An 877,011-nucleotide genomic window follows, 5' to 3' on the forward strand; every position below is an offset into this window, starting at 1 on the left:
TACTTCTTGCGCTCACCTCCGCAAGGAGAGTGAGTGAGCTGACAGTACTTTCAATTCAGGATCCCTTTATGCAATTTAAAAATGACAGAGGGATCCTTAAAACTAATCCGAAGTTCATCCCAAAGGTTCCGTCGGATTTCCACCTTAATGAGCCTGTGGTTTTGCGTTCCTTCTTCCCAAATCCTAGTACAGCAGCGGAGAGGGCATTACATTCTCTGGACCTCAAGCGGTGCTTAAAATTTTACATCGACAAGACAAGGGAGTTTAGGAAATCGAATCAGCTTTTTGTGGCCTACAGCAGACCTAGGAAGGGTCTCCCACTTACAAAACAGAGCATCTCACGCTGGATTTCGGCAGCCATCCCCTTCTGTCATGAACAGGCAGGACTGCCTCTACGATCTAAGGTGCAAGCCCACTCCAAGAGGCTATATCCACTTCTATGGCACTCTTTGCAGGTGTGCCAGTGATTGACATCTGCAGGGCGGCAACATGGAGGTCGCCTCATACCTTCACTAGGCATTATTGCCTGGACACAGAGCTGATGAAGGATGCAGCAGTGGGACAAGCAGTACTACGCCATCTGTTTCATTGAGGTGAGCCTTCTTTCATCCCTCCATCCTTCTGTTATATGCACATATCTTTGCTGATGGTGTTGTTTGCATCTATGGGCTGTTACTAGTTGCCGGATATGTTATTATCTAATAACTTGCATATACTGTACTATACGAAATGTGCTTTCTGTATTGCTTGCTACTCTGATTCAGGCATGTGAATCTATGAAAGACACCTATAATACTGGATAAGAAATGCGTTACTTACCTGTAACTGCAGTTATCCAGTATTGGTGTCTTTCATAGATTCACATGCAACCCTCCCGCCTCCCCTGGAAGGACTCACCTAATTCTCTCAGTAACACGCCTACTTAGCTTAGTGCGTACAAAAATCTGAGGGACTGAGGCTCCTGCCAGGAAGGTTCTAGAGGGAGGTGATAGCTGATTGGCTCTTTTCTAGAGTTTGGTCCTTTTTACAAAAGGACCTAGATATCTTACACAAGTGAGGCCTTATGGCCTACTATTCTCTATATGTCTATGGGACATTACTCATTTATGTACCAGGGACTCCCATCTCGAAAACAGGGAATGATTCAGGCATGTGAATCTATGAAAGACACCAATACTGGATAACTGCTGTTACAGGTAAGTAACGCATTTCTTAGTACCTAGAGACCAGACAGGGTTGTAAAAGTGTGCATTATAAATGTATTTTTAACTTTATTATTAGACAGCAGTCATGGCCACTAAAGGGTAATTGTGCAGTTTCTGAGCAAGTTACGACATTCCACTTATGGGAAACTGGGTTTCACATGAGATGTAACTCGTAAGGTTATTAAACTTCTACCACTGTTCACTGGTTGTGTGGTCACACTATGCAAACATGTCAGATGTCTTTGCTTCTAGCAGGGTCAAAACCTGCATCCGCTTTTAGGTTTTTGCTTCACAAGATACTACAACTTTTTTTCCTTGAATGACAAAACCTTCAATGTAATAACACACCTGGACGTTCTTTTTCAGATATAAAAAAAAAGATAGTTGAGAGTCAAAGGTTCTTATTTTATCATTCCACCATTCATATGAGCTCTGACAGTGTGATTTATTATCAAATAAACATCATGGAAGAGTGAACAACCAGTTGTATGAAAAGATTTTACAACCTCTGATTGAATTTTCGGAAGGATACTATTACTTGCAGATTTCTCACCCCATATTCACGACTCCATCTAAAAGCTTTTTCCACAGCAATAGCTCTTGGACATCGAAAGGGGGCGCTAAGCCACATCATGTGTGACTCTGTCTGCCCAGCAAAACACACAAGATGATGGACGGAATGTTGCACAATGGCAAAACATTCACCCCCAGTCACAGATCTGGGTTTAATCCATCGTTATTTTGCTCACCAAGCCACCCCAGTTCAGACATGGCCATATGCAAATCAGTCTTGACCCTGTGCCTCATGGGAACAGTCCAGCCCGAACTGCCAAGCCATGTCTTCCCTGGACCGGAATCAAGCATCCCAGGACCGGTTTCTGGCTATCAGCCGTCTTCAGCCATGATAGCTTGACTCCAGTGTATGCCCCCCCAGGATGTGATGGCACAGGTCATATAAGGCTTCTACCGTCATCAATTACTGTTTTTTCCAGATCCTACAGAAGCAGACATATGGCTTTTCTTAGTGTTTCACAGAACAAAATTTCCTCCACTTTCAATAGTCACTAGATCAAATGCCTGCTCTTAAAATTTTAGGGTTTAAAACCTGTCCCAATTACAGTAAGACGATGCCCTTGTCGGACCCACAGAACATCTGCATGTCGTATCTTGGCTCTGAACTCAAACCCTCAGCCAGCTACTTCTGGCCCTCGTGGCACCCGAAGGCCCCCGGAGCTCTCACGTTCTTTTCGACCAAGTTCCGCAGGCCATAGTGGATCTTCTCCACTCAAGGTAAGTCTCCCAACAGGGAATGACCTCTCAAAGGGTCTTCGAACAAAAACAATATAACAAAGAGAAATGCTCTTCTTCTGTGAGGAAACTATTCCCCTCCCAGGACCTTTCATTCCGTCTCATCGTTGTTCCTTGATGCCGGTCTTTTCTGCATTGGGCAAAATGCAATCTAATATTGAAAAAGAATAAGCAGGAATTTCTGACTCCATCAGCCTATCCTGGGCAGGTCAATACCTTATGGCGGGTCATGTTGAATATTTTCAGGATGGCCATGTCAGTCTTGAAGGGTGGTCTCGGTCCTGCAGGATGGCAATTCAGTTAGCACTGACCTCCCAATACAGCCTACCTCCACTCCTCTATAGACTCCAGCCTTGGCCACCCTTTTTTATAAAGACAGTGCCCATCCAAGGTGCCAATTCCCATTTGCACAATGCCGCCTACGTGCGGATACTACTTGAGTGGCAAAATAACTGGTCCATGCATGCTTTGATGCCGAACTTCTGGCACAGCACTTCCATAGAGCCCGAATATTCACCTGCAGTGAGGCACTTTTCAAATGCTCTGGTGATGCTCGATAAACATTATATCTGCAGAAAGCGTGACTGAGATCCTTTTCACTTCTTACAATACCAATGCTGGCCTTTACTTGGACTTACAAAACAATCTCCTAAATGAGACATTCCTTACTCCCTGGGGATCCTTGAGAGGATGTTTTTTCGTTTACTTCAATATAATACACCAGTGACTACACATGACAAAGATAAGATTCACCACTTACTGGTGCAGTGGCTATTATTCCTGAGTAGCAGAGTTCAATAAGGTCAAAGCTTCTGAACTGAAGCCTTCTGTTTTTACAAGAATCAGATGGGCAATATAAGAGATGCTAGATCAATGGTGCAATGCAAGTGTGTTACTGCCTATGATGGACAGGCAAGACCGCCACTGAATGGTTTTGCACTGAGCCAAGTACAGCAGCAAGGGTCAACTTGATTGCCTTTAGATCCAGCAGATTGATGTAGCATTTGTACTTCTGTGCACAGCAAAAGCCACTAATATTTTCCTAGGTGGTTGCTCAAAGTAAGAAGGGGGAACCTATCACAAACATCGCTGTTAATTGCCTGATAGCACAACTCTGATTCCTCCGGCTTGGTTCCCTACATTTCATGTACTTATAGTTGAGCATATATGCCAACAAATTTAGTTACAATGATCTTACAACTACTCTGCTGGAACTTTTCTTAAGTTCTCATCAGCTTTGTGACCAACAGATGCTAATGTTGAAGGGCATGTCAGGGAGCAGAGCTCATGTATAACCTTGATATTATCTTAGCAAGGAAGTGAAGACCAGCATAGACCTTGACATCACATGAATGGTGTTAAGGTCAACATTTGCTCAATGGTTCCTGCATTGTTTTAGTAACTTGTTAAATTGAAAACTTGCCATATACTGTGGACATGACCTTACAAAGCATATGCCTTGCTTGGGTGGTCCATTACAACAACGTGCCCTTTGTTCTGAAGCAGCGGCTGGAGTACACAAGCAGCGTGTGTGAATTTATATATACACATACTCTCTCTCACACGCAGACACACTTACTCACTTTCTCTACTGGCTACCGCCAGTAAGTAGTTATAGTTAGGACCATGGTTCCATAGGAAAAGTGTTTTTTTTACTTGCCTATATCATTGGCGCCGTTTGAAATCTTCAGGAAATAAAAACAATTTTTAAAGTGCCCTGCCGATTCTAGTTGTGCGTGGAAAGTTTTGGGACAATCCGGCAAGCAGGGGCTGAGAAAAAGGGGGGTAAAAAAAGTGAGTGTCCCATGTTAATTCCTATAGGAGCTTGGAACACGACTAAAGCCCGAACCACTGGAAGGAATTGCAGAGAATTTGGCAGAAAGTAGATTTGGTTACACAGATCACGCTTTCACTTATTTGATGTAAATATGTTCAGTAGTTGTTGAGAAATTTAAGAAAAAAACAATTAAGGATATCTGTGGCTCAAGGCTAATTTGCAAATATTAACTAGCTTCAAAGCTCCGATTGGCTGCCAACACTTCAGCCAGGAAGTGTTGGCAGACATCTTCAGACTCTGCATTAGCCGAGTCCTACCCAAAAAAACAGGAAAAAAAGAAAAGGGGGCAGGGTAGGAATACCCTGATTTCCACAGAAGGCGTTGGTCTTGGGGGTTTTCCTGAAACCCCGTCTTGGCATAAAAGCATGTGTTTTTTTTTTTTTTAATTCACATCTATTTTCATAAAATATTCGTGAATACTGTTGTGAATAAAATAAAATGTGCAGGCTCCTGTGCTTGTTTTATTGTGGCCTCTGGGTGGGCCAGGTCCCGGGGGCATGCAGGACTTATAATAAAAAAATGGAGGGTGGTGCACGGGCCCCCATCCAAGGGCTTAAAAATTCCCCAGGGACAACAACCTCTCTGGGACTAATTGTAATAAGAAGTGGTGGAGGTGGCTGGACCCGCCCAGAGATCAACACCTCCCAGAGGCTTAAAACAAAATGCTTAAGGGGGCGCATGAACCCCCGGGACCACTACCTCCCCAGGGCTTAAAATAAAATGCTTGGGTGGGGGCTGCAAGGACCCCCCCGAGCGTGGGTACCACCACCTCCCCAGGGCTATCTTGATAATTGAGTGGGGGCCACGAGGAACCCTCCATGCTCCAGGGACCACCACCTCCCCAGGAACTTATTTTTTTTTTAAAGGAGGGGAGGCATGCAGCGTTTTCCTGGGCTGTTCTCGGCCCTGGAGACCACCACCTCCCCAGGCCAGGCCTGTGAAAGGAAGGGGGGGCAACGTGTCTCCCTCCACCGAGCCAGTAATGGTGTTGGGGAACGCCACCCCCTAGGGCCGGCTCCCGCTACGTTCGGGGCTGTTTGCCGTGACTTTTCAGGAGCTATGACAGCTCCCACTAAGTCAGAGCAAACACTTCTCTTCCAGGCAGAAGAAGCTGATAAAATGCTCTCACTTGCTGGAAGCTGAGGTTTCATCTGTTTCCCTGCACGCAGTCAAGTGGCCAGGGAAACAGACAAAACAATTGATCTAACGGACAGGGAGCTGCATGTTTAGCAGCTCCCTGTCTGTTAGAACAATGCCGGCTCCCGCAGGAAGGTGGGAAGCTGGCACGGACTGTGGGGGCTTTGAGTCTCACCCCACGGTTCCAGGGGAAAAGAGCAAAGAGAGGCAAAATAAAAGTTAGAAATATGCAAAATAAAGGTCAGCAGCGTGCAGAAACAGGCAAGCTAAAGGTGAGAAACGAGCAGAAACAGGCAAGATGAAGGTGAGAAACAAGCACATAGAGGCAAAATAACAGTCATTAACAAGCAGAAAGGCAGAATAAAGGTCAGCAACAAGCAGAAAAGAGTAGAATAAATGTGTGCAATGAGCAGAAAGAGGCAAAAAAAGTGAGTGACTAGCAGCAAGATGGAGAATAAAAGTTAGAAACAAGCAGGAAGACAGAAAAAAGATCAGCAAAGAGCAGAAAGAGGCAAAATAAAGGTCAGAAACTAATAGAAAGAGGCAAATTAAAAGTTCAGCAACAAGAAGAAGGGCAAATCAAAGGTGAGAAACGAGCAGAAAGAGGCAAAATAAAGGTAAGTAACGAGCAGAAAGAGGCAAACTTAAGGTCAGCAATGAGCAGAAAGGCAAAATAAGGATCAGAAACTAGCAGGAATAAGCAAAATAAAGGTCAGCATTCAGCTGAAAGAGGCAAAATAGAGATCAGCAATGAGCAGACAGAGACACTCATGCACCCACTCACAGACCCACACAGAGACTCATGCACTCGCTCACAGACCCATTCAGAGACACACACCCCTACTCTGAGATCCAAACAGGCACTCGTGCACCGACCCACTCAGACACTCACACATCCAGTCACCGACCCACTCAGACACTCACGCACCCACTCATAGACCTACTCAGACACTCACACCCCCACTCACAGACCCACACAGGCACTCCTACACCCACTTACATATTCACTCAGAGACCCATACTGCCACTCACACACCCACTCTCAAAGGTTACAGTTAGAAAATACAGTTTAAAAACCGTTGAAATTCATTGAAAAAAAAAGACTACAGCAAAGAGGTTATAGTTAGGAAATAGAATTTTAAAAAAACCTTAGAAATTGACTGAAAACCCCAAAGGTTACAGGGACGTTATAGTTAGGCTCAAATTTCACTTGCATAAAACCATTGAAACGCAGCAGTTCTAGTTACCTAAGCAAACTACAACTTACACCTCCGCAATGCACTGCTTGTCTGCTTGTGACTTCCTCACTCATGACATGGTCACTGACATCAGTGATGAGATCATTGATGACATCCATAGAACCACCCACTCACCCCATACAACCTCTCATACATCCACTGACGTACACATCACAGACCCATACAACTGAGACACACTCATACAGCCACTCAAACAGCCATTCACAGACCCATACAGATGGACCAAACCAGATGCATACTGCTGTTTACAGACTCACATACCCATATGACCACTCGCACACCCATATGACCACTCACATACCCATACAACCACTCGCATACCCATACAACCACTCGCATACCCATACAACCACTCACATACCAATTCACACAGCCACTCACAACTACTCACTCACCCATATAGGCACTCACAATCACTCACTCTCCCATGCAGCTATCAGAGCTACACACTCACCCATACAGCCACTTACACATCCATTCACTCATCCACAAAACCACTTATATACCCATTCACACATCAATACAATCACTCACACACCCACTCACTCATCTATACAGCCACTGACAAATACTGTGCAAAATAGCCACTCACAACCTGACTAATTCAGTCAAACAGCCATTCACTTACCCATACATCTACTTGCACACCCACTCACTTACCTATGGAGCCATTCACAGACGCTCATCCCCCATAGAGACACTCACACAGACACCACAGTCGCTCATACAACAACACGCACACTCAACCACCCACACACCCACCCACCCATAAAGCTACACAGTCAGTCACTCACCCACGCACCTACTCACACACCCACACAGCCACTCACACACCCACTCCAATACAGGCACAGTGTCACTGATGACATATGTTAGAAACAGTATCACTTATTAGTAGTACAAAAATATTAGTAATTTCACTTATGCAGTACCTTAGTATATGTCTTTAACTCTCAGAAACATTTACAAGACATTTACTGGATAATGTCATCAGTATTGTCATTTGAGAATTCATCAGTGATGTCACGGACCAGGTCATGAGTGATGTAATATGTGAGGACAAGCAATGCATTGCAGGGGTGTAAGTTATAGTTAGCTTATGTAATTTCAATATTTCTTTAGGAGTAAAATCTGAGCCTAACTCTAACATACCTATAACCTTTGGGTTTTTTCAGATATATATATATGTGTATAGATCTATAATATGTATGTGTGTATCTATATCTGCATATATAAATACATATATATTACTTTATCACCCCAACCCTTATCCACCCTAAATCCCCTTGCCCCAAATACCACTACCCTCTTTTATTAAACAGTTCATTAACACCGTAACATGCTAGCGACATGTTGATACTCAGTAAAATGTTAAAAATAGGTAAAGTTAGTAAAAGTTATGTACACATTTATAGATATGGAAATGCAGATGCATTTGAAGTCCAAGGGCAGCATGACAAGTGGGCATTTGATCAAGAGAAGGTGTATAATATGAAAAGAAAACAAAGGGTGTCACAATACTTATTACTGAAAGTTTAGCTTCCATCGACATTAATTTATGCAATGAGAGTGGAGCTTGTCCGTTTCTTAAGACTGGGCGTTGTGCAGTGCAGTTAAAATATTAACAAACTTCCCAGCTCTTGCTAGAACTTGGGCTGAGTTGTTACAGAAGCACAGATCCGATGCTTCCCTGCAATGTCTCAGTGACTTTTCCCGAAAAACTGGAACCAGTAGGCATCGGCGATCAATGGCAAGATGGGGGCAACAACATAACAAATGTAGCCAGGATTCATGTGGATAACTGCAGAGCCTACATGTTAGTTGGCCATTCCTCCGAGCCCACAGCGGGTTAAAGTACTACTACCCACCCTATACCGTAAAATACTCTTGCCACCAAAAAAAACCTCACCCACCCTGAACCCACCCAAATACCCTCACCGACCCTAAAAATACCCGTCACCCAATACTATCACCCACACTAAACCCACCCAAATACCCCTACTGACCCTAAACCCTAAAAGACCATTGCCACCCAAATACCCCTACCCACCCTAAACCCTAAAAATACCCTTGCACCCAAACACCAATACCTACCCTAAAAATACTCTAGCCACTCAATACCCTCACCAAACCCTAAAAACGTCTTTCACTCGTATTGCTGTATTTCTCTGGTTTTGTACCAGTAAAATGTGCGCCTAACTATAACATCCTTGTAACCATTGGATTTTTCAGTGAATTTCAATGGTTTTTAAATTTGTATTTCCTAACTGTAACCTGCTGAGATTTAATTTCTTTGAAATGAGCCTCTTGCCAGAATGAATCCTGCCCTGCGTATTGATTCAAGAGGCCACTGTTTTATGCACCACCGTTATCCACCTGGATTACTTTATGCTGGCTAATTAGTAAGTGCTACCCCGTTGAGTAAATGTATAGTGCATCTCTTACACTACAGCTGTGTAAAGAACGCCAAGGAAATGTCTCCAATGAGCTTCTGTGTCTATAACTTTGCCAATGTGAATGTTGCACAAGCATCTCCAACAGGCAAATTCACAAGGTGGAACAGCAGAGAAAACTCACTTGGATGATTTGTACTTCACAGAAGTAAATACCTCTCTGTTTAATGGAGATGCAATTATATTCCTAGGCATCAAAACTTGGAAGGAAACTCGCTCGGGAGGCCTTTTAGTAAGCTGTCGATCATCCTGGGAAAAGAGTTGGAAGACGTTGCATCCTGCTAATGTATATGGGGCAGGACCAAACGGGCAGGGCTTCTAGGAAAGTTTGCATCCTTCTAGTTTCCAAAAGTTAACACGATTTCTGGTCTCAGCAGCGGAAGACAAGAAAGACCCCCCTTGTCACAGACACTACATGAGATATTGTGCTCGAGAAAAGCAAGGATGCAAACACCTCCATCATGGATTACAGATAACTTTTCAGTGGCAATGCAGAGAAATCACACTTGCTTACCCTTGGCCATGAGTACGAGTTAGGATGATTAGTACTTTACATAAGTGGAGCTTCAACGTGGGCACCAGCTTTGTTTATATCTGTAAGTGCTTCCCATTGAGGTTTCATTTTTATGAAATGAGCATTGTGCCAGAATGAATCCTGCCCTGCGTATTTATTCAAGAAGACGCCACCATTTTTTGTAACACCTCTTCCAAACTGGAATATTTTCTACTGGCCTTGTTTGCAAAATTTATAGTGCATCTCCTACACTACAGCTGCGTAAAGGACACTGAGGAAATGTCTCCAGTGACCTTGTGTGCCTGTAACTTTGCCAATGTGATTTTTTTTGAGCTTCTTCGCCAGATTACTTTACAAGGTGGAACTACAGAGAAAACACACTTGGATGATTTGTACTTTACATAAGTAAGTGCTTCCTTGTTTGCTGGAGATGTGGGCCTATTTCTTTTTTTTACAGGGAAGGGGGGCTGTGCCCCCCAACCCCCCGGGCCGATTTGATCCAGGGGATCCCATCCCCCGGAGCACGGTCTTTTTACTATTTATTTTTTCATAAGGAAAGGGGCCGCATGTCCCTCTTCCCCAGCCTATTTCGGCCACAGGGCCCCATTTCTTGGGGCTCGGCCATTTAGAAATGGAGGAAGGGATGCCACGCAGCCCCCCCTCCCTGGGCAGATTTCAGCCCAGAGGATCCCGGGCCTGGCCATGGTTCTCCGGGTGTCCTTAACCGTGTGGGGGCCTGTAGACTCCTGCGGTCCCTGCTGGCTCCCCACCCCCTGCAAGAGCCGAAATTGCTTTCACACATATGGAGCTGCTAAACATGCAGCTCCCTGTGTGTGAAAGCAATGTGGCTGTTTCCATTCTAGCTTAACACTGGGCAGGGAAACGGACAAAAGCTTAGCTTCCAGCAAGCAAGAGCATTTCTCCTCTCTCACTTTCTGGAAGTGGAGTGCTTGCTGTAGCTTGGTGGGAGTGGTTAAACCTCCCGCCAAGCCACAGAAAACAGGTATGTCCCGGGGGTGGGCACCCCAGGACATAACAGGAGCCGGCCCTGGGGGTGGCGGTCCCCATGGTGTCTATGGCTCCAGGAGGGGTGCCACGCGGTCCCCTCTTTTTCTCAGAACAGGCAGCTACGGAGAGGTGGTGGTACCCGGGGCTAAGAACGACCCAGTAGGGGGGCCCTATATGGCCCCCCCTCCATTTTAAAATACAGAAAGCTTTGGGGAAGTGGTGGTCCCTGGGGCATTGGGGGTCCATGCTGCCCTGCTAAAAGTAACCAATATCCCCAAGGAGGTGGCAGTCCTCGGGACACGGGGGGTCCGTGTGGCTCAGCCACCTCATTTTTAAAATAGCCCCGGGCAGGTGGTGGTCTCCAGGGATTATTCAAGCTCCTGGAGGGGTTCACCGTGCGTCCCCTACTTTTACTTCCCGCATGCCCCCGGCCCACCTGGGGGCTAAACCTTACAGAATCGTGGAGACCACACTTTTTTTTTTCTTTTGCTTGGAGCCGGGGAGCCAGCGCAGCTCCAGACAAAAATGTAATGTGTCCTACCCTGCCCCTTCTTTTTTTTTTTTAATGTTTTTTGTGGGACTCAGGTTCCTGGTTGAAGTACTGGCAGCCAATCGGATTTCAGCAAGGGAACTATTGGATCCTCTGAGGATCCGCATCCCTATATATACAAATTTGAATGACTTTTAATAACTTCTCAACTACTGAACGGGTTTAAACCAAATTAGAAAAAAGGCACTGCTTTGGACCAATATCTACCTTTCTGCCAAATTTGGTGTCATTTTGTGTCTGAAATACCTATGAGAATAAACATGGGAAATGCATGGATTTTAGATTCCCCCCCTTGTTTCTCAGCCGTCCCGCTAAATGGATTGTCTTGAAACTTTCCATGCACAACAACGTTTTCCAAGGCACTTTTTTGGGGAAATTTCCTTAAGATTTGTCTACCGGGCCAAAGATACAGGCAAGTCAAAAAATGATTTTCGTATGGAAACATTATCCTAACTAGAACTACCTACTGGATACATGGTGAAGGTATTCCGTGGTAACGGCTGAGTTTTAAAGGCTGTTTCCTGGTCATACTACACACTGAGGTAAGATACATTAGAATCCTCAAGGCATCAAAGCATTATGCAAACACGATTGCCCCCAAAACATCCATTGCATACTTCTGGCCAAGTCACGCAGTGCAGCGTAGCAAGTCACCCTGCTGTGCTGCACTCCGTGACAGGGAAAGGGCAGGAATATGCTGTATTTTAGCCAATTTGGCACATTTCTGTCTTTTCCACTTAGCTGCAGGGGCGGTGCGTCCATAAGGCCCTGGGGCATTGCCCTACAAGCCGCCTGCACCTCCCTCAGCGTCTCTGAACTTAAGTAAACTCTCAGTTTACTTAAGTTCAGAGATGCCGAGGGAGAACTGACAATCATGTCAGCATGACGTCGGACCACCCACCCCCTTCAGAGTCTGAAGGGGGTGGGCGATCCAGCGTCATGTTGACTGACATGATTGTCAGACCAGCCAGGGGCAGGCAGCACCACAAATGCGCATGAGTGGGGAAGGTCAGCGTATTTTTCCGCCGTGTCCAGTCATGCGCATTAGTGTCTGCACAGGCTGGCGCATGCCCATTAGGAAAGTGAGGGTTGAGCAAAGGCGCAAACCTCGGTCTCCTAATGGGCAGGTGAGCCGAGAGTAACTGTGCCCTAAGTCAATCCTGGCGCTGCTGGCAGCACCGGGATTGGCTGAGAGGGGTTGCCACCCACTTGCCAGCAGTGATGTGGCTGTTCCGTTCCTGCAGGCACCAACGGACCAGAGGCGGCGCGGACCTGCTCAGGTAGGATTTTTTAAAATGTATTTTAAAACTCCCCCCCTCCCCAGCCCTCCACCCACACCCCCCCACCATCCCCCAGGGGTGTGACTGGGTGTCGGCAGACATTACACGTATTACATGAGCACCCTGGCTACATACACAAGATCAGACGATAGGTGCCCAGGAGTTTAAGCAATTTGCCTCGGAAGCAGGGGATTTATAGAGCTGGCAAAGTGACTCAAACAGCGTTTTGTGCTTTCTTTCTGAGAGCAGACATCAAGGTCGAGGTGATTTTACCACATTGTTTCATTTTTTTCAACTACAAAAAGTGCATGCAGCTGTACAGATATCCCAATCCTCCGTTGTGGCAGTCTGCATGTAACTTGTTCTAGGCCTCGTGTTCATTTCTGAGTGAAATGCTGCATACGATCTCATGACGGATGACTACACAGTCAGGCAGTCGCGTGCCAAGTGTGAATGAATGAAGAAATGAACAGTGCCTGGATGGCAAGCCTTGTCTATGGGGCTAAGAATAAGTCTAAGACCAGGGTGCACAGAGAAGCAAATTAAGGACCACTTCGAGGTGCTTAAATTCAGGGTGCTACTTTTAATATGTGTGGGTAACGTACCCAGTTTCTTCACGCTAATTTAGCATCACTACCTGCACCATGTTGCGTGGTGCAAAAGTGATGAAAAAGGGCTCTTAAATATACCAGAGTTGCTGTCTGGGGTTGGTAAAGCTGACATATTTTGATCCGACTATGACACAGCACTTCAGGATGGAATGAGCCATGAGAAAGCAGGATCTTTGTAAACTTGACAATGTTTTCAGCCTCCTTGTTTAGCACACAAGCAAAGGATTGACTTCATGAGGGTGTCATTAAAGAGAAACACTTCAGGACATTTGCTCTGCAGGACCAAGAATCCTGGTCACATTCTGCAGCACAGAGGAAAACGCCTCGCAGGATTGTTTTTGTGCAAGAAGGTGCCCCTTCCTGCACTAAAACAATCCTGCATGCAAAGCATGGGGAGAGGATGTGGTCCGTAGGCTAGACTGCCGACTTTGGTGCTGGAAACCAGGGTTCGAGCCTCGGGGTCACGTCCACATCCTGTGATTCTGGGCAAATCACTTAATCTCCCTGTCCCTGAATGTGTTATGTAAAAACTATGCTCATGTAAAGCGCAGAACAGCAAGAAGACTTGCTGCGCTGCTCTAGACCAATGCCCCATTAATGAGGGCCTTCGTCTTTAGGTGTAAAAAAAAGCCTCCCACGGTCGAATGTCCACTAAAGTTTTGCTTAAAAGGATTATATTTTCAGGTGAGGTGACTTAAGTAGCATTACCTATCATCCACAAAGAGATGATATGATATGTTTGACTTTTTCAGATATGAGGTGAGAAAATTTATATATGAGTTTAAGGGGGCTGGAGAGAGAATTGAGCCTTGAGGTATGCCTGGGCTTGGGGAGGTATAGGGTCTGAGAGATTCATCATCGTCTAGCTTTATTCCTTAATAGCAGATTCACAGGAAAGAGATAAACCAATTATGGATCGCATCTTTCCTCATTTTGTCGTTTAGCGTGATCAGTAGAGTGCTATAGTTGAAAATGTTAGAGGCTTCTGACAAGTCTGGAAGGATAAAAAGACATGAGACCCCATTGTCCGTAATGCATATCGAGTTCTCTATAGTTTAGAAAACAGCTGGTTCCGCTTTAGACAAGTGGCAGTCAGTGATGAATTGACTGAATGCTTTGCTACCCAGCTTTCCAGGATTTTCAATAGCAAAAGGAAGCTTAGTTACTTGTTTAGATCCTCCAGGTCAGCTTTTGTTTTTTGAGAGGCAGGGTGCCCTGTCCTATTTTAAGTCTGAAGCTTTGCCTTGAACCCAAAGGCGAGTTCATCTTGTTAGCCCAGGAAGAACTGATGTGTGTTCATTCTCTGTTTTTAGGTCTCGGGCCTAGCGTACACTGCGCATGCAGGGTCGCGCAGCGCGAGCCTATTCTGGGGGAATTGAAAATGGACCTTGCATTCCACAACGCTCGTGCCGTTGTGGAATCCAAGGTCCAATTTAATTGACCTTCGGGTGCGTGCTGTTTTGAAACAGAACACGCAAAGGCCATAGGCGGTCGCGGAACTCTGCCTAAGGCCTATTGGTGTCTGTTACGCGCACCAGAGGCCGTATGTTTTGAATTATCGTGGCTTGACAGCCGCGATAATTCAAAACATATGCTGGCAGTGGCACGCTCGCGCGCACCACTCGCCGTTTTTTTTTTTTACAATTGCAACTGCGAAAGCGTTCGCTTCCACTGTTGCTTGTTTTCTTTTACCACCTAGTGTCTGGGGCAGTTTGGGGCCAGGACTTGGTCTCAGGTAAGGCCTGGTTACAAGTGGACTGGTAATACTATTTAGACGAAAGAATAGCCTTTACAGGTGAAATGGTACTATATGTGTTGCGGTACTCCCAGGTGCATGTTCCCCTGCAGAAAGCAAATGAAGACATTTCTACAAAACAGTTCCAGAATCGAGGAAAAGCATGAATACATTGCTGTTTTCCTGGTGTTATTCCTCATTCCCGATGTGAACACTCGGAATCCCTCGGCGCAGGTGCAATGATACCACTGGGCATCGTTAACTGCACCAGGACACTCATGACGGGGCCCCTTTCCCGGGGCTTGTATCGGATTAGGCACCTGCCACTGGTGGAAAAAACGTGTGAAGACACCTGCCTAGTTTTAATGTAGAGGCCGGAACTGAATCATTGAAGTGAGATGAAGCAGTTGAAATCACGAGTTTGTTTTATGAGATTTCTTTGAAGGTGTACGAGCTAACACTTTTTGATTCCTGGATATACGGCGTGTGTTGAATTGCTTGTGGTCATGAGGAAAACTCAATCTTGTAAATCTGTGAATAATTACAAGTATTCCTCAGTTGTTTCTATGGAGTTATTCATATATTGCAGTATGAGAGGTATTGAATGTTATTTTACCCGACAAAATAGCAATATTGGGCCATTCCTGCTAGGTTCAATTTATCTCTAAAGAATGACATATTTGTTTTAAAGATTTGGATTTTGTTTTTTTCTTGCTCGATAGAAAGAGAATTCCGTTTTTTTTTTAATACAAGGGTTTTGACACCAAGGGGCATATTTACAAGAGAATGGCTCAGAGCAGCATTAAGCTTGCGCGCTCTACCATTCTGAAAACGCCGGGGTGTGCCGTATTTACAAAAATGAGATGCACCCTTGTCTTTCCCCTAGTGCTGGCACTAAATGCAGCTGCCTAGTGCCCATGCAGGCACCCTTGCACCATAGTTCAAGGCTGCCTCGGTTGCAAGGAATGATTGTTCATGTGGAAGAAGGTGTCCCTTCCTTCAAATAAACAATCGGTAATGGCGATTTGTAACTTATATGTGTGCTGCTTTATGCAGCACACATAGAAGTTGCAACTCGTCCTCTTTTAATGATTGTTTATGTGCAGGAAGGGACATCTTCCTGCACATGAACAATTACTAGTAGTGGGGGCGTAGCTAACGAGCCGATGGCCGCGTGAGCTCGAAGCTCCGTTACGGCCCTGTTCATTATCCTGTTTCGATCGTTGCTGCCTCGGATCCGGGGGCATGTCCTTGGCCCCACCAAGACTGGGGAAGCTAGGTCCTGCTTTCAGTCCGACTTGAGCTCCTGGGGAGCCGTGCTGTCTGAGTGGAGCGGGCGTAGAGGTGCCGGCCCGGAGTCCTCAAGATAGCGCTGATCGTCACTCTGGAGTGATTGCCGCACTGGCTACGCTGTGGGCCTAGTGGATCTCGACGCCTGTGGGCCTGCCCTCAGGTGTGCCGAGGTGGACCACCGCTGGGCTGCAGCTGCCTACGAGGGGCGATTACGAGGAGAGATACTTGATTGACCAGAACTGGGGCTAAATCGCAAGATCATTAGGGATTGTATGTCATTGGATAGGGCCAGTAGGATTCCACGGCTTAATTACGTGAAAAACATTATAAGGGAGCTAGGTCGCCCGATGTTTTTAATAACCCTGAAAATCTATGTTACAAGGATGTGGCTTGGGGAAAGATGGCATTCTTGCGCCTTGCAACGACAGAAAGAGAGGTTGCTGAACTATCAAAACCCACAGTATGAGCCCATCAGATTTGAAAAACGTCCACCATGATGCAGACCTACCTGGACGTAGTCACTAAACCTAGACATCGTTTTTTATTGACCAGGCTGAGGTTTAACCTTTTACATTATTTGTTGGCTGAGCCCCTGGGTTGGAGCAGGCTAGAGGACTTGGGCCCCTGTTCTTGTGACAGTTTTTCAAGACAAGACACCATGCATTTTGTAATGTTTTGCGATCATTACTTGCAGTTACGGAAGCGTTTTATTTTTCCAATTTTAAAAAATAAGGGCTTCCTGCAGGTTCGACCAGCTTTAGTGTACCTGCAGATGCTGAACATCCCTTGGGAAATTTGTTAAATTGCCAGTTTTTTAGTTGCAGCAGTCCGAGCAAGAAGCAAAAGAAAATAATCCCATGTGTGGCTGTTCTAATATGTGTCATACTCTTGTCTCTTTAATGACTGTTACTTTTAAACTTTTTATTCATTTGTGTAGTGGATTCTTCTGTTACGCTGTACACTTTTAAAAATAAATATTTAGCCCTGAATTTTATTACTCATGGCTTATGGAATGTTATAGATTTTATCTTTTTGGAACACTGCGTATCTTTTTATGCTTTTATGATTTTAATTGATCGAATAAAGCAATTTTGACTGACTGACTATTCCCGGTGTGGAGATCTGCGTGCCACCGGTGTCTCACATCGTCTCTGGAGGCTGAATCGAAGCGGGTGCCCGCTCCGACACCAGGACCTTGATGCTTGAGGGATATCGGAGGGGGCCCTACCCTGGACTAACAGCCCACAAGTTATTTGTTGCCTTTTGGATGATGTGCTTTCAGATCGCTGCCATTTTCTGGCTACTTCGGCGGGCAGGGATCGGCCGGAGGGGTGCTGCTGGAGTTCCTGGCCCCGAACCTGGGGGTTGCATGGGAGCTTCCGCTAATGGGCATGACCTGGAGGCGTGGTGCGGCTGTGTGTGCTGGTTTGAGCGAGTGCTGATACGCTAGCTGGGGGGAGAGCCCTACATCTGGTATTGCTTTCCCTTTGATCCCTGCACCCTGTCCTGTGGCCGAAATCCTTGACTTTGGGGACCTCTGCTCTGTGACCCCACAGTCTGAAGTGGGGAGTGAAAGGACTTTGAGTGCCACTACTGAGCCACTGGGCTGTTTGGGGAAGAACTGTGCTGGACGTGGAAAACACCCGGGCCCCAGTCTTCCTGGTGCTGGTGCACTTTGCTGCTCGTTGGGAGGAGCTGGGACATGAGCCCTCGTGGTGAGTTGTGACTCTGCTCTTGGCTTTGCGGGTGGCGGCGGGACACATGATCCGGGGCCCGCTGCACCATATAGACAATCAACAGGGGCGAGGGCTGGGTGTTGTTCTCACCCTGGTATGGGACACGGCCTCTTGTATTTAGTTCACGGGCCACAGGGGTAGGCGCTGCTGCTCTGCAGTGTCTGGCTGGTGATGCTGCACTCCTGGAGTTATGGGTAAACCACGGGGCAAGCAGATGGGGTTCCCCAGGACCCTGACGACTCAGCATCGGACCGCAGGCGGCAAGATTCCTCTGAGCCCCCGGCAGACACTTCAGTTCAGCAACAGTTGGCCCAGATTTTGCAGGCGATAGCAAACACTAAAGACACCCTATACTAGGACATTGCAAATTTGGGGGTAGGTCTGGGGCTCCTCGGCGCGGAGCATACTAAACTGGCTGACTGGGTAAAGCAAACAGAGGCGACCTTGGAGGGAATGGCGCCAGTGCAGCAGTCCCTCACTGCTCAAATGGGGGATATCACCCACAGGGTTCAGACACTGGAGAAGAGAGCTGAGGATGCCGAAGTGTGCAATTGTAGCAATAACCTAAGTGTGCTAGGTCTGCCAGAGGGAGTGGAAGGTACTAGCATGATTGACTAGCTGGAGGGCTGGCTTCGTGACTTAGTGGCACCTGCTGGATTGACTCAGTTCTATACTCTGGGGAGGGCCACAGGGTCCCTGCCCGTCCTCTGGCGCTGGGGAGGCCTCCTGTGCCGGTGGTCGCCTGACTGCTTCACTATAAAGAAAGGGATTTCCTACTGCAAAAAGCACGCACCTCAGGGCCCTATATAGTGGACAATTGCAAAGTTTCACTTTTCCATGACTATATGCTGGATGTCCAGAGCCGCTGCTAGTCTTTCCTGGTGGTCAAGAGGGCTTTGCGCGACGAAGGGCTGCAGTACTCCTTGATGTTTCCAGCACGACTACGAATGGCTTTAGATGGCAAGACTCACCTTTGTGATGATTCCAAGGAGGCGTGGGACTGGAGTTAATCCTACAAAACTGGCCGTGAACCGGCGGAGCGATGCAATGAACCTTCCACGGAGGAACAGGGCCTGCGACGAAGACGGCGCAAAAGGCGACAACGTACTGTCCTGCAGGTGCCTAGTGCTTCCCAGATGAAGAAGGAGAGATTGGCTGTACTGCAGGCGGTGTCGGAACTCTTTCAGGATCGTCAACTGTCGTCTGGAGCGGACACTGGGTCGGCGAAGGTGTCTGATGGTTCCGCTTCTGATGAGTCCAATGCTGACAGTATTACATTGCCGCATGTTACTCCGAGAACAGCTGATGAGATTATTTGACTGCTCCATTTCCTTGTTCTAATTCTGCTTCTCTCCTTTTCTTCCTCTTTCTCTGTTGTTTGCCAACTACTTTGCTCTACTGATGCTGCATTGTCATCTTTGACACTACTGGCTGGCTGGAGGGGTGGGGAGGATCTGTCTCAGTTGTGGTTCGCCCTCGGATGCAGGGCATTGTATTGTATTCATTTTGGGGCACGGCGCTGTTCTGTTAGTGGTACCTTAGCGTGATAACGCTGGTTCACAGCCGCCTCCCCCCTTGATCCTCTGTAGTTACTAGAGGGTACTGTGTGTTTAGCTAGTTTGGATGGGGACTAGTGTTTTAGTGCCAGTTCTGGGGTGGGGAGTGCAGGGTTTTCTTTTTCTTTGTATTGGGTAGTCCAGGGGCCTCGGCATGTCACTTTTGGGAGCCCATTCAGGTGGTGTACAATGTTGAATCATGGGGTCACTACTTGAATTGAAATGTTTATCATGGAATGTCAGGGGCATACATACAATGGTGCAGCGACTCAGAGTGCATGCTTACTGCGCTGAGGAGTTCAAATTGCTTTCCTCCAGGAAACACACATCACACGCCATGAGGGTCTCACCCTGCAGTGTAAATGGAGGGGTCAGATTTTACACACAAAGTATTCTACATTTCGCGCGCGGAGTGTTGATTTGGGTCAGAGCAGGGGTGCCTTTCCAACCAGTGCAACAGATAACAGACCCGGAGGGGAGATATATAGCGGTTGCGGGCCGCCTTAATGGTAGGGATATGGTACTGTGTAGTATTTATGCGCCCAACACGGAACAGCCACCTTTTTTTACATAGCTGTCTGAGAAGCTGGAGTCTTAAGTGACTGGCTCAGTGATTATGGGTGGGGATTTTAACTCTATATCTGATATTTCCTTGGGTAGGTCGCATCCGCCTCGCCCTGATGCACCTGTTCATAAAGTCTCAAAGGCCAGAAGGGATTGGCAGCTTCGGTGGGGTTTTTTTGACACCTGGCGGGCACTTCATCCGGGGGAGAGCGGTTATTCTTTCTTCTCTGCGCTACACGAGCTCCATGTTAGGTTAGATGCAATACTGTGTTCTCCAGACATACATGCGGTAGTTAAATATAGTGACTATCTCACTAGAACATTGTCAGATCATAATCCCCTACTTCTAAGGTTTCATTGGTCCCCAGTGCGCCCCACAATCACAACTTGGCGCTTACACCCAGAGCTCCTAGAAGATCTGGTCTTTTGGGAGGTGGTGGGGGCAGTGTTACTAAATATTTCCTCGAGAATGCGGGCACAGCGTCCTCAACCGCAGTGGAGTGAGATACCTTTAAGGTCATGCTGAGGGGTCACTGTATTGCTAATATGATGGGGGTGCGTAAGACACTCCTGCAAGATATAGAGACTGCGGATCAGCACTTGCGCGTGGCGGAACTGACCGGTCCGAACAACCTAGTGGGCAACAAGACTTGCTGGAGGCAAGGGAGGCGGTCGCCGTACAGGTTGAAAGGCTGCGCTGGTTTGACTATAAAAGATATATAGCGTATGCAGAACGTGATAAATCCGGTGCGTTGTGGCCTGGTTAGCTAACCCTGCCCGGAGGGGGATGGTTCTTTTGGAATTGTATAGCTCGACGGGGGAACTTTCTTATACCCAGCAGGGGATTAATGATCAGTTTCTTGCCTACTATATGGATCTGTATCACAGTAAGGTGACGCTGAATGACAACGCCCTTGGGGTGTTTTTAACAATGGCCGATATTCCACACCTTGATGAAACGCAGGCCGAACTACTGGGTCAGGATATAATGTTAGGAGAGGTTAGGGGAGCGATAAAGCATATGGCACGGAAAAAGACGCCTGGGGTTGATGGACTGCTGATCGAGTTTTATCTGACCTTTATTGACCTCATGGCTCCTAAGCTAGTGTCTTTATAATGAGGTGAAGGGTGCGGGTGTACTGCCTGTCTCTACCCGTGAGGCCATCATTATCCTGTTGCTGAAGCCAGGGAAGTCGCTTTCTGATAGGACTGCTTATCCCCCTCTATCCATGCTCACCACTGATTATAAGATTCTGAGTTGGATCCTAGCGACTCGATTGCCTCCCCACATAGTACAATTAGTGCACAGGGATCAGGCGGGGTTCAATCCATCACGGAACACAGCCATCAATGTGAGGCGCCTACTTCACATCTTGGAAGCTGATTCCTACCCAACGGCATCTGCTGCCATTTTATCGGTTGATATAGAAAAAGCGTTTGACAGTCTAGAATGGCCATACTTATTTCACGTCATGTGCAGTTTTGCCTTGGGCGATACTTTTGTGACTTGAACGGAGTTGTTATACAACTCTTCCACTGCTCGGAATAAGGCGGGTGGCCTGATCTCGGCTGCTTGTGCTGTGAGCCGCGGGACGCGGCAGGTATGTCCGCTCTTCCCTCTGCTGTTTGCCTTGGCCATAGAGCCTCTATCTGCCCAGGCCAGGCTGGGGCGGCGCTACTCGGGATCAGTGTGCGTGGCTGTATTCAGTACATTGCACTTTATGCTGATGATTTGCTCATGTTTCTTTCAAATACGACTGATGCCCTTGTCGGAGCGAAGGGTCTACTCCAGGATCTTGAGGCTGTTTCAGGACTCAAGGTGAATTGGGCGAAGTCTTGCCTGTTCCCTACTGCCCCGTTAAAGGGGGGGCCTTTATTTACTGACTGTGTGAAATGGGAGTATCGATGCTTGACGTACCTTGGGGCCCGTATTTATCATATGCCGGCTAACCTGCTGGAAGGCAATGTGGGTAGTGCCATTCAGAGTCTTAAAGGTAACCTGGAATTTTGGGGGACCTTACCTCTCTCGGTAGCAGGCCGAGTGGCCCTACTTAAAATGGTGCTTCTTCCTCGGTTATTAGATTATTTTCGAACCTTACCAATCTGGATACCTGCGTCGATTTTTAAACAACTCCAATTGATGATCACGGGTTTTCCCTGGGCGGCTGGCAGGTGACTGGTGGAACTGAAGACTCCAATGAGGCCGAGGGCTGAAGGTGGGCAGGCGGTGGCTGACTTTGAGACATACTATTTGGCGGCCCAATTACAGTGGCTTACTCAAGCAGTGACGCTGGAATTTTGGGGTCCGGCTGAGCGGGATTAAGGGCAGGTTTCAGGGCAGGTGCTGTCTTGTATTATTTTACAGCTGCCGTTACGGCTCCAGACGCTTACTAATGAGTTGCGGACGTTTCGGTTTTGCTGGAAGAGAAGGGTGCAGATTGCGCGTCTCTATGCCCCGGAGGTCCCTTTAGCCATGTGTGCTGTTATCCTGCATGGGGAAAGAAGGGTCTGCATATGTTAGGGGATTTATATGAGGATAGTACCCTCCTCCCCTTTGATGCACTGTAGGACAGATATGACCTCCCGCTCGGGGACTTTCTGCTTCACTCGGATCTGGTCTCGGCCATCCAAAAGCACAGGAGGGAGGGGATGTCGGAGCAACGGACCTCCATGGCTTGCCAGTACGTTGTAATGGCAGCAGGGACCTTTAAAGCAGTTACTTGCCTTTATAGGCGTATGACGTGTGAGGCGCTGACTCCGCTGCGGGAACTGCAGCAGAAATGGGAGGAGGACTTAGGCAAAGAAATCCCAGAGAAGGTGTGGGCCGAATTGGTTGAGAGGGTGTGGAAAAGTACTAGAAATGCCCGCTTCTAACAAGAGCACTTTTTCGTACTGCGTAGGACCTACTTCACCGCAGCTAAAATGAACACATACTTCAACATAGACACAGCGCTGTGCCCACGATGCAACAAGGAGGGTGCAGACTTCCGCCATATGATGTGGGACTGTCCCCAACTTATTGGGAGGAAGTGGTTTCGCTATTGTGTGACATTATTGAAAGGGAGATAGAACCCACTATAGGCCCTTGCTTGCTGCACTGGTTTCCCTACACATCCAAGACCAAGATCACTAGTACATTTTTGGACTTGGGTCTTCTTCTGGCCAAAAGAGACATTACAGAGCATTGGAAGTCTAGGCGGGGCCCCAGTGTTCAGAGGTGGAGAGCCGACCTCCTTAGATGGGCGGAATACGAGGGCACAGTTAGATTGCAGCAGGCTAGCCAAGGGAACAGTGACAAAGCTTAGTTGGTCGCGAGGGCCTGGGAGGCCATGGTGATCTTACTGAAAGCCCCGGACGCTGAGTTAGATGCGGGCTCTACAGCAGATACCCCAGCTATTTTGCCCTGATCAAAATATATTCAATAACTGGTTGTCTATACTACCATACCTCTAACTAAATCTCTCACTGTTGTTGTGGTGTTCTATGATACACATCCAATGCTATCTGTTCTGCAACCTTTTGTGCCTTATCCTGATGATCTTATAATGACTGCTCTGTGTGACACACCCGGGAGGGGGAGGGATAGGAGGGTGGGGGGGCTTAGTTTCCTTCTGATTTATGGCTACGATATTGCTCTTCTGTCTCTCATTTATCATTGATTATTGCTGCAATGCTGCTTTCTCATTTATCTGATTATCGCATGGTGCTCTTATATTGGGGACTGGCACATGAACCTGCTTCCTGTGTATATGTTATTTGCATTTGGTTGTGATCAAAGACAGTTGTCGCATAATAGGCTCCTGTTAGCCTTTGTATCCTGTTTACGTTCGGATGCGTTTGTTTGGAAATCAATAAAAAAAAAAAAAAAATTAACCATTACTAGTGGCGATTTGCTGTTTCTCAGTGTGCTGCAGAATTCAGCACACATAGAAACAACAAAAACGAGGAGAAATTATTAGTTTCTCCCCGTTTTGCCAGGTTAAGAGCAGGTTTTCCCTGGTCTTATTTTTGCCATTGCCTCCTATTTATGCCACTCATGTATATAGGGGACTGCGTCAAAAAGCAATGGGTGTTGTGGTGGAACGCCCACCGCAACACCTATTGCCCTGCTCTTTCATGCTAAGTGCTGCTTGAAAGGGGGCCTTACTAACAAGGTGGCGTTAAGCCACGTTAAGTGGCTTAATGTCACCTTGTAAATAAGGCGAAAGGATTATCGCCGCCAGAACATCACAAAAAGTGACGTTCTAGTGGTGTAAGCTCTTGTAAATATGCCCCCCAGAGCTTTTCAACTACTCCAAGTTTCTCTCTGTATTCATTTAGATCTTTAGAGTACAATTGTGCTGAATTGCCAAGTATCTAATCTTTTTCTTTCGATGGCGATGTCACATATATTGTTTCAAATGGTTTTGTTGTAGTTATCACTTAAAGGTTGTCATCTGGGTGTGTTGTTTGGAAGAGATATTTGCTCCTATTGCAGATACATCAGGATGCTTAGGGGCATATTCACAAGGAAATATCGCCGATTTAGCTGCACTTTTCTGTCGATAAAGCAGCGATATTTTTATCGCAAAATTCACAAGCTGTCGCTAACAGCAGTTAGCGACAGCTTTTAGGCGAAAACTACACTTTTAAACATCTCCACTTCTTTCAGTGTTAAATAAAACTAAAGATATGCAAGGGAGGCGTTCCCTTGCAAAATCGGACTTTAACCCAACATTACCCTATTCACAAGGGGACTCCTTATATTTAGATGACTCAAAAAAGTGGCTATAACTGCAACTAGAGGCCGTTTTTTAAGTCCAGAAAAATTCATGTCTTAAAATGAGAACAACCATCTGCAGGTTTTGTTGCTGGACCATGCTGCAAGCAATGTTTCTGCGCTGCCCTGCCACAAAATTACAGGGCAGGACTGCGCACTATCAGTAAGATAGTGCGCATTCCTGTGCCCCAGTCATGAAAATTGTTGCAGCACTGCGACAAGACTGAGTTGCAACTCTTCTCAGTACGCCCTTCTTGTGACAGCATGGATGCGCTCCACTGACTGAACAGCACTCCATGACGTAAGTAATGACAGTTACGTCCGCAATCCCGATGCATCTGTCTGTTCTAAAGTCACGCATTGCTGCAGTTGTGTCACAACCATGACGCAACTCCAGCAATGCATGGGGCCAGCCTATCCCCGTGTCACTACGTCACCCTCATGCCTGCCATCAGGCAGGCGAAAGGTACTGACGCAGTGCAGTTCATGAAGGGTGCCCGAATGTCAACGCTGTTGGAGATCCATCGGTGTTGGTTGTGCGCTGCAGTGTCATAGTTTGTAAGCATGGTGGAGTTTTGGCGCTGAGAGGGTTGACGAGACGTCCAACGGTGGCCATGATCCAGAGGCAAGGGGTTGTGATGATGGTGTTTGCGTCCGGTGGGCAAGATGAAGACATGATCTATCCAATGATTGTTGGACCAGAAGAGTCCGGTGTTGTTGCTGAAGTTGAAGCTCCCGCTTGCAGAGGGTGCTGCAGTGAATCTGCTTGAGCTTTTTCCAGATCAGGGAGTTGGGGTGGTCCATGGTCACCCATGGGTCATTAGAGTGCGTGGTCAGTTGGAGTGTGCTCCTGTAGATGATGGCAATGCCTCCTCCTTGACGGTCGGGGTGCTCCTTACGGGTGAAACTGCAGCTGTCAGTGATGGCAATTTTGATGTTCGGTCTGGAGCAGAGGTTGGTCCTGGCAGGCAAGGTTGCGTCCAGGGTTGATTGCGAGGAGGGTGCTGGCGTCGTAGCGGTGGAGTGTCCAAGAGGAAGGCTCCTTGGTGCTGAGCGTGGTCCAGGGGCAGACGGACACAGACGGACTCAGCTATCGTTTACCTTTGGCATGGGAGACGGCCAGTACAATGCAGGTAGTACATCATTAACTACGCAACTCAAACAACACATTGTAAGGTCAGTAATGGGGCAATTTAAATTATTTTGTGTGTGTATGGGTATCCGATGTCGGATTTGAACTTTTGTGTGTGCAATTGGTGTAAAATATGATAGGGTGTGATTTGGGGTAAAATATGATTTTTGGGATGTGAAATTGGGTCAATTCTGAGTTTTGGGTGTGCGTTGGGGGCTCAAAAAGGAATTTCTCGGTTCATGTTTGGGATTGGGGTGCAACTGTTAGTTTAGGGTTGCACTCGCTGGAGTGGGAATAGTGATGTTCATGTCTCCGGAATGCACCACCTAATCGACTGTTGCAATGTGCCTAGTATTAGTATGCATTGAAATGGAATGCAATGTCATGTTATACGTTGTAACTACGTATGTGCCTTTGGCACACAAGTGTTAATCCCGCTGTACATGTGTGCACAGCGGCCACCATTGAGAAGTTCTGGGGGGTGTGCTGGACAGCTGTGAGGTGCTAAATGCCGCAAAGATTACTGGATGGTGTGTGGACGCGGGGATGTGTGTGAGCGGGTGTCGTAAATGTTGTAATGAGGGAAGTCTTACCTCGAAACCGTGTCTTCGTAGCTCATGCTCCCCTGCGTCTGCTTCCAGGAACAGGAATTCGGCTGCCAGGCTCCCTCCTTGAGTCAATCCCAAAGCTGCAATGCGGCAGTATGATTGCTAATTTGCAACAGGACAAGTCATGCAGCCAGTGGCCGGAGGGGCGGGCATATTCTCCATGCAGGCTGTAATGCAGCCTGCATTGCGAACAGGGAAGTATGCATGACAGCTTTGGGCGGCCTGAGTGGGCCAACCAAATAGTCATTGCGCACTTGAGTTGGCATGCAAATACGCACATGCCCTGCTCAGTGTTTGGAGTAGTCCCACCCACACTCCCAACACCTGAGGATACATGACATGATTACATCAGTTATTTATCATCATGTGATGATTGTTCCTCTTCTGCACTGCTTGAGGCAGTGGGGTAATGCTCTTCCGCCATTGCGGAAGAGCCACCTCTGGGTGTGCGTCATCTACGTGCGATAGGCCTGAGCAACTCGCCCACCGTCCCTCCTGAGCTACGGGTCCCAGGTCCTCCTTACCTGGACATTGACACCTTGGCGCAATCCACTGCAATCTCTCCTAATCTGTGACTCAGCCAGCAGGAGCAACAGCCAGGTGTGATTTCAATAGGTTAGGTACAGCAGTCGCCGTCTAGTCTGCTGTAGGACCTCCAGATGCAGTTGATGCAGCAGGGCCCCCTTAGGCATGACGTGGCAGCGTTCATGCAACACATGTTCGGCGTAGCACAGGGGCCTCACCCTCCACAGCGTACGGCCAGCCCAACATCATCCGGACCTATGATGCAGGGAGACGGCACACACCGTTGGTAATACCCTCCGCGCAACCCGGTGTAGTCTTGGATCGTAGTATGCGATGCGTACCTCACTTTGTTGGTGTGCATGAGCGCCTCTACCATTAACAACAACAAGGGTCGCAAAGTGGTCTTCTCACACAGGTCAGCAACATGTCTCCATGCGTCCTGCCAGACTTAACCACCAGGTACGGACGATTGTCGCACATCAATGTTTGCCGCCACGGATCATCGACTTCACAGCTCCTTCACATCCAATTCCAGGCTCCAGACGCAGGGTCAGCGAGGTATCAAGGATCCAGACAAATGTCCAGCGAGGCATCATGGCTCTCATCCTGGGCATCCTGGATGTTGGATGGCTTGCAGGGGTTGTTGATGTGTGCTGCACTTGTTCCTGTATGCTACATTCTGCATTTTGTTGTATTTGATGGCTATTTACTATTGACGGTTGACTGATTGGCAATTTATTGCATTAGAGGCATGGAAATTTGTAGTTGGGCTGACTTAACAAGAGTTTTCTTCCCGCATTTGGGCTTATCGCTAGTTATAGCCCGCTAACGCAGGTATTCCTATCGTCATCGCTCTGATGTTAGCATGAGTTTTCACACCCTTTCCCTTTTACTATCGCCATATAGCGTGGGCTTGATCATACCCCGCTAACATGCCAATAATAATCAGGGTTAGGCAGCGTTAACTTTTCTGATGATGACTGACAATGGCGATAGTTATACCCGTCATTGAGAACATCCCCCTGAAGAGATGAAAAGTGCGCTGTGGGTAGCTGTCTAGCTCACTACTTTAACTTCACATACACCTAGTTGGCTGCACCTCCCTCAGCTTGGGTGAGTCAGTGCGCCTCTCTCAAGTACCACACTGCCCCCACAGGGTGAATGAGGCAACAAGGAAACCCTGCCTGGCATTAGAACATGTAATGGAGACTTCAGTGCAGCGAGGTTAAAAGACACTAGTACAGTGACAGACTGCGCTAGAGCCTCCTATATGCTCAGCACTGATTCGTCTAGTAAATCCAAATTCCGACCTGACAGAATATTACATGATGGGGCGTTTTGAAGTATATATTGTTGTTAGACCTGGCCTCTTTAGCGAGGTTCCCCTGACTTTTTGGCCTCTACCCCCTGTATTTTTGACGCTGTGCTGGATTTTGTTTTTGCTGGTGATTGGTTATCCATAATTGGCATATTTATATTACCAGGAAGTCCCTAGTAAAGTGCACTAAGTGTGCCAGGGCAGGTGATTCAAATGCTACTAGTGGGCCTAGACCACTGATTGTGCCACCCACATGAGTAGCCCTAAAATGGTGTCTCGGGCCTGCCACTGCGGTGCCTGTGTGCAGTTGCTAACTGCCATGCTGCCCTGGCCAGTGTCCTTACTGGCCAGGCCTAACCCTTCCCTTTCTGTACAAATTGGACACCCCTATAGAAGGCCCTAGGTGCCCCCCTGGGCAGGGTGCAGTGTATATGAAAGGTAGAGCATGTACTGGTGTGTGTGTGACATGCTCCGGTGGTGAATTACAGCTAAGCATGGGCGAATTTTGCGAATCTGGCGTTCGCGAATTTTGCGAATTTGCGAACTCGCAATCCGCAAAATCCGCGAATTCTCGCGAATTTGTGGATTTTTTTTTGTGTTCGCAAGGATTTCTGCCAGTTCGCAAGGATTTCTGACAGTTCGCGAGGGTTTTGTAACAGTTCGCAATCGCGAACTTACATGTCGGCTCGCAACGGTCACGATTATGTTGTTTCTACGTCGGGTTCATCATCATAGGTTCCCAGCACCCTCTGTTTCACCCCTGCCACCCTATGTTTTACCCATGCCACCCTCTGGTACATCAATGCCTTATGCCACCCTCTGGTTCATCATCACTGTAGATTATGGGGGGAAAAAGCAAGCACACCTGCCTGCTTCAACTGACATGAATTCATTTGGGGTTGATTTATTAATGTGCCACTGTTTTAAAATTCCAGTCTGGCACCTGCATCCTTATCTGTAATTTTCTTTCTGTTGCAGTGCAATTTTTTTTTCCAGGACCTTTGTGGCCTACTTGTAGCTATTCTATGAGCCTGCTGTGAGGGTCAGAGCAGGGTCATACAATTGTTGCAACTAGCAACTGAACTCTGGAGGGGCCCTTGTCAGGAAGCACTACAGGGAACGGTTACTAATGATGAGTTTGAACTTTTGAACCTGCTTTCACTTTTGCAAAACTCGTTTTTCTGCAGAGCAGCATTACAGCAACTTTAATGCCCCACCAAGCTTATATGAGAAAGTTGATTTCTAATCCAAAAGTTATCCAAAGAAAATCAAAAGGCCTCAAATCTAAAAAAGTGCAGGCAAATGTCAACCTGAGGAGTTATTCTGATAAAAATAATCATTTTCAGAAGGTCTATGCTGCTTGCTAGTAGATTTCTTGTGCGGAATTGCAATTTTTGTAATTTCGCGAGTGCGAGATTGTTGCTGCCCGCCGCACGTACATGTTCGCAATAGCGAACTTACACCGCAAAGAAAAAAAATCCGCTGCGTGCAAATTTGCGGATTTTGCGGGAAATTCGCGAATTTCGCGGATTGCAAATTTACCGAAAATCCGCGAGCGTAACGGATTTTCCGCCCATGCTTAATTACAGCCATTTTCGTTTTTCACTATTGAGAGGGCTATCTTGCCCGTAGACTATAATGGGGAATGCTGAGTATAATGTTTACCTGCATATCTTCCCATAGTAGCAAGATGGGAAATTAAAGTCTGGTATCCCTGAACTCAGAATTTAATAGCACATATTTTAGGAAGGATGGTTTTTAAATCCTGTGTTTGAGAACAGCACTTTTAGAAAGTGTCTGTTCTCTTGTCTAACCTTTCTGTGTGCCTTGGCCTGTTTGTGAATTGACTGTCTGGTTTATGAGTGACAGGGGCTGGGGAGCTCCCAGGAGGGTGGATGAGTCAGCCCTAGGCTGAATGACTGCATCTACATCTTGAGTGGTGGGAGGGGATAGCACCTGGGCCTGAATAGGGCTGTGCCTGCCTTCCACAATGCTGGCTCCACCTCCTGCTGGGCAGCTGACAACCCTGCTCCTCTCTCTGAAAGGAGAGGAGAAGACAGAAAAACAAAGTGTTCAGGAACTGACCTGAACTGGTTCTGACCAAGCCAAGGCCTCTCTGCCTCTAGAGAACAAAGGAAAGACTTGTATAAAAAGAAAATTAGATCATCATCGTGGAATAAGGAAGGAACCTCTGCCAAGGAGAAAGCTGGAAGATTGAAGAGGAAGGACTGTCCTGCTGTGTACTTGTGGGCTGACCTGCAGTTGCTTTGTTGCCAAGGAGAGGGGGGAGGTCTTTGCTGTGTGCTGTGTCCCCTTGCTTGAAGAGACCTCCAAGGGCCTGAGAAGAGCTGCCTCCCTGTTAAGAAGTACCAGGAACAAAAGGACTTCACTCCCAGCTTCTCCCTGAACTCTGCTGTATGAGTTCTGCCCTTCCTAGAGTGCTTGATCCAATTGTGGGGCCTCTGGAAGTTGTGCCTGCTGTTTGGGGAGCTGGACAAGGAGAAACAAAGACAATCTGCAATTTTCACGTATCGCTCGCTTGCGGAGCGCATCCCCGACAGTGTGAGGAAATTCCGCCGCCCCGAAGATAGGGATCGTCGCAGCGCCTGTTGCCGCTGCAAGAGCCGACGCATCCTTCACTTGCGGAATGCATCGGCCCGGTGGGGGAAGATTTCTGTCGCTGCGAGTATAGTCGCAGAGCCTGTCGTCGCTGGGGGAGGTCGCCGCACCGCTTGCTTGCGGACCGCATCACGTCGCTGCGAACATCATCGCATTGAGGGACCGCGATAGGAGAACATCGCTGCGCATCGCCACCGCACCTGAGATCGTCGCCGTCTCGAAGTTTGTCGTATTGTGCCTGTACGAGACGCTTCCTACAAAACTTGCGCACCGGAATCCATACAAGGTATCGCATTCCTCCCCATACAGACCGGACTTGTCGCAACACGTCCGCTGCTTGCAGTGGGGCTGTCGCATCGCCTCCCCAGGGTCTCAGGAGTGACGCATCACTTGTTTTTCAACGCTGCAGCTTACATTTAAAACTTTTGTTGCTTCTACAGGTACTTTGGGCTAAACGTGACGCAACTGTGGATTATTTTGACGCAAACACTAGAACTCTCTTAAAATCACATCTTTGAACTGTGTATGTTGGATTTTTGTCGTTTTGGTCTTGTGTAGTTTAGATAAAGATACTTTATTTTTCTAAACTGGTGTGGAGTCCATTTGTGGTGTTTTCACTGTGTTACTGCGAGTGTTGGTACAAATACTTTACACATTGCATTTGACAAACCTGTCTGCTCGTGCCAAGCTACCAAGGGGGTGAGCAGGGGTTATCTAAAGAGTGTATCCCCCTTACCCTGACTAGAAGCAAGGGTCCCTATTTGGAAATTGGTACCTAACTCTGCCAACTAAGAGAACCCCAGATCTAACAATTGTATATTTGCTTCCATATTTATTTATTTTTGAAAGAGGTAAAATTAGAATAGAATTATTTTTTTTAATTAAAATGTCAAATCATTTACAACAGTTGGGAAACTAGACTGAAAGCTGCCTTCAGCAGAAACATTTGCTTTCCATTAACTTCAATGAACATGCTTTAAATGGCACACACCTTGTCTTTGGTGGTTTTCTTTCTACAGTACCTGATGCATCCAGGGAGCGACATGCTTCTCCACCCCATTCTCGAGAGGGAACAACCTTGATGCAAGCTCCCGTGTTTGCAGTACCAGTTCTGGCGCTCTGCACGTTAAAGCCGCTTTGAGTGTTTTCACTCGCAGCGGCTTAAACGTGATGTGCGCACGTTATCTCCTGGGTGCGGTCAGCTATTTAAACCGCACCCAGGATTCCAGAAATTGCTTTGCCTTCCGCTCAGCAAGAAGAAAGGTCGCATCTGAAGGCTGCTCGGCTGACTTACCTGTTAGAAGAAATCCGGCTCCTAGAAACTTCTTTTGGGCACATCCTGCAATCAGGAAGACTATTACATTTAATTCCATTCATTGCTCCAATCAATGTTTTCTTTTGGAAAAGACTAAGGATGTAATTCAGGGTTTTGACTTTTGTGCTGACTCTACCAGCGTTTTGGCTTTAGAGGGAGTCCCTTCCATTTACTCAGATCTTTTTGACGTGTTTGATAAAAAGAAAGCTAATACTCTTCCACCACACAGGGATTTCGACTGTCGAATTGATTTAGTTCCCGGTGCAACTCTACCCTGTAGCAGAATATACGCCCTTACCGAAAATGAAAATGTACATCTTAGAGAATATCTTGACGAGTATTTGCAAATGGTTTCATTAGACATTCCAGATCACCTGTGTCATCTTCTCTTTTTTTTATTAAAAAAAAAAAGAGGTGAATTGGGCACGTGTATAGATTATAGAGCCTTGAATAATGTAACCATTAAAAACAGGTACCCATTGCCTTTGATCCCTACATCATTAGATCAGGTCAAAAAGGCAATCATTTATACAAAATTGAACCTACACGGAGCTTATCATCTTGTGAGAGTCCGAAAAGGCGATGAATGGAAGACATCATTCCGCACTAAATTCGACCTCTTTGAATATCAAGTCATGCCTTTCGGACTCTGCAATGCTCCAGCTGCATTCCAATTTTTTATAACTGAAGTATTGCACACATTTATCGATGTTTGCTGTGTAGTTTATATCGATGACATTTTGATTTTTTCCAAATCTGAAGAGGAACATGTACAGCAAGTTCATGCCATTCTTAAAAAATTACTGTCAAATTCACTTTTTGTAAAATTGGAAAAAAGTTTATTTCATGTCTCAAAAGTTGGATTCCTAGGATATGTCATCAGCCCTAAGGGAATAGAGATGGATCCAAAAAAGATAGAGGCAGTTGATTCCTGCCCAGTCCCACTACAGTAAAGCAGGTACAAAGCATTTTAGGCTTTGCGAATTTTTATCGCCGCTTTATTCAAAACTTTTCCCAAATTATCAATCCCATCACTAAATTACTGCGAAAAGGAGTAACATTTGTCTGGTCAGATCAGGCAGAAGCAGCTTTCCAGGATTTAAAGAAAAGATTTACTTCTGCTCCGATTTTGAGTCACCCTGATACCAATCAGCCTTTTATTGTGGAAGCTGATGCTTCTCAATTCGCTCTTGGAGGAATTTTATCCCAAAGAAATAAAGACACTGGCCAAATACATCCTATTGCTTTTTATTCCAGGAAATTGTCAGAAGTAGAATTGAATTATGCAATAGCAGACAAAGAGCTTTTGGCTATAAAAGCAGTTTTTGAAGAATGGCGTCATTACTTGCTAGGTGCTCGTCATCCAGTAACAATTTATACTGATCATAGAAATCTTCAAGCTCTAAAATCTGTGAAGGCGTTATCTGCTAGACAATTGAGATGGTCAATGTTTTTTAATGACTACAATTTTGTAAACACATATCGTCCTGGAAAAGAAAATCTAAAAGCTGATGCTTTATCCAGAATTGGCGACAATATTCTTCAGTCTTCAGTAGAAACTCAGCTCATTTTACCAACGTCTCGATTTCAAGCCAGTTTATCCACTTGTGATATAGTAGCTGAGATCAAGAAAGAATTTGACAAGAAAGGTTTGGACCATTGGAAAAAAGAACTTCCTTATTTGCAGGAAAGGGAAAATTAGATTTTTATGCATGATCTAATTTTTGTACCTACTGACTCTATTACAAAGGATATACTTCATTTCCATCATGACACATCTCTTTCAGCTCATCCCAGCATAGTGAAAACGTTTTGGTGGCCATCCATGTTTAAAGATGTACAGATTTTTGTAGAAACCTGTAGTGTTTGCATTCAAAATAAACCTCATCAGGCACCAAACGGTTTACCAACTCCTCTTCCTATTCCACCTCATCCGTGGCACACAATCTCCTTAGATTTTATAGTTGAACTTCCTGAAACCAAGAAAGGCTATTATACTATTTTAACAATAGTGGATCAGTTCTCTCGTATGGCTCATTTCATTCCTCTAAGGAAGTTACCAACTGCTATGGAATTAGCACATCTTTTAATGATTAATATCATTTGTTTTCACGGAATTCCATCTGTGGTCATTTCTGATAGAGGGTCTCAATTTATTTCTCGTGTTTGGCAAAATTTGAGTTCTCTGTTGAATATGGAAGTGCGATTATCATCAAGCTATCATCCTCAAACGGATGGTTTAACTGAACGTACCAATCAGACAATTGAACAGTTTATCCGTTGTATGTGTATGTGTGGAGAAGTGGGGCTCAATGATTAGAGTGGCAGACCCTGATGCAGAGGTCTAGCCCTGGACCAGGGTTCAATTCCCCGCCTCGGCGGGTCTTGGGCTCAAAATTCCACGGACCTGATAATTCTCGCCTCGGTGCCTATTCCAATCATGGAGTTGTGGTACTGAAAATTCTGAACCTGTGTTTTAAATATCATGATTCTGTTATGAATTTGGTAACAGCAGACCATAAACAGTGAGTTCAGCAAGTGCAAGTGTTTTCGTCATGTTACACCAATGGATTCACTGTGTATTTGAAGGTTTTGTTCTGAACCCTCGGGTTCCATCTTGTGCATAGCAGCCATTTTGTGGATTGCCCTTACAGTAGGCCCTCACCGTGGCAGAACAAGTATTTAAGGACATAACCTTAGCATGGGTTTGTGCTGACTCCTGCATGACCTGACGAAAGCTGACCCTGTTGCTTGAGGCTAACCTTGCCAAGCCAGTTCCTGCCCTATAGCTGATCAATATTATAGATTAGAGCACAGGACATTGTAAAGATTTACAACACACAAACCATGCCTAATCTTACACACACCTGTCCCTGTTTCTTTCTTTATGACTTGCTTTACGAGGAGGAGGTGCCCGTTTTTATTGGGGGTCCGTCGATATCTCATGGAAAAACTAGGCCTTGCCGGATAGTTGATTATGTGTTGGACAAACTGAAATATGGGCTTGTCATCATGACTGCTTTTTCTTTGTAGTGAAAATATGTGAATGGTCAACTGTAAAATAAGGAATGTTTGCCTAGGGCATAATAAATGGTATAAAAGGTCTGTGCTGAGACCATTCACCAGGCTGCCTCATTCAATTGCTTTAGGTGTGACTGGGCGACGTAGCCTCACAATTAATTGTAATAAAGATGTCTTTTCATATTTCAGATTCTCTGTTGATTTCTTTGCTGCTTTTGAATAGACTACTTATTGGTAAGACCCCTGAGAAGGAGTTTGAGGATTTTTAGGTACATCAGATGGCGCGACCAATGATGGGCCTCATCAAGAAGTGACTATCTGGAGGAGTAATCTTGTCAGAGGACAGAAATCTACTCGGGAATGTTAAAGATTAGACTGCAAAACGTCAACATTATCGGCGCCATCTTGCCCCTTTCCAAGCCCATTCGTGCGCGTAAGCGGCAGCCATTTTGAGCACCATGGCCTCCCTGCCCCTCGCTGATAGCCAGCGCGTCTCTCTCTCTCTCTTAACCTCGCAAGCATTCCCCCGCACGCTGACAACCCCCGCTCTCTCATGCCTTGGGTCATAAACCCCTCTTCAGCGCAGCTTCACCACGGAATCCCATCCTGTTCCCAGCGCGACACCTCCCCTCATTCCTTTCATGGCCTCAAACCCTTCTGATGCAAACCCCCTTTTCCTGTGTCCCCGTTTGTCTTCCCTGTTCCCAGGCCGCCACCTGGCTCTGCGGATACTGTTTATTACCCCGTACAGTAGGAAGTTTCCCCTCCCCATCAAAAGACCCCCGAACCGATCAAAGCCCCCACCCCATGAGATCCGATCAACCCCATGCATTCCGTGAATCGGCGGAATGCCCTGCTGTGCGACAACCATCACCTGTTGTGACCGGGGTGGGGAATCCAACTGTAAATGTATGTGGGAACGGGTCTGAAGGGGAGATTCCGAGGATGTTCTTTCAAGTACTAAAGTATTGCGAGAATGTGTTATGTGCAATAAAGGTCATAAACCCTAGTATAAGAGGCCAGGCCTCAGAGATGTGGTTAGAGCACCTCGTGACGATACTTGCTGTCTGAATTGAAGTGTTCTCCTCCGGAGAGAATAAAATCCTCGTTTCCTGCCTTCCAGTCTCCAGCGCCTGCTTCTTCATTGATTAATATTGGTGGGTCATAGAGGCGATACCGCCGGGCAACATAAAAGGGTCTTTGGTTACCGGTTGTCTTTGGAACCCTTTTTAACAATTGGCGTCCCAAACGTGGGGCCCATCAGCGACTCGTGGATCCAGTGGGAGAGGTCCCGACGACAGAGTGAACGACTGCAACGATCGGAAGGTACCCTGTCCGATAGACCCTCGTCTGACAGCCGATCATCCGAACTTCACTGGTTCCGAAGAGACCTCTCTCGAGTGATCTGCGGTCCTGACTGGGAACCATCAGGAGTGCCACGAGAAGTACGAAGAGAAGAGGACGATCGGGCGCTGGATTCGGAAGACGAGAAACTGTCCATGCGGTCCGGGTAAGGTCGTGTAAACACGACGAATTGCGAAAGTGATAGATAGTTGAAGGTGATTGATAATTGTTGAGAAAATACTAGTATTACTTTGTGTTAATTTATTGGAGATTCACTGTCTACAAACGGAGAAACAACAGGCTCTCCCTTTATAAACAGCGAAGGATAGGTACGCACCCGTCGGACCTATCTTTCTCCCCCACTAAACAATTGCCCCTTCTCCCCATTGATTAACTGTTATAGATTGAATTCTGGAGATTCTCTGTCTGCAAACAGGGAAAAATAGGTCCCCTCTTTGCAGATAGTGAAAGGGTAGGTGACGCGAACTTTTGCGAGCCTACTTATTCTCCCCATTGACCATATTGATTTTTTATTTTTGACCTAACATTGATTGCTCAGAATTGGTTCATGAGGTATTCACTACGTGCAAACAACGTAGAATAGAAATATTCTGTCTAGTCTTTGCGCGCAGTGATAAGATAGGTAGTGCTGACCATTATCCCATTGTGATCCGTCATGCCTGTCTTCTCCCCACTGGTTAGTAGCCTGTTTAGCCCGGACCGCTTATTAGAGATGAACCATCCGGCTCCGCTGGAAGGCACCCCTAATAAGGACATGTTCACAAAGCATGGATTAGTCGCTATAGCCTATAGCCAGCTGTGGCATAAATATACGAAAAAGGATCGAGAAAGTCAGTGGCCACTGATAGGATCCTTCGAAAATGATAGAATAATCGCACTAGAAACAGCCCTTGGTAAAAACAAGACGACGTCCACTATGCTTGACAGCTTCGGCATGTGGCGAAAAGAAGCCGAACAACGCAAAAAGAGAACTGAGAGTAGGTTGGGAAAAGAGCTGCGGAAAGCAGCCCACCTAGCAGCCCAGAAACTAGAGAAAGAGATAAAAGAAAGAGAGGATACCAAACAGAAGCTAGAAACAGAAACATCAAGCCAGTGCCTGGTTAGAACTCCCTCCACGCTCTACCCTGATTTACACTCAAAACAGCGAACCAACGATGATCTGCTGCTAGGTCCTCCGATCATCCACATGCCCCCTCCATATGCCCCTTCCCAACCCTTAGCCCAGCACCCACTATCCCCAGGTACCAGCGGGAGTAGCACCACGGCTTCAGCCCCCATGACCTCCGTGCCGGCTGAACTCCTCGTATTAGATGTTACGCAAACGACAACGCCGGGCGACCCAGAAGCCCGAAGGGTTGGTCCTGTTAGAGCATATAGACTAAGCAAACATGAACGAGCAGGGGTCGACAAGATAGCAAAGATACTGGTAGAGAAGAGGGAGGATGAAGAGTCCGTCACGGATGTGTTTAATTCTTATACTGGGAGTCACAGACGACACTTTACTGTACAACTGTGTTACCACGTCTTAAATGCATACGAGGACCGATATCAAGAAAAAGGTCCACAGAGCCTAACGACTCTGTACCGGAAGGTTGATATCGGGTATGAGAGTGAGAGTGATGTGACGGACCTCCTTACGCGTACGCTTGAGGTTTTCCGCCACCTCACTGAACAAAAGCCGAAAACCGAATCCACTACCTCCGTAGCAACCGACCCACAAACCGAACGACCTAACACTATGATGCCGATACGAGAGGCTGCCCCTTACTGGGTTCCTCCACGAGGTGAAGGGACTCACGATGACGCAAACAACAAAGATGCAAAGGGAAGGGTAGTATACAATTGGGTCTACCAACCATGGGACCGGCAAGAGATTCTGACCTTCCGGAAATCTCTGCCTGACCTACGTAAAAACCCCACTGCCTTCTATACTGAGTTGGGTACGGCCCTAGGTTCGACGATTATGACTCTAGCTGACATCGACTTGTTTTTCGGGTTGTGTCTACCAGCTGATGTGTGGAAGCAAATCCGGAAAGTCGACCACTCTGAGCTGTTTGGACATAACTGGTCACAACTTGATGGCATAGACAGACAACGAGAACCCGGACAAAAGCCTTTAAAAGCCATTTTAGACCTCCCGGATAAAATCGTGCAGAAATTAAAAACCCTGATCCCAGAAAAGAAAGTGGACTGGTCGATAGTAACGGCTTGTCGCCAGAAACCTCAGGAGGATGTATCGGAATACTTCTCCCGGTTTGAAACGGTGTTCTCCGATTACAGCGGCCAGGACCTGACCACTGCAACCGGACACCATCTGTTTGTCCAGAATTACGTTAAGGGCTTATCACCGGAGGTCTCGCATAAACTGCAGGCCAGTGAAAGTAGTTGGGCAGCCTCCAAACCTACGGCTATCCTCCAGATGGCCCAATATTATGAACATCAGAAAAACGAAAACGATAGAACAACAGAGAGGAAGAAGAAAGAATTAAAGGAGAGGGTGATGATAGCACAACTGCAAGGGGTGACTCTGGAACGAGACCAATACCGGGGAAACCATCAGATGAACGTCCCTAAAACGGCACCTCCCAAAGACCGTGCTTCAACTCCCCACATTGGACGTACAGACATTAGGGAGGACCAGTGTGCCTTCTGTAAAGGATCGGGCCACTGGAAATCTCAGTGCCCGGTTCTTTTGGAACTCACCAGAAATAGAGATCCTAGAGATTCAGCAAACGAACCAAGAAATAGGGGACCACAGCGAGGGCCCCCAAACAACGCAACTAATGATAGATCCAGTAGACCAAACACATTTGATCGACCCCGACAGAACCAATGCCAGCAATCTGACTACGATGACGTTCATGACTATGCATAGGACTGCCTAGGGCAAGGGAGGGATCCAGTCGAGCTCCATGTTGACCAGCAAGGCCCTTATGTCACTGCTAAGGTCTTGGGTACAAAGTCACCATTCCTGGTAGACACTGGCGCAACACGTAGTGCATTATCTAAACGACTGATTCCAAGGGCACCCTTGTCTGGCTTACTAATAACATCGACAGGTTTCGATGGGACGCCCTCCACTAACCCTTTGTCCGCCCCAATCCTCTTTGACTTAGAAAACAACACCACTGACACCACGTTTTTGCTCTCCTCCAATAGCCCTGACGCAATTATGGGACTCGACTTATTGAAACACTTCCGAGCAACAATTAGATGTTCTCAAGATGGAGTCCGAGTTTTCCTTTACGACAATCCTGTTCTGCTTAGACATTGCCCCCCCAGACACATGTTTTCCATCACCGACGCTGACACTTCCCTGCTTGACACTCTGCCTCCGTATCTGTGGGCCAAAACGGATTCGGATGTAGGGCGCATGATGATTGACCCAGTGCACATCACTGTTCGACCAGATGCAACACTCCCAAAACTTCCACAATACCGGATATCGCCCGAGGGCGAGAAGGCATTGGTAGAAATCATCCAATCACTGATAGACGCAGGAGTGGTAGAGGAAGTAGTTAGCAACGTTTGCAACAGCCCAATCTTGCCCATCATTAAGAAACAGGGAGAAGGAGATGAGAAAGCATACCGCTTCATCATTGACCTTCGAGAGATCAACAAAGTGGTGGTACCCCAGTACCCTGTGGTCTCGGACATTACCACCATCCTGACTTTGATTCCCTCCACTGCCACCACCTTCACTGTCATTGACCTCAAAAACGCATTCTTTTCCATCCCCATCCACCCAGACAGCCGATATCTCTTCGGTTTCACCCTAAAAGCCCGCTCATATAGGTTCTGCCGAGCACCCCAGGGCTACACAGAAAGCCCTAGCATCTACAGCCAGGCCCTCATGAGACAACTGGATCAAGTCCAGTTACCCGATGGAGTGGTATTAGTACAATATGTCGATGACATCCTCTTGGCAGCCGACACCACTCCACTAGCTGTCACAGCCACCATTCAACTCCTGCATTTCCTTGCAGAAAATGGCCACAAGGTCTCTAAGAAGAAGTTGCAATTCTGCCAACCCCAGGTCACTTACCTAGGCCACCTTTTGTCCAAAGACGGAAGGAAACTGACTCCTGACCGGATCCAAACCATTCTCGACACCCCCGTCCCTAAGACCCAGAAACAGGTCCGCTCCCTACTAGGCCTCACCTCCTTCTGCCGACAGTGGTTGCCCAACTTTAGCCTTGTAGTAAAACCACTGCTTTCATTGTTAGCAAAGGACATCCCTCTCCCACTCCCTTGGACCCCTGAGTGTCAGGCTTCTTTCATGCAACTACGAGATGCCCTCTGCTCGGCCCCTGTGTTGGGTACCCCCGATTACACAAAGCCCTTCTCCCTTTACACCCATGAAAGGGAGGGGTGCGCTTTATCTGTCCTGACCCAGTCCATCGGCCCAAAGCAACGACCATGCGCTTACTTCTCAGCCACTCTTGACCCCGTAGCCAGAGCCCTGCCTGCTTGCCTTCGAGCCGTAGCTGCTGCTGCGATCTCTATCCGACAGAGTGAGGGGATCGTGCTCTCGAATTCCCTCACAGTACTGGTACCCCATGCAGTTGACACCCTCCTAAACCAAACCAAAACGCAACACCTGACGAGTGCACGACTGACAGGATACGAACTGACTCTGCTCGCACCCCACATCACTCTGAAGAGATGCACCACACTGAACCCAGCAACCCTGCTGCCCTTACCAGAAAACGATCCCAATGCACACCCTGTACACGACTGTGTGACCCTCACAGACGAACAGACCAGAAGTAGGGTTGACCTCAGAGACACGGCTTTCCCCGACCCCGACGGAGAGCTGTGGGTGGACGGTTCTTGCATCAAACTCCCCGATGGCACCACTTCAGCTGCCTATGCAGTCACCACGGCTCGAACTGTAGTCGAGACAGCCCGCATAACGCAACGATCTGCCCAGGCAGCGGAACTGATTGCCCTGACACGAGCCTGTATTCTAGCAGCAGGAACCACAGCAAACATTTACACCGACAGCCAGTATGCCTTCGGGGTGGTTCACCATTTTGGGCTCCTTTGGAGGGAGAGGGGATTCTTGACCTCACACGGCACCCCCATTTTGCACGGGGATCTAGTCTCCGCCTTGATCGAAGCCGTCCTTCTCCCCAAAAAGCTTGCAGTCATCAAATGTCAGGCACACAAAAAGGTGACAGACATTATTGGACAGGGGAATGCACTAGCCGACATCACTGCCCGAACGACAGCTGAAAATAGGACGACAACACGCATGTACGTGACCAGGTCACAAGCAGAAAAATGGTCTGACGCTAGGGACACTATCAGAGACATTCAAATGGCTAGCACACAACACGAACTGACTGAATGGACACGGGTGGGAGTGAAAGATGACGAAGGCTGCTGGCGGACAAAAGACACAAACAAATGGTTGTTACCTGACTCATATCTGATTCCCATACTGACTATGGCACATTCCCCTGCCCACATAGGATCAGCCCCCATGATTGAACTTGTCTCCAGAGTTTGGCAGAATGATAAGATCACAGAGTCCGCCAAACGCCTGGTCCAACAATGTTTGATATGCCTGCAACACAATCCCGGGAAAGGAACTGTAGTACCCCGGGGAGGGTTCGGGGTCCCGAATCACCCATTTGAAGTCCTGCAGATGGACTACATCCAACTAGACAGATGTCAAGGCCTGAAATATGTACTTGTGGTGGTATGCGCATTTAGCAAATGGGTGGAAGCATATCCAACCCGTGACAACACCGCTATGGCCACAGCAAAAGTACTGTTAAAGGAGTTTTTCCCCCGTTACGGCCTTTGTCGAATTTTGTGGAGCGACAATGGCCCCCACTTCATAGCCGAAGTTATCCAACTCATTTTGAAGGGGTTGGGTGTAAAACAAAAGTTCCACGCAGTCTTCCACCCCCAATCTGCTGGACTAGTTGAACGACATAACGCCACACTGAAACTAAAATTGGCCAAAATAGTAGCTACCACAGGACTGAAATGGCCAGACGCACTCCCCCTGGCGTTGCTTTCAATGCGTTCCACCCCCACCAAACACCACTTGACGCCATACGAGGTTGTTTTCGGCCGGCCTATGAATGTCTGGTCTGCACCGAAACCAACTTCCATTCATGACGTCCCGGACGTCCTAATGTCTGATTACTTATGTCAGTTGACTAAAACGCTGTCTGTTATCCATCAACAGGTGCTGCATGCCATCCCTGACACTTCCAGGGGTCCCGGACACACCATTCAGCCTGGGGATTTTGTCCTGATCCGGAATTTCCAGCGTGCCAAGAGTCTGGAACCCCGGTGGACGGGCCCCTGGCAAGTCCTCATCACCACCCGAACAGCACTACGGGTGGAGGGAAAACGCAACTGGCTGCATGCACACCACTGTAAGAAGATCTCCTCGACCCTGACCTCGACTGAAAACATCGGCAGCCAAGAAGAGCTCCTGAACAAGGACCGACCGTCACTAACCTGCTATCCTGATACCGACACACTTGAACTTTCAAAATTCTCTGATCCCACAGTGCCATCAAAAGAAGGGTATTTCCTGCGTCGAAAGGGGGGAGTCTCGGCTAAGTAGACCACGGACCGAGTTAAATCTCAGAACGGTGACCTAAACACTACCAAGGGTTACCTGGAGAGAAGCAAAACAAAGTCTGTGGTTCTGCCCGCTACCGAGCCCCTTGAAGATGATGGAAGCGCCAGATAAGAAGATGATGGAAGCGCCAAATAAGAAGATGATGAAGGTAACAGGAAATACCCACCGCAGAAACCCAACAGCAGACAGACTCCATAGCCCAAAGACTATTGCGCTCTTCATCACAATCCTCTTCTGCTTTCTCCTCATGACCACACTCTGGATTGTGGAAGAAAATGCACCTGCTCACGAAACCTTCTTGACCACTGTCCAGCCTACCACCATGAAGGAACATTATCTGATTTCGCTCTCTCCCCAACTCAGAGAGAGGCGAAAGGAATTTTGGAATAACTCCTTCGTACAACTACTTCACCAGCACAACCTTGCCACCAATGCCACCAACTGTTGGATCTGTGGGTTGCTACCCCACGCCACTGGACACTCGATACCATTCATCCCTTCACCTTTCTCAGTTCACGGCTCCTGTCTTGCCTGGCTGATGCTTCTGCAAGAAAGCTTTAAAGACAATGCCACCTCCAGCAAAACCGTAACGCATTTCTACCACGGGGTCTGGCGGAACAGAACAAAGACACACTTCTGCCCGCAGACCAACAACAACACAGTCCACTTGGACATCCCTGCTAAAGAACAAGTTGAAATGCAAGTGTTCAATAATCCAACCAGAACCACCTTCTCCTACCTGCGAAAACGAACGGCTGCCACTCTGACTGTGGCCCTGTCAGTCATCAACGTCACCGGCCACATGTGCATGGAAGGGCTTGGGACTCAGCTGGTAGGCCACAGTGCCTGCCGGTTTTCCAGAACTCTGGACTCCATCGACCCACCTTCCTTTGTGGCATCTCCAAACACATATTTCGTCTGCGGCACGAAGGCTTACACCTGGCTCCCCAAAGGCTGGGGGGGCACTTGTTTCATTTCCTTCATCCTTCCTCCGACTTATGTGGCACCAGCAAATCATCACAGACAAAAACGAGCCAAGGACATCGAACAAGCCGATTCAACAGGAGCGCAATTCATCGATGCTATGAAAGGACTTGTCCCCCTCTGGGGCCCGATGGCAAACAGCCGTGCCATCCGACATCTGACTCAAGCAGTTGAGACAACAATGAACATCACGGCGGGTATCCTTGCTAACAACACCGCTGAACTTCAAGCGGTCCGCTTGGTGGCCCTCCAGAACCGCCTTGTCCTGGATGTGGTTCTTGCGGATCGTGGTGGGGCATGCCGCATTATTGGGTCCAGCTGCTGTACGTACATACCGGACAATTCACCCTCAGTGTACAAGGCCATCGAACATCTTCACAGACTCTCTTCAGAAGTCCACCAAGAACAAGAAGAATGGTCGCTGGGTGGGTGGTTCTGGAGCACCGTTAAAAACTGGGGCTGGAGACTATTCACCATTATCCTGATTCCTGTGGTTGTACTATGCGGTTTATGTTTAGGAATTCAATGTCTACCACCCCTGTGTACATTATGTGTAAATTGCATTTGCCCTAAGACTGTGGACTTTGAAAACGAACGTATGAGAGCAATATATGATGCCGAGGTTAGGAATTTGATGAAGATTGACATTGAGTAAAGCAAGTTGGCTAAGATATGTTGAAAAGGGAGGACTGTTAAAGATTAGACTGCAAAACGTCAACATTATCGGCGCCATCTTGCCCCTTTCCAAGCCCATTCGTGCGCGTAAGCGGCAGCCATTTTGAGCACCATGGCCTCCCTGCCCCTCGCTGATAGCCAGCGCGTCTCTCTCTCTCTCTTAACCTCGCAAGCATTCCCCCGCACGCTGACAACCCCCGCTCTCTCATGCCTTGGGTCATAAACCCCTCTTCAGCGCAGCTTCACCACGGAATCCCATCCTGTTCCCAGCGCGACACCTCCCCTCATTCCTTTCATGGCCTCAAACCCTTCTGATGCAAACCCCCTTTTCCTGTGTCCCCGTTTGTCTTCCCTGTTCCCAGGCCGCCACCTGGCTCTGCGGATACTGTTTATTACCCCGTACAGTAGGAAGTTTCCCCTCCCCATCAAAAGACCCCCGAACCGATCAAAGCCCCCACCCCATGAGATCCGATCAACCCCATGCATTCCGTGAATCGGCGGAATGCCCTGCTGTGCGACAACCATCACCTGTTGTGACCGGGGTGGGGAATCCAACTGTAAATGTATGTGGGAACGGGTCTGAAGGGGAGATTCCGAGGATGTTCTTTCAAGTACTAAAGTATTGCGAGAATGTGTTATGTGCAATAAAGGTCATAAACCCTAGTATAAGAGGCCAGGCCTCAGAGATGTGGTTAGAGCACCTCGTGACGATACTTGCTGTCTGAATTGAAGTGTTCTCCTCCGGAGAGAATAAAATCCTCGTTTCCTGCCTTCCAGTCTCCAGCGCCTGCTTCTTCATTGATTAATATTGGTGGGTCATAGAGGCGATACCGCCGGGCAACATAAAAGGGTCTTTGGTTACCGGTTGTCTTTGGAACCCTTTTTAACAGGAAGGCAAGACAGAAATCTACTAAAAGAGGTACTCAGTGCACAGAGGTTCTGGGGGATTCTTTGTCTTTGCGGCCCAGTATATTTTTGATTTTTCTGACTTAAACTCTCCAAAAGATGTCACTCCTGACTGAGCAACCTTTTTTTTTTGGCGTAAGTTTTTTTTTTTTTTTTAAAGAGACTGTTAGTGCAGTTAGAACTTGGCAGTTAGAATTTGGACAACTATTTGTTTAGTATAGCTTTGATAGGTTTGTATAGGTTTGTATATGCGAATTGCAATTTGTGTAGGCAGGTAATGAAGGGATTTTTCTCCATCTGCTTTAGTTGAGGTATAAGTGGGTTGCTCCCAGTCCTTTGTTCTTTGGTTCTGTGGTTCTTTGCTTAGTTTGTTTGGTCCTTAGTTCTATTTGAAGATTGCAATTTTCAATAACCGAGGGTCTTGTATATTTACGAGTGTATCGATAGAGATAGCCCCTTGAAGTTTGAAGCTAGATTAGTGAGCTATAAGATGCCTGATCTTAGCAAATTTGAAGATTTGTGTTGGCCAACTTTGTATACGTTTGGATTAGCCGGTTTCCCCTAAAGGGAATATCTAAATAGGTTAGATTTACAAACATATTTCTTCCTTGGTGATTTTGTATCCCCAGGGAATTAAAATATGACATAATACAAAACAAGGATCCTTTGCTCTGTGCAATTTTATGAATGGAGATATGCAGAACGATTTTTGGTGTTCTGCCAGCTAAAGCTAGTGAATTGAGTGTATTTTTGGTTTCCTGCACATACGGCGGTCTGTTGGGCAGTTTATGCAGTGTTTTGGAACACTATTGAGAAGTGTTTCTTGTAAGTATGACTTACAGCTACTATTTACAAATGGTTTGGTTTAAGTACAGTCTGGGCTGTCCTGTTTTCGTCCTGAGTGTTGATTTGTGGGTTTAATTTATGTTTAAATGTTTATGTGGCTTTTTCTCATTAGTGTAACTTCGGTATGTGAATATCGTTAGCGCAATTTATGAAACAAATGCCTAAAAGCGCTGTATTGTGTGTCCTGAATGTTTCAACACTTTCTGTTTATGTCTGAAATGAGCTCAATGTGTGTGTGTGGGTCACATTCAATAGATATAAATAAGGCCCTGTGAGGAAGACCCCGCACTTACCCGGAACATGCAGGGGCGACCATGGTGTCAGTTAAGCTCCAGAGGACTACAACGCCCACATACCTCTCACGTATTTCCACAGGAACATGCTGATCGCTCGCGTGACCCGGAACTCCAACCCCCATACCCCGGAAGGGAGAGACGCGAGCCAATAAACAGCACGCAGGGGCAGGTCATAGGGAGGGGAGCAGACTTGGAAGTGGCGAGGAAGAGTGAAGAAGCAGGACTGGAGGAGGAAGACGCGGGACCCGGTAGAGAAAACGCAGGACCCGGTGGAGAAGACACAGGACCCGGTGGAGAAGACGCAGGACCCGGTGCAGAAGACGCGGGACCCGGTGGAGAAGACGCGGGACCCGGTGGCAAAGACGCTGTACCCGACGATCCAGAAGAGGAAAGCTGGTCGGAGGACTGGTGGTGTCCGGAGGAGGCTGGAAGGCGGCCGTAACTCGGAGTAGAGTTACGGCGGGGCCGGTGAGTGAAACTGGCTCGGGGACACAGAGGGAGGGGGCGGGAACGGGCATAGTGGGAGGGGAGAGCACAACGGGGCATTAGGTGAAGCTTGCAAAGCCCTACGTGTACTAAACTGTTTTGAGAAGTATATTAGTGATGGTACACGATTCTTCCCTACTCTAGGCACTTAAGTTCGTTACCCCAATTGCTTGAGACTGTACACGACTCTCCTTACCCTAGGCACTTAAGTTCACGACCCCACGTCCTTTGTTTTCTAAATAAGACAATACAGTACCCTCTCCATCTTGAATATCCTTGATAAACACACTGGTGTGGTGAAGGAAAGTCAAAATCGTAATAAAGAACACCATTCTGGCGGCTCCCCTTGTTTGTTTCTATCTTTCTATGAGCCTCCAGAGAAACCAACCCGGTCCAGAAGACCTAGAGGGCAAGGAAACAACTTTGCAGACCTCCGGTTCCTCCGGCTCCTCCCAGGAAACGTCGGAAGAAGAAGAAACTTTAACTTCCCAACCCATTTCACTTCCCCCTACTATCAATAAACCTATTTCCAAACCTATATTGCAGCCTCCACGCCTGTATATCAAGCCCTCGCTCTCCCAAGTGGTGTCAGAAGTGGGATTGAAAGGCGAGATGGAGGCTGCCCTTGCAAGAATGGCTGAGAATCAGGAACACCTAAGCAAAGTTATGGAACGTTTCTTGACCGTTGTAGAGGAAGATCGGGGCAAGTTCCAACAAGCCATAGCCGGGCAGGGACAGACTCATGAAGCTGCAATGGGCAAACTTACAGAAGCCTTGGGCCACCAACGAGGCCCTACTACCCTGCCATCTGTGGTATTACAGCATTATGTGGCAGGAGAGGACCCCGATTTCTTCTTTAGTAACTTTGAAAGAATGGCGACTGCAGCCTCATGGCCCGCCGAGAAATGGGGCCAGTATTTAGGTCCATTATTATCTGGTGACTTACAAGCGGCCTACCAGGCAGCTACCCTGCAAGGGACAGTTCCTTATGCGGACATAAAGAAATGTATCCTGGAAAGACTAGGAGTTGACGATGAAACTTATAGACTTAAATTGAGACAAATGAAGGAAGGCCCACAAGAAACCCCTTGTGCCTTATATTTCAGAGTAAAGGGCATGGCAGATCGTTGGCTAAAACCAGCTACCACCGACAAGGATGGAATCATGGCTAAAATATATTTAGAACAGTACTTAACCTCACTCCATCCTCCTATTCAACGGTGGGTTAGACAGCAAGCCAACCTTACCCTGGAAACAACTGTGGAGATAGCCAGTGCATATAATAGGGCACAAGACTTCCAGAAAAATAGGGACGAAGCCATGGGGAAAACCGGTGGACATATGCCAAATCGACCTCCTAGAACCCCAATTACAAAAAAAACGGAACCTCTGGCACTTGTTCCCAGCAACCCATTGCCCAGTGTCCCGTTCGTATGACCCCCTATGACAGGTCCCCAATGTTTTCAGTGTGGGGGGATGGGACACATAGCAAGGTTTTGTCCACAAAAAGAAGAGCCCATGGAGATAGGAATGGCCCATAATTAGTTCTGTTCACCCCAAGAAGACCAAAGACTACCCCCATATAAGTGCACTGTTTCCATGAATGGACGACCTGTTACTGCCCTGGCGGATACCGGATGCTTACACAGCGTGGTTAGACCCCAGGATCTTGGTGATCGCATTGGTCCTATAGAAGGTATGGTGGCCATCAAATGTGTCCACGGTGATGTTAAACCCTATCCCACGGCTCGGGTGTTAGTACAGCATCCCAAAGATTCAGGGACTTCTTTAACGGTGGGACTCATACCTCGGTTACCTGAACAAGCAATCTTAGGAAACAATTATGCCAAATTACCCCAGTTGTTGCAGGAGTCTTCTCTGGCTGCAGAGGAATGGTTAGCTTCCGCACCTTTTTCTACAGAGACCGAAAAAGAATGGCCAACCCCTAAGTACCGGAAAAGCCGCAGACAAAGAAGGGCCGAAAAGGAAAAGAGCCCCTAGTGGTACCTGTGATCCCGGTAGAGAATCCTTGGGAAACGGATCGTAACATTCATGCGGCCCAGCGGGAAGACCTTGTCCTTTAGGAAGCCTGGAACAAGGCCCTTGATGAAGAAGACCCACAACATGTAGGTCCATTTTTTTTGTCAAAAACGGCATGTTATATAGAAAGAACCACCCAAATCAGAACGCCCAGTTGTTAGTCCCAAATCCATTCCGAGAGAAAGTATTGTATCTAGCTCACAGCCATCTGTTAGGCGGAAATTTTGGTACAGACAAGACAGAAAAAACTATCCTGGAAAATTTCTATTGGCCAGGCATATATCAACAGGTAAAAAGGTATTGTAGGGAGTGTCCGGTTTGTCGAAAACACAGTCGCTATCAACCTCCAAAAGTCCCGTTACTTCCCCTTCCCATCATAGATGAACCCTTCTCCCGGGTTGGCATGGATATCATTGGTCCCTTATTGCCATCTAGAAGTGGGTGCAGGTATGTATTGGTTCTGGTGGATTATGCTACTCGATTCCCAGAAGCCATACCCCTACGCAGACCCGACACCACCAATATCGCCAAGGCTATGGTTAGTGGTTTTTCCAGGGTGGGTTTCCCAAAAGAGATTCTAACTGACCAGGGAACCCCCTTTACCTCCAAAATGATGAAAGACATTTGTACTCAACTAGGTGTGAAGCAAATCCGAACTTCAGCATATCACCCTCAAACGGATGGGTTGGTTGAAAGATGTAATGCTACCTTTAAAACCACCCTAAAAAGTTGTTAGATCTGGAAGCCCGTAAGTGGGAGGACATTCTTTCCCTAGCTCTTTTTGCCATCAGATGTAAAGAACAACAAAGCACAGGTTATTCCCCCTTCGAATTGCTGTACGGACACAAACCACGTACCTTATTGGATATTGCTAAGGAACAGTGCGAAACAGAACAAAACGATACCAGACCACTTCCCGAGTATGTTTCGAATCTTCAAACTCACTTGAAACAAATTCGGAGTATTGTTAGGAATAATCTAGAGAATGCCCAGATTGCCCAGAAGAAACAAAATGACCGAGGGTCGAAACCTAGGTCCTTTCAGGTAGGCGATCTCGTGTTGCTTATGATGGCTACATCCAACCAGAAGTTATTGGGTCAATGGCAGGGTCCCTACAAAGTCACTCAACAGGTGACTCCAGTAACCTATAGGATAGAGACAGATTCCCAGAAGAAGATATCACAAATATATCATGTGAACTTACTAAAGAAATGGGAGGGACCTGTACCAGTGGCAGTGAATAGCGCAGAACCTCAAACACCCCTGTTTCAAACATGTCTCGATCAAGAATTACCTGATGTGTTAGCACATGACCTAACAAAGGTTTTACAACCTTTGTCTCCGGTTTTTTCCACTACCCCTGGAAAGACCAATCTCATCGAACATGCCATCAAAACCCCACCAGGTAAACGAGTGAGATTAAGACCCTACCGTATACCCGAGTCTCGCTGGCAGGTTATACGTGAAGAGGTAGAGAAAATGTTACAGTTGGATGTCATAGAACCATCTAAAAGCGAATGGAACTCGCACATAGTGTTAGTTCCAAAACCAGATGGGTCAGTGAGATTTTGTATTGACTTCAGAGAGGTGAACAAAATATCAGAATTTGACACCTATCCTCTCCCAAGAGTGGATGAGATGGTAGAAAGGATAGGAAAAGCCAAGTATATCAGCACACTAGACTTGTGTAAAGGATATTGGCAAATTCCTTTAAAAACTGAAGACAGAGAAAAGACGGCATTCTCTACCCCGGATGGGTTATACCATTTCAAAATGCTACCCTTTGGTTTACATGGAGCGCCTGCAACATTTCAGCGAGCCATGAATATGATACTCAAACCTCATGAGGCCTATGCTGGAGCCTACATAGACGATATCATAATATATAGTGACTCTTGGGAGCAACATTTGGCCCACCTCTTTCAAGTAATAAAAACCCTAGGAGTTCATGGGTTAAGAATTAATCCAGCCAAAAGCCATTTGGCAGCCCAAACAGTTAAGTACCTAGGGTACCTCTTAGGTGAAGGAGTCATAAGACCTCAAACCTCCAAAGTGTCAGCCATTTCCCAAATACCGTTACCCAAGACAAAGAAAGATTTCAGAGCCTTCCTGGGATTGTTGGGTTATTACCGGCGGTTTATCCCTGGTTTTTCACAAACAGCAGCTCCCTTAACCGATCTTTTACAGAAAAACATACGAACAGAAGAGATATTACAATCTCCTCCTGCTGAGATAGTGCGCTCCTTCGAGGCCTTAAAAACCTCCCTAACCTCTGACTCAGTTTTAATCAGTCCAGATTATTCCCGTCCTTTTATTTTACAGACAGATGCCTCTAACCTGGGTTTAGGAGCTGTTTTGTCCCAAGAAACACCCCAAGGAGAAAAGCCCATCCTGTTTATAAGCCGCAAACTCTTTCCTAGGGAGAAGAATTATGCTACTATCGAAAAAGAGGCTCTTGCTATTAAATGGGCGATAGAAACCCTACGGTACTACTTGGAAGGTAGAGAGTTAATTCTTTTCACTGATCATGCCCCTCTAGAGTGGCTAGCGAGGAATAAGGGTCACAATGAGAGAGTTCTGAGGTGGTTTCTTTCCCTGCAGCCATACCGATTTCTTACTAGACATAGGAAAGGGAAAGATCAAGGGAATGCCGACTACTTGTCTAGATATCCTCAGAATAGTTCCCCTAGAAGAAGGACAGCAAGGGAAAGGGGATGTGAGGAAGACCCCGCACTTACCCGGAACATGCAGGGGTGACCATGGTGTCAGTTAAGCTCCAGAGGACCACAACGCCCACATACCTCTCACGAATTTCCACAGGAACATGCTGATCGCTCGCGTGACCCGGAACTCCAACCCCCATACCCCGGAAGGGAGAGACGCGAGCCAATAAACAGCACGCAGGGGCAGGTCATAGGGAGGAGAGCAGACGCGGAAGTGGCGAGGAAGAGTGAAGAAGCGGGACTGGAGGAGGAAGACGCGGGACCCGGTAGAGAAGATGCGGGACCCGGTGGAGAAGACGCGGGACCCGGTGGAGAAGACGCGGGACCTGGTGGAGAAGACGCGGGACCCGGGAGAGAAGACGCGGGACCCGGTGGCAAAGACGCTGTACCCGACGATCCAGAAGAGGAAAGCTGGTCGGAAGACTGGTGGTGTTCGGAGGAGGCTGGAAGGCGGCCGTAACTCGGAGAAGAGTTACGGCGGGGCCAGTAAGTGAAACTGGCTCGGGACACAGAGGGAGGGGGCGGGAATGGGCATAGTGGGAGGGTAGAGCACAACAGGGCATTAGGTGAAGCTTGCAAAGCACTACGTGTACTAAACTGTTTTGAGAAGTATATTAGTGATGGTACAAAATTCTTCCCTACTCTAGGCACTTAAGTTCGTTACCCCAATTGCTTGAGACTGTACACGACTCTCCTTACCCTTGGCACTTAAGTTCACGACCCCATGTCCTTTGTTTTCTAAATAAGACAATACAGTACCCTCTCCATCTTGAATATCCTTGATAAACACACTGGTGTGGTGAAGGAAAGTCAAAATTGTTATAAAGAACACCAATCTGACGGCTCCCCTTGTTTGTTTCTATCTTTCTATGAGCCTCCGGAGAAACCAACCCGGTCCAGAAGACCTAGAGGGCAAGGAAACAACTTTGCAGACCTCCGGTTCCTCCGGCTCATCCCAGGAAACGTCGGAAGAAGAAGAAACTTTAACTTCCCAACCCATTTCACTTCCCCCTACTATCAATAAACCTATTTCCAAACCTATATTGCAGCCTCCACGCCTGTATATCAAGCCCTCGCTACAACGAAATTATCTATTTTTGTAAAAATAAATAAATTTACAGCATTTTCCTTAGATGCACTGTATTAGATGTTCACAGGCAAACATTTCAGCTGCAGTATATTTGATAGGAATGTTCATTCAGCCAGCACTGTTTCCAGTTAAACACGGGTGGAATTTTGCATGACCGTCCTTTTAAATAAATGTGGCGCAAAAATGTGACGCAGGAATGTGACGCGTTTTAAGTTAAGCATATGCGCTTAGGTTTGTGAGTTAATGCATCTAAATGATAGGCAAGGGATGCAGCGGGCTCTTATATGTAGAACAATCACAAAAAGGAATAATTGGTTTTAATAGAAGAAAAACATTATTAATTATGAAAAATAATTATTAAAAATAAGTGCTACAAAAATCGTTTTTTAATATTTATAAAGCTTAACACTCATACTATGACCTCCTAGCATTAAAATTTGATTTAAGTAATGTTGCATCACTAAAATGAAAAGCATTCGTGTTTATAATTTCCCCTTGGCATAGGCGCAAGCAAGCTAATTTTTATAAGGTATAAGTTATTATTTTCAAATGCCTGACTCATGGGTTATGTAATAGACATTCAAGTAATGCATATTATGCAAGAAAATTGTAGGATATTCATTTTTTAATGCCCAAAATATGAAAGTCGATTTTGAGTAAAAGCACTGTTTAAACTGCATTTTGCTTTCATTCAGTGTACTTTTTAAAGTGTCTCAGTCTTAAGCAAATGCATACATTTAGGTTTTGATATATATTTGCAGGTTGTGCCTTCTTATGATTCAGTGGGTTAATGTGCCAGTACAAAGGCTTGTTTTAATATCAGGGTTGAAGGTTCTAGCTTCAGCTAGGCCTACGGAAAAGTTTGTTCATTTAAGACTGATGAAGTGTGTACCATAGGATTGCAACAAGCATTTACTCTAAAAAAAAAAAATGGTCTGTGTGTCATTAGGTTTTGAGAATTATTGACAGTAAATGTAGTTTAATGATCTGGGAATAGAGATAATTTTAGCGCCTAAAAAAGAGAAATAATTTTTCAAAATAGAGTGAATTATTGCAGCCTTCTGGGTTTGACAGTTTCAGTGTGGCAGAAGCTGAGGGCTGAGAGAATTGCAGAGGCTGGCTCGAGTCGCGCTGCTGAGATGTTATCTTTTAGTTTCCCTGTAAACAATGGAGAAGGCTGTCATGTAGACATTTGTGACCTTTAATTAGGACTTTGCCTCCGAGGAATGCAGAATGACCTTGCTGAACGGGCCTCTAAAGGTGGGGTGTCTGGTTTCTCCGTGAGAACATCAATAAAATGAAAGAACTTAATTTAAAAGGGAAAATAAAAAGGGGTTTCTTTGAAAGTCCCAAACGTCGTTTTAAATGCTCTGCAGAACTGATAAATGTTTGTCTCCACGTTAAGTAAAATAATTTTTGCTAGTTGCATTTATTTGACAGAAAAAGAAGTGTTGCATTAAGTCTTAGATAAAAAATAAGATGCAGCCCTTTTGCAAAATTTTGAAGGCTACAGGCTTAAGTGAAAAAGATTTGCTAATTAGGAATTATTTTTCACAGTGGAAATTATAGGTGCCAAATTAATATGGAGTGCCAGTGTAACCATTTATTTTAGAACGGTAAAAATAAGGTGGCTTGATGTTGCGAGGTGAATTGACAAGAGAGTAACAGTTAAGTAATGAAAATGTATTTTTGTGTATGTTAAAATGTGTCTTTTTGTGTTGTGTATTTTTCTGCTTCTGCCTACAGATTATTCATGGATTGTTCTAAGGCTGACAAGACACGTGAGTTTGGTTAATTGAAAGGAGATGTGTTTTTGCGTAATTTCTTTGGAAAGAAATGTTCATGTTTTCGTTTGTGTATTTGGCCCTATCGTGAAATATTTTAGTTGGTCCTGTATGTTAGAAGTGAGACAGCAAAGTTATTTCTGACAGCAGACTCCCACTGCCTGGTGCTCTACTGTCAAAAGGAGGGTAGGGATTTTAGACCTGACAAATTTAGACAGGCCCAAATATTGGGTTTTGGGCTGCAGGTTTACAGTGCATAAAGTACATGTGCCATGGTGCTGTGTGTCACCGCTTATTCACATATGCTATTGCTTTGTCTGTGCTGCTTTTTTGTGCTTGATATACAGCAAGTATATCTGATGGCTTGACATGTGCATTTTTTTGTGTATGTTTTGTTTTATGTTGTTACTATTACAAGTTCCCCTGTGTTGTGAAGGGATCCGTATGGTGATACGTATCGCTGCACAACAGTTGGAAGGATTTGGTATAATGATAAATTTCACAGATATGATTTTCATACTGTGAGGAAGACAGGCAGCACTTTTACCAGTGCATGCCTAAATTTGGCTATAATGATATTGAAGAAAACTAAAAAGATATACAGGTTCAAAGTGTGTCACCTGATGTTAGTCACTTACTGCACATTCCCTTAAAGGAATAGGCAGCCCTACATTTATGTATCTTTGATTGGACCTAAGGATGGAATTATAGATCTGTGACTCAAGGTGGCCTAATTTCTATATTGCATTACTTAATCATGTTCTGTTTCCCAAATAGCATATGGCTTTGCCCCTTGAAAGGACACCAGGTTTCATTTTTCTCTCCCTGAAGAGAGAACTGGAACATTAGTTAGGATTACCGTATATGGTGTAGTTGCCAGCGGTAGAGTTAAAATTTGTGTAACTTTGGTCTTTTTTGTATTCCCCGTACTCTTGGTGGTGTGTCACATGCCTGAGGCACCCAAGCAAACTCTTGTTCTTCCTATAGATTTTTCTTTTGTTGCTTCTCCCCTGACAGATGTCGCATTATGCTTAGTTATTGGGGATTTTAGTTGTGTCCTAGTTCCATTTCCCTTTTCCATATTCCTTTCACCAGTCAGCCCATTTATTATTATGGGTGTATTGTATATGTTCACACTTCTAGACTGCAGTGATGTATCAGGGACCCCCCATGTTATGTATAATTCCCTTTTGTATGACCAGACTGGTTTTCAAGAATTTTTCTTAGGCCTACTTCAATGTTTTTTTCAGACTGACTGTCGGGGTAGTGATAGACTGGTTAACTGACCCAATATTATAGTAAGACAAGTTTTCCATCTCAATAGGAGATATCTTAAGTTTACCTTTTAAACATGACGAATTTTCAATGTCTATTTTAATTTTTCAGTTCTCTTCTGTTCCTGCTGCTTTAATTTTTGGTGGGATCAGATGTGTTCTAATCATGCAAATACCAGGTCTGCACATTTGATCATTAGCCTTTGTATTGCATAGTGCACTTGATGCACATTTTTTAAAGGGACTTTTCTTCATGTCCTTGATAATCTGTATTATGTCATTTCTCTATTTGAGATGTTCTAGATAAGGAATTTAGGAACACCTAGGCTTAATCATTGAGGAACATATGTATTTACCCCATTAGACAATGCCACTGTGTGAGGACATCCATTTAGATTCCTATGGCGTATTGCCACTCCCTTGCAGATTGCAGGCCACCTGCTTGCAGTCCCCTTGTTAAAACCCATGAACCGTTTTTTGTGCTTGATTTGAAGGAAACTAACAATTGTGTTACATTTCCTATATCACTAGGTTCTGCGGGATGTTCCAGAGTCAAAGGAAGAGTGACACCCTGCAGACCTGTGATCGAGACTAAGCCCACTCCCCATCAGTGACCGCTACAGATGAATGACAGACTTCTTGGCTCTACAATTCCTGCAACCAGAAAGTCGCAAAGCTGGACAGCGATCATCAGCGTGCCGTCAATGGTACCTCCCAAGCAAGGCATTTGCTTCATCGGAAGGCGTTGCAAAAAAAAGAGGAGCTGGTTCCTTGTTTGCCACAGAATGAGAGCTTCTGTTTGTTTGAGCTTTCTACCTGTTATGTGCTGGAAACCTCTGACAGTGTACAGTCCCTTGAGCCCTTGGCCCGAGTTTTGGCCACACACACACCTCTTTTCCCTTTGCTCCGACAGAAAGGCACTACATTCTGGTTCCCATGAGAGAGCAGCTTGAGCGTCCTCTGACACTAAATAATGAGTGTTGGAGTCTGAAAGTGCTACTGATCTTGAGAGTTTGTTTCTCAGTAGTGCTTGGATCTGCACAAGATGTTTTGTGCCCATGATCAATGAAGAGCACATCATTTGTAGTGTCTGCCACAAAGAAGAGACACTGGTGCATTGTTTTGAGACATTGAGACTTTCAAGTGAGCTGTGGGTGTTTGCCAGGAGGGCACTTCAACTAAGCAGTACTTTTTCTCATGAAAAGGCCTGAATCGAAGAGGCCCAACGCGGAAGAAGACAATGGAAGCGGATTTGATGGACAATAGAAGCCTTTCAAAGAGGCTTATAACGGACTTTGGGCACAGTTGCAAATATAGACTGAGTGATTGCCTATGTAAGGGCAAAAGGATGGCCTGTGGTACTGAAAATTCTGAACCTGTGTTTTAAATATCATGATTCTGTTATGAATTTGGTAACAGCAGACCGTAAACAGTGAGTTCAGCAAGTGCGAGTGTTTTCGTCATGTTACACCAATGGATTCACTGTGTATTTGAAGGTTTTGTTCTGAACCCTCGGGTTCCATCTTGTGATTGGCAGCCATTTTATGGATTGCCCTTACAGTAGGCAGAACAAGTATTTAAGGACATAACCTTAGCATGGGTTTGTGCTGACTCCTGCATGACCTGACGAAAGCTGACCCTGTTGCTTGAGGCTAACCTTGCCAAGCCAGTTCCTGCCCTTTAGCTGATCAAGATTATAGATCAGAGCACAGGACATTGTAAAGATTTACTACACACAAACCATGCCTAATCTTACACACACCTGTCCCTGTTTCTTTCTTTATGACTTGCTTTACGAGGAGGAGGTGCCCGTTTTTATTGGGGGTCCGTCGATATCTGATGGAAAAACTAGGCCTTGCCGGATAGTTGATTATGGGTTGGACAAACTGAAATATGGGCTTGTCTTCATGACTCTGCTTTTTCTTTGTAGTGAAAATATGTGAATGGTCAACTGTAAAATAAGGAATGTTTGCCTAGGGCATAATAAATGGTATAAAAGGTCTGTGCTGAGACCATTCACCAGGCTGCCTCATTCAGTTGTTTTAGGTGTGACTGGGCGACGTAGCCTCACAATTAATTGTAATAAAGATGTCTTTTCATATTTCAGATTCTCTGTTGATTTCTTTGCTGCTTTTGAATGGACTACTTATTGGTAAGACCCCTGAGAAGGAGTTTGAGGATTTTTAGGTACAACAACAAGTATCATTTCATTTCATTTCATTTCATTACATCAGAGTCCCACTCTGCAACTCTGGGCAATAGCTTGCTTAATCTCCACAACGGCCCCCACAACGCTAAGGATGCCTGGCCTCCACCTTGGGGGTGCCCAAGAGTGGACGCCTCACAGGGAAAGCCAGGATGGGTTCCACAGCGGTATTCGTACAAGCGCCTTGAGACCCTTGCGGGTGAGTAGTGCGCTATACAAGTATCAATTTACATTTACATGTTAACAACTGAAGAGGGGGATTGGTCTGAGTTGTTGAGTCAATTGGAATTTGCTTACAACTATGTGGATCATACTTCCTTAGGAATGTCTCCATTCTTTTGTAACTTTGGTTTTCCTCCTAAAAGTTTTCTTAGCGAAATAAAGAAAGTTTGTTCTGTACCAACAATTTCAGATTATGTTTCCAAATTATCTTCCGTTCAAGAACAAGCCACTTTCAATTTGGCACAAGCTAAAGAAAATCAAAAAAAATCTGCAGACAAGCATAGATCTAAACAACCTGACTATGCTCCTGGAGACAAGGTATGGTTTAGTACAAAGAATTTAAGGATAAAAGGCCATCGTAAATTCAACCCAAGATTTATTGGTCCTTTTTCTATTGAAAAGATTATTAATCCTGTCTGCGTTAAATTGACTCTTCCCCAAAAATACCAATTTCATCCTGTGTTCCATGTATCTTTAGTCAAACCCTTTCACCCTCAAACTCGTTTCATCCAACCTCCTTCATCTATTATTGTAGATGGAAACCCTGAATACGAGGTAAAAACAATCCTGGATTCAAAAAGAGTTTGAGGAAGACTTTTCTATCTAGTAGATTGGAAGGGTTTTGGTCCAGAAGAAAGATCATGGGAAGCTTTGGAACACTTAAAGAATGCTCCTAGACTAGTAAGATCCTTTCATGTAAGACATCCGGACAAACCCAAACCTATTTTACCGGTTTTAGGGGGGATCTTGAGGAGGGAGTACTGTCATGATTCCCTCATCTGTGGTTTATTAGGCCGTGACCTAAAATCTAAGTTCTTGAAAAACCCACCCCTTTCCCGTGCACCAGCACTGCCTGTGAGTAATGCGTTAAAATGTGTTTAGAGATAATACTTAGAAAGGCGTTTCAAGAATTAGTTTCGATGCATGATGCAGACTTGGTATGCTGAATGATATTGATATAAGCGTCCAAGTCCGAACTCTGAGATTGTGTCAACTCATATTTTCTTTTGTAAATGTGACTTTTGCTTTTGTAACAGTTTTGGAAAGTCTGAGCGAGTTCTGCACTAGGAAAGGCCAGTACCAGTTCTGGCGTTCTGCACGTTAAAGCCGCTTTGAGTGTTTTCAATCGCAGCGGCTTAAACGTGACGTGCACACGTTATCTCCTGGGTGCGGTCGGCTATTTAAACCGCACCCAGGCTTCCAGAAATTGCTTTGCCTTCCGCTTCAGCAAGAAGAAAGGTCGCGTCTGAAGGCTGCTCGGCTGACTTACCTGTTAGAAGAAATCCGGCTCCTAGAAACTTCTTTTGGGCACATCCTGCAATCCGGAACTCAGTTAAGACAAAGAATAAACCTGAGACAAGTACATTTAATCTTTAAGGACAGGCGCCCTACGCAAGAAAGCCTAGAATAATTTCTGGAACATTTTCGTTTTCTACAAGAAAGGGAAAACGACTGGAACCAGAGAAGCTTTGGTTAAAAGAACCTTTTGGACATTTTTAATAGAAGAGAACTTTGTGCAAGTGTTGTATTTCAAAGATAAGATCATTGCAAGAATACATTGTAATGAAAATATTTAATTTTAGATTTTATTTCCTTAATTAGTCAAAGTCAAAAGATTACTGGAAAGGTGTTTGTATGGGAAGTGACTTCTTTCTCTTCGTGTTTTACAACAGGTTTTGGGACACAAGAGAATTCACTGAATCCACATAATATCACCCTTTTGAAAACATTTGCAAGTAAGTCTTGATGTCGATGGGGAATAAAACTATTGTTTATAAGAATATTTTCTAAAGGAATATTTCTTTGTTTTTAGAATTTAATGGAAAGACCATAATCCTAAATCCAATCCAAGAAAGCCTGACAAGTTCATCAGACGATTTCACAACTGTATAAGACAAAGAAATACTGGACATAGGACTGAACAGCTCTGATCGCAGGTAGGAGTCATTTTAGTGATTTAACTGCTCATATTTTTGAGAAGAGAGACCACACTAGATTTGAGAGTAGATAAGAAAGGACGACGTAAGGAACAGGTTTAATAAATCCTTCCCACTTGTTGTTTCGCAGGTCGACAGCAAGATAAATCCTACACATCAACGTCCAGTACCGGCCCTCCTCCCAAATTCCTAGTTTTATTCTTAGCTGTAAATTTGAGTCAGCCAAGTTTATAGTTAGTTACTTGGGAAGTTGGTCTCTTGCGTCTCTGCGAAATCTACTACGTCATCCTCAAGATTCCAGTACAAATAAGGTAAGGTAGTGTGAACTTGACACAGAGTCCATTGGTAGGGTTGAACCTCATTTTCAAAAATACACGTCTAATCTTGGCTGGGCAGTGTAATCTACCACTAGTATTTGTAAGTCAGAATGGGAGATGCGATTTACTCTGTCACTGAGGAGAAAAAACACGTCAGACATGTGGGTTTACCATGGAACACCAATGCGTGCACACAGTATAGGCGCTGACACTGGAGGCCATAATCTCCAGGCAATATCGCCGAGAGTGAGGATGGGACCTTTTCTGGCACTGATGTGGCAATTTCCAGTTATCGCCAGCTAACGCCAGATTAACTATCGCCAGATTAACTATCGCCAGCTGTTTTCTCCGCCTCACCCTATTATCTCCTGGGCTTGATAATACCACTCTAACATGGCGATAATATTTAGGGTTAGGTGCAGTTAACTTTTCTGACGGAAACAGGTGTTGGCGATAGTTATCGCACGTCATTGTGAATATCCCCTTTAGTGTCTCTGATACATTTTTTTTTTTATTGGTAATTCGTTGCGTCTTGTTGAAATGAAGAAGAATGGAATAAGGTGATGGTCTGACTCGTCAACTGGTAATAGTTTTAACTTTTAAGCACTCTCCCTTTGCCTTTGAACAGTCTACAATGGACCTTAGTATGTGTGTGTGGAGACCAACGAAAGCTGGGTTGGATCATCATTCTTGAAGAAGGCAATGGACTTATCAATCCTCTAGGTCATGTGGGTGGAGGTAGAAATCTGCTACGGAGATAATGTTCAATGATGAAAGGTTCTTGGTTATAAATTCTGGATTTTGTTCCAAGAAGGAATAGTCATTCAGTGGATGGTAGAAAATACTTAGGGGCAAATTTACAACAAAGTGGAGGAGCGCAGCGTTAGACTCGTTGGCTTAATGCTGCGCTCCGCCTCTTTAGAAACGCAGGGCTACACCATATTTACAACAATATGATGCAGCCCTTATTTCCTCCTGTGCTGGTGCTAAACTTAGCAGCCTAGCGCCAACACAGGCACCCTTGCACCAAAGTGCAAGAGCGTCTGCATCGAGGGAAAGATTGTTTATGTTCAAGAAGGTCTCCCTTCCTGCACATAAACAATCTTTAAATGGCGTTTTGTAACTTTTATGTGTGCTGCCTAATGCAGCACACATAGATGTTGCAAAAAGTCATTTTATTTATTGTTTATATGCAGGAAGGGAAAACTTACTGCATATAAACAATCAATGGCAATTTGCTGTTTGTATGTGTGTTGCACAACGCAGCACACATGGAAACAGCAAAAACGAGGAGAAATAAAGCATTTCTCCTAGTCTTGCCTGTATAAGACCAGGTTTTCATTTGTCTTAATTTTGGCGCTGCCTTCTATTTATGCCACCCTTTTAAATATGGAGCAGGGTCAAAATACTGCAACACCCATAGCCCTCCCCTTCCACACTAAGTAAAGCATGAAATGGTGCCTTATTTACAAGGCAGCGTTAAGCCATGTTAAGTGGCTTAACGCTGCCTTGTAAATAAGGTGAAGCCTCTATCACCACGTCAACGTCACTAAAATCGGCGTTGTGGTGGCTATATGTCTTGTAAATATGCCCTTTAATTTGGCAGGGTCTGCATGGTCTGTACTAAATTCTACTCCAACGCATTGGTAAGTGTCGACACAGAGCAACGGGTACCGACGGATAGAGCAGGGCCTCATTCTCCCGAGCGGTTGCCGGGCGAGGTGGAGCTTTCACCCACACAAAGCTGGGAAGAAGATTTCCTTTCTGTCTCCTGTGGACATTGAGGTTCCAAGTTTTGGGGAGATATATGACTTCCTTCAGCACAATGCACGTATTCTACAATTTCTTTTGCATTTGTACACCTAACACACCCTGTTGCAGTAGCTTATCACCTATAAGGTTCTGATGAAAGCTGGAGTAACACTCCGTCAAGCTGAAACTAGTTGACCACTCTGCACAGCGCCATAATGTAGTCTCACTCATCTACTACTAGGCGTGTTTTTAATCTTGACACCTACGCCAACCTTTATAGGTACTCCCCTTAGTTTAGGTAGTCAATTTTAGTAAGCACTTTTCCTAGAGCACTGCACTCATCTTACAATTTCCTTTTCCTTGAGCATGACTGTGGCTCAGCGTGCCGCTCTCCACTGTCGCACCGTCACGTAAAGATATGGGCGGTGCATGGAGCGACCACCTATCCCCATATGATGAAATGCCGCCATAAGGGTGGTCTGATGGGAATTTTCTAGCCCAGTGTGACTCAACACACCCTTTGACACATGCACCTGTGACCCTCGTTCACCATTCAGGGCAGCACACCACCTTAGACCTGGTCTACTCTTTCTGTGTATTGATTCTGACTATAGGGGCATGAGTTGACAGGTCGTTAAATTATTTCCCCTTTGACCCTCCTCACATTTGGTTTTTCAGGCTTTCTTTCCGCCCCAGATGAAATCCACTAAGAGGTGTTGCAGTTTGGCGAGTATCTGAGGAGGGGGCTGTAGTGGGACAGTTTGCATGACGTACAATATACGGGCATGTATAGTCATCTTGACTGCAGCTAGCCAAGACAGTGTGAGATGTCTCCATCATTGAAGAGCAACCCAGGTGTCATTTAGTAGTGTTTTGTAGTTCTCACTTAACGTACGCTCCAGTGTGGAGAATATTTGAACTCCCAGATAGGGGACACATGAGTCCGCCCATCCAAAGGGGTAGTCCGCCTCTAATCACTCCAGGTCAGCACAAGGAATAGTGAGGCTAAGGTCTTGAGTATATCCATCTTAAAGCCTGAGACCTGACCAAAGACCTCAAATTCTCGCATGAGTGGTGGTATGGAGATATCTGGTTGAGTAAGGAAGAGCACCACATCGTCCGCGTAAAGGGAGATCTTGTGTTCCCTATCTCCCATGTAAATCCCAGTGATTGCGGTATGATGACGAATACGTTCCGCAAAGGGCTCCATATACAGAGCAAATAGAAGAGGTGATAAAGGGGAACCCCTGTTGGGTGCCTCTCCCGATTTTAAAGAGTTGAGATATAATCCCATGGACGTTAATTAGTGCCTCAGAGGCCTTATATGTGCTATGGACCCTTTGCAAGAAACACGGTCAAGACCAGGCACAGATAGGGCCACTGGACCCGGTCGAAAGCCTTTTCGGCATAGACCGACAAGAGCAAGGCTGGTTTCTGTGAACGTTGAGTCTTGTCAATAAGGTGGTGTAGTCTGCGGGAACTATCGCTGCAATTCCTTTCGGGGATAAAGCCGGACTGGTCCGGATCCACTAACCCCTGCATGTGTGGAGCTAAGCGGGCCGCCAGTTTGCTGGTGAAGATTTTGAAATCAACATTCAGCAGCGAAATAGGAAGGTATGATGTGCACTTCTTTGGGTCTTTTACGGCTTTGGCAAGACCACCATTGTATCCATATGCATGAAGGTGGGGATCGTTCCTTCAGTACTGAAGGAATTAAAAAGGTGCATGAGTTTTGGGAGTAAGCTCAAGGCCAAGATTTTATAAAAATCCAACGAAAATCCATCTTCCACCGGGAACCTTGCCCGACGCCAAACCTTGAATCGCCTTCAGTACCTCGTCCGCCTCTAATTTATCTGTGTCCATGGCCGGAAGTGAGGCGACCTGTGCTTGAGCGACATATGCGGCTGCTGCTGTTTTGTCCGAGGGATCTGCCGTATACAAAGTCATGTAGAATTTTTCAAATTCAAGGGCAATCAATTTGTCGCCTTATATTGTGTCACCCTGTCCGGGTTCTATCTCTGCTATATGGCACTGCAGTATTTGTGAGCGTACCGGGCATGCTAGCAACTTCCCCGCCTTATTCCCCCCGCATAGAAGCGCTGTTTGATGCAGAGCAGGGAGTACTCCGCTCTGTCGGGATCCAACGCTTTCAGCTGCTTGCGAGAATTGGTGAGCTGGTGACAAACCTGCATTGCCCCGGTTTCCCTATGTACAATTTCCAGTTCTCTAACCTGTGCCTCTGTCCCTGAATGACAGCCTTCAATGTTTCCCATAGTAGGTGTATGTGCATTTGACCATCATCATTATGGTCCATAACGGTTTGTATGGCCTCCTGGATCTTGTTAATATTTGCGTCGTACGTAAGCAATTTGTGGTTAAGATGCCATATTCTGTGCCTCTGGTTTTCCCCTTCAAGGCACCAGGAGAAGCTAATGGTTGCGTGGTCTGAGAGTGACGCGATGCTTATGGCTGTGTTCAGAATCCCTACAGTGATCCGTGGTGTAGTTAAAAAGAAGTCAAGTAGGGCATAGGACTGATGGGCCGCCGGAAAGAAGGTGTAATCTCGGGCTTCGGGGTTACTTTGCCTCCAGTCGTCCACGAGTCCCACTTCCCCCAGCCACTGCTGCATGGATGTGGATAACGCCCCCGCATGACCCTTCCGGTGTGTGATTCTGTCAAGGGCAGGGTCTTGTACAAATTTGAAAGTCTCCCCCTATTATAAGGTTTTCAGCCGCGGATTCTAGTATTGTGCTTATGGCGTCCTTAAGAAACACCTCTTGTCCCTCGTTGGGCCCATAGATCAATGCTAATGTATAGGAATGACCTTCCATTACCACCCGCAATGACAACAGCCTACAAGGTATTTCCATTTGTACCCCATTGGTGATGAAACCAACGGGACCGGAGATGCGTCCAATCTACGCGTTTCAAATAAATTTCCTGCACAAGGCAAATATCGCATTTGATTTCTTTGAGGTAGGATAAGAGTGCCTTGCGCTTCGCCGGAGAATTAAGGCCCCGCACATTAAGGCTTACTATCAAAATGCTGAGGGGTGCCATGGAAGTAGTGTGGCCGTATGTGCATCGAACTAGGGGTCCCTTCCCTCTCAGTTGTCCGTGGCCCCCACTCTTGTCACCCGTTGGATGTTGTGTGTAGCCTAGGACCCCCAACCCGGCAAAATCCCATTTGTGTAGCAAGGGGGCAGTTGTCCCTCCCATCTCGGCGTAAGGGGTACAAGAAGGCCAGATCCACAATTGTGTTAGCCCAGGCCTAGCGAGGTGGCCCTCACTCCTGGCCCTCCACCCAAGTCTGCACCCTGTCGGATGTATCGGGCAGCTCCGTGTACGATGTGACCTGATGACCTTACTTAACTACGGATTCCTTCTCCCCGAGCCCTTGCGGCAGATCTCGCTCGTGAAGTACCCACTCAATGTAAGTCCTGACCGGTGGAAGGGTGCGCCATAGAGACGCGAAAGGAAAAAAGGAGATAAGAAATATGTAGAAGAGAAAAATGTGTAACATGGCATCAACAAAAGAACTGCCCAGCTTTGGGCACAAAGGGTGCCTTGGCGCGTGGGTCCATCTGGCCAGTACCATGCAGCTCCATCTGGTCCTACAGTGGGTGGAATACGGGCTCCGCCCGATACAGCCGCTTTCAGAACTTGTCCCGGTTCCACCGGTAACCAAACTGCTTTCAAAATCTGGTAACAATTCCCAATGCCTTCATCATTCCATCGTGTGGTCTCCGCCTCCGTCTCTGGCTTGCAACTGCTGAATAAGTGCCTCTCGTTCCTTTGGACTTTCTTTTTCGGTGAGTCGTGCATGTGTGTCTTTCCCAATGTGGCGTCCTCGTCTCTCAATGTGGCACATTGTTATTATTATTATTATTATTGTTGTTATTATTATTATTATTAAGCTTGTAGAGCGCCTGGTTACTCCAACGGAGTGTCCCGGTGCTAGGACACCGTAGACCAGGGCAGCTAGCCAAGACCCTCCCAGGTCAATAGGCCCTAAGATGCGAGAGCCCTGCTACCAGCCCCCAGGGGGAGATTAAAAGAGCCGGGTTTGGGGGCGTGGCCAAGATGGCGACGGAGTAAGACGTGCCTGCGAGCTCCTCCGGCACCCCGAGCCCTTCATAGCTTTGTTTAGCGGCATTGGGGCGATTTCAGCCCCGGCTTTTGACTCTCCTGGGTTCGCTGAGGCGTCCTGCATTGGTTTGTCCCCTCTCCCGTCGAACTACGACACGGGACGGTGGACTTAGGCGAGGTGTTACTTTGGTGACGCATGAGCACCGGAGCGGCCTACGGGGCTTTGTCTGGGCGGCATCGACTCTTCGCAAGAGGGGACTCGGGACTCTGGCAAGTGATCGAGTGAAGCGCTTCTGTGCGAGTCCCCCCCACTGGGATTGTGACGAGCCTGCCTGTGATTCCGGCGTCCTAGCTGGCGGTTGTCGCCGAGCAGAGGTGACGAGGAGGTGCCGGCCTGTCTGGAGCTTTGCTGGACAGCGCAGACGACGAACGGGCGGAGAGGAGGTGCCATCTTGCCTCTCACCATCTGAGCTGAGGCGTCGCATCATGTCGACGAGGAATCGCCTGAATAAACCAGGGAAGGATGGTCCCGGTAAGGGGGCATCTGGATCGCCCCCCGGTCCTAGCAAGTCGCCGACCAAAGACGACGCTGATGGCCCGGTCATGAAGGCCTTCCTGATTGAGCTTTTTTCCTCCATCAAGGAGGATATCACGGAGCTGAAAGCACAACTAGCCTCCGACCTCCGTGAGGTCCGCCGTGATGTGGACGGCATCGGCGAGCGTGTAGCGACCTTGGAGGACCACGACTTGGGCCTCAGTGGGGATGTCCATCAGCTACAGCAAGACTTGCTCCTGCTTCGCGAGCAGAATCTGGACCTCCAGACCCACTGCGAGGACTTGGAAAACCGGTCCCGTCGTAATAACATCCGAATACGAGCGGTGCCGTGGGATGGAGACGGTGGAAACCTGCGGGAATATGTGGAGGCTCTCTTTTTGCACATTTTGGCGGAGGACAATCGCAATGAAGTCAAGATGGACAGAGTACATGGGGTGGGCCTGCCGCGTGGCGCGCGCTCGCCGCCTCCCGACATCTTGGTTTGTGTCCACGACTTTCAGCTGAAGGAGACGATCTTGCGGAAGGCGAGAGACACTAACAATTTGCTTTTTCGTGGGCACAGCCCTCAACTTTTCCAAGACCTGGCAGCCTCCACCCTGCAAAAGCAACGGGACTTTAGCCCGATCACGGCCTTCCTGAGGGAGCACGGGGTGTCCTACTCCTGGGGTCACCCCTTTCGGCTTATCTTCCGGTGGCAAAATAGGCTGGTGCAAGTGCGAACAGTAGCAGCCGCCAGGGACTTGCTCGGAATGGAGGAAACATCTGCGTCGGCGGACGCCAGCGCCTCACCAAGAAGACCTCGCCGTTCCCGATCCCCAGCTTGGCAGAGAGTGGGCCGACATGGCGCAGCAGAGGGGCCATCCCCATCGGCGAGCCAGAGTGAAAGGGGAGATGCTTTGGCCTCGGTGGCCCAGGTGACTGAATCAAGCCGAGTGGACACCTCCTCGGCGGCTTAGGCCCCCTCAACAGCGGCCCGTGGGAGCCGGGGGGCTCTACCACCTCAGGTACTCTGTGGGACAGTTCTCCGATGGAGGGTTACCCCGACCCTGGATTCGGGGGGGGCATTACCAGGGTCTTCTACCCCCGACCCTTACGGTCATGTCCGGCTTTCATTGTTCTCTTTCTACTTTTTGCTTTCCCTTTTTTATGGTTTGTTTCTGAGGCTCCTGTGGGTTTAGGTAGGCTTGTTGGGGATGGATCCCGGTGGTGGTGGATGGGGACCTGGTATAGCTGTGGTGTGTCTGGTTTGTGTTTAGCGGTGGGCTGCATTGTTTGAAGCGCTGGGGGGGGAAGTTGGTCTCGATGTTGCCTGTTACGATAGGCTCCTGGAACGTTAAAGGCCTTAATTCTCCTCAAAAGCGCCAGAAAGTTTGGAAGTATATTTTAGATCATCAGCTAGATGTGGTGGGCCTGCAGGAGACTCATTTGGCCCGCAAAGATGAATCCAGGCTTAAGCACAGGCAGTATCCCCTGATCTATAAATCCTCAGCCACAACTAAGCACCGTGGGGTTGCGCTTTTGTTCCGATCTGCCCTTCAATTTCAGCCTGTGGGGGTGCGGGGGGACAAGGAGGGGCGGTGGTTGATGGGGAAGGGAATGCTCATGGGTAAGCTTTGCACCTGGGTGGTGGTTTATGCTCCAAATACAGGGCAACATGGGTTCCTTGAGACTCTTCTGAGTGTGATTGGGGACTTTGGGGAGGGAGCGTTGATTGTGATGGGGGATTTCAATTTGGTTTGGGATAAAAGTCTTGACTGTTCACATCAACAGAGGACGGAGACGGTCTCTTTTCCCCGGAGCTGCGCGATACTTTGTTAAGTCTGGGCCTTATTGATAGCTGGCGCTCCCTCCACCCCCGCACTAAGGACAACACGTTCTATTCACATGTTCACCACACATATTCCCGTCTCGACCATATTTTTGTGCATCAATCTTTACAGGGCGACCTACGCGATGGCAACATTTTTCCACTTTCAGTTTCGGATCATAGCCTTTTGGCGACGTGCTTGAACTGGGCCCCAGAGTCGTCCTCTCATCGCAAATGGTATTTCCCGGCATCCCTTACGCGAGATGAGGAATCCTGCAAGAAGCTTAGGGCGGCCATTGGTGAGTTCTTTGAGCTGAATAAGATTGGTGACACCTCGATCTTTACCCAATGGGACGCCTTCAAGGCGACGACACGGGGCACGTGCATTGCATTGAACTCCGCCCTGAACAGGCTTCGTCGTGAGGAGAGGGAGGCGCTGGAGGCGGAACTGACGACGTTGGAAACTGCGCATAAGCAGAATCCTTCTAGAAAGACCCTTCGCCCTCTTGCTGCGGTGCGAGGGAAGCTCAGGGCGCACTATAATAATCGAGCTGAATATACCCTCCTGCGCCTACGGCGCCTCTCCTACGCTCAGGGCAACAAAGTGGGGAAGCACTTAGCACGGCAGCTCCGTGATAAACGTGAGAGGGAATATATGGGTGGCATTCGGACCCCCTCTGGGGTAGTGGAACACAGGGATGCGGTTAAGGAAGAGCTCTTCGGCGACTTCTATGCCGCACTATACTCGGCAGACCGCCTGGTGCCGGCCGCTCAACAAGCATACTTGGAGGGCCTGTCGCTACCGCAGGTCTCCAAGGAATGGAACGAGCTCTTGGAGGCCCCGTTTACTAGGGAGGAAGTGCTTTCAGCCATTCGGTCCCTCAAACCGCAAAAGGCCCCGGGCCCGGACGGCTATACGGCCTCCTTTCATCAGACGTTTGTGTCCGAGTTTGGAGACCACTTGGTGCTCCTTTTCAACAACATGAGGGAGGCGGGCCACACTTCGGGCACTATGGCGGAGGCTATGATTTCGATTATTCCCAAGGCGGGGAAAGACCCCTCCAAATGTGAATCGTACCGGCCCATAGCCCTCCTGAATGTTGATGCCAAATTGTATTCTTCTATCTTAGCCACCCGGCTCAAGGACCTTATGCCTGCTCTCATCCATCCGGATCAATCTGGCTTTATAAAGGGTCGTCAGACCCATGATAACACCAGACGGCTGATTCACCTGATTGAGAAAGCCGAGCGCTTTAGGATTCCAGCTGTTCTGTTAGGCCTTGACGCTGAAAAGGCGTTTGATTGGGTGGACTGGAACTTTCTCTTTGGTACTCTTCATGCTTTTGGCTTTTCTCCCAAATTTATAGATATGCTTCGGGCCAACTATCATGGCCCGCGTTCGAGAGTTATGGTGAATGGTCATGTCTCACCATTTTTTGCTCATTCCCGAGGCACAAGGCAGGGCTGCCCCCTATCTCCCTAACTTTTTGCGCTTAGCATTGAGCCTCTTGCCATTAGGGTGCGAGAGGACCCAGATATTGTGGGCCTCCCCTTTTCGGGGGAACAGCACAAAATATCTTTGTTTGCTGATGATGTCCTCTTGTCGCTAGCTGACCCCGGGACTTCCCTTCCGCGGGTGCAGGACGTGCTGTCCCAGTTCGAAGCAGTGGCGGGATTCCGGGTGAACCCCGGCAAATCGTACATACTCAATCTCACGCTTCCGCCCTCTGAGGTAGAACGCATTCGACCGCTCACGCCCCTGGCCTGGTCTGGCTCCTCCATTCAATATCTCGGGGTCAAGCTGACCTCCTCCATCTCCACCTTGTATGCAGCTAACTTCCCTCCTCTTCTGACTCAGATACAGGCTGAGCTGAACCGCTGGAAGCCTATGTTTATCTCTTGGCTTGGAGCGTGCATGCTGTCAAGATGACGCTGCTCCCCAAGCTTCTATATCTGTTCCAAGCCCTCCCCATTCCCTTGGACGGGTTTTTTTTTCGACGTCTGAAGACTATGGTTCTGCGTTACATCTGGCAAGGGGGCCATGCTAGACTCTCCTTTCTTACGCTTCGCCGGCCTTTGAGGAAGGGCGGGGCTGGCCTTCCAGACATGCTTCTTTACTACAAGGCGGCACAACTCCGGGTGTTGGCTGAATGGACCCAAATGGAGTCAGAGAAGCATTGGCTGCATATGGACAGGAGTGTGGTGGGGCGCTCTGTTTGGGACCTGGTTTGGAAGGCGAAGGGGGATCGGCCTCGCAACGCATACATTAGCACCCCTACGAGCACCACTCTGAAGGTCTGGGACTCGGTCTCTAATGATGAAAGATGGACCTCCTTTCCTTCCCCCTTCACACCTATTCACTTTAATCCAGCGTTTCCGCAGGCTCTTGTTGAGGGGCCCTTTGATGGGTGGAAGGCGGGGGGCTGCCACGCACTTACACATTTGTTTCATGGCTATGAGCCGCTCACCTTCCAAAATTGCATGCGTGACTATGGTGTGCCACCTACTGAGCGCTACCGGCACGCCCAGCTGCTACATTGGGCATTGTCTCCTGAGGTGCGGGACGCTGCGACGAGGCCTCCCACGGATTTCGAATCTTACATTACTCGCACATCATCTATGAAGGGGGTGATTTCCTTCCTCTATGATTTACTGTTAACCACGGCTATCTCACCTCGCCCTAGATACATGGGTTTGTGGGAGGAGCACCTGGGGCGGGACATCTCCGACGAAGAGTGGTCCCATCTTTGGCGAGATCTACACACATTCAATCATTCGATCGATCTGAGAGAAGCACATTTGAAGACCATGCTAGATTGGTATCTGTATCCGACCCGGTTGAAAAAGATTTTTCCCTCAGCGTCTGACAGATGTTGGCGGGGCTGTGGTCTCCTGGGGGACTTTCGCCATATCTGGTGGGATTGCCCCATCATACGCCCTTATTGGGAGGAGATTCTGTCTCATATTAGGGAGATCCTGGGCTACCCGATTCCAGATTCCATTGGCTTCGTGCTCCTGGGCCTTCGGGACCCGCTTCTGGAGCACCAAACCAGGGCTGACAAGCACATCCTTTGGCTCTGTTTGGGAGCGGCCAAACTGACTCTGGCTGCTGCATGGAAAAAGAGGGAGGCCCCAGCTCTTTCCCTTTGGTTTGCTAGGTTGTGGAGGCTGCTGAGTGTGGAGCGTATGGCGGACATTTTCAGAAATAACTTTAAGTACTTTACTTTCAGATGGGGCCCACTGGTCCGCTTTCTTTCTCGGGGGTTGCCGTCAGCGGTTTGCCCGCCCACTATACGTGCCTTACATCTGTTTCAGGTGTGAACCTTGCTTGTGTGAATGGTTGTTGTCAGGCTGCCACCATCGGGGGGGATGGGTGCACTGGGGAGGTTGGAGCCTCTGGGGGGGGGGGGTTTGGTTTGTTTTTCTTTTCTGAAGGGGGATGTGGACGATTTGATTTTTAGGATCTTCCTTGCCGTGTTGTTTTTCTTATGGCCGAACTGCTGGAAGCGTACATGGACTTGGTCGACTAAGTCTCTGACTTGGATAGACTTGCCCGATAACAAGGCGGGCTTTCCCCTCCGGATTTCACGGGGGGCTTGACATTGTTCCGGGCAGATTTTTGAACTTTTTTTTTTTGGAACTCTTATGTCCTGCCCTGAGTGATGACGCTGCTCAGCCCTTCATAACTGTTACTGCTGCTCGGCCTTTTGCATAGGCCCCTGCGTGGGCACTTCTTTGATTTGCAATTCATGTGCTTTCATCCCCTTTCTCTTCTGTTGTTTCTCCAACTGTCCCGCATCTGCTCGGAGAGGAACTCCTTTAATACGTATATTCGAACGTCGCAACTTATTTTACAAGTCCTTGAGTCGCATGCACAGTTCTTCATTGCAGCCTCGCAGGTCCATCAACTCCCAAGCATGTGAATGAAGCTCTTCCTCCCTACTATCACCTGTGGAGACATCCTGTTGCTGCAGTGATTCTGCATATATACAGAACTATGCACAGGAACCCAGGCCTTCAGTGTACCAAAAACACGCCTGAGTGCCCTGAACCCCTATCCGACTAGCTATAGTATCCCATTTATTCTCCGTACTACAGCGGAGCTACCAATGATTGGATATCCTAGAACTATCGACTCAGGGCCTGTCAGATTTCATGGAACAAGACACTCTTTCGCTTAGATCCCCTCGCCTCTGTTTCTGGCAAACATTGGTGATAGTTTACCTACCTCAAGCTTGAAATTTATAAAAAAGCTTTTTGTTCGTATTTTGAATTACACCCAACTTTGTCTTGCCGCCCTTTTTAATTTCATTTTCTTATCGCGTTTCTATATGGCTGACGTTGACATTGCGGCGCACAGTCGCGCGGCAGTCCGCCACCATTTGAAAGGATTTGGAGTGCCGGATGCTAGAGTCAATCTGATCTTTGTGGTCTAGTCCGACCCAGTATACACTTATGAGGTGTTTTACTCTTGGGTGACGTTTCCTGCAGTTGAAGGAGCGGATAATTTGTGGCTTAAATACACCCCTACCGCCCTTCCTGCTGTGTATCAGCCATATAGAACTCTGGAAGTTCTGTTGACGGCTTGGCAGCATCGCATTTGGTTTGATGGCGCCCTTCCCATACCCCTGACACCTGTCATGTTGGGTCCTTTACCGATTGATGGGGCCACTTGGCCGGTGTTGGCAGATTATGTGCTGCATCCGCGATATGGGACGTGCGAGCCAATCACTCTACAGAAACAGCACTCCTGTCAACGACAGAAACCATTAGAGCGGCTCTTGACCAGGGGAAGAAGGCAGTCCTGATTCTCCTGGATTTATCTGCAGCATTCGACACGGTGTCCCACACCATATTACTACATCGCCTAGCTGAGGCAGGCATTGGGGGCACCGTGTTGAAATGGTTCACAAATTTTCTGCTCCACCGAAAACAAATAACCAAATTGGGACACTTCTACTCAGAGGAGAAGGAGGTTAGGTCAGGGGTGCCCCAGGGCTCTAGCTTGAGCCCAACCTTGTTCAATCTGTACATGGCACCCCTGATCAACCTAATTGCCACGCATAATGTAACCACGGTTGCATATGCAGACGATACCCAATTGGTCCTGGTCTTAGATGAAGATACAGGAAAGGCTGAACAGATACTGAAAGACTGCCTAACTGCTACTTTTGGATGGATGCACAATAACCATCTAAAGTGCAACTCTGCGAAAACAGAGATCCTGCCCTTCGGGAAAAATAACATCTTTTCCCCTCTTACATGCTGGCCATCAGACGCAGAAGCCCCTCCCAATACCATCAGTGCCACACGCAACTTAGGTATAAAATTTGACGATATGCTGTCCTTTAAACAGCAATCCAAAGAAGTGGCCGGTATCTGTTTCAACATAATCAAGGGCCTCAGAACATTTTTTGACTACCTCCCACTGGCCGCCCGCCGTACGGTTGCAATCGCTCTCATAACATCGAGAATCGATTACTGCAACAGTTTGTACGCAGGAGCAGCTAAATCTACCCTGCACAAACTGCAAATGATTCAAAATGCGGCGGCCCGGCTTGTCTTAAGATGGCCTAGGAGATCATCCGCATCAGCTGCTCTGAATGCGTTGCACTGGCTCCCCATCCAAAAACGGATACTATTCAAAGTCCTTCTGATCACATACAGAGGCTTTCATAAATGCGGACCCAAATATCTGTCAACCAAATTTCACAGATACCTCCCAAATAGGGAACTTAGATCAGCCACTGCTAATCTAATGACCATACCCAAGTTTCGACTGACCACCAAGGGTGGCAAATCCCTAGCAGTCCTAGGCGCCAAGGCCTGGAATGCCCTTCCAGCTAAACTTAGAGCATCACCATCAGAAAAAATCTATAAAAAACTTCTAAAAACATGGATTTACGGATTATCTGATGCAAAATGTAAGACTCTAATCTAAGGACATCTACAGCTCAGCTACCATCCCCAAATATTTCATCTTTGCAGTGAAATCAGCAGCGCCAAGATGCTCCATGGAGTGTATGTGCGCTATACAAAAACCAACAAACATCAAACATCAAACATGTGGCAGCACTCCGTCTCATGCACACTACACTGATACGTGTGTATAGAGCAATGGTTCAATATGTAAACCTCAAGATCCAGGCGGGAGTACCTGGAGTTGCACAGCAATCAGCTGGAGCTGGCGGGGTTACCATTAGCCCCGTAATGGTTAATTCCGTTATTCGCAAACCTCCCCAGATAAGGAAGATTTACCTTATTGGCTTGCAGAGAAATTTGACCAGCTGGAAGCAGTGTTTCCACATACCACGCCGGTGGAGAGGCACCGAATTTTGATAATTAGTCTGTAGAAAGACTTAATACCCGAAGTCACTGATTGTGAGAGTTGGGGTAAAATATTTCTTCCCTCTGTGATTAAGCGTGTTCAGGATGAGCACGGACAAGAGGCGGCAGTTGGATTGGGGATGAGGTTAGTTGGAGCTTATGTCGTGGTTGCTGATCTAATCCTTGCTAATGTTAAGGGTGATGCAGTCAACTTTCAAGTGTCTAATGCTTTGGTGCTTGTCCCAGCTATAGACAAGCCCAGCAAATTACCTAAGATTATAGCCCAAGCTTATAAAACGGTTGGGCATAATAGTTTGGGTGTTAAGCCTTTCGCTAAAGTGCAGGCACAGCCGCAAGCACAACGGACGTCTCAAAATGAGCAAGGCCGCCATCCACAATTCCCTAAAAAGAAATGGAAAAATAATAAACAGGGGAAAGCTCAACAACAGCAAGGAGGACATGCATCATTCCCTGCACCTTCGATCCCACAACGCACTTATGATCGGCGTGACCATACGAGAATTAATCGCCAGGATCGCGGAAGAGGTCGAAGTGCCCCGCAGAGTCATGAGCAGCCACGGACGAGTGACGGGAAGGGTAAACAAGAGGACTTTCCTCGTCAGCACCCTCCGTTCCAGAAGAAGAAGGTGGCCACTGCAACAGCGAGGTATGCCACGGACGGTGAGGACCGAGCTCCGGAATCAAACATGGGCTGTAACGCTGCTAGACAGCGCAGCGGAGGTTACAGTAGTGCGGCAAGCACTGCGTCCATTTCTAGAGGCGACCGCAACTGATACTTTCATCACAGTTGAAACTGCTGACACAAGAGTAGCTCCACTGACAGAGTATATGACATTAGTATTCTCATAGAAGGTGACATAAAACGCATAATCAAATGGGTTTTTGGGGAAAATTTGACGTCTTCCTATGACATCCTCTTAGTGGAGGCAAACTGGTCCCCAAATTTTGTTCTAGCGGCTCCGAGAGGGGAGGCGGTAATCCTCCCTAGTTTTTCACGTATTGTCCAAAAGGAGCATGCGTGAGTAAGTAGAGACACTGTATAGTTTAAAATGTTTATTTCAACTAACATGCTCTGTGATGCAGTACACATGCTAACATTAGCAAAGAAATGCATAAAAACAATATAATCAGCATAGTTACAATTCCATATAATAAGAATGGGGACAGCATATTATAATGACAGTGGATGAAGCCTTATAGCCCTTTACCACCCTCCCCGTGCTACAACCTATGTTTATTATATAAGTGGAAGACCTCTGGGCTTGGATGGCGGAACCCCCTACCTCAAGTCTTAGATGATAGGATTTACATCCCCAGACAAGCACAGCTATTCCTCTGTGTCTAACTTGCATCCCGTGCAATATTAAAAGCACCTGAAAAGTCAGTAGTGCAGCTGTGCTCCTTGTTATGTCTATTATGTGTGTTGGACGGACCAATGCAGATAAACCAGTGAAGTTGTTTTTCTGGCCTTGAACACGATGTGCAGACAAGAACTCCGAGCACAGCAGAAATAGTGAAAGGCAGACAGTTCCCATGCGAAGCAGCAATAGCAAGAGTGTTTACGGGAACTAAAGCATGTAGTGTAGTGTGCATAAGCGGCCAGATGGAGTTGATGCAAAGCACGAACTAAAGGTAACTTAGCAACATCTGCTGGCACCCCTGAACTCTCACGACAATGTCTCAATGTCGCAAAGTTGTCCTGCAGCTTAGTGAATAGTTGCTCCATGAAGCTCCTTGTGAGCGGTTCCGAGGTCATCGTGTCCCGGGTCCTCTTCCCGGGACTGTGACGGTGGCACCTCTGTAGCCCGACCGTCCATTCGTTTGCCCCGGGGTTCTGCAGGAGATCTTTGGAGTTAGTCTACATTTTGGCGCAATTGGACGACATGTTGCTAGCACCAACTGGTGTACATTAGGCAGAGCCGAGACCGATCCCAGCACTCCAGGCAGTCTCAGTTCTCGAGTGTGCGCAGACCGACAACCACCAAGGGGCTTTGTGATCTGCGGGTCCTACTACAGTCCCGTCTCCGCCAGCCCGGCTTCCGGTCAGATCCCCAAACAAGGTAGGCCCCAGCCGGGTGAGGCCTCTGTGAATCTCAGGCCCAACTATATGCGCCAATTGATAGAATCTGAAATGGCGGCTCTTTCCGTGCCAGCGATATCTATCCGGCCTGCTGCACTGTCCAGTGACTGCCCAGTCAAACACCCTCCCTTCCTTGGGCCTCTAGATGAGTTGCCTGAGGGAGAACTTATCCTTTTCCGGCCAGGTGCCTTGTAAAGCCCAGTGGTTGGCCCAAATGTGCTTCACAGAGGGGGGACTACGACAAACCACTGTGCTCCGCCGTGGTGCAAATCCTGAAGTGCTGGGCTCAACTATCCTGCACCCGGAACTAGGGGCCCATATTCTACTTTCCACCGCCGCCAACACCTTACTTATCCGCTTTTGTGTCAGGCCGGTCCCTCCTTTGGTGCTGTACAGCCTGATGTGGCTTGTCTGGGCTCCGGCTTGGCCCCTTACTCCCTCCTGATGCTCGGGCCTCCCAGAGCCCCGTAGATCACCGCCGGCAGCAATGGCAGCCCGTTCTCTTCTCTTGCGACGGCATCCAGATGTCAAGGGCCCACGCGAGTGGGACCTGCAGGACGGATGCAGGCTGCACCTAGAACTAACCAGGCCGCCTCCGAGTCTGCATACGGCGCACGCTCCACGCCCGCTGTTTGACGGCAGCTGCACTCCCGGGGCCTGCTGCACTCCGCCACCAGTTAGGAGCTCCGACCTCGAGATGGCACGGACTGGAGGGCACCAGGGCTGAAATCAATAGAAGACCGTGGCTGGGGGCCGAGTGGGCACAGTGACCAGCTCCGCCAAATCCTCTCCTGCAGCTGGGCACCACCTCGTGAACATCAACAAGGCCTCGCGGCTGCTACGTGTTGGCCTCCGCACCTTCTCTCCAACGATCGGGCGGGCGCTTCCCTCCTCATGACCTCTTTGTTCCCTGGAGAGAGGTATGGGACTTCTGTAGAGCGGTTTGGGGGTCCCGGGATGCCTAATTCCAAGCTTAATATGGCCATGGTGAGCGGAGCTCCGAGAAGTCACTGCAGTGCTGCACCGAAGCTATCTTGGCCACGCCCCCCCCATGATGATTTTAAAGAACGATAAATAGCAGGCAACTGTATTATTGTAATTGCCATCGTATTATTGTCATGATTAAAATAATGGGGATTGATTGGATTGCCATGTTCTCTGGATACTGTTCAGTAAAAAATGTCCTAGCAGTGCCAAAAAAGTCTTTATATTGATTATATATGATTTAAGATTTTCACCTACCACGAAATGCAATTACAAATGTAGAATTTGTCAAAAGATGATAACATAAAACCACAAAAGCAACTAAAGTAAAATTGTGTTTATTAAGTATAAAGTATAAAAAAAATTGCAAAAAAGAAAAGCAGTATTAAAAGTACATTGTGATGCATGGTGCAACAGGTTGTTTTTATACCCAGCCCTTAAAGCGGAAGAAGTTCTGCAGCTCCTTGTCATCCACTGATTTATTATGGATTCCAGCATAAACTGTTTTCAGGACATTTGTTTTGAGCTTATCTTCAAGAATATTCATATATTTCTCCAACACGCCTACAAAAAAACAGATATAACTGGATTATTTATCAACATTTTGCACATACAGTCCCAGTGACATGGATGTATGTTGCTCACTCCAAAATCAAGTTTGCTTTTGTAAAGTGGTGATGCTGTTCTCTTTATACAAAATACGTGTTAGCAGCCTGCTCCATATTTTTACACTGAATCTCACACCGTCCTCTGGGCCCCATGACTCAGAGGCATTCAGCACCAGAAGAACCACAGACATGCAACTCAGTGGCGGCTGCCTCGGAATGGGGTGATGGGGAACGGGAGGAAATTGAAAAAAATAATAAAAAATAAATGAACCTATCGTTGCTGCCTCTCTTCCGTTTGCAAAACCGAAAGCACCCAGGTTCCCTGCCTCTCCCAGCCAATCATGACGCTGCGTTAGCAGCGTCGTGATTGGCCTGAGGGGCCAAAAAGGCCGCTCAGGCAGTGCCTGGGAGCCTGGGCATGTTCTCCATTGGGCTGAGCAACACAGCCCGGTGAAGAACATGCTAAGTGTGCATGACAGTTTGGCCAGTCCGAAAGGACCAGCTAAACTGTCATGCGCATATAGGGAGTGCAAACCACTCCTTACTCTGCTCTGACAGCAGCGAGCCCAGTCCCGCCCCACCGACCTGGCTCCGAGTGCTGCAAAGAAAAATAAAATGATAATAACTCTTGCTATTTATTATCATTTTATTTAGATTTTTTTGCACTAGAGGGGGAACGCTACCCCACCTTAGCGGAGGAGCCGCCACTGGTAAAAGGGCAGCTCTTGGAGCAATGAAGGTATTTTGAATTAAGAAAGCCACAAAAAATCTAGGTATGCGGCTGCTTCTCATTTCAGTGAAATAATAAGTACATGTGACAGCTACTTTAGTCTCTCCCCTTCTGAAAGCTGCTGTACCAAATGATGCCATCTCTCCCCAGTCTTCAGTAGCATCAGTGGCGGCTCCTCCGCAATGGCGGAGGAGCGTTGCCTCACTGCCTGTTTCAGAGCCAGCAAATGTAAAATAAAATTATGTTTTTGCATTATTTTATTTTGCATTTGCCGGTTCTAGCCACCAGTGTTGGAATACCATATTGCCAGACTTCTTGGAGTATAAAATGTGTTGACTTTATTATTCACTGCCTTCTTCACGACAATCATATCAAGTCCGACTGGCTTCATTTAATTGGGTTTTAGTTCTTCATCACATTGAAGGCAGCCAGTACTGTTCACAGCACCATTTATGGTATGGGCCCAGGTGTTGGCACAGTCGAACAGTCCCTGAACCTGCTCACGGGTAAGTAAATTAAGGCCGGGGGAGGTTCTCTTCAATTAGCTTTCATGGACCTCTCCAGTGCCTTCGACTTGGTGGACAGGGCAAGGTTTTGGGACATGATGAGGGAGGCAGTGGTCTAGGCCTCATTGGTAAAACTCCTAAAATGCCTCCATTGGGACACTACTGCCCAAGTGCGGTATGACCAGGAAGGACCCTCACCCCCTTTGGGACCAAAAGCTGAACAGACAAGGCTGCAGACTTGCTCTATTTTTATTGTTACTCTATAATGATTCCCTCGATCAAGTTTTGAGGGCCAGAGGGAAGGAATCTCCTTGGTGGGTGACCGATCTGTGCCCGTCCTTCTCTATGAGGATGATGTGGTGCTTATCTCTCACACACAAATGGCCTACCGAAGTTACTTGATTGTTTTAATGAATTCATAGGCGGACTGAAACTAAATTTCAACCATCAAAATGTACACATCATGACCTCTGGGCTAAAGAATACAAGTTCACATAGTTTTACTATTAGTGAGACCCCTATTACCATGGTCCCAAAATTACTTCTGATATATGATGGACTCATCTTTTAAGTGTGACAGGCTTTTATCACAGAGAGTTTTTAAAACTGCAGGGGCTATGAAGGCCATTTATAAATTTACCAGAAAACTAGGACAAAAAACTATTAATTAACTAATATCCCTTTACAATGCCAAATGTCTATCGCTGGGAATGTATGGTGTGGGTACCTCGGGCTACACCGATCCAGAGTGCTTGCAGGTCATTGAAAACAAATTTATTTGAAGATTGTTAGCAGTCCCAAAGAGTATTGTCGGCTTTATAACTCATAAAGAAGTTGGTCTTCTTTACATAGCTGTTAAAAAAAGGCACACCTCCTACTGTGGTTGAAGATATGGCGTTTGGCTCACACCAATTTTTCACACTAAATTCTAGCTGACTGTATCAAATTGGAACACATGCATTCTATCCCATGACTTATATATATAATTTTTTTTACATAACTTGGTGTACAAAATGTGCTCCATTTCTCAAAAGAAATTGACAATAAATCAAGGGTCAGGGTAAAATCTCTTTTCAATGTTTACAGAGCAACCATAAAAATGATTTATAGCCAGGGTATGGATACGGTTTGCCGTTACATAGAGAACACGTCCACTGATGGGATTGCACCTTATGTACAATGGATTTCTAATACTGAATATTGGTTTTATTTAACACGTTTTAGATTGTGCACAATTCATTTTCTGTTAGCCTTTCCACAGCAGGGTACTTGGTTATTCTACCTTGCACTACTGTCCCTGCGATAATATTAGCCAGTAATCCGTTATCCCCTTTGTTTTTCTGTGGTTTTTATACTATTCCTAAAGTCCAGATGTTGAGGCCCTTTTAACGTATAAACAATTTCAGATTTTGCAGGCCCAGCCTTTGCTTTTTACAGCAGCTGGATTCTTTATTTCTACCATGTACCCCTTAGTTATGTTCAGCAAATATTGAGAATTAGGAGATAACTGAATGTTTTAACTTCACCTGTTGCATAATGCTAGTTTCATGAATTTTGAAGTTGATATGTCTTTCCTTGATTGAGTGGGTTTCTATCTAAAACTTTTAACGTATTATGGGGCCTATTAGGATGGCAGACGGACCAGCGTCCGTCCGCCACCCCGAGGTGGAGGGACCATCCGCAGGGACAGCGGCGTTCCCTCCGTGCGAATTAGGATGTGACCGCCACCCTGGCGGTCACATCCCGTATACAATGTAAAATATGCATGTGTAGCCTTGGCATGCACAACTTGGCAGGCCCCGCATGGTGCCTGCCACCCTGTGCATACAAAAGCAGGGGGGTACCATAGGTACCCCCCATGTGCACCCCCACCCCCCTGGGGGCTCGCAACGGGCCCTCAAACAAGAAGGACCACATGCTTTTCCACGGCAGAAAAACTGCAGCGGAAAAGCATGTTTTCTACCCCATCCTAATATGGCTGGCGGTGTCTGATAGACACTGCCACCATATAAGAGCTTTTTCGCCACGGTCAGAAGGCGACCGTGGCGGAAAAGCGGCGGACGGTCTTCCTGTCCACCGCTGACACCCCAGCCATCCTAATGTGGCGGGGGGTCTTTGAAGGCACAGCAGCGGTGAATCTGCATCCTCCGGGCCGGCGGTGGCTTCCGCCGGCCCGGAGGATGCGGATTCACCGCAATCCTAATCGGCCCCTATATTAGGAAAAATATTTCTCTGTATACGTTAACCTTATTTTGGCAACATATTTAGTACTTTAATCACCATAAGTACTTTATGATCATTCCCTTTTATAATTTTAACCTGTTTTTTACACAATGTGTCTGTCTTTTTACGGCTAATCTAGCCGAATAACATTTTGATAGACTGCCTGACTAGTATGGGCCCTATGGAGCCACTCATCTGTTTGGCGGAAGCCTCTCTTCTCATGACTATCAGACCGAAACCCCACTAGGATGTTACTCACTGCTGGGGAATGTTGGAGAATCACAAAGGAATGGAGAAAATTGCCACCGTAACTGATAGGCAACATGGGCTGCTGCATTTGGAAACTTGGACCCAGATTTACTAACATTTTGCACCCGGATTTACTAACATTTTGCGTTGGGTTGCATCACCTTTTGACGCAGCCGCAATGCTAAATGTATGTCAGGATTTACTAAGCCACGCAAAACCCGATTTGCATAGCGCTGCCTTGCATTACCTTGTGTGAAGGAGGTGTTCCAGTCCATCCACCAATGGATTTTGATGCAAACCCATATTTACTAAAGTTTGTAAGCCTGGGTTTGCACCAAAATGGACCACCAGAGGCAAGTGTAACAAGAAGAAATATCCTTCTTTTTTCTGCAGTGCACTTACAAAGAGGAATAAGCCTCTATGAATAGTTTTTGTGCAGGATGAAAACTATTCTGACCACAACACAGGCACCCTTGCATTGTAGCTCAAGGGTGCCTGCAATGGTGCTATGCTTCAACAAGTGCACCCGTGCAAACAGAGAGCAGAAGCGTGCAGTGTCTTTGTAAACATGGCACATTTCTGTTCTTTCCCTTTCATGCAACTGGGTACAGCCAGTTTAGAAAATCAGGGCCGTGGTGTGCTATCTGTATCTTTCGCTTAGAGGGACCAGGGCAGGAGTACTTGTTGGCTTCTGCAGGCAGATGGCATGTGACATCAGTAGCGGGAGCCAACACCCTGGCCCTAATTTGTCAGAGGCAATTCTGGCCACTGCCATCAGAACCTTTATACAACATGTGATTTCCCCATGTATCAAGGACAACAATACAGCTCTCGTTGGCTCCCATAGGCATGGCTGCAGCTTACAAAAGAGGTGTAGGGAGCCAAACCTAAGGCTCTGACAAGCTGGTAGAAGATTTTTTCTTCCCATGAAGATCAGGGGACAATGATTACCTCTTTCATCTACACACCAGCCTTACATAGGCAGAAGAGGCTAGGATGTAGGGGAGAGCGACGTATATAAAGGACCAGGGGCTAAGGTGGTATCCCAAGGTAGACCCCACCCAACAGAAGTATAAGCACCAATAGGGGTAGGAAGACTTTACAATGTCCAATACATTGCTGCAGGAAGAACTTAACAGAGCCTCACCCCTCTAGCCCATAGAAGACCCTGACCTGTGCCGTATCTCTTCTAAGCAAGGAGACTTTCCATGGATGTGGAGTGAGAGATTAGAAAGGGTCAACCTGAAGGCCCAGTTTAACATCTAACCTGTTATTATGTAATAACTGCAAGCATAACAAACACTGTGTGGACAATTCCAATAAATCCCATTCTTCTATATTATTGGCATGTCTCGAGATCCATTTAACTTTCACAGGCCCACAATACTTTGCAGCACCATTTTGGCTATATACCAGATCAGAAATCTTGCCTGGAAACACAGTACATTGAGAGAGTGAGAACAAAGGGAATAGACTTCTCGGGGGCAGTAGTGGTGCATTACAGTTCCTTGCAAGTGTCTATAAGTGCCACCAAGACAAGGGGCTTAACTTAGTGAGGAGTGCTAAATCACAAAGCAAAAAAGCCAGTTTTGCACTGACAAAATGAGGCATAACAAGTAGCAACAGTTACCATCCACTTTCGCAGTACAATTACGCATAGCATTTTGCTCATGGTGACTGCACAGGCCTTAGCATGTTAGACACCACTGCCACGTTATTAATGTGTTAAAAATCATCCCCCCCGAAAACAACTTTATTGCTATACAGAACATTTCCAGAAATTGCAATTGGGGTGCATCATAAATTTGCCGTTTGCAATATGTGCTCAATGAGCACCAGATTGTTCTGAAAATCTCATTGGGTTAATCCAATTAAAACAAAGAATAATGGGATCAGCACGTTGATCTCAATCAGGGTGAGGTGGCTAGTTGCCCTCTCGTCTTAAATTCATATAATTGTCCGTTTGACCTGCCTCTGGTGTCTGAAATCTTACTTGATTGTTCATTGATTGCTGGTATATGCAAGGTTCAACCGAAAATGCTGTGTATGCACACACATTGTGTGTTTGGGAGAGGCACAGAATGCATGAAAAAAACGGTAATGTTATTATATGCCTGCAATTAAAAACAGTTATTCTACATTCCAGAAGCCTATGTCACTACCAAGTAAAACATATAGGTTACTATCTTCAAGGGCATATGGTAGGAAATAAAATACATTCAGAAATGGTTGATGATCTAATCTTTATTTACAGATTATGATATATTGTGAACTACACAAATAGGTCTGATATCAAAGAACTCCAGAACTCAGCAAGACACATGAACATACAAAATGGTATTAACCTACCAGCATATTATTCACGATTCTGAATATGACTTTTTGGAGCCAATTGTCACCTCTCAATACAAAGACCCCCTGAAGACGTTGACCAAATTAATTGCTTTAGCTAAATGATGGTACCTTGTGTCAGATTTACTAGGACATCTAACGGCAGACACTCTAGACTATGGCAATCCTTAGATCACAAAGGCAGACCTACAACACAGTAGGTGCTCATCACCTTTTAAGCTCAAACATGGACCTTATCAAAGTACTTCAGAACTCAGTAAGACAGATGAACATACAAAATAGTATTGAAATACAATCATCACAAATCTAAATATCACCTTTTTGAGCCCGTTGTCGCCTCTTAATCCAGAGACCCCCTTGAACATATGTAATGCTTTACCTAAATTGTTATACCTTCTACCAGAGTTATTCTGACATCTGATGGCAGACACTCTAGACTATCACAATTTTCAGCTCATAGAGGTAGAATTACAACATGGTAGGTGTCAATCACAACATTACTGGGTCATCACTAAGGCACATATTCGTACCAATGCAGTTGTACATTGTGCTTGTTTCTTCAAACAGGTGACTGGAAAGACAAAGAGACTCTCTCCCTGTTCCTCTGCTGTTGTGAGTGGAGAGGCTGAGCAGGAACAATGGGAAGACATCCACATGATCACCAGGGAGGACGAAGAGTCGAACAATTGTAGGTGAGAGATCAAAACCCAAACTATTTTATCGAAATCACGATTGCGTAGACATGCTGTGTTCACTCTGACGGGCTTACAGTCCGCCCATAGCTATTACTGGGGAACTTTAACAGCCTTTGCAAAGGCTTGCTTCTGTGTCGGTATTTTACCTTATGTTTCCCTCGTTTTCACATGTTTTCCTGCCCACGGAGAACGCCCTTATTACTTGTCTCATTTCACTTGTGTGCATTTACGTTTGTTTGTGCGTACTATTTTCTGTGTGTTTCTCTCTGTGTTTTGGGTAGGTCTTCTTTTCGTCTTTTTTTGTGTTGGTGAAGCTGTTAGTCCTTTTATGTGTATATTTTCGGCAGTATGCAAACTTATGTTTAGGCATGGGCAGATAAAGTGATTTGCCTAGAATCACAGGATGTTGTGCCAACGCTGAGACTTGAACCTGGTTGCCCCATCCCAAAATCGGCAGCTCTGGCCGTTACGCCCCATCATTGCTTCACTTGATCTCCTGTGCCTATAAAAGCGTGGTCCTGTGTAATATAACTGGTGCTCATGTAAAGCACTCTGTTACCTTGGGTCGAGTTAGTGCTATATAAAGATAAAAAATGAATTTAAGTGTATGAGTGGTACATGCAATTCTGTCCTAAACAAAACAGTGGTTGTTTAGATGGCCGTGGCGACATTAGACCTGTTCAGCCCCCTTGGTAACTCTTCCCCCATTCCATCAATACTATTATTTCAGAACTATTGTTTAGGAAACCTCTGTTTTGGCAAGAGTTATTATACTCGTGAGTTTACTAATTATTTCTAAAAAATGATAACATGTTAATCCGGCCATTCAGAATTTTTACCAATACTGTCCATTACATGCCATACTACAAGTTATCCAATCCCAAACATATTTCTGATTTGTTTCTTATAGAAATACTTTAGTCTGACCTTTCAAAAGCTTTCACAGAAATAGTAGCAAACACAATTATGAAATGGAGGATGCTTATAGCTCCTACTGCAAGTCTGAAAGATGTTTGTTGTGTTCAAACAGCCTGCAGGTCCCAACCCCTCAACTCTCCCATCAGAAGCCGTAAACAAAGGAGACCGTTCTGATAGATGCGGAGAACACCAAAATGCGTTTTGTCTCAGTATGGATAGAGCACATCCCTTGACTCGAGACAGGAACCATGTTTCCTCTGAAAAAGGAGGAGGGGGTTGTACAGTCCCCTTTGCTGTCCCACGTTTGCCAAACCAATCAGCTCCCATTCCCTGTCCAGCCAGACCTCTCCAGCACTGCTACACTGCCTCCCTGCAACATTATCCAGATCACCCCCACCTTCACTGCCCCTTTCAAAGCCCTCTTCCACTGTCTGCCCACACTTTCTCTCTGAGAACTCCCTCTTGCACTGCCGTCTGAACCTCTAGCCCCTCTCTGAAGGACTCAGCTATGGCGGATCGAAGGGTCCAGATTAAGGACCTGTACTAGTCGAGGGTCTGAAGGCATGAATTTGGATGCAAGCGCTCAGGTCTATCATTCTTTAGTCATGAAGGTATTCTCTGTAATTAACCATTTCCATAAAAAGCGCTTCAACACTGCAACAGTGTATGTAGGCACCATATGTAATATCATATGAACAATGATTTTCTCTTACGTTATCGAAACCATGATCTTACTCAAGACACCATGAGGTGCTCGCAATAAGCTCTCTAACTGCCACCAATATATTTGGATTGTCTCATTTTGCGGGTTTATGCAAATTTTCGTTAAACAAAGGATGCAACGCAGGGAATCCCAGTTAACTTTAATTGTTTGTGCGTAACACGTAAAGCACATACCTGTATTTTCTCTTTCTGCTTAGTAATTATTTACAACACACATTTTAGGGGTACTCCTTTTCATCAAAACTGGAGTGAAATGCTGCAGATATTAGCAAACGTCTAACTTCTGACCTGTACGCCCAGTGCCCTAGGAATGCAGCCCCCTGAGCTGTAGCAGCGGGGAGCGCAAATGTATTTTGCAAATGGAAGGACAGAGGGGGTTGACAGTTATGATATTTAACACTCCTAGAGATTCGTGAATGCCATATTTGGTAAATTGCCCTATCAGTTTTTGAAAATGATATCTCTGGTATTCTGTAGGGGATTCCTAGACTTCTTTATGGTTCATCTGTCCAGTGTAAGGTGGAATACTTCTGTTTTGTTTTCTGCAAAAAGAACAATAGATGGATAGAATGCTGAACAATGTCAAACATTCACCTCAGTACAGAGATCTGGGCTTAAATCCATCAACGTTGTGCTCCCCATGCCATTCCAGTTGAAACCCAGCCATATGGAAATCAGTCTTGACCCTGCTCTCCATGGGCACAGTCCAGCCCGAAGTGCAAGGCCAGGTCCTCCCTGGACCGGAAACAAGTATCCTGGGACTGGTTGCAGGATAATTGATTTTTGGCTGTTCGATTCCACTTTGGTCCTGATACGGTGCTTCATGAATCCCAAAAATATAAGACTATTGACAGATTTCAGTGAATCATACAGAGCTGATTTTTGGGAGTTTGTCAAAGAGTGTCGGAAAAGAGTATGGTGTAATTGAGGCTCTTAATAAACCAAAGAGGATTGGGACTTGGATTTCATTTAAAATTGGGGTGCCATTCTGGATAGATTGTACAAAGTTCATTCTGCTTTGCTCTTCAAAGAGTAAACCTGAGTTTGGTTTAGTACTTTGTGTGATTGGCTAGATGTGAGCTGATCAGGCAAAGTTCTCGTTTTGGCTGTTATTTCTTTACCAGATGTGAAGATTAGGATTTGGGTAGATTAGTGGTCCGACTTCAAAGTTTTTTCTTTTAGAACGACTAAGCGCAATGCACTGTGGGTAATTATCTGTATGTTTGGCTCGCATCTACACCTTATTCTACAACTTCAAATCAGGACTCCTACCATCCATCTTCCCTCTGGCATGTTGGGTTCTACCAGTGCTATACTGTTTCAGCTCATCTACACTTTCTAGACTGTTCCCTCTTTGATCCCTCCATTATCCTTTTCGATCCAACTAACAGACTCACATGTCCACCACTCAAATTAACTCATACTCCCCCTATACTAATTTACTACTAATCCTTTTTGGGGTTTGGAGTAGCGTGCTACTCGCTGAAAAGCACTTTGATGCCTTATCAAGGGTAGTAAGCACTACATAAATACAATTACAATTATGTTCTTGTTTTTTTTTTATTAATTATGGATGCCTAGCAACATCTGTCTGAGGCAATGATGATACTAAGGGAAGGCAAGGTACAAGATGGTTTTTTTATTTAAACAAGCTATAGATATTAATGGGGACTTGTCTTTATAGGGTCTTTTTCCTTCCCCGGCACAATTCGTCTTGCATCATCATCATCTTGCAACAAACTCTTGTAATACATGGGATACATGTCACTCTTGGCGCCTTTTCTCCCCAATTATACAGTGCTCAGTGTTGGCCTACGGAAGTGTGTGCCAGTCTGCGATTGGCCATACCATGTATGTATGTGCTGCTTGGCTAAAAATGATAAGGTCCCAAAGCCTATTGGCTATGCCAGTGCTTGTTACCATGTGGAGTCCCCTCGTAGGCGAGCAGATTTGGTGAAATGTGTCAAGGTGATTACGTTTGGTGTTTTTTTTTTTTTTGGTTTATATTTTTTTATTGAATAGAGCAAAAGGTGAGCCAAAGGTACAAAACATGACAAACTTTAGAATTCAATAATCACAAATTTCCAATAAATTTCTCAAATAACAAACAAGAGATAAAAAAGTTAAAGAGTTAGAAGTGATATGCGAAGATAAAAGGAGGGTTCATCGAGATAGAAAAAGTCAGCCTACTACAGAGTTAAAACATTTCCCCCCCCCAGGACATTAAGTGCAAAATATGCAATTTATAAAGTGCATCAGCGAAAACGTGCAAAGCTGCAATAGAGTGCAAATGCAAAAGTGCCAAAAGTACAAAAGAGTACTATCTTTAAAAGTGCAAAGTGCAATCTAATATGGAAAAAGGTGCAAGTAAATGTAAATGTCCTGGAAATCAGATAGAAGGCTGTAAATGAGGAAACATCTCCTCACAATTCTCTTCACGAATCATCCTCCCTTTATTGCTTCTAGAGCCTCAAAATATTTCCAGTTCCTCTCAAATCTCCCAACAGCTCCCACTCTACCCGCATAAGCCTTTTCAAAATAACATGTTCTCCTCATTTTGTTGAACCATTTTAAGTGTAACGGAATCTCGCTGGACTTCCAGTTTTGAAGAATTAAGGAACGAGCAACTGCGCAAGAAATACATATAAATACCTCTTCTGCTTTATTAAACCTACTCCTATCTTTGCATATACCTAACAAGGCTACCTCTGCTGTTGGTAGAAGAGATTTCCCAATAGCCTGTTCGATATCAGCAAATATTCCCTTCCAGAAAGTTTCTAACTGGTGGCAAGAAAAAAAAATGTGATGCCATCCTCCCTGGCTACTAGCCATACATCTGAAGCATTTATTCTCAGCTCCGGGAAACATCCTTTCCAAAGCCTCCGGTGTATAATATGCTAACCAACGAGACAGAAAGCACATCCTTTTATAGTTGGCAGCTCGCAATGATCTATTCCCCAACTCACAAATGACCTCCCAATCCTTTATGGAAAAGTTACATTGTGTAGCTAGATTTATTTTCTCAAGATGACTGTCTACTAAAACATTTAGATTTGAGCAATGAAGCATCTTATACCAGTATCCGATACCTACAATCATTCTATCATACGAGGCTGTTAGTATGCTATTAGGGGGATTAAACAGGCCACTTATCTCTTTTCTAATAAAATTAACAATCTGCATATATTCAAAAAAAGTCGGATGTAATGAACCATTCATTCTAGCGGTTACCTCCTGCCAACTAATTACCCTGTTTTGGATTACAAAATGTCTTAGCTCTCGGAAGCCACAAAGTTCCCAAGATTTAATACGATTCAGTCTTAGTGGGAGGCCTATTTGAATACATTCTTAGATAATGAGAGCTATCAGTGCCATGTTTTCTGAAAAGGAGCGACATTCTTGAGGCATATTCTCTTAAAGTTTTATATCTGGACCTCTTTGGGAGCCTTGCGATTTTTAAAAAAACTGGAATTTGAGAGTCTACCTCTTGTAGCATTCTTGTAAGAAAAAAATTATCTCTTGTTTGATTATTCCTCAATAATCCTGCCAATATATCAAAAAATGCGGCTTCATAGTAGGTCCTTAAATGGGGTAGAGCTAAGCCTCCTTGTTCAGCTGGAAGTTGTAATACTGGAAGTTTAACTCTTGAAGTTTTGTTTCCCCATATAAAGCCTCTCAGCATTGTTTCGAGTTCTTTAAAAAATGTTAAATTAATTTTAATGGGCACGTTACTGAACAAAAAGATAAGTAAAGGCAACACCGACATCTTGATCAATGAGACCCTACCTATAATTGATAGTGGGAGAAGAAGCCAGTGATCTAAAAGGCTCTGAATTTTGTTCTTCATCCTGATATAATTCATAGAATAGAGCATATCATATTCGGTGGTGACATATATGCCCAGATATCTAATTGGGTCATTTCTTACAGCTTGGGCCTGCAGATCATCAGGGAGAAAATGAGGATCAGTGTTTAATGCAGGAACCTCAATTTTTTTTGGATTTACTTTATACCCCCCTATCTTTTCATAAATATTGAACTCTCTCATCAAATTTTCAATATTTTCTTTTATGGGTGATAGATATAAAATAATATCGTCAGCAAACAACTTTAATTTGGACATGCCAACTAATGGGGGCTGAATAGCCACGTTGTCCCTAATCATAATTACTAAAGGTTCGATAAAGAAAGTAAAAAGCAACGGGGACAACGGGCAGCCCTGCCTTGTGCCCCTGTTTACCTTGATCTTGCCAGCCTGTTTCATATTGATTATTACTTGGGCCGATACTCCCTTGTAGATGTTATAAAGCATCTTAATAATTGAGGCTGGAAAACCAAATTGACCGAGGGAGTAGAATAATGCAGCCCAATTCACTAAGTCAAACGCTTTTTCCGCGTCCATCATCAATATACAGGCTGGGGTCAAATTAATATTAAAGTAGTCCAATGCCTGGATTAGGAACTCGGTGTTTGCTGCCATATAGCGACCTGCAATAAACCCAGACTGGTCCTGATGAATGACCTCCTGAGCAGCAAAGACAAATCTCTCAGCCCATATTTTCATAAGGATTTTGTAATCCGAATTTAGTAGGCTAATCGGTCTGTATAAATTGACATCATACTGATTTTTATCTTTTTTAAGAAAACATATAATTGTAGATTTCTTAAACTCAGCAGGGACGTACCCGCCTAGCCTAACATAATTATATAACTTTTTCAAGGGAGTTGCTAATTCTCTAAAAAAGACCTTATAAAATTCTATTGGAAATCCGTCCTGGCCGGAAGCTTTTCCCCCTGAGATTGCCTTTATACAATTTTGTATTTCAGTGGTATTTATTTCCAGACTAATTTGATTAATCCGACTTTCGGAGATTTTGGGGATTTGTATATCTGCAAAATAGTCCTGGATCATTACATCCTCTACCTGGTACTCCGTAGAGTAGATTTTTTCAAAATGATTCAGGAAGATTTTTGAGATCTTGTCTCTATCCTCCTCCTCCAGCCCACTCTGGGGATCGCGAATTTTCACTATCAGTGAAGACTCCTGCTTTTTTCTGGTAGAGTTAGCTAATAGTTTCCCTACCAACTGGCTGTCTTCATAGACCTTTTGTTGAAAGGCTTTCGAGCTGTTAATCTCTTCCGCGACAAAATAATCCCGAAGAAGAGTTTTAGCCTGCTCTAGCTTGCTTGAATGATGTTGAAGCTGCAATGCATATTCCCTCTCTACGTCTGATTGAAGCATAGCTATTTTTAACTTTCTTTCGTTTGCCTTAGCGCTAGTATATGCAATAATCTGGGCGCGTACTGAAGCTTTGAATACGCCCCAAACAGAAAAGGGTTCAGCTGTATTATCATTTATTACAAAGTATTGTGTAATCCAATCTCTGAATTGTGAAACCCAGTCCTGGTTCTGTAAGAGGGTGCGATCCAGCTGCCACCTGGGGCGCATCTCATCCACTCCTCCCAATTCTAATTCTAATTCAATTCTAGCGTGGTCTGAAAATGGATTGCATCCAATCACAGCTCTTAAGATCAAAAACGATCCAGATATTAAAAAAAATCTATTCTGGATGCAGTCCGGAACCGGTTGGAATAGCATGTGAAAGATTCAATTTCAGCATTTCTATAACGCCACGGATCCCTTAATTGATATTCATGTAAGAGTGCTTCAAAAAACATTTTGTTTTGGGTTTTAGCTGTTTCTTTTTCTTGTTAGAAGTATCTCTTGACAGGTCTTGAATAAAATTAAAATCTCCTCCTAGAATTATCTGTCCTGGAACGCCCCTCAAAGATTCATAAATTTCTGACAGACCGGTAATATCGTCGTGGATGGGGCCATAATAGTTGACGAAATTTATAATTTTATTTTGCAGTTTGGCAACCACCCAGATCCACCTGCCCTTAACGTCTCTATGAACCTGGAGAATTTCCCAGGCAAGATCCCTTGAGAAGTAGATAGCAACCCCTCTCTGGGCCACCCCTGCTGATGAGAAAAATACTTTAGAAAAGTAATTAGGAATAAACAACTTCGGACTATTAGACTTCAAATGAGTCTCCTGAAAGAAGACCACCTGAGGTCTAATAAAAATTATCCATTTCAGCAACGCCCCATACTTCTGTTTGTTTAACATTCCGTTTACATTGATTGACAGGATATTACAAGTGTTACTTTTCATCTAAAAGAACATTTTATCACAGCTGCGTACCTATTAGAAAAACTAAGACTAGAGAAGTAACCATTGCTCATATTCTTTTTTACTGCATTTACCCCCACCCTCCCCAGGAATGTGGAAGTCCCCCTCCCTTCCACGCTGGCCACATTCCTCCCACTCCTTCTGATCTGGGTGTCCTTGTGTTACACCCTGAGTAACCCATGGATCTGTTACCGCCCCATGCAGATATTGTACATTATTCATGCAAGGGAAGAAAAGAAAAAAAAAAATAAGCAAGATCAGGCCCAAGTTAGATTTTCCCCTTTTCCGACCTAGCTCCTGAAGAAATCTCTTCCAGAAAAGAGTGAGCTTCTTCTATGTCCGTAAACAAATAGAATTTTCCTTTAACCAGGACCTTCAATTTTGACTGCTGCGCGATTGAGGCTTGAGCGCCATTTGCCTTGAATAAGTGTAAGATTTTTACAAATTCTTTTCTTCCTTTTGCCGCTGCTGCAGTCATGTCAGAGAAGATCCTACATTTTACCGTTTCTGATACTGCAAATTGACGATGTTGGAAAGCTTTTGATAGGATCTTCTCCTTGATCCTATAATCAGCAAAGTTCAAAAGAATAGTTCTTGGAAACGGAGAATTAGGGAAGCGCTGAGCCAGGACCCGATGGGCTCTTGTTATTGTCAGATCTCCCTCGAATTCAGGTAGGACTGTCTGGTGAATAAAAGAATCAACCCACTGAATGGGATCGGAGCCCTCTGATCCTTCTGGAACCCCTATGATCCTTAGATTAGACCTTCTAGAATGATTTTCGAGCTCCTCTAGCTTGTTTTCAAGGGCATTCTTCTTCTTCGCTGCCTCCTTTGCCTCTCCGGCAACCAGGTTAATTTGATCTTCGAGTGTAGAGATCCTCGTCTCTGCCTCCTGAAGTCTTTTTGGGATTCCCAGCATGGATTGCTCAAATTTATCCATTCTTAGTTGAAGGGCAGCTATCTCCACTTGCTGGTTATGTTTGATTTCTCGAATTTCATCTAGAATCAAGTTCAACATTTTGCGGATGCCCAGCTGATATCTTGCCTCTGAACTCTCTTCCAGACCCACAAAATTATCTTCCCCTACTGAAGGATTTATTGTAGCACCTGAATTGTTTTCGCCAGAGCACAACTGCACTTCATTCCCCTTTGTATTTGGGGCTCCCAATACCTCGCTTTGTTTAGCTGAAGACGAGGAACAGATTTGCGTGCAACCCGCCCCATTCAGAGTCTCTAGTGTGTTTCTAGAAGGTTGTAAAGCACTTAAAAGAAGAGGCACGGACATCTTGTCATGACAAATTGCTTTGGACGAGTCATTAGATAGTTCATTAGATCGTGCTATGTTGGCTGATGAGGCTGATAAAGGTATTGTGGTTGGTGAGGTGGCTGGAGCTAAGGCAACGGGGGATTGCGCAGAAAGAGACTTTGGAGTGTTTTTTTTTTCAAAAAGCGGATAGTCTTTAACCTCCTTTCCTCCTTTACCATTTTTATTTTTTACCTCTCTTACTTGAGGCGACATTTCCGGAACTGATTCTACAGTGCCGGCCAGTAATTCTACTTCCAGCTCTGGCTCTGGCTCTAGCTCAAGTTCTGGGTCTGACTGTACCACTAAGTCATTGCTCTCTTGAGAGTCTATCCCAGCCTTTTTTATCTCTTTGGGGTTAGGAGGAGTAGGCGATTCATCCTCCGAAGATTCCGGTAGCGTATCCCCGGCTGAGCTTTCCCCTCCTGCTTTACCTTTGCCTCTATCATTCTCCTTAGCTGCCTTGCGAGAGGACTTTTTAGCTTGGGCTAAGCGCGTTCTCGCTTTCTGACGGGCAGCCAGTTCGACTTTGCTGGTCTTCACAGCCTCCTCACCTTCCCTTTGAGGTTTGCCCATTTTCACTTATATATATATATATTTTTTTTTCTGTCAGTTTTTGTCCAAAAAAGCAAAAAAACTCCTTGTGCAGTCTTCTTTCCCCCCCACACCCGTTGTTACTCCCGGTGCTGTGGGTTCGATCCTCTTAACCAGCCACTTAGCAAGCCAGTTCTACAGGAAAAGATTTTCTTTAGAATCCTTTTTTTTTCCCCAGGGGGTATTTTTTTTAGAAGGCTCAGAAGGCTCACAATGTTAGATTCAGGGATACTGACAGCATTGACCCAGTAGCTGTAGCTGCAGACCCGGCTTTCAACCAGCAGGGCAGTACAGAGCAGTGATACAGTACATTACTCGGCAGGCATCAGTCTGTAGAAAACCCCCCGATGAAAATTAAAGAATTCTGCCCCGGATTCTAGAGGCTTGAAACTAGAAATACCTGGAGCCGTGAGCCGTCAGCCTCGAGCAAGCAACCTCGAGCAGGTGAGCAAAGAGAGGAAGGAGGCAGTGTCCAAGGCAGGCAGGCAGGCTGGAGCAAGCTGAGGGAGGCTGCAATGCCGGGACCCAGGAGAGCATCGAGCATCGAGCGGCAACTTGCATAAAAAAAAAATATATATATACTGCGACTCTCCCAGCGGTTTGCAGCAGACGTCCCACACCGCAAAACGATATGCTGTGATCTTTCTCAGCTAAAGCGATAGACGCCAGAGCAACAGCATCTCCCCGTCGTTGGCGCGGCGTTTCAAACAGCGATCTTGCATTCCGCCATTCAAAGGGGCGGGGTCACAGTCCACGTGTCACAGGAGGCTATGCGGAGGCGTGGAACTCTGCAGCCATCCCCAAAAGCCCTCTTTTTCTCTGGCGTGTGCACTCCAGGTGTTCTACAGTTGATGAGTTTGGTGTTGTACCATACAAGTTTACTCATTCACTTTTACTAAAAACTTGTGACCCTTTCTAAATACAAATCACTCATTTATGTTCTGTGCAAACCATTAAATTTGTCCGTGTACTTACCTAGGCCCAGGACTTTCCCATTTGCAATCATATTGGCGGGCAACCGAGGATCATCATACTTTTCATGTTTCATAAGTAGACGCACAATTTCTCCAGTGATAAAGGCATCATCAAATGTTTGTTCTTGGACCGGCTTGAGTGGAAATTTGCAGTACACATCCACAGCTGCCAAGGGGTCTGTTTTTAGAAGTATATCAGCCAGTTCAATGTAAGAATCATGTACCTAGGAAGAAATACAACATTAATAATGCAAACATTAACTAAATCAGTCTGTTCACATAATAAACACACTTTCTGAAAGCATGCAACAGAAGAAGGCACCAAATGAGAGAAGCACTAGTATCAAAACCATCAAGCTTTACATTCTTGTTAGTGTGCTATATTCTCAAAGACTTTGGGGGTCTATTTTGCTTTGCTTGAAGTGTTATCATGGATGTGATGATGCATCTCTTATGAATTACTTTTCTGAAACTTCTCTTGTGGACTCAGAAGGGTACAAGTTTATGCCTGATATATTAGTTTAATTGGTACTAGATATTCAATTAAATGTATGGAAATCGACTGGCATCTTCTCTCTCACCAGAAAGACTTCTAGAACTGGACATGTAAGAAATTGTCTATAAATTGGAAACCCCTTGGCCCAGATTTACTATGAGTTAGTGTCAGGGATGAACCACTTTGTGCAAAATCCTTTTTGGTGTTTACAAAGCCATTTTGCATGGCTTAGTAAATACAAAGTCATGCACAGCAATGCAAAGTGCTGCTTTGCGTTTGGTAGGATTTACATCAATGGAGTAAGGGCATTCTCATGCATCCACCTTATATTTTGGTGCAAACCAATATTTACAAAGACTTGTAAACCTGGGTTTGCGCCAAAATGGCACACCTACCCGACAGAAGTGTAAGAAGGAGAAATATTTTTTTATTTCGCCTTGTTACTACCTCTTTCTGGTGTGCTGCTTTCTGTTGCAAGGATAGACTGAGGAACATGCCTATAAAGACTGTTTTTGTGCAGGAAAGTATGCCATCCTGCAAAAATCAATCCTGCTTGTAGCGCAGGCACCCTTGCACTATTTTGCATGGGTGCTTGTGGTGGCGCTAGTCAGTGCACCGAGCAGGAGTGATCTAAATCTTTGTGAATATGAAGCATTTCTTCTCTCTTACTTTCATGCAACGCAGCACAGCAAGTTCCCTTGCTGTGCTCTGTGAAATAATAGTAAAAGGTGCCCTCAACTTACTATTCCTTGCATGCATCCTTAAAGTTACCTGCTATATATAGAGTTGCACAAATGAGCACCTATCAGCTCTGTGTAAAAAAGCATGTGTCTTCTAATCAGAATAAAACCTTTAATTGGGTAAAGAAAGACATCGTTGATGGCAATCTGTTAATATAGCAAGGAATCCACTCTGAGCACCACTCTAAATGCAGTAAACATGCTATTTCTCAATGACCATCTTCGACACTCCAGTGATGTCTTTTTCGAGGAAAGACGGGAGATTTAGGCGTTGTCTAGAAGCACTGAAGATCTTGGTTAAGCAGATTACTTGGTTCAGCAAGAGTACGTGTTGCACTTCAACTTTGCTTGCAGCATAACTTTTTAAGATGCTCTTATAAGGTTGCTGTGACTGGCCGGGGTGCAAATTTCTCATATTAATTGTGCCATGGAGATCTCCATACCCTCCATGGTATCTAACACAAGGTTAGTTAATATTGCACACCCCTTTTAACAAAACGAATTTAAATTCCTGCAAAGGGACTATGTTATCTTTAAGGTAATATATAACGTGATACCAAGCTAGTAATAGGCCAAACGACCTATATCATAGTCTCATGCAAAGGAATTTCTTTATGCTTCTACAAATTGAGGTTTGGAGGGCAAGGTTCTTTTCTTTATAAAGTAATTTTATTGTTTTGCACTTTCTCAATAGTAAGTGTTACAATTACATCCCTTCTCAATCATCCGCCCCGTTCCATTCTTTCTTATGACTTCCAGGAGTACCAGCTGCAAGTGGATGGGCAATGTACCCCATCAGTCATTGCAAAAATATTGTAATAATAGCTTCGATAATATAGATGGTGCTGGGGTGGTTCCAGTCCCTGGGGCACGTGAACATTAGCTAGTACAAATAATGTCTCAATCAGGGACAAAACATAAAACACTTAAAACACACCAAACCCAGTTGAGTCCAGCTGGAGGGCTGCCCAAAGAGCCAGTGGTCGTTACATCAAGGAGGTGTAAATGGCTTTGGAGATATCAGTCTATGGACGGGTGTGGCATAACAGGTATCAGGGTAAAATGTAAATATAAATATCCAGTATTTGTAAAGCGCGAACAATTACCCGAAGGTGTCAAGGCGCTGGGGGCCCTCGGTAAGATTAAGCGAGCTATTGCCCAGAGTCACATGGTTCTGGGCTGATCTGCAACCGGCACCAAGGATCGAACCGTGAGCCCCCGGGTTCCGGAGTCAGTTGCCTTGGCCGCTGCACCACACAGTACTATGGAGGATGGGTAGGGATCTAGCTTTACCCAACAGGGATCCTAATTCGTTCTCACTATCCTCCTCACTCTCTGAGGAGGCGGGTATCCTACCCATTCTATCTATTTTGGGGGAAATCTTGCACTATGGTGTGCTAGGCTTGAGCATGTTCCGCTGCTCTAAGGCGACGTTGCGCCTCTCTTTGGAGAGCTGCCTCCACGCGGTCTCCCCATTTGGAGGACAAGGTTCTTGAATGAGATTTATTCATTTCTATTTTAGACCCAGGTTTTATGTACAGATTGAAGGGTCAAAAGGGTTGCTGTGCAATCCTCATCTAAGACTCATACATTCACTTTAGCTCGTATGGAAGGTCACCATGGCTGCCCATCCATTATCTTATTGGTCAATAGTAATGCAGCAGGGATCCTACTCAGGTTCTCACTGGTTCTTTCACAGAGGAAGGTGAGCCAGGTGTTGACAATCTCGCCAACCTCGGATTCAAACAGCTCGTGACAACTCCCACCCACGCCGCCGGACACACGCTGGACCCCATCTTCTCCGCAAGCCTTTACGTCTCCTTCAACCACACCACGAACCCCATTGGACGGACCACAGATGCGTCCACTTCACTTTCAAGAAACCTACCACACACCACCGCGCCCAACAGTTGCCACGCCGCTGCTGGGGCAAGGTCACCAATGACCATCTGACAACCACCCTTGCCCTGAAACCACCCGCCGACCCCATCGACCCCGACACCGCTGAGACCAACCTCAAACAGTGGATCAACGACTGCGCCAACGCCCTCACCCCTCTCAAGATCTCCACCACCAACCACACCAACAAGAAAGCCGCCTGGTTCACCGAAGACCTCCGGACATCCAAGCGCACCTGCCGGAAGCTGGAGAAGAAATGGCTCCACGACCGAACCCTAGACAGCCACACAGTCCACAAGAACGCCACCCGCAGACACCACCAACTCATCAGGACCACCAAGAGGACCGCCTTCAAGGACCGCCTAGACAACAACACACACAACACCAAAGAGCTCTTCAGCATCGTGAGAGAACTCTCCAACCCCAGCTCCAACACCAACGACATTCCTCCATCACAGGTCCTGTGCGACTCCCTGGCCACCTTCTTTCACCGCAAGATCACAGACATCCACAACAGCTTCAACTCCGACACCCCCAAACCCACCACCGAGACTATCACCCCCGCGACCCCCACCCGCTCCAGCCAACTGACTGCCTGGTCCTCCGTCAGCGACGAAGACACCATCAAAACCATGAACTCCATCCACTCCGGATCCCCATCCGACCCCTGCCCTCACCACGTGTTCAACAAAGCCAGCACAAACATTGCGCCCCACCTCCGGAAAGCAATCAACATTTCCTTAGAGACAGCAACCTTCCCGGAAAGCTGGAAGCACGCCGAGATCAACGCCTTACTGAAGAAACCCAAGGCGGACCCCAAGGACCTCAAGAACCTCCGGCCCATCTCCCTGCTCCCATTCCCGGCAAAAGTGACAGAGAAGATCGTCAACAAACAACTCACCCGCTACCTCGAAGACAACAACATCCTGGACCCTTCCCAATCCGGTTTTCGCAGCAACCACAGCACAGAGACCGCCCTCATCGCTGCCACCGACGACATCAGGATCCTGATGGACAAGGGAGAAACAGCCGCCCTCATCCTCCTAGACCTATCAGCAGCCTTCAACACGGTCTGCCACCGCACCATATCAGCACGCCTCCATGACGCCGGAATCCAATAGAAGGCCCTGGCCTGAACCACATCCTTCCTCTCCGGCAGAACCCAGAGCGTCCGCCTCCCACCCTTCCGCTCAAAAACCACCGAGATCATCTGCGGCGTCCTTCAGGGATTCTCCCCCAGTCCGACGCTGTTCTATGTCTACATGGCACCACTCGCCCACGTCGCATGACAACATAGCCTAATCTTCATCTCCTACGCCGACGACACCCAGCTGATCATCTCCCTCACCGAAGACCCCCACACCGCCAAAGCCAACCTCCACAGAGGAATGAAGGCCGTTGCCGACTGGATGAAGGACCGCAGACTGAAGCTGAATTCAGACAAGACGGAGGTCCTCATCCTCGGACCCTTCCCATCAGCCTGGGACGACTCCTGGTGGCCCACATCACTAGGCACTGCCTTGAAACCCACCGACCACGCACGCAACCTGGGGGTCATCCTCGACTCCGCCCTCTCCATGACCAAGCAAGTCAGCGCCGTCTCTGCGTCCTGCTTCAACACCCTCTGAATGCTCCACAGCATCTTCAAATGGACCCCCCCCCGACACGAGAAAAACCGGCACCCAGGCCCTCGTCACCAGCAGACTCGTCTACGGGAACGCTCTCTCCTCAGGAACAAGAACCAAGCTCCTGAGATGACTACAACGTATCCAGACGCCTCGGCACGACTGATCCTTGACATCCCCCGACGCAGCCACATCACAGCCCACTTGGGAGGCCTACACTGGCTCCCCGTCAACAAGAGGATCACCTTCAAACTCCTCATCCACGCACACAAAGCGCTACACAACACCGGACCCACATACCTCAACGACCGACTCAGCTTCCACCCCCCCACCCACAGCCTCCACTCGGCCAGCCTCGCCCTCGCCTCAGTTCCTTGTACCTGAAAGACCACCGCCGGTGGCAGATCCTTCTCCTACCTCGCTGCCAAGACTTGGAACGCTCTCCCTACCAGCCTACGACAGACCCAGGACCTGCTGGCCTTCAGAAGACTTCTCAAGACCTGGCTCTTCTATCAGTAGAAGCGCCCCCCCCCCAGCGCCTGGAGACCCTCACGGGTATGTAGCGCGCTTTAGAAATGCAGTGATTGATTGATTGATTGGTCGATATGCCGCCAAGTAAGTTGATTGCTGATGAAACACACCTAAACAGTCACTCTTCTATAAGTGCATAAGACAGAAGACCACCTCACAGTCATTAAAATGTTTTTGTTTCTGATGTTTCCAACTTTATAAAAGTTGTGGACCCGTTAAAAATGTAAAAAGCCTTCTAACATCTGGCCCTTTTTTCAAATATTAATGGCAAACATTGTAGGGTCATTCTTGATAAGGTATATGTGGATATCCATAGGTGCCGTCTGTAAGTATGAAAATATCATAGCGATGAGATCAAGTTCTGAGGTCTTCCACCACTTAGATTTGGTGCCATCCTTGTCTGGCTTGGAATCTCTTACAAACAGGAATTTGGGCAAAGATGGGAATTCTGACTAGTGCAGTAAATATCACACTTTGCATTTTTCCTGACTGATTTCAGTACCAAAAAACTTGCTACATTTATCAGTGCAAACGTATTGAAATGGGCAGAAAACAGTATGTCTCTCCTCAATCTGCTTAATATGTACTTTGCCACCTTCCCTCAAGAAGATGTGTGTAGTGTGTTTCCATTTAAGGAGAATACCCTTTTTACTGCAGCTACCGCTGTGATGTACCATTTCTAGAGTAGCGTTCACATCTTTCTCTTGATCTGTGAACTGATCAGTATATAACAATTTGTACTGAAACATTGATTTTACTTTCATCTTATTTTCATTAAACATGCATATCGAGGACCAGACTCTTCAAATCCTTGATAGGAGCACAATGCGTTCAGCAACAAGTTTGTGCCTCTCCAATTTTTTCAACATTAATTCAGGGTAAACCTCTGTGCAATGTTCGAGATATAGGCAGGCACGATGAAGTATATTTTACAAGTAAAGCACAAAATGTATGCACGTGGGTTTTCTGTTCTAAGATTTGCCAATGTCTAACCATCTGTCCTTCATAAGAAAAATGTCAAGATCTGATTCTAAGTGTATTTCCTTAACATGTGAAAATAGGTTTCTTTCCCTAGCTGCATAGAGAACTGTGAGACTTTTTCTAACCATTTGAAACCCATTACACAACCCAACTAAAATGCTAACAAGGTTAAAAATGAGTGAAGAAACGTGTGAGTGTTTTAAAGAATATAATGAAAGAAGGATGGAAATTTTGGGAAATTGGAAAGATGCAAGAGAGATTAAATTGCAAATAAAGGCTGAAGAGAAATGTAGAATTTCGAAAGAGTACTTTAGGTTAAGGACTGAACAAATAAGAAAAGGAGCGTTTTGAATAGTACAACAGAGATCTCTATCTCAGAGTAGTACTTCAGTTGAACTATTACAAGAGAGTGAGTACGAAAAAAAGTTATGTGTTTGATGATAGGTAAAGACAATATATTGAGAAGAATTTATTATGTCTGTGGTAAGACTGCCTATTTTAACCTACCACATAATTGATTAGGAAGCTGCTATCTTACTTTGGTTGTCCCTCGGGTTTTATCAAGTAAATGAAATGAGACATGACTGCTGCCGTTGGTTTGAAAAGTGCAAAACATAGTTTCAGACAATTTGTGTTAGATGTACTTGTTTCTATGATTACGTCTGTTGGTGTGCTTTCAATTATGTAAAAATTAGGGAGTTGTCTGTTTGTAGATTGTCTCGTTTTTAACACTGCTGGAGCTTTAAGTCTTATTAATGATGAGTTAATGGTTATGCATACTATGACCATGCAGAATCGTCAAACATTAGACATTTTGCTCACAAAAGAGGGCCGAGTCTGCCTAGTATTGAAGGTTTACCAGTGCTGCACCTTCATCCCCAAGAATACTAAGCAAATTAATTAATATATAGGTAATACCACTAATGTTTCACGTGAGGTGAAGGCTCTCTAAGAGAGTTTAAGTGAATCTGTCAGGTCCATGCCAGTTTCAGGTTCAAAATCCACTTCAGCACCAGTTTACAAGGTCCGCAGTAACCCTTTGCCTAAGCTTTCAATTTGGAGTTGGAGTCAGAGGCAGGCCCAAGCTAGTAACCGGAATGATTGGTTGGATACGCTTCCTGATTGTTCCGTCTAGATTCCAGGTTAGCGCTCTAGTTTTTCTTTATGGTCCGCCATTTCGTGCGTTAGCACCTATTATGCAGCGCACTTCAACTGACATAATCCTGGCGGTTAGACGTTCTGAAGTTAGCTCCAGTCACAAGTGTATTTTCCCAGCAGTATTCTTGGCAGTTCCGCCTTCTGGGAGTTTCCAGCGTTGAACTTCAGCTACGTGGTCAGGTATTTTGGACTGCCACGGCTCTCCGCCCGAAGCTCCGCATCTCTGAGGTGTTCCGTGGAGTTCGGTCGGGAGCTAGCAGGTGGTTGTCATTCCTCAAAGCGCAATTTTGGAAAGCATTCCTCACCGCTCAGAGTCAGTGTGAAAGAGCGGTAAGGAGTTTAGCATTTTTTAGTCTCGAGAGGCATAAGGTTCCATTGGCATAAATGCTGTCTTGTAAAACGCATTGAGGCAGAAGTCAGCTAAGCAGCAGTATCTTGGACAACCAATTTTCTGAATAAACAAGAGTAGCGCTCAGTACTGAACTTTATTGTAAGGAAGCCTTAATCCTATTTAGTCAAGTACAGACAGCTACATGGTAACTTCGTAACCAGAAGCATTAAGCGTTTTTTCTGTGAAGTTAACAGTCTACGCCCTGTGAATAGAGAGCAGTTTGAAACATCATTATTAAAGCACTTCTTCAGCACGGAATGAGCAAAATCAATCAGCTGCAAGTATATAGGAGTATCTCATATATGCATATAGTGAATACTTTTATTTACCACCGCAACAAGACTCTATATTCAGCATAGACTCATTCACTGAATAGCATTCTACAATCTGCAGATAAGACTTTAAAAATACAGTTTGCAGATAATCATTCTAAAGAGAGAGGCTCAACTCCCCACAGTCACAGGTATTTAGAGTAAAGGTTTGCAGAGAGTCACATTCCAAACTGAGTTGCTTGAACTGTTGTAATCGTTTGTTAAATGTTTACAGGTGTACTCCAGCTTCCCGAATTCGAGAGGTAGCAGTAGAAGACACCAGTGTGGCAGTCTCTCTTGTTATCCACTTCCCCTTTCCCTTCCATTCCTGGGCTTGGAGTATTCCGGGTGCAGGGGTGTTTGGGAATCTGGAAATATTCAGCTTTGAAGCCTTGGTCATCCGCTCCCACGGAATCAGGAAATTCAGGTACTGCCTCTGACAGATTGAAGTGCCAGAACTTACCTTCCGTCCGAGCGAGATGGCTGAAGGTTTAGACGTCAAGGCTTTGGCTTCAATTTTAGAGGGGTTACAGAAACAGTTGAGTGAAACTAGGGAGGAGGTAAGGAAGTCCAATCAGGAAGCAAGTTATTTGCGTCGGAGGATAGATGAACTTTCTGTGAGTTCAAGTCCAAATTTTGGGAGTATCAAGCCACAAACCTATACTCCTTCTCCCTCTTCCTCTTCTGAGTTAACTACTCAGGTAGTGCATGCCATGTCCCCCACTATTCCGTTGGCCCCCCCGAGAGATTTCAGGGAGATCCCCATAAGGCACAGATCTTTCTTACTCAGTGCTCCTTGCATTTCCTTTATAAGCCCATTCTATTCAAGGAGGATCAGTCTAAAGTGGCGTTTGTGCTGTCCTTCCCGAGTGGGGATGCTGCAGCGTGGTCCTTGCCTCTGGTTTCTTCTAATGATCCGGAGTTGTACAAGTTTGAAGACTTCAAGGCTGAATTTTTGCGTATCTTCGATCGAAGAACTATTTCTCAGACCACGGATAACGAGTTATTGGATTTGAAGCAAAGAAATAGGGATCTGGTGGCGTACCTGGCGCAATTCAACAAGTTGATCGTAGAAACCAGTTGGCCAGAGGCTAAGAGGGTGGCAATTTTTTACAGAGGTTTGAATGATGAGTTGAAGGATGGATTGGCTCAGATTCCAAAAAGGCCAACAGATGTATCAGAACTTTTAGATCTAGTACTTCAAATTGACCAGCGGCAAGCAGAAAGACGTAACGAACGTCGGAAGGAAGTCAGAATCCTCCCACCGCGATTTGATCATGTTAGGTCAGAATCAGTCAAGAACCAAGAAGGTCATTCCAGTGAAGAGCCAATGCAAGTTGGAACAATCCGCAATCCTCTTACTAAGGAGGAAAGAGAAAAGAGGCGTCTGGGTAAGCTATGCATGTATTGTGGACAGTCGGGCCATTTTGTAAAGGAATGCCCAAAGAAACCAAAGACCAGTTCGTGGGTAAAAGACAAGCTCCACCAGTAGACGGAGTTGCACTGGTGGGAGCAAGTGGAGAGACAACTCCTAAACCACAATTTTTGGCAAATACCTTACAATCTGCAGCCCTCCATTTGATTTTATCCAGTAAAATTTCTTTTGGAGAAGCTTGAATGGAAGAAGTTTCCGTCATGATAGATTCGGGGGCAACGAGGAACTTTTGTGACATTCAGTTTGCCAAGTCTTTAGGAATTCAGTTTGAAAAGAAGCTAAGACCTAAACCAGTTTGGGCCGTGGACGGCACCAATTTATCCTCGGGACCCATAGTCTTTGATACTGAAGTGATAAGTGTTGGGTCCGGGAGAACATCCGAGTTATATCAGTTTTAATCTAATTGATGCTCCTCAGTTCCAGCTCATTCTAGGACTGCCCTGGCTCATGGAGCATAATCCACAGATTGATTGGTCAAGACGCACTGTGGAAATTAATTCGGACTTTTGCCATGAGCATTGTTTCCAGTCTTTATCTGAGGCCCCGAGATCCACCATGTCATCTAATTTGGCTAATCAAACCCAGATGATATGCGCTTTGGAAGTTCCAGAAATCCCTGATGAATATCAAGATTTGAAGGAAGTTTTCAATGAGAAAGAAGCTCGAAAATTACCGCCTCATCGGGAGTATTACTGTCGGATTGAATTAGAGCCGGGAGCCTCTTTGCGGTGCAGTCGAATTTACGCATTATCTGAACCAGAGAATGTCCACCTGAAACAGTATATTGAACAAAATTTAGCTAATGGTTTCATTCGGCCGTCCCAATCCCCAGTGTCGTCACCTCTGTTCTTTATTCCTAAAAAGGATGGAAACTTGAGGACCTGCCTTGACTATCGGGCATTAAATCTAGTCACCAAAAAGAATCGCTACCCGTTACCATTCATTTCTGAACTCCTCGATCAGGTCAAGGATGCTTGTGTATATACCAAATTGGATTTACGAGGGGCCTACCATTTGGTTCGCATGGCTGAGGGTGAAGAATGGAAGACCGCATTTCGAACCCGGCTGGGGTTGTTTGAATACCAAGTGATGCCCTTTGGGCTATGTAACGCCCCAGCAGCTTTTCAGCATTTTGTTAATGATGTGCTTCGAGAGTTCCTTGACCGATTTGCCGTTGTGTACATCGATGATATCCTCATTTTTTCTAACAGTCTAGAGGAGCATGCGTTTCACGTACGTGCCATTTTGGAGCGGCTGTTGGAGAATCAATTGTTTGTGAAATTGGAAAAGTGTGTTTTTCATTCGTCAAGAGTGGAGTTCTTGGGCTTCATACTTTCTCCGGAGGGAGTCTCCATGGATAATTCTAAGCTTCAGGCAATCAAAGCGTGGCCAGCTCCCACGTCTGTGAAGGAGATACAAAGCTTTTTGGGATTTGCACATTTTTACCGGCGCTTCATTCTGAATTTTTCGGAAAAAGTGAGTCCAATCACTCGGCTACTTAAGAAAGATGTGCGGTTGAATCTGAGGAGGCCGTTCAGCTATTAAAGGAGGCTTTCATTTCTGCTCCAGTTCTGCAACATCCCGATTTGAAGGAACCTCTTTTTCATAGAAGCAGACGCGTCCAATCTGGCGATTGGAGGAATTCTGTCTCAACGTCAGAAAAACACGGGTCAGCTCCATCCAGTGGCCTATCATTCCCGAAAACTGTCACCTGCAGAGGTCAATTATTCAATTGCGGATAAAGAACTTTTGGCTGTGAAGGAGGCCTTCAAAGTTTGGAGACATTATTTGTTTGGAGCGAAACACGTGATTACCGTTTTCACGGATTATCGGAATCTGCAATTTTTAAAATCTGCCCGAACACTCACTCCTCGACAACTTAGGTGGTCTCTCTTTTTTGAGGACTATGATTTTGTTTTGACCTATAAGCCTGGATCTGCAAATGGAAAGGCGGATGCTCTTTCTCGTTTGAGTTTGGGTGAAGAATCTGTTGCCAAAGTGGAGGGTTTTATCATTCCTGAGGAAAAAATTGTGGCCATCACGGTCAAGGATGAGTTGGGAAATCGGATCAGTGAAGAATTTTCAAAGAAGGAGTTTTCAAATTGGGAAATGGAAGGTCCTGATCGACAAGTGAAAGATGGGAAACCATTCTTACAAGGAAAAATGTTCGTCCCAAGTGAAGGTCTTAGAAAAGAAGTCATTCAGCAGTTTCATGATCATCAGTTGGCAGGACATAAAGGAGCCATAAAGACTTTGGAATTGATTAAGAGAACATTTATTTGGTCAGGCATGGACGCTCAGGTGAGACAGTACATCGCCACTTGTGAACAGTGTGTTAAGAGCAAAAGTTTGAGACAATACCCGCAGGGTCTCCTTATGCCCCTGCCTGTAGCCCCTTCCCCTTGGCACACCATATCTATGGATTTCATAGTGGACTTACCATCCAGTCAGGGATACTCTGTGATTTGAGTGGTGGTAGATCAGTTTTCCAAAATGAGTCACTTCATTCCTCTTAAGACACTACCTACTGCATCTCAGTTGGCCACTCTGTTTATCGAACACATAGTAAAATTGCATGGAATTCCCAAAGTGGTCATTTCTGATCGTGGAACGCAATTTTTTTCCCGATTCTGGAAATCTTTCTTAAAGGGGTTGGTGGTTGACTCTCGTCTGTCCACTAGTTATCATCCAGAAACTGATGGACAGACAGAAAGTGTAAATCAGGACCTGGAACAATAGCTCTGCATGTACTTAATGGATCAGGAAGGGGATTGGCCTTCTTTGTTGAGCACTTCAGAGTTTGCTTATAAAAATTCAGTCCATTCTGACACTGGGTTTTCCCCGTTCTTTCTGAATTCTGGTCGCCATCCCAATATGTTGGTTGGAAGGGTGGATGTAGAAGTCCTAGCAGCGGAAGTAGTGATTCGAAATTTGCAAAGATCCTATCAGATTGCCTCCTCTAATCTCTGTAAGGCCAAGGGGGCTTATAAGGTTCAGGCAGACAAGAAGCGAAGAGAGAGCCCAATCTATGAGCCAGGGGATAAGGTTTGGATTTCCACTCGACACATGCGGTTGAGTGGGAATCGAAAGTTCCAACCGAGATTTGTGGGTCCAAATTCAGTGATTCGAATGGTAACTCCAGTGAGTGTAAGAATAGCACTGCCAAAGTCTTTGAAATTCCACCCTACTTTTCATGTCGCTTTGATTAAACGAAACCCACCCAATTTCCGACAAGTTCTTCCACCAGCTCCCATTCAAGTTCAATCCACTGAAGAATTTGAGGTCAAGAGGATTCTAGATTCTAAATGGAGAAGAGGGAGATTATTTTACTTAGTGGACTGGAAGGGTTATGGTCCTGAGGAACGGTCATGGGAACCCAGTAGCTATCTGCATGCTCCAAGATTGGTCTCAGAATTCCACAAGACTCATCCGCAGAAGCCCAGGGAGGGGGCTTTGGTGTGGGGTACTGTCAGGTCCATGCCAGTTTCAGGTTCAAAATCCACTTCAGCACCAGTTTACAAGGTCCGCAGTAACCCTTTGCCTCAGCTTTCAATTTGGAGTTGGAGTCAGAGGCAGGCCCAAGCTAGTAACCGGAATGATTGGTTATATACGCTTCCTGATTGTTCCGTCTAGGTTCCAGGTTAGCGCTCTAGTTTTTCTTTATGGTCCGCCATTTCGTGCATTAGCACGTATTATGCAGCGCACTTCAACTGACCTAATCCTGGCGGTTAGACGTTCTGAAGTTAGCTCCAGTCACAAGTGTATTTTCCCGAGTTAGTTTTTCCTAGCCAGCAGTATTCTCGACAGTTCCGCCTTCTGGGAGTTTCCAGCGTTGAACTTCAGCTACGTGGTCAGGTATTTTGGACTGCCGCGGCTTTCCACCCGAAGCTCTGCATCTCTGAGGTGTTCCACGGAGTTCGGTCGGGAGCTAGCAGGTGGTTGTCATTTCTCAAAGTGCAATTTTGGAAAGCATTCCCCACCGCTCAGAGTCAGTGTGAAAGAGCGGTAAGGAGTTTATGATTTTTTAGTCTCGAGAGGCATAAGGTTGCATTGGCATAAATGCTGTCTTGTAAAACGCATTGAGACAGAAGTCAGATAAGCAGCAGTATCTTGGACAAACAATTTTCTGAATAAACAAGAGTAGCGCTCAGTACTGAACTGTATTGTAAGGAAGCCTTAATCCTATTTATTCAAGTACAGACAGCTACATGGTAACTACGTAACCAGAGGCATCAGGCGTTTTTTCTGTGAAGTTAACAGTCTACGCCCTGTGAATAGAGAGCAGTTTGAAACATCATTATTAAAGCACTTCTTCAGCACGGAATGAGCAAAATCAATCAGCTGCAAGTATATAGGAGTATCTCATATATGCATATAGTGAATACTTTTATTTACCACCGCAACAAGACTCTATATTCAGCATAGACTCATTCACTGAATAGCATTCTACAATCTGCAGATAAGACTTTAAAAATACAGTTTGCCGATAATCATTCTAAAGAGAGAGGCTCAACTCCACATAGTCACAGGTATTTAGAGTAAAGGTTAGCAGAGAGTCACATTCAAAACTGAGTTTCTTGAACTGTTGTAATCGTTTGTTAAATGTTTACAGGTGTACTCCAGCTTCCCGAATTCGAGAGGTAGCAGTAGAAGACACCGGTGTGGCAGTCTCTCTTGTTATCTACTTCCTCTTTCCTTTCCATTCCTGGGCTTGGAGTATTCCGGGTGCAGGGGTGTTTGGGAATCTGGAAATATTCAGCTTTGAAGCCTTGGTCATCCGCTCCCAAGGAATCAGGAAATTCAGGTACTGCTTCTGACAGAATCACTTGGATCTTGATTTAGTGGGATTAGACACGGATTTGCAATGTCTGATAAGTGGTTTGACAATGCAGGTGGGAGTGTGTTTTGCATGGTAATAGAACCAATAATTATTGTGGTCTTATTTAAAATTCCTTAAGCGATGTTTTGAAAAAGGGGACTCAATTTTGGGAGTAAAAAGAAGATGCCTGCGAAATCTGCAAATAGGTAGAAACACGCCAAAAATATGAACTGAAAGATATTGACGCACGAGCCGATGATGATATCATGGCGCTTGATGAAACAAGATACCATAAACAGGAAGTGATCGAGACCGTATTATGAATTTACTAGTGCTATGTTGGTGAAGATTATAATCATCAGAAGGGGGATTTGTTAGTGTTTTGTTTTGTTTAAATAATATGTGCTTAGTAACATGACCATTTAGCAATTTTATCAACAATGCTGTGATGTATAGAACTGTGTTTTCTTGGACTAAGCCTCAACTCCATTTTAGAACAACTTTGTTTTTATTTTTCATTGACAAAAAACGCAGTATAATATGCGCAAATGCTTTGTGATGACATGACTTTAGTTAGATGGTTGCTATTCAAAGCCTCTTCCTGTTCACTCATTTTTCTTAGTTTCTCATAAGGCTGCTTTGTTTATGTAACTAGATTTTTGCTAACATATCCAATTTCATTAGATCAGAGGAAGACTCATTATACAGTTTGGAGGATAGTGCTAGGATGGGGGCATTACATGATATGACGTTTTCATAATGTTGTATTATGATTCAATGTTGTGTTGTTACATTCGATCACCCTATGCTGACTGAGATTTCCATTGCTTTCTATGGAGAATTTTACAACAAAAATCCATGATTTAAAGGCTCTGTTTGCCCTTTCTCTAAGCCTCTAGGGATGGTGTCCGATTTTTGATTGAATTGCAGCATATGCTGGACTATGTCCCAGATTTTGCCCATTAGTATCTATTTTGAATGATTTTTGACCAATTTCTTACGACTCAATTATAAATTATAATGCATCGTGATTGACATATTTCTGGCTTCTGTATTATGCTTTAACATTTTTAATGGACATAATGTTTTCTAAATTATTGATCTCGAGTCTTTTTGAGTTATGGCAAATTCTTATTGATCACCACTTGAAATGCTGTTTTGAATGTTCTCTTTAGGGATACATTCTCTCATCTATCCCTGGGGATAACACTGTCTCCGCTCCCTCATTAGGCGCTTTATTTCTAACATGACAGTTATCAGAAATAGCACCAACAAGTGCACCCCCCTGAGGTTATCCCTTCGGAAGGAGGTATTTAAGTTGATGCTGCAGACATCAACCTTCAGGAGGGTTCAGTCACTCACTACAGAAGCCTACAGGTGAGTTTCTACCTCCAGTTCAGATGCAGGATAGGTTGCTGTCTGCACAGTGAGAGGCGGTTTTAAACAACATGTCCACCTCTCACTAATGCACTGTCCTCCGGGTGGCATGACTTCCCGCTGCGCTGGGAAAAGGACGCTTATTGTAGTAGGACTACTGCCCCGGTCTGAGCCTTTGCAACCAGTTAAACGTAATACAGGCCCAGGTGTGCAATGGGATTAACTCGGGAATACAGAATATGACATTTCTCTTGTGTATGTACTAATGTGGATACACTTGTCCTTCTGTTGCATTTAGCATGGCCCTTAATTAATTCATGACCTGAACTGCAGTCAGTGTGAATTAGTGGAAGCTTCTCTGCACATCCAGAAAATAATTTGCGTCCAATAATCATGTCAGTGGTGAAGCTAGACCTTTTGGGGCCCATGGTGGTCCCTGCGTTGGCCGGTTTGACGCCCAGCAACAGCCGCAGGTAAAACCATGGGGTGGGGGGAATCCTTGCGTTTCCCGTTCCTTGATGGCCGCAGGTAAAAGCAGGGGAGGGTGTGCTGGCCATTCCTACATTTGTTGCCCCGCGACGGCCTCTGGTAAAAGTGGGGTTGGGGAGGCCGCCGTACCCAAACTTGTCGCCCAGGGCAGACAGCCCCCCGCTCTCTCTTGCTATGCCACTGAATTATGTTATGCTTTCTGCTAGAGATGCTTTTTTAATTAAGGGTAAAAAAATATCCTTTTTCTTCTGAAATGTTCCAACATATTTGTAAAGGATTTTGTGAAATTGTGTGATGCTTATGTGAAGCCAAAATTCAGAACTTTGTATTGACGGCGTTCATTTCAGACTATAAAGTGAAGAGATTTGCATTGTTTTCCTGCACCGAAAACCAAACCTGCCATCATACCAACAGAGGCCCCACATGAACACCCAGAATCCACACAAAAATCAGTCTCCAGTAGCATTACTCAAAATGATTGGGTCCCCCTGCAGAATGTGAAGAGGGGGGACCTTAGTCTCCCATATCTGACTGATATTCATTGGCTGTTAACTAAATGGGGGCCATCAAACTTGTGGATGCCCCAGAAGATTTGTCAACCACTGCACTACAGGGGCCTGTGTTACACCCTGATCAGTCTCCCACCATCCACACACACAATCCCAGGCAACCCCCACAGATTTATTCCCCATAAACTCCAACATACAGACCCCTGCTTTCACCAACAGTTCTCCCCATAAACAATTTCCCACACATCAATGCTTTCACACAGATTTGGCAAACACAGACCACTTACACAATGACCCCCCACATACCGCACAAAAAAGTGTTGATTACTGGCTTATTTGAGCAAGAATTATGAAAAGATGTAGGAAAGGCATATTTGACAGCCTTTAGCTCCCAGAGCAAGGATAATAAGCTAACTAGCGGATTGGTCAAGACAGCTCCAACAAAATCTAAAACAAGAAATCTACAAGAAGAGGAGGAACACAACAAGTTTTGAAATGGTGAGGCCCCAATTTAAGAGCTTGGAGTTTAAGTGAACAACTAGAGAATGCCAATAACTGGCTAATGAAAATGGCGAAAGTGGAATCTGCTTTGCTTGCCTTGGTTAGCATTGAATACGGGGAAATAAAAATGACCAAACTGAGAAAAAAGGCTGATAACTTCTAGCCCAAGTCATACAAGATGGATGAACTTTTTGAAAAAAAATCGTTTGCATATAAAAAAAAACACTGGAAGGTGAAATACAGAGGGGCATATTTACAAGCCCCTATCGCCACCAAAACGTCACTTTTTTGGATGCTGTGGTGGCGATAGGGGCTTTGCCTTATTTACAACGCATCATTGAGCCATGTAACGTGGCTTAATGCTGGCTTGCAAATAAGGCACCTTTCCAAGCTATACTTAGAGTGAAAAGGGAGGGCGATGGGTGTTCCACGGCAACACCTATTGATTTTGACGCTCCCCCTATTTACAAGGGTGGCGTAAATATGGGACGGTGCCAAAATTAAGACCAGGAAAAATCTGATCCTACCCTGGCGAAACAAGGAGAAATGTTTAATTTCTCCTCGTTTTTGCTGATACCATGTGTTCTGTGTTGTGCAGCACACATGGAAACAGCAAAACGCCATTGATTGTTTATGTGCAGTAAGGTGTACCTTCCTGCACATAAACAGTCATTAAAAATAAATGGCGTTTTGCAACTTCTATGTATGCTGCATTAAGCAGCACACAGAAGTTACAAAACACCATTTAAAGATTGTTTATGAGCAGAAAGGCACATAAACAATCTTCCCCTGCAACGCAGACACCCTTGCACTATGGTGCAAAGGTGCCTGCGTTGGCTCTAGGCAGCTAAATTTAGATCCAGCGCAGGAGGAAACTCAGGGCTGCACCATATTGTAAATGTGGTGCAAACCAGCATTTCATAAGTGGCGGAGCGTGGCGTTAAGCCAAGGAGGCTAATGCCACGATCCATCACTTCCATTGTAAATATCCCTCAAAGTGTTTTTGTATGTAACGTCAATGGCAGAAGAATGAACCAATCAGGAGCAGATAGAGAGGTCCCTAAGTTCACAATAAAAAACACAAATACAGTTGCCAATTAGATTCCCATCACCAGGTCATGAGACAACAAATAATCTTGGAGAACAAGTTTTACTAGAAAGACAAGAAAGTATGTCAAGTATGAACACAAGAGCTGAGAGAGCATCAGCTATTATTAATAAAAGCCCACAAAATACAAACCCACAAGTAAAATAAGGTAGCCGTAAGTGCCAAGCTATTGAAATCTTTAACAGGAAAGATAATGCCCCCTGCCTATATGTTGGGTGACCTAGCAGAGGATGGGCAAATCTTAGCATACAGTGATATCAGGAATAAATACAAACTATCCCCGCGTGATTTTCTAAAATACCTGCAAATACAAAGCTTTGTGTATAAACAATTGAAGACTTCACCAGGCATACTGGATAAGATACCAATCATTGAGATGATTAGGAAAAGAAGTAGAATAGGGGTACTTTATCAATATATAGTATCAACTTTCCCGGATGATATGTCAGCTCAAAGTGCTAAGTGGGAATCTAAATTAGGAAGGACAGGTATTGACCTAGCCCCGGTAATGGACTTTGCCAGCAAGGTCATTGTTTCAGGTTTGTTGAAGACTCAAAGCTATATGGCAATGTTAGATCTTTATTATACGCCAATGAAAATTGCAAAATGGGGTGCTAGGAAGGGCAATACTTGTGCTCGCTGTGATTCACTGACGGCGGATATAATACATATGCTTTATGCTTGTCCAGTACTAGTAGGGTTTTTTGATGACATTGAGCGCTTTATCAATTCTACACTCAAGATAAGCTGTTTATTGACTCCAGCACTAGTGATATTTGGCGTTGACGTGGGTAATAGTCTAGCCGGTACTTACTCCTTTTACAACTCAGCTTTTTTATTTATCGCTATGTCTCAGGCATGTCTGTGCATTACATCTCAGTGGCTATCTGCGGAAGCCCCAACTTTCGCACAATGGCGAGCAAGACTGTTAGCTCGCCATAGGTTAGAATTTTCAGTTTTTTCTTGTAAAGGGGGGGAGGAGCCGACAATTGGCAACCAGGATCTGGGCGCCGGTGTCCGAATGGGTTGGTTAAAGACTTACTGTGTTACGGGGCACCGATTGATCTGTTTTTTTCTTTCTTTTTTTTTTCTCTGATTGTTGCCTATTCTGTCTTTGCCGCTATTGTTTATTTTTTTGTCAACTGCTCCACAAGTGTCTATCATTAGTTTATTTACATTGATGTGCAATGTTACTTTGTTTCAATGTTTTTTTGGGTCTAAAAACCAATTTTGCAGTGTGTATCGTAATGTGTTTTTGCAAATCAAAAAGAAAAAAAAAGAAAAAAAAAAAGGAAAGATAATGCCACACAGACAGCCTTAAATAGTGAAATGGGGAAGATTAATGTGCAAGTTGTGAACTCAGAACAGAAGATAGATGGTCATTTAGTCACTGAGCCAAAAATGGAGGACCACGAAGGAAGAGGAAAGAAAGATACAACCCAAGCATGGTGAACAGTCAGATAATTCGAAAACACCAGAGCACAGGCTGAATAGGGAAGACAAATACAACCAAACTAGCTGAACTCATAATAGCCTGGCCCCAATAAAGAAAGTATTAGGACTAGAGAATTTTATTAAAGCTTCGCAAGTGATAACTATATAGAGAGATGGTGGAGACAACAAATGATAGCCATACAGATGGGGAAAAAATGACAACTGAATGGAGTTATGGAAAGTTCAGCATAAGGCTCAGAAAAAATATTGAAATTCACACGATTATGTTTGGAAGCAAATAATGATATATTAAACAGAGGCTCTACATTGAGTTACACTGCAGTGAATCCAAACTTGACACATACAATAGTGTCAGACGGCATAGCCTACTGTGGAATTCATAACTAGTGGAAACGTTTCAGTAGAAGCAACAAAAAATATATGGCAAGATAAATAGACTATGGAGGTGGTATAGGCAAGCAAACAGGTAATCGCGGAATGGGGGCTGCACCTACAAACCAAAATATGTAGGGTAGCGTGCTATACTGTGACATAAGAATTTAAAAAATAAGGAGTGTCATCCTCAAAAATAGGTGGCTCATGTTTCCTGCAAAATCCCAAAGGAAGAGAGGGAAGCATGCAGCAAAATCAGGGACACACCAGTGTCTAAAAAATAAGGAAGAAGCAGACACTGCCTAATGGGGACAAATGGAAGTAGTATAGATACGCACATAGTGGGGGGCTGGTCTTGGGTGCCACTTCTCCTTTAACAGTTTCTTCGAAGGATTCAATCAGGCTCCACACTTGAACCTTGCTCTCGCAAACTGATGAAGTTGAGAGGGGATATCATTATTCCTCATCTTACAGTAACTCTCAATCAGGCCATTTCTTTTGGATGCTACCCACAAAGCTGGAAAACTGGGATTGCTAAGCCTCTGCTTAAGAAATCCAACTTGGACCCCTCTGAATTGAAAAACTATCAGCCTATTTCTTTACTACCCGTTCCCACCAATATCCTGGAGAAACACCTAAGTGCCCAGTTAATGACTTATTTAGAATAACAGCATCTGCTGGACATTTCTCAGTATGGATTTAGGAGTAACCATGGGATCGAGACAGCACTGCAATCTGCAGTCAACAACATCAGTACCATGGCTGATGCTGGGCCGGCAAAGGTGTTGGTTCTGTTGGACCTATCCATGGCCTTTGATACCATCCCTCCCATCAGGATGATTGAACGCCTACAGGAAATTGGGGTCACAGACTTACCTTTGAAGCTTCTGTCAGATAGGTCACAGACGATGGTGGACCAATTCTACTTTGACTCCATAGCCACCTTGTGTGGGGTTCGACAGGTCTCATCTCTGATCCCTAGCTTGGTTAATATGTATGTCTACCCACTGGCCAAGGTGATTAGATCTATTGGGCTGCAGGCGTTATCCTATGCTGATGCGACACAGAACACAACTGCCTGCAGGCTGTGGCCATCTGGATAGTAACTAATTACCTCTGACTGAATGGGGACAAAACCGAGGTTTTGATCTTTGGCAGCCAACAATCTATATGGACCCACTCCTTGTGGCCTAAAATTTTAGGGCAATGTCCCAGCCCTGCTGACTCAGCACATAATTTTGGTGTCTTAGTTGACAACAAGATGTCACTTAATCTTCAGGTCAATAAGATAGTATCATCTTGTTTTTTTGTTATTAAGACCCTTAGGAAGGTATTTCTCCCTGCAAGTAAATAAGAGGCTGTGGCACTGAATATGGCACTGAATATGTCCAGAATGGATTGTAACACGCTCTACCTAGACATTATTAAGACCGCAATTGACAAGTTGTAGCTTGTCCAGAATGCTGCATCAAGACTCGTTTTGGATCTTCCGGTATATCATTCAGTCTCTGCTGCTATTCGGAAGCTGCACTGGCTCCCGGCTGCCAAACGAATTGTATTTAAGGCCTTATGCGTTGTTCATAAGGCACTTCACAACTCGGGCCCTGAGGGAGTTAAGCATCTCTTTCAACTGTATGTTCCTACTAGACAGTTGTGTTCTGCTGGTAAAAACCTGTTGGTTATGCCCAAGTTTTGGAGGGCAAGATGGGGAGGGAGACCCTTTGCTGCATCTTCCATTGCTCCTGCTCCTTTGGTGTTCAAGTTCCCGCTTGAACACCAAAGGAGCAGGAGCCATGGAAAAGGGAGCGCATGACACAGCACATAAGAGTAACAAAAAAAAGGATGGTTCGAGGTTAATATACCGGATTAGCATAACACTTTGAAGAATTGAAATTATGGTGCTTCAGTTAGGATTATGAGCCCTGATGATGTCCACATTAGACTTCAATGCGTTGGCTGGATAGATTTGACAGCTTCAATACATTTGAAACTGAAAATTCAACTAAATGCGACTCCCAAGAGACCTTTTTGTGACTGAATGGTAATGAATATACGGATCAAGATTAAACTTTTGTGAACTATTGTACAAAGGAAGGACTGACACTTACACGCTCCTTTAACATAGATTTGAACTTTGCTTTGACGTGGCCCAGTGGCAGTGGGGACCACATTATGTTGAGCGTGACAGGAACATTATTGAATTTCCTAGATTATACACCTGTGCGCCCTGGGTTGTAGCTTCACTGCCAACGAATTGAGTTTATACAAAAGAAGGGTAATCTACTAGATTATGTGAGTGTCAGCTTCACTGTTTGAAAAGGTTGCTTCTTTTGCTATTATTGAGAGAAGAGGTACCACAGCGCCCAAAGCATGAACTTAGTAAGTGCGGTGAAGAGGTGCCTGGATGAAAATCACTGGGGGCCTTATAAGGAGTGTCTGCTTTAAGGTGAATACAATGGGGCAAAAAATCGCAAAGTAGATTACTAGTATGGAATATAGAGATGTGTAATATTGTAAGCATAATTCAAAGAAATTTTAGGATTTAGTAAATAAACTTGCTGTGAGTACAAACAGTGGACACAATCCTTCTCTATTTTTTACTCAGGCTGCACCTGACTGGAATCCAAAAGGGGCGGCTCCTCTGGCCACACAAATAAAAAATGGGGTAGGTGCTAAAAAACATAGGTGTTCCCGCAAAACTGATGTCCTAAGGCCAAACCAACTCCTGATCAATGTAATTAAAGCAGATTGTGATGTCTAATTTAAACCCTTAGTGGTATTGTTCACAGCTACGCTGGAACGACAGATTTTCCTGATGCTAGTAGAGAATGAATACTACAACCCATTTTTAACAAGCTACTGGCTTTGGCAATGTGTTTTAGCCATAATAAACACCAGAGTGGCTGATGTTCAGCTTGTTAGTTGTGATGTGGTGGCGTAAGGTGAGGTGGGGGAAGAGGGCAAGACTTAAGTAGATTGTAGTGGGGAAGAGTTGGGTAGATTGTAGTGGAGTAGAGTGGGGTAGAATGGAGTGACGTGGGATATAGTGGAGTGGAGTGGACAAGATTGGAGTGGGCTGGGGCAGACTGAATGGGGTAGGTTGGGTAGATTAGTGTGGATTGGTGTAGATTGTGGTGGACAGGAGTGGAGTGAGGTAGATTGGGGTGGAGTGGAATGGGGTAGAGTGCAGAGGTGTATATTGGGGTAGAGTGGAATGAAGAAGACTGGGGTACATTGGAGTGGAGTGGGATAGACTGGAGTGAGGTGGGCTAGTTTGGAGTGTGGTAGACTGGGGTGGAGGGGGCTAGGGTAGATTGGGGTAGAGTGGGCTGGGGTAGATTGGAGTGGCGTTGATTGGGGCAGATTTGGGAAGAATGGATTGGAGTGGGGCAGATTGGAGTAGACTAGGCTAGTACACACCAAGCTGAATTGGAAGACAGAGTCTGGCATTTGACCTCTGTCTTTGAATGCACAGCAAATGTGATGAGATAAGAAGAGTTAAAGGATTGCTTACAGAAAACGAGCACACGGAAGGATACAGTAAACAAGCAATGCTCCACTGGACGCACGAACTAATGCTGGATAGCCTAAAATAAATAAAGCCAGAAAATCGAATGACAGCAGATGTGAGTTACAAACCACAAAGCCAATGACCAGCAATGGGCGGAATGATTTCCCAGGGAAGCTTTTGGAATTCCCACAAGATGTTGTTAGCAAACCAGACAACTGTGCTGTCTGATAGGCTTCGACTTAAAAAGGGACGCTCGAAAAATACCCAGAACTATCGGACTCTTGCACTATTAGACAGTGAAGCAAAGATATATGCAAAAATGTCACTACAGGAAATAGAGAAATGGGTGGAAGAGGAGAAGCTGTTACTGAAGTTGCAAGCAGGTTTTTTGCAGGGGAAGTGAGACCCTAGATGGTATATGAGTGTTAAATACTAAAATAAAAAAGATGAAGCATCAGAAGGTAGGGTTTACACCTATTTACTTGATTACTCTTCAGCACTTGATGGGGTAAACTGATCGATACTTTAGAATAACCTGAAAAATTGACGGATTTCGTTTTCTTTGTTTAGAACAATACAGCTTTTACACTAGAAAATTGATATTATTGTTGATAGGTGATGGTGCCATGGTGCCAAGGTAATTAAAAAGGTCCCGACGAATCAAGGCCTTTAGCAGGGTTGTGTGCTGGCACCTTGCCATATAATTTAAACACTTCAGATAAGGGTCAGTATTTGGAAGGCAAGACATTTTCCACCTAAATTGAGAGGCAATCATTTACCTCTCCTCCAATATGCTGGCGATACTGTTATTAAGGGTACCACTCCTATTGATTCAAAAAGGGCTTCAGACACGATTAACGCTGATAAGGCAAATTATCTAACGGTTACTGTGGCTAAAACTAAAATGATACCATGTGTGAAAGGGAATGTCCCACACAACTTGATATTGGCGTGTTGCAAACTAGACGAGCAAGTTCAAAAACTTACTTGCACGCAGTAAAAATAAAAAGTATAACCATGCCATGCACTATATACAGAAAATGATATTCAAATCTGCACAGCCCTCTCTATGTCCTGTTATCTATCCATGGTGGAAGTGATAAAGGTAACGTTGGTACCCACATATTTATATGGTGTGCTGAGCAATGGGGCTGGTATAAGTGATGACTTAGATGAGTTTTGTAACAATACTCGCAAATACATTATTGAGTTTTCCAATGCATAACCCCAAAGTCAATCTGAGGTTGGAATTAGGTTTAACGAGTGTGGCCCGTATGTTAGATGTTGCATTTGTTAAATACTGTGTTTGTCTACACAATGCCAACCATAATACACTTAAACACTTTGGGGCTCATTAGGATGGCGGGCGGACAAATGCGAAGAGAAAGCCAGGCGCATCCTAATTAGCAATGCAATGCATCCGCAATGTAAAAAATGCATGTCGCGCATTCCAATGCACAACGTGACAGGCACCGTATGGTGCCTGTCACGTTATCTATTGAAATGCAGGGGGTACCATAGGTACCCCCCCATGTGCACCCCTCACCATCTCTGGGGGCCCACAACGGGCCCCCGCAAGCAATTCCCGCATGCCTTTCGGAAAGGCATGTTTCTGCCCCATAGTAATATGGCTGGCGGTGTCTAACAGACACCGCCACCATAGTAAACTCTTTTCCGCCCAGTCGACTTGTTGACCGGGCGGAAAAGCGGCAGACGGTCTTTTTGTCCGCCACGGTCCCCCCGCCATAGTAATATGGCGGGGGGGAAATAGGTGGGGGCGGGGACGGATCTCAGGCGCCACGCCCGCATGGCGGTGGCGATCCACCCGAGATCCTAATGACCCCCTTATTTTGTAAGGATATATTGTCAATTAGTGCATATGCAGAGAGATGGTCTGAGTATCATAATTGCATTGTGGACAATAGGCCTTTGGTTTAGAGTGAATGGTACAGAAATCCTACAAGCAAAGGCTTGGGCAAAGCAGACAACGTAAGAGTGTTTATTTCTGGCAAATCTAGACAAAGTTAGAACTTATAAGCAAGTAACATGGATATAGAAGTAAAGGTAAAGAGACTGGCTTATATTTTTCCTATTGTCAGATTAATAAACAGGGCTCAGTCTAGGAATGTTGATTGAGGAAAGTATAATTGGTTTTAGACTTTTGTATACTGGAGCAGCCCCTGTTAACGGGACAGGAAATTAACTGGGGCCTAACTAACTCTGTTTTTCTACATTCTGTATATTTAGACAGCCCTAGGAATGATTTTATGTATTTTAGTAAGTAGTTCATTAAAGGTGATTGATAAGAAATGAGTTTCTTATCTGTAGCTCAAGTTCTCCAGTGTTGGTATCTTTTATAAATTCACATGCTTGAATTATTACCAGTCTTCAGGCTGGTAATCCCTGGTAAACTTAAATAGCAATCAACAGTATTAAAATAGCCATGGGCCTCAACAACAGTATTTTTTAGTAGCACCTACACCTCATTTGAAGCAACCTGAACTTCAACCAATGAGGTGAAAATGCCAGCTAATTCCGAGCCTCCCGAGATGCCACAATAGTTCAGGTTTCATAGCACAAATTGTGAGAAGAGAATATAATAAATGTGCCTTTGACAGGGTAAGAGAGAGGGTTGCATGTGAATTTATGAAAGATACCAAGGCAGGAGAACTGGATTTACAGGTAACTAATTTCTTATTCAGAATTGGATCCTCAATTTATTCTAATGCTTGGATCAAAACAGAAATCAGTACATTACAATGACAATAACTATAAGGAAGAAAGAAGCAGCCGCACATTTACTGAAACAGGTTTCGGAGGACTGCCTATCCCACTGCTGAGTCGACTATTACGTTCATGTCAAGGGAGTAATGTTTTGTGAACTTGTGACTGCTCTTCCAGGCTGCACCACAGATGTCTTCAAGAGGACACCAGCGTAGCGTGCACCAGCCATAGTTATGCTCCTGGTGGCACGTGCCTTCATTCTTCCCTGGAGCAGAGGCTTGGCCTTGGCGTGGCACAAGGTGATGAGGTTGACAGCCAATGTGCTATGCCCTGTTTGGACAGGGGTGGATCCCTACCTGACTGGCTGAAGGACACAAACAGATTGTCTGATGAACGTATGTCCTTTGTCTTGTCGATATAGAACCTAATGCATCTGCGTACATCAAAAGACTGCATTGATCTTTCTGCTGACATTGTAGGAACATTAGGTATGAATTTAGGGTTGATTTGCAAGATATCTTTGTCGAATCAGGGAAAGGGTTCTTTGACAGTGAGTGCCTGCATCTCTGTCACCCTCCTTGCAGATGTAAGCACAAGTAGCTCTGTCTTCCAAGAGATGAACTTTAATTGTGCCTTGTGAATCAGCTCAAAGTGAGGCAGCATCTGCTGACTCAAGAGAATGTTAAGTTCCCATTAAACTGGAGGGAGCACTACTGGTGGACATGATGTTAAGAGCCTTTTCATAAACTGATGTATGATTCTTTCAGAGAACAGAGTGGATGAGGTGTCTTCTGTTATTATTAACCATGATACTGCTGCTAGATGGACTCATACTGGTGAGTATTTCAGACTATTCTTGGCTAGGTCCAACAAGTATAGAAGTGTTTGCTGAGGCTGTATATAGAGAGGATGAAAACCTTTGCTTTTGCACTAAACACAATAACTTTCAACTTGCCATTGCTTGTGCTTGTGCCTGTGCCACGATGTTCCAACATTCTGTTGAGAAATCTGAACTCTAAGTGGTCAAGTACTATGCTGTAAGCTAAAGCAATTTGGGATTGTGAAGGAGTATCTCTCATGGTGCCTTGAGTGTGGTTTCAGTGATATCGACGGACATGTCGATAGTTGCAGGAGATCACTGCACCAGTACTGGTGTAGCCACACTGGAGAGATGAGGATCAGGGTACAGTGATCCGCCTTTGCCTTTCTCAGTATCCTTGGGATATGGGGAAATGGAGCAAAGGCGTATGCATATGTTGGGCCATTTGATGGAAAGGGCATTGCCCATAGGGCCTACTGTTCAAAATCTGCTGGCGTAGCAATAACATTTCCTGTTTCTCCAAGTGATGAACAAATCCAGTGTGGAATGACCCCATTTCTGGAAGATGTTGTTAAATTGTTCCTGGTTGACTTCCCACTTGTGGCAGTATGACAGTTGGTGACTGAGCGAGATTGCAGATCATTTTGGCGTCTTGGTAAATATTGAACGGCGATATTGACTTTGTGAGCAATGGCCCAGTCCCATACTAGTTGCGCCTCTTCTGAGAGATGTAGGGACTGCATTCCCCCTTGCTTAGATATGTAAAACACTGATGCTGGTCTTCTTTTAGGTACCAGCCAGTTCCTGACATACATCACATGTTCACTGCCGTTCTTATTTAAAAACGATTTTGGCGCCAATTCTTTACAGCTAAATTACTTGAATGTAAACTTTGATTTGGTCTTCTTTTAGACGCTGCATAGAAGCATTTTGTTTTGTTCTTTGTTTTTTCTCATTAACTCGCCAATTTTCTATGTACAATTGTTAGTTGTACTCTTATTCTACTCTTCTGGCTCTTAGACCTGTGCCAAGTTCGTGCCATTTTGGCTTATCCCCAGATGACTTGGCTACTATTCACTGTTGTAAGAGGACTTTACGTTCTATGCGCCCTCGCTATTCTCTCATAAAAATCCTGCCACAATCGGAAATCAGCTGCCCGCTCTTACCTCTCTAAATGAGGCAGGCCTGCTGTTAAATGCTAGATCTCTGGTGCGAAATAATGTTGCCTTTATTGATTTTGTTTCCCAAAACAAACCACCCTGGGTTTTTATCACCGAAACCTGGGGCTCTGAAATCCCTGGCCCAGATCTCGTGGACGCAGTTCCTGAGGGCTATTCCCTGTCCAGACTTGATAGGACAAGGTGTAGGGGTGGTGGGCTGGGAATCTTGTTTAGAGACATCTTTACTTGTTGTACCAAGCCTCTCTCTTTACCATCAGACACCTTTGAGGCAATGTATTTCTCCATTACCTTTCTCCCTTCTGAGTCTTTCTCTGGAATTCTCTGTTATAGACCCCCAGGCCCTAAAACGACTTTTCCCTACGAAATTCTTAAATTCATTGAGCCCTATGTTGACAGGCCCCACTTTACCATTCTGGGTGATTTTAACTTCCATCTAGAGGCCACAGATTCGAGGACACGCTAGGACTTATAGATGGTCTAGCTGCATGTGGACTGCACCAATTGGTCAATGGCCCCACACATCTGGCCTCTCATACGCTTGACTCCATTTTTTCTAATGATGCCAGACTTAGGACTGGCACCCCTGTTCCCCTCTCTTGGTCCGACCATCTGGCAGTTCCCTTTCTTCTTAAAGTAAACTCCAACTCAGGCAACAAACCAAAGACTGACGTTTGGTCCACTAGAAGGAACTATAAAACTATAAATGATAATACTCTTTCACCTTTTATGAACGATCTTAGGTGTCCTTCTCTGGAGGATCCAAATAGGGCTGCCTCTGATCTTTTTAATGCCCTAGCTATTGCTATGGACTCTCTTGCCCCGGCCAAACGACATTACTCAGGCCGAAAGAGCCCCTCTCAACCTTGGTTTTCTGACCGCCTAAAAACCATGCGTCAGAAATGCCGGCAACAAGAAAGGTCCTGGATTGCTCATCCTGATCCACGGGGGATAGCCCTGCATAAATCCCTTCTTAGAGATTATAAGAAAGCGATAATGGAAGAAAAAAGGCACTATTTCACTAACCTGACTACATCCCTAAAATCCCCTGGAGACCTTTTTAACATTATCAACACTCTCTCGGCACCCAGACCGGCTGACCCTACCATCAAAACTCAGGAACTTTGTAACAGCTTAGAGAGTTTTTGCCATGATAAGATTGCTGACATCTATAGTGTGCTCGAAATTAGAAACCAAGAGCTTAACGCTAAGGCACCAGAATCCTCCCTCTCAATCCCTGATAGAAATGGAAAGACTGATGTTTTGCTGAAACCTTCACTTACATGTTTTCCCTCTTTATCTATAGAAGATCTCAATCTTTTACTTGATGCCACAAAGTCCTGCTCGCCTCTTGACCCCTGCCCGTTAAAAATCTTAAAAACTTGCAGAGGGTCGGTGCTTCCTCCGCTACTGGAAGTTATGAACTTGGCGATCCAAGAGGGTATCTTTCCCTCTTCCTGGAAAACCGCTATTGTTAGGCCTCTGCTTAAAAAACCCTCCTTAGACCCAGGGATCTTGAAGAATTACCGTCCTATTTCCCTACTCCCGGCCCCAGACAAGATTCTGGAATCTCACATAAATCAACATCTGTCCACTTATATTGAAAATTCCAACATGCTTGATAGCTCCCAGCACGGCTTTTGATCAGCTCACAGCACTGAGTCTGCCCTCACTGTTGTGACAAACAAAATTCGATCTGAGGTTGACAAGGGACATCCTTCGCTGCTTGTGTTATAAGATCTCACAGCAGCTTTTGACACCCTGTCCCCATCAATACTGATCTCCAGGCTCATGGATATCGGATTAGGAGGCTCTGCCCTCAGTTTGCTCTCCTCCTTTCTCCATCACAGGGAGCAGAGAGTAAAAATGGGCAACTTCCTCTACGATCCCCAAAAGGTGCAATGTGGGGTTCCTCAGGGCTCTTCATTGAGCCCTTTACTGTTTAACATCTATGTTACCCCACTTGCACAGGTGGTAAGATCCTTTGGCCTGGACGTGCTGTCATATGCTGACGACACACAGATCTTGGTATCCATCACCCAGCCAGTCTGTGAGATCGCCTCCAAGTTTAGAGCTTGTATGGAGGCAGTCTCCAATTGGATGACATGTAATTTCTTGAAATTGAACGGTGAAAAAAACGAAGTTATGGTCTTCGGAGGGAGCCAAGATCTCTGGTCAAAGGACTGGTGGCCTCCATCCCTGGGAGATTGCCCGACTCCCACTCCTATTGCTAAGAACCTTGGAGTACAAATTGATCCCGCCCTTTCCTTCGACCACCAGGCAAATAGGACAGTGTCTACTTGCTGTGGCACCATCAGAATCTTAAAGAAAATTGCCCCTTACCTGTCCTTGGCAGCCCGGAAACAAGCAACAGCTACCCTAGTACTATCGAGGCTAGATTATTGTAATGCCCTTTATGGTGGCATCAATAAAGGCTCTATCCATCGCCTCCAAATGGTGCAAAATGCTGCAGCCAGATTGGTTCTAAGCCTTCCTAGGAGGACGTCTGCAACAATGGCCAGAAGGGACCTTCATTTGCTTCCGATTCCATCTAGGATCTCCTTCAAAATTCTCTGTCTGGCCCATGGTCCTATCCATGGCTCAGGATCTGAAAGCATTAGATCTCTTCTGTGTGCCTACACCCCCACTAGAATGCTTCGTTCATCTTCAAAGAATAGGCTGGTAGTCCCTAGGTTTGCTAAGGTTAGATGGGGAGGTAGAGCCTTTTCGCCCTTGGCTCCCAAACTGTGGAATGCCCTTCCCCTTGAGCTTACCAGTCAATCCTCCTTGGCAAGTTTCAAAAAACTTCTCAAAACCTGGCTTTTTTCTCAAGCTTATTAGATTCTTGCTCTCCCAATGGCCTTTGGTCTAGTTATCTGGAGTCTGGACTTTCCATGTCTGTTTGTATTGCGCCTTGATGCCCCTTGGGGCTAAGTTTTGCGCGTATAAAAACGCCTTTCATTCATTCATTCATTTGTATATATAATTTTTGTTTAATCCCGTCACATCACTATGTCACAATTTATTTGGGTTATGAACCACTCTGACTGTTCTCTAAGTCACTTCCGTTTTTGTTTTTACACTGACATAGGGTTTCCACTTAATTCTCACTTCCACACACCTAGCCTACTGTTATAATTCTACATTTTTAATACATACACATTCTTCTGTCCTTCCCAGCCCTGATGAGTCACAGCCGCTACACTGTGTGACGAAACACGTGTCTGCAATTTACTTTATTACTAAAAAATCATGTCTTGGATGTACTGATCAGCACCCCGCTATTATAACATCCATACCTATATACAATGGACTCTCGAATCTTTTTTGAACTATTTTGGTGACATTGAGGTTTTCACTAGGGAACCATTCAGTTTATCGTGTGCACTGGACTCTATTCATATTTGCGGAACAGGAGACACATCTCCTTACCTTAGCAGGGGCTAGTTTTCCTTTGGGTTTGTTCCCCTGACCCGTATGCACCGAACTTAACTCATCAGCCACAACCAACACTAAAGGAACACACTGAGCGCCACATCTTCCTAAAACCTATCCAAACCCATTCTCCCCCTTTGCAAAACGTTCTTAAGGAAGGGCAGCTACAATCCTTGATAGACACTATATTGTATGAATACGAGTATACACTACTCCTCCACCGAACCGACGTCTCTTCCAACCAAAACTTTGAGTGACATGGATAGAGATCAGATTGCATTGGAACTATTTGACAATTTATCCAAAGGCACTTCGCTGATCAGCACACCTAGCAGTAACAACACTCAACGGAAGGAAGGACTAAGAGAAAAATTTATAAGATTGGAAAGATGAAAGAAGACAGAGAACTCACGCTGGTGGGACTGCGCGACTTCGAAACAATACTTAAGATTGAAGAGAGTCCCAAGGGGACTTAGATCACAGATATTCCCCACATTCGACGACTTGGACGACGATCTCCTGGGAAAGTGGGAAGAAACACTAACCACCAACTCTAACGCACTGATACTAATTTTAATAGAAAACGCGGAAAGGAAAGTTACTAAATTGCAAGCAGAAATCACGAATCTGGAAAAAGAAATACAGGAACTAGACCAAAAAGAAGCAACAGAGAAGAACTATGCTATCTTGAAAGAAGTACTGAATAAACACCAAAACGAAATTAAAGAAAGAAAGACCAGGCAACTGAAAAGGGACGAAGCGGGTTACAACGAAGGCAGAGTATTTACTTTTGCTCGCAAATACGACCGGGTTTTACAGAAAACACCAAAATCGACAACTACCACCACTAAAGGAACCATTTCCAGCTCCTCAAGCACATCTTCACTCAATACAATACAGACCAGTGATAGTGAACCAGACAACCAAGACCCAACAAAACAAAGAACAAAGACATACCATTTTTTACAAGAGGTACGGACAATCAGACAAGAAAACAGAACGCAACAGAGGAGGGATATAGGAGACAAAAAACCTGCCGCGGCAAAAGGGGCGGAACCAGAAAAAGAAGCCTACAAGAAGAAATTGAGATTGGGAGACGAGAAGAAGGTCTGACCAATACAGAGGACGTACAAGTGATCAACTTCTCATCTACACAACTCAACGACAATATGATCACTCTCTTGAATAAAGGACTCAACTTCAACCCGCACGAATCAGGGAACATGTGCAGGTCCAAAATCGATCTTTTCAAGTTCATTAGAGGGTTGAAACTCAAGAGACACTCCGCCATGACTCCTGATGACACCACTAAACAAGTCAAAATATACGATACTCGTTGGTCATGCACCGAGACCATCAATGACATAAGAGCAACCCATGTCCTATTGTCTATAACTGATACAGACGACCCACCCTAAAACATTGACCTTCTCCTACAAGAACTAGATATTGATCCCACTAACACCGTCCCGAGTGGCTTGAAGACTAAGTCAAAGTGGACTCCTAATCTGACAAGCGGCAACTAAATCGATAATTTCCATAATCTCATCCTGGAGGATCTGGATAAATATGAAATAAGAACTCGCACCAAATCCAAACATACCAAAGGCAACCTGACAAAAGGAGAAAGGTATTGAACACCCTAAGCAAAATGGATGAAATCATCATCAAAGAGGCAGACAAGGGGGGGGAACGTCATTGTCATGGATAAAATTGACTACAACAGAGAGATCATGAGACAACTCCAGGACAAGTCCTGTTACATCACTCTGGATGGTAACCCCACTAGCCAACTCACCATTCTCATCAACAGAAACCTACAAGCCTGGAATACTCAAGGTCTACTAGACGACGACGAGACCCTATACCTGAAAGTTGTAAGACCAACTTATCCATGCCTTTACATACTCCCTAAGGTGCACAACCAGGCGCCATTCCCACCCGGAAGACCAATCATCTCCGGGATTGGCGGACCAACGGAGAGACTAGCGGAATACGTGGATATGTTTTTAAACCCTATGGTCAAAAACTTAGCCTCACACATACAAGATACCAAACACATATTGGGAATTCTGAGTGATATACAATGGCAACCAAATATGATCATGGCCACCCTGGATGTGGTCTCCCTATATACTTCGATCAACCCCATTTTAGGATTAAAAACAATAACTAAAGCTCTACATGACAGACCAGCGACACTGTGGGCCCACACAAACATGATCGTCTCTATGATGGACATAATTTCGAACAACAATTGCTTCACTTATGAACAAAGATGGTACAAACAGACAAAAGGAGTAGCCATGGGCTCTAAATTTTCACCTTCCTTTGCCAACCTATTCATGGGAGAACTTGAGAAGGAATGGATCTGGGGTACCAGAGGGGCACCCTGGACGGAGTACATAATCTACTGGGGGAGATACATAGATGACTGTCTCCTCCTCTGGTCTGGCTCACAAGAACAACTTAACTCCTTCTGCAACCACCTTAACTCTAACAACATGGAAATACAATTCACCTGTCAGTCAAGTACCACCAACATTGCTTTTCTGGACATTGAACTATACATAAGGAACAACATCTTACACAGCAGACTTTTCAGAAAGGAGACTTCCTGCAATGCCATTCTGCACGCTTCAAGTTCCCATCCAATACACCAGATACAATCAATCCCATTTGGTGAGTTCACGAGGACGAGGCGTAACTGCAGTGAACAAACAGAATTCGACAAAGAATTATCCGACATGAGACAAAGATTCAAAAGACGTGGTTACAAACCCGACACTATCGAAAGAGCTACCGCAAGGGTAAGGAGCCTGGAGAAAAATACCACCTTGAGCAACACTAGAAAACCTACCCCTACCAAACCTATTGCCAGACTCATAACCGAGTACAATGAAATCAGTACTGTAATGAGACAAAGTCTAAACAGACATTGGAAGGACAACGTACTGAGGGACCTCTTGCCGGCCAGACCACAAATCACATTCAGAAAAGGTCTCACACTCAGGAACAGACTGAGCCCCACTGTTCCTACCAAGAGTCCACCTTCTAACTGGATGACCAACCTATCCTGCGGCTTCCACTGCTGTGGAGCCTGTAAATGGGCACGCAATGGCACTAAGGAATTCAGAGATTGGAGAAACCAGACTTACAAAATCAAAAGGAACATAAACTGTAACACTAAGTATACTGTCTACATTCTTGAGTGCACTTGCAAAAAAGTCTATGTGGGAAGCATCATACGGGCCCTAAAAGAGCGCATCATGGAGCACATCAGAGCCATGATAAACAATGACGCAAGATCTCCTGTTGGTTGCCACATTCATGCATGCCCCTCACAAGGACCTAAGAAGAGTCTTGCTTTCTTTGGAATTGACATAACTGACCCCAGCCCAAGAGGGGGTAACCGAGAACTGAGGCTGCGAATGCTTGAAGCAACATGGATCATGAGCTTACATTCTGTGAAAGAGGGACTCAACATTGACCATGAGTTTCACTACTTCTTGGGAATATAATACAATATTATCAACCTGCATGCTCAACAGTATATGTTGTACCAGCAACCTGCACGCTCGATAGAATATATTGTATTCTTGTTTTTTCTTTTCCTGACATAACAGGTGTTTCCTCACACCGCAATAACACACACTTGTGATAATATTTGTTCTTTTGATACCTTTTAAGATCTACGCGATTTCTATTCCTCTCTCGTATGATTATGTACTGTGATTATTACAATTATACTACATGAACCGTTTATAATTCAAGTAGTTAGGAAGTCACTTTTCCGCCATGACATTGGTACATTTATCTGTTTGTCTATTATGCACTGTAAATATCATTACCGTACAACCAAGTTTTGTCATTGTTTGAGGAAGTATAGGAGGTCGCTTACAAACGCCAGCGCTTTTGCCAATTTTGTACTTATAGCTGAGGGCATCGTGTAACACACACAGTATTTCAACTCCTTTGCCCATCACCTCTATTATATTCCCGCTCTGTACACTTTTTATGACATCACCTTCAATTCTGGGCCTTATACCAGTCACACCCCTTTCTTTCTCCCATACGTTTCACTCCAACCTCTCGTCCGGCATCAAATAGCGCATGCGCGCATTTGTGCCCAGTCATGACATAATCAGAGTTTCCATTTTGCGGTCTAGTGGTTTTCCCTCACGTCACACATGGGTGACGATCTGCCCCCTACGGACCTATCCCCTCTCACCTACCTTGTTATAATCCACCCACACTCCCTTCACCATCATCCATTACCAGGATGAGGAGAATCACTCCAGCACAGATCCATACTAGCCTTCGATTCTGAAAGAGGTAAGCGTCTACCGTGCACGCCCCAGGTGCTGTCATTTTCCTTCCCACCGATCGCAGAATTTTATTCTAGATCGGATAGCCCTATTTACTGTCCTTTTCCTTTGACCCAATTTCTAGTCATTTACGGGACATATCCGTCCTGCCACGAGCCTTATACAACAAGCAGCATCCCTGCTTATCCTCCATACCCTGATCTCCTTTCAGGCGTATTTCCACCGCATCACGCTAATCAAGCGTTCCAGGTAATCTTCCGCCACCCAATGCCCTAGACATGCTCGTTGTCGATACCGACCGCTCTCTCTGTTCCTGTCTTTTATGCTAGATTACGCCCCCACTGTCTTTTCGTTTGACCTCCACCTTCGCCGTCGCACTGCCTTCCAACATGGATCTTCCTACTCTCGTTCCTTTTGATCGATAGGGGTTGTTTTATATCCACCCTGTAGCTAATCTACCCCAATTTGAGTTTTATTCACTGTTTACATGCCAAATGTTATGTTTTACTTACGGGTGAGATACTTTCTTCCATACCTAAGCACCATATGCTAGCGTACCATGTCATTCCCAGTACATTGCGATAACACTGCTTCTTTAAGGAGAGTTAATCATTTGTTTTGCACACCGCGGAACACAGGTTTTTGAATTTGTCTTCTTTTAGAAACGGTGCAGCAACCCGGAACATGCACAATTCTACATTAATATAACCATCCTTGCATTTTATTCCATCTGGATTCTTTCAACTGCCCTACCTCTGTTTAATTTGGTCTTCTTTTAGGTACCTGCCAGTTCCTGACATACATCACATGTTCACTGCCGTTCTTATTTAAAAACGATTTTGGCGCCAATTCTTTACAGCTAAATTACTTGAATGTAAACTTTGATTTGGTCTTCTTTTAGACGCTGCATACAAGCATTTTGTTTTGTTCTTTGTTTTTTTTTCTCTTCTCATTAACTAGCCAATTTTCTATGTACATTTGTATATATCATTTTCGTTTAATCCCGTCACATCACTGTGTCACAATTTATTTGGGTTATGAACCACTCTGAATGTTCTCCAAGTCACTTCCGATTTTGCTTTTACACTGACATAGGGTTTCCACTTAATTCTCACTTCCACACACCTAGCCTACTGTTATAATTCTACGTTTTTAATACATACACATTCTTTTGTCCTTCACAGCCGCTACACGGTGTGACGAAACACGTGTCGGCAATTTACTTTATTACTAAAAAATCATGTCTTGGATGTACTGATCAGCACCCCGCTATTAAAACATCCATACCTATATACAACGGACTCTCCAATCTTTTTTGAACTATTCTGGTGACATTGAGGTTTTCACTAGGAAACCATTCAGTTTATCGTGTGCACGGGACTCTCTTCAACTGCGGCACTGCTCTCCGGGATTTTCTGAGCCTGTCTGTTTCCATCCCTGCCAGTGAGGTGCCCCCTCTGGCTCGGACTCTGCGGCGTCCCGTTCTCTCGACTGCTGCCCTGGAGCCTGTGTCGATCTTCCTCCAACCTGGGAGAATGGATTGGACACTGTTGCCACCGATGCCCGGGACCTGTGCACATGGACGGCACAGCAGTGCTTCGGAGACCGCCTGCCCCCCCTTTTGTCTGTCTTGCTCTGTTCCCCTTCTTGTTCTTCCTCCGTTGGTTTGGCTCCCTGGTTTTCTTTGGACTTGGCCCCTGTTGGACAGGCCTCGTGAAAGGCCCGCTCCCTCCCCGCATGAGAAGGCCCGAACGCCGGCTCTCCCGGTGTCCCCCGAAGAACCACCCCTGCAACCCACCGAAGCAACCCGCAACCCTTCCCCAACGGGACGCCTGCTCCCGAACATCCCAGCATCGGCTGTCCCGGGCCCCGTCAGCACCATTGCCCCGGCCCAGCCGCCATCTTGGACACTGCACCACGAGGCTGCATGGCCTCAGCTCGACCCTAACCCTGGGCCTGGCCGGGCCCCCGACATTGAGGCACCACCATCCACCCAGGAGGTGAAGAGACCACTTGGCAGGTCAATGGGAGAGAGGAGTGTCGATGGCTCTCCCCCGCCAGGTGCCGATCGCCCCCGGCCTCCCCGGGCACTGGCTCCACCCCCCTGCTGGGTGTCTGGACTCCCTCATCCCGGACCTCCCGACCTCCAAGCGCGAGGGTCCGGACATCAAAGGGGGCCAGACCTATAACTGGGGCAGCTCCAGAGCAGGAAGGCAGTTGTATCCTGGAGTCGAGAGACACCTTGAAGAACTCATCCTTGACGGACTGCTGGCGCTGCCGCAGCACTACCTTGTGAATCATCGATCCTGCCTGCTGGCGCTGCCGCGGCCCTCTGCAACCTATACCTTCGTCGGGACCTGTTGGCGCTGCCGCGGCCCATCCTTGTGAACCATTGTTCCTGCCTGCTGGCGCTGCCGCGGCCCTCTGCAACCTACACCTTCGTCGGGACCTGCTGGCGCATGCCGCGGCCCATCCTTGTGACCCATCGTTCCTGCCTGCTGGCGCTGCCGTGGCCCTGCTCAAACAAGACTTATCATCCTAGCCTGCTGGCGCTGCCATGGCCCGACCTTCCAGAACTCCGAGCTCGAGGATTGTGAGCTACCCATCTTGCCACCCCCGTACCGGACCGGTACCAAGACTGTCCCGCTACCCCTCTCCCTGCCAGAGACTAGAATTGAAAGGACCCTCGTGTCCCGACCTCACTGTATCGCTGATAAACTTGCTTCAAGAATCATATATAAAGAGTGTTGATCTCATCCTTGTGTGGTGTCCATCTGTGGGGGGGAAGTTACTCGTCTGTACGATCGCTGCAGACGGCCCTCACTGGAGGCCTCTCCCCCTGTCCTCGGCCGACCCTCCGGGTCCCCGTCTAACATTGGTGGCCAGCGGCGCGATCCGAACCAACGCGTAATCGTACAGAGAGTAACTCACCCCACGACACAACCACAATGACCACAAAAGAGAGCGGAACCACAGAGCACAGAGAAAATCCAGATGGAGAAATTAGAAGAGTATAACCACAGAGAACTAAAGCAGTTCTGCATAGAACTAGGCATTGCTACCACAGGACTGAGCACGAAAGAAGACTTCAAAAAGGCCCTGGAATCTTGGGCAGAGACGGGTACGGCCGTACCCCAAAACCAAAGCCTCGAGGCACCGGAAACGAACCCCACTCCGACAGAAGAAAGAAGATCGGGTCTCTCCCCGGAGGAGATCCGGGAACGAGAAAAAAGCAGGCTCCATGAACTGGAGCTGGCTCGACTTCGGTTGGATGGAGAACTGAAGTTGGCGGAACAAAAAATAACATTGGAACACTTGAGGCTCCGAGAGGAGCGGGAAGAAAAACAAAGACAAAGAGAGTTAGAAGAGAAAAAGCTAGCCTACGAACATGAGCGCAACCTAAAAGAAATAGAGCTTCGGAAACAGAATAAAGATCTCGGGGTGCCCGAGCGCCCGAACACTCCTGCCACTACTGACCCGAAAGTCCACATCCCCAAGGATGTCGTCTGAGAGTATTACCGGAACGACGACATCCAGCAATGGTTCAAAGCCTATGAGGTAGCCATGACCTCCCACCGGATTCCCCGAAGCGACTGGGGAGCCGGGTTATGGGGGAGGTTCGTCAACGAAGGGCGAGACGCCCTGCTGCAACTCCCGGACCATCAGATGACCGCCTACGACCACATGAAAGCCACCCTTCTCACTCGATACGGACTCACGCCCGAGATGTACCGCCAGCGGTTCCGCGACTGCAAACGGATCCCGGGTACAACTTGGGTGGAGTACGTGAACTTTTTCAGCAGAGCGTTGGAAGGGTGGATCAAGGGCAGCAAGGTGACCACGTACGAGCAACTCTTTGACCTTATTGTGTGGGAGCACCTCTCTAACAACTGCTTCGTCGAGCTCAGGCAGCACCTCCTCGACAGTAAACTAACTGAACCTCGGCAACTCGCCGCCGAAGCTGACCGATGGGAAAGCACCCGAGTGGCCCGAAACGGCCCCAGCGAACCAAACAGAACCAACCAAGGACCCCATCGCCCCCGAGGAGGAGGAGGCCAGGGTCGGGGCAGAGACGCCGTCCCGGTGGCTCCCGCCAGCAGCGCCCCGCCCCCGGCCGGCAGGGGAAACCCCCCGATGCGTCCAGGGTTCCGAGCCAACGTTACTTGCCACCGATGCCAGCGACCCGGCCACTACGCCAACGACCCTAATTGCCCAAAGAACCAGAACCCTATGCCACGCCAGGTCACTGTCGCCGCCCTGGGAGAAGAGCAAACCCCAGAAGACGCTGAGGAGTACGAGGCCGACCAGCCCGAGTGGGAACCAGCCGCCATGTCCCTGGTCTGCCTAGGGGAAAGAGACATGATTCCGCGGGCTCCCCTACCCGCCAATACGCGGAAATACAGCCAGTGGGTCAACATTAACGGGCGCCCGGCTGAAGCCCTACGTGACACCGGGGCCAGTGTGACGGCAGTCCGCTGTCATCTGGTGACCCCGAAGCAGATCTTGCCGAACGTCCTGTGCCCCGTCCGGTCAGCCGACAACTCCGAAAGCCTGTGTCGGATGGCCTGCGTCCCCTTCGAGTGGGGAGGAGTATCCGGAATGCTGAAGGTGACTGTCCGCGATGATGCCCCCGTGGACTGCCTCCTGGGGAACGACCTCGAAAGTTCCCCCTGGGCAGCCGTCGAAAGAAGAGAGCACATGGGGATGTTGGGCCTCCCGGAATGGGCCTGCATAACGACCCGGTCCATGGCCGCCCGCGCCATCTCCAGTCCCGAAGAACCCGAATGGCCAGAACCTCCTCCCCCGATCGTCCCGGAGGGAGCCGCCCTAAGCGCCAATCCCCCAGAGCAGACCGAAGAAGGGCCCGTTCAACTCCAGGACCTTCCCGAACTGGCCCAGTGGCGGCAAGAGGGTGGTCCCACCCAGGAGCAGTTCCGACAAGAGCAGAGGACCTGTCCCTCCCTCGAGGGACTCCGGCAGCAAGCCCTCGCCCAGAGCGCAGGAGACAACGCAGGGGCCCACTGGATTTATTGGGACAATGACCTGCTCTACAGTGAGTGAAGAATTGCTGAGCTGGGGGCCAGTCGGGTGTTGGTGGTCCCCCTCCTCTTCAGAGACTTCCTTTTGAACTTGGCACACGATGTCCCCCTGGCTGGGCACCTGGGGCAAGACAAAACCTACAACCGCCTGGTGACTCACTTCTACTGGCCCAAAATGCGTAATGATGTCTCCAACCACTGCCGGGCCTGCCCTACCTGCCAGGCCAGCGGGAAGAGCGGCCGAAAGATCAAAGCACCCTTGCAACCCTTTCCCGTCGTCACCACCCCATTCGAGCGGGTCGGAATAGACATTGTGGGGCCCCTCGACCCCCGAACGGCCCAGGGGCACCGGTTCATCCTAGTCCTGGTGGACCACGCCACCCGCTATCCCGAGGCCATACCTCTTCGGACAGTGACAGCACCTGTGGTAGGCCGAGCCCTGATGGGGATCTTCTCTCGAGTGGGTTTCCCCCGGGAAGTCGTCAGCGACAAAGGAAACGAACTTTATCTCAAAGTACATGAGGTGTCTCTGGCAACAGTGCGGGGTCACCTACCGGTTCACGACCCCTTATCACCCGCAAGGAAATGGACTGGTCGAGCGGTTTAACCGCACTCTCAAGGGAATGATCATGGGCCTGGACGAACCCCTATGTCGCCAATGGGACGTGCTGCTCCCGTGCCTCCTCTTCGCCTATCGAGAAGTTCCCCAGAAATCCCTCGGCTTCAGTCCCTTTGAGCTCCTGTATGGACATCCCGTCCGGGGCCCCCTCAGCCTGGTCAAGGAAGGATGGGAGATGGCCCCCCAGAAGACCCCTCCAGACGTCTATAAGTACCTCCTGACCCTCCGCAACCAGACCCGGCGATTCAGGGAACTCGCCAAAGCCAATCTTGAGGCCAGTCAGGAAGACATGAAGAAATGGTACGATCAGCATGCCTCCTCCATTGAGTTCGAACCAGGCCAGCAAGTCTGGGTGATGTCTCCAGTTGAACCCTGTGCCCTGCAGGACAAATGGACAGGACCCTTCAAGGTGATAGAGCGCAAGGGCCCTGTCACCTACCTAATAGACATGGAGTCCTCCCGGAACCCCCTGCGCGTTCTCCACGCCAACAGACTCAAACCCCACTTCGTACGTTCGGAGCTCAGCCTACTGATGGCCACAGATAGTGGGACAGAAGAAGACTCCGAGCCCCTCCCTGACCTACTGAGGACCCGTGAAAAAGTTGGCTCAGTAGAAGGGGTCAGACTCTCCGATGCCTTGTCCCCAGAACAACGCCAAGACTGTCGGGCTCTCCTGCTACAATTTGCGAACCTGTTCTCCCTCACCCCCGGGGTCACCCCCTGGTGCCTTCACGATGTGGACACTGGGGATAGTCCACCTATTCGACACAGGGCGTACCGAGTGCCAGATCGGGTGCGCACCTGCATCCAGAACGAAGTCACTAAGATGCTGGCCCTAGGAGTGATCGAACCATCCGACAGCCCCTGGGCCAGCCCAGTCGTACTGGTCCCCAAGGCTGCCGCCCCGGGCGTTGCCCCCGAGCTCCGGTTCTGCGTAGACTATCGGGGCCTGAACGCTGTTACCAGAACCGACGCTCACCCCATCCCCAGGGCAGATGAGCTGGTTGACTGCATGGGGGCTGCCCGCTACCTGAGCATCTTCGATCTGACAGCGGGCTACTGGCAAATCGGCCTCGCCCCCAGGGCCCAAGAACGATCCGCCTTCTCTACCCCGGATGGCCACTACCACTTCAAAGTGATGCCATTCGGCATGAAAAACGCTCCAGCTACCTTCCAACGACTCGTGAACCAGGTACTGGCGGGTCTCGAAGAATTCAGCGCCGCCTACCTGGACGATATCGCTGTGTACAGTCGTCACTGGGCAGACCACCTTCACCACCTCCGAGAAGTCATGCACGCCCTCCAGCAGGCTGGCCTCACCATCAAAGCCAGCAAATGTCAGATTGGCCAGGGGTCTGTGACCTACCTCGGACACCAAGTGGGGAGCGGTCTGGTGGCCCCCCTTCAGCTCAAGATCGCTGCCATCCAGTCCTGGCAACCACCTGTCACCCAAACCGAGGTCCGGGCCTTCCTAGGGCTCACCGGATACTATCGGCGGTTTGTAAAGGACTATGGCAGCATTGTGGGGCCCCTCACAGAACTAACATCCAAGAAACACCCCAAAACCGTCAACTGGACTCCGGACTGTCAAACGGCCTTCGAGAAGTTGAAGGCCGCCATGTGCACCGCCCCCGTGCTCCAGGCCCCCGACTACAGCCTTGGAGTTCATAGTCCAGACGGACGCCTCAGATCATGGCGTTGGGGCAGTCCTCTCTCAACTCAACGCCGAGGGAGTCGATCAGCCAGTGGCCTTCATCAGCCGACGCCTACTGGCTCGAGAACAGCGCTGGAGCACCATCGAGCAGGAGGCCTTCGCAGTGGTATGGGCTCTCAAGAAACTCCGGCCCTACCTCTTCGGTACCCATTTCAGGGTACAGACAGACCACCGACCCCTGCAATGGCTGATGCAGATGGGGGGGGAGAACCCAAAACTGTTGCGATGGTCCATCTCCTTGCAGGGGATGGACTTCACTGTGGAGCATCGTCCGGGCCAGGACCACGCCAACGCGGACGGCCTGTCACGCTTTTTCCGCCTCGGCGAGGAGAGTACCCAAGAGGATGGGTGACTCTCCCTGCCTTCAGCTGGGGGGGACGCATGTTGGACAGGCCTCGTGAAAGGCCCGCTCCCTCCCCGCATGAGAAGGCCCGAACGCCGGCTCTCCCGGTGTCCCCCGAAGAACCACCCCTGCAACCCACCGAAGCAACCCGCAACCCGTCCCCAACGGGACGCCTGCTCCCGAACATCCCAGCATCGGCTGTCCCGGGCCCCGTCAGCACCATTGCCCCGGCCCAGCCGCCATCTTGGACACTGCACCACGAGGCTGCATGGCCTCAGCTCGACCCCAACCCTGGGCCTGGCCGGGCCCCCGACATTGAGGCACCACCATCCACCCAGGAGGTGAAGAGACCACTTGGCAGGTCAATGGGAGAGAGGAGTGTTGATGGCTCTCCCCCGCCAGGTGCCGATCGCCCCCGGCCTCCCCGGGCGCTGGCTCCACCCCCCTGCTGGGTGTCTGGACTCCCTCATCCCGGACCTCCCGACCTCCAAGCGCGAGGGTCCGGACATCAAAGGGGGCCAGACCTATAACTGGGGCAGCTCCAGAGCAGGAAGGCAGTTGTATCCTGGAGTCGAGAGACACCTTGAAGAACTCATCCTTGACGGACTGCTGGCGCTGCCGCAGCCCTACCTTGTGAATCATCGATCCTGCCTGCTGGCGCTGCCGCGGCCCTCTGCAACCTACACCTTCGTCGGGACCTACTGGCGCTGCCGCGGCCCATCCTTGTGAACCATCGTTCCTGCCTGCTGGCGCTGCCGCGGCCCTCTGCAACCTACACCTTCGTCGGGACCTGCTGGCGCTGCCGCGGCCCATCCTTGTGACCCATCGTTCCTGCCTGCTGGCGCTGCCGCGGCCCTCTGCAACCTACACCTTCGTCGGGACCTGCTGGCGCTGCCGCGGCCCATCCTTGTGACCAATCGTTCCTGCCTGCTGGCGCTGCCGCGGCCCTGCTCAAACGAGACTTATCATCCAAGCCTGCTGGCGCTGCCGCGGCCCGACCTTCCAGAACTCCGAACTCGAGGATTGTGAGCTACCCATCTTGCCACCCCCGTACCGGACCGGTACCAAGACTGTCCCGCTACCCCTCTCCCTGCCAGAGACTAGAATTGAAAGGACCCTCGTGTCCCGACCTCACTGTATCGCTGATAACCTTGCTTCAAGAATCATATATAAAGAGTGTTGATCTCATCCTTGTGTGGTGTCCATCTGTGGGGGGGAAGTTACTCGTCTGTACGATCGCTGGAGACGGCCCTCACTGGAGGCCTCTGCCCCTGTCCTCGGCCGACCCTCCGGGTCCCCGTCTAACAGCCCCCATAACTTCTGGACTGGAAACGTGTGTGCCCCGCAATTTTGGGATTGTCTCCTGTTGTCGCTCTTGTCCTTGGTCCACCATCTTGCGAAACAGCAGACATTCTATTGCACTCCCTTGGTGCTGTGATTGCGTCCCCCTCCGACCCCACTTAATGGAACTCTGCTCTCCTGGTTTTTTGGGTCTTGACCTGAGAAAATCTACTATTTGTATATCCATACTAATATAATAAAGAGAGAGCCCAAACCTTTGAGGTGGGTAATCTCAAGAACCACAGCACCAACTACAACACCCAATACAGCGTTGGAAAGGGCAGTTGCAGCAGAAGGACATAGGCTATGCAGGCGCCCACCATATACATTTAAAAGGTGAAAGAACCATGACAGCAAAGTAGTCCCTTGTGGGCGTGTCTGCGTTGTGCTGTGGGCGTGTGCTGGGGGGCGTGACAATCGCTGGGGGCGTGGTATGTTCCGCCCTTAATGCCATGTCTCATATCGTGTGCTAATCCCACCCTGCTCCCTTTAAATACCCCTGCACCCCATAATCATAACCCACCCTTACTCCTTAAAATACCCCAACACCCTTAAACACTAACCCATCTTAACCCTATAAATATACTCTGTACCCCAAAACCCAAACCTATCCCTAAACCCTATAAAAAAACCCTGTTCCTCAAAACCCAAACCTACCCCTGAACCCTAAAAATACCCCTGTACCCCAAAACCCAAACCTAGCCCTGAACCTTAAAAATACCACTGTACCCCAAAACCCAAACCTACCCCTGAGCCCTAAAATACCCCTGTACCCCAAAACCCAAACCTAGCCCTGAACCCTTAAAATACCCATGTACTCCAAAACCAAAACCTACCCCTGAACCTTTAAAATACCCCTGAACCCCAAAACACAAACCTAGCCCTGAACCCTAAAAATAACCCTGTACCCCAAAACCCAAACCTACCCCTGAACCCTAAAATACCCCTGTACCCCAAAACCCAAATCTAGCCCTGAACCCTAAAAATACCCCTGTAGCCCAAAACCCAAACCTAGCCCTGAACCCTTAAAATACCCCTGTTCCCCAAAACCCAAACCTACCCCTGAACTCTAAAAATACCCCTATACCCCAAAACCCAAACCTAGCCCTGAACCCTAAAAATACCCCTGTACCCCAAAACCCATACCTATCCCTAAACCCTAAAACTACCCCTGTGCCCCATAACCCAAAACTATATCTGAACCCTTAAAATACCAAAACACCCCAAACAGATACCTCAGTACCCCAAAACATATACCCCTATACCCATACTTACCTTATCCAAATATTTAAAAAAAAAACGTGCTTTTACCATTCATGCATTTACAACGAATTTTGTTGTAAATGTATGCGTAGTAAAAGCATATAAAATGTAATGCCATGCGTTATAATGGCATTGCGGAGTCATGGTACTTTCGTAATGAAAGTATGCGGAGTGATGGTATGCGGAAAGAAAGTTGCGGAATAATGGGTGTTTACCCTCCCCCGGTAAGTACATTGGTGGCACGGCGGCCCACATCTCCAGCAACATACTCATATTTTTTCACCACCCATTTGAAAAATGCACAGGTCTCTCTCATTGATGGCCAGCACCGACATACACTTTTAGACACACCTCCCGCCACAAGTTTTAGAATTGCGAACCTTAGAGCTGGGGAGCTACGTTCGAATCTCGGCATCAGCTCAACATCCTGTGATTCCAGGCAAATTGCTTTGTCTCCCCGTGCCTACCACAAATGAATGTGTTCTTCTGTAATGTAAATTGTGCTCATGCCATGTTGTCGAGTTTGCGCTATATAATATTGCAAGGAAAAAGAAAGTAGGGAAACTCGAGTTCACACACTACTGAACGCGCACTCTTAAGTGCATCAGCAGTGCACTGTGAATCGGAGCGTTTCACAGGCCTGTCACAGATAAGAAATGCTATCTAAACGAAATCCTACAAAACAATATACTACTGGCCGGCAGCAATTCATACCCGGACAACGTTGGGATGGGCTGCTAGTATATGTATATAGAGATAACTCTAACCACTAGTATATGTAGTAGACTTTTGTACTCTCTACCATTCCTATGTGACTCTTAGAGTGTATCCATTTGTATCTCTTCCTTGAGTGACTTTACAACTTGTACATTTGCAATTTTTTCTGTTTGTCTCTTTTATGTAACTCATGTAATCCTAAATCCTTCTGTATCGCAACTGGTTCTTATGTAAAGCGCTCTGACACCTTCGGGTAAGGTTTGCGCTATATAAAATCGCATTAAATAAATAAATAAAAATTCCAAAATTATCAGGAGCATCATAAGGACTTCCTGGAGCGTTAGCATGCTGAAGATCTGTTTGTGGAAGTACTTGTTCGGTACCCTGAGATCCATGATGCTGGTCTCCATTGACCTGTTTACTTCTTTATCAGAAAGAATGCGGAATAAATCCCTGATTCCTCTGGTCCTTCAGCACTGCTTCTATTGCTCCCTAGAGAAGGAGAAAGAGAATTTCTATTGCAGCTCTCTCAAATTATGGTTCTTCCGATGTGGGCAGAAGGGTGGTTTCAGAAGAAACTCTAAGAAGTGACAAGAGCGTACAATCTGTCTCACCCATCGGTCCCTTGTTATAGGCTTCCATGCGGGGCGCATAAAATACATTTCCCCCTATCTGCGGAAGTAGATTGGACGGGGGGCACCTGCGAGAAGTCAAACTTGTTTTTGGTTGCCCTGGGAGGGTGCTTTCGAGGAGCCCCCTTTTCACCTTGAAAATCTGCTACAATAATGGCTGTGGTTTCTGTTGGGCATATAACCTTGGTTGTATCTGGGTTTTCTTGGAGGGTAATATGGGCAACCTTGATGCCCGTATTGATTGAAACCTCCTCTGTATGTATGAAATCTTTGTGAGCCATGAGAAGACAGGAAACCAAAACAATGATACTGGAGACCTCCCAGAGATTGAGCCATAACTGCACCTGTTAAATATTCTGCAAGGCGACATCAACATGCTTACCAAATAGGATGATTCCATCAAATTGCATGTCCAGGATTTTTGGTTGGTCTTCCGGGCAGAAAATTGCAGATTGCAGTAGAACTTGCATTCTTAAAATAGAAGCTCCTACTTCTTGGTGAAAACCTTCTTTAGAAACATCCATTGCCTCATCAATGATGACCGCTGAATTTGCTGCGCCCTCTCTGATAACTTTAGCCATGACACTCTTATCCTCCAGTATGATGTCGATTAGTGGCGCAATGTCATGCCAATTCTGTGATCATAACGGCCTAGAATTGTGAAGGCGTTTTCAGGCTTGACTAATGTAGTTACCATGGAACCAACTCCACAGCCCAGATTATCTATGTGGTTTCTGTCCCTGTAAAGGGGTGCAGTGGAAGGCGTGCTTTGGGTCTTCGACCTGCACTTAGCCGCAAATGCTATTACAGAGTCTGGGTTTCGATGGTCCATAAGGCAGGCCGGGGCTGTGTCTGGAGCCCTCTATTGCTTCTCCAAATGGAAAATCGTCCAGTTGGGCGGGCAACTTGTCACCTTCCTTAGATATGACATAGTCATCCCACTCCTCTATATCTTCTTCATTAGGTAGTTCACCCTCATGCTCAACATCTAAATAGAGTCCTTATCTCCCATATATTTAGGAGTCCTCAAGACCAGCTTTGTTGTGACTATATTTGGATGGTGGTCAATCGGGGGAAAAAGGGGTAGAGGTGGCGAGGGAGATGCTGGTGGTGGAGGTGGTAGCAGAAGTGGTGGCAGAGGTGGGGCGGGCATGGGCCGCCCGGCAGGCTGCTGTGTAAGTAGTCTTTGAAAGGTGTCTATCATCTGTTGTAAAGTCAGAAATGTAATAACCACCTGCAACATCTCCAATTCAGGGCAGCCACAACAAGGGGTATAGGGTTGATGAGGATAATCAACTACAAAAGTCTGTGGTTGATAGTCATACTCTTGAAAGTAAGTAAACTCAACATCCACAGTGTCTCCCTCCAATTCCAGGATGTGGAAGGCATCTAATTACGTAAAGTTATAAGCAGTCCCTGAAATATCCTGGTCACTGAGTTCACTCTCCAACTTGAGTCCAGAATTTGTGCGGGACGTTTTGCTGTCACTTGCATAAGTGAAAAAATAACTGCTATGGAAAAAACTGTCATCAACAGGGCAGGCATCAACGTCGGGAGCAAGGACATTCATGGAGTCATTGACAATGGTCTCAACATCAATGGTGACGCCGTCAACGACATGGGTCTGGTTGTCGACAGGATCGATGCTGATGAGGATATGGTCCTGTGCCCCAAGTGACAACTGATGTGTTGTGTACGGTAATGGAAGAGAAGTGGAAGAGATGGATTATATTCATGCCCAGCTTGAAAGACTTTATGAGACATTATAACCAAGCCTGAAAACAACTCAAAGTGAAAATAACATGTTAACTATCTTTTACTCACGCGCCTCTATTCGCTGCACAAGCAATTTTCTGTTTCACTGTGCACAGAACATCTGTCTGGAATCGCATTGTTGATTAAATATTATTAATATTGTAAAACAATATATAATTTGCAAATGGAATATCTTTCAGATTTTGTTTGTTTGTGATGTAAATAATCTTCTTGATAGAACTAATAGGCTCTTAAGGGGATTAACATAACATGTATTTGTAAAGCGCACGTTCACCCGAGTATCTTGCTGCTAAATAACAGATGTTTATGGTTTCGCAGTTCAATGGTACTCATTTGATCGACCTTTGAAGGATGAAAGGCTGAGTGGACCTGCCGGAATTTGAACCTGTAACCATGAGGAGGAACACAGGCCCATACAGTGGACACATTAGTCCAATAAGCCCACAGACCGGGCTAATATATTACATAATTTCTTATAAAATCGGTATTGTTGTACTTGGCCCTCTCTACAAGGTAACCCCCAAACTTATTTCCTTCACCCCTCCTGTTTTCTGAATCAGTTGCTGTTGGCATTTAGAACTCTGTGCACTTTACCACTGCTACCCACAGCTAAAGTGCTTGTGCTCTCTCCTTAAAACATGGTAAAACTGTCCCACACCTATTTGGCACATTTAATATACTTATAAGCACCTAGTAAAATGGTATAACATGTAGTCTGCAAATTAAATGTTATTAGTGGGCCTGCAGCACTTCGTGTTGCCACCCTCTTAAGTAGCCTTTTAAAATGTGTCTCAAGCCTGTAATTGCAGCCTGTGTGCAGTTTTGAACTGCCAATTGGACCTGGCAAAAGAAACCTTTTGTTATTGCAGGGAGTCTGCCCAAAAACAGAACTATGCACAGGTTTATAGGAACTTGGTGTATAGGAACTGAGTCATCCTACCACCTTAGTACCCATGAGCCCAGGACCGACTAGCTATAGTGCCACGCTTACACTCCTACTCACTCACAGAGAAACAAATGATTAGACACCCCAGAGCACAACACTCCTAGATCTCTCAGGAATTGCGGTAACAAGACACACCCTTTTGCTCGCTCGCACTCTTGTACTTGTCCACAATAAGATCTGACAGAGACACGAAACAGTTTTAAATATTTATTTTAACTAACATAACCATGTGGTATATGTGCCGCAACAAGCTGGAAAATGCATACTACAAATGCAGTCAGCATAGCAGCTAGTCTATAAATCATGAAGGGAGATGTCATCATGAAAACAGTCAGACAACAGAGCCTAACTTCACTCCCCTTGCTACGAAGCAGTACTATTATTATTAGAAGATCTCAGGGCTTTGTCAGCAGACCCCATACCTTAGCCTATAGGTGGCAAATCTACATCATAGGTGCTGTTTCGCTCTTCTCCCTGTAAAAGCCTCTCTCCAAGTTTGTGCTACTTATTCGTGTATCCTAATAAAAAACAAAGTACGCTGTCCAAACAACAGCTGCATCAGTATGTTTTGTCTAAGGGCTAAGGCCTGGCCAGAACAAAATAACAAGGGGCATTGTTGTTTGACCTTGCTCACAATGTTCAGTCAAAATCCCAGGAACCAGCAAAGAGTGAACACAGCGATGAGTTCTCATGTGAAAACTGCCATGGAAGTTATTGCAAAATAAAGTCTTGTAGTAATGTGCACAAAGCAGCAGGCAAGCTGCAGCGTGCTCATGGTAATTCAGAGAAAAACGACAATGTCCCTATGGGCCATGGAACACTGTCAGGCCTAAACCTTCCTTTTAAATACATATAGGCATCCCTAAGGAAGGCTCTAGACAGCCTTTAGGGCAGAGCGCAGTATTTTTAAAACCTTGTACATGTACTTTTAAGTTTTACATGTCCTGGTAGTGAAAATCTCATACATTCGCTTTTCACTACTGTAAGGTCTACCTCTCCCATAGAGTTTTTTTTAAAAATATCTTTTTATTGGCATTTATATTTATTGTTAACACACAATCATTGCAATTACTGAAGCACTAACATAACAAACTATATGGATTACAATTTGTACAATCATCCAGGTGCTGCCTGCAAGGCAAAAGTTAGTCTTAAGCTCAGTATTGCATACAAACACAATCAAACGGAAAACAGTTATTTCTGTTGGAAACAGTCAGCATTATAATATTTCCTTGTTATTAAACTCTGGTTCAGTGGGGAATCGATGAGCATCTATTCTGTGTAGTTGACTGTTAGTGTACTTGTCAATATTGTCTACATTTCCATCTCTGCAATATACACTATATTTTTTTTTTTAGCTAACGATATATGCCATTGAAAAAGATAAACCGTACAAAATAAACCTTCAACCATAACTAAGTCTAATCCACCTGAGGGCTGCCCGTAGAGTGTGCTATTTTAATGTAAAGAGTGTCCAAAAATCTTCGAGGTGGGGGGCAGTCCCGACATGCTCAGGGAAAAGTGAGGGGTCACAACACCTAGGCGTAAACCTCTCTCTATCCTTCAGATTCAGTTGAGTTTGAAGTCGGAGTCTGATCCGGTGCATGACGTGCTTCCCATAGTTTCACCATATCTGCTCAAGGGTCTGCCAATGGTTTACGTTGTTTCGTGATCCTATCGTCTCGAAGCAAAGCCGGTTCCTCTGCTCTAGCCCAGAGTGTAACATCTTCCTCCCAAGCCACTACTAATGGTGTATGCTCTGATGTCCAACCCAAAGCTATCAGTCTCCTGGCCAGAATAAGAGCCAGGTCAATAAACCTATGTCCCAGTTTTAGTGTCCGGGGTCTTGGTAATAAGCCCAACAAGCAAACCTCAGGAGAACATGTCATGGATCTAGAGAAGACATTGTTAAGTAAATCAACAACTCTGCTCCAGAAGTCCACCAGCAGTCCACATGCCCAGATCATATGGTCAAAGTCTGCATCTAAATGCGAGCACCTATCACAATACCTCTCCCATAGTGTAACATTGGGTTACCTTCTCACATTCAATAAGTGATAACTTTTGTTTTGGAACAAGTAGAAATATCATGTTTGGTCTCTAAAAAATTGTAATTTAAAATCTTTGAAGTCACAATTCACAAAATGCCATAATTAGAACGTTGGAAATATCTTGTCCTAACTATTTGGTCCCTACAGCCTGTGTCCTGGGTCACATAACTAGGTGTAGTTAGCCTTTGTGTATTCTTCCCAGACAGTAAGACAAAGAGGGACTAAGTGTTGGCAGGATGGGAGGGGCGGAGCTGTTCCCTACCAAATTACATTTCAAAGGGGCTGCCTCCAGCAAAGAACTTGACCCCAGAATATTGTCACCCCAGACCCCTTGGAGCCTGGGAAGGAGAAGATATGAAATTCCAAAAACAGATGCGGGGGAAATCCAGAAGTTTCTCCTACTTCAATGCTGGCACCAGCTATAATTATTGGATCATCAGAGCAAGTTGGCAGTCCACTCCTGGACCTGTGGACATTACAGAAGCAGGACTGCCATGCTGCTTGAGGCCTGCCCTGCTCTCTGAGAAGGAAGACTGGACCTGCTCTCTTCCTCCCAGTGACTCCAAGGGTCAGTTGGCTAACCTCCTGTTTTGAGCTACAGTGTCAAAAAAGCTTCAGAGGCCTCCCTACAACTGCCCAGCTGCTGACCTGCTGCAACTGGACCTGTGATTGGACCGGCCTAAGCAGTACTGGTCTTTGCTAGAGTCCCTGATCTGCAAGAGGTGTCTCCACTAGTCCAGGACACTTGGCTGGCATCAGGGTGCACTACTCTGAAGAAAAGGGAGAAATCCTGAAGGTTTGGGCTCTTTATGAAGCGGTCTCTCAATGAAGCGGTAACTATCTCCATCAATCATGTTGTTCCTTTTAAAACATACAAACCCCGACCTGCCCCAAGACAAGAAGTCTGGTACACAGACAATCTCAGGCAATTAAAAATCATCGCACGTAAATCGGAAAAACGATGGAGATGCACACATAAGGCTGAGGATAAAGACATTTATAGGACCTCCCAGAAGAATTACCATAAAGCCATTCGATCTGCCCGGAAACATCATATAGCAGACCAAATAACATCTGCGGGTAAAAATGCGAAAGTCCTTTACCAGATCTTACAGACCTTTGTTAAACCTGTAGCCTGTGAAACAGAGGGGATTGAGTCTCAAGAACTCTGTAACAACATCTCGCAGTTCTTTGTACGGAAAATAGAAGGCATTTATGCAAAGATCTTAGCCGCGAACTCCTCTTCTAACATCTTGAGAACGGTCGATAGTATGGCTCCTCCTTACCTCTGTACAACAGAAAATAATGCTAACAAGCTTGTTGAATTCCCCCCTATATCAATTGAGGACATTGGCACTCTAATTAATCAAACCAAGAGTGGTTGTCCGTCAGATACTGTTCCAGCACGTATCATGTCTCTTTTGAGGGACGAACTTGGAGCAGGGATCCAACGGGTGCTTAATCTATCCTTAGGATCAGGTGAAGTTCCCCCTGATTGGAAGCGTGCTTTAGTGAGGCCTCTCCGGAAGAACAACTCCATTCCATGGACTGACCTCACTAACTTGAGACCCATCTCTCTTCTCCCTTTCCTAGGGAAGCTTGCCGAGAAGTTTGTCAACCAGCACTTATCTAATTACATCGAGAGTGCAGGGGGACTAGATCCCTCCCAATCGGGTTTCAGACCTAGGCATAGCACCGAGACCGCCTTGCTGTCCGTCACTGACAATCTTCACATGCTTCAGGATAAGGGGTACTCCGTTATCCTGGTGCTATTAGATTTGTCAGCGGCGTTTGACACGGTGTCACATGAGATCATGACCTCCAGACTAGTTAACATCGGTCTGGGTGGCAAGGCGTTGGCATGGCTAAGGAGCTTCTTCAGCAAACGCACTCAGAGAGTAATACTGGGTCCCTACCAGTCTGAGGAGGTGGAGATCTCAAAGGGGGTGCCACAGGGCTCCTGCTTGAGCCCAACGTTATTTAACATCTATGTGGCACCCCTAGCTAACATCATGAGATCCCACGGGTTTATCCCTGTATCGTATGCAGACGATACACAACTCCTCTTTCCGTTTAAAATCATGACTCCTGAAGTGCGTCACTCCTTTGCCCAAGGGATGAAAGAAGTAGCACATTGGATGGCAGCAAACCTCCTTCAGTGCAACGTCTCCAAGACGGAGGTAATGCTCTTTGGGGAAGCCAAACGACTGTGGACTCCGGACTGGTGGCCTTGTGATCTTGGCCCAGTCCCTGAGCCAAAAATGGTAGTAAAAGATCTGGGAGTCAAACTGGATCAGGAGCTCACCCTAAAACATCATGCTACTCAGGTAGTAAGCTCCTGTTTCCATGTTATTGGACTTCTCCGAAGGGTGTTCCCCTTGCTACCTGATTCCACCAGGAAAACTTTAGTTCAGTCGCTCGTGCTGAGCAGACTGGACTACTGTAATGGTTTGCTGCTGGCCACCAATGAAGGGGTCATTGCTAGACTTCAAGTCGTGCAGAACACGGCTGCCCACCTTGTTCTCAATGCCCCGGCCAGGACTTCTTCAAAGCCGCTCCTCAAAAAACTTCACTGGCTTACCATAAAACAAAGAGTGCTGTTTAAGACTTGCTGCACTATTCACAAGTGCCTGTCTGGTAGAGGCCCGGAGGACCTAAATAAGAAATTCATCCCATATACTCCCGCAAGAACCCTGAGATCCGGAGACCATGAACTATTATGTGTTCCCAGATTTCGGAAGACACGACAAGGTGGAAGAGCTCTGTCAGTGGCAGGTCCGAAACTTTGGAATGAACTTCCATTGGAAATCAGAACATGCAGGGAACATTTTCCCTTCAGGAAAAAGCTTAAAACTTTCCTGTTTAACTACTAATACTGCCGAATATTAATAACATATGATAGGGCTTCTGCTTTCTGATGTTGCCAAGGGCGCGGAGATACTCCCAAGGGAGTCGATTCTTAGCGCGGTACAAGTCTGAAAATAAAATAAATAAAATAAATTTATGACAGCGAACACTCACATTCGCACTGAGATCATGCCGCCGGTGATGAACACCAGCGCGATGCTCCGGTGCACCAGACTCTTCGTGCTACAGTGACAGCAAGCGACGACTGGCAAAGCAAGATCTGCACTTTGCACTACAGCGATGATAGCCTGCAGTGACCGCCAATGTGAAACTCCAGCAACAACCGTCCACGACACCCAACAGGTTGTTCATGCTACAGTGATGACTGTCCATGACATCGGGCCTGCTCTTCGTGTTACGGGGACAACACAAACTGGACTCTTCGCGCTGGACTTTGAGAAGGTAACTTTTTCATTGTGGTCGGCCTGAAATAGTGACTTTTCCTAAGCAGATTATGACCAGATGACCGCGAGTGGTGCTTTGTGCTTTTAGGTGCTATACTTACTTAAATCTTTGAAATTGCATATCTCTGGTTCTACTGAAGGGATTTTTGTTGTTTTGGTCTGGATTTATTTATTACATGTTATTCTATTTTTCTAAATTGGTAAGGGATTTTTCTTGTGTTGTATTTTAATTTTTTTGCATTTATGTGCTGCATAAATACTTTACACATTGCCTCTAAGTTAAGCCTGACTGCATTTGCGCCAAGATACCAGACGGTAAAACATAGGTTAATTTAGTGACTTTTGTGGTTCACCACACAGGGATTGTGGCTGTTGCTTGAGAAGGGTTTCCACCCCTCCCCCCAATCAAAAACCTAACTGTCTACATGTATGAATATCAATCTGATAGAACCACTTATGCCTCAGGATGTAAGTCCTGGTCAGGTAAATCAATGTTTCCATTTTTTTGCACCACCTTCATGAAAATGCTCGGAGGAGCACTTTTCACTGAATCATCCTCAGAGGAGGGGGCATCACCCTTAGAAGTAGGGTATTTTTTTCTATACCAATACATGGAGGGCCAACTTCCTCTCTCTGTTTTTTGGGGTTTTTTAAGGAAAGGTTCCACAAATGTCACAGCATGAAGGATTGTCGCTGGATAAAGCAATACATAAGTTGCTCATGTAGGTCATCAGTGTAGAATTTCTTCTGACCACAGGTACAGTCAGACTTGAAGGGAGATTCTCTTTCTCTGTCAGTTATGATGACAGGCCTGCCTGGTCCAGAATAAAGGAAAATACCCGAAAATTACCACAAAATCACTTACACTACACTGAGGAGCTGAAGATGAGGCAGGCTAAGCTTCAGGGTAGGCTAGACACTATCAGAAAAAGGCCAGTAAAAGGTTAAAGCAGAGTTCTTCTCAGGGAAACTCTCACAAACAATGCATTGTAGAAATCTGAGCTATGGTGGCCTCTAGCGGAAGTAAGAGAGCTAGCACTTCCACTGCATTGGCTGAAGCTTGAGTTGCTTCAAATGAGGTGATGTGCTACTAAACATGCCGTTTTCTTTCTGCGCTGCTATGCTGTCGGTCGCCATTGATTTAACTGGAGAATTACAGAATTGATTTGATCTACCTGTCAAGCACTCAATTTTAATAATAATATTTTGGAGTGCAGTCTTGAATTCCTTATCTGATGTCCCCCGTAAAGTGCTGGTCGCTCTAAATAAAACTGTTAAAATAACTGGGGCATCCACGATTGCAATATGTGATACCTTGTGCTGGCTCAAAGTTGCAACTAACACGCCATAAAGTTTGAAATCGCGTGCTCCGATGTAATTAAGATTGATAAGTCCATCTCTAGTTCTACATTCGTATGAATCCCGAGATTTCCCTCCAGTCTGAGGACGTTTTCATTGACACGCAATAAAATCTGAACACACTGTCGTAAGGGCCACTAAGAGTTGCACATCTCCAGCGCCACGATTTTGAAGAAATTGAGTCAAGTTGGTCTGATTGTCTCTAGGGGTCTACAACCTCAATACTATACAGTCCTAAAGATGGTCTCACTAATGAAAAACTAGAGACCGAAACGTCGACTTATACACTTTTTTCTTTGATATTGATTTGTGGTTTATTTTAAGAAAAAGTGTTGCAATTGTTACAGTGAAGATTTTCAAGTGCATGATAATTACCTTCTTGTTTCATTGTATGTATTGTATACAAGTACCCTGAAAGATTCTAATATATAAAATGTAATACTTTCATATATACACCGGTTTTTGTCTGTTCTATACACCTCTTTGAGATTTACTCCATATGATTGTTCGCTCTTGGATTGTTCGCTCTTGAACAGAGTTGTACCCGCTTACAAGAAATTGCCTAAAAGAATTGACGAGTTGAAAGAAATCAATTAGCAAGCATATCTTCCATCTTGCTCCCCCATTTTTAGTGAAAAATAAACTAATCATTCAATTGATAAACTCCCTTGAAGGCACATTTACCCATCCCCCGTGCTACTAAAATTGTTATTGATGCCTATGGCCAGTTTAACATTGTTCAAAGCCATTTAAGATTAACAGGGATTCCTAGCCTTATGACAGGGAATGAGTCACACATGGGAATATATGAAAGAACCAAAGCTGGAGAATTGAGTGTGATACTGAGAGCAAATCATAGAGGGACAATATGTAGATATTTTAGCTGTGTCTTTATATTGAAATGATTTTTGATCTAGCTGCCTGTCTGTATATCTCTCTGTCTGTCTATCTGGTCTCTCTGCTCTGTCTATCTAAATTAGCAACACTACATGGTGCAGTTAAGATCTAATCCTTGACTGAGACCCAATCACTGTGAGTCTTGTCCGCTGGGATGGAAGGTGGGGGGGGGTCGGGGAAGCAGGCCATGCATGATGGCTCACCCAGTTAATAGGCTCACCCAATCTACCAGTGGCACAATCAAGCAACCTTTCTTATTTTTTTTATTTAACACTAAGTAACTTCCATAGATGAAAATATTGAAACACAATGTTTACATTTACCACTTGTCATAATATTATGAACAAGAAAGAAATATTTGAAAAATGTATACAGATATCAAATATTTATGTAATCCATCTTACAGAACATATTGATCACGTTAGACAATGTAGTAATTTTTCTCTCTCGATTATCAGCTATAATAATATTCACTAGCAAAAACCTGGCCTGGACATATATATTAAACATCCATCATGTCTTGTAATGGACAGCCACACACTATACACGCATTATTCTGAGTTTATTTATACCAAGCATGATCTCCTATTAAGAGACCACTCAATCTAATACCTCATATAACCCATCATCACAGTATGACAAGAGAGAGAGACAAATGGCAAATATTTTGACAAATAATCAAGGCAATAGCTACACAGCAACCATTGTACTAAAATTAGACGTGTATTTCAAAACAACGTCATTTAGGCCCATGCCTAGTTTTGATGCAGAGATGTTTTCCAATTGAGAAAAGAAATAACAATTATTTGAATCAACAGCCAGCTCTTTTGAGCTCAGTCTATTAGGGTTTGCATGATGAAGTGCACATTAGTAGCATAGCATTTGAGCAACACCCCTAAGATTAGCCCCACCATCCCCCAAACCCCCAAAACATAAACTGCTCTATAGACAACATTTTCCTTAGTGTAAAAAATCAGCCTTCAAGTCTTTCTGAATGGTTAGGGTGTCAAAAGGATGTACATACCGGGTAATGGCAGTAATTTTATTAGTACATGCTAGTATCAAAGCTGTCACGTTCTATCTACCAATACTTGAAAGAAATATAACAAACTAATTACCACAGAATTTGCTTTACAAATCTGATTTCAATATTTTGTACAAAGTTAAGCAGATTCTGGAAGGTAATACTAAAGTAAAAATATGTTATGGCTGCTTCTAAGTCAAAAATTGCAATGCGTCAATTCCTGAGTGGTTTTAATTGCCATTTACTAAAGAACAAAATCTTGATTTCCTGAGAATTTATATCTAACTTATGGGTTTGCTTCAAGGTATCTGTTACAGTTAGCAGTTGCTGTAGCCCTATAGGATTATTGTCAATAAATAAAATAACTGAAACTGGTATAGCATCCAAAGTTGGAGAATGACATTGGCTATCAGCTACATAATTCGCAAAGTCTGTCATGTATAGTGACAACTATAGCAGGTAGATGAGACACCCTTTCTTCAATCCATTTGGTGTACAAATGTTTACAGAATATTCATTCTTTGTTCCCAACAGGACTCACACCCAAGTGTCGGAATGTAATTCCAAAATTAATCTTAAAATAAATAAAGGAATTTTCAAAAGTGAAAGTTTAGTACATAGTATACAATAATCTACGTTATCAAGGCACTTGAAAGGTTGATGAAGTTCGTACAAATTTTCTGCTTTTGCCTTACATTCTGTTACACAATCAGATTCAATGCTAGGGCATTACTGATCATGTTAGAGCCACTTTATGCAACATAATCAATTGCTTTTTATTTACCCAATCCTATAAGTGTTAAGGATTTGTTTTGCATGAATATTCCTTGAGGCATCTAAAATTGTAATAGAGTGAAAACTACCTTCCTGGTTACCTGGTCCCTTTTTATAAATTACCCTTCCATGATGAATGTTTTATTAGAGTAGACAGCAGACATCAAATGGTCTAGAGAAAATCTTTGCCCATTAACACAATATTATATGGTATATAGTAATGGATACACCCTCGACACATTGGACCCATTGTTAATTCAATATCTTCTAATGGTCTAATTAGGTCATAATTGAGACAGCCACACAGTTTTTAATACCAAATTCCTAAAAGGAATAAAATTCTGTTGGTGGAAAAATGCATGTCATTGGCCTTCATTTGCAGAGCTGATTTCTTCATTTGACCTTTAAGAATGTACGCAGGCAACTATCTACCTGAATGACTACATATTAACTGGAGATTATGCCTTATGAACTTTTTTTCAGTTTCACATTGCAAATAACTCATCTACACCTTTTTGGAAGAATTTGCTAAACAACCTAGATTCAAAAACAGCCCTTTTTATCGCCTGATCCACTGAAAGTCAATCTTCTTAATATTATTCAAGAGTTAAGTTTATGACACACTAGTTCGCCATGATGGAATGACATGGCTTAAAGTACATAGTTTAGAAAATCTAATTTCCCTTAAGTGCCATATGATTACTTAGAGTGGTCTTCCATAGTTCATCATATATATTCCCATAATTGATAGGGTACACTGCTTCTCTCGACCCATGGCAGTAGATCAGAATATTAGTTTTGAGGCCTACCATTTAGAATAGCAAAATTAATGCTTAATGCACAGCCAATGGTTTTTAACAACTGCACTTAGTTTATTACATATCTGAAGACTTTCAACTAACCATGCTTTCTGAAGAGCTTCCTTTCTTAATGTGCTATGATGCAGCGTACAGAGTGTGCCCTATTGGCTGGTGCTCTAGTCACTTGATTAGAACTGTCTTATTGTGGTATGGACCCTGATGAAACATGGTAAATTATGGTTTTATAAAAAAAAAATACCCATTGCTTTCTTTCAAATTATCAACGTGTCATGCGCTATTCTTTAAAAGCTTTAACTTTGTGACAAATCACATGGTATACCCAAATTACCTTTTAAGACCACGCATTTCATAACAACGCATGCCTGTACAACGAAGCCTTTAGAACTAATGCGTCTTTACCAGGCATACATTTACCATGTAATTATTTATAACAGCATGCCTTAGGGAAAGTGTTGGGCTTCAGGGAGGTATAATTTACTATTTCAACTTCAGTCTGTGCAACAGTAGTGAAAGCATTGGACTTCGGAGGAGTTAAATTTAGTATGTCCTTGTAAAGACTTTCATGGTAAAGATATGTGTGGTAAAGACACATTTGTTGTAAAGCCTGCGTTGTAAAAGCAAGTATGGGTCCAAATTTGTGGTAAAGGCTGTTTTTCGTTATGTCATATGCACTTTAGCTGTTCCAAATGCCTTCATTGCTTATTGAACAATCAGAATGAAATCCCAGTAGAAGCTTAGATTAAGTAATTAGGGATAATTTACACTTGTTTCAGGTTGGCTATAACCTTACAAAATACCATCATGATCACAATAGATTATAAAATGGGCCATGGATTGGATGGGGACCCACAGAGTGATGCTACCTCTCAAAATAAAAAGTGCATTTGATGCAACTGTGTTTAGTATAGTGGATATATTTTCGACAATTTACTCTATGTGCTGTTGATTATTTTTGCAGAAAGAACTGGACATTTTTGTGCTACCATCCGTGCCTCAACTCTTTTGGCTTTTGGCTTTGGATTTAACCTTGGCTACAGATGCTATATTACTATTGCCAGTGTCCTCTATCTAGTCTCAATATAAGACACTCAGTTTTTGAGCTGTAGCTTTTTCATGAATTAAGTCAGACTTGATAAGAGCCAACTTTTCTTAACAAAGAATCTTATTTTGCTATAAAGGAAGCATTGCATTCTTATCTCTCACCTCTTAAATAATATAGCACATCAGCTGTCCCAGATTTCATAAATGATAGTTTGACCCCACAAACCGGTTATATTTTTGCATTTGGTATAATTGCTTAGTTTTTGGTTACATCCCTCTTTGTTATTAAAAAGGTGTCAGAAATTCAACAAGTACCTTAAAGTTTCCATCACATTAAAAACTAATCTTTAATTCACATCAGCCGAGTCACGGAAGACCCATCACATTTATACTAAATATCATTTTAAGGCTTTTGATTTTCCCTACAGTTTTCATGTATAATAATAGATTAGTAAATTTCTAGAGGAATACACCAATTTAAAAAAGGTCACACAAAATATATGATATATGTATGTATATTACCTACTGGCGGTCGCCAGTAGGTAGTTATAGTTAGGACCTAGTTTCCATAGGAAATCCTCAACATTCTATTTGAATTAACTTTGGCCCTGGTGGATGAATCTTTGCGAATTTCTCAAAGAAGATGGCTCGGTCCGCTGCGCTCCTTCCCTGAAAGTTTGGGGTGGATTCGTCAAGTGGGGGCTGAGATAAAAGGGGGGTCCCAAAACGTGTTTTCTCCATGTTATTTTCAATAGGACGTTTAGACACGGCTACAGCTCGAACGGCTGAATGGATTTATAAGAAATTTGGCAAAACGGTAGAGTCCGGCTCGCCGATTACGCTTTTTTTGGAATGGTGTAAATCCGTTCAGTAGTTGCTGAGAAAATTAAAGTTAAAGTCAATTATATATCTATACGCGCGCACGGGTGCGCGCACTCAAGCGGCTGCGCGTGAGCGGAATTTTTTTTTGCTGCGTGACGTCTGTTAACGTTCGATTCGAAGGAAATCAGGAAGTGTTGACCGCCATTTTGTCACTGCGAGTAAATATATTGTTCATTTCAAAGCGTTGGAACATGGAAAGGGGAGAAGGTAGAGATTGTATTGCCGCGTAGGTTTTCTCAGGGTGTGCAGTAAGGCCCTTAATCGCGAAAATATATATATATATTTTTTTTAAAGTTGCGGGGTGCGCGCACCGGGTCGCGCACACCTATTTACAAGAGTGTGAAAATGGAGATAAATCAGAAGTTTGAGTGCTTAGATATAAGGTGGCTCTGAAAAGAGCCTTTGTGTTAATTTAGTTTTTTCTGCATTTATAAGTAAGTACCGATGCAGAGCCTGATGTTGCAGAGGAAGATTCTGTTTCCCTCATCCGTGAAATGAACACCATCTCTCCTATAGATGTCTTGCATGTGGTAACGCAAGTTATTGTGGTAAATAGAACCCATGCTATAATCTCTGAGGAAAGCAGAAACAGATTTATTTACATGTCTCCTTTCTTTCTCAATTTGTGCACAATGTTGATTGGACCAATTCCATTTCTGTCTTTGGCATATATTGGAATATACCAAGACAGTTCGAGGAATAAGTGTCATCAATTGTCGAAAGGTGTCTTTTAGAAGCATTTCCAGACCTACCCCAGTCAATGTGCCTAGATCGTTCCCACCACAGTGCACAATTATAAGGTCTGGTTCTGGGAGATGCATAAAAGTTTTCACCAATGGTATCAATTGGTGACATCTCAATTCTCTTTGGCCAATCCACGTTATCTGCACATTTGGTAAATCAAGGTTGGAAATTCGTCTGTTTGCTGCATATTTTCCACTCCAGTGAATATAACTGTGTCCTAAAAGCCAAACCTTCATTTTCAAGGGACATGCACTCGCACTCCGATGGGTTCAGGAAGTGGAATGGTAGTTAGAAGCTGAAAGTCAGGATAAAAAAATGGATGAGGCTTGGTGTGGTTGAAAAAATAAAAATGATTGGTTGATTGTAATACCTCAAGATTGAAGACTACGTTGCATGTTAATGTTTATGTAAAACGAAAAGTACTATTGGGTGTGAAAAAAATGACATGTAACAGAGCTGTGGATAGGCAGGTGTTTCTGGAGGGAAAACAGTCTTCTTAGTTTGCTGTAGAACGTTGAGATATGAACTTTTGACCCTTGCCTTCAGCCAGGTGCAGAATGAGGTGTTACCATGGAAACAGCCAGAGATGGCAGTGGGTGATGGGTGACTTTTATGTGACATTAAAAATATTGTGAGGGACAACCAACTGAAATGTAAATTTGATTTCAAAATTTTGCGGGAAGAAATATGATTGGTTGAAGAGACATATATGAGTATGTATTGACAGGATATCTGTGCCATTGAATTTTGGTTGCAGTGATAGAAGCATAATTGAGAGTTCCGTCAAACGAATATCTGTTTTTTGACTGTCACTGTTGTACATCGTACAAAGCATTGGTAAAGGTAAGTCTGTAACTGTTTGTTTTGTCATGTACCGTAAAATGTAGTTTAGTCACAAACATTGATTGATTTTCCTCATAGTCTGAAACTAAACTCATTTTTGGCTGTCATAATGTGTTGTATTTCTAAAACTATTTTTCCATTTCATTTCATCACACTTTATCGACATTATTTGTTTAAAAATTATTAGTTTTACATTTAGGATAATACATTTCAATAGGGTAAATGGTGTTCAGTCATATTGTTATGTAATGTTTTACTGTTAGTCTTTTAAAATCACTGTGAGTCAGACGAAACTGGAACGAAATTTTTTGGAGGGAGGACAAATTAAAAAAATTTTGATAGGCGAACTTGAAGGTTTAATTAGTTGGCAGAGTAAAGGTGCAGGGGCTTTTAGGAGGGGTAAAATAATTGCAAGGCCTACTTAACATTCAAATGGATGTTTATAGAGATGTGAAACGTTGAGGTGCGTCGGTGTGTGTAGCTAGAATATATATGTTATCTTGGGCTGGTACAGCAGACGGGAGGGGCGTGTGGGCCTAAAGTCCTGTGAATTTATTGGGGGTTGAGCGCCTTTTCTTCAAATTTTTTCAAGTGTAAATTATAGTTTTGTATATATTTTTGGTGAACAGTGAAATATGGAGTATAAAATATGTTGAATATAGAGAGTAATTATTTGTGTGATTTTGAAGCCTTTATATATAATGAGAGAAGTTGTTTATGAAGTGAAAAAATGGTATTAGCAGAGAGACAGATAATGGAGATAGAGAGAGAAATGGTAAATTACATGTGGTACCGTCGTTCAAAAATGCTAATGGTTAATGAATTCCTAAAGTTTCTGTCAGACGACAAAATTACAGTGTGGTTTGTGGCCGTGGTGTACACTGGTGGGGGTGGGGTGAGGGGGGGGAGGGGGCCAAAGTGGTAATGATTAAGGTATTCATAAACTTTCTGTCAGAAGACAAAATTACAGTGCTGTTTCTGGACGCGGTCTGCATTGGTGGGCGTAGGGTGAGAGGGGCAGGTGGTTGAGTGAAATAAAATGAAAAGTTGGTATATTACATGTGATACCGTCTTGAGGGGCGTGTGGGCCTAAAGTCCTGTGAATTTATTGGGGGTTGCGCCCCTTTTCTTCAAATTTTTTCAAGTGTAAATTATAGTTTTGTATATATTTTTGGTGAACAGTGAAATATGGAGTATAAAATATGTTGAATATAGAGAGTAATTATTTGTGTGATTTTGAAGCCTTTATACATAATGAAAGAAGTTGTTTATGAAGTGAAAAAATGGTATTAGCAGAGAGACAGATAATGGAGATAGAGAGAGAAATGGTAAATTACATGTGGTACCGTCGTTCAAAAATGCTAATGGTTAATGAATTCCTAAAGTTTCTGTCAGACGACAAAATTACAGTGTGGTTTGTGGCCGTGGTGTACACTGGTGGGGGTGGGGTGAGAGGGGGGGGAGGGGGCCAAAGTGGTAATGATTAAGGTATTCATAAACTTTCTGTCAGACGACAAAATTACAGTGCGGTTTCTGGCCGCGGCCTGCATTGGTGGGCGTAGGGTGAGAGGGGCAGGTGGTTGAGTGAAATAAAATGAAAAGTTGGTATATTACATGTGATACCGTCTTGAAAAAGTGGTAATGCTTAATGAATTCCTAAAGTTTCTGTCAGACGACAAAATTACAGTGTGGTTTGTGGCCGTGGTGTACACTGGTGGGGGTGGGGTGAGAGGGGGCCAAAGTGGTAATGATTAAGGTATTCATAAACTTTCTGTCAGACGACAAAATTACAGTGCGGTTTCTGGCCGCGGCCTGCATTGGTGGGCCTAGGGTGAGAGGGGCAGGTGGTCGAGTAAAATAAAATGAAAAGTTGGTATATTACATGTGATACCGTCTTGAAAAAGTGGTAATGCTTAATGAATTCTTAAACTTTCTGACAGACGACAAAATTACACTGTGGTTTGTGGCCGCGGCTTGCACTGGTGGGGTGAGAGGGGGAGGTGGCCGAGTAAAATAAAATGAAAAGTTCTGACCATGAGGTTGTACACAGATTTGTGCAGTAAATGTCTTCGTAAATTGGGGTAGCAAACTGAGTATAAAAATATCTCTCTCACTCCTGCTGTTTGACTGCATCTTAATCTCCCTTCTGTTTTCCGTCTCCGTTGCCCTGTGTTATCTTATTGTGTATGTGTCTGTCTGTGTCTGCCTTCAGTCCGGGCTGAGGAACTTTGCTGTGGAGGCACACACAGATAGTCCCATCAAAGTAGTTGGAACGTTTTCAAAAAAATATTTATATAATTGAGATGCTTTTTTGAAGCGCTAGTGAATGTCTTCTTTCACAATTACCGCTCGGTTGCTTCCATAGAGCAGAGGGTATGTCGTATTTCACTACTTAGTGCCTCTGCATCTGCAGTCTGTTCTCTGGTGGCTGGCGGAGAAGTGTTTGTTATTGTGGAGATGAAAGGGTGATAAGGAGTGAAATACGACATAGCGTCTGGTCTGTAGAAGCGTGGGAGGAGTGATTAACTCTGAGTCAAGCTGAACTGCGGCGGTGCTTGGTAACAGTAATAAATTATTTTTTTACAGAGGTACAACTGTCTGCATGGTGCACGACCTACTAAGAAAGGGTTCACGGGCCGTTATAGGCCTGCGGGTTCTAGTATGAGTAAGTCAGGTCGACAAAAGAAAACATTAAGTTAGTACAGCTGAAGTTACGTGGAACACATGAATACTCTTTCAGTAAACAATCATTTCAGTTGAGATTATGGATTAAAAGAGAGAACGTGTATATTTGAAATGTTTATTCAGAAATGCACTGTTTTCAAGGCAAGTCCCTTATCTAATACACGTACAGACATTGCAAGAAACAAAGTAATCGGTATAGTCACTAGTACATAGAATACAAACGGTATAGTTGATGTAAAATGAATATGGTTTAGCAAAATTAAATGTACACTGTTATGAGGAAGTACATTATATTTTAATAAATGTAAGAAGGTCTCTGGCCTTTCAGTTTAAGAACGATACATGAAAATGCTAGTGGTTAGACATCATCTCATTAACAATCAGCTCTCTGCATGCGAAGCACTATCAAGTTTGTGTTATTCTGTTGTGTAAGGAAAAAAAAAGGCGCCAAAAGCGATAAGTTGGCGAGAGGTGCATGTATGTAATCTGTTGGATCGTTCGCAAATCAGTGTTGAGAAGAACTACTGTATTGAGATATCTTTTGAAGGTTGCAGTTTTGCATTTGAAATACAGCACGAAAAACAATGGAAATATTATTGAAAGAACATATTTTTCTCTTATGTATTAAAAAATATTTTAGTTTATGTAAAATTAAAGGAGCAGAGGTGTGTGAGGCGGAAATAAGCAGTTCAAAGGCGAAATGGCGTTTACAGTTATAAAAAACTCATGCTATATTTACACATTAATCAGGGCACATGTAGCATATATTAGCGAGTACGTTTGAAATAACATAAGATAAGATATGCAATAGAATTGTTGAGATTAGAGTTTAATAAAAAATAAAGTTCAAAATCGAGTAGCTGAAGAAAAAAAATTTAGTCCACATAAAAGACAAAAATTTAACCAGCAGGAAATCATAATGTCCACTGTTAGTAAAGCCAATAGGTCTGTTCATGTTAAAAAAATATCCAAGAAAATGTGAAAAAGATAGGGAGGCAAAACGAAATGTGGACGTCAATGGCTTGTATAAGAGTCATCCTACAATTGTGTAGGCGAAGTAGGCAGCAACTGCTTCTAAAAGGAAGTCACTGTTATCATCCGAAAACATGTCAGCCATCCAATTGAAAAGAGGAAAGCAGCATTCATGGTCTTCTATTACCGGAGCCTCTATTACCATCAGAGGACAGCTCGGTGGGTTTTCAATGTAGCTGTCTGTCAGGAAATCTTGCGCCGCTGCGAATATATTCCAATGACCCAGAACTCCTTGTATCGCTGCAAAGGCCATAATCCCTCTGTTGCAACAAAGCTGTTCATGATCCATTAACGGATTCATGAGATGATTGTAATTCACTTCAGGAGGTACCAAGTTGCAGAGACATAAGTCCAGGGCCCACATGAAATCACAGCCCAGGCAATGAAATACAGGCTGCACACAGGTGAAATAGGAATATTGAAATGATAATCGATATAATGTATTCAAAGTCGAGAGTGCTAAGATGCCGTGGTAGTCAAGCATCCTCTGGCGAAATAGTTCTAAGTGTTCCGGCTCGTTTGCGAAGACAGGAGGGACATCCATTTTGAAATAAACAAGATGGGAACACAAACGTCGCAGCACTGGCAGTTCAACAGGAAGTCCAGAGAAATAGGTCGCCGACTATGGAGTGAAGAGTAGCAGAATGACTTGATATAATTTCTGGCAGAGTAGTCATTAAACCATTGCTTAGTAGTTATAAAAAAAATAGCCTGTCCTGAAGTGGAGGATGCGTTAAAAATTAAGGGAGTCACCTCAGCAAATTGTAAAGGAAGGTCACTATTTTATAACGAATGCTCTTCTCTGTGAATATTAGCTAAGTGAAAGATATGTGTGCGAACAGATGCTACGGTAACTTGTTTTTGTGACAATAAGGCTGTTGTTCATGTCTTGTAATTCAAGGCCGGAATTTGCTGCCAGATGGAAACATCAAGGTTCACATGCGGGGGGTAGATAAACTACATTCTTAAAGGGAAGCAAATGCAGAGTGATTTTTACCGCGTAAGCTTTGTCGTTTAACCTCATAGATGCTAGTAAACATCCCTCCCCAGTGCTGCGCTGTCCATTGGAACCAGTGCTGAATGGACGTCCAATGGTCGTGCGCAGCACTGGGGAGGTAGTGCTGCCGTCGGCCAACGCACCGACGCAGCACTTAAGGGGTTAAAAAGTCATAGTGATTTTCATTATATGTAAAAAAAAATATCACTGATGAAGAATGATAAAAAATCGTCATAATAGCAGGCACTGGTGTATTTTTGAAAAGATTTGCAACATTACAGGGACTCTACTTAAATAAGTCATGTAATTGAAAGTGCCTGCACGTGGACGACTAATTACATGTTTGAGTACAGTCATTTGTATAAACATTTAGGGGCAGATTAACATGCTCCGTGCGGCAGTTTTGCTTCACTTGTCACATGTTAAAAGTGATGCTAAAGTGGCGTAAAGGGATTGTAAATCTGCCCGACATGTTTTTGCCGTCTCAAAGGCATTTGTAAGTGAAAGGGAGCAACTTAGTTTTATGACTGTAGGAGGTACTGAGCCGCTGGTATCCATTTATGTGAAGAAATTTATAGAATTTAAAGAGTAAAAAAACGGAAAAGGTACACTAATTAATTTGTGCATTAGTCATGTTGCAGTTGTGGCTTCGGATTCTAAAAAGGGAAAAGTGTTTAGGCGTTTAATATGCAGCTTTGAAAAAAAACGTGTGTATGGTTTGAAAATGAAATGTAAAGGTTTAAAGCAGGAGTTTCCAAAGCGGTCCTGGAGGGCCAGATGCATGGCAGATTAAAAAAATTACTACATGTTTTTCAATGGGGTTATCTAAAAAATATGTTTCTTTATCTACTGTGCAGTTTTCCTGCATGTTGCCTATTCTTTGATTTTTACTGTTGCTGTGTCTTATATATTTTCCAGGGGCGGCTCTAGGCTCATGGCGGCCCTGGGCAGGGAGCGTAGGTAGGGGGCCCCGTAAGAGGGGGTCCGGGCGGGGCGGAGCGCGGAGCCCAGTGAAGTGGGGGGGGAGGGTAAGGGTGTTTGGAAGTGGAACAGAGGCAGAGGATGCCAAATTCCTGGCATGGGCCGCCACGCAAATATGTATCCATCCTCAGAGAATTATTATATTAAGGATATATATTGGCATGGTGGCCCCTGGGGTTTAGTGGCCCTGTGCAGGTGTACAGCTTGCATATGCCTAAGGCCGGCCCTGCATTTTCTGTCTATGCACTTGTTCTCCGTCACATGGGCTTTTAGTTATGAAGGCCTTGTGTCGCTGGTGCATCACTTTTAACATGGGAAAAAGTGACGTATCTGTGGCACAACGCTTTCATAAATGAGACGTTTTGTATCTTATTCTAATGATAGAGAATCTTGGGGAATTTATCTGTTATGCTTGTTCTTTGCTACAATGGCTCTATGTTGTGTAAGAAATAAGTCTGTAATATGTTAATTAAATTTTATTATTTTCTTTTTTATAGTGTTTGGTGCCGAAAAGCAACAACCTGCCTTCTGAATTACACAATTTGAGGAATTATATTCTTTTTTTCAGGTGAGTTGGTATTTTTGCATAGGCAATTTTTTTGGGTGCACATTAAAATAATAAAGAAGATTTTTTAAAATGTTAGTAAAATTTCATTTTGGAACATGATTTTATCTTGAATTTTTCCCATGGGTTGTATCTGCTTATACTAGATATGTATTTTGAGATATTTCTCCACTGACAGTTGAAATTATCTTTTAATGGGCTTGGTGCATGTGTTTTTTTTGATGGAGTTCAGATTTACGGATCATTTGAGTATAATTCTTTCAGGTTTCCATTAATTAATTCTTGTGAAGTGCTCATTATTTTTGAAATCTTGTTCTATTATGTTTGGCAGTCTTTCTCCTTTATTTACAGAGAGGTATTATGATATGGTTCTTGGTGTGATGGGCTTTATTATGATGTGGTTCTTCATGGTTAGCATGACATTTTGTATATGCTATGACATTTACATGGTGAGTATGCTGTTGAAACATAAAAGCAACTGTCTCTGTGGGAAGTAGTAATCTGTTAAGTGAATGTTATGGTTTGTATAGTGTGAGCCTTCTCTTTAGAGTGTATATAGTTTGCATAGTACTTTGTACTGGTGAACTCAGAAAATGGGTCTCTAAAAATTAATTCTAAAGTTAATCAATATTTCTGATATCTAGAAAATCTAAAAAGACATTTTACAGTAAAATGTCTTTTAACAACAGTAATTATTTAATGCAAAAAAAAGGATCAGTGTTAATGTTTAGGGTTATACTGCCAATTTCTTTTCAAAACAAGAGGAACGTGCTATCTTAAAATATATAGAGTTAATAAGTTAGAAATTATAAAAATATATGTAGTTTAAAAATTAGTAAAGGTACTTTTAAGTTATATATTTATGAAAAAAAGATATAATTTAGTCTCTATATTTTTTTTAAAGGATACAGAAGAATAAACTGAATCTAGTTATGGAGAATTGCTCAGAAGAGAAACAAATTCATTTCGAAATTATTAAAGAAGTGATGGAGGAAATTTTAGAAGTGGTCTTTGAAGAGGAAATAGACAATCAAAATGATGATTTTATGGACATTTCTTTAGACTCTGCTTACTTAGAGATGGTAGAAGGGGATGAGGACTTTGCACTTGAAGAAGTCCCTGATGATGTAATGCTGGAACTTCTACTAAATTATGAACTTTTGAATAAATAAAAATGTTTTGATAGTAAAGCATTCTTGACGACAGTTTTCTTGTCCTATTCGTCGTTGATCTGCTTTATGAGAGTGATAAGACATGTTCTCATGAAGTGTAAAAGAGATTGTAGTAAAAAAGATTAAAACATCTACGATGACCGATAGTTCTTGAAAAAAGTGTACTGTTTGTATGCTTTAAAAATTAGAATTAAAAAATACGTCTATAATGTTAAAACAGCTATGGAGTGTGATAAATTTAGAACCAACATTCACTACAGGATTTCCTACTCTGTTCAGAGACTTTCTGTTATTCTCTTTATTCTACTTAGAAAATGAATCTGTGGTTTTAATTTGTACGTTATATGCTAGTAGTCAACTATAATATTTGTTACGTTTGTGTTTTACAGATTGACATTTTCATCAAAATCTTAAATTAAGTTGCCGACCAGAAGTGAAAAAAGAAAGCTCTATAAACGGACTTACAATTTGAAGAAGAAAGGAATTCAAGAATTATCAAAAGAACAAAGGACGGATAAAAAGAAGAGTGCTCCTGGTAAGAAAACCAAAACGTTTTTGAAAGCAATATGTGAAAGGAAAATTTTTAGTATTAAAGTCCAAAAGGAAAAAAATTTACCAGTATCGAGAAGGAGACATGGAACCAAAGATAAAAATGTTTCTGGAATCAGCAGAGAGGAAAATCTATACAGTAAAACTCGGACGAATCAATTTACCCAAATCAGGAAGCGTATGTTTTACAACAGAGTAGTTTCGAATTTATTAAAAAAGGAGAAAGTTTGTAAAAGAAGATCTACTTTTTTTAAGAAGAAACAACATATAGAGGGTATTGTTGAGCACGCGTTTGAGACAAAAAGAAAATTATTTATTTTAGTACTTAATAGAATAAATACACTAAATAAGGCAATACGAGTTTTAAAAGCTAAAAGTAAATGGAAGAGACACATAAATAGGAGTAATTTTTGTAAAGTGTTTTCTGGGAAGTGGATGCATACTTCAACTTCTGAACCATTTTTTAATGAAGAGAGTTACTTTCAAAGTAATGATTTGTTGCATGCAGTTGACACCAGTGGTCGAGCATATGAGGTGAAGGATGGTTGTGTAATTGAGAAAGAGAAAATTGCGGTTAGAAATGCAGAAGAGGTGATGGCTGGAGAAGCTTTAGAGGGACGTCCTAATGTTCCTGTTTACAGTTGGAATTGTAATAGCATTTGTAGTGTACGACAGGATTAAATTGATTTCTTTCGCAATTTCTTACCTAAGTACACTAAAGAAAGTCTTAAAAAAAATTGTAATGTTGCAAGAATTAGATAATTGCAGAGTGCGAGAAAAAATAGGTCTGCAAGGTCATTCTCTGGATTGTCTTTCTAAAAAAATATGCCAGAGTGTGTTTCATCACTTCAGGATGTTAGCAGTGCATCTAAAATGAGAAAATTAGTGAGAAAGTTGTATTATGCAAAAAGTCCAGCACTTAAACCTAAACAGTTAAATAGTGCTCTTTTGCATGGATGTGAATTAGATGTTAACAAGATTTGTGCAGAAATTGAGGTAAGTTATTTTGGTCCAGAGGAAGATAATGCAGAAACTGATATAATTATAGAAGGAAATGTGTTAGAAAATGTTGGAAATGTTAATATTGAAAATTTTGAACAGGAAATAATAAAGTTTAAGGTAATTGCAGGTGAGAAACCAAATTTTTCTTGTGTCTGTTGTCGACGCATTCATTACAAAAGTCAAACTAGGCTAGTTGATTTATATTTAAAAAGTGAAGATGAAAGTAATAGTCAATGGAAAGATTTTGCTACTTATTTGTTGGTGGAAAACTATTTTGATTTGGGTTTTGGGCAACGTATTTGTAAATATTGTTATAATAAATTAAATGAAAATAAAATGCCTGCTAGAGGTGTTCATAATAATCTAGAGTTGATATATATTCCATCAGAATTGATGGATTTAAATACTTATGAGACTATTCTGATTCAATGTGTACATCCTGTTCAGGCTATTGTTCGTATGGAGCCTAAGACTGGCAAATTAAATCCTCCAGATTTACAAAGAGGATTAAAGGGTAGAGTTGTATATTTGCCACTTGATTAAAAAAAAATATGGAAACAATTGGTGTTGAAAATGTAGAAGAGGAACCTCTAGTTATTCTAGTTAATGGTGTACCTACAAAGAGTAAGAAAATCTGGCAAGATTTAGTGGATGTTAGAAAAGTCAAAAAGGCAACGTTGTATTTAGTCCAAAACAATAAGTACTATAAAGATGTATACGTAGAAGAAGAAGATGTAAGTGAAGAAGAGGACAATGATTTGTCTATTGGACAAATTGAAAAAGTTGACGTATCCAGAAGTGAAGAAATTTATGAACATTACAGTGTTCATCCACTGCATTCCAAAGAAGCAATAGGGAATGCTATTGAATTATTTCAGATGAAAAAGGCGAAAGGAAATCCTATTAGTGTGTGGGAAGAAAGTTTGGAAGGTCGTTGTTTTCCACAGTTATTCCCTACAGGTGAAGGTACACGATATGATGATCGACCTATGCAGATTCCTGCATCTGAATACCGGACAACAAGATTATATGCAGAAGATCCAAGGTTTCGCCAATGCATTCCATATTTGTTTCATCTTCTGTTTGAGAGGGACTTATCTGGTCTGTCTTATGCAGTAAACCATATCTTAAAAAGTGGAGTTCATCTGCAAAATATTTCAGCAAAGGAATTTATGGATAAAGTGCAACAGAAAGATAGTGTTTTGGATTCAAACCTAATTAATTTAATGGCTTGTCAGCGTGGTACTAATGAGTATTGGTACCGTCGTCATGGAGATTTGAAGTGCATGCTTAGAAACTTAGGAGCACCAACATGGTTTTTAACTCAAAGCTGTGCAGAGTATGCTTGGGAAGATTTACTTGAATTTCTTCAGGAGGCGAATGCAAACATAGAAAATATAAACTACAAGACACCTGGAGAACTGTGTTCGTTAGATCCAGTTAATGTTTGCAGATATTTTAATCATAGATTTGAAGCTATGATGTCTTTTATTATAAACAAGAAAAATCTGCCTCTTGGTGAAGTACTGGATTTCTTTTGGAGAAAAGAATATCAAGCAAGAGGTGCTCCTCATATTCATATGCTGTTATGGATCAAGGATGCTCCTAAATTTGGAACAGACTCGGATGAGACTGTACTGTCTTTTATTGAACAGTATGCCACTTGTGACATACCTAATAGTACAACTGATAAGGACTTAAGAGGAAAAGTGTTATGTTTTCAAAGTCATCGTTGTGGAAAATATTGTCGGCGAAAATTCAAATCAAAGAGTAAATTCTACACCAAATGTCGTTTTGGATTTGCACGACCGGTACTTTCAAAAGGAAGAGTCAACAATTTGATGTCATGTTTGCGACATAATATCAGAAGAAGGTCACCTAAAAATACGTACAATTTAAGAAGAGGTGAAGAATCCAAATATATAAATGACTATAACCCAGTCATTTTGTCCATGTGGAATGCTAACATGGACATACAATATGTTGCAGACAACTATATTGCTGTGGCTCGATATGTAACGTCTTACATCACGAAATCTGAAAAGACAGAACTGAAGGAGATGTGGGAAGACATTTCTCATGAAAAGAGCCTAAGCAAGAAATTGTATACATACAGTTTGAAGATGTTGTCTCATCGAGAAATTGGAGCATATGAATGTTGTGGCTGGTTATCATCAGCAAGTCTTTATGCAAAATCAAGGACTATTCTCTGGGTGAGTTTGGGTCTTGCAGAAACACGAAACCGTGTTCTGAAACCTGTGCAAGAAATTGAATATTTAGCCCAGAAAGAACCAAACAGTACAGACATTCTGAAAACAAATATGTTGGATACATACTATCCAAATAGAAGTACTCTGCTTGAAAACATTTGTCTGTATGAAGTACTTCAAAACTACACTTTTAAAAGGAATGTTACAGAGAATATTGATAAAGGTGTACACGCTGTAATTGGACATGAAGGATGTCTGGTGAAACAAAGAAAAGGACACTTGATTAATCATCGGAAACTGAGTTGTGATACACCTGACAAAAGAGAATTTTACTATTTTGCTCTTTTGCAACTCTTTAAACCATGGCGTAGAGAAGAGGAACTACTTGGGGACTTTGATAGTTATGAAGATTCATTCAACGCATCTAAAAGTAGTATCGAATGTCCTGTTTTTAGTAATTATCTCCAAATGTTGAATGATGAAATAGAGCAAGAAGCGACAATTGCAGCGGAGATTGCTAGAGATAGTTCAAGTAGTCAAAGTTCGGCTTCATTAAGTCAAGATCCACTGGGACAACCAATTATCCAAAATGAAGCAGCCACCGCCATGGATGAGGTGGAAAGAGCAATGCAGCAAGGTCAAGAGGAAGTAATCAACTTAGAAGAATTAAAGAAGCAATTTAATCTTGAGCAAAGACAGATATATGATGAAGTGACAGAGCACATTGAGCATGGCTTTCGTCATGAGAGAAAAGATTGCTCATGTATGTCATTTGAACCTATTCGACTATATGTAAGTGGAGAAGCTGGAACTGGTAAAAGTTTCCTAATTAAAGGAATTACTACATATTTACAGCAAAGAACTCAGTCAACACTGTCGTGTGTTGTTACTGCTCCAACTGGATTGGCAGCACATAATATTAAAGGTATTACTTTACATCGTTTACTGATGCTGCCAGTTGAACATGAAAATAAATTACAATATCACAAGCTATCTGGAGAAGCTTGTTTTGAAGTTTCTAGAGTCCTTAAAAAAATGAAACTTATTATTATTGATGAAGTAAGCATGGTATCCAATTTAATGCTTGCTTTTGTGCATTTAAGAATGCAACAGATACTTAAGACAGAGTATGATGTGTTATTTGGAGGTAAACATGTCATAGTTTTTGGAGATCTACTGCAGCTAACTCCTGTGAAAGGACAACCTGTATTTGGAACTGTTACGCATGAGGAGACCAGAAAGTGCCTGGGCAGTATTGGAAATGTTAATATATGGTCACATTTCAAATATACTGAACTGATTCAAAATATGCGACAGGCAAAGGATACTAAATATGGAAATATTCTTCAAGATATAAGGATTGGAAAACTAACTGAAGATGCGAAAGACACTCTACGAACACGATTACTTTCCAAGCTGTTTCCTAATGAAGATAATGTACCTGAGAAAATATATAGTAAAGAGGTAGCAGATAAGTCAGTGATATGCTTGATGCCAACTCTCAAAGAATGTTCAGTTTTTAATGAGAAAATGTTGAATTTAGAAAATCAAGAAATTAAGAAACTGGAAGCTAAAGATAGAATAGAGCATGAAGGTAGTACTATTGTTTTGTCTGAAAAGTTGAAGTTAAAATTGGATTCTCTTCAAAAAACTATATCTAAAACTGCTGGTTTAGAGAAAAATCTGTATGTATGTTTAAATTGTCGGATAATTTTAAGGAGAAATTTACATGTAGAAAGAGGATTGGTAAATGGAGCATTGGGTAATGTTGTTGGTTTTGTCAACTACACAAATGGAGATGAGATTGAATTTTTAAGAATAAAATTTGATGGAATTGAGGAAGTTCAACAAATTAGTCGCTGTTCAACTCGTTTTTTGCTTGTGAAAGACTTATATGTCCGTCGGAAGCAATTTCCAATTTGTTTGGCATATGCAGTGACTATTCACAAATCTCAAGGTTTAAGTGTAGATTGTGCTTTGGTAAATATTGGAAGCACTGTATTCAAAGAGGGTATGGCGTATGTTGCTTTATCGCGAGTTAGAACTTTATGTGGACTTTATCTAATTGATTATGATGAGACAAAGATTAGTGCAGATTTAAATTGTGTGAAGGAGTATAATAGGTTAAGAAGAGAATATGCTCCAAGTTTACCTCAATATCCTTTAATTGAAAGGCGTATGGTTGGTCAGAAAAGGAGAAATGAGGAGAAATGTGCTGAAGTAGTCGAGAAATGACGAAAAAAAGATGTAGCTGTTGTTGGTAGGCGTAAGAAAACAGTTAGTATTGAAGAGATTGTTGGATTTAAGTTTGAAAACAGGTCTGGTGTCAACTGCTATGCAAATGTAGTAGTTAATGTTTTTTTTCTAAAAAATGTTAAGGAACAGATTGTAGAAAATCAGGAGCAAACATTTTGCTATTCATTAAATTCTATATTTGAAAAATGTAGTAGTGGTGATAGTGAAGTAGCAAGTGTTTCAGAACTAAGGAATGTTTTAGACATATGTGCAGGAGTAAATCAATTTTCTCAGAATATTCAGCAAGATTGTCAGGAATTTATTATGTATATGTTTACAGTTTTGGAAGATGAAAGTGTAGATATTGATAGTCTTTTTGGCCTTTCTTATAAATGGGAACATAAGTGTGATAATTGCTCATTTTCAAGTATTACTGATATACACAGTGAAAGATTTATATATTTAACATTACCAGACTGTAAAGAAGTGTCTTTTAATAAACTAGTTAAAGATGCGCATCAGAACATGGTCTGTTCTCAATGTAAGTCTGAAATGTTATCAACTTTATTTATCCATAGATATGGACAATATGTAATTTTAATGTTGCAACGATGCAGAGCTGATGGGAGTAAATTGTCAACTTTAATTAACAATTTTGTGGCTTCTCAAGTATCTATTTCTAGAAGAACATTTGTAACTGTAGCCATTATTTTTCATGAAGGGCCTTCAACATCATCAGGACATTATACAGCTTATTTGAAGTGTGCAAGCGGCTGGACGCTTTGCAATGGTAGTCAATTGACTTTTAAGAAACGTTTGCCTTTTGCCTTAACTAACTCCTATCTGCTATTTTTGGAACCCAAATTTCAGTAGAATGACTTGCTGTAGGAAGATTAATACTGTAAAGATATGAAACTTTCTTGTTTACAAATATCATGTGACTGAGGGTGTACAAATCTATAAATGAAATTTGTGTTTGGCATAGTGATAACATCAGGTACAAGTTTACTTAATGTTTGATGGTATAAAACATGTTACAAATTTTAACTGTAAAGGTTCAGAAAAGAATAGATAAGACTAAGATTAAGAAATTTCAGAAAAAAACTACTTAACTCATAGTATTTGGCCACGTGGAAAAATATGAGAGAAGAAAATGAGTACTTTAGATAATTATTTTAGAACATATATGGACGCAAGTTTTTGGGAGAGGTATTTAAAAGATAATGAGTTAACTTATACAATTTGGCCACGCGGAAAGGCATGAGAGAAGAAAATGTGTACTTAAGATAGATTTTTATAGAAGATACTTGCACGGGGCTTTGTTGAGATATATTTAAAAATAGGTCGTATAGTTTAATTAGTTTGTAACTGTGGAAGATTAAGTGTGCTTACTCAAGAAATTGCGAATTTGAGAAAAACATTTAAGACATGTTTTTTTCAGGTATTTATATTATGTATGGAGATTTTGTATGGGTTTTTTAAACACAATCATTTTGATTGTGTTTTTTTTCCCCGCTGTTATATGATGATAAATATTGAAATCACTGTTTATAGTGAAAATCAATGTATTCTGAGGACAGCAAAAATAAACCATTTAATATGTTGTTTAAGTTATTTTGTTACATTGAATTTAGAAATATGTATTATAACAGATTTTTTTACTGTCTTCCACAGATATTATATTTATAAGGTAAGTACAACTAATAACATCCGAGAGTTTTCTCTGCCTCTCTCTTATTGACTCCTACTTTTTTTTCTTTTATGAAATGTACATTATAATCTTATTTTTACTTTTCTTCCACAGGTACTACGTTTTTAAAAGAAATTTACTTTACTTTTTTACTATTTTTTAGGTAAGTATAAAAAATAAAGAAACTTTTACATCACTGTGTCATTTCTTTGTCTATCCTGGTTATAGCAATGTCATGTTTAATATAAGCACTTCCACATAGGATTGGGTGCATTGTTATAAGGCATGCTTTAAAAGTGATTTAATGAAATGAGCGACATTTCACTGAGTGAGTTCAGCAACACTGATATATGAAAACATTGGTGGGAAATGATATTAAATGTTACATGGTGTTCTTTCCAGGACTTTAAGTCCTTTGCTGCAGTGGCAATTCTGCCTCAGCATTAGGGGGGCGGGGGGCTGAGTGGTACTTGTATGCTCATGATAGAGCCACTCCTTCACGAGCCACGGTTGAGATGTGTTCATGATAGAGTGGTTCTGTCATGGCTCCGCTTAGTCAATAGAACGTGTCATGGAGGCGCAATATCAGTGCTGCGCAAGCACAGCGGCAAGGCCATGACAAAACTGGTCCGTCATGAGGACAGCTCAGGCGATGCTCGTGACGGAGCGGCTCTGTCATGAGCATGGAAGGACTTAACAGGTGTTAAAAAAAACTGAGGGGTCTCTTCAAAGAGAGTGTTGGTTGTAATTTAAGGGCACTTTAAAACACATTGTGGCAGCTTTATGTTGACCTTGCGTCTCTTTGCGCCACAATTTCGTCACTTTATTTAATACAATGACAGTGCAAATAATGTACCATATTTACAACGTTATGGATCTAGGAGATATGTCACATCCTAAAGCCCTGCACCATAAGGAAGTGTTCTTCTGAAGGAATGCGTCTTGAAAGTGGATGACTGTAATCCATGAGATTTCACTCAGTGACTTTCAGGCCCATGCTGTTTCAAAACTGTGCATTTGCTTGAAGCAGGCGTAAGTATTGACGCAGCATTGTGAATATAGTGCACTGGTGAGCCTTGCTGGAGCTGCATCACACTTGCGATGCAACTCTAGCAATGTATTACTTTTTCGGCACAGATGTGTTACGCATGTATGCTGTTTTTGTACCACGGTGTGCCACATTATAAATGTTTCAGAAAAGGGGGTGGTGATGAACAGAGTGTCTGAATTAAGCAGACCACTCTTACCCAGTCCAAAGATCAGGGCTTGATCCATCACCGTTATTTATCTCACTGCACCATCCCAGCTCAGAACCTGGCTATATGCAAATCAGTCTGTCCCTGGCCCAGTGCATCATGGGAACAGGGCAGACTAAACTACCAAGCCAATTCTTCACCAGAAAGGAGACAAGCTACCGGGGACCGGTTTCTGGCATTTCAGCCGTCTTCGGCCCGGCTTGCTTGAATCCTGTAATGCCAGAAACCGGTCCCCGGTAGCTTGTTTCCTTCCCAGTGTAAGAATTGGCTTTTGTAGTTTGGTTTGCCCTGTTCCCATCATGCACTGGGACAGGAACAGACTAATTTGCATACAGCCAGGTTCTGAAACTGGGATGGTGCAGTGAGCTAAAAAACGGTGTTGGATCTAGCCCTGATCTCTTGACTGGGTGAGAGTATTCTGTTTAATTCAGAGACTCTGTCCCTCACCACCCCTTGTTGTAAATATTTTTGTCCACCCTTAGCGTGGAAGGGTATACTCAGATGTGAGTCCCTTGCTCATTGCACCATCAGGATTCAAGCAAGCCGGGCCGAAGACGGCTGAAATGCCAGAAACCGGTCCCCGGTAGCTTGTTTCCTTCCCAGTGTAAGAATTGGCTTTTGTAGTTTGGTTTGCCCTGTTCCCATCATGCACTGGGACAGGAACAGACTAATTTGCATACAGCCAGGTTCTGAAACTGGGATGGTGCAGTGAGCTAAAAAACGGTGTTGGATCTAGCCCTGATCTCTTGACTGGGTGAGAGTATTCTGTTTAATTCAGAGACTCTGTCCCTCACCACCCCTTGTTGTAAATATTTTTGTCCACCCTTAGCGTGGAAGGGTATACTCAGATGTGAGTCCCTTGCTCATTGCACCATCAGGATTCAAGCAAGCCGGGCCGAAGACGGCTGAAATGCCAGAAACCGGTCCCCGGTAGCTTGTTTCCTTCCCAGTGTAAGAATTGGCTTTTGTAGTTTGGTTTGCCCTGTTCCCATCATGCACTGGGACAGGAACAGACTAATTTGCATACAGCCAGGTTCTGAAACTGGGATGGTGCAGTGAGCTAAAAAACGGTGTTGGATCTAGCCCTGATCTCTTGACTGGGTGAGAGTATTCTGTTTAATTCAGAGACTCTGTCCCTCACCACCCCTTGTTGTAAATATTTTTGTCCACCCTTAGCGTGGAAGGGTATACTCAGATGTGAGTCCCTTGCTCATTGCACCATCAGGATTCAAGCAAGCCGGGCCGAAGACGGCTGAAATGCCAGAAACCGGTCCCCGGTAGCTTGTTTCCTTCCCAGTGTAAGAATTGGCTTTTGTAGTTTGGTTTGCCCTGTTCCCATCATGCACTGGGACAGGAACAGACTAATTTGCATACAGCCAGGTTCTGAAACTGGGATGGTGCAGTGAGCTAAAAAATGGTGTTGGATCTAGCCCTGATCTCTTGACTGGGTGAGAGTATTCTGTTTAATTCAGAGACTCTGTCCCTCACCACCCCTTGTTGTAAATATTTTTGTCCACCCTTAGCGTGGAAGGGTATACTCAGATGTGAGTCCCTTGCTCATTGCACCATCAGGATTCAAGCAAGCCGGGCCGAAGACGACTGAAATGCCAGAAACCGGTCCCCGGTAGCTTGTTTCCTTCCCAGTGTAAGAATTGGCTTTTGTAGTTTGGTTTGCCCTGTTCCCATCATGCACTGGGACAGGAACAGACTAATTTGCATACAGCCAGGTTCTGAAACTGGGATGGTGCAGTGAGCTAAAAAACGGTGTTGGATCTAGCCCTGATCTCTTGACTGGGTGAGAGTATTCTGTTTAATTCAGAGACTCTGTCCCTCACCACCCCTTGTTGTAAATACATTATAAATGTGGCACACCATGGGTGACGGAGCAGTAGCATACTGTGGTGCACATTAACTGGTGCATATCTGGGTATGAAGTAGTTAACATAAATCTGCCCCATAGGTTACAAATCTGCGTTTAGTAGAGTGTTCGGCCTATGTAGTGTTATGTTTTTTCTGTTATTCTATGTAGATATGTAATATTGCAAGATTTTTGTCACGAAAAAGAAGCCATGAGTATTGGCTTTGTGAATGATTGCAAGATTCTTAAAATTAAAAAGCAATAACCATGGCATTGTTTAATATAGTATTGTAAATACTTATCTTTAAGAATGATGAGAGAGTAAAAAAAGGTTAACCTGATGTTTTAAAGTTATTCACAGGCTTCTTTAGAGGAAGTGTTCTATATGATTGTAGCGTGGGTGTTTCACTTTTTTATACCTAACAGAATGCATTCTGTATGCTGTAGCAGGAGGAGTACTACATGCTTGAATATTCTTCAGTGCTTATTTTCATTTAGTAAGTGGTAATGAGACCGACACAGAACTTCAATGGATGGGAGGGGCTGTTCCTGTGCTCCTGGAGGACTGCGAGGCCGCTGCAGCAGTGGGAGTGAGGCCTCTCAGAGGGGAGCAGCGCAGCTCCTTTTGATGCCCACAATTGCAGATAACAGGGTAGAGATGTCCGTGGAATTTATGGATGGTTAGTCACTCTAGAGTGTGCGCGGCGCCCCTGGCACCTCATTACGGCACACAGGGGAGCCGCGTTGCACAGTTTGAGAATCAGAGACTTAGGAGATAAACCTTCATAATAGCAAGGCCTCTAAGCGATAAAAATCGCCGGTGCTCAGCATTAAAAACATCGCCGCTATCGGTGGTATTTTCCACGGTGTTAGTGCTTTAACATCAATGGGAACACATATGTGATAGTAAATCCTGTAACAGCCTCAGTATTTCACATTATCGCGTGAAAACAAAAGTTGTTTTCACACAGTAATGTGTGCCTTGTAATTAGGGGACGGGGTGGATTTAGTTTTATTTACCACACTGTTATGTTAACGATGTCGAATGTTTGATTAGAGGAGGCTTTAACAGTTTTGCGATAAACTTTTCTCGCAACGCCTCTTTTTGTGATAGGGTGTTTTGCCCTCCAACCACATTTTGAATGTGCTTTGACCTACGCCCACTTTGCATGTTACTTTCTTAGTATACGTAACATATGCAAAGTGGTCTTACGGCAGGCGATGTAATGCCGTTTTCAAGAAGGTGCAGCAGAATATTTTCAGGGATAGGTAAAACATTAACGCCGCTTTTATCGGCAGAAAACTGCAGATATAGTGGCGATAACAGCGTTGATAATATGCTTTATGAATTGCAATCGAATCTAATGTTAGATGTAAAGACAAGTAACGTAGGTTTCGGTTGCAATCATACATCATATTATGAAGGCTATTATCATCGTTTTATCGGCAGTGTCCTGTGGATGAAATCGACGATAATGTATTACGTCTCCTTCATAATATTCCGAAGTATCATCGCTTTTTTGCATAATTGTCCTGAAAAAAAGCGTCGATACTTCAGCTTGTGAATAGAGCTCTTTTTGGTACAATGAGTTAGTTCTGAAAAGAACTTTTTTTAAATTTTTTTTAAACAAGTGTTATGTTGTTTTTGATTTTTTAAACTTGCACCGACATTTTCAACTGTGACACAGGATCAAAATGAAATGAAAAAATGTATCTTTTCTCGAAGCATTTATGACTCTCAATTTTTAGTTTAATAAGATTGAGGCTCTGCTCTCCGTACAGAAGAATTTCTCCACAGTCGTTGGCTTTCATGTGCACCTTCGCTAAATATGGTCTCAAGTCCATCTCTGCACTCGATGGAGATACAGGTCATCGATCAGAAGATGTGCTGGCCACCTCTGATGGTAATAGCGTGGCCAGGGCTCTTGTCGATGCCTTTGCAAAATGCACAGGGTGCACTTGTTTGACATGCCGCACCATGGTATGTATGGAAAAGGAATTTTTTTTGTCGGATTTCCTCTTGAGAGAACCGAGTTACATATCGTGCAGGTTACTTTTGGCGCATTCACTTTCTTTTGATCTTCAGGATAAGTGAAAAATTGCCAGATAAAAGATTCTTTTTATCTTTTTAAAGGTAGTCGATCAGTTTCTTCAGATTCGGAAGATAAATGCGGAACGGCAGCCATTTCAGCAAAGTCTTCCGAAAGATGTTGGACGTTGTTCTCTCTTGAGAGTAGAAAAGATAGTGAGGGAAGTGGGTGGAGTGCTCCGTGTAAATTCCAGAATAGAAACTACTAAGAACCAATTGGAAGTGTTGTTTTCAAGTCACATGACTTCACATGCGCGTCTCAGGACGTGTACGCGGTGACAGTATCTAGTCACTTACGTTATTTTGAAGTAGCGGTCTAATTCAGCGACGTTTCAAAACGTGAAAAGGAGTAAATCCAAACACATCCGGATTTTTGTATTCTGAGCTCGATTCAACCATACAATTGTTAAACTATAAAACCTTTTATATTTCTAAAAAAAATACCAAGGTGTGTACATCCGGTCACGCACGAAAGTTTAAAAAGACATTCGGCTCCATTTAATGAAAAGTTTCATAACAATAAAAAAGAAGCCTAGGTTCAGTCTCTTTGACGTACTATAAGTTCTTTGATGGGTCTATGAAGAAATTCAATGAGTTCAAATTGCAAAGTTTTCATGAAATATATAGGCGGGTGCGCACACTCGGTCGCGCACGAAAGCCTGGAAAGGCGATGTCCATTTTATTGACAACTGGTGCCGAGAGTGCGCGCACCGGGTCGCGCACGAAAGTTTAGAAAGGCTATTTTTATTTACAGACAAATTTCAATACGTTCAAAATAAGGCAAGGTACAGACTTTCTAATTCAGTACCGCTTTACAAGGAGTCTCTATGCAACCTGAACAGTGAAGAAAACGGCTTGTTTCCGAAAAAAATATTCCCAGAACTTTATTGACAAAAGTATAGGTAGCATTCACGATATAGTTCTGAATTAGCATTTTAAAAACCTATGAAATTCACTGAAAAAACCATAGGTTTTACACACGTTATAGTTAGGAAGTAGCATTTAAAAAACCTATGAAATTCACTGAAAAAACCATAGGTTTTACACACGTTATAGTTAGGAAGTAGCATTTAAAAAACCTATGAAATTCACTGAAAAAACCATAGGTTTTACACACGTTATAGTTAGGAAGTAGCATTTACAAAACCTATGAAATTCACTAAAAAAACCATAGGTTTTACACACGTTATAGTTAGGAAGTAGCATTTACAAAACCTATGAAATTCACTGAAAAAAACATAGGTTTGACACATGTTATAGTTAGCTGGACATTTCACTCATATAAAACCAATGAAATTCCCCTGTTATAGTTACTTCAGCTAACTATAACTTGCGCGCCCGTAATGCACTGCTGATGATGTCACATATTACATCACTCATCACATGGTCAGTGACATCACTCTTGACATCACTGATAACATCTAATATGTCACATATGTTGTCTTCAACATATAGGAATAGTATGTCACTGATTCAGGCATGTATGCAATATGTAAAAACTCTTAATGTACCATATTAACACTAAGACACTCTTGGTAATAATAAAGAAACAATAACCTATATAGATATAATGTTTCAATGATATAGCTACTCATCAACACATTCAGCCACTAAAATAGAAACTGATAGACAGACACAGATATGTACATATTTAAATATTACTCAGTAACCCATGTACTCATTAAGATATATTTAATCAGTCAGTTATAGAATCTATTTTTCACCCAAAAAACAACCGGTTATACATTTATATACTACATTTTTGTTCAACCAACTTTCAGAACTACATATATAAAATATATGTAATTTTTAAAACTAACCTATTTAATAGATGATGTCATGAGTGATGTGATGTGTGATATCATCAGCAGTGCATTGCGGGCGCGCGAGTTATAGTTAGCTGAAGTAACTATAACGGGGGAATTTCATTGGTTTTATATGAGTGAAATGTCCAGCTAACTATAACATGTGTCAAACCTATGGTTTTTTCAGTGAATATATATATATATGTATATATATATATATATTTTTTTAATTAGATCAATGTGATTGTATAGCCCATCTCAAAATTAATCTTTGAAAGAAAATGCTATCTACTCTTATTTTTTGCTGTCCACAGATTTTCCAGTTGGCATTGAGACCATTTATGTTCAATTAAAACACACAAAAAACAAAGACACAAACAAATTTGGCGAAAAAAAATAGCCTTCTTATCTTCAATTAGCAAATACAACAACTAAAAATGAAGGAATGGTAATTCTGAACAGATATATCAAAAGATTCTCTACCTCTGATGGTATAGGAATGGAGATGAATTTGGGAACTGGTAACAATTTAGTTTTTTTATAGATAAAGATAGAAAACAAACTCATCAAACATATATACATAAGATTTTTAAGTTCAATACAAATTATTTTTGTGATTGAAACAATTCTGATAGTTATTGATCCAACATTTTATTTTAGCATATACTAGTTGGTTACTGTATTCCTGTATTATTCAGGAGTGGGAGCTGTATGCCAAGCTGCGAATGGACCTTACATCTTGAGGTACAGAAAGTGGGTAGAACAACCAATAAAGCTATTGAAGAACATGTCTTCCTGGGGGACTGTTTTATTGATATCTTTATCTCCATCAAAACCTCTGTCCACTCTTTTGATATATTCCTTGTAATGCATCAGCTCTATGGAGAATTAGATATGATTTGCAGACCTTCAGTTTCTCTTCAGAAGGCAAAGGACAAACAACTTAAGAAAGTAGCCTAGCAAGTGGCCAATAAGTGTCCTCTGTCCTGTTCCCAATTTGTAATTTCCAATGAATAACAAGTGTTTTATCTGTAAATGTTCCCTAATTTGTGTCATATAAAATACATGGGCACATGCAATTCCTTTATAAAAGCCTGTATCTAATCTTCTTATTACCCATGACTAGTAACATCTTCAGTCAACTGTAATAAAGAAATTACAAAGCTGCTCAACTATAATAATAAATTACAATTGTATCATCACAATACCTCCTACCAGAGTTCGCAGCCAGGGTGAAAAGCAGGTCATAAAGCATAATTATAGCTGCAATTTAAACAAGGAAAATATGAACTAGCCTCCCTTCTTCTGGTATCCTTTTCTGAAAAGAAAAAGTGATCAGCAGTAGGTGATATTTATTGCAACACGTTTTTTCCACGCTTTAGGTCATTGCAGAAAATATATAATTTCTGCATATTTCTACACGTTCTGAGCCATAGCACTTTGAGCCCAAATTATATTAAGCAAAATCTAATTTCTTTTTTGCAAAAATTACTAACTGCTTTTTGGAGTGTTTAATGTCACAGTACAGGTTCTGCTTATACTTGTCAGCAATGAACATGAAAGAGAAAGAAGCTAAGGATTTAAGAAGTTAGTGGGAAGGGTGATGGTATGACGATGAATGATAAGGATTAAAGTATCCCCGGCCTAAATTATTCGGATATTGCAAGTCATCTTGGAGCTCCATCACCTTATAAAGGAACACAGTCTTTGGCCTTGTTCCTCTAAATGGTCATGAAACATCTTGGTGACTTGCAATACCCTTAAAATGTACAGCAGATGGAACTTTATCACATACATAAACCAACAAGCGCACGCCTTGCGCTGACGAGGAGAGGAGGAGGCAGCAGGGGGAGGGGAAGAGAGGAGGGGGCCTGCGCCGGATTCCCTTGCGGATGCGAGTAGGAACCAGTATCCCCTGCCTAAATCATAAGGATATTGCAAGTCATCTTGGAGCACCATCTCCTTATAAAGGAACACGGTCTTTGGCCTCTTTCCTCTAAATGGTCATGAAACATCTTGGTGACTTGCAATACCCTTAAAATGTACAGCAGGTGGAACGTTATCCCATACATAAGCCAGCGCCTCGCGCTGAGGAGTGGAGGAGGCAGCAGGGGAAGGGGAAGAGAGGAGGGGGCCTGCGCCGGATTCCCTTGCGGGAGCTAGCAGGAGCCATATGTCAAAGCTCGCTCCCGCAAGGGAATCGCCAAAAATGCACGCGTTGCTATTGAAGGCAATGCAATGCGTGCACGTTTTTGGCAGCCACACTGAATCGACGGCTAAAGGTCTTTTTCCTAAGCAGCGCATGCGCCCTGCGTAGGCGAGACCTAAAAACAAATCAGTATAACAGCAATGATACAAATGTTGCTTTTGCAGTGAATTCTCTACTACCTGATTACAGCAGGCATAATATGAAGAACTTCAGCTGAATACGCACTCAGAATACACATAGCAACAGAGAGCAGTGAAAACCAATGTGTACCTCTGGAGCCATAACTATAACTTCTTCATAAAGGCGGCATGCCTCAGTTAATGTTTCCGGTGTTCGAGACAGGGCCCGTGCTAGGCCGAGGCGAGGCACATAGGAGACTCGGTTGATTTGCACAGGGCCAGTCACAGAATCTGTAAAAAAATATATATACAATATAGAGTGAGAACATTTTGCCAGAATGCTCGTACACTAGCAAATTTGAATAAACAAACACATATTGTCAAATAATTGTTTATGACTGAAATCCTGTAAATTCACAATAGTGTTCCAGTAAAACAATATCGTGGTTTGTGGCTTACTAAACTGAGAAAGACTGAGGCAAGTGTGCATATATTCTGAAGTGAAAAGGCACCAATATTGGGCATTTTCTCATAAATGTACACTTTTTGTGTTGAGAACACACAGCAATAGCATTTTATAAAAAAATTCTCTTTTATACCTTGACTTCAAATTGCATTGCTTAACTACGTGTCAATGGAAAGACCTCTAACCATAAAATTAAAACTGCAAACAATAGACAAAGGATTTCAGTGCCATTTCCCATACATGAACCAGTGCCCTTAGCCCTTCATTAATCAGACCCAGCTTCTAAGCCCGTCACTAACAATATAAATGTGAAAATTGTACCAGCGGGTGTGTATTTAAAAAGTGGCAATTTCTCATTAGCATGGGAACACGTCCATGAAAATTAGAGAATTACTGTGTTACTGTGACAGCTTCCATAAGGCTGCAAAGTTCATGCTGAATGGCAACCGTTCACGATGTACAAACGAGTATATGGGGTGCACATATGTATATGCCCTTCAATGGGAAACATACTATGTTTGCACATGCACAGCCTTTACCCCAGTGTTTGTGATGCACTGCATGTCCCTACATAATTGAGTGCAGTTTGGTACTGCATCAATCCTCAAGAGGATCCTTGGCATTTGAAGGAGGCTAACGATCCTCTTGAGGATTGATGCAGTACCAAGCTCTTGGGCACATAGTTTATGACATTTTTTGCCACAATGCGCTGTCTATCAAGGCACATGCCCAAAGTAGGGTGAATACCTAGAAAATTGATAAATCCTGGACAGCAAATGTAAAAAATCAGGACAAGGTCAAAATTCAGGACAACGGTCAATTTTACAAATACATCTGAGGAAGTCGCGTAATCTTAAAATAGAAGGGCGACACAAGTACAAGTCAAAGTAGGTTCATATTCTTTGGTTTGTATATTATATAGAAGTATTGATCACATATTCACATAAAGCTGGATTTATTGAAGGATTTTGAAAATTAACAAACATACACACTTAGCAGAATTTGACAGCCGACATCAGGGACAGTTAGAAATTCCTGTTTCATGAATGAAACTGACAGATTCAGCTCCCTGTTGCTGAACATGCACTTAAGAGTTCATAATCAGCTCTCTATTACTGAACAATTATTTAAGAGTTCATTGGCAGTAGCGCAACTCATTTAGATTTTCTTTTTGAATGTGTACTATTTAATCAGAGCTAGAAGATTTAAGAGGAAGTTTGTTCCATAGAGAAAATGAATATAAGTCTGAGCAGCAATATTTGAAACTAACCTGGATCTGAAATTCTACTTTAGCAAGTTTGATATAGCACCTCTTCCGTGTATCAATGTAGGTGAATTTAATATAGGAAACAAATAATTTCTACAGGTAGTTATAAATGCCTGTAATGGCATATCCCACTTTTGTGTTATCAGGGATTTCCTGAACCTCGTCTTCTCTACAGTGTGTCTGGCCCTCCTCCTCTGACCACTGCGCTATTGCATTTTTTCATTTTGTAATTGGTGGAGACACACAGAACCTCCATATCATGGCTATTGTCATTTTATCTGTCAATAACATGAGATCCAGAAACTTGTTTTTCGCTTTTCTTCCCTTAGGTCATCGGAAGAAACCCAACAAACAACATTCTGCCTTGCCTCTATGTAGTACACGGCAATGACTAAATAACAAAAGGCATATGGTTTCCATTTAATATCAGCATATTACGGTCCAACGCAATTAGGGTCCAGTCCTCTTCTTAGTGTAAAAAGATGAGATTTAATCAATTTAATTTTAATCTGGTAACAGACTCAAACTCACACAGAGAGGCCACAATTGCTGCTATACCGATCTTCACATCTCTGATGAATAGCAAAATATCAACATATCATCTGCGTAAAGTGATACCGAGTGGATTCCCTCACTTAGTGGGATGTACCATAGACAGCGTTCCACAAGTAATTTAGCTGGGACCAGTGACAGCCCTGCAGCACTCATATTGCTCCGGGAGTCAGATATTTGTATACTTCAACGCTAGCCATTGGTCATGCATATAACATTGATATTTTTCATGGCCCTCCGATGCCAAACTTCCTAAAGGGATGGAACACAAACAGTTAATGTATCACATTAGAGGCCTTCTCAATATCAAGGGCAGGAGTGCAGAATGGGGCCATACCAATGTTGCCTCCTCCAGGATTACAAATAGCCTTCTAGCATTTAAACAAAGTGGTTTGAGTCAGGAAAAATATTTCTGGTCAGGGTCGACCAATTTAGGCATTTCATTCCTTCAATATTTGGCAATACATCTGTCATGGAGAAGAGGAGATGAATCCACATGTCTATGCTGTGTGATGACCTATCCATGACCAGGACACAGATGATTCTGGTTACAGTTTACTTATCCTTTTGGACCATTACACCCAGGTGTCTGACAAAGCCCACACACCATCAGATCAGGAACTCCAATTCTGACCCAGTGGTAATAAAGGTGCATATTGTTGGCACAAAACAAATAACTATACATTGTTGAGTGTAATTTAGTCTCCTTTGAAGCTTGAGGAAGCTAAAATAAAATCCTTCCCTGTTGGTGAGAGGAACTATAAAAGCTCAGGAGGACCTCTGCATTGAGAAAGAGACCTTTGCCCTCACATTTGCTTTCCTGACTGAAGTCTTTTGCAGGAGCCCTTAGAACAACATTTCATGCAAAAACAGACCCCTGAAGGTTGGGTCTTACAAATCTTCAGACTTAGATTCTGAATATAAAAAAGAAATGAAAGTGGACATTTTACCACATAACTTGACTTGATTGCCGCATCTCTTGACTTTATTCTGGATAGTAATCTCTTCTTCAAAACCCAAATTGCCAGAAGATCTAAACAGCAAGAAAATTAAACTCCAAATCTACCTGTTGGTAGAGGAATTTTCTTAGATGATTTGAAGGATACATGGGAGGTAGATCTGTGTGGAGTCCTCAGCGACTCAAAATGGACTTGTATATTGGCTTACCTCCACATAGAATTGCAAAATGCCAGTAAGAAGATTCAATTTAACTTCTTACACAAAGTATACATGACACCAAAGAAAATCTATTACCTTCCCTACATTGCATTAAGATTCACTTAGCCTTATGGTGGGTGCACAGCGGCACACTTTGACCTATGGTGTAGGAATGCTCAATAACCATGGAATATTGTGAGGAGCTTCAGGTCTATAATTAACGCTCTGGCGCTCTCTCGCCTGGCTGGTGGCAACACCGTTCTTGCCGGTGTTCCTGACTCCATCCTGGTCTCACCGAAGAACACCTACATGCCACAGCAAGACTCCAAGGGTACCACATCACCCAACAGTAAATGAACTACACTGACCCCCACATCAAAGACTCCATAATTCTCTCGACCTACTGCACCACATGCAAGGTGGTAACAACCAGTGTCTATCTGACCGGAATGGTCCAATAGAAAACAGGATTCAACAACATTACTAAGAAAAGAACTTGTGTCATTTTGATCTGCACTCCCAAAATCTGGAGTAGCATCCCTTTGCAAAGAAGCTTAAGACCGATCCCTTCTAGGAGCACGTCATTAAGCACCAACAAAATGCCTTGCACCTCCTCCTTGGTCCTAGATCACTCCTGCTGTACCACCAGTGCTTAATTTATGTGTGTGGGGGGGGGAGCACTGGGGTCCTCGCCAGAAGGGTACTGCAGCTTGCACCACCCATTGTCCCTGCGAGCGCTGCCAATGACAGTACCAACACAACTACTTACCATTACACTCCTACAAATACTACAATTAAGTCTATTACAGACCCCCAAAGCAATACAAATAGCTTGAGAGGCAGGCATTAGTCATTTTTTATGTATACTGAATTAGTAAACAACTGCTATTGTGTTTATCTCTAAATTAGACAAACAGGTTCACCGTGTGGCAGACTGTCATAAGTGCTGATGTTAACAATTAAGTGTCGGTCCCACCACAGGAGACTACCAGCTCAAATTAAGCACTGCGCCTCCCTGTATATGCAGTCTCAGTCTAGAAAACACACACATGTGCACTATAGAACTCATCTGTTTTACCTGGAGCAGGGACAGGCTTCACTTCAGGCTGCGCAGCAACAGATTTTTCTGCCAAGCCCGCAGCTGGAGGAACGGGTGCTACCTTCACCGGTTTTCCAGATGTAGTATTTGCAAGTTTAGGTTTGGCAGACACCGTCTCTGTGGTTTTACCAGGTGTAGAGCCAATGGTGCCCCGCCCCCTGGTAGAATTGTAAGAGAATGAACAAATGAGTTACTGATAAACTATTACACTAAAAAGCAAACAATAAATATCAACATTTCAAACATGATTGCAAAAGTTACTATGATAATCTAAAAAATGTAAACCCTGAAATGCATAAATAATAAAGAAAAACAAATGTAAAGACCCACCACTAAACATATGCCTAAACATGACCCTCAAAGCAACCTATGCTTAATTGTAAATTAAAGTCGAAAACTAAATTTAAGCCTGAGCCTGGCCTAATGCTAATGTTATCCCTAACCTAATCTCTAACATGGCTAACCCCACCTAAGCCATGCCCCCTCACCCATAAGACTAATGCTAACCTTAAGAAACCAAATTTAATTCTAAACTTTGATGTAAATATCAGTAAAATATGTTTACTAACTGTTTTCCACATAAGTCATTTGAGAAATAAAACTATTTATTCCTTACATTTTCAGTATTTGTGTTTAAGTAGTATGTATGAAGCCGGTCAAATGGCTGTATTAAGTGCTCACTGCTGCCATCTGCTGTGAGATACATATCACAAGTTAGAGTCACTAAACGACCAGTTGAGCCCTCCATTTTACCAAGGTCTGTAAAGTCGGTACACTACAATGAATTATATACTGCGCTTAGAAGCAGCAGAAGTATAGTACGAAGCACTGTGTAAAAACCGACGATTACAGTTACTATGCCAACTCACGCGGGAAAATAATTATCTTAAATGTACATTAAAAAAAAATTAGAGTGAGACCCGAGCAATACTTCATCTTTGATACCATTTAAAAGCAGCGGCTACATCAAGCAGTTTAACATCCAAAGCAGACTTGTTTCATGTTCGGCGAGGTGAATTATCCGCCGTGTACAGCAGCCACGCCCGAAGCAGGTGTTTAAAGCAAAAGAACATGACTGGTATTCTGTTCATTGTGTCTTCAAAACATCTGCAGGTTCAACATTTGACTAATATCTATTAGTGCAAAAACGAGGATAATTTAAAAAAAGGTTTCTCTGTACTTAAAAAAAATGCAATATATTAATTATTGGTGTTTAGCCCTCCCATTGCCCTTGTTCAGCCGCTCCTATTTGTGAAGACTGCCCCTCCTCTGTAATAGGTATGCGGAGGTAGATTGTGTGGAAAGAGGCTCACAATAGGTAAGAGCACCTTAAAAGTGAGCACAATTGAATGGATGACTGGATATAATAGATGTTTTTTCCCTACAATCTAGGAGCAGAAATTTAATAAATCGTAGTATACAATCTGGCCTTTTTCAATACTGTTGGTTCTTTCTGAATCCTAGTCCACATGGCTGGCTAAACACAAACACACATCAGAGTTGGTGGTGTGGAGTTTCAAACAAAAGCCACAACACACGTTAGTTTATGATTTGTTTGTTCCATAGCATTTGAATGCTCAAAGTTTGAAATGCAGCTCAAATCTTATATTTACACGTCCTCGTGAGACACTGAAGTTAATTACTTTGGACGTTACACACAAGTAAGCACTGGCAAAGCCAACTGATCTCCCTTTGCCAATCCTTTTTTTGATTGCTGGTATGGGCTACTCCACTATGGCGCAAACACTAGCTCTCAAACACAAAATGATGAGCTCTTGAGGTACATAAACTTTGTTCCTGGATGGCTTTTTATGGTTTCCTCCGATGCTCTACTTGCTTAATAATCCATGGGACCTTTCTCGTTGAATTTACAGCCGCTGTTTACAGGCCTTTAATTGACTTCAGCTACGTCCGACACACACTTTCCTTTACATGTCATACCAAGTCACAGTGAACCTCGTGATTTTTTGGAAACGTCGGACTGCAGTCAGATCTCTTAACAATCAGTTACCTATGACTAAGACATTCACTGGATACTTATTTTCCCAGTTGTTCTCTCGATAACAATCAAAAGGACGAAACATGTATACAACAATATTATTGGACTCAACTTTAAACCCATGACAGGTCTCGAGATTACTTTCTAACTGTCTGAAAGTGTGCTCCAACCACTTTGTTTTCACAGCAAATAGTGGTGGTCAGCCATCTTAGACTGCCATTTCTTATAGTATCCAGATGGCCGTCACTTTACCTCTAGGCGCAACCTAGCAATCATCTAGGAAGTATAGAAAATAATATCCCAGTATGGTAGAATGTTATTTTGTGTACTTCCAAGATGACAGCCACGTTGCTTCTAGAGACAGCATTATTGGAAGTATATAAAATGATGCTCGAGTAGCGGGTGCATCCTAGATTGTTATGTTTTGGCGCAGCCGATAGGTGGGTGGTTGGTACTGAATACTGTTGGCTTTCCCAGGCCTTGTTTACGTACTGGGAAGCAAGTGCAGACAAAATTATCTGAAATTGTATGCTACTGAAAGCAAACACTGGCAAAGCCAACAGGTCTAGCTTTACTGCAGTAAAACCTCCTGCAGACAACATTTGAAAGCCTGTGTTTGCATGCATTACACATATTAATTATGCAAGCAAATTCAGCCTTTCTTTGCTAGCACTGCCCTGATTCTTGGATACACTTTGACAAGGAAAGGAAAGGATAGGGACATTTTTCTCGAAGCTCAGTCGAACTATTATAAACAAATTAAACTGGCCAGAAAAAACTATCTCTCCCTTCAACTTGCCGAGGCTGGTAACAATCCAAGGGAATTATTTAAAATTTTGCAAAGTTTTGTGAAACCCATAGCCAGTGAAAGCCCGGACGATGCCTCACAAACTCTTTGTGATGAGATCTCCAGGTTTTTCGAAGATAAAATTAATCTTATCTACAACAAAATTGTGGCCTCACAAAATGCAGGAGGAACTTCGTCACCTTCACCTGATCCACCAATGCCAAACAAAAATTCCTTCCTTACAATCCCACCAGTTAGTGATTCAGACCTCCCACTCCTCATTAACCATATGAAAACCGGCTCTCCCAATGATCTCCTCCCTGCAAAAATGGTGCCCCCTCTGATCTCCATCTTGGGACCCTCTATTCAGTCTGTAATGAATACTTCACTGGCAAAGGGACAAGTCCCTAGGGAGTGTAAGATTGCGGTGGTAAACCCCATCAGGAAGAAGGCTGCTTCCCCCTGGACGGATCTTTCCAACCTCCGCCCCATCTCCCTCCTACCATACATCGGTAAGATGACAGAGAAGCACGTAAACACCCACTTATCTAACTATATCGAGGCAGCGGATGGCCTGGACCCGTCACAATCTGAGTTCAGGCCAAATCACAGCACCGAATCGGCCCTACTTGCAGTGTCCAATAACATCAGGATGACACTGGATGACGGCGGGTCCATGATTCTGGTGTTGTTGGATTTATCCGCTGCCTTCGACACGGTGTCTCATGAAGTGCTTCTCGACCGTCTGAGGGATGTAGGGTTGGGAGGAGTGGCGCTGTCCTGGATGGAAAGCTTTCTCTCCTCCCGATCCCAAGAAGTCAGGCTGGGCTCTCATAAATCCATCTCCAGGGAGCTCACCAGGGGTGTGCCACAGGGCTCATGCCTAAGCCCCACATTATTTAATGTGTATGTGGCCCCCCTGGCCGACTTGGTGAGGTCTTATGGGTTTACCCCGGTGTCCTACGCCGATGACACCCAACTTCTGTTCCCTTTTAAAACCTTCACCCCTGCACTGCAAAAGTCTTTTTCAGAAGGAATGAAGGCAGTATCAAGATGGATGGCGGAGAACTGCTTACAGTGCAATGTGGGCAAAACAGAGGTCCTACTGTTTGGGGAGGCGGTGACATTGTGGTCTGATGAATGGTGGCCCGCAGAACTAGGACCAGTACCTATCCCAAAGCAGACTGTTAAAAATCTAGGAGTACTGTTTGATCAAGACCTGACCTTCAAACATCATGTCGATCAAGTCGCGGGCACATGTTTTAGGATCATTGGTCTACTGAAAAGGGTGTTCCCTTACTTACCTGATAATCACAGGAAGACTCTAGTCCAGGCATTAGTTACCAGTAGATTGGACTACTGCAATGGCCTTCTTTTTTCAACTAATGAAGGCCAAATGAACAAAATGCAAGTAGTCCAAAATATGGCGGCGAGGTTAGTCCTCAATGCTCCACCCAGGACCCCCTCCCAACCTCTACTGGCGAAACTTCACTGGTTGCCTGTGCGGCAACGCACTAAATTTAAAATTCTGTGTACGATTCACAAATGCTTGATAGGGAAGGGCCCCAAATATCTCTCTAAAGCATTTCAACCCTACATCCCTGGCCGCTCCTTACGATCCAGCAGCCTTCACCTATTACAGGTCCCTAAAATAAGAAAGTCTCGTCAGGGAGGCCGGGCCCTGGCACACACTGGACCAGTGCTCTGGAATTCCGTTTCCCCTACATTAAAAACCATTACCAATCACCTTCTTTTCCGTAAAGTCCTCAAAACAAATATTTTCAGTAACAGTTAATCTTTTCACTTTTTTTAATCACTGAAACGATCATGCACAGGACAGTTTCTCCCACTGGCAAAAGCGCAGAGATACCCCTTCGGGGGTTTATTCAGGCGCTATAAAAGCACATAAATAAATAAAATAAATATACCCCACCTCAGTCTAGGTATGAGAGCTTTGATGAACTAGACCATAAATAGTATTTAAAACAGGTTAAAACAATTTGCCATACATGACTAGAAATATGGTCTTGCAGTCAGTTTAAGATTACCTAGCTGCAACGGAAGCAGCTCCTCGACCAACATTTCCACCTCTCGGGGCTCCTCGCGTGCTCGGTGGGGTGGGTTTTGCAATTGTTGGTGCAGGTGCTCCTTTTATGGAAGAGGCGGTGCCTTTCCCTCTGCTGCTTGCCATAGGAGGAGCTGGCAATTTCCCTGCTGGCTCTTGCACCTTCTTTGGTGCTTTTGCTTCCTCAGCAGCCTTCCATGCTTGCCACCAAGCTTGATCTAGGGGTATTTTAAAATATAACTGTTTAAAGTGCATGCCAACAATCAATACGCTCACCTTTAGCTACATAGACTGAGTTGCTAAAATAAGAACTTGTTTTAGGAATTCTCAAATTGTATCAGAATGAAGTAGCAGGGCAGACCCGTGGCTTAACCGTTGCGCTACCTGACTTCTAAGCAAAGAAATATTCACGTTGGAATTCATGTTCTGATAAATGATTGGCAAACGCTAGCGCTGAAAACTTGTTTCACATAAAATTCTTCCATCCCCCTACTACAAAAATGAATATATTAAAATGAAAGGTTCAATGAAAATTAAAAAACTAAGACATAACTTTTAAAAAAATTGTTGCATACAAAAATGACGATCTGCAGGTACATAAACATTAGTTCAACATTTTACTTAACTGTAATAAGTTATCATTTTGTTGTATGAATATTGTAAATAAGGTGGTGAGCTCGCCGCCAAACTCTTTCGATCCTCACATTCTCAATCATGTACATACACGAACTTGTCCATAACAATTCCCCCCCACTTTTAAAGTACCTACGACAACATACCTCAAACCTACTTCATATGCCCCACTATTTCCTATTCATCAATACATGAATAGCTTTCAACCTCCTTTAACCCCTTGGACGCTCATGACGAGCTGAGCTCGTCATGACCCACGGTGCTCCGGTGCTCATGACGAGCTCAGCTCGTCATGGCCCGTGGAACGCTCAGGTGCGGGGAGAATTCCCCCGCTGTGTTGAGCTTCCGCGGGAGGCAATACACCTGTGACGAGCTGAGCTCGTCATGAGCACAGGAGCGCCGAAGCTCATGACGAGCTCAGCTCGTCATGAGCATGGGGGCGCTGTGCGCGCCCCTCTTTCCCCCCCCAGCACAGCGGGGGATTAACCCCCACAGCGAAGGGGTTCACAAGCATACCATCACATTTATTTACATCACCAACCACTTAACCTCCATTTATGAGAGCCTTGTGAAAAGTTTTTTTGGTAACTTTTACCACTATCCAAGCAGGGGCGTAGCTAGAGCTTCTGGCGCCCGGGGCTATCCCTCAGATTGCCGCCCATGGCCGATAGAGGGAGGCAGAGGGGGGATGCGGAAAAAAGGACGTATTTGCTCCGGATCTCCCAATGAAGACAACCGTGTAGCTTAACTCTTTCGCGCCAAAAACCTCCAGCTTGTTATTGATATATAGACGTTCTTTTCACACAAGACCTAGTGACTTAGAGAAATCGCACACTGCTTTTGTGTTCTGACATTCTTGGCATGCTTTACATCATAACGTTAGACATACTCCATTATTGCATCCTGTTACCATGTATTTTTAAAATTATTCCTCATCACCACATTCAGTAACTTCCAGCCTGGGTTGTGACCCCTAGCTATGTATGTGCCCATCCATTTCTGGTGCTTTCCAGCAGTTTTAAGATCTTCTTGTAGTTTCTCGTTGCTCAAATGGGTGTAATTTATAATATTGATATGTTTCCCTCATTTTCATTGCTTGATTTTGCTCACGCGGAAGTGTCACTCATAGTTGTTGAAATGTCACTCATAATTACACTGAAATTCAAAAAATGTCACACATAGCAATCTGAAACCTTGCTATGCATTATGATGCTATTTATTTCAAAAAGTCATATTGAGCAGCTTAATAAAAATCAATTTGTAGATTACAGCACTGCACGCAGCGCCACCAGATATTATTAACCTGAGGCTGAAAGTAAGTTGCATGGCTAGTCTAAGTAATTACATTACAATACAATGAGGCATGATGGGGGGGGGCAAGCCTCAGGAGAAGAGGCTGACTGGGGTACACATAGCCTAGATATCTATGCTGTATTATTTCAAAAAGACACTTCGAGACACTGAGCAGTAATAATCCTAAAACTAAACGCAGGATCCATCCCCAGCCAGACTCCCTCTTTGCATCTGGCTGTATCCCTAGCTGGGAATAACCCCCACAATCATGCTCTACGCTGCCTCCAGTCTTGACTGTTCACCAGTGAATGCAGCCGGTACCTGTGCAGGGGAGCCCGACCACTGCTGTCCTCAATGTTCGGCCTCATGGGAGCCCTAATGAATGCACTGATTGCTGCAGCAGTACTAGAATAGAAACTTAATAGGAGTTTACTGCAAAAGAAAGCAGAATGGTAAACTGCAGAGCACTTAGTGGTTCTGGTGCGGCACCCTGTAATTTGTAATGCCTTAAGCAGCCGCCGAGAATTGCATACATGGGGTGTACGATCAACATAGGCCTCCTCAAACCCAGACTTAAGGATATAAAACAAATTGTAGTATTTGAACATCTGTATGACAATCCTTGGTCTGATATTCAATAGAAAAGGGATATTGGGAATTTCCCTAGGTATCAGAGGTGTCAATAATTATATTCTCTGAGCAAAGGCATGTTTGTTGCATGCTTACGTACCCTAGAGCAGAAGAATTCCATAAAAGGTGAAGTGATTATTCCAGTGAGCAGTTGGAGATTAACGGGGGCACATTGAGTAAATTTCGTAGGACAAAGGTTACTAGATGAGCCACATACACATAACTTATGGTTGGTCACAGCCAAAAGGCTCACTGTATTGAGAAAATGCTTGAAAGTAACCAAACCAAGAAGTGGGCAGTTCTAGCAGTAGCAGTAAAATCTGGTAATGGGGAGAGATTTCTCAGGAATAACAACAATTTGAGGTTGAGAAGCGCCTGTCATATTTGGTGGTTCTGAGTAGACAAGTACTGCTGTCTGACTGATACCATCTGCAGGAGACTGACACGCAACTCCAGGGTCACCACTAATACAAGGGAGAAGCCCATGCTGACTCACCCACTGGGAACCACAAGTTCCACAATCCCCACTGACTTTGCACCTGTGCTTGACCTCAATAGGAATATAGGGAGTGTTGACTGTCATATCTGCTGTTCTGCGGGTGCAAGTACTGATGTCTGGTTGATACCGTCTGGAGGAGCATGTCACACATCCCCAGGGTCACCGCCAATACACGGGGGAACCCGGGGAAGGCCTTCCGGACAAGACCCACTATCCCCTCTCCGTGCTCTCCCTGCACACTTGTGCGCAACCACACTGTGGATATCAAGAGCGTTGCAGTACCACAGTGCAGGACGCGCCCGGGCCCAGAGTGGGCCCATCCTGCGTGCGTCAGGAAGAGGCGGGGCGGGGTCACCCCCCTTGACTTCTCTCCTCTGCATTCCTGGCCGGGGTAGCAGGCCTTGGCGCAAGTAAAAAAAAAATCCGTAGGGAAATGAAGACGCCATATATCAAATAACTTAGTAGTTTTAAGAAACGTTTTAAAAGCAAAATGAACCTTAGAGGGATGACATTTTATCTGAGATAATCTATCTAGTAAAGGATCAGAGATAACATTAAACTCACCAGCAACAATCAAAGGGGCATTCCCAATTTTTAGCACCTCTGTTGCAAAATTGGACCACAAAGCAGGATCATCCGCAGTGGGTCCATAAACATTTAATAAAAATATAATAGAGTCATGAACTTTAACTTTAACAATTAAGTATCTTCCCTCTGTATCTGTAAATTTACTCAAAATTTGGCAATGAGATTTCTTTGCAAATAGTATAGCCACACCATTTTTCTTGCCATTAGCAGGAGAAGAAACAATACTGTCAACCCATTTTCTTTTCATATAATCTAGGATTTTATCATCAACATAAGTTTCCTGTAAAAAACAAAAATCAGCTTTGGAACTGCCTAAATAATCTAAAATCTTAGTACGCTTAACTGGATGGCGCAAACCTTTAACATTTAACAAAATTACTTTAATGTTAGCCATAGTGGAAGAGGAAGAAAGAAAAAGAGAAGAAGAGGATAGTGAGGAAAAGCACATATAAGAAGATGTGAGTAGCTCTAGAAAATATAAAAGGTATAGGAGAAGGTAAAACATAGAAAAAAAGACAAACAAAATACATAAATGTGAACAGTGAAACGCACACATGCTCTACAAGCATGGTCGAAACCGTTGGAGCCCAGAAATTGAAAGATTACGTATAAAGTTGTCAGCAAAAATCATATTCAAGTAGTAGGGTCATGAGTGTCCATTGAATGCTGCAATTGGAGATCAAGAAAATGTCTTAGTTCCTCTGGTCGGTGAAAGGATATTGAGAAATTGTCTTTCCATATGCGCATTATAGAAGGATCAAAAAGGCCATATTTGAATCCAAGACTTCTCAACTGTGGGCGAAGGTCAAAAAATTCCTTACGTATTGCAACAGTTTCTTTAGTCTTGATGAATAAAGATTTTATTGCCATTGACCATCAATGAGGGAATTTCTCTTGCTGCTTTCCTGATCAGAACCAAATGATGACGAAAAACTTTAAATATCATTTGTCTTGGTTTGGTATGTTGAGGATTGCGTTGAGAAGGGATTCTGTGGGCTTTGTCAACTTCAAATTTTTCTGGAAATTTTATATTTAACCCCTCCCACGCTTGTGACGGAACCGTCACGCCCCTCGGGTGGGCTGTGCTGGTGACGGAACGGTTCCGTCACGGCCCGCTCGCCGTGCCTGCGGGGCGCTGATTTTACGCCTGCGCTGCGCGTTCTATTGAGCGGGCGGGGCCATGACGGAACCGTTACGTCACAAGCACAGCTCACCTGAGGGGCGTGATGGAGCGGTTCCGTCACCAGCGCGGGAGCACCGCGCGCCCCCCCACCCCTTAGCACTGCGGCGGAATAGCCGCAGCAGTGAAAGAGTTAAAAGATCAGGAATCAGGTTTTACAAATATAATCGACAATTAGATCCCCCAACTTCTTCTGGTAAATTAAATATGCGAAGGTTGTATTGTCTATTACGATTTTCCATATCCAAAAGATGTGAGCACATAGGAGATATTTTTGTCACCAGTGGGGTAAAAGCATCTATTTTGGCTTTATTATCTTATATCTTGATTGAATTATCAGAGATTTTCATAGACAAACTGGCCATTTCTTTTCGCACATTTTTAACTTCTGTTGCAATAGTCTCAGTATTAGCACGAAGTGCTTGAATTTCTTCTAAAATTAAAGACAATAAAGCTTCAGATGACTCTACCACTTTCGATTTTATTGGAGGAGGTGAAACCTGCTGTCTCCTTTTATTGTTACCAGGATTTTTAGTTTCCATTTTTGAGAAGAAAATTAACTGGCTTTGAATTAAAATAAACAAATAAGTAATGTCAGAGTAAATAAAGAAAAAGATAATAAGCACTCCTCAAAAAAGACTGGTGCAGCAGCTAAAAAGGACTGTGGGTGTGGCTAGGCCCAAACCAGGCCCTTTCCTGAAGTATACTCCGCCCCCCTGACAGACAATCCAGGCAGTACCTCTCTGGAGAGATGGGAGCAGGGACCACAAAGCTCAAAACACCACCTCCGTCGACCAAAAAAGCATGAAACCTCCTCAGCTAGTAAGTGGTACTATAACTAGCACAGCAACCACATTTGCGCCGCTTTTCTGACAGAGAAACGTAGTTTTTGATGTAAAACGGGTGAAAAAACAAAGGAGCTCAGTCCGCAGCGGCCATCTTGAATTGGCGCGCTCGCGCGAGTCATTTTTCACATTTTTCTAAAAGATTGCAGTTGCAGACACAAGTCTGATTGGAATAGGTAGGTACCTAAAGGCCCCACAAGGCATGAAAAAAAGCAGTTAGTGACCTTCTGTCTTTTGCTAAGGAGATTTCGTGATAGGGTAAGCCAGAGATTGATTAAAAAGAGAATTTTGCTTCACCATTTCTGGCCAAATATTGAATATTAGGAAGTGAGTGGCAATCCACCAAGATGTTTTTATTTAACGGTCTAATGGCAGCACATACTTGTGCCAGGATTATGCTTCGCCCCAATGGGAAGGACCCGTTCAGAAGAGTTTTCTCCTTCACTAACTTATTCAGCAAGCAATTGATCAATATACTTGCTCAAGATCACCCGCCATGCTAAATGGAACATACATAAGTTTGTGAACTATTGGTATAGCTTCCTTTTTAAACATCATTTTATGCTTGAAAACTTGACCATTCCCAGTTCATTCTCAAATACGCCTTTATATTTCTTGAGAAGAGCTTGAACATTTTTTGTGTCCAGTTTCATTAACAATATAAGAGTATCTGTGCTTGGCCTCCACACCATCCCAGTTGACCCAGGTCACTTCAACCCAAACACGGTGACAATTGAAAGCAACATAAAAATTGGCATTAATTTTACAATCTGAAATAGTTATTGTGTTTATAAAGTATCCCATCATTTCAATTGTTGTTTCCCAAATGCTAATGAATGTACACCAGAATGAAATAAAATATCTCACCAATGTTACCTGAAATTCTCATCCAAAATAAGGGTAATGGGAGAACCAGAGTTTATTACTGTAATTTTTCAACATCACCAATTGATATTATTCAAATTGGCTCTCCATCTTTGCGAGAAACCAGAACCTCAATAGACAAATCTACATTGTGACGAGAAACCTGCAATGGACCTGAGACTTTCACAACCTTGAAGATTTGCACTTTTCTCTTGCTACTAAGACACATCTGTGCGAAATGCCCTAACTTTTTGTACTTTAAAATGTTGCATCCCCAAAGCAAGACCACACTTACAATTCATCAAGCTGTTCTAGAAACACACTTAAGGCAAAAATAATCTTACTTGATTCTTTTTTTTAATTTTTATTTTTTAATATTTTTGTCCTCATACGCCATTAAACCATTCCAGAGATATTCGATGTCCACTGTGGCCCCTGACTGGTTCGCACCACCGTAAACCCTCTGGTCAAAAATGGAAAGCACTTTACACAGAGCTACTCGATTTCAGTCTGTCCCGCACTACTAACTAGGTGACCATCGGGACTAACCCAAGTAGTAAAGTATTCCATGTAGAGGCTTAATCATTGGACATGATTCTCCATTTATTATAAATTATCCAACCAGGAATTACATGGTATCCAAAACTGCTTTTTCTTTTCACTCTTATTTATCATCCTAGCTATATCTAATTTAACTACGTATTTAATAGAATTTACCCAGTCTAAGAAAGTAGGAGGTGCTGATTTAATCCAACACTTACAAATTTTTCTCCGAGCTAATATTATAAGGTAAAAACACAACTTATTTTTATCCAATGCTAATATCTCATAGTTTGGAAGTAAACCAAAAAATACCAATAAGATGCTCACCTCTATTTCGAAACCAAATATTTCTGTCATACCACTAATGACTGAACTCCAAAATAAATTCAACGCTGGGCAACTTAACAACATGTGCTCATGCTCTGCTTTATCCAACTGGCCCTTTGGACAGCAGGGAACTGTACCCTTTGCAAACTTAGACAACTTGGCGGGTGACCAATACACTCTGTGGAGACAGAAAATGTGATTTCTTCTTAAATTGGCAGCATATACAGTAAAATATAGTAGGCCATAAGATACTTGCCATAGAGTCTCTGTGCAGGAACCCATCAAGCATTCTCGCCACAGTTGTGTTGGAAGGATAAAATCTTCATCTGCCAATTCAGTCAAAAGCCAATATAAATTTGCCACTTCTTTCTTGTTCCGATGATTCTTTCTTAAAGTTGACTCCATCTCATTTATGTTACCGACTGCAAAGCCGCTTGACTGTGACCAGCTTTTTATTTGTATATAATTGAATTTAGAAAGTTGGTTATTTGTTTTGTCCTTCAGAGCTTCCCATGGTAACACACTAGCTTCTGGAATAAGTTGGGCCCATGAATTAAGCCCTGCTGCTTTAAGTGGTGCCACTAATAGATTTTTAGTCCGTTCCGGAGACCCTGGTGTGTCCCAAATAGGGACCATTGCGCTAAAAATAACTCATCTTGAGAAGTTTCCTAACTTTATACCAGATACTGGCCAAGTCTTTCAAAATCTTTAAACGGACCTTCTTAAAAAAACGTGGATCTCCAAATTTATATAAAAAGGCTTGGTCTCCACCCTTTACATCTTGCAACATTGCCTTTAACATGTTGCCTATATCTGAACTATTTGGTTCCCACATAAGCATTTTCCCTGTTTTTAATAGACATACCCATGCATAGTATATCAGATCCGGCGCACATAGGCCACCCTTATTCTTTCTTCGTCGTAGCTTTTTATACGAAATTCTAATTCCTTTCAAAGCCCAGATAAAGGAATTGATTTTTCCCTGAATTTTCTTCAATCCAGTTTCTTTAAATGCTAAGGGTATGTTTTGAAAAAGAAAAATACATTTTGGCAGAAGCATCATTTTGACCAGGTTAACCCTACCAATTAATGTCAAAGGTAAGTACGCCCAGTTTTTTAAGGATTCTGACAATTCTTTATCTGCTCTGTGTAAATTTGTATCAGTTAAATCATTGATATTTTGAGTGATCCTGATGCCCAGATATCTTATTTCTTTAGTTAAAGAGTAGTTAATAGACTGCACATCCACATTCCACGCCATGCATTTAGTTTTAGACTGATTTATCTTGTATCCCGAGAACTTCCTGAACTGCTCGGCTATATCATATATACAGGGAATGGCCATTTCTAAATCAGATGTATAGATCAACATATCATCTGCATGAAGTTAGACATTTTTTTCCCAATCTTTACACTTAAAAGGAAGTATGTGGTCATTGCTTCTGATCTCAGTGAATGGTTCAATATACAAATTAAAAAGCAGAGGTGAAAGGGGACAACCCTGCCTGGTCCCTCTTTGGATTGGTATTGGGGAGGAGAGGTTGCTATTTATTAGTATTCTAGCTGTTGGAGTATGATAAATTGGAGAAATTGCCCTACAAAAGTTTTTACCCAGGTTATGTTTATTTAAAATAATATTTAAATATGACCAATTAACCCGGTCGAACGCCTTTGTGGCAACGAGCGTAATAATAGCCATCGGAGTTTTATGTACAGTCGCCATGTCTATGGCCCCAATTAAATTGTATGTTAAATCTTGAATACATCTCCCTCCCTCTCACAAAGCCCTTTTGATCTTCCTGAATTAGGTCAGCTATGATCCCGTTCAATTTCTCAGCTAAAATCTTAGTGAAGATTTTATAGTCCAAATTCAGCAGAGAGATCGGCCTATATGAATCACACTGTCGGGGCGGCTTAGATGGTTTCAATATTAATGCTACCGATGCCTCATCCCAAGAGGGTGGCAAACTACCACCTTTTTAAAATATATGAGAAAATAAACAAACCGTTATCGGAGCCAGAACCTCTCTTAAGTTTCTGTACAATTCTGCTGGGAGACCATCAGGTCCTGCCGCCTTCCCTTTTTTCCCTGAATCTATTGCCATTTTAATTTCAGTTTGACTTATTGGTCTATTGAGATCATCAGACTTTACCTCAGAATTTTTTTTAAGGGGAATATTCTCCAACCATGCATCTATACTATAAGCCTGTAATGTTAAATCCTCCTTATATACTTTATTAAAATGGTCATAAAAGGCTTCTTCAATTTCTTGCTGAGTTTTACGTAGTTTCCCACTATTCCCACAAACTATTTCTTTTATGTTAGCTTTGAGAGTGCAAGCCACGGTAGGACACAACCTAAAAATCTGTTTAAAAAACAGGAGGTCCATGCAATATTGTGGACACGGGCAGCTCTGGGAATCCGACAGGGGAGAAGGGCCACGGCAAGGCTTCCCCTGCATAATTGGAAGGCTAGAGTGTGCTGTAACAAGAAACTTGCTCTCCCACAATGCACTAAGTCTGCAGTAGGAAACACAAAGTTGTGGATTAGATCTAAGCTTTTAGGCACCAGTGTGACTTTCCCCACAAGGCTGGATTGCATGGAATCAGCACACTCAACCAATTCAATTCAATCTGTCGTGGTTGATAGGATTTCTAAAAAGAAAAGTAAAGAACCTTCAGAGCCTAACTTGAAATATCGGTATACTTTAAGGAGTACTTGTACGGCCCCACCGGATCTTCCTAAAGCTACTGAGTTAGACTTACCGACATACCAGAAGATTACAGCGAGTGAGGTTGTGAACTCTAAAAGTCAGACTACAGTTGTTAAATTAAAAAATAAGAGGAAGTTAAAAACAGAGTCACAAAGGCATTTAAACGCGAAATTTACACCCTCACTCAAAGATTACTTTAAAACAACCCCCAGTACTCTGGTATTAAAACTGGTAAAGTCTAGCCTTACTGAAATGGAAAAGGGTAGCACCAGTATGTGAATGGCCTCTCAGTTTCCAGAGGGTATATTAACCCCTAATAAATATCAAGCTCTAGCTGCAGAAGAGGGCTTGGAAGAGGTCTTGGAAGAGGGTTCGGTAGAGAGTGTAACTATAAATCATGATGATGGATCAAAATCTACCGCGGATGCCACTCAATCTGAGGATAGACAGGATGTTGAACATGTTGAGAGGGAAGCTGGCAAGGATCTGGTAGAAGACACACTAAGTTCCTCAGTTGTAGGTCTCTTACAATCCGTAATGGATCAAATGAGTAGTAGATTTAAGGTGTCAGAGCAAAATCAAGCAGACATTAAAGAATTCTGGGAGAAGATGGAAGAGAAGTTAGATTCCCTGACACAAAGAACGGCGGAGATGGAAAGCAAAGTGGAGGAGCTTACCATTAAAGTCAGCGAGAATACTAGAGACCTCTTCAAGTTAAAACAACAAGAAAGAGGCATGCAGGACAAGCTTGAATCTATTGAAAACTCCCAACGAAGGAATAATTTGCGATTACTTAAAGTCCCAGAAGGAGCAGAAGGAGCTGCTATAAAAGACTTTGTAGTTAAATCGATTAAAGACACAATTAAAATTGACTGTACAGAACAGGCTTTAGCTGCGGACATTCAGAGGGTGCACAGAGGCCCGTTTAAACTTAGCCCAAATAAAACCAGGCCCAGGAAAATCGGATTCATTTTTTGACCTACAATTTAAAGGATGACATTTTGAATAAAGCGCTAAATGTAAACACACTGAGCGTAGAAGGATTTTCGCTCCAAATTCGATCTGATGTCTCCTCTATTACAGCGTCAAAACAGTGGGAGCTGGGGAAGCTAATAGATCTTTTTAAACAATCTGGTGCAACAGCTCAGTTGAAATTTCCCGCAACTTTAAAAGTGATGTTTAATAACAAAATTAATGTTTTTAGAAGAGTTGAGGACACAGAGGCATTTCTACAGTCTATTTCCAACCAAGGAGCAGGATCGGCTCCTCAGCAACTCATAGGCTCAAAAAGGAACGATCAATGAATAATAACGATTATGACTAATATGCAGACGCAGAGAAATTTATATATTTGAGTTTTCATTATCCCGACCACGAGGGAGCTCTCATAGGCCAGAGTCGAGCCACAAGAGGTGGGGGAGTTCTCCAGGGGAGCACTTGGGGGAGGGGTATAGAACTATTGCACTGGGTGGGGAGCATAGGGAAAAAATCCCCAATTTTATTTTTCCAAATCACCATATTAATTTTCAGATGATGCCACATAGATATTTGAGGTATATGAGGAATAATAATGAAGGCCATAACTGATGCAGTAAGATATTTAAGAGTGATGCCCTGGAATTTAAATGGTCTTAGAGTGAAACCTAGAATGGAAAGAATACTTCAATATATAAAAACTGCGGCAGAGCAAATTTTAACCCTGCAAGAAACTCATCTTACTGAGTTGGAAATGAAGGATTTATGTAAAAAGAGGAAGTGGATTTATGAAGTAATATGTACCTCACAAAACACTGCAACTAAGGGAGTGGCTATAATTATTAAATATTCAGCATTATTAGTGGAAAATTCTAAGGTATATAAAGGGGGTAGATGGGTCATAGCCAGAATAAAATTTCATTCATATAAATTCACGATTGCGGGGTACTACGGTCCTAACTTGGATGATTCATCTCCTCCAAAAGAATTATTATCTGAATTATTACCTTTTCAGGACTCTTTAATTCTGGCGGGCAATTTTGTTTTAGATCCTGTCCTGGATAGGTCGGTAAATAGTAGATCAGCTCAGAATCGTGGGATGAGATCGTTGCTAAAACACACAATGAAACATCAAGGCTGGGTGGATATATGGAGGGCAAGGATGGGCATCAGGAGGGGTTATACTTTTCATAACAAAAAGTATAATCATAAATCTAGATTGGATTTCTTTTTAATTGACACCGAGTTGAAAGAATGGGTAAAAGAGATAAGACATTTAGGGGCTCACCTTTCAGATCATGTACCGGTTATATTATCTCTAAAACTCCCAAGTACCCCGATTAATAGGAGATGGACTTTAGATCGTGTGATCTTGTTAGATCAGGATGTAATCAGTAGTTTAACAACTGACACAGTAAGTTACTTCCAGACTAACTTGGGAACTGCATCTATTGAAATAGTTTGGGATGCTTATAAAGCTTTCTTGAGAGGTAGGATAACTGCCATCCAAATCATTAGGCTAAAGAAATATAAGGCAGAAATAGGAAATATTGAACGTAAAATATTGGATCTAGAGAACGAAGACTCCTCTCAGGAAGATGCCTTACAAACATATAGATTAGAGCTGATAGAGCTGCTAGATGGTAGGCTCAGAAAAAGGTGGGAAGCAAGTAAGCCGGCTAATTTTGAATACGGAGAAGGGTGTGGTCTCCTCCTAGCTTGGAAGACTAAAAACGATCGGGTCAAAGCTAATATGACTTGATTCTTGTTGTAAAACTCTTGAATATAGCGTCACTTATGTGTGCAGGTTCAATAGTAGCATTACGTGCCTTGGATGTCTAAATCAATTCTATACCTATTCCAAATGTAATGTGTCATCCAAAGTGGGGTCTTTCAACACATAAACTGTCCTGAATCATCTTTCAATAACAAAAGCTCAATACTTTGCCACAGGTATATTGATCTACTAACCCCTCAAATTAGCAAGCATCAGCAAGACCTCCTAAAGCCGATATGTAGCTATCTAGATACTCATGCGCCATTTGTTTCCTCGTAAAAAACATCCATGATGCTATATTACAATACTTCCTCTGAAAATTGCTGTTCAAGGCTTCTGTGAATTAATCCAGCCTTCCAAAACTGCTATAATTTCAGGGACCTGGTCAAAATTCTTTAATCCTTCTGTGCCTAAACATTTACATAGTAAAGCAAACTTCACTTTTGCCGAATAATTCTCCCCATCCCCAGCAATCAAAAATGTGTCATAATGACAATGCTACCTTTTCCATCCTAAAGGTGGTTGCATGGAATTAACAGAAAGGTGCTGGTAAACTTACACCTTGAATTTCTTTCTATATTTTAATGTAATTTATTAAAAACAGTAACATGCTTAATTATTTAATGGATTTCTTTAATTTGTTTTACATTTCAAAGTAGTTTATTCAGACATTTTTAACACATACAATTGTTGTCGCTTTACCATCGCGGGGTAACAACACAAACTGGCTGATACTGCCCATTATACAAGGTCTACATGTTTGGCTGCCCCCCTTTCCACTGTCCTACTATACGAATGAAAGTGATTGAGAGGAGATAAACCGAAAGAAAGAAGGAGAAACGAGAAGAGGAGGAGAAGGGTATTGCACCAGAATAAGTGACCGTTCGCATGTCCAATCTGGCCTGCGGGAGATTGGTTTGTGGGAGGTCGCCCTTCTACAGTTGTGTTCACAGGGGTTTGTAGGGGTCTAAGTATTCATCCAGCGATGCCCACATTCCCCTGGTTGCTGGTCTCCAGGGAGAAGTCCGTAGTGTGATACTGTCTGCGCCCCTGAGATATGTTATCCAGTTGAGCCACCCCTTGAATGACGCCTTAGCTGTTTCCTTCCATTTGGATACAACCATTTTAACTGCCACGGACAGGAGGAGGTCTAGCAAGTCCCTGTCTTGTTGTGAGTCTAGATCAGTGGTTATAAACGCTGTGGCAAGGGTGTGGAATTCTGGTCTAAGTGTACATGCTAGCATTTTCTCTATAAAGGTTAATACTTCCTCCCAGAACCTTTTAACTTTAGGGCAGTAGAAGATGAGGTGAGCCAGGTCCCCCTTTACACTCTCGCAGTTCCAGCATAGATTGTTTTCTCTGAGGCCTAGTGCTGCTAGACGTGCCGGGGTCCAGTACGTTTTGTGCAATAGCCAGAACTTTGTCGTGGCCAGTGCTGGGGTGATTTTGTTCCTTGAGGGGGAGGCCCAGAGACGTTCCATGCTCGTTTAGTGTGGTATCGTGCTGTTTCGACAAGTACTCTTCTGGTTTGTCATTGATTTTGGTGGTGCTAGGGCGTAATAGCTTGTAGAGGTGAGATACTTGGTGCCCTACTCTGTTTAGCCTTGTCATGTATTGTATGATTGACGGGTTGTGGTGTGCTAGGTTTGCCTTCGTCAGAGCTGTTCTGATTTTTAGGTAGCTGTAGAGCTCGATGTCTGGTAGTTTATGTTTCTCTTTTAGCGTGCTGAATGTAGTGGGGTTGCCTCCTTCTTCCAGCTGCACTGGGAAGGAGATTCCCATCCTTTTCCAATTCTCTATGGATAGGGGTTTCCACCTATATTTAATCTTGGTGCTTGTCCACAGGGACTCCCACTTCGAGTTTTTATACTGTGTTCCATTTTTTTGTCTATTTTAAGCAGGGCCATTTCGTGTACTTAAATATTGGGTTGGAGGTGTATGTGTGTTTGTTGTCTGTTAGGAGTGTCATTGGCTCTAGGTTGTCTAGGATGGCTCTTTCAATTAGTAGCCATACCGACGTGTACTCCTGAGGGGGTGACACCCAGTACGGGCCCCGTTTTGCTATGAATGCGATTTGGAAGGTTCTGTAGTCTGCTAGGTTCAGACCACCTAGTTTGTTGTCAAGCCTTAGCTTTTTTAAGCTTATTCTAGCTCTTTTGTCCCTCCACAGGATTTGTTGATCATCTTGTCCAGTTTGCAGTGGAAGTCGTCTTTGAGTATGAGTGGGAGCATGCTCAGTAAGTAGTTAATCATCGGTGTGATCATCATCTTAACTGTTTCTATTCTGCCCCACCATGTTATAAATTTGGGGGACCAGGATTCTAAGAGGGTCTTTATCTTCCGTAACAGTCGTGTTTTGTTTTGGTCCAGTGTGGTTTTAAGGTCATTGCCAAAGAGGATTCCTAAGTATTTGATGGGGCCCATTTGCCAGGCCAATCCCGATCCCCCCAGGGACTCTTTATTTGTATGGAGGTTGAGGGGTTTTCACTCAATTTGTCTTTGTTCAGCTTATATCCTGAGTGCCTTGAGTATGTTTCAATCGTTCCTATCAGTGCCGCGATGGAGCTCTTCGGTTGTTTTGTCACGATGAGTATGTCATCCGCATATGCGGCTAGTTTGACCTCCACCTCTAAGAAGTCCCACGATACCCTGTCAAACGCTTTCTCGGCGTCTAGTGTAATGGCTACTGCTGGTTCGTCTGACTGAGGTGCGTTCAAGTATGTGGCATAAGAGCCTGGTGTTATCGTGCGACATTCGGGTATTTAGGAATCCTACTTGTGAGTTAGAAATCAGTTTTGGTAGGATATTGTTTAGTCTCATGGCCAAGATCTTAGCATAAATGTTGCAGTCTACATTGATTAAAGATATGAGCCTGTAATTTTTGGGTAGGAGTGTGTCTTTGTCCTCCTTCGGTATCACAATTATGTTTGCCTCCGACATGGATTGGGACACTAGTCCCTTCTCCGCGCAGTGGTTGAACACCTTATTCATTGTTGGCAGGAAGTGTGGTAGAAGTGCCTTGTAGAAGGCTGCTGTGTACCCATCTGGGCCCACCGCTTTGTTCTCTTTTAGGCATTTGACCACCATCTCTATTTCTGCTGAGTTTAACTCCCGCCCTAGTGTTTGAGCTTCGGCGTTGGTGGCTTTGGGGAGGCCCAATCTGTCTAGATATTTTGCACCTCCCTCTTGGTCTAGGGCAGAGGTCTTCAATCTGTGGGGCGCGACCCCCAGGGGGGTCGTGGAGTCCTGGGAATGGGGTCGCGCATTCCCTGGGCTCACTTCCGCCTGGCCTCTTGGAAAAGTAAACCGTCCCTGGGCAGTTCATTTTGAAATTAAAATACTTCGAGTTTCATTGCAATTCAGGAAGTGTTCTCCTGTGCTGTGAAACCGGAGCTGATCAGACAGCTAGGCAAGGTTTGCCTGCTTGCCTGAAAGGACTGATAATGTGCGCACTACGGGTTAATTTGAAAGTGTAAAGGGCAATTTGTAGAAGCAAAGAATGCTTGGTACTGACTTTCATTGATTGAATCCCTCCCTGGAAGCTTAGTGACGAGCTGTGAAGTGCGTGCTTCTAATTGCAAATATATTTGCATAGCGCCTACTATCGGGAAGGAGGTGTTGAATTTCAGTAAGTAGCAAGAACAAGCATTTACAATACAATATGTCGCACACTTATAAAAGTAAAAGCTATAGGTATTATAAATTATGTTTTTATTTATATTTTGGAGTAATTATGTAAGGAAAAAGTGCCCGCAATAGCACATTATGAGCTTTTATATCTCATTCTGCTTAGCAGTTGGCATTTAACCTTACTCACATTTCTGTGTGATCCTGTCACAAGTCCTCAACTGCTCCAAAGTTGTAACGGTGGCAAGCAAAATATAGTATTTCTGTGTGTATGGAATTGCTTAGCTTGTCTTTGCTCCCATAGTGCAGTTGTTTAGACATCACCAGGAATTCGGAGTTTAGAGAGGACTGACCCTAAACATGCACACTAAGCCAGTCTGGCTCAACTGCTAACAGCCCAGTACCTCCGACAGTATGAGGCTGCAATGACCTCACAGGTGTTATTATGGATGCAGCCCATGGGAGAGACTCCTACTAACCAAGCTGATGTCCAATGGGCCCTCAACAGACACTTTCTCTTCTCTCTACTTCACTAAACATTCCTTTTGTCAGGGGCAGGAGTAGGCTGATCTCTCACAAGGTGCAGTGGCCATATTAGAAATACTAACAGCCACTTGAGCTACTTCCAGCGAAATACCAACAGAGACTGCAATACAGGCATGTGCTATTAATGGGCAGTTCCGTTGGGCCTGTAATTATCCCATTGCTAGTTTTAGCTATGTATTTCACATATTCTCATGAAAAACCCATATTTTAAAAATGTCAAAATTCGATTTTGATGCATTGCAGAACGTGCGTGCAAGCATTGGAAAAATTAACTACCAGAATGCAATGCAGCTGCTATTGCCATATCACTACAGTTAATGAGTAAAGAGAACAATGCATCATATTAAAGAAGCTGTTTCCGCACAGTGACTTGATGGGAACCAGCATGCACTGCTCTTTAACATGTGTTGCTGTAGAAGAGTGCTAAGTTTGCTTACTGTTTACTTAAGTACTGAGTCCAACTCTCATTTTTGTCAACCAGTGGAACTTTACCTGCAGAAAACTGCCTCCTGTCTGTTGATCCTCGGGACATCCTCCAGCATCCTGAGGCAGAGCATTTCACTTTCACCCTGCTCTCTCGGCAACTGGCTGCAGCTCCGAAGCTGGGCAGCGTGCCATAGGCGCCGTGTTGCAACAGGAAGTGCGGAGTCTATACGTATTTAATTAAGCGGGTGCCATGTTTAAATGAGGCACTAAGAAGGCCAGGTTGCATGTTTTAAATAAATAAATAAATAATGATGAAAGTGGGCGCCGACTACATCATCAAGCGTGGTATACCTGCATATTAAATTAACCGGGCACTGTGCTACTACTACATTAAGTGCAGCACCTGTGCATGTTACATTTATGCGCATGGCGGCCCGTACAGTTTAATATTGTTTCACAACCATAAAAATGATTTGCCGTGGGAATTGGGGACGTTTATGGTTGTCGAGGATGAGGAGTACCAGGTTCCAGAAATTTGTTTCAGGAGGGGTCCTTAAGCCTAAAATCTTTTGAAAGGGGGTCTCAGCATCAAAAAGTTTGAAGACCTCTGGTCTAGGGCATGATCTTCCCTATAGAAATATTGGTAGAACTCTTGGAATTTTTGTAGGATTTGTTTGTGTTTTGTATGTGTGTTATGTGTGTCTGTGACTGATGAGTTGTATTCGTATTTCCTCCTAGTGAGCTCTTGTAGTGTTCCTGTGTTCTGTATGTCTGCGGCGTGGGCCCTCTCTAATCCTTTGATGTCTAGATCAAGCTGGGTGAGTTGTTGGTTAGCGCTTTTATTGAGTTTGGCCTTGATGTTTATTATTGTTCCCCTTACTGTCGCCTTCAATGCGTCTCATACAATCCTGAGGTCAGTGTCCGGTGTGTCGTTATGCAACAGGTAGTCCTTTATGGCCTCTTCTATATTGGTTATATTCACTTGGTCTGCCAGGACATCACTATTTAACCTCCATCTACGTGGGACGTCTACATTATGGCATCCACTCAGCTTCAGGCTAATACACAAGTGGTCTGAGATTAGTCTAGGAGCAATGTCTGTGTGTTCTATAACATGTGTATGTGGTCCCGTGATAAGTTTGTAATCTATCCTGCTATATGAGTTGTGTGGGTTAGAATAAAAGGTATAGTCTCTCGTGTCTGGATGCTGGAGTCTCCATTGGTCTTTGAGACTGAATCTGGAGCACATGTTATTTAGCGTGTGATGAGCATTTGAGGGCCCGAGAGCGGCTGTGTGATTGTCTGTCAAGTATATGATCGAGTGCGATGTTGAAGTCGCCGGCAACCATCATGAGTTCATTCTGTGGAATGTCTTCCAACTTGCGAGACACCTCCTCCCAAAACCCAGGGTCGTCTGTGTTCAGCCCGTATATGTTTGCCACATGAATGTTTTCCTCCCCTCTCTTTAGCTGAGTTATTAGGATTCTCACCTCCTTATCGTGTTGGTGTGTTTCTATTGGTAGATTGGATTTCCTGGTTACTAGAGTGATCACCCCGTGCTTTTTCCCTACTGACGGCGAGCAGGCTACTTGGGCTATCCAGTTGGCTTTCATTCGCTTTGAGTCTTCGAGAGATAGTTTTGACTCCTGCAGCAGGATAATATCTCCCTTGGTCTTAGCTAGGTAGTCAAGTATTTTTCTCCTCTTGACTGGGTGGTTGAGCCCTTTGACGTTAAGGGAGACTATCTTTAGGTTGGCCATCATGGTGTGTTTGTTGGATTGTGTCATTGGTGTCGGTGTATGAGCGCTGTAGCTCTCAGCTCTTTGCCCTCCCCTGCGTACCACTTGTGTATTCTCCTCCCGCCTGGGACGTCTAGGTGATTTTTTGGTGTTGGCCGTTGACTGTAGGGCCTCGGGCTTATGGTAGATTTACTCCTCCCTGCTCTGGTCTCAGTGCTTATCCTTGTGGACAGGTGTAGAGGTAGATGGGTATAGATAGTGTAGAAAAAAGTAGAAAAGTGTAGGACAGATGAATAAAACAGACACTTCCTCCCCCCTCTCCCCTCCCTCCCTCCCCTACCCCTCCCTTACATATCCTCGGATGCTGGACATGCGACGACATGATCACCGACCCGTCTCCCCGGGAGATATACTGTAGTGTGATGGCGCGTCGTTCCTCCCACGAGTGTTCATTTACAGACTCGGGATACCATTGTATACATTTATGCCTCTGGTTTCTGTACCCTGGTACCCCCTCCCTCATGTTCCCCCCATCAATTATCACATAAAAAGATATATAGCCTGACTTTAGTTGATGCTGATTCGCTTGGTTTTCGTTCCCGGATCATAACTCTGGTTGCTTGGTGGTAGGTCTGATGTTTTCCCCTGTTTTCCCTTAATTCTCTTAATTGAGTCCTAAGCTAGAGTGTCGTCACTTCCATCGTGATTTGTCCCTGAGGTAGTATTTGCCGCTTGCTTTTTAGTTGTACGTCTATTTTACTCCGTGCCTGAGGCAGATTAGGTCATTAGTCCTGGGTGGTCCTTCATGTTTCTTCCTTGGGTTCTCAAGGGTCTACTATGTGATTATTCCCCTGCCCATTCCGGTGAAGCTCTTCTCTTGCTTGCTAAAGACTGAGACGTTTCCATTTCTTGTTGCGTTGGGCCCTCCAGATATCTTAGGTCATTCGATTCTTTGAAGACACACGAGCCTCCTCTGTCGCTTATCCGGAATCTTGTGGGGCCAATGAATGAGAAGAGAATGCTCCTTTTCCTCATTTTATCTCTGTGAGTCAGAAAACCCTTTCTGATTTCTACTGTTATTTTGGAATAGTCTTGTGTCAGGATTACTTTCTGCCCATTCCATGCAATGTTTAGATTTTTCCTTGCTACTGCGAATATGGCTTCAGTGTGATATGATCTTAATGGCTTGCATATTATTGGGCAGGGCCCCGACTTTGTGGTTGACTTGAATGCTGGGACTCCATAGGCTCTGACCAACTCAAAGGGGTGGTCAAATTTGAGGTTAGTGATTTTGGGGATCATCTCCTCAATAAGGGCCCGGAAGGAGCCCCCTTATCCTCTTCTCCTTCCGGTATTCCTAAAATTCTTATGTTTCCCTGGCTGTTACGGTCTTCCAGCTCCATCGCCTGCGACTGGATTGCTGCTGTGGTCGAAGTTATAGATTTTAGTTCCTTGTAGATTTGTTGGTCTGCGACTTCTATTCGCTGATTCTCTGTTCGACCACTGAGAGTCTATTGTTTGCCGCATGTATGTCTGCTCTCACTGCTGCTAGTTCCAGCTGGATCACCTCGGTGGTCTGTTTAGTGGTTTTGGCTAGGTCGTGGACCTCAGCTAGCTTTTTAAGGATCGTCTGCAGTGTGCTGCTCACAACCGATTTTTTTGCTTGACCGGAGAGTCCGTTCCGATGTCCCCCTTATTTCTTTTTTGTTACTGTTGATTCTTCCCTTCGTTTCCCGTCATATCTGCTAGGCCTCTCCTTGTCTGGTGTATTTCAAATCTATTCCCTCCTCTTTGTGTTGCAGTTTGTGTCTTGTTTTCCAGCACGGGCCTTTGCTGTTGCTGTAAGCTCCTCTTAGGTAGCACCTTTGAGCCTGCTAGGGCAGGCCCCTCCCATGGGTAGTGGAGGCTGCATTTTGTGTGGACGCTGTGTTGGGTCTGTACAGGGTCCGGTCGTTCTGTCTCCAGATTAGCGCAGTTTTCGTTGATTGTATGCTCTAAGCACTCTATTGGACCTCCACGACCTCCGCTGTTGCCAGCTTTCTATGGCTTGCCCTTCTTGTTTATTGCGGCCTGGTTAAGCTTCCACGTACTTGCGGTGCCCCACTTCGCTGGGGGTTGCGCCCCCCACATTTAGCGTAGGCCGTTTTCCGCTGCCCTGCGTGTTGGGTTGAGGCGGTGTGGGGATGTGGGTGATGACGGTTTTGAAAGTATTTCCGGGATCACTTTTGTGCCTTGGACCTACCGGTCCTTATCGTTGCTGCAGGGCTGCCCCCCCCCCCACACGTTTGGTGGGGCGTGTGGTTTTGTTCCGCTTTCCTTCTTTGTAGTGCACTCTGGCAGCGTCCCAGCACTCTGGTTGCTGCCCTTTCGCTCTACTATGTGCCCCCTTTTTGCCCACTGCTGTGTTAGATACTATTTGTCCCTTTGGCGTTGGGTTTTTGAGGGGCTATACCGTCTGCCTGCTGTCTCCAGTGCGCACTCCCTGCTTCTGTGTGCGTGTGCAGCTGATTGTGTTCTAAAATGGCAGCGCTCTTCTGATTAGGTTTCCGTTTTGTTTCCACTCCTCCGGGCACTGGGCTTTCCGTCTTCCCCCACCACGTCCCCTCCTTCCCCTCGGTGCCTATGTGTTTGCACTTGGGAGTGCCGAGTCTGGACTGGTGGTTGGGGGTGCTTTAGGTTCTGTGCAGGCTGCTTTGCGGCGGCAGCCTCTGGCTGTTTGTGGTTTGCAGCTGAGCGCAGCGCTTCTCGCTGTTCGGCTGTACTAAAATGGTGGCGCGCCTTTGTTTTGTATACGAGCCCGGTTTCGGGTACGGGTACCGGTTGCAGCGCCCATGTGAGACTCCCGTGGTGGATCTCTTCCTCTATTCGCGGCCCCCGTTATAACCCCTGTTGCTCCCTTGACCTCTCGGCAGTTCTTTTCGGGCGCGCGGTGGTTTGGATTCCGGGCACAGGGGTCAGGTGGCTCCAAGCCCTGTGCGGTCCGCTAGCTGGAGCGGTGGCCTTTCACCGTGTTTCTGGAGTTGTTGGGCCTGGTCTCTCTCGTTAGAGGGGTTACCACTGCACCACCATTTTCCTCCTCCTTCTGTGGTTCCGGACTGCGGGAGGGAGCCTCCCAGATTCTCCTTTGTTGGTTCGGAGATCCTCATGAAATTGCTCTTGCTGTCTCATGGCGCCCTTCCGATGTCTTTAACTGTTCATCTATCCCAAAACTGTTCGGTGCATGTCGCGGGATACAGTGTTTTCTCTCCTGGGTTGTCGGAGCGGCCAATTCAGGCAGCCATTCCCTTTGTTGTCCAAGCCACGCCCCTCAATGGATTTCCATGTTGTTTGAACGATGAATAGGCTTTGCTGATATCCTCGCATATTCTCTACAGTGAAACTCCAGTGAATAGCTGGAATTTGATAAATAAGAACTATCTCTTTAATGCAGAACTTCACCGATATTCTGAATCAAGGACTCGCTTCAGAATCACTTTGAAATGTTTTGAAGTATCTTCTGCGCTAAAAACCCATCGCTTTTTACTCTTTCAGAAGGTACTATGGGCCAGATGTAGGACGTCTATTACCGGTTGGTAACGGCCGAAATTAATGAATTTCTGCCGTTACCGACTGGTAATATGCTTCTGTTATGTAGGGGGCCAATATATAGATTTGGTAAATACCGAATCGGTATTTACCGATTCGATATTTACCGAATCGTCATTTACCGAATCGGTAAATAACATGTAGGAAGCACTTTAAACAGTGCTCATGTGCTTTAAGGATTCATTATTTACCACCAACTATTAGTTGGTGGTAAATAACGAATACCTTTGAAAATGCAAATCAGTGCATTTTCAACTGTGCCATGTGGCACGCCAAAGGCAAGCCCGTCTGCGCCCGTCCGCGCCTGGCCCGTGCCGAGTGCCAGGACTCCTGCCAATTTCGTCTCAGGTAATCAACCTATACTTGCCTACTCAAGAAATAGGCTGGTCCAATAATCAATTCAGGCAGGAGCCTAGAATGCCCATGCCTTTCCCTATATGGACTAACTGAAAATCTGGTATTCTGTCCTCGCTGTAATATTAACCTCCCTGTGCCCCTATTTAGTAAAGTCATTAAAAGGCCATTGGATGAGGCAGGTGCTTTGAGGAATAATACACAGAGCCTAAAAGGACTCCTCCTTAACGCTCGGTCACAAGTTAAGCATAGTACCGAATGCGCCACCCTGATAGAAGATCTGGGAGTCAAAGTGGCTTTTATTACCGAAGCATGGACGGATGGTGCCTCCGGACCTGACATAGTAGAGGCATCACCGCCTGGCTTCCTATGTCACACTGTGAAGTGGCAGGGCAAGAAAGGAGCGGGGCTGGCAGTCATCTATCATGATTCCATTAAAGCTATTTTTAAAACTATTACAAATGGGGGGTGTGAAGCCTTGAGCTTCTCCCTCTTTCCCCCACATAAGGAGAATTTTAGAGGGGTCCTCCTATATAGACCCTGGAGGGAGGAGATCGTTTATTGAACTAGATAGCAACCTAATGGAGGATGGTATAAGTGATAGATCTTTTACCATAATGGGTGATTTTAACTTCCATTTGGAAGACACTGCAGATTTAGACACTTTGCAATTATTAGACTTTATGAATGGATTAGATCTAATACAATTGGTTAAAGGGGCTACCCGCACGGCTGGACACACCCTGGATGGGATTTTCTCAAACTATGTACAGCTATCCGTCCTAGAGGTGTGGCCTGTAGTATGGCCCGATCATGCGGCCATTCTATTTGAGATTGTCTGTCTAGACAAACAGAAGCAGAACAAAGCCTCAATCAAGCCCAGATATATACGAGCTTGGAAAGGGATTGAAGGCAAAGATCTGTCTGACCTCCTGGAATCTTCCCTGCCCTCTTTAGCTGGAGAGGTGGATGATGCCATTACCAGATTTAATGACTGGGTCAATGATGCATGCGATAAACTTGTTCCCAAAAAACCAAGAAGGATCCATCCCTCTGCCCCCTGGTACACTCCTAATTTAAAAGCCCAGAAATGTATTTGTAAGTATTTCGAACGAGAATGGAGGATGGGATATAGAGCTGAGGATAAAATCAAACATAAAGAAAGCATTCGGGTCTATAAGCAACTATTGTTTACGACCAAGCAAGAATACTTTGCTAATCAAATTGAACTAGCGGAAAACTCGGCAAAATAATTATTTAAGATCGTTTGTAAACTGGTCAACCCACAAACACCACAAGTGGCAGAGAGCCAGGAATTATGTGATAAAATTGCCAGTTACTTTCTAGACAAAGTGGAAGATATTTTTGCAACCTTCAATAGTGCCAATAATGGACTCTCATGTGATCCTGGTATTGATAGAAATACTGTCCCTCAAACTCAGAATTCATTGACTGAATTCGCCCTTTTAGCTGATATAGACACTGCCAAACTTCTGCAAAATATGAAATCAGGATCTCCTTACGACCCGTGTCCTATTAAAATAGCCAAATTGATCCCTCAAACCTTTGTTACAGCTCTTACCACTATTTTTAATGTGGCATTGGGAGTAGGCAGGTTCCCTGCCCACTGGAAAATTGCCTCCTTGATTCCTTTGCTAAAAAAATCCAATTTGGACTCAAAAGATGTTCGCAATTTCAGACCTATCTCTCGCCTCCCTTTTCCGGCCAAAATGTTGGAAAAATGGATTAACAGTCACTTGAGCAGTTATCTTCAAGATGCTGAGGTACTGGACTGCACCCAATATGGCTTTCGGGAGGGCCATAGCACAGAAACCGCCCTTTTAAAATCTACCGACGAGATTAGAAAAACTTTGGATCAGGGTGGTAAAGCAGCAATGATTATGCTGGATCTCTCCGCAGCGTTTGACACGGTCCATCATGATCTTTTGAAGGACCGTTTGTCAGCCTGCGGAGTATGGAATACTGCCTGGAAGATTTTAAAATCTTTCCTTACTGATCGTCGGCAGATAGTTGTCCTAGGTGAGTTCTGCTCTGCCCCTTTCCAACTTCCTTGTGGGGTCCCTCAGGGCTCATCTTTAAGTCCCACTTTATTTAATGTATACGTATCGTCCTTGGCCCCATTGATTAGATCTTTTGGTTTCCATCTTACCTCTTATGCGGACGATACTCAGATAGTGGTATCACTTCTTCCAGGATCTGAAGGGACAGTGAGCCACATGCTACCTGATTGTATGGAAGCGGTTGGATCCTGGATGTCCAGTAATTGCCTTAAATTGAACTCAGGCAAGACTGAGGTCATTTTATTTCGGAATTATGTTAATCTGTGGACACCTGAATGTTGGCCTAACACCCTGGGATCCCTGCCCTCACCCTCTACACAAGTGAAAAATCTGGGAGTGTACCTGGATGATAGATTGGATATGAAAAGGCAGGTTAATGCCATTGTGTCATCAACTATGTTTACCCTTAGGACCACTAAGAAAATCCTTCCTTTTCTGCCTAAGGAGAGTCGGCAGACGGTGGTTACGGCATTGATTATGTCACGACTGGACTATCTAAACATTCAAGAGAGACTTTTGCATAGACTCCAGATGCTGCAGAACACTGCTGCCAGACTGATACCTAGCATACCAAAATTTTCTGCCATCTCCAGTGAAATCGGCAGACTTCACTGGCTGCCAGTGAGGCAGCGAGTACATTTTAAGTCTCTGTGTCTCGTCTTTAAGTCACTCCAGAATCAGGGACCACGTTACTTACAGGATCAACTACAATGGTACCAACCAGCTCGGCCCTTACGCTCATCAGCTCAGAAATTAGTGAGAGTCCCACCAGTGAAAAAAGCTCGCTGGGGTGGGAAAAGCTTTGTGGTAGGCGCTGCAAAGTTATGGAATCAGCTTCCTTTTTACCTGAGGAACTGCACGGATCTCTTACCATTCAGGATAATGCTGAAAACTTGGCTGTTTTAGATCTATAGTTTTAATCTTTCCCCTTCTCAGGATAGCAGATAGCGCCAGGACACCCAAGGGTAACAGACGCGCTTAATAAAACAAATAACATAACATACATGCCCTTAGGGCATGTATGTGTGCCACATGTGCACACAAGCACTATTCAGGGGTGCACCAGGGTGTCAATGTGACACCCTGCCACCCTTGACTCTTTCCCTATTTTACCGAATCGGTATTTACCGATTCAGTAATTGACATTCATTCCTATGGGCCTCCAGGCCCATAGGAATGAATGTCAATTACTGAATCGGTAAATACCGACTCAGTAAATACCGAATCTTAACGATTCGGTAATTTTTACCGAATTTTTAGCTACATAGCATTTACCGATTCCAAAATACCGAATCGGTAAAATTCGGTATTTTCGAATCGGTAAATACTATTCACCTACATCTAGCCCTATATCTTTTGGTTGAAGTGCCCATCTTTAATTGTTCTAAGCCGTCGTGCACCTGTGTCAGCTCATAGGAATCCAGTGATTAAATGTGATGCAATCGGCACCGCGAAGCTGCAGGCACGCATGAGGTGAGTTTCTAGCAGCAACAGTTTTAGGAACTGCACATGAGCAGCAACCACTGGCAATTAGCAGCTCGCTGCCACACTGCCACCATCAATAGAGTTGCCGTTTAGCAAAACAAAGCGTTTGAACAGTGCCCACTGATTTTCACTCGTAACTGAGCAGTCTCACTTCAAATTTGCAGTTGATGTTAAGATCACTGGCCCACATGCATCATTGTGACATTTTGCACTTCCTAATTTGCGAAAAATAAGGAATCGCAAATTAAGAAGTGCAAAATGCTATGCATCATTTTTTTCGGTATTTCCTTGTGATTCGGTAAAAATCGCAATTTTTACCGAATCCCAAAGAAATACCGAATTCTTAAGTTAATTTTCGCAATTCCCATTGATTCCTATGGGCCAAAAGGCCCATAGGAGTCAATGCAAATTGCGAGTGGCACTTAGAAAATTTCATGGGTGCAGGGGGGGGTCCAAAGGACCCCCCCATGCACCCCTGAAATGTATTTTTCGCATCATGTTGCACACACACATGTCCTAAGGACATGTGTGTCCGTAACATGAATGTTGAAAAAAAAGCATTTTCAACATTTTAAACACTTTTTCCAAATTTACCGAGTGGTTCAACCACTCGGTAAATTTGGCACCCTATTTGCGAATTTTCACTTTTTAAAATAATGATGCATTGCTTTTAAGAAATCGCACATCTGCGACTTCTTAAAAGCACCCGCAATTTTAGAACTCGCAAACATGTTACGAATTCTAAAATTGCTTCATGCATCCCAAAAAGCACTTTTGCATTCGCAAACGGCCGATTTTAAGAAATCGCACCGTTTGCGACTACAAAAATGCTTGATGCATGTGGGCCAAAGTAACTTGGCTTGTATACTGTGCACTGAGAAATCTATGTTTGAAAGAAAAACTCTCATCTTCAACTTTGACAATATGAGTGAAATTTTTAACTCCCTACTTTTTCTTTGAATACTTCACTGTACATTTGCAACCGGCCATCCTTGGAAGTAACCATTGAAGCCTGGTAATTTTCATCCAGTGTCACACAAGACATTTATTTCCAGGCCAGATCACAATGCCAAAATCTGCCTGATGATACCACTCTAGTACATTGATCGCTTTATGTGCCATGAAAATCTTTCTATTAATCTTTCTGAACTGAAAACCAATGTCAGGCCAAAGTAACCAAGTAGATCGATTTTACTAGCTTCAAATGGAGCAGTGATGACATTAGGTGGTAACAATACTTATTTATGGCAATCATGCTAATCCTTGCTCCAGTATCTAAGACTGGGCAGAGTTCAAAGAGTTCTGCTATGCGAAACTCCACGAAGTGACAAAAAACTACACTCACCACACGGACTTCCACAAGCGGCGGAGTGCGTTAGGATCATGATGTTTGCAGTGATTTTGATCGCTGGGTCTTTGTCCCGTGCTGTAAAATAATTGCAAATGGCACCATGCGCAGCGCAAGAGGGTGCAGCTTCCTTTCGGCTGCTCGAGTGGATTTTCTACTCAAGCGGCAGCTTTCTCAATCCGAACGGAAGGTTTCTCAATGGGATTGGTCGCAACCTGCTGCGACCACTCGCCTTGAGAAATCGACCACCCTCTTTGAGAAATCTTGCCAGGAGGTTGATTTTCCTCGCTCACCAACTAGACCTTTAAGAGTACGAGTGAGGAAAAATCACACGGGGATCTGGATTTTCCTCGCTCATCAACTTGGCGTTGAAGAGCGCGAGTGAGGAAAAAACTGAGTTTTGGGAAACTTTGCATGCTCCGCAGCGCATGGAGTGTGGAAAACTCCACAAACATAGCGGAGTTCACCGCCCAGGGTTATATCTAACAACAATGGCATAAATAGTTACACATATTTGAGGGAGACTATAATGTTGTCATTCTCAATACTTCCAATCAGCATGACCACTATCAGCTCTTCCAGGTTTCCCAGGTCCATGCGTGATGAGCTGCTCCAGTCCAGATTTTTCTATTAACTTTGGAACTTGTGGGTTTGATTATTCCATTATAAAACCAGGATAGGAAATCCCAAAATTCAAAGGAAAAACCTGTTTTAGAAATGATCCCACTTTCCAATTGTAAAATGTTGCATGGTTAAGATCAGCCATTGCGGGTCCGGTAGACCTGACATTACTACTCCCTCCGTTTCATACGGTCGGCTTCTGTGTTGCATCATGTGCTGTTACATGTGAATGAAGTCAGACAGATAAACTATGGGAACATGGGAACAGCGTCATCTTCTTGTCGTAATAAACGGCAGTTATTTCAGAGTGCAATTTCACCTGTCATGAAAATTAACACTAATGTTCCTTTTATTGAAATAAGACAGGGTCTGGATATTTTATCGTTTTTTTGGTACTTTTTTCTCAAAGTTAAGTTTTTACTAAAACAAGACTGCTTAGGCCTCGCATTTATTTTTTCTCAAATTTTTCTGACTGGTTTTAAAGTATTTCAGTTGACAGAAACCAGATTTTTTTTTACCACATACCTTCAAGTCTCTTCATTGATGTTCGCTCTTCATGAGGTTGTTAGCAAACCATGCTGCTGATTTTTAGTTATTTTCTTTGTTGAGAGCTACTAATGCTATGTCATCTATGTCTGATACCGCACTGTGGTGGTAATTTGTAGGCAAATGATTGATATCATTGTCACTTAATTTTGAAAGGTATTCATGGCTATGTTCTCGCCCAAAGTTTTCAGATCAACGATTTTCAGCTTTCTGCATTTGATCATTAGACGTTAGGTTTTTCTTTCGTAGTGAGTTGGGGAACAGGATCCCGAATGGGATTTGTAGACAGTCTGCCCAATCAACCAGAGTAAGGTTGTTTGTATCTTTAATGGGCCATCTTTGGAAATGATCAAACCCAAATTGGATCCTTTAGCATGTGGGGGTTTGTCTAATTATTGAATGAGATTATTTTATTTCAAGAAGTAGCACCCCCAGTCACAGATCTGGGTTGAATCCATCATCGTTACTTACCTCACTTCGCCACCTCAGCTCAGACCCAGCTAAATGCAAATCAGTCTTGACCCTGTGCCTCATGGTAACAGTCCTGCCGAAATGTCAAGCCAGATCTTCCCTAAACCGGAAACACGCATCCTGGGACCAGTTTCAGGGTAACACCCCTCATCAGCCAGGCTAGCTTGAATCCAGTGTCAAAGTGAGCAAGGGACCCACTTCTGGGCATACCCTGACAAATTAGGGCGAACAAAGCAAGCACAAGGAAATGATGGAAGGAGAGCTTAACATTTTCAGACACTCACCCCAGTCACAGATCTGGGTTAAATCCATCATCACTCTTTAGCTCACTTCGCCACCTTTAGTTCAGACCCAGGATCCTTCCTGTGCTGCTGCTACTTGACCATGACGCTCAACCACCGTGTTGTTGCTGGAATCTAAGGTAAGCTTTAGTGGTGAGTGTTGGTGTTCAATCAACAGTGTGTGTATGTTGTTGGTGTGCAATTCTGTATGCAAAATAAATGGGCAGTACATATTACCTGCATATGCATTTTGCCAGATTCACAACATATATGTGTATTGAGATGAAAATAAGTAGTACTTACCTGTCTCCATATCACTGAGGCCTCACTCCGTCAGGACAGCACTGCCAGGCACCGCCAGCACAACATGAACATTTAAATTGGCTTGGCGCAATCACACCGGCATGACGGCAACGGAGTACTCTTAACCAGCAGGTAAGAGCGCCGCCACAGGGGTCTCCTGTCTATTGCAGCAACATATAAAAATGGCAGGTGGACCGCCTTCAGCAGACGGAATACTTGGGACCGCCGCCGCCGCCGTGGGACGGCAGTTGTGCCGCCAAGATCTAATTCAGGCCTTAGTTTCTTTCCAAGTTTTGTATAATTCCTTTCAGCAATTTTCAGTGAAGCGATGAGCAATAATTCCTATGGGAACTTGGATGGGAAACACAACATTTATTCCTGTAACTCTCTCCCCCGTGCCAGAAAGATCTGCATGACACTTGACTGGCCAATATTTAGTTAGATGAACCACATGTGCCAAATTTAGTTGAGATTTTTCAAGCAGTACAAATGTTATAAGCAAACCTAAAACCCAGTTTGCAATGGAAGTCAAGACTTAGCCATAACTACATGGTAGCTATTTGAGCACAATTGTTTGGGCGCGGCCATGGGGGTAAATGATTACCTTATGCAAGATTAAGTAAACCATGTCTGGCTGTAAGACTTGAACAATGAACCAGCCAGGTTTACTACTATACCCTGTCAAATGAAAAGTTATGCTAAACGCAAATCATGGTATGTAGACACAGTGGCATAGAATAGAATAGAAGCCATTTATAAAGCGCCTGGTTACTCAAAACAGAGTGTCCCCGCGCTGAAAACTGCAAAGGAGCCTGGAGGAATGAATACAGGGGAAAAAGGACAGGGCCAAGGGGAAAAAAGGGGGATCAGATGCGGGGGAAGAGGAGAGTTTTCAATTTTCCTCGAAATCTTGTTTCAGAGGGTTCCATCCGCATCTCGATGGGGAGTTCGTTCCAGCCTTTGGCAGCCAGGTATCTGAACGAGGAGCCGCCCATCTTGGCTCTGGTTATTTTAGGAATTTTAAACATCATCGTACCAGAAGATCTAAGATTCCGGGTAGGGCGATGTATTGTAAGTAGACTGTGCAGATAGTCTGGGCCAGTTCCATGGGCTACGCGGTGGGCGAAGCAAAGGGCCTTGAATTTAATTCGCTCCCTGATAGGGAGCCAATGGAGTCTAGTCAAGGCCATTCTCCCTGAGGCTCTTCGAGGTAACTTGAGCACAAGGCGCGCAGCGGCGTTTTGTGCACATTGGAGCTGATTAGGTTTAACCTAATAATATCATATAAAATGTAAATGATGATGAAAAGATTTCTAAGAGCATTTCAATGTCCTACTGGGACCCTCCCAACCACACACCCTACATGGTGTAGCTTGCTATCTGTGCTGGTAAGCGTGTCAGTGTCCCACATAGGGGTAGTAAGTTTTATACAAATGCTACAGTTCAATACAATACTGAATAACGAATAGCTGCAAAATATAGAATCTGCACTAATTAGGAGGCTCAAATGTCACTTTTGCATTTGCCAAGCTCGGTAAACTTCTGTGCAACACTATTACAATCATGGCAACTTACTTGTTATTTCTTGCTTAGGTGGCCCCTTGACGGGCATGTTCTCCAGACTAATGCTAGCACTGAATGAAAGCTTAGCATCCATCAGAGACTGCTGTGCATTTTCAGAGTTATTGTCATACTGAGCGAGCTGGGCCAGTCCCAGCAGGTAGAGCGCATTACTACTGCAGGGAGATGCGATAACTCCTAGTTGACACACCTGTAAGAAAAGAGGGAAATCCGAACATACATTAAGATATTTAAAAAAAAAAAAAAGTATTACGTAGAAAACATCACTAAAATGTATAGCTTTGTGCTGAAGAGGATCATTAAAACAAGTCGTTTGTTTTAATGAAAACACAATACGCGTGATTTCAAAAGGCCCTTGAAAAACCACATATTGAAAGACATTTTTCCAAATTTTTTCTTAAACAATGGAAGTGTCTGAAGTACTTGGCCATTTTTTAGGGCTCGCCCCTTTCCTATTCCACAGGAATAGGAAACAAGCCCTAATGCAGCCAAACCATACTTTCTGGCAAGGGGCTCTCCAGCGGATTTTGAGAAGTGCACGTCTCGTGCACGAGCTTGCCGCCTGCCTCCACGTCAAAACCATCTGTTGCTTTGCACTCGGCCTCAGGCCGGCATTTCTCCTCGCCCTAATTATTCACTGCATGGCCGGCCGGCACATCAAAGGCTGCTTCTCCCCATGCGTCTCGTCACCCTTCCTCCATTGTTTTCACTTCTTTCACGGCCGCTTGGGGCTTTGCTTACTACCAAGTTCTGTTGCTTTTAGAAGCATTAAGTGTTACCTAAATAAATAAATACGTACAGACTGATACAATAAACAATAATTTGAGATACATTAAAAAGAACCTGCACTTCTAAAAGCACCTTAGAAATGGAAAACACTCTTATTATTACTGTTAAGAGCATCTTGCCCCAATTTAAACTTGCTTCTGTTGTGCTTGCATGCCTATCAGTATACAATAAACAATAATTCGTGATACATTAAAAACAACCTGCACTTCTAAAAGCACCTTAGAAACGGAAAACACTTTTTTATTTTCACCGTATGCTGCCATAGCAAGAATTAGCTGCTGTCTGCTCCAACTGAGAACGTACTTCAACCCACTTGAACAAACGTTATCTACTAAATTACCGAGTACCGTGCGCCCTGTGAATTGAACGGCCCCCTGTTTCACTGCTGCCTCGAACACCTCGCAGCAAACCCTACGCGCTGCTGGAGCCGTGCTCATCGCGTTCTGGTTACAACAATAAAAGCTTAGCTACAATTCTCTTGTGGCACTATGTAACATGCTACATCGCCCTTACGAGACAAGGGGTTCCCGCCTCCTATGGGGGCCGTTTTATTGGGGGAGGGGGGAACTTTCAGCTGTTTTTGACTCAACTCCACTCTTACCCCCGCGGTGTTGTGAAAATTAACATAGCAGCGTGGCCTAAATGCTCAACTATCCACAAATAGACTTTCGCAATGAAGACACTTCCAGACGTGGTACACCGATTGATCCCGTTGCAAATGGGGGTGCCTGTAATTAAATCCCCTTCCATGTAAAGGCATATTTGATTAAGCTACATTGCACCCCCACCCTCTGTCCGCCTATGCTACCAGCAACCTTCTGGATCCAGACCCGAGGTCAGCTCTATTCTCACACATTCCACCGTATCGGGGGCACCGCCACCCACACCTATACCCGCCTTGCGATGCATGACTGGATCGCTGGTCCTCGTAACTCCAGGCTGGGCCTCCTGCCTCAACCCAAGGCACTGCTGTATTGACTTCAAGTGCCCCGTAAGTCCTGAAAACTCTTCAGCTTGTCCCCCATGGTCTTTGTGAATCACTGCCCTCGCACCTCCGGTCCTTGCGAATCGCACTTGCTCTGCTCCAACTCGCTGCTCACGGTCAGGTTTCAGGTCTTGTCCTCAGGTCAGTTGTTCCTCTTCCCTGCGATTCCTCATTCCTTCTTCTCATTGCAAGGGGGGGGTTGTGGTAACTCAAGGCTTTGTGCCCTTATTTAAACCCTCCCCAGCTGCTTGCCAACTCGCCCCCCCCCCGATTGGAGGGGGGTGCCCAGACTTGCACGCAGAAGACAGCATTATACTGGCCTGGGTTCTCATCAAGTATTATTCCAGAAAAGCCCCAGCAATGGCTCAGTTTTGCACCCTACTCGTCTGCACAACCCTCACCCACCCTCAAACACCCTCACTCACCCACACACCCTCACTCACCCTCACACCCTCACCCACCCTCACACATCCCACTCTCACATCCTCACACTCCCTCAACCTCACACCCCCTCAACCTCACACCCACTCACCCTCTCACCCTCACTCACCCTCACACACCCTCTCACCCTCACACACCCTCTCACCCTCAAACCCCCTCACCCTCACACCCCCTCACCTCACACTATCACCCTCACACATCCTCACTCACCCTCACACCTCACCCCCTCACCCTCACACACCATCACTCACCATCACACCCTCACACCCACATTCTCACACACCTTCACTCACCCTCACACCCTTACCCCTCTCACAACACTCACACCCTCAATCACCTCACACCCTCACCCTCAGTCACCCTCACACACCCTCACACCCCCTCACCCACACATCCCCACACCCTCACACACCGTCACACCCTCATCCTTACACGCCCTCACTCACCCTCACCCTCACAATACTCAAACTCCACTCTACAACATCCAAATACACCCTCCAACTACAACATCCAAATCCACCCTCCAACTACAACTCCAGCCTCCAAATCCACCCTCCAAATCCACACGCAAGACAACTACAGAACCCAAGTCCACCCTCAAAATCAAACTCCACCCTCCAACTCCACCCTCCAACTCCACCCTCAAACTCCACCCTCAAACTCCACCCTCAAACTCCAGCCTCCAACTCCATGCTCCAACTCCACGCTCCAACTCCACGCTCCAACTCCACGCTCCAACTCCACGCTCCAACTCCACATTCCAACTCCACATTCCAACTCCACATTCCAACTCCACATTCCAACTCCACATTCCAAAGCCACATTCCAACGACACCCTCCAACGCCACCGTCCAACTCCACCCTCCAACTCCACCCTCCAACTCCACCCTCCAACTCCACCCTCCAACTTTAAACTCCACCCTCCAACTCCAACATCCAACTCCAACCTCCAACTCCAACCTCCAAAACCACCACTCAACACCACAGCACCACTCAACTCCACAGCACCACTCAACGCCGCAGCACCACTCAACGCCACAGCACCACTCAACGCCACAGCAACACTCAACACCACAGCACCACTCAACACCACCGCATCACTCAACGCCACCGCATCACTCAACGCCACAGCAACACTCAACGCCACAGCACCACTCAACGCAACAGCACCACTTAATGCCACAGCACCACTCAGCACCACTGAAGGCCACAGCATCACTCAGCACCACTGAAGGCCACAGCATCACTCAGCACCACTAAAGGCCACAGCATCACTCAGCACCACTAAAGGCCACAGCATCACTCAGCACCACTGAAGGCCACAGCATCACTGAAGGCCACAGCATCACTCTTTGCAACCAATCAACAACAACTGGTTCTAATATGTTCTCTCAATGTTTTAAGCTTTATTAGAAATGTTACAAAATAATGTTAATTTTTCACTTCTGTTCTTGGATTTTCATCACAGTAAAATACACTGAACATAATCTTCCCATAAGTTATTTACAAAAGTTTAAGCTATTGCCATTATACATTACAATAACTTTTATTTAAGTATTAATTATTAAAACAAATAAAAGCCATTGTTATTTGTAATATTAATACTTCAAAGTCATGTAAATACAACACATATTGCATTAGAATGCTATAGGTGTCACGTTTGTAAAAGTTAAAAATATTGGCATTGTAAATTATTATTATTATATATGAGTTTATTAAGCGCGCAACTACCCGTGGGTTTCCCGGCGCTAGGAGGACAGAAGTAAAAGAAGGCAAACAGAAGTGCAAGGAACAGGTTACAAAGAAAACAGCCAGGTTTTCACTCCTTTGCGGAACTTAAGATAACATGTTTCAGACTGCAGAGGGATGGGAAGCGAGTTCCAGAGCGAGGGCGCCAAGTAGGAAAAAGAGCGCCCACCAACTCTAGCACGCTTGAAACAGGGGACAGAGAATCTGCATTGAGTGGAGGATCTAAGAGTGCGGGAGGGACAATATTGATGGACTAAGGTGGATAGATAGTGAGGGGATTTTCCAACTTTGATACGGTGCATAAAGCATAGAGCTTTGAATTTGGACCTAGATTCTATGCGCAGCCAATGCAGGCTGCGCAGGGAAGAGGAGACTGAAGTGGTTCTAGGCAGATTGCAGAGTAAACGGGCAGCCATGTTCTGGACCACTTGAAGCTTACGGGTGACCTCCTTGCAGGCACCCAGAAGAAGTACATTACCGTAGTCCAGCCGCGATGTCACTAACGCCTGGACCACTGACTTCTGGGTGTCTGGGGGAAGCATCCATGTGATCTTCCTCAGCCACCTGATGATGGTAGTACAGGTGGCTGAGACTTTAACCACATGTTGCCTCATGGATAGCTGATTGTCAAAGAGGACCCCGAGATTGCGTGCTATTGTTGCTGGGACCAGCAATGGTCCCATTTGTTGAGGCCAATGTTGCGGGCCCCAGAGAGCGGAGTCCGGCCCGAACAGGAGCAGCTCCGTTTTGTCACCATTCAGCTTCAGTTTGTTAGTCAGCATCCAATTGCGATGTCAGTAAGCCCAGAACGAAGAGAAGAAGAAGGGGAGTGCTGATTAGAAGAAAGAGAGAAAATGATTTGAGTGTCATCAGCATACGAAAAAATAGATAGTCCAGACTGTTCGGCAAGAAAAGCAAGGGGTCTAACATAAAGGTTGAAGAACAAAGGACTGAGAATAGAACCTTGGGGGACACCATAGGGGGAATTATGAACAGTGGACACCGAAGAGGGGGAGAAGACCTGGAAAGTGCGATCAGAAAGAAAATTGGAGATCCAAGCAAGTGCGGAGCCACAGATCCCAACAGACTTCAAGGCAGAAAGAAGGATGGTGTGGGAGACGGTGTCAAAAGCGGCACTCAAATCCAAAAGGATGAGTGCCACCGTCTCCCCTCTATCTACCTGGCGTCTGACTGTCTCCGTGACTCCCAGAAGGGTGGACTCCGTAGAGAAGCCCGCCCGAAAACCTGACTGGGAAGGATGAAGGGCGTTCGCTGATTCAATGTGGGTGGTTAGGTGACGGTTGACATGCTTCTCCAGCACCTCCGAGAGGCAGGGAAGCAAGGAGATGGGTCGGAAATTGGCTGGGTTGCTGGGATCAGCATTAGCTTTCTTCAGGAGCGGGACCACCATCGCATGCTTCCAGACGTTAGGGACAGTTGCCTCAATGAGAGAAGCATTCAAGAGAGCCAAGATACAGTCAAGTGAGACGGAGGCTAGGGTACAAAGAATCTGGGGGGGCATGGGATCCAAGGGAGAGCCGGATTTGATCTCTGCCAGCAGTTTCTGGAAGGCAGACATAGAAATGAGCTCCCACTTATCTAATAGAGGAGATAAGGACCGTGCAGGGTCGTCCTGAATGGATAGTTGGTCATGGTTCTGTATGAATGAACTGGATGAAACAGATGGTAAAGCTCCAAAACCCGCGTAGATGCTGTCAATTTTCTCCGTAAAGAAGTCCGCCAAGGAATTGCATTGAGTGCTATCCAGACAGGGGGCTTTGGGAGCACATGACATACCGGATAGTTCCTGAACTGCCTTAAAAAGAGCTTTGGGACAATTCTGGGCTTTCAGTATCGTGTTGTTACCGTGATTGGCCCTGGCAGTATTACATAGAGCGTGATATTTATGTAATGCGAGTTTGTAGTTTTCTTTATCTGCAGGAGAGTAGTTTGACCTCCAAATACGCTCCAGTCTTTTGCAGCGGGACTTCTCCATTTTTAGTTGTTCATTCAACCAAGGAGCAGGGGGGTGCAGAAAATGTTGCTTACATTTACGTGCCGGGAGGCAAAAATCAATTGCAGAGGTAAGCCAGGTACTAATCGTCCCCACATCATCCGTAGAGATATTAGAAAGAGGAGGCAAGGTCTTTTCTAGGGAATTATTAAGTTGCTCCAGGTTTAGTCTTTGCCAATTTCTACTGGTTCTAAGGAAGTGTGGGTTGCCAGGAGGGCAAGGCGCACCCGCTGTCTTAATGTGGAACTCTACAATAAAATGGTCAGACCAAATAATAGGTCTGGAAGGTAGACAGGTTACAGTGTCCAGATTAGCAAAGATTGGGTCTAGTAGGTTGCCGCCTTTATAAGTTAGACCGGAGTTGAGAAGACTTAAATTGAGGGCGGCAAAGTCCTGTATAAGATGAGTGCTAGTAGAGCATAAGGTGTCGTTAAAATGGATGTTCAAGTCACCTAATAACAGGAAATTATTAGATTCCAGCAAAAGGGGAGCAATAAGCTCAGGAAGGGCAGCTGCCAATGCGCCAGCCGCCCCAGGCGGACGATACAAAAGAGCACCGGACAATGTAAAATTCGGGGATAATAGCAATTTAAAACTACCTGCCTCACAATTAGGGATGTCAAGGTCTTCCCACTTGCAGGAATAGCTCCTCTTGTAAATAATGGCAATGCCACCTCCATCCCTGAGAGTTCTGTTTCGCCCCACGAAGGTGTATTCATCAGGGAGGGCAGTGGCAATGCCCGGCCCAGAACAGTCATTAAGCCAGGTTTCAGTTAGAAACAAGGCCGACGGACTAGACGATGTGAGGAGGTCAAATATGTCCCTCTTGTGTTTAGGCAGAGATCTGCAATTTAAACTAATAAAACTAAGGTCAGGAGGGGAGTCAGAGGGATATGCAGTCACTGGGAAAGGGGTGGCAATCCAGAAAGAGGAAGAGGGAATACACAGCTCTGAGGGAAAGGATGTGAGAGCCAGAGCACATGCAGCGCAGGACAAAGGGGCGTCGTGACAGCGCAAGAGAGAACAATAAATACCAGGTGACGGTCGAAGGCTATACAAAGAAGAGCGGGAGTATGTAAGTCTGGGGATCGTAAAACCAGAAGTAGGGGGGGTGGCCCCAGGTCCCGTCTGGTCACGGACGGGCGCAGACGGGCTTAACTCAGGCGCAACTCCGGCGCGCCTGCGTCGCGCCCGCTGCGCTTCCTGTGGATGGGGGCCATTTTATAGGGCTGAGTGCGGGAGGGGCCGAGCGCTAGTCCGCTCGCCTCCGCTCCACTCCAGGCTCCTCACCCAAAATGGCGGCCAAAGTCGGGTCCCGGGCAGCGCTTCGATCGCCTGCCAGGGGACAAGTCAGGGGCAAATGCACAGATGTAAGCAAATGTGATCAAGTGAGTAGCCTGTATAACAAAAAGGGGGTTAACAGACAAAGTGCAAAGTGCAACATGAAATACACAGTTCCGATTTTAAAAATCCCTCGTAGCCTCTAAAAATAATCACGGAGCCCGGTAGTGCCTCGGGCAGCCGTGAGCAAAGCTAGTAATTTCCCTACTTTCAATACCAACACATAAATAAAATATTTGTCATTTGCAATACCAATACCTCAAACTTTCCTAATGCGAGACCTATTGCATTGCAAATGCTTGTTTCACTACTTGTACTCGTAAACCTGCGATTATGCTATGGCAATATTCGATCTTGTGTGCGTTTAAGCGCTGGACTTCTAATTACTGCCAAACTCTTGCTAAAAGAAATCTACATTTTTTCTTCGACTTGTAGTGTTTTTCCAGCACATGACAGACTCTCGCTTTCCTACATACAAAATATATGTTTTTATTGAACTTTACAAAAATGTTCTTGTAACTTAATAGCTATAATATACATACTTATTTTCAGAGGCTTTCAGTCAGCTCACTTCATCCATTGGTCCCGTTCCTGTTTTGCTTCCACCCCCCACAACGTGTAGGCTACGGTCAAGCCCATTTCAACCATTGGCTTACCTGACTTTAAGTAAAGACATTTATCCACACAACAAGTAGCCCCCTTTAGTGCTAGGTGTGCTGGCCTGGTTAATTAACTGTTTGGGGCCTCAGGAAATAACGGGACACTCACACTGTATTGCTGGGTATGGGAGATGACCCCGCATACGGGATCACCCCTTTTATTCTAACCCTGCAGGCCACGCCTGGCCTGCAGATGACGTGTGTACACTTCTGGCTGGCGGACTAGATCGCCAACACATTACATCCCTCTCCAACTTGGTTCTTGAAACAAAACTTCTAAATGTCCAGTTAGCATACACAGTTCAGCTGCATCAGTCTTTTGAGCCTTAACGTGCAAAATCCTGAAGGTGTCGTTTAGGGCGAGGGTTGGGTCGTATGCTGTACCGATGAGGTTGACTTCGTAGGGTTGATTCACTGGCCAAAGACCCATTGAGAGGCGTACCAGGAGGTAGCAGGCTTGGGGAAGGGGTAGCTTCCAGCACGTTGTCTCTGTCTTCATCGGGGCTCTGCCTATTTCTGCCTGGGCTCCACAGGACTTGAAGGCTGGGTTCTGAAGACTCTGTTGGGACCTCCTTGAATCAGGAAATGTTATGCGAGATTTACTCACTACCCTTCTAAGCCATCACCATAGTTCCACTGTTGGCAACAACTGTCCAGGTGCCTGGTTCATGGGTGGTCCAGAATTTTCCTCCAGGCTGGCGGTCTTTGAGTATGACTGTGGCACCGGGTCGGAGTGACCTGGGTGCAGTGTGGCACCGAATGCTTGCTTGACGGTTCTGTCACTCTTGCCTTGCTTGGGTTTCCTGGACGTCCAGCGGGGGGTGTCCACCCTGGACACGTGGGGATCAGGTCCCTCTGTGGGCCGTTAAACATAAGGGACCATGGGCTCCTTAACGTTGTGCAGTGTGGGGTTCTCCGGTATTCCCTGAGGAACTTGTGAAGACGCTGTTCCGGATCCGCTTGTTCCACACTTGTTATGCGCAGCATTTTGTTCAGGGTCCTCATGAAATGCTCTACATCCCCGTTAGCATGGGGCCATTGAGGTGTGACACGGCGGCAATGGATCCCTCGCTGACGGAGGAAAACGGCAAACTCTGCTCCGTGGAACGGGGGCCCATTATCGCTCCTGAATTCCAGGGGAAATCCGAATGTGGCAAACACCTTCTCTAGGACCAGGGCCACATGTGCAAAAGCGGTCGAGCCGACTGGTTCCACTATGGGATATTTGGAGAATGCGTCTCCAAGGACTAGCGTGTGTTTCCCGCCAGGAAAACTCCCCAAATCAATGCTTATTTTCGACCATGGGTTGGTGCAGGCCTCTTCAGTGATTATGGGGGTCGGCCTCTCCGGAGCGCTGGTTATCTGGCAGGCTGGACATCGGCGTACTAGGTCTTCCACCATCACCTCGAGTTTTGGGAACCAGACCGTCTCCCTCATCCTTGCCTTCATCTTTGTCACGCCCTGGTGGCCTCCATGGGCCAGCTGGGTTGCTTTGTGCCTCAGAGATTTCAGTATCACCAGCCTCGAGCCTCTTAGGAGTACTCCATCTGCCGTGGCGCTCAGCTCACTCCTCACCCTCCAGATCTTCGTCAGCTCTTCTTGGTCTTCAGGTGCCCCTGTGTTAGTCTGTTCAGGGAGTCTGTGTTTATATCGTATCTTGCTTGGCGGCTTCCTTGATTTCCTCAAGTGTCATTCCTGGGGGCACGCAGCTACTGAGATCATGTTGATATATTGCTCTGATCCTTCCGGGTCGTTCCCTTCTTTCGGTGCTGGGCGTAGGGACAGAAAATCTGTAGGGTTCTTCGCCCCTGGCTGATACACCACATCCATTTGGTATGGGTGAAGTTGTACCGCCCATCCCTCAATCCGTGGAGGTGGGTGAGGGGCTGTCCCCTTAAAAAGGGGGACCAGGGGCTGATGGAGAGGCCGTTTTTGAAGCTAGAGGAAGAGTTGGAAGGACCTTCTGAAAGAGCGATGGCCAGCTGTGTGTCGTCGGCGTACGACACTAATGTCAGGCCCCACTCTTTGGCCACTGCCGCCAGAGGCAGTGGCCAAAGAGTGGGGCCTGACATTAGTGTCGTACGCCGACGACACACAGCTGGCCATCGCTCTTTCAGAAGGTCCTTCCAACTCTTCCTCTAGCTTCAAAAACGGCCTCTCCGCGGTTGCCCAATGGATGACAATGAACTGTCTACAACTCAATGCTGGTAAAACAGAGGTGCTGCTCCTTGGCAAAAACACCAGCCTCTGGAATGAGCACTGGTGGCCGTCCTCCCTAGGCACCATCCCCTCTCCCAAATCCCTAGTGAAAAATCTAGGCATTTGGATGGATGCCTCACTCAACTTTCAGGCCCACACTAAAAAAGTGGCTGGCACCTGTATTGGTCTGCTGAGGAGCCTTAGCCACATACTTGGCTTTTTCGACGCCAAAACTCGCCAACTAATTATTCAAGCCACCATCCTCTCGCGTCTTGACTACGCCAATGTACTCCTTCTTGGTGCCAACAAAAGTGAGGTTGCACGACTCCAACGTGTACAAAACTCTGCGGCCAGAACTCTGGTCGGCCTCCCCCGTAGGTGCTCAGCCAGAGCGACCATCAAAAAACTACACTGGCTACCCGTTGATTCCAGAATCAAATTCAAGACTCTCATCATGACCTTCAAAATCCTCAAACTCGATACCCCCCCTCTGCTTCGACCACTTCTTACCCCCTATGCGCCGTCACGAAACCTAAGATCTTCTAATCAAAACCTTCTATGCGTCCCGCGCATAAAACTTTGCCGCATGGGCGGCCGCTCCTTCAGGTTTCTTGGAGCCAAACTTTGGAATGATCTGCCGCAACACATCCGCTCCATAGAAAGCCTACCGGCGTTCAGGAAAGCAGTAAAAACCTATCTATTCCCTCTCCCGTAATGTCCCTTTTTATCCTTCTTCCGATTAGGCCAGGTTCTTGGTTCTTAGCGCCGGGACGCCTCATTGCTGGGGCAGCTGTTCGCGCTCTACCAAAACTATAGAATAGAATAGAATAGAATAGAATGGTCGGTGACCACAGTGAATGGCTGGCCCGTCAGGTACAGGTGGAAATGGTTGCATACCCACTTTATCGCGCGCGCCTCCCACTCAATCTGGGTATACTTTTCTTCCGTGGGAGTCAGCGACTTGCTGGCAAACGACAAAGCTGCCCACCTACCTGGTTCCTGATCCTGGGCAAGCACCGCCCCAGTCCTATGGCTCGGCACGGGTGACAAGATCGGGGTTAAACCTCCTGCAGTACGTGGCCATGCCAAGGAAGCTCCTCACTTCCATAAGCGTGGTTTGGGCTGGAGCACTCCGGATGGCTTGTGATTTTTTGGGATCTACTTGAATGCCCTCCTGGTTGAATACGTATCCAATGATCTCCAATGACGGTTGGAAGAATTGACACTTCAATCGGTGGAGGGTCACGCCATGTTCACTGAGGCGACGTAACATATTCTTCAGATGTCGGTGATGGTCAGCGGCCGTGGCAGAGTGCATTAAAATGTCATCGCTGACGTTTATCACTCCGGGCAGCCCGGACAGCATTTCGCGGATAGTGTTCTGGAATACCTCTGGTGTTGAGAATATCCCGAAGTTCAGTTGTTTGTAACGACGCAAACTTAGGTGGGTACTAAACGTTGTAATATAGCGGCTTTACTCCGCTAATCGCAGGTGGTGATACCCTGCGTTCAGGTCGATTTTAGAAAACCACCTTAACTCGTTAACATCCGCAATGATATCATCCACTGTAGGCGTAATTTGAGGCTCCCTTTTAATGGCTTGGTTGGGCAACCTCATATCGATACAGAGGCTGCTTTGGCGTCCTTGCGATTGCCATCGGGGACACCCACGGCATCGGCCCCGAAACCTTCTCGATCACTCTTTGCCTCTCAAGATTTTCTAATTCCTTTTCCACCAAGGGCCTCAGGTGATATGGGACTCGCTGGTGTCGCAGCGCGACTGGTGTAATGGACTTGTCGATGTGTAGCTTGATAGGATCACATTTGATGTGCCCTAGCCCTTGGAAAATTTCCAGGAACTGGTCAAGGACTTTGTCGACCTGGTGTGCTTGGACGCTCCTGGCGAAAGACATTAGGCCTAGGTCTTCCGCTGTGTGGCTGCTTATCAGGGTGTCCGCTTCACGATCTATCACATGTATAACAGTGGTGAACTCCTGGTCGTTAGACCTGATCAGGACGGATATCCTACCCCTTAGTGGCAAAGTGGTGTGGCTCCCGTAGGAAAATATCTTGGACCGGGATGGGGTGATCAGTGGCCAGGGTTGGAGGTGTTTATATTGCTGGAGGCCATTCACGTTTACCGACGCCCCAGTGTCGATAATCGCATTCAACTCTGATCCTGCGATTTGCACCATGGGTTGAGGTCTTCTGCGGCGTTTGAGCTCTCGTGTGAATGAGATCAGGTGTGTTTCTACCTCCTCCTTTGTGGATCAGTCCTCCGGCCCTTGATATCTTCGGCTCGCCCTTGGTGGCTTTTCCTTCTGTCTGTAGTCAGTTAGAGACAGTTTATGTACTACCCGGGATGGTGGTTACTGCCCTCGGGTTTCTCGGCCACAATTTCTCCTCCTGCACACCGCTGCAAAGTGGTTAGGGATTCTACAATTCGCACAGGTCTTTACTTGCACAGGGCAGTCTTTCTCTGCATTTGGTTCATGCCCACAATACCCACACCGCGCCTTAGACGCCTCTGGCTTTGTATTCCTGGGTGTGTCACTCCGTTCGGATGGCATCAACCCGCTCTGTTTTAATGGTCTCTGTCTTCCTTGAGACTTTTTCAGTGCTTGGTCCATCTCATTGGGCCTGGCTGCCGATAGGTCATGGGTCCTTGCTAGTATGAGTATGTATTCCAAGGCAATTTTTGGCTGGGGCAGGATGAGGCCTCATAGCGTCATGTCCTGGCACCCTTGGATGAGCTGGGCTCTGATCTCCTTTGGTTGATCGTCCTCCGTGCAAGTGCTGGCCAGTTTGCGCAGTAGAGTGTAGAACCCATCAATCAACTCTCCTTCCCTCTGGCAGACCTGGCGCAACTTGAATTGTTCAAAATCGGGGTTAATTTGGGGGTCGAAGTGTCCGTCTGATGCTGTCACTGCGGTGTAGTAATCCGTGCCCGGACCTGTGTTCAGCAAGTGTTTAAACAGCTTGAATATTTCGTCCTCAGCATAGTGGAGAAGTAGCTACCTCTTCACTGCCCCGTCTGTTGTCTCCCTGGTGGCTATGAAATAGTTATTCAGGCGCTCTATCCATATCTTTCACCTCAGGACGCTGTGGCTGGATCTTCTAGTTCGCTGAAGGGTGGCAATACCCTGGTAAGTGCCTGTTGGACTGGAAGTCTATGTGGTGCCTGGGCTGGGTCTTCATCACCCATATTTCCTGTGGGTGGGTGTCTTCACTCCCCTCTTCTGTCCTTGTCCCCTTTGTATGTGTGGCGATTCGTGTCCTGACACTTTTCCTGGTGTCTCCTCTCTGGACGTGCATCCTCTTGCCTCCCGCCTCAGTGTGCTATATGTCTGGTGCGCTGCCTGTGCTCCCACTGCTTTGATTCCTTTGTCAGCTCCACTGGTGGGCTGAGCCTCTTCCTTGTCCACGTGTGTTTGTGGGCACTTGGCTTCCTGTCTTGCCACTGAGGCTTCTCACTGCATGACAGTCTGTTTTTTTTCTTGATATTTTCCCTTGGGGTTGCAGTCCCTTTTGGTGGTGAGAGTCTTCCCCTTTAATGTCTTTATTTTCTCCTCTCTGCTGGGCCCAGTCCTGCAGGCGGCTAGCTGCTAGGGCACACGTTGCCCACGCCTTCTCAGCAAAAGCGCTCCACACGAGCTGGGGGCTTACGCTCTCACTCCGCTCCTTCCAGCCTGGCGGCAGGCGCTGAATCTGGACCGGTCTTTGGCTCCCGGGGAGTGGTAGCCGTCCGGCCGTAACGCACCACCCCCGCGGAGACAGCGCTCAACCAGTGAGCGGCGCGGCAGCAGAGCAGTTCGTCGGGAAGCAGGGCGGACGTTGGAGGTCGTCAGGGAGCATCCCCAATGCAGTGGGACACCTCAGCAGGCAGCACTCACCCGTGGAGGTCACGACACCGCCTCAGCGCCGATCAAGGTACTGCAGCAGTCGCCGCTATTCGGTGTGGCAGCGAGTGTGCACAGCGGCAGGTGAGGCAAAGTGGGGCAGCTAATCGAGGCAAGGGTCACGACCTCCCTCGTCGCCAATGTGCAGGCCAGGTTAATTGACTGTTTGGGGGCCTCTGGAAATAACGGGCCGCTCACACTTTATTGCTGGGTATGGGAGATGACCCCATGTGCGGGATCACCCCTTTTATTTTAACCCCGCAGGCCACGCCTGGCATGCGGATGACCTCCTGCTGGCGGACTAGACTGCCAGCACTCTAAACATTACACTAGGAACTACTAGTGCAATGTATACTTTCCCATTAAAAAAAAATATATATACTGGCTTTTAGACAATGCTTGTTTTACTCAAGTACGGGTTTGGCAGCTCCCCCAACACTGCTATCAGTCCGCTTGTGAGTTGTTTGTATTCATAATAAAAAAAATCATAAACAAAATAATCATTGGCAAAGTCAAAAGGTGAGCAGCCAGCACCAGACCTATTGGCTTTACATATTGTTTGTTTACAGGATGATAACCTCTTTGTGGACAGAGCCTGAGAGTAGCTCAGATATACCAACAAGCTCTTATCTAGCCCAATGACTTCTACAAATAAAATTGACTGGGGCGGTGCAACCAACTCTCCAACATGGCTGTCATTCCTGGATGCTCTGGATGCTCTGGCACAGATCTTTATTTCTGGGCTGCACTTAGGCATTAATGCTTTGGGGGGAAGGGATGTTGGTCATCTAAGAGCAAAATAGGTGGATTACCTAGGACCTACTTCCTAGACTCAGGGGCCTCCGCAATGCCCTGTCAGACCGGGATAGCTCGCCTTCCCTATGTGCCATGAGAGACGGCAAGACAGCAACGGCACACGGTGACAGCTGCACTGCAACCAGTAGTGAGCTAGAAGGGGGAGAACAGCAGCATTGAGCTGTCCAGTCTGCTGGTGCCTCGAGGGAATCCCACTGACAAGCACAGCTGTGGCAGCAAAAATATCCAAGTGAAGTAATTCACTCTGAACAGTGGGCGGAGTGCTTCAATACACAGGAGTGATTGGAGACTCTGCTGCATGACAAGAGTTTTAACCCTCAGGAATTACCAGATGTGAGTACAATGGGACTGCGGTCCTGAGCCAAGCATGCTTCCCAATAATGTGTGTGCAGCTCAATTACCACTTTATCATGATTCCAAACGAGAATAAGAATTGAAGATAGAAGGAAAAGAGAGATTTCTTTACAAGAAGGATTTCATCCTTCTGAGGGATTCCAGGCAAAGAGCCTGCCGTCACTGGTTTGGGCTTGCCTCAAGGACAGACTTTGATAATGTCAAAGTTAAAATATCTGCAACAGTCCAACCAAAGTATAGAGAATAAAATAACTTCACTGAAAGGGGTCATGGGAGAATATAAAGGGCGGGTTGTGAATAATGAGAAACTGGTGGGCTTCTTAGACCTTCCCTATCCTGGAGTTGACAGTTGAAAACTACAGTGGATGGAGCCTAGAGGGATCACTTACCACATTAACTAATAGTTCTCTGACCCAAATGGTGTTGAACATAAAATATCTGGAAACGAGGTGAGAGCTTGCACCTTGGACTATTTGCCCAGGCCAATTGATGGCTTTGGTAATTAGAAAATGACTGTACAGATTGTCCTGGTCGCCACTTTTCTCGCATGCTTGGTAAATGGCACAGCCTCTTTTGACAAGGTCGTCTGGAGCACACGCCGGGAGTAGCAGAACCGATTAGATGCTGCTGGAGTGTCTGGAGGATTTTTAATCTTTAACACCCCTGGCCTTTTCTCTAAAGTGCTCCCTGGAATGCGGTTGAGCCCGCCCTGGCATTTAGGAGCCAGGGCGAACCCGATGATGCAGCATGACACTACTAGAGTGTGTGGGGGTTACAATACAAAAAGGATTTGCTCCCAGTCATGTTAGTAACATCTGATTCGACTTCCTGACTAGAGAACTGTGCCTATATGTGATAATTGTTTCCACTGGGTGGGATTATTTTTTGATTCGTTGAAACTTAGGGGGTCATTAGGATGACGGGCAGACTTTGTTCGCCCGCCATCCTATCGGGAAATGAGACCGCCCGCCATGAGGGCGGGGGTCCCGTGGGGGCAATTAGGATGCACCCGCCACAGTGGCGGGTGCATCCTGCATTCCTGTCATTGTGGCAGGCGGTGCGCTCAGCACCGGCCGCCACAATGCCAGGAAGGCATGTTGTGCACTTCCATGCACAACATGGCAGGCACTGCGCGGTGCCTGCCATGTTGTGCATGGAACTGCTGGGGGGTACCATAGGTGCAACCCCACTGCCCTGAGTACCTGGGGGCCCGCAACGGGCCCCCGCAGTCCATTCCCGCATGCCTTTCCGTGGCGGCATTGATGGCGGTGTCTAACAGACACCGCCACCATATTAAATCCTTTTCTGCACGGTCAACTCGTTGATCGGGCGGAAAAGCGGCGGACGGTCTTCCTGTCCGCCGCGGTCCCCCCGCCATACTAATATGGTGGAGGGAAATGGGTGGCGGGCCGGCTAGGATGTAGGGCGGATCGCCACCGCCATGCGGGCGGTGGCGATACGCCCTACATCCTAATGGGCCCCTTAATTGGGAGGATGTATCCCCTCTGTTCCTCTTCCATTAGTGTAGAAGATCCTCTCCAGGCCTCAGGCCATTATTTTGTATTAGGATAAGGAACTCCTTCTTTCATCAACTATATGTCCTGCTTCAGTGGGCTTTAAGGTGAAGAGAAAGCAGAAAGGGGCCTGTACCCTCATGAGTTCTGGCCGTGAGCCTGGGGTCCTGTGGAAAGCTTCTCCCTAATGGGTGGCCTCAGTGAGCCAGAAATTACCCTAGTGTATTGGGGAAATCAGCCACTACCACACAAGCAGCAAGCCACTCCTTTGCCTATAGAGCCCTTGATAGAATGAAGGGAACAGATTTTCAAACATAGAGTGACTTTCACATCCGACTGAAAAGCCGGCCAGACCCTGAGGTTTATGGGAGACCCTTTGAGGACAACTTCATCCAGTGGCTAAAAATCCAGGGTCTGTAAAGCAGGTTGGATAGGATCACCATTTCCAAGGAGGCATCTTCCAAGAACAGATTTCCATTCAGTGTTCCCATTGCCAGTGTCTAATTGCCTGCCCTCCGTCCATTTGCTGTGGTTAACAGATCCTCCCCTTCAAAGTCAAGGCAGCTTTTTCTCCACTCTGGGATGTCGCATCATCAATGTGTGTGCTGAGAAGATAGGTCGGGACTCAGTTTCTGACACGTGGTAATCCATAGACGCTGAGGGTGTTGTAGCCATGTGTGACTAGTAGGCTTAAAGGTAAGGCGCCTCTCTGTGGATCTCAGTGAAGCCGTTGTAGAATAAATAATACAGTTGCTTGAATAGCAAACAGTTTGAAAATTCTGACCACGAAGGAAACTGCCTTTACACTGTGCCTCAATAAATTGGAGCTATTCACCATTTATTCATGTTACCCGACTCATTTCACAATGCTCTCTAGATTCTGCCATACCGCCAAACCTTCTGCCTATGCCCTGAGTCCTTTCCTTCTTTAGCGACAAGGCCTCACAATACAGGGCACCACTTATTATTGACCGCAAAGTCTCTTTATGCTACAGCACCTTTCCAAAGTTGTAGAGTTGGTTATGCCAAGTTTCAGTACTCGATGACATTGAACAACTCATGCATTCAAGATTCTTAGTCTTCAATGACTCCTAGGAGAGTACTGGTGTCTTAGCTCATTAGAGCTAGCCCGATCAGCCCTTGGCAAAGGATGCATCTGAATCCATTGTGACTGACTACCAATTAACTGTCTTTTTGTTTAGAGTGTATTGCCAAGCTGAATTCGAATTTTATTGTTGTCACCAGTTTGAGACACAGAAACCCTGGAGCTAGCTACAAGTCACTCCTTTGTCAACATCCCTTACAGCACATGCTCAACAAAAGGCGTCATATAAAGGTTTGGTGATTTTAACTGACTTACCACATGAACAATAATTCAGCAATACTTTTTCAAGATTCAAGACAAAACAAACATTGGCAACGGCAACAGTCTGGATTTATTATATGAAAATATACAAATAGAATTTGTGCATGGCTAAGTTGGCATGTATAAGTCAGACCTGTTGGCTTTGCTAATACTTGATAATGGATGTAAATGGAATGCTCCAGAAGGCAAAATGTAAGTCATGACTACAACACTAAAAAAACGGTTGCAGCAAAAACACAAATATGTCTTTCCTTATACACTGTATCTATGACATAAAGAATGTAACGTGTGGTGATTCTGTATACTTCATAGATGTAAAATAGCTACTCATTCATTACAAAGCAAGTGCTCCATGAAACAGCCAATAGAGAATGAGAGCCTGCTCTATGCATATTTTCAATAGTTGGCAATAATAAGTATCAAAGACAGTTGTGCTCTCAAGGTGTGCCAATTACAAGAGGTACAGCAGCCCAGAACATGTGTGGCGGGTTCAGCGTGAAACAATGAGGACCCTGCAGAAGCTCTTAACCTACAGCATCCAAGTTAATGCAGTGCAAACCTGCAGAGACCCCGGCAGAAGCTCTTAACTGCCAGCATCCAAGCTGATGCAGTGCAAACCTCCAGAGACCCCAGCAGAAATTCTTCACCTGCAGCATCCAAACTGATGCAGTGCAAACCTGCAGGGATCCAGGCAGAAGCTCTTAACCTGCAGCATCCAAGCTGATGCAGTGCAAACCTCCAGAGACCTCAGCAGAAATTCTTCACCTGCAGCATCCAAACTGATGCAGTGTAAACCTGCAGAGATCCAGGCAGAAGCTCTTAACCTGCAGCATCCAAGCTGAGGCAGTGCAAAACTCCAGAGACCCAAGCAGAAATTCTTAACCTGCAACATCCAAGCTGATGCAGTGCAAACCTGCAGAGACCCCAGCAGAAGCTCTTAACCAGCAGCATTCAAGCGGATGCAGTGCAAACCCATAGAGACCCCAGCAGAAGCTCTTCACCCGCAGCATCCAAGCTGATGCTGTGCAAACCCGCAGCGACCCCGGCAGAAGCTCTTAACCAGCAGCATTCAAGCTGATGCAGTGCAAACCCATAGAGACCCCAGCAGAAGCTCTTCACCTGCAGCATCCAAGCTGATGCTGTGCAAACCCGCAGAGACCCCGGCAGAAACTCTTAACCTGCAGGATCCAAGCTGATGCTGTGCAAACCCGCAGAGACCCCGGCAGAAGCTCTTAACCTGCAGCATCCAAGCTGATGCTGTGCAAACCCGAAGAGACCCCGGAAGAAGCTCTTCACCTGTAGCATCCAAGCTGATGCTGTGCAAACCTGCAGAGACCCCGGCAGAGGCTCTTCAACTGCAGCATCCAAGCTGATGCAGTGCAAACCTGCAGAAACCCCAGTAGAAGCTCTTAACCTGCCGCATCCAAGCTGATGCTGTGCAAACCTGCAGAGACCCCGGCAGAAGCTCTTAACCTGCCGCATCCAAGCTGATGCTGTGCAAACCCGCAGAGACCCCGACAGAAGCTCCAGAGACCCCAGCAGAAGCTCTTCACATGCAGCCTCCAAGCTGATGCAGTGCAAACCCACAGAGACCCCAGCAGAATTTCTTAACCTGCAGCAATCAAGCTGATGCTGTGCAAACCCTCAGAGAACCCGGCAGAAGCTCTGAACCTCCATAATCCAAGTTGATGCAGTTCAAACCTGCAATGAAAGCCTATTGTTCGAATGTGGCCTGAAACATGAAGTGCCAACCACATAACAATGCCAGCTTTTAGCGTTATGATGTTATTGTGAAGACAAATGTGTCTTTACACGTAATGGATGTAAAATACTTAAATAAGAAATAATTCCAGGGGGTCAGAATGAAACAATGACTCCAGCTAAACAATGGTTCCTTCACTACCCCGGTCACTATCGCTCAATAAATATAAACGTGTGCATTTCACAACAAGGATTTAAATCTAACAATTTTTTAAACATGGCTTTATAATTAATATTACGAATCATATTCCCCGACATACAAGAATACATTTTCATACATTGTGCACAAACCTTTTCCTGCATGTTCAAAAGTTCCTTGCCTGCAGGGATAGACGTAAGCCGAATGAGTGCAGACAAGGCCTGGCATCTCCGTTCAGTCCATTCCTGTCTGCCACTGGATTTTTCAACCAGGAACTCGAGGAGACCATAGCTCGCCTTCAGGAGCACCCATTCTATCTGTTGAACCACAGCTCCTCTATGGGGACACAGGCAGAGAGCTCTCGATGCAAAATCTGCAACACTAAACCATACGTTCGGATTAAAACGCAGACAAAGTATGAAAAGCAAAAAGAAAAGGGTTTAAATATTTTCAGTAGATTACCCACAATGGGTAAGGTTCTAAAAGCCTTTTACAGTTTTAAATGTGCAGATTCTGCAAATAGCCTTTTTTAAATCATTGAAATTACAGCGATGTGTTATTTACCTTAGTTAATGTATTTTCTGTCTTTCAAAAGATGTCTCATTTTAAAAATATCTCTTCAGAACAAGAGTTGGCCAGAAACCTTTGAGAGCCTCCGCTTTCGTAAGGGCATTTTCTTCAGAGGGCTACATTTGATAAAATCACTGGCAGACCAGGAGAGGGAAGTTACCAGAGGTATAACAAACGCCATTTAGAATGACTTAAAAATGTCAGTAGCCACGGAAATCCAAGCTACATTTGGTAGTCAGTGCGTTTAGACAGGAAAGACCAAAACACAATGTAAACTGAATAAAAAGTGTGCCATTTATATACAGCATTTATAGAAATGAATATTAAAAAAGGTCCAATCAATACCTCTCCTATATCATACCCATTTCAACTCATGTTTAAAAATGGTGCTCGAGGAACAACTAACTTTACATTTTATTCTTACAAAATGGGGATGCAACAGTCCAGCTTTACGCCCGAGTTAGGATTAATATAACTTGTTGTCTGTAGATCTCCAGTGCCAGGGAGAATTACCAAAGTGAATGTTCTCATTCTGTAAATTAACAATAATTTGGGAATATATCACTTTAAATATGAACCTCGCCACAGACATCTTTAACTGTCTGATAACAGCTACTCTCATCACACAACACATTACACAACATACACAAACACATATATAGAAAGGGGCTTTAGGGCAGCCCCTTTAAGCAATTGGCAACTGTTTCAGCCAGCTTTTATGCATTGGCTACTAGGCTGTCAATCAGCTTCGGTATCAGCCCACAGCATTTCTCTGATGTGAACGTTCTAAAAATAGTTTTACACACACACATTAACCCCTTCAATGCTTGTGACGGAACGGTTCCGTCACGAGCGCCGGCTGGGCTGTGCTTATGACGGAACCATTCCGTCATGGCCACACCAATTATTGAACATCTTCAGCACAGCGCAAAAATTCGCGCCGCGCTGAAGGTGTTAAATCCTTTCTCTCCCCACTCCTATGCTCCCTCTATCTGCCCACCCCATTCCTCCGCCCTCCGCGTTTTCGTTGTTCACTGGTGATCCCCTGTCCATCCTCGTTTTTTTTTATGCTTCACTATTTATTTTTTATATTTATGTATTTTTTAGAGTAAGTAAGTGATATTTATTGTACAGTTAATAAAAACCATTACAAAAAACCAGCAGCGATAAAAACAGTTAAAAAAAGAAGATATCTGTAGCCGCCTAGGTGATAGTTCTTATGATGAGTAAAAAAAACTGTTAAAAAGATAAGAACTTTGCTTAAACAGTGCTGAGAATTAGAGTGTAAAGACAAAGAGAAAGTTTTTTTAGGGATGTATGATTGTCCGTCGCTAAGGCGTTGCTGCGATCCCTCGGGGAAGGTTCTTTGTGGTTAAACTGGCCCCCTTTCCTTTTCCAAATGCGTTGCAGTCCACATTCCATTTCAGGAGGCATGCCGTTCTTTCTCCCCATATGCACGTGCCTTTTGGAGCTCTGTCCATATTTATACCAGTAAGTAAACTGTGCATCTGTGTGGACCGTGTGTTCTTAGCTACAAGATTGTGGAAAATACAGTTTCTTTGTCCATTTGATCTTTCTTTATGATGATTCCGGCTTCTACGGCTTTGATATATTTTACCAGTCGAGAAGCCATTTGGACTTCGTCGCCTGAAAACCTAGCCAGGACTGCTTATCTGATCCCTTTTTTGTTGAATAGTGGTCTCAGCAGGTTCCTGCGCTCTATTTGCAGCTCCTTGCAGATAGTAATGAGGTTTATGATGTTTTACTCGTCATTCTCGCACAGGCGGCATTTTGCTGGTTTTGGAGGATGCAGCCAAGGGGCCATATGGTCTGCGGAGGGCAATACTCCTAGCCGGTATTTTAGGAATAACTCTTTTGTTTTTTTGGTGAAGCTGGTGAAAAGATACGTTTGTGGTACAAGTTTGTTGTAGGTGTGTACAGTTAGCCAGCCGTGTGCTTGCTCCGTCAGTGAGGCTTTGTACTGTAGGAGAGATTCTTTCCTGACAACGTTGTTCACTGCTTTTTTAAAGCCTGCCAAGTTCCCTTGTAGATCCCACAGTTGTCGCGCCCCCAGTTGCTTTTATTGCGTCCTCCAGAAAAAGCCTTGCTGGGCTATTATCTTTACTTTGTATTTTTTAGAGGGCTTGCCAGGTTCAAAGGGCTACTGGCGCAATCGCTCTACACATTTTATTTAATAGCTGTCATCCATATAGGAACAGTAAAATAAAAAGTCCAAACTAGTTCAGGGGCATCACAACGGATGCGTTTGCATGGGTCGCAACATACAGCGGCCATTTTGGAATGGTTCAACATTCCAAGATGGCCATCAAGGATAAACATGCAATGCAACACATGAGCTTGCATGTGTCATGACGCACCGGTGGGTATTTTGGTTTGTTAATATTGCTGCTCCAATATGGCCAATGTCTATTTCAGAACGGTAAAGTAAGAACAAAACAACAAACACTGGCAAAGCCGGTAGGCTTGCACTCAAACCTTTAGAGGTGATAAAAATTGGCTTTACCAACGCTTGTTAGTGCCAGCTCACATCATGACTGATGGCAGCGAAAATAAACAGGTTTCACATCACCTTTTTGGAATGCAGTGGCAAATTACTTTAAAAAGAAAAATGTTGGCCGCCAATACTTGCACTACAAACCTTTTTTAAAACTGGTAAAGCAACATATGAGGGCTTACGCTTGGCTTTCCCACTTTATAAAACAATGTGCATAATCGATCATGAATCCGACTTACAGTCTGGCATAAAGATTCTTCACACTTCTTGACAGAAACAGTCCAGAAAGCAGTTTCTGGACTTTTTCTGAGCCTTAAAATTCATTCTTTATGCCATCATTACAAGTTGCATGGTACAGGTGAGGCGCAAATGTTGCGTAACATGTATTTATGCTATGTTGAGTTATGCATTTACTGATACTGTACGGTAACACCCCAATAGTACCATGCAATTATGAACCACTGTGAATTCTCCGTTCCATGGGGTTTAATGTTCCCATTTACGACCTGCTAAGAGGTTCAAAGGGGGTGGTGGGGAGGATCGCGGAAAAGGACTTCCGGGTCTCAATCCATACAAAACAGCTAGGAGGCTTCCCAGTATGTCTACAGGGCCGGACTGGGAACCAAAATAGGCCCTGGCAAAGTGCTCAGCCGGCCCCCGGTGGGAGGTCTGACCTCTTTGCCGGGGCCGGTTTTCGGCCGATTTTGTTGCAGGGCCTATTTTGCAGCTATGCTGCATAAACGGCCCTGTAACAAAAACAGCCCCCAGGGGCCCAACACCGGCCCCCACCCTTGCGGCACACCGGGGTATTGCTCGGTGCCCGCAACGGCCAGTCCGAGGTTTGTTTTTGCTTCAAACTCACAAAAAGTGTTCACTGTGATACATTGGTATACGAAACTTACATATGAAGAACTTCCTGAGGTGTTGGAGTGAAGTTAGAAGGCTTCTTGGGGAGTTTCCGAAGTAAATGTCCCAACTTCAAGAATCCCTTCAGCAACTGAACATTGAAGAGAGAAAACTGGTTTGCTGCCTGAAGGGTCTGTGAGCTAGAGAAAAAGACAACCGCAGTAAACACCTTGATTGAGGAAATGTTTAAAAAAAAAAAAATACATTTCTACATTTCAGTTACTGATAGCTTTAGCTGTCTGGGAGACTTTAAGTTACCAATATTATTACAGAGAAATTGATCTTTCAGTCAGGTCTCTTCAGACATGGGTTCTTAGGTATCTATCAAGGCACGCCACTGGTTGGATGGGCTCTGTTGCAAGCCCTTCACCGCTTCAAGTAGTTATCTCTTCTTGATTTTCCCACGCCGCTTGATTACCGTTACCTCACTCCACACCCCACCATCACTTTCCCCATTTATTCCTCCATTTCTCCTCACTACCCGTTCACTGAGGTCATCAACTCTCTTCCTCATTGCGTATCATTCTTCTATTCATGCCTCCCTTGCTCACCACCTGTCCTTCTGGCTGTCATCGCCCCTCGCTCATCCTCTCCTCCTCGCCTCATGCTCCCCATCATCACCACTTCACCTCCATCGAACCCTTCATGATCATCCATGCCCGAGTCCTCCTCACTGACGACTGCTGCCTTGCTCAATCAACAAAAGAGCCAGATATCCTTCCATGGCATTAAACTAGTTTGTATATACAAGTGAATACTACCTATAAATGGGGTGACTTCTTTCACCATATTGCACCAGTGCATATATGTAGCACTAGTGCAATCCTAGGTGGGCAGTCCCTCATTAGCATGGGAGGCTGCCCACAAGCTAATGAGGGAAACACATTGCCTCTGCACCCGTGGCAGTATGGGCACAGGTGTAGAGGGAAAGAGACTGTCGGGAGATGCACTGACTAAGAGCCACAAAAAGGTATCCCAGAGTCAGTCAGGTAATGCATTCTCGAGGGCCATCCCTGCAAGGGGGGAAGAGATTACCATGAACCCCCCGTCCCAGGCTCCCCCCTGCAGGTGAATGCAGTCACTCACTGCTCCCACCAGCAGGGGTATCACTGCCCCCTGTGAATAGCAGACCGGATGCCACCTGAACTGTGAAACAGCCTTTCACAAATGTGCTTTCCCTAGGGCAGGTGCGAGTTTGGGCTGTGCTCGGGGAAGCACATTGTCTATAAGAGGGGACACTGACCACGTCTGCGCTTGACACACCCATTCAAAAGTGTTCCAGGGCAATGCAGCCAACATATAATATGGCCGCTGGTCAGTTCATATCCTCAGATGGAGGGGCCCGTCATGGATGTCTGTGGGAACACTAGTATTATCCTAAGCTACAGAAGAACTAGTTACTTACATTCAGTAATGACATCTGTTAGAGACTTTATAAAGCAGCAGATTCCTTACTTTGGATTATTCCCAAGGCATCTGGAAGTTTTAGAGCAGTACCCCTATGCCAGTAGGTGGGGTCGTTCAGCTCCAAGTCGGAATCGTCTGGGCCTGAAGGGACGTGCGCAGTGGCTATTCAGGCACCACCCCAGTGTGCTAACATCAGTATCTTTTTGCAGCCTTCCACAAGAGAAACATGGAGCCACGAAGAATGCTGACATACTGGTGCAGATTGCTAAGGCCCAGAGAAGGGTGACCCTAATGAATCAGTTTGCAGAGCAGAGGGGATGGGAGGGTCGGTAAGGAATCTGAAACTAAATAGTGTCTCTACCAGATAAGGTGTTACCAAAGGTAAGTAACTTGTTGATTTGCTAGAGACTTCTATCCACAGATTCCTTACCTTGGAATAGATACTCAAGCAATAACTCTCCGGAAGTGGGTCAATGCAATGAATCAAATCAGAAAGTCCGGCAGGACCGAACAGGCGAAGTATCCATCATGACAGACCTGACCATCTAGACAGTAATGGTTTGTGAAAGTGTGTAACAAGGCTCACATTGCTACCTGACAGATGAGCAGGAGAGGGACTCTGCGAGCTAATGTAGTGGTCGCTGCCATGACTCTGGTAGAATGAGCACGCAAGCCCTCAGGGAGTTGCTTTTCGGCCAATGCGTAGCAGATCTTTACGCAGAGCACTATCCATCTTAGCTCCAATATACCCTACACAGAGTTGATCGTTCACCCGGAACTGTCTTGTGCAATCGGGGTTTGAGGACAATGTTCTTTTTGGGTCCAGACGGTGGAGCCTCTCCTCTTCTTTAGAAGGGTAAGGCAGAGCAAAAAAAGATAGGCAGGGTGATCTTCTCTGATTCTCTTTCCTTCATTTAGAAAGTGACAACCAGCACTCTATGTTTAGAACTTGAACCAGATTGATCTAGTTAGGTAAGATTTATCCATCTACTTTCTGGCATCATCCTATTCATTAGTGTCGCCTTCTGAGTCCAGACTGACTATCTATGCATCTAACTCTGCAGGTTACTACCAGTTCTTTGTCCTGAGGAAGACCCCAGATGATTTTTCTTTATAGGGGTCGAAATGTCGACATTCAATGGGCCTAAAGATATCTTTCATTGATGGACATGCAGAGCCAAATGCACATATCACTGGGTTGTGATTGACTTAGTCTTAAACTACATAAGTACTGGCCCTTGTACATATTGTAAATTTTTACTGTTTTAGTTCTTTGTTTATTATTTTGCATTGGCTCACTGATTTTCAGGGCAAAAGTCGGGCTGAAGTTTTAATAGTTCATGACTATGTTTATTCAAGGCTACGGTTTCAGTAAACCTTGAACATGCACTTTATGATCTAATGGCGGTATATGTAAAACAGTGATCTTGTATTTGCACCAAAAAGTATTTGTAGCATTTTGGAGTTTATATATGCACTTTATGATTTAATGGTGGTACATGGAAACTGTGATCTTGTATTTGCTCCAAAAAGTATTTGTAGCATTTTAAAGTTCTTATATGAACCCCACAGGAAAGCACAAGTAACAGATGAAGAGGTTAAGGACTCGATACAAATGATTTTATAACTTATCAAAATCATAGTTTTAATGTATTTGTTATATTGCATATGTTTTAATAGTGATAGTGGGGATAGGTCATACCACTGCCATCTTTCTACTAATGCCTTTACAGTGCTGAATGGTAATGAATATATCTACATCAACTGTACTTAAATAACTGAAAAGTGATTTTATATGCATCTTTTATGGTTTTAATTGAACCGAAATAAAGAATGTTTGACTTATTTTCACTTTCACTGCACTGTCACTTGGAGCACCTTTTGTTGGCTGCAGTATGATGATCAGTCTTCTTAGTTCATTGTTGCAAATACAATACTGAACATCCTCATGTTTGTGGATTTTCTGTTCTTTAGTTCTCAAGAATACATAATTTCTTTTTTGTTTATTTATTATGTTGGACCCATCACATGTCAAATCATATAAAAAAATTCCAGGCAGAACATTGTTTTATTCGTACATGAAAGGGTGTCACAGCCTTTGGGAGGAAGGAGGCACGAGTCCTCAGAACCAACTTGTCTGGGTAAAAGGCAGTATAAGGAGGAATTACAGAGAGGGCCTGCAGTTTGCTTACCCTTCTGGCCGATGTTATGGCCACTAGAAGGACCGTTTGGATAGTCAGCAAGCGAAATGGACAGTTGTTTAGCTGCTCAAAGCACACACATCTGTGGAAGGTAAGGTCAAGATTAAGATCTCACTGAGGCATGATGAGTGGGCCTGGGGGCACATATGTTGTAATCCTTTCAGGAACCTAGTCACAGCAGGTGACTTGAACAGAGAAGGTTGGTCCGGCAACCATAAGAAAGCCGAAATGGCAGACAGACAACCTTTAACTGTGCCCAAAGCAGAGAAATGCTTATCTAGAGAAATAACTAATAGGAGAACATGGGAAAAGGGTGCAAAAAAGGGTCAATATTTCTGGAAGCACAAAATGCCACAAATTTGCCCCAACTGCAGGTATATATCGTCTTGGTGGAGGGATGCCTGATTGCCAAAATAACTGGAGACTTCAGGGGGGAGGTCAAAAGCTGTCACTGTCACTGCTTAATCTCCACGCATGAAAACGGAGGGTAGACAGGTTCAGGTGCAGAGCCCTCTCCTGTTGCTGCAATAGAAGATCCTCCCGAAGGGGGGAGTCTGCTCAGAAGCTCAGGATCCCATACTTTGTGACGAGTCTGGAGACACAAGAATGACTTGGGCCCGATTGTCCTACTCGAGATGAAAAGCGTCTCCAAGCTTTTTAAACCCCAGTACGTACAACTGATAATATTGTGTGTTCTCAGGAGTGGCCACCCGATCTAACCACGGCTCTCACCACTCTAGTAATAGAACTTGCACCACCTCTGGGTACCATTCTTAATCTGCTAGACATTGGCATTCAGAAAGTCTGCCAGGTGTTGAACCGCCAGGGAAATGCCTTGATGTTCCAACCATGTCCAGAGACGCAGGGCCTCCTGACAAATGGTCCACAGCCCACCCTGCTTGTTGCAATACCATATGGCAGTGGTGTTATCCGTGAACACCATAACTAGCCTTCTCTTGATCGAAGGAACAAAGGCTTTCAGTGCCAACTGGATTGCCCGGAGCTCCAGTAGGTTGAAGTGAAGCCCAGACTCTACCGGAGATCAGAATCTCAGATGGGTGCCTCAGCCCAGGAGTGATTCATCTGTCACTACAGTGAACTGTGGTTGGGGGAGGGAGAGTGGAATTCTGCTGGCCCAATCACTGTTTGTTAACCACTACTGCAGATCTTTTGCAGTTACCTCTGAGAGCTGGACCAGGTCGGAGAGATTCCCCTGATGATCATTGGAAGTTCGGGTCCCACTGCAGAACCCTAATATGCCAATGGGCATGTGTCACAAGGAGGAGATGCAGATGGCCTTGAGGCCCCATAGCCTCAGAATCAGTCTCATCAAAATCCAGGCTAGAGGCTGAAACATCAGAATCATAGCCTTAATATCCTGGACTTGCTGTTTGAGAGAATAGATCCGAAACTGCACTGTGTCCAGAACAGCCCCCACGAAAGAGAGCGACTGAGAGGGAGTTGGGCGTGACTCAGCATGATGATAGTGAGCCCTACCAATTGTAGAGATGGCTGCCTGGGGCGAGCCTGCTGTCAACATCCAATCATCAAGTTAGGGGAAGACTGGAACCCCTGAACTTTGCAGATGTTCTACAACCACCACCGTCACTTTCGTGAAAACCAGAGGGGCGCTGGTGAGGCCAAAGGGGAGCACAGCAAACTGAAAATGCTCTTGGCCTACCGTGAATCACCGGTAGCGCCTGTGGACCGGCAGGACTGGGATGTGGAAACATGCAACCTGCACCAAAATCCAGTCTCCTAGAGGGTCCAGGGAAGATAGGACCTGAGCTAAGGTGAGCATTTTGAACTTCTCCTTTTTCAGCAAGAACGTGAAAGGGTAAAAGTGTAGGATAGGACAAAGGCTTCTGACCTTTTGAACACCAGAGAGTAGCTGGAATAGCAACTGTGACCTAATTCTAAAGCCAGGACCCTCTTGATTGCTTCTTTGGCCACAAGAGCCAACACTTCCTGACAGAGCAAGGAGAGTTGGTCTTCTTTTGGCTGGTCATACGTGGGTGGCATGGATGGTGGAAGTTCCAGAAAGGAGATGAAGTAGCCCTTCTGGACTATTTACAAAACACACTTGTCGGATGTTACAGTGAGACAGGAGATGGTGAATCCAGCCCCCTCACCCCACTGGGTGCCTGTGGTGGTAGGGGGGCAAACTAAAGGGATTTAGAGGCTTGGTTGCCAGGGGTGGTGCATAAATGCGACCTCTGGTTGGTGGTCCCACTTGATCTGTGGGAGCCGCATCCACTGGCACAAAAGAGCTGTGAACCCTGTTGGCCTCGATGGCTGGGCGGGAAAGAACGTGGTTGGTAGCCCCTGCAGTAACAAAGGAAGGGGCTAAAGGCAGACTGAAGTTGGCAAGGGGGCCATGGATAGGCCCAAGGACCTGCATGCAGCTCTGCTAGCCTTATAGTGAGCCTTATAGTGCTCTAGTACTGAGTCTGCCTATTTACCAAAGAGGTCAGAGCCTTCAAAGGACATGTCCACTAATGAAGCTTGGACATTCCCAGAGAAGCCAGTGGTTCTCAGCCAGGCGTGGCCTTTCAATTATTTTTTTTATTTTTTTATTTATTTATACAGAAACACATGAGTCGGTTGATACAGAAAAGAAAACAGCAAAAGGAGAAAACAATTTTTTTCGATCCTGTACATCTCCAACACTTGACATTTTGAAGCAAAGCAAAAGACAAAATTATGAATGAACAGAATTATGTACGGGGCAGTCTTAATTAAATCCAACAAGAGATTATACAAAATCTAGATAAGTCCCCCCATTTACCTCTCGAGATAGTTTGTAACTAACCCCCAAATCTGTTCCCCGATCTTCTTTCTGCGGGGGCTCTTGAAGGCATAGAGACTATATTCCATATTGTGTATTGAAAAAAAGCGAGCCCACCAGGCTTCAAAAGCGGGGGGTTCTTGTTGCAACCATGCAGATGCAATACATAGCCTGTACACTGCAGTTACTAGAAAAATAAGTTTAGCATATTTCTTCGAGATGCTAGTATTCCCTGTACCCATTTCAACACCCAATAGTATCTGCGTTGCTGATAATTATATCTGACTACCCACAATTGCCGAGACACATTTTTCTATCTGAGACAACAAGGGAGCTAACATAGTACATGTACAGAAAATGTGAACATCATCCGCTGAGGTAAACCCACACCGAAAGCATTTACCTATTGCATCTCCCGACCATTTAGACACCTTATCTGGGGTATAGTATAGGTTATAGATTGTTTTGAAATGTTGAGCCACTAACTTTGCCGACAAGAATAAATCTTTAGCCATAACTAATGAAGTTTCTATCTGAATGTCCTGTCTGCCTAGTTTAGCACACCATTTACTGTTTTGCTGCTCTAGATCATTTTCTTTAGTGTCTAACAAATGTTTATATAATGCACCAATTCTTACCCCATTCATAATGTCTTCAATTAAAGAATTCGGTTTGAAATTACCTCCCAGACCCATTAAATAATTACGAATCTGTAGATATTTTGCGAAATGGTCTCTAGGGAGAGAATATTGTTCTCGTAATTGTTCAAAAGATTTACAATAACTAGCATCATACAAATCCCCCACCACTCTAATGCCTTTCTGCCTCCAATTAAATACAGTTCTGTCCCAGACATCTAAAGGTAGGAAAAACGACGATGAAAATGGGGTATACCACGTTATTTTCCCAAGGCCCAGTAGCCTCCTAACTGTATGCCAGACCTTATATGCAGGTGTCATTGTCTTAAAACGTGTACGGTTGTAGTAGCTTTGTTCGAAATACTTAAATAGACAGTTTTTTACTTTTACCCCCAGCAACATTTGATAGATCGATGGAGAATCTGCAGGTCTTGCTGGATCTTCGCCAGTTAATAAAATTCCCATTCCTTGCAACATACACGCATAATAATAAAGTGTGAAATCCGGAACCGACCAACCTCCCACATTTCTTGGGAGAATCATGAAACGCCTAGCCCTTCTAGCCTTCCCTCCAGACCACATAAAGCGCATACATACTGTCTGCAGTTGTTCCAGACAGGTCTTCAGGACTTCTAAGGGTACACATCGGAAAAAATATAAAATTTGAGGCAGAATCAGCATTTTTAATAGGTTACACCGACCTACTAATGAAAGATGTAAACATTCTGCATGATCTAGTTTTTTCCGAGCACTGACTAAGAGCTGATCCCAATTACCTTTAACTAAGGCAGTTGTACTAGCATGCAACGTGCCTCCTAGATAAACCACCTCCTGACATAGTCTAACATCGGTGTAATTTGGTATATTTATACTAAGTAGCTGGGTTTTTGCTGAGTTTAATTTGTATCCCGATGATTTACCAAATTCTAGGGCCAGATACTCTATCGCCTGCATTGCCATGATGGGTTTAGACGTGACCACTGCCACGTCATCGGCATATGCTAGCACCTTAACATGATATATATGTACCTTTAGTGGAACAATATTAGCATTGGAGTCCAGCATTCTTAAGAAAGGCTCAATGTATAAAGCAAATAGTAAGAGGGAACAGGGACACCCCTGTCTAGTCCCCCTACCTATTTGTACTGCCGCCGATTCCAGGCCCATGGTGCTGATCCGGGCTACCGGTTGCTGATACAAAACCTGTACTGATTTGATAAATTCAGGACCAAAACCGCGATTCTTCAAGTTATCCCACAGAAAAGACCAAGCCACACGGTCGAAGGCCTTTTCTGCGTCCAATAAAATTAAACAAAAGGGTTCCCTGGTTACCTTAACATAATCAAGCAATGTTATTACTCTTCTAACATGATTAGTTGTACCACGTTGAGGAATAAACCCATGCTGTATTTTTGAAACAAGACCCGAAATAACCCCAGAGAGCCTATTTGCTAAAATCTTCGAGTACATTTTACCGTCTACATTTAGTAACGATATAGGGCGATATGATCCCGGTAAATTGCGTGGCTTGCCCTTTTTGTGAAATACCACTATAGTCGCTTCTTGCCAAGTTTTGGGGGCGGAGCCTTTCTGTGCTGCAAGCATCGTTGCCAATAGGTTGTTTTTTAGGAGCGCGAAAAACGTTTTATATATTTCTAAGGGTAATTTATCTGGGCCAGCAGCCTTGCCCAGTGCCAGTCCGTTTACCGCTGATTCTAATTCCTCCAGAGTAATAGGCGCATCTAACATTACCCTATCATCTTCCGAAAGATCTTTCATACAATATTGACTAATCAGGGATGCAGAATTGCCACTAATATACACATCCCCCTGATAAAGCAGCTCATAAAACTGTCTAAATATCTCCAAGATGCCCTGTTCATCCTTAACAGGGTCGCCTTTGTGATCTAGTATCTCATCGACCCGCTGGGCTGCCGCTTTTGCTCTTAATCTTTGGGCGAGGCATCTTCCACTTGCCTCGCCATATTCATAATGACTTTGTTTTTTAGAAAGAAATTTTTTAGCTGCTTCCTGTGACCACCTCAGATTTATTCTTGCCTTCAGACGCGCTACTTCATTAATCTCTGCATCAATGTTACTCCCTGCCTGTATCCCTACCATAAGCGCCTCTTCGGCCGTGATCAGCTCTTGATACAATGCCTTTATTTCTGCCGCTTGTTTTTTTTTATTGTACAGACCCCAACTCAATACCTCCCCATGAAAAGCAGCCTTAAAACAATCCCACACACACCCTACATTACTACTCCCCCGATTAATGTTGAAAAACGATGCAATCCACTCCTTCATATATTCAATAAAGAGTTGTTCAAACAATAATTTGCAATCAAAGGAAAACTGTTGTGGGCGTTCACCGGAAATGATACTGGAGAGCGTCAATACAACTGGCCCATGATCTGATGTCACTCTAGGATATACTTGGATTATAGCCTGATTCAACATCAAAATAGAGACAAAAAAATAGTCTAATCGGACCAATGTGCGATGTGGAAAAGAAAAGAAAGTATACCCAGGCAGCCCGCTTCTTACAACTGACCAGGCATCCACCAATCCATGTGCTCCCAGAAGTGACTGTAATGCTTTGAACACTTTCGGTTTCCTGCCTATATATTTCGCCTTCTCATTATTTAGCACATTAGGCGCTAAGTTTATATTGAAATCACCGCACATAATCAGTGGTGTGGGCCAAGCTGCCAGTTCCACATTAAAAAAACTAAGGGTTTCTGCTTCGTCTAAATTTGCTCCATGTACAACACACACAGTAACTTTAATATTACCCACCACGCATTCTGCTATCGCCCAGCGTCCCAGCCTATCAGATTGCACCCTCCCTGTGGTAACTATATGAGCCTTAGCAAGGATTGCGACCCCTCTGGCCGCTCCTGAATATTTAGTGCAAGCTATTAAATTGAACCCAAATTCTGTTAACAGGTGTCTCTTTGACCAAGTCACATGGGTCTCTTGTAAGCATATGATGTCACATTGCAGAGCCCGTATCTCTTGTGTAACTCTCCGTCTTTTCTCCAGTGCATTCAACCCCCTGACATTCAACATGCCAACCCTTAGACCCCTACCTGCCATTTAGCCACTTCATATATTGCATCTTTACTCCAAATAAATTTCACCAATTGCTCCCCATCATCACCAAAATACAAGTTTCTTCTCAACCCTAACTCATGTGTTATTTTCTTTTTCTTCCCCAATTCCCCACTCCCCGACTTAACCCCTCCCCACCCAAACCCACCCTCCCACCCTCGCCACCACCCTTCATGAGGCTTAAGGACCATGTCCTCTGTGATGCAAAAGTGCCCTCACTGCGTGTCATGACCCCCCCCCTTTTTTTTTCCCCTTCTTCCTTCCCCTTTTTTCCCCTCCCAAACTCATGATCAGCAGCCTTACTTCAGGCTGATTGTAACCACATTAGGATGTCCTCTGTAAATAGCCATTCTAGAACCAGCAAGAATCTGTGACCCATTATAAATTAGTGCATTTCTCTCATACATGTATAATCAAAAGTCCTCGACCTATGCCTAGTCATTCAATTATCTTTAAACTATTCTTTGTAGTATTCAGTAATATCAAGGCCCTTAAACCCAGGGCACCGATTATCTACTTAATACTCCAATTTCGAATTTCCAATTCTAACTCCTAAAAAAAAATAAAAAAAAAATAAAAAAAAAGGAATTTTTTTATGTGTGGACACAACTCCTAATGTGCTATAACCTATAGTTTAGGAGCAGAACAACACTATGTTATATCTCCTACACCCCTTAACCACCCATTTTCACCCTCCTGAATTTTGGCTCAAATTGAGTTCCCTCTCGAAGTTACGATATGTCCTTTATATCCTTCATAGTCTATTTCAGAAAGTTCTCTATTGAGGTTAAGTTTTCGCTTGTTTATCCATTTGGTTCAAGTATACCTGAGCCTCAGACCCAGAAGTAAAGTATCTCGTTTGATCTCTAAAGATAGTCTTCCATTTGGCTGGGTTGAGTAAAAAGCATTGAGCGCCTTTTTCCTGGAACGATGCGATTAACTTCCGCATCTGCCATCTCTCATTAACGGTTCTTGGGCAGAAGTCTGGACGAACAAAAAACTCACATCCAGCCACCTTCCTCCTTTTCACTGGACGTGCAAGATCATATAAAGCCTCTCTCAGAAGAAAGTTATTTAGGCAGATCAAGATGGCCCTTAGATATGCTTTCTGTACATTGTCCCGCCGACGATTCACAAAAGGAAACCTATGTGCGCGAATGATTTCAATTTCAAAATTCCAGGATTTTAATTCCGGAAAGGCCTCACTGAACAGCTGTATAATGAACCTACGGGGATCCGATCCCTCTTTACCTTCCGGAATGCCCAGGACGCGTAGATTATTGCGCCTAGCGCAATTCTCAAGGTCAATAGGTTTCCAGTCTATGTCCGAATTTGATTTTTGTAATATTTCAATAGCCGACTGATGTTTTCCCAGGCTATCTTCAGTTGAGGAGACTAGCTGTTCCACCTCCGTCACCCTGGTAGTTACCTCAGTACAAGTTTTCACTAGGCGCCTTACAGTATTCTGCAGCTTTTTCACCGCTCCTTGTATCCGCAGCCCTTCAGCCCTAGTCTCATTTCGATGAGCCATTACGCTTTTATATATTAGACCCAAGGTGACTGCATCTTCATTTATCTCCTCTTCCTCCAAATTGAGCTGGGCACATGGGTAGCCTTGATTCTGGCTTTCAGTTCCTGCCTCTTCTGGCATCTTCCTGACTGTCTCACATGTAGCTCCATGTTCATAGCCATCCTGCTCTTCTTCATCTGGCGTTGTCCCCCAGTCTCCTAGATTGCTTAGGCTGTCCTCATCATTTCCTTCATTTTCCTTGTCTGATGGAGAGGTCAAATCCGACATTGAATAAAATTTTCCGTCCGAGCCAGCATATTCTGAACCATTACCACCCTCGACCTCCAAATTAATATTTGGCCCTGTAATGTTAACAACGTCATCTTCACTGTTAACTATTTCTATTTCGATTTCCTCTGTTGTTTCGAGCTGGGAAATTACAAGTAGATCATTATCAGGCAGTGGTGTTTGTTGCGGGTCATTCTGAAGTCCAGCCATCATTTGCACATTATGAGATTCCACATTAGATGCGTCTACCTTGGATTTGTTGTTTTTTTTATTAAAAATTGCCGGGACAACTCGCTGTCTCACTGCCCGTCTTGTGGGCCTTTACTTGAAAGTGTTGCAGCGTTTTTTTGGGACGGTTGAGCGCTGGGGGTTGTCACTATAGGCGAAGCATCCTGACGTATGTCAATTATCCCCTTCGATTGTCCACCATTAGATGCTGAGCCCAAGGTTTCATCTCCGATGGAGCACTGCAATGGATCATCCGCAATATTCCCTGTGATATTTCCTGCAGCATTCCCTACTATTGGATTATTCATAGAGGCTTAAACAGCGGCTGCTCCTCGGTTCCTCGTGCCACCTCTACCCCTCGCCATTATATTTAAGTCTGCCAGAGATGGAGAAATGCGAATTTTACTGCAGGAGTACTTTCCTCAAACCTCGGTGCAGTCGGGCGTTTTCCACTACTTGTAGTTTTCAAAAAAAGTCTTATGCTTTAAAGATATTTAACAGATGTACAACCACAGCAGCAACAAGTCACTTTTACCCCCCCAGCGTAGCTCACCGTGCTCTGTAAGTCCGTTAACCACCGCACACGTAATACCTAGCAGCTAGCAGGTACCGCCGGCAATATTCAAAATGGAAACACTCTCCTTCAAACAATGTCCCGTCTTTTGCGTGAGCCGAGTTTTCCACTCTGTTCGACTCTTGATTCTCGCAGCTGCAGCGTGTTTACAGTTACTGGGCGAGCCCTCCCAGCTTACTCCGATGACCGCCTCCTCAGGAACTCCAGCCGCCGGCTGCCTCTCCACCTTGCTGACAGCTCCAGGTGCCCCGTACTCCGCACTCTATGCCAAGAAACCACTCGTTTAGAACACAGGACTCTGCGCAAGGGAGAAAAGCAGCAATATCGGCGTCTTCAATGCGCTTCCACCAACGCCGCCGTCCAGCAGGTAAGAGGTGCGGAAAAGACTAGAGGGGGGGATTACTGGAGAGTCATGTAGAGCGCAGCGTTCAGAGCACTTCACCGGCCACAGCAGCGGCCGCCATCTTGCCCCTCTCAATGATACTGACAATGAGATTGTTCTGCCCAGAGATTCGGCAGTGCCAAGCACAGATCTGAGGGTAAACTTTGCTGCATCTCGCCCATCGGGCAATTGCTTGTGAGAGTATGGTTTGAGCCAGCTCTGAGACCATAGCACTTGCTCAACAGAATCCCACACACTGTGTTGGTATTGGCATAAAAGTCACTCAGTGTTCAAAGACCGCAGTGCTAGGCTGGCAGAAGAGAAAATCCTCTTACAGATGGTATTCAGCCTTTTGGATTCTCTATCCAGTTAAGTGGGGGGAACACGCCGGGGTTGATCCTGGAAGTGGAGGCTTGGATCACCAAGCTCTCCGAGATGGGGTGCTGGGTGAGGAAACTCGGGTCCCAGGAGTGGGATGAGGGTGGTGGGCACTTGTCCTATGCAGGGCATGGACCAGGACCCAAGGAGGACATCTTTGTGGGCTTCATCACATGGAAGTAAAGTTTCAGAAGGGGAGACTCCAAACTAAAGCTCCTCCATCAAGACGTTTATCTTGACTGCCATTGTGGGCAACTGAAGTTCCAAGACCTCAGCAGCCCTCCGCACCACCCTTGCGAATGAGGGACTTTCCTCCGAGGTCAAGGTAGAGGTAGAGACCAGGTCAGTGTCTGGGGAGGTGTCCAAACCACTGGCATCAGACAGTTCCTCATACCACTTGTTCTCTATGTCATCAAGGACATGATAGTAACCTTAAAAGTCCTCAGACCCCTCCCAATCGTCACACTCTCCAGGGCTGTCAAATGAAAAGGGCACTGGCTCTGACTTGGAAGGCATGGTACCAGTCGGCGCTGGAGTCAGTGCCAGAATTAGGTACAATGATGGGGCTGGTGCCGCTTCAGAACGTCTGTGGCACAGGGTGTGATGGCACTGGAGCGGATGATTAGATTGGAATATTCCTCCACAAACCTTATCTAAACCCTCTCTTGTGTCTTGAACTCATACTTCGTAGGGTTGTGGCCATAAGCTGCTTGGAAGATTTTTAATGACAGCATATTGAAAGCAGGGATCTGTAAAGAAATTAGGTATTTTTTTCAGCATAACGTGTGATCTGAAGCGACTTCTGCCACAGCCTAAGAGATATTCAAAATGTACACTATAGAAGGCTGAATTTCTAAGGAGACTGGGAAATCTGGATCAGTTAGAATTCAGAAATAAGATGTGTGTGCATGAAAGACTAAATTTAAGTGGAGAGCAAAGAGGAGTTAGATAGACAAAGGTTGAGCTAAGTGAAATCAGTTGTTAGAAAAACCAAGATTTATGATCAAACTATAGAGTAGAGAAATAACCCTGTAGAATTGTGAAATGGACTGCTTAAGGGAGAGGCTGAGGCCAAATTTAAATATTTTACCAGCTGCAATATCACAGGTTCATGTGGCCTCTCGGCTGTATTCTATATTCAATATTAAGACCTCTGGGACCTCCCACTTGTTCTCAATGTACAAGGAAGTGATTTAGGGCTAGATGTAGGTGGCTAAATACCGGTCGGTAAAGCCGAAATTCGGTAAATTTCAGCGTTACCGGCCGGCATTTAGCCCTGTGCGATGTAGGTATTACCGAATGCCATCGGTAATACAGAATCGGTAAATTAAAGGAAAAGAGTTAACAATTCCTTATTTACCGATCAGTAAAAACAGAAACCTCAAAATACAGAATCGGTAAATAACGAATCGGTAAAAATTCAGTAATGCGATGTAGCAAAATTCGATAATACCAAATTTGTCCAAATTAGGTATTAAAGAATCAGTAATTACCACTGACCCAGAGCAGGTGGTAATCAGGTGCAGTGCATAAAAACAGCCCCAAAATGCAAAAGTGTGAACAGAATTGCGGCCCTCTACGTCATAGCAAGGCGGCTAAGTTTGCGAGCAGCAGGACAGAGGATATGGAGACGGGAAGAGCGTGTGTACAGACTGCGTGTCACACTGTTCCAAATGACTGAGACAGAAATCCATGACAGGTAGAGGCTACACCCACGCACCATCCTTGACCAGATACGGGACCTGCAACTATACCTGGAGCATCAGACACCAAGGGCGCACGCAATACCCACCCATGTACAGGTACTCTGTTGCATGCATCTCCTGGCATCAGGACGTTACCAGAGTGTGATAGCCGCAGCAGGTGGTGTGTCACAGAACTGCCTGTTACGTTTCCTCAACTCTTTTCTGGATGCCCTGATGCAGAGAATGCATCACTACATACGCTTCCCCAGCACACAGGCGGAGCTGCAGCAGACCAAGCTGGCTTTCCACCAAAAGGCACAGTTCCCACATGTAATAGGCTGCATCAATGGGACCCACATATCAATCTGCCCACCTGCAGCTACAGAATACATATACATAAAAATCAACTCACTCCATCAACGTGCAGGTGATATACTTCATCATTACTGACATTGTGGACAAATTCCCAGGGAGTACCCATAACTCCTACATATTCAGGAACAGTGGGATCTATACACGTCTGGCTGCTGGTGAATTCAGAGAAGGACACCTACTAGGTAAATCAATGTGACACACCCTGATGTATATCTTGGACTAACGTATTGGTGACCCAAAATAATGGCACTTTCTTTCCCATTTAGGTGACAGCGCATATGCCCTCCGGTCATTCATACTAACACCATAAATCAACCCATCCACCCCAAGGGAGAGGAGATACAATGTGGCACATGAAAGCACACGCAACGTTGTGGAGCGCACCTTTGGACTGCTAAAAAGCAGGTTCCGTTGCCTCCACAAAAGTGGAGGTGCATGTCAGTACCGCCCCATCATCTGCTGCAAAATAATAGCAACATGTGCAATGCTGCATAACCTTGCCACAAAGAAAGGAACAGCAGTGGAACTAACTAACTCTGAGGACGAGGGTGAGGACAATCCACTGCCAGAGCCCTGCGCAGCTGGTGTGGCAGCAGCACTGGATGGGAGACACAGACGGGCTGAGATAAAATGCAACTATTTCTGAGTGAGTAAGGAGATATAGCCAGTTACTGTATTTGCATGATGGTGTTTAATGTCCAGTGCACACCACCAAGACCTGAATCAGTTTCCATACACCCATGGGTTACATCACCCATTAATGTGCAACCATGGCTGGCTCTATTTTTTGGGCCCAGGCGCTGCACTTGCACGTTCCTTGACCCCACTGTCTGCACTGCCAGTATGTTCCTGGGAAGCGCTGTGGCGTTCGCTGCGCCTCCTGGTCTCGGTGGGAGAGGGTGTAATGCTACTACGGCTAGTAGCCTCCTCACTGCCCCCCCCCCCTCTGCTGTAGTGGCCACCTTCTCAGTTTGCAGCAGTTCAAGTGCTGAGGTTATTGTGACGATTCCCCTAGCCACATCCCTACTACAGTGTGCCATCTCCTCCTGCATGGCAATAGAGCACCTGCACATGAGAGAGGTGGCAGTAGACAGGCGGTTCACCACCTTGGTGTATGCATCAAGTCTCTGCCTCTTCCTGCGCTTAGACATGCGGTCCTCATCAAACTTGGTGAGAGCTGCCTCACATCACTCATGCCCTCAGACATGGTGTTATTATACGCACTGATCCCCTTTTCGATGCGATGCATGTGCGCATTCATGTGTGATATCTCCTGCTGCACTGACCGCATTGCTCTCCATTGCAGGCGCTGGACCTTCAGCATGTTGCCTTCCAGCCCAGCGAACACACAGTCACTTTGACCCGGAATTGGAGGACTGGCTGCCCTTGACCTGCGGCGCCTTGAGGATGTGTGGGCGGGCTCTGATGGGAACTCGGATCTTTCCCTATTGCCATCCTCAGCCACTGTGGACTGTTGGCCCCCTGTGCTCTCTTCCTCCGACACCTCCATCTGCTGGAAGGTGGCCACTGCATGCCTCCTCCTGCCTGACTGTGGTGGTGGTGTTGATTGTGGCAGTGGTGATGGTGTTGTTGGTGATGGCGGCGTTGTCTGGAGCTGTGGTGATGGTGGGGAGGGAGACGTTGGTGGTGCTGGTGGTGGTGGGGTTGTGTGCCCTGCAGGCGACTGCTCCTCCTCCTGTTGTCTCCCCTCTGGCCTGGGTGCCTTCCCTCTGCTCCCCTCTGCTGCACTGCGAGATGTCTCGCCTGTAAAGATAGAATGTAGATATACTCACTTATCTGGCAGCATTTGCATTGCATTAAACATTATGCCTGCCAATCACACTGACTGTCTTCTGCTTTCTAATTGCTGTCACATACCTTTGGGTTTGCTAGACTGACCGTTCTGAACATGTGTTACTTATGGCTACATCTCCCATAATGCATTGCAGGTTATGAGTGAAACATGGACTGGAGTGGGAGTACCTATGCCTCTCTGGGGATTGGGGTTGGGAAGGGAGGTGCACAGCATGCTGTGCATGGAACTTACCTTGTTTGCTGGCAGCTCTGACAGAGCTGTCTGCGTCACCGATCACACTCACACTCTTTGGCTGGAGGGTGGACTCCACCATGAGCTCCAGGGCTGTTGGTGCAGGTGCTCTGCTCCTCCCTCCACCAGTTTTGGTAGCCTGCCTCTGCCTCTCCGCCATCCTTGCCTTCGCACTCTTCCTCAGGTCATACCACCTTTTCTTTATGTCCTCAATGGAGCGCTGGGTGACCCCAATGGCATTTATCTTGCTCTGAATCGCAAGGCAGATTTGTCTCTTCTGCGATTTTGGTACATGGAGGGACAGCTTCTCATGGTCCTTGGTGACTTCTTCTATGAGGACCTCCAGCTCCTTTTCACCAAACTTCTGTTTTCATTTTCTTTCACCTCCATCCTTCTCTCTTTCCTGGTTTGCCATTTTGCAAAAAGAAATTCTTGGCAAAGAAAGGCTGTGTTGCTCCTGGCTCATCTGCTCAGGTACCTGCCTCACAGTCAGCTCCAGGTTCAGTGCAGCTGCCTGGGTGTGGCCACTTCCTGTTTGGGAGGTAATTGGGATACACAGGATTGGCGGATTCAACAAATTCAGAATTTTTTAATTACCGAATCGGTATTTACCGATTTGGTATTGGATTCAGTATTTACGAATCGGTATTGGGGTTTCAGTATTTTTTTTTTTACCGAAACCTTCCGATTCGCTATTTTTTACTGATTATTACTGATTCGGTAATTTTTACCAAATCTTTATGTAAATCGGAGATACCGATTCCTTAAAACCGAATCGGTAAAATTCGGTATTTCACGTTTACCTACATCTAGCCCTTAGAGAGGTGTTGTTGGCAAACAATTCTGAAGCACGTATGCACCTATTTTCACCACCACCTCTCTCGCTCTGTAGAATTGAAATGATGTTATGTTTTGCAGTTTTTCCCTCTTTAGTCATTATTTATGTGTTATGAATTTGATTGCTGTAGTGAGGAAACAAAATAATAAATATAATTTATAAAAAAAAGAGGAACGAGGCACAATTATTCAATTCTCTATTTTGCGATTCTGAGAATCTGCCCGTTTACAAACGGGAAAAAGGCTTGATACATATGGCCCCAAGTGCATTAATGGGTTGAGTTCTTCGCTACAGTCATAGACATTTAGGCCTGCTAGATGCTAGGGAATAAGGGTGCATGAGTGAGAAAGAGACAGAAAGAAAAAGAGAGAGAAAGAGACAAATAATTATGGCAGAGTTGGTATGTGCAGATTTTTAGGTGCTTGTTTGGTTTATGATCAACTGAGTTAGTCTGAGCTCTTTTTATTGAGCTTCCCCTTGATTAGTACCGCAAATTATCCTTTGTCACGTAGATGCCAGAATCAGTTAGGTATCTGGGTGTTGATATTTGGCAAAATTTGGGGGTGCTGTTCCTTGTGAACGATGCAAAGTTTCTGGACGTGCTCTCACTTATAGTAAACTATTGAATCTGGATTACACTTTTGATAATAGGGTGAGTTTTTACTTAAAAAATATTGTGCTACTTATGTTTAGATACATATTAGTTGAAATTGCAATTATATTTCCTTCCATATTCCATAAGGGACATATGAAAGTTGTGGCTGAGCTGAAATGAGAAGATTCTCCCTGGGATGTATCAGGAAATTATGATGCGATTGTATGAGTGGGGGACGGTCTGGTGTGGGGTGATATTTCCTGATTAAAATTGTACTTGCTATTATCCAAGACACAATTTGAGACACGTTGGAATACAGACATTACTAGCCCACACCAACATATCTTAAAGAGGTAATCCAGCAAAGACCGTGACGATAGATCTGAAAACCCCAGTTGAGATCAAACAAAGGAACATTCTAGAAGGCCTATTGTTGGAAATGGTTAGCAAAGCAGGACTGGGAAAACTGGATGTCCCTGTTGAGACAGAGAAAATCCATGGGGCTTCCTCTGTAGTGTTCCACCCTTATAGGGGGAGTTGTCTCTAAAATAGCAATTACCTTAATGGAGCACATCAATCACAAACATATACAGACATAAGGGGGTCACCATCTTAGTCTCCTCAACCCATTTGCTTGACGCAATGGAAAGGAACCATACAAATCAATTTTGGGATTTCTGTAGGTTCCAGGTCTTGAAGGAACAACCAAAATAATCTTGAAGTGTCTCTGGCATGTCTGTGGAGTGTTTGGACTGACCGTTTCTGCGCAATAGCCAACCAGTGCATCAATGAGACCTCTGTCCATTCTCTCTGCTCCGATGATTTAGAGGTTAGATACACATGTCTGGGGATAAAATTAGAGATCAAATGAGAGGGTCCTTTCAGCAGCCACATAATAAACCCCTGCTCCTCTGGGCCCAGGACTTCCCAAGGCCTGAGACTCAATGGGTTCGATTTTAGAAGACCATTCCTGACATGTATACATTGCCCATGTGTCTTCCCGGTTACAGCACCACCTTATTCCATGTAGCGTTCCAGCCAGAGTGTTGTATGCTGTGGTACAATGAGGCATGCTGATCTAGGGTCTGGTATTTCATGGTGACGCATGGTGATATAGTGAAGATGTGATGTGCGGTCTGGAATTGAGTTATGCTTCTAATGTATTTCTCAAGCATTACAAATGGGTTATGGGTGCACACAAATCACAATAGCCAGTAGACAGAGGTTGACAGCTTCCAGAAAGAAGGAATTGGAGGTTATGGCAACCAGGATAAAGTTGGAGACTGGGGACTCAGGATCAGCATGATTCCCATTCCAAGATGGGGAGGCTTAATTAAAGAGTTAGTGACTGTTTCCACACTAGTACCCAAACCAAGATGGAACCCACCACTAGAGGCCATGACATCAATTCTTCTTCCATGTCATTCTAGTCAGAGGTACTACATTAAACAGTAAGACGGTAAGATTCAAATACTCATTGCCTGGTAAGCTTGCGTCTTATTGCCAGTAGTTAGATTTATTGCAAGCATTGGTCCCATCAACTTTTGTGTGTTTGATGTACCTCCAAGTGGCAAGGGTATGCCCAGATGTGGAGGTGTGTAAATACGAAATATACACATAGACTAATCCCAGAAGATTTACTGGGAACATATATTTTTTATGAGCGAATCCTCTTGTTGATCTGTAGGTATTTATTTTTATTTTAGCAATTTTAAGAAGGGCTGTTGCCCACTGAAAGGGCGACAGAGAACTTTACAATACTGGTTCAGCAGACTCAATATAGGTGCACAGTTGACAACGTGTATATAAATATGTAGACATCAATCATACACCATTAATTATGTACAAGGAAAATACAATAGTAGATGGTAATACATTGCAAATAGGATGAGGAAACCTACATTAAAATGATATACTAGTGTCTGCTTGAGATTCAATACTGATGCCATTTACAATAATCATACACATTTAGACACTGGCATACAGTGCTAAGGCAATTATATATGAAATAAAGTTTATTAGTCAATAAAAACCATAAACATGAAAACATATAATGAACCGAATTATCATAACTGTTGGTGGACGTGGCCCTTTTTGCAGGGTCATCCCTGAACTTTTTGCCTTCCTCATGTATTTTGTCTGACCTGTTTTTGTTGGTTTTATGACTCTGGGCACTTGACCACTGCTGACCAGTGCTAAAGTGCATATGCTCTCCCTATGGTAAATTGAAGTATGGATTAGTGACTCCATGATTTGCTGATTTGGTTTACTTGTCAGACCCTAGTACAGTGCACTGAGTGTGCCTGGGGCTTGTAAATCCAAATGCTGCTGGTGGGCTTGCAGCACTGGTTGTGCCACCCACAGAAGTAGCCTGTAAAAGTTTGTCTCAGGTATGCCATTGCAGAGCCTAAGTGCAGTCTGGTACTGCCATGTGACTGGGCAAGTGCACCCACTTGCCAGTCCCTAAACCTTCCCTTTTCTTCATGTCAGACACCCCTATGGTAGGCCCAAGAGCAGGGTGCATTGTAAGTATAAGGTAGGACAAGCCCTGATGTGTGTGGCATGTCCTAATAGTGAATTTGTGTACTTTATTGTAACTTGTGAAGGATCTCCAAGGGCTTGAGAAAAGAGCTTGCCTCCTGCTGAAGTCTCAGGGACAACAGACTTCACCCACCAGCTCCCCAAGAGTTCTTTGGAAGTGCCTGCTGTTGTGCTGGACTTTCTGAGGAACTGCGTGTCGCAAGGAGCTGGAAGAGCGACTCAAGAACAGGAAGCGTGTCGCCAAACAGCTGCTGCCGCTTCACAACACGAATTGTCTCATATCGCCGGAGAAGAGGATCGCCGTCGCATCAGACGACGCTGCATCACCGGGAAGCGTGTCGCAGAAGAATCGTTGAGTCAACGCAGGGCCACCGAAGCGCCTTGCATCACCCGGGGAGAGGATCAACGCCGCAGCAGATGCTGCCGCATCACTGGGAATCATGTTGCAGGGCCTGTTACGGCTCATCACCGGAGACAAGGATCGACGTCGCATTAGACACCGCCGCATCTCCTGGAAGCGTGTCGCAGGGCCAGTCGCGGCTCATCACCGGAGAAGAGGATCGACGTCGCAGCAGATGCAGCTGCATCACTGGGAAGAGTGTCGCAGGGCCTGTCGCGGCTCGCATCGTTATGGAAGCAACTCACATTGCCAGGGGAGAGGATCGACATTGCAGCAGACACCGCCGCATCACTGGAAAGTGTTTTGCAGGGCCTGTCGCGGCTCGCATCGTGTGAAGCATCTCGCATAGCCGGAGAAGAGGATCGACGTCGCAGCAGACGCCGCCGCATCACCGGGAAGCATGTCGCATCAAGAAGAAAGCGCCATCTTTGTTTCTTTGCACCAGATCGTCAACGCATCGCCGTCCTTGCAACACTTTCGTTAGATTGCGTTACGCATTTTAAGGTACATTGACTCAAAGTGTCGCATTTTAAGATCTAAAGAGAACTAAGCTAATTCTACCATTTTAAGTACAGTATTATGGATTTTTATTGTTTGTGTCTTGTGATAAGTCTATATAAAGAATATTTATTTTTGATATAAAACCTGTGTGGTGTCCATCTGTAGTGTTGTCACTAGATTACTGTTTGTGTTCACAAATGCTTTACATACTGCCTCTGAGATAAGCCTGTCTGCTCGTGCCAAGCTACCAAGGGGGTAAGCAGGGGTTATTTTAGGAGTGTACCCCCTTACCCTGACTAGACGCAAGGGTCCCTATTTGTCACAAGTACCTACCTATGCCAACTAGAGACCCCCAAATCTAACAATAACCATTTCTATAAGAGTAGATTTAGAAACCTGGAATAAAGCCACAGAGGTATCGTACTATATTAAGTGTGTAGTGGAAAGCAAAGTGCTAAGTGCAACCAGTTCTCCTCCTGGCCCTGACCTTCTTGCATCTGTCCTGGGCCCATAACAGTGTTTGACCAAAATAAATGACTGATTTACAAAGATATAAACATGATGAAAAAGAACACAGGCTTGGGCACATCTGGCTATTCGTAGCAGCCGGAGTCTTATCATGTTAAAACACCAAAGGGATCCCTATCACCCGTCATAATATGACTACGCGATAATTAAACTATAGTGACAACTGACTAGATATAAAATGCGACCAGCATAAAGGGTATAAGGACATCCCGTGGATCCTTGGGATACTTCAGACATGTTAGAGAGCAGAATTCCTCTCACTCACCAGCCTTGCATGCCCCCTAACAGCCCATCGTTCAACAGCCCACTATGCCCAACTGTCCCATGCTAATGACACACTTCGAGGATTAAGGCAGACTGGGGACCTGTTTGGAAGGCCCTTTACCCTGGTCAAGAATCTTCACCAGCAGAACGTTCTACTTAAGGTTTCGGGGGTTTAAAGACTCAACGACCGCTGTCCTGCAGGTTCTTATTTCTAAGGCTAAAAATTCTTCAAGTAGCAGTGCCCTCCGATGACCCAGTAGGCTACGGCGAAGGCAAAGAATACGCAAGTGCTAAGGAAATTAGAGATTACATACCCATTTGGTGAGCTACATTTGTAATCATTTCAGTATGTGATGATTAACTGTTTCATATATGGTCTTTTCGCCTGCATTTGAAGATATGAAGTGAAGCAACATTTTTATCTCACGGTGACTAGCATTTTGTATCCTGACAGTATACCATGAGAAGATGGATTTGAGGGCACAAGTCTTTTTAAAACACAGTTCTTGAGATGAAATGCAGGTTTTCTTCTTAGGAACCCTTTGGCCTGGTAATTTCAGATTTTGAATGAGGTAAGGGTGAAATTTAGGTATATACCCTAGTAGGCGATGCATGCAGTCATATAGGTAAGGAGAGCTCCAAGAATTATCAATTTTATAGTGGAAAGAGGGTATTATTCTGTTAAAGCTTCTTGGCTGAGTGATCAAACTGAAAGCAGAGTTTAGGATGGCTTGTTGGGGAAGTAAAAGGTGTGATTTTAGGTAGTCCGTTTAAAAGTGTGTTCCCAAATTTAATGGGGGATATCACTGATTCTTTTATAGCAGAATTAAAATCTTTTTTGTGAATGGTGGGTCTAATGTTTCGGAGTACATTCAGTTAAGAACTGATATTTATAGTGAAGGTCAAGACTGATATACCTCTCTAGTGTGAACTCTAGTGATTTAGCCGATTTGACAATATTAGGGAACATGGAGAGCACCAGTTGTTTATCAATCCAATTTGGCAGAAGGTCTTTGGAGCTGTTAGGTGGTGATAAGAGCAACTCAGTTATTTGTTTGTTATTTTCACCTGGGAGTGTCGGAGGAGTGCTGAGCTAGTGTATCAATTCCAAGGCAATGACAGGGTATTCAGATGTGACTAATAATCTCAACATCTCACCTGATTTTGTTTGTCCGCTGCGTAAGACTATCTCACAGAGTTGAGTCTTCTTAGAACTAACAACAGTACCAGTTTAACTCAGCAAAGAATATCACATTAGTATCATATTTTTATGTAGACGAGCTAGTTTGAAGAAATGTATATAAAGACAAGGACTTAAAGCTGATATCTATAATACAACCTTTTCTTAATAGAAACTGATGCAACAAATCAGAAAATGTGAAAAACTAATTCAGGAACAATTAACAGTGTGCTGATGAAGGCTTCTTTGAAATACAGTGACTTGAAACAACATTGACGACACTGAATCTTCACTTCATGAGATCTGTAAGCAAATCACATACACAGACTAGATAACATAGAACATCTTTACATAAGAAGTAATTGAAAATTGTGTTTTATTAGAGTATTTAATCTAGCTGCTTCCTCTGTAGCAAAAAATGTACTTTTGTGAAGAGTCTCTTCACAAATTTTGTTTTAATAAAATAATCTTTTTTGCATTACTGCTTTCCCTGATTGAATATTAGTTGTGCATCAAGGTGGATTAATATTTCTGTGATTATATGGTTGACTTGATGAAAACAAAATACTAAAAAACAAATGAAAAGAGAAAATGTTTCCACTGTACCCCAAACGAAAATTGCCAAAAGCGGAATGAAATGATTGAAATCAAGTGAAAAACCCAACAAAATATGGTGTTGTGAGATATTACATAACCTAACATCTCTATGTCTACTCTGTTTCTAAAAAATCGATAACAATTCTATTAAGATAAAATGGAAAAGTACAGGTTGAAATACTATGTACAATTGGCAACTGACAATCTCATGTTTAAGCGATATTTGGTTTCAGGAAAATTAACCACCCACTTTTTTGAGTAGAGGCCAAGGAGGGCTGGTTAGATGAATGGAGGGTACTGAAAAGACAGAATAGGATGCATACTGCTAAGGTGTTCATTACAACCATTAAAAGTTGGTACTTACCTTTCAGGTGGCAGGAAAAGCTGAATGAGTAGGTTCTCCAAACCCTGCTGGAGGAACATCAAGCATTCATTTGTTCTTGTGTCAGGTTCTTTCTCTTGCTCCATTACTGCTATGCCAGTGTAGAACCTAGGTATAAGCAACTTTAGGTTTGTTTTGTACAACAAAGTTCATTGCCAGTACTCACAGAGCTTCACAGCACAATAAACTGAAGAACTTGTGTATGATAACATATCAGAACTTTGACTAAAAGCAGTGCACAGCCCCATCAACATGACTCTACGTATGATGAATTAGTTTTGTAAAGGTTAAACATCTGTATGTGAAGGTTTTCTCATTCATTTCTTTAGGATGTTTGTAAAGCACTGCAAACTACCAACATAGTCTCAGAGTGCTTTGGTTTAGGCCTAAAGATCGGAGGTGGGGGACAATAATCCTAAACCAATTGATGTCATAATAAATGGTAAGAAGACGGAAAAGCCTTAGAAAGGGGGAGGAAGTCAGAGGGTTAACCTAGAAATTGATAAGGGTTGGTTTTAGGCATCTAACCAGTCGGGTCAGGCTCAAAAGGAGGCAGCAAAGGAAGTTAGCTGAATGAGTGTTAGAAAAGATGAGTTTGTAGAACTCTTCTGTATCTGATGAAGTTGGTTTCAAGCCTTTGAACTTTGGGGAGGGGGTAGGGGGTGGAGGAGTTCCATACGGATGATCCTATCACACGAAGAGTCCTACTTCTAAACTTCTTCTATTGGTATGATCTAACGGAAAGTTGCGGTTGGCAGACAGGGCCAAAGCCACAAGGAAGTGAAGGTAATATGGCGGGGCATTGGTATAAGGTCTAAGGTCCTGTTAGCTGAGTATTTATATGTATATCAGGTTTGATGGTCTGGGCCAATTAACAAACAAGATGGGGCTGCACAGCACCAGCCATAATCACCACTGCCCTTATTCCCTATCTGCCACTACCCGCTCCAGCCACTGCATCTTCACTTATTCATAACTCACTGCATCATTCCTTCCTCACTGACAGACCTTTCCCGCACAGCTACTGAACCTCTGTCTTAGATTGCTTCGCTGATTTAGATCCCGCCGTATCCCTCACCCCCATATACCCCTCTACCCCAGTTTGTATATCTCACCTTTTGTTACACAGATTCGACAAATACCTGTACATATGCACAAGCGCATGTTGTATATGACATTGCCCCGACTGTACTCGCTTGCTGGCCTTCCATGTTAAGTTTCTATTTGCATATGTCACCTTGATCCGGTAGGGCAAACTGTGCTTCCATCGTATTATATTGTCAACTATACCTTTTTCTCCATGTTTTAAAACACAATGAAGATTTTAAAAAAATATATAATAATAATAATTAAAATGAAGGGATGCCATGTCGTTGCCTTACAAATTTCGAACACAGGTGCTCCCCTTGATAAAGCCACCGTTGATGATTTTGCCCATGTGAAACAGGTTCTTATGTCCTCTGATGCTGCCCTCTATGTGATGGCATAGCACATCTTAACACACAAGGTGATCCACCCTGATAATGTGTTTTTTGTACCGTTTTACCCTTTTTGTCTGTGTTGGAAAATGGCCCTCTCTGAAGAGTCACGCCAAACATTTGCCTTCCTCCTCCTCTTTTTGCTGAATTCTTTTTATTGGCCTTCGGACTATAAGCACCTTACCACTGCAAACCAGAGCTAACGTGCATGTGCTGCTCCACTAAACACGATGACGTTAGTTTATACTTGATTAGCTTATTTGAGGCACAGGCCAGTCCCTTGTAAAGTGGTATACCATATACCCAGGCCCTGTATTTCAAATGCTACTAGTGGACCTGCAGCACGAATTGTGCCACCCACAGAAGCAGCATTTAAAACAACTTGCCAACTCTTTAACTCCCCTTTTATTACATATAAGTCACCCATAAGGTAGACCCTAAGTAGACCTAAGGGCAGGGTGCTATGTAAGTAAAAGGTAGGACATGTACTTTTATGTTTTGCATGTCCTGATAGTGACAAACTGCCTATTTCGTTTTTCACTACTGTGAGGCCTACCCCTCTCATAGGACAGCATTGGCAATTCCTTAATACACTTTTAAGCTGTATTTCCCGATCAGAAAGGAGCAGCTGTTTCACATTTCATATCTTTGGAATGGTAATGATACATCCTCCCTATTGGTTAAGATGAATTTAACATTACTGCTTTAGAAATGCCACTTTTAGAGAGTGGAAATGTCTCTGCACTTACTGATCTATGTGCCAGATAGTCTGTCTCCAATAAACTTCTGGGGTGGGTGACAGCTACACTTTGTGCATTCCTTCTAGACAGCTACAAACACATGAAGGTGTGGCTCATCAGCATTCTGAGCACACATCTGCATTCTGATGGGTCTTCCAGGGCACGGATGAATGTGAGGGGCTGACACTTCAAAGGTAGTGTCCTGTCCACAAACAAAGCACTGATGTACCCGCTGGCAGATAGAAATGGGTTGAAAGGTATCCTTGTGCAATTCAGAGAACTGCTTTGAAGTCACCCCTACATCAAAGGCACTTTTGGGTATAAGTACTGGGTCTCTGACTCCAAAAAATCAGACACTTGTGGATCTTGAACTGCGCCTCTATTAGAAAGACTGCTGTGCTGCATAAAGGACTCAATTGGACTGCTTTTCTGCTTGTTGCTCTGCCTCCGCTGCTCCCTGACTCTACTTACGGAGAGCTAGACTCGGCCTTCCCTTCAAGTGATCTCCAAGGGCTTGCTGGCTTGCCTCCTGTTTTCTGAATTCTCAGGAACACAAAAGACTTCCTGCAATTCTGCAGGTACTGCTGGACACTGCCTTGTGTTAGTCCTACCCTTGCTTGGGGTGCCCTCTCCAAGTAAGTTCTGGGACTCAGAACTGGGTTCGCCAGCTGTTTTCTACCAAACCGATGCATCATCACATTTGTGCTGATTGGAAACAATGCATCACCCTTCTACGCAGATGAAGAGGCTGTTCGGCGACAATGGTTCTGCAGCCTGCGAGGCCCGACAACGATGCTCTGTGCTGCTCGATGACGATGCATTGTCTTCACCACACGGAACGTCGATGATGAAGCAGTGACCCGACTGCGTGGAAAAGATCAACGCATCAGACCCTCAAAGTTGTTGCTTTATTCCATCCAAGGTACTTTCGCAGCCGGCCCAGCGTGGGTCCTGAAGCCATCCTGCCCTCCATCGGTCAGCTTGAATTTTGTATTTGCACTGGTCCTTCACAACCTCAAGCAACCTTTTGACCTCTAGTGACTTTTAAGCACTATTTTTGCATGTAATATTTAAAAAATTCATATATTGACTTCTAATGATTGGAATGTTGTTGTGTTGGTCTTATTTTACTTAGATAAATATTCACTATTTTTCTAAACCTCTGTGGATTCTTTGTGTGGTGTATTGTTTGTGTTACTGTGTGCTGCACAAATACTTTACACTTTGCCTCTTTAGATAAGCCTGACTGCTCTGTGCCACGCTACCAGAGGGTGAGCACAGGTTATCTTTTAGTGTGTTTCTCGCTTACCCTGACTAGAGTAGTAATTCTTGCCTGGGTGCATAGCTCAGCCAAGCAGGAATCTCATTTCTAACTGCATATTCTATAAAGAGCTTGTCATCAACACGAATGTCAGTATAAAAACTAACCACTGTCCAAGGATCCAGCTTGTGTGATCTCCCCTTGGCCATGGCAGGATGTGGCAGGGGATAAAAACAGTGAAGAGGAATGGATTGACCCAGATGGAAAGAAAAAGCAGCTCCGGTTCAGAGAACCAACTTGTTCGGGAAATAACAAGTTAAAGGGGAAAGAAGGTTTAAAGGCTTCCAACTCACTAATGCACCTCACCAGGGCCAGTGAGAGTCAAGAAAATCATCTTAACTACATCCCTGCTAGAGATTTTCCCCTGCTGTGCTGGACAGCAATAAAAACGGGTGTGGTCATGACGAGCTCAGATGCAAGAAGCTATCAGCCATAAGATCATTAAGACTGGAATCTGAACTCTATCCTAGAACATTAGAATCATTACTTGAATATGCCTGATCCTCTGAGAAGGAGGGATAGCTAGGAGTGATTGTATCTGCCCATGTAAACAAGGGTTGGTGGGAGAGCTCTAGATGAGATTTGCAAAACGTTGACAGAAAAACACAGAATAAACATAAGAGATGCTCTCGACTGCAAGTGGCACAACATCATCGCAGGCGACCTGCTTTTAGCAACCAGTAGTACAGGTAAGAGAATACTGCGATTCATCTGTTAGGGGTGGTCAGATTTGACCACATAAACGAGTGTTCAACGTAGCTTCCCCAGGGCTAAATCTGAGTTCTCCTTTCCACATTTCCTATTGAACTCCATGAGGCCTTTTGTGACATTCCCTAAACAGCATGCTGGATTGTGTTGGCAAACTACGAGACGCTCCCTAACTAAGAGAAAAGGGAGTCTCACCCGCAAATCATTGCTTGGCTTACTGCTTGGTTAGTGACCTGCCCCTTTACTCAGCGTCCTGCTTTGTGAGGTTCCTGTAGCGTTCTTGGTTCCTGTCTGCCTTCGTGTTCCAGTTTGTTCCTCTGATTCCTGAGCCCGTGGTATTTGTCCTTGGTTCCCCGTTGGATTCCTGGTATCTCTTCCCTTCCCTTTCCCTGACTTTTCACGGCCTATTCTGTTCCCGATACTTAGTCTCCCTAGCTCCCTTTCCGCTTCTCCTTTCTCCCCGGTGCCTTGCACAATTTTCCGCCTTAGCGACTGGTTTGTCCCCCACTCCCCGTTTTCGTTATTTGGTTCGTCTTCGAGCCATTCTTTCCGCTCCGTTCCACTCGGGCTTTTGTTATTGAGTGGACGGAGGCTTTCTCTGGGCATTAGCGTTGTTGTGTTTGTATTTGTCTACGCGCTCCACTCTGTCTTCAGTTTACGAGTTGGACACATTGTGCGTAATCAGTGTATTGTCTCGTTGAGTGTACACCCGCTCCGCTCCGTCATAAGTTCCAAGAGTCGGACGTGGTGTGTGTATTCGTGCTTGTTGTGTGTTCTATGTTTACCCACTCCGCTCTGTCTTTAGTTTATGAGTCGGAAGTGGGAGTTATTGCCGTGTCACTTTGTCCTTAGCTCCATAAGTGATACGAGTCTGTCATCTGTTGCTCTGGTGGCCCAGTCTTGCTCTGTTTTCAGTTTAGGAGCAGGACTGGAATTGTTTACCTTCTTGCTTGGAGGTATCCCTTGCTGAGTAGTCATCCAGGTTCCCTTCATTACCTCCTGGTTCATGACTTTGACTACTTGCTTATGCTCTGACGCTCACCTGGTGAGGTAAGTGGAATTCTATGTTGAACACTTGTGTACTAGTCCTGCAAACTACTAGTGAGTTTAGTACTGTTGTATGTTTGATTACAGCCATCTCCTGCCATCGAGACTGCAGCTACATCGTCCCTGCTGGGGGAGAGTGGTATACTCCCTGGGAAATTCCCCCCACACTTTTTGGGAGCAACTGACTTTGAGTGAGTTATCCCTTCTCACTTGGGTCGTTGCTGTTTGGAAGTGTGTGGGACATGCATCTTTGCTCCTGTGGACATCCATCCTCCTCTACAGGGGAGGACCCTTGACATCATGAGAGTCTGAGATGAGTCACTACCACTGCCATCAACTGTGTGAAGACTCAAGGAGCTGATGTCAACCTAAAGGGGAGGGTTGCAAATTGTAGTGAGTGGATCTTACCGAAAAAGACAGGTACCTCAGGTGCAAATGCATGATGGGTACATGAAATATGTGTCCTGGAAGTTGAGGGACACAAGCCAGTCTCCTTCCAGTGCCAAAAAGACCAGAACTGGGGACAGCCATCTTGAATTTTTACTTGCGGTGGAAGTGATTGAAGATCCGGAGGCCTGGGATTGAGGGAAGAATGCCATCCTTCTTGGGATAGTGTTCTAAAACAAATCTTTTCCTACTGGCTCTAAAACTGTGGCCATCCACTGTACTGAAATATAAATTAAATGCATGCTACCATTCCTTCCTTTCAGGGTCTTGGAGGTTCACCTATAAATTACAAAAATAGAGGGTTTGGTGACATAGTATCCATAGTGTTGCTGCTTGGCGTGCTAGCAGATTGTAGTAAGGTCATAGGATCCCTAGGACCATGGTTATGGCTATGGTAATGCTCTCAATTGTTACATCCTCTTTTTTTTTTTCATCTCTCATCTCCTTTTTGTTCGCGGTAGCCAGCTTAATATTTATAATATTTATATTATTAATATTAAATATTTGAGGTCCTAAAAGAACCATTCAATTAGACACCAAGCTATGTAATCTGACAACCGATCTGTATATTTCCTTCCTATTGTCAATTTAGGTGGATTGTTTATATTGTATCTCGCCTTTCTCATTCAAATCATGTATATTGTTTTCTTATTATGCTTAATGGATTCTCAATAAAAAAATAAAAAAAAATAAAGTATCCATAGTGTAAGTCAATATATATATAGGATAAATAGGCAACAATGCCCACCTGTTATCCAGTGTTAGGTCTTTTCCGTGTAACCTTAACAGTTCATGTCTGGAATGCACAGATTATTATCTGTAAATAGCCAAATCATTACACAGTCTTGGGTAGGCAGTTAGCATAGATAAGATATTTCTTTAACTTGTCAAAGATGCAGGTTTGGAAATGCAGGAAACTAAGACCTCGCCACAAAAAAGTCACCAAAAAAAGAGTATGCATACGTGCACAAAAAAGAGGTTTACTTTCAATTCGGTTCCATGTACAGATTCTTCTCAGCCAGCCTGTGCTGAGAACTACACTTCAAATGGGCACTTTGGCTTTCCATTCATTTCCCTGAATATATCTCTCTCAGTCAATTTGTTGTGCAACTACATACCCCATGAGTACTCTGTCTTTCCTACTGATTCTTCCATCAACTGGACTGTCATTACAGACAATTTGGCTGAATATCTCACAATATTAGAGGAACAGCAGAACACAGCCTTCTTTCTCTTGCAATCGTTAGAGAAACAAGAATTTTCAGTGTGGTCTGGGCAAGTCGAGACACTCATTGTCAGTGATAAAATGACCACTATCACTAAGGGTGAAGACCTAAAAACCTTGCATTAGCACTACTTATTTCGAACCGCTCTAATACAGAGTCAGCTTTGTTACCTAACAGCTGAGTTCGATCAAAAGGCCAATCCATTAATGTAGACTGGACGAATGTGGAAAAATTGAAGTGCGAAGCCAGGCATGTCGGCAGAGAGCTACAATAGAGCCCTCTCCACAAATCAGCAGTGTCCGAACGCAGACTGCATGATCTGCTGCAATACTGATTTTCTTTCTCTCAGGGGCTCTGAAAGGTGCCTGTGAAGGTGGTCAGGTGAATTTGGGAAACCTACTGTGCTATATCTAAATGCCTATGTATGTAAGTTCCATAAGGCATGTGACATGAAGGCATTACAAGACTTAGCTGCCCGCAGAGAATATTCTTTTTCCCACTGCCTTCAGTGTTTTTCGATTTCCCCTCTGCTGGAGTGGGGGAGACGCCCGGAGAACATTTTGATGAGCAAGAAGCATGGACAAGAGCATGGCCTTGACGCCATGGCTGGCTGATGCACAGAGCTGGCGCTCCGGCCGGGAATCCTCAGCACAGCCAGCTATCTGCGCTCTTCCCGTGCCAGAATGGAAATTTGCAGTGGAGGAAGGTGAGGAGGTCACCCCGAGCGAACGGTGGCCACGGGGGAGTGTAGCAGCATGGAGGTACAGCCCGATCCTGAGTGCCTAGCAGCTGCATTTCAAGATGGCATCTGTTGCGGCCAGCTGCAGTAGCCGTGGCGAAAGCCTAAATAGGCCGCAGCGAACACTGCGAGGGCATCTACGGTCCCCCTCGGAGAACTGCCTGAGTCAATGCGCCGATACACCTAAGGGTATTTGGGCACTTAACAAATTGCATAAATAAATAAATAAACGGGCCACCCACCACTGAGGCACAGAACCCCCTCCCCCATCCTGAGAGGATGCCTGGGTGGATTTGCTGCAGGGCCCATTCTGAGGCTCTTTTCTGCCCCCAAGCCCACTCTCCCGCAGGCACGCTTGGAGAGACTTGGTACGGGGCCTGCCTCAGGGTATGAGGCAGTTAAGGGGAAGCCCTAAGGCACAGGCCACCATCGCGAGGGCAGGGCTGTGACTGGTGCGGTGTAGGGCCCCTACCACCATACAGCTTAGAACCATCCTCTGGGGCCCACCGGGGAAGACAGCTTGTGGACGCTGGCTGCCGCAGGGTGACAAGGAAGCACTGGGGCATGCAAGGGCCACATCTGATGATGGTGAGTGGCTAACCAGTGGACCTAGCTGGAGCACATTAGGGCCCTGTGAGAGATCCTCCGGCCCTCCCACATACCAGAAAGATGTTGCATCAGAAAGCCGTATAGCCCCCGCATGCAAACAAGCTTGACAATTATGCCCTCCGAAGTAGGGGACCAGCAGAGTTATGGGGTGCACAGCAGGTCCAGGGCACGAGCGGGGGGAGGAGAGAGATCCCTCCTTGAGAGAACTGCTCCTGGCATTCCAGGATACCCGTTCAGCACTAGAAAATAAAATTAACGCACTGGCCATGGATGTCACACTGATCCGTGCGGATATGGGGAAGATCTATGAAAGAGTATGCACAGCTGAGGCAACATTCACTGATCACATGGAGGCCATTCGTACCTTACAAGCATAGGTGAACTAACTGAAGGAGAAAATTGCCTGACTTCACACGTAGACAGAGAACGCCGAGGGCCATTCCAGGCAAAACAACATAAGCTGGGAGAGGCACCTGAAAAGGAAGAGGACGTTGGCGTAGAACAGTTTGTGGAAGGCCTGGTACATCACTGGCTGAAACTTGAGGACTTACCTGCCTAATTTGTGGTTGAAAAAGTGCACCAGGTCCCTGGGAACCCTCCTAAACCAGGGGCCAGACTGAGTCCTCTCCCATCCTGTATCCTGAAGTTCAGAGACTGGTACGCAATCCTCAGGGTGACTTGCATGTGGAATCCAGATCTTTCCACACTAAACCCAATCAATCAAACAGCAGTTTTAAAGCACAACACTGTCACCCCTAGTTGTATCTTGGTGCTGTGAATCCATTGAAAAGCCAGGTCTTGAGTCTCTTTCTGAAGTCTGCCAGTGAGGAGGCTATATGGAGCTGAGTGGAAGGTCATTTCAGGTCTTGGCAGCGATGTAAGAGAAGGAGTGGAGGTTGCTAGGGATTGGGGGTTGAGAGTGAGTCAAGAGGAGCACAGGAGTCTAGCAGGTTGGAAGAAGTTCAGTCGAGGGTTGATGTAGGCAGGCCCTAGGTCGTAGAGGGCTTTGTAGGCATGCATGAGGATCTTGAACTGGCATCTCTTCTGGATGGAGAGTGTTAGACCTGTCTTCCTAGGCACCAGTGAACTTTGCTTCAATCACATCAACTGAAGTGTTCTCCACTGGTGTCCTCAGGCCTCAGTACTAGTGGATCCAAATCTGGATAATCAACTACTCCTCTCTAGCACTTAATTCTCTCAGGGTATTTGAATTTAAAAACACTTATAAAGCGCGCTTTTACCTAGCGGTTTCTTGGCGCTGGGTAGTGAGACAGATCAGTCCCAGGCTTACTCAAAGAGATGAGGTGGGGGTCAGACATTCAAAATACAGTGCACACCGTACTGATGGAGCAAGGATTCGCACGTGAAGCGACTTGCTTGAACTCATGAACCTCGAATTAATATTAATCAAGTAATCAACCTGTTTTGTCTTACTAATCTGCCCCTCGTCCGACATTTTTGGGTGTCCGAGAGACGCTTGGTTATGTGTCTATTAATATTAATACGCTAGCAACCTAAAATGGCCGCTGCTACGCGGGAATTTAGACGGCGCATGCGTCGGTCATACCCATGTGACGTGACGTATTCGATGTCTTGGTGGAAAACTGTTTGCACTTGCGCAATAGAGCTAAGATGGCTGCTCTGTGTTCTCACATGCTTGAAGCTTCCATTACTGTTTTTGCTAAGCTGTTCGTTCTGCTTAATCCTAATGCTATAGTTTATTATAAAGTAATGGGTATAGTATAGTGATTCATGGTATACAGTGAAATCATTTATTCTGGGTTCTAAAACTGTTTCTTTTCCATTTCATGTTACACTTTGAAACTTGGCCTTTCATATTACGCTGTACTCCATCTTAAATGAAACTGCGTCTGCGCGAGATCCGCGAGTCTCCAGAGCAGTGACCTTTGAATCCCCGCCAAGGAGCTGACTGACTGAGATGCTCCTGGGAACTTCACCTAATGAACTCTAGACGAATACAATGTATTTGTAAATAGAACATGCATTGTTATGTGAACTGAAGACATCATGAGGACCCAAATTCAATGGGCGGGAATCTTAATTTGAATAAGAGACGGCAAATTCTGAAATATTAGGTGGTGTGATGACCTGTCCTCCTCCTTTGTCCGATCAAAATTGGGGATCCTTACACTTGCAACATTGGGGGGTGGTACACTGCCCCGAAAAACAGTATAACTAGCGTAGGTTTAGCTAGAGAAATTGTCTGACTTGTCCGAATAGCTGACCTGTCACTGACCCAACACACTCAATAGGTGACTCATACAGAGAGCTGCGGAGCACTCTGTCGGGAGGTTCGAGAACCCAATCGGGGTTTTGGGAAGTGAAAGTGCTGGCGAAGCACTTTGCTGATAAATGTTATAACCCAATCAGGGTTTTGGCAGATTCCTTGCAGAGAGGGAGTAGCGCAAGCGTTGCAACCGAAGCTGCAGGTGTTGGTCTTAACCTTTGGTGAACCGGTCCTGATCTAAAATTCTGGGGTTATCCTGTCCTGACTGTCCATGAGCTGCACCTGCTCGCCTACTGGCACTTAAGTCCTTGGGGTTCTTCCCGTCTTTTCCAAATGACCCGTGGCCAGGGTTGGTCTTCACTCTATGGTTTTCACTCTATCCTAGGTAAATATAAGTCTGTGTGGGTGTTGATTTATTATCTTGCATTCCTATCTCTTACCCTACCCGAATTTGCAAAGTTTGCCTTGTTCCTTTTCTTTCCCCGTCCCTTGGTAAATGAGACTTTCACGTGTTTCATTGACTGTTAGTGTGTTCCACTTTTCTACCCACCTTTAGACAAATGCTAAATCGTTTCTATATAGTATATGTTCCTTTTCTCACCCTCCCTTTTAGGAGATAAACTGAATTTAATAGTATGTTCCACATCTTACCTTCCCTAATTTAAATCTCGAATTGCAATACGCTCCTCTTAAAACTGCCATCTGAATTGCGAAAGTCTTTGGGTTTAGTATGTTCCTTTTCTTTACCCTCCTTTTAATCAAATTGCAAAAGTCTGTGTTCTAAAATTAGCATGTTCCTTGTTTCTACCTTCCCTTTATTTCAAGTTTCTAAATGATTAGCATGCTCTATCTTATTCATAGCTATACGCTGTTTATGATTTTGATTATAGATAGTCTCATTGCTTTCAATATTCTGCTTATGACATATGATGATGATTAGATAAAAGTTTGAACCTACCCAGAGTCTGTGGTTATTTCATTTTACAAATGTTTTTGAGTACCTGACTTAAAAACTCAACTCCCTGATCCAATGTGCTTAGGTTTCTAGTATCTACATTGCTAGGTAATAGATATAGGAATTAGAGATAGAATCACAAAATATACTGATAGTAGAGCGTGAGTTACCTAAATAATGTTAAGGTAAAGGATTAGAAATTATGGGCCCAGGTGAGTATTAGTAAAAATAATCCTAGCTGGGTGACTTGCGCGCTCTATCAGTATACTTTTCTGGTAGCAGAGGTATGGTTAGGGATTAGTTAAAGTTAGCTAGTTAGTTAGTTAGTTAGTAGGTTAAAATTCATATTTTATTGATCAATCAAAATGTGCTATTATTGAAATGTTTATTTGATGCTGCTATATTGAAGTTTATGTATTAACCAAACTTGTTCGTTCCTGTTATATGTTTTGTCTGGAATCCCCGGGGGCAGAATAGCGGGTGGTAAAGTAGAAGCCACATTGCAGTGAGGTCACTTACTCGAGGAAAATTAGTGCATGGTTGGGCAGAACTGGAAGCACTAATTAGGGTTTTTTTCTGTGTGAATGATTGAATAAGTGATAGCAAAGAGTTCGCTGGCAAAACTTCTAATGTGATATTACCTAGTATGGGTCACACGGAAGGAGTAGCAGGTTCGTCGGAGCTTGATTGATAGCGAAAGGGTTCGCTGGTGAAACTTTAGACTTAGTATATATCCCTGAGTGGATGAGTCGAGGGATTAGCATGTTCTCTAATGCTTGTGTGAAGGGTAGGCAGAAGGGATCTATCCGCAGTTTATGAAAAGTAAACAGAAGAGGTTTACTTGCAGTGAAATAAATCTTTCCTTTCTAGACACTCGAGTACAGTGGCGAATGTTTTACGTTGTAAATTAAATAAAGCACTTGCACTTTAAAGAAAGAAATTGAATTTCCGTTACCTTATGAAGGAGGGAGTCAGTTGCGGAGCTGCGCTGACGTCACTCAGTGCAGCACAGGTATTGGTCGAAACAGCGGGTGTGTAGCTGAGATAGCATTGTAAAAGGAGGGGTGAGCGCAGGAGCGTGAGAACTTGATTCACGGGAAAGGCCGCGCACCCATTGGTTGAAAATTACTTGCAACCACAGTATTGATTGGTTGTCGAGAAAAATAAGACGCGCTAGTATTGGAAGTGGTTTTGTAAACAAAAGAAATTTGCGGAAAGTATATGTGGTATCCAACTTTTCCAGAGATTAGACCTGATCCCACATACCAGGGGTTTGCTAGAGAACAAGCAATACGAGGTAGACCTTGCAAAATGTACGGAAACAAGAGAAAAATGACTTTCGTAGACAAAGTTAAAAATGATTTCAAGAAAGACAAGCCCATTAAGACTAGAAAAGGAGTTATTATTCCCCCACCAAACACTCCTGCATCCTTTATGATGTTTGACAAAGGTTACCATTCTTGTGTATGGTTAGAGAATTGGGTGGAATGTACTAAAGATGATGGAATTTTAGCATTTCCGTTAGAAGGTACCTTTAATGGAAGAATTTTGTTCAACCTAAGGACCCGAATGAATGATTTACATCCCAGACCTAGATTGACACAATATGAGGTGTTAGAGGAATGGGAAATAGAAGCTTTTGAGCGGGACAGACCAAGGATTGATAAAGGGTTAAGTAAGTTTTACCCAAAAGTCAAAAGAGATATCAAAGAAAAAAGAATGAAAGAATGGAGACAAAATATGTTGGTGGAAGGACTTTACCCAGTACTAACTGTTGAGGAGCCTGTGGGAGGTAAAAGGACTGAACAAACTAGACATTTAATGACTAGTGGTGATTCCGATGATGATTACATGGAGGATTTATTAATGAAAAATCCACTAACCTATAATGAAAAAACGAGAATAGTAAATCCAAATAACCCGTTCTTTAGGCCTCCTTGTAATGAAGGGTCAATCACATCAAACCAGACTGCCCAGTTTCTTAAGCCACCTTTAATTCCGCAAGTGATACATGAGACCTCCATCGAAAGGGTATTACAAGAAAGAGAAAAAGAAGCTTTAAATAAACAGAGAAGTGAATTCATTCAAAAGATTTCCCAATTAAATACAAGTCCTGAGGCTTTAACAATTCTAGTAACTATTGGCCCAGTTGTTCTGTTGTACGGAGATAAACCAGTTAGTCCAAAAGCTCCAGTTATAACTACATCAGTAGTACAGCCAAGAAAAGAACCCCTGATAATAGATGATCAGGCAAGTGAATGTGAATCAGTGATTTCCTTAATGGATTTACCAATACGAGAACCTGAAAGTGGTTCCAAGAGGAAAACCACTCCTGTACCCGCAAAGGAAGTACAGATAGAAACTTCATCAGGTACGAGAAATGCCACTGTAGTAACTCCTGAAGAAATAGACAGATGGACCCGAGAAGTAGAGACCAAAAATACAGCCCAAGCCATTAGACATATATAAATTAAGAATTGAAATAGAAGAAATGATGGCTGGGAATGTGGGATTGGAGAGGTTAAACACCCTTAGTGAAGACAAATTGCTGTTTGTTTGCAAAAGCATCACTAGAAATACAAAGGTGTTTCACGAAAAATTAATGGATACTGCAGCTAGCATGGGAATCGACATTGGTAAATCTAAAGTATTGCAGAAACCCTATTGAGTAGAATTTTCTGACAAAGATTTAGAAAACATGAATGTGTCAGGGAAAAAGGTCCAGATCAGAGAGCTGATGAATTTGATGCAAAAATGGGGTGAACTAGAGAAATGGAAAGCAAGATGGGCAAAGAAAAAGGAGGAAGTGTGATCAAGGCAATTGGCTTCAGAATATGTCTTAAAAGAGACAGAAAAAGTAGAAAAATGATGTCCCATGCGAGAAGTACCAGGTGGAGGATATGTACATGTGCCATGGTCCCGACAGGATATTGTATCATTTACAAATGACTTCCCAAAATTGCGAGAAAAACCTATAGAGTGGTACAGACAGGTTGAAAGATTTGTGAAAGTTTCAAAATGCCTCCTGAAAGATCTAGATGGTTTCTTTGACATTGTAGTTCCCATAGATCTGTGGACAGAATGTAAAATTGTTGTTGATTGGCCAAGTGAGGAATACCCTAGAGATCCAAAGCCAGGGGCTCCTTCCGAAGAGGTCATGAGGAAGTACAATCAGGTGATGTTGTACCTAAAAGGAAAGGTGCCTGCAAAAGAGACAGACTGGACCCGAATAGATAGAACTACTCAGAATTGAGATGAAACTGTACATTCATATTATGAGCATCTGTTACAAGTGTTCAAGATGTATAGTGGCCTGGACAATATCAAAATGAAAGATATGACCCACTTCATTTATCGATTTGTGTTAGGGTTAAGGCCTGAGATCTCACAGTGGATCAAAGACAATAAAATCTGCTGGCAGGCTAAACCATTTGATGACGTCCTTAAATATGCTAAATACTGTGCAGATGAGCTGGAAAATAAGCGGAAAGAATTAAAAGAAAAAGTCATGTGGGCACAGTTAAAATTAGCAGAGCAGCAGTTAAGCAAAATGACAAATACTCAGAATCAGAGCCCTGGGAGTGGGGGAAAGCCGAGGGTAGAAATGAGCAGAGAAGAGGCCAGAAAAAGGTTTCCCAGCCATGGGTGCGGAAAGATGGAGCACTGGAGGGATGAGTGTAAGGCTGTACAGAATGATAATGTGCAAATTAATGATTTAAATCCACAGACGCTGAATGAGGTACCACGGAAGACCCAGCAACAGGTAAAACTGAATCAGTTGGCTCGTGCACCTAGGCCAAATTATAGGAGCAAAGCACAACAGGGTGAAGACACCGAAATTTGGGAAGGAAGGGAGGATAGAAATACAGCAACTTCGCAATTCCTGTTAAATGATACATTCCTCTGTGACGAACCTTACTGGCGGTGCCTGAGAGGGGAGGACGAGGAGTGCGTGCTTGGCTCCTCCTTGCCAGTCAGGGCCATACATTGAAGGAAAGGTTGAAGTAAATGATGTCACCTTTCTGTTGGACACTGGTGCTACCCGTTCTACTGTGAGAACAGAAGACGTTCCAAACCTACCCCTCTCGGGAGAAGCGATCCAAGTAGTGGGCGTTTCTAATAAATTAATTAGTACCCCAGTTACAGAACCTATGGAAATTAAAATAGGGAATTTTAAAGAAATGCATAGATTTGTTGTCTGTGATTCAAGTCCCGTGAACTTACTAGGACGAGATTTGCTGTGCAAAATGAATTGTACCATCTTTTGCACTCCAAATGGCGTAGAAATTCAGACCCAAGATGAAGACGGAATATACAAATTAATGTTAATAAGACCCGACTCAGAAATCAAAAGCCTGACAATACAAGACTTACCTGAAGAGCTCCAACATACAGTGAAACCAGAGGTATGGGATTTTACTGGAAAAGATGTAGGATTAATGGCAAATGTTGACCCAATTAAAATAACCATAAAAGAAGATGCAGTGTACCCGAATACTCAACAGTATAAAATGAGTGCAGGGGTTGCTATTGAAATAAAAAAGTTAATGGAAGCAGGCATTTTGCAAGAGGTGTTGAGTAGTCCTTGTAATTCACCCATAATTGGAATAAAGAAATCAAGTGGTAAGTACAGGGTCGTACAGGACCTGCGCAAGGTTAATAAAATTGTTGTTCCTTGTTGTCCTGTTGTGCCAAACCCGGCAGTGATCTTGTACCAAATACCATGGAATGCTGGATGGTTTACTTTCATTGATTTATGCCATGCATTCTTTTCAATTCCATTGCATCCAGACAGCAAATTTCTTTTCTCATTTGAATTTGACAGTCATGTTTACGTCTGGAATCGTGTTTCTCAGGGGTACACAGATAGTCCTTCGATTTTTAATCAAATTCTGAAAAAATGCCTTGAATCTCTGATATTGAGTCTAAAAGTAGGAGAGACTGTGTTGTTGAAACCATTGTCTTACTGAACCATTTAGGTGAAGGAGGACAAAGTGTTGCCAGACAAATTACAGTTCTGTACCACCTCGGTGAAATATCTGGGGCACCAGATAGAGAGAGGTGTCAGGAAGGTTACCACAGAAAGGATTAGAATAATTCGAAATATGGAACTGCCCAATACCCAGAAGGAAATAAGAATGTGTCTTGGGGTTGTAGGATACTGTAGGCAATGGATTGTGGGTTTTGCAGTCCTAGCAAGACCACTGATAAAAATGACAAAGAAAGGAGCTAAGGACCCAGTGGAGTGGGATGACGAAAGCATGTCAGCTTTTGTGAAATTACGAGAATGTCTGTGTACAGCTCCTGCATTAGGAATGCCTGACTACTCGAAGGAGTTTGCACTGTTTTATGACACACGAGACAATTGTGCACTTTCAGTCCTGACCCAAACTCATGGTTTAACCAGACGTCCAGTAGCATATCTTTCCTCTACTTTGGATCCAGTGGCTGCTGGATTACCTGGATGCCTGAAAGCAGTAGCTGCAACGTGCATGAGTCTTGAACAGAGTGAATACATTATTATGGGACACCCTGTAACTGTGTATGTTCCACATGTAGTTGTAATTTTGCTGACCAGAACAAAAACCCAGTTTCTCACACCTAGTCGGCTGACTAAGTATGAGAGAATCCTTGTAGGTGCAGGAAATGTAACCATTGCCCGATGTAATATTTTGAATCCAGCTACCCTACTACAAAATTCACTCACAGCAGAAGTGAAGGGAGAAGTTAAACATGACTGTATTGATCTGACTGAGTACAGCACCAAACCACGCCCTGATATTAAAGAAGAACCCTTAACTGACAAAGATTATGAGCTGTTTGTAGATGGCTCATGCATGAGACATGAGGAAGGAGGTCTAAGCGCTGCTTATTCAGTATGTACTTTGGGAGGTCCAGTGGAAGCATCCTATTTGCATGGCGTTAAGTCTGCACAAATAGCTGAATTGGTTGCATTGGCAAAAGCCTGTAAATTTGGAAAGAACATGAAAATAACCATATACACTGATAGCCAATATGGTTATGGCGTGGTGCATGACTTCGGTCAATTATGTATGCAAAGGGAGTTTCTGACTTCTTCAGGTACTCCTATCAGAAATGGAAATTATGTGCAAGATTTACTGGAAGCAATCCAGTTACCAAAAGAATTGGCTGTGGTCAAGTGTGCTGCTCACAAATCTGGCAATGACAAAGTGACAGCAGGTAATCGATATGCTGACCAATTGGACCAACATTGTGCAAAATACAAAATGGCTATTAATAAAAAGATAAGGGGAAACGGAAACAGCTGCCAACTTATGATGCTAGAAGGAATAAACACATGGGAAGAAGTGAGAGATCTACAGGACGCAGCAGAGCCAAAAGAAAGGGAAAATTGGAGAAAATGTGGTTGACAGAGAAGGGATGAAGATGGTGTCATTGTTCACCTTGATGGTATGCCTGTGTTGCCAGACTGTCTGCTTGCTCCTATGGCTAGATTGATACACGGAGACACACATTTGGGAAGAGATGCTATGATTCGCATCTTTAGGCAGACATGGTTCAACTCGAGATTCAGAAACATAGCAGAAGCACTCTGCCAGAGGTGCCTGGTTTGTCAGAAATTCAATCCTGGAAAGAAAACTGTAGTTTTGCCAGGAAAGATTGGAAAGGCAGAACGCCCTTTCATACAATTACAACTCGACTTTATTCAGTTACCCCCTTGTCGAGGAATGAAGTACATCCTTGTCATTGTCTGTCTGTTTTCAAAATGGGTGGAAGCTTACCCTGATCGCAGAAATGATAGCATCACTGTAGCCAAACTGTTACTTAGAGAACTTATACCTCGGTACGGTTTTTCAGTCACAATTGAATCAGACAGAGGAGGGCATTTCCATAGCGAAGTAATAAGACAAATTTGTGAAGCATTCAAAATTACGCAAAAACTGCACTGTGCATATCGTCCAGAGGCTTCTGATGTGGTAGAACAACTGAATGGCACTATCAAATCAAGTAAGCAACCTGTGCAAAGTTACAAAGAGGGGTTGAAGCTTCTTTTGAGTCAAAATGTCTGATTCCTCTGTGAATGGAAGACCGAGATGAAGTTGTTTTAAAACATGCTATAAAGTATGTTTATGTAGTGTAGCATTAGTACTTATACTATGGATAGGACTAACAATAACTATTCCTTACATGATGAGTAGAGATACTAATTTATACCCTACCAAGCCAGTGACAACGGACACAGAAAAGCTGCAAACGAAAGATACACCACAAAGAGTAGATACACAGGAGAAAGCACTTAGCCTTAGCCAAACTAGAATGGACTTAGATGCACCAGATGAGGAAGGACTGCACTATAATAGAATCAAGAACAGAACTCATTTAAATGTATTTGCAAACCTTTTAGTACATTACGTAGAAGCAATGGAGATAGAAGACTGTTACGTCTGCATGAAGCTGCCTACTTCAGTAGCTGAGGGTGTGACATACCATCACTTGCCACTAACATATGGAATTTCCTGTAGTATTTTAGCTAGTTTATTCTATAAGAGAGGACCTTTACAGTATTATTACTCTAACTCAGATGTGATATTTTCTGAACTTCCTCTACGTAGTAACCTAAATCCTGTACATACTAAGAGTGATGTAACACGTTATATGGGTGAATACTTTCTAACTATAGGTACAATAGATTTAGGTGAGGCACACAGAGATAATTTGACATGTTCATTACACGAAGAAGAGGAAATGTTTCTAAATATGGCAGAGAAAAGAAGAGAAAGTTTCCAAAAGAAAGCAATGGATAAGAATCAGAAAATCCCTAAATGGGCTGAAAGAATAGAAAGCACATCAAATGGTGGAGCTAATGCTGCTATGTTGCTGGATTTCGAAAAGAAGGTGAAACTTTGTCTTCACAGAGAGAAGACTAGTTATTATAATAACATATTCATAGGGTCAAGTGAACGTGAACACAATTACAAGGTAATTGGGGGTTGTGGTTTCAAAAATGGGTCAGAACCTGTGTTTCCCGGAATCTATTATATAGGTGGGAACAAGGCTTATTTCAAATTACCAGACCATTGGTATGGAAGCTGTTATTTTGGTATTGTCTTCCCAAAGATATACCATGTAAATGAAGTCACTGGAAGCAATGAAGGAACTAACGGATTAATACGTAGTAATAGAGAAAGTGTTGGGAGAAATAATAGGTGATATATTTAGTGCATTGATACCTACAGGGGGAGTGGCTCTGAAAACACACAGAATCTTCAAATTTTCAACAGAAGTAGATTGGTTATCAACTCACACTGCTGGAGGTTTCCTGATGGTCAATACCGAATTGGTTGCGATCAGATCTATGGCTTTACAAAATCGACTTGCTCTTGACACTCTATTGGCAAAAGAGGGCGGAGTCTGTAGAATGTTGAAAGCGCAACATTGTTGTACTTACATTCCAGACAAAAGTGTTAAAATCAAGAAGTACGTGAAAAACATTACTAATTTGGAGAGAGAGCTCAAACCACTGGAGGTTGATAGTGCCTGGAAGAGATTAACTGATGGTCTCTCCTCTGTAGGTAGTTGGTTTTCTAATCTAGGTAAGAGTCTTGTGAGTAAAATACTGATGCCAATAGCGGGAATAGGTTTATTAGTGTTCATCATAATATTTTGCTGCAAATGTCGAAAGCACAAAAAGAAATATGCTGCGAATAAGCGAGGAGTAAAAAGAAATGTCGATGAGCTCGAATTAGAAGAAATTAATAATCAGATTTATAAGAAAATGAAAAATTCTCATTCCCAATAAAGGTGCTGAGAAAAAGCTAAATAGAAAGTTTGAAGAGATTGAAATGGGTGAAATGTGAAAGTTGGCATCTGGTGCCATTAATTGTGATGATTGTAAATATCATCAAAGAGGGGATTGATGGAGCAAGTATTCGCACGTGAAGCGACTTGCTTGAACTCATGAACCTCGAATTAATATTTATCAAGTAATCAACCTGTTTTGTTTTACTAATCTGCCCCTCGTCCTGTAGTGTAGTTCCTAGTTTCCCACTAGGCCCCGCGCATTGGAATAACATAAACAGTAGTATCGACGTGGAACTGCGGATATTCCAGGCCTCCACTGACTATGCTAAACTTAATTGGGTTGTGTTACCAACTAGCTCAGAGGTCACTGGAAACTTTCTTCTCTGCATAGGAAGTGATCAGCTTCCTTGGCACAGACAAGAAGGGATTCAGCTTTCCAACAACCGTTCAACATGACAACTTTGCTCCTCAGATCAAGAGTCGATCTCTAGGGTCGTGTGAAACAATAGACATAGATTTCACTCAGTCAGTCTAGTGCAGTTTACTTTCACAGTATGTAGAGAATAGAGAGACGGGCGTGTATCAATAAAGGGTTTAACATTTATTGAACAGTCTTTCTTCTCGTACAAGAGAAATGTATTGCCACAATTGCAATAACTGTTATTATAAAAAGTACGTACAGTAAGATAAGTATTGCGAAATAGAACTGTAAAAGCATTGATATGGTTTCTTAGCCATACAATGGTTTAAAAGTAATAAAACATATATACAGTCATATATACATTAGGCTAACATACTCAACTGGTGCTTCTAACTAAGCCTACCCCAGTGTGCCTGACCTAAGCCTAACACGTGGAAGGGGGAGTAAGTAAGTAGCTTAAGTTAAGTTGGTTTTGCCAAGGTTTGTCTCAAGAATTCTCGTCTAAGGGTTTAGTCAACACCATACCTCTGAATAGAATGATGGAGGATTGGTATCTCCTTCAGGGGTCTCTCTCGATATCCCAGTCACCCGCGAGGGTAAACTGGAAGCGCCGGGACTGGATTTCTCTGCACGAGAAAGGCAGCGGCTTCTCTCAGCGCGTCGAGGAAGGAGGGGTGACAGCGTCCGCGGGCAGCTGGGCTGGATGTCTTCGCAGAGGACGGCTGCACGGCTCCTCGAGCGTACTGAACCATAGTTCGCGCTGTAGCGGCGATAATGGTAATCAGCAGCTTCACCACCACAGGATAGCAGGCTGCAGCGACAGAGTGCTAGTTTTTACCAACACGGGGTCATGCAGGCAGCTGGCATCAGCAACAGGTTCGCTCCTTGCTTAAGGCAACGTTGGTAATATTTATACCTGACAGGTGCCGGGTTTGACGCAAGTTTGCTGGACATAAGACGTCAATTAAAGATGTCACTAGGAAGTGACAGTTATCAGTTGCTCATTAGAGTTCCATTACTAATCAAAACATAGCAAGCGGGGATTTCCAGGTTTGCTAAGTTTTTATCTTGTTGAAGAACTCGGAGTGTTATCTAGGAATATCAGATAGTGACTGCTGCTCTGTCATTGCACTAATTGGTCGCAAAGGAAGTAGCAGAGAGTCATGCTGGAATGTGGCTCTGTTCGTGTGAGGCCAGAGATTACTTTTCAGAAAATCGTACTTGAACGGTTATGCCAATATAGGGAATAAAGGGCTTTATAGCCGAATAGGGGCATAAGGTCACAGTATCGATCAGGAACCTAGATAAGCACGCAACACCCACTCCACGTCTACATGTCCATCAAAATTACTAAAACTAAGCAATAAGATGCATGTGTAACATTACCCACCCCAAAATACATAAATGCATTTGAAATAGGCGTACTTGTAATACATGGAATTTAGGTACTGTACGTTTTTTTTTAAAGCATAGTAATCATTCAAAAGGTATTGCATATGAAATCAATGAACGATTGCATAAAGAATTACACATGAAGTATCTCTGACAGAAGAAATGCGAGATAAATCATCACATAAAAATGCATTGTAATAACATGTGTGCTAGAGGCTGGTGTTATGTTGTTATGTCTCTAGATGTGTTTAGAAATAGAAGTGTGAAGCTTCTGTTCTCTAAGAATAGTTTTTACGTTAAGCAAAGAATTGTTCGTGCCAAAAAAGGTCAATTTTAGAAAAATTGTCCAATTCAAAGAAAATAGATTTTCCAAAGCTCCTGGCAGTTTTTGTTGATCAAAACTGAAGGCCGAATTCAGAGTTCATGGGAACGCTGTGTGTCGGAAAGCTTCTCAAAAGTTATTGTTTCTCTATGGGTGAGAACATCGTATCAGACAGGCTCGCAAAGAATTGGTCTACAAAATCAGGTGATAGTTCAACCAAATTAGATAGCGCTGTAACTTGGCAGGTGTGAGAATGATTGCTGTCATCGAAGGCAGGACCAGCAATGCTCACAGAACGTTGTACCTGGATGATGTTGCTTTTGTCACTCGCTCCACTGTTACCACTTGGCTGTAGTACAGGAGTCTCCACGAATGCCGTCATCAGGATTGGTAGCCGCTGGGGACAACACAATGCGTGAGCCGTTATTGGACTTAGCAAAGTATCGACGTCCATTGGTACTGCTGATGGAAGTGAAAGACAGATGTCCAACACGCATTCCTCGCCACAAAGCATACACCGTAGCACAGGTAAAATGCAATTTTGCCATATCGGTCTGAATGAAAGGAACCAGGTCATATTTAGATCTCTTAGCCTGGCCAATCCGAGGACGTTAGTTATCCTGTCCCTGTAGCGCATTGCTAGGATTGTCTCTTCCATTCCCATGGGAGCTATGTCTGAGCCGAGGCTTGCCATAACGTAGCAGGATGGTCAAAAATAGAATCCCTGCGATGAGTCCCAAAAATAGTGGAATACCACCAAAAATGGAGTGCACGAAATTAGGAAAGATTCCCAAAATTGCCTGGAAGGGTGTTAGCAGTCCCGTAAAGACTGTCTTAAATATGCCTGGGATGCTTGTTGCACTAGACATGTTAAGGAGTTGGCTGAACATTTCTACGAAATGCACGGGGCAATTTGTTGATAAAAGGTCATGGACTTCAGTAGCCGTCCTTGCGACTAGAAGATCATACGTCTCTTTAGATGACGTTATAGGCACTGTTGTCTGTAAAAGTACAGATTTCATTTTGCTTAATGTATCAATTCGTATAGAATAGAGATTCAGACGAGGCCAGAGGGGAGTCACTATGTCTGGAGGCCCGCTCGGGAACAATGCTTGCATGCAACATTTGACCATGGACGTTACTTGTACTAGATAACTTTTCCCTGGCGCGAGGCCACAGCACCTGTGATCCGTTCTAAGAATGTAACTCCCGTTCGCGAGTTGCATAAAGAAGGGCTCTATCTGAGTTGCAGGTGTGACTAGCTGGTGGCATGAAAGGTTGTTTGAATTTCCATCACATGCTCCGTGTAAATTAATACCCTGACACAAAAGTATACCGCTTAGTGAGTGTTTACAGTTGTCACCACTAAGAAATACATTTTTGTCGCTGTCACTATAGCAAGAATGAGTGTATGGTAATTTCCATTCGGATTTTACATATCCCTTACCCAATTGTTCATATTGGCCAGCAGGTATGTACTCAAGGCATTTATGAAATCGGAAAGTTGTTATTGGAATTGTGATAATTCCGTGTATTATCCATTCAATGACAGGGCTCTCTGACATTGTCAATGATAATCTCTCGAGTTTCTCGATGCTCAAGATTGTATAGTCTGCTCCTTTCTGTGCCAAACTGATCTGTTTATCAGTAAGGTTAAAACTGGAAAATAATGACGTTGTGTTGATTAAACGCCAAGGCACATAGCCTGAACGAAGATTTTGCAGCGTCCAGCCTAGTTCTATAATAGAGCGTAATTGAGACTGGCCATGTTGTAACATTAGCAAATCTCTGTCTATCACATCAAAGGCAGAGGATACAATATTGTCCAAAGAATATATTCTGGAAGACAGAGTCATTAACCCATTGTCTACTACAGAAAGTGATTTCTCCAAATTAATACGATCAATTTCTCGTATTTTTTCAGCAGTTTCAATTTGCGTTACTTTCCAAGCCTCGTTGTAAGCAGCATAGATACTGGTCGCTATGAAACGCTTTTGACGCTGTTTGCGTGGTCCAAGAATGAAATCGCGCAAATCAGCACCATCTTTTAATAAAGACAAGTGTTGCTTAATTTCAGCCAGTGTGGATGAAGTTAGCCATTCTAGGCAGAGTTTCCCTACACTGTATGTTGTTATAATCCCTGGATGTTGTCTCTGGGAATATCTAGGGTCTAATCTGGTCATTTTTAAACCCTGTGTTTTATTCAGGAACCTATCTTGACAGCTATTTGTGTCTGTAGGCCAGATTAACCACTTTTTCCAATCAGGATGTGTTCTGTTGAAATGTAAAATTTGTGACACGTCTAACTCAATATCAGCTGTTGCATTTTCAGGTATTGGCTTTGGTATAGACGGTGTTTTAAGGTCTTTGATCTTAGCTAGGCCAAGACAAGATGTTTGGTGTACAATGTCATTTAAAAATAACATTTGTTCTGGTATCATGCAGGTTCTAAATAGTGCTTCTATGCCTTGCACCTGCCAATCTTTTGTACCCCAAATTGTTTTCGTTTCAATATTATTTTTCCAATAATCAAAACCAAATGTCATCATTTTGTCATAAAATGCTTCTGAATATATCAATTTAGAATTTGTCAGCATTGTTTTCATTCCTGTTTTATCTAACAGTTTGTAATAAAACGTTTCTGCATCACTGGTGTTAAACCCTGAGAAGTATTTGAATTTCTCAAAAAATGTTTTAGAACTGCTTTTAGGTGGTGTAGAACAATGTTCCCATTGATTATACATAAAAACATTTCTAGGCTGTGCAGATTTATGCAAGTAATGATCCCCATAATGGGTGTAACAGAATAACTGCTCATAACTAGATGAACCTTGTAAATAATCATGATCTGTGAATCTAGCTGACATTACTAAATCAGACATCGTGTCATTAATACTGTTAAAGTCCCAATCATCAGAGAATGTACTTGGTGTCACAAAGTCACTTAAGGAAACCTTTAGTTGATGAGGATACTTCAGGATTTCGACCGGACCATAGATCTCATAGTCTGTTTTCTCCCATACTACCCCACCAGGTATTGGAATTGCTGTGACATTTACAGTTGACAGTTCTCTTTTCTTCACGTGGGATGATCTGTGTGGTTTCAGGACTAGGTTGATGTTCTGATTTGCTGTGTCCATTGTAATATATTTTCCTTCAATGAATTTTCCCAAACACAGTACCATGATGAGCCAAAGCAGGAGGAAAAATACACCTAGACCGAACCAGAACTCTAGCCAAGGGGAAATTAGGTAGATTTCCTTCAATTGATGAAAGAGTTCCGTTGCTTTTTCTTTAAAAGACTTTTTTGTTTCTGGCATCACTTCGGGGTCATTTAAATCTTCAGAGAAGTTGTCGAAGTTGATGAAATAACCAGAGGCAGTTCTGTCAATTGATGGGATTGTTCTTTCAATCTGTCTCTCCGTAGCACTTTCTGATGCCACATTAGTGTAGACTGGTGTTGTTTCTTGACAAACTGTTTCAATCTGTGTTTCAAGAGGCACGAGTTCCATGGCATTATTGCATAGTCCTTCATTGTGCACTGCAGGCTGATCGAATGTGATTAGTCTTTCAGTTTGAACCTCTTGGATTGTTGCAAGTTTGGGTATTCTGTTGTTTCTTGGGAGTCCACTGGGCCTACTGTTGATTATAGGCCACATGCTTGTGGTTTTACCAGATCGATGGACACGACTCTGTTCTCCTTTTTACCAGCAAGGGGCGGTAGCACAACTGATCTTGTTCCGGTGACTGCTAAGACAGGTACTGCTTTTCTGTAAGAAGGCCCAAATTCCTTCTTAACCGCGATCTTTTCTCTGACTAGATCCCCAATCTTTGGAATCCAGACAGGCCTTGCTGGGGCTGTTGCGGGTGGTGCCTCGTCAGTGGTATTTGGCTGTTGCTTTAACTTTATGTTGCTTAATGATTTTCTTGTTTCATTCAGTTCCTGTAAAACAGCCAAACGGTCTTTTACTTCAAACTGCTTTGTTTCTGCTTGTACCACTGACATCTGACTATCGAGGTCCTGAACGTTCATTCTAATTCCGAACAATAGTTCGTATGGGCTGAAACCTTTTAGAGAATTTCTTGGCATGTTGTTAAGACTAGTCTGGACACTTATTAAATGTTTGACCCACCCAGCGCCTGAACCTAATACCTTCGCTGTTATAGATTGCTTTATGTCCCGGTTTTTTCTTTCTATCACACTTGTGCGACGGACAAGAATACCACAACCCAATTCCCATGCTGGCCCTGGCCTCCTCATAAGCTCGAGAGCTGAAAGCAGGACCCTGGTCAGAATGGAACGTGGTAATTGCGTATGTGCCGATATGGACTCGCTAATCTTTTATAACCGTTCTAGCGTCAGCCGAGCGCTGGGGACCTCATTTTTTTTAAGTGCTTTTCGTCTTAACTATTAATAGGACGCAGGATGGGGTGTAGGCAGCGTTACGCTCTTTCTGACTGGTAGCCGGTAGCAGGGTTCGCTACTGCGATCCCTATTGCAGTTTTCACAGTTGTTTGCATATATTTGGTGTTCTACACTCATTCCCGGCCACCAGAATACTGATTGTAATTCAGTCAGTGATTCCTTGATCTCTCTGTGCCGTAGACCCAAACCCATGTGTGCGTCTGCTATTAAAAATATTCTCCTGTTCATGTTTGGAATTACTCTATCCCCCACTCCAGGGATTCGAGCAAAAGGAACGGAGTTTGCATCGACTATGTATGCATAATTGAGTGGATAGTTTACGGGTAGTGCTGCACAGTCGCCTTTTACGGTCGTTTTTACTGCCAGCATTGTTTCCCCGTCTATGTACTTATCTGTACGCTTTTTTGTGGCTACGGGAGCCGGGTTAGTTGCTTCCGCGGTGGCTTTATTAGCCAATGAATTCCCTGCAACGTGAACGCCATCACGTTGAAGACTCTGTGCGTGAATCACGTGAGTCTTTTGTAGTTCTTTACTTAAAAGAGCTACCTCGTTCCAGAGCAATTTATGCTTTATTGTGGCACCTGTGTCATCTTTGTAGTCGTTTTCAATCCAACTCTGTAGCTTATTGTTGTAAGAGTTGACGCAAAAATGAGAATCGCACACGATAAGTGTGGGGAATTCGCGTTCTGCATTTTCGAGCGCCATCTTTAAAGATCTGATTTCAGTTCTCTGAACCGAACAGTTTCTTACAGATTCAGTTTTTGTTACTTTCGGTCTGAATTTACCGCACAGCCAACGACCTTTAATGATCGCACATGCTGCATCGTAGGATTTTCTCTCTACGTTGAAATGCTGTACAAAGCTATCTGTATAGATTATACAGGCGTATTGTGGGAGAGGCAGGATTTCGATTGGCAGAGGATATTCTTCTTCATATTCTAAATCATTCAGTTCTTTGTATTGCGGGGCGAAATAGTATTTCACGTCTTCCGCTCCAAGAGAATCTATGCACTGTATCCATTTCGGGTCCAGTGACACTGTAGGCAGGTTTACTGGGCTGAATAGCGCCTCGAAGGCGGATTCCGCTGTAAGGATATTAATCCGTTTGCCGTGTGCTAGTTCTCGTTCATTTGCTAATGCGATTTGCACAGCGTTCACAGTTCTTTCTGTGTGACTGAATGTTTTTTCTGCTTGTGTGTACAAGTGAGATTTAATTGAAATAGGTACCTTTTCTCCCTCATTAGAGGTTAGGTACGTGAATCCGCATCTTCCTGGGATGACTCGGATTACAAGATCGATCGTGTTGTCACGTGTATCTAATTTTGTTTTTGCTAACATGTCTGTTTGCAGTGATCTCAAAATTTCTGTGTGTTTTTGAGTCCAATTGATTTGTTTTAAATCAGGTTTTATTAGTTCGTAGAGAGGTTTAACCCTCTCTGCGTAATTTAGTATGTAAGTTCTTCCGAAATTCAGAAAACCTAGTATGGATTGTAAATTCTTCAGCGTTTTTGGAGCTTGGAGTACAGCGCACTTCTCTAAGAAGTTGTCCGCTAGGCTTTTCCCTTCACTTGATAATTCGTACCCTAAGAACAGTACTGTCAGATGGGCAATTCGGGACTTTTTAAAGTTGAATTTGTAACCCTCTGCTGCGAACCCAAGTATAATGGTGTTCACTCTTTTCAAGTGAGTATCCAAGTCGTCGTCTGTGAGATAAATATCATCTACGTAAGACAATGCTTCATCATCATAGATTTGTAGTAACTCTGTTACCCTAGCTGAGAATAGTCCTGGGCTGTTCTTGAACCCCTGTGGGAGTCGACAGAATTTTTTCTGTGACCCAAATGCGGAGAAAGCGGTCAAGTACCTGCTTTCTGGTGCAATATTTTGACAAAAGAAACCATTAGAAATGTCTAATGTCGTTTTGTACTTTTTCCTAACTATGTTATTCATTAGGGCTGCACTATGCGAGTTTTGTACTGCAAAAGTTTTGCAACATGTATTAAGGTGTCTGTAGTCCAAAACTAGACGATATGAATTGTCTGGCTTGGAGACAGGAAACAAAGGATTGTTCATTTGAGAGGTGCATGTTTCAATCACCCCCTGGTACTCAAGTTGATCTAAGATCTCCCTGACTTGTTTTTTAGCTTCTTGCTTTATGGGATACTGCCGTTGGGCAGTTGGTTCACTTTTTAGTTGGATTTTGTGAGGCGGTGAATCCTCATCCCATCCTACATGATTTTTATATAATGCAGGTGCCTGGGCCACTGCCCATTTCCTTGCATATGTGTATTTTTTATGAATCGGAATGTGATTCGAGAAGGCAGGCATAATCACTTCTTCGCCACGAGGGCACTCCCTGACAAACTCTGGTGGCCAATCTTTTTCAGCTAACAGAATATCATAGCCTTTTGAGAGCTTATCCCAAAATAGACCCTTAATTTTCCTAGTCTTATCACCCTCTATACGCAATGTTATTTCGTATATTTTATGGGGCTCGCTAAGTCTGGCGTCGGCAGTTTCAACCTGAATGAATTCATTCGTGTCCACTGTCTCCAGATGACTCATCAAGATCTTGCGCGCTATACTGATTTCTGCTGCACTGTCCAACATTGTCAATGCCCACTCCCCGTTTTTCAACTGTGTCCTCAGTATTCTCGGCATGGTTGATTACTCTAATACTGGCTACCTTCTTTTTCTGAAATTGAGATTTCTTATTTTGAGCAGGTTCCTTGTCTTTGGACTTGGTGTGCTCTCCTGGGTCTGACCGTCCTCTTCTTTCCGAATTCTGTGGAAAAGATCGAGAGGGACGTGTATCAATACTTTGATATCTATCAGGTTTTTTTATATTATCCCTATTTCTAAGGTTATATCTTTTCTCAGAGGGCTCCCTCTGGGGAGACTGGCGTTCTCGAGTCGGAGTTCTTTCCCTCCGTCGAGGAGACCTTCCTCTGGACTGGAAAACTTTTTCCTTGGGAGTGGATTGTTTATTTCCATCCCAGCTCTTTTTAGGAGTGTTTAAATTATTTTTAATAAATAATTTTTCAGGATTTTCGAGCAGTTGGGGCTTAACTGGTTTCCCACCCAAGCTGTCTCTACCTAATTCTTCATAGCATTTTTCTATGATTTTTGCAAGCTCAACAGGATCTTTTATATCTGTTTCCCTCAACTTCTGGCGAATCGCCACAGATGCTGCTTCTCCCTTTATGTTGGCTAATAATATAGCCGTGACCTGCTTGAAATCTTTCAGTAATTTCATACCTAGATTTAAAGCGGGTTCTGGACCGAATTCATTTTGAATCTGTTTTAGCACTTCTGGTATTACCGCCATAGACGGAACACCGTGTGTTTTTGTGTAAATGGAAGCAAAGACTGTACCCCAAGTGTCACAGTCCTCCACGTGTGGTGCGATTCCCATAGGAAGGCAGATGGTCAAGATTCTGTGTTTCTCAATAGGGGTAGTATCAGGAAATACTGCCTCTATTTGAGTGATTTTCTGGGCTAACCAGAAAGGAATTTGTTCCCGTTTTACGGGTGTTTTACCAAGACATGACTGTATGTTCTGTGGTGTAATTTTATTTGTGTTCCCCTGATGAGGGGTCAGCTGTGGTACATTAACAGCTGGCTGGACTGTTGCAGTCCGCATTACATATTGGACTAATTGCCTATATATTTTTATTAATGTGTTTAGCTGTGCTAACAGCTCTTCTCTAGACATTCTTGCAATGTCAGGATGTGGTGTGTAGCTGGCTAGAACCGGCCACGTGGCTCCTGGTCTACCTAGTGGACCGAGCCTAGTTATTTGATCATTGTGTTTTAGGGCGCCATTAAACCAGAGCAGGTGCTCTTGAAATTTAAGTGGAATTTCAACCTCCTCGAAAGGGGCGTACTCATCCGGAGGTTCATCTATTTTGTAATAGTGAAACTCTTGTGTTATAGCGTTTACCGCTGGAAAGTTTATCCATGAATAGAATACCTCTGTCTGCCGATAATCGTGAGCCTCTATCACGAAAATTACTGTACCACCTTGAGGTGGCAGTCCGTTTTCTATAAGTTTTAAAGTTATAGATCTTCTTAACTGGACCGGGATGATAATAGCACCCGGGTCTGTGTATTCGGGACCTTGCTGAGTCGCATCTGCTGCGGCCCCAGAGGTTCCGTTTTCTGGCATTGTAAAAATGCGAGGTTTGCAGAGTAGGTCTCCAAGGAGACAAAGATTAGATGCACAATATTTTGGAACACTGTATCCTTCAACGTTGAATAAACCAGAGCTTTACATAGGAATCTCTTCCTACTAAGGTCGGGCGGATTTTAACCTTTCACCCACTCCAGACGTCTATTGGAGTATTTTACGGGAGAAAGGGGTGTGAAATATGCACGACTGAGTTACTCTATAAGTCTTGCGTTAGTTTATCGCCTTACCAAACGTTAGGGCGCCATGTAGTGTAGTTCCTAGTTTCCCACTAGGCCCTGCGCATTGGAATAACATAAACAGTAGTATCGACGTGGAACTGCGGATATTCCAGGCCTCCACTGACTATGCTAAACTTAATTGGGTTGTGTTACCAACTAGCTCAGAGGTCACTGGAAACTTTCTTCTCTGCATAGGAAGTGATCAGCTTCCTTGGCACAGACAAGAAGGGATTCAGCTTTCCAACAACCGTTCAACATGACAACTTTGCTCCTCAGATCAAGAGTCGATCTCTAGGGTCGTGTGAAACAATAGACATAGATTTCACTCAGTCAGTCTAGTGCAGTTTACTTTCACAGTATGTAGAGAATAGAGAGACGGGCGTGTATCAATAAAGGGTTTAACATTTATTGAACAGTCTTTCTTCTCGTACAAGAGAAATGTATTGCCACAATTGCAATAACTGTTATTATAAAAAGTACGTACAGTAAGATAAGTATTGCGAAATAGAACTGTAAAAGCATTGATATGGTTTCTTAGCCATACAATGGTTTAAAAGTAATAAAACATATATACAGTCATATATACATTAGGCTAACATACTCAACTGGTGCTTCTAACTAAGCCTACCCCAGTGTGCCTGACCTAAGCCTAACACGTGGAAGGGGGAGTAAGTAAGTAGCTTAAGTTAAGTTGGTTTTGCCAAGGTTTGTTTCAAGAATTCTCGTCTAAGGGTTTAGTCAACACCATACCTCTGAATAGAATGATGGAGGATTGGTATCTCCTTCAGGGGTCTCTCTCGATATCCCAGTCACCCGCGAGGGTAAACTGGAAGCGCCGGGACTGGATTTCTCTGCACGAGAAAGGCAGCGGCTTCTCTCAGCGCGTCGAGGAAGGAGGGGTGACAGCGTCCGCGGGCAGCTGGGCTGGATGTCTTCGCAGAGGACGGCTGCACGGCTCCTCAAGCGTACTGAACCATAGTTCGCGCTGTAGCGGCGATAATGGTAATCAGCAGCTTCACCACCACAGGATAGCAGGCTGCAGCGACAGAGTGCTAGTTTTTACCAACACGGGGTCATGCAGGCAGCTGGCATCAGCAACAGGTTCGCTCCTTGCTTAAGGCAACGTTGGTAATATTTATACCTGACAGGTGCCGGGTTTGACGCAAGTTTGCTGGACATAAGACGTCAATTAAAGATGTCACTAGGAAGTGACAGTTATCAGTTGCTCATTAGAGTTCCATTACTAATCAAAACATAGCAAGCGGGGATTTCCAGGTTTGCTAAGTTTTTATCTTGTTGAAGAACTCGGAGTGTTATCTAGGAATATCAGATAGTGACTGCTGCTCTGTCATTGCACTAATTGGTCGCAAAGGAAGTAGCAGAGAGTCATGCTGGAATGTGGCTCTGTTCGTGTGAGGCCAGAGATGACTTTTCAGAAAATCGTACTTGAACGGTTATGCCAATATAGGGAATAAAGGGCTTTATAGCCGAATAGGGGCATAAGGTCACAGTATCGATCAGGAACCTAGATAAGCACGCAACAGTCCGACATTTTTGGGTGTCCGAGAGACGCTTGCTTATGTGTCTATTAATATTAATACGCTTGCAACCTAAAATGGCCGCTGCTACGCAGGAATTTAGACTGCGCATGCGGCGGTCATACCCATGTGACGTGACGTATTCGATGTCTTGGTGGAAAACTGTTTGCACTTGCGCAATAGAGCTAAGATGGCTACTCTGTGTTCTCATATGCTTGAAGCTTGCATTACTGCTTTCGCTAAGCTGTTCGTTCTGCTTAATCCTAATGCTATAGTTTATTATAAAGTAATGGGTATAGTATAGTGATTCATGGTATACAGTGAAAATATTTATTCTGTGTTCTAAAACTGTTTCTTTTCCATTTTATGTTACACTTTGAAACTTGGCCTGTCATATTACGCTGTACTCCATCTTAAATGAAACTGCGTCTGCGCGAGATCCGCGAGTCTCCAGGACAGTGACCTTTGAATCCCCGCCAAGGAGCTGACTGACTGAGAAGATGCTGCTGGGAACTTCACCTAATGAACTCTAGACGAATACAATGTATTTGTAAATAGAACATGCATTGTTATGTGAACTGAAGACATCATGAGGACCCAAATTTAATGGGCGGGAACCTTAATTTGAATAAGAGACGGCAAATTCTGAAATATTAGGCGGTGTGATGACTTGTCCTCCTCCTTTGTCCAATCAAAATTGGGGATCCTTACACTTGCAACATTGGGGGGTGGTACACTGCCCTGAAAAACAGTATAACTAGCGTAGTTTTAGCTAGAGAAATTGTCCGACTTGTCCGAATAGCTGACCTGTCACTGACCCAACGCACTCAATAGGTGACTGATACAGAGAGCTGCGGAGCACTCTGTCGGGGGTTCGAGAACCCAATCGGGGTTTTGGGAAGTGAAAGGGCTGGCGAAGCACTTTGCTGATAAAAGTTATAACCCAATCAGGGTTTTGGCGTATTCCTTGCAAAGAGGGAGTAGCGCAGGCGTTGCAACCGAAGCTGCAGGTGTTGGTCTTAACCTTTGGTGAACCGGTCCTGATCCAAATTCTGGGGTTATCCTGTCCTGACTGCCCATGAGCTGCACCTGCTCGCCTACTGGCACGTAAGTCCTTTGGGTTCTTCCCGTCTTTTCCAACTGACCCGTGGCCAGGGTTGGTCTTCACTCTATCCTAGGTAAATATAAGTCTGTATGGGTGTTGATTTATTATCTTGCATTCCTATCTCTTACCCTACCCGAATTTGCAAAGTTTGCTTACTTGCAAATGTTCCGTTTCTTTCCCCGTCCCTTGGTAAATGAGACTTTCACGTGTTTCATTGACTGTTAGTGTGTTCCACTTTTCTACCCACCTTTAGACAAATGCAAAATTGTTTCTATATAGTATATGTTCCTTTTCTCACCCTCCCTTTTAGGAGATAAACTGAATTTAATAGTATGCTCCACATCTTACCTTCCCTATAGTATTGAGCTAATTTAAATCTCAAATTGCAATAAGTTCCTCTTTAAACTGCCATCTGAATTGCGAAAGTCTTTGGGTTTAGTATGTTCCTTTTCTTTACCCTCCTTTTAATCAAGTTGCGAAAGTCTGTGTTCTAAAATTAGCATGTTCCTTGTTTCTACCTTCCCTTTATTTCAAGTTTCTAAATGATTAGCATACTCTATCTTATTCATAGCTATACGCTGTTTATGATTTTGATTATAGATAGTCTCATTGCTTTCAATATTCTGCTTATGACATATGATGATGATGATGATTAGATAAAAGTTTGAACCTACCCAGAGTCTGTGGTTATTTCATTTTACAAATGTTATAAATGTTCTTGAGTACCTGACTTAAAAACTCAACTCCCTGATCCAATGTGCTTAGGTTTCTAGTATCTACATTGCTAGGTTATAGATATAGGAATTAAGAGATAGAATCACAAAATATACTGATAGTAGAGCGTGAGTTACCTAAATAATGTTAAGGTAAAGGATTAGAAATTATGGGCCCAAGTGAGTATTAGTAAAAAAAATCCTAGCTGGGTGACTTGCGCGCTCTATCAGTATACCCAGCCGATAAAATCAATGTCCAGTTGGAGCTTTACTTTTTTATAAAAGAAAAGTACTTCAATACACGCAAGAGAATTATATTACACATAAAACTAGGATAAACAGGGAAAACCAGATGTCTCTACAACCCTCTGGGCTAGAGTTCTGACCCCAAACAGTATTATAGCGCCTAGACGTTAAACACTATAAAAACACAGGTAACATGTGGACACATAATTAGCATTGCATCTGACAGATTATGTTGCACAGGGTTACTCTCATTCGCTAGACCCATGATACCAATCATTGTAATGAAAGGATATTGTTTCAGCATATGATGGGAAGTAAAAGGTTCTTGATCAGCCCCATAACCCCCACCCAAAGCAATAGATGTGCCCTCCTGTCCTGAGTGAGGACACTGCTCTAGTGGCACCAGGCATCTGATCACAGGTGCCTGATGTCTTTGCACAGTTTACTGGATTCCCACTGCTGGTTCTCTGACTGATGCTGCTGATTCCCTTGCTCCTCATCAAAGTAGCACATTCCTTTGCAGCATAATCCATCAGTCATAGAGAAAACATTCTCAAGTTCCAAACGTGGTGAGCAAGTTTCTTACCTCACACAGTAGGTTGCGGCTGGCTTCCTTGGATGGACTGAGTGCAAGCCGCTTCTTCAGAATCATAGACCAGTCTTGAACAACAACTGACTGCTAAGGTCAGACTTTTATCATCTCTGATTGATAGGCTGATCCAATCAGAGGGTCTACTACTATTGAATCCTGGGTGCCTCTCCAATCACAAGGTACATTTAAAGGTGTTCACTGCGTGAGCAAAGCACGCAAAGGATGACCCAATGTCTTCCCTTGTACCCTATTCCCAAAAGAAAAATAATTGGCCCCGTGGATACCTTATCCAGGAACCGAAATGAAACTGTCACCTGCAAGAATGAAATGCTGACTTTACTATGCAAAAAAACATAAAAATCCAGCCCACCAAAAGGCCCGAAACATAGGAAGGGCACAGAGGAAAAGAACTAGCTTGCAGCTAGAGCCTGTCAGCAAAACATATTTTGCCTACTGAGGCAAATTCACTTTAGGTGGTTTAGAGGTAATTAAATACCAAAGTCTAAAGTTTAAAGACTATGAAGATCGCTAAAAGTTTCCTAATGATGGCTAGAAAGCTGCACTCTGGAAGGACGATATCTACAAGAGTAGGCACGAAAACAAAGTTCAATCCACTCAGAAATTAATCTCTTCACTTAAATGCCCTGAAGGGCTGCAATTCAATCCCTGCTTTATTATACTCTGTACTCTGAATCATTACAATGTTTGGAAATAATGTTATCCTCTATCCTATTGTTACAGAAAAGTCTGTAAGCAACTCTTTTGGATTCCCTATCAGCAATTTCTAATAGCTGGTTCGTAATGAAGGTGAGGACTGTGCCAGGAATTCAAATCCACAAGTTAAATCTAAAGAGGTGGGCAAAAGTGTCTCTTCAATTGTACTTTATCAGAAAAATAATTTAAATCCAAAGTCATCCTGCAGGGGCTCTGGGTCCCACGCAGGCCAAACACAGTGTGAAAAAAGGAAGGAGAGTTGCAATAAGAGGCATAATAGAGAGAGGATGGAGACCTACTGTCTAAAAAACCCTACTTGATTGCCCTTTGGGCTTCATGGCTTGGCAGTTCGGGCAGGACTTGTCCCCTGAGGCACAGGGCCAAGACTGATTTGCATATAGCTGTGTCTGAACTAGGGTGGCGAAGTGAGCTAAAGAACGATGATGGATTCAACACAGATCTGTGATTGGGGGTGAGTCTAAAAAGTTTCAGCACTCCGTCCATCATCTCCTTGTGTTTGCATTCTTCAGAGTCAAGTGACTTAATGTCTGACTCCTCCGACACAGGCCATAAGGGCACTTTATACCCAGTCTTTCAGGGCAAAGTGGCCAATAAAGCTTTGAAAGCCAGGTCTGAAAGCCCCCCTGAAAAATGGTGGAAACAAATTGAAAACGAAATAAAACAATGAAGGATATACAAAAACCGTCTCACAAATTAGGCTTTGCTCCAATATAGATGCCAATAAAGGAAAAGGAAACAGATAAAAATGTTTCAGTCGTGATTTCTGGCAATGACTCGGTCACTGTATTGGTAGAATGTGCTTCACATGCTGATTTGGTCCGAATAATTGATGGTCCGCCAAATGGTGAAACTACTTCTGTTCACTTGATTGACCCCCTTAATCTGCAAGCCAAGGCCTTTTCATTGTATGACCAGTAATATTGGTAAAAGTATGAAAAATCCATCTGTACAAACCATTCCTTATGCCCGAAGTGTACCATTTATTTAGGATTGTATTGTACATTTTAACGATCAGGAAGCACCAATAAATAGATCTTTTTGTTGAGTTGTTTCTCCAATGTAAAAGGTACTGAGGATGGTGCAAAGTAGTAATATACACTTAGTTCAAATACTGAATTCGCTTTCAGGCTATAGTGAGAGTCACTTTTAACTCAAAGGTAGTAGTGAATCTAATTTTGCTAAATTGAAATTACTTTCTCAGCAGTGGTATCAATGGCATCCCTTTCCTGCTTAGAAATGATAAATGCAATTGCCTTCAAAATAAGGATGATGATGGTTGTTAAGTGAATGCTATGTCCTCTATCCCTAATAAAGAGGTGATGTTGGAGAAAGCAAAATCTATGGTAGTGTCTGTATGATAGGTGGGTATCCCTCTTAGATACGGAAGTTGAGCTGATTCTCATTGATGCTAGGGGATGAGGTCAGAAGGGGAAACTGGCTAGATGGCGCTCTCAATTTCAATAGCCCTTTTGGAAACATGAGTCATCAGAGTAAATAATAATGATTTAAAAGTGGCTTCCTGGAATATGGCAGGTCTCTTTTGATCAAAACAAATTAGCTTTCTTAAATAGCTTTGATGCTGGCATTATTTATATCCAGGAAACCTGTCAAACCACATACTGTGACATGAACAACTATTATATATTTAGCTGTCGAGCTTATCCCTATAGGAGGGGACATGCTAGTGGGGAGTAGCAATACTATTAAAGAATAGGCATAGTTTGTCTCATAATAGCATTATTCACACATCAAATCTAGGCCAAGGTGTTAAAATTAGCAGGAATTGTCGGCAATGCTTGGGTGAATCATTGATCATTGTAAATGTATATATCCCCCAATGCCTCTCGCACCCCTTTGATTAAAGCACTATTTTCATTAATAACTGAGATTATGGAACTGGAGGAATGTGAACAAGTAATATTAAAAGGAGATCCTAACTCTAAACCGTACAACCAGGCACCAAGGGTATTTGCAGACTTAGATAGGGAAAAGGCTATAACAATTACCCCCGCTGCACTACCAGAAAAAATAAAAACAGACAGAGGAGCTTATCCTCTGGGACTCGTTGAGAAAACAAGAATGTTTGGCCGTGAATGGTAGAATTGATGATGATATTCCTCATACATATATATATACATTCCTAAAAAAGGGCTATCTATCATCGATGTTTTAACTGTCCTTTATCCTGTTTTTAGCTAAATCTCTGAAGTGAATGTAACTGACAACTCTTTTAGTGACCACTAAGTCCTCTCATTTTGGTTAGATTTCCCACTGGCAGGAGTGAGCTCATGGAACTACAACGAGGAGACAGTGAGGTTTAATAAGGCCAACAGTAAAACTCACTGAAGGCCTAAAAAAATTATTAGGTAGAAAGAGTCATTAATTGCAATCTCTATGGATAGGCAAGCAAAGTATTTTGATGTTAGATACGCTACAAAAATACGATTCGTATAGGGCACAAGTCCTAAAACAAGAAGGGGGGGGGACTAACCTAGATAGGCAGTATGGAAGTGACATCACGGCGTACGACAGCACATCAATGGCATCACAAGCCACGACTTTACAGGAAGTGGCATCACAAGAAGTGACATAAGATCTAAAGCCCTTACATATATATTTACAATCCTTACCAATAATGGACTGAAAACAGGGGTGTCTTGTGGCCTCAGTATAGTTCTCTATATATCTCTGACTCGCCTCAGTATTTCTATAGCATCAAGGTAGATCCCTCAAGAACAGGGGGGTCATCCCCTGCCGAGGTTGTTATATGCAGATTACATCATTAGATTTAACGTCCAAGGGCCTCAATAGTTGCGTGTGATCTTTCCACCGGTTTGCTGATTCCCATTTCATGAAAATTAATGTTTATAAAAGAAATTAAAATTCAAGCATGGACTAAAAATTTCAACTGCCTCGTGTATTGAGAAGAAACTACCAAAAAATGTGACTTGGAACCTTGATAATGTAATCCATTGCTTCTTGATGTTATTACGATTGAATATCCTCCCCTTAAAATCCTTAACCACTAAGTGGCCAAGGACACCGGTTAAGGGTACAATATGTGATTATTGTAACAAGGGTATACAGGAGGTCAATACTGTATGATTTGCATGTGCTGCACTGCACTATCAGAGTCGTCAACTATTGAGGCCTTTATTTTAAAACATAATGTATGCACTGTGGATGAAGCCTGCCAATTGTTATTTTTTCCAGTTAATGAAATCATCTGTCAAAATAACTTAGATTTTTTCTAATGGTTTTTAAAGTTGTACTTAAGTGTATTATATTTATGAAATGCTGTTAAAATATCTTGTGGACATTTTGGTAGATCTAAATCTTGAACAAAGAACATTGATTGACTGACTGACAAACATTTTGATTCCAAACCTTGTGAGTGCCTGGTCAGGTTTCTGAGACAGTGACATCTGCAGAAACGTCAGTGCTTCTTTGTGCTTTTCTTGTAGCAACAGCAGCCGTCCCACATGCAGGTTGTAAACCCAGCTGCTGGGATTCAGAGAAAGCGCGTCTTGGTACTTGAGGAAGGCCTGCATCAAAGGACTTGTCTCATCTAAGGAGAGTCCTCCGGCTTTCACGTCCTTCGCCATGTCATTGCAAAAGGAAACAAAAGAAATACACATTTTGAACAAAAATGCAAAAGAAATTGACACTATCACTTTTTATAAAAACGAGTACCAATATCAGTATTTAAGGAAAATGGTGTGGGGTTTTCTGACTTTCCAAAACACACTTTGTTCTCAATAAATGTTGCAGTGGCGGTGCCTCCATTAGGGCTGAGGAGCGACGCCCAGAGCAGCAGACACAAAAAAAGAACTGAAAATTTAATTATTGTATTACCATTTCATTTTTCAGGGCAGCCGGCCAGCCCGAGCCAAGTATTGGGGTAGGGACATTACTGTTGACTGGCTGAAGGGGAGGAGTGGTGCCCGAGTTTCAAATGCATATGTTACTGTGGCCGGCTGTCTTGCGACGGCCAGCCTGACATGCGCACTGTAGACCTGTCCAACCTGAGCTGTCTTAGACAGTTGGGTGGAGAGCAGGCACAGGCCTCCAGAGCCTGTAGGAGTGCTGAGCCAACCCACTCCCACCAATCCAGGAACTTCTCTAGTTAACAGCATGAGAGCAGCATCTGTATTGCTTAGAAGAGTTGGCTCAGAGACCTCTTGATGCCTTATTGCCACAGATTGTACGACCGGAGGGAGAGGAGTAGGTGAGTACAATAAAAAAATGTAACATAGTGTTTGATTATTTTTACACACTGCCAGGCAGTGTGAGAAACTCGCACGGCCTTCAGATGCAAATTCAGAGCTCTTAATCTTGCCCCTTATAAACACTGTTTATAATGGACCTCGATTAAGAGCTTTGGGGTTGTGCCTAAGGGCATTCCTGGAGTCGACATATCCAGCTGATCGCCACACCACTTTCAAAAGCAACCAACCGCCACTAGTTTCATCTGGTACTTTCCCTCCTTCCATTACCCTCATGTGTAGATTTTTTAAGCACTGCTGCACTTAGTGAGTTTTTCCAAACAGAAAAAAAGACTAACATCATGACATCATTTTAGTGAGTACAATGCTTAGTAGGCACAAGACTGACGTTCCGACCTAGAAACTGAACAGTACAACTTCACCGTTAAGTGCAATGGAGGCATACCATACACTAAATGTTCACCACCACAATGAACCCTGGCAAATGAATACCACTCCTGACTTATCATTGGATCAGATTACCTGTTCTCCGGTGTTTTTCTATCTTATCTCATACTAAGAAATGGCATAGCTTCGTGTTTTAGTGTTCTCATCTTTGATGGCATGCGGCTAATTAGCACATAATCCTGCCGCTCGCAATGGCCGGTTTGTTACGTTTTGCTCGTTATTTTGGAATCAACATTTCCATGTTTGGAAATGAACATGTTAAACATTTGATAAATCTCCACTCTTGAGTTGTTTGTTTAACGCCTCTTTTAGTAACACAATATTGGGAGTGATGTGTGGCAGGCACTTGTCAAGGATGGAGTGATTAACCGGGTCATCCATACAAATCACCGAAATTAAAAGGCAACTAATTTAATGTTTAATTGTTTAAATGATGGCTTCCTTTTTCCTAGTGACACCAATTTTCATAAGCCATTGGAATCTAGTACTTGAATCGATTCCATTGGGGTGAATCAAAGCTACAACTTCCAGTACACATGGCATATTTGAATAAAATCACAGCACTGGAAAAAATATCTTTCAATGGCATGGAGTCATTGTGTGTCTTTTAGCGTGTTGTGCCTGGAGGCTATGAACCATTAGCCTAGTTGTCTTAATTTGAAGGAGCCTGGTGGTGGTTTCTTGAAAACAAACTGGTTTTCAACTAAACTCATTTCTGAAGGCTGGAGTCAAGACCATGGAGCACACCACCAACAAGCAGAACATTTGAGAATGTTGCCAATTACATATGGCTAGATGTTGACGTACCTTCACAACCTAACTGAATAGTAGGACGGAAACGATCTGGCAATGGCATTGACCTGTAGAGCCAAATAAATGGTAGAGGTGAAGCCAGAATGAAGAGTTCCAGAGGTCAGTATTGCTGCGGACCACCATCCGGCCTGCTTTATCAATGTTTCCCAGTGCATGTTCATCTATCAAGCTTTTGCTACCAGGAAGTTTTAAGAATAATTGCAAGAAGACCTTACATTTCGTCTATTTGACACAGGATCAGGAACTAAAGGTCGAAATGAATGGATATAAAGTGGAAGGGGTGCATATAAAGATTAAAAAATAATTAAACAGTAAGTAGCTCAGTTGCTCACATGAGAGTGAAAATGGACAGCAGAAGAGAGGAAGGGAAACTGAATACACTAAGGGGCTGATTATGAGTCTGATGGTCAGTGGACGGCCAGACTCACAGGGGCGCGGCGGTGGCGGTCTCCTCACCCCCCTATTATGAGATGGACGGTAGGACTGCCACACTCCCTCCACAGCTGCCAAGGAACCGCCATTCCCTGGCAGTGTTGGGGCAGTCAGGAAGCATCCATATGCTTGGCGGGACCGCAGCATATTAGTAGTTTCCCCTCTGCTAGGGTTTACATGTGCCCCCGTGTGTGCAGGAATTCCAGTTCCTGCACGACATGGGCTTTTCAGCCCATGCTGTGCAGGAACTGTTTTTGACGTTCCCATAGCAGTGCCTGCTTTTAAAGACACAGCCATGGGAACGCCCCAAAAAATCCCATCAGACAAGAGGAAACGTCAAATTTGGTGGGCGGTCTCAGCACAGGTTTGGCGGTGCAGAGGCGGGTTACCCAGCGCTGCACTGCTAAACTGGTAATCAGGTCCTTAGTGTTGTTCTACAGGAATGAACTGGTCCACGCTATGGCCTTGAAGTCCTGCCTCTGCCAAAAGAGTCACTAAAGTTGCCTAATTGATATTTCCGAACAGTTCCGATAGACAGTACAAGAGCAGGATGATGACATAGGGATCAAAAGCTCTTTGCCATAGAATGTCAAGCACAGACACCATCAATGACTCTCTCTTCTATGCTACCTAGAATCAAATCTTTACCGTATGAAGAAATCCTGATAACTTGGAATGGTCATGATTTACCCCAAGGACCACATGTTCAAAGAGTTACTCTATGAAGTTCGGAAATAGGTTTCATCTAGTTGGATTGACATAATCAAGTGTAGACTATTTTATGGACTGGGTGACCTCTGTTTACTTCAGTGTCAGTGGAACAACACTGGATTGCATGGAGTCACTCAGAACAGATGCCATTGCCGGAAGCATCTATCATATGGCCAAGATTAACAGGGCAGGGCATCGAGCAGTGATTCACTTTTTAAGGTATGCATAAGAAGAAAGTCTTGTGGGGAAGAAAGCGCTTAAAAGCGGTCTGATGTAGAACCATATCAATTCTGCTATTCCCATTGAGTCAGAAAAGCAGGAAGCAGAATGGAGAATACAACAACATCTAATAGTCTGAACCCTGTCTAAGGAATCATGAGCGAGCAATTGGCAAAAGGTTTGAGATGGATTGTCGAACGTTTTTGGGATTGTTAATGATCTGACTATGGTAAATAATTCCTTTAGGAAATTAAGAGAAATTGGGTAAAGATGGGGCGGGCAACTAACTCTGATTGTCTGAGGGGCTGTGGCTAGGAGGGGGACCTATTTCTACATTCTCTGGGCGTGTCCCAAAATACAAGATTATTGAAGGGCAATTGTGGGGACAATGTCCCAGGTACTATCAGTGACCGTCCCATTGTGCCCCACATGGCTGCTAATGGCAGTAACGGGAGGCAAAGACTGGTGAAGACACCAGAAGCTCTGGATAATGCTGGCGGCAGGAGTGGCAAAACGCAACATAGCCATGCATGGGGAAAGGCTGAGCCCCCTGGACTAAGTGAGTGGAAATTAGATTTAGACCGGTGGTAGGGGGCAGAAAGAATGATCTGTGAGAGTAGGGGGTGCCCCAAGAAGTGGGAGCGAGGGTGGGGGGCATGGCAAGCATACAGAGGCGTTTGAGGAGGGTGTATGGAGCATGCAAGGACTGTCCCCGCAGTGCGGTCGGGGGCACTCAACGGACTGCAATACATGTTTGAGTCGGGCCGTAAAAGCATCCCGAATATTGTACTACAGGTTAGTCATCTATTGAGGGGAGCTATATACACTTGTAAGGTATGGACTATGTGAACAGAAGCGTTTTGTTCAACTATCCTGTGAACAACGTTCAATAAAAAGAGTTTAAAAAAAAGAAATTAACAGAAATTAGAATATATGGTAAATAAGTCTTTTTGATTATCTGAAGCTGTATTTATTGTGATTTTTTGTAGTCATGTGTGTTACCTTCCGGTAACATAATTGTTTTTGCCTACAATGCTCTTTGCAAACACTTGTCTAACCTAACAGATGTCAGGGGTTACCACGGGATTCTCAAGGAGATGGTCAACCTATCTCTCATAATTTGGGCCAGATTCAAGGAATATGGTGTCAAGTAAAAAACAGAATTACAAACAGACCAATAAAGTAAAACCGGTACCCAACGTTATCAGAGTAAATGCATTTATTATATCCTAAAGCACCACCACAGAGGTGCATGGCATGTGCTCTACTTATGCTCATCACGTTGTGCTCCTCTGGTGCACAACTCCCTGTGCGGCAGAGCTGCACTTAAATATGTACCTCTTGCTGCACATAATCATGTGCTTCATTGAAGCACATTCCCATGTCCACTGCTGCACATGATTATGTAGGACTGTTAATCTGAATCAATTGATGTCTGTATGTGTTTTGGACTCTGCATGGTTGAATGTATGTATGTGAAACTTGGCGTCTCAATATCTGTGTGCATGTTTTAGGTGTGCACGTGTACCCCTATGTTGTGTGCAGCCATGTGCCTGCACTATACAAAAGCCAAACCAATTGTTATTACAAATTCATTTATTTATTTAAAAAAAATAAACGCTATCCATATATTCCACTTTGGGTCACTATTGGCATGTAAGTGGAGAGGTTTTTCAAGAGGAGCTTGCTAGTAGGGAGCATTGAATTATATGCAAACACCTCCGTAACCATGTTATGAAGTGGCTTTCTGTTTGTAGCAGTAAAAACTGGTTTATGATCTCAGTTAATTCTGCGCCACAGCTAGGTAACGTATTAGGTGGTACTGCGTAGATGGCTGTTGAGTAAATTCGCCTAATTTCTAGAACTATCTTGCGTTCATGCATTTAAGCACTCTCATTTTAGATCCCACCATGGTATTTTCGTTCTTAATTGCTCAAGGAAACAGGAACAGATCTTTTTCAATTACTCATGAAATAAAAAATGCAACGCAAGATGACTAGTCACTTTCTAACTATAAAGAATGTAAACTTGCCACAACTAATGTCTAGAAAGTGTCTGGTCATTTTAGTGACCAGATGACACAATACCATCGCCTTGCCTCAAGTGCATGCTCCCTAGGGTCCGCAGCTTATTGTAGATGTTCAAACAGAACCCTATGACATCAATGTACCTTGCCAGCCTGCTTGGATTTCCACGCGAAGAGTGTCTGGATATAGTCAGCTTTGCCCGACTGACCCTGGTCCTTCAGCTGATGAAATTCCAGATCCAGAGCTTTCAGTTGTTGTTCCAAGGTGGGTCGTCCGTGGAAGCCGTGAAGTTTACTTATAGCGAGAATTTCTTCATCTTTTCCAGTAGCCTTTGCGCCAGTGAGTTCTGACTCATCCTCATCACTCTAGGGAAAAAAATAATCCACTTATACAGTGTATTAATGAGAGAAATGAACCAATTCACCAGGGTTTTAAGACTATCACTGCTTAACAGGTTGAGTTTGACAACCCAAAATCAAAAGGATGCATCATACCTACTCGAGATGTACAATAGTGCTTATGGTGATCCTGTGCTTTGAGGAGGCGCTGTGATATGTGGACGAACAGAGGGGCATATTATCAAGGGGGTTTATCTCCGCTTTTTTGGCTTTAAAAGCCAAGAAAGCGGAGATAAAATTATCTCCCTATTACCAAGCTGTCGCTAACACCAGTTAGCGACAGCTAGTAGGAGATAGCGACCATCTTGGGCCCCACTTTGCATGTCAGTGATATTTATCACTAATGAGATGCAAAGTGGGCGTGCCAAGATGTTAGAGACTGAAAACAGTCGCTAACATCGCTATCTCCTATTACCAACTTTTGGAGATATTCGCGCTAAGCGGGAATATCTCCAAAAGCTAACACCTGCCCTGAGCAGTTCTTAGCCATGTTATCCAATGGGAGGTGGATAACATGGCTAAGAGCATTTGCTCGATAATGCATGAATATCGCTGACTTTTCAGCGATATTCATGCATTTCGGCCGTTTTTTATCGCATTTGCGATAAACCTTGTTAATAGCAAGGTTTATCTGCGATAAAAATCGCCGATGTGCGGCGATAATTTTTGTCTCTAAACAAGTTAGAGACAAAAATTATCGCTAGTTGTTGGTAATATGCCCCAAAGTGTCCATAAGAACTTAATATTACCAATGGCATCAAGAGTTCAAGAATTGGACACCAGGCTAAGCAAATAGGAGTACTACTAGGAATAAAGAACAGAAAAGGGAGAGGAAGGCCAAGGAAAAAAGAGCTATTAAAAACAACCAGAATTGCCTACTCCACCACTTTTATGTCGATATAACTCATAAACGTAAACACAATGAAATATTCTTGAGCGAGGACATCATAGTGACCATTCACTGCAAAAATAACTCTTGATGTATTCATTTTTTGTCTCATGTGATATAGCTTAATATACTTCACCATAGCACATTCATTTTAGCAAAACATAATATACATACACAGAAAAACAAAACAACAGAACAGAAGTGCTTATCACCTCGCTATATAGACTTGGACTAGAGGTTGAAGTATTTGAGAAAGCAGTAATTCTTAATTTGAAACATGTTGCAGTTTGTACCTAAGCCGTCCTACAGTACCTCAGCACAGGAACATAGAGCACTAAAAATGCTGCAGGCAACTCAAGAGCTGCCAATTAAACCATGTGATAAAGGGGGATGAACTGTCCTCCTCAATACTGAAGCATTTAAAGATCAAATTAAACAAATGCTCAACATTCCAGGGCACTACTCTAGGATTAGAGTAGACCAAGAAAGGAGAATAAAAAACGGATATTGGCCATTACTGAAGAAGCTCTCAAGAAGGAAGTTATTTGCAACCAGGTGTTTGGGGCCAGATGTAGGAGCCGAAATACCGGTCGGTAACGGCCGATTTCGGCCGTTACCGACCGGTATTTAGTAATTGGCATGTAGGGGCCCTATTTTACCGAATCGGTAAATTTACTGAATCGGTAAAATACCGAATTAGTATTTTTACCGATTCGGTAACTTCCTGATGTAGGTGGGATTCTTCTGAGTCCCAATGGCCTTACAGATTCGGTATTTTACCACTCAATCCAATTGGGTGGTAAAATACCGAACCCAGGTGTGCTTGCACATGTCTGCATGCACACCTATGCAATGTGACAGACAGACATGCCCTTAGGGCATGTCTGTGTGCCACATGGCTCACATGCCAGTATTTGGGGTGCTAGACGGTGTCAACGTGACACCCCCTGCACCCTTGCTGGAATCAGTATTTACCGAATCGGTAAATACCGATTCGGTAATGCCCATTGATTCCTATGAGCTTCAATGCCCATAGGAATCAATGGGTATTACCGAATCGGTATTTACCGATTCGGTAAATACCGATTGTTACAGAATCGGTAATTCAATTACCGATTTCACCTACATCTCCCCCCTTCTATTTTACCGATTCATAAATACCGAATCGGTAAAATTCGGTATTTATGAGTCGGTAAAACATACTTACCTACATCTGGCCCTTGATTTCTTGAATTGCTCCAATACCAGACTACCTCTTATCTATGGGGTCCCAAAGACCCATAAGAATATCAGTGATCCACCATTGCGACCAATTGTATCTACCATTGGAGAGGCCACTGAACCTCTATCTAAATACTTTGACACCTTCCTCAAAGCTTTAGTCAATGCCCTTCCTGCATAAAGATATGGCCCACATGATCAAGAAATTGGAAGGGATTGCCTTTGACTCCCAGAAAGAAATTCTCATCACTATGGATATTGAGGCGTTATATACCAACATACCTCAACAACAAGCATAGGAAGCAGTGAGAGCGACCCTTAAAAGATTCAGAGAAAATGACCATCATGAATTTATCCTGCAATATCTTTTATCATACTCAATGAAAATGTTTTTGAGTTTAATGGGGTATTTTACCAACAGACCAAAGGAGTGAGCATGGGAGCTGCCTCCACCCCCAGGGTGGCAAACTTATATATGGGGATTTTTTTAAAGGGAAATTCATATTTAATGAAATAACCCTATTTTATGATAATGTACACCAATGGTGTACGTACATTAATTTAAAAAAAAATCCTTTGGAAACGTGAGGAGGAACAACTTCAAGAGTTTCTACCATGGATCAACCTCTGTGATCCCCATATCAAATTCACTTCAAATACCAGCAGGGAAAAAGTGGAATTCTTGGATATATGGATACAACATCAAAACCATCAGCTCCAGGTATCACGTGTCGGCTGGCTCAGAGTCCTATCTCCTCCTAACTGTCCGCACTCCAGTCCTGCTTTTTGCACGAACCAGAACCCGACGAGCCTCAGCGGTAGCAGTAGCAGAGCAGAGCAGGGGCGGGAGCGGGGGACGCTGAAGAAATCGCTCCTCTACGAGCCGCCTGGACTGCCCCAGCTGCTTACACATTCCTCCGCTGCTGGTTCCCTAACATCTGCAAGATGTGCCCCGAAGCTGTGAGGGGCACACCAACGTGAGCTGCAAAACCCGCTGAGCTGCAAAAACCGCTCCACGCTCCACGGCACACCGGCAAAGGCACCGGCAAAGGCAGTAGCGTGACCCCTCCCTCTCCGCCCTGCATCGGACTGCATCGGACTGCTTCTGCACCCGTGGATGGCCGGCGGAGTGCATGAGAACGGGAGAGACCGGCGGCATCGGGAACAGTTTCCAAACCACGACAAAGAGGTGGTGCAGTGGGAGGAACGACCTGAGACAGCGAAATGAGGGAGACGCTGCAAGTGGAGTAAGAGGAGCCCGGCACTCACCAGGTACCGCATTGGGCATTGGGCATTGGGCACTGGGTTAGACATAACTCCCAGCGGAAGGAAGCAGCGAAAAGCAGAAGCGCAAAGCCCAGATAAAGCAACAGCAGCGACAGCAACAGGCACTGCCCTTTCCGCCTGGTATCAGGGAGCAGTACTGTCGCGAGGACTCCTTTGGGGGTGCATAGAGTCGTATTGGCAGTCTGCCTGTGTGAGGGCCTGGTGACAGCGAAGCCCAGGCTGCTGCGGTTGGCTCGGCTGGGAAGGCCTAAGCGCAGAGGACACAAGGAGTAAACATTGGGACTAAAATCGCCCAAGGTAACAGGGCGAACCTACAAGCTTGAGCGCGGCTGCTGGCAGAGCCGGTAGAGGCGGTCGCAAAGAAAGAGCCCAGGGGGTCTGACAGGCAGACTAGGTCGGACTGATCTGCGGCCCCTTTGCGCGCTCCGTTCCGCTCAACCCTAAACGCAGCCAGCTCACATCCAGCCTAACCACGGACAGAAGACTAGCGAGTCTTCCAACATCGCCACTAACGACATGAGGTCAGGCAAGGCCAGGGGGTCTCTGGTAGTCAAACCAAAGCCTACAGCAAAAACGAACGAAAAACAGGGAAACGGGAAGGGGCATAAGAAAAAGAAAAGGAAAATGAGCGCTAACTCGACTACCAGCACGGTGCTGAATCTCTCCGCATCAGATCAGGCACTGGAACTGAGCTATAATACAACAGAGCAAGGATCGGCCTTGATACCAGAGACCGCAGCAAGCACATCTCAAACCGCCAAAAAACTCCATCAACCCAAAATATTCACAAAGTTTGAATTCCTAAAGGACGCGGGTGCAGCAATATTCTCGAGCAACAGGCACCTGTCCGGTCTGCAATCACCACTGCTTCCGGCTGTCTTGGGACCAGCATGCCCTTCGCCACCACTGCTTGCACCCGAAGGCTCACTGACACAAGGTGGCCCTTCATCGGATCCTGCACAGGGCAGCACCGCGGGGCACGGGAGCGCTAGCACTCCTCTGGAGACCTTAAGCGAAAGGAGGAAGTCTTCTAACTTCGCCGCCTACAACCAGAAGACTCCGTGCGTATACCCAGCTGGTTTGGTCTTTTGCAGCCAGGAAAACATATTACCATCCCCACTAGATGACTCCAAAGCCAACCAGAATGAGAAACTCATTTCAACCCAAATACCCGCTGACGAACTAGACAGCTGTCCCACTGAAAAGGCTCCTGGGGTAGGCCTACAGACATCAGCATCGGTTCTAGCAAAAGAAACCGCACCATGTTCGGAGCTGGACTTGCAACTGAAGAGCCTTACCCATAGCACACCCATCAAGTCTTATCTAACAGCTGAGCGCGCTCTATCAATCACAGACCAGGAAACCCAAAATCCAGCAAAAAGAGCCTATGGTGGGGAGGCTGTAAGTTCTCACGACGAAACCAATAGCAAAGCCGAAGCAAGAGCACTAGCGTCCAATCTCAACACACAAGAACGGGAAGATAGGCTAGCCACTTGTACACCTGATCCCAAAGGGACTCATGCCCCTGATCTACCTTCGGCAGCTAAAAACCCAAACATGCCTGGCAATGACTTTAAAGAGAGTGAGCGGAGAAAGGAACAAAACATCGGAACGTGGAATTCACTGCTAAATACAATCCAACTAGCAGTAGATACCCTACAATACCAATCAGAGAAAATGGAGCTCCAACTCAATCTTCTCAATACACTGGCAGTTTTTACAGCTGGCATCGACGACAAGCTAGGCAAACTAAACAACCTGATTCTGAGAGCACAAACAAACACCTACCTGAGCTGCAATTGCAATTGCAGCCAGGCATTAGACAAAGTAGCCTCACTGCCCTCAATGCTAACTGACCTACTAGGAGATATAAAGTCCCTACACAGAGGAAACGCAATTAAAGAAATGGGCACCTCTAACCCTGAAGCAGGAGACATCAGAAGTGAAGCATCCAGGATCACAGCAGAGCCAGCCACCCACTCCGTACCCTCAAACGAAGAGACAACCCCAACGGGACAGGAGCCCTTGCAAAAACTTAACGCCAAACAGCGTCGTCAACAAAAAAGAAAAGGGCGCAAGCAAAAAACTGAAACATCTACGTCTAAATATTTTCCCATCTTCTACGACAACAAGGAGAGATCTTGGGATAACGCAAACAATGCCAACCCAACAGACAGCGAATACCACTCGCCCATAGGCACAAATCAGCAGCAGCACCAAACAAACAGTAGCCAGCCGAAACAAGAAGGGCAAGGGTCCCAAGGACCACGGGCAAGAGACCAGTCGGAACAAACAGCCGGAGGAAGAGAGGCGGCAGTAAAGATCAACCACCTCACTCCACCAAACTGTGCCAAGAACAAGACAGCAAGGGTCTCTGAGGAGCAAGCGGGAGTCTCAACACAGCAAAGCAAGGAGTCTCCTCACCAAATGGAAAGGGGAACATCAAAATTAACTACCAATCAAGATTTGTCATCAACAAACGTTAACAACCACCCTCACAGGCTAAATGTTGAGGTGGGGGATAGGAACGGAAAACTTGGACCATCGCCAAGCCAAATTCACGGAGCTCACGCCACAGATACATCGGACTTTATCAATCACTCTGCTTCTAAACAAATTGAGCGGTCCCAAGCAAAACGGCCATCTGAAACACGAATTATAACAAAGCAAACAACTTCACTCAAAGTATCAACCATCACTGCCGACATGCCAGGGGAAGGTTCAACCTCCGCACCTCGCGAAATTCACACAGGCCACGCATCATTAGCTCAAGCTCATCATACACAATACAAGGAGGGAGGAAGTACCAAACAAACAACAGAGATGTTGATCTTCTTTCCAGAATACAAGTCACAAGGGCAACATGACACGCTCAACCGTGGTAACATCCTGAAACTAATGGGACATATTCCCAGCCTGGAGGGGATAAGTACCAAGGACTTAATCTCGGTTGAATTCTTGCCTGCCGCCAATCCAAATAGCCCGGAGGGGACCAAGACCACTTGGTCCTCCAATAATGTTGCAGATTCCATTGCAGCGGAAGCAGAGCAATTTAAGACCTGGGGCATCAAGCTAGAACCCATACTAAAACCAGCCTACCCGTCACCCTTCCAGAAGAGGACAAGCTCAAAACTGGAGGCAAGACAGGCAAACACCCTTAGCGTCCTTAAAGGCGCCTTGGGAAGCTCGCCCAAGAAAAGAGAGATGATACACTGGCAGCGTCCGGAAGACAGGCCGAGGGCGTTAATGGGCTCTGAACTAGCACTCACATCAAGCGGGAGAAGCCCAGTTCAAAGGCACCATCAGATCCGCACTCCTATCATGACTAAGCCCCTGAGAGGAAGTCCGCCAATAAAAAATACACGTAGCCCTCGGGGATGGACAGAAGCGAGCACAGGGGGGGCGCTACATCAAAACCAAGCACTAACTAGAGAAACTCTCTCTCGAACGATCTTCATACGCCCCGAGGAGGCCTGATGCCATCAACAAATGAGAGATGGAATAAAGGGCAGTGCACCATCCATAGGCATCTGCTCTTGGAATATAAACGGCCTAACCTCAAAAATGGATGACCCAGATTTCCAAAAGTACATCTCTCTATTTGATATAGTAATGCTGCAGGAAACCTGGCTCACATCCACCCAACACATCACAGGCTTCACTGGCTTTTCAACAGCAGCAGTTAGAACCAATAGATTTGGCCATCAGTCAGGAGGCCTGGCTACATACATATCAAACACAACAATATCGTCGGCAGTCCTCATGAACTCGTCCACATCCTCAACCTTAACAGTAAAAATAAAACTGAAGCTCGGTAACACAGAAGAAGAGATATGCCTTGTCAATGCATACGTCCACCCCAAACACAGGGGTAAAGACTCCAACACAATTTCCAATCAACTCACGGAGTACACCTCCCAGATGGCAAAGCCACTCATTCTCCTGTCAGGGGACTTCAACCAAAATCTCCTTGGTTCATCAGTAGAGGAAGAGGTTCTGGCTCTGAATAAAATTTACACCATACCATCACAAAGCTCCCCGCAAAACAGGAGAAAGCACCAACATAATCCCTTTCTCAAAGACTTAGAACACTTAAATCTCCGGGCACTAAATGGCAGGTTCGTGACAGATCGTCCTCCAATAGAAACATTCTACTCACATACAGCCAGCTCCATCTTGGACTATACATTTGCCAGTCTAGCACTCTTCCCCTACATCTTGGAATTTAGAATGGGGGACAAGGGAGAAAGTGACCATCGTCCCCAGGAATGCCACCTGACAATAAAGCTGCCTATTACAATTACGCCAGACAAAATGCTAGGGGCGATCTACACCATCAACCGAAAAAGGATCAAATGCACACCATCCAACCTAACAACTCTGTCCGACACTGCCCTCCAACGATACAATATACACAAACCAATTGCGGCTGGGCATATCCCACACTGGGAGCAATATACAAGATCTTTGCTAAACAAACTGGCAACCAAGACCCCGGCTAAAACTAACTTGCACAATGTGAGCAGTAAAAGGAACTCAAAAAAAGGACCAAGAATGGAATTAAGGCAACATAAAAGGCTAGTAAATTCGACCTTACGAATGCTCAGATCAGCCCCTGACAACACTCAGCTTCGGGCAGTGTTGAAGAAACAAAGAACTGAGCTCAAAAGCATTAAATGGAACATAAAGAAAGATGTTGAAAATGAGACCTGGGCAAAATTACTACACGACAGCAAAAGTAGCAACAGCGCACGCTTCTGGCAATCAGCAAACATGATCCTACGACCACAGCATAAAGAACTAGGCTCGCATATTCTGGAAGAGTCATGGATTACTTACCTCTCTAGCCACTTTAATGACCAGCCGGAATACGCAGGAGCGCAAATAACGAACACCACAGAGCCTAACTCCTCAACGTTCGTACTGAAGGCTTTGACCAAGAGAGAGCAAAGCCCACCCAAAAACATCTTGGATACAACAGCCGACCAGCAAATAGCAATCATAAAAAAACTGATTCGCAAGGGCAGGAAGGAAGGCGCTCCGGGTCCAAACGGCATTCCGCCAGCCCTATTCAAGGAAAAAATCACAGAATGGGCTACCAATATGCAACCGCTATTTGCGGAAGTAAGACTCTTAAACAAAATCCCAGAATCTTGGAGAGGGTCGACGATTGTCCCCATATTCAAAAAAGGCGACAAAACGGACCCTAATAACTACCGACTAGTAGCCCTCCTCGATAACGAGGCAAAATACTTTGCGGGAACTCTCTTAGAGGAAATTGCGCAATGGGCAGATACAAATCAGATAATACCATTGAACCAGACCGGTTTCCGGAAAAACACTGGAACAGCTACCAACATTCTGGCCATCTCTCTAATGATCGATGCAGCAAAAACAAAAAAACTGCCGCTGCACATGTGCTACATCGACTTCAGTGCAGCGTTTGATAACATCGAGAGAGGCAGACTTTGGGGGAAACTGACACAATGGGGAATACCGCAGCCGATTCTAAGCATGCTGAAGCTCCTACACTCTGACACCTGGGTGCAGGTGAAGCTAGGAGGCGGCACACACCGGTCATCCAAAGTTCGTACCACCAAAGGCCTGAAGCAAGGGTGCGTGCTTGCCCCAATATTATTCAATCTGTTTATGGCAGATCTATCAGACACACTCAACATTTGCAACTCCGACTCCCCGAGGCTGGGGGGGAAAACTTTGAGTAACCTGCTGTATGCAGACGACGTTGTGCTACTTAGCCACACCTACACCGGCCTCCAGCAGCTTCTGATCCAAATGCACAGCTATGCCACGGAAAACAAGCTTAAAATAAATCTGAGCAAGACACGCACCATGTCGATCAACACCAAGAAGAAGTCTCATAAGACATGGGCATTAGGCGGTCAAAAAATAGAGTCGGCATTTGTTTATAAATACCTGGGAGTTCTCTTCGACAGAGATGGCACCTTTGCACAACAAAAGCAGGAAGCAAAAAGGAGAGGGGCGTGCATCGCTGTCACACTAAAAAACATAGCCAATCAGCTGATGGGGCCAATTCTAACCCCCTATCTGAGAGTTATCCAGGCCAAGCTACTCCCCTCTATCTGCTATGGCAGCGAGGCGCTGCGTGGGAGAGACTCCAAGAACCTGGACACAATCCAGACAAAAGCCTACAGAACAATGTTTTCCCTTCCGTCCTACACATCGCCGGCCCAACTTAGGCTGGAATCTGGATTGCAAAAACAAGCCCTTGCCAGACAGGGAGCATACATCAACTGCTGCCACAAACTCCGTTCGGCCCCCACCAACACTCTAAGCTCGCTGTTATGGCAAGACATCCAAAATAGGGATAAATCTCAGGCAAGATCCTACCTGAAGACTGCTCTGGTGGCCACTAATCTAACTGCGATTTGGGACATGCAACTCGGGCACAACTCATTTAAAAAACTAGTCTGGAAAACCGTTAAAACACTATCCTTACTAGAGGACAAGGCCACATTCGCTAAAAGAAACCATGCCTGGATGTCATTAAACTCTTATAAAACGCTGATACCACAACCCTACTTCAGCCAGGGTTATCCTAAGACAATAAAACTGAAGTTCTTGAAACACAGACTAGGGGTTCTGCCCAGCGGAGAGTATCTTCCACCATGGCTCAGGAGAAACGGCCACGAAGGCTGTCCTTTTTGCAAAACAGACAAGGGCGATATACTTCATCTGACCTGCCTTTGCGAAGAGCTACGGCCAGCCCGTCAACAGCTCTTAAAGGCCCAGCTTAAGCAGCTAGGAACTTGCACAAGAAGGCAAGCGGTTCTCGCCTGCCTGAACCCTTCGAACACGCAACTGAATTGCAGATACGTTAAGTTCCTTGCAATGATCGAGCAAAAATTGTCATAGATAACATGTAGGCGGCCTACAGGACTCACAGGAATACGCTGCCCCGCCTTAAAGACAACTGCTCCTTGCTAATCAGACTGGGTTTTTCTGTGTACGCTTTTTAACGACGAGAATAATGCACAAATCTTAATGATTTTTTTATGTATATATTATTTTACTTTTTTCTTATGTTTACTGATTGTAATACTCTTTGCACTGGTTTTAATTAACTATGCATAATAAACTTACTTACTTACTTACAGCTCCAGGTATCCGATTTTACCAAACCTACATCACAAAATACACTATTGCACTTTGATAGCTTCCATTCATGCTGTCATAAGCAGGGTATTCCATTCAGTCAGGTTTTACAGCTGCACAGTAACTGTACTAATGTGTTTGACTTTCTCACAAATGCAGAGCTCTTAAAAGAACAAACTCCTAAGTAGGGGTTTTCCTAAATGTTTAGTACGTAACTCCTTTAAGAGAGCAAAGTATTATAACAGAGAAACTATGTTTCAGAACAGAGACAGAACCAACAAAGAGAAATTGGTGTGCGTAGTTTGGTATTTGAATCTGGACCATAAGATCAGACAGATAGTAAACTCCCAATGGCATATCCTCAATATGGAAACATCGGCAGGAAAGGTACCTAAGCCCATGTTTGCTTTCAAGTGCAAGCGCAACCTCAGAAACTATTTGATTAAAGCCTGTGTCAATGAAAAGAATGATTTCTGCAGGACAACAGCCTATTAGTGGTTATCATAAATGTGGTTCATGCCACACCTGTGCCTTATTCATTAAGTGTTAAGGATTTTGTGTCATCGCTGTGTGTCAGAGACCTTATTTTTCAGATTGCATTAATAGCATCTTTAACCTACATGTGCTCTACCCGACAGAACCATTCTTGTTTAACTCTATAAGAAATGTCATCACATGTCTGGTTTCTACCCCTTGTGTAAAGGTCAATAAAGGACATAAAGGAAAATAAGTCCATCAATACACCCACATATGTGGATCCTGCCTGTGAGTGGAATGGCCCAGATATATCTAGGGCAACTTCATTCCACGGACAATAGGGCAACTTCTGCACCACCATGCGTTGTACTCTGGGCTTTACGACTTTATCACTTGTTATACACTGTATGCACTCCCTAACTAACTTTGCTGTCTCCATGTCCAACCTTGGCACCCAATAAGCTGTTCTTAACCACTCCTTAGTCTATAAAATTTCATGGTGCCCTTCATGTGGCAACTTTAATAAAGAATTTCTTAAAGTCACCAGCGGAACAAATCTTGTTCCTCTAAATAAAAGTCCCTGCTTCTCTGACAAATCCTCCCTTATGTTCCAAAAAGTTTGACATTCCATGCCCTCACATTCCATCTTGAGCAATGAGATTTCAACAGTTTAAACACTGCCTGCAACACTCCATCGTCAAAGGTGGCTTTCTTTCCCGCTTCTTTAGAAATTACATTACCCTTTAGAACACATACATCCTCTTTTTCTTCTTCTTCAAGCTCATCATCTCCGCTCTCCATTCCTTCAATGTTATTCACCAAATGAGACAGAGCATTAGCCACTACATTCCTGACTCCTGGGATGTATTCCATCAAGAAATCATATTCTTGCAATGCTACTACCCACTTGGTCATTCTTCCTGACACTGCATCAAAATCCATTCTGTGCAAAATCTCTTTTAATAGTTTATGGTCAGTTTTAATATTAAACTCCCCCCCCCCCCACACACAAAGAGATCTGCATTTTCCTCAAAGCCCAATAAATCACCTGGGGTTCCCTCTCCATAATGGAGTATCTCGTTTCTTGTCACTTCAAACTTCACAGAGCAAACATTATGGTCTTGGTACTGCTCCTTTCACCTTCCAATAAAACTGCTCCTATCCCTTTGTTACTCATGTTTATAATTAGGGTGGATTTCATGGTAGGATCAAAACTATGCAAATTAGGAGCAGCATCTAATTCCTGTTTTATTAACTTGAATTCTTATTCACATTCAAAGTCCCAAACAAAGTCCACAACCTTTTACAAGAAACCCCTAATCTTATACTTTTCATGGCAAAATTACGAATGAATTTGCAATAATATTCAGCCATCCCTAAAAATCTAAGTAACTCCTAGTTGTTTTAGGGCGAGGCCAAACTGTTGATCGCTCCAACCAGACTTAGTTTCGATTTTACGCCTTTGTCAGTAATTTCATGCCCTAGATTTTCTATGTGTGTCCGCCTGAATTTGCACTTCTCCCATTTTATTAAGTTCACCGCTTGTAACCCCTTTAGTACTGCCCTTACCCTTACCCTCTCATCATGTTTAACCATATTGGAACCACTAATGTCCTCATACATTTTGATGCCTTCTAGTCCTTTCAATACATTCTCCATTGCTCTCTTGAAAACAGAGGCTGCCGAAACCAACCCAAAAAGCATCCTCTTGTACCTAAACGTACCAAACGGTTTCATGAATGCAGTCAAACCTGTGGACTTCTCATCCAGCTCAATCTGGTGATACGCTGATTTTCAGTCAATTTAGGAGAACACTTTGGCACCCCTCGACAACGTTAACATGTCTGCTATATTAGGAATGGGATATTTATCAACCACTACCCCTTTATTCAACTCCTTCAGATCCACACATAATCTCACCTCCTGGGTGCTCTTTCTCGCCACGACTACTGGAACAAGCCAATCTGTCCTTTCCACTTCTTCAATCTCGCTGTTGTTTACTAATTACTCCAACTCCACCCTCATGTCTGATCTTACAGCAAATGGCACATTCCGTACTTTAATACATACCGGTTGCACTCCTTACCTTAAATTGATTATGTGTGTATATCCCTTCAAACAACACAACTCTGCTCTAAACACTGAAGGAAATTATTCCATTAAGTCTACAGAAAAATCCTCATTCTTCACATCATCCTCTTGGGGTTCAACTACTTGAACAAATTATTTAATAATAATTGTCAGATCACTGTTAGGATCCAACATGACCCCCAGATCCTTTCGGTGAAACCTGCTCAGTGTGCTATTCCCTTTTGCCAAAACATACACCTTAACAGTCGCATACCTTCTACCATACTCGATCACACCTATGAAATAACCTTTCAGTTTGATTGGTTCCCCACCATATGCATACTGCTTGATATTTGGTTTAATTAATTCCACTCTTCCCCCTAGAAACTTGTAAAAAAAAATGTATTCAACACTAATGTTATCTTAGCCCCAGAGTCAAACCATAAGCTTGCCTTCTGCCCTTCAACAATGATCTTGTCAATAAGACATTTTTTATCTTGGCTCCCAATTTGCAACATAATTTGCCTACACTCAAAATCCGAATCATCTTCTTCAATATCTACTTCTTTAATTTTTACTTTGCCATTTTCTCTTTTTATTCCTGCAATCACTCTGGAAGTGGTCTTCACAAAGCTTTTAATGTAGGGCATTCTTTGTGAAAGGCTAAATGATTCTTACTCCCACATCTGAATCACTTCTTCTGTTCTTTGTTTCTCTCTTTTTTCATTTTCATATCTGCAAACCCCTGTTTATGTTTTACCACACTAACATCCTGAGGTGACTCTTTCTACATTATGTCAATTTATTTCATAGATGTTACATTTTCTTCGCTATATTCAGAACTTTATCTAAGGTAGGTTCATCTTTCTGCCAAAGCTCTTCTCTAACGTTCTCTATGCTGTACTCCAGCATGATCTGTTCTCTTATTCGCTCTTTTACGGAACCCATGAACTTACTCGATGATGCAAGTTTTCTCAAAATCGGTGACATAATTCTCTACAGACTCACCCCCTTTTTGTGTCCTCCTGCCAAAGTGATATATCTCAAGAATGGTACTGACGCAAGTAGTGGTTGTCTAATTTTTGTTATACATATATCATATTTATTTAATCCTTCTGCATCACTTTCAGCAAAGGCAGGAAAAGGGTCAAATACATTCCACCATTCTGGGCCCAAACAAGGCAACAGCTGAGCAGTTTTCCGTTCGGAACTCAATGATGCTCCACAAACCTTGTCATATTTTCAAAGACCTTCTTCCAATTGTTCCATTTTATGTTTGGCTAACCTGGTGCTGACAGGAAGAAATGTGGTGCTGTTATATCCTGAATGGTCTACAATTCTTTTCTTGCCCTCAGTCAGAATCTTTTACTGTGACTTTGTTACACTTGTTCCCAATCTCCGCTTTCTTTCACAACCAAACACATTTGCAAGAAGGCATAATATTATAAATGTAACAAAAATTACTAATACATAAAAGAAGGCACATAATAAATACCAGCACACAAAATACACCATTTATTTGTTGAACCAATTGGCCTTGTGGCACCGATTCCTGAGGCGTCTGACACACGAGGAACCTAAGCGCTTTCATACATTACACAAAATGTACCTTATGATGCTTAGTTTAAAGGTGTACCTATCGTCGCTTATGAGTAGGCTGACAGTCCATTCTGCGCGTGCCAGTCGCCGAGTGCGGCACGCACTGGTAAAGCACTTCAGCACAGGCAAACAATCACTTCAACAGTGTGCTTATCGCCTTGTGAGGCATTCAAATACTCCGATGCCCCAGAAGCATGATATGTGCTGATCAACAAGCTTGAAGTGTGGTGTGCTTGTCACCGAATACTTCCTGTAAGAGCCACCGTAAGCAGAGGCGCAGGCTGTGGCTCACCTATCGCTGTGAACAACAAGGTGAATACAATGAATGACAATGGGGTAGAAACCAACCCTACAAAATGGACGATGCAATGTCTGTTTGTGTGTCTTTCTATGAGATGTCAGGCTTGTTTCTCTCACGCAGGCGAGCGTGCCTTCCACCAATCTCTTGACTCCGACATGCAGCCCCCTCGAGCTTGGTTGACTCAGTGCAGGAAACCCCCTCAAGATGCCTCTCGCTCTAAACACCTCCCTTGCGCTTGACTGCCTCTGTACAAGGAATCTCCACGAGATGCTGCTCGCTCTACATGCCGGGAACACAGTGATGCTCGCTTGTGCTTGCCTCCCTGTAATGCATGCAGTTTATTTTTTTACAGATGCCGCTAACTCGCAGCAACTGCTAAAATGCACAGTGGGGTAACTTTAACTGCTCTTACCCGTATGACTAAATATGCATGTTGTTGACCGCTCACCACCGAACTGCATTTTCTTCGAGATGTCCGTTGATTCCTGGAATGTTGAGAGGACGTATCCTTCTTTTAATCTTGTGCTTCCTTCATCCCTCTATGATGTCCTGTCATTTTTCCATCTTCTTCCTTCTTCCTTGTTGTCCAGTATCAAAAAGTAAACTGTTTCTTCCAGTTATGAGGCACAGGATATAGTTTAAATTGATTTATTGTGATGCAAGTCACAGGAAAATCATCCCAGCCATCCTCTCCACTTCTGGTCACAGTTCCAAGTTGAAGCATAACATTCAAATCAGAATTCTCTTATCCTGAATTTCCAGTGGGATGTGACACAGTCACATCCCGCTTCATCTCAGCACAGAATCAAGTTATCACAATAAAGTTGCACTGAATGAGGCAGAATCCTGCATCACTCATAGCATTTTGTATCAGCCCTAGTGCCTTCATTCAATCCTTGCCTGTGAGATAGTGCTGCCGTCCGCTTCATCATGGGTTTTAATTTATCCTGTGGGATTGTTAGACAGAGCCATGTGATTGCCCCTCTTTGGCTGTCTTTTCATAGGAATATCAAAACACACAAGATGATGGATCTTGTGTGTTTTGCTGTTCACCCTATGTGGGAAGGGTATGCCCAGACGTGGGTCACTTGCTCACTAAGCCACTGAAGTCAAGCTATCCTGGCTGAAGACGGCTGATAGTCAGAAACCGGTCCTTGGATGCTTGATTCCAGTCCATGAAAGACATGGCTTGGCAGTTCAGGCTGGACTGTTCCTATGAGGCACAGGGTCAAGATTGATTTGCATATGGCCATGTCTGAACTGGGCTGGCTTGGTGAGCAAAATAACAGTGGATTAAACCCAGATCTGTGACTGGGGGTGAATGTTTTGCCATTGTGCAACATTGCGTCCATCATTTTGTGTGTTTTGAAGTTCACCCTATGTGGGAAGGGTATGCCCAGACATGGGTCCCTTGCTCACTAAGTTACTGGAGTCAAGCTAACCTGGCTGAAGACGGCTGATAGCAGGAAACCAGTCCTAGTAAGCTTAATTCCGGTCCAGGAAAGATGTGGCTTGGCAGTTCGGGCTGGACTGTTCCCATGAGGTACAGGGTCAAGACTGATTTGCATATAGCCATGTCTGAACTGGAGTGTCTTGGTGAGCAAAATAACGATGAATTAAAGCCAGATCTGTGACCGGGGGTGAATGTTTTGCCATTGTGCAACATTCCGTCCATCATCTTGTGTGTTTTGTTCTTCACCCTATGTGGGAAGGGTATGCCCAGAACTGGGCCCCTTGCTCACTAAGCCACTGGAGTCAAGCTATCCTGGCTGAAGACAGCTGATAGCCAGAAACCGGTCCTAGGATGCTTGATTTCGGTCCAGGAACGACGTGGCTTGGCAGTTCGGGATGGACTGTTCCCATGAGGCACAAGGTCAAGACTGATTTGCATATGGCCATGTCTGAACTAGGGTGGCTTGGTGAGCAAAATAACGATGGATTAAACCCAGATCTGTAACTGGGGGTGAATGTTTTGCCATTGTGCAACATTCCGTCCATCATCTTATGTGTTTTGCTGTTCACCCTAAGTGGGAAGGGTATGCCCAGACGTGGGTCCCTTGCTCACTAAGCCACTGGAGTTAAGCTATCCTGGCTGAAGACGGCTGATAGCCAGAAACCGGTCCTAGGATGCTTGATTCCGGTCCAGGAGAGACGTGGCTTGGCAGTTCGGGCTGGACTGTTGCCATGAGGCACAGGGTCATGACTGTTTTCTATATGGCCATGTCTGAACTGGGGTGGCTTGGTGAGCAGAATAACAATGGATTAAACCCAGATCTGTGACTGGGGGTGAATGTTTTGCCATTGTGCAACATTCCGTCCATCATCTTGTGTGTTTTGCTGTTCACCCTATGTGGGAAGGGTATGACCAGACGTGGGTCCCTCGCTCACTAAGCCACTGGAGTCAAGCTATCCTGGCTGAAGACGGCTGATAGCCAGAAACCGGTCCGAGGATGCTTGATTCCGGTCCAGGAAAGACGTGGCTTGGCAGTTCGGGCTGGACTGTTCCCATGAGGCACAGGGTCAAGACTGATTTGCATATGGCCATGTCTGAACTAGGGTAGCTTGGTGAGCAAAATAAAGATGGATTAAACCCAGATCTGTGACTGGGGGTGAATATTTTTCCATTGTGCAACATTCCGTCCATTATCTTGTGTGTTTTGCTGTTCACCCTATGTGGAAAGGGTATGCCCAGACGTGGGTCCCTTGCTCATTAAGCCACTGAAGTCAAGCTATCCTGGCTGAAGACGGCTGATAGCCAGAAACCGGTCCTAGGATTCTTGATTCCGGTCCAGGAAAGACTTGGCTTGGCAGTTCGGGCTGAACTGTTCCCAAGAGGCACAGGGTCGAGACTGATTTGCATATGGCCATGTCTGAACTGGGGTGGCTTGGTGAGGAAAATAACAATGGATTAAACCCAGATCTGTGACTGGGGGTGAATGTTTTGCCATTGTGCAACATTCCGTCCATCATCTTGTGTGTTTTGCTTTTCATAGGATTATGTCTAGTGTGTTGGGAATGGGTGGGCATGCTCATGTTACCCTCGCCACTCTCTCCCCCCCCATGTTTTCCCGGTGAATTTCCACATAGCAAAATAGTGTAGGAACTGTCCCGGGTCTAGGTAAAATGTTGTCTTATCATCCTCCCAAGGTAGGATTGACACTGGGTTGTACAGGTCATCAGCCTGTAGGCACCCTCCCCTTCCAACTAGACATATTGAGTTCCCGATCTATACCCTGGAAGTCATTGATTTCACAAATGTGGCAGTTTTTGGTTTAAATTTGTTTTATTCAGTACTGGAGAGGCAACACAATACAGAAAAAGAAACATAATTACCAATGTTACACCTGAGCCCTAAGAAGATGAGAAACAGGGTGGATGCAAGCAGTAGAAAAGACATAATCAGCAAGGTAATATCAGAAAAGTTAAATATCATTAAGCACAAACATCTGAACAACTGGCGAGATCAAAGATCAAAATCATGCTGCTCATGAAGTAGAGAGCACAAAAGTACCTAGGTCAAGTAGCAAGGACTTATCCCCTGCATCTTGATCACCATGCTCATTCACTGCGTGAACACTTACACTTTATCAATTTCTATTCCTGTGAGTTTAGCTGGGTACTACAAGGGGACTCGAGATCCCAATCCAAGCTGTCCAGTTTTTTAATAGAGTGAAGCTACTGCCATCTTCTCTGAGCTGTGTGAATTAGTTTGAGAAACATTTGGATGTTCCTGCCTCTGAAGGTCAGATCTTCCACATTAAGCATTAGGACAGATGACCATATCAACAATAACTGTATCAGTGCCAGGAACACCCTTGCTAGGCCCTCTTATAGGTATGCGACATGTCTTGCAGAACACCAGAAGGGCAGCTGGGTTTTCATACAGCACGTCAGTCTTCAAAAAGGACAACAGGGGAACTTCATGATCATCTCCCTCTCATTTGGGAAGGGATTGTGGTATTCTAGATTATAGAATTGTTAGTGGTAGAACTGTTTTATGTCATGGGGAATGTTGGGAGGTGGATTCGCTGGAACGGTTGAAGAGGCGATCGGTTGTGCCTATACGGTTGTCCTCCTGTGGTTGTCAAGCTGTTCTTCATCTGGAATATTTGACCTACGTTTCCTGATCTCTTTCACCACAGGGATCCTCAATACTTGAGTAGAGGGTGCTCTAGTTGGATTCTCCAAATTCTTCAGAGTTTCAACCTCCCTTCCTAGTTGTACAATAACTGCCTTGGTAAACTCCTTAAAGACCTCATCCGGCCTCATATCTTCCTTATGTTTTTGTCCTCAGACCTGGCTATCTTTGAGGCCATTTCCTCTAGAAGTTCTCCATTGTGGAAATCATAATCATGCAGTTAATATTACTCCCTTTTGGTACTTAAATATCAAAAGAGAGTAACTAACAAAGTTTAATTCTGTGTTATATTCCAAATACAAGGATCACCCTTCACTGCAGGGGCCTCAGAACATTGCTTGGTACCATGCTGCCAGAGATGGAAACGTTCCTCCTTATCATTGAGCCCTAATAATCTTTTGGCAGTATGTTGATTGATGAGGTCCCATCATCACAGTGAATTATCTGCAGAAAGTGCTGTCATTGGGAATCACAGCGCAGAGTCTCTCATCTAATCGTGGTCATGAATCAGAGGTGGGTCTATAGAGGGACTACCAGGCATTTCCATACCCAGGCCTTGCACTGGTTTCCTTCAACCAATGCTTCTCACTGCCACACCGTGGGCCTCCAGAAGCAAATCCTTTAGCTTTAGGATACTTTGGTTCAGGCCTTCAAGCCTCCCTCTTGGTGACAGATGTGCGGACCCACCACGCTTCTGCTGAAGCCTCAGAAGTGCTACTCTGCTGATTTCAGCATTCTGAGAAACATCTTAGATTTCCTTCAACGGCCCTTCAAGAGACTGTTTTTGTGGTGCATGGGAATGAGATTTCTCCTATGAAACTGCCCTTAGTATGTTCCTCACAGGTCTCTGCAACTGAATTTTTGACCTCCAAGTCTTCTTAAGGCCCCTGAAACTGCATAGAGTCACGAAAAGGGAACAGCACCCGTACCCAGAAGAGAAGATCCTCTCGTGGCTTGGCTCAATACTGCCTCCCTGGATGAATAGAAACTTAAAATGAATAGACCCTGCGTTTTTACATTTATGGACACATCATGATTGTTCATGCTTTACATGTGGGCTGGAAACAATGACTTTAATTTAACCTTCTTTTGATTGCACAAGGGCACAAACAAAGGAAGCATTGCTCTGGGGGGTCGAGGGATATGATGGTGTGGATGCTGGAACCACTTTTAAACAACAGTCACATTACCCTTTATCCCTATTGACCAGGATACATTTGTTCCCTGTCAGCTCTGTGGTTAATGACATGCGAAGCACGTTTCTTCATAGAACTTTGCATAATCTAAAGGGAGAACTTCCCATTGCTGCTTACCTTTTTCTTGAGTCCATATATCTCCGCTGCATAATAATGCTCTTCCATGACGAGGCCCAGCTGGAAATGGAGATTGGGGTCTTTTGGCTTTACTTTAATAGCTGAGGCATAAGCAATAGCTGCCTGGTGCAAAGCATCTAGAGGGGATGATCCATCTTCATAAAGAAGCGCGTCACCTGCAATTGTAGGACATACGTGTTACTTAAAGATCTCCTTCACTATGCTAAACTTTGGCTGCCTGAACTTTGTAAAGTTACCTGAATAGCTGCAACAGGTCTTTTCGAAGGTTGAAGAACAGAATATACAGTGAGAACTGTGGTTGGTTGAATGAAGTGAGCACAATTACACCATAATGTAATACATCAGCACCAAAAAACACAAATAATTGCGAGGCCCAGTACAAAAGAATCACAGCCAAAAACACCATAATATAACAACGCAATTACAAAAGAGTAGCTTCACAACATAACAGAGCAGTCAAACACAAAAATACCAGAACATCCAAAAGAATCACACTTGCAACACATTAACAAAAGAAAAATACAACACAAATATCCAGCACAACGTATCACAATGAAACAACACCGAAACACACCAATGCAAACCAAAAAACACCAAAATCAACACAGTATAATGAGAACACAAAACAAAAACGTACATTAAAAAGACAAAATATAGAAAACCAGTAACAACAAAGCACAAAACAGCAGCACAATAATAAAACCCTATTACAATAAAGCTATGGGACAACAGAACTACACAACTAAACATCATAATGTAAAAATACAGCAACACAGCACTTCCAACATTAACACGTCAATGCAAGGCACAACGAAAACACGATCCTAAAACAACTAAATATATCGATATCAACCAGCAACATACACACAAACAAAATATTTAACAAAACACGTGTTGGGGTGTTGTTTGGTGTATATTATTCTAATCGGTTTGAATGCTACTGTGTTGCCTTTATGCAAGTGATTTGTTGTATTGTGAGGTAATTTGTGTATTTTCATGCTGGTGTTATATGTGTGCAGTAAAGTTGTGTTGGTGTATTTTATTTCATTCTTCTGTTGTGTTGTTACGGTATTGCACCGTATTTGGTGTGTCGTGCATCTGGTGCGTTTCGCTTTTGTTCTACTGGTGTGTTAATGAAACGTAGATTTGTTTTCAAATTATGCTGTTGTTGTTAATTTGCCCTCCATCCCTTCGCAGCAGCAGCAGCAGGATCAGAGCTCCGTAAATGGAACATTTATGACATCACAGGCCCTGCATTGCCTGTCCCGAGACCTAAGTGACACTGAGCCTCCGAAAGGGAATTCTGTCACAATATGAGAGAGGAAAATAGAGACCATATTAGGGGTAGTATGCCAGGGAGCACAGGGCCGGTGTCAGGTAATCGGCGGCAAGCGTTTTTAAGTTACCTCATCAAGACATTGTGATGCGTCAATGCCTTGATCTGCTCTCTCTCTAGTCTGGAAACACATGGAATTACCCACAAAATGGTGATGTAATAATGACATGTGAAAGAGTCTCCTTTGTGACACACCCCGAGTATAAAAGGCTGGTAACCAGGGAGCTGCAGCACTGGACACCGGGACACTAGTTGGGAGGGCCACTGGCTGGAGCTGGAGCTGGGGACAGAGGGCAGAAGCCACATGGGCTGATTAGACCCCACAAAAGACGACGTCATGAGGTGGGGGCAACTGGACAAAGGTGAGTAATTAAACAAAATGAAAATGCACCTGAAAATCAATTGGAAACTGATCGGAAAACCAAACCGGCAACTGACTTGCCCTACATGCTCAAATATATACCCTACCTACCACGGCGGAACTGGAGTGGGGGTGGCTGTAGTACCCCCAGAAATAATTATACTGGAGTTCAGAAGGTGAAGGAGCAATAACATTTTATCTTTATCTTGCTACATGTTCTGTGCGTTCAAAAACAAAGGTCACATTTCAGGCTTTGTCTCCTAATAAATTGCTGCTTATTTGTTCTCATGGAGATTGAGGTTTGCTTTTTATTCCCTGAATACAAAGTGAGTGACTTTGCAAAGTGAACTATGTGACAATCTTGCTATATTATTACAGGAGCGTGAACTGGGAAGGTTGCTGGATGTCACTTTATTTCTGAAACAACTACATATAAATACCTGCAAACGACTGTTCAACTATTTCAAAATATATCAGCAGTTAATCACAAATGGAGCCCTGTTTTGTAATTGTGAAGTGTGATGGAAACAAACCTTTTTAAAGTGAATAAAACAAATCAAGACTCTTTACTTAGTGACATGCAAATGATAATTATTCCAAGGGGCGCCCCCCGGGAGGACTAATGGTTTGGGTAAAACAGCAGGTGGGCCTCCAGGTTGAAGAACTTGGGATTGACAACGTAAACATCCAGGTCCTAAAAATAAGTTTTGAATATAGTCCTGGTTTTACACTGGTCAATGTCTATGCTAGAGGCTTGGCCGGAGGGAAAGCCTCTCCGACCATCTCTAGCCTAGATCATTTTATTAAGTCATATGAAGGGACAAGAAATTGGGTTATCGCTGGGGATTATTTTAATTGTACGTTTGAGCCTCTGGGTTTAGAAGACGCTAGTCTTACCAGTGATGAGGATGCGAGCTGGGGTGTCCCTTCTTTAACGCTCCCCCCAATCAATAAATGGACGGAGTCAGTATTACAACTAAAAAACTTGACGATGGAGGGTGAATGTATATGTAAATGTATAGGCATTTATATAGCGCACTACTTACCCGGAGGGTCCCAAGGCGCTTCGACCGCTGCGAAACCCTTCCTGGCTTCCCTGAGAGATGGTCCCTTAATGGGTATCTCCAGGGTGAGACCAGGCATCCCCGGCGGTCTGGTGGGGCCGTTAGTGAAGATGAGGCAAGCTAATGCCCAGAGTTGCCGAGTGTGAACGCTGATCAGAGTGGGCACCGAGGCGAGAGAATTATCGAGTCTGCTGACCCTGGTCCAGAAACCTGCCGCGCCGGGAATCGAACCCTGGTCCCGGGCCGTCCTCTGCTCTCGGGTCTGCCGCCTCTAACCAGTGAGCCACACTACTTCACTTCCGGGTGGGCTCCGGGCTGCCAATGGGAGAACAAAATCGGATGGTAAAGGCAATCCTACCTTTAATAATGGGAGAAGAAGTAGCAGCATTGACTACTTTCTTATTAACTTAGAACTGTGGTCTAGATTAAAGGAGATATGTAGGTTGTAAATAGACCAGAGAGTGATCACAACCCATTGTCATTGACTCTAGAGGTTGAGGGACGCCCACTGGGGAGGGGCGGCAGGGAGTTTGTTACGGCAGATGTTGTTATGTCTCTTGACAGCCGAAGACAAAAATGGGCACGGGTATCTGAGAATGAGGGCATTATGACACAGATAAGGGCCACTCTCGAAGAGTCTCTTGTAGCCCTATCTCATCTTGAATCCAGTGAGGTTAGTTTGACAACCCTTACAGAAGTACATGAGTCCCTGTTTATTAAGCTGAAAAGCTACCTCGTTAAGAATACAAAAAGATCTAATGTGCACCCCACCCACAAAGCCGCTAAATGGTACGATGGGGCATGCAGGCTTGCTTTTAGACAGTTGTCACAAGCAATAAGGGCGGGTTCTACACTGGAGATAAGGGAACTCGGGGCAGCTTACAAGGCCACTCAATTGAGGGAAAAGAAGGTGTCTGACGAAAATAGATGGCGGGACCTCCTAGAGGCAATTAATGGGAAAAATTGGTGTAGGTTCTGGCATTTAATAAAACGGGGCAATGGTAGTGCTGGCCCGGCCCCTATCAATAACGTTACCCAAGAAGAATGGGTCGCACTCTATCAGGCCCAATTTTCATCGCCCAAAGATAGTTCTGGCCATCAGCCCTGTGTAGAGACAGCTCTGTCCTATCCTTTACTCTAGGGGAAATTCAGAGAGCTCTTGATGGAGTGGCTGCAGGCAGAGCACCTGGACCGGATTGTATTCCGGCGGATATCTATAGATCAGATCGGGAGAACTGGCTAAAATATATCCATATTCTTGTAAATGGTCTGGCTAAAGGCACCCCCATTCCAGAATCCTGGCATGGGGACGAAATAATCCCCATTTATAAAAAAAGGGGATCGCGCCTGTCCATCTAATTATAGGCCCATTAGCCTTATCGATACTCTTCAAAAAATTGTGGCGAGATTAGTGCTAAGTAGGGTAAACAGGTGGATAGATAAGAAAGAAATACTATCCACCTATCAAGCAGGATTTCTTTTCCATGTTAGCACAATGGATCACCTTTTTAGATTCATAATGATTTACTGGAACACAGTGGTCTTAGCAGGGGGGGGACTCTATGCAGCATTCATAAATCTTAAAACTGCTTTTGTCTTAGTACCCCGCTCTAAGATGTGAAATACCCTGAGGGAAGCAGGGATACCTTCTGAGATTTTATCTTTTATTGTAAAATTACATGAATCAACATACTCCCAAGTACGTTGGGGTCAGCAAGGCGAGCTAACAGATCGCTTCCCTGTGAACAAAGGAGTAAGGCAGGTGTGTGTGCTGGCCCCATCCTCTTATCATTGCTCATAAACAATGTTATCTCATATTACACTGAAAATCCCATGGTCGCACCTACTCTTGCTGAATCCAGGATCCGCTATAAATGTTTGCAGACGACACTTTAATTTTGTCCAAGACGCAATCTGGTCTGCAACGTGCCCTCGTTCGATTTACTTTGTTCTGCAATGACCATGGATTGGTAGTTAACGTCGATAAGACGAAGTTCATGGTCTTGTACAAACATAAAGTTGTGAAAACTAGAGTGGAAATGAATATTGTGCCCCTGGAACAAACTGACTCCTTTGCTTATTTGGGCGTTACTTTGAGTAAACGTTTGAATTGAAAGCCACAGTTAGATCTATTAGTATTAAGGCATAAACAATTAGCAGGGGCCCTTTTAAAAGAATTTCGGCTGTCTCAAACCAAACCAGTGGGACCGGCTCTATCCATTTACCAAGGGAAGGTTAGAGCTTCAATAATTTATGGGGTGGAACTCTGGGGGTTCGAAAATTTAGCTCCATTAGTCCTAGTCCACAATACGTTACTGAGGGCACTGACCGCCTTCCTCAATCTTCGCCTCTTAGGCCCCTACTTTTAGACTTAGGATGTACTCCCTTTGAGGAGGCAGCGGGTTTTAGACCACTTGCCTATTGGCGAAGACTTTGGACTACCCCGGAGCTTGCACCCTATGCAAGAGCTTTTAAGTCTATTAAAGAAGCGGACAAGTCAAATAAAATATCTTGCTTAATAATGATTAAGGCACTGCTATTAGATCTGGGCCTTTTTCACCTGTGGGAGGACCCGTAAGGGAATTCATTCCCGTCGAAAAAAGACCTAAAAGCCATTTACAGGGACAAGGTGTATGTAAAGTCCCTGTCATCAGATGTTAGTGGTTCCCTAACATGCCTCCTTTTAGATTTTAAGTGTGAGTACAGGTTTGAGGTCTATTGGGACATCATCAAATCACTAGTGATAGAAAACTCTTCCACCAATTTAGAGTGGGAACACGCCCCATAAAATCGATCACTAATAAGTGGGGGGATGACCGGGATATAAAATGTGATACTTGTTTAACTGTAGATGAGACCTTAATGCATGTCCTGTTTGTGTGCCCTGCTTATAGGGGCCCCCGACAGAAATGGCTCAATCCGGTTTGTAGATTGCTTGGCGCAAGATCTCGCCAAATAGCCCTGCGAATTCTAAAAACCGGAACTACTGAAGTCATAGTTATTGCCATGGCTAAGTTCCTGAGCTGGACTTGGGTCCTTAGAAGAAAGAACCTGCGAGGCGGCACGTAACCTGTTTTCCCTATAAGTGGGTGCTCCCGAGCCGCCACTAAAAACACTTAGCTAAACATCGGTGCCTATAATTATGCCCTCTGTAACCTTGCCCTAATATCCCTTAACTATGAACTCTCCTCTTTTATATAATCCTTGTTTTAAATAGTTTGGGATTTTAAAATAATGTGTTCTTTTAAAAATACTCTTGTATGAGATTTTATGTCTTTTATATCAGATTGTATTGTTTATATGTGTCTTTTATGATTGATTATGATCGAATAAAGACACATTGAAATTGAAAATGTAAATTGATAATTATTCGCTTAAATCCGTTTTCCACACATTGTCATTTGTGCGCTATATAGTTTTACCAGCAAATTTAGTGGCCATTTCAATGAAAAACGACACTCCTTTCTCCCCATCTATAAATATGTGAAATATTTGATAGAGTGAGACATCAAACATGGAACATTTAGACCATGTCTAATCATTCAGTATTACGAAATTTGTGTTGTCAGGTGCTAATCAAAGTGTGTGTCCGCGTGCTTTACACACCGACTAGCTCCTTCCCTACACACAATTATCTTAAAAAATTATCCCATCCCAAAATAATAATAATAATAATAATAATAATGATTGTTATGTGACTAAACAATATGGCAAGGCTGTCATGTGGGCAGTCCACCACAGAAACTCTAGTTTTATGATAAGGTTACATTGGTTAGAGCAAACACTTCCCAACTGCTGCCCCAGACATTCATAAGAGCTAATGAAAAATATTTTGTGATGAGACCCCTTAAGTCCAGCTCATAAGTGGTTAGGTTATGATAACTTGCACCGAGTTGTTATGTAGCACCATATTACAGATTCTAAAGTTGTACGTTTTGCTTCATTTCTTTTTGTGGAGTTCTCTGAGCTTCTTTGTTGCATCAGAAAACTTTGTACACTATATACACAGTCAAAATATAAACAAGGATTTTGGTGCTAAACAGCAGTGACTGGGGCAAGACCAAACAGGATAAAATAGCACGCCAGTGAAGATTGGCATCACCTGTCAGTTTCTGTTATTCAGACTCTGGTCCTAAACCTCTTTGAATGAAATATAGATGGAATAGTCACCACAACATTAAAACTTGGGCGTTTTGTGCCCCCCAAAATCCTTTGATTTCCATGAATCAAGAAATGACTGACGTGCTAGTGTTTGTTCCAAATATTCACCTGCTTTGGGAAGGCGTTGCTTGTAAACGCGAACCTGGTCTTCAGCCTCTCGTGAAAGTTTGTCAGCATTGCTCTCTCCGAACGCTTGCTGAAGCCGTTTCTCCCAGCCACGTTCCTAAAAGAAAATGTATACATGGGTTGGATTGGTGGTGTGGAGTTATGGTGGTTGTGTATCTGTCACTGTGGTCGGCTGCACCAGGGGGCTCTCCTCAGAAAAAGAAAAAGTTACCTGGTGTTCTTCCTCTGGAGCGAGGGAAGTACATTTCAGCTCGGGTTGCAGACTTGGCTTTGAGCAAGGAGTCAAGGCCGCAGAGTATAAGCCTCCCTCCAACCACCACTGCTGTTCATACTGACATAGTTCACTGAAAATGGTCCACATTAGCTCAAAGTGTAAATATTGGTCAACATGTTTCTTGCAGATAACGTCGTGAAGAATCTAGGTAATTTGTCAGGACCGTGAACATTAAAAAAACGAAACTATTCCTGGGGAAGCAGTCAAAAGCACATGGCTCATGTAGTGCCATGCTATCCCAAACGCAAAAGGGTATAGAATCTACCTTATTGCGATCAATAAGTGTGCCAACCTAGGAGAAATGGGAACAGAGGGAAGGCCCTTGCTCCTGAAGGATCAGATCCCCTGGACTCGATCCTTAAGAAACGTCCTGACCTACCTTCCAATAGGAACTGAAACACCTTCTTGTATTCCGGTTCCCTGGGGGCGTGAGTGCTGAACCTTTATTATCCTTGTGAATTTTCCATCTTTTATTCACATAGTCACATCGCATCAGTGAGGAATTGATAACCATTGTTAAGCATACATTATTGTTATGAGGTTACAGCAAGATCAGCCAAAGACATTGTTATGAGAATACAAGCATGCTGGCTGATGCACGGTGGAGAGAAAAAGTAGCCGATCCCTCGCCTCGTGATATGGTGTCCAGGCAGCCCCAGATGACGTCACTGGTGGCCTTCTCCTCTTCCTGGTGAAACAGACGAGGGACTCAAGCTTTGGCTCCTACCTGTGGAGCGACTAAAGGGCGCCCCACCGCTATTTGCCGGGGGTGCCTGGTGAGGAACATACAGCTGCTCATCAGATGTTTGAAGGGTGCAGAGTAGAAATATTGCTGCAAAAATATCGTGGGGAAGAGATATCGAAAATAAAAATTTAGTTGACAAGAATATCGACTGATCGACTGACAGGTAAGTAATATTGATTACATAAATATTTTTGAAATAAATATTGTTTTCAAAAATATCGATTTATTAATAATTGTATGTATTTTAGTGTTTTTAATGAGAATGGTTTGTCATTTTATCATGTTTTAGAGTTTTTCTAGGTATTAATTTATTTTAAGTTTAATTCTGCCTTTGTAGTTCCATAGCGGGTCGTGGGTTTATAGGGTAATAGGGTGGGAAGTAATTTAATTTTATAAAATGTATTGAATAATTAATGTGTTAATTGATTGATTAATAATATTTTAATAATTCGTTGTTAATTCATTTCAATTAGTTAATTAATACAAAATTATGATAATTGCTTAACTAATTTTAGGTGTGTGTTGTGATGTTTATATGTGTAAATTGTGTGAAAGGTGGTAAGTAATTACATTTTTATTGATTAATTATGAAATACTTTAAAATTAATTACCATTAATTAATTCAGAATTAATAATTGTAATGGTGTAATTAATTTTAGGTGTGTGTTTTGGTGTTGATATGTGTAAATGGTGTGAAAGGTGCTAAGTAATTACTTTTGTATTGATTAATTAATACATATTATTAAATTAATTTTCATTAATTAATTAGTAATTATTGAACTTAATTGTGTAATTAATTGTAGGTATGTGTTGTCGATTTTATAGTGTTAAATAATGGGTAAATATGTCTTTTAATTGTCTTTGTTAATAATTATATATTTAAAAATATATATTAATCATGTTAATTTTGGAAATTAAATTAATAAAAATGTTGATTGTTTTGTTTTTTATTGTTTTGGAATCCAGCGCTTTCCCTACTGTTGCATTCACTGGAGTGGGAATAGTAATTTTTGCCCCTCCGCTATCCTGCGCTTTCCCTACTGTTGCACTCATTGGAGTGGGAATAGTAATGTTCACCCCTCCGCTATCCGCCGCTTTCCCTACTGTTGCACTCATTGGAGTGGGAATAATAATTTTTACCCCTAGGCTATCCAGCGCTTTCCCTACTGTTGCACTCACTGGAGTGCCAATAGTAATTTTTACCCCTCCGTTATCCAGCGCTTTCCCTACTGTTGCACTCATTGGAATGGGAATAGTAATTTTTCCCCTACGCTATCTAGCGCTTTTCCTACTGTTGCACTCATTGGAGTGGGAATAGTAATTTTTACCCCTCTGCTATCCAGCACTTTCCCTTCTATTGCACTCACTGGAGTGGGAATAGTAATTTTTACCCCTCCGCTATCCAGCGTTTTCCCTCCTTTTGCACTCACTGGAGTCGGAATAGTAAATTTTACCCCTATGCTATCCAGCGTTTTCCCTACTGTTGCACTCACTGGCATGGGAATAGTAATTTTTACCCCTTCGCTGTCCAAAGTTTTAACTACTAATGTTTTTATTTTGTTATTAAATGTTTGTATTATTTCTTATAAATAGTTTAATGTGTTAATTAAATACAGAATATTTTATTTTAAATTATTTATATATGTGTATATTTCATTTTGATATAATTAAAAAAGTTTATAAATTCAATAAAGATAATAGTTAATACAATGTATTTATGTAAATATATATATATGTATACTTTTTTGTGTTTATATTTAATAAATTAAGTGTATTTGTTATAATTATTATACATATATATTATTACATTTGATTTATTTTGTTAATAATATTAATGTTATTCAATTATTTTATTTTAATCTATGTTATTTTTAAAGTATATTTTTTACATCGATATTTTTGAGTCGATATTACTGTACCTACCTGTTTAAGTATAGGGATTTGATATTTTTGTAATCAATATTTTTACATCAATATTTTTTTCATCGATATTTATGTAATCGATATTTTAACATGGAACCGTTTGAAGGGCACTTGTTATCCTTATTTCAGCACACAAGGGGCTCGATTCCGATCCGGTAAAAAAAATCCCCCGTACGAATCGTATTCGTGGCCATTTCCGTACGACTCGTAAACACACCGTACGACCCGGCGAGTACGATCCGGACCGGGTGATCAGGACGCTAGTCGTACGGTCCGCGTCAGGTAAGGGCGATTCGTACGGAAAAGCGCTCAACCACATACACACCGTACGCCGCGTACCCCCCATGATCGCCGGGGTACGCGCCGTACCCCTGCGATCATGTGGGGTACGTGCCGTACACCCAGCGTACATGGGGTGCGCATCGTACACCCACCGTACATGGGGTACGGTGCGTACCCCATGTACGCTGGGTGTACGGCACGTACCCCACATGATTGCATGGTGATCATGGTGGGTACGCGGCGTCCCCGGGGGGGGGGGGGGGCGTTCTGTACTTGTTTCAGCGCGAACTATGCGTTTACGGCTGTTTCCAACTCCCGTAAAAAAAAGGGTCATACGTGGCGTACCCGACACGAATCGTACTTGCTGGGTCGTAAAAACCAGCCGCGAACCGTAGCGATTTCACGTACAGCGGGTTCCGAGTGAGACTCGTATGGAAATTTTAGTCGTACGGAGTCCTGTACGACTCGTACGGTCTTTGGCTCCTGGTACTTCGTCGTACGTACGGGGACGTGTACGGGTACGATTCGTACGGGGAAAACTGCTCCGTACGACGATTCGGAGCGCATTTTACTGGATCAGAATCGACGCCAAGGTATATTTTAGCTCTGCCTGCTCGGAGTGCTTAGGGATTAGGTCCCCAAAACTCCAATGTTATTGGTGCCTGTTTGCAGTGGACAGAGACAAAATATTGTGGACTAAATGTAGCCCTCAGTGACTACCAATGACAGATATAAGTTCAAGTTCTTTCATTTTCTCACTGAGATGCCATAATTGAGAGGTATGCCCAGACATTTGCTCCCATGCTCCCATGCTCCGCTGCCCTTAGGCCTCCAACTGCTCCTCACTGATAGGGCCCTAGAAGGCCCTAATAATCTGGAGTTGCCTTTGCATAAACTAGGAGGGTGCAGGTCCTGCCTGATCTGCCTGGATTGTTCCTTCTCCAGCAGTACCAAAAGGATTTGCATAAGGTTGATTCATGTCTTTAGCAGCACGGTAAGCAAAAACAGAAGGACTGGCATGCGACCAGAGTCATTTCCAGTAGCTGAGATTATTCCAAGAGTCCCACCAGCATCTTTTAGTTTTCCTAATCCTCTATGACCCAAACTGTCAAGCACAGGAGTGGGTATCAACCAGGGCTGACCGACCCACCGGCAGGCAGCTCATCATCATTCTGCCTAGTATAGGAAATAAGGAGATGAACCAGCTACCAGTCCTTATAACGTGCAATATAACTATAGAAAGTGCTGTGAGAGAGACAGCTACATACAAATGAGCAAGGTGAATACAGGATACACGAATGGAGCTCTTCAGGGCTTTATGGCAATAAGTTCTGCGACAAACCCCGGTAGGATAAACTTTGCAACATGATGCACAGCATTAATTTTCTGTAAATGTAGCAAGATATGTCCATCACCGTCTCATCAATGGTATGTAGACATGAAATGGGACATGAGCAGTTTAAATGCTCTTTCAAAAAGTATTGCCTCTGGGTTGATTATCAAATTAGAAGATGCAATGCTTTACTTGCCCACTCAAATTATACATTCATGTTAAAACATTTGTGAAAGCTACCGTGTCATCTTGGAACGGTTTCTGGCAGTATTTTATGAGCTTTCAAGTTAAGAGCGCATAGTACAGCTCTGAATGTTTTGTGTTACATTTCCCTTATTGCCACAATTGCAGTCATTTATGAAGCTACTATTTAAAACAGTTAGGGCCTGAGTCACAAAGTTATTTGCACACCCACCTTCAATTGGGGAGCACACACAGCAGGATTTACAAGAGAAAATACACTTTCGCAATTCACAAAAAGTAAATTTGCTCTTGTAAACCGAATTAAATTATGTGGGAGTAAATCTGCCCCAAAGAACAGAGTAAGCATTCAATGGTGGGGATGCCAAGGAAATTTGGCAAAACCCCACCCACTATAGAGTTTGTGGGTATTCCTAAACCTTTCCCAGCCACATTCCCACCTAGATAGGGTCAGATATTTACTCCTGCCAAAGGCAGCAATTCATTTCTAATATGGGGTAGGAATGGGAAATTAGCATTCCTGAAATTAGCCAGCGCCCAGAGAAGGAAAAACCAAAAAAAAGTATTCTACATTTACTAAATATTTCCAATCTAAGATGGCAGCCATGATGTAGTGATGGTTGGGCTTCACAGTGGGAATTAAAGGGGTGGCCGGGTCCTTCTGGCATGTTGAGCATAGAAGTACTCCTCCTTCTTGATAATGCCCATGTGGGACTAGACCGCCGACCGTGACTGTGGTGAGCCTAGAGTCTGCTTGTGACCTTCTGGCCTACAGGCATTTACATCTGCTGGGGGAGGTAGGGGACTCCTTGTGGGTACTTTGATGTGCATACCACACAGGCCTGAACTACGTGGAGCCACGAGTGGTGACCACCGGCCAACGGAGGTTCATAGGTGTGGTTGTCATCAGTGCTGCAATGCTGGAACTATTGTGTGCTCTTGTGATTCTGACGCCCGCTGTGGGCCCATCGGCCCACGCCCTGCCTTCACCGCCAGAGCTCTGCTCACATCTCTACTCCCTCCCTGCAACCAGGGCAATCCTGCTGAAGATGGACGGACATGAGCTGAAACTCCATTTTGAGCACTGGCACAGCCAGTGCAGTACAGAGGTAAATAGTGATGGACCTGGGTTGGAATCGGACCCTAGCGTACCTGATAACGATTTGAGGTCTCTGTTGCAAGCCATGTAGATTGATAGCCTGCTATCGATAGACAGCAAGATGTATACTCTAAACTCAAGGATATATACTATATCCTGGAAGCTGGAAAAGCACAACTGCAGGATCAAAGTGGCGAAACAGAGCATTTCATCCGTGGAAGTTAATGCACGCACGAGAGTCAAAACACTCGCTACCATGGAGAAGGCTCTACACAAGCCAGATCGTGACAAAATAATATTTGCATTTCTGATATTCTGGAATCGACCAATACTGGGCAGTTGGAAGACCATGGGGAAAATCTACTCCTGTCACTCTTTTCATTACAGAGACCTTCTCCAAATTGCTGGTGGTGGAGTGGGCACACAAACTTCTAAGTGCCTCACCACCTCAGGCTCCCACCTCGCCCTATCATCGCACGTCTCCTCAATTTCAGGGATCGCGAAACGGTGCTGTGATTGGCGAGAGAAAAGCTGAATGTATCATATGAAGGCGATTACATTTCTCTATTCCCTGACTTCACGATGGCTGTGCAGGAGGCTAGGCATGAGTTTCTCCTGGTGAAGCAACTACTTCACTGGAAGGCTGAAATCCAAAACACAATACTGTATGCTGCCTGCCTCAAGATCATCCACTGAGGGAAATTGCAGATATTCCACTCTCCATACCAGGCCCAGGAGTTCTTGAAAAAGCTGCAACACGAGGAAGCAGAGAAGCAGACACAGTCAGCTACACCAAACACAGATTCTGATTGAAGCGCAATGCACTACCTTGTAACATGCCTGTGTGGCGGCTGAGTCATGAAAGGGTTCACCTCAGCGATGGACATTCCTGTATGGGAATAACATACATGCCCCTCTCCCCATCTGGTTTTCAACACAAACCTAAAATGTACACCCCAAAAGCCAGCCTCCCATTCCCTCCACCGGAAGGAGCTTCCGCTGGCTCACTATGTGGCCACCATGGGTAGCATCCTGTTATGTTGTTTTCTGTTTTCTAGGCCGTCCCTGTAGCCCTCAATGAGCTTTGGGTGGGGAGGAAGGCTGGTCAGTGTTGTTGTTGTTGAGGGATATGCCCTGGCAGAATTGGGCTGCCAGTGTGAGAGGAACAGAGGAAATGGTTACTGCTTTCTATTTACACTTTCTATGATTCCAATGGCAAAGTGAGCAACTGGATTCAAGCTAGCCTGGCTGATGACGGCTGATTAGCCAGAAACCGGTCCCAGTATGCTTGTTTCCGGTCCAGGGAAGACATGGCTTGGCAGTTTGGGTTGGACTGTTCCCATGAGGCGCTGGGTCAGACTGATTTGCATCTGGCCATGTCTGAACTGGGTTGGTTGAGTGAGCTAAAGAATGATGATGGATTAAACCCAGATCAATTGACTGGGGGTGAGTGCTTGCAATGTTCAACACTCCGTCCATCATCCCCTTTGGTTTTGCTTTGTTTGCCCTAAGTTGGCAGGGTATGCCCAGACTTGGGTCCCTTGCTCACTTTGCCACTGGATTCAAGCTAGCCTGGCTGATTAGCCAGAAACCGGTCCCAGGATGCTTGTTTCCAGTCCAGGGACATGGCTTGGCAGTTTGGGTTGGACTGTTCCCATGAGGCTCAGGGTCAGACTGATTTGCACTGGCCATGTCTGAACTGGGGTGGCGGAGTGAGCTAAAGAATGATGATGGATTAAACCCAGATCAGTTGACAGGGGGTGAGTTCTTGCAATGTTCAACACTCCGTCCATCATCCCCTTTGGTTTTGCTTTGTTCGCCCTAAGTTGGCAGGGTATGCCCAGACGTCGGTCCGTTGCTCACTTTGCCACTGGATTCAAGCTAGCCTGGCTGATGATGGCTGATTAGCCAGAAACCGGTCCAGGACGCTTGTTTCCAGTCCAGGGAAGACATGGGTTGGCAGTTGCTTTGGACTGTTCCCATAAGGCGCAGGGTCAGACTGATTTGCATATGGCCATGTCTGAACTGGGGTGGCGGAGGGAGCTAAAGAATGATAATGGCATCATGGCAGACCATGCCCTTATTGATATTTGATGACACGCAGACCCATCTGACAGGGTGGGTACTTTCTATTCAGCTGTCCATGGCTTGTGGCCAGGCTCGATTTCTAGTTGTGACACAGGACTTGGTGACATGGGTGGGTGAGGTACACCATTTGGCTCACACAATATCGGACCACTCGCTTGTGATGGTGCTCTGACCTCCACTTGTCCTCACCTCTGGGGTCGGCCCCAAATGTGGTTGGTTGGAGACTGGGAGCCAAGTGCTTGGTGGATAAATTCTTCTGCGAGAAACTCCATAATAAATAATAGACTTCTTCCGGAGCAATTCTGGGACCGATGGACAGTATAGGCACAGCCTAGGAGACTTTTAAAGTGGCAGTGAAGGAATTTTGCACATTCAAACATCGGGTCCTTAAAACCCTCCGAATGCATCTGAGCTCTCCACAGAGAGTTGTTAAGACTCTTGAGTGCACATTGATGCACAGTGGGCCTAATACTACCTTAGTGCAAATTAGAAATAAACGTACAGAATATGCAGAGGTAGTGGAAACAGGAGTAAAGATCCTGGGTAAATACACCTGTGTGAGGACATTCGGTTAAGGTGAGAGGCCAGGGAGGTCTCTGGCTTCACAAATCAAGCAGCCTTGGGCCACCAATGATATCCTCAGTATAAAGGATCAACAAGGCATTTGACAACACACCAGTGACTGGACTATGTTGACGTTCGTGTAATACTTTGCTGATTTCTATTCCTCCAAGACAACTACCAGTCCTGTTCTGTCTTGGAACACCTGGAAATCAGTGCCCAAATCTGGCTAGACGATGCACACCATCTCTTTCGCTCTCATCCATTCAGAGTGGACAAAATGAAAGAGTTGATATGTAAACACCCTAAAGGTAAAGCTCTGGAGTCTGACAGCTTGCCATCATAATTTTATAAACGATGTGAAGACATACTCGCCCCACATTTAATAAAGGTATATGAGAAGGACAGAACATGTCAAATCACCCTCCCTCAATGAGTGAGGCTCTTTTGATAGCACTTCTGAAAAAGAGAAAGCTGGCACATGAGTGTGGGTCCTATCAACCCCTGTCACTCATTAACTGTGATGCGAAGATCTTAGCAAAGCTGCTCGCCAATTGTCTGACCATGCTGTTGCCATATATGGTGAGGCCTGATCAAGCTGGTTGTTCTCAGGCAGACCCAAGGCACACAACCTACACATGCTTTTTGCACTGCTGCATGACATTTCTCTTGCCCTGGATGCCTCGCCTCAGAGGTCTTTCTAGAAGCCACAAAGGTGTTTCACTCTATAGAATGGGTCTATCTGTTTGGTATCTTGCAACACATGGGACTGTCTCTAGCGTTCCACAATTAGATAAAACACCTTCTTCCCCGGGCTAGGGTATAGATTAATGGTGTTAGATCACCTGGAACACCTATATCTTGGGGCACACGGCAGGGTTGCCTCATACCTACTGTCTTATTTGCTTTGGCCTTGGAACCTTTGGCTGGAAATCTTCAGCAGCACTATTCTCAATACATGCTCAGCTATACCCAATAGACCCATACTGAAATCACTGTACACAGGTGATATGATGCTCTACATTAAGCAGGCAAGCAAATGTCTAAAGGTCATAATGCAAGAGTACATATTATTCGGTGAACTCTCAGGTGTGACCAATAATTGGAAAAAACCTTATACCATAAGAATTCTCTGAAATACTTAGGAGTGTGGATCAAGAAAGACATGGCTGTGGTCCTCAAAAAGATTTATGGGACTGCCTAAGGAGGAAAGGTTCTCGCTGGAACTCCCATTATCTTTAGCGGGAAGTATCTCACTAATAAAGTTGATAGTGCTACCTGGATTTTTATATTTGTTTGTGAACATACCTATGCCATTCTCCAGGTCCTTTCTTAGTGTGCTCTGCATCTAGCTGCTCCGATTAATATGGAGCGATGGCAGGCTACAATACGGTGGGAAACACTGGTGCTTCTGTTTAGTAAAGGGGGATTTGAAGCCTCAGACCTAGATCTACATTATTGGTGTGTACAAGCCCACTTTGCATACGTCTGGACCCATCCCACATGCCCATGTTGCGCATGTAGAAATAGAGGTAGATGTGGTTGCCCCCACACCCCTCGTGTCTCTACTGGACAGGGCCCCCCATGGTCCCAAGCTGATACCGACACAAATTCTAGCACCACTAGGGCTTGGTATCGTCTCAAAGACAAAGTTGGGTTGAAGATCCTTTACCGCGCCTACTCTTGCACTATCATCAACAGCTTCCAATACCTTATGAACCCAAAGCTATAATGCAATTGACTAACCCAGGGAAGAGAAAGTGAGCTGATATTCAAGTAAATGGTATCTTCCTCACGCTCACAGACAGTGGTGGAGAGGGAACTCTCACTCCCTTGGATGTCTTATTTGTGTACTACGGAGAAGCATGTAGGGAGGCTTGTCCCGGTCATCTCCTGAAACCGCCAACCTTTGAGACATTGGAGTGGCTTCTCACTGCTACATACACCAAACAGTCAATTTCATGTCTTTCCCATACATTACAAGCGAATTCAAAGAAACCCTGCTTCGGCTTGTGCCAATTGGGGGAAGGTCTTGGGGAGGAGATTCCCATAGCCATATAGCACTTTTGCTTCACCCAGACAGGTTTGATCTTTGCAAGCAGCCAAGTGAGCATTATACATTATAAGTTTCAGCAGAGGTCATACTACACTCCTTTGTTACTGTGAAAACATGGGATTAGCAAGGACTCTAAATGCATCAGCTGTGGGGCCTTTGACGCTGACTTTTTGGATTTAGCCTAGTCCTGTGGAAGTGTTCTCCCCCACTGGCAGAAGGTACTACTTGCGCTCTCAAACATGATTGATGGGGAGGTACAACTGCATCCCAAAATCGCTTTTTTAGGGTATGCTAAGGATATCCCCGACACATAAAGCAGATTTACTGTGCTGGCTGTCATGCTGGCAAAGACGGAGCTGGCATGTTATTGGAGCATGGGACACAGCCTCAAACAGAAAGATTGGCTGACCTCCCTGATATATTGTAACTAACAATTGGACATTTATTCAGACTGTTACCACCAAGTTCATAGTTGAGGGATATCCAGAGCCTATTAAGCCACTACTTGCTTACGACTTCACCGGGAACTCTAAGGAGACTCACTACATAGCATATAAATATACCTCCGAAGTCCACTGCCATGGACTGCTGGATATATATTGGGCTGACATCATCGCCAAAGCTGCCCTTTCAGAGCGTGGCTGGATGAGGATGAGTCACACAAGAGGGCCAGGGAACATGACCCTTTCTGGGGCCACTCGCATATATTACGCATTGTCATTGGTGTGAATTTTGGATTCCATTTGATGTTACACCTTAGACCTGTATTGCTAAGCTCTTCACAGTGTGAAGACGTGGTTGATGTTTGAGACATAACGTTACTATTTAAAATTCTGGGATAGGTTTTAAATGGTTTACTTTTTTCTTTCACTTTCTTCTGGACCTTCCATGCTTGAACATGAAGGAAAATTTCAATAAATAAATTACAAAAAAAAAAAAATAGATTTTCAAAGTGAACAAAGTAAAATTTAGAACTACAACCTTGGAGGAAAGATCTCTCAATCCCTGACTTGTATGTAAATTATGGTTCTATTGGGCACTGCAGTTGACTCTGACAAAAATACATGCTCATTTATAACACTGTTCCCATGAATTGTTATGCACGAGAAGTTTTAAGTAACATTTTGAAAAGTACATACAAATATATTTTATATTCTATAGGTTAAAAAAGAAACAGGTGTATTAAAATAGCATGCAGGAGAATAGGGCAGAAGAACAAGCAGAGAGAGAAGAAACACGCACTCACATGGAGAAGTCACTGAATGAAAAACAAGAGTTCCCTCAAGTCAGCAATGCAAGGATACAACTCATCCATACAGCATCAAATGACACCAAAATGCTGTTGGGCAGGACCAGCACTCGGGCGGGAAATACACTACAATAGGGAGGAAAACCATTGAATCAAGAGTGAGGTAGAAATATGGGTTTTTGTTGCAGTAATGCCCCCTCCCACCCCCCCCTCACCTTTTTTCAGTTTTTTTTATTTTACTTTGACTGAAGTGAACTGAGACTCTGCTAACCCAGTACCAGTGTTCTTTCCCGAAAAGCTGTACAATTGTTCCACCAGTTGGCAAAACCTTTAGCACCCTCTGCAAGTCCCTAGTAAATAGTACCCTGGTACCTAGAGCCTGAGGGTACTGATGAGGGTCACAAAGGGCTGCAGCATGAATTGCGTCACCCCAAGGGACCTCTCACCAAGCACATGTAAGACTGCCATAACAGGCTGCGTGTGTTGGTGTAGACAAAAGTGAAACATGACATGTCACACATCCCTGCGTGCCATGTCCCTAACATTGCATGTAATATTTGTAAGGCACCCCTACGGCTGGCCTAACAGCCCTAAGGCACGGTGCTGAATATTACATGCAAGAGCATACCTGCATGAGCAGATATGCCCCTGTGCTGGTCAGTCCTTTTACTGCCAGTTCAAGTGACCAGGGAAGCCATTTTAAAGCATGTACTGAACACTGATGAAAATGAGTTCCCCAGCTACATGAAGGCTTCACTGAAAATAGGGATGTTTGGTATCAAACATCTCCTATTGGTAAGCCCACACTGAGTATTGAATTTACCAATACATGCACCCAGAGGGCACCTTAGAGGTGCCCTTTGAAAACCTACCAGCCTCTGGTGGGCTTGCTGACTGGTTTCTGCCAGCCTGCCACCTGAGATGCTGTTCTGACCGCCTAGGGTGGAAGCCTTTGCTCTCAGGAGACCCGGAACAAAAGCCTGCCTGAGAAGATTGTGTAACAAACCCTCCCAAAGGATGACCTTCTTGGGCCGGTGAGCTTCAGAGAAACTGCTGCCTTTGGAATGCAAATCTGGTTCCCCTCAAAGGAGAGGAAGCCACCCCCCCCCGTCCAGAGTCCCCTTGGCACCTGGACAGGTGGAATAATTAGCTAGTTAAGTAGGCGTGCCATCTCCAGGCTAGTACCACCCCTAAGGTGGGCTCCTGTGAGGTGGACACAAATTTTCAGCTGTAGCAACTTCGTGATGGCATAGTTAGTAATTCTGGGACAGGGTCATGCCCATTTCCCACAGGAAGTGGTCATATATAAGGGGTGTAGGGACCCCAAGAGTCAGTAGCCCATTGGCTAATTCCCTACACTCCCCTAACACTGTAACATTCAATATTTAGCGGAGTCCCTGGTACCACAGAAGCAGATCCTGAGGACCTAAGAAGAGAGAGAACACCAAAGAGCTGCAAAAGCAGAGAAGACGGAAGAGACCATCTGACTATATTGCCCCAGGCCCCCGGCCTGTCTGCAGCCCTCTTCGAAAACTGCGCCAAAGTTTACTCTTCCTGCAGCTATGATTCTAGAAACTTGGGAGGATTGCCTACCTTTGAAAAAGACTCAATACCTCCTGTGAATAATGGACCTATTCATGCAGAAACTCCAAAAAGAAGACTCTAAGGCCTCTTGAACTGCCAAAACCTGACACCTGAAGCAACCACTGCACCCGTCGCCTCCGGCTCGATTTGAAGTGGGACAACAGTGCCAACAAGGTTCCCCAGCCCTCCGGAGCTCGAGACCATCTTGGGTTCACCCCTCCTTGACTCCCCGAGGTTGCCTGCAGTCTCTGCATGAAGCCCCCTCTATGACTGTTCCAGTAAGGGAAAACCCATGCCCAAAGACACATTTGTACCCGTCAGCCCTGGGTCTTGAAGGAGAGGCCCAAAGTTGTCCCCCCGTCCCTGAGCATCACAAGGCCTGAGCCCACTTGCTGGTTCAGCTCAACTGGCTTCCTAGCCAGAGCCGGCAGCCTCTTTTTACCGTGACCAATCCCCACTGAAATGCATTGAGCTCCCGATACGGATTTGCGCCCTGCACCCGGCCGCCCTTGTGCCACTCGTGGTGTACTGTTGATGCGGCCTTTGACCTTGCCCACCACTCACCTCAACTCTGGGAGATTGGTTCTGTAAGACGATGTAGAACTCAGATTCAGATTCAGATTCTTTATTTCCTGCATAGTTACTTAAAACCATTGTAATATTATTACATAAAATACAAAAATAAATTAGCAAGTTCATCATTGTCTGTATCTAGTTAAAACAAAATTTAAAACCCCTTATTGGTAACATCTTTACCAGTATAAAGTCTGCGTTAATTGTAGGCATTGTGTGGGACTTTGAGTGTCTTACTACTATGAGTTACGGATACGTGGTATTTTAGTCCAGCCCTGGGATCCTTCGCAGGTCATCATGATTGTTTTGGTCCAATTATTTCCGCTTGTGTGAGGGTTAGCCCTTTACTTCTAGCAGTGTGTTCTTGTTATGGGCTGGTTAGGAACATATGTTTTTAGGCATTGTACAGCCCGGGCCTTGTTCAGTTTCCACTAACTTGGGCATTTTTTGTTTGGCCAGCGTACGGAATTTGACCAATTATTTGCAGAACTCAGAAATTGTAGCGTCCACTTTTTAAAGTGAAAATAATTTATATTTAAAAACTTACTTACCGTAACAATTTGTCTCCGATGCCAAATCATATATAAAGGTACCTGGTATTGTAGTATAGCCTAAGGCCTCCTTTGAATGCATGTTATGGTAGCATGGCTTTTTAGAAGTTTGAACGCCATTTTGCATTTTTGCCGCTTTTGCAGACAACACTGCACATAATTGTTTTTGTAAGTTAGGCCTCGTGAAGGTCTATACATGAGAAAATATTTGTTTTCAACATCTCTAGACTTACATTGTGCCCATAGTCTGCATAGTGAGTGCTGAAGCAGCCAAGGTTATCATAACAGGGTAGATGTTGTTAGACATGATCGAGTAACACTTTAGACACAACAATTTGGCAGCTCTGAGCCAACTGAGATTCTGGCGCCTTTATTATTACACTGCAGCCATGACTTAAACACACTTGGAAGATTTTCCGTTTCCAGGAATGCAGAGAGCTACATGCTGATCCTGATGTGATTTACTCTTACTGAGCGGAAAGATAATGGGGTCCCCCACACAAGCCTAAGAGACCTTCTTTAGTTTATAAATATAGTTCCTATATTGGGAGGGTGTAATAACTAGGTGCTATACTACCTGTTTTCACCAGCATTATAACATGCTTTCTCCTTTTGTGTTTTATGGAATTGTAACAATCCTGACCATATTATTTTTAATCATATGTCTGCTTATGTTGGCTAAGATACGCCACCTGAGATCACGTCGTTAAAATAAATATTTTAACCTTACTGTGTCTCTTCTTTACTCCTGTTGTAGACTGGTATGAGAGTATAACGAAAGAGTGTTCTCACTTCCCACCATTCCTGAATTTGTACTAAGTCGCATGTTCTAGGTTGTCTAATCATTGGTTGCTTTGCTATAGGACGAAGAGCTAATGAGACACTGATACTAGCTGGTTGGGTTTTTTCTAGGTACTGAGGTGAGTTTCTGGTACACCACAATTCACCAATGTCCTAGGTCTCTGTGCACAGTTCTGTGTATGAGCAGGATCTTTGAAACTGTATTCTTATAAATTGGAGTGGATATCCTTTTTGAGTGTATATTGCAAATGTCTTGCACTCCTCTGTTTTAAACCTAAGGCTGCTCGACCACACTACCCCCTAATAGTGCACTTTGGGATTACATAGCAAGCCCCTGTTAAATCATAAGGGAATCCCAGGACTCTTTACACTGTATATCAACTTCACATAAAAAGCCAGCTTCCTACAAGAGACATCTGAGTTAGACTACCAAACCCTCCAACCATGAGCAAAGGGTTGACCTAAAATCCACTGTAAATTTATGTGATGTCTTGGAAACCGCGGTCTGCCAAGAGTTACAATGTATAACACTCACCATGAGATACCCTTACATCACAGAAAACTGGCACCCACACTTGAACAAGGAATGAAACAAAAAAGCATGGATGCAGCTATGCCAATGAGATATAACTTCTCAAAAGTTGTTAAGACTTAATTCCTGAGCCAGATGCAATTTTTAAACTATTCACTGGATGTCATAATTTGGATTAAAAAAACATTTGGAGTAGACCATGTTCATTGACATTGACTAGCTTTCTTACCAAACTGGATTGGTACAATCTACTACACTTGGAGGTGTGCTACTTGGTTACAGTTATATGTCGCCTGGAGAGATGGGCTGAGCTCCTCTGAAGCTCCCACTAGAGCATCCCCACGTGCAAGCTGCCACACACTTGTCACTTTTGCGCACAATAACCAGCTTCTTCCAGGCAATTGCATTTTCTTCAACACGTTATGCTAAGAAGTACATGCCCAGTCTGATGGAGTCAACAGTGAAAGATCAGGCTGTCGTGACTAAAGGGTGAAACTCTAGTGGGATTTGCTTGAGCGGTCCTAAGTCAGATGACACATTTTATTGTGTTAGGTCACTAACCCAGACTTCCCCTTGGATTGTGGGATCTACTGACATATTATCAGTCAGCCTGAACTGTGTCCATCTAGCCATGCAACTTTCCAAGCATTGGTTCAAGTTCCAGGCCCTGTGCTTTTCCCTGGCATGAGGAGACCACTTGGCCGTCAACCCTCCAAAACATGGAGTAGGATTCGAAGTGTCCTAAGGGGAAGCGCTGAAGACTACATGAGGCCTCCCTCACAGTTGCAGAAAATTATTGCAGATTGAGTGCAGCTTGTAAAAGGAGGCCTAACACTTCGCTGAAAAGTGCGACTGCCAAAATGTCTCCGTCCAGTCTCCATGCACTGACACTGAGCAAGCCAGATGTCTCCTAATCAGTCAGCGTGCACAGGAAAACAGACTCGACCCTGCCTGCTTATTGTTCATGTGCATCCCAGCCGACTGGCTCTGTGGTCTCTATCAACTACGAAACAGTCTGCCTTATCCTGCACACAACCATGGGGCAAACTTGTTGTAAGCCTTATCCTGTTTGATGCAAACACAAGGAGATGATGGATGGAGCGCTAAAACGTTTCAGACACTCGCCCCCAGTGACAGATCTGGGTGGAATCCATCATCATTCTTTAGCTCAGTTCGCCACCCCAGTTCAGACCCAACCATATACAAATCAGTTTTGACCCTGTTCCTCATGGTAACAGTCCAGCCCGAACTGCCAAGCCAGGTCTTCCCTGGACCTAAAACAAGCGTCCCGGGACCGGTTTCGAGGAAACACCCCTCATCAGCCAGGCTAGCTTGAATCCAGTGGCAAAGTGAGCAAGGGACCCACATCTGGGCATACCCTGCCAACTTAGGGCCAAAAAAGCAAACACAAGGAGATGATGGACAGAGCGCTGAACAATGCAAACATTCACTCCCAGTCAAACTGGGGTGGTAAAGTGAGCTAAAGAACAATGATGGATTCAACCCAGATCTGTGACTGGGGGTGAGTGTCTGAAAAGTTTCCGCACTCCGTCCATCGTCTACCAAACATGGCACATTTCGATGGTACCATAATGGAGCTTCCAACCTTGACAATGCTTTGGTGGCAGCGCATGTTATGCTATGGACTGCTGGCACTTATAGTAGTTTCCAATAGCACTATAGGGGCATATAGGCTTGCACTACATGTGTTCACCTTTAATATCAGCACCCTGTATCCTGGGGTCAGGAGGCCTTCCTTGGGGGTGCCTGAAATATATTTAAAAAAGTGTATTGACTGTGCCACACATGGTGAGAGCACAGTTGGGTTCAAGCAGCTTGCTCTGCTCCTGCGGTCTGCAATGGTTGGCCTACTGTCAGTAGTTTACTTGGGTCACTGGGGTAAAGACTTTGTCAATTGGTATTGACAATTCACACAGAACCGTTGTAGGGAGAGAGCACTGACACTGAAGCCTGATGGGTAGGCTTTAGTGCACTGCCAGAGTCAAAAACCAGCATGTAGAAATCCAAATGGGACAACAAAGTGAGGGGCATCTGTAAACGGGAGATAGCCATTACAACACAACTTTTACAACGTAATGCTATTACAACAAAACTTTTACATCGTATACTCCATTACAACGCATGTTATTACTACGCATGCCATTACAACGCATATTCAATTACAACGCATGCCATTACAATTTTTTTTTTATTTTAATGAAAATAAGTACTGGCTTTAAAAAATAATACAAAGTTATAATTTTATAATATACAATTTAGTTTATTAACATATTAGTGGAATTAATTAAAAAAATACTCGGGTTTGAATTAAAATACTTGATAATTAAATGAGAGTATCTCTAGCACGGGATGCAGGGAAAATAGGGGTTTTAGGTGGGGTAGTGTATTAAAATCAAGGCAAGAACTATAAAGAAATATTATAAATATTAGATAAATAAATGGATTAATTGAATTAAATAAATTAATACTCGGGTATGAATTAGATTAGTTGAAGATTAATAGAGAGTATCTCTGGCACGGGATGCAGGGAAAATAGGGGTTTTGGGTGGGGTAGTGTATTAAAATCAAGGCAAGAACTATAAAGAAAGATTATAAATATTAGATAAATAAATGTAAGATAACATAGATTAATTGAATTATACAAATCAATACTCATGTATGAATTAAAATACTCGAAGAATAAAAGAGAGTATCTTTGGCATGGGATGCAGGGAAAATAGGGGTTTGGGAGGGGTAGTGTATTACAATGTAGGCAGGAACTATAAAGAAAGATTATATATATTAGATAAATAAATGGATTAATTGAATTAAATAAATTAATACTCGGGTATGAATTAGATTAGTCGAAGATTAATAGAGAGTATCTCTGCCACGGGATGCAGGGAAAATAAGGGGTTTAGGGTGGTGAAGAGTATTAAAAAAAAGTTAGAAAAAAAAGGCAGTTACTAGAATAATAAGTCGGAAAAAAAATGGGAATGAATGTTAATACTCGTATTAAAAAAAGAGAGTAGCCTATAGAAATGCTTTAATAAGAAAAACGAGTTTAAATAAAGCATTTTGGAAATTATTCGAAAGTTTCAAAGTATGGAAAGAGGCACGTTTACATAAACATGTGACGTACTAAAACAGTGGAAATGAGAGCACCTGTCTACTGAAAAACGTGAATTAAAAGTGGGAGGAGCAATAAATTGATCTCATAGAGTGTTAAGTAACCAAAAAGTATATAAACCACACCCGTGGGATGATTAGTTTTGTTTCAGAGAATCAATACGGGTGAAGAAACTACGAGCAAGGTAATGATTTGGGGCTGCGGAAGCATCTTGAGAATATCTTTCATTTCCTAAGAGGGAACATATTGTTAATGTATATTTAAAAATACATAAAACATTATGTCCCCTCCAGAGATGTTGGATGAATTTTGACGGAGTAAGGAAAGAATATCGAAGAGAGGTAATTTATTTGAAAGGGTATATGTTGGATATTTTTAAAATGAAAGCAGAAATATTTAAACGATTATAGATTGTGCTATGTTTAAGTATGAATGGAATATAATAACGAGTTGACGAAAGAATCATTAAAAAAAATATCGGTCCAAGCCTGCAACCATGATGTCCGCTTAGGCTCTCGGCTCCCCCGACCTTCTTGCTCTGCACGAACATCCTGTACCTCATCCTGAACTCGAGTCGTGTTTGTATGAGGGAGAAATGACGCTGCTTTCGTTGGCGTGTCCCCGGGATTTCTACCAGCTGTAACACCGGCGAAACATCCTTGCCTAATCTGCGGCCCCTACTACCCACGAAACCGGGGCTTTGAGTGCTGATGCCGGCCAGCCCCTGATGCAATAACAACGGCCACCTGAGACGGGGAGGAGTCGGCCGGCCGGAGTGAGTCTGCCGAACTGCCCTTCCCTTGCTGTGGCCATCCAGACCACCCAGCGGTGTTGTTTGCCTGCGGGACATCGCGGACCCGGGAGACTACAATGTATCTGTTTCTCCGCTTGTGAACCGCCCGGGCACTTTCTTCATCTTCCCTCGAGTCATTGTGGGCGACATCTTGAGCATCACGTACTTGGCGCCTGGCACTGAGCGCTCTGGATTGTGATTGCGGGACCAGGCGACCACTGGGGACGCATCCAGGCCACCGACCGCAACGCTATGGAGTCCGCTACTCCCGTGCACCTGACCCGATTGCACTCCGGTGGGTGGCAGTGTGACGACCGGTTGGACGCAGGGAAGTGCGACGGAAGGGCTCAGGAGTTGCGATTTGCCGGGGAGCCTCGAGTGCGGAGGAATGCTGGAGCCTATGCTTTTGGGGCAACACCAGGGATTCTTGATGTACTGGTTGCCCTAGGTACTTTGCGCACTGCCCTGGACTGTAGTGCCCGTGACCTGGGGAGTCGGCTAGACGCCATTGCTCCCATTATGCGCTTCGCTGCACGTGGTGACTCTCAATTGTGGGCCACTGCGCCACACCCTACACCCGAACGCAATGAACTGCCTACACTGGTGGATGTGGGGATGTCAGGGGACCAGGATTTAGAATCGGCCATGGAGCTGATCGCTGCCGGTGGGAGTGGGTCCAGTGGTGGTGGACCTGCACCGTGGTTCGAGGATCGGCTCCGGACATCGTGCCCGACTACTCAACTGTGGACTGAGGGGGCGACTCTCCCTCTTCTCCTTGAACTAATACTGCCGGGCTGGTCAGTAGGCTCTGGGGGATTATTGCGGCACATGGATCTCCCACACATCATCTCTGTCCACCCACTATTGTTCTTGGCTGGCTTTGGTGGGCAGCCTGACGTACTATCATGGCCACTCCGTTCACCCACTCCATCTAAAATAGCGGCTGGCCGGCTGTATTCCTTTGATACAATTGACCGTAAGGGACAAGGCTGAGAATGTCTTCTTGAGTACTGGTACACGGACGGCTGGTGACTACGTGGGACAGGCGGTATAATGACTGATTCGAATCTCTGCTCTGTATTGGTTTGAGGGTCTGGGCTCGGAGAGTGGGCGGCCGGGAGCCCATACATTAATTCTCTTCTCCTCCTCCGCTTTCCTTATTCTTTTCTTACTACATTTCGGGTTTCCTATTTAGGGCGACAGGCACACTGCTGGGGGGGGTAGGCCGTAGCCTTCTGCAGGGGTGCGGGGTGGGGGCTTTCTCTTTTTACTTTCCTGTTTCTTTATTTCTATGGCCCTTTTTTCCTTTCTCTTTTATGGTATCACTGTCTCCTGTGGTTCCTGCAGAATTACCAGTTCGGAGGGGTGGGGCGGCGGTTTGTTATGAAACATGTTTGCACTGATGTCTATCCTGATTAGCGTACTTCGCCTCCACCACTCCTACTGTAATTGTGTTGCTTGTTGACTTTTGCTACATGTTTTCAACTGCGGGACCTGGTACGATTGTGTGGCTTTGACTTCGGTACTTATACATGATAAAATGAACCTCTTTAATCCTGACTGCCTACGCTGACGCATGTTATATCCAGAACCTTAGTTGGAATCCCTGACCTTGGTCTGCTGCGTTTGTTTTTCTTAAAGTTTGCCATGTGATACTCATGTCGTGTTTAGTGGCCGGCCGAGACGGTTGTAGGCCTCTGCTTGTACCTGCTTGTCAGATCAATAAAGGTTCCCCAAAAATAAAAAAATAAAAAATATCGGTGAATTAAGGAAAAACTACGTGGAAGGTAATGATTCGGAGCGATGGTATCATCTTGAGTTTATCTTTCATTTCCACAGAGGGATAATTTGGTTAATGTATAATTTAATTTACATTCAACTTTATTATTCCTCAAGTAGAGTTGGATGACTTTCAACAGAGGATTGAATAAATAATAAATAATATTTTTTTAAGAGTGCAAGTATATTTTAATGATTGAAAAATGTACTATAAATAAACTATTGACGAAAAAAGGAAATATTTTGGAATAAAGGAGAATACTCTTTCTCTTCTAGAATGAACATGGGTTAAAAATATTTATATTGAGTTGTGCTTTTACCAATTTTCACTCGTGAAGAACAGGAGGATTATCTTCGCAAGCACTTTTTTTGAAAAAGGAATGTGTTAATTAATAATTCTTCCTACTTTTAAAAATGATTGATAAATGTAATAATGAAATGAAATGTACATAAAAAAAGAAAGATGAAGTAGTGAGGGAGTGTTTTTCATAGCACTTCTATTCTACTTTATCTGAAAGCAAAAAAAGCCCAATCATTTAAATAAAGATGATGGGACAACACTTATATAATGTAAACAGAAGGCATGAGTGATTATGATAAAATAAAAAAAATGTGGCCCAACGTGTAATACCAATGAATGAAAAAAAGATTTTGCATCTTACCCATGTGATGATTTAAAAGACTCAATAAAAAATATTTGGAAAACTTGTGCTTTTTTATTTCAAGGTCGTTTTGAAGAATTATATATTTAATGAAAGGACACAGTATTCTACGCTAAAGGAGAAAAGTGAGCACAATTGTGATAGAATAGAAATTAGAATAATATTTTTAAATACCTTCACAGTCAACAAACTCGTAAGCAGAGTAGACAGTTTAAGTTAAAAACACCCTACCACAACTTGTTTTTGACACGCATTGTAAAATAAAGTGCGTCACAAAATGGCTACGTACATGGTGAGGGTATTATAACGCCACATATAAAAAACAAGCCAATCAACATTAGGCTCAGGAAGGTACACTTAAGCACACAACAGCCAATCAAATGTTTTTGAAAATCTGCGCAAGGGAAGGGATTGGCCGGTAATACGTGTTCTTACAATGCTTCACAACAAATGAAATAGACGTATAGAAAGTTTTTGTTTTTAACATACGAGCCAAGCAGATGACCTTGCAAGTACGCGCAGGGGAAGGCGATTGTTGCTTATAATAAATAATAATAAGAAAAAAAAGGGGTAGTTTAAAAGAACACTTTGGAATAAAACACACGCGTGTTTGATTAAATAAAGTTTCCGAGGTGAAGTATAATCAACAATCTTTTTAAAAATTATCGGGGATATTATCAGGCACAGCATTAACATTATCGCTGCATTAGTGATCAATCACGTGACTTACCTTTCACCACTGTCTGGTGCTCCTTACTTCATTCGCAAAGTTAAAAAGAACATGTGTGACATTTGCATAACAAGTGTAGTGCGATGCGAATTATTGAGGATGACGTGCTTTTGCAAGACCTCGAAAGGCTTCTTGCAGAATAAGAGCGCACTTATCTGCCAGACCCCATTTAATGATTATCAAGGATCTCAAGGCTAAACACGTCGGAAATCGTCTCTCGCCACTTTTTGTTCATCCAGCTTGACCGTGAAAGTGCGTGTCTGCTTCTCCTTTAACTCCTTTCTTTTTCATAGTAATTGTTACTCATACACTATCCAGCAAATACCCCACAGATGCAAACCCCTGGTTTTGGAATAGTAATTTTTAGTCATACAGTATCCAGCACTTACACAAAAGATGCACCTCCTCTGGAGTTGAAATAGTAATTTTAACTCATACACTATCCAGCACATACCCTACAGATGCACCACCTTGGAGTTGGAATATATTTTTTTAATCATACACTATCCAGCACATACCCTTCAGATGTACCACCCTGGAGTGGGAACAGCAATTTTTCATTTAACACTATCTAGCACATACACTACAGATGCACTCCCCCCTGGATTTGGGATAGTAATTTGTAAGCATACGCTATCCAGTACTTTCCTTACAGATGCAACCACCTGGATTTGGAATAGTAATTTCTACTCATACACTATTCAGCACTTACCCTACAGATGCACCACCCCTGGAGTTGTAATAGGAATTTTAACTCATACACTATCCAGCACTTACCCTAGAGATGCACCACCCCTGGAGTTGGAATAGTAATTTTTACTCATACAATATCCTGCAACACACTATCATGCACTTACCCTTCAGATGCACCTCCAAGGAGGTAGAATAGAAATTGTTACCCCTACACTATCCTGCACTTACCCTACAGATGCACCCCACTGGAGTTAGAATAGTAATTGTTACCCCTACGCTATCCTGCACTTACCCTACAGATGCACCCCACTGGAGTTAGATTACTAATTGTTACCCCTACAGTATCCTGCACTCACCTTACAGTTGCACCTCCTGGAGTTAGAATAGTAATTGTTACTGCTACGATATCCTGCACTTACCCTACAGATGCACCCCCCTGGAGTTAGAATTGTAATTGTTACCCCTACACTAACCTGCACTTACCCTACAGATGCACCCCACTGGAGTTAGATTACTAATTGTTACCCCTACAGTATCCTGCACTCACCTTACAGTTGCACCTCCTGGAGTTAGAATAGTAATTGTTACTGCTACGCTATCCTGCACTTACCCTACAGATGCACCCACCTGGAGTTAGAATTGTAATTGTTACCCCTACACTAACCTGCACTTACCCTACAGATGCACCCCGCTGGAGTTAGAATAGTAATTGTAACCCTTACAGTATCCTGCAGTTACCCTACAGATGCACCCCCTGGAGTTAGAATAGTAATTGTCACCAACACACTATCCAGCGCTTACCCTACAGATGCACCCCCTGGAGTTAGAATAGTAATTGTAACCCCTACACTATCTTGAACTTACCCTACAGATGCACCCCCCTGGAGTTAGAATAGTCATTGTTACCGCTACACTATCCTGCACTTACCCTACAGATGCACCCCCTTAAAGTTAGAATAGTTACTGTTACCGCAACACTATCCTGCACTTACCCTATAGATGCACCCCCTTGGAGTTAGAATAGCAATTGTTACCCCTACACTAACCTGCACTTAACCTACAGATGCAACACCCTGGAGTTAGAATAGTAATTGTTATTCCTACACTCTCCAGTACTTATAATAAAAATACACCACTTTTGACCTTAAAATAGAAATTGGTACTCCTGCAATATCAAGCACATATGCAAAAATACGCACACCCTCATCAAATTTGAAAATGCGAAACTATTTTTAGATTAAAAATACTTTAATAATGAATGTAAATCAAAATAAATATTTCTTTTAAAAAACATATTTTATAGAAATAATGATTAAATTCATATCATTTTAAACAAATATCATTTTTAATGAAAGCAAATATAAAGTTAATGATAAAAAAAAATATTTGGTCTGTTTTCTTTTTTTGATTTACGGTATGATGTTTACGTAGTGACGTTCAACATGAAGGCAGTCATTTTGAGGTGCGAGGAAGGACAAAGCAGAAGCAGGGTAGACGCGCTCAAAGGTTTAAAACTTGTTAATATTATTATATGTTCTGTAAGAGTGACAATTATTGCAAGGAGAGAAGAGGGAGGTTTATTTGTAAATAGTTTATTGCAAAAATAAAAATGTAACATGTCCAAAGTCATATTGTCAGTGTATGCACAAGTCGGGTCACGTGTTTATATAGAAGGAAGATGCAAAGAATGCATTTGCAAAATATATTTATAGTGGATTTGAAAGAAAAAGACTAGAGTAAAGTATAGATGCAGAGAAAGGTGACCCGACCTAAAATTTAGATTTACTGTTAATATAAAAAGCAAATTAATAGAGTTGTTGAATTTGGGGCAGAACAGGAAAGTAAAAGTGTAGATAGTATTAGTAATGTAAAATGTGAGCAACATTTTCCAGGTAGTCGCCAAGTTGCATATAGTCTTTCAGACATCTCCTTTGAGTTTTTGATAATTCGTGGGTTCAGACTACCTGTTAATGCTTGACTCATTCTTATTTCTTGAAAACTTTGCTCCTTCCTCAAAGTTTCCAAGAAATGATAGAAGTTAGGTTGAGCTTTTCCAATTGTGTGGTTGAAGGAGTTGTGAAATCCCTCTATGGCATTGTTTGTCTTTGCTTTTCCTTCTAAACAGCTCGAGTAGCAGTTCCACCACTGCACATGAAAACGTGGTTTCCTTCTGCGACCCGATCTGATTAGATGCCCAATCCATGTGTCTTCAAAATACTTTAGTAAGGGAGCCAATTTTTCTTCGTTTGATGTATAACAGTCAGATTCAGTAATTGAAGTGTAGTACTCATCTACACTCTCTGGAGGAACAAAGCAAAGTGCTGTTAGTTTTTTTAGTTTGAATTGCAGTTTGCTATCTGATACATGATCTACAACTAAGGATGTTTTTTGTATCTTACGCCAAAATGACTGGGAAAAGTGGAAAAAACATCCTTGAATTTGGGTATCCACGTACGTTTTGGAAATACCATTAATCCTTCCGAATTCAAAATCAATAATAATTTTCCTAGGACTTTCGTTGGATGTTTTAGATTTTAATACTGTTAAATGTTCAGTGTAAGTTGAGGATTGCTTATCAGGTAGCAAACTGTATACTAAGGGGACTACGGTATTAGAAATTTTGGCATGAATAGTATATACTTGGGTGAAAGGATGGGGCGTGCTTTTAAACGTCCCATCTATCAACTAAATATCACTATTTTCCAATTTAAATAGGTTATGTGGAGTAATAAAGATGAGAATTTGTTTATGAGGGTTTTGGTTGTCATGTAGTAAGAAAGGTTCGTTAGAAATAGATACAGAGAGCCCAGGAGGAATAAGAATGTCAGAAAAGGTTTGAGGAGCAACTCTTTGTGGGTTACTTGCATTTTTTTTTCGTTGTATAATTCGTCTCAGATTGGGAATAATGGGCATACTGCTGGCAACATGACCTGGAACATGTTGTGCAACCTCCCTCAAAATAGAACTACAGCTGTCATTGGAGGAACATGCAATATCTTTCATTTCATTTATAGTTTCTCTGACCTCAATCTCCATTGAGTGGTTATGGTCTGTGGTTCTTAGAATAGAGTCACCCAGAGTAACCGATCTGCCTGTGCAATGGGATGAGTAGTATTGCACACACCTCCAATGACACCTGGGTTCTGTCATTCTCTCACTGCAATAAATATACCCTTCATGTTTTAATAAACGGTTTCCTTTTCTGGAAGACATGTATTGTGCCCTCTTGTCAATTTCTTGAATTGAAGACATATTCTGAAAAGATAAGAATAAGCATATCGTATGTTATTATTTTTTACAAAGGACATTTTTTAAATGAAAAAATAAATGAAAATAAATTTAGACAAGTTGGAACATTACATGATTTCATTGATTTATGCCTGCTTATGATGGTGCAAACTGATTTTTTACAAAAAAAATGTTTAGTTTTGGATTATGAAAAATATACCTTTTTGTTTGGTGGTTTTGGTTCCTACTTGTTATCTGTTGTTGTTTAATTACGTAGTAATTCTCTTGTTTTAAAAAAAAAATCTAGAACAGAAAAGAATATATGTTTCGTACATCAATAAGGCATATTTGTTGTAGGTTGGTTGTTAAGGAGAAAACGGGCTTATCTTATATTTAAATGTACATTATAAACAAGAATTTACCTAAATTATTTCTTTAAGAGGTTATGAAGAAGACGGAAATTTTGAAATGAACGATTATAGAGGTAGTGGATTTTTTGGCTTGCGATAGAGCTCTTTTGTTTATGCTTGAAATCTGAGGAAAATTAAAAAACATAACATTTATAAGATTTGGAATTCGTATTATTTTTTTATTTTTAAAAATGCATTAATAATGCAAAAGAAGGATAAAATGGTTAAGAATACTGCATTATTGTAACAAACATAATTCATCAAAATTTTGACATGTACAATACATTTTTTTCTTTTTTTAGAAATATAGCAGTAATGTTCATTGTTTTCTTCTTTACAAGTTTCATTAATTTTCTTCACATCATATGTTGATATTTTTTTAAAAAGAGATATCTTCCAAAAATGAATAACATCACAAAAAATACCTTTTGTAATTTGCTCATGATATTGAAAAAAATGCTATTCAGAAGGGAATATTTAAAAAACAAAACAGTTTACAATATGTGGTAAATGAAACGTCTTATAAAATTCAAATTGAAACCCATTAGCATATTCAAACATATGCATTTCAATTAACAAAAGATGAAAAAATATGTTTTCCTTCGTGTTAAATGGAAAAGTTTCTTTATTCTTCAGTTCTGTTTGATTAATTAAAAATAATTATGTGTTCTATGTTCATTTTATTCTTGTTATTTGAAGGAAATCTTTTTTTTTTAATTTTATCTCACCTAGGAAGAGTAGTGTGTATATATGCTGAATTATTTTGTTGGCTTCTTTTGATTGAAGACTTATCTTGGCTTTATACATTTTTCCTTAGTATTTAACTGAAAAGTTAAACAAATATTTAAAATTACTGTTTTATTTCTTTAAATTGGTTCACTATATATTAATTTTCATTTTATTATACTTACTTTTTGATTTTCTGAGGCTGTTTAGAGCTTTCGATTCAAGTTTGTCAGTCGCAGTAACAGAGTCGGCATTCACAGCGTCTGCTCCCGTGGATCGTCAGTTGACCATTTTTTTCAAAATGGTGGTCGCTTCTATTGATACATTTTTTTGGGTATCACCATAATTTAAAATAAAATAATTATGGTGTTTGTAATTTTTTATTTGATAAAATTATGTGGAAATATATATTTTAATTTTCGTATTACAAAATGCTTGTTTCAATGGTTTGTGTTTCTTTTGGCCTCCATTTTGTTTCGTAGTTGACGTATTTCATGTCATTGAAACAATAGTAGGACTTGCTTTTTGACCCAAGGTCAACCTATTGTCATCCGCTGAAATTAGATTATGATGTCCTTGATTTAGAATTAAATTTCATAAAGGTATGTTATTTCAAATTGTTTTTATATTTTAAGAATATTTATTATTGTTTTACATTTCATAAGTCATCTAATTAATGGGGTTATTTAAACGATATGTTAATACTCGGTAAATACTCACGTAATATAATGAATACCCAAGTATTCGTTTTAAAAAGGGGTACCGTTTAATTATTTTGTGTGGTCAATTACTCTACACATTTTAATACACTTACTCACCCAAAACCCCTATTTTCCCTGCATCCCGTGCCAGGAGTTATTTTACTAAAAATTGTTTTTAAATAATGAATGCGTTGTAATGGTATGCGTAGTATTGTATTGCGTTGTAATGGTAATTTTAATGCTTCATATATATTTGGCGTAGTAATGATTTTCATTGTAAAATATTGCGTTTTAACAGTATATTCTTTGTTAAAAATGTGTTGTAATGGCATGCATTGTAATAGTATGCGTTGTATCGTCATGAATCCCTGTAAACAGCCCTGTTCCTTACAGGCAGGTATACTAAAATCTCTGCATGGCCAACTAGCTATGGAAAAGAAGAAGATAGCAGATGTGGTGTGAGAGACTACAACGCATCACACTGGGAATGCATTAGCAGATCTGAATACTGCGGTAGTGAAGTTTAGGGACCTCTCTGAAAGAGAGGCCACTTTTTTTTAGGCAAACATTCTCTAGCAAGGTATGGGAAGAGGGAGAGACCGGGCGCACCCTAACCTGGCTAATGAGAGAACCTGCCAAGCAAAATACGATAGTTGATATTTACACTAATGCCAGGGTTATAGTGACAAATTCCAAGGACATTCTAAAAGTGTTTACTGCAGATTAAGAGACAATACACTCTATACAAATTGAGGCTCACCATTCACAATCTGTATATTACTTAGATAAGCTCACTATGGCTTGCATAGACAACGACAAATGCAGGCACTAATTGCTCCCTCAGTCTGGACAAAATAAAGAACGCTATGGATGATAAGGCCACCAGCAAAGCCCTGGGTAGGACAGGCTTACTGCTAAATTCTACAAGGCTTTGAAAGATCTGCTCAGTCCAGACTTATTTTCAATGTACTCAGAAGTGATGGGCAGGGGCTTACTCATCACAACATGTCATAATATCATCATAATAACTTTACTTAAGCTTAATAAAGACCATTGGGAATGCCAGTATTATTGCCCACTGTCCCTCCTGAACCTGGACAGCACAATTGTGGCATAGATTATTGCTAAATGGTTTATACCGCTGATGGGCAGACTGGTACTCCTCGGCCTGGCAGCGTTTGTTCCAGGCAGGATGACATCACACAACAATCATACCCTCTTCGCGATACAGCATAAGATTAAGCTAGACTTGCTGGTGACACCAGCTGTTTTATAGATGCTGAAAACGAGTCTGAGTCTCACGAACAGCCATTTATTACAATGATCCCTGGCTGGGCATGGGGTGCTAATTGACAGGGCTCACTGACTTGTGTACCTCATCGATGGTTAAAGTCAAGGTTACTGGTTGATTTTCACTGCCCTTTTTGTCTAGGTAGGGGTGCTAGGGTGCTACTTGCAATAGCCTTGTGTTCCATATTAGGGAGTTTTACTCCCACAGGGGGCTGTATGAATGTATGTATGTATGTATGTATGCATACATGTGATATTTCTATAGCACCAACCTGGCCAAAAGGCATACAGCCAGTAAGGAAAAACAAAGGTGGCTGGTTTGTGGACTGATAATGCATTGTGATGTAGTGTTCTTTAAAGGGGTGAGTCTTAAATTCTTTCCTAAATCGGAGCAGCATTGGGGCAGTCTTGATGGATATGGTGATGTTGTTCCAGATCCTGAATGCATAGATAAAAAAGGCCCACTGCCGTGTGTTTTATTGTTTTTCTAACACATGTTAGTCTGCAGTTTGATGGTGCCTTGACTGTGGATGTGTCTGTGAACCACCAGAGATAGTGACTTTCTCTGAAAGATAAGAAGGGGTGCTGGCCGTGACAGCTTTGCAAATGATGTAGCAGGGTTTGGAGATGGTGCAGGCTGGCAAGGGGAGCCAATGGAGTTCCACCAGGATGAGGGTGATGTGATCTTGTTGCTGCAGGCCATGGATGAGACATGCTGCAGTGTTTTGGATGCACTTAAGAGGTGCTAGTGTGGAGTCCAGGAGACCATGGAGTAGGACGGTACCACCACTGTGATGCAAGACTGCAAGGATTTGAACAGTGTTCTGAAATCGCTTTCTAGAAGATATGAATTCACTTTTTTGAGACAAGAGAGCTGGTACCAGGCCCCTTTTTGTATTTTTTGGCAATGAGTTCCCTAACAGTGAGGTTGGTGTCCAAGGTGAATCCAAGTCCCTTGGCATTCAGTAAAAGTTGAGGTTCCAAGCCACCAATGTTCATGTCATTAAGCCAGGTATGTACCATTTTGTCATAGAAAAAAACAGGAATTCTGTCTTGCTTCGGGTAGGCTCTGGACATCCAGGTCCAGATGATGTGCAGGCAGTGTTGGGGGCATTAGATATCCGAATCAGAGGAAACTTTCAAGTTCAGTTGTGCACCATCAGCATTCTGGTGAATCTTGATGCTGTTATTTATGAGAAGCGGTACAAAAGGGGGTGGTGATGGACGGAGCATCTGAATCAATCAAACACTCACACCCAGTCAAAAGATCTGGGTTTAATCCATCACCGTTCTTTAGCCCACTCTGCCACCCCAGCTCAGACATGGCTATATGCAAATCAGTCTGACCCTGTGCCTCATGGGAACAGTCCAGCCCGAACTGCCAAGCCATCTCTTCCCTGGACCGGAAACAAGCTTCCGAGGACCGGTTTCTGGCATTCCAGCCGTCTTCAGCCCCGCTTGCTTGAATCCAGTGGCAAAGTGAGCAAGGGACTCATGTCTGAGCATACTCTGCCACACTTATGGCGGCCAAAAGCAGTACAAAATGGGGTGGTGATGGACGGAGCATCTGAATCAATCAAACACTCATACCCAGTCAAAAGATCTGGGTTAATCCATCACCGTTCTTTAGCCCACTCTGCCACCCCAGTTCAGACATGGCTATATGCAAATCAGCATGACCCTGTGCCTCATGGGAACAGTCCAGCCCGAACTGCCAAGCCATGTCTTCCCTGGACTGGAAGCAAGCTTCGGTGGACCGGTTTCTGGCATTCCAGCCGCCTTCAGCCCGGCTTGCTTGAATCCAGTGGCAAAGTGAGCAAGGGACTCACGTCTGAGCATACCCTGCCACACTTATGGCAGCCAAATGCTGTACAAAAGGGAAGAGAAGAGCACCAAGTAGCTCCCTGTAGAATCTGAACATAAGGGGCAGAATGGAACCCTAGTGGACTAATTAAATGACCAGAATATTTTTGGACCTTGAGATGCCCATGTGAAAAAACTGGTTTCAACAAGGGTGGGATGGGTGACTGAGTTAGGCAGCTGAAAGGTCAAGCAATATCAGGAGGGCAGTGGTCCTCTTTATCTATGGTCAGCAGGTTATTGTCTACGGTAGGTAAAGTAGCTGTCTCTGTGCTGCAGCATGTTCTGACGCCATAGTGATAGTCATGGAGGAGATAGTTCACATTAATGCGATCCTGGAGTTGAACATAGCTTTTTCAATAAACTTGCCAATGAATGGTAGGTGACTGATAGGCCTGAAGTTGATGAGATCATGAGGGTTAAGTGCCCTTCACCAATAGAAGACTAGTTCTGTAATGCATGTTGATTACATACACCTCTTTATCAAATGCGCAGAGTTTAATCTTTTGCCTGCTATCCATGAAAAATATGATATGGCTTTTACTTTTCACTTTGCACCAATCCAGTGGATCTAGAGTATTTGCTTCAGTAAAGTACAGATTCCATTATATATATAGGCATTAAAATACACAGCTCTGAAAGAGATAATAATTGGATATCATTATGGGCCTACAGGGAATTTTTTTTAACTAAAGTTGGAAGATAAAAGCTCATAAGTAACACAAGAAGGAAGGGTTTGTACAAATGGAAAGAAGTATGTACATGTGGATGCGTGAACGGGTGAAAGTATGGATGGATGAGTAGGTTTAAATGATGGGTGGGTGAAGGATGGATGAGAGGGTGAAAGGAATAAAAAGATGGATAAGTGGGAGAAATAATGGGGAATGAAAAGATGGATGGGTTAATTAAAGAAAGGATGAGTGGGCAAAAGGATCAATGGATGGGTGTGTGAAAAGATGGATGGCATAAAGCATGGATAGATCAGTGGGTAAAAGGATGGCTGGGTTGGTGAAAGTATGAGTGAATGAAAGGATGGGGAATGAGTGGGTAAAAAGATGGGTGGATGAGTAGGTGAGAAGATGGGTGGGTGAGTGAGTCGATGTTTAGCAGCATGAATGGAAATCTGAGATTGGATGAATAGATGGTTGGACGGATGGATGGATGGACACGCGGATAAATGGAAATTTGAGAGGCAGGATGGATGGGTGAAAATATGACACAGTAAATGGAAATCGAATAGGATGGATGGGTGGTTGAAAGGATGGCAGAGTGAATCAAAAACTCTGAGGATGGATGGATGGGTGGGTGAGTGGTTTTGGATGGATTGATGGGTGGGTGGCAGAGTAAATTAAATCTGAGAGGATGGATGGCAATGTAGGTTGAAATCTGAGATGTATGTACCTATGTATGTATGTATGTATGTATGTATAGATGAATGGCAAAGTAAATGGAAATCTGAGAGGATGGATGGATGGTATTATGGCAGAGTAAATAGAAATATGAGACACTGAAGGGATGGCAGAGTAAATGGAAATCAGGAAGGGTGGGTGGATGGATGAATCAGAGTGTGAAATGATAGAAGAGTAAATGGAAATCTGAGAGGATGGTGGATGGATAGATGGATGGGTGAAATGGTGGCAGAATGGAAATCGGAGAGGATGGTTGAATGGGTGGGTGAAAGGATCGCAGAGTAAATGTAAACCTAAGTGGATGGATTAATGGATGGAAAACAAAGGAAATGGAAATCTTGTAATAGGGCTGGATGGCAAAGTAAATGAAAATCTGAGAGGATGGATTAAGGAATAGAAAAAACGTTCAACTGATGGATAAAAGGCTTTATTGATGGATGGCAAAGTCAAATGATGGCTGTATTGATGAATGGATGTAATCATGGATGCATCCATAGATGATGAAATGACGAATTGATGGAAAGAATGGTGAAAGACTGAGTGATGGATGAAAGAATGAATGGATGACAGAATGTTAAGGTGAAGTGGTGAATATCAATGCATAGGTGGAAGGGTGACAGAATGAATGGATACATGCTTGAATGGAAGAGAAAAGGGAGCTCTTCTAGAGATGTTGAGGCTCACTTGGCTGATTGCCTGGTGTCATCAGATCTTTGGTTCCAATTGGGGGGTATTTACATTTTCTGCCCACACCCTTGCTCACTACAGATACTGTGCAGAACTGCCCTAATTAGAATGGCTATGCCAAAATTCGTATACTTATTTAGAAGTATACTGATTATACTTCTGTGCCCCATCTTTGACAATGTTCACTCAATTTTGTCCAGGCTGCTATCGGGTGTAAAGCAAGTGAGACTGAAATGGGACCTTATGACACTGCCTTTTGATAAGAGATGTTTATTTTACCAGATTGGAACGCTATTATCTTAACGCTCAGGCTCACTTTGAAATATACAGGTATTACCCACCCCCCCTATGCCCACATAGGGGCAGAGATTAAGCTAATGGATAGGGGGACAGCAATCTCCATTCACTTCATTTGTCCCAGCAATGACTTGAAAACAAATCTTTCCACGAATAGAGCTTGGCGTACTCTGAGTTAGCAGCCTGGACACTCTCAACTGTACTCACTTGAGATTCCACAACTGGAAAACCCAGAGATCCAGTTCACTACTGAGTGAGATGCAAAAGAGATACTGGGGTGACTGGGCTGGTGCATGCATATCATTTGCACCAGATATGGTCTATATATCTATACAGCAATTTAGAGAGCAGGGAGAGACTAACTTCCAAGATATTTTTTCTATACTTAAGACTCTTTGACATACTATTAAGCCCAGGACCCTCTTAACTCGTGCTATTAACACAGGCTAATTTATACACATGTCATGGCTCTCCACAAGTATTATTAAATTCTGGAAGGAAACTATCTGGTTGATAGCTCTGATTCCAGACTGTGTATGTCCTAGAACCTCCAATGGTTCTCTGTATGGGTATGTAGTGGATACTCCGAAGCCAGTGCAAAGGATGGCTACAACACTGACAGCGCTAGCTAAGTGTCAGGTAGGTGGATGAAAGACACAGTCCCACTTGTGTCCCCCTTGTTAAGGTGTGGCTATGTGCTGTGGCATGGTGCATCGTGAATGCAGAAACATACCGCCTTGAAACCGCAGTTGACCAAACCATAGGATATTCGGGACCCACTCCAAGCAAACCTTAGTAGTTGGGAAGACATGATATAATGTTGATAGCTTACAGAAAGTGAGGGGGCTGTCTACGAGGGGGGAGATGGGGTGATCGGCTGGAAAGGATACGAGGTTGCACAGATAACACCTAAGCGGTGTGAGGGGATTTGCACTTTACTATTCTCTATATGCATATCATTACCTACTCACTAATATTTGAGCATAGATTATTGTGACCAGTAAGATTGTTATGTATACTGCAACTGTATGTTGTCAAACATGCTGTATGGGCTATTACTGTTGAGAATGATAGTAATAAAATGAACAAAAAACAAAGCATTTTTCTTCAAGTCCACTGTACATTCACTGATTATGCAAGGGATAGACTTTCCAGCTTCCTGCTAATGAGTTTCAATAGAGACTTAGGGGCCGATTAAGATGTTGGGCAGAAAGCCACCTCCAGACAATCGGAATCTCCTCAACGGCGTCGGAGCCTTTCCGACTGAGTCGGTCGGTTTACATTCCGACCAACTGATTACGATGTTTGCGGTCGGAACATAAACCGGTCGGTCATTCCAAATCAGAGTATTAGTGTCAGACGGAACTGCATCGTGCACCTCCAGGGACAGCGTTTGCGACCGACCCATTACAATGTCGATTTCCAACAGCCTTTCCGAGTCGGCCTGTCCGGCACAAAAAGGCAGTCAAAAAGCGACTTAGGGGGCCCCTCGCAAGGCCTCCTTGCCTCCGCGGTCTACAGTTGGTTGTCAAGGGGGTACCTAAGGGACGCCCCTTTGAAACTCTGCACTCTGAGGCAGGCACAATGGGGTGCCCATGACAGAGTGCAGGGTATTACACCCCCCCATTTCCCCTGTAGGAGCCTGTGTTGTTGGGCGGAACACAAGCTCCCATAGGTAACAATGGGCCTCAGACCGTACAGTGTTCGGTTGCATTGTAATTGGTCGGGCAGAACCGTTCCGAGACTTGTTGGGCAGAAAGTTTCCACCCAACATCGTAATCGGCCCCTTAATGTCTGCAAACATCATTTATATGAGTATTAAAGGTTCACACCTACTGGTGCTTTTGACTGGCTATTTGAGGATTGTTACTATCAATATGGTCACTTCTGATCTCATCAACCAGCTTCTCTTTGCTTCCACATAATCTTTTCTCAATATCAGAACAATCTGCTTCTAAAATATGTCTCACAACTCAATAGAAGGTCCATCATTACCTGGTACCATGTCAACCATTATACCTTTGAGAGATACTGTTATTTCATGCCTGGCAGTTTCGGCACGTAAATAATAAGAGATGTCCCCTAAACTCCCTGTCCTCTTATAAGTGGTGTAATCACTCATAAGTCCTTGGTCATTACTCGAAGGATCCTCTATAGTTCAGCTCCTTGCTTTCTTACTGCTAAGTTACACCATTATACCCCTACTGACTGAGGTGACCCAGTCAAAAAATAATAGTTTTCCTTCGGGTTAGCCTTGTTGCTAATAGTAGCAGAGCCTTCAGCTATAAAAGGATCAAAATTCTGAGCCTCCCCTCGTCTCCAGCTTCAATGAATCGCTAGCATGCCATATATAGTTTAAAACGTAGCTTTTTAACGAGTAAAGATCCAGGATCTCTCTTATAGTTGTGTTGCAGGTTTTTTCACCACTAATAAGCTCTCGTGTTTGTGCACTTAAGCAAAAAAAGTAACATAACATAAAAGTACCATTTATCTCTAATAATTTTAGTATGGTTTGTATCACCAGGAAACATTAAAATCCGTATGCCTTTCATTGTCTTAGAAGTGATAGGAGTAGTTTCCCTACTGTGTTTACTTAGATTGACTTTACTTCAACCAAAATAACAAATATCCGATGTTTCTAGTAAAAACATAACGTTGTATTTTTTGCTTTATCAGTTTCCATATAGTTGCATTAGTTGACTGATTAATATAAGTACAACACGTGAAAGACTGAATGTATTTAATGCAACTTTAATCTACATATACTTACTTCCTTTATGCATCTATAGACCTTCCATGTACTTGGATCTATATTTTATTACTTTACTGCAAATTCAGCATATCCAATGCACTTCCGGCTTTCTCACCCTATACCTCTCTCAATATATCCTCTACCTCAAATCTCTGACTCATCTCAAACCTCTTTCTGCTACTCTATCCAATGCACTACCCTATTTCTCACCCTATACCTCTATCAATATCTTTAATCTACATATACCTACTTCCTTTATGCATCAATATACTTTCCATTCACCCTATACCTCTATAAAAATATCCTCTACCTCCACTCTCTCATTCATCCCAAACCCCATACCACTACTATGATCCCTAATAACCCTTTCTGGACTCTTCCCTACTCTACCCCTCCTTGCATCATCTCATACCTTTTTTACTATACCGATCCCCCAAAACAAGTCTTTCTAAACCCTTCCCTCTGACTCTTCCTCTCCACAACCCTTTTACTCATCACAAGACTCCTCTTACTGCTATTACCTCCAAAAGAAACAAAAAAGTCTAAATCCTTCCCTCTTCTATCCTTCCAATATCCTTTTCAATCCAAATAACAGATAAACATGTCCACTCATATTTCACTATACTAATCCTTTATAGGTTCCAGAGCAGAGTGCTACTCGCCAAAAAATCGCTTCAACACCTCATCAAGGGTAGCAAACGCTATATAAATGCAAACCTTTTCCCCTCTTTTATCCCTCCGCTACCCTTCTCAATCCAAATAACTGATTAATATATCCACCACTCAAGTTACTTTCATATTTCACTATACTAATTCACCACTAATCTTTTATGGGTTCCAGAGTAGGCTGCTACTTGCCAAAAAAAGACACTTCAAAACCCCATCAGGGGAAGCAGGCACTATATAAATGCAAACCTTTTTTCCATCTCCTGTCCTTCCACTATCTTTATCAATCCAAATAAGTGACTAATATCCACCACTCAAATTACTTTCATATTTCACTATGGTGGAAGAACACTAATCCGTTATGGGTTCCGGAGTAGTGTGTTACTCACCAAAAAAGAGCTGCAACACCCCATCAGGGGCAACAAGCGCTATATAAATAAAATCTTTCTCCCTCTTCAATCCCTCTGCTATCCTCCTCAATAAGGAATACAAGGAGGGGTGGCGAGGACCAAAGGAAGGGCTGGGGCAAACCATCAGGGGAACGAGCAAACCACCAGGAGAACGGGGCAAACCACCAGGAGAACGGGGCAAACCATCAGGGGAAGACGGGGCAAACCACCAGGGGAAGATGGGGCAAACCACCAGGAGAACAGGGCAAACCACCAGGGGAAGACGGAGCAAACCATCAGGGGAAGACAGGGCAAACCACCAGGGGAAGACGGGGCAAACCACCAGGAGAACGGGGCAAACCACCAGGGGAAGATGGGGCAAACCACCAGTAGAACGGGGCTAACCACCAGGGGAAGACGGATCAAACCACCAGTAGAACGGGGCAAACCACCAGGGGAACACGGGGCAAACCATCAGGGGAAGCCGGCCAGACGGGCCTGGGATCTGGGCCGTTAACACCGAACAATGGCCAGCGAGGTTCCATCCAGAGTCCTGGTGGATTGGTGGGGGCCTAGACTGCCAGAACTGGGGGGCTGAGCGAGCGAAGGAGCTCTGAGGGTTCATAAATAATGCTACACATGCCCTCCATCACACATGGTTGAGAGTTAAGCGCCGGGATCTGAGCAGAGGAGAATGCACGAAGCGCGAAGAATGAAAGGAGTGGTCCGTTCGGAAAACAAGAAACGCATCTCTGAGCTCAGCTGAACAATAAAGAGAGAAGGCAGACACTTGACCTGGGTCTCAGACCACCACCCCCCCTTCCAGGGCCTCGAAGGTGTGCAGTGCACACCCCACCACGGCCCCTTGAGCCGCCGAAAACAAACCTGTGTGCACGCTCGGAGCAGAGCTCTGCAAAGCCGTTTTTCCTCACATTGCACAAAGACGTGTTTTTATAAACTTCTCAAGTATTGCGAAATTGTCATGTTTGTAAATGGGAAATGAAAATTGATGGAGAAACGTGTGAAAAAAAATCTTCTTTGTGTTCACACGGCTGGAAAGCGGACCAGCCATGACACCACCATGTTTCTCCGAGGCGAGGCAGAAATGCCTCGGAGAAACACAGCGTCATTTTCGGATTCAGGGGCGTGTTTTCTTTCTCTCCTCTTCCCATAGGCTGGAATGTAAAATTCCAGCCAATGGGAAGAGGAGAGAAAGACAACAGAAAGAAGCGAAAAAACACGCCCCTGAATCTGAAAAAGACGGGGCTTAAACGGAGTGACGCCCCTCTCCTCCAATGGCTGGCCAGCATTTACGAGGCCAGCCAATGGAGAAGAGGGGTGGGTTTAAGCCCCCATACTGTAGACATAAAGTCTCGGAGCTAGACTGCGCAAGCGCAGCCTTCGCTAGTCCGAGACCTAAAAAGGGGGAATTCTCTTTAGCTCATGTCTTCCTCGGCTCTGCCAAACAAAAAAAAACAGTTTTGCAGACCCATGTAGAATCAGACTCACCCCTGCCCACTTTCACATTTGCTGTTGTCCATATTTGGCTCTAACTTCTATGATCACATGAGTGGCAGCACATGTTAAATAAGCACAGCACAAGCTGTGAAATGCTTTGAAGGTTCAGAGCTGTGGTGGGTTTGAAACCCTTGTAACCAAGGAGGCTATTTTTTAGGTTTTGCCTGCGGCAATGCATTCACTGTTGCTTGCAAGAGATATTGTATACAACAAGTGGCTTGCACCCTGCCCATTGCATAACATTTGCTGGCTTCAATGTCACTTCTATTACCTGACTTCAAATTGGACAGCGTGTGCTGGCTTCTTTTGGCTGCAGCATAGACCAAGTACTGCTGGCGGTTTCCTGTGAGCCAAGGCATTGTAGGCATACACAGTATTTGTTAAAATACCCCTCACACACCAAAAGGGCACACATTGATGGCAACTTTAGTGAGTGATAGAGGGATCTGACCCCGTCCTGACGATGAGGCATTCGGCCTAGAAACATGTTGACATCACCAGGAGAACTAGCCCATTGTTAAGCTTAAGTTTCTCCGCTACACAGTTTTTTAATGATACCAGCCTATGATGAATAAATAATTTTTGCTTCCATAAGGACAGGTATTCTTTTTAATCTCACTTTTCCATATCACTCCTGACCCTACTCACACTCACTCAATACACCTCACATAGCACTTACAATATCTAAGTGCTCCAGCGTAGTCGCTAGTCGTAGCACGCCCCGTCCCGCAGCGGGGCGGGAAGACCCCGATGATGAATCATGACACCAAGGGCCCTTTTGGTGTGTGAGGGGTATTTTAACAAATACTGTGTATGCCTACAATACCTTGGCTCACAGGAAACCTCTAAGAGGTGGACCCTGTTGTTTATTCATACCATTAACTGGAGGAGGGTGCGCCCACCTGAGTGCTTTCCAAGAACTACCTCTTCGCTTGATTGCTGTCCTTCCACTGATTGTGCTGTGATTGAGGTACTACTTTTATTTTTTCTTCTTTCTTACCGTCCTTGTTGAACCTTTTGCTATTTATAGATATGTTTTACACATGCACTTCAAAAGAATCCTTTTTACCCACTGAAATGGATGTTTGTTGTGACAATAGATGTTAGCTGCTTTTATTGTAACAAAGATGTTATCTGTTACCAAATGTATTTTCAGTAATGCATGGGCGTAATTGCTTTCTTTATGTGAAAAGATGTTTTGTCAAATGGCATGTTGTTTTCCACACATGGGAAGATTAACTGTTGCTCTGAATTACAGGGGTGTTGTGCCGAAACCTAACAAGCATAAGGAAAGCCAACATGTCTTGCTCTGAGACTATTGGCTCTGCCAAAGCCTTTTGTTCATGTTGTACAGCATGGGCATTGCCGATTTTGGCAATGATTTAAAGCTATGTTATTTAACAATATGGCTTCTGTGCAGCATGTCTTAAAATAATAATTAGAGAGAGGACTATGATGCATCCAGCGCTAATGCCCTTCAAAAAGACAAAAGCGCATTACCACACGCTGCGACAGAACGCTTTTAAAATTAGTTTTGGTCGCATTCCATAGCATCAGTACAGCTGTACAGCTTGGGTAAAAAACATTGCGAAAACCAAAATGATGCTGATCAAATGAATACTACTGACTCAGATAATAATAAGGTCCATTATTTGGTGGCCTGGATACAAATCAGTTTTGGCGTGTGCTGCATAGTTTTAGACTATGGCAAAACTCTGATCATCAGACAACTTTGTCCTACATCAGGAAGCCTTTTTGCTAAGCAGTATTAGTTCATTCAGTTAACCTTAACTTTATTTTTATTTTTTACCTGAATCTTATGTGCCAGTTGAAAATCATTCTTGTTCGCTCCTGAAGTTGTTGCTTTATACCATTCAGTCTCAGTTACAACCTATAAAATCAATTTAGCAGAGATACATTTTCTTTTGTTTATTAAAAAAAATGACATTATGAAGTTTTTGTTACACAGAATCCACGATATAAACATTGGGAATTAGTATTTACAATCAGTTATACATGTTTATTTGTTTTTTAAATTGCAAGCTTGCTGCATGAGCCATTTCCTAATGCTTCCCATTATTCATAAAAGGCATGAGGCAATAGTTTTACAATTAAAAAATACCACAAATAACTATCGAATATGGCCGTTGTGTGTAGAAGTATGCTTTTTAAATCATTAGGGATTACTCAGAGATATTGCAAAGCAATACACAAAAACAGTGTAGTTCAAAGAGTTTGGGAAAATTTATTGTAAGTAGAACCTTTGCATCCAGTTCAGTCGGGGGTTTAAAGGTGCAATCCTTAGCATGAAGTCCAAGATCAGATAGCTTGAGAATACTTGTGCAACCTGCATAGTATAAAAATATAATAAAATATGAAACTAATATACATTCGATTGTTGCTGGAAAGTACAATAAAAGGATCAACAATAAAGTAGTCAATATAATACTATTTTCTTTTCATATTTTCACAGCCAGCCTCCAGACGCAGTAAAACTGTGGTCTCTTTTACACAGTGAAGAACCTCAAGCAATGAAAAACCTGATGTTGTTAAATCCATGTACCCCTACAAGAACAATGAAACACAATGTGCTGACCGCCCACAGAAGCTAGCAACACATTATATCAACTGCCACATCTAGAAATGCAAAACTAACCCCCAAAGCCAACTTCAACCGAAACAAGAATGGATGTAGAATCATCAAAGTAAAGGGGCCAGAAGTCTGGAATGCAGTGGATCTGCTCATCTGGAACTGCGGAAAAGCTCACAATTACAGACCATTAGCTGAGCAAAAGTCCAAAGAGCAAGGTTGCGTGCAGAAAGGGACAGGGTGTGGTTGGAAGGGACGGTAAAAACATGTAGCTTTGCTCGTGTGTGAAGTGCCATTTTGCAAGAGGGGAGTATAGAGGAAGAATAATGGTCCTGTGAGCTGGAGAAGCAGGTGGGGTTGCAGTTTATTAGCGCAGTCCTTTTCGATAAGAAGAACCGTGACCTAGAACACAGGGTTAGATCGATTTTAGTGGAACTTGCCAGAGTCCACAACATGCATTTTGGCTGACAACTATATATGGAAGAATATGCTGTTGCCATGCTGCTGATGATATTCGGTACCAAATGAATTTTGCTGTTCATGGTCAGTATATAAAGAGCACCTGTTGTACTAATATCTTTTTCTTTATTTTGCTGTGGTATGGCACCTATTGGCTGTGTTAAATCACGTGGAGTCAATTAGAACATTATAATAATCTAATCATTTATGCAATTGGGGAGCTTCTGGGGCATGCTAATCGCCTAGGTCTCCCAATGATCATTGTGGCTTTTATTCAACGATTCATTTGACTACACGAAAGTCTCCTGAAATATACTAAGTGGCTGTTGATTTACTTTTCTTCGACAGTTTTACAGGCAGGGCTGAGATAGGCTTGGCTGAACCGAAGGTCAGAGGAGAAACGCCTTTGAGACTGATGAGCAACCTGATAAGTTACAAACCCTCTGGCACGCCACTCTGAGGTAAGAGTTTAACTTGTGTTTGCTACAGAGTATACCAGTTATGGTTCTAAGGTCAGTATTAGAACGCATATCATTTTGCTGTTCTTTGCCTGTGGTATTAATGGGAAACAGGGCGATGGCTGTCTATGTGTGTTTTCCATGTGGCAGCTTTACTGCAGTTTGTTGACTGTTCCTAGTGATTGAATGTTTTCCATGGGCAACTTAATTTAGAAGTTGTATGGTCCCTCCCTATAGTAGGAATGTTTTTCAAGGCAGCTTTTTAAAAAGCTTCTTGTATGTCTGTTCTCCATTGGCAAATTCAGCGTACCCATCTTATAGAATGTCTGCTTCCGCAGTGCGACTTCAGTAGAAGTTAGCTTCTCAACCCCATGTGCATATATGCTAAGGTTGCACATCCCTTTCCTTAAGGACTCAATGGTACACTAAGCAGTCATTGCTTCAGGACATTCCTGTTTCAACCCGCGGTAGCACGCACAACGAAAGTGAATGACAAAATGGATGATATTAAATAACAAGCATTTACAATGCAATGGTTTCGCCTTTGGAAAAGTTAGAGCTATTGGCATTGTAAATGACAAATTTTTTTATTTATGTGTTGGTTTTGAAAACAGATAAATAAATGGCATTGTCATCTACATTGCCATTAGCTTAATCTCTCGCAAATGTGAGACCTATTGTACCCTACAGACGAGCTCAGCAGACAGCAATTACTACCACACACACACACCCAGAGCCACACACACATACCCAAAGCCAGCCACACACACCCAGAGCCAGCCACACACACCCAGAGCCAGCCACACACACACATCCAGAGCCACACACACCCAGAGCCACACACACACACACACACACACATCCAGAGCCACACACACACACACACACAGCCACACACACACACCCAGAGCCACACACACACACCCAGAGCCACACACACACACAGAGCCACACACACACCCAGAGCCACACACACACACACACACACACAGAGCCACACACACACACACACCCAGAGCCACACACACACACACCCAGAGCCACAAACACCCAGAGCCACACACACACACACACACACACACCCAGAGCCACACACACCCACCCAGAGCCATACACACCCACCCAGAGCCACACACACACACCCAGAGCCACACACACACTCAGGGGGCAGGGAAGCAAGCACAGCGAGGGGGCAGGGAAGCAAGCACAGCGAGGGGTCAGGGAAGCAAGCACAGCGAGGGGGCAGGGAAGCAAGCACAGCGAGGGGGCAGGGAAGCAAGCACAGCGAGGTGGCAGGGAAGCAAGCACAGCCAGGTGGCAGGGAAGCAAGTACAGCCAGGTTGTAGGGGAGCAAGCACAGCCAGGGGAAGGGGAACCAGGGGGCGGGGGTGCAAGCACAGCTAGGGGGTGGGGAAGCAAGCACAGCCAGGGGGCAGGGAAGCAAGCACGGGCAGGGAATCAAGCACAGCCAGGGGGCAGGGAAGCAAGCACAGCCAGGGGGCAGGGAAGCAAGCACAGCCAGGGGGCAGGAAAGCAAGCACAGCCATGTTTCCAGTGCTTGGCTATTCTGAACAAACCATTGGTGGATTCCCAACCGGCAACCATCCTCATCTATATTTCGAGCGGCCGATAAGCGGGGCGTTAAGTTAGCTCCCCTACACCATGTGACTCCAGGCATCAAAACACCCAATCTCCTTGCTGGCCCTGGTACCTTGAAACACTGAGAGATGCTATGTCTGTGCTCTACGTGCTCTACAAATAGGAATTAATAATAAATTACGGTTGTTTTGTGTGCATACCTATAATCGACGAGTGATAGAAGGGGGGCAGAGCTTAGAGTATTTCCAACTGTCTGTGCCTAGATTCCTCTGTGTCTCTGCCCTATACACCTGGTACCAACGAGCAGTGCCTACACCAACCGGCGGTGCTCCAGGCACGGTCAGCTGTCCCACTAGAGGAAACATTCTGAAACACATCACCATTACAGATTATGGAAATAAAACTGAACAAAGAGTCTGGGGAAGTGGCAGAGAAGAGGACCGCCTCTTGTGAAACTGGGCACAGTCAGCTGTACCACCATAGGAAACACTCTAAAAAAACATCACCACCACAGGTTATGGAATTAAAACTGGTAAAAAAGTCAGGGGAAGTGGCAGAGGAGAGGACCGGCCTCGTGTAAATCAGAGGAGCCTCCCTTCTAGATGTGCACTGCAATGCTGAATCGCACCTTTGCAGGCGCTCTACACCTATTTAACAGTGACTGACTCTCCGAAGAAATCAATCAACGAACATGCAGAGCTCCACAAAAAGGCTCAAAACCAAAATATCATCTGCAAATAATTCTACAATCTAACTCACATAAGCATTAAAAGATAGGCAGACGCGCGACTCATCGTGGCTGAAGCACTCCATGAAGACATGCTAAAACGCAAGTGGTGTAGTAAGTAAATGGATCCCTATTTAAAAGTTCATCCCTCCCAATCTTCAACTCAGCCAGAGGCCTCCTATAGACCTGTGTGCCCTCCCATCTTTTTCAGGTAGCTTCATCAAAAGTCACTCACGATGAGGGACAAAAAACAGCAAAAACTTCTGCTACAGAGTAAAACTGTTCCAATGCGATGTAAAGGTTGTGCAGGCTCTAGGCAGTCCTTCTCAGAGGATTCTAAGTTAGGACAAGTAGAAATCCGGGTCCAGCGAAATACCAAAGAAAGCAGTCCAGAGGATACAAACTATCACAGGGAAAATGTATTGTCTGCCTCCCCCACCCTGCCGCCAGGGACATGAAATCTAGATGGTCGAGATTACCCTGGGCCGCAAACTGCAAATGAATCGCTGCCGTAATCGCGTGCAAAGCCAAACTGCCGGACAATCAGCCGTAGCCGACACAAAAAATAACTGATTACCCAAAGGAGGGATACGCCACTCAGCTGCAGCTCGACTTGGTACGATCGCCCCCAAAAACAGCTGATCACCGCCCGAGGACCCACACCACTGTACCTCAGCTCATGCCCCCCTGTGCTGCAACGTGCATAAATCCAAAAATTGCGGGACGGCCAGACATAGCTAAAGACAAAATTTCGATCGATCCAGGGGGAGACATCCCTTCGCTGCAGTGCACACATCTGATCTGTGTGACGATCGTACTAAACAGCTGATCACCATACTATACCTCAGCGTGTACACTCCGGCATGCGGGACGGCCAGCCGATCGTGCCATGCTCTTCATCGCAAGCCGATCACAGTCCTCTGCTGTCCGCCGATCAGGTTCAGCTAATCCTTGACGCAGATCTCCCCCGCTGCTCCAGCTGCCTGCCCCTCTCTCGACACCACTGACCTCCGTCAACGAAAGACGATGGCTGATCCGCACCGGGCATGAAGAGGACGAGCAACAGCTAAAAACAAGATACACCTCGCTCACGTCAGAGAAGTGGCGGGGTCTGCAGCCAGCCCCGCCCTCCCTCGCAGCTGCAGCACCACCGGGCAACAGGAGAGAGTGACGGAGGAACCACCAGAGTCAGTTGGCTTTCAAAAACCAGCCTCCCAAGGCTCCAGCCCCTCATCCCCTACAAAAAAAATGCCGGATGAGCTAAATGGACATTACCTGCTCAGTGGGTATTATCTCCTCACCCAGGTGCCACTTCTTACATCATGAGGTGTGTCCACACACTATGATGTAAGGACTGAACATGGAGGGAGAATCAGAGTAATGCAATTACTCATAAGTAATCAAAGTATTTCCCTACTCAGATTGAGTATTTATGGGTAAACTTCTGAAACAATGACTTTTTCCGTGCAGGCGTGCCTTCTAGGAATAAACACAACACATTATGCTGCGGTTTGAAGCTTACTTCATGGCACTTTGTAAAAAGTCCTAGTTCCTCCATTTTAACCTCTTCACTCTCTCTATCCTGTCCCTTCCCTCTTTTTCTTTCCCCCTTGTTCCTGTTCTTCCCTTACTTCCCTTCCCTCTCTCTTTCCTGTATCCTTCACAATCCCTCCTTATTTACCTTCCCCACCGTTGGACCTTGATCTCTACCTTCCAGCTTCCCACTCATTCACCACACTCTTGCTCTCCCCCACCAGCATCCATAACCTTGCTCCTTCCTCCATTTCTTCCAGTTCTGCCTTGCTCGCTTCAGCTTTCTCTTCTTCGAGCTCTCTCTCACTCACCATCCTCTAGCCCTCCTCCCATTAACCTCTCCAACATTCCACCATTCTTCTTATTACTTGTCTTGTTTGTGTGCTTGCTTCAGTTTATTGTAAGGCTGGTATCCTGCTACTTTATAAAGCCCATCTGTATCTCTTGGTGCCATGCACAACATAAAACTCATAATAAATAAGGGTCCAATTATCAGAGAGTGCAGTACAACATGGTTTTTACTCACATTTTTAGGACTGCATCCCTTTAATCACTATAGTTTTACATTTGTTAAACACTGTGTGCAAAACATTGCAAAATGCACCAATGCCACAAAAAATCAGGCCAGCGTGCATTATGCCCCGTTTACTACGCCAAGCCTTTAATCAGGTGCAAAATCTCATTGGAAACCCAGTGCAAATGTAATTGAGCATGGGAGTTTTGTGCCCAATATTCCCACTGGCCATTAAACGAGCCTCTTGGATTTATTGTCCACGTTGTAAATATTGTGTTGAGTCAGATAATAAAACGACGAACAGTGTAAACTAACTCTGGCTAATATAATCCAAGCAGTTTTTTACAGATAATTTCACCATTTTATGGGCGCCCGGGTCAGCAGTTCATCGGTGTTTCCATCCACGTGCCAATAATATATATAATAAAAATAAGGCATGCAGCAGAACGCACAGCACCTTTCATTGTACGCGAGACTAAAACCATGACAGCATGTAGTGAATGCAAGACGCACACTCTGGCATGTGACCTCGTTGCATGTATTGTGGTCACGTGCTTAACTCATTAGCCCCCTGCTTGTGAGGTAATTAAACATTTCTACCTACAAGAAATTGAACCCAAGATGCACACATTGGCGCAAGGCCCGTTCATATACCGTGCACACATCCCTAGCTCATTAGCGCACGCTGGTGAGGTAATTATCCGTTCAAGGAAGGAATGTTTTATGCACGCATGCATGATTGCGTATTTTACTTTTTCATGCTGGGCCACTGAACAGTAAGCACATTTGAGCATCGCCCTGGGGGTGGTTAATTATTTCACTGACGGTCGGGGACGGTAAGGTGAATCCGCTATGGGTGTCATTTACATTTGCAATGTAAATTACGTCGTTCCTTTCTCAGCACCCTTCAAACAATGAAGTTTCTCCCACTTTTGTAAATTGAAATGGGACAAAGGCGGGTGAAAGTCAATGCACGGTCCTTTTCCTAGCTTGTATTTATTCATACCAAGGGATTTTTCATGCAAATGCCTGTAAGCGCACATGGGATGTTATAATTAGATTTCACCAAGTGCGTTAAAATGGAGGTTACCATACGTCAGCATTGAATGAAAATCGCTCTTTTAAATGCTTCACATCTGTTTGCGTATGACCAGGGCAGTTCTGATATAATTTTAAAAAACGTTGCGTATAGCATAAAATAATCGATAGTGCGTGGGATTCCCTCTAATCACAGCAGGTTGATACATATAATAATAATTAAAAAAGAAGACTATTAGAGAGAGAACACAGTTTTGAAATAATGGACAGGCCAACTCCCCTCGCCCCCTTACACCCCCGGGACAGACAATGAACTGCCGCACCACCAAACGGAAAGAAAAGCTGCATCTGCGAGCCTTACAACAAAGGAGGCGAAACCAGAACACACCCGCCCCCGCTCATGAAACTGGTGACAGTGCAAGCTTTCCCCACATTTTTTATTGAACTGTAAGATTACTTCCAAAACATCAAACTCCAATAAATAACGACTCCTACTTCCGCAAAACAACAACAGGGCAGACGCCCACATCTCCAAATAGGCCCTTCCGTAACAAACAAGGAACTTTGCAAACTGCCTGGTCATCCTACTTCGATCATGAATTTGCACTTAACAATGGGCGGTGGTAAACAAGCCTCATATCAATACGTAAAAAGACGCAAATTAGTGACTAAAAGGAGTCAATTTGGGTCCACACTGGAACTATCGTTCTATCTGTGAGGGTGAACCATTCGGGCCGTGACGGAATCCACTGCCTCCAACTCCCCAGTGGTGGGCGTCACCGGGCTCACAAGGAACAGGGCTCCACTGGGAACAGAAGTGCTTTTGGGTCTGATGGGGGCAGCGAGTGGGGCGGAGTAATTAAATGTGACAGGGCGATTGGATGCAGTACACGATTGTGTCCGATTGCAGTTAAAGGGACTTTCTCTGGGCAGGTTGTGTTGGGATGAAACTGGGAGGCTTTTGCTAGGGTGAGGAGTGAGCTATGGGTGTGGAAGGAAGTCGCACGATTGATGGAGCAGCATATTAGTACTCTCTCCCTGGGCTCCAACTGGTGCTTACGGTGTTAATAAAGTGAGGAACCAAGCCACTGCTGTGCGGTACTTCTCATTTTTAAAGCGGAGGTGAGCGAGTACCTTTTTTTTCTAAGAAAGTTCGCATGAAGAGTGTTTCTGATGCTCGCCCCGTATTCAGGCCTCGCACCATCCGCTTCTTCGGGGACGGTAAGGTCTTCAGCGGGAGGGGGGCGGGAACGGCCACACACTGACAGCGGAGGGGGGGGAGCGGGAACAGACACACACGGACATAAGGCAACAAAGCACTCACGCAAGCAGGAAGGCGGGTGCCGGCTCAATGCCGGACCAGATTCGGGGGCGTTCCGAGGGCTTTTGGCTGACGTAGCGTGACGTAGCCAAAAGCCAAAAAATATCGGGAACGCCCCCGAATCTGGTCCGGCATTGACGGACAGGCCCGTCTTCCAATGGCTAGCCTCCATTTATGGAGCTAGCCAATGAAAGACGGGGCCGTTCCTGCCTCACATACTATTCTCATTAGGTTTTCGCCTGCGCTAAAAAGATGCGCAGAGCGCATCTTTTCGCCAGGCAAAACCTAAAAAGGGATCCCAGATCCGGAAAGGGAGACACATCAGTCAAAAGTTGACAAAACATGAAGAAATATAAGATAGTTGAAAGGATAAACCACAAGGCTTCACATAGCAATTGTGTCAATTGCAGGTCTTACCTTCCCTTTCTCTCTTCATTCTTAAGAGAATCAATCGTCTATTTCTGCCACCCATGTTGAATGTCCTAGTAACATGAAAAAAATAATAGAGAGCAAGAAGGAGGAGAACCTGAGAGAGAGCAAAATCACGGGCTAACCAAGGAAAAAGCTGGGAACAGAATGAAAAATTCCAGTAAACATCATTCAGAGGACTCATGAAGGCTATTTAGCATCAAAGGCACCGGAGGATGGAAAGAGAAACACAGAATTCCACAAGACGCAGGCAATGCCACCGATTACCAGAAATAAAGGTGCACCATGTTGACTGGGAAAGCGCCATTTAAGGACTTTTACACAACTATCTCAGTAGGGAAAAAACTTCAATAGGATGATAATCACCCTGTAGGTAAGACGGATTTAAAAAAAAGCAGCAGTAAAGTACTGCATGTGGAAGCAGAAGAGTGAAAATCGCAGCCATCATTAGGCACCCAATCCGTTTTTTCCCAGTTGTCACTACTAGCATTCCTATGACTGACTGCCTGGTGCTCAGATTGGAGCAGCCAGGGTCGTCCCTTATATGTGCCCTGGTTTACCGTCCCCCCCAACCTATGCCCAGCTTCTCGGCCCAGTTTGGTGACCTTATCTCCCAGCTCACCATTAACAACACCAATGTTCTGGTCCTAGGGGACTTTAACTACTGGCCATCGGATGCTCACGAAACTACATGTTCTTTGGCCTTTTCGGACCTTATGTCCGGTCTAAACTGCACCCAACACATACACTCACCCACTCATGCTAAGGGCCATATCCTGGATCAGGTTTGGACCTCCTGGTAAATAGCGAAAACTTAGAAAAATGCTTTTAAAAGCATTTTTCTAAGTTGCATGTTGCACACACACATGTCCTTTGGACATGTGTGTGCTCAACACCTGTTTAAATTTGCATTTAAGGGGTGCTACAGGGTGTCCCTGGCACCCTTTAAATCGCTATCTTATTTGCGATTAGCTAATTGCTAATCGCAAATAAGGAATACTCCCCATTCATTCCTATGGGCCTTTTGGCCCATAGGAATGAATGGGGAGTTATTCCTTATTTGCGATTAGCAATTTGCTAATCGCAAACAGGGAATATGTAGGAATCGCATTTTTTTTTGCGATTCCTACATGAATCCCATTTTGCGAGCCTGTAATAGCGATTCCTTATGAATCGCTATTATAGACTCGCAAAACGGGTCTTTGATGAATCAGGCTGTAAGTTCTGTGCCTGTGAATTATAAAATGTAACTATTTCGCAAAAGAGGCAATTGAGGTAAATGTCATGACCTTCAACTACCTCCTACAGCATTGACAATGAAGGGTCTGCTGAAATGGTCTTTTTTTTCAAATCTTCATATGCTTCAGAAAAGACGTATGCACGCATGGGCAAGCAATCTTGCCTAGTGCATGCATTTAGGAGAGGCTGACAGTCAGTATTTATTGACAAACTTTAAATCATATTTCAATCTTTGAACACTTGTCATCCTCAGGAGCAGCTGGTAAACTATGACATTGTGTAGTAGGGAGATGAGGTCATGTCTTCATGGATTGCACAGTCATAAGACCCCTCTCACTTTCAAATGACTTCCAATAGCCAGATCAAAACGACGCCAATTGTTTGCGTACATCCTGAGAAAAGGGAAACGCCCTGTCCACTCTATAACCCAAGGTAAGAGAGGGCAAAGAGACAGAAATGGTGTGACACATCCTCAGTCTGGAACACATCCAAGGCTTAGGATCTAGAAGCGCTGGGCTTGTGTAAAGTGAGGACAGGTCAGCTTGAAAGGTGATAGGCCTACTATCCAGACCAGTTTGAAAGCTCTACAAAGAATGAAACTGAAACGCACCCAAAGGATTCGGTGCAATTTATGAAACTAGTATAATCTTTTATTAGTTCTGGCTACAACATAACCATTTATTAGATCTAGCTGCAGAACGTTTTAACAGGTGGCAAGATATCATGTTATCAATTAAAAAAATTATAAGAATTGGTAGTACAGAAAGAGTAGGCTTAGGGTCAGCCCCCCTACAGCTATCTATTCACTCTGAAGTGTTTTTCATGATTTACTATTGTTTGGACGTGCTGTCCACCAAGGCCATTGAATTCTGAGGATGGTTACATGGTCTCATTTGTGTCCCCGTTATGTTTTGGTGAGAGGGCCTTAAATTGTTGTTTGGATTAAAAGAAATCAGAAACAAAGGAATCACCAATATTCTGAGCAATGGTTTAGAAACACCATGCAAGACGACACAGTGCCAGGCCACACAATATATAACTTTCTTAAAAATCTTATTGTGAGTGTAAAAGAGGTTATTGCTCAACATATGCCCGCACATTAATAAGCAGAAACATAATTAATAGTTCAGTACCCTGGATTTTCCTTTTGTAGTGTAATGAATGACCCACACTGAGAGACACATATAAGAAACATAATTAATAGTTCAGTACCCTGGATTTTCCTTTTGTAGTGTAATGAATGGCCCACACTGAGAGACACATATATAATGTTTATCTGTACTACAATAACAACACCCCATTTTTCCGTTGTTACATAAACTGTAATTGAGATATAAACCATGGAACCCCGACTGAAAGACAAATGCATAAAACTACAAATAAAAGTACAATGTTATTGGAGCATATTTGCATACAGAAACCATATGGTCCTGTGAGAGTCGAAATACATGGACATTATGATGAGTCACTAAGAAAACTACAACCTAACATGGTAAACATCCTCAGTTGTTTCACAACCATGTTTTGATGAACTAGTTGCAAAGTTGGAGAATGCCTTTCAAGTCTGTGAAGCTCAAGTGAACATTCCCATTAATAATGCACAGAGGCTGATGAACCAATAGTAGTATCTAGACTTAAAAGCACACATATATCCTGATTTCTTTTCAGGTGAAAATCAAAGTTAAATGCATGAACTTCTGGGGTAATTCAATGAACTACTCAGCAAAACAGAATGGCAGATGATGAACCAAAACAAGACACTATGAAAATGGAATCCATAGATCTCTAAGTCGGTAAGAATTTGTTTAAAAAAAGGCTTAGTTAAAAGGGATGAAGTTGACTAAAAAGGTGTCAATGCTGCTCTGCACTCAGCTAAACTTCTGGGGGGCAGGCTGGGATACCGTATTGCAACCTTTGCAGAATCTTAACCAGAGCATGAAGCATATCATTGTCACTTTAGTTTATCGCCTTAGTAAATTTAAAATGGTTAAGGAATTCGCTTTTGTGACACATATAAAGAATTGGGACAGCACAAACAAATATTCATGAAGGTGGAAAGAGCATCAAGTGTTTTAAATTGGTTCTTCAGTTGTTTAAGTCATGCATAATCCGGGGTCAAGAATATTTATATTAAAAAGTATCCATGTCCCTCATTATAAAGGGAGTGACTTGTCAGGATTAAGAACATACAACCAGAAATCCTGACAAAGCATGAACAATGTTGATCTGGTTTCAATATGTTGGAATTTGCAAAGCCCTAATTCACATATTTAACTTACCTATACGTCCTTAGTATATGGTATAAAGTGTACCCAGGGCTTGTAAGCAAAATGTCACTAGTGGACTGCAGCATCCATTTTGCCATCCGCTACAGTGACAGTGCAAAACATGGTTTCAAGTCTGCCATTGTAGCCTGACGATAACAGCTTTTAAACTGCAATTCAACCTTTCAAAATAAACTCTTTTGACAGGTATAAATCTTTCTTTTAAATAATAATAAGCCACCCTTAAATAAACCTTATCCCCATCAAGCAGGGTGCATTGTATTTAAAGGTAGGACAAGTGAAGAATTAATGTTTAACATGCACTTACAGTGAAAACGCCCCAAAAACTATTTTCACAGTAGCAAGGCTGTCTGTTCCATAGGAAAATACTGGGATGCAATATTACATTTAATAATGTTATCTCCGGAAACAGCTACAGATTTCAATCACTGACTCATTGGAATAGTTATTAAAAGCCCAATTCACTAGTAATGTCACATTTTTAATAAATATCAAGGAAAATGTACTTTTACGAAGTTACCCTTTCCCTGCCTAAAGCCTGTGGAGGCAAAATTGCACTAGCTTTCAGCTGCAGATGTCTGAGTGCTTAACCCTCGACGAGGTGTGCAAACTGCTCCCAGAGCTGGAGACAAAGGTTTGAGTGTGACGAGGTGTTTCTGTTCCTCTGGCACAATAGGCATTTGGGCCGTGTCAAGTAACTTAATTAACTTTAAAGATGCCTCCCTGTCAAGGTAGATGTCAGATGACACCTAACCATGCCCCTTCTTTGCCACCGACAGGCAGGCTATTACAGTGGGGAGGGAGCTGCCCCCAGAACTGGTATGACGTGACCACAGAGGAGGGGAAGCAGTCAAAAGCCTAGGCATAGTTTTAGATGCCAACCTCACTATGTCAGCCCAGGTCTCAGCTGTAGTGGGCACTTGCGTGGGCCTAATGAGACAACTGCGAAAATTGTCCCCCATCTTGACGGTGGACACTCTCAGGAGAGCAGTATCAGCATTAATCCTGGCACGGCTGGACTCCGGCAATGTTATGTATGTCGGTACTCCACAAAAGCTGATGAACAGACTCCAGATTGTCATGAACGACGCGGCCAGACTCATATATTTTTTTTTTTTTTACATTTTTGAAAACCTTTATTCAGTGCGGAGCACACAGCTATTCAGCCTAACATCCCGGAGGCAAGGCAGCATGGGTAGCAGGAGAGCAATAGTGCAAAAAGATTCAAACATAATCGTCAAAGGTCATTTTTATATTTAAGGCAAAAAATGCAACAAAAGAGCGCCCGAGGGCGCGAAAATGGCAATAGAGTCAATAAGAAATCAGGGCGTCGGGGACGGGTAGGGGGGAGAATCAGGGAAACAGCCATCCAGGAGGGGACGGAAGAATGGGAGGGAGGGGGGGGGAGGACCACAGGAGAATTCAATACTTCAGAGCTCAGTTGGTGTTACAGGTCAGGGCGGTACATGATCGTCCAGAGAGACTGGTTCAGGCGGCAAGCACACATCTCCCCTATATTCATTCCAGGCTCCCCACACTTTGTTCCAAGTTTGAGGTCTCCCTCTTGCCACATAGACTGTCTTCTCCCGGAACATGCACCAGTCCATGTTAGCCTTCCATTGTACCACTAGGGGGGCAGTAGACGCACCCCACTTCTGAGCAATGTCCCTTTTGGCCACCATGTTCCCAAGGGTTACCCATCTAGTCTGCGCTACGCTGTGGTCAGAAGGTTCCCACACATTCAGGAGACACCTACGTGCTTCCGCCTGTGCAATCACACCGGTAACTTCTTCCATGATTCGGTGCACCCTCCTCCAGTAGGAGGCTATTACGGGGCATTCCCAAAGGATATGTAGGAATGTGGCGAGGGCCCCGCACCCCCTGCGGCAGAGCCCGTCAGGCGAATATCCCATGCGCATCAGTCGGGGCCCCGTCACATACACCCGGTGCAAGATCTTGAATTGTACAAGGCGGAGACGGGAAGAAATTGCAACCTCCTTAGGGGAGGAGATAGCGCTTTGCCAATCTTCATCATCGAGTTCCAGGCCATCCGCCACCCACTGGTCCCGCAAGCCAAGGAGGAGATCTGTGCGCACGTTTATCAACTTTTTATATGACAGGGAGATCGCGCTATCCGGCATGTGCCCATCCAATATCCTGTCCTCCAAAGGGGAGCTTTCTGGAATGTCGCCGTCTGGCGGTGTAGCCGAGAGCAGCGCATGCTTCAGCTGAGCATAATGGAAAAACTCCGTCGCACCCAGTTGGTATTCGGACTGCAGCTGGGGAAAGGTCTTAATCGTGCCCTTGGAAAGCATGTCCTCAACTCTACTGATTCCGATGAGGTCCCATTTGTCAAACCCCTTGGTGTGCCATAGTCTACCCAGGATGTCCGAACCAAAAAGGGGGGTGAACCTAGTTAGTTTGCCTTGCCAACCCTGTGCCCTGGTGACCGCCCGCCATATGTGGACCGCCGTACGTGTAGGGCCCGTCAACCGCCGGTCGAAGGACTTCGAGTATAGGGCCCGATAATAGTTGCCGTCACCCATCAGCCACCTATCCATGGCATAGCCGGGACTGCCCACAGGGCCATAGAACCCATGGTTAAGGGCTGCAAGTTGAGAGGACCAGTAGTAGCGGCGCACGTCCGGGAGGGCGATGCCGCCGTCATACCACGGAAGCGTGAGTTTGTGGATGGCAACACGAGGTCGACCGTCCCAGAGAAGGGCTCGCAGGAGGCCTTCGAGGTCTCGGAAGTAGCGCGCCGGGACCGGATCTTGGGCGTTCTGCAGGGCGTACAAGAACCTGGGCAGGGACACCATCTTGAATAACGCAGCACGGCCAAGGAGAGAGAGTGGGAGCTTGTGCCAGCTGTCTACATCGCGTTGCAGACGCTGGAGAGGAGGGAGTAAGTTGAGGTCATATCGCATCTTGGGGTTGCCAGAGATGTGGATGCCCAAGTACTTAAAGCTACGTGTGGCTATCTGGATGTTACAGCCCCTGGGAAGTCGCGGAGTATCTCCTTTAAGGACGTATAGGGACGACTTGGCCCAATTTATAATCAGTCCCGAGTAAAGTCCAAAGAGTCTAAGGACGTCACAGGCCACGATGAGGGATTTGCATGGGGAAGTCAAATAAAGTAAAATATCATCGGCGTACAAGGACACCCTGTCTTCAAAGCCAGGGGCCCAAGGAATACCGTGTAAGTCAGGTTGCACACGCAGTAAGGCTGCGAGCGGTTCAAGGGCCAAAGCGAACAGTAGAGGTGGCAGGGGACATCCTTGTCTGGTGCCACGATGTAAGGGGAATGGCGTCGACAGGCGGCCGTTGACCGTGACATTGGCCATCGGTTCGGCGTATAGTAGCTTCACCCAACTCACAAAGACGGGCCCGAAGCCAAGTTTGGACAGCACTGCCCAGAGGTATGGCCATTCGAGGGAATCGAACGCCATCGTGGCATCAAGGGACGCAAGGACAGCTGGCTCGACGAGGGTGTGGGCTCTAGCCATGACTCCATGAAGGCGCCGCAGATTGAGGGCGGTGTTGCGGTGGGGGATGAAGCCCGATTGGTCAGGGTGGACTAGATCGCCAATAACACCAATCAGCCGGTTGGCGAGCAACTTGGCAAGGACCTTAGGTTCCACATTCAGGAGGGAGATCGGACGGTACGATCTGCAGACGTCTCGTGGTTTACCCTCTTTGTGGATGACCACAATAGTAGCCAACCTCTGATCCAGGGGGAGACGGCACCTCTCAAAGGATTCTAGGAACATTGTCCGCAGGTGCGGAGACACTGCGTCCGGGCGGATTTTATATAGTTCAACCGGGATACCGTTAGGCCCGGAGGCCTTACCGGAGCGCAAGGAACGGATCGCCAGAGCAATCTCGTCGGCGGTGATCTCCCTATCTAAGTCCGCGCGGTCTTCCTCGGAAAGGCAGGGAAGTTCAATCCCCGAGAGGAAAGCCGACGAGTCCGCCTCCGAGAAGTCCGAGGCGGACTCATAGACCCCCTGAAAGTAGCTAGCGAAGGAGCCAACAATGGCATCAGGGTCCGTAAGGACCACTCCGTCATCACCCAAGAGTTCGGGCACCACGCGGCTGGCCATCTCTCTCCTGTCCAACCAGGCCAGCAACTTCCCAGCCTTGTCGCCTACATCATAGACACGGCCTTGCTGTTCTTTAGCCAGAGTAAGTGCGGCATTCGTGGCAAGGTCATGGTATTCCGCTTGCTTCAGCGAGAGGGCATGCAAAATCGAGGGGTCTGGTTCGGGCCCCAGCTGGGACTCGAGACTCAAGACCTCCTGATCAACATTCAGCAAGTCGGAATCCCTATTTCGACGGGCCTCCGCAATGATCGCCTGGGCTTCACCTCGGAGCACCGTCTTAAAGGCTTCCCACAACGTAACGGCCGATTCAACCGAGCCCATGTTTTCGACGAAATAGAGGTCGATGGCTTTGGCTAGGAGGGAGCGGGACTTGATGTTGCGAAAATACCACGGATTGACCGTAGCCGGTCGTTCCGACAAGACCACGCCAAAGTCAAATGAGACCCACAACGGGGAGTGATCAGAAATGCCCCGCGCTAAGAAGCGGGCTTCGGAAACGGCCGAGGCGTGCGACGCCAACGTAAGGATGTAATCAATGCGGGAGAGGCTCCCATGCGCACCCGAGAGGAAGGAAAATTGGCGGAGTGTCGGATGCAAAAGACGCCATCCGTCCACCAGGCCCAAAGACTCAAGGAAGGAGGGCAGCCACATCTGTGAGCTACGCAGGTCACGAGGCGGTTGGCGATCAAGCAAACCGGAGCAAACCGAGTTTAAGTCCCCCCCAACTATTAACAGGCCAGCGGGCATAGACAAAATGGCACCACCAAGGTCCTGAAAGGTACTGGATTGCAACCCCGGGGGGACGTACACAGAAAACAGCGTAAGGGAACGCCCTTCCCATCTTCCCGCCACAGCGGCGTAACGCCCTCTGTCATCAATCAGGGTGACATCTATTTCTAGGGGAAGGGACGCGCGCATGAGGATGCCCGCCCCCCGGGATCCGGAGGAGAACCCCGAGTGAGCCACCATTTTGTAACCTTTGCGATTCAGTGCCTTGCACGTATTCCCCACCAAATGTGTCTCCTGAAGGAGGACAATATCAGGCATGTGACGTTTAATCAGTTGTATCACCACCCCTTGTTTGACTCGGTCGCCCAACCCGTTAACATTCCAACTGAGAATCCGTAACTTCCTACCCCCCATCACCCCGCAGCCCACCCCACCCAGTCCCGCAAGACACCCACGTCAAATACAGTTCAGGAGCATAAAAGACCCATTGCCGAACATAGTAAAGAAAGGAAAAACCAACAAACAAGAGAACTGTTCCCAACACACCCCCCACCCTGCACCCCTGCATTAGACTAAATAGCCCCCCCAACCAGCAGTGTGCCTGTCGCCCCATTAACTAATCTACGAAAGACCCAGAGGAGTGAGGAATCTCCATGAATACGCCCCGCCACCCACCATGTAAGCGAAGGAGAGTCAGTTCTGTTACGAGTACCATCTGCGGCAGTCATTCGAGGCGGGGGTGCCACCAGCCCCGTGTTTAGTCCTGCTGTTCTGCTCCACCAGAGGCGCCTCCACCATTATCTTCATGTTCATCCCGACGAGGCGAAACATTGTCTAGCCATTCACTGACGTTTTCAGGAAAGTCAAAGAAAAGGGCACGTCCCTTATGCTCAACACGAAGTTTAGCGGGGAACACCATAGAGTACTTGAGATCCATCTCCCTGAGGCGCCTTTTCACCCCCGCGTAGCTCTGGCGTTGGCGCTGTACCGACCTGGTGAAGTCCGGGTAGAAATGCACCTCCGCATTCTGGTATTGGAGTGGCCCATGTGATCTAGAAGCTTGGAGGATCGCATCCCGATCTCTAAAGTTGAGGAGGCGCGCCACAATCGGCCGTGGCGCCACCCCAGTCTTTGGCGGGCCACCCGGTACCCGGTGGGCACGTTCCACCGAGAAAAAATTGCTGAGTCCAGAGGGTGCCAAATGATTTTTAACCAAGTCCTCCACAAACAGGTCCGCTGCAGCATCCTCGGATCCCTCCGGTACGCCGACTATGCGGACGTTCTGCCGCCTGGCTCGCCCCTCAAAGTCCTCCAGCCGCCTCGAGAATAGATCAGCGGTCATCCGCAAGTTGCGGACCTCAGTCTGTAGCTCGGAAACATCAGAGGTCAGGCTGGAGGTCTTAATATCCAGCGCCTTCACACGCTCGTTGGTCTTGCCCAAGTCGGCCCTTATCAGAGTAATATCAACGGCCATTGAGTCCACCTTGTGATTCAGAGTGTCGTGCCGCTGTTGCATGTCGGCCCGGAGACTTGTGATGGCACCCATGATGTCAACAAGGGTAGGGTCCGATCCATCCGGCGAGCCCGTCGATGGGGGTCCTTTAGACACGGCCCCCGATGTAGGCGGTGACTTTAGATTCACGTAGTGCTCGATGCGATTCTGCTGCGTTTGCGACTTGCCCCGGCCACCTTTGTTGGAGCACCTGTCCGGATCGCCTCTGCCCGCCATGATGGTTCGAGAGAACAAAGGCAAGGTGCTCCCAAGTCCGGGTCTGCAGTCACAAGGCAGGCAGGGTCGAGAAGACAAGACCAGGGTGTAGAAGGCGCAAGCTGGAACACTGTCACTCCACCAGTTGGGGCGGCAGGCGGTCGCTACGCAGCCTTATTGTGCGAAGTGGCGAAGTCCGGAGGGACAATGGCACCGTCACGGAGCGGAGTTTAGCTCGACGTAACTCTGCACAGGAAGCACCGATTTGGAAGCTGGTTGCAGTCCCCGTCTCAGCAGACCACCAGCAAGAAAGTTCCACCAACGTGGATCAGGATTTCATGCAGGATATTTGCGGTGGGTCGGACGGTCCACGGAGCTCCGAGCTTACGCGGCCATCTTGGTTGCTCGCGAAGCTCCTCCCTCCCAGACTCATATTTAATAAACCAAGAAGGTCCCATGCCACCCCCCTTCTCCGCAAACTTCATTGGCTGCCAGTGAAACAGCGGGCCAAGTTCAAGGGCCTATGCATTACGCATAAAGCCTTATACGGGCAAGCCCCTAAATACATCAAGGAACGTCTTGTCCCGTATGCCCTTAGCAGGAATCTACGATCAGTAGAGGCCGCACTGTTGGTCTGCCCACGGTTCAAACTGTCCTCTCTAGGAGGGCGCACTTTCTCCTACACAATTCTCAGTGCATGGAATAAACAGCCAGAGAACCTGCGCAAAGAAACAAGTCTGCTGCCCTTCAGGAAATAGCTAAAAACCGTGCTGTTTCAGGAGGCATGGGGTACCATCTAGCTTGCTCCCCTTACAACTCTGTGTCCACTCTCCGCTAAGCGCTTAGAGACCCCTGGGTGATAAGGCGCTCTACAAATCCAAAATACAAATACAAATACAAATTTCCATGGCCACATCTCTGTGGTGTGCACACAGGCTCTGCACAAGGGAAGAAGGGGTTTTACCATCTTGGATTGAGGGAGAGAGGGGCACTATGCAATTGTTGCGGTAGTGCACACATGAAATGCTGAAAAAGTGGGTAAGGTTACCTATGAGGACTTTGACTATTAGTTAGGGAGGGGCCAGTAATCACCCACACCCACAAACTGGTGCCAGGCATACATGTGGCAATCCCAGTACTCTCCTCAGAACACTACTGGACCGTAGAAGATTAGAAGAGGATTGGACCTGCTGTCTGAGACATGAGAAGAACACTGAAGAACTCTGTTCAGCTGACTAGTTCCAACTGCATCTGCCTTAGATTCTTCAGGTGGCTTTTGGTATAGTGAGTCTTGACCCAAAGTGCTGTTCCTGAGGTCCTGGAACCCTGAGTCATCTCAAAGTGTACTCCTCCTAAAACCCCGAGAAACCTGGATCTTAGAAATGGTTTGGTTCCATAAAACTGCCAAAGGTGTGTTGCAACTGGGCTGAATATTCTGGTTACCCCCAGTTGGAGCTCTTCTGCAGCTGTCAATCTGTCTCAAGAGTACCTTAGATAGAAGGTATCTGGCCTTGTGGAGTCCTCTTCAGCTACAGTTTGCATCCTTCCCCACTGAAAGAATCCAAGCTTCTAAAAAACATATGTGCAAACATAGAAATCTTCACTGGGTGAAGTCATCAAAAGTATCCGGCTGCTAAGGACAAACTCTGCTTGATCGCAAAATTCAAATTTCTCCCACTCTGAGCTTTCCCACCAAACGTCAATGCCATCACCAGGACTTCACCTGACGGCTATCCGACCTCATGCTTGGTGGTTAACAGTTTTTGTACCAATTTTTATTTAAAACTTAAAAAATGCATATCTCTGGTTCCCCTTCTGGATTTTTGTCATTTTGGTTTAATGTTATTTACCAAAATGTACTCTCTTTTTTTCTAAATTGGTTTGGGATTTTTCTTGTGTTAAGTTTTGATTTTATTGTTTTGGTACTGCATAAATACTTTACACATTGCCTGTAAGCTAAGCCTGTCTGTTCTCTGCTATAAAATCCATGGGGTTGAGTTCAAGTTTATTTAGTGACTTTAGCGGTTCACTCTGACAAGGATTGTGTTTATTACTTAAGGTGGAAAGTTACCCCCCACAACTAAAACTACATTTTTTTATCGGAGTATATCTTGGATGCAGTGCTGCTTCAGATGCTCTAGAAAAGGGCTAGCTTTTACGACTGGTTGCAATTAATTACTTTGTCATCTTTACAGTCATTATCAGAGCAACAGAGCTGATGCTGCAGGATAGCGTCACTTGACAGTTGTTTATAATTCCACAGGTAGGGGCTGCCAGATTGCTCTGATTGTTATCAAATGTTGTACCACTGCAAATGAAGGAGATGGAAAATGCCACAGCACTAGGGTATCAAATATCTTTGCTAATTCTGGTTAGTTTACATGCATTCCTTCTTTCCCTCTTTATTCCTTCTGTGTATTAGGATTGAGGAACTTATTACTGTCAAAACCAAGGATTTTATTAAATGTGTCATATTATCCCAGGCAATACTATACTACACTTAATACTTCTACATGCACTCCATACTGAGGGCTTTTCCATTTTTAGTAGAAAAGGAATAGACACTGAAGGATAAAAGAAAAAGCATGTCCTCTTCTTAATAAAAAGCTCTCAACAGCTGTCAACTACATGATGGTTTTGAGAAGATGTTTATAAAAACAGACACCACAGATGACTCCACATTTATTTATTTGAGATACATTTTTTGGATTCTGGACTTATGGCAATGAGGACCACTAACTACATAATTAGTATTTTTATCTTACATGGAGTTTACGCTATGCACCTCAAAAGATAAAGGCATTTTCGTTAGAAAACAGAAATAGCATGTGCACACATCTTCATCTTTTTGAGACCTGCCCTTCATTATTTATATACTGGAAGATTATTAAGTAATATCTACAACAGTTGTGTTAAAAACATTCCAGAAAATAAATTAATATTGTTTGGTACTGACACCTTCATACAGGCTGCAATCTTAACAGTGCAGTCTACAATAGCGCCTTGAGACCCTCGCGGGTGAGTTGTTGCACTTTACAAACCCCTGATTGATTGATTACCATACTTTCTCTAACTCGGTTGGCATGATAAATAATTGAAAATGATTTACTGAAGAAAGACGCACCTGAAAGAGATGTTCCCCTTATTTTAGGCTTTGTACAAACATTTGCATTAACCTACCCCCACAAGCATGCATATAGAGTGTGATATTAATGTTAAACTTGACTCATGTTAAGTTGAAATGTTTTCCTAACTACTGTGTATTTTTCCTTTCTATCATTTCAGGAGCCAAGAGGCAGTAGTACATGTTAATTAACTTGTAATATGAAGTTCTAGTTTGTATGTGAATGTTTATCTTTATGTGTTCCTTGGAGAGCTGAATAATGAAACCTCTGCACCTGTAAGAACAACACACTGATGAAACAGTATCTTCTACTACAGGATATCCGTTGAAGGTCATGCAGCAGAGACTTTCATTGTACGATAACTAGGATGAAGATTGAAACTAGTTTATCAGAAAGTGTTCCATCCTGATTGGTTCTCTTCTTAGGAACCATAGAGAGTTGCTCCTCAATGTAAAGAATTGTCAGGCTTAATTGTGCATCACTGAGTTAGTTAGAGGCAGATGCTCTTTCCGTTCTCCTCAGAGGAGACACTTTCTTTGCTCCTGTCCATAGAGTTAGACTCCAGGGTAAATCCATTGTCATTTACTTGACTGAATCTTCATTTAATTCTGCCTTTTAAGCCTTTACTTGCTGACACCTTTTGCTTGATTTCTTCTCAACTCACCTGATTTTTCAACTTAGCAAATTAGGGATCTTCCCTTTATGGGAAACAGCACTTGCTTCGATTTGCTATATGAGACCTTTTTACAATCTGTCCATGTAATTGAGATTTTTAATTGCTTTGAATCATACTGACAATTTCATTTGTGTATTGATTACTGATTTACAACTAATTTGAATGATTTGAGTTTGTACTTTTGCTGATCTGCTAATAAACCTTTATGGTTTGCAAAAGCACCACTCTCTTTCATCTTTGTGGGGCCTAATGTGCTTCACTACCATTGATGTACTTTGATCTGTTGAGTTATGTTTCAGTCCGGAATAAAGGTCCATCTGCTCAAAACAGCTTGTACATGATTTTGCACCAAAGATCGGCATAGTACAAATGCCTAGGCATCAAACCTGGTAGCAGAGGGGGGTTCGCTCTGAGATGTAGGGAGTTAGAATTTGCCGCAGAGACAGTTCGAATCCACCCCTCCCCATTTCACATCCCCAAAGCTGCATGGTCCAGATCAGAGAATTGGCAGTTTTCTGGCATTCTTGAAGTGGTTGCAGGGTCCTAGGAGTGTGATATTAAGTAGGGTTATGCCTATTTAAGTGCACGTTGTTGAGCATTGAGGTGGTTGTGGTTTTGATGAGTTAGTGTGTTTTGCAGTGCGGTATCCAGTTGAGTCCAGAAGGACCCCATGCTAAACTAGAGATTTGAATTATTTGTTCATGCATATTACTTGTGCTTATGAAGAGAAACTCACTTGCTGCAAACAGTTGAAGTTTGGTCATTAGATTTGCCGTAATCCAAGATCACAGGGTATATATATTAAATTATATTAAGTTTTGACTTGTCTGTTAGGTTTGTTGTGCCGGACCATGAAGCTCCATCTGCCACACTAAGATAGGAACTTACTAAACTTCTATTGTGAGGGTGTACTAACTGAGATTGGTATTCAGCTGCTCCTTTGTGTAGACCACACTAGTTAGAGTGAGTTCCCGTCGGTCAAGAATTCACTTTGTGTGTGTGTGTGATAGCGCTGGGAAGGCATTATTTCCCATCTTTACCCTATTAAGTGGAACAGACAAAAGTTATTGTTTTGTTTTTCAATAATTTGTTTATACGAAACTAATTGCTGTTAAGTAAGAGCTGCTGTGAGATGCTGCGAGTTACATCATAAGGTGTCACGCTGGTATCTGTCGGCTGGTGTGTGCCATGATGGGATTTGTCATTACGTCCTCAAGTTGGCGTCCCCCCAGATTCTTGATAATCTTTTGGTGCCTTATGTGCCCTCACGCCCTCTTAGGTCTTTGGGGCAGAATCTGGTAGTAGTTCCACGGTTTAAGCTCTGCAGGGCTGGAGGTCGATCCTTCAGGGTGCTGGCTGCAAAATTGTGGAATTCTCTTCCGCCCTACATTCGGGAAATGGATGAACTCCTGAAGTTTAGGAAGGCCATTAAAACGCATCTGTTCCCTCACACAGTTTAGCTTTTCCGATCTGTGTGCGTCTATCCGCAGCTGCTATGTTGTGTTTGGGTACTTTCTATGAAGCGCCGGGACGCCCCTTGGCTGGGACAGCTGCGCGCTATAAAAGTGTTTTTAACATAACATAACATAACATCAGTAGGTGCTGAGCTTTGAGTGGTCGGTAAAGTGGTGTCGCGCTGAGATTGGATGTTAGTTCTGTTGCATATTTCATTGTGATTTGTTGAGAATGTATGGTTATTTCAGTTGGAGTTTAGTGATTTTATGCTGCTCAACTAACAGAGCAACAACAAAATGTTTCAAGAAATGTTGAACCTTGTTTATTGATGATGTAAGAATAGATGTCTATGAGGGCGAGGAGGCCCCTCCAGAGGGTACGCTCACACATTACAAGACAACTAAGGCTGGTTTACACAGTTGTATATGGATAGACCAATGGAATAAGATCACAGCAAATGAAGGGTCCTTGAAATATCCCCCACATGGTACTTTTAATCTGATAATTGATAGTTTGAGACAAGTGTTGTATGAGGTAAAACCAGCACCCAGACCTGCTCAGTATGATTAGAGGTATAACTCGTGGGGTATTTTAAATTTTCTGGCTACTCCTTTGTTCACTGCAAAAGGAATCCAATGACTGATGCGGAGTAGTGGCGTTAACTACCACAGGCCCGATAAAAGAATTACTTGTTCAGCATGATTTAGCTCAGGTAGAAGACTGGTTTCATAAAAGTGGTACAGAGTTGTCCCCTAGGGAACCTGATACTTCAGCTTTACTGCCTTAACCTATGAGCATCACAGTGGTTTGGGACCTTTGGTCCGCTGTGGGTAGCGTTTTCTGGGCTTTGAGAGGAAGCAACAAAGGTCAAATTAACTATGCAGTCTTATCTACAACATGTCACACCAGATTGTGGGAAGTTGGAAGGAGACAAAAGGAAGAGGGAACCATTGGTCTAGGACTTGCTGTTAATGAAGGCCTCAAGAAAGGTGCGGAAAGACATGGGGAAGACATATCCCCTCCTCATAAGTTTCTGAATGAATGTACCATAATGGAGGTGTGCTCAGTTCATATAAGAGTATGTGGACATTTTCACAGGAAATCAAGATGAAAGGTGGATCCTTTGCATGCACCTGAAGTCCAGCATGCAAGAAGTGTACAAGTAGGACACTAAACTGGGTGGAAGCCAGAATGATTTAGATGACAGGTCTGGGGAACAGTACCCGCTGTGGAAGAAGCTGTTCTCACTGGATGAACAAAACAGAGTTTACAACCAAACAAAAGGATCCTGAGATTCATTCAATATGCAAAAATATATCCATCAGGGGTGTTCTTTAGGCAGCTGCAGGTGATAAAATACACATTCACATCCAGGATCTCCTTCACTCAATTAGAGACCGACCTGCTACTTCACCCAGAAGACTGGGTCGCAAACACATGGTGGCATTCTTCAGGATCCAGACAGAAATCCAGATCTACCTTCAGACAAGACTTTTATAAGTAGATTGCTCGAAAAAGTGTGAGAACCAGGGAATCACATTAGATGCTACCAATGAGGAGGACCTAGGCATGCTGAAAGAGGAATGAGATCTATCCAATATGACTGTTGGGACTGAAAAGTACTCTGCATTGTTAAAGATGTGTACACATGCCCTAATTAATGATTACCTTTTTTCATAGGTTAACAAATCCTGCATGTGCGCCATGACATAGGCCTGTCTCACAGATTGCGGTCTTGTTGGACTGGGAGGGGGATCCAAAGTGCTACCCTCATAGTGGTAGAAGGCTACCACCATCACCAAGAGTTAAGCAGTATGAGTGCGGGATGGTTGCACACTGTGTAGTGATCAACAGTAGTGAACAGGTCCTTTTTACCTTGTGCTACTGGAGTGAGGCCTACAGGTTCACTCACCTTATTGAAAGTTCTGCTGCAGTGTGCTTAACTCAATCTTGGCTTATATCAGGTAGATGTTGAGTACTGCGCAGCGCAGCAGTAGTGACTTCGCTGGATGTGTTTGTACCAGCGGAGGGTGCACTATAGTGATATACTGGGATTGGTGCATGTGCTTAGTGTATCTATGGAATACATGACATGAAATATGTAGTTCTGTGCAGTGTATATGCAATGAAAGCATGTGCTCAGTGTATGAGTGCTTGCGTTTAGTACAATACATGAAGAGTGACTTCTTGTGTAGCATGCACATGGTGAGTGTTGTAAATAGCACACTCTTGTACAATATAGAAAAGCTTCAGTGTGCAGAGACTGAATGTATGTATTGAATACATGTGTACTTGTAGTGATGCAATGCATGGAAGGAACAGTGCTTGACAGTAAGCGTGCTGTGAATGCTACAATGAGTAGTGTGCCTTCAATAGTACATTACATGGAGGACCCAGGGTTCCATTTTAGGAAGACTAGGCCTGCCTGGTAAAAACATGAGGAGGACAGGAATTACGCTCACACAAATTTGTGTAGTGCTCCATTCCTGTGAGCTAGGTGGTACACAGACTGGAGGAAAGGACAAAGGGACCCCCCTTTACACTTCAAAAGGCTGCTCTTTGATTCAGTGGTAGATCACAAGAAAGGGCCCAGGACACATCTCAGGAAAGGAGATGGGGCTGATAAGCGAATCATAAAGAGAAGGGCTGAGAGACTGAGATTAACTTTTTGAGGCACATATCACTGGGCTGACATCCAGGTGTGAACTCTGGTCACTCCCATGAATTGTGTGTGGACAATCAGCTTCGGAGTCTTGCCTGCGGTGACACACATCCTTTCAAGGGGAAAGATGAAAAGAAGAAGTGGACGCTTCACAGGAAGAAAAACTCCAGCATAAAACTTCACAGACTCAGATCCTAAATTACATTTTGGTGTCTGGAAATGGACTTTAAGAAGGGGAGGTTGAGACACCAACATTTGCCATTTGCCAAGCAGCCAGGCTGTTTGAGAATGGGTAGCTCTGCAAAACTTCTGCCTTTGATCAGCACAGAGGGCAAAGGCCTGCTAGTCTCTCTGTTGGGTGAGGAGACATCACCCAGGAAAACCCAGACCATCTGCCAAGGAGCACCACCGACTTGCCTGCTTGCCAAGACCAGTGTGCCCTGTGAGGAAGAGGAGTGCATTGAAAGGAACAGGTCAGGTGAGGACCCTGTGCGAGGTGTGCGGATTCAGCTGTGCACTGATCACTTCAATGCCCATGTGCAGTGTCAGCTCGGTGAAACCCATATGCCTGGCCGTGGTGGACTGAGCTCCGAGTTAAGCGCTGTGTGAGACTACAGGTGCCCATTCATCACACTGAGGTGACCCAGTATGCCAGAGGGGCCCACAGGCAAAGTTAGCACCGTAAGAGGTGCTGAGACTCGTAACCGTCTTGGCAGTGTGCTTGTACTAGAGGAGCCTGCACTCATTCTATCCTGTACTGCGGCAACCCTGTATACCATGAGTTAGAAATAAAATAGATTTTCTCATAAAAGCAAGAATTTAACTGGACATTGATTTATTGGGGGGGACTGCAGGTCCGATTGGGCACTGAGGTTCAGTCGAAGAGCCAGTTCTTGAGATCTTTCCTGAATTGGGTCAGCGATAGGGATAGCCAGAGGTGGAGAGGCAGAGTGTTCCAGGCTTTGGCTGCGACGTAGTAGAAGGACTTTCCTGCGGTCCCGGACTTGCGGATCCGAGGTACGGTGGCCAGGGCCAGCTGGGTGGAGAGGAGATATATGGTGAGTATGTCAGTCAAAGTCAAATTCAGAAAGTCTTATATCGCGCACTAATCACCGTTAGGTCTCAAAGCGCTTGCAGACAGTTCTCACTACCTGAATCCTATGTGGAATGAGAAGCGGTGCTTCAGGTATGTAAGTCTGGCATCGTGGATGGCTTTGTAGGCGTGTGTGAGGAGCTTGAAGGTGACTCTTCTGTTGACTGGGAGGGAGCCAGTGGAGTTCTCTAAAGTGTTTGGATATGTGGCTGCTGCGGGGATGTTGAGGACCAGTCTGGCTGTGACGTTTTGAACGTTCTGTAGTTTCCTGAGAAGGTTCTGGGTGAAGAATGCGTGAAGTGCATTCCCGTAGCAGAGTCTCCTGCTGATGAGAGTGAGCGACCATCTTTCTGACCTCAGTGGAGATCCATCTGAAGGTTTCAAAGCAGACGAAGAGTGTGGAAGCATGATGATGAGACGGTGTTGATTTGGCGGTTCATAGTGAGCGAGGAGTCCAGTATGATTCTGAGACTTTGTGCGTGGTCTGTGGTTGGGGGGGGGCTGGTAATGAGTCAAGCCCAAATGAGAAAGAGTTTCACACTGCAGAAGAGAAATGCAGTGGATCGAGCTGGAATAGAATGTGGCTTATCATTATGGTGACGTTTTGTGGGACAGTTCTCTCCACATTTGGCATAACTGCTTAGTGGCTATACAATTCAGGTTAGACTGGGGGAGGGAACAAGAAAAGATCATCTGCGCTCTGATCCCATGGGGTGCTTCAATGATATCAAAACTCTTGAAACAATTTATGGACTCTCTGTTATAATCTGGAATACTACTTGAGCATTCAGCAAGTGAATAGACCTTCAACAACTTGATCAGTAGGCAAACTAATGAATCATATCCACTCCTCATTACAGACACTGACAATGTAGGAGGTCTATTTTATTTGCGTGGTCCTTCCTGGTTTGTCACTTTTTGCAGGATCCTATATTTTTGCTAGCTGTAGAACTCTGTGCACTTTACCCTTGCTAACCTTTGATAAAGTAGCTGTGCACCTTCTTTCAACATTATACATTTGGACTACTCCAAATTGGCATATGCAACTCATCTATAAGTGTACCCAGGCCCTATACCCTAAACTTTACTAGTGAACTGCACTACCCATAGTGCCATCCACTACAATGAGAGTATAAACATGACTGCAAGCCTACCCTCTGTAGCCTGGCTGTGCAGTTTTAAACTGCAAATTTGTCCTGACAAATATGTATAAGTTACACCTAAGTAGGCCTTAATGCCCATGAGTTAGGATCCATAGGATATAAAAGTAGAACATGTATAAGTTTAATGTTACATATGTCGTTATAGTGAAAAGGCTTCACAAGCTATTTTCACTGTAGCAAATCTGGCTATTCTATAGAAAAACCCTGGGTGTAAAATTAAATAATAATACTGTATCTCTGGAATGGGACAAGATAAAAAAAATAATTAAACAACTATGTTTAACAGCTATTAAAAATCCAATTCAATGGCGAATTCTGATTCTTACTAAATATTAAGGAAAAGTGACTTTTAGGAAGTTATCTTTTCCTGCTTGAAAGTTTTTGGATGCTAATCCACATTTAGCTGCCCCACTTCTACCATCTAGTAATTATCATTTAAATAGCCCCCCTTGCTGAGGTGTGAACTTGCTCCCAGGTGTGAGACAATTGCCTCAGGTGTGGGGAAGTGTTGTGTCTTTTACTGGATGCGCTATGGAATGTGAAGAGGAAATTGATTATCACAAGCAGATGTAGGCCTTCCCCTTCCTTTTTCACTTCAGCCAGGCAGACTTCAATCACAGCGTGCTTTTTTTAGACATTACAGTTTTAAAGCCTGCTTGACAGGTCTGCTGGGTTTACATATAACACTTGGGGCACATTTCAAAAGAGGGCATTAGGATACCAAAACAATTCTCATGTATCCTCTATTAGGATGCTGAAACCCCTACTCTACCTGACTTTGTTTCTTGGCTCCCCAGGATGTTTCAAACTCGAACAAATGCACAAAGGGTTAGCCCCAGGAACCTTTACCCCACTGGTTAGGGCACTAACTAGTGTGTGCCAGGCATAAATGTAGCATCGCCAGGCACCCACTTCAGAATACTACTTGCCACGTGGAAGATCAAAAGAGGATTGAACCTGGTGTTGGAGACCTGAGAAGAGCCTAGAAGACTGATCTGATTTCCCTCTTGTCCCCAGGACAAAGCAGTGGACTCCAACAGTCATAAGGATGACCTCCTGTTAAAGCTACAGGGACACAACAAGCTACCAGAAACGTTTTTTGCAACTGCCCAGCTCACCAATTCTAACTTGACCTGGGCTGTTCCCGGCTGTTGGACGCTGTGTGACTCCCTGTGAGACTTTCAGTGCCTCCTCTGGGGTCCTGGGGGCCTTTGTGGTGGATTAGGACTTAAAGGACCAAGTCAGAGGTAAATTCTTTGATCAAGACAAACCTGGTTGGTGTATACAGGCAATGCTCCATCGTGGTTAGCGTCAAATTGCACCTGGGTCTCGGTCTATGGTGACCATTGACTATCATTGTCACTTTCTGCTTTCAGGGGCAATTCCTACTTAAAACTTTAAAAATTCATATCTCTGGTTCCCCTTATTAGAGTTTTGCATTTGTTATGTCATTTTGTTTATTAAATTTTTCTCTGTGTTGTTATTTCGGTTAAGAATTTTTGTGCTTTGCGTTGACTTTATATCTGTTTTGGTACTGCATAAATACTTGACACATTGCTCTTAGTTAAGCCTGTCTGTCTGTCCCAAAGTTAGCAGGGGGTTGAGCTGAGGTTAATTTAGTGGCTTTGAGGGTTCGCCTCAATTAGGGTGTTATTTTTCCTTGATGTGGATAGTCACCCATCCAAATAATAATCTAGTTTATTACAAGGCTGAAATCTCTTTGTAGGGTACTGTTGCACTGGTAATACCCCGACAGATTCATTCAACCATATACCGCAAGTCTGCCAGTGACAAAGCAGTCATATAAAAGTTAACACTAGGATAAAAGGAAATATTCTCAGCTTCTGAGATAGACTGGGGTCTTAAGTTGGGTTTTGTGGACTGAGACTTCTGGGAGCCTACTTGTCACTGATGCGTTATGGTAGTAAGTTTCTTATCACAAGAAATAATCCAACTCTCTGAGCACACATCTGGATGGTTAGAAAAGATGTGGGGAAGAGGTATAGACCAGCCAGTCCACTAGTGCTGAATTTAAAGCAATGCTACTCCAAAACATTCAAACCTATCCGCTTTTTTTTGTAAATCTTTCTGGGACGGCAGGCATGCACCGAATTACAAGAAAACACTACGGACATTTAAAAAAACAGAGGGGTAGATTTACAATAACTGGCGCATCCCTGCAGATCAGCAGGGATGCGCCAGTTATTGTGCGCCACGGCTCCGCCACCATGGATGCGCCGCATTTACAATGCGGAGCACCATGGGGCAAAAACGGCACAGATAAGTGACGCATCTGTGCCGTAATGGCGGTGCATTGCTGGAGTTGCACCGCAAGTGCGACGCAGCTCCAGCAATGCTCTGGGGGGCCCTATCTTTACAACGCTGCGTCAATCCTTATGCCTGCTTCACGCAGGCGCACGGTTGTGACGCAGCATGGGCTAAAAAGTGACTGAGTGAAATCTTGTAGATTTTACTCAGCCACTTTTGGGAGGCATTCCTGCGCCGGAACGCCCCCCCTGCGCAGGAACGCCTACTTCTGGCGCAGGGCTTTACAACGTGACGCATCTCCCAGATGCGTCACGTTGTAAATCCCCGCAGCATGGCGCATCTATTGCGCCACCGCTGCGTCACAAAAGTGACGTAACTGTGGCGTAAAAGAGGCGCAAGGGGCTTGTAAATCTGTCTCTGAGTCTCAAGATCACAATGTATCTCTTTCAATTATTGGGCCAACCTGACAAATGACATTTCGTATTATTAAGAATATTCTCAGAAATACCCTCTTAAATACTTGTTGAAAATGACACCACCACAGGGCTAGCGTTGTCCTAACCCTACCAAAATCCATCTGTAATACTTTTAAGTTTCTGGATTAGGAATTCAGGGGGAGGGCTGTGTAGCAGATCATGCAAAAGTCTGACTGTACTGTAATCATGTGGAATTATAACAAGGACAACCATATATGCCCAACGGGACTAAGGGTGATGTATACAAAAAAAACAATTGTCCTGAGGAACAGAATTACCCTCTGTATCACTTAGAGGTAATTCCAGATGCAGTCTGTCAATTATATAATATCCATGGAATTCTAGATTTCATATTAGAAATGAATTAACCACCAGCCACTTTTCTCTGTAGTTCAAATTGTTTTAATCGATCCAATATGTATCTGGTGCAACATATGCAGTGAAATTAGAACAGATAACGCAGTGTTTCTATGAAGTGCACATACATATGTACAAAACAATTGACATGTACATAAACACTGTAAAACACCCAGGTTGCTTGTACACAGATCATTGTTGAGGAGAATATCATACTAACCTATAAAGAAAACTCTAAGTCTGAATGAATCAAATGGGCAACCATGGGGAAGGAGTGTTGACGTTTCAACACAAAATTACTTCACGGGTCTCATCAGGACCTCTAATGCATCAAAGTTATACTCTTTCTTCTAGAGCACAAACAACTTCTAAAGCACACAGTTACCCAAACAGATGTTCTGCGACTGGATAACCTTGTTGAAAGATGTAAAACATAACTCTATATTGGGAAAAGATGAGTTTTCAGATGTTTGCAGAAAAAAGGATGAGAAGGAATATACTTAAGGGAGAGACTCAGAGGAAGAGAATTCCAGGATTTGGTACTGAAATTACAAAAAGGTCATCCACCTAATCATGCACCTTTTATTTTAGACATACACAGAAGATGAACCGATGTAGAAGGCAGATGCCTTGTGGATTGATGATAAGCCAATAGCTTTTGCATATTTACAGGCCCTGTGTGGTGAAATACAACATGGCAAAGGTAGAGTGACTTAAAAGGACAATGTTTTTCTATTGTAAGCCAATGAAGTGGCTGGCTGGAATTTTGAATGACCTCAAGCCGATGTTTATGATATTAGGTAAGCGGAAAAGGAGTTTGTTGCAGTAGGGAAGCATTATATAATAGAATGAATACATCAACTATTAACTTGCAGTATTAAGAAAAACCAAAATCGTTTTTTAGACATTTTAGGTAAAAGAAACAAGTGGAAATAACGTTTTGAAATATGGCTGAAAAGATGGTAGTCTGCTGTGAAAAATTAACCCGACATTCAGAGCAGAGGAAATAGTGAAGTGTTGGGCCTGGATCGGTGGGCCACCTATTGGAATCCCAAAATGAGGCATTGCCAGAGACAATAATCTCAGTTTAGACAAATTAAGACACATTGAGCCTTGATACATTCAATGTGTTGTGGATGACAAGCATGCCTTAAACTGTGACTGGAGGACGGTGGCTCAGCGTAACTATTTTTCTTTTACATTTAATTACATGCTAATATATAACAAGTATAATCATTGCTTACTTATAAGGCACACGAAACTCTATATCGATTATAATGGGTTATTTTTACGTTAACGGTTAATTATAGGTAGAGTGTGTTCATGTTAACTTGGCCGGACATCGCAGGCCTCAGATGAAAGACTCCATATTAAATAAAACGTCATATATGAATAACTTTTTTCTCATTCCAAGCACCAAGAGTTGCCACAATCTTGTTAACTTTTTTTTTATTGTTAGAATTTGTGAAAATTTCATTGTTATTTCATTTTACTCATGAGAAGTAGGCCAACATCAGACTCATCATGAACGTTAATTCGGATTGGTTCTTTATTTTGTGGGCACTGTAGGAGTTGTATCTTTTTGCTGAATTTCATGATGTAATTACGCATTTGGTATCAGACAATTATACTTGCTTCTGTCCATCTTAGTAGGTGGACATCCCTTTCCTACTCTTGTGGCTCCATGCTCCTTTAATTTCTGCTCTTATAGTTAATATTTTGAGTGGGCTCATTTCTTCTTGTCCTTATTGGAAACTTCATTTGGTTCTATTTTACATACTGTATTTGCTGACACCTGTGGTTTATGAATTTCCCCCTCTTTGCCCACAACTTTAGTTTAGCATTAGGACAGAAGTGAATCTTTATATATTTCCCTTTTCTAATCTTAAATAACAGGACTTCATGTTGCTATTTGACCTGGGTGAACTACATTTGATAAATGCTGTAATCAGGTGAATATTGATTTATGATTGCACTGATTGAGGTAGAGTATGTAACTTTACTAATTTGCTAATAAACCTTCTTTGTCTGCAAACACATTCATCTCTGTCTTTACTGTGGGGCTAAATCATGCTTCACTGTCATTGATCCGTTAATAAATTGATAATTCAAGCCTTAGTTAGAAATAAAGACCCATCCAAGTGGAGTTTCGAATTAGCATCAAGTACGCATGGTGCAACACCATCCTTTCTTCCTGCCATCAAGGGACTGCTTGTTTACATCCAGTCAAAGGATAACTTACTATACCGATCCCCCAAAACAAACCTTTCTAAACTCTTCCCTCTGACTCTTCTCCTCCAAAAACCCTTTTTACTCGTCCAAAAGCCTCTTCCCACTGCTATGACCTACAAAAAAACAACAAAAAACAAATCCTTTACTCTTCTATCCCTCCACTATCCTTTTGAATCATAATAACAGACTAACATGTTCACTTCTCAAATTCCATATTCCACTATACTAATTCACCTCTAATCCACCGTAGCCAATTAAGCGTTTCAACACTCCATCAGGGTAACAAGCGCTATATATATGCAAACCTTTTTCCCTTTTCTACCCCTCCCCAATCCAAATAACTGACTAACATATCCACCACTCAAATTAATTTCATGTTTCACAATAATAATTCACCACTAATCCTTATGGGTTCCAGAGTAGTGTGCTACTCGCCAAAAAGCGTGTCAAAACATCATCAGGGGTAGCAAGCGCTATATAAATACAAACCTCTTTCCCTCTTCTATCCCGCCGCCTACCCTTCTGTATCCAAATAACTGAATAACATATCCACCACTCAAATGACTTCATATTTCACTATACTAATTTTCAACACTAATCCTTTATGGGTTTGGGAGTAGCGTACTACTCACCAGAAAAGCGCTTCAACCCCCATCAGGGGTAACAGGTGCTCTATGAATGCAAACCTTTCTTCCCCTTCTATCCCTCCTCTATCCTTCTCACTCTAAATAACTGACTAATATCTACCACTCAAATTACTTTCATATTTCACCATACTAATTCACCACTAATCCATTATGGGTTTCCAGAGTAGCGTGCTTCAACACCCCATCAGGGGTAACAAGCTCTATATAAATACAAACCTTTTTTCCTCTTCTATCCTTCTGCAATCCTTCCGAAGCCAAATAACTGACTAACCTATCCACCACTTAAAATGTACTTGCATGTTTCACTATACTAATTCAACACGAATCCTCTATGGGTCCCGGAGTAGCGTGCTACTCACCGAAAAAACGCTTCGACACCTCGTCAGGGGTAGTAAGCGCTATACAAATGCAATTACAATACAATACAATATACATAGAAAAAAAAGGTGAGGTCAAAGGATCAGATTAACCCCTTCGATGCTCATGACTAGCTCAGCTCGTCATGATGTACGGTGCTCGTGTGCTCATGACGAGCTGAGCTTGTCATGACCTCATCCATTGACATTGACCTCCAGCACAGGAGGAGAATAGCCCAAGCACCCAATATGTTAAATAAGCCAATGTAGCCACACATCAATAAAAAAGTGTAGGGCTAAGGACAGATCCTTGATGGCCACCACGGGTGATGTATTTGAACTCAAGATTGAAATGAAGCCCAAAACATGGAAGATGTTATTTTAGAGAAACTGGCTAAAACCGTGAGTTGAAAATGGAGGGAGGTGCTCAGGCTTCCATAATCTTAAATATTGTAACAAGTTGCTTCTCATGTACAATTATTGTGCCATATGTTCCTTTTCTCATGGATGTGTAAATGACTTGACCGTAATATTGAAAAATATATAAATGCCAATAAAAGAGATATTTAAAAATAAAAATAAAAGATTGAAATAGAGGAAGAGTAGCAGCTTTTATTACGGTCTGATAAAAAGGATACCACCAGACTAGGAAACAGTCCTCCAACGCCACTCCCACCACCAAGCGATCCAGTAGGTTAGACTGGGAGACTATGTTGAAGGTGGACAAGAGACCTAGTAGAATTAGGGCAGCTCAGAACCAGAATCAAGGTGCATATGGATTTCACTAAGAACAGGAACAAATAATGCCTAAGTTCCAAAGCAAAGCTGAAACCCAGACTGATGATAGTCCAGGAAATGATGCATCTCCACATGAAGAGTTGACTATTTATACATTTTGATTTTAGTGAAGGCAAGAACAAACAAGCAGGTACAATGCAATAGGGCTTGCATTTGGGAAAGCTAGAGCTCTTGGTGTTGAAAATGACAATGTTTTTTACTTTTTTTGTATGCAGTGGAGTGATGATATTTGCATAGCGCTATTGCCATTCGTATGACAATGCGGCACTGGAGAACCACAAAATGGGAAATAGGTAACGAGGGAGGGGAGACAAGTGCAATATGCTGGCTGGAAAAAAAGTAACAACATCCTGGAATTAGAAAACACTTATAGGGAATAGAAGATTAAGTAAAGCATGTGAAATGTAAGCAGGAACAACATAGTTCCGTGAACACTTTTACATTTATTATTGAGAAATCATTGCTTGTTTTTGCTTGAAAAGTTAAGAATATGATTACAGGGCTGGAAGGGATCTTTTACAATGTCCATTGCTTACATCCTTACAAAACGCAAGCAGTATGGTTTAAGAAGTGACTAGGCAGGGTATGTAAACTTGGCAGTATTGAACCTATATATAATAAGCAACACTTTGAAGTCTGACAATTAACAGGAAACAGGCGCCCTCTGAAATCAGAATGTCATTTGATCTCTATCCTTGAATGCACTGCATTGTGACAATAGAGCCACCTACCCTGGATTGCAGTGTGCGCTCCTGTGACAGCAGCTGGGTGACATTCTATTCCCCGCAGGTGTGCAGTAACTGTTTTTGGGAGTTGAGCACACATTTTTTGCCTTTTTTGGGCAGAGAAAACGTATGAACGTGGCACAACTTGTGACCAAGAAAGAGAAGTCCTTTTTTTATATGAACATATGGTTTGGCTATTGTTGGAGACCACTTGTCATGTAAGCCCTGGAGCTGGACTTTTAACAGAACTTTTAATGCTCCAAAACACCTGTGTAGTCTCACTTTAATTGTCCAGAAGGGGAAGCAGTGAAATAACTTTAGCAGGAAGGCACCAGCTCAGCAGAAAGCGTTTGCACATTTTAATGCAAATGATAAGCTTGAAACTCTTTTTTGTTACTAGTGGCGCTGTCAGAAAATGCACCATATTGTGAACTGTTGCAAACTTCTCTCATACATATTGCACATTGTGTGTTTCTTCACGTGGCCCAGTTCAAACTTGCGCATGTCTACAATTTGAATGTAGTTTCCCGTTATTTTCTAACAACTGTCACTCCTTTAGGTTTTAATGTGGTGCTTACAGGCTATTAATGCGGTGCTTACAGGTTATTAGTGCATTGAAGCACCATTCAGTACACTCTCTACAGTGAGCCTTTGGCATTTTGCATTCAGCAACAACCACAACTTTTATAAGTCAAGTGTACAAACAAATACAAGCATTGGGTAAATAAGCCATGCTGCCATTTGACCTGCCGCACCTGAAAAAATAACTTGTGTCACACTAGGCACCCAACACTGTGAACACAGCTGCATCCTGTGGTACTAATTATATAGCAAAAGTGCGTGGGTAAACCCAGGCCCCCGCTCACCTTGAACCGGTCCATGGCTACCTCTATTTATTTATTTATTTATTTATTTATTTATAGAGCGCATCAATCATCCCAAGCAACTGACACGTTCATCACTGTAGAGACTGCTGACACTAGAGTGGCTCCACCTGACAGACTATATGAAATAGTCCTTTTAATTGAAGGTGACATACATCGTAAAATAAAGGGGATTTTTTTGGGAAAATATGACCTCTACATATACATTTTGTTGGCGAAGGCAGACTGGCCCCCACCTTTCGTTTTGGCAGCTCCAAGAGGGGAGGAGGAAATCCTCTCTAGTTTCGCACACACTGTGCCCAAGGAGCAGGCGCAGAACTTTGCAGAAGAGTGGGCTCAGGTGCTTGCACAAGCTTTGTACCGTACTCAGGTGGGTTGAGATAAGCTTTAGCCCAGACATGAGATTCCATTGCGGTCTGTGCCACAGCTACAACCCCAATATCCCATGCAGCGAGAAGCAAAAGCTCCTGTTGCAGAAATTCTTGAACAATTGGAATATCAAGGTGTATTTGAAACATGTGTGTCACTCATGAATAATCCACTTTTCACTGTAACAAAACCTGATGGGTCGTACCGTCTAGTTTTGGATTATCGGCATTTAGACACTCATTGTCGGACATGCGCGATACAGAATACCCACAGTTCAGCATTAGTTGAGAGTCTTGTGAGAAAAAGGTTTAAAACCACACTTGACATTTCCATTGGCTTTTTTTTGTCATAATCTGTCCTCTATTGGTAGTCAATGGACAGCCTTTACTTCTAGCGGCAAACATAAACAGTTCAAAAGATTAGCCATGGGCTACAAAAACAGCCTGGGCATTTTTGCCGCATGTGTTGTCTCTCTGTTAGAGAGCATCGACCCTGATGTGTACTCGTATGTTCATGATATTTATCTCACTGACGACAAATTATTAAATTCTGTGTCGCGTTGACTGCATCATTGTCATGTTTGCGGACTTCGTTACAAATTTAACTTTGCAAAATCACACATTGCAGAGTACACAGTGTTGTTTCTGGGCTATGGGCTCAACAACGAAGGTCGACGTTTAGCACCTCACTTCCTGGAGAAACGCGCTCCAACAACTCTGAAAAAACTACAATCTTTGCTGGATTTTTTACATTTTGGGCGTACTTACATTCCTGATTATGCCCAGCGTATCAAACCGCTATATACCTTGATACAACCTGCTTTTACCAAATCCTGCTGGCTTCCAGAACATTCAGCTATACTGCAATCTTTGCAGTCTGATCTTCTTGAATCTAAATACTTACTGACACGTGACAACCACACAAGCCTGGTAATAAGAATTGTGCCAGGCGCAGTGGGTTTCACATACTTTACATTTAATGAAGAAGACACAGTCCTTATTGCTTACAAGTCACATTTTTACACATCAGCTGAGATGCGCTTTTCTTCTGTCAAGAAAATTTTGACAGCTGTGCAGATGGCGCTTCTAAAAGAGAGAGCGCTGTCGCAGGGGAAACGCATGTTGGTTGTTACACCGTATCCTGCCCTTGAGGCAGTGACGAAAGTCAGTGTACCAAATTCTAAAGCTTTGCATCCACGTTGGATACATTGGGCCACTTCAATGACGTCTCCGGATGTCACGTTTATCTTTGACCCCTCATTGCGGACTCAGGAGTTTTTACAGTATGAATTTGTTCATCCTGCTCCTTTGTCCATGCGCCCGCTTGAAGATTACCATTGTATCATTTACACTGACGGTTCAGCACAACCGGCGATGGAATCTAAGCATGCTTATTCAGCGGCCTGCACAATAGTGGTTGGTACCATGGTGAATGGAGAATTCAAGTCCAATGTCGTGCACACGCAGATATTAGGGGACTGCACCGCCCAATTGGCAGAGCTCCGTGCTCTGGTGCTTGCACTAGAGTTTGCTGATCTCCATGTGACTACTCTTGTTGTAAGTGACTCTTACTACTGTGTTCAGTCTTTCAACAACAACTTATTCTTTGAATGATTCCAAAGGTAGCACAATCACACACAAAATGCTTTGGGTTCGAGTTGCAGAACTTAAAGAGCGTCTGCCTCTTGTAAATGTAATTCATACTCTTGGTCACCAGCACGTAGGAGTACACGCTGTTGGTAACAGTTTAGCTGACAAAGCAGCAAAAACAGCAGTAGCGACATATTTAGTAGCCGCAGTTACAAGATCCAAAAGTAAGATTGATGATGACATCCTGGCAGCTATTGCTGCAACAGAGAACAGAGGTAATCACCCTAGAGGTTTCCCTTCTACATATTCTTATCATTTAAGTCCTGATAAAGTTCCCTATGTGAGAATTAACAACGTTGGTGACAGATTGATTCCCAACGCAGACGGCAGGCTTTCCTTGATAACAGCCGCTCACGAAGGCATGGCCTTGACTCATGCAAGCGTCTCAGTGACTGTCACTATCTTGCAGCAACGTTATTGGTGACGTGGAGTGTACAAACAGACTATTATGTCCTTACTTGCGACATTTGTCAGCAGATTAAACCTTCGACTGCTGCGCGTCCGCCACAAACACAGTTGTACATATCTAATAAACCACTTGGGTGTGTTTATTTAGATCACTGCGGTCCTTTGTCCTCTGATACTGCGTATATGTTCATCTTAGTTGCAGTGGATTTGTGCACGCTTTCTATGGTTTGGCCACAATGCAGCGCTGATGCTTGAACTGTCATCAGATTTGCGTGTCTTTGTGTGAATTTTTGCATGTGGCACCCTCCATTCTTACCAGGGTCCAGCGTTCGCCTCTAAGGCGTACAAGGAGGCCATGAGGTCTTAGGGGGTGCAGGTCAAATTTTGGTCTCCATACCAGACAAAGGGCAACTCTGTCGTGGAGCAGATGAACTGTGACTTAAAGCAATCCTTGACAGCTAGGGTTTTAGGTACTGGCAGAAACTGGTTGGCCCATTTGTATAGCATACAACGTGCACTTAATAATCACCCTAGAAGGTCTCTGGGTGGGCGGACCCCATACAAAATGCTTTTGGGCATAAAAATGTTTGTCCTGGACCTTGAGGGTCTAGACATGGTGGCGTCAGCCTTACCCTTTGATGTAGATGATCATTCTGCTGTGTTACAGAACCTACAAGAGACTCAAGACATTCTTGCAAAGGAACATTTGCCCTCCATAACTGATGCTGCTCTTCAGATTCTGGTAGTTGACTGGCTAACTCGAGTCGGTGACCTGGTCTGAGAGAAGGTGGAGAACATGAAGGAGTTTAGCCCCTCTTATCGTGCACCTGTTCGTGTTTGGAGTGCAGGGTACAAGAACAGTTATTTTACCTCCACTTCCTAGTCACAAGGGTAACAGGTACATCTCCATTGACAATGTCAAATTACAACGAGTGGCCGATTCTTCTTAGTATGACTTCAGCGGTCTCTTGTCCAGCAATACTGAGAAATTCTGTTTTGGCCCCAGCAAATACGAACAGGCCTGACATTGCCATAGAGATGCAAACAGTTACTAATCCATTATTGAATCCACCAGCTGTTGATCCCCAGGAAGATACTGAGTATACCTATCCCACAGATGTGTCGTTGCCTGGTGTGCAGACAAGTGCAGTTGACCAGTCAAGTTTTTCATTTGACACTGACTCTACTACATCAAAAGCTCCTTCAAAAATTTCTATTTTTGCTGTTTGGTTTAAGAGACATTTTTTGATTCCCCCTTGGACTTGCATTTGGCTGGTGCTCTCCGCAATTTTTTGTTCATGTCGATTGGATTTGTAGTTGTATTTTTTCGTCTAGTGAATGGACATTATCTTAAAGAAAGATCTACAATTAAATCAATTGATGGAACTTTGGCACCCAACTCCTCGCCACACATCATGAAGAGGTACCAGACTTTTGTTAATATCACTGCCTGGCCTGTTTTGGATGGGATTGTATGGGATGTTGTAAAATTTCAAATTCATGGCCCAACAGAGGTGTTAAATGTCCCAATGTACTTCGTGTTTCTATGGGGGACGTTGTGAAACAGAACATAAGCTCTGATGATTGGGAAGCCAGGCCGGTGAGGCTCTTTTTTCTGATTTGAAATATTGTGCTGAAGATTTGTCTTTAGTCTCAGCAAATTATGCAGACTTATTCTGTTATCAGCACTATGGCACTCATTTCCTGCATAAAGCAAATACATTTAGAAATGTGGTTACTTATACCCAATGGGAACATTGCTCAGCTCCCATTGAAGGTAGTTCGAAAACTATATTGAAGAAATGTACATATTTTAATCCTCTTCCAAAGTTAGACTCACCCACACTAAATTACTGTATTCGAAGTCCTTTATGGATCAATTAGCTATAGGGGGCTATGAACGGTGGAAAGATTCACTTTATCTTAAATCTGTTTGGGATTCTAAAAGCTGGCAAGTGCAAGGCACAGAAGCGTTGCATTGTGCATGTCTCATCCCTAACCACATGTTGTTTTTGAATTCTACTTTGACAGACTACTTGCTTTGGATTGGCTACTTCTAAAAAAGATTAATGCTCCTACACTTCCTGAACTGGGTACTTATCCTACATGGGAGAATCACATAGATATTGTAGTGTAGTTTCTATATTCCCAATAGGCTCTGCGCATTGGAATAATATATCCGATAGATTTGACGTAGGACTTATGTCCACTAGGTCTCTATTGAATACATTAAACTTAATTGTGAGAGACAGCTATCTCAGAGGTCACTAGAAACTTTCTTGAATAAACAAAAAGGGATTCGTTTCTGACAACCGCATAAACATGACAACTTTGTTTCCCCAAGAATAAAAATGTATATCTTCATAGTCGTGGAAATAATAGATAGATATTTTACTCGGGCGTTTATTAAACAGTCTTCTTTCTCATGCAAAATAAATGAACTGCTAGAATCGTAATACCTGCTGTATAATGTGTACAGCAAGAAGAGTATTATAAAATAATACTGTAAAAGCATGGTATGGTTTCTAAGCCATAAAATACATACATAAATAACAAAGACTAAAAGTACTCAACTGGTGCTTCTAAAATACGCCTACCCCAATGTACCTACCCTAAGTCTAGTACGAGGGAAGAAGTAATTTAGTGTAGCATAGGTTTAGTTTCTTTGCCAAGAATCTATCCAAGATTTCTCTTAGGGTTTTAATCAGCTCCATACCTTGGTGTTAGAATGAAGGAGGTCTGGTATCTCTGTCTCGGACTCGATTTCACAACACCTCGCCAGGAGAGCTTGGAAACACTGGAGCTGGATTCTCAGCGAGAGAGAAAGGCAGCCTCTCTGTCAGTGTGTCAGCTGGAGGGTCGGCTTCCTTCGACACTCACTGTAGTGAGCCGCTTCAGGCAAGTAGATAGTTGAACTGCTCCTGAACCACTGTGTGTTTGCTAGGGCAAGTGTAGGAATATTTATACCTTGAAGGTACCTGGTTTGACGTAAAGTTGGACATAATAACATCATCAAAGAACCCCAAGGGAATGGTTGTTCTTTGAAAATGCCATGATTTCTATAACAAATCAATATTAAAGTAAGGGGATGTCCCTGACTGCTGAAGCCGAGTTTCCCAAGAAATCATTGTGGCTTTTTGGAACTAGTGGAAGTATCCATGCCTGTATTTGGACTGCATGGACTATGCCTAAATATTGTTATGATTTCTATGCCTATAAAAGGGCAATGTGAATTATACCTATATAAGGGCAAGAATCAGTAAATTTCATTTGGGTCCTTAAACGCTATACAACACCCACTCCACTTTATTAAATGCTATCAGAATAAGTCATGAAATAACATTTTACGAAATGGCTCTTAAAAACAGAAAAAAAAAATCAAGGCCATTCCATGACAGAATATATATACTGTTTCAGGTTGTGGACAAGATCAAATATTGTCATTTTGGAAGTCTGTCAAAGAATGTATGTTGTCTAAGAATAGTTCTACTTTAAGCAGATTACTTTGTGCCAAAAGAAAAATCTAATTCTGGAATAAAGTCTAATCGTAGAAAAAATAGAGTTCTGAAGTTGGAAGTTTGAATACAGAGTACAGTAGAACGCTGTGTGCTTTCTTCAAAAGTCATTCTTGTTGTTAGGAGAAAACATCAACTCTTCTAAGCTGGCAAGAAATCGTCTACCACAGTAGGTGAAAGTTGGACTACTTCATTAAGTAAATCATTTGCACAAAAATGTGAAGCATCGCCATCAGCGTCAGCTGCGTTAGCAATGTTCGTAGTAGATGGTGATGGTACCTGTGTGCCTGTTGATCCACGTATCTCACCGTCAGCTGATTGCGTCTGTGAGACCTCAATGAACGCCGTCATCAGGATTGGTAGCCGCTGGGGCCAACACAATGCATGAGCCGTTACCGAGACAAGCAAAGTATCAACATCCGTTGGCAGTGCTGATGGAAGTGTTAGACAGATGTCCAATACGCATTCTTCTCCACATACCAGGCATCGTAGAACAGGTAAGATGCAATCTTGCCAGATTGGTCTGAATGATAGGAACCACGTGGTATTCAGATCTCTTAAACGTGCCAAGCCTAAGATCTGTATAATACGCTCACGATACTTCATTGCCAGGAGAGTGTTCTCTATGGTAATCTGGGTGTCGCTGGTGACTGGACTTGCCATATCGGAGCAGAAGGAACAAGAATAGTATTCCTGCTACAAGTCCCATAATGAGAGGCAGGCCGCCGAACACAGAGTACACGAAGTTTGGAAAAATGCCTGGGACTGCTTCAAAGGGTGCTAACAGTCCCAAAAAACTGTCTTAAATACATGTACAATACCACTGGTATCAGACATGTTTAAGATACGACCTAACATTTCTGTGAAATGTATTGGACAGTTTGTGGATAGATGGGCATGTATCTCTGCAGAGGACCTTGCAACTTGCAGATCATACGTCTCTTTGGACGAGGTCAGTGGCCCAGCTTTTTGTGAAAAAATTGCTTTCATTCTGCTTAAAGTATCAATTCGAATAGAAGAGATGTTCAGTGAAGGCCATAACGGTGACTCGCCGTCTGTCTTATCTTTAGGAAACAATACTTGCATACAACAAGTGACCCTGGCTGACACAGTTACGAGATTGGCTATACCTGGCTTCATTCCACAACAGCTGTGATCATTTAACATTACTTAGCTCCCATTGGAAAGCTGCTTAAAAATTGGATCTATCACTGCTGCCGGAGAACCTTGCAGGTGGCAGGATAATTAATACCCTGACATAAAAGTGTACCGCTCAGTGCGCTTTTGCAGTTTGTACCACTAAGAAATACCTCTTTTCCACCACTCCAACATTTATGTGTGTATGGTAATTCCCAGGTTGACTTTATGTATTCCTTACCCAACCTTTCATACACGCCATCTGGTATATGTTTCAAACAAAATTGATAGTAGAAAATCGTGTCCGGCAGAGTGATTGTTGTCCCATGTATTATCCATTCCGTTGCTGGTTTCTCAGAAACAGTTAATGGTAATCTTTCTAGTTTTTTAATGCTCAGCATCGTATAGTCTGATCCTCTTTGTCCGAGAGTGATCTGTAAGGTTAAATACAGAAAACAAAGACATGGTGTTGATTAGACGCCATGGCACATAACCAGAATGAAGATTTTGTAACGTCCAGCCTAAAAGCATTATAGAACGTAATTGTGACTGTCGATGCTGTAGCATGAGCAAGTCCTGTTCCATTATCTCTACGGCAGAGGATACTATGCTGTCAAAAGAATAAATTCTGGATGACAGAGTTGTTAACCCATTGTCAACTATAGAGAGAGCTTTCTCTAAGTTAATACGATCATTGTCTCGTATTCATTCTGCAGTCTCTGCTTGTGTCGCTTTCCAAGCTTCATTGTAAATGGCATATATACCTGCGTATATGAAACGTTTATAACGTTGTTTTACAGGTCCTTGTAAGAAGTCCCTTAAATCAACGCCATCTTTAAGTAAAGATAAGTGTTTAACCTCTGTGAGTGTGGACTTTTGTAGCCACTAAGGCACAGTTTTCCTACACTGTATGTTGTTACTATCCCTGGCTGTTGTCTCTGGACATATCTTGGGTCTGGCCTAGTTACTGTAAACCCTTGTGTTTTGTTCAGGAATCTATCTTGACAGTTGTTTGTGTCTGTGGGCCAGATTAACCATTTTTCCAAGCAGGATTTGTTCTGTTTTCAAGTAAAATTGTTTTTACGTCGACCACCCCCTGTGCAGTGTTCTTACTATCCGATGTAGGTGTAGGTATTGACGGTTTGTTTAAATCTTTTATCTTGGCCAGGCCAAGACAGGATGTCTGTTGCACAGTGTCATTCAAAAACATTATATGTTCATGGATGATGCAGGCTCTAAATAAAGCTTCCATTCCCTGCACCCGCCAGTCTTTTGTGCCCCAGACAGTTTTTGTCTTGATGTTGTCTTTCCAAAAGTCAAAGCCTAAAGTAGACAATTGAGCATAAAAGGCCGCAGAATAAATTTGCTTTGTATTAGTTAACATACTTTTCATTCCTGTCTTAACATTTTTAAAGTAAAATGTTTCTGGATTTGAGACATTAAAACCTGAGAAGTATGGAAATTTTTCATAGAATGTCTTTGAGCTACCCTTTGGTGGCGTTGGACAATGTTCCCATTAATTGAAAGTTTCAACATTTCTATGGTTTGCAGATTTGTGCAAATAATGATGACTATAGTGATTATAACAGTACATTTGTTCATAATCTGATGGACCTTCTAAATATTCATGTTTTGTCAATTTTGCAGACATCTCTAATTCTGACATCATATTATTAACAGTCTCAAAGTCCCAATCATCAGAAAACGTGCTGGGCGAAACAAAGTCACTGAAGGAAACCTTGAATTGATGTAGAATTTTAAACAGCTCAGCTGGACCTTAAATGTCATAATCAGTTCTGTCCCATGCTATTCCACCAGGTAAAGGAACGGCTGTGATGTTCACTGATGTCAAGTCTCTTCGTTCACAATGAGATGATTTGTGAGGCTTCAGGGCCAAGTTGATGTTCTTACTTGGTGTGTCCATTTTACTATATCTTCCATTTATCAGCATTCCCAAAGATAATACAAGGATTAGCCAAAGTAGGAGAAAAAGTATGCCTAGCACAATCTAAAATTCAACCCATGGTGAAATAATATAAGTCTTTTCAAGTTGCTGAAAAAGTTCTGTGACTTGGTCTTTAAAAGTTGTATTTGCTGTGTGGTTTTGGGCTCACTGGGATCCTCAGAAAACATATCAAAGTTGATGAAATAGCCAGAGGCAGTTCTGTCAATTGTTGGTATTGCATCAGGATTATTTGAAATTGCTGGGGCTACTTGCTCCCTTGTCATATTAGTATAGTCAGATGCTATATCATTGTAGACAGGAGTGTCTTGACGAACTGTTATTTGGGTCTCAAGAGGCACACGTTCCATGGTTTTATTGCATAGTCCTTCTTTTCGTACTGCAGATTCCTCAAAGGTGATGAGTCTCTCAGTTTGAACCTCTTGGATAGTAGCAAGATTTGGTTGTCTGCTACATCTTTGGAGTCCACTGGGCCTACTACTTATGATTGGCCGCCTGATATGGTTTTACCAGATCGATGGACACAAACCAGTTTTCCTTTCTTCCACCAAGGGGCGGCAGTAACACTGTTCTTGATCCGTGGATTGCTAGTACAGGTACTGGTTTTCTGTAAGAATGCCCAAATTCCTTCTTATCTGCGATCTTTTCTCTGACTAGATCCCCAATCTTTGGAATCCAGACAGGCCTTGCTGGGACAGGTGGGTCTCCTTCAGTGGTCGTTGACCTCTGCAATGTGTTGCTTAGACTTCTTCTTGTTTCATTTATGTCCTGCAAAACAGCCAAATGGTCTTTGATATCAAAGGGTTTTTGTTCTACCACTGAAGTGTGACGATCGAGGTCCTTGATAAGCATTCTAGTACCAACAAGCATTTGCAATGCAATAGGTCTCGCATTGTAAATGTAAATGTAAATGTATTTGAGCTTATATAGCGCACAGCTACCCACAAAGGGTTTCCCGGCGCTTGCTTAGGGAACCCGTCCTGGTATTCCCCTGTGAGATAACCCCGGCAGGGTATCCACAAGGTGAAAGCCAGGCATCCCGCCGCGAGGGGCCATTGTGGAGATTAAGCAAGCTATTTCCCAGAGTCGCAGAGTGTGAACCCGTGAGTTGAGAAGGCACCGGAGCGAGAATTATCGAGTCCGTGGAATTTTTGAGCCCAAGACCCGCCGAGGCGGGGAATTGAACCCTGGTCCAGGGCCGATCTCTGCTTCCGGGTCTGCCGCCTCTAACCCCTGAGCCACACTTCTCCATTATGAAAGTTTGAGCTATTGGTCTTGTAAATGACAATATTTTTATTTATGTGTTGGTTTTGAAAATAGCTAAATTAATAGCTTTGTCATTTACAATGCCAATAGTTATAACTTTCGCAAATGTGACACCTATAGCATTTGTAATGCAACATTTGTATTTACGTGACTTAGATGTATTGATATTACAAATAACAATGGCTTTTAATTTTTTTTAATACTTAATAAAAGTGATTGTAATTTATAATGGCAATAGCTTAAACTTTTGTAAATAACTTTTGTGAAGATTATGTTCAGTGTATTTTATTGTAACGAAATCCAAGAACAGAAGTGAAATATTAACATCTTTTTGTGACATTTGTAATAAAGCTTGAAACATTGAGAGAACATATTTGTGCTGTGGTGGTGCTGAGTGATGCTGTGGTGGTGCTGAATGGGGCTGTGGTGATGCTGAGTGATGCTGTGGTGGTGCTGAGTGGTGCTATGGTGGTGCTGAGTGGTGCTATGGTGGTGCTGTGGTGGTGCTGTGGTGGTGCTGTGGTGGTGCTGAGTGGTGCTGTGGTGGTTCTGAGTGATGCTGTGGTGGTTCTGAGTGATAATGTGGTGGTGCTGAGTGACTGTACTCACTGTCACTCTGCACTCACTGTCACTCTGCACTCACTGTCACTCTGCACTCACTGTCACTCTGCACGCACTCTGCACTCACTGTCACTTTGCACTCACTGTCACTCTGCACTCACTGTCACTCTGCACTTACTATCACTCTGCACTCACTGTCACTCTGCATTCACTCTGCACTCACTGTCACTCTGCACTCATTCTGCACTCACTGTCACTCTGCACTCACTGTCACTCTGCACTCACTGTCACTCTGCACTCACTGTCACTCTGCACGCACTGTCACTCTGCATGCACTGTCACTCTGCACGCACTGTCACTCTGCACGCACTCTGCACTCACTGTCACTCTGCACGCACTCTGCACTCACTGTCACTCTGCACTCACTCTGCACTCACTGTCACTCTGCACTCACTGTCACTCTGCACTCACTGTCACTCTGCACTCACTGTCACTCTGCACTCACTGTCACTCTGCACTCACTGTCACTCTGCACTCACTGTCACTGCACTCACTCTGCACTCACTGTCACTCTGCACTCACTGTCACTCTGCACTCACTGTCACTCTGCACTCACCCTGCACTCACTGTCACTCTGCACGCACTCTGTACTCACTGTTTCTGCACGCACTCTGCACTCACTGTCACTCTGCACTCACTGTTTCTGCACGCACTCTGCACTCACTGTCACTCTGCACTCACTGTCACTCTGCACTCACTGTCACTCTGTACTCACTGTCACTCTGTACTCACTGTCACTCTGCACTCACTGTCACTCTGCACTCACTGTCACTCTGCACTCACTGTCACTCTGCACTCACTGTCACTCCTCACTCACTGTCACTCTGCACTCACTCTGCACTCACTCTGCACTCACTCTGCACTCACTGTCACTCTGCACGCACTCTGCACTCACTGTCACTCTGCACGCACTCTGCACTCATTGTCACTCTGCACGCACTCTGCACTCACTGTTTCTGCACTCACTGTCACTCTGCACTCACTGTCACTCTGCATGCACTCTGCACTCACTGTCACTCTGCATTCACTCTGCACTCACTGTCACTCTGCACTCACTGTCACTCTGCACTCACTGTCACTCTGCATGCACTCTGCACTCACTGTCACTCTGCACTCACTCTGCACTCACTGTCACTCTGCACTCACTGTCACTCTGCACTCACTCTGCACTCACTGTCACTCTGCACTCACTGTCACTCTGCACGCACTCTGCACTCACTGTCACTCTGCACACACTCTGCACTCACTGTCACTCTGCACTCACTGTCACTCTGCACTCACTGTCACTCTGCACTCACTGTCACTCTGTACTCACTGTCACTCTGTACTCACTGTCACTCTGCACTCACTGTCACTCTGCACTCACTGTCACTCTGCACTCACTGTCACTCTGCACTCACTGTCACTCCGCACTCACTGTCACTCCGCACTCACTGTCACTCTGCACTCACTCTGCACTCACTCTGCACTCACTGTCACTCTGCACGCACTCTGCACTCACTGTCACTCTGCACGCACTCTGCACTCATTGTCACTCTGCACGCACTCTGCACTCACTGTTTCTGCACTCACTGTCACTCTGCACTCACTGTCACTCTGCATGCACTCTGCACTCACTGTCACTCTGCATTCACTCTGCACTCACTGTCACTCTGCACTCACTCTGCACTCACTGTCACTCTGCACTCACTGTCACTCTGCATGCACTCTGCACTCACTGTCACTCTGCACTCACTCTGCACTCACTGTCACTCTGCACTCACTGTCACTCTGCACTCACTGTCACTCTGCACTCACTCTGCACTCACTGTCACTCTGCACTCACTCTGCACTCACTGTCACTCTGCACTCACTGTCACTCTGCACGCACTCTGCACTCACTGTTTCTGCACGCACTCTGCACTCACTGTCACTCTGCACTCACTGTCACTCTGCACTCACATTTCTATTATGATATAATGCGATTTTAAGTGATATAGTGCCGGCTCATACTATCGATTCAGTATATTATAAAGCGATGAATACAACACTTTAGAATATTTCCGTTCCCCACGTGGCATGTCAAAAGCCTGGCATTTCTTGCCCACATCGATGCCGTGGCTGTCACAGCCTTCTGGGAAGCCGAACCTTTTGTTTCCCCGCCACAGAATGAGATCTGCATATTCAGTGGAATGCAGTCACATCACAGTTGCTGTTTTGGGGTGAGAAGTGTTGCCAAACAGCTGCTGCTTTGTCTTGCTGTCCCAGAGGTCCCACGGGAGCGGGCCATTTTTCGGGTTGTGTTTTTTGGACACGCATGGGATACGCTGTGTAAAGGACGGATCTGAGGAGCGGCACGTACACGCGCAAAAATAAACAACATGGAGTGTAGGGGGTTTGGGAGTAGAGTGGGGGGGTCGGTGTAAGTGGTGCTGGGTAATTAACATTGAGGGGGTGCTAATAATGCAGGCTTTGAAGGGGACAAACGCAAACCAACAATCGCAAAAGTAGAAACTCTTCAGCAACACAAACCTCCCCAATACCCTCCTCAGGAAATAGAACGCTACTTAACATTTTGATGAACTGATCATTCTTACAGAGTGCAAGTATCCTTTTCTCTCACAATTACACTGTGATTACTATTCAACTGAATGATACTACTTTTATCAACCTCACAAGGGGGAATGGTTGAATCGGCTATGCTGAGATTCATACCAGTGGCCTACGTGCAACCCTATTATCTCGGAATCCAGTGTTTAATACGGCAAATTATTGTACTGTGAAATTCTGCTACAAATATGATATCAATTCGTGGCACTACCGATATAAACTGCAATTCAACAGATGTTCTCTATTTTAAATGCACACTGCCTTCTGAGGCGTGCTTTAGGGACTAAATAAATGGAAAAAGATTCATACATCCGATTTTGGCCTCATTACTGAAAATATTGGGGGATGCAAAAAGACTAGCAGCGCACACGGCTATATAGCATAGGTGGTTACCATTTCCGGATGCTTACATTTTAGAGAGCGGTGTTGGCAACAATTAGAATTAACAATTGAAACCCAATAATTAACAAGCAGAACATGTGCCAGTTTACAAATAATACAATGTTCACAACTTCGCTTAAAAAGTGATTCTGTATACCTTCAGTTCTCATTCCCAAAAGAGCATCTAAAACTAAAGGTAGCAAATTTACTATCAGCTGTCCAGTCACCAGTGTACACAACGACTTCACACGCTGGCCAATACACTTGGATGTACGCTATCCCGAAGTCCCGTACCTGAAACTGCTTGATGGTCTTGAGCGGCTCTGTGCAATTGGATAGGGTGTCTTTAAGATCGTCTCCGTTAGCTACACCCAGGTCCTGCAGCCCGGAAAACATTCTACGCGTCCGAAGGGCTCCAGCACCCGTCCCGGTCAATTCGCTTCCGAGGCTGCCCGTAAACCTTCTTTCAATGCACTGAGTTTAGATAGCCGCTCTCAAACAAGCGACTTCCGGTGTACACCAGACTAATTCTTCCCCTAACTCCTGATTCGAGCCCCAGGTTCCGGTTGTAGGTCTCCATAGGAAAGACTACGTTACATAAAATGAAAAGCTGTGTAATAGACGTGAACGAATCACGTAAATCTAAAGAACAAGTACATCTTTTAGGGCTGCCAACTTAATCTAATTATATTTTTTCCCCACTTCAGTGCCTGAATAAAGTAATTGAGAACTGAAAAGTGTTGCATTACCTTTGCAGACAGTTACATGTGGAGACTGCGTTATAACACCCAGTTCAGCAGTAGAATTCTCCTGCGACCAGGAAGTCAGGCAGGCCGGGGGCGGTACTGCGGGACACCTCTGTGACGTCATTCCCGGGCCGCGCTCTGATTGGCTGCTGGCCCGGGACCTGACGTGCAACCAGGAAGAGGAGCCGGCAGCAGGAAGTGGCGTGAGCATTGCGGCCCCGGGGCTCCCGTGACCAGGAAGGAGCCCTGGATACTGTTTCCCTTAAAGTCCCGGTCCCGAGATGGGTGAAGACCCGCGGGGCGAAGCGGGCGCACTGAGGAGGCGGGGCTCCCATGTGGAGAGAGAGTCCCGCCGAGCGCTACCGCCGCCCGGCCACAGAGAAGCCTTCTGTCCAGCAGCGGGCCCCCGTGATGTGGGGAGAGCCTGCAGCTGCGGAGGAAGGGAAGGAGCCTGGAGACCCGGGGAGCGCCCGCCAGACACCGGTGAGTGGAGCCGGGAGGAGAGGGGCTGGTGTGTGTGGAGGGGTCTCTGTGTATGCGTGTAGGTGCGGCGGCGACGGGGTGTGTGCCTGTGTATGCATGTGTATGTGCGCATGCGTGAGTGCTGTGTATGCGTGTGGCTGTGATGTGCGCATGCGTGAGTGTGGGTGCGCGTGCAAGCAGCTGAATCCAGCCGGAGAGAAGCTCGTGACAGTTTCTTGTCCTTCATTCCCCCGTGTCAGCTAGCTATAAGTCTCCAACCTGGACGCATCCTTCGGATGCGATTTCCAGGCAAGACCTAAAAAGGATTTCATATGGAGTGATTCCACCCAGAGAATTTCTTGGCAGATTGTTGAAACTACGTTGGACACTTATTAGATGTTTGACCCACCCGTCATGCGAATCTAATACCCTAGCTGTTCTAGATTGCTTCATGTCCCGGATTTTCTTTCCACTACCGAATTTCCCTCAGGATGAAATGGACTCGAATACCGCAATGCAACGCCCAGATTGGCCACGGCCTCCTTGTAAGCTCGAGAGCTAAACGCAGGACCCTGGTCGGAATGTAGCGTGCCGATTGCGCATGTGCCGATAAAGGCTCGCAAATCTTTTATAAAAGTTCGGGCATCAGCGAAGCGTTGAGGCCACATCCAAATGAATCTGGAGCAGGAATCCACTGCGACCATGATATATTTATAGTTGCCATCCCTCTGTAAGGGACCACAGTGGTCCAGGTAAACACACACTAATGGTTTATCTGAAATTAGAAGGGGCGTCTGAGCCGGGCGTTTCACTGTTGAAACTTTCATTTTTTGGCAGATTTCACATTCCAAAACATAGTTTCTGGTCTGTTTCCTCATGCGTGGTCACCAGTATCTTTGTTTTAGTAATGGCACTGTGGCGGAAACACCTGCGTGTTCAGAGGCGAGCCCTTCATGTGCTGCTAAAATTAGTCCTAATCTGTGTTCCATGTTTGCAATTACCCTATCCCCCACTCCAGGGATTCGAGCAAAAGGAATATTATTCACATCAGTTTTATATGAGTATTTGAGTGGAAAGATTTTTGGCAATGTTTTACCACTGTCTTTGCGTGTAGCATTGACAGCTAGCATTATTTTGCTGTCTATTTTAGTTTTAGAATGAGTGATTGCAGCTACGGAAGCCATTTGCACAGCTGCCTTCGCGGCTTCATCAGCCAATGAATTTCCTTCAACGTGAACGCCATCACGCTGATGACTCAGGGTATGGATCACGAGAGTCTTTTGTAGTTCTTTTTGTAATAGAACTACTTGTTCCCAAAGCAACTTATGCTTAATTGTGCTAACTTTTGCATCTTTGAAACCTTTTTGAACCCAGTTCTGCAAGTATTCATTGTAAGATTGCACGCAGTAATACGAATCGCACGCTATGAGTGTGGGTAATTCGTGATCTGTATTTTCAAGCGCCATCTTGAATGGCTGTAGTTCAGCTCGCTGAGCTGTACAGTCTCCTAGAGATTGTGTTTTTGTGACCATGGGTCGAAACTTACCATTGTGCCAGCGACCTTTAACAATCGCGCACGCAGCACTATAAGCTTGTTTATCCTCAATCGCGGGTTGTGCTGATCCGTCTGTATAAATTATACATTCGTACTTTTCTAGAGGCAGAATCTCAGAGGGCAGAGGACATTCTTGCTCATATTGGAGAAATTCTTGTGTTTTCAACGACGTATTCAACGTCTGTTGCAGCAAGAGAGTTAACCCATTGTATCCATCTCGGATATAAAGCCTTTGCATTAGGAATTCTTGCTTTTGCCACTGCCTCTAAGGCAGGTACAGGAGTAACGACCATTATACGTTTACCTTGTGCGAGAGCTCTCTCTTTTGCTACTGCAATTTGAACCGCTGTCGGAATTTTTTCTGTAGAAGTGAATTTAATTTCCGCTTGTGTTTACAAGTGTGATTTATAAGCAATTGGTACTTTTTCTCCTTCATTAAAGATAAAGTACGTGAATCCGCATTTTCCTGGGATGATTCGGATTAAAAGGTTGCGTACGTTTATGCGTGTCTGTAAATGTGATGTTGCTAACATGTCTGTTTGCACTGAACTTAAAATTTCTGTGTGTTTTTTAGTCTAATTAATTGGTTTGAAATCAGGTTTGATTAATTCGTAGAGAGGTTTAACCCTTTCTGCGTAATTTAGAAAGTAATTTCGTCTGAAATTCAGGAAACCTAGAATTGACTAAGTTTGCTGCCAGGCTTTTGCCTTCACTTGACAACTCGTATCCCAGAAAAAGGATGCTGAGTTGGGCAATTCTTGATTTTTTAAAGTTGAATTTGTACCCTTCAGATGCGAAGCCAAGTATTATGGTGTTTACTCTGTTCAAGTGCCTGTCCAAGTCGTCGTCCGTTAGATAAATGTCGTTGACATAAGATAATGCCTCATCATCATAAGTTTGTAGTAACTCTGTTACTCTGGCTCAAAAATAACCCTGGACTATTCTTGAATCCCTGGGGGAGACGACAGAAGTGAAGCTGTGTCCCCATATTTGAGAAAGCGGTCAAGTACCTGCTTTCAGGTGCAATATTTTGACAGAAGAAACCGTTTGAAATATCTAATGTGGCTTTATATTTTTTACGCACAGTATCATTCATTAGTGCTGCACTGTGTGCATTTTGTACTGCAAATGTTTTGCAACAAGAGTTTAAATGTCTGTAGTCCAAAACTAGACGATTTGTATTGTCTGGTTTGGGTCCTAAAACGCTATACAACAATATGTCCCTTGTTGAATTACAGTCCCCAATTACTCATACCTCCTTCAATATTTCCAGCTTGGATCCCCAAGGTTGGTTATTATGGCAAAAAAGTTCGGATTCATGCCAACATCGTTTTCTGGGTTTGGCACTAGACTATATACACAGGTTAGGGTGGACCCCCGTTTTGAAAGTTCCCATTCTGTTACTACCTACTCAGTAGGCAAATTATGTGAAAACTGGTTTAACCATTCCACCTTAACGTCAGTTAAACTTCATTTGTCCCAGTTCACTGACTATGTTGATTTGAATGACTTTGTTAAAGGCCCTGTAGGAGGCAGGTCCAAAAGATGGATATATGGTATTTACAACGAAATTTGGATTTTGTCTCAAATTGAAGTTGCTTCTAGATTAAGGGCTATCGATCAAGCTAATTTAGAAACAGTGCTTGCTGTCGTTGAAATTTGGATTAATACTCTTTCTTCCAGAATTTACACTTTAGATAATATTGTTTCATCTGTTGTGGATATTCTACAGGATGAAGTGTTTGTTTTGTACCATGGCCAAAATCAATTACGTTCTATAATGCAGTTTGATTGGACTTTACAAACGTTAAAGTCTGGGAAAGTTCCTTGGGACTACATGAATACCTCATCTCTGTTTTTACCATTTAATCTGACTAAAAAACAACAGTTCATGTCTATGAAGGAAGCAACATATTCACATTTGCATATTTGGAAGTTGGAAATTTTACTATTTTCAGTGGCTGAATCTAATTCTGCTATTTGGCTAATCCATGGGTTAATAAGACTACAGTTCCCCTTGTTCAAATTCAGTTCATGTATGAAACACTATGCCCTAAGCAGATATGAACCATTGGGCAGTGCATTTCTCCATGAAGTTTGGTCTTTACTATTCACATACAGGTGCCTGAGAGAGGGTAAAGAAGTTTATTTGAAGGGAGAGGACTGCACTTCCCCACCAGATCACTCACTAGTCTGCAAAAATATACAATTGTATGGCATGTGTAACACCCAATCGCCATTTTAAAGGGAAATCCAATGCCAGCTATAACATCCACTTTTATGTTACAAGCTAACGGTAGTTATTTACTTTTAAATAATGAAGCTTGCTGCGGCATGCTGGCAGGGATTCCGTACATTGCAACTGTCTCCCAACATGTAGTTTGCTGTAAAAATTAGGTTTTCGCGTCCCCGCATGGGAGACTTGACATATCCATCTGGCCTTCTATTCTGACCTTGAAAGCAGCGTTCAACAAGATGAGCAGAATATGGGCTCTATTGTCCCAAAAAGAAGTCGCCCTAACTTCTTCTCGTGAAACATTTGCCCTTCAAGTAGCTAACACTCGCACCGAGGTGCATGCGCTTTTGAATACTGATCTCCCACTTCATTTCTGCACTTTGATTCACACTATATTCAATGCCTCATCAACTACAGGCTTGGCGCATTGTGGGCTTCGGCCTTGTGACCATATTCCAAATAATATTTGGTGTGATACCGGCATTTTTCCATTCTTTTTTTTCCAGCATCTTCGGCGGGTTACCATTAATTCTCGCCCTGGCTGTCAGTGTGCTGCTGTTGATTTGTTTGCTCTGAAATGGCTGCACTGTCTGTGTAATGAGACAGCGTACCCCGGTTGTTCCAGCTTCGCAACCGGATGCTTGAATACTACAGAACGCTACCTCTGGCCACTTTGAGTATAGCTTATGGATTGTCCTTCCGGTTCTCATACTTTACTTGCGTGCAACCTGCTTTCCATTGCCTGGATTGTTCTTTTGAATGGGCTTTGGATTTGTGTCTCTCAAATACGGTGTCTCCTGCCCCGGATTATGATCGACTGATGAGTCTCTTAGTGGCTCATGAGTTGGACTGTTCTGGAGTCGGGATTTTGGCCTGCGCCGCTGCGTATGGAGTTCTAGGAAATTAGGATATATGTGCGGCAGCACATGACTTCCTGTCACGAAGTTACCTCGAAGAACAAGCAAGTTGTCCTCTGATGGTGCTAAAGGCTCCAGTAACTGAAGAACATATATGGTTGTTCGCTTTATTAAATTGAGTGGCTGAATTCTTTGCTGATGATAACAATGACTTCCTCTTGGCGGCTGTTGCAACATACTATACCTATACGCTGATGGATTAGATTGGCACTTGTCCATTTTCAAAGCGTACTGTACTCAAAAAATGTTTTGCTATTTTTTCTATCTGTGGTGGGCAGGAAGCCGCCCCTTCAATGGTCATTTTAGATTTTTTCTCACACCTTCGAACTTATCACTTCCAATTATCCGGTTTGGCAAAATATGAACTTGGTTCGGTCTCACTCGAACTTGAACTCTGCGTTCCTAAATTGCTTCCCTTTTGTTCGTGGTCCGATCAGGGGAGGGTGTAGTGAAGACAGGGTTCTGCTTGCACACATTGCTATGTTAGCATAATGGTATTACAAGTTTAACACCATTTTGCCACTTTGCTGCTTTTGCACACAACACTGCGTGTAACTGTTATTGTAAGTTAAATTGCTTGCTTTTCTTCGCATGAGAACGGTCTGTTTTTCACATCCCTAGATTTACACCGCGATCTTAGTCTGCACACCGTGTACAGAAGACTTCAAGGTCATAACAATGTATGCTGTGATTCCGGTTGACCGGCCCATGCTCTAGACACAACACGCACACAGCTGCAAATAACTGAAATTCCGGTGCCTTTAATATTGCATTGCATGCATGATTCGAGCACTTGGAAAAACCTTTCCAAATGACAGAGAGCTTTGCTGATCATGTGATGTGATCCACCTCAGCTGATCTTGGAGGTATGGGGTTCCCCCGTTTAAACCTAGAGACCTCCTATTATTATTATAAAACCTAGCTTCTAGCCAGGGGAGAATGGTACAAAAGGCGCTATACGACCTGTTTCCACTATCATTGTAACATGATTTCTCCCTTTGTGTTTTATGGAATTAAAACGATGCGGATTGTTTTATTTCTGACCATATGCCTGCTTATGTTAGCCAAAATAATGCATCTTAGAGCACGTAGTTATAAATAAACATTTAAACCTTTTCTGTGTCTCTGATTACTGACGTTGTGGACTGGTATGAGAATAAAAACTAAAGAGTGTTCTTGATTCCCACCATTCCTGAGAGTACCCTAAGTCGCTTGTTCTGGGCTGTCTAATCATTGGTAGCTTCGCTGTAGTACGGAGAACGAATAAGACACTGATGCTAGTCGGATAGGGGTTCTGGGTACTAAGGTGAGTGTGGGCTGGGCTGCTGGACCAGGGGTGGGAGACGTACCAGATTGTGGGTCAGGAGCGAGAGCGACACCAGGTCGTGGGGTTAAAGATGGTTTTATTGGTATTCCACGGTTGGACTTTAACATTAAGGTTCTCCTCGTTCTGAAAGTGAGTCTCTCTTTGGCAAATTGACTGGAATCCGTTTTGGCGTTCGGGTGTTTCTCTTCTTCGTCTGGATGTGGAGCACCTCACGGTCTGGTCATGAAGGCAGTCGCTTGGCTCCGGTTTCCCATGCAAAGAGACCAACAGAAAGGGAGCTGTTAGTTCTCCTGTCTACTGGGGTTTGCACTTAGGGGCCGTGTGTAGTGAGGTAGGGATATCACCGGTGAACACGTATCTCTAATACAGTGGAGTGGTTTGGGTTTTTACAGACAGTGAGGGATAAACGCGGGGTAAAGGAAACGAAAGGGTGGGTAAACGAGGGAACACACACACGGGTTCTGTACCCTTTATACACGCTTGCTTCCCACCCAAGCCGCCATACGCCGCCGTACCTGGGCTAGCCACGCTCCTCCCCCGGGAGAGTGGCACGGCGGCTCACGGGGTCGTTGGCCTCCTGGCTCTCCGTGGAATTCTTCTTCACCTTCTCCTCCGGGATGTTCTTCAGTTTTTCCTCGTACTCCTTCGCTGCTGCAAATTCCGCTCGCCCGTTCTCCAACACCGCTCCTCGCCTTCTCCTCCGGGGTGATGTCACACGCCATGTACAGCACTTCCTGAGATTTAACCAATCCTGTATCGCTGACGTGTACAGAGGGAGTGTCTTCCTCCTCCGTGTACGCCCAGTTAAAGGCGCCGTGTTCTTCCTCGTCGAGCCCGTCCTGACCTGTGCCCCATGTGTCCGTCTGTAAGGAAGGAGGGATTACGGGGTCATTTCCGGGTATCCACCACTCCTCGGATCCACTCAGCCTCACCCTGTTACAGTGAGTTTGTGGTACACCACAATTCACTGAGGTCCTGGTTTCCTGTGCATAGTTCTGTGCATCAGCAGAATCCCTGCAACACTGTGTCATGTCAGAATGGACACCTCCACCCTTGGCTCAGCTGCAGGAAGTGAGCGAGAAATAATAAAATGATATTAACCTTTATTATCATTTTATTTTTCACTGCAGAAAAGCAGTGGGGTGGGAACGGCCTCTGTCATTGATTTACCACATTTGTAAAACATACTTTACTCATCTTATCTGTGTCTAAAGGGACATAAAGTGCTTCTTACTCTGGGTCTGAATCAGAACCGGTCAGTTAATAACTTTATTCAGCTTTTCTCCGTAAAAGTACACACAATAAATAATACATCATTTCTTAATTCATGATTCTAGATTACAGACTTTAATGAGAATATTTTTCCAATATTGTTGGAGAATGCCCCAATTGAAGGGCATGCAAGGCTGTCCACTCTGAGGGTGCTCTCCGGGGGCCCAGCCAAATGTTGCCTATGATAATGACTTTGTTGCTATGGTCTTCAGGTGGAGAGTCACTTAGAAGAGTTTATCTAGGGACATGGACCTGCATTTTGCGGAAAGATAAATCAATGCTATAACAAATACATTTTTTGAGTTCAATGCTGCAGCAAGTGACCATGCACTTAGAAGGCTGAGCACAAGACACTGGGAAGGTTTTTAAGCGGTCTTCTCTATAATATGTGCCAGCTCAGCACTTCCCACCTCTAGGCATCTATTTCTGAGAACAATGATGGTGATCAAGTTATCACCAAACATTGTTTTAGTAAGTGCTATTACATGATGATCGATTTGTTTATCAGGTCACAAGCGTCTACAGCTTGCTTCTAGGCTAAGGGTTTGTTGTTAAACACCATGCTACGTGAATTCCGATTTATTTTAAAGTTATATATAGCGCTAGCTAGACCCGATGGTATCAGATCGCTTTACATGTTCTGTGAATATATTTTCTATGGAAGGTTTGGAATTTAGTGATAAATAAGGATTTAGTTGGAACTGTTTTGATGCTTTGGACTGATCTGTGTTCAGACCTCATGAGGCATTCATCTCAAACTGGCTGTTCATGTGTGGACTTGTCATGACGCATCATCCAAGATGTCCGCTGTCTGCATGCTACGCTCCACCAGCCAGTTTAATTTTTAGGATCGAGCCAGTGAGAGCATGCGCTAGTGCACGCGTCTCACTTGCGAGGCACTATCGTTTACAAATAGGGGTTGGAGCCTGCCCATTGATAAACCATTTGTTGGCTGCTGTGTCCCTCTTCTTTGCAGCCTCCTTAATTGGCCAGTGCTGGTCAAAAGTTACTTCCAATCCTTTCAGTGGAGCAGAGACCAAGCACAGATTGATTCAACGTAATCAGCGGCTGGCGCTGCTGCCCACGTGCTTCAGGTACAATTCCTTCCCTCTCCCACTCATGCTGCCTGCTGCCCCCTCCATAGAGCTTTTTTGTTTTTGTTTTTTTTTTTGCTTCTACAGCAAACTACAGTTTTAGAGTGCTGCCACCTTGTCAATGTTCATGAAACTCGTACTAAATAAAACAGTTCAGACGGTGCTTGTGCTACAGAAGCGAAGATAGTCTTATGTCACAGAAAATGACTCGAGCACTCCTGTGTCCAAAGCCGCCCGCTGTTTTACACATGGGTGGTTTTTGGGCTGCTGGGCTTAGCTAGTTTTTGAGTGAGGGGGCTGAAAACGCTTTCTCCTTTAAACATGCATGACTATGCTGATATTTTTACTTTGTTGAATGTATTTAGGGTTCATTTTCTACAAATATGGCAATACCAATTGCTATGCACTGGCTGGAATGAGTTTTCAGTGCAAAGGTTTTTTCTGGTAAAATCTTCAAAAGTGAAACCGAACTTACACGTAATTAGAATTGTTTTTTATTTTTAGAAGCAATCACAGTATGGCACACCAAGTTATGGGTATTTTCAATTGGCTGAGGTATCCCTTTCTTCATCTGTTAGAAGGATTATTGGAGTAGTCAGTCCGGCTCAAATCCGATTCTGTGCTCTGGTGACTGCCCACTGAGCTATGCACAGGAGTCCGCAGAACCATTTTCAATGGGGACAATAACTTAAAAAAAATTCAAGCTGTCGGTATTATATCAGCAGCGCAATCTTCATAATTTTTTAATATAGAACACTGGATGCTTGGAGCTGCAAATCACCAAAAATATGCACTTTATGCAGGATGTGATAGCAGCCCTTAAACTGTTTTTTGGCCCTCCATAAATTAAGAAACCTAGCAGCTGCCCAGTCATTACAAAGCAGAGCAATCCTGTTAAATCTGCAAATGTGTTCTCCTAAGGGAACTACCAATAAGTAATCTTCACATGAAGGCCCACCCCCCAAAAAATCCTTATCCAAAATATCTGAGGTGGAGTACGTTTTTCTGGATGCTGATGTCACCGCGAAGCATGGTGCATATTGGGTTTGTTGATTTGCAGGCAGTAGAATTACTCCAGGATCCGGCTCCAGAGACTCACCTACCGAGAATCCAGAGTGCATGTAATACATTCCTACGCCACCTCCCCAAAGTCTACATCCTAAATAACTCTGTAAAAGCAGGCAGTGCAGTGAGTACTACAAACAGGTAAGGGTGAGTCTTTAAAAGAAATGCAGTGAGTAAAACTAATTGTAAGAGTTCATGTTTAACGCATGTACGCACCTACACAATGACACGACCGAGTGGCTGCGTTATTGTGCTTATTAAGATATTATTGCTTTCATTATCTTTCCTTCATGCTGTACAGCCACTGTTTTGATGCTGGTCAACATGAAGAAATTACATTGGCAGAGCCAACAGGTGTCCAAGGTGAGATCTATTGGCTTTGCCAATGTTTGTTTAATATATTTTGACTATCACATACAAGTATTGGCAATGGGAATAGATTCTCTAACTTATATTAAAACAAAGCCATAGTGACTTTGCCAATGTTGGTGTTATATTTTCCAATAGCAGTCCTGAAAAGGGAAAAAAATGATATTATGGTCCGACATCTGATCGACGGCCCAATATCCGATGGTCAGTCAGGCAATGACAATTCTGGCAGAAATATGGTGATCCGGCTGACTCATAAGTGGGTAAGTAGCCTACAGTTTGCGGTTGAGTACCCCGCCAAACTCTAATTAATACTGGTGAACAGTCTCTACACACACAAAACGTGTCACATTGCTTTACCACAATCTCACCTCGTAGTAAATGAAATATTATTTGCACACCATGGCAAGGGATTCCACTATCTTACTTCCCTAAACGTCCTGACTTCTTTTTTATTAGTTCTAGTTACTGATTACAGAACATTTGAAAAGGAGGTGCAAATAAAACACTGACTAATCAGTCATACTACCTCGATAGGCGTAGCAGCAGTGGACGGCTGAGCCAGCCATTTTCCTGTCAAGCTCGTACTCTGGGCATCTCCAATTCTCTCCAAGTAGAGACTCGTCAAAAGGGTCCACCTTTGACCTCCTGGTCAATATGTCGATATATGGAGCTGAGAACACGTGCTTGGGATCGCTGCAAACAAGAAGCCAAACTGTTACTTTCGAGAAAAAAAAACATTTCAGAAATAGACCGCCTGAACTTAAGTAGTAATGTGTGAATCACAACTGGATATAAAAAACAAACATATTGGTTACAAGAACCTGCTGCTTAAATCAAAGCCCTGTTTTTGTTGAGAACTGAAGAACTAAACCAATAGAAGATCTTGTTCCAAGGTCAAGAGAACTGCGTAGGAGGCCGCAGACATGTTCACAAGCGCCAACAGAAGAAATATGAGGAGCAATAGACACGAGTAGCAAGTAACACGATGCAAGGTGTACAAATTGATAAATAATCAGTAGTCGTTTATTGATGTCTTTGTATGTCTTTTATTTCAAACACGCTTGGTGTGCATCTTTTGAGACAGTCAATGCGTTTCGCACCAACATGGGCTTCTTCAGGGCTGTCATGGCATACAATATAATCATATTTTAAACATCTGTGGTGCACAAGCAAATTGTCTGTTAATTTATTATGAAAGCAGGAGAAAGAGAAGAAGTGAAGGAAAAGAGAAGAAAAATTGGGATTGGACAGTCAGTCCAAGATAAGAAGGACCGCGAAGGAAATAACGGTGTTGTGATTGAGAGTGAGAAGGGTAGTAAGAGTGAAGAGTGGAGGAAGAAAAATAAGTATCCAAGCTAGCGGATCCAAAGAGCTGTGGTGTGGTCCCATAGTTTGGTCAAAACCCAAGTGCCAGTACGTGCTAAAGTTGAAGAAATCTCGTGGTTGGCCAGCTTACCAAAAAGTTTAATGCAAAGTACTTTATCTAAGGAAGTAAAGTCCGATAGAGCATAGTCAGCGTGGGACGTCTGAAATTAAGGACGTCTATGAACATAACACAACCTATGTGGGAGTAAGGCTGGTGTAAGTAAAAACTAAAAACCCACTAATATGTGAATAGGTGCAAGAAGACCAGTAGCTATGTAATAGGATGAGACATACCTCAGGCCTAAATGAACCGCCTGTGTTTCCTTATTAAAGAGATCCCAGGCTAGGTTGTAAGGTCAAAGGCCAAAGGGCCTCCAAGGTTCTTGAGGTGATCTGTGGGAAGGGTGAGAAGGAGTAAGCTGTGGTGCTCTATAAGAACTAGGTTTGTTAAAGTAACATACTAAATGAGTGCATGTTTATTGCTTCGGCATGCATCAGGCAACTCCTGCTTAGTGGATCTGCTGCTAAGTTTTTAAAAACAAGTCAAAAAATGATATTGTTCCATAAAATCTAATGTGTCTAAAAGTAATGGGCTAGAATGCTGCGCCGTACAAGCTAGTGCAAGTGTATCAGGCACATGCATGAAGTTACGAGCAGTGACAGCAATTTGTCAAGGTGTCGGAATCCTCAATGATGAGGCCCCTAAGTATTGGCCGAACACCAAGACCCGCAAATGCGGGTGAGTGAATAAATGTGCAATGTAGCATGAAAAGGTAAAAAAGCATATTTAGGCAAAGTAACGCTATGCAGCGTTGAGAAATATCCCCGATCAGCCCCATAACTCACTTCTGTAAGCCGCAGTGTAGCGAGTCCCGACCTGTGTCCGGCTGGTGTGTGCAACGAGGCGAGACGTCCATCGATCTGTAGTTCAATCGTTGCGTCCCGCCATATAGTGTACATTACGTGCATTAGACTTCCAGGTAACGGAGGACTAGAGCATTAACCTCTTGTATGAGTATCAATGTGGTAATGATTTCCACTTTCCAAAATAAAAAAACTATGTGATGGTGTGAGCTTACGGTTTATCTAGTGGTAAAACTGCAGGCCTTGACGCAGCTGGAAAAAAATTGTAAGGTAAATATTTAGCGAACTATGGTGTGGGTGGAAAACTAGCCAATATAGAAGTGAATAAAAGTCAGTTAATGTGGCATGAGTAGAAAGATCCAGTTTGGGTAAAAGTCCAAAATTAGTCATTTGTCGGAGAAGCCCAGGTACACTGGAGAGAGTAGGAGCAAAGGTCACGGAACCGCTCAATATTGGCGATTGTTAGGAAGAAGAGTGAAACAGGGTGATGGACAATTATCATAGGCGGCCTTCAAGATGACATGGCTTTATAGTTCCCGAAATGAACCTTTTGAAAAGGCTAATGTGAGCCACAAGAAGTGTCAAAGTAATGCAGAAGAGGATAAAAAAGAGCCATTTGGCAAAGTAGAGAAGAGGAAAGCAATATTCGTGGTACCAGAAGGCATGTACAATGTAACGTAACGTACGCTGGTAATAATTCATTATGCAAAATTGTTTGTGGTGAATTGTAGCTATCCATAAACAATTCAGATATCCTGTAATCCCATGAAAAGATGAAGGGTACGGAAAAAACGTTTAGATGGTAAAAACAATATTAATTCTTTACATCAAGAAATGTAATGGTTCCGCAGCACAATCATGGTTGGCAATGTAGAACTAAAGCGAATGTGATGTCCTAGAAGCATAAATAATATCATAGCCTTGATGGGTGGCTAATAGGGTTACAGTGCCACTAGTCCAAAGCTTCCAAAGCAGGTTAAGTTGGTAATGTAATAATTTGAGTGGGTGGTTACAGTGCCACCGATCCAGAAGTTAAAAAGCAGATTTAGTTGGTTAATCTGAAAGCATGAGGTGAAAGCACAAGCAAATGTATGCAAGCAAATCTTATTCTTGATTGTAATGTAGAGGTCTATCACTTATGCATGCAAACAGGTCCAGATTCATTGGTAATGCCATGTTTTGAAGTAGACGGGCAATACAGTTACAGTGCCACAGTTCAAAAAAGGTTAAAAAGCAAGTTTAGATGGTTAATCTAAAAGCATAAAATGAGAGTACAGAACTAATGCGCACACCCATGTCTGTTTTTGGACTGTGTAGTAAGGTATAAAACTTATAGATGCAGATAGATCGAGATTCGATCGGAGAGTTTCACACAGAGAAAATGATTAAAAACGGAAAGAACATTACAACAATTAATGCATTTCCTTGTCAGCATTTAGATCTAGTGTTGAGGTACGTAGAGTTCATATCCACCTGGCTTCTAGCTATCTAAGTGCTTGTTCTCTATCGCCCCCTCTAGTGTTGCATTCAGCAACGTCTTTGCCATGGAAGCGGAACTTGGTTCTATCTACTCCACTTTTACACTTGTGAGAAACAAGTGCATTTGCTGAGTCTCCATTGACTACTTGTTAGACTTGGCATCTTTTGGTGTGGTTCCCCTGAGTTTTTGTTTTCTGCCCTCCCGTCAGTGACCTTTTTCTTGCTCACAAGTGGTGGGGTCAGGAAGGCCACGGCGTCGTCGTGTAGCGAGGCGGTGCAGAGTGCAGTGCCCACAGGTCGCGGTGTGAGCAGCGGCTCAGGCGGTGCGGAGTGCTGTGCCAACAGGTCAGGGTGCGAGCAGCGGCTCAGTGATGGCGTCAGCAGGCTTCGTCGGTGAGACCAGGTTCGCAGTGCAGCGTTGCAGCTGTCAGACTCCTCAATTCCGAATCCTCGGAGTTGTGCTGATGCTCAAAGGGGGCCCACCTCTGAATCGACCCAAGTCTGGAATATGTATATACACACAGACTGTTGGGGCAATTGAGCCGGGGAAGGAAAGGGTAGGAACTGCGGGGAGGGAGATCTGAGAAGAACACAAGAAAACACCATGAGAATTCTGCTATTAATTCTCCACTATTGACAGTGACATTTATTTACACCTATTACTCCTTAATACTACAACTCCTACCTGAAACAAATAAAGGTGAAGCAAAAAACATCAGAAGAGAGCAGAGGGTGGTGGCACAGTCAGAACAAAGCTCTTTCGAGAAACACAAAACAAGAAAGAATACATTAGAGTATTTCTTGTTGCCCCTATTTTAATCTTCACTAAACCCCCATGTGTTTTCTAGAAACACCTACCAGGGATACTTATCCTGTAAACCGTGCTTTGTCTGGTTATGCCTTCTGTTTTCCCCCTCTAAGCGTCCCCTCTCCTGCGATGAAAATAAAAAGAATAACAACCAAAAAGTACTGTGCAAGAAGTCTTTCTATAAACTCTGGAACAAGTAATGATTAATCCTGGTCCAGGAAAAGCGAGGAAATGTTATTGTTCACACTGCCCCCTAGTAACTTTCTAAGCACAGAATGCAGTTTCTATATGGGCGGTATACCGATCTACACAGCCCGGTTGTGACCCGAGTACCGTGTTGTGTAACCCCCACAGTATCAACTGACACAAAGTATCATATCTGATTATCCAGCAGTAATAGCCACCAAAGCCGGAAGAAATCGCGGGCGCTGTGCGTCTCCCTGCATGAAACAGGGTTCGTCCTATGGTTTCTCCAACAGGGAGAGTGCAGCCCAAGTGCCTCAATAGGCACCTAAACTCCTCTACAAGAGACCGCGACACAGCGCGTCGCGTCCAACAGAGGAGTCTAAGGGAAACAGTGAACCCGTCACCGTATTCTGAGGAAATGGCGGTTCGGAAGGATTATGCCTAGCGCACTCTTACCGCCCAACGAAGCAAGTAGACAGAGAAGTCCAACTTCCGTGATCCAGGTCGAATAATCGGCAGCGCGATCTGGTTTCTGGCGGCTTTATCCTGGTCTCCAGCGTCACTTCTGAGTCACGCAAAACGTGACTCGTGTTGCACGCCGGTAACTAGTTCCGATGTGGTTACTCCATCGCCGGTTTCACATCAGGAGGGCAGATAGTGCTTTACCGGCAATAGGATCCTGACAGCAGCGGTGCCCTCTGCGGTGCCTTCAGGACAAAGGTTCGGCAGGGTCGTTGTAGACATCATCGAGGGGGGTTCTTTGGGTTGCAGCACAAAAAACACAGTCCCCAGTGCTGCGGGTCGAAGAACCTGAAGTCTTTGCTGTTCCTGAGACTTGGTGAACAGGGGTAAAGCTCTACCTCAAACCCTTAGGGAGTCTCACCAATTCGGTTGCAGAAAAGGCCAGTCCAGGCCTTTCACTGCCCAAGACAGAAGCAGCCACTGCAGGTCAGCCCAGCAAAGCACCCAGCAAAGCAGTCGTTCCTTTCGCAGCTTTTCCAGTGCTTCTTCTTGGCAGTCTTCTCGTTCCAGATGAGTTCTAAAATTCAGTGGTTTGGGACCCAGCATTTGTATCACAAAATCCTTTGATATTTCAGGCAGAGGGTGTCTGTGTCCGGCCAGAACCAGTTGGACCGTCTCTGGCATGAATTCTTGGCAGGAGGTAGAGACGGCTTTGTCAGAGGCAGACCAGGCCCTTTGAGGTGCAAGGCGATTCCCTCCCTCTTCCCCCATCGTACCCCAGGTCTGTTTTAGCCCTTTCCTGACCTACCTATCAGGAACCACCCTGCTCGCCAGTCATCTGTCGTCTCAAAAACCAGACAGGCAATCCACATTCCAGCAGAGGCACACGGGATGACCGAGCAAAATAATACCCACTTTCTAAAAGTGGTCTTTATGAACTCAGAATGAAAAGGGCACCCTTGCTAAAGGCTGCGTCTTTAGACACTGAGTTCAGGCATACCAAACTTCATTAACTTATACCTTTTCCTGCCTATGTACATGGGTGGCACAATCTGTGCTGCAGGCCCACGAGCAGCGGTAGACTCACAAAGCCCCGGCACTCACAGTGCCCATTACTGGGGGCTGACAAGTAAGTCGCACATCCAATCATAACACAATTTACCACAGGAGCACCAGTGCGTTACCACTGATCAGCAGTGCAAAAAGCGCACAGAAACGTTATACCAGCAAAAACAGAGTCAAAACCGGGAGGGCAGAAAGCAAAAACTCAGGGGAAGCACACCAAAAGATGCCAATTCTAACAAGTAGTCAATGGAGACTCAGCAAATGCACTTGTTTCTCACAAGTGTAAAAGTGGAGTAGATAGAACCAAGTTCCGCTTCCATGGCATAGACGTTGCTCAAAGCAACACTAGAGGGGGTGATAGAGAACAAGCACCTAGACAGCTAGAAGCCAGGTGGATATGCACTCTACGTACCTCAATACTAGGTCTCAATGCTAACAAGGAAATGCATTATTTTTTGTAATGTTCTTTCCGTTTGTAATCCTTTTCTCTATCTTTGAAACTCTCAGACTGAATCTGGATCTATTTTCATACATAGGTTTTATACCGTACTACACAGTCCAAAATCAGACTTGCTTGCGCGCATTAGTTCTGTACTCTGATTTTATGCTTTTAGATTAAACATCTAAGCTTGCTTTTTAACCTTTTTTGAACTGTGGCACTGTAACTATATTGCCTGGCCACTTAAATACATGGCATTACCAAAGAATCTGGACCTGCTTGCATGCATAAGTGATATACCTCTACATTACAATCTAGAACAAGATTTGCTTGCATGCATTATGCTTGTGCTTTCACCTCATGCTTTCAGATTAACCAACTAAATCTGCTTCTTAACCTCTGGATCACTGGCACTATAACCCTATTGCCCACCCACTCAAACTATGACATTACCAACTTATCCTGCTTTTGAACCTTTGGACTTGTGGCACTGTAACCCTATTGCCCGCCCATCAAGGCTATGATATTATTTATGCTTCTAGGACATCACATGCGCTTTAGTTTTTACATTTCCAAGCATGATTGTACTGCGACACCATTACATTCCTCGGATGTAAGGAATTAATATTGTTCTTACTGTGTGAACGTTTTTTTCATACCCTTCATCTTTTCATGGGATTACAGGATATCTAAATTGTTTAAGGATAGCTAAAATTCCCCACAAACAATTTTGCATAATGAATTATTAGCAGTATACGTTACCTTACATTTTACCTGCCTTCTGGTACCACGAATATTGCTTTCCTCGTCTCTCCTTTGCCGAATGGCTCTTTTTTATCATCTCCTGCACTACTTTGACACGTGTTGTGGCTCACATTTGCCTTTTCAATAGGTTCCTTTCGGGAACTATACTGCTGCGCCATCTTGACGGTCGCCTATGATAATTGTCCATTACCCTGTTTGACTCTTCGACCTAACAATCGCTATTATTGAGCGGTTCCGTGACCTTTGCTCCTACTCTCTCCACTATACCTTTATTTTCCTGGGCTTCTCTGACAAATGACTAATTTTGGACTTTTACCCAAACTGGATCTTTCTACGCATGCCACATTAACTAACTTTTATTCACTTCTATATTGGCTAGTTTTCCACCCACACCATAGTTCGCTAAATATTTACATTACAATTTATTTTCAGCTACGTCAAGGCCCATAGTTTTACCACTAAATAAACAAGAAGCTCACACCCTCATATTGTTTTTTCATTTTGGAAACCGGAAATCATTACCACATTAATACTCATACAAGAGGTTAACGCTCTAGTCCTCCGCTACCAGTGGCGCAAATATCTAGAGCCTGATCCAGAACGCTAGAATTTGTATCAAAGCGGCACAACTGTGTACAAATAACAGCATTCCCGATTAAAATCTCACCAGATCCTTTGGAGCTTACTCTTGTAAATGTGATTGGCTCAGACTAAAGCTGTGCCAGTATGGGGGATTTTCCTTATGGGCAATCTGCTCATAGGATAGCTCCACATGTGAAATTTGGTGAATACTCACACACTTGTGAGTTTGTGGGTATATATATAAACATTTGCAGATAGATTCTGAATATGGTTCAAATGTACTGCAGTCATAGAGGAGATTAAATCTATGGTTAGGGCAGGACTGGGGAACAATCATCAACCACAAAAATGACAGGAGTGTAGGGCAATGGGTTTCTGCACAGGGAAACCCCACAGAGAAACAAAAACGAAAACATTAGAAAACACAAGTGCACTTTTGAGTGCCATTTTGGCAGCTGATAGGGAATAGTGGGCGGGGATGGGGGTAATTGGAAAAAAGAATAAAGAAAAGCAAACTTATCTGGAGGTCGCCATCGCTGTTTCTCCTCCAGCAGGAAGCAGCCAGACTCCCAGAATCCTCTGACCAATCACAAAGCTGCCTTAAGCAACGTTGTGATTGGTCTGAGCGCCGTGGTTCGGCGGTCAGACAGGACAGGGGCTTGGAGGCTTGCCATGTTCTCCACTAAAGCTGAGATGGCTGGCCAAAGCCTCATACTACTTTAGGTGCAGCCACCACTCTTCCTCCAGCCTCGATATCCGAGGAGGCCAGCCCCACCCTGCCCTGTCCTGCCCTATCAACGGGGCTGCACTGCAGTGCAACTGCAACAGTAAAAATAAAATGATAATAACAGACGTTCCGTTATTATCATTTTATTTTTTACTTTGCACTGTTTTAAAGCAGTGGGGCGACGTTTCTCCACCTTAGCGGAGGAACCTTCTGGCCATTTCCATGCACATTTAAACACATGGAAATAATTTTACATGTGAGAGATGCAGATTCACAGGAGTGCTCTTGAAATTCTTTATAAGTTTCATGAAAAGTATACATTTGCTAAAAGTCAGTAGAGGTCATATGTGAACTCATTATTAACTTTTATTCGAGACGTTTTGTAAATCAGGTCTTATACAGTGGTGTAACACAGGCCCCCGCAGCCCTCACGGTGCATGGGGGGTCCAAGCTCCAAGGAGCTCCCTCAGCACAATACTCAGGCTAGAGAGCTCCTGACTGAATCCGGAGGCGGCCCCTCCACATACCTTGCAGTGGGCCCCCCCCTTAAGTGTCGTTACGCCACTTGTCTTATATGCTCACCTTTATCATTATTGGGGTATGCATTACACACCATGAAATCACAAAAGCATGGAGCAAAATGCATTGAATTAGAGATAATACCTGATGTAAAAGGGGCTCCTTTGAACAAAAGCTTTACTTAACATTCCAGTTTTCCTATAAGCATTTATGAGTTAAAAATAACCATGAATGGCATAAATATTCACCACCAGCAGCTTCAGAAACACTCGTGTCCAGAGTGGGTTCAGTTGCTAGTCTTTCTGCTTAACCACCTGCCAAATCTAAAATTAGTGGACCCTGAGAGTACTCCTCCAGAGTAACAGGATTTTGAAACGCTCTGCATATCCCTGTGAACTTGTACTTGTAACCGAATTGAGCAACTATCTCACTTCCAGTTTAGGTAATCTTTTTGCTGTGGCTTTGCTGACTCCTCATTGTCACAGTATCCCACACTCAATAAGAGAAGCAGGACAAAACTCACATTACTCAATGAACTAGGTGGGTCTTAGAAGTGTTGCTGAATTTTTCATTAGGAGCTCCAGTAATGGCAGAAAGCTGAGAGGATACCCTGGCTCTTGAGACATAAGGTCCTTTAATTTCTCGGTCATCCCAAACCAACCTCCTTAAGGGGAGATACAGCAGATACTGCGGCTGGACTAGGTTGCAATGTCCATTAGCCGAAAAGGGCTTGAGATTCTAGGCCAAACCCCTCTAGTACTTGGTTCTCAAAATAACTTTACGAAGAAAGAAAGCTTATTAGAACGTTTGAGAAAGTATGGAGATTAGCACCCTCTCACCTGAGTATGAATACGCTTCACATAGTCTGAAAACAATAAAGAGACCGAATCATAACAGCCAAATCCTCTAATTTCAGAGCACTTGTGAATTCTGCAAAGAACAGACCAAAACACCTGTTTGAGGTTTTCGCACAAAATACAAACCCCTCCTCCCATTCAGCTCTTGAAGTCATCAGTGGCCGCTGCAACAACTTTGTGAATTTCTTTGATAGAAAATTCAGAGACATCCATATCTCGCTACACACCAGTGAACCTCCAGAAACTAAGGTTATGCCATATAAGACGCTCCATTCATGGTCATCTTTCTCCCCAATTTCTGAACGAGACCTACAGCGACCAATCTCCAAAGTGAAACCCTCGAACCACCTTCAGAATGCCATTCCAGGGTCTACCTGCAAATCTCTTGCCACACACCTACTCTCTCTTTGGAACAACATGGTCAACTCCTCTCTTCAACAGGGCTTATTTTCAGAACGACTAATAGTGGGTCAAGTCTCTTGTCCCAGAGAATATGAACGACTACCGCCCAGTCTCCACACTTCCATTTTTAGGCGAAGTAATTGAAAGTTGCATCCTAGTTCACATCACACATTTGAACAAACTTCCTCCTAGACACTCTCCAATCAAGTTTCTGCCAGGGCAACAGTACAGAAACTTTGATCCTCAAAATAGTTAGTGACTCCTTTAGAATCCTCGTCTCAGGTAACTCCTGTCTCCTGGTCCTCCTGAACTTGTCTGCTGCATTCAACATTGTCAACCATATGGACCTCCTTCACACTCTTGAACAACGCATGGGTTATGGAGGCACAGACCTGCTCAATTTAGTTCTCCTCTTCCCTAACCAACTGCTCCCAAATTGTGAAAATGGGAAATTCATTCTCGAGACCAGTCAATGTACCTCAAAGGGTCCCTCAAGGCTCAATCCTTTCCCCAACCTTCTTTAATCTGTAACTAGAATCACTATGTGTGATTCTCAAAAATGCTGGGATTCTCTTCCACCTCTAAGCTGACGACACTCAAATATATATGAAAATCTCTTCCCCTGAAGATCTTGTCCTTCTTTAAATCACAGTCCTCAGGGTTTAAAACTGGATGTCTAACCATCATCTACAATTCAACCCAAATAAAACAGAAGAACAATAGTTACTTACCTGTAATCTGTGGTTCTCCAGTATTGGTGTCTTTCATAGATTCACATGCCTGAATCATTCCCCGTCGTCGGAGTGGGAGTCCCATGGTACATAAAAAAGCAATAATATGTCGATAGAAAAACCAAAACCTTGGTTATAACAAACCAGGAAGTAAAGTAGCCCTAAGCTACAGTGTACAAAACTTCCACACTCATGACTATCCTAGTAATTTTGTATAGACCAAACTGCAGCCAATCAGGCGACAGCACCCACCAGAATGTTCTCCTCAGAGGCTCAGGCTCTCAGATTTTCTCGCAAAATAATTGCCTGAGGGAGCCTGTGAGGGGAGGTGGGCGGGTGCATGTGAATCTATGAAAGACACCAATACTGGAGAACCACAGATTACAGGTAAGTAACTATTGTTCTTCTTCAGTATTGGCGTGTCTTTCATAGATTCACATGCCTGAATCAGATTAGATAGCAGTACAAAAGAACATCATGCTCATTAGACGCTTATTGTATCACAGGATAGATGCATAAATAGCCAAACAATAATACCATGTAAGAAGCGTCTAAAAAGAGCATAGAGGAGGAGGGAGAACAGAGGCTCACCTATTTGAAAAGATTGCGAAGAACTGCTCTTCCCACCGAAGCATCTGCATCACTCGCCGAGTCCAAACAGTAGTGTCTGGTAAAAGTGTGCCTGCTGGACCAAGTTGCAGCTCTGTAGATCTGAAGAAGAGGCACACCCGCGAAAAGAGCGGTGGAAGAGGATACCGCTCTTGTAGAATGCGCTCTTGGTAAAGATTGCAAGGGTCTTCCTGCTTGTTGATGACAGAGTCCAATTGCTGAGGAAACCCATCGGCTATAGTTTGTTTGGATACTGCGCATCCCTGGCGCAGTCTTCCATAGGCCACAAACAGTTGGTCTGTCTTGCGAATAGTGGCTGTTCTTTGAAGGTAGAACTTGAGACATCTCCTGATGTCTAAAGAGTGTAAAGCTCTTTAAGTCGCTGATTGTGGATTTGGAAAAAAAAAATTGAGAATCACCGGCTCATTAAGATAAAAGTCAAATGGAACTTTGGGCATGCACCTAGGATTAGTACGTAGCACCACAGAATCTGAAGTAAATTGCAAGAAAGGAGATTTTGAAGTGAATGCTTGAATGTCACTGACCCTTCTAGCTGACGTCAAAGCCAAGAGTAAAGAGACCTTCCATGAAAGGAATTTGAGATCAATTTTATGAATGGGCTCAAAGGGGTGACGCATGAGTTGACCGAGCACCACATTCAAATGCCAAGATGGAGGTGAACGTCGAATTGGAGGAAACATACGGAATAGTCATTTAAAAAATTGCTGAATTACCCTTGAAGAAAAGAGAGAGTTTGATCCTTCCTGACGGAATCTGGAAATGGCTGCCAGAAATACTTTTTTTTTAAAATATCTTTTTATTATTCTTTTAACACACATTGTACACTTAACCTTCTGAAATTTCGACAATTGACAATATGTATATGCAGTATACACTCTTTACAGTTCATCTTGGATTCCCAATTAGTTACAGTTAAAAATAAAGGAGAAAAAAAAGGCACCAAAACTAATTTCAGACTGGCCGCCTTAGTTCAATCCCATCTCCTCCCTCCAGCTAGATATAGGATCCCATATTTTTAATCCTCGCAGTCTGCCCCTCCTCCCCTTCCGAGCATATATGTTTTTTCCCAGATTGTACGCGGCCAATAAATTCGCCAACCAAACTTGCATAGCCGGAGGGTTTTTATCCAGCCATGCCCTGGCTAGAATCAATCTGTACACTGCAGTGGCCATAAACATAAATTCCCTCTAGACTGATCCCCAACAGAATCCAAGTAGGAGTCAGATTTGCTTGTATTCCTAATGACCTGTCCAAAAAACCCTCTACGTCTTTAATCAGAGTATGTAGTTGAAGACAGGTAGCGAATATATGGACAATATCTGCCTCCATCGAATTACACTGAGGGCAGGAGGTACCTGTTGTGCCCCCCCACTTTGCTATCCTAGCTGGGGTGAAATACAGTGAATACAGAGTTTTGTAATGCTGATATTGCAGCGGAGCCGAGCACAAAATAGTATGACCCAGGTCCAATGATTCGTGAAATACTTCGGATTCACCCCCTAGTTTCTCCACCCATTTGTTACTATATTTATCGATATCATCCACTTTTCCCTTTACCAAACAAGCATAGAAAGATCTAATCGTGCAGTCCCCGCCAACCTTTATTTTCTCCAAAATTTCATTACAATTGTACCCTACTGGCCCACCCTGCTTATTACTCGAGAAGCTCCTAACCTGCAGGTATTCAAAAAAGCTCCTTCTATCTATGCTATATTTAGTTATCGGATCTCTAAACTGTGCTATCCCCTCCAAGTCTCTCAGATCACCAATCTGCGTAATCCCCTTTTCCGCCCAACCAGCCATTATTGAGTCGGTAAAAACTTCTGCTGGGAAAGACTTGTTATTATGCAACCTAATGTACCTATTAAACCTCCCCAATCCGGATTTTTTCAAAAAGGCATTCCATATTTTAATTGCTGCATTAACCGTCTTGAATCTTGTCCTCTTGTCATATCCAAACTCGGTACATTTTAAAAAGCAGTTTTCTGCCTCTACTCCCAACGCTACTACGTACACTTCCGTGGACATAGTTGTGACTCTATGCTCAGTGCCCCCACCACCAATCAGTCCCTGCATATACTGTAAGGCCGCAGCCCAATAATAAAGTCTGAAATCAGGGGCCCCCCACCCCCCTCTTTCTCTTGGGAGTGACATAAATCTATAAGCCCTCCGGGTCTTCCCATGCGCCCATATGAACCTATTCAAGATTACCTCTAATGTGTTAAACCATCTAGCTTCAAAAAATAAAGGAATAGAACTAAAAAAATAAAGAAATTTAGGCAAAATCCGCATTTTGATGACATTGGTACAGCCCACGAGAGAAAGATGTAGATTATTCATTCTTTCAAAATCCGTTTTTACCTTAGCTATTAATGGAGCCATGTTATTCTCAACCACCGTATCAAGATTTGCTGAGATTACCACCCCAAGGTATGCTGCTGAGATAACCACCCTTGCATCATTACTGCTGGCATACCCATTCTCTACTATCTGGGTCTTAGATTTGTTCAGACTATAACCCAAAACCTGCCCAAATATCTGGGCCTCGGCTTCCACCTCCCGGATAGCTAGTTCTGGATCGGGGGTCAATATGGCCACGTCGTCCGCATAGGCCTGGGTTTTAACCGTGCAGCCATTTACTCTCATTGGAGAAATCCCAGGATTACTTTCTAACCTACGCAAGAATGGCTCTAAATACAAAGCAAAAAGCAACGGGGATGAGGGGCACCCCTGCCTAGTCCCCCTCTTGATCCTCACTGCTGCAGAATGCCCCCTATTAACTCCAATCTTAGCAGTTGGCTCCTTAAACAGAGCTTGTATAGCCTTAATAAAACCTCCACCTATGCCACACCACCTCATAACTAGCCACAAGTAGTCCCAGGAGACCCTATCAAAGGCCTTTTCTGCGTCTAAAAACAACGTTGCCATAGGGTGTCCCAGGACCCCTGCCGCATCAAGCATTGTGACCACTATCCTGACATTTTGTGTTGTACCTTTGCCAGGTATAAACCCATGTTGTGAAGAACTTACAAGTTGCTCAATAAACCCTGCCAACCTTTTTGCTAACATTCTAGAGTAGACTTTGACATCAGAGTTCATTAGAGTGATTGGCCAGGCGCGGTCGGGGGCTTCCCTTTTTTTGCTATAACGATATCAGCCCCACCCCATGATTCCGGGGTCGATTCCCCTCTTTGTGCCTGTAACATAATGTTAAACATATCAGCCAGGAGTACCCCTTTAAATACTTTATAAAACTCCACCGGGATTTGGTCCGGCCCCGCCGCCTTTCCTGAGGGTAGACTGCTCAAGGCACCAATGAATTCCTCCAGTTGTAAAGGGGCATCTAATACCTCTCTTTCCTCCACAGACATGGACGGGGGGTATCCCTAAGGTAGTTACCTATCTCTACCAATCCCCCCACATTTCCCAAGGCGTATAACTCTGTGTAAAACTTCCTGAAAACCTCCCTCACCAAATCAGGATCCGTAACAAGATTGCCCTGCATATCCACAATCTCTTTAATGTCAGTTGTAGCCTATCGTTGCCTAGTGCGGACGGCTAGAATATGCCCCACTCTTTCACTTAACTCATAGGAGTTTTCCTTTTTAGTCAAATAACTCTCCGCTGCTTTCCTAGCAATACTTTCTATAGCTTCTGCTTTAAGCGCTATAATTTTAAGCAGGTGTGGATCAAGTGAGAGATTCTGCCGTATAGCTGAGGCTAAGTCTTCTTCCTCTTTAAGAAGCATTTGCCTTATTTCCTCTATCCTAGCTCTTTCCCTCCTTTGTCTTGCTAAAACAAAACTCAATGTCTCCCCCCTCATCCCAGCCTTAAAGGTGTCCCAGACCACCCCCGGAGACGCTGTCCCTCTGTTAATATCCCAGAAAAATTGGATCCATGCTTCCATATGTTCCCGATACGCCAAATCCTTAAATTATGCTCGTTCGAAGGACCACTGCGTATTCCTCCTTTGGACCTGGGCCAACTTTAATGTCAACACCAGAGGACTGTGATCTAAAACAATCCTGGGCTGCTTCTCTATCTGTACCTCAGGGATCAAGGAGTTAGAAATTAAAAAATAATCCAGCCTGACCAAAACTTTATGAGGGGCAGAGAAAAAAGTACTATCATCCAAATAAGGGTGTAGCTTAACCCAAGGATCCCCCAAGGAATTATGACATACCATGCTTGAAAGGGCTCTATACGTCTTCCTTTTCCTCCCCACATAATTTCCCCCTGACTGTAAAAAAGAGCTCCTTGAATCATGTATATTAAGGTCACCACAACATATAATAGGCTCTGGCCACTGTGCCAACTCTGTATCCATGAACTGAAACACATCCGGACCGTCCTCCGTGGAGCCATATATTGTAACCAGTGTTAATTTCTGACCTTCAAAACATATTTCCAAAATAACCCACATCCCCCATTGGTCCTCCTTCTTCTCACCAGATCCCTGCTCCTCCCCAATACTGCCACCCCTCTAGTTTTGGTCCCCTGTTTACTATTTGCTAAAACTGTAAACCCCAGTTGATCCAACAGATATGTCTTTGTTCCTTCTATGTGGGTTTCCTGGAGACAAACCAGGTCTAGGTGCAGAGTTCTAAGCAGCGCCGCAACTCTCAGTCTCTTATTAATTTCATTGAGGCCACAGACATTGATTGAGGCAATCCTACAGGACATTAAAATACATCGAAAACCTTGCAAATAAGAATCCAATCAAAATGCGAAAGCAACCATCTGCAATTTGTATGTACTGTATACACTGTGCCCTCCACCAAGTAGCAATGTGCTGTTTCCAAACAAAAATACCAAAAATCTAGTACACCTTTTACTACCCCCTTACCCCCCTTTAACCCCCTGTTACCCTTCCTCCCTTCCTAGCCCATCCCCCCTTGTACAGGCAAATAGGTCAAGAAAGACCTATATGTGACCGTTTCTGGGTTGCGTCAGTCGCATCCCTCTCCCACCTAACCATCTGCGTTGCTGATTCACCCCCCGGCCTCCCCTAGCCAGATCTCAGATCGCCTTACCCCCACTTACTAACTAAGTCCATTTTCAGATTAGAGTTAAGTTAACCACCCTTCTGACTCTTAAACTCATCCAAAAACTGTTGAGTTTTAATTTCTGACGGGAACATTCTTACTTTTCCCTTGATGATCACCTTCAGTCTGGGGGGAAGAGAAGGTACGCCTCTGAGCCCAATGCTTGAAACTGAGCTATCATCTGCCTGAGCCTCCACCTTCTCTCCACTGTAACGTGGCAGAAGTGAGGCCTAGCAAAAAAGGTGATGCCCTCGGAGGACCGCCTGCTGTCGGGCCTAGCTTTATTAATAATTTCCTGTCTTAGCAGAAAGTTCCCTACATTCACCAGGATAGCCCTGGGCAATGAGCCCTGGCCACCCCCCCCCCCCCGGCTCCTCGCTCCTTCTTCAGCGTAAATGGGAACCTGTGTGCCTGTTGTACCTTCTTCTCCCAATGCCACTCAGACTCTGGAAATGCTCCCTTTAACAGGTTCACCACAAAAAGCCTAGTGTCCTGCCCTTCTGCCCCTTCAGCCACACCCAAGAGCCTAACATTATTCCGTCTCTGTCGATTTTCAAAATCCTCCAATTTCCATTGAAGATCCTCAGACAGTTTTTCTTGTGCGGGCTTGAAGGTCTGCCAGCTTCCAACATCGTCCTCCAGCTTGCCCGTTCGCTCTTCAACCTCCGTGACTCTGTCCTTAATTTCATCGTACAGCTTGTTCATTTTCCTCAAAGTGAGCTGGATTTTCTTTGAGTCCTGTCTTGCTCTCCGGCTCTCTGACCTAGCCTCTGCTTGCATTTGTTTAACACCTTGGCTGCTAGGGGGTTTTCCCCTCCTGTGCTGGATATGCATGATCCCCATTGTTCATGACAAGGTCAACTCGTCAAACGCACAGCGCAGATAACACCCATGACGAGCTGACCTTGTCATGAGCATGGAAGGGGTTAAGCATGTTAAACAATAAGTCAAATGGTGAATGCTGCTTTGAAGACCCAGGCGAGTCTTCCATGGCATTGTCCTCATCCTGATATGTCTGTGAAGTTGCTGAATAATCCCATACTAGACGCTTTTCAGTGCCCCGGGGAGAGCCAGGCATTTGCCTATTTACCTTCAACAGCTTTTTCTTCTGAGTAGTGTCTTTAGCTGAGTCGTTGTCTGAAGTACTGGTTCCTGAGACAGAAGTCTCATCTGAGTTCCCCTCGCTGGTTTGCACCGATTCCGAGTCCTCGTTGAGGGAAAAAAAGCACGCTCCCTCAATTGAACCTCCCTCACCTTTTTCGAGCATATCCTGGTCCCTGCTGTTCCCTCCATTATCTTTGTTATCCAGGCTAACCGTGCTCCCCCAGGTGGTCCCAGGTTTCTGTGGGGCTTTCATTTCGGCTTCTAACAACATAATGGCCCCCAGCATGTCTGCTTTCCCCAGCTCAAGCAAAAGCGTCCCTCCACTTGCTTCTCCTCCTCCTCCTGTGCTCACTGTGCCTGGTATAGAGCCCTTCTGTCCCCATTCTGCCGCCGGAGCCACCGCTGATGCACCGGAGTTGCTGTTGAGGCAGGAGCCGGTTCGTTGCCTAGGAACCTTAGGCTCGGCGTTCACCGCGTCTTCAGCGTCCTCGAGGACGTTTTTGCCAGCATCCAGTTCCCCGCTGAAACCTGCGCCTCCATCGATCGTTCCGGGCCCTCCATCGCTTCCATCTGGCTGACCTGCAATCCTTGGTGTGAACACCTCCATCATGGTAGGCTGTCAGAGGGCAGTTTCCTTACTTTTTGTTCTTTCACCGGGTCTTCCTGCTTTATCCAGCGATTTGCTTCAGAGCTCTGCTGGGCTGTCTTGATCGACACCCAGGTTCGTACTCCCCTTACCCCGCAGGTCTGTTTTCTTCTTCGGAAATGGGGCCGTTGTTTTCCGTGTTGCCCCGAGGGTTCGTGCCAGCCCGCCTGCCATGGCTGTCTCCTCGCCTACTGTGGGTTCCGTGTTGACTTTTGCGACTTTTGCAGCGGCTTTTGCCGAGTCTGCTTGCTCTTTTGACTTCTCCTGCCCCTTCTCCATCCTGACAGGTCGTGGGGCATTTTCACCACTTGCTGCTGTTTCTTTTTGGCCCAAGCATATTCATCAGGGTTTCAAACTTCACCTTGAACCACACCGGGTCCCAGCGCAACTTCCCCTTAAGCTGCGGAAGGTGAATCTGCGTATCCTTTCAATCCTGTATAGACCCACCACTGAGAGGCCAACGGGGGTTATTCAGCATGTCAACCTCTTAGTGCATCACTCCGCAAGACGGGAGAGAGGATGTGCGCGACTGTTCACCTCAACCCATCCACGGCCATCTTGCCTCCCGTCGCCATCTTCCGACTGCCAGAAATACTTTTAGAGTTGCATGCGAATAAACCTGATCTAGCCAGATGAAGGAAGAAAGGCAAGATCTGTTCTGGTCTAGAATGGATTGGATGCAGATCAGCAGAGCGACACCAGACACAAAAACGCTTCCATTTGAGCTTGTAGGTTTTAATCGTGGCTGGCGCTCTAGCATTGGCCAAAACTTCTTGACAATCTGCAGGGATGTCAAAGTGGGCGAACTCATTGTGTTGAGGAGCCAAGCTGATAATTTCAAAGAAGCTGGGTCCGGATGGCACACTTGGCTCCCTTGAGTGGTCAGGAGATTCAGTATTTGTGGCAGTTGGATTGGACTGCACTCCGAGAGGAGGAGAAGTTCGGTGAACCAATACTGTCGGGCCACCTTGGAGCGATCAGAATTAGACGACATGGTTGTCTCTTCATCTTCCTGATGACCTTGGGGATTAAAGGAATTGGTGGAAAGGTGTATGCAAATATCTGAAACCAGTTCATCGAAAGGGCATCTCCGCATGAGTTCTTGTGGGGAATCCAGCTAGCAAAGCGTGGGCATTTCCGGTTCTGATTTGTCGCAAACAAATCGAGGTCGGGGTGACCCCACTCTCGGAATACTCGATCCAGGGTTGGCTGATGGATCTCCCATTCGTGATTGGTTACAGCAGACCTGCTGAGGGAGTCCGCTAGCACATTGGAAACCCCTGGAACTTGGATCGCTGAAAGATTGATGTTGTGATCCAGAGCCCAATTCCAGATCTCTTGTGCTTGACGAGATAACCGGGCGGACCTTGTGCCTCCCTGTTTGTTCAGGTAATGCATGCTGGTCGTATTGTCTGTTCGAATTAGAACCGTGGAACCTTCCATGATTTTTAGAAAGGACTTTAGAGCGAGAAAGATGGCTCGTAGCTCTAGGAGGTTTATGTGCCACTTTTTCTGTTGTACGTTCCATTTCCCATTGATTGTCATTCCCTGGAGGTGTGCGCCCCAACCCTCCAGAAAAGCATCCGTGGTAACGATGAATCTGGGGGTTGTATGACCGTCTATCGCGGACATCGATATCGCGCGCGCTTACCTCGCGGCTGTTACATCGCAACGGCGATCACAGCGCCATTTTTAACATCGAATGTTGTTGTGCCGCAAATGCGGCCTTTTCATTGGATCGCTTGTCACATCGCCGACGTTACATCGCGCGACATGACAACGCGATGTTTTTGCCCTATAGCCAATGCATGATCCCGGATACAGTGTTTGGGGGTGGGGGGGGGGGGGTATATAGCGCATTTCCCAGCGTGTCTTCACCCATTTGTGTTTCTGTTGTGGAAGGAAGCAGCTGTGCCCTGTGAACAGACTTTCTATTAGGTAAGTGACGAAAATACTTTTTCTTATTTGATTTATCCCTTCCTTCGTGTGCAACTTCTTGTCCAGCTACCCTCCTCCCTCGAGCTCCACCCATCCACTGTCCTGTTCAGCGTGTTATTCGAAGTAATTTGTGTGCAGCGTGGGCAGGCCATAGTTGATTTATGGCACAGAGGAATGGTTTACATGACTCGTTTTATAAGCAAATTAACGCACCATGTATTCCTTTGCGTTGAGCCAGCACTGAGTCGAGTGCAACCAGTAATACACGCACCACAGACACTTTTAGAATGGATAGGAGCACTTTGAATTCTGCCTTCTTTCTAGATACAGATCTAAAATCTTAATTAATGCGAGTACAGCCAGATGTGTGGGTGGTGCAGTGACCATTTTTACACCAGTTCATGGTTTTAATAAAGAAATCTAGGGTCAGGTTTAAGATTGAGCACACTTTTGGGGTGGCGAATATTGTGAATGTGCATTTGTCCCTAAATATATTTTACAAAGAATTTTATATGATTTATCCCTTCCTTCGTGTGCAACTTCTTGTCCAGCTACCCATCTCCCTCGAGCTTCACCCATCCACTGTCCTGTTCAGCGTGTTATTTGAAGTAATTTGTGTGCAGCGTGGGCAGGCTTCGCTGAATCTGCTTGCAGCACATCTCTGAATTAAATACTTTAAGCAACTATAATTACTTGGCTCCATAATGTATGAATTAAAAATGAAGTGAGCCGACTCCATTAAGGATCTTGCCTCGCATAATTTGTTTTTAAATTACCGCTTTTTTAGGTCTCGCCTAGACGAAAGCAAAAGCGAAGCTTTTGCTGTCTATGCGAGACAACTTATGTTGCCACTTTTCTGGGAATGGTGTGGACATCAGACTGTGACGAGCCTGTCCTGGAGATTGCAGCTCGTGAGCGCGCATGTCGCGTCGCCCTGCCTGCTATTCGCATTCACACAAAGGCTCCCGCACGCATGCGCACATACACACACTGCATACACACACACGCACCCCCCTATAACAGACACACGCGCAGACAGACACACGCACGCACAGACACACTACAACAGACACACGCGCACACCCCACCCCCACTCACCCCTCCTCCTCCGCAACACACTCACCTGTTCTGGCGGACCGGGACTCGATCAGGAGCCTACCACAGACACACGCGCACACCCCACCCCCACTCACCCCTCCTCCTCCGCAACACACTCACCTGTTCTGGCGGACCGGGACTCAATCAGGAGCCCGAGGGCTCCTCGGACAGTGGCTTCTCTCTCGTCTCGCGCCGCGATGGGGGCGGGACTTCCGGTTGGGGCCGCGCTGCGATTGGCCGGCTGCCCAACCGCTTCCGGGTCGCCGCAGGCAGCACGGCGGCCCGGCGGGAACTTGATGAAACTCCCTGGGCTGCGGTGGTGAATAGAAATTCAGCTGCGTGGCAGTGTCTATGGTGGTTTTGCGACTCCGCAAAGAATAGACTGCTGTAGAGCGATCTGGAGGACCTGGGCGTCAGAGAGCCCACAGACTCTCCTTTTGGTACCAGGAAGGAACGGAGACTCTGCAACAGTGCAAATGCCGAAGTCTGGTCGGGCTGTAATTGCAGGTACGGGGCTACAACTGCTTTAGCAGTGATCACTCGGTGCAGGACTGCAGCTACGAAAGTTGTGGCCGCTTGCAGGCTGATCACAACTGCCTAAGTTGCGACCGGCCTCTGTAGTAATACAACTGCTGAAGATGTGACGGGCACGTGTAGGGGTGCATCAGCGGAATTTCTGGTTAGGCACGAGGGGTTGCACCAGCCAAGTATCTCCAGGTCCTGTTGACGGCTTAGTCGTGAGCCTATTGTCAGACCAGCGCTTTGGGACAATACTGTTAACTAGCTGGGACAGCGTTGAATCAAGAAGCGCCACAAATGAGCAGCACCGGCTCACTCAGCTGCAAAGTCCTGTTCTTCAGTGGGGCACACAAACCCACAGCGCCTTTCGCCGCTTTCTGCGTGGTATATTACGTTCAAATGTTACCCTTACATTGGGAACGCAAAGCTCGTAAAATTTCCAAGTCCAAGCGTAAGTAGCATAATTCGTCCAGTTTTCTACACTTGCATTCTGGACCTGAAGTTCGGAGTTTATCATGTGATTAATGACTACATATCAAGGAATGCAGAGAGAAACCTGGACTGACTGAGCTTCTCAAGCACGAACATAGGAAACATGGGAATAGGCGGGCACTCTCACTAGAATGAGCTTTCTATCTTTACTGTTCTATGCTGGGAATAGGAGGGCACTCTCACTAGAATGAGCTTTCTATCTTTACCGTTCTATGCTGGGACAGGCAATGCCCTCTTCAGACCTCTCAAGTTGACCCATGTTCACCTGCTCCAGTTTATTTTTTTGTTGTCTGGGGATTGTAGTCATGCATTTGTTCAAATTGAGATTTTATACTGCAAGCATTAGAAATATAATGGCAAGGGAAGAATGGAAGATTACATAATAGGTTATGATGGGTTACGGTAGTAACAAACTTGGTATAACAAGCATTTGCAACGCAATAGGTCTCGCATTTGCGAAAGTTTGAGCTGTGGTAGCATTGTAAATGACAGTGCCTTTTATTTAGGTTTTAAAAAACAAAACTTAAATAAAAGGCATTGTCATTTACAATGCTAATAGCTCAAACTTGTATAAATGCGAGACCTATTGCATTGCAAATGCTTGTTTTATCAAGGCATAGAAAGCTCATTATATTGTTGTAGCTCCCACCTGGAAAGTGAACAAACCTTATGAGACGCAATTGCAAGAACCAGTGTGGGCTTTTGATTTACATAAAACAAATCCTGTGATTGAGCATATTATTTACCTTTGTGAGTTTAATGCAATAAAAGGGCTTCACAATAACGCATTCGAGAGGTATTGCTGGTCCGTAGGGGGCTCTTGGTCCGTCAGCACTGCCAGTATTCATTGGCCTCTTTGTTAAACAAATCATTTGCAGGCATTAGCAGAGCTTGTTTCGTGTTAACACAATTGGAGCAAACATAAACTAGTGAGCAGGTGATGCAGCGGTGTGCCGAGAGCACCAGACAAAGGACCTGTTGGAGCCACTAGTGTGCTCCATCCTCAGAAGGGGTCTTTTGTTTAACTTAAAATGCATTTGGTTCACCTGTTCCTCCGCAGTTACTCAAAAACGAACTGTTAAAATCGAGACCACATTAATGGAGTGGATGAGAAACCTTGCCAAGTAACGACCTTGTGAAAAAATCTATACAAGCGTTGAAATGCAATGTTCCCATTCATTGTCTGCCATCTAGCGGTGATTTGCTCTCATTGTGATCAATTTCAAAAGTTGTTTGCCATTTCCTTATGGTGAACGGTAGGTTACTCGTGGTGTGCTTCTTACATTCACACCTTGGTATAAATGTAACTAGCTCTTATCAAAGTCTACAAACTTTCATGAAGCCCCTCTTGTCTGGGGGGGCGGGTTCAGTAACAGCATTGCAGGTCATTACTTTCCGAGGCAAAGATGCTGGAACATTACCTCAGGAACAAGAGGCCCACCGTCATGCCCATTCATACAATATGAATAAGAGTAAATCTGCTACAACACGTCAGACCCAATCATTCTGGGATTGTAAACGCTGGTTTGCACACGATATGCCGCTTCTCATTGTAAAATAAATATCTCGGGTTACAGTTCAATCTCTCCCTTTTTTAAAACAACCTGCTGAATGTCAAATGTATAGTCAATTTGGACAAGCATTTCAGTACTATTGGCAAGGGTGTAAACATTGTATAAATGATCTGCTTGCTGTTGAGCTAAGCAGCCTTTTCGTCATTGTGGAATTCTGACATTACCTCTGATTTATGTTAGGGCACAATATATGAGGGTTTGGATTTTACCAAGGTTCTGTGTCTTACCCCTTAATGCAAAACTACATTTGCCTGGAAGCAAGTCTGAACCCACACAAAAACTAACGCATTAAATCAACTTCTCTCCAAACTCACCCTACACTGGGAGAGGTCAGAAATGTACTCCTGTCACAGACCAGGATAAAATGTTTTCCAAGTTATTGGGGGTGTGATTGAATGGAATGTGATTTTTTTTGTGGAATCGCTCTGCATGCATCAATATCCCTGCGTATATTTGCTCATTAAAAATAGAATTTATACACTTTTGCTACGAGTACGTTTCACAGGCTTCTTCTATAAACTCTTGTGAATTCCTCATAGTCGTAAATCTGCACTAATGCCATCACATGTACATGGAGGTGTCTTTAAGGTTCCTGTTGCTAATATAGTGATTTTCATATTGCTGGTAATGTTGCCCATAAGGGTTTTGCACTGATTCTAGATTATTGACCTTTGTTTTCGTTTTTTGCGTACATTATCCCCATTTTAATAAATGATGCCTTAGCTAAATAACTTTTAAAGCTGCACATCAGTTACAATAAGAAATTCGTGCAGCTTTTTTTGGGTGCATTATGTTTTGAAAGCAACAATTGCTTATCTTAATTGAATGGTTATGTCTTTGTTTGCATGTAAATAGGAAGCATTGTGCAAGCATTATAAATAGCTTTAAGTTGGTAAGTGTTCCTTGTGTGTACATTTGTATACTGGAACCATTGTTAGTAATGCAATCTGAGTGCGCAAACCACTGCATTTCATTAGCGCTTGCTATAGTAGTAAAGGCTTTGACTTATTAAATCATGTATACGAACATGAATACCTCATTGTTATGGATAGACGTTTCATTAGTGACACACCTTATCTTAATAACATGCAACCTCACCCAAAAGGCGCAACATTATTGCTTACCAAGAGCAGCAGGAAACTATCATAACTCTGTCAAAGTGTGATAAGTAATGGGTTAACTGAGGACTGGCCAGGAGCAGGTGGACGGAATGTCAATTAGAGATATGACATTGAAGGAGATATGTATGTGTGTTTCTTTTGCAGAATTGCATGTTTATGGTTGTCAGCACACCACCTCCGAAACTTAGCAACCACTACTGTGAAGGTTTTTCGGTCTTGCCTAGGCAGCGCTTGCTCTGTCTCTTTGAGACATGCTGTATTCAGGGGTTCGGGATATGGTACAAAAGAGGGTTCTGGTGGACGGAGCATCAGAACCAATGAAACACTCAGCCGTCTTCAGCCAGGCTTGCTTGAATCCAGTGGCAAAGGGAGCAAGGGAGCGAGTTTAACTGAGGGCCGACGGTCACAAAAACGAGTGTAACAGAGATGGGTGGATGGCTGGATGATGAATGACTAGGTGGATGGATGCATAATGGATGGGTGGATGGATGCATAGTGGATGGGTGGATGTATGCATGATCGATGGGTGGATGGATGCATGATGGATGGGTGGATGGATGGGTTGGTGGATGGATGGGTTTGTGGATGGATGGGTTTGTGGATGGGTGGGTGGGTGCATGGCCAGGTTGCTGGGTGGATGGGTAGGTGGATGGGTTGGTGAGTTGCATAAATTGTTGTTGGATTGGCTGGATATACCCTACGTTTGACTAATCTGTATTTTGTCTCTTACAATAGGCCGTCGCCAGCGTGAAGCTTTGTGTGGATATCCAAACACTAACTACAAAGTCATTTCCAGTTTAAAACAACTATACAGGTACATTCATGGTATTTCGGACTAACTATGACGACACAAAATTGTTTGGCGAAGCAACTGCCAAATGTGTATTTTAATACACCTAAGTAATAATGCCACCGCAAACCAAATTTTGTTACTTTCTTTTACAGAGTTGGGAAGTTAACGGAGGTGCAAGGCAAGCAAAGATTTAGAGTTTCTCCGCTAAGTGCAGCAGAGTATCACAAAAGGTAAAACCTGTCTGTTGCTACTTAAAGAGTCAAGCAATGTGATTGACAAATTAGATATGCTGTGCTATAATGAAAAGTTGTCCATTTTGTAGCCCACCAAAATAATGTGTTTTGTTATTAATCAAATAAAATGCTTTTTGTTTTATTTTATTAGCAGGACTGAAAGGATTTTTGTTTTATTTTATTCGCAGTACTGTATGCATTTATTGACTGGCATTATTACAACAATTTGTTTTTACAATTAGAAAAATGCATGATTAACCGCAAACCTATTTTTTTTACTTGCTGTTGCAGAGTTGTAAAGTTAACGAAGGTGCAAGGAAAGCAAAGATTTGCAGTTTGTCCGCTAAGTGCAGCAGAGTATCACAAAAGGTAAAAAATGTCTGTTGTTACTTAAAGAGTCAAGCAATGTGATTGACAAATTAGATATGCTGTGCTATAATGAAAAGTTGTCCATTTTGTAGCCCACCAAAATAATGTGTTTGGTTATTAATGAAATAAAATGCTTTTTCTTTTTATTAGCAGGACTGAAAGGCTTTTTGTTTTATTTTATCCGCAGTACTGTATGCATTTATTGACCGGCATTATTGCAAAAACATTTTTTTACAATTTGGAAAATGCATTTTTATGTATCGTTAATACATCAAATCTCTTTTGTATCATCTCTAAAAGGCATGTCTTTCTTACCATTTTTACAATGTCTTTCTTATCATTTTGCTAATGTTTTTTTGTTATTTTTCTACAGCAAATGTCTGATCCAAAGATGGCGAAATATATCACCTCAAGCAGAGGAAACCGTCTACTCAAACACAGCGGTTATATATACTCTAAGGAGAGAAATTCTGAGCCAAGGGGTCATTGGAAGTGTGTGCAATACTATTCAAGCGATTGCAGAGGACGAGCGGTTACTCTGGGTGAGTCTGTTTTAAGAAGCACAGAGCATAACCACGCAGCCTCTGCAACTGCTATTGAAGTACGAGAAACGATAAATGAAATGAAAGTGATTGCAGGCAACTCCAATGAACCTTGTGGTGCCATTTTAAGGGAGGTATCCCAACACATTACTGAACATGTGGCTAGTAGTATGCCTGCCATCCCCAACTTACATCGAATGATGCAACGTCAGAAACACGCGAAGGACCCAAAACGCGTGGTACCACAAAAATTCCTGTTGAACTCACTGTTACCGTTTCCAATGAACCGTTTCTTATGTATGACAATGAAAATTGTCAAAAGCGCATCATAATATTTAGCACCCCCCGCAATCTCAACCGCTTGGAGAACAGTGATGTGTGGATGATGGATGGGACCTTTAAAAGCACGCCCACCCCTTTCACCCAAATCTACACCATCCACGGGTATGTTAACGACATTGTAGTCCCTTTAGTCTACAGTTTACTACCAGACAAACAATCTTCAACGTATACTGAGTTTTTGTCAGTCTTAAAAGCCAAAATGCCAAACAAAAGTCCGAGAAAAGTAATCATGGACTTCGAATTACCCATGATAAATTCTATTAAGAAATTGTACATGGATACCCAAATACAAGGATGTTTTTTCCACTTTTCTCAGGCTATTTGGCGTAACATTAAAAAAACATCCCTTATTGAGGATTATGTGTCTGATAGTAAACTACAGTTTGAGCTCAAAAAACTTTCGGGTCTTTGCTTTGTTCCTCCTAATAGTGTAGACGAATACTACACAGTGATTACACAGTCTGAATATTTTGTGGTAAACGAAGAAAAATTGGCACCAATATTAAATTAATTTGAAGACACATGGATTGGGCATCTAAGCAGGTCGGGTTGCCGGAGGAAACCACGTTTTCTTGTGGACTGGTGGAACTGCTACTCCACCTGCTTAGAGGGAGGAGCAAAAACAAACAATGCCATAGAGGGTTGGCACAACTCTTTAAACAAAAGTATTGGAAAACCGCACCCTAATTTCTACAGTTTTCTTGAGATTTTGCAAAAGGAGCAAAGTTACCAGGCAATGCGCATCTCACAGTGTTTAGCAGGTAATCTACATCCACGTTTTTCTCAGCGTTCAAAGAAAACATCTGCCCGAATTTTGGAAGTATTAAAACTTTTCACATTGTGTGTGCCATGTGACTACCTATCTTCCATCGCACACTTACTTAATTCCTTTGGGTAAAAACATTGGCCCTTGATGTTGTGTACCAAAATCCTATCTGTACATTGGACACCCTATGTTCTTTACATTTTTGGGGGGATATGTACCACCCTTAAATTGTTAATGGTTTGTGTTGTTTGTCTTTGAGTATTTGGTATTAATGCAATGTAAATCAAATAAAAAGCTCCCTACTTGTTGGAGTATTTGGTATTAATGCAATGTCAATACAATTAAAAGCTACCGACTTGTTTGGGTATTTTGTATTAGTGCAATGTAAAGAAAATAAAAAGGTTCAAACGTGTTCTTTTGTATGTGTCTTAATCTCCGCATGGGTCAAGGGTAATTTCCCACACCCACCCATCCATGCACCCATCCATCCATCCACCCCATCCATTCATCCCCATCCACCCATCCATCCACCCTTCATTCATGCATCCATCCACCCATCAACCCATCCACCCATCCCCTAGCAATCACCCACCCATCCATTCATCCACCGTCACCCACCCATCCACCCATCCACCCATCCTATCCATCCATTCATCCCCAAACACCCATCCATCCACCCTTCATTCATGCATCCATCCACCCATCAACCCATCTATCCATCCCCTAGCAACCACCCACCCATCCATTCATCCACCGTCACCCACCCATCCACCCATCCCTTCATTCATGCATCCATCCACCCATCAACTCATCCATCCATCCATCCCCTAGCAACCACCCACCCATCCATTCATCCACCGTCACCCACCCATCCTATCCATCCATCCCCAAGTACCCATCCATCCACCCTTCATTCATGCATCCATCCACCCATCAACCCATCCATCCATCCCCTAGCAACCACCCACCCATCCATTCATCCACCGTCACCCACCCATCCACCCATTCATCCCATCCCCCATCCATGCATCCATTCACCCATCCATGCACCCATAAACCCACCCATCCTTCATCCATGCATCCATCCACCCATAAACCCATCCATCCATCCATCCATCCATCCACCCATCCTTCAATCCATCCATCCATCCACCCATAAATAATAAGGCATTTGACTGTTAACCAATAAATCATTTCTGGTGTATTGACATGTCATTTATTTCTATTCCCCGATCAGCTGCTGCATTTTTCCATTTCCCGTTTCTATTCCCCGTGTGCAATATGGGCTTCATGCATTCCGTTTCATTGCTGGTGCTTCCACCAATCCATCCACCCTTCATTCATGCATCCATCCACCCATAAACCCATCCACCCATCCATCCACCCATCCTTCAATCCATCCATCCATCCATCAATAATAAGGCATTTGACTGTTAGCCAATAAATCATTTCTGGTGTATTGACATGTCATTTATTTCTATTCCCCGATCAGCTGCTGCATTTTTCCATTTCCCGTTTCTATTCCCCGTGTGCAATATGCGCTTCATGCATTCCGTTTCATTGCTGGTGTATTGACATATCATTCAGTGGAAATAAGAATTAATAATGTCCGCTTCATGTTTCCATTTCTCGTCCATCTGCTGCATTTCATGTTTCCATTTTTCGTTCATCAGCGGCATTTTTTCATTTCCCGTTCACCTGCTGCATTTGTCCATTTCGGTTTCAATTCCCCGATCATCTGCTGCATTTTTCCATTTCCCATAATAATGTCCGCTACATGTTCCCATTTTTGGTTCATCTGCTGCATTTTTCCATTTCCCTGCATTTTTCCATTTCCCTTTCACCATTCCCCGTTTCTATTATGCGATCATGTTCCCTGCTGCATTTTTCCATTTCCCTTTCACCATTTTTCAATTCCCCGATCATCTGCTGCATTTTTCCATTTCCCTTTCACCATTCCTGGTTACTGTATTAACACTTAGGTGTATTAACATCTGCATTTTTACCTTAACATTGCTACCATCGCATGCGTTTTAATGGCAGGCGATGTTAATGACATCGCGCTGCGGTAGCATGCGATGTGAACAACGTTGCGATGTAAATGTTTTGACACCGATGCTGTGGGTGCTTCCCGAATCTGGGAACCTCTGTCAGAATGCCCATCCCACTTGCAGGTTGCACGTTTGCATCCACCATTGAATGGAGTTCCTCATCCGAGGAGTTATGCTGATTATGTCCTCAAATGACCCTACCACTTGCATCCACTGAAGACTGAGCTCTTCCTGCAAGGGCCTCATCCTTACACGACAGTTGGGGATGAGAGGGATACAGGACGAGATCATCCGTAGGAAAGACTTGAACTTGCGAACAGAAACACACCTTTTTTCAGCAATATGGAAGCCATCCTGTGGAACTTTATCTGTCTTCCTTTAGAAACAAACACTTGGGCTAGTTACGTGTCCAGCGTTGCTCCCAAGAAAGACTTCCTTTGGGATGGAGTCAGATGAGACTTTTCGAAATTTACTGAGAAACTCAGGCTCTGGAAAAGTGACAGGCACCTTTGAACGTGAGCTTCTGCTGTGACTAGAGAACTGGCCTTGATAAGGCAGTCGTCCAAATATGGGTAAATTTGAATTCCTTCCAATCGAAGATGAGCTGATACCGGAGCTAACTTCTTTGTAAAAACTCTGGGGGCTGAACACAGTCCATAAGGGAGAACTTTGAACTGAAAGTCCCTGCCAGCCACTCTGAATCCTAAATACTTCCTGTGTCTGGGAAGAATGGGTACATGGAAGTATGCATCCTGAAGTTCGAGTGTTGCCATGTGATCCCCTTCTGAGAGAAACTGGAGGATTTCTTTAAGTGTTAACATCCGGAAGGACAATTTTTTGGGGTATTTTTTGAGGGCACGCAGGTCGAGGATGGGGCGCCATTCCGCCAACTTCTTGCGAATTAGGAAAAACCTCGAATAAAATCCTTTCCCTCTTTGAAATCGAGGTACTCTTTCGATTGCTCCTTTTCGAATCATGGTATATATTTGGGAGAACAGCTCTTTGAGATGAGCTGGCGGTAGACCCTTTGGGGGAGAATTTGGAGGGGCTTTGACAAATTCTAGAATGTGGCCCCTGGACACAACATCCAGGACCCATCTGTCCGTAGTAATCTTGGACCAATTTGATAAGAAGTGGGATATTCTTCCTCCAATTTGTACATGTGGCTTGGGTAGAGGTGGTGGCAGGTTGTACTCCTCATTTGCTCTTGTTGGTGTCTCTTCCTCGATAATGGGATTTCCTTCTTGTCTGGGAATAATTATTTCCTTTCTGACCGTACGTCTGTTGTCTGTACGGTTGGTATCTTTGGTTACCCTGCGTGTTGTTATATGAACGCTGCTGCGAGTAACCTCCTCAGTTTGAGAAATTGCCTCTTCCTTTTGCACCACGAAAGGAAGACTTACGGAATTGTAGAGTTCCTAGCGATCGTGCTGTTTCTGTGTCCTTCTTTATGGCTTGTAAAGCCTCATCCACGTGTTGCCCGAAAAGAAACTCTCCATCATAGGTCATGTCCATGATCTTAGACTGGACCTCCCAGCGAAAGGATGTAGATTTTAGCCATCCCTGCCTTTTCAGAACAGCTGCCTAAATCCTGTAGCCGCCACGTCCACTGCAGCATCAATTATTTCAGCCGATGCACATTCACCTTTGTGCAAAATCTTTTTGGCCTCAGACTCAGAAGTTTCTCAATGTAAGGCGCTATGTCTGACCACATCTGTCTGTCATACCTCCCAAGTATTGCTAGGGCGTTCGCGGCACGGACAGTAGTTGCCGCCATAGTTGAGACCTTCTTGCCTATTGAGTCGAGACGTCTTCCCTCCCTTTCCGGGGGAGCAGTGATTTGCGAAGAAGGATTTCTGGCCCTCCTCTGAGCCGCCTGGGCAACAACTGAATCTGCTTTAGCTTGACCAATAAGGCATGCCGGTGAAGTGAGAGGCGCCTTATATTTTTTATCTACTCGAGGTAGAACTGCCGGCAGAGAATTTGGTGTGGCCATTATCTTCAAACACTCCTTCCAAATAAAGTCAATTATTGGGATGGTCTTCACTTGTCTTTGCGGTAGATCCTTAAAATCATATAGGAAGCATTCATCCTGTTTAGCCTTCATGGTGATATGAAACCTTTTCGTTGCCCTGTCCATAATTTGATGAAAAGTCGCAATGTCTACCGGTGGAGAGTCCGCCGCAGGTGGACCAGCTGGAGAAGGAGTTTGCGCTTGATAGTTGTCCCACTCCGACAGTACTGACTTGTCGTCTACCTCGCCTTCTTCTCTTTCCAAGATGGTACTGCCGAGGGAGGTATTGTAGGTTGTGTCTCCGAAGTTGGCAGCGGAGAAGATTGTCTTGGTGGTCTTAATAGTGCCGTTGATGTTTGTGGCATAGGCGTTGAGAGGCATGAATCCAATGGCATCTGCGCGGAATGCACCGACACAGGAGCCCGACCAGAAGGCTCAAGGAATTGTTCCTCTTCTTTAGGTTCTTCATCCTGGTATTTTATAAGCAGCTCAGATGGGCTTCTGGCTGCGCGAAAACTTTCATCCTCGTAGGATTCCTCCTCTTCCTCCTCAGAGTCTAACAACTGCTCTGGCAATTGTAATGGAGATAGAGCTGTTAGGGATGATCCATGTCTCTCTGGCAATGAAGCTGTAGTAGACGGTGAAGGAATAGGAATTGTAGACGGCTTGGCTGACCACACTTGCAGTTCTGTACAAGTTGACAGTGGAGGCGTCGACTGTGCCACCGTCGTCGGTGCCGTGGACGGAGAAAAACCAGTATCCGTCTGTGGAACGGCAACATTCGTCAACTGTGTGGCTGTCGATGATACCATCTTCGTCGACGATGACATCGACGACGGGAGTGTCTTCATCTTCGTCGATGTCGTCGAAGGGAGTGTTTTCTTCTTCGTCGACGATGATGTCGTCGACAGGAGTATTTTCTTCGTCGACAGTAACGTCGCCAACGGGAGCGATTTCTTCGTCGACGATGATGCAGTCGACGGCAGGGTGATCTTTGTCGACGATGAGCTCGTCGACGGTATGACAGTCGTCGACGACAAAGTACTCGTCGACGGTACCTTTAGGATCTTTATCGACGGAGGGGCGTCGACGATCGATGGCACTATCTTCGGCGAAGAGATGGAACGAATTGATACGTGAACCAGCGTCGATGGTGAGGAGGCTGAAGACATCACCATAGCTGGTCTTGGTGAGGAGAATGTCACCGTAGATGTTGAAAAAGCGCTGACGTGAAGAGATGTCGACGGTGGAGCTGTCGTCGACGCTGAAGTGGAAAAAGTCTTACTCTGAGGTAACATTTTATGAGAAGCTGTCATGGAACATGATGATTTTCCAGTTTTCCTTGGGGGCGTACCAGGACCAGATTTTACAGGTGGAGAAGCCTTTTTTGAAGTAGAAGGCACGCCAGGATCCTGAGAGGATTTGACTTTCTTCAACATCTTTGCCCCAGGAGAAGCCTTCTCAACCTCAGCCTTCCTCTTTCTAGAGGACATAGTAGACCCCGAGGCTATACTCCCTACCTCAGAAACGGGGTTATCCTTGTCCTTGTCTTCTGGAGCCACAGGAGAAGACAACCCTCTCTGTTCCTGAGGGTTTTCTGAGGAAAGGTTCTGCAGATTTTACACTACTTTACCTTATGATCTGGATATAAACAATATATACACTTCTTGTGAGGATCCTCCTTAAAAAGCCTCAGCTTCCCACAAGAATCACAAGCCCTAAAGATGGATCTTGAAGTAGACATCTTTAGAAGGTAAAAAACCCAACCAAAGTAAGAAGAAACTGAGCAGAGCTCAGGGAGAGTCCCTTCACACGACGTGCGGTAAAAAATCTGAGAGCCTGAGCCTCTGAGGAGAACATTCTGGTGGGTGCTGTCGCCTGATTGGCTGCAGTTTGGTCTATACAAAATAACTAGGATAGTCATGAGTGTGGAAGTAGTGTACACTGTAGCTTAGGGCTACTTTACTTGTTGGTTTGTTATTACCAAGGTTTTGGTTTTTCTATAGGCATATTATTGCTTTTTTATGTACCGTGGGACTCCCACTCCGACGACGAGGAATGATTCAGGCATGTTAATCTATGAAAGACACCCCAATACTGGAGAATTTCTTTTGATCTAACCTCCAAGAGCATAAAAAACCAGTAGAGGAATGGGTGGCCCTCATTCCCACCCTGGATGGAAGCCCTGGCATTGTACAGAGTGCTAGATCCCTTGGTATAACCCTTTACAACCATCCATACCTCCACAGCCATAGTCAAAAGCACCCAGCACCAGCTCAGGCAGCTGTGGGGCATCAGACAATTGATCCATTAACAAGACCTCAAAATAGTGGTGCAATATCTTTTGCTTTCCAGACTAGATTACTGAATTGCCCGTCTCTCACGCATTCCCAAACTTCACCTAGGCCTACCAAGAGCAACACTAAATGCAGCAGCATGCTTCATTTTAGGTCTCAAGAAATCTGACTACATTTCCCCTGCCAATCCTCCAATGCCTTCCCATTGAAATGGGGGCATAAATCAAAACCACCTACACTACCCACAGAGCGCTGCACTCCTCTTCACCCTCCTATCTAAATGAGAAACTGAAAATCTCTGGAGCAAATAGAGGTTCCAGAAATGCCCAATCCCTGCTCCTGGAACCCCCCACCTTTAGTCGAGAACAGTACATGAGCCAGCCATTATCTGCTAGTGCCACAAGAATCGGGAACTCCTTTCCTCCCTCCCTTCGCCTAACAACCTGCATAGCCACTTTCAAAAAGTACCTCAAGCTCCTTGTATTTGACAGAAATCTGGGCTTATCACCCTCGAAAACACCTAAGTACTCTCTCCAGGATATGAACTACCTTCATTGTGTGTCCCCACCATCCTAATTAATGCTTTAATCGTGTTCGTCCCTTGTCCAACAGCTGCATTTGTCCTGGTTGCAGCTACAAATGCAATCGTCTGAACGGAATTATTTTAACTGTAACTTGCTATACCCTTGTATCATGCTACTGTTGTAAAGCTCTCTGATGCCTTCAGCCCATGTCTGCATTATATAAAATTGCAAAAATAAATAATTAATAGCACCCCCCACGTCGCCTTCTCAGTCAGTTTGCAGACTGGATACAACTTCTCCTTCAGGACACCAATTTGACCTCAGTTTGGCAGCTGTCCATCAAGTGGGAAGATGTCGTTTATAGCAGGTAAACAAAGTGGAATCCACTCAAAGTGATAGTGATCCCTAGAGTGATGGGGAACACACAGTGTTGTTTAAATGCCCCTCACACACCAACAGGCCCCTTGGTGTCATGCTTCATCATCGGGGCCTTCGCACCCCTCTACGGGATGCGGCGTGCTACGACTCGCGAATACGCAGGAGCACTTGAAGTGAACTATGTGTGGGGGGTGTGTGTTTTTTACAAAAGTGTGAGTGAGGTGAGGTGAAAAAGTGAGTGGTTAAAAAATACCTGGCACGTGGGAGAAAAAAACTTTATTAAATCCCCGGCTGGTATTATTAAAATAAAAGTGCAGGGCGTGGTTATGATAGATACGTGTTAGGGTATCAAACCACTGTTTTAAAAGTCAACATGTTTCGGAGGTCAAAGCCCCCTTCTTCAGGACAAGGGATAATGCACTTACCCTCCCCTTACTCACATGTAAAGATGTAAAAGTGTAAATAAAAATTACCACAATGTGTAATGTTCCTCACAGTGTTAAATGTTAGTGAGTGTCGTTGCGCCCAATTGGCGTAAGAACCTGTGGAGACAAAATCATAGATAAACATACAAATCTATATGACACAGGTTAAAGGAGAAGAATCATGCTTCTCTGAAAAAACATCAGGTAGAACCAAAAAATAATTGGACCCTGGGAAGGAAAAAGAAAAAAGAAAAAAGAGACACTACAAACACACATACACACAACAACACAATTACTCTCTGCTCAGATGGAAGGAGAGCAAACCAGAAAGGAATAGAAATCTTACTTAAAGTTCCCAAATACAGGACTTCATGAGCCTTTAGCGTATATTGGGGAATCCTTCCTTTCTAATCAGAAAACCTAAAAAATCAATATCAGGGGTTCAGTAGGAAGACTATGTCATCAATGCGCCACAAGTACAGTGAACAACTGCTTCTCTTGGATGGTCTAAAACTCACAGTTACTGCAGCAGCTAATCGCCTGCCTTCCCTCAACGCGGCTCCGATGAAGTGAGCTACGGAGGAATCGAGGCCCTTATATATCGTGCCTGTAGGTAATTAAAGATGATTAATTGAATGATATAACCCGGGGGATGCCCAAATACGGAGATAACAACCTCCGAGCGTCCGGTAATGCGCAGCGTCTTTCACTCCTCTATCGCGCATGCGCATTAACGCTCCAGGGAAACGCATGCGCGGTAGGCGAGGCTACCGCGCATGCGTCAAGGGAGACACTCCGTTCAGACACGGAGCAATCGGCTTTGCAGGTAAATGCCGGTTGGTAAATGGCATTTCAACTGCAAAAGGATGATGAAATAAGCGCATATAAGGCAGTGCATTTAAGGCAATTGTTATAGCTAGAGGCCAAACAATATATAATAAGTAACCATGACAGTAGTGGTAAATTAAACTGCTTCTTAGGAGGATATACGAATCAGCAATTAGTTGGACTGCCTCCCAGTTCGAATTCAACAGACGGTGATTCTTATTTTGAACTTAGTTGTGAAGAGGGGAAAACTCATAAAACATGGTCCCTATAAAGGGATACATCCTCAATCACAATTTAACCCAAATGAGCCCCGCAGATACAATTGTTGAATGTAACCACACGTATACAACAACAAATTGTGATGGGTAGTCAGGTTGAGTTTTTATCTGAGAAGGTTCCAAGGAATGGAATCGTTCAGCCCAGTGGTGTCGGTTCCCAACCGAAACACCCACCGTTGCTCTTTTTCTAGGAGACCTATCTCTGAGGGCAGTTGTTCAATTATTGTCCACTGTAGCTCATTCACACAATGTTGGTATTCAATATAATGGGTTGACATCTTAGTCGTTAGTTTCTTGCACCTGATATTGCTTTTGTGTTCATTTAACCTGACCCTAACAGGTCTGGTGGTCATCCCCACATATTCCTTTCCACATGGGCAGGTAATTAGGTAAACAACATTTTTACTGTTGCAGTTCGTAAAAGCACGTTGTTCCCATGTTTTCCCATTGGTAAAGGTTAGATTCTGGCTCTTTTTTGTGAGGTGGCAGTTATTGCAGTTGCCACACGGGTAGTGCCCATGTACGCCTTGTAACCTCGTCTGATCCTTGGCAGGAGGGGGTGGTCTAGTATGAACGAGTATATCTCTAAGGTTCCTACCCCTTCTGTGTGCAAAGAGAGGTTTCTCCAGAGTCAAGCCACCACTCGTTAAGGTGCGCCAATGTTTGTGGACCAATTTTGTCACTTGGTTGCTGACCGGACTGTATGTGGTAACACAAACCGTCCTGTTTGCGGCATCCTCCCTACGTGGAATGTCCTCCAGAAGGGCGTCACGGTTATTATTTCGTGCTCTTGTAAAAGCTTTTTTGATCACAGTTTCCGGATATTTCCTTTGTCTTAGTTTTGCACTAAGATCCTTGGCCTGAGTTTTGTATCTAGCCACATCGCTACAGTTCCGCCGGAGGCGTAGGAACTGTCCATAGGGCAGGTTCTCTCTCAGATGACGAGGATGAAAGCTGTCAAATCTGAGGAGACAGTTCCTCGCCGTTGGTTTGAAATGTGTTTCAGTTTTTAACATGCCGGCTTCATGGTAGATATTCAAATCTAAGAAAACCATGTTGGTATTAGATGTCTGGTGAGTGAATTTCAAAAAAGCATTTTGATTGTTCAGCCAGTCGATGAATTCCGTTATCATGGTTACATCTCCATCCCAGATGACCAGGATATCATCAATGTACCTCCGCCAGGTGCGAATCCTCGCCCTGTAAGGATTGTTTGGGTGCAAGATTTTCGTAGACTCCAAATGGTGGACATATAGTCCAGCTAGACTTGGGGCAAAAGTGCTGCCCATACTGGTCCCATGCCTCTGCCAGAAAAGAGTGCCCTCATATTCGAAAAAGTTTTTCGTGAGTGCCAAAGAGATGCACTCCATCACTACATTCCGTGGGGTGTGGTATTCCCAATTCGTAGAATGTAGTACCTCCTCAATGATTTGGATGGTCTCATCATGGGGGAGACTCGTATAGAGGCTCTCCACATCCAGACTTAGCAGCATCTGTGAAGTTGGATCAAAAGTTTGATTATTCAACAGTTGTAGTACTGCTTTGGTATCCCGTAGATAGGTATCAGTAGCTTGTACAAGTGGCCTCAAGAAAGCATCCGCAAACTTGGATAATGGTTCCAGGATGGATGAGATACCGGAAACTATGGGGCGACCAGGGGGGTTATCCAGGTTCTTGTGCACCTTAGGAATAGTATAGAAGTAAGGGGTGCGAGGGTTCCTCTGTGTCAGGAACTCAGACTCCTTTTTAGTAATCCAGTCATGTGCAAGTGCCTCTTCCACCATACCACCTATCTGGACTCTTAAAGATTCAGTGGGATCTTCTGTAAGTATTTGATAGTTCCTGTTATCAGAAAGAAGCCGTCTGCATTCTTTATCATAGGCTGTGGTTGTCTGAATTACCACTGCACCACCCTTGTCTGCTGGTTTTATAACAAGGTTTTTATTCATCCTTAATTCTTTAATGGCCTCATTTTCTGTTCTGCTCATGTTCTGAAAGACCTTTTGCCTGGTTTCAAGACCTTTCAATTCCTGCATCATGGCTTTTTCGAAGGCCAGTACTTCAACAGGAAGCTGGTTGTCTAATGGTGTAAATGTTGACTTGGGTTTTAGGCTAGTGTCAGAAGTCTCTGTAGGTAGATCCTTGTCTTTAAAGAGTGCCCGCAATTTTATAGTCCTTATAAACTCTTGCATTTCCTTATGTAGTAGGAAAATGTCTGGTCTATTGGTAGGGACATAACCCAGGCCTTTATTCAGTACCGCCTTTTGCAGATCCGTGAGGGGCCAAGGGGTTATATTGATAACTAGGTCCCCCTGTGGCTTGTTGATGCCTGATTGGCTGCCATGCTCCTCGTTACTACACGTGGGTCTGACTCCTCTGTGGGTTGCCAATTCACGTTGTTGCCCTTCTTGTTCCGCCCTCTGCGGGATCCCTGGCCCCAAGATAAAAAAGGTTGTTGATTTTGGGGCACATTTGTTTGGTCTGGAACCCACTGGGGGTACATTTGACCCATTTGAGGTGGGACAAACTGATATTGTGGGAATTGAAAAGGAGGTTGGTAAGGGTTAAATTGAGGACCTTGAAAACCACGCCAACCTCTTTGACGTGGAAATTGGGCTCTTTGTTGACGAAAGCCGCCTCTTTGCTTTCTTTGTTGGAAACCTCCCGACTTATTACTTGAGTTACTGCCATCTGAGTTAACACTATCTGTATCACTCATGTTGTCTTTCATGACATAATCCGCTCGAGTGTAGGGGTAGGCTCTCTCAGGAGTAAAGCGGTCTTTGTCTTTCTTCAGCTTATTAAATTTGCTTTGTTTCAAGCCAGCCTCAAATTCTTTCATTTGTTGGTTTAGTTCCTCTAAGCCCTTTTTAAGATCCGCTGGTGAAATGAAGGCTTTTAGCTGTACCTCAAGTCTTTGGATCTCTACCTTCAGCTCTACTGACTTCCTAGCTGCAGTCTGGACTATAAGTACCAGCCAATCCCTGGTACAGTGCCAAGAGATAAGTGACCATGCCTTTTTAAAAACAAGGTCATCCTGGAAAATAAACGGTTCAGTTTTGACCAATAAACCTTGCGGGGCCATCTTGTTTCTCAAATATTCCCTCATCAGTAAGCCATGAAGGGCTGTCCTGATTTGGATTTTGCGGGTGTTCATCAGCTCATCCCAATCGGCTACTGCAGGCCCTGGGTCGCTATTGCTGAGGCCTTCAAAAGGTTTATCATCTGCTAGAATGCGGTCAATATCATCCTCACTAAAAGTCAGTCCGTGTTCATCCTCCATGTTGACAAATGAGGAGAGCAGGAAGGTTTTTCTCAAGAAAATAAAGTGGTTGTGTGTGAATGAGTATGTGTGTAGGTCCAAAGGGAAAGGGAAGGGGTCTCCCACAGCTGCACGCTGTCTATAAACAAATTTTAACAGGAGGGGGGAGAGAGAGAGTCAGTGGATTCAGTCTCCCTAGTCATACGCATAAACAAAGTGGAATCCACTCAAAGTGATAGTGATCCCTAGAGTGATGGGGAACACACAGTGTTGTTTAAATGCCCCTCACACACCAACAGGCCCCTTGGTGTCATGCTTCATCATCGGGGCCTTCGCACCCCTCTACGGGATGCGGCGTGCTACGACTCGCGAATACGCAGGAGCACTTGAAGTGAACTATGTGTGGGGGGTGTGTGTTTTTTACAAAAGTGTGAGTGAGGTGAGGTGAAAAAGTGAGTGGTTAAAAAATACCTGGCACGTGGGAGAAAAAAACTTTATTAAATCCCCGGCTGGTATTATTAAAATAAAAGTGCAGGGCGTGGTTATGATAGATACGTGTTAGGGTATCAAACCACTGTTTTAAAAGTCAACATGTTTCGGAGGTCAAAGCCCCCTTCTTCAGGACAAGGGATAATGCACTTACCCTCCCCTTACTCACATGTAAAGATGTAAAAGTGTAAATAAAAATTACCACAATGTGTAATGTTCCTCACAGTGTTAAATGTTAGTGAGTGTCGTTGCGCCCAATTGGCGTAAGAACCTGTGGAGACAAAATCATAGATAAACATACAAATCTATATGACACAGGTTAAAGGAGAAGAATCATGCTTCTCTGAAAAAACATCAGGTAGAACCAAAAAATAATTGGACCCTGGGAAGGAAAAAGAAAAAAGAAAAAAGAGACACTACAAACACACATACACACAACAACACAATTACTCTCTGCTCAGATGGAAGGAGAGCAAACCAGAAAGGAATAGAAATCTTACTTAAAGTTCCCAAATACAGGACTTCATGAGCCTTTAGCGTATATTGGGGAATCCTTCCTTTCTAATCAGAAAACCTAAAAAATCAATATCAGGGGTTCAGTAGGAAGACTATGTCATCAATGCGCCACAAGTACAGTGAACAACTGCTTCTCTTGGATGGTCTAAAACTCACAGTTACTGCAGCAGCTAATCGCCTGCCTTCCCTCAACGCGGCTCCGATGAAGTGAGCTACGGAGGAATCGAGGCCCTTATATATCGTGCCTGTAGGTAATTAAAGATGATTAATTGAATGATATAACCCGGGGGATGCCCAAATACGGAGATAACAACCTCCGAGCGTCCGGTAATGCGCAGCGCCTTTCACTCCTCTATCGCGCATGCGCATTAACGCTCCAGGGAAACGCATGCGCGGTAGGCGAGGCTACCGCGCATGCGTCAAGGGAGACACTCCGTTCAGACACGGAGCAATCGGCTTTGCAGGTAAATGCCGGTTGGTAAATGGCATTTCAACTGCAAAAGGATGATGAAATAAGCGCATATAAGGCAGTGCATTTAAGGCAATTGTTATAGCTAGAGGCCAAACAATATATAATAAGTAACCATGACAGTAGTGGTAAATTAAACTGCTTCTTAGGAGGATATACGAATCAGCAATTAGTTGGACTGCCTCCCAGTTCGAATTCAACAGACGGTGATTCTTATTTTGAACTTAGTTGTGAAGAGGGGAAAACTCATAAAACATGGTCCCTATAAAGGGATACATCCTCAATCACAATTTAACCCAAATGAGCCCCGCAGATACAATTGTTGAATGTAACCACACGTATACAACAACAAATTGTGATGGGTAGTCAGGTTGAGTTTTTATCTGAGAAGGTTCCAAGGAATGGAATCGTTCAGCCCAGTGGTGTCGGTTCCCAACCGAAACACCCACCGTTGCTCTTTTTCTAGGAGACCTATCTCTGAGGGCAGTTGTTCAATTATTGTCCACTGTAGCTCATTCACACAATGTTGGTATTCAATATAATGGGTTGACATCTTAGTCGTTAGTTTCTTGCACCTGATATTGCTTTTGTGTTCATTTAACCTGACCCTAACAGGTCTGGTGGTCATCCCCACATATTCCTTTCCACATGGGCAGGTAATTAGGTAAATAACATTTTTACTGTTGCAGTTCGTAAAAGCACGTTGTTCCCATGTTGTCCCATTGGTAAAGGTTAGATTCTGGCTCTTTTTTGTGAGGTGGCAGTTATTGCAGTTGCCACACGGGTAGTGCCCATGTACGCCTTGTAACCTCGTCTGATCCTTGGCAGGAGGGGGTGGTCTAGTATGAACGAGTATATCTCTAAGGTTCCTACCCCTTCTGTGTGCAAAGAGAGGTTTCTCCAGAGTCAAGCCACCACTCGTTAAGGTGCGCCAATGTTTGTGGACCAATTTTGTCACTTGGTTGCTGACCGGACTGTATGTGGTAACACAAACCGTCCTGTTTGCGGCATCCTCCCTACGTGGAATGTCCTCCAGAAGGGCGTCACGGTTATTATTTCGTGCTCTTGTAAAAGCTTTTTTGATCACAGTTTCCGGATATTTCCTTTGTCTTAGTTTTGCACTAAGATCCTTGGCCTGAGTTTTGTATCTAGCCACATCGCTACAGTTCCGCCGGAGGCGTAGGAACTGTCCATAGGGCAGGTTCTCTCTCAGATGACGAGGATGAAAGCTGTCAAATCTGAGGAGACAGTTCCTCGCCGTTGGTTTGAAATGTGTTTCAGTTTTTAACATGCCGGCTTCATGGTAGATATTCAAATCTAAGAAAACCATGTTGGTATTAGATGTCTGGTGAGTGAATTTCAAAAAAGCATTTTGATTGTTCAGCCAGTCGATGAATTCCGTTATCATGGTTACATCTCCATCCCAGATGACCAGGATATCATCAATGTACCTCCGCCAGGTGCGAATCCTCGCCCTGTAAGGATTGTTTGGGTGCAAGATTTTCGTAGACTCCAAATGGTGGACATATAGTCCAGCTAGACTTGGGGCAAAAGTGCTGCCCATACTGGTCCCATGCCTCTGCCAGAAAAGAGTGCCCTCATATTCGAAAAAGTTTTTCGTGAGTGCCAAAGAGATGCACTCCATCACTACATTCCGTGGGGTGTGGTATTCCCAATTCGTAGAATGTAGTACCTCCTCAATGATTTGGATGGTCTCATCATGGGGGAGACTCGTATAGAGGCTCTCCACATCCAGACTTAGCAGCATCTGTGAAGTTGGATCAAAAGTTTGATTATTCAACAGTTGTAGTACTGCTTTGGTATCCCGTAGATAGGTATCAGTAGCTTGTACAAGTGGCCTCAAGAAAGCATCCGCAAACTTGGATAATGGTTCCAGGATGGATGAGATACCGGAAACTATGGGGCGACCAGGGGGGTTATCCAGGTTCTTGTGCACCTTAGGAATAGTATGGAAGTAAGGGGTGCGAGGGTTCCTCTGTGTCAGGAACTCAGACTCCTTTTTAGTAATCCAGTCATGTGCAAGTGCCTCTTCCACCATACCACCTATCTGGACTCTTAAAGATTCAGTGGGATCTTCTGTAAGTATTTGATAGTTCCTGTTATCAGAAAGAAGCCGTCTGCATTCTTTATCATAGGCTGTGGTTGTCTGAATTACCACTGCACCACCCTTGTCTGCTGGTTTTATAACAAGGTTTTTATTCATCCTTAATTCTTTAATGGCCTCATTTTCTGTTCTGCTCATGTTCTGAAAGACATTTTGCCTGGTTTCAAGACCTTTCAATTCCTGCATCATGGCTTTTTCGAAGGCCAGTACTTCAACAGGAAGCTGGTTGTCTAATGGTGTAAATGTTGACTTGGGTTTTAGGCCAGTGTCAGAAGTCTCTGTAGGTAGATCCTTGTCTTTAAAGAATGCCCGCAATTTTATAGTCCTTATAAACTCTTGCATTTCCTTATGTAGTAGGAAAATGTCTGGTCTATTGGTAGGGACATAACCCAGGCCTTTATTCAGTACCGCCTTTTGCAGATCCGTGAGGGGCCAAGGGGTTATATTGATAACTAGGTCCCCCTGTGGCTTGTTGATGCCTGATTGGCTGCCATGCTCCTCGTTACTACACGTGGGTCTGACTCCTCTGTGGGTTGCCAATTCACGTTGTTGCCCTTCTTGTTCCGCCCTCTGCGGGATCCCTGGCCCCAAGATAAAAAAGGTTGTTGATTTTGGGGCACATTTGTTTGGTCTGGAACCCACTGGGGGTACATTTGACCCATTTGAGGTGGGACAAACTGATATTGCGGGAATTGAAAAGGAGGTTGGTAAGGGTTAAATTGAGGACCTTGAAAACCACGCCAACCTCTTTGACGTGGAAATTGGGCTCTTTGTTGACGAAAGCCGCCTCTTTGCTTTCTTTGTTGGAAACCTCCCGACTTATTACTTGAGTTACTGCCATCTGAGTTAACACTATCTGTATCACTCATGTTGTCTTTCATGACATAATCCGCTCGAGTGTAGGGGTAGGCTCTCTCAGGAGTAAAGCGGTCTTTGTCTTTCTTCAGCTTATTAAATTTGCTTTGTTTCAAGCCAGCCTCAAATTCTTTCATTTGTTGGTTTAGTTCCTCTAAGCCCTTTTTAAGATCCGCTGGTGAAATGAAGGCTTTTAGCTGTACCTCAAGTCTTTGGATCTCTACCTTCAGCTCTACTGACTTCCTAGCTGCAGTCTGGACTATAAGTACCAGCCAATCCCTGGTACAGTGCCAAGAGATAAGTGACCATGCCTTTTTAAAAACAAGGTCATCCTGGAAAATAAACGGTTCAGTTTTGACCAATAAACCTTGCGGGGCCATCTTGTTTCTCAAATATTCCCTCATCAGTAAGCCATGAAGGGCTGTCCTGATTTGGATTTTGCGGGTGTTCATCAGCTCATCCCAATCGGCTACTGCAGGCCCTGGGTCGCTATTGCTGAGGCCTTCAAAAGGTTTATCATCTGCTAGAATGCGGTCAATATCATCCTCACTAAAAGTCAGTCCGTGTTCATCCTCCATGTTGACAAATGAGGAGAGCAGGAAGGTTTTTCTCAAGAAAATAAAGTGGTTGTGTGTGAATGAGTATGTGTGTAGGTCCAAAGGGAAAGGGAAGGGGTCTCCCACAGCTGCACGCTGTCTATAAACAAATTTTAACAGGAGGGGGGAGAGAGAGAGTCAGTGGATTCAGTCTCCCTAGTCATACGCATAAACAAAGTGGAATCCACTCAAAGTGATAGTGATCCCTAGAGTGATGGGGAACACACAGTGTTGTTTAAATGCCCCTCACACACCAACAGGCCCCTTGGTGTCATGCTTCAAGAGAAGCAGTTGTTCACTGTACTTGTGGCGCATTGATGACATAGTCTTCCTACTGAACCCCTGATATTGATTTTTTAGGTTTTCTGATTAGAAAGGAAGGATTCCCCAATATACGCTAAAGGCTCATGAAGTCCTGTATTTGGGAACTTTAAGTAAGATTTCTATTCCTTTCTGGTTTGCTCTCCTTCCATCTGAGCAGAGAGTAATTGTGTTGTTGTGTGTATGTGTGTTTGTAGTGTCTCTTTTTTCTTTTTTCTTTTTCCTTCCCAGGGTCCAATTATTTTATGGTTCTACCTGATGTTTTTTCAGAGAAGCATGATTCTTCTCCTTTAACCTGTGTCATATAGATTTGTATGTTTATCTATGATTTTGTCTCCACAGGTTCTTACGCCAATTGGGCGCAACGACACTCACTAACATTTAACACTGTGAGGAACATTACACATTGTGGTAATTTTTATTTACACTTTTACATCTTTACATGTGAGTAAGGGGAGGGTAAGTGCATTATCCCTTGTCCTGAAGAAGGGGGCTTTGACCTCCGAAACATGTTGACTTTTAAAACAGTGGTTTGATACCCTAACACGTATCTATCATAACCACGCCCTGCACTTTTATTTTAATAATACCAGCCGGGGATTTAATAAAGTTTTTTTCTCCCACGTGCCAGGTATTTTTTAACCACTCACTTTTTCACCTCACCTCACTCACACTTTTGTAAAAAACACACCCCCCCCCACACATAGTTCACTTCAAGTGCTCCTGCGTATTCGCGAGTCGTAGCACGCCGCATCCCGTAGAGGGGTGCGAAGGCCCCGATGATGAAGCATGACACCAAGGGGCCTGTTGGTGTGTGAGGGGCATTTAAACAACACTGTGTGTTCCCCATCACTCTAGGGATCACTATCACTTTGAGTGGATTCCACTTTGTTTATGCGTATGACTAGGGAGACTGAATCCACTGACTCTCTCTCTCCCCCCTCCTGTTAAAATTTGTTTATAGACAGCGTGCAGCTGTGGGAGACCCCTTCCCTTTCCCTTTGGACCTACACACATACTCATTCACACACAACCACTTTATTTTCTTGAGAAAAACCTTCCTGCTCTCCTCATTTGTCAACATGGAGGATGAACACGGACTGACTTTTAGTGAGGATGATATTGACCGCATTCTAGCAGATGATAAACCTTTTGAAGGCCTCAGCAATAGCGACCCAGGGCCTGCAGTAGCCGATTGGGATGAGCTGATGAACACCCGCAAAATCCAAATCAGGACAGCCCTTCATGGCTTACTGATGAGGGAATATTTGAGAAACAAGATGGCCCCGCAAGGTTTATTGGTCAAAACTGAACCGTTTATTTTCCAGGATGACCTTGTTTTTAAAAAGGCATGGTCACTTATCTCTTGGCACTGTACCAGGGATTGGCTGGTACTTATAGTCCAGACTGCAGCTAGGAAGTCAGTAGAGCTGAAGGTAGAGATCCAAAGACTTGAGGTACAGCTAAAAGCCTTCATTTCACCAGCGGATCTTAAAAAGGGCTTAGAGGAACTAAACCAACAAATGAAAGAATTTGAGGCTGGCTTGAAACAAAGCAAATTTAATAAGCTGAAGAAAGACAAAGACCGCTTTACTCCTGAGAGAGCCTACCCCTACACTCGAGCGGATTATGTCATGAAAGACAACATGAGTGATACAGATAGTGTTAACTCAGATGGCAGTAACTCAAGTAATAAGTCGGGAGGTTTCCAACAAAGAAAGCAAAGAGGCGGCTTTCGTCAACAAAGAGCCCAATTTCCACGTCAAAGAGGTTGGCGTGGTTTTCAAGGTCCTCAATTTAACCCTTACCAACCTCCTTTTCAATTCCCGCAATATCAGTTTGTCCCACCTCAAATGGGTCAAATGTACCCCCAGTGGGTTCCAGACCAAACAAATGTGCCCCAAAATCAACAACCTTTTTTATCTTGGGGCCAGGGATCCCGCAGAGGGCGGAACAAGAAGGGCAACAACGTGAATTGGCAACCCACAGAGGAGTCAGACCCACGTGTAGTAACGAGGAGCATGGCAGCCAATCAGGCATCAACAAGCCACAGGGGGACCTAGTTATCAATATAACCCCTTGGCCCCTCACGGATCTGCAAAAGGCGGTACTGAATAAAGGCCTGGGTTATGTCCCTACCAATAGACCAGACATTTTCCTACTACATAAGGAAATGCAAGAGTTTATAAGGACTATAAAATTGCGGGCATTCTTTAAAGACAAGGATCTACCTACAGAGACTTCTGACACTGGCCTAAAACCCAAGTCAACATTTACACCATTAGACAACCAGCTTCCTGTTGAAGTACTGGCCTTCGAAAAAGCCATGATGCAGGAATTGAAAGGTCTTGAAACCAGGCAAAAGGTCTTTCAGAACATGAGCAGAACAGAAAATGAGGCCATTAAAGAATTAAGGATGAATAAAAACCTTGTTATAAAACCAGCAGACAAGGGTGGTGCAGTGGTAATTCAGACAACCACAGCCTATGATAAAGAATGCAGACGGCTTCTTTCTGATAACAGGAACTATCAAATACTTACAGAAGATCCCACTGAATCTTTAAGAGTCCAGATAGGTGGTATGGTGGAAGAGGCACTTGCACATGACTGGATTACTAAAAAGGAGTCTGAGTTCCTGACACAGAGGAACCCTCGCACCCCTTACTTCTATACTATTCCTAAGGTGCACAAGAACCTGGATAACCCCCCTGGTCGCCCCATAGTTTCCGGTATCTCATCCATCCTGGAACCATTATCCAAGTTTGCGGATGCTTTCTTGAGGCCACTTGTACAAGCTACTGATACCTATCTACGGGATACCAAAGCAGTACTACAACTGTTGAATAATCAAACTTTTGATCCAACTTCACAGATGCTGCTAAGTCTGGATGTGGAGAGCCTCTATACGAGTCTCCCCCATGATGAGACCATCCAAATCATTGAGGAGGTACTACATTCTACGAATTGGGAATACCACACCCCACGGAATGTAGTGATGGAGTGCATCTCTTTGGCACTCACGAAAAACTTTTTCGAATATGAGGGCACTCTTTTCTGGCAGAGGCATGGGACCAGTATGGGCAGCACTTTTGCCCCAAGTCTAGCTGGACTATATGTCCACCATTTGGAGTCTACGAAAATCTTGCACCCAAACAATCCTTACAGGGCGAGGATTCGCACCTGGCGGAGGTACATTGATGATATCCTGGTCATCTGGGATGGAGATGTAACCATGATAACGGAATTCATCGACTGGCTGAACAATCAAAATGCTTTTTTGAAATTCACTCACCAGACATCTAATACCAACATGGTTTTCTTAGATTTGAATATCTACCATGAAGCCGGCATGTTAAAAACTGAAACACATTTCAAACCAACGGCGAGGAACTGTCTCCTCAGATTTGACAGCTTTCATCCTCGTCATCTGAGAGAGAACCTGCCCTATGGACAGTTCCTACGCCTCCGGCGGAACTGTAGCGATGTGGCTAGATACAAAACTCAGGCCAAGGATCTTAGTGCAAAACTAAGACAAAGGAAATATCCGGAAACTGTGATCAAAAAAGCTTTTACAAGAGCACGAAATAATAACCGTGACGCCCTTCTGGAGGACATTCCACGTAGGGAGGATGCCGCAAACAGGACGGTTTGTGTTACCACATACAGTCCGGTCAGCAACCAAGTGACAAAATTGGTCCACAAACATTGGCGCACCTTAACGATTGGTGGCTTGACTCTGGAGAAACCTCTCTTTGCACACAGAAGGGGTAGGAACCTTAGAGATATACTCGTTCATACTAGACCACCCCCTCCTGCCAAGGATCAGACGAGGTTACAAGGCGTACATGGGCACTACCCGTGTGGCAACTGCAATAACTGCCACCTCACAAAAAAGAGCCAGAATCTAACCTTTACCAATGGGACAACATGGGAACAACGTGCTTTTACGAACTGCAACAGTAAAAATGTTGTTTACCTAATTACCTGCCCATGTGGAAAGGAATATGTGGGGATGACCACCAGACCTGTTAGGGTCAGGTTAAATGAACACAAAAGCAATATCAGGTGCAAGAAACTAACGACTAAGATGTCAACCCATTATATTGAATACCAACATTGTGTGAATGAGCTACAGTGGACAATAATTGAACAACTGCCCTCAGAGATAGGTCTCCTAGAAAAAGAGCAACGGTGGGTGTTTCGGTTGGGAACCGACACCACTGGGCTGAACGATTCCATTCCTTGGAACCTTCTCAGATAAAAACTCAACCTGACTACCCATCACAATTTGTTGTTGTATACGTGTGGTTACATTCAACAATTGTATCTGCGGGGCTCATTTGGGTTAAATTGTGATTGAGGTTGTATCCCTTTATAGGGACCATGTTTTATGAGTTTTCCCCTCTTCACAACTAAGTTCAAAATAAGAATCACCGTCTGTTGAATTCAAACTGGGAGGCAGTCCAACTAATTGCTGATTCGTATATCCTCCTAAGAAGCAGTTTAATTTACCACTACTGTCATGGTTACTTATTATATATTGTTTGGCCTCTAGCTATAACAATTGCCTTAAATGCACTGCCTTATATGCGCTTATTTCATCATCCTTTTGCAGTTGAAATGCCATTTACCAACCGGCATTTACCTGCAAAGCCGATTGCTCCGTGTCTGAACGGAGTGTCTCCCTTGACGCATGCGCGGTAGCCTCGCCTACCGCGCATGCGTTTCCCTGGAGCGTTAATGCGCATGCGCGATAGAGGAGTGAAAGGCGCTGCGCATTACCGGACGCTCGGAGGTTGTTATCTCCGTATTTGGGCATCCCCCGGGTTATATCATTCAATTAATCATCTTTAATTACCTACAGGCACGATATATAAGGGCCTCGATTCCTCCGTAGCTCACTTCATCGGAGCCGCGTTGAGGGAAGGCAGGCGATTAGCTGCTGCAGTAACTGTGAGTTTTAGACCATCCAGGAGAAGCAGTTGTTCACTGTACTTGTGGCGCATTGATGACATAGTCTTCCTACTGAACCCCTGATATCGATTTTTTAGGTTTTCTGATTAGAAAGGAAGGATTCCCCAATATACGCTAAAGGCTCATGAAGTCCTGTATTTGGGAACTTTAAGTAAGATTTTTATTCCTTTCTGGTTTGCTCTCCTTCCATCTGAGCAGAGAGTAATTGTGTTGTTGTGTGTATGTGTGTTTGTAGTGTCTCTTTTTTCTTTTTCCTTCCCAGGGTCCAATTATTTTTTGGTTCTACCTGATGTTTTTTCAGAGAAGCATGATTCTTCTCCTTTAACCTGTGTCATATAGATTTGTATGTTTATCTATGATTTTGTCTCCACAGGTTCTTACGCCAATTGGGCGCAACGACACTCACTAACATTTAACACTGTGAGGAACATTACACATTGTGGTAATTTTTATTTACACTTTTACATCTTTACATGTGAGTAAGGGGAGGGTAAGTGCATTATCCCTTGTCCTGAAGAAGGGGGCTTTGACCTCCGAAACATGTTGACTTTTAAAACAGTGGTTTGATACCCTAACACGTATCTATCATAACCACGCCCTGCACTTTTATTTTAATAATACCAGCCGGGGATTTAATAAAGTTTTTTTCTCCCACGTGCCAGATATTTTTTAACCACTCACTTTTTCACCTCACCTCACTCACACTTTTGTAAAAAACACACACCCCCCACACATAGTTCACTTCAAGTGCTCCTGCGTATTCGCGAGTCGTAGCACGCCGCATCCCGTAGAGGGGTGCGAAGGCCCCGATGATGAAGCATGACACCAAGGGGCCTGTTGGTGTGTGAGGGGCATTTAAACAACACTGTGTGTTCCCCATCACTCTAGGGATCACTATCACTTTGAGTGGATTCCACTTTGTTTATGCGTATGACTAGGGAGACTGAATCCACTGACTCTCTCTCTCCCCCCTCCTGTTAAAATTTGTTTATAGACAGCGTGCAGCTGTGGGAGACCCCTTCCCTTTCCCTTTGGACCTACACACATACTCATTCACACACAACCACTTTATTTTCTTGAGAAAAACCTTCCTGCTCTCCTCATTTGTCAACATGGAGGATGAACACGGACTGACTTTTAGTGAGGATGATATTGACCGCATTCTAGCAGATGATAAACCTTTTGAAGGCCTCAGCAATAGCGACCCAGGGCCTGCAGTAGCCGATTGGGATGAGCTGATGAACACCCGCAAAATCCAAATCAGGACAGCCCTTCATGGCTTACTGATGAGGGAATATTTGAGAAACAAGATGGCCCCGCAAGGTTTATTGGTCAAAACTGAACCGTTTATTTTCCAGGATGACCTTGTTTTTAAAAAGGCATGGTCACTTATCTCTTGGCACTGTACCAGGGATTGGCTGGTACTTATAGTCCAGACTGCAGCTAGGAAGTCAGTAGAGCTGAAGGTAGAGATCCAAAGACTTGAGGTACAGCTAAAAGCCTTCATTTCACCAGCGGATCTTAAAAAGGGCTTAGAGGAACTAAACCAACAAATGAAAGAATTTGAGGCTGGCTTGAAACAAAGCAAATTTAATAAGCTGAAGAAAGACAAAGACCGCTTTACTCCTGAGAGAGCCTACCCCTACACTCGAGCGGATTATGTCATGAAAGACAACATGAGTGATACAGATAGTGTTAACTCAGATGGCAGTAACTCAAGTAATAAGTCGGGAGGTTTCCAACAAAGAAAGCAAAGAGGCGGCTTTCGTCAACAAAGAGCCCAATTTCCACGTCAAAGAGGTTGGCGTGGTTTTCAAGGTCCTCAATTTAACCCTTACCAACCTCCTTTTCAATTCCCGCAATATCAGTTTGTCCCACCTCAAATGGGTCAAATGTACCCCCAGTGGGTTCCAGACCAAACAAATGTGCCCCAAAATCAACAACCTTTTTTATCTTGGGGCCAGGGATCCCGCAGAGGGCGGAACAAGAAGGGCAACAACGTGAATTGGCAACCCACAGAGGAGTCAGACCCACGTGTAGTAACGAGGAGCATGGCAGCCAATCAGGCATCAACAAGCCACAGGGGGACCTAGTTATCAATATAACCCCTTGGCCCCTCACGGATCTGCAAAAGGCGGTACTGAATAAAGGCCTGGGTTATGTCCCTACCAATAGACCAGACATTTCCCTACTACATAAGGAAATGCAAGAGTTTATAAGGACTATAAAATTGCGGGCACTCTTTAAAGACAAGGATCTACCTACAGAGACTTCTGACACTGGCCTAAAACCCAAGTCAACATTTACACCATTAGACAACCAGCTTCCTGTTGAAGTACTGGCCTTCGAAAAAGCCATGATGCAGGAATTGAAAGGTCTTGAAACCAGGCAAAAGGTCTTTCAGAACATGAGCAGAACAGAAAATGAGGCCATTAAAGAATTAAGGATGAATAAAAACCTTGTTATAAAACCAGCAGACAAGGGTGGTGCAGTGGTAATTCAGACAACCACAGCCTATGATAAAGAATGCAGACGGCTTCTTTCTGATAACAGGAACTATCAAATACTTACAGAAGATCCCACTGAATCTTTAAGAGTCCAGATAGGTGGTATGGTGGAAGAGGCACTTGCACATGACTGGATTACTAAAAAGGAGTCTGAGTTCCTGACACAGAGGAACCCTCGCACCCCTTACTTCTATACTATTCCTAAGGTGCACAAGAACCTGGATAACCCCCCTGGTCGCCCCATAGTTTCCGGTATCTCATCCATCCTGGAACCATTATCCAAGTTTGCGGATGCTTTCTTGAGGCCACTTGTACAAGCTACTGATACCTATCTACGGGATACCAAAGCAGTACTACAACTGTTGAATAATCAAACTTTTGATCCAACTTCACAGATGCTGCTAAGTCTGGATGTGGAGAGCCTCTATACGAGTCTCCCCCATGATGAGACCATCCAAATCATTGAGGAGGTACTACATTCTACGAATTGGGAATACCACACCCCACGGAATGTAGTGATGGAGTGCATCTCTTTGGCACTCACGAAAAACTTTTTCGAATATGAGGGCACTCTTTTCTGGCAGAGGCATGGGACCAGTATGGGCAGCACTTTTGCCCCAAGTCTAGCTGGACTATATGTCCACCATTTGGAGTCTACGAAAATCTTGCACCCAAACAATCCTTACAGGGCGAGGATTCGCACCTGGCGGAGGTACATTGATGATATCCTGGTCATCTGGGATGGAGATGTAACCATGATAACGGAATTCATCGACTGGCTGAACAATCAAAATGCTTTTTTGAAATTCACTCACCAGACATCTAATACCAACATGGTTTTCTTAGATTTGAATATCTACCATGAAGCCGGCATGTTAAAAACTGAAACACATTTCAAACCAACGGCGAGGAACTGTCTCCTCAGATTTGACAGCTTTCATCCTCGTCATCTGAGAGAGAACCTGCCCTATGGACAGTTCCTACGCCTCCGGCGGAACTGTAGCGATGTGGCTAGATACAAAACTCAGGCCAAGGATCTTAGTGCAAAACTAAGACAAAGGAAATATCCGGAAACTGTGATCAAAAAAGCTTTTACAAGAGCACGAAATAATAACCGTGACGCCCTTCTGGAGGACATTCCACGTAGGGAGGATGCCGCAAACAGGACGGTTTGTGTTACCACATACAGTCCGGTCAGCAACCAAGTGACAAAATTGGTCCACAAACATTGGCGCACCTTAACGAGTGGTGGCTTGACTCTGGAGAAACCTCTCTTTGCACACAGAAGGGGTAGGAACCTTAGAGATATACTCGTTCATACTAGACCACCCCCTCCTGCCAAGGATCAGACGAGGTTACAAGGCGTACATGGGCACTACCCGTGTGGCAACTGCAATAACTGCCACCTCACAAAAAAGAGCCAGAATCTAACCTTTACCAATGGGACAACATGGGAACAACGTGCTTTTACGAACTGCAACAGTAAAAATGTTGTTTACCTAATTACCTGCCCATGTGGAAAGGAATATGTGGGGATGACCACCAGACCTGTTAGGGTCAGGTTAAATGAACACAAAAGCAATATCAGGTGCAAGAAACTAACGACTAAGATGTCAACCCATTATATTGAATACCAACATTGTGTGAATGAGCTACAGTGGACAATAATTGAACAACTGCCCTCAGAGATAGGTCTCCTAGAAAAAGAGCAACGGTGGGTGTTTCGGTTGGGAACCGACACCACTGGGCTGAACGATTCCATTCCTTGGAACCTTCTCAGATAAAAACTCAACCTGACTACCCATCACAATTTGTTGTTGTATACGTGTGGTTACATTCAACAATTGTATCTGCGGGGCTCATTTGGGTTAAATTGTGATTGAGGATGTATCCCTTTATAGGGACCATGTTTTATGAGTTTTCCCCTCTTCACAACTAAGTTCAAAATAAGAATCACCGTCTGTTGAATTCGAACTGGGAGGCAGTCCAACTAATTGCTGATTCGTATATCCTCCTAAGAAGCAGTTTAATTTACCACTACTGTCATGGTTACTTATTATATATTGTTTGGCCTCTAGCTATAACAATTGCCTTAAATGCACTGCCTTATATGCGCTTATTTCATCATCCTTTTGCAGTTGAAATGCCATTTACCAACCGGCATTTACCTGCAAAGCCGATTGCTCCGTGTCTGAACGGAGTGTCTCCCTTGACGCATGCGCGGTAGCCTCGCCTACCGCGCATGCGTTTCCCTGGAGCGTTAATGCGCATGCGCGATAGAGGAGTGAAAGGCGCTGCGCATTACCGTACGCTCGGAGGTTGTTATCTCCGTATTTGGGCATCCCCCGGGTTATATCATTCAATTAATCATCTTTAATTACCTACAGGCACGATATATAAGGGCCTCGATTCCTCCGTAGCTCACTTCATCGGAGCCGCGTTGAGGGAAGGCAGGCGATTAGCTGCTGCAGTAACTGTGAGTTTTAGACCATCCAAGAGAAGCAGTTGTTCACTGTACTTGTGGCGCATTGATGACATAGTCTTCCTACTGAACCCCTGATATTGATTTTTTAGGTTTTCTGATTAGAAAGGAAGGATTCCCCAATATACGCTAAAGGCTCATGAAGTCCTGTATTTGGGAACTTTAAGTAAGATTTCTATTCCTTTCTGGTTTGCTCTCCTTCCATCTGAGCAGAGAGTAATTGTGTTGTTGTGTGTATGTGTGTTTGTAGTGTCTCTTTTTTCTTTTTTCTTTTTCCTTCCCAGGGTCCAATTATTTTTTGGTTCTACCTGATGTTTTTTCAGAGAAGCATGATTCTTCTCCTTTAACCTGTGTCATATAGATTTGTATGTTTATCTATGATTTTGTCTCCACAGGTTCTTACGCCAATTGGGCGCAACGACACTCACTAACATTTAACACTGTGAGGAACATTACACATTGTGGTAATTTTTATTTACACTTTTACATCTTTACATGTGAGTAAGGGGAGGGTAAGTGCATTATCCCTTGTCCTGAAGAAGGGGGCTTTGACCTCCGAAACATGTTGACTTTTAAAACAGTGGTTTGATACCCTAACACGTATCTATCATAACCACGCCCTGCACTTTTATTTTAATAATACCAGCCGGGGATTTAATAAAGTTTTTTTCTCCCACGTGCCAGGTATTTTTTAACCACTCACTTTTTCACCTCACCTCACTCACACTTTTGTAAAAAACACACACCCCCCACACATAGTTCACTTCAAGTGCTCCTGCGTATTCGCGAGTCGTAGCACGCCGCATCCCGTAGAGGGGTGCGAAGGCCCCGATGATGAAGCATGACACCAAGGGGCCTGTTGGTGTGTGAGGGGCATTTAAACAACACTGTGTGTTCCCCATCACTCTAGGGATCACTATCACTTTGAGTGGATTCCACTTTGTTTATGCGTATGACTAGGGAGACTGAATCCACTGACTCTCTCTCTCCCCCCTCCTGTTAAAATTTGTTTATAGCAGGTAAACAACAAGGAATGGTGAGAGAGGAGAATCCTGGGAACTAGCTTCTTTTCCCAAAATTCCTGCTGTTGCCTTAGCTCAGCATCCAGGGGCTTCAATACACATCCATAGCGCCGGTCAGTAGTTATGAGTGGCATACCTTTATTTAGCTGAATAGCCAGGAGACGCCTAATCAGCGATTGAAGTTGGTGACCTGACGGGAGGGGCTGGAAGCCTGACCTATGGTGCTACTTCTGTTAAGGAGCTAGCTCGGCTCACCCCAGAGAACATGATTATCTAAGGGGCAGCACAAGTCTAAAAGTCGCTACGTTGGGGCAAAGAAAATGAAAGAGGAAGGGAGCCCATTTGGGAAACCAGCAGCGCCTGAGGCAATAGAGGGTATGATGCTGATGGCGGTGCAATGAGAGGCAGCAGAGAGAGAACTGGAGTCCCTGTGCTTTGTTTAGCAGATGGATTTGTTAGCCTCCATAATTTATGCTCCTTTTGCCGACCTATAAAATACTGAGGCATGCCAGCGCTGCCAGGATGTGAGCATAACCCACAGGGTACATGGAGATTATCTCATCTAGCACATTAAACAGCTGTGCTGCCTCAGGAGCTACAGTGCTTTCATGAAAGGGATGTAAATCAGTCTCATCTTGTTATTGGATATCAGAATTTAGTGTGCAGGTCTCTTAAATTTGGCAACAAAATCATCTCTGTCCTTCATTTAAAAAGTGTATTCTCTAAAGCATCAAAGCCAAGTGGTGAGTGAAGGGAAAAGGGACAGGCAGCAGACAGAGGACAGGTGACACTGGTGTGGCAAAGGCATGGAATGGTTAGATACTAGGAAAGAGGTATATGATGTAATGATGGAGGGGTATGGAATGGTTGGAGACAAGGTAGGTTAAGAGCAAAGAAGTTTGGATGGACTGGAAAGCTGGGAAAGCCGGGGATGGACAGAAAGACTGTAGGTGTATGGCGATACTAGCAACCATTGGAGAACATGCATTTACAATGCAATAGGTCTCGCAATGACCTTTTTTTGAGCTATTGGTATTGAAAATGTTATTGTTTTTTTTCCCCATTAATCAAGTAATGGCGTTGTAAATGACAATGTCTTTTACCCCCTGTTGACCCCCGCAAAGCTTATCAGCATGTGCCCGTCACTGTTTGCTGCACACCCAACAAATCCGGGATGGCAGCTGTTTCTCCCGGTCGAGCTATTTCATGAAACTCGCTTAAAAGGCCATTAAGATTCTATTTTAAGTGCACGTTTACTGTATATTTGGACCAGTGGCTCAGCTATCAATAGTGCAGAGTGGAGGGGGCAATAAGGTGCGCACCTCATCCAAATAATAGCAGTTTGTTGTTATTTTATATTTTCTACTGCCAAACAAAGGAAATTTTCTGTACTTACGGTAGAACCTAAGACATACTCGCTGTGCTACGGGCACCAGTCACCTTGCCCTGCCCCTTATTTGCAGTTAAATTGCTCCCCCAATGTCTTGCTTGTGCCTCTGGTACCTGACACCCTTTCCCTTCCCTTGAAGGGTCCCCCCCTCTTCCAGCGAGTAAATGCAGCGGTTTAAGAACAGATGTCATGTTAACTACTAGGGGAGAGGCTGCAGCCGTGTATTCAGTTTCAGAATCAGGACACGCTTATGTCACCTAGAGGATGAGCGGTGTGTGCCACAGACTGGGGGTGGGCTGGGGAGTACAGGGGCAGATTAACTCCTGCGCAGCGCTGAAAACAATCAGAAAAGGTGGACACCATAAAAAAAAGAATGTGTGTGAATAAAAAGATCCAAAGTTTTAAGTCATGATAGATGGAGTATCTAGTGGTGATTGGCCTTAATGTCAATAACCAAAGCCCTCCTTACAGACACTAAATAAATGCTTAATTTTTGCGACTACAAACCACATCTGGAGCTGATTAAGTGATTAGAACAGACAGAAAAGGACCCTTCAACTCCCACAAATATGGATGGATGTTTTCGTGAGATGTATATTTGCAAATCTACAGTGTTTAAGATATCAGCGTACCGTGGTACGTTTTTCGTGATGATCCATTCCGTGCAGAGACTATAGCGGTGAGAACAGCTAGTAGTTGAGAGCGTGAAGGTGAGAGTTTAAATGATCACGCATACACTTTTATAATAAAGGTGGTCTGGTGTTCATCATTTATTTGACTAGCACCAAACACGTAGCTTCTGCACAGTGAAGTTGTACAGTACATGTGAATGCTGTATGTTTAATAGGAGAAGGTTAATCAGCATACAAAATATTCGGACAAAGTTTAAGGATTAATGGACATGTTCGCCTAAGAAGACGCGATATTCACTGATGTATTTTTTTAATCCATGTCCGATTCCCATTTGAGCACAAACGTGATCAATAAACAGAACTGACTCTTACCTGAAATGCCGTCCCAAAGTGCAAAGGTGCGAAAATTAAATAGAAGAGCCAAGAAAAATAAACAGTGCCCATTGTCGTTTTGGGATTCCGCACAGTTACGAGAGTTTCTTTGACAAGAGGCGCGCTAGGGAGCAAGAGCAACAAGTGCTCGCCATCTGTTTTCACTCAGCTACTTGTTTATAGTTGCATCACGCTTTCACTTTCACTTTCACTTTAAGTGAAAGCGCAATGCAAAAATAAACATGTGCTGAGTGAAAACAGATGAGGAAATAGCAACTTAAGGTATATTACAGGACAGGGAAGTGGCACACAGAGCAGTACCCGAAGCAGGAAACCTGATTAGTATCCTGATAAGGGTTTCACAGGCAGTCGGTATCAATATCTCAAAGAGAAAATAGTGCATTGAGGGGATTATCAGTGTCACAGAGCTGTACACTAACAGAAAGCTGCACCTAGAGAGAGGATTTTCAAGGATGCGATTGCATCCCGAGTGAAGCAGCACATTGAGATGAAAAACAGAACAGTATTTTGAGGGGGGAGCAGACTGACGCCTAAAGGCAGTAGAGACAGGGTGGTACCTAAGAAAGTGCGCTATCATAGACATTAGCACTCTGAGAAGGTAGATTAAACCGTATACCATGATAGGGATTTCTTGTGGAAGGGGCAGTACTCGAGAAATAACACCAGAGTGAGAGGGCAGCAACACCCTTGGAAAGGAGTACTAGAAACATGAACAATACACTGAGAGATAACAGAGAAATATGCACACCAAGAGAGGTTTTCACACGGAGCAGACAGCACCCCAAGATACAGCAGCACTATAAATATACAAAAAGTTAGCACTCTGCAAAAGATTTCCCAGAGAGTGCTCATCACTCATGAAATGAGAAACCTAAGGAGTCAGGCCCTTAAGGACAGGTGGGTAGGCTGAACCCTATCTGAATAAACAAAAACGTGAAAGTGCCTAGCCACCTACATTTATATCCAAACTTGAGGAATGTCGAAAACGCTAGCTGTCAAGTTCGACAAGGTACTTCTATTTATACCAGTTATTTCATAATTATTCAAAGTTTTTTTTCAAAAAAGAGTAATTAAAGGCAGACAAAAACAAAAATCTACATCACATATTTACACCACAATTTTACATTTATATCTACACAAATGTGTTCTCGACTTGACACATAAACAATCAAAATGAAAAAAGGTCAAAGAATGAACCCAGTATCTACATCAATTACGACCCACATAGAAACAATACATTTGTTCAGACAGGAAAAAATATATATACATGTGCATTAAAGACAGTGAATCTGTACAAGTGAAATTGACAAGTAAAACAACAATGAAAAATGAAAAAATGAAGGAGTCAAGTCAATCTATGACCGCTAATGCAACCAGCAGTTGCTGGTATAAAGGATTTAATCGCAATTACTCCTTTTTAACAAGCCGACGCGTTTCGAATCCAGGGAATGATTTCCTGGAATCTCATCAGGGCGCTGTCAGTCTATCTGTGGGGGGACAAAGAGAGTGAAAAAGGAATTTCAAACTTTAGGACTCTGGACTCGCCTCACTTCAAGTGACACTCAGAACAAAATGTAGACCTACCAAAATTTCAAGAAGAAATGGATTTGTGGGACAGAGGTCTGGCACACAGTCCTTTATCGTGCTGTGACCTTCTTTGTTATATATTTGCTTCCTGTTGCCGCGCAATTAAAGGGGTGGATGGGGGGAGCGGGGAATCCACCTAAAAAAATGAATGAAGCAGTAAAATAACTTCCATCGTTTAGCCATTAAAAAAGCGGATGTTCATTTTTTTTTTAGGTGGCTTTCCCGCTCCCCCCATCCACCCCTTTAATTGCGCTGCAACAGGAAGCAAACATATTACAAAGAAAGTCACAGAATGTCGAAAACGCTAGCTTGCCGAAATTGACAGCTAGCGTTTTCGACATTCCTCAAGTTTGGATATAAATGTAGGTGGCTAGGCACTTTCACATTTTTGTTCATCACTCATGAAAGGCAGCACCATGAGAGGATTTCCTTAGGTGGAGAAGTATCAAAGAGGCATTGGGCAGAGCTCAAAGTAACAGCAGCACCCCAAGAGTATGTGCGTTTTATTGAGGGACTGTGGGGAATCCAGAGGCAAAAACACCAGCCGAGGAGAGGGAGCATCCAAAGAGGTAGCAGCACGGTCAAAATGACAGGCCACCTTGAAAAAAATAGAGAATTCTAGCCTGATGAGGATGGATGTAGCAGCCACAGCAAGGGCAATATCCCTTTTCAGAGGGCAATGCCCTAAGAGACCACTGCACCATGAGTGTGACAGGAAAGCACATTCTGAAAACAAGAGAGCAGCAGTCCCGTGGTGGAAACAGAGAGAGAAAAAAATGGCACATTGAGAAAGTGGCACCCTAAGAGAAAGTGTGGGTAGCATAGTGAGGGAGAGAGGAGCCGGTCAGAGAGAGGAGGGGTCCGGCATACCCTGGAAGCATAATAGCACCAGTGTACAAGAGGAGAGGTACAATGGTAAACAAAAGGGTGGAAAACACCCTGAGGAGCAATTGTTAATGCTTAAAAATATAGATATGGGTCATTGGAAAGGTTGTGTTGGAGGCCATAAGTCTAACATTTTAAGGGTGGTTGCATTAAGGGAGGATTGGTAAAACACTGGGTAAAACATGCCTGCAGATAGATACTGTGTTACACAGATTCTTACAAACTACTCTAGTAGGGAATACTTTTGGTATTGGTTTCCCCATTGAATAAACCCTTAGGGTCGAAGATTTGCAATATAACAGTCCCTGTTTAACCTTCCTAATGAGTTTTACCATCAGTAATTTTAAATTTTATAGGTATTAGTAATTTTGCTGACTCTTTGCCTGATGCCTGCCTTGTGAGAACGTTTATGCTTGTTACGGTAGGTCTACGTTGATTTTGGTGAGGAGCTAATGATAAGGTTTTAAGAATGGTGATGAGCCAATTATAATGGGGCTTACAGCTGGGAAAGCACCGGGACCTGATGGGATCCCGCCAGACTTATATAATTCTGACCCCAGTTTTTGGGCACCAATATTGGAATCGGTCTTTAATGCGGCTACTAATATTGGCTGTCCGAAATCATGGGGGGTATCGACGATTGTTCCAGTTTTTAAGAAGGGGGACAAGGGTAGCCCCCATTGCTATAAACCTATTTCATTAACTGATTCCATGGTCAAAATAGTGGGTAGAATTCTCCTGCGGAGGCTCTCTGACTGGGCGCTGGAAAACAGCATTATGTCCATCTCCCAGTATGGCTTCTGCAGTGGCCGTTCTACCATTACACAGTGCCTTAACCTCTTTCTAATATTAAGTAAGTATACCGTCACCCAAAAGGGTACTGTGCACCTTGCTTCATGGATTTGTCATCAGCTTTCAACTGTGTTAACAGGAGAAAGCTGTGGCAGTCCATGAGGGACAAGGGTGTTGACAGTGGGATTGTAAACTTCCTTGCGGATCTACATAGTAACACCAGTGCTAATGTTAGGTACTCCCAAAAGCTGTGTGTAACTGATAATTTTAATATAGGGAAGGGCGTGCGTCAAGGATGCATTATTGCCCCTTTTCTTTTTAACTTTTACATTAATGATCTTGATAGTGTTCTGCAGAAAGTTAAAGCTGACTGTCCCAGAGTCGGCAGGCGAGGAATTCCTGTTCTTTTATATGCAGATGATGCAGTTTTAATCTCCAGAACTGAGAGAGGTCTGCAAGCTCTACTAAATGCTTTTAAGAATTTTATGACAGATAGAGACCTCTTGGTCAACAATTCTAAATCCTTTATTATGCATGTTGGCAAACAACCAAAAAGGAACTTCGTATTTAAATTAGATAATGTAGTAATCCCTATCACAAAAACATTTACGTATCTTGGGGTCTCTTTTGACTCCAAACTTAGCTGGGGCCCACACCTTGATAAAAAGAAAAAGGAATTGGTAAGGGTAAATGCTACTATTATTAACTTTGCATCAAAACTGGGGAAAAAAACAAATAATGCCATGTTAAAAATTTATAATGCACAATCAGTGGCAACTATTGTTTATGGTAGTGAAATATGGGGCTATGTGGCCGGTGAACAACTACAGACTGCTGAAAACTCTTTTATGAAACGCCTTGTGTGTGTTCCAGCAGCCACATCCAACCTTGTAGTACACGAAGAGCTAGGGTCGCAATATCTCGGTGACATTTTCTCAATACGTCCGCTGACTTGCTGGTTAAAACTGTGGGTGAACCCAGACATACCACTGACCCACCTGATTATGAGAGATTACTTGTCTCAGGATAATGCAATGGGTACACCCTGGTTAAAATATTTGAAATTAAACTTTTTAAAACTTTGTCGCTTGGACTTGTTCGAGCACCCGAGCGGGATAGTGAAGGGTGATGTGGATGCAGTTAAGCGAGCTTTCTGTTTGGATAGAAAACTTAAAAGAGAAGGTGTTGAGCTCCTGAAACCAAGTGTAAGAAGATTTGTTATGATAAAAACAGGAGATATGATGGAGCCCTATCTGATGGGATCGCTGACTTCCCACGAGAAGTTCCTGCTAACGAGGTTCAGATTAAACCTTTTTCATCATCTGCTGTTTAGACCTAAAAATGTTGCTTTTATTAAACCTACAGCTCCCTGTGGCTGCGACGGCATGTCTCCAAAGGATATGCTGCATTTTATTTTTTTATGCAAATTTTATGAATATCCCAGCAAACGCTATCTGGTCAATCTTTTAAAGAAACTTAATTTTAATCAAATAAGACCAGCATTATTGTATTTGCAGCTTTTGCACAGAGACAGTATCCTTCAAGTTACCGAATTTTTAAAATTGTCCATTAAGATGAGAAATTTTTGGACCAATGATGGCATCTTTGTTGATTTGACTACCTGCACTAAATGAATTTACTATGTATGAATTTTGCTGTACCCTGCACTTTTTGCACTATTTGCTCATGTATTATGATCATTGTGTGTTTAATATGTTTTAAATTGTTAATACTGTAAATGCACTTTTATGGTTTGAATCAAAACCGAATAAAGTCTTTTTGACTTGACTTGACTTGACTTGAGGTATTTGTAATTTTGTTGACTCTTTGCCTGATGCCTGCCTTGTGAGAACGTTTATGCTTGTTATGGTAGGTCTACGTTGATTTTGGTGAGGAGCTAATGATAAGGTTTTAAGAATGGTGATGAGCCAATTATAGGGTTTTAAGGTTGATTACATTTTTCTTAATGAGCCAATGTCTAATGCCAGTGGTTCCATTTGTTTATTATGAAAAATTACTACAGGTGTAGTTGGCCTGACTTATTGAGAGAATCACACGTTAAAGCCAATAGGCCTTTATGGGTGGCTTCTTATTACACTGTGTTAAAGCCTGTAACACTGTTTTTTTTGTTACATTAAATCTCCGGATTAATGTAATAAGACAAGATTTTGGTGTTGGTTATTTCCTTAAACAAACCCTTAAAGATCTGCACTGGGATAATCCTTGCAAGACCATATTAGGGGGACAAAACAGGTGTCGTTTTCTGCTAGGTCCTTACCAGCATTTAGCATTTAGCGAGGCAGTCCTACAGAACAGCAGAAGGGTACGTGGGTAAATGCAAGAACGACTCAGTGGTAAATTAATGGACATATTCTCAGTTCTTAACAGATTAGCTATGTGGATGGCCCTGCCCCCATTGCTTGGTATGTTAACTCCACCTCCACCTTATCCGTTGGTGTGTTAGCCCCGTCCTATTCCTTGGTGTATTAACCCCCTCCCCCGCCGAAGTTCAAGTCTAGTTGCACTCCTGCAGTGAACCACTAGCACTCGCCTGTACAGCGGAGAAGATCAGTTTATTCTTGATTGTTAGCTAGTATAACACCTCCAATTTCTCACATGACCATCTATAGTGGGGAGGTGGAAGGGATGTAGGGGTGTTGCATGCTGATATCTATACCAACTCCCATGTAGAAATAACCTTGCTGAAGAGACTATTACAGGAAATGTCACAATCACCAAGGATTAAAGCCCTAAAATAACCAGGAGACATCTGATAGACATGACTGGGAAGGAAGTTATAAACAGTCCACATGATGGGGAAGACGTGACGAAATCTAAATGTAAGTGGTGATGCGTCCCTTTTTCCAGTTATCAGTGTCACTGTTAATAAAAAGACAAAAAGATGCAACTTCCATTGGAGATAAAGTTCACAGTAATTTGGGGACAATAAGGAGCATCAATGCACAGACTGCTCCCCAACAGCGGAAATCAACAGTTAGTCATTGGAAGACCACTCTTAGGGGAAAGGAGAAACAGAGAATATTTGGGCCACAAAACTTCCATCATGCCCCATCAATGGGTATGAATATGATATATCACATCTATTCTATACTACTATTATAAAGAGAGAACTGTGTCCTTTGAGCCAGGTAAACTCGAAAAGTACACCACCAATCGCAACACCCAATACAGCGTTGGAAAGGGGGGGTCCAGTAGGTGGACATAGGCTATAAAAAATAAATAAACGTTATTTAAAAAATAAACAATTAAAAAAAGTAGTCCCTAAGAAGTAGCGCCGGTCGTGTGTGCTAACAACGTGCGTGCTGACATCATCGGAGGACAGAAACGCGAGGAGGAGCGGACAACAGCGCGGGGAGGAGCGGAAAACTTAGCCAGACTGGAGGGAATGAGGTACGTGAACCGCGGAGAAGAGCGGTGAAGTAAGGCGGACTGGAGCGGAATGGAGGACAACAGCGCATGGAGGAGCGGAGAACTAAGCAAGACTGCAGCGCCATGAGGTATGTGAAACGCAGGGAGGAGCGGTGAAGTACGCGGGGAGGAGCGGTAAGTGAGGCGGAATGGAGCGGGATAGCGGACTGCAGCGGGCGTGTAGACTGGCTTGGTGTAGTGGGGGCGGTGAAGTGAGGCGGACTGGATCGGGATAGCAAAATAAATGATAGGTTTTAAAACGGCTTTCACATTTGGTGCAGACACTTAAATGAGAGTAGTGGGGGGCGGTGAAGTAAGGTGGACTGGAGCGGGGGCCTGGGTTTGTGCGACTGGGAGCAAGCGCTGAGGTAAGATGCAGGCAAGCCTGAAATGCTGCCCCCAGCCCCCTTCTGCCCCGGGCAACGCTGGGGCGGGCTGCTAGAATGTAATATAAGAGGCCCCAGAAACTATTTTGAAATCAGTTTCCAGTTTTGGTCAGCATCAGAGATCAGTTATAATCCTTGCCTAAGACATGTAACAAGGAAAGTGACCATAACTGACCCCATAACTATGAAAGTGAGTACTTTTACTGGGTATGTTCCATTTAATTATGGCAACCTATCCTATACACCAGTTACATATCACCAAAATGTTAAAGAGGAAACATATAAAGTCTACATTAGGTACACTTCCTCCTCATGGAATTTATTTCTCTGCCCTTTCTAATAGTTAATACTTTGAAGGTCTGGTTCTCTCTTCATCGGAATAATGCTGCAATCATATAATTAGAAATGTATGAGAACATTCATTGCTTTCAATATATTCTCCTATTGTACTGTATTGGATTGTTAGGCTGTTTGAAAGATTGGATAATGAAGAGTGGTGCCAATCTGTATCAAAGAGATCTAGTATGGTGGTAGCCACAGAGCTCCCACCTGGCTGTTTTTTTTTTGGTTTGTACATGTCTTGTTGCGAACTGGGAAATCTTGATCCAAGGTTCCAGAATTGCTCTTCCATATCTGGGATATCTAATCCCATGAACCTTCACATCCAAGCGGAAGACAAGAGCAAAGGGGAAAGCCCAGCTGTATTTGGTTTCCCTATTCCGTGCTCTCTTATTACAATTCGGAGGGCCCCCATGTAAGTGTAGACATTAACAGGTTCCATAACAGCTGAATTTCGCAGTATTCAAAGTTGCTAATGACTGGGTGTCTGGCTTCATGCAGTATTTTCATTTTTAAAGCTGAATGAGTCAATTTTTCCAGGGCATCCTTTTGCCGAGACACAGTGGGGAATTAAGGTGCACCTACTCTAAGAGCTCTAATGATATTACTATAGTACACTTCCACTCCACTATATTGGAATAGCCTAAAGTGGGCAGCCTCTATATAATTTCACTCAACGGATTCTTTCCCATTTTCTTTTTTTAAGGTAACAGGGTGAGTTGGGAGAAGAAAAAGTGGAATCTCTGCATGACTCTTCTGTCCTGCTCAGTTCTCTTTCATGGCCTAAAACCCTGGGTGGTTCAGTCTGGCACCACTGTGACATTACTCCTAAAAGTCTAGCACTATCCTTATTGTATTTCGCCTCCCTTCTCTACTGTGTCAATCCCTTCAGACACAGCCCTCTTTTTATCAGCCATCTGTAAACATTGCCCTTTTTGTCTGCCCCCATCCTTCCCTGCTATATACTATTCTGCAATGCCCCCCACCAGCTCTGTCTTGCCAGTGGGGGCAATACTGATGTTCACTGGTTCTCACACCCTCATTTGGTACCATGTTATCTTCTCTGTACTTCTGTCATCTTCTCCCAGTTTTCCAATAACATAACATAAAATGTGTATTTGTAAAGCACACGTTAACCCGGAGGTATGTTGGAGCTGAATAACAGATGTTTATTGTTACCCAACTCAATGGTACTCATTTTATCAACCCCCGATGGCTGAAAGGCTGAGTTAACCTGCTAGTATTAGAACCTGTGACCATGATATCGAACAGAGGCCCTTACTGTGGACGCATTAGTCCACTAATCCACAAGCCACCTGACCTGCCCCTAAGATGGCAATCAGAAAAGGCAAAGATAGGAGAGCATTCATGCAAGTTAGATTTGGAGTGCATCTTTTGTAATGAAAATTGTAATAATACACTTCATGTACTATTAGTTATGATAAGCAATAAATAATCTCAAACATGAATAAGGCCCCTTGATGTTGACATATTTCTTTATAAAAGCAAACAGAAATTGATGAAGGACTATGGAAATCTTTCTTACCTTCCTCTTATAGAGACTGGTCTGTAAAATGCAGTAAGAGACACTGGACATTCATATGCCATTTTATCTTTGATATCTACAAATGAGATGAAACACGGCAGCTGGAGACGAGTGACCAAAATCTGATACACCTACACAAAAAATGAGGCGTTTAAAAAGCATACCAGTGAAGGTTCAAATCCATGATAACAAATATGGCCTGTTCCCTCTTAGTAAAATTAAACAAGATTTTTTGTTGTTGAAACTTCTTTATTTAGCAACATGTTGCAGAAACAACATTACATTAACATCATGTAAATACGTAGGTGCAAGAAGATAATTGTACAGTATTATTGCTGTATTGTAAAGGTCAAAGTCAGACACATCAATTAAGGAACATGGTGTGCAATCCTCCCGTAAAGACAAATGGAAAATGGGTTATTAACGGAAACAAAATTGAGGAGGTCAAACTCTACGTATACCTAGGAGTGAAAATAGATGCAAATTCCTCCTTCGTTTACCAGAAGAAGGCGATTAGGGTGAAAGCGCAGGCCCTTAATTACGGCTTCTCGTCACTGGCCAGATCTACTAAAGGTCACGATCTAAAGTCCATGGGATCAGTTCTAAAAGCCAAACTTTTGCCAACCCTTGCATATGGAATGGAGATTATGTTGGGTGATAATGCTCTTTTGTTAGAAAAACTGATGATAAGAGCATATAAACACATTTTTAGGCTCCCCTAGTTGGCTTCTCCGGCGCAAATCCGGCTAGAATTTCTGCTTACAAAACATGCACTCGCTAGGCTGGTGGCGTTTGTAAAGCTGTGTTATAACGTGCGAGCAGCAGCAGAAAAAACTTTGGCAAATCTAGTCTGGACTGAAATTAACTTGCAAAGGGGCAACTGTGCTTACAAGACATTTTTAGAAAACAGCATGAAGGCGCTTGATCTGGGTGACCTTTGGAACTCTAATATCTCTAGGCAAATTTTTAAGACGCTCGTAAATAAATCTAAAAAATTGCAAAGTTGGATGGCAGACAAAGATACCCTGTCAAAACGTTGCCACGGGTGGCTGGTGTTGAAATCATATTCCACTTTAAGGGAATCAGCCTTGCTAGCTGCGCCTTACCACCGGAAGATCAAACAGTCGTTTTTGGCCCTAAGATTTGGAGAAATACCCACACTAGACTTCATGCCAAAATGGAGGATGTCTGGTCAAAGTGAAGACCAGTCTTGCCGTCAATGAAACCAGTGGCCTGAATCTCTGCTTTCCATCGTCTGTGTTTGTTCAACAAAGAGTTCTATTAAGACGGGAGTTCCTTGAATGGGGAATTAGGTCCTGCAGGCATGCACTGGTGGAGTCCATGGACCCAATCAACACCATGCTGAACATTAGACTGACTCAGTTATTGATCTGTTTTAAAAAAATGATCAGCTAACAGGATATGTGATGTGTAATCTGGAGGTGGTCCCTGAATGTAATCCTAAATTGTGATAACTCAGAAACCCTTAATGTTAACCAAGCACGCACAGTAATTGGGAAGGACGGGCTGCTAGGGACTAAAACTTGAAGTTCCCTATCCCATTAGACTCAGATAATTACTTTATCTATTTTTGTATTATTAATGATGTGAATATTTGTATAATTGTTTTTTATAGCGGGTTTCATAGTCCTTCTGGCACCGTATTCATACCTTTTTTAGTAGTGCTTATAGGCATTTTAATTATATATATTATTGTACTTGAGGGACATTTTAGTTATCTGTGCAAAAAGCTTGCCTTTTTATACATTAGGGTAACAAAAGATTTCTGTTTAGTCACTTTTTTTCTAACATAGATTAGTGTTGGTATCCTGACTAAAATTTCTAGTAAGTAAATTTGAAGAAAGCAAATGGTGTGTAGCGTGAAGAGTCGAGGTTATACTAGCTGTATGACATACCTGTTTTATATCCATTCTACTTTTTATTCGTTATGTACTTCTTAACTGTGTGATTTTGTTTATGGTTTTAATTGACTAATAAACTAAACTAAACACAATTAAGGAACAGTTCTACACATAGCAGGTTCAAATCCAAATATTAATCAGTATAAAAACATTGGAACAACTGGGAGATGCAGCTCATAGGCAACTCAACAAAAAGGGGGGGGGGGGTGTTGAGTCATGGGCGATCTATCACATCTTTAAGCTTCAGAATCAGCATCCTCATCACTAAGATCACCCACGGGGTCAGACAACAATCCTCACAGTGTCATCCACACTTCCACATTCTCCTGAAGCTTCTTGTCTGTTCTAATACTCTTCATATATATCTCCTCTGTGCATGACCATTCCATCACATTCTTCGCACAGCACTCCAGCAATAGGGCTAGCTGCCCCATCCACACAATCACGACACACCTCTTAGCCAGCACCAGAGCAAATTGTAGGAATTTGTAATCCATTTTCCTGCCTTGGGTCTCACCATATTACCGAACAAGCAGGACTGGGGCATGAGGACACCGTGTAGCACTGTGGTTCGCATAATAATCTCCACTACAGAGTCCAGTAGGCATGTATCAAGGGGCAAGCCAAGTTTATAGGTCCGCCCCACACAACTGCAATGGGTACAGGAAGAAGGTCAATCTCCCCATTCCACAGATTATCATCACCCCCTCTCCCCCCGGGATGCCCGACACTGGAGGGGCCGTCAGGAAGGTCTCCTAGGTGTGTCAAGCAAACTCAGCCAGGCCAGCATATTGTGAGAAGTGGTCGGCACCCACACCAAATTCAGTCTGGGCATCCTCAAAGGAGATAAAGTCACGCACCCACGGACCCTTCACCTGCCAAGCCTGCAAATTCAACTGCCTCCGAACCGGCACCGCACCCGCCAAGCCGAGCGCCAGCAACAACCACCTCAAGTGCATCCTGCTCAACACCCGCTCCGTCCACAGGCACGCCGTCGAACTCTGGAACCTCCTCGACACAACATCACCAGACGTCGCCTTCCTCACAGAAACCTGGATGAACGCCTCCTCAGCCCCCGACATCGCCATAGCCATTCCAGAGGGCTACAAGATCACCCGGAGGGACCGCGTCAACCAAACCGGAGGAGGCATCACCATCGTCCACAGAAACACTATCCGCTTCTCGACCAATGACACCCTCACCGCCGCCGAGCACCTTCACTTCAAGATACACACCGACCCCAAGGCCACCCTCAGAGGCACCATCATCTACAGACCCCCGGGACCACGCACACAATTCAGCGAAGCCATTGCAGACTTTGTCAGTCCACACACCCTCACTTCCTCAGACTACATCCTCCTGGGAGACCTCAACTTCCACCTAGAGAACAACAAGGACTGCAACACAACTGCCCTACTCGGACTCAAGCAACTGGTGAACACCCCCACCCACTACGCCGGCCAGACGCTCGACCCCATCTTCTCCTCCAGCAAGCACATCTCCTTCAGCCACTCCACCGGACTACACTGGACAGATCACAGCTGGGTCCACTTCAACTTCAGGAAAACCACGACCCACGACCACCTGCAACAGGTTCCCCGCAGAAGTTGGAGCAAGATCAACGCTGACCAGCTTACCACCACCCTCAGCCAGAACCCGCCCACCAACACGACGGACCCCAACGAAGCAGCCCGCAACCTCACACAGTGGCTCACCAACTGCGCCGACGAACTCGCACCACTGAAGATTCCGGCCAGAAGACCCTGCAGCAGGAAAGCCTCGTGGTTCACCAATGACCTCAAAAACTCCAAGAAAACCTGCCGCACCCTTGAGAAAGCCTGGCGCCATGACCAACAGCAGAAAACATGACAGCCCTCAAGAACGCCACCCGCAAACACCACCAGCTGATCCGCACCACCAAGAAGACAACATTCAAAGAACGACTGGACAACAACACCCACAACAGCAAGGAACTCTTCTGCATAGTTAAAGAGCTCTCCAACCCCAGCGCCGGCAACAACGACATCACACCCTTGCAAGACCTCTGCGACTCACTCGCCTCGTTCTTCCACCGTAAGATCGCCGACATACACAAAAGCTTCGGCTCGCTGACCTCGCACCCAATCACTGATCCAGCGCCCCCCACCACCACCCTCTGCACCCGGACCCCTGTCAGCACCGAAGACACCACCCGACTGATGAACACCATCCACTCCGGCTCCCCTACCGACCCCTGCCCACACCACATCTTCAACAAAGCCGACTCCATCATCGCACCCCAACTCTGGAACATCATCAACAGCTCCTTCGCATCCGCCACCTTCCCGGAGAGCTGGAAACATGCCGAGCTGAGTGCCCTCCTGAAGAAACCTACCGCGGACCCTACGGACCTCAAGAACTTCCACCCCATCTCTCTCCTCCCCTTTCCAGCCAAAGTCATCGAGAAGACCGTCAACAGACAACTCTCCGCCTTCCTCGAGACCAACGGATCCCTCGACCCCTCACAGTTCGGTTTCCGAGCAAACCACAGCACCAAGACCGCCCTCATCGCAAACCACCGACGACATCAGGTCCCTGCTCAATAATGGGGAAACCGCCCCCCTCATCCTCCTGGACCTCTCAGCAGCCTTCGACACCGTATGCCACCGCACCCTGATACAGTGCCTCAGCAACACCGGACCCCAAGGACCGGCCCTGGAGTGGATCATCTCGTTCCTCGCCGGAAGAACCCAGAGAGTCCGCCTCCCACCGTTCCGATCCGCGGCCACCGAAGTCATCTGCGGCGTTCCGCAAGGATCCTCACTCAGCCCCATCCTCTTCAACGTCTACATGAGCCCTCTTGCAGTCATCGTTCGCCAACACAACCTGAATGAAAGACGTTGCAGAATGGATGAAGATCAGCCGCCTGAAACTGAACTCAGACAAAATGGAAGTCCTCATCCTTGGACCATCCCCCTCTGCCTGGGACGACTCCTGGTGGCCCCCTGCCCTGGGCACCGCACCCAAGCCAACGGACCATGCAAGGAACCTGGGATTCATCCTGGACTTCTCCCTCACGCTGACCAAGCAAGTCAACGCCGTCTTGTCCTCCTGCTTCAACACCCTGCGCATGCTCCGAAAGATCTTCCAATGGATCCCCACTGAAACCAGGAAGACGGTCACCTAGGCCCTTGCCACCAGCCGTCTGGACTACAGGAACACCCTCTACGCTGGCACCACAGCCAAAATCCAGAAAAGACTCCAGCGCATACAGAACGCCTCTGCACGACTCATCCTGAACATCCCTCGCCACAGCCACATTTCTGCTCACCTGAAAGACTTGCACTGGCTCCCCATCAGCAAGAGGATCACATTCAGACTCCTCACCCACGCACACAAGGCTCTCCACGACACCGGCCCGAAGTACCTCAACAACCGCCTCACATTCTACACACCCACTCGCCAGCTCCTATCTGCCAGCCTCGCCCTCGCCTCCGTCCCACGAATTCGCAAATCCACCGTTGGAGGAAGAACCTTCTCCTACCTGGCGGCCAAGACATGGAACTCCCTCCCCACTCACCTACGGCTGACCCCGGACCATCTCACCTTCAGGAAACAACTCAAGACCTGGCTGTTCGAGCAGTAGCGACCCCCCCTCTCAGCACCTTGAGACCCTTGCGGTAAGTAGGCGCTATACAAATTTTGTTGATTGATTGATTGATTGATAAAGGAATCACCAGGGTAGAGGTCTCCCCCGTTATCACAACCCCCCTCCCGCCACGCTTGATAAGTCACATTGTGTTGAATCGGGGTGAGTATACATAATTTCAATTCCCTATGAAAGGGTGGTCTACGCAGCACTACGTTTAGTAATTGCTGCCACACTCTGGTCGTCTGCCTGACCACATAGGGTCGGTTTGCTGTCACCCTTAAGCTCTCAATAATACCGATAAGTCCTCAGCACCCACAGTCCATGCCAACAGACGTTTTTCCATATTACTGTCTTCCGCCAACCATCTAGCCGCTGATCATTGTGTCAGTAGCAGTTAACCAAGAGGTCAAAGCAGTTCAATTTCATGACTGCCTGTTCCACATAGGCAAATGGATGCGGAACAATTGCTTAAAATTGAATTCCTTAAAAACTGAGGTTCTGTTGTTTGGTAATAACCTCTCCTTTTGGTCTCCTGACTGGTGGCCTCAGTAACTCAGCCCACTCCAAGTAGCAAAGTAAAAAACTTGGGAGTAATCTTTGACACTAAACTATCCTTTGACGGTCAGATAAATCATATCACATCTTCCTGTTTTCTCATTTTGAAAATTCTTAGAAAAGTCCTGCCCTATGAATGACCTTGCAAAAACTTCAGTTACAGCTCTTGTTCCCTCCTAATTGGATTACTTCAATGCGCTTTTCACCAATATTAAAAAACGCTTTCTGAATAAGCTGCAAACGCTGCAAAACGCAGCGGCACGATTAATGCTGGACATTATTTGACAAAAATCTGCATCCCAAGCACTGGTCCAGCTACACTGGCTTCTCGGTAGAAAATACATCCAGTTCAAGGCTCTCTGCATAGCCTTCAAATCCGTACCAGGCCTTGGTCCAGCTTATCTGATACAACGCTTTCAAAGGCACATCCTAATACGATCTCTTTGTTCCGCCACCAGTGGAAACCTCATAGTTCCTAAATTCAAACAAGTCAACTGGGGTGGGAGGAGCTTCATAACCTGCACATGGAGGATGGGGAACTCGCCGGCCCAGAACTCAAGAATAAAACCAATTTATTGGAATTCAGTAAACATTTAAAAACCTGGCTATTCACTAATAAGCCCACTTTCTCTTGACTTCTTAAACAAACAATATCTTTCGGCCAGGTACAGCACCTACATACCTTCGGGTAAGAGTTGAGCTTTAGAAATCCTATTTTCATTTAATTTCATGCTGCATCATGGCTGTCAAGTAATAGAGCTCCAACCTCAGTGCTTCTAACGCTCCATCCTCTTAGCTACTCATCAAAGTGGTCCTTTCCACCCTGCTACGTTTGCCCGCCTATATCAGTGATGGAAGCAGGGTGTCTAATTTCCAGATAACCCATGCAGGAAGGGGCAAAAGGAGTGCTGTATGAAATATAAGCAGGGCGGGAGAAGCATCATTTTAAAAACAGCAATCCTGCCCATGAGGGACAGTGGCAGGTTTTTTTCCAGAATGTTTCCGAGAACCACAGGGAGTCCATCACTCGGCACATCTTACATTGCATTTGGACTTTCTTTGAGTGAGCAACTTTTATTCCCAAATAGCGGAATCTAGCCAGTTCCCACCAGAAGCCTAAGTCTGGAAGGTTCTTCATTGGGGGTTCCCACGACTGCCGCTAGAAGGAACAACGACTTCCTCCTGTTCAAACGTAACCCTGAGACTGCATCAAAATCATCAAGAATGCGCAGGAGCTCTCCCATCATCTCCCGTGGTGCACTGAGATAAAATAATATGTTGTCTGCTTAAAGCGATACTAGATGATTAGTGCCACTTACCTTTATACCCCATTGGACCGTGATTGCCAGGGGCTCCAATGCCAGAGTGAACAACAAGGGTGACAGCGGGCAACACTGTTGAGAGCCCCTTCACAGTTCCCAGTAGTTTGAGCACTAACTTGACATTTGCACTTGGGTTTGTATAAAGTAATGGGAGCCAGGCAGGGAATTTCAATCCAAACTCTCCCCTCATCCACCAAGCCCTCCATTGTGGTAGCCTAGGGTGTGGCATATGCCATGGAACGTTTAACCACGATCCTTACGGACAGGATGTATACATTTGGGCGTATTTGGTTACCTTTCAAGACCTACTTCAAGAGGGATAGGGTATGGGTGAACCCAACTACATCAAGCCCGACTGGGGGGACTTTCATTGTCAAGCAGCGAGTCGGGGGGGGGGGGGGGGAGGGGGGGAATGCAAATTAGTTTCTAAGATGTACACCTGATAACATGACTCATGCGCAACTATGATCTGCCTGCTTAATGTTCCCATATTCCTTCTTATAACTGTACTGTAAGACATTGTTTGTTGCTCAGGTTGCCAATGTGATGGTATTATGTTTATCTTTGTTCTCCTTTTTAGGTCTCGCAGCTGGCGACGCAGCGTGAAGCCCTGTCGCCAGCGAGATCTATAGTCGTCGACTATGCTTTCAAGGGCTTGCAAGGGCGACAGGAGAAGGGCACGCGCAGGCTGCAGGCCTGATCGTATATGTGGACGCGCGCATTCACCAGGTACAGTTACGCGCTGTGCCTATCTCCTGTCTCCCTTGCAAACCTCCTGCAGTTACTTTCACTTTCCCTCCCCCCCTGCGCCGTCGGCTCCACGCCAGTCAACGTGCACGCACCGAAGTGCTCCTTTCGGCTATCACAGCACACCAGCACCGAACCGACCAAGCCCTCCCCCCCCCCCCCCGCAAAGAGGAAACGTGGGCACCCAGAAAGCTCCAGAAATAAACGTGGACACTGTGCCTTTATCGGCACAACCACTTACTGCCTGCTCAGTTGTGCACCCCATCATAAAGAGCTCAGCCACCCCCTGCAAAAACGCAAACAAACGGAGAATCCCCCACTCACCGTTCTACGGGGGGAACTCCTCTTCTGCCAGCACGATGCGGGGCTCTCCCCTTAGTCATGGGAGGCCTGCACTGCTATCTGCCACTCTTCCCCCGGGTCCCTCCTGAGATCCAGGACTTCAGCTCCCGCAGCTCCCGCAGTTACACGCGCCGCCACTGGGCACAAGCCGCAGGTACCGCGCATGCGCGAGCCCTCTCAGGTCTCCCCTTTCTCTGCTCCGATGTATCTTGTTTAACCCCCTATTTCTAGCTTGTTGATCTACCGTTTGCCTTACTTTTGATTTCATTTTGCTGACTAGACATGCACTTCTGGAACACAATCTATTCTTTCTCTCATCACCCCTTGCTTACAATTATTCAGAGAAACGTTTACAAGCGCCAAATCTCTCTCGGGCCATTTTTTCAGTAATTATGCAGTTAGTTAGACGTCCTGTGCACAAACCCAGATACTATTTAGGTATCCTTGGCCGCGGTGGCAACCAAAGCCAGAGATGATGGGTGGATTCTTATTTTACTAAGTATTTATGAAAGCCTTTCTTTGTAATCGACCACGCTGACTAGACATTGACGTTTATTCTGCACCTGACTCAACCTTTACAACTTCCCCAAAACCCAGAACCTGAGCACTGCTAACCTCCCACTCTTATTATCTCAGACCCAGCGCCACGCCCCATGCACTAGAGTGGGAGACAGGCAGCGGCAGAGGATGCATCAGCAGAGAGGAGCTGTGACTGCGGCACGGAGAACATGCATGTCTTTTGGTCATTGTAGTGGAAACTACGCTAGAAGCCTGCTGCGCTTTCCCGCCCTCGCCGGGTACAATTAATCTCCACAGAGTGCACATAATAGGCCACGGCTAAGAAATCCCGTAATTATTTTAATGTGAAAGCTGAAGAGGTCGGTGCCCTCGGAGCATTTGCTGGAAAAGCTGCTCCCTCATACGGTCCTTGGTCTCCTGCGGGGCCTCCCCGGGGAGCGCGTACTCGCTCTTAGTGGAGACGTGCTCTTCCACGGAGATCCCGCGCTCTCCGCACCTGGGACTGCTCATTCCCCCGTCGCTCGGTGAGAGCTGGCATGAAGGGAGTGGCTGGTGAAATTGCTTGTTCTTTTATCTTCTGCTGAACCCACCTTGAAATCCCTTTTGTCTTCCTTCTAAAACCTATTTATTAAATGTTTCATAATTTTTATTATTATTGATATGCTTTCCCTGGTTCAAGCAGTGACTAGTAGCTTCCATAGAATTAAATTTCACTAAGCAACTGATTAGAAATCTTTCCGCTATAGACATCACTTACCTTAGAACTTATCAAGATTATTCCACAAATTGACACAATAAGGTGAGAATATAAATTATTTTGAAATATTAAAATACTGCAACAAAAGGAATCTGAATGTTAGTGGGCAAAACACCATCATTCATCATTAGGAGTTATAATGTAACAACAGCAACATGCCAGCTACGCACTGTAGAGGAAATAATGGCCACGGCCTGATTCGAGGTAAATACCCAGGAAGGCTCTGCCTTCATTTTAGTTTTGGCGGAAGAGCCAAGTCCAGTTTTGCCTGTAAAAGACTGGTCTCATTCGCCCACAGTATTCCAACCCTTATTTACAATTTCATATTTAACTGTGGTGAAAGCAGTGGCTTGGTTATTTCTCCGGCTCTGGGAAAGGGGTCTTATCTCCGTCTCATCCTTGTATGAAAGTTCTATGATTTGTCCGCCTCCAATGCAAGCTGTGTCTCAAAAAATCACGAGGTTACCACTGGATAACGAAGGACAGCTTAACTATATGGAGGTAATGGCTTATGGTAGGCTAAAAAATGAGCTCTTTCACTTAATTGATTTTCTTCCTATACTTAACCATATTCATTTTTGGACGAATGCCAAAAGTACCTACCATGTGCTTCATCATAAGAAAAGAAGTCCATGACTATTACTGAAATTAAAGTCACAGTAACTCTTTCATTTCCCTTTAGCCTTAAGGTGCAGCATTTTTGTTTCCATTAGTTTTCATGGGGTTTTCTTCTTAAGAACACCAGGCATTAATAGTCACTATTCTACATGCAATTCAAAATATCACTTGGAATAGAGTAATGGCGTAAATGCGAGTCTTCCTATTTATTTAGTTTAGGGTTCCCTAGCCTGCACAGGGAAAGAGATGCTGGTAAGACCACAGTGACAACTCCTGCTTTTCCCACTGTATTTGCATTAGCCAAGCTCACAGATTTACGGATCATGATAAACATGTAGTAGGCTATAAACCAAATGGTACTCTCAGACAAGTGTTCCCTTTTTTGCCTTCCAGAGTTTGCTGTTCCCTTGAACTTACTGGCCATTTTATGTTAAAAAAAATAACTAGGATTCTTAATTGTTTTTTTCCTATGTCTATAATAACTTTTCTCCACAAAGTTCACATTCTCTATTTGGGTCTAACAAGCATATATGTTTTTCGGCTATATTTTCCAAGAATCACTGCTTAAGCTCCTTCTTCCATAGGTAGTTTCCTTTCATTTCTTTGACAGGCTCTGAAAGAGGTTATTTTATATTTGTGGTCATATAAATCCAAACTCATATATTAAAAATTACATTTTCCTGAGTAGATGCACTAACCTAGCAGTAGAAGCCTGATGTGAAAAACGCCAGTGGATACAAAGATAAGAATAGAGTGAAGATAAAAAGAGACATTATATATTTTTTTGCCACAACACCTGAGATTTCTTGCCATCAGCAGATGAAACTTCCACTTCTATAACTGTATCGCCAATTGACAAAGAGATAGGACCGATCGCCTCTATTCCATTCATCGTCAGCTTCATTTTACTATCTGGAACCAACGGCTGCATGTGTAGAGTGCTACAATAGTATGGAGCAGAACCTGCAAGTATATGATCAAAACATGGTGGGCAACTTTAGTTACAGATGCAATTATCAGTGTCCCAGCAAAGCTTAGCAAAAACTGAAGTGTGAAAGGGGAAGCATAAACATAAGAATGCATAGAGGGCATATAGCATTAGTCCTTTATCTGACAAATGATGATGTCCACTACTACAATTACCAGGTGACGTGTTCTGCCAAGAGCACAGGGATGCAACTACAAAAAAAATCTTGAATTGTGAGGTCACTATTTCAGTATAAACTGTTAAACATGGAAACTACTGATCTTTGATGCTGCAGGCAGAAGACACATTATTATATGTGTCACCAACTTTCTGTTGTTTCCAACAAGAATAGAAGTTGCATTAGTTTGCTGAATTCCCCACATACCTAGACATTTTCACAACTGATTTTATTTAACAAATCTTAAATGGAGACCCTTCAGCCAGCGGTATTTGGGCCCTTTACATACAACTCAACATTCACATCAAAATACAGTCGAAGGAAGGGGAAATAAAGGAGTGTGAGGCTCATAAGGAAAATTCATCCAGAGGTAAATGTACGTATTTCAACATAACTAAACACTATACTACAGTACAGTAGGAGAAAATAAGAACAGAAGTATGAAGCACAGAGATGGATTCACAACTTGGGAGACAGGTGGCATAAAAAAACAGGCTTTGGCATCACGTGTGTCTGGAAGAAAAAGATATGAGAAGAATCAACACATGTAAGACCAGGAAACAGAATAAGCTAACATGGCAATGGACAATCAAAGGTTATTCCAGGAAGCCAACTGACTCAGAAAAAACTGGCCTCAATCTACCACGTAAAGACACATGACTAAAATTATTGATGTGTTACAATACACACTTAAGGCACGATAACTCTTGGAAAAATATCACATTTAAACCATAATTTAAAGAAATATGAGAACAGGCAAAATGTGCAGTCAATGGATGACTGCACATTTTTACCCTGATTACGAATATAGAGTTATGCTGTAAACACCGCAAGCAGTAGTTTCATGTACAACAGTAACAGAAAGACTATAAGCTGCAAAGCACCCATATCTGGTCAAGAAGAAAACCAACAAAAAGGTTTGTAGTGAAATTTACTAACACCAGAAGGTAAGTAGTCATATGACTAACAGCAGCACTATCATGTGGAACCAACATTCAAAGACAACTATGGACATTGCTTAGGTATTTCACCTTTTAATTTAAACTGATTTAAACCTGTAACAACTCATCAAAAGCAAGATTAAGTCGCTCGGTTGAAACCAAAAAACACAGTAAGTCTGCCTTCATTACTAAAGATAACAATATAAACGGTTAAAATACCCCAGCCAACCATTTTTCTAAATTGCACCTCGTTTAAATATTATAGACGTATAATTTCAAAGCACAATATCAATTTAATTGCAATTATATTAATCATACCTTTTTCAAAACGTCTTTTATGTGAAACTTTATTTTGGTTATAAGAGAAACCAGGATCAGTCTTTAGAAAACTGCATTATGGTCACTAGCGAAAAAAACTTACCATTACACATGGATATTTTGAGCATCAGCCTTATTTTAGTGCAACATGTGTGTCTTTTACAATGTGAAAAAAAGTGATCAGGGATGATTTATTGAGGTAAACCTTTTAACACTTGATACATCAAAATACATTCAAAGCATGCTGTTTGTGTAGAAAAGGGTAAAGACTTTTTTTAATGTGAAATCTTTTTAAAGCTTTTCAATTTGAAGACTGTGGGACCTCATTTTATTTGGGGCGAGGTCCTCGATGTTTATGTACAGGAGGCTATATGTCGCCACAGGGAAAGAAGGGGGTCGCTTGTTTGATTCATGGCACTGCTCAAGTGCTAATGTTCGTTTGGACATACTCTATGACGGAATTACTGATGCATTTAAGCCAGTCTAAAACTAGCAGGTCTGTTCGCAACTTTTAACAAAGGGGTTGGGAATTTGTTACTCTTAGCTTTGGCCTGCTTTGGACCCATATTTGCCAGGTTTCAATAAAAAAATACCTTGAACATTCCTGCTAGTTAACAGTTTAAAAAAATGTTTTATCTTCATGTGAATTCGGCATTAAAACACTTTTTCTAGTCACTGATAAGGAGGCATCTAAAATCTTCTTTATAGGGAACGTTTTCCAGTCCAACAGTATTTTATCTTTGTAGTTACAATGTCCTTGCGACCGAAGAGAGAAGCACCCAACGCGGACTCACGGTCAATGGAGTTTCAGAACGCAGAGCCACTAACTCCAAAAAGTGGTCCCATTAACTACATTTAAATGACAGGCGTCATGTTTGACTACTCAAAATGATAGTAAGCTTTTAATGTAACCAGTGTTAAGTTTTTCTTATAATACATCACTCAGAAACACGTTTTGCACATTGTAAAAGGCAAATTGTGCACTTAAATAAAGATGATGATCCAATTATTCATGTGTAATGCTTTTTTTCTCCAACGGTCCTAATACACTACTCTATTCTGAACGATTTAACCTGTTTTCCTCTAACTTTCTACCTAAACATTTTCACACAAAAAGATTTTTGAAGAAGCTGTGATCACTGTGAATACAATTAAGTCAATACAGTGCATTGATCTTACACATTTTTACTATTTAAAAAAACATTCAATTAATAAAGATGGCTGGTGTCCGTTTTAATGTCTGTATGCTTCGGGTCCAAACCTGTCCTGGCGTCACAGGGAATAAACAACGGCTCTACGACCACAGCTCAAGTATCAGGAAGCAGACAGACAGCAAAAGGACAGCAAGAAACTCACAGTCCTTTCCAGCACCACTGCCACACCTTATATTTGGTACTTTTTGTGCATGTGAAAATGAAATGAAATGAAAAGTAGTTTTCTATAGCGCGAACTGCCACTCCTGACGGAGTCTCCTGGCTGTAAGTAACAACAGATCAGATATATAGAATAAACCTATATAAGATTTAGGCAGCAAGCATCCGATGATCCAAATATCCATGTCTTTAACAATTTCCTAAACTGCCCCTCCTGTTCCTGCCCCTCTACGTTCCCTAGGCATACTATTTCAGGCTTTTGCTCCCAGAACGGTAGTTGATCTTCCGCCTCTAGTGGCTACCCCCTGCACAGAGGAGGATCGTCGGGTCTCCCTAGGCCTGTTAAAGGCCTGGACTGTTGCTCCTGCTTTGTGCTACCCTGGTTATAGTAAGTGTGCTCTGCTTCATCTGTTTCTGGGGTGTGGTGGGGTGAGAGACACCCTCAATTGATGGTCCCTCATGGTGCTAGGCTAGGGGTTTCCCAACACCACCAGGGGACAAGTGTGCACCTGTAGGAATTGGAGTCCCTGCAGGCTTTTCTCCTTTTGCACCAATTATAACTAGGGCACACACGGCCCACTGGTCAGGCTTGGGCTCCATGCAGGCAATTGCTCTGAAGTGGGGTGGAGGGCGAGAGGTCTTTAGGGATACCACGGCTTCTGCAGGTTCTTCAATTTGCACCAGACAGGCATTTGTTGTGCTTCGAAGGAGGGACCGTACTTCTGCGTCCAACCCCCCGCAGCCCAAATGCTGCGCCTGCTGCGAACGGTGTCCGGGCAGGCATGTGTTCTGTTGCTGAGGTGGGAGCCATGCCAATGCTATTTTATCTAAACTCACTTGTCATTTTAGACTTGGCAATATCCCGCAGCGTCCTGTAATGAACAAAATGCCTGGACTAATATGCCAGGTGCATCATTTGTTCACTTTTTTAATAATTTAAGTCCAGCCATTGTTTGATTGTGGAGCAAAGCCAACCCTGGCAGAAGAATAACAGCCTACAGCCTGAAAGCCAGAAAGCCAGACCACAGGAATTTAGTGGAGTGAGAAGAGAAGCAAACCCCAGTGGAACAGCATAGTTTGTGGCCTAAACTGAATACACACCAAGCAATACACCGGAGTAGAGGAAGGGCCACTATATGTGATGACAAGACGGAAAGCTTCTAATTTGTTTGCCTAGTGGCCATTTCCATGTCTGCCTGTGTGACCTTAAACTGTACGTACACAGATAGATTGTCTTTATTGGTTTTTGGGGTAACCCACTCCCCTTGTCCTCCCCTCCGCAGGGGAAAGGCTAGCGCCGGCCGGCTACCAAAAGCCAGCAGACTCTCTGAAATTCAGAGGTTCACCAATTGAGTAGTGCTAAGTTTCTAACCTAATTAAGATATAAGTTAGAGGCAGGTGGAAAGTAGCAGTGCTCCTAATAATCCTTCTGTCCATACCACTCAAACACTTAAGTTTGTCATCACAAATGTAATTCCACCTACACAATAAGGCAGCAGTCTTTCCGACTCTGGACACGGTGCTACCTACTTTCAAAATAAGAATCATTCATTAACACATCAGCTTGTGCTGATGTGTGGTCTAACAGTTGTTGATTCAAAGCTGTTTTTTTAAAACATTAGTTCGTGTCACATTCCAACCTCTAACTATATCGTCACTTTAACTGTCGTTTTTTTCAGTGAAAATATACCCGCCCCCACACACACACACACTTTATTGAGCCTTAATTTAAGCAGCATTCATTTTTGGGGGCCAGGTACATATGCCTCATTAGACTTTGTCCCTGAACAAACAAGAGATAAAAATGCAGAAAAGGGAAAAAGGAGGAAGAGAAAGACAGAAAACTGTGGCAAAGTGGAAAGTAGGAATGCAAAAGTAACTGGTAAAGAGTGTGATAAAAAGGCAGAGAATGCAGATTAGTAGAAGAAATATACGTGAAGTGGAAACAAGATTAGACAGACTTGGTATTCAGTAACTCCGTCATTCGATAATGCAGGGGCGCAACTAGATCCAAACTCCAGGGGGGGACTAACTAAATAGTGTTAGTGGGGCTACCATTCTACAGGCGTATGTGCACGACGCATAACTTAGGGCCCCATTAGGATGGTGGGCGGACTTTGACCACCCGTCATCCTAGTGGAAAACGGGACCGCCCGCGAGCTGTGCGGCGGTCCCGCCTAGCATATTATGATGCACCCGCCACAGTGGCGGGCGAGTCATGCATTTATAACATTGCGGCGGGCGGTTTTCATTCCAGCACCCGCCGCAATGCTATAAATGCTTGTGATGCATTTGCATACACAAAGCGGCAGGCAAATGCAGGGGGGTACCACAGGTACCCCCATGTGCACCCCTCCCCTCGCCGTCACAATGAGGGCCCACAGGGGTCCACTATAATAACAAAAAGTGTCTAAGGGTAAAAAAAAACGCAACTATGTAAACCGTCCGAGACACAACTAGTAGAAAGACCAGGGAGTCATAGGGGAAAGTAGTGCACCAATGTATCTTAAAGGCGCAGCATGGTAACTCTAGGGTGTAAAAAAGTACCCATCAGTTCCCGCTCGGTACCGCCCTTGTCATCATTTGGGTTCTCCTTATACCCAGGAGAGTACGCTACCAGCCACTAGATGTTGCTGTGACTGGCGCTCAACCAATGATAGCTGTATGTGTAGGTGGGAAGTACCAAAATGAATGTATGTAGGGGTAACTGATTTGCAGTGCATAAGTGAAAAAGTGAGAAGGTGAGGTATATAAAATTGTAGAGAAATTAGTAGAAAGGAGATTTTAATGGTATCTCTCAAATCTTCCAATATTTATAAACAGTATGAATTGTAAACAGATTTAACAAAATATCTGTTTATGACAGGGGTCCCCAAAGTGAAGACCGCATGCCTTGCCGCCACGGAAAGGCATCTGATCCAGGCCATCCTAATATGGCTAGCCATATCAACCCTTTTCTACCCCGCCCGCAAGGCGACCGGGGTGGAAAAGCGGAGGACGGTGTTTACGTCCGCCGCGGTCCCCCCGCTATTGTAATATGGCGGGGGGGTGGAAATGGGTGGCGGCCGGTGACGGCTGTCGAGCGGATCGCCACCGCCTGCATGGCGGTGGCAATCCACCGACATCCAAATGGGTCCCTTAGTGTTTTTTCACAGGAGAAGGAGGACAGCGAGGAGCAGGAAGGAGAGCGGCCAAGTGCTTTCTTTTTTATTTTTTTTATTAATTTGGGAGGGGGGAGGGGGCGGAGCGTATTACGACAGTTTTTTTGAAACTCTGTGGAAATACGCATAGAGGCACTACGCCTGCTCGCCCACCCTTATTCTTATTGCACCATTGAAGCTGACCTGCCCTCAAAAGCTTTATGCTTTACTCCTCCATCCACTCAGTTTGGGGTTTACCTGGTTCACCCACTCCAGGGAAGTGAAAAACACAAAACTCCTTCAGTATGTGAAGGGTTTATGTTTGAAGTTCCCAGACCATCTTTTACAATTCTAAAAAAGAGCTGCCAAGTGAAAGGGAACAGGTGAGAAGGTAGCAACATGTGGAGAGAGTGACATAGGGCAGAATGAACAGTGCTGAGGTTCACGTGGTTACCAATGGGCAATGCAATAGAAATGAAACTGCACTGTAGCGCATGGGAAGGAAAGAGTAGGCCTGAGCAGAAAAGAAAAGTTAAAGAAAAAACAAAGGATTTTGAACTCTTGTCTCTGAGCACCAAGTGTGAGCTTTAAAACATGTGGGCCCTGAAAAGAGGGGAGTCATGTCTCTGAAGTAAGTGTGTTAGCCCACTGGACTACACTTATCGGTTTGGATCCTTGGAGATGTGAATGGATTTAGGGCAGGCACTGTTTTTCCTTTGGCATAAGGCTTTTCAACCACCAATTGCCACTTGCAGAGATGGTAAGGATGATCAAGAGGTAGAACACACGAGGGCAGAGCAATCTGGGGAAAAACATGCTGCTGTGGCAGAAAGCTTTTGTGGTAGAAGGGCAGGTACTGTCTATCCATGGTATCATTCAGTCTAATATATGTCTGTCCGCCAAACTAAAATGACCAAGAGGCATGCAGGACCTCACGTGAGGTGGACGGAGAGATGTCTGAGGGGCATAGTTCAACTATGATCCCCTAATACTGGCAAAATCCATTTTATTTAGTAGACATACTGCACATGCCTCAGGCAGCATAGTATATCTGCTAAAATGGGGCTATCAGGGCAAACATCAGTGCATCCCTGAAGCCAATGAAAAGCTCCAAAGAGCAGCAGGGACAGGATCCCCAGTTCTATCTCAGCTTTTTATAGGCCTGTGCTTCCAGTCCAGTTTTTTGCATAATTATGGCTTTGCCACATAATCTCCAGATTTTAACAAAAATAGATTTTGTTTCTAGCTCAAACGGTTCAAAAGTTACTGAAAACTCAACGACATGTGTTGCGTAGCCGAAGTCCCTTCGCAAAGGTTGACTGATCATCTTTTTGCTGTTTATTGCTATATTTAGGTGTTAAATTGGTACCAAAGAGGTGCAACCTATGCTCAGAAGGTGTAAACAAGTGTATAAATGTCAAAATAATCAAATTATACTATCATAAAATATGCTGCATAATTTGGCTCTCCCCTGATGCATAATTCCAGTGGCCCTGCCTATCAAGAAGCTGAGAGGGGTATTGAGGTGGGTTTTCCCCTTTTCAATCCTGCCCTTGCTGCTCAATTTGGCTCCTCGTTTGGAATCATGGTTGCTGGTTCTAATGCCCAGCACCAGATTTCTGCTTTGCTGCAGCTATGGAGCCTCCAGGTTGCCAGCAAAGTAGCCAGTTAAGGGAAACAAAAATGTTATTTCTCTATGCGTTTGTGAGTGTGTTTGTGAGTGATTGAGAGTGAATGGGCCTGAATGAAAGTATGTGTGTTTGAGAGTGTCAATGAGAGTGAAAGTAAATCAGAGCTTGGGAGTGTGCATGAATAAGTGAAAGTGAGTTAGGAAGGAGTGAGTGAAGGAGTATGAGTGTTTTACAATGTGTTATTGATTAGACGTTGTGAGAGGGAATGGAAGTGAATCATGGGTGTAGCTATCAAAGGTGCAACAAGTGCAGTTGTACCAGGGCCCAGATTTAGCACGTGTATGTAAATAAGTGAGCATGAGAGGCAGTGAGTATGAGTATGTTTGTGTGTGAGTAACAGTTAGTGGGAGTGAATATGAGTGAGAATGAGCAAGTGAGAGAATGTGAGTTAGAGTGAATGAGAGAAAAGAGACTAGGGCCCAAATTATCAAACATTTTACACAAAGCAGTGCAGCACCCAAAGTTGATGCATTGCATAAGAGGGAGAGAACAGGAAAGCAATATAACTAGAAAAAGATATAGCATCATCCTGCTCTCTCCCTAGGCTGGCACACCATTAGGCTACTGAGCGCCTCACATACACCCTTGCACCACAGTGCAAAGGTGGCAAGCATAGGTTTTGTACTGGAAGGGTGACCTTCCAGTAGAAATTACTATGCTTTTAACAAACGTTAAAACTTTTCGTACTTCGGATTTGTGCTGTACAGTTCAGTACACGTGCAAAGAGGAAAAAAATAGGAGAAATAAAAACATTTTTCTTTTTTAATGCCTGCTTTCAAGTGGCACTTATTTTAAGACACTAAGAGGCCCATTAGAATGGTGGGTGGATCGCCCCGCCGGCTGGCGGTAGCCACCGCCTGCCTGGCGGGGGTGATCCGCCCGCCATCCTTGCTCTAAAGACTCCCCGCCATATAAGGATGGGCAGCGGGACCGCGGCGGACGGTAAGACCGTCCGCCACTTTTCCCCCCCAGTCGCAAAGTGACAGGCCGGAAAAGTTATAATATGGTGGCAGTGTCTATCAGACACCGCCAGCCATATTATGATGGGCAAATTTGAATGCCTTTCCGTGGCAGAAATGCCGCCACGGAAAGGCATGCGGAGAATCCCTGCGGGGGCCCGTTGCGGGCCCCCAGGGACTCCGGGGGGTATACATGGGGGGGTACCTATGGTAACCCCCCGCATTTCAAAGTGCAACATGGCAGGCACCGCACGGTGCCTGTCATGTTGTGCTTTGAAATGCACAACGTGCATTTTTACCATTGCGGCGGCCGCCGCAATTGTAAAAATACAAGATGCGCCAGTCAGTGTGGCGGGTGCATCCTAATTGCCAAGGCGGGACCGTTGCTCCTATGGGATGCACGGGGATGGCGGGCGGGCAAAGTCTGCCCGCCATCCTAATGGGGGCCTAAGCACTGTCTGCTATTGTTAGTAGATGAGATTTTATGTAAAAAAAACATGGTTGGTTGCATGGGAACGCCTGTGTACGACCCATTTAATGCAACCATGATGCAGAATGACACCAAGCAGCAATTTGTACTGCTTTGTGTTACTTTCAGGCAACATTCCAGTGCAAAACAGGATTTGCAGTGGAAAGTAAATAAAAAAAACATTTTGCGTAGGTTTGTATCACTGTTTGTAACGCAAACCGACCATTGGTTGTTAATCTAGGACTAAATGGGAGCAGGAATAAGTATGAGTGAGGCAAATTAGGCTCCTAGGCGGTATTACACTTCATCACTTTCAAATATCACCAGCCACCTCTGACGCCAATACCAACCGATGAGATGTGGTCTGAGGGCCAGAGGTGCCAACTTTGGAAATGGGGAATGAGGTTTGAATGCCAACATCAGCTCAACATCCTGTGATCCTAGGAAAATCGCTTAATCGCCCCATGTCTAAAAAAACATATCTGATTTTGTATAAAGTAATCTGATCTGGTGCTCTTGTAAAGCATCCTGATGCCTTTGGTCTGGATTTGCTGTATATAAAACTGCAGAAGTACAAAACGACAAGTAGCCAGGCACATTTTACCCAGAGTATTGGGACAGCGACCCATGGGCCCTCTTTGCTATCCATCCTCCCCACTCCTATTTTGCCAACATCATTTTGCATGTCCTTATGTTTTAGTCAGTACTGGGCACTTTTAGAACCAATACCACAAATCCTGCCACTACCCCCCCTGCACCCCTCTTTCTTCACTTCTTAGCATTTATGTAACAATTGGTACCCTTCACAGGAGTAGTAAGCACTATATAAATGCAATTACAAATCAAGACAATTTGGTATTTGCGCCTTGCTTGCTTGGAAGCCTAGGAAGATAGCAAAGATTACATTTCTAGTGCAGATGCAGTCTCACATACCAGCGTTAATGGGCAAGTTTTTTCTCTCTTTAAAACAAAGGTGATCAGTAAAGCACACTGCTTTGCACAATTAGAATCCTCACTGTGGTTTTTTAGGTCTCGCCTGTCGATGCGCATGCGCATCGAGCAAGCGAGAGTATTGGGACTTATCCACTCTTTCCCCAACTTGCAAGGAATCGTGGCGATTCCTTGCAGTGCCCGTGACTTTTAAGCTCAATGCGCATGCGCATTGAGCTTAAAAGCGTGTGCACGTCCGTCTTGGTTTACCCGCTCCGCCCCCTCCCCTTCCCGCCGTGTCGCATTTCTCCTCCCCCCTCCCCTCTCTTCCCTCCGTCTTGTTTGTTATTTTACCCGCTCCGCCCCGTCCCCTTCCCTCCGTGTCGCATTTCTCCTCCCCCCTCCCCTCTCTTCCCTCCGTCTTGTTTGTTATTTTACCCGCTCCGCCCCCTCCCCTGCCCGCCGTGTCGCATTTTTTTTTAAAACCCCCACTATTTGTTTTTGTCCATGTTGTTGTTAATCTCTCATCAAAGACACAATTTTGAATGTGTATCTGTGCCAAAGAGGATAAAATGCAAGGCGAACAAAACAGGCAGTTCTGGAATAAATTCAACTCTAAGGGGTTTTCGTAATATTTATCATTGTGTGATGTTAAAATTGCACGAGCCATTTAATGTACAGTTTTGGAGCCACGCTGCCGAAAAAGCTTTTATCTTCTCACACGGAGCGGCTCACTCGGTGAGGGTTTCCCGGTCGGCTCGAGCACCAGCAGCCTCGCAGCAAGTCTGAAGCCCTAACGTTACTGGGACTCAGTGGATACAACCAAGTGGATAGCAGCAGAGAAGCAGAGAGCCTGACAGCAAAAATTCCACAAATCAGCGTCCGCGTCCTTCGATCACGTGACACATGTTTTGCTTCCGTCCCAGGCGATTACAAAAGAAAACTTACTTCCTCATCCTCACGTACAGCATTTGGAACAACCAGATTTGGCTGTTCTTGTTCCAGCTTCAAAGAGCTTTACAATTTAGCGACTAAAATGGCCAATACATTATCGACTTCATTCCTATTGGATTAGAGTGTCGTATGTATATTATACCGAAAGATTTGATTTGGAGTTGGTAAACACGCACGCCACACTTCCTGGCTGTTTGCAAATCGACTGCAAGTTTTCCTTGCTCTTTCTCTGGGTTATCTAAAGGCAGGCATTGCTAATCGAGGAAGGGAAAGGAACCAACCTCCGCTCACCCTCACTCTCACTCATCCTCACTCACCCTCAACCCCTCACCCTCACTCACCCTCAACCCCTCACCCTCACTCACCCTCACCCTCACTCACCCTCAACCCCTCACCCTCAACCCCTCACTCACCCTCACTCTCACTCATCCTCACTCACCCTCAACCCCTCACCCTCACTCACCCTCACCCTCACTCACCCTCAACCCCTCACCCTCACTCACTCACCCTCAACCCCTCACTCACCCTCACTCTCACTCATCCTCACTCAACCACCCTCAACCTCACTCACCCTCAACCCCTCACCCTCACTCACCCTCAACCCCTCACCCTCACTCACTCACCCTCAACCCCTCACCCACCCACCCTCAACCCCTCACCCTCACTCACCCTCAACCCCTCACCCTCACTCACTCACCCTCACTCACCCTCAACCCCTCCCCCTTGACCCCTCCCCCTCAACCCCTCACCCTAACCCTCACTCACCCTCCCTCACCCTCAACCCCTCACCCTCAAACCCTCACTCACCCTCAACCCCTCACCCTCAACCCCTCACTCACCCTCAACCCCTCACCCTCACTCACCCTCACCCTCACTCACCCTCAACCCCTCACCCTCAACCCCTCACCCTCAACCCCTCACTCACCCTCACTCTCACTCACCCTCACTCAGCCTCAACTACTCCCCCTCACTCACCCAAAACACCTCACCCTCACTCACCCTCACCCTCACTCACCCTCAACACCTCACTCACCCTCACCCTCACTCACCCTCAACACCTCACCCTCAACCTCAACCCCTCACCCTCACTCACCCTCACTCACCCTCACTCACCCTCAACCCCTCACCCTCACTCACCCTCACTCACCCTCACCCTCACTCACCCTCACCCTCACTCACCCTCACTCACCCTCACCCTCACTCACCCTCACCCTCACTCACCCTCACCCTCACACAGTGCAATAGTTCTCAGACCATTTCAGTTAGAGATTTTAGAAATGTTTATGGCTTTTTTTATTTGTAATACTTTAGCATTGGCTACAGGAAACAAAAATGCTAAACATTTACAAAATAAACCCATAAACAATTCTAAAAGCACTAACTCTAATGGTGCGAGACCTATTGCATTTCCAATGCTTGTTTTCCTGGATGTTGTGAACCATCTGTGACCCCTCATCCCTTTTGAGAACACTGCAAACAGCAAGATAAGCTGTGTGTCAGAGAAAAGAAAATGTTTATTCCGACGCACTCTTCTCCAGACGTACTTCGCCTAGGCTTTCCCTGGGTGCAGACACCCATACTGCTGCAGCCTGGGCTACGGAACACAACAGGGCGATACGGTGGGTGGGGTGGGGGGGGGGGGGGCGGTAGACCTGGCTGAAGCCCTTTCAGCCCGATGCGCTCTGCACTCCTGCGAAAGTGTAATTTATGATTTTTTCTGAAAATATGAGGGTGGTCAATAGTTAGAGCTGCCGCTACAGGAGACCTAAAAATGAGTTCAAGACCTTCCTGAATAGAGATCCTGGTCATGTACTAAATGAAGGGTGGGTGAAAAACAGCTTTGATGTCTTTAAAACTAATAAAACACAACTTTGTTGTACATCCTGACACACTATTTAGAAATGCATGGGAACTAAAACAAAAATTGTTCGAATTTTGCGATTTGTGTAGCATGGTTCAGATTCAGGGCTAGACTGGGAACACTAAGCTGCCCTGGCAAATTTGTCAGACCTGTCCCTGGGGTAGGGGGCAGTGGCAGCTGGTGAAATTTGAAAGTGGTTGTGTGTAAAAGTTTGGGATGAATGCCCTGTGGCAAGTGAGCGCGCCAAATTGTCAGAGGAGAGTACAGGGGAAGTCTCCCCCCAGGAACATTTTGAAAATAGAGTGGGCAAATGGTGCATTTTCAAGCAAATTTGAGAAAACAAAAATGTTAATAAAGCAATTGTAGTTAGGAAATCATTAGGGCACAAAATAATTTAAGCCTGTAACACGTGACTCAGGCTAATAATACTTCCCTCAGGTGGTCTATACATAAAAACACTTCTGTTTTTTGAGAGCGTCCACTGTCCTATCGTAAGGCAGAATACAAAATCCATGTAACGGAGGGACCAATACCAGCCGGCCCATGCAGATGGTACCAAGGGGATAACATATTTTAAGATTGCACTGTAAGCGAACAAGAATGGCATGCTCACACTGTTTCCCACAGAAAATGTTTGAAAACCTTTTCTCTTCAAGCAGTAGTGAAACAAAGGCGCCACGCATATTCGAACTTGTCAACTAGGAGTGGGGGGAGATGGGAGGGAGCACGAGAGAGAGAGGGAGGGTGTCAGAGAGAGGGGTAGGCAGCGACAATAAGACAAAGAGAGCAGTGTGTGTGTCAATTACTCAATTGGTATTTGTATAGAGTGACAGGTATCCAGGCACAGTGCAGATAGTATGAGTTGAAGAGCCTGGTCTTGAGTCCCTTGCTGAAGTTGGTCATCGAGGGGGAAGTGGGGAGGTGGAGGGGAAGGGTGTTCTAGGACTTGGCAGCGAGGTGTGAGAGGGAAAGAAAAGAAGAGAGCGAGATAACGATAGGGGGAGAGAGAATGGAGAAAGTAGAGGGAGAGTGGGAGAGAGAAGAAAGCCTGGAATCAGAGACCGGTATAAAAGTGGAGAGGGACACAGGGAATGAGAATGTCTGAGCAAGGGAAAGAGAGTGGAAAAGTGAGAGGGAGAGAGTTGAAGCGAGACTGCACGAAAATTAATCATTGTTTCCTAGTACTCACCAATCCAACTGGTCACGTAGGCACACTATTTCTCTCCACACTACACTATCACTTTACTGCATGTTGTTTTCACCTGAAATGTTCAGCTGGTTTGCTCTGTTTTACATTGTACTCCTTTAGTGTGATAAAGTGAAAAGCACATTTATATTCTCTCTCTCTCTCTCTCTCTCTCTCTCTCTCTCTCTCTCTCTCTCTCTCTCTCTCTCTCTCTCTCTCTCTCTCTCTCTCTCTCTCTCTCTCTCTCTCTCTCTCTCTCTCTCTCTCTCTCTCTCTCTCTCTATATATATATATATATATATATATATATATATATATACCTTTCTTGATCCCTCTGGTGTAATGAGTCCCTCGATATCATGATATGGCATTCCTCGAAACCAATTGTTCCCAACAGGGAGGGCGCGCCCCTAACTAAATTGCTCTCATTGTACGATTTCACAAATATTAAAGCCGAAACTGGTCAGAACGAGGGACAGCCCCTCTGTAGTCACACATTCGTCAAGGTAGATGCACTACTCTAACTTTCCTAAATTCTGCCATGAAGAAAGAATGATTAAAGCCAGTGTGACCTATAACTGCGAGCACGAATATGACAGAAACATGTTGACATGCTGGCAGTAAGGAGGGGTGCAGGATGTCCTTACTCTTTCCTGTCACCACTATCCTTCATGTTTTTAACCCTAGCCGGAGGGTCCAGGAATTCATTTTGAATAGGGATACCTCAGAGGTAGTTTTAACCTCCACTGCACTTTTCTTTCAGTGATCCCATTAAGATTTGGCTTTAAATGTTTGTATAGTTTACATGTTTGTACTATCTTCCCCTCCCTTTTGCTCCACCCCAGGCGTTGGTCTGCGCGGGGGTGTACTGCAGCAAAGCCCGATGATGAAGCATGTCACAACTTTGTGAGTGAGAGCAGTATTTTCACACTGTGCATATGCCACCACTGAGACCATTTCCTTTTTACTGTCTCTACTCCTCTTGGGTCTGTACAATCTTGGATTGGATTAGAGTTGTGAGTCCCTCTCCCCTTCTTTAGTGTGATAAATGCCCCTGACGGCTGCCAATGCAGCCATTGTCCTTTCAAGCACCAGAGTTCTTCTCCTTAGGTTTATATTGATATTGGGAATCAATGTGAAAAAGCATAAACTGGTAATTGAAAGTATCAAAAAGACATACATGTATATTCATATACGCTGGGTGCAAATGATGGAACGAGTTGAATATCCTCTGTTAATGTCAGTCCTTGAAGGAATGCAGCATTTGCTGCTAGCTTTGTCACCTCAATCACGTATATCTTAATAGTGCCATCTTCTGCTGTCACCTCTATTGAAACAGTGTTCACTCCATCTTTAAGCTTGACCACTTTTGAGCCGTCTCCTCCCTAAAAGATGAAGGTAGAATTTTTAAACATAACGAACAAAGCAAAAATACTAATAACATTATTTTTAAATGACATATTACGGTATAACGAGTCATGAGGAGTAATATCCCCGGGTGGGGATACAGCTCCTTCTCATCACAAATGGCCCAGTGTTCTAGGTGCAGGAACACCAGCCCAATTTTATCAGCTAAGTACATGCCAAGCTTTTTACATCCATGTAATACTTCCCCCTGAAAAAACTATTTTTTCCTTTCCCCCCCATACTGTCCCAATCCTCCTTCCTCCATCCCCGTCCCGCAGGGAAACCACAGCTCCCATTTCCAACTCGCTCAAAGCAGGCAGTAAAAAGAAGCATTAAACTGTTCGGGACAGGGAATATCATGCAGAATTCTGCACGGTTATTCCATGACTGCACAGTTATTCAACTTTCTGAACAGTTTAGTGTGAAATAGGCCTGAAGAATTCTGCCTAACTGGTAATTAGAAATTTAGTGGTAATGGTTTGCATGTGGATGGCAATCGCATTTACAGTCTTTGGGTAAAAAACCAACACAGCAGCATTGCACCTTGCCAAGATAAGTAATTATATGAGGGTGGGCACATGCTATAATACCAGAATGCTATTAAGCTCTGCAGCATGCCATGGACAAATAAACATTATGCTACATGGATCTTGTAGAACACAGTGTTCTGCATTTGTGGTTTTGTCCAATGGAGTGTCTCCATGGTGGGAGGGGTGAAGGGGAGGTGGAAAGCTAAGCTTCTCTGGATGGAAAAAGTAATTTATAGGGTGAAGATGTTTCCAAAGTGGTAATAAATGGGAGTTGTGAGTGAAGGGACAGACCTATTGTGAATTATGTATCTTGGTGGAAAACCATCCAGTGAGTTTGTTGTGTGATTTAAGGTAGAATGTGAAGGCTGACATCCCATAGAAGACGTTGGAAGTCAGCAACTGGTTCATGTTATTCCTCCATGCCTGCTGAGACGGGGTGGAATAATGCAATAAAGTATTTCTACCAACTTGCTTAGATTTTTGTCTTTACAAATCTGGTTACGAACAAACCTGAACAACTTACGCATATCATTGCTGACAGTGAACCATACTGTAGCTATACAGAGGAAACCTTTGGGTTCTAACTTCAATACATGACATTTGTCTCTGTAAACTGTTTACTTCATGTCGGCTCCCAAAGGGGTACATTTACTGGCTCAGATTGTTGTACAACGCTCCTACCGCCCGTGTTCGAACGGATGGTCATATATCGGCGGAATACTCGATATTTAGAGGGACGAAGCAAGGTTGCCCGCTTTCACCACTATTGTTTATACTGGCATTAGAGCCCCTGGCGCTAAGGTTACGTAGGGATACACAGGAATTGGGTATAGAGGTAGGGTCTACAACACATCTCTTCTCTGCATATGTAGATGACATTGTCCTTTATATCAAAGACCTTCGGTCTGATCTGGCCCCCCTTGCAGAGATCTTTGCCACCTTTGAGCATATATCGGGACTGGCCATTAACCCGGCGAAGTCCCATGCCTTTTTCTTTTGCGAGCAAGCCTCGCCCACAGGAATCGCATTTGGATCCACAACGCTAAAGGTGGCTCAGCATACGTTTAAGTATCTGGGCATTCATGTATACAGGACCCCTGCTGACATGCTGGAAGGTAACCTTAACAGAGCAATTAGAGCCCCGCATTCTAGTGTTGCATTTTGGACCACGCTACCATTGTCCGTGATGGGCAGAGTAGCTATAATGAAAATGGTGGTTCTCCCACAATTGATTTACTATTTCACAAATCTGCCTCTATTGGTCCCACAAGCTACCTTTAAACTCTTGAACACCTTACTTATTGACCTCGTCTGGGGGAAAAGGCAGGCGAAGGATAAGTCTTAGAAAGCTCCAGCTAGGTAAGAGAAGGGAAGGGTTAGGAGTGCTGGATCTTAGAGCGTATTATTATGCCTGCCAGTTGCAATGGCTATCTTTTTGGACGGCATGGCGCAATCTGCAGGAAATAGGGTTCACGGAGCGGGATATAAGTAATGGGGCCCTACACAAACTGCTATTACCGAGGTACAAGCCCCCTCGCCATCTTCCACCCTTACTACATACAGCTGTGCAATGTTGGAAGGCGTCGCTACAGTACACAAGCTCACACCCTACCTACGCCGACAAGATCCCCTTATTGGGTATACCACTAGCAGCCGGGAGACTGACAAACCGTACATTAACGCCTTGGTTAGAAGAAGGAATCAGCACGGTATCGGACTTATTTAATGATGGGCAGCTACTGGATCATGACAACTTTTTCAGTGAGACGGGGACATGATCCATGCGGTGTTAACCCATTATGTCAAAACACATTTTGCCCCAAAACAGGAGGAACCCACTAACCACAAACTGATTAAAGCACTATATTATAATTGGCTGTGGGAGGCACCTGAAAAAATGGCTATATGTAGGAATTCGGGCACATACGGAGATCACCCTTCTTCCATTACGTATTGCATGGTCGGATGACATAGGAAGGGCCATAGCGGACAAGGAATGGGAGAGAACCATAGAACACCCCCAGAAAACCTCACGTAATGCCAAATTTAGGTTTATTCAAACAATGATTTGACATAGAGCATATCTTACCCCACACAGATTAGATAGGATGTTCCCGCAGACCCACCATCACTGCCCAAGATGCCACTGAGAGGGAGCTGACCTGGCCCATATGATGTGGTCTTGCCCGCGCCTACGGGAGTTTTGGGATGCGGTTAGACGTTACACGACTGAGGCCACGTAAAGAAACATACCTAATACTATGGGAGAGTGTATTCTGAGTCTCCATAAATCTTCCACCAAATACAAAGTACAATACAAATTAGTGAACCTGTCGCTGCTCCTGGCAACGCGGACAATTACTATGCGATGGAAGTCCAAGAACCCCCCTTCAGCTTGTGCATGGTACAATGATCTAATCCGCTGGGGCAGTGCAGAAGGTGCTGAAATCCGGAGGGAGGATGCCAGGGGCCTGCGTAGAAACCCGATAGCATTAGACTGGGATATTATGTTAGAAGCCCTGAAAGCAAAAGACTTGGACTCTACTACCACCCCCTAGGGCAAACAGTAAAGTCAGATGGAAGAGCAATCTATAGTAACGCCCCGAACGCTGTACATGCAAATATGTGATTGTGTACCACGAAAAGGTCTGAAATATATTTATAAGTCAAATACAAACAAATGAATTGTACAGTGTTGCTGTAAGCCAAGCTTAAATTATGGATAATATGTATACTTGGAAGATCTAAATGGAAACAAAAGGACTGCAGGGAGTGGGGCAAAGGGATTTTATTGGGGTTTTGTTTCCCAGTCTGTAGCAACCTGAAGCATGAAGAGCTGTGGACTTAGATATGTACTGGAAGATGAGAGGATTACAATTTGAGATGTGATAACTACTATGGGAAGTGTTCAACACTGAAAGTGTGTATATATTGTTTGCAGCGAAGTCATCTGTCTACCTTTGTAAAGAATAGTAGTATCTAATGCACTTTTGTTCGAACAAGTGTCATCCCACATGCTTCGTGTAAAGTTCCAGGTTACTAAGATAAAAGAAAATAATAAAAATGTGTTTAAAAAAAAACAACTGTTTACTTCATGTCAAGACTGCTGTGAGTTTCTTATTTCTTAGGCAATCTTAGTTATATCCCCAGCATTGAAAGAGCCTCGCGGACCCGGTCTCGAGGGTGCCGCTTGAGGCTTGATTGGAGACTGTTTGCCGTCCGTTTCCTGTTTGCCCTTTTCTTCCTTGGATCCTGACCTGGGCTTTCTCCTCCTCACTGCCGCGAAACTACCGGGTGAGACGCGGGACTGCGAGGACCAGGGGGCCAAGCAACATCTCAACAGACCGCACCTGGTCCTCTTCCCGCCCGCCCCCTCGGCAAACGCCCACTCCTTGGGAGTATAAAATCAACTCCACGCCTCCCATATCGTGGGACGCGGGCGGAGCCCGAGAGAGACCGGACCGGGCCACCTCTCTAACGCCCGTGACCGGCTGATTGGCTCTACTGGGATTCTACCAATATGGCTTCAAGGGAGATGAGGAGCAAACAGCCTCTCAGGCAACAGGTACTATAGACAGCTTTTTTACCAAAGCCAACACCGTGGTAAATAATGGATTATTAGCCCTAGAAAATCAGCTAGCAGAGGGCATTGAGAGCACACTGCATTCCTCCCCGGGCTCAACTGTTATAACCCCAGAACTATTAGACGCTACTAACCTTTCACTTCTGGATAGCATTGACCAAACAATTGAATCTGTGCTTCAGCAGCTGAGGACACCCTCCAACTCACAGCGAGATAGAGATTCACTCCATATTATTCCTGAGTTGATGCCACCTCTAACACCCCACCCAGTTATGTCCAGTGAAGAGAGGAATGACACTAACTTAAACCAACAACGAGGTTTGCGTGAAGGGGCAGTCCAAAAAAGAAAGAGACTCAGACAATCAAAAGGTGCAAAAAGGGCTAAATTGGACCATACTAAAAACACCACTGCCAACATCCTTGATGTTACGGAAAACTCCACCGCCGCTAATGCCAACGAAATGGTGAGTCCAATGCACCCTCTTAACAACCAATTACCAACACAGTCCGGCCCGTACATATTTGGAGAGGGATCCTGCAGCAGTATGGACAATACTACTCACCTGTTTACTAACATTCTTAAAAAACTGCTTGACCCGCTGCTGGCTAGGCTTGATTCTATTGATACTAGACTTTTAGCAATAGAAAAAGTATCTGGGGGTTTGACTGACCAGCGGGAATCACGGCCAAGCAACAATGGAGCAGCTGCTGCAAATACTGGGATTTCCCCTCCCCTTAGTGCTCCTAGAACTTCCATTGCAAATCAGCCAACCTCTGCTGCCATTGGGATTGTCCCCGCAGCTACCCTACCGAAACCCAATCCAGTAGCCCAACCAAGGCAACAACCTCCAGTGCCCCTAGCTCGAAAGTCTAAACCGCCTAATCCCACCACCAACACGAGGCAGGAAAAGTCCCCTATTAGAATGACAGACCGCCCAAGGCCAGTTGTAGTTAATCTGCCTCCTGAGGCGGAGGCCCACACTATAATCCTGACACCGGTTCCCGAGCTCTCTAATTCTGCGATGGTATCTTATGATTCCTTACGCAATAAGGTCATCAGCTGGCTAAACATACATAGGCCATTGCCACCCAATTTGAGAGGGGAAGTACTGATGGTCAGGAGGGTCCCATTGGTTGGTCACACGGTAAAGAAAATAGGGGGTGACTGCATCATTGTGAGTTTTAGGAATTCACAGATTGTCCCTCATATCTGCAATTGTTTGGGATACCCGGGGAACACATCTATCGAATTGGTCCCGCTGTCGTTCTTTTACCCGAGAAGCAGTGATCCGCATCCTGGAGCGAATGACGGCTGGACTAGGGTGGGATTCGCCATTGTTGGTTCTAGGTACAGGCCCCCGAGACATGACACATTCACATTTAGCAATCATGTTCATGCCAACAGATTTAGTTGCCTTGACCAGGTTGACTGACTTCCAAGGGCAGCACACACTGGGAATAGCAATGGGGTAGTCTCACGCACTCCTTCGTTGGGGAGAGGGATAGATGCTACTGTTACGAGAAACCGTATCCCTGCTCATGTATTAGCAGAGCAACGAGTACACTCTAGTAGGCAGGGCGCCCCAACTGAAGAATCTTTAAGAACTGTACATGAAGCAAACGATCTGGAGCCCCAAGATGGCTTGGCAATTACGGATGTGTCTCCAGCACCATGTGCTGACACAGATGGTGAGGGAGAGAGGGAAATGCCACCTAAAGAATTGAAGGTCCTATCATGGAACATTGCAGGCATCGCCAATAAAGTAGATTCTAGTGACTGGGGGTCCCTAGTAGACAGTAATGACATCTGTCTCTTTCAGGAAACTTGGGCTAGGGAAGTCTACCCCAGGGTGGGCTATGCAACCTTCTATGTCCATGCAAGGTGGGGTGGCAAAGGAAGGCCTTCGGGCGGTGTTGCTATTTGGGTGGCTAGTCACATTGGCTGCATAGCAGAGGAAATTCCAACTCGCTCCGACGACATACAATGTGTTCTTCTCAAATGGCAGGACGCTTACAACCTGGCGATTATGAATGTATTTATTTATTTATTTAATGATATTTATAGAGCGCGTGCAAATACCCGTAGGCGTCTCGGCGCTGGTATGCAATGCTGTGTATCCCTGATCAGCAGATTGGTATCTGGGTTTACTGGTTGAATAACCACGTCTTCAGTTTCTTTCTGAACTGGAGGAGCGTGGAACTTATTTTAATGTGGTTCGGTAAGGAGTTCCAGATTTTAGGGGCTGCGATAGAAAAGCGGCGATCACCCCATGAGACTGTTCTACTTCGTTGAACCACAAGTTGGTTCAGTGAGGAGGACCGAAGTGTTTATGCGAAATGTATATTCGCGCCCAGTAAGTGTGTCCATGGAATTAACCACCCTAGATGATCTATCTTCATTCCTGGGACTATTACCCGCTGACTGCAAGATACTGATGGGTGGGGATTTTAACTGTCACTTTGAACCATTAAAAGGTTTAAAGGAGGGTGCGTTATCAGCTGAGGATGAGTACTGGGGGATTCACCCTTGTCAATCTCCTAACCCGAAATCATGGTCCCCCCTAGCGCTGCAGATTATGTCCCTTTCCCTGAACCACTCTATGAGGGCTTGTAATGTGCGCTTAGTATCCGATAAATCTTCAAGGTGCACATTCAATACGAAGGACCAGGAATCTCGTTTGGACTATATTTTTGTTTATACAAGTATGTGGCCCAAAGTTTTAGATTTTAGGGTGATTGAAAGAGCAGACAGCGATCATAATGCACTCTGCTTGGACATGGTACATCCAGGGCCCCAAGATGGCACCCTATCCAATGAATCAAGGCAGGACACAGGTGCCCTTGTACCAGCAAATAATAGACGAAGGGTGAGATGGGGGAAAATAGTCAATTCAGCTGAGTCCATCACAAAAATCTATGATTTGGCGCTCGCCAAATTAGTTGAAATGGAACAATTGATTAACAAACCCAAAGCTACTGATTTTAATGAGAAACTGGGCCAAATTCATACAGACCTAGTGGGAAGTCTAGGTGAGGTTCTCTATCCTGAGACTACGAACAGGAAGAAGAGGACACCTACCTCTGCCTGGTATAATTCCACGTGCAGAAAGATTAAAACAGAGTTGATTTTTATGGTCAAGTCCGGTGCCAATAAAAAGAAATTAGTAGAGATGAGACAGAAATACAGGGAAGCCATCGCACAAGCGAAGTTTGAGTGGGATTGGGATAGGTGGCATGACCTATCACTGGCAATAGAAACCAAGGATTTGAGAAAATTCTGGTCACTAGTCCATACAGGCGCGGGGGAACCTAAATCGGCTGTGGAGCTGAACATCGCTGCTTCAAGGTGGGAATCCCACTTCAGTACATTGTACCAGGACTCCTCTGTAATTTCCACTGAGTCAGTTCCTGACAGCCCCTCTGATCCCAATGAAAAATTAGTGCTGACATTGGATGAGGTACTAAATGCTATAGGGAATCTAGCGTCGGGTAAGGCTCCAGGCCTTGACAAACTCCCAGGAGATTTGTTTAAACATCAACCAGAGATCTGGGGTCCTTATCTGTACATTATTTTTAACTCCATTCTAAGCGGGATGGAAATTCCCTGTACTTGGCTGGGGGCAGAGATAGTACCGATTTTTAAAAAGGGCTCTCCTCTGTTCCCAGTCAACTACAGGCCGATTAGCCTTATAGACGGGCCTCAGAAACTGTTTGCCAGTCTCTTGCTAGACCAACTCCTGAACTGGATGGAGGACAATGCGATCCTCAGTCCGCTTCAGGCGGGCTTCAGGAAAAACACGTCCACCATGGACCAGATTTTTCGCCTCGTTCTCCTTTACTGGAAGACTGTGGGGATCGGGGGGGGGGGGGGGGGAGTCTGTACATGGTGTTCGTGGATCGGAGGTCCGCATTCGACCTGGTACCACGCACGAAATTATGGGCGGTGCTCAAGGAGTTGGGCGTCCCCTCGCAGCTTTTACAGGCAATAATCAGGCTCCATGATGGCAACTTTGCCCAGGTCAGGTTTGGGAGGGTGGGGGGCTTGTCATCTAGATTTCCTGTCTGCAGGGGGGTAAGACAGGGTTGTGTCCTCGCACCGACCCTGTTTTGCCTCTTTGTAAATGGGGCAATATCCCATTTGGATAACGTTAGGAACAACGATGCCCCCAGGTTGGCAGGCAGGAGGGTTCCGGCAATCATGTTTGCCGATGATACGCTCCTGCTTTCCAAATCCCCGATGGGAATTCAACGGATTTTAGATGGGTTTGGGGATTTCTGCAGGGCGCACGGCCTCGAAATCAACTCAGAAAAAACAAAATTCATGGTATTTAACCCCTCATCAAACACCAGGCCCAATCCAACCTTGGGATCGGTCAGGCTGGAAAGGGTTAGAACATTTCAGTACTTGGGGGTAACCTTACACGAAAATTTATCTTGGGGTCCACAGATAGCAAGATCCCGTCTAAAGTTATCCCAAATGGTGGGGGCAATTTTGAAGGTCTTGAACTCATCAACCTTCAAACCAGTTAGTCCAGCCCTGGAGATGTACAAAACCCAAGCCAGAGCAGCTTCACCTACGGTGCCGAGTTGTGGGGTCACAATGCTGAGTCGGATCTTGTTAAGGTGGAAAACAACTTCCTTAGGCGCTTGCTGGCCTTACCACAAGGCACGCCCCTGCTACAATTGAGATTTGACCTGGGACTCTCTTCGATAGGAGATGAACTGGCTCTAAAGCCGCTGAGGTTTTGGCACAGACTGTGGTCCACTAGTGAACTATCCCACTACAGGCAAGATCAGAAGCACGTTTTGAGTCTTAACACCTGCGACAGAATTCCATGGGTGGCACACGTGAAACGGGAATTCTATCGACTGGGTCTGTCTGAACTGTGGGATAACCCTTAAGGAGGTTGTTTAGGCTTGTCAAGCAAAAGGCTCATTAAGATTTTTAAAGACAAGAGCCTGATTTCGTTCGTGTGCGCCCCGAAAATTGGTACCCTTACCGAACAATTCTTGGTCACCAAAAGTTCCTTCTGCTTTGAAGGATACATGGACATTATATTCTCCATCACCACAAGGAAACTCTTTATCCAGTGGAGGTTCGGCACATTGCCCATCAAATCCTTTACAAGCAAATGGACAACGCTGGCCGACAAAATCTGCCCTGGGTGTAACCTGAATGTGGAGGATGATCTACACGTGTTGTTTTTTTGCCCTGCCTACAGTAAGCAGAGAAAGTACTGGCTAGTCCCATTATGCAAGAATCTGGGCTTCAGAAACTATTTAGAATCGTACAGAATTCTGAAGACAAGCACTTTGCACTTTATTGTCTTTGCTGTAGCCAAATACCTAATGGCCATGTGGCAGATAAGGGGAAAAATACTGAAAGGGTAACTTTTAACTCTCAACCGTGGAATGAACTGCACTGAACTGTAGCGAACTGGGTTTTAATTTCAGAGTCCATTATGAACTGATTCAATTAGTCCTTTCTTCCCCCGCACTGTCTTTTTTCCTATATATTGTATGTTTTTATCTGTTTTAAATGTTTTTATTGTATCTTTTATGGTCTAAATGGCCGAAATAAAGACATTTTGGATTGGATTGGATTGATCCACCTCATATCCTTCAACGAATGGCTGATTTACCACCATTTCAAGATGAAGGGGATCCATCACCTCAGGGACTTTCTTCTCCAAGATGATTGGTTAGCATGTCTGGACCTCAAGGATGCCTACCTAACGGTCCCCATTTTTCTCCACATTGCAGGTTTCTCCAATTCGCATGAAAAAAGGCAAATCTTCAAGTTTCTGACCCTCCCTTTGGTCTGTCATCAGCACCATGGTGCTTTACGAAGCTTCTCAAACCTGTGGTGGAACATCTGCAGACACTGGGCATCAGGTAGATAATCTAACTTAACAATATTCTCCTGATGGATAAATCATGCAATCTATTGGTGTCACACCTGGACACCCCTGTTACCTTGCTCAAGAACTTGGGGTTTGTCACCAACCAGCAGAAGTCGGATTTAGTTCCCCAGCAGAGCATGGATTTTGCATAGACTCCGGAGCGGCGACCTTGAGCTTACCAGACCAGAAGATAACCAAGATCACGAAGGAGCTGAAGAAGGTTCTCAGGAGGGACAAGATCTCGTTGTGGAAGTTGGTCAGGATTGTTGGGTTGTTATCTTCCTCAATAAAAGCCATTTTCCAAGGCCACTCCATTACACGGCCCTGCAAAGACTGAAGGCGGCCCATCTTCAGAGGGGTCTTACGTATTCAGAATTGGTGTCACTGATGCTGAAGGCCAAAACGGAGCTACAGGGGAGGATAGACCACATGGAGGAATGGAATCGGCGGGCAATTTTCAGTTCCCGTCCGGACCTAGTGATAGAATTGGACATCAGTCGCCTCGGCTGTGGGGCCAGATGCAGCTCGATCTCCACTGGAGGCAGATGGACAGAGGAAGAATTGAGCCTACACATCAATTGTATCGAGTTACTAGCGGGATTGTTTGCTATTTGGTCCCTCACGAGGGACAAGATATTGTGCTGTGTACTACTGAGAATGGACAAAATGACGGCAGTCCAATATATCAACTGGTTGGGCGGGACCCACTCACGAGCTCTGACAGAACTAGCAAAGGATTTCTGGCACTACTACCACAAACGACAACCTTCTGCGGCAGCAGAGTACCTCCAGGGGCTCTAACTCTGTGGCGGACTGGAACTCCACGTACATCAAGGATGCTAGCGATTTGAGGCTTAACCCAAGGCCTTCCAGGCTCTGATGGCACGATGGGGCCCTTGGCAGGTGGTCTTGTTTGCTTCACGATGGAACACACAACTTCCCCTTTATGTCAGCTGGAGATGAAATGAAATGAAATGAATGAGACTTATATAGCGCACGACTTACCCTGGGGCATCTCAGCGCTTGCTTAGGGAACCCATCCTGGTATTCCCCTGTGAGATACCCTGGCAGGGTATCCACAAGGTGAAAGCCAGGCATCCCACCGCGAGGGGCCGTTGTGGAGATTAAGCAAGCTATTGCCCAGAGTCGCAGAGTGTGAACCCATGAGTCGAGAAGGCACCGGAGCGAGAATTAACGAGTCCATGGAATTTTTGAGCCCAAGACCCGCCGAGGCGGGGAATTGAACCCTGGTCCCGGGCCGAACTCAAGCTCCAGGTCTGCCGCCTCTAACCCCTGAGCCACACTTCTCCACTAATCGAATCCGGAAGCGGGGGCAGTGAATGCCTTCCTCCAGGACTGGTCGATGGATCAAGCTTACATCTATCTGCACTTTCTCCTAATTCAGAGAGGGGCGGCTCAAGTCAGATGTCAGCAGGCATCTCTGGTACGGATAACACCAGAATGGAGATTACAAGCAAGGTTCCCTTCTCTCCTGGAGCTGGAGTGGGCCGCTCTTGTACTCCTGCTAATGTTTCCCAAGATTCTGATGGATCCCCTGGGCCATCCACATCCTATGGTTCTTCAGTGCTTGGAGAATTTCAGGCAAGGCTGGAAGGACGTCAGACTTTCGAAGAGAGCAGAGTCCCTCATCCAGCAGGCTTGGGCTCCAGGAACTACCAAGAGGTACAGATCGGCATGAAGGAGATGGGTTTGTTGGTGTGTGGAGAGACAACTGGATCCTGTGGACACTGACACTAACATTTTGAATTGCATATTACTCCATTAACTCATTCAGATCAGCGATTTCAGCGGGCCACGTGCCGGTGAACAATATTCCAGTGGGTGAACAGCCTTGGGTGAATAAGCTTTTCAAGACATCAGGGTATCTCAACCTCTCAGAACTCAGGCCTCTGGGATGTCAATTTGGTCTTACGCTTGTTATCCTCCTGGCAGGACAACCAGTAACTCTCTAGGAAGGAGATCTCAGTGAAGCTGTCTAAGCTCCTCTGTCTTATATCTTGTTCGAGAGCTTCGTACATGTGAGTCTTAGATACGTCAGTTAGGATCTTTACCCTAGAGGGGGTTAGCTTCACCATTCCAGGAGGACAGAGACTAGTACCAGGTCTGCATCTTATCCAGCTTTTCCAGAGGCCCCCAAATTGTATGTGGTCAGGTGCCTGAAGGCCTATGAGGACATGACAATCAAGGGGAATAGCAACTGTTGATTGCCATCAAGAAATCATTCAAAGCTGTGTCCTCTCAGACCATTGCCAGTTGGGTAAGATGGGTCATGGCAGAAGCTGGAATTGGTACCACTTCTTTCAGGGCTCACCGACTAGGGGCGCTATGGCTTCCAAGTCTATACAGGTAGTTGGCAGGCTTAAGGATATCATGAATACGGCGATTAGTCAGTGGATCCAACTTCAAAAGGTTCTATTTCAAAAAGATCTATAACGCTGCCGCATTGGTGGTAAGTAAGCTTTCAACATGCATAATCCTCGCTTCCAGTCCTGACATAGAATGAAACATTTCCTAGTTAATGTGAAGGAAAATTTCAAGGACGAGGAGTATCCCCCCCCTAGCATGTTATCTCTCTCCTATCCTACCCTGGAGGAGTTAGTGATATCTATTTATTAATAACTTGAGACGGTGCTGTGGATACCGAGATTAACAGGAAAGTACAGATGACTTTACTCAGAGATAAATTGTAATACTGAATTGTTTGTTTATGTGCTATTTCTTGACATTGCAAGGTATGTATATGTTGTGAGGTGCTCTCGTACGGACTAGGGAGAGCTTGTTTAGAATGTTAGAGACTAGAGTTAATGGTTGGAAATGTTAATCATGTGATTTACTGAAGGTTGATAAAGTTATGACTTTAAATATATTTAACTGGGAATTAATATGTTCATTTGGAAGTGTCTTATCTATCTTCACATTCTTTTAGGTTCGGATTCAAAGGCGGATTAAGGTCCAGTGTGCTTAATTCCTGCAGTAAAGAACAGGACAAACTACAACGTGGTTTATGTTAATTGGACTCACTGACTCCTATGTGATTGGCTTATGGTCATCATGGTTACTCCCTGTGGTTCATGGGAGTTGTAATGCTTGTGTAATGATGTTTTTAGGTCGAGTTTACTCGAACCTATTGCTGTCCATCCAAAAGCTGACTTTTTAGGAGGAGGATTCTCAACAGTTCACGTGAAATCACGTGACGACAAGCTCCTTCGTGCACGAGCTTGCATTTCCCCACAGGCTTCCCCCTGCCAGCAGCATTTGCCACATCAAAGGCTTCAGCTGCCCCGCCCCCCGCCGTCACTTTTCACGGCCGCGCCTCGCATTTCCCCACAGGCTTCCCCCTGCCAGCAGCATTTGCCACATCAAAGGCTTCAGCTGCCCCGCCCCCGCCGTCACTTATTCACGGCTGCAGGCCGTGCCTTGTTTTAAAACTCGGTGTTACTCTGCTTGTTTTACCCTTGTGCCTTATGTACCTTGAAAGTTTGCAACATGCCATTTCCTCACTCGCCCGAGATTCTTTTCTGCTCCGAGGTTGCCCGAGATTCTTTCCAGCTCAGAGGTTGCTCCCGTGACCCGCTAACTGCAGGCCACCATGTTTTCACGGAAAACCTCTTCTTGATAGAAAATACTCTTCTCCCGAAAGCTTCTCCCGAAAGCTAAAGTTTGCTTCTGCTTCCGTTCACATGTAACCTGAGTGTTTTGCAACACACATTAAACTCTTTTGCGGTTTCCTTTATTAAGCGGATCTGAGAATGTAGCACTGTTACTTCTAAATACATAACTTTTAATATTTAACTCCCACACGCCTGGGTCCAGGGAGATGCGAGTGAGAGAGACAGCATGTACCGGAGCTAAACCCAGCGCCATGCTGTTAGTGGGCAGATGGGCGCCGGTGGTCGAAGGCTTCGCTGGACGCAAACAATGGGGCAGTGGAGGGATGTCCCCTATGCATTCAGTCACTCGTACGGGATTGGCGTATAGAGTATGCTGTGTGTTTATCTATGCCATATCCTATTGAGTGCAGGTTTTAAAGGCTCTTGAAGCGCGACGCTCCTGCTTCCCCGCCCCCCACCCCCAGCCGACTTGTTTTCATTCTCAGCGCGCGCTCGGCCTCACTTCCCCTCCCACCCCTCCCGGCTTTAATTACCCCAACATTCCTTTCCTCCCTCGTTGACCGGGAGGCCCAAGCCCCTATGGACAGGCAGCAGGCAAGTTTACTTCATTTGTGAACCTATCAATCAAAATGTTTTTGTTTAGCACATTCTGCGTAGGTAATCGATCAGCTATATTACATAGAGTCCCACCACTGCAAAATATGGAGCCAATACATTTTGCACCCTTTTTGCTGCTAGTTTAAAAGAAAATGGAACAAATATCCTCTCCTGCTGCTTGTGCTACAATAGGATGTTTGTAATGTGGCAAAAATGTAGTGCGTGGATTTCTACTTATTACATTATATAAAACACAGCAAACAAAACATTTTGTTCTACTTTAAAAAGGTGGAAGACAGTACGGATTTTAAGAAAAAAATGTCATCAGCTTCTTATTATGTAAACGTCAAACAGCGGAAAAAGAATTTCTTCCGTTTTTGTTGCAAAAATATATATACCCAGTATGGATTGCTAACAAATAATTTTGCTTAATTCTTTTACGAAAACAGTAGCAAAGGATGCTTAATGGATTTGCTTGTTCTAGCAAAGAAATAAGCACCCACATCTTTGTCATATTAGAAACCTAAAGTTTGCTTCTGCTTCCGTTTACATGGAACCTGAGTGTTTTGCAACAAACATTAAACTCTTTTGCGGTTTCCTTTATTAAGCTGATCTGAGAATGCAGCACTGTTACTTTCAAATAAATAACCCTTTATTATTTAACTCCCACACGCCTGCGTCCAGGGAGATGCGAGTGAGAGAGACAGCATTTACCGGAGCCACACCCAGCGGCATGCTGTTAGTGGGCGGATGGGCGTGGCTGGTCGAAGGCTTCGCTGGACACAAACAATGGGGCAGTGGAGGGATGTCCCCTATGCATATATTATTAAATTGTACTCCTCCGATGCTCATTGCCGGGTTACAGTCTTTTAAGCCCACAAGCTGGTTGAAACGGTTGTAACTTGACTATGCTTTTCAAATGCTATCTAGCCATTTTAGAAACGGGCTTCTTTACGCCTGGCATGGAGTAATAGCTTTATTTATGATCTAACCGTACTTGGTAATTGCACTTCTAAAGGTCCCGCATCCCCAGACATACTTTTGCCTGTCCTTAAATTCAGATGGATTTGAAGGGCCTGCCTGGACTTTCCATTCTGTTATTTCTGTGCTGCAACATAAACAGGGTCTGCGCCTCTCATCTTTGGCCTACAACGACTTTTTTTTTTAGCTTTTGACAGATGCGGTCATTGATATTTTCAGTTTCTAAGAGACGAAAAAACGAGACCGCTAAATCATTTCAGCAGAGAACAAACAGATACTGCGACAACTTTAGGAACGGATTATGAACGTATTTTCTGTGCAAAGTGAAGAACATGCCCTTCCATCCCAGCGAAGCCCTTCCATCCCCAATCTCACCACTCTCCACTCTGACCCCTCCCACCACTCTCCCCTCTCACCTCTCTCCTCTCACCACTATCCCCTCTCACCACTCTCCCCTCTCTCCCCTCCTCTTGCCCCTCTCTCCCCTCCTCTCGCCCGTCTCTCCCCTCTCTCCTCCTCACTCCCCTCCCTCTCCCCTCTCTTCTCCTCTCTAGCTCTCCCCTCTCTTCACTCTCCCCTCCCCTCTCCTCACTCTCCCCTCTCCTCACTATCCCCCTCTCCTCACTATCCCCCTCTCCTCACTATCGTCACTCCCCCACTCTCTCCTCTGTCACCACTCTATCCTCTCTCATCACTCCCCCCTCTCACCACTCTATCCTCTCACATCACTCCCCCCTCTCACCACTCTATCCTCTCTCTTCACTCTCCCCTCTCCTCTCATCACTCTCCCCCTCTCCTCACTATCGTCACTCCCCCACTCTCCCCCCTCTCACCACTCTCCCCTCTCCTCACTCTCCCCTCTCCTCACTCTCCCCTCTCCTCACTCTCCCCTCTCCTCACTCTCCCCTCTCCTCACACTCCCCTCTCCTCTCCGCTCTCTCCTGACTCTCCCCTCCCCTCAGTCTCTCCTCTCTCCCCTCTCCCCTCCTCTCTCTCTCTTCTCCTCTCTCCTTTCTCCCCTCTCTTCACTCTCCCCACTCTCCCCTCTCCTCACTCTCCCCTCTCCTCACTCTCCCCTCTCCTCACTCTCCCCTCTCCTCACTCTCCCCTCTCCTCACTCTCCCCTCTCCTCACTCTCCCCTCTCCTCACTCTCCCCTCCCCTCTCCTCTCTCTCCTGACTCTCCCCTCCCCTCTCCCCTCCTCTCTCTCTCTTCTCCTCTCTCCTTTCTCCCCTCTCTTCACTCTCCCCACTCTCCCCTCTCCTCACTCTCCCCTCTCCTCACTCTCCCCTCTCCTCACTCTCCCCTCTCCTCACTCTCCCCTCTCCTCACTCTCCCCTCTCCTCACTCTCCCCTCTCCTCACTCTCCCCTCCCCTCTCCTCTCTCTCCTGACTCTCCCCTCCCCTCCCCTCAGTCTCTCCACTCTCCTCTCTCCCCTCCCCTCCCCTCCTCTCTCTCTTCTCCTCTCTCCTTTCTAACCTCTCCCCTCTCCCTTCTCTTCACTCTCCCACTCTCCCCTCTCACCACTCTCCCGTCTCACCACTCTCCCGTCTCACCACTCTCCCGTCTCACCACTCTCCCGTCTCACCACTCTCCCGTCTCACCACTCTCCCGTCTCACCACTCTCACTTCAATCTCCCCTCTCCTCACTATCCTCACTCTCCCCACTCTCTCCTCTCTTTCCACTCTTCCGCTATTTCTGTCTCACTCTCTCCTGCCCCTTCACTGTCTTGGCCTCTCCATTGTTCCTCTATTTCTGTCTCACCCTCTCCTGCCCCTTCACTGTCTTGGCCACTCCATTCTTCCTCTATTTCTGTCTCACTCTCTTCTGCCCCTTCACTGTCTTGGCCTCTCCACTCTTCCTCTATTTCTGTTTCACTCTCTCCTGCCCCTTCACTGTCTTGGCCTCTCCACTCTTCCTCTGTTTCCGTTTCACTCTCTCCTGCCTCTTCACTGTCATGGCCTCTCCACTCTTCCTCAGTTTCCGTTTCACTCTCTCCTGCCCCTTCACTGTCTTGGCCTCTCCACTCTTCCTCTATTTCTGTCTCACTTTCTCCTACCACTTCACTGTCTTGGCCTCTCCACTGTTTCTTAGTTTCTGTTTCACTCTCTCCTGCCCCTTCACTGTCCTGGCCTCTCCAATCTTCCTCTATTTCTGTCTCACTCTCTCCTGTCACTTCACTGTCTTGGCCTCTCCACTTTTCCTCTATTTCTGTCTCACTCTCTCCTGCCCCTTCACTGTCTTGGCCTCTCCACTCTTCCTCTATTTCTGTCTCACTCTCTCTTGCCCTTTCACTGTCTTGGCCTCACCACTCTTCCTCTATTTCTGTCTCACTCTCTCCTGCCCCTTCACTGTCTTGGCCTCTCCACTCTTCCTCTATTTCTGTCTCACTCTCTCCTGCCCCTTCACTATCTTGGCCTCTCCACTCTTCCGCAGTTTCCGTCTCAATCTCTCCTGTCCCTTCACTGTCTTGGCCTCTCCCCTTTTCCTCTATTTCTGTCTCACTCTCTCCTGCCCCTTCACTGTCTTGGCCTCTCCACTCTTCCTCTATTTCTGTCTCACTCTCTCCTTCCCCTTCACTGTCTTGGTCTCTCCACTCTTCCTCAGTTTCCGCCTCACTCTCTCCTGCCCCTTTACTGTCTTGGCCTCGCCACTCTTCCTCTATTTCTGTCTCACTCTCTCCTGCCCTTTCACTGTCTTGGCCTCTCCACTCTTCCTCAGTTTCTGCCTCACTCTCTCCTGCCCCTTCACTGTCTTGGCCTCTCCACTCTTCCGCAGTTTCCGTCTCACTCTCTCCTGCCCCTTCACTGTCTTGGCCTCTCCACTCTTCCTCTATTTCTGTCTCACTCTCTCCTGCCCCTTCACTGTCTTGGCCTCTCCACTCTTCCTCTATTTCTGTCTCACTCTCTCCTGCCCCTTCACTGTCTTGGCCTCTCCACTCTTCCTCAGTTTCTGCCTCACTCTCTCCTGCCCCTTCACTGTCTTGGCCTCTCCACTCTTCCGCAGTTTTCATTTCACTCTCTCCTGCCCCTTCACTGTCTTGGCCTCTCCACTCTTACTCTATTTCAGTCTCACTTTCTCCTGCCCCTTCACTGTCTTGGCCTCTCCACTCTTCCTCAGTTTCCGTTTCACTCTCTCCTGCCCCTTCACTGTTTTGGCCTCTCCACTCTTCCTCTATTTCTGTCTCACTCTCTCCTACCCCTTCACTGTCTTGGCCTCTCCACTCTTCCTCTATTTCTGTCTCACTCTCTCCTGCCCCTTCACTGTCTTGGCCTCTCCACTCTTCCTCTGTTTCCGTTTCACTCTCTCCTGCCTCTTCACTGTCTTGGCCTCACCACTCTTCCTCAGTTTCCGTTTCACTCTCTCCTGCCTCTTCACTGTCTTGGCCTCTCCACTCTTCCTCTATTTCTGTCTCACTCTCTCCTACCCCTTCACTGTCTTGGCCTCTCCACTCTTCCTCAGTTTCCGTTTCACTCTCTCCTGCCCCTTCACTGTCCTGGCCTCTCCACTCTTCCTCTATTTCTGTCTCACTCTCTCCTGTCCCTTCACTGTCTTGACGTCTCCACTCTTTCTCTATTTCCGTCTCACTCTCTCCTGCCCCTTCACTGTCTTGGCCTCTCCACTCTTCCTCAATTTCTGTCTCACTCTCTCCTGCCCCTTCACTGTCTTGGCCTCGCCACTCTTCCTCTATTTCCGTCTCACTCTCTCCTGCCCTTTCACTGTCTTGCTTGTGTTTATTGTATTTGCACAAATCTAATATCTTGGTCTATTCCTTTTCAATAAACAGGCATTTTTGTTTATTAGGTGTTTATGTTTTTGATGGGTTTATTTATAGGCACTATCTATCTATCTATCTATCTATCTATCTATCTATCTATCTATCTATCTATCTGTCTATCTATCTGTCTATCTATCTGTCTATCTATCTGTCTATCTATCTGTCTATCTATCTGTCTATCTATCTGTCTATCTGTCGCCCTCACTCTATCTTTCTATCGCCCTCACTCTATCTATCGCCCTCACTCTATCTATCTATCACCCGCACTCTACTTATCTATCGCCCTCTCTCTATCTATCTATCGCACTCACTCTATCTATTGCACTCACTCAGCACCACCACTCAGGGGCACCACAGCATCAATCTGTGCAACCATTCAACAACAACTGGTTCAAATATGTTCTCTCAATGTCTCAAACTTTATTACAAATGTCAAGTAATCTGTTGAAGGGATGGGTTAAGCACTCTGCTTAACCCATCTGCTATGTTGGGGAGGCGGGCGGTTGATAGCCCGATAAGCAGGGAGGCAGGGAGGGGGAGGAAGGGGGTGTTTGTTTAGAAGTTACTGAAGTTCCACGGATAAGGTCAAATTTTGCCAAAGAATGGTTTAAGCCACATCAGTGACGGGTACACCCTGGGATTGGGATCCGATTTGCATTGCCAGAGGTGTAAGTTAAACAATGCATGACGTTCAAAGACAGGCACCTGAGGAGGGGCTGCGAAGATCACAAATAGTGCCTCTCCGACTTATGTCCTGGGTTGTGCGAGGGTTGGGAGATAAGATAAAGAGAGGGTTGGTGTTGAATGCAGTGAGAAGGCTGGGACCGGCCTTGGTGCTCCTCCAAGAAACGCATCTCACTGGTGGGGCAACTAAAGCTCTCGATAGGAAAGGATATAAGATGGTGGTACACTCTGAGTTTACCATAGGTTCTAGGGGTACGGGTATACTGGTGAAAAAGTCAGCGCAATTCATCACATTGAGCACCAAGACAGACAGACAGGGATGTTTCGCGGCACTCCAAGGACAGTGGGAGGGGAGACTAATGAACGTTGTATCAGTGTATATCCCCCAAGCACTTCATACGGTCATGCTACCAGCACTGGGTGAATTCCTGCTGAACTTACCCGAGGGAGACCTAATAATTTGCGGAGACTTCAATGCAGCAGTAGATTCACTAGTTGATAGGTTCCCGGCAATGCCCCAAACGGGGGCACATCACTTATTCAGAGATTCTTAACCGCAATGGGACTAATAGATATATGGCGCTATACTCACCCTGCTGTGCGACAGTACACTTACCACTCCAAAGTCCATAACAGTCTGTCGCGGATTGATTACTTTTTAGCGCTGGGAGATTAGGTAAAACATTTAGACACTATCGATATACACCCAAGGGGCTTATCAGATCACTCCTCGGTCACACTCACGTTATCCACTCAGGAGAGGTCACGTAGGAGGATTTACCCAATACACTCTTCATATCTCAGAGTTCCCAAGGTGCGTAGGGCACTCAAGACAACAACATCACACTTCTTCGTGGAGAACACCGCGTCAGTACGGTCACCCACGGTTTTGTGGGAGGCGTACAAGACAGTGCTCAGGGGACAAGCTATAGCATCCATAGCGGGACATAAAAGAGAGCTACAGCAAGAATTGTCCGAGTTGGAGATAGCACTGCACGCTGCAACTACGGAGCATGAGGCGAACCTTACTCCAGACACATCCCATGCACTACTCCTAAAACAACAGCAGTTCAGGGAACATGTAAAGCAACAATCAGTGTCCCAGATAACAGAGATGACACACAGGATTTATGACATAGGAGACAAGGCAGGTAAAATGCTGGCATGGCTTGACAAGAGGGGAGGGAGTACCAGAGGTATACAGCGCATTAGAGATAAACAAGAAAGGGTGCACACGAGTCCCGAAGAAATTGTGGGGGCACTAGCCGAATATTTTGAGGGAGTGTACACGCCAGAAACCGAGGTATTTGCAGACAGGGCACACGTGATGTTGGAATACATCCCCCATAAGACACTGATGTCAGAAGCAGTGACGGAACTGGAGGCAGACATCACAGAGTAAGAGATCCAAAGAGCAATACATGCTATAAAGCCGGGAAAGGCGTCGGGTCCCAACGGTATCCCTATAGAATGGTACCAGGCAGCGTCAGAAAGGCTCAGTGGGCATTTGTTAAATACAGAAACGTTGGGATCCAAGGAAAAGCTCTGGAATGGATCCCCTCATTCCTCACGGAAGAACTCAGAGAGTCCGCCTTCCACCATTCAAGTCAGTAGCCACTGAAGTCATCTGCGGCGTACCACAAGGATCCTCACTCAGTCCCACCCTTTTCAACGTATACATGAGCCCCCTCGCGGCCATCGCCCGCCAACACAACCTCAACATCATCTCCTACGCGGATGACACTCAACTGATCCTATCACTCACCAATGACCCTAGCACCGCCAAAACGAACCTACACGAAGGAATGAAAGAAGTAGCCGAATGGATGAAACACAGCCGTCTGAAACTGAACTCAGATAAAACAGAAGTCCTCATCTTAGGTACCTCCCCCTCCGCATGGGACGACTCTTGGTGGCCAGAAGCCCTCGGAAAAGCACCCATCCCGACAGACCACGCACGGAACCTAGGCGTCATCCTGGACTCCTCACTTTCAATGAACAGACAAGTCAACGCCGTCTCCTCATCCTGCTTCAACATTCTTCGCATGCTCAAAAAAACATTTCGTTGGATCCCCACCGAAACTAGGAAAACTATCACCCACGCTCTGGTCACGAGCCGACTGGACTATGGAAACACCCTCTACGCCGGGACTACCGCCAAACTCCAGAAAAAACTCCAGCGAATCCAAAACGCCTCAGCCAGGCTCATATTAGACATCCCGCGTAAAGAACATATCTCTGATCACCTGAAAAACCTCCACTGGCTTCCCGTCAATAAGAGGATCACTTTCCGGCTCCTTACCCACGCACACAAAGCACTATACGAAATCGGACCAGAATGCCTCAACACACGACTGTCCTTCTACACCCCCTCCCGCCAGCTTCGATCTTCCAACCAAGCCCTTGCCACTGTACCTTGCATCAACAAGACCACCATGGGAGGTAGATCCTTCTCCTACCTAGCAGCTAAAACCTGGAACTCACTTCCCACCCACCTTCGCCTTACCCAGAACCACCTAGCATTCAGAAAGCAACTTAAAACGTGGATATTTGACAAGTGATTCCCCACCCCTCCTTATGCGCCTTGAGACCCTCTGGGTATGTAGTGCGCTATATAAATTCTATGACTTGACTTGACTTGACAAAAAGCTGTTAATATTTCACTTCTGTCCTTGGATTTTCGTCTCAATAAAATACACTTAACACAATCTTCACAAAAGTTATTTACAAAAGTTTAAGCTAATGCCATTATAAATTACAATAACTTTTATTTAAGTATTATTTAAAAAAATTAAAAGCCATTGTTATTTGTAATAGCAATACATCTAAGTCACGTAAATACGACACATATTTCATTACAAATGCTATAGGTGTCACATTTGCGAAAGCTATAACTATTAGCATTGTAAATGACAAAGCTATTAATTTAGCTATTTTCAAAACCAACACAGAAATACAAAAATTGTCATTTACAATACCAATAGCTCTAAATTTCCTAATGCGAGACCTATTGCATTGGAAATGCTTGTTTACTTTTTAACTTTGAACATGCTGTTTAATAAAAGTGAAGAAAGTAATGCATAATCCTTGCCTCGGTGTCCTTAATAAAATTGAAATTTTCCTTCATGTTAACTAGGATTTTTTTTCATTTTTAGTGCCCCTCGAGATCCTTGATGTGAAGTGTGCAGCAGTGGCATAACAAACCTCATGGGGCCCAAATGCAAAGTAAGGTGAGTAGAACCCCATTACCAATTCCCTAACCTCCTTACTGCTTCTGAGTGTTTATTTGTTTGCAGCTGGCCCGCCCACGGGAGCCCCCTTTTAAGATGAACTGTGTGGACCCCTGTTACATTTATTCATAAAGTGTTATTGCATCTATCTCAAGGTGCACCGAGGCCTGACGCATTCAAGCAGGTCAGGTTATGTGGCCCATTGCAGCGGCCATATCTGTGATGCAGTCAAACATCTCTGCACGACCACACAGCACTTGAAGCAGGACCAGTGCATGTATCGGATTGTGCTACCATCTGACTTTTAGGAAACCATTAACAAAGCACAATTTAGGGGGTTTGTATTTTCAAGAAAAGGCACCATGAAAGAACTGCTTGTTTTATTCAATAAGTCTATTTGTATGCTGCATGCTTTTAACTGCCTAAACATACAAACACTTCCATTCATCATCTGCTAGAGCGATAGGCGTTTCTCTTCATATTAACTGTCAAAGTGAAATGAGAAATGTATTCTTTTGCAACAACTCCGTTTGCTGAGCAGTTTATACAGTACCACACTGGAAGTCGTTTTATGACTTTAATTCTCATTTACAAATAGTTGTTTAATTTCACATCATCTGCGATTTGTATACTTGTGCAGCTTACTTCAGTTAGGAAAAAACATTTAACCGTTTAAGTTCAGCAGATGTACAAGTTACTTGCCTTCGGTAACGTAATATCTGAGAGAGACGCGGTCTAGGTGCAGATTCCTTAACTTTTGAATTCTTCCCAGGCGCCCGACTGGATCCGGAAATTTTGCTGCAGTCCCTCTGTGCACCAGGGGATGGCATCGTACGGCTCCGTAATGATGTCGTCTCCAGATATGACGTCAATGGAGCCATATAAGTCCCATCCTGAGCCCGGACGTCAGCTTCTTCTGCAAAAACTTCAGCGGCAGAAAGCGGTGCCAGTCTAGAAACTGGCTGTGGAAACAGTATGCCCCAAAACGATCAAAATCTCTTGAAGCACCAATTACAAACAACATGAAATGGTATGCCAATACCATCCAGAGGGTTTAAGGTAAACATCCCACATTAATCAACAATGCCTAGGCTATGTGAAACCCTGCACCCCGAAGCAGAACGATCCTTAAAAAGGGGAACACCCTCCACTCTACAGACCACTCACCAATGCAAGTGAGAGGTATGGCCATACCAATACAAGACCCATGAAACAACAATAAAATGTTAGTTGAGTCACCATTACATGAGACAGAGACCACTGGTATACAAACCAGTATTGATACAGGTTATCACCCTTTGTCTCAGAGGTCTTTCGCAGAACGGGGAGGATGTGCAGGGCATTAAGGAATCTGCGACTAGACTGTGTCTCTACCAGATATAACGTTACCGAAGGTAAGTAACTTGTACATCTGATAGAGCCAACTACCTGCTGATTCCTTAACTTTTGAATTAAATACCATAGCTATACCCACTGGAGGAACTAAACCTATAACAGTTCTCAAAGCGAACCAGCCGGTCAAAACCAACAACTGACTAAATGTACGTAGGAATAGTAGGAAAAGAGCCTGGCTCTTAATAGAACCTATGATCACAGAATATGTAAATAAAAAAAACACCCCATAGGCCCAAACAAATCAAGTCCTGAGGGAAAAGGGATAAAAACCCTTAAAAAACCATCTGAGAGTTATCAGATACTATCATCTATCCTCCAAGGGGAAAGAGAACTCGTGGACCAAAAGGGTAAAAAACAAGACAAAAGCCTTGTAATCCGTATTCTTCACATCAATAAAGAACTATCAGAGAAGAGTTGTCCTGATAAAATCCAAAAAGAAGGACTCACAGGATGTATCCCCATTCAACTAAGATAAATGAGCCTCAATACAAAACTGAAGACATAATCCATACAATAGGAAAGGAGAACAATAATACTTTCATGGTACAAGAAACATTTGCTTGAACAAAATGACCACATGAAGGTTACATCATACATTGTAAAGATGTTAAAAAATAACACTAAACAGCTGTGATACAGGTCTCCATCAGGTATGCCAGATGTATAAAATCTTACTACAAAGATGTATATATATATATATATATATATATATATCCACACACACACCCCCCCACACACGCGCACACATACACACACACACACGTATATATATACATATATACATATAACATATACATACATACACATATATATATATATATAGGTGCCAGGTATCATCCAACAGAGACTCCTAGTGGCCTGACAACTCACAGAATTTTGCTGGCCAATGTCCCCTGCCGGACCACAAACATCTACAAAGCTTGTCCCCGCATGGCCCTCAGAGACATAGCCCAGCAGTCTGAACATGACCTCAAGTCATGGACACCTCAAGGCACCAAAGGGAAATGGGGAAAGAGAAGAGACTGTATCTCACACTAAAAACCTCTTTTCTGTTTTCTTCCTACCTTTTGTAAAAAAAAAAAAAGAAAACATGTGTAACACATGCACACAGCCATGTATTCATTGTATACACAATGGTGAAACAGAAATGAGAAACCTGTTCAAAACACTTTATAATAATATTGAAAAAGGTATCACACTTAAAAACAAAGCACCTTAGGTGACATGTACCAAAAATATCATAACCACAGGTAACCTGGCAAACCAAATCTTTGCCAGCAATAAGCACATGCACTCACACTTGTGATCCAAAGCAAATACATATATATATATATATATATATATATATATATATATATACATATATATATATATATATATATATATATACCGTCTCTCAGACAGCCTAAGGCATTAAGCTTTCACCGCCCTGTTCGAAGATTGAACAAAGGAATGCCCTCCAAGAAAGGAGGGAGCCACAAACCAGTGTATTCCAAAGAATACAATCATGGTGTTCAAAAATCGAAATACTCATAATACATATAAAACCCACTCGAGAAGAGGAAACTAACTGCGCTAAATACCCTGGTTAAGAAAAAACAAACAAGAGTGAAAGGTAGCACAGAAGAAAAATAAAGGTAATGAGCCCATCATGATGGCTCCTAATGGGCAAATAAAATAGTCCAAGAAGGACCAATATAATAGCAAACAAGTAGACTACGTAAGCATTACACATACAAGCTATAAAATAGCAAACCAATACTCCACATAGAGGAAGACGTATACCATCAAAGGTATAAACTCTTGAGAACTACGCTCCTCATTAGAGTAAAATAAAAGAACAAAACAGCTATGCAACTGCAAGGACCATTCGTAGATCAAAATAGTCAAATCGGAAGGCAAACATTTTCTCAGTAAGAAAGAAGTAGTGCTGAATAGTAGAAAGAAGTAGTGTTTAATACTTCAACACCACAAAGCACAACAACAGCGGAGGCAGGAAATAAACCTTTCCCCAACTTAAAGATCCATGACTGTGGCTGTATTAAAGGGAAGCAAAAGACCTGAAAAGGCCATACTACAATTGACCAGCCAAGAGTTGTTGAAACACAGAATCCCCACTGCTGTCAACAAACACCATCAAAGGTCGTACTGACCCAAACAGACTCGAAGAATCTCGATTCCCACAACAAAACGTGTCTGCAAAGAGCAGCAGAATGAGCCATGGCTCCACAAATAGAATCGGTGGTGTAAAAATCATATAGACTGAGTCAACTCAGACAAAAAGGAGAGAAGTCCGCAGAACAGGGTACCCCCATCCACGTAAATTGAACAGGAGAAGACAAGCTAAGGGACTGACCCTCTTCGACTAACCTGAAACCTGCGACGGGCCCCATCCGCTTGGGCTCCAAAAAGATGAGCCCCAACAAATGGCATGTCAATCAATACCGACTGGACAGCTTCCGAACATCCAGACATCCGGAGCCATGTGTACATGCGCAATGCCACAGCAGATGCCCTAGCCCATCCAATGGAGTCAGTGGAATCCATTCCACACTTGAGGAGTACTCTGGTAGCCTGACAGCTATTTGAAATCAACTGATGCAACTTGCCCTGGATAGCCTCGGGGAACAAGAGTAAAGGTTGGCTCAAAGACTCCCACAGGGTATGGAGAAAACATCGGAGGACGCAGACTGTATTAGTGGAGCATAAAGCCGCACTAGTTAAGGAAAAAATCTGCTTCCCTCAAGAATCCTGCTTCCTGGACTCTTTATCAAGGGGGGAATGAGGGAGGCTCTCCATCTCAGGAGATGTCGTAATAGCCTGGACCATGAAGCTATGGTGAGTCGGCTGCTGAACAAGGCAACAAGGCAAGCGGGGTCACCAGGGGCAGAGCAGTATGTACGGGCAATAAAGCAGTCCACTGGCACACCTGACTCAGGTTTTGCCCATGCCACCAATAAAATGTCAGTAAGGGCCTCACAAAAATGGCGCATGGGCTCCACCCCCGATTGTCCGGGATGAAGGACCTCAATAGGAGGGTCAGTAGCCTTTACCACAGTAGGCAGAGTGAGATGCAAGACATAAGCCACTCTCCTCAAAACCTCTGCCAATGAGGAACTGGCTTCCGAGGCAAGGCCAGCAGTTGACAAATCTAGCTCGCTTGCTTCACCCAACTCCGCAATCCAGCTGTCCAACCCAGAAGGGGCCACTGGCTTCACCAAGGGGGTCATCTACTCACAACCTTCATGTAACAGGTCCTGTGGAACCTCCACAGAAATGACCGGTGGCGCAAACGGCTCCATAAACGACGTTGAACGGCATTGAGCCAAAGCTGTGCCGACATCCACCTGGAAAGGAGTAGAGACGTCAGCCGGTATCAGTGCAGATATCCGGAATCACTGCAAAACCGTTTCTACACACTGACTTTGGGTCGGAGTCTACCGGCACCGCAACAACAGACACCGTAATGGCGACCGACTTCGCGCCGGATCCAACAGACCCCGTGTCGCACTGGTGACCCCGAAGGAGCGTGCATGGACACCTCAGAGTCCAAGGCTGGAACTGCTGCTGAGGGCAAAACGCCAGCGATGACGCAAGTACTGTGCCTACAACCTCTTTGGGCCGCAGGCGCTCCAGAGGGAGGCGACAGCCCAAAGATTAGATGTAGAGCTTTGTAGTACTCCTGCATCTACTTACAGGTCGCCACAGTTCCAGGAAAAACTGTGAGGCACTGGAGCAAAGCCGGAGCAGGAGTCTCAGAAATAGGGCAGGAGTTGTAGACACCATAGAGGGCCGGCCCTTTCGACCTCTTATGACGCCTCTTAGCGTGTAATGTCGACGGAGCCTGGGAACCGCGCCGTCAGAAGCTTCATGCACCGCTCCCGCAGCGCCTTCAGCTCCAACCACTGACAGGCATTACACTTATCAGCGTTGTGGTGCTCGCCCAGGTACCACATACAGATAGAATGTGGGTCCGTACCCGACATCTTGCGAGCACAGGACTCACAAGACTTAAACCGATTATGGCCTCGGGAGGGGGGGGCGTGCGGCCCCCTTCCAGTTAAAAAAATAAATAAATAAAAAAGGGGTCAGGCCCTGGGGGATGGGGTCCCCAGGGCTATTAAATTAGAAAAAAAAGGGGGGCCACACAGCCCCTCTTCTTAAAAAAATATATTTTTAAAAAGACCAGCATCGCGCCGGGGGCCCTGCCCCCTCCTTGCAGCACTCTGCAAACACACCCCATGGCGTGTTTGCAGATGGGGAACTAATTTCCCTTGAATACTGGGGGTCCCTGGGGGCCAACTAGCCCACCAGGAACCTGCAGTATGCGCCAGGGAGCTGCTTTGCAGAGAGGTGTTCAGAGGCCACGTCCATTTTTACAACCCCTCTGCAACACAGCTCTGTGGCGCTTAATGGAGGTACCTGGAGGGCTAGTTGCACCTCAGGGATCCCCAGGATTGAAGGGGTACAACTCCACTTACCCGTCTTTAGTCATTTCACTCACATTTCACCGATTTGTCATTTGCCCTCCGTATTCACTGAAAAAACCATACGTTTCCGGGGCGTTATAGTTGGTTGGACATTTCACTCGTACAAAACCAGTGAAATTCTCTGTTATACTTAGTTCAACTAACTATAACTTGCGCGCCCGCAATGCACTGCTGATGACGTCACATATTACATCACTCATGACATGGTCAGTGACATTACTCATTACATCACTGATGACATCATCCAGTGAATATGTGTTTTTCTGAAAATTAAATATGTTTTATATATGTATATCTCAAGGTCGATGGAAGAATAAATGGGTATATAAGTGTCTAAATAGATTATTTGTTTCTGTAAAATTGATTGTATAACTGACTGATTAAGTGTATCTTAGTGAATACATGGGTTAGTGAGTAATGTTTAAATATGTAAATATCTGTATCAGTCTCTCACTTTGAGTATAAGTGGCTGTATGGGTTGGTGAGTAGCTACATGAGTGTCTATATGGGTTATTAGTTGTTTTTTTGAGTATCAGTATGAGTGTCTGAGTGTCTGTATGGTTCGGTGGGGGGTATTACTTAGTGCATAGATGCATGAATGAGTGACTCACTGTTTGTATGTGTTGAAGACAGCATGTGTGCAGGACTGTATGGGTGGATGAGTGTGTGTATGGATGTGTTAGTGAGTGAATGACTGACTCAATGTGTCTTTATGAGTAACGGAGACAACAAAAAGGTGACTGGGCTGTTCCTAGAGGGAGGGAAGGAGAGGAAAGGAAGGGAGTGATCGGTCACTAGTGACCTTTTTGTTGTCTTTGTACTTGGGGCTACGACTGTGGCCGGACCTTCCATTCTCCTTTCTGTGAATGGTAATATCAGCCCTACTGGATCGCAACTGATCCCATCCTTTCCCCTACTTGTTGTTACATTCTTTATGAGTAACTACTTATGTTTTAAACTAGTATATGTGAGTATTGGTCTATATAAGTGAGTATATGTGAGAGTGAGAGATTGGAAGAGTTCCTGTATAAATAAGTATGTGTTTCTATAAGTAATTGTTTAAGAGAGTAAGTATGTGTAAGTTTCTGTAGAAGTAAGTGTGGTGGTGTGTGTATAACTGTATATGCAAGTAAATGGATGCTTGATACTTTGTTTGCATGTGTGACTATGTGTGTGAGTAAATCTATGGATGAGTGGAGGTGTGACAGGATGTATAGGTGTATGAGTACATGTATGAGTGACTGTATAGGACTGTTGGTGAATGAGTGGATGTGTGTGTAGATCTTTCAATTACTAAATGGGTGTGTTGTAACTGGTATTGGTATGTCCATTGTTTTGAAAATGTTAGTTTGTATTTTTGAGTGTGTGTATCAAAGGTTATATTAGGGTGAGAGGAGGTCTGCCACTCTATGACAAGGATGATGTCATCAGTGATGTCATTTGAGATGTCATCAGTGATGTCATGAGTAATGTCACTGACCATGTCATGAGTGATGTAATAAGTGACGTCATCAGCAGTGCATTGCGGGCACGTGAGTTATAGCTGAACTAACTATAACGGGGAATTTCACTGGTTTTGTACGACTGAAATGTCCAACTAACTATAATGCCCCTGAAACCTATGGTTTTTTCAGTGTACATATATGTTTTTAAATATAAACTGAGAAACATTCCTGCCCCTGCCCAGAAGACACTGCTATTAATAAACTATAAGACTAGTCATGGCTCATATATGTGGGCTAGCTAGATTTTTATTATACATGAAAAAAAACTTTAAACTATCAAATCAAACAAAAGAGTTTTTTGAACAGCAGAATTGCTGAACTTGCATATTTAACAGTGCTCCTGTATGTGATAATAAAGGAAAAGGCAACTCTTTGAAACAAAATATTAGCCTAGATTTCACACAATTTTAGACAACAGTCACAAGCTAATTCCTCTTAACAAGACTATTGGATAATACTGTTTGACAATTATAAACTGTTTTGGGGAGGCTTTAGGAACCAATTCCAATAAAAATCCAAACTACACAGTTATAGACACTGAACTTTACAGGATAGGCCCCACTTAAATGTCCCATCACTAAGATGACTCTTAATAAAAATAGCCCAACGAAGAGGTCTTCTATCCTCTTTCTTATCCCAGAGACTCTTGATTTCGTTTAAAGCTCAAAGTCAACTAATTTATGCCAAATTTAATTAACAGGAATTGCAGGTTCGGTTACGGTCCACTCTAATGGTGATTACTTTATAATTAGAGTATAAATCAATAATAAACTGATGAGAGCCACCAGGGTCACAACTTTATGCTTAGATCTGCCGTTTTAATTAGTGTATGAAGAATAAAGGGTGTGCAACATTTTTAATAAGGCATAACACATATAAAAATAAAAGTGGTTAAAAAAAAACAAATCAGGTCTACGCAATTCTGATGTAATGTCGCAAAGTATGTTATACATTGCAGTTTTTTGTTTTTTTTTAATTGCACTGTATAAGAAATTTCAATTGACACAGCTTCTGGCCTACAACCCCTCCGGGCCGGCCGCATCACAAGTAATTCAATCTAACAGATACCGTATGTTACACCGCCTGGTGGCCGACAACCCGGGGGTCCGGCGGCGTGAAGTAGATCTTGTATTCTCATTATCTAGTCTTGATCTTAAGTGCAGGCAGCGTCCAATATTTGTGTGCATTTTTTTACTTTTCTCCCTCTGAAACAACCCTTTAACTCCCCTGTGGAACAACCCGCCCCCCACCCATCCCTTACCCTCATCAAAGTTCCCTGCTCTATTTCGTGTTACCCGCGCCTGTAGTAGCCCGACCCACACCCGACCTCACATCTGATAGTTTCTGTAAGTCCGGTGGAAAAGGGCCCTGAAGGTGTTCAGGCCATCTTTCTAGGTGTTAGTGCGGCGTCTAGAGGTATCTTCGTGTGATGTATGTTCCCCCTAGTAAACCACCGCTGATGTACCTCGCACTCTATCCCCCCTCTCTACACTTATTGATCCCACCCTTGGTAACGCACTCAGACCTGCTCCCATCTCACTACGTCTGCGCTAGTGTGCTGTACAATGTCGATCTTGGGTTCTGCCACAAACCCTTGGGAAACGCTATCTGCGGAACTCACATCCTCGTTTTGCTGTCCATGCAAATAAGTCTGGTATAGGGCCCAGAAGTTTTTCGGGCGGCTTTTTGGGGGTAATAATTCACTGTACGTCTCCGTCTGTGTGCTACAGTACTGCATATCTCGAGCCCATCTGGTCTTAGTTGGCAGAGGGCCTCGCATCCAACACTGGGCCACCACTCTCCTGGCCATTAGCATCCCCATATCTGTGAATCTGCGTATCGCACCCGGGATCCCCTTGAGTTGCCTATGAGTGCTATTCCCGGATCGATGTCCAAGTCGACCTCCAGTATTTTGCTCATCTCGGCAAATATTTCACGCCAGAACGTCTGTACACCCGGGCATCCCCATGACAGGTGCAGGAAGTCGGCGTCCACCGCTCTGCAGCGCTCGCAGTGAGCCTCCGCTCGCAGCCCATATCTGTGAAGCCGCGCTGGGGTGTAATACACCCTTCGGAGGAATTTGAAATGTATGAGCCGATGTTTCCCATTTAGGGAAATACGTTTTGTATTTTCACAGCAGTAGCGCCATGTCGCATCGTCCAGCGTGACTCCTAAATCTCTCTGCCACTCCAGTCGAGCTTTCATGAGCTGGTGCTCCCCATGGGATCTAGCTATGCTGTATAGATTTGTTAAGAGCTTCTTGGGTTCTTTGTGTGTAATCACGTATGATAATTCTGGGACTTATGGAGGCTCTGCCATATCCGGACCCAGAAGTTCAGAGAGGGCGCTACGAGTTCTATGGAAGTGGAATCTTTGGAGTAACGGAGGTTCATCCCCATCTCCCCGAGTTTGGTCCCAGGTTTTGGCGGTGCCGTCCTGGAACAGATCTCCCGCCTTGCTCAGACCCAATTTCGTCAGTTCCTGTGTGACCGCTTTGTCAACCATGGGCGGGAGCCAACGGATCCACTCTATCGGCATCTCCGGCGAATAAATCATCGCCCCTCCCTGACGAAACAGGAGTGCCAGGCGTGATTGGTGGAGGAGATGGAATCCAGTATTCCCGTTCGACGATTGTGCGGCTGGCAGATCGTTGCCGGGAACGGTAGTGGATGAGCGAATATTCGTTCCATCCGGACATGTGGGATTTGCTTGTCGCCATGTACCCAAGTATGTAGGTGTGACGCTTGGGCCGCCCTGTAGTATAATTCAAGATCCGGCGCCGCTAAGCCCCCTAGGTTGTACGGGAGGGTGAGCGTTGTCCATTTGACTCTCGGCTGTTTCCCTGCCCACGCCAGTTTAATCATCAGGCTGGTCAAGCGTTGGAAGAAGGCCTTAGAGAGCACAATTGGCAAGGCGCTAAAAAGGAACAAAAATCTCGGTAGCACTATCATCTTCATTATGGCTATGCGGCCCATCAGCGTAAGAGGCAGTTTACACCAGATCTCGATATCCTCCTCCAGCTTACTGACCGCTCTCCCGTAGTTCTGACTGACAAGCAGGCCCGGATCCGTGTGTATCTGGATCCCCAAGTATCTAATCGGGTCTTCCGTCCACTGGACAGGATACTCCGTCTCCACTCGTGTGGTCACCGGAGTTAGGGGCAGTACAACCGACTTTGCCCAGTTAACTTTGAGCCCTGATAGTGCACCGAACCGAACCACCTCTCTCAGGAGTGGGGGAAGCGTGGTAGCGGGGTCATGGGCGTACAGCAATGTATCGTCCGCATACATAGATACAACTATTTTGTACGTGGGGAACCTTTACTCCCTCATGGCTATGGTACTCTCTCATCGCACAGGCTAGAGGCTCTGCAGCGAGCGCATACAGTAAAGGGGATAAAGGGCATCCCTGGCAGGTGCCCCTGCCTATGTATAGTGGGTGGGAGATCGCATTGCCCACACGAACCCTAGCCGAGGGGCCGTCATATAGTGCGCCTATCATTTGGATGAAGGGTTCGACAAGCCCCATTCGACGTAACACCTGAAGAAGGAAAGGCCACTCAACGGAGTCGAATGCCTTCTCCATATCTAAAAAGAGCGCCACTGCTGGTGTATCCTGCTTTACATGTTGGATGGTACCTAACACTGTCCTTATATTGTATGTCAGGTTTCTGGATGGGATGAATCCCGCCTGTTCTGGGGCCACTAAGTCAGGGGCCAGAAGTGCAAGTCTTGTCGCTAGGACCTTGGCGTATAGTTTGGTGTCGACGTTTAGCAACGATATTGGGCGGTACGAGCTACAGTCGTCATGTGGCTTACTCGGCTTTAGAATGGTGACTATCATCGCCTCCCTCATGGAGCTGGGCATGGTGCCTTGCACACTGATGTCCTCCAGGAGGGTGTGGGTGTGCGGCAGTAGCTGTTCCTGAAATGCTTTATAGAAGTCGACTGAGAGTCCGTTAATGCCTGGCGTGCTGCCCAATCTCATGGAGGCTAGTGCATCTCTGATTTCGTCTATCTGTATAGGGCTCATCAGGAACTCCCTGTCGGAATTTGGGAGGAACGGAAGTTGTATGTGTTCTAGATAATCCAGAATTTCAGCCGACATGTCACCACCTTTGGAAGAATACAGCTCCGAGTAATAGTCTCTGAAGACTGCGGCAATTTCCGCCTCATCCGTCACTCTATCTCCACCTACGTTCCTTAATTCTGAGATTAGTGCCTTTTCCATGCGGCCTTTAATAACGTTAGCCAAGACTGAGCCTGGTCTCTCTCCGTCGCCGTATGTGCGGGCTGTGGCGTACTTGCCTAAGTGTTGTACCCCTCTGTCCGCGGCCTCGTGGTATTCCACCAGTAGGGGCTTAATGTCTCCCTCTACAGTGTCATCCGGGTTAGATCGACTCCTTGCCTCGAGCGCCTGCAATTGCAGCTCCAGATGGGCCAATTTGGCCCTGGTAGCCTTCAGGACACTGGAGTGCTTGGACATCGCTATGCCTCTAATATAAACTTTGAACGCCTCCCAAACCGTTTGGACGTCCTCCACCGACCCCACATTCTTCTCGAAGAACACATCAATCGCCTCCGCTAACTCTCCGCTGGAAGATCGGGTCCAACAGGGAGTAGGGCGGGAAGCGCCATGTGAACGGTGCGTATCCCTTCACTGGGGTATCCAAGGCCAGCAGAATGGGGGAGTGGTCTGAGAGAGTGCGCGGGAGCACCTTGCATTGTCTAACAGATCTGTTGATCCCCGCAGTGACAAACCAGTAGTCTATTCTCGTGTATATTTCGTGAAATGCGGAATAGTGTGTAAAGCCGCCCGTCCAACATTTCTGTTCCTCCATACATCTATCATATCTAGCATTACTAACTTCGCTGTGAGCGACTGTGCAGCTGAAGAGGGCCGACGGGGGGGTCCCGATGATCTGTCTATGTCTGGGTTTAACGTCAAATTAAAGTCCCCACCCACAGTACGTGTGGATTGTCGTGCCTAGCTATCTCACTGGCCAGGGTATCAAAGAAATCAGGGGAATCGTAATTGGGGCCATAGGTGTTGACTACCAACAGGTCCATCCCCCGCCCCTTACAGGACGCTATGACATACCTCCCCTCAGTGTCAACACCCAAGGTCTGTATCTTAATGCCTGATTTTGGGTTTACCCAAGTAAGGACTCCCCTAGCATGCGTGGTGAACCCAGCCGCCGCTATATGCCCGCTAAACTCCTAGTGTGCAGCATATTGCTCGTGAGTGGGAGGTGCGTTTCTTGCAAGAGTGCAATATCAATATTGTGGCGTCTGAGGTAGCACAACACCTTCCTAAGTTTCCTGTGGTCATTAAGCCCCCTTATATTCCATGTGAGGGCGTGTATCGATACGGGCCTCTCGTCAGCCCGCTCACCATTTACATCAGCCATGGGGACGTTGCACGGGTTCTGAGAGCATAGTCAGACGGGCAGGCTATCTTGCGGGCTAGCAATCGGTTACAGCAAGCACTTTGTGTTTTCTGAGGCAAGGCACTTCGGAACAGAACATAACAGTAACTTTCCCCTCGTCCCATGGATCCCCCTCCCTCCTCCCACAGCAGACCAACCCCAACTTGGCCTAGCATGATAAAACAATCCCCTCTACTCCCTTCCCCACTTCCCCAAGAATCCCAAGTAGGGTCCAGTTGTGCGCACAGCTCTGGGGCAGAGGTCGCCAAGATCAGTGCAGGGTGCATGTATTCAGCACGTCTCGGTCTTGAGAGCTGCTGAGCCCCGCCGCTCCCTTAGTGTTGTAGCACTCATGCCCCAGATCGCGTGCGCCCCCCGCCACCCATCGGAAACCCAACAGCAGCTATACAGGTGCTCCCCCCCCCCCCCCCAGGTTAACCTCAGTGTGGCTGTTCATAGCCCCAAGTCCCAAGGCGGCCCCCAAGAACAAGCAGCCCAAGGTGAAAGTACAGAAGAGCTACCCAGAGAGTCCCCACCCACAGTACGTGTGGATTGTCGTGCCTAGCTATCTCACTGGCCAGGGTATCAAAGAAATCAGGGGAATCGTAATTGGGGCCATAGGTGTTGACTACCAACAGGTCCATCCCCCGCCCCTTACAGGACGCTATGACATACCTCCCCTCAGTGTCAACACCCAAGGTCTGTATCTTAATGCCTGATTTTGGGTTTACCCAAGTAAGGACTCCCCTAGCATGCGTGGTGAACCCAGCCGCCGCTATATGCCCGCTAAACTCCTAGTGTGCAGCATATTGCTCGTGAGTGGGAGGTGCGTGTCTTGCAAGAGTGCAATATCAATATTGTGGCGTCTAAGGTAGCACAACACCTTCCTAAGTTTCCTGTGGTCATTAAGCCCCCTTATATTCCATGTGAGGGCGTGTATCGATACGGGCCTCTCGTCAGCCCGCTCACCATTTACATCAGCCATGGGGACGTTGCACGGGTTCTGAGAGCGTAGTCAGACGTGCAGGGCAGGCTATCTTGCGGGCTAGCAATCGGTTACAGCAAGCACTTTGTGTTTTCTGAGGCAAGGCACTTCGGAACAGAACATAACAACAGTAACTTTCCCCTCGTCCCATGGATCCCCCTCCCTCCTCCCACAGCAGACCAACCCCAACTTGGCCTAGCATGATAAAACAATCCCCTCTACTCCCTTCCCCACTTCCCCAAGAATCCCAAGTAGGGTCCAGTTGTGCGCACAGCTCTGGGGCAGAGGTCGCCAAGATCAGTGCAGGGTGCATGTATTCAGCACGTCTCGGTCTTGAGAGCTGCTGAGCCCCGCCGCTCCCTTAGTGTTGTAGCACTCATGCCCCAGATCGCGCGCGCCCCCCGCCACCCATCGGAAACCCAACAGCAGCTATACAGGTGCTCCCCCCCCCAGGTTAACCTCAGTGTGGCTGTCCATAGCCCCAAGTCCCAAGGCGGCCCCAAGAACAAGCAGCCCAAGGTGAAAGTACAGAAGAGCTAACCACAGCATAATTTGCAATGTTCTCACCGGGGTCCTCGAAGTCGTCGCCCCGGCAGCCCCGCCAATATGAGGGCTCGACTGGATCTCAGCCCCTGGAAGGGGGGGGGGGGGGGTCGTAGTCCTTGAGCACGCCACCCGAGTACCAGGGGGCTCTCCCCCTGAAGAAATTGGGGGGCAATGAGGGAGAGCTGGTGGCCCCCAGCTGCCTCTTCCTGATCATCTAGGCCGCTGACGAGGTCCTGATCTCCGTTCTGGTCTTCAGAATTATTCTGTCTGTCCTTGGACCAGGTTTTCAACGCTTTGTGTAGTACTTTAGGGTCGGTGAAAAAATGGGAATGCCCTTGTCAGTTTTGCTGGGTACAACATGGCGTAGTCCAGCCCAAGATCGCGGATCTGCTGCTTGTAAGGGGCGAAGCGGCGGCGTTCCTCCTGCACCCTCGCCGTGAAGTCCGGGTATAAGGATATCGATGATCCCTCGAATTGCAGTTTCCCCTTTTCTCTGGCTATTCCCAGAGCAGTGTCTCTGTCTCTATAGTTCAGTAGTTTTGCGATAATTGGTCTCGGTGAGGCGCCTGGTTGCGGCCGCAGGCCCAGCGATCGGTGCGCTCTTTCTACGATAAACATGGACGAAAATACGTCGTCTCCTAACAGCGTGGTTAGCAGTCGTTCCACGAACAGTTCCATTTTCCCCACCTGGGTCGTTTCCGCCACACCCGTGATTCGGATGTTCGATCGCCGGGAGCGGGCCTCCAAATCCTCCGACTTATCCTGTATGACCTGCAACAGCGTTCCGAGCTGCTTGCTATCTTTGTCCAGGTCCATTTGGGCCTCTTTCACCTCAGTCAGGCGCCTTTCGGACATATCCAGTCTTTCCGCGTGCTTGTCCACCTGCTCCGACATTCGGTCCATCCGATAAGTGAGAGCATCAAGTTTTGTACCTATCGCGGTCATGCTGTCTTGGAGGCTCTTCTCCATTGTGACGAGAAGCCACTTGATGTCTGTGTAAAACTAGCTCTCCGGGCTTTTGCTCTGCTGCGCAGGGGATGAATCCTGTGTGTCTGGGGCCGCGTTTTGCGTTGTTCGAACGCCAGTTTGGACTGCGTTTTGTCTCCCTTGCCCATGTTGCCCACGCTAGCAATCGCCGAGCGGGTCTCCACCGTGGGCTTACCTGCTGCTCGTTTCAGCTCGGAAGGGTTATCCGTCGCCGTGGGTTCGCCCTCTCGGTGTCTGGAGTAGTCTCTGGTCGCCACTCAAAGTCAGGCCTACCGCCACGTGTCGGGTCTGTCCCGGCGCTCCTTGTCCGCACCGGGCCTCGCACACGACCCAGGCGGGACCACACTCACTGTCGTGCCGCGAAGGCCATGCGCCGCACAGCCGGACCGCGTGGAGGTCACTATGTCTCCGTCCTCCGAGTCTCGTCAGGTAGGCGGTGTTCTTGGTGCACTTTTTTCCCCAAAGCGGAGCGGCGCCCCTCTGTTATCGGTCGACGATTCCCACACGTTGGTTCAGTTAAGTAGGAGCTAACAATCGCCCCTATCTCCCGTCGCACTCTCTGATGGGGGGGAGAGAGCAGGGTTTGCAGCCGTTGCCGTGTCTCGCTGTGAGTTTCTGGTCCGTTCTAGTGACGCAGGCTCCCCCGTCTCAGGACGCTGCGTTGGCCGCACGTCGAGTGACGCACTCCGGGGTGGTGTCTAAGCAAGTGCCCGGCTTAGCGGCCTAGGTCGCTGCGATGCCGGTCCAGGATCGTTTTCGGCCGCGGAGGCTCGGAATCTCCTCGCTCTTTCTCCGCTACAGTCGGGCACCCTCTGGGGGCCAGTAGGCAGCGCAGAAGACCATGGGGCTCGGCTAGTTCAGGATAAATTCAGGATATTTAGGAGCGACGGCACGGAGCTCTCACTTCAAGCGTCCGCCATCGTTGCCGGCAAGCTCCGCCCCCTTATACATTGCAGTTGTGATAGGATTTTGAGTCTGGTCACAGTCGACAGAGATTAGTTTCTTTCAAGCATTTACATGTATTTACACAGACTCCCATTTGAAGTCATGACATTAACACACGTACGTTTTCTAGAAATATCACTATGGGTCAGCGTTTCCAGCTGCTATTTTGTGGAAGTCGGCAAGCTGCCCAAATAACTCAATCCATCCAGTAATACCCTGTGGTGTTGCTAGTCACTTTATTCGTAGTAATAGATTGTACTGACACCATTGTATAGGGTATTCATTGCAAATGAATGTTTTTACATCGTATAAGAAACTGGATCACCCTGGTATTGCCTTAAACACTGCCAACTTGAGTAGGGTACGCTAAGCACCTCTCACACCTGTGTGCTGTGTTGTGTGTGGTATATGTTGTGCTTCCATACACATGCTTTTGGGTTATATCAAGTTCATAGGACTTCAATACTACCTAATCAACGATTAGCTAGCCGAAACCTCATGGTTTTTTTTTAAAAAAAGAGACATAAACAAATATGATTCAGTTGAATTACTTTCAATATGCAAAATTGTTGTCCTCTCTCTTTTGTTTTATACCCAATCATTTTCCAGGCAAACAATACAAGCAGCTGGTTTAGTATAACCATTATTTTTATTTTCTAAACTTTTGCTTGCATCCCAACTACCACATGCCACTCATGGCTAGACAAAAATAGTATTGGAGTGGGTCGTTCAATAGGGATCCTTAGTCCAGATTAAAGCTCCCAACCTCTGTTGGGGTTCCTGGTTGATAGCTCAAATATGTCAACCCTGAGGATGGAAGGGGTGACCAATACCTTTAAAATTCATATATATGTTTTTAATCTTATTGTAGGAGACAAGAATAAACACTTTATTGTCCAACTATAAGGATTCTTAAGCGTTTTCAAGAAAAGATCCTTGGGTTCGCATGATAACCAATTCACTACATTTATAATAGATCTATTTGGAGAGATTCTACTTAAAATCCCGTCCAAGTCCTACTGAACATCTAGGCTGGGTGGCCTCCCACTAATATTGAAGCGCTGAGGCAGCGGGTCGCCACAAAGGGGGTGAAGAACTTGCGGTGGAGATTTTGTGGAGGGCATATAGCGGCGATCGTAAAATGGCGACCGACTGGGAGTGAAGGCCCTGGGTGAGCAGCAGCGAGGCCTCGGGCGCTGAAGCCTGCCGACGACGACGCAGGAAACGCGCCAAGGCCGTCTGGAGTGGAGACCGGGCGGTGTTCTGACACCAATGCCCCTACTTTGGAGACGTGCTGCTACTTTGCAATGAGGTGAGAGCTAGCACTGCTCCCATAGAGGTCCGTTGGCCCGCTCCGTTTATCAGGGACTTTCACCTCTTGACTTAAAGCGCAATGACCTGAGAGGGCCCGTAGGCAGCAGAGCTGGAGACTAGGATTCTGCAGAGGGGTGAGCAGAATCAACACAGACCAGCCTAACCTCCCTGCCTGACCCTCAGATGGAAGCCTGATTCTCCCAATTCTGAGCATTCGTTGTGGCCTGCGGTTCTATAGCAAGCTGTGGTCCCTCGCAGGACACTACCAAGAGGCTCTTGAGGGTGTGGCCCACAGAAGGAAAACCACCCTGACATACAATGCAACTGGAGAGCTACAAGTCCAGACTCCAAGGCCATATGAGAGGGGGGCATACGGGCACACCAACGTGTGGCCTGCACCTGTGAACTGCCCATATGCCTCCCAAAAAATCACAGACTATGTTCACATTTGTGTGTACTTGTGCATGGCTGTGCGTGTGATGGTGTGGACATGTACTTGGGTGTTTTTGTATTAGAGCATGTGATTCAATGTGTGCTTGTGTTTGTGCGCGCAGATGTTTCTGTATATGTGCTTATAACTGTGCGTGTGATGGTGTGTGCATGTACTTGAGAGCTTTTGTACTAGAGCATGGGACTGTGTGTGTACTCATGCGTGTGGATGTTTCTGTATGCCTGCTTGTGTGTGCCCTCTGTTCGCGTATGAGAGTGTGTGCGCGCATCTGTGTGTGCTTGTGCATGTCTGTGCGTGTGATGGTATGTGTGTGCGCATGTACCTGTGTGTACGTCCTTGGGTATTTCTGTTCTGGAGCATGTGATTGTATGTGTGCTTGTGTTTTATTTGGTAGTTTCTATATGTGTGCTTATGTGTGTGTGCGTCTGTGCATGTATGAGAGTGTGAGCGCATTTGTGTGTGCTTGTGCATGTCTGCGCATGTGATGGTGTTTGCGTATGCATGTACTTGGGTGTTTTAGTACCACTATGTTCTTTAAATGCTTTTCTTGATACTTGTGTAACTTTTACCTGGTGTAAATTGCAACATTAATGATCCTCATGTAAAGCACTCTGTTTCCTTCGGGTCTAGCCAGTGCTATATAATAACTCATAAATTAAATATGTTCCCATTTAGTACTCTTTCTCTCTTTGTCTACTTCCCTAGCTCCTATTACCTCTCCCCTGAATCTCTCCCCTTGGCTGCTACTCTGCCTAGTCCCCTGTCCTTTGACTAAGCACTCCTTCTCCCCTTGTTGGGGAAAGATCCAATATTTATACTCTGGAGTCTCAGCGAACCCGCTGAGAGAGTCCACTGCCCATTAAATATAATGGGGTGGCCCAGTGACCCTCAGAACCTGGGTTCCAAGATTGTACAAAAACAATGGTTCTGTTGGGAGATAATTCAATTTATTTGTAAACCTCAATTGAGAGAGAGCCCACTGCACCAAGGGAGCCACTCACAGCTGAGGTATGGTATGGCACCACTTGCCAAAGCACTCCATCTCCCCTTTTTGGGGAAGGATCCAGTATATAGGCCTTGAAGTCTCGGAGACCCCTCTGAGAGAGTCCATTGCGCAAAGGGAGCCTCCCGCAATAGAAATAGAGAAGTGATGCCACTTCCCCTGGGATCACAGCTTACTGGACTTTGGACGTTGCTTTGACTCGTCTACCGGTTTGTGTCCCAGTCGCCCTTCCCCTCCTCCTTCCATGCTGTGTCCTTCACCCTCCCCTTCTCTTTCCCGGCTTCATTGCCTGTCTACTTCCCCAGCACCTACCCCCTCCCCTGAATCTTTCCCCTCGCCTGCTTCTCCCCTTACGTATTTGTGCTTATTGTTTATCTCAACCTTACAAGTAAATATGTTGCCATGCTCTAATAACTGTGTAACCTTTGTAACGTTGTAACCTGTAACTATTGATCTGATGTTCATGTAAAGCGCTCTGATACCTCCGGGTCTAGCCAGCGCTATATAAAACTTTTAAAATAAATATTACAGTCATGTTAAGAAATTAGGATTCACCTAAAGCCTCATTTAGGACAAAATTATTAGGTTCCCATATTGTGCAGAGTTTGTTATATACTTATGAATATTTTAATGCATTTTGAGGTGATATATAACAGAACCTTAAATATCCTCTGCCTCCTCCTTGAGTTTCTATCCTCAAAGCCAATCATCAGACTTGTAGAGATTGGCTGAAATTTTGTTCGGACCCAGTGCTTTATGACTCTGGATGGCCAGCAATGCCTTTTCAATTGTAAATAACTCTTTTAGTATACATTCAACCTGTTGTAAGAGTTGCGAGGGACCATATTTATTTCTCCCGCTGGTGGGAGAATATCAGAATAAAAATCTGCAAAATGTGCATACCTCTGGAATATGGGCTTCTGGAAAGGCCATAAATGCCTTCAATCCTTTAATAATTAAAGACCACAATAAGCATGTGTGTTTTGAACTGGTAGCTTAAAAATTATCTGAGCAGGTTCGTTTCTCATCGATTAACTAACACCTATAAAGATTAATTTGATGACTCACATGCTCATAGCTTTAGGTTCGACTTGGCTACTCTACGCTTGTTATTGTACTACGAGTAAGGATTATCGCTTCTCACACTCTGAGATTTATAGGGATTACGCATTTATGGCTAAAGCCAAGCCACTACAGCGTTAGGCAAAATTTATAACGGTATGGTTCCATTGTTTCCTGAAGAAAAATCCCCAACACTGTAAAAGCCTGCCTTTAGACATCTAGGAGAATTTTGTCATGACCACTAAATTCTACTGAATAGTACCTTCTGATATTTTTTACTGTGAGGTTTTACCAACAAGGCTAGAAATGGACTCCCATCCAGGCAGAGGACTACGGGTTCATAATCACTTTTCACTCTCTCTTTGTCCTCCATACCCTGGATTAGGTTTCATTCTGCTAATCATATAATTATATAATCTTTTTAAGTTTGCGAGGTGCTTCAATTAAAGGTAGGGTGTGGTCTGGTATCTGGATGAGTTATAACATTACATTTACTCACAGCCCCTACGTGAGAGCCAAGATGCCAACTCATATGCGCTTTTACTGTGATTCTTAGTGTAAAGCCTGCATTCTCCACCATCTACCTCTCCAGTCAATTCCCAAACTTCCACTCCCCTCCATTATCCACAAAAGCACAACATGCTTACAATCTAATAAATCCCCCCTTTGAATTGCCCTCCTTTGAGCATCACATCTTGTCGTAGCACATCAGCTCCTTCACACAATACTCAGACTTATACTCTAATCTCACCCATCACTCCTCACAACACACATCTCTTGAATACCTTCCCGATATCCACTACTTCTCCAACATTATTCCTGCTAGGGCAGCCTCACTTTCCTACAACGTATGCTATTTCAACTTGAATTTGGTCTTCCTCACATTAGCCATACATGCATTGTCCAATGAGATCATGGCAGGCCTATCCAGCCTTGTTAAACATGCCTCCTCTCAATTTCAGAAAAAAAGACAAACTCCTTAAGGACTCCGGACCTAACAAACCTACAATAGAGCAAGTTAAACATCTTAAAAATTCTTGTAATCCCACAAAATTCCTATAATCCCACACACACAGACCGAGATTTCCTCAATAAGCACCCGATAAACCATCTTCCAGCCCATCATTTCCAGAAGGATGGTTTTTCATCCATTTCGCATAAAGGAGCTGAACTACAACAACCTATAGAAAATAGAATTATCCATCGCCCTGGGACATACCAAAGTGAAGCCATTTCTTAAATTACTTCTTCACAGTTATAGATCAGCAGTAAAACACACAGTTGAAATCTCTAATCTAATTTCAATGTATAAACAGGAGCTAACACTCCTAACAAGGACATTGGTAAATAGCCATGCTCAATCAACAGGGAGCTTATAGTTCCAACAGAACACGCTATCTTGCACTTTGGCAGACCTAACAGAGCTGGTGGGTGCGTAGTTGTCATCTTCAAAGACTGTCTTAAGTACAAAAACATCACGAAGGAACAAATGCTGTCATTGGAACACCTCTTTTCTCAAAATCAGCTGAGCTGAAACAGTACAAAATACACATAACATACCACCCACATGAAAAGACCATATCTTCACACAGCAGTTCTTCAAAATTATGACTATTGTAGGAAAGTAAGAACTGCTTCGTATGGCTACCCCCACTTTTTGCTTGATGTTACACTGTTTTTGACTAATCTGATTGGGATCCTGCTAACCAGGACCCCAGTCTATCTGCTTTCTCCTTAACATGTTATGGATGTACTTAGGTACACTCCACATTTGATACTGCGTGTTGGACTTGGCCCTGCTCGCAGGGTCAGCCCGAAACTTTTTGCCTTCCCCCTAGCCTTTTTGCTGTATGGTATTGGAGGGTTTCAGGGTTTCTGGACACTTTAGCGCTGGTTAGCAGTGCCAAGTGTGTCTGTTGTCTGCCTCACATAGGCTTATATGAGAACCCCCTCCCACCTTTAGGGGATATCTCCCCCATGGTACAAGATGTAGGCCATGTGTGGTGTGAGATGAAAATGATGAATGCTGCGCAATGGTGTACGCAGGTTTATTTTCAATGCTTTAGAAATGTCACTTTTAGGAGTCACCATTTCTGTCTGCTTTGTGCCTGCCTGCCTGAACTGGTTGCAGGTCTAGTCCTCGAAGTGACCAAGGCTGGCTAAGTCCCTGGGGTGTGTCCGTCTCACACACCCCTAGCTTTTGGAGGGAAGCCTGGCAGACAGGGTTCTCTACACCTCGCCCAAAACCAGTTGGGACCGGTTCCCCAGGGTGCCTTCTAGAAGGTTCTAGCCCTTTCCGGTAGGTGGGGTGAGGAGTGTATATATAGAGGAGCTGAGACGCCATGTGCTGAGTTGTGCGTGGACTTTGATTGAGAGTGGACACTCTGCCAGGAAGTACCGCCGCAAGGGCCTGTGTGCTGGCCCCTGTGCCCATCTGTACCCCCTCTGCTGTCCACAGGGCCAGTGAGAGCCCTTTGCTGGAGTGAAGACTGCTTTGCCAGGAGGAGTGCCACGATATGGGGCTTGACTGTTCCTAGGAACTGCTGTCCTGTACCGATGAGTGCCCACTGACCGCTGCTCTTGCCCAGCACTGCCTGCCTGCTCTCCTGTCCGAGCGCCTCGTGAGCGCCACAATTTGTTTGCCTGCATTCCAAGGAGGTGAGGAGTGTGGGGGCTACTTGATGGTGTGGGGCCCTGACTGCATTCCTGGGACCTAGCGCCTCATGCGTGCTATATTCAAATTGCCAGAAGAGGGGCTGTCGCCTGCAGCGCCATGCTGACAGGGTGCTACCACTGGATGCTGCATTCTGCATTTCTGCGCCAAAGTCTGACTACCCAGGTGGGGAGGAACGTGTGAGTCTCTGCAGCGCTGTGCTGCCGAGGTGCAACGAGGAAATCCCAGTGTGTGGGATTCCCACCCTGCCTGCTTGGGGAAGAGCGGGTGCCAACCCACGTTGGTGCCAGGTCCTGAGCGCTTTGTAAAGCAGTGGAAGCCCACCCCGCGATATTGCCGCCGGGGTCTGCTTATTTCAATTAAGCGGAAGAGTACCCCGCATTCCGCTGCATTTTTCTCTTAATCGCGGGAGCCTACACCGCCGCAACCCGGGCCAAGGAGAAGAGGAGAACCGCTGCGCCACCCGCGATGATCCGGAAGCTGAAGCCTGGCTGGGGTCGGGGCCCAGCAGCCAATCGGAAGCTTAGCGTCGAAGCGGAGCCTCTCCAGTAAGAAGGGAGGTGCTCCGGTGAAGTCGGGAGAGGAGAGAGGTCCCGACCAGCTGGAAAGGTGCTGCAGCAGTTCGGCGGGCTCCCATAGTGAAGGGAGAGCCCCGATGTGTCAGCAGCCATCTGGGAAGTAAGGCGGAGGGGGCCTCGAGTCACAGTTCCGGTGCCTGCCCCCGCTGCATTGGAAGCCCCGTGGACCCAAGGAGCAGAGTCCCTGGACAGCCGGTAAGTGGGGGCTCTGAGAAGGAGTACGGGTGCCGGAAGTGGCATCAGAAGTGCCTGTGTCGGTCTCCTTGCACCGGGGCGAGGCAGAGCGGACCGCTGCCCTGCAGAGGGAGCATTATTGAACTCTAGAGTCCTGGAGGGGACTCCAACGTGCCAGACTCTTTTGGGCATATTTCTAATCTCAGAGTCCCAGGGAGGGGCTCCACCGGACCCGTGTTAACTTTACCGGACTCAACTGCCCTGCTGGACAGTGGGCAGTTGCAACGTTTGGGGCACCCTGTACTTTATGCTTGCGAGGCCTATTACCTCTTATGATGTATGCCCCTGTGATTCATGCTAAGGCTATGCCTGCGCTAAGGGGTTCATGCTTATGCAGTTATGCTGGTAATGCTTTTCCCCCTAAGGTTTACCCCGATGATTTGGTGCCTAGTGTGTCTGATGCCTCATACTAGTGTCATGCAATGATGTTCTCCTGCCTAAGGTTTCCTTGCTAATGAGAAGCCATGGGCACAGGTTTAACACCTTAGCTGCGTGTAAACATCCCTCCCCAGTGCTGCGCTGTCCATTGGAACCAGTGCTGAATGGACGTCCAATGGTAGTGCGCAGCACTGGGGAGGTAGCGCTGCTGACGACCGTTGGCCGTCAGCAGCACTTAAGGGGTTAAGCTACTGTGAGGATGCTTTATTTTATGCCTAATGCTTCATGCCTACTATGTTTATGCCCACAGGTTGATGCCTAATGTTTTTCCCTTAAAGCTTTCGGCCTAATGGGTTATTCATGTTGTTTCTGCTGATGAGATGCCCTGTGCTCACATGCTTATGCTCACTCTGATTTAGGTCAATGTGATTCATACTAAGGTGATTTATGCCTATTGCGAACCACTGCTAACGTGTTGGGGAGTGCATTTATTTATGCATAATTTGTTGCTAGGCCTGAGGTTTATACCTAATGCTTTGGGGCTAATGATGAAGCCTCTAGGCTCACATGTTCATGCCTAATGCTAATGGTTCTTTTTCCCCTAAGGCGTACATTGTTGGTGTTCTGTATAATGTGTTTTCATAAAAGTATGCCTAATGTCATGTGAGTATGCCCAATGCTAATGTGCATGCCAATATCAGGCTATGGGGATCTAGGCTTATGTCCGATCCATTATGATTTTTGCCTAGTGATATTGCAGTTATGCTGCAGGTTTAGGCCTAATGCTTTATGCCTGAGATGCTTCAGGCAAATGTAATTCATGCCTAATACTATTGTGATGATGCTTTAGTTTTTTGCCTAATGCTTTGGGCTATGATGCTAAGCTCATGCTCTTGCCAGAGGTTACTGGCTGATATACATTTAATATTGCTGGTCTTACATTTATTTTAATTGTACTGGTGATGGTCCTAGCAGCGGCCAATTGGCCCTGCCCTGTAAATAATTCCCCCTGTAAATGACTACCTGGTGCCAGTTAGCACAGTGCTTGTACAACTGTAATTGCCTTATGACGTGTTTTGCATAATACATATGCTGTTTTCACATAACCTGGTGTGGAGTCTCTTCTGTAGTGTGCCCAGTGTGTGGCCTGTGAGAGTGGCTGCGTGGATGCTTTACACAATGCTCCTGGTTTAACCTACCCGCTCCGTACCACGCTACCCCGTTTCTAACACTGGGGTACCATTATCAGTCCCTAGTAATTTGTCCACATGTACCCAGGGCATAGATACCCCAGAGTCCTCCCATGGGCTGAAGCATGTATTATGCCACCCATGAGAGCCCATGCAAAATGGAACTACAGGCCTGCCATTGCAGCATGTGTAAGCTGTGCTTGCACCACTTACTTTAGATCTAGGTTTACTATATCTATAGGTCACTACACTTAAAACTTATAAGTCACCCCATAGCAGGTCTTGACAATCCTGAAGGCAGGGTGCTGGGTTTTACGTGAGAGGGTGCCCCCCAATGAGCAGAGCCCCTCTGCAGCCTTCAGAGACCATTCTTCCGGGTTGACGCCGACGCAGCTAGACATATAGGTAGAGGTGCACTATATGCTTGCGTAAAATGCTATCTCGAAAACGGCTGCAACAAAACATGTTGTGTTTGGTATCAAACACCCTGGATTCATACCTTCACACCGGTAACCGGTGTGGGAGGTATAATTCCACCCTTCTTAAGCAACCTTTGTGGGGTCACTGGTCTTTCCGGTACCAGCCTTCTCGACCTGGGCAGCACAAAATGGTCGCTGCCGACCAGAGACACAGTTCTGCCCTCCTGCTGCTGAGCCAAGCTCAACCAGGGGAAGGCAGGACAATAGGCATTCTGTCACAGGGAGGTGTGACCTCCTCCCAGACAGGATTTAGTGTATTGGGGCAGGGTGGGTGCACTTCCAATGTGCCAGAAAATCTGCATCTGGGGCACACTTGGTGTCCCTGAGCATAGTCCAGTTCAAACCAGTCCTGGGAGCCGTTGGCTCCTGCTCTGGTGCAAAACTGGACAAAGGACATAGGAGTCTCCTCTCCACTATCCTGACTCTCCCCTGGGAGGGTCCCCTGAATCTGTACAACCCTCTCCCGTGGGTACTAAAGAGCTTTCCTGGCTGTAGGACCCTGGATTTGGGGTGAACAAGATTATGATCAAGAAACCACTGAGCTTCAACCGTCTGGACACTCTGGACTTTGCTGGACTTCGACTATGCCTGACTTCGTCTCTCTCTCAGTCCAAAGCATAGAGTTCCATGTGGCTTGCTGCTAGGAAATTTGCCTAGAAAGGTTAGACCAGACAATTCCACATTGGACTTACACCTTGTTGTATACACTGAAGTTAAGAGCATGTACCTTGATTTGAATGATAAGAGCTGTGTAGGCCTCCGGTGTCTAATACATGTACTTTATAATTTAGACTAAAGGTACCCCAGGAAGTTGCCCTCTGCCAGCACATCGAAGGACAACTTCTCTAGTTTCTAACAGAAGGAGGCTATAATTGGAGAAACCTTGAATAAACACTGGCTCAAGTGCTCATGTGCTAAACCTGTCATCCTTAGAGTGTACGTCCTCCAAATGTTTTGCCTGCTTACCTCCTCTTTTTCTGTATCTTTTTGTTGGCTTTAGGGCTCTGAGCACTGACACTGCTGGCCAGTGCTAAAGTGCATGTGCTTCACCCCTTAACATGGTAACATTGGTGTATACACAATTGGCATATTAAATGTACTTGTAAGTCCCTTGTACAGTGGTATACCATATACCCAGGGCATTGTAGGTTAAATGTTTTAGCGGGCCAGCAACACTTATTGTGCTACCCACACAAGTAGCCTTTCAAACCTTTCTCAGGCCTGGCATAGCAGGGCCTGTGTGTGCAGTTTAATGTCATTTTGATTTGGCATTTAAACCCCTTTGCCAAGCCTTAAACTCCCATTTTATTACACTTATGTTACCCCTAATGTAGGCCTAGGCAGCACACAGGGCAGGGTAATATGTAAGTACAAGGTAGGACACGTCCCGCTAAGTTTTGCATGTCCTGGTAGTGACAAACACCCAAATTTGTTTTTCACTACTTTGAGGCCTACTCCTCTCATAGGTTAACAGTGAGAATTCCTTAATACACTTGTAAGATATCATTCCTGATAAGAAAGGAGTAGTTGTGTCATGTTTTGTATCTTTGGAATGGTAAGGATGAATCCTCTTTACTAGTAAAGTTGGATTTAACATTACTATTTTAGAAATGCCAATTTTAGAAAGTGGGCATTTGTCTGCTCTTACTGCTATGTGTGTCTGCAGCCCGTCTCCAAAACACTTCTGGGGTGGGTGACAGCTACACTTTGTGCATTCCCACAAGACAACCACAAAGAGGAAGGTTATGTCTGTCTGAGCACTCATCTGCATTCTGATGGCTCTTCCCTGGCAGGAAGGGATGGAGGAGCCGACACTTGCAATTAAATTGGCAGTGCCCTGTCCCCACACAAAGGGCTAGTTACCCCCTACTGACAGTCTGGAACCACGCCTGGGAAGAAAGGACCTCTGTGCACTTCAAAGACCTTTCTTTGAAGTCGCCCCCACTTCGAAGGCACAACTGGGTGTAAGTACTCGATCTCTGACACTACCAAAATAGTATACTTTTGGACCAATGAAGAACTCTGCCAGGTAGAAGGACTGTTGTGCAGCTACAAGGACTAACACTCTGCTGTAATGCTACTCTGTAAAAAACGATTTTCTGCTCCTGATGTGCTGTCTGTTGCCTGCTGCATGCTGCATGCTACCATCTGTCTGCCCTGCTGAGGAAAGGACTGGACCCATCTCACTTGTACCCAGAGTGACTCCAAGGGCTTGCTGGCTTTCCCCCTATTCTAAAGTCTCAGGGCCATCAAGGACTTTCTACACCCATGCAACAGCACCTGGACTCTGCCATCTGTGAGTCCTGCCCTGCCAAGTGGTGCCAACCAAGTCCTGGGCCCTTGGAAGTGTGTTTTCTGTGCTGATCCAGCAGAATTCACGCATCATCGACTTTGCACTAATCGGAAGCGCTGCATCTCCTCCGACAACGATGCAGTTGAAGCTCGACTACATCGCTTTGATGGATTGCGTGGGTTGATGATGAACTGCGCAGCTCAACGACGATGCATTGCTTGCATCGCAAAGGGGTTCGCTGATGAAGACTCGCTGACTGCGTGGATTTGCACCAACACATAGCCTCAATCCAAGGGATCGACAACGACGCACTGCCTCCTCTGTTCCTCGCATTGAGCTTTCTATGTTGATGCTTCCTCCACCCAAGGTACTTTTTCAGTGGGACCAGTGAGCCCTGTACCCAGTCTGTGCTCCATCGCAGTTCACTTGAACTTCAGATTTACCCCAAGTTTAGAGCAACCAAATGTCCTCGTTGGTACTTTATTAATCTAAGCACTATAATTTCATTTAATCTTTTCAAATTCATAACTCCTGTTCTACTTATTGGATTTTTGTTGTTTTGGTCTTGTTTTACTCATAAAAATGAGATCTATGTTTCTAACCCTGTGTGGAGTATTTTTGTGGTGTTTTCATTGTGATACTGTTTGTGTGCGAGTGTTGCACAAATACATTACATATTGCCTCTGTAGATAAGCCTTACTGTTCTATGCCAAGCCGCCAGATGATGAACACAGGTTATCTCTAAGTGTGTACCTAGTTTATCCTGACTACAGTGATGGTCTCTACTTGGATAGCGTGCATACCTCTGCCAACTAAAGACCTCATTTCTTTTTTTTAAACACATTTTATTTTATTTAATATAGGGTCTGCAATACATTCCTCATACAGGCAAGAATACTTGGATAACATCAAATCGGGCAATAAAATGTACAGTGGCGAACTGATTATACAGTTGCGCTTACTACAGCTCATTGTTTGAGCCATGGTCTACAACAGGAGGGGTACATATATGACCTCTGTATTCATTCCATTTGCCCCACACCATCCCCCATTTCTTGATTCTGTGCCTTATGATATTGCTGTCTCACTCGCTTTGTTATTTGTTTGCCTGATTGCGCTGCCCAGTAGATTGCCTCCTACATCGTGCCCAATCTCGTCCTGTTCCCTAGCGTGGCTTGCAGCCATCTTGTTGATTGTTAGTTTGTTGTGCCTCTCAGGCCGGCCCTCGACCCCGCCTCCCAGTTGCTCCGCCCTCCCACAGAGAGTATAGGCTCCACCGGCGCTGCTTTAACGCTGTGACCACCCAGAGGCTCTCTGAAGCGGTCGCTCCCTCGCAGCTCCCTGCTCTACACCACACGTGGTATCGTAGCGCCTAATAAGCATTGCCATAACTAAGTGCATTTTAAAACTGAGCGCAGTGTATTTTCTGCTGATTGTGCCTGTAATATTGCTGTAAGTAGCGCTTTGCAATTAGCCAGAACTGAGCGCACTAAATCGCCGCAGCGCTTGCTGAACAGACAGTCTTTTAATCTGATTCTGTGCCTTATGATATTGCTGTCTCACTCGCTTTGTTATTTGTTTGCCTGATTGCGCTGCCCAGTAGATTGCCTCCTACATCGTGCCCAATCTCGTCCTGTTCCCTAGCGTGGCTTGCAGCCATCTTGTTGATTGTTAGTTTGTTGTGCCTCTCAGGCCGGCCCTCAACCCCGCCTCCCGCCTCCCAGCTGCTCCGCCCTCGCCCCTTCCCCCTCCCACTATCCTTATTATGACTGATGTCTTTCCGCGCAGCGTTCACGCGCAGCGGTCGCGCCCCATGCACGCCGAAGGTGCGCCAAAGGTAAGCCCGCCTACGCCCGACCGCGCCTGGACCGCGCCTAGCGCCAGACCCCCTGTTCCCCGCAGTACCCAACCCTCTAGAATCACATATGATGCCGCAACTCTCATCGCCCTTAACCCCGGACGCACACCACAATGCTGCGAAGCCACCCCAGCACGTACCCACGGCCCATTCGCCTGCCTCTCCTGCAAGTTCAACTGCTTCAGAACCCTCACCAAACCCACTTCCTCCACACACAGCTCCGACTCCAACCACCTGAAGTGCATCCTGCTTAACACCCGCTCGGTCCACAGACACGCAACCGAACTCTGGGACCTACTCGACACTGCGTCACCGGACATCGCCTTCCTCACAGAAACATGGATGAACACATCATCAGCACCCGACATCGCCATAGCCATACCGGACGCCTACAAGATTATCCGAAAAGACCGCATCAATCAAACAGGAGGAGGCATCGCCATCATCCACAGGAACACCATCAAAATCACGACCAGCTCAGACGATAATCTTGCAACTGCCGAACATCTCCACTTCCAGATCCACACCGACCCCAGGACCACACTTAGAGGCACCCTCATCTACAGGCCTCCAGGTACCCGCACTCTATTCAGCGATGACATCACGGACTTCGTCAGCCCCCATGCCCTTGCCTCCGAGAACTACATTCTTTTAGGAGACCTCAACTACCACCTTGAAAACAAACACGACACCAACACCACCACCCTTCTGGACAACCCTCGGACTCAAACAACTCGTGGACACCCCCACCCATACTGCCGGACACACACTCGACCCTATCTTCACTTGCAGCAAGCATATCTCCTTCGATCGCACCACAGCTCTCCATTGGACGGACCACAGCTGTGTTCACTTCAGCTACAAAACCACCCTGAACCACAACCGCCCACAACCTATTTCTCGGAGAAACTGGAACAAAATCATCTCCGACCAACTCCTCACATCACTAAACCAAAACCCTCCCTCCCTCTCACTGGACCCAAACCAAGCGGCCACCAATCTCAAGCAATGGATCACCCACAGTGCTGACGAATTAGCACCCCTGAAAAAGCACCAGATCAAATCAGCCAGCAAAAAGGCCCCCTGGTTCAACGATGACCTTAAAATATCCAAGAAGCTATGCCGCACCCTGGAGAAAACATGGAGAAAAAACCCAACCACCGACAACATGGCCACCCTCAAGGCAGCCACCTGCAAACACCACCAACTGATTCGATCCGCCAAGAAATCAGCATTCAAGGATCGCCTCGACAACAACTCTCACAACAGCAAGGAACTCTTCAACATCGTCAAAGAATTCACCAACCCCACCGCTGCATCTAACGACATCACTCCCTCCCAAGACCTCTGCGATGCGCTATCCTCCTTCTTCTACAACAAAATTGCCGACATCCACAACAGCTTCGAGAATACCCCCAGCTATCAGCCCCCCCCACCCCCCTCTGATTCTACTCCGCCAACTAACAACCTTAGCAACTGGAACCCAATCACCACTGAAGAAACCACCCGCCTAATGAACTCAATCCACTCTGGCTCGCCAACCGACCCCTGCCCCCACTACATCTTCAACAAAGCGGACTCCATCATCGCTCCCCATCTCCGTGACGTCATCAACTGCTCGTTCAACTCTGCCACCTTTCCAGATAGCTGGAAACACGCCGAACTCAGCGCCCTTCTGAAGAAACCCACAGCAGACCCCTCGGAACATAAAAACTACCGACCCATATCCCTCCTCCCATTCCCGGCCAAAGTCATTGAGAAAGCCGTCAACAGTCAGCTCGCCGCCTTCCTTGAATCCAACAACTCCCTCGATCCATCTCAATCCGGGTTTCGAGCCAAACACAGCACCGAAACCGCCCTCATCGCAGCGACTGACGACATCCGAACACTACTAGACAACGGAGAAACTGTGGCCCTCATTCTACTCGACCTCTCCGCCGCTTTCGACACAGTCTGCCACAGCACCCTCATACAACGCCTCAGCAACATCGGCATACAAGGAAAAGCCTTGGACTGGATCATCTCATTCCTCGCTGGGAGAACTCAAAGAGTTCGACTCCCCCCATTCAACTCAAAGGCCACTGAAGTCATCTGTGGCGTACCACAAGGATCTTCACTAAGTCCCACCCTCTTCAACGTTTGCATGAGTCCTCTTGCCTCCATCGCACGTCAACACAACCTCAACATCATCTCTTACGCCGACGACACCCAGTTAATCCTTTCCCTCACCAAAGACCCCAACACCGCCAAAACCAATCTTCACGAAGGCATGAAAGAAGTAGCCGAATGGATGAAACATAGCCGCCTAAAACTCAACTCAGACAAAACCGAGGTGCTCATCCTAGGATCTTCCCCCTCTGCCTGGGACGACTCTTGGTGGCCCTCCGCTTTGGGCACAGCACCCACTCCCACAGACCATGCACGTAACCTTGGCTTCATCCTTGACTCCTCTCTCTCGATGTCCAGACAAGTCAACGCAGTCTCATCCTCCTGCTTCAACTTACTTCGCATTCTCAAAAAGATCTTCCGCTGGATCCCCCTCGAGACAAGAAAAACTGTCACCCACGCACTGGTCACGAGTCGACTGGATTATGGAAACACCCTCTACGCCGGAATCACAACAAAACTACAGAAAAAACTCCAACGCATCCAAAACGCATCAGTGAGACTCATATTAGACATCCCTCGCCAAGATCACATCACCGGACACTTAAAAGACCTCCACTGGCTTCCCGTCAACAAAAGAATTACTTTCCGCCTTCTCACCCACGCACACAAAGCCCTCTACAATCTAGGACCCGAATGCCTCAACACTCGACTGTCCTTTTACAAACCCACCCGCCAACTAAGATCGTCCAATCAAGCCCTCGCCGCAGTCCCGCGCATCCGAAAATCCACCATGGGTGGCAGATCATTCTCCTTCCTTGCTGCAAAGACCTGGAACTCACTCCCCACTCACCTCCGCCTTACTCAAAACCACATCTCCTTCAGAAAAGAACTTAAAACCTGGCTATTCGACAAATGATGAACCCCTTCCCCAAGCGCCTTGAGACCCTCTGGGTGAGTAGTGCGCTATACAAATGCCCGAACTTGAACTTGAACTTGGGACACCCTCTGTGAACATATGTAGCTTTTTCAGGCACCATGATCATATCCATGTCTCTGCACCATTCTGTCACTGTTGAATTTTTTAAAGGCTTTCATGTATCTATGAAAGGTTTCACCTAGAAGGTGGAGCTGCAGAATGCTTTGAAAGCCTGAGCAGAGGCCCAGAACGCAGGGAAAAAGGTCCCAGAGGAGGAGTGTTGGACCTGCTCCTTTTTGCAGGGTTATCCACAAACATGTTGCCTTCATCCTCCTGTTTTTGTTGGCTTTAAGACTCTTGGCACTTACCACTGCTAACCAGTGCTAAAGAGCATATAGTCTTTGTCTAAATTGTATTGGTGACAGCATGACTATGGTAAGGAGTCAACTTGTGTCCCCAAAGCAGATGATTCCCAATACATTCCACCAGGTTGTGGGGGCTTACAACAGAGAGGGTCACTATTCATTGGCCCTTGTTCCATTTGAGTTGGAGGGCGGTTCAGGTCTTATGAAGGTTGCTGTGAGCCCTGCCATGCTTGTGGGCTGTTTGCTTGGTAATGACCTTGAGCACACTACCTGGAAGAAAGTAGAGATCAAGGCTTCTGTGCAGATGTTGGGGTTACCGGATTGGATCTGTTCAACCACAAGGGCCGTGGCTGCCCAGGATGGGAGTCAGAAAGGGCTAGAGCCTGGAAAAATGGCACACCCAGCTACTAAAATGGCGAAAGGAAGAGGGCATGGGATACCAGCCTCTGAATGTCTTCCCAGTTAAGTGGATAGGCTCCTGCGGTGGTGGCCTCCAGAGCCCACTGAGGGCATAGCTCCTCTTGGTGACCTACCATTGCTTGCTGGACAGCTTGTGGAATGAGGACCCACCAAGGAGGAGTTCTGTAAGGTACAGAGGGATTGCCCAAGTCTTGAGAGCAAAAGGTAACTGGCCGAAGCAGCAGGTGATACCTCTGGGATTCATCACATTTACTGGTAGGACAACCTCTTTTACAGTGAGCCTAAGGCTCCTGTACATGGGACAACAAGGGCCATTGGTGGTCCCCCAGTGATACAGGGCCTTCCTACTGAAGCTGCTCACAAAAGTACCCTGGCAGGACCCCTGGAGGACAAGACCCTTGCAAGGCTTGTCCTCCACTTTTATTGGCCTAGGATCAAAAATGTCTCTGATGCATTCTGTAGGACTTGTGTGACCTGCCAGGCCAGTAGGAAGACAGGACAGAGGCTGCACCCTCCCCCTTTTATTCTGTTGCCTGCCATTGGCACATCCTTTGAGAGGGAGGGCATCTACATTGTTGGGTCTATGGATCCCCAGACTGCTTCAGGTTCATCCTGGTTCTGGTGGATTGTGCCACTAGGTACCCAGAGGCAATCCCTCTGAGGAGCACGACTGAACCTGATGTAGCAAAGGCACTGATGGGCATTTTTACCTGAGTGGGTTTCCCCAAGGAAGTGGTGCCTGACACGGGCGTCATGTCTCCTTACATGCAGTCAATGTGGAAGGAGTATGGGGTAACCTACAAGTCCTCCACCACTTACCATCTACAAACAAATGGGCTTGTTGAAAGATACAACACGATCATGAAGGGCATGATTAGAGGCCTGCCTGAGGCCCTAATGAGTAAGTGGGATATTCTCTTTCCATGCGTTTTGTTTGCCTACAGGGAGGTACCACAGAAGGGAGTAGGCTTCAGCCCCTTTGAACATCTGTACGGGCACCCATTCAGCGGACGTTTGAGTTTGGTGAAAGAGTGATGGGAGCAAGCTCCCAGGAAGATTCCCCAGGATGTGGTGAGCTACATGCTGGCCATTAGAAGCCAAATGGCTAATTTGTGGAAGCAAGCTTCAGACAACTTAGAAGCCAGTCAGGATGTAATGAAACAATTATTGACCACAATTCTACCATGTTACAGAATAGGGGTTGACCCAAAGGTGCTGGGACCTGGGTAATTCAGTGTTACATATAAAGGGATCCCAGTTGCAGAATCTCTTTAACACAGAGACAAAAGTCAAAAAATAATCAGAGTCAAACTATTAACACTCTATTCCATGAGTGATGTTATTTATTCACATCCTCAGTTGTAAACTAATTACGCATACATTTTTGAATTATAGAACACACAATTGCCCAAAGTGAAGGCGTGGGTGAGAAGGAAAAGGGGCGAAAGGGGTATAGTAAAGGTGAGGGTTGTGGTGGTATAGAGAAAGTTTTGAAGAAATCACATGTGGTCACATAAGTACATTTGTAAGTTGACATCACATGGGCATACTGTTATGGACATCAATTACTTCTAAACATATATATGTGCTCCTATCCAAATTATTTCAACACAGCCAAAAATAATCTGTTGCACTTGGGTAGGACAAACAAATAATATGTCGACGTTTCGACCCCAGGTGGTGTAGGATCACTTGCACCTTACTGCGGGGTCTTCATCAGGACTGGTGAAGTGGGGAATTTGAAGGGGTGGGGGAAGGCACCTAAAAGTAAAGACATCAAAGTGAGCTAAAGGCATAGTACCTATTGTTGGATTCATAAGAGAAACAAAACAAATTCAGATAATTACCAAGAAGGCCACTGTGAGTAATGTGGCACTGTACAGAAAGGGGGAAAAGGGGGGCCCTGGGGCTCCGGACGACAAGAGAGCTACAACCTAAAAAAGAATTAGGGTAATTTCAGAAGATGGACTTACATCAGGTTAGTCCCACTTAAGTCATTGCCTTAATACAAAATATCGTGCTCAAATAGAAAAGCATCAATACTACCCAGCCGGGTTAAAAATGAAGTAAATACCATATAGAAGAGGACATCACAACAAGCTCACATGAAATGAAAGATCATAACCCCTGACTCCAGCCGTAGGTCACAGGGTGTACCAGATGGCATCTACCATGGCGTACTTGCAACCTGGGCAGAACATATGAGTTACAGAACCTGTGGAGCCCCGGGCCTACCAGAACCATTGGACTGGGCCCTATGAGGTGATTGAGTGGTAAAATGAGGTCACCTACCTGGTGGACCTTAAGACTCCTCTGGATCCCAACAGTGTTCCATGTCAATTGCGTCAACCCGCACTTTGAAAGGTCTGAGCTCATTATGCTATTGGTAACCAATGGATAGGAGGAAGAGGAAAGTGTACCTCGCCGTGACCTCTTAGACTCCAAGAACAAAGATGGGTCAGTGGGAGGAGTAATCCATTCATCCAATCTGACTCCTGAACAGCAGAAAGACTTCCGCCAAGTGTTGGGGCAGTGCTCCTCTCTGTACTCCCTTATCCCTGGGATTACCCACCTATGTACCCATGATGTGAACACGGGAGACAACCTTCCTGTCAAGAACAAATCTTACAGATTGTCTGATAAGGTGAGGGTCAGCATTAAGAAAGATGTTTCCAAAATGCTGGAGATGGGTGATAGAACCCTTCAGTAGCCCCATGTCCAGTCCTGTGGTTCTGGTACTAAAGGCCGCCCAACCGGACACTACATCTGAACTAAGGTTCTGTGTGGATTAAAGAGGGTTAAATTCCGTCACAAAGACAGATGCTCATCCCATACCCCTGACTGATGAGCTTATTGACAGGTCAGGGGCGGTCCTTTGATCTTACATCAGAGTACTGGCAGATTGCACTAACAGAAGGAGCAAAGGAGAGGTCAGCCTTCTCCACTCCAGAGGGCCACGGTCAGTTTTGGGTGATGACCTTTGGACTCAAGAATGCCCCTGCCACCCTCCAGAGATAGGTGAACCAGGTCCTTTCTGGTATGGAGGCCTTCAGTGCTGCCTATCTGGATGATTTAGCTGTCTTCATAGCAGCTGGAAGGAACAGCTTTTTCACCTCCAGGAAGTGCTTCATGTTCTGCGACAGGCAGGCCTGACTATCAATGCCAGTAAGTGCCAGATAGGACAGGAGTCTGTGGTGTACTTGGGACACCTGTTGGGCAGGGGTAAGAGACTATCATGGCCTGTGTGCCTCCCAAACCCCAGACTGAGGTTAGAGTATTCTTGGGCCTTACTGGGTACTATTGGAGGTTTGTCAAGGGATATGGCACAATTGTTGCCCACTTGACAGAGCTGACTTCTAAGAAGCATCCCATAAATGTGATTTAGACAGAGTTATGCCAAAAAGCATTTGACTCCCTTAAGTAGGCCATCTGCACAGCCCCTGTGCTCAAGCGCCCTGACTTCTCCAAGGAGTTTATCGTTCAAACAGATTCCTCAGAACATGACACAGGGGCACTACTATCACAGCCTTCATCTCCAGGAGGTTACTCCCCAGAGAACAAAGAGAAGCTTTTGCTGTGGTCTGGCACTGAAGAAGTTGAGACCGTAACTGTTTAGTACTCACTTCATGTAAATGAGGGGTGAGAATACAAAACTGTTGATGTGGTCCATTTCCCTATATGGTATGGACTTTATGGTGGAACACAGACTGGGGTAGAGCACGCCAATGCTGAAGGTCCAGTCAGGTGTTTCTGCCTTAGCGAAGAGAAATACCTAGAGGTTGGGTAGATCTCCCCACTTTTAGCTAGGGACGACACATGTTAGACCTCTCATCCTTAGTGTGGTCTTCCCCCAAACATTTTGCCTACTTACCTCCTGTTTTTGCTGTATCTTTTTGTTGGCCATAAGACTCTGAGCACTTTAACCCTGCTGACCAGTGCTAAAGTACATTTGCCTCTACCCTAAACATTGTAACACTGATGTATACACAATTGGCATATTTAATTGACTTGTTAGTCCCTTGTAAAGCGGTATACCATATATCTAGGGGTCAGCAAGTTAAATGTTACTAGTTGGCCTGCAGCACTCATTGTGTTACCCACAAAAGTAGCCGTTCAAACCTGTCTCAGGCCTGCCACGACAGGGCCTGTATGTGCAGTTTACTGCCACTTTGACTTGCCATTTAAAACCCTTTGCAAAGCCTTAAACTCCCTTTTAGTACACATAAATCACCCCTATGGTAGGCCCTTAGGCAGTCCACAGGGCAGGGTGCTGTGAAAGTAAAAGGAAGGACATGTACTTTTAAGTTTTGCGTGTCCTGGTAGTGACAAACATCCATATTTGTTTTTCACGACTGTGAGGCCTACTCCTCTCTCAGGATAACATTAAGAATTCCTTAATACACTTTTAAGCTGTAATTCTTGCTTAGAAAGCAGTAGCTCTGTCATGTTTTACTTTTAGAAAGGGTATAACAATTTTGGGGCGACAGTTCGCCCCAACCCAAAGGCACAGCTTTAGTGGCGGCTGGTGACATTTGAAAGTGGTGGGCGTAAAACAATTCTTGTACTTCACTGCGGCGAGCGCGCGTATCGAGCGATCCTGAACCGCCTATGGTGGTTGTCCCTCAGAAAAATCTTTGATGCCCCCATGAAGGAGCCGCCACTGGCTCTGGAGCCCCCACCTCATCTCCCTGGCTCAGTCTACCCAGTGTTGTACTCTCCTCTCTTCCTGCTGAACTGCTCCCATCCCAAAGGGTGGTATGATGGGGCATCTTTTAACAAGGATGGGGGCAGATGTAGGTACACCGGAACACGCTAGCGAGAAGGCATCTGCTCTCATTAGCGACCATTCTTAAAAGCAATACTCCCTCTTCCCAAACAAAGTGATGCAACCATCACAAAACTCAACTGCGAGGGTAGACCTACCCCCAAACCTGTTGGAAAGAGGGAGGCAGTGCGAAATAAGCACTCCGCTGAACAACCTCCCGAAAATGGTCTTTAAACACGGACCTGGAATGTCCCATTGCCTCAACAACGGGAGAGCACATTCGAAAGAAAGCAACACAATTAGGTAAAAACACTGAACATCACCACAACATAGTAAAATGTATTCAAGTAAAAAAAAAAAAACACCTTAGACATCGCCCACCACATAGGAGGCACACAAACCCAAGCTGCCACAATGTATTCTGAGCAGCCAAAAAAAAGGAACTTAAAGAAGCTGAGGCTGTGGAAAGTAAAGCAGATGCAAAACAAACTGAGCTACGAATAAACAGGTTCATTTTGTAGTTTGAGTTACTGCAACCTGGTGAGAAGTTGTTTGGGAACTGTCGAGTAAACCTGCCAAAAAGTCTTAATGGGGGGAAAATAAAGACGGCGGGGGCTTCTCGGTGAAGCTGCAGACTGCCTACCTTGCCTGTTCTTGGGTCCTGGTGCGCCCCTGCTACCAGGTGGGCTCTCTATTTTGACTGCTTGCCTTCACCAGTTCCTGCTGCAGCAAGGGTTCGGATGTGCAGAAAGGCTATGAAACTCAATTTCTCAGCAGTGATTAGAAGCTGGTATTTCACTCCGACTGTTGATCAGATTGGAGTGAATGAATTGCACTCACTGTTGTCCATCTACCCCGCCCCAATCCTCCCGGCCCCACAGTGAGCCAGGCGATCTCACAAGCAATTGCACAACCACCAACACTCCAAAAACAAAACTAACCCTTTCCTTTTATTATCTCCAGGCCTATCAGCTTTCTCTAGGCTGTTCCCTTCCATGTCCGCCCTTACACATTTTCATCTGCTGCCGTGTTTGTCATTTAAAAGTGGACACCTTTTATTGTTAATCCCTTTTATCACATGCTTTGGAATTTTTTCCGAGATCAACCAGTGCTGCATTATTATTAAAAATATTGTAGTGTTTCTTGTTGCATTGCCATGATTTCCGTGATTGTTTGCACCATAACTCCTGAATAGCTGCTGGCAGCAATTCGCCGCCGACATGACGGGCGGGGGGAGGGCGGGGGGGAATTGGGGTCGTCGCGCGGGTGGGGGGGAGGTGGGAGGGCTTTAATCAAATAAACATTTTAAACTTACTGTGCTGCACTTCTCAGTGGCTCCCCTCCGCCAATCAAAACGCTGCAATGGCAGCGTTGTGATTGGTGAGGTCGCGCCCCACCTGGGCCATTTTCTCTCTGTAGGCTGCTAAATGCACAGCCTACATAAAGGAAAAGGGAGAGTGGGCGGTCCTGCTGGAGGGCAGGGGCAAGTGGCTTGCCCACTGTTGTGCATACTGACTGTTTGGTTGGTCCCAGGCCGACCAAACAGTCAGTACGTACAACAGTGGGCAAGCCACTCCCCCCTGCCCTTGAGCAGGACCGCCCACCCCCAACAGCACTTCTGCTTTCTCGCCGTGCGAGAAGGCAGAAACATAAAGTGGTAGTTATTACCATTTATGTTTCTGCCTTCTCGCACTACGAGAAAGCAGTGGCAACACCCCCACGCCCATATGGGGGAGCCGCCACTGCACAGCTTGCTACTGTGTTATTACTTTCATATTTTAAACCCAATTTTTCAATTATAAACCCTGTAATCTTTCACTTATTCAATCTTATCTTGTTCATCCAATTTAATCCACACACATGGTGTAATGCCATTTCGAACCTCTTTTCAAAAACGCGTATAAACGCATATTTTCATCCAAAAGCAGCGTTTATTAAAATACCAATGCATTTCGGGCTACTGGGGCCCTTCATCAGGGGCCACTACAAATAACAAAGAAAACAAACATTTGTTATTAAACCATTCTATGTGCTCAATGAAAAGTACAAAATATTTTATCAAAATGTGTTTTTACTCCACCCCAATCTCATGACTGTCACATTCCTAAAGCATCTAATTTCTGGCACGGTGTTAAATCAGGCGACACCCTCTAACAACAATCATTCTTAATCTTCAATCCTTTTTTAAAAAACGTACACACTACTCTACTGGTGACTCCCCTTCAAGTGTAACTTCACTCTGAACGCCTCCCTTTCCCCTTGCTTCTGAAAACCTATAACGCACTTGACCTCTCCAACCTGGCTGTTCACACCAAATTGACTCCAAAATGAATCACCCCTTTCTTCTTTGTATCCTTCACTCCTAATCTGCACAATGCACTGCGCTCGTCCTTTCCACCATTACCATTCTAACCTGTGGATTATGCCCCCCAACTGTTAAATGTCCCAGACATCGTTACTGTTGCTCGGTTACAAAACGTAATGCATCCGATTACCCCAATACAGCAATACGTCACATTTAACTACTAACTGCATTTTCAAATCTATGCCTCACGTACCTGCCACATGCAATCCAACCTCATCTTGTTTGCCAAGGAATGCTACACTTCTTGTTCTACTTTCAAATTTAAACCTGCCCAGGTAATCAGACGACTCCCATACTGCTGTTAATTTGATGAACCACCTGATCTGCTTCTACCAATTAAGTCTCCCTGCCAACAGTTAATGAAAACTTCAATTCCCACAATCCAATAATTGTAATTGTCATAACATCACAATTACGAATTTTAACAGTGATAGAAGTAATGTAAAATTCATGAAATCAACTGGTGTGAAATAGTTTGACCTTGTACACCACTGCTAATGTCGCACAACAGAGCACAAAGTGTATTTCTATTAGTTGTTAGACCCATTCATGAAAACTTGCTACTCTGACGTGATGTTCCGCCGTGCTTGTGGAGAAAATGTAATCCTCAATGTTTCTTCATTTATTTGTTCATAGTTGTGTCAAAGCGGGTGCAACCCCAAGTTGGGCAAAGTATAAATGAGGGGGCATTACTCTCCTCTTACTGCTCTGTGTGCCTGTAGCCTGTCTCCAATACACATCTGGGGCGGGTGACAGCTACATTTTGTACATTCCCTCTAGACAGCCACCAGCACAGGAAGGTTAGGTGTGACTAAGTAAGTAACAAGCGCAGGAATGTTAGGTGTGACTGAGGACTCGTGCTTTTGTGGCCCTTCCTGGTCAGGAAGGGATGGAGAGCGGACATTTGCAACTGAATAGGTAGTGTCATGTCTCCACAAAAGGGCTGATTACTCCCTACTGATAGTCTGGAGCCAGGCCTGGGAAGAAAGGAGGTCTGTGCACTTCAAAGGCCCTTCTTTGAAGTCCCCCCTACTTCAAAGGCACAACTGTGTATAAGTACTGGGTCTCTGACCCTACCAAGACTGTACTCTACGTGACCTGTGAAGAACTCTGCCAGGAAGAGGGGCTGCTACAACGACTGCCACTCTGCTGGACTGCTGCTCTGGAAGAACTGCTTTTCTACTCTGATGTGCTGCCTGTTGCCTGCTGCTTCCTATCCTCTGCCCTGCTGAGGAAAGGACTGGACCCATCTCACTTGAATTCAGAGTGACTCCAAGGGCTTGCACCCTGTTCTGAAGTCTCAAGGCCATCGAAGACTTCCTATCACCTTGCAACAGCACCTGGACTCTGCCATCTGTGAGTCCTGTCATGCCAGTCCTGGGCCCTTGGAAGTGACTTTTCTGTGCTGTTCCAGCAGAATTCCTGCATCAACTACTTTGCGCCGATCGGAATCAACGCATCTCCTCCGATACAGTTTCTGCTCAACGACATTGCTTTAACGGACTGTGCAGCTCAACAACAACGTACTGTGCGGCTTGACGACACATCGCTGCACAGGGGTTCGTCGACGAAGTCTACCTGAATGCACAGATCGGAACTGACACATTGCATCCATGTAAGGGATCGACGACGACGCATCGCCCCCTCTGCTCCTTGCACCGAGGCTTCGACGTTGACTCTTCCTCCACCCACTGTGCTTTTTCAGCAGGACCTGCTTGAGTCCAGTAGCCAGCCAGCACACAATCGCGGTCGTCCTGAACTTTGAATTGACCCCGGTCTAGCACAACCAGATGTCCTCGTTGGTACCTATGACTCTAAGCACTATAATTTAATTTACTCTTAAAAAAATTCATAACTCCAGTTCTACTTATTGGATTTTTGTCATTTTAATACTCTATTACTGTAGGCACAAGCACTTTATCTAGCATTAGCACTTTCTCTGATGTAGGAATTTATTTTACCACTTCCGGCTCAGGATCTAAGCATACAGCACAGTGTAGAGTAAAGTTCTCAAGATCAATCGGGTCATTGCTCAGTTTGCCATCATCAAACAAAACCCTTACTGCAATATATCTATCACAGTGCATTCCTATTGAAACCTATGGTGTGGGTGTATTGGGACTGGGTGCTCCTACAAATCTCCGGAGAGAGGAGAATTGCTTCCTGAGAAGGTAAGCATCAACCCCAGCATATTCCTCCCATTTCATTTGCCACAGGGAGCTGGGCATAGGCTATCTGAGCAACTCTATCCAGAGTCGCCAGACCACCCTGTGGCTATCCATTTGGAGTGCAGAAGGTGCCACACTAACAAAGGGTATAGGCAATCATTGTTTGGCCTGCGACAAGGGCTTTTCCATCCCCTGGTTTGCCTATATCAAAACATCCTTGATATGGGCCAAATAGATACGTTTTTTGTAAGATAGCCACAGACTGCCCCTTGTAGGAAGCAAGTGAAGCATTTATTATTGAAGAAAGCTGAAAAAGACAGATTAAGGACCCAGATAAAAAAAGGAGTGTTTCAGATTATCTGCATTTTAATTTAGGAGAGTTTAGCTTGGATTACTTATGGAACACGAAGAAAAGCCTGACACGGTCTCTATTATTTAGCTTAGGTCAGGTATGATACAATATCTTTTCTGCTTCCCAAGTGGACATCAACAGGAGCTTGATCTACGGATATGCCCATGCAATAACTATTCTAAACAAAATATGCAACATTTTCTTTTTTTCTATGTTATATTCCCAGAATTTTTTTTTACCATTCATGAGGTCCAGAAAGAGACGATCTTGTATGCAGGCATATCGCTTCCTACATTTCCTGTTTGATGATGAAACATGCTGTTGCATAACTACGTATCTTCAAGCTGCTGTATCCTTTAGGAAAACAATGTTAGATTATTGATCTCTCTCTTACCTATTTTAATGTTTTAAACATTTAATGACTTATGAAATACGATATTCCTTTTATGTATATTTATTGTATTGTATTGAGTGATTTTATGGCTGTCTTATAGGCAAATAAAGATGTGTTGAATGACTAACTTCAACACACGCGAAATGCAGCTGTCTATATCATATTTGCCATCTCCGGACAAGGCAGGTTATTACTATTCCTAAGAACCATGCACAGGCTATCACTATATCAAGACTTCAGTTCAAAACCCTTAGGATTGTACATAAAATTTTACATCACCATATATATGCTCAGAGATGGGAGGGGGTTCAGGGCTATAAATGGGGTGTATAGTGTTCAGAAATTACATGAGTTTAGGGGTTGTGAGGATTTAGGGGTCAGGGATGTGTGGAGTTTTGGGTGGTGAAGGGTTTTAGGGTAAAGGGAGGAGGGGAGGTAAGAAGTATTGAGGTTTTTATTTAAGATTCAGGGATGGCTGGAGTGCACAGGCGATGAGAAATGTATGTGTCAAGGATGGGTGGAGTTTCGAGGCAGTGATGGGCTATTAAGGGTCAGAGATTAGTGGAGCTCAGGGTGGTGAGTGTTTTCTAGGGTTCAGGCATGGATGGTGGTTTATTGTAAAGATGGGTTATAAAGAGACTTGGGTAGTGATTTTAAAAGTGTCCCAAGTAATTGTTATTTATTTCAGCGTAACTAAATCCAAAGTAATGTTCCATGAGGAAAAAGCGCCAAGAAAAAGCATCAGATAATATGACAGGCATCCTTTTTTTGGGAGACCCAAGGAAGTCATCCCACTCCCTTAGGCTTGCAGCGGAGGACCATGGCTAAGAGGCTCAGGAGTGGGGAGCCAGAGGCAATCATTAGTACAATGGACTCTGCAGTAAGTAGAGTGCTTTTGGGCCCATAACCCACGGCGCCACAGGGTCACTGCACTTGTAACTTAATTGACAGCCACCCCTTCAGAAGAGCCATCTTACTCTGGGGCTAGCAGCCATTATCTGGTACTGTGAGGATCACAGGAGGAGGCTCCCTCCTTTAGGCCTTGCAGCACTGGACCATGGCTGCAAGACCCCAAGTAGGATGGGCCTTTTTCCGGTGCCACGCAACTCTTGATAATGCCAGCGAGGTGCAAGAGAGGAGGCCAGTGGAATTGTAAGGCGTCACAGCCCCTAGTGCAAGCAAATGAAGCATCACAGAAAACACAGCCATCGTTTGGGTGCATTGGGTCCCTAACGCCCCAATGCACTAGTGACACTACACCTACTGCAAAAGTGACAGCCCTCCGAGAGGTTCCCTTGCAGCGAAGGTCCAAGGTTGACAAGCCTTTGGACGGATGCCCTTCCCCAATCTCCCAACCATGGCTGGGAGGCCCAGAGGAGGAAGGGTCTCCCTGGGCCTTGCGGGGCTGGAACATTTTTGTGATGGACATTGAGGAGAGGCTTGTAACATGATAATGGTACTATGGACCTGGTGCAAAATGAATGTTCCCCAGAACCCATATAATGACAGCACAAAATAATACAGTTGTAATTTGGGTACATTGGGCACCTAATACCCGAGGCCTGGTTCACTTGTCATGGTGTAGCACTATGAGAAAACTCCAGTTCGTCCAAGGTGAGGGCCAATCTCCCCCAAACCTTGCAGTGCTACACTATAGTTGCAAGCCATATGAAATGGGGTGCCCACTCCCCTGGGCCTCACATCCATGGTCAAGCGATGCGAGTCCCATGGGAAGGAAGCCAAGTGTAGGGTAGCCCTCTTATCACCTCACAAAAAAAGGCCCTTCAGATCACCAAAGTCAATTAGGATCTAGTAGGTATGCCCCATAAGAAAATTTTAAAAGCACTTCAGGAAAAAGTATTGGCCAAAAGTAGTCTACATTTTCTACTGTTTGTGAATATTTTCATGGCAGAGTCTTGTGGTATATACACACTACTTGCTAGGGAAAATTAGTAGCCCCCTCACTGAAATAAACAAGGGTGATACTGCAGAATCATTACAGTGATCTGGGCCTATTATAACAGGCGTGCTCTTGTAAGTGCAAGAAAGAGGTAAATGAGCATGCCTAATTTGTTTGTGTCTCAATGATCATGAAAGGGTAGGGTTATGCTCTCTCAAGCACATCCCTAGTCTATGTTGCTGAGGTACGTCATATCTCTCAATTTTAATGGTCTTCTGTCAATAACGACATTCACGGTGTTGTCTTGTGTGACTTAAAAATGTATCTAATGCAACCCATGAATTTGAATGGATTAGGTTGCTTAGCACATCACTTAAAACAAGAGTTTATGTTAAAACCTAAAGGTTAAGGCTGACCAACATGTTTCATTGCCTCTGATTTTAATGGCACTCTCATCAGGGCCAGAGGGCCTGCTTGTTGAGCATGATTACCCACAAACCTGTAATAATTAAAATGAGAGACAGAAGGGGAAATAAGCGCCAAGACTTGGTAATATAGGGCCAGATGTAGGTGAGGGACATTTACCGATTCTAAAATACCGAATTTTACAGTTTCGGTATTTTAGAATTGGTAAATGCTATGTAGGGAAAAATTCGGTAAGTATTACCGAATCGTTAAGATTCTGTATTTACTGAATCGGTATTTACCGATTCGGTATTCCCAATTCATTCCTATGGGCCTGGGGAATGTCCTGCCAACTATGGTCGCATATGGGACAAGTGGTTGGGACTGATACAGTAAAAGCATATTAGATAGGTGTAAATAAACTTTGGGACTTGAGTTGAGTGCACGCCAACTAAGTAAATATAGAGCAATACCAAGGGAAATCTGTGAATGTGTTAAATGCTACAATCTAATGAAATACTGTGCTGTTTTCTAAAAACAATAAAATTTGATTATACAAAAAAAAGTACTTACCTTGCGCTCACTGCATTGCCGACGCGGCGAGCGCAAGGTAAGTGCTTTTCTTTGTTTTTCAGTTTTTTTCCCTGGTCATCATGTCCACTCCCACCTCCCCCGACTATTGCTATGTCATAAAGGCCTTCCATGCCAGGCTGACAATGCTCTGTGAGGACCTATCAGCACAGTGCTGCTTGTCTGCTTTTACTTAATGCAACAACCACAGCTGAAGGACGGCAGGGAAGGCGGTGGGAGTTTATTAAGGGTGGCAGGTAAGGTTTTTTTTCCTTAATTTTATAGATTTGGGAAAGGGATGAAAGGCCAAGTTATGCATGACTCCACGATTACTCATTTGCCCCTTCATAGCATTTGAAAGCAGGGGCAGGTGGTTTTGAAATAGAGATACATAACATAATATTATAGATAGGTAAAACGTTAATTACTTGGATATTTTTCACTGCAGGGTTCTGAGTGACGCCATAGAACACTGGAGCTTCGCTCTTAGCTATATGTCATTCAAAACTCCTCGGTGAAAACCCCTCATATTTCACAGTCACCTGTCTATAATTCTATATATTTTGTATATTAAGAAAGGGGTGTCATGTTCTGGAACCTTCTTATTACGTGGTTTTAGAATATTTAAGTGAAGTTGCTTCTACATGGAGTGTGAAATAAAATATTTCTTAACGCACTGTTCTATTCACACATCTTGCTCGAAAGTGGATGGGAAGCGGGTCCAATAGGATCTTGTGGGGGAGGGATAATGGGGGAAGTCGTGGTTCGGCTGTGATGCTCTGGCAGTGGGACACATTAAGTTGGACTACACGGCTACACATAACTAACCAGGAAGTGTTTAGTAGTGATCAGAACGGTTTAGAAGCAGAGGTCAGTGCATATGCAGTAAGGAGGGAGTTGAGATATTATAACGAAATTAAAAGCGTCAGCAATTCTTTCCAATGTATATTCAAAATGTGGTCAAGTGACCCAGGCCCCATCAATAATTTTGTGAACGTGGCTCCCATGCTTCCGTGTTCTTCCAGAGTGCTCTATCTGTGCCACTGCTAACATTTGTGAAGAAGAAGATTATTAAGCAACTGTCTTGCAATGGAGTTTGGGCATTGTTCCACTGAAAAACAAAAACTAAATCAAAGTTGACAAACTGTTAAAAAGTGAATTTGACGCCAGCAAGGCAGAACGACTGTTGTGTCAATCAGAGTTGGACTCACGCGGATACTGTACGAAGCCCCGGTATCGCTAGTCTGCAAACTCAGGTTGATGCTCTGTACTGCGCTGCTCACGGTCGCCTTGTACTTGGTAATGCCGGGTTCGAAGGCAGGTTCTATTTTACCGGATGAGATAGCTAGTTTGTCCAGGTCACAGTTATTCATGGCTGTAGGTTTGGGCTATAATCCTGCGGGGCGACGAAGCTGGGCAATGTTCTGCTGTAAATGTGGTTTTGCGGCTGTAATCTCAGACGCCGTTTCCGTGGGAACGGAGCTGTCAGTAGTCGAAGCAGCAACAGGACTGCGTCCTTGGACCTAAATTTACCCCACATAGCCTTCGCATACACAAAAGCAAGTACAACGGACGGTAGGCAAAAGCATTAAACGGAGGCAAGAGCGGAAGACGAGTACAAGATAGGTTTCCGAACTCTTTATAGTTTAGGAATGGTTTGAAAATGACCAACTCCCCACTATAGCGTATATAGTTATATATATATATATATATATATAATACAAACTCAATATGGCCGATAATCTCGCGAGATTAGATGTAAAACGACGTAATCTCAGTGAGTTCCCTTATGAGCAACGTGATGTCACCCATTTCAAGATGGCTGCCAAAAGTAATGGAAATCGATGTTGATAGCAGCTCTGCCAGACAAGCTTTAATATTTCTGTCGGCCCGGGGAGAGTGGATTGGGTAGCTTCCGTTTAGTGTTGTTTAAATAAATGTTCCCTGCGTCACTCCTATCTATCAGATAGACTGCTCGCACAGCTTCTTTCCTTGCTCCTGGATGTTAACTTTTGAAACACGTGGGATAGTCGCAAAACAACGCGCTAACGGTACGTTTTTATAAAATACAATAGCTGTAAAGTTGTGGGTTAGCACATATGGGTGCGCTAATTATTGTTATTGTATTGTACCTGTGTGTGATGAATGGTGGTCTTGCCTATTTGTTTAGCTCTCCATTTGAAGCGGTTTAATGAAACATCAGACTCCGATCTGATATACGTAAGGTGACCAATTTTCAGTTTATTCTTCCGTGACGTTTCCATTTGCTTGATTACGACTTTGAACAGGCTTTCTGTGAAACCGTTTCTTGACCGGAACAAAGCACTTTTATTAGGAATAAAGTAGTCCTTTTCATAGCTGCCAAGGTTTCAGATTGCTATGTGTGACATTTTCAGAATTTCAGTGTAATTATGAGTGACATTTGGATGACTATGAGTGACACGTTCTCGTGCGCAAAATAAAGAAATGAAAAGAAGGGGAAACATATAAATATCAGCAATTACAACCTTTGAGCAATAAAACTCTTTTAAGATCATCTTAAAACTGCTGCAAAGCACTAGAAATGGAAGAGCTTGACATCAGGGTTTTTACTGGGATGAAAAAAGTGGGAGGGGGGGTATCTAAAATGGGCATGCATGGAATTAAGTGTATGGCTTAACACAAACTACATTTCTTCACTGGCAGCACTTTGCTGTAAGAATTACGTTTAAAAAAATGTTATTGCCAGCTTATATCAAACTTCACAACCGGGGCAGAAATGTGCATAGTGCAATCCCATGGTAAAAATATTCCCCCTTAACTATTAGGGCCTGAAACTCTTCCTATGAAAATGAGGAAATGAATGAATATGTCAAGTTCACGGTGCTTTAAATACACTCCTATTTATCATTTAACTCAGCTTGGACGGAACAGATGCCACCAGCTGGGAACGACAGTGCTCTAGCAAAATCCCTTTGACATACAAGAACAATTTACTGCAAAGACCGAAAAACGGGGGGAGGGCAATAACATGGAAAAAACAGACTTTAAATAAAACGTATTTGTAAAACCTAACAGGGCTCCGTCAATTAGAGTACTAGCCAACAAAAAGTTACCAATCACAGGGGTCAAGTGGCATTCATCTCACTTGCTCGAGGTGTTCAGTACTCCACTTATCACCAACTTAGATTTGATCTTGACCAGCGAGTAACAATATCACCTCAAGAAAACCACGAGGGCTGCGGCAGAGGCGAGCGTGTGTCTGTTATGTTGGGGGAAGACATACTGAGTGTTAAAGCAGTTCTGGCACCTAAAAAATCTTTCATTTCTCAAACCACATTATAAATAGCAGATTGTGACACTTTTATCTTCTAAATGCGTAAGTCTTTTCCGAAAACAGAGGGGTTCACAGACTGGGGTGCCGATATGCTCCAAAGGTAAAATGCAGCTTTTCAAGCATTATGTCTAAAAATGGAACCATGGTTAGCATTTCCTACTATGATAGCGCAAATTCGACCGAAGGTGTTGTAGTGCTATCTATAAAACTGTTCAAGATAGTGGGCCAATGCTGCGCAGCAATATATTAACCATAGGCCATAGGAATAAAGGCATGCACCTCCCGGGTCAAACTGCCTGCCGTCCAGAACTGTAAGGAGGAGGTGGGTCGGCTTGATAATTAAGCATTTAGGGCTGCTGACTTCAACTTTGTGCAGACTGACTGCGTGCTGCAGAGGTGCTCTCTGTAACTTTAGGCTGGCTGAATGATGTGCTCCAAAAAGGTACATTAGGAAGCCGACAAACAAGTGTCACTTCACTTACTCTGTTTGTTATCAGCTGCTGCGAGCACCGTTGATGCAGATCTCCCTGGTGGAACAGGTTACAGCTAAGCTGCGGCTGCTGAGGTCAAGCCCGATGGGCTGGGATCAGGCCTTCATCCAGCTTGCCGCGTGATTTGATACCACCCGGACGCACTCACAACGGCCCGTCATCAGCTCAGCTTAGAGCTATATCCCCACTCTGTTGATGCTGAATGGCCCTCCTCAGTAACTACGACTGAGACTACTGCTCTGGGCCGCGCGAGTGGGAATCCTTTCCAGACTGCCAGGATTTAATTCTTTACCACGGGCTGCGGTAACGTAAGTAAAGCTCCCCTCTTAGCCTGACAGGCAGGTCAGTCTCCTCTCCTAAGGAGTGTCCCGCTCTGGTTGGCAGCACTTGCGATAGTTAGGGAACCCGCCACACATTTGGTATTTAGCAAAATTAAAACTTCGGCCTGGTATAATCAGTCGCGCGCAAGAAGACTCACTTCATCCGCATCGACTTTTCCAGTTGGATACTCTAGTCTCAGCAGCTTTACACAGTCCGTGCTGTGACTGCTTATACCGGCTCCAGCATCTGTCGAAGTCCGTGTGTTTTGCCGGCTGCCATTTGCGCTAGGCAATTATGTCACTTTTAACATTTTGGCGCTGCGGTGCAAGCAGACCAGCCATTTGCTGCAGTTCCACGTCTTGTCTGCCTTCGCAGCCACGAACCCCCCCCCCCTTGCGCCAAAGGTGGCAGCAGAACGTAGCATACGTACTGCCCGTCCCTGACGTCAGGCTGTGACTGACGGCGCGCTGGGCAGGAATGCACTAGGGTTTTTAGATACATTGTAGCAGCACCCTGCTGTGACGGTGCTACTGGAAATGTGTGCCCCGGCTGGCAAGTGACATCTGCGGGAACAGGCGCGCACGCAAGCTAGCAGCGCCTAGTGGCCAGTGGTGTACTTTTAGCACTTTGTGTGACAGCAGAGAGAGTAGCATCAATGCGTGACAATGCATTTCAGTGCGGTGATGCGGAGCACCACACTGAAATGCGTTAGTGTCACACTTGATGCGTGATACTTGACAGGACTGCCTTTTCCTTCGTTATAAGGATATTTCACGTCATAGAGGGGTTCCATAATCCTATAAAGGAACTAGTCCGAAGGCTGAGTTTCTTCATAATGTTATGGAACATTCAGGCTTTGATGTCCGCTCCCTGATGGTTATTCACTTAGAAAGTTGTGGTGTCTTTTTATTCTGTAGATTTTTGCGTCAACTGTGAACTTAATTTGACCTGTATCACCAGTTTGTCTGCAAACATAGTTTACTTTACTCCGTTCCCGTTGTCTATCATCACTTACTCTGGTTTTTAATGCAAAAATAAGACTGAGAATTAGGCTGTGCAATGTTAAAAAGAATATAGGATTTGGAGAAATCCCCTCTCATGCTAAATAACTTGGAGTATACATGATCACTTATCATTAAATCTCATCCTTAGTACTCATGTCCTTGTCAAAGTCATTCACTTGTGAGGGGATCCCAACACATTCACAGGACCAAAACCAGGTAGTAGCGGGTGGCCTACTGGATGTGGAGCTTTATTATTTTGCCTCCAAACTGCAGCACACAGCTTGGCAGGCATCTGGGGATGACAACTGGGAAATTAGGCTATTCGGCTGCTCTTACGGAATGCACCCCCTGTTGGATTTAAGGCATGCGCAGGTCTCGTACCTGGATAGATAAATGGCTGCGATCTGGGAAAGACTGGTTACTAGAATCTTATTCAAACTAGTTACACTAATTTTGCATTATGAATATTTTTGGGAAATACTAGCATATATCAACACATTTTACTTGAAGACTCCGTATCTAAAATCTTATCGTCCCTAAACCCGAATAACCATTTCAACGACCCGCTCCCCTCCAACTGCCTAGCGGCTGCCGTCCAATCCATTATTTCTAGCTGGACTGCAATAATTAACGCCTCGCTCCAGCAGGGTTCCATTCCTGACTCTGAAAGCCGGCCAAGTCCTCCTCATTTTGAAAAAAACGTCGCAGCATCCAGCCATCCCTGACCATTGCAGACCTATCTCCAACATCCCCCTCTTAGCCAAAGTGTTGGAGAAGGGTGTACAACAGCAACTAAGTCAGCACATCAACAACTTCCACGTTCTCAATGACTTCCACTCTGGATTCAGACCTGGGCACAGCACTGAAACGACCATGCTCCACCTCCTTGACGATGCCCTCCAAGCCCTGGACCAAGGGAAAACGTGCCTTCTACTCCGCTTAGATCTATCCTAGGCCTTCGACACGGTCAACCACGAAAAACTAATTGAACGCCTCAAACTCAGGGTGTGTTAGGACGGCTCTGTTCTAAAATGGTTTAGATCCTTCCTCCAAAACTGATCGCAGCGATTCTTAATCAACGGCAACCTATCTGCCTCCTCTCCGGTCAAGGTCGGAGTCCCTCCAGGATCAACCCTGTCCCCTACCCTCTTCAACCTTTACCTTGAACCACTTGCCGAAGTACTACGCACAGCAAAGGTCTCCTACCATATGTATGCTGACGACACTCGGCTCTTCATCAAAGCCTCCTCTCTCGAGAATATTCTCTCCTTGAACGACGCCCTGAAATCAACTGTCCATTGGCTCACCTCCAATCAACTTAAACTTAACGCTAAGAAAACAGATTTTCTCGTAATTTCCCCTCCAAAAACCAATCCCGAGATGCAGATATGGATCAAGGCTATCGCAGCCTTAGATTGCCCACCGATCATTGTGGACTCAGCATAATCTCTGGCAATAACCCTTGACTGCAATTTGAACATGCAAGACCAAATCAACTCAATGGCCAAATCAGCCAGATTCCACCTGAGCTACCTCTGGAAACTAAACCCTTCCTTGACACTACCGACCTAAAAAGCGCAGTCCATGCGCTAGTAATCTCTAGACTGGTATATGGCTGTTCCACTCTCTCAGGCTTACCCAAGATCTCCCTGGCACCCCTAAAAGCCTGCCTTAATGCAGCCGCCAGACTTCTTACAAGCTCAAAAAAATTTGACCATATCTCTTCACACCTGAAAGCTTTGAACTGGCTTCCTTTCGAGGGGCAGAATACAACTCAAACTGGCTTGCATCACACACAAAGCTTTATACTCAAACTCTCCTGCTTACCTCGCACAGAAACTTGTGGTATCCGGCGGAAGCAGAAACTCCTCTTCCGCCAGAGACCTTTTACTCCAAACTGCACGGTTCAGGGGAAAAAAAACCTTATAACCGGACTTTCTCTGGATCCACTCCAAGAATATGGAACTCTCTCCCGCCCGCCCATCAGAAGAATCCCTTCTCTGGCACGTTTCAAAAAGGAGGTCAAAACCTTCCTTATGGGTAAAGTCCTCTCCTAAATGCTGCCTCCTACCAATACACAGATCTTGTCCAAATACAGACTAGCACCTCCCTTCGAAATACCGAGCTACCTCTTAAAGAAATCTGGGGCCTTATCTGGAGTTACTTATATGTAAACTGTACATACGTGTCTGCTACCCTAATGTGATTCCTTGCCTATTGTACACTGCTATGTTCCCCTGTAAAGCGCTCTGATACCCAACGGGTCAAGTTCGCGCTCTATAAAACAATAAAATAAATACATAAAATAAAAACTAAATGATGCTGGAAATAAATAGTACCTAAAACTTAACAGTAATTTAGCAAAATGTTTTTGCATTTTTTTGTGAGCATTTTATTTTGAAAGCAAATAATTTTTAATCTTGCATTCAAGCTTCTGTAAAAATTTGCATATAATCAGCAAGCATTCTGGGAGCATTATACATAGCCTCATATTGCTAAACATTGAGAACATGTGTACACATTTTTATACTGGAACCACTGTCCGTAGTGCAGTCTGAGCTTACAACATTTACTTAGAGCGCTCACCTAATCCTAAAGGTTTTGCATTAATGAACCATAAATACTAGTTTGAACCATATTAACACATTGACATAAATAGTACCTTGACTACAGGCAATGCCTTTCCATGATCCATAATGTAAACTGAGGTTTGGGCCTACTTGTCCCAAGGACAAAATGCACATGAAAACTTGTTGCCCTTGACCTCAAACAATATGTCCTGGGCGTCGGGCTATAGGAATTCCACATCCCTGCAGTAGGCTCATTCCACCCCTTAACATGTCCCACTTAAGCTGGGAGAGGGCCACCTGAACCCCCCACCACCAGCCCACCTTTTTCTCTATACATAATACAAATCGAGCTACACATAGAATACACATGACCCTTGACTTGACTCTTAGTTCATTAACAGCATTGTCATCAGGGCGGGTTCTGGAATGTTTCTGAAATCATGTTGAAGAACTATCACTTTCAATAAATACATAACTAAAGCATGAAGTGTTAGCACACTGTCATTTGCAATCAGCAGATTTTCAAATGAAAGGGCCTAGAATATCCCACTGATGTGAGAACATCAAATTATAGAGTGCACAAATAATTTTGTTTTGAAATCGAGTTTCTGAAAATATTTGTCATTTGCGCATCACCAACTAAAGTATGTATGTATGTATGTATTTTAAATTTATATAGCGCCCATAGGTCTCATAGCGCTTGCAGAAAATTAGGAAGGGAGGTAGGTTAGAAAGATCGCCCTAGGTCTGAAAGAGCCATGTTTTCAGGGTCTTACGGAATGTTTTATGGTTTGTATCAGATCTAATTGATAATGGTAGGTTTTCCATGTTACCGGACCCAACTTTGAGAAACATCTATCTCCATTTTTTACCGTTCTAACTTTTGGTACTGTTAGTAGGTTTTTATCTGAGGATCGGAGGGTTCTAGATGGACAGTATTTCTTAAGTTTTTTCTGCAGGTATTTAGGTCCTTGACCATTTATGGATTTATGAACTAGGCAGCAGATTTTGAATTTGATGCGCTTCCTTATGGGGAGCCAATGCAACTTCTTTAGGCATGGTGCTGATGAGGTGGAAGGTCCAGGACCAATCTGGCTGCTGTATTTTGAAGGGTTTGCAATTTGGTCAGGGAACTTACCTTGATGTCCGCTAGTAGTGCGTTTCCGTAGTCCAGACGACTTATAATTAAGCCCTGCACTAGGGGTTTACGGGATGACTGGGGAATCCATTTAAAAAGAATTCTGAGGCTACCCATTATACCCAGACTAGTGTGCACAACTTTGTTTACATGGGCGGACATTGATAGTGTGCCGTCAATGGTGACTCCCAAGTTCCTGACTGAGTTTTTTGGGGCAGGACAGGGGCCGAGTGCGGGTGGCCACCAATCAACTGTCCAAAATGTATTCGCATTTCCGAATAACATTATTTCTGTCTTCCCTGCGTTTAGCATTAAGTAGTTGTTTGACATCCAGTTTTTTATAGAAAGCATGCACTGTTGGAATCTGAGCTTTGTGTTCAAGGGATTAGGTCCTAAGGTGATCAAGAGCTGAGTGTCATCCGCGTAAGACACTGTTTCAAAACCGTAAGCTCTGATCACCTCTGCCAGTGGGGACAGATAAATGTTAAAAAGGGTGGGGCTTAGCATTGACCCCTGAGGAACACCCTTATCATTGTCCACAGTAGCTGAGGTGAATGGTCCCGTTTTGACCCTTGAAGTCCTGCCAGTCAGGTAGCTTTGAATCCACCGTAAAGCGGAGCCCTCAACACCAATCTCCTTCAGATGTCCCAACAGAATAATGTGCAAGATGGTGTCGAAGGCCGCCGACAAATCGAGTAGAACCAGGATGGCAGACTGTCTGGCGTCTATTGTCAGACGAATGTTGTCTATTACTTCGAGTAGGGCTGTTTCGGTGCTATGGAAGGCTCTAAATCCTGACTGAGAGGTATCCAGTAGCTTGTTGTCTTCCAAGTGTTTAATTAGCTGTTTATTTATTTGTGCTTCCATTATTTTTCCGAATAAAGGTAAAAGGGAAATCGGGCGGTAATTTAAGGGTAGTTTGGGGTCGGCGTTATTCTTTTTTATGATTGGTCTGACTATGGCCTCCTTCCATATTGTTGGAAGAATGGATTGAGCTAGCGAAAGATTCAGAGTTGCAGTTATTTCAGTAATGATGGCTGGGGCTATTTTGGTTAGGATCTGGGCCGACGCTGGATCTGCTGGGGATCCAGATTTAGTTTTACTAATGGTGGCCATTACATCTCCCTCTGAAAGTGTGTGGAATTCTTGCAATAATTGTTGTTCTGTATATGATAAGGTTGTTGGCCTTTCACGTTTGGCGGGCGTAGTTTGTATGGGAAATAATTTATGGATATCCTTTATTTTATCTCTAAAGTGAGTGGAAAGGGTGTTTGCCCACTCTTGGGACTCTGTGCTGGTAGGGTTGAATGACGGAGGGTTAGTGAACTCTTTTACTATTGAGTAGAGTTCTTTGTGTGAGTTTCCAGTTTGGTTTATTCTGATTCCAAGATAGGCTTTCTTTGCCCATGCTATTTGGTCCATATAATCTTTATGTAGAGCTTTGTATGTTTGTTTGTCCGATAGATTTTTGGTTTTTCGCCATTGTCTTTCTGCTGTTCTTGTGATCTTTTTAACTATTTTTAAATTCGGCGTAAACCAAGGGGATCGTTCATTGGGCTTTTTAATTGCCTGTTTAGGGGCAATAGAGTCCAGGGTTACAGTTATAGCCTGGTGAAGATCACTGGCCGCCTGATTTGGGTCTGTTAGTTGGGTCATTTGGGGGCGGGGGGGAATGACTTAAGAATGTGTCCACTGTGATTTTATTCCAAGGCCGGCTCATTTTCACTTCCTTTCGATGGGGTGGCTGGATGGAGTTTACAGTAATATTAAACTTGATTATAGTGTGGTCTGACCATAGGATCGGGTAAAGCTCTGTGATCTGGATTTGGTGACTATTTGTAAATATGTGTTGTGATTTGTTTTGCTCCTGTTTTATCTTTATTTGCATCACCCTTCTGAATTACAAAATAAAATATGCTTTCATAATTCTGGATATATTTGTACTATTCATTTACAAGCTATTTTAATGTGTTAAAAAATAGACATTTTACAGCCTTTTGTTTCACAATGACACTTGACAAAAACCTCTAGCTGTAGTAGGTGAAAGAAAATTAAACACAATTTTACATGGTAAGATACACAGCAATTAGTAATACGACAAACAGACATCTGACCTTTGTCCTTAAACAGACAGCAAATGTGTCAAGATCAAAACCAGATTTAAAGGCATCTTTATTGCTCATTCACTTTCTGAATGACCAGAACACCTGTTCTTTTCAGCTTAAGTTCACTCTCCAGAAAGGAGCTGTAGGTCCTACAAATAGCTTGACCGGATAAAATCGGACTCACCATAGAGAGTGTGCGAGTAGATTTTTCGAGGCCTGCCTTTGGCATCCATTGTGCCCCCAGTTTATTCACAAAAATGATGGTTCCTCTGTTTGTTAGTTTCTCTCCCATCTGCAGGATCTCCAGGTAGTTCCATATTTCGACGATTGATGGCTAGAAAATAGCAGGAGAATCTACAGGGAGTAAAACTCTTGGAAGATTTTATGAAGGTGCATGGCCTCATTCCGAACTATGCAAAATGCCAGCTGATACCTTCCCAAAAGAAGATTTTTATTTGAGTCTTTTTAAATGTGATTGAAACCAGGTCTATCCTTCTCAAAACGGAGCAGAGAAGTTGAGACAAAAACGTCACCTCCCCAGACAAGGCTTCAGCAAGGCTTTGCGAAGTCCAAGACCGTATTGCCTCTTTTGTCTTCCTGGTTCCAAGGGTGAATCTGCATATGAGACCACTGTTAAACACATCTGAAAATCTGGAACTTCAGTCGAGTAAGAGAGAAAAATTACTGTTGGAAAACAAGTATCAATACAATTTCTTTGGTGGCTCAGGAGGTCCTCACTAGCCAGTGCTTAATTTTAGCTGCTGGTTTCTGGTGTTCAGCACTGGCACTTAATTGTCAACACCGGTTCTAGTGACAGTCCACCACATGGTCGCAATGTCTGTTTAATTTTGAGATGAGCACAACCATCATGTGTATTCAGTGAAACCACATTGAAAATGAATCATACCAGCCTCTCACACCAATACTATAGCTTTGTGTGGCCTGAAATAGTATGAATTGTCACAGTTGTAGGTTAGGTGTTATGGTGGTGATGTCCGTGGTAACGCTGGCAGGGGCAGTACATGGTGCAGGCTGCAGTAGCCTTCCTTGAAGTTGATCTTGGAAACTGTGGGTGTGTTGGGGAGGAATAGAATCAACAAGGTATCGTCTGCGTAGGAGACTTTGTTGTGTCCGTGGCTCCTGACGATGGCTGTGAGCCGGGCCATGTAGATGTTGAAGAGAGTGGGGCTTCTGGAGGAACCCTAAGGCTGACTGTAGCAGATCTCTGTGGGTCCGGCGTGGAATAATGGTAATCTGACTCTGTGTTCATCTATTGAGGAGGGAGCGGATTCATTCCAGAGCTTTGCAGCGGATGCCGGCTTCATGGAGTCTTTTGCATAGGGTGCAGTGAGAGATGTATCGCAGGTGGGCGAGAGATTCGGAAAGATGAGTGCTGCAGTTTTGCCTCGATCGAGGAGAGTGCTGGCGTCTTCTGTGGCAGTGAGGAGGGTGGTCTCGGGGCTGTGGTTGCTTCGAAAGTTTGATTGGGAGAGGTCCAGGATGTGGTTCGCTTCGATGAACTCAAAGCTGGGCATTGATGGCCTTCTCAGTGACCTTGTCTGGGAAGGGGAGAAGAAAGATAGTTCTCAATTATTTGAGGTCTGTCTGGTCGTCAGAGGGTTTCTTCCACAAGGGGTTGATGGCTGCATGTTTCCAGTCTTCCGGGAAGGTGGTAGAGTTGATGGTGCGGCAGAGTTTTGGGGCGATGGTGGTGCCGGTTGAAGATTTGGTGTGGGCAGGCATCTAAGGGTGCTCCGGAGTGGATGTTCTTCATGATCTTGAGGGTATTGTCAACGGTGAGGGGAGTCCAGCTGAGGAGGGTCTGCTGGGGTCCAGTGGCGTTGGGTGCGGTGGTTGAGGGTCTGGTGGGAGGTCCCTTGGTGTCAAGGCTCTCGAAGCTGTCATGTATCTCCTTAATCTTGCCCTGGAAGAAGGTGCTGAGGTTGTTGCAGAGGTCTTGGGAGGGTGGGATGTCTGCTATCTCTGTGCTGGGTCTGATGAATTCTTTGACCCTGGTGAAGAGTTCTTTACTGTTGAGTGTGTTGGTGTTGATCCTTTCTTGTAGGGCCGCTTTTTTTGTTCTAGTGAGGTGACAGCTGTTTTGAAGGCTGAGTGGTCTTCCAGGGTCTTACTGCTCCGCCATCTGTTCTCGAGCTGTCTACAGATGCGCCTGGACTCATGAGGAGCTGGAGAGAACCAGCTGGCATTATTGGGGTGTCGTTTGCCTGTGGCTTTCTTCAAGAGAGCCAGGGTGTTGGCACAGTTTGAGAGAGAACAAAGGTGGGTATACAGGCTTGGTACCCACCATGTTGGTCTGAACGATGATATTCCTTGGAATACTGTTATGAAGTGAACAAAGAGTGAGTCTAACATCTGTCATGGCACGAATCTACGATATCTATTCATCTTCATCACAGTGTTGATGATAGAAAACCCACCCACAGTTTTCAAAGTGTGAACCCTTCACACAATACAGGCGGTATTTTGCATCCAACTAAGGTTACCAGACAATACCATACATTAACCTTTACATGTCCCCTTAACCAATACCTCATTGCCGCTTTTTCTTCCACTACCAAGGGATACATTACCATCCCTAATCGTGATCTTGTATTTATCCTTCTAAACAAACAAACTTATACAAGTCACCCAAAAGCGCGATCCAAACACGGCAACTTTGGTTAACAGGAACACTTCCTAGTTTAGCGCGACCATTCATTTACACTGGGTCGCGTAGAAACCATTTCCTAGAACCCTCTTGACCACAACGTCACTAACCTCCCGGCGCTGTGATTGGTCACACACGTCCGATAACGTGCACTGTCCTGAAACCACGCCCACCCGGAAGTATTCGCCGCCTCGCCGCTTTACTCTTAAACAGCAAACCGAGCCCGCTCCACCATCTTCGGGGTCCGGTTCGAGGGCGACGTAGGTAGACTGAGGGTGCCAAGCGTCAAGGGCGTGGGTGTAAACCATGCAACAGTACCAAGCTAAGTACCGATTGTGCTCTTTATACCGATGGGTATCACAGTGATTCTATGCCATTTTCTTTCTCCCTACGTTTTGACATGTTACAGGGTGTGCCGAATACGCTGTCACCCCCCCCTCCTGAGACCCATGGTGTTTCATCTTAATACCTACAAAGTGAGACATTTTAATTTACCGTTTGCGATCTTACCATGATATTTACTTTGATCGCTCAGATGAAGATTTTCTTCGAAGATCTTCACTTTTAATCCACAGTCACTCCCAGCTCATATCACGAATAGTGCACAGCACTTCTCCTAGTTCATAAGAACCTTGGGATAAGAGGTGGTGATAACTATAGCGCTATCCAACCACAGCTATATCGTTGTCACCTTTTGGAGCACTATAGACCTACAGTAGCAATCAGTACCAGTACTAAGTGTCTGTTCTGTCCTACATGTATGTCTCTGTCCATTTTACTTTCTAGGTGCAGAAAACAAAAAGCAGAAGCCTCCTAAACCAGGAGTTATTAGGAAGAGATTCTTCCTACCTAATTTCTTTGCACTTTTTCACTTTTAATTTATTTTCACTTTCACGCCCCTAGGTAAGGGTGGGCCTTAGCAAGCCCATACCGCCAGGGTTTATCACACACAGTCCTGAAGAATTGCCGGGTAAATTCACACCGTTTCGATGGCAAGAAACATGTTGACTAACGCATAGGAACCCACCACTCAATTTAAAGTAGACTGTTTCCTTACACATATTTTAAAACTTTGTCTTTAGTGGTCATAGAATAAAATAATTACTTCAGATACACTACTGACAATTTTACTACCCTCACCACTCACTAATTCAATCGCACTCAACACGTCCTGTTCTCACCATTCCGCTCCGCAGTAGAACTGGCGTTGTAGCACACCAAAGAGACACTCGGTCTCGTTGGTGGGGCCCGATGATGAAGCATGTCATCACTAGGTGGTGAGTGAGGGCTTTCTCCAACATCCCAGTGTGGTTGTTCTTCGTGCTCCCTACTGTGGTCTAGCCAATTTATTAGACACTCTTTTTTTGTTTATTGACAGTTTGAGATCCATCGGTGGAGACTATGTGCTGAGGTATTGGCGGCCGTGCCTGTCGGTGGGGGGGGGTTTTGCTGAAGCAGGTGGTGAGCTTTTTTTCTATGAACTTGTTCCAACATCTGAGAGGGTAGCGGTAGGCATGATGGTGTACTGTGGGTTTGTTGAAGAAGTGGACACAGTGGAGGTCAGACCACAGGAGCTCAGTGGTGTGGCTGAAGGTGATGTCGCTTGCGGAGTAGACCGGTCCAGCATGTTTCCAGGTGAGTGATTTGGGGAGAAGACGTCCGACAGTGGCAACGTTTTCCAGCAGAGACAATGTGTTTTTGTTGTTAGGGTTGTTCAGGTGAAAGTTGAAGTCGCCTAAGAGGATGTAGTCTGTGAAGATGAGAGCGTTGGGTGCAATGAAGTTGATGATTGAATTACTGAAGGGTGGGTGGGGTCCAGGGGGTCTGTAGATGAGTGTTGCGGCGGGTGATGTATGTGTTGGTCTGGGTGTGCAGGTTCTCCATGTTGGTCGAGTGCTCATCCGCGTCAGTGGTGAGACGGATGGTGCTTTTGTGCATGATGGGGATGCCTCCCCTGGTTTGTTGATGCAGTCCTTGTGAATGATCTTGTAGCTGTCTGGGATGGTGGTGGCGATGTCTGGGGAGGAGGTGGAGTTCATCCAGGTTTCTGCGAAGAAGGCAATGTCAGAGGTTGATGGAGTCAAACAGGTCCCAGATCTCCTCGGTGTGTTTGTGGACGGTGCGTGTGTTGAGCAGGATGCAGTTGAGGTTGTTAGGTCAGTTTTCTGACGGTCTTGCGGTAGGAGGGGCTGGTGTGCGGTGGCAAGTGAAGTTGCAGCTGCAGTTCCGGCTGGGAAAGGGGCCCCGGGTGTCGTTTGGCGATGTCTGCAAGCATGCTGTGTGACGTCCGGTGTGGAGGGCGAGGTGGGTGCTTGCTTAGTATTGGTGAATGGTCCTAGAACCAGGGTCTGTGACGCCTGGCACAGTCAAGGCACAGACGGGCTTGCCAGAGGCCGTCATATGTAGTGTGAGGGGGAGGACTGGAAAGCTGGTAGGCGTGAAAACAGGAAGCAGGAATCGGCACTGGAGGGGGACAGGAACGTGCAGCGGCAGGGACACAGAGGAAAAAAGGTGCAAACAGTGGAAAGAGGCAAGAGAGCAGAAAAAGTGAAAATGGCTAAAAGAAATGAAGAAGGAAAACTAGATCAGAAGGCAGAGAGACATAGGGAAGAGCAGCGGCAGAGCAGCAGAGACGCTCCCCACTGGACCACCAGGGATGTGATGTAAGAGGGTGCCTCTGGGTGGAGGAGGGCCTCGAACTCCAACCGCAAGGGTCAGGGGCAGCAGCTACCTAGGCAAAGCTGTGCGGAAAGGGAAGCGGTTCACTGACCAGGTCAGCATTCAGAGCCAGCCATATGAAAGAGGATGAGACTAACTTTTCCCAAAAGAGTCTTCATTGTCTAAGTGGAAGAACCTAGAAATTTCATCTGCGTTGGCATGGGCATTCCCAGGTCTGTGTTAAACTGTAAAGTCCATTCCCTGTAGAGAGATTGACCACCTCCATACGTTTTGCGTTCTCATCTTTCATCTGTATTAGCCGTCTGAGAGGTCTGTGGTTGGTTTGAACAAAGAAATTAGTACAGCTATGGTCTCAACTTCTTCAGGGACTAGACCACAGCAAAGACCTCCCTCTATATGGCACTCCATACTGTTGCCTGGGGAGTAACCTCCTGCTAATAAAAGCAGCTGGCTGGAATTGCTCCAGTTTGAGATCATTCTAAATGATTAACATGTTCTGTGGTTGTCAAAGCTCTGTATAAGGTATACTTATTTTCATCATTCCACATGCAGTTATCCAATGTAAAAAAAAGGGCCCTATTTAGTTGCATATTGATGTTGGGTTTGGGGAGATAACTGAACATTCTTACTGTCCACCTCTAGGAAGTAGCCATCTGTTGAGACACTTAACAAGAACAATTCTCAGTCAGCTCTATGCCACTCGGTCAATTGCATTTATAACCCTCCCATCCTCCACCCCTCTCCCCCTTCCTACAATACCATTTGGTGTTAAGTGTTTAAAATATGGCCTTAAGGATAGTGTAATATCGGTAGCAGGCAGACTTTGAGTTAAAAAAAAAGTAATGTGGGATTTCTCAACAGGCCACCGAGCAGTCAAAAACTGAACGCCCTTCTGCACTGACTTTCAGCTCTGTTCTAGTTTGGGTAAATGTGGTGGCCCAGAAGGCTGATTTTACTTGACTTTATTTAAATATTGTGGCAAAAACGTGATTGATTAATCTCCGATCTATGATTTTCCTTGCACCCTTATTACCAAAATGGGCCATACAACGCAGCAGTGTTAGCTTCTATCCTAAATGCTCGTGTAACTTTTTGTATTGGCCATCGACAGCTTTGCCTTCTGTTGTGATATGTTATCTGCTATAAAAGAAATCTTTGTGTTCTGTTTCTTACATCGCCTCAAGATCATGTCAAAGGGGACGAATAACGTGGAAGAGTACCCAACAGAAATCCATGAATACCTTATAGCCTATGAAAAGTCAGTTGGCTCCGTTGATTCAATGCTGAAGACTATGATTTCCGTTTCTAGGAGTGAGCTACTTCAGAAGGTAAGATAGAACCAAGAAGCTACCACCGTATTAAGATTCCATGTAGTCGTGCAAACGTTTCTTTGCTTTTATGCCTCTGTGATCTGGGTGTATTAAATATTCTGCTTAGGTTTCTGATCTAACATATTGAGTTGGAATAGCATATATGTCCGAGTTTTATTAAAAACCTGACAGAAAGCGACCCCATTTAGTTTTCATGTTGCCCACATTTTTCGTATCTAGAGAGCTTCTCCAGTATTGGGGTGTCTTTCATAGATTCACATGCTTGAATATTCCCCGTTGTCGAAGTGGGAGCCTGTAATGACCGGGTTCTAGACTAGATGGGATCAGCTCCTGAGAACCCCTCCAACCCAGCCGGAACGTAACCACCTCCCTCCTCAGGACCATCTATCCAGGCACCTGGGTACCTACCTGAGGATGGGGAACTCTCAATATACAAGCTCATATCATCAGAAACACCACTAAATCTATAGGGATACTAAGAGTACTCACTGATTACTAAGGACATCCATGCCCTACACCACACTCATACCTCATAGTCTCGCGACCACATGGGTCCAGACTAATATACCCTGGGGCAGTTCTGATTATCTACCATTACACACTGATCACCATCAGTGCTCACTCGACACGCAATCCGGCGTGCCTACACACGGGCCTGCAGTCCCAGTGCTCACTCACTTTCTATTGTGTCCACAATCCAGCGGAACTAAACACCGTGTCCCCCCGGTGCTCACTCACTTACAATCCGATCTGCAATCCGGCAGATCTACACACTGACCACAATCAGTGCTCTCACTAACGCCACTTACCAATGACGACCACTTTCCTATGAATACCTTTAGCTCTCTGTCTCTCTATGTTGGGAAGTCTCTCTCACTACTCACTAAGGGTTCGCTACTACAATAATATTATGGGATGGCCGAATTACTTAGTATATCAATTATCCCTTAGTTGCAGGTCTTCTCTCTCTCCCTACTTATTCAGTTATCACTTACCTGATCAGGGGTAACATCTGTTCAAACAGTAATACCTGACTAGGAGACAAGGTTACCTCCACTGTATGGGGACAAAAGATATACACACTGTGTGTAAGAGTTATTCCCTGATTTAAGCGCTCCTACTCCCTTTTGATCCGTCAGTTGCTGCACAGCATCTGGTTAGAAGAAAGGTTAGCTCTATCTTAAGAATAACACATGCACACTAGTTCACTAAGAACTGGGGTATCTTTATTACAATAAACATAAAATACACATACACAAATCTGCGGGGTCTCTATGACTAACAGGAACTTTAACACACCGCTGAAAAAAAGGATAAGACATACAGGGACAATGTCATCTGCGGGGACAGGAACTTTTAACACACCGCTGGAAGAAAAGGATTAGACATACAATAGCCTAGGGAATAAAGACAAGATTAAGGTGTAAGTGTAAAGGGGACTAGTTTAGACTACCTCACCTATTAGAAGGAAGATTTCTCTCTGACTCAGGTGGGATCAGGGCTCTCTCTGTCTCTGGTGGGATCAGGGCTCTCTCTCTGTCTCTCCCTCCGTCACCACAGCTACACGCCTCTGGCTCAATTGCTCCAGCTGACAGCCTTAGCTCCTCCATCCGCTTTGATGCTCTCTGACAAACTGGCAGTCCCAGCTGATAGTTACTGCTCTCTCTTCAGCTTCAGCAATCATCTGCCTTCTTTCTCCATTCCAGAACTGCACAGTATTCTGCAGCTCCAGCAGACATCCTACTCTCTCCTCTGCAAGAACCAAACTGAACTGACCACTCCTCCTCTTCTGCAATTCGCTAATATGGATTCCTCTCCCCTCATGGAAATTTCCAACAGAGGGCTGCCTCCCACCGAATTCCTGTGCTAGCTCCAGAGCTCTTTGCGCAACCGCAGTGGCCAGCTGCATGTTACGTCTGGGCCCAAGAGACAAACACATTCCTCGGATAAGAAGCAGTCCTGACTGGTTTTCCCCTAGCAGTCAACAGCCTTAACTATAAACTTTACCTTTCCCCCTGAAGCCTCTCAGCTCCATCAAAATGGAGTCTATCTAGTTCTGGGCCTTGTAGGCCTGAGAAGGATGAAATAACCCTTAGCTCTGTCAGAGTACCTAAAGACAAAGCCAATAGGCAATAGATGGATTAGAGTAAGGGATCTATCATTATATAAAGCAACTATCCTCTTCTAGGTCTGGAAGAAAGGGCTTAAAAGAGCCAACACAAGCTAGCAATACATATCCTAGATGTGAGCAAGATTAAAGTCTTTATCATTCCGAAATAGAGCCAAAAAGCCTGTCAAGACATTCCACCCTTAGACTTTATTTTGCGAACATCTATAAACAACAACATCCAAATAAACAAACATCAACATAATCTATCAACAAAACCAAAAACCAAAAAACTCTCTAAAATGAATGACAACTTAGGGAAATTCCATCTGAAACTTAATGTAGGGAATACAAATCTAACAACTAACTGAAAACAAATCAAAGCACCCTTGACCTGAATGTTGAAACATATCTAAGAATTGATCTGATAACAACAGAAACTAACCAAAGCATCCTCAAACTAAATGCGCCACAACTTCTAGTGATAACCAATGAAATCTATTGATGTAGGGACTTGTTAGTGGAATGAAAACAGCAAGGGGCCTAAATGGGGCCTACCTACTTCGGACAACTTAAGAAAAAATTTGGTGAAATCTGAGAAATAAACATGACAAAAGGTCTTCAAGGTCTGGGCAAACAGTACTAATAGATGTAGGACATAATCATACTAAAAGACACACCTCCCAGGACAACTTAAAGTCTAGGGTAACCACCCTTGGACCAATCAAAGTGAAAGTGTAACAACAGGAAAATAAAGATAACCCCATTCCTACAAAATAGCTGGTGTAGTACTATGCATATGAAGCAATAAGACAAAGAAAATTAAGTGTGGTGCATATCTAAAAGACACAACATCACAAAACAGTTAGCACCTAGTTTCTCACTGTATCACACTGTGGAACACGTGTGCACCACCATTAAAAAAATTACAATCCTTCTGTATCGATCTTTCATTGGCAAAAACTGTTGTGCAGAAAACAGGAAATCCATAATAGGTGAAAGATAAACCAGTGTAAAATAGCATAGCATACTAAAGGCAAAATATAGTACTGCATAAACATCAAAATCATGAAATTGGGGCCTGTTTGTGATAATGTCCATCTGAAAAAAAAGAATATGGGAAAAATGCAAGGCCCAATTATGCAGCCAAGTAAATACTGTTCCGCAATCCATAATTAGGGATTATAGCACATGACTCGTGCAATATCATTATAATTTAGTGTTCGAGGCAGTCAATTGTGGATTCATCAGTGTAGGTCACCACCCTGCATCTTACCAAGGAAGCACTTCCTCCGATCCAGTCATCAGCTTCCGCCGTTCATCCGCCACCAATCCGGTCTGGTCTGGTTCCATCTTCCAAAAATAACAAACTAACATAAAAAAATGAAAACAAAAAAGTAAAATAAAAAAAAGGAGTGGGAGGGGGGGTGGGCCGACGCACACACCAAACACCACAACCCAACAACCTACAACGAGAAAACAAGTATCATTAATCTAGCAAAAATACATTTTCCATTTAAAAAGCACCCCAAGTGCTTTTCATTGTCGAAAGAAACATCCTAATTAATAAAAAACATTATTCTGAATACAAGGAATAATTAAAATCATATACTTTTAAATTTGTTTGGGCAAAATCTAATTTTTTCATACACAGCCAGAAAGGCTGGGGCCTAGCAACACCCTAATCCTCTGAGAGACAGCCCCTCCCTTCAGAAAGATGTTCGTGCTCAGAGGTTTGAATCCACTCCAGAAAATAAGCAGAAGCCAGGCTACAGTGTGATGTAATTTTGAATCACTGCCAAGTGCTGATCTCATTGCAGGAGCAAGGCTGCTGCCAACCATGCTGTCCAAGCATCTCTAATCTCTAGTCAGGGAAGCTAACCCAGGCCTACTGTATCTATCCAACTCCAAGGGCCAAGCGTCTGCCAATTATTCTGCATGTACAAGGATCCCTTATCTGAAGGCAATGAAGCTGTCTGCGCCGACAGCAAGGAAGAGCGACCTGACCCCTCCCTTACATAAACATTTCTCCGCGGAAAGAAATTGGAGAATGGCCAATGATAACAAGACAGGCACTGCTCGGCGCTCCAAGAGGGAAAAGCCCTCCCTTTACAAAACAGCTTTTCTCTGAGAGCCAGGCGAATTCAAGGTCAAACAAGCATTTACAATGCAACGGTTTCGACCTTTGAAAAAGTTAGAGCTATTGGCATTGTAAATGACAACATTTTTATGTATGTGTTGGTTTTGAAAACAGATAAATAAATGGCACTGTCATTTACAATGCCAATAGCTTAATCTCTCGCAAATGCCACACACAAACACACAGACCCACACAGAGTCCCACACACATACATACCTACAGAGCCACACACAGAGCAACACACACACACATACACAGAGCCACACACACAGACACAGACACAGCCCCCCCACAGACACAGACACAGCCCCCCATGCCCCCGTCAGGACGCACCCTCCAGGGCCAGCATGGACGGGAAATCCTTGCAGTTTGAGATGTCGGTGATGCAGGTCTTCCACAAGTTGGAACAAAAGGTGGCCGTGGTGATGACTGTGCCGTCGATGCTCGACACCTTCTAGTAGTCGGTGGGCAGTGTGGAGCAGACCAGCACCCAGCCCGACAGGGCCAGCAGGACGGCCACGATCTCCCCCGCCTTGCAGTCACTCACAGGCCATGAGAATCAATGGCAGAAGTGGGCTGACCCATTGTCACATTCTATATGCCAACACGTCACAAACAGAATGTGAGTGATATTAGAACAGACCAACGAAAAGGAATGCTCCATGGCCCCTCTCGAAATGTATATGGATGCATGTTTTTAATAAATTTTTCTGACTACAAGAGCCTGGAAAATAGCTAAATATGACAAGCCGGACCAAAAAAATTGGATTAATATACACACAAAGCTAAATCACATGCATAAAATTGGATTATCACAATGAACATCTACTCAGGGGGGCTTGTCAGACGGGGCTAAACACCAAAACTCTTGCTGACTATTGTAATGTGTGAGATTCCATGTTCCAAAATACTTCTGCAGACTTTACCACAGTGTAACAAAAAGCCACCCTTAAAGACCTGTTAGCTTAACCTTATGCTTTTCATAAGAAATGTTAGACTACTGCATTTGTCAAACCATTTTATAATAAACAGATTTAATCTATGGCATCAGACATCATTTTTCGATAGGAAATTGGAAACCCTCATCTACAGGCTTGACAACAGTGGAATAACAAGCCACCCGTAAAAGCCTTTCAATTCCATTGCCTTTGTTTTAAGGTTCCAAGATTACCAGATCCTGGGCATCTAACATGGCATAAATTGTTTATCCCCATAACGAACTTGAGGCCTAGGCTTTCCTATACGGCATGAAGTGCAATTTAAGCACTCTTTTGTAGTGAAAGAACACATCTCCTGCCCAGTCATATCCTGTATTGAAGATAACCAACATTTAGGCAGGGCCAAAGCTCCTCTCTCAGTAGTGTTTCTTGTAACTCTTTTATGTTAATTACATGAGGTAATGAGACAGCTGTGCAAGCCAGCTCTAAAAAGAGACTCCTTATAAAGTTACATCGGTTTAGCGAAGTTTGGGGGATGGACACACATGGGCTTTAATTGCTCCACAATGTATATTTGTACATACTTGTGTAGTATAAACCTAGTCGAAAGTGAGCAGAGTGCGGTACTGAGTCAAAGGCAGAGACACAACCAGAAATGTAATCTAGACAACGTTCTGGGTTCTGACAGGACAGGAGTACTAATTATAGTTCGTTGAGGCAAGAATCTACTTACGTGACTCAAACACACAATAATGGTCACCATGTGCTTTTTATCTGGCTGCTGGGCACACCCCAAGGGGGTAATGCACATCATGCTGAATACCAAAAACTAGAAACAGCTGCCAATTAGGCCACCTGAATGAAGTCAGCTTGGTGAGAGTACTCACCTCAGAAATGGGATACTCTGGAACGAGGCATGAATGTTTAGCGCTCCGGGCAAAATGAAGGTTTGACTCTGAAGTGCTCCCTGTCCTCTAACAATAAGCTTACCTTGCCTTATTAAAGTACTGGCCATAGGGCCAGTTTCAGTACCCTCAGCCAGCAGAAACCTGGTGCACCTGTGTCACACCTTCTAGGTCGGAGAGGAGCAGAGTTGACAAGGCGTGGTACAAAAATAGATGACCCAAGCCGGGGACATACTACTACATGGGTGCTTTCATCTACTGCCATCTCGACCTTATGTTTATGACAATGAAGAGTCGAGGGAGAGAAAAGGGTCAAGTTAAAGGGAATTAGGGAGAGTGGAAACAGTTGGACGGTTAGGAAAAAACAGCACGGGCACACGGACAGCGGGGAGGGGTGGGGGGGGGGGCGGGAAGGGGTGGTCCTGGGGGGAGGGGGGGGGTCTATGGACGGAGCCTGAACTCACCGGTACCTGTGCGATTTATTTATCTTTGTTCACGGCGGCAATCGTAAGGGTGCACTGAAAAAGTTATTTGATCTGCTCGGTGTTTTGTTTAATCCAGTATTTAATGCATCTTGTCTTTAAGATGCGATATGTAGATGGACGAAATGTATGCACTTGTATAGTGCTTCGTCCACAGGCAGAGGAGTACTGTATTAGGATAACAGGCGAAGGCGAATGAGTGATTGGAGGAGCGTTGCTGCTGCAGTCACTCACCGTGGGGGTGTGATGCAGTAAGGGCTGCCATACCCCACGACAAACTGGATATCCTGACGTTGGCATGATGAGTATGCTTGTCTGTATTTAGGCTGAGCCGGAAAGGTGGTGTCTATTGATCAAGAGACAGACAGCAGATGCGTTTAATGCAATGCAAGAATGTTGGGAATATTGTCGGAGAAGAGGCGGCTTTGGAACTGTAGAACCAAGTTCGAGTCCCTGTGACATTCAACATCCTGTGATGGTAGAGCACAATTTCCTCTGTCAGATAGATATAATAATGGGACTTTGACATCGAGACGGTGGAGTGGCCATATAGGGGCATTCCCCTTTAAAGTGAATTGACCCCGTGAAATAAAACATGCACGTGGGCTCCTTGATACTCCAACACTGTTGTTACTTTGCTTCCGCTGACCTTCATCCCCGTCTGTCCGTCGTGTTTTGCATGCAGCACTTAATTATTGCAGCAACTGTGTAATGATGCGATTACGCCGTATTGATCCAAAAAAGGTTTAATGCAGGGACAGGCGAAAGCCTGGCGGCACAGCTTCCACTCCAGGACGCAAAACATTTTAACTAAGATACACAACAAACTGTGAGGGTGTGCTCCTTTAAAGTGAGGTACACACAGGCACTTCTGCTTTTTGCGCACACGTGCATTTACAGCTTGGGTATGCCCTGGTTGTCTGCACCTATGCATCTCGAGCAGTGAAGCACGCATTGGAGCACAGATGGCGGCAATATACTGATATGCAGTATGCTGCTGCTGTCATATATGGTGTTTGCAGACTCAATCATACCCGGGGTGGTGGTTGGGAGGGGGGAAGGGGGGCTAACAGGGCTATGACCCAAGTCCCCGTTATGCCAATACAGCACCAAAAAGGACAGGGTTGCACGAGGTATGATGGGTGAGATTGAAAGTAAAAATGAGGAGGGACGCTCCCCTTTCCTATAGTCTGCCTGCGAAGGCAATGAGAGACACAGGAGAGGGAATGATAGGAAAGGCGAGCGAAATAGACAAAGAGATGAACATAGGATTGTCAAATACAGTTAATAGATTTGTTAGAGAAGCATCTAAGAGAGAAAGTGGTAATTTGGCAAAGGCATAGTGATCAGGGTGAGAAGAATGCTAGCTAGAGGAGAGAGAACGCATGAGAGAGAGGTGAGACAAAGGATGGGAGGGACGAAATTATGGTAATATGAGTGACAAAATAGGACGGAGCCTGAACTCACCGGTACCTGTGCGAGGAGGTGATGGGGAGGCCGAGGGAGCCCCTCGGCCGCTGTAGCCCTGGCTTCCGCTCTCCTCTCTTCGGACGGGGCAGTCCTGGGGGGGCGGGGCGGACGGGAAAAACAGCACGGGCACACTGACAGCGGGGAGGGGCGGGAAGGCGCAGTCCTGGGGGTGGGGGGGGGGGCTATGGACTGAGCCTGAACTCACCGGTACCATCACTTACCAGAAACTCCGAAATAGGGTTGACGAAAACAACGGGACATAGGGCAAACGGAGACGACAGGAGAGAAAAGGGGCGGATGACGGAAAATGGGGCGGGGCTTAAAAACGCACGGAAACGCCCCCGATTCGCGTCCTAACAGGGGAAAGAGTGAGGGGTGGGGCGGGAAGGGGCAGTCCTGGGGGGGGGGGGGCTATGGACGGAGCCTGAACTCACCGGTACCATCACTTATCAGAAACTCCGAAATAGGGTTGACGAAAACAACGGGACATAGGGCAAACGGAGACGACAGGAGAGAAAAGGGGCGGATGACGGGAAAAGGGGGCGGGACTTAAAAAAACATACGGGAACGCCCCCGATTCGCGTCCTAACGGGGGAAAGAGTGACAGACAACAATGTCTTCCAATGGCTAGCCTCCATTTATGGAGCTAGCCAATGGAGGAAGGGGCGGATTCAAGTCCCCCATATTGTAAACAATAGCTTTCGCCTGGGCGGGGCACTGCTTCGCAGTGCTCCGGCCAGGTCGAAACCTAAAAACACATTCCCTGGAACTCAAAACAACTCTGTTCCCAGGCCAGAACCACCGTTCTCAAACTAACTGAAGCAGATTTAAAACGTGATGAAAAGCATAATTAAAAGGGCATATATTTTTTTGTAACTAAGTGACATGCCAGCATTTGAAAATAATACAGTACTGCTACTAGCTGCAAAGGAAAAAATATTAGCAGACACAGTACATTTTACTTTAGGAAAATAATAAGGACATAATTTGTGCAACTAAGTCACAGGCTAGCATTTTAAAATAAATCTATTATAAAAACAGCTGCTGCTGAAAGGGAAAAATAGTAGAACAGCATTGCATTTAAGTTTCCATATTGAAAATAACATGAGAAGTAAAACAAGGTAACATGTCATAATTTAGTGTGCAAGCTCTTCTAGTTTACCTATTAAAAAGGGCCAGATTCATCAGTTTTTCAAATAGTCATTTTTCTAACTGAGTGGGCACACTCACACAATGGTCTGCTACATATCAGAAACATTTGCATTTGAAAAAGGTTCAGCTTGCATTGGAAAAATAATAATCTATATAATTTCAAGAACACACATTTTATTTTTAAAAGCACACGGTTGCATTTCACTAATTAAAAGCACATTCTATGATGGGACTGTTATATTTTCGTTTTTCACAACCGCTAACGCATTAATTAAAGCACCCTTCGTGCAAACCCTTATCTCAATCCGACTGGTTGATTTATAACTTACCGACCTCTAAGAGTCAGACACATTAAATCATCAGTTTCAAGGCGAACCCACACAAATTCGTAGACGCATTTCAAAAAGAATGTTAAATGAACACAGCTCTACTCTCAGCGCAAGATGTTACCCTTCTGTCAGCAAGCTGACAAAGCACATAGGCAGAACCCAGCAACCAATGAAAGTCAAATCAAACCATCATTCATCTAAACACTCACTGACTTTTAGTGTCAGCTCAAATAACCATGCATGTTAAACAGCATGTTAAAATAAATACTGCCATCTCAATACAAGATATTAACCCTTTGGCAGCCCAAACACAATCATTCCCCAATGACTGCAGTACATGGGAAAGTCACAAACTCATCTCTCCACGTTTTCACATAACACGTACGCACATCTTCAAAACGTTATCCCCAAGCACTTGAAAGAGATCCAGCTCTCTCCTGCCTAACGTAATGATAACATGCCCTGTCCAAGCCATAACCACATGGCGCTATTCACAAGCCATATTTACAAGAAAGTCAACAAGTTCAAAAAATGACAAGCTCTTCACAAGGAATATATTCAAAGCGCAATTCACAAGGAACACAGCAAGTCAAAATGAGAACATGCACCTCACAAGCCACAATTATATGGCGCTATTTACAAGGCATATGTACAAGGAGCTATTTACAAGGAACTCCACAAGTCATATTACAATGAACACATTTCACATAGCACAGCATAAGCAGATGCAGCAAGCAATTTAATGGGCAATTTAAAAGCATTTTTTCACACACATTTGTACAATTGGATCACCACAAAGATGTTATTGGCTCCCTCACGTAATGTCATCCTGCAAGCCTGACAATTCAAACACCAAGATGAAAAGCATTTCTTCCACCCTGCATAAGCCAAATGCCATGATGTACTGCAATCTCCTCACACTGCAACTGTTCAAGCCCATAGGTCACACAGGCTTCATAAACTGCCCGACTATGCCAGATGTTACTGGCGATCAGGGCACTCCTCCACAACATATGGGAAACTCAGCTGTTCAAGCCAATAGGTCACACAGGCTTCGTAAACTGCAAGACTACGCCAGATGTAACTGGCGCTTAGGGCACTCCCCCACAACTTATGGGAAACTATCCAAGCACATGGCCAGGGCACACAGGCTTCGTAAGCAGCCGACTACGCCAGATGTAACGACCGGGTTCTAGACTAGATGGGATCAGCTCCTGAGAGCCCCTCCAACCCAGCCGGAACGTAACCACCTCCCTCCTCAGGACCATCTATCCAGGCACCTGGGTACCTACCTGAGGATGGGGAACTCGCAATATACAAGCTCATATCATCAGAAACACCACTAAATCTATAGGGATACTAAGAGTACTCACTGATTACTAAGGACATCCATGCCCTACACCACACTCATACCTCATAGTCTCGCGACCACATGGGTCCAGACTAATCTACCCTGGGGCAGTTCTGATTATCTACCATTACACACTGATCACCATCAGTGCTCACTCGACACGCAATCCGGCGTGCCTACACACGGGCCTGCAGTCCCAGTGCTCACTCACTTTCTATTGTGTCCACAATCCAGCGGAACTAAACACCGTGTCCCCCGGTGCTCGCTCACTTACAATCCGATCTGCAATCCGGCAGATCTACACACTGACCACAATCAGTGCTCTCACTAACGCCACTTACCAATGACGACCACTTTCCTATGAATACCTTTAGCTCTCTGTCTCTCTATGTTGGGAAGTCTCTCTCACTACTCACTAAGGGTTCGCTACTACAATAATATTATGGGATGGCCGAATTACTTAGTATATCAATTATCCCTTAGTTGCAGGTCTTCTCTCTCTCCCTACTTATTCAGTTATCACTTACCTGATCAGGGGTAACATCTGTTCAAACAGTAATACCTGACTAGGAGACAAGGTTACCTCCACTGTATGGGGACAAAAGATATACACACTGTGTGTAAGAGTTATTCCCTGATTTAAGCGCTCCTACTCCCTTTTGATCCGCCAGTTGCTGCACAGCATCTGGTTAGAAAAAAGCTTAGCTCTATCTTAAGAATAACACATGCACACTAGTTCACTAAGAACTAGGGTATCTTTATTACAATAAACATAAAATACACATACACAAATCTGCGGGGTCTCTATGACTAACAGGAACTTTAACACACCGCTGAAAAAAAGGATTAGACATACAGGGACAATGTCATCTGCGGGGACAGGAACTTTTAACACACCGCTGGAAGAAAAGGATTAGACATACAATAGCCTAGGGAATAAAGACAAGATTAAGGTGTAAGTGTAAAGGCGACTAGTTTAGACTACCTCACCTATTAGAAGGAAGATTTCTCTCTGACTCTGGTGGGATCAGGGCTCTCTCTGTCTCTGGTGGGATCAGGGCTCTCTCTCTGTCTCTCCCTCCGTCACCACAGCTACACGCCTCTGGCTCAATTGCTCCAGCTGAGAGCCTTAGCTCCTCCATCCGCTTTGATGCTCTCTGACAAACTGGCAGTCCCAGCTGATAGTTACTGCTCTCTCTTCAGCTTCAGCAATCATCTGCCTTCTTTCTCCATTCCAGAACTGGACGGTATTCTGCAGCTCCAGCAGACATCCTACTCTCTCCTCTGCAAGAACCAAACTGAACTGACCACTCCTCCTCTTCTGCAATTCGCTAATATGGATTCCTCTCCGCTCATGGAAATTTCCAACAGAGGGCTGCCTCCCACCGAATTCCTGTGCTAGCTCCAGAGCTCTTTGCGCAACCGCAGTGGCCAGCTGCATGTTACGTATGGGCCCAAGAGACAAACACATTCCTCGGATAAGAAGCAGTCCTGACTGGTTTTCCACTAGCAGTCAACAGCCTTAACTATAAACTTTACCTTTCCCCCTGAAGCCTCTCAGCTCCATCAAAATGGAGTCTATCTAGTTATGGGCCTTGTAGGCCTGAGAAGGATGAAATAACCCTTAGCTCTGTCAGAGTACCTAAAGACAAAGCCAATAGGCAATAGATGGATTAGAGTAAGGGATCTATCATTATATAAAGCAACTATCCTCTTCTAGGTCTGGAAGAAAGGGCTTAAAAGAGCCAACACAAGCTAGCAATACATATCCTAGATGTGAGCAAGATTAAAGTCTTTATCATTCCGAAATAGAGCCAAAAAGCCTGTCAAGATAGAGCCCCACGGTAAATAAAAATGGCAATATATGTACACAGAAACATAATTACATACATTCCAAAACCATAAATACTAATAAGTACCAAGGTAGCATTAACATATAGGAGTACATTAGAAGAAAAAGAACACCTTTATAGCATATCCATGTCATTATGTTAGTCCAAACTACAGCCAATCACGCGCAAGCACCCCTCTAGAACTTTCTCCTCAGAGGCTCAGGCCCTCAGATTTTCTACCATACGTCATGTGAAGGGAGTTTCTCTGAGCTCTGCTCAGTTTTCAACTTTTTTCTGGATTTCTTCAGTTTCTTCTGGGATGTCTTCAAGTAAGAAGTCTTTGTTTGCCCATGTGCTTCTTGTGGAAAATTGCGGCTCTTCTCAGAGGACCTTCACAAGAAGTGTATTTATTGCCTCTATCCATAGCATGAGGTAGGAAAATGTAAGATTTGCAGGACTTTCTCAACAAAAACCCTTAAGGACAGGGAAGGGCGTCTCCTCCTGTGGTTGCAGAGGTTGAAGGATAAGGATTCACCTCTTTCTGATGCAGAAAGCCTTGCGTCCGGTGTGTCTGGAGCCACTTCTATATGTGGCAGTGGGCAGGATTGGCCATCTCCTTTCCAGAAAAAGAGGAAACTTCAACTTCAGAAGGCTCCTGCTGTGTCTCCACCTCCTCCCTCCTGCTACGCCTATGCCCCGAGATCTGACTCCCAGGCGTCCACCGCTCCTTCTACGCATGTTTCCTCTAAAAAAAACTTGCTAAATCGTCGACGGGAGCGTCGATGGTCATTCTGACGACAAAATCTGCCGTCCCCAGCTCTCTGACCACGACAGTGATGACGACTTGTGCCAGCGGGTCGTCGACGGCGGCTGTGTCGACGTTGTCCGTGTCGACAATGGTGTGTGTGAGCTTCAAATCTGTCTCGTCGACTATTCCAATCTCCTCGTCGACGTCCAAAAAGGGAGTCTCGTCGACGTCCAAAAAGGGAGTCTCGTCGACATCTAAATCTTCGTCGACGCTTGCTGTGAAGAGAGCCTCTTCGTCGGCGGGTGCTCTGTCGACGACTGCTCCGTCGACGGCTGTGTCGTCGGCGGTGGCTCTGTCGACGGCGGCTTCGTCGACGGCTGTGGTCTTGGCGGAGGCTTCGTCAAAGGTTGTGGTCTTGGAGGCGGCGGCTTAGTCAATGGCTGTGGTCTTGCCGTCGACGGCTTCGTCGACGGTGGTTCTCATATCGACAGTGTTACTGTTGTCGACGTCTACCTTCGCATCATTGCCTCTCGTGCCAATTTCTTCATCCGGTTCTGGGGCTCCTGCTGTTGACCCTCTGCACCAACGTCAGCATTTGCCTTTGGACCAGCTTCCGGTTCCACGTCACTCACAGCCTCCATCACCTCTTTTTGCCACGGGTTCGGAGCAGGACTCTGGTTCTGATGAGGAGGAAGATGACAGATTCCGAGCAGCTCGCAGCCCTTCGGAGCTGGTCATTAAATGTCAGGACTATGAGGATGATCTGGATGATTACTTCCATGAGGAGGAACCTTCTGCTCAGCTTCCCACAGCACAGATACAGCTCTCCCTCATTTCTAATCTTCAATACATGTTAGAGGATTATAATAGACGATTTCCACTGTCTCACCAGGGGTCTCCTCAACCTAGGGTGCCTGCAACTACAGCAGCTCCTCCCTCTACTACGCTGCCAGAGCCAGCTGCGCCTTCTGCACAATCTACTACCTCTATTCAGGTCCATGCAACTGTTTATGAGGATGATGACGTTCGCCCAGACAGCGAAGTTGAATTATGATGATGGGAACATGGCGGATTGGGACGGTTATCAGATCCAGACACCGTTTCCGCCACCTTTGGGTTCAGGGGATTCTCCTTCTGTGGATATAGCTAGTTTTCACCAACTTATGGAGCGAGCGGCACAGCGCTTTAAGCTTCCTATGGTTCTGAAGGATGAGGACTGTTTTCTTTATGATTTCAAGAGTCCACCTTATAAACAGGTCCGGACAGTGCCTATTAATGACTTCATTTGGAACGAGGGTGTCCAACTGATGCAGATGCCAAATTCTATCCCGGTGCTTCTTCCTCGCTTGGAGACGAAGTATATGGCGCCCCAGGGTTCTCCAGCTTGCCTGGTAGCGCAGCCTTAACCTGATTCCGTGATCACCCAGGATGCACAGCGCCGTTCTAGGAATCCGTCTTCTCCTATTACAGCTCCTCCTGACCTTGAGGGACGTAGTCTTAATGCCATTGGACGTAAATTTTCCTCTATGGCTTCTACCACCATGAGGGTTGCGAATTCTCTGGCCATTCTGGTGCGCTACGACCGCCAGATGTGGTCGGATATGTCTTCTTTTTTCGACCTCCATCCTGAGCCCTCCAGAGCAGAGGCTCTCAAGATTCTTCAGGAGGGAGAGAGAGCGTCATCTGAGATCGACTGCTCTGTGGACATTGCGTGCACTGGTTTTCGTCAGCTTGCGGGCCAGCCATTTGCGACGTCAGGGCTGGCTGCGTTCCACCTCTTTTCGCCAGGAGGTTCAGGCAAAAATCCTCGACATGCCCTATGACGGCTAACCGCTCTTTGGCCAGCATGTGGACGACGCACTTCAAACCATTAAAAGGGACACCGAGACGGCTCGTGCCCTAGGCACGTTGCAGTTTCGAAGCAGCCTTTTTGTGGAGCGCGCGGACGCGGCTCCTCTTCTTTTCGCGGCGGATCAAACCAGTACCGCTCCTACGGCCAAGGAAATCGGAGATATTCCTCCCAGTCACAGCATTCCTCCCAGTCACGGCAACAGTCTACCAAGTCTTACAGAGGAAAGTCTTCCTACAGAGGCTCCGCTTCTAAAAAGCAATGACTTGCCTTCCCCGCTCAAAGTTGGAGGTCGAATCTCCCTTTTCTTTTCCAATTGGTCTTCAATCCCCTCGGACCGTTGGGTGCTGGACATTGTATCAAAGGGCCATGCTTTGGAGTTTGTCAAGTTCCCTCCAAACACTCCTCCATCTGGTCCGCCTCCGGCTCATCTCAGGGAGCTATTTCAACAGATTCGACTCATGATTCAGAAAGGTGCCATCGAAGTGGTTCCCAAGGCTCAGAAGGGGATGGGGATTCTGTTCGTGGTTTTTCCTTGTCCTCAAGAAGTCCCGCGAATGTCGCCCAATCCTCGACGTAAGAGCCCTGAGCAAGTACCTGAAGTGCCAATCCTTCCGCAGTGGTCACACTCAAGAAAATTCTTCGCCTTCTCTCGAAGGACGACTTCATGACCACCATCGATCTCCAAAACGCTTATTTCCACGTGCCGATACTTTCAAGACACCGGAAGTACTTGCGCTTTCGGGTAGGGCGCAGAGATTTTCAATTCAAGGTTCTGCCTTTCGGACTTCGCTCCGCTCCTCGTGTCTTCACACAAGTCCTGGCCCCGGTGGTGGCATAACTACATTTGAAGGGCGTTAACATTTTTCCCTACTTGGACGACTGTCTCATCAAGTCACAATCTCGCCATCAGGTGTCTCTGGACACTCGATTCTGTCAGACTCTATTCCTCTCCCTAGGTCAACACCGAGAAGTCTCAGGTCGACCCAGCTCTCTGCAGGACCTTTCTAGGCACCACTCTGAATACTTTGCTGGCGAAGGCATTCGTGTCTCACGAGCATCAGCTGTGTATTCTACGCCTAGTGGCTCTCATCCGTTCAAAAGGGTCCGTTTCAGTTCGTGTATTGAAATCCTTTCTTGGGATGGCGTCCTCCTGCATCTCCCTGATCCCAAATTGCAGGCTCAAGAGTCTCCCAATTCAGGAGGAACTGGACAAACTGTGGCGTCAGGTCACCGTCTCTTTCAACGATCTGGTCCTAGTGACCGCTCGGATGAGGTCCGCTCTCCGATGGTGAGCTCAACCGTCAAACATCGCTGCCTGCACTTCTTTCCTAACCATCGCTCAGGAGCTCGTCCTTACCACGGATGCCTCCCTGTAAGGCTGGGGCGTACATCTTCAGGGGCTATCCATAAAGGGCAAGTGGACCCAGTCTCAACGTTACATGCACATCAACAGACTGGAGCTAATTGCCATTTTCCTGGCGCTCAAATCTTCTACTCCAGGGAGAATCAGTGCTCATTCCAACACACAATACCATCAGTATGCACTATGTAAACAAACAGGGCGGCACCAAGTCACCGCTCCTGTCTCAGCTGGCACAGAGCATCTGGGATTGGGCACTCCGTCACCAAATTACCCTACCAGGCATCTCCAACATCCTAGCGGATTCCCTCAGCAGGTTCGCGTCCTCGACCCACGTGTGAGAGTTGCATCAGCGACTCTGGACTTAATCTTTCGACTGTGGGGTTGCCCGAACATGGATCTTTTTGCGAGCCCTGTGAACTGGAAATGCTAGTCTTATGCAAGTTGGTTTCCCTATCAAGGGTCGTGTGCGAATGCCCTTTTGATGGACTGGTGCAATCTTTTTGCCTATGCTTTTCCGCCGATTCCGCTGGTCCCTCGAGTGTTGTGGAAAATGCGGAGATAGCCGTGCCACATTCTCCTGATCGCTCCTAGGTGGCCTCGACAAGCATGGTTCTCGGAACTGCTGCTTCTCTCACAGCTCGAACCCATCCTCCTTTGTCCTCGAGCAGATCTCCTCACAATGGACAAGGGTCAGATCTGTCATCCGGACCTCGCCTCTCTCAAATTATCGGCCTGGAACCTGAGCACCTTGAATTTGCCCACTTGAATATTTCGCCAGCATGTAGAAACGTTCTTGCCAATGCAAGAGCTCTGTCCACAGTAAAGACCTACAAGCTTAAGTGGAAAAGGTTTCAGGCCAGGGCGCTCCCCCGCCGCGTCAGCACACCGTGTTAGTGCTGTGTCTGTCCTGTGCCTCGCTGCTGCCGCCGGTACGATCCCTGGTGGTCCAGTGGGCATAAGCTTGCTCTCTATTCTGCTTATTGCTCTTTATTCTGCTGCTGATCGTACTGTCTCCACTGTGTTCCACTGTTATTTCATTCTGTGCCCCACTGACTGTACTGTGTCCACTGTGTCCACTGTACTCCATTAGTGTTTTTTGTGCCCCTTGCGTTCTTTTTCACTTTGCTTGTTTTCCCTCCTCGGTCTGTGCCACTCAGCTCCTCCTCGTTCTTGCCGCTGCGTCCCCCGCGGCCCCGCTCCCCCTTCCAGCTGCTCCTCCCTGGACCCCTACATAATGCCGGCCGCTGCACGGCCACGCAGCGGACGCGCGCCGCTGGCGCACCGAAGGCGCACCGAAGGCGCGCCCAAGTCATGCGTGTCTGCACCCGTCCGCGCCTGGACCGCGCCCAGCGCCAGAACCCCTGGCCCTCGTCAAGGACAGCCCGCCAGACGGATCTACGACGCCGCCACCCTCCACGCACTCCACACCAGCTGGACCCCCGCCTGCCACCGAGCCACCCCGAAACGCACCCACGGACCCTTCACCTGCCAAGCATGCAAATTCACCAGCCTCCGCACCTCCACTCCGCACGCCGGACCAAGCATCAACAACAACCACCTCAAGTGCATCCTCTTCAACACCCGCTCCGTCCACAGGCACTCCGTCTAACTCTGGAACCTCCTCGACACAACAGCGCCGGATGTCGCCTTCCTCACAAACTTGGATGAACGCCTCCTTAGCCCCTGACATCGCCATAGCCATCCCAGATGGCTACAAGATCACTCGAAGAGACTGCACCAACCAAACCGGAGGAGGCATCGCCATCGTCCACAAAAACACCATTCGCATCACGACCAACTTCGACAACACCCTTACCGCCGCCGAACACCTTCACTTCTAGATACACACCGACCACAAGACCACCCTCAGAGGCACCCTCCTCTACAGACCCCCGGGACCACGCACACAATTCAGCGAAGCCATCGCAGACTTCATCAGCCCTCTCGCCCTCACATCCACAGACTACATCCTCCTGGGGGACCTCAACTTTCATCTGGAAAACAACAATGACAACACCACCACCACCCTGCTAGACAACCTCGCCAACCTCGGACACCCCCACCCACTACGCCGGCCACACGCTTGACCCAGTTTTCTCCTCCAGCAACCACATCTCCTTCAGCCACACAACCGGACTACCATGGACAGACCACAGCTCACAGACCATGCACGCAACCTGGGCTTCATCCTAGACTCCTCCCTCACGATGACCAAGCAATTCCACGCCGTCTCGTCATCCTGTTTCAACACCCTATGCATGCTCCGAAAGATCTTCCGGTGGATCCCGACCGAAACCAGGAAAACGGTCACCCAGGCCCTCGTCACCAGCCAACTGGACTACGGGAACGCCCTCTACGCTGGAACCACAGCCAAACTACAGAAAAGTCTCCAGCGCATACAAAACGCCTCTGCACGACTCGTCCTGGACATCCCCCGCCACAGCCACATCTCCGCCCACCTGAGAGACCTGCACTGGCTTCCAGTCAGCAAGAGGATCACGTTCAGGCTCCTCACCCACGCACACAAAGCCCTCCACAACACGGGCCCCACATACCTCAACAATCGCCTCATGTTCTACATTCCCACCCACCAGCTACGCTCCGCCAACCTCGCCCTCGCCACTGTCCCACGGATCCGCAGAACCAGCACCGGGGGAAGATCCTTCTCCTACCTAGCAGCCAAGACATGGAACTCCCTCCCTGCACAGCTCCGGCTGACACAGGACCATCTCTCCTTCAGGAAGCAACTCAGGACCTGGCTCTTCGAGCAATAGCGCCCCCCCCTCCAGCGCCTTGAGACCCTAGCGGGTGAGTAGCCCGCTTTACAAATTTGCTAATTGATTGATTGGTCACTGTTGTGCATCTGCCAACATCCATCCCGTGCACTCCTCTCCTGCTCAGCTTCTGCCGTTCTTTCTACAATTAGCTCAATCAGGACTCTCCCACTCCACTTTGAAGGTCTTCCTGGCGGCAATATCTCACTTTCGGCAGGATGGGTCTTCCTCTCTCTACTCTTCCAGAGCCATTCGGCGTCCTCCTCCTACCTGGCATCTCAATGTTGTTTTGGCGCAGTTGATGAAGGCGCCTTTTGAGCCCATCCACATCCACATAGCGGATTTGACATTTTTATCCTGGAAGGTGGCCCTTCTTCTTGCCTTGACCTCCTCACGTCGCATGAGTGATATCCACGCTTTAACTATTCAGCCTCCTTTCCTTCAATTTAAATCGGACTGTGTTGTACTACGCACCAACCCGGCATTCATGCCAAAGGTGCCAACTGATTTTCACCTCAATGAACCAGTGTTCTTAAAGACTTTTTTCGCTAACCCCCAATCTCCGACGGAGCAGCGTTTGCATTCATTGGACGTTAAAAGATTTCTTAAATTCTACATCGACAGGACAGCGCCTTTTCGCAGGTCTGATCAACTGTTCGTTGCTTACAGACGCAGGTGCAAGGGGCGTTCTGTTTCCAAGCCAACTATTGCATGTTGGATTTCCTCAGCAATTGCATTCTGTCATCAGAAGGCCGGCAAGCCTCTTCAATCTACAGTGAGAGCTCACTCCACCAGGGCGATGTCATCCTCTACTGCCCTGTTTGCTGGTGTGCCGATTCACCAAATATGTCGAGCAGCCACGTGATAGAGCAGGCACACTTTTATAAAGCACTACTGCCTTGAGACGATCAACTAAGCTGATACTGCAGTGGGCCAAGCGGTGCTTCGCAATCTTTTTAAATAAAGTGAACCTCTTTCCTTCCCTCCGCCTGTATGGTTTTTATTATTCTTTGTCTTGCAGCATTGTTTTTTCATTGCATTTTCATGCTAATGCACTGCTATTTTCTCTTACGGCCAGCTCTTACTGCTCACTATTCTATTCAAGCATGTGAACCTATGAGAAGACACCCCAGTACTGGAGAAAAAAAATTGTTACTTACCTGTAAACGGTGGTTCTCCAGTATTGGTGTCTTTCATAGATTCACATGCGACCCACCCACCTTCCCTCAGAGGCTCGCTTCTCCTTCTAGGCTCTTTTGTCACTATTGTGCTACGAAAATCTGAGGGCCTGAGCCTCTGAGGAGAAGGTTCTAGAGGGGTGCTTGCGCCTGATTGGCTGTAGTTTGGACTAACATAATGACATGGATATGCTATAAAGGTGTTCTTTTTCTTCTAATGTATTCCTATGTGTTAATGCTACCTTGGTACTTATAAGTATTTATGGTTTTGGAATGTATGTAATTATGTTTCTTTATACATTTATAATTGCTTATATTGCTATTTTTATTTACTGTGGGGCTCCCACTTCGACTGGGAATATTCGAGCATGTGAATCTATGAAAGACACCAATACTGGAGAACCACAGTTTACAGGTAAGTAACAATTGTTCTTTCCTTTCATCTCTAGATTTACACTCGTTGCCCTGCTGAGCTCATTTCCATTTTAAATGTAAGTTCCTTTCTGTTCTATAGTTATATCGAGGACTGTTTCTATATACTTGTATATTGAAGACACTTTCAAGCAAGGGTTATCTTTTCTAATGTATTTTTAGCACTCAAAACGTGATTCAGTCTTACAAAATGTGTTCCTGCAAGAGCAGCAGAAGCTAAGGATCAAGATTGTCTCCAGTTTGTCCCTCTCCTGGGTACTGTTATATTACTGGAGAATGCTTCATCTGAGACCATGTGAGGCTAGCCTATTGATCTTACCCCACAGCTACTTCTGAATGTTCACACCCATGGTCTCATACTGCCAGTTGCTTTCAGGAGCATTTTATTCTTGTTAAGCTTTCTGGTTATTTCAATACGACCATGTCACTTTAAGAACTCATTAAGTCTTGTTCTAGTTCTCTGTAGTTCTCCATATGCTACCTAATAAAGCCTGACATTCAAATTCAATTGATCTGTTATACACTTGAATGCCTCTACCGTAGGTGTAGAGTGACGTGTGACCTTCCTCCTAAGTTTGAGTCCTAGTATGCATGTCTTCTATCTTCCTGTAAGAACATTGAATCGCTCTTAGTGTGTTTACACTTCCACTGACGATATCCCTTTTTTATTTAGCATTATAATGTTCCTGGTATATTTTCTTCTTTACTTGGTGTTTTCTTGATTTATGTATGATTTTCTTCCTCAGTATGTCACCTTACTCTATATGTCTCTGTTCAGGTGCCCCCTTTTTGCAAACAAACTCTTAGAGTACTTGTGCTGGATTTGGACTGTTTTAGTGTATTTTTTAGATTTTTGTTTTAGAAATGTGGGTCTTAAGTCTGTATTTGGGTCATGGGTATTATCTTGTGCCATTTTTAGGTCTCGCCTAGGCAGCGCACATGCGCTGAGATGACCTTTAGGAATTGGTCTCCTCTTTTCCACACACTCGTGCATGTGGCGGCTTCCACCTTGCAGGAGCGAGCAGTGGCCGGCTTGCCGGCTCGACATCCTGCCGCTTTCACTTTTGTTCACTTTCGTTTGCAGCCGCGCTAGTCATTTTATTTTGCTGTGTGCTGCCATTTGCGTATTCTAGGACGGTCTAGAAAGCTGATCAGCTTCAGTAGGTGACCAGGGTTAAATGTATATGCTGTGCGTTGAACGTATGCCCGATTGATGATTACATACAGGCCTGATGAGATATGGGCACATGTGAAAGGCGGAAGAATTGGTGCCAATCTGCTCCAGGCCTTTGTGCCAACTTGTATTCCTAACTTGGCATCTCTCGGGCCCACCTGTGAACAGCTGATGGCATTGCGATGTGTGCCGCTCTGAAGCGCGGCCTGTACCTCACAGACTGCGCTTGTCTTCCTTCTGGACCTTTGACGAGTGCGTGGCAGCTGACGGCTCCGACTGCGCCCCGGAGAATCTCTGGCTTCAGATCCCGTTCTTCTGCGGCCACAGCTCCGAGTGCTGGTAGGAAACACATCGCTTATCGTCCGCATCAAGGGTGTTGTTGCCACAACCTGTGTTTAATAAGTCTAAATGTGTCCTGCAGCGTGAGACATTAAGAAAGAATGCTAGGCCTCGTATTGTAGCATGCAGCTAAGTGATTTCTGCCTTTTCATATTATCTCCTCTGAGGAAGTAAAGGATTTGTTTGCGTGTTCCAGTGAGCTGGGCATTTTAAATGGCATGAATTACTCATGCTGTAGGTCATGCTTGCAGTGCTGTGGGTCTATTAAAATCAAGCTTAGAATTTTTCAGATTTTGTCCACAGTGCTTAGAGATGAAGATTAATGTATTTAAACATTTTGTAATATTCCTACTGTGCTGAATGTTTGCTGCTTCACAATTGGCCATTTACACTACTCCTAGCAGAGGTGGAATTTTTTTGTCCCATTTTGGGACTTACTAGCCGCCCCGTAGTTGCATTTTCTGCCTTTTTCACCAGCAGTACTTTAAACTTCAGAGGGTTGAAGGTGACCCCCAGAGTAGAGGACACAGTTAACACGTTTGCATTCTGCACTTCCCTTATTCATTAGCTTGTGCCCTGATTCTGAGGTTTAACAATCACTGAACTGTTCCCTCCCTGCCTATCCAAAACTGTTTGACCCAGTATACAAATATTATTTGTGGAAATTGCATTCTTGTTCTTTCCTGGTGACTTTGTTTCGCCTTCTTGATTATTGTGATGGTTCCATATCTCAGGTGAGTTGTTGTGGGCAACGTTAGCTCACTTGCTGCACTTCCTTTCAATCATATGATGGCGTCTTCCTCAGTTCCTGTGAATGTTCCAGCTCTAGGGGTGAGATGGATCTCATGGCAGGGTCAGTTAAGAGCTGGAGAAGAAAAGACCTCTTCACCAGTTACTCTTACCAAAACTTGTTTAGTATTTTGCCTCCGTTTTCCAGGCACATTTCAGAATTTGGATGCATGGAAATATATGTTTGTGTTTAGCTCTGTTGCACCCAGAAAGAAAATTAATGTTAGAACATGCCCTCTCCCATAAACATGGCTTCCCTATTCCTGTCCCCCCCTCCTGCCAAGAGCGTGTAAGCGTATGGTATTCTCCTAATGGGAGCTTGTTTGTTATTCACATGCCCATTACAAAACACTTTTTCCGACCTGAGGATCTTTGCTGCTGTCTGCTGCCGTCCTGTGCGTGGGTGGAGGAGTTCGCCCTTGACGTGCCTGTTGCCCTGGTGGGACTCGTGGTCCCAGGGTGCACCTGACTGCTCTCGCTGCCCTTGAGCCCAATCTTACACAGCTGCTGCTGCTGGGGGAGGCGCAGTCATCGCGCTTAAAGCGCCGCCTTCCCCCACGCAGCGCGGGGCCCATTACAAAACACTTTTTCCGACCTGAGGATCTTTGCTGCTGTCTGCTGCCGTCCTGTGCGTGGGTGGAGGAGTTCGCCTTGACGTGCCTGTTGCCCTGGTGGGACTCGTGGTCCCAGGGTGCACCTGACTGCTCTCGCTGCCCTTGAGCCCAATCTTACACAGCTGCTGCTGCTGGGGGAGGCGCGGTCATCGCGCTTAAAGCGCCGCCTTCCCCCACGCAGTGCGGGGCCATTTACAAAAAACTTTTTCCGACCTGAGGATCTTTGCTGCTGTCTGCTGCCGTCCTGTGCGTGGGTGGAGGAGTTCGCCTTGACGTGCCTGTTGCCCTGGTGGGACTCGTGGTCCCAGGGTGCACCTGACTGCTCTCGCTGCCCTTGAGCCCAATCTTACACAGCTGCTGCTGCTGGGGGAGGCGCTGTCATCGCGCTTAAAGCGCCGCCTTCCCCCACGCAACGCGGGACGCGCGCGGGCGGCGCCGGGAGAAGCCCGGGACAAGGGCGGGCCCTCTGAGGTCCTCAGAGGCCTGAGGAGCCTGGCCTATACCCCCTGCCCAATTATCTTTAGCCCATTGACTATTGGACACAAAAACTGTAAGTCTGTAGACCCTACATACATCTTACTCCAAGTAATGGGGATGTTCCTTGATAGTCTTTGTTAAAGTATTAATCATAAGGGCCTGTTATTATAGTGTTGATATTTCAAACTGTCATTGGTGAATAATAGCAGGGTCTGTCATGAATTGCCGTGAGACCAGAAGCATGGCTGTTGCAGGAGCGAAAAAGTTAACTGGTACTCTGGACGACTTTATCGTTCGCACCCATTGTATTAATGGACAGAAGGGTGTCCCAAGATTTAGCTATGGCTAAGAGATCCTCTTTAAGCCTCATTGCCCAGGCATGCACGCCCAATATCGAGTCCCGCCCCAATACTCTTGCCATTGTACATAATGCTGGGGACTTTGATGTTCTAAGCTCACAGCAGGACTTGAAGGCCACCCCTAATCTTAATTTGTTGACAGAGAGTGGCTCAGATAGTAATGAGCTAGATAATCCACCCTTGGTTAGTGCCACAAATCAAAGGGGCTTGAAAGAGGGGGCAATTCCTAAACAAAAGGCCAATAAATCCACTACCTATAAAGGGAAGAAAGCACAAACTAGCCACAACCGGGACAAAACCACCCTAGATCCGGTAATTGTGAATAACAACTCGGCAACCTGTGGTAATGACACTGGGTGGGCGCCTCCGACCAAAGCCGGCTTGCCATTAAGCCTTCCAGACGACACCATTATAGATAATAGTCTGGAGGAAATTCTGGGATTAAGTGGCGAAGTCAATGATCTAGCCAAATGTAGCCAGGATAGGAGTGGGTTAAGCATGGCAAATAATAATATTTTTTAAATGTTAAAAACCCTCCTCGAACCCATAGAGGTTAGGCTACGTTGCTTAGAAACTGTATTGAAAAATATACATAAGGATTATATCCTTATGTATATTTTTCAATACAAGCCCCAAGCCTTAATTTGAACAGTAAGGCACCCCATGTAGTGAATACAGCTAATAAGCCATCTTTGGCTGACAAAAGCGCCACTGTGGCTAAAAATAATGTTCCCAAGAACCCTAGTAACACCTCAAACTCGGGAGGTGCTAAAACAAAGACGCCTGATCCTAAACAAATAGAGAACACAACTAAACCCAAGATAACCCCCCCAAGTCAAATTTAATGATCCCACACCTTCAACTCCAAACCCGGACCCAAGAGACAAGGCAGTGGGCCGAAGAAACATCCATCTTCCCCCTGATGCCTGTCCCTATGTAGTGATTCTGACTGGAGTTACGGAAATGTCACCATCCGTAGTAGAATCCTACCAGGCTCTGAAAAATAAAGTGTGCCACTGGCTCTCTAAAAACCATCCCCTACCACCGAATATCCCAAGCAATATTCTAATGGTGGAGAGAACCCCATGGGTGGGTGGGAACGGAAAAAACTTTCAAGGGGATTGCATTGTGGTCACTTTCGAGAACACACAGGTGGTAGAACATATATGTAGAGGAACCTCTTGTTATCAAGCAAGCACTGTCACTGCTAGGCCTCTCTCTTATTTCTACCTACCTGGGAATCAAGCGGACAAAAGATGGAGTTGGTTAAGGGGCACACACGAACAAAAAGCCAGACAGAGGTTTAACCCCCCATGAGAGGCGCAACCTTATGGCTGGGACGTGGGTGGTGATGAGGAATGGAATTCGGTCAGGAGAAGAAGAGGCAGACCGCTTCAAGGAGGGTTCGCTGTAGGGCTTCAGAATAGTCACCCATATCATTACCATCAGACTGTAAATGGGTATGATAATCACTTTAACATCCCAATTGCTAATCGTTATGAATGTCTGCCATCCTTGGATTGGGTTGATTGACAAATACAGGGTTCACCACTTAGACAGAGGCAAAATATCCCCCCTACCCCTTTGCAAAATGAAAACAGTATCGTGGCTATGCAGGTGTTAAATACTGACGTAACTCTAACTTTTGAGAAGGGTGCTGAAGGAGGGGCCCCACTGTGTAAAAAAATGGATGAGGCACTGGGTAGGTGGGAGATAACTCTGGTAACATGGAACATTGCGGGTCTCATAAACAAAGTGGATGATCCTATCTGGAGGGACTTTATAGGAACCATGGACATAATAGCTATGCAGGAGACCTGGGACACCCAAAACATACTGACAGTGGATGGTTTCACCACTTTCTCTTTACCAGCTGTCAGTTCAACGCGGGGGCGGGCCAGAGGGGGCCTGGTTACTCTGATCTCTGCTAAAATCCTGGGTATTTATACGGAAATAGCTACTGATTGTCCTTATTGTCTTGCTGTTCGAATTATCCATAGGGGTTATCATAATGTTTTGGTTATAAACTTTTATAACTCTTTTGATAGAGACAGGCCAGTCAGTAACTTGATGATGTTAAATTCTTTCCTGATTGCCTTCAAAGAGTCCGTAGAGTATGAATGTACCATCATATTAATGGGAGATTTTAATGTCCATGGTTGTCAGGATAAATGCCCCTCAAATGTGTTATTTGGTGCCCCGGATGAGGAAAATATTCATTTTGAACACTCAGAACAGGGTATCTTTTTAGAATCATTGCTGGCCGAAAATGTATTAATACTGCCAAATGGGTGTGATGAGGACATTCCCACATTTACAGGCCATGGCAGCGGCTCTGTGATCGGTTATATTTTTCTTAGTAGTAGTTGTGGAGGCCAAATCAGTAGCTATTCAGTTGTGCGGTCCCACTTTAGCGACCACAACCCAGTTGTACTAAGTTAGAAACATAATTGTTACCAAGGAAAGTAGCCCGAATTTGGTAGACAAATGCGACATGCGGTTGACCGACCAAGCACGCAGAATCAAATGGTGTAAGCTAATTCCAGAGGATTTTTTCTGTAATCTCTGCCTTAGTAGCAGGGAGTATTTAAAGCTCTGCATGGATGACCAGGCTGGGGATAGTGAAGTAGTGGAGGCGTATAAAAAGGTTTGCCTCGACATCCTCTCCAACCTGATGCGTCAGGGTAAAGGTAAAACACAAGGAAAGGAAGGCTGGTTTGATAAGAACTGCTCAGCGGCTAACCATAAACTTAAGGTAGCACTTAAGTCCAAACCAGTAGATAGACCGCTCGTGGCTTCTCTCAGGAAAGAATACAAGACTGTCATCGAAAGAAGGCGGCGCGAGATTAGAGAGGATGCCTGGGCCGACCTGACCTCAACTGATGTATTGAAAAGTAGCGCCAAGTTCTGGGCAGTGGTTAATCAACCCTATTTTTCTGATCATCGTAACAATGAATTGGATTGTGGAATCCAAGAAGACAAATGGCACTCGCACTTTAGGTCCGTTTACGAACAAGAGACTTTGGGGGCAGAGGGCACGACTGCCTTCTCCCAATCGTCTTATACTTTGATTGTGAACGAGGAAGAGGTGGCCGTGGCCATTGGCATGATGACTAGTAATAAAGCTCCAGGACCTGATGGCGTTCCTTCTGATCTTTTTAAAGTTGATATTTTATTTTGGTCCAAAGTTTTAGCTAATGTTTGTAACAGAGTCTCTAAAACAGGAATTCCAGAGTCATGGTCCCAATTGGTAATTGTCCCTATCTATAAAAAAGGGGATAGGGGTGACCCTGGCAACTACCGACCTATATCCCTCATCGATTCTGCAGTCAAGGTTTTAGGGAGAGAGGTCCTATGTAAACTGACCGAATGGCTAGAGGAGACTAATACCCTTTCTCCTCTACAGTACGGTTTCAGAAAGGGGCGCAGTACCATCGACCAAAGCCTAAATCTACAACTGCTCATTGGGAAGTACACATTAGCAAAGCAAGGATCTCTGTACATTGCCTTTATGGATCTGTCCTCAGCATTTGACCGAGTAAACAGATCCAAGCTGTGGGGTCAGCTCCTTAGCATTGGAGTAGATCCAAATATTGTGCACTTTCTAGCAGACCTTCATAGGGACCTTACAGCAACGGTTCGTTATGACAGAAAGGGGAACTGCACGGGAAAAATTAGCATCACTAATGGTGTAAGGCAGGGATGCATCCTTGCTCCCCTGCTCTTTACACTATATATAAATGATTTGGGTGGAGTTTGGGGTGCATCGTGTAGGGACATCCCGAGGGCAGGGAAACATCTATTGCCCGCCCTACTCTATGCGGATGACGCCGCTCTCCTAGCCAGAACTGCAGTGGGTCTTCAATGCCTGTTGAACTCTTTTTATGTTTTTATGAAAAATCTTGACTTAAGCATTAACTTTGGTAAATCCCACGTCATGGTGGTGGGCCATAAAGTGAAGGCCAAAAAAAATGTGATGACATTGCACTGTAATGGACATAAGTTGTCAAGAGTCCCCAGATTTCCCTACTTGGGGGTTGTTTTTGATGAATGTTCTACGTGGCACCCTCAAATGTTGGAGAAAAAAAAAGCCCTGGCACGCTCTATTTCTGCGGTGCTGGGCTTTTCACGTAAATTAGGGGTGACGCCCATTGAGGCAGTTTTAAAAGTATATGCTGCTAAATGTATAGCCATTGCTATGTATGGTGCAGACCTGTGGGGCTTTAGGCCAGTTGCATCGCTCCAGGTTACGGAAGATAACTTTTTAAAAACGCTTCTTTCCCTCCCAAAATCCACGGCAAGCTTCATAGTTCATCAGGAATGCGGCGTGGACTATTTGGAGGATCGAATCGCCATGGCCCCCCTTTTAAAATGGACATCAGTCTGGCTTAATCTAGAACTTGAAGTGAATCACGAAATCTTAAAGGACTGCCTAATGCTAGATCACTGGGAAAAGATCCCTTGGTTGAAATATGTACAGCAAATGTGTGAAAAGTTGGGTCGGCCTGAATTGTTCAACAAACCTTCCAGCCTGGTGAAAGGCGACTTGAAATGGGTTAAAAACACTTTTTTGTTGAACAGAGGAATGGACAGAGAAGGTAGGGAGCTGATAAAGCCCTCTGTCAGGACCCATCAATTGATTGTTTCCTCTGGCCATGATCTGGAACTTTACCTTAAGGTCGTCAACAACTCCAACCATAGGTATCTTTTAACTAAGTTCCGATTGAACAAATTCCATTTATTAATTTCTGGCCGCCCTGGCTGGACCAGGGGCACGGATCTAGATCTGTGCAAATGTGACGGTTGTTCAATTATGGATACTGCCCACTTTCTGTTTTTTTGTGATCACTTTAAAGGCATTAGGAAAAAGTTCATTATACCCCTGTTAAAAGGTAAAGGATTTAGGCAAGTGAAGCCAGCTTTGTTGTACCTTCAACTTTTAGCGGAAATTTGTGAAATCTATAATGTGGCTAAATTTTTAACCATAGTGGTGAGACTCAGTAAAAAGATCACTTGGTCCTAGACGATTCTTCACAAATGTTGACCATTGTAACCTGAATCAAGTTTTTTAAATTCTTAATTTTTCATAATGATTTCTATTTTAATTATTGATCATTGTATATGCTGTTGTTTTTAAATTTTTGCCCTCATGTGCTGCATATCTTAATGGGTACTCCCTCCCTTTTTATGCTGTATTTTATCATTGTTATGCTGTGGACCTTTTTTCTTTTATGTCTGTGTACTTTTATGGTTTTTGTAAAATGAACCGAATAAAGTATTTCTTGACTTGACTATTCACATGCAAGGGACTTAAAGCTTGAGTATATCATCACTGCCATTTGCTTTCAAGGTGCCCCAGCACTGACACATGTGCTCATAGCCCGGAAACATCCCACAAGGTTCGTCTTCATGGTAGACATGCGTTGCAGCATTTTTTATGTTTTCTTTTTTAATACAGGTGTTCAATTATACATTTAAAAACATATTTTTTTATTGAAAATACATGAGTATACAAAAATCAAATTGAACACTTATGGCATAATAACACATATTACCGCACAATAACAATTTCAGGGCAACGACCTGAAAGAAAAAAAAGGAAAGGCAGGGAAAAACAAAATAGAGCCAATAACTGAGGAGCCACACATCAAAATGTAAGTATCAACATCCAAATAAGTTGTAACTGCGCCCCAGATTTGCAAACCTAGTTTCTTTTTACACCGACCTTTGAGAGCGTACAGGCTATGCTCTATATTAAACAAGTTAAAAAAACCTTGCCCTCCAGGGCTCGCATGTTGGTGGTTCTTTTTGTAGCCAATCAGAGGCAATACATAATCTTAGCACAGCCGTTGCTAAGAAGATTAAATATACATTCTTACTTGGTATTATGGCAGCCGCCGCCCCCATCTCTACCCCCAACAAAACCTAAACAGATGATAGATGTATAGGAGCTCCTAGTATTTCAGTTAGGAACTTATTCAACTGCTCCAATAGTCTAGTTAATAATGGACATGCATAGAAGATATGTACATCGTCAGCGGGAGAATTCCCACACCGAAAGCATTTCCCCACTTGATAATCACCCCATTTAGATATCTTATCCGGTGTATAATATAAATTAAAGGCGGATTTATAGTGATGTGCAGTTAATTTGGCAGATAACAGGGATGTGGAATTCTTATAGCCCGACGCCCAGGACATATTGTTTGGGGTCAAGGGCAACAAGTTTTCATGTGCATTTTGTCCTTGGGACAAGTAGACCCAACCCTCTACAGCACAAACCCTTTGGCTGCCAGTTTACATTACCACATTATGAATCAGGGAAGGACATTGTCTGCAGTTTAGGTAATATCTGTATACATGTGTTAATGCTGTTCGAACTTGTATTTATGGTTCATTAATGCAAAGACTTTGTTAGGGTGAGCGCTCTAAATAAATGTAGTAAGCTCAGACTGCACTACTGACAGTGTTTCTAGTATTAAAATGTATTCACACGTTTTCAAAGTTTAGCAATATGAGGCTATGTTTAATGCTCCCAGAATGATTTCTGATTAGATGCAAATATTTGCAGAAGCTTGAACGCAAGATTGACGATTCTTTGCTTTCAAAATAAAATGTTCACCAAAAATGGAAATAGGAAAAATACATTTAGCTAAACTACTGTAAAATTTTAGGTACCATCTCTTTGCAGCATCATTTATTAAAAAGTGTTGATGCATGCTGGGATTTATTCATAATGGAAAATCAGTGTAACCCGTTTCAATAAGATTATGGGAATCAAAAACAAACCAGCACTGGTAAAGCCAGTAAGTCTGAAATTGGTGGTCAGCCTTTTCAATTTGTCAATGTGTGTCTTGTTTAGGCATGCTTTTTGTAAAATCTAATTGGTGTGGGAGCTGCTAGGCCTTCACCATTATAACAAACATTAGGAAAACTTGTTTTTGGTCTCAAAAAGCACACATTGCCACTGTAGTAGCACTGAACAAAACTACTTTGAGATCCAATATGCTCCTTTGCGAAAGAGCAGAATACTGTCACTCACAGTGAAGCCAACCAGCCAGCCAAAAGACAAAGAGAGAGAGAGAGACAGAATTTTACTAAACACAAAAGGTCATGGTTAACTCCAGACCCAATAAGGGGCCCAATTATTAGTGAACGTCTCAAAAGTGCACCTATGATATATGTCCTTGCATTAAGTGCAGATGTACATCTTTCGTGAATTCACAAGAATTTATAGAAGTAGGCCAAGAAATAGTACTCCTAGAAAATATTTGTGAACTGCATTTTAGCATGAGCAAATATGCATGTGTAGATTTGCTCATGCAAAAATCTGTTGAATGTTTTTCTCAGTATGGGAAAAGATTAGAGAAGAGTTGGGGAAAACCCTTAAAAGATAAAAGGTAATAGGTTTGCATAGACTCAAAAGGGCATTCTAACCCTTGAACAATTGCTTACCACGAACTTCAAGCCCAGTAAGTAGATCATAGAAATGTGTGGAAAATAAGGGAATTGTTAGTATTCTAACTCTACTGTGGTATGAGCCCTGGCATAATCAGAAAGGCTATATCAGAGCTCTTACATAATGATGCTGTTGCCATAATTTATTTTTTTTAAAATATTTTTATTCCTGCATCAATTCCAAAATTATACAATCCTTATCATATCACATCATGAACAATTCTTACATTTTACACGTGTATGCATTAGATATGCTTTACATTGCAGTTTTCCTTTTTCGGTAACTCCCGCACATTTAAAACTCCCCCCACCCTCAACTCCCCTTGCACTTAAAAGTCGTATATACATGTCACTTTCTGTTAATGACATACAGTTCAATACTGCAGTAATTGTCTAACCTCCCACCATTACCACTCCCTTTCGTGTGTGAACTATCTTCATGTGAACAGTCTCTGCATTCCTCTAGTTTTGATCGGGGTATCTTAATAAGTATGGCCTAGATGAAATGAATTAGGCATATCCCAGGTAGCCCGTCAGGACTGTTCTCTTAGTATTATGTGTCTACCCCAATTCTGATTCCGTATGCACTTCAAAGTCTACTAGCATGGCATTCCATTCCAATGAAATATGTGTTTTTCGAAGGCCTCTACGCTCCTCCCGTTGTAATTCTACTCCTTCCGTCCTTCCCCATCGCATAACCTCTCTATGCCATTCCTCTATGTCTGGCGGTCTAGCTGATTTCCACCTCCTCGCTATGGACCTTTTTGCGAAGAGCAGAGCCATATCCACAAAGCGTGTGGCGGCACTCTTTTTCTTTTCCGTGTGTCCTAGCCCCAATATACTGTATATCGGTGAGGCGTAAGGCCTGCCAGGTGCTGTCACTGTCAAAATCTTGTGTACTGTTTCCAAGTAGTAGCCTTGCCGTCTCATTATATGGCACAAAAATGGACAAGAGGATTTTGTTACAGGACAAGTAGATTTATGAAGCTACGTGCCCCATGGACAAGTAGATATTTTATTAAATTCCACACCCCTGCAGATAAAAACAATTGTATGGGCAATTCAATAGAAGCCTCTGCCTGTATATCCGTGCATCCTAGTTTGTGCTCCCATTTACGACTATGCTCCGCCAAATCATTAGGCTTCGTACTAATCAGGAGCGAGTATAATGTTCCAATTCTCGCTGCTTTTCTGTTCGCCTCTATCACAGGATTAGGTCGAATATCACCACAGATGTTCAAAAGACCCGTTCGAATTTTCAAATATCTACAAAAATCTGCACGGGGTAGATGGTATTGCTCCCTGAGTTGACCAAATGATTTAAGACCGTCTGCTGAAAAGAGATCCCCCCACTAACATAATGCCTTTAGATCTCCAATTCTAAACAGTACGATCCCAAAATACATTTGGGAAAAAAGTTGTTGCAACCAGTGGAGTGTACCAGGATATTTTTTCAAACACGTACATCTCCCTAATTGCTTTCCATACTTTGTATGCAGCTCCCAAAACCTTGAATCTAGTACGTTTATAGTAACTCCAGTCTAGATCTAAAAATAAACAGTTTTTAGCTTTCACACCAAGTAACATCTGATATATGGAAGGGCATTCCGCTATATCTAAAGGTCCCATCCCTGTAAGTGAAATATTCATGTGTTGAATCATGCATGCGTAGTAATACAAAGAAAAGTCGGGTACGGACCACCCCTAGCATTCTAGGTAGAACCATATACCGCATTGCCCTCCTAGCCTTCCCACGAGACCATAAGAATAGTGTACAGATAGACTGTAACTGTGCCAAACTAGATTTAGATATTTCCAAAGGTACACACCTAAAGAAATATAGCGTTTTTGGGAGGATCATCATTTTTAATACATTACACCTCCCTACTAAAGAAAGATGTAAGCATTCACACCGATCAAGCTAGCGGCGAACCCCCTTAAACAGCTCTTCCCAATTCGACTTAACCAGTGCTTTTGCTGATGTCCTAATTCGTACTCCCAAATAGTTGACTTCTTGTGACACCCTTTGATCAGAATACGAACTCACATTTGCACATAGAATCTGGGTTTTCGCTATATTTAGCTTATATCCGGGGACAGACCCAAATTCTGTTGCCAGGTACTCAATATCTTGCATAGCTGCTGCTGGTTTAGATGATACCACCGCGTCGTCATCGGTATAAGCGAAAACCTTATATTGATGGGCCTGTATGGATATTGATTGAATCAGTTTGCTAGATTCGATCATTTTTAAAAATGGATCGATGTAGAGTGAGAACAGTGGGGAGCATGGGCACCCTTGTCTGGTGCCCCGCCCAATAAGAACCGCCTCCGATTCGAGTCCCATGGTGCATATCCTGGCAACAGGTTGGCGATAGTGTCTGTATGGCTGTGATATACTGTTGCCCAAAACCAAGTTGCCTCATCACATCCCATAGAAAGCACCATGAGACTCGATCGAAGGCTTTCTCCGCATCCAATAAAATTAAACTGAGCGGAGCACCTGTTGCATTGGCATAGTCTAATAAAGTAATTACCCGACTTATATGATTTGTCGTTCCCCGGTTCGGAATAAATCCGTGCTGCCGAATTGACACCAGTGGAGTAATAACTGATGCTAGCTGGTAGCTAATATCTTTGAATAGATCTTCCCATCAGCATTCAATAAAGATATTGGTCGATATGAGGCCGGTAGATTTACAGGCTTGTCCTTCCTACGAAACACAACTATACTGGCTTCATCCCAAGATTTGGGAGCATTGCCTTTCTGAGCCTCTCTAACTGTTGCTAACATATCCCCTTTCAACACTTATATAATTCCAACAGGAACTTGTCAGGACCAGCTGCCTTACCGGTTGCTAGCCCATTTATTGCTGCTTCAAGTTCAACCACCGTGATTGGGGCGTCTAGACGTTCTACTTCATCAGCAGTGAGACCCTGCTCACAATACTGATGAACTAATATATTTGGTCTAACAGTGTCATAATGATCTCCAGCATAGAGTATATCATAAAAATGTTTGAAGACCGCCAATATACCACTCTCACTCTCAATGTAACACCCACTTGAGTCTATAATAGTGTTAATTCTTTGGGCAGTTTCTTTTACTCTTAATTTCTGGGCTAAGCACCTGCCACTTGCTTCCCCATACTCATAATGGAGTTATTGCTTAATAACAAAAATTTTTGCAGCATCCTGACTCCAGTGGAGATTTATTCTCGCCTTGGAGCGAGCTACCGCAGTTGATAACTCACTGATATCGACACCAGTATGAATACCTTGCATAAGCCGCTCCTCAGACTCTATAAGACTCAGGTACAACTCCTGAAGTTCAGACCTCATTATCCTTTGATTTATAAAGCCCGTAATTTAAAGCTTCTCCCCTAAAAGCGGCCTTAAAGGCATCCCATACGAAACCAGTGTGAGTGCTTCCACGGTTAAAGCAAAAAAAAAGTAACAATCCATTCTTTCATGTAGTCTTGAAACTGCTGATCATACAGTAACTTACGATCAAAGGAAAAACCCCTAGGCTTCGTAGCTGTGCATATACCTGAAAAAGTTGAAACCCCTGGGCCATGATCCGACGTGACACGAGGATACACTTGAATAGATGCCTGATTCAACATGCATTGCGAGGCACAACAATAATCTAATTAACTAACTTTTGATGAGGAAAAGAAAACAAAGTATATCCCGCTTCAGTTCTTCTAAGAGAAGACCAAGCATCTACCAAGCCATGTGCAAGCAGCAGTGATTGCAGTGCTTTAAATACCCGTGGCTTCCTGCCTGTATATCTCAAATTTTTATTGCAGAGTGTATTTGGTGCCAGATTTATATTTAAATCCCCACACAAAATGACTGGTACCGCCCATGTTGCTAATTCCACATTTAGAAAGTCTATAGTTGCAGCTTCATCTAGATTAGAGTCGTATACCGAACATATCGTAACTTTTGTTGTCCCTACCACACATTCTGCTATTGCCCATCTCCCAAGCCCATCAGTTAAAATTCTACCTGTATTACCTATATGTTTCTTAACCAAGATTTCAACACCTCTGGATGTACACGCTTGTTTAGTACATGCAAGCAATTCATACCCCAGCTCTGTTAGCAATTTCTTCACCTAATAACATACCATACTTTTCCCAATGCCACAGCAATTTGTCAAATAATTCGGTCATAACAGTTTATACTATGCATCTTTTAATCAAAAACTAGACTCTCAAAACTCAACCCCTTCTCCTGGTTGAATTACTAATCCCAAAAGGAAGAACAGAAAAAAAATGCCTTACAGTTAGCAAATAATACCAACACAGGAAGGAGGAACACCAGAAAAGGGAAAAAAAGGAAGAAAAGGAACAGAATTCAATTCCCCTTTAAAGAGACTGCTGCAAATCCAACTTAAAAGCTACAGCGTGCATTGAAGATATAAGCCTTTACTCGCTGCCCAAAGTCTTCAAAAATTCTTGTGCCAATATCTCAGAGGTGAAAAAGCGGGTTTGTTCTTTGTATGTCACTTTTAATTTGGCAGGGTTAAGGAGAAATGCCATAGCACCTTTGGATTGAAATGATACGATCAACTTCCGCAAATGCTACCTTTGTTGGACAGTGGCAGAACAGTAATCGGGTTGAACAAAGAATTTTGCAGGCCATGCCGGTATGTCGCTTATCTGGCCTAGCCAGATCGTAGATTGCCTCACAAAGAGAATAATTATTGATGCAGATAAGAATTGCCCTGGTATATTTATTAGTGACCGTTCTCAGATCACCTTTTCGCTTACACTAGACAAATGGAAACCTATGTGCCCGAATAATTTCAGTCTCCCAATTCCAATCATTTAATTCCGGAAACACTTCCTTAAACATTGCGATGATAAATTTTCTTGTGACCTGTCTTTCTTTAGCCTCCGTAACCCTGAGCACGCTGAGGTTATTCCGTCTTGAGCAGTTCTCTAAATCTGTCAGTTTCCAGTCAACATCCATCTTAGTCTTTTGTAGAGTCTCTATAGTAGTCTGTTGTTTAACTAAGGAATCCTCAACTCCTGAGATCCGCTCTTCTACTTCTGTGACTCTTATATTTCTCATCCTCGTCATCATCTTCATTCCCTATAAGGGGTGTATCTTCCACACCTGTGTCCCCCAGTACTGCAGCTTCCCATCTAGGTTGAGCGATTCCGGCAGACAGTGCTTGTGGGGTGTGTTCTCCTAAATCTATAGGTTTTTTCACTGTACCTTAATATGGAGATTGCTCTGATTCCACTTCTTCCGCCTCATCCTGACCGTCACCCCAATCGCCCGTTGTATTAGACACATCTGTATCGTCTCCATCGTCCTGCGCCGAGACTACAGATAGATCAGACATTGAATAGACTTTCCTTCTGAGCCTGCGTACTCGAGCTAGCTGCCCTTGTCATTTAAGAAGGTGCCATTATCAACAATTAAGGAAGTGCTACTACCAACAGTAAGTTCATCCACTATTATTCGGTCATCCCTATTAGGTGGTTGTTGTGTATCTTCATCCGCTTGGTCGGCGTGATCCACAGCCAATGGAACCACTGGGATTGAAGTTGGGCTATCCATAGCTACATGCCCAGCGCTTTGGCTAGCAGGCCCTGCATCTGCCCCGAGTCTGCGATGCCTTTAACATTTCCTTTGGCGGCATTTAAATTAGCTTTAACAACTTGACGTTTATTAAAGATTGCCGTTATTAAAGATTGCCGTTACAGTGTAGGTTTTATCTCTCGTTTCCTGCTGTGTTAATGAGGTATTTTCCTGCTGTGGGCGAGTTTTAGGGGTCTGGGAGGTAGGTTCAGCAGTTATTGATCTGTTATTGCCTCTTTTGCCATCAGCGCCACCCATATTCACTGTTCCACCATTAGTAACAGCGATTGAGCCCGTCGCGTCTGAAGAACCTGCCGAGTCTGCAGTAGCAGCTCCCGGGTTTTTGCCCCTTTTCCTCTTGCCATCCCGCAGAGTGCTGCGTTTATACGAAAGACTAAATGAGAAATCGATAAGCCTCCTTGCTACAAACACTGCACCCACCACAAAGCTGGCGTTTTTAAAAAGAAAAAAGTCCTGCACAGTCCAGCACAAAAGCAATCCACTGCCTAACTCACCGGAGAGCATAGACCAGTTTCTGCAAACAAGCTGCACCAAATTAATTACTCCTTAGTCACTCCAGCATTCACTGCTCACCGATCACCTACGCTCCGCAGCTCTCCCCAGCCTCAGTCCACCTCAGCCTCCGCCTCCACCTCAGGTGACTCAGCGAGTAGCGTTCTATCCAGTGCGGCTGCGCTCTCCACGTTTCCTGCAGGTTGGCTTGTACACCATACACGCGCGAAATCCCGAATGTTTCTCCCTCAGCCGGCAGAATATGCCACGTAGCGATGTCTTTCCAAGATTAACGGGATTTAACTGGCTTATCTAACGCGTATTGAGCCTTTTCTGCACGCCGCTGCAACAGGTAGGGTCCGTCAGGTAAGGAGCCGCAGGGAGCAGTTACCGATCACTCACACAGTCACACAAGCTGCCGCCATCTTGCCCCTTCTCTTCAAATTTGTTCAATTACACATAATATCATCCTAATGATATATACGGTAACAAAAATGGCAATAGCTCTCGATAAACAGTTATAAGGTCCCAAAGGGGAGACCTTATGGCTATGCCAATGCTTGTTAACCATACCACACTCAGTGTGTTTTGTGGTTCAGTTAAAGGGGTGTCTGTGTCCTTGCCTTGGTCTGTAATTGTGTGCAGCATCTTAGTCTAAAAGTACACCTGTCTCCCTTGTTATCTGTGTTTTTCGTTTTTTCCAAAGCCTCTGATTTCCCCATTTTTCTCAGGATCTCATCGTCAAAGAGTCGAGCAGTGTCCGTTTGTCCCACTGTCTGTATCTCGCTCCTCAAGTGGGTCAGAGTGTTACTTAGAATGGTGCCTTCCCTATCCCAGCTTTGTGAGTTTATTTAAAAAAAAACGATATGTGAAGCGATAGAGCCAGAATTCCACTGTTGGTGCTCTCCATGTTGGCATGCATGTTTCCTGTATCTAACAGTCTGAGCTTTTTCAGATACCAAATGTGGTCCTTCTCTCCCACATAATTCCAATGGCCATTATTATTGGCAACTTAATAAGTCTAGATGGTTATTACCCATCACAATTACTGCAAGAATATTTTGGCACAAAAAGGATAGCCCAGATGTATCCATGGTTTTCTGTAATCCAGTAACTCCAAATGTACAGCGAAAAACACCCTGGTTTTGGTCATACAAAGACAATGGGATAGGGTGAATATCACTTTTGTGGCAGGATTCACTTAATTATGCAACAAGAAAATCCAAATTATGACGCATAAAGCTCCACAATTTATATAATTACCTCCTTGTTTGTCGTTCATATTCCTATTAACACTGCCTTGGTAAAGGTTTCACCTTATTTATACTAGTTTAACACCCAAATACAGCAATAAGCAACAGAAAGGTGATCACTGTACAGCAACATATGTTGCCACATTTAATGTGACTTTAGATCTGTTTGAGCTAGAAACAATTGTTTTGTTACAATCTTCAGAATTTGCAGCAGATGATCCATTATGGGGCAAATCCATAGCTATCTGGAATACACAGCAACCAGAAACATGCGTAAATCCAATTATTGCACCATGCAATTCACCTGGATATGTTTCATTTCCTCCCTATCTCAACAGTGATACTTTGCCTCCTTCCTGACCTTTTAAAATGTGAAGGCAACAGCATAAATCAAAGAAATAATCGTTTTTATGTAATGTCAAATAAACCAGAAGCTACTTAACCCACGTGCCTCCGAGTTTATATCTCCCTCCTGCTCTGCCAGATTTATTAATTGTTTCATCTATCTTTCATCTGGGTTTCTGTGGATTTTTTTTAGTACTCTCCCTTCCCAAAACATTTTTACTTGCTTCCTGTATAGAGGAACCTGTCAGTTAAACCACAGTATCATGCTTCTGGAAGTTGACTTTTTATTATAAATCTAAGAGTATGTATTTAATTGATATCAAAGTTGTAAGTACTTTTTAACTGCACATATTAAAGTATAACCATGTGTAACTATTTTCTTTTAAAGCTGGATCCACTTGATCAAGCCAAGCTGGATTTGGTGTCTTCATACTCGTTGAATTCACTGTTCTGGAGTAAGTTATTGAAGATGGAGTATGAATTCTATACTGGGGACGGGGGAGTGGGGTGAATACAAACTTAACATTGTTTCTGTTTTCTAGTATACTTGGTCACACAAGGTGTTAATCCCAAGGAACATCCAGTGAAGCAGGAGTTGGTAAGCCAGCCATTTTGTGTTCTTCCTCAAAACGTTGTTCATAGCATGTGTTTGTTTCTCTCGTTTCTGATGCAGTCATTACCGACCACTATCTGTGGTGGGTACTTTCATATTCCACTAGGATCCCTATATCTCTTGTACTATTACACTCCAGTGAGATAGCCATGGCACTCTTTTTTAGATCTTCATCTTTAAGAATGGTGGCCGTGTGCCTTTCTTTCTTTTCTGCAAAAGCCTGCATAATACATTTTAATTGCAGTCAGCGCGAAGGCCGCTGCGCTTCGTTTTTAAGTATAGCGGTGGTGTGCCTTTATTAATTTGGCGCTGCTCATTTAGGACTTTTTTACCCTAGCCTGTGCTATTCAAACCTTCTAAGCTTTTGTGCCGTACGTGGCTGGATTGATGAGATAATCAAAGGGACCAGTTGTAATGCTATGAGAAAAAAACAAACCTCTCTCAGAGGGCGAGCAAGTCCGAAACAAAATACTACGCCACTAATGCATGTTTCACAATGTATTAAGGCGGACGTGAAGCAGGCTGCGTCTGCACCGTGGATCTGAAAGTAACAGCCCGCACCACCCATGTCTCAAGATGCGCAAGAGTCTGTCTTGCATACATTTTAGTCACATGTTTTTCGACGAACAGGGAACCAGTGTACTTAGTCTTAGTACGACTTAAAGTTGTATTTGCCCAATTGGCATTGGATAGACTTCATGCCACCGCCACCTAAATGCTGCAAAACCATTTGGCTCTGTTCTGTTCAGGACAGATGTTGACACCCTGGGCCCTTTAGCGTTCTTGCAGTGTATTGGTGGGTAGAACCGGATAGATGCAACTGCAATGTAAAAGTAACCGGATGATGTGTCCAGGATTACCAACTGACTGAGAAGATTTTCAGCTCAGTACCTCAATGATGATGTTTCCGGCTCTTGTACTTTGGACTATTGTCCCCAGATCTACTGTGACCACCTTCAAACCACGAGGGGCCGATGGCAGTGATTGCTGGCAAACGGACCCTAATGGCACAAAAAAACCACCATTCGTCTTGTCCAGTATGCCACTGTGCTCTCGCCTTAATGGCGCATCTTGTCACAGCTTCAGAGAGTTTGCAGTCCCTAAACAGTTCTTCTTAGCATACCAAAGAGTTTTCCTGAGATGTACATCAATGCAATCGTCCTGTAATTATTTGGACAAGTTTGACGGCTTTGTAAAAAAAAAAAAATGTTTAATAGAAGAAAATTCTTATACTACCCTGCCAAGAGTCCTGAATCATATTAATTTTTAAGATTGCCTAAAGCAGGGAGTATAAGAGGGTAGACCAAATTGAGGCTCTAATTTCAAGATAAATGCTCAACTACCGTTTGGGCCCTGTGCTCGGGAGGTTTTAGTTGATCTTATATACTCCACTATTTCGTTAACATCCAGAGCTTTATTTCAAAAGCATTCCTTGAAAAATTACAGTTGCTTTCATAAAAGGTACTTGGCTGCAACATTTTGGTTAAATCAAGAGATGAGACGGGCATGATTTTTAACCTTTTGAATTTGAAAAGTGCATTACAGTGAGGTAATTAATTGGGATATTTTAGTCAGTTTGCATAGCATTAAGCCTTTATTTCTCATGTCCTTTCCCATTAAATCCCCAAAAGATTTTCTTCTGTTTTTCTTGCTGAGAAGTAGCTTTTCCTCCATAGGATATTTTTCTCAAGCCTTTTCCATATTGGTTTCAACATTCCATACAAAATGCAGCTCTGTCCTTCGTATTAATTTTGGAGACCTTTCTTAATTGTATTTTCAGCAAGATTCCAGGAGTATCATCTTTTCCTCCATTTGGCTGTCTCCTAATTTTTTTAAACTAAATGGTTCCTCGCTTTTGACGACACAATTGTATGATGTCAGGACTGCCCCACGGCTCACATGCATTATACTATTACTAAGCAGTTTAATGCCTCACAGCACAAAATTTTATGAGGGGCAACTCAATTTCCAAATTTCATTTTTAGAAAGTGGATGCCACAATGCTATCAAGAGTGGTCTGATCACTACCAAAGTTAATTAAAATATGTAAATCATTTCTCAATTAGAATAATTATTATTTTATAATGCATACTTGATTAGAGAGCTTGTTTTGGCTTACTAGAAAGTATCTTGTGTTGGTTGGTCATCTTTGTTCCTCCTATTAATTATTACTTGATTGCGAGCTTTAAACAAAAGCCAAAATGTATAACTTTATTTTTGCACATTTCCTTGTGTTCAATGTTTACATTAGGGATTCTCATAGATGCTGCCTAGTTTTTGATATGTTGCCATAATTAAACTGAAACATTAAAGTCACCAGTTCTCTGACAGCTTGGATATTTACACACCATTTCATCGACTAAAATATTAAGCAATTTGTAAATACCACTCAGCTTGTTTTCCTGATGGAATATAAAAGTTTATGTCTATTAAATTGTTAATGGAATTTAGAGAACTTCCAGTCCGACAACCAGATGGGTCAGGTATCAGACTAACTAAGAATTTACCCTGATTTTGGCAGAACGTTTGATATTGTTAGGTCTCGCCTAGGCAGCACTTGCGCTGCCTCTTCGAGACGTGCTGTATTCAGGATATGGGCAATAGCCTCGGCCCTTACTTTTTATTGGCTCCTTGCAGTGTACTTTTGGATTCTTTTTATTTCATTGGTTTATTTTATTAGTAGTCCCTCCTTCCTATTTAGTACCTCCCTCTCTTCTGTTACCTCCCATGAGGGCTTCCATTTTACATGTATCATTACTTTGTACTTTTTATTTACAGTTTCAAAGCACTCTTTTGTTAGTCACTTTTTCATGGTAGATGGCGTTGCAGGCACAGCTACGCACTCCCCCCAACCTTGACTCATTATATGCTTCACTTCAATTAATCTGGCCCCTGCCTTCCCCCATCAACACTTCACACCTGTGAGTGTGCATGTAATCCTGAGATGGTCGTAGGCGTGTCGAGCTGTCTGTTTAAGGGGCAGCAACCACATGGTACACACAAGTCATTTACTAATTCAATAGGAGCACTGCTCTTCAGCATATGTCTTTTCATTTCTGCCTTCTGCTCGTCACAGAGCTGCTTACACTTTATTTCCTCGCCTCCTGCCTTCCCTCAAAACCCCCTCCCATTGTAAAATATTGGTAAAGGGTCTCCTTGTATATTTGCAAAGCATTCTCACGCCACTCGCCTGTAAATCTTTAGCCGTGAACACTCTCTCGCTGCAGCTGCTTCCTCCCCCTCCTGCTGATTTACATTACTGGTTGCCAGAGCATACTTTAACCCTTTACACCCCAGCACACCACTTGCAGATAAGCCTGTGTGTTTTACGCCAGCGGGCTACTGGACTGCAACATTCTTCCTATTTCTTTACCTTTTTTTCAATCACAGAACCCACGTTCTAAAGCTTGGTGCCGTGATTGCTTCAAAAGTAAATAAATGGAAAAACAAGCATTTGCAATGCAATAGGTTTTGCATTACTAAAAGTTAGAGCTATTGGCATTTCATTATTATTAGCAACGCCAATAGCTCAAACTTTCACTAATGTTTGACATTTTGCGTTGTACATGCTTGAATTAAGTGGCCTTCTCGCACCACAATGCTTTGTCTCAGTCCTCCCGTCCTTTCAAGTTCCAGCTGCTTGCTGGTGCGGTTCTACTAACCACAAGTGTTTACACGCTTTTAGACAGCAACATAAGCTGTTCGCACTAGCCGTCCCCTGGTAATCCTTTGTTCCTGAGACTATCTCCTATTGACTGCCTTGATCTGCTAATTGCACCTGATTACCTCTGTGTCACGAAGAGCCCCCAAATGCTGTTGAACATTAGCCGTAAGCCAGCGTCTTCTGGCAGCAGGGCACGCTCAGGACTGTGAATATCGCATTAATATCTTAGAGTGAAATCCCAGCAGATAAGAGGGCTGCTGGGGAACCGAGGACGTGCACTTCATAGTGACGGAGGTAGTTCCAAATTCTAGTCTGGCAATCTCCATCAATTCACCATTCACTGAAGGGAGCGGATTATGAAATTGCAGGAAAAATGTGTTTTCTTAAGCTGGGGGCCCCTCTCCATATTCTGCAGGGCACCGGGTGGGGCATCATGTTTTGTTATGTACTGTCTCTTTTATAGCGCACGGCTACCCCAAAGGGTGTCCCGGCGCTTTGGCAAAGAGACCTGGAACTGAAAAACACAACACGGCAACTCAGTGGTCCAAAGAATCATGCAGAAAAAAGCCAAGTCTTCAGCTCCCTTCTAAAAGAAAGGAGACTGTTGGCTTTCCGAAGGGTAACAGGGAGCTCGTTCCAGCGACATGCTGCCAAATAACGGAAGGACCGTCCTCCCATCCGGGCACGTCTGATAGGCGGCACAGCGGCCTTGGCCAACCCGGCCGATCGCAGAGTCCTCCTCGGCGCATAGAAAGCCATACGCTTCCTGATGTAACTCGGGCCAACTGAATGAAGAGCCTTAAACGCCAGGGTAAGAGTCTTGAATGTGATTCTTTTAGAGATGGGCAACCAATGCAGCCTATTGAGCAAATCAGATGCTTTTGCTCTGCGTGGAAGGCCAAAAATGGCTCTTGCCGCCGAGTTCTGCACTATTTGCAGCCTGGAAAGCAAATATTTAGGCAGTCCTAAATATAGGGCATTGGCGTAGTAGAGTCGTGATCCAATTAACGCTTGAACAATAATTTTTTTGTACTGCAAGGATAACAGCGGGAGAAATTTCCTGAGCATCTTCAAAATGCCGAAGCATTTCCCGGACAACCCAATAATCTGGGGTCTGAAAGAAAGGCTGTCATCGCACAACACACCAAGGTTCTTAGCTTGTGTCAACGCCTTCTCAGGAGGAAACATGTCCTGAGGCCACCAAGATTTCCAGCAAGGATCGGGTGCACAGCCAAAGAAAAGCAGCTCAGACTTATCTGAGTTGTATTTCAGGCTGTGCCGTTGAAACCAAGCGAAGACCGCACTCAGGCAGTCTTTGATCCTGGCGCCATCAAAAGCCTCTCCCTTCCTGCAGGTAAACCGGAGCTGGGTGTCATCAGCGTAGGATATGATCTGGGCACCAAAAGACTCCACTACCGCCGCCAGAGGAGCCATGTAGATATTAAAAAGGGTGGGGCTCAGAATAGACCCTTGAGGAACCCCTACCTCTAGCGGCGGCATTTCAGCGGAGAACGGGGGTGCCCAGATCACCTGTCGACGACCGGAAAGAAAGGATTTAAACCAGTCCAACACCGTCCCACGAAACCCGATCTCCCAGAGTCTTAAAAGGAGACCGTCATGTGGGACGGTGTCGAAGGCCGCCGACAGATCTAGCATGACTAAAATAGCCTTTCCCCCAAGATCAAGAGTTTCCCTGATAGCTTCGGTGACCTCAAGAAGGGCTGTCTCCATGCTATAATTAGCACGGAAGCCAGATTGAGAATCATGGAGGATGTTGTTGCTTTCGATAAAGTTGGTGATCAAGAGCTGCACATGTTTCTCAATCACCTTCGCCAGAGCAGGAAGCAGGGAGATTGGCCTATAATTAGCATGCACCAGGGGATCTAAAGTAGGCTTTTTGAGTAACGGCAGAATCAGCGCATGTTTCCATGCCAGAGGTACCGCTCCCGTACTCAGGGAGAGATTGAGCAGAGGGTTCAGCAAGCTGTTAACTGCCGAAGCTACTTTACCCAGGCACTTCGCTGGACACGGATCCAAAGGTGAGCCAGACTGAAGCCGGGACAAAAGATCATAAGAGGTAGCACAAGACAGCGGCGGAAAGACCGATAGTATGTGCCCTTTCTCTTCCACTAATGAAGGTAGAGAGATCGAATTACATACCGATACGTTGAGCTCCACCGTAGGGAAAGACTCCTGAATAGCCTTAATTTTGTGTACAAAAAAGTCTCCGAGTTGGCTAATCCAAACTTCCGTGTGAGAGTGAGAGGGTGAACAGGCAGCAGGGGAAGCAAACTCCTTTACTATTCTAAAAAGTTCCTTGCTCATATTATCCGCTTCATCGATTCTACGCTCGAGATATTCTTTTTTGCCTTCAGAAATGTGTTTGTGATAAAGCTTAAGAGCATCACGATATTTTAATTTGTCCTCCGATTCATATTTGCGCCTCCACACTCTTTCGGCCCTTTTACAATCTTGGTGCATTTTCCTCAACGAAGGAGTGAACCAAGGGGCGGACACATGACTATGAACTGATTTGGCTGCCTTGACTGGAGCCAACTCATCAAATCTGGCTATCAGCCATTTATGGACCAAATCTAAGTTAGCTTCCAAGTCGTCTGTAAGCTCGCAAGGATGAAGACAGAGGGCATCTGACAGCATTTCCGCCGTGACTAGATGAAAAGATCATGATTATCGAATCCTTCTGCGCTCTCTGGCCAATCATGTCCACATAAGGGATGCCAACATTTATTATAAAATGATCCGACCATAGCACTGGAAGTGGCGAGGACACGGCAATCTGTCTGGTGGAAAAAATGTGGTCAAAAGTATGGCCTTTATTATGGGTGGGACTGTCAATATAAGGAAAAGCCCAAGCAGCACAGTAATATCCTGCAATTTAGACGCATCAGGATCTGCTGTAATGTCCATATGAAGGTTTAAATCCCCCAACAAAATACAATGCACCGATCTTATACAGGGTACAGAGAGTGCTGCCTGCAAGTCGTCAAAAAGCGTACCAATGGGTCCAGGGGGTCTATAAACAAGGAGCCCAGTGCACGTCTGACGAGGCGAAAGGCTAAGTGTAAAGCCCAAGGCTTCACAGCCCGAGATGTTCTCGACAGGAAACGTAGTACACACTAGATCCTTATCCACAATAAGGGCCACTCCCCCTCCCCTCCCCCCAACTCTATCCTTCCTTAAGATGGTTTAATTCGGGGGGTAATGCACTGGCCAAGCCAGGGCCTGAGCATTCCCCGAGCCAAGTTTCTGTTCAAAACAGGCAAGAAATTTTAGAGTCCGAGAGTAGATTCCAGATGTCGGTGGAATGTCTGCCAAGGGATCTGGTGTTCAAGAGAGGACATTGACAGTACTGAGTAGGAGGTGGCAACACCGTTCCCAACGACACAACAGGCCGCCAGCCACAAGTCGGACAGCCTTTCCTCAGAAGGCGTCCTCCCGGAAAAACACACTGGCACAGAGGGGAATGATTACGCAAAGCAAGCAACTCGGCGGTGCTGTAAACAATCATCATGAACCAGATACAAAGCAACAACAGACAAAACCGTGGATAAAAGAGCCAGAGTCCCACCTCCTACACCTCCGAGGCGCTGACGAGTGCAGACGGGCAGGACTCTGGCACGACTCAGGCACAGGGAAGGCGCTTCCGCTGCGCGTCACCGCTGCGCGCTAAGGGCGAGCTTTAAATAGCGTGTTCTCCGCGTCCCCGATCACATGAACGCTCCAAGATGGCGCTCAAACTCCCTTCCCAAAGCAAGATGTCACTCACCACCCACAACCTCCCCGGAACCGGACCCGCCAAACAGCGGTGGTTTTTCCAGGAAATTATGGGGCAAGGTAAGGGGCAGGAGCAGAGATAAAAGCAGGGCAAAAGTGAAAAATAAATAAAAATAAATCAGAGAACGGGACTTTTAAAATATAGCAGTGCAGTGTACTAAGAGCGCGCGACCAGCCGAAGCAAATCTCGGCCACAGGATACCTTTGTTAACTCACTGATGATATGCAGTTCTAAAAGACGCTCACGATGATTTTCTTGTCACACGGGGCAGACAAACAGGAATGGATACTCCCCGCGCCTCCTCTTAAAAAAAAAAATATATATATATATATATATATCTCAGGTATATGAAAAGCACTAACTTGTAAATGCTCAGTATGCCGTAGAAAACGTATATTTTACTCTTACAAAAAAAGACAAGTTCTAATGTCAAATTGTAGCTATGTACAAGGTCAGTAAAATAGGTGAGTTGGAAACTGAGATCTGTGCATGATATGTATGTTCCAACCCATGCAGGGCCGTCTCCACCTTTCATATTTGGGTTTGGTAGAAAAAACTGCCATCTTCACTAGGGTGATAATGTTTCAATATACACATGTTATGCTGTATGAATAGCAGTTCAGAGACATTACACCAGTTCTTAAGCCCATACATAACATTACTCCCCAACCTCATAACTTTGACACTTCTTTAATGCAATGCACTAACCTTGACTCTTCCTTAATGTACGCAGCGTAGAATGAGGTGATGTTCTTTTAGTCTTGATAGGATCTGAATTTGGTTTTATTCGGACGCGCATGCAGCAGTAACTAAGTACTTAACCCACTAAACCGCCTTACCGTCCGTAGGCAGTATAAATCTAGATGTGTTTAGTACACCATAATTAGAAATTGGTGTTTTGCTTTAAGTGCGATGACAGGAAAAGGGTACAGTTATTTGTAAAGGAGAATATAATTTGGTACAGTAAAATGAAAAGGTTGGGTGAGGCGTGCAGCTGTAGCAGTGGAATGTGACACACAGGCTTTTACTGCTGGGTCACGCTGGCCTCCATTTTTTCCTCAGGACCAGGGTCTGTGTGAAGTGTCATGGATACAAAAGTAGAAAGCTAAAAACATTAAATACACCCATTGTGTGCTAAGTGTGAAAGCATTTTGCCCCTGGTGGACACACATGATGGGAGGTGGAGAGTCAGGCCAGTATCGAACAGTGGTCTTCAAACTTTTTGATGGCCATCATCCCCATGTCCCATCCTGTATAAATGTCATCACACATACCTAGGAACTAAAACATTTTTCACTATTAATCTGCAGAATTGGCAGCTTTTAACTTTTTTCAGAATTCAAACACTTGAATTGTGTTAAGGGATCTCTTTAAAAATGCAAATACCTGATTGCCAGCTTTGTTTTGAAAGCCTGGCATTCATAAATTGCAAAAGTATCCACAGAGTGATTTGAATTATTTTTTTTAAGTCTAGTCTAGGCCGCGTTAGTTTAATAGATAGAAAAAAAAATTACAATGCAATAGGTCTCACATTGCTGAACGTTTGAGTTCCTGGCATTGCCAACAATATTGCAACACCAAAAGTTCAAATTTTCAGTAAATCAAGACCTATTGCATTGCAATGCTTTTTTTTTTTTTAGTAGGGAGCTAATCTAATTAACCATACCCAGACAAACAAATGTATTAAACTGAATTGGTTTACTAATACTTTTTTAGTTGTGGTCCATGTTTAGGGTGTATTTGATCCATTGACATTTTTTGTTCTCTGATATCCACATTATTGAGTAATTGATTCCAAGTCATAATACATACCTGGCAGAAATGTATTCTTCAGAAATACTCTCCATTCTCAATTTCCTACGAGTGTAAACTAACTGTAGAATTTCTTCTGTAGGTTTTATAGGTCTGTACATCAATTATGGCTTTATTTAGAAGATCATAGCCATTTCAGGCTCTAACAGATGAGACCAAAACTTTAGGTCAAGTGATATTACACTGAAGACTTGGCACGGACGGCAGGTCTTGAGCTCCTTAGCTGCGTTCATACATTCGCCCTCTTCATGAAGGAATATTAGTTTGAGATATAGAGCACTAAATCATTTGCTACAAAGTTATTTTAACTCTCATATGCTGTTAAACGTTTACAGTTCTCCTATACTCATGCTTCTTTTTTAAAGACTAAACTTGTAGAATCCTTTTCTAATTATATATCCCTTATTAACATTTCTTTTAGAATGTATTTTTGATAGAATGTGCTCATATTCACTTCAGTATCTTTTTGTACACACAACCAGGTGTGTTTGGATATTTTTTACCATTTGAACTTTCATTTTATTAGTTGCATGTAAAGCATGCTTTGATAGTGGGCAAAAGACCTGGGTGTTTGGGTTTAGCTTCATCTTCAAGTCCTTCGAAACATTATTTTGATCCTCCGTTTCAAATTTTATTGATCTGAAACATTTTCCTGTGATTTTGTATTATATTTTTTTGTTGCTTTTTTGGCCTCAGTGAGGCGTTTTTAAAAAACCAAACACAGGAAATAATATAGGGGTCCATCAAATACGGGTTAGGAAGCACCGCAATGAATTAACAGCCTGCTACTGCTGGTTGAGGCCCAGTCGGCTTTTAATGGAGTGGGTTTGTCTTTCTCTCCAGGTCACTCTACCACTTAGTGAGGGGGCCATATTGTCAACGAGACAGGATCATCACATAGCTTCAGTGATGGGCTTCTCTAGGGTAACATGGGAACGCCAAACGCTTGAATGGCTAAATGACTCCTCTGCCCCTGATTTGGCCAATGCCATCCCTCCCAACTATTCCATCTTTAGGAGGGATAGATCATCTGGGCGAGGGGGCGGTGTGGCTATTATAGTTAACAAACAGCTGCCTTGTCTCACATTTCCGGTTGATAACATCCAGAACACCGAGGCCCTTGGCTTCACACTCCACCTCTCCCCCTCTCAGGCTTGTACCGGTATTCTTATATATAGAGCCCCTGGCCCTTTGGGCTCCTTTTTGGACGAATTACAAGTTGCACTCTCAGTCCCTTGTCTTAAGTCGGAGCACTGCATCCTTCTAGGTGATTTAAATATACACATGGACGATTCCACTAATCCAGACACTATGAAACTAATGGATATAACTACCTCATTAGGACTGCTACCGCTTATTCAAGAACCTACACATAACAAGGGTCACACTCTGGACCAAGTCTACTCCACCATTCCTATTGGCATCCAAGCACCGCAGCCGGTGTTATGGTCGGATCATTATTTAATTACTTTTTTCCTTTCTTGTGTTCCATCTTCTAGGATCAAACCCACTGCCTCTCCTAAGCGTACTTCCAGACCTTTCCACCTTCTCTCTAATGAGATGTTACTGCAGGCTATTGACTGTGCACCCTGTACCTTGTCAGGCAACTTAGAAGATGACCTAGCCTATTTTGTCGATTGGCTCACGACGAGACTGGCGATTCTTGTCCCAGAGAAAATAGCTAAGTCCGGAGATAGACGGCCCTCAGCCCCTTGGTTCACTTCTCAGCTCAGGGAAGCTCGCCAAAATTGTAAGAGAGCTGAAAGAGCTTGGAGGAGGGACTACAATCCCTTGGAGAAAGTAAAGTATGACTAGATCCTACTATAATTTGATGTGGAAAGAGAAAAAGTCCTATCTTGAACGTCGCATCGATGAATCTGGAAACACATGTAAGGAAATCTTTAGAATTGTCAAAGACTTTACATCACCGTCCCTAGGCACCCCGACCCAGTCCCATTCTGAATCCTGGCTCAGTGAACTGGCCCTTTACTTTGTTAATAAAATAACGTCCATCCAAGCTTCCCTTGCTGTCTATTCCCAACAAACTGATGTAGACCTACCAGCCGCCCACACCTCCTCAAAACTTGTTCTGGCTCCCACTCTCTGGGAATTTCCCCCTTTGAGTCTTGATTCTTCTTTAGACCTCTTGTCTGGGCTGAAGTCGGGCTCACCTCTTGATCCATGTCCAGCCTCATGTCTCAACAAAATAGCTCCGGCCCTAAATGGTCTCATCAATCCTATTCTCAACTCCTCGCTGTCTTCTGGTGTAGTCCCTCGGGCTTGGAAGTGTGCTCTCATTCTTCCACTTCTAAAAAAAACCAGCCCTAGATCCTACCGTCCATGCCAACTACAGGCCAATCTCTCTCCTCCCCGCTCTGGCGAAAGTGGCAGAAAGACATGTGCACAGATCAATCTCTAATTTTATCGAGGAGAACCATCTGTTGCACAGCACTCAATCTGGTTTTCTTGCTAATTATAGCACGGAGACCGAAGTCACAGACGCCATCAGAGAGGTGCTGGATGTTGGAGGAAAGGCCATGTTGGTCATTTTGGACCTGTCGGCGGCTTTCAACACCGTTCCCCATGACACCCTCCTATTACGACTCTGGGAGTGTGGTCTTCGGGGGACGGTGTGGAATTGGCTCAAATCCTTTCTAGCCGACCGCCGACAAACGATCTGGGCGCCCCCGCACTCCGCCGACATGGCACCTCTTGAGGTAGGGGTCCCTCAGGGGTCTATTCTTAGCCCCCTGCTTTTTAACATCTTTTTGGCCCCCCTGGCAGAGGTGGCGGAGTCCTTCGGCGCTCAGATCGTGTCCTACGCCGACGGCACCCAACTCCTTGTTTACATGTGACAAGAATGAGGTGTTTGACGGGACTCTTATCAGAAGCTGCCTAGAGGCAGTTTTTGGGTGGTTTAGAGGGCACGGACTGAAATGCAACTCCGATAAGTCGGAGCTGCTTTTCTTTGGCTGCGCCACTGAACCGAACTGGAAATGCTGGTGGCCGCAAGACCTGTTTCCGCCTGTAAATGCGTCCATCAAAGCTAAAAATTTGGGAATCATTGTTGATAATGACCTAGCTTTTGGACCCCAAATATCTTGCCTTTCCGGGAAATGCTTCGGCATCCTTCGGATGCTCAGAAAATTTCTCCCCTTGATATCAATCCATCATAGAAGGGTCATTGTTCAATTACTCATTGGATCCAGATTAGACTATGCAAAGGCTCTTTATTTAGGACTCCCAAAATACCTCTTGATGCGTCTTCAAGTAGTTCAAAACTCAGCTGCCCGTGCCATCTACGGGCTCCCTAGACGTACTGGTGCCTCTGATCTGTTAAGAGAATTGCACTGGCTTCCCATAGCTAAGAGAGTCCTTTTTAAAAGTCTGACGCTGACCTTTAAAGCCCTACATGACATTGGCCCCAGCTACATCAGAAATCGCCTTGCTTTTTATAAACCTAATAGAGCTCTAAGGTCTGCCTCCTTGTCCAAAATGGTAGTCCCGACCATCAAACGCGCTAGACTGGGTGGCCGCTCTTTTCGCCACCTGGCTCCTCGTGCTTGGAACGAGCTTCCCCTCTCTCTGAGACAGATCCCTAACCTTATGTCCTTCAGAAAGGCCTTAAAAACTTGGCTATTCACCAACTAGGGCCCCCGCTTTTCCTTATTTTCTGCTATGTTGCTGCCCCCTGCTGACCTCTTCGCCAAAGCGCCGGGACACTCCTTTGGAGTAGCCGTTGCGCTATAGAAGAAAATTTTTAACATTAACATAACATAACATGTTCAATGCTCTCTTGACTGTTCTCAAGTGCCTCTATTTTACCCGGTAGGTTTTTCCTCTTTGAGCCAAAAAAATCCTGTTTATATTTTGTTTTGCCTGTCGTACTTCCGGAAGCTAATGTGTACAGCCTTTCTACTGCATCTGGGGCCCTCCTGGAGTCCACTAATGCATACATGCCAATAGACCCGATTCTGGCGGGAGACTACCGATTTTTCAAGCCAAACATGACTTTATTTTAGCTGTCTCCCGCCTGAAAGTGCATTTTATATAATAGAAGTCAATAGGGAATTTTCATTCTCCCGATTTTTTTATTTTAAATCTCACACGTCCCGTTCCTAAAATGTTGGCATGTATACTAATGACATAACGTCTCTTTTCAGAACCTCTTCGTGCATCAAATCAAACCATATTTCCAGAAGTTTTATACACAATATTTACTGTTATTGTTTCACTATTTTGTTGCATATCGCATTTTTGAGTTTTTATTAGAGTTGGATGTGATTTAAAAAAAAAACACTTAAAAAATGCATTCATAATAAAACTAAGAACAACAAAACACGATAAGACAAGGGGAACGGGAAAGGATAGAGCAGAAAAGGGGTTATGACCAACAACCCAACAAGAGAATATAATTTAAAGAATTTCATATTTGCACATTTCATGTTTTACGCCCTCTTTCGGCTAAAAAAAGGAAATTGGCTTCAGGTTCGACCAAAACATGGGTGCCCAGATCTGGTTTATGCAGTTGGCACTCTTTTTTCCCCTTGCAACCTCTGGCTCATAGGGGCATATGTAGGGAGGCGTTTGCGATTCGCAAACGTCGAAATTCGGCGAATTTCGGCATTTGAGAATCGCAAAGTGTGCTTTGGTATGTAGGTGCACAGTAGCAAAGTAAGGAATCGCAAAAATTGTGATTCCTTATTTTGCTCAAGCATTTAAGGAATCACAATTTTGCGATTCCTTAAATGCTATGTAGGAGTGAATTTTAAAATGCGATTTTGGCTTAAGGAATCGCAAAATACCACCTACTTCCCAAGTAGATGGTATTTTGCAATTTCCTTTCAAAATGCATTTTTTGAAAAAGTTTAAAGTGCCATCTGGTGAACAGACATGCCCTTAGGGCATGTGTGTGTGCCACATGTCCTTAGAGGCACATTCCAGGGGTGCAGCAGTCCTTTGGACACCCTGGCACCCTTGGAATTGCAATTCCCAAATTGCGATTTTCTCGTAGAAAATCGCAATTTGAGAATGTACCCCCATTCATTCCTAAGGGCCTCTTAGAACATAGGAATGAATAGGACACTCCTTTCTTAATTGTGATTTGCAATTTGCAAATCGCAATTAAGGAATGTTAGAGATTCGCAAAAAAATTGCGAATTTTTTCCTACATTCCATTTTGCTATTCTCAAATAATTATTCCTTAAAAATCGCAATTTGGGAATCGCAAAATGGAAATTACCTACATATGCCCTTTAGTCCTGACCAAATAATGCCCCCCACTAGAACCCGTGGGCAATACTGGTGTTGTCCATTCCCTAGCAAAGCATAGACGATCTAGAATTATAGCATTAGAGATAGCAGTATAGATCTGCTTACCAGCATCCTGTTATCTCTTACAGTTAACAGCAAACCACATTCTTTAATACATAGACCTGTCCTCACCGAAGTCTCTCCAGTATTGCTCGAAATGTGAACAGCTATATACCATAGATCGTGGCATTTCTGGTCTGCTTTCATTTCATCATCACTGTCAAGATGTTTAATTGCGGACTGTCGACGTCGACCTATGTGAATTGCATTGCTACCTATGAATTGCTCTGCTAAAACTCCTTATGCGTGGTTATTTAATAGATACAAATCCTAGCATTCTCTTGCCACCTTGTGGTTAGAGATGGAACACCCTTCTAACAAGCACATACATACAAATTGCATTAAAAAAAAAATGAGTTTTTTTTTTATAGCGCAAACTAGACCCGAGACATCCGGCATCAGAGCCCTTTACATGTTATTTTAGGGTGACCAGGCAACCCGGGTTCGTCGGGACAGTCCAGGTTTTGCAATCTGTCCAGGCAGATTTCTCTAAATTCAGAACATATCGGGGTCCAATGATCACAGGGAGGCACCACGACTTTGTGTTCCAGTGCAGGATTAATTACCAGTCCTTTTAGAAATACATTCAATAAACAAAGGTGATACTCTGTATGAAAGTTTCCTTTAATGTATTCTCTTTAGTGCCTCATTTTCTGAATTTCGTATGCTGGTGAGCACTGTCTTTTAATTCATTCTGCGCCTCTCAGATGGTGTGAAATTGTAGTCCGACCTCCAGGTTTGTGAGGCATTGTGCTCATTTAGATGTGAAAAATGATATATTAGTGAACTGGAGTTGGGTCACCAGGGAATAGAACAAGCATTAGAAATGCAATCGGGCTCGGATTTATTTGAGTTTGAGCTAATGGCATTGTAAATGCCAATGTCTTTTTGCCATGTGTTATGGAGTGTGTGCATGTGGTGTGTAGTGGAAGTCAGTTGGTTGAATTGTAATTTTACCAATGGTGGCATGCTGTGCTTTATATGAATATGTTTAAAAGTAAAGTGTACCATACTGCGATTGCTTGGTGGAAAAGTGCACTGCCGGCTGGAGGTGTGTGTGCCTGGTGGAAGGGTGCACTGACGGCTGGTGGGTGTGTGCTTGGTAAAAGCGTGCACAGATGGATGATGGTTGTTGGTGTTTGTGCATGGTGAAAGCATTCATTGACGGCTGGGGGTGTGTTGTTGTGTGTGTTGTTTTCTATGTGCTGGTGAGTGTGTGGTGGTGAGTCTGTGGGGGTGAGCCTGGGGAGTGAGTGTGGTGGTGAGTGTGTTGTGTTGAGTGGCGACAAGTGTGTGGTGTTGAGAGACTGAGGTGTGTGGTTTGTGTGTGCGTTATGTGTGTGTGGTGTGTGTGTGGTGTTTTCTGCACACTCACACACTGCCCCTACACATTCACACACTGCTCACCCGCACACTCCCAATGTCACCCTGCATAGTCACACACTGTTTACCCTGCACACTCATTCTGCACACTCACACAATGTGCACCCTGACACACTGTCTCTGCAGTCACTCTGCACGCACTGCCACTCTGCACGCACTGCCACTCTGCACGCACTGCCACTCTGCACGCACTGCCACTCTGCACTCACTCTGCACTCACTCTACTGTCACTCTACTGTCACTCTGCACTCACTGTCACTCTGCACTCACTGTCACTCTGCACTCACTGTCACTCTGCACTCACTGTCACTCTGCACTCACTGTCACTCTGCACTCACTGTCACTCTGCACTCACTGTCACTCTGCACTCACTGTCACTCTGCACTCACTGTCACTCTGCACTCACTGTCACTCTGCACTCAGTCTGCACTCACTGTCACTCTGCACTCAGTCTGCACTCACTGTCACTCTGCACTCAGTCTGCACTCACTGTCACTCTGCACTCAGTCTGCACTCACTGCCACTCTGCACTCTCAAACTGCACTCTCAATCTGCACTCTCAAACTGCACTCTCAATCTGCACTCTCAAACTGCACTCTCCACTCTCAAACTGCACTCTCCACTCTCAAACTGCACTCTCCACTCTCAAACTGCACTCTCCACTCTCAAACTGCACTCTCAAACTGCAATCTGCACTCTGCACTCTCAAACTGCACTCTCAATCTGCACTCTCAACTCTCATACTGCACTCTCAACTCTCAAACTGCACTCTCAAACTGCACTCTCAAACTGCACTCTCAAACTGCACTCTCAAACTGCACTCTCAAACTGCACTCTCAAACTGCACTCTCAAACTGCACTCTCAATCTGCACTCTCAATCTGCACTCTCAATCTGCACTCACAATCTGCACTCTCAATCTGCACTCTCAAACTGCACTCTCAATCTGCACTCTCAAACTGCACTCTCAATCTGCACTCTCCACTCTCAAACTGCACTCTGCACTCTCAAACTGCACTCTCAAACTGCAATCTGCACTCTGCACTCTCAAACTGCACTCTCAAACTGCACTCTCAACTCTCATACTGCACTCTCAACTCTCATACTGCACTCTCAACTCTCAAACTGCACTCTCAAACTGCACTCTCAATCTGCACTCTCAAACTGCACTCTCAATCTGCACTCTCAACTCTCATACTGCACTCTCAACTCTCAAACTGCACTCTCAATCTGCACTCTCAATCTGCACTCTCAATCTGCACTCTCAATCTGCACTCTCAATCTGCACTCTCAAACTGCACTCTCAAACTGCACTCTCAAACTGCACTCTCAAACTGCACTCTCAATCTGCACTCTCCACTCTCAAACTGCACTCTGCACTCTCAAACTGCACTCTCAAACTGCAATCTGCACTCTCAAACTGCACTCTCAAACTGCACTCTCAACTCTCATACTGCACTCTCAACTCTCAAACTGCACTCTCAAACTGCACTCTCAAACTGCACTCTCAAACTGCACTCTCGATCTGCACTCTCGATCTGCACTCTCGATCTGCACTCTCGATCTGCACCCTCGATCTGCACCCTCGATCTGCACCCTCAAACTGCACTCTCAAACTGCACTCTCAAACTGCACTCTCAAACTGCACTCTCAAACTGCACTCTCAAACTGCACTCTCAAACTGCACTCTCGATCTGCACTCTCGATCTGCACTCTCGATCTGCACTCTCGATCTGCACTCTCCACTCTCAATCTGCACTCTCCACTCTCAAACTGCACTCTGCACTCTCAAACTGCACTCTCAAACTGCACTCTCAAACTGCACTCTCAAACTGCACTCTCAATCTGCACTCTCAAACTGCACTCTCAAACTGCACTCTCAAACTGCACTCTCAAACTGCACTCTCAAACTGCACTCTCAAACTGCACTCTCAAACTGCACTCTCAAACTGCACTCTCAAACTGCACTCTCAACTCTCAATCTGCACTCTGCACTCTCAATCTGCACTCTGCACTCTCAAACTGCACTCTGCACTCTCAAACTGCACTCTGCACTCTCAAACTGCACTCTGCACTCTCAAACTGCACTCTGCACTCTCAAACTGCACTCTGCACTCTCAAACTGCACTCTGCACTCTCAAACTGCACTCTCAAACTGCACTCTCAAACTGCACTCTCAAACTGCACTCTCAAACTGCACTCTCAAACTGCACTCTCAACTGAAGATCGCTCTGGGGTCGACTGGCGAGCAGGCATGGGTGGCTGAAAACGTGTACCTATTACCCAACTTTGATGACGGACCACGTGGGGTTAATAGGAACGTTAAGCAGCGTTTTTTAAAATATGCAAATTATCCTTAGGAACCGCAGCGCTTACCTTTCAGGGAGAGCGCCCTGGCCAGTCTGTCTTAAATGGCCTCCTGTGAGCCTATCGCGTCAGGCAGCAGCTAGCCTGCTAACAAAAATGTCTGCCGCAGCCGGCACTACCTCACCCAAGATGTCCCCTCACAAGCAGAAGCAGCTAAAGGGCCGCTGTAACAGCGGTGAGATTCAACAATTATTGTGCTAGCAATGTCTAACATGCCCCGTTTACCCCCACATAGACGCGGCGGAATTAAAGCGGCTGAAAAGCCGAGAAATTAAAATAGTCAAATGTAAAATAAAAGCGCGACCAGGTTGCGCAGATCAAGTGTTAAGCAGCGTTTTTTAAAATATGCAAATTATCCTTAGGAACCGCCGCGCTTACCTTTCAGGGAGAGCGCCCTGGCCAGTCTGTCTTAAATGGCCTCATGTGAGCCTATCGCGTCAGGCAGCAGCTAGCCTGCTAACAAAAATGTCTGCCGCAGCCGGCACTACCTCACCCAAGATGTCCCCTCACAAGCAGAAGCAGCTAAAGGGCCGCTGTAACAGCGGTGAGATTCAACAATTATTGTGCTAGCAATGTCCTAACATGCCCCGTTTACCCCCACATAGACGCGGCGGAATTAAAGCGGCTGAAAAGCCGAGAAATTAAAATAGTCAAATGTAAAATAAAAGCGCAACCAGGTTGCGCAGGTCAAGCGTTAAGCAGCGTTTTTTAAAATATGCAAATTATCCTTAGGAACCGCAGCGCTTACCTTTCAGGTATGTTACCTTTCAGGTATGTTAAAATCAATAGGCCTTTAATTATAGATTGTTATTGCAACTGTGCTGTAGATGGGTATTGCGTTATGTGGATCCTCAAAGATTACTGTGGTATGCTTGGGTTTTTGTTCCCGCCTCCGATTTCCTCTTATATGTCCTGTGCGTAGAAGATTTGTACTTTGATAATCTTTGTTAACCCTGTAAGGAGGGGCTATATATTTTCTGTCAAGTGTAATTTTGTGTATGTTTATAATTTCCTGAACTAAATTGTGCATACTTCTAATTTTATGACTTTTTACTTGATGGTTACCTTGTAGAAAAGTCTGTGCTCATTGTCATAGCCCTGAATTGATTATGGTGATGAGCCTATAATATAGGGTAAATGCCTGATTGCTTCATTAGGAAAGGTCAAGTCACATAGCATAGGTTCCATCTGATTATTATACAAAATTACAACAAAGGAAGTACGATGGCCATATTTATTGGGGAGTTGTGTAATACAGATTAAAGTCAATAAATGTGCAGTTGTTTACTTGGCCTTGTAACACTGAAAACAAGGAAATAAAATGAACTGAGATACCAGCAAAATGAAAAGAGTCTGAGAAGATTTTGCATTAAAGATTTGTTGAGCTTGGGAATAGCAGTTTGTCATCAACACCAATGGATATTAAATCAGAAAGGTGAGAGTGTACACTTATTACTAAAGGGGGCTGGCTACGATGTTATTTTGCATGTGTGTCACTTGTTAGGCACAGCTTTGATAATAAAGATTTGAGAAACAGTTTGTATTCGCTACCAGTAGAGGACAACAAATCCTATTCAATGGAACTAGGAAATAGTCCATAACATAGCAGTAATAAATAATACTCTTTTTGCTAGCAGACCACGAGCATGGCACAGTATTTGGGTGAACCTTTTAATGCTGCAGGTTTATTTCATTTCTCATAAATCCATCACACATCAACATGTTAATAATTCTGGAAATGCTTGTCCTTTCACGAGCAGAAAGGTGAACTCAGAAAAGAATGTGTTACAGATATGAACTATTTTAGAGCAACTTACAAATGGCATGGATTTAGGCATTCCCATACAATTAACTGTCATTTTACAAGATGGATTCGACTTAGATTTAAAAAGGCAAGCACTTCTAGAATGTTTACCGGAAGTAATCGCACTGTGTGTCTGTTAAGTGGAGTCACTTAATTCAGAGCAGATATGCTTAGACTGTGTTAGCCACTGCCCCGTGTTAGCTTATGCAGTCTTTCCTTCCTCTCAGAAGCGTTACAACAGAGCTGGGAGTAGGTCGACATTTTTTTAATGCGTCATACGTTATCACTGGCTGTGCAAACAGCCCTGTCAGAGACAATCTGACGCATGTCAGTGTGGCGACTGACGAAATGCTCAAACGTGAAATTCATAGCAGCAAAATCAATAGCGCACTCGTGGACTGCGAAAATGCCCCCTTGCTCGTTCCAGGCAAAGCTCCGTTCTTCCCCAGTCCAAGGCGGCTGTGTCCCAGACGGACTAGGTTCATGCTCAAACCGCGGAGCCATCACCGCTCTCTTTCACATTAAGCAAAACAGATAACAATATCCTTCGTTACCACGCAGTAGAAACAATCTTTGAACTGCAAAACACTATCTAAATTCGAAGCTTATGAATTTATACCACACCTAAAACAAGAGCAGGACGTGAGGAGTTTACGGCGCGAGACTTACCAGGAGACAGGCAATTTAAATGCCGATATTGCAGCAATTGCATGACAAGCAGCTTGGGTGCTGCTGAATGGTGAACGCGCCCGGCCATCTGGATTCACTTACGGAGGCACCCTGACAGCTCCTAATTATAATTAATGTACTTCTTTGCGCGCACACGAACGAAAAATGCCAAACATGGCCGACCAAAACGACATTTAGCCTATCACTTCAAGGCTATTAAAAAGACACCACAGCGAAGACGAATCACTGGCCACATGACATAACACACTAAGGAATGTGTGGAATGTGTCTCGCCAAAGCCCTAGGAGATACTTTTTTTTTTTTCTTTAACAATACGGCTCGAAACTCCGCCCACTTCTGACGAAGTGGCGCAGGCCTCGCCCTAAAAAGGGTAGTGTAGGGAGCAACTACAAAACTAATTATGCCTCGTTTAGTCTTGGGCAGGAATTCTTGACCACCCTTACAAGATTAGAAATCAAAGTCTTGAGGAGAAAAAAATAAAAACTCAGATTTGTGGGCCGACTTCTTGCATTCTTTCATATTGGATTCAACTTAATATACTAAAATGATAAATCCGGAGAGCGATTCTGAGTGCTAGAAGGGCAAAAGTACATGCTCAGTGTAACAGCTGCTAGATGGTATACAGTCAAAATATCGAGTTTTTATTATCGATTTGCATTAATATCGAATTAAAAAATATAGAATGGACATAATATCGAATGGACAGAATATAGACTACAAAAATATAGAATGGACAGAATATACACTACAAAAATATCGAATTTGAGGTAAGTAAGTTAATATCAATTTTTAAAGTGTTTTTTATGTTAGTATATGTTTGAAAAGTGTATATTTATTTTAATATTTATATTAATAATTTTTATGGTATTTAATTTTTGCGTAATATAATTCTGTAGTGGGTTGTGGGTTTATAGGGGAATAGGGTGGAAAGTAATTTAATTATAATTAAATGTTAATTTATTGGTATTTATTTTTAATTAATTGTTAATTAATAATTGGTAATTATTAAAATATAATTGGTAATTATTTTTAATTAATTGATAATTATGGTATTTTTAGTAATTTTATTTTCTGTAGCGGGTTGTGGGTTTATAGGGGAATAGGGTGGGAAGTAATTTAACCCCTTCGACGCTCATGACGAGCTGGGCTCGTCATGGTGTAGCCTCCTCGCACGCTGATGACGAGCCCAGCTCGTCATAAAACAATGCAAATTGCAATTTCCAGCACAGGAGGGAAATTGCCTTAGCAGCCATGGAGTTAATTCTAATTGATTACATATGTTTTTTATTTGTATTTATTTTGAATTAATTATTATTTTATTAATTGGTAATTAATTAAAATATAATTGGTAATTAATTAAAATTAATAGATTGATAAATATGTTAATTTTAGTAATTTTCAGTTGTGGGTTTACAGGGGATTAGGGTGGACGTGTAATTATAAATAATTAAATATGTTAATTTATTTATTTGTATTGTGAAATAATTGTTAATAAATTGTTAATTGGTAATTAATTAAAATATACTGGGTAATTTTAATTGATAATTATGTTAATTTTATTTTCTGTAGTGGGTTGTGGGTTTATAGGGGAATAGGGTGGGGAGTAATTTAATTGTAAGTAATTATATTTTTTTAAAAATTTATTTTATCAAATTTTTTTATTTTCTAATTGTTAATTTATTGATATTTGGTAAATAATTTGTATTAGTAGATCATTATTTTTATTAATTTTTATTTGCATTTGTAATTGATTGATTAATATTTATATAACAGTGTTAAGTATTTTAATTAATTTGTAATTGATTGATTAATATTTATTTTATTTTTATTTATATATGAAGTATTTACTTTCCCTACTGTTGCACTCACTGGAGTGGGAATAGTAATTTTTACCTCTACGCTATCCAACGCTTTCCCTACTGTTGCACTCTCTGGAGTGGGAATAGTAATTTTTACCGCTACGCTATCCAACTCTTTCCCTACTGTTGCACTCTCTGGAGTGGGAATAGTAATTTTTACCCCTACGCTATCCAACGCTTTCCCTACTGTTGCACTCTCTGGAGTGGGAATAGTAATTTTTACCCCTACGCTATCCAATGCTTTCCCTACTGTTGCACTCTCTGGAGTGGGAATAGTAATTTTCACCCCTACGCTATCCAACGCTTTCCCTACTGTTGCACTCTCTGGAGTTGGAATAGTAATTTTTACACCTACGCTATCCAGCGCTTTCCCTACTGTTTCAATCTCAGGAGTTGGAATAGTAATTTTTACACCGACGCTATCCAACACTTTCCCTACTGTTACACTCTCTGGAGTGGGAATAGTAATTTTTACCTCTACGCTATCCAACGCTTTCCCTACTGGTGCACTCTCTGGAGTGGGAATAGTAATTTTTACCCCTACGCTATCCAGCGCTTTTCCTACTGTTGCACTCTCTAGAGATGGTATAGTAATTTTTACCCCTACGCTATCCAACGCTTTCCCTTCTGTTGCACTCTCCGGAGTTGGAATAGTAATTTTTACACCTACGCTATCCAACGTTTTCCCTACTGTTGCACTCTGGAGTGGGAATAGTAATTTTTACCTCTACGCTATCCAACGCTTTCCCTACTGTTGCACTCTCTGAAGTGTGAATATTAATTTCCCCCCCTACGCTATCCAGCGCTTTCCCTACAGTTGCACTCTCTGGAGTGGGAATAGTAATTTTTATCCCTACGCTATCCAACGCTTTCCATACTGTCTCACTCACTAGAGTGGTAATAGTAAATGTTACCCTTTCCGCTATCCTACGGTAAAAATATTGTAATTTTTAAATTAATGTTAAATATATATATATATATATATATATATATATATATATATATATATATATACAAATCAATTTGTATGTTTTTTTACTTTAATTATTTATTAATTTTAAGGTTAAGTATATTTAAATTCATTATATTTCTTATTTAATTAATTTAAAGCAGTTAAAAAAATTCGATATTTTGACTAACTATTTTTTTACATCGATATTTTTGATTCCATATTTTTGTACTTACCTGTTTGGAGATAGGTCGATATTGTGGCATTCTATATTTTTACCTCGATATTTTGGTCGGTCGATATTTTGGCATTCTATATTATGTCAGTGATCCCTGCTAGATCAAGAGTGCTTGTGTCACACATGATCTTCTCTCTAATAACAAGCATTGGAAATGCAATAGGTCTCGCATCATTAGAGTTAGTGCTTTTAGAATTGTTGATGGTTTTTTTTTGTAAATCTTTAGCATTTTTGTTTCCTGTAGCCAATGCTAAAGAATTACAAATAAAAAAAGCCATAAACCTTTCTAAAAGCTCTAACTCAAATGCTGCGAGACCTATTGCACTGTCGGCTGGGGTTTTTTGATGGTGCTGTGCTGGGAGAGAGAGTGGGGAGGGGTTGGAGAAGGGAGGGGGCGTAGAGCAGGGGGCGGAGCTATTGTATTAGTGCTCAACCCGTACCTCTGGGTTTTTCAAATGCATTGTGGGTGAGGCTACATAGTAGGTGATGGGTAGAGTCTTGAATGCGTTTAAGCAAAAAAATTCCACGCAGGGCAGTGATAAAATAAATGTACTAAAGTTTAATGGGGGGCTAAATAAATAAAAATTCTTCAATAATAAAAAAATGTGTATCATATTTGTACATTTTGTTTTTTGAGTGGTTTAAATGCAAATATGTTGATGGTTTGGGGCTTGTAAGGGCTCTTTGAGACAAGCCAGACCCTTGGCTTAATAGGGAATTTTAACAGCAAGCTTAAAACGGGTAGGAATGTACTCCCTCCTCCTCGAAGAGTTCATACTAAGTAAATTCTTAGCCACGAAGTTAGTCAAAGAGACTTTTATCTATGAAGGAGACAATAACTACAAGCTTGTTCAGCTATCTTCCATTTTCATTTAAAGATTCAACCAATTTTCCAATTCCCGTCCCTCACTGCACTTCTTATGACCACGTGGAGCGGCTAAGGAACACCTGCCAGAGCTCGCTTCCTCACAGCACTGCTCCACAGGAAGTTCCTTACGTCTCTTCCGGGCAAGGAAATTTCCTGTGGTCACGCACACATTCCAAGCGCTGTTAAATTCATTCCACAAATGTTAGTCAGCAACGCGGTCTGACAAAAAAAGCAACGTTTCTCTTCAACAGCAGAGAAGCAACCAGCAGTTAGGGGCTCTGGAAAGCGGTTCAGACAGAAGGCAGTACCACAAGGCAGGGACAGTTACAAAACAGAACCAGTGCTTATACAGCTCGTACTGTATTTCCACCCTTGTTCGTGTTAGTGCTAATTCAGAGATGAGCGCAAAATATATTCACTCCAACCTCGTGGTAACTGCGCGTTCAAACTGGTATACAAACAGTTCTAAGAAGTAAATGGGGATAGTGATATTTTTTCCACACCAAACTAATCTCTGCTGACGTACAAGCTCCCTGGAACAGCACCGTATGTCACCGCTCTTAACTTCTGCATGCACTGCCCATGGTGGGAGAGAGAGAGTGGGGAGGAGAGTAGGAGGAGGAGGGGGGAGGAGAGTAGGAGTAGAAGGGGGGCCAAAAGAGACAAGACGGAGGGAAGGCAGAGAAGGGGAGGGGGGAGGAGAAATGCGACACGGCGGGCAGGGGAGGGGGCGAAGCGGGGAGAGGGTCCAACCTCGTGGTAACTGCGCGTTCAAACTGGTATACAAACAGTTCTAAGAAGTAAATGGGGTTAGTGATATTTTTTCCACACCGAACTAATCTCTGCTGACGTACAAGCTCCCTGGAACAGCACCGTATGTCACCGCTCTTAACTTCTGCATGCAATGCCCATGGTGGGAGAGAGAGAGTGGGGAGGAGAGTAGGAGGAGGAGGGGGGAGGAGAGTAGGAGGAGAAGAGGGGCCAAAAGAGACAAGACGGAGGGAAGGCAGAGAAGGGGAGGGGGGAGGAGAAATGCGACACGGCGGGCAAGGGAGGGGGCGGAGCGGGGAGAGGGTGTGAAAGCAGCAGGGGCCTGGAGTACGGCTGAGGGAACTGAAGAAATGCGACACGGCAGGCAGGGGAGGGGGCGGAGCGGGTGTGTGGGAGGAGTGCGCCTGAGGGAAAATACATGCAAGGCGGGCGGCTGGGGGCATGTGCACGCGCTTTTAAGCTCCATGCGCATGCGCATTGAGCTTGAATTTCACGGGCACTGCAAGGAATCGCCACGATTCCTTGCAAGTTGGTTAAAGACTGTTTAAGCCCCCATAGTCTCGCAAGCTCGATGCGCATGCGCATCGACAGGCGAGACCTAAAAAGGGCTAATCCAAGGTAAATCACCAGGAGCAGCCATGACTGAAGTAGGAAAAACATGGACAATAGTTATTGATACTGCAAAAGGTGCAGCCCAATCGAAATATAACCGGCAGTGTACCAAATGTAACAATAAAGGCATTTCTTAAATATTTTTTCTAATATATCGTGCTGTGTACTCTGTGTTGTAGCACAAAGAGTTTACCCCTACATACCTAAACTCATCTTTCCAATTAGTGTTCATTGCTGCCAACACCCTATAAGGGCTGCTGGCACCAGAATGTCTCCTCCGAAGTATTAGTTGGAGCTACATTTGAACAGCATTTTCCAGGTGGAACAAATCTGTCATCATAGGTGCCTTGCACCTGGCTCAGTACTGCTGTGTCTCCCAGTGCCATTGGATACAGTTGATGACACTCTGTATTTTTATCATATCACAAAATGTATCTTGGTGCACAATAATAACCAACTCCGCTACGCTCACACAACAGATTCCCGACCCCAACCACCTACAATGCATCCTTCTCAACACCCGCTCGGTCCACAGGCACGCCATTGACCTATGGAACCTACTAGACACCATCTCTCCAGACGTCGCCTTCCTAACAGAAACATGGATGAACGCTTCCTCCGCCCCAGACATCACCATTGCCATCCCAGAAGATTATAAGATCATACGCAAGGACCGTACCGGCCACACAGGAGGAGGAATCGCTATCGTCCATAAAAAATCCATCCACATCTCAACCAGCTCAGACGTCAATCTCGCGAACTCTGAACACCTTCACTTCCAGATCCACATCGACCCCAAGACCACACTCAGAGGCACCCTCCTTTACAGGCCACCAGGACCCCGCGCACAATTCAGTGAAGACATCACGGACTTCATCACTCCACACGCGCTCCCCTCCAAAGATTACATCCTTCTTGGAGACCTCAATTTTCACCTTGAAAAGAACAACGACCGCAACACCACCACCCTCTTGGACAACCTCGCCAACCTCGGACTTAAACAACTGGTCACTTCCCCCACCCACATCGCAGGCCACACTCTCGACCCTATCTTCACCTCCAGCAATCACGTCTCCTTCAGCCACACTACGGCTCTCCTCTGGACTGACCACAGCTGCGTTCACTTTACCTACAACAAGCCCAAACCCATCCACCACCCCCAACCAACTCTGCAAAGAAACTGGAACAAAATCACCATCGACCAGATCTCATCATCACTCCTTCTAAACCCCCCAGCCCACTCTTCAAACCCCGACCAAGCCGCCACCAACCTCACCCTATGGTTATCCAACAGCGCCGACATCCTAGCACCACTGAAAAAACGACAAAACAAACCTGGCAGCAAGAAGGCATCATGGTTCAACAATGATCTTAAGAAGTCCAAGAAACTCTGCCGCTCCCTTGAGAAGGCCTGGAAAAAAGACCCAACCACCAACACCAAGAACGCCTTCAAAAACGCCACTCGCATACACCACCAACTAATCCGAAAGGCCAAGAAAACCGCCTTCAAGGATCGACTAGATAACAACGCCCACAACAGCAAGGAACTTTTCAACATCGTCAAGGAATTTACCAATCCCTCGGCCAACTCCAACGACATCACCCCCTCTCAAGCCCTCTGCGACTCACTAGCTTCATTCTTCCACAACAAAATTGCAGACATCCACAACAGCTTCGACAACCAACCCGGAGACCAACCATTTGCTGAACATTCACCCCCCTTGAACATCCTTAACGACTGGAGTCCAATCTCCACTGAGGACATTATCCGCCTGATGAACTCCATCCACTCAGGATCCCCCACTGACCCATGCCCTCACCACATCTTCAACAAAGCAGACTCCATCATAGCGCCGCACCTCCGAGACGTCATCAACTGCTCCTTCAACTCCGCCACCTTCCCGGAAAGCTGGAAACACGCTGAACTCAGCGCCCTTCTGAAAAAACCCACAGCGGACCCCACCGAACTCAAAAATTACCGCCCCATCTCGCTCCTTCCATTCCCAGCCAAAGTCATCGAGAAAGCTATCAACAACCAGCTCGCCGCCTTCCTCGAAGCCAACAAATCCCTCGACCCCTCACAGTCCGGATTCCGAGCAAAACACAGCACTGAGACCGCCCTCATCGCAGCAACAGACGACATTCGAACGCTACTGGACAATGGAGACACAGTCGCCCTCATCCTCCTCGACCTCTCCGCAGCCTTCGACACAGTCTGCCATAGCACCCTTCTACAGCGCCTCAGAAACATCGGAATCCAAGGAAAAGCACTTGAATGGATCACCTCGTTCCTCACCGGAAGAACCCAGAGAGTCCGCCTTCCACCATTCAAGTCAGAGGCCACTGAAGTCATCTGCGGTGTACCACAAGGATCTTCACTCAGCCCCACCCTCTTCAACGTATACATGAGCCCCCTCGTGGCCATCGCCCGCCAACACAACCTCAACATCATCTCCTACGCGGATGACACTCAACTGATCCTTTCACTCACCAATGACCCTAGCACCGCCAAAAATAACCTACACGAAGGAATGAAAGAAGTTGCCGAATGGATGAAACACAGCCGTCTGAAACTGAACTCAGATAAAACAGAAGTCCTCATCTTAGGTACATCCCCCTCCGCATGGGACGACTCTTGGTGGCCAGAAGCCCTTGGAAAAGCCCCCATCCCGACAGACCACGCACGGAACCTAGGCGTCATCCTTGATTCCTCACTTTCAATGAACAGACAAGTCAACGCCGTCTCCTCATCCTGCTTCAACATTCTGCGCATGCTCAAAAAAACATTTCGCTGGATCCCCACCGAAACTAGGAAAACGGTCACCCACGCTCTGGTCACGAGCCGACTGGACTACGGAAACACCCTCTACGCAGGTACTACCGCTAAACTCCAGAAAAAACTCCAACGAATCCAAAACGCCTCAGCCAGGATCATATTAGACATCCCGCGTAAAGAACACATATCTGGACACCTGAAAAACCTCCACTGGCTTCCCGTCAATAAGAGGATCACTTTCCGGCTCCTAACCCACGCACACAAAGCACTCTACGAAATCGGACCAGAATGCCTCAACACACGACTGTCCTTCTACACCCCCTCCCGCCAACTACGATCTTCCAACCAAGCCCTCGCCACTGTACCTCGCATCAACAAAACCACCATGGGAGGTAGATCCTTCTCCTACCTGGCAGCTAAAACATGGAACTCACTTCCCACTTACCTTCGCCTTACCCAGAACCACCTAGCATTCAGAAAGCAACTTAAAACGTGGATATTTGACAAGTAATCCCCCACCCCTCCCTAAGCGCCTTGGGACCCTCTGGGTATGTAGTGCGCTATATAAATTCTCTGACTTGACTTGACTAAGAATATTACATACACAATTTCCTTCATTAAAAAAAAAAAGAAATTTTTCAAAAAATTGCATTTTTATAATCTAAAAAAAAACATTGTAAGAGATACACATTTGTTAAAATGTTTCTTCAAATTAGCTCTTTAAAGTGATTTTGCTTTCAGTTCTTGTACATGAATACGTAAAAACTTTATCAACTTGCAATTCATTTGAGAATCGGTTGAGTCCAGTCTTCTTATAATAGCGGTTCTACACAAATGTTTTTCTCTGTCCAATAACGCTCTCCGTAAAAAGGTAATTTGCGCTGGTTGCAACATCTTACAGTGGCATACAAGATGAACCAAATCTTACTTTTTACTGCCAAAAAGCCGGCATTTTTGATTCTCAGTATGCTTCCATTGCGGGGGGGGGGTCCGCAAGAGTAGGGAACTTTCCAAACCACAATGTCATTAGTTGTCTTTTTACATGAATAGAGAAGGTGGAGTCCAAATAGGCTGCTTGTTTCAGTATTTTATAGCTATTGATCACTGCCCAAGAATGAAATCTTTTAGCAAAAATGCCTTTATCAACCAACAACGAATGGAACTTTGCAGCTTTATTTAGTGCTAGCTTGAATGTTGGATAGGGCATATTTTTATTCCTAAGATCAGTGATCCACGTAACCTTAAGCAAATATTCTAAGAATTTGTAGGCTGACAGTTTTTTTTAATGTTCCCATTCCAGCCATAAGGGTTTCTTGAGGCTATTTTCCTCTACATTTTGTTTAATCCGGTACCACACTTTTATGTATGTATAGAGTCTGCCCAATGTTTCATTCAATAGTCAAAATGCTAAGCGCATTTGCGCTGGTGAAGCGGTCTTCTGGAGCTGTAGAACCTTTTTATAAATACTTATTATTCGCTTATTAAGAGTCTTAAGTCCTTCCCATGCATAGCGGCACTGGCGTATGATAGTGTTGGTAGTACTTTGGCAGAAATAGTCGCCAACAGCGATCTTAATGATGGTCACTCCAGTTTCTTTGCTAGTGATCTAAGGGCAAAAATTAGGGCCCCCGCTCGCTGGATCATGTCTTTTTTCTGGCCTTGAAAAGATAGCTTATCTACATAAAATCCCAAATGCTTGTAGCGAGATACATTCTCCAATATTTTGCCTTCTAGCCTGATATTATGATGAGGGGCTATTCGGTTTGTAATGAGCATTGTTTTGGTTTTGGATAAACTGAGTTCAGTTTGTTTACAGACAGAAACTCAGTTAGTTTAATAGTCTAGTCCAACCCAACATAGCTAAGCTCAAGAGTACAATATCATCTGCATAGGCAAGGTGTAATAATTGTAATTTACCTAATTTTGGTGAATGCAAGTTAATTCCATTGCGCTTTCCAGATAGATCTGAGATGAATAAGTTGAATAGGTGCGGGGCCAATATGCATCCCTGTTTTAAACCCATGCTGGTATGAAATTCTAGCTCCGTCCCCAAGCTTCACCCGAACCCAAGTAACTTTATGAAACAGCAGTAGACCCCCAAGTATTCTCTGCTGTATATTCTAGGATTTTAATTTGGCCCACAATAGTTTCCAGTCTATGCTGTCAAAAGCAGCTTTTAAGTCTATATAACACAGATGCAGGTCCTGTTTCTTGTTTTTACATTTTTCAGCTATCAGTGAAATTGCCCTTTCAAAATCCTGTTTTATTTTTTGGAATTATGTTACGTTCTCTGGACCAATCAACCAGATCTTCAAGGATAAGTGAGGCAAAGTACTTGGCTTCAGCATAATGTAAGGCAATTAGCCTATAATTTGCAGGGTTATATCTGTCTGCTCGTTTGTAGATGGGGGTTATGATTGATCCCTGCCAACTTTCTGGAACTAGATTGTTAATTTCAACATCAGTGTAGAGTTTTTCTTGATGCGTGCTCCAGTACTCCGAATCATATTTAAATGTGGCTTGCGGAATGCCATTTGGACCAGGAGCTCCATCCCTTTTACCTTTGTTTATTATTTCATCTGTTGTGTAAAATAACTGATTTGTCAGTGGAACCAGGTCATACTCTGTAGACTCCGTTGCAGTCAGCGATTGGCAATCGTCCACGTCTAGAGGTTGTTTCTGTTTAAATTTCTCCTTGAGAAAATTAACCCATTCCTGCTCTTGAACAAATGATGTTATTGCATTTCAAGGACTTGACAGGTTATTATTGTCTTCCAGTAGTTATTCAAATTAGAATGTCTTACATTGTATATTAGTTTGGACCAGAAACTCTGCATTTTCAATTTTTTCAATTCCCACATTCTCTTTTTAAATTGTTTTCTCAGTTTTCGAAATGTTTCCAGTATTATCCCATCAGATTTGTCTTGGTGCTGATTCCTTCACGCTCTTTTTAGATCTCTTTAGCATTTATAGTTCATTTGGTAGATCTTTCGTTTGATCATATCTTGTAACCCTGATTTCGGGTTCTTTCATTGATTTTGCTAATTTATTCAGAAAGAGCCACCAAGCTTGGATTCTAGTAATGGGTTCTATTGTTTGTTCTGCCAGGAGAACTTTTATTGTTAAGAATAAATCTGTTTTGGTTGTATTTGCCCATTTCAGACGTTTCGGATTTATTGAAGTAATTTCGCCCTCTGGTGTATTAGTGAAATGAAATCTTGGCATCTTGGTGCACAAGACAGTAGCACCCTGGTAATAGGAATAGTTTTTGATGGAAATAATTAGAGTACCCTATTCAAGGACTAACACCAGTTTACTGAAGCACATTTGGAGTCAGTACTTTGATTGCTCTGTTGAAGTGTTTTGTCTTTATTTATTTATTTATTTTTGAGATTTATACAGCGCGTACAATTGCCCGTAGGCGTCTCAGCGCTAGAAACTTTGAATGTATTCCCGAGGTTAGGCCGGTAACTATTCTTGATCAAACAGCCAGGTCTTTATCTTTCTGCGGAAATGCATCAGGGATGGGCTGTCTTTGATTGAAGCTGGCAGGGAGTTCCATAACCTGGGAGCTGCCACAAGGAAGCGTCTATCGCCCCAGTTAACTCTTTTTGTTCGTGGTATTTGAAGGATTTTAAGGTTGTTAGATCGGAGCAATCTTATGGAGGACTGGTATCTGAGATGGGATTTCAGGAAATGTGGACCACAGTTGTGCAGTGCTTTATAGAGTATGCACAGCGCTTTAAACTTGATTCTGTTTATGGTGCTTGATTTTTAACAGTCCCTTGCTAAATAGTTTTATGGGTACAGTCAATCTTTACCTTAATTAACATTTGATCAACTTGTTACTTTGCAAGTCCACTATAGTTTTCTTTTACATCATGCAACATTTGTACAAGAGGAATGACCGACTCTGACATGTATGAGGAGCTTGTACATTCACTTGTTCACACAATGTTACTGATGAGACTAACCAGTTCTTTAAACTCAAACTGAAGAAGAACAGGCAGAGCGAAAATATGAGAAGACGCTTGCAAACCTTGTACTCTTTGAACTGCTCCATGTCAGGATGTGAACAGGTGCATGGATCTAACCTCTTATGTTAAAAGCAAGATCTGTTGAAAGGCCTCACCCGGAAGGTGGGCTATCAAAGGATAATTATTGAGAACGACCAATCTGTCTCTGGCAAAATATTGACTTTCCTAATAATGTTTCTAAGTTACATGGCATTGTTTATCCAGCTCTTTATTGTCTTAATTCAAGTCATTACACTGAGACCCAGCATGACACCTCTGGTTAAGGTCTGCAATCTAGTCATAAGTCACAGTTGAGTCTTGTTTGGAGGCATTGACAGTCACAGATTTCAAAGATAATTCCCATATTCTATTTGGCCTTTAACAGTGGTGACAATTTCTCACCATTTGCATTGCTGAGCATAATGTAGGAATCAATAACTATTTTAGGAATTAAAAGTATTCGCCACACCTGGGCCTGGAGGTTGCATAGTGCTCTCTGGCCCTTTAAAGAGTAATTTCCTCCAAACAAAATTCCTTCATTCTGTGACCAGGTGAACCTGGGTGATCTACTATTTCATGAACTGATGAAGAGTAAAACATGCCCTTACTGAAAGAAATGCAGGAAAGAGGTTTTCTTGTTGAGATTAGTCAAGCTAATATTGGATAAACAAACAACTGTCCAGTTCGAAATGTAGCAGCAATACATAGTCCCAAAATATTCTGTACAAATAGTGCATGTCTTTGAGTCTACTGTCTTAGAACACTCAAGAATCTCAGACTCTCAGACTATACATACATTAGAGTGGTTCTTATTAAGTAATTATTAAGTTATGGGGTGTTCTTATGCCAATTTAACCTTTTAAAATCTGTTGTTTGATCAGTTCCCTGTGTCCACACCCTAAGTTCCCTGTGTCCACACCCTAAGTTCCTGTCCACACCCTAACATGGCTATTTCCAATGTGATACCTCTATTGGTTCTGAAAGTACCTTAATCCAATGATTTTCAATGTTCGGGTCTTGTGTCCCTGCCTGTACTGCCATAGCTGGCATTCTTAAACAACCATGTGGTTATTTAGGCACACCGCTATGCCAGTTTAGACCGATGAGTTGCCCGGGTCTCTTTCAGCAACTCTTTGCGTCTTTCCTTCCATGTATGTAATGGAGGTAGGTATGCATCTCCAAAGGGATTCTCTCCATCATTCTCGCTGGGTCTCCCGGGGAATGTAACCCCAGTCGTTGATGATCTGGTGCTATGAATTCTAGTAGCAAGCCCTTTTGTCCAGAAGTGCAAGTCACTCATTGTAAGCAGATGGTTTAAGTGCTATGGATGTTCCCCATTTATTTATTTATTTCGCGATTTCTAAAGCGCCTGGTGACCCGTAGGCATGGTGACCCGTAGGCATAGTGAATGTAGCAGTAAGTCTAGTTGTTAGGAGGAGTAGTCCAGAATTACAAAGGGGTGTTGTGCATAATTTATAATAGTTTTGACAATGTGATATTTTTGAAGTTCGCCTCCCTTTCCAGTCTGCTTAGTGGAGTGTTCACCATCTTTATGGATCCATTTGGAACTCCTGGAGGATGATCTCCCTATTGGTTTCTATGAATCTCATTCTGTTTGGGGTTGTGTTTATACCCAGATATCCAAATTCCTCTTTAGATCCCACAATGTTCTGTGTTGAATGTAGTGCCTAATTTGAGCTGGTGGTTGCCGTATGGTGATGCTGTCTAAATTGCATATGAACAGCACATTTCTTTATTAATTCAATATACATTAGAATTGATTAACCCCTGCTGGACAAGACACTCTCATAGCTTTGCGGGCCAGGGATACATCTGAATTGTCAGTTGTAGGGTGTGATTGTTAGGAGCTGGTTTGGTTATGGCATTGGCGGCACTAGCAGGGGCAGTGGGGCGTGCAAGCTGCTGTGGCCTCCTGTCTAGGGCCCTGGAACTTACTTTCCTACAACCTAAGCACTGGTTTTATCCCCACTTCAATCCCTTTAGTTGATTTGATATATTGGGGACTTGTTCCATTTTATTTTGTGTCAATCATTTTTTCTGAACTCTTTAAAGACAGACAGTACTGCCTGACTGACGCCCTAGGATCCGTGATGTAGAGCAGGACATTGTCTACATACAAGGGAATTTTATCTGGCTCACTTGCTGGACTGCTGCATTGAGAAGCGCCAGTGAAGCGAAGCCCTAGGCTTGCACCTCCACGCCTTATTCTTGGCGTTTGATCACCCCTATTGCGGGCAACATTACCCTGAATTATCTAAATTCACCAGGCATTACAAATCGAACCCCATGGGCTCGCCCTTCCGCGCCTTAAATCTTGGTATTGGATGACCCCTCCCCCCATTGCGGGCAACACTACTTCTACCGGGTATTATAATTGTTTTCCTCCGGCTCCCCATACGATACTTCATTATTAAGGAGGTCCTCAAGCCCGGCGGATCCTTCTACCTTTTAATGAAGCGGATGTACTTCTCATTGAACTAGTCCCATCCTCCCACCTTTCCCGCTGTTCCCTAGCAGCAGCAGGTTTGACGCCATCCCTTGATAAGGCTTTCAGGGCTAACTCTTCCCTGATCTCACAGGCTATTGTGTAATGCATCTTTTAGGCACAATACTTTTGTCCTGATGATGATTCCTTGTATTATGGTTATGGAATCGAAACGTCGTCGACCTCTTGTCACACCTTATATGCAAATGTATACTAAATGAGAAATGCGTCTAATGGTGTAACTGAATTTCTGTTATCTTCTCATTACTCAGAAATCGCTCACTTTCTGCCTAAATAATTTCGTTTCTTTGCCTTTCCCTATCCCTCTACCTTGCCAATTTGTAAGCGTGAAGGCACAGGCTTGTGTCTCACTCTTTGTGAATGTAAGATAATTTGTCTGTTAAATTTTCTAAATAGTAAAAAATGTTTGTGATCACTGTCCGGCTGGACAAATCACACCAACCAATATAGTTCCATTGTGTCTATATTTATCTAGATTTATTCCTACCTATGCATAGGACCACTGTTGTTAGATACAAACTATGTTCCCCGAGGTCCTGTGTTGACTCGTTGGGTGCCCTTGTTGTTTCTTAGCCACTTGTGATCTCATGGCATTCCTTCACGTTCTGAGTAAATCTAACCCAGCATGCTAAAGGCTCTATGCAGAAGGAAACCGTGAAGGGGGTTGTACGACGCAGGTAAATACTTTGCCATGCATCTTTAGCGCACGTTTTTACCGCCAATATGCATTTACAATGCATGCCAATGCTACGCATTGTTTTTAGATTGAAAAACAATGTATTTGTGGGAGGAGACCCCCATCCCCCTCAACTTTTCTTAAATGCGTGGGATTGGCATGCGTTGTAAATGCATATTCACAGTAAAAATGTGTGCTAAGAATTGCGTGGTAAAGGCACAACGAGGTAAAAACCTGGTCGTAAAGGCTGTTTTCCAGTGAAGGGGAGAATGGACACCCTGTCTGGTGCCACTCTCCATTGGGAATAGGCCTGACAGGGCCCTGTCGACCAATACAGCCGCTGTTGGTCATTTACACGGCAATTCCACCCAATCTCAGAAATTGTTACCTAACCAAAGTCTTTTCAAAGTATGTAAAAGGTATGTCTAGTCAATGAAAACAAATGTCTTTTCGGAGTTTAACATTACAATATCTAGCTGATGCTTTAGACAATCTACATTGGCTGCCTCTACCCAAGGGGGTAATATTTAAAGCTCTCTGCAGGGTGCACAAAGCCATTCATAGGCTAGACTCATTGCCTTTTCATCAGACTTAAGGCAATCTTATATGCAGCATGCTTGTGGTCAATTTATCACTAGGTATTTGGATAGGCTTGCCATCCCGCTTTAAAGAGATTCGGGTCGAGAGGCCCCAATCTATTTCCCCCCTCTGCTAGATGTAATTGCTTCTGTTGTGAATTCAAGATAATTTTTCAGTACAGCTTCAGCCAAATTGCTATCCATCACCCACATCTCCTGAAAATAGCAAATTTCATGTAAATTCACAAATACCTGCAAGTCTTTATCTTCGTACTTGAGTTGGAGGTTGGCGATGTTCCATGAAAGGACTGAAGTTTCATTGGTAGAGATTGTGTTGTTACTTCCAAGGACCTCTCAACATTTGTTTCCAGGAGGCGAGTTGTCATCCGTGTTACAACAAAGGTATATGAGCCAGTTGATTTTTGATGTCCGTGGTACTATCTAAGTCCTTGGATAACCAGGCCCACTCGTTATCTTCTAACAAATGGTGGATATGGCTACTGTCCACTTTGGAAACGCAAATCATACATTAAGTAAGGACGACCTATTACAGAATTATTGGAAACTAACCATTGCAAAAAGGTATTGAATACTGTTTATTCACAAGAATAAAAATCAGTTGATCGAACAAATAAAGTGCTCAAATGAGGAAGAAATGGAAAGGTGAATCAAAAATTGACAAGCATATAAACAAAAATATACAAAAGGTAGGACTCGGGACTCCGAAGTAACTTTACAGGAAGTGGTCAGTCAGTCAGTCTTCTGTCTGTAGTCTACCACTCACAAGTGAATTTAATTCTTGCTGCACAAAACATTGAGACTAAACGCCACCTAAATAATTACTTGCTTCATGATAGAGGTATCATGAAAGAGGTTCAGAGCAGCCTTGCACTCTGAAACCAAAGACCAGTATGCTTAGCCAGCATTGATAACCTTGGGCACTGGTTTTGGTGAAACCAGCTGCATGTTTACCTTTCTGCTGAGACGCACTTCTTGAGGCATATTGCTTCAAATTCCTCAAAGCATCAGCCGAATCTGGTCCCACACATTCTTGTTGCTGCCACCACTAATAGCATCCATGAAATCCTCTTTTCATCCGTAACCAAACCAGCAACGTGCTTAAATCGCCCACAACACCGAGGATATCCAGTGTTAAACTGCGATGGTTGTCAGCCAGGCAGTTTTATCCGTTCCACATCATTATCTTCCACATCTCCCTGAACTGGGTCCCTGATTTCCTTTGTGTGTCATATTGCTTACTCTTTCTCCTGTACGATGTCTTTAGGAGACAGGTGCTGTCCTCTTTTTCTCTGCTGTGCCTTCTGCCATGTAGGTCACTGAACTCAATCAGCCGAGCCACCATACTTTGTTCTCCACCGATGTCTGCCGATGTCTGCAGAGTTAGCTTAAAGATGTTTTGTGCCTCATCTGGCCAACATACAAAAAAGGTGAAAGGGATGTCCCCACTGGTATACCAATTTGTTGTTGAACGAAGTCCGTAACATCTTCAAAGTCTCATCTTCTCTTTAGGGATAGAGTTCCTACCGAACCTGGTCTTTAGCTCTTGCTAATGTCGCCATCCCCTTCTCTCATCGTAAAAAATCCTCCCCCAAAAAATTCTCTGCAGCACAATTCCATTAATCTACATGTGGGGTCCAGGCATATTGATGGCTCGTCTGGATTACCCCTTATTGAGGGAAGGAAGTTCCTGACTTAGGTCTACATATTACATCCATCAACTAGGCACACCTTGAATACAAATGTTGTTACACCTAAATCTGTGATCCACACGTTCCTCCATCCTAAAGATCTCCTCATACTTTTCCTCCAGTGATGACCGTCTATTTCCAAAGTGAGGTAGACTTTGCCATGCTCATTCAGAGTTTTCTCTAGATTGTCCACTCTGCTGCCCAATGATGAGACATAACTTTTTAGTTCTTGGAGGAAAGGTTTTAGGTGCTCTGATCGCAAAAACCATAGCCTAAGGGCTTAATTTAGCTATTGGCAGATGGTTGTCTGGTCGTCTAGATGGCGAAGAACATTACCTCTGCCACACTAATGGACTACCTCCTGTCATATATAGAGAGGACTTTGACCCCAGTAGTCCTATTTGCACCTTGAAAGGAACCACTGAAATGGTGGTTCCGTTCAACCGAAAATAAGTTTGGTGGGCGACGTGTTTGTCAGAAACAAACTCCCAAAGTGGGAGTTTGTTTCTGGAAAAACAAAACAACAATGACCCCAAGACCCCGAGAGTTTCTCCCTCGGTGTTTTGGCATTACTTCTTTTTTTTTTTTTCTTTTCTAACAGTATCGAGCAGAAGGGAGATTACATTGTCCATCTTAAATGGTACAGACACTGCAATTTCCTACATTTAATGGCCCCATCTCTGTTGGGTTGTCAGTGGATGCTTTCGGTTGTCTGAGTGACCTGGGGCTCTGTCAACCAAAAGCTTACTGTCTGCCAAATTTTCAATCACCCTTCCTCATTTAGATAGCGGACAGGTATCCACCAAATGCTAAATCAGGCCCTTAGTCTCTTGGAAGAAGTGTTAAAGATAGTCTTTGGTGATAGTCTTTGTTATGCAGTAGCTTGTGTTCCTATCTGGAAAACATCTAGATAACCACGTCATCTTGCCTCTTTTGGAAGTCTTAGCTAAGAACTAGTCTGAGGATCCCTTCAGCTCCTACTTGGCGCTATTTCTGCTTTTCACTCAGTAGCAGCATATAGTGTTGTGCATCATACCCTCTGCCTAAATTCTAAATTCCTCTCAATCAGTATTTGTGACAAAACTCCTGCGAGTCCATAGGGTCCCTTGTATGGCATTCTCAGGAATACTTCAGGTCATCACGGCCAAATATGTTAGAGCCCTTATCATTTGGTCCGTGTCAGAGGTTTCCTCCCACTGGCTACCTATGGGAAGCTAAAGAGTTCAATCTATTATACAACCTCCTACTCCCTTGACCCTGCCAAGCAATGTGAGTTACCAGTTCTGGATCAAAGCCTTCTATCTCATACTCAACCTGCACAAGGCCAAGGTATCGCTGGGAGCGAGGATTGATCGCGAGTACCCCTGCTAGACTCCAGCATGTGCCTTTTTTGTGCAGTAGAGGTCAGTCATGTTTCATTCTTCTATCATGGCTCAGTGAATTGGGTGTTCATTCACACCTCCAATCTGTCAGCATAGGATGAACGAGCCATAAGAAGTTCTTTTCATAAGTCTCAGGGCCGTATTTGCCTATGTGAGGCATTTCCCTCTCGTTTTGAATATTTCATCCCTCCCACTCTGTCTTTATTATTGTATCTGCACAGCAGTACCAACCTCAGAAGTCATCGTCCGTGGCCAGTGCTTTTCACCCATCGTCTTTCAACACCCCCAAACTACTTTCAATAGCTCTGTCTCCTCTGAGAATTCTGTGCGCTTGACGGTGCACCACACTGTGCTGAGCTTGATGGGCCTCTTCTGTACTGGCTTCTATGCAAGTACAATCCTCAATGTACCACGAGGTAATTCTCCCACATTACTATTTGTTATGAAGATGAAACCTTGCCGGAACGAATTTCCTTTTAAGGTCGAGCCTAGATGGCGCTTGGTTGTCAGTGTGGTCTGTTGTATTTACTTTGTGGGTTTTGACTCCACCCATCGCTTTTGATTGTCTAATTGCTTGTCTTTTAACCACATGGCTGCTGGGCGTTTCCCCCCCCCCCTGTGCTGGAAAATGCCATTTTAGTGGCACCATGACGAGCTCAGCTCGTCATCAGCACACGACACCCGTGGGTGATGACGAGCTGAGCTCGTCATCCGCATCGAAAGGGTTAACATTCGTTGCTTGCCAGTGAGTAATTAGTCTTCCTGGTCCCTCCTTTTTGTAACTCGTTCACTCTCCTGGAGCATTGCCCCATGACTTGTCAGCTTACTCTCTTTTCATTTTTGTTACTGGCTTAGGGACTTTTTTTTCCCGTGTTTTTATCTTGATTAGTGCACCACCCTTTGCTTTATCCCTTGATCAGCGCTGCACACTGCGATTTATCTTTAAATATGGCATCCACCCACCTTTCTTTTGTCCTGCACGCTGCAGCTAATTAATTTAGCAGTGCAATTTTGAACTCTTGCAGTTGTATTCTTCTGCAAACTGGCATGTGTTCTGTGAGCGCGCCCACCCCTGTTGTACAATTTGGGTTGTAAGCAGAGCCACACTCTGCGAAATTCCTGAAAAGGAATGTAGCAGTGAGGAAAGTGCTAGATTTAAAGCTTTAGCCTGCTGCTTCTTTTTTTGACCTTGATGATATGCTTTTTTTCATTGCCAGTTTCATTATTCTAGGCAATGAAAGGAAACAGTGGTGACTTTTCAATGTAAATGGCCTCTGGACTGAAGTGGTTGTTTGTAGAATATGTGGAACTTTTTCACGCATAAACGCAGAACTGTGGTGGTGTTGAAAAAGTTTTCAGCAGTGTCCAGAAAATATCTATTTCTCTTTCTGCTCATAAAGACGAAATCTCCTGCCGGTATGGCGTTATTTAGTTGCCTGGCAGCATTTAAAATAAAAAAGCCCTTTGTTGTTTTTTCCTCTCAGACCTTGTTGGAAAGTTATTGCCTTCAGAATGCAGCATACTTTCTCCTTCTCCCTCAGTTCCAAAGGGAAAGTTGTGCAGTAAAGTATTTTTTGTATTGGCAGCAGGCTTGTGCCCTGGACTCACTCCAGGGTGAGCGGGCACTGCCTGTTTGCATGAGTTAGGCATTGCCAATTGGGAGCTGGGAATACAAGCACCCCAAACTATTAGGTTGTAAAGATGTGGGTAGTCTGAAATGTGTGGGTGCAGCTCTTTGGCTCTATGTATGCAAGGCGGATGCCAGAATGGCTGCTGATTCCAGATCGAAGCATGAATGAACTCTGGATTCTGCAGTGAGCTTTGGACTTGTATGAAATGTCTAGCACTATGTGCAGTATTTTTGTATGCTCTTTTATTTGGGATGTTGTCTTTTTGATTTTTCTAAAATTATATATCTAATATACTTATAGGGGCGCAGAGCCACCCCCCCCTCCATCCATTGATCTGCGTTGGTGTGATTTCCACTTTTCTTCCATCTGCTACAGTGTACGTGGTGGGGCAGTAGATCAGCTCACTTCAGCCATTGGTTATCTTCATTATGAGTGACTACATTCCGCTCTTTCAGAAGAACAACATTCATGCACAAGTTATTCCCTTTGTACTTGAGGCTATAATAGCATGTGTGCTTTTTGTGATCAAAAATACATTTCTGATGGATACATCTGCATATGAATTCCTCACCTTTTGAATTACCCCATGTACAGCATTCCATGGAAACTATTCTCCATAGCTGGAAAGGCTCTGCACGCAACTCTGCATGATGTCATCGGAGCCATAAGATGACCTAGTTGGCGTGCTGACGTCAATTCCCTTTTTTCCGCTCCGTCAACGCGTAAGGGTTTTTTCAATGGTTCTCCATTTCTGAGAGTTTCATTGTTGCAGGTTCTTCCTGGAATTGTGGCAGTGATATGGCTGCTCAGAAGTCCAGTTTTAAGCCTTGTAGAGAATGCGGGGGTCATATGTATATCACTGGCCCCCGTGAGATTGTCTTTGGTGCCTCTCGTCGGACCACAACATAGAGAAGTGTTTGTCATGTAGTCACATGAATTTGAAGGCTCTGAAAGAAAGGGAGCCAGGCTGTTCATGGCCAGGGTGAAGAAACAGAAAAATGGCCAGCAAAGGACGAGAGCTAAGTCCAAGTCTCAGACTCCGCACACCTCAAAGTTATCGGGGAAACGGAAGAAGCGATGTCATGGTTCCTGACGTTCATCTAAGGATAAGTCACCGAAGTCGGGGTCCCCAGTACTCTGGTATCACAGAAATTATTGTCTCACCTTCCCCCTTCTTCCCCGGTGACTCTGGCACTCTTTTGAGCTTCAAGAGTCTCATTAAGTCTTCTCTGGCATCATCTGGCTCTGGTACGGCACCAGCTTAGTCTTGCCTGGTGCCTTCAGTCCTGTGGAACGCCCATTGATGCCGTCCCGATCTAGAAGGGAAGCACAGAGGCTGCTGGAAGGGGAAGAATATCAGGAGCAGCAGGAAGAGGCTGAAAAAGGTGAGAATATTGACCCTATTCAGGAATTTGAGGGACTGCAACAGGTAAGTGGTTTGGATACATCTCCGGAGTGGAAGCTCTCTTCTCCGAAGGCCTTTCACCTCGAAGGTCTCTTCTTACGGCTCTATAATAAGGAGAGCAGCTAATCTACTGGACATGCCGTTGTCTACTGCAGAGCTAAAGTCCAATATTTAGACAGAAGTTCTTCATTCTCCCTCTCCTGTATCGGAACCTCTGCTTCCCTTTAATGAGGCTTTGACTGAGCCCATTTTAGAGGTATGGCAGAAGCCAATGACTGCCCCTGCTGTGTCAAGATTGGTTGCAAGGAGATACAAAGTAGCGCCTGGAGATCCAGCTTTCCTTTCCACACACCCATCCCCTGATTGCCTAGTAGTCCAGGCATCATGCTCTACTAAGCAATAAACAGGCTCTTTCCCGTTCACCCCTGGAGATAGGGACTCTAAGAGGTTGGAATAATCAGCTAAAAAAAGTGTTTTCTTCAGCCAGTATGGCTTTGAAATCCACAAATGTGACATGTTTGCTGAGTCGCTATATTCATGCTCTGATGGATTCTGCAAAGGAGGTTATCCCCAAGCTTCCGGCGGACGCGCAGGGCCATTTTGCGGAGGTTCTATCTGACACACAAGCTGCGGCCCGTCAATTCATACAATTGGGGCTCGATACAGCGGACTCTATTTTTAGGGTTATGGGTTCCTCCATGGCAACCAGGAGGCACGAATAGCCAAGGGGGGTCAGGGTTTTCATCGGATGTACAGGCCACCCTATTAGACTTGCCATTTGATGGCTCGCCTATTTGGTACTAAATCAGACCTGGCGCTACAGAGCTTTAAAGATAGTAGGGCCACAGCTAGATCGTTGGGTCTACAGTCCCAGCTGTGGGGCTCTGATTACTGCAGATTCTGCGGGTATGGCAAGACTCCTTCATTTCGGGCCAGGCAATAGCAGCAACAGGTGAACCCTCTGTATAGATTGTACAGAGGAAAAGGTAGAGCTCACCTGCGAGGCACAGCTCGGATGCTACTCTCCGCCTCCTCCTCCTTCTCTCTGTTCCCCCAACTTATACCTCAGGGAAGCAGCTCTAGATCCCCCATCTTAGAGCATGTTGGTCTCGTGGAAGGTCGGGTGACCCATTTACTGCAAAATTGGAGCTCTGTTACATCCGATCTCTGGGTTTTGGATCTCGTAGAAAATGGATATGCCCTTCCTTTCTGGGAGTTTCCCCTTCCTTTCCCCCTCACCAGGGCTGTTGCTCAGAGGACCATCTGTTGCTCCTGCAACAAGAGATTCTGTCTTTGTTACAGAAAGGTGTGATGGAGGTTGTTTCTGAGCAGGAAAGGGGTTAGAGATGCTACTCCCAATATTTCCTGATTTCCTAAAAAGGACAAATGATTGAGACCCATCATAGACCCCAGGATCTTGAGTTTTTACCTTAAGTAGGAGAAGATGTTGACCCTAGCTCAGGTTCTTCTGGCGTTGCAACGGGAAGGTTGCATGGTGTCGATCAATTTGCAGGATGCGTACTTTCACATTCCATCCTGACGTCGTATCGGAAGTATCTGCGTTTTACGGTGGGATCTCAGCACTACCAGTTTGAGATCCTTCCGTTTAGTCTTACATCTGCTCCACGGGTCTTCACGAAGGAAATGGCGATAGTAGCAGCTCATCTCAGAAGTTCAGGGATTCCTGTTTTTCCTATCTGGATGACTGGCTGCTCAAAGCAAAGTCACCAGAGATGGTGCTTCATCATCTGCAGGTAACAGGGCTGTTATCAACTTGGGTTTTTCGATAAATGTACTCAAATCTCACCTGGTGCCCTCTCATCACAACCTGGTTATAGGGGCAATACTGGTCACTACTGTGAGTTGTGCTTTTTCCGCCTCCTCAGAGGATGCTAGACATCCAGGATTTGATTCTAATTTTTCAAGATGGAGCAGCTGTTCCAGTCATGAAGGCCTTGCGCCTGCTCGTTCTGTCCGCTACTTGCATACAGTTGGTAAACAATGCATGCTGGCACATGAGGGCACTCCATTTGTGCCTCCGGAGGCAGTATTTTCAACACAACAGATCTCAGGGAGGTGATCAGAATCTCCGAAGACACTGCAACGGGGCTGTCAGGGTGGAGTGTTTTGGACAACCTGTCTCAAGGGAAGCCGTTTCAACATCCTTCTCCGGTCGCCACAGTGTTAACGAATGCCTCCTCTCTAGTGTGGGGAGCTCATCTGGCGGATCTGGAGGTCAAGGACCTTTGGTCTCCAGAGGAGATTATCTAGAGTTGCGGGTGAGTTCAGGTCCTGACGGACCACCCTACCACAATGTGGTACATAAACAAACAGGGAGGAGAGGGGTCATATTGTCTCTGCAGACAGGCTTTGCGACTCTGGTCTTGGGTTCAGAACCATCAGATTTGTGTGATTGTGAATCATTGGTCCGGAGTGCTGAATATGCGTGCATATGTTCTCAGTCAGCTCTACTCGGCCGATCACGGTTGGCGTCTCCATCCGGAAGTAGTCTATCACATCTTTAGGATGTGGGGGTTTCCTCAGTTGGACCCGTTTGACACTCACAAGAACGTGCACTGACTGTCGTTCTGCAGTCCTCCGTATCCGATGCAGGGAGCGTTGGGAGACGTGTTTCAGCTAGACTGGGGCTCACAGTCTCTTTACATGTTTACTCCCATACCCTTGATTCCTAGAGTTGTGAGGAAGATTCGTCAAGACCAGGCCCAAGTCATATTGAGCACTACTAACTGGCCAAGAAGATTGTGGTACACAGACCTCCTTTACCTCTCATTGCACCCTTCGCTCCATCTCCCTCTCGGGTCAAAACCCCTCTCGCAGTCACAGGGGCAGGTTCTACATCCCCACCTCCAGAGCCTGCACCTTTGTGCCTGGAGATTGAACGGGGCAACCTGAGCTCTTTCTGTCTTCCGCCAGATGTGGTGGATGTTATTTTATCGGTCAGAAGATACTCTTCCAAATTGGTCTACTCTGGTAGGGGGGCCTGTTTTGTAAAATGGTCTGGAGAGAGATCGATTAATCCCTTATGATCCCATTTCTCTGATATTCTCAGTTTCTCTCTCTTCCTAGCACAACAGGGTTGTGCAGTAGCAACTGTCAAATGCTACTTGTCTGCCTTATCTGTTTTGCCCTGCTTACCAGCCCAACCAACTTCATTTAAATCTCCCATAGTCCTTAGATTCATTAAGGGTCTCACTAATAGGTTTCCTCCTCCCACTCCCTTTATCATGCCTCATTGGGATTTGAATTTAGTTCTTACTTTCTTGATGGGGTCTCCCTTTGAACCCCTGTATAGTTGTCCCTTGAGTTCCTAGCATTTAAGACAATATTTCTGATTGCAATCACTTCCGCCAGGAGGGTTGGTGCGCTTTAGGCCCTTAGCTCTAAGCCCTCATATACCTCAGTTCATGCAGATAAGATGGTTCTTAGGACCCGAGCTGATTTCCGGTCTAAGGTGGTGACTCCCTTCCACCTAGGGCAATCTGTCACTTTACCCACTTTCTATCCTCCCCCCTCACCACGGAGGAGGAGAGGCTTTACTGCCTGGACCCTAAGCGGGCAGTCCGCTTCTACCTGGACAGGAGTAAGGACTTCAGGTTGGACGACCAACTCTTCATTAGATATGTGGGCAATATGAAGGGCAAGGCTGTCCACAAAAGAAGACTGTACAGGTGGATCCTCCTCTGTATCAAAATCTGCTACGCCTTAGCCAAGAAGGATCCCCCTGAAGGTATTCACGCTCATTCCACTAGAGCGAAGTCTTCTTTGGCTTTAGCTAGAGGTGTCCCTGTTGTAGACATCTGCAACTCGGCAGCTTGGGTTTCCCTCCACATTTCCGCAAAGCATTATTGCTTAGACTCAAGGTGAGGAGGAACGGCCACTTTCCACAGAATTTGAAAGAATTCTTGATATAGGTAGGTAGGCACCCTCCGCCGAGAGCGGAACTGCTTGGGGATTCAATTCAACAGGCAGATGTATCCATCAGAAGAACAAGTTACGTACCTTCGGTAACTCTTTTCCTGGTGGCTACAGTATCTGCCTGTGGATTACTCACTGACCCACCCGCCTCCCTGTTGCCTGCCTGTTGATACCAAAAAATAATGGACATGCGATTCATGTATTTTATTTTGAAATATTTGAAATGATGTAATATATTTCATTAAGAAATGTCTAGGTTTTAGAATTTCCAGTTTCTTTCTTGGTTTTGTATTCTGTGTATACTTATGAAAATGTTATCGGTTCACCCGTTTTCCTAGAAGACACTGAAAAATGGGGAGAACTGATGTCAGCCCGTCGACGAGGTCGACTTATAGCTCCCATGACATCATGCTGAGTCTCGTTCGGAGCTGTTCCATTGCTATGTCCTCATCGATGTGGGAGAGCTATGGAGAAAAGTTTCCATGGAATGCTGAGCATGAGCTAATTCAAAAGGTGAGGAATACACATGCTTAATTCAAAAGGTGAGGAATACACATGCTTATGGAATGCTGAGCATGAGCTAATTCAAAAGGTGAGGAATACACATGCTTTCTGTGTTTTCCAGAAAAAGGGTTACCAAAGGTAAGTAACTTGTTTTTTGCGGCCAAACGGAAAGTAGTCTCCAGACGACCCCTTCCCCTTTGAGAATGACAAAAAAGTTTGTTAGGAGTAGGCAGTGGTTCATTAGAATCACTGACTACCCCCAAAAAGTTTCCTCTTAAGAAAACCGGGTGCACTAAAAAAAATATAGGCAAATTACTTCATATGAAAGCAATCACAGACATGGTGGTCTGCTGACTCCAGCAGGCCACCATGCCTTTGACTAGCCAATCCTAGTGGGTCGCAATCATGACCTGCCTTATGCATATTAATGATGCAGGGTAAATTGAGATCCACGATGATTCGGAATGTAATGAACTAATGCATTAGTATGTAAGTCAGTTTGCAAAATTCAGCCCATTTGCAAAAAGCTGGTGCACAATTTGCAACCTCTTTTTTTTTTTTCTAAATAGAAAATTTGTAAATCTGACCCCTAGATCAGAAGCCACGCTATCATTTAAAAAAAAATCTTGTTTCCATTTTATGTGATTTCCTTTGCTTTATGGCTGATTTATTTCAGGGAGAAGTTTTGAAAAAGCTTATTAGATAGCCACCTATCGCGAAGATCTGCACTTGGCCTTTATAAAGTAAGAAACTTCACAATAAAGCCTGCTAACTTTACTGTGGGATCATTTGCTTTCATGACAGTGTCTCTACCTCTAATAGGATTCATTACTATCCTAATATGATCTCGGTACAACGTAGGGAGCCTCTTTTACTCTTAGCTCTATTTTAAGTCTGATTTTAGCTGAGACCTTTTGATTTTACTAAAATTCTATTTGCAATATATTTAGTTATTGAGGCTTTCAGCCAGCCCTCTTCACTCATTGGTCTGTTATTGTGTCATTCAGCAAGGTGCATTTGGTTAGCCCACTTCAGCCAACTTCAAATCAGAGATGGCTTTCCTCCATTTCACAAGAAATATGGTCCATCTCCCTCGATTCCCAAAGTAAACATCCATATCGACATGTAACATGTAGTTATTTGTATGTGGCTACTACTACGTATTACAAAGAGATACATCTAGGAAAGGTCTCAAGAGAACCTTTGCAAGCCTACTCTGTTAGATGTTCAGTGTCCCATTGTGTAACAATGGTGTGCTCTATGAAATGAAACATTAATATCTAGCATGTCCTGGTTAAATCATGGTATTTAAACCTAGAACAAACTTTTCATAAATATACTTGTTCATTATAAGCATATGGCAGAGGAAACAATCAAAAATATAAGTCATATGGTGTGAGGAAGGAAAGAAATACTTTTTGCAGCAAACAACACATTTAACGAAGCTGTCAATTTCTACAGTTCAGTTATAACGTTAAATCATCATTTTACAAAAAGACATTTATTTTTCTCCAAGGGATAGGAAAGCATGAAGACCATATTAAGGCCTAGCAGTTCAAGAACGATAGAAATGGGAGCTTTCGGCAAAAATAAGCAGTATTTTCCCGTTTTACATGTTTAAAAAAAGTACATTCTCTAACCACTATTTTGATATGTATTTTCTATGTTGCTGTTAAATCACATTTCTATATTATGAGGTTAAAGTTACCTAAAAGTGTTCAACTTTCACACAAATTCTATTTCTCTGTCCAGTCAGAAAATACATTTTTTATTTTTCTTGTCAATGACATCGCACATCACGGACTCCCCTGGAACATCACAGACCCCTGCTTCAAGCCACTAAATCATTTAAAGAAAATAAATGTAGATACAGTGAAAAACGCAAGGAATGTTATTTAACAAAAGTTGCAGTTAGGACATACACCAGTGGCAACTAATTACAGTGCGAAAAATAAAAACTAACACACGAGTCCAGCTTGTGTCATTAAACGCCACATCTGATTTTCTGCTGTTTGTTTGTGTCCCGTGGAGTACCCGAAACACGTCTCCTTTAATTGGACAGCAGAAGCTAATAAATCTCAATCCAAAACAGAATGCAATTATTACCCGACCCGGACTGCTGGCAGAGATGAGAATCCCATCTCATTGTGCTTTAGTTCATAAAATATTTTCTCAACCACTCATTCATTTCTGCCTGCTTATAGAAAACGCAAAGCACAAGAAACGTCATACCAGCACTATTAGAGTCCACAATGGCTCTCCCATCGTGTCACTCTCCCAGCGGGCAGCTATAGTCACTGATATGTGAATATTAAGGAAAAACAGCAGTTAAATATGTAATTGTGTACAGGTGGTGAGTAAGAAAGCTGAATGGAAAAAGAGAGCATGCATTTTAAACAAATATTCAATTTAGCCTCAAAGGTTTATTAGGTAAGTTTATTCCTTATGTTTTAGTCTATTTCAAACTTTCATTATTTTCAAAAGCATGTTCCCTCCGCTCATAACCAGCATGAAACTATGAAGGGTAAACTACAGCTGATTTTCTACACAAATGCAGCCCTAGTAACAGGGAAACCAACATTTCCCCTACAATTGTTACTTGAAACCTGCTGGAATTTTACAATCCGATCCAGCTTGCTTGCTGGTCATGCCTTTTCCCTGGAGCAGCCTATGGACAACACGTACCGATCTTAAAGAACCCTGAAAATGTAAAGATCCTAAAAAAGATTTTTTTTAAACAATGCCCTTCTGCTTCCATGGGAGTTCGCACAAACGTTTACATGGCATGTGACTTAACCGTTGCCAACATAGTTGCGGAGTAACTTTTCAAGAGTGTTAGGAATTCATTCGCAGAAAAGACCGGTTTTCTTTAAGGCATGCAAATAGAGTACATGCGATCAATCTGGTGCAACAGAAAGGAGCAATTAACCTCTCCAGAGTGATTAAGGCAAAGGTGACCATAACAATATTCTGCAGCATGCTATTGCGGGCACTAAGCCCAGGGCATCTCTCCTGGGGAAGTACATATTTGTGGCCCAGGAACCAGCAGCCTATGATTCGGTATTTAGAGCTATAGTAGTAAATGTTCTTCAAGACACCACGGAAGCCTAGATACTAGCAGGCTAGGGAGCCAGTGATGGGTGAAATCCGAAGTGTTGCTGCGACCATGGCACTGTCCGCCTTGGTAAAAAATTGAGTCAGGGCATGGTTCCACCCCAGTCACGGGCAGCCCACGGGTCGGTACCTGGTGTGGGCACCTCTGCAACTAGACTCTGATAGCATATGGGCAGCACCCATTTTTCACTGGCATTTGGCAGGTGTCATCCTCGTTTCACTTAGATTCACCCACCAACACATAAAATACCTTCATAGTCTTTAGTAGAGGTCATCCTCTTTTCAAACCTTTATCACCCTCCAAAAAGTCCTCATTCTATATTCACCTTAATTAGAGCACTTAATTAAACCCCTGACTGTACCATCATTTTTGAGTCAAGAGGTAGACTGGTATACAGCTACATCCTTCAGACGTCCATTCTCCATTCAGAGGAAGAAGTAGGCACATACAGCTTTACTTTACATAAATAAAATGTAGCCTTCCAAAAATTGCAATACAGTTATTAACATAACGAGCATTGGCAAAGCCTGTAGGTCTCCCTTTTGGGACCAATGGCTTTGCTGTACAGCATTGTCCAAAAACATTTTTTGCTGATGCTATGAGCATTGCCCCCACAAAATAAAAAGTCTGATAATACGGCCACCAATACCTGCCTACATTTGTAGGCTATCAATACACGAAAAAGTGGCCTGGTCAGAAGACTGTAAGTGTGCCGCAACTGAACTATATCCCCAAGGCCATTAGTAACACTAGAAGTGATGACCCAGGTCTGGTAAAGAAATTCCCATCAGCCCACCCATTTGGTGGAATGTCGTCATGTGGGAGTTGTCACCAATCCAGATCTCGAACAGTGCACCTAGTCATGGTGCAGAGATGGATTATCATAATGTGCTACTAAATTAACAAATCACTTTTTAGATCAAAGACATACTGCTGATGAAATGAGATGGATCGTTCTTGAACGGCCATTTATTCCTTCTCACATCAGTGACGTGGCCCAATTCCTGTTCAAGAAGGAGCAGAAATGGATTTTTCTTTTGAAGAGTCATTCAGGGCTGGGTGTAGCTATAAAAGCCTCTCTCCCGATGCTCTGTAAATCGCATACTCCATGCCCTGACAACCTTGTTCACCAATCCAGACGCATAAAACATCCCTACTTTAAACTCTAAACCAAGGCACAGCTGCTGTTCAACTTGTGTTCCACAGCTGCTGTCCAGCTTGTGTCCCACATTATCCACACTATGCTACCTAACGGTCCCAATCCTCCATTTAAGCTATGTCACCTTCTCTATAGCTCAAAATACTAGATAACCAAGATATCATATGCTGGGCCACTTGATTAATGCGGGAATGGAGGGCCAAATTATGCATCATGATTGACAAAAGTATGCATCTAGAAAAGGCAAATTATGTGGTATATTATGGGACCGTATTAATTTGGCATTTCAGTACCTAATAGGGGCAACATTGCACCTCATTTGTACAAGTGTAACATCCAAATACACCAATCAACAACCACCCAATACACTAATTTGCTACTGATGTCATCAGGTGTGCCGCTCTAGAGTATAGACATTTTAAAACACTTTTAGTAACTTTTTGCCTTTGAACTAGAAACATTATTTTGGTGAAATATGAATATTATCCAACAGAACATGGATTATGTGGCAAATACATAGCAATTCACGAAACTTTGTGACTGCACTTTTGCGTAATTACAGTGCATTTCCTCATACTATTGTCCTTTTTGTTTTAGGTTGATCCTGGGCAGCACATGCGCTGCTCTGCGAGTCATGCTGTGCTGGGGTAGGGACTTGAAACTCCGCCCTCTCTCTGCCCACATTTTTCATTGGCTTGTCATTGTACACTGTAAACTGTGGCTGTTAATTGGTCAAAAGGCTTAATAGTCCCTCCTTAGTACCGCTTTGTCTCATTTTAGAACCTCCCCAATGCGACACCCCATTATGTGTGTTGTTGCTCGGTAGGCTTTAATTACAACCTCCGAGCACCATTTTCTCAAATAGGTTTGTCATGCATGCTGTTGCAGACAGACTCTCTCCTAATGCTTTTTAAAAAAAATTATAGACTCTTTGACAATGCAATAGGTCTCACATTTGCGAGAGTTTAAGCTATGGGCATTGTAAATGACAATAACTTTTGTTTATCTGTTTTAAAAACACACTTTCTAAGGAAGTCTCTCAATGGTTTAAGGTTGCCTTTTAACATACACTTTCTTCTGTTTTGTATAGTTCAATTATTTTTCTTCGGTTTAATTTGCAATGTAAAAATAGGCAAGATTTGTATAAACAATTAATCCTTTCTGTTCCAAAATAACATTTCTGCATTTGCAACATTATATATATATATATATATATATATATATATATATATATATATATATATATATATATATATATATATTGCTTTTCTCATTAGCATTTTACTATGAAATATTCGAATGTAGCTTCTCTGCATACGTGACAATACAAGCTGTCACAGTTGACCACTTCTTTGGTTCCGTTTAGATGGCCACCCAAAATGCTGGCGAAACTTAATGCTTTCACACTTAACCATTTGTGACACATGGCTTCAAGTGGCGTGTTTTTTTGGTACATTTGAGTATCCACCTTCGTCGCCCTAGAAGCTATTTTTGGAAGTTTTAGTGGTGATTCTGTCGGCTTACTTTCAAGAGCCGTGTGTATTTTAGTGTGTGAAATTTGTCCTGTATTTGAAAAACGTCCTTGCTCTGAAATAATGCAGCCTGCCAACCATACGGGAAATAAAGTAATCCCCTTAAAATGCGTGTTGAGTACATCTGTTCCTGGTGACAGTAGTTGGTCTCCATAATTGATAAGGCAGAGTAGTTTGGACACATTCAGTTTTCTTTCTTCACAAGATAAATTGCTAAAGTAGGCGTTTACGTAAAGAATGCCCCCCTCCCCCCCGCTGGCATAATCGAAAATAGGAATTCTGTTTCAGTCAAAGAAGTTAATTATAGTTTCCAAGCCGAGAATAGGATAGGTTTTCCTGTAAATTCAGGCAACGGCCCGAATTTGGCCATGCAGTATTGGGTGATTTATTAGCGAGGACTGGAAAGCTCGGCATCCCTACACCCTTCCCTCAATTTCTTCATTAATTCATTTTCTCAGCTCTAAAGAATCCAGTTCAGAAACCACACTGAAAGCTTTTTTGGCACCTGCACGTGAAAGACCCACTAATTCTACACTGGGGTCGTATTTACAGCCTATAATAATTTTCATGTCGGTCTTTGCCTAATGTTTGGATGTATGAACTTGTAAGATCTGGGATTTTAGAATGTCTGCTGACATTGGAAATAAAATATTCAGTTACATAAATTTGAAATGTAAATTTATGGTTCTCATTTTGAGATGACTTTGCACTGTACTAGTAGCTTCGCGTTGCAGCTCATTAATGTTCCTAGATTTTAAAAAAAGTTCCACCATCTGGTGACCACAACTGTGAAATTGACAATGGCTTTTATAAACTCGAAGCATGGAAGTATAAATGCTTTCGTACGTACATCGTGCTGATACCTGTGCCTCACTGTATTCCATTGATCTTGCATGGTGGTATTTTGTGAGCCGCAACAGTTTACTTTATTATTACTTATTGATGGCTGTGTCTGTACCTAGTTCTATAGAAGTCCCACTGGTTAACCCAGTGTTTTTTAAGGAATTTGAACCGGACAGTTTAGGTTCATTTTGGAAGAACATACAGCTCCTGAAAACACAAGTCTGCTGCAATAAATGAAAGACTGATGCACCCCTGACACTTTCCCAAAGGTACCGTTTATGCCTTTTATTTGCAAGCGCACAACACTTGTAGGCACATGGCAACCAGATCTGGGCGTAGCTTACATTGGTCAAAGGTTACAGGTACCTTGCTGTATATCTTCCAGCTGTCCAGGATGGCATCCACAGGATTACACCTGTGCACTACAGGGTGTGATAATGCAATGTTAAAATCCCTTTCCTTATTATTATTTATAAAGCTTATAAAGCGCCTGGTTATACTAGCTAGTGTGTCCCCGCGCTGAGTAGAACCAAACTGACTCAATTTCTGATGTTCTTTTTGTGCCGGGCAGCCCGCAGTCCCGGTTCTAATCTTTGGGGAACAGGATAGTTTTCAGCTCTTTGCGGAATGCCGCCTCTGACGTATCCAAGCGGAGCTTCTGCAGCAGTCTGTTCCACTGTGTAGCTGTCACGACACGAAAGGAGTGCCCCCCCATTCTTACTCTGTTAAATTTAGGGACCTGGACCTGCCCCGTCCCGCTTGATCTCAGCTGTCAGGTAGGGTGGTATGGGTTGAGCAGGTTGTGAAAGTATATGGGGCCCTTCCCCTGTAGGATTCGATGGCCCACACAGAGGGCTTTAAATATCACACGTTCCCTGATTGGCAGCCAGTGCAGTGTTTTGAGCGCTTTCTTAGCGGAAGCTCTCTTAGGTAACATCAGGATCAGACGGGCAGACGCATTTTGTATGCGTTGCAGCCTCTGTATACACTTCGCACTAGCTCCCAAATACAGGACATTCCCATAGTCTAATCTGGAGGTAATTAGGGCATGGACCATGGTTTTCCTGGCAGGGAGTGGCAGAAGGTCCAGTATTTTCCTGAGGACCCTCAATATTCCAAAACAGATGCCTGCCACTTGTTTGGTCTGGTGCTCGAACGAGATCTTATTATCAAGCCAGACCCCCAGGTTCTTCACTGGGTTACTGGGAGTGGGTAGGGGGCCCAGTGTGGGAGGCCACCATGCCGAAGTCCACAGTGAAGGAGCCTTACCCACAATCAGCACCTCCGTCTTGTTTCCATTCAGCTTGAGGCAGTTATCTGCCATCCAGGCGGCAAGTTCCTGCATTCAAGCGGTGAAGTTAATGGCACACGGCTCCTTTGGCTGTGTCAGTCACAACCAGTTGCGTGTCGTCTGCATAGGACACTACTTCTACCCGAAATCTGTCTGTAATATCTGCTACAGGTGCAACATACAGATTGAAAAGGGTGGGACTCAAACTGGATCCCTGTGGTACTCCCTGTTTCAGGCTGATCTCTTTGGACCGGAAGGGTCCCTGTGCCGCCACTTGGAAACTGCGGTCTGACAAAAAGGACTCCAGCCAGTCCCAAGCTTTACCCCCTACTCCTCCCCTTTTCAGACACTGTAGCAGTGTGTGATGGGCCACAGTGTCGAATGCGGCACTAAGATCGAGTAAGATCAAGGCCGCTGTTTGGCCTTCGTCCGCATATTTCAGTAGGGTCTCAGTTGATAATAGTAGTGCTGTCTCAGTCGAATGGAGGGCACGGAAACCCGAGTGGGTGGGTTGAAGCAGGTTATTAGCCTCAATATGAGCTGAAAGCTGAATATTAACTGCCTTTTCCGCTGTCTTTGCGAAATACGGTAGGAGTGAAATGGGGCGCAAGTTCTCAAGCTGCTCCATGCTAATGTTAGTTTTTTTTCTCAAAGGGAGGACCACTGCCTCCTTCCAAGTTTTAGGCACCTGTCCCGATTCAAAAGAGAGCTCTAATAAGTGTCTAATATGTGGCTCAAGGATTTCCATACTGTCTTTTAGTACTTTGGGTGACGCCGGGTCTTTAGGGGAGCCTGATTTAATACTACCTGCAATCCGGCATAAGACCTCCCGAGGTGGAACCTTGAATGCTGTAAGACAGTCTCTATCCGGTTTGGTGGGGGTTACTCCTTTACTATAGCCTATCCTGGCCGTGTCCGGGAAGGCGTCGTAGATCCTTTCCACCTTGTTCGTGAAAAACTCTGCCACCTGGTTGCAGGTTTCCTCTGACCTGGTCATAGGGGTTGCGGTACTAGAGAGGTCCGATATCTCTTTATATACTAGAAACAGTTCCTTTCTGGAATTGTCAGCTCCCTCAATTCTACTGCAATAGTATGTTTTTGGACCTTCTTAATTAGGGCATGGTATTCTCTAAGGCCAGCTTTATAAATATTCCGTTCCATCTCGGAGTAGCTTCTCCTCCACAGCCTCTCCAGATGTTTGCATTCGCTTTCTTACCACGAAGTTCAGCACTGAACCACGAGGCAGATTTGGATTGCCTCAATGGTGCATTCTGTGCCCATGGCGCAGTACAGTCCAGTGCTTTTAGGATACGCCTGTCTAGTGCCTCACAAGCTAGCTCTATTCCCAAACCTCCGGGGGGGGGCGCCCTGAACAAGGGCTTTATTGAACGCCTCTGTGGAGAACTTCGCCCATTTCCTGCGTCTATTCTTGGTTCTCATCTCACCCTGTATTGTGAGTTCAGGTACAATTTCCCTAAATGAGACCAGATGGTGGTCAGACCAGACCACGGGAGTTGGGGGTGTAATGGCCAACATATCCCAATTCACAAAAATTGGATCCAGAAGGTGGCCTTGGCAATGGGTGGGCAGTTAAGAGTTCAGCATCAGTTGGATTGCTGCTAATTCCTGCCGAATTTCCTGCGCCTCCACCTTGGTGGGGTCATCGAAGTGGAGATTCAAATCTACCAGGAGAAGGAGTCTCTCATACCTCAAAGCTGGTGGAGTTAGGCTCTCAACTAGATTAGCAGCAAACCGCGTCCCTGGCCCTGGGGTTCTATGTCAGACCCCCTGTGGCATACTATGATTTATTCATGCTGGACCGTGTTATGAGGTCTCCAATATAATGGAGATTTGCTTCATCGCAAAGGTACCCAACAACCAGAGATTGTTTTTATATTAGAAAAAGTCTGATTTAGACCAGATAGGTTGATTGGGCTCCAGCTATAACACTTCATTTGTAGCCTTATTCTTCATTTCTTTAAACAAAAAAAAAACAAAATATATATATATATATATATATATATATATATATATATATATATATATATATATATATATATATATATATATATATATATATATATATATATATATATATATATATATATATATATATATATATATTTTTCTTCCTCATCCTACCATCATTTTCTTGTTTGTATAGTTCTCATCCCACAATTGGTGGAGATGAACCAGTCCACGCAAAGATATTGCTGTTCCATAGTAGTCTCCCTCGACACCTAGAGAAAAACAGGGCCCTCCAGCGTACATGGCTTAATCATTGGACCCCCTTATTTGTCGCCAATTTAGGTAATATGCCCAGTATCTCTCGAAGGTTTGAGGGTCGCTAGCTATATCGATCTGACTCCTATACTTGATATTTTTAAGACAGTCCGTTATGAGTGGGTATTTTTGCAGACTTCCAGAACCTACATATCTCTTGTCTCGCCAGCAAAACCACGTAAAAACGAATTTTGCTGTGGGGAAACTTGCCTGCATACCTGCATCCTGACTAAGGGCAAAAAATAGAAGTCGAGGGCTTACCTCGATATGATATCCTATGGCCACGCTGATAAAGTTGCATACTGATGTCCATAAGGGGGCAATAATCGGGCATAGAATAAACTTATGTATGTCATCTGCCGCTGGGAGCTTACACTTAGGACATCCGATTTCTTTCCTGGTGAATTTTGAAAGCTTGCCTTGAGACAAGGATATCCTCTGTGTGTTAAACAGATGATTTGTTGTAAGTGAGGCACGTTTCACCATTGCACATAATGTAGAAAAGGATACTGGTTATATTTGCCAAATAGGTCTCCTTCGACAATTCCCCCTTCCCACATTATGGTTATATCTGGCAAGTTCTTATTCCCCCTTCCCACATTATAGTTATATCTGGCAAGTTCTTATCCTCTGCCTCCAAAAAGGCCTGATACCTAGGATATCCTGGAAAAAATTGAGGAGAAAGCCTCGGACATGGGGCCTAGCTCTCCCTGATCTGCTGATATATTGTTATGATTTCCATTTTAAGAACTTCTGCATGTTAACTAATACAACAGATAGCTCTCCAATGGGTAGATTATACGGGGCAATGCTTGGGGATTTGGGACAGAGCCACTTTCTGTTTACTTATGGTGACCGGGAATACTTCAAAAAGGTCAGGTTAAAGGTGTTGAAAAGGGCATTTAGAACATGGGTTTATTTCCGAAAGAGGATCAGTATCTCCTATTACACTGCTCCGGCACTAATTTTGGACTCCCCGGGCACCCCAGACTGCTTGGTTGACCAGCTCAGTCAACTCTTAAAAGCAACTGGTTTAAGATATTGGGTAGATCTCAGAGCAGGCTCGGGTTTAATGGAGTGGGATGCCTTAAGGGCTTGCACTAATCATCTGCTAACAAGATTCAACTATTAACAGCTGAGCTCATGGTGGACCATCCAAAAGTGGGCTGAAGAGGGCAAAGAGCCATTGCTGGATTGGTCATGAAGGACGGCCACTAATGCCACACGTAGGGTCCAGGGGAGAGCTAAATCTTAAAACTCACTGAAGATATGTTCTACCATTAATAGGGTCGGGATGTTGTGTAAGTGGGAAAGAGGTGTCCTTAACGGACGAGAACCCTCACTCACACCAAAGTAGACACGCTTCATCATTGGGCTTCCTCCGCACATCTGGGCCAGCCGGTCCGCAATGTGGGCTACAACTCCCCACCTAATGTAGTGGTGTGGAGAGGAGCTGAGGTGTTTTAAGGCAAAGGGATGCCGCAAGATGTTAATGGTGAGTGAAGGTCAGAGTGCTGAGAAATATTGCAGGGAAATATAAAACTAATTCCACGACTCAATTTTATTAGGTCGAGTCCTTGGAAAGAATTAAAAGAGCAGAGGACAGGGGGGGTTCAAAACATATATCCCCCTGTAGAGGTCTCCTTAAAAAGGAAGTTTTGATCTGGGTTCTTCATTCCTGATATATTTGTGGATTTTATCTGAAATGCCAATAAAATCTCTAATAAAAAAAAAATATGGTTCCCTAGCTGCCCTATTCTGTGCATTCCTCTTCACTTCCCCTTTTTTAACCATGCGTCTCCAAACTCACCTATCCAATGAAAATCATATCCTCCACTCTTACTTTTGCCTCTCCATTATGTTATCTGCTCTGTAATACCATGTGACACTTTACAATACCCCTGGCATTAGCAACACTTCCCCAGATACCACAACAGAGATATCCTATCCATCATTGCTTAACCACAAAGTTTATCTCTGCTTTTCACACTTCTCTCAACTCTTGCATGTCTCCTCTTTCTTCCACTTCTCCTCATCCCACCTTGGAAACCATGTTGCTTCTACACCTGGTAAAATCTCCATCTGTCTTGCTTAACTGAGCAATCATATTTCACTTTCTCTGTCTCAATCTTGCTCCACCCCACTAGGTTTCTACTCCACCTCTCTGAGCATAGTCGTAAGGATAGTTTAACATCACTTATTTTTCTCGATCTCCTGCTACTTTCCCTCCACTCCTCTTCCTTCTCTGTTAAGCAACCTGCCCCCCAACTTCTATCACATCTTCCAAAAGAGCTGCTTCTAAATTAAAGCATGATCTATGAAGAAAATGCCTACAAATCTATGACCTCCTCTCTGATTCTAAGAAGTACGTACTGTTTGTAACTGAAATCCGGCTAGGAGACAGTGTAACTCCTGTTCTTCACAAGGCTTTCTTCCTGCGATATGGATTTCTTAATGTAAACCTGAAGACTGAAGAAAGGCTAACGGTAATTTCCAAGCATATCTTACAGACCCTGAGCTTCCAAAAGTTTACCACTCACAAACGCAAATCACTTTGGTCTGATGATTGTCCAGGCCACATTTTCATTCTTTTTCTGATGCCAAACAACTAAGCATTCACAGATGCCTTCCTGTATGCCACAATGGGCATGGCTGTAAACTGCAACAACCTTTCCGTCCTGGGAGACTTGAACATGTGGGTTCTCTAACCGCATCAAGCTCAATTCCTTCTAATGTACTAGAACTTCGCCAAACTTCCCACAGGGCCAGTTCACTCAGCTAGAGCCACACTGGACATAATCTTCCCACTGCCGGAACATATCAGGCTAAAGGAAAATCTATCATTTTGACCTACCACAATCGCATCTCCATAAATGGCATCCTACCGACAAGATGGCTTGTAAAAACAAGCATTTGCAATGCAATAGGTCTCGCATTATTTAAGTTTGAGCTATTAGCATTGTAAATGGCAATTGTTTTTTGCTTTATGCTATAGTTTTTTTTTTACATAAAAAGCTTCATATAAAATATGTTTTATTAAAGTTATTTATGCAGTATCTAAATTTTGTTTGCATAAAACAGTATAATAATATCTTAGTAAAAAAGTCAAATATTTTAATGGAAATTCACCAAATGTTCATTTATGTGTTGGTTTTGATAATAGCTAAATTAATAGCTTTGTCATTTACAATGCCAATAGTTATAACTTTCGCAAATGTGACACCTATAGCATTTGTAATGCAACATTTGTATTTACGTGACTTAGATGTATTGATATTACAAATAACAATGGCTTTTAATGTTTTTTAATACTTAATAAAAGTGATTGTAATTTATAATGGCAATAGCTTAAACTTTTGTAAATAACTTTTGTGAAGATTATGTTCAGTGTATTTTATTGTAACAAAATCCAAGAACAGAAGTGAAATATTAACATCTTTTTGTGACATTTGTAATAAAGCTTGAAACATTGAGAGAACATATTTGTGCTGTGGTGGTGCTGAGTGATGCTGTGGTGGTGCTGAATGGGGCTGTGGTGATGCTGAGTGATGCAGTGGTGATGCTGAGTGATGCAGTGGTGGTGCTGAGTGGTGCTATGGTGGTGCTGAGTGATGTTGTGGTGGTGCTGAGTGGTGCTGTGGTGGTTCTGAGTGATGCTGTGGTGGTTCTGACTGATAATGTGGTGGTGCTGAGTGACTGTACTCACTGTCACTCTGCACTCACTGTCACTCTGCACGCACTCTGCACTCACTGTCACTCTGCACTCACTGTCACTCTGCACTCACTGTCACTCTGCACTCACTGTCACTCTGCACTCACTGTCACTCTGCACTCACTGTCACTCTGCACTCACTGTCACTCTGCACTCACTGTCACTCTGCACTCACTGTCACTCTGCACTCACTGTCACTCTGCACTCACTGTCACTCTGCACTCACTGTCACTCTGCACTCACTGTCACTCTGCACTCACTCTGCACTCACTGTCACTCTGCACTCACTCTGCACTCACTGTCACTCTGCACTCACTCTGCACTCACTGTCACTCTGCACTCACTCTGCACTCACTGTCACTCTGCACTCACTGTCACTCTGCACTCACTGTCACTCTGCACTCACTGTCACTCTGCACTCACTGTCACTCTGCACTCACTGTCACTCTGCACTCACTCTGCACTCACTGTTTCTGCACGCACTCTGCACTCACTGTCACTCTGCACTCACTGTCACTCTGCACGCACTCTGCACTCACTGTCACTCTGCACTCACTGTCACTCTGCACGCACTCTGCACTCACTGTCACTCTGCACTCACTGTCACTCTGCACTCACTGTCACTCTGCACTCACTGTCACTCTGCACTCACTGTCACTCTGCACTCACTGTCACTCTGCACTCACTGTCACTCTGCACTCACTGTCACTCTGCAGTCACTGTCACTCTGCACTCACTCTGCACTCACTGTTTCTGCACGCACTCTGCACTCACTGTCACTCCGCACTCACTGTCACTCTGCACTCACTGTCACTCTGCACTCACTGTCACTCTGCACTCACTGTCACTCTGCACTCACTGTCACTCTGCACTCACTGTCACTCTGCACTCACTGTCACTCTGCACTCACTGTCACTCTGCACTCACTGTCACTCTGCACTCACTGTCACTCTGCACTCACTGTCACTCTGCACTCACTGTCACTCTGCACTCACTGTCACTCTGCACTCACTGTCACTCTGCACTCACTGTCACTCTGCAGTCACTGTCACTCTGCACTCACTCTGCACTCACTGTTTCTGCACGCACTCTGCACTCACTGTCACTCTGCACTCGCTGTCACTCTGCACTCACTGTCACTCTGCACTCACTGTCACTCTGCACGCACTCTGCACTCACTGTCACTCTGCACTCACTGTCACTCTGCACTCACTGTCACTCTGCACTCACTGTCACTCTGCACTCACTGTCACTCTGCACTCACTGTCACTCTGCACTCACTGTCACTCTGCACTCACTGTCACTCTGCACTCACTGTCACTCTGCACTCACTGTCACTCTGCACTCACTGTCACTCTGCACTCACTGTCACTCTGCACTCACTGTCACTCTGCACTCACTGTCACTCTGCACGCACTCTGCACGCACTCTGCACTCACTGTCACTCTGCACTCACTGTCACTCTGCACTCACTGTCACTCTGCACTCACTGTCACTCTGCACTCACTGTCACTCTGCACTCACTGTCACTCTGCACTCACTGTCACTCTGCACTCACTGTCACTCTGCACTCACTGTCACTCTGCACTCACTGTCACTCTGCACTCACTGTCACTCCGCACTCACTCCGCACTCACTGTCACTCTGCACTCACTGTCACTCTGCACTCACTCTGCACTCACTGTTTCTGCACGCACTCTGCACTCACTGTCACTCTGCACTCACTGTCACTCTGCACTCACTGTCACTCTGCACTCACTGTCACTCTGCACTCACTGTCACTCTGCACTCACTGTCACTCTGCACTCACTGTCACTCTGCACTCACTGTCACTCTGCACTCACTGTCACTCTGCACTCACTGTCACTCTGCACTCACTGTCACTCTGCACTCACTCTGCACTCACTGTTTCTGCACGCACTCTGCACAACATCTAATTATTTTAGTTCCTAAAATTATCTTGCAGAGTAACCTAAATTGAGGACTGTCAGGAAACGCAAAAAGAGTCTGCAGAAAGAAAACCGTATCCATTACACCAAACATTACCAAAGGTTTGCAACTTTTTCGCTGAGGGGGAATACTAAGGAAATACTAATTTTAGGCCTGAATGTGCTGTTTGTCACGTAGTAATATGTTCCCAATATGTGCTGCTCAACCATGACAGCCAAAACTACTTCTACCATGTCATTTCCGAGGGGAGCCAAATGTGCATCTGTACGCTGTTTGGATCTGGGGGGAACATCATGCCCGCATTCCGAGTCTTTAACGAGCTCCGTGGAGCCCACCTTTTTACACTAAAAATAATGCAGGTGATACAGGTGCAAAACGGAGGTTGGGCAGAAGATCGGCATGTCATTTAATTAATAATTGATGATAATCAAATGCCATGCCGATCTTCTGCCCAACCTCCGTTTAACACCTGTATCACCTGCGTTAGTTTTAGTGTAAGAAGGTGGGTCCACGGAGCTCGTTAAAGAAATCAGACATAAAAAGACAAGGCAAAGCCTTCTCTCTGGCTGCTTTAACAAGCTCCGTGGAGCCCGCTTTTTTACAGTCTGGCTTCTTGGCTTGTGTATCACTGCCGTACTCCTGTTCTCCTGTTCTACTGAACAGGAATCCCTCCTATGCCAGTTCCTTACCTTACTTGCGAAGAGGATCCCACGGTGGGCAGCAATAACGTGCCTCAAACGGTCAGAGGCGAGCTGCATATGCCAGTAATGGCGACTACTACGCCTGTGAAAGCACGACTCGTACGTACGTGCGCTCTTGGGCCAAATAATTTTCCCGGATTATGCAGGCAGCAAGTTTTTTGCGCTGCAGCTGCAATAAGGTCAATTTTCCCAACGTGAGCGCGGCGCCCCTGGCTGCTCATGACGGCGCACCGGGGCGCCGCGGCGCACAGTTTGGGAACCACTGTTCTAAGCATTTTTTATGCAGCGTCGTTTTGCGCCGGCCTGCGACCAGGAAGTCAGGCAGGCCGGGCGGGACAACCGGAAGTAGGAGGGCGGGAGCCTACCCCGCCTCCCACGGAAGAGCCGCGATTGTTTGGCGCACCGGAGCAGGCAGGAGCCTACCCTGCGCCCCGGTGCCAAAGAAGGGAAGAAGAGTCTTGCTGCCGGTGGGAGCCGCTGCACTGAGGATGCCGGTGAGTGGGGCGTCGCCTTGTTGGGGGGGGGGGCATCTGTGCGCACGCGGCGGCGGACTGTGTATGTGTGTGAGCGTGCATGTGTGTGTGTATGTGTATGTGTCCTGGAGTCTGTGTGTATGCGTGTGTGTGACGGGGGGGGGGGTTGCCTGTCTGGGTGCCTGCGTGTCTGTGTAAGTGTAAATGCGTGTGCGTGTGTGTGGAGCCGAGAGGAGAGGGGCTGGTGTGTGTGGAGGGGTCTCTGTGTATGCGTGTAGGTGACGGGGGTGTGCCTGTGTATGCGTGTGTATGTGCGCATGCGTGAGTGCTGTGTATGCGTGTGGCTGTGATGTGCGCATGCGTGAATGTTGACGCGCGTGCACGCAGCTCAATCCAGCCAGGATAAGCTCGTCACAGTTTCTTGTCCCTCATTCCCCCGTGTCAGACAGCTTTAAGTCTCCAGCCTGGACGCATCCTTCGGATGCGATGTCCAGGCGAGACCTAACAACTATGATGTACACGGCCACTTAAACAGTGGCACAAGCTTGACTTCTTTGCTGCGAGGCCCACCTAATTGTCTGCATAACAACAACTGACATAACAGAAGTGAAGCAATTCTACTTCTGGTTTTCAGAATTGTATGGCAGATTGATACCTCAACACCTCACTGCATTCTAGCGGTCGCTCAGAGACCCATGGTTTTGACGCTACAGACCGAAATCTTTGTTCTCAAAAGTCAGTGGAAGGAAGCAAATGACCCAGATGACAAACCAGGATCTAAAAGTAATTGCCCACAAAAGCACTAAATGTTCTTCTGTGATCATTGGAACACAAAAATGAAATGCCAATTCAAGGACATACACAGGATTCTCTAAGGATTCCATTAATTGGTGTGTACTGCTGGGGAGACCCCTTGTAAGAAAGTAGAATCTTCTTCCTATGGTTACCCCCACTTTTTGCTGGATATAATACTTTTTTGACTAGTCTGACTCGGATCCTGCTAATCAGGACCCCAGTCTATCTGCTTTCTCCCTAAACTGTTATGCTTTGTACTGGAGTACTCCCCAGATTGGATACTGGGGTACCGTTGTCAGTCCCTAGTATATGGTACCCAGGGCATGGGTACCCCAGAGGTCTCACATGGACTGCATCATCTATTATGCCACCCATAATAGACCATTCAAATTGGACCTACAGGCCTGCCATGGCAGCCTGTGTAAGTTGCTTCATGCCCCACTTAAGATATAGGTTTACTATATCTAAGTGTTACTGCACTTACAACCTCTAAGTCACCCCTACAGCAGGCCTTTACAATCCTGAGAGCTGGGTGCTTGATTCTAAGTGATAGGGTGCCCCTACAGGAGCTGATCACCTCTGCAGCCTATGGAGTCCATTCTCCCGGGTCCTCAGAGAAGCAGCCATAGACTAATATGGAGGGGCACTACCTGACCGCGCGATGACCATCTTCTCGAAACCGGCTGCAACAAACTCTATTGTGTTTGGAGTCAATCATGTTGGAAACATACCTCCACACCGGTAACCGGTGTGGAAGGTATTTTTCCAACCACCGGGGGAGCCCTCCATTAGTCTCTTGCTGTTCCTGGTACCAGTCTTCTAGTCCCGGACAGCACAAAATGGTTGCCGCCGACCAGAGACACATTTCTGCCCTCCTAGTGCTGAGCCAAGCTCAAGCAGGGGAAGACCGAACAATGGGCATCCTGCCAGAGAGAGGTGTGACCACCTCCCAGACCGGATTTAATGTATTAGGGCTGTAGGAGAGTAGGGTCTTCTTCCTACGGTCACCCCCACTTTTTTCTGTGCTTTTCTGTTTTTTTTACTTTAGTGTGGCTGTGGGCCTGCTAATCAGACCCACAGCCCGGCTGTTCTCTCTCTAACTTGATACCATGTACTTTAGATACAAACCTGATAGGGAATTGTCACCTTTGTGAACCCCAGTATAGTGTACCATAGGTACCCAGGGCATATCTGCATCAAAGGCCTACCAGGGGCTGCAGCATGTACTATCCCACCCCTGACTGGCCATCCAAACTGACACCACAGGCTGATCCCTCATCTTGGGTAAAGTGGTGTAATTACCCCTTACTTAGATATAGTATACCTATAGAGACACATGTACACCTATAAGTCACTCCTATGGTAGGCCGCGATAATCCTGGAGGCAAAGTGCTTGGTTTTATGTGAGAGGGTGCCCTAGCATGAGCTGAGCCCCTCTGCAGCTTTCGGAACCATCTCCTTATAGCTGTCCTATGATATAGCCGTACCATATACTCTTAGGTGCATTATAATCCTTGCGGTTAATGCTAACTTTGGTTTGGCTTTATCAAAACATGTAAGGTGTCAAACACTTTGGAATACTACCTCCCCCCCCCCAATTGTGGCGGCGGGGGTAACATTCCACCCTTCTAGAGGGAAAAGACCTGTATTATCCTGCTTTACCCGGTTAAAGTTAAACCGAGCCCCAGCATCACAAAATGGATGCTGCTGCCACAGACACAAGTCTGACCTCCTGCTGCTGGACGGAACTCCGACAGGGGAGGCCTGGACAATAGGTTTCCTGTCCAGGGAGGTGCCAGTACCTCCCCAGACAGGCATATGTGTATTGGGACAGGGAGGGCTGCATCAGCACATGCTTTTTGAGACACTGCCTGGGGCACACAAGGTGCTCCATGCATAGCACGTTTCAAACCAGTTGCTGGGGCAATCCAGCCCCGCTCTGGCGCGAAACTGGACAAAGGGAAAGGGGTGTAACCACCCCCTTCCCAGGTCCACCCATAGGAGGGACCTAGGCAGGTAATCCAGCCCCTTCGCTTAGTATAAGTATAGGAGCTGTTTCCACAGGACTCTAGATTATCCTGGAAAGAAACTTTGATACAGAACTCTTGGACCTTTGACGTTCTATTTCGACTAGAAGACTGAAGACATAAGACATCTCCCTTGTGGTCAAGGAGTGACTACCCTGTGCAAACAGGCACCATCAGTATCTTGCCAGTCTGCTTTGTCGACGCTCCCGCGGGAACCCGAAGACTCGGCGACACAGGAACTGGACTTCCAGACTTCTTCGACCCACATCCACAGCAAAGCTGAGTCCCGTGGCAGACACGAGAGACGTGGGACCGGATACCCTGGTCATCCTGCATTTTGCGAACTGCATAGACTCCTGAGGTAACTTGGAGTTGTGCATTGGGTACGAGAAGCCCCAGACCCGAGCACCATTTGCACCGAAGCTCAGCCCTCCACACTCCACAAGTGCCGTTTGGGGCCCGCTCCTGCATTTCAGCTAGACACGTCTTCCCGGTTGCTAGCCCATTAGCTAATAAGCCTCCTGAAGACAAACCTTTGAAACCAAACTGCTTTCCTGGTTGCTCCAGGCTTGCTCCAGCTTCCCTGCAAAGCAGAAGCTCCTCAGACCTTGCTGGTCTGACCCGAAGCCCATCTTCACTTCCTGCATGGATTGCGCTTGCCAAGGCTTGTCGGGTCCAATCCGGATACCGACGCCGCAGTCAACTAGATCCTTCATGGGACAGCTCAAATCCAGCTCCTGGTCGTCGTCGACACCTCCTGGTCCTCTTGGCTGCAGAGACCAGCTTCACTTCTTCACCTGAGATCATCACAACATCGCCTAGTTCCTTCCTGGTCACTGGCTAGTGACCCAGACTCTGTCCCCTCTGCTTTCAGGTTCTTCACATCTTCGATCCACCCTTGGATCCACCCGGACACTCTTCCTCTGGTCGCCTGCAGCACTTATTTGCAGATCTCCATTGAAAGCATCGACGAAACCAGACACCAAAAGGCACCTATGCACCCGGCTTACCTGGGTGAGGTAACAAGAGTACTCTGATCCTCCTGTAGGTCTTGACTCCCGAAGTATCCTAGTCTAAAGTGATTTTGTCGTAGTCCATCCGGAAGTCCCCTTAAACAGTAACTTTGTAAATCTAACGTTCTCCATTGTAAGTCAATGGTAACTTATGACTGTGTTTATACACTGCACTCGTCTCCCGTGGGCCTCCTACTCCCTAACCGTTGGTTGTTTAATGTAGCCCCAGCGATCCCCTAGGCCCTAGGCCTACTCACTGTTTCTGTCGTGGTTCTTATACCACTTCTTTAGTATATGGTTTGTGAGGCCCCTAAGCTAATTGAGTAACTTGTGATGTACTTTTACCTCTGACCTCATAAAAAGTGCAGAGGGGTTGTGTTAGAAATAAATACATATATATTTGATATATACCTTGTGTAGTGTCCTTTCATTTGGTATTCAAGGGATTATAATTGGTAAAACAGCTTGCTTCACATGCTCTCTGAAGTCTTAGCCTGTGACTGCTGTTCCATGCTACCACTAGGATAGCTGGTCTACAAGGTTGACTTTACAACCACCATCAATAAGGGTCGTTTAGACTGGTGCAAGGTGCCCACTAGAATAGTGGACATCATATGCCAGGCTAACTTCTCACATTGGCGTGCAGCGGATGGGATAAGAGCTTGCTGTTGTTTTAAAATATAAGCTTGACATATCATTTGAAAGATCACGTTAAGGTATCTGTAGGTACATATACATCAAGTTCTTATAATACCTGAAGTTCTACTGAACTGAGCAGTTGTAGGTGACAAGGGATTAGCACACCCTGACTACAGCTCCTAGAGAGGTTCTAGTAGAAAACATTTAGTGTAGGTAGGTGCACACACCACACCTCACTAGAAAATGCCCTTGGGAGCAGGGTCTAGTGTGCCTCTGCAAGAAGTGGACCCTCCCAGTTCCCTTCTAAATATGACACATTCACTTTTCATGGCTGTGTACAGCCAGAAGGCTGAGACAAGGACAGAGTCCAGCCTTTAACCACCTGGTAGATAATTTAGTGGAGCATGATGTAGAAAAGGCATCTACCCCAGATCAAATGGGTAGTACAGAGGGGGGGCCATCCCTCAACAGAATATCCCACTGGTGAGAACCAAGGGGAGTCTGATGATGATGTGGATGCTAACCAGGTAGAAGTCAGGGAACTGAACTTGGTTAACCTAGAACTATTTGGGACTGGAGGAGGAAAAATCCAATCCAGACCTCCAAGTAGGCCTAACCCTGAGCACAGAAGAGGAAGGTCACTCTCCAGTGAGTCCAACCACTCTGATGACTCAGTGGTGTCCCATGCCTCAGCTGTGGCAAGAATGTCTTCTCCCCAGAGAAGAGAGCATAAGGGAATCCAAGCTTAGGATCAAGATGCAAGAAATTGCCCTTGCAAAAGAGACCCTGGCTCTTGAGAGAGAGAGGAAATTGTGTGGGCTAGAGCCCACTGGTGGCAGCACAGTACCTAGAGATAGGGAAAGGTCTTATGACCATAAAAACCTAAGTAAGATTGTCCCTCCCTACAAGAGTGGGGATGACATCCGCAAGTGCATAACTGCTTTGGAGAGGGCCTGCAGAGTACAGCAGGTGCCCCAGAGTCAGTGGGCAGCAATCTTATGGCTCTCCTTTTCAGATAAAGGAAGAGACAAGCTCCTGACAGTTAATGAACCGGATGCTGACAACTACTATGTCCTGAAGAGTGCTCTGATAGATGGGTTTGGCTTAACCACTGAGCAGTATAGGTTGCTGTTCAGAGACACCCAAAAGACACAGACTCAGGACTGGACTGACTCTGTAGATTGTGCTACTAAGGCTCTGGAAGGCTGGCTATTGGGCAGTAAGGTCAATGACTATACAGGATTGTATAATTTGATTATGAGAGAACAGATTCTTAATAATTTTCAGAACCAGTTATTGCATCCACACCTGATTGACTCTGATCTGACCTCTCCCCAAGAATTGGGTAAGAAGGCAGACACATGGGTCAGAACCAGGGTGAAGCAGAAGGTACAGAACCAAGGTGGTGATCAGAAGAAGCAAGACCAAAAGGGTGGGGAGAAAGCAAAAGACCAGAAGTCTTCGCCAGGTCCCCAAAAAGCTTCTAATGAGGGGGGTTCTAAGAAATCCAAAAAGAAAGAAGGACCAAAGAAACCATGGTGCAACTTTTGTAAGGTTAATACTCACTGGACCAGTGATTGCACCAAAAAGGAGGCAGCATCAGCCACCATTGCCCCTAAGGCAACTGTTCCCCCGAGTGCAGCTAATAGTGGTGGTTCTCAAACCAAAGGTTTTAGTAGGGTTGACCCTGGGAACTGAGGTGGATTCTGGCCTAGTCAGAATGCCAACTCCAGCTGTTCTTGTCTGTGATGTGAACATGGCTATGTCCACTACTGTGAGCCACAGTAACTTGGGCAAGTACAGACAGACTCATTTAATTAATAACAACGTGGCTCAGGCCTAAAGGGACACATGGGCTAGTGTCACAATGGTGACACCCAGCTTTGTGGACCCTGGACAGATCATACTAGGTGACAATTACCTAGTGACCAATGCAAGCAATGTCACTACCACCCATAGTATGGCAATTGTTAATTTCTCCTAGGGAGGGGTAACTGGCCTCAAAAGAGTTGTTGTTAGTTTAGTCCTCCCTGTAGAATGTTTGCTTGGCAATGACCTAGAATCTTCAGTCTGGTCTGAAGTGGAGTATAGGACTCATGTAGAGATGTTAGGTATATCAGCTCATGTCCTTGCTGTGACCAGGTCACAGGTCAAAAATTGCAACACTGAACAGGCCCTGGATCCTGAAATAATGGACCAGTGTCCTACCAAGAGGAAAAGCAGTAGGGTTAAGGCAGTGCCTTGCCTCAGAATGAGGATCAGCCTTCCAAGGAAGCTGATTGTGAGACACAAGAAGGAACTGTCCTAGAAGAGCTTGAGCATGATCAGGTTGAGTTTCTTGGGACAGGGGGGACCTTCAAGGGCAGATCTGAGGCAGGCACGGTTGGACTGCCCTTCTCTTGAACCCCTCAGACAACAAGCTGCTGCTGAGGCTGCTTGGAATGCTAATGGAACCCATAGAGTCTATTGGGATGAAGGGCTCAGTATTCAGAGGCAGAGGCTAGATACCCCAAGCCTGGTGCTTTCAGGAGGTTTGTCATGCCTTTGGCATTCAGGGGCTTCCTTCTTACATAGGCCCATGATATTCCCTTTGCAGGACATCTTGGCCTGAACAAGACTTGGGACAGGCTTGTCCCTCACTTTCACTGGCCCCACATGTCAGAAGACACCAAGGAGTTTTGTCGCTCCTGTGTCACCTGCCAAGCCAGTGGCAAATCAGGTGGCACCACAAACCACTACCTGTGGTGGGGGTTCCCTTTGGGTTCCCTTTGAAAGAGTAGTGATTGACATTGTTGGACCAATGGATCCCCAAACAGCCTCTGGACATAGGTTTATTCTGGTGGTAGTGGATCATGCCACCAGATACCCAGAAGCGATTCCCCGAAGAGCTCTCCTGGGAGTTTTCTCAAGAGTGGGTTTTCCAAGGGAGGTTGTCTCAGACAGAGGTGCACACTTTGTCTGGATATTTGACTGCTATGAGGAACGAGTGTGGAGTGAACTACTAGTTGTGTTAGAAATAAATACATATATATTTGATATATACCTTGTGTGGTGTCCTTTCATTTGGTATTCAAGGGATTATAATTGGTAAAACAGCTTGCTTCACATGCTTTCTGAAGTCTTAGCCTATGACTGCTGGTCCATGCTACCACTAGGATAGCTTGTCTATAAGGTTGACTTTACAACCACCATCAATAAGGGTCGTTTAGACTGGTGCAAGGTGCCCACTAGAATAGTGGACATCATATGCCAGGCTAACTTCTCACAAGGGCTGGGTAGGTGCGCTTGCCAGTGTCTGAGAGTCTGCATGAGGGGCACATTTGGTGTCTCCGTGCGTAGTCCAGTTCAAACCAGTCCTGGGAGTCGTTGGCTCACGCTCAGACACGGCAGTAACCTTCCCCCTGTCCAAACCCTCCCTTGGTAGGGTCCCCTGAATCTTCCCAAACCTTTCTTTAGCGTACTTAAGGGATTACCAGTCTGTAGGTCCCTAGATTCGTTGTGGACAAGATCCAGAACTGAAACCACAGCACTTCGACCGTCTGGGCACTCTGGATTTCGTTTGGGCCTGACTTAGTCTTCCTCTCTGTCTGCTGCCTCGTATGTGCTGAGAACCATACAGGATCCATGTAGGACCTGTGGAGCATCCAAGACACCTGAAGAAAATCTCACATGGAGTGAAGGAGTCTCTCCCCTGCATTTGCAGGCACCGCAACACAGCTGACCGGTCTGCTGATTCCAAGCTCCTACAGACTCCGAAGGGTTCAACAATACAGGAGGTGGCTTTCTACGTCCCTTGAGGCCCGAGCTGCCTTCTCACCCAGTTTACGGTCAGAATCCCTCATGATGGCTGCAATACCCGAATCCCTGTGCACCGCATACTTTTGCAAGTGCAAATGTTCGTTGGCAATTCTGCAGCAAGTGCCTTGGCCTCAAAGTATCCCCAACCTCTGGCAAATTCTCCTTCAAAGATCTTCAGCTAACCTGCACGGTGTGCTCTGTGGCCTGTTGTTTTGTAAAGCTGCCCATGGTCCTCCTGTGACTCCAGTGTCCTCGACCTGTGGGTCCTGCAGAGGGTCACCTATGACTTCTTTGGGTTCCCCGATTGCTCAGGGCTTGCCCTGACTCCCCTGCTCTTGGTGAGTCTCCCGGACGTGGGTAGTCCTCTTCCTGACTTCCTGCGTGGGTTCCTTTTGCCAAGGCTTGTTGGTGCTACTACCGGACAGCAACTCCTCAGCACTCGACATCCTTTGTGGGACAGCGTATATCTGGCTTTTGGTCGTCCTCCGTGTCACCTGGTCCCCACAGCTGCAGAGTCAAGGTCCTCGACAACTATCCTGAAGCACCCAACATAGATGGGTATTCATCTATGTAGCCCCTGGTCACTCCCAAGTGACCTAGACTCTATCCCCTCTACTTTCAGTTACTCTTCGTCAAGAATCCACGCTTGGATTCCCAGGGACACTTTCTCCTCTTCCAGCAGCAGCATTTTCCTGAAGACCTCTATTGGGTTCGACTGCGGTTTCCGACACCACTTCACACTTCCCGGGGATAGGTAACTTTGATACCATGGTATCCACGGGTGGGGTGGCTCTCCAACCTTCTGTCTTCCCCGGGTTTCTTCAGGGTCCACTGGGAATGGTCCTTATTCTTTAAAAATTCAACCGCCACTTACACTTAAAGTTGCACAGAGCCCGCGGTTGTGTTCTCACACAGCACATGCCCTCCGTGGGGTCACTGCCTACTTACCTAAGATGGTTCCTTGGCTCCCCAGTGATTCTACAAGCTCTCAACATTGTCCTGACTTGGGTCATGGTTCTTATACCATTTTCTTAGTATATGGTTTTGTCCCCCCATGGGGCCCACTGTGTATTAGTGCTATTTACTGTGATTCCTTTGCTATAGTATTGTGTATGTCTCCGTGAAGGAGATACTGGAATGTACTAGAGTATTATATAATAAATATATATTTTTTATAAATACCTTGATAAGTTGTCTTTCATTTAATCTACACTATAAGGTTATATCCTGGTAAAACAAGCTGCTTTACAATCCTTCAAGACGCCTGAAGGCTGCTCTCCACAGCTACCACTTGGATAGCTGTCTAAGGTTGTCTGAGACCTCTTAAATCACCGTAAGGATTGTCTGGACTGATGCAAGGTGCCCACTTACATTAGTGTACATCATATACCAGGCCAGCCTCTCACACCCCTCATTCCCCAGCTTTCTATCATGCCATCGCATATCAACGTGTCTCCCTCCTGACCAAAAACAACAAAGTGAAATCTAAAAGGAGGCATCCGACCTGGAGATCCTTTGCAAAACTACTTCTAACAAATCAAGACCTTTCCCAGTGTTAAGTTATAGTTGTGTGAATTGCAATGTGTCCATCAGGTCAATAATTGGTTTCGGAGAGCCTGTCCAAGCATATATATAGAGCTCACTCTGCTACTCTTACTGTCTATCTGTTCTCATTTTAACTCTGTTATGTACTAGTGCTACTTCTCATTATTTTTTTCACAGTATTTATTGCAATTTTCTTTGGCTCAAACGTGGCCCAAAAGAATTAGAGCACTACACAGGAGAACAGGAATTCAATTACAGATACAAATCTACATCTACAAATATTAAGCATCGTAACCGAAAACATATTTTAAGTGATTGAAAATTTGGGCAGTGAATCTTGGGGATGTTCATGCAATGAAGTGTTCACTACTATATCCAGAGCGACTTTGAAATAGGAGGATTTTGAGTTCCTTTTTAAAGGTGGCCAGATAGCGGTGGTGCTTAGAGCTGGTGGAGTGTAGATCCAAGTCCTCTCCCCACTGTCTGAGAAAACCCTTCACAACTATAATGTCCCAGAATTGATGCCTGACAACCCTGGATCACCATCTGCACCCTTCTCTTGCCCTCATCGTGGATCCTAGCAGAACCAAAGCTGTAATTTGGCTGGAATGTGACTGTTCGCCAGTTGCAGTGTCCTCCTCTGCCTAGCTCCAGTGTTACTTGGTCCTTTCTGCTGTGTTGTGTGTTTCATCTCCAAAAAAGTGCCGGGACGCCTCTTGGCTGCGGCATCTGAGCGCTATACAAAATAAAATAACATAACATAACATACCCCTCCCTGACTCTAATGCCTTCTGAGAATGAGCTGGTATCAGTCTGTGCTTGGATTTACTCAGATGCAGATGTCCTGCTGTGAGCATGTCACGTGTGTCTAGGTGAGTAAATTGCCTTGTTTGTTTTGTAGTTGCTGCCTCTTGGCTTCTGCGAGGCCTCCGGGTAGTCTGCGCTATATGAATGGAATTTTTCATTTCATTTCATTTCATTCTGCTGGAGACAGTGTGCTCCCTGTGTGGCAAGAGGGATTAGTGGTGGGGGGAGGGGGGCTTCTGTGCTGCAGAGTTTTTGTTGCATGTGATCAGCTGCTTTAGAGTTTGTTCTGTATTTTGCTTTTGACATAGAAATAGGATTTCCATTGTTAAAAAATGAGGTCTATTCTCTCATGATTCACCTCTCTCATTTATCATGGAAATTGAAGCAGGACATACATGGCTGTAAAATGAAATAAATCAAGGGCCTTTGCCTTATCTCATGAAGATCCTCTGATCCATTATGTCCATCCTAACAGAAAAGTCGAGCTATTTTGTCAATTTACATAAATGTGTGTTTGCGAGGGAACATTACTCCTGGAATCTCATCTATCTAAACTAATGCAGAGACTTGGTTTCTACCAACTACCCTCTGATACTGTTGAATTCCTCATTAGTAGGTGCCTTTTGGTCTAACTACCCTTGAGATCCCCAGAAGAAAAGAAAAATATGTTGTGCTTACACAGACTAACACAGTGGAACTTGGAGAACAATATCCTCAATTCAACAAACCATATGAAAGCATATTTATGATCCTTAATTTTAATAGTGAAACAATTCACTGCAATAATATTGAGTCTTGAGCAGAAGAACTCCTTTGGGATTATGGAACCAAACGCAAGCCCACTGCCAGTGGCGGCTGGTGACATTTGAAAGTGGTGGGGCGGAAAGTGATAATCATACTGCACCGTAGCGAGCGAGCGTAGCGAGCGAGCCCGAACCCCTTAAGGAGGGTTTCGGGGGGATTTCCCCCCGAGAAAATTTTGAAAAAATAGTGGAAAAATGGAGCATTTTCAAGCAAATTTGAGAAAGCAGGAAGGTTAATAAAGCAATTGTGAAAGTGCAGGTATTTATTAAAGAGCTGTCATATAACATAGGTAGCTGCTTATTCAGTATAACCACAGAGCTTCATAACAGACTCCTGCAGCGCTTAGGAGAAAAACATCCCGGGGCGCTGGTCTGTGACCGAATCAGGGAGGGTGCGGGCCCGGGGCTTGAGACACACTCGTGAGAAGGGGGGTGCGCACTCGCAGTCCTTCAGGAAGAAGGACCATCAGGCAAGAAGAGGGTGCGAATGCATGGGTGAAATATGTGAGAGCATGTCTCCTGCCCCGGGACTATATATATGAGACAGCATGAACCCATACAGTATATGAGACAGCATGAACCCGCCCTACACCCCAAGACCAGGGCTGTTCTGAAGGGATCAGGGCAATGCAACTAAGGGCCAATAGATGTTGAGAACTATTCCTAGTTCGTGGCAGAATGTTAATTTGCACCAACTGCCTGAACAGTTAGTGGGAAACTGAGAATACAATGCAGGTCTCTTAATGAGGCTGATTGCTTTTCTACAGGTTTAACGGTAACCTTCCTTCCTGTCGATGCCCTGCAGTTAAAAGGCTGTGCAGTAAAAAGTAACAAAATATTTTAACTATTAATTATTCATCCAAGGTTCAGGAGAATCCCCAGTTGGCAGCACTGGCATAGGCACAAATAAATATCTAGCCAACACTCAATGCACTGCAGACTTGTAGCCTAGCGAAAAGCAACAGACATGCAGGTTGTTACATAGTAGGGCTCCCGGTTTTATGGTATTTATTTTTTTGCCATTTCCGTCTGTATTTATCCATATTTATTTTTCGGCGATTTTTTCTGTATTTATCCACATTTATTTTTGCCACAAGCAAAAGATGACGCTACAGCTAGTATTTTTCCACATTTATTTAAATTGACAATGCAACGCGAGGAGCTTGTAAATAAACCCCAATCTGTGATCTCTGTCGAAGGCCTGGAGGCAGGCACAACACAGGTCATGTTGGGTCATTAGATTCCTGCTTGGGGAGAAAGGAAGATTGCTTTTGGGTAGAACTTAACCCCCACTCTTTGTTTCTGTTTAAAAGATTTAAGCCTATTGGCTTGAATTCCCATGATACAAACGTGCAGAGCTGAGTTCAGTGAATAACCACAGCGTCCGTTGAGATTGATGCAGACCCAGCGCGCGTTCATTAGCCCTGGGTCTGTGTGTCACTGGACGGCCGTGCTGCGCCTGGGACTACTCACTGGACTGACGCAAGCCTAGAGGGATCCTATCACTGATACGCCTTGACAAACCCCCGAATTATGGTAGCCTACGGTGGCTCGCAGCTGAATTCATGAGCTTGCAGCCACTGCCTTGCAGAGAGATGCTGCTTTAGTAATTAATGGAGCCGTCCTCGCCACACTACAAGTTGGGACTCTGCTTCCGGCCCCGGCCCAAGTAAGTACCAGCTTCTGTAAGCTTCCCTTCCTCCCATTCACTCACTCCCCTCCCTCACTCCCCTTCTCTCCCTCCCCTCCCCTCACTCCCCTTCCCTCACTCCCTCCGTCACTCCCCTTCTCTCACTCCCTCCCTCACCTTGCCTCACTCCTTCCCTCACTCCCCTTCCCTCACTCCCCTCCCCTCACTCCCTTTCCCTCTGTCTCCCTCCCTCTACCTCCCTCTGTTATCTCACCCTGCCTGTGTGTCAGCCCAGGCTGCTTCCCAGCATGCACACACAGCCGCCCGAGCACTTCACAGGTCTTTAAAAGACCATTTGCATGTTAATGGGGCTTTTGTATTACACCTCTTCTTTGGCCCCCACAGAGCAGCAGAGTCTCCCAGAGTCGCGCTCCGCTCTGGTTGCAGACAGTCTTTAAAAAAAAATGTTCAGCTCCATCCTGACATTGTTAGAATCCATTAATAACCTTTGACAGGGCAAAATGTTCTGTGTGACACCCGATCTTATTTGTAAGGTGTAAGGTAGACATAAAGTTGCCTTATGCACAAGATGATGGTGAATTATTTTAGCTGACAGTGTATGGTTGACTAAACGTTGCAATTCATAAACTGTTTTCACAGTTAGACAGTTCTTGTGGGCTCGTTATGAAACTGCGATGTCGATGTTGATCAATGGCTATGGGGACAGGTTAGAGGTCTCTGCAAAGCAATGTGGAAAATGTATTTGAAAACTTCTGTTCGAGAAATCAACGCATGGCTGTATATAGAACAATCCCTTTTAACCAATCCCAAATGCAGTTAACTCCATATTCATATGTCAGTCTTTAATTTATTTTTTTTTAAACACTGGTGCGATGACTGGAAGGTCCCCGGGCCGCCAGGGAAGGCTTGCCAGGCCGTACTATGAGTACCCGTGTTCTAGAGGAACCGGGCCGTCCCGCCGACCTTAACAGTACGGTAAGGTTACAAGGGAAGTGCCCTTCAATTTCTGGTGCTCTGCTGCAATTTTAAAATCTTCTTTTTCTAGTTGCTTAAATGGATGTAAATTCTGATACTTATATCCTGTCTCCCTATTATGCGTTGCTTTATTTTGCTTGTGAAAGTATCAGTCATGGTAGTTGAAATGTCACTCTTATTTACATAGCAATCTGAAACCTTGGCAGCTATGAAGTCCGTCCTAATCTGACTCTGGCAGGGGCTCTAAAAGGGGTGAAATAACCAAGCAGCCTCATTAACAAATAAATGGTCTTTCAAAGACCTGTGAAGTACTTGGGTGCGGCTGGCAGCTCTGTGTGCACACGGGAAGCTGGGGAAGCTGTCACCTCTTAAGCCTCTAAGGAAGGTGAGACACCAGACGGCAGCACAGCAAAATATACTAGTATTTTCCCGTTTTTTTACATATAAATACAGATAAAGGAAAACTTGTTTTCCGTCTGTATTTATATGTAAAAATCCGTAAAAACGGAAAACCGGGAGCCCTATTACATAGGTAGTGTTTTCAAGTAGGCACACTACTCAGAAAATTCCCAACCTAAAGCGCAGGAACTAAACTGTTTGCAAGATTTCCTGTCCCGTCTAGTATAGATGGACAAGATACAGAGATTAAAGGCGAGCTCTTGTAAACCGTTCAAAAAACATTTCTAAAGACTCGGATAAGCAAAGAAACAAATCTTAATACCAACTCTGCATATTAACACGTTAACAGTCCCTTCCAGACTTAAATCTAGCCAGGATGGGCAAGGGGAAAAGGAGGAGCTGGGCAGATACATCTGCAACCTTCTAAGTGTAAAAATCAGTCTTCCTGAAGTGAAACCAGTTTTAGTGCAGACCTCAACATTGCCCAGTGCTACCTACAAGTGCTACAAGTTGCCTTTTTAAGATTGGAAAAATCCTTTGAACTCAATGATAACCAGCACCCTCACCCCCACAAACAACCAGAGAAATCTAGTCTCCCTAACCCTATTTCAAAACCAAGACAAACACATCCACTTCCACTTCCACGTTCGCATGTTGAGTTGAAGATGAAAGAGCTGTAGATACTGGAAGCCGCACGTATCACCAGTGAGTGAAATGTCCTTTGAGAAAGCGAAGAAACAGGCATGTGAGAGTCTTCGTGAACGAAGAGACCCTCAAAAAGACCAATAAGGAGAGCACCACCATCTCACCACAGAATTCATCACGGCAAACTTTAATAGAGCCCTTGTATGGTAGGTAGACTGTACAATGGGGGTAGGGGTGTATATAATTTTCTTTCTGTTTTAATTCAACTGCAATGCCCTTTATTTTCTCCTGTGTATTTAGGAAAACTGTCAACGTCACAATGATGTATGTTTGTTGATGCTGCGGGTCACCGAGCTCCGCCCTTTACGTGTGTTTAAAAATAACTTTAATAGAGCCGGGTTGCACATAAATGGAGGCCATTATCAAACAGAGCTTCATAGGAACCTGCCGTACATTATAACCTGTTCTCATCCATGTACGTGGGACTGGTGGAATACGAAAGGAGAACATTCGGGCCACTACCTGCAGGCGAGGTCTTCCAAAACACCGTGTGGGAGAGATGCTCCCAGAATCTGCAATGCATGTCTGTGATGTTCTCAAATATGCCCTGCCCCTGCCCTGATCTGAGAGGATCTGAACTCTGACCTCCAGTCCATCCATGGTAACCACAGCCTCAAATCCATTCTCGGACTGCCGACCGACCTGCCAGACACACCCAGGACCTAATCTATCCATTCTAGTGCTCCCCGACCCCGTGCCACCCTCGGACTCACTTCTGTCCCCAGACCTCAGTCTCAGACCGCATAGGAAACCAAAGTAGGGAGTCATGCCTGACATATATGCTTGACTCGGACTCGGGCCAGCCCCAAAACGCCTATAGCCCAGTCGATGTACGTGACGCACAATGCATTTGGAAATAGATCAGCCCACCTCTGTCCCTAAGTGCGTAGACTGTAGACACGGCGGCCCCCTCGGCCATGCCATTCCTTACTGCCTTCAAGAGCTCATTACGATTTTTAGAACCATTTAATGCAGAACAGTTAACCAACCGGTCCCAGGCCCAACGCTAAACCTAAATATCCACCTCTGTACGCACTCACAGTCAGGAAGTTCACTTACAAATTCCAAAGCCGCTTTTAGGTGAAGCTGCTTGGAACCAGAAGCAAGCAACTTAAGTGCGAAAAACTTACGTGGACGCAAAAGCAGCACACAAGGAGGGGGCATGTCTGAGGACCCTACTCCGTCAAGACAGCGGAGAGGACAGCAACAAATATGTATGTGGTGTCTAAAAAACAGAGACGAGCTGCATGACGCCATCAGTAATGCTGCCAATGGTCCTGGTGCAAGCAAGGGAAACTACCCATTTGGCTGCAAGTGGGCAGTAAAAGTGAAGAACTATCAGGGCATAGGCCGCTCAAGCCCATGGGCACCCCTGTCACTACACCAAAGGCAGCTATGCCCATGGTCCCCCTAAAAAGCCTGTGATGCAATGTATAATAAGGGCCACTGGAATTATGCGGCAGGGAAGGACCACATTTTGCGGCAAGAAAACGCAAATGATGTGGTTTAATGTGGCACATTTTACGATCGTATTACTGCATGTTTTTGTCATCTTTGCACTTGTTAACACTTCCTGGGCATTGCTTGACCCTCATTAGCCCCGGTTTAACACAAAACTATAGCAATAAGCAACAGAATGGTGACCAATCAAGCTTTACAGAGGGCCTTCCACTGAGGGGCAGCACGTGTTGCTGCGTCTTTAGTAACTTTTGAACCCTTTGAGATAGAAATGAACCTTTTTTTTATTACAATCAGAAGATTATGCAGAAGACGATGGATTATGTGGCAGATGCGGCAAATGCATACTTAAGCGAAAAAAAACACGCGGCCGCATAATTACATGATAGCAGTGGCCCTGTATAATGCTGCTCTTGACGATTCAGTTGCTGTTTGCCGGGTTCTTACTCTGTGTATACCGATGAATCTTTGTAGACTTTCAGGCCCAAGGAGCATTTTATATTGCAATGATGCCCGCCCGGTCCGATCAAAAGGTTTTGTATTACTAGCCCCTGCTCCAAAATGCAGCATGCTGTTCTCTGAGGCCAGAGTTCGCTGATGTGTGGAATGATTAAAATAAAGATTCACACCCATGGAGGAATGAAATCCACTAAATGCAGAAAGAATGCGAGTCCTATAACCGGTCGCCAGGAGTACCCCACTTACCTCGCTTTTGTTACCATAGTGGCCTTCCTTCAGGTTCAGCTGCAAACCATCTTTCCTTGTGTGAGTGCGCAGCGCTGCTCCTAGCTGATATGAAACTCGATTTGTATTCCCCTGTTGAATAACTCAGCCGATTTTTATACAGATTACACTGTGACCAGAACCACTCTGAGTTAGCTAACAGTTTTGGTGGATATGCAGTGGAGTAACACAAAATGATGCGGGAGTTCTTGCAGAATGTGACGATCCCCCCTCCCACGGAGTCTCCCGATATCTCACAGATATGGGCTTATGTTGATGGGGTCCGCCGCAGGGACTGTAGGGGACTAGGTTACCCACAGTAGATTTGTGAATTAAAACCACGAGATGTTCAAAGCCATTTACTCAGGATCACACATTTAGGCAAATAAGGAAATGGAGGCGGGATATCCCCTTCCTGCCACCAGAGTCTATAACTTAGAGGCTAGTTCATTATAGGGGCAGCAGAAGCTCTTCTGTACAAATGTTTCCAAGTAGATCATTATTTTAAAGCGCTCGCCCTACAAACCGAAGATTCATGAAGGTGAATTTTTCTATATTCCTGACGAACACTGGAAGTCCTCATTGTAAATACAGTTCCTGTACTAGAACTGCTCCACCAGAGATAGACTGGCAAGGAAGGGCACATTGATGATTCCGAATTACATTTCACTAAAAGGGCAATTCCTGAAGGTGTTACTTTAAAGTGTCCCATTTGTTTTTTGCAGTTTTATATAGCAAAAAGCTCGACTCAAAGGCATTGAAGCGCTTTCAATAAGCACTAGTAACGTTACATTGGTATAAAGTAATTTTTTGGTAGGCACGGGAAGATTGTCATTTGCCCAGAATCACAGAATGTTGAGCCCACGCCCAAAACTCCATCCAACCTGGTTCCCCAGTACCAAAGTCGGCAAGTAATAACAGCCGCAGACATAAAGCTCTGATCGCGTTACAGATGAGGCACACAATGTGAGACGGAGGCAACACATTATGTGTGCCCACACAGCCCACCTCTGGCGCTGACCAAGCCAACACATTCAGAAAACACAGCGCTCTGCGCACAAAGCCATTTCCGGAGCCGGCGGTTGTGATGTGCTGTGTTATTTACAATTAGCATTGCATTCTTGCCACCAATAATAAATACACTTCTAAAAAAACGCGCATCATGGAGTAAACAAATGTCACCCCGAAAGAGTGCTGGCTTTTAAAACAATAACGCTTTCCATGCTTCGACTTTAGGTCATTCTTTTCGCAGAAAATGTCACGTTCCAGAATGCAAAGTGCTGTGGGTTAAAAAAAGCAAAGACTGACTGAACTGGCATACATGAGGTAGACAACTGTGAATTATTGAAACAAAATATGACATATAACTTGTTTGAACTTAAATCTAATGAATCTCTAAGGGGAAGACACATTTTTAGTTTCTACAAATGAATCCTGCAATTTAGCTTGCTCATTGGATCTGCCGGTAGCTCAGTGATGTCATCATTGCTAACTGTTCCAAGGATGCAGGTTAGCTTAGCCACGTGTTGTCAGGATAACTTGCCACCTCCAAAGACTGTACAGAAAAGTTAAGTTACTTACAGGTAGACTGAATCCGGGAGGCACCGAGTGAGGAGTACATCTGCTAGGATGAGTTGCGTGAATCACTGACTCCGGAATCTTGGTTTAAGACACACACAAGGACGAACTGGCCACACGTCTACTCTTCGTGACTCTCCCTTTCTCTGACTACTAATTCCACTTTCACTTTACTTGTTGTGCCCAGTGCCAGCAGTGCGCCATGCGTGGTGACGTCCCGACAGCCTAGGAAATGGCCAATCACCGCAACATGGCTGGATATAGCCATATGGTGATTGGCCATCCCTCAGCAGCCAGCCAACACCCACGCACAGCACCATCCTGCTGCAGCAGCCAATCCTGGCGCAGCGTTAACAGCAACACTGCGCCAGGATTGGCTCCAGGCCGGATACTATTCTGCCCATTATGAGGCCGGGGCCCCGGGTCTCTGCCTGTTCTCTGAGTGCTATGGAGGGAGGGGGGGGATGTCTACCCCACTGTGCGCATGCGCGGGCCCGTCAAATTGTTGACTACTCCTGGATTCCACCTGCGCATTGTGCAGTACTCCGCTATTCTGCTCTGCCTGCTGCCACTCTTTGCCGAAGCCCCGCCCCCCATGACCCACTTCCTATGTGATGCCCGGTACCGTCGGGCTTCTCCCGGAGCCGGTAGCGCGCAGTGCGCTCCGATTTTTAATCATCAGATTTGTTTTTTTTTTTAATGCATGTGACAGTGTTGGCAGGCAATGCGGTCGTCCATGGCGAGTGGGGCAACGCCCCAACGCCCCCAATGGACGCACCGCCACTGCCCACTGCACATATTTTGGGACTGGATGGTGAAAAGCATTTAAATGCTGTATGGTCAACTAAAAAGGAGTATCTCCAAACTTGCATACATTGGAGAATGGCTGGCGAGATAGATTCCCTAGGAGTGACCCAAATAGAGCTAAAGCATCCCTCAAAGATGAGGATCTTTGTGAATTCATTGAAAGTTCATAAAACCTAAATGCTTCCCCATGCCTGCCCAGATAACCAAGCTCAACAACTTTCCCATCGCACCATCTTGAACCACAGATCTTTACATACTCACTGTCCAAGAAGGAACTTCTAAATCTCATTCAAGTACCTATTGGGCACCCCAACAACCCTCTGTCCAAGAACGCTCAGTTCTCATTCCAGTGCCTACTACATCATTGCTATTTTGTGGTTAAACACTTTTTGGTGATTCCAGACACTGTTGCGAACTTTAGCATAGATACTTTGACACAACTGATAATTTGAGTCCAGAGTTTTCCTTTGTAATTTTAATCCCCTTTGAGGCAGTGAGCACAACAAACCTGTTAATGTTTTTTACTTATTTCTAAGAGACAACTATTTTTTTAACTTTGCAAGCTTTGCAGTGCATTGGTTTTTGCATTCTAATCTGATAATTTCAAAAGGTACACTTCTGATCACCAAGGAACCCATCTCAGTTGATTGGTTTTATATCCTTCAGATTCCTTTCATGGTGACCTTTGTCCAGCAGAAAAAATCAGATCAACTTGGCTTGTGGTAACTCCTGGTTTTTAGCAAGATATGAATGGCACAATGGATGAATACAATAAGTGCATGGGAAGCTTAATTGAGCGATGTGCTCTGTTGAAAGCAATGATAAAAAGACCAAAGCCTTTGTTCCCCTGGTTCTCGAAAACCTATATTGAATGCAAATGATTGAGAAAACTCTTCTTCTAATCTATCTAGATTTAGGACTAGCAGAGCAAACTACAAACCTTACATCTTTTGAGCTAAATACCTTCACATTAATTCTCTTCTGCACACCTCCACGAAACAACCAAACTTCAATTCAGTGTGATTATAGCTTAACAACCAGACAACCATAATCATGGCGCCTGGTCCACAAGCCAAAAATGAAGGCTTTGTGAACTTCTGTGCTGAGAAAGTAAAGTCTGTTAAACTATCCCTCCTCCAAGCCCCAACAACCCAAGCAACTTAAAACTGAACTGTAAACCCCAGTGGACCTCTTCACCTGAATTATTATTTTAAGCTGTGGCCAAGGTTAAACAATCTAATTGACTCTCTGATGCAATGTGTAATTCTAGTAGCAAGGAACATGACGACTATTTGCTACCCTACTGGGCCCTCCCTAGTCAGTTCCTAACTGGGTATTCCAGGACAGTTTGAAAATTGAACATGTCTTTCTACTCTTGAAAATGCCTTTGGCTAATGCCAGTGCCATGAATAAACTACCTTTCAGTCTAAACTCTTCCCTTATCACGAAATCTAGTAGTAAGCCCTGTAGCATCCCAACTATATGTCCACATCCAGACAAACAACCTGCTTGAGAATTTTTTTTTTATCTGGCTCCAGAGAGGACTCCAGCACATAGGCTGCCCTTATGGAAATTTTTGGCTCACTCTGCGTCCTCAACTCCTGCTTACTTGCGCTCTTTAGATCTTTCTAATGTCTTCAATATAGTCCACCATTTCCACCCGATTTATGTCTTGGAAGCATTGAGACGGTAGATCTAAACTGCTTCACGTCCTATTTGTTGAACCAGTTACAAGTAGTTAAAATACGAAGTTCTGGATCTATAAAGTCCGCCTGACCAAAGGGCTTAGGCGGGGCTCAACTATTTCATCAGCTCTGTTTAACCATTACCTAGAACTATTTGGAGAGACTCTCAGAAACGGAGGAAATTTTAATCACCAATATGTTGATTATACCCAAACAGTATCTGAAATGTCTGCCTTCTGCTTTTGACTTGTGCCAAATATATTTCCGATACAGGCACCTCTCATTACCTCCTACTCCATTGTTCTATAAGCTGTAGTGCCCTAGTTGTTTACAAAATAATCAATTAAACAATCTCTCACTCCCTCACAGACAATAGATTCAAAAAGTTATATAATCAGCTTGTTGAAGACCTGTTATTCCTGAATGCAAACCCAGAGCAGAATAAAAGTAATTGTACAGAGTAATGGGATTCAAATGAGTACATCCCTTGAACTGACTGATTGACAAATATATGTATTGATTCTCCTGTAAGAACCGCGAGGGAAGAGTAAATTATCACAATGGAGGTAGCTAGAGTTCCTTAGGTGATCATTGACAAAGTACCATCTTCTGTCATCCTCGTTGCAGAATGCGTTTTTGTATCGCTATTGTCTCGGGGTTCTTTTCTAAACACAGGCAATTCTTGGTTTCCCAGATCACCATTTGGATCAGCTTTGCAAGAGAATTGCAGATCCATCCATCCATCCATCCATCCATCCATCCATCCATCCATCCATCCATCCATCCATCCATCCATCCATCCATCCATCCATCCATCCATTCCCTCTCCATCTGAGGCCACGTGAAAAAAGGCGATTTGCGGGCCTTGATTCTTCATTTTGCCAGAAAGGGTACTATGTGTTTAAGACCAGTCTTGCAAAGTCTGGCCTTTACTCCATCAAAAGATTTGCCCTTACGTTTCATGTAGGACGATTTTGACTCAAGGCCTTCAAATTGTGCTTCATGTCTTGTGGGAGTACTTTGTAAGATGGCTTATTTATCTTGAAAGCTAAAAAAGAATACACAATTGACCAATCGCATCCTTCTCTTGAAGGAATCCTTTAGCTACAGACCTTACTCCACATTTTATCGTACCAAGAGATTGATAAAAACCTTCATGTACCAAAAAATGCATAACCTCATAAGAAACACACAATTCATGTGAAGACTATTTTGCCCCATTGTTCATTTAGATACTGGGCAGATAATTGTTGTAGTTTATTTATTAGATACTTTATCTTACTAGCAAACGCCACAGGTCCAACAAAACTATTAGATGTAGAATTGCACCGTCTTTTCTTGCCAGCATGCTACATATTAATATATTTTTTAAACCTGGTAGTTTTGTTTATTATGGTTTCCTTTTTAACTTCGCATCTTAGAGTCCCTTGTATATTTATTGTTGCATAAATTGCAGTCATTCAACGAGGAACCAACTTTGGGTGCTAGCGTCAAGTTTGGGAGTGGTAAGCCTTCAGACATGAATATACCTGATTTAAGTCTGTGCTGTTTAAATGGAAACGTAATTTACTTTATATGAATGTTTAGCTTTTGCCTTCTATTTTGTAATGTTAATAGAATAAAATACTTTGTTACATCCTGCAGGAGAGAATAAGAAATTGCATGAACAGAGTGAAAGAAATAACTGACAAGAAGAAGGCAGCTAAATTGGACAAAGCTGCTGCAGCAAGAATATTAAAACATGCTCTCTGGGAGCCAACCCCGGATGATGTCTCCGCACCACAGGCCAAGCGGAAGCAGACATTGAGCTAAAAGTAGCTCTTTGTAGGGAAGATAAAGTGGGCGATTGTGTAAAAGACATTCACTGAAATTGTTCGATCATTGTTCACCGGTGTATGTTTTCTTCAATTCGTTTGAAAAATCTAATTTTACTTCATAAAATAAAATGTTAATTTTAAGACCTGTAAAAATATTCCTTCTCTGTTTGTCAAATCTCTTGAATTGTATTTCTACTTTGGTACACGGAATGTAAATGCTAAACTTCAGCATATTGACATGTTTCATGGTGATGGAAAATATTTTTGTAGTGCTTTTGGATTTGCCCTGTTACGTTCCCTTAGTGTCTGATCGTTTTATCTATATTTTAATTTTTGTATTTTTTCCCCCAAAAATTGTAGCATGTCTAATAACTACTTTATCTTGCAGAGCATGGCTGTCGTTGGTAAACAGCCTTTTGCTAAAGATTCAAATAATCAGTTCATTTCATTAATCAGTGAAGCGTGAATGTATTCTCACCAGCTTGCTTCCTAGAGTGCTAAAGTCTATTCATCTTGTTTACAGAGTTGTTTATGCTTTTAACATTAAGATTTGCAAAATAAAAGATTTTAACATCGAACTCCATCCTCAATAGACAGCACACAGCATACACCTCATCTTATCTTTCGCTTCCAGGACCCTCCTGGACCGAGAAGTTGGAGCAATGTCCAGGGTAAATGAATACACATAAGAATCAAACGGTTGGAGAAAGGCCTTCAAGACACAGAAGGCATTCTATGGGAGAAAAACGCACAAGTACAGGAGACTTGTACAACATCACATTCACGAGGGGTGTCAAACATACGGACCGTTCTCTGGGCATTGGAGAGAGTCAAACATGTGAAAAGGGAAAAAAGCAGGAAGACTGGATAATCTGACAGTCACAGGAGTCACTTTTTCAGTGAAACCAGGCAGCTGGTGTTTTGGGTAACCCCTCCTTAGTTTTCACCTGACCAAAATGTGTTATTAGATGCCATTTTAAATGACATTATTAAAAAAAAAAAAAAGGCTCCTTGTAATAGGCCGATTAGCAAAGGATTTGGAGAATCCGATTACCTTGTGGCATTGGGCAAACAATAGTGGCACATTGTGCTTTTAAATCGATATTTTTTAACAAATAGATTTGACTACAATTTTATGTAGGTGAATTTGGGTTTTTTCCTACCATTAGGATTGTTGGAGAAATATGCAAAGTGTTTGTATCCATTAGAACTATAAAGTGCTAGTGCCAGTTTTGACTACCACCGTCACAAGAACCTTTGTAAGACCTGACCGGGTGTGGAATGTGAGTCTGGTAAACAGAAGCATGGATAACAGATTGTTAGGCATGGTTTATTTATGGGGCACGGGGGGTGAGTTTGCAGAAGTCTGTTGTTTTTCAGAGGCTGGAATGGTTGTACGTCTGTACACATCAAGCATGCATGGTAAAGTAACTTTTCCTAATGCATTTATGTGCTCCTATGTACCTGAGAATTTACCACATTTCAAGCATTACCCCTCACACCCCCTTTTAACCATGCTTTTTCAGCCAATATCATTCTGTATTTTTGGACTTTGTTTGCATTTCAAATCATATGTATGGACATAATGGTCGCTTGGCACAAATTGTTTCTTTGAAGAAAGAACCAGTTTGCTAATGGTGTCACAGAAAACGTTGTCCAGTGTCTATGCTAAATCACCCTATGTCATGTGCAACACTTTTGGCTGGGCAAAGCTTTTTAGCCACCCCGAGCAGTACTGAAGACTGCCTGGAGACGCCGACGGAAAGAGCGGTGCTCCTTTTACCTGCGCTGCAGCCAGGTGGGGTGAAGCTCCTCAACCTACACATAAGGTATACGGTTGAGCACGCCTGGAAGTCCAGGTGATATCTTTATAATTTATTTATTCTTTACAAAGCAGTAGTGTATCTGTTATAGGTCCTGAGGAATGCATTAAGAAAATCTTATGAAATGCTGAAACATGTCAACCACTATTAAGTGCGGTTATTATTTAAAACCTGCACCCACACCTGCCTTTTAATCTTAGGGTTTGGGGGATACTAATAAAATTTTCTTTTTTCCACCCATTCACCTAATTTTAGTATTACCCTTCACTTTGTCACTCCAACCACCATACACTGCTTTTTGTCATTAGCCACTACCATACCCCTCTACTCTGCCCTCACATCACTTTTCGGTCACGGTAATGTTTACTGGCCGTCTTGTCTCCTGGGTAAGGAGATCCCACATGATGACAACAAGGGCGGTACAGTGTGGCTTCTGATGGGAACAATACATTTTTCTCCGTGTGCTCTTGAGTCTCGACTTGACCATGTACTAACTATGATCTCTCACTGATACTGTTTTGCATGCATTTGGTATAGTGGTCCCTACTGTCAAACTCTCTTTCCTTTTGGACCCCCAGATATTATTTGTTGTGATGTATTGAGTTAGGGGCTCATATCTGGTTGGTCGTTAAACCTGCCCTTAGACCCTCCCTACTTGTTGTTGAATGCAAAGCTTTTTAGCCAACATTGTTTGCACACTGGAATCTTTAAGCAGCATGCATGCAAACTTAATATAACAACATTACTCAGAGTGTGCGTGCTTGCATTTAGAGAACCAGGACTTGCTTGTGATGTGGAACCTGATATCCATATTTAATCCATATATAATTGTCAGCTATGCAATACATCCGTATATAAAAATAAATATAATTTGAAGGCCATGGCATGGGTGCAGGAAGTCTACAGTTGAGCAATATTAACCACTGGGGAGGCTCTTCACTGGTATATATTGACTGGGGTGAAGTCAGTGGCTCTTGAGGCAAAGCTAAAGGCCCTACTACACTATGGTTAATAACTAGCTGGGAGTGCCCCCTCCCTCCTTGTATAGTATTGCTCTTAGAAATCAGACTCGCATAATTGAGGTGAAATTCACAAAATTGTTTTAGATGGCATGTTTTTCATGGGACTACTTTGGTGGAAGGTTTCAAGAAGCATACAGAAAGACTTTGTCTTTTTTGTCACATTAAAATTCATTTGAGTGAATGCCGGTTTTGAAGGTCACATAAAGATACCAATATAAAAGCTGTTAACAGATTTTAGTCACGCAAGAAATCGTTTGTTGGTGGTGTCGTACTAGTTTTAGGAATTGCGTTGAGTTCTGAAGTGTGAAAAATGCTGATCCTCAGCTAGGATCTGATGAACCATGTTGGAGAGTAACACGTATTCTTTTGTGATTTTATCATAGGCTCTACAGTATGTGCTCCATAATAAAAACCCCTTTTCTTTTAATTCACACATGTGCTTTCAGAAGGAGTTACTGTTTGGACATTGATTTTTCCCACTCTTCCTCTTGTCAGCAGTTGCATCTCTCTGCGTTAATATGCACGTTCTTGAAAAGTTGTACAGTGAGTTACATATAATGAAATAATAAAACCTATTATATTTATTGTCTATAAAATGTCTTTCTGTATACCATATAAACTGCTATATGCAGAGGTAATTAAAACCTATTTTAAAATAATTAACATTGTTAATCAAGCAAAACAATGTAGGTGATGTTTTAAACCAGTGAAAAGTGTCATAGACTTCACAATTTCCACAAACTGCGAACATTGAAATAAATAATACTAACACCAAGGAATGAAATATTTTCATTAAAATGCAGCATTTATGGTAGTGTACACCTGTCTTATTTGCAATCAGTTATATAGTTAAATAGAAATCCTCAAGGCAGCTGTACCGTTCTGGGATGATGACTATGTGGGGAGGGAGAGGAGTTGTGGGTTTCAGGGGGGCAGCTGTGTTTCTGGATGTTGTAACGTCTTGTGTGCCCAGACCCCTTTTCTCTTTCGCAGTTGGAATGATTTACTAAATCAAGTATGTGCCTGGGATCTTCACTCAGTGTCGCTTAACTCCTTCGCTGCTGATGACGAGCTGAGCTCGTCATCAGCCATGGTGGTCGTGTGCGGATGACGAGCTGAGCTCGTCATGTAACGCGGCTTTTGGAAAAAAGCCGCACAGCGCAAAAATAACCCCCGCACGCATGTGGTTAAATAGCTTTTCACCCAGTAGACACCCTGATTGGGCTTGTAACCAGACATTTGGGTAGGAATAATTATAAGAAATGGAAATCTGTGCTTCCCTGGGAACCAACTGTCATTAGCCATATCCATTTTAGGTACTGCTAGGAGATGTGAATTTATTTAAAAAAATATTGTTTCACTCTTCACATAGTCCCTTGTGGTTCCACAAGTCATACATTTAGCAGACTAAAGATCATGAGGACTTTCATGAACTTTTGAGAGACTTGGCGAAAAGCTCTGCTCCTGAATAGACCTGCTTTGTGCATCTAATGCACTAATTCATTCATCTGCATTCTTTTTTGTAGGATAGAATCTAACTTGTATATTTTCAGTGAAAATGTGCAACAAATATTTTACTATTTTTTGATTTCCTGAGCTTAAAAATTGAATTTATAACTCCTTTCACCTTCATTTTGCCTCCTAATATTGCAGTAGTTTTTTCTCCTCTTGAAGTCTACCAGATGTGCTGCAGCCTTAGCTTAGATCCCACTTTCAACATGCAACGTATTCCATCTTGTATACCTGTAATGCATTCTGTATTCTTGACCTCTCTTCCTCTAGGATACTGCTGTTTGGATGGAGAAAGTTCCCATGCATGGCTCTAGAGTGTGCACACCCGCCTCAAGCTCCCCAAAGCAAGGTGTTTTTGAAACCCTCAGCGCACACTGTTCACACGCGCGCAGAGACCTGCTTGCGATACAGTGCGTCCTCGAGCAGGACTATGAGACCAGGAGAGCACATCACGTTGCATCCTCGTTTTAACTCTTTAAGTGCTCATCCCCAGGTTACGGAGTGATTTTGCTTTCTTTGTAAAATTATTATTATTTTTTTTAAATGGTTGGAGTACTTCGCTCTCGAGTGTTCCTAAAGTTAAAGATCAGTGTGCTTTTCCTCCCAAATGTTCAGGATTCTAAAGGTACCCAGGGTTTGGAGATTGCCATGGAGGGAATACATTTTTAGGTCTCGCCTGTCCATGCGCATTGAGCTTGTTAGGTCTCGCCTGTTGATGCGCATGCGCATTGAGCTTGCGAGACTATGGGGGCTTAAACAGACTTTAACCAACTTGCGATTCTATGGCGATTCCTTGCAGTGCCCGTCTAATTGAAGCTCAATGCGCAAGCGCATTGACATTAAAAGCGCGTGCACATGGAAGCGACAAGGCTCCCTCCCTCGGCTATCACCACCCCCAGCCGCCAGCACCTCCCCTCTCTCTCCCTGCACAGAGCCAGGCTCTCATTTCTCCTCCCCCTCCCCAGCCGCCAGCACCTCCCCTCTCTCTCCCAGCACACAGCCAGGCTCGCATTTCTCCACAGCCAGGCTGGCATTTCTCATACCCCTCCCCAGCCACCAGCTCCTCCCCTCTCTCTCCCTGCAGTTTCACGGCCGTGTCTCGTCTTAAACCCTTAAACCTGCACAAGTCATTTTTTGCACACTGAAACAGATTATTGTTTAAACAAAATTCGCCAGCCTTCGCCATCTGTTCCCCAGCTCCCAGCCGCCAGCACCTCCCCTCTCTCTCCCCGGACACAGCCTGGCTCGCAATTATCCTCCCCCTCCCCAGACGCCAGCACCTCCCCTCTCCAGCACATCCCCTCTCTCTCTCTCCCTGCACACAGCGAGGCTCGCATTTCTCCTCCCCCTCCGCTGGCACCTCCCCTCTCTCTCCCTGCAGCTTCACGGCCGTGTCTCGTCTTAAACCCGCATTTGACAATTTGTATTAACTAACACACATTAATTAGCCTTGTACTGAAAACAAAAAATACACTACCCTAGATGTGTGGTAGTGAACGGCAGCGTTCCAATGCTGGTGAGCACAACAAAATCAAAATACAATGGCAGCCCTCTATCTGTTTCGTGTGCCTTGATGGGGTGGGGGACTGAGGGGGCTTTCAATGCGGCTTCCCTTTGCAGGCTCAGTTTGAAGCCCTGGTCTAAACTATGCAGCCTCGGCACTGTGAGCACAACAAAATCAAAATAAAATGGCAGCCCTCTATCTGTTTCATGTGCGTTGATGGGGTTGGGGGCTGAGGGGGCTTTCAAAGCGGCTTCCCTTTGCAGGCTCAGTTTGAAGCCCTGGTCTTAACTATGCAGCCTCGGCACTCGATACAAACGGAGTAGCAGCAGAAAGGAATGGGCTGCAACTTGCAAAACTCCACGACTCCAAGCGAGCATGCACAACTCAATTCGCCAGCCTTCGCCATCTGTTCCCCAACCCCCAGCCGCAAGCACCTCCCCTCTCTCTACACGCACACAGCCAGGCTCGCATTTCTCCTCCCCCTCCCCAGACGCCTTCACACACTCTCACAACCTCACACACTCAATCACACTCACACACCATCACTCAACATCACCCCCTCGCCCTCCCTCACACACCTTCACCCACCCTCACCCACAGTCACACACTCAACCTTCAAACTCGCACACCCTCACTCACCCTCACAACACTCACCCTCAAACTAACATCATCAATTAGCTTCTCAAACAACGCTTCACAACATTAATACATTTGAAGTGTACAATATTCACGAAGAAAAAATGAACACTTATAGGCATCATCACAACAACTCACACTCACACCCACTCACACCCTCAGCCTCACACACCCTCACTCATCCTCACACACCATCACTCACCAACACACCCTCACCCTCACCCACAACCTCAACACCCTCACCCTCACACCCCCTCAATCACCCTCACCCACTCACCATCACACACCATCACTCAACATCACCCCCTCACCCTCACACCCCCCCTCACCCTCACACACCCTCCCCCACAGTCACACACTCAACCTTCAAACTCGCACACCCTCACTCACCTTCACACCCTCACAACACTCACCCTCACTCACCCTCAAACTCTCACCTTCACTCACCCACACCTATCACACACTCTCACATCCCATTACCCTCACCCCCTCATCTTCACACACCCTCACCCATACTCATACTCACACCATCACCCTCACTCTCCCTCACACCCCCTGACCCTCACACCCCCTGACCCTCACATCCACTCACACTCACACCGTCCAAGTCCACCTTCCAAATCCACCCTACAACACCACCCTACAACTCCACCCTCCAAAATGACTGCCCATCTATGTTAATAAAAGTAAAGCGTTTAAAGTGCGGATTGATGTGTACCTTACAAAAAAAATGAAAACTTTTTACATGGATAATATAAAAAAAATTACTGATGTTTGTTTTTTGACTCAGCGCTAACAGCATCAATCAACATTACATAGGTCTCTTAGCTTCTGAAACAACGCTTCACAACATTAATACATTTGAAGTGTACAATATTCACAGAGAAAAAATGAACACTTATAGGCATCATCACAACAACTCTCACTCACAACCACTCACGCCCTCACCCACCCTTACCCTCCACACCCTCACTCATCCTCAACCTCCCTCACACCATCACTCACCAACAAACCCTCACCCTCAACACCCTCACACACCATCACTCAACATCACCCCCTCACCCTCCCTCACACACCCTCACCCACAGTCACACACTCAACCTTCAAACTCGCACACCCTCACTCACCTTCACACACTCACACCCTCACAACACTCACCCTCACTCACCCTCAAACTCTCACCCTCACTCACCCACACCTATCATCACACACACTCACATCCCATTACCCTCACCCCCTCATCTTCAGACGTCCCCCTCACACCCTCACTCATACTCACACAGTCACCCTCACTCACCCTTACACACCATCACACACCCCCTGACCCTCACATCCACTCACACCGTCCAAGTCCACCCTCCAACTCCACCCTACAACACCACCCTACAACTCCACCCTCCAACTACTAATCCACCCTCCAACTACTAATCCACCCTCCAACTCCAAACGTAAATAGCATTAGGCAACATTTAATTCAATAACTAAACATCGGATTACACACTTGTAGGTATTCAAAAACGAAAACTTAATGCATCGCGAGGACAGTGCACCAATTAATACATAAAAATGCAGAAAAGGATTGTAAAATATAACATTTTTTAAGAAAAACAATAAATGCAAACAAAATAGGGAAACATCTGAATACACAGCGAGTAATAGACCAAATAAAAAGGGGACAAAGATATCTAAAGGACACAAATTCACAACATAAAGCAGTTACTAAAGTAAGGGAAAATAAATAAACCATTAAACAATGGCGGGAAGAAACCACAAAACAAAGAAAGTGCGTAATCACAAGAGCACGAGACCTCACATCCTAATTGCAATTCTTCCAGAAATACAATAAAGTATTCCACTCAAACTACACAACAACAACAATACAATTTTTAAAGGTGGCTTCATACTTATACTTTGCCACAATTAATACGCATCTGTAGTCAAAAATTTAAAAGGAGGTAAACATTGTCTCTAATGAGCAAACACAGACAAAATTACTGCACATCTATGTTAATGCAAGCCAAGCTTTTGCAGTGCGAATTGATGTGTACCTTACAAAAAAATTATAACTTTTTATATGCATAATACAAAAAAAGTTACTGATGTTTGTTTTTGGATTCAGCGTTAACAACAGCATCAATCAACATTACATAGGTCTTGATTAGCTTCTGAAACGACGCTTCACTACATTAATACATTTGAAGTGCAGAATATTCACGGAGAAAAAATGATCACTTATAGGCATCGTCACAACCACTCACACACTCACCCACAGCCTCACACACCCTCACTCATCCTCACCCTCCCTCACACCCTCACACACCATCACTCACCAACACACCCTCACCCCCCTCACCTTCCCTCACTCACCCTCACACACCATCACTCAACATCACCCCCTCACCCTCACACACCCTCACCCACAGTCACACACTCAACCTTCAAACTCGCACACCCTCACTCACCTTCACACACTCACACCCTCACCCTCACTCACCCTCAAACTCTCACCCTCACTCACCCACACCTATCATCACACACACTCACCACCCCATTACCCTCACCCCCTCATCTTCAGACACCCTCACCCCCACAACCCTCACAACCCTCACTCATACTCACAGTCACCCTCACTCTCCCTTACACACCATCACACAACCTCACACCCCCTGACCCCCCCTGACCCTCACATCCACTCACACTCACACAGTCCAACTCCACCCTCCAACTCCACCCTACAACACCACCCTACAACTCCACCCTCCAGCTACTAATCCACCCTCCAACTACTAATCCACCCTCCAACTACTAATCCACCCTCCAACTACTAATCCACCCTCCAACTCCAAACTTAAATAGCATTAGGCAACATTTAATTCAATAATTAAACATCAGATTACACACTTGTAGGTATTCAAAAATGAAAACTTAATGCATCGCGAGGACAGTGCCCCAATTAATACATAAAAATGCAGGAAAGGATTGTAAAATATAACATTTGTTAAGAAAAACAATAAATGCAAACAAAATAGGGAAACATCTGAATACACAGCGAGTAATAGACCAATTAAAAAGGGGACAAAGACATCTAAAGGACACAAATTAACAACATAAAGCAGTTACTAAAGTAAGGGAAAATAAATAAACCATTAAACAATGGCGGGAAGAATCCACAAAACAAAGAAAGTGCGTAATCACAAGAGCACGAGACCTCACATCCTAATTGCAATTCTTCCAGAAATTCAATAAAGTATTCCACTCAAACTACACAACAAAAACAATACAATTTTTAAAGGTGGCTTCATACTTATACTTTGCCACATTTAATACGCATCTGTAGTCGAACATTTAAAAGGAGGTAAACATTGTCTCTAATCAGCAAACACAGATAAAATGACTGCGCATCCATGTTAATGCAAGCCAAGCTTTAGCAGTGCAAATTGATGTGTACCTTACAAAAAAATGATAACTTTTTACATGCATAATATAAAAAAAGTTACTGATGTGTTTGTTTTTGGATTCAGCGTTAACAACAGCATCAATCAACATTACATAGGTCTTGATTAGCTTCTGGAACAACGCTTCACAACATTCATACATTTGAAGTGTACAATATGCACAGAGAAAAAATGATCACTTATAGGCATCATCACAACCACTCACACCCTCACCCACCCTCAGCCTCACAGACCCTCACTCATCCTCACCCTACTTCACACCCGCACACTCTCACATCCTCACACACCCTCAATCACACTCATACCCTCACACACCATCACTCACCAACACACGCTCAGCCTCACTCACAACCTCAACCCCCTCACCCTCACACACCCTCACTCACCCTCACACACCATCACACACCATCACTCATCACCCCCTCACCCTCACACACCCTCACCCACACACTCAACCTTCAAACTCGCACACCCTCACTCACCTTAACACCCTCACAACACTCACCCTCAAACTCTCAGCCTCACTCACCAACACCTATCATCACACACTCTCACACCCCCTTACCCTCACCCCCTCATCCTCACACCCACAACACTTACACCCTCACTCATACTAAAACATTCACCCTCAATCACTCTCACACACACCCTCAAACCCCCAGACACTCACATCCACTCACCCTCACACTCACACCGTCCAAGTCCACCCTCCAACTACACCCTATAACTACAATACCACCCTACAACTCGACCCTCCAACTACAACTCCACCCTCCAACTCCACACATAAATAGCGTTAGGCAACATTTACCCTCATCCCCTCATCCTCACACACACACACTCACAACACTCACACCCTCACTCATACTAAAACAGTCACCCTCAATCACTCTCACACACCATCACACACCCTCAAATCCCCAAACCCTCACACCCACTCACCCTCACACTCACACCGTCCAAGTCCACCCTCCAACTACACCCTATAACTACAATACCACCCTACAACTCTACCCTCCAACTACAACTCCACCCTCCAACTCCACACATAAATAGCATTGGGCAACATTTTTTTTTTTTCCATAACCAATTTTATTATGAGTTCAAGCAAAGCTCAACACAGCCCTCCACAGTCAGGAGGAGACTGTCAACGACTGATAGAAAGAGACACATCATTAGTACAGCATCGAACCCAGCGTTATATAGTGAATGACATCGAACTACCCCACCCACCCAACCCCAAAAAAACACCAACCAGCCCCGCCCGCAGCTACCCACCCCTTATCCCACCCTAACCCAGTGCACGTGATCACAGTCCAGCAACATGAGATAACCTACAAAGGTGGGGCCGGCCAGCGGCCTAGAGTGTGGGAATGCATCATCAATGTCCACGGGGGGGTCAAGGAGCAGGCCCCGGTAATCCGCCCACCGTTTCCAGATTTTGTAATGTTTGCGGGGACATCCCCGGGCTTCAAAAACAGGCTGCTCTAGACCCATGAGGAAATCCAGGCCCGCCCTCCAAGCCCCGAGTGGGGGGGCGCGCTCGCTCTTCCAGGCCTGCGCCAGGTCCCTCTTCGCCACCACCAGCCCCAGCAACAGCAAATGGCGTTTGTAAATATTGCCCCCAACGTTCTCTAGAACATGAAGAAGGCCCAGCCTGGGGGTACGGGGCAGGTCCCAACCCAACACCTCTGACAGGCAGTCCCAAACCCCAGCCCAGAATCGAGTCAGTCTCTCACAGGACCATACTGTATGAAACAGGGTGCCCTCCTCAGAACCACACCTCAGGCATTCCGGGGACGCGACAAGGCCTGCCCCCCATAGGCGGTGTCTAGTATAATACGCCCGGTGGAGGTATTTGAACTGGATGAAGCGAAGGCGGATGGCTATAGCAGCACCTCGGGGAGATTCCAAGGCCTCACGCCAGTCGTCATCATCCAATGGACCAACATCACCCTCCCAAGAGGCCCTCAGCGCTGCGAGTGAAGGGGAACAGTGAGTGACCAGAGAGCGATATATCTGCGAGACCTTCTTGTCACCTAGGTCTCCCATAAACAGTTTAGCCTCGATAGGACTAAAATCAGGGAGCTGTTCCAGGCCCACCAGACTAGGAGTAAGTGCGTGGCGAAATTGAAGGTAGCGGAAAAACTGGGTCTTGGGCATGTCAAATTCGGAGCTAAGTTCCCGAAAGGACTTTAGGGTAGTACCAGAGAGGACATGACCTAGGGACGAGATCCCAATCGCATCCCAGCCGTCAAATCCGGACAGAGACGCCAGCGCCGGTAACAGGCCATTGCGCCACAACGGGGTTTCAGCTGTAAGCCGACCCCACCAGCCCACCCGGTGCAGGGCCCGCCGCCAGACAGCGAAGACTACTTGGGTGACTTGCGGAAGCAGTCGCCTCCGCCTAGCCGAGTACAGCAGGGTGTGAAGGGAGGCGCCACCCATCAGTGAATGCTCAAGGGCATAAGCCGGATCACTACGGTCACCATACCACCACTCGTTGAGCACAAGGAGATGGGAGGCCTGATAGTAAGATAAAATATCCGCGGCCGCCAAGCCGCCGCAGTAGGTAGAGAGGAAGCATGTGCGCAGCGCCACCCTGGCGGCACCGCCAGCCCACAGAAACCGGCCCAGCACAGAATCAACAGTACGGAACCACTGCGGGTCAATCTGGAAGGGATGATTCTGCAGTTGATATAGCAGACGGGGCAAAGCCACCATCTTGAAGATGGCCGACCGGCCGTAGATATTAAGTGGCATGCGCGTCCATGTCTTGACGTCCAGTTGGACCCGATCCCATACCGGCAGGATGTTCCGGTCCCATGCCACTGCAGGCGAGGCAGAGAGGAAGACACCCAGATACTTCACACCTTCCACAGCCATCTGAAGGGATGCAGCCCAAGGGCAGTCCACTGCGGCACCCCCCAGCACCCACATGGTCGAATTGCGCGGGTTAAGGAAGAGCCCCGATGCCCGACCAAACTCCTGCATCAACTCTAGGACACGAGGACCCGTACGCTGCAGGTCAGTCATGAAAAATAGCACATCATCCGCATATAAAGCTATGCGGTCTGAGTGATCCGCACCCCAGACGAAGCCACGGTAGAGCTAATCGCGGCGCACCATGGCGGCCAGCGGCTCCATGGCCAGCGCGAAAAGGTAAGGGGAGAGCGGACACCCCTGACGCGTGCCCCTGGACACCGGAAAACGAGGAGACGCCGTTCCCGAGATACGCACCGAGGCCGTGATCTCAGTGTAGAGCAGCCTGATATAGGAGAGGAATACCGGGCCGAGATTCAGCAGCGGCAACAGAGCAAAAAGAAAGGTCCAGCTGACCGAATCGAAGGCACTATCGATATCAGCCAGCAGGAGCGCCGCCGGGTCCTCCGAAGACTCAATCGCTTGTATCGCGGCCTGCGCCCGTCGTATATTGTGTCTCGTTGCCCTGCGCGGCATAAAACCTGCCTGATCTGAGTGGACAAGGGCCGAAATGTGTGGAAGTAAGCGGTTCGCCAGCGCCTTTGCCAGGAGCTTGGCCTCGAAGTTGATGAGGGATATGGGGCGATAAGAGTCATGGCGATCGGGGGGCCTTCCTGGCTTCAAAAACACCACTATTTCGGCATGACGCCAGTCCGGTGGGAGGCGGCCACGCTCTCGTGCCTGTTCCAGGGCCCGCAAGTAGTGCGGCCCGAGCTGCAGATGGAACTTCTTATAAAATTCGCTGGGGAATCCGCTCGGCCCCGGCGCCTTGCCTACATTTAACTGACCCAGTGCATCACCCAACTCCTCAGCCGACAGGGGAAGGTCCAGGGCCTCGCGCACCTCATCAGATACAGCAGATGGGGGAACCAATGCAACATAATCTGCGATAATGGCAGGGGAGAGAGTCTCCCGCGCGGCATACTGGTGCCCATAATAGCGCGCAAAACTCGTTGCAAGAGTCGCCGGATCTGTGATCGCCAATCCTGCACCATCAACAAGGCCCGGCAGTGTAAGAGGCTGTAGGTTCTGTTGGCACAGCCTATGGAGCATGGTGCAAGACTTGTCGCCCCAATGGTAGACCCGACTATGGGTGGCCAACCACGCCTGACGAGCCTCATCCAACAGGACCGAGGAATAAGACTGTTGCGCCTGCAGGAGTAGCCGCAGTGCCATATCATCGGGTGCCTCGCTGTGCCGAGCCTCGAGCTCCTCCACCCGCTCTGCGGCCGCAGCAATGCCTCCCAGCCGAGTCCGGCGAGCAGACGCACACCAAGCAATATCTATGCCCCGCAGGGTGGGTTTCATAGCCTCCCAGACTGTCACCGCATCCATCCCTCCGGTAAGGTTGTCCTGCCAATAATGGGCGATCGCGCTACGCAGATGCTGGGAATAATCAGGGCGCTGCAGATGCCACGCGGACATTCGCCATCGGAAGGGGGAGCGTGCTTTGCACAAGTCAATTTGTACCGCCACTGGGGAATGATCAGAGAGCCCGCGAGGCCGAATCGCTGCCCCTTTCACCCTGTCAAGGAAAGCCCTCAGGACAAACACACAGTCCAAACGCGAAAGGGAGCCATGGACGGCCGAGACAAAGGTGTACTCTCGCCGTTCCGCATGCAGATGTCTCCACACATCCACCCAGCCCAGACCATCGACCATAGCCCCCAACCGTGTAGGGGAGGATACAAGTGCCACTCCTGGTCTCCTCTGCCGGTCCAAAGCCACATCCATCACATCATTCCAGTCTCCGCCAATCACAGCCATGGAGCGGGGGAGCTCAGCCCATAAGGCAAACAAACGTTCAGCTAAGGCCCACTGCAAGGGGGGGGGGCATACACACAGCCAAACCCAACCGGCTCCACCCCAACCTTCCCTTGTACAAAGACAAAACGTCCCTGGGGGTCAAGCCACTGACGCTCATGTACATATGCCAGCCGTCTATGAATAAGAATGGCCACACCCCTGGAGCCCCTGGTAAATCCGGCATGGAACACTTGATGGAAGCCAAAGCGCTGCAAACTCAGGCCTTTCGTACCTAGCATGTGCGTTTCTTGAAGAAGGAGCACATCTGCCAAGTCCCTCTTAGCCCAGCGAAGCACCGCTCCCCGTTTAATCTTGTCCAATAGTCCTCGTACATTCCAGCTAAGAACACGCATGGAAGCGCCATTGGGCGCTAAGTGAGGAACATCAACCATGATCACAATGCTTCCAGCCCCACACTCCCCAACCCCCGGCCCATGCCCCAGACCCCACAGTTGCAAAATACACAGAGACCACGTGCACCCCCAGAACCAGAACCCCAGACCCCACAAATCCCGAAGCCCCAACCCCTGCTACCCCTCCGACCCCGACCCAACTCACCAGCAACCAAACACCCCGGTTCCCCCCACCCCCACACCTCAAGGAACAATGAAGTATCTGTCGCGGTATACGGTACTTCAGGCCCAAAACACAGCGCCCAAAGCCAGCCATACCAATGGATCCCAACTAGTCCCCCCCCGAACTAATCAGACACACTCCCAGAACCACCCCCCAGTCCCAACAGGAGGAGGCAGCCCAAAGTACGTGCCCTGAACCCCAACAAACATACAGTAGAGTCATAAGCAAAGCACCACAAGAAAGTTACAGCCCATGAAGGCCCCAGCATTCGCCAAGAAGAAGTCAATACTGCACCAGCCAATGTATGTCCCACCGACCACAGCTCAGCCTCTGCCAGATATAGTCACATATAGAAGGCAACCAGCAGACAGTTCCCATGAAGGGCGATCAGGAACCTCCATCAGATTGAACCGCATCAGGCTGTGTGTCCCCCAAGAGGGGGTCCCGGGACAGGGACCTCCGCCGGGAGCGGGACTTGCGATGACGTTTCCCTTTGCCAGACGGGTTGCTCCTGTCCTGAGACGAGCCACGCGATGATCCAGAGTGCAGCCCCGGTTGGACGTGAGGTCGGATTCTGACTGTTTCATCGGTCCAGTTGAAGACGGCCTCCGGTGTATCAAAGAAGAGGGTCTTGGAGTTGAAGATCACCCGGAGGCGGGCCGGGTAGAGCAGCGAGTATTGAATTTTCAGGCCACGCAGCTTGGCCTTGGCATCCAGGAAGGAGTGCCTCTGTTGGTGGACCAGTTTGGTATAGTCCGGGAAGATCATTATTTTATGATTGTCATACAGCAGGGTGTCCTTCATCCGCGCCTCCCGGAGAATGACGTCCCTGTCGTGGAAATTGAGGAGCCTGGCGATGATCGGGCGGGGCCGCTCCCCGGCTGGCGGCTTCTGTGCCAGGGCGCGGTGGGCACGCTCCACTATGAAGCATCGCGACAGGGAGTCCGGTGGTAGCCAGCTCTCCAGCCACCTGGACAGAAAAGCGTCCATAGGCCCATTCTCGCAGTCCTCCGGAAAGCCAACGAAGCGCAGGTTTTTCCGCCTCGCCCGCCCCTCGGCATCCTCCACACGAAGCGCCAGGCCCCGTTGGATCTGTTCCATGTCGGCAATCTTCTTCTTAAGGGTACCAACATCTCCCTCCACTGCCGTGACCCTGGTCTCAGTTTCAGTAATGCGGGCGACTGCATTGCGAAGATCTTGACGCAGCAGCATCACATCGGCTCCCACCGTGCCAATTTTCGCATCCAGCATGTCGCGGGACTGTGTAATGGCCGCCATCAACGCCGCGTTGTCTGGTCCAGCAGGATGACTCCCACCAGCCGCCCCGGCTCCTCCACCATGGCCAGTGAACTTGTCAATGGGTCCTGTCTTAGTGGCGGCCGAACCCCTCGTCATGGCGGCCGCTCAGGCGGTAAAGCAGTGACACGCACCTGTATCAGGGCCGCTTCTCGCAATAGTCCACCAGCTAGGCCCCGGCCGAGGCGTCCCGAACACACCAGGCCGCTCGAGAGTCCCTCGCCACCGGCCCACAGATCGGGTACACCCTAGGCAATGCCGCCCCGCCAAGGTGTATGAAATCGTCTTCGCGCCCACCGGCACTCCTGGCACGGCGCAGATATGGGCCACTCTAGTGCAAACCACAAGTTCTCCAACCGCCGCCCCAGGTACCACAGGAGCAGGATAGGGCAATTATCCGGGCCAGGCGCCTGTTTGACCCCTCAGTTCCCGGGGGGCCCCCGCCGTGTCCACTCACCAGGGCAATGGATCCGGGCTGGTGACTCCGGGCGGGGACCACCAAACTAGAGGTCCCGGCTGCACCAAGGCCAGGCAGGCTGCAGATCTTCCGACACCCCTTCCAGCCGCAGGCCCCACCGCAAACACGGTGAGGAAAGGCAGGGGATCCCACTGTAGGTCGTCAGGAGCAGGCAGCCCCGGATCGTGGCCAGCCCAGGCTGCGAAGATCAAGGTCCCGGCTGCGCCCGGGCTGCCAGGCCGCCCCCGCCGCTCTCGCCGTCGCCGAGCCGTCGGTCACAGGGAGGTACCCAGGCAGTGCAGCCCCGCTAGATCCCAGCGTATGTAAGCGCCACCCAGAGCGCCTCTCCCAAGATGTCCGTCTCCTCCACTCTGTGCCAGAGCAACCAGCGAGCCCCAATGTATTTAGGTCGTCCAGGGCCAGCAGCAGCCCCCCCAGGGCACAGCGTCCTGCACTTGCTCCTGCACAGGTCGGTGGCTCCAACAGCGGGCCGGCGCCCGGTCCGCACCGGCCCCACCGGCACCCCCGGCCCGTCACGGGCACTGGCCGCCTCTGTCCGACTCGCCTCGGTCCGCGAGGGCGGAGGGCGCAGCGCGCACCAATGGCCGGGCACAGCGGTCGGCTGCAGTGGAGAACGCCGTGCCCGCCGGCAGCAGAATGCGCCCAAGGATGTAGGGCGCTGTAGGCGCCAACAGCGGAGGGTCCCAGGATCAAAGGGACAACGATGGGCGGGGGCCGCCAAACTCGAGGCCCCGGCTCCGCCGAGGTCAGGAAGGCCGCAGCTCCACCGAAGCCCCCACAGAGGCACGGCCCCCCACCGCTGGTAATGTGGGGAGAGATAGGGCACTCCTCGATGGGCCGCTGGCAATGGGTAGTCCTGGAGCGCCGTCCGGGAGCGGCGCCGCTTGCCCCGGGTCCGGCCCTCCGGCCCGGGCACGCCAAAATTGAGGCCCCGGCCTGTCCGACGGGCACCAGGCCGCTCGCCGCACCCACTCGCCTCTCCGCGCCAGATGGTCTCCGCGGGTTGTCTCGGGGACCGGACGGCTCCAGCGACGTCCGTTCAGGTCACCTCAGCCGTGGAACACACTTCGGGTTCAGGGACCAGGATAATGCCAGGATAAGTGTCGGGCCGGCGGGAGCTCTAGCAAGCCACGTCCGCCATGATCGCCCGCTAAGCCACGCCCCCTAGGGCAACATTTATTTTAATACGTAAAAATCGGATTACACACTTGTAGCTAGTCAAAAATTAAAACTTAATGCAACGCAAGGACAGTGCAGCAATTAATACACAAAAATGAAGAAAGGGATTGTAAAATAAAACATTTCTTTCACAAAGATCATAAATGCACACAAAATAGGCAAACATCTGAATACACAGCAAATAATACAACAATTTAAAAGTGGACAAAGCGAGCTAAAGGAAACAAATTCACAACATAAAGCACTGACTAAAGTAAGGGGAAATAAACCATTAAACAACGCCAGACAAAATCAAAAACACAAAGTGCGTAATCACAAAAGCACGAGACTTCACAGCCTAATTGCAATTCTTCCACAACTACAACAAAGTATTCCACTCAAAGTAACAAAAGAAATCTAAACAATGCATTTAAGTAATAAAAAAAAAGAAAATAAACCGCATACATAAATATACTCGAAACGAAATAGCCCTTAGAAGTTCAAAAAACAGTTCATGTACGTCAAATAACAAACAGCTAAAAAAATATGAAATTAGAGTTGTCGCTAACATATACATTACATATCAACGTTAAAAAATGATTTCCATTTTCTTTAAATAAAAAAGTAACAAATAGTACAATCGCTAACAAAAAATGTCACTATTTATATAAATACACTCATAAACATTAATTAATGTATACATAACATAGATACTACATTAAATTAGATAAAAAAACTTAGAAATTGAATCTTACCTGTCAAACGACGCTGCAACAGCACACGAACAATCACACGCCTTCCGCGCACCACGATTCTCGAACTTCTGGGGAATTCCACCGTCGACGTAAGCAAATCGGAACGCTACATCAAAAACGTAGCACTCCGATTGGCTACAAATAAACGTCAATCAAAAGTAAACAGTGACAACTAGAACGCTGACGTACGTAGCGTCAAGGTGACGCATTGCGTCGGCCATTTTAAAATTAATACATTTAATACGGGAGTCCACAGACACAAAACACACACATAACACTACACATATTAAAAAACAGACACACACACTTTCATTACATAAAAACATACACATAAGGCAGGACAATTCAAAAGGGAAGCTTTATCACATTTTATTTAATACAACACATTAAAAAAAAAATTTTTTAATTACTTATAAACATGGACACCCTCATACCCTCACCCTCACACCCCCTAACTCTCACACAACTTCACACACCCTCAATCACCCTCACACAACATCACCGTCACACACCCACAACCTCACACCCCCTCACTCACCCTCACACACCATCACACGTCCTCAGCCTCAATCCCCCTCACTCACCCTCACTCACCCTCACACCCCCTCGCTTCCCTCACACCCCTCACAACCCTCTCACACTCACTACACCTCACACCCTCACCCTCACACATACTAACCCCCTCACCCTCGCACCCTCTCACCATCAACACCCCTCACCCTCACACACCCTTATCCTCATACCCTCACCCTCACACACCCTCCGTCACCCTCACACCCTCACCCTCACACACCCTAACTCTCACCCTCACCCACTCACACACCCTCAGACTCCCTCACTCACACTCACACACCCTCATCCTCACACACAGTCACACACCCACATCCTCACACCCCCTCACTCACCCTCACTCACACTCACTCACACTCACCCTCACACACCCTCAGCCTAACACGCCCTCACTCAACCTCACTCACCCTCACACACCGTCACACACCCTCACACACCCTCACTCACCCTCACCCTCCCTCACGCTCACACACACTCACACCCCCTCACCCTCACACACCCTAGCTCCCCTCACACCCCTCACAACACTCTCACACTCACTACACTGCACACCATCACCCTCATACACTCACCCCCCTCACCCTCGCACCCTCAACACCCCTCAGCCTCACACACCCTTACCCTCATCCCCTCACCCTCAAACACCCTCAGTCACCCTCACACCCTCACCCTCACACACCCTAACTCTCACCCTCACCCACTCACACACCCTCACACTACCTCACTCACCCTCACACTACCTCACTCACCCTCACACAACCTCACCCTCACACACCGTCACACACCCACATCCTCACACCCCCTCACTCACACTCACTCACCATCACACACCCTCAGCCTAACACGCCCTCACTCAACCTCACTCACCCTCACACACCGTCACAAACCCTCACTCACCCTCACACACACTCACACCCCCTCACCCTCACACACCCTAGCTCCCCTCACACCCCTCACAACACTCTCACACTCACTACACTGCAACGCACACAAATCACTCTACGACATCGGACCAGAGTGCCTCAACTCTCGACTGTCCTTTTACACCCCCTATCGCCAACTTCGCTCTTCCAGCCAAGCCTTCACCACTGTACCTCGCATCAACAAGACCACCATGGGAGGCAGATCCTTCTCTTACCTGGCTGCCAAGACATGGAACTCACTCCCCGCTTACCTTCGCCTCACCCAAAATCACCTAGCGTTCAGAAAGCAGCTTAAAACGTGGATATTTGACAAATAATACTTCTCCCCTTCCTAAGCGCCTTGAAACCCTCTGGGTATGTAGTGCGCTATATAAATGTTATGACTTGACTTGACTTGACCATCACCCTCACACACTCACCTCCCTCACCCTCGCACCCTCTCACCATCAACACCCCTCAGCCTCACACACCCTTACCCTCATCCCCTCACCTTCACACACCCTCAGTCACCCTCACACACCCTAACTCTCACCCTCACACTACCTCACTCACCCTCACACAACCTCACCCACCCTCACACACCCTCACACACCGTCACACACCCACACCCTCACACCCCCTCACTCAGCCTCACTCACACTCACTCGCACTCACTCACACTCACTCACCCTCACTCACCCTCACACACCCTCCCCCTGACACACCGTCACACACCCTAAGCCTCACACCCCCTCACACACACCCCCCTCACCCTCACACCCCCTCACCCCCCTCACCCTCGCACACCCTCGCTCCCCTCACACCCCTCACAACACTCTCACCCTCACTACACCTCACACACTCTCAGCCTCACACCCCCTCACTCACCCTCACCCACACACACCATCACCCTCACACCCCCTCACCCTCACACACCCTCGCTCCCCTCACACCCTCACAACTCACCCTCACTACACCTCACACCCTCACCCTCACACACCCTCACCCACCCTCAGCCTCGTAACCTCTCACCATCAACACCCCTCACCCTCACACACCCTTACCCTCATCCCCTCACTTTCATTCATCCTCAGTCACCCTCACACCCCCTAACTCTCAGACTCACCCACTCACACACCCTCACACTCCCTAACTCACCCTCACACACCCTCACCCCTTCTCACACCCACACACTCACACTCCCTCACTCACCATCAAACACCCTCACTCATCCTCACAGACCCTCACCCTCACACACCGTCACACACACTCAGCCTCACACCCCCTCACTCACCCTCACCATCACACACACTCGCACCCCCCTCACCCTCACACCCCTCACCCTCACACCCCTCACCCTCACACCCCTCACGCTCACACCCCTCACCCTCACACCACTCAAGCCATAGATGGGTGTGTGATGGGAGGACGCTCAGCTTGCAGGGCTGTGCTTCTCTCCCCTGCTGCATTCTCCTGCTCTCTAGAGATGTGGCATAACAACAAGAGCTGCCATCAAAGTCACGTAAATACAAAACATTTTGCATTCCAAATGCTATAGGTGTCACATTCACAAAAGTTAAAACTATTGGCGTTGTGAATGACAAAGCTATCAATTTAGCTATTTCAAAAATCAACACAAAAAATAAAAAATTCATTTACAAGACCAATAGCTCCTACTTTTCTAATGCGAGACCTATTGCATTTCCAATGCTTGTTTTATGGTTTCTGACTACTTTCAGTTTGTACTTAAAACAGATGTGAAACCAATGTGTGAATCTGGAGTTGCTGAAAAAGTAACCCACATTTGGAATCACTTGTGTAGATATCTCAAGGGTTTCCCAAAGGAACTAATCATTCAAATAAAAAAAAATAATAAGGATGTAAATTAGTAATAGGTGATGTTCTCATCTGTAATTGTGTGCCCTGGTTGCCGAAATACAAAAGTAATACACCGTTGCATGCATCTGATCTTTCTGGTTACAGGGACATTTAGTGTTTTTTTTTATTTTTTAAACTCTTTATTCAGGACTGAGTAAAGCAATGTATCACATTTACAGAGTAGTATATGCATCCCATTTTCCGTTTTCATCCCAACCCTAAACCTTGTCGGCTGCCATAGTACCAACAGCTCTGCATGCAGCAGGAAAGACATGCTAAGAAGAAAAGCAAATATAAGTAAAACAGTGGAATCTAATCGTTCCTATGTCTATGACCTTCAACAACAAGCCGTTCCTTTCCTGCTGTAGAGCGGATCAACAGTATCTCTCCATCACCGCCATATATAACAAGGTGAAGATAAACTCCCTCCCCTCTGCCCCTCCCCAACAGTCCCACCCTATCCCCTCCCCGTCTCCTGGTCACAATGAAAACCCCTGTAGTGTGCCTCCTGACTTCTATTGTAATTGTTTAGACCGCAGTGCTAGGGATACAAATAGTCAGTGCGCTGCGCATCACCACACACCACCAACCAGTCTCCATGCCCTGTGTTGACATCATACCCTATCACCTTGTGACAGCATATGGTCTACCCCCTCCAGATCCATCAGCATGACCTCCCATTCCTGCGCTATAGGGTATTTCCGTTGACCCTTTTCCTCCTCTCTTCTAAGAGCTGTCCCCTCCGCTCGGCCCCATTTCACAAGGTCCGTCTGCCACACGGTCGTTCTAGGTGGCCTGGGGGATTTCCATCTCATCGTCCATGCCCAAACTGCTAATAGAAGGGCCAGGTCTAGAAATTTTAATTTGTCCTTCAGTGTTTTGGATGTTTTTTTACGGGACCCCACTAGGCAGTATAGAGCCTCCTCAGGTACTGGCAGATGGGTAACAGTTCTCAGTACCTGACACACCTCTGCCCAATATCCCCGCAGACTTGTACAAGACCAGAGCACGTGGAGAAATCCTGTCTCATCTGCCCTGCAACGTGGGCAACCATGTGGGGAGTCCGGGAACATTCTGTGTAGCCTTTTGGGAGTCAGATACGCTCTATGCAGCACCATTACTTGTATAAATCTAAATTTAACATTCCGTGATACTCTCCTGGGATGCCCAATGATAATTTGCCATGCCTTATCCGTCAGTACCGTGTCTGTATCCCAAGCCCAAGTGTCCCTAAGCGTGTTAAGTGGAATTGCAGCATGTTCCCTGATCTTCGCATATAACCAGCGCACTAGATGACCCCCTGCTCCCATATAGTACAGTAGGTGAACCAATTCGTCTTGCGTGGGTTGGAGTCGTTGTGGTGCCCAGGTGTTCCGAATGTAGTGTGACACTGAGGCGTCTAATAAATATAATCTAGGATGAGCTCCTGTAACCTGTAGAAAGGATTCATGATCCAATAGATTCCCATCTCCAAAGAGTGCCCCCACCTCCTCTACTCCAGTCTCTGCCCAGGGGCGCAGTATGTGCCTTGTTATCCTACCCTGCGGTGTCGGGATACCCAGTAAGGGGATGTTCGCCGCATATGGCGTCGCCGATGAGGTGTATGACAGCGCCCTTCTCCAGCACAGCAGGGTCGTGCGTAGGAGCGGATGACAATCCGGAGGGATCCTACTTTTCAGCAACAACAGGGAGTGCATCTCTCCTCGCGCCAATCGCTCCGGCGTGAAATCAATCTCATAGAGATTCCTGCCGGCTACCCAGTATGATAACCATTGCAGTTGACTGGCATAATAGTATCCGTGAAAATCAGGGACTCCTAGGCCCCCCAATCTAGTCCCTAATTGGAGCTTAGGGAGGCTAATGCGTTGCCGACCCGCACCCCAAATAAGGCTAATCAAGATGGTGTTAAGCGTGTTAAACACCTGTTGGGGTATGATCACGGGTAGGTTCACGAAATAATACACCAGGCCGGGGAGCATGACCATCTTAGAGATTGCGACTCTGCCCATAACGGACAGGGGCAGTGGTCCAGAAACCCGCACTATTCCGGATTCGTGCGATGGCGCTCTTAAGGTTACCATCCAGCTGGTCCTCCGGCCATCTATATACTTGTATCCCGAGATACTTGAACGTGGTTTGGGCCACCGGTATATGATGCATTCCGAAACGTATAGGGGCAGGATGCGGCGTATCTCTAAAATAGAAGCCATTCTATTTTTCCAGGTTAATGGCCAAGCCCGATACTTCTTGAAAACGTCAAAAAATGTCATAGATGAGTGTGGTCTGCCTCTAGGTCACTGAAATACAATAAAATATCATCTGCATATATATATAGATTAAATTATGTGCGCCTCTGATCGGGGTACCCATCGGATTCTCATGAGCCCGAAGAATTATAGCCAGGGGCTCCAAAGCGAGGACGAAAAAAAGCGGGGAGAGGGGACAGCCCTGTCTGGTGCCTCTATACACCGGGTAACTGTCCAACACATATCTGCCCGTGCGCGCCCTAGCTGATGGGCTTGTGTATAACAGTCTGATCCACCGCAGCAAGGAGTCCGGGAAGCCAAAACGTTTCAGAGCTGCAAACATAAATGTCCATGACAGGGAATCAAATGCCTGTTTTAGATCCAGCGCTATACAGCCCGCCCTGGGGTATTCCCGTGGCGTAGTTGTCATAAGTGCATATAGCCGCCGCGTGTTCAGGGACATACTCAGTCCCGGGAGGAACCCACATTGGTCTTGATGTACAGGAGTAGTAAGGTGGGACTGCATACGCAAGGCTATGGCCTTGCTAAGAATTTTACACTCCGTGGAGAGCATGGACAGGGGCCTATAATTTGCCATGTCCACAGTGTTCCTGCCAGGCTTGGGTATCGACGTGACCAGGGCTTGCATCGTCGATGTAGGGAGATGGCCTTCCTCAAACGCCGTCTTGTAAACCTTTTCCAGGACCGGTACTGGGGTGTCTATGTATACAGAGTAAAACTCCACCGGAGTCCATCTAGGCCTGGAGTCTTATTGAGGTTGGAAGATCTAATGGCAGCGTGTATTTCCTGCTGCGTAATGGGCCCCTCCAGCTCCTGCCGTACGTCGTCGGTCAGGACCGGGTAGGGAAGACCCTGTAGAAACTCAGACGTCTTATCCGGATCCTCATGATGAAAGGGAGCATACAATGCTCTCAAGTGGTCGTGGAATGCTTTGTTAATCTCGGATTGTGAGCGAACCAGGTTACCCGACCAATCAAGAATCTGCGTTATCATCGGGGGGTCCGGTGGGTCTCGGATCAGGCGGGCCAGTAGGGTGCCAGATCTGATTGCCTCAGCATGCTGGCGGCGTAAGTATTCTTTGTAATCTATGGTTCAGTGTTTCCAGTACTTTTGCATATTCAATGTTACCTAACTGTAGCTCCCCTTTCTTTCCTGGATCCACACTTGCCTCCCTTTCAAGCCTCTTTAAACGATCCTCCACCTCACAACATTTTTGGTGGATTTCCCGTCTGGCTCCTACCATCTAACCTATAGCTGCGCCCCGCACTACGACTTTCATGGCGTCTTATACCACTAAGTTGGAGGAAGCAGAGTCCCAGTTTTCTACGAAGTATTTAGTCAGAGTGTCAGACAATGTTGCCCGGAAGGCGCCATCCTCCAAGAGAAGCGGGTTCAGCCTCCAGGTAGGGACGGGGGTGGGCACCCTACCCCAGAGGAGGCTGAGCGACAGGGGCATGTGGTCTGAGAAGGTTTTGGCCAAATACTGTGGGTTGTCAATCGTTGAAACTAAGGATTGTGAACACGTGAACCGGTCAATTCTAGTATGTAGATTGTGTAAGGGGGAATAGTAGGAGTATTCCTTATAGGTCAGGTTCGATTCACACCATGCATTAGCCAGTCCCCAACCCTCAGCCCATGCCATGAATACCTCAGACAGTCGGGAAGCTCCAGCCATTTGGAGGGGAGGGTGTGATCTATCCAACCCCAGGTCTAACACCATATTCCAGTCCCCGCCCAGCACCCAGGGGATACCTGTCCAATCCGAAAGTGCAAGACCCACTGTGTGCAAAAACGTATCCTGATCAAAGTTCGGGGCATAGATGCTACCAAGCACTATCAATTCACCATCTAAGGTGCCCTTTACTAGCATATATCGACCTTGAGCATCTACTTTCCTCTCTATCTCCTCAAATGGTGTCCCATGCCTGATCCAGATGGTCGCCCCCAGTAGAGAAGGCTGAATATGTTGTGGAATGAACAGTACCTCTCCACTTTTTCCGTAATTTCTGAGCCTCAGAGGTTGTGAGGTGGGACTCCTGGAGGAATGCCACCTGTGTATGGTGTCTAAGCAAGAATGAGTGGATCCTGTGTCGTTTTTGTATTGCCCCAAACCCGCGCACATTCCATGTAGTGAATCGGTAGGTTCCCACAGTGTTAGCCATAATCATCTGTGAGCAAATGCAGGGGGATCGGTAGATCAATAGCTCGATCTCGTGTATCAGATGACCAGAAGACTGTATATCCCAAACTCCCTTTCAGGAACTGAAATAACATGGCGCAGCATGAGAACATTGCCGGGCCCAACATGGTAACAATAAACAAATAAGTCCAAGCACTAGTGCATACGCCATTGGGGGGGTGGCCAAGCACTATATCGATCATATAATCGGTCGCACCGTGTGCCGCTGGCTAAACAGCGTACTGCCCTGGGGGCACAATTGTAGAATCATACATATAGCCACTGACTGCAGGTATCTCCTCAGGATGAATCAAGGGACCCACTGAGTCTGTGTCCGATCAGGGATCGCGCACTCCGCCCCCCCCCGTCCCAGGGCAAGGAGGGCAACTGACTCCCACAGTATAAACAGGTAGGAAACATACATCCCAACATCTCTACATAGCAGGAGAGAGCAGTTAGAGCAATAAACAGTATACACATTATAAAGGATACCAAGAAGTGCAGTACAGCTAGTCTGGCCCAAGCGGAGTCATCCATATCGTCAGTTGTCCAACATGTCATCCGCGGCTCGGGGCATGACCGTGGGGAACAGGACCACACTGTGGTCTGAGTCTGAGTAGATCGTGCTATCGTCCGAATCCATTGCAATCTTCTCCGCATCTTACCGGAACGTGCCCACCATCGCTAAGGCTCCCTGCTTGTCTTCCCTCTGTTGCTCCCGTGACGGTCCGCGTCGTCCCGCTCTCCTCTCTGACCCCAGAGATCTTCGATCTTCATGATCCGAACCTCTCCTCGACCTACCAGTCGCGGACTCTTGGGTAGCGTCCTGACTCCCATCTATGCCCATCACCTCCAACCATTCTTCGACGTCCGCGGGGCTCTAAAAAAGTGCTTTTTCCTGCCATGTACAATCTTCAGTCGGGCAGGGAAAAGTAGCGCATACTTCAGCTTGGCCTTTTGTAGCCTTTTCTTCACAGCCACGCGTATGAGGAGCGCTGTTTTTGGCCCACGTTAGTATAGTCCGGGATACTCTTTGGTTCTCATATTGGATGGGAAAGTTCTCTCGGGCCTTCTGCAGTAGAAAGTCTCTATCCCGATAGTTAAGTATCCGCACAATCAAAGGGCGGGGAAGACAGCCCGGCCACGGCCTACCTGTCGGGATCCGATGCGCTCGCTCTATGAAGAAATATGGTGATAAGCCCTCCGCAGCTACATGGTCCCGGAACCGCTGCTCCATGAAATCTGCTGCTCTGGCTCCCTCGCAGCGCTCCGGAAGGCCTATGACGCGGATAATATTGCCGCGATTACGGCCTTCCGCATCCTCCACTCGATCCACAAGGGAGGCAAGCTGCCGCTGTAGATGTTGGATAGAGGTGGAGTGGTCGAACACCGTCAGCGTGAGCTCGGCGATGGCGAGTCCCTGATCTTTAACCTTGTCCGCCAGTTTACCATGGTCCGCTTTTAATAAGGACAGATTCGTGGTGAGGGCCCCCAGCTGCTATTCCATCGCCGACCTGGAATCTCTTATTTCTTGCAAGATTAAGTCCAGTTTGTCGGCCTGCCGCCCTTCATTGCAGCTCTGCTCAGAGACACCAGGCAGAGTCCGCCCCCCCCCCCCGGTATGGCTATTCGCAGGGTCATCCAGCCCCTCTATTGCCTTCGTGCCTTTGCGCACCATGACGGTCCTTGGTTGTGGCCAGGCCGCCTTCCACAGGACAGGGGGGACCCCGCCGTCCGAGGCCTGACGCAGGGGGCTGGCTCCGTCCAAGGGGCCAGTCCTCCACTCCCTCTGTGGTGATGTCCCGTTGCAGTATGCGTGCGCAATCCTTCCAGGCCTCACCCCCTCAGGCCCCACCAGGCGGCCCCCCGACCAGCGAGGGGCACCCAGGGAGGAAGCGAGTCAGCCCCACGCGCTCACCACCAGGGCCTCGATAGCCACACTGCCCACTCCGGAACCGTGTGGGCGGGCAAGGGAGAAAAGCTATGCCGATCTTAGCCCTTCGTTCCCCTTCTCCTCAGCGCCCTCTCTCAGGCGGTGCTCAGTGGTCCCCTCTATGTAGGGGGGGGGACTTTCTCGGGGACTTCGTGCTCTCCCCGCACGAAGGCTGCCGGCCTCAGTGAATTCGCGGCAGCGGTCCGGCCCGCCACCGTCTCAGAGCCCTCTCCGGGCCTGGCCGGGCCCAAGTTGCTCACCTGGACCTCTGGCTGGGTCCCCGCCCACCGCCGTCTTGTCCGATCTCCCGCTCCTGCCAGGCAGTGTCCTCCGATCGGCCCTCAAGGTCGTGGCGCCCCTTCCTGGTGCTTAAGGGGTGCCGTCCGGGTCACTTCCGGCTTCGCGTATCCAAGCCTCCTCGGGCACTACGCGCTTCAGTTCCCGGCTTCTCCCTACCGGCGCTGCAACAGGCCCGGGCCACTTCTGTGAGCAGTTTGAGAGGCACCAGCCGTCCAGCAGCCGGTCGCGGGGTCGCCACAGGATTCCGGCGGTATTCACACCCCTCCTGCCGCAGTCAGGGCTCGTGCAGGCTCTCCAGAACAGGATCAGGCCCCCAGGCGGCCCGAAGCTCTAGTGGCAGCCGACCTCCATCATGGCTGGCTAGCCATGCCCCCCATATTTAGTGTTGGTTGACTGCCTGAAAATGAGCTGTACTCAGTCAGCGCCTGAGCTGCAGCTCAGGGTGATTTTTCATTGTGTACTGACAGCATTAATTTTGTAAAATCTAATGAATGAAAATTGGGTGTTAAAGAAAGGTATTCCGTTTTAAATGTGCCATGATCCTAAGGTGATGAACAGTGGTTATTTGTACAATTCTTATTTTGGGGGTTACCCATACTATTGTGTGTTTCAGGGGGCATTTGGAAAATGTGTTTTTTAAGCCAAAAATTGAGACAAATTCAATAGATAATAGGAATCCTTTCTGCTGACGACGAATAGAGGAACGAGCCCTGTGCGGAGGAACTGACCTTGGACCCTGGGACTTGAACTGTGCCCTCTCGTGCCTGCTCCGGTGCTGCTCCTCGCATCGCGCTGTAGGAGGAGGCGCTGAGTGTGAGCTCTGTGCTACTGGGGAGGACAACCGGTTTTGCTGCAGGGTGGAGCGTTGCGCAGCAGGGATTCACTCTCCCAGGAGTCCCTGCTTGACCACATACACCTGGTCCGCGCACCCTGTCAGCCACGCCCCCAGGCGAGTAAACTGATTTAATCACCTGTGCCCCAGTGACCAATAGGAATCCTTTCTGCTGACGACGAATAGAGGAACGAGCCCTGTGCGGAGGAACTGACCTTGGACCCTGGGACTTGAACTGTGCCCTATCGTGCCTGCTCCGGTGCTGCTCCTCGCATCGCGCTGTAGGAGGAGGCGCTGGGTATGAGCTCTGTGCTGCTGGGGAGGACAACCGGCTTTGCTGCAGGGTGGAGCGTTGCGCAGCAGGGACTCACTCTCCCAGGAGTCCCTGCTCGACCACAGCCACCTGGTCCGCGCACCCTGTCAGCCACGCCCCCAGGCGATCACACACTCCCTATATCCGGCCCAGTCTGCCGCAGCGCGGGATGTGCCGGGCAAAGGGCGGGCCCTCTGTGGCCCTCAGAGGCCTGAGGAGACCGGACTGGACCAGGACCCCTGCCTAATTTGCACTGTGAGGTACACACACTTCGCTGACTCTATCTAGTCTTTGTTATTGCTCGCTATTAGAAAAGTGTAATTGTATTATCATCAGAAGCAAGGCATTACCACCACCTGTATACCCTAACTGTACTCATCATCTAGCAATGTCTAAACAAAAACAATCTGTTACTCCCTGCAACACGATGGACAATTATCTAGTTCAGGTGGTGGCCAAAATAAATAACGAACGTAGGTTTTCGCTGGGTCTTAGTCCAACACCAATAGTTGCTCCATTGGAGACCCCAACGGTGAATGTTCTGGAGTTGGATCATATTAACAAAACTGCAGCATTCTCCAACCTAGCACTGATAGCCCTATGTTGAATGCTTCCACTAACTCAAACTTAGACATAATAGTGGAAGATGAATTGGTTGACCTACAAAAAGATATAGAGCTAGTTGAGGATAAATCTCCTCCTCCGGCGCCCGTTCCAGCGCCGAGAGTAGCCAAAGGGGCCACCAAATACCAACCTAAGCGAGGCGGGCTCCGCTCTAGTAGGAAAAGACCTGCCACCCCTCCTAGTAAAAGCACTATAGAAGAGGCAGGGAGAGAAGACGATGGTAGCATGTTGTGGGATGATGCCAATATTAAGAAACTTATGGGTATGTTGGTCTCGAAGTTAAGTAGGATCATCAAACCCCTGCTATCTAAAATTGACCACCTCACTGAAAAAGTTAATAAACTTGAGGGTCTTTTGAAAAATACAAACGATAATGTGTCGGCCATACCTAACCAGGTTGTAATTATGTTAGAGGAAAAAGAAAATACGGACACTCAACCAGGAAAGGGGAAAGAACAAGTAGCCCCAACCCATTCCTCCATACCAAACCTAGGACTAGGTACACACACCTTATTAGACGATGGTCCCATAGCAAGACCGGTGACGATCGAGGATAGATGCTGGACCGGTGGAACTAATCGTAGAAGCCTCCCCTATGATCCTGGTCCTAGCTAACGTCCCACTCTTGAAACCAGGCCAGGTAGAATCTCCCCAATCATTACAAAATAAAGTGTTGCTCTGGTTGAGCAATAACATGCATATTTCTCCATGGGGCAAACAAAAACTGGCACAGGATTTGTTAACAGCAAGAAGAGTGAAGTGGATAGGGAGCAACATTAAAAGATTTGAGGGGGACTGTGTGGTACTAAATTTTAAGGGACCTGAAGTACTGCCTGAAGTCTTACTTAACCTATTTCCCCCCCAACGTAGAACAGCAGAAATAATTCCACTCACACTGGACTTCTTTTATAGCAGAAGAGGTCTTGTAGCAAATCCGAATATTCTTAGGACCAAGTGGTCAGTTGTGGGAAGTAGAAGAGGATGGGGTGTCCCAAATCTTGATCAAGGCTTGAGTATTGAAAATAGATTTTCTGCCCTTTCTAATTTAGATGATTGCGATTGACTGGAAGAGTTTAATCATGTGCAAGGGAACACTCAGGGGAGGAGCACAAACCTAATTACTGCCAATATGGTGTGCGCACAAGCAATTCAGCAGGCAGGAAATTGTAGCGAATCAAAAGATCCTAACGCAAGGGGAAGGGAAAACCCTCTGCTCAATAGAAGTATCAATCCCGAAATTGTAAGGAGCACCGGTAGGTTGTCGGAGCAGGACTCATATGACCAACTGAATGCCCCCGCAGCGGTCTCAGAGGTCGTAACCACTTTGACCGCTGAGCCGGTATGCAGTGGTACAAGGTTAGGTCAAGTAGGGATTAAAACGGGCAATCCTATCCTGACCCTTATGTCATGGAATATTGCAGGTATAGCGTCTAAAATGGTAACTCCTGAATGGTGTGATTTTATTGATAATTATGATATCATTTTACTGCAAGAAACCTGGACTTTAAGCCCGGTTTTTCGCCAGGGGTATGTGAACTTTCATATTCCAGCAACAAAAAAATGAAAAGGCCGTCCCTCGGGAGGGCTGTTGATATGGATACGTCAGTCATTGGACTGCACAATAATACGAAGATCACTGCCAACTAATGATATCTTAGCACTTAAAGTGCGATGGGGCAATGGCCAAGAAATTTCACTTTTTAACATATATGCTAGGGGGGTGGGGGCCGGAAATACCTCAGAAGTAGTATCTGTCTTAGAACAGGAGCTGGAGCTCCTACCCCTGGAACAACATATCATGGTAGGGGGGGACATAAATTCTATCTTTGAACCCTTGGGTGAGGAGGATAGGATTATGACAGAGGAGGAGGATAATAAATTGGGAATGCCCCAACTTGAGGTGCCTGCCATTAAAAGATGGAGTGCAGTGGCCATCCAAATGAAAAGTCTTTGCCTGGCAAGCGGCCTAAGAGCGGCTAATGGGCGCACGCCCTCTGACCGCAACGGGTCCAGTACGTTCAACAACGGCCGGGCAACCAGCAGAATTGACTATTTCTTGGTAGATGTAAGGGAATGGAGCAAACTGATAGATATGGTTGTGGTAACAAGAATAGAAAGTGACCACAATCCTTTGTGCATGACTTTCCATCCAAATCAAGGGGCTGTGGGGCATAGTACCAATGTGGAAAGGGTCACCCAGGACATAGTCTGCACAAACAATCAGCGCCACCTGAAATGGAATAGGCTTGTAGAAGATGTAGAGAAAATAGATGACCTGAAGAGAGCAGTGATTGAGGAAATAAATGAGGTAAAACCCCATGTTGGGAAGGTAAACTTCCAAGATCATATGATGGCGGCCCACACTAAATTTTTCCACAGATTACAGGCCTTTTTCATAAAAACGGTTAACCTTAGCAAGGGTAAAAAACATCTCCTCAGACTGGGTTGGTACGACAAAAGCTGTAGATTGGCGCGCCAAAGCTTGAGTTTTGAACTAAGAAGGGGAAACACTGTTGCAGTTAGGAAGGCTAGGGATATATATAGATTAATACAAAAACAAGCTAAGAAAAGATGGGACGAGGAGCGCTGGTGTGAACTCAAGCATGCCTGCGCATCCAAAGATTCAAAGTTATTCTGGTCAACTGTAAAATGGAATAGGGGAGGTATAGCCGCCCAACTACAAAACCATGTCCCCAAAAACAAGTGGACCGAGTTATTTAAACCTCAATATGCCCTTAGCCTAACGCAAATCATTGACATTACACTTCCAACTGTGTACTATAATCATGAAGTGTTCAATGAAAAGGTTGTTAGTATCGCTTTGGAGTGTGTAAAGGGGGGAAGAGCCCCGGGCATGGACGGTATACCAGCAGACGTCTTCCTAAGCGATCGGAGGTCATGGTGCACGTATTTCTCATGGTTAGCCAATGCAGTGGCCATGGGAGGGGAAGTGCCTCCATCCTGGAAGGGTGCGGAAATTATCCCCGTATTCAAAAAAGGTGACAAATCCCTCCCCAACAACTATCGACCCATCAGTCTCATAGATGCAGCCCAGAAACTGATGGGCCGATTAGTGCAGAATAAGCTGCAAACCTGGATAGAGGATAATAACATCTTGTCGCCCTACCAAGCGGGTTTTCGTCCCTTGACTAGTTCTATAGATCAGGTCTTCTATTTCATGGCCATTTACTGGAGAAATGTAACATTAAATAAGGGTACCCTCTATGCCGTTTTTGTGGATCTAAGAGCCGCAATTGATCTAGTGCCTAGACAAAAGCTGTGGAGGACTTTGGCCGAAGCAGGAATAAGCCCGGAACTTCTCACTCTCCTTGTGCGTCTGCATGAAAATAATTATGCTAAAATCAGGTGGGGGGCGCAGGGAGAAGTGACGGAGCCATTCCCAGTAGAGCGGGGAGTGCGGCAAGGGTGTGTCCTTGCCCCAACACTATTCTCCATTTATATTAACGGTATTGTGGATTACCTGAACAAATCTCCAAGTGATGCCCCCAAAATTGCAGGCTCATATGTCCCCGTCCTCATGTTTGCGGATGATACGCTTATACTGTCACGCACCCCAAGCGGTCTCCAAAAGGCTGTAAATGCATTTGGCGATTTTTGTGATAGTCGGGGCCTTGAGCTGAACACTAGTAAGACAAAGTTTATGTGTTTGAACCGCCAGTCCACATTTAAAGGTGCAATTACTTATAAGGGCACTCTTCTAGAGAAAGTTGAGGCTTTTTCCTATCTAGGAATAATGTTACAGGATAATATGAAATGGAAGTCTCACATTAACATGGCAGTATTAAAGTTTAGCCAGCTTGCAGGAGCAGTTGCACTTAAACATAGAGCCTCGCTGACAAAGCCAATAAATTGTGCCCTCGAAATTTACAAAATGAAAGTCCTGAGTGCTTGTATGTATGGCTCCGAACTTTGGGGTTTCTCAAATTTAGCAGACCTGGGTTCAGCGGAAAACAGGTTCTTGCGTCGGCTGGTAACGGTCCCGCAAAGTACACCCACAATCCCATTGAAACTGGACCTTGGTCTGAGAAGCATTGAGGACATAGCACGATTGCGCCCATTGCTGTACTGGAGGCGCCTGATGGTGACGCCGGAACTAGCCCACTATGCATCGGCACTGTTAGATGTTGTCAAGTTTGATCAATTTTATTGCATTGTTTGGCTGAAAGATCTGAGGGGTCTACTGGCAAAGTTAAAGCTGGACCATCTTTGGGGTAATATGGATGTGACAAAGTTTCCAACTAAAGCAAAACTGAAAGAAATATATTGGGAGATGGTGTATTCCTCAATCTATTGTGCTGGGTCAAGAGCTAATCTAACTAGCCGCTTTTTGGATATTAAAATGGTTCCATCCTGCGAAGCTTATTGGGATATAATTGAAAGGCCGCGTGACAGGAAGTTATACTTCCAATTCAGAGTCGGAACACTCCCAGTAAATGCTTTTAAAAAACATTGGTTTCCATCACGGGATGAGAACTGTTATTATTGTAAAGACCAAATAGAGCATATCTCCCACTTGTTGTTTTGCTGCCCACTATATGCTAGTCAAAGGCGCAAATGGCTAAGAGTAGTTTGTTTAAATCTGGGCACTCGTAGCCAGGCGACTGCATTGAGAATATTAGAAACAAATTGTTCGCCGCTCTTTGCAATTGCCGTGGCCAAATTTCTTGGTTGGGTTTGGGTGATCCGCACTCGCACTTTATTAGATATTGTATCTGATTAAAAATACGTTTTTTAGGATAGAATTATTTTTACCAATTTATGAATCAAGCAAATGTTTTTAATTGTGCATTGTATTCGACTGTCAATTGTTTAATATGCATTTTATTGTGAGTATTTTTAGATGTAGTATTTATTTGTATAGTGTTAGGGAGGAATTGCTTTTATGACGAATGTCGAATAAAGCTTTGAAATTTGATTTGTAACTACTATTAGGTGTAGCACACTTCTGATAAAAACTGCACCCTAAATCTGTGATTGGGCCTTTTGCCCGTGACATGAAAGACACCAAATGCAAAGTGGAGAAATTTAGATTTTCCCTCAAAGTGACCTATTCTGACCATTGACTACATATGGATATAGTGTCAAATATTCCCTCTCTGGTAGAGTAAGTGAATACACACCTGCCATAATAATTGTAGTTGGAAAAGTGTGAGAATGACAAATGGTCAATAAACATTTACATCATAGCCACCAAAGTTCAATCAACAATTTATTGTGTATAGTTTTTTCTACTGTTGGCTACAGGATAAAAATTGTGACGGAAGGTAAAACCTCACCCATAGTGTGGTGTGCCTTATCAGGTCCTCCCATCTAGCACTGGATAACTTCCTTTTGTGTTTTCTGGCATTTGTTTAAGTGCATATTTGCCACAAGTGCTTACAGGTGGTCCTGTATGGCTGTCTAGAGAGGCCCGTGTTTCTAATGTGACCTATGTTAGTGCAGCATTGGGTGTGTTACGCTCACCATGACCATCTGCCTGCTACCTACAGGAGGGCCCTACAAAAACATTTCTGATGGATACATCTGCCTGTGGAGTCCTCCTCTTATGAATTACCCCATGTGCAGTATTCCACTGAAACTTTTCTCCATAGCTCACCCAAGTCGACGTCACAATGGAACTGCTCTGTACTCCCCAGATCAAGGAATCGCAAGGGTACATCCAGATTCATTGACTTTGGACTAATAGTAGCAAAAAGACTAACAACCAAGAGATGGAAAGACACAGACCCTCCAGTTAACAGCTGTAGAAGATTGCTTATACTGTGGGCGCAGGCAGAAAGCACATCACTGCATAGGGAGGAAATAGCCGGACTACGCAAATACCCCATTGTGCAACATTGGTACACCATACTTTCAGAGTTGAGACACATGGAAGGGGAGGGAGGAAACCGTCCTTCACAGATGGCTACTGTACGAGATGTGGGCGCAGACCCTTTGACAAATAACACTTCCAGTTCAGGACATCTCAGTGGCTGACATTGGACAATGAGCTGTACTGGAGAGGCATCAAGAGCGGGCCTCTCACATTTTCTACTAGACACTTTTCATGATAATAGACAAGTGGGCAGGACGTAGCAGAGTTGGACAGACATTACTTGAATCACATAAGTATTGACCCAGGTGTGGCGCTTAGACGATGGTCTAGTTTGTTTGTTTGATTATAAAACTTTATCTTATTTTTCTTTATCCTTACAATTGCATGTCCGGATACGAATAATTGCACTTAAAGCCATTCGGTTGCGTGGATGCAACAACCACATCACGGAAGGCAAGATAAGTGCTTTGCCAACCCAATGGGCATAAATAATGCACCCTGATGCATACTCAAACGAGGAGCAGTGTAAAGAGGTCACAATAAGCAACCATTTTCTTCTTATACAGACATTTTATTAAGTTCACCTTGATTTATTTCAAACGAGAAAACGGCGCCAATTAACATGTTTGATGTAACCAATTGACCTCTGATGTTATATGTATACTATATCATCAGTGAGATTGAAACATGTTTAATTTAGTTTTTTCTGAATGCAAAAAATTACAAAATGAAAATAAAGATATTTTAAAAAAAATAATAATGGAATGGCTCTGCATGCGATTCTGCGTGATGTCGTCGGAGCCATAAGAAGACCTCGTCGGCACACGGATGTCAGTTCCCTTTTTTCTGCGCTGTCAACACGTAACGATTTTTCCAGGGCTCTCCATGTCTGGGAGTTTCTTTGTTACAGGTACTTCGTGTAATTGTAGCAGCGATCATTGCTACCCAGAGGAAGTCCGGTTTTAAGCCATGCAGAGAATGTGGGAGTCAGATGTTAATTACTGACCTACATGAAGATTGTTTATGGTGCCACTCATAGGACAAAGACTCCGGGGAGTGTTAGTCATGCGGGCGCATGCACCCCCAAAGCCTTAAAGGAGATGGAGGCCAAGCTGTTTATGGCCAAAGCGAAAAAACAGAGAGGAGGTCGAGATCTGGGTTCAAGTCACCTACTCCACATACCTCGAAGTCGTCAAGGAAACATAGAAAGAAACGACGCCATGGATCTGAACGTTGTTTATAAAAGGATGTAACACTGAAGTTGGGGTCTCTGGTTCTCAGACGTCACAGCAAGGAGAGAGTCTCTCCTTCTCTGGTGACTCCATCCCATTCTCTAGCTCCGAGAGCTTCACTGGCGCCCAGAGAAACAATACCTCCGCTGCCGGCCACTCTACCCCAGGCTTCAGGGTTTCCGGTGCTGCAACCAGATCCAATTAGATTGCCTCCTTGAGCGTTGTCAGAATCCGCAGTACCGGATCCAGGATATCCTGCCTTTTGCGGCTCCAGTTACGGATCTGTCACATTTCCTCAATGTGATGTTTGGCATGTTTGCCAGAGCGGGTAACCCTGCTAGTGTGTCAGTTGGCCCCATGGTCCGCTTACTTCCTACCTCTCTTCCCTCAGGTACCTTTCTTCCTTTTATGAAAATGGCTCTTGGGAGTTAGCCTCTTCCAGCTCCGTCTGGCTCCAGCCCGGCATTGACACAACCTCGTCCGGAGTCTTCTACTATCCTGGTGGCACTTCCATCTACACCAGTCCCGAAGTCACCGGCACCACACCTGACATCGGTCCCAAGAATGAGGTCCAGAAGGAAAGCACAAAGGCTGATGGAAGAGGAGGAATATCAAGAGCAGCAGGAGGAGGCTGAAGCGGGTGAGATTGTTGACCTTGTACAAGAGTTTGAAGGTCTGCAGGAGGCTAGTGGCCTAGAAATGGGAGCTCTCCTCACCAAAAGGCCTTCTGATGCAAGAGTTGTTTGTATCATTCTGTAATTAGGAAGGCAACAGATCTGCTGGATTTGCCATTGCCTACTGCAGAACTTAAATCTAACATCTTAACGGAGGTACTTAATTTCCCTTTTTCTGTCTCAGAACCCCTCCTTCCTTTTAATGAGGCTTTAACTGGGCCTATCTTGGAGGTGTTTTAGAAACCAATGACTGCTCCTGCAGTGTCCTGGTCCATGGCGACGAGGTATAAGGTGGCTTTGGGAGATCCAGCTTTCCTATCTACCCACCCGTCACCAGAGAGTTTGGTAGTCCAGGTGTTATGCTCCTCTAAACAGTCTGCAGGCTCATTCCCTTCTACGCCTGCAGATAGAGAATCCAAATGTTTCAAGAAATCAGCAAAGAAAGTATTTTCTTCAGCAAGTATGGCTCTAAAATCGACAAATGCGACATGCCTGTTTGGTTGCTATAGCCATGCTCTGATGGACTCTGCAAGGGAGTTGCTCCCGAAGCTTCTGGAAGATATTCAGGGACATTTCTTGAAAGTACTTTCTAATACTCAAGCTGCAGCCAGTCGGGTCATTCAATCTGGTCTGGGCACTGCAGACTCTGTTGCCAGAGTAATGGGTTCCTCTTTTGCAAACAGGAGGCATGCTTGTCTACAGCGGGTGGGTCTGGGTTTTCACCGGATGTCCAGGCTACCCTTTTGGACTGGCCTTTTGACGGTTCTCGTCTTTTTAGTGCCAAAGCGGACTTGGCACTACAGCACTTTAAAGATAGCAGAGCCACAGCAAGATTGTTGTGCCCCAGTCCAGGGGTTTTAGATACCACAGGTTTCGTGGGTTTAGCAGGACTTTATACCTGCGTGCCAAGCAACAGCAGACTGAACAGCAGCAACAAGTGAACCCTCTGTGCATACAAAGGAAAGTGCAGAGGTTGTCTGTGAGGCACAGCTCAGCAGCAAATCTCCTCATCCTGCCCCTCCAACTGGTATGGTAGGGAAGAGCAGATCTAGCTCCTCTATCCTAGAGCATGTTGGTGCTGTGGGAGGAGGAGTATCCAATTTTCTATGGTATTGGAGGTCTGTTACTTCAGATCTCTGGGTGTGGAACCTTGTGTAGAATGGGTAAGCCCTACCTTTTTGGGAGTCCCCCCCCTCCTTTCCCCCCGTGAGGGTTGGTGCTCAGAAGAGCACCTGTTCCTACTACAGCAGGAGGTTCTATCTTTACTGCAGAAAGGTGCTATAGAGGTGGTTCTGAAGCAGGAAAGAGGTATTCCTGATTACGTCACCCCAAGCTTCCCTGAACTCTGCTGAGAGAGTTCTGTCCTTCCTAGAGTGCTTGGGCCAGTTGTGGTGCCTCTGAAAGTTGAACCTGTGTTGGGAAGCTGGAAACCAAGATTTTAAAGACTTTCTGCAAGTTTTATCGCATCGCTCGCTTGCGAAGCGCATCCCCGTCAGTGCGAGGAAATTCCTGCCGCTACGAAGGCCAAGATCGTCGCAGCGCCTGTTGCCGCTGCCAGAGTCGTCGCATCCTGCGTTTGCGGGACATACCAGTCCGGTGCGGGAAGATTACCATCGCTGCGAGTATCATAGCAGAGCCTGTCGTTACTGGGTGAGATCGTCGCACCGCTTGCTTGCGGACCCCATCACGTTGCTGCGAGAATCGTCGCTGAGCCATCGCATCGAGGGCCGCACCTGACATCGTCGCTGCCCCGAACATCGTCGCATCGTACCTTTTGCGAGCCGCTTCCACCGAAACCTGTGCACCGGAATCCACGCAAGGTATCGCATCCCTCCCCATACAGACCGGAGTCACCGCAACACGCCCTCTGCGTCCAGCGGGGTTGACGCATCGCCTCCCCAGTCCCCAGGGTCTCAGGAGTGACGCATCGCTTGCTTTTCAACGCTATAGCTTTCACTTGGAACTTTTGTTGCATCTAAAGGTACTGTTGGCTAAAACGTGAAGCAACTGTGGATTATTTTAACGCAACCTTAAGAACTCTTTTAAACCATATTCTTGAACTGTGTATGTTGGATTTTTGTCGTTTTGGTCTTGTGTAGTTTAGGTTAAATACTTTCAATTTTCTAAACTGTTGTGGAGTCAGTTTGTGATGTTTTCACTGTGTTACTGTGAGTGTTGGTACAAATACTTTACACATTGCCTTTGATAAGCCTGACTGCTCGTGCCAAGCTACCAAGGGGGTGAGCAGGGGTTATGTAAAGAGTGTACCCTTCTTACCCTGACTAGAAGCAAGGGTCCCTATTTGGACAGTAGTACCTACCTCTGCCAATTAGAGACCCCCAGTTCTAACATCGATCGATTTGCAGAATGCGTATTTTCAAATTCCCATCCTGAAGTCGAATCGGAAGTATCTCTGTTTTACAGTGGGGTCTCACACTACCAGTTTGTGGTCCTTCCATTTGGTCTTCCTTCCGCACCTCGTGTCTTCACAGAGGTGATGGCGGTGGTGGCAGCACTTCTCAGGAGGACGGGGATTGAGGGTGCTGCATCATTTGCAAGTAACAACGCATCTGTTGTTCCACTTGGTTTTTCCAATAAACGTACCCAAAACTCACATGGTGCCCTCTTAGCAAACCGGTTCATAGAGGCAGTACTGGGCACTACTGTAAGTCTACCTTCCCGCCTCTGCAGAGGATTCAAGACATCCAGGATATGGTTCCACTTTTTCAGAGTGGAGCAGTTATTTCAGTCCTTAAGGTCTTAAGACTGCTCTGTCTGTTAGCTTCCTGCATAATTTTGGTCAACCATGCAAGCTGGCACATGAGGGCCTGCCAGTGGTGCCTCCACAGGCAGTTGTTTCAACACAACGGAGACCTCAAGGAGGTGGTCAGGTTCTCCAGAAACACTGTAGTTGAGTTGTTATAGTGGAGTGTTTCGGACAACCTGTGTCGAGGGAAGGCGTTTCAACCTCCTTCTCCGGTGGCCTCATTAATAACTGATGCCTCCACTCTAGGGTGGCGAGCTCATCTGGAGGTCAAAGACCTTTGGTCTCTAGAGGGAAGATTGTTCACATCAATCTTCAGCAATTGCGGGTGGTAAGTTTGTTTCTCAAGGCTTTTCTTCCATCCCTTCATCCGGTCAGTCAATTCATGTCCTGACTGATAACACTACTGTGATGTGGTACATCAACAAGCAGGGAGGAGTAGGGTCATATAGTCTCTGCAGAGAGGCACTGCAACTCTGGTCCTGAGCTCCGGACCATCAGATTTGTGTGACTGCAAATCATCTGGCCGGGGAGCTGAATGTGCGTGTGGATAGTCTTAGTTGGCAGTACTCGTCTGATCACAAGTGGGGTCTCCATCCTGAAGTGGTCCATCACATTTTCAGGATGTGAGAATTCCCTCGGTTGAACCTTTTTGCCACTCACGAGAACGCGCACTGCCCATCATTCTGCAGTCTCCAGTATCCAATGCGGGGAGCCTTGGGGGAAGCATTTCAGTTAGATTGGGTCTCACTGCTTCTTTACGCGTTTCCTACCATACCCTTGATTCCTCAGGTTCTTCTGAGGAAGACACGCCAGGCCGGCCCAAGTCATGTTGATGGACCCGGATTGGCCAAGAAGTGTGGTACACAGACCTCCTTTACCTCTCATCGCACCCTCCACTCCGCCTCCCTCTCAGGGCAGACCTCCTATCGTAGTCACAGGGGACGGTTCTACACTGCGATCTCCAGAGCCTGCACCTTCATGCCTGGAGAATGACCAGAGCGATCTGAGCTCTTTCTCTCTCCCATCAGATGTGGTTGATGTTATTTTATTGGCCAGAAGACAATACGCCAAATCTGTCTATTATTGTAGGTGGGCTGAATTTGTTAAGGGGTGTGGAGAGAGATCGATTGGATCCTTTGCAAGCCCATTTGTTAGATATTCTGAGTTTCTCTCTTTCCTGGCTCATCAGGGTTGTGCAGTAGTTACTGTTAAAGGTACTGGTCTGCCAAGTCCGCCTTTCCCTGTTTATCAGATCAACCCTCTTTATTTAAATCTCCCAGTTATGACATTCATTAAGGGTCTCACCAATAGGTTTCCTCCCGCTTCCTTTATCATGCCTCTGTGGGAATTGAATTTGGTTCTCACTTTCTTGATTGGGGCTCCCTTTGAACCATTACAATGTTGTCCCTCAAAGTTCTTAGCGTTTAAGACAATATTTCTGATTGCAATCACTTTCGCTAGGAGGGTGAGTGAGCTACAGGCTCGTTGCTCCAAGCCTCCTTTATCTCATTTCATGCGGATAAGATGGTGCTTAGGACCAGAGTTCCTTTCCCTTAAGGTAGTCTTTCCCTACCACCTATGACAATCTATCACTTTACCCACTTTCTATCCTCCCCCTTCTAAGGAGGAGGAGAGTCTTCACCGTCTGGACCCTAAGAGTGTGGTCAGCTTCTACCTGGACAGGACGAAGGACTTCAGGTTGGATGACCAACTTTTCATTGGATATGTGGGCAAGATGATGGGGAAGCCTGTCCACAAAAGAACGTTGTCTAGGTGGATCACCCTCTGTATTAAGATCTGTTACGCCTTGGCCAAGAAGGAGCCTCCTAAAGGTATTTGAGCTCATTCCACCAGAGCTAAGTCCTCTTCTTCAGCTTTAGCTGGAGGTATCCCTGTTGTAGACATCCGCAAGGCAGCAACTTGGGCCTCCCTCCACACTTTAACGAAGCACTATTGCTTAGACCCTGCGTGGAAGAGGAATGGCCATTTCGCACTTTCTGTGCTGCAGGATTTTTTGGTATAGGTAGGCAGGCACCCTCCTCCAGGAGTGGGACTGCTTGGGGATTCAATGCAAAAGGTGAGGAATCAACAGGCAGACGGATCCATCAGAAGAACAAGTTACTTACCTTCGGTAATGCTTTTTCTGGGGGGCACAGTATCTGCCCGTGGATTCCTCACTGACCCACCCGCCACCCTGTTGCCTGTCTGCTTGTACTGAAAAATGTTGGCATGAAATGTATGTATTTTATTGTGGAATTATTGTAATAATGTGATGCTTGGCTCCAGGAAATGTCTATACTTTAGAATTGCCAATTTTAATTGAGTTGTGTATACTATGTGTTCTTTTTTTTTTTTTTTTAGTCCTCATTAGTGCAATATCGAAAGTAAGGAATTGTCGGGCCCCGATCTCTCTTTGGTTCTTAGACTTCACTGTCCTGAGATAGGTTGTATATAACTGGACAGTTCCCCTGGAGCGTCATTAGGAGAGAGAAGGGTCCCCTTATTTCCATTACTTTGTAGAAGGATTGGATAGGGGGGTGGAGCTAGCCATTATGGCTACTCATGCAGTCCTTCTCCTGCTTTTCCATTGCTTACACATAATCATTGGACTTTTGTGAACGTTCGTCATGCCAATCACTAGGACAATATCACTTCTAAATTACCTCCCAGCATTTAGTTTTCACCTTGCTGGTAGTTTTCCCAAATATGCCAGAACTTAAATTTTTTTGTAGGGGCCTTTCTTTTATCAAGCCTATATATTCTCAATATAGATGTTAACCATTCACTTTGAGTTGGAGGGGCCGAGCTTACCCACTTTACACATATTTCTCTCCTTGCCAGCAGTATTAATAAGAAAAGGAGATTTTCCTGAGCAGTAGAAAGTTTGTCTGATGCATTTGAACTCCTTACCCCAAAGATAATTAAGTCAATACTTACATTTAGATGTCTTCCTAACACCACATCGAGAGTCTTACCCACATAATTCCAGAAGCCGTCGAGAAGGGGGCACTGCCGAAACATGTGTAAGTTGTTGGCTCTTTCCAGCCCGCATTTGGGGCAGGCTTTCACTGTCGACCCAGCGAATTTCGATAACTTTTTAGGAGTCCAGTAGGCTCTTTGGGAGGTGAAAAGATGGTTTCTCTTTAGGGCAGCTGATGTCACAATTGTCCAGCATTTGCTCATAGATACTTGCCATTGGTTGTTTAACTCCAGCGTCAGCAGATCTTTCCCCCATACTCTCTCCGGTATCCGGAAATCTTCCTCTCCTGCCAAAATCAAAGCCCAGTACCATAGCGCATTTCACTTTCCAGGGAAGGGTTTCCCGCTCTAACTTCTTTTAGAGATTTAGTCCAACTAGAGAGCTGATAATACTTGAATTTAGATAGTGAGCCCATAGTTTTGGAGGATAAGATATTCCACTCCATGAGGTTGTTTTCAAACATCAGATGACCCCACTTGGTTAATCCTGCTGCTTTTATCGGGAGAGCTAATTTATCTTTAAGGCACTCTGGGGTGCCAGGAGAGTCCCAAATGGGGGCTAGGTCGCTGTAATAGGGAATATTTAAGGTACATCTTATGCCAAACCACAGTTTGGCCGCAGACTTCAGCATCTTGAGTTTGATTTTTTTAAAGAATTTAGGGTGTCCAAATTTGTATAAGAAGTGGCTGGTTTTACTAGTCATTGTTTGGAAGTGCAACGGGTAGCATTCAAAAGTATTTAGGAGCTTTCTGTTTGATTTAAATTGGAAAGCTCTACAGTACTCATAGAGATCAGGGCTTGCGATTCCCCCCTGGATTTTTTTTCTTCTTAACTTATTCCAGGCAATTCTGGGATTTTTTGAAGACCATATAAAACTTGAGATTTCACTCTGGATTTTTTTTAATGTTTCTTTTTTTAAATTCAAGAGGGATGGCACCGAAGGCGAAGGTATATTTTGGTAGGATTGACATTTTAGTTAAGTTTGATTTGCCTTGAAACGACAAAGGGAGACCCCCCAAACTTTCAATAACCTTTTAACTTCCTTGTCTATTCTTTGGAGGTTTATATGGGTAACTTTATCCAGGTCTTTAACTAGGTATATACCAAGGTATCTGATTTTATCTTTGTTATAGGGGCTAGAGGAGTTGTCATTCCAGCTCATTGTTTCTGTCTTATCTTGATTGATTTGATAACCGGCAATACTCCCGAACCTGGTTAATGCCTCTTCGGCTGTAGTTAGCGACCCCCTAAGGTTGTCTGTGAAGCTCATCAGATCGTCTGCGTAGAGCGCAATCTTTTTAGACCATTCTTGAAAAGAAAATGGAGAGATTAGAGGATCTAATCTAAGATGTTCCGCCATTGGTTCTATATAAAAGTTAAAAAGTAGGGGCGAGAGGAGGCATCCCTGCCTGGTTCCTCTCTTTATCTGTATATTTGAAGTCAGACTGCCATTAATTAGGATTTGGGCTCTAGGAGAAGTATATATTTTTGACACCATGTTCAGTATGTTTTCCCCTAGGTTAAACCTTTCCAAAGCTTTACTTAGGTAGACCCAGTTAACTCTATCGAACGCTTTTGCGGCGTCGATAGTGATTATTGATAGGGGGATTTTCTCGTTGGAAGCGATATCTATGGCGGCAAATAGTTCTTGCGTTAGGTCTTGTAATTGTCTTCCCGGTATGAAACCCTTCTGATTGTTATTTATTAAGAGCCCGGCTATTTTCCCCAATCTCTTCGCCATAATCTGAGTGAAGATTTTATAGTCGCAGTTAAGGATCGAGATAGGTCGGTATGATTCACATTTTCTTGGGTTTTTGCCCTATTTTAGGAGGATGGTGATTATGGCTTCGTTCCAAGAGCCTGGGAGGTTAGATTTGTCTATGAATATTTTATTCAGCAGTGATGTTAAGGGTGAGAGCAAACCCTCGTTAGTTTTGAGTAGAATTCATTCGGTAGGGCATCTGGACCAGCTGCTTTGCCATTCTTAAGGTTTTTAAATACTTCCTCTACTTCCTGAGTCGAGACTTCCGCATTTAGTTCTTCTCTCAACTCCAGTGGTAAAATGGGGAGGTTTAGGGGATCCAGGAAGTGATCTATTTCTTCCAAATTTGGGTGACAGTCTTTATTGTATAGATCTGAGAAAAAAGTGAAGAATTCTTGTTTTATTACTGTTTCGTCAGCTCCATTTTCTGCATGATTTCTAGGGTCTACACAGACAACTTTATTCCTGGTTTGTTCTGTCTTGGTTTTCCAGGCATGTAGTTTGCCGCATCCTTCCCCATATTCATAATGGGCTAGTTTGCTAGCTTCCCATTTTTCTCTCACTTTATTTTCTAAGATTTCAGCTAGACTTTCTTTTTGACTCATTCTGTTCGCCTCTAACTGCTCTTTATGAGCGGAGGAGGTAGCTGTGGCTATTTGTAAATCCAGGTTTTTAATCTTATCCTCCAAGATTAATATCGATTGTTTTATACCCTTTGATTTATGCGCCGCTAGGCTAAGAATGTGTCCCCTTATTACTGCTTTATAAGCATCCCAAGTAGTCTCTACCGAAGTGCCTTCCTTATTTTCCTCAAAGAAGATATTGGCCCGTAATTTTAGCTGGTCGATGATCTAGGGGTCTAAAAGGATTGTGCAGTCCAAAGTCCATCTTGTGCTTTCTTTGTTAGGCTCTAGTTTCACGGTAATCTGGACTGCTGAGTGATCTGAAAGATGGGCGGGGATGTGTTCTACTTTGACTGTTTTTTCGATCAGACTGTGGTCTACAAGAAAAAAGTCAATTCTTGATTGAATTCCAAGTTTTTTATTTTTAAAGGTAAAGTTGTTCTAATTGTCCCCTTTTAGTTTCCAAATATCCACTAAACTCAGATCTCTTTTATATACCCCCAACCAGTCTCTCATTTTTGGCAAAGTTGTTTATCTTCTTATGGGGAGGCGGTCTGATTTTGGGTCAAGAATTATATTGAAGTCTCCATCTAAGACTATTGGAGAAGAAACCGAGAGAAGGTGTGAGTACAGAGTTTGCAGCGGGACCGGATCATCCATATTTGGACCATAATACCCCACCACAGTTAGGGCATTGTTTCGAATCCTTACTTTGGCCAGGGCCCATCTCCCCTTTGGGTCCGCTTCATACGCTTCCACTTTAGCATTCAGAGACTTTTTGAAGAGTATGGCAATGCCTTTGATAACGCACTCCTGATTAGTACAGATATATGAGTCAACCCAGTGTAATTTTTTCATGATGTCTTCCCACTCCTTTTTTAGTAAGTGTGTTTCCTGGAGTATTATTATCTCGCTATCTACTGTTTTTAAGTACTCTAGTATTCTCCTTCTTCTACTCTTAATTCTTAAACCATTAACGTTCCAAGAGATAATTTTAACTTGGATATTATCTTTATTTATTTTATGTGTGTTTTTTTGTTTATGGGGGACTCCGAGTTCTCCTTCTGTTTATTCTGATTATTGCTGAGGACCATTTTTTCTTTTTTTTCCCTAATTTGCTCCCGAATCCCGTGCATAATTTTTTTGTTTTTTTGTTTCATTAATTCAGTAATGTATTTAAAAAAAAGGTAGATTAAAAGAGCCCCCCTCCCTGGGGAAACCTCCCTTTCTTCTTCCTTGGGCTTATTGAAAGCCCTCTTTGAGCTTCGTGCTTGATAACATTTGAGAAGAGAAATAAGGCGCAATCTAATTCCTCATCTGATCACGTAGTTGTTCTAGGAATGTTTCGGCTTCCTTGGTGTCTTTTATGTTGTGCATTTTGTTTCTCCACATTATCCGTACAGAGGCCGGAAATTTCATCTGGACTGAGGCGCCCAGCGCTTTCAACTCTGGCATCATCTGCCCCAGCTCCCACTGCCTGTCTTGGGTGGCCTTGGAGATATCTGATTTGATCCTGAAGGACCAATCATCCTTATTATAGGAGCCACTTTTTATTGCTTCGCTTAGGAGTCTTTCTTTGATGGAATAGGTTCGAAAGTTGACCAGAATTTTCCTCGGGTTCTTCCTTTCCTTACTTTTACCAAAAGGGTCTCTGTGAACCCGCTGTATGTCCTCCTCTAGTCCTAGATCTTTACACCATGGGAAGAACTCCTCTAGGAGTGAGATAATGTACTTTTTAATGTCCGTACCTTCTCTGCCTTCCGGAACGTTTAAGACTCTCAGGTTGTTGCGTCTGGAATGATTTTCCAAAGTTTCCAGCTTATCTGCAAAGATTGTATCTGCTTCTCTCAATTTTCTTATTTCCTTTTGGTTGGATTCCACTCTCCTGCTTATTGAAACTACTTCAGCCTCAACTGCGGAGACTCTGTCTCCAAGGGCGTTTAGTTTCGCGTCTAAGAGATCACAGGCTTTCTGGATCTTACCTTGATTTCCCTTTGAGATCTCAAATCTGGACCTCATTTCATCCATCATTTTTTCTAGAAAAGCTTCAGTAGGGGATTTCGTCAGGGTTGGAGATTGGTCTGAGGTTGAGTTTTGGGCCTCAGTTTGGGCCTCAGTTTGAGTAGAGAGAAGGCCTTGGGTGTCTGGGGATGCGTCTTCTGTTAGAGGCAGAGTAGACATCGTCAAGCCGACTAAGGATTTGGATGAACTGTGGTTGGTGATAGGGGGTCCTCCTATTTTGAGGTCAAGACCGAAAGTCGCTTGTATAAGATTAAGGTCACGTTCCTTCTTCTTTTCTTTCTCCTGATTCTGCTCTTGGATTTTGAAGAAGGATCTTAGTGAGGGAGTTACTTTGATCTTTGAGGCGTCTGGCCCCTCTCGTAAATCTGCAGGACCCCCTGGTTTTTTAAGTGTCTTCCCGGCCTTAGCCTGTACTTTACTGGTTTTCTTAGAAATTTTTTTAGTGCTTCGAGGAGGAGGAGGAGCGGGGGGTTTTATACTCGTAACTGGGTTAGATTTTAAAAATTGTCTGTTCCTTAGACAGTATGTTGATCTTCCTATGCAATCTCACGTCTGCCCCGACACCTCCGAGATTTCAGGTGATTTTTCATCCACCCCTAAACCCCCCCCCTTTGATTAGGGAGCAGGAGGGCACTCTGGTACCGGAAGAATTAACAGCTTGTTGAGGTTTTCAATGATCTCCCTTTCACCTTCGTTTGCCTTTGTTTGGGTCCTTACTGCCTCTTTTGCGCCGCCCTCCGCCTTCGGAATCACCCCCTCACTTACTATGTGTTCTTGTGAAAATGTTGTTGGTTCACCTTGAAGGCATGGAAAAGAATTGGTGGAACTGATGTGAGCACGCAGACTAGGTCTACTTATGGCTCCGATGATGTCACGCAGAGTCACCTGCGGTGCCATTCCATTGGGAGAGCTAAGGAGAAACGTTCAAAAGGTGAAGAATCCACAGGCAGATACTGTATCCACCAGAAAAAGTGTTACCGAGAGTAAGTAACATGTTCGTGTAGCCTAAGCTTTGAATATCTCTTTAGGTCGGTCTCACATGAAGTTCTGACATAATAGTGCAGTGTAAAAAGAACAATTGATGGACAGAATGCAGAACAATGTCATACATTCACCCCAGTACAGAAATCTGGGCCTAAATCCATAGTTTTTTTGTTCACCATGCCATTCCAGTTTGGACCCAGCCATATGCAAATCAGTCTGGACCCTGTGCCCAATGGGAACAGTCTAACCCCTCCCTGGGCTGGAAACAATCATCCTAGGACCGGTTTCTGGCTGTCAGCGCTCATCAGCCAGGATATCTTGACTCCAGTCTAGGCATTTTAAGGCAACATAGAGGGAATCAGGATTGTAATAGACGAGAACAACAAAGGCAGAAATTATTAAAAAGTTATATTATCTTTAATTAAACATACATGTAAAAAATATTTTTCAATTCATATTCAACAGAAACCAATAATACACAATCAGTCTGACACTAATGAATGCCACTGTCTGATTTTAATTTGATAAGTTGTATATGATTTTAAGTAACTGATTGTTTATTATTGGTTTCTGTTAAATATGAATTGATTTTTTTACATGTATGTTTAATTAAATATAATATAACTTTTTAATAATTTCTGCCTTTGTTGTTCTCGTCTATTACAATCCTGATTCCCTCTATGTTGCCTTAAAATGCCTAGGTTTGATGTACACATTATGTTTTCCCTGTCCTAGGAATTGTATTCACTTTCTACAGGGGGACCTTGTTATTTACATACTATCTTGACTCCAGTGGCATGGAGAGCACAGGACCATCGTCTGGGCATACCCGTCCCACTCGGGGTGACCACTGCAAAAAGAACAATTGATGGACAAAATGCAGCACAATGTCATACATTCACCCCAGTACAGAACTCTGGGCCTAAATCCATTGTCTGGGCATACCTGAGGCACAGGGTCAAGACTGATTTGCATATGGCCAGGTCTAAACTGGGGTGGCATGGTGAGCAAAAGAATGATGGATGTAACCCAGGTCTCTTCACTGGGGGTGAATGGCCAGGTCTAAACTGGGGGGGCATGGTGAGCAAAAAAATGATGGATTTGACCCAGACCTATTGACTGGGGGTGAATGTTTTAATCTGTTCTGCATTCCATCCATCAATTGTGTGTCTTAATATAGTGCAGTAGCCAGGTAAATCTATAGTAAAAGCTTCCACCCACAGTAGCTTTCTTAAGCTTAGGAAACTCTTTCTTCATGAACTTTTAGTGTGCTCATGTTCTAAATCCAGTTAGTGGTAGCACATTTTGGGGGTGTCGGAGGATGTATTATTGGCAATGCAGGCATAAAACGGTGTGAGCATAGCTGCTTTGGAAAATAGGGTAAGCATTCAGCGGCAGACTCTCATAAGTTCACTTAAAAGTATTTTCAAAAAGACTAATGAGCTCAGTTTTGTTTCTTCTAAATGTAGTAGAAGTCCTGTCCACTTTTATTTGCAGTGCATTGCCTGTAATCCACATGCAATACAGTCGATGGAACATCTGCCATGTTTAAAAGAAGTTTGACTAATATGTACCTATTTGCTCGTCAGACAAACCACTGGCTCAAATTTAATTTAGTACTAAACACAGTTATGAATTATGATATTTATTTGGTTAACAGCTGATACAAATATTTTCTACACTGGAATTATAATTCTTACAATTTGAAAGGCTGCGAAACAAATTGTCATAGTCCATGGAAGGTGTGTAGGCATCCACAATTATTTTAATTAATATATTAAGTCTTAATCTGACTTCTTCACTTCAGTCAGTTTCCCAGAACTTCATTTTAGTGTAATATAAAGTGAAGTAAGTTAAAGTTGGAAAAGACAGCCTGGCTGAGATTGGCGCTGGTGGCCGCTGCATACAAACACTGCATCTGTGATATGATCAACTTGTTTTCTCTGTTGCAGGAATACAGACCGTATTGTGTTGATCCTGAAACCTTGCAGTGTCCTCCACAACCGATGAAATGGAGGCTACTGCTTCTGCAGTAGTAAGACTGTCAACTCAATATAAAGCAAGGGCTTCACTCTTTCCCTGGTACTCCAACGTTAGTTAACGAATGCATTGCAACTTGCCATCTGGATCAGGTGGCTAGCCAACTAGTTGTACCTCGTGCAAGTTTCAACACTCTCTTTTAATGGATATAGCTGGTAATTTGTATCTACTACACCCATGGCCTTGTAATCAAGTATACAATTGGCCTTAGCCCTATAAGTTGCGCTGACTCACTAGCGCGCCAAAGCTACTGATCTACTCCTGAGGCGGAAGCCGGGAGAGTCTGCTCGTTGTTTTTAAAATAATTGAACTGTATTTTGTGTGTTTTAAATTCATGTTTCACTTACCCTGAGCACTTCTCCCCTGGAAGCTGCTGCAAAACCCCTCGGGCAGCGGACCTTAGCGCTGCTGCAGGTAAGGGACAACATCGACGCCATCGCGTGTTCAAACCCCGGGCCACGCCCACGCCCACTTTCCGAGGCCACGCCCACTTAACCATAGCCCTATAAGTTGCGCTGACTCACTAGCGCGCCAAAGCTACTGATCTACTCCTGAGGTGGAAGCCGGGAGAGTCTGCTCGTTGTTTTTAAAATAATTAAACTGTATTTTGTGTGTTTTAAATTCATGTTTCACTTACCCTGAGCACTTCTCCCCTGGAAGCTGCTGCAATCAATCAATCAATCAAAGACATTTATAGAGCGCACCACTTACCCGTCGGGTCTCAGGGCGCTGGGGGGGGGGTGCCGTTACTGCTCGAACAGCCAGGTCTTGAGCTTCTTCCTGAAGGAGAGGTGGTCTTGGGTCAGGCGCAGGTCGGTCGGGAGGGAGTTCCAGGTCTTGGCGGCCAAGTAGGAGAAGGACCTTCCTCCTGTTGTCGCTCTACGGATGCGTGGGACGGCGGCGAGGGCGTGGCTGGCTGATCGGAGGTGGCGTTTGGGAGCGTAGAAGTTGATTCGGTTGTTGAGGTAGCTCGGGCCTTGATCGTGCAGGGCTTTGTGTGCGTGGGTGAGGAGACGGAAGGTGATTCTTTTGTTGACGGGGAGCCAGTGCATGTCTCTCAGGTGTCCGGAGATGTGGCTGTTACGTGGGATGTCGAGGATGGGTCTGGCTGAGGCGTTCTGGATCCGCTGAAGTCTCTTCTGGAGCTTGGCGGTGGTTCCGGCGTAGAGGGCGTTGCCGTAGTCCAGTCGGCTGGTGACGAGGGCCTGGGTGACGGTCTTCCTGGTCTCCGTGGGGATCCACCAGAAGATCTTCCGTAGCATGCGCAGGATGTTGAAGCATGCTGAGGAGACGGCGTTGACTTGCTTGGTCATGGAGAGGGAGGAGTCCAGGATGAAGCCCAGGTTGCGTGCGTGGTTAGTCGGTTTGGGTGCGGTGCCCAAGGCGGGGGGCCACCAGGAGTCGTCCCAGGCGGTGGGCGTGGAGCCCAGGATGAGGACCTCCGTCTTGTCTGAGTTCAGTTTCAGTCGGCTGGTCGTCATCCACTCGGCTGCCTCCTTCATCCCTTCGTGCAGGTTGGCTCTGGCGGCGGCGGGGTCGTTGGTCAGGGAGAGGATCAGCTGGGTGTCGTCGGCGTAGGAGATTATGTTGAGGTTGTGTTGGCGTGCGATGGCCGCGAGGGGGCTCATGTAGACGTTGAAGAGGGTAGGGCTCAGCGAGGATCCTTGAGGGACGCCGCAGATGACTTCGGTGGCTTCTGACTTGTACGGTGGTAGGCGGACTCTCTGTGTTCTTCCGTCGAGGAAGGAGACGATCCATTCCAGTGCCTTCTCCTGGATTCCGACGTTGCAGAGGCGCTGCACTAGGGTGCGGTGGCAGACAGTGTCGAAGGCCACGGAGAGGTCTAGGAGGATGAGGGCCGCTGTTTCTCCGTTGTCCATCAGGGCTCTAATGTCGTCGGTGGCGGCGATGAGGGCGGTCTCGGTGCTGTGGTTGGCTCGGAAGCCGGACTGCGAGGGGTCGAGGGATCCGTTCGTCTCGAGGAAGGCGGCCAGCTGTTTGTTGACGGACTTCTCGATGACTTTTGCTGGAAACGGGAGGAGCGAGATTGGGCGGTAATTCTTGAGTTCGGTGGGGTCTGCTGTAGGTTTCTTGAGAAGTGCGCTGAGTTCTGCGTGCTTCCAGCTCTCGGGGAAGGTGGCGGTGTCGAAGGAGGTGTTGATGATGGCCCGCAGGTGGGGTGCGATGACAGTGTCGGCCTTGTTGAAGACGTGGTGAGGGCAGGGGTCGGTCGGAGATCCGGAGTGGACGGAGTTCATCATGCGGACGGTGTCTTCGGTGCTGATCGGAGTCCAGGCTCGGAGGGCGGCGGTGGGCGGCGTAGCTGTGGTCGTGGCGTGCGTCGGTTGGGTGCTGAAGCTGTTGTGTATGTCCGCGATCTTGTTGTGGAAGTAGGAGGCGAGGGAGTTGCAGAGATCTTGCGAGGGGATGATGTCGTTGTTTCCGGCGTTGGGGTTGGAGAGCTCTTTGACGATGTTGAAGAGTTCCTTGCAGTTGTGTGCGTTGTTGTCCAGCCGGTCCTTGAATGCAGTTTTCTTGGCGGCTCGGATCAGTTGGTGGCGCTTCCGGGTGGCGAGTTTGAGGGTGGTCTTGTTGTCCAGTGTGGGTTCCTTTCTCCAGGCTTTCTCGAGGGCTCGGCAGTTCTTCTTGGAGCTCTTGAGTTCGTCGGTGAACCATGGGGCTTTCTTGCTGCCGGGTCTGCTGGACGGGGTCCTCAGGGGGGCGAGTTCGTCCGCGCAGTCGCTGATCCACTTCGTGAGGTTGTTGGCGGCCTGGCTGGGGTTCGCTGATCTGGCAGGAGGGTGCTGGCTCAGAGACGCGGTGAGCTGGTCGGCTGTGATCTTGTTCCAGCTTCTACGGGCAACCTGTTGCTGGTGGTGATGGCTCGTCGTTCTTTTGAAGGTGAAGTGTATGCAGCTGTGGTCCGTCCAGTGGAGTTCTGTGGCGTGGCTGAAGGCGATGTCTTTGCTGGATGAGAAGACGGCGTCGAGTGTGTGTCCGGCGAGGTGGGTGGGGGTGCTCACCAGTTGCTTCAGTCCAAGGTTGGCGAGGTTGTCGAGCAGGGTGCTGGTGTTGCGGTCGTTGTTGTTCTCCAGGTGGAAGTTGAGGTCCCCCAGGAGGATGTAGTCCGCGGAGGGGAGGGCATGCGGGCTGACGAAGTCGGCGATGTCCTCGCTGAATTGAGTGCGTGGTCCCGGGGGTCGGTAGATCAGGGTGCCTCTGAGGGTGGTCTTCGAGTCGGTGTGGATCTGGAAATGCAGGTGTTCGGCGGTGGTTAGGGTGTTGTCGGTGCTAGTCGTGATGCGGATGGTGTTCCTGTGGATGATGGCGATGCCTCCTCCCATCTGGTTGGCTGTGCGGTCCCTTCGGGTGATCTTGTAGCCCTCTGGGATGGCGATGGCGATGTCGGGCGCTGAGGAGGCGTTCATCCAGGTTTCCGTGATGAAGGCAACGTCAGGGGCTGTGGCGTCTAGGAGGTTCCAGAGTTCGACGGCGTGTCTGTGGACGGAGCGGGTGTTGAGCAGGATGCACTTGAGGTGTTTGCTGCTGGTGTTCGGCTTGGTAGGTGCTGGTGCCGGGCAGGTCCGGATGCAGGTGAACTTGCAGGCGTGGCAGCTGAAGGGTCCGTGGGAGCGTCGTGGGGTGGCTCGGAAGCATCCTGGGATTCGGCCGGAGTTGAGTGCGATGAGGGCTGCGGCGGAGTAAGTCAGGCGGGTTGGCCGGGGTCCTCGAGGGCCAGGGGTCCTGGCACTGGGCGCGGTCCAGGCGCGGACGGGCGTAGACGGGCTTACCTTTGGCGCGCCTTCGGCACACAATCGGCGCGCCCGCTGCGCGTGACCGCTGCGCGTTCGCACAGTCGCCATATATGGCGAAGTGCGCGGGGGGGCGGAGCAGCTGGGAGGCGGGAGCGGGGAGGGTACAGAATGCAAAAAAGGGGCGGGGTTAGCGGCGGTGGCGGGAAGCGGGGAGGGAGGAAGAACGGCGGTAAAAAACGAAGGGAGAAACAGTAACAATAAACAGGCAATGCAAAACGACTAAACAGGCAATATAAAACGACAAAACAAACTAAATGCAGCAAAACAGCAGGGGCAGGTTAGACAAGCACGGACCACGCCGCTCGGGGGCAGGGGGCGTGGTCACGCGGCGGTAGCGAGGCAGTCAGGCAGGGAAGGCACACACAGCAGCTGGTGGCTGTGCGGCGCAGGGGTGTCCTAGAACTGCAAAACCCCTCGCGCAGCGGACCTTAGCGCTGCTGCAGGTAGGGGACAACATCGACGCCATCGCGTGCTCAAACCCCGGGCCACGCCCACTTTTCAAGGCCATGCCCACTTAACCGTAGCCCTATAAGTCGCGCTGACTCACTAGTGCGCCAAAGCTATTGATCTACTCCTGAGGCGGAAGCCGGGAGAGTCTGCTCGTTGTTTTTAAAATAATTGAACTGTATTTCGTGTGTTTTAAATTCACGTTTCACTTACCCTGAGCACTTCTCCCCTGTAAGCTGCTGCAAAATCCCTCGCGCAGGCGACCTCAGCGCTACTGCAGGCAGGGGACAACATCGACGCCATTGCGCGCTCAAACCCCGGGCCACACCCACTTTCCGAGGCCACGCCCACTTAACCATAGCCCTATCAGTCGTGCTGACTCACTAGCGCGCCAAAGCTACTGATCTACTCCTGAGGCGGAAGCCGGGAGAGTCTGCTCGTTGTTTTTAAAATAATTGAACTGTATTCTGTGTGTTTTAAATTCAGGTTTCACTTACCCTGAGCACTTCTCCCCTGGAAGCTGCTGCAAAATTCCTCGCGCAGCGGACCTTAGCGCTGCTGCAGGTAGGGGACAACATCGACGCCATCGCGCGCTAAAAACCCCGGGCCACGCCCACTTTCCGAGGCCATGCCTCCCACCTCCCTATATAAATGAGCATTCCCCGGACGCGCAGCGGACGAGCGCAGTGGGCGCGCCTAAGGCAAGCCGGTCTGCGCCCGTCCGTGATCGTACGCGGTCCAGGGCCAGACCTTATGTCACTCAGGTAGGACATATACGGTGGAGCAGGCAGGAGCTAATGGCTTTTAGCAGTACTATTGCCAGCCCATGTCTGCATAACTTGCGAGTGGAGGATAATATGGGCTGCGAACACTGCCACTTTTCCTATGATTCTGGCAGGGATGTGGCCCCTAGAGACCATAACCTGGCCTGTGGCCTGCTCAACGTACGTTCCCTACGGAAACACAAACTAGATCTATACGACCTACTCACTGAGAAACAGTGGGATCTTGTGTTTTTCACGGAGACATGGCTAGATCAAGGCTCTACCTCTGATGCCTTAGAGGCACTACCAGAGGGCTACATAATGCTTAGGCAGGATAGACCCACGGGTAGAGGAGGGGGCATCGCTATTGTAGCCAGGCAAAGTCTACAATGCCAACTAGACCATTCCCCCATCCTGGACAGTGAGGCGGGGAGCTTTACCATCAAAGTAAAAGAAGGCTGCACGTTGTAGGGCGTTTTGATCTATATACCCCCAGGCCCAATGGCCAGGTTTGGGGAGAGTCTGGTAGAAGGCATTATGGAGGCTGCGCTGCGCAGAGATAAATTCCTGGTACTGGGGGATCTTAATTTACATCTGAATAACCCTACAGACAACGATAGCAGGGACTTCTGCCAGGCGCTAGGCGCCCTCCAGCTGAATCAGATAGTAAGTGGTCCCACTCATCAGCAGGAGCACTTGCTAGACCCCATATTCATCAACTGGGGGAAAGTAGAAGCCATGACTCCCATTCCTATCCCCTGGTCGGATCACCATCTGGTACCATTCTCCGTACGCATTCCTCGGGCAAGATCTCCGGAGCCAGCACCACTGTACCACCCTAGGTGGAGATGGGCCACCTTTTCCCCGGCTAAATTCTGTGCAGCACTTACCAGAGGAGGGAGCCCTGGGGGGGGATGATGTGGACACTGCTAACACCAACCTATGTAAACGTATCAACGAGGCGCTTGATTGCACGGCCCCACTTTCCCACGCAAAATCGGGTGGCCGTACTCAAAAAACAGCCCCGTGGTACAGTGATGAGCTACGAGTTGCGAAAGCAGCATTGAAGCGAGTTGAAAGGCAGTGGCGAGGGGCTTTTTCTACGGAAACTAGGGAGATCTACCTAACTGAGAGGCGAACCTATCATGGACTAATTAGGAAGTCCAAAGCAGCATACTATACCACCAGAATCAGTGAAGCTGGTAATTCCATGAAGGAGCTTTTTTTACTCTATAAAACTCTCTCGAGTGGGAAACCAGCCATTGCCCCAGATGATTGTTCGGTGGAATCCTGTGATAAGATCGCAGACTTTTTCGCTGAGAAGGTTGCTAAAATTTACTCGGCATTTCCTAGTCACCCCATTGCTGGGGCGGAGTTTGTGGAAAGCCCGAGGGAGTGGGGGGACAGACATACATTGACCAACTTTGTCACCCCGTTCCCGGAGGACCTTCTAAAAATCTGTAGATCCGTCAAGTCGCGTTCCCCACGGGACCCCACCACGCCGAAACGACTAGTAGATAGCTTGCCAGGGCTGGAACCATACATCAGACACCTACTGGACGTGTCATTTAGGACTAAGACCGTGCCAAGAGACTGGAAACAGGCGGTGGTTCTACCTTTTAGGAAGAAGCCTAACATCAGCTTCGAAAAGCTGGAGAACCTCTGACCTATCTCCCTTCTGCCCTACCTGGCCAAAGTGGCGGAAAAAACGGTGAATATACAACTGATGGATTTCATGGAAGAGGCTGCCCTCCTGCATGACACCCAGTTTGATTTCCGCCCCCGCCACTCAACTGAATAAGCGCTTCTGATGGCTGTGGAGACCCTACGTCAGGGGGTGGATAAGGGACAGACCATGGCCCTCATCCTATTGGACCTGAGTGCAGCATTCAACACTGTAGCTCACACCACCTTGCTACAGTGTCTGAATAGTGGAGGGATATCTGGAGCTGCACTCGAATGGATCCAGTCCTTCCTGACGGGGAGAGGCTTTCAGGTCCGCCAGGGTGAATGTTATTCCAGGGAAATCAGTTTGGGCCAGGGCGTGCCCCAGGGCTCGTCCCTGAGCCCCACCCTATTTAATCTATATGTCTCCCCAGTGGCCCCTATTGTTGAGGGCCATGGTCTGCACATAGTGTCCTACGCCGTCGACACGCAGTTGGTTATCTCCCTTTCATGTGCGCCCGGTCTTGTGGTGGACAGATTCAGAGCCTGCATGCAAGAGCTTGCAACCTGGATGTCCACCAACTGCCTCAAATTAAATGGCAGTAAGACCGAGGTGCTCGTGGTGGGGGGGAACCCATCTGTCTGGTCGTCGGCGTGGTTACCTTCATGCTTAGGCGAGGCTCCAACACCCTGTCAAGAAGCTAGGAACCTTGGAGTTTGGCTTGACACTGACCTGTCCTTTGGACCTCAGATAGGCCGTGTGGTGGGTGTTTGCTTCAGCGTCCTAAAAAATCTGCGGAAGGTTTAGATCTCCTTCCTACATCAGCCCGTAGGACACTGGTGCATGCCCTCGTCACATCGCGCCAGGACTACGGCAATTTGCTGTATCTGGGAGCAACCAGTAAGGCAATAAATCGCCTCCAGGTGTTGCAGAATGCGGCAGCCCGCCTCATTCTAAAATTTCCCAAAAGATCGGCATCCAAAGTTGCCCTTCAGACCCTTCATTGGCTCCCAGTATGGAGTCGGGTCGAGCTTAAGGCCCTTTGCACTTGCCATCAAATCCTTACTGGGAAGGCACCCGCACCGCTCCAGAGTCTGGTCACCAGCTACGCGCTCACGCGTGCCCTTCGTTCCTCCTATGGAGGCCTATTAAAGGTCCCTAGGATAAGAAGGGCTCGCATGGGAGGCAGATCCTTTCGCTACCTGGCGGCGAAGAGCTGGAATGCCTTACCTCTGGACCTTCGCCTGGAGCCATCTGAACCCGGCTTCAGGAAGAAGTTAAAAACACACCTCTATACACGGTAACCGAACAGGCCCTGCGGCCCTGCTTGCATGAGTTTTTCTGTCTTAGCGCGGGGACACGCCATCTGAGTGTAACCAGGCGCTTTATCAAACTCCCTTATTATTATTATTATTTGCTCTTCTGACAGCTCACCTGAAGTGCTGTCATTGTGAATTGTAGTGGGCACATGTACTTCCCGCCTATTAAGAATATTACATCCAGCAGTTTATTGCAGTAGAGCACACTTCTCTGGCCTTTTCTTTTGCTTGTTACATACCAGCTCCTGAAGGAATCCTTTGCCATTACTTTTTGTACCTCAAGCCACAATAGCAGAGTTGTCCAGATTGCTTAAGAGTTGGACTCCTGTATAGAAATTGTTCATCTAAAGTTTATAACCTTTCAGACAGAGTTGTTAAGATACCATATAGTCTCCAAAGTGCCTTCCTCCATTGAAAGAAGCAGAAGCCCAGACGAGGAACAGTTGGAAAGGCTTTATTGACATCAGCATAGCTCCGGTGGCGGCGAATGCATTTCGGTTATCCGCCTTCCTCAGCGCCCAGCACCAGAGTGGAAATAACGGTGAGTACTTCCCTGCTGCCTGAAGAATGACTGGCGTTGTCCGCTCCTCCCCCTCACCATTGGGCTCACCTGTTGTAGTTCATTCTGAATGCTCTGAACCACAACTCCCAGGATGCTTAATGCACAGCACCTCAGGCCGGTGACAATGGGGGGTGGAATTCACGATGCTGATAATCGGGCCCATGATGTAGCAGGGTAGGGAAACAAACGCCAAAGTCTTTCAAGCCTCTCCTCGGGTCCCCGTCGGTACTGCCACCGCCCTCAATTACGAGAGTCCTTTGTGCAGGGACAAATGCAATGCAAATTGCCACGAGAGAGGTGAATACCCCGACTGCTCGTGTCCTCCGTAGTCAGGGGCGGGGGACCGGACACTCTCCATACCTTTGTTTCAGAAAGTACTGGCAGGCTCTGAGGCCTATTTCATGTCGTATTGAGGTATAAAGCGAGACTGCTCTATGGTCACCATTAGATATTGTTTATTCCAGATGATGCCGTCCAGGATCCGCAGGAAGTCTCAAGTGCTACTGATCATGATTGAGATGTGCCTGACCAATACATTTTTTATTTCAACAGAGTTGTTTATGCAGCTGTATAAAGAAGCACATTTTGGGACATATCCGAGCTGTAAAAAACAGAGATACTGCATATGCTACTGCTAAGCACATGATCCTATGTCAAAATGGAGATTGGCGGGCCATGAACTACTATGGGATCGACACCATCATGCCAAACGAACGAGGTGGAAACCGTAAAAGAGAACTGCGCCAACTAGAGTCCCGGTACATTATCAGATTAAAGACCAAGATGCCGTAAGGGATCAACTTCGATGAAGAACTTTCTTGAATAGGGGACATGTAACCCTGCAATCTAATGAAAAGGAAGACTCATTATAACACTAAGCTCCTCTCTTAATACCTGTATAGCACTTACAAATAAGGTGATCTGGTAATTAACTGAATCAATGCAACTGAAATCTGTTTCTCTCTTCTCTTTTATCTCTTTTTCCGTTCTGAGAATCAGCACTTTAACAATACTAATCGTGAATAGAGTTTGATTAATATAATAACCATACTCATAGGATATAATGCCTTTCTAAGATATAGGCTCAGACTCCTAGAACAGTGAAACAGTAATAGAATTGTTTATTTATTTACTATTTTTCCCTATAAAACCTTTTCCTTTCTCTTTTCTATTTCCTCTCCCCCTTTCTTTCGTTTTTCCCTCTACAATTTACTGCGAATTACTTTAAATGTTGCATGCCATGAAACTTGATAAAATGACCTACTAAGCGATAACTCAATTAGAACTGCGAATTATATAATTAATTGGCTGATACTACATCAACACTAGCGCTTAACTAATGTTTTCTTGTGTATATAGTTACAATTATTTTTTCCTTTCATGTGTATTTGTAAAAAATATATTTTTTAATATGTGCACACAATTACCCACAATGCCACATTGAGACCATGTGGGTGTATAAAACAGCGCAACAAAGAAAGGACTCACTAGCCTTGAGCAAAGCTGGGGAGGCTGAAACACGTTGGTTGAGCTTTCCTGAATAAAACTTTCTAAATCATATCCTTCTTTGAGTGCCGCGTCATTTGGTGTGGATATATATATTTGTAGTAAAATCAAAAGGCCTTGGCTAACTTCAGACCAAAACAAAATTGGCTTCTAGGGGCTTCCAGCCATTCATAATAGTCACAGAAGATAACTACATTTTGTGTGGATGTGCCCCTTGTGAAAGAGAAGAATGCTGGTGACTCATACTGGAGTTAGCCAATGGCTAAAGTGGGTTGACTAATCGCCCTTTTATGCTGTAGTTGGTGGAAGAAATGCGAATGATGCAAAAACAGAGCAATGGAAGAAGTGGGCTGGCTGAAAGCCAATTTAAGGAAGTATATTCTATTACTGAAATCAAAAGGTCTTGATTAATGCCCAACCTACATAAGGCTGCAGACTATTTCCATTCCCTGAGGGGGCTAATCATGCTCTTCTGGAGTCTTAAATGCACATTCCTTTTCCTCTGGCAAGGTACAATGCCCACATTTAATTTATACCCAGGGGAGGGAGGAGGGGTGTGGTGGGGAGGTTTGACCGTTTAATGAGGTTTTATTTACCTGACACCCCCCCCCCCCCCCCCCAAGAAAATGTAGATGATTGCCTGTGGATCGTGATCTCTGCCTCAATCCCCAAGCAGGAATCTATGGCAGAGGAGCGCCATTGTAAAGGGGAGACTTTCCCTATTGCAATGCTGCCCCTCATGTCACGTTTTCTTCCCTGGGAGTGGCACAAAGCCCCTGAGCAGGATTGACCATAATCAAACAATCAAACTGGCTGCAAATCATCCTCCAGTGAAGCGGAATGTCCAAATATATGGCCGCAGTAGTGTCAGCCCGTATGCCAGATTGGCTAAAGCCTCTAAAAAACCATTCCCTGATTGCCAAGCAAGCAGGAGGCACTCTGGGAAGAGGAGTCTCTCCCCTGGGCGGGAGTGGCCATAATAAACCTGGCTGCAGACACATTTTCATAAGGGTCCTACATCCCTTCCCTCAGGGAAGGGAAAAAGACCAAATATATGGTCATGGGGAGGGGGGAAGTGGGAGGTGGGATGTCAGCCCTTATACCAGAAGGGCTGACTCCACACAAAAGAAACTTTCCAGGTGGTCCAAAATGTTTGCAAGATCTTGCTTGGGGTTCGCTGCGCAGAGGATTAATTTATTTTGGAGTGGCACTGCTTTAAAGGGTAGAGACACGCCTTTCAAAAAGTTGCCCCTCATGTCACGTTTCTTTCCTAAAGAGCGGCGCAAAGCCTTTGGGCAGGAGTGACCCAATACAAACTGGTTTCCAACACTTTCTATTCTTTCATTTGCCCTACACCCCCAGGGAAGGAAAAATGTCTAAATATATGGCACCTGGGGTTCTGCCGTTATGCCAAAGGGGCTGACTCTCCACAAAAAAACTTGCCTAGTAAGGATTCTTGTCTGAGATTTTGGCTCAGGAATTTCGAGTGCTCCGCATTGCCCATGGTGCAAAAGACATTTGACCGGACGCATGCTGCACATTTTATTTATTTCTGCCGGGCTTACCATATGTTATGCTGTCATCATTGATGGAGGTGGCCCTTGGGATGTTTTTTTCAATTGGAAGAAGGAGGTTTCCACGAGTACCTTTATAACAAGAATGTCTTGTCCTCTGCATTAAGAAGATTATGGTGGTGTCTCCTGTTATATTTCTGGTCTAAAAAGGACTGAAGGTGGTGCCAACTAAATGAATAAAGGAGCAGTTTCCTGCTAAGAGTGGCCCGTCTTCAGCTCCTACATTTTTAAAATTTGTCTGCAAGTCGCTAACCAGGTACTTTGCGCATCCGTTAAGGACACAAATGTTTTTTCTATGTTGATTGAAGACATGCATGCAGTTTGCGGTGCCGGTGGCAACACTGGCTTCTGGTTTGTATGTTACAGCATCCAAGTTGCACCTAAGTTGAAAAGGTGGAGCTACCCTAGACAGATGATGTGAATTAGAGGACTCTAGCTGACATTCCAGGGGTCTTTATAGTAGGCCAGATTGGGTAGGTCCTTTTGAAACTAGATTTTCCCCCCTGTTCTGCCTTGGCTCTTTGTTCTCTGGAAGAGATACCCTGACAAGTTAGCAGGTAGCTGTTTAGAATTTCCAGTGTTTTTTTGCCCTGTTTTGGGGTTTCTCCTGATAAGAGACTAACCGCTCCATGCTCCACCCACCACCCACCTTCCTGCTAATGCTCTGGACAAAAAATATGGCTGTCCAGTTTGTGCAGAATTAGCAGATGTGTAGAACTGCTCAGAACTGGTCACATAAATGAATGCGCTGGAACAGATGAATGCTATTTGTAACTGCTATAAGGATGGGGTAGAAACTTCTAGTCCTGGTACCAAGATTTTTTGACCAGAAGACTGTGGTCTTACGCCATTGTCACCAGGAGATTCCCTGGAGGTCCAGGTTTGGGTTGCTGACCACTACCTTCCATTGCCAGGTTGGGTACCAGTAACTTTGGGGAGCTACGACTAGCCAGCTAGTTACCTCCACCCTGCTTTGAATGAGACAGCTGACTGCTAAGAAGGGGCATTGTAGCTGCCACTGCTTGAAGGAGACATGGCTCCGAGGAAGAGAAGGCTGTCAAGGAGCCCAGGCCAAGTGAACTCATGCTGCTAGTGAGAAGCAGGGTTCAACTGGCACCAATATATGAGCATCATCAAAGAACTGGTAGAGGCATTGACACCTGTGGCAGAGGGTGTCCTGATATTTGACATAGTGTGAATCCAACATGGACAAGGGCCAAAGCACAAGTGCAACCGGGACTGATAATCGCGGTTGGATTCACAAGAACTTCATGTGATTAAAAGTGCAGAGAGCAAAGAGATGGCTCCAAAGACGGGTCCCAAGGCTAAAGGCGGTCCGGTGCAGCCTGCTACGGTGGAATCTCCAAAACAGATCCCACACGAGAATATGACAGAGTCAGATCTGATTCCTGCCGCACAGGGTCATCGGCAGCAGCGCCTGAGGATGGAGAATACCCAGGACGGGAAGGGGAGGGGTACGGACGCAGCCCCAGCCACCCGAACCGCTACTATTGTCGATCTATTCCGGGGCACCCCAGCGAAGGATCAGCTCTGCAGCAACAAGGAAGAGGCTGCCAAGGTACAAAAAATCACCGGTAAGCCACCGTCGGGGGTGGGGGAAATACCGAATCTGGACCTATAGAGATAACCACTTCACAGACACGTGCTGAAATCTCTATAAATATAAACGAGGACGTGGACGAGAATACAGGTGATTCAGGACTCTCTGGGGGCGCGAGCCCTGTTGACATGATGAACAAGACGGGGGTGCAGCAAGAGGAAAGCTTGGGACTCTCTGTAACCTCAATTTTAGGGGGAAAGAAAAAGAAGTTAGAGGGCCCCCTAAGACTCATAGGGAGAGGGACGCTGATTCGGAGACAAATGATTTTTATTCACTCTCCGATGCTACATGGTACGGATTAGGCTCAGGGCTGGGCTCTAATACAGAGTCAAGTGAGGACGATAGCATTTCAGGAATAGATACGGAAGGGAAAGGCAAAGATAGAATCACCCCTAACAGGAAAGCACACCTCCGGTCAGAGAGAATTGGCAATTCTAGGCAGACTGATGATAGACAGGAGCATGCTATAGCAGATCAACAGGGGGGAGCCCGGAACAGGCCTAATATAGAAGAAAGGCTGACAGAGTCACCGGTACAGTCTCCGATGCTGGAATCTATACTGCAGTGTGTTATGGCGCACAGGGAAGAAGCTCATATGGAAAGTAAGCGCTCCCAGAACGCCAGTCGGAAGCTGCAGGGGGCAATTAGGAAAAATGCCAGATTTTGCCAGAACTTGCAATGACATAGTGGATCGGATGACGGTGCTGGAAACAAGGACAGCAGCACTAGAAGAGGATATTGCAGGCTCAAGAGGCCAAGTTAATGCACATGAGGGGCAGCTTACTGACATTCAGTGGAAACAGGGGAAAATCGCCAGAGAAGGAACAACTTACGCTTCTTGGGAATCCCGGAAGGTAAGGAAGGCTCTGATGCACGTATCTTCATGGTCCAGCTTCTGGAGAAATCTTTCCCGGAACTGGTAGGATGGAACTGGGCTCAGGAAATACAGAGAGCACGCCGAGTTCCCTTTAACATTCGACAGCCAGTTCGCCCAGATGCTAAACCCAGAGCTCTTCTGGTATATTTTGGAAACTTTTTGCTGAGACAGAATGTCTTTGAAAAGGCTAGACCAGAAGCACAGAGGGCGGCTCAGGGGTTTACTTTTTTTACTAGGCCAGATTTTTGCCACGTTACAGTGGAGTGAAGATGGCGATTGTGGCAAATGATCTCCCAGTTCCAGGAAAAGGGAGCGCAGGCCTTTCTTCTAAACCCGGCCCGGCTGAAAGTCATCTGGAAAGAGCAAACATGCCCCCACATGCATCAAGCATTTTTGGAGTCACAAACGGTGCGATTCCTTAAAATCGTCCGTTTGCGACTCCAAAATAGCTTTTTGGAATGCATCATTCAATTTTAGAATTCGCATCATTTTTGCGATTTCTAAAATTGCATTTGCTTTTAAGAAATCGAAAATATGCGATTTCTTAAAAGCAAATGCATGAATACTATTCAAATTGCGAATTCGCAATTAGGGGGTTGAATTTACCGAGTGGTTGAACCACTCGGTAAATTTGGAAAAAGGTGTAAAAATGTTTAAAAATGCTTTTTTAAGCAGTCATGTTACGGACACACATGTCCTTTGGACATGTGTGTGTGTAACATGATGCGAAAAATACATTTCAGGGGTGCAGGGGGGGGTCCTTTGGACCCCCCCTGCACCCATGAAATGCATTAACAAATTGCGATTTTCAAAATGAAAATCGCAATTTGTTAAAGCCTTCCCATTGATCCCTATGGGCCTTTTGGCCCATAGGAAACAATGGGAAGTGCGAATTCGCACTTTGGAATTCGCATAATATTTGAGAATCTGTAAAAATTGCGATTTTTACCGATTCTCAAATATTTTGCACAAATGTACATGCATCCCATTTTGCATTTCCTAATTTGCGATTCCCTAAAAATCGCAAATTAGGAAGTGCAAAATGAAACAATGATGCATGTGGGGGTAAATTCTTTGTATCTGAAATTAAGGCCAAGGAATTTTTGAATACCGGGGGAATGAATCTCTGACGTTTTTTTCTTGTTTTCTCTTTTTTAATTATTTTTTTTTGATTGCTGTTGGACTAACGGACAGAATGAAGAAAATAATTATTAGACAAGTGTGAATAAACATATCTATCTATTTATCTATGTGGGTTGGAGATGGGGTGAACATTTGGGTTCAGGTTTGATATTTAAGTATATAGAAATATAGAGATGCACAGTATGCCATCACTAGGGAAGGGAAGGCACCACCATTCATCACATACAGACCTAGAGAGGTCTGATGCCTCATGTAGTGGGGAGGGGGGATGGGAGGGGTGTCACCGGGGGAGAGGGGGGGGGAAGGAAGGGGGGAGGAAGATGGGAGAGGGGAAAAAACTGAAAATCTAGGAAAGCAAATTTGATGGACAGGAAACAAGATGTACTAGTGTTAGAAGCTACACTGGAAGGAGGGTAAGAGAAAAGCTGAAAGTTCAACGTAGGAAGCAGGGAAGCTGCGTAGACTGACAATATCTACTATTAATGTGGGGGTGCTAAATGATAGGGGCAAAAGGAATAGGGCCGGGGAAATGCTCCGAGCACTTATGGCTGATATTATATGTCAGCAGGAGACCCATATTCCCTGGCAGAAAAGAGGGGTCAATATTATACCAGGGTATTCCCAAGTTGTCTGCTCCTCCCAATCTACCAACACTCGAGGCGTGGCTATACATATCTCATCTCGACTTTTACCTATTAAAAATACTTGTTGATTTTTATCAGGACCTCTACTGCTCCAGGGATCCCATAGTTGATGGATTGGGGTAGAACTGGGGAATTAAGTTCCTCAACTCCTGGAGCTCAAAGCAGATATTATATTAAATGAGGTTCAGGAGGCTTAAGGGATGATGGCGTCAGGAAAGGCATCAGGCCCGGATGGGATTCCGATGGAGATTTACAAAGCTTTACAGACAGAATTAACTCCAATATTGCTGGATCTGTTTTTATTTGTACAATATAAAGGGGTACCACCACGGTCTTGGCAGGAAACTAATATTATAATATATTTGAGGAAGGGTAAAGAGCAAGAAAAACAAGCTGCCTACAGGCCAATATCATTAATTAATACTGATGAGAAATTATATTCAAAGATATTGGCTCTGAGACTGTCTAAGGTAATCGAGACCCTAGTGAGTCCATGGCAGCATGGCTTCATCCCGGGCAGAAACACTACGGATCATGTTCGTAGGGTTATATCTCTATTTGATATTTCTGCAGCCACAGGGGCACAGATGTCTCTTATATTGTTAGATGCTCAGAAAGCATTTGATCAAGTAGAGTGGGGGTATCTGTGGCGTAATCTAAGAGCTAAGGGATTTGGTGAAAGAATAATAACTGCTTGGAGAAGTGTGGTTCACTGGTTAGAGCAGGCAGACCCTGAAGCAGAGGTCAGACCCGGGACCAGGGTTCGATTCCCGACGCGGCAGGGTGTTGAGCTCAAATGTCCACGGACTCGATAATTCTCGCTTCGGTGCCTGACCTAATCATGGGTTCACACTCTGCAACTCTGGGCATTAAGCTTGCTTAATCTCCACAACGGCCCCCCCGCGGCGGGATGCCTGGCTTTCACCTTGGGGATGCCCTGTAGGGGCTATCTCACAGGGAAAAACCAGGACGGGTTCCCAAGGCAAGCGCGGAGATACCCCTTCGGGGTCGATTCTGGCGCTATATAAGAAATACAATAATAATAATAATAATAATGTATGTTGAGGCACATGCTAAAATTCAATTAATGGGAAAGGAGTCGGATAGGGTTAAAATTACACGGGGGACGAGGCAGGGGTGCCCATGCTCCCACATCTTATTTGATTTATACATAGATCCCTTGATTAGATCTTTGTTGGCAGATCTTGCAATTAAACCAATAGTCACCTTAGGCTATCATACAAAAGTGCTAGCCTACGTTTACGACATCCCGTTGTCATCCTAGACCCGCAGAGCGCTATAGATAAGATCGAAAGGCTAGCAATAGAATTTTGCAAACAATCAGGCTATAGTCTAAACACAGGCAAAACACAAATTGTTTGTACCAGAAAGACACAATTCCAGGATGCACGAAGGACAGATGCAGCTAAGTACCTAGGGATAATTATTACGGCAGAGATAGGCTCAACGTGGGAAATACATTCGGCTCCGATTTTCCAAAAAGTGGAGGGGGACCTCAAGCGGCTGGATAATTTACATCTCTCCATTATTGGCAGAGCAAATGTCATTAAAATGACGATGTTTCCTAAGCTGTTCTATCTTTGCCGGTGTATACCCATAGAACCGGAAAATTTCATATTTAAAAAGGTAGAGGGTATGTTTTCGCAATTTATCTGGGGGTATAAAAAAATAGGAGATCATTAAAATGTATGACCCGACAGCAACATCGGGGGGGTGTTGACAATTCATAATTTTACATACTACTTTTGGGCAGTAATGCTGCAACACATGATTATATGATTCAGACCTCAAAGTGAGTATATGGCAGGGGCGGAGGAGGCGGATAAGGAGACCCCACCAAATATTTATGAACTAGCAGTTGGCAAACTTGCTCCAGGGCTTGTGTTAAGGTAGCTGGAAGGCAGTTATTATAAGAAAACACGCTTTAAGATTTTAAGAACTGCCTGGAATATATGGCAAAACATTAGTAAAAATCTGGAGATACCTACAATCCATATCTATATGGTTGTGGCGCTCATCAGCTTATCTTGTATGATAGCATAAGTACAAAATGGGAAAAGGCAGGTATAAAACAGATAGGGGATATTGTAGATCAGAATGGGGTTGCCTCATTTTAGGAACTCCAGACAAGATTTGGGTTGCATTCAAGCACCATTTTCAAATATATACAAGTGAGGGAGGTGATAAATAAGATGGTCTTGCAATACATTAACTTGGGTCGAATTCCGCTATTAGAACTTTTGATGAAAAAACGTATTTGTGTTAAGGACATGTATATAATACTGTTCGAGGCCACCCCGGATGACATCTGTAAAGTTGAAAGTGCGTGGGCAGCAAAATTGGACAATCCCGATATAGATATCTGTAGGTCATTAGAGCTTTCTAAGAAAAGTTTATTAAGCGCAAATCTTAAAGCCCAAATTTATAAAACAGTGTTTAGACTTTGTTTTTCCCCGGCTAAACTTTGGGCTTTGGGGGAAACGGGATAACAATAAATGTCTAAGGTGGGATCAAGGAACAGCTGATATAATACATATGTTCGCTGATTGTGGTAAACTGCTGGCCCTGAAGGCGGGTATTGAATAGTTCGTATGTCAAAATCTGGGAGGGCAGTAACCCTGACGTCAACGTTGGTAATATTGGGATTTGATGAAAGATCACACCTAAACCCTACTCAAGGATATTTATGTTAAATGGCTGCAGCTTTCTATCGTATTCTGATAGCTACTATGTTTAAGGATGTAATGCCACCAACATATCAGGCATGGTATGCAAGACTACATCATGTTTTTAATCTGGAGATGGCTTTGTATAAATGTAAAGGCCGTAGGGGGAAGATGAGGGGGCGACAGATATGGGGTTTGTTGATGGAAGAATAGGGAGAAGGGAGGGCTAATGCCATGCTCTGCAGCATTCGCAGGGTGCTCACATTTGAGTTTATTTTATATGTCCTTACTGTCTGGGCGGCCCCAGTGACTGTTTGTTAGGTTTCTCTCTTGTCTCTTTTTAGTCTTCAGTTTCATGTCTTCTGGTGTGTTGTTTCTTTCTTTGTTGCTCTCTTTTTGGTGTATTAAGTTAGAACGGGGTAAACCCAAAACAACTCAAAGACCTGGGTCGCTAAGTACAGTACAAAGAAATTGGTCCCGGTGTGTGCAATTATTCTTAAATCATCAGCCCGTTTTACATGGAGAAATGTTCACCACAAATATGTAACATTAAGCATTGTTAAACAAAATAAACAATTGAGCTTACAATATTCAAAGTATGATTGTGTTTATTTTCACAATCGTGTCCATTGTGAATTGATTATATCACAAGAATAACTTTTCATTATTTGGGTTATCTAATCATAATTTGCAAAGCATCACAGCGATAGTGCTCTTAGTGAAGGAGGGAAGGGATGTGATTGGGTTTGTGAGGGACTGGGTAAAGGTGGTGTGACATTGATAGCATCACGCTAACATTCGTAGACCTTTACACTTAAGCAAATACATATTTTCCCTAATTGCATCACACATAGGTTAGACAAATCCAGTGTAATTTATTCCTATGGTGTGCTGGGTTGGTGCGGTCTACGTTTCGACCCCTGTGGAGTTTGGAAGGGTTACTCTTGCCTCATGTTGGGGTCTTCATCAGGAAGATAAATGTGAGCACCTAAAACATAAAGGCGAGCATTAAATACTAGTGGTGGACATATAGTCAGCATAAAAGCTATGAGTAGGGCAGTACCTATATTGGGTGATGGCCAGCGTCTGCACCGTCACTGTGTGGGCCAGCGTGGCTCCTAACAATTCTAAACAAGAGAAACATATTATAGTCTAATTGACTGGCTCAAAGGCCAAATATTAGAGGGAGATGGAGGAATGCTGGACGGGGACTTACTTGGGCAATGCTCATGTGGATGAGCATATTCATACACCTATGTCGTGTGTATTATCCAGTGAAGGGCGATTCCTTAATTCTTATCTGGCATCATTCTGAAAGGCAGAAAGAAAGGGGGGAAGTTCTTAGTTCGCGTCGGTGTACAGGGTGGAGGCTCGTAGTTTAGCCAGTACAAGCTGAGGCTGTTCAGGCCTGGCCTAGCAGGTTCATGGCGAGCCGCTGCAGACCCATAGGGAGTCTATTAGGCTTGGCCGCATTAGTGTCTCAACTAAGCTTACACATATGCAATAATTGCGCAGGAGAAATGATTCTATTGGTTGCCTCAAAGGGCAAGTTAGATTGTTCCATAGTTGCCAGCTAATTCACATATTGATGGCCGTTAAGAATTTCTTGTGGCTTTTTAAAAAAAATACATTTGTTGTAATCCTTCAAGCCTGCATCCCTATCGTTTAGATGGGTACATTGCAGGGTGTGACCTCTGACCCTCTGGGCCGGTCACACCAAGCACCGCGCACACTCCCCGTGAGTGAGCCCAGGCTGCCCCGATCCCGCCGCTGCCCGCAGCTGTGCTCCTGACCACTGGTGTGGTATCCGCCTCTGTAGCGCAGCGCTGCTTTTCACCTGCTGACTGCTGTTTTCTCCCCTGTTGCCCGTATCGTGACCAGCCACTGTCTCCTGTGATTTCCAGTTTGTTTCCCCGCTGACTGTTGTTTTATCCTCTATTGCCCGTATCGTGCCCAGCCACTGTCTCCTGTATATTTAGTTTGTTCCCTTGTTGCCCTTACTGTGCCCAGCCATTGTCCTCTGTTTATTTGTTGTTCGCTGTTTTTCCCTCTTGCTGTGCCCCCGCCGCGTTTCCCACCACCTCCCCGCTCCCCGCCGCTGCCCCCCTGTGGCCCCGCCCCCTTCCACCTGGGACCCTTCCCATTCGCCGCCCCGCTCCCGCCTCCCAGCTGCTCCTCACTCGCTCCGCCCCCCCCCACTCTCCACATATGGCAGAGTGGCAAACGCGCAGTGTTGACGCTCAGCGGGCGCGCCCTCGGCGCGCCAAAGGCAAGCCCGTCTGCGCCAATCCATGCCTGGCCCGTGCCCAGAGCCCGGACCCCTGGCCCCCGTAGACACCAGCCCACCCACCGGACCTACGATGCAACCGAACTCAACGCACTCAACACCGGCCGGATCCCCGGATGCTACCGAGCAACCCCGAGACGAACCCACGGACCCTTCAGCTGCCATTCCTGCAACTTCTCCTGCATCCGGATCTGCACTGCACCCGCACCCGCCAAGAAGAGCACCAACAGCAACCACCTGAAGTGCATCCTTCTCAACACCCGATCCGTCCACAGACACGCCGTCCAACTCTGGAACCTGATCGACACAACATCACCAGACGTCCCCTTCCTCACGGAGACCTGGATGAACGCCTCCTCAGCACCCAACATTGCCATCGCCATCCCGGACGGATACAAGATCACCAGGAGGGCCCGCAGCAACCAGACCGGAGGAGGCATCGCCATCGTCCACAAGAACACCATCCGCATCACGACCAACACCGACGACACCCTCAAAGCCGCCGAGCACCTGCACTTCCAGATCCACACCGACCCCAAGACCACCCTCAGAGGCACCCTCATCTACATACCCCCGTGACCACGCACACAGTTCAGCGAAGACATCGCCGACTTCATCAGCCCGCACGCCCTCCCCTCCGCTGACTACATCCTCCTCGGGGACCTCAACTTCCACCTGGAGAACAACAAGGACCGCAAAACCGCCACCCTGCTGGACAACCTCGCCAACCTCGGTCTCAAGCAGCTGGTGACCACCCCCACCCACTACGCTGGACACACGCTCGACCCCATCTTCTCCTCCAGCAAGGACATCGCCTTCAGCCACGCCACCGGTCTCCACTGGACGGACCACAGCTGCATCCACTTCAGCTTCAGAAAGAACACGATCCACCACCATCAGCAACAGGTCGCACGCAGAAGCTGGAACAAGATCATAGCCAACCAGCTCGCCGCATCCCTGAGCCAGGATCCCCCCGCCAGCTCAGCGAACCCCAGCCAGGCCGCCAGCAACCTCACGAAGTGGATCAGCCGATGCGCTGACGACCTCGCCCCTCTGAGGACCCCGCCTAGCAGACCCGGCAGTAAGAAAGCACCATGGTTCACCGACGAACTCAAGAGCTCCAAGAAGAACTGCCGAGCCCTCGAGAGAACCTGGCGCAGAGAACATACATCAGAGAACATGACCACCCTCAAGCTCGCCACTCGAAAACACCACCAACTGATCCACGCCACCAAGAAAACCGCATTCAAGGACCGACTGGACAACAACGCACACAACAGCAAGGAACTCTTCAACATCGTCAAAGAGCTCTCCAACCCCAACGCCGGAAACAACGACATCACCCCATCACAAGACCTCTGCAACTCCCTCGCCGCCTACTTCCACAACAAGATCGCAGACATACACAACAGCTTCAGCTCACAGCCAACGCACCCCACGACCGCACCGGCACCGCCCACCGCCACCCTCCGCGCCTGGAACCCGATTAACACCGAAGAAATGCAACGCACAATGAACTCCATCCACTCCGGATCTCCAACCGACCCCTGCCCCCACCACATCTTCAACAAGGCAGACGCCGTCATCGCACCCCACCTGCGTGACATCATCAACACCTCCTTCGACACCGCTACCTTCCCGGAGAGCTGAAAGCACGCCGAACTCAGCACTCTACTGAAGAAGCCATCAGCAGACCCCACCGACCTCAAAAACTACCGCCCCATCTCGCTCCTCCTGTTTCCGGCCAAAGTCATCGAGAAGACCGTCAACAAGCAGCTGGCCGCCTTCCTCGAGACGAACGGATCCCTCGACCTCTCGCAGTCTGGCTTCCGGGCCAACCACAGCACGAGACCGCCCTCATCGCAGCCACCGATGACATCCGAGCCCTGCTCGACAACGGGGAGATTGCGGCCCTCATCCTCCTGGACCTCTCCGCGGCATTCGACACGGTCTGCCATCGCACCCTAGTGCAGCGCCTCAGCAACGTCGGAATCCAAGAGAAGGCGCTGGAATGGATCATCTCCTTACTCGCCGGAAGGACACAGAGAGTCTGCCTCCCCCCGTTCAGATCAGAAGCCCCCAAAGTCATCTGCGGCGTTCCTCAGGGCTCCTCGCTCAGCCCCACACTCTTCAATGTCTACATGAGCCCCCTCGCGGCCATCGCACGCCAACACAACCTCAACATCATCTCTTACGCCGATGACACCCAGCTGATCCTTTTCCTCACCAACGACCCCGCCACCACCAGAGCCAACCTACACGAAGGGATGAAAGATGTAGCCGAGTGGATGATGAACAGCCGCCTGAAACTGAACTCAGATAAGACGGAAGTCCTCATCCTGGGATCATCACCCTCCGCCTGGGACGACTCCTGGTGGCCCCCTGCCCTGGGCAGCGCACCCAAACCAACGGACCACGCACGCAACCTGGGCTTCATCCTGGACTCCTCCCTCTCCATGACCAGACCAGTCAACGCCGTCTCCTCGTCGTGCTTCAACATCCTGCGCATGCTACGTAGGATCTTCCGGTGGATCCCCACCGAGACCAGGAAGACGGTCACCCAGGCCATCGTCACCAGCCGACTGGACTACGGCAACTCCCTCTACGCCGGAACGACTGCCAAACTCAAGAAGAGACTCCAGCGGATCCAGAATGCCTCAGCAAGACTCATCCTCGACATCCCCCGACACAGCCACATCTCCGGACACCTGAGAGACCTGCACTGGCTCCCGGTCAACAAGAGAATCACGTTCCGACTACTCACCAACGCACACAAAGCCCAAGATACCTCAACAACCGCCTCAGCTTCTACACTCCCACACGCCAGCTCTGTTCGACCAACCACGCCCTTGCCGCCGTCCCCCGCATCCGAAGAGCCACCATGGGAGGAAGGTCCTTCTCCTACCTGGCCGCCAAGACGTGGAACTCCCTCCTGACCCACCTCCGCCAGACGTAAGACCACCTCGCCTTCAGGAAGCAGCTCAAGACCTGGCTGTTCGAGCAGTAGCGGACCTCCCCCCTCCCCAAGCGCCTTGAGACCCTCCGGGTGAGTAGCGTGCTATATAAATGCATTGATTGAATGATTGATAATAGGAGCCCCTCCGATTGAAGCGAACGCTGCACTCGGAGCAGGTGTGAACTGAGCTACCGGCCCGCCGGGCAATTGCGCATAGATCGTCCACCCCAGCAGGCGACAGAGTGCTCCATGCTACGTATCGTCTTTGACAAGCCTGCAGTGTAGGTGCGTGAAAAATGATTTAATCTGTATACGATACCGGGACCTAACCAAATAACCCATTGTGTCCTTAATATACCAGTCCTGCACCGAGTTCCCACAGAGGGGCTCCTACTATCCCTGCAATGTACCCATCTAAACGATAGGGATGCAGGCTTGAAGGATTACAACAAATGTATTTTTTTTAAAAAGCCGCAAGAAATTCTTAACGGCCATCAATATGTGAATTAATTGGTAACTATGGAACGATCTAACTTGTCCTTTGAGGCAACCAATAGAATAATTTCTCCTGCGCAATTTTTGCATATGTGTAAGCTTAGTTGAGACACTAATGCGGCCAAGCCTAATAGACTCCCTATGGGTCTGCAGCGGCTCGTCATCAACCTGCTAGGCCAGGCCTGAACAGCCTCAGCTTGTACTGGCTAAACTACGAGCCTCCACCCTGTACAATGACGCGAACTAAGAACTTCCCCCCCTTTCTTTCTGCCTTTCAGAATCATGCCAGATAAGAATTAAGGAATCGCCCTTCACTGGATAATACACACGACATAGGTGTATGAGTATGCTCATCCACATGAGCATTGCCCAAGTAAGTCCCCGTCCAGCATTCCTCCATCTCCCTCTAATATTTGGCCTTTGAGACAGTCAATTAGACTATAATATGTTTCTCTTGTTTAGAATCGTTAGGAGCCACGCTGGCCCACACAGTGACGGTGCAGACGCTGACCGTCACCCAATGTAGGTACTGCCCTACTCATAGCTTTTACGCTGACTATATGTCCACCACTAACATTTAATGCTCGCCTTTATGTTTTAGGTGCTCATATTTATCTTCCTGATGAAGACCCCAACATGAGGCAAGATTAACCCTTCCAAACTCCACAGGGGTCGAAACGTAGACCGCACGAACCCAGCACACCATAGGAATAAATTACACTGGATTTGTCTAACCTATGTGTGATGTAATTAGGGAACATATGTATTTGCTTAAGTGTAAAGGCCTACGAATTTTAATGTGATGCTATCAATGTCACACCACCTTTACCCAGTCCCTCACAAACCCGATCACATCCCTTCACTAAGAGCACTATCGCTGTGATGCTTTGCAAATTTTGCTTAGATAACCTAAATAATGAAAAGTTATTCTTGTGATATAATCAATTCACAATGGACACAATTGTGAAAATAAACACAATCATACTTTGAATATTGCGACAGCTTATTGGATGCAATTACTCAACCAGCAGTTAGATACAACCACTTTCTTCTGATGGGTGACCTAAATATTCATTTTGAGAATACAGAGTGCATAGAAGCACAAACTCTTCTAGGGGCACTCAAATCCCTGATGTTAGAACTGCAATTTACAACGCTACACATCAATCAGGCCATCTATTCGACCCGCTCTTTGCTAACTGGAATTCCATTCTGACTGCCCCTCCCTTCACAATTCCTTGGTCAGACCATAAACTTATTGCCTTCGAAATCTCTCACGTCCCTAACACTACGAAATTCCCTAAATCCCTGTCCCATAGGCGCAGGAATTGGAAGAGATTTACGCAAGAAGCCTACAGGCTGGCCTTATTGGAAAATCCCCCTCCCTTGAGTGATAACCTGTCCAAAAGCTGGGCGGCTTATTAAGAATGGACGGAAAAGGCATTGGATAAAGTCGCACCCTGGACTACTAAAATCCCAGTAAGAAGTAATAAAACGGCTCCTTGGTTCACTGACGAATTAAAAAGGGCCAAAGCCACATGCAAAAGATTGGAACGCCTTTGGAGAAGAGAATATAATACAGGGAGTAAACAACTTTACAAAACTGAACTAAGCAAATACTCAAAAATGATCAGAGCAGCAAAGAGTAAATGTTTCAACGATAGAATTTCGAATGCGAACAATCCTGCCAAAGAACTCTTTGCCATATATAAAGAAATAACGGTCCCCAAAAGATTATTGGCTCACGACACGCTGTCCAATGAACTATGCAACTCCATTGCAGATCACTTCATAAACAAAGTGGACACAATACACGCTTCATTTACTAAAATACCTGCGATTCCTATGCAGGTGAAGATGACAGACAGCTGCCCGGACAGAACTATGCGCTTAAACAGTTTTGTGATGCCAGACTGTCAGTCAATGCTCTGCATTGTTAAAAGTGTGAAATCAGGCTCACCTAACGATGCTGTTCCACCTAAATGCTTCACTGACATGACAGATGTTTTATTAAATCACATAAGTCATCTCATCTCCCTCTCTTTCCTTGAAAAGCAGGTACCTGAACCTTGGAAAAAAGCTCAGGTTATTCCTTTAAAAAAGAAAGCTAACTTGCACGTGTCTCAACTTCAGAACCTCCGCCCAATCTCTCTGTTGCCCTTCTGTATGAAAGTGGCAGAAAAAATTGTGAACATACAGCTCATGGAATATCTGGTGCAAGGGCGATTCCTTCACCCTACCCAATCAGGCTTCAGAGCTCAATATTCTACTGAATCGGCAGTCCTTTATTCAACAGAACTGCTGAGGCAAATAGCTGACAAAGGCCAGACAGCAGCGCTTGTGTTACTTGACTTAAGCGCAGCTTTTGATACTGTGTCACACTCCACGCTGCTGTCACGTCTGTCAGAGATTGGAGTTGAAGGAGATGCATATGAGTGGCTAAAGTCATTTTTGGAAAATGGAAGTTTCCAAATTCACTGCCCGCCATTCAAGTCTACTCCCAGACAGCTGAAGCACGGGGTTCCACAGGGCCCAAGTCTGAGCCCTACCTTGTTCAACCTGTACATGGAACCCCTTGCACGTATAGTTGAGTCCTTCGGTGTTAATATTATAACTTACGCTGATGATACGCAACTGATGATCACACTCAGTCAAGATGGTGAAGAGACAGCTATCAACTTTTCAGCATGTCTCTCAGCTGTAGCGAGCTGGATGAACAACAACTGTCTGCGTCTGAATGGAGACAAGACTGAGGTGTTGCTCATTGGTAAGGCTCCTTCAGCGTTGTCATCAGACTGGTGGCCAGCAGAACTTGGTCAGACCCCTGTCCCTACGGATTCAGCCAAGAATTTGGGAATGATACTAGATACCAAACTTTCGTATGTGAAGCATATTGAAAAGGTTACTGGCAAATGTTACGCAGTCCTCAAAATCCTGCGTAAGGTCCTGGACCTAGTACCGATGAGTTCAAGGAAATCCCTTGTCCATGCCTTAGTCACCCCCCATCTTGACTATGGCAATGCCCTACTTATAGGGCTGAGCCAAAAAGGTTTGAGACAACTACAAAGAGTCCAGAATATGGCTGCCCGCCTAGTTCTCAACCTCCCACGCAGAGCTTCAGGGAAAGATGCATTATCCAAATTGCACTGGCTTCCTGTAAAGGAACGTATACTTTTCAAGGCCATGTACATTTCCCATCGAATTGCACAAGGGAAAGGACCTCCTTATCTGAACAAGCTCCTCAACATCCACCGCCCAAAACGTCACTTAAGGTCACTGGGCAGCATGCTGTTTTCAGTTCCTCGCATTTTTTTAAAGCCAAAATGGGCGGGCGTTCATTTTGTTACTTAGCGGCCTCCTATTGGAATAAACTGCCCCTTGAATTGCGGATGGAACCTTCCGTGGGGAGATTCCGTATGAAACTTAAGACGCATCTCTTCCCTATAGACTAGTGGTCTGTGTCTTGTTAGAGATTCTACTGGTTTGGCTGGTCTGATGGTTTAATGATGGGGTTCCATAGCGCGGGGACACACTGTTCAGTGTAACCAGGCGCTCAATAAATGGTTTTATTATCATTTTTTAAGCTCAATTGTTTATTTTGTTTACCAATGCTTAATGTTACATATTTGTGGTGAACATTTCTCCATGTAAAACGGGCTGATGATTTAAGAATAATTGCACACATCGGGACCAATTTCTCTTTTTGGTGTATGCATCAAGTTTGTTACTTTGGTTTGTCATATATAAAAGAATGTGTAATTATTGTTTACTGGAAAATAAAAAAAAACTTCATGTGATTAAGATCATCAGAGGAGTATCACCGGTGAGACCCGACGTTGGCATCTGCTTGTTTCGGAGTGGGGTTTGTGAGCGACCCAAGGAAAATTAGAGAGACAAGATTTTTGTGACCACATATTCTGCAACCCCAGTGCACTTTTGACTGATAGATGCTCACACAGCTTGTTGAGGTTGTGGGTGCAGGCGTAAAAGCATGAATCATGACCTATGTGGGCTGGACTGAACCATGCACACAGCATCAGGAGCAGTTCTCCCTCTGCTGACGGTGACATCCACCGGAACTGCTTGTCAAAGGAACTTCACAAACTACAGCCAACAAGGTACTGTGACATTGCTCCCAAAAGTAAGGGAAGGGTACATAACATTCATGGTGTCTGAATAACTATTCCTTTTGTTAAGAATAACTACAGCTACCCAAGTTATGCCACTAAGGTACACTGAGCTTCCCCACTCCAGGTCAGGTGCCAATCTATCTTACCTGTTTTCCAGCAAACCGTGGGTACCGTCCCCATTAGGACCCCTTAAGAAACACCCTTTGTTAATTATATGCAGTGACTTTCATTGTGTAAGTTATTATTACAACGTATTATTTCATAAACCTTTTAATTTGTATTAACATTTGCAAATTAATTTTTTTATTTGCTGATAGCACACTAAGTATAGTTAGAACAGAGGTACAGTGGTTCATATATGTTCACCTGTAATCAACAACTTGATGTTGTGAATTAAAACAAGCATGTCCTTTCCAAATGCAAAAACTGAATTCTTGTAAACTCTTTGATTATTATCATATTCCACAAATGGTGTGCAGATGACAGTACTCATAAGTGGAAATATTGTGAATGATAAAATGTGATACACATCTGTTCATTTTGGGCCTGTTCATCTTTTTCATAAAGATCATAGTCCAATACAAATATTGTTTCTTTGTTCAAATAAATTGTGTGAGGGACAATCCTAGCGTTAGTGTCAACATTTCAACCCACAAAGCAACTCAAATGGGTCTCCTCGCTACAGAACAACTGTCGGGTTTACTATCTAAACGATAAGAATAGAAAAGGGCATTTAGAATCCTATGTATTCAGCCTACTCTACGGGCTCAACTACCTGTGTCCAATTTACCTCAAGTCTGAAAAAAATCTCCATAGAATTAATAAAAAAAATTAAAAAGAGAAAGAGATCACCTTAAGGAGAAAACAGATAACACCACACCAACACATGACCAAAAGACACATATCGAATCATCAGTAATCTTCCATCTCTACATACTTTCAATTCCCTCTCAGGAAAAGATTTCCTCAACTTTATCAGCTCAAGTCGACCATCAGGTTCACTTTTGGCCCTCCCAACAATCTTGTAAAGATATCCTTCGCATAACCTGGGCAGGGAAGCTAGCTAGGTACTTACTAAGTCCTTGGAACAAGGTTCATTTCCACCTGAGCAGCGAAGCTCCTATGTTAGACTATTCTTCAAAAAGAAAAACCTCAACTGACCTGAACTCTAGCCCATATGGACCATTATTAGAAAAGTATTTGAAAGAGCAGTGCTTACTAAACTTTCACATTTTATTGAGTATAATGAGTTAATGTCAGAGCAACAGTCCTGTTTCAGACCACGCATAGGCAAGCAGCCTGCGATCATGTGAATTTGGGATGATCCAAAGCTGACAGTGGATATGAATGAGAGGAGATTTCTCAGCTACATTCAACACTGTACACTACCCCACACCACTACAAAGACTCCATCATCTTAGATTATAGGAAAATGCGCTAAAATGGATTGCCTCTTATGTCAAAGTGCAGTTTATCTACCACCTTTCATTCCTCACACCCAACACTATTATTCAATATCTACCTAACCTGATCAAATCATTCAATGTTACCAGTTACAACTATGTAGATGAAACCTAAATCATTCTAAAAATGGATTGCTCAGAAGACCTCTACAGCTGGAAACTTGATGGCATCCTTCCCAATACAAACACCTGGGATGATGAATGACCATCAACTCTGCAAAGACTGAGATCATGACCTGTGGTAAAAAAATACCATCCTACTGGTATATGGCCCAAGAAAATCAAGGCAATCCTACACCTTCAAGAGATGCCAGAAACCTAGGTATAACCATGGATGCAGACTTATCCTTGAAACCAAATGTCAAGAATGCTACCAAGAGTGCCTTCTGACCAATGAAAACACTGCATCACATCATCTGATACCTTGGATACTAGCAGAAATTGCAAGCCCTCCTCATATTCTACAAGTTTCACAATGCCAACAGCCTATTTGGCACACCCACATTCATCATACACAAAATGCAAGTGATCCAAAATGCTGCCCCAAGTCTTCTTCTCTCCCTTGACATAAGAGACGGCACAAATCCAGTCTTGCAATCACTCCAGGGCTACCTATAACTCAAAGGACAATGTTCTGAGCACTCTACATTGTCCACAGGGTCTCTCAAGAACAGGATTGATATACCGACACGTTAAATTCAAACAATACTAATAAAACAAGACAGCGCACTCCAACTTTGCACCCCTTATCATTGTACCACGTACCTTAAGAGATATGTAGGAGGGACTTCTTTCCTAGTACAAGCTGCTAAGCTCTGGAACTCGATATCAGCCATAATTCAAAGCATTCAAGAACATATACAATTTGAAGACAGTTGAAATAATGGCTATTGCCAAGATATTTACATCATACCACATCCCTGGGATAGAACCTGAAAAGACAATTGCAACTTCAAGTTCACTCTTCAGCTTACAACCCACAGAGAGGGATCAACTCAGTCAGCAAACTACATTCTACATGCAGTTAGGCAAAAAAAGAGCTGACCTATAGGTCACCTGGGTATCCTAATTCATATAAAACATTTCTGGCCCACACTAATAGTAAGACAATAACACTGAGTGATCAGTAGCCAACTGTAACTTATTCCTCTTACACTCACTTAGGAATTATCTGCTGCCGGGCTTGTCCATCACCAGTACTGTGCCAACCAATAAAATAGCCATCACCAGATAAAGAGGCATGTAATAGCTATAGGCTATAGAGATCAGTCACATACTGCTGGTCAATAAGAGGATTTTAGTCTACCACTGTAACTTTACACTATGACTGCTTCTATGCTTCTCAAAATGACAGTCAGAGATATGGGATCATAGAAACAAAATCCATACTATTAGATCCCTCCCCTTTTCTTCCCCCCCTTGAACCATGGCTGCTGAGGACCAAAATGATAAGCAAAAGTTTAGGTTGGACAGCCCAGTGTAGTAACCAGCTGATTAGACTATGACCATAAAAAATCCTATAAAGGATCCTGCAGAGCTGCTCAATGCTGTCAGCTCACTGAAAACCATAAACTGAACAATTGATTCTCACAACTCACCATCCACCACACTGCGTCCCATAACATGATAACTGCACCTCAGTGATCACCACACTCAACACCGAAACACTTTCCCCATAGGATCAAAAATCAAAGACAATTATCTTCCAGCCACACACCGTACATAGTGTAGCTTGCTGCCTATGTAGGCAATCTTCCATCACTGCATACTTTCAATACTCTCTCAGGAAACAATTTCCTCAACATTATCAGTGCAGGCAGACCATCAGGATCACTTTTGGCCCCCTCAAAAATCTTTTAAAAGTATCCTTCGCATAACCTGGGCAGGGAAGCTAGCTAGGGACTTACTCACAAAGTTCTTGGGACTAAGTTAATTTCCACCTGAGCTGAAGGCCTCCTATGTTAGACTACTCCTCAAAAAGAAATACCTCAACCATCTGACCCAGCAAACTCCAGTCTATATCAGATGGACCATTCTTAGGAAAAATATTTGAAAGAGCAGTGTTTACTCAACTTTCACATTTTATTGAGGATAATGAAAATGTCAGACCAACAGTCCAGCTTCAAACCAGGCATAGGCAAAGGGCCCGTGATCATATCCATTTGGGATGAGCTAAATCTGACAGTGAACATGAATGGAGAGGGGATTTCTCAGCTGTATTTAACACTGTACATCACCTCACAAGACTACAAAGATGCATTCATCTCGGAGTATGTGCTCTAAAATGGACTACTTCTTAGCCCAAAGACAGACAAAGTGTAGTGTATCTCCCACTTTTCACATCAGCTCCTCACACCCAACACTATTAATCAACATCTACCAACCTGATTAAATCATTCAATGTTACCAGTTACAACTTTTGAGATGATACCCAAATCATTCTAAAAATGGATTGCAGAGAAGACCTCTTGAACTGTAGACTTGATGACTGCCTTCACACCATAAACACATGTATGATGAATAACCATCTTAAGCTCAAAACTGTAGAGACCAAGATCATGACCTGTGAACAATGGCAAAACTATCAGCCTTCTGTCATATGGGCCAAGGAAATCAAGGCAACTCCAACAACTTCAAGAGATGTCAGAAACCTAGGGGTAACCATGAATTTCAATCTAACCTTGACACCACATTGTGGAGAAGTGTGGCTCAAGGGTCAGAGGCGGCAGACCCGGAATCTGAGATCGGCCCTGGACCAGGGTTCAATTCCCCGCCTCGGCGGGTCTTGGGCTCAAAAATTCCACGGACTCGATAATTCTCGCTCCGGTGCCTTCTCGACTCACGGGTTCACACTCTGCGACTTTGGGCAATAGCTTGCTTAATCTCCACAATGGCCCCTCGCGGCGGGATGCCTGGCTTTCACCTTGTGGATACCCTGCCGGGGTTATCTCACAGGGGAATACCAGGACGGGTTCCCTAAGCAAGCGCCGGGAAACCCACTGCGGGTAGCTGTGCGCTATATAAGCTCAAATACATTTACATTTACATTTACCACATGATAAGAATGCTACGGGGTGCCTTCTACACAATGAAAACACTGCGTCGCATCTTCTCAGACCTTAGATACCAACAGAAGCTGCAAGCCTTCCTCATATTCACAATCTCGAGTCTTCACTATGCCAACAGCCTATTCTTTGGCACACCCATATCCATCATACACAGAATACATCTCATCCAAAATACTACCGCAAGACCTCTTCTCTGCCTTCGCAGAAGAGAACACACAGTACCAGCCTTGTAACACACGGTACCAGCCCTACATTGACTCCACTGACTACCTATAACTAGAAGGACATGTTCAATGCACTCTACTTTGCCCACAGAGCATCCTAAGGAAAAGGACCAAAATGCTTACAAGTTAATAAAAAACATCTATTTTTTGTTTTTTTCGTGGTTCCTGAATAATGCAGCAATCATTGCATTAAGACGCAGAATGTGCACCTAACAATAAAGACTAAACAGTGAAGGAGGCACGCACACACCCACCCGATGAAGCACAAGGGGCAATTGCATGACATTTCCATATGCAGAAGAAATCAGTGATGATTATAGTAATGCTCCCACACATAGCACCTGATATTACTCCAATGTCAAGGGTTTCGCAGATCCCGATGAAAGATGAATATCATAGTATCTCAACCACCCTACCCACTCTTGTGGAATTTTTGCGGGCACTACCTGCATTTGTACGTAACCTTTTTGGTTGCCAAATATAGGTCCATTCCTCTCTTCCATTCCAGCAATGTCAGGGCTTCAGGTACCCCACAATACTGTGCTTCATGTCGCTTGGCAACCACCAATTCTAAATTACAGAAAATAAGTTGTGCCCTAGGGATATCAACATCTCCTGGACTTCCAATAGGATATTCTTGGGATCCAGAGGAATGGTTTCACCCATCACCGATTCAATTCTCTCACCACCCATGTCCAATAGGTCTGAATACCTGGGCAGCTCCAGAGCTTATGAATGTAGAAACCCCTAGCTTCCCCACATTGGAGACAGTCCGGTGAGGCTGCCTTTCCCATTCGATGTAACCGGTCCTTGTCATAATACATCGATTAAGAATTTTAAGTTGTATCAGGTGCAAGCAAGATGTTCTTGCTATTTCCCTAGGGTGCATCAGGGCACTCTCCGAATCCAAGTTTTACAGGTCTCCCACCTTCAGGCACCACGTTTCCTCAATTTGGTCAGTCTGTCCGGCAGATTGTTGTTGAGTGTTTTGTATGCAAGGGATATAGCCTTGGAAGACAATTCTTCCTGTAGCAGCCATCCCTCTAGTGGGGCGAATTGAGGTAAGTCTAGCATCCCCATGCCGTCAGCATGACAGGTATGTCGCAGCTGAGAAAATTTCAGAAATTGTTTGCTGTGCATACAGTAATTGTGCTGGAGAGAAGCAAACTGTACCAGCTCGACACCCTGAAAAAAAGATCTCCTACACATGAGATCCCCAGTAAGTCTTGGGCTCCAAACCCTCTCAGTTTCCCAATCTCCTTCAACCATTCACCCTCTAAAGTGGCATCTCAAGTGTCAACTTACTCGTCCAACCAATACGGCCGATGATTCTCTGCCAGGCCTCTATTGCCACTTGGGTGGCTAGCTGCAATCGTCAAGTTCCCTTCCCTTCATACTGGAAGTGGAGATACAAGCAGCTAGTAAATTGGTTGCATTCCAACCTATAGGTGGAATGGTCCTGACGGACAAATGCCCAGTCATTCTCCGCCACTAGGTGTGCTGCCCAATAGTAAGACCTAACGTCTGGGAGTGCCTTTTCCCTATTGTAGGGGTTACGTTGAAACATGGAGAGGGTTATTCTAGGGTGTATGACACACCACAACAGGAAAAGCAGTTCGCTCTTCAACTTGACAAACACTGCCTCGGGGAGGGGGTAGTAGGTATTCTGCATGGCATACAATAGCTTTTGAGTGTAATCATTTTGAAAATGGCAGCTCCTCCCAGGATGTGAACAGTAGTGCACACCATTGTTCCACGTCCTCCTAGAAAGCATGAAGCACTCTCTCTAGGTTTCTGGTAAAACATTGCTCCCGGTGCAGTGTCACATATACACACAGATATTAAAAACCTTCAGTCACCACCTGAAGCACCCAAGGGAGATTATTGAGGTCCAAACGAGTATAGGGATGGCAGAGCTCTGACTTTCTCCAACTGAATGAGATCTGTAGAACTCGAAGGTATTACGGATCATAGGTACGGTAGTCTTGGTTTCAATGACATACAGCAGAATGTTGTCACCATAAAGAGAGATTTTTCCCTCCTTCCTGGCCATCGCTGAGATCCTGAATCCCCAGATGTCCTAGTAGGAGTGAATCACTGCCACCAGTGGCTCGATAGTGAGAGCAAACAACAGAAGGGGACATGGGCCACCCCTATCGGGTGCTGCGTTCTGTTGAAAAAAAACGAGGAGGGAACCCTGTTCACTCTGAACGATTCTGTATGGACCTGGTACAGCGAAGAGATCCATTGTCGAAAGTGGGGACCAAAACCAAATTTGCAGACCGTCTGGTGGAGAAGAGGCCAGTGTATGACTTCGAACGCCTTTTCCGCATCCAAAAATATTGGGTCTTCTCTCAGAGCAACCACTGACATCCAGTTGTGAAGGCGCTGAAGGTAACTTCTCGTAGATTTACCTGTGATAAAGCCGGACTGGTCTCTGTGAATGAACAGGATAATCACTGTCCAGAGTCATGAGGCAAGAATGGTAGCCAGCACCTTCACCTCAATATTTAACAGAGAAGTGGGCCACTAAGAGCCACAGTCAGTTTTGGGCTTACCCGGTTTTTAAATCACAACAATGGTTGCACATTGTAAATTCAACGGTAATGCTCCACTGTCTCTCGCCTCCTTTAAAAGGTTGAGCATGTGGGGGACAATAAACCTAAGTATATTTAAAAAAATACTCTGATGGGAGGCCGTTTGGCCCCGGCATCTTTCCCGTTTTAAGTTTTACGAGGGCAGCTGTGGTAAATAAGTTTTACCGTACAATTTTTCCATACAATTAAATATCAATAAGGAAGCTCATTCAATGAGAGGCAGAGTCCGTGGGATCTGAGTCATACGGGCTTTAATGAAGGATCCTCGAGGATCGGATATCATGTTCCATCACCACTAAGGTTCAGGAAGGGACATTCAACGTTTTATTAGCATTACACATTATATATAGTAAAACAGTACAATTGAAATGAATGTAGTAGGCGTAACAGGTGAAAAGAGAGAGATAAGAACACATGTGCGTAACAGGAGGCGTGTAAAAAGGCGTACACATGGGCGTGCACTGTACATGTCAGAGAAACGTCACAAGAAACGTCACATGTGGGTGGATGCAAAGAGAAAGTTTGCAGGATCAGCAGAAACCTATGACCTATATGCGCGCGCAACTGAGCATGACGTGTAACTGGGGAGAACTGGGGGCTTTGACTTTAGCACTAGTAGAGGAGACTGGTGTCTGGGATGTCAGAGCAACCTGTACCTATAACATATCTGGTATCTCATGTTTGGAGGATGTAGTGTCTGAAGTAAAAGGTCTCTCGGGCAGAGGCTGTTCAATACTGAATGCTAGTGCGTGCATACGTGTCTTGGTGCAATGTGCGGGGGCCATGGGCCTACCATGGTAACGGGTTCAGTAAATCACTTGCAAGGAGGACAGGAAGGCCGGGCCCTTTGCTCTGTAGCCGGGAATATGTTTACCTATTTCACTAGACTGGAATGTGTTTTCGAGGAGGCTGAGCAGATAACTGTAGGCAAAATACGATTTTGGCAGGCAGGCCAGGCCGAGCCGGGCACCGCTCGTCTGTGCAGGATGTAAGGCAGAGGTCAGGGATGCATACAGTTTTCAGAGACAGGAGAGATGAGACTCGGGGCCTCGTTTAAGGGCCTAGCTCGACTGAGCCAGGAAACATGGAGAAAACGTGTGCGAGATTCAAAAGTGTACCATGTAAAGACGTTGGCACCATAGGCCTAGAAGCCTAATTAACGGGATTTTCTTGCAGGACTGGATAGCTGACACGTTAAGGATGGACGCAAAAGCATATGCGTCTTTCTAGCATGTACGGGACAGAAGTTACACGACATACAAGGAACATGGGTGCATGGATGGGGTGCGAGTGGGGGACACATTAGCTACCTGAAAATTTCTATTACCTCATTCCCTCCTTGGACCCTACTACACCCTTTAGGATATATCTATATTCATGAGACCATCTATCTGTTCGTAAAGCATCATTTGTTCATCTTTCTTTATTCGGGAACGGGAACGTGTACCTGGACGGGGAATACAAGCTGTGGCGCACAAGCCGCAAATCGCTGGCCCACATTGTAGACAGAGACAACAACTGAATACTATGACCAATATTACAGTTAAACAATTAAACGCTGCCTGACTTACTAGACCTTAATTTGGAATGATACTCCTGTTGAGGAGTTTTCTCTAGCAGGGGGAGTTTAGAGTCAGTGTCAAAAAGGGGGCAGTCCTTAATCGAAGTCTCTGGACACAGTCCGTGAAATTTCTTAATATGACTGGAGTGCAGCCATCCCTTGCGACCTTCCAGCTTTACGGCGGTCCTCGTGGTCATCAACACCAACTTTGGCTGCTTCCATCTGGGTTCCAGCGGACTTGTCCTGTCGAAATTTCTCACATACACAAACTCGCCGGGAACGACTTCATGCGGTTTTACTTGGGTGTTGTCTGGGAAGGCAGCGGCGACCTGTGAACGACAAGATTGTAGTGCAGACATCAAGGAAGCCAAGTAATCTGTCAGCATGTTACTTTCAACATCTGTAATCTTTCTAGGCATAGGCGTACCCCACATATTCGGGGGACGACCAAAAACAATCTCATACGGGGACAATCCTGTTCTAGAATGAGCTACCATTCGCATGTAAAAGAGTGCAACTGGCAGGGCTACTATCCAATCTACACCTTTTTCTGCACAGACTTTTGCTAGGCGTGTTTTCAGGGTTTGATTATGTCTCTCAACGAGACGGCGGCTTCTGGGTGTCGTACGGAGTGGAACTTCCACTGGTAACCTAACAGGAGTGATACCTGTTTCATAAGCTCGGACGAGAATGGCTGTCCATTATCAGAGTACACGACACGGGGCAAACCATATTGTGGGAAAAATTCACGGACCAGCTGTTTGGCAGTGGTTACAGTAGTGTAATCAGGGACTGGATATGCTTCTGTCCATCGGGAAAGAGCACATACGACTACGAGGACATACTTGAATCCTCGACATCTGTCCATCTGGATATAATCCATCTGGAGGACTTCGAAAGGATGGTCAGGAGGATGGAATCCACCTTGTTCCACGGGAATACCTTTGCCTGGATTGAACTGACAACAGATCATGCAAGTACGCACTTTCTGTTTTGCTGCTGCTCGTAAATGTTTGTTGAACCAAAGATTCTGTAAACTGTCTAACATGGCTTTCTCTCCTAAGTGTGCTGGACTATGTGCTGTGTTAATGATGATTTGAACCATAGAGTCGGGGAGGAACCATGTGGCTCTTCCCTTCGTCATCCATCCCTGATCTGTCTGGATCCCTCCTTGTTCAGTCCATTTCTTGATTTCATCTGGGGTTGCAAGTGTCTGTATGTCGAGTACATCTAGTGTGGGATCCTTAACTGTCAGGCAATGTGTCAGGGAAGTTACTTCAGTCTTTGTTATGTCAGTCGGAATGTCTGTCTGAGTCTGAGCTGTGAACTTGGCTGTTCGATCTGCCAGGTCATTACCCTTGGAAATAGTGTCGGTGACTTTAGTATGTGCTTTGCACTTCATAATGGCTATGGCTGTAGGCAAGTGTATTGCTTCTAACAGGGCTTGAATGAGGGGACCGTGCTGGATCTTGGTACCGTGAGAAGTTAAAAAACCTCTCTCTTCCCAAAGCACACCGAAGTCGTGAACGACTCCGAATGCGTACTGTGAATCTGTGTATATGTTTACTTTCTTGTTCTTGGCTAGTATACAAGCTTGAGTCAGAGCGATGAGCTCTGCTGATTGAGCAGATAATGTGTCAATACGATGTGTTTCTATGACTTCAGTTTCAGTGGTCACTGCATATGCGGCCACTAACTCTCCTGTGCTTGTTCTCATACATGAACCATCCACATAAAGTGTCAGGTCTGGGTCGGGCAATGCAATGTCTGTCAAGTCTTGTCTGGGCTTTGTCACTGTATTAATGACTTCTACACAGTCATGTGGTGCTGGATCAATTGTACTCGAGGGTAACAATGTGGCAGGGTTGAGTATGTTGCAACGTCTGATTTCTATGTGTGGCTGGAACAGTGTCAGTTCATAACCTGTAAGTCGTGCTATGGTCAAGTGTTGAGTCTGGGTTCGGTTCAGAAGAACTTCCACGGAGTGTGGAACCTGTACTGTCAAGGGGTGTCCTAACACTATGGAATCGCTTTGTCTGATAGCTAGAGCTGTTGCTGCAACCGATTTCAGGCACGCAGGCAGAGCCTGGGCTACTGGATCCAATGTACTAGAAAAATAAGCACAAGGCTTATGGTGTCCTGCTTGATCTTGTGTGAGGACAGATAATGCTGTGCCATCGCGTTCTGTGACAAAAAGTGTGAAAGGTTTACTATAACATGGTGTCGCTAAAACAGGTTCTTGACATAAAGCTTTCTTCAAGTCATTAAAAGCTTGTGTATGTTCCTGAGTCCAAGGGAGGACAGTCGAAGTCGCTGCCTCCTGTGTTGTCAACTGTATAAGTGGCTTGGCTAGATATGCATACTGGGGAATCCATTGTCTGCAGTAAGAAGTGAGGCCAATAAAGGCCCGTACTTCCTTTTGTGTCTTGGGCTGTGGCAGATGTGCAATTAACTGGATACGATCTGGTGTCAACTGTCTACCCCTCTTGGACAGCAAGTGTCCAAGGTATACCACTTGCTGGGCACAGAATTGTAGCTTCGAAGGAGACACTTTATGCCCCTTTTCGGCCAGAAAATACAAGACTGTCAGTGACGCGCGTTCGCAGTCACGTTCGGTCCGTGCTGTAATTAACAAGTCGTCGACATATTGCAGTAGAGCAGTGTCAGTAGGCATGTGAATACTGTCTAGTTGTCGTTTCAGTGCTTGGCTGTAAATACTAGGACTTTCCGTGAACCCTTGAGGTGCACGTGCAAATTTAAAGCTTCGGCCATTTAAACAGAACCCGAAAAGGTACTGGCTATCGGGATGAATGGGGACACTAAAGAAGGCGTTCTTGAGATCGATTACAGTAAAGAACGCAGCTTCGGAATCAATGGCAGTCAATAGTGATGAAATATCTGGGACTACTGGGTACTGAGGTATAATACATTTATTGAGTTCTCGAAGGTCAATCACCAATCTGTAGACTGGAGGTGCATTTGGGTCAGTTCGTTTAAGAATCGGAATGATTGGAGAATTACATACATTGGAGTCAGTTTCTACGACTACTCCTTGGGCAATGAGTTCGTCAGTAATTTTCAGTAAGGCCGCTACAGCCTCAGGTGGCAATTTGTATTGCCGGATTCGGGGCAGTACAACACCTTGCTTGAGTGTGACACGATAGGGAGTAATGTGCATACAACCTACATCAGTTGGACCTTGCGCCCATAAATGCTGTGGAACATTTTTCAATCTTGGATCAAAATCTCTCAACACATAATGACCCTTAAAGTCACGTAAAAATAATCTCACTCCTTCCGGAGAACAACATATTACTGCTCCTAGAGCTTTCAACGTTTTAATACCAAGCAAATTTTCAGGACATGATTTCGTAAGTAACAGATCTGTGGTACGGGACAATGGACCAACTGCAAGGGGAACTGGCTTTGATACTTCGTTAACAATAGGCTTTCCTGAAAATCCAAGGGAAACATTCTGTGAGCCTGAGAGGGGTGCCCCTGGAACCTCGTCATGACTAATGGTAGTTCTGCTCGCCCCTGTGTCAATCAAAAATTTTCTGTCTTTCCCTAATACCTGACTATGTACATAGGGACCATCTTGATCTACAGGAACCTCGATAAGGGGCAAGCCAACCTCCCTCTCTAGGCTGTTTCATGTATACTGCTGATAATCGGGGTAATCGGACTGTGCATACTGGTACATTTGCTGTGTGACATGTTGCGTTGCGGCAATGGGTTGGGGCTGGGGTACAGCTACTGTCTGTTGTTGTACATTCTGTGGAGGTTGCGTATTCTGTGGAATAGTCTGTGGAACGTGTTCTGGTCTAGGCGGACGTGGCCTTTCTTTCGTTTTGCCTGTAGCAATATTGTATTTTAGAACGGCACATTCATTTATGAAGTGACCTGGCTGTTTACAATAATTGCAATTCCCTTTAACAGGAGCTGCAGAATGACTAGTCTGTGTGTTACCCCTCTTCTGACCATCTGCTGGGACGGACTGGGCAACTAGTACTTTCATTTTCGTGTCTTTCATACGTCTCTGTTCATGATCGTGTTCCTCTCTGATTCGGTTCTGGTGGTACTGTAACATTTGTAACATTTGGGAAGGCGTATTTGCTTGCCATGTGCTTTCGGCTTTCAATACTCTGTTTTTAACCTGTGGTAAGGAATTTTCGACTAATTTAGTCACAAAAAGACGTGGATATGACTCGCTACTTGTTTTCAGGCCACTATTAATAATAAAACATTTCTCGAATCTAGAATAAAAATCACTAGTGTCTTCGTCTTGTTTCTGTTTGCAGGCTGAGATTGCATCCCAGTCTTCCTTTTTAACTGTCAATAACCTAGGCTAAATTTGTACTAATAATCCTGGTAATGCTTTAGTTTTGGTCCCGAGACCAGTACCTGGAATACGTGTATTTTCTTCATCCTCTAATTCAGTCCAGATAATCTTTTTATCTCCCACCTCCCATTCTTTCTCTTTAAGCTTCTCGTAAATACCAGCCGGCAACAATACTTTTAACATTTTAAGAATGTCGGGATACGTATAATCTCCCATGAGTAACATGTCATTTAATTCACGGTGAAACCCTGCCGGATCTTTATCGTGACTGGGCACTATTTTCTTCAATTCCAATAATTCCATTTTGCTTAATGGAGTGTATACGAATACGCGTTGAAGCGCACCCCCTGGAATCTGGACGGGATGAACTTCTCGTAAGGGATTCTGTCTGTCTATGTAAAATGGTTGTCTTACTGGGGGTGGAACAGGAACAAAATGTGGAGTCAGGAAAGTTCTGTATTTGTGACGTTGTTCTAGGATGGTATTAATTAAATCGGTACCTAGGCCCCTCCATCTTTTTAGGAGTAATTCTTCCAATATATTATATAGTGGACCTGGATCAGAATGCTGGCTTTCATATAGTGTAATGAGATGTTGAATCATGTACATACCAGCTAGTCGCTGTTCGTCTGGGGTAAGACTCAAAAATGTTTGTGCTACTGAATCATCTTTATATATGCTTTCATTTCCAGCCCATTGGACTGCTGACCGTGCTAGTTCCTGATCACGCATGGTACTAAGTTCATGGTAACCTATTCTTTCTTTCAGTATTTTATCAGTGTCTTGAAATACATGTTCAAGAGAACATTGTTCTGGTATGGGGGAAAGGAAACGTTTCTTGTTTTCTAGACGAATGGGTCTGTCAAAAGGTCTGTCAAAAGAATACTGTTTAGGAAGCTTCACTCTACCTACGTACGCTATTGTGCCTTGGTTTTCTGCTGTATCATCTAAATTCTCCTCCTCTGAGGATTCATTCTTGTCGGACTCTGCTTCCCTTTCAGCCTTCTTTCTTTCGTGCATTGTTACGATTTCTTTACGGATCTTTCTGTACATGGCATCTATGCAATTTTGTTTATCATGTTTACCATCAGCTATATTATTACTCCAATTTATCAGTACACCCATCTCTTCTTTACTAGCACCTGGCCGATCTCGTTCCCTTATCAAACAATTTATCAAAAATCGTAAGATCATACTTTGTGTTTCAACCTTCTGATGTGCCATGGCCTCGCGAATACATTCTGGTCTCTCCCCTGTTCTAATAAAATGGTATATATTGTCTAGATGGTTTGTCATTTCTGGTAATAGAATCAAATGATCTGTAACGCGTCGTAGACGTAACGAAAATAACATCATGTCTCCTTCACCCGGTACTGGGTCATATCTACAATCTGTAATGTACTGTCTAAGGTTTTCGTATGTAGCCGCTTTCGGCGTACGTTGCATTGCTATTTCTCTGAATGTCATTCGTTTTACTTGAGGCGGGGTGGTAGGCAGACCTCCTACGGCACCTCCTGAAGCGGAATGTGTTGATACTGCTGGTGTCATAGTTTGAAAAGAAGGTGCAGGTAATGTAAGCGGACCCTGGGTTGTCGGTATAGCGAAAGGGTTGTAAGGACTGGTAGTAGGAAGAACAGCAGTAGTAGTAGTAGTAACAGGAATAGTTGTGACAGGGACAGTGGTGACAGGATGGGAAGTGGCAACGGATGGGGAAGTCGAGTCTTGAGCCGGTGGGGGTAACGTGTCTTGAGCAGACTGAACGTGCTGAGTAGGCTGCTGTACGTTTTGAACAGGAGGGAGAGGTTGCTGTACATTATTAGTTGGTGGTACGCGTACATTGGTATATGCTGGAGCTACATCATCTAAATAGGAAGAAAGAAAAATGTCTGCTGCGGTCTGTTTGTGACGAAGTTTAGTCGGAACCAATGGTGGTGGCAAGTTACGGGGTACTTCCGGCGTCGCCTTGGGCAGGCCCTCGGCAAGAACAGGATACATGCCTGTAATGAGTGCGTTTCTTTGACGGTCTAATTGTTCTATTCTGACTTGTTCTCCTTCTTCTAGTAACTCTTTTTCTCTGGCTTTTTCAGATTCTTCTCTACTTTTCTCTGCTTTTCTGATTGCTTTCTCTGTTCTTCTATGCGATTCTTTACGCCATAATTCTATGGCATCTTTCTGGGATTGTCTGGCTTTCTTTTTCCATAATGCTTCTTCTACTCTCATGATGCAATCAGCATCCCATGTCCCTGAGACAGACCATCTATACTTCTCTTCCAGATCCCTAGTGTAATCTACCCACAAATCTAGATACAGTACGGCATCTAAGCCGTGTTTATGGTACATAAAATATCCTGGAGTGTCCCTAGGCGGGACGGGAACTGCTTCTTCGAGTATCCCTTTCCTAGTTCCTATCTGACGTAATTTTGAGAACAGTGGCATGATTGGAGTGATTCGGACGTGAACACAATAAACACAGTAATGAATAGCAAACAATCATTCATACCACGACATTAAAACACATGTCAGACTGAGATTACCTGGTACACAGAAAACACAAATTCTGAAATCTCGAGATACAATACTAGAATACTGGATTACTAGATGCACTGCTAAACAGTACAGACAATACCGGTCCCATAAAGAGACACGTCGGACCGTATCCACCTAAGTGAACACGTCTGGACCAGGTCTGTGTACCCAGACCTGTCTTGACCGGGCACAAATTAATGAACCCGTCTAGATGCGTTCCCAACAACAGTACTCACCGGGAAGCAAGAACTGAAGGCCTCGGAAACTGGACTGGACTGGACTGGACTGCTACGACGTCTGGCTGCTACGCATCACGCTACCACGCATGCGCTTCGGAACAGGTGGGCCTCCGGATACCTCGGACCTTGCTCTCTCGACTTGGGGCTCTGGTCGGGATCCTCCGCATTCCTCACCGCCTCGTCTGGATGCCGGACCGCAGTCTCCGTCTCCTTCGTGGGCCCGAGGGAGATAGCAGGAAAACCCGCAGGCGTGCACGGTTCCGTCGCGGCTGTAGAAGGGGTCAAAGCCTGCGTAACATCGCCGGCGAGTAGGGAAGGGGGGGTTCCTGTTCGGGCGCCAGATTATGTGGTAAATAAGTTTTACCGTACAATTTTTCCATACAATTAAATATCAATAAGGAAGCTCATTCAAATGAGAGGCAGAGTCCGTAGGATCTGAGTCATACGGGCTTTAATGAAGGATCCTCGAGGATCGGATATCATGTTCCATCACCACTAAGGTTCAGGAAGGGACATTCAACGTTTTATTAGCATTACACATTATATATAGTAAAACAGTACAATTGAAATGAATGTAGTAGGCGTAACATGTGAAAAGAGAGAGATAAGAACACATGTGCGTAACAGGAGGCGTGTAAAAAGGCGTACACATGGGCGTGCACTGTACATGTCAGAGAAACGTCACAAGAAACGTCACATGTGGGTGGATGCAAAGAGAAAGTTTGCAGGATCAGCAGAAACCTATGACCTATATGCGCGCGCAACTGAGCATGACGTGTAACTGGAGAGAACTGGGGGCTTTGACTTTAGCACTAGTAGAGGAGACTGGTGTCTGGGATGTCAGAGCAACCTGTACCTGTAACATATCTGGTATCTCATGTTTGGAGGATGTAGTGTCTGAAGTAAAAGGTCTCTCGGGCAGAGGCCGTTCAATACTGAATGCTAGTGCGTGCATACGTGTCTTGGTGCAATGTGCGGGGGCCATGGGCCTACCATGGTAACGGGTTCAGTAAATCACTTGCAAGGAGGACAGGAAGGCCGGGCCCTTTGCTCTGTAGCCGGGAATATGTTTACCTATTTCACTAGACTGGAATGTGTTTTCGAGGAGGCTGAGCAGATAACTGTAGGCAAAATACGATTTTGGCAGGCAGGCCAGGCCGAGCCGGGCACCGCTCGTCTGTGCAGGATGTAAGGCAGAGGTCAGGGATGCATACAGTTTTCAGAGACAGGAGAGATGAGACTCGGGGCCTCGTTTAAGGGCCTAGCTCGACTGAGCCAGGAAACATGGAGAAAACGTGTGCGAGATTCAAAAGTGTACCATGTAAAGACGTTGGCACCATAGGCCTAGAAGCCTAATTAACGGGATTTTCTTGCAGGACTGGATAGCTGACATGTTAAGGATGGACGCAAAAGCATATGCGTCTTTCTAGCATGTACGGGACAGAAGTTACACGACATACAAGGAACATGGGTGCATGGATGGGGTGCGAGTGGGGGACACATTAGCTACCTGAAAATTTCTATTACCTCACAGCAGTGACTTCTTCCATTGAGATGTCATCCTCAAGTGCCTTTCGATCCTCGGAGGGCACCACCAAAAGATCCACCTCAGCCAAATACTTAGCTATATGAGATGAGTATGCCAACAGAAGGGCCTTATAGATTGAGACATAGTAGCCAGTAAAGGCCTCTGCAGTAGCAACATCAGTCGAGTGTGGGGGGGTCACTCATCCCATCTATGATGCTGTGAATCTAGTGGGATGCCGTCTCCCACTTACTAAGCCAGGCCAGCAACTTGGGCCAGCATTTGACAGTGGACCTCCCCCGTGGTGCCACAAGGGAACGCTCAGCCTGGGGATTAGTACGAGCTCCAGGGGAACCTTCAAGGGCAGAGATCCTCCATTCCAGGCTCTCTATCTCCGCAACTCCCCTCTGTGTTTTTTTCACGCCAGAATATTTTTCCCCTTATCTCTCAGCAATGTCTTACATGCTTCACATTGGACCTCCGCCGACTTAACTGTCCCCTGGTTTTCCTGAAAATAAAGTTCAGAGTCAATTCTGAGTTTGTTTGCAACCTTCGTGTCTCCCAGGTCCCACGCGTTCAGCCACCAACTTGTTCCCTGAGGATGGCCACTGCCTTCTATAGTAATCCAGAGGAAGGACTGATCAGTCAGGCCTCGAGCTAGGTATTCAGGCCGGAGGGCCACAGTTGCCTCTCCCACTGGGATGAAAAGATAACTTAGCTGAGAAAAAACCTTATGTACTCTGGAGAATTAGTAGAAGTTCCTGGTCCTGGGATGATACCATCTCCACAGATCACAGAGGCCCAGAGTGTGCGAATCTCCTCAAAGATGTGACTCCGGCCGGGGTAGCCACCACGCTTGAGCGATTCAAGACCTGGACCAAAAGTATCACCACCACCTGATCAAGTACTGGCTGCTGAAGACGAGGTGGTGTGTAGGCACTTATCAATGTAAATGATGTTCTGTCCCGTTTTCCCTGGACTCCCACATATCTTCCATTCTGGTCTATCCGTGTTCTGGACACCAGGAACTGGCGGTGTTTTTTAAACAAGTATCGCTACCCCCCTCAAACTGAAGGTGTATTCTGCCTGTGCCAGGACTGTGTAAGCCCCTCTACCCAGAAAATAACACTGAGTCCCACTTAGGTGAGTCTGTTGCAGCAGGACAACAGCAGGTTGCTGACGTCATGTATAACGCATGACCAAGCCATTCTTTACCTTACTGCCCAACCCATTGACATTCCAGGACATTATGGTATCATGTGGGGCATCTGGATCCTATCCTGTCATACAGTACCAGCTGTGCGGTGCCAGCAACCCTGTATAACATCACCGCAGATATGGTGTATCCAGGCATACCTCCACTCTTAAATAAACTAGACCTAACTGAACCCCCCAAAAATTTCTCAAACTCACACCCTATCTGCCCCTGTCCTCACCCCCTGCTGCTTCCAACGGGCATAAGAATGCATGTCAAGTGGACACTACTCACGTGAGTCAAGAGAGGTCTGTCACCCACCCACGTACTCCTGTACACCAAATTAGTGTCTTAACAACTGCAGAATGATATAATCTAGAAAAAAGACACCCACCCCCTCAAGAAGCAAAATGAGAATAGAAAAAACAAGGAAGATGAGAATTAGTTCCACAGAAGGACAAACAGACAAAGTAAAAAGATGTCAGGGGGGAGGTCACAGGGCCAATATTCCAGCCTGCAGAACCCCTTTTCGCCCCGAATGCTCCACACTCAGTACGAGGAACTGACATTCCCACAACAGGACAGATACATTTAACAGTGCAGAATCTTAGGCAGTCTTGGCGATGTCCATCTCAGCTCACCCCTTTCACTCACTTGAAACACAACAGGCAGTGCATAGGCGACTAATTATGGGCTGAACACAAGGGTAAGGTCATTTAATGTCTAATTTTGGCGTGTCTTCCACCATTTCTGTTCTGCTGTATGCCGACATTGCTGAGGTAACTGCCTTCACAAGTGCTCTGGCCTTCTCACTCTCCTGCCTCTGGTTCTCCATATCCAAGGTTCCGTCCTGTCGCACCACCACCTGGGCATTCAAAACTGATTGCCGCCCGGGCTGCAAACATTAGGTCGTCCCCATTTGTCGTCTGCTCTGCGACCCCTCTGCCGCTGCCTAGGGACACCGACAGGGGGACGGCCCTCTCCACTGACCTCCACCTAGTTCCACACCTCCTACGGGGTGGCAAAGAAGTGTGAACGCCCATCATGAAGCACTTTCAATTTTGCGAGGTAAAGTAGCATGTATGTGAGGCCTATGGCTTTCAGTTTTTGCTTGACCCCAGCAAACATCCGCCTCTGTTGCTGGACCAGCTGGGTGTAGTCGGGAAAGATATGAATGACATGATTTTTTGAACCACTATCTGACTTCACAGAGGATAGTGTCCCTGTCTCTTTTATTAAAGAGTTATGTTATTATTGTCTGGGGTGGACCCCCGCGGGGGGAGGTAACACCAATGAGTGGTGCGCCCTTTCTACCACAAACACTGATGACAGGGCAGTGTCTGAGATCTTTTCCTTCAGCCACCATTCCAGGAACAGCTTGGACACAGTGCTCTCAACACCCCAAGGTAATCCCACAGAGCGTAGTTTACACCTCCTGGATCGACCTTCGTTATCCTTTAGTTGGTTAGGGTACACTTGGTACTCTATCCCTGCCCACATTAGGTCCCTACAAGGAGGGGTACCAAGATTGTGCAATTCAATGCCCCAGCACTGCAACATGGTTGCAGGCACCTCAGTTCACTCCTATTTCATGCGCTCTTCTCTCAGAGACAGGAGCTCTCTAATCCCTGCAGGGTGAGGGCCACTGAAGTACAGACTGTCTCGGGCCAGACTGCCTCACTGCTGCCCAGTTCAACCTCCTCAGGCCCTCATTCCAGGGGCTCCCTAGGTGGCGCATATCTGTTTCAACTAGGCAGGTGCCATCACACTATATACCAGGCGCAATGGAGAGACTTAGGACATGAGAAAGTAGGAGGAGGACCACTGACAGCTCTCGCCACCCGCACTCCAAGGGCCCCTACCTTGGCAGCAGCCTTTCAGGTGGAGGGAGGTGTGAGAAAGGTAGAGGACTCCAATTATCACGGATTTAGAGTCCGAAGGATCTACAGTTGCCCACCTCTCACCGGGGGGTATGGGGTTCACAACTTGGCACATAACATTCTGCAGGGTCTTCCCTCATTGTCCCCAATGTGTTGAGACCCCAGGAATGTCAGGATCGAGAGGGGGGTTTCGTCCGTAGGATCACATTGCTTATTAGGGACACATCCGGTAGCTCTATGCACTGGGCGATCAGGCAGTAGGCCCAGCCCTGGAGGGGGTGGGGGTTTAACAACAATCTACCTTTGTGGTGCAGGATAGGCAGCGTTGAGCACCCGGCTCCGTCGGTGCACAGTGGTGGGGGGGGAGGGCAGGTGGGTTTTCTGGCAGGCCTTTGATGGCCGAAGAGGTGCCTCAGGACAGGTTGCCGACCATCCACGGCCACATCTGATAGTGGTGACTTAATTATTTAGATTAGCACACTCATCACTGTTTTGATGATGGTTTAAAAAAAAACTCTTGATCAAGCCCAGAAGATGCAGCTGAATCAGAATATACAGGTGATAAACTTACATTTGACCTTTCTCGTTGTAAACCCTTCACATCATAACATTGTTGAGAAACCTAAAAAGGCAATAAATCATTACTTGATACACACAGTTTTTTCATTATGATTTTTTTTTAAAGTCATCAAATGGAACTAAACTCATCTTGGACCACCAACATCCATCTTGCAGTTGTACTGAAGTACGAGCAACTTAAATCACTGGATTGACTATTAAAGTGAAACTCAACTTTAGATTTTTTAGATCTCATATTTTTTAGCATTACCCAATTTCCTGTAACAATTCCTTTGTTTCCGACAGAATAAATCAAATCATAGTATTTTTTTCATTTTATTCTGTGAATCTTCCCCTTTTGAGTTTTTTCATATCCACCTGCTCATGTACATTTCTGAAAAAGGATTTTTCATTTAACCAATTAGAAACCAAACCAGTACGAGATTCACTAATCCTAAACAAAGAACAAGGTGATACACCGTAACAATGTAAGGAGTATTATTATACGCCCATTCCTTGTTTCTTACAAATTGTTCTATGTCTATTCCACAGATCCTGGAAAGCTTGATTCCGGTCCAGGGAAGACATGGCTTGGCAGTTCGGGCTGGACTGTTCCCATGAGGCACAGGGTCAGACTGATTTGCATATGGCCATGTCTGAACTGTGTGGCTGAGTGACCTAAAGAATGGTGATGGATTAAACCCAGATCAGTTGACTGGGGGTGAGTGTTTGTATTGTCAACGCTCCGTCCATCACCCACTTTGGTTTTTCTTTGTTCGACCTAAGTTGGCAGGGTATGCTCAGACGTGAGTCCCTTGCTCACTTTGCCAGTGGTTTCAAGCAAGCCCGGCTGAAGACGGCTGTAATGCCAGAAACCGGTTCTGGGAGGCTTGATTCCGGTCCAGGGAAGACATGGCTTGGCAGGTCGGGCTGGACTGTTCCCATGAGGCACAGGGTCAGACTGATTTGCATGTGGAATTGTCTGAACTGGGGTGGCGGAGTGAGCTAAAGAACGGTGATGGATTAAACCCAGATCAGTTGACTGGGGGTGAGTGTTTGTATTGTTAACGCTACGTCCATCACCCCCTTTGGTTTTTCTTTATTCCACAGATCACAGCATTTTGAATTCCTTCTTTAAGTAACCTATTCACCCTCTTCCCAGCTCCGTTGGAACTTGGACTATATAATGTAACAGTGTAATGTTTAATACCTTTGTTCTTAAGAAAACACTTAATTCTTTCAGAGATCAAATAAACCCCATTATTGGTTATTAACTCTAAAAGGTAACCGTCCAGAACAAAGACTTTATTGAGAAACTTAATAGCTACTTGCGTGCTTATGTCATTCACAAGCTCATAATAGACCAATTTAGAAAAATTATCCGTAAGTACTATCATATACCTTAACATATCCGGTAGTATTGAAATGGGTCCAGAAAAATTTAATGCCACTTTACTCCATGGGCACTGTGGTAAGGGAGTAGGCATCAAAGGAATTTCCTTCAGCTTCCAATGTTTCTTTGATAACAAGCATGCTTCACACTTGTCAACAAAATCCTCCACATGTTTGTCCATGTGAGGCCATCAAAAATGACGCCGTAACATTGTTTTCATGGCAGTGGTTCTTAAATGCTCTGAATGTGCTAAACTTATAATTTTAGATCTTAGATAATTTTTTGGGGAACAAACCTGCCAGCAATATACCAGATTCAACTTTTGAGCTGAGATGACATCTGATAAAAAACAATGTAGATCTCCCTGTAGCTGTTTAAGTGACGGACACCCCTTGTTGCCAAAATCTAACACTTTAGATAAAACAATGTCATCCGCATAGGCCTTATTCCACTCTTCCTCTCTGAGAGTTCCTTGACACACACCAACCACATCAACACCAGCTGCTATATATTCAGAACCAAAATTCAGTCTCTTCAGCACTGTCTTCCTCACTCAGGGTAAACCTTGATAGATAATCAGCCCTAACGTTTGTTCCCCCTGGAATGTACCTACTTTTCAAAGTGTTCTCATGCAATTTCAAAAGAATACACCCAGTTCAAAACCAGCCATATGCAAATCAGTTTTGACCCTGTTCTTCATGGGAACAGTCCAGCCTAAAATGCCTGGTCAGGTCTTCCCTGGACCAGAAACATGTATCCTGGGACCAGTTTTGAGGTAACACCCCTCACCAGCCAGGCTAGCTTGAATCCAGTGGCAAAGTGAGCAAGGGACCCACGTCTGGGCATAGCCTGCTAACTTAGGGCGAACAAAGGAAACACAAGGAGTTGATGGACGGTGCGCTGAAACTTTTCAGACACTCACCCCCAGTGACTATTAGATCTGGGTTGAATCTATCATTGTTCCTTAGCTCACTTTTCCACCCCAGTTCAAACCCAGCCATATGCAAATCGTTCTTGACCCTGTTCCTCATGGGACCAGTCCAGCCTGAACTGCCAAGTCAGGTCTTCCCTGGACCGGAAACAAGCATCCTGGCACCTGCTTCAGGGTAACAACACTTGTCGCATGGATTCTGCTCCTACACAGAACTGTGCATAGAGACTTGGAACCTCAGTGAATTAGGGTGTGCCAAAAACTCACCTTAGTATCCAAAATCCCCTACCAGACTAGCAATTAATGTCTCATTGGTTCTACCATACCCCCAATGATTAGACAACCCAGAACATGAACTTAGAATATCTCAGGTAACTTGGAACACATGAACACTCTTTTGTTATACTATCATACCAGTCCAAAACGAGGAGTAAATGAAGACACGTGCAAGTTTGAAATATTTATTTCTAGTGCCGTGTTCTCAAATGCAGTATCTTAGCTAATACAAGCAAACATATTATAAGCAACAAGGTTATCAGCATAGTTACTATTCCATAGAATACAATGGGAGAAAGCATGTTAATATGCTAAAGAGAAGAAGGCTAAATTACACCTCAGTCTTACCCTCCCTTGCTAGTATATTATATCTACAGAAGGTCTCTTTGGGTTTCAAGGACGGCCCTATACCTCTGGTCCTAGTAGAAAGGTATCACATCCTTTTCTACACCAGCTCTCTGCATGCAAATGTTCTCCAAGTGTGTGTGCATGCTTTACGCAGTGCATTATTAAACGCACCAAAATCAGAGGTGGCCACAGCTGCATATGTGTTATGTCTAGGACGTGGGCTGATCAGACCGAACAACAGCCACTGTGTTGAAATAACCTTGAAGGCCTCGGCACTCACTGTTCAGACATAGGTTACCAAGCAAAGCTGATAGAATAGGAAAACATATTATTCCCATGTGAAGCAAAACATTCTGCTAGATTCTAAACATTAATAATATTATGTGCCGTGTGCAACAGCAGCATAAAGGAAAAAAACGGAATATAAACTTCTAATAAGCCCATGCTAACTTAACACAGTGTAGAGGCAAAACCCATCTCCATGACACCCTCATCAGCCAGGCTAGTTTGAACCCAGTGGCAAAGTGAGCAAGGGACCTACCTCTGGGCATAGCCTGCCAACTTAGGGCGAACAAAGCAAACACAAGGAGAGGATGGCAGGAGCGCTGAAACTTTTCAGACACTCACCCACAGTCACTGTTAGATATGGGTTGAATCCATAATCTTTCTTTAGCTCACTTCACCGCCCCAGTTCAGACCCAGCCATATGGGACCAGTTTCAGGGTAACACCCCTCATTACACACTCCAATTTATTCTTTTTTTTACACACTATTGTACGTCATGATGGATGGAAACAACATATACAGCCACATGTTCTTACAATTATTTCCTTCATTGACTCTATCTGAATATGGCACTATTATCCACCACAATCTTGCTTTCCCCATTTGCCTATATAAATGCCAAGGGTCATAAACTTAGTCTTAACTAAGTTTTTTAACTAGATAAGTCTTGTTATTGAAATCGTTAAGCATATTTAGTGAGGGTTGGAGATGTACTGGAGATTTCTCACTGATGTGTAGATCACCAGCGTAAGATTTGAGAATTGAAAAGTTTAAGGGGGAAGTTTCCAGTCTTCTGTAACCTTCGTGGCAAAACCAATAGACAAAGGTTAAAAAGGTGTGGGGTTAACAAACATTATTTTCTGACTGGATTAGGTAGATCTGTCCTCTCTCAAAAGAGCTCCATTAACTCTTGTTGTATCCTTACCAACAAATCATTAGGTAGGTCTAAACTTTAAGTGAATTGCTCTATTCTAACTATAGCATCCCTGTAAAAAAAAAAATTCTCAGTACATATATATATATATATATTCACTGAAAAAACCATAGGTTATAGACCATATATAGTTAGGAATTAGCCTTTAAAAAACCTTGGAAATTCACTGAAAAAACCATAGGTTTTAGGCCTTATATAGTTAGGAATTAACATATAAAAAACCATTGAAATTCCTCCTATATAGTTAGTTGGTCTAACTATATATGGCGCACCCGCAATCCACTGCTGATGATGTCACATATTACATCATTCATGACATGGTCAGTGACATCAATGATGACATCACTGATGACATCTCAAATGACATCACTGATGACATCTCATTTGACATCACTGATGACATCACTGATTACATCATTCATGTGATAATACAATGCACCTCCTCACACTCTAATATAACCTTTCATACACCCAGTGTTAAATACAGACTACCGTTCTTGAAACTATTGACACACCAATACCACTTACTACATAGGCACTCACTGATTCCTAGGTCTACTCACACATCCACTCATTCACCCATACAATCACTCATACATACAGTCACTCATCAATGCAACACTATCATATGTACTCATACACCTATGCAGACACTCTCACACTGCCACTCATCCATGGAGTTACTCACGCACCTAGTCAGTCATGAAAGAATCAATCACACTTCCATTTCCTCATCTATATAGTTATACACACAACACCTTATTTATTCAAACATATACTAACACATACTTACTCTCTTATACAATCACTGATACAAGTACACATTGATCTGCACAGAGTCACACACCTCCCAGCCAGCCACACACACACTCAGTCTCCCATACAAATACTTGGGCAACCAATCAATAACCCATATAGCCACTCATATACATACAGTTTAACATACAGACAGTCACTGGATGATGTCATCAGTGATGTCAAATGAGATGTCATCAGTGATGTCATTTGAGATGTCATCAGTATTGTCATCAGGGATGCCACTGACCATGTCATGAATCATGTAATATGTGACATCATCAGCAGTGGATTGCGGGTGCGCCATATTTAGTTAGACCAACTAACTATATAGGAGGAATTTCAATGGTTTTTTATATGTTAATTCCTAACTATATAAGGCCTAAAACCTATGGTTTTTTCAGTGAATTTCCAAGGTTTTTTAAAGGCTAATTCCTAACTATATATGGTCTATAACCTATGGTTTTTTCAGTGAATTTCATTGGTTTTTTAAAAGCCAATATCTATAGCTGTAAAATATATTCTTTATTACGTGACGTATCACGTAGCCATGTGAGACGCCTCATGGGTGAAAGAAATCTCATCAGATGTTTGCAAAGATTCATCAACCAGCGCCAAAGTTATTCCCATTAGAATGTTGGGGATTTCCTATGGAAACTAGGTCCTAACTATATATACCTATTGGCTACCGCCAGTAGGTAATATATATCTCTATATATATATATATATATATTTATATATATATATATATATATATATATATATATATATATAGATATATATATATATATATATATATATATATATATATATAAATATAGATATAGATATAAATATATAGATATGTAGATAGATATATATATCAAAAAAAGACCCTTTCAAGCATAGCTGGACGCATAAATTATGCAGAAAAATAGGCAGAGAACTCTGGGTAGTTCTCAAGTTTAGGTGGAAAGCAGCTCCAATGTAGAGCACTCTCAACACCAGCAACACTCTAAATTTTCTCACCTCAAATGTATTTTTTTCTATCAAAATCTTTAAGTATAGGATTAGCACAGTGCCATCCACTCCGAAATAGAAAGGGACAAAGTCTATTTCCATTTTCACAGCAAAGTCTTTAAGCACAGGATTAGCACTGTTTTTTCATAATGAGCTGTAAAATGGCCTGAGCCATTTACCACTCCAGATAAACATACACAAAAGATACAGTTACAACCTTCAAACACTTCATTAACCCCTTCCATGCGGCCGCGATTCTGCGCCTGTGCGGCAGAATCGCGAGTGGGCGGGTTCATGACGGCTCCAGCCGTCATCAGCACACGAGCACGGTAGTGAATTACGGCTGGGGGCCGTCATCAGCATGGAAGGGGTTAAAAGGATGGGTAAATATGATTTGGAAGTTCTGGTTGATTTATAAACTGAAATCTAACCTAGACAGCACCTGTCAAGAAAATGTATTAATAATGAAGTGACATAGGACAAGTGATGTCAAAGGCATCAGCAATGTGTTTGAGAGCCAGTGAGTTGATTGGCATAACCAGTAAACCCATGTGCTCAAATATTCAAAGATTGTTTTATATAAGATCTACTACTGCTGTATTAGTATTGATTGAAAACAACTGAAGCGAAGGTAGACCTAAAATGTAAAATTGCAGGAAAGAAGATATGCCAGCACACACAGCAAAACAAGAAATGCTATTTTTTTATTTTATGGGGGAAAGTAAGAAAGTTGGCTAACACTGAACACCAGACAGGACCAGAATAGAATGTCCTAGGCATCAGATGAAGCCAGGTGGAAAATGGATGAACAGGAAAGCCAAAAGTACACCAACTTGGTTAATGAATTATTTTGTACGATAAAAATCAACACAGATTACATGTAAGAAAGGGAAACAAGACAAAAATAGTTGTATGCATTACACGATACCATAATATCAGAGACTGGTGCTGGAAGAGACACTTATAGTTTATCAAGTCCACCAGATTCACAGGGCATATGGTAATATTTATCAAGGCTGTGTGCCTGTGCAGTCACTAGAAAAGACTGGTGTGAAGACTTGAACTGGGATTTTCTTACCGACGCCCATTGAGACATCCCACAGATGGCAGAAGGGACTATATGGGCGTCCGCAGAAATTGTTCCAGGGGGGGGGGCAAACCTGGCAAATGAAGGGACGTGGCTAATGTTAATCAATAGGGGCGGGGCTAAAATGGCAGACAACCAGGATCGGGTAATGCTCAGGCCAAGCTGAGGATAAAAAGTGGTGAATTCTGCATTTGAAACTGGATAACAATTAGAGTACACAACTCAAGAAGCTTGTAGGTCTAATCAGTTAAGTCGGAACCCGGTAGTTGCAGAAAACCAAGCCAAAAGAAATAGCTAACACATGAGTTGAAAACCATCTAGATCTGGAAAAAGTCCTATCAGCCCACCCATTTGGTGGAGCATCGTCATTTAGGACCACCAAGGACACAGTCTGTGTACCATAGCCCAGATAGAACGGCTGGCAAAACACTCGACTAATGTCCGGGTAGATGGATGATGTGTTTCTAAAGCATGTGAGGCTGATAGAGTGCAGTGCAAACAAAATCAATAAATGTAATGAATTAAAATGACTATACAGACAGAAAAAATGATTTATTAGGATCCGTCTGGACGTCAATATAAAAACAATCTAACAGTGTGACAGTATCACTGTTAATATGCAATAGATGCTTACGGTCAACATGTTTCTTCCCTAGTGGTGTGAGATCACCGGCATTCATCAGGACCATTCCTATCTCAATGCTACATCTATGTGTCCTCAGAGCAGGGCGGTGCCTTCTCCACCCTCATGCTCCTTCTACCCACTGGCACCGGGTAGACGGGTTTCTTTCTGCAGCTCCTGACCTGCCTGTGCTTCTTGCGGTGTTCGGCAGTGACAAGAGACCCTTTCCTGCCTCCCCCAGACTGACAGGACCATCCTTCTGGGACACCCCCAAATGCAGACCTTCACTTAAGGCACCCACCCCATAAAGGGGTGATGCCCCCTGACCTCAGTGGAACTGTGCTGCAACAAAAGGCAGGAGACATAATCAAAGAGCACGTATGCGGTGCATGTCATGCCTCACTCAGTGTGACATGCCACATGCTGGACTGCACACAGTGTGTGAAACCAATGTAGGCTCAGAGTGGTGATTTTTAATCCGTGTTCCTTTTTTGAGTTTTGCACTTTTTGGGGGGGGGGCTCTAGCTCGGTTGTGTGAAGCGCCTGGACATCAACTGGTGCACTATGTTCGACTCGTAAACAGTCAAAGTTTCTGCCTTGTTTGGGACCTGCCTGTAACCCAGTGCTGAACCAACCTCAGCAGCTGCCCCTTAATCCCCGACAATCACAACTGTGCCAGGGCACTCCACTAAAAACTGATGCGGAACCTGAGTCAGTTTTGACTTGCGGCACCTCTACTGTGTTCTGCAGAGAGGCCATAGTTTGAATGAGAATGAAACTCACACTGCTTTCACACTTTGGAGAGCTCAATTCTGCCACCAGAACCCCTTCCACCATCTGAGCTCCTCGAACCTTTACAAGCAACTCAGCTCGTGTTATGCGCTGCATCTAGGTAAGGTAAATACTCTTAGGAAACAGGCCTGCATGTATTACACCAGGTGAGGTCAAACTAGTAAAATGTATATAAGACTGCATCGCTGGCTTGTATAACATTTAGGGTTCTTGTACACTCTGTTGAAAAACTGTTCTCTTCTGGGGCCGTCCCACATCAACCTCTGGCCTCAGTCTTCAAACGCCGTGGGCTGCTTGAAACCCCCCCGAGAGGCCACCTCAAAGGCATTGATGCCACTGGGGCTGATAAATGCCCAATAAACCATAACGACCGGGGCAACACAACTGCTTTATTCCACCTCGACCCCTATCCCCCACATTTCTAAAGGTTGCTCAGGCCCAAGCACGTGATCAGTTCGGAAAGGGCTCTCACATTCTGTGCGCGAGTGGGCCGAGCAGGCTGGGTGGAATACATACCTTTCTATGGCTACAAACAGTGGTTTGTATGAGGTGTTCCTGGCAGCTGGGTTTACTACAGACGAGGCACTGGGGGTAAAACACACTGCCTAACAGCTGGGCGGCCTCAGTGCTGGGCGGCCTCAGTACTGGCCCATCTCCCAATCCGACCCTGGCTGCTTCCAAGGCCAATGACTCCTTGGTCTGTGCACCTGAAACAAGCTGAATAATGGCCCCATTAACTGAAGCTGCTGAACAGAAAAATTGGGAGCACCGCAATTTCCTGACAATGAAATATAAACATATCCGTACACCATCACATTTTTCAGCTAATCACATCTCTGCCAAGAAAAATACTGACTTAGAAATTCTTTTTTTCAGCAATCTGAAAATTACAGTTGGGGGAGGAACTGATGCAGTGGTTTAAAAACTGGAGTTCAGTTTAGAACAGTGAAACGCTTTAGTATGTACCTTCTGTCAACTGGATCAATAAATCCTAGTGCAAGGCATAGATTTAGTTTAGAGAATGCGAACGTGCAAGGCTAGGCCAGCGTCTACATGGATGGCGGTGGACAGTTAGTTTGCGCTTTAAAAACAGCCAGGCAGCAGGACTGAGAACGGCAGAACGCGTGACTACGGAGCGGGTAACAGGGTGAAATAGTAGGTCCGGGAGCAGTTGGTGCTTGAATTAAGTCACGGGGGCAGGACTAAGCCGTGTGTGAGCCCCCCCACGCCCCTCTTTTATCCCATAGAGTTTCACTCCACTCAAGGAGAAAGGATAGCAAAATGCAGACCATCAAAGCACATTATTTGAAGAAATGAACACAGAATTAGAAATTATTTTTGGTGATGAGGAACACGAGCCAACCTTTGCTAAAGAACCTTACATTTGATGCGTAAAACAGCTCGAATCATTTTTGCACGATTTTGTTGCTTCTGTGGTAGTAAATGGTTTAAAGTATTGTAACTCCAATACATATACCAGAAATGATTCTACATTCGTGTAGGCAGGATGAAAGAACAATTTCTGACATATACACAATATTTACTGATGAAAAACTTTTTTAACTCCAACATAGTTTAATGAAGTATTTATAGACCATTAAAACATTCTAATTCGCTGTTAGTTTTACAAAGGCCTTTCTCCCGAATGCACCATGTTGCTGGCAATCCTGTGTGCAGAGAAAGTGAAACCAGTCTTGTGACGCACCTTATGTGATGCTGATGAACACATTGTGTGGTGTGAAGAGCTTCACGTGGGTCAGAGCGGCCTGCGTGGTGCAGTGTTTCATGTGCTGCAGAGTAGCCTATGTGGTGCAGGGTTCCGTGTAGTGCAGAGCGCCTGTGTGTTGAAATGTTCCATGTAGTGTGAAGTGGCCTGAGCAGCGCGCGTAATATGAAGAATGGGGCAGGTCCGTGAGTGATAGCTGCTAGAGACCACGGGTCAGATTATCACCGCGTGTAGTGGAACAATTGGCAGATCGGGCCATAAGTGATGTTAGGAAACACGGGCGGACTCAGAACCACGTGTAAGCGCGGCGCTCGTAGTGGGGCTAAGGTAGGAGCTGAAGGCTGATCAGAGGAAGGTTAGCGTGCATGCATGACCTGTGAGGCATCGGTAGTTAATGGGTCCTGGGCGGCGGCTCAAGCAGACTTAAGGGGGCCTGTGATCTGCGGGGCGGGGGAAAGGTTGTGATTCGTGAACCCCCACTACCGCCTTCGTCTTAATATTATATACACAAATTACACAAACCATTCATTTTTGATGAGAAACAGATTTCTCTCTTACTTGCAGACCTTCGCTAAATGCTACTCTGAACATTCAGCAGCCGTGCGTTTTCCCAAATTCCTGCTCGGCGCCGGGCTGCTCCTAAATGACAGTGTCACCGGGCCTGCCCTGGAAACAAACACCACTGTGTGCATGGTGGGGGCCCGGCTGTGTGCGCTTGGCCCACGGCTGCTCTGCGGGCGGGCTCCTCGCTTCCCCGGGCGGCGGCTGGACTGCGGCGGGGGCGAGCACCGACAATGTGCCCCGCGCCCCCTCCGCCACTGCTCCAGCCTCCATCTTGGTCTCCGGGGCTCCCTCGGCACAGGGGAGCCCCGCACCTGTCCATCCCGCCTCCTCTTCGTCCTGGTGCCGGCGGCTTCCTTCTCTCCTCGGGGCTCCCTCAGCACATGGGAGCCCCAGACGCAGACGATGCTTCTCTTCCAGGTGGCAGGGCTCCCTCCCATCATGGGAGCCCTGCAGAGTCAGCCGCCATCTTCCTTCTTCCCCCTCGCGGCGGGGGCGGGCATTCCCGGCCGGCCGCGCTGGGATTGGCCGACCGGCCCCAGCACTTCCGGGCGGGGACAGTGCGCGCACGGGTGCGCGCCGATAGATATATAATTGATTTTAAATGCAATTTTCTCAGCAAATACTGGACGGATTTACACCATTTAAAGAAAAGCGTAATCTGCGAACCAGTCTCTTCCAATTTAACAAATTTCAAATAATTCCGTTCAGCCGTTCGGGCTGTAGCCGTGTCTAAAGGTCCTATGGAAATTAACATGGGGAAAACACGTTTTGGGACCCCCCTTTTTTCTCAGCCCCCACTTGACCAAACCCCCCCAACTTTCAGGGAAGGAGAGGAGCGAAGCGAGCCATCTTCTTTGAGAAATTTGCAAAGATTCATCAACCAGCGCCAAAGTTATTCCCAATAGAATGTTGGGGATTTCCTATGGAAACTAGGTCCTAACTATATATACCTACTGGCTACCGCCAGTAGGTAATATATATATATATATATATATATATATGTCCTCTCTCCAATCCTGACAATCCGTATCTAGAAATCAGGCGCTGACTCCGTGGGGTCTCGTTTCAGAAACACGTTTTAATTTCTTTTAGTGCTTAGATTGACGCGTTTCGACAGTCACAGCCGCCTTGCTCACA

At 45.0% G+C, this 877,011-nt stretch overlaps 2 protein-coding genes across 2 annotated transcripts; one reads left to right on the top strand and one right to left on the bottom strand.

The window, feature by feature from the left end:
- Positions 1-79,042: 79,042 nt before the first annotated feature.
- Positions 79,043-619,446, bottom strand: LOC147708987 (uncharacterized). Its single transcript, XM_086927584.1, has 20 exons — positions 619,122-619,446; positions 548,240-548,444; positions 532,889-533,055; positions 521,680-521,810; positions 453,951-454,117; positions 391,093-391,178; positions 390,642-390,722; positions 349,242-349,356; positions 342,191-342,366; positions 321,507-321,728; positions 315,876-316,084; positions 276,269-276,394; positions 250,842-250,985; positions 247,007-247,235; positions 226,823-227,018; positions 194,950-195,184; positions 190,095-190,273; positions 185,725-185,864; positions 96,791-97,013; positions 79,043-79,284 (listed from the first exon to the last, which is right to left on the bottom strand). Exons 1-20 carry the CDS (start codon positions 619,281-619,283, stop codon positions 79,145-79,147), a joined length of 3,333 nt encoding a protein of 1,110 aa, XP_086783710.1. The 5' UTR covers positions 619,284-619,446; the 3' UTR covers positions 79,043-79,144.
- Positions 619,447-619,704: 258 nt separating this feature from the next.
- Positions 619,705-767,350, top strand: C1D (C1D nuclear receptor corepressor). The gene is made up of 6 exons (XM_086927585.1): positions 619,705-619,961; positions 635,387-635,530; positions 675,897-675,963; positions 676,051-676,106; positions 763,558-765,449; positions 766,235-767,350. The coding sequence occupies exons 2-5, from the start codon at positions 635,390-635,392 to the stop codon at positions 763,723-763,725; spliced, it is 432 nt and encodes a 143-aa protein (XP_086783711.1). The 5' UTR covers positions 619,705-619,961; positions 635,387-635,389; the 3' UTR covers positions 763,726-765,449; positions 766,235-767,350.
- Positions 767,351-877,011: the final 109,661 nt, after the last annotated feature.

Source organism: Lissotriton vulgaris, chromosome 6, assembly GCF_964263255.1.
Source record: "Lissotriton vulgaris chromosome 6, aLisVul1.2, whole genome shotgun sequence".
Classification (NCBI taxonomy): Eukaryota; Metazoa; Chordata; class Amphibia; order Caudata; family Salamandridae; genus Lissotriton; species Lissotriton vulgaris.

What these genes read in the sequence shown, in the direction of transcription:
- LOC147708987 (XM_086927584.1), bottom strand. Translation starts at nt 619,283, where the DNA reads ATGAATAACTGTGACCTGGACAAACTAGCTATCTCATCCGGTAAAATA. An exon ending in CGACTGAACTGGATGCAAAG is followed by an intron (nt 390,723 to 391,092) that starts GTTCTACTTACA and finishes TTGATTTTATAG; the next exon opens with GTTGTAACTGAGACTGAATG. An exon ending in CCTCAGGAAGTTCTTCATAT is followed by an intron (nt 247,236 to 250,841) that starts GTAAGTTTCGTA and finishes CGTATGGTTTAG; the next exon opens with TGTTGCAGATTTTGCATCGA.
- C1D (XM_086927585.1), top strand. Translation starts at nt 635,390, where the DNA reads ATGTCAAAGGGGACGAATAACGTGGAAGAGTACCCAACAGAAATCCAT. An exon ending in GGAGTGAGCTACTTCAGAAG is followed by an intron (nt 635,531 to 675,896) that starts GTAAGATAGAAC and finishes TTTCTTTTAAAG; the next exon opens with CTGGATCCACTTGATCAAGC. An exon ending in ATCCAGTGAAGCAGGAGTTG is followed by an intron (nt 676,107 to 763,557) that starts GTAAGCCAGCCA and finishes TACATCCTGCAG; the next exon opens with GAGAGAATAAGAAATTGCAT.